We start from the raw sequence: 1,153,433 nt of genomic DNA on the forward strand, positions 1-1,153,433 counted from the left end.
CATCACGATACAGAAATGGGCCCATAAAGATACCACTGCTGTGGCCCCTGCCCAGATCCTTTGGCACGCTGCACTGTCGGCTCGCCCACAGGGGCAGGAGGCTCGGAAATCCGCACCTGGCTGCTCTCCCCACCTGCCCACATTAGTGTGGGCTGCCCATGGCCTTCCTCTTCCACGTCACCGCTCTCCACGTCCAAGTCTGGAGCAAGTGTGTCTGGTTGACAAAGTCTGGGTCACGTACAGAACCTGCATCTTTGCTATGAGAGGAGCGTCCCACACTGGGAGACCAGCTATGACATGTCAGATAGAACGACCAAAGCACAGGACCGGTGCTGGGCAGTGAAAAGAATGAAAAATACTCGTTATTTTGTTTTATAGGCACTTCATACTCATTATAAAGTTAACCTGACCTCCTGGTATTTCTGTCAAGACTTTCCTGCGCTCTCCTAGTCATCCAGGTGCTAAAGAGCTATCAGCTCTGTATTCTCCCACACTCCTCCTCATCAGCTTCCTCCCGAGGGTATCTTGAATCCATCCAGTTCTCTCCAGATCCAACACTATCCTTTGAACCCAACGCTTTCTACTTAGACTATTCCTAAATGGTCTCCTAAATGGTCTCACCCATTGTAACAGCTTTACTGAGATCATTAACATGCACCACTACTCACCCATTTAAAGGTGCAATTCAATGATTTGCAGCACTTTTGCATAGTTGAGCCACAGATAGATAATAATCTATTTTAGAATATTTCCACTACCCCAGAAGAAACTCTCCAATTCCCCTCAGTACCCCCTTTTGGATGGACATTAGTCTCCTTCTCGACTCAATAGAGCTGCCTCGTTTGGACACTGCTAATGACTGGAATCACATAGTACAGCTGAACCGTCAACAAGGGGTTAGTGACCTGCCACAGAGTTGAACATTCATGTATAACTTTTGACTCCCCCAAAACTTAACTACCAATAGCCTACTGTTGACCAAAAGATAACAGTCAATTAATATATATTTTGTAGGTTATCTGTATTATATACTATATTCTTACAGTAAAACTAGAGGAAGAAAATCATCAGAGAAAATACATATACAGTATTATACTGTGTTTACATTTTTAAAAAATCCGTGTTCACTGAAGTTTAAATCTGTATTATTCCACAGTCAACTGTACATTGTCTCTTGTGACTCATTTCTTTCACTTTGCATGTTTTCAAGGTTCCTTCATGTCGTAGCATCTAAGAGTACTTCCTTTTTATTGTAGAATAACGGTAACTTCACTGAGGGATACATCACATTTTATTTATTTAATTATCACTTAATGGATATTTGGACAGGTTCCCCTTTTTTTACTATTATGAATAATGCTTCAGTGAACAATCGCGTACAATCAAGTTTTTATGTGAACATGTATTTTCAATCCTCTCAGATATATACCCAGGAGTGGAAAACCTGGGTCATAGGTTAACTCCCTCTTTTACATTATATGAACTGCTAGACTGCTTTCCAAAGTGTCTCCTCCATTTTACATTCCCACAAGCAATGTGAGTGTTCACAATTTCTCCACATTTTCGCTGACACTTGCTGTCACCATCTTTGATTATGTCCATCCCAGTGGGTGTGAAGTCCTGTCTTATTGTAGTTTTGATTCAATCTCCCTTACCCCTAATGACACTCAACATCTTTTTATGTGCTTATTGGCCACCTGTATTCTTCTTTGGAGAACGTTTTCTAATCTTTTGTCCATTTTAAAATGAGATTGTCTTTATATTGTTGTTTGGGTTTTGTTGTTTTTTTTTTTATATTGTTGCATATGCTAGAGACAAATCCCTTATCAGATTTGTGATGTCTACATATTTTCTATCACAATGCATGTTGTTTCTTTCATTTTCTTGATAATGTTCCTTGAAGCACAGTTAAAAAAAAAAAAAACTTTTTTATCAAGCTCAATTTCTCTGCCTTTTTTTTTTTTTTTTTTTTTTTTTTTTTTGGCTACTTGTGTTTTGATGTCCTCCCTGAGAAACCATTGCCTAATCCAAGGTCACAAAGATTGTGGCTATGCTTTCTTCTAGATTTTTGTTCCATTTTGAGTTACTATACGGTGTGATGTAGGAATTCAAATTATTCATCTGCATGTGGATATCCAGTCTACACATCCATTTGTTAAAAAGATTGTCCTCTCAAGAATCTTGGTACTTGTGTCAAAAATCAGTTTTGGGGGGGGAATACACAATCCAACCCAAAACACTATCTTGTTTGGATTATTTATTAATAGTGCATTGATATAAAATTGATTTTTCTACTTGATCTTGAATCCTGGAACCTTGCTGAACTCATTTATTAGTTCGGATTTTTGTGGATTCCTTAGGATTTTCTACATAGAAATCATTTCATCAATAGTTTCACTTCTTCCTTTTTGATTTTTATTTTATTTTCTTGCCTAATTCATCTGCATAAAACCTCTGGTATAATGTTGAATAGAAGTGGCAAGAGTATATGTCCTTGTTTTGATCCTGATCTTAAGGAGGAAGGCTTTCAGTCTTTCACCTTTAAGTATGATGCTAACCACAAGTATTTTGTAAATGCTCACTACGGGCTTAGGTTTCCTTCTATTCCTAGTTTGTTGAGTGTTTTTCATCAAGATGGTGTGTTGAATATTGTCAAATGCTTTCTTCTGTTCATATAGCGTTATGGACTAAACTGTGTCCTCCAGAAATACCTACGTTGAATCCCTAACCCCCAGTGTGACTGTATTGGGAGACATGGCCTTTAAAAGGATAAAGCTAATGGAGAACCTCGGTGGCCCAGTGGGTTAAGTGGCTGACTCCTAATTTCAGCTCAGGTCACAATCTCAGGGTTGTGAGGTCAAGCCCTGTGCCAGGCTCTGTGCAGGGCATGGAGCCTGCTTAAGATTCTCTCTCTCCCTCTCCCTCTGGCCCTTCCCAACACTCTCCCTCTTATGAGGAAAAAAAAAATCCTTAAAGGAATAAAATAAAATATGGTCGTAATCATGGTACTCTATCTTGATAACTGGTGTCCTCATAAGAAAGAAGAGGAAGAGATCTCTTTCCATCTACTCACAGAAGAAATGCCACATGAAGACACATCAAGAAGGAGGCCGTCTACAAGCCAGTAAGAGAGTTCTTACCAGAAACTAAATTTGCTGGCTTCTTGATCATGAACCTCTAGCCTGTGAGAAAGTAAATCTCTGTTGTTTAAACCACAAGTCTGCATTCTGTTATGGCAGCCCAAGCAGATAGATAGATATAGATAGATATATATATATATATATATATATATATATATATAGAATTGCATTAATTCAGATTTTTTGTTTTTTTAAATATTTTATTCATTTATTTGGCAGAGAGACAGCACAAGCAGGCACAGTGGCAGGCAGAGAGAAAGGGAGAAGCAGGCTTCCCAGTGAGCAGGGAGCCTGACGCAGGGCTTGATCCCAGGACTCTGGGATCATGATCTGAGCCGAAGGCAGACACCTAACCAACTGAGCCACCCAGGTGCCCCTGCATTAATTCAGATTTTAAACTAACCTTGCATTCTTGTGACAAAGTTCACTTAGTTGTGATCCATAATTATCTCATATTTTGCTAGATTCAGCTTGCTAGTATTTTGTTGAGGGTTTTTGCACATATATTCATAAGATGTTTTGTCCATAAATGATACTGGGATACATGGGATCTGAGAATCAGGTAATCCACTTTGTGGATTTCTTGTTTTTAATGTTTGCATTATGAGTATGTGTGCAGGAGAACCTGTTCAGCAAAAGCACATGAAAATATTCAGAGATTGGGGGCATCAGCTTCGAGATGAACTTTCAAATGTTTCATTAAAAATTCTTTTACTGTACCTTCAACTTCTTCTGTAAATTTGTGATTGTTAACAACGACAACATAATGAAAGGGTGGGTGGAGAATAAAGAAAGGGGGAATGCAGACTTGAAAGAATAGTATCTACAGAGGAAGGAGAGAGAGGTTCAGTAGGAAAGGGGAATTCAACATGATGCCATAGGGCTCTTTAATTTTGAGGAAAGTAAATTAAGAAAAAAAAAAGGAGGGCTATTTTCTGTGCCACATTATAATATAAGTGTGTACTTTTCTCACATGTCAGGATCATTCCTTCTTTGCATTTTCCCAAAGCTCAGTAGGAGATAAGAACATATTTTGCTAAAGTGACCTTTTTATGAACTATTCCTCAGGCAGACTTGCCCTCGGCCTTTCTACTCCAGATCTACTCATAATAAATAAAAATTAAAGGGCAATGAGTTACTCATTAATATATTTTCTTACATTTTAGGCTCTAAGCAACAATTATTCTAATAAGGGAAACAAATTATATATTGGAATGCAAATGGTTTATATTTTAGATTAGCTCGCCCTTAGAAAATGGAAGACAAGTAATTAAGGTATGCAAAATAGTTACAGCAAATACGAGGTCAAACTGAGCAAAACTGGCCTTCACAGAACAGTTCTATTAGGACCTACAGGAAGACTGCCTAGAACCTACAATTCTTCAAGAGTGTAGGAGATGCTTAAATCACCCCTCAAGACAAGGCTGCATTTTCTTAATGGAAAAAAAGTATAAAACATCATTAGCCACCTATCCCAACTACCTGGTATTCTAGTTAACGAAGTATGTCACTTCGTTTCGACAGAAACACTTTCTGTGTTTCAGTCATGAAAACATCATTTGCACGTGGCTATGACCTTCGTACTCAACTTCACTACCTAGCTTAACTTCGGAGTGCACACTGCAGCCTTTACAAGCTTTTGAGAGGACACACGGATACAGAGACTCCTGAAAGTTCTGGGGGCTTCTGCTCTCGCAGATAGTGTCTCTGGAATCCAATGTACCGATATATATTTTCCATCGAAATCATCATATATTGGAGTATTTGCTATACCCAAGGGATATTTTTCGTTCATCTGGTATTTACTGAATTCCAGCTGTGTGCCCAAGGCAATGAGGAGAGATGAGAAGAACTGTGCCCATCTTCACCAAGTTTAGTCTGCTTGATGTTTGTGGGTCTGTAATTCACATTAACGAGGAAAATGCTGGAAGCCCAAATAACAGATAATGGTGAAATACAGTACAAGACTGGAAGGGATTTTAACAATACTACAACAGTTGTCATTCAACTTCAGGTCTGTTTTAAGTGAGAATGACAACTGTTTACCAGCTGCTCCAGAGATGCTGAACTTGCCCCTGGGCTCTCCCCTAACTCAGTCCATCCTGTGTTCAGAGCCCTGCCTGCAGGATCGCTACAGAGGAGCCTGGAACTCCTAAAAATCCAAGGAATACGTCCTGGGATTAAGGCCACAAAAATACCAATATGCCACATTAAATGCATACCTTATTGGTTTAAAAAAATGACTATAGGGATCATGATAGATTTTTTAAAAAGTGAATTACAGGTACATGATTAAAAATAAATGGAAGATAACAAAACTGGGACATAATCTCTATCACTCAGAAGAGAGATCCCATGACAAGGGGTCCTGTGGCCTTCCACTGGTGTGCCTGCTAACTCTGCAGTCCTCTATCAGCTCTATTTACTGCCAGGCTTAGTGATCACGTCTGATCTCTGTTCCATACCCTCCTTCTGTGCGGTCTCTTTTTAAGTGTGTTTTCATCTTTGTCTCTTTCCTCTGCTCAGCTGAAGTTAGATCCTGCAAGGGTCACATGTCCTGCATGACCGCTCCCCTGTCCACCTCTGATGGGTGATCTGATCACACAGACAGCTTTTGATGTTTCTACTTCGATTACCGGCTAGGGAGTGTGTGTGTGCATGTGCGTGTGTGTGTGCGTGTGTGTGTGTTTGCCTTCTCTTGCTGCTATTCTAAATCTAAACCTTTAAGAAATATACAATGTTACATTAATTGCCTTTGTGCATCTTCTTCGTTCTTAGAGAAGGAAAAGCATGGACCAAGTTCAGTGAGCACACGCCACACGGAAAACACACTTAGCACTACAAGGTGCTTAGCACTGTGCTAGGCACTATGTCAGACAGAAAGAAATCGCACGGCAGGCTGCCACACCTTGATTTACTGCAAAGCCAAGACATACAAATGGGAAATGAGACAGTGTGTTTAAAAAAGAATCGAATTGAATATAATCAAGTACCAAACTACAAAAGGCAGTGAGTGCCATAATCTTCAGAAAGCGGAGACACTATTCCTAAAGCTACCATGGATTTCGGTTATGGGTGTGGGAGCCCAGCAAGGTGAAAGGACATTCGATGTAGAGGTTGACGCACAGGGCGTAAGTAAGTGCATAGGAGAGAAACGAGTTTGATTCACGAAAGAGTAGCCACTTTTTAGAAGAAGGTTAAGATTACCTTGTGAAGGACCCTATAGACCAAGAAGTCTGACTCTTGATCTAATGAGAAATGCAGTCACAAAGTGCCCTTTGATAGGGAAAGGTGTGGAGTTGTTTTTGCAAGTTAAAACAGGACAAAGATCAAGGAGTGAGATCAGCCAAGTTAGAAACCAGTTCACTATTTAGTGATCAAGAATTAAATGTCAAAAAGGAGTCAGAACAATACTTAGTATGTCACAATCATTCAGTAAAAGTGCTAACTATTATAAAATAATGTCAGGGACCCGTATGGTGGGACTAGGGAAATAAACAGTGAGATCGGTTTCAAAAGCATCTGTTGCACAACATGGAGATGGATGTCCCTATTTCTTTTGAGTTTGCTTATCTATCAAGGGCTGAAAGAGAGAATGAGAAGTCTTAATAAGGTTAACCACTAGATCTTCCACAGAAACACAAATAAATGCTCTGGGAAAATGTGGCTTATTGTGTAACATTCCTAATTTTTGATCTGTGGCCCATTTTTTGGAAGTGTTCCTAATGAGTAAATCACTCTTGAGATTTACTCAAAGCTTTGTTGTGGGAATTCCATGATCATTAACACGCCCTACATGCAGGTCTTATACTTGTAGGTGTTTAGAAAACGTCTTTCCCTCCTTTTTCGCTAATAAGGTAACTGTTCTATTCTTTAACCGGATCCAACTGCCCATGATTTTCAGCGTGTCACAGGATGTAAAGCGAGAGTTGGGAAATAGGACTGTGAAAGTATCTTTTTTGAAAATAAGAACGAGTAGTTTAAAAAACTACTTTCTCTTCGGATTCAGGTTAGCAGTCTTTGAGCAAAGTACACGGGAGATCGCCTCTCCCACCACATCTGCAATGGAATGGTGGCCTCCAATAAGGGATCTCCTCACCCCCACTCGTAGGGGCCGTTTAAAATGGTCTGTCATACATTTCATATCATCCAACTGGTTCTGACACTACTGAAGCATGTGAGTTTCTTGTCAGAGAAACCAAGCTACAGACTCTTTTTTTTTTTTAAAGATTTTATTTATTTGACAGACAGAGATCACAAGCAGGCAGAGAGGCAGGCAGAGAGAGAGAGTGGGGGAAGCAGGCTCCCCGCCGAGCAGAGAGCCCGATGCGGGGCTCGATCCCAGGACTCCGAGATCATGACCTGAGCCGAAGGCAGCGGCTTAACCCACTGAGCCACCCAGGCGCCCCAAAGCTACAGACTCTTAAAGACTGAATGCGTAACAGGCCATTTTACATTGTCCTAAACCACCAACTCCATAGTAACGGAGGAAAAAAGACCAGAATTCCGAGAGAAAGCACTTCATGAGATCTGAAGCAATAGGATTATCAGTAGTTAAAATGTACTCATTCCTAGATTCATTTAACTCATCAAATGCTTTGGGGCCTATTCAACCACCAACGGTTCATATACAGAAAATATTCACAGGGCATCTGGGTGGCTCGGCCGGTGAAACGTCTGCCTTCGTCTCAGGTCACAATCCCAGGGTGCTGGGACCGAGCCCCACATGGGGTTCCTTGCTCCGCTCGAAGCCTGCTTCTCCCTCTGCCTCTGCCCCTTCCCCTGCTTGTGCTGTCTCTGACTCTGTCAAATAAATAAATAAAATCTTAAAAAAAAAAACTAAAAAAAAAAAAAAAACTTTGAAAAAAAAGAATATATTTACTATGAGCCTACATGAAATGTCTTCTGTGGGAAGATAATATGAAGAGAATATAAATTTCACTTCTACTTATCAACCATACCATTACAACAATAAAAATTCATTAATTTCCGTATGCATTCAGAAATTTTATTTAACCCTTAGGAAACCTTAATGTCCTACCATATAATTTAGGTTAATAGAAAACTGGGGGAAAAAAAAGACTGAATACAAACTATCTTAAGACATTAATCAAACTTTTAATGTTATCAATTTATTGCATATGTCAGTACAGAAAAATAGAAAGTATATTCTAAAAGAAATTTATTGTAAAAAAAAAAAAGTAAATGTTTGCTTGCCATGGCCAGCACATCATGTATGATAACATTCAAATCTGAGTTATAAAATTGTATTACTGCTTCAAATAAAATATGGCAAATAACAAAATATGATTTACATCATGAAACTGGGTTAACTTATTTTATCCTGGATATACTTGAATAAGTCGAAAACAACTTGACTTTTCAGTATTTACTGTACTGACGGAAACTGTTATAAATTATGTTGAACACCACACACTCATCCCTGTTACATTATGTGTATATGGCACTTTTTGTAAAAAGTGTCGCTTATACGTAGTCCTATTTTTAAACTACATTTTTAGATACAAAATATAAATGGAGGTATATTTGTGCCTTTTGGCAAAAATGTGTTGACTGTAGTTAGGATGAATGCATTCCATTTGCTATACAAATGAATATATTATTTCTGATTAGCTTAGATGATGTGCATATATGGTAATATAAATAAACAGAAGTGCTTTTCATTTTCTACCCTACTGATTTAAAAAATAGATGTCTGTGCTCTGTCATTTCCAACTTTACCTGAGTGATATGAAAATACATAAATTTAAGTGGATAATCTGAAAGCATTATAACGAATATTTCTCACAGTTTTTTTTTTTTTCCTCTTCATTATTTTGTCAAACATAATAGGAAAAACGGAGAGGGGGAGGTCAGTGCAAGAGTTCAGTATATCTCAATCATGATCTAATTTTAAAAGTGACTTCTGTGACATCCTAGGTAGAAGTTTACCTTATTTTTTCCCAACCTTAAGGAAGAAAGGGACTCAATGCTAAAAACTGCCCTTAAATGGAGATTGTGAGAATATTTATATAAAGCTGAACATGGCCTTCATTCTGTAATTTGACCAAACAAACCTATTTCCACCTCAAACTAAATCTTACAAAAATAAAAGATGAACATAAAAGCATCCAGCGGTATGAATTTTCAACAAAAGAATGTAACTGACATATTACCAAAGCTGGAATTTGGGTAATTACCAAGTACCCTCAGCTCATCATGAAAAAATAAGCTTAAGTTGCCCAGTAAAAAGAAAACTGAAAATACCATTTCAGTAAAAATATCAATTTTACAAAATTATTTGCAACATCAGGTGCTCCAGTCACTTTCTTGGTTAGAGACACCTTGCATACAAATGTATTGTTTTGCACTATCAGGTATCCTTTTTGATGATCTCTTCAGTTAATTGTTTCCTGGACCTACACTCAAGAACCAGATCACATTCCCTTTCCAGCTAGTTCTATTCATTTAGTTTCTTTTATCTCTCGCCAGTCACAAATTTTTTCTCCCCATCTTTTGCAAATCCTTTTTAGTATTCTTTTTGCTATTCACCCCTCTCCCAACAATCCCTTTTAAAATCATGAATTTTGATCTAAATACAACTTGTATTTTGCCATACTTAAAATCACCCTAGGACTTCCAAAATTATAGTAGCTTAATAACTTAAAATTCATTCCTCATCTCTTAGAGCTGCTCTTCCAAAATGAGCCAGAAATTAATACACAAGGCAGAAACACCTCTATTCCCACTAAGACATGGGTCCAAATGAAGGAGTGACCCATGAAGAATTCACATCTGATTAAGACAAACTGTTTTGGCCACAAAATTGGATACGTTTTGAAAAAATGATGCCAGGGGTTCATGGGCCCCCTCTCCCCACCTAAGGAAATCTCAAATACAGAAGCCAGGAAAGAAAGATGTACTACAACCCAAAACACACTCTTCCCTGAACGCCTCTTAATCCCAAGGGAATGAAGGTGGGGGTGGACACAAGTACTTTAGGACTTTTGAAATCCTGGCTTTAGGGAAAACAAAAACAAAAACAAATCTTTATAAACCCTAAAAAAGGAAATGAACAAACAAAAGCAGCATAAGAACAAACCACTGATGAAGAAAAAGCTTTTATACTTCATCAGCATAATATTTACAACTGCAGTCCAAAAGCCCCTCCCCAAGCGGGAGACTGAATCATCACAGGAACACACAGAGAGATGCTCTGTAAGCTTCAAAGAATGATACAAGTCTCGGGTGTGCCAAGTAAGCTCACGTCTAAGGACATTTGTCGTATTAACTCTTTTCTTTTTAATACATTACTATTTAGGATAGTCATTCTACATAGTAATGATTGACAAGATGAAAAGTATCCTTTAATCGTGGTGAATTTATACATAAAAATACACCTTCCACGATATGGATTACCAACTTTTTTAAAAAGCACGACTTTCTAACAATAATTTATAGAAAAACAGCATCCTTTAGCATACTTGCTAGAATGTATTTTTTTCTAAATACTGACATAAAGTGAGTAAGAATGCTATTTGGCAAAGTATTTCTAGCCCTATCTCCATGGAAAGATTTTATAATTAAGGTCAAGAACGTTGACCCACTATTTCTCTGCTCTAGCTACTTGCACAAAGCCAATAAATATAGCTGAAATATTCAAAATATGGTATGTTAAAGCTGACATAATGTAATGGACAGAGCTCAATTACACCTAATTTTTGAGGACGACTTGAAACAACTTAGCACAATAATACCTCATAGCTTATATTTTTTAAGGTAAATCCTGCAAGTTTAAAGGGGCTCTTTTTTTTTTTAAGTAAGATTCTTCTTACTCTTCTATATGTCTAAATACTACTACTCACTTATAGCCACTTAATTGTTAGATCTGGTGGTACGTTCTGTAAGAAAAAGCTCTATAGTTCCTTCACTCCCACACTCCTACATGTAGGAGAGAAATAAATAAGACTTCCTGACACTGTCGTTCAATGCTATCGTAACAACTGGAACATTAAACCAAAGAACAGCTTTTTTGCTTTTGTTTTTGTAACTTTTATTTTCAAAAAGTCCAATAAATGATACCTTGACTTTAGTGGGCTAGATATACCTAGATACTGGACTTAAAAAATCAAATGTGGGAATTTCTGTAAAATAGTATGTACAATCATGTAATGTAAGACTTGCTAATTTAACTCTTAAACAAGTTCTAGTTGTCATTATGACTGCTATTAGTGGTTTAGCTGTAGACGTACAAAACTGACAGAAGCTAAAATTCTTTGCCACCAAAATTACAAATGTTAAAAAGTTCAAATATGCACATCAAAGCTGCAGTAAAATTCTAAATTTCTATTTTTACATGCCATGATCCAGACTGTACCTAACAAAACACGGTACATTTATATTGAAAAAATGGGGTCCCATTTATCTGTAAGAAAAAGCTGGATCTCAGCATTCACCAGAGCGAAAGTCAATGGCAACCTGCACACAGGCCTCAGTTTCACTTCTTGCCAAGAACAAAATAGAGTTTACATAAAAATAGATATGACCCAGGTTACCATATACATCGGTATATGACTGGTAGTATTTACATTAAAAACATTGCATTGCATAATTCAAGGAATAAAATACCATCATGCATTTCATTTTAACTGTTAAGGGGAAGAATGCAGCTAACAGACTACGTTTGCTTACCATGATTGTCCCGGTATTTACTAAAGGCAGAATACTCAAAGGTTTCTCGTTTACGACTCTCCTTCCACACCCCGCCATTAACCCGAGTGTCACACAGGGCAAACCACTTAGGCAACAAGAAACTTTTGAATGCAATATGCTATTACACTGGCATATTAAACTAAAGGTATGGATACATAACCACATTGAAAGGTTGGATGAAAATGTATAAAAGAACCCCAAGAATTCTAGTTCTTCAAATGTAAAAAACTATTTGGATCATCTCAGAGGAGCACTGAAGTCCTTTCAAAGTTTAATGTCACTCTTCAGACAAATACAGACATAACACACTTCTAGGAAGGAACATTCTTTATCATTCTGCACAAATTAAAATACAGTGCATGAATCAAAAGGAACAACATTAGATGATTGTTACGTTAGAGGAAGTTTTTGCCATTTCTTCCGGAGAATGACTTTTGAGGACTTCTCTGATGAACTGTTCGAGGGCCGGAAAGTAGCCCTGGCACTGCCATGTGTCATTGTGAGTCCCGTCAGGAAAAATGGCCAATCTCTTAGTCCGAGACGGGGAGAGCTCGTAGAGTTGCTTCATCATCACTGGCGGAATTAACTGGTCAGAGAGTCCAGAGATGAAAAGAGAAGGCATTCTGCACTGAGAGATTTTTCTGTAGGACAAGAATTTATTTTTGTAGCACCATAAAGGAAGGTAACGCATCGGAAAGAAGGAAAATAAAGTGCTGGCCATATGCGGTATGCTTAGAAACGTGTTCTCTACCATAATGGCTGAAATCCTGTGTGAATTTTCAGAGGCCAAGTGAATAGCCACGGCTCCTCCCAAGGAACGGCCGAAAAGGAAGACTTTTGTCTTGTCAAGGTCAGGTCTAGTCATCACATAGTCTAGGACAGCCTCGGAGTCCAAGCAGAGTCCTTCTTCACTGGCTTCTCCTTCGCTTTTCCCATAGCCCCGGTAATCAACAAGCAAAAGATTGACTTTGAGGTTAACCAACATAAGCAACGCATTCGGTAACCTGTGACCTATGTTGCCTGCGTTCCCGTGAAAATAAATTATAGTTGGGGAATAGGGGGAATTGTCTCCAGTGTATCGTATCAAAATAAGATTCAGACGCACTCCATCTTTGGTTCTGATGAAAATGTTTTCATGGGGAATCCCAGTGGGCATGGGAACATAAAGGCGTGAAGAAGATGGCTGTTCTGGAAAATAAAGCAATACATCCTGGAATTTATACAGAATACCTGCTATTGATACGAATATTAACAAAAGTAAGATAATGCCCCCGTACAGATGAAAAGTCACGATCAAAGGTAAAAGAGAAATACGGCAGAGAGCCCAAGACCAGGAAGCCAAGGCTATTAGCCATCTTTCAACAAAGTTCCACAGCATCCAGGACTTTTCCATGGCCACTCTCCGTAAGTATCCTAAAGAGAGAGAGAGAGAGAGAGAGAATCAGTGATTCGACATACGTTATTTAAAAAGTTAGATCCACGATATACTAAATTATGCTACTAGGAGACTCCTCTGAAGGCCCCACCCACTGCTGCTCTGATTCCCCTGTTGCTTCTGTTCTCATCAGCCTCCTCTCTCCTGCCACTGCTGTATTTATGAAACACAAACAGTTATCAAATGATACTCCTTCTTAAAAAAGTACTTAATTACTGGCGGGTACTTTCATTAAGGCATTCTCCTTGATTTGACAGAAGAATCGGTTGAGGCCATGTTCCCAGATTTGTGTACGAGGGAAGGGAGGCTCTGGGGCGTAAGTCAACAGCTGTGCTCCCAGCTCCTCAGGCAGAAGAGGCCAGAGGCCAAAGAGCGTGATTCCCAAGCTCCTCGTGTGCCCACCAGTGAGCCAGGCAGGCTGAGGAAAAAAAAATTTTTTGTACTGAGTTCGGACATGTAACACTGTATTACTTTCAGGTGTACAAAATAAGGATATTTATATATAATGGGAAATGATCACCACAGTAAGTAGCTAACATCTGTCACCATACACAACTGGAAAGTTTTTTTCCCCTGTGATGAGATCTTCTAAGATCTACTCTCTTAAAACTTCCAAATATGCAATAGAGTATTAATGATAATTGCCAAACAGTATATTGTATCCCCATGGCTATTTATTTTACAACTGGAAGTTTGTACAGTCACCCATATCATCCATCCCTGACTCTGGCAACCAACAATCTGTTCTCTGTATCTGTTAAACTTGGGTTTGGGGGCTTTGTTTTGTTTTAGGTGTGGGAGGGGGGTTAGTTTGGGGGGTTTGTTTTTTCTTGTCTTTCTCTTAGCTCAGGAAGCACAATGCTCTCAGGTCCATCCATTTTGTCACAACCGGAAGACTTCATTCTTTTTTATTTTCATTGTCTGTATGTATCACATTTTCTTTACCCATCCATCCATCCACCAACAGGACACTTAGGTTGTTTCCGTATCTGTGCTGTTGTGAATAATGTTGCAATAAGCATGTGGGTCCACACATCTTTTTGAGTCAGTGGTCTTGGATAAACAGCCAGAAGCAGAATTGCCAGAGCATATGGTAGTTGTATTTTTAGTTTTTTGAAGAGCCTCCATACTGTTTTTCATAGTGGCTGCACCATTTACATTCCCACCAAAAGGGCACAAGAGTTTCCATTTCTCCATATCATTGCCAACCTTTATTTCTTGTCTTTTTGACAACAGCCATTCTGACAGATGAGGGGATGACTCACTGTGGTTTTTGATTTGTATTTCCCTGATAATTAGTGATGCTCAACATCTTTTCATATACCTACTAGCCATCTGTATGTCTTCTTTGGAAAAATGTCTATTCAGATCTTCTGTCCATTTCATACTCATACTGTTTGTTTTGCTGCTACTGAGTTGTGGAAGTTCTTTATATACTTTGGGGACTAACCCCTTATCAGATATATAATTTGCAAATATATTCTCCCACTCAGTAGGCTGTCTTTTCATTTTGTTGGGCAAAAGCTTTTTAGTTTGATGCAGTCTCACTTACTTATTTTGCGCTTTTGTTGCCCCTGCTTTTGATGTCACAGATCCAAAAATCATTGCCAAGACAGATGTCAGGGGCTTATGGCCAGGTTTTTCTCTAGGAATTTTATGGTTTCAGGTCCTAAAAGTCCTCAATCCTTTCTGAGTTAATTTTTGTTTATGGTGTAAGATAGGTCTAGTTTCATTCTGCGTGTGGACATCCAGTTTTCCCAGCGCCATTTGTTGAAGAAACTGACCTTTCCCCCACTGCATATTCTCTTCTTAAAAAAATACTAACTTCTCTTTTACTCACTAATAAAACTACCATAAAGAGGTTATTATTAAATTTTATGTTAGTGACTGATTTTTTTAAATTTTACTGTATTCCATAAGCTAATAAATGTGACATTTTCATTCACTGAATTAAACACTGAAAAAAAAATCATAAAACCAAGTTAAATTGGATTGGCTCTAAAGATGAGTTAGATGACTTAACAAATTTGATTTTCACCATTATCTAACCAAACATGTCTTACTATTTCGCTAAACACAGACTTTTAAATTTGAGTTCTTATCCAAATGACTGTGAATGTACACCGACAACAGGACATTTTTCTGAAGTTTCTCTGAAATCAACACTGCCACCCACTTGTAGCAAGTTTTATTACAATGAGCTCCGTGGTAAGCCAGAGAAAAGCAGGTATGTGAGGTAAAACAAAAATTCAAGCTTAACTATTGTAGAAGCAGCAATCCCTGAGTAGCAGATATCAAGAACTGGTTAAAAACCAGATTGAAAGTGGTTGCATTATAGCAGCCAAATAAGCCAATTACATTCAATACTGACAACTTTTGCAGATCAATCATCAATCAATGCCTCTACAACCTATGACAGCAATTTAGCTACAGTGCTCAGATCAGGCAGAGCTACTCTATATGCCTTCAACACGGTGGACACGTCTCAGCAACACATCTGGCCCACTCAAACTTTTCATCTACTGTTTACTTAATTTTATTTTTATTTTTTAATTAAAACTGATATCAATGATTGTCATTTGTACCCAACAGGTATACTGGAGAAATGTAAAAACACACCAGCATTAACTTTTTACATCAAAATAAAAATGTTTATGTGTGTAATGATTACGATTAATAGGGTTTGGGATAAAATACAAACATATTAGAGCATTGCACTATTTGGAAAATAAGATACCATTTAAGAAACTTCTTTAGTGAACAATTTTACTATCTTTTCCATTGTTAGAGCCAATCATTTATGACGGTTACCAGAGACAGGATAACTCAAAGTACCATTTATTTGGTGATTTAGGAGGAAAAAAACAGTAAAATTTCATCCACTTAAATTCTGCTCTACCATGTAGTTCCTGAATAATGTTTATCACTTATTTCCAGTCTAAATTTCTTTCTCAGTAGAATGAGAATTTTTTAAAATGCCTATATATAAGGCCTGTCAGCATCACCAAATGAAACTAATTTAAAAAGCATTTACAAATGCTATAGAGATATGTTAACTGTATTTGCTTTTGTGACTCGTATTTCTAGCTGTACTACTATGTTCCTAAGCATGTTCTGCTCAAATTAACATCAACATCAGAATGTACCAAGCAAATCTAGAAATTTTATAAGGGCCCCTATATCCTGGATAATCAAGAATTGACCAATTTTCAAATTAAACAAAAACTACTGCACTATCTCATATATACAAATATATCAAAAACATAGAAAAAAGAGTTACAATTTTCAATTATTCAAACTTAGAAAAATTATCCTTTTAAAGCAGGCTCTGTAATTTCTAATTTCAACATACAATATTGAACTTAAATCCATAAGCCTAAGAACTGTCTTTTTCTTTTTCACTACTCTATTCCCTACTGGGTAGTACACCACTTTACATATACTCAAGACTAAAATATTTTTTGAATGAACAATCCAGTAATATACCTAACTTATTAGACTTCTGAGCAAACATAACTGTATTCTGAGCACTGGACATACATACATTTAGGACGGGACATCAGAAAAATGGCATATTTGAGTTTACTTATGGTTAGAAATAAGAGGAATTAAATTTGCAGTTTTCCACAAAGCAGTCCTGAAAAGTCACCTTAACTAAGTGACTTTGTGATAAACAACATAAACTTATATTCTTAAACTGTGGAAGACAGAATCGAAGTCAGTCCATTTGGAGGAATAACAAATGGAAATCAACTTTAAGGACAGGTGAATAAAAACTGCTCTGAAGTATGTATGCTGTCTCTTTTTTTTTTTTTTTAAAGATTTTATTTATTTGACATAGAGAGAGCAAGCAAGTACACACTTCTATGATCTTATGGTCTTAAAGAATTGAGGCAAGCAAACCTAATATATGGAAGGACTTTTTTAATTTCCTAAATGTATTAAAACCATCAGCAAAATACAATTACTAGAGCCATCTGCTGGCATGTAAAAACAACTTCGTGTAGACCCAGATGTTATGAAAGGCAATGAAAATGAACAGTGCCTCTAATACAATCCACTTCACAGATCATACAGCTAGTGATACGCAAGTTTTCCATGTATTTTGTCAATAACTTAGTGTGAGTAAAGGGTTAACAAAACCTTTTCTCCAGCATGAAAAAATGACCTCTGGTTAACCTTCTAGTACTGTTTCCCTGGAAACCTCATAAAGGTGGGGTGCCAGCTTTTTCCAAGCAACATTTTGTGCGGTAAACTTGACCCCTAGTGGTGAGCTCCATCTGGATTGAGCAAACACTGAGTAGGGCTACATATGTCCGGTAGGAATTATAAAGAAAGCCTTCTCTCAGTGGGGACTGGACTTGGAACTGGTGTGCTCTTTGCACCTGGGTACAATGCCCTGGTGCTGTTACAAAAGATACTATCTCCCACGGAGCAGGAAGCAGCTAAGTCAGAGTGGCACGTGCTCCCACCCACGTCATCTTTCCTCTAACCTTAGCTATTATTGGGGAACAATACACCTGATGCTGATGTGCTGTGTCTTAGATCCCCTATCTTTCAAAAAGGGGAAAGAGAGAGCACCAGGTATGGCCTATCAGGTCTTGAGCGTGAATATCCGTTTGAACCCAAGACCACTGCTGCCGGTCATGGACAATAAACAAGGCAACTGTACATTTTACGGGGGCATCTATGGGGCAAAACATTTATGAAATGTGTTGCCAAAAGAGATGGGTTATCTGCCAGGCTCTTCTGTATGCTCAAATGCATTTGCTGATATCACCTTAGTATACTGAACAGCCAAGAGAGATGATGAGATTCTATATTCAAAGTTAAACCAAAGTTTATACTAACTAGAAGGGTTGCTGAGAAGGAAAGAGCATGAGACCTACAGACAACAGAAACTCAGTCAACCAGTACCTTCTCATCTTCCATGCTTCTACATTACTATGTTTTAACCTTATGCCTGCATTTAAATAGGACTTATTCCCATTTCTCAGTTCTGCTCTTGCTGTGCTATCACACAAGGTCTCACATGTCAAATGTCTCTCAAATCCGTCTACCTGTGGCTTTAACCACTCCAGGAACTCTCTTCTTAGTATCTAAGAATCTGGTGCATGAACCCTCATCACGATCTCTCATAAAAAGTAAACCTCACACCACCTCACACCACCTCACACCAGTCAGAATGGCTAAAATTGTCAGGAAACGACAGATGCTGGCGAGGATGTGGAGAAAGGGGAACCATCCTACACCGTTGGTGGGAATGCAAGCTGGTGCAACCACTCCGGAAAACAGCATGGACGTTCCTCAAAAAGTTGAAAATAGAGCTACCCTATGACCTGGCAATTGACCCTAAAGATACAAATATAGTGATCTGAAGGGGCATGTGCACCCGAATGGTCATAGCAGCAATGTCCACAATAGTCAATTAAACACTGAATCCTCCTCAGCTTCCAGTATACCCAAATCCCAGTGTTCCTCCCTCTGATACACCCCTAAAAGTCAGTATCTTCCCAGGTCCTGACCATTTATCTACCTCCCTTCCCTCAGCGATCTCATTCTCTCTCATGGCTCGAACTATCACACTTGTGTATAACTTACTTCAATTCTCTATGTCTACTGCATCTCCAATCTCAATTTATCTGTTCCCTGAGTATCTGATGTTCAGACACCTCAAACTTATCTACAAATAACCACATCCTTCTCCTCCCCTTACATTTTGTATGTTTTATGTTAATTACTAAAAAAAAAAAAAAACACATGGTGTGCAAACAAATACTTTTTTAAAAAACACAGGTAAAATGAGCACATCATTATAACTTGCACAGGTCTTGACTTTGAATGAAAAAAGTCAACATTAAAAATAATCTCGTGCTTTTTATTTAGATGAAGTGACCAGAGTCATCAAACGGATATTACTAAGCACTTCTCAAGAAATGATCTATTGAGGGGCGCCTGGGTGGCTCAGTCGATGAAGTGGCCAACTCTTGATTGTGATGCACATCATGATCACAGGGTCAGGAGACCGAGCCCCAAGTCAGGCTCCCAGCTCAGCAGGGAGTCTGCTTCTCTCCCTCTCCCTCTGCCTCCACCCCTGCTGAAGCTCTCTCTCCCTTGCTCGCTCTCTCTCAAATAAAAATCTTAAAAAAATAATCTGTTAGAAGCACTACTAATTTTTATTATAATGTTTAGACAAAGTAGATATGATCGTTTTCCTTTTAAAAGAACGGTTTTGAAGTACCAGCCACTTCTTGATGTACTACAGAAGCACTTTAATCATGAACAGAACCCCAGACCTGGGATGATCCCCTTGAGAATGTATGGTCCTCATTAACTTGTTTTATTCACCTTTAGTGCTCCCTGTGCTTCAGGTTTGTAAATGTTAGACCGTCCTGAGTACACAGTCACCAATTTAAGACTAAAAATAAAAACAATTTGAAGCCGGGAAGCTGTCAGAACCATCACGTTGGCTGCAGCGTGAGCTGGGTGTAAGTCACGGAGCTGGTGACAGGAACGCTCACCTGACCTCCATTAGTCACCTCAGGCACTCCCTCGTTTATATGTACTTGGGAGAATTGCAAATGGTTCCATTTTATTTAAATAAATATTGTCTAAGTTGATGCTTTAAAAAAAAAAAGAGAGAGAGAGACCAGTACCAAAGTCACGCCCCTCGTCAATGACATGAGTCCTCAGAACACAACCACAAATCCCCGTAGAGGTTCTCAAAGCCAGCCCAGGCCCCTGGAGCGGACCCAGAGTTGGTTTCCCAGGCCCGGCAGATTCCAGGGCATCCTACCTGCTACTTAAAGACGAAAGACAACGCCACAAATATGTGCAGATCCTACCTCATGTGACTCTCAAGTGACTCATGATCTACTCAGGAAACAGGGGCACATGTCACAGCGCATGTCTAACATAGGCCGATCTAATCACAGAGGACGCGAAGACAATCAAAGATCACAACTGCCCTTAAATACAGCAACTATGTGTCCTTTACAACAGAATTTGAGTAATCTCTACATTTCATCATGCTTGGTTACTTACAGAAACCAAGTGGAAATTTACGCAAACTTTTAAAAACAGGACAAAGCACAACTCCACGACTAAGGATTTCTCTTACTTGCCATCAAATGGCTATCTATGCCACTTATTTTTATTACTGAGCACAATTATTCGCAGGAACTAGAAGTATTCAAGCATAATCCAAGTAAATACTTGGCAATCACAGTGTCCAGGAAATCAGAGCTGTCGAAACAGATGATCTTTAAGGTCCTTATTAGGCCTCAGACCTTTCTATGCCAGTGGCTGCACTGCACAGTCCTAAGAGCCACAAGACCCTTCTGAGGTATCTTCAAGATCCATGTTATAATGACACTAAGACACAATTTGGCTTTTCACTGCTGCATTAATGGTACGAAGCCAGTGCTGGAGGACTGCAGCCGCCTGAGCAACAATCAAGGCAGCGGCACCCGGAGGCAGGAGTCCAGGAGTCCCATTCTTCATCCCCATGAACTCCAGGAAAGGAGCCAAAAGTCAGTTTTACTTACGAATGTCACTGAAAAAGCCGTAAAAATGATTAATTTACTTATATCTCAGCCAATAAGTATACATCTTCAACATTTTGTGTGATGAATGTGTGACAAAATGGAAGGACACAGAAAGCCCTAGGGCCCTGCAATGAAATTCAGAGTCGAGAGCTGAACTAGCTGCTTTTTTTAGGTGACAGCAATTTTACTTAAAAAGACCACTGACAAACTACGGTTATTCAGACTCAGGTGCCTGCAGACATGTTATGGAAAACGAATGTGAAGTTGCCAACAGCCTCCCATGACTTCAGAGGCTTTCCGGCTGGCATCACGGTAGTGATGGTACCAGCAAATGCAATTTCTGACAACCTTTTCGATTACCAACATTTGAAAGAATCTGCCCAACGCAGCAAACAAGTATGTTCCAAATGAGCAATGAATGCTGTCACACCATCAAGCAGACGTAACAATTCATTATAAGACAAACCAATGGATTTTAATGTAACAAAGACAAAAGTTCTTTGATTCAAGTTTCAGGTTCCACAATGTAACGAGCCCTTGAGAAACTACTACCTGTTGAGTATTGGACCAATATCAAAAAATATCTGTAATACTCCTCTCTTTACAAGTTTCCGTGAACCTGATTTGCCTCACACAGTTCACCTAAAACAACCTACCTTCTGAGGATGAATACAGAAACATAATAATCTACCTTCTATTAAGCAGGCATTAAAGATATTTACAGAAATGTAAAACAATGCCATACACCTCAAAACAGCTGCTCTCGACAAAAAATATATTAACATGTAATGAACTTCTTACTGCCATTTTAAAATGTTATATACGTTATAAACGCCCAGCTTTAATTTCTAACACAGTAAATATCTCTCTCTAGAGTACACATATACAAAAACACTTTGGCATCCTTGATAATTCTTTAAAACGTAAAGAGGTTCTGAGACCAGAAAGTTTGAAAACCACTGTTCCGGAGTGTCTAACTATACAACCTTACTGTCTTTTTCCTCCAGAAACTTGACTCCTTCAGATTAAGAATGAGGTACTATGGGGGAGAACTAGATAACTATCAAATCATCCTAAATACCCCAGAAATCCACTAGAAGACTGATGGAACAAACTCCACAACAAAGGGAGAGCAGGGGCCACATCGAAGAGGATTCCTACAGTTGGTACTTCAAGTACTAGGGAATAAAGTGGGGCAAGTGCACTTCCTTGGCCCGTTCCCGGTCTTAGGTGAAAAGCATTCAGTCTCTCATCACTGAGTAGGATATTACTTGTGAGTTTAATATACGTATGGCCTTCGTTATGTTGAAAAAGATCCCCTCATACCCACTCTGTGGACAGTTTTTATCATGAAATCAGATGTCCAATTTTTTCAAATGGTTTTTCTGAACGCTGAAATGATCTTATGATTTTTATCCTTCATTTTGTTAATGTGTTGCATCATGCTGACTGAGAATAATGAACCATTTTTGCATCCCCAGAAATAAAAATCCCTGACACTAATATAACACTGTATGTTAACTCTACTGGAATTAAATAAAAAAATAAAATAAAACCAGAAACAACCCCCCCAAAAAACAATGTACTACAGTAATTTAAATATTTTGTGCATTATAATATAGACAGGTTGCTAAAACTTGCTAGATTCTGGAAGAGAAATACCTTTAATAAAAACACCTAGCATTCTTCAGGTTCCCAAGGATCATAAACTAGAAGACAGATGGCAAACTCCGGAGGGAGAACTTTCTGCCTAGGCAAAAGTTCTGTGTCACTCCGGGCGAGGCTTGTTCTCACTGAGTCCTGCTTCACACATTCTCAGATCACTAGCCAAGTCCACATTTAACCCACTGATCCACCCAGGTGCCCCCCAAGTCCACATTTAAATATGGCGACCCATTTTGAATGGGTGTTCCCACATACCACTTTTTTACCTTGGGTCTCGGTTCCCACATTTGGAGAAGGAAGCTGTTACCTGAATAATCCCTAAGATCTCACAAACTCTATTTTATAGGTGACAGAGAAAAAGTAAAGGTAGAGTTGGAAAATAAGCACTAGATTATAAATAGTCTCTGTTAACTAGTACAGTAGAAGGTTGGAGGGCCGAGTTATTTGACTTTAATGAGTAACTGAAAAGTTAGTGAGCGAGCTAAGTATGCACCAAGATTAAAAATGAGTCTCTAGGGGCGCCTGGGTGGCTCAGTGGGTTAAAGCCTCTGCCTTCAGCTCAGATCATGATCTCAGGGTCCTGGGATCAAGCCCCACATCGGGTTCTCTGCTCAGTGGGGAGCCTGCTTCCTCTTCTCTCTCTCTGCCTGCCTCTCTGCCTACTTGTGATCTCTGTCTGTCAAATAAATAAATAAAAAATAAAATCTTTAAAAAAAAATGAGTCTCTAGAAATCTCCAATGTGCACAGACACAGTGATTTTATATTTCAATTGAGGTTTGTGAAGTATTTTATTCATCATACATTTTCAGTCTCCTTCCCAGACCACTACTGTCAAAGTAACATATTTTTAAAGCACACAGAGTTAAAGTTGTAGAAAATAACTTTGGTGGAGCAACCCTCACATATAACATAGCATGTTTTAGGAGTGTGTAATTACTGAGAGGGGAGAAAGAAGAGTCAGGAATACATAGGGAACTATCCTGAGTTTTCATGAACTCTGAAATGTCTTGTTTTTGCTTTACTTAATGGAACTTGGGTTAGTCTCTCCAATAAAAAGTAATGACACGATGGCAAATGCTACATTAAAGATTAATTTCAAGTCTAGAGTAACAAGCACCATCAACTTTTTCCTTGCCAAAAAATATTATTACTTCCCTCTGAAGTCTGTAATCTATTCAGATCAGTTCTCTATCCGGCTATATTTTATCCACAAATCATAAAGAAAAGAAAACTTAAATAAATCAAGAACTAAAACTTAAATTATGGGAATGAATACATTTTAATTATCACTGCCTCAATGATAATTAATTATAGAATTATAGAAATTATAATCATAGAAAGAATATGTTATTCTTTCAATCGTACTTAAAATTATATTTTAATGGAAGTTGGAATTATCATACAAAAAAGTAAATGCTAACTATCTTAATTGTTTTAATTGCAAGTGCTTACATTGTATTATACAGTGTGTAGTCATTTACTGATTCTGCCAACAGTCCAAGATCTTTGAAAAGTACAGATGTTTACCTGTACGTGAAAGACAAACTCCCCCAGACGCTCTGACTGAAGGTGCACCAGTTATACACATGCAATGAGAAAGTCCTCACTCATGAATGTACTATTATTTTTAAAGGCCCTTAAGTCTATCTCAAACTGGTAATTTTGGGAACAGCTTGTTTAAAAATAAAAACTCATCATTTGTTAACAAGCATACCTCCAAGCGACAGAACGGGTTCACATGAAGGCTGGAAACCACAGACATCAAATCCATGTGTCACTGCTAACGGCCAGATCACAAGGGACAGGAGGGTCCCAGGCTGCTCATCAGCTCCTCTGAGGGAATTCAGTTTCCAATCACATTTCAAGTACCAGAGCCCTCGGGTTCAACCCTCCTACATCAACGTTATCTCCTTCTCTGCTAAGCAGGGAGGAGTGAAGAAATCATGGCAGCCGCGCAGTGGATGTGGAAACACAAGCAGCTATCAGTGTGCGGGAGACACCACACAATGAATTATCTACTTCCCTAATGGGTACCCACATGTCATCAATAATGAAAAGGGGGGTATTAATAGTCCTCTGGGACAAATGAACAACAACGGCCTACAGAAATGTTGGATAGGAACCGAACCGTTGAGAGAGCGCTCTGAACTGGGATTTAAAACCGCTGAGCAGAAACCTCAGACGCATGTACCGACAGCCCCACGGAGAGCATGTGTGTGCTTCCCCTTTACTTGTAGCATGGGAGACTTGGCAAATACAGTCAACTCTGACAGAACAAAGATGACAGATCACTGTCACTATGCAAGCCAATCACAGTTTGTTCTGAGATTATAAACAGCTGCAAGGAAGAAAATTGTTTAAAACGATCCACAAAGGCTAAAAATGCAAATAGTAATGTTAGAATTAAGACTGATAATGAACTTCAGGAAACTTCCAACTTATGAAGGGGGTACTGTTCTAGCCACTTTACATAAACTAGATGGATGAAACTTAAAAATTATTTTCTTCTAATGATTCTCAGGCTACCTCATTAATGCATATAGTTCAAGTCCTAGAAATACTACTCCTCTGCAACTTTGGAACGTTCCACTGTAGGAGTTAAGACATATTAGAAACAGTAACAAAATATAACAATTCACTACGAAGTGTATCATTTGAGGGAAAATCATCTTAATTAGAAGAATTAGAAAAACTAGAACCTCTTTTGGTCTCAATTTAAGAAGGGCATCTATGGGCCTCAGGCCTTCCTGGAGTGATTAAACAAGAACTAGAAAGATTTTAGAATCTGAGTTATCACTGAGTCCTAAATGAGTGAAAGATAGAGACAAAGGAATAGATTCCCCTGAGATGAGAAACAAGAGACGGGAGCTCATAGGAAAACCTATCTCTAAGTGATACTGTTAACCCAGAACAACTTGGTTCCTAAATCCTGTCACTCGGAGGGCAAAGGGGCTGGAGGTGTGCCTGAGAAGGCATGTGGGCCCCAGGATCGGGAGGTACAGCCAGCCAGGAGCTGGCTTACAGGCATCATCTCAGATCAACGACCAATGGGCAGCAGTGCCGCGCAGTGGAAAGAGACGTTTTCCAGCTTGGTCTGTTATTACCTGGGTGACTTTCGTCAACTCACTTAGCTTCTCTAAATGCTTGTTTCCGCACAGGTAAAGGTGAGATGAAACGTGTAATTGAAACACTGCTGGGATCAATGTAATAGGTAGTGTGTTACTGCAGCTGCTTCTATAAAACAAAATTTAAACTGATTTATGATCCACCAGAGCAGGGTAAGTGAAAGTTAAGCACAGCTACAGGTCCTGCTAGACTTGCATTAAATACAGGGTAAGAATCACCGGAGAATACCTGAGTACTTGCGCACACGAAATAATTAGGGCAATGCCCTACTTGTTCTGCCAAAACCCAGCTCCGGTAGCAGCTCCTTCAGAAAGCCTTCCCCGGCCCTGTCCTGGGGCGCCTGCCCCACGCTCTGCGTCCGCACGCGCGGACGGGGGCACCTGTCTCGCACCGGCGGGCAGTCCGTGAGGCCGGGGCTGCACCTACTGGGTTCCACGCTCTCAGCGGACAGTGCGGGGCGCGCAGTGAGTCTGCACAGTTACTGAACGGCGCAGGCGGTGGTTCGGGTGGGCACGGAGGACAGGACAGCGCACGGTTACAGCCAATTGCTCCTCCCTGAAACGAAATCTAACTTTCTCGTAGAAAACGTGATGAATGTAGGCGTGCACACCAACAAGTATTACCCCGTGCGGAAGGAAGCCGGGAGGGGCTCCATGAAAATCCAACCCCCGAGCTCGCAGCCCGTCCGGTCTCGCGGGTCTCACTCCGTGACCACCACCCGGCAAACCTGCGTAAAGCGGCTGCAGAAGCAAGCCCCGGTTTCGGGGTCCGGAGACCCGGGGCAGGCGCACCACTGATGCATTTTGCAAAAAATAAATGCTGACGGAAACCCGCAGCACGATGGGCTTCCGCCGCGCGCGGTGCGCTCGCGCGGCTTCCTCGACGCCCCAAACTTCCCCGCGTGGACCCGCGGGTGCCCGCGCCCCGGCAGCTGGCGATTTTCCGGCGCGCTTCAGCTCCGGGCGGGGGGGCCGGGGGCGGGGGGGGCGGGGAGCGGCGGTCTCGCAGTACGGGTCCCGGCGCGCTGCCGCGAGCGCCGCGGCGCGGATTCGGACAGCGGCTCCAGGTCCGGTCGCCGCACGGCACCCGGGGCCGTCGGTAACGGCGCGCCCGCGGCCACGCTGCGCCTCCGTCCGGGCCCCTCGCCCGGCCCCCGTCCGCGTCGCGCAGCCCTGGGGAGGCCCCGCGGGCCGCCCCCCGCGTCCCTACCCCGGCGGGAGCGCTCCGGGGCCCGGCGGCCGCGCACCGCACTTACTTAGACCCGCTCGCAAGCCGCGCAGTCGGCCGCGGACTCGGAACCCGGCGCCGCGCAGCAGCGTCCCCCTGCGCGGCTTCCGTCGCTCCTCATCGTCCTCCGCCAGCCGAGGGGCCGCCGCCGTCGCCACGGTCTAGCCCGGAGCTTTTGCGGCGCCGCTCTCGGCTCCTCCACTTCCGGCCCACGCTCGGTGTCGCCGGCAAATGTCCCCGCCGGCTCCCACATCACCTGCTCTCCTCTCCGCCTTCCTTCCCTGAGTGGGAACCCGCCCCGCCCTCCCGGGCATGCGCACAAACCGCATTCGGGGGTGTCCCCGCGACGGTGGCCCGCGCGGACAAGATACCTTGGAGCCCGGCCCGCGGCGTGCGGGAGCTCGCTGGGCGCTCCCCGGTGGCTTCTGCGCCCGGGGGCCCCTGGAGGCCCTCCGCCCTCATCCGAGGACCTCAGGGTGAGTGTTGGTAACGCACCAGACTTCCCTTCAGGACACAGTTCTAAGCGTGCACACAAATAAGTATTAATTACATAAGAAAGAGTGTCTGCCTGGTACAGTTACCGGGTATTAGAGTGTGTTCCCCCAAGTACTTAAAAGGAGTGCATAGCTCATGTTGATTCTGTTTCTCGCAGCCCTGCCCTCTCCTGCCTCTATGAGAGGCATGAACCTGGGGAGACTAGAGGGGCTTTCAAAGAAAAAGAATACAAAATTTATCTTATTTTTGCAAATTTTACAAAAGCACAAGAGAAGAACATGCGAGAGTCCAAGTCCTGGGAAGTGGCCGCACAAATGGGCCCTTAAAGCTGGTGTTTCATTAGATTCGCTCTTTTTCTTTTTTTAAGATTTTGTTTATTTTGAGAGAGAGCATAAGTGGGGTGAGGGACAGAGAGAGAGAGAGAGAGAGAGAGAATCTCAAGCAGACTCCCCGCAGAGCATGGAGCCCATCTCAGGGCTCCATCTTACCACCCTGAGATCATGACGCCAGCTGCAACCAAGAGCCAGAGGCTTAACCCACTGAGCCACCCAGGCATCCCTCATTAGCTTCACTATCAGCCCTTCTAGGCACTCAATTGGTTTTCTACAGAATCTGTCCCTCCCCCTCAATCATTCCCCATTCTCCGTGCCCTATTTTATATATACAAAGAATATTTCATATTTAAAAACAACAGACAAACATGTATCCTCCATCAGATGGAGAGCTCCAGGTCAAAGGCTCTGATAATAGCTTCTTGTTATTTGTCACCAATAATGCCAGGCACTAAGGGAGACTACTGACATAAATAAAGTAATAATCACAGCACCTCTAGAAGATACTTAATGAAAAACCCCTGATTATCTTTGAACCAAGCATTAGGAAGGCTAAAATATATGGGTGCCCGGGTGGCTCAGTTGGTTAAGCGACTGCCTTCAGCTCAGGTCATGATCCCAGAGTCCGGTATCAGGCTCCCTGCTCCATGGGGAGTCTGCTCCCTCTGACCTTCTCCCCTCTCACTCTCTCTCTCACTGTCTCTCTCTCAAATAAATAAATAAAACCTTTTAGAAAGGCTAAAATATAATGGTGAATTGGAGACTAAGATTTGAATTAATTTGGAGTTTGGTTTCATAATCCTTGGTTCTTCTCTTGTGTGAAAAATATAAAGTGAAAACTCTGACATTGTAGGAGCTCAGTAGATGCTGAACAAGGTGCAAATGTGCACAGACAAATGCCCTTTCATAAGATGGGCAACCGTGGGGGGTCCTCTACCAACACCGTTGGGTGCTACTCCAAAACAAATTGATAATTAAGTTGAATAATTATAAAGGTTGTTTCCCCATCGTCATGGATAATTTCTCAATTCTCCATGAAAGAAGACAACCCATAACAAAACACTGGTAGAAATCAACAGCTCCTGGAACATAAGGACTGAGTTTGTTTTCTCTCAATCTTGCATGCCTAGCACAGTTACTGTATCCGTGCTGAATAAGGGTTTGCCCAGTACCTTTATTTGGAATCCTCGAAGAGATACTAGAAGAGTCTATAGTTGATTTCTGGGCATGCAAATCTTTATGTCTGTATTAAGAATTATATATTATGGGGGCACCTGGGTGGCTCAGTGGGTTAAAGCCTCTGCCTTCGGTTCGGGTCATGATTCCAGGGTCCTGGGATCGAGCCCCACGTCTGGCTATCTGCTTGGTGGGGAGCCTGCTTCCCCCTCTCTCTCTGCCTGCCTCTCTGCCCACTTGTGATCTCTCTCTCTGTCGAATAAATAAATTTAAAAAAAAGAATTATATATTATGTATTTGTATGAGTTACGTATTATTTCTGTACGAAGAGACAAGAACTCACTCCAAAGTTGTACCATCTTGAGAAACAAATAGGAAAGGACAGCCTTAGGCAATTTTGTAAAAGCTTATTTTTCCATTTAAAGGTAACAGCAGACATTTTGGGAGGGAAGATGCCCTTTTCAAATAAGGGCATTTTCACAACAACCAGTGAGATGAGTGTTGGTACCAATGCTTACAGACAGAGAACAGAACTCTATGAGGCCGAGCAGCGAGAGGACTAGGTTCATAGTCCAAGTAAGGGTCAGTACACAAGGTGCTTCCGGTTGTCGCTCGGAGACGGAACCCACTCTCTGGGTCAGACACTTGCGAAGAGCACCTGCTGCTCTGGGAGTCGACCGGGAGTGCTTGTAGTCACACTGATACCAGGGCTCCTTGGAGACCTCCGCAGCCTTGCAAGGCGCCCGTCCCGAGCGCCACTGCGCCTGCGCACATCATCCCTATGACGTCACGGCCTGGCGCAGTGACGGGGTCCGCTCTCTTCATCTTCATGACGTCAGGGACACCCTCCCACCACCCTGCCTTCAGGAACGATTGCGTTTGCGCCGGGAGCAGCTGGCGGAACAGCCCTCGGCCGGCGGCTTCCGGTTTGGTGACCGCACCTGGGGCTGCGCTTCCGGTCGGACGTGTGCGCGGCGGCGCGGCGGGGCGGGGGCGTCAGAGTCCACGGGGCGAGCCGGCGGCCAAGTGCCGGCGGGCGGACGCCGTCCCTCGTTTTCTCGACCCGCCACATGCCTTTGGTCTTGAAGGTTTGTTTTTCTTGTTTCCGGACAGAAAGTCTTTCAGGCCCGCTCCCCGGCGGGGTCACAGGTGCGGGCCCGGGCCCCTCGGGGACCGCGCGGCGCCGGAGGGCGGCCGTCCCTCCGTGCGGGGTTCCCGGGCCGCGGGCGAGGCTCGGGTTCGCCCGCGTCCGCCTCCCGGGCCGCGCTGGCCCCTGCGACGCCGCGGTCGCGCACGTTCCGACTCCGGGACCTCGTCTCCCCAGGCCCTCGGGGACGCTCGGCTCCGAGAGGTAACGGGACCGTCCCCGCGCCAGCGTCCGCCGGGATCGGGGCGGGTGTCCGCGGGGGCGGGGGCGTGGTGTGGCCTCGGGGGAGCCGGACGGACGTCCGGGGCCCGTTTCTCTTCTTAAGTCCGTCTTTCGTCAGCCTCCGGGCTCCCGCCTCCTGGCCTTTCCCCACCGCGGACCGCTTCCCCGAGCGGCTCGGGGGCGGGTGCTGTGGGAGGCTCCGCTCCCGGGGAGGCCCCGCTCCCGGGGAGGCCCTCTCGCCGTCCGGGGAGGCAGGCGGGTCGCGCGCTCTCCGGGAAGCGGCCGGGCCGTCGCGGGCCCCGAGCCCGGTCCTGCTCCTGGCTCTGCCGTGTGGCCTGAGGACAGCAGGGCCGCGGCTGGCAGACGACGGGTCGTTCCGGTGTGTGTTGTATCAGTGTCGCACGATACTGGTGGGGTCCGTCCTCGTGTCCCGCTGCTCTCCGGTCCGAGCAGAGCGCGCCCCTCGCTTGTGTCCTTAACCCTTTAGGAAGCGTTTTAAACGTTTGCATCCGCCGGCAGTGCGGTACCGGATTAGCCGAGGGTTCGCTGGCCGCCCCGTCCTGTGTTAGCACCTGTGTGGGCGTCTGACGCCGCCTCATCTTACCTTCGGTGGTGGTCCCCGCTTCACACTCAACGAGTCTTTGGGAGGGTGCGGGGTTGGCCCATGTCACACTGTTAACGCTGGAGCCCCCAGTGACACTCACGTTGGTTGGACTCCAGGGCCCGAGCCCTAACCACACGCTGTTCAGTTGTTTTCACAAATCTAAACCGTCGGCGGACGGCCTCAGAATCCGGACAGTGAAACTGGAGAATGTTTACAAGGAAATCCTTTTATGTTTAATGTCCAATGGAAATCCTAATATTTGACTGTAATGTACAAATTTTTATTTTCCTGTGCAGTTTGACACTTGATCTTAGCCAAGAGGCTGAGAAGCGATTTTCTTGTCCATTTTAAGGACTAAAAACATTTGTCTCTTCATTTCATCCTGACTCTGGGACCCTTGTTATAGTTTTAGCAGTTTTGGCACACATGTGTAGGGTCGACTTCAGTGTTGTTATAAAGTAGTTTGAGTCTTTTCCTGGAACTTGTTGAGGGAAACTGAGACCACGTAGAACATTCAGATAGATCAGAAACTGTAGACCCATCTCGAACATTCCAGGAAGTGTTTCTTAACATTCTGTGTTCCACGTGTGTGTCCCATATGAGCTGTGGGCATAGCACATCGCATAATGCACTGGCTTGAGGGGGTGCGTTTGGAGAGGTAGACAGTGAACACATCTAACCCGGTGTTTCAGTCAGTTATGCAAATGAGACCAGGGGAGCAGTCACTGTGTTCAAAGATCAAAGGCTGGGGAAAGTGGTCTCTCATGGGTTTTGTCTCATGGTCTAACCGACTCCGTAGAAGCTGGGTTTCCTTTGTCAGGCATTGGGCGGAGAAGTGTGGCCTTTTTCCCCAAAGGCCAGCAAATGCCTGTTGTGGAACTTTCCCAGTGCAATCATAGCTGCTAAATGTTTTTCACAAAACCGAATCCCATGAGGCATAGTGGGGCTGGGGGCGGGGAGGATTGTGCCATGTATGACCAGCCCCCGGCCTTTGCTAGTGTGCTTCTCCAGGAGCTCAACTCTAGTCGCTCCATAATTCACTCCACAAACCTACCATGTACCAGGCACTACTGACACAAAGTACTGCTCCCGACCTCCGAAGACCGGCAGTGTGGTGACAGTGGTACCACAACCAGCTGTTGGATTTCTTGTGCCAGGTATCAGACAGTGTGGCCTTGTGCTCGTAGTGTGTGTTGTCTTGTTTGCTGCCATGGGGAATCTCCTGGTCTCTGAGAGGACAGTGCATCTCCGTCCTCCCTCCCTCCTCCTTGGGATCTCCCTCCTCCCTGCTCTCTAGGGGACACAGGGATGTGCCAGGAGATGTCTAAAACCACAAGATGGGACACAGTTTATATTCCTGAAATGCACATTTTTACTTGAAGTCTTTTTTGGAAAAGTTACTTGATTTTAATGTTATATAGTAGCTCTGATATCTTATAGATTCTAATAGAATTTGCTGGGGCGCCTGGGTGACTCAGTTGGTTAAGCTTCCGACTCCTGATTTTGGCTCAGGTCATGATCTCACGGTGTGAGATGGAGCTCCGTGGGGGCCTCTGCACTGGGCAAGGGGCCTGCTTAAGATTCTCTCTCTCCTGCTCCCTCTGCTTACCCCCCCTAAAAAATTTGCATGAATATTTAAAACTTCAAAGAAATTTCACAGTTGTGGTGATCACTTTGGCAAACAATCTAGACCCTAACCCAGCAAAGTACCTGTTATTTATTTCCTCTCTGACTTAAGATGCTTCAGTGAAAAGCTGTCTCATGACATTTTACTTCTGTTAAAACACTTAGCATTTTATAATTAGTTCCCATTAGATCCCCTTTCTCTTTACGAAATGTATGCTCACTCTCTCTCTCTTTTTTTAAGATATTACTTATTTTTTTGAGAGAGGGAGAGAGTGTGAGAGAGCACAAGCCAGGATAGTGGCAGAGGGAGAGAGAGAAGCAGGCTCCCTGCTGCAGGGAGTCTGAGCAGAGAATCCAGCACCAGTCCCAGGATCCTGAGCTGAGGCAGATGCTGCACCCACTGAGCCCCCCCACAGGAGCCCCAGAACACATTCTCTCTTAAGGCAGAAACAGTATGGTGCCTGGCGCATATGTAGTCAGTGAATTGTAGTTGCATGCGAATAGAAACAGAAAAGTGTGCTGATGAATTTAAGTTGCTAAAGCCATTGAGTAGCTATGATAAAATAGAGTTAAAAGAGGTAGGTCAAGTAAAGATTTCATAGGAAGGGTGTTCTGAGTTGGGTTTTGGGCACTGGAGTGATTCGGCTTTGCTAACAGTGAAGTGAAAGTAAACACAGATATGGGCTTTGTTTGGCTGAAAGAGAAGATACGTTTTTTGGGTGAACTCCTGCAGTACCCGCAAAGCCAAGTTTCAATTCAGTGATTTGTTAAAAATGCCTGTTTCTGATGCTGTATGGTCGTCTGACAGAAGAGGAGGAGAAATGTCAGGAAAGGCCTTATCTCAGAAGCCCAGAAATGAAATGAATTGAGCCTTGTTTTTGTGGTTGTGTTATTCCTTTGCACGATGAACTAAATGAGGAATGGATTCATTAATTCAATAGAAGTTGGAACTTAGGAAGAAAGACAAAGTGGTCGATTTCAGTATTATAAATATACAGAAAGGGGCTGGTGATACTTTTGATAAATTCTAAATAGGATGGAAGTAAAATAGTTGATTTTCATTAAATGTAGAGATTGAAAAGAGACAAGTTTCTAGCATTAATTTGGTTTTGTTTAGCAAGCATTGATCACGAATGAGACACTGTCTGTAAGGTCTTTACATGAAATATTTAGTTGAATTTTGTCTTTTATTGAAAATTACTCTCTTTTTGCCTTCCTAGTTAAAACAGAGAATTCACCATCGTCTCCATGGCCGCCTCGCAGACTTCACCAACTGTTGCATCTCGTGTTCCTTTTGCAGACTTGTGCTCAACATTAGAACGAATACAGAGAAGTAAAGGACGAGCAGAAAAAATCAGACACTTCAGGGAATTTTTAGATTCTTGGAGAAGATTTCACGATGCCCTTCATAAGAACCAAAAAGATGTCAAAGACTCTTTTTATCCAGCAATGAGACTTATTCTTCCTCAGCTGGAAAGAGAGAGGATGGCATATGGAATCAAGGAAACCATGCTTGCTAAATTTTATATCGAATTGCTTAATTTGCCTAAAGGAGGAAAAGATGCCCTTAAACTTTTAAATTACAGAACGCCCACCGGAACTCGTGGAGATGCTGGTGACTTTGCAACAATTGCATATTTTGTGTTGAAACCAAGATGTTTGCAGAAAGGAAGTTTAAGCATACAGCAGGTAAATGACATTTTAGACTCAATTGCCAGCAATAATTCTGCCAGAAGAAAGGACCTAATTAAGAAGAGTCTTCTTCAGCTAATAAGTCAGAGTTCAGCACTGGAACAGAAGTGGCTTATACGGATGATTGTAAAGGACTTAAAACTCGGTTTCAGTGAACAGTCCGTATTTTCTGTTTTCCATAATGATGCTGCCGAGTTGCATAACGTCACCACAGATCTGGAAAAAGTCTGCAGGCAGCTGCATGATCCTTCCGTAGGACTCAGTGACATTTCCATCACTTTATTCTCAGCCTTTAAACCGATGTTGGCTGCTATAGCAGACATTGAGCGGGTCGAGAAGGACATGAAACACCAGAGCTTCTACATCGAAACGAAGCTTGATGGGGAGCGCATGCAAATGCACAAGCAGGGTGGGGAGTACCAGTACTTCTCCCGAAACGGATTTGACTACACAGATCAGTTCGGCAAATCTCCAGAGGAAGGTTCTCTTACACCGTTCATTCACAGCGCGTTCAAAACAGACATACAGATCTGTATCCTGGATGGCGAGATGATGGCCTTCAACCCTAACACACAGACTTTCATGCAAAAGGGGACTAAGTTTGATATCAAAAGAATGGTGGAGGATTCTGATCTGCAGACTTGTTACTGTGTGTTTGATGTACTGATGGTTAATAATAAAAAGCTGGGACGTGAGACCCTGAAAAAGAGGTATGAGATTCTTACCAGTGTTTTTACACCAATACCAGGTAGGATAGAAATAGTGCAGAAGACACAAGCTCATACTCAGAAAGAAGTGATCGATGCTTTGAATGAAGCAATAGATAAAAGGGAAGAGGGGATCATGATAAAACATCCTCTGTCGATTTACAAGCCGGACAAAAGAGGTGAAGGATGGCTGAAGATTAAACCGGAGTATGTGGACGGGCTGGTGGATGAGCTGGACATCTTAATCGTCGGGGGCTACTGGGGTAAGGGTTCACGAGGGGGAATGATGTCTCATTTCTTATGTGCCGTAGCAGAGACGCCTCCTCCTGGTGAAAAACCATCAGTGTTTCATACTCTGTGCCGTGTCGGTTCAGGTTACACCATGAAAGAACTGTACGATCTGGGTTTGAAGTTGGCCAAACACTGGAAGCCTTTCCATAGAAAAGCTCCACCGAGCAGCATTTTATGTGGAACAGAGAAGCCAGAGGTGTACATCGAGCCTTGTCATTCTGTCATTGTTCAGGTTAAGGCCACAGAGATCGTCCCCAGCGATATGTATAAGACTGGCTGCACACTGCGTTTTCCACGAATTGAGAGGATCAGAGAAGACAAAGAGTGGCACGAGTGCGCCACCCGGGACGGGCTGGAGCAGCTTCGCGGAAAAGCGTCGGGAAAGCTGGCTTCCAAACACCTCTACGTCGGCGACGAGCCACAAGAAAAGAAGCGGAAAGCTGCCCCGAAGATGAGGAAAGTTATCGGCATTATCGAGCACTTAAAAGCACCCAACCTTTCTAATCTAAACAAAGTGTCTAATATATTTGAAGACGTGGAATTCTGTGTCATGAGTGGCACGGACGGCCATCCGAAGCCCGATCTGGAGAACAGAATTGCAGAATTTGGTGGTTACATAGTGCAGAATCCAGGCCCAGACACGTACTGCGTCATTGCAGGGTCCGAGAACATCAGAGTGAAAAACATAATTTCTTCGGACAAACACGATGTTGTCAAGCCCGAGTGGCTGTTGGAGTGTTTTAAGACCAAAAGCTGTGTGCCATGGCAGCCTCACTTTATGATTCACATGTGCCCGTCGACAAAGGAGCATTTTGCCCGTGAATACGATTGTTACGGTGACAGTTATTTCGTTGATACGGATTTGAACCGACTGAAGGAAGTGTTCTCAGGAATTAAAAATTCCGGCGCACAAGCTCCTGGAGAAATGCCTTCTGTGATTGCTGATTTAGAGCATCGGTATTCCTGGGACCGCAGCCCTCTCAGTATGTTTCGGCACTGCGTTATTTACGTGGACTTGTGTGCGGTTATTAATGACTTGAGTACCAGCGTCGAGGGAACAAGATTAGCCATTACGGCTTTGGAGCTTCGGTTTCATGGAGCCAAAGTGGTTTCTCATTTAGCTCAGGGAGTGTCTCATGTCATCGTTGGGGAGGATCAGAGTCGTGTGGCAGATTTAAAAGCTTTTCGAAGAACTCTTAAGAGAAAGTTTAAAATCCTGCAACAAGATTGGGTCATTGATTCAATAGACAAGTGTGAGTTGCAGGAGGAAAATCGGTATTTGGTTTAAAGCTAGCTTTTCTACAGAGGAAAGCATGTGGTCCAGTGGCAAGGGGTGACAAGGGGTTGCGACAAGGGGTCCTGATAAAAAAAGAAACTATATTTCATTTTTAATCCCTTAAAATTTATGCTTAAACAGTATTATGAAATACAGAAAAACAATTTAAATATATGAGATAGGTAAGACACTGAATGGACCAAAGCCAAGAAATAAAAAATTCTTTTAGCCACGTGGTATTCAGTGACTTTTAAAACCAAGATGAAATAAACAGTTTAATGAAGAGACATTTATATAATATCCCTATAGAATTTGAGAATTTTGACTCAAATATTAATTGGTTACATTCATAAGCTTTTAGAGTCATTAAAAGTACTGATCTAAGTGGATTTTCTGAGGTCAAAATTTTAATAGTTTTTATCTAATTAAAGCATTACAAGAAAGAAGCAGAATTGCTATAATGCACTTATAAAAATATTTCTTTTGAATTGAAGGCTAACATTCTTTCAAGTGTGAAATGTAAACGAATTTATTTTTTAAGGTTAAGGGCAAGGTCATGAATAAAACCTTGTTGATGTCATTAGGTAAATTAGGAGAAATAACTTACTATTAGATGAATTTAATTAAAAGAAACTTAAAGTTTTAAAGTACTTAGCCCACATTTTTTTTTTTTCTGCAACAGAGTATGTTTTAAAGAGAATGTTTTCACGTGAACTGTACTCCAGGATAAAGCTTATTCACGGGGAGTGGTTTTCCTAGATGTAATACGCTGAGTACATGTCAAGATGGTATATGTGTTGTAACTTCCATTACAGAGAGGTAAATTGCTCTGTTTAAAATGATTTTATCCCTAGATTATTTAATTTTGTGTAATATGTATTATGTCTGGATTTATATACTATATTTTAGAATGCAGTCTGTTCATTTTGAAAAATATGTTTTCGTGACAGCTTTGCGATACTTGAAATACAGTACCCAAGGAATTATTATTATTATTATTTGTAAATAATTTGAAATTTTATCAAAACAGTGGAACAAATGATATATATCTTTATTTAAATAAAATATTTAATATACTATTAAAATTTGTGATGTATTTATTTTAAAACAATTCATAGTAGTTATTTCAGTCAGACAGATATTTTGGTATTGATACAATTTTTCACCAATTCAACCAGGTTCCTACTTGAGATCCTTTGTATTTCATATTACTGAATGAACTTTATTAGAAATTTAAACTTGTGGGACAGCTGGGTGGCTCATTCAGTTAAGTGTCTGCCTTTGGCTCAGGTTATCATCTCAGGGTCCTGGGATGGAGCCCCCAGCTCATCGGGGAGCCTGCTTCTCCCTCTCCCTCTGCTCTCATTGCTTGTGCTCTCTCACACACATTCTCTCTCTCAAATAAATAACACTTTAAAAAAAATCTTAAATATATATTTTTATAATACCCATTGAGAAAAACTATAAAACAGATACCAGTAAGGGAAATAGGGGAAAAAGAACATAATTTTACCACCAAAAATAGTAACATTCACTATTTTAGGTTACTGATAGTATGGGAAATGCAAAATACATTATTTGCAGTGTAACAGATAAAACTGTAATTAATGCTTTATTTGATCTGCTTTTCTCAATGGGAGAATTTACAGGTCACTAAAATATGTCTGCATCACTTTAAACTGTTGTATACAATTCCATTGAATGAGTGTAATGTATTCAGATGGGCCGTTATTGTAAGACTTACAGATTATTTGACCTTGCACCATCCCCTGGCTGCACCTTTTTACTTTCCTACTAAGCATTGTGATAAGTCTGTATCATGGTCTGCGTATTCTAGTCCTTTTTTCTCCTTAAACATTCTTAGTACAGAATTGCTGATTCAAAGTTATGTAATTTTTAGTAAATTGATATGCAGTTATGTAAATTTGATACGTAAAATGCCTTTCATTCTTCTCTGAATGTTGGAGAGTTCAGTTTCTTAGTACCGGACCTCTTCTCTGTCTTTGTGCACTCCGTAAGTATTCTCATCCCATCCCTTGGCTTTAAATATGCTGATAACCGCTCACATATTTTTAGCCCCGAGTTCCTTGCTGAACTCCAGTTCATGTAGACAGCCACATAACATCTCCACACGAAGTCTAATGAGCCTCTCATACTTAATGTGTCTAACTACAGTTATCATAGCAAAATCTTAAACTGCAAGAGAGCACAGTATAATGAGCGTGTAGATGCACACAGCTCAGTGTGAACAGTTGTCCGTGATCCATCTTTTCCATATTTACAGACCTCTGGATTATTCTGCAGTCATGGTACCTAATTTAATGTACAAGTATTCTGTGTAGAGCTCTGGATTTCTTGAATGCACTTGCGTTCTCCCCCCAGCAGTCCCCTCCTCACTACGTGGTGCGTCTGTTTACTGCCCTGGTCAAACGGAAAACTAGGGAGCCATCCTTGCCCCCTGCCCCATTCTCATGTTTCCAAGACACAGCAAGTCTTGTTGGCTAGACTTTCCAAATAATCCAGAATATGAGCTCTCAGCAGGCTCCCCAGTCACCATCGTCTTCCCCTTCCAGTCACCGGACTGTGGTCACCTTCCTATTTTGCACTGTTATTGTGTTTTGCACGACACCATTTTTCCTTTTAAAGATGCAGTCAATTTGTTTTTCCTCTACTGGTCACAACCACTGAATACCCATCACATAACTTCCAAAGCCTCATCAACGGCCTGTTGGACCTGGCCCCGGTGACCTATCTTCTGTGAGCTCTCGGACTTGACTTCCTATAAGGACACCCTTGCTCACCGTACCGCAGTCTCACTGGTCTGTGTGCCTTGCCTTTCAATTTCATTCAGGTCTCCTAGTTTGCCCCACTCACATCCCCAACACACACTATCCCTTCACTCGGCTGTATTTTTTCCAAGGCGCTGAATCTTTCTTACCGCTAGAATTCAAATTCCATGATTGAAGATGTGGTGTGTTTCATTCACTGTTGTGATCGGTCACTCAATAAATATTAACGGAATAACTCCTCTGAATCAGACGGAAAAGCCTACTTTGCTCTTCACCAAGGCCATGGGTTCTTCCCAGAAGGAAGGACGGGGATATTTACCTTTCAAGAACTCTACCTTCTTCTGCATCCTAATGACATAGCACTGTCGTGAGTGAGTTCATATCTTTAGGCAGATGGCATCTTCTTTGAAAATCAGGTGGCTACCCTAGCTGTGTCATAGTCGTGCCCTTTGGCTGACATTGCAGTGAGCATGGCTGACTGGGAAGCTTGGAATTCTCACTCTGGGGGAAACAGGCTGAGCATAGCTTTGAAACATCAATATGGAATTCTCTGAGCACTAGAGCTATTCTGTAAACCATCACCATTCAGTTTCAACAACATATATGAAGTTCTTACTCTCTTTGACAGTCATATGAGTAAAAGAAAGAAAGAAAAAGAGAGGAAGGAAGGAAGGAAAGAGAAAAAGACAGCCTCTGCTTTCAAGGAACACAGAGTACCAAAAGAGAACGATAATTGGAATACAAAAGATAAGTGCTTTCCTAGTTAAAGGAATGATGGATTCCCTGGAAAGCCATATGCTGTAGTGAAAAGAATACAAGCTTTTGGAATTTAGTTATCCTGGGCTCAGTTCCAGTTCTGCCACCAATTATCTGTGTTATTTGAGCAAATCACAACCTCTTGGAACCTTAGTTTCTAAACTTTCAAATGGAAACGGTATCCCTCTCACCCAGAATGTTTGAGGACAGAATAGAGCACCCAACACACAGAATGGCGCCTCCAGCTTTTATCTGCAGCTTACCTGGGCCTCTACAGAGGAGTTTAATTCCGCCAATGGGGGCTAATAAGTGAGTGAATTCTGGAACCATACGTTGAATTCCTTCAAACATAGTGGTATAGAGGGTTTTTCCTGGCAGGGGGAAGAGAATAAATAACAGGTATAGGGAGTACAAAAATTGGGGGCAGGGTGTTTGTAAAATACTCAGTGGGAGGGAGAGATCTAGGTAAATTAGGATTGATTTTGAAAGATTTTATTTTTTTAAGTTCTTTTAATTCACTTACTTGAGAGAGAGCAAGAGTGCATGAGCAGGGGCGGGGGTGAGGGGAGCGGTTGGTGCAGGGAGGGGCAGAGGGAGAGGGAGAAGCAGATTGCCCACTGAGCCGGGAGTCCTACTCCAGACTTGATCCCGGGCCTCTGGGATCATGATCTGAGCTGAAGGCAGACGCTTAATGACTGAGCCCCCCAGGCGCCCCAGTAGGATTTTTGTTTCATGTGTGGATTAACTAGTTCTGCCATCCTTGCATCTTTTCTTTCATAGGCATGACAGAAAATGTAACATTTTGAAGTAGATTAAAAATAGTTTAAATTCCTTCTTTTAGTGAGATCTTAGCCATTCTTTTTAGAAAGAGAGAGGGCAATGCGGGGGAGGCTGAGGGGGAGGGGGAGAAAGGATGTCAAGCAGGCTGCATGTCCAGCGCAGAGCCCAACGCCAAACTCAATTTCATGACCCTGAGGTCAGGACCTGAGCCAAAATGAGACTTAGGTGCTTAACTGACTGAGCCACCCAGGCATCCTGATCTAGCAATTTATTAGTATGGTTTTAGCTACATAGATTAAACAGCTTAGAAGTCACTAATTTGGCAAATGTATTTTGCACATGGGAAGGAGGTGGGATCATTGAGGGTCACAGGATCAACTTGGATAGGCGGATTGTAAGGTGACCCCCACGGTCCCTATGTAATGGTGTTCACATCCTTGTACAGTCTTCTCCCCTCGATTATGGGCAGGTCCTGTGACTTGCTTCTTATCAGGAGAAAGTGACAAAGATAATAGATGGCACTATGAATTACGTGATACTGTGTGGGTCTCAGTCTTCCTAGCAGACTCTCCCCAGCCTCTGTCTCCCTTCCTCTGTCCCTCCCTCTTCCTCTCTCATCTCTCCCTCCTTCCATCTCTTGCCCCTCTTTGCTGCCTTTCACAGAAGTAAGCCGCCATGGATCCTACAGCTGATGCCACCACAGCCGTGGGAGCAGGAAGAAAACGCTTTCCCCTTTGAGTCTCCAATTGGACATGCACCAACAGAAGTCTAGGACGCATCCCATCATGCTCTCCTCTTCTGAGAACCTTGGGGAACTAAGTGAGGAATGTATGTCAAAGTGCTAGCAGCGTTTAGGGCAGAGGAGACAGTGAAGAAATACTTCCTCCCTCTTCTCCACTTGCTCCGTTAAAAAAAAAAAAAAAAAAGTCCGAATCGTTTATAACACATTCATATCCTGACTTCAACCTTGTCTCTCTCTCCTTAGCCAATTCCAGCCACACTGACTGACGACACTGCGCCTGCCCTTTCTGCCTCCGCGAATATCCCATTTTCTCTTCTGACATGCCCTCTTCCAGCACCTGCTCCAACAATCCCCCCCCCTTTAGATCCTATTCATCTTCGAAGAGTGGATACACCACTTTGATCATGTCATCTGCCCCAGTTCCCCTGCCATGACCCATCTCCTCCATACCACCCAGGAACTTGTCACTTTTGTGCTCTTTATAATTTTCCGCCCTAAAATCTATTTATCTGATGTTATCTTTTGAGCTAGCGCTTTGAGGATCTGAAGGGCACTGGGCGACTCGTGCTTCAGAGTGCCTTGTGTTTATGGAGGGCCGGATGTGTATTTGAGGGACAAGGACCCAGGCTGCTGCATGACTTTCCATTTCTGAGTTCTTTTCTTATGTGTAGAGTCATTGTTGTTCTTAAGGGACTTTATACTGACACTTAGAACATCAGCAGCGTTCACTGCTTACCAACTCTCCACTGGGTGTTGGGGGAGACATACTTACAGGTGTAACTCAGCGGTTGAGAGCAGAGACTCTGGAAACAAGGGGCCCCACTCTGAATTTGGACTTCTGTACTTGGACAAGCAATGCAACTTTTTTGTGCCTTGGTTTCTTCTTGTATAAAATAGGGTAAGAGGGGTTCCTAATCTACCAGGCTGTGTTGACTAAGCGTGTGTGTGTGTGTGTGTGCGCGCACACGTGCACACATGTGCATGTGTGGATGTGTCTGAGAGCAATGCTTGGAGGGCTGCATCATTAAGGGTATTATCTTGTCTGTAAGGTAGAAGGGGGGTGACGGGTGCACGGGTACTGTGATACATGGAAGTAACAGAATGTAAACTGGAGAAAAGGACTGTTCTGGTAAGGAAAACCTTCCAACAGGCAAGCAGTCATTTCTTTGCCCTTTCTTCTACATGGTGGCTCACAACTGGGGATGATTTTTTTGCACACCCTCCTCCTCCCACCCCCGGGGGCCAGGCAGCATCTAGAGTCTGATTGTTAAGACTGAGGTAGCACAGCTTTCGTATGGTGGGACCAAGGATGCTTTTAAATAGCCCACAGTGAAGAGGAAAGTCCCCCACAGCAATGAACCAGATGAAAATCTCCATCTTGTTGAAGTGGAGAAATTTGTCCCAGAATCAAGTGAAATGTGAGGGGGGAAGACATTTTATTATCTGTGAGTAATGTGTTCAGACCAGCCATAATCACAACTTTATTGCGAGTCAGTTTTTCACTCATAAAACGAATGCTCATTCCTGCTCATTCCTTTTAAAGGGGTTAGTATGTGGGTTAATTAGTGTTTGCAAAGTCCTTTGAAGATGTAAAGTCCTACATAAGTGCTATTTATTATTAATCACTATTCCAGAAGACCTATGCTGTGACCCTGCTCACTCACTAGCCCAGCCAAACCTCAAAGACCTGAGCCATACTGATTGATTTTGGTAAGTTGGAGCATTGATAATGAGAAAGATAGGCATCAGGGACCTAGGCCGATTTGAGATGGCTGGGATATGACTGTATACAAATTGGCTCATTAAAATCAAGAAAACTATAGGTTTTGCTTTGGGGTCTCTTTGCTGAATTAGAGTAAATTTCTTCCAACTTTGCAACTATAGCAAAGGGGGGTATAGCCAGAATCCATAATACAACCTCCATGATTATGAAGAAACAAAATAATTCGTAGGAAAAATTATATTATTCATATTTATAAACTGATTTTCTCAGGCCCATGAGTCACTGTGTAATTTACACTGTCCGATAAAATGAGAGCAATAAAACAGATTGCAAAAACCTCAAGAAACCAGGACACTGGGTTAATAATATAATACAAAATGCTGTTCTTTATAAGTATGAAGCATGAATTATGTCATAAATACAGTTATACGCTTTCACTGAATGGCTTTAAATTTCAAAATAGCTCTTAGCCTCGCCTACTGGGACATTTTCCTTTTAGAGAAAAGAGTCCAACCTGTAAATTTACGTAACAATGTTATCTTCAACTCAGCATCAATCTTCATAAAAGTATTTGCTGGTGACATACTAGGCTGGGTCTGGGTGGCTAGCCTGACGAGGCATAAACCCGAGCTGTGGGGTTTAGCTTTGTTGAATTCTGCTGGAAGACCATGTGCGCACTTCAGTGTAAAATAGAGGGGACATTGCATGTCAATGGGGGAAAACATGCATTTTTTAAAAAAACAGTTAGTTAGTTAGTTAGTTAGTTTAGAGAGAGAGTGTGTGGGGGGAAGGGACAGAAGGGTCAAGGGAGAAAGAACATTTCCAGCAGACTCCCTGCCAAGTGTGGAGCCTGATGCTGAGCTCGATCCCAGGACCCCGAGATCATGACTTGAGCTGAAATCAAGAGTCAGAGGCTCAACCGACTAAGTCACGCAGGCGCCCCGAAACATGGATTATTTAATAAATAGTTTGGAGACGACTATGTAGTCATCTAGAGAAAAATACTCAATTTGGAACCCTCACTGCTTAAACCAAATATATTTCATACAAATCAGATATGCAAAAGCAAAAACCAGGAGTGCCTGGGTGGCTCTGTCAGTGAAGTAGCGGCTCTCGATTTCGGCTCAGGTCATGATCTCAGGGTCCTGGGATCCAGCCCCAGGTAGGGAGGAGAATCAGCAGGGGGTCTGCTTGAGATTCTTTCCCTTTGCCCCTCCTCTGCTCACACTCACTCTCTCACTCTCTCTCTCAAATAAGAAACATTTAAAAAATTAAAATTAAAAAAAAAAGGAAAACAAAACAAAGCCATACAAATAATACAAATTTAGGAGAAGGGTGTCTTTTAAGTATTGAAAACAAAAACAGAATAGAAGCCAGAGAAGAAAAGATTGCTAAATTTAATTTACAAAATTTATTAAAATACTCCACAGTATGGAGGACAAGGGGAGACGGAGAGGAGAAGGGAGTTGAGGGAAATTGGAAGGGGAGGTGAACCATGAGAGACTATGGACTCTGAGAGACAAACTGAGGGTTTTGAAGAGGTGGGGGGTAGGAGGTTGGGGGAACCAGGTGGTGGGTATTAGAGAGGGCACGGATTGCATGGAGCACTGGGTGTGGTACAAAAACAATGAATACTGTTACGCTGAAAATAAATTAAAAAAATAAAAAATAATACTCCACAGTAAATACCATAAATAAGTCACTGGAGGTGACCTAGTAGAGAAGATATTTGTGACTTTTTTCTTTGTGATATGTTGAGCGTCTGTAAGAAGGGCTATCATCTACATAAGAAGTAACAAATATGACTTTATATAAAAATTTTCAAAGCACAAAAATATAGGTTAAAGAAAACAGCTATTAAACTTATAAAAAGATAGATTGCTCATCCACAATAAAGACATACTAAAATGTGTTTTTCTTTTTGCTATGAAATGCATAAGCCAAAACTTTTATTTTTGTTTTGATGAGAATGTGAGAAAACAGATATTCTTATGCTTTTTTAATGCAAATATGTATTTTTATCATGTGTATATTAATCCTCTATGGGGGCAGGTAGCAGTACCTACCAAAATGTAAAATGCATTTATGTTCTGCCCAAGTTATTCAGTTTGCAAGGGTTTCCCTGACAGATGTTGTTACACATATACAAAAGACACGTTCACAAGTATAGTTACTGTAAAATTACTATGATGAAGGAAAAGAAATAAATGTTAACAGCAGTTTGACCACATAAGCGATGGTACATCAGCCCATGCGAACATGAAACTCTGAGATACATAGAAATGCCTTTTAGGGGCACCTGGGTGGCTTAGTCTGTTAAGTGTGCACTCGATCTCAGCTCAGGTCTTGATCTCATGGTTGTGAGTTCAAATGCCACACTGAGCTCCACACTCAGCATGGAGCCTACTAAAAAAATAAAATGGCTTTTCTTTTCTATAACTTTCTTTTTTCTTCCTTCCTGACTCTATCTCAGGAAACTGCAGGGCACTGAGGAAATTTTTTTAACTTTTGTATTTCTTTAAGGAGGATAGAGACATACTGGTTTCCCCCAATATCCCAAAGTAGAGTGTTCCAGTGAAAACTTCTCTAAGCTCCACGTGATGTGAAGAAACCATTATCATTAATTTATACAGAAACATTTTTGAGCATTCCAAGGCCCCCCAAACTCGACTCTCTCTGGCTTTTCTGGGACCTTAGGACACATCTTGCTAAAACAAGCACTGAATAAATCAAGGTAAAGCCCAGATGCTCACAGAGAGATGTCGGAGCTCTGGCGGCAAGATGGGGAGATGCTGAATATGTTTGCTGGGGAAGGAGTGGGCAGCATACCATTTACCCACGTGGAATTTAAGAAACAAACAAGCAAAGGAAAAAGATAAAGAGAGAGACAAACCAAGAAAAGACCCTCAACTGTAGAGAACAACCTGACGGTCATCAGAGGGGAGGTGGGCTTGGATGGGGACTAAGGAGTGCACGTGTTGTGATGAGCACCTGGTGATGTAAGAAAGTAAGGCACTGATATTGTGTACCGGAAACTGATATAACACTGTATGTTAATTAACTGAAACTTAAATAAAAACTTTAAAAAAAAGGGAAAACCTTGTCTAACCACCTCAGAGACCCACCACTTTCTTTCCTTGTTATTATCACCGTGACAGTGACCACACTTGCATGTTGGTCCACTTATTGTAAATATAGATTAAAGGATAAGGTCTGGCTCATCCAAAAATGGATACTCTAGATTAGGGATGAGACGGAAAATTAAAGCACTCAGTGATTGCCAGGTGGACTGGCCTCCACTCAGGAGTGCCAAAAAACTAAGGGACATGCTTGGAGACGATACCAGTTTCCTCCTCCTCAACATGTTTCAGAATGACTGTTTTCCAGCACATCCTGGACTGTAATGTAAATTTACTAACTGAAGGAGCTTCCCCTTTTGTATTGGCAATCCCAGTGCAAAATCAGTTTAAACTTTTCTCAGTAGAGAACTTGGTCATGTATTTCTTACAACATTGTCTTCTAAGAATAAGTTCATTAGAAGATAATCAGCAAAATACTTTTTCAGACAATCTGTTAACAGCCCGATATAATGCTTGCCTCGGTAGTAGCAGCTGACAGACTCAATGACTCACTGAACAGGACAATAAATTTCAAGCTTATTTGATTCTGTTAATTAGTGTAAATGAGATCACTGTAGGAGCAGTTCCTAATTATCAGTTACCGTCAAATACCTGATGGGAGAGGTGGAGATGATACACATAATTTTAATCATATTCCTTTATTTGAATGTAGTGAGAACGATCCGGTTCCTGGTTGGCGTCCCTCTTTAAAGTGAAATCCCGTATACGTGGCTGGCTGGATGTGCAAGGATGCTCACCATAACATTATCTGCAACAGAAAACAACTGGAAATGGTCTGAGGGGTGATGTAAATAGAGCGCTTGGTAGAAGGATGTGGTAGGCAGCCGTTAAATGATCGAGGGAGAAAATTTCATGGCATGCAGTGTATGAAAAATATATACCAGTCTGCAATTTTTAAAATTTTTAAAATTTTTAAATATTTAAAAAGTATATATATATATATGATCTTATTTATTTATTTGACAGAGAGAGAGAGAGTACACAAGCAGGGGGAGAGCCAGGCAGAGGGAGAAAGAGAAGCAGACTCTCCGCTTAGCAGGGAGCCTGATGTGGGACTCAATCCCAGGACCCTAGGATCATGACCTGAGCCGAAGGCAGACACTTAATTGATTGAGCTACCCAGGCACCCCGAGCTTATGCAATTTTCTAGCTCTTTTATAAGAAAAATTTTTAAACTTTATTTATCCAAGCAATCTCTGCACCCAACATGGGGCTTTTTCTGAGATCAAGAATCACACACCATTCTGAATGAGCCAGCCAGGCACCCCTTTAAAAAAAAGTAATACAAAATTAGAAATGACATCAAGTGATAGTATTGGGAAAGGCAGAGTAATGTGCTTCAGAAGTCCTCTTCTCCATAACAGCAACAAGAAAATGGCAAACCTTGTCAAAGTCAACTTTTTTTTTTTAAAGCACTTTGATAATTAATTTACACTCAGGTTCACAAAAATCCAGGGATGTTTATTTAAGAAAAACAGTTTGATTTTGTTAAGACTCGTGAGCTCTGTGGTGTCTTAACTTGCCTTGTTCCCATTGCCCTCTACATACTTCCATGGCAACCCTAGAAACCAGCATCCGCAGTGACAGTGGAAACCAGTGAGGTACACACCCTTTGTGAGAGACTTGTCATGATTTGGCCTGTCAGCTCCCTGGAAAACCCAACTATAAGGCTAATTTTAATTTTACTAGACTCAGAGAGGGCCCAGGTAAAAAGCTTTTCCCTGGGAACATTGATGAGAAACAATCAGGGGCAACTGTTTGATGTTCCGTCTGCCAGAGGGGGATGATACTGGGACAAACTGCAAGCTAACCAAAAACCTGAAAGGAAGAGAAAGCACTAAATAGCAAGGAAAGTGGATGTCCACAGGGGCCTTTGAAAGACTCCCACACATTCTAAGGAGACTACACTCCATGCCCAGGGGTGGGGGGCCTCCAGAAAGGCCCCAGGCTCTCACCTGTGGCTGATCTCAAGACTCCGAACCGGCAGGAAGTGAAGCCTAGGGCATCCTTATCAAGGCCCGGCTGAGTGTTGAAGACATATTCCAACACACACACACACACACACACACACACACACACACACACACACAGAGCCCTCACTCCTGAGAGACTTTTTGTAAAATAAAGCCCTCTCAGCTCCAACTTCATCATCCAGGCTCTTGGTGTCTCTGAAAGTGTCTCCTTCTCTAGGTACATCAATGGAAACTGGCTCATGCAGATGTGTCAGAAAAAGACAATATTGAGGAAAACAAAAGAACTGCCTGTATGAGGTATCACCCTATGTTCAAGGGATGCTACATTTTATACAGGAGAGATAAGAAAGCAGGTATGATAGGAAATTATTTGTTAGTTACTATTTTCTAATCTTTTAAATAGAAATGGCTATAAGAATCACTTATAGCCAACAAAGTAGTTTACTTTATACCCTTGAAGACTGTATTAAATGCTTGGCATTATGACTTTAAAATTTTAACTAAAAGTGAAGAAAGAGATTAAAGGGGATGGAACCTGAAATCGGATGCTGGAGGCTCTTGGACAATGGGCTTGAGGAGAGAATTTTAGAGGATACATGATGGTTTGGGAGCTGGGGAGTGACATATGTGAGAGTAGCAACGTTCCCTGTCCTGCTCAAAGGCAACTGAATGAGAGTAGATATAGCCCAGGTCTGTGAAATGAAAATATCATTTTGTAAATTCGAAGTAGTTTTATTTATATTTTACAACAGGAAGAAATGGAGTGTCATGGTGATTGAAATCTTGCCTTACTGTGTGAGCAGAGGAAAAGAGTAATGTTATGGTAGAGAAACCTGGCAGACAGTGCATCACCAGGTGAGGAAATCAATATCACCAGCAGAGGTGTGTTGATAGCAGGTACCCTGGATACGATGTGATGAGAATAGCACTTTACTTCTATGGTCTTGCTCCCCAAATCCCACACCGAGATCTAACCTAAGAAAAATAGAAGGCACATTCAACAAAATACCTGACTGGTAGTCCTCGAGCTGTCCAGCTCATCAAAACAAAGGAAAAAACCTGGGAATCTTTCACAGCCAAAGGAGCCTAAGGAGACGTGTGACTAAATGTAGTGTGTCCTGGATGGGACCGTGGGGGCAGAAGAAGCATATTTGGCAAAAACTAAGGAAGTTCAGGGGAACCTGGGTGGCTCAGTCAGTTAAGCATCTTCCTTCAGTTCAGGTCATGATCCTAGAGTCCTAGAATTGAGCCCCATGTCAGGCTTCCTGCTCAGCGGGAACCTGCTTCTCCCTCTCCTTCTGCTGCACCCCCTGGGTGTGTTTTCTTGCTCTATCTCTCTCAAATAAAATAAAAATCTTTAAAAATCTAAGGAAATTCAAATAAATTATGGACTTCACTTAATGAGAATGCATCAATACTGACTCATTAACTATGACAAGTGTGCTATACTAATATGAGATATTAACAGTACGGGAACCTGTGGGGTTTGTAGGAACCCTCTGTACTATCTTTGCACCTTTTCTGTAAATCTAAAACTATCCTAAATAAAAATGTTTATTTAAAAAAAATCCCTTAGAGAACATGGTTAGTATAGGGTGAAACGGAGATTCAGACCCGTGGTCTCTGTGTTATACAAAGGCACTATATTGGTTTTCCAGGCTGCCATCACAAAGTCCCACAGACTTGTGGCTTAAACACCAGAAATGCATTCCCTCTCAGGTCCGTAAGCTAGGAGTCCAATATCAAGGTGTGGGCAGGGTTGGTTTATCCTGGGATTTCTCTCCTTGGCTGGCAGGCTCTGTGTCCTCGTGTGTTCTTTCCTCACCACACTTATCCCTGGTGTCCTCTGTGTCTCAGGTTCCCCTTTCTAGAAGGACATCAGTTAGACGGAATTGGGGCCTGCCCAAACAGCCTCATTTTATCTAAATCACCTTTTTAAAGGTCCCGTGTCAAATGCAGTCACATTCTGAGGTACTGGTGGTTAAGGCTTCAAAATAGGAATTGAGGGGAGCACAATTCAGCCCATTACAGTACTGTTCATTTGGGGGGATAAAACCATGCATCTTTGAGAACTATCTTAAGTGCATTTCCCATTTTACATTTAGGGCAAATACTCTGGGCAGACATACTGTGTGAAAATCTGGGCTGGAACTCTAAGTCCCTGCTTTTCACAAGCATTTGTCTCATATCTACAGACCCTGATGTTTCCTCCCTTCCTTCTGCCTGCCTATCTTCTCTTGCTCTGTATTTTATTCTCGTCCAGCATCTCCCCTCCCTGCCCCTCACGTACCTGAAGATGTACTTTTCTCCTGACTGAGCCCTCTTCTTTTAGAGGCTTGTGCTACCCACTCCCCCCTCCCCAAAATTTAACCCCCTGGAAAAATCAACATGTACCAGCACTTTTAAAGAAATGTATAGAAAGTTCTGTGACATTTTTATGATAACGTAAACCTTTTTCCTCCCTCTTCTAGGTCTGAATGCCACCCCCAAGATTCACAGTCTCTCAATCTTTAGAACTGTCTAGAGGTAATAGATGGGTGGACTTTTTTTTAATCTGCTCTAACTCTTTGAAAATTATAGCTGCTTGAGAATGTTTTATAGGAAATATAAAAAGGTCAAAAGATTTAAAATGGCCAATAATAATTTGGACTGAGGAATGTTTTGATTAAGCTTTTAAATTATGTTATATAAATAAATTATATGGGTTCGAATGAGCTGTAAGATTTCCCTAAACATCTAAAGAATTTTCAAAGAGAGAGGATGTCTATAATTAAAGTAGTAAATCTTTAAATAAGCAATAAATTATGCAGAAGGTCTGGAAGCACTTACTGGAAATAAAGACAAGGCAGAGAGTTAGGGTGTGAATAGGTAAACATATATACGTATGATTACGTATAGATGTCTTTTGTGTTTTTTTGGTTTGGATTGGTGTGTTTCTGAAACATTGACTATATTAAATATTCTTAATACTACAAGTATATTACACATGAGGTGACAAAATAGATTAGTATGTTAGAATCACAGGGTCTGAAGAAGCAATCATTTAAGTTCTTACTCTGAATTTAATAAGAAGAAAGTTGAGACCTGGAGAGATCATAAACATCGCTCATTACTAACAAACATATTCAGAAACCTAACTGAGTTCCATCTCATGAATACAATAGACCAGTTATGATTGAAAACTGACCTCCGTGCTCCAGAGCCAAAATATAACACAGAGACAGAATTTGGAGATAAAGAGGAAGAGGAAGGAGTCTTATGATATTGCCAGGCAAAGGAGGCTGTGGCGGGCTAATGCCTTCAGAACTGCCCACTGGGAGTAAGAGGCTAAGTGGTATGTATGGGAAAATGCAGGACCTGGGCTGTTTCGAGGATGCTGCCACCTAGCTGCGTTCCTCATGTCTTCAAGGTGGTCTCATGACTGTCACTGGTGCCCTGGCCATCTGAGTCCTCCTACTAAGTAAGGAGGCTGAGTTCCTAAAACAAAGGATTCTACAGAAACACAAGTGACATGGAGGGAGAGGAGTCAAGATGGAGGAAGAGGAAAATGTGTTCCAAGTCAAGTCTTGCTGGAGCCTTAGTGTGCCCATCTTTATCTCCATCCATCTCTATGCTTCTACAGTGGTTTCAAAGTGAAAGGAAGGAAGAGGGATGCAAAGAAAGCCAAGTTGAAAATATGACCAACTTTACAGGGGAAAGAAGTCAATGGAAATATTCCAGTCCTTCCTACCCCTCCACACAAATACACAGTCACGCCCTGATCCCATGATGTTGATTTGCTTGCTGATATATTTTTTAAAGATTTTATTTATTTATTTATTTGAGAGAGAGAGAGAGAGAATGAGGGAGAGAGAGGGAGGGAGAGGGCACAAGCAGGGGAAGGAGCAGAGGGAGAGGGAGAAGCAGGCTCCCCGCCAAGCAAGGGGCCCAACATGAGCTCGATCCTGTGACCCTGAGATCATGACCTGAGCCAAAATCAAGAGTTGGATGCTTGACTGAGCCACCCAGGCACTCCTGCTCCCTGATATTAACTAACTGTGGGAGACTCATGATGGCTGCGTTGACACTCTTCCTATGGTGAGAGAGGGGCTATTTCCCCTTCCTTGGAGCCTGGGCTTTCCACCTGTAGTCTGGACTGAGAGAATACAGCAGACATGATGCCACCCTAGCTTCATGGCTCTCTCTTACGGGGGCTGGCAGCTTCTACCTTGATCCTGAATCCTGAACCACCCTGTAGGCCTGTATTCGTCCTACTAAAGAGACCATCCAGAGGGACCCTGAGACCTGGGAACAGGAGAGTCACTCGGCCGAGCTCAACCCTACAGACACGTGAGCACAGACGCCTGGGGACCCCACGGAGCACCTGTCTGAACTCCTGGCCACAAAACCCCAAGACAGAATGACATGACGCTGTCCAAAGGCACTAAGTTCTGGGAGGGTTTGTCATGTGATCAAAGATAACTAAAATATGACACTTTGATTTAACTTTAGGAACAGCTACAACATTAATTTCAGTAAATTACTGTATTTATCATAAATATTCAGTAAAATGACTTAGCTTAGTCTGTGAAGTCAAAATACAGTTAAGAAATACTCATGCCTTGAAAATTCAATTGGAGGCCATCACATACCTATTAATGAGCAAAGACACAGGTCATTCTTGTTTTTAAAGTCCTGGAAATCACTGTCCCCCAGATCCTGCTGAAATGGTGGTCCAGAGGGTAGCACCACCAGCCTCCCAAGGAGCTTGCTGGACATGCAGGGTCTCTGCACTTGCCCCAGACCCTGGCATTAGAAGAGGCGAGTTAACATGCTCCCAAGTCCCTGGGTGACTTGCATGTAACTCTGTAACCCTAAACACCAAGAACCACAAGTCCAACTAGTTTTAGTAAAAGGAATGGAAGTTTATGAAAATAAATGTGGGAGGAACATTCTTTATTTTTTTTTTTGACAGAGATAGAGAATGATCACAAGTAGGCAGAGAGGCAGGCAGAGAGAGAGGGGGAAGCAGGCTCCCTGCTTAGCAGAGATCCCGATGTAGGGCTCGATCCCAGAACCCTGAGATCATGACCTGAGCTGAAGGCAGAGGCTTAACCCACTGAGCCACCCGGTGCCCCGAGAGGAACATTCTTAATTGTATCGCAGAGCACCCCTTTCTCTGGAATGTTTCCACAGTGGTTACATCCAAAGGAAAGATTGTCCTCATTCACAGCAATGGTTGCTAGCTTCGGGCCAGTCTTTTCCTCTAACCTCTCATCGCTGGTAGGGGCACAATTTCTTCAAGCCACAAATATTCCAGAGTAGGAAAGTACACTTTCAAATTGGGCCAGGTGTCGTATGTGTATTTAAGCTATAGCTTAATCATAAGAATACAATCTAAAAACCCTTTTATCTGTTCTTTGAACATAAATATTTTACAGGATAGGCTAGTGAAGAAATGCAACAGAAGTAGCATTACAAGTGGAATAATTAAACCCATTCTAATTTTATGGTACTGGGAAAAGATGCATCAAATCTGGAAGGCATCTAGAGAAGAGTAACAGTAACTGTTAATGCAATACGGTGACTTCCTCAGGCAAAACTGGTAGCTCAGCTGCACACCCGGTAGGAAAAGACCTGGTCCCTCGCTGGTGTCATTCCCTTGATAGCGGTCCATTGTTGCCACCTACTGGTCAGGAGTGAATTTGCCTCTGTTGGCCTTGCTGCTGTGTGGTTTGGTTTTGCTTTTTTTTTTTTTTTTTTTTTTTTAATTTCTTTTCAGTGTACCCCTGGGAACACCCAGCGTTCCATGCAATATGTGCCCTCCATAATACCCACCACCAGGCTCACCCAACTTCTCACCTCCCTCCAAAACCCTCAGTTTGCTTCTCAGAGTCCACAGTCTCTCATGGTTCATCTCCCCCTCTGATTTCCCCCAACTCCCTTCTCCTCTCCAACTCCCCATGTCTCTGTGTTATTCCTTATGCTCCACAAGTACGTGAAACCATATGATAATTGACTCTCTCTGCTTGACTTACTTCACTCAGCATAATCTCCTCCAGTCCTGTCCATGTTGCTACAAAAGTTGGGTATTCATCCTTTCTGATGGAGGCATAATACTCCATAGTGTATATGGACCACATCTTCCTTATCCATTTGTCCGCTGAAGGACATCTTGGCTATTTCCACAGTTCAGCGACCATGGCCATTGCTGCTATGAACACTGGGATACAGATGGCCTTTCTTTTCACTACATCTGTATCTTTGGGGTAAATACCCAGTAGTGCAATTGCAGGGTCACAGGGTAGCTCTATTTTTAATTTCTTCAGGAATCTCCACACTGTTTTCCAAAGTGGCTGCACCAACTTGCATTCCCAACAGTGTAAGAGGGTTCCCCTTTCTCCACATCCTCTCCAACACACATTATTTACTGTCTTGTGAATTTTGGTCATTCTAACTACTGGAACTCATACAGCAATTCAGTAACGTGGCAGGATACAAAGTCAATGTACAGAAATCAGTTGCTTTCCTATACCCTAACAATGAAAATACAGAAAGGGAAATTAGAGAATCGATTCCATTTACTGTAGCACCAAGAACCATAAGATATCTGGGAATAAACCTATCCAAAGAGGTAAAGAATCTGTACTCGAGGAACTACAGAACACTCATGAAAGAAATTGAAGAAGACACAAAAAAATGGAAGACCACTCCACGCTCATGGATTGGAAAAATAAACATTGTTAAAATGTCTATACTGCCTAGAGCAATATATACTTTTGATGCCATTCCAATCAAAATTCCACCGGCATTTTTCAAAGAGCTGGAGTAAATAATCCTAAAATTTGTATGGAATCAGAAGAGAACCTGAATTGCTAAGGAAATGTTGAAAAAGAAAAACAAAACTGGCAGCATCACTTTGCCTGATTTCAAGCTTTACTACAAAGCTGTGATCACCAAGACAGCATGGTACTGGCATAAAAACAGACACATAGACCAGTGGAACAGAGTAGAGAGCCCAGATATGGACCCTCAACTCTATGATCAAATAATCTTTGACAAAGCAGGAAAAAACATACAGTGGAAAAAAGACAGTCTCTTCAATAAATGGTGCTGGGAAAATTGGATAGCTATATGTAGAAGAATGAAACTCAACCATTCTCTTACACCGTACACAAAGATAAACTCGAAACGGATAAAAGACCTCAATGTGAGGCAGGAATCCATCAGAATCCTAGAGGAGAACATAAGCAGTAACCTCTTCGATATCAGCCACAGCAACTTCTTTCAAGATATGTCTCCAAAGGCAAAGGAAACAAAAGTGAAAATGAATTTTTGAGGATTCATCAAGATCCAAAGCTTCTGCACAGCAAAGGAAACAGTCAACAAAACAAAGAGGCAACTCATGAAATGGGAGAAGATATTTGCAAATGACAGTACAGACAAAAGGCTGATATCCAGGATCTATAAAGAACTCCTCAAAGTCAACACACACAAAAAACAGATAATCATGTCAAAAAATGGGCAGAAGACATGAACAGACACTTCTCTAATGAAGACACATGAAAAAATGTTCATCATCACTAGCTATCAGGGAGATTCAAATTAAAACCACATTGAGATACCACCTTATACCAGTTAGAATGGCCAAAATTCACAAGACAGTAAATAATGTGTATTGGAGAGGATGTGTTTTTGTTTTTATTAAGTGGGCTCTGCACTGGGCCTGGAGCCCAATGGTGGGGTCTGAAGCCAACGTGAGGTCAAGACCTGAGCCAAGATCAAGAGTCAGACATTTAACCAACGGAGCCACCCAGGCACCCCTGGCCTCGCTGTTTCAATATTCATTGGTTTAAACGTCTGTCTTTCAGTAATTCAGGATTTATAAATGAAGGCCTGTTCTAGGATAGGCCCTGATAGCACAGCAATCAGACACCGTGGTTGCCTCGGAGTTCGCAGTTTGGTTCAGTAAAATGTCAGGGCCAGGCCAGGACATTGAGGAGGGCAGAGTGACTCAGGGTGATAAGGCCCCCACGGGGGAGACATGGAATCCAGTCTTGGAGATCAGGGAAGGAGTTTCAAAAAGAAGTACAAAGAAATGGTTCAAATTTGTGGTTCTGGCATCAGATCACCTGGGAGGGAAGTCCTACGTGTTACTTTGGAGAAAGTGCTTCGCCTCTCCCTGTCTCCACTTTCTCACCAGGAATAGGGACACCGGCCTCAAAGAGCTGCAGGGGGAGAAGAGAGAAAGGACGAGTAAAGGGCTGAGAAGTGTGCCCGGTCAGAAGGAAGTGACCCAAAATATTAAACGTTAGTCTTGTTCATTGTATTCTTCCTGGGCTCAGGGCACACCATGGCAGCGAATTGAAAGTATGCCTGCTAGTTTCGCCACACCGAGAAGCCTGTGTGGGCAGGTGCGGTTTGCCCAAGATAAACAGGGTAATGGGATTGGAGGTTTTACCTCGTCTGACCAACATGCCTGCCTTACCACGGTCAGACCAGCTGATTCCTCTTCTAGATCAAGAGAGTTTGTTGTTGTTGTTTTGTCTTTTGTTTGTTTGTTCGGAGAACAAGTTTTTGTTTCATTTTGTCTCTCGCCATATCTTTCTCACCATTGTGCCCTGACTAAATATTTCTGTTTCCTGTCTTCTGAACTTTGATTTCACATCATGCTGTCTGGATTCTGGGTTACTTATCCGCTGGATGCTGTCCCGAGTCACAGACATTGAAAAATATGTATCTACACATTGCCCATTATAGACCTTCCAGTCCAGGAACCTCTTCACCATTGTGCCAGTGCCTGACTTGTGCGCGCTCTAAATTGATCCCAATCTCTTGAGCATTTCAGAGTCCCTCATCACACAGCAGTTCGCCTGCTACTCTGTGCGGCCACGGCACACCGTTTAGCTGGGACTTGGTAGCCTGTCTGAAGTAACCCGTTGACTATTGCGTGGACCCCTCCCCGCCCTTGTGGTTTATTGGGTTTTTATACATTCCTGGGCGGACTACTGGACACAGGAGCAACCTTTCTTCATTGTATGGATGCTTTCCCCGAATACTAGCAGGAGTAGGAATGACTGTTCCTGATTGCCACATGTTTTGTGGGGTTTTTATTCCCCCTTTGGAAACAAGAGTATTGTGACTTTGAGTGTTTCTGCTTCCTGGATTTCAGACCTGCAGGTGAGGTGAGAATTGCCAGATGGAGAGTTCTTAGAAGGCCTGCCTTATGTTAGTTATCTCTATGGAAGTCACGTGTCCATCTTTCAAAACTGACACAGAAGAATGGCGGCATCTTCTTACCTAGGTAGCACTGTACATGGTAGTGGAGAGCTTCTGCATTTCCTTTTTTTGTGAGGGTTTTATGTGTTCAGTTAGAAGAGATGGGACCCCTGAGAATTAACAGCAAGGCCCCAGAGTTCAAGATCCTCTCGGATAGTTTCCTGGCAGGCAGTATGCTCAGCCCTGGGTGAGTCAGGGGAGAGTTGGATGAACCCGGGGTACAGGCTGGTCTTCAGCTCTGGGGAGATGCTTCCAGCAAGCCCACTGGGAGGGCACCCAGCCCTAGACCAATCACCGGTCTTTATGAGAAGGGATGGTAGAGAGGGAATAATTAGGGCCACCTCACTGGCCCATCTGAAGAGCTCTGCCCTCCGCAGTGAGAACAGCAGGCTCTCCCTGCTGCGCTCCAGCCTCTGTGGGAACAGGTTGCAGGCTCATTTCCTCACACGACTGTCCCAGCAGCCAGTCCGGTGATTGGCACAGAGCTCAACACGTATTTAGTGATTGACTAGCTAACGGGAGGAATGGCCTCACCAGACAGTAAGGACAGGGAAACATGGACCAAGGTCACAGGCTAGCTGGGGAGTCAAGCTGAAAGGTGGGGGCAGCAGCAGCAACAGTAGCACCGGGTGTCACTAGGAAGGCTTTCTGTGGCTGAGCAGAGACTGGCAGGGGCTCCTGAAATCAAGAATCCACTGGCCACGTCAGCTTGTTTGCTCTGGACAGGGAAGGTATCTGGGCACAAAGGAGTAGTACTTGCCTTGCCATTTTTTGTTGCTGTCTCATGACTGGTACTGCCCATGAAAGTCCAAGTTACAATTCACCTTATATTTCTACCATGTCATGTAATAAACTATTGTTTCATTTTATCTCTGTCTCCAAGCCCAACTGAAGTGCCCCTTACTCTATACTTAGTAACTACAAGGAGTAGATTTGCTACTTGTTACATTTCTCTGTGTTGATGGCCGATATAATTAGTTCTCATTTCTATGTGTAAAAGGAACTGGGCGGGGGGTGCCTGGGTGGCTCAGTGGGTTAAAGCCTCTGCCTTCGGCTCAGGTCATGATCGCAGAGTCCTGGGATCGAGCCCCACATCGGGCTCTCTGCTCAGCGGGGAGCCTGCTTCCCTTCCTCTCTCTCTGCCTGCCTCTCTGCCTACTTGTGATCTCTGTCTGTCAAATAAATAAATAAATAAAATCTTTAAAGAAAAAAAAGGAACTCAGAGAGGAAAGATAACTGAAATCTGCATGGATTAAATAATTGTATACATTGAGGTATAAATCTATTGATCAAACAATATTACCATTTGTAGAAACTACACAAAGGAAGTGGCTTTTGTACGAGTCACAGAAAGAATATGAAGAAAGGTTTTTTCCACAAGAGTTGATGAAAAGTAAACAATATATATCCTTCAACACATATCTATTTATTTATTTATTTATTGAGTTATAATTGACATAAACATGGTATTAGTTTCAGGCGTACAATATAACAATTGGCTATTTGTATATATCACAAAATGACCACTGCAGGAGGTCTTGTTAATGTCAGTCTCCACACAGAGCTACAGCATTTTTTTCTTGTGATGAGAACTTTTAGGGTTTAGTCTTTTAACAACTTTCCTTTTTTTTTAAGATTTTATGTATTTATTAGAGAGAAAATGCATGCACAAGAGAGAGCAGGAGCAGGGGCTGAGAGAATGGGAGAAGCAGACCCCCTGCTAGGAAGGGAGCCCAATGCAGGGCTTCTTTCCAGGACCTTGAGATCATAACCTGAGTGGAAGGCAGATGCTTAACCGACTTGGCCACCCAGGAGCCCCTTTTTTAACAACTTTCAAAGTAGGCAATACATTATTACTCAGTCTCCATGGTATACATCACATCTCCACAACTTACTCATTTCATAACTAGAACTTTGTACTGTTTGACCACCCCTGCCCTGTGGCCCCAGCCCTCAGCTCTTACACACCACAACCGCTGTTATGTTCTATCTGCTATTTTGATTTTTTGTGTTTTAGATTCCACGTGTAGTTGAGATCATACAGAATTTGTCTTTCTCTAACTTCCTTCATTTAGCATCATGTCCTCAAGGTCCAGCCATGTTGTCCCAAATGGCAAGTTTAAGTTCTTTTCATGGCTGAGTAATACTCCACTGGATACATCTACTGTATCCTCTCTATCAATCCTTCATTGGTGGAATGAATATTTATTACACATCGGCCGTATACCAGGGCAGTGGGGCTGCTGGGAATTAAATGCTGATCAAGACGTTGATCAATCATGAAAATGTTCGCTTTCGTTGTTCTTTCAGATTCGCAGACTTACAGAAAACTAATCGAGAAGTCGCACCAAAGAATGGAAATGTTTGGCTTGGAGAAACAGGGGATGGAGCAAGGCTTTCTACAGGATGTGGTGTCTGAGTCGGTGAGTGGTGATTCATGGCCTTGGGATGTGTGGGTGGAGACAGTCCCAGGCAGGCAGCAGCCGGGAGGATTTTACTCTCACCCCCAGGGTGAAGGGGGTGTTTACCTGGGGAGTGACACAGGCAGTCGACTCACTATAAACCTGACTCGATGGTGGAGAACACACTGCAAAGGAGTAAGGACGGGGAATCATGACCTGTTTGAAGGCTGTTTGTCATTTATCTTCACAGTTACGACGGGCACACCCAGAAGTGGGAAGCCTTTGGTGGACAGCACCGCCTGCCTCTTTCCCTGTGCGTGAGCGCTCGGTTTTCTTTCCATTTCATTCCGGTCATTGAACATTTTTCCTTCTTTCTAACTCCTCATTCGCCTTTGGTGAAGACACCCCGATCACTGCTAGCGAAGGCTTGCGACGTGCAGAGTCCTGTATGTTCTTACGTGGTGTTGGCAACAAGCCTGTGCAGCAGGCAATTTGCATGCACCAGAAAGCTTGAGAACGGCTGTTCTACATCTTCAAAACCCTTATCAGTGATCCACAAGCCTGCGACCCACCTACCTCTCCGCTGCCTGATGTGTTAGTTAAATACAAAGCAGATTCACAAGTCCACAAACACCACTGAGGGAGAAATGCTGGACATAGGACCTCGGCTCTGTGGTTTTAGACATTCTCTGTACTGGGGTGCTTGGGGGGCTCAGTGGCCTGGGTGCTGGGCTCTTGGATTCAGCTCAGGTTTTGATCACAGGGTCATGAGATCTAGCCCGTGCTAGATCAGGCTCCGTGCTCAGCGGGGCGTCTGCTTGAGTCTCTCTCTCTGCTCCTGCTCCCACCCACTCGCTCTCTCTAACATAAATAAACAAATATTTTTAAAAATTCACCTTGTAATTCCGATGCACAGACATACTTTAACCCCTGATAAAGGCAAGAGAAACCTCCAATATCTGCATGGGTTTCTATACTATTTACATACCTAAAAATTGTTCTTCTGCATGGGTTTCTATACTATTTACATACCTAAAAATTGTTCTTCTTCTTTTGGAGCAAAAATATTGCATAAATTTGGTCCCATTTTATTTATGAATTTATGAATTTATTTAGGTTCTGTTGTGTGATAAACACCTGTCTGTAGACTCTTGGCTGTGTCTTCAGACTTGTAGCTATTCCTAGAAAACTCGGGGGAAGCTCCGACGCCCATTCAAATTCCCAGTGGGCTTGACCTTTTAAGGCATTTCATCACAGAGTTTCATAACATGCAGATACTAAATTCAAATTGTGGAAACTCAGTGTTTTAAAATTTTCCATTTCTATCAAAGTATCACATTTGAGGTTTTTCACATCAACAAGTGAAAGTCAGTGAAAAATGCACAAAAGCAAATGAAATGGGATCCTGTTTGTTACTAGCTTCAAAGCTGAATATTACGCCGTTCCGTGTGACAAAGGCCAGAAAACTTCAATCGCCCACCCCGGGATACTAGCACGTGGGCCTGGGTGACAGCACCCACCCCCGGGGCCACGAGGCTTTCAATGCTCGAATCTCTGAGAGTCACCTGCTCATTAGAATTGGGACACAACTGTAATGAAAGACCATTTTCTTTGGTATCTGGAGTGTCTGTGTTAGTATTCTAAGCTTTAATACCCTATTGTGGTAGATCAGTCATTCATGTAGGAAATTTAGGCAACTCTATCGCAGGGAGTTATTTAGACGGGAATGATGTTGGGTTTTATTAGCATGTTCAATCTCTTAGGCTCACACCTGCAGTGGAGATATGTTCCAAATGCTTTGGACACAGTTTTGAGAATCTTCTATTTCAGCCGAGATGATCTGGTACACAACTGGGAATCAGCTGCTTGTCCTGCATAATTTCAGAAGGTTTTCTGCCATTCCCACCATGACCCCTTCTGTTCAGTAAGAGATCTAATTCTGTTTTGGGTTCTGTGATCGGATTTCTTTTCTTTTCTTTTTTTTTAAGATTTCATTTATTTATTTGACAGACAAAGATCACAAGTAGGCAGAGAAGCAGGCAGAGAGAGAGGGGGAAGCAGGCTCCCAGCTGAGCACAGAGCCTGATGTGGGGCTCGATCCCAGGACCCTGGGATCATGACCCGAGCTGAAAGCAGAGATTTTAACCTACTGAGCCACCAGGAGCCCCTGTGATTGGATTTCTGATAAAAACGACCACTCGGTAGGAAGAGCAGAGAGCTTCAGGAGCTGTTGTAGTTTATTGGGAATGAAAGCTCTCAGGCTAATTCTTCCTCAGTGGCAAGCATGCATAGTGGGGCAGCTCGTGTTGTCCATCCATGGGTGGGTGTGGGGAGCTGGGTGGGTCTGCACTTCCAGCCCCTTGGTAGGAAGTGTGGCCACTAGCTCTCCAGTAAAATGTGAGCTTGAGTGATGAATAGTATTGCAGAAGCAGGGGTTTCTAGAAGCAGACACTCCGCCTTCCACAGAAGGAACCAACCCAGATCCTGAATGGACATGGGCAGGGAAGCTGCCTGGTGACTCCATCCCCCACCTGACACTGTTCTTCTGATGGAGAAATAAGCTGCCCTTGTTCTGAGCCACTATCCTTCCCAGACTATCATCACAATCAGTCTCTGCCAGATGGAGAGGATGGCTTGGGGAGGAATGGAAGGACTGCTGGCCAACGGTGCCACCTGCAAGGAAGGCACCTCCAGGATAACAGAGATGGACTCCCGAAATCCACACATCTGTCCGGGGCTGGTCCTCACTTCCAGGAGTGTTATGGTGTTTAGTTTTGATGTTATACCATTTTTTGGGGGGGGTCCAACATGTAAATAGTAAATAAATTTTCTTGTTTACCCATTTGTTCAGGAATAAAATATTTCCCGAGTGCCAACTATATGCCTGATCAGTATATACTGAGGGCTGGGCAGATCGCCAACACAGAACCAGCTCCAGCCTACTGGCCTTGATGACCAAGGATTAGGCCAAAGGGGTCGAGGAAGGGAAGAGGACAGAGTAGAACATGATCACAACAGAGTATGACAAATGCTCTAATGAAAAGATGTCCAGAATATCCTGAGAGCCTCCGGATCCCCGTGAAGCCCATTGGGAGTGATTCACCATGTCCAGCTGTCAGTGCTTAGGACGAAAAAACCAGCTCACTTTAGACTGAGGACATTTTTAGTGAGCAAGAACAATTAAAAATAATCACAACAGGTGGATAAAATTAGAATACCTCGCTTAAAATACTTGGAAATATTTATAAGCTGGAAAGTAGAGAATGGGATGGAACAGGAGCAAATAGCATCCACTGCATGAGGATTGATGATCAGGCCACGGCGGGTGCTGAGGAAGGACCTCCCACACCCACGCCGTGGGGCTTCTCTCCTCTACTCACCAGCCGACGCGCCACCAGTGGATGGCAGCAATGCGCAAAAACGAAATTCTGTATCTTTGGTGTCGTGGTTTCATCCGCACACTTCTACTCTTGTGCTCAGGGCTTTCCTGTCTACACAGCTGTCTGTCATGGTCCATATTAGGTTTGGGGAATCAGACAAGGTGTCGTGCATGGATGGAAGTCAGCTGCCTAATTGGCCCCGTTTCCAAAAGTTCGCTGACATTCCAGTTCCTATTTGAGGAATTGTTACCTAGTGAAAATTCTATCTACATATGTATTCAATGACATGAATCAGTTTTGGTTTTTTTTTTTTAAGATTGAACTTTCCCAATTAAAATTCTTTGGTGCTACCTACGCCTAAAATTGGGTGTCTCCCCACCAAATGATATGTATCCAATATTAATCAAACGAAGGTACTGATAAAACAGTCAAGATTTTGTATAAATATTATTTATTAACTCAAATATTTTAAAATATTTTGTTGACTTATTTTAGAGAGATAAAGAGAGCAAGAGGAGGAGCAGAGGGACAGACTCCCTAGCGAGCACAGAGCTTGACACGGGGCTTGATCTCACGACCCTGAGATCATGACCTGAGCTGAAATCAAGAGGCAGAAGCTGAACCAGTTAAGCCACCCAGGTGCCCCTTAACTCAATTTTTTTCTATCCCTCATTGCTTATCTACATGTACATGACAATGTAAACCACTAATTAATGCTTATAAAAAATAAAGACGGGGAGGCCAAAAAAAGGGGGATATGAAGTAGCTACATATGTGCAAATGAAAGCTTTATCTTTTTATTTTTAAAGATTTTATTTATTTATTTATTTATTTGACAGACAGAGATCACAAGTAGGCAGAGAGAGAGAGGAGGAAGCAGGCTCCCCGCTGAGCAGAGACACCGATGTGGGGCTCGATCCCAGGACCCTGGGATCATGACCTGAACCGAAGGCAAAGGCTTTAACCTACTGAGCCACCCAGGCGCCCATGAAAGCTTTATCTTATGTTAATTCTGAATTTAGAAGAGGTTTTATTAAAAAGCCAATGCAAGACTGACACTTTACGAGTGAATCTACGTATGATGAATCACATAATAAAGATCTGAAATTTCCAATGAAGAGAAATTCCCAACAAAAGATACTTTCATTTTAGCTCCCAAATAAGGGTCACCTCTCTGCAAAGTGATTTTTTGACCCGGCTCCAATAAAGACAAATATTCAGGCTAAAAAGAGCAAGGAGAAAGCCCATGGTTGTGGAAATCTTGAGTGTGGAGCCCGGGAACATGCAAGGAAGGTGGGCACTGCAGGGATACCTGGGCGGCTCAGCAGGTTAAGCCTCTGCCTTCAGCTCAGGTCATGATCCTCGGGTCCTGGGATCGAGTCCTGTGTTGGGCACCCTGCTCTGCAGGCAGCCTACTTCTTCTTCTCCCTCTGTCCTCTCTCTCTCTCTCTCTCTCTCCTCTCTCTTGCTCTCTCTCATGTAAGTATATTTTAAATTCTTAAAAAAAAAAAGAAAAGAAAAGGAAGGCGGACATTCCTTAGCTGGGTAAGAGAGAGGAAAGAATGCCCCTGCAGAGGGCAAATGACTTAGGAAAGAAATATTTTTCCTGAGTCCCTATGCTGTAGTGTCCAGTATTCAAGAGATTTTTGCACACTGTCTTGTTTCATTTCCTGGCCCTGCAGGGTAGACGGCACCACCCACTCCAACTCAAACCCATGTTCTCTGACCCTAAGGGCACGCTGTTTCTGCTGGGGGTGTGCATTGCAAGGAGGTGATTCCCAGAAGTCATAGAATTAATGGTACATGCCACAATGTCTGCATTTTGCAGGACTACGAAGCTGAAGGACAATTTAGGGATTTTTAAATTCAGTAGTGTCACCTTACATTTATTCACCCATTAGAAACTCATGTCAGAAATACCTTGACATTCTGTCCTAACCGCTCCCCCCACACACCTCCATAGAGATGGCTATTTCAAGCCACCATCATTTCCTTGACTTACTGAAATAGCATCTAATTGGTTTCCCTCTCCCACTCTTGACCCCTTAATGTCTATTCCTCCACACCATCCCTGATGACATTTGTCAAAAGTAAAACTCGTCACTCTCCTCCTCTGAACAAAATTGTCCAAAGATTTCGCATCACTTGCAGAACAAAATAGAAAACAAAATACAAATTCTTACATGACCATTAAGGTCCTAGATATTTTAAAAAGATTTTATTTATTTATTTGACAGACTGAGACCACAAGTAGGCAGAGAGGCAGGCCAGAGGCGGGGGAACAGGCTCCCTGCTGAACAGAGAGCCCAATGCAGGGCTCGATCCCAGGACCCTGAGATCATGACCTGAGCGGAAGGCAGACACTTAACTCACTGAGCCACCCAGATGCCCCCATTAAGGTCCTATATTAAAAAGCATCAAAATGCCTCTCTGATTCCATTTCTTACATCCCTTATGTTCACTGCTACAACCTTTCTACAACTCAGAGACATACCAAGAACACTCCAAACCTAGGTCCTTTGCAAATGGAGAGACACGGGGTAAAAAAGACAAGGCAGAGATGATTCAAAGAATTTTGTTCACAGCAACTGAGTTAACAGTGATGCCTTTTATTTGGATGGTGAAGAGGTAGTCTCTTTTAAGATTTTTATTAGGGGGGGTGCCTGGGTGGCTCAGTGGGTTAAACCTCTGTCCTCGGCTCAGGTCATGACTCAGGGTCCTGGGATCGAGCCCCACATCGGGCTCTCTGCTCAGCAGGGAGCCTGCTTCCCCCTCTCTCTCTGCCTGCCTCTCTGCCTACCTGTGACCTTTGTCTGTCAAATAAATAAATAAAATCTTTAAAAAATAAATAAAATTTTTATTAGGGAAAAATGTAAACATAACCCCAAATTAGAAGGACAATAATATAAAAACCCACATACTCGTCTGTGATGAGATGAACAACCCTCCTAAGTGGGTGTCTAGGATTTCACATATGGTAGCCCTGCTCACATCCCAAGTCTGGACCCTTAGGGACCGGAGAGTAGGATTCCTGCCCCCAGTTCCCACCTCATTTTTCCTGGGACACCTTTTAAAATAACCACTCAGGGTTGAGTCTCTGAAAAGTTAGAGACCTCTGGCCACAACTACCTTGTAAGTAACAGGTGCTGCCATCCTGCTCTCTATCTATCTCCTGCTCACTCATGACCTGGGACCGCCCTTCCCCTGGTTTGCTGAGCACCCTCAGCCCCCCACCCTTATTTGGGGGATCTGCAAGTAGCACATCTTATGACTTTCCCTCCTTTGTGTGGCTGTGCTAAAACTGTGTCTTCAGTCAAGGTTACCTGGAGTTTCCTTTTCCCTAAAGTGGGAGCTTGGATGCGGAGGGAGCTACCTGCCCACCTCATTTGGCCTGTGCCCCCTCATGCAGCAGGCCATGATCTGCATGTTCTTAATCTAATACTCCAGCTCTGGCTTCTCAGGACATCATCACCCAGTTGAAGCGATCAGTGGCTCACTGAGCTCGTGTTCCATTGGTACTTTAATTAGATTCTTCTGCTGCTACCTCCCACCACCGTGAGCCACACAAGCAAATCCCAGACCTCACATCCTGTAGTCTTATCACTTATTTCAATCACTTCATTATTAAATTTGTTACGCATCTCACAAGGAATCTTTTTTTAAACAACCACAATTCTGTTATCATCTCTAAGAAATGAACAGTAATTTCCTAATAGTATCAAATATTTATTAATGTTCAGATTCAGAGAATTCATGATGAATCATGAGAATCAAAAGCTTTCCTTGAGCTATGCTAAGTTTTAGATGCTTATTGGAGACCTTTTTAAGATGCCAAGCAGGGAGATGATCATATGAATGTGGAGTCGGTGGGGGGGTGCCACGGTGGGAGATGTGAATTTTGGAATCGACAACATATGTGCATAAAATAGTATTTTAAATGACAATTCTGGAGGAGATTCCAAAGAGACTGAGTGTTCAGGATCTGGGTCTACAGGCATGCTAACCCTCAGGGGATGGGAAGAGAAAAGAAAAAGTAAACTTTCAGATAAAAAAGTGAAGCCCAGAAAAGGTAAGTGATTTGGCCAAGACCCACATTGCAATTTTCATCAAGGATAGGTGAAAGTTGAAGCTTTTTATTCTTTTTTGAGTCATTTTATGATAGAAGTTAAGGGACATATATTTCACTTTTCAAGTCAGTTATCCCATATATCGACTGTTTCCATATTGTTATTAATTTCATTATTGCTTACATTGTCACAGACCAGAAAGCTCATTGTGTCACAGAGAAAGCACTTCTTGTCTAGAGGCTTTGCTTGCAAAGGGATTTCTGAGTGGGGAGATATGGTGACACTGTCATTGCCTGAGCCAGAGCCTCCACTCAGGCAGGAGGGATTTCTAGATGATGATTCAGTGAAAGGAGAGCACGAAGCCCACTGAACGTCTCGAGAAATCATAGCAACATCTCCACGTATCCCAAACCATCAAGTGCTCTCCTTCTGGTCTTCTGTTGTGGAAAAGTGACACTATGAGTGCTTATGTAACTGATTCAAAGCAAGATTTTGTTCACAAGTGGAAACTCATTATTTATAATTTAAACTTTAAGGGCAAGAGGGTCTCAGAACAATACAATGTGGTTCTCTGCTCCTCCCCACCCAGCAGACAGCTGCATTTTCTGGTGCAGTCCCAGTCATGTCCCCAAGACACGAGGGTGAAGGTAGGAGTAAGTAGACTTGGCCGTATTGGGTGCCTGGTCACCAGGGCTGCTTTCAGCTCTGGCAAAGTGGATATTATCGCCATCAGTGACCCTTTCACTGACCTCAACTACATGGTCTACATGTTCCAGTATGATTCCACCCACAGCAAATTCCGTGGCACAGTCAATGCTGAGAATGGGAAACTTGTCACCAATGGAAACCACATTTCCATCTCCCAGGAGAAAGATCCTGCCAACATTGAATGGGGTGAGGCTGGTGCCGAGTCTTTTGTGGAGTCCACTGGGGTCTTTACCCCCATGGAGAAAGCTGGGGCTAACTTGAAGGGTGGGGCCAAGAGAGTCATCATTTCTGTCCCTCTTTTTGATGCCTCCATGTTTGTGATGGGCATGAACCGTGAGAAGTATGGCTGAAGGGGCTGCCCAAAGCATCGTCCCCACTTCTACTGGCACTAAGGCTGTAGGCAAGGTCATCCCTGAGCTGAATGGGAAGCTCACCAGCATAGCCTTCCATTTCCCCACCCCCAAAGTGTTAGTCATCAATCTGACTTGTCACCCAGAGGAAGCTGCCAGATATGACGACATCAAGAAGGGGGTGAAGCGGCATTGGAAAGCCCCCTCAAGGCCATCCTGGGCTACACTGAGAACCAGGTTATCTCCTACAACTTCAACAGTGACACCCACTCTTCCACTTTCAATGCTGGAGCTGACATTGCTCTCAATGAGCACTTTGTTGAGCTCATTTCCTGGTGTAACAATGAATTTGGCTACAACAACCAGGTGGTAGACCTTGTGGTCCACATGGCCTCCAAGGAGTAAGAGTTCCCTGGACCACCAGCCCCAGGGAGAGCACGAGGAAGGGAGAGGTCCTCAACTGCTGGGGTGTCCTTGCTCCAACTCCTCCTCCAACACACCGATAACCTCCCGACCTGCACCATTTCTAACCCAGGTCCCCCGAAGAAAAGGAGGGGCTTGGGGAGTCCTACTTTGTCATGTATCAATGAAATATTCTGTATCCAGTGAAAAAAAGAAAAAAGAAAAAAAGAACACCACGGTGTCAGGTGTGCTGGCATGAAGACACTCAGTATCTCACAGTTTCTTTATTAACTTTAATTTTCAAGTTGTGCTATCTCTTGGATTACACCTTTTAAAGCAAGAAACTTGTGGTTTGAACTTACGGTTCCATTTGGATTTGTAACCATAATGGCAAAAGACAGAGGACTGGCCGCTATGACCTCTATGTGGTCCCTTTTTTCTGAGGAATGGGAAGCTAATGGATATAGAGAAGAAGTCCATAAGGAAATGGTGGCCTTCTTTATTTTCCAATCTTATTCCAATAAAGTCATTGAAATCATTAACTACTCAGAAATTATGAATCCAAAAATTACTTATGATACCGTAGTTGTTAAGAACGTTGATTAATAGCACGAACAAGGTAGAAAAACAACTGAAGTTATTTGGTGTTTTAGCAGATGTTTTTGTGAAAATGTGCCCCAAAAAGTGAAAGTAAACTCAAGGATACGGTGTCTGACCGAACAAATCAATCAAATTTATCAGAAGAAATCGCCCCATTTGGCATTTACATAACACTGTCTTCTGACGATTTGAAATCAGTTGGCTAGCGATATTAGATCTCATCCTCAGTGAAGTTCAAATATTAATTTACAAAAAGAGGAGGCGACCTGATCCCACCTGCACGGGTTTCAGCCATGCAGCAGTGAGAATGGAATAGTCTAGGGGTGTTGGCACCACACGTATCTAGACTACTGGTCGGCCTCTGAATAAGATAGTGAACCCTGTGAGCCCCAGTTTCCTCATCTACAATACTGTTCCTGTACTGTTGCTGTCAGATTTAAAAGGGAGATGTATACAAATGCATTTACACCTCGCACAAGGGTCTGACCTACTGAAGGTGATCCAGGTATTTTTAAATCCTATGTGTGGTCCCATTTTGCACTCATTTGCTGGCTGTGCCTCCTGAATGCTCAGGATAACTACCCACCCAGAAGAGCAGCCCCAGCCCTTCTGGCCATTCCTCGACGCTCAGGTCATGCTTCTCCGTGATGAGTCAAGCCACCTGAGAACGGACATGGGTCTGTGCTTCCTTGAGTGGCCAAGACAAGGAAAGCAAAATGTGTTTGTGTGGCAGGACTGGGGAGTCAAGCTCTTACTTCATAGTCTAGAAATAGACTGCAAAGGGCCATAAACATATGGATCATTGTGGATTCGTGGCAGACCACTAACAGCATTAGGAGTATGAGGGGACCACTTCTTTTAGTAGAAGGCTGTGAAGGATAAGCAGCACACACCATTACTTGATGATTCAGACAAAATTGGAAAAGTGAGAGGGACAAGCCTGCTTCTGACCAATGTGTGTCTTCTCTATTGCAATCACCACCAGCGTGCATGGGCACAGGTGCCCTTCCCTCGCCTCAGGTAGAAGTTCTGGGGCTTCCTGATGGGCCAAGGAAAGGTCTTTCCCTGTGGGTGCCTGTCTGGAGAGCTGGAGAGCAAAGAAACAGGAAATACACACAACCATTTCAAGGTATGTCATCCTTCCAGCTTCCTGATTCTAGGACATTGCACATTCTCCTCTTACACACTGGGATTAGCCAGGGTTCTCCAGAATATATGTATTTCTTTCTTCTAAAGAATCTACATGTGATTAGGGAGGCTGTGAAGTTCTAAGTTCTGAAGTGAACAAAACGGAGACACAGGAGAGCCAGTGGTGTCAGTTCCAGTCCAAGCCGAGTCCAAAGGCAGCTGAAGACTAATGGCCTAAGCTGGAAGACAGAGCGAAATTTCCTCTTCCCCAACCTTCCTGTTCCACTAAGACCTCCAGTGGATTGGGTGAAGCCAACTCACATTAGGGAGGGCGATCTTCTCTGCTCAATCTCCTGATTCAAATGTTCATCTCATCCATACACCTGCAGAGACACACCCAGAATCATGTGTGACCAAATCTCTGGCCGTCCAGTCAAGTTGACACATAAAATCAACCATCACAATGCCCCCCTCCTGGCTGGGACACGTTAGACCAAATGTATTACTTGGGATTTAGTATTGGAAAGTTGCTTACATTTGATATGGTCATGGATTCTTTACTCTTAGGGGATCCAAGAAAGAGATTCATGAGGTTAACAACTGTGTATGTGTATGTGTGAGGGTGGTGGATATGAGAATTTCAGGGGGAAGGCTTCATATGACTTCCTATGACTTCAGTTGGGTTCACAGCCTTCATTTAACTCTTGGTTGGGTTCTTGACACCCAGCATGTTAACCACAATGTGGTCTGATACCCCAGGATATAGATCAGAGTCCCCAGGTGGGCAGAGGTGTGTCCAGATGCACAGACATCTTCAGAAGGAAAGCTTGGAAGACAGCTGTCACATTTCCTAAGCTGAGGTTCATGGCTCTAATCTGCTGTGCTCCTTCTAGACAGAGAATTCGATATTTAATGTTTTAGTGGTTGTTAAGTCATATGTGCTGATTCACTAATATAATTCACTCTTAGGAATGATCCCAACACTCCACTACTTGGGATTTGTGACCTTTGGGGGACAGGTACTTCATTGCCTTTGAGGACTCGTGTGATGAGAGAGGCCATTGTTCCCAGAGTCTGGTTGGGGTTAAGTAATTTTAAATCATGAGAGTTATATTTCCTAAGCTTTACTCATGAAAGTCTGCCATATTATTTCCTAAGCCTCCATATGGATTTGTCTCTCACTTCGGCTCAAAGCTTGGCCATGGTGTATAACAAAAATATGGCTCCCATCACAGAACCATAGACCCTGTGAAACAAAAATCTGATCAATAGTGGGAAATAAAGGAAAGATTCTGAAAGCATATTTTATATTTTCCTTAGCATTCTGAGATTATTGACTTTTTATCTCAGTGTCTCTTGTTTGTTTAACCATTTTCCTTACTTTATGCTAAAGTATTTCTAAATAACAAGAGGAAAACTGCTTTATGATATCAGTAACTCAAATTCCTCTTAATTTAAGAAATGCAATCTTTTAAATGTCACATTTGTCTCACATTCTACTTTTCATTACAACATTCCCTGAAGCGTGGCTCTCATAACTAAGAGAGCCTTTGACGGTCATTACCGTAAATACCAGGTTGCCCATGAGCACATCGGTGCGGCCTTTTTGCCGACCACACAACATTACAGAGCATTTTCAGATAGCATCTAGCTATTCGTGGAGCCACCCAGTGAGAGCAATAGCTCACACGAATATTAGCTGAATGTACGCTTTGAGTCATATATTGTACTTGCTTTATTTGTGGTTAAAGGGAAATTCTATCAAACATCACAACCCGGTTCGTCCATTCAGGAGACGGGCACAATGCCTGAGAGTACCAGCAGGTGGCAGCATAGAACACCGCAAAAGCGCAGAAGCGCCTTAAGAAACCTAGGCTCCCCCAGAAGGTTCTCTCCTTTCTGGGACTGAGTCCTCCTTCCGGGCCTCCCAGCCAGCCTCAAGTGTGAAAGCAGCAGGTGTCCTTACGCTGATGATGAATTAGCTTCGCAGTATGGAGATTACATATCCTGTTAGGACCAGTAATCATAACAATAGCTAAAACGTACTGAGGGCTAAGTCACTCTTGCTGATCTCTGCACACTAGGTACCATCTACCCGATGTGCATAACAACCTTCTGTTGGTGTTACTGCCGTGCCCACTTTACAGACAGCAAAAAGGAGGGAGAGGCTTTGTCCAAGCTACTGAGTCTACTGCGTGGGATTTTAAACCAGGCTGTCTGCCTCCAGTGTTTGACCACAATACATATCATGTTGCTTAATGGTGGGATATGTAATAACTGATTAAAATTTAACAGGTTAGGGAAAATACGATGAGTTTTCAGAAAAGAAACTTGAATATTAAAGATAACTGTTCATTGATGGCAAAATCACTACGTCGTTAAGGAGTTGCCCAGTAAGAAATAAAGAAATGAATGAGTAAAACCAGAAGTCATTCAAGCAGGAGATAAAGTGGGATTTCACAGAGTTCGGGAGTGGGGGGGTGTGCCACCTGATGGAGAGCAAGGGATGGTGCTGTGGAAGAGTAGGAGAAACAAGGGAATTGGTTTGGGCACAGAGAACCTCACACGCCCATGGGGGGCCGTGGGGACTGGATCTGGAGCGTTAAGGAGGAATCAAGTCTTTCCTGTGTCCTTGTGCTTCACCAATGCCATCTAATTCCAAGATGATTTCTGTATCCTAGCTCGATCTGTGCTGTAACAAGATTACATACCTCACAGGAGGGGAGTCGGACAGAGCTTAGGGAATATTTCTACCCTTTCTTCCTTGTGGGAGCACTGGGAAGAGTAAGCAGGTTTACTGATGACCTCTGGTTGAATCGTTTACTGACACATCCGCTCATGTCTTCTCTCCCTAAAACCTTACCCTCACCCTGGAAGCCTGGCTCATCTCTGAATACATCCCTCTCTTTCGTCCTGTGTATTTGTTAATCTTGTTTTCTAGGCCTGGAGGGGCCCCTCCCTCCTGGGGCCCCTCTCAATGCCGGTTCCTAGACGAATGGCAGTACTGACCAAGAAGAGGCAGAATGATGGGGACGAGAAATGGGGGGCTGGAGGAGGTCAGAGGGGCTGGCGTGAAGAGCGGCCTGTGTTTTAAAAGCAAGGCGACAGAGGCCTTCTCTTGGCATTGCCCGCTCCCCGCTGGAACAGTGACTTCCCCAGCCACACTGCAGGATCTTTGGGAGGTAAGGCCACTTTTTATTTCACTTTGAGTCCCTTGCAACCTTATCTGCCGCACTGCGTGCCCAGTAGGCACTCGGTGACTGGTCGTAGGAGGGGCATGCCCGCTCCAGCTCACGGGGCACCTGGTCTACCCCGGCGGAACACGGGCACCGCTTCTCCAAGTTTCTAGAGCCCATGAGCCAAGCTGAAATCAGGCAGAGAGGCTTTCTCAAATTTGGAGGAGAGAATAAACCGCCACAAAATGTGACCGTGAAGAGAATGGGCAGGTGGTATAAGTCACAGTTGACAGAGTAAGGAATATGTTCAGGCAGGCTCTGCAGGCCTCTGTCAAAATGAGGAGCTACACTCTTTCACTCACAGATTGCAAGAAAAATTAAAGCACCACAGGAGTGTGAGCTCTGTCCGTATGCAAGGACGCCTCTGTCTGGGGCTGGAGCAGGAGGTCGAGGTGGGGTCAGGCCTCTTGGAGGAAGACTGGGGGATGCCGAGCAGCTCAAGAAGTCTCCGCTGGTAACTAGTCCCACCTCCTCCCACCAGCACGTAGGAGCCAGGAGCTCCCCCATATGGGGGATACAAACCTCCGGTCCAGAACTCTCACCAATGGCGGCTCCATTCCTCTGGGAGCCACTGCGTTAAAAGCTTTGTGTTGGAAGGGGAGGTGAACAATGAGAGACTATGGACTCTGAAAAACAATCTGAAGGGTTTGAAGGGGGGGTGGGAGGTTGGGGGAACCAGGTGGTGGGTATTAGAGAGGGCACAGATTGCATGGAGCACTGGGTATGGTACAAAAACAATGAATACTGTTAAGTTGAAAATAAATTTTAAAAAATGATAAAAAAAAAAAAAGCTTTGTGTCAGGTTTAGACTTCTTGTGAACGTTTCTGTCACTCCATCCTCTGACATAATGTCTCTCTCTCTTTCCCCCTACTCACCACAGGTCTTTGAGGGCAGGAGCTTTTTTCTAATAGCACTTGAATATTCTGAGATGAATTTATATGTCCTTTAAAACTGAATAAAAATGTAATTATGAGTGAAAGTAAAGTACACTAGGTAAAATAAAGAGAACAGAGGCCGTCAGTGAAATCACCTAAGAGAACCCATGATAGTGTGTGAGTTACAGGACTGACCATATCGTGTAATGTTTGGACAGTCTTTTTGCACTTGAAACGTGTTTTGTGCTGATGACACCTGGATCTACTGGTATATATAAAACAACATTAAGAATAAGATCACAAAAGGGATACCTGGGTGGCTCAGTGGGTTAGGCGTCTGCCTTGGGCTCAGTTCAATCCCAGGGTCCTGGGATTGAGTTCCACATCGGGCTCTCTACTCAATGCTTTTCCCTCTCCCTCTGCTCCCCTCCCCTTGCGCCCCCTTCCCTTGCCCCCACCAACTCGAGCTCTCTCCTGCTCATGCACTCTCTTTCTCTCTTTCAAATAAATAAATAGAATCTTAAAAAAAATAAAAGAGTAAGATAATAAAAACTTACCTATGTGCTCTGAAGTATTTTTGTCACAAAACCCTAAATACAATCAAACCTCTCTGTATAACCCATTTCACAGCATACACAGGGATCAGAGGAACAAGTTAAATGATAAGCATGAAATTGGCAAAATTGAGGATATGGGAAATTCTTTTTTTTTTTTTTTTAAGATTGTATTTATTTATTTGACAGACAGAGATCACAAACAGGCAGACAGGGAAGCAGGCTCCCCACCGAGCAGAAAGCCTGATGTGGGGCTCAATCCCAGGACCCTGAGATCATGACCTGAGCCAAAGGCAGAAGCTTTAATCTACTAAGCCACCCAGGTGCCCTGAGGATATGGGAAATTCTACACGGAAAAACAAAACAAAACAAAACAAAAGCTACTTCTTAAATTATAAATGAAAATGACATAATAGAGAGGGGATTGTTATAGATTAAAAGAAACATCAATAAAATGCAACATTTGGGCCTCATTTGCAACCAAACTCAGGAACGTTTTGTTCTTTCTTTTTTTTTCTTTTTTCTTTTTTTTTTTTTTGACATTTGAGAAGACAGGATGTGACCATTGACTTGATATTGAATTATGTTAAGTAATTGTGATTTTTATGGTAATAGACTTGTGTTAAAGCAACATCATATGGGCTGGTAGTACATATTGAAGTATTTACAGACAAAATGATACAGTTAGTTGGTTTTGCTTTAAATATAATAACAGATACTTGTGTTTCCAGCTATAATGGACCCAATTCCAGTAAAGCACACCATCTGTATCCCCCCAAATTAGAAAAGTAGCATGTAAAATAACCCTTGTCCCCCACCTCCCTACCCTCCAAAAAAATCTGTTCAGAGACATCAGAAAGCAGCCGAAACTGCCAAAATTTGAGGGTCCAAGATCACTGGGAGAAGAGACAATCAGTGAGTCGAGCTTGACCTTCCATGCATTCCCCATGGACATTTCTTGCTATTTAACATAAGCTGGACAAGGGGTCAAGAAACCAAGGAGAAATCTGAGCAGACCCAGAGACCGTGCTGCGATCGTAGCTCTCACAGAATCAGGACCCTAACTGAAAGACAGCTTACCAAACCAGCAAGGATTCGGAGGACCAATTCCTCAGGCTGAGGTGTAAGCAGGGTTTTTGTTAAGTTTCACCAGTTTGGACAAATGAACTTGGGTTTGGGCCTGCCAGGGAGGAGGCACTCTCTTAGACATCCCAGACTCTTTGTTGGAATGCTGAAAGGACTGCTTTCTAAGAAAAGTGTAAACCTGAAATCGACCATGTCTTTTAGAGTCTGAAATCCCAAACTCACCTTAGAGTTGTGAACCTTCCTCTTATAGCCACAGACTGGAGAGGAAACAACCTCATCCCCAGGTGGCAGACAGAGGGCCCTTGCTGCAGAAATCAGCTCCCCATCAGATCAGGAAGTTCTGTCTTTATTTTTACTGCTGTCAAAAGCTAAGTGTTCACACACTCTACAATTCTTTGTTAATATCCAACATTAAATCATTAATTACCAGGAATGTCAAACAGCAGATAAAAGAAAAAACAAACAGTAGAAGCAGAACAATGGAAACGTGCTCCAGATGCTGGACTTGCTAGACACAATATTGACAAAAGTCAATACAATATCTGTGATTGTGAGGTTCAGGGAAATGGATGACAATCTGGAGGATTTCTCCTGAGAATCTGAGCATAGAAAAAAGAATTCAAGGGTCTTCAACTGAAAAATGCAGGCAGGGAACTACATGGTTTTAATTGCAGATTATAATTGAGGGGCAGGGAAGATTTGTCCATTGAAATATCCAGAGAGAAATGGGGTAACATGCAGAAAAGTACATGAGAGACATAAGAAATGAAAGAGGTTTCGTGCGAAATTGAAGTCAAGAAGGGGAAGAGACAGAATAGGGTAAAGGAAGTGTTTGAATGGTAAAGTAGAAACAATTTGAAAAGATAATGTAAGATAAACCTTAAAAACTTGTGAAAGAGAGTGTACCACAGATTGAGGCAGGAGGAATGTAAAGAGTGTCACACCCAGGCAGATCATAGCAAACCTGTTGAAGCAAAGTAAAAAGTCAAAGAGAAAACTCTTAAAGGTAGCAGGGGAAGAAGATGCATTCCCTTCATACAGACAATAAAAAGCTCAGTTGATTTCTCAACAGAAAAAATAGAATTTGGAAGATAATTGCGTTGAAACAATATCTTTGAAGTGCCGAAAGAAAATAATTGCTATTAAGAATTCCTTACTCAGTGACATTATCTTTCAAAAAAATAAAGGCAGAATAAAGGTATTTCCAGAAAAATTAACATTGGGGTAATTTTTTTGCCTATAGAACCATACAGAAAGAAATGGGGAGGAGAGTTCATTAGGTACAAGGACAATGATCACACATACAATGATTTCATACAGAAGACTATGCGTTAAGGAAAAAGTGAAAAACAGCAGATTCAGTAAATATGTGGGTAAATCTAAAGAAAATTGATTGTACAAAATAACAGTAGTAACCATCCATGGAATTTAAAATATACACAAGGTTAAAATGCAGGTGACAGTTACATAAATGGCAAGAAAAAGGGAATACATGGAATGAAAATGTTCTAAGGTCTAGGAATTGCTAAAAGTAGTCATTTTTACTCAACTGTTTTAAGTTAAGCACATCAGCTATAATTTCTAGAATGATCACTAAGAAAAGGCAATGGAAATTAGAACTGATGAAATGAAGGAAGGGAAACATGGCACAAACATCTAATTATTCATAATGTACCCCATAAAAGACAGAAGAACATAGGATAGGAGAGAGAAATATAAAACAAACAGTGACACAGTACATTTTAACCGCCGATCAATTACGAATTGAAGAATTAATATTGTGAAGATGACAGTATGCCCTAAATTGACATAAAGATTCAGTCTAATTCCTATGAAACCCCGCCCTCAACAAAATCCTTTTTTCTTTTTTGGAAAAATTGACAGGTTGATCCTAAAATTCTTATGAAGAAGAAAGAGATGTAGATGAGTAAAAACAAGTTACATTCTTTGTTTTTCAAAAATCATTTAAAATATTTATTATATGTCCTATACCTTCCTTGTTAAATATATTCCTAAGATTTTTCATAATTGTGTCAATATTGTCAATTATATTTTTTCTGCTGTGTCCATTTCTGGGTGCCGATTAATGAAATATATAGAGGTGATTGATTTTTTTGCTGTATTGTACATAGCCACCTTCTCAAGTTATTAATTCTAGTTGTTTCATACCAGAGTCTTGGATTTTGTAATTAGACAACAATGTTATCAGTGAGAAGATATAGCTGAGTTGATTAATATAAGCACCATATCAATGAGCTAATGAAGAAAAAGCCTCTGATCCTATCAATAGAGGCAGGAAAAAAAAGCATTTGAAAAATTTCCAAACTGATTCATGATAAAAACTCTCAGTAGATTAGGAATAAAAGGAACTTCCTCAACCTGACAAAGAACATCAACCAAAAATCCACAGGGAAAATCATACCACATGTAGAACAGTGAGATCTCACTGCACACCTATTAGAATGGCTCACACCCCAAATCATGACACCACCAGAGCTGAGGACCTTCGTCCTGGCTTAAATAGCTACTTTCTGCTCTCATACATTCCTCAGTGTGTGTGCAAGGAGACAGAGAATGCTCTGTCTTCTTATAATGGTGCTAACCCCATCATTATAAAGGCGCTAATCCTACCATGAGGACTTCACCCTGGGGGCCCCATCTAAAACCCAATTACCTTCCGAAGGCCCCAGCTCCAAATGCCATTCAGTTAGGGATGCAGGATTTGACATGAGATTTTAGGGGTGCACAAATATTCAGTCCATAACAGTGAATTTGCAAAATTATAAGTAGCTGAGCATTACTGCTGCATAAATCCCAGATGGAGAAGAAAGTAGATGGAGATGAAAAACTGGGCAATATTCCATCTTGAAAGGTCTTACTAAGAAACTCAGGTTTTATCATGTAGGTTATGGGAAGCTATGGAAGACTTTCCACTGAAGAGCAGCATGGCGAGAGCAATGTAGTAAGGTTCATTCAGGTAGCAGTAACAGAGTGGATGGATGATAAGGAGTAGTGTCAAGAAGGCCTTTGTGAACCCAACAACGAGAGCCTGAACCAAGGCAGGGTATAAACAATGAGGATAGAGGAGACAGAACAGCTGTGAGATGGACAAAGCAAAATCCACCAGACTTGGAGAAGACCAGACACTGGAGAAGAAGAAATGAGGGATGGACAGTTGGCAGCAAAACTACATACCTGACCTGCAAAGAGAAGTAAAATTCGCTCATATGGGTGGTGAAGCTGACTGAGGAACACACATTTGGATTTGTGAAGTAGACGTTGAAATATCTGTCCATTTGAACTTGGAAGACAGAACTTTTAAGGGCAGTAGATAGTGTCACACCCTAGAAAAAATCAGAAAACGTGAGGACAAAACACTAACCATTCAGTCTAGCAAATGTTGCGTAAGACAGCGGAATCCACGAGGCCCTTGTGAAAGTTGGCATTGCTTTGAAATGTGGTGTAACAGAGCCATGGAAAAAATTCTATATATTTATCCAGAAGTGTATTATCTAGGGGATAATTTACTGAAAAGTAAATTGACTGCTCTCCACTCAGGAAGTGTAATTACCAGGTAACACGGTGACAGGAGCTTGAACTCACTAGTACCGGGTACCTCGAGTCAACGGTTTCAGTGGTTGGATGTAGTTCAGTTTATTATTTTTTACTTTTTGGAAGTGATTCAATTTAACTTGAAGCTACCCTCATTCCAAAATAGATAAAACCAATGTGCCTCCTAAAGGTCACAAGTAATATCCACGTGAATCTCCAAAATAGTATAAAATTAATTTACTTTTCATCTAGGCTACTCTGCTATCTACCTCTGAGAAAAAATCATAAAATTGAAGTTAATTTAACTACTTTCTTGTTGAACTTTCCTAGCCCTTCTTATTAAAACTCCAAATGAATATCTTTGATCATTCTCAGAAAATACTTTTCAAATGCCAATTCCCTTGCTGGCCCAGTGTGCATTAACAAACAGTGGCCAGCCAGCGGGACGTCAGAGCAATTTAATATCAAGGTGCAAAGCAATTTAAGATTCCAGAGCACCCTACAGGAATGCAATTATTTCCTATGAGGATTTCATCATTCTCGAACTGGAATGAAGTCTCTTGAAGTAGGATTGCCCTTTTTACTCGGGAAAATACGAGTTTCTCTCCTCATAATGTTCTATGTACTCACATGCTATTGGAGGGAAAAATTGTTTTGGCCGATCTGAAAACACTTCCGCTAGAAAACTGCAGGTGGTCTGTATAGGAAAATAATGTTCATCCATATTTATTCATCTTGAGAGATTTTTAGGGCACATGAAACTAAAGTGCTGATAACTTTAGTTTAATTTACATGCACTCTGCTTTGTTTTGACTTTGAGCATCTATGTTCCTTCGGCGAAGTGTGGTGGGCCAACTGAGATGGGAAGGAGTTTTTACACAATCCTTTCCCCAAGACCTTGGGTTGTTTGTTGGCAATGTTAGTGACTATATTCATTCATTGTTTGTTTCTTTCTGTCTCTTCCTTCTTTCCTTTCTTTCCTTCCTCCTTCCTCTCTTTTCTTTCCTTCCTTCTTTCCTTCTTTCTTTTAACTTAAATTCAATCAGCTGGGGCAACTGGGTGACTTGGTAGGTTAAGCATCTGCCTTTGGCTCCGCTCTTGATCCCAGGGTCCTAGGATCCAGTCCCACAGTGGGCTCCCTGCTCAGCAGGTGGTCTGTTTCTCCCTCTCTCTCTCTGTCTCTTCCCCCCTGCTCATGCTCTGTGTGTCATTCTGTCTCTCTCTCAAACAAATAAAATCTTTAAAAAAATAAATTCAATTAGCCAATATATAGTACATCATTAGTTTCAGATAGAGTTCAGTAGTCCATCCGTAGTGATGATTTTCTATAAGGCTCATTACAATATGTAAGTGCATATCTGAGTGTGTCTAACACCAACACTACCATTTGGATTGTGATGACTGCATTTTTCCATAAGTGAACATGTTGCTTCATTATAATGCAGCAAGCCTTATCCAAAACTCGGGTGATTACACACCTGGGCTTGAATCTGGACCATGCTGCTTGCTAGCTGAGCGAACCTGGGGAGTCAGACAGCCTCTAGATGCCTATGACCTGTGTCCATGTGCCTGCCGCATGGCCGTGGTACACCTACTAGAACACATCCCGCCAAATTATAAGGGCCCCAAATGTTTAGTATTCTCCTTCGTTTTTTCTTCTCTTTCTTTTTCCCTCTACATATTGTTTTCACAATTATTATTTTTCAACAACTGTTTTAGTAATATTTAAAATACACTTAAGAAAAACACTGTAGTCTTAAGCTATATGGAAATATCCATGAGATGTTTCCATTTTATCTGGAGGAAACCTTACTTTGGAAGGTGTCAAAGTCACGGGCTTTGGTTTTGCCACCATTCCTCCTGCATAGTGTTTATCTCCTGGAAGGAAAGAGCCCACGGTCTCAGTATCCTCATTGTCTTTGCTGAGCAGGGATGCCAGTATTTTGGGATTTTCCTGGTGGCTTCCAAGTTCCTTTCTGGCTCAAATTTACTTATTAAGTTTCAATAAAATAAGAGGTTAAAAGTCTATTTGGTGAGCTGCAAAGTTGTGGATTCTGCTTGATAGACACCAAGCGTTTAGTGAGGCTGCTCTAAGCACCTCATACGGGGTTAACCGGTAAGAACAAATGAAACAGTTTCTGTCTTCAAGAAGTTTCTAGCTAAAGTGGCCAGTGGTTTGAAACAAGGGCAATTTATCACATGGTAAATCCTTTGACATGAGATGCGTAAAGAGCTGTGGGTAAAGAGAGACAGTTCTTCGAGGTTGAGAGGATGTGAGCTCAGGCGGGCGTGAACACACCGCACACACGGTGCCTTTGGGGGTTGTCAAAGCACAAACCGCACCAGACAAAGGTAGACAGGCAAGGAGACTTTGTTCAAGGTCATTGCAATGGGGCCGAGAGGCTGGAGCTCAGTCTGAGCTTCTCTCCACCACAACAAAGGGCAGGGGATCCTTCAGGATAGAGGAGGGGACAACATGGCTGCTGGTGGTTGCAAAAAGGCAGCAACCAAAGTAAAAGTAAACCCGGGTCCTCGCGACAAGAAGTAGTTTTGCAAAACGCCTGCCAAAGATAGGGTCTTACCCTCCAACAGAACCTGGGAGAGGAGGGTGTTACCTCCTGGGGTGTTGACACTTCAAAGGGAGGACTCTGGGTCCTTGAGAAAGACAGTCCTGGGTTCTGAAACTTTGAGAGGCCGTTAAAAAGATTAGCAGACATCACAATCAGGAAGAGGAAGAATTCGCAGTTTTCCAAAGTAAGCGCTCTAAGCACAAGAGTCGGAAGAAGCCTGACTCAAGTCTCCTCTCGCTGAGGGAACATTCGGGCTGGTCAGGGCTGCCTCTGTATCCTGAGCACGTGGCCAGAAGGCGTGCACGTGACCGGGGGTGAGGAGGTGGCCGGAGGCCAGACCGACGACAGTGACGCAAGTCCTGGCGGAAGTCCTGGCGGGGGTTCGGGCTTCCTTCTGTAATCACCGAACGGTTTTAAGCACGGGAATGAAATGATCAAACTTCCAACTTAAGAAAGTATGACAATTCGCAGATGAGTACAAAAGAAGAAGAAGAGGAGGGTGAGACAGGTCACGAGAGGAATAAGAATGTGGAAGGGGTTCTCTTGCTTGGGGCTCAAAACTGTGCTGTCGGTGTTTATTGTTTCCGCTTTCACAGGATAAATTCAAGGCTCCAAGTGTTTAAGTAACTTTCCCAAATGTCATGTATTTAGCGAATATGAGTAATTTCACACCCATCTGTCTCCCAGCGAGCTTCCCGCTTGGCAGTGGGGCTACTGAACCAGTGACCATCACACAGAGCATGCTGTGGGCTTGCGTTGGGAGATACGAGGTCACGCGTGAATGGTGGTAATTCGGGACCTACGGCACTGGTGTGGTTCTGGAGAACTGCAAAGGGAATCACTATCCCCATTGGGCAGATTGAGAGGGATGTCAACGCTTCCTAGAAAACACTGCCAGGATCTTGGCCACCGTCAGCTTCGTTCGGTTTCCTAGATGGAATGAGATAATGTGCATAACACAGCTTCACGAATTGTGAAATCCTAAGAGATGAAGGGCATTACTTCACGTTAGAAGAATATGAATTGTTTATGAACCAGTTTGGATCTTCATATTTTGAGGGGCTGTCTGTGGATGACTCAAAAACCACCCCTGAAATCCAGAACAGTATCGTGAGAAAACATCCTTTGAACTATGTATCACAGTGTTCTGTATTGCAAGTTATAGAAAACCCAATTCAAGCTATTCTAAACACACAGCGGGTGAATTAACTGGGCTTGCCACTAGAAATCTGGCCTTGGGAAAGCCTTCGTGTAGGAATGCATGCTCTATGCCCAGACCACGTTTCGTCCTGAGTGTGCCCTCGGCCTCTCTCTCTCTTGGGCTTTTGCTCCCCCTCAGGCTGCACAGCGGGCCACCGTGTTCCCTCCCAATCACTCCACCTGCTGCAGCAAAATGACTTCAACACCTCAGCTGTCCATTCTTACATCACACAATTCACAAGAAAGAGAGAGTCTCTCCCCGCATCTTCTGCGGAAAGAAGAGAAAACTTTCTTTTCCCAGAAGACCTTCATGAGTATCCCCTCACATCTTAGGGCTTTCCATTGGCTACTGGATTTTCCCTGAACCAGCTGTTGTGACCAACGAATAAGTAGGCTTCTTGACTCATTTGAGTCGGTTGGTCCCTCTCCCCCCATGCCTATGGCCGAGGTTGGTGCAGTCCTGCTCCAACCACAGTGGTCCCCAGAGGCTGGGTAACGATGGTAAGAAGCAAAATGGACTTTCCCCACAAATCTCCTAAACCATCTTCATGGTTGAACTTAAATTCAGCCCGTTTCACCAAATGGATCCGTTTTCTTTGAGATTTCCTTTTAATTACTTTGAAGTTCATTGGTTCCTCCCCCAGTGGGTTTATTAAAGACTGTTGCATTTCCCTCAAATTATCTATATTTAATTAATAGCTTCATGTTTTGTTTTGTTGACCCTGGAATTTGTCTGGAATTTGTTTTGGTACAATGTGAAGTGAGGATCCGAGACTTTTTTTTTTGGCCAAATTGTTCTAAGTCCTTATTACCCTTTATTGAAAGTTCTTCCCTGTGCATTGTGCTGCCTCACTTAATGTATATCTTCTTAGGTATCTGTTTCATTCTGTTTATTTATTGGCCATTCTTTTGCTGTAACTCTATTTTGTTTATTTTAACTGTTAGTCAATTCTTTTTAACTTGTTTTCTTTTAAATATAAATGCAAGATATTTACATGGTGATTTTTTTTTCCATCAAGGCCATATAAAACAAAAACCCCTTCCTGTACCCTCATTTCATTCCATAGAGATAATAATTTATTATAATTCCTTCTGGAGACATCCAATGCATCTACTCATACATATACGTAAAAATCTGCAAAGGAGACTTTGCACTGCATACCGTTCTAAACCATAGTCTTTACAATTAACAACATCTGGAAATGATTTCGATATTAACAAGTAAAAACTTTATTCTTTGTAGTAGCCACAGAGAATATACATTCATGGTTGTACTGTAGATTAAGTAACTAGAATTCTCTTAAAGGACCCTTAGCTTATTTATTGTTCATGCTTTGAATATATTTCCATTTGTGTACAAGTAAATTAATAAGATAAATCCTATAGGTGGGTAACTGGGTCAAAGGACAAAAAAGGGTACAAATCTTGAAGAGCTAAGTTGCCCTGTTTGCATCGTTCCAGCAAGAGGGCTGGGAGGGCTGTGTCTTACACGCTCTCCAACGTTGCAAGTCAAGCACTTCAAACTTTACCAACATGAGAGTAAAGATAGTATCTTACCCTTTCAAGTTTGTATCTGAGTAATTCTATTTTATAATAACATGTGATTTTCATGTTTCTTATGTGTAAAAGCAATTTGTCTGCCCTGCATTATCACTAGTATTTTTGTATTTTTATTTAAAAACACGGGATGTTAGTCTTTTCCTACAAATTTAGAGTAATTCTTTATACATTTTAGGTATTATCCTTTGGTCTGGCCTATGTTTTAAAATAAATGTTTCCTTAATGTACGCTTCCCTTTCCACTTAACATTATGGGGGGAAAGGGGTTGCCTTTCCATAGTTTATGAACGTTGACATGTTCAAGTTTTTCACTATTTTTCTTTATGACTTGTGGTATTTGTTTCGGTTTTCCTGAGCTTCTCGAACTAAACATCAAGCTCTAGGTTATTGCTGCATTATAAAGTTTTAATATCTTGCTGTTTGCTTTTCAGAACTCCGGTAGCTGGGTTGTAAGCTCTGTTTTCCACGCATACGTTGGAATCAGAACCCTTAGTTTCCCCAGAAATCCAGCTGGTATTGTTGTTGGGAATTTTCAAAAGCATAAATCTGCAAAAGAGAGAAAGAGAGTGAAAAGACAGAGAGGGTAAAATTTTGGCAAAATCTTACTGGGAGCGGGAAAGCAGATGTACAGTAGTAATTAGGGTTGCATGGACAGAAAACATTAACCCTAAACTAAAAATGGGTAAAGCCAAGAAGCTACCCAACTCGTACTGCTACTCCTCCGGGGGCTCGGGGTCGGGGAACAAACAACCTCAACAAGGAAGGTCAAAGGCCGCTCTGGGAGAAGCGCTTTTACCTACTGAGCTACCGTCTGTCCTCCTCCTTCCCCACAAAATGTACCCCCAGAAGAGGGTGAAATAGAGACTTGCCTGATGGGTCAAGGCAGGAACAGCGGAGGATGAACTCATGTATTTTAAAACACCTGGATAACGTTTTCACACACACATCCTTTCCCGACTCCTTCAACGAAGCCGGAGCCCTATCAGAGTGACCGCTGGGGAGGACGCAGGTGTCGGGACACGAAGCTCCCGGAATCTGGAGACCTTTCTGTGGACTGAACTTGGTGTCCGTCCGAATGGCCCGGCCGTAACCCCACTGTGACGCCCTCTGGAGACCCTCCCTTAATCAACAGAAAGAGGAAGAGACACCTGAGCTCTTCTCTGCTTCCTGGGGGAGCACAGGGAGACGCCGCTGATGCCAGGGCAAGGGAGTCCTCGCCAGCAGCCCGATCTGCGCCCCTGATCCGGGACTTCCCGGCCTCCAGGACTTCAAGAAATAACCACCTGTTTTTTAAGCCATGCATCAGTCGGCGGTGTTTTGTGATGGTAGCCTAAACTGATAAGACAACTGTCTGGGAAAGGGAAAAAAAAAAAATCAAGGGTATGATCTTTCTAAATCAGAGGACCTTGTGCTCACGCGGCTCAGGCCCCCGCCTCCCCTGGAAGGGCCCCGCACCCTGGAGCCCTGCGCCTCCTTGGTCCCATCCGCCCTCCCTCTGCCCCAGGCGAGGCTGCTGGGGTGGAGCCTTTTCCGTCCCTCCCCCCCCCCCCCCCCTTCCTCCTCCCCCTCCTCCTCACCCTGGCTTCTCCAGGTCTGCTCCAGGATCTGACTGCACTCACTGAATTTAACTTAGGTTTTGGCCACATAGGCCAGACGTTATTTGACTAACCGAATTTTGTTATTCGTCCTTTTTTGTTCCCCTATCGTCAGAAAAATTCAAATACAATTCCGACCGGCAACTTCCCTACGGCAACCAAGGTGGCCTCTGTGATAGCCACTCTCCACTTCTTAACTAACTCTGGTGCTGAGGGGAACTTTCTCACGTAAAATTACATGAATTCCTTCTGAATAAAAGGACATTTGGGAAAATACTGGAGGAAAGATGGTCTTAATATAAACCAAAATAACCACAATCCTTTCTTGGGTATCAATCAGTTCTTCTGAAAAATGTTAGTTCAGAGTTATCTTTCAATAACTAGTATGCTTTCTGCGTTATACAGTTTGCTCTGCAAAAATTGTCAGGATGACACTTCGAATACCATTTGGTTCTTTCTGACTTCATCTTAAAGAAGCTTGCAAACCTCCACCTAACTGCCTATCAATATCTTGGAATAGACCGATAAATTACAGAGGTAAAGGAAATTTATGCCTTATTCACATATTTAAAAAATGCACACACCTCTCGTTTTCATGGAAGATGTGTGCATACATGCGACATATGCATTATATGTTTCTCTCCGTAGGAACACACACATATCGTCCTGTAATGCATATGTATGGAACCCTCGACTTTGTGCTCTCCAGGCCATTCCTGATTCCTTGACTTAGATGCCTTGTTTCTTCTCCTTTCTTGTTGAACTTTCATTTCCACTCTTTCTCTCTGCTTGTCCAGTTTTTCCTGTTTCAAGATCATGTCTGGAAGTACTGAGTTAGTTGGGTTCAGGAGCTTTATTCTAGGTGCAGCAGAAGGGGAGCTCTGGCTGAGTGGGTAGGGGAAGGTGCGGTGTGGTTGGGCCAGCCTGGGTGCTGGAGACACATGGGCAGAGCCCACCCAGGGCACAGAGTTGACATCTCCATGTATAATGTGTCTTTACACTATGTATTATACTATACAATGTATAATGTCATCTTTTCTATAACCCTACACATCCTTATTGGCAGGTCCATTTAACAGATGAGGAAGGCAAGGCACAGAGTGTGTGAATATCTACTCCAAGATAGGCGTAGCGGTGGAGTGTGTACTCCGTGCGGGTCCTCTGATTCCCGGCTATGTCCTCTTCCATGCCCCGTGCCATCCCAGCCATTCTACCTGAACAAACATCACCAGTTACTAGCGAGCCAATGGGGGGCTCCACTGTGAAGAGTATCACACTTCAGCGATGGGCGTCTGAAAAAAGATGGAGTCGTGTCTTATGAAAACTGGTCAAGCCATCACTGGGGAGTTATTTGGCGGGGGGCGGTATTTGCTTTACTATAACATGACAATGATATTAAACCAGCAAGAAGGCATCTAAAATAATACATAAATACTACTCTATTTTAATTTTCTTCAGCTCACTGTTCATACATGAATTGGTTATTTATACATTAATGTTTCCATGAGTTTAACATTTTTCCACATATATGCTTAGTCCTATATATATTCCTGTATCTTCTACAAAGGGTTCTATCCCAGCCAGGATAACATGGCTATTTTAATGCTGATTCTCTTTGACCACATGGGGACCTGGCTACAGAGCTATTAATGAAGTCATATAAAGGAATTTGTCGGGAAGACGGATGGCAAGCACCTAGCTCTGGGCCACACACAGAGAAATCTCAAGAGATAATGATAGTGTCTTTCACTGAATTAACAATTTAGCTGGTATGCTGGGCACTACTCCTTTCCCTTGATGGCGGTACAATCAAAGTAACCCGCCATAATGTGTGCAAGGGTCAAACCTAGAGGCACCTTGCTGAGGAATCATTGATTTTTGAGAATATTTGCTCTCTCAAGCGAGAAATTACAAATACATTTTGCAATTATGCAATTTCTAATTACATAATGAACTTATACAGGCTACTGTCCAAGAATGCTCTGTATTATATAGAGTCTCCAGATGCTACTGAAAGCACGGAGTAAAATGCAACATTATTTCTGAGAACCAAGGTATGAACAAATCTTTACCCAAAACACCACATATTTTTAGGCCTTGCAATTCAACAAACACGTTTGTTGATAGACTATCTAAATGAGGAAGGATTTTAATAAAATAAATGCCTAATAATATATTTTTCCTTTGAGCAATAAGCATTTTCCTCGACAAACTTATGTGAGACCTAAATTCAAGTCTGCGTTAGATTGTGGGGTCTGTCAACTGGTAGCTGTTGGGGAAATAAAAGGAATATAACCAATAGTGAAGACAACCCTATGTCTGGTGAATAATTTAATTATCATTGTACTATTTTTTTAAGATTTTATTTATTTATGAGAGAGAGAGAGAGACTGCACAGGATGGGTGAGGAGGAGAGGCAGAGGGAGAGGGAGAAGCAGACCTTCCCTGAGCAGGGAGCCCAATGTGGGGCTCAATCTCGTAACCCTGAGATCATGACCTGACCTGAAACCAAGAGTTGGACCTCAAGTGACCAAGCTACCCAGGTACTCCTATCATTGTACACTTGATAAAAATATATTCTCATAGTTGATTCTCTGCAAGTGAATTTTGAGTTCTATAAAGTTACATTTCATTCACTTACAGGAAAGCAGATAGTATCCTGTTGTGCAAAATAACAGATAAAATGGGAATAAGGTACTCTCACCTAGGTCACCTGCCCTAGTCACTTAGTTAAAACCCACTTTGAATAGCTGTTATTTTTATGATCTCATTTACCACAATCAAGACCATCATTATTTTTGATATTTCTTCTTTAAGAGGCATTTTTTCCTTGACTTCTTGACTCTCTCTGTTAAATATGTTTTAAGTGTCTTTCCTATATGCAGATTTCTTCCCCCCAAGTACAGATGCATTTTATTTGACTTATAGATGCTCTGTAGTTTATCTTTGTTTGTTCTCCTTGGAACTGTATCATTTGAGCTTTTAGAACTTTGCATTTGTTGTAATTTATACCCAATAAGCACCCAAGAAGAAACGTCAAATAAATGTAAAATTGCATTTCATATAGTTAATATGTTAAGTCCTAAAGTGACATAGCATTAAAAATAGGAAAAGCGTAATAGACAGATGTAAATGATCACCCTTTTCCTGAAATATTAATAGGCCTTTAATCTTGTCATTATCAAGAGCTTTGTGCCATTTCTAGGGTGAATTAAGCCTTGTTCTTTATCCCAGGATTTGACTAAAACTTTAATTATTGATATAATTCATCCCTTTTATAACATAGCTCATTATTCAAGCCAGATCTGCTAATCTATCTAGAGCACCTATTTTCCACTGGAACTGTGCAAGGTGCTTTTGGGACACAAATTAGAACAAAAGACAAAATGTCACAATCTGAGGTTTTTGATGTATCTGGAGAGATAGTAGTCCAAAGATTACCCCTTGGAACATTACAATCACATACTGCAAAAAATAGGAAATGACATGTAGAGCTTATAACTTAATGGAGGAGACAGATTCACAGATATTCTAATATTGTATTGTTGTTGTTGTTGTTTTCAATTGCTGAGCTGCTCATGTGGTAAGGAATGACCCTCCGCTAGGGTTCAGGAAGACATGACCAACCAAGCAACACTGTATGTGCTGCTTACGAGGGTTTCTGGAAGCAATGTAAGTTTGGAAGACTTTGGGGGAACCAGGTCACATGAGCAAGATAGATGTGTGTGTTGGAGATGAAGTTGGAAAGTGGAGGGTGACCTTACCGGTACTCACTGAATTTTACTAGGCTTTGTTGTGGCGACAAGTTGCAAATATTGACCACGTAACCAGCTACAAGTTGAATTTTTGATCAGGTCATCTGCTGGCTATTGAGACAAAGCGCCAGCATTGTTACAGTATGAAAAACCTCACACTGACGTTCCAGTACAAAGGACAGACACCAGAATATAGGATCTGGAGAGAAAACCAGATTTTCCTAACAGAGTCTCATCTTGTGAAGGCTCACCTGTCCAGGACACAGACTGCACTGGACAAAAAAAGAGCAGCCCGTTCCTGAGCCTGTCACAAGGGGTCGCAGTGAGAAGGCTTGGAAAGCTGTAAGTCCCTTCTCTCCTACCTTACTCCTCTCCCCACCTTCCCGGGGAGGGCGGGTTGAATTCCTAGGGAATGCGGTTTTTAAGCCGCTTTAACTTGAATTTCAAAGGGCAGCTGGGTTACTATTCACACAATGCCAGACTTGAAGGATGGTCTCCATCAGAGTTAGTTTCCCCTCCTCTCCTGCCCCAACCAGAGCTGAAGAAAAGAAAACATGTTAGCTGGCAAACTAAAATGGCAGTAATTTCAAGGCACACGCAAGCTGTGCGTTTGATAATCTAGGTTTTAGGGAGGGAAGTAGCCATTTAGTGAATTACAAGTCAACGTGAAGTGATTTTCTTTTTACAGAGAACTGCAACACTTTTTCTTAAAGTTTATTAAGGAAGCCATTGTATCTCTACCACAAACATCCACTGTTGTCATACTTCATGACTAGGACTCATATTTTAGTGTCTTGTCTCCAGTCCTGGCTATAACTTTCTCGAATCTAAGAGTCTTGTGTTACATACGTATCTTTGCCGTCACGTAAAGATTCTCATGGTGCTTCCGTACGTCTTTAGGGATGGTGGTGAGGAGGGGTCAGGAAGAGTCTCATTTTGTCTTATTTATCATTCGACGTGCTATAGTGGTTTTCCTGTTCATCTTAGACCTAGTCTGGGAATATTTTAAACAAGAACTTGTCCTTAAAATTACAAATATCTGGAACACATGTGGACTTTGCTTCTGGTCTGAGCTATAAGGGAGTGGGCACAGTTGTATTTTAATAGCATTATGTGTTAGAAGGATAGGGGAAGAGTGAGAAGGGACATTTTCATCTAATCACGAATATCCTTAATCAGAGCCCTGCCTTCCGCAGGAAGTTAGGGGAGATGGAAGAGAATGGTGAATACAGACTCCACCTCATTAGAGAAGAAAAGCAAAGGAAATGATGTTACTGGCAAACCGTGGGATGCAGGATGAGAAAGCTCCAGAATGCAACAGCTGGGGGGAATCCTGAGGAAAAGGGCACGCAGGCGAGGCCCCCCAGCAGGACAAGAGCTCACAGAGTGAAGAACGTGCCTTGATTTCCGCTGCCTCCCAAATGTACTGATTAATTCAGTAGGCTTCCAGCGTCATGAAATGGAGCTTAGAGACACTTCGAGAACATTGAACTAGGGAGAATTAAGGGATTAATAATAATATTAAATAGGTTATGATTTTTTTTCCTTCATGCATGCACTGAATTCTTTTTAACCATTGCTTTTTTTTTTTTTTTTTTTTAGCTCGGGAATATAAGGAACATTGAATTTTTAAATATTTTAGGAATATCATGAGGGTGAAGAGACTTAGACTCATGAGTTTCCCTAAACACACAGTTAGCTTTCTTATTTCTGCTTTCATGAAGGTTTGCCTTGTGCCTGCCTCATCTCTAAGTCCCAGTTCAAAGCCACCTGTCATCCGGATCACTCTTTGATCCCCTTTGATCCCCGCAGAGAAGGTGAGTAGTATGTGTCTAGTATGGTTGTTACAGTGTAACCCTAGCGTTAATAACTTACATTTCCTTTTCCTGTGAGGCCCACTAGGGTAGGGATGATGTCTTGCAGTCGTTTGGTTACTGTGGCGCATAAACAGTGTAAGGACCTAAGAAACATAAGGAGAGAAAATCAAGGTCTTGAGCAGAAAGAGAAAGACTCTGAAATCAGAGTCACAGTGGAAGGGTTTTATTTCATTGAGTCTCAGTGGTCTGCTGTTTATATTTCTACGTTGAAACTCAGCCTCCTCTCCCCAAGTCTGAAGGGAAGGTACCTTAAGTTGGGACTCGGAAACTCAGGTCTCGTGGCGGGGGTTTGTGGACATAGAGACTTTGGTGTGATAGTAGCCGTAAAAGGAATGGGTTTCTTTGAAAAGAAACCCTTTCTTTGAATCTGTTCCCTCCCCATTTCTGTCCTCAGAGGACCCCCCTCTGGTTTCTCCATCCTCCGACAGGACTGTCTTAATGGTCATCATCACAGCCCAAGGCAGAATATTGTAAAAATAGATGTTGGTTCAATTATGAATAAAGAATAAGAACCAGAAATGAAACACAAACAGCAAATAAAACCAAATACCTGGTAAAACAAAGAAACAAATTTCAAATATTTCAGAACACGCCAGTACGAGAATTGGCACAGCCTTGCGGATATTGACATGATATGATTTTCCTACCATCTCTCCAATGAAAACAAAACATTTCTATTATTTGCCCAGGTACCCACCTTTGGCTTCCTTTGCCTGAACAGGATCGAATGTTTGTATGATCTCTTAAGGCTTAAGTGAGATTTTGCCAAAACCAACAATGAGCTCTGGTCACTTTTAGCTTCCCTTCATCTCACGAGTTTCTAGGGCTGTTGGAAAACGACTTTTGAATCCAGGTTATATCTCACATAGAACATTGGAAATGTATTCACAAAACATACGATCTCTGGGTGAACCGCCTCCTCGCGGTAGGAAAAGGCTGTCGGTTCTGTTAAGTCGGCCCTCAGGAATTCCCACCTCTCAGGGCCCCAACTTTAATAAACATTCGGTTGTCACAAATCGATCAGACACAAAAGACTACTCACTCTATAATTCTGTCTATACGTTATTCTAGAAAAGGAGGAATTGTATTGACAGAAAGAGGAACGGGCTTCCCTGGACGGGCTGCAAAGGGGGCATGGAGAACTCTGGAGGTGGTGGAAATGTGCTGTAGCTATCATGTGGCAGGACTAAATGGCGCCACGCATCTGGAAACTTCATCAGATCGTGCATTTAAAGTTAGCCATTTTTATCGTAGGTCAGTTCTACTTCAACAAGGCCACTGAAGTCTAAGGGCCAAGGTGGGTGCATGATAACTTATGATTCTTATAGCTTGTCATTGCCTTGTCCTTACATTTCAGGGCTATGTTCTGAAGAAATCTCAAAAACTCAAGTGTTTCTCACTCTTTCACAGGCAATGCTATGGGTGACAGCTGGGCTAAAATAAAACCAGTTTATAGAGGAAGCAGTTGAAGATGGGGAGCTGGGGAGGAAATGTAGGGGTAGGAATTGGTACAGTCCCTGTCTTGGTTTCTGGAATAAGAATTGACAGCTTTGTTAGTGGATTGCCCTGTGAGGTTACTGACTTCCAAAGCTTTGCTTTTTATATTGATTAATCCACTGTGTGTGTGTGTGTGTGTTCACACATATGTGCACACTCAAGCAATGTGTAGTGGAAAAAAAAATCAGAACTAGAGTCCCAGTTCCATCCCTTACTGGCTGTGTGGCCTTGAGGGGATCATTTATATTTCTGAGCCTTTTCTGAGAGGGGGACTTAATGAAATTAAAAACAAAATCCTGATGCCCGATATTGTGAGCGCTTCAAACGGTAGTGTTACTTTTACCAACAAAGTAATAACACAATGAGCGAAGTCCTTGGGAGTTTATGGCCTTGAGGTGAAGCGCCCATGTACTCATTCTCCAGCCCTCATTAGAGCGGGTGCGAGTTATGCCATGTGCTGACATTGACGCTGTTTGTCTGTCTGCTTGTTCTCACAGCTAGTGAGACATTTTAATAATCTGCTTAATGACTTCAGGTGTTGATCTCTATGAAGCTATACCTCTGTCACTCTCATACTCTTAAAATAGCGCTGGAAAAGCTTATTAAAGAACGTGCCAGTTTTGAATTCACTCAGTTAACAGAATCACCGACAAAAAATTCTCTATTTCTCAGAGGCGAATGCTTCAGTTTGTGGAATAAATTCAAAGAGAAAATAAGTAGAATCATATCTTTCTATTTGTCAATCTATTATCACAATACATTTTGCTGTTTCGCCGCATCCTCTCCATTTTAAGTGGGCCTTCAGGTAATTTGCTTAAATTAATGTTTCTCATCCTTGCCCCTCTTTTTCTTCTTTTTTAAGGTTTTATTTGTTTGTCAGATAGAGAGAGAGAGAGAGAGTGAGAGAGAGCGAGCACACAAGCAGGGGGAGCAGCAGAGGCAGAGGGAGAAGCAGATTTCCTGCTAAACAAGGAGCCCGATTCGGGGTTTGATCCCAAGACCCTGGGATCATGACCTGAGCCCAAGGCAGATGCTTCACTGACTGAACCACCCGGGTGTCCCTATCCATGCGCTTCTTGCTCAACAAATTTCCCTTCCTCACGTGACTTTCTGGCGGATAAAAGCCTCCTCAGCCCATAACTCCCGGATCATCTTTCATTAAATCAACTCTGTTGTGAGTAATCATAAGAAATCTGCTTGACTCTTGACTCTTACATTTACTTACACCTCATGTGTGGCCTTCATTTTTTGTTTGTGTCTTGTAAACCTTGTCTCCAGATCTGCGGGTACGATTTACTCCAACTCACTTGTTGCTGGGCACACTCCGTGGATTACGCAGTGAGCTCACCACATGATTCCATGAGCAAACGCCATTGCTACCTTGCTTCTGTAATTAAGGAAATTGAAGGAAAGAGATGCTAAGTGTGTGGCCATTGTCTCACAGCTAGTAAATGAAGACCAGAAGATTAGGAGGGTCAAATTGATAGCCCCTTTAACACGTGTATTTGTTGAAATATTTGTGCCTCCAAATAGATTGATCGTTCAGAGGGCAAAAGATGTTTCCTCCTTATGTCTCAGGTGCTTCGCACATGACTTCACCCATAATAAATCCTTGGTAAGTGTTTGTTGAATGACTGAATGGAAAGACTTATTTGCAAATCACGACAACCAAAATGTATTACTTTTAATAAGTGGAAAATAAATATTACTGCAGATCAAGAATAGATGATTAAGTTAACAGGAAAGGAAATCAGAGATTTTCGAAAGAAGTGCAATGAAAAATAAAGGTAAACCATGTTCAGTCGCATCAGAACTGAAAAGTGAGAACATCGATTTTCAATTTTTACTTACATTATCAGAAAACAGATGGTGCTAGAAACCATCTTCTGTCAAATGCTGGGCTTTGCAGAACAACCAAGTGGTTAAGAACACAAAATCTTAAGCCAGGCTAACCAGCTTTAAGTCCCCGCTCTGCGGCTTGGTGGTAATGTCCCTGGGCCTCAGTGTCCTCATCTATAAAATGGGGGGCTGATGTGCTAATTGTGCTTTCTTTAGCGGGTGAGTGTGAGGATTCAGAGAACTGACCTTCATAATTTTCATAAAGTTGACATCACAATGTGTTATGTAAATGCTTGTATAACACGTAATTCTTGTGTCTCCAGGAGAGGCCAGACAGAACCCCTTATCTGCTGACAGCCAAGCATGTTCTAGGGGCACCATGTGTCATGTTCTCAACTGAGCCTTTTCATACAGATGCTAAAACCACAGAGCAAGAAGCCAGGAACCCATCCAGGGCCCACGTTGAGTGGAGGAACTAACATGACTCCTAACCCCACCTATTAACATGACACCCTCCCTCGACTGGCTGGAAGCTTCTTGAGATTAACCTGGGTGTTCATTTTTGATCGGCACATTATGTATCTTATGGTATTTCACAAGCTGTAATTACTAATCATCATTGTAGGAACACATATAGATTGAGAACAGGGAATAAATTTCTGTCCTTAAGAGACTCACAATGCATTTGGATAAGATAAATGAGACACTTCAGGACAAAACTAATGATATAAATAAATTTGACATAAATGCCAACTGAATTAGAATTAAGAAGCATTTTCAGGAGTCAGAGATAAGCCCTTATGTGCTTATTTAATACTTAATAGTTTTCTTTAAAGCTAACTTCTTTAAATCTCTATTTTCTTCTTTCTATCTCTGAGATGGTGCAATCTGCGGAATGGACTTCCTTTTGTTATGGTTTTCCAGGATGGTATTCATTGGTTTACAATAACTTCAGTGTTTCTCACTCTGCATAGATAAACTTAGTATTGATCATATGGCCTTAAACATCCATTTTCTTTTTGTACTCTGTCACAAAATATTCAATGATATTAGACTCCAGTGGGCTACGTGACATGAGGTATGAGTCAGAACTCCCTTTTGTGTTCTGAGCATTAGAAACCATGCTTAATATGAAACAATCAGTTATCAATTAGTGGAGGACACAATATCTTTACTGATAGAGAATAAAGTCGATAGGTCTCGGTTCAAACACATATACAAAGGGCTGAACACACAGGGAAAACAGTGACCCTTTAACAAGTCATGTCTCCTTGAGTAGGATCATGGGGAGCACATCTGTGACATGCAAACATGGGCTGGGAGGGGACCCAAGATGGTGCAACTTGCCACAGGCATTCTGCCTGGTGACATGGAGGGTGAGGAGTTTATTCTTTGTACAAGGACGTCAAATGCAACACAAATTCAGGCTTTGAGAACCAAGGGACATTATAAATCCTCATTCCTCAGAAGACAACTACTGGGGACCCCAAGAGGCAAACAGATGTTCTCAAAATCATACTGTTAGGTAATGCCACATCTGGAACGGAGACGGAAAGCAGGGTCTCAATGATTAAAATCATGTCTTTATTCTAGATTCTGCACTGGCCCTTCGAAACATTATGCCAAGTAAAAGGGGTTTTGATTATTTTCTTTCTCCATGTATCACCTGTCTACCTGGGCTGCTGCCCCACCGTCCACCACAATAATTCTTCCCCTCACCTCCCCATTTCCTCTTCCTGTACTGCATTAGCTGAAAATGGCAGTACTTAATTATGGATGGACGTACTGGCTGAGAGTTAGTGCTGGAAATATACTGGGAGGTTTCGGAGACTGAATCCTCCCCCGTATGCCAGGAAGGGGGCTCCGACTGGAATTGGCGAGGTGCGGGCAGTGACTTTAGACACATGAGGCCAGTGGAAGGCAGGAGGTCCACCCGACATCCTGGCTGAGGGGACGTTTCCCACCAGGTGTGACCCCTGTTACCTGGTGGCTCCCCCTGCTTAGTATAAAATTCAAGAGGACAGGAATCGTCAAGGAAGGACTTTCAATGAAACAAAATCGTGACTTGCTGGCTTGGAAGGCTCCCAGCTCTCCAGATGCCAAACAAGGCTAAAATTTAAAAATGGCTTCTGAGCAAACATCCAATCCAGAGCACTGTCAGGAAAGCCTGGTGCGAAGATGAGGGTGAGAAAGTCGCTGTGAAATTTGCCACGAAAGCTCGGGAAGATCAGCCTCTGTTGCTCCCGGGGCCCCCCGAGGCGATGGGGGTGTGCCCCAGGGTCCTCGACACCACACTGTGGCCTTCCAGCCACAAGAAGCCTGAGAGCTTATTTTTTGCACAGTCTGGGTAAAGTGTCGCAAAATTCAGTGACTTGGTTCCTAGCGAGGGTGTTAGTCAAGTTGTTAAATTGTGCAGACTTCTCCACAGAGCTGGAATGCATTTCTCTCTCCCAGAGAGGCTCCAAGCAGAGACAAGACGGAGGGAGCCCGAAAGAAAGGAGCCCCAGCTCTTCTCACTCTGGAAGCGCTGTCGCCCTCTTTCCCTTTCTTTCTCCAGCGGCCTCGGGGGGATGCAGCTAGGTTGCCCCCTTCAAAAGCCAGCACCTCTCCTGTGGTGAGGTTTCCTCCCAGCCTGGCCTAGCGTGGACCCCAATCCTCAATTATCGTGATTATCGTGGAGGCTTTTTAGTGAGCAGGGGAGCCCTTTCTCTGGGGAAGTTTTACTTTCAGACTCCCTGGAGCACGTGGTAGAGAAAGGAAGAAACAAAAGTGACGTGGGCAGTTGTAAGGACTCCTGAGTTTCACAGACAAGCTCCTTCCGGGGCCTGATACCCAGGGGACGCGAAGCAGGATGTCTTAATGAGGGTCTGGGACTACAGCACTTCTGTGGACAGGTTCTGGGTTAAAGTGTAAAAAGTTTTTTTTTAGTCACATGTTGGAGTTTTTGTAGGCAAACGTTCGTAGCACTTTTAATTTGAAAAGTTAAAAACAGCCTGTGTCTATAAGCTGGTTTGAAAGGATATGTCTACACACGGACTCAAAACAGACTCTTCTCAAGTGTACTATCGAGCATTTATAAAAATTATGACTGACTCATAAAGCAGGTATTAACAAACAAATACCAAATAAAGTTAACTGGTACCATACATTCCATGAACCTAATGCAATTTTATTTGAAATAAATCAAAGCAAAAGAAGAAATGAAAGATAACCAAAGAAAGCCCTCATAGTTTTATAAATTTGAATACAGTTCTCAGTCATATGGACTTTTATCCCACGAAGCTGAACTGACAGTCAGCACTGCTAAGGGCCCCTCTACCAAGGCAGAGACAGACGCTGAGTCCCGGATAGGGCATCATTGCCTAGTGGCAGGCTGACCCCATGGGCCCAGTTCCCTCACCGTGGGGACCCATAGACTTACTTTCAATATGGATTCAACTTCCATGCCTGCTATATGTCTTCTGGAACTACCCTGTAAACTCATGAAATGTCTTATTCTCTTTCATAGTATTCCATACGATGCCATTTCTGAGCAAGTTTTCTCTCTTTCCCCCCCCCCTTTTTTTTTTGGCAATGTACACAAGGCAATACACTTGTACCATGGCATTCACTCACGTTATGCTCCCCATTAGGAGATGTACCTGGCTCATGACAGTGCAGGTACAGCATCAACTGGAAGAAAATACCTCCTGAGTGTGGGCTGTTGTCCTGTGGGTGGAGTGAATGCCCCAAAAGATTAATGAGGAAATAATGTTGTCTCTTCCATGGCTGGAACATTGAATCAGAGAATTAGTGGTAAAAGAAGAAATAGCACCTCTCACTCTTACACCTAAGGCCCATTTGCAAATTCCTTGTTATGCATCACCAAGAATTTAGCCTCTGCTCTGTCAGAAGTCTAGGGCCTAAGGGAGAGGTGATTCATCACAGGATATAACGTTTCCACTGAGACTGCCATTTTGGTTTCCTCATGTGTTGATCCAGAAGCACCACAACACTCCATGTCAGCCAATCTTGTTTATCCTGACAAGCCTGTGGAGCTCGTGCTGCTGCTGACAGCGTGAGTTAGGAGGAAGGTGTTAGCATCCAGGATAATCATTTGGGGTACCTCATTCCAATGTCAGGTCCAGTGGGAAACATTCACTCAAGACTTCAGCAAGTCCATACACACAAATCCCCGAGGGGCTCACACCCTGTGGAAATGAAGATGTGCGTCCTCTGCTTCAACCTTCCACGCAAATGAAGAACTCACCCAGCTAAGATGCCCCGTGAAAGGTGTGGTAAGAAAATACATTTTTAAACATTATCACGATCTCTTGATTAATTGCAGAAACTTGGACCCTGGTAAATACCCCTGTTTTCAGCTTTGTTTTCTTAAGGATATATTTGTAAAAATGAAACAATTTCCTTCTCCCTTTTTCACAGCATGAATGAAAGGAGTGCCAATAGGCATTAGCCATTATTAAGTCCTTAGGTTACAGGCCAGTAAGGTGGGATTATGACCGACCAGAGAGGAATGGATGTTACCCAGAGATGCGTACAGTGATTGGTGGACTATGGTCTCCCTTTTAAGGGAGTGGGCGAGTATAAACAAAGATGACTGAAACTAAGTAAGTGTCCATGGGAGAGGAGGTACGTTGGAGAGGAGCCACAGCACTGGCTTTCAGCAAATCTTCTAGTAAGTCTGCAGGAACTCAAAAGCGGAAATCTAAATTTCCCAGCTTCCTTCACAGATAAGGTTCTGAAAATGAATTAAGTCCTTCCAGTTAGATAAACATATGAGATCTGGAAGGTGCAAGTTGGGTGACAACTACATTCCTGGATATTTTAGAAAGCCACGTCAGCATATGTATATATTTTCTTGCATGAATAGTCAAGACTCCACTATCCCAACATTTTAAAATATTTTGTCAGTATTAACTAATTTTGTGCCTAAAGAAGAGTGGTTTCATGTCCTTAATGGAATCCTTACTGCCATAATTCTTAATAAAGAAATGTTAGAGGCATTCCCTTTAAAATAAGAAAGGATACAAAAATGGCCACGCACTTACAACTTCCATTTACTCTGAAGAGTGGAGTAGGGCCAGAAAAAATAAGTAGCATGTATAAGAATTGGAAAAGAAGAAAAAAAAACTCATAGACTGCTGTCAAGAAAGCCTATTGTCAACACCGACTCTTGACCTTGAGGATGTCTTCTAGGTATGACCCCTGAGTAGTCCCACTCATGGATCCTGTTCATAACATTGTTTGCAGTAATGTGGCAACACTTTGATCTTCAAAGTCATAGGTATCTTGAGAATTCCAATCTCTTTCTTACCTGTTAATATGTTGGACAAGATATTTCCCCAATGAGCATATTTTGTAACACTGTACCCTTTGCAGAGGAAGATCATTCTATTTTTGTTTGGACAACTCTACTACTGGAGAAAAGGGAAAAGTCTTCGTATTTACAGAGTATAAATTCTGAAACTTTAAATTATTGGTACTAGTTCCAACTCCACAATTTCTTCAGATTCACAGATTTAGCTCTTTGTCTACATTTTTTAAACAGTGCTATACTCATTCGTATTTTTCTATGTCAGGTTAAACATAGTCCTGCTTTTCTATAGCATAGTTTGAGATGATCTTGAATTCTGACTACTGATCTCCATTTAGCATGTCCTTGTGTCTTTTTCCATCTTAACCTTTATGCTAAGAACACAACATGACATTTTTGGTGTGAATTTGACAGTTCAAAAATAGAGTATCAGTTACATATTTTATTCTAGATAATATATTTTTATTAATTTATTCTTATTCCTGAAGATTAGGGCCAAGCATCCTATAGTAGCCATGTTGCACTGGTGACCCTATATTCCATTTTTATCTGTCCTGACCTCCCTCTGCTACAGGACCTGGCTGAAATAGCCAATAGGCATTAGAATCATCACTGCCATCTGGGAGAGGAGAATAAATCTCACTCTCACTTTTCAGCTTGGCATCTCTTGTTCTTAGTGGGGATTTTTCCTTCTGTCCTCCCCTCTCCTGTATCTGTAAACACCTAGCAGCCACCTAATCTTAATATCCCACACTGTAATTTCCCAGCCCAACAAGTGGCCTCCCCAGACCCTGATACACACTCTTTTATCTCACTGGAGATGGATTCCACTAACGCATTTGGTTGTGGCTCTATAACCTGTCTACACTTTGCCAGTCTTCTCCTGCGTGTAGGCTAAAGTATGAACCACGTTGAAAACCCTGTCGGGACCCTCATTAATGTGACTATGAGGACATGAGGTGAGGAAATGTTGCCCCTCTGCCTGGGACACCTCAACACCTCAATCAACCGAGTAGGGTAGAAAATCGTCTCCAGGCACATCTCCTGTGGTCTGGTGGGCTTTGCCATCTTTCTTTCCTATCTTACTTCCCCATGGAAGAATCCTGTTCTCCAATGGCAGAATGAAGGTCTGTGGATAGCTTGAATCACCTTCCTCCTGAGTTCCTCCTATCTTTTCTCTGCACCTAAGTACTTTTCCTTTTTATGTACATTCCCATTGATATCTCACCCATTGGAAAACAGCCTTTATGGCTACATCAGCCTGTTCAAACAGGTATGTTTCCCTTAGTTAGGTCATACGTTAGTATATCTTCCCTATTTCATTATGAGAGTCTTCTATCACTCTTGAACCCTCCTCCCTGGTGTTGGAACATACCTACCTTTGCTCTTTGAAGTTTAGAGACATCCTGAATCTTTTATTTGACTCAGCCAAAATTGCTGGTGATACAAAAATCAATGATACAGCCGCCTTTGACGACTCATGCCCGGTTAGGTTCGATGGACAAGGTAAGACAGTGCCTTACAGTATAAATTGGGAAGGGCTCCACTAGATGGTGTTAGCACGTATGTGAGGGCACCGACCGAGGGAAGACCGGGCCACCCTGCAGAGGTTTTGCAAAGTGAGTAGGAGTTTGCCCAATACAACTAAATGATTTTCTGACTAATGAGGCAGCCTACATCAAAGCCTGGTTACATGAGAGAGCGTATGTATCCAGAGAGCAGGGGAGACACTGTTATGCCTGAAAGATGGTGTAGAGTAGGGGAGTGATCAGCAAGGATGGCGGGAGCGAGATCATAAAGGATGTGCATGTTCCCGCTAGGGTAGACATCTCATCAGGAAATAAGAAGGCTCTGCATAAGAATCTTCAACCAAGAAATGAACAATTCTGTGTTCGTGGGAGGAAACAAAAGACCTCTCTGAGATCTTACAATTAGTCTGGGGGAATTCTAATCTTTCACTTTTATAGGATAGGTGGCTTGAAACAACTCTTCTGGAGAGTACCTCCCCTTCCAGCAGTGGTTATGGAGCAACGCTCACATGTGTTGGGAATCACAATTTCTAGGGTTAATGTATTCGGAGTGTTTATCTGCCCCACCTTGACACGGGGATCCCCACACCCAGGTCAGCATTCACATTCCAAGTTCAGCTACCCATAGCCCTGGTCTACAGCAACGGGAATTGCTTATTAAAGCTTATTTGGGGTTGTACAGAAGTGTTGGGTCGCCATATTGTAAGCCTGAAACTAGTATAACACTGTGTGTTAACTAACTGGAATTAAAATAAAAACTTAAAAAAAAAAAAAACTTACTTTGGCACCATGAGAGATACAAGATTGAACATTTTCTTATCGTTGCAAGGCATCTCTAGATTCCCCCAGCACGTTTTCCTGTGTTCCTTAGATGCTGTGAAAGACATGTTGTCTGTAAGTCCAACTTGAACTTGTCACTGTTGTATCCCTCTGGCCCTGTCACAGGGCCTAGGAGCTAGGGTCGGCATTCAGTAGCATTTAGTACATGAATGAAAGGAGAGCCAGAGTGTCACTGAGCCACAGTGAGAAGCAGCTGGTGAGAAGGCAAGGGAGGAATTGTGAACGTGATGGAAGGTTCAGACAGGTTCGTGTCAGGCAGGAATGCGGTGCCCCAAACTGGACCTTGAAATGTTGTCTTCTTCTTCCGGCATGTCCTGTCAGAGACAAGGGGGACCAGAGTTTCAGGTAGAGAAATTGTCTAAATTCGTGAACTAATCAAAGGTTCAAATGCAAGTTCAAAGATTCCAGAAGGTTCTAGGGAAAGGTGACTTTTTCTATTACTTGTGTTTCTCAATTCTTTCTTTCTGGGTTATGCCTGAGTTATGGAACGCATAAATCTGTACCATGACTGGGGCTATAAAACAAAAGAATGCCATAACTGGGAGTGGAGACAGTGCAGGACAGAAGGATGGGAAGTATTTCCTTGTCACCGTATGGCTCCTTGTTTTCTGAGTCTGACCCATCTTTAAAACAGGTAACCTTGAATCTTCCTTCATATACTCAGCCTGAATTTAGCACCTGATATTGCCATAGACTATGCTTAGGGTTGAAGGAGGTTAGTCTTCTTATGTCTGTTTATGTCTTCAGAATTCCACAGGACGTATCCCCTCGCCTCATCGTAACTGCCACCAGTAACTAGTGTATTGATTGGCGTGTCACGGAGCAATAGGAAATGTGTAGGAGCAGCAGGGACAAGAGTGAGTCCATTTTCCCGCTGGTGGCTGAAGCATTGTGTCCACTGAAGAGCCGTCTCCTCTGCGTGTCTCAACACCATGAGCCGCTTACATACTATTCACAGACCAGCAACTCCGACAATGTAGATGATGATATTTAATCTCTGGAAAGGCGCCTAAAGGCTACCTAGGCTTGCCTGATGTTTTACTTAGGAGACATCAGGATTGAGAGATGTGATAGCAAAGTACCCCGAGTCCCACACGTGACTGATAGCCGAGTGGAGGCGAGCACCATGTCTTGATGGTCCAATGTGGTTTCTGCAACAGGTCGTGACAGTTAGTGTCATGTGGGGTCATAACCTGCAGAACTTGTTTCCGTGGCATACACCCTCATGAAGCAGTCATTAATCATGTGATTTCAAGCACTGCAACTGAGAGCTGAAATTTATTAGGCACTTTTTGTATACAAGGTACTTTATGCTCATATCTGACCTAATGTTCGTGACAGCTTCATACAATGGGTATCCTCCTTCCTATTTTCTAGGTAAAAACAGTGGGGCTTAGGAAAGTCAACAGACTCACCCTACCCCACCTCGCCACCCCCAGCCATGCTGTCGTTAATCATGAAATGAACACCCTAACCCAAATTCCATCTAACAAACATCTCTATGCCCCTAACAAGTAAACCATCCTTCCTGAGTCAGACTTAGCCTGAAATGAAGAGATAAGATAAGTCCCTGTCTACTGTGCCTTTCTACTGCAATAATGAATGATTTGGTTCCCAGTACAATTATGAAAGTGTGTGCGCTCAAAGACAATCATTAACTCTAAGTTAGAACTACGGGAGTTCAGTGTTAAAACTTTCCCTTACCTTCCCTCCACAAACTACAGGGCACCGATGTCACAGCTCCCGCCCGTCCCACAGACGTTTGCTGTCGTCGCACTGAGAGCAGAAGGCTGCCCTAATGGGAATGGACTGCAAGGTGACCCCCACTCGCTTGTCCATTAACATTCCTGTTTTTAATTGAAAGGATGGCACACCTAAGATTTTCCTTTGAAACTGTACAAGCATCATGCAGACAAACATTGATCTTTTTCAAAATACCAGAAATGTTTGACTTTTAAAAATATTCTGCCGCCTTATTATTTTAGAGGGACAGCTAGCTGCCTTTGCAGGGGAGCCGGTGATCCGGTCAGTTCATTTTCCATGTCCTGGTGTCCCTCCGTCTCCTTGTTCTGCTGTCTTTGGAAATGTTGTGCTCATTAGTAACCCCATCGCACACCAAATGTTGTGCTCATTAGCAACCCCATCGCACACCGAGGAAAGGCAGGACTGAGAGAGTTTCTTCTGCCTGTTTCAAAGTGGCGGCACAGATAAACAAGTTAAGTAAAACAAGGGTCGGAGAGAGTCCCTGATGTTTCTCCATATTCACACCATCTCTCATCTACACGAATTTTGCAAGTAACTAGCTGAATATTTAGCTTTATTTCCTGTGGGTTCTGTTTCCTATAAGAAAACCAGAGAGTAGCAATGGGTAACGGATTTATTTAGAACCTTGATAATGTATTTAGCTTCTTTAACTAGTTTCTTGCTTTTACATTTCTCCATAAAAACAATGCATTCTAAGAATTCGCTTACAAAAAGAACCTTAATATTTCTATTAGCAATTAGGCTCAGAATCCACATTTCTCAAACAGTGGCCCCAAGTCCCCTCCTAGCCCAGGAAATATTCTTAGAGGCTTTCCGCTTTTCCGTGTTTTTACATTAAGTGTTTGACTTTATTTTTAATTAAACATTTATTATAAGCATATTCTGGATCATCTGAACGAGCCTCAACTGAATCCCAGCTGTTTGTTTCTGCTACAATAATCACCTTCGTGTTTAACTTCACTTGGGGTAAAGACCACATGTAAACATTTGTGGAGAAAGGAGTGTTTTGCAGCCGTCTGAGAAAATTGGTGAAGGACTTAGGCCATAATACATCTCTCCCTGGCAGAGGGTGGCTGAGTTCAAAAAGACCTCTGCGATCACAGACATTACCGCCTTCAGACTGTGAGCAGACACAGTTGTCAATTTGCAACAGTTTCTTTTCAGTGAAGACTTTTCTGCTCCGGATCCTGGCAGTGATTACCATATATACTCAGGAAATGTAGAATTCAGTAATGCAGCTATGCAAACTTTGTATTCAAATAACACATGAATGCTAATTAAAATCATCATTAGAGAAACTTTTGTGACAGAGTTTCGTTAAAGGGAGAAGCTTGATTAGCTCCACCAGTCAAGTCAAAGTTGTTAATATTTTATAAAACAGACCAATGCAAATAGGCACTTTATATATTGTATATTTAAGTCAACATGGGAAAAAAATGTTACAATAGAGAGAGGGCCAACTTTTCCTTATTAAATACAGATTCTTTATAGTTAAAGTCAGCATTTGTAGTTTAATTTCAACAAAATAATCTAGTTAAATACACATTATTGATTGGAAATAAATTTATTTTTCTAGTTTTATTTTCATTTATTTTATAATTTCCTTGGATTTTATAGGTATATTGGAATGGTAGGAATAAGGAATTTATACAGGTCTTAAAGATTTAAGTATGTGATGGAGACATGAGGAAATTTTTATTTAAAAGGAGACTGTATGTTATAAAAGTCTGAGAATATAACATGATATGCTTCACAAATGGTAGCCGCCCCGTAGAAATTCTTCAATATATTGGAATCACAGAACTGGAAGAGAGCTTAGTTTACATCTATCCTGCTCCCCCGGGTCAGGAAAATGTGGACTCAAGGAGTTAGAACTCATGTCCAGACCATATAGCAGGTTAGTCATTCAATCAAGTCATGTTTCTGAGCACTTAAGACCTCAAAGTTGCAAATAAAATGTACACGCGTGGCTGGTAGAGCCTTACCTGGAACCTACACCTTGTGTGACCAACCCCTAGCTCTCCGTCAGTCTTTCTAAGCCTGCGCACCAGCCAAGACGAAATCTGACATCTATGCAGAAATCCAGCAAACTCCAGGGACCTTCTCCATTCTGGATTCTCTTTCCATTAACACCACAGCTCATTCTGAAGTTAGTTGAGAGGCTGAAATTTTAATTCTAATTATAGAGAAGGAGAAGCAAGGGAATGAGTTAAAAAAAAAAAAAAGACAAATCTGACCTCAGACTGCCATACAAACTGAACTGTGGGTCTTTCTTAACCAAAGACAGCATTGTATTGTCTTGATATAGAAGGACAGGGCTTGGTTATCCTCCATGGGTCTCTCCAACTTTGAGGACAAATGACAAATTAATGTGGAAAATGTTCAAATTGTGGAAGGTGTCCATGTTATGCCTATGCTCAGACTCTGGGGAAAGTTACAAGTGACGTTTTATGTCATTGGACATTTGGTTTGAGTATCAAACTGCATTTCCCATCAGTCCTCTGAGCTCTGCTCTCACTGATGTTTGATCTGTATCAACATGAACTCCTGGGATTTAGGTCCAAGAGGGCTTGCAAATAGTGGGTATTTCCTTTCCCACATTTTGTAGTGAATGTGGTAAATGGAAAGTTCAAAGTCCCTGTGTGTAATAACATGGCGTGTTTTTTCTCAAAAAAAAAAAAAAAACTTGCTTTCATCCAAGGGGCACTGAGTCTTTGTGACAGTTGGGTGGGAAGTTATGACTTCTGGCTGGATACACCAAGAAAGACATTTTGTAGTTGACACTACTACTCATCACCAATATCTTCAACTCTCTTTCCCGCAAGTGTGGGGCAGAATGGCTCTTTGTGGTCCCTGGAGGGTCTGACCCTGCAGTCCACCACATCATGAAAAATTGCACAGTTGTTTTCTTTAACTGAAATCTAGAGAAACAAGGATAGTGAGTAGCTGAAAGGATTGAAAGAAGAGTGGAGACGCAGCCTCCTCAGAGAGGATGAGAATAAACCATCTCAGGTACCAGCAGCAAAACTCTTGAGCATCTATCTGGTGTGTTGGTTTTGAACTCAGAATGAATCCTGGCTACACAGTAGACTCACCTGCAGAACTTGTGAAAAACACTGATATTAAAAACATGGAAAAAACTTGGGGCATCAAATTAAGGGCCCCATGGCTGAAATTAGTTGACAGTAACACAAAGAAGTGTTTTCAAGTCTAAACCTGGCAGCTAATATCTAGAGTGTGCCAAGAATTCCTGGAAATGAACAATAAATCAAAAGCAAAACTATGACCAAAATTTAGTAAAAAATCAAAATTTAAACTCTGATCTCACAATGAATGAAGGTTATGAAGGGATAATCCCCATATGGGGAAAAAAGAAACCCTAAAGCTAACGAACTTATGAAGAGTTACTCAGAATCATTGACAAATATAGAAATGAAACATAAAACAAAAATATCCCCTTTGAAATTGGAAATGAAAACAATGAACACACTGGCTGTTGCCAAGAGTTAGCGAAGATGGGAACATATATAAAGCTTCATGCCTTGCTGTTGGGAGTGTGGACTGGGGCAGTCATTCGTAAGCGATTTGGCTATCTGCCATTTAGCCAAATTATGCACATAGCACAGTATTCCTCTTAGCTGTCTACCCCCCAGGAAATGCTCACACAGGTCCCTAAGGGGACGTGTTGAAGAATACTCATCACCGCATTATTTGTGTTGCAGTGAGCTGTTTTCAAGTTGACCGTCCATCCCTGGAAGAAAAGAAAGTCAAATTGATAGATATACACCAAGGGGTATTGTGCTGCCATGAGAAGCAACAGTTAGAGGCAATGAATTTTATATTAATAGAAATGTCTAATCGGAGGTGTTAGGTGGAGAATATGGATAGATAAAAGGATAGATAATAGATAGATGGCTTTTAAAAGCATTAGCTTAGTGAAGAAAGAAACAGTAGAACATATTTAGCTCACTATCATTAAAATAATTTAAAATGCATGCACACCAAAAAAAGATACACAATTTTTTTTTCAAGAATGCAGTAAACAAAAGTATCCTATAGGGTAAGAGAAGATAATTAGAGTGTAAGATAAAATACATCTCTCTCTCTCGCTACTCTTATTTTTGGAGAGCTCCCCAGGAGATTATAATGTGCAGTAAGAACTACTATTGAACAAGACATGAAAGTTAACAAAAGAATAAATAAAAAGTCTCCAGTGGTTTTTACCCCTTGTAAATGTTCTCACACAAGTTCTCAGCTCCCCCGTGGGAGAATGTGATCACTTGAGCACGGGTGATGTGTGCACCCTAGCTAGGTTCCTGGACTTCTCCTACCTTCATATAGAGCAAAAGGAGCTGTTTCCCAAGAAACGAATACTGGATGGCCCCAAGTCCCACATGGGCCCTGCAGCCCCCAGTACTAAGTAGAGCAGATGCTTGGATGTTTTGATTCTCAAAATATATTTAAGACAAGATCTTTGCTTCCATGGTGATAAAGATTTATTAGTGTATTGACAATGACTCTCCATACATTCAGGATTCAATTTATTTCACTTAAAGAAATGGCGGAGGAATCTTGCGTGCTTTCTTACTATGTAAATGCAGGGGACAGAACACAAATACATTTGGATCTTGCCAAAGGGAAGTCCAGGCTAGATGGATTTCCACCTCCCATTAGTGCTACATAATGTCTTAGAATGAGATATTTACCAGAGGTTTATGAGCAATTAGGAAAAACTATCTAAAGCGATGAGTGGTATGAGGTGTTTGGGTAAAATCCCCAGTATTTGCCCTGAAAGTGCTTGACAATGATCTTGAATTTCCAGCACTGGGTGGGACTCCATGCCCTGTGCTCTTCTCTGGTACCTACACAGGGAACAATTTAGATCATGACTTTGTGCAGATCTCCATTGTAATTACCGTGCATGCGTTCTAGCCACAGAAACAAATTTAGATCCAGAAGTGATCTTTGGGGTTCTTCTCATCCCTGTTTTCACTTTGATGAAAGAAAGAAGGAAAGAAACTCAAGTCCAGAGAAATGAAGTCACTATAGCTAGAATGCAGGAAACCTAGGGTCTCATTCCAAGCTTTCTCTTGGATATCAGGACAACTTTATGGTTCTTCCCACATTTGCTTTCCCAAGGGGATTATGTGTTCCTGGTGTACTCATGGTAGATGATACACAGTGGTGTAGAACCTTCACGTCTGCATAAATTATACAGAAATGCTCTGTCACTTTATTTTGACAGCTTAGTTGTTTAAAATTTGATGTACTCATGCTCCAGTGTTTTCAATCATAAGTAACATAGTACTCCTGAGCTGTTAAATGTTTGTCCAGTGTGTATGTATATGTGTGTAAATGTGCTATGTGAACACGTGCATATGTTTTATAAGTACGCATGTGCATATAGAACCTTCTATATGTTCTCCAAGACACTACTCTAGACTCAGGGAATATCATGATGAAGAAAACAGATATAATTCATGCCCCCAAGGAGTTCAGGGGAGGTGATTTCTATCAAAACAAACAAAGCAGCCCCCAACTCAGACTATGATGTGGCTTTGGTGCTCAAGTGTTTGTGCTTATACTTGTGTGTGTGTGTGTGTGTGTGTGTGTGTGTGTGTGTTGGTGAACGAGAGAGAGAGAGAGAGAGACTGAAAGAGGAAATGTGGAATGGGACATGAGATAAAAAGAAGCTATACATTTCTTTTATATAGGTCTTAGAAACTTGAAGAAAATTGTATTTGTTTGGGTAGCTTTAGGTGAATGTTTTCACAAGAACACTTTCCAGGTGCCAGAAATCACTGGGCTGGCGGGGCTCAGCACCCATGTGGGGGCCGCCTTCTCTCCTTTCCAATATCTTCCCTCCAACCCAGAACGTGATTTACCAATTGATTACTCACTGCATTTTATGAGCTTTCACCGTGGTGGTAGTTCACCTGAAAACATTTCTCTGGTCTTGTCTAAGTGTGTGTGTGTGCTTTATGTGAAAGCACAGGGACTCTGGGTAGACTACAGCTTCTGATGACCACATGTTCTTTCGTACACATGGATGTCCGCACGCAGGACCCTGATTGCTGAGTTGACTTCCTCTTGTGGCTTCTCTCCAAGGCGTCCTCAAATCTGTGCCTTCTTCATAACAGCACATCCTCAGCGTCCCTGTATGAATTACTCCCTTTCCAAAGCTTCACCTTTGAGCATGGGTTTCACTTGTCCAGACGCTGGTGAGCTTTTCCACTAGCAACAGAGGACATGCATACAGGATGTGGTAATTTCCTGAAAGGTGAACTACCCTAACTTCTTCATGTCTATGGAGACCCTGGCCTTCTCTTGGTCATTGTGATTTAAGAACTTAAAAGCATTTTAACTCATCTTATATTTTTACTTCTTTTATCCATTCAGTCCCAGACATTTCTGATTCTTTTTTTGCAATCCTTGTGCCTGAGATGGAAGTAAACTGATGGTGTTTTTTATAGAGACACCAATAGGCTGAGAGGCATATGGGCGCTGACCACTGGGAAAGACTTTGGCTGGGTTCCTTGTCCAGGAGAACATTGTGCGTGCTTTGCTTTGGTTCTGACTTCAACACTGCGGCTGGAAACTTGACTAGTTTTCATTTGATCATTGAGAAAATATTTTTGAAATTCCAAGCAGGTGAATGTGTTTAGGGGAATGCATTGCTGTGAATGAGCTCTTACCTGTAACCAATCTCTAGAAACCATTTGAATTTTGTGGGCAGAGGGCAATTCCTACCTTCTGTTGCTACTGTTCAGCATCCCCCCCAACGCCAGCAAGCATGAAAGCCCGGCAGACCTGCTCCCAGACATGAGCGCCGAGTGTTGTTGAGACCCACCAGGCAGCTGCTCTCAGGAGCCTTGTGAGGTTGGTGCAAATTTGAGGTCCACCTACTAAGTGTGCAGAGATGAGAGACGCAGAAGAACCTGCTTCATTATTCTCATCTCTCAGTTGGAAAGCATCGACTTTATCTGTTCAGCTGCCCCTGGCTCCTTGAGTCTGACCATGCCCTCCTGTCCCTCCATCAGCAACTTTGGCAATGTGAGGCATGCCATAAAAATATTATAAAAATCTCTGCTTTACAGGCCTCTTTTTGTGTGCATAAAGGTTTATTCTTCAAAGGCTAAAATTTTAAAATCACATATGCTACCTCTCTGTGCCCTCTATGCTCTCAGCCTTGAGTTCCATGTTATTTGATGTGACCGTAACACCTGGGGCCTTCTTCGCGTTTTCCTTTGCTTAGTATGCCCTTGCTGTCCACTTTTCTTTTCTTTCTCTATCACCTCATTTTGCATGCTTTTGTGAAGAATAATAAATAACAAAGAGCTTTTCTTTTCTTGTGTCTAATAGAGTCTGACACTATATGTGACCCATTGACGTTCTGAGAAAGTCTAAAAAGTTGTACTTACACATAATGATTAGTTGATGCTGTGTTCTCTTCTGCCCTTTCTTTATCTTCATGGCTTGAATTCTTGTCTTTTCTTCTTCTTCTTCCTTTTTTTTTTTCCCAGTGACATTGGAGGTTCCACTTCCAAAGCCTCCTTCCTATTTTATAAGAACATATCAATGCTCACTAATTCTTGTACGCCCTCCCTCACACATTGACTTGCCGTGTACCCCTGCTCCAAGATGAAATCTTGAGAATACTTGGGATTTTCCCATCTCTTTTCTCAGAGAGACTCTAAAATCATTTATTTCCAGAACACTAAACTCACCCCCGTGACACATCTCTTTTACTTTAGGAAGCTTCCTAGAACAATGATTTTTCAGATCCCCATGTTCATGTCACCGTCCACGAATGTTTAGCGATGGCTTGCGAGACCCATTGTTCCCATGTTTTCTTCCCTGTAATGTGGCTGCAGATACCTGCTCTGATCTGATGGTTGTTTTCTTAGAGCCCCCAGGGGATTGAGTGGTGGCAGATGGCAGACAATGTATCAGGGTTTCGTCGGAGAGATACGGTCCGTGGGAGCTAGTTCAGGGGCTGAGAGACCTTCACAGGCCATGGGTGTCAGAGGTGTGTGGAGCAGGGAGGCAGCTGTTGGTGAGCAGTGATGAGAAGCTAGTCATGTTTCAGGGCTGGTGGGATCAGGGGATGGGTGGTGTTGCCAGCACAGTGGTGGGAGCTAGGACCATGGGAGAGCCAGTGCCAGCCAAAGGATGCAACAGAAAACGGAAAGGAGGAGGAAGAAAGATCCCAGTGTCTCCTTTTTCTTCCCCTCCTGGTGGGTCTTGAAGAGCCATCTGGCGAGGGGGCCTGGGACACAGCCCCTGGGGAAGGGCAGGGTGTGGGGTGGGCTGACAGCCAGCAAGCCCACACCAGCGCAGGCAGACACTTCCTGAACTTTACAATCCCAGACTATCTTTATTTTGCACGAGCAGATGGATGCTGTCTTGGCTTGCCACCGTGTTCTTGGTTCCGGTCCTGGTCTTCTCCATAATTTATAATATTGCTCCACTGCCATCCAGCTACCAGGCTTTCCCATAAAGAATCTGATTTCATTTTAATCCTCTCATTTGATGTTTCCCATCACAAAACGCACATTATATTTCCTTTTCTCTTGGAATTCAGGAATTACACCAGACAGGTCGCCAACTAATCCTGGGATCTGGGGAAGCATTTCAACCTACAGTTTCAACTGTGTTTCATTTTCACCTGCAGCTAATTCTTTGTATTATTTTGTCTGCTTGTCCTCCTTTCAGGCTTCTCATTACCTGTGGGTTACCTCTCCAGCATCTTCCTTCCAGATCGCTTTCATCATTTTTTTCCAATAATTTTCATTACTATGTTCTTACCTTAGACACTTTCTCCACCAGCTTCTCAAAACAAGGGATAGGGTTTCTAAACTAGACTTTCTGGGAGGCTATCATTTCTTTACATATTCAAACATGGTGCAGCTCATAGCAGGTGCTTGGTAAGTACGTGTGGATGAAAGAATGTGTCGGTTAGTCAGCAACACACTTGCTTTCAGGTTGCAGATTACAGAATATGTGGACACAGGTATAGAGGTAGAGGGATGTGGGTGTACATGTAGATGACTGTTCAAATATAAAAATAGTGCTGAATTTGGAAACATTTAGATTTCTAAGAGCTCCATGGAACACACAGATAGGACTCCTACATAAAGACAATCACGGAATGATATACAAGAAAATATAGACTTTTCAGTGCACTCCGCTATTCATTTTTTTTCTTTTCTAGTTCAAAACAGGAGGCGAGGGTTTGCATAAATTTATTGAACATTGTACTTATAGAAATCTATGGGTTTCAGGCCTCAAGAGATAGCAGAACACAATCTTTTGAGTTATACTTTTTTTCTTAAACCATTTATAATGTTACTTTGTTTTCTCGACTGGGAATGAATATAATAATGCTATTCTAAGGAACAGGTTTTTTTAATGATATAGAGGAGACTAGAATTTTAAAAGAGAACCTGGGTGATATTTTAACCGTACTAACGTTAAAGCCCCTTTTACAGAGCACCTCGCAGCAACTCACCCACTCATCATGGACAAGGACAATGGAAGAGCTTACCTAAATACTGCAGACACATTTGATTTGTAAATGTGCATGTTTGTGGAATCCTCCAGCTTTTGTCCATTAACTTAAACTTAGAAATAAAAAATATCAAAGGAAGCCACCGTGTGTGTCTCTTCCTCCTGAATTTCTTCTCTAATTGAATGGTAGGTTGTGATACAGAACTCTATCAGAAGCCTGATTATAAATTACATACTATTCTGGCAGACAGTGTAATTGAGTCATTGAGGTATATCTAGTAAGTGGTTTATTTGTTTATTAGTGCATTTTACTTATTCAGAATTAATATGTAATAAACTGCATACACCCGGAGCATTCAGACGGATGGTTTCTGATGTGTGTGGCCATCACCCAAATCAAGATGTAGAACATTTCTATCATCCTATGAAGTCCCTGAGAGAATCCCAAATGCCATGTTCTAAGTAGCACTGGGGACCATAGTACCCTTCTGGGTTGTGGTGTGTCCAGCATCCTGGGACAACAGTCTCCCCACCACGCTCCCCTCCAACACACTCAGTGTGGAGCTCTGACCTCAGCATGGAGACATTGCCCAGTGGCATGAGAAATTTCACAGAGGAACTGAACCTCAGGTGAAGACCCAGGATTTGAGGCTGTGGGTGATCTTCACTCTGATGACAATGCCGGAGAGCAGCTCTCATTGGCCCTGGCTTCACAAGAGGATCACCCTGTGGGCTCTCAAAAGGACCCTGCCCCTTCCCCGCAGGCTCCAGACATTGGGTTCTTTGATCTTTCATTTCATGAGCAAGTCTCCCAAGAGAGAAAATAATGAGACCCTGGCTTGCTAGAATGGGAAAGGAAAGAGAAGCAACAATCCCACAATAAAGATCAGTTTTCAAAAACTTTACTAACACTCCTGGCACCATGCCATGCAGGTAAAATGCATTATTCCCTTCACACATACCTCATGAGGTAGGGATAATTATTGTCATCATCTCTGTTTGACATAAAAAAAAGTGGAGTCTGAAGGATGTGATGTGCTCAGACTCATCACTTACCAACAGGTGAAAAGAGACTTGAATTCGGTTCTGTCTGAAACAAAATCTCATGTTCTAAACCACCCTGCTGTATCACCCCTCCGCAGGGTGTAATGGATTTGTGTGATAATGCCGTAGTTATTCCAACAATTCTTACTTCGCCTTGATGGAGAGAAAATTGAACTCAAAGTATGTTTTTCTCTGATAGCAATACTAGATTGTACATATAATTCTATACAAAATAAAAATGTAATTAAAAAACACAAAAATTTTGTTGACACCTTTGAGAACTGGGATGCTATACACTCCTTCTCTTTAGATGCATTAGGTTTCTACAAGTAGCCTCCAGAAAACAGACTGGCCTCTGACGTAACACACTGTGTCGTGGCATAACACACTGGCTACAGTCATTGTGTTTAATTTCCAAGTATGGATTTCTCTCATTTGCCACATGATCCCTAAAGTCAGTAATAACATTCCCAAAAACAACCACCAGGGAAGCACTGTTGTGTTAAGGTTCTAGGCAAGTCACACCAAACCTCAGTCTTCTCTGTGTAACTCACAACCCCCAGAAGAGAGATAGCAGGGAGCCTGTGTTTGCGTAGGTGTGTTGTGTGGTGGTCACTGCCCCCATTCTTTGAGTTCACATTTATGAAAATTCAGAGATGAATTCCAGAAGCCTACCTGGGAAGTCACCTTTGGAGAAAAGTAAGTGACACTTCTGGAATGCCTCACCCTGCTGTCTTAGCTTTTCCTCCCCAGTAGGGATGAGCTGAAGAACATGAAATCTCCACGGGTTGATGCAGCCTTGATTCCATTCCTCGTGGAAGCATTCCAGAAGCCTCACCGTAGGCAGGTGCTGTGCCCAAGAGGGACTACTAGCTCCATGCACATCTCTTACTGTCCTGTAGACCTCGGTACCCGACCTAACCCAAAGGACTCCCCATCCTCACCACCAGCCTTCTGTCTCCCTTGGGGGGCATCAGAATTGAACAATCATCCCATCTTTATCACTTTTTGTCTTATTTTCACCTGTCCAAAAATTATATTGACCTGGACATATTTCCTTAAAAGAATCAGTCATTTTGTGTGGTTCTATTGATTCGCATAATTTCTCCTAATAAATCCAAACTCACAAAATATTTTCCAGTAGGTACTAACAGATACAAAAGCTTTTAAATTAAAATTTATAAGATTTCTCACTTGTAGACAGAAACTTATAATGTCTACCTTAAGACAATTGTCCTCTTAATTAGAATTTTCCATCAACATCTCCCCTTTATTCTAGGGAAATTATTTCTGTCAAGTCTGACAGGAGATACTTTACTTTTCCTTAATGATCTGTATGTTAGTATCAAAACGTGGATACAACTTTTACTTTTTGTACAGCCTGACAATCTCGATGCTCCCTTCTGGAAATTCAGCAAAGAACGCTCAGTGTGTTGTCTTCATTTGAATATTCCAGTACCCTGGCTGCAGTATGATGCTTAAAGTCCACCTGACTGATGACCCATGTGTGGCATAAAGAAACCATAAAACCAATCTTTGGGGAAGAGTTTAACTTGTAATGACTGACTCATTTCTTCTAACTGGCTCTAGAACGCCTATCTTGCCACAATTTTATGTGCCCTGAGTCAACACCCACTAAACCAACTGATAGGAGCTCTGAGTGGGTGGTCTGTTTGTTCCGTCTGTACAAACATAAAAAAAGCATCCTTTAGATTTTTTAAGAAACATTTTCCCTGATAAAACAAGTCTAACGTTGGCCACATGAGAATAATCAGGCAGATATTTGGAAGATGTGATAGTGATAAGAAGATAATAGGACAAAGGATGGCATGAAAGAACCCATTTTCCACTTAACCTTCCTCACTCTTCAAAAAAATGTCTACATTTTCTTTGGATTCTTTCTTCAGAATGTCACCAAAGACAACAGAATTCTGAAAATGAACATTGCCATGAGAGTTAATGAGGAAATGATGGTAGACGTCACTGTCACCATGTACTTCTTCCTTGCCAGGCAGGAAATCAGAATGAGCCTGTCACTTGCAGTGACCTGTGAGATTAAAATAAACAGTCTGACATAAGTCAGGAGAAACAAGGCCTATTCTTGGGGTTTGCTCCAATTAAAATAAAACAATATATTTGAACTTTGATTATAGGATGAATTTATTTTGTATAATTATAATTTGCTAAAAATAATTGACTCAGGGTCATTTTTCCCTGTGTCATAATGAAGTTCTGTGAATTTCAGGGAACAAAGAACAGATTGACTTGTTATCATCAGCGATCCCTGAGGTTTATCTGCAGAAAAATTGTGATCTATTTGATGGCCCACCTTAGTCAAAGGTCTCTGGTGCTTGGAAATTCAATCATGGCATAAATTGGAATATTGTCATTTAAAACTCACAGTTGACAATCGTGTTTACTTCTCTCAGTAACGTGACTGTGGTATGTGACAGTGATGGGGAGAGAGTGAGACACAGTTGGTCTGTATGGAAATGGTTAAGAAGCCACTCGAGGATCATGGGTATCAAGTAGGAGTTACCTCTATAATAGGTACAGTGTACTTTTACCTACTGAAAGGTAATGACCTACTGAATTACCTACTGAAGATACAAAATGGACACAGGTTTATGTAAAAAAGCAGAAAATGGAAAATAAGGATACAAAAAAAATCAATTTCTCCAATTTAATTTCTATACATCCAAATCCTGTGACCTGTGAAAACTCTGGATTAGAGCCTTTCAAATTATTCATGTTTAAAACACTGAAGACTTCATTGTGCATGGAGCCCCAGCAAGGAAGATCTCCATGTGCTTCTGGGGGTGCCCAGGGCACAGCTGCTAAGTGACCCATCTATGGGTAAGAGGTTAGGCCAAAAGGAGTGAGGCCTGCAGCTGAGAAACAGAGGTGGGGGGTGGGGATTGGAGGGTCGGAAAGTTGTCCGTTGGCAGAGTTGACCAGATGTACAAGTGGGGCCAGGAACGGGATTCTGCAAGACCCACAGCACCGAGCCACACTTGGGGTCAGGCTCCGCTAGGAACAAAGCACTGGAAGGGGAAGGACCTGGGGTTCCAGGGACAGACTGAATAGTGACAAGATCTTGATCTTGTTTTCTGTGCACCTCCCAACTTCCCTTCCCTTAGGCCCTGCATCTTAATTTGGGCATTTGATTGCCCAATAGACAGCTATCAGAGGCATTTATATCTTAGTCACTGAAGTAGATATCAGCTGTGAGAAGAAATTGCAGCAAAAATCCATTTATAACCACCCTTTCCCACCCCATAGAAATACTATCTCCAGTCTTTCCTCAACACATTATCCAAACATTTTGTTAGGCACGCTGATTTTGCTTTTAAATACAAAAGAACTTGGGGGAATATTTATGAACACCTTGCTCGTGAAAATCAACCTCCAACTTTCGTGTATATATTCCCAGTGGAAATCTAACAGAGCTGCCCGGAGTAAACATTATGCCTGGATGTGTCTGTGAGGACAGGTCCAGATGAGACCAGCATTTAAATTGGTGGACTGGGATTCAGAGATTGGGCTCCCCCAGGGCCCTGGGCCTCTTCTGATCCATGGATGGGGGAAGTCACCCTTCTGCTTCTTGCCTGTCTGCTGGGGCTGGTGCAGCTCCTCATCTTCTTGGACCCTCAGACTGGGATCGGCTTCCTCGTTTCCAAGGCTTCAGACTCAGACTGAATTACACACCAGCTTTCCCGGGTCTTCAGCTTGCAGATGGCAGATCGTGGGACTTCTCAGCCTCCAGAATCACTGAGCCAATTTCTCATAATAAATCTCCTATATATATCCTCCCAGTTCTTTTTCTTTATGAACCTTCACTAATAGACACTGAGAGCAGGGTTTTTTTTAATAATCAGAACATCTCTCTGAGAATGGCCAGAGATGATCAGAAGCTTACCTAGGAACATGGACCTTTAAACCGATGTAGGAAAAAAAAAAGTGACCTTTGCATGAAATGTGGCCACATCAGGTCAGATTTTGCCCTTTCTCTCAAAAGCGAGGCAAACACAAACATGAAAATGGAAAAACAAAACAAAACACCAGAGCACACTTCTATTTCTGTCAAGAATCAAACCTGAAATGGGAAGAAGTATAAGGCAAGTTTCTCCTCAGCTGAGCTGAGTTCAGGGATGCTGAGGAGATGGATTCCATGAAGACACACACAGAACAAACACAGTTGCTAGAAGCAACCGTTTTGGGAGAGCTATTCCAACACCGTGACTTCTGTTTCCCCGTTGGCATCCATTACCTCCCCCATGGTTTATAGGAGGACCCACAAGTAAGACGAGGCAACGGTGCACTGGGAGGGAGTCACCTTCATTTGAACAAGGAACTATGACTGTCTCCCACTGTCAGATAACTCTCTTAGCCTCCTTGGAGAGGATAAGGCGCTGGGTCAAGAGGTCTGGATGTCTTGGAGGAAACATTTCCAACTTGGAAACCCAGGCAGAGAGAAATTATCAGCTCCCATCATAGGAATTATCATTATTCTTGATTGTTTAAGAAGTGGATTGTTACTTAAACTATGGAAGAAAGGAAACTACCATGTTCTAAATACCTACTAAAGTCAAAATTCTTTCATTTGCCTCATTTAATTGCCATCCTAATCCATGTATACTCTGAGGAACAAAGGTTTCAACAAATTTTATCTACAAACATTATAGGACATGTTAGGGCAACTGATGGGAATTGAACAAGGATGTCTGTCCTTTGATAGTCTATTCACCTGTTTTCTGTTTCCTTCTAAACTGTCTGAATTATTGGAGTCCTTTCCTTATTTCAAGGAAACTGAGATGTCATCAATTAAACATTACACTATGATGTCATAGATGTCCAGTAGGGAAGCCAAGGCACCTCTAACTAAACTAGGATATGTATTGATGATGATAGGATACATCTGACTCTCAGATATTAAAATAGGAAAAGAAAATTAGAACTGATGAAAATCTGATCTACTTAAGCTGATGTGAAAGTCAAACTTGTAAAATAACTCTCACAACTTTATACATGAGAGAATTTACTAGACTTAGGTAAAAACCCTTAATCAGCCCAGGCTTTTGATAATAATTACCCCCAGAATAGTTGGGTGCTGATTGCTGACACACAGTGTACCTCCATTTCAGCAAACCCTGAAGAATAGTGGAGTCATTTTTACTTGTGTATAATAAGGATGAAATAAAAGTTAGACACATCAATAAACGCAGCTCCCATCGTGTGCACACTTCCAGATACCAGAATGATTCTTGCTGCTCAACCCTCACTTCTGATCAACATGTTTTGAAAATTTGTGTTGTTGATTCTTGCCTTAGCCAATGACTTTTAAGTTTTGTTCTGTTGATTATATTATCTCATAGGTCTTTCTTTAAAAGGATTAGATTTTTGTTGCATTTGCTGGGGATGTTATGTTAAATACAACTTCAAAGATTCAGGTTCCTGCAGAGAATGTTATGGGAGAAAATAAGGTGATGCGGGTTTAGAAAGATGCAGGGGTCAAATTCTTTCTAGCTGTCGTGAGACAGAGTAAAGTTAGCTTTCCTTCCTAAAGCACGTTTCCTAGAGCTGAAACAGTTATGCAGGTGTGTATCAACTCATAAGTATTGTAACCAGTAGGACGTTGTACATTTCCAATTAATACCACTTGGGAGTGAATCTAATGCTTGTGAAAGTTACTCGTAAAGACTGTGTTTGTTTTTATTTGCAGGTCATTATAGACAGCACTCACTTTATCCATAAAAGAGATAATTTCTTTAGCTGCAAGATAAGTATTCCATATCGGTGCCAATAAAATAATTTATATAATTATTTTTATACAGAATTCAAAATGCTCTAAACTAATTCACTCATATGACACATCCATAGAAAACGTGGCCCTTATTAGGAAGAGAACTTGTGAGTTCAAAGAGTTCCTATAAGAGCACAATGACTATATTTTCAGGGAGTAACTGAGGGGACATTTCCCCTAGGGCAAACTCTCTTCTCAAGACACTGTGGCACACATTTTTTCTATTTCAGGTGCCCCCTAAGGGGTTTTAAGGCATCCAGATTTTTAAAAAAATGTACGTGCCTTTATAAAAATGATCGAGGCCTTTCTTCCATCATGCTATATTATACATACCACTGAACTTAAAACTTGACTGCTAATTTGGAAAAAAATATATGTTGGTTCACTCTATGTTCTTCACAGAGTAGAATTTTATACCTAGAGAGTACCCTCAAGGCAATCTACAATGTCCAGAAGCAAAGGCACATTTTCAAGATGACATTTCACTGAGATCTCATTGGAGGGTTACTGATGTGGAGAACAAAGGCAAGAAGGAAATGTAGATAAAATTAAGTTTCCTTATAACCTGCAGCCCATTGACAAATACTTGAGGCAGGGAGGGTAGGACGCTCCTCCAGGAACTCCCAACTGTCTTAATGTTAGTGCCTTGCTAGAGGGAAAAACACCCTTAGTTTGACAACAGCAAGGCCTCCTGTATCCTGTGCGTCTTCCTTAGCCTTTGAAAGTCCTTTTGGAGACATCCTTTGTCTTTAGCCCAATTCCAAAGTCTATAATCAGTTGTTCCTCAGGATCCCAGTGCAGCTCTTCCTGCCTGGGCATCCTGTCCCTGTGCTTTAATGAAAACATCATTTTGCACTGAAGATGTCTCAAGGATCCTTTCTTCTCCATGGGCTCTGAACCCCAACATTTCTACGTCATGCCTCTGGGTGACATCAACAATGCTTTGTGATACCATTAGGGGTCAGAAAAGCCAAGAAACTTAAAAAAAGTTCAGTTGTAGATGAGCTTCTCTCATCCTTCCAAGAACAGCAGAAATGCCATCGGGAAGATTCTTCCTGTCCTCTGAGCCACCAGATATCCATAGCCAGCTTATGGAAGCCCATTCCTGAAACCAACCTTTCTGCCGGATGCCAGCCAGGGCCCAGAGTCAGCATCCAGGAGGATAAAACTCGCAGGATACTGTTTTTAAAACCCAGTGAGGCGGGAGAGCAAGCCTCTTTTCTCATGGAGTCGAAGAGTGAATCCCAAGGATAAAGGAGTGTAAGAAAATTGATAGAGTTTTATTGGGTGAGGATACAGAAAAAGCTCTCAGGAGTGAGGGGTTCCTGACAGGGTTGCCTCTGAGGGCCTTCGGGGTTGGTCTTTTATAGAAAGCTAACCAGGGCACATAAATCTTTTTGACTTCTCTACTGGCAGCACCATTGAGTAAGAACTAGTGATAATGGCTTACTTCTTTGTAGGGTCTGGTTGTTTTTTGTGGACCACAGAAGACTGTCCTAAATAAGACTTACCCCTCAGACACATAGGGCAGAGTGGTCTGGAGTGTTCTCTTATCTCTGGTTTCCTTACACCTCTGCATTTTGGGGGATTTCTGTGAGCCTGATCACAGAGCCCCCCATCTGTCTCTCCCTACCTAGCCCTGCCTGTCCCTTACTCACCACCAGGAAGCACCCCACCTGCTTCAGTGAAAAGCTGTCATGTCTGTTTTACAGACAAGAACACTGAACCGTATAGTGGTCCACCGGACTTGAAGGGATGGTCCAGGAGACTCGAGCTGATGGAACATAATACATCTGTCTCCAAGACCCTCCCATGGTAATATTAACAGATGAGAATGTTAAAAACAATGAACAAAGAAAGAAGTTGTCAAAACTCGTGCATCCAAGGATCTCTGGCCTTTTTTGCTATGACCCTAGGACAGAGATAATTGTGGTCAGATTGTGAGTCTGGCATCAGAATCACAGAGGTTGGTAGAAAGACATAGAGCTGATATAAATCAAGGGGAGGAACAGAGGAGGTAGGATCAAACAGGTGAAGTAAAGAATCCAAACATTTAACATATCTGCCCACTCTTGACAACCCGTTTTTCCAGAGCCTATATGGAAGGCTGTGGGCTTCACATGCTCCTTGAGGCAGGAGCTATGGTGGCCCGTGGTGGCTACAGAACACGTAGATCACAGGTTCTATCTTCCACCAACCCCATGTCCCCTTGGGGTTGAACTCACTTCACGTGGTTTGCATATCTCACTCTTCTCCGAGTCCTTAGCTGGAGTTGGGCAACACTGGGAACCGTTCACAAAAGCCCAGTATCCACCTGGTGTACAGTAATTAGCAAACAGATTAGCATTTGAACCAAGCAGGGCTCATGAGAACCCTCCAAGATCATCTGCTCAAACAATGATTTGATTTTAATTTCCCTGGGCTTGTTAGCTGGGAGGATGATAGAAGCAGGTGCTTCCTGTCTCTATCTTCACCACACCAAGGCAGCCTGCCAGCGAAGGAGATTATTTTAAACTCTGGGTACAGAGGAGCTCAGGGACTGACCCACTGCATGCCAATGAATTCCTTTTACTTCGTGTAAGTTAATGTATCTTGGGTTTGTGTCATCTGCAACTCAAGTCTGAACACAGAAATAAGAGCAGTTAAACACAGTGGTGCCACAACCTTCATACTCTCCTTCACCCTGAAAACGTTGTGCAACTTTCTCTTCTTCAACTAGTTTTTTATGGGTTTTGATGATGTATTCCTGCTTTGGTCCTATTGTCTGGCTATGATGTGAACATCGAGCCTACCTTATACTTTCTATCTAAATCAGTATACCAAGTGTCTTGAGTTTTTGTCTTTAAGTAGGCTCCATGCCTACTTACCCCATGTCTCCTTGTGTGGAACCCAATGGGCTTGAATTCACAGCCCTGAGATCAAGACCTGAACTGAGATAAAGAGTCAGATGCTTAACTGATGGAGCCACTCAGGCATCCTGTATCTTTAGTATTCTTAGTGAAAGGAAGTGGACTAATACTTTATGATGCTGATGAATTAACATACTAAATGTTAACATATTAATTAACATACTGAATAGAGAAACACATATGGTCACTCCCACTCTTAGAAGAGGCTATCCATACACCGCATGACTACATAATGCACACATGGCATTCATCCTTGCTAACGTCCTCCATGCAAGAATGAAGATGTGTATCATTAATAACATCGCTGAGAAGGAAAATCTATGGAATTCCCTAATATCATTTTTTAAAAGCACAGTGAATTGCAGAAATGCAGTGAAGAAAAAATATGAACTTCCCTCAGCTTCAAACTAGTGGAAACGTGTTTCAAAGTAAAGGACACAGTAAGTATAAGGACACAGGAAAAATGGACTTTTGAATTTTCAACACATTTAAAGGTAGTGGAAAAGGCAGGAGTATCTTCAAACACATAATTATAATAATTAAAATGTAAGATCATGAAAAAAAACCCCACAAAATGTAAGTCAAAGAGAATACAAGCTTATTTTTCACTTTAGGAGTGATTAAGGGATTTCCCATTTTAGAAATATTATGTAGATAATGACACAACCTTGTTCGAGATACGAGGTAGCGTGGAACAAACCCGCCCAATGTGAAAAATCACCTCATCAAAGAACTCGATGTCCAGAAGCTGAATTAACCCAAGTAGACTGACGAAGCCTGGCTGATGAGCTACCAGGCAACGATTTCCTCTGGCTTACTCTACCACAGATTTTCAGCAAATCATTCGTCAATCATGATGCCCTTTGCCATAATTATCCCTCGCCCCCACCCAGGGCCATCACTGGGCAGATGTTAGCGCTCATTAATTTGGGGTAATATTTACATTTATGGTGAACCTGTGTGAGACCTTCAGGTCTTTGTGAAGACTGCCATCACTAGAGATTTTAGAGCAAAGGAAAATTTGCATCGTGGGTTTTTTGTTGTTGTTGTTTTTTGTGGTTTTTTTTTTGGATATCTCTTTTTGTCTTTCGCCAACTCAAGTCCATGAACATGAATGGCACCTTGCACAAGCCCTGCTTGTTAGCCGCATCATAGGAATGAGAACAGTAGACAGTGTGTATTCCTGAGACCCCTGTGATTTGATGGAGAAGGTGGGCACACACTCTAGACTCTAGAGAAGATGGTCTTCATGCACATATACTCTACCCATTATTTATAGAAAATCCAGGACCAACATTTCAACATCGTGAGAGTTTTTCTACAAAATCAGGGCTTACAATTTCTCTTATCTTCCATATTAAGGGGTGTTCAGTATCAGCTCAGAAATTCTAAGTATTTGGGTTGCAAAGCTCCTCACTCATGGTCATGGTTGTAGGGTGAATGCCTCTGGGCTTCATTGAATATCTAGGACAAGAATGAAAAGCCCATGATATCATTTGAAAGATTTAAATGACTCTTCCCAGCTAGACACTATGGGACAAAAGCATACCAAACCTGTTCTTGGTGCTTTGATTTGTTCATTTATTTATTTCTTGGTGCTTTGATTTCTTCTAACGTGTTTTCATAGTGTAAAACATACAAAGAATGAATGTAAAAATATAGGAGTTCAAACTATGACCTTGGAATCGTTAAAAGGGTACATTTATGTTATGTGTTTCCCCCCAATTGAATATATATGTAATGTATAATATATGATTTAAAATGTTATATTACATATAATTAATGTAATGGAATAGATATGCATAATCTCATTGGACATTTGTAATCACACCTTGCAAATTATCGAAGTATTGGATTTAAACTTGAGAGGTCCTCACTGGTAACTGACACAGAAAGAAATGGCTAGGACTCCGACATGCTCAAATTCAGGAGCGGAACATGCATAGTCGCAGTCTCATTTCTAGTGTCAATAAAATGCCAGCTGGGGTACCAAACAGTCATATCCTCTCCAGCTCTCAAGAATCACCCTTATTATCCCAGATCACACAAGAAATTCCCAGTCACACAGTGGGCCGGTCACGATAACCTTTCACTGAATCTTCTCTTAATGTTCCAGAACCAGCATCATGAAAAATGCACTATTTGTGATGTTAGTTTGGCAACTCATTGTCCTGGGGATTTTTTAACTTCATATAGCAATTAATCAAAAGTAGTCCTGCCAAGTACAAATTGGTATTGTAAATTATGAGTACTTTAATCCACACTCAAACGACTCCTCAATGAAGTTCTTCTGGGGTGTGATTTATGTGCTGAGTCTTACATCCACTCGGTAAAGAACAATTGTGTTCTGTTCTTAAAATAAACACATTTCTCAGAGCTGAGAATATGGTCTTCCTCTTTTCTCTTTTTCTCCCAGTATCTGGGTTTTCCTTTAAAATGTTCTAGACAGCTTAAGAATTCCATCTGAGTGATGAATATAAGTGGGGATTCTGTGGAGACTGTAGCCCAAGGTTGAGAGCCTTCTGGCAATATTGTTGAGTGATTACTGCACATTGGCAATAAAACTTATTAAATGTTTTGGTGACAATGTATGGAAAACAGCAAAGAATTGTCTTGATTTGGGGTTTATTTTCATTTTTTTGTTTTCTTTTGGTAAATAAATCCCTAATGGAAGGGAAATTAAGTTCTACCTCCTGGAATAAGGAGTAAGTACATATGTTATTTGGAATTCTTCTGTAAGAAGATCTTGTCTCTCCTTACCTGTTTACTTATACCAGTGTGAACTCCTGCATGTTTTTCTATACTTTAGGATATAAACAATTTTACATTATGTATTTTGTTGCCAAGTTGTTTCAGATGTATCCACTGGGAGATCTTTTAGATTGGCTTCTGGGTCATTTCATATCTCCATCATTTTGTATGTTTGTTTAGTTTAGGGCCCTTTCTTACATGGTGAGACACAAGTCTAGGATCATCTTTTATTTTCCTTGCCCCATTCCCAGAATCAGCCATTTCTCCGAGGTGCTTTGGTTTCTTTTAGCGGACAATAGTATCTAGAAATAAGAACTGGGTACTGAGTACACTTGGCCACACTGGGGTGTCATTGCTTCTAGATTCTCTCAGCAGACAGAGCTAGGAAATTGTGCATGCATGATAACCTACACATACACACATATCTGTAATTATTTCTTCATTTTCTACACACACACACACACACACACACACACGTTCATTCTAATATCTGATTCTAATCCATTCTAAGCCTTCCATTCCTTAATTAGTTGTAGCTTCTTTCTCTAACAGTAAGAAAGATGGATCTCATTATCCACATCATTTTTTAACTGATAGAAACCTCATTCATCTTTGAACAATAGTTTGCAACAATAAAACCATTTATCCAAACCCTGACAATCTTTCCAGAGACTGGCCTATGACCGAGATCATGGCCATCACAGCTCTTTCTTATTATAGATACTATTATTAATGAGGACAAAGATGGCAATAACCCAAAATACTTATAATTCATAAATCTTTAATAAAAATACCTCTTCATTCTTGCATATTTCTAGCACTTCTGTAAATGGTGTTCAGTATTAATTTCTCACAGAAGCAAGGCCCTACAGGGTTAGATGTATTTTCTTAGTTATCAGGGTAAACTTATCATTGTTGGCCACAAAACTAATAAAAAAAACTCACCTGGTCCTGGTACTTACACAGACTTATAAACTGTGTTTAAAATTTTTTTTATACATCTAGTTAAAAACTTACAGAAAATTTACAAGAATGATGCAAAGAATTCCCAGAGACCTCTTATCCCAAACCTCCAAATATTTTTAAAGATTTATTTATTTATTTATTTGACAGAGAGAGAGATCACAAGTAGGCAGAGAAGCAGGCAGAGAGAGGGGGAAGCAGGCTCCCCGCTGAGCAGAGAGTCTGATGGCTCGATCCCAGTACCCCGAGACCAAGACCTGAGCCGAAGGCAGATGCTTAACCCCCTGAGCAACCCAGGTGCTCTCCAAACCCCCAATATTAACATTACTTCATCTGTTTTATGTTTTTTCAACTACGTCGGAGTGAGTTGCAAACTGAACATTCCTTTTACTCCTAAATACTTCATTGCACGGTCCTCCAAGTGGATCCCTCCAATACATTGTCCTGTTTGATTACTTTTAGTAGGAGAAAGAATAAGAATATTGAGTGCAGAGGCAGAAAAACTGCCTGTTTGAACAACTAAGACAAGACAATCAGGTTTATGAAGATGGCGTAGGTGGTAATTATCGTGAAAAAGTGTGGTTGCACGATTTTAACCCTAATGTCTTCATCAGCGGTCTCATGCATACTTGGTCACCAAGACCATGGAGAGGTGTATACAAACTATCACTGATTAAACAAGCACTAGTTGCTAGTTAACAGAGAATCCATAATGTTTTTGAATAGAGCAGTCTTGTTATTTTCAGTTATATTAAAATAATGACAATGTTTGCTCTAAATGCAAATGAAATGCCAAGTGCCTTTCTGGTTTGAGTCGTCCAACACTTACATTAGTCTTCTTCCTAAACGATTGTATTTTTAATCCTACATTGATTCCTCTTGCCATTTAAGTCAGAGTTTTAAAGTTTTTGCTTGACATGACAAAAATCTTATGTAACTATTGCTGACACGGGGGCACACATTTTCTTCTCCTGCATGAGACACTAAAATATGAATTTTTATTATGCTTGTCTTTGGACAGTAGCTCAAGACTCTATTTCTCTAGAAGGTATTAGCATTCTTTAACAAGGTTCCTATTCATCAGGGATGTAAACTTGTTTTATGACAAATAGAGAGTGGTATCTCATTATAAAAGAACTGGGTAAACATACATTCTTCTCCGCCTGCATTTGAGGAGGCTTATTCTGCTAATTCGTTAAGAGTAATTAATGCTGGAGGGTTTGGCTCTTTTCACTGCCACCAACTCACTTGTAATTGGAGGCAAAGGTTCTGCTGTTTATCTTTTAGGAAATTGGCCAGATTTTACAGGATGGAAAAGTTTGTTCTGTTCTTGAATGAATCTAGGTATAAAAAAAGTCACTTCCTAATCATAACTCACATTTATGGAGTTATTTTACTCCTTAACTCCGAAATAGCATCTTTTTTTGGATCAAAGTCCCTTTTGATTCAAGACTGAATTTCAGGTTTTTAGGTTATTATTGTAACTTTCTACATTTTGCTTAGGTAGCAAAATGTCTTAGTATTTTTTATATGTGGCCTCTTGAGCAAAATTGAAAAATCTCTAAGAAGTAATAGAACAAGGATTTAAATATATTTTGTAAGAGTACATAGATAGTATTTGTCCTTAATAGAATTGTGCATATTTCCAAGCTTCTGAAAGTCTTCATTGAAGTGATCATGCAATTAATCAAGCTCGAGACAGATTGTATGTATATAATTGATCAAATTAGATTTGATATCTATAGGACTTCACTTGGGGAATATAAAAACCAAATATATATAACATTTATTTGCCTAAAAATAGGATTTAGTCTTCAAGCATCAGTTGACTCATTTGAGAGATACATACTTGTCAATAGAGGTTGTGTTGTGCAGTAGAAAGAGGATGAAATTTGGGACCAAGCAGAACCAACTTCAAATCACCTAGAAGTAATTTTGTCACTGTAAAATGGTGATAGTGATCTTTACTTGTGAGGATCACCTTTAATAAGTGCCAAGATGCTGTGTCACTTCCAGGTGTCCAAGGAGCAGATGTCATGATGGGACCAGGTATGCAAAAAGTTTATTGAGGGAGGTATCTGTGAGGACCAAAGAAAGAGGGACGATGAACAGGCAATGAGCAGTGAAGTCTCCAGATCATGATGCATGTCAGACAACCAGGGGAAGAGAGGGAAGACAGGCTGGGTAAGGAGAGGGAGGTCATACTTCCACAGACTGATTATAAGGTCCCAAGCAAGGCTGCCCATTGCAGGGCTCTCATGTCAGGTAGGAACAGGCTGGCACTTGTACCTCAGCTGACGGGGGGCAACCCAGAGAAAGCATGGCCTCAGCATAAACCTGGTAGAGATTCCAAAGGTCAGCAAGTAGAGGTGACTGTCAGTATGCTCTCCACGGAGAGACTGAGAGCAATATCCCTGACAACCTCTGGTAAGGAGAGTCAATAAAGGATCACATATATTGTGAGGTCCCTTTGATCCGAAAGAAAATGCTGGATTTTCAGCAAAAAAGAGAAAAAGTTTAATTCAGAATCTGTTAAGTTATTTGAGGAAAGGTATACTGTCCAATAAAGTGATGTAGAGAATCAGATTAGGGGGTAGAAACTGTAGACTGTTTACATTTTACAAAAGAAAATGCTATAGACTGAATGTTTGTGTCCTCCCCCAAACTCATATGTTGAAACCTAAGCACGAATCTGATGGTATTTGGAAGTGGGGCCTTTGGGAGGTGATAAGGTCATAAGGGTGAAGCCCTCAGGAATGAGATTCTTGTAAGAGACCCCCCCCCAGAGTCTCTTGTTCCTCCTGCCAGTGGAGGACACACTGGAAAGATGGCCGTCTACAGACCAAAACCAGCCCCCACCAGACACCGGATCTGTCAACATCTTGATCTTGGACTTCCCAACTTCTAGAACAGTGAGACGTAAATTTATATTGTTTATAAGCCATCTAGCCTATAGTATTTTTCTCACATCAGCCAGAACAGACTAAGACAGAGCGAAATGGCTGTGAATATAGGTGCTTGTGACTGGCTCAGTTTCTGAATTCTCATTTCCGAGAATGCCCTCCTCGTGACAATAATGTTTATTGTGAGAAAAACCATGTGCAAATAAAATACGGTAGCCAAGACAGAGAAAAGCACACGGACTAGCTCACTCCAACTGAGAAGAAGATTGTGTCCTGAGTGTATAAAATTCACTTGTAAATCTCTAAAGTCCACCTAAAATATCATACCACATTGGGAGCAGCATAAAGATTTCAAAGCAGTATATTCTGAATTTCTTCCTTGCATCCCTCCTGCCAATTTTTTTTTAAGTTTTATTTATTTGAGAGAGAGAGAGAGTACATGAGTGGGAGGAGGGGCAGCGGGAGAGAAAGATGGAATTCCAAGCAGACTCTCGGCTGAGCTCGGATGAACCTGATGTGGGGCTTGAACTCTCCACCCTGAGATCATGACCCAAGCAGAAACCAAGAATCGGAAGTTCAACAGACTGAGCCAACCAGGCGCCCCTCTCCTGCCAACTTTGTCACATGTTTTACTGTCACAGGTTATAATCACACAATCCATTGCTAATATTATTTCTTTAAGAGTGATTTATCTTTTAGAGAAATTAAAATAGGATAAAGTTTTATTTCCTTTCCAAAACTCTTCATTCCTTTTAGACCCAGGTTTCCGACCTGCATCTTACTTCTCCTCCATGAATGACTTCCTTTAACATTGCTTATCCAGTAGATGGACTGGCCATGAGCTCCATCAGTTTTTGTCTGCCTGGGAAATTTGTTATTTCCTTTCATTTTTGAGAAATGTTTTTTCTGGATATAGATCTCGAGGATGACTCTTCCTTCCTTTCTGTGCTCCGGATCTGTCCTTCCTCCTGTCTCCTGGCTGCATGGTTTCTGAGGATAAGGGTGCGGTAATTCTTACCCTTGTTTCTCTGTAGGGTAGAGTCTGCCTCTGGTTGCCTCCAGGAAGTTCTCTTTGTCTTTTGTTCTAGAGTTCTAGAGTTCTAATGCAACATGCTCAAGTGTGTGTGTGTGTGTGTGTGTGTGTGTCTGCGTGTGCGCATGAAATGTACCATGTCCAGTATTCTCCAGCTTCTCGGGCTGGCTGTTTGGCCTCCATAAGAACCTTGGAAAGTCCTCAGGCTCCCTTCCTTTGACTATCTCTTCCCTCATGTTTTCTCAATCAGCTGCTTTGGCTTTCCAGCTGCCCACGTGGTCAAGTCTTTGATATCATCCCACAGGGGATGGCCCCTCCGTTCTGGGTTTCTTGGTATCTTTTCTCTTTTATGTTTGCATTCCGGTAACTCCTCCCGACCTGTTTCAAGGCCAGCACTTATTTCCTTAGCCGTGTCAAGTCTACTGATGAGTCCGTACAGCTTCGGTCATGGTGCCTTTTTCTCTAAAATTTCCATTTGGTTATTCCTCACAGTCTCCTTCTCGCAGCTGAAATTACCTTCTGATCTTGCACATTATCTGCTTTTTCTGTTTGTAGCCTTTAAAATATTAATCAGAATTACTTTATATTCTCTGTCTGATACTGTCAACATCTGTTTCCTAATGGATTTGGGTCATGGTGATGATTACATTGACTCTCCAGACTGTGGTGGTACTTTTTGTCTTTACTTTCCGTGTGTCTCACGGGTTTGTGGATGATGGTAGATACGGAGGCGGTGTTCACTCTGTTCCTTCTTCCACGCCTTTAGTCTAGCATTTGTTTTCTTCTGGGTGGGATTTGGGCTGGATTTGAAGGGTATTTTTCTCTAGTTACTGGAGTTGAAATTTGTTGTTGTGATGGACACCACAGACGTTCAGCTGCCAGGGATATCTTATTTTATCTCCCTGGTTGGTGCTAGGTCATGCCTTGGTGTTTCTCCCTTGAGACTGTTTCCCTTTTGTGGGTTTGTCCCCTTATTTTTTGCTGGAGCCTTGTTAGTGTGACTGTGGAGTGGGGTCAGAGAGGAGGTGGGTTTTCAATTGCATTCTGGTTTGATTCAGACTTAGGGAAGTCCTGGAGACCTGGACCTTGGGTGTGTGGCCTTCACAAGGCCTCCTGCCCTCCTGAGGTTGTCACTCTTCCCCACCCCGGCCTCCCCCAGCAACAGAGTCCCCAGGCTACTCTTCTGTCCCTCCTCTTCTGCAGAGTAGCCTTTTCCTACTAAGGAAAGAAGGGAGGAATGAGTCTGTGCTGTGTCTCAGTGGGGCCTCTATCCCCTCCTCCAGCAGTGGTGGGACACCTGTCCTACCTTTTCTGCTGACTCAGTTGGAGTTTTCTCTAGTGAGAAAAGACTGGTTAGGTCTGGGTAGATTTTTACAGTGGGGTGCGAGGAGAAGAAGCGGATTATTTCTGATGTTCCTTGAGATGCTGGTGGATGTGTCCTGGGGCAAAGGCCCATAGGAGTGTGACAAGCCCTCTATGTCAGTGTCCCCCATGACACTCACATGAGAGCCCCTGTCCAGCTTTTAGTAGCTTCTTAAATTTTTCCAGTTAAACTTCATAGCAGATCCATATTGCTCCCAGACAGGTCTGCCCCCAGGCAAATGCGTGAGTTCTATTTCTCTCTACAGACTTCTGGGTCTCCCCTGTAGCTTCTGCCCTGTAGCTTCAGGTCTCTGTTGGGTTCAAGAAAAGTCATCAATTTTCAGTTTGTCTTGCTTTTTTCTTCCTCTAGAATGCGAATGATACAATTTTCCAGCTCTGTATACCTCTGAGGCATCTTTTTGTTGATGAAATGGCAGGGTTTGTTTTAAAAGTTTTATTGTCATTTTGATTAGTTAACCAGGTGCTGCCTCTCCAGGGACCCATATTTCTGTCTTAATCAAAAGTCCAAATTTCCCATGACAACCGTTATTTCTTCATGCTTCCATTGGACCTTAAATATAGAAAAATGATAATTTTCAGGATATCTTTTAAACCCAAAAGTAGCTTGAGGTTTCCCAGAGGGGCCCTGGATAATCACAAAGATTTGTTCTCTCATCTATAAAAAGAGGCGAGCTGGAAATCATTAGGTTTATTTAATATGTTACTATTATGGTTGCATGGGAAGATGCATCAAATTGGAAGGGATGCTGACTGAGCCTTGCTGAGAGAGAAATGCTGGTACTGTAAATATTTCAGAACTGGCGTATTTTACAGAAAGTTCCTAGAGTATTTGTCAATGCCTGCACTGTCCCCAAACTATCCTCCCCATTCTCCATCCCCCATCCCCTCATCCTCCCCATTCCTCAAGCACTTCTAGTTGCCCTAAAACTAAGGAGAAAAACAATAACAACAACAACACAGATGGTTTACCAATAGAAATCACAGTCGAGCAGACCTGAGTGTCCCTCAGTTTACCAAGGTCTCAGTGATTTATAAGAAAATGCTTTCTTATTAATAACCTAACTCCCAGAGACCCATAAACTCAATTGCCTAGAGCCTTAATGTCACCCACCTATCCATAGTGATGGGAGAAACAAAGTTAGCAGGGAATTTAAATAAAAATAAAATTCCCTTATGACCTTCAGCCCATTGACAAAGACTTGTGATAGGAAGAGAATAACATTCCTCCTGGAATATCTTACTAAAGAGAAAAACAACCTTCACTTGACAATGGCAAGACTTCCAGTATCTTACAGGTCCTCTTTACCATACAAAAATTCATTTGAGGGGTGCCTGAGTGGCTCAGTTGGTTAAGCATCTGCCTTCGACCCAGGTCATGATCTCAGGGTCCTGGGATTGAGTCCCGTGTTGGGAATTCCTCCTCAGTGGGGAGTCTGCTAATCCCTTTGCCCCCCTCACCCACTCCCACCCCGTGCATGCTTGTGTGCTCTCTCTTGCTGAAATAAATAAAATCTTTTAAAAAATTCTTTTGAAAACCTCCCTTTTTCCTTACTCTCAACTCCCAAGTATACAATCAGTCACCCTTCACCTTTGTAATGCAGTTCTTTCTGCCCATGGGTCCTGTCCCCATGTTTTAATAAAATCACTTCTTTGCACCAAAGACATCTCAAGAATTCCTGCTTGACTGTCAGCTCACCTATATTCAAAATCAACATCAATATGTTTACTTATTTAAAACTCTTACTTGGCTACAAACTTACTTAATTTGAATCTGTTACTGGAAACTGGATTTGCCTCTTGGTGGGCATTGAGCCCCCAGAGACAACCAAGCCAAAGAATAGGACAAAGTAGGGTTTTGCTTGCAACAAGAAAGGAGAAAACCAAGGATCTTTCCCCAAACAGTGTCCCCTGAACAACAAAACTGGGGAAACATAAGCCCAAGGTGTGTGCATGTTCATGAAGGGGTTTGCCCAGTGGGAATTCAGCACAGATTGGGGCAGAAACCACCTTCAGGTGACAGAGTTTAGGTGGAAGTCTCATGGGCTGTGAAGGTCAGCACTCTCGATTCTCTGGCTCTGCTGGTCAGAACCTGAGTGCTCAGAGGTTCAAATCCCGCACAGGTAACTAACACATCAATGCGGTGTGTTAGGTCAGTCTTCACTCCTGAACCAGCCCTGGCTATTTTACCACTGATTTGTCGCCCTTGATGTGACAAGCTCACTCCTGGCCCCCAGTGGCTCTTTGCTCTTAAATTCTCTCACAAGAGGGCCCGGGACTTAGAAGGACTTTTATTGTGTCAGGAAAGCTGTGTCTCATCTTTCATTTTGGGGGGACTCCTAACTCTTTCTGCCCACATTCTAGCATCTTCTAGGCCAGGTAGTCTCAATTGCTGGTGCACCTCAGACCTACCCTTGGAGTTTTATAAAACTTGTGGGCCCTCCTGCAGAGCTCATCATGCTACATTTTGAGTTGTAGGAGAACTCTTCCTCTGCCCTCAAGGTCTTCCAGCTGGACTAAGAATTCAATTTACATGAGACAGGTTAACAGGAGGAGAACACCCAGTTTTATGTCATGTGCATTAAGGCCTAATAAGGAAACTGAGGTCCAAAGAAATGACCAAGACAGCCAGTTTTTACACATTTTAGGCAAAGAGATGATAAATTTGGGAAGAACGTAGAGGGTAAGGAAAACAGGAGTTGGGAGCTTTAATTAGTAAGAATTCTAGGGGCCTCTGGGTGGCTCAATCAGTTAAACACGTGCCTTTGGCTCAGGTCATGATCCCAGGGTCCTAGGATGGAGCCCTGCTCTCTCTATCTCTCTCAAATAAATAAAAAATTTAAAAATAATACAGAATTCTAAGCAGAATTTGTGCTGAGATAGTAGATTAGTAAAATAATAATAATAATAATAATAATAACAAGATTTGTTTCTACAGCTTTCTTGACTTGAAAGCCCAGTCTCCAATGATAAGGATGACTTTTCTGAGCAGAAGAAGAGTATTTTTCACATAGGAGACTTGTTTCCTGCTCACTGGGGACAGGGGAGGTTCTGAGTATCTTTGCAAGAGTTGTTCTTGAATAGCATCAATTCAAAATAATCAACATGTCCTTGTGGTTCATTTGGGGCAGCCTGCCCTAGCTCCCTACAATATGTTATGTCTATTAGCTAGTAGGCCTCAAAAATTCTTGCATCTTCTATATCAAGATTTTTCCACAATAAAATGTATATTTGTGTTCTTAAAAATCAGAAGTCTGACTCACAAGCCTTTTTGAAAATAGTTGTATTAGTTATAGATACTTTGTCTAATTTTGGGGTATGATTGGATGATTTTTGTTGGTCACATTGTTCAATAAATTTCTTTTTTCAAACCAAAATCTAATTCCCTGTAGCATGGAACAGGCCCTTTGCATTTTGCATATTTACTTATTTTTCTTATATTATTTTTCCAGCTGCTTTACCCTACAGTGAGGGGCCCCACCTGGTGCCCAGTCCCGCTCAGCAGAGTCCATAAAAGCCTGCGTTTCCCAGGGCTGTGGAGGGAAGTCTCCATGTGAGTATCCATTTTACTACCTTTTTTTTTTTTTTTAAACTTTCTCATCGCACTGCACTCCTCTTTTGTGTTTAGGAGCCATAGTCACCTGTTTTCTCCCCCAACCCCAGAGACAACCTCATCAGCATGGGTTTTAGATAATTCTTGCAAACATCTCTTTCATCCACACCCACCACACACACAGACACAGACACACACAAAGACCACGTTTTCCTACTAGACACAGATGCTGTTGTTGTTAGGAGTGAGTTGGACGGTTAGCTAGTCAGGCCCGGGTCCCCAAAAGAAACTATGGAGTCAGGACAGCTAGGATCAAACACCGACACCCTGTTTTGCAGCTTGGCCAGGACCACACAGACGTTCTGAACAACTTCTGCAAAACTTCCTAAATAAGACAACGAGCCACCAAAGCATGTGTCAGCATCATGGGCAAAGGCTGGTTAAGACCTAAGCCCCGAGATGTCAGCAAAGAGAGACCATCAGCACGTGGATATTAACCCAACAGGTACACAGACACGTGACCCAAGCCCAGATTGGCATCCCTCAGCACTCCCTGATTGCCTAAAAAAGTTCCACTAAAGAACTCATAAAACCCCCTGAACTTGGAAACTCTGGGGGCAACCCCCTCGGGTCCCCCTGCCTCTCTGGGAGCTTCGTCCTCCTGCTCAGTCAGCTGTGCTCGCCACCCACCACTCTTGCTCTCCTCCAGCTCTGCCATCTTTGAAGCAACGCGACCCAGAACTGGGGCACTGCGGGAACACAGAATCCTGCCACCTTACAACAGTAGTGATCAAAACTTACTGAATTTTCTCATTATACGTCTTCTCAACCAAGAAACATTGAAATACATTTGCATCATTGATGTCCCCAGACGTTTTTGTTAAATTTGGAATGTTTTCATAAAAAGGAGTTTTCATTTGAACCGAAGATTTTGGAAAGAGGAGAATTCACGATCCCCAGACAAAGGAGCCAGACCTCAGTCCCGCAGGAGGCTCCAGCATAAGTCATGAAAGGGGAGTTTGTGTCCTTAGAGCAGGAAGCCCGGTGGCCAGGACCCACTGTGCAGTGGTGAGAGGCTTCGGACAGCGAGGCTGCTTATCCTGTCCCAGTCCCTGCCCTCCGGTGGTGGCCGCCTCCCTCTGCATGCTGCTTTCCCACAGTACCTTGTACTTGTTTTTATTATTTATAGATTGTGAGTCCCCCGGGCTACGGAGCAGTTCGTGTTTGCCTGTGTCCAGAACAAAGAACTAACCCTGTGCTTCCCTTTTGAGCTAGTTCACAACTTACAGAGAATTGCTGTGAACATACAGAAACAGGGCCAGAAATTTGACAAGATACTTCGCTGGATGCCTGCGGTATAATGGGAGCTGTATTCCTTACAATAGCACACACACGTACATCCACAACACACACACACACAGACCCATGCGTGTCATACCCACGCACACATGCTGCCCATATACAGACAGACACAGACTCACACACACACAGGTCCTGAAGTCCTGGGGGGAATCCCTCAGGCACTGTCCAGAGCTTTCAGGGACTGAGAGGAAATGACCTTCCTGCCGAAGGGGCTGTGGGTTTGGCTTATCCTCTCTGGTGCCACAGGGCTTCTGGCATTTGGAAGACAGGGCTGGCCTCCCTGCCTCCCTAGCCCAAGTGCCACTCCCCCAATGTCAGTGTTCACGTTGGCCGCTCTGCACCCCGTGCCGCTCACCGTGACCTTCTCTGCCTCTGCAAACGCCATCTCCTCTGCCCCCTCCCGTCCCCTCCCTGCTGCCTCCATCCTTCCTTCCCCATGACGCCTGCCTCCCCCAGAGAGACAGCCCTGGCCTCCTGGCCTCTGCCCAGAGGATGTTCCTTCTTTGTCCTGCCATGCGCTTTGCGTGTCATCCTCTAAATCTTGATTTACTTGTCTTTCTTTCTCACCAGACACAATTATCTTTGAAAGCAGAGGCTGTGTTTTATTTGACTCTGTGTCACCCGCACTTACTTTAACTCCTAGCAGCAATATTTGTAGAATTAATGAATTATTTATGAGTGAATAAAGGCAAGTAAGAAATAAATTTGACTTCGAAATCTCTTGCTCCTGTGTCTGGGAGGATAATAAGATTAAGATAGGATAAGTGGGTGTAGAAACAGGCTTTGGGAAGAAAAATTGAATTCAGTTCAGACTGCAGAGCATGAGTAAACTGTGGGACACCTAGGCAGGTAGTTAGTAATATTTAACAAATATTTATTCAGAACCTACTGATTACCAGGCCCAACATTACTCATTAAAAGGGAAGTCACCCTGGGACGCTGGGTGGCTTAGTCAATGAAGGGTCTGCCTTTGGCTCAGGTCATGATCCGGGGGTTGTGGGATTGAGTCCTGAAATGGCCTCCTTGCTCAGCGTCGAGTCTGCTTCTCCTTCTGTCCTCCACACCCCCCGCTTGTGTTCTTTTTCTCTGACAAATAAATAAAGAAAATCTTAAAAAAAAAATTAAAAAGTGGGGGTGGGGGGAGTCACTCTGCCCAGGGCATATGGCCTTTGAGCCCTCTCTCAGGCAACCAGTAGGTCAACAGCTGAAAGACAGACCGAGGGCTCCGAGGGCTGGCCAGCCTGCGGGATGAGCCCAAGGGGCAGAGCCCATGGTAGAGCTGCCCCGAGTTCACACCGGGGCCCAGTGCACGTAAGGAGGTGTTCTTGCCCAGCTCCGTTTAACCATGGAGGGGAATGTCTTCCAGTTCTCTACAGTCCTGAGACCGACTGGAACAGCTTTTGGGTTTTGTTGTTGTTGTTGCTGTTTCTGAATCACGGATTCTTCCGCAGATGAATTTTACACACCACTATTTTAAGAAGCCACTGTCACAAGTCTGCAAAAAGAAAGCAAAATGCCTATCCTTCAGGAGCTTGTATTCTAAAGAAACGCACACACACACCACAAAATACATGCACAATAAAATCCCACCAACTTGCTCGTTAGGAATGAACGGAGCACAACGACTGTTTAATGTGGAAAGACGGAGTTTGGAGGTATTTTTGTGTATTTCAGAATTCCTCCTTGAAGAACTACATTAGGGTTAGGAGAGCACTTCCTCATATGTTCTGTGTTCTTATTTCCACGTTTCTTATTACCTGCTGATGAGTTACGATATCATTATTATGGAAAATTGTTACTGGCTCTCTATGACTTCACTTTGTTTACCAGAATATAGCCACGAATCGTGGATCTCATCACGTTCTCCTCTAATGGCCTTGACCCTCGGGTCACCACCCCTTATTTTGCCTTCACCAAAACACTGAGTTTCCTGTTCAGATCTGTGTGTCCGATTTTTTTCTTTCTTTTCATAACTCATGTATTACCCTTATCTCTTGGAAGAGATAATTCTTTAAGAATTATCCCAGGAGAAACTATTTGGGATATTGTCTTAAATACTCAGCCACATGAGAAAGAAAGAATATTTCCTTAGATCTCCTTATCACCTACATTTTTATTCGGCTTATGAAGCAATTAGGTGGAAAGGACATTATTTTAATATTATTTAACATCTAAGATTTTAGTGAAACATTAAAAATATTGTTGCATCTTGAAGTTTCTGTGTTATTTAATAATATTTAAAGAATATTTAAGTAATAAAACCTTTAATATAATTAGAAATAGTGAAAAATTGCTAGCTTTGAATGGTATAAATACTTATGAATGAATATAGAATATACCAACAGGTTTGATAGTTATATACAAATATATAAATACACATATGTAGAAATATATGTGTATATATATATACACATATATTTAGAGAACTTAGGAGACACTCCACTGAAGACATTTAAACATGTAATAAACTGATAAATCAATATTCCTTGTCTCTTCTGCCCCCCTCCCAACCCTCCCAGCTCCCTCTCTTCCTCTGTTGTACTGGGTTCATTGAGTAGACATTAGTAGCATGCATGCACTACGAGAAAGTTCAGTAATGTGAAATCCTATTTTTTTTTAAAGCAAAGACTTCGATGGTTTATTTTAACTCTGCATTTATTTAGCACATTTATAAAAATAAGTTCACATGGAAACATTAGGAACAAAATTCACAAGTTTACAGGAAGAGAAGGAAGATTCTTTTTTTTTTTCCTCTAAAGGTTCTGGTAATTAGATTTTTCTCCTTTTATCTAGTTCCATTACTGAATAGTTTTATTTAAAGTAATCTTAAATAGTGAGATTTTTGGCAACAATAAGGACTCACATATATTACCTCTGTTTCAACTCACACATGTATTAATAACAGCTAATTCTGTTTTGCTTTTATATATAATTTTATTACAATTTTAACACAATTTCGATATGAGACAAAATGGAAAAAAACACTCAACGTTTGATTACTTTTGCACAAAATTTTTTAATATGTTTTTAATTATAGGACAGGTACGTTCTTTTTTTATTGATTTGGTTTTATGTAAACATTTTGCCTACTGTTACATCATGAGTATTTCTTCTTAACCATCTTAACTTATTTTAAATCATTTTATATAATATTCTACTGAAAAACTTCCTTTACTATTTCATAGTACTGAAAAATCATTTCATTTCAGATTTTTAATTATGTTCAAAATGCCATAAAATCTTTCTGCATTTATGAATCTTTTATATTTAATAATGTTTCTTTAGAATTGATTACAGAAGAAGGGATTACTAAACACTTTGATTACAGAACATGGGATTACTAAACAGCATGAAAATTGAAATGTTTCTCACAGTGCACAGTCTTAGCATTTTAAAATAACAGTATGATTTTATAACGTGTTTTGGCAAAGTCTGAGACAAACAAGAGTGTCTACCATTCTGTAGACATGAGGCATTTAAACTTTCTTAAATGTTTTTTCAATAGGTCAAAAGTTTATATCAATTCAGTTATAATTTACATGAAGTTGCATATTTTTTCATACATAGGTTTACTTATTTTTACATTCATGTAAATCATATCTCATGAATTTCACAAATTAATGTTCTCAAGTTATGTATCTCCTTAGTAAAAAGGAAAACGCTGTGAAAAAAAACTAGAAGTTTAAATACATATAAAGATTTTCTAAATTGGTAAGAAACGTTGATATAACTTCTGAAGATTAATGTGTAAAATAAAATAAACTTTTGACAAAAATGAAATGATTTTTCAGTTTTATGAGGATAGATTTAATGTTGAATTTGCAAAAATGGAAATATTTTAATTTGAGAATAGTTATTTTGTCTAAGTCATCATTATATTATCTTTACTTAAAGGAATGTCAGTAGTCTTTCATTATAAATCTATGAACATTTCAATGCATGTATATTAATTCTGCTAGGAAGTGTTTTCAGTCCATGACATTAGTCAATGAAAATTAAAACAAGGGGTTTCAAGGAAAACAACACATTCCAAATGTATGTGGATAATTTAATGAAAAATCATATATTCAATATATCTAAGATTAATATGATTGATTGTGTCCTTGCCATTGTGATATAGATTTTATGAGGCACATGTTTCCCCAGCTAGTTCGTTTACTTGGAGGTTTGTGCTTGAAGGATGGAAGAATTCTGTTGTTGATTATGGAAGAGAACAGTGGAATTAAATAGAGAGAGAAGCTTAGAGAAATTTCCTATGATGAGATCAGCTGGCCAAGTGTCCGTGTGCCTATGAAAGAAGGAGGCAATATCATGATATATCCTACTAATAAGGGATACAGAGGGCTGAACATTATCAAAAATATCTTGACCTGAGAAAGATTAAATATGAGAAAACCTAAAAGGAGTAGAATCTCTACTTAAGTGTAGGGTATTCGAAAAAAAAATTACTAGGAAATTTCTTTAATCTTGTCCAGTATTTCCTCTATTTTTTAGGTGATTATTTCCACTGTTCTCTTAATGTGGTGAGTTACATTAATTAATATTTGAATGTCAAGCCTTTTTGCAGGATTTCTTGTTTCAGCTTTACATATAAAGATCTCAGAAGTCCTGTCCTTCCAACAAGAGAAAAGTTAAAGAAAAAAACAAAAAGCAATGGCTTTTCTTGAGCTCATCAGAGAACCGAGGTCACAATGAGAATGACTTCCTCCAAATCTGGAGAGACAGTGAATGCAGAGAATCAGAGCTGAGATCAGCTTTCCTGGAGCACAGCTGGTTGGAAGCACAAGCTGGTAAGAACCCTAACAGGGTGACTGACGCAATGCTGCAGGTGAGGGTGGGCTAGCATGAGTGAGAGAGACCTGGTGGGGGGAGCTCCACAATTGCGGAGGTCCTAGGTCTAGCAATCCCAGCAGACAGAAGTGGCATGTGATGTTCAGAGTAGGTATCAGTCCAACTACATCAAGTATATCAATATCAATTAAATGTCAATAGTCCAAAAACACCAATTAAAAGACAATGATTATCAGAGCAAATTAAAACCAAACAAATGTGACCTCACAATATGTTGTCAACAAGAAACCTATTTAAAATGTAAAGACAAGGGGTGCCTGGGTGGTTCAGTGGGTTAAGCCTCTGCCTTCAGCTCGGGTCATTATCTCAGGGTCTTGGGATCAAGCTCCACATCAGGCTTTCTGCTCAGCAGGGAGCCTGCTCCCCACCCACCCTGCCACCTGCCTCTCTACCTGCTTGTGGTCTCTCTCTGTCAAATAAATAAATAAAATCTTTAAAAAATAAAAATAAAATTTAAAGATAAAAATCAATTACAAGCAAAGAGTTGGAGAAAGATACCATGCTAATATGAATCAAAAGAAAGCTGGAGTAGCTGTATTAATTTCAGACAAACATACTATAAACAAAGGAAATTGTCAGAGACCAAGAGACAGACATTACAGATGATAAAGGAGTCTAGTCTCCAAGATGTAACAGGCTTCATGTGTGTGTACTTAATAAAAAAAAAATCAAAATAGTGAGACTTGCTATCTGAGCAAGTATTTGAAAACCTACAAATAAGACTTATCTATTTTCTTTTTTAAGACAAGTGATAATATTCTATGATTTTCCTTGGATTCTCTAATTCTGTTTTCCACAAATCAACTCAACCTCACTGCTGAAATATATAGCAACCACAACAAAATCCAACAGCTTTATTTTGGGGACGTGAGTGTAATTTTAGAAATATTTGCACTTCAGTCTCTGAAATCTTTATTTAAATAATTTAAAATTCTATTTTAATTAAGAACATATGCTAGTCATAAAAAACTAAGAAATTTGCAATAATAAGATTAAGATCATTGCACATGTGTAAGACACCAAGGGAAATTTGTAACCTCCTGACACCATTGAAGCTTTTGTTTCAACTGAGGGTCTTCTAAAGAATGACAACAGAGGCCAGAAACCCTTGATTTTGGAATAAATAGTAACAGTCCCCATAGCGTGTGTCAATTTTATTTCTATGAGAATGTAAACCCAGGCACAGCTTTGCCTTTGTAAACAATTAAAAAGTATACAGCATTGGAAGGAAAATCAACTAGAACTGGCTTCAAGTAATAAAAAAGAAAATTTTAAATGTGGAACAAAAGTCAAACTAGATGCTTTTGAAGACGTCTTAAAGATAGTTTTCAATCTTGCCATTTGCGACGACGTGGATGGAACTAGAGGGTATCATGCTTAGTGAAATAAGTCAATCGGAGAAAGACAACTATCATATGTTCTCCCTGATATGAGGGAGAGGAGATGCAACATGGGGGGTTAAGGGGGTAGGAGAAGAGTAAATGAAACAAGATGGGATTGGGAGGGAGACAAACCATACGTGACTCTTAATCTCACAAAACAAACTGAGGGTTGATGGGGGAAAGGGGTTTGGGAGAGGGGGTGGGGTTATGGACATTGGGGAGGGTATGTGCTATGGTGAGTGCTGTGAAGTGTGTAAACCTGGCGATTCACAGACCTGTACCCCTGGGGATAAAAATATACTATATGGTTATAAAAAATAAAATTTAAAAAAAAAGATAGTTTTCAAAATAACCTTGGAAAGTGGATGTTAAGTAACAAGGGAGCTTTTGGGAAGAAATGCCCTTGCTGTTGATGTACCCCAATCTATTTGAGGGGGCCCAGGATGAGCCAGTCGAGATGGGATCTGCAGGTCAGCTGCATCCAAGGACACATTCTAATTGTTCGAAAGAGAACAAATGATTAACCAACCTGGATTTTTAAATTACAGTTAAGTCCAAATCTTGGGTTCAGTGATTGCACCATTATATTGGTTTTTGTTACTGTATTTCTAGCTATGTCTCTGGAGAGGTTAGTTTTACATAATTGGTAATAACATAGTTAAATTTAATGGCCTTTCCTAGTGCTCAGTTTTAAACTATTCCAAGAAATGTCCTTTTCTATTGCACTATGATTGAGAGTATATTAAAAACTAGAAAGCATTGCAAACATGGGAGATGTGTGACACAATGTTCATTATCTTCTTTCCATCGCATTTGCATGCACGCGGAAGCTGGCATATTATCACTTATTGTATTATCAGAGATTTAAAACAGTTTTAGAGCAGCCTTGAGACTAGCAGTGAATACCGTTCAACTTTGGACCACCTCATTTCCCTTCTTGGTTCTGTGCAACATAAATTCTTTGTATCATTCTGGTCCTTGCGTACAATGTGAGGGAGCTGTGGGTCATGCCCAGTAGAGTTTTTGGCTATGATGCCTACAATTCTGGCAGGCATGATAATGGTTAAAAAGTATTGGGGGCTTAAATGTTTCAGTAAAATGTTCCAATGTAACTCTTACTTTGCTACATTGAAGCTAGAATTCATGGCTGTATGTTTCAAAAAAGTAAGTACAAAAGATGAAATCAAGCTCTGGGAATGGGCTTCATATTTAAAGGCCTTAATATACTATATAAAATCAATGTGCTTTTCACTTACAAGTTGTTCCAAATCCCCCTCATTCTTTATGAAATGGAAACAGGAAGCACAAAACTTCCACTGTAATTACTCCAGATAATAGAAAAGACTCCTTTGACCTGGTTTTTCTTTTCTTTTCTTTTCTCTCTCTCTCCTTTTTTTTTTTTTTTTTTTTTTTGGGGGGTGAGTGGTGTGCTAAAAAAAGCTTGTCTCTAAACCCAATGTGGGGAAAGACTTACAAAGAGCTACCCCTTTGATCACAGTAGGGACAGCCTCCTTATCCTTCCAATTAGCCTGTGACAGACAAGGCAGTTTCAGCCACGTGGTTGGTAGGATTTAGTTTTTCAGGAGGATTCTCTATTATCTTGATACGTGAAAAAAATAGGGGAAAGTGGCTCATTCCTGTTGATCTTTGTTTTATCAGCTCCTTTTGATACAACGGTCCCTGCACTCTACCTTCTCACACTCAGAAAGCCTGTCACTGATAATACCGTGTGAGGATAGGACAAAACAGAACTACAGGGAAACTTGGCTTTATTCACAATCAGTGAGTTGCTGGCCCTATTGTTTTTCTCCCTCCCAATAATGTTGCCATGCCGTGGCAGAAGCTGCACCCCGGCCCCAGTGTGCTAAGTAAGTAGGGAGAAATCTTAAGCAGCTCATTCCTAGTGGCCAAGTTCAACCCATCACCATCCCACTTTTTTGTTGGACACCTTTGCTTTCAGTTAGAGGCAAGACACAGAGTTTCAGTGAAAAACCATTCAAGAGAACGACTCACATAGATGAGGTTCACTCATGTTCTATTGATTCCAAGGTACATTATTAAAGAGCACTTAACCCTTGGGGAAGGGTGGGGAGGGGATGGCTTTGCTCTGTGTCTATAGGTCCCAACACAGGGATTTAAAAGACATGGGTGCTTCCTGAGTACCAAGCACTCTTTTCCAAATACTGTGCTCTCACGAAAGGTGAGAGGCACAGAAGATTAGTTGTCCTTGGACCCGAGCTCTCTCTGTCTACCTCAGAGTGCAAACTCTTTACCACCATGCTCTGGGCCTCCCCATGTCAAAAGTGATTAGAATTTAAGACGTTATGATAGAGCAGAGTAAACCTTTTTCAAGTCTGGTATCTTAGGACAGAAAGCACCAAATATTCTCACGTGAGGGACAGGGCTGGGGTGGAATAAAGGCCAATTCCTTTTTCTAAACCAGAAAGTGGATGGACAGTTATTTGTTAGTTAAAAATACTACCAAAATTTTTATTTAATTGAACTTGTCCTGAACATATAAAATTGCCTGCATAAATTCAAGCCAAAGAACCATCTGTTTTCTTCCTTTTTAATGACTTTGCCAGCATGTGTTTTTCCAACATTTGTGCAAAATTCCCGAGAGCCTTGTAGAGACATGCTAAGGAACCCCATGGGCTCCATTTGGAACACCGGGTAATATTTCATGTTCTGATTACTGTGAAGAAAGCAAGAAGCTTTTTAATTGTGTTAGAAGAAGGGAGATAAATATTTTTTAAAAACAGTATAAGTTTTTAGAGTCTCATGTAAAAATCAAATCTACTTGATCTGACATGCTCTAAAATTGGACACAAACGTCCAATCTTGCAATCTTTGGTTGCAACTGAAAAACATCATGTAAAAAGACTTGGTATTTTTACAAAGTTATCCTGGGAAAAAAGACATAATACTCGGTCAGGTTAGCTCATTTCTGTGATTTAGTTTACCTTTGACCTACTTCTTGTGGCATTCATCAAACAAATACTTCTTATTTTCAGAAACGTGCATTAGAGATATGACAAGACTGTCAATGTTAATTATAAGAGAAAGTTTATTACAAGGTACTTGGTTATTTAGATTAACCTCATTATAAATTTTCCTAGAACCTTATATACAGATACACAAAAATAAATTATATTTGCAATCATGCTTTACTTTATTGCCTTTGTACTTTTTGTGTGTTTGTGTGTCTACACAGCCCAATGAAGTAAACAAATGTGAGTCTAGCTTGAGGTAAGAAAATAGAATCACCTAATGAATTGGAAGATGGTCTGAGACTTACAACCTGTGCTGAAGACCATCAGGTGTGTGGTCAGGCTCCCATCGAGGACCACCTGCCCTCCTATTGGCTCTGAAGGAAATTACCTAAGCAAGCCAGTTTTTTTCACTGTGTTTACCTGGGTGTACACAGTTTGGTGCCTAGGAACACACTTGTAAAAGTAAAACCAGCCATTTAGATACACATGGGTAAGCAATTTCTTAGACTGCACCTCTGTGATACAATCACCCAAAACGGCTGTGAGTAGATGTGTTTTACAACGTGGAGCCGTCTGCTCACTAACACTGTTTGCATGCCATTTAGTATTTTAGAATGGAAAGATGATGCCATTTCAGCCAAAAAACGGATCGGAAGAAATTCAGTCTGCTGGGAATCAGATATAAAAACCATATGGTAGGGGCGTCTGGGTGACTCATTGGGTTAAGCCTCTGCCTTCAGCTCAGGTCATGATCTCAGGGTCCTGGAATCGAGCCCCACATCGGGCTCCCAGCTCAGTGGGGAGTTTGCTTCTCCCTCTCCCTCTGCCTCCTCCCTCTCCCCTGTGCTCTTGCTCCCTCTCAAATAAATAAATAAAATCTTTAAACACACACACACACACACACACTGCAGAGTTATCCATCATGATGGTGCATTTCCCAGGGTTGTAGCCGATGTTGCCCATTGTACTTGGAGAGGAAAGGGTTAGGAGCTCTGGTGCTAGAGCTTAGACAAGTGGTTTCCAGTTTAGGCTCTGCTTCTTTCAGGGCAAACTCTGAGTGTCTCTGTACTTCCTTCTTGTGGAAAATGGGCAAATGATGGTCACCCTGACTGCTGGTTTGCTCCTCTTCATGACGTAAATAAAGATTTCAGCATATCACTCATCCTCATTCCCTCCCGTTTTCATTTTGATGTTTTCAGTCTCCGTGCAAATTATCCCTGCAACATCCCAGGCTTTTATGTTCTTGCCCTCCTCCCTACTTCAATAACATAGTCGCATGTTTGAAATATAGACACATATTATGTTTTGTTTGTAAAAATAGAGCACACCATGCCATTGGAAGTATACGAAAGACTCATTCAGTAATATGCTTCTAGATACAAGAATTACACAGTAATGATAAAAAGGAATGAACTGTAAGTTCTTATGTTTCTACAACCACAACAGGAGGAAATTGAGATACAGTTTGGGGAAATTCATACAGAGGAGAATCCCTGAAATAATGGGGAAGTGGTTGGTGTGGCGGATAAACAGGACTAGATTGAACTTGAAGATTTCTCAAGATCATGTTGGACACTGCTCATGCTGCTCATTCCTCTTACTACATGGGCTGAGCAGAGAGAAGAATGCAAAAAACTAAATTTCTGTGCATCACGGTGGCTCTCTTTTTCTCTCTATTGCAAGCTACTGTTGCCTGGAAAGATGCTCTAGGGAGCAGGGTGGGAGAGTCAGCTGTCAAAATAGATTTCTTTTTGTATTGTTAACAGAGACAAATTCAGTTGGGATGTATAGAAAATTATTGCCACAAAAGGAGATGAGAGCATATGTGAAGAACACAGGAAAAATACATATTTCTGAAATAGGTTTTTTGCAAAACCAGAAGTACACTATAGTTTCTCTATGTTCTCAATAAAGAAAAATTATCTATGATAAAAGTGCGGGTCATTCTAGAGACAATAAAAGCAAAATTAAGAATAGTTGGAATGGAAAGTGTTAGCACAGATTTTTCAAAGACCAAGAAGATAAATAAGAGATTCTAAATAACAGGTTTTATATAACAGAAATTGAATTAGTGACTTAACACATTTGTAAACCAATCACAGAAAGGAAAGAAGGTAAGTGGGTTAGGATAAGGTATAAGGTAATGAAGATATGACAGAGCCTTTACAATGCATAAGGAAAAATAGAACAACTGTAGGAAAACATGTAATCAAATATAGAGAGAAAAAAAGGCTCATGGACGAATAAAACATTATATGATTTTGTAGAAGAAGACTTGCCAATAGGAGACAACAGAAGCAAAGATTCACACTTGGTCATAAACAGGTGGCCATGTAACTGGCGCTCAGATTTTTTAAACAAAATCAAAGTTATTTACAAAATAATGCAAATAACGTGACCGCATCCTTCTTCACAGTTACTTAACAAACCAGGAAAATAATGGTGTGGTAGCTACAAATGCTGAGTGGAAAAATGTTTGAACCAACATACCTCTTCATCCCCCACAGGCAGGTAACTCGTAACACCGAGCTCCTCTGCAGTTCCTGAAAATATCACTTGAAGTCTGAGCCACTGAGAAATAAGTCCTTAAGGGTAGGAAATAAAAATACATAGGTATTTATTGATTTAGTAGGCAAATATGACAGTAAGAAACAGACCAGCCATCACCTGGGAATCATAACACAATCAAAATTGCTATTACAATGGAGAAATTGAATGTTGAAGATGAATAATCTTTTAAAAATCATTTGTGTTGCTATCAAAGTGACATAGTTTATGTCTTTGATAAAACCAACAAATACCATTTCAGGTGTAGGTTTAGAAAACCAAAGTAGAATAAGATAAGCCGTTCCTTTTTTGTGAAGGAGAAAATTCAGTTTGACAGCATATAAAATGTGATTTAAGAGTTCACTGGGCCCTAGAAACTTTTTTTTATTTTATTTTTTTCAGAGTTCTGGAAAGCTCTTAGTATTTATCTCTTCAAATATTTCCACTGACCCATTTTTATTTTATCTCTTTTTGGAATTCTGGTTTGATATGTTTTTAGTTTTTTCCCTCCTTCCTATATGTCTCCTTTCTTTTTTCTTTTTTTTTTTTTTTTTAAGAACACAATATTTACTTAGCCTTCTATTTTAAGAGAGTGTTTTGGCCTAACTTCTCCTTTATATTTTTTATCTCTTTGTCCATCTGTTCTGTTTTCTGGATAATTTATTCAGATCCATTCTCCAGTGCATGAACTCTCTCTTTTTAATCTGTTTTGTTTTAATTCCTGTTTATTGCTGAACGGCATTATTTCATGCATGCAAATAAAACCCAGGGCCTTGTTAAAATAATCTTTTGTTTTTTCATCGACATAATCATGCTTAAGATGAACTGTGTGTTGTGGGGCCAAATTTACGTGGTTGCTGCCACGCCCTCGTCTGCTCAAACGCTGGAATCCTTGGACTCGAACTTTGCTCATTCTGCTTTTGTAACCATGGGGTTTTGTTGCATGAGGATGCCTTTCATCCTCGCACGCAGTAAAGTTAGAAAGGGCCAAAGAACATTTCAAAACTTTTGGCATCTGAGATCACTTAGAAATGGCTGATCTTCCAACAGTAGTTGAAATCATTTAAAATATAGTTTTAAAATACACAGGATTTTTTATTTAAATTATTGTTAAGAGGGAAAAAAAGGCAGAGATTTGGTGTTAGGGGTTATGTCCCCCCAGAAAGACGTGGTGGAGTTCCAGCTCCCAGGACGTCAGAACGTGCCCTTCTTTGGAAGCAGGGTCTCACATAGATCCGAAAGCGCAAGTGAGGGAAGCAGGGGCAGGGGGCCTTCCGCTCCCTGAGAAGCTGCATGGGTTGGACCAGCGTGGGAGTGAGGTATGAATGCTCTCTCTTCTCTTCTAGGAAACAGCGGGCCCGGCATGGCCTCAGTCGGTGTCCTCCTGTACCCTCTCAGATCCTCCTCCTGTTCCACATTCCTGGATTTCTGGAATCCCAATCCTCTCCACGTTTTCTCTTCTGGGCTCCCTGATTTTGTAAGATATCCTAATTCCTGTTCAAACGCAAAGCAAACAGCCAGCCAAGGGCCCTCCGAGTCCTTCCAGCCCTCTGGCGGAATGTTCCAAAGAAGGCGACGTTCCTTGCTCTAACTCAGTGTGTCTCGGTGGGCTTGACTGGCATTGAGGTTCCATGATTCTTCCAACCTGTGGAGCCACTCGATGCCAGCGGCACTCCTGGGCTGTTGATACCATTAAGCAGAACAGACACAAATATTTCCAAATGCCCTTCAGGATCAATACCATCCCCGCTGAGAATTCCTATGGCTAAGGCTATCAAAATCAGTTCAGTTGGGAGTGCTGTTCCCTAGTTATGGGGCGGGGGGTGACGTGTACACCTCCGCATCTGAGGAGTGGACGATTTATTGGGGGGAAAGGGAGTACTATGAAGAAGCAGTGTATGCTTGTGTGGCAGGTAGTCAAAATTATCAATGTATCCACATTATAGGAAACATACAAATACGGTGCATTCTCAGATCCCTGCCGCACCTGGCTTTCAAGGGGAGAGAGCTCTGTGTACATGTGGAGGCGTAAGGTGAGAGTCCACAGACAGAATCCGCCAAAGACAGTAGAATGGCCAACATGAAGTTGGAGACGCGATTGGAGAAAGTAGAAGGGTTGTGGAGACTTGAGAGTTGGGGGTGAACACAGAGCGTTAGGGGCAGCTGCCATTCTGGGAAGATGGTGGGCTGGGCTCACCCGAATAAGAGAAGATGTTAACAACTTCTCCGCAGCAAGCATATACTTTTATCTCCCACTGGCCTTTTACAGAGAAATTTCATAAAGATAGAAATGCTTCTTGGGGTGGCTCAGTGGGTTAAAGCCTCTGCCTTTGGCTCGGGTCATGATCCCAGGGTCCTGGAATCGAGCCCCACATCGGGTTCTCTGCTCAGCAGGGAACCTGCTTCCTCCTCTCTCTCTCTCTGCCTGCCTCTCTGCCTACTTGTGATCTCTGTCAAGTAAATAAATAAAATCTTTAAAAAAATGCTTCTAATTTCCTTTTGCTTGATGTGTGTGATTTTTTTTTGTTGTTTAATTTCTTTTTTAAAAAATTTTTATTTTTTTAAATTAACATATAATGTATTATTAGCCCCAGGGGTACAGGTCTGTGAATTGCCAGGTTTACACACTTCACAGCACTCACTATAGCACATACCTTCCCAATGTCCATAACCCAGCCACCCTCTCCCTACCCTCCTCCCCCTGGCAACCCTCAGTGTGTTTTGTGACATGAAGAGTGTTTTGATGTATGGAGGAGAGGGGGCAAAAAGCTGCACCAACCCTCGACCACGAGGATAGTCATTAACTATGTGATTGTCATTAAGAACACCAGTCCCATTTTCACCAGCATTATCTATGTTTTTTTTAAAGACATGTTTTTGAAATTTAGAAAACCTCAGATTAAGGCCTTGACATTTGCTTTACTGGATGTCCATTCAAATAAAGACATAATGAGAAAAATTTCATTTGAACATTTTCTATACAGACAATATAGCACATCCATTTGGCAGGATAATAATTATTATTATTATTGAAACCTATGAAAATGACTTTGAAGTTGGCTTGACCATTTCAGAAAAATGATTATTTTAGATTTCCTAAAATGAAAGCTGATGCTAATACTTTCATTGTATGCTTTATTTCTGTATAATATGCCATGAAGAAATATTGCATTTAGTCTGACATAAAATTAAATATTTAAAGTTATGAATTGGTATTTGGGAAGATATAAAAAGGCACAGTGTTAACAGAAAATATTCAGAAATACTGCTTGGCACATGTTCTACTATTTTTATGGAAATTAAAATACTCACTGTAGTCTATTGTGCAAATCGACGTTCTGGCTTTTGTCTCTCACTGTGCGTACTGTTGTGATTGATTTAGCAACACACAGGTAAAGCTCACAGATAATCACCTTAGATCATACAAAGTCGTTATAGAATAAGGATTGGAGTACGTTGCACGCAGCATTTTGGACGGGAATGTTTCAGCTGGATGATATTGAAAATTTGCCCATGAGTTTATGATCGGGTTGGCATTAAAAAGCCCCATCTGTATTTGGTCGCGTTACTAAAATAGTCGAAGTGTTTCCACCCTAAGACTGAGCATCACCCTTCTTCCCCACGACCCCGATGGCCACTGTTGGGGACGCAGGCACCGCTTCTGAAATCCTGGGGCTTGGATGTTACAAGCCGAAGTAAAGTGATTTTCATGTTTGATTAGAAATGGCCCATCGACTCATAAATGTGTTGGGTTCTAAGGAAGAAGATGTCTGTTTGTTCATTGTGCAACACGCTGAGCTCAGCCGAGGTGAAAATCAACAGCTTTTCGGAGGGCAGTAGCTGTCCCTGGTCGGTTCACACAGTGTCAGAAGAGGTCTGTTACATTGCTGGCAGGGGTGGGGGGAGACACTGGAGGATGACATGGTCACAGTGCACTAGGGTTTCATATCATTGAAATGCTACATTTCCCTAAATTTTCATGACAGGTTCTGGCAGGGCTGGTGCAGGATTGAGCGAGATACTTGCCTCCAGCTGGTAAGAAGGACGTAAGAGAAAAAAGAAAACTGGAAATAGTATCGATTTCAGAAAGCAGAGAGAGGACTTGGGGGCCGTCCGTCTGCCCACCATCTGCTCACATGTGGGCAACCTGAGACCCCCTGTGTGCAAAGAGACACGTGTGGCAGGTAGCACGCTGGCTGCCGGGATCTCTGCGGACGCAAGGAAGGTGGGAGAAAACACGCCGTTGACAGCAACATTTTCACTCACTTCATCAGGCAGGAAACCAGCTAAGCCAGCCCCGGGCTTTCCCAGGAAGGCACTTATTTCCACTTACTAGTGAAATGCTGAAAGATCACTTCTGGAAGAGAAAAAAAATAAATTGCATAGTCTGCAAATCGGAGAGCAGCTTCCCAACTAGTAAATATGTTTCCCTTTCGTTTGCTTAGCTATTCTCCTAACCTGAAGAGTGGCTCCTGAATTCCTACCTTGTTGGCCCGACCCATCCTGCAAGTTGTGTGTCAGACACCAAGACACAAATGAAAGATGGCACAGTTGTATTTGGAGCAGTAAAATCAATGGTCTATTTTGGGGGGCCAAAGTTGCACCCTGAATTTAGGCTAGAGGACGTGGTGACAAGGACTCAGGCTCTAGGACTTTCTGAGTGGTGAAACATATAAGAACATTTGCCCAGGGTTTATTTTCAGAAACCTGAAATCCCGTATGTTAGAAGTAACTTAAAAAAAGTCTTAAGGGCGCCTGGGTGGCTCAGTGGGTTAAAGCCTCTGCCTTCAGCTCAGGTCATGATCACAGGGTCCTGGGATGGAGTGCCGCATCGGGCTCTCTGCCCAGCAGGGCGTCTGCTTCCTCCTCTCTCTCTCTGCCTGCCTCTCTGCCTACTTGTGATCTCTGTCAAATAAATAAATAAAATCTTTAAAAAAAAAAAAGTCTTAACGAAAGTTTTCTGTAATTGCCCAAGGCATAAAACCCATAGTATTTAATGCAATCCCTTCTATTTGGCAGGTGAGGAAATGGAGATTGGGGCCATAGATGTGAAGTATGTGGAGGAGCTAGCACAGTGTTGGGAGAAAATAATGAAAATGTGAGTAGAAGGTAAGAGAGGAAATTGATCAATTGATCACCTTGGAACAGCTGATCTAAGAAACCCTCTGGTACAAGATTGAGCAGTAAAACGTTACAACGCGTCTTCAGAAACTAATCAAAGTTCATGTCAGCCTCCGTGTACTTCTGCTGAAGAAAATCAGATGACCGGTGTCTGGACATGGGATTAGAGGTATTATCAACAGGGAAGACAAAGAACTTAATCCAGTGTGAAAAGATAGGTCGTCTATTCCTTCAAGCGGAGGAGCATTTTGCCCAAAACAAGGTTTTGATTCTCCCAGGTCCCATGAGCCAGTCTTTGACACCTTTGGTACCAATTTGCTACTCCTGCGGGGTATGGGGGCGGGGTTTGCTGGTGGCCTTCCCAGGTAGGTGCTCTGCACTGGGCTGTTGGCAGGAGTGAATGGTCAGTGTGGGGTTCGCCGTGGCACTGTCTGCATACGTCCAGGAGACCCACGGCTGTTTGAGACTGCTCCCACAGAATCCGAGGCAGGAGGCGTTCCAAACGTGGAGAATGGCTTTCCGGAACTGTCGGGTTGACTTCTGCTCGCGCCCAGCCCCGCAGACATGTGTAAGTCCCAGAGAAGTTAGAGGTGGTCTTTCCTTAATGCCATTGGCTATGGGTTATTTAGATTCTTGCGGATCCCTTGTGGGTCTCCCAATCCTTGTTTTTGTAGCTACAACTTGTTACAGGAGTCAGGATCTATAAACCAAACCTCTGGCGGTGCGTGTGAGGGAAATTGCTGGCGGGTTTTCAAGAACACTAATGCAGTATGACCACAAGCGCTGTAACGCTGCGTTTCAGTTGACAAAGGATGGGGACTGTCTGGCTGAAAAGATGAGCACAGCTAAGTGGGTTGTCTGAAATTAACACGTGTCGTATTCAATTCTGGGTCAGGAGCAACCACCAGATTTTTCTCTCTTTCACACTTCCTTTATAAATTTTCTTTGTTATAACGGCCTCAAAATTAAATAACATTAAATAGCAAACACTTATTAAAATTAAAATGAACCAATGATGACAAAGACTATGATAAAAACAAATGTGAGCTCAGGCCCTGAAATCTCACGTGGTTCTCAGAAACACATTAGAAATCCAGATGAACAGGGGCGCCTGGGTGGCTCAGTGGGTTGAGCCGCTGCCTTCGGCTCGGGTCGTGATCTCGGGGTCCTGGGATCGAGCCCCGCATCGGGCTCTCTGCTCAGCAGGGAGCTTGCTTCCTCCTCTCTTCTGCCTGCCTCTCTGCCTACTTGTGATCTCTCTCTGTCAAATAAATAAATAAAATCTTAAAAAAAAAAAAAAGAAATCCAGATGAACATTTTTAAATGTTTACTCAAGTCATGGTGAAATCATTAAATTTTCATGAACGACTGATGTTGGAATCCAGTTGGAGAGACATTCACCTAAAAGATGCCCCAAGGAAGTCATTTTTTATTTTATTATTTTTTTATTTTATTATTATTTTTTAAAGATTTATTTATTTATTTCACAGACAGAGATCACAAGTAGGCAGAGAAGCAGGCAGAGAGAGAGAGGGAGAAGCAGGCTCCCTGCTGAGCAGAGACACCCCCCCCCCCCATGCGGGGCTCCATCCCAGGACCCTGGGATCATGACCTGAGCTGAAGGCAGAGGCTTTAACCCACTGAGCCACCCAGGCACCCCAAAGATTTCTTTTTTAATGTCTGTGTAAGTGTAGTAGACTCGATTGACGTGCATGTTGGCAAAAGAAGGTAAATGATTTTTATTGGTTCTTATAACTCTGATGATTGAAGACACAGAGAATGGACATAGATTTGAGGCCTTTCATACAAACAACGGCATGACCGCTTAACTCATCTGTGACCTGAGGACTGAGGTCACAAGCTCTGACTCATGTTGGCATGACGGAAGACCCTTGAACCCCTAATCCTGTGTGACAGTGACAAGAGACTATAGAAGCCAGAGTCAGAAATTAACTGGAACTGTAGAAACTGAAGTTACGTTTGCCATGGACATGATACTCATCCCTATAAGCCTGTCTAAATACTATCTTTAACAGAAAGGAATGTGGATGGATGGGCTGCCCACAGGGATCACAAAGACTCATTTCCATGACTTGCTAACTTAGAATATACTCATTTATTTCTGGGAAAATAAACATGCTTCACCTCATGGTGCCGTTCCTTTAGATCTCAAATTCAGAGACAGGCCTTCACTATTCTCAAGGTAAAGGTATTGTCCTGATGGCATTGGTTTTAAGTAACGGCTCACCACTTTTTCCTTTTCTAAAACCTAGTATCAGGATTGTGCTATTGTTAGGAATTTATTTGGTATAGGAAAAAAAGTTAATTATTCATCCGCTGTCCACAATCTAAGGAAAAGTCTGCCTGCTGATCCTTATAAATGTTTCTAACATAATTGTCCAGTGAATAGGGCATGTCACAGAACCCAGTTTTGTTTCTAAAAAGACGACTGGGAACAACAACAACAACAACACCAAAGCTTATGATGCCTTTGAGTGAAAATGAGAATTTAGTATAATCCTGATACGTTTATGTTCACGGATCTCTTTTCCTACTATGCTTTCAAATTAGGGGGCTTGATATCTGTATCACACAGGATCAAGGTGGGAAGACAGAAAGCTGAACAGTTTGGGTTGTTTTGTTTTGGTTTGAGAGTATGTAATACAGGATACTGGTTGCACAGGTATTGGAAGACTGGAAGACAGAGAGGAAGTGGTTTGGGGCCCAGCAAGAGCCACTGGTGAAAGGAGCAGTGGTGGGGGGTTATCCACACATGGTAGATCGTCTGAGGCCTGTGGTCACAGATCTGGACTAGGAGCAGGGCGGGGGCCCAGCCAGTGCGAGCGGTTCATAAGCTGGGAGAAGCCTCTGCTACGTTGGGACCTAGATCCTAAGGAAAGGGTGCGGGTGGACAGCTGCGGGAACTCCAGGATCTCAGACAAGGGCTTGCCAGACCGGGAACCACACATCTGAGGAGTGGGAGGTGCCCCCCTCCCCGCTGGTGCTACTATTTCCGAAAGATGTGATGAAGCGGTTCTGGCAGGGAGGAAAGTGTCTGGAAATAGAACCAGCTGCTCCTGGAACCCACAGCTGCTGCTGTGGAGGGACGTTGTCAGTGGAAAACTGGCAGGACAAACACAACAAGCCGAGCTACCTCCTCCTGCCTTCCCTTCTCCCACGGGCAGCCCCTGTCAGCAGTGTGAGCTCACAGAGACGAGCTGGCAAAGAGGTGTGGTTTGTAAGTTCCCCCAGCATGGCTCGGGGGGAGAGGTAAGAGCGCAGCAGCTAGCACACGCCCATCCCACCCCCTCCCTGCACTGGATGCTTGGCAGCCAAGCACAGCACGCCACACGCACAGGTATAACCCCGCATGGTGGAGATAGCGCTTGTGCTCTCTTGGCTGATGGGATGCACGTGTCCTTTATGCAAATGAAGACTTCTTGTCCTCTCTCCAAAATAAGGGGGGAACAAAGAGCAAAACAAAATTCTATGAAGTCTGTATCCCTTGAACAGTTATGTTGGAAGGGCTCATGAGGCATTGGACGCGCAATGTGGGCAAGGGACTCTGACCGGGACCTAGAGATCCTCTAGGAAATCGCTCACCTACTGACAGTGAAGGCAAGACTATGGCAACCAAAGCAAACCGGGGCTCCAAAGGGTTTAGGAACGAATGAAGATCCAGTCGTTCCCGTAGTTAGCTGAGACTCCAGGAGGTGGTGAGGCCAGATGGAATGGCTCATGGAAGAAGGATGCTGGAGGTACTCAGAGAAAGGAGAGCTTTGGCAGCTAAGGCGGATCATTTCTGTCTCATGTGTTTGGTGCATTCATGTTTGTGTATGGACCATATTCTTTCTTGTTATCTCCTCCTGTGTGTGTTGGGGGGGAGGTGCCTATCATCTCTCTCTCTCTCATCATCATCTATCCACCCATCTGTCATCTATACACGAATGTTTTCCTGTTTTCTTTCTCTTACTAATTTACATAGGAGTTGCACGTGAGAGGTAGTTACAATTTAACCTTTAAGCTATGGAGTATTCAGTTGGGACCATGACTGAATTTGAAGAATAATTAACTTTGCCCCAGTGATACATTCAGTGAATGTTATGATAATCAACAAAATTGATCTATGTGTTTAGGAGAGATGAAACCCTACACCCCCATGAACTGGGCTGTCAGTTAGGCATAAAACTGATAATACAATGAATATTTATCAGTGTTAGAAGCCATTCGTAATGTATTCTTGAATGATTTTTTTCTCTAAGTACCCAAAGTCACAGGTGAGATTTCCATTTCCATGATGGTAGCGGATCTGCTCTCTCACTGCAAACACCTGCAAATCTGGATAAGAAATGAAATGAACATTTTCGCAGACCTTAGAAAGGAGGCAGACGGGAGACTGATGCGGGGAGCCCCACAGCTGCCCCACCTGACATTGTGGTGGAAGGTACCGTCCCAATCCCCATCAGGAGTGGAAAGCAAGCAGTGCATGGTGGGCTTGCTGGGCTGAGGAGAGGGACAATTTGGGAAGACCAGCAGCTGGTGTCAGCGAGAGAGAGGGGTACGGGAGGGCTACATAGAGTGCGCGCCAGAAATTTGCTAGGGTGTCTTTTAGGTCCTTGTCGGAGTACTCAGCTGTGCCTGTGATGCTGAAAGCCCATGAGGCTGGGGGTTCGTGGGAACAGTTCCTGTCTTTGGCCAGCACTGGGCAAATCCCAGAGCCCTCGAGAGTTGGAGAGGAGAAAGCTCGCCCATCACCGGGTTGCTCAGCCTTCCTAAGTCAGGGCTGCTCTTGACGCAGACTGGTAAGCTCAGGAGGAAGGCTCACCGCCTTCTCCTGAAGATGCTGTGATGTTACAGCATTTACCATTGCTTGAGACCCATTCCGGGCCCTGCGGAGTTTTAAGCATGCCGTGTACATTACACACTTTACCCTCAAAGAGCTCCGCGACTTAGACACTGGTATTAACCCCACATCACTGAGAGGAAAGGAAGGCACAAATAAGCAGGTGTCAACAGTGGTTCCAGAGAAACTGGGATTTGCACATTCACAAGCTGCCTTGTGTTCTCCCTTTCAGCGACTCTCTCCCCTGCCTGGAAGCGGGTAGACCAGGAAATTAACAAGGACCATGTCATCGTAACCGGATGGTGGTTACTTTAAACTCTTCCATATTTCACTTAAATGCATTTTTATGCATTTTTTGTAATTTAAAAAACTTTTAAAATGTAATTGTTATTTGTATGCATTTTTAAATGTTTCCAAAATGAATATATTCTTAGATTGTAACACAAAGAGATTTTTACCTGAGAAGAAAACAATGGTTGTGAAAAATGTACAGAGATGCAATCTTTCTAAAAAGCTATTTGGCAGTAAGAATCTGGAACAAAAACAAGACAGTTCCTGTTGTAGGTAACGTCGAATCCTGCCTTTTAAAAAATGCACAGTATATATAAACTTAAAAACTGAGAAAAGCATAGGATTATGAATAATTTTGAGTATTTTAATCTTGCTTTCTGTGCATGTAACATATGTTGTGCAAGGAGATATATTAAATATTAATTTTAACTGAAGAAAATGGTATGTTTTTAAGTTCACATTATTTAGCTAGTAAGCTCATTTGTAGGAACTTTCCATAACAGATATTTAATATGGTAATGTTTATAATAATAAAACCTCATGAGCAACCTCATGAGCAATAATAAAACCTCATGAGCAATCTGTAAAAAACTGAGATTAATTAATTCAACAACGGCACAGTTATGCAATAGACTATTATGAAGACATTAAATAATCATCTTTTTTGAAGGATATTTAAGGACTTGGAAAATAATTCAGAATATGTTGCTAAAAATTCATATTTTCAGCCATATATAACCTCTATTTCCAGTTTGAAAAAAATAAGTTACGAAGATAAACATATCCCTCCACCCACAACCTAGCCCTCGCACATAACCTAGACAGACCTCAAAACTATAACAAGTTCTTTCTGGATTGTGAAATCAGAGGGATGTTAATTTCTTCTTTATTCTTTTTGTCACTTTCCCAAGTTTACCATAAGATTTTGTTTTTCTCTCCAAAGACAATTGCTATGTATTCCTACTGCAGAGGCAAAACATTTAATCCTATTTTTATACAGTTGTCGGGAACTTAGAATAGATACAGAAACATTTTTCTGCTTCTTTGGTGCCTCCCAGTGACTTCTGGATGTCAGCCTCCTTATTGACAAAAATTCCAGCTTTCTTTTTTGCCACCATTTTAAAGTTATGATTTGGATGTGAGTAAACTAACCATATTTGGGGAGACTATGTAGATTTCTGGCTCATCATAGAATTAGCTGAAGAGAATAAGATGTGTATATTTTGTTTATTTGGTGTAACATTTTAGGTCATTATTTTTAATTCCCCAAGAAAAATAAATCACTTCGGTCACCTGGCATTCAACCAGCATAATGAATGTTCACATTTTGCGTGGCAATCTTTATAAAGTAAAGGGCGGCTCACATTTTCACTGCTATTTGGTTTTCTCCTACATGGTACAGTTGCAAAATTGTTGGTAGTATCAGTCTCCAGAAAGGTCATTATCTGGTTGTTATGTTTTGAACTGTCACTGTTCCAGTTTTATTAGTTCTTTTGTCTCTTTTCTCATTTCATTTCAGAGAAAAAATCAATCACTGGTTGGTCCCTCAAAGGCTAAACCCCTTGATTGGCAGATATGCCTATTGCTTGAGCAGAAGATAAGAGCGAAATTCTTGAGAGGGAGAAGCAAGTTTTCTTTAGAATGGTAGAAACTGAAATCTGGAAAATCTGAAAATGTTTGGTGTTTGCATTACCTGAGAAATGAAACCATCACGACGTTTGTAAGTTTGATGGACTATCAGACTTTCAAAGATAAGCGCAGGGAACATGTTAGGAAGTATTTGTGATTATTTGAATTCTTGTCTGCAATGGAGCCCTGCAACTTCTCTAGGATGCTCTCACGCCGATGCAAACTGCCTCACGTTTCATCAACCACAGTTTGCAAACAGGCTGCGTAGGGGGTTTCTAACGTAGCATGATCATTTACCCAACTCAGGATATTTATGTTTTTAAATACTCAAAAAGTGAGTTCCGGGGCTGTGAGAATCAAAACTGTTGTGTCCTTTGCAGTATCCTGAGGGTGTGGGGGTCTCGGAGGCAGGTGGTCTCCACCAGTAGACGGTGCACGAAGAGAGGAACGTGGCACCACGTTAAGGAAACACCGCGTAGGCTGTGTCCGCGTGATGAAACAATTACTCAGCTGGGCAGGAAACGGACTCTTTCTGTTTTTATTAAAGCTCTTAAATTTATAAAAAGACTGCCCGTTTCCCTGGAATTCAAATTTGGTCATTTGAGCTTCCATATTACATTTTTTTTAGGTGAGCAACTAGAGTACAGTGAATTTTTAAATCGTACAACTTACTAATTAATAGAGTAAATCAACACACACACATTTAACACATGTCAGTCAGTAGGTTTATATTTTTCCAAGCCAAGAGTTAAGATTTAAAATATCTGATCTGGGGCGCTTGGATGGCTCAGTCTGCTAAGGTCTGACGTCGGCTCAGGTCATGATCTCAATGTCCTGGGACCAAACCCTGAATCAGGCTCCTTGTTTAGTTGGGAGTCTGCTTCTACCCCTGCTTTGCTCTCTCTCTCTCTCTCTCTAAGAACTACATAAAATCTTGTAAAAAAATAAGATATCTGATCTGACATTCACATGTTCTCTGTGGGAAATCAAAGTATTTGAAATAAAGCCTGCTTCTGAAAACCAGGACTTTTCCTGCTATACTTGTAAGCAGCTTCCCATTTGCCGACTCCATTTTGCTATCACCATGTGTGGCTGTGATGTTTTCAGGCACGCGGTCCAGGGAGTCCAGCTCAGGAACACTGTGTGTATCATGCTGTTTACACACGGAGGCAATTCAGCCGGGGGTGCCGCACCGTAGGAACGTCCAAACACAGAACTTCCAAAGAATTTATTTAAGTTGTTTGGGCACTAAACAGTTTTAAAAAGACAATCAGACAAAGAAGCTAACCCCCCCCCAAAAAAAACCCATCAACAATATAAAACAAAGAATATCATAAATATAGCCATGTTGTTTGACAGATTGAATTCGCTAAATGCCCAGGAGCCAGGAGCAGCCCCTCTCCAACTTTAGGGCTCAGCCTAAGGATTGTTTTTTAAAAATTGTATTCAGCAAGTGAAAGTGACCTTACTGAGCTTACACTTAAAATATAGCGAAGCAGGAATTTCAGGTACCCTAAGTGCTACGCCAGTTCTTCAAATCTGATCGGCAGGAATTAATGATTCACTGTGTAGCCCCATCTCCACAATCTCAGGACCTCCTGCTCTGACTGCTGTTGGACCCACACTGTCCTACATGCTACCCGCTAACCACAGGATGCTATTTACAATTAGATCACTTAAAATGAAATCACTTGAAGGGGGCGCCTGGGTGGCTCAGTGGGTTACGCCTCTGCCTTCGGCTCAGGTCATGATCCCAGAGTCCTGGGGTCGAGTCCCGAATAGGGGTCTCTGCTCAGCAGGGAGCCTGCTTCCTCCTCTCTCTCTCTGCCTACTTGTGATCTCTGTCTGTCAAATAAATAAATAAAATCTTTTAAAAAAAAATGAAATCACTTGAAAAAAATCAATTTCTCTGTTGGGTTACCCACATTTCATTGTTCAATGGTCACTTGAATGCAAGGCTATTGTACTGGACGACTCAGATATAATGCATTTGCCTCATCTCAGAAAATCCTATTGCATAACCCACAGCTAATCCCTCCAAAAATGATCTGAGCTGAAGACAGTGATGGGAGGTGGGCCATGCATTTTTCAGCTTTATTTATCCAATATGTGTGGGGATTGTTGTTTTCATATTGTAAAGAAGGATATTGGAATTCAGAGGGAAAATAATTTGCCAAGGATTAAGAGATTAGTTGGTAGTGAACCTAGGACTTGAACTTGGGTCTTCTCTTTCCCAATGCAGTGTGTATGTATCACTGTGGTAGGACTTGATGTCTATGAAGAGGAGAAACGGGTGGCTAAAACTGTGGGTGGGTGTGGAATGGGGGGAGGTCTGGGAAGAGCTGGGATAATTCGGATTTATGTGCCTGTTTTTTGTGCCATTTAAATATTTAGAAATTCTGTTGAGGTTCCAAAGAAAACTGAATTTGGGACAACAAAGTTAAAGAAGTGTGGCAATGTAGCAAAAATGTGTGTGGTACATTCCTTTAATGTCACATGGGGTTGAGGGCCAAGAGAAGACCCAGAGTTCTGTTCACTACTTACTGTTGATTACAAGTTCTAGACTAAATAAAGTTACATTTTAACTTGTAGATTTTTGTCTGGTAGAGATGCAAATGATTTTTCTCCCAAGATAAAACAGAAAAGGCTTTGTGTATATGGCTTTTTTTGACATTAATCAGGTTTGTATCTAACCCAACATCCTTACCCTCTTTTTATACTTGTCTTCTTAAGGGCCTTTCAAACTGGTCCTAATACCTTACTAGTTCTTCAACTGATGGACTAAACAAATCTTTGGCCTATATTCATCTCACTTTTATAAACTTCATTTTAAGAGTGTATTTGAGGGGCGCTGGGATGGCTCTGTCAGTTAAGTGTCCCACCTCTTGGTTTTGGCTCAGGTCATGACTGTGGGGTCCTGGCATTGAGCCCCCTGTCAGGCTTTGTGCTTAGTGGGGAGTCTGCCTGGGATTCTCTCCCTTTTCCTCTGCTCCCTACCCCCACAGCTTTCTCTCTCTCTCAAATAAAGAGGTCTTTTGTTTGTTTGTTTTTAAAATATATTTGGTAATGACGCATTGAAAGTTTTGGAAGTATAACCAAGAAACCCAGTGGGAACAAAGTCAACTATTTTGCTTAGGAAAAGCACCTCACGGGACTGTTTAAACTCAGGTGAACATTTTCTCTCCTCCCAGAGTGCGTTGCGATGGGGCGCCTGGGTGGCTCAGTGGGTTAAAGCCTCTGCCTTCAGCTCAGGTCATGATCCCAGAGTCCTGAGATTGAGCCCCACATCCAGCTCTCTGCACAGCGGGAAGCCTGCTTCCTCCTCTCTCTCTGCCTGCCTCTCTGCCTACTTGTGATCTCTGTCTGTCAAATAAATAAATAAATAAATAATCTAAAAAAAAAAAAAAAAAGACCTGTCATGCTTTAAAATGTCCTACTCATGCCAGAGTGCATTACGAGCAGCAATACAACTGAACTCCCGCTCTCCTCTTTCTGATGTTTGGTCTCTGCCTCCTGCCTGGACAGGAAGTCATTCCCTTTCTGTGGTAGCATTGGTAGGAAATTTGATCTAATGGTCTGAGCATCTGGTGATCTCTACTGCATAAATTTGGACAGCTATTATCTGCTGGGTGAGAGAAGGCAGGGAATTCACTTTGTCAGTCATTGGAATTTCGTCTGATTGTGAGCTTGCTTAGGTCCATTAAGATATTGCATTCACTGAGAAAGGGAATAGCTTTTTCGATCTGGTGGAATTATCTTTCTGTCTTTCTTTTCACTGCTAACTGAGGTTGGACTGAAGTTTTGCATCTCTATGTGTCTGTGGGCCTGTATGTCTGCATTTCAGAACTAGCTCCCAGAAGAGCGTGAACTATTTTCCTAACTGCAGGAGACACCTATAAATATGAGGGAACATCTCTTGAATTAAAGGTGCTCTCTTTGATTGAAGCTTTAAAAAAATCTAATAGTTTCAAAATTCACCCCAAATAAGAAACTCCTGATTCTGTACATGTGCTAGACTTCTAAGAAAGAAAACCCCTGCTGATTCAGATACATTTTAAGAATCTAAGGAAAATAACTGAGGCGACTCTTTCAGTAAACAAGAACAGCTTAATAATTTTTGCTTAAAAAGGAAAACCAGCTTTTCTTTGATTTATCCATGTGAAGAATAATGCAACTATACTTTTGATTTTTTTTTTTTTTGAGGAGACTTCATGCCCCACGAGGAGCCCAGTGCGAGGCTTGAACTCACAACCCCCTGATCAAGACCAGAACTGAGATCAAGAGTCATACACTTAGCCAACAGAACCATCCAAGTGCCCCATATACACCTTATTTTAAAAATAAATTCTGGGTTTCTTTCATCATGAAAAAAACCCCTAGTAATCTGAACTTCCTAAATTTTTCTTATGTGTTTACTAATCAAATAAGTTAACATCATCCCTATATAATAGATACAATTACAAAAACTCATTTACTTTATTCAATTACATTGAATCATTACTCTGGCAACTTTTTAATATCAACAGTAATTATGTTTTGTAGTACGTCAGCTTAAGCATAATTTTAAAGATCCTTGGATAATTTACTTATGAACTTGGTTTTATAAAACACGGAGTAGATTAATGACTAATCCCTGAATGCCTAAATAATTTCTAAGTACCTGTGAGTACTAAAACTTTGACTATGAAAGATTCTTTGGTATTCATGTACTGCTGCTGTTTAAATCTTGATATGCTACAGAGTGGCGCTCCCTTTGGGTCATGCTGCCAAACATGGTGGAAGTGTAGCATCGGAGGGTGTAGAAGGATGTGTAACAGGTATCAGACATTTTGCTAATCTGTAAATTGATAGTATATTCCACACGTTTTCACATTTCACATCCACGTTCTCACACTTGTGGAATATAAGTTTCTTTGGCTTAAAGTTAGAGTTACTATGGATCGTTGAGACTACAGCAGGAGTGCAGAGTGACAGACAGTCAGCCATGTGTGCAAGCCATTAAGGTGAGCTTTTGTCGTTTGAGAAAACGAGTACTTTGTCACGAAGTGTGGTCTCCCCAGAATAAAAGAGAATGTGACAGACACACGTGTATGGATAAAAAAATGTTGTAGAAGGTAGGCAGGAAGGAAATTTTAAAAATTTTTCTTGCGTTTATAAGAACTGTAAATAAGGATTCTGAAAAGAAGGGATAAAATGTGTTAAACTTTTTTTCCAAAATTGGCTCTTATCCATAAGGAATAAAATGTTTGTGGAACTATAAATATTTAGTAATGCAAAACCAGACTTTAGCTTTTTTCCTGTTAAAACTATAAGCTGGTCTTAGAGTTCTTGACAATGGATAATTGAAATTCTTAATTACCTTCTAGGTAATCTCCCCAAGTAGCAGAGACTCTGTGTGTCACTAGAATAAGTTATCTGCCAGGGCTAACTTTACTATATCATTGATTTTAAAAATTATCCTATAACTCCTTCACTTTTGAATGTGCTAAGGTATCTTCTGTTTGTTTTAAGATATATTATTGATGGGGTGCTCTATTGGTTTGTTAAGCTTCAGACTCAATTTCAGACTCGGGTTTCAGTTTGGGAGTGGGATAGAGTCTGAGCAGGGCTCCACGTTAGCTGGGAGTCTGCTGGGGATTCTCTCTCTCCCTCTGCCCCCACCCCCCTCACTCACTCTCTCTCTAAAAGTAAAAAAAATAAATCTTACAAAAATATGTTATTGTCACATTCATGAAATGGGTATTCAAGTATTGTTTCTCAGGCATGCATAATCCTGCCTTAACTAGGTGAGCTATCTTTCCAATATCACATCATATATTTAGGAAAAGGAAAAAAAAATCCATCTATCTTCCACATATGAAACTATCTCTGAGATTTTTCCAGAGTCCTAGAAAATTACAAAGATTTAAAAAAAAAATTCACCTTAAGAAAAGAGAGATGCTAGATGTAATTAAGTTTGCTTGGAGATTAGATATCTCCAGTATCGTTTACTGAAAAGACATCAAATAGATGCATAAGGAGAAGAGTTGGGTGATGTGGAGAAATTCTAGAACTTGCGCATTGCTAGCGGGAATGTAAAAAGGTGCCCTCCCTGTGGAAAACAATAGGATAGGTCTCAAACAACTAAACACAGAACTACCATATGATCCAGCACTTCCTCTTCTGTATGTGCCTAGAAGAATGGCAAGCTGGGACTAGAACAGATATTCGTACCCCAGGAAGGTAGAAACCATCGCAGTGCCCACCAACAGATGGCTGGATACATGGAATGTATATACGCACACTGGAACATTATTCAGCCTTAAAAATGGATGAGATTGTGGTGCAGGCTGTAGTGTGGACAAACCTGGAAGACGTTACAGCAAGTGAAGGAAGCCAGACACAAATAGGGCAAATGCTGTAGGATACCACACACACAATGGACTTACATGACAGGCAAATTCATAGAGAGCAGAAGTGGAATGGTGATGGCCAGGGGCTGGGAGGGTGGGACAAGCCCAGTCATTATTTCGTGGGTCCAGAGTTCAGTGTGGGATGATGAGTGACACAGAGGGATGGTAGTGATGGCTGGACCACATGAACAAAGTGCTCTTAATGCCACTGGACAGTACGCTAAAAATGACGAAAATGATGGAAAAAAAAAACAAACAAAAAACTCCCCAAAACCCCAAAACGTCTTTTCTCCTTGTATGTCATTTTGGATAGTATTTATTGCTAGCTATTAAATTCCCTAATCTTTCTGTTTGCAATGTTGAATCCACCTTTAATATGATGTCTTTTGTATCTTAGACACTGGAGTTTGTAGAAATTTAATTTGTTTCTTTTCATATCTTTTCTGTGTCTCCTTAACTTTTGTAACTAGGAATTACAGTTATAATAACTGCTTTAGTGTCTGTAAATTTTCAATCAATTGAATGATTGTCTCCCTATTTGGGGCCCTGTTTTCCTGTTTCTTTGCATCCCTGGTAATTTCTTATGGGATCCCAGCCATTGTGAATCTTACCGTACTCAGGAGTGAATAATATTATATCCCTAAGAGTATTACTGCTCTCCGTTCTAGGACGTAGTTGTTATTTGGAAAGAGTTTCATCCTTTCAGATGTTGCTTTGAAGACCTCTCAGGCAGGACTAGAGAGGTGACATGTCTAGGACCCATTGTGACCTGCTCTGAAGGTCAGATCCTCTGCACTCTCTGCCCAAAGTGCCATGAATTGTGAAATTTCCAGTGTGGCCAATGTGAACAGGCGCTGTCTTCTTCTTCCTGCTTTTCTTTCCTTAGTTAATATCAGTCAATGTTGAACATGCCAAATATTCCTAAATAACTAAAGATTCTGCATCCCAACATGCTCCTGATAATAATGCTCCTGGAAAACACACTTGCTGTGAAGCTGACGATAATAGAAAATGGCAATGTCAAGTTTTCTATTTGTCCTATCAATATACCTTTTTAATTCATATAGATTTTTAACATTTCTGGTTCATCTTTGAAAATTCTTTAGGACAACAATAAAGTTGAATTTATTATTTGTTTTATTAATAAGGAAAATTAATGGATAATCACACAACAGTTTCCAGAACTGAAAAGGAATCCAGCTACCTGGATTTATTTTTCTTGGTAAAAGCAGAAATGTGTGCAACTATTGTATTTTCAAGTCTCTCTAAAGCCACACAACTCTGAAAATACATTTTAAAATATCTGGTTGTTATTATTATTATTATTATTATTATTTTCTTAAATTTGGGACAAAAACCTACCATCAGTGAAGTCACTTAGAGACGCTGAATAAATGGCATTTTACCAAATTCCTAATTCATTTGCTGCCCCAGGATTTGATCCTGTTAAAGTCCAGTGTATAAAACAAGACAGAATACTTGTGCATACTTTTATGACTTATGTAAAGAAAGGTCAGTTATGTGTAATTTACAAGCCTAAAACTCTAGTAGGACACCAACAAAATAAAAGCATGTTTTCTGAGAAGATATCGCAATAAAACTAGAAACACTTGAAGGAAAGAAACCATGGGTCCAGGGTTATAGCAGGAATCTGATGTGAGACATATAATTTGGGAAGCTCAGTTTTTACACAAGGGATATATCTCTCAACTGGTGTTCACACTTCAAAATCCCTGTATTTTAATGTATGTGAAAAAAGGAAAAAAAAAAGATATGTGTAGGCTAATATAAATAGAATAACCAATGGGATTTTCTTTTTCCCTTTAATATGTGAGAAATAAAACACAGACAACTGTCTGTGTTTTAAATCTGAGGGTTTTGAAGGGGCGGGGGGTGGGAGATGGGTGAACACGGTGGTGGGTATTATGGAGGGCACGCATTGCGTGGAGCACTGGGTGTGGTGCAAAAACAATGAATTATGCTGAAAAGAAGTTAAAAAAAAAAGAAAGAAAACTATAAACACCTAAAAAAATAAAATAAAATAAAATAAAATAAAATGGAGCCCCACTGTCCATGTCAGCAATCTATAATTGGGATTTGAAATGGTCACATAATGTGCATGAAATCATAACTTCTAAAGGCTGGTGGACTTGTTCCCAATTACTATTCAATCATGGAAGAGTTTTAGCTTGGATACTGTGTAGGACACAATTAATAAGCTCTGAATGTGAAATAAATAATTCTCAGTTAAATGCAATGTCACCTTTCCCTTGTAAATACAAGTTTAAAATCTATTCAAAAATCCTTCCACTTTCAGAATTGTTTTGAATTTAAATAAAGATTGCAAAGAGAGTTGCAAGGAGTTCCCATGCATTATATACTGTTTCATTCTTTAACATCTTTCCTTAGTATTACATATTTCTCAAAATTAATGAATCAATGTTAATACATTATTATAATTATCAGTTACTAATTATTAATGCTATTAACCAGGAGTTGAGATAGTTATTTTTAAAACACATTTTACACAACATATTAAAATATTTAACTCTTCTTTAAAATCTGGGGTCATTTTCCTCTGGCTTAGCAAACTGAACCCTGGAAATGTTGGCCATCTTTCTGATGTCATGTTCTGAAAGCTGTATTGCATCCGGCAGCATGCTGGGGCTTACTAATCATGTCAAATTTCTCTGGTGTCATGATTCTCCCTAGAATATATTTCTAATCCTTGGTCCTTTCAGCGTTCAGTCAAAGAAAATATAATACTCTTTCCCTGGAGGAGAGTTTGAGATAGAAGACAGAAAAGGAAAAAAAAATGTTTATCTGGAGCTTTTAGAGAATATTGCAAATTTTCCTCAACATCCCTCCCCCAACCCATTCAGTGGTCCTCTGGTCTGATGGAAGAAAAAGAATCAGGGGCCAGCGGGAGGCATGCAGACCTGGTGGGGCCAGGAGGAAGCTTTGAGACAGGGACAGAATGAACAGAAAGGTTCGTGGGAGCGGAGAGTGGAGGGTATGTGAACCCAGTGCTTTGGGTGGAACCCTGGGGAGGCAGCAAGTATCCAGAGGAATGGCTGTGGGGGTTGACTGGAAGGACAGACCTAAAACAGTCCTACAACTTTCCTCCTCATTCCAACAGGGCACAAGAGAAACACAACAATTTCCATGGTTCCACAGGAGAACCCAGTAAGTGAAGGGTGACCAGGGGGCTGATGAGATTCGCTGGGTTACAGCCTGGCAGGAAGTTTCAAGTCATTCCCCCTCTTCTCAAAAGCAGAAAGTCACAGATCCTCCAGGGACCCTGTAGACAAATCCTGAATGATAACTGAAAAGACTAGACTAGGTCAACAAAGACCAACTGGGTCACAGGACATGGAGGGTAAGAAACCACTCCCACCTCCGCCTTCCTATGGTACTCACACTGGGTACCCTCTCACCACCCGTGTGGACTCAGTCCTCTGGGGGAGAAAATGTGAATAGTCATTAACGGAGCTCTCATTTAGAAGTTTAGTTGTAGAACTGCATACTGAGTTTTATTTTACTTTAGAGGCTTAAGTTAAAACTTTGCTGAATATTTTATTTACAAATGAAAGTGGAGGCTTGTGTGTGTGTGTGTGTGTGTGTGTGTATGTCCCTGTGATTATCTATATTTGGAACTCCTGTTCTTTTAATTCTTCTTTTGTTTATCTTTCATCACTTTCCAAGGCTTAGAGTATTTAAAGAAGTGTTTAAATTTATCTTGGAACCATTTTTAGATGTTAAAATGTCCTGATAGCTAATATGAATTCTTGCTTTGTTGAAACAACAGCTGTGCACAAACATGTCGTGTTCTTTGTATTTTAATGGCTCGAGCTCCATCCTAAGAAACCAGCAGTACTATTATTGTTGTGTTATGATATTGATAGAAACAACTGTAACATGAAAGTTGGAAATTAAGTTAATTTGGTATCAAGTTTCCCGCATGTGTAAATACCGAAATTGGCAATGAAATGAGGCACACGCCAGCTGCCCAGAGAAAGTGGTCAGACTTGTGAAAGCAGGCATAGACCAGTGAAATTAAGACTTTCTTCTGGGGGTTCTCATGAATCTTTTGTTCCAGAATTATATAAAATGTGCAGACAATTTTGAATAACCCTGTCATTTTCTATATTTCCCTATGGATATGTCATGATGCAGTGCTTAGAAAATTGCCTTTCAGTCATAGAAGCAGGTTATGGCTGCAGCAAACAATAACTGAGTACTTAGGATAGACCAGATACTATGATGACCATTTTCACGCATCAACATATTTAATCTTCACAATGAACTGTTACATTCTTAACATTCCTCTTAATTAATTTGTCCTAGGTGCACCTGCAGGGGGTCTGGATCAGAGACAGTCCCTTCTCCTAGTCCTTAACCCTGGACCATCATTAGGAAAGCCAGGGCAAATGCCCTCCTCGGAAGAATCTGCATTGTAGGGAGGAACAGAAGAAAATCCATGTTACTTGCATAGAATGGGAAGGAGACCATTGCTCCCGCTCCCTTTGTGGAGTCTGCTTTGAGCCATCTTACTCTAACCCTTTGGGATGGAAATAAATATCTCCAGGAAGTGACAAGTCTGGTTTCTCGAGTTTTGAAGGACGTGAGGTTGTCCTCGTGGTCTGGGGACTCTCCAAGGGAATGTTAATGGATCTCTTTAGGGAGGTCTCTCGAGTTCTCGCAGGGTAGACAGCACCAAATTCACTTCTGGGGCTTGCTTTCAGTTCATTCTGAGTTCCAGTAAAGTGTGCGCGGAAAGCCCTGACTGCGCGGAAACATCTGCATCTTTTCTCACAGTGTCACCCACATCCTGAGTTATTTTACAGATGAGGCGAATTAGACAAGTGAATTTTCCCTGGGTCAAATTTTAAGCTACGGAGAAAGCCAGGATTTTGACCTCCTCCAAACTCTTTACATCACAGTATCTTACTTGTCTATTGGTTGGATAGATGAATGAACCCATAAAATGGCCATTCTTCATCACCACAATGAACTGGTACTTCACATTCTCTTTTTTCCCCCACATTTTCAAAATGGCCTCCTTTCTCCACTCAGCCATGGAGCGCCTGTCCTACCAGTCTCCAGGTCATTTTATGGGTTATTTACAGTGATGTGGTGTTGTCTAGGTGCATTCAGAAGTTGAGGGACTGCTTAGGGTCCTCCTAGTCTGCCATCTTTCCCCGGAAGACTTCTCACATTCGTTTTCAAACTCGTCTCATAGTAATGTAGAAAAGTGGTTGCAACTTGCATAGTACTTTGATATCACTTTTTCATTCATGAGAATGAGCTCTGGACTAGGGAGAAAAATGCGTGCATACGGGCATCATTAAATAAAGATAAGGATTAAGTATAAATTTGGTAAATCTTAACATTCCTCTGAATTAATTTGTCATAAATGCACCTGTAGGGGGTCTAGATCAAAGACAGTCCCTTCTCCTAGTTCTTAACCCTGGACCATCATTAGGAAAGCCAGGGCAAATGCCCTACTCCAAAGAGTATATATTGATCTATAGATGCAGTATAGACTTAAAAAGCTGTATTTTCTGATCCTTCCAATGGGATATATAATGTAATAAATAAACTGACAAGCATTGTGCATCACACAGCATAGATGCCTGTAATTAATAAATGAATGAAAAATGAATAAAAAATAGGACTTGCTCATAACATCTAGGTATATATGATCATCACAAATGGTATGGGGAAATAAATAAATTTTTGTAGTAGATACTTTGCTAGGTAAAACCACAATTCGTTTAAATACAATATTTGGCTTTGCATCTACTTTGCTCCTCTTTGCTTATAATTTTTCTTGAGAAAGTGTATTTAAAATTACATATTAAATATATTTACATTTATTGTGCAATTTTTAGACATCAATACTTTCTCTATCTTGGAATAACTGACATTTAGACTGAATAGTTATCTTAACATCTGACCATTAGAGATAGTTTGGAATTGTTTTTGCCCTTTTCCCCCCAGGATAATTGGTTTCCATAATTGCTAAAACATAGTGTGAGAGGAAGGTGGAGGGAGGAGGGACTCATTCCCATGTTTTGCCACACCTATAATAATTTCTGGAAAGGAAAGAGAATTTGTGGTTTTGATTTCAATACATTCCTAAAACATTTGCTTTTCAAATTTGGACATAATATGTGGGTTTTAACCCAACTACTTTGAGGAAACATCTGCTGACAGACTGATAAATATTGGTAGCATAACAATATTATTATTGTTACTATTCTTGACAATTTAGTAAGTGCCAGGCACTCAGCAAGGGCACCAAGACTATGTCTTCCTGAATATTCTGGACAAATGCGGAAGAGAATCCATGTGAATTAGAGAGGATAGGAGTTCCATTGAGAAGAAAGAATGTCTGTAGAATGTAGAGATTTGGGGAATGGTCCACTGTAATTCAAAGGCATAAACCATGAAGATAGAGCAACAGATCCAAGGAAATGATGCTGAAAACAATCCAGTAACTTTGTACCTGGTTGTCAAGGAGTGGGCAAAGATGAAGTGGCCAAAGGAGGCTGAAATTATCATTTCAGGATTAAGGATTAAGTACAAATTTTATACATGAGAAACTGAAATCAGGAATCAATAACGTGCTGAGGGTGACATTAATAGCAGAGCAAAGATTTGATCTATTTACAGGGTAGATTTTCCTATCATATCAAACTACCTCCAAGAATTATTTCTATACATACCATTTTTTAAAAAGATTTTATTTATTTATTTGACAGAGATCACAAGTAGGCAGAGAGGCAGGCAGAGAGAGAGAGAGGGAGGAAGCAGGCTCCCTGCTGAGCAGAGAGCCTGATGCGGGGCTCGATCGCAGGACCCTGGGATCATGACCTGAGCCGAAGGCAGAGGCTTAACCCACTGAGTCACCCAGGTGCCCCTATACATACCATTTTGCTAGTAAGTTCCATTTCAAGTCACCAAGGCTATGGCAACCATAAACTGATGTCACTAATACACATCCTATTGCCTTGCTTCCCTGAAAGTAACTGTGCAAGAATTTATAATTTATATTACATCTGACAAGACGGAGGTAAATATAAAATTCCAACGAATCAGGATTGCTGAAACCATCAATACTGCACAGGAGAATTAGAGGTGGCCCTAATGATGAAATCAGTAATTAGAGAAATATGGTTAGGAAATCTCAATCTTCCACAAGGAAGCAAATGAAATACCAGTATTCCATCTGGTTTCCAAAAGAATTTGAGATCATATGCATGAATTTACTAAAACCCACTGCAAGATGCTTTAGATTGCATTTAGGGAAAAGCGGAGCTGAATATGGCATTTCAGTCTACTTATTCCTTAGGAAACTTCCCTCTTTTGTGTGGGAGAGCATTTGTTTACATCCGTGGGTGAGGAAACAGGCTCAGCACCCCAAACCCTTATTGCAGGAGGCAATGATTTCATCTCCTTGCCTTGCAGCAAAAAAGAGTCAGGAAACAATTCTATGGTGTTAGAGAATGATATCAACTTAGAGCTCATTTTAATCAAGGTAGGATTTTCTTTCAGTGTGGAGTTCCATTTCCTTTGCAAACATCTTTGCTTTGTACTTGTATCTGTCATGTATAAATCTAAAAACTATGGCTGGGTCGCTAAGCCTGTTAATTTAAAAAAATATGCAAAGAGACCATGGAGTCAGATGCCTGAGACAAATGTTTTGTTATGTATTGAGGGGGAAAAAAGGCAACAGTGGTGAAGAAAGAGCTGGAGAGAAGCAAATTAAATATAATAGCATATTATAAGTTATCAACCTGACGGCTTTACACAGCTTCTATCTGAGAAGATTGACATCTTCATCCTTTGCAATATACTTTTGATTGATAACATTATTCTCTAAGATAAAAAGTTGGATGAAAACATATTTAGTTGATACGAGGGATGCATCCAGGTTTTATGGAGCTTGAAGTTTATATAATTTGGAGAATCAACTTGAAGGGGAAAAAAAGCATACACAGAGTTAAAAATAAAAACACAGATATAGGGAATTGAAAGGACCATGTATAAATGCAGGACCTTGATGTTTTTTAAATACATTAACTAGTCTCTGATTCAGATACACAGAAAAGTTTTGGAGATTAACGTTTTATTCTAAAAGAAAACGTTTAAAAAATTTAATATGGGATTTAGTAGTACAAACCCCAACAGCAACCAGATTCTTTGGGTAAATGGTATTTTACCTTGTTGGTTTACAAGTCATTTTGCTCTAGGATACCTGACACTCAGGTTTAAGGAACTAGAGTGATCGCTGCCCTGTTTTCATGAGTAGAGCTTCCAATTTGCCATCTGCAGATGGATGAGGACATCAAATGACAATTTGAAGTTTTTGGTCTGTCATAGGATGAAATACCATGTAGCAAAACAAAACTGTGTTGCTAATGATATGTTACATAATTATTCATTAATCCTTTTCAAAATAGCTTACACAGTGTCATTTCAATAAATAAAAATAATTTATAATTTGAAATGAGTGTTGAGTTTTATTTCATTCTTCATGATTTTTCTACAATTTTTAGTTTTTAGTGCTTAATTATTTTTTCAGATTTTTAAAAATTTTTTATATCTTTTCAGCATAACAGTATTCATTATTTTTGCACCACACCCAAGGCTCCATGCAATCCGTGCCCTCTCTAATACCCACCACCTGGTTCCCCCAACCTCCCACCCCCCACCCCTTCAAAACCCTCAGATTGTTTTTCAGAGTCCATAGTCTCTCATGGTTCGCCTCCCCTTCCAATTTCCCTCAACTCCCTTCTCCTCTCCATCTCCCCATGTCCTCCTTATTATTTGTTATGCTCCACAAATAAATGAAACCATATGATAATTGACTCTCTCTGCTTGACTTATTTCACTCAGCATATTTTTCAGATTTTCTAAACTTCCTTCAATAAGCGGATATTATTAGTATTATTTTATTATTAATTAATATAATATTATCATGTTTTATAAATAAAAATTTTTAACATTGAGACAACAGTAAAATGTGAGCTAAATGTCAATCCTTTAACTCAAAATAAATGAGGAATAATTATTCTCATGAAATGGTATAAGTAGAATGTCTGTTGAACCAACAGTGCATTGTGCCCTCAAAGAAAATTTGCAATGTTGTCTCTCTGCACAAGTAAAATCTTAGTAACATATGTGCAAGCATTCACAATTTTCCTGGTGTGAAAAAAACTACAACTGTCCTATTTTTATTGCATTGAAGCAATAAAAATATAACTCTTCCTTAACTGACTGACACACATGAATTCACTGTATTTTTAAAAAGAGAGATTAAATCAAAATCCATTGTGCTTTTATCTTATATACTCCCAGGCAGTTGTCATGCTCCCACAGCAAAAGTTTCCAGTCAATGATGTAGATCTTCATTTTTTTATATACCATTTAACTTCAGTTTACCACTTAGCAATCTGGTTCACATGAGTTTCTAGCTTATACAGTGGTTTAATTCATAGCACAATAAAACCACAGGTTGTTTTGACATACAACATAGTCTAATGAATGAATATCTATTATCAAGAAGATTTTAGAGGGAGTTAATAAACATTGAATATCCATATCATAGTTACATTGCTTCATCTAACATCTTAACAGGTTACTAATAACTTTAATAAAAGGACACAACTGCAAATCATTAAGATGAGCATATAAGGGTTTTTAAATAATAAAAAGAGAAAGAGTCTTCTGAAAACTATGGCACTTATTAAACAGTAAATATTAAAATACAAAAACGCAGCATTTTAGACTATAGTTTATATGGATGAGGAGAAGCGGTAATGCACTGTTCAAGACATTCTCTCTTCTCTCACCCTATTTGTGAAACTTTTAAGAAAGCATAAATGCCTATCAAAGTTTACTGAGAAAATTTTAAAAAGAATACATATTTATACACAAAATCTGGCAATATCCCCCTAACTCCTTTTAAAGAATAAAATATAACAAATAATCCAAAGGTAAATGTAAAGAAATGTAATGTAGATGATAAAGTGTTAATTTCTATACTATGGAAAGTGTTCTTTGGTAATTGAAAATTAAAGAAAGAAATGCATAGAAAGTTGGATAAGGATCTAAGTATGCAAGGTCCACTACGATAACCAGTGGATGTATGTAGCCATTTAAATTAAAATTAATTAAAATTAGACAAAATTTAAAAATTCAGTTTCTCAGTCATGTTGTTACATTTCAAAATAATATTTTTAGTATCTGAAAATTCTCCTGAAGAGTGCTTTCTTACATGGTAGTTTATAGAAGAGCAAATACAAATCACCTGCTAGGAAAAAAAATGCCCACATTCGCAAGCAGTGGGCACAACAGTGATGCAAGTGGCTCAGAGTACTTCTGAACACGCACCCACTGGCAAAGCTAGAGAAGAGCAGTAATATTCTCTCTGCCGGGGATTCATTTATTCTCACCATTACCAGAAAACCATGGACTGGTGTATCAGTTTCAAAAGCAAAATAACTATTTAATAACATATTTATGACATATATGTCTATGTATGTGCCATGCACAAATTTCTGGACGGCACTCTCAACCCTGGCAATCTGTCCCAGAAATAAAAGTGCAAGCCCACATGACAGATGGATGTCATAGTTTACGAAGCCCTTGCTTGCCACGGCCCCTCTCCCAAAACAAGAAAGGAAAAGACACAAACAAAAGTAAAAGCTAAAAACAAAGATTGCCCATCAAAAGAGAAGCAGAGGAATATATTACATTGCACTCACATCTTGCAATATTCTACAGCCATTGAAAATAAGTTAAAACATCACAAGTTGGCTTGGAATGGTGCCAACCCAGAGCTGTGAGAGAAAAATGAAAGATTTAGAAAAATGTGCATGAAGTGAACCCATTTTTAGCAAAGCAAAAGTGAGAAATAATACATTTGTGCCCATACATACATAATATGTGCATATATATACATCAATACATGAATATCTTGTCTGATATATGTGAGCATGGAAATGTACAAAGACTATGTACTAGACCATTCACTTCTCTGACATGTTGTGAAGGTGAGCATGAAAGTCTGATGTAGGAACATGGCCAGTTAGGCATGAAGGTGCTTAGAAAGATATCGTGTTGATTTTTCATGCAGTCAGGTACAATTATATATGTCTCTATATGTGTAAAGACATTAAAATAATTTAAAAGTAGATTCATGCTTCCTAAAGCCAGGGAACATTTAAATTATCCAGACTGAATTTTAATGCACATTTCTCTTTCAAAACTCTCGTGTAAGATTTTTCTTGCAGCTTATTGCTTAATTGCTTTATTTATTTATTTAGGTGCCATCTAATGCTTTCTCTTGTTTACATAAAGACTTATTTCACACATCCAAGGAAAAGTAGAATTTTATTTAAGTAATCATGATTAGAAGGATTAACATGCAAGACCAGTATTTCCCAACAGAAGTTAATACAAGGCAGGTTGTAAATGAGAGTCGCGTGGGTCATTTAAAATTTTCTGATTGTTATATTTAAAAAGTGAATGGATACAGGAAAATTTGAGTAATCTGAGTAATTAATAATTTTAGTACTATGTTTTATTTAATGCCAAATATTAAAAACATCTTTATGTCAACAAGGAGTTAATATACAAATTATTAAAATATTCCACAGTGTTATTTTATACTGAGCCTTTGAAACCCAATACAGATTTCTTTGAACATTTGGCAATGTGTCCAGCCTACATTCTCATTGGTAGTCGGGGTATGGGACAGAGTTGGACTCAAGAGCTGGCAGAAAGGAAGACATTGATTGCAAAAAAGTTGCAGTCGTAAAACATTTGTTCACGATATAGAGTGATTTAGAGCGATCAGATTTTTCCTTTAACAGGCATACTCCACACAGGTGAGAAATATCTCCAGATTAAAAATTTTGCCCAGTGCTTAACAAATCGCTTCCTTTTCCCCTCAGTTCTGCTGTGATTTAATTGACGAAAGCGTAATGATGACGTTTAACATATATTGTGAAATGACCACAATGAGCTTAATTAACTACTGTCACTCCATATAGATACAAAGAAAAAAAGAAAAGAAAGAAAGAGAAAAGAAAAAAAAATGTTATTTTTCCCTTGCGATGAGAACTCGTTCAATGGTCCAACACACCAGAGAGCAGTGGTGACTGTAGTCATCATCTTGTAAAACTCTTCTTTTAGGAGGATCCATGAGGACCTTTTTCCCTAGTGCCTGCAAAGCTACACTTCCCTCACACAAATGGTAATTTTAGAAATAAGGGTACAAGGGAGAAACGCGTGTGCCCGTGTGCGCACATGCATGTGCTTCTGGTAGACTGCGAAATTCCTCCTTTAACAAAGCAACTTATTCCAGTTGTTGGGAGAACTGTCGTTTCTTACAATGCAGAATCTTGTGCCAATCCAAACTCATAGATTTAAGATATTCCCAATGGGTAAATGAGTGCCCGTGGTTTGATTTTTAAAAATCAAAAATCATTCAAAAAATGCTCACCTCAGGGCGCTCAGTCGGTGAAGCATCAGCCTGGGTTTCTGCTTAGGTCGTGATCTCAGGGTCCTGAGGTCCAGAGTCTGCTTCTCTTCCTCTGCACCTGCCCACCCCCCACCACCTTGCTTTCTCTCTCTTTCTTTCCCTCTCAAATAAATAAATAAATCTTTTAAAAATAAATAAATAAATAAATAATGCTCAACTCACGGTTCTGAGGTGATAATCTCGACTGGTCTTTGATGAGCCCTGTTTTAGGGAGGTCTCCCCGCCAACTTCAGCCTACACGCATCTCGGCATCTAGGTTGCACAGATGCTCCTACTGTGTCTGAATCTCCAGCTTTAAAATCCCACTGCTATTGTCTTTTCAGTTTGAATATGAACTTTCGCAACCTAACACTGACCCATGGCACATTTTCAGCACAACTTTTCCAATAGAGAAAAAGATGGAGAACTATTAATGTGTCTCTGTGAAACCCCTTGAACGCAGGACTGAAGGCCTGGTTGCCCCCAGCAGCTCCCTTTGCTTGCAGAGATTAGCCATCTTCTTCTGCTTGCAGAAGAAGCGCATATACAAAGTTTCTGCTGTGAAAAACAGAATTTTGCAGCAAAACAGTCCATTGTGCAAGCCCATTTTATGGTGTGGTTAAACACTATGGTTTTCTTCCCCTTTTCCTCTGTGTTACACATCCACAACAGTGCCCTCTGCTGCCCTTGAAATTCCCCCATGATGTAGAAAACCTATGTTCTTCTGCCTACGACGGCACACAGGTAGGAGATACAACAAAGAGGGAGTAAAAGAAAGTTGAGGGGCCTTGGAAAGGAACCGGGGTGGGAGGTGGAGGCAGGCCAATATCCTGCTGCCCAAAGTTGGGGGGTGCATATCCAACAACCGACTGATGCAGCACTGAGATCCCCTTTTAGGATTTGGTATAGCCCCTTCCTCTGAGGCCAGCATTTACCCACCCGGGGAGCAGAGTGTGCAAGGAAGCATGCCACATGAGCAAGCAGTCACCCGCTTCTGCTCTGACCTCACCCCTTCTCCCTCTGCCACACGTGTACAAGACAGCATGGGCTACAGTGTGCTCAGCAGCATGGTTTATGGTAAAAAAGAAAATGATAACAACACAAGTGGTCACAGATGGAAAATGACAAACTTGATCCCCAGACCATGGAGTATAACAGACAATGAAAACAGATACAGCACTTCCATCCCCTGAAAACAGATCAGAGTGAAGGGACACTGAACACCTTAGGGACTGAACACACAGCAAAATATAAAAGAAAACACAGAAGTGACTAAAATTGAGATTAAGGATTACCTGCAGGTGAAGGAAGAGGAAGCAAAAGCAAAGAATTAGGAGGCTATGGAAACCACTGCTCATTTTTGATTTCTTAAACTGCGTGGGAGGCAAAAATATATTATTTAAACTATTTTTAAGTTATTTATTTATTTATTTGTTTATTTATTTATTTATTTTAGAGAGAGAGAAAGAGCAGGGGGAGGTACAGAAGGAGAGGTCGAGAAAGAAACTCAAGCTGACGGTGCAGCGTGTGGAGACAGACACCTCAGTCTCCTGACCCTGAGATCACAACCTGAGCTTAAACCAAGAGTTGGACACTTAACACACTGTGCCACCCAGCTGCCCCAATACTATTTTAAATTGTGTGTGTGTATATATATGTTACATACAGGTCATATACGATGACATATATATGTATGGCATTTTATAAATATTTGCATAAATTTTATATCGATGACACTTTAAAAATTAAAATTACAGACCTGGCATTATTATAAATTTGAGTTTGCATTTCAACTGTCATATTTCAGAGGTGACCTCGATCACTTCTTTCTTTGTCTGTTAAGTTGCCTCCATGCCCAGTGTGGAGCCCAATGTGGGGCTCAAACTCATGACCCTGAGATCAGGACCCGAGCAGAGATGGAGAGTCCCATGCTTAACTGACAGAGCCACCCAGGAACCCCCACCCTGAGCACTTGTTGACCATTGTGAGACAGTTTTTTCCAACTTTCTAAAATGGGAAAGATACTTTATTTAAAGGGAAAGAGTCAACGGACACATTTTTCATTTCTAAGACTTTCGTTTCCTTAAAACTTTTTTTTTAACATGAAAAATGTCAGACTTGGCAGTGTATCGATAGAAAGTCATGCACAGGGCCCACCTTCCCCCTGATGGACTCTAGGAGCAGTCCCGGAGCCCTGGATGGTCTCACCTCCCTGCTGATGGACTCTAGGAGCAGTCCCGGACCCCTGGAATGGCTCACCTCCCCCTGGTGGACTCTAGGAGCAGTCCCGGACCCCTGGATGGTCTCACCTCCCCACTGGTGGACTCTAGGAGTAGTCCCAGACCAGTGGATCACAGGTAGGCTCTGCACTGCAGACACAGACTCCCCTTCTAGAATAACTCTTCCAAAGACTTCGCAATTGACTCTTGTCTCCTTGGCAGTAATTTGAGTTTTGTTGCGACTGTTTTGTGAAGGGATTTCACTTAGATGGCAATTTAGTCTTCAGAGCAATTAGCCTTAACCTGTCTGGGAACAAAGACCTTAGAAGAAGTCACACTGAGAGTCCACTCTTCAACATCGTCAGCATACATCTCCTGCAATCTGTTCTTTAAACTTCCAAAAGAAAATTCAATAGATGAACAGCCTTTGCCAGAGTAAAACTTTAAAAACTAGATTTAGTTCATTTACAGAATTAGAGGTAATATTTCTTCATGGATTAGTATGTAAGTGGGACAAACACTTAAAGTTGTGTGACTCACTGGATAGTAAACTGTTAATCTTTTATAATAAAACACTTCGTTCATAATTTCAGTGTCTTTTAATGGTTTCTCCTTCCTCTTTTTTTTTTTTAAAGAGCTTATTTATTTACTTCAGAGAAAGAGAGAGCGAGATTGTGTGAGAGGGGAGAGGGGCAGAGGGAGAGGGAGAAGCAGACTCCACGCTGAGTGCAGACAGACCCTGAAGTAGGGCTTGATCTCGCAACCCCAAGGGACATGACCTGAGCCAACACCAAGAGTCACACGCTTAACAGACTGAGCCACCCAGGCTGCCCCCCTGCTCAGTTTAACAGTAGCTCAGGTCAGATATGTCACGCAGCGTCTGTACTCTTGCCTCTCTCGACCCACCCGAAGCAAACAACTGTATGTGCAGCAGACCTTCTGTCCCCAGGGAAGGTTTCCTCATTACTACCTTTCAGCCACCTTCCTGAGAAGGCTGTCGCCGCACAGGAGTCCAGTTCCCACTGGGCATGGATTCTGCAGAGGCCCGATTTATTCCTCCACTGATGGTTCTTGTGGAATTCCTCATGAGGCCTGCAGGCCATCAGTTTATGCCAACTTACCTGGACCTTCCAGACCTGATCAGACCTGATCTCTTAGCTGCCATTTCCACCCGATTACAGGTTACTGTTGAGCACACCCAGCCTTAGCTGTTGGGGTCAGCTAGTTCATGAAATAAATATATTTATTTATTTATCATCGATATAAAATGAAATCCCTAGTTCATGATGGACGATGGTTATATAAAGTCTGAAGAGACATGCATTTGGCTTCTACTTGGTCTCAGGACAAGCCAGAAGCAGTTTCCGTGAAGGAGCATAGGTATGTGTGCAACGGGAGATACCTACCTCTAAACGTTTAGAGGTCTGTCCTGGTAGGATCCTACTGGAGCCTGATAAAACAGGTTCGCCTTCCAGAAACACTTGAATCAGTGCTGGTAGTCGGGGTTTTCAGGCCTAAATGTCAGAGAAGCTCCACCAGCCTGCACCTAATGCGAGGTCTTTCCTTGCTCATGAACTGGCTGCTCAACGGGGTACACAGCAGAGAGATCAGACCAGCTCCCTCAATATACCCTATGTTGACTACCAAGATAAAAAGACACACTTAGATAACATGCCCCATTTGAATAATATGAGGTTCATTGGCACCATTTTATTTCCCACTTTGGAAGGGTAGATACACACACTTTAGATCCCTGGGCATTCAGAGCGGATAGGCTCCTGCATTTTCATGGGGTGTATCCCATGTACTCTGGCACGCAGGTCTGCTAGGAAGGGACTTTAGTTTTTGCTACTACCTGCTCATCAGGTTCAATTAGCCTGATATCATCAGTGGAGTAGGGAGATGTTCTGCAATGAAAATATTGACAGATTAAATTACTGCAGCTTCAGTGGGTCCTTGCCAAGTAGGAAAAAGAAAAGAGCATTTTCCACATCAAAGGCAGAGTAATATGATCTATGCTGATTTGCTATGTTGATTAGAGAATGAGCAGTACAATAAAGCAGAGGAAATCAGAACACATGAATACATAAAGACAAAATTTAATGAGTTAGAAGATAGAGATTGTAGAGAGAAGTAAATAAATGCAAGATTTTTTTTTTTTTTAGATGAGGGGGAGAAGCAGAGGAGGAGAGAGAATCTTAAGCAGGTTCCACGCTCAGGGTAGAGCCCAGCAATGTGGGGTTGGATCTCACTATCCTGAAATCATGACCAGAGCCAAAGTCAAGAGTGGGACACTTAATTTGACTGAATCACGCAGGTGCCCCAAAAGCTACTTTTTGAAAAACTGATACACAAAACATAGCAATTTCTAATTTAAAAAAAAATTAAAAAGCTCAAATTCTAAAAAAGAATGAAGTTAAAAAAGATAGCAAGAAAAAGAGAATTTAACAGGATGATAAGAGTCACAGCTCTGGAAGTTATTTTCCATGATCTCCTTATTTGCTACAGATTAGGTTTACTTTGTGTGACCAGAAAAAAAAATCATAATAATTTTTTAAAAAGGTTTTATTCATTTGTTTGTGAGCGAGAGAGAGAGCACACATGAGTGGGGAGGTGGGTAGGAGGGAGAGAGACAAGCAAGCAAACTCCTGGCTGAGCGAGGAACCCTATGCAGGGCTTGATCCCAGGACCCTGGGATCATGACCTTAGCTGAAGGCAGACATTCAACCGTTTGAGTTACCCAGGTGCCACAGAATAATTTTTTTTAATATTTTATTTTTAAGTAATCTCTACACCCAACATGGGACTCAAACTCCCAACCCCAATAGGCTCTACCTGACTGAACCAGCCAGGGGCCCTTAGAATAACATTTTTAATCTGTTACTAATATATGTTTTAATCTGGGTGAAATACTTTATTTGAAAAAATATATTATTTTCGAAAATGATTCCAGGATGATGGGAAATATACACAGCCCAATTTTTATAAAATAAATAGGAGAAAATATCACTGTTGTACTTCAATAACAGATCACATGGGTAGTGCTCTGTGCAATGTTAAATCGTACAAGCCGGGCCTTTTCCTGAGGTGTAGAGTGCACCCCACTAAACCTGATACTCTTGCTTCTGTTTACCTTGTATTAAAAACATATCAGTCTACTTTTATTTTATCAATATGCATTTTTACCAAGAACAGATTTTAAATCTTAAAATGCTCTTCCAGTATTAATGGAGATCTTTTATTTTTCACCTTCAATCTATGAATAAGATGAATGATACTGATAGATTCTTTAGTTCTAAAAAAAACTTGCATATTTGCATTCACCCAAATTTAGTCAAGTTCTAGTATTTCTCTAAAATTTTGCTGGAGTCCATGTGCTAACAGGATTTTCATTTCCCGTTTATAAAGAGATTGGTCTGAAAATGTCTTTTTGGACTTCTCTCTTCATTTTTATTATTTATTGGTATTTTTCTTCAAAGAAGTTAGCAGCTATTTTTCTCTTATATAATCTGGAATGGTGCTGCCCATCTCTTTTAAGCAATGCTTCAGTGAAAGTCCCTGGTTACATCAGGTTCACACTCATCTGTTTTATTCATAAGAAAGGTTACTGTTATTTTTCTAGATCATGCAGTCATAGAATTTTATCTAAAACTTTCCATACAAGTAATATGCCAAAATTGGCTACAACATTTGTAAGACACAGTGCAAAGTAAAAATGTGGCCCTCCTTGCTCAAAAACTACTGGAAATGTTTAGATGACCACAAGAATATTACATGAAGCATGGGCTCCTCTGCCTGACTGCCCAAGTCACATATCCATAAGCCAGCAACAGTGACCCTACACATCTCTCATAAAACCACAGATATGGAGCCGGAAAGGACTTGGAAATTATACTTTGATTTCATAGAAACTTAAGTCAATTATCTTATGCCACAATTTCAAAAAGTCTTGCTTTGTTGTGTTAGGCAGAGGTAGAAAGTTGGTGTGGGGGATGGCTGACAGAAGTCCAAAGCCTTCTAGACCCAAATTCTGAGGGTCACCCTGCCATACCTAACTGGTTTGCTGGTTTCCTCATTTTGCAACAGGTTGTTGATTGAACCACTTGTATGTGGGGAAGATTCAACAGATGGTTCTTACTGCTGCATTCACTTAGATGTTTTTGTCATCTGCACGCACATTGTTCACACCACTGATCACTAGGTTGTTTTCATAACTTACAGAACTCAGTTTTCGTACTGGTGATCTCTTTAAAAATGACCACAGAGCTGCTCTTAAGGATTCAGTATTGAACCAACACTAATTCTGTCCTCTTTGAATTCTTGGCAGGCACATCAACAGTTAAAAGCCAGTAAATGTAAAAAGGCAGGTGTGAGGTTCCTCAAGAAGTTAAAAATAGAGCTACCCTATGATCCAGCAATTGCACTACTTGGTATTCACCTAGTCGTGACACCTGCAGCCCAACATTCATAGCAGCAATGTCCACAATAACCAAAGTGGAAAAAGCCAAGATGTCAATTGGCAGATGAATGGATAGAGATGTGAGATATTATTCAGTCATCAGAAAGGACGAATACTTACCATTTACATTGACGTGGATGGGACTGGAGGGGATTATGCTGAGCAAAATAAGTCAATTAGAGAAAGACAATTATCATGTGGTTTCACTCATATGTGGAATATAAGGAACAGTGCAGAGTATCATAGGGGAAGGGAAGGAAAACTGAATAGGAAGTCATCAGAGAGATAGAAAAACCCTGAGAGACTCTTAACTCTAGGAAACAAACTGAGGGCTGCTGGAGGAGAGGAGGATGGTGGGATGAGGTAATTGGGTGATGGGCATTAAGGAGGGCATGTGATGTGATGAGTACTGGCTGTTTTACGCAACTGATAAATTATGAAACAGTACACCAGAAACTAGTGATGTACTTTGTGTTGGCTAATTGAATTTAAATTAAAAAAGAAAAAAAAAAGGCAGGTTGTGAGGGTCTTAAGAGTAAGCTTAATAACAGCTCTTAATCCATGAGCTACAAAATGAAAACCACTCCAAAATGGCAAAACTAGGCTCCTTGTTTTATCAAAAATGGCTGACCCTGACAGGCAAAAGGATGCGGAGGTTTAGTCCCAGTGATTAAGGATTTTTTTTAAACTAAATTCTGTTTTCTATTTATTATGCAGATCTATGGCATAAATGTCCCCTGTTAGTCTCAAGGGACTGAAAGTCAAGACTTACAACACTGAAGACCATTTATCTTCAACCTCTTCATTGAACAATTTCTAGCCCTCTGAATGAACTAAGCCCTTCTTTTTACTTTAAGTGGTGTTGGGACATTTTGTCCTTGATAAGTTATTGTCATTTGAGTTCCAAAATCATTTAAATCACTAAACATATGAAGCTATGAGAAACAGCTCTCAATTACTCTTCCTTTGAAAAAGATGGAGAAACTCTGGTATAAACCCATTAAATCCTCTCTCCAAATGCAAGTCAAGGACCAGTGTCCCCCATTGGTCAAGCACCAATGGTACCACAAGTGCCACACAGGTCTTGTAATCTGCAGGAGAAATTATCTACGATATTTTCATTTTCTGCAGCAGTTTGGTTTTTAACTTTTAAAATTACATTGTATAAACTCTTTTGAATATAGAACAATCACAAAATACTGTGATAAAATTATCTTTATCCATGGTTACAGAATTCCACTTGGACTAAATAATAGAAATAAATTTTCTTTTTTCAAAACAGAGACATTTTCAGCTTAGGCTCTATGAAACTTGTACAGGCATGCAAGTTAATGACCCATAGGTTGCTGAAGTGGTGGAACCACAGAGATTAAGTAAAACCACCTCGTCTTTTTCTTAGGGCAACTGGAGCCCCCAAAGTAAAGTGCCTTCCTCTAGAACACACAGTTAGTACCTGACAAAGATTCGGATTTCTGACTTTAACTTAGTGCTGTCACATAGGGCTTCCTTGATAAGAAGCAAAGAAAAACAAGTCAACCTAACTTATATTTGTGTGTGCATGAGGGGTTATATCAATCTGGTTTAATCATCTGATTACCTTAACCATAATAGGGTCTCAATCATCATACATTTCTGGTTATATCTGAAAACTCAAAAGCCATATGAAAAGGAAAATGTTTACAATGATCCTAATAATGGTGCTGAATTCCAGATGACACAAATACAGGTGCTTTTCTTCTTGGTTCTTTCCTTTTTGAAGTACCTGTTATCATTTTTCAGAAGTCCACTGGGACTGAGGAAGTCAAATGTCCTTGGCTACTTTTTCTCCTCACAAGAGAGTTTCAGCATGGGGAGGATGCAAGGGTCCTTTTCTGCACTGGTGACATGTGGGAATAGGGACTGTCCTAGGTGAATGACAGTTAGTCGGGGGCAGCAAAACTTCAGACAACACTTGATCCATGATGCAAGCTTTCTCTGTATGCCTTGGTGTCTTCCTAAGAGTTTAATCATGAACACATGAATGTGGCTGGACTTCTAGCACCACAGAATAGTAAAGGAGCCCTACCTGCATATCCATCAGTATGGACCTGCAGTAAAACAATGCACACAGATGGAAAATCGGAGGCCAAGACCACAGAGGAAATACGGGGAGGTGGGATGCTGGAGTCACCAAGGTGGGGACCTGCACACTTACTTCACACTCCAAAGACAGGCTGTCTCAAACTGCACCCAGGTCATAACCTGGCCTCAAGAGAGGGGAAACTGGGATGCACCTTGGAGGGTTGGAGCCTGATATGAACATACAAGGGAGGGAGATGAAATCCAGTGGGAAGGAAAGAAGGAAGAAAGATGGGGGAGGTAGAGAATGGAAGGCTTCTGGTGTCTTCATTTATGAGTAGGGAAATGGGGGTACTTAGAGTATGAACAATTTCCTCAGGGTCATGACTCACTGCTATGTATGGTGCTTCCCAACCAAGCTCTTCAGCTTGTTAAGATAATACTTTGTAGAAAGCACAGCACAAAAGGAATCAGGAAATGGGTGAAAGTCACAGTCCTGGTTTTATAGGTAGCTAGAGTGATGGAACCAGAGAACTCGGGTGGGGGCAGATGTGACTCAGTTCCCTGTCACTATAACTTCTAGTGACTCTTGTCTTAGGAGCATATTCTCTACAATGAGTAGTTATTGCACAAAAAAGTAAGAATAAAGAAATAGAGGGCTTTTGTTTTAAAAACATACATGTATGGCACATGAATTCATTTGAGTATTAGCCGGGTATTTTTCTGAGTTTTTTCTTCCTTTCCTGCATTAATGTAGCCAGAACCTTTCGCTCCCCCGTGTCTCAGCTTTATTACAAAAGTAGTACGTGCTTATAAGTAATGACTCATCCAAAAACAAAATTAAGAATAAAGTTCCATTCAAAATAACACTAATAATTATTATGGATACATTCACTAAAAAGAAGCGAAGACCTACAAACTGAAAATTATAAAACTTTGGTAAGAGAAATCTAGGAAAATATAAATAAATGGAGATAGATTGCATGCTCATACATTGAAAGCCTCCATATTGTTAAGAGGGCAATTCTCCCCAAACTGATCTATAGTTTCAATTTACCCACTATAAAAATTGCAGCATCTTTGTGTGTGTGTCTAAATTAACAAACAAAAAAATTCATATGGAGATGCAAAACACATAGACTAGTCAAAACAATTTGGAAAAAGGTAATGTTGGAGGATTTTTTCACCTATCAATTTCAAAATGTGGTATAAAACTCCTTATATCAAGATAGTAAAGATAGACATATAGGCAGATGAAACAGAATTGGGAATGCAGAAAAGAAATAATCGTATTTATAGTCCATTTATTTTTGACAACAATGACAAGGAGGTTTGGGAAAAGGACAACTTGTTCAGCAAATGCCGCTGGGATGACTGGATACCCCCATGCAGCAAGATGAACTTAGACCTATCCTCACACCACCCACAGCATTAACTCAAAATGGATCACAGAGATAATGAAGTAGCTAAAACAATGAAACTTGCAGAAGAAAACATAGGAAAAAATCACTGAGACCTTGGGTTAGGCAAATATTTCTTAGATGTGACACTAAAAACACAGTCTATAAAAGAAAAAAAAACAAGATCAACTGCATCTCACCAGAAATCACCATTTATACACATCTATTAGAATGGCCAAGATTCGTAACACTGACATCACCAAATGCTGGACAGGACACGGAGCAACAGAAATTCTCATTCACTGATGGTGAGAGTGAAAAATGGTAGAGCAATTGCACTACTGGGTATTTACCCCAAAGATACAGATGTAATGAAAAGAAGGGCCATCTGTACCCCAAAGTTTATAGCAGCAATGGCCACGGTCGCCCAACTGTGGAAAGAACCAAGATGCCCTTCAATGGACGAATGGATAAGGAAGATGTGGTCCATATACACTATGGAGTACTATGCCTCCATCAGAAAGGATGAATACCCAACTTTTGTAGCAACATGGACGGGACTGGAAGAGATTATGCTGAGTGAAATAAGTCAAGCAGAGAGAGTCAATTATCATATGGTTTCACTTATTTGTGGAGCATAACAAATAGCATGGAGGACATAGGGAGTTAGGGGAAGGAGTTGGGGGAAACTGGAATCGGAGGTGAACCATGAGAGACTATGGACTCTGAAAAACAATCTGAAGGGTTTGAAGAGGTGGAGGGTGGGAGGTTGGGGGAACCAGGTGGTGGGTATTAGAGAAGGCATGGGTTGCATGGAGCACTGGGTGTGATACAAAAACAATGAATACTGTTATGCTGAAAATAAATTAAAAATGATTTTAAAAAAAGAAACTAAAAACTCAAAAAAAAAAAAGAAAAATGGTAGAGCTACTTTGGAAGATGGTTGGTGGTTTCTTATAAAACTAAACACACTCTTACCATATGATCTTGGAATCATACTCCTTGGGATTTACCCAAAGGATCTGAAAAGTTATGTGCACACAAAAACTTGCAGGTGAATGTTTATAGCAGTTTTATTAAGATTTGTCAAAATTTGGAAGCCACCAAGATGTCCTTTAGTAGGTGAACTGTTAAACAGAGGAATATCCAGACAAGGGAATATTACTTAGTCCTAAAAACAAATGGGCTGTCAAGCCATGAAGAAACATGGAGGAATCTTAAGCACATATTACTACGTGAAAGAAATGAGTAAGGCCATTCCTTAATAATTAATGACTTTAAAAATCTTTTTACGATCTCACTAACCATTTGTATACCTTATTCTATATGTCTGTTCCTATGTTTTACCCATTTCTTTTATTGGTTTATCTTATTGAGTTATAAGTGTCCTTTATAAACTGTGGCTATAAATCCCTTATCAGATAAATGTTCCATAAATATTCTTTCTCAATCTGTTGTTTGTTTTCTTATTTCCTTTATGGTGATTTTCTTCACTGTGACTTTATTTATCTTTTTAGAACAGTTTCAGGTTCAAATTCAAGAGGAAGGTAGAAAGATATCCTTTATACCTTCTGCCCCAACACATGCACAACGTCCCCATTACCAACATCTTTCACCAGAGGGGTACATTTGTTAAAGTGGATAAACCTACACTGAGGCATCATTACCACCCAAAGTCCATTCTATGGCTTTGGACAAATGGATGACAACATGCACCTACTACTATAGGATCATACAGAGTGTTTTCACTATCCTAAAAGTCTGCGGGGCTCTGCCTATTTATCCCTCCTTTCCCCCAACCATCCTAGCAACCACTGACCTTTTTATTGGCCCCATAGTTTTGCCTTTTCCAGAAGGCATGTGGTCGGCCTCACACAGGTTTATCCACTTTAACAAATGTACCCCTCTGGTGAAAGATGTTGGTAATGGGGACGTTGTGCATGTGTTGGGGCAGAAGGTATAAAGGATATCTTTCTACCTTCCTCTTGAATTTGAACCTGAAACTGTTCTAAAAAGATAAATAAAGTCACAGTGAAGAAAATCACCATAAAGGAAATAAGAAAACAAACAACAGATTGAGAAAGAATATTTATGGAACATTTATCTGATAAGGGATTTATAGCCACAGTTTATAAAGGACACTTATAACTCAATAAGATAAACCAATAAAAGAAATGGGTAAAACATAGGAACAGACATATAGAATAAGGTATACAAATGGTTAGTGAGATCGTAAAAAGATTTTTAAAGTCATTAATTATTAAGGAAATGATCAAAACCACAATGAGATAATACTATTTCACACCTACAAAAATGGCTATATTAAATGACAGGCAGAAACAAGTGTTGGCAGGGATGTGGAGAAAATGAACACTCTTACGCATTTCTTGTGGGAATGTAAAATGGTGCAGTCACTTTGGAAAATTTCTTCAGCAATTTCTTAAGAAGATAAACATTAAAGTATCGTATGACCCAGTATCTCCACTGCTAGGTATTTACCCAAGAAAAAAAAAAATGTATGTCCACGTTAAGATTTCCATGTGAATGTTCATAGCAACATTATCTTTAATAGCCCATACTGGAGATAACCTAAATGTTCATCAACTGGGAGTGGAAAGGCAAATGTGGTCCATTTATACGATGGATTATTATTCAACAGTAAAGAAACTACTGACGTATGCCACATCGTAGATGGACCTTAAAAACATGCTGAGAAGCAGCAGCCGTATTCAAGATAATACAGATTGTATGATTCAATTTACATAAATTGTGCGGAAAAGATAAATGCATGAAGACAGAAAGTGGATTAGTGGTTGCCTGAGGCTGAGGGTAGGAATGGGGGTTTACTGTAAATGAGTATGAGGAATGTTATTAGTGGGATGAAAGCATTCCAAAACTGATTTTTGATGGATTTATTATCAATGAACTTGGTAGAAGTAATATATGCATGCCAGATTAATTAATTTGGATATTAATTGTTTTGTCTTGATGAAGAACTTGAAGTCAATAGGTTCTTCATGCAACAAATTTTAAGTGCGACGGGACTTTTGGCAGCAAATAATAAAGCAGCCCGTATTTGCACATCAGCACAGAGGGGACATACTGGGACACTTGAGGTTTATAAAGTTTCACATCCCTTTTTAATATTTCTAATAAGTGGGGAGATCATTTCTCTATTCGGCAGTGTTGATATCAGAATGGTGAAGCAGTGCAAAATAACGTAAGAATTCCACGATGTGAGGTCGTCTGAATTACTGTTTACATATATGTCAAATATGCCTAAAAACAATACTTAATTTTCAAGTAGGTTATGTCCTCTTTTTCTTCTAAGCATGGAATTGTGCATTTATTTCAGATAGCCTGTGTCCCTAGAAAGAATCTGACCACTTGTCAATAGTGAATACATTAAAAACTGAATTTAACAATTACTTTCTCATTTTCAAGAAAGATGATGAGTAACGGAAGAGAAGGGCTCATTGTAAATGGAAATACTAGATCCCACAGTGATTAAATCCACACAGAATACAGATAGTAAGGGAAGGGTCCACACTTGGTTTCATGTTCTGCTGTTGTCGTCCTGATACTCGTAATGATTTTTTTAGCAACGGGCCCCACGTTTTTATTTTGCGCTGCGTCCATCAACTGAGGATGCCGGCGCTGCAGGAAGACCACAGTGTGGTATCTGGAGAGCAGCGGCCCTTTACCATAGTAGTTCTGCTTTAATTGCCCTCCTTTGTTGAACCCTTTCCTCTCCGCATGCATAGAGAGAAGGCAATGTGTGCCTTATGGTAGGTGTAGGCAAATGGCTCAAAGAATTCATGCAAACTTCTGAGAATCATCTTTTCATTCAATGTACTTAGTTCTTGGAGGATAATACAAGACAGGAACCTGTTCTTTTGAACAACGTGGGAAGGTCATCCATGGGGCTCACTTGCAGGCTGGCAGGAGCCGTGCACCACCCGTGTGTAAGCTGAGCCTGAGCGGGAATGGGAAGGACAGCTGTCCGGGGGGCTCGCTGCTGGAGGCCACCCCATTCACAGTTGACACTCTGTGATGGAGAAGACGAAGGAGGAAGAGGTGCCAGACAGGATAAATGGTACTTATTTTGAAACTAAAATCCATAAATTATGCTATATTAAACACACTTGTGAAAGCAAGCTGGCATCATCTGCTAATGATAGTGTAGCTGCTGGAGGCCTCCGTGAAGGCTATCAAAAGCTTTTTATAAATGAATAAAACATGGGCCAGAGAGCATATATTTTCTAGGAAGTAAAAAACTTATTTCTCTCAGCTTCATAGGATACAACGCTTGCTTGCTTTTTTCCCTATCTTTTTTCATCTTCTCCTTCCCATGTCTTTCACTCCTTCTGCAGGGACCTTTGGTTGGGGGAACTCCACATTCCCTTTTCCTTTACACCCACATGTGCACGCAAGTACACACATCCCCCCAGTAAGCGTGGCCACCACGGTGCTGGGATGAGGACTCTTCGCTGTTCCCTTGACAGCAGGGAAGTGGGTTGACTGATTAACCACATCTCACCAGAGTGGGGGACACGGCGGAGGCTGGAGACACCAGGAAGGGGGATTCAAGGACAGCGTGGTACCCATTTGCTGATCTTACAGAGCGATCAGATCTATGGCTACCAACCAGCCAACGGCCCTCACATTTGCAATTTCTTTCTGGCTTTTGCAGAAGCTTGCATTTGAGAAACACCGACTTAACCAATGAATCGTTATTTGTATTCATTTACAAAGGGAATGTTTGATGCTCCAGAGGGTAAAAGCCTGCAGTCAGCCTGGAACCTGATGGACACCTTGACTGGTGCGGGGACCAGACTAAAGCACAAAGTCACGGACCGGGTGAGCGTCAAGGCCTCTGGACCTTGGTTCACATTTTCTTCCTCTAGAATGCCTTGTTCAGGGAGAGCTGCACTCTGTCTTAAGTGCAGCCAGAAGTCCTCTTCTGCCTCTTCCTACTCCAGTTGCCACATTCTCACTTTCGCTTTTACTTCTGCTCTTTTCACTGTCATTAAGTACGTGCTCCTGTTCTAAATGCAGAGCCTCACCAAGGACCTAAATGAGGAAACGTACTTTTCAAAAGACCTACTGGAGAAAGTCCTGTAATTCGGCCTCTCAAAAAGCATTTATTTGGATCTACCTTGTGACTTTATTTTACATAACAGGACATGAACAAGAAGGTTTGTTGTTGTTGTTGTTGTTGTTTGTTTGTTTTTAAGATTTTATTTATTTATTTGACAGAGAGAGTGAGAGAGCACAATCAGGGCAAAAAGCAGAGGGAGAGAGAGAGTCAGGCTCCCCACCAAGTAAGGAGCCAGATGCAGGGCTCCATCCCAGGACCCTGGGTTCATGACCCGAGCTGAAGGCAGACACTTAACCATTTGAGCCCCCCAGGTGCCCAAGAACAAGAAGTGTTATGTCATCAGGGATCTGTTGCTGGGACTGAGAAAATTATTATTATTATTATTTTTAAAAGATTTTATTTATTTATTTGACAGAGAGAGAGACACAGCAAGAGAGGGAACACAAGGAGGGGAAGTGGGAGAGAGAGAAGCAGGCTCCCCGTAGAGCAGGGAGCCCGATGCGGGATTCGATCCCAGGACCCCAGGATCATGACCTGAGCCGAAGGCAGATGCTCAGCAACTGAGCCCCCCAGGAGTCCCTGAGCACACTATTTAGATACATTGATATTTCTTTCCATTTACCTCCCGCACCATATCACAGAGGGTCTTCAATTTGGTAAGGGTTTACTAATTATTAATGAAAGACTTGTATTCGTTTCCTAGGTCAGGTATGACAGAGCACCACAAGCTGAGTGCCTTAACACAACAGAAATGTATTGTCTAACAATTCCAGTAGCGGGAGGTCTAAAATCAAGGAGTAGGAGGGCCACGCTCCCTTTGAAACCTGTAGGGGACACTACTTTCTTGTCTCTTCTGCTCTGAAGTGTGCAGGCCATTTTTGACATTCCTTGACTTAGAGATATATTACTCCAACTCTCCTTTTCACATGTCTGGCTTTTTATAAGGAAACAGCCATACTGGATTAGGGACCCATTCTATTCCCGTACACCTCCCCTTAATGTAATTAATTATATTTGTAAGACCCTATTTCCAAACAAGGTCACTTTCTGAGGTAGTGGAGTTTAGGACTCCAACAGTTCTTTTTTGGGGGGACACATTTTAACCCATAACTGAATTTATATTAATCTATACATAATATTTATTTCTTTTTTAAAGATTTTATTTATTTATTTGAGAGGGAGAGTGAGCGAGAGAGAGAACACAAGCCAGGGGTGAGGGGAGGAAGAGGGAGAAGCAGACTCCCGCTGAGCAGGGAACCCAATGCAGGGCTCCATCCCAGGACCCTGGGATCATGACCTGAGCTGAAGCAGACGCTTAACCCACTGAGCCACCCAGGCGTCTCTGTACGTAACATTTCTAAAATGCTTCCTGCTTGCAGCATTAAGAATGCCTTAAATTCCAAAGTGAAGATTTAAAATATTAATTAAAGCCTCTAACTTGATCATGAGTTAATTATAGAAAATTATCTTTTTCTCTTTTCCTGATTTTAAAACAAACCTGGACTTTACTAAGGTTTAACCAATGTAACATGCATGTTTACAAATTAGAATAATTTAGTGTATATTTTCAATGATAACATAATGTTTTTGAGTCCTTCTGAGTAAAGTCCCTTATAAAATAAAGCCAGGGTTGCTGATGTCACTAGCAGATTTAGTTTGGGCAACATTCAAGCAATATGTAACGAGGAAAACTATGAAATATTTCATAGAATGTTAATCAAATAAAATTGAGTGTTTTGAGTAGTTTAAAATAGAGCTGTCTCTTGGACAACATGGATTTGATCTGTGCAGGTCCAACTGACATGTGGATTTTTTTCAACACAGTTTAGTACTGTTTCTGTATTGTTTTCTTCCATATGATTTTCTTAATAACATTTTCTTTTCTCCAGCTTACTTTTTTGGTAAAAACACCATATATAATACCCCTAAAATACAAAATACATGTTAATCGACTGTCTATGTATGTCATTGGTAAGGCTCCTGTTAGACCACAGGCTGTTGGTAGTTAAGTTTTTGGGGAGTGGAAGTTACAGTCTGATTTTTGACTCTGCAGGAGGTCGGCCCCCCTAACTCCCAAGTTGTTCAAAGGTCGACTGTAGTAGTATTTCAATTATTTGGATATAGCATAGTTTTGTCTTCACTATCTAAATAATTGGTTCAGTTCTCTACTTTATATTTTGCATATAGTTAGAGTACATTTTTGCCCAATAAAATGATAGTAGAAAATGGTGTCTTAGCATTACTTTCTGCATATTTGCAAGACATTTAAGCATAAGAAATGCTAAAATTCAAAGTGCGGTCATCAGCAAAGCAGCAGTGTCATATTAGCTTGAGATATTCTGTGATTAATAGCCGTGTTGGCTATCACTGAAGCCTGGATATTCAGATAAGAATCAGCAGAGGGGGCTGATGAAAATGTACCATTCACTCTCACCAAGGCAAAAATGAAAAATGTGACAACCTGTCCCATACGTTATAGCACCCATGAAATTCTGGTAGTTTCACATGGGAAAAATGTGTGAGTTAAAATGTAAGACTAGAGAACCGACTCTAATGATAGAGGCAGATGTGATGGCTGACAACTTCATTCTTAGACCTGGGTGCGTCCCTTGTGAGAGCACATTCATTAGTAAAGGAACAAAATGGAAAGTGTAAACTGAGCCCCAAATTTAAGCACGAATCAAAAATTACTACCATCCATTTCATAAACTTTAATCCAGATCCATTTCAATCCAGTGGATAAAGTTGGTTCAAAATGTACTTTTATTGGGCTTCCTGGGTGGCTGAGTTGTTAAGCGTCTGCCTTCCACTCAGGTTATGATCCCGGGGTCCTGGGATTGAGCCCCACATTGGGCTTCCGGCTTGGCAGGAAGCCTCCTTCTTCTCCCTCTCCCACTCCCCTGCTTGTGTTCCCTCTCTAGCTCTCACTCTCTCTGTCAAATAAACACACAAAAATTTTTTTAGAAAAGGTATTTTTGTTAACAGTACATTATTCTGCCTTTGAATTCGTTGTCATGATTTGAATGGAAAAGGCTTAGCAAGCATCATTGTCACATGTTAACCATGGTGACCGTGATGATTGCTAACACTTGGTGAGTTCCTATGGTAGTAATTTAAAACCATTACCTGAACGTTTTATTTCTTCCTACCCAAATGCTACAGAACATGCAAGCCTTTTTCCTAAATGAATGTTACTCTGCTTTGTTTCAGATGAACCTGGCTACAGATGGTTGGATGAGAGATAACTGTCCACACACAGAAGCTACAAGCTCACCCTTGCTCTGAAAGCTACTGAAGAAAAGGTGTGTCCAGGACCCAAAATACTTGATGGAGACCTGTCGATCCAGCCGAAGGCTCATCCCCAATGGACAGTTCTGGTTTGGAGGGAAGGGAATATTTGGTAGCAGCCAGAAGATGAGAGCTAATAAAAGCAGATACAGAGAGTAATTGGCTCAACAGGATGGCAGGGCACTCCACACGAAGCAGGAGACTGCTGCTGCTGAGGTGAGAGACGTCTGTCCCCATCATGGGCTTGCACACACCGCCTCCAGAGTGTGGGACTCAACTGAGGCTTGTCTGTGCCGCTATTAAAGTGGTTTCTGAACCTTGACTTAGTCTTTATTGGGCCTGAAAATAGACTCCATCCAGCAAAGTCACTTCAGTGTGTCTCTGATCTTTAAAATTCGTACCTGATAGTACAATGTAAAGAAGTTACACCATCTCACTACCGTCACTAACATTGGTAGGGTAAGTTTCTTTCGAATATGGAGCAAGTGAATTCTAAGAGCCCAGCTTGAAGATGTTTTCTTAATTTCTGCATTTGCATTTATCTTTGCCACCAGTGTTTGTCTTCAGAAGTTCTAACAAATGTGGTACTAAAAAATAAAAATTACTGGTAAAGGTACATTCTGAAAAGAACATGTCCATTTCTTTCTTTTTTTTAAGTATAATTTTTTAAAAGATTTTATTTATTTATTTGACAGAGATCATAAGTAGGCAGAGAAGCAGGCAGAGAGAGAGGGGGAAGCAGGCTCCCCGCTGAGCAGAGAGCCCGATTCGGGGCTCGATCCCAGGACCCTGAGATGATGATCTGAGCCGAAGGCAGAGGCTTTAACCCACTGAGCCACTCAGGCACCCCAACATGTCCATTTCTAAATAAATATAATTACAAAGGCAAGAGTAATTATAAGGGAAATAATCTATTCACAATCTATTTGACCAAGTTTTATTTCCACTTAGAAATGATACCTTATCAAAATATTATTTGCTCTTGAAAAATATACATTGGCTTTACATACTGATAGTCTTTGGCTATATATTTTCTGTGTGAGATTATCTCAAGAATTCTATCACTAACTTAGTTAATTATTAGGATCCAAACAATTATGGACCACCCAATATTTAGGGTATACTGTATAGGGGTTGAAATTGTATCGAACAAGTTGTAAGACCTAGATTCCAATTTTTGCTCTACCAAAATTAGTTATAGGTTTTTGTTAAGTTACTAAATTAAAGTGAAGAATCTGATGTCCCAGAGATATTAAACAACTTTGATAAATTGTTGCTAAAATTCCTAACAGTATTTAAAGCCTCTGATTCTGTGATATAAACTGGTCTACTATAATATATAAAATACTATTTTCAGTTTTATTAGTTTATTGTTTGACTAGGATTTACTGTCTCATTATCTAAGAAAAACATTATTGACCAATAAATAAAAATGTAAGGCAATGGATTTTAAAATGTAATCACAGATTGTACGATGAAGTCTCATCATCATTCTTTGATACAGGATGATTTTAATAAACCTCATAGGATTTGAGAGCTGTCTGCTCTGATATGAGGCCTGGGTGCCTACACATGTTATGGTGTCACTTTTCATGTCTATCCCTTTTAAATGAAGTAACATAATACTATTCAGTCTCTGCAGAATATAAGGCGTCTATAGCAGGTGGTACCTGTTCAGAACATCTTGACACTGTCTTAGCATTCATTCGATTTTAAGTGAAAATTGTGACTTGCTCAAATGCAATTTAAAATCCAGATCTAATCATTTATATTAACACTGCAAGTAATGATGTCTTTTCCTTTATATATCACAAAGTGGAACTGCTGTCTTCCCATTGCCTACACTCTTCCTCAACTAAAGCATTTCATAAGTGATTCATATCATTACGGCTTGTTTGGTGATTTGGTGAGATCACCAGAAAGGAGATGAATTAATACTACTTTATTTTTAAAGAAATTCAGCATGAATTTTTTTTTCATTTTTTTTTTCAGCATGAATTTTAAAGGAGCTCACCAAAACATATATCCATTAACATTCAAATTGATCAAAACTGTTTTGCTTTATATTAATGGTTACTTAAAACTTCGTCTTCTGGGCACCTGGGTGGCTCAGTGGGTTAAGCCTCTGCCTTCCGCTCAGGTCATGATCTCAGGGTCCTGGGATCGAGCCCCGCATTGGGCTATCTGCTTGGCAGGGAGCCTGCTTTCCCCTCTCTCTCCGCCTGCCTCTCTGCCTACTTGTGATCTCTCTCTGTCAAATAAATAAATAAAATCTAAAAAAGCCAAGCAAACAAAAAGCCTTTGTCTTCCCCCAAATACAATAGCAAGTAAAATTTGCTATTATTGTGGTGAAAATGCTAAGGGTCCTGATGAGGGAACAGAAGCCTGGCTGAGGACAAAGCAAAAGCTGACACCCCGCAGCCTTCCCCCACCCCCACTCCTGGGTGGGACATATGTGACATTCTTTAGGTATCTCCCAGCTATCTTAATACCTTGCTAAGAAGGGAAAACCAACCTTGACAATGGCAAGGCCTCCTGTATCCTGTATCTTAGAGGTCCTCTTTAGCATATTAAAGTTCTGTTGAAACCTCCCTTTTTCCTTATCTCCCCCAACCCCATCATACATAACCTGCCACCCAGAACAACCCCAGGGCAGCAGCTCTTTCTGCCCATGGGTCCTGTCCCCATGCTTTAATAAACCATCATTTTGCAGCAAAGATGTCTTAAGAATTCTTTCTTGGTCGTCGCCTCCAGACTCCAATTCACTGAACCTCACCCATATTCTGGAACTTCATCAGTCCCATTTATCAAATGTGATATAGTAATCTACTGCTGTATTCCCTGAATGCATGAACTGTTATTTGATCTCAAGCAAGGCCAGCATGAGGTTCTTACTCAATATGACAATGCACATTTGAGTTACCATATGGAGGGAGTGTTATCCATCCAATATCATCTGAGTCTTTCAACACTCCTTATCTCACACAATAACAATAAATCAATATACTTGTTGGATGTCTTTTTCATCTTAACAATATTGTGAAAACATTTTAAAAGCAACTATTGTGCATCACTTTTCCATGTTTAAGAATATGGAAATAATTAGTACTTCAAGAGAAGGGGTACATATCTTAGAAATCAGAGATCCTGCCGTTCGCTAAAGAGGTGAGGGGGCTAGGAGTTGGTCAGGAGAAAACATCTCCTTCTGTGGGGAAAACCTTCCTCACAGCATCAGGATCCCGGGTTGGAATCCCTTAACCAGCTGAGAGGTTTGTAGGACTTATTCTCACCTGTGAGATAAGTAAACCTGCTTTGGACATTACCCACTTCCAGCTAAATTCAAATGGAATATTAGATATCAAACCAATTTGAAAAATGTGAGAATGAAATGCATGTTCAGGGGCGCCTGGGTGGCTCAGTGGGTTAAGCCGCTGCCTTCGGCTCAGGTCATGGTCTCGGAGTCCTGGGATCGAGCCCCGCGTCCGGCTCTCTGCTAGGCGGGGAGCCTGCTTCCTCCCCCTCTCTCTCTGCCTGCCTCTCTGCCTACTTGTGATCTCTCTGTCGAATAAATAAATAAAATCTTTAAAAAAAAAAAGAAATGCATGTTCAAAGATCAAAGATAGTCATACAGAGACAAGATACCAATATGATTTTCAGAGGTACTTTCAGAATAAAAATTACATTATTGAGGATGAAATTAAGCAAACATTCCAAAATAAAGTGAATCATCCCAATATTGGCTTATATTAACATTAACATCATTAACATTAATACTAATATTTGTATCATTAATATTATTGGTTACTTTTATTTTTGGAGACCTTGAAATTAAGTCCAAAGCTTCTCAGAAATTCATGTGGTCAAGATTGAGGGAGTTCTTCCCACGGGGACCCATTGCTTATGACATAATCATAATTCAATGACTCACACAGGGGTAGATTTGATGTTGAAGATGGTGTTGCTATTTCTGTATGTATCAGTCTTCAACCATAATAACTCATGTGCTTAAAGAGTAAATGTTACGTTAAGACCATGAAAGGAAAAATCTATACTCTCTCATGGAAAAGACATTAATTACACTGTCTCTCTTTTCGATGAAGTAACATTGCTGTCAAATCCTCAGTGATCCACTGCCTATAGTACATTGTGCATATATCATGAGGACCATCTAATATTTGTGATGTTATCTGCATTAACGTTGATAAAAGGTTTACTTCCAAGATTCAGGGAAGAGAATATTATGGACCTTGTATCTGCAGTAACATTCTGAGTATCAGGACCGTATTATGATCATAGATGATGTAAACTTGTCTAGATGGGGAGAGTGAAAACAGGACCAATCCTTGGAACTGGCTTTTTTGGGGGATCCTATAAATATGTGATCCATCTGTACTGTGACTAGACCTCTTGACATACTGTCATCTTCTGCCTTCAATTTTAATATGAATTATGCTTTATAACTGGGTCTTGTCAGAACTATTTCCTAATATACTGTACTAAATTCCAAAAAGTACACACCTCAGAGCTGTTAATTAAAATGGCCTGCTGGTATAAATAAACACATATGCTGCTGATTAGCCACCCTTTAGGGGTCAACAGTGGGGAACTCCTGCTGGGCTTCTGTTAATTGTTGTCCAAAATCTTAACAGGAACTGTCTAATGATCTCGTATGGCTTTGGCCATCTGGCCCTCTGAGTTCACTTGCCAGTAAATAGCCAATCTTTAGAGGAGAGAAATATTCCTTACCAGAGGAGTACCTTAGAAGACAACCTAGCCATCCACATGTGTACAAAAGGATTGATTTGCTTTAATTCACTGATCAAACCCAATACACTCATTTAAATTACCCTTTAGATATATTTTGATGACAACTGCTTTAATATTAGCTACAAAATGAATGTTTTTGTTTTTCTTACAGAAGCAGCATTAGATGTGATTAGGACTTGTTTGTAATGCATATTATATTTATGGTCAGAAACAATGAAGAGTGCTTCTAATAATTGCTATTTCTGCATCATACTTGACAATGTTAAGTGGTGGTGTATCTTTTTCCTCCAGTGCTGTACTGTGGAACTGATGATCAGGTGCAAAGCCTAGTTTCACAAATTCTGAAATAGACTTAGGATTTGCATTGGTATTAGTCCTCTAAATGTTACAAGGATGCACTATTAGCTGGTTTTTCACTACATCATTTCCTTCCATTTTTAGATAAATGTTACAGAATAGAAATAACAAATTTAAAAGAGCTAAAAATAAAAGTGTTCATTCATAGTAAAACATTGTTTTAGAAAATCTCTCTTATTTGTCTCATTTTCAAACAGATGAAAGTCTGTATATAGGGGAAGAAGTCCTTCATCTAGAGGCACATACACACATATTATTTCACAGATAATTGTATGTTAAAGAGAAAAATACGCCTCACTACATTTGCTCTGATGTGTTTAATCTGCTCATATACTATGAAAAGAGATCTAACAGCACTCTTAGTTTACCTAAACAATGGAAATGGAAATTAATAGGGTACTGTATTTTGTTTGTATTTCATCTTATTGGTATTTTGCCTTATATCAAATAGATCCTTTTCTTTCTGAATTTTCAAACTACTCTCTTTCCCAGAAGATATATTTTCACCTAGGGTTTTGTTTAACTGGTGAATATTATTCTGAGGAAACGAGGTACTGGTAGAACAATATTCATGGCAGTGTTCATGTTGGCATATGACTGACTGATCAGTGAAGCCACATGGATGGTCACATTCAGCCAGCCTGTGACTGTCAACTGTAAGACATCAGGATTGTTCTTTAGCGATGTTGCCCTGACCCTGATTATGAAAAAAATAAATAAATAAAAACCATTATTTCTAAGGTTTTACAAAGAGGAACAGAATGTCAAAATTTTTCATGTTGCAGGTTTTATCCTACTTCTCCTTCTTCTATGGTAACTGTTGACCAGATCTGAGGTATGAATGGGAGATGAGGAACCAACTCAAACAACCACCACATTCTTCTAGAACTCACTTCACCGAAGAAATTTCCTTCAGACCACTTTCCCCTCTCAGAATCAAACATTTCTTTCTAGATATAATTAAAAATGAAACAAAGCAACAAAAGAAGTCTTGAATGACTGGTGTCCTCTAACCTCTACATTCTTCCAGAACCCAGAACCTTCTTACTCTTTTTCGCTTGTCCTGCCATATCCTGCTTAGATCATAGGAAATCTCCTTGGAAAATCTTCTCACATTGTGTTTCTTCCACACATTTCTTCCTTAGTGATTTTCCAGGGTCTCTCTACAGTGTCTCCTAAATAGATAACATCTATCCATTCACTTATGTATTTTGTCCTTGTCAACAGTACAGAAAAAAAAATACAGTTTTCAGGGTGTAGACTTCTTGCCTAATATTTATTCTTTCCAAAAATATTTCTGTTTAAGAGATTTCGGTAAAAAAACCGAAGCTACAAAAAAGTATTTATTATTGAAGTTATTTGTCAATATTTGATTGATTCTTTACTTCAAGTAGGCAGAAGACAAGGTAATTATGCATATTAATACTAATCTATATCACATTTACATTAATGTCCCCCAAATTAGTAATTATGCTAAGTGGAAGGAAATAAAGATTTAGATGTTATAGGAAATCACTTCAAATCAGTATCTAATTAATTGAAAAATCATTAACATGATTTTTCAGGACCTATATTGTTTACTTCCGTTGTACTTTGGATTTTTTTTCCAAATTGGAGATAAAAATCACATAACACAAAAATTGCCCCTCAAGCCATTTTGAAGCGTACAATTGAGCAACCTTCAGTAGATTGAAAATGTTGTGCAACTATCAACACCACCTAATTTTATAATATTTCCATCACTTTACAAAGAAATGTCTTATTCATTAAGCAGCCACTCCCTAGTTACTGCCCTGCCCTCAGCCCCTGGCAACAACAAATCTGTTTGCTGTTTCTGTGGATTTCTCTATTCTAGCAATTTCATAATCATGGAGACAGACAACATGTATGTGGTTTCTTCACTAAGCAGTGAAAGAATTGTTTTCAAGATTCATCTATGTTGGAGCATATATCAGTATTTCATTTTTTTAAAAAGTTTTTATTTATTTAATTGAGAGAGCAAGAATGAGCAAACACAAGCGTCAGGTAGAGGGAGAAGCAGGTTCCCAGCTGAGCAGGGAGTCCAATGTGGGACTGGATCCCAGGATCCTGGGATCATGACCTGAGCAGAAGGCAGACACTTAACCACCTGAGCCACCCAGGGGTCCCTCAATATTTCATTTTGATGTTCAAATATTTTGTCATATGGCCGTGCCACTTTTTGTGTATCTATTCATCACATTATGAATATATGAGTTATTCTCACTTTTTAGAGATGACAAATAATGTTATGAACATTTATGTACAAGTTTTTACACTTGTTTTCAATTTTCTTGTGTATATACCTAAGAGTAAATTTGCTGGGTTGTATGGTTATTCTGTCTAACATCCTCAGGAACCATCAAACTCTTTTCCATGGTAGGTTTAACTGTTTAACATTCCTATCATCAATGTATGGGGTTCCAATTTCTCCACACCTTTGCCAATACTGAATGAAAATTCTTCTGACTATGGACACCCTAGTGAGTATGAAATGGTATCTTATTCTATTTTTATTTGGTTTTCCATAATGACTAATGATGTCGAGACGTTTGTTGGATATATTCTTTGGAAAAATATCTATGGAAATTTCTTGCTCATTTTGTAATGAACTAGCTTATTTTCTGCTTTTGAGTTGCAAATTCTTTATATAGTCTGGATACATGACTCTTATCAGATATAAGATTTGCATATATTTTCTTCCATACTGTGGCTTGTCTTTTGACTTCTCTAATGATAACCTCTGAAACACAAATTTTTTTTTTAATTTTGATGATGTCTAATGTATGCATTTTTCTTTTTTGCTTGTGCTTTTGGTGCCATATTTAAACAAGTGTTACTTACTGAAAGGTCAAAAAGATTTACTGCTGTGTTTTCTTCTAAAGACTTGATAGTTTTAACTCTTATGTTTAGATCCCTAATCCATTTTGAATTTTTAAATATAACGTGAGTAGGGCCAAATTCATTATTTCCCATTCGGCTATGAGTTGTCCTAGCATCATTTGTTGAAAAGACTGTTCATTCCCCTTTGGAGAGTCCTGGAATTTTAACTGTTTTTATAAATTTTTAAATTTCTGCATAGTCTATAGTAATGTCTACTTTCAGTCCTGATTTTAGTAATTTGTCTTCTCTATTTTTTTATGGGTCAGTCTACCTAAAGATTTGTTATTTTGTTGGTATTTTGAGAAATGAAATTTTTAACAATTTGATTATATTGTTTTTCTATTCTTTATTTTGTTTATTTCCACTTAAACTTTTTTTCCTACTACCTGCTCTGGATTTAGTTTGCTCTTCCTTTCCTTGTTCCTTAAGGTGGGAGGGTAAGTAATTAATGATCTTTCTCATTTTTAATGTAGGTATTTACAGTTTTAAATTTCTCTTGGAGTACTGATTTTGCCATATCTCATAAGTTTTGTTTTGTTATGTTGTGTTTTTATTTTCATTCATTTCACAGTATTTTCTAATTTCCCTTGTGATTTCTTTTTTGGCTCATTGATTGCTTGAGACTAAGTTGTTTGATTTCCACATTTTTAAAAATGATTTTATTTATTTGAAGGAGAGGGAGAGAACACAGGGGGAGTGAGAGGGAGAAGCAGACTCCCCACTGAGCAGGGAACCTGATGCAGGGCTTAATCACAAGAACCTGAGATCATGACCTGAGCTGAAAGCAGACACTTAACTATTTAACAGATTGAGCCACCCAGGCGCCCCTCCACATATTTGTGAAATTTCCAGATTTCCCTATGTTATTAATTTCTAATATCATTGTGGTTGGAGAAGATACTTTGTGTGACTTCAGTATTTTTACAATTATTGAGACTTGTTTTGTGGCCCAAGATATATGACCAATCCTGGAGAATGTTCTATGTGCACTTGAGGAAAATGTGTACCGTGCTGTTGTCAGGTGGAGTATTCTATATACATTTGTTAGGTCTAATTGATTAATTGTGTGGTCAAGTCTTCTAGTTCCCTTTTAATCTAATTGTTCTATCCACTATTGAAAATGGGGAACTGAAGTATCCACCTATTATTGTTGAACTGTCTGTTTGAGCCTTGAACCCTGTCAATGTTTGCTTCACATATTTTGGGTCTCTGTGGTTTGGTGCACGTATGTTTACAGTTGTTATATTTTCCTGGTGCATTGACACTTTTATCAACATATTATGTCTTTTTTTTCTGACTTATAACAATTTTTCACTTGGAGTCTTTTTATATAATATTAGTGTAGCCACCTTAGTTCTCTTTTGGTTACTACTTGCATGGAATACCTTTTTCTATCCTTTTACATTCAACAGACCATGATATTATAACAAAGAAATTTGGTCTTATCCTGCAGAAAAGAAAGAGACATTGAAAAAAAAAATTGGAAAAGACAGTGACATAATTATACCTTCGTGTTAGAAAAAGAACCCTGAGAACTGTGTGGAAGAGACATTAAAGAGGCTGTGACGGAGGCATTCTGGACCCTGCCAACTAATGTGCCTCAAACATAGTTTCTTTCTTCTCTGGTGCATTTTCCCAATATTTTTCACATCCTTCAGAGGCAGTAGTACCTGCCACAAAAATACTGGGCCATGTTTGGGTCAGCTATTCCAATATGATTCAATTGTGAAATGATATATAGAGTATATATTATATGTTTATAATATTATATAACACTGGTTTTGTTCTTTCGAGATGATGCATTTTAGAAAAATGCTAATGCTTTCCTGCTGAATTGAATACATCTCTAGAACATTTTTATTTCCTGTACACACCCATGTGTTTATGCATACATAATGAAAACTGTACTATTCTGGTATACATACTTTTTATGTAAGCATTATATATTCTAAAGAAGAAATTTTGAACAGTAAAAGCAATAGCCTTCTGAAATAACATGGTTTAGGAAATAGTAAAATCAACCAGAATTGCAGTAAATATTCATTACAACTCAATATGTGTTAATATCATACATCACTTATTAAACTGAATTTCTTGATTATTTTTCCTTCCTTTAGTGTGTATTGAACATTAGCTGGCAGTGCTGGCTGCTGCTCTTTACGTAATGAAAGATTACCCTTATCATGCATTCTCTCACAAAAATATTTACATTTATTTTAGATCAATAATCTCATGTGAGTTTTGTGTAAAAACACATAAGAAAAAAAAAAAAGATTCCAACTCAGACATCTTGCAGCAGAGTATAAACACGAAGACTAGCATTTTGAAATTCCTTTGTAAACAGAAAGACTTGTATTATTGAACCACAAAACATGTCAAGAGAGAGTGCTTGCTTACTTTCCTGTTGCATATTATATTGGGCCTTTGTATTTGCATAGTGTTAGGCATGCAGAGAAAGGAATGTGTCTATTTGCATTTTTAACATTTGGTATCTCTGGCATAAATGAAGGTAGGCCTTCATATTCCCTCAACACATTTCTTGTCATGAAATTATCTCCCCAGTGATTCACTAATATGGTAGAAGAAGAAGAAGCCAGAATACTAGTGAGATGATCTTCAAACATCAGTAAAAAATGTAGGCTCTTGGTTAAATTTACATCTCAAATGTAATTTTAAAAATGTTTTGATGAGATTTGGTCCTGCCCTCCTTCCTCAGAAACCCATCTATCACCCCCAAACATTTCATGTGTTTGTTGATACAAACTTTTCCCTTACTTGAATATATGTATCTAACCTCAAGAAATGGTACCACTTGGAATCTCACAGTAGCTCAATAATGCGTTGATTCATTTAAGCTAATATTCTAAGCCATAGGGCAGTCCAAATGCAAAAAAGAGAAACACTTGGATAGCAATGGTATCTTCTGAAAATAGCAGCCCAAATTGGAGATTAAGGCACAATTCATATATGTTCTAAATGAAGACATCCCTGATATAAAGGCTTCAGATACAGAACAGTGGGCTCAAATCCCAGTTTTGATTCTGACTCATTGGATGAATTTTGGTCAACTTCTAATTTATTCACTCATTTTCAAAGATCATTATTCAATAAATACTTAAAATAGTGAATAAGCCAGGAATTTACCCACTGGAATCTTATGTTATCATACCTAACCGGTCCCTTTAATTTTAATATTGTATTAAAGGTAACATATGCGAAGTACTTAGCACAACGTGTGAGACATTGTGGAGGATTTGACACCTAATTGTTGAGTGAATGGATGGATGGACTAGCAATAACCAAATATGAAAATTATTGTAGAGGAAAAAAACAACTTTCTTAGCATATGAAACAATCTTTTTAGGTAAGAACACATTAGATTAGATAGGCCTATTTATAAGTTCAAAGAGAAAACAAACACGTAATTTTAATTTTTCCATCACTCGCAATATTTCATTATATATACTTTGGTTTCCAAAATAATCTTGTGCCTCAGCTTATAAGCTCTGTCATATTATCCCTGCATGGACAACTTTATACAATTTTTGTTGCTGTGTCTGAAACATTAAAAAGCATGGTGCAAACTTGTCAAGGCTCTCACAGATTAAAGAATTGCTTGTTGTCTCAGAATAAAATAAGAACTTGCCTTCACTCATGTAATTTTTTTGGCCATTGGGAATAATGAACATTTTTCTCCACCATGTAGTTTGTTATTTATGAAAACGTGTATGTTGACATCCTTTAAGCAGAGAAAATTCAGCAATTGTAATAAATATTTGATTTTAAAAATATGTTGGAAAACATATTGTGCATAAAAATGTGTATGAAAGTACGTGAAGTTAGTATGTGAATAATGATAAAAGGAATCAATGCTTCACTAAGGTAAATGTATCAGTTCTCTAAGGTATCTGCGGGATACCTTTCTCTCATTTTTCCCTCACACCAGTGTCAGCTCTTCTTACTTTGGTGATATTTATTTACTCCTTTTTCTTTGCAGATTTACCACAAGAGTGGATATCCCTAAAAACACATCCATGTTTGAATTTTGTCAGCTTTATAAAAAGGGACTGCTACCGCCTTTGTTCTTCTCTGATCACGCTTTTTATTTCTCAGCATTGTTTTTAGATTCACCCGAGATCATTTGTGGACCCTGTTTCAACATTTTCGTTGCTCAAAAATAGTGATTCTTGGAAACTTTGGGTCTCAGGAGTCCTTTTTCTTCTCTCCTCAATAGATGGTGAAATACTTTCCCCGCCAACCACAGTTTACCATTGTCCGTATCAACACCAGAACAAAACTGGCATGCTTGCTGATTCTCATATTCACGGTTTCCTTCTCTGTTTTTGCATATGCTCCACCCGTCCTCAGCCAATGCATGAAACATCCAGGGATTTATAACTTAATTGTTAAGGATATACATCTGTTGCTTGCTTTTTTGTTTTATTTTTCTCCTTGTTTTATGTGAAAACATTAAGTTTTACCAAGTTACGTGAAACCATTACTTCCATCTGCTCCTACCATCCCTCCATGATACCGCTTTCTTCTTACTCAAGCACTTTCCCAAGAGGGATTATAAGTAGATCTTAGTATGGTAAACCACCTGATGCCTTGAAAAGCTGAAAATTTCTTTATTTGAACTCTAACTGTCTCCAGATTTGATGGGGTCTTTTTGGCTGGGGGTCAGTCTAAAAAACTTTTTATTTATTTTTTTTATTTTGAGAGAGAGAGCACGAGCAAGGGGGAGGGGTCGATGGAGTGGGAGAAGAAGACTCCCCACTGAGCAAGGAGCCCAGAGGGGGTGGGGGTGGGGGGGCACTCCATTCCAGGACCCGGGATCATGACCCTAACAGAAGGCATACTCTCAACAGACTGAGCCACTCAGGCGTCCCAGTCTTTTAAGTCTTTTTTTTTTTAAATTTTATTTTTTATAAACATATATATATATTTTTTCCCCCAGAGGTACAGGTCTGTGAATCTCCAGGTTTACACACTTCACAGCACTCACCATAGCACATACCCTACCCAATGTCCATAACCCCACCCCCCCTCTCCCAACCCCCCTCCTCCCAGCAACCCTCAGTTTGTTTTGTGAGATTAAGAGTCACTTATGGTTTGTCTCCCTCCCAATCCCAACTTTTTTCATTTACTCTTCTCCTACCCCATTAACCCTCCATGTTGCATCTCCTCTCCCTCATATCAGGGAGATCATATGATAGTTGTCTTTCTCCGCTTGACTTATTTCGCTAAGCATTTAAGTCTTTTAAGAAATAAAATAATGTTAAAAAAAATAAAGTAGTGAAAATTGAGGTGAATATAAAACTACGGTTTTAAGGTTTTTGAGTTAAACACTTGAAAATACTGCCAATTTTCTCCTTCCATGGAAAACCCCTAGCTACACCTGAAGTCATGTCATTCGCAGACTGGCAAAGGTGGCGTGGCTCCTGGAGTCGCCTTCGAATCGGCACGGGTATCTTGGAAAAACTGTGGTCTGAAACAGAAAGGTGCAGGCTAAAGCTGTCGGCCAGCGGGGTCGCTGGGGCTTACTTACCCTAGTACCCGGCACCACCAACTGTCCTGTCTTCCCAGAGCAGGTCTGGTTTCCCACCGCAAGCCCGCTCCGCGTCTGCCCGCTGGGAAACAAATGCAACATCTGTGTCGTCGTGGAAATCTCTGGGGCAACTCCAGGTGACCGAGATGCAGCCGTGCCCGAGCCCAGAGCCCAGAACCCCTGTCACGAGGCCCGGGCCCCTGGGACCCAATAACTCACGGTCACAGCATCCACATCAGCTCTGCACCAACTGGCACAAATCACTGTCTCAAAACCACAAAACAATGTCAAAAAGAGATGCCCTGCCGGGTCCCAGCTATAGGCGTCCCTATGTCACCCTCCCCGAGTCCGGGGTACATCCCACCCTGAGGCTTCGCCAGCGCATGTGTCGCCCAGGCCCGCGTCCGTTCCCTCAGGGTTTGGAGCCCTCCCAGGGAGGCCGACGCCTACCCCTTCCCTTTACGGGAACCGGGCTCGCCTGCAGAGCTCCAGCCCGTGGCGGGTGGGAAACAGATCACGATCCCCGGCAGCCCCGGGACCCTGGAGTCACACGGCTCCCACAATGCAACGCGGCACCACTCCGAAGGAAGTGGCGGGAAAGGTCTGGAGGCTCCTTCTCTGAAGTGCGCAGGCGCAGGAGGTGGCGGCCCACTTTGCCGGAGGCTCCGCCCACTGCTCCTGAAGGGACGAGGCCGCAGTGTGCGCAGGTGCACGCTCCCAGCTGCAGCTTCCGGTGCTTTCCTGGATTTCCCGCGGGGATCCTCTGTGCGGGAGACCAGGTCTGAGAGGTGAGGCACCGTCCCCTCAGGGGTCATTAAGGGGCGCAGGGATGAAGACGCGAGGAGGAGGAAGACACAGAGCAAGGCGTGCGCCAGGTGAGACCAGACCAGGTGGGGAGGAGGCGTGGGGCGTGCCCGGGGGACCCCGCAGAGCACGTGGTGAGAGGCTCGGGCGCCTGCCGAGGTCCTCACTGGGCTCCCGCACCGCTGGGAGGGCCGCGCGGGGCTTGGTGAGCGCTGGGCCTGTCTGAGGCTCCGCGTGACGATTCTAGGGGCCCGGGCGGAAGTTCTCGGGCGTCCCCCTCCCCCCGGACGTCGCGCTGTTGGGCGGAGGCGAACTTCCTCCGCGGCCGTCCTCTTGCGCGTGAGGGGCGGACGGCGACCTAGGGTTCAGTGGGTGCCACCGTGTCACTGTACGTATGGTCCCCTTGTCTCCACGCCGAGTCCCGGACCGCGGGATCCGCGGGGCCTTCCCGCGGCGGCGGCGGCCTTCCCCGTGCCCGTCCCGCCTGCGCGGTCGCGCCCCCGCCTCACCCGGTCCCCGACGCCTCCGGGGCCACGCGGCCGGCAGCCTGCGCTTAGCGGCGGGTCGCCCGCGTCCCGGCTCCCGGCGAGGCGCGCGAGTCCCGCGGCCTCATCGCGCTCAGAAGCGTCACGCCCGCGGCTTGATGAACTCAGGCCGAGCGGCGTCGTGTCGCCGACGTCCGCTTCTCTGCGACCGAGGCGTGGGAGGGACGGCGGGCTGGTCGCGCGCAGAAGCTCCCGTCCTCGGTAACCGTTTCTGTTTTGCGAGAGAAGTGAGAGGAGCCCCGTGTGTCCCTTGTTCGGCCCGGCGGACCCCGGCAGCCGAGGCGGGGTGAGCGCGGTCCCAGTCGCGGGGAGCCGCTAGCTGAAACCCCGCACCGGGTCGCCCCGGAGCCCTGCGCAGCCTGCGCTGCCAGGGACACACCTGAGAGCCTCCGGCGCACGTCAAAGCACTCGACAGCCGCAGGCTTGCGTTTGGTTAAGAAAAAGATTTATTTCTAAGGGTAATCAATAAATCGCTCCAAGAGGAGGGGTACGTTCGAAGAGGGGAAGGTAGCGTTGTCCCGAAAGCTCCGATAAAAGGTCGGAACTTGTTCCCTCGCTCGTGTGTTCCCACGCTGGGGAACCAGGTACGCGTGTAAAACGTAATTAAGACTAAGTATAAGAACCATTAAGGAGGTCCGAGAGCTGAGGTGAAGCCCCCCGGGGACCCCGCTTGGCTCAAAGGACTTTGCATCAGTAGAGAAGCCGTGGGCAGCTGTCACACCTTAGGTCGAACGCCCAGTGATGAGACCAGCGCAGGGACCGGAGCCTTGTTCTGTAAATGCTGTAGAGAAATCCAGATCTCTCTCTCTCACACACACACCCCCATAAAGACCTTAAGGGAAAAGTACCCCAAATACCAAAATGTTGAAAAAATCTTCTCTCTCACTAGTGGGATAAAGGAAGTAATTATTTTCTTTATACTTTTAAGCGTTTTTACAATGAGCAATTACTACGTTTGTTATTGGAAAAATATTATTAACAGGAAGAATATAAACTAGCCTATAATCATTCTTTCTGCCTTCCTACAAGCAGTTGGAAGAAGCCTGCCGTGATTTCCAATAAATTTAATATTCTTTCTCTTATTAAGGCTAATTTTGGAAATGAACTACATTGATAATATAGGTGCTAATTTGTAATAAAGGAAAGAAGGACAGAGTGGAAGTATGCCCCAGTGGGGGCCGTTTGGTACGTAGAACATGGCACCAGGCCATTTCTGGTACATGGTCTGTGTCTTTGATCTTTCCTTTTACTAGTGCTCCAATGATAAAAGGCTGGATTTTGACAGTTTAGTAGCTTTTCCTGTAGACATGACCCTAAATTTTAAGTATTCACCATGCCATTCTGGCAATAATCATGTAACAAAAATGTTTCAGGGCAGTGTGCTGCCTAATTTGTTTAAACTGCGAGCAGACAGCCATGAAAAATGAACAACACACAATAAAGATTGGGTGTATATATAGCTCATATTAAAACAATTTGGTAATTCATTAAACAGTTGTTAATGATTAATTGCTAATAATTTTTTTGTGACATAAACTTTTAGCTTCTGGACCATCAGAAAATGTCCATGACTTCACAGAGCTCACATCTTGGGGGAAGAGGTACATGGAAAATGAGTGTACAAATAGACATCCTCAAGTATAATTAGCTAAACAACACCCTGCAATGTGACCTCTATTCTCCAAACACAACAATGATGACCCACGAGATAAGCCCAACATTCAACAACCCTAGAAAGTTATGTAGAAATGAAAATATTATTGCTTTTACATAATCAAGTCTTGTTTTTTACTCTTTTTTCCTCTGTCATAACTTTGGGTAGAAACTAATCACAAAGCACATGTGCACATATATATACAGGGAAAGACACTCAAAGTACTTAGAGTCTTTGATTCCTTCCTTCCACAAGTTTTGGCTGCAGGGTCATGTCTTAATAAGCATCCTTCATGCTAAACTCTCTCACAGATTGTGCTTCTCAGGAATGCAAACTACAACATGTAGGAGATTAGGCTCTGGAAACAGAATGGCCTTTCGTAGTGGTCTTGAGTAGGACCACGATAGCCAGACCTCTGTACTCTCATCGACTTTGTCTTGGGATAAGGACCTCTGCGGAAGAGGCGTGGCCTCAAGCAAAGTGTTTGACAGCTGTAGCCAATGGGCTTTTTCCTCCTGGGTCCTAACTCAGGCATCTTTGATGGGAGACTGATGTCCCTTTTCTCTTCTTCCTTCCAGGGAGATCAGTGGACATAGCGTTGAAGCTCTAGTCAGTGAGGTTGCTGCAGGAGGGAGAGTTGCATCCACAACAAGATGGGCACAGAGGTGTGGTGTGGGGAGAGAATGCCCCATGGGTGTCTCTGGAACCATGAAAGCCTCTGGGTTATGTACATGGAAGAAAGAAAAGAAGTAATGGAAGAGGGTAGCCAAGCCTCATAATGCTCATCCTGACCCCGTCAGAAAATGCTTTACAAACATGCTTACTCCTATGGCTTCAGGGATCAAGGGACTTCCTTTCCTCCCCAAATGATCATGTCCATCTCCATGCAGTGAACATTTTCTTCCTTTCATTACACATAAAGTAAAATCATTAAAGTGGAAATTTCACATACAAGTAAAAATGACTTCAAGTAAATAATGCCAATGGAAGTATCAAATTCTTCACTATTTTGAAATAGGACTTCTGAGGATGGCATTATCACTAGAAGAAAAGTGCATTAAAAGAGAAACATGGATATTAAAAACACAGTTTATTGTGTTCTTGGACTATTTTATTTTTAGGGGAATGCTTATATATGTAAAAAAGCTGAAATTAAGTTAACAGGCATTTCCTGAATTCATACTTCTAAAAATGTTTACAAATATGGGGAGGTGGGATGCCTGGGTGGCTCAGCTCGTCGAGCATCTGAATCTTGGTTTTGGCTCAGGTCATGATCTCAGGGTGGTAGGATCCTAAGATGGGCTCTGTGCTCAGTGGGGAGTCTGCTGGAGATGCTCTCTCCTTCTCCCTCTCTCACTCATACTTTCCCTCTCTCACTCATACTTTCCCTCTCTCTCAAATAAAGTAAATAAACCTTTGAAAAAAGATTTAAGAATATGAGAAGATGAAGATATAGGGAGAGAGAATCCCTACCCATGTGGTTCAGACCTGTCTGAATTAAGAGTCCATTTTTGTTTAATTTTGTTACTTATAGGTATCTTTGAGAGAAACTTTGACTTTTTTTAGTACAAGGTAGGGTATAAATTTGGAAATGCAAAGTATAAAAATATTCTTTATACAATTTGGAATTAAAAGTGCCCTAAGAGGGGCACCTGGGTGGCTCAATGGGTTAAAGCCTCTGCCTTCAGCTCAGGTCATGATCCCAGGATCCTGGAATCGAGCCCCACATTGGGCTCTCTGCCTGCCTGTTTGCCTACCTGTGATCTCTGTCAAATCAATCAATAAACATAAAAAATCTTCAAAAAAAATGCCCTAAGAGTTCATTGCAACATGAGAGATAATCAGATCAGCTCCACTGACAGAACATTTGTGATGAAGTTTAGGAGTAAAATTGTTTTGGGAGTTGTGGAGAGTAGGACAGTATTATCTTCTAGAACCAGTGCACTATAAAATATTAAATGGAATATGTCCATGGATAATAGGTTGATTTGATTGGTGGCAGGCAAGTGTACAAGGCTAGTCTGGAGACTGTATTTTAGTAAGCTTTGCAGGTAGTATGGAATCCATGATGACTTTGAGGCAGGGCCTAGTGTTCTCAGAACTACACTTCAGAAGCGTAACCTAGGATCAAGGTTTGGGGTGAATTTAAGTGGCTGGAGGTAAGAGGTTGAGCTGTGAAACAGAGTAGAATAAGCATGAACATGAAAAAACATAGTAGTTTCCCAACTTGTGAATTATGTGACCCAGCCAAGTTTCTTAGCTAGTCTCAGCCTTAATTTTTGAATAGCTATAAATGGAAGCAGAATAGCTATTTCACAGAGTTCATGTAAGCAAAAAGCAACAAGATTTGTAAACTATTTGAGTGTATATTTCCAGTAATTACTAGTTCTTTCTGTCTGTATCTATCTACCGTCCAAGCTTCTATTATCGTATTCTGGGAGTACAAAAGATGTGCCATCGAGCATTAGTAATGAGGATAAACAGGAGAAAAGAACACCTACGTAGCCTGCATCCATGGTTGTACCCCCAACAGAACATGGTTCATTAACATGAGTGGCAGTTATGAAATTGTGGCAAATCATCCCGGAACTTCTTTTCCACTGAAAATTGTTAGAATAAAGAACCCTGATTGTTTCATAAATGACCAGCTAAGAACAATACCCCATTCGTGTTACCTAGTCTTTTCTTCATCATGGAAAATTTGTGGCCAAAAAAATTCTGGATTTGGGATTTGATGGTCTGGACTGCTGCTGAACTTAAGGCTTAAAGTGAACTTTGAGAATCGCGGGGAAATTTGGTGATTCTGACAAGAAGAATCATTGTGCAGACATTTTGGCCATACATCGAATGGGTAATCAGATTTGAAGGAGTCCTTACCATGTGGATTCTGTCCTTTCTTTGCAAACAAGATTGGGCTTGGTTATGAAATGTACCAAATTTAAACTACTGGGAGAGAGAAAATTGTTTCTTCTATCTTGTTTCGTTTGTCAGTGTTTTCACACAATAAGAAACCAAATTATCTCTATCACTTCTTTCTTGAGATGGTCCCAAAGGCTTACAAAAGGAGATAGTAGAAAGATCAGAGTAACAGAGAAGCAACATGATAAAATTAGGTAAAAACAATGGAAAATAACATAAATGCATATGTGTATATTGAAGATACCATATTGTTATTTTAATATTTATCTGTGTGTGTGTATGTACATGGTTGGGTAAAAATATTGCAAAAATAGTATTTGAGTCCATATTTAGGACAGAGAATACATCAAGAGGACTAGAGGACGCAGAGGACCAGTAGTGCCAAAGACAGAGGAGGAGAATAAATAACAACGTCCTAGAATGACTGCTCCAAACAATTTTTTTTCCTCTGAATTTAAATGCAATATATGTTGTTTTAAAAAATATTTTAGAGAAAGAGGACACGTGTGCATGTCCGATTTTTAAAAATTAGAAAAAAATGAACCAAAATACCCTGAGGTAGTCACTGTGCTGTAACGTGATGTGTGTTGACTTTTTTTGAATACATGTATGGATTCATAAGATAATAGCACATAAGTCATATATATATAATCCTACCTTTATTATTTAGAATTATATTACCAGGACAATCATATATTATCTGGTATGCAGAAAATGTTTTATATTGGCTTCAGGCTATTCTGAGAGACCATCTGAACTATTTTACAGTAAGTAGACCATTTTATCTGTTATATACAATACTTAAAAAATTTTTTCCAGAGCTTTATTTTTTAAATTTTTTAAATTTTTATTTATGTTTAACATTTTAATTTTATTTTTTTCAGTGTTCCAAGATTCATTGTTTATGCACCACACCCAGTGCTCCATGCAATCTGTGCCCTCAGATTAATACCCATCACCAGGCTCACCCATCCCCCTACCCACTCCCTTCCAAAACCCTCAGTTTGTTTCTCAGAGTCTTAAAAAATTTTAAAGTGAATATGCTAAGTTACCAAATGTGGCTTTTTTTAGTAATAGAAAACAAGAAATATCTAGCTCCCTTATGCTGGCTCCAGTTCTCAGAGGGAAGGAGAGTGTGTGGTTGATGCTTATTTGCAGTGTGGTTAGTAGGTAAAGGGAATTATTCATGAATTAGTGAATTGGTCTAGGTTTGTGCAAAAAGACTGTGACATGATATTTCACATAATGCTATCATTTAACATTAAGTGAGTAGTTACTGTGTGCCAGGCAATATTCTGAGCCCTTTACACATAAAAACTCTTTTAATCTTCACCGTAACCCCCTAGTTGGTACTAGCACGCATCTTCGTTTTACAGGTGAGGGAAATAAGGCACAAAAATACTGTGTCATCACTCAGTCTTAAGCAGAAGTCTCCGGATCTGGACCACCGTGCTACATGCTACATACCTCTCTTGCTGTTGTGTTAAAGTATTTAATACTGACTGTGTTTCGATACATTTGTCATGACCTTCATCATCGGAATTCCTGTTTACAATTCTAGAAACTAGAAGGCAGAGGCAAAATATTTATAGATTATTCAGTGAAAGAACTGCCATCTGAGATTACTACATATGCAGCAGGATAACAGTCATCTGTGAGAACAGAAGAAGGACATAAACAGATGTACATGTGCTTAGTAGGTGTACCATCAGATATCATTCTGAAGAAATTGACTAGGTGATTTCTCTAAACAAAAGGAAATGGCATCAAAGCAAGACTGAAAGATAAAGACAGAAGAGTTGTGCAGGAAAAAAAAAAAAAAGGCATCCACTGAATTTTATGTTCTTAGCTAGATTTAAACGGATAGAAATTTGCCCCTAGCTGTTTTGGATGATAACGACTGCACTTACCCTACTGTCATAACTAATTAGAAAAGTGGGAAAAATACATGAAGCAACTGTTTGGAGGCACTGGGTAACAAGTAGCCTTTCACTGTGATCTTTGAGAGAATGCAAACAAATGAGGTGAGAACTATGATTGATATCCAACTTTTTGCCTGGAGGCAGCTTTTGGACCTGGAGCTTGCAGGCAGAGCCCAGAATTCCCAGGGGATTGAAGGAAGGAGATGGGATGTTCATGAGGCTGAGCAGTCCAGAAGTTGCGGGACAGAACTCTAGAAGGGAGGAAGTCTCAGCGTGAAGGAGCGTTAACAGTCAGTGCAGGAACAGAGGGTGAGGATTTGCTCCCTCAATACAAGGCCATGCATGTGAAGGATGGACCTTCAGAATGCGAGGTGAAAAATCACCAAGTGATGGTAAGATGAAAGCATCCCAGAGCTCACACATGATACGGGATTGTTCGAACTATGACTGGACCAATTGGAGAATTCTCAGTGTTTCACTGAGACCTTTCATAGGAACCCCTATGGTCATGCCTTGTAGAAGAGTTGCATTTTTTATGGAGTAAAGGCTACCTTACACTAGGACAGCATGAAAGTAGACTGGAAAAGGAACATAGATTTTTTTTTTTCCATATGAAGTTTATAGTAAAAAGTGTTTTAAAAATCCATCCAGTTTTTTTTTTTTTTTGGCACGGTTTTGGAAAAAATAATTTAAATTTTCTTCACAAATTAAAAACATATATGAAGTGGTACATAATTTATAAATATTTATATATTGGGTTTATGCTCAGAATTTCACTGGAAGAATTGCACAGTCTAAAGATTGTAGATCATTTGTTCATAATGGTCCAATGATAGTGGACCATTTAAAGAAATTAGGTGTACCTCTTGAGTAGCTTACTAAATATGAAATTCACCATTGAATTACATGGAAAATAAATTTCCTACATGAAAAAAAAGCTTAAGAAAGCACTTATAATACACGTTTAATATATATTTTTACGTGAGTTGAAAACTAGAAGGTTATGTACTGCAATGAGCACAGTGTTCATTTTATCTGTCTATATATTTTTACTTTATTTTGTGTCTTTTTTTGCATTTTCTGTAAATACATGAATTTTATAATTAAAATATATAAATATTGGAAAGGCTATGTCATATTTGCATTTCTGACTATCATATCCCCTAGGATACTGTTGGAATTCAGTTTATATTTAATAAATCTATGGACAGATACATGAATTAATGAATAAAATTTTATTATTTAAAATTTATCCTCAGAGATAAATATATTTTTTGTTTTCTGATTAAGTAGCTCTATACTAAGTATTCAAAAGTAATAATTTAAAATTCTGAGTTATCTTTTGTTCTTTGCTTAGATATTTTTAAAAATACCGATTGTGCTTTTGCTCAGCTTTCTCTCCTTGCATTTATGTAACAAAATTTTAAAGTAATCTGATGGTCCTCTAGTAGTTCGTTAGAATCAAAAGCCTCCGCCACATTAATTGGTTGTTTGAGAACCAATGTTTGGTCTTGATCACAGACTGAGTATTTATGATGCTCTAGTTCCTTTTCAGTGACTACAAGTTTCATTACATTATCTTTATAAGATGGAGTCAGTGAGGGTGATAAACATCATGACCCAACGAATTACCAGAGTGTGAGGGAGGGGAGACAGGAGGAAAGAGAAAACAGGGTACGTAGACCCTATGTTTATCTCATGTAAGAAATGTGAGGGAGAAGAACGTGAGGAACCAAGAATAGAAGGAGAAATGAGTGTAGGTAGAAGACCATCAGTCAGCAAAACAAGCAAAGCCAAGTAAGGCTAATCATATAAGCTATTTTCATGTGGATTTACCATGTTTCCTGGTATCAGAAGTCAGTGAAGCCTCAGTCAGGACTTCCAGTTCTCTCTGATTCCGCTTATCCATTTGAGAACTGATTACAGAAACATTCATAAAAACACACAGTTGTGCGAGGTTACCAGCAAAATTTGTAATATAGAGATGATATTTTGTAGGGAGAAATATTTCTAACTAAAATAATTCAATATTTCTACATCATTGCCATTAGTCATCATAATTTATTAAGTCTACATTTATTTAAAAGACATTTCTGATATTTCTTTTGGCCTTACATAATTAATTGGTATGAGTCAGAGAAAATAAATCAGAGTATGTACATATGATAATGTTTTAGTTGCAAACTTGACTAATAGAATAAAATTACAAAAATTCCGCTCAATCAGAAGAAAACACACGCTAACACACACAACACAGGCAATATGTTAAAAAAAGAAACAATAAAAACAAAGCATTTCATAAGATATTAATGCAAAACCAAGAACAGCCATATTTTTCATATCAAGAAACTTTGATTGTTTCAAGTAATTATTAAAATAAAAACACTCCCAAATAGTCTTACAGAATAAAATGTGACTGTATTGTATGTAAATCACTAAAACAAAGTGCCTCAGAAACACTGATAATAATCAGATGTTTAAAGCGTGCCGGGCACAAAATGAGAGCGGAAGTCTTGTTATCAGACAGTGTTAAATTTAGTTATTAAACACGATAGGACACAAGGAAGGACAATTAGCATCCCTTAAGTGTGAAATCCACAAGAAAAATCTAATAGTTGTTATGCATGTAATGAAATATCATAAACGTTCATGAAACAAAATAACAGGCAATTCAAGGAGACATAGAAGCAATGTGAGAGGTGATTTGATGCCTACTTGTCTTGTGACACAGTATGTGTACAAAATAATGATAAAGGTGACCCAGATAACTTGATGAATAAAAAGATGTACTTTATATAATGAATTCTGTACCTTGAAAACAGAGAATATGGCTTTTTTTTTTTTTTTCCAAGTGACCATATGCTCATCCACAAGCCCAAGGAAACTGTGGGTCAGCTAAGGCATTTTAAACGTGACTTTTGTAGCTGTTTGGAAAATAGTCCCCTGTCCTGTTTCTCAGACACTAAAATTATGAATTGACATGGGCCAGATTGTACAACCTCAGTCTGTGAGTGATGGATGAGGGCTTCTTCAGGTCTGAGGGCACCATTACCCCGCAGTGATGAATTGCACAGGATCTCTCAGAGATTGATGAAGCACACCTGGCCCAGGTGAGATGTTCCCTGGCATGGATTCAGATTTGACTCCTATTAGGATTGTAAGCCTCATATACTAAATTGGATCTAGGAGACACTCAAGGTCTGAGGAGTTCTGGAGTGACCTTCATTCACTCCCACATTGTCAGTGGTCTGCAGCCTTGTTTTTTCCAGTGAGGAATTTCAGGGCCAAATACTCATTTTGTCTGTAAAAATATTGCTGATCTCTTTGATACCTTCCAGTAGTTTGCTGATAGATCTGTGTCCTGTAGGTAATTAAACATTGGTTGATTTACCTGTTTCTTACCTACTATTGACTGTTGTCACCAACGTGGCCATTTATTCTCATGTAGTCATAAAAATAGACAAAGAAAATCTCAGTCCCTCCCAGAAAAAAGAAATAAAGATGTAATCAAAATGCAACAACAACACGTGAAGAAAAACAAGGAAATAAGCTATATTACCAGCATTTGAACACTTTATTTAAAGGCTTTTGGCTAAGACTGGAAGCCTAGGGGTGGTGGAGGGAGGAAAAAGTGTTACTGCAGAGTATCTCTAAAACAATTCCAATGGATTATTACAGCTTGATCTTTGAAGGAAAGAAAAAGGTACAATAAAGTATGCAAATTGTTAGGTAACTCTTTCCAAGGAAAAATAAAAGGGAGAAGAAGCAAAGCACAACTATGGAGAGCCAGATATGATAAGGAGGGAGAACCACAAACAGGATATTCAAGCTCATGAATTTTTTGTTCAATGCTAAGCAAATAATTTTGGAAACATGAGTGAGATACATTCTTTTATAGAAAACTAGAAATGACCAAAACTAATCATGCAAGATATAGAAATCCTAAACAAACCTGTTACCTTGGAAGAATTAGGGAAAATTGTCAAACAGCAAAAACCTGAAGGATGTTTTAATCTGGGTTCTTTCCTCAGGAGAGTGTTGAGGTTTGTGCAGGTAAAATGTTTGGATTATTTATTAACATTTTCTTGTTTGGAAATGAAAGAAACTTTGATGAAAAAGCCTTTTTTTCTTTTTCCTCACATCTGATTCTGTTCCTTCTAAATCTTGCATTCAAAGCCTTATAAAAAGTACCAATTAAATAAATGAGTTGCTGGTGAGAGACAGGAAGTCTCCTGTGAATTCTCTGAAAGAACAGGATTCTTGGGCCTGGAACAAGTGAGTAGCAGCCCAGTAAATACTTGTAGTAAATGCAGTGACACATGTAGATGCGTGTAGCATCATAGTAGGCATCAGGAGAGTTGGGCGCTACACTAGTTCATTACCAATACCTGACCTTGAGCAAGTCCTTGAACTGTTCTTGTGAATTTCATTTTCTTTGTGCAGATGGAAGATACTTGGCTTTTAAAAATACTGTATATTAATTGGTTTCTCACCAGTGTTTGAAGCGTGCTTAAATAATAATATATTGAAATATTAAAGTAAGAGAAACATTTAATGTCTTACTCACCTAAGTGGGTATAGTAAGATGGGTACCACTCCCTATGGGAGACTTGTCTTGGATTGCTAAGAACATTTCATGGAAGAGTCTGGTTTTATCAATATCATACCCAAATCTGCAAAGTAAACTTAACTTTCTTTCTTCTCTCTCTCTCTCTTTTTTTTGAAGCATTCCTTTCTTTTATAACTCTCTTCCCACTGATAAGTGGGAAAATATAATTTAACTCCAATGTATTAAACCAGGTTCCATGGAATCATCCAAATAGTCCTTTGAGGAATCACTCATTGCTTTTAGGAAAAAAAAAAAATATTCAGTCTCTAGTATTACCCCATCCTCATTCCTCGGCCCAGATGATGCCCATGTGTATGAGGGGGCTTGCTGTATCACATGCGGCCGAGTAGGGGTCTTCCATCCTCTAGTTTGTTCTTCACATCCTCTGTGGTTTCTTACTGATCTTCTCTATAGAGTAGTTGGTTAAGTTTACTCCCTGGTCATTCTGGTTGTAATTTCTGCTAAAAATGGTAGCTGGTAAAGCATGTTGCCCATTTCCTTTTGGCTTGATTAAAGCTCAGACATCTTGCAATGCAGACTTTACACACTTGGGTGCTTACTGCTTTTGCAGACCCTCTCTGTTACTTCCATTGCTGGCAACAGAATTGACTGTGAAGTCACCACTCCCTTCAATAGTTCAGACTCCGCAAGTAGATCTGAACCTGACTGCCTGCCTCATAAAGAGACCCAAGAACTTCTGGGATCAGTCTAAACCATTTGGGAAAATGGGAAAGCTAGTATCTAGCCTGAAAGAAGAAAACAATTATATCATATAGCCAAGGTTACTCTATTTTGGGAATCTTGTAAGTCGGTGTGGGATAAAGCAAAACACATCCAAAGTGCTCTAGAAGCTCACTTCCTTCTTCCTTCCAGGAGTCTGCCAGAATCTGATTCAGCACGTATAAACTGATTCAATGGCAGCTCTAGAAATTCTTACTTTCAAGCAAGTTACTTCCTTAGCAGGAAGATCCCACTGTTACATAATAGACTTCATGTTTTCTGCCCTCCTTTCTCTATAATAACACGGGCTGATGTGGAGGATTGGATCCTTTTATTGTGTACTTCCCTGGTGTCAGTCCTGCCCAACATGATGGCAAGCATGGCACGAGAATATGACAACATGGCACTCTACTAGTTCTCTGTCTCTGACTTTCTGAAAATCCCTGGTTTTACAGATAAAGGACACAGTTACGCCTGTTGGTCTGTGTCTGTGCTGTAATTGTACAATGGGAGGAGCACTGCACACCTCCTTACTCAGGCCAAGAGGAGCCATTTTAGGGAATCAGCCAATATTTAGTAGTATGCTGGAGAGGGTTCCTGCCCACTCATGACAGAAGATAGCTAAAACTTCAACATTGCCTTTATAACAAATGGTATAAAATTAAATGAATTACATCAAAACAGGAATAATACATACTCAAGACACATCACTGGTTAACTATTTTATTACTGTCTGTGTTCTTGAGATTTTTGACCTTTATTTCTATGGTGGAGCTACCACATCACCATGAACTACTGCACACTTCTTCCCATGTCTGTATGCAGTGACATTGTGTTGTCAGCTTGAAATTGGTCATGGTGGCAGTATTTACCCTATAGAAAAAGGCAAACACTACAAACACAGGCTCTTTTTTTTCCTTCTGGAGAGCTTATTGTTAAACATTCGACAGCACACTATAATCACCTCTCCCAAAATGGAGACCATTGTTTGTTGCTGACTATGAGCCAGAAGAACAATCAACATGGTGTTAGACACAGCTTAGTTTCAGGAAACTCTTTCTCCTCATCGGAAGCACAGAAAAGTGTTTAAATACTGAAATGCAACATAGCCATTCTTCAAGGTATATAATCAAAGCTCAGTTATATATACCAACAAGAACTATGAAAAGAAAAGTAATCATATCAGCGTAACTTTGTAATTCATTATCTACCTTATTTGGCAAGGTATTTACCTTTCCAGATGTGTTTAGTTTAGCTCAATCAGAAGTTAAGCATCTAAGCAAATACCTTTGACTGAAGGGCTCTGCAACCTGTCTGGGGAAAAAGAAAAATAGCTTGATTAACATGTTTTACCGCAAATAATACATTCAAGAAAGGTAATGTTCTTGTGATTCCTTTTATGCGAAGATTCCTAAAGTTGTTTGAAATTAACTATTCTATGGTTTCTATGTTTTTTTCATTCTTATATAAAAGTTTTACGTTATTCTTTTATCTAACACATCCTTAAATATAATGATGGAGGTTCAAAGATGAACAACCAGTGGTCTCTGCCCTTTAGGGTATCATAGTCTACTTGGTGGAGACAGCCAAGAAGTACCCAACAACAAAGTGAATGCAATGATGTAAATGAAGGAGGGTTTGTGGGAGCACATCTGTAGATAACCATGTCTTCAAGTATGTAAATATGATATTACCTCCTTCGTCCTTCCCCTCCTTTTCCATCTGCTTCCCTCCCCTTCCCTCCCCTTCCCTTCACTCTCTTCTCTCTCCTCTCCTCTCCTCTCCTCTCCTCTCCTGTATCCCTTTGATGCTCCTGCTGGGTAAATCCATCTGAAATGTATGGTGATATCCCTCATCCTCAGTTGCTTCATGTGGTACTGTGAAAACAAAACCAATTTTAGCATCAAAAGATATTTTCAAGTATTTTTCTTCACTAGGCAAGCTGTAAGAATCTTCAGCTGTTTTGTTGCCATGGTGAGTGGAGTGGAAGCGATATTTCTAGTCAGAAAGGAGAATCTAGAAAATGAATGCTAATATGAAGTAAACTAACAGCCGTCATGCTTTAATGTAGTCAAGTTAACTGTGAGAGTCAGCACCTCCTCTCAGACACTCCAGGAAGCATGTAACGGTGCATGAAGACAGGGGTAGGGGTTGCCCATTTTCTCCTCTTTGCAGATTCAGTTTTGAGTGTGTCTTAAGTTACACATTTTACTTTACTTCAAAGAATGGGCTTAAAATGTGGTTGTAGTGAGAAAATAATTTTTATGGGGACAGAGGAACTAGATTTCAGTAAGTGCTACAAAAATGATCACATTCTTTAAAAATTATCATCTTCTATTTGGCCCAGGAAAGTTCATAAATTAGCAGGAGCTCAGTTTGTTTACCTATAAAGAGAAAAAAAGAAAAAATAAGACAAAAAATAGGAAAACTTATAATCTTTGTCCTTATAGCAATATTTTGATAGTGAATGATATAATGTATTCTAAAAGACTTATAAAGTCTTAGGAAGCAGAGAAACATTCAGTTTCACTGTCACCACATGGAAATACCATACATAATACAAAAATTACCACAAAAATACAAAAAATACCACAGTAATACAAAATGATGTATTATTGATCACAACAGCTGATACAACAAATACAGAGTTCTATCTGGTCAGTGAAATTCCCTCACTATTTCAAGTAACCTATTCATTGCCTTTCTTTACAGAGATTGTGAGATAGCATGGCTCTTTATGGACTTCTCTAGCTATGACTATATTTAGGAGGCCAAAGAGGTCTTCTGCCTGTTGTTTTTGTGGAGGTTTTTATCTTCTAATTACTTAATTGTAAGGATTGACTATGTATTCCGGACATAAGTTCTGTCCTGTTTAGACACTATACAAAAAAAAGACATAGGATTGGCCAAAACACAGAACAGGTGCTCAAATGCATTGGTGATTAGGGGAATGCAAACTAAAACCATAATGACATACTATTTCACAACCACTAGAGTGAATACAATTAAAACGAGTATTGACCAGAATATAAAACAACTATAACCCTTATATTTTGTTAATAGTAGAATAAAATGATACTTTGGCAAGTTTTATTTCGTTTTCTTTAAACATATACTAGGTGTTTTTCCAAAGGAAATAAACATATGTTCAGGAAGACTACCACACACAACTATCACTTTATTCATAATGGCTTCAAATGGAAATAATCTAAATATTGATCCATAAGTGATGAATGAATACGTAACTTATATTTATAAATTGTAATACTACTAATCAATAAAAAGTAATGAAATGCTGATTTACACATCAATGAAACTCAAAAACATGCAATGGGATACAAACTAGAAACAAAATAATACATACTTTGTGGTTCTATTTATGTGAAGATCCACAACAGAGAATACAATATATGGTCATACAAACAAGAGAAATTGTTTGGGTGACAAGTGGATTGGGATTGCATACAAAGGAGGCAGAACACTTTCTGGAGTGACAGAAATGTTCTATACCTTGAATTACGTGGTAGTTATATAGGTGTATGACTTTGTCAGTATTCATCTAATTGTGTACTTAGAATTTGCCTATTTTATGTAAAGTGTGATTTATAAAGTTAATTTTATTTACTTTTTATAAGATTTTATTTATTTGAGAGAGAGTGCAGGAGTGTGAGCAGGGGTGGGGGATCAGAGGGACAGGGAGAAGCAGACTCCCTATTGAGCAGAGAGCCCTGACTTGAGGGGATCCCAGGACCCTTGAGATCATGACATGAACTGAAGGCAGATACTTAACTGAGCCACCCAGGTGTCCCTTTAAAGATAATTTTAAATGATAAAGGTGAAATAAAAGCTTTCGGAAAATAAATACTGAGAAAATTTGTTGACAGCTGAGCCACCTTAAGAAATGCTAAGCGACGTTTTTCAGGCTGAAAAGAAAAACTACCAGACAAAAACTCAGATGTCCCTAAAAACTTTTATATTTAGTTTTTGTCTTTTAAAGTTATTTTGCTGAAAATAGGATTTCATATTGCTAATTTATAGTTTCAACTCTTTAAAGATATTATTCATTAACTTTGTGTTTCCATTGTTTCTGATGAGATGTCAGCTATCATTCTTATCACACTTTTCATGAATGTGAAAAGTCCTCTTTCCCTGATGCTTTTGAGGTTTAGTCTTCATTTTTAATGTTCATTCTTGTACTGTGGTATACATGAATGTGATCTCCAGTGGTTTTTGTTCTTGGGGTTTGCAAAACTTCTTCGATTTATGGGTTGTTTATCAGTTTGGTTAAACTTAGCTCTGTTTCTCTTCTGATCCTTTCTTACTTTATCCTCTCTCTTTTTGGAAATCCAGTATCAAATATGGTAAATTTATTTGATATCCTAGAGTTCCCTGACATGATGTTTGATTTCTTTTTATTTTAATGTTTTATGGTTAGAATATTTCTTACTTACCTTTATTCAGGTTCACCGATTATTTCTTCTGCTATGTCAAGTATGTTGTTAAAGTCATTATGTACTTCACTTGATATTTTTAATCTTTTAGTTCTACAACATCTGCTTAGTATTAGTTTAAAGTCTTTGTTCCTCCTTTAAAATCCTGGTCCACATATCCTAACCATCTTTTCCTATGAATTAATAATCTTTGTCCCAGCAGTCTTTTTATTTAGTTATTTAATTGTTAATGGCTTTATCTTAGCCTTTAATTCTTGCTTCCTAATTCCAACATCTAGGACATCTTTTGTTCTGGCTCTATTGACTGTTGTTATTATTATTTTTGATTGTGAGTACCATTTCCCTGTATATTTGTATGTCTCTAATCATTGTGGTATGCTAGATAGACATTTTGTATAAGGATTCAACAGACACTAAAATAGGTTGTTTTATTTTGTTTTGTTTTTCTCCTCTGGAAAACATACTTTCCCTTGATAGGAGCCTAACCTTAGTAGCTAACACCCTGAATCAAAAGGAAATCAAGAAGGTTAAGCAATGGCAAATTTATAAGTTTTACTTTACTTCTGGTTTCAAATGAGATACAAAGAAGGATCTTTGCTTTTTTCCCAATCCTAAACTTCTTGAGTCGACAGAGGGAATGTCGTCTTTGATCCTCTTTGTTACCTGGACTAAGTCTGTTTGTAGCTTTAGTTATATTCACCTTAGCTCTGACTTCAGCTCCAGAGCTGCCCTGTTTCTCAGCTCCGCTCCACCTCAGTTAACATAGCACATTCTTGTGGAGGAGAACTGTCAAGTGAAGATAACCTTTTTTGTGTGTTTGACACTTCTTGTTACTTCAGGATTTGTTACTAACAAGATTTTCCAAGCAAAGATGTTAATAAAAGCTTGGCCACTTTGTTCTTTCCTAGAAAGATTTCTTTACTTTCATCAGTCATGTGCTTCTACTTAGTTTAGGCAACTGTCTCTCTTTGCTCCCTAAGAAGGGCTTATCCTCTCCAGAATTTATTTAATTTATATTTGTTCACACACATTGCTCTTGATGGCATTAAAGAGAAGCATGCTTTTGTTTTACTCAGTATTTTCTTGTTTCAATGGGAACAAGAGACTTTCACACGAACTCAGTTACTATTTTTATTTTGTACTTTGCTTTTTTATCTTTAACAGTTTCCCCTTATCTTCCTGAAGAGGACAGATCTCTAAAGTAGTTTATATAACTGCTTTATTACCTCCAGTGACTGAATGATGTATCATATTATGGCAATACCAAAATGTATCCAAATAATCTCCTATTGATGGCCATTCTTATTTCAAAAAATCATAGGATGGGGGCGCCTGGGTGGCTCAGTGGGTTAAAGCCTCTGCCTTCGGCTCAGGTTATGATCCCAGGGTCCTGGGATCGAGCCCCGCATCGGGCTCTCTGCTCAGCCTCTCTGCCTGCCTCTCTGCCTGGTTGTGATCTCTGTCAAATAAATAAATAAAATCTTAAAAAAAAAATCATAGTATGAACAACCAAAACATATATAAGAAATATATTTATCTCATATCTTTGTGTAATTATTTCATTTTGGTAAATTTCCAGGATTGGAATTTTTGACTCAAGAACATTAATTTTAACTGGTTATAAATATTTCCAGATTATATTTACAAGTAAGTATTTTTTAAAAATTTTTAAAGATTTTATTTATTTATTTGACAGAGAAAGAGAGATCACAAGTAGGCAGAGAGAGAGGCAGGCAGAGTGGGAGGGGAAAGCACGCTCCCCACTGAGCAGAGAGCCCAATGTGGGGCTCGATTCCAGGACCCTGAGATCATGACCTGAGCCAAAGGCAGAGGCTTAACCCACTGAGCCACCCAGGCACCCCTACAGATAAGTATTATTAATAAATGCTTCAGAATTTTATGCTACTTGCTCAAAACTCCTATCCTTGTCACCACTGCTGTATCTCATTCTTTTAAATTTTGCCAAATTGTTGGGGGCTAGTTTCTTTCCCCACTCCTTTCTTTTAATATTTCCTTTTTCTTTTTAATAGTGAATTTCATCTTTACTGGTAGCTAGTAGTTGAACTTCATCTGTGAAGGCCATTTATCTTTGCCCATTTGCTTTGTCATTTCATCCTTCTTCTATTCCCTGTTGATTTTAAAGAACTCCCTGAATATTAGGGATGTAAAAACATACTTGATTTTTAGTTCTTTCTCTGTCTGTATTCCTTACTAGATTGGGAACTTCCCAACATTGTGTAAAAATTTATATTAGCTTCTTTATATCCAAAAAAATTACAGTTGCTTGCCTAAAGTAAACATTCCAATATTGACTGAATGAAACTGACACAGAGTGATAGATTACATAATTATTCCTTTATTAAATAATGTATACACCACATGTGCTGTTATGCAAACAATCAACTCGTTAAAATAAGTTCCAGGCTATTCTGTTTTCTGTTTCAGTACTTCTGGTCATCAGTGCGCTTTTGAATTCACCACACCAGTATCGCTCCATGTTAAGTCCCAGATACCTCATCATCTGGTCTGCCCTCAGTGGCTGTAAAAGCATTGCCTAGTGTTTACTCATGATTCATCTTTTCCTTGTGTATCACTTGTTCTTTCTGACTCAGTAATTAATTGTATTCATAATACAGACATAAGGACCCTGATCAAAAATGAGTTTGATCAAGGTGCACCTACTTAGAATCTGATGATAAAATATGTTTCAGTCTTACTGAATGTAATTAAAAAAGAAAAACTCTACTAAACCAGTATATATATATAGAAACATGACCCTGGTTTGTTTATATTTCTGTCACTGAAAGCCAACCATTAGACACGTTGGTGGAAAAACCCCGCTAAGAATGGCAGAACATAGCAACTAAAACAGATGTTTTATGAACAGACCATCAGGTGTTCATGCCCTCGTTCCCTACGGAAGCAGCTTTTCCTAGCAGAGTCAAGACACACCTGTGTCTTGATCAGTTATGGAATGTGTGGAGAAGATGAAAATCTCAGTGTATACTTTCAGGTGTGCAAAAGACATAATTTTTTCCTATTGTTCAACTTAACACTGAGTTCAAAGCTTGTATTCTGTAAAACACAATACCCTTAAAATTTCCACCTCTCACATTGGGACATAACATTTCAGAATTGCCTTTTTTGAATTGGAGAGAAAGAAGTGGTTTACACAAGATACAGAAATATGTGGTTACCAAAAATAATTGAAATATGTAGTCAGTTACTTTGGATAAATACTGCTGTTCCTTCACGATTTGTTGCAAAAAAAAAAAAAGTAGATTGATTTTTTCCAACAAAATTAGCAAGGTTGGATATAGAAAATCTGGATGTATCACAGAAGTGTGTCACGCATGGGAATATCTTCATTTATGCCTGCAGCAGGAAAAAATGTGTGGAAACTACTATTTTATAGAGCAAAATGTAATGGGGCATGACTGATGACAGATCCCAGGTTGCCATAAACAAATGAGTTAGGAAGTATACATTTAACTAGACTCACCCAGGAAACATTTTCAGGAAATAAATAGAAGTAAAACAGACATATTGTTTCTCTTTCAATTAAGTATATACATTTTATTACCCACTGTGTGCATTTATTAAAAATATGTGTTTAATGGGAACTAGGTATCCAGGCATAGGAAGCAAGGATCCTGTTGAACATCATGGAGCAGTAGCTTTGGGCAAGTGTGGGACAGTGGCATGGTTTCCATTAAGCCATTACAGATGTGCTCACCTACCACCCTTTGTTATTGGCTTAAATTCCAAGATCTGTGAGACTGCACTCAACTGCCTAAGACTGTCTCCTGTGTGCCTCGTGCTTGTGCCATTGGGAAGATGAGGATCAAGTCTCTTTGGTTTCTGTAGATGAAGGCAGCCATTGTTTCTCAGAAGTACCCAGGTTGTTAACAGGAAGGAGACCAGTTACTGGTCATCCAAAATATGAGAAATATCTATTACACCCAGGATCACAAAAACTGCAAGACTTGAAATCGCATCAGTTAATTCATCAAAATTGATTCTTTTTAAAAAAAATGATTGTTACATGTGTACACATCATAATTCATGCACCAGTCTTTTTTTTTTAAATAAAGGATTAGATTATGCTTTGCCCCCTTTTTTACTTCTTAAAATCATTTTAAGTATTCCAATGAACATCCCTATACATAGAATTTTGTTTTCTAGGAATTTTTTTCCCAGACCATTTCATGGAAAAAAGCATTTTTGAGTCACATGTACTCATTTTACATTTTGACGTATATTGCCAAACTGGTTTCCTGAAAGGTTCTTTCAGTTTTTACAACCATTCATAGTGCTTGAGAGAAACCTTTTGTACTTCTTGTTAATAACACTCTGGCAAGAGAGGGTAATATTTGGAGAGTAGTGAAAATTCAAGAAGAGAGGGTGGCATGTGGCTTGGACAATTGCTGTTTATTTCAGGGTTCTCTATAGAGCGTGGTCTTTTGACTAAAATTTGGAGTTGGAAGAATAGGAGATTAAGCAGAAAAATTAAAGTATAGAATAACTGCTTTGAGTATTGTTACTCGAAGTGAATGGGGATGAATAAAATGATTAAAAAATGGTAGAAAGGCAAACTTAGATTTTAAAAAACATAAATCTGTAATAGACAAGTCAACATGATTCTATCTCTTATGAATTACAAACACCAGAGGAGAAATGAATTGTAGGTGGCAGAATGATGTGAGGTCTTGAATTGGTCATTGTATTAGGAGCTCATGGAGAGGGCTAGTGAGGGGAAGTTTAGGCATCTAGGATCCTGGAGAAGGTTCCATTAAAATAATTGGTAAGAGTGTCTTAAGATAGCCATCAGGGCAGTCAATGATGTAACCACTGGACTGGGGACATTGAGGAAAGTTGAAGAATTGAACACATGTTCCTTACTAGAACTTGTGAACCCTACATAATGCCTCCCAAGACAGTCTTGCATATTCAGTGCTCACTGTCAGTGAACAGTATTCCCTTCAAAGTTATCTAAAAGGATGACCAACAATGTGGGGCAGGCACCTGACTGAGATCCACTCACTTCTCAGGGCTTTTAAACCCCAAACACTATAGGAGAAAGATTTCAGTATGGAGATACAACAGAAGGAAAGAGCCAGGGAGATGGTGGGAAAGCCAGCCACTGCTTCATTAAGCCCCTCTCCATAAACTTTTACTTATTCAGAAGTGTGTCCAATATTCCCAGTAATGGTTGTGGAAAGGATGCATAGGTTCAGACCTGGGTAAGCTTAGCAGAAATGCAACCATGACACAGACTTGGAAGCAGAGCAGATAAAAAATAAGATTAAAATTTCTTACCATAAAAAATGAGCAAGATGAAGGTTTTCAGAGAACCTCCAGAGACAGCTTGGATTTTCAAAGCTATGGAGGACATTGCTCAGAACTAACTTTTCCATTCCTACAGTACCAAAGGAGGCTTCCGTGGCACGTACCTTTTCACATAGGGTTTTTGTACTAAAATGAAAGACCAACTATATTTTAGATGAAATCATCTTGCAGGATTAAACTGAGAATGGACTTTGACCATGCCTGCTACATGCTTGTGTCTGGGGTGACCAGACCCTGAGATACTTAGGCCTGACCCGTGAGGATCCCTAACGCCCCACCTCTAAGTGAGGTACTGTGGAAACTCCGCGATCTTCATTGGAACTGTTGTGAGTTGTATGTTGGTGTTTCAAAGTGAAGAGACAGGTCCTGGAGCTCCATGTGTGAGAGCTCCAGGTGAGAGCTTATGAGAGGAAGGCCAAGAAACCACGCGGGAAAATGTAGATGCTGACGTGTAAACAGGCTTTGAGAGTGAAGACTTGTATCAGGAGATTGGACTTGTCTCTCCATGGGAAAGGATGGACATGGTGCATGTATTTTGTGACAAAAACCCTTTTCCCTGACTCAGGAGGCCCTCGAGGCTGGTTAGCTGCTGTGGGATTGACTGTCAAGCGTAGTCCTGAACTCCTGGTGTCATCAGAACCTAGAAACATTTGCAGGAAATACAGTGCCAGAAACAGGAGTGGAGAGTTGTGAGTTGGCATTAACAATATGTCACTAAAATTTTAGAGAAATGACAGGCCTATACAAGAAGTGACAGATATAAATGGAAAGTTTGCAGGGCCTGGCATTGAGAATTATATCTGGCCTCATACCCTCAAATTCCTCCATTTTTAAACTGATGCGCAGAGCACATGAACTAGTATGAAGTGATGTGGAGGGTTCCCAGAATTTTGATGTTCATTTTCTAACACAGCAAAAACCACAGCAAATACTCAGCTGTAATGCAGTTTAGAAAATCAGCCCTATCGAGAAAACTGCTGTGGGAGCAGGCTCTCTCTATATTGAATAAAATGTTTAAAAACAAAAACCAAAAGAGACTTCTGTGAGAGATTGAAGAATAGTCTGGGTCCTTGCCATTATTGAAGCTAATTCTGGAGAAACGAGAGTGGAAGGTAGCGCTGACAGAGCAGGAGACAGATTCATCAGTGACGCCGCCATCGGCAGCACCAGCCTGGGATCGGAAGCTGGGCTTGGTACAGGTGTGACTTAGGCCCTGTGAAAGTCTTTGGGGTGAGGGAAGACTCCTGCTGCTGCTCGCCCTGCTCAGGACATATACGGTATTATTAGTTACAGGGGTAGAATTTAGTGGTTCATTGGTTGCATATAACACCCAGTGCTCATTACTTCAAGTGCCCTCCTTAGTGCACATCACCCAGTTACCCCATCCCCACACCCAGCAATCCTCAGCGTGTTTCCTAGAGTTAAGAGTCTCAAGTTTTGCCTCCCTCTCTGTTTTCATCTTATTTTGTTTTTCCTTCCCCTCCCAATGACTTCTTTCTGATGTAGGAGCTGGTTACAAAAGGGCAGTGAATTTATTGCCTCACTCTCCTAAAAGCCTTAGTAGCAGTGGGATACATCCTAGAAATAAAAAGAAAGAAATGACTCTCTAGGGGGTCTTATGATGATCCTTCTATACTGTGTCTAATTTTTATCTATTCAATCGTGTGCAAAGACCTAAAGCTCTACTCAACTTCTTAGCCTCTCAGCTGTCATTTTGGCTTAGGACTCTCGGTTTCACAATTTAAATTAGCAGTTTTCTGATGGGAAAATGACACCAAATACCAAACTGATTTTTCTGGATTTTCCTTTATTTAAAAAACATATTTTAGGATATATCCAACAGGAGGACTTTACTAAACCAATCTACCCCATTTATTTTAAAAAGGGGAAGAGCGAGAGAGAGAGCACAAGCAGGGGGAGCAGCAGAGAGAGAGGGAGAAGCAAGCTCCCCACTGAGTTCGATGCAGGGCTCAGTCCAAAGACCCTGGGATCATGACCTGAGCCGAAGGCAGACACTGAGCTGATTGAGCCACCCAGGTGCCCCGAATCTACCACATTATTGTGGGAAGCCCAGCTTCCGGGTCCAGTTATTCTATGGGTTCAGTTTCCTTCTGTTCCACTTGAGTATTTAAGTCTTGTTTTATTTTTTCTCATTTCGCTATTTTCATCTGGATTTTTTTGAAAAATGTAGAATTTGGTGAGTTTTGACATCTAATGTACCTTTGTATCTCCACTCACAGTATGAATCATATCTGTGGTGGCAGAAGTTCCTCTAGGAAGCCTTCACCCTCCATACATAAACTCTGTCTTACAGCTTCATTGTTTTGGTCTTTCTTCTTTTTTTTTTTTTTAAGATTTTATTTATTTATTTGAGAGAGAGACAGTGAGAGAGAGCATGAGCGAGGAGAAGGTCAGAGGGAGAAGCAGACTCCCCATGGAGCTGGGAGCCCGATGTGGGACTTGATCCTGGGTCCCCGGGATCATGACCTGAGCCGAAGGCAGTCGTCCAACCAACTGAGCCACCCAGGCGTCCCTTGGTCTTTCTTCTTGAGCTTCATGTAAATGGAATCATTTAGTGTGTAATCCTTTGTGTGGGGGTCAGTATAGGGTTTCCTTGAGATTCATCCAGGTCGATGCTCATGCCAGCAGTTTCTTCCTGTTGGCAAGAACCCATTCCTTGTGTGAACATGACACCTTTTGTCCATTCATTCTCCCACCGAGGCACTCTGCACTTTGCTTGTTCAGTTCCATTTGTTGAAAAGGGCCTCTTTTGCACTTTGAAATCTCTGTGCCATGCCATCCGTGTACTGCTTTATCTTTTTCCTGATACCACCCTCTCCTTGATTACTGTAGCATTACAGCAAGGCACACAGATCCCTCAAACAGATTTACAGTGTATTTTTGGCTGTACTAGATCCTTTCCATTTTCTCTTTTATTTTAGAATTAGATAGCTGATATCTTCTTAAAAGCTTGTGGGGAATTTTCACTGGAGTTGCATCAAATCTATAGATACATTTGAAGGCCTTTGCTATCTTAACAATCTTGAGTCTTCCGTAAACATGGTACATGTCTCTGTTTATTTAGTTATTCTTTGATCTCTCTCAACAATGTTAGATGTATTTTTTTCGGTGTACAAAAGCTTCATGATTTTGTTAAATTTCTTCCTGAATAATTTATATTTCTGTAAATGTTGGTTTTGAATTTTATTTTCTACATTTTATATTTTGAATTTTATATCTTTCATTTCCTGCATACCCTGAATCAGTCTGAGGAGGTTCCCTTATGTCTTAATTTGCTGAGAATTTTTTTTTAAATTTAATTGTTCTTTTATTTATTTATTTTTTAATTTTTTATAAACATATATTTATTTTTTCCCCAGGGGTACAGGTCTGTGAATCTCCAGGTTTACACACTTCACAGCACCCACCATAGCACATACCCTCCCCAATGTCCATAACCCCACCCCCCCTCTCCCAACCCCCCTCCCCCCAGCAACCCTCAGTTTGTTTTGTGAGATTAAGAGTCACTTATGGTTTGTCTCCCTCCCAATCCCAACTTGTTTCATTTACTCTTCTCCTACCCCATTAACCCCCCATGTTGCATCTCCTCTCCCTCATATCAGGGAGATCATATGATAGTTGTCTTTCTCTGATTGACTTATTTCGCTAAGCATGATACCCTCTAGTTCCATCCACGTTGTCGCAAATGGCAAGATTTCATTTCTTTTGATGGCTGCATAGTATTCCATTGTGTATATATACCACATCTTCTTTATCCATTCGTCTGTTGATGGACATCTAGGTTCTTTCCATAGTTTGGCTATTGTAGACATTGCTGCTATAAACATTCGGGTGCACGTGCCCCTTCGGATCACTACGTTTGTATTTTTAGGGTAAATACCCAGCAGTGCAATTGCTGGGTCATAGGGTAGTTCTATTTTCAACATTTTGAGGAACCTCCATGCTGTTTTCCAGAGTGGTTGCACCAGCTTGCATTCCCACCAACAGTGTAGGAGGGTTCCCCTTTCTCCGCATCCTCGCCAGCATCTGTCATTTCCGGACTTGTTAATTTTAGCCATTCTGACTGGTGTGAGGTGGTATCTCACTGTGGTTTTGATTTGTATTTCCCTGATGCCGAGTGATATGGAGCACTTTTTCATGTGTCTGTTGGCCATCTGGATGTCTTCTTTGCAGAAATGTCTGTTCATGTCTTCTGCCCATTTCTTGATTGGATTATTTGTTCTTTGGGTGTTGAGTTTGCTAAGTTCTTTATAGATTCTGGACACTAGCCCTTTATCTGATATGTCGTTTGCAAATATCTTCTCCCATTCTGTCAGTTGTCTTTTGGTTTTGTTAACTGTTTCCTTTGCTGTGCAAAAGCTTTTGATCTTGATAAAATCCCAATAGTTCATTTTTGCCCTTGCTTCCCTTGCCTTTGGCGATGTTCCTAGGAAGAAGTGGATGCGGCTGAGGTCGAAGAGGTTGCTGCCTGTGTTCTCCTCAAGGATTTTGATGGATTCCTTTCTCATATTGAGGTCTTCATCCATTTTGAGTCTATTTTCACGTGTGGTGTAAGGAAATGATCCAATTTCATTTTTCTGCATGTGGCTATCCAATTTTCCCAACACCATTTATTGAAGAGGCTGTCTTTTTTCCATTGGACATTCTTTCCTGCTTTGTCGAAGATTAGTTGACCATAGAGTTGAGGGTCTATTTCTGGGCTCTCTATTCTGTTCCATTGGTCTATGTGTCTGTTTTTGTGCCAGTACCATGCTGTCTTGATGATGACAGCTTTGTAATAGAGCTTGAAGTCCGGGATTGTGATGCCACCAACTTTGGCTTTCTTTTTCAATATTCCTTTGGCTATTCGCGGTCTTTTCTGGTTCCATATAAATTTTAGGATTATTTGTTCCATTTCTTTGAAAAAAATGGATGGTACTTTGATAGGAATTGCATTAAATGTGTAGATTGCTTTAGGTAGCATAGACATTTTCACAATATTTATTCTTCCAATCCAGGAGCTTGGAACATTTTTCCATTTCTTTGTGTCTTCCTCAATTTCTTTCATGAGTACTTTATAGTTTTCTGTGTATAGATTCTTAGTCTCTTTGGTTAGGTTTATTCCCAGGTATCTTATAGTTTTGGGTGCAATTGTAAATGGGATGGACTCCTTAATTTCTCTTTCTTCTGTCTTGTTGTTGGTGTAGAGAAATGAGACTGATTTCTGTGCATTGATTTTATATCCTGAAACTTTACTGAATTCCTGTACAAGTTCTAGCAGTTTTGGAGTGGAGTCTTTTGGGTTTTCCACATAGAGTATCATATCATCTGCGAAGAGTGATAGTTTGACTTCTTCTTTGCCGATTTGGAGGCCTTTAATTTCTTTTTGTTGTCTGATTGCTGAGGCTAGGACTTCTAGTACTATGTTGAATAGCAGTGGTGATAACGGACATCCCTGCCGTGTTCCTGACCTTAGCGGAAAAGCTTTCAGTTTTTCTCCATTGAGAATGATATTTGCGATGGGTTTTTCATAGATGGCTTTGATAATATTGAGGTATGTGCCCTCTATCCCTACACTTTGAAGAGTTTTGATCAGGAAGGGATGCTGTACTTTGTCAAATGCTTTTTCAGCATCTATTGAGAGTATCATATGGTTCCTGTTCTTTCTTTTATTAATGTGTTTTATCACATAGATTGATTTGCGGATGTTGAACCAACCTTGCAGCCCTGGAATAAATCCCACTTGGTCATGGTGAATAATCCTTTTAATGTACTGTTGGATCCTATTGGCTAGTATTTTGGTGAGAATTTTTGCATCTGTGTTCATCAAGGATATTGGTCTGTAGTTCTCTTTTTTGATGGGATCCTTGTCTGGTTTGGGGATCAAGGTGATGCTGGCCTCATAAAATGAGTTTGGAAGTTTTCCTTCCATTTCTATTTTTTGGAACAGTCTCAGGAGAATAGGAATTAGTTCTTCTTTAAATGTTTGGTAGAATTCCCCTGGGAAGCCGTCTGGCCCTGGGCTTTTGTTTGTTTGGAGATTTTTGATGACTGTTTCAATCTCCTTACTGGTTATGGGTCTGTTCAGGCTTTCTATTTCTTCCTGGTTCAGTTGTGGTAGTTTATATGTCTCTAGGAATGCATCCATTTCTTCCAGATTGTCAAATTTGTTGGCATAGAGTTGCTCATAATATGTTCTTATAACTGTCTGTATTTCTTTGGTGTTAGTTGTGATCTCTCCTCTTTCATTCATGATTTTATTTATTTGGGTCCTTTCTCTTTTCTTTTTGATAAGTCAGGCCAGGGGTTTATCAATCTTATTAATTCTTTCAAAGAACCAGCTCCTAGTTTCGTTGATTTGTTCTATTGTTTTTTTGGTTTCTATTTCATTGATTTCTGCTCTGATCTTTATGATTTCTCTTCTCCTGCTGGGTTTAGGGTTTCTTTCTTGTTCTTTCTCCAGCTCCTTTAGGTGTAGGGTTAGGTTGTGTACCTGAGACCTTTCTTGTTTCTTGAGAAAGGCTTGTACCGCTATATATTTTCCTCTCAGGACTGCCTTTGTTGTGTCCCACAGATTTTGAACTGTTGTATTTTCATTATCATTTGTTTCCATTAATTTTTTCAATTCTTCTTTAATTTCCTGGTTGACCCATTCATTCTTTAGAAGGATGCTGTTTAGTCGCCATGTATTTGTTTTCTTTCCAAATTTCCTCTTGTGATTGAGTTCTAGCTTCAGGGCATCGTGGTCTGAAAATATGCAGGGAATGATCCCAATCTTTTGATACCGGTTGAGACCTGATTTAGAACCAAGGATGTGATCTATTCTGGAGAATGTTCCATGTGCACTAGAGAAGAATGTGTATTCTGTTGCTTTGGGATGAAATGTTCTGAATATATCTGTGATGTCCATCTGGTCCAGTGTGTCATTTAAGGCCTTTATTTCCTTGTTGATCTTTTGCTTGGATGATCTGTCCATTTCAGTGAGGGGAGTGTTAAAGTCCCCTACTATTATTGTATGATTGTCGATGTGTTTCTTTGATTTTGTTATTAATTGGTTTATATAGTTGGCTGCTCCCACGTTAGGGGCATAGATATTTAAAATTGTTAGATCTTCTTGTTGGACATATCCTTTGAGTATAATATAGTGTCCTTCTTCATCTCTTATTATAGTCTTTGGTTTAAAATCTAATTGATCTGATATAAGGATCGCCACTCCTGCTTTCTTCTGATGTCCATTAGCATGGTAAATTCTTTTCCACCCCCTCACTTTAAATCTGGAGGTGTCTACGGGTTTAAAATGAGTTTCTTGTAGGCAACATATAGATGGGTTTTGTTTTTTTATCCATTCTGATACCCTGTGTCTTTTGATTGGGGCATTTAGCCCATTAACATTCAGGTAACTATTGAGAGATATGAATTTAGTGCCATTATATTGCCTGTAAGGTGACTGTTATTGTATATTGTTTCTGTTCCTTTCTGATCTACTACTTTTAGGGTCTTTGCTTAGAGGACCCCTTTCAATATTTCTTGTAGAGCTGGTTTGGTGTTTGCAAATTCTTTCAGTTTTTGTTTGTCCTGGAAGCTTTTAATCTCTCCTTCTATTTTCAATGATAGCCTAGCTGGATATAGTATTCTTGGCTGCATGTTTTTCTCGTTTAGTACTCTGAATATATCATGCCAGCTCTTTCTGGCCTGCCAGGTCTCTGTGGATAAGTCTGCTGCCAGTCTAATATTTTTACCATTGTATGTTACAGACTTCTTCTCCCGGGCTGCTTTCAGGATTTTCTCTTTGTCACTAAGACTTGTAAATTTTACTATTAGGTGACGGGGTGTGGACCTATTCTTATTGATTTTGAGGGGGGTTCTCTGAACCTCCTGGATTTTGATGCTTGTTCCCTTTGCCATATTGGGGAAATTCTCTCCAATAATTCTCTCCAATATACCTTCTGCTCCCCTCTCTCTTTCTTCTTCTTCTGGAATCCCAATTATTCTAATGTTGTTTCGTCTTATGTTGTCACTTATCTCTCGAATTCTGCCCTCATGGTCCAGTAGCTGTTTGTCCCTCTTTTGCTCAGCTTCTTTATTCTCTGTCATTTGGTCTTCTATATCGCTAATTCTGTCTTCTGCCTCATTTATCCTAGCAGTGAGAGCCTCCATTTTTTATTGCACCTCATTAATAGCTTTTTTGATTTCAACTTGATTAGATTTTAGTTCTTTTATTTCTCCAGAAAGGGCTTTTATATCTCCCGAGAGTGTTTCTCTAATATCTTCCATGCCTTTTTCGAGCCCAGCTAGAACCTTGAGAATCGTCATTCTGAACTCTAGATCTGACATATTACCAATGTCTGTATTGATTAGGTCCCTAGCCTTTGGTACTGCCTCTTGTTCTTTTTTTTGTGGTGAATTTTTCCGCCTTGTCATTTTGTCCAGATAAGAGTATATGAAGGAGTAAATAAAATACTGAAAGGGTGGCAACAACCCCAGGAAAATATGCTTTAGCCAAATCAAAAGAGATCCCAAATCTTGAGGGGGCAGGGGAAGGGGATAAAAAGAGGTTCAGAAAGAAAAAAAAAAAAAAGAAAAAGAAAAAAGAAAAAAGAAATAAAAAAAGAAAACCAATAATGAAAAAAATATAAAAAGGAAAAATATATATATATATTAGATAAACTAGTTAAAAAACTTTAAAAAAGAAAAGGGTAAAAGTTAAAAAAATTTAGCAGAAGAAGAGAAAAAAATTGAAAAAGAAAAAAAATTAAATTAACTGCAAGACTAAAGAATCATGGGGAGAAAGCCATGAGTTCCGTGCTTTGCTTTCTCCTCCTCTGGAATTCCGCTGCTCTCCTTGGTATTGAACCTGCACTCCTCGTAAGTGAACTTGGTCCCGGCTGGGTTTCTTGTTGATCTTCTGGGGGAGGGGCCTGTTGTAGTGATTCTCTAGTGTCTTTGCCCCAGGCGGAGTTGCACCGCCCTTACCAGGGGCCGGGCTGAGTAATCCGCTCGGGTTCGCTTTCGGGAGCTTTTGTTCCCTGAGCGCTTTCCGTAGAGTCCGGAGGACGGGAATGAAGATCGCGGCCGCCCAGTCTCCGGCCCGGAGGAGCCGAGAGCCCGGGGCCCCACTCCTCAGTTCGCCCTCAGAGAACAGCGCCCAATTACTCCGGTCTGCCTGGCCTCCGGCCGCGCTCCGAGCTCACTGAGCCTGCGACCGGTTCAAGGTAAGCCCGAGCTGAGAGTCACTCCTCAGCTCCGTCTCTGTAGCCGGCTTCCCCGGTCTAATACCTGCGAGCTCTGCGACACTCAGACACCCCGATCCTTCTGTGACCCTGCGGGACCTGAGGCCACGCTGACCCCGCGTGCGCTTCACCCCGGTTAAGCCTCTGGAGCGATGTCCCTCAGCGGAACAGACTTTTAAAAGTCCCGATTTTGTGCTCCGTTGCTCCGCCGCTTGCCGGGAGCCGGCCCCTCCCCCCGCGGTCTATCTTCCCGTCGCTTTGGATTCACTTCTCCGCCAGTCCTACCTTTCAGAAAGTGGTTGATTTTCTGTTTCTAGAATTGCTATTCTTCTTCTCTTCGATCTCCCGTTGGATTTGTAGGTGTTCGAAATCTTTAGATAAGCTATCTAGCTGATCTCCCGCTGCCTGAAGTCGTCTCAGCTGCTACTTCTCCGCCATCTTGACTCCTCCCCCCTGCTGAGAATTTTTTATCATGAATCAGTGTTGAATGTTGTCAGATGCTTTTTCTGAATTTGTTGCAATATTTCTATTCTTTATATCCTTCATTGTATTAATATGTTGAATTACATTTATTGATTTTCACTTGTTAAATGAACTGTGCATTTCAAGGTTAAAACTATATAGTCTTCGTGGATTGTACTTTGGATATATTGCTTGATTTGATTTTCTAATTATTTCGTTCAAGTTCATGAGAGGTCTTGGTCTGCAGTTCTGTTTTGTCTTACTTGTAGTATCATTGCTAGGGTTTGGTAACAGTTATGCCAGCCTTATTAAATGAAGGCAGAGTTTTCCTTCTCTATCATCTGAAAACCATTTTGTGTGTTAGTACTATTCTTTCCTTGAATGTTTGGTAGAATTCAACAGTGAAACCATCTGGAACCAGAATTTTCTTTGTGGAAAACTTTCTGATTGTGAATTAAATGCCTTTAATAGGTACGAGCTATTCAGACTTTCTATTTCTTACTGTGTTAGTTTGGTAAGTTTTGTGTTCCAAGAAATATGTCAGTTGTTAGGTTTATTGTCACACTGTTGTTTGTAATATGTCTTGCTATTCTTTGGTGATTGATGCGTTAGTAGTTACATCTAAGCTTTTAATATTGATGTTAGTAATGTTTGCTGTTAGTAGTTAACATTTATTATCTGCCACATACTTTCTCGTAGCATTATTCTTTAATAATAAAAGTAAATTTATTATTTACTTTTTAAAAAATAATTATTGGACAATTAGTAACTGTTAAGCACTGTTCTGGGCCTGTTATTATCTAAATCTTGCAGCAATTCTGTGACTTTGTTGCTGTTATTATCCTGACTTTCCAGACGAGAACCCTGAAGCACTAGTCTGCCCCGGGGGCTCCTGGCTGGCGGAGGCACACCAGGGTCTGAACACACACTGACCAGCACAACGGCACTTGGAAGCCCTTCACATTGAGATTCTATGTGTGCCTTATTTAGCCCTCACAACAACTTTGTGGGCAGGTACTATTAGGAGTACCAGTTTTACAGAGGAGGGTGTTGGTTTCAATGAACTTGAGTGAATTAACGTGGGTTAATTAACTTGCAACAAGTCACAAACGTAGTAGTGTGTGAAGATGGATTTAAACTTGAGTGTGACATCACAACCTTTACTAAGCACGCGAGTCTTGTGTGTTCCTTTTGCTTCAAGACAATGAAGTGAGGGAGGGGAGGGGTAGTGTACACCGGGACTCTCGTGGGTGGTAGCTGTCGTGGGAAACCAAAGGCATAGGCGATACTTAAAGAAAGAGCCACTTTGCTTCCTGCATTTCAAGTACAAAGTATTTGGATTTTATGTAATTACTTGTGTACCCCATATCAAGGCCAGAGGCAGTCAGATATGAACACTGGAAGGTGAAACTGTGAGTGGTCACATTTTGGGGACGAAGGGGACATCAGATGTCTTAGCTGCAAGGGACAGAAGAATCAAATTGTCCTAAGCAAAGAGTCAGCATGTTGGCCCAAAGAGCAGTCAGTTCCAGATACAGGCTTTGTTTTGTCCAGTTTAGATACAGAAAATGCGAGGATGTCCTGAACCTGCCACGTTTTGAATGTTTCGCTGTCTGCCACGGTCCTTGGGTCTCTTACTGTACAGTCCTACCTTCCCGCTGCGGCCGTTCGGTCACCGGCGCATCCACACTTGAGTACTGTTCTCTCTCTCCGGAAGTGCTCACGATTCCAAGACTGAACTCCCGCCGGCTCTTTGGAGTTCAGGCCTCTGTTAAACAATCTGTCCCTTTGATCAGATGTGATCCTGATGGAGCAGCTCTGGGGGCATCCAGGCTCACCTCCGGTGGATGTGAGAGAGTTTATACTGGACTGGGAGAGAAGGATGGGTGGCCCCTTTCCTCCTTTCCCACTGATAACTCTATCTAGTTATATTTCTTCGTAGTCTTACGGCCTGTGTGCATCCCTGAACAACACACCCCGGTCTTGTGGTTTTGTCTTTGCAAAGTGTTGATTGAGGTTATGACTCATTCATTGTCATTGAGGTTTTATATTTCAACTTATGAATAGACAACACTTTACTTACTCATACTATAGTATGGATGGGGCATTTTCTTGGGGTTGTTTCCAGTCTGAGGAAACTACAAAAATAATGTGGCAATCACATACACATATCCTATATGAAGAGCACATATTTTGTTAGGACATGTATCTAGAAGTGCGCTTCTGGGTCACGGGATATGCATGTCTTTACATTTAGAAGATAGGGTCAAGCTGTTACCCGAAGTGTTTGCGTCAGGGTACATCTGCTACCAGAAATGTGTGAGAATTCCTGTTGCTTTTCATCTTCGCTACTCCATATTCTTAGATTAAAAAAGAAAAATTCTTTGTCAGTCTGTTGCTATATAATTGTATCAACCTGTTATTGTCCTTGGTAGTTCCTGATTGGTGACGTTAAGCAGCCTCACCACGTGTTTATTAATCATGTGAATGCCCTTTTTTCTGAAGTTTCTCTTTATTCTTTTGCACATTTATGTTGGATTTTATGTCTTTCTTATGTATGTGCTCCCAGTTTCTTTCTACAGATTTAGGTAGCTTTTATGTATTATGATACTAATTCATCGATGCCTAAATAATATAATTATGGTAGCATTTCTTGTGTATTGCTTACACAATTAATTCCTGTCTTTAAACAAGGAAGTTATTTCCCTGTGTTCTTTGTTTTATCATTTTCCCTTTTACAGTTGATTTTAATCAACCTGGAGTTGGTATTTTTGTGAGGTTAATGTCAGTCTTTGCCTTTACCATTTGTTAGTACCGTTATCCTGTAACCATGTATTGATATCAGTTATCGAAATGTTCAATGAAAATTTTCCCTGCCTCATATGGTGATGTCTTTCACATACCAAGCTTCTGTGTAAGCAGGATTTCTGTCTGCTTCTGCACCTTCCATCCTGTCCCTTGGTCTCTATGAATCTCTATCATCTAATCCTGATGAAGATGGCCATATCATTTATTTTCCAAACTGGACAGTTATGAGGGCAAAGGAAGGCATGAAAAAATAAAATTATGTGAATTTTAGAAATATTTATTTATGTGTAACTCAATTTTATTGGTGAAATAGAAAGTTCTATTCAAAATGATTTTTCAAAAATAAAATTATTTCGGTGGGTTGGAGGATGGACCTAATAGGAATGGGGGTTAAAGAGTACACTTACCATGATGAAAAAAGAAAAATTATTGAAAAAAAGAACTTGAAAAAATAGAATTACTTCTGAAAAATAAAATAACATTTATATAATACGTTGGTTTGGCCTGTTCCAGCTGCTATTACAAGACGCCGTATCCTGCTTGGCTTATCAACACCAGAAATTTATTTCTTACAGTTCTCAAGTCTAGGATGTCCAAGATCATGGCACCAGCAGATTCAGAGTCTAGTGAGAAAGGGCTTCTTGGCTCAAGGGCCACTGCTTTCTCACGGTGTCCTCACACACTGGGAGGGGCAAGGGCGCTCTCGAGAGCCTCTTTGTAAGGGCACCCACTAATCCCATCCTGTGCACTTTGTGCTCCTGATCGAATCACTTTTCAGAGGCCCCACTTCCAAATGCCATCACACTGGGGATTAGATTTCAGCATATGAATTTGAGGGGTGGGGGGTACATACAAACTTTCAGTCTATAGCTATATTATACATATTAAAACAGATCTTTAAAATCTTTTTTGACTGTCAGCGTGAAATGATAATAAAGGCAGAATAATCTGTCTCAGTAATAATCACAAAATCATTTCTTACCTACATCTGTGTGTTATAGCCTGTCACTGGTACTTTTCAGAAATAGTTTTTTTTAATGCGACCTTGTGTATGATTTGTTGGAAAAATTACTGAAATTTTCAAAAACATTTTTTATGGTTAATTTGTTTGTTGAGATCTCTGATTGACTTTTCTCTGTAAACCCAAATATTTTTGAGAAAATGCCCTTTTCAAGTGTTGAGTTAACTGGTAGAATCACAGCAAATTCTGTTAACCAGATAATTTTCTTGTCTCTTTAAAAAACATTAAAAGTGTATTTTACCAAAATGTTTTACCAGGTACTGTTTTTTAGTTTTTATGCAAAACCTTTCTTGGAAAAAAAACTTTTATAAGAAAAAAATCACTTTAAATCTGTTGATTCTATTTATGATTCTTTTGAATGTTTTACCAAGTTTCTATGCTCAGAAATCATAGGTCTTCTCTGTTTCATTCTGTCCCAGTCAGAACATAAATTTACCTAATTAAAATAGGAACTTCATCAAAAATTCTTCTCACAATCCAAGAGATTCCAAATCACACTTAAAGAAGTTCAGAATTAAATTCTGTACACCATCTGAGCTCTCTTTGATACGCTCACTTTCTCCCTTGCCTTTGTGAGTGTGATTTTCAGGGTCTTCTTGCTAGCAAGGTGTCCTGTCAACAACCACAGTTGGCCAGTTTCTCAAATGCTGAAGCTTCTTCGCACTCTTATTTACTGAACATTTGGATTTAAGATTTCCAGTCAATTTTGAGCAAAAGGGAACCAATTTTTTGAGAACTCGTTTACAAAATAATTCAGTAATATATTATCGTTTTGACTTGACCACACCATTTCTGAACTTTGCCATTTCTGATTGTTGTTTCAAGGCTTTGATTGTTTTCTTAATTCTTCTAGATCACTATGAAATACTTGGCTCCAGTTCCATCCACTTTGTGGTTGTGTTTTCACTATCTGTTACAGCGTTAATAGGATTATTTTTACCTTTCTCCTTGTAATTCTCCTTTTAACTTTTATGTGGATTAGAATCTATTCCCAGCAAGCCAGGAGTGTTCCCAGTTGTGCCACTAGCTCTTAGCCCTCCCGGGCTTCCAGGACTCAAAGCGCGACCCCGTCTTTGGGGGCAAGTAGAGGTTGATGATACAGTGATTTCTGCAGCATTTATAGGTTGTGGGTTGGCCCTTTCATGTCCTGTAATTCCCACCCCACAGATACTGATTTGCGCTGGTTTGACCTCACCCATACATTTCCTGGGGTCTTTTGAGATTCCTCCTCATCTAGTTTTGTGGAATATGCCATCATCATTTTTTCCTTTCACAATCTTACTTGATTTTTTTTCAGAAAGTGTGTTTTGGATATTCAGATATTATGCTGCCAAAATGATCACATCTCTGGTTAATTACCCATTAATTTTCATTAAGTGATATGAACTGGAGGGTCCCACTCTGCCTTTCAAACCCGCCCCTCAGAAAGAACCACTATGAAGCGCTTTTCTTCTTTTTGGGATTTTTAAAATATTTTATATAAACTTAAAAACACTCTATTCTGCTTCCTATGGATTGAAATGTGTCATCTCAAAATTTGTACATTGAAGCCCCAACCACCAAATGTGATAGTATAGGGAGGTGGGACCTTTGGAAAGAAATTAAGATTTAATGAGGTCAGAGAGTGGGGTCCTCATGATGGGATTAGTGCCGTTACAACAAGACACTCATAGGAAGCCTGGTCCCTCTCTGTCTCCACCAGTGAGGACAGTGAGAAAGCCACTGTGTGCAAACCAGGAAGAGACCCCTCACCTGAAAACCGGATTGACACCTTGATCTTGAACCTTTGGGCCTCCAGAACCAGGAGAAATCAATTTCTGTTGTTCAAGCTCCCAGGCCACGGGATATTTGTCATGGAAGCCCAGGTTGACAAATGTACTAGTACATTCATGTTCTTACTTTATTCAATCTCACGTGTACCATTTTTTACAAAATAATCTATTTTTAAATAAAGATTTTTAGAGGTTACCAAAGAATATGAGGATTTTTACTTTTAATCAATACTGTTAAATGACTTTGTAAAACAGTCGTTATCAATTGACATTCTTGCTAACAATGAATTTACTAAGAATGACTTCATTTCATCCATTACCTCTAGTACTGAACTCAATTAATCAAAGATGTACAGTGCTGGTGAATTTGGTATTTAGATGCAGCCTGAAGGTATTATTTGAACTAGAATAGTAATGTTGTGACAAATTCAGTGCAGTTTGTTTTAAACCTTTCTTCAAATTTTGTCCATTGATCAGCTGTTAAGTTTAGGACCCATAGTAACTAATCCTAGTCCATGGAAAAATGTGCAGTGGGGGGAAAATCCTCAGAATTCCAACAGACCAGGAAAAATAGATGAAACAGGTAAAAGAGATAGTTAAGCATACCTTGTAAATATCAAGACTTGGATATATACCCGGGAGGGCAAGTATTGAAAATTTAGTTGGAAAAATTCAGGAGGCTGGCACTGGCCTGTCTGACAGTAATGACAAGTCTGCTCTCAGCCTGTGATTGAAATGACTTAGACGTCAAATAGTTGGGATCTTGCCTGGCTAGAAAAGGCCAAAGTCCTAAGCTAATTTAGAGAAAACAGAGGCAGAGAGAATAGACATTTAGAAGTATCTTGGAACCTGAGAGAATCCTGATTCCCAAAGTCCAGCCTCAAAACTTCCTGTTCTTTTCTGCCAGACAAGGGGCCCATTATCCTCCTGGTCAGAATTGCGCTGGAATACAGCTCAGGGGTCAGAGGAAGATCTGTGCCTTCTGACCCCAAGGCAATGATCCACATTGCCTTGAGGCATAGACTGAGTTAGAGACCTGTAATTCAAAGGTCTGAGCATGGACGCCTGTGAATAAAGACATGGACATTCAGGGGCCAGATTCTAAATTCAGAGATTATAACTGAACAAGGTTTGTGGCTTGGGTCTATATCCCATGGTCAGTATCCCATCATTTTCATGATGCCCAGAAAAACACCAACTTGTTTTTCATTTACTTTTATTTAGTAGTTATTCCAGATATTACACTGTGCATCTACTACTTCTTTTATAACCATGGTGATCAAATTTCTGTTTGATTCAACTTCACAGCTTTTAGTTCTCTGATAAAAATTTTCATCATGTTATCTAATCTCTTTAATGAGTCAAATATTATTTTAAATTCTATGTCCAATACTCCAGTTTCTGTATCTCAAATCTGTTTCGAATATTTGATTTTTCTCCTGAAATTCTGCCGTGATATTTCCTGATGTTCTTGGTCATTTTTATTACATTTCAGATATTAGTATGAGCCATTTTAGACATAAGTTGATATTCTGGTTGAGGTTAGATTCCTCACAGTAGGTTGCTTTTGCACCAGGTAGCTCCTTAGGATAGACCCAGAGCCTCTCAATCTAATCAGGAATCAAGCTCCTTCAGACTCAGGCTTCAGACCCAAAGGGCTTGTCTTTTCTGGTCTTCTTTCTTACATACAGCATGCAAGTGGTTGAGGCTCCCATTGGTCTGGATGTCAAGATATCTGGAGATAGCTACCAGGATCTCTCCTCTTTCCTGGACATTGTCTTCCCCTCCCTTTCAGCCCCAAAAGATCTGAGAGCTTGTTCAGTCTCTCAGCTGCTCCTTTCATTTTAGCTTTAAAACCTCCCACTCTTGCTTTGAACCTACAGATTCCTGAAGAGCAACGCAGACTGTTGGTCTTACTCTCTTTCATCATAGCCTCCACCCAGATATATCTTACCTATTCAGCCTTCCTACTTGTAACCAACTTGTTTTCCAAAAATGGAAATGGAAATATCTCTTCATTTATTAAAAGATAGCATAGTTCACTTCCCACAGTATGTCTCGACATGCTTGGGAGTGGGTAAACATATTGCTTGTATGTGAATGGTCAGGCGTATTTATTGATACATCCACAGTTGTCAGGCCTTGAGAAACCACATCTGTACCTGAGGTTATGGCCTATCAGTCAGAGATCCAGAGCCTGGAGTCAGATATTGGAAGTAGATGGGAGAGGAGGATGTATTATTTGAACAATTTCTTTTTTTCTGCTTAGTATCCATTATTTTTTTCCACCAGTGTACCCTGACTTTATTCGGAGGATCTCTCCTCAGCCCACTTGATTTCTGAAAATGAACTTTACCCCTAAATCACTGAATATGACACGTGGCTCAGGTTAATTCCTTCAGTACATTCCATCCTCTTGAGCACAGTGATTTGGTTCAAGGATGAGCCAAGGACCAAGATACATGAGCGGGAGCAAGACATCTCACACTTGAGATTTAAAGGAACTTTATTTAGCCTTGGAGCTCCCAGAGGTCTCAATGTGAACCCTAAGGAGGAAGCTAGCATAGCAGAACGACAGGCCCAGAAAACAGAGTCTGAGTCTTACTGATGTTGGTTGACTGAATACAGATGGATCTGAAGCCAGCTCTGTCCCTGGACCAATATATTCCTTTTTCATTTCTTAGATGTGTTGTAAGTAGACTCTTTAGGACATGCAAATGAAACAGACCTCACTGATGGAGGCTGTCTCTTTTTGGAGAAGGGGGAGAGCAGCTTGTTTAGGTCTGTGCATTTTGAAGGAATACAGATGGGAAGGAGAGTATGTGGATGTTTTGGAATAACACTATATAGACTTTGTGCCTTTGCTGGAGTGTTATGCATCCACTCACCCTAGTCCTGATAACAGCCTTGGATGTCCATTTGTAGGACAGTCCCTCTTCCCTTCAGTGTGTATGGCCAGGTTGGGGATCGCACAGGTCTAGATGAGGATCACATGAGGCCACAGTGATTGGATCAGGAGTGAGTACAGATTGAAGCCTCTGCAGTCACAGGGAACCTCAGGCCTTCCGTGGGAGCTATAGAAGATCAGTCATTCCTGACGGTCTTGAACTTTGAAGTATAGGAGATGGCGGCTGCAGACAGCCCTTCCCTGTGAGTGTAGCACCGGCATGTGAGAAGAGCCAACAAATTAGAAGTCAGAGCAGAGAGTTAGGCAGTGACATTGGCAGAGAAGTCAGTTTTCACCCCAAGAATACAGCTGTGCCTGGAAGAGGGTTTTCCTCTGGACTATTCAGTTACATGAGCTCTATCTGGGTCTGTTTAGGACTTTTTTTCCCCCTGTGTCTTTCTATAGAAGGAATCTTAACTCATGCTGCAGGTGGCTCACGGTGTCTGGTACTGTTGTACCCTATCGGCAGAAGCATCTGTCACCAAACATGTATTAGAGGGGAAGATATATAAGATCCTGTTGAATTATTCTTTACAGATATCTACGTTCACTCGATAAATACTGATAACGTGCCACTCCCCTGTGAGCAGTAGTCAATGCAAAGAGACATTCTGCCCATGAGGAGCTTACAACAAAGTGTTTGTTGTTTTGTTTTGTTTTTAGAATCAGCAGATGCATGAGCAACACTGGCATCGCTTCCAGGCACGTCTCAGGATGGGAAGGTCTACAGCGGATACTGTTCAGCTGATATGAATGACTCGGGATGCAGTTTTAGGGAGTTCAGGAACCCTGCACACTTGCAGGCAGAATGTTGAGGGTATGAGTAGACAGAGTCTGTTCTGGGGAGACTGCAGAGCTCTCGCTAGAGTATCAGAGAGATTGTTCTCTCCCCAAACGGTTCATCAGTTAAACAGTCCCTGCTGCGTGGATTATTGCGGAAACACCGAAAAGGAAAGTAGTCAGTAGTAAAACTGCATCTCTATTTAGGTCATATTCACATTTATAGTCCTAGAAAAGAAAACAGGGTGTAAGTCCGTATATACTGGTTGAATGGATTAAAGAACAAGGAGCTCTGATACGGTCAGGCAGCAAGCACTTGGATGGTTCAGTGAGAATGTCACTGCGAAGTATTGTACCAAACAAGAGAATCTGTTTGTGTAATGGTGAGACTGTTCTTTTTTTAAAGAAAAAAAAAAAAATCCCTGAAAACGTATTCTTAACTGCTGCCACATGAACATTTATCATAATATTGTTTTCTACTGTGATCTTAAAAATCCTTATTTAGAATGACACCTAATAGTTGTCATTGTGGAATCATTACCCTAGAAATAATTGCTTAATTTACCTTCTTTAAAAAAATTTCCTTTGTTACATTGACAGCTTCATTGGAGAACCTTTATAAGCATCTCAAACCAACATTAGTGGATAATATTTTAGGAGAAAACTGACCCCCATAATATGAGGGATTTTGTAAGGATTCAAATATAAGGCAGCTCCTTCTTTTACTTTTTTGAGGGATAATTTCTTTCAGGAAAAATAATCTCACTTTGTTTTCAGGTGGTTGTAAATTAACTTGGAGAGAATTTCTATCTTTATAATGATTATCTTTCTTATTTAGAGAGGCTGATTTTTCCTACTGTTCAAATCTCGTATTCCACAGTAACTTCTGTTCATTTCTCCATATGGACCTTGCTCTGTGAATCTTGAAAGAAATATTTTATCTTCGTCACTTTTTTACTTGCAAAACTGTGTGTGTGTTTACACACATACTCAGCAAGGAATTTGGGGGAAACTTAATTTCTATGATGATGATGATGTTACAGAGTTTTAGTGTTATGTGTGATGTGCTATATTTGCATTCTTTGTGCTAATTCTGAATCGCAAATATTACTTAACACGACATGCTTCCACAAATGAATCTTGATATTGGTTTAGAGTATGTATTCTAACCTGATCAACACTGGTCATTCAATCCAGCAGGGTCTTCACCTTGGATGGAAGGGTTCACTAGTTATGCCAGTTTACCAAAAGGGACCCTTTTAAAAATGCAGTTTCCCTGGACCTCATCTTAGTCCTACTCAGGCAGGTCTCTGGGGAGGGGCCCAGGTTTACTAAGCCCTCACTTGATGCTGTGCCCACCAGCATTTGGTGGTACGACACGTTGGAAGTATACAGAGAGCAAGTTCTAGTTTTGTCCAGTCAACCTAATCGAGTCAAGTTTATCTGAGGTTCTCAAGAGACTCTGGCCCGTTTACCATTTTGGTAATTAGCCAAAGTCCTCAGGCACCTGATGGGGCCAGAACCTGCCTTTTTCTTTAAGGAGAGGTTATATTAGTAAGCTATAGTAAGCCTAAAAGCTGAAGGTTTAATCTTATTTTCTTTATAAATAAATGGGCTACTCTTTATTAGTTTTTTGAGTTTAATTTGCTTTTAAAAATAGAGATATGCTGGTCAAGAATTTTCCCATTATCTATGAATTTCAAAAGCACAGCATTCCTTTCTAGACTAATAGATATTTAAGGATCTTATTTTCACTGATATATGGCACATAAATCGCGTGTAATAAAATAGAGGATGTGCCTATTTTTGCACATCTAGAAGACATTCATAATGAAAGAAAGAAAACATCTCAGGTTGATAATATGTTTGATTTTCAGAGTGGAAATAGTCAAGTAGTGGTTCTCACTAGAAAAGAAAATGTTATGGGGCGCCTGGGTGGCTCAGTGGGTTAAAGCCTTTGTCTTCAGCTCAGGTCGTGATCCCAGGGTCCTGGGATCAAGCCCCCCATCGGGCTCTCTGCTCAGCAGGAAGCCTGCTTCCCCCCTGCCTCTCTGCCTGCTTGTCATCTCTGTCAAATAAATAAATAAAATCTTAAAAAAAAAAAAAAGATGTTAGATTTCACTTTCCATGGCAAAATTATATGGCAGATGTCAACTCTAAGGAATTGGGGCAAATGTTTGAAGACAACATTAAAGACACCAATACATTATTTTATATATTTTATAATATAGGAACAGAGTTCGAAAACTGTCTCCCTTCCAATGCATAAAAACTTTAGCCGTTTAAATAGGAATAAAAGTACAGCTTCCCATTAAAGTAAGTGTAATAAAATATTGTAACAACTTTGATCTCTTTGAAAGACAGAAACGTAGATGATACCATGAGCAGAGCAAAAGTTGCTATGGTATATGTGTAGATCGTTTCTGCAATGTTTTCTTGTAAAAAGCACGTCCAGTTGCCAGATCCCTCAATATAATGTATTTGCAACTGTGTGCTGTTCAACAACCTTCTAAAATGTGCCTGTGCTATTAAACTACTCTGTACCATTAGTCACACTCCTAGGTGAAACCCACGTAGGAGTTTCTAGACTCCACAGCCTGCTCTTTCTGATAAATGAAACCTACATTCCAGCCAAGCTATTTGCTCTTCCTTTTTACTATGCTACATTTGAGCTGATAAGCTAACAAGAATCAACATTTACTAATCTGGTTAACACCTTCTCCGAACATATTTCTCATTTTGATTTTAGTGAACAGTGATGTTAATGAAAACGAACTTTCAAACCATTATATAAATCTCCTTAATGAATCCCTACCACATTCAGAAAAGCCAGTTTCCTTTGCTTATTACGCATTGTCTTTTGTGATGGAGTTCCGTGCCTTCTCTCTAATCTCTTCCTGCACTTCCCTACATGCTCCCACACTCTAGCACAGCCCACTCACCCATAAATTTTCCCCTCGGGCTCCTTCAAGCAGCAGAGTCCTTGAACATTGGGGGTCTTCTTCAAGAATACTTCCTAATGTCCTTCAATGCCCAGGATACCTTCCGATCCTGGTTCCTCTCAAAATCAGATGGGAGTTCACCCCTCCTCTCCAGTCTCTCAAATTGGTATTCCTTGAGCATTCCCCATTGTATTGTGGTTGCTGGGCTGGTCATTTCCTCTACTCTCTGACTAAGCCTCATGAGGTCAGACACGGTCTTTCATCTCAGTCTTCCTATAGAGAGCCAACGTACAGTAGCAGAGGTGGGATTGGTTGTGAAGGTTTGACTTTCAGAGGTCATGCACCCTTGAAGCTGTCTTACTTTAAAGCATCTTAATTCATGGGAACTATTAGAGGAAGGCAAGGTCCAGATTACTTACAAAAAAGAATTGCCTATAGTCTATTGTAGAAAGAAAGTATTACTGTCCCAATTATAAAAGAAAATTAGATAAAAGAGCAGGCTCCATAGCCTCTGTTGTTTGAGTGCAGTATATCAGACTTCTACTAAGCATCATTGAAATACTTTGTGAGGCATAATTTGACTAGCTATGAATAACAACAAGATACAAACAATAGTGCCTGGTTTCTCTGCTTCCCCTTGTTTGGGAGTAATGGACCTTTAATTTTATATATTGCTCATTTTTTTGATTTCCTCATTCCTAGTCCTCTTTCTGATTCAATCACACACTTAGAAAAAAGAGAGAGAGGGTAATATTCTGACACCATTAGAATTCATGTGTCTCTGATTAAAATTAACAATGCAATACTGAAAGGAAATTTGCATTATTATCTAATAAATGTGGATATGTATACTATGGTATTTTTTTACTCTGATCCTCAAAAATCTGGTTTAGTAAATATCCTAAAATGGGATTTATGGTATAAAATAAATTTCAGATACTACAAAATGGAAATAGTGACTGTATATGGATGATGAGATTACTTATGATTTCTAAAATTGCTTTATTTGTTATAATTGTCTATAAGTTGCATATAGTAGTTGCATAACAATATATATGAACACACATATATTAAGTTTAATTTTTGATATACTGTGGCAGAGAGTCCATATATAAAGAACAGTTGCCTGATTAATAAATAATACGGTTAATAAATAGTATTTTTATCTGAATTATGAAAAAAATTCTGACATTAATCAGACTTAACGGATAATCGTCAATTGCCTCCTTAACTTTGTATTGGGCAGAGAGGTTGAGAGATTTTCTAGATCTGTTCTCTAGTCGCTTGAAAGTAATTCTGTAATGAGGTGTTTGATGAGGTGAGGAATTTTGAGACTGTAAATTCCTTGAATATAAAGAAAACGTTATAGCTTTATCTCTGACACCAGAGCTTCTCCCATACAGACATGAGTTAAGTGACTGTGACTTTGGTACGTTCCTAGAGCAGCGGTTCTCAACAGGGGCGATTTTGCTCCCAGCCGTTTGGCAATGCTTGTAGACATTTTTAGGTGCCAGAACTGGGGAGAGGTGGGCGTGCTGTGCTGGTGGTGTTTCCTGAGTAGAGGCTATGGAGCTTGCTGCGCCTCATACAAAATACAGGACAGCCCACCCCTCCCCCAAGAATGGTCTGACCCTGAATGTCTGTAGAAGTGATGCTGAGACACACTGTGTGGCGTAATTGTAAATAATTTGATCTCAGTAGCTCTGTTGGTCCTCAGCTTTAAAATACCTCCCTTAGGAGTTTTTATGAGTCTGTCTCTTGATAGAGGAGCGCTCACCAGAGCCCAGCTCCAAGCTTGTATGTGAAATTTGAAGCTGAAAATAAACAAGGACTGGTTGGGTTGAGGAAGGGGGATAGTAAAAAAATTCTAGTATACGGGATTTGAGAGAAGAAAGACAATATGTATTTTTAAGAACAAATAGGATAGTTCTTTTCAGCACAACTTTTGACCCCCCCCTTTTTTTTTTCCTGGAAGAGGAATGTAAGGTCTTTTCATATTCAACCAAGGTGCTTTTAATTACTGTGAACAAGAGAATGTGTGACCTAAGTTGAAAATGCCAAGATTAGAGGCATATGGGGTGCATAGGATGCTGGGTTGCCTGTGTCGGGGTGCTGCATAGCTGGAGGTCAGGAATTTCAGCCTTGGATCCCTTAAGACAGCTACTTTGCCCACCTTTTTCCTTTCCGGGTACCAGAAGGACTGATGGGTTTTCCATTTTCATGTGAAAAAGCCAGTTGCCCTCATATCATATTTCTGTTTTGAAACTCAGTCTGGTCTGCCTCTGAGCTTTCTTTGTGAGCTTTTTAGCTAAGGGACTCTGTGCGCTTCCCTAGCCAAGCATTTTCTGAGCTTTCTATCTTGCACAGGAGAGATCAAGAGAAATATAAACCTGTCGAATTAGGAAGAAACAAAGTGAAGAAAAATGAAAGGGTAGATATGAGAAAGCAGTGAAATTAAATCCCATTACCCAGGCTTTAAACTACTAAATGTAGAGATAGAGATAGAGATAGGTAGATAACAGAGATAATCAAGAAAAATTCCTTTTAACATTATCTAAAGTTTTTAAAAAATCCTGGCTTTGAGTTTATAAAAAGAAAGGCCTTGGATTATTGCATTTCATCTATATTTTGTCACAAAGGGCCAACCGGTTCAAAACAAAAAAGAGAGGGGATCATCTCAGGATTTAGAATATGAAATGTTTACTTTCATGTTCTGCAAAATATTTTATGGAATAACAGAAATAAAGACTTCTGATATTATCTTCCACATTTATTTATACAATAGAAAATGCCAGACCCCAAACTCATGTCCAAAAGCAGACTTTATGTTGTATTTAAATCTGATTTGGTTTAAGAGGGTTGGAGTTTTACATTTAAGAAAAGAGCAATCATGATAAGAGGGTAGAATAATGCTTTCTAAAATTTTAAGGGATTTTTCCATGGATATCTTTATCTACATCACTGGTTGAGATAATAGTATCTTATTCAATGTCAAGATATTTAAGCTATCAAAAGCGAGAAGAATTAAAAGACTATCTCCAAAGCTTAAGTTGGGTTCAGACACAAAGCTCAGAAAAAAAGTTTTATTTCATGCTTAATCTTTAATAAAAACCTCATTTTTTGCTTATTTAAAGATGCTTTGAGGTAAGGATAAACTTGCCATGAAACATGTATCAATTGGTTTCAGATATTGTATGTAATTTAAAAAGATTAGCATGTTGAAATCCAAGGTGTCAGAATGATACACCCACACGAATGGTCTTTTAAAAACATTACAGGACACATAAAGATCAGCCAGCCCTCAAACTGCACCAAGCTTTGGTGGTCAGTGCCTACAGTTTTTAGGAACTTAGGATTTACGTGAGTAAAATCTGGTAAATACGTATTTTGATGCAGAAAGGGCTGACTGGTTGAATCCTGCCCATTATGTTTTCCTACTTGCCATTTTAAAAGATACCCGATTCTTCCGTGTCCCAGCACTCACAGCGTCTCTGAAAGGAAAGGGGATACGGCTGATGATCCATCCTCTTGGTTCCCCACTGTATTTAATTAGAACGGTGGCACCCTAGATTGCCCATGTGAATGTGCACCGGACAGAGTATTTGGGTCATTAGAAAGCAGAGGTGGGAGGCTGACACAGTGAGTGGCCGGGTGGAGCCAACCGCTACCCTACGAGACAGCTAGAGAGAGCTCCAGGGCTGCGCTCCGGGTGCGCGCACCGGGGAGCTGGCCCCGGCGCAGCCTCCAGCTCCTGCCGCTCGGCTAGAGGGAGCGGCGGACTGGGAAGGGTCCTCAGGGAAAATGAGACCTTTGCTCACAGCGTCGACCGGCACGAGTCGGAATGGAGGGGACCCCATGTTTTCCCGGCGCGTCTGTTGCTTTCCATTCTCGGGACTCCGAGAGCCAACGCTAAGGGGCACCAGAGGCTCGGACTGCAGCGGCTGCCCCCCCACCCCGGGCAGCCCGGTAGCCCGCTAGCCCGCTGCTGCGGAAGTCCTAGCGGTAGCAGAGCCCAACTCAGTGGGGGCTGGGGCGTAGGCCAACGGAGGGGTGGGGGTCATGGGAGTTTGGGATGCTCCAGATGGGAAGAAGAAGCGTTCGAAGTCAAGACGTGGAGCCCAGAGCAGAGGGCTAGACGGTGACCTCCCCATAGCCTAGGTCTTCTTAGGTGCCCCCCACCAAGACTCTGTGAGGTTGCGTCTCATCTTTTACTTTGTAATGTGAAATATGTCGCTTTAACATATACAGGTACAACTATAGATGCGCACAGACACACATGCCATCCTTTCCAAACACTAAAATCATTTGACAATAATTTAACACACTGGTCGCTGTCGATCCCTAGTTGTCTAGGGATCCCTAGGCACATGCCGAGACCAGATGTCACCTCTTCCCTTCTCTAGCCAATTCTTGTTTACTCCCGTCCCCCGTCCTTTCACCTGAAGTCGATCATTCCTTAGTTAAGCAGGCAATGCCCAGACCCTCGCCCCAGCAGAAACCTCTAACCGCCCGTCTGCAGCTCGGACTTTTTCCGGAGACAGAGAGGGAGCCCGACATGCTGTAGAAATTAGCCAGCATCTGCAGCCCTGCGGTCCGCATTCTGACTTTTATCAGTGGTAAAAGAAAAGAAAAACCGAAAGGTGGGGAGGGCGCTCGGAGCCCAGAAGCCCAGGCGGGGCCCGCGGGCACAGCTGGCCCCCACCCCGCCGGCCCCGTGCGTCCTCGCTCTCCTGCTGCGCCCGGGCCCAGCCCGGTGCCAATGCGCCAGGATGGAGAGATCTCGGCGCGGGAGGAGATGACGCAAAAGCCAGTGCTCCCCCCCAAAAAAGTGTTTCTCCAGGACGAAGATGGCGGCAACTTAGCCGGGGACTGAAGATGACTGTGGCTCTCGGGAGGCCCAGCCCAGGCGATTCGGCCCCGAGGTCCGGGGGAGGCGGCGTCAGCAGTCGGAGCCCGGCGGCGGCGGCGGCGGCGGCGCCCGCGGGCAGACCTGCAGCGGCGGCGGCGGCGGCGGCGGCAGTTAGAGCGCGGGGTGGGGGGTGGGGGGGAGGGAGAGCCCTGCCGGCGGCGGCTGCCCAGGCTCCGGACTCGGGGAGAGCGAGCGAGAAGTAGGAGCAGGCGGAGCAGGAGAGAAAGGAGAAGGAAAGGAAGGAGGAGGAAGAGGAGGAGGAGGAGGAGGAGAGGAGCTGGGGAGGCGCTCTGGTCGCCGTCAGTGGGCAGCGGAGACGCGGCATGCCCCTGGCAGGGGAGAGCGGGCTGTCCTCAGCAGGGCCATGGGGACCCGCGCTGTGACAATGCCTGGGTGAGAGGAGCAGCGCCAGCCACCCCGCCACCTCCACCACCATCACCTCCTGCACTCAGCTCACCACCGGCCACCAGCCCCAGCCTCCTCCGACTGCCTCTCTCTCTCTCTCTCTCCCTCTCTCTCTCTCTCTCCATTATTGTTTTCCACTCTACAGAGGATGGGGTCGGCTTGTGATTAGGTCGAGAGCAAGTCAGATCTTCCTCCAAAGCCTGGTAATATTTATGTAGTCAAAAGAGAGAGAACAGAGGGAGAGAGGGAGAGAGAGAGAGAGAGAGAGAACCGGGAGGAGGGGATAAGGAAATTAAACCCTTTAAGTCAATGCATATTGTGGTGACACCGGCACAGGAGCCCTCACGGTGGAGTCGGCCAGGGCTGTGCGTTCCCAAAATATGACCAGGGGTGCTTGGATGTGTCGGCAGTATGACGACGGCTTAAAAATCTGGTTGGCAGCACCCCGGGAGAACGAGAAACCGTTCATCGATTCAGAGAGGGCTCAGAAATGGCGACTGTCTCTGGCATCTCTCTTGTTTTTCACAGTCCTGCTCTCTGATCACTTGTGGTTCTGCGCCGAGGCCAAGCTGACCCGGACCCGGGACAAGGAGCAGCAGCAGCAGCAGCGGCAGCAGCAGCAGCGGCGGCAGCAGCAGCAGCGGCAGCGGCAGCAGGAGCCCTCCTGGCCCGCGCTCCTGGCGAGCATGGGGGAGCCCTCGCCCGCCGCCCAGGCACACAGACTCCTCTCCGCCTCCTCGTCCCCCACCCTGCCCCCCTCCCCGGGAGACGGCGGCGGCGGCAAGGGCAACCGAGGCAAAAACAACCGGAGCAAGGCTCTTTTTCTAGGAAACTCTGCCAAACCCGTGTGGCGCCTGGAGACGTGTTACCCCCAAGGCGCCTCCTCGGGCCAGTGCTTCACGGTGGAGAGTGCGGACGCTGTGTGCGCCAGGAACTGGAGTCGGGGGGTGGCGGCCTCGGGGGAGGAGCAGCAGGTGAGGGGGACGCATCCAACTCCGCTCTGGAACTTGTCGGATTTTTACCTTTCGTTTTGTAATTCCTACACACTTTGGGAGTTGTTCTCGGGGTTGTCCAGTCCCAACACTTTGAACTGTAGTCTGGATGTGGTGCTCGAGGAGGGCGGCGAGATGACCACTTGCAGGCAGTGCGTCGAGGCTTACCAAGACTACGACCACCACGCTCAGGAGAAATACGAAGAGTTTGAGAGTGTGCTCCATAAATACTTACAGTCGGAGGAGTACTCGGTGAAATCGTGTCCGGAGGACTGTAAGGTAGGAACAGGGGATTCCCACCCTCCCCCACTTCTTGAGCTTTTCTGTCTTGTGTGTGTTTGGCTGAGATGTCTTCTGGAGTTTTAAAATAGTCTTTTTATTTATTATTTTTTAAATGCTGGTTTTGTTACTTCAGTTGTTGCTTTTGTGGTGATGAGGGCCTGACTTGCTGCTTGAGTTGGGAACACCTCCAGGATTGCTTGTGGACTGGTGCCTTCTTCTGGGAATCCCTGGAAGCTCAGTGAAGACCCTGGTGCTCTGAGACCAGGAAGCTGATGCTTTAACTATCTCTTATGGCTATGCAGTTGGTACGAATTCTGACCCCCCCCCTTTTTTTAATGGAATTTGAATGAAGCTTGCTAGGAAGACGGACGTGAGACTGCATCCTGATGACCCCAGATAAAACCAGAGTCAGTGACAGGCATGCACGGTTTGGCTTATGGACCTGCACACATGATCTCTCTCACAGTGACATCTTTAAGTCGGTTGATCAGAGGGACAGTGGACGGTGTTTGTAGTTGTTTATGTAGGAAGAACGAAAAAGCATTTTGCCTGTTTTACAGGGGTAATTCTGGTTGTTTGCAAAGTATGGAGGCCTACCTAAGCATATTTATTCATCAAAAGTTTCCCATTTTCTCTTAGACAGTTGTATCATGATTGACTTGAGGCTTACTTTGAGTAGCAAGTTTTGAGTATCTGATGATCGATGACCAGTGTTAGCTTATTTACCAGACACCTTATGTAATTAGCTTTAATTTTCAGGATGCTCTTCAGAATGGCTAAATGGCAAGTACTCGATGCTGTGAATGAAAAATACTGAACTCCTCAATCATATATGTTGTATTCAGCCTCTTCCTGTTGAATATAATAATGTACAGAATCTTGGCTGATTGACAAAGGAGAAGAGAATGCAAGTTTCTCCAAAAATAGTCCATGTAATCGTGGGGGCTTATGCTAGTAGATGTATCCCTGTCCGTGGTGCTGAAATGAGGTTTGCTTGAGAGCTCTGTTGAAGCTACTGCAGTGACCTTTTAGTAAGAAAGAATGATGACAGAATCTCAATAAGCCTTTCTGTTTCATTTCAAGGGTAACTCTTAACACAACAAAATAGTATTGCTTTTCAAAATCATAATACACCACATTCTCTTCCTTTCTCCTCATGGCTTCCCCAGCCCCATGCAGGAACCGAACAACTGTCTTCCGCCTCACTTACTTTGTACTCGAGAAGTGTAATCAAGGGCAGTATGGATCAAAGGCTTTTGTGATTCTTTGTAAAGAGAACTGGGCTAAGAGATACCTGTTCAAAATGAGCATGGTTCAAGAACTGTATTTTACTTTGGGTTGATTGATTGTGCTTTTGACAACTAAGCTAAAGTCAAAGTAAACTTGCTTTGTCAACATTCTTTAAAAGAACAGAAACAATCTTCTTTGCCGATAGTGATGTTGAGTTTACAACATTAATTTGAAATGCTACTTTACTAGATAAAGGGATCTTAAACTTTCTACCTATTTTTCTTAACCATACCACAATAACTCATGCCTGGGAATCAAAGTTATTCTTAATGGCAGAAGTTGGTGAACGACTGGCATATTTATTGCATAGTTGTTTATTTTGACAAGATATGTTGCATCAGAATTGTAAAGGTAAGAACACTAATTCCACTACTAATAAAAAGGGTTCAAGGGCTTTAGCATAGTTAGGTTTAAAAGTGGTACCTTGTAGTAATATCAATTTGCTTGCTTCCTTGAATGCACAGTTATATAGAAATTTCTAGTAATTCCAGTTTGCATAGGTTCAGTATTTAAAAGGTAGTTTTCATTGTCAGTAGAATGCAGAATATTTTCAAATAAACATGTCAAAATATCTTTGTTCAAATCCCCAGATTTTAAATATATATGTGTATTTTCTTCTTGCCTGAAATAAATCTCCACTTGATATTTATATTATTGAAGTATAGCATAGGTTAAACTAATTTGTCATGTTGCAAACTACTTCTGAATTGTGTTTCTGTATAAAAGAGTCATCATTACCTGTATACGCAAAACATATCATAAAAATATTAATTCCTTTTTAGAAAGATTTATTCCTCACATGGAAAAGTAAAATCAGATATTTGAGTTTTTCATTGCCACGACACAGAATTTATTACCCATGATGTCTTGTAGCTATTTCTTGGTTGTGTGATTTCAGTTGATTTGTAAATTTGATGTATTTATTCCACAATAATTGTTTTCAAAAATTACACTTTCAAATTTAAGGTGTCAGTGTTTTTGGGCTAGTAACTCACAATTTGAGAGCTTTAGTTTCTTAGTTAAACATATAATTTCTTTATGATTATGCAAAAGTCACAGACACATCCACACCAAACTAAGTTACATGGCTTAACATGCTACTTGTACACATTTGAAGGATGTGTCTCAGTTCTTTCTAAACAAACTGATTTCGAACATACTTACAATTATGAAAAGAGGACTATAATCAGGGGCCTTGTTCAAAATATACATTCCATGCAAAATTTTCCAAATTTTAAGGTAGCCACAAAGTCTTAGGCTACATTAAAAGTAAATGCATTATATTTCTGGGATTGGTAATATATGCATGAAAAAGATCCAATTTTGATAGTTTATGAATTTATTTTTGTAGAATTTTAGACAGAATATATTTAATCATATTAGCTATACAAAATGTTAGAATTCATACTTTAGGAGAAATAGATTAACTTTATTATACCCATATATAATCAAATGATTAATGCTGTGATTTCTAAGTTTTAAAAGTTAGAGCATGTATTATTAACTTCCAGTTTTATATTCTTCACTCCATTAAGAAAAATGCCACATAGCATATATGTATAAAATTAAAATAGATCAAATTTAATTTTTATTTAATCTTTTAAAAAGGCTGTTTGGCCTATTATGCTGAAAAACAAAACAAAACAAAACCTTAATATTGAGCTAAAACAGTCATAATGTCTTGAGTCCAAAGCAGTTGGAGATCAAATATAGCTTAGATTTACTTTAGCAAACCTTTGTATTGTAACATATAATAGAAGTTATTTGTACCCAAGAATATTTCCTAATATTCTGAGAAATAACTGGTTTAGTTTTTTTAAAGAAAATATGCATATTTATCTAGGAAGTAATTTATGAAAAAATAAAGAACAAAAACCATTGCATGTATCATTTATATTACAGCATTCAAGCTGCTATAGTATATAAATCAGGTAGCAAAAATTATGACAGTAATTCTCTGTAGTTTGAATTGTTATTCAAAGTAATGTTTTTGATATAGATTTAATAAGAATCTGACAGATCTGTAAAAAACTTCAAGTTGGGTATTATTATTAAAAATGCACTATTTAAGATACAAAATTATGTATGGATATTATTAACATGCTGGATTTTTTACAAAAATATTTTCTGTTAAATATGCCAATCTTTAGCTCCTAAGCATTCTTGAAAATGTGTATTATTAAAGCTTGTGATACTTAGGAAATATAAATATATGTGTGAACAGGTGAACTTTTGTTACTGCTAACTTTATTTACTTAGTATACCTTAAGACAGATGGTCAGTGAAAGCAGGTTTGAGATTAGATTCTAACAGAAATCATTACATCATCTGTATTTTAGTTCTGCCAGCACAAACTCTAATCTTTACACTCTCACGAACATATGCATTCTTATTTCTTAATTTTGATAATCTCCTATTAAAGTAGATTCTCTTGCTTATTTTTATTTAACAATCACTGACCAAGAGATAACCCTGCCAGTGTGAGGCACATACGACAGCTGTGACACCTGAAGCTTTATGCATTGTTTGCAGGAACGACTCACACACAGTAACCAGTTTGATAACACAGAATTTAGATTACATAATGTGCAGACAAAAAAAAGGCATTTCTTAGGTTCTTATTTATTTTGGTGTCATGCACTATAGATTCTTACAAAATAGTTTTTTTAAAAGAAAATCAACTATCTAATAATTCTTTCCACTGAAATACCATTTTGCTGTTGATAAAGTGCTATTGTATGTGTATGACACTGTCCAGAACTGTGGAACACATCTGCAAATACAGCTCTTTTATATTTCTCCACTTTGTTACTGTGGAATCAGACAGTCTAACCATGCAGGTGATCACTTTAACCATTAGTAAGGCCATTTGTAAGGTCAAAGCCACTATCATAATCATTTTTATGACCCAGATCTTTTCTTTATTATATTTTTGCTCCATATGCAACTACTAATTTATGATCTATGTTATATTTTATAGGAAACACCCCAAATCTTATCTTAATTTTAGATGTCTGTTGTTTCATGGACTAAATAATGAGTATCTTTACTTTGAACTTATAACTGGGTCAAATTAGTAGCTATATAGGGCATAACCACACAATTTCAATAATTGCTGTTATACATTGGTTTAATCACTTTAATTAGATGAAGAGGGTGTCTGTGTATGCAAGGTGAATTAGAATATGAAGGAAAGGAGATCAAACAATGCTTTTAGCCTCATGCTCCCCCACATATAAGTCATCATATGTTGATATCTTTTCTTGCTAGATTGAATATGTAAGAACAAATCTACAGATAGCTATTTCAAACAAGAGAATATTTTACATTGAATTACCTGACCTGTTGCTTTAACTTCAAGTCCTGCTTTCCTGCCTAATCTTCATCTCATATATCAACATCATGTTAACTCAGCACCAAACATTTTTGTCATTTATTTTATATCGACTTATACTGCAAAGATGTTTCTTCAATATCTGTAACTATTTAGTCTAGATCAGTGGTCCTTGGAGTCACACTGGAATATCCTGGGGGATCTTTGAAGAAGCCCCTAGCCCTGAAATGGATTCTGATTTCATTGGTCTGGCTTGTGTCATGGGCTTGGGATGTCCAGTTTCTCTGGTGACTCCTGTGTGTGGCAAAGGTTGAGAACCTCTGTTCTGGTTGTCAGTGACAGCTCAAGTACAAAGACCTTCCAGTTCTTGTGCCTCTGTAATATATAATAGTCTCATTTGCTCAACTGATGAGAATAGAATTCAGATATTTTTGAAAAGTGGTAGAGGCAACAGGACATAGCCAGAGGGCAGGAGAGCAAATATATAGTAACTAGGCTGAGGAAGTAGATGAAAAGTGAACCAACTGGTTGTAAGGGTTAAGGGATATGACCAGAGAGAACAGGAAAAGGAGGTGGATGCAGGAAGGACCAGAGTTTTGATGACTAAGGATGGGTCCGCTGGCTGTGCGTGCTCTTTCTGCTGGGCAGAACTGAGTCACTATGCCAGTGTTCAATAATGGGTTGATGACATGAGGGCAGAAACTGAATGATTGTCTTTCTGAGACTGATCAATTACTTGATTAGAGGAGCTCCAGTCTCATTATTTTTGTCTCTAGTTTTAGCCCATGTAAATGTCCAAAATTTAGACTTTTTTTTAAGAGTACATATTTGGTTTTAAGAGAGGACCTTTTCGCTTTTCGTAATATTTTGCATGATTCTGGTCAATTCTTCATCTGTTCACTTTATTGATCCTAGGAAATCACTAATTCTTTTTCTTTTTTTTTTCATTGTAATGATAAGCCATTTAAAAAAAACTTAATTTCTATATTACTATAATATCTACTTGACATACATACAGTTTTTTGAAGGTACAAATGCTATGTATTCGCAAATTATAACAAAGCTTAATTTAGGAATTAGTTTCTAGATGATCTTATTCTGTTTGGAAGTACTTATAATATCAATGATATTTTATTTTTTAACATTTTAGATGATAAGTTGCTGTGAAATGTTAAATCTAAGTTTTATCTAAGAAAAAATTAAATACTATTATAATCCAAATTACGTTTATATATACTTATATTTATATATAATTATATAATAAATATATATAAATATTTTATATAAAGAAATAGAATTTCTTTAACAAAATGTAAATTTACTTGGATTCTTTAAAACTGGAAACGTTTGCTTTTTTTGGAACAAATGGTTACGGATTTATAGTGTGTATTGTATTGGAATACATGGCAATACTTAATTCTTGGCTGTTTCAAGTATTAAAAGGTAATAGTTGACCTTCCTCCCCCCACCGCCACCTCTTGGTAGTCCCTTCAACCATTTATAAAGCTACCACAGATAGTTAAAAAAAAAAAAAAAAGTCTTGCAAAAATGAAAGTTTGATATCTGTTCAAGAACCGTTACTGGTTTTAGCAGTGACAGGAGCGTATCCGCACACAGCATGTGATGGGTGAATGCAAGAAGTAGTTCTGTGGAAATGCATAGGGATTCTGTGTGTCAGCTGCTTCACCCCACACAGGAGGGAAAGTGGGCTCTAGTCAAAACCGTGTCTTCCTGCCTGGGCTTTCTTACCTTCCTCTCAGTGTGCCTGCTTATTATCACCTGGCTGAGTCTTTTGGCATCTGGAAGTGGCATCTCCAGGGCCTGTGTCCCACGGGAAACCCGAGGTTCAGGAGTATGTCTTTGCATCTCTACTGCCATCAAAAATGATCAGCCTCTTTCTTCCTGAACTAACACTGACTTAGTTTATTTGAAAAGAAAATTGAACTGAGATGTAAATGGATGATCATGACAACGTATTAGCTCTCACAGAAAATGATTTGAATCACTCTTGGATTTAAGCGCTAGAACAGGCTTCAACACTAGCTGTTTGATAAGCTTTAGAGCTTATTAGAAGTCAGAAACTTGTCTAATTCATTTAATCTTTACATCACCTCTTTATGAGGTAATTTTAATGACAGTTTTTATCAATGAGTAAAGCAAGGACAGAAAGTTAAATATTCCAAGGTCAAACAGCTGGGCAGTGGTAAAGATCAAGTTCACTTTGTCACTTTAATGTATTTTCTCTTTTTCTTTTATTATGAGCATTACCAACATACCAAAGAATGAAAACATTAGTATGATAAGCCCACACATACTTTCACATAGATTTAACAACTGTTAAAAAGTCTTGCTGTAGGAGATACCTCTGGGGAGGTGTTTGTGCCCAATCATGAAGGATCATATATCCTATGCTAAGGCTTTTGAATTTTATTTTCTGGATGAAAAAAATATCAGAGGAATTTTAATCAAGGGGGATTCATTTGGACAGAGATTAGATGACTTAACAAAAACAAATCATATGGAGAGAAGGCCAAAGATGAGTCCTAAGGAAGAACAACTTCTAAGGGTTCGGACAGATAAAGGACTAAGGAAGGAGAGAGAGAAGCACAAGGAATGAGAGTGAAAATATGAGGGAGAAGGAGAATGGGGGCAGGTCATGAATGCACAAGAGAGAGGAGGAAGAGGTGGAGGGAAGGGAAGGGAAAAGAAATCATGAAAATGTCATAACCTGACAGGAAGGATTTTAAGAAAGATGCAGAATTAGTCAGGAGTGTCTTATCTTGCAGAAAGGACATGTGGGGTGAAGCCTAGGAATAGGTCACTGGATTTGGCAATTAGCTTTTTGTCAACCTTACAAGAGTAGTTTCAATAGCTTGGTAGGGAGAGATGTCAAATTGTGATGGATTAAGGAATGAGTTGGAGCTGAGATAAAGGCTAGTCTGAATGACTCGTCCTTAGGAGAGAAAAGAGAAGGAGACTGGAATCAGTGGGAAGATGGGAATTTAAAGAAATAAGTGTTTTATGATGAACTAAACTTTAGCATATTTGTAACTTTTGATGTGGGATCTGGATAACAATATGAGATAGAAAGTACCAGATTCAGAAAAATTTAGTACAGGCACCAGATCCCGAAGAAGAGGTGATGGGTTCTCATCTATTCCTAGCCTTGAGGAAGAAGAGAGGTTGTATCTGTGCATTTTGCTATACATCTGAGATCCTTTGTTCTCTTTGTTTTAAATAGGAACAATGTTTTAATTTCAGGATTTTAGAAAACAAACACATTTGTCATCTTGAATATGCTTAAGTGAAGTAGAAAATTCATTTTCAACTAATACAAAATAAGTATTGCTTATAAATATCAACAATTACTTAATATGTGTTATTATAAATGCTTTCTTAGGGATGTGTTGCCCTGGGGTTTAATCGTATATTAAGGGAACCCACTGAATTAAATATGGCTATCTCTTTATAGGATTTCTTTAAAAAATATTGAAATAGAAATAGAAATTAATCTAAAACCCAATAGAGAATGTCATAAAATGGTTAAAAGAACAATTGGGGAGAGCCTGGGTTTGGGCCTCAGATTCACCATTTATTAGTTACATGACATTATCCTAGTTACTTAAAATAGAAATTTTAGTATCTCTTTCATAATATGGTAACAAGGAAGAAATCAGAAGGCTCCCATGCATATAAATGTACCCAACCTAGGGCTCAATGATGCTCAATAAATACAGATAATTCATTAAAAACTGTGGGGATAAAACCATAAGAAAATCAGTAAAATTAACATAGTCTTTACTTGAGGTCTCATAGAAATTATCTGGTAAACAACACCCATTTACAAGAGTTTTATAAGCAGACTTTGCATCTTGCATGATAAAATTCTGTTTATTACATCTACATGCATCTCTAGAAAGGGAATAAATTATTGAACAATGCTAAAATAAAGCAGAAAACATGAGTTCAGCTGGAGTGAAAACTTGAAGTTTTTCCCTATTTTAGATTAAAGGGTCAGTGTGCTGAGATCCCTTTAGGTTGCCCCAGAAGGATTTGAGCCTTTTTACACACAAACCTGTTTGAGAGGACAAGTGGAGAAACCATTGTAATGATCTTCCATCTCCTGGAACTCTCTTGGTTAAAAAAATAAATCTTGGGGAAAGTTCTTTGTTAAGTAGTTTGTAAGGCATTGCAAAGTCCTGCCTTCAAAGTCCACTTTAAAAGACGAGGCCCTTTGCCCTGCCTTCTAGATACTTGGCTTTATTTATTTTTTTTTTTTTTTGTGTCCCTGTTATTTTCTGCTCTGACCCACATTTACCCACTGGGCCAAACTTAGTATTTTTATTGATTGGGGAAGGAGAGGAAGTCGGGTAAAAGATTGCCTTGATACTGAACTAGAGCTAGCAGACAAGGCAAATATGGCAAGTGCCAAGACATAGAGGACTGAATTAAGGAATAAAAGATGAGGCAGTGCTCCGTGTGTGGCAACACGATTGCACTGAGAAGACACAAGGACACGCAGCAAGATTCTTTAACCAGATAAAAATCAGCATGTAGAAGAGGAGTCTTATTATCCAATACTCCCAGTAGCTCTCGAGGTGAGAATGAAGCTCTGCACATAAGTGTTTTATGCAAAAATATCTCTAGTCTCTCTAAAGAAGAGTGTTCTGTGAAAGGGTACAATGGGATGAGTTGCCTGAGGAAATCAGGACACATTGCTGCAGAAGTTGTTCAGATGGGGTGGGAGCTCTCTGCTGTGACCCTACAGGATGTCATACCTGAGTGTTGCAGGTTGACCAGGTGATTGTAAATATTCCATCCAACAGCCTTTGGCATAAGATGAGGCACCCAGAAGTGATAAGTTTGCACAGTGAGGTTGTACTTATTGCTAATCCCTGCCAAGGAAAATTTTCTTACACACAAAATGTAACTAATTTCCTAGTCTAGTACCCCACTCATAGTAATACTTTGCTTCAAAAAATGAAAGTCTTGACAATGTCAAGTTTAAATTATTTCTCTGGTTTCTGTTTATATTGTTATCTGTCTGAATAACTTTTTGAAAGAATCAATCAGTGACATATGCTTATCCTGAAGATGTATAGAAACGGAGTTAGACTAATCAATAAAGACAACTTGTTTTCCGTTATTGCTGATTTGCAGAAATTCTCTTTATAGTCTGATCACAAGCAACAATCACTGCTCTAGATTCTCACACAGGACTCAGGAACATGGTCAGACTGGGAAGGAGAAAGTGGATAATGACTGTTCCTTGTTGGTTTTGTGGCACTTCTTTTCATGCATTAACTCACCGCATATCCAGTTCTTTGGGGATATTATCACCGGGAACAAAAATCACTCTATTAAATTTCCTACTCTCATGGACTTGTATTCATTTATTGAGTTTTTTACCACAAATAAGCCCTATGCTGATGACTGAGGGTTAGAGAGTTAAGGAAATGTGCTCAAGTTCTCATAGGTAGCTATGGCGTAGCCAGAATTTAAACCTAGTAGTATCTGGGCTTAATCTCAGAGGCTTAATTTATCTATTAGATTACGCTGTCCACTTTGTTGTTCATGTCTAGTTGTTTTTGTTTTTGTTTTTGTCTTTGCCTTTGTCTTTTTTTTTTTTTAAGGGTGGAGAATGTGGCAGGAGTAGATGAAATATTAAGTTCTTTAGCACATAAAAAGAAACAACACACTTCATCCAGATTTCTTCTTGCTGCGGCAGCTTCTTGTGGGGAATAAATAGGGGCCTAAAAGTCAGAACAGCCGAGATGTAAACTGCCATTTCACCAGGTCCTGTGAGGTAGGGGTGCGTCCATCCAGTTTGAGGAGTCAGGGAGAGGAGGAGCAGATGGGGCAGGTGGATAGTAAAATATATCTGGCAAGCTGTCCTCTCAGCCCAGGCCATTCTGAAAGGAGGTGAGCACTTCCTACCACACAGCAACAACCCTTTTGAGACACAAGCTGGTAGAAAATATTGACAAATTTGTCCTTCTAACCTAGTAATTAGCTTCTTTCTTTTCTTTCTTTCTCTGTTTCTTTCTTTCTTTCTTTCTTTCTTTCTTTCTTTCTTTCTTTCTTTCTTTCTTTCTTTCTTTCTTTCTTCTTAGTAATTAGCTTCTAATCAAAGCTGTCCTTCTAGTTCAGATCAACTGCTTGACAGAGATCTTGAACTTAGTTTCCATAGGGGTGTGTTTAAAAGCTCTGCAATGTATTTAACCTTGGGAATCACAGAGACCCTACATAGATAAGCTGTGATCCTCTGCTTGAAGAGAAACAAATGTATTTCACAAGGTCGATCTGAACCTTAAACCATTTAAAAACAGGATTTTTCCTTCCTGGCAGTGAAAACTGGGCTGACTGCTAGGAGGCATCAGGCATGAAGGTGTGGGGCACCTGTGTTTTCTGACGCTGTGGCTTCAGCACAGGTTGGAGGGAAGTCGTGGTGAAAGAGACCGCACACAAGTGCAGGTGGTCTAGCTGCCCACGCAGCAGTGAGTCTGTGTCCGATCTGCTCCGTGGAGGGCTGGCCCGTTTGGATGGTTTCCAGATACGTTGTTTGTCCTGTGAAGTGGACATATATACGGAAATTTTGAAAGTCATTCGGGGAAAATGAATCATTCCATATCACTCATGTTTAGAATTTTTAAACTTTTCATTTTTATTCAATGTGTCTGAAACACTGCAGCAAAGAAGAGGGGATTCAAGTCTGAGTAAACAAAGTCCTTGCGGGCATAGTTTGATTTCAGTGATGAATGTAGATTATTTGTGTTTTTCACCTGCTCAGCCATGGACTTGATTTCCCCCTTCAGTTCATTGGCTCGTTAAGATTATTAAAATAACTAACCGATTTTCAGATAGCTTATTTTTTGTTCTTATGACTTAATGGATGAAACAAACCAGTCACGTGGAATGTAGTTTTTACCTCCCAGGAGTCAAAGGGGGCTATTTATCTATATTGGGGGGGGGGGGGCAAAAACAAGCATCCTGTAAGAGTACCTAAACTTTTTGTTTGTTGATTTAGTCTTTGACAAATAATTTTCTCAAATCTAAATACTTCCAAATCTGAGGAAGTTAACAAAATCCTTTGATATTTATAGTCCCAAATCTTTAATCTGGCATTCGTAGGTGATACTAAGAACTTGAACTTTTTCATAATAAAAGTCTAAAATGCTTCCTTAAAGCTTTGGAGATTAAAAATTTTTTGATGTTCCTCAGTTATTTAATAAAGGGTAGAGATTTTTGAAAGATTTTAATTGCCGACCCCTTCATCACATTGATGCGAGGAAGGGGTCTTTCTTTGTCCCAATCACCTGGTCCAGACGGGCAGCCCTGCAGATGTGTTCACTGGGGAGCTCACTGTCTTTTGGCCCCATTGGATGAACGTTGGTGCTGTCAGCTTTTCCTAGCTTCCTCCTGGCTATGTCCACACAGGAAAAGAAAAATAAGATCAATAAATAACTATAGCTAAGACAAATACAGATTCCCAAAGATTTGAAATGCTGTTTTGTTCCTCACCTTTTTGGCAAATGGTCTTTCTCAGAAATATGGTGCGTCCCTGCAGAGGAAATGATGCTCAGTTCTCCTGTATTACACGTGAATTGGATGGGTATTTCTTTTTCTCATGGTACCCACTTTAAACAGAAAAGTGTAAAAGTTAAGCAGTGCAAATTTGGATTTCTTTAATGACTTGATTGTATTAAAACAGTACAGCTAAAGGCACTATACAGCACTCACCAATTTTGTTTTCTATCTTTTTTTTCCTCCCAAGTCAAGACTAGGATAGATGAAGAATTGTAGAAAAGTTAACTTGTGATAGATAGCGTTCAGGGAAAAAAAAATCTTATCCTCATCCGGATATATTAATTTATCGTGATAGCCTGATATTTGAAATACATGGGTCCAGATAAAGTTAACTGAATTTATGGTGGCAGTAGAGCAAGGAAAACAGGCAGTGATATCTGAAAGTTCCCATTTTTACCTTTGACCAATGACTGCAGTTTACTCTTGCCTGTGTTGTGCTATCTCCATTCTGGGCTACTTGATCCTATTCCTACCTACATTAAAAAAAAAAAACAACAACAACATGATAATAATATGTGATGCATTTAGTGAGGTAAATTATTAAGGATAGTTTTCCAAGCCACTGTCTGGCCAAATTCCTCTGACTTCTCCAATTAATGGTTAAGGGTTGTTGTCTAGGGTTCCTGTTGCTTGTTGTGGAACGAGCTGGTGAATCAGAGGGGCCAAATACGTGTTGGCGCTGAAGAGAACGCGTGCGTTTTCTCAGAATGACCGCAGTGATTACATGTAGAGGATGTGATACTGGTCATCCAGACGTGTTACAGGATCGCGCATACAGAACATTTTAATAATTTAATTTGTAATCATAGCTTCTGGGAATGCATTTTGTTACACAGTTTTTGTGTACTATATAGGAAAAAATTGTATAGGGTGAATATTGCTTTCTAAAAATACATCTTTAGTAGAAACTGTTGTTGGATAGTCTGAGCACTGTTATTATATGACAGTAGTAACTTAGACACTGAGATAAAAGATATCCCACAGTGCACCTAGTTAAGAAAAGAATAATTAGACATTTCATCAGGTGTGACTCATAAGTAGACGTGCAAAAAAAAGTAAGAAATTTATATATAAACAGGTAGTTGTTAAAGCAAGGGAAGAAGGGAATATGAGAGAAAACCCAGGAGAATGCTTGCTTTTTTTTTTCTCCAAGATACATATAAATGAGAACAAGATTAAAGGCATGTAAATATCTTAATCCAAAAACTGTTGTGCTCATAATGTGTTACTGAAAACAAAAAAATAATCCTGGCAACAAATTTACTTTTTCATATGGTCCCACTTTTAACCTATAAGTGAAAATTAGATTTTACTCAGAGCCTTGAAATTAGGACCATGCTGCAACTTACTTATGAAAACGTCATGGTTTTTCTCTTAAAATACAGGAGGCTGTAAGTCAGATAATTATAAAATACCACTTTTGTAAAATATGGTGTTTGATATCTTTGTTATTGAACAACAGTGCTTTTTATATGGGGACTATAAACAGAGTATTTTATTTGAACATGCTTCTTTATGGGTAATTATGGGTTTGAAAAGTCATAAACAGCATTGTAGTTACTTCTTAGCTTGCAGTGGGGGATGTGTGTTTCCTTAATCTGGCCACTTAAAGAAAGAAATAACTATTCATCTCTGAACACTTCCAGAGAAGGAATTTTTAAAATCTGATGTTGTTTCCCAAATTTAGAAGACTTTAGCAAAATGTGTCATTGTTTGGCTCTACTGAGTTTATGACTTTTAAGAAACTTTAAGACTTTAGCAAAATGTGTCATTGTTTGGCTCTACTGAGTTTATGACTTTTAAGAAACTGGAAAGATACTGCACCTTGATACTTTGTGCACCAAAGTCAGAAAGAGATTGAAAGAGAAAACATTCCATTTAATAGAAAAAGGCAAAAGAGAGACTATTTGACAGCGTAATAGAAACTTTTTCATCACTCCAAGCATAAAATAAAAGCTGTAGGGTTTTTTTTTTATTACAAGATCCTATTCAGATACTTAACTAGGAAGTTCAGAGCAGCAAAATTATTATATTACCTGAGAAATTACCCATATAGTTCAAGTAGTTCCCAAAATTTAAATTGCTCAAGGGCAAATATTTTAAAATAATACTTTCTGAACATTGTTGTTATTCTTTACATTATGAAATGAGCTTGAGTGTTAGAAATGAAACAAGGAAGAAGCTCAATCCCGAATGCCTGTTCAAAGGCTTTGGTGGAAAATCTGTTCTGCAGGTTCATGGATGCTCCAACAAAGAGGATGCAAGCGTGCCTTCCCTTTGGGTCTGGGCATGCTTGTGACTGCTTCATTGAAAGGACTGGGGCATAAGTGATGCTCTGGGACTTCCATGGGAGCGGTAGATGGCCATGCATTTTTAGCCCAGTTTGTTGGGTCACATATTCTGGAAGGTTTAAGCTGTCATATAAGACACTCAAGGAACCCAAGACCACCCTGTTGTAAGGAAGCCCAAGACACATAGAGAGGCCAGGCTAGGCTTTCTTGTAGAGAGTCTCAGTTGAACCCAGACTTTGAGTTGTCCCAGGCCAGGTTCAGATGTGTGCGTGGAACCTTAAGATGAGTCAGACACCAGCCATTTAGGTCACCCTGAGCCCCTCAGATCTTCTCAAAGCTCCAGACTCTTTAGAAGAGAGAAAAGCTACCTCCTTTATATAGTTTAACTTCCTGACCACAGACTCTTAGGCTGTACTAAAAGGGTCGTTGTTTTAAACTACATTTTTGGGCGATTTGTTAGGTAGCAATAAACTAAGTGTTGTTCAGTAATTGTTGAATAATTCTCCATTGCGCGAGAGGTTCCACTGAATAAAACTAATGAAAACTGAAAACAACAACAACAACAACAACAACTAAAGAATTGATGTGGCTTCATATATTTTACTGAATTTTTTCCCTCTCCAGTTAGTAAGGCTGGTCAGTAGTTTCTTGAAGCTCTTATTGTGACATTTTCCCCTGCCAGTTCATTTAATTCATTTAGCAGCAAATATGAAAGCATTAACTCCTGTGCACAATTCATCATCTGAGGAATTAAGAGATGTATGAAAAAAAACAATGCTGCGAGCAGGTTGTGTACAATGTAACTGAAAAGACACAGTTTGACACTTCCATGTATGAACAGTGCTAAGGAGGGATATAGCACATTCCTCTGGGGATTCAGGGTAGACCTGCACTTACTTCTTTCACCGGATTTTTTTTTACTAATATGTTTCTCCATGTGTCCATATATGGCAAATGAAATAGAAATTAATGTAACTCTTCAATCAAAATATATCTTCTGAAATCTTTGAGAGAAGCGATTTTGAAGACTGCATTATCCAGGATATTCTGCTGAGATCTTCATCCTCATATTTTAATTTTTGAATATTTTAATTTTTTTAAAAGATTTTATTTATTTATTTGTCACGGAGAGAGAGAGAGAGAGAGAGTACAGCCAGGCAGAGTGGGAGGCAGAGGGGGAGGGGGAAGCAGGCTCCCTGCCGAGCAAGGAACCCCATGCAGGACTCGATCCCAGGACCCTGGGATCATGACCTGAGCCGAAGGCAACGGCTTAACCCACTGAGCCACCCAGGCATCCCAGAATATTTTAATTTTTTTTTTAAATTGAGAAACCATAATGAACACATTCTCTTGAGATTGAATTATTTACTATACATTTATAATAAGCATTTTCAAGTGGGTGATTATCCGGATACTGTCTTAGCCACTGAGTTTTTACTATTCTTTGGGAGAAAGTAGTTTCATTCACGTGTTACAATATCATCTCTTTGCTCCTGTACCTTAGCCATAGCTTTGGAATATTGCAAACAATACTTGCACGAATTTGCACATTCAGTTTATCTGAAATATTTGGGAAGCATTAAAGGCCAGTACTCATAGAAATCACAGAAGAAAACTGGGTGTGGTTTAATCAGTAGCAAGTGGCATCACCTAACCATTAGGTAGATTATAAAGAGGTGAGCAACTGTCATGAAAGCACCAAATAGTTTTCTAGTTAACTTACTGACTTTTTTTTTAAAGATTTTATTTGTTTATTTGACATACAGAGATCACAAGTAGGCAGAGAGGCAGGCAGAGAGAGAGAGGGGGAGGGAAGCAGGCTCCCCGCTGAGCAGAGAGCCTGATGCGGGTCTCGATCCCAGGATCCTGGGATCATGACCTGAGCTGAAGGCAGAGGCTTTAACCCACTGAGCCACCCAGGTGCCCCCTTACTAGACTTTTTATTCAGTGGCGTGGTTGCCATTTTTCATGGGTTATTGCAAAAATGAAATCATGTATTAGATTTCTTTTCAATGTGTAGATTGAAGTGAAGCATCTTGAGTTTATTTTTTTTTTCCACTGCAAAAAGAAAAAAAAAAAGAATTCTGTTGTATTAGTTATCTATTGCAGATTACCACAAACTTTAAAACAATGCATGTTTACTATCTCAAAACATCTGTGGGTCAGAAGTATAGACATGGCTTAGATATGTCCTCAGCAAACACACAGTCAGGTTGTGGTCCAGGCTGGGCCCTCCTCTGAAACTCGACTCGACTCTTTATATGAAAAGATCAGATAAAGCCCATGTGGTTATTGGCAGAATATGTACCTTGCAGACTGTGGAACCGAGAACTTCAGATACTTGCTGCCCATTGGATGGATGACTGCCCTGGGTTCTCTGACGTGTGACCCTCTGTGGGACAGTTTACTTTTTTAAAGCCACCAGGGAGAAGGATTCTCAGCAAGACAGATTTAGAGTTGTATGTAATGTCATCAAGACATCCTTTTTTGTCCTGTTCTGTTCATTGGAAGCAAGTCCAGTGAAGTCTACACAAAAACATAAAGACCATAAGAGGGGATGATGTGCCACCTTAGAGACTACACTACCATTCCCTTTAAAGGTCCCTCAAATACATTATTCTTTAGATAATCAAAGGTAATTTTACATATTATTTAATCATCTCAGACAAGATAAATGTTTTTGTTTTATGTTGCTACTAAATAAAGAAATATTTGATAAACATTTGATGGTAAATGTAGGAAACCATCAGCATTATTAAGTACAAATAAGTTTTACTGTAGGAACATAGGTAAGTAAAAATTTACTAGACGTGATCTATATAGGGAAAATGGAATTTTAACTAAAGAAATTGAAAATAGTCATTTTGAAGCCTTCTTACATCTTCTAAAATTGTTTCTGTATAAAATTAAATTCTAAATTTGCCTTGAAATAGTTCCTTAACATTTAATAAATTTGCTATGATTATGGAATAATAAATCTCACATAATTGCTTTAGAAGAATACAGTCTGTTTTCTAAAATGTATTTTAGGGTCAATTAATGAATCTTTAAATCCTGTAGTTTCTAAGTGGTTACTTACAATTCTCATAAAAAGATTAACTTATTTAGACCAATACAGCAATCACATATGCCTATTTATTTGTCCATATAAATCTCATTTGTCTGGAATGCTGTCCATAATGCTAAATTCAGATTAAAGGTTTTAGCATTGGGATTTAAAATAAATCTGAAGGCACATTAGGGCAACTGCCTTTATGAACAGAGACCAGGAAGCCCTCTCTTTTCAACCCTTCTGACCCTATTAGAAGAATTTTTTTCTTTTTGTGAATTCTAGAATGCCGGATATTCTTCTGGGGGCTGCATTTCTGCCTTTAGACCTTGGTTTTCATTAAAGTAGTTGCTTATTAGCTCATAGAAAATGAAACACACAGTTTGGAGATAAGATTCTAATTTCTGGGTTCATACTCATTGAGGAACTGGCATGTTTCTGTATGGAGGGGGAGTAAGTTAGATTGGTTTATTGGGCAGACAGGGTAAGAGTCAAATTTACTGCTGCCCTGTGCCCCTCAGCTTCCAACTCTTCCTTGACATCAGAGAGCTCTGCTCCGCAGCACAGACCGATCTTCTGGCCGTTTAGGAAGTTAAAGTGGATGACTGCAGTCCCTCATCACCATCTGAGAAAGGATTCTAAGCATATGCCACCCAACAGCATCATCTTAGTATTAAGGAGAGGTGGAATTAGCAGTCTTTCATCTGGTCTTGGGTCATGCCAAAGTGATGAAAGTGTGCAAAGTTAAGGATTAAAAAATATATATTTCTGTGTTTTCTCTGGCTGTAAACGGAACTGTCTTTTAGACATTCTGAACTGACAATTAAGCTATATGTATGTTGTTCTTTCTTTCCTATGTATAATTGCTGAGTTAGAAATTATGTGCTAGGTTGGGGTGCCTGGATTGCTCAGTCCTTAAGCATCTGCCTTAGGCTCAGGTCATGATCCTGGGGTTCTACGATCGAGCCCCGCATTGGGTTCCCTGCTGTTGGGAAGCTTGCTTCTCCCTTTCCCACTCCCCTTGCTTGTGTTCCTTCTCTTATTGTGTCTCTCTCTGTCAAATAAATAAGTAAAATCTTGAAAAAAAAAAAAGAAATTATTTTCTATGTCAAATTAGGTCCAGGACTCTATTATTTATCCTCGTGCTACACTTGGTACACTTGGTAATGTTCACTAAATATTCATTGATTAGATGTTATTCATTTGGAGAAAATCTAGTTTTAATTCCATAAACATATAAAAAAGTTGAGTAGCCAAATCTGTCGTGATCCCAGAAATCCCTACCCATACGTTACACTTTTTTTTTTTTAAGATTTTATTTATTTATTTGACAGAGAGAGAGAGAGAGATAACAAATAGGCAGAGAGGCAGACAGACAGAGGGTGAAGCAGGCTCCCCGCTGAGCAGAGAGCCCGACATGGGGCTCGATCCCAGGACCCTGAGATCATGACCTGAGCTGAAGGCAGAGGCCTAATCCCCTGAGCCACCCAGGTGCCCCCGTATGTTACACTCTCGAGGAAATTAGGCACAATTCATTTATGGTCTCTTTCTGTGCGGTTTTTAGATGAAGTCATGCTGGATCACGATGTCAAAATCTTGTTTGAATCAGGAAAAAGAAGTTAAACAAACCATCTCATCGTTTCAAAGTATATTCATTCCATTGTCAAACTATCAGTGGTTGTTGGGTTTCTTCAAATCAAAGCATGATTCATATAATTACTTTGTTATGATTCGCTTTATTAAAGGGGTGAAGGTATTTTAATGGTTTGTGACGAATGAAGAGGAGATGAGTTCTGAGGGACTTGTCTGAGTGAGAACTGCTGGGTATTGAGTTTAGTTAGAGTTGTTGTTGAATATTCTCTTAATGTGATTGAATCCAGACACACGACATTTTGTTCCTTAAAATCCCACTGAAGTATATTTTAAGAATGACCTACATAATAACGAATTTTCAAATTTTTATTAACATCCTGCAAAAAAGAAAAAAAAAACTGGCATAATCACCTGGATTTTCAGTTTAAATTCATGCTTGTTATTATGTTTTCTTTCAGTTATTTCATAAGAATTTGTTGAAAAATTATTGATTCCCTAGATCTTAAAAAAATCTATATTTTATTTATAGCCACTTAGAACTTGCTGCTCAACAGACTGCATTTTGTTTCAGTGATAAATATTAGAGGAGGGAATGTTAAGTTATTCTTTTTTTCTTTAATTTCTTTTTTTTTAAAGTTGTTTTTTTTTTAAATTTATTTGACACAGAGGTAGAGAGCACAAGTAGGCAGAGAGGCAGGCAGAGGGAGAGGGAGAAGCAGGTCCCCTGCTGAGCAGGGACCTCGATATGGGGGGGCTCAATCCCAGGACCCTGGGATCATGACCTAAGCCAAAGGCAGACACTTAACAACTGAGCCACCCAGGCGCCCCAAGGAATGTTAAGTTATTCTAATTGATAATTTTTAGAATCCTTCAAGAAGTAAATTCCTTTAGGAATTTGGTAAGAGGAGAGTGAGTATTAATATCCATTATTTGCGGGGCACCTGGGTGGCTCATTGCGTTAAAGCTCTGCTTTCGACTCAGGCCATGATCTTAGGGTCCTGGGATCGAGCCCCGCATCGGGGTCCCTGCTCAGTGGAGAGCCTGCTTCCTCATCTCTCTCTCTGCCTGCTTCTTTTCCTACTTGTGATCTCTGTCTGTCAAATAAAGAAAGAAAATCTTTAAAAAAAAAATCCATTATTTGCTAATTCACATCAGGTTTAACTCTGCAGAAAGTAAAGACCAGGCCTGTCTTTGGGGCGTCAGTGCCTGAGTCGAAAATGAGCAAATACTTTGGCAGTACTTCATTTGTTTGGAAACAATAGCATTTGATGTTAAGGAACCATGTTGTTTTATAAAATAAGATTTTGATCGTCAGTTAGTATGTAGTTTCTCTCCAAACATCTATAAAGTGCTACTCAGTTTTTTCTTTCTTTTTTTTCTTTTTCTTTTTCTTTTTCTTTTTTTTTTGCGTGATTCTGCTCACAGATTACTTCAGTTTCTATTAGCTGTCTCCCATGACTTTGGGGTCAGTCCCGTGTTTTCCCAGGAGGGCAGCACAGAGGTCTTCCATATGGGCACTGGAAGCTTCAACTGAAACAAGGAGTCGGACAGGTTAGGCTTATTCACTTGTGGACTTCACTTACCTTTACCGGGTGAGCCACGTGGGGGTCTTATTAAAACGTCAGGCTTGATTTGTAGCCTTGGGGTGAGGCCTGAGCTGCATTTCCAAGTTTCTAGGTCATTGCCATGATAGTATCTGGAACGGACCATCGTTTGTGCTGCAGTTGTGAGGGATTTGAGAGGATAATACCAATGAGAATGCTTCCATCCCACCCTTCTTCGTTTTGGCAAACCCTTGACAATTCTGATATGACATCCAGAGTTTGACAGCTCATTACCTGTAGGTTTAATTGATACTACCACTGAGGTTCAATTTTGAATTGTACACTACACGAGTAAATCATTCATCGATTAAACACATGCAGACTGATATCCTACCATGTGCTAGACATTCTCTTAGGTGCTGGGTCACAAAGGTGCCCAAGCCTCAGACAAGTAAAGAGATCGTTGTAATACAGTGTGATTATTGCTACTTAAGGAAAGTCCAGGTACTATGTGAGGCTTTGGAAAGCCTGCTCAGAGGAAGGGATGGGAAGGCTGAAACCTGAAGGCAACCAGGGCGCATGTGGGACGGGACAGAGAGATGCCTCCAGATGCCCCGCTGCCCACAGTGTGCTCCACAGATCAACAACGTAGACCTGACCGCAGAGCTTGGTAGAAACAGAGTCGTGGGCTCCTCCCCAGACCCCCTGCATCCCAGAATCCAAATCTGTATTCTCACGATCCTCCAATCATTTAGTCAGGGGAACAGTGACTGTAGGGGAGAGAGCAGGGACATTGAGCAGAGTCTAAGAAATTGACTTCCCTGGAGGAGACTGCCGGCAGTACCTTGAAGCTGATACTTTGAAGGCCAGTTAGTGAAAGAGATTATTCTTGAGTTTCTTTGTTAGTTTATCACAAAGTGTACATTCTTTGTATTATTTTTAATTAACTGATAAAAACGTCTGGAAAGGCTGGGTACAAAGTCCATTGTTAGCCCAGAGCGTTCCCACTGTCTGAAATGGGGCTTGTTATCAGAGTTGGACTTCTCAGGCTTCAAGTGCTTTACTAAAGTCTCTGTGCTATGTCCTTCAGGGAATAATCTCGGTTTGAGAACCTTCTTATGCCAACCATAAGGTTGATTGCTTCTGCCATTCCAAGAAAGTCCTTTTTCTTTCTTTCTTTTTTTTTAAATTCATTTTAACTTATTTTTTATTTTAATTTTTAAAATTTAATTAAAAAAATATTATGTTATGTTAGTCCCTGTACAGCATGTCATTTGTTTTTGATGCAGTGTTCCAAAATTCATTGTTTACATATAACATCCAGGGCTGCGTGCAATATGTGCCCTTTTCTCACAGACCCTCTCTTATGGTCCGCGCTGGACTTCATGGGGTATTCATTTCCAGCTGCATGGGTGATGTTTGGTTCTTGCTGACAGATGCACCCTATGTAAGCTCAGCATTCAAACAAAATAGGCTGGGATCTCAGAAATATGAGAGTCCTCATGTAAAAGTACAAAGCAGACGTAGTCTTTTTAAATTCAGCCATATTTACTGGTTGCCTACTGCAAAGATGGTTATTTGCTTTAAGTTGTATTTGTTGTAACTTTCATAAATCCACCCAGTTTCCTTTTGGTAAAAATTGGCCTCTCACAAATCCACTTTCTGTTCCATCCATCCGTCACTATCCTTGAACTGTAACTGATGTATTCAAGGATGCGTTTTTTCATTAGATTCATTAGACGGTTTGTATTTAATGCATGATCTATAGAAAGTGAGTAAGATGAAGAGGATAGAAACTTACACGTAATAGTGAAGAAAGAAAATTTTGTATGCTGTGAGGTCCATATTTAAGAATTTGTTTTAAAAGTAACTGAGTTTGGGGGAACCTGGGTGGCTCAGTCTGTTAAAGAGTCTGACTCTTGATTTCAGCTCAGGTCATGATCTCAGGGTGGTGAGACCGAGCCCATGTGGAGCCTGCCTGGGATTCTCTGTCTCCATCTGCCCCTCCCCCACCCCACCCACACCCCACTCCAAAAAAAACAAACAAAAAACTAAAACTCAGTTTTTACTTGTCAAGTTTAGCATCTGGGCATTTTATTTTCAGTTACTTTATTTAAAAAATGTTCTATACCTTTAGCCTATGTGATGGTAATGTTTCTTAGCTTCCTTCCTCTCTCCATTCCTCCCTCCCTCCTTCTCTCCTTCTCTCTCTCTCTTTCTCTCTTTCTTTCTTCTTTCTTTTATCTGAAGCTATTTCAGAAGTGTATCTTACTCCACTTAGATGTATGACTTTTCTTCTCTGTGACTAGAAATGTTAATATATTACCATAACTTTGAAATATCTCAATGTGAGAAGCCCAATTTGTTTAATGAGTCGTCCATAATTTATAAAACTTGTCAAGCTTTATTGGATCATTTGCATTAAAGTCTATTTTAGATGGGGAATCTCCTAAAAATAGCCGTATTTAAACTGAGAGATTGCTTGTTTGTCATGACAATAATGTGAAAGACCGTAGCATGCATGATATTTTTCCATTTTAACTTAGGTCTTTCTCTGATGGTTTGGAGCATTTTAGGCTCATTGAGTGTAATGTGTTTCATTTTCAATGTCAAAATCTGATGAGATGCTGAGTCATGGGTCCGATATGGTACTGGGCCAGACCATGATGTCTCCCGGGAACTTCTGACTCGGGCTTGGATCAAGGTAGATTTTACTCTTGGGTATTTGGAAAGAAGCATCTTGAAAATATAAATAAATTAGCGACATGGGTGGGATTGTTTCAAGACACCTCCATGGATATGAGAAAGATGTGTGGAGACACATCTACTCACTGTGAGTTGCTGCCTTTTCCGCCTGTAGCTGTATCAGCACAGAAACGTTCACACCGTCTGAACTCTCATATCTCCTAGGTGTATCTCATGTAGACACTGGAATTGCCCCCTTTGCCTCCTCGGGCTTAGTTCCATATTTCTCTCTCTATCCACTTGGGACTTCCCATGCGTGGTCTTGACCATAGCCTACTGCTACTATAGTATTAACTTCCGATATCCAGGAGAGTACTCATAGAATTCAGAGCCCTTATGGGAGGAAAGGAGCGTGAGACAGGTCCAACGAGGCCCAGGAAAACAGTTAGAAAATTAGAAAGTCACACGCATATGGGCAGTTACTCAGGCATCCTCAAAAAACACCAAGTAGAAGCTTCCATGTTTTAGATGAAGTTTCAGAATTTAAATCATTTCACAAAACTACCACTTTTATAATCTCAAAGTGATTTTATATTTATCTTACATTATCTTATATCTTATATTATCTTTTATCTTAAATATAGAACAGTCCTTCAAAAGTTATATAAAAAGGACTAAGATCTCATTAGTTACAGTGAGCTTCCATTGCCCTTCATTTTGCAAGGAAGTTGCAGATGCTTAACCGTATTTGAGCTCTGGGTATTCAAGAGCAGTGTTGCTCCACAGAACTTTCCCAAGCACAGAAATGTCCTGTATCTTCATCGTCCAGTACAGTAGCCACTAGCCACTTGTGGCGGCTGAGCACTTGAAAGGTGACCAGCAGCACAGAGACTCAATGAACTCCTTAGTTTTGCCTAAATGTAATTAGTTTAAAATGTAATTGCAGTATCCACATGTGGCTAGTGGCTCCACAATTCTAGAGAATAGCAGCGATCTCGTGAACATCTGTTGCAGCTCCGTGACCGTTTTGGGGTAACTTGCATACCTCCTGGGCTCAGTTGATGCATAAGGTGAGCTGTCACTAAAACTCACTGTGCCCCAGTCCTTACTACAAAGGCATTTTTATCCACATGAAAGAATGTAAGACCTTCAGTAAGAAGCTCTCAGCTGACTGTCAGCCCTTTGATAAAGTCAGATGAGTTTTTTCCAGTAGTTGTAAGATCAATATTATAATAGTGTAAGATGCTCAATTATGGTGATTATGTCATGTGCCACCAATCGTCAGACGTGGCCGGTCAGTAAGGTGAGCTTTGAGGGGCTCCTGTCCTATGACGATCTCTCTTTTGGTGGAGCATCATGTGGTAGGGATGATTCTGTAAGTGGTGCCTGAGTTTCATAGCCAGGACATCTTCCTGTTTAAAATCGGTGTGACCTCGAGGCTTTACTTAATTTCTCTGACTCCTGTTCTTCTTCTCTAATAAGGGGAGAAATATAGCACCTAACTCCCAGGGTTGTTATCAAGATGAAGTGAATCTACATTACGAAAGCACTTTGAAGAGTATCTGACACATTGTTAGTGCCACAGAATTAGTCGTTAAAGAAACACAATATACATGGCATGGAAAGCATAGCCATTGGCCGTTAGTCACTACTGATGGGCTGCTAAACGACATTCTTTAAACGTCACCAGTATTTCTGCTATTTAGGCAAGTGTCAGTGGCCTGGATAACATGCACTTGGCCCTTGAGACTGAGCCCTTCCTTGCCGCATCTAAGAATGTCTGGGTGATGTTCTTACTGAAGAGGACACGTGAAAGCTGATTGGGGTGCCAGGGAGGGGAGTGTCCTAGCGATACCTAAATAACAAGCTGGACATAAATATCACACTGGCAGATGTCCTCCTCCCAGACACTTGTCAAGGTTGGATTAAATCACTGTCAAGTCTTCCCGAAGAGTGTGCTGGGGAATGACTAATTAAACAGGAGGTTACAAGATGTTGAAAGACAAAAGATGTTGTGCTCAAAAATGTCTGAGAATTAGCAGCTTTAAAAGGAAAAATTAATTATATTTCTTTATGGCAGGTCTACTCAGAGTCTTTCATGGACCACTGTGTTTAGTGAATCTCCAAACTTGCTTAAGTAAGAAACTCTTTTTTAAAGGCATTATGAGGGACTTATGCCCACGACAACTCAAAACACTGTAAAATAAACCAAACGACAGTAAGGAGAATTTGAACAAATGCTAGTATTTGCTGGTGAATGCACAAATTTCTGCCTTCCATCTTTATATGTAATATAAGTTTAATCTACGTATTTGATTTCGAAAGCAATTCTAAGTTCACATCGTGGCGATTGCCACCACTTAGTGAACTTTAAAAAGACGATGTACCAAATATCTGTAGCAGATGCATTATTTCTTTGTCACCTTGTACAAGCAATTTGATCTCTCTCGGTTTTGATCTTATCTATAAACTAGACTTTGTTTTCATACGAGTAAATGATGAAAGAGATCTTTTTTTATCTTTCTTTTTTATCTTTCAATTCTGATTATCTTTGAATATATGAAATTTGGATTACATTACTTTCATGATATATTTGGTGTTTTAAAGAAAAATAACTTGCTTGTCTGACCTTACTATATTTAGAAATCAAATTGGCTAAAATATCCCAAAATAATTTTTTAAAATAATTGTTTTAAACAATTACCATGTGTATATGAAAAATATATGTTATTTCACTACATTATAAATAAGAAATTTCATAAATATAAGCAGAAGATGATGTATTTTGATTCTTCATATATAACTATTCAAATATATGTAACTATTCATCAGATATGATGTGGAATAGTTACATGTTTTATATATATATAAATATATGAATATATATTATAGTTACATATATATGGACATGTATATGTATACATATGTATATGTATGTATATGTAACTATAATAGTAACTATATATATAACTATATATACTATAATAGTATATATAATGTATACTATACTATAATGTAACTATAATAGTTACATATATATGTAACTTATATATATTCATATACATATATATGTGTGTGTGTATAAATATATATATATATTTTTGTTGTTGTTAGAATGAGAATGTGTGAGCAGGAGGGGCTGGGCAGAGAGAGAGAGGGAGAGAGAGAATCTTAAGCAGGCTCCATGTCCAGCACAGAGCCCGACGCAGAGCTCCTTCTCACAATCCTGAGATCATTACCTGAGCTGAAATCAGGACTCAAGAGCTCAATTGACTGAGCCACTCAGGCACTCCCTATTCAATAATATTTTCTGTCAAAGGATAGAAATTTTAATATAAATGCACATTTATACATATGACTTGTGAAAAGCATTCTTTTGCAAGAATATTTGAGATTTCAGTGACACTTCAAGCATTCAGGAACTATTACGAATAGTAAAACAGGCGTACAATCAACGTCTTTCCCAGAACTTACTCAAACAATATGTTTCCCCTGCGGCAGTGTAAAAGCAGTCTTTGTGAAATGTGGTGTGTAAAAACAAAGCAAAACAAAGTTAAACAAAAAATTGAGGACATTTTAATTTTTTCCAGTTTGGGCTTTTTTTTTTCCTTTTTTTTTTTTTTTTTCAGTTTGGGCTTTTTAAAAGATTTATTACTGTAGAGAGAGAGCGCATGTGTGTACACGTAAGTGGGGAGTGAGAGAGAGAATCTCAAACAACTCCACACCCAGCCCAGAGCCAGATGTGGGGCTCAGTCTCAGGACCCCAAGATCATGACCTGAACTGAAGTCAAGATCAGATGCTCAACTGACTGAACCATCCAGGCGCCCCTCCAGTTTGGGCTTTCAAAAATTTTTAATAAAGGTTTCAGCTTTTCTTTTGCATTTCTGTTTTGTATGGGCCACAAAAGCCCTGAGTCATTTCCATAGAGAAGAACCCAGATCTAGTAAAAGAACATTTGCAACCAGTAATACTTAACAGTCAGTTTCAGCATTGGCATTTTCCCATGTCTTACCCTCAAGCATTTCAATATTACTTATTAATATTGTTAATTATCTTATTACAACGAATATTATTACTATTTATCTGCTAAGTGATAATTCTCCTGAGTGGCCCCTCCTGGTGTCATCAACTTTGCTAAATGGTGATGTTCGTCTTTGACCAGCCCTTCCCCTTTGGGATGGCACTTGTGAGCACACACAGCTAGGGTGCTCACTCCGTGGCAAAATCCTTTGGCAGTAGTTTTGGCTGTGGCAGATGGAGGCACTGGCATTCCCAGATTGCCTTGACCGTCATTGGAGTGGGAGACCTAAAGTGCTGTTGAAATTTTATTATTTGAAATCTGCTCGGTATGATTGCATAAATTAACAAATGTGTTTTGAACATGTTCTATATGCGGATCATGGGGGAGGTGCCTATAATAGTCACTGCATTCGTGCTTTTGAATAAGAGTGCTGATGACCCCTGTCCTCCAATGACCTATAATTTAAGGGGAGATACAGAGTTGCTGACAACCATTTGTATTCCAGGCTGGAATGCTGTGAATCACTAGGAGAGGGTCAAGTTCGACGAGGAAGGATTAGGAAGGATTTTATTTAGGAAGTGGTTTTTAAATGGAACCATAGGATGAATGGGATCATACATTACAGAGAAACAGTCATTCTCTCTTTTCTGGTTTCTAACAGAACCCCAGTATCCTGATATGAGTTGCAGGTATATGGGGCCATGTGATCAAGTCAAGTACCAGCAAATAAAATGCACGCAGAAATTCAGGGTAGTCCTTCAGTGGGGTCATCTTCAAGGGGAAGGGCATTCTTTTCCCGGTGATGGCTCCACTTGGCTACCTGAAGGCTGGGGTGGTGCTCTCCAGCCTGCACAGACGTCTCGAACCCTGACTAGGAAGGTTGTTATCCTACAGATAGTGCATTTCAACCAGGGACATGATGAGTATTTGGAACCGCTAAACCAAGGAAGACTACTTTGAGCCACCAGGGAAATAAACCACCTGCTTGAAGGCCCCGCTATTTTGGGATTCGACTCTTACATGTAGCTTGCGTGAATAAGTGACTGAAAATATGCATGTAGCCATGGTGTTGCTGAAGAGATTTATTGGCTGAGCTCATTTCCTTTAGTTTCTTTATACTTAGATCTTGAGATAGACCTAAGACCACTCTGTGATCTCATTTGATCTACACAAGAATATAGGAAGTTCATAGTAGGTATATATCTGTAGAGTATTTGTGTTTGTGTCTTTGTATATTAAGGGGAGGGGAGTACAAGTTTAAATGCAAACTGGATATAATATATGGTACCATTTTATCATTTGAAATTATGCACAGAATAGTGTTGAAGTTATACCTAAGACATTACAAATAATGGCCTTTCATCATCTTTGTTTGATCTTCTCCATTTATCCCTAGGCTTCCAAATATTTTATGGGTCATGAAGATCCGTTATCTAATATGTAAATAATATTTAGGGGATATTTTTGTCTTAAACTTGCACACATTTTTTACACTATGGACCCAGAGTTGGGAGTCCAACGCTGCTGCTTTCCAGCTGGGTAACTTTAGGAAAGTTTCTTAAACTTTCTCTCCTTGAATTTGACCATGGGTAGAATGGGGAATAATAGAACTTACCCCAAAGATGGAATTAATATATGAAAGGGCTTGTGTGGTTCTTGGCACCAATAAACACTATCAAATGATGATAAATTTTTATAGTGGAAATTTTTCCTGAGAAGCTGTGAGTTTAGACTTGATTGATGCATATGTAAAATAGGAAACAATTTAAATTGGGAGCAGAAGCATACTGGATGAGGGAACTGGAATTTTAGGTCGATTAAAGAGATTGGACTTTGGAAGAGGGCCTGAAACAAGGATCAAGTACCAATGTTAGAACATCACTTAAATAAGAACTAGGGGCTTACCCAGGTGTCCAGAATCAGAGCAGTCAGTCTGCTTTTGTCTGTCCAGCCTAAGGACAGTTTTTAGCCCTAAACTGGTTAGGTCAACTAAGTATCAACCTTCCATGCACAGTCCTTTAACAGACCAGGCATATTTCTCCCACCAGGATGGAAAGATAAGTTTTTAAGTTATTTCAGGATGGCAGAGGTCATCAGAAAACCTTGTTCTCTGAAAGGGCAAGACCCAGAATGAGAATCAGAATCTGAATTTTGCAGCCAAAGATAAGGCACCTGAGATTTGTGTGGGAGAAGCATCTGGTATGCTGTGTCTCGGCGAGGCAGTGCTGTTAATTCTTGACTCACTAGAACATAATAATTATTCACCAATAAAATGTGATAGAAGAGGATTTGTTTTCGTATAATGACTTCTGTACTCAAAACATCCCCAACCTCCTTGCAGATGAATGATTGAAGAGCTCCCTTACCCTCCCACCTGCTCAGGAACAACTGGAACCTCCACCAGCAATTTTTAAAGCCAAGTGAGAGCACAATGGGGAAGACTGCAGAGTGGAGGTGGTGTGTTTGGCATTCATTTAAATGATAGCTTGAATAAAATAGATCTATCTCCAAAGTACTTTTTACACTCTTGCTGTCTTCATTGTTTGTGCTGAGACCTCGTTAATCAGTGGGATGGCCTGGATGCATATTCATGCAAGCCTGTTCCCTACCAATTAGCTGTTGCATGCTGCGCAGTTGGAAATGCCTTTAAGAACTGTGTCCCTGTGCCTCCTTTGAATAGGAAGAACAAAATAATTTCCAAATTTCCAATTGGGATGCTCTGTACAGTGTAATTACAGGGGAAAAAAAAGAAAAGATACTGGAGCTGAAGAAACATTCCATGTCATTTCTCTTCTTGCTGAAGGAAAAAGTCGTCCATGGTGGTGCTTCTGGGGTTGTGTATGTGTGTTAAAATGCTGATTCTGATTCCATAAATGGGGCAGGGTTGGAGAGTGTATTTCCAACAGGCTCCCTGGTGATGTTGGTGATGCTGGTGCTTGCCCTGCGTCCGTGGCACGAGGGGCTCTTGTTAGCGACGTGAGCGAGGGGCCCCGCTCTGCTGTGAGTGGTTCTGGAGCTGGGCCGACTGGGCTTCCAGCATCTATAAACTCAACCCAAAACTGAAGTCTCAGGTGCTGCTCCTCACATCCTGACTTCGGGATATAAACACCAAACCAGAGCCCATCCGTGCAGCACGTGGGTCCAACGTGAGTGTTTGGACCTATGTTTTTGAAACATCTGGATAATCTCACGATGGAGGACCTCTTATAAGTCATGTATGATCGTTTTCTCACAGAGACGCCTCCTTGAAATGATCTTGGAGGTTTGGAGGTTTTCAGGCTCTTTTTTTTTTCCCCCCTCCCGTAAAGAACTGGTAAAGTATCATTTCCCTTCATCATTCTCCAGTGTCTTTTCTGAAACCGGGGTGGGGCCGTGAAGTGCTTTGTCGAGTAAGTGGAGGCAGATGTCACTCGGACTCCTGAGAGAGTTGGTGTAGTGGGCGGGGCATCCGGGGTCCTGAGACCCTCCCCAGACTGCGCCAGTTCTTTGGGTGGCTCAAGCTGTGATGTTTTTCTGTGTTGCCTGTACCCCATTCCTATTTTCAGGACCCACTCTGTAGCATCTTCTGTACTTACAGACTTACCTCAAATCCCTCTAAAATGGGGGTGTCCCAGGAAGCATGTGGTGGTACACCGACAGTGGGAGAGAAGGGCCCAGGGCCCTTCATTGCTGGAAAGAGTTCTCACGAGCCCACAGAGTTCTTCATTTAGTAGCTCAGAACTTTAAGCGGGGAGAGTGTCTGCTGCTCTCTGTCCCATCTGCTCTGGGCACCGGCCCACGTGCTCCTTCTGTATGGCGGTGCTCTTCAAGACTGGTGAGCTTGTAAAAAGACTTGTGAATAACATCTCCCGTTAGCAGCATTCATAGAGCGCCTTACCATTTACAAAGATTTCACATAAATTGTCTCAATGATGGATGTTGGGCAACTTGCCTGAGGTCACTCGGTTAGTGTGGATCTCAAAGGTGTTCTCAAGCCGGGTCAGGATTCACTGCTGGTGAGTGCTGTCACATACGTAGTCTTCAGGCATAGACTAGTATTTATTTCCAAGTATTATGCAATCCTGAGTTTGTTCTTTTTTATATTATGGTACGTTTCGACTGTTTCCCTGATTAAAACCAAAATCTGATAAAAATTTTTAAAAGTTCCATTTCATGAGCAAATGGGCTCATCCATTTTTCAGACAGTAATTTCTCATTCTTGATGATGTCCTTGTTGGCATAGTTAATAGGAAAAGAACACTATAAAAATGTTACCGTGCCACCAACTACCTTTATTTCAAGGCATATTATATGCTTCCAAGGGCTTCTTGTATCAAATACATATAATTTAAGACAGTGTTGTAAGCAGACAGGACGAACATAGTATCGTTTCTGTGTTGTGCTCAAGGTCAGGCTGGCTCTCTGTGTCACTGCCTGGGTTCAGATCGTTGTTGTGATGATTGAAATAATAACGTGAAGCACATAGCTGTAGAGCGTAAGCATGACTGACTGCTAGCTCTTTCAATTAACATTGTCATTTCACATATTTTATGTCATCATTTATATCCTTCAAAAATGGTGATAACTAGCTAAGTCCCGAGTCACTGGGTTGTCTGTTGGTCCTGTGCCCGCCCTTCAGTTTGCTTGAGTGGATTATCTCACCAGGTTTGTGTTTTGCCTTTCCTCAAAATCCATGTCACAAAAGATTCAGCGACAAATGTCCCTGGTTTTCTCATTCTCAGGGCACAGTCAGCTGAGGGAAGGGACAGTCCCAGAGTCAGGGTTTATGTCTCCTGTTTTGGGGAGCATCGAGTGGCTGGATAAAATGGCTCTTTTTCCTCATTAAGGTAAATCACTCTCATTTGTCTGAGCTTTCACGGTACGCGAAGGAGGAGGGAAACTGAGTTTGATCTGTGTTCACCCTTCAAGGGGGGGAAGACATTGATGACGTGTAAGAAATTTTTAAGAGTTTTATTAATTTTTAAGCTGATTAATTAGTTAATTCCTCTATTTATAAGATTTATTTACATGTGCACCAGCTGGGGGAGGGGCAAAAGGAGAGACTCCTGAGAAAGCCCTGTGCTGAGCTCCAGGGCTGGATCCCAGGACCCGGAGATCACGAGGGATCTGAGCTGAATCAAGAACCAGACGATTCACTGACTGAGCCACCCAGGTGCTCCAGGGGTTTATTTTTGTGTGTATTTAGAATAGAAACAGCAGCTCTAGGAGCCAGTACTTGTGCACCTGCGTTCTTACTGCTCCCTGTCCCGTGGCACTCCGGCTAGTCAGTCATCTTGTAACTAAACACCATGCTACATCAAAGGAGAAAAACTGGTAATTAACCAGTAATTAACCCTATATAAGACACCATGGATGATATACTATCATATATTGCAATGAAAGGAGGAAGCAGAAGAAAAAGGAAGGTGCTAAGTTACCTGCGTCTGCCGTGTTGCTCTAAAGTCAGTCCTTAAAGTCTATCACTTCAAGTGGTTCTCCTATATATTATCTTCCCTCGCTCCTTGGTGCCATTTGCTGCCATATTAAGCCTGGAATTAGACTGCTGCTCTTGTCTGGTTTCCCTAGGAACTTTCCTGAGTGATTCGTTATACAGGAAATTATCATCCCACAGTTAGGAAAGTAACGTTACAGGTGAACGGTGTTTTGACAGAATTTTCAAAATTAAGTCGTGTACCATAACTTCGCAGAGTTGAGATATCTTAATGTATATGCCCCTGGGAGAGTTCTCTTTCTCATCCAAAGAGGGGAGATGAGAATGAAAAATGATTCTGGGTTTTTTTGTTGTTGTTGTTATTGTTGTTGTTTTTATCAAAAATTGGAGAGTAGAGCTTTTCTCCAGGCAAAAGATCCAGCTGTCTGGGGTAACATTTAGACATGAAATTCAGAATCTTTTTAATTACACTCATTAATTGTTTACCCAGTTATTACATCATTAATTGCCACTCTTGTTGGGCCAGTACCCAGATGACTACCATCTCACAGCTTGGCTGATAAGTAGGGATGATTCACTGTGTTTTCCTCACTCTCTTGACATCAATGTTTAGAGATTTATTGTTATTAAAAAATATATATATTTATATTATAAATTTACAAACTATATATTATATGAATTATAAATGTATATATTATAAATATATACATTCAGTCTTGTGTTCCCTGACTTGAATATAAGACAGAAATGGTCTCATTTAATATTAGTTTGAAATTTGTCCCTCACAGTTGCCAGAGTTAATACATACGTTAGTGAAAGACATTATTAAAAGGAAGAAGCACCTTATCTTAACTATGCAAAATGCTGAAAATTTAAATATTACTATGAGAAGAAATTAAAGTGGCATCATGCAACAGTACCTTTTCACGGAAACCATTTATGATGGCATTGATGATGAGGTGGTCAGAAACCTTGGTTTTCTTTCTTTTTATATTTTGTACTGTGGTAAGAACACTTAACTTGAGATCTACCCTCTTAATGAAGTTTCAAGTGCACAGCACGGTATTGTTAATTACAAGTGCTGGATTGTACAGATGGTCTCCCATACTTATTTATCTTGTACAACTAAAACTTTACACCCCTTAAATAACAACTCCCAGTTTTCTTCTCCACCGTAGCCCCCTCCACTCCTGTATCCGGTAGCCAGCCTTCTACTCTGTGGGAGTTTGTTGGTTTGTTTGTTTAGACTATTTTAGATGCCTCCTTAAGTGCAATCTTGCAGTATTTGTCCTTTTGTATGGCCGACTGCACTTAGCACGGGGTCCTCAGGCTCCTCCATATTGTCCCCTATAGTAGAATTTCATTCTCTTTCAAGACTGGGTATATTGCATTGTGTATGTATCCTGCATTTTCTGTATCCGTTCATCCAGCCGTGGAAACTAAGGTTGCAGAAATCTCGGCTTTTGTTTCAATACTTACAGTAACTGGTGGAGAAAATTTTGACTTATCATTTGGTCTTGTGATCTTCCATTGCTTTGCTATATGAAGCATCTTGTTTTTAGCGTCTTTCCTTCAGAGACAATTGTCATGGTGAGTGGGGACCATCGAACATGAGTGAAAAGCAAAGTTAAACATGGCATGCAAGAAAGCTAAATAAATTCGATACAGTTCAAATCATGATTGGGAGATTGGAATGTACAGGACGGATTTTAATAGATGGAAGTAACCCGTGTAGTAAGAGAACTAGCAAGCATAGTTTTTCCAGAAAAATTCTCTAAGTGGGAAAAAGGAGGTAATTATTAACCCAGCTAGCACACAGTGCAGAGTGAGCCTGATCTGAATCCGATATAAAATGATACCGAAACATTCATATTTGTACTCAAATATCATATCTGTCTTCCTAGGGTTAAAAATTTCAAATTCATAGAGACAGAAAGTAGAATGGCCATTGCTGGGGACTGGAGTGACAGAGAAATGGGGACATCTTGTTTATTGGGTATGGAGTTTCAGTTTGGGAAGACAGGTATTTTGGTTTGCACAATATATTGAATTTTATGAATTTGCAGAACGTACTCTGAGTAGGACTGCTGGGAATATACCGCAGCAGAAGGTAGAAAGGGTAAGGGGCCGTAGGCAGGTGGATCCAGGTGGTATCAAAATACATTTCTTGCTTATTTGATGAGAGCTCCCGGGAGGTAATGACAGCATTTTGGTAGTGTCACATAAAAAGGGACTTATGTGGATTAGGGTTGGCACAGTTTGTGAAATTATCATGTTACTCCTCCTTGCTAAGCCTCACTGTGACATCAGTGTCCTCTACAGTGACACTATGAATAAATTAAAAACTATACACCTCCTCTGTTACAGATGACAGTTGCATGAAGAGAGATGATTTATGTATTTAATCCAGTATAGCCTTCTGTTACAATGCAAACCTTACAGAATATAGTGAGAAAGTGATTTCAAAAAGTATATACACATAAACTTCACTGAAGAGAAACAGGCAAATATAATATGTTAGAAAACATTCAGACGTGAGTAAGCTCATGATCTTTTTTTCATAATTTGTTCTGATGCACTGATAATGCTTTGTTTCATAATTAATCCAGTTGTCTTAAGTTTTATTGTAATTATTATAATATCAAAACAGAAAAAGGAAGTTCCATTGATAATATGGCCCCTTCCATGTCAGTGCTTTTGTCTGGAAGTATTTGAAGACCTGGCCTTAGGCAACCACTGCTAAGAAAACAAATGGCTCAGGTTCTAGACATTTTTTTCCTTTCTGTTGTGGGCACACACAATGTCAACATCAAAATGTCAAGTTCACCTTTGTGTTCTGGTCTAGTACATTTCTGAAGTGTGCATGGGGTTTTCATGGCATGTGAGTCCCAGCCTTTGACCCTCCGACACTATTAGAAGCGCACCCATCACTGGCTAATGCTGTAGATCACGGAGCACAGACAGAAGTAGTGGGTAGAGGAAGGCTGTTTAGTTTATCTGCATGTCTTTCTGACACCTGCCAAAGACCTTTTTCTCTTTGCTTGGAATAACTAAGAATGGGAAATCTCAGTGGTGTAGATGCCTTATGTTCTCAGGTTTCCATCTCCACAGTTTTCCATGCAGAGAAAGGGTGGGGGTGGGGGTCTCTTCCTGTGGCAGCTAGCTTTGAAAGCTCAGTCCTAACTTGAGACAATGAATGCAAGTTGTATTGAATTCTGGGCCAGGAAAACAAAACAAAACAACAACAACAACAACAACAAAAACAACTGTGCACTTAATCTACTGCTTGGGAAATGTCTTTGTCTTGGTAATGATACACCTATAACCCAAACTGTGGAATGGGCAGTGTTCCTCTCTGCCGATCTGAAACCACAGCCCTATTCACGTAGACCCAGTTGCTAATTTTCAAGTGCAAATTTGAATTCACATCTGTTTTGTATGGTTCTCCAATAGGTGAGCAATTGTTAAGCTATTATTCTTTTATCTGCTTCTGTAAGCAGAAATAAATCTTCTCTGAAAAGAGGTATCGAATTGGATGCACTAGAAATGGAAATCATTGTTGTTACAGGAGAGAGAGAGAGAGAGTGAGTGAGTGTGTGTGTGTGTGTGTGTGTGTGTGTTCTGATTGAATTTGCTATGCATTATTACATACTCTGATTTTCTCATAGTATTCTCTTTGGGAAAAAAAAAGATCTCTGTGGTTCAACTTTCAAAAAACACTATTTTCTGAGTGATTTGCTTTAATCAAATTAAATAAGATGGGTTACAGAAAAATATGAGTGCACACTGATGTATGCAGGTGCTTTTCTACATGGAGCCTGACCTGGAGCCTTTCGCTCCCTGTGCCCACTGCGGCGACTGCAGATTAGAACCACACACAAGTACACTGATGATAACAAGGTTGGGGATATAGATGCTGCAAAGGGGAATCTTTAGGCTAATTACTCACAAAAACCTTTGCAGAAAGAAATAAGTTTGTGTAATTTAATAAAAGTGCTACCAGCCTTTTCAGACTAACCTGAAAAATTGCCCGAATGAGAAACGACGTGAAGTCTAATTCACAGATCCTTTTAGTTTGCTCGGACCCTGTAAGACAGACCTCTGTCACCTGCCATGTGCCCACCCATACGAACGCGCAGCAGCACAGCGAGCTCGATGGCAGCCGGAGACTGACAGATGGACAAACCCTGCTCGCTTGCTTGTGACCTTTCTGCAGTTTTGTTCAAAGAAATATGTGAGCACGGATATTCCCAGAATTGATCTTTTCTGTGCTGACATATTTTTAACTGCCTTTTCCAAAATGTACACAAGTTCAGTTTTCTTAAAACTATAGCCAGTAATTATAAGATTTTTTTTTTCAATTCCCTACTCTACGGACAAAGATGTGATTTATCCCATTTTTTTTTAATGTCTGTGGCAAATAGAGACGAGTGTGTACAAATAGAATGTTGTCTTAAACATGTTTGTTGAATAAAATTAGACTATCTATTTGCAGGTTGCCATGGGCTAAATATGTCTCCCCAAAATTCCTATGTTGAAACCTAACCCCCAAGGGGATGGTATTTGGAGGTGGGGCCATGGGAACGTGATTAGGTCAGAAGGGTGTAGCCCCCAGGAATGTGATTAGTGCCCTTGTGAAAAAGACCCCAGGGTCCCTCCCTCCTTCTGGAATGAATCGGCCCAGAGGGAGCCTTATGCTGCTGGCCTGGGGCGGTGGGTCTCAGCCTTGAATTCTAAAGCTTCCTTGTGACCATGGGAAGACCCTGGGCTTGTTAGTTCCTCAGAATAGATCCGTTCTCAGTGATTCTGTGGCACACTCAGACTCTGACAAACATTATTCTCGGGTGCCCGGGTGGAATTGTTCTGAAGGAAAGATGTAACTCACTGAGGAGTCGTCACTCTGTTCCCTCAGCTCAGGCAAACTCTCAGCTGCTGAAGAGTAGCAGAGAACAGAAGAAGGAAATGCAAAGCGAGTCTACAAATGGAGTTACGACCTCTCAGAGCAGCCTTTTATTTATTAGGAAGAAACCTTATTTCTTGAATGCGTGCTCTACAACTATTTTTATCAGTTATGAAATATAAAACAAATTTATAAGATGACTCAAATAATATTAGGTTCGATTGGTTAAAGCAGGCGTCCGGTTGGTGGTGTCTGCTCCTCTGAGTTGACCGTGGTCTGCACTGGTCTCTGTGTCTTATGCAGGCAGCGGCTTCAGCATGACCAGTTGTGGTGCCCCTGCAAGCTCATGGGCAATAGGAAGACTCAGACAGACAGACAGACGCTCCCTCGTTGGAAAGGTGTTTGTGAGCCGTCTTCTTTTATGAAAGGTTTTTTTTTTTTTTCTGCTTCACACGTTCATCCTGGAGCCCCCTTGGCATCTTTCTGTTACACTGGACCGTTACAGATGATACTTCCTTCCTGCTCTTTCTAGGGTGTGCTCTTTTGTTTCAAGAATGCGGATTTGGTTCCTGCTTTGTCTACTGCTCCTGGTCTTCACGCTGTGTTCGACAGCTTTTCAACTGCGGGCATTCCCCGAGGCATACGCTCTCAGCTTGTGCTTTTGCTTGAGTGACTTTGCACTGTGGCAGGGGTTGTGCGTGAGTGCATGTGCTCTCTCTCTCCCGCACATGCACAAGTGCACGCGCGTGCACACACACACGCGCGCGCACGTGCACCTGCAGGAGGAATCTGGAACCTGCGTAGAGTGGACTAGCGCAGAAAGAGCACTTTTCAAGGATCTCCGATGAGTGCACATTCTCTCTCCCTTCCTGCCCATTCTGTCTTTCTGTCTGTCTTCCTCATTTTCTCAGTCTGAAATAGTCTATTGCAGTCTCCAGCAAAATGGCTGCATTTAAAAGAGTACCAGCTGGGTGCTTTTAGTCTGTAATGAGTTACACTGGTTGTAGTCAAAACACAGATACATTATTGAACTTTGTTTGGAATGGTAACTGCTCATTTAAAAGGTTTATGAAGACTCTCCTTTTTTCCTGGTTTTTTTATGGGTGAAGCCTGGCATACACGAGTGATACAGGAAGTCAATTATTTTCTACAAGTATTTGAATTTATTTACTTTTCATTATCTCCCAGCTTTGATTAGTAAATAGTACTTCCAATAGTTACTCAATTAGTACTCTCTATGAACTGTGTTTTTAACAGGGTGCCTTGGACTGTGGCCTAGGTGTGGACTGGGGTTAGAGTTCAGAGGAAGGAAAGCAGGTTGTCATGAAAGATTATAAATACAGTTTTTTAAAAATAAGCACCATCATTTTCTTTATAGCATAAGACATTTGATATTGAAAAATGGCATTTCACCAATGAAATAGCATGCTTCTTTTTGGCTTGGTTAGACACAATAAATTATATATAAAGAGAGACAAGAAATTATAGTTATAAAGCCTTCCAGTCCTTGGAGATCACCTGGTGTAGACCTGTATCCTCATTTTGCCAGCGAGGGGTTGTCTAGAATGTAGATTTTAGGTTACTTATCGCAAAACAACAAAGCTAGTTAGCAACATAAGCCCGAAATTCTAACTCTTCCCCAGGCTAGGAATATACCTAGGGACTGACAATTGCATTTTACTTTTGTGAATGAGGAGTTTACTACTCACAGCATTGCTTTTCCTTTCTAAACATCCAAAATACTGTTGGAATCTAAGTGAAAAAGAAAATAAATACCAGCAGTGTAACTCCTTGATTCATGGTTTTGGATTATGTCCTTGAACTCAGGAGAGGTGGAAAGCAATTTCTTCCTTTATCTTCTACTTTCACATTTCCGGCATTGGCCACTGAAGTGAGAAACCAAAATTCATAAAAGCAGTGGTGCAAATCAGGCATGTCCATAACTATGGAACGGCCAAGACACATGCTCTGGAAAAAGGGCACACTCAGGGGACTGCTACTTCTAGGGTGTGCTCTTCTGTTTTAAGAATGAAGGTTTTATTCCTGCTTTCTCTACTGGGCATGGTCCTCATGCTTCTTTCCATAGCGCTCTGTGATCACCCATATTTATGTGTGAAGGATGGAGGGACCCGTACATGTGCAGTGGAGTTGTGAGATGAACGATTTTGGTTGGAATCACTTAGTAGAAACCCTTTAAGCTGGATTAGCTGAGGCGAGATTTTCCTGCCTGGAATATCACGTCTGTGACTTCTGTTCTTCTGTCTTGCTCATGTTCTCAATCCTGAGGAATGCTTCCCCAGAATCATTAATGGAGAATGAATTCCGTTACAGACTTTTCATTTCAATGAAGCATCAGCTGAAAGGCAAGTCGTTAAGGAAATTATAGATGAAAATGGCTTGAAGTCAATCTATTCACCCTTTATTCTCATTTATTTTCTGAATTGGTTACACATTCAATAAGGACTTACTCTGTGTCTGGCCCTGTTCGGTACTGAAGTCAAAGCCGAGGACTTTGATATGGTTCCTGCTGTTAACCATCAGACTGTCTCATGGAAAAACAGAATTATATACCTATAATAATTATTTTAAAATGTGCTAAAGATGATAGTAGAATTAATCACGTGTTTATTCAACAAATATATATTGAAAACCAGCCATGTACCATTAACATGTGACATGAGACTAAAAATTAGAAAACATCCTAGTCTTTGAGGTATGTGGAGTCTGACAGGGGATGATAATCAGAGAAGTAAGCACAGTAATAACACCGAGCATTTTCTAGATGCTAGTGGTACAAGAAACACTTGACATGTCCTAATTCATTGACTCCTCACAGCAGCTTTATGAAGGAGGCACTCTACCATTCCTGTTTTATAGACAAGACAGCTGAGAACAGGTAGGTTAAATATCTTGCCCAGGATCACACAGCTAATAAGTAGCATAAACAATATTCAAACACAAGTTCTCTGGCTCCAAAATCTTACGCTTATCTCACAAACTTATGTAAGGTTGCATCAAAGGAAGACCACAGAAGGTCTCTGGAAGGTCACGGGAGGCTTCTCTGAAGACATAATCTTTGAAAGACGGTGTAGACCTTAAGCTGGTGGACTCTCCTTGGTGTGGAGTAGACCATTAGCTGGTGGAGAAGGGAGAGATAATTGTAAGCAGGGGGAAGCACCGACGCCTCTGGAGAGGGTGTGTAGACTATAGGAAATGCCAGTGAAAGCCAATGGGACCGGAACGCAGTGGAAGGTGAGGCAGGAGACATGGGCTTCTTGGCTACAGAGGAAGCTGGTGCGTCGGCATGACTACATGTGAAGACCATTTGGATGCGGGGCAGAGGGGCTGGTGGAGGGTAGGCAGGGTGGCTTTGGATTTCCCTAGTGAGAGATGACGGTGATGTGTTTGCTAACCATCTAAGAAGGAGTCTCAATTGTTAAAGAAAGAGCCAACAGAGAAGTAACAGCCATACTGGGCACGAAAGGCATGGGTTGGGCAGATAGACAAGAAGGGTGACTGGCTCTTCTCCACGGAGGAAGGAGAGATATATTGACAGAGGAACTTTGGTAATTGGACTGTCACAGTAAAACCAAGCTAATGTTCTTCACAGCAGCATTTCACTTGGTCAGCTGTATCCGGTACATTTACAGGTCCTTGTTCTCATCCTGCTGTGGTGTTCACTCAGTTGTGATGGCCACTGGCAAACACTTTGTTAAGACCCAAGTGGAAGAGAGAGCAGACTTCCTCAGAAGGGTGAACTAATATTCACACACCATCAATTTCCGGTTTAAGTAGAGCAGTTTAACTGCCCATTTCAATCTTCAGGGTAATACATTTACACTAGAATTTTTCTTTTCCTTTTTCTTTATTTCTTTCTTTCTTTTTTTTTTTTTTAACGTTTAACAATTTCTTCAGGTCTTACTATCTGTCCAGAGGGTTATCTATCTATCTATCCCTTTAACTGCAATGCCAAAATTTGGAATATTTTCAGTCACCTTAGTGCTAAAATATAAAGAAAACAGTGAAAAAGGCTGTAAACAGAAGGAGCCCAGGTTTTAACAATATGCATGATTTGTCAACTCCAATAAGACTGTATTGCTGTCCGTGTTAATGGTATCAAAGCGTTTCCACATTAAATTACTTTACTGGTGAAGTGGTAGTTCTCACACTTGCATGTGTTGTGGGATCCACTCTAGGGCTACGAAGAACATAGACAGCTGGGCCTCTCCCAGAGAGTTTCTGGTTCACTAAGTCTTAAGCTGGAATCTGGAAGGAGTTCCGGTTGATGCTGATGCTGCTAGTGGAGCATCACCACATTCACAATGGCTGGTGGGAAGAGAAGGTGGTTTTAAACCACTTTTCTCTGACACTGGGCCACTGCCAGGGCTGGAGAGAAGGGATGTCACACAAGCTGGGCTTTGTTGTCACTGCAGAAGATGACAGCCACAGCCACTGTTCTAGATGCGCTGGCACTCTGACACTAAGAGGCTCTGCTGGTAGAAGAGGTTGTCCTGCGTTCTTGATGAACGCACTCCTCTCAAAATGGCACGTATGCACACTTTCTAAAAGAGCCACATTTGCAAATAATTTTTTATGTACACAGCACAGTCTGTTGGTGTAATACAAGAAAAAGTGTTCATGCTGCACCACTGTGCACGTGGACTGTGATGTCAGAGTTTGAAGGTTTGCCATGGCCAACTGATTGATGCAGTCCCTAGAAAACTTGCTGGAGTGCAATGATGAATTATGACATAATTAAGAGAAGTCATTTAAAGGCTTAAGGAAGGACAAGGAGAATGACACACTATTTTCACAAATGAATCCCCATTTAACGATTGGTTTATACTCTTAGTTCCTTTTTTGTTAACATGGTTCACAAGTTGACTTTATTTGGGTATCACTGGTTACTCCATCAATGTCTTCTTTGTGTTCCAGGATCAAAGCCAGTCCAAACCACCACACTGCGTTTAGTTGTCACGCCTCTCCAGTCTCCTCTGGTCTGTGACAGTTCACATTATTTCTTAACTTTTCATGACCATGACAGTGTGAAGAATACTGACCACGTATTCTCTAGAATGGGTCCAATCTAGATTTGTCTAGATTTTTCTCAAGACCTGACTGGGGTTATACGTTTTTGCAAAGACTACCACGGAGAAGAAATGACCTCATCACGTGTAAGAGGAGGCATGACATCAACAGGGCACCACAGCGTTGTCTACTTTTAGACTGATGCCTCTGTTTATGTAACTATAGACAGAATGACTGATGCTAAGTGGTAATGAACACACAATTGTAAACAAGTGAGCCAAGCCCCATTTCAGTAGTTGAAGAATATCAGGGTGTAAGCCATCAGGAAATCAGGTAGAAAATTTTCTTCCTTATAAATATTGTTATAATAAACCAATATTTGATAAACATGTTGATAAAATTACAAATAAGTAAAAATCATATTTAAGCACAGAAATATTTTTGTTAAAAATTTGTTATTAGCTCTAGAGACAGAGTAAAGATAGGTGAGATACACAGGTACATGCTAATCTTCCCATTTTTTGATAAAAGGTGAAGGGAGGAAATATGCAAAATAAGGTGATTTGCATTTTATCTACAAACTCGAGTGCACAGAACACAGTTGGTTTTTGCCAATACCTGGAGTAAATTTGTGGCAGGGGCATTTTGCCGCCGGGTTTCTAACATTGATTATGAACGACATTGTGAAATAGTATCATATTTTGCCAAATCAGTGTCTCCTGTGGTTATTAAGCTACAGAGTAGAATTAGAAAATCTCTGTAAGCAGCAGACACTGTGACAGAAATATCAATGTAGTGAGTACTGGGAAACATGTATTTTCTATTAAAATGTGAAGCCCTTCAGCATGAAGAGAAAGATTTATATAGTAGATAAGGGGAAACAGATGAACTCTTCCAATATTCATTTGGAAATTGTCATTTAGGATTTTGCACTCCCTAAATACCATAAGTTTCTGCCTGGCAGGTTTTGAAAATAAGTTGGCATGTCAGCACCTTTACAAGGTAGATGGGGAGCTGTAGGGAGCAAGGCTGAGGGCAATTTCAGCTGGCTTGTGAGATGCATTATGAAAAGCCGGGAATAACCCATTCAAGTCAATGTCAGATTGTGTGCACATTCAATTTAAGAAAAATATGAAAGTGAATCAGGACCTTGGACTCAGTTATACTCATGAAAATACATGGTTATCAACAAGTCTGGTGACTCTAACATTTCTTTGGAAGAATAGGAAAATCTTTCATTCACAAAATAGCACACACATCATCATGAAACACGCATTTACTGAGACTTTGCCTTGTTCAAAACACCACGTGTGGTAGTGCTGCTGACGATGCGAATGGTGTAAGGGAGAAAGAACACACGCGGAAGTGTGTAAGAGCGTCGATGTCTGAACGTCTTTTTGGGACCAAGAAGAGGACACAGTGAGCTGTCAAGCTGGGTTACATGAAGTGGGGCTAGGTAACAGAACAACCTTGACTTTGAGATCTGGGCGGGAAATCCGTAATGTGCATTTCAAGGATTTAGCTTCTAGATTCCCTGTGAATGGATCTATTGTTGGTAGTAAGGTTGAACCAATTTTGACTGCTGTGTAAGCAAATAAGTACAAATCCGAGGTCTTGCAAAAGAGCAAGTAGCAAGGGCCACAGGAAGGTATAATAACAAAATCTGTGTGAGAGACATGAGGGAAGGATGGAAGAAAGAGGGAAAGGAGGTCAAGGGAGAGACAGGGAGAGACGGAGGGGAAGGAGAGGCAGAGAAATTCCCGGTGGAGGATTTGGCTTCATTTCACAGACGGTAGTGTCTGAGAATTAGTAATATACTTTTGAAGGAATTCATGTCTTGATCTCACTAAGTGCCCAGTGGGAAATGATCAGTGTTTGTAAGTAGTAAAGGAGGACACACAGATGTGTACTTTAGGGGGATGGGTTTGGGTGGAGCACTAGCATGTTTGTATCAGTGCCATATTCATTTTTATTGCCGAACTATAGTCCATGGTGTGGCTCTGCCCCATATTTTTTATCCATTCCCCAGCTGTTGGACATGTGTGTCATTTACACAACAATAAAATGTATAACATGTATGTAATAATAATATGTAATAAACAGTGCCTGATATAGATAGCCAACCTTAGAGGGAAATGTAAAATCACAGAAAACAGCAAATAGTAAAACGAGTTTGAGTTTTCCAAAATTTATTTATGAGCTTTCCAAAATGGAAATGTTATGGGAGGGATTAAATACTTTGGTCTTCCCCATGTACGTTTCTATGGTGTATTCTTTATTTAGGTAGTAATCTGTGTTTCTAAATCAGTCACCTTCAAGACCTGTAATGCTGCTGCAGAATATAATAGTCATTTTTATCAACTTAATTATGGCTTTGGTTTCTTCATTCATTGTGATAATTTGCTGTGGGCAAATAACTCATACAAACGAACATATTTATTCAAAGCTTTGATTCACAATTTATGAAAATTTGGCCAGGCCTGTGCTACAATGATTATACATTAAGAAAGTGGCTCATCTTAGCCTTATGACGCCAAGGCAGAAGAAGCTTTCTAAAATCTTTTTTATTTTAATTTAATTTTATTTTTTCAGTGTTCCAAGATTCATTGTTTATGCACCACACCCAGTGCTCCATGTAATACATGCCCTCCTTAGTACCCACCACCAGCCTCACCCAAAACCCCATGCCCCTCCCCTTCAAAACCCTCAGTTTGTTTCTCAGAGTCCACAGTCTCTCATGCTTCATCTCCCCCTCTGATTTCCCCCAACTCACTTTTCCTTTCCTTCCTCTAATGACCTCCATGTTATTCTTTATGCTCCACAACTGAGTGAAACTATATGATAATTGACTTTCTCTGCTTGATTTATTTCACTCAGGATAATCTCCTCCAGTCCCATCCATGTTGATACAAAAGTTGGGTATTCATCCTTTCTTATTGAGGCATAATACTCCATTGTATATACAGACCATATCTTCTTTATCCATTCGTCTGTTCAAGGGCATCTCGGCTCTTTCCAGTTTGGTGATTGTGGCCATTGCTGCTATGAACATTGGGGTACAGATGGCCCTTCTTTTCACTACAATCAGTATCTTTGGGGTAAATACCCAGTAGTGGTATCACAGAGTCATAGGGTAGCTCTATTTTTAATTTCTTAAGGAATTTCCACGCTGCTTTCCAAAGTGGCTGCACCAACTTTCATTCCCACCAACAGTGTAAGAGGGTTCGCCTTTCTCTACATCTTCTCCAACATTTGTTGATTCCTGTCTTGTTAATCTTTGCCATTCTAACTGGTGTAAGGTGGTATCTCAACGTGGTTTTGATTTGAATCTCCCTGATGGCTAATGATGATGAACATTTTATCATCTGTCTGTTAGCCGTTTGTATGTCTTCTTTGGAGAAGTGTCTGTTCATGTCTTTTGCTCATTTTTTGACAAGATTATCTGTTTTTTGGATATTAAGTTTGAGGAGTTCTTTATAGATCTTGGATATCAGCTCTTTGTAGTGTCATTTGCGAATATCTTCTCACATTTCCTGGATTGTCTCTTTGTTTTATTGACTGTTTCCTTTGCTGTGCAGAAGGAAACAGTCAATAAAACAAAGTTCTCTAAAATCTCATAATATCGTGGATGGAAATAATGTAGCATTATTTAGAAATTTCCGCAATATTATACTCCTTGAAAACAGGCTATGGCTTGAGAAAAAATAAACTACTTAGAAGTGTGAGATGTTTTACATGCCAAATATTAAATAAATTTTAAAGTTCTTGATCGATCCATGGGTAGTATACATGTATCAATAAGGAGGAGTTTGAGTGTTAGTTAATATTTTAACACAAACTTTGTCATCATCATCAGAAATACTTTTTCATCAACGTGATGAAAACATTACATTGCTCAGTGGAGCTAGACTGGGATCTCTTAGGGCTGCCTGTTCTCTGCACCTTAATTAAATTAATGAACTCATTTCGAGTGGTCTTTTTCATTAATCTTGGTGAGAAAAGCGATCTTCAAGTATCCTAGAGCTGTTCACATGAACAGTCAAGACATACTATTGTGTTAGAAACATTTAATTCATTAAAGTAGCTCCACGGTCTTTATGCTGGTAAAATGTGGTTGGTAGTTATGTTTACTTAATGAAAATAAAACTGTGTTTATACTTGGTATGATAGCATTTATGCCAGATCCACACTTTTCATTAACGTAGCATAAATCTCAAGAAAATAAGTGAAGCTTTATTTTTTCGTGGGACTTAAGACTCTATCCATTATTAGTAGTCTTGCTTAAGTGTTTGAGTCTACATGGTATCCAACACTGAAATAGTTTCTATTACTTAGAGTTCATTTCTCACGCTTTATAAAAATACTGAATAGAGAAAATTTTTGACTGCTAGGATTAATTTTTCTAGATGAGGTGGAAACAACCAAAGGTATAAATACACAAAAATGCAAAGAGATTTAAGGTTTGCCTAAGGCAAATTTTAGACCACAGGGGGGCTATAAACATTAAGAAGATGCATTTTCTGTCTTCTGTGAACTCCTAATTAGAGTGGATGCTTATGTCTTATGTAAATGATGTCAATCAACATAAAATATAAAAAGTATAACATAGAGACTAAAAAGCATATAATCAGAATGAAAGCAACGATTATTTCTCATTGGGGAATCAGGGACAGTCACAGAACTGTGGCATTTAAGTTGGGGTTTGATGGGTTGGTAGAATTTCTTAAGTGGACAAAGGGGGACTAGCATTCCCCCTGAGGAAATAGCATGAGTAAAGCAAGTATGAGATTGTACCCCATGTTTCAGTGGCAATTAATTTTCCAGTGGATCTGGTGGCTCTTTTCCCCTGTTGTAGAAAGGGGAGCATGCCCGCAGTTCATATGGGCAGAGGCAGTGGAGAAGGGCCTTCCAGGGTTCGGGGTTTTGCTGAATAACCGTGAGAATGTTGTTGGCAGGTCCACAGTATTGGAGAAAGACTTTGAATGGCATCAGCTGCTTATCTCAGTAACTGCAGGAGGTGGTGGGGCCCTGAGAGGCTTGTCTTTGGGAAGGAAGTGGTGATGGTTCAAGAGGGCTCCTGTGGCTTGGGAAGAAAACTTGTGTACAAGGTCCATGCCTAGTTGACCACATACTTTTAGGTTTTGTTAGGAAATTCATGGTCTGATTCACAGTGGGTTTGCGGAAAGAAAAGAAAAAAAAAAAGAAAACGAAACAGAGGGGAAAATAAAATGAGACAAAACCAGAGAGGGAGACAAACCATAAGAATCTCTTAATCATAGGAAACAAACTGAGGGTTGCTGGAGGGGAGGGGGGTCCGGGAGGATGTGGTAACTGGGGAATGGACCTTAGGGTGGGCACGTGAGGGAACGAGCACTGGGTGTTGTGTAAGTCTGATGAATCACTGACCTCTACCTCTGAAACTAATAATATATTATATGTTAATTAATTGAATTTAAATAAAACATAAAAAAAAGAAGTGGGTTTGGTGTTTTATTTCTTTGCAAACCACAAGCTTAAGAGAAAAGTGGAATATTGAATCCAAAAGCTTCCAGTCTATACCGTATGTTGACATTGAGGCTGCTGGCTGCTGTCTGGGCTCTGATTCCCAGAGTAGATGGTTTCTTTCTCCCTGGTTTGATTTTCACTGCAGAGGTTGCATGGTCTTTGATGTCAGAAAAGAAGTTTTCTTAGCCCTGGTCTTGATGTTAGTAAATAGAAGCAGACCGATTAGTCACGGGTTTCCAACCCTGAGAGTGGGTCCTGAATGAGACCATCTGGTCACAAAGCACTTTGATTTGGACCTGTCTTCTGAGGTGGCTGGACCTTCTTCCCAGCTATGTCTAATTGTTGTGAGCAGAAGCAGGGGGATCAATTTTAAGAGATTTTAGGAAGTGATCTTCCAAATGCCTTTTCTCTTACTACATTGTTTTCCACATTGTTCTTCCACTCTTTCCAAGGAGTACTTTTTATCTGTATAATGAGGATTCTGTCACAACTAGAAATGAACATGGAAATAGGCGAGACCACTCCCTCTATCAGCTTTCTTTTCTCATGAGTCCTGTGTTCTCTAAAAGCCTCTGTTCCTGGTTGATGTTCATAGCAAGGGGATCTGTTGAAGCTAAAACAGTGCTGTTGTCATCAAGTCAGGAGAAGGAGAAAGACGGATTGAAACGAGCCATACGTAGGAACAATCTTGGAAGAAATTTTCCAAAACCTAAGTGAAATTTGCATTTTTGGGGGGGTGGGTGGGAAGAAAGAAGGCTAGGGGGAGATTCCTTCGGTACTGAAAAGTCTAAATAAATATAAGTATTTCATTGTAAACATTGTCTGCTACAGGCATTTACAGGGTAGTCTTATTAAAGTCTTCCTGTGGAATATGTGTCTTGACTGCAAAAGAACTGGAGTGCCACAATACCTTTGCAGATTGGGTTATCATTATGCTCCCCTTGGATTAATAAACTACGTGAGGGCTGAAAAGAGAAAAAAAAAAAGTTATCTTCCTAAATCAGCCTCGGTGAGGAAAACCTAGAACTCAGTAGGTAACGTTTGCTTCCTGCATATGTTGTTGTTTGTGGAAGGAATTGCACTGAAATCCCTAAGTTCGTGTATCAAGGATACATTCACTATGTTATCACAGTATGAAGGCAGGTAATGCCGCGTGGGAAGCATAATATCAGATCTACAAGTGCTGCTTTGGTGGCTACTATCTATTGGCTTCGATTTGTCTTTTTGGTGAAAATTAATGCCGATCCATTTTGAAAATGTTCATATCTTCGTTGGCATTTTAAGCTGCTTGTGGATCACTTAGTTGAAGCATTAAACCTTTTGTTTTTACTTATGTGATATTTGATTTTTGCAGAATCAGCCAGGTGCAGAAATGTTATTCAATAACTTATCGCAATGTGTATTTATGCCTGGTAATAATTTCTATTTTGGATGCACATAGTATATATTAGATTTTGAGAATAACATTACACCACAATACAAAGTGTTCTATGAAGCTGAATAAGCAAACTTCTCAGATCAATGAAATCATACTTGTATGTTGAATACTTTATAACTGAACCTACGAAGAAGTCATGACAAGATTGATACTAGAAGAAACTAAATACATTATTGTGTTTTTTTGCAAGTATGTGTCACTATCGGGTATTTTAATAAGTGTCACATTTAAAGTTTTAAATACATATTAGAAATCACCAAAATAAAAATAAGAAGAACTTGCCAAAAATTGTTTTAGCTTTGAAAAAGAATTACAGGGTGTGTACTAGCAAAGTAATATGATTTATAAGGATGGTTTTGAAAGAAAAAGAATAAAGCACAACACAGTACCTATGAGTCAGGAGTTTTTAGGCCTGTGTTACTGATTTCTTGCATTTAAATTCTTGGGGTTAAAAACGATCTATTAAAAATAGCCTTTTTTTTTCTCTCTTATTACTTTATTTTTTAAATTTAAGTTCAATTAACCAGCATATCGTATACTATTTGTTTTTGATATAATGTTCAATGATTTTATTTTCAATTACTTGTAGTTGGTTGGAGATACATGCAGAAAATAAAATCTAGACATTTCTGTTTCCTTAGAAATTATCATTTGGTAGGTCAAAGATTAAGCCATGACTTTTGTAGGAAATATTCTCCCAGTGAATTTCAGATTTTTCTCATCTACTTGGTAAATAAAATCAACCCATGTAAAAGCATTTTGGCTTTTCCTATAAGATGTCACATTTTGACACCATACTTTGTGATCAGTGAACAATCCCCTGCTTTATAAAACTCATGAAATTATATATTATTATTTAAAAGATTTATAAAGTCATATTGAGAGATGGGCACAATCCATAAATGGCTTTTTTTTTTTTTAATGGTGTGCCCCAAGAGTCATTACTTTTTGTGGTTCTCTTCTGAGATAATTTATTTTATTTCATCTGGAATGTTTTAGCATTTCAGTGTTTTAATACTTCTACAAGTACTAAAGCACAGTATATTCTATTTCATCTTCTCCCAAATTAAAAGGTCAGCGTGAAGCCGCATCATAAGTGCTTGCATTAAGGAAACACCTGCAGGCATAGAGGGTTTTAAAGCTGTGAACCTGGAGCACGGCAGAATATTGAGTCTTAGAAACTAGGTCATCCCTGCACAAATGCATGTACCTTCCTTTTCTCTCTAGGTCACTTTTGAGGTTTATAAACAGTTCAAAATACTTGCAATCTGAAACTGTTACAAAAAGGGTGAGCTTCCGGAATGTTTCTCTCTTTTCCTTTCTATATAATTCTACAGAATCTATTTAGAACATTGAATAACAGTGAAAATGTATTTTCAAGCAGTCAGCCTGTTTTCAGTTTAAACCATACTTCAAACCTACAGGTGCTGGGCCTGAGCCTTTTAATTCAGTGCATGGAACGTGTCCTATGATTTTATGATCGGCAGCCCTGTCCACATCAGGGATCTGGGCCAGAAGAAGCCACAGGCAGTTAAACTGAAAATCCAGCACTGACAGGAGTTAGAACTATTAGTAATTCATTAAGGAGATGCTCGCAAAATATTTATTCAAGACTTCTGAAACTATAAAACATGCTGTATTTGCATATAATGTGCTCCTGTGATCCTCATCTTGAGGTTTAATTGCAGCTAGGATTAAATAAAGTGTACCATTGCTTAAGTAAATGTGTATTTCCTCATGGAATGTAATTTGGAAATATTGAAACCATGCAATTTTTTTTTTCATGGAAATAAAGAAGGGGTCAGAAGAAGATGGACAGACTCTGCAGCCTATTATAGACTCTGCAGCCTATTATAGCTTCTCCTGTGTCCTTTTCCTCCCTAAGAATAAAAGAGTCCCTAGGAGGAAGAACAAAGAACGTGTTCATTTTGTAATTATCAAGGAGTAAGAGTATCTTGGGCACCCTGAAATCTTCTCTGTACTTGTGCTAAAGAGCCTGCAAGTCAGACACTGCAGAGAGAAACTTGTTTGGAATTTTCAGCACTAGTGACCCTGATAGGTTTTGGCGGAAACTGATGGCAACATATGCACATTTCAGAAGACTGCACATAACATACAAGAGTGATATACGGAATATAGGAGTGCAGAAACATTCTTCCTTGGAGGGAAAGGAATCTGCTCAGTCCGGCACGGATGTGTTCGTGTTTATCAGGGTCTGAAGTGCATCGTTCTTTCTTCAGAAAGGGGAAGCTCACCTGCTGCGGGCGGGGGGGGGGGGTTCATTCTACAGTAGATGCCCAAGGCTGTGTGCCTCGGGATAATGTGAGATGAGTTGATTCTGTGCAAAGATTGCAGAAAGCCTCTCAGGGAAAGAAAATAGCTTCTAAGCTCTGCTGAGGAAGGGGGAAGTACAGGGAAAGTGGAGAGAGCCTGCGGGTCCTTTTGCTCCTGCCTTCCCGCACGGGGCAGGGTCTTGGGCTGCACTGATGCAGTGGAGGATGTCAGTGGAGGACGGAGGAGCCTGCCAGGTGGAAGGTGGGAGGTGGGTGCGTGCGAGGTCGTGAAGACACAGAGAAGAGCCACGCGGCGGGGACAGGACGGCAACGCTGTGCTTTCTCTTGTGCTGTGTTCAGTGTTAGACTGGGGATTTCAGAGGGGGATTGCGTGATTGCATCTCTACTCAGGAGAGATAACCCTGGGGAAACTGCAGGAGAGACGTGACTGTGACAAGTTGAGTGGGGAATGGACAAGACTTGGCAGTTCATCACGACGAGGGAAAAGTCAGTGGAAACCACCAGTTTTATGACTGAGGCAATCCCGTGAGATGGGAGGCAGGGGAGAGGGACCAGCACGTTTTGAAAATAATGGACGAAGACCATATTAGATTTTACCCTCCCTCTGAATCAGTGATTTCAGGAGGAAGACGTTCACCATGCATGCCAAGTTTGTTTTGCAGAAAAGCAGGTGTGGAAAACTGAAGCAGATTCCTTGACTAGGATGAGTGTCTGGTCCTTCTGTCTTTCCTCAGATTGGTGGCTCCCGAAGTCAGTTGGAGGTTTTCCTTGGGGTCTGTAGTCCTAGCCATGATCTTAGAGGAACTTCTCGATAATTAAGAGTAAAGGAGATAAAAAGACCAAAGTCTGGGTAACAAAACCCAATTCATTTAGAAAGCTTAATGCCATTATGGGTCTAGAAAATGTAAACTGCCTCTAAGGTGAGCTCTGAAACCCAAGAGAGACCATTACTCATTAATCGCTAAGCTCTGAGCCAATAATGAGACGAATGGGCAGGTGAACTCCTCCTTCAAGGAAAGCAATTAATTTCCTGCCTAAACGCCTATCGTCCCTGGGTGTCCACTCCCACTCCGAAAGCAGAAACGGAACTACTGGGCGTATCTCCCCACAGGAGGGGAGAAGCAAAGCAAAGATCAGGATTCACAGGATGGATGCCAAAGGGGAAGAAACATTTAGGGCCAGTGGGGGGGAACTGAGCAAACACTTGTCTGAATTATTTGCACAGACCCCCACATTCCAGGTACCTGACTACGCCCCTGGCTCGCTCTCCTTCTCTGCCAGGGCCAAACGCATAACTTTCTGCGACTGAGGTGTGGCCATGGAGTCTTTGAAAGGTTTTCCTCGGGTGCATTTTTACCTTCAGGGGAAGCAGCGCTCATGCCATCCTTCACCCTTGTTCCCGCGTCAGCAAGGCTGGAAACTGCAAGCTCTCGCTCCTCCCTCGCCATTTCTGTGAAATCCTCCTCCTCTGTCTTCCAGACTGCCTCAGCCTTGGTTCAGAGCCTTATTACACAGCATCCTGCACAAACCTAAAATGGTCAATTCCATGCCTAAATTACTCCCAGCACTATTGGTTGCTTTGGAGAATATACAAAAATTACGAAGACACCCCTCACTCAGCCAGCCATTGGAAAACCGCGGCTGTCAGGATCAAAACTGTACCATTCTAGAAAGGCCTCTGTGAGGGCAAAGACCAAGGCAGCATGGTCAGAGTGCACTGGCTGTGGGGTGAACACCTCACATTCTATTTATTATATTTAAGTTTTCTTTGTTTGTTTGTTTTAAGTAATCTCTACACCCAGCACGGGGCTTGAACTCACAACCCTGAGATGTGGCATTGCTTACTCCTCTGAGTGAGCTAGCCAGGCGCCCGATTCTCACATTAGATTCCGGAAGTTACTTGTATGTTCCAGAAGCCATTAGCTGAGGTGAAGCAACTCCACTGTGTGTGGAAGGAGCTGAACAGGCATCAGAGGCCCTGCCGTGGATGAGGCGTTGCTATCTGTATCTGTCCTCGGGCAGCGTGCTGCCCCCTGGAGTCCATCCCGTGCTACTGTAAGGGTAAATGAAGGCCGGTGAGTCCAGAATATTTAATGGTGCTCCTGGAAGGCTTGCTCAGTTTGTTGTTTTGGGGTCATTTTGTTTCTGGTTAGTTTAGCAAATCAAAACCATAAACAAAAAAAATTCTCCATATTTTGATATATTTTTTCTAAGGGGATTTTTGGTTCAATGAGTTTAGTACTTGCCTCCGTAGAAGACAGCATTCCATTCTGGTAATCATTACACCAACATGTGCAGATAAAGCCCAGTTAAGTGTAAATGCAGTAGTTTTGAGAATAAATAGTCAGACAATGAGAAGTTTCCATTAGAGTCTTTCTGAATGGTTTTTGTGCTGAGTAATAAGACAAAGTCATTGTTTGAAGTTCTTATTTAGACTAGGCTATAAAATAATAATCTGACTTCATAAAGTTCTCTCTGTCTGAACAAGTTACCTGGGTCTGAGCAGTTTTCATTATTATTTCCTGGAAACTAACTAGGATTCTGAGAGAAATACTGACCAAATTATGTTAACTTTAGAAATGTTTAATTTAGAATTTTGATGGCATTAAGTTGTTGCCATTTCCCCTTGAATTTACGCAGCACAGTCCACACGTCCAGTCTCTGTGGTCTTCTGGGCTGTTCACTTGCTCATCTCAGATAGTAGGCACAACTCATGGACATCCTAATCTGAGAGGACGAGGCCCATTTCTTCCACATCTGGGAGCATTATTCCCTCCTGCAACACGGGGCTAGCACTTAGTAAGAAAGGGGTTCGTAAATATTTTTGAATAACTGCGTGTATGATTGAATGACACCAAACTGGAGATTTTCCAGGCAGTTTTTCCTTTGGCTCCATAGAAAAGATCTTTCTGTTTCTACCTGCAGGGTGCAGAGGGAGGCTTGAATATCTAATGCAATTGAGTTGATTAGTTCATTTGATCCAAACTTTCACTAAAAATTTTTTTCTTTGCTCTATCAGGGTAATGATCACCTTTAATCTTAGAGCCAAGCATTTGAACTGATAAAATTTCTAGCAATGGGGACAGTATAAAATTGGCTTTTCCCTTTTTATTTGGTCTAGCACATTTCGAAACCTTCCTATTGTTCATTCATTGAGACACATCCTAAAATTTATCAAGTCTTAAGCATTGTGTTAGGTACTACAACTGATGAAACAGAAAACACAGTCTGTTTCCTCAAGGAGCCCATGTTTTGGGCAACTCTTCTCCATTCTGGAAGATGTATGTATATGTTATGTGCTTGTACATTTTAGGTGACTACAGAAAAAAAAGAAGATGAGAAAAGGGTTAGAGGAAAAACAAATATAAAATGTTCTGTATTTTACTTATTCTAGGATTTACAGAATCATTCATAAGTTATGATTAGAGAATGTACATGCAAGATATTTGTAAGGATGTATTTTATAAATAGTATGATTTTGGTATTGTTTCTAGAAGTCTTTATTTTAAGTTTGTATTATATTCAGATAAAAAAGACGTAGCTAATAAAATTCAAAATGAAAATATCCCAAAGGCATGTGTTGGGAAGACTAATTTTGTCATTTCTACTTGTAGGTAATAAAATATCTTTCTGAGGCTATCTACACCGCATACTAATTTATAACATGCTAAACGAATAACAAATTTTCTCAAATGGAACACAAAGGGAATGTCTTGCGCATTGAAACAAAACAATTGTAAAAATACGACAGAAAAGACTGGTAGCCTATATTGGCCTTTGACAAAATATCTTTTACCTGTGAGAGGAGCCGTCTAGCAAATAATTCCTTAATCGCAGACCAAAAGACATTGAGGAGCTTTCCATATTGAGGCGTTTGCGAAGACGTTTTTTTTTTTTTTTTAATTTCTGAAACACATTCCCACCTAAACACATAAGCAAACGAGATGGCTGCTCAGATCGCTGATACATGGTTAGTTATAGAATTCAGGCAAGGAAATGTTCAAAAGACAGAGAGTAATTCACAGCGATTTCATTCAACCAGTGCAGGGAAGGGCGCGTGTGAGGAAGGAGGAAGAAGGCAGGCGTGGGGGAAGCTGAGTGTATGCATATATCCACGGCCAATTTGAGAGAGCCGAGAAGACTTGGTTCATCCTTGTGAAACATTTTTGAAATTGCTCTCTATCAGTGTTAATTAGGATGTGAAATTAAAATCTGTTCACATCCAACTGAATATGATGTTAGCAATATAGGGCACATATTTAGTTGGCCCTGATAGGATTTTAATTTCTGCAGTCAGTTTCTGGGAAAAAAACTTGTAAGGAAGGGGGAAGGTGCTGATCTATAATTTCTATCGACAGCTGCCAAGGTCCTGCCGAAACCATCTGTCTTATTATTCTTACTACCTCTCATTGGATTTTCTTGGAATTCCTTGTACTTGGGAGAATGGTACCTGAGCGTCGCCTCTGTCTGTGTTGCAACGGTACCTCCTTTAGTGATTGCTCATCTCTTCAGAACCATTTTTGCAAATATCTTAAAACAAATTGGAATCATCTTGGTACAGTTCAGCCACTCTTCTGAAATATCTGGGAGATGTCTCACTATGGTGCTTTGCATGCCTGGGTATCTAGGAAAGAAAATTAGCCGTGGAGGCAGTGTAGAATATTTCAGTGAAATAATTATATCCAATGATCCGGAATCTGCAGATTTCTATGTCAGCGAATGACAACATAGTTCTAAATGCTTCTCTAACAAATATCTTAATATTATGCTACGAGTGTACCTTTAATTTTCTTGTTAATGTGTATATGAGACTAGAGGACAAAGTAAGGGAGGGCCAGTGGTATTTAAGTGCGTTTAAGCAGTTTAACTGACCGATTGTGCAGAACCTGCAGCAAAATAAATTATGCAAGCCAGTTCCCTTGAAATGCGATTGAGGAGCTGGAGGTAGTATAGAGTCCTTTGTTCATTTTACTAATGTTCTTCTGTTGGATGACAGATAATTCTCGAGCACCCAACGAGGTTTTGCCCCAAAGATCTAGTTTATTATCGTAGAGAAGGAGCAAAGTATTCTAACTCAGTCCAAATGAGGCTGAGAGGTAGACTTGGGTGTTATTTCATTTGTAAATTAGAAATTACTTTGGTTTTAAATTCATCTTATTTAATTGCATGAATGCAAGCCCCACTTCATAGCATCTAGAAAAATAAAATAAATAACAATAATAAGAGCACAATAAGCCGATTGAAGAAGCTTTTGTATAAAATATGAAATCTGAGTGTTAAGTGTCTTGAATTTCCTTCTTCACCTGAGCATTCACTCTCTTGCCCACAGAAGTTAGGCAGCGTCTGACTCCGTCCTTGATGGAATGAAGGTTAAACACATCTCAGGCGTTTGTTCATATCAAACAGAAGGAGAAAATGTGGACAACAGTCATGTCAAAGGGAATCCTTTAAATTAAATACAGGCAAAACACTAAAACAAAGTATTATATTGAGCTAGAAAAAAATTCAATTTAAAACCTACAACTGAGCAGGGGAAAGATGAATGTTAGCAAGGCAGATGCTATTTGATGTGACTAAAAGGTGCACTCAATTTATTATAGGACTCAAAAAGTTTAAAGAAGCAAAGTACGTAAGATAAATAAAAGGAAATCAATAATCATGACTTTAATCTGAAAAGGGAAATTTATGTAAGGTAGATTATTAGTCTATATAATTATCACACGGGAGGAATACTTCACATTGGCATCAAAACATGTTTTGATGAAAAAATGATTTAACTATCAACATTTTACATTTGAAAAAATGTTCGCATAGAAATATAATAAGATACAAATATACTATCGTGATACACTTTGAGGCTGGCAGCCATGGATCTGTTAAGAAACAAGATGGGTTTTAAGGCTCCAGAAGAAGGGGAGGAGGAGAGAAAGAACAGAGAATATTCTAGAATGTAGGAGAATTTTCCTCACTTGCATTGACTCAGCACAGGACTACTGTGAAGAAAATTGAGGAAGAAAATGTTTTTTTTCCAGAATGTTGTGGTCAGCGGAGTCCTGAAAATGTATGTTAAGCCTTTATTCATTATTAGATGGTGACAGTTTGGGTTTACGAACTGCACAATGTAAAGTGCTCCATGCACTCTGGTGTTATTAGGGATAATGACGGTGGTAATTGCTGTGTGTTCAGCGTTATGCTAAGACACAGGGATAGGTGAAAATCATAAGAGAACAGAGCTTTCTACCTTCTGAATATGGAGTTTGTTTGAGGATAATGACTTTATACAGAAAAACATAAAGTTCCTTTCTTCCATCTTCGTACACCTCAACCTGGTGAAGGGCCGGGGATGTGTGGCCACACCGAGGCTGCGCTGACCCAGCGGTATGGACTGGTCATTTCCGTCTCTGTGCCGATGTGTGGCTTCTGCAGAAGGAGGCCTACTGGGGCAAACTACATCAGAAGGATGAGTCCTGGTAAACGCCTTTGCTTTTCCCTCCTTGCCTAGCTTCATGGTTTTTCTCTTGCTTCCACAAGATGTGTACTGATTTCTTATTTACGTATTTTTGGCCCGAGAATGAGCAAATCAGATTGACCTAAATATTGCTTGCCCGTAGTTTATTTTATCCAGAAACACGGGCACGGTTCCTAATTACCCTTGTGTTCTGAGTAAAAATTGCAGATGTGTGGTTCTAACATGACCTTGGCTCCTTTTTGCCTGTTTTACTTAGCATGTACTCTGTTTTTGCAATTATTCGGTTATGCAGATAAATATCTTGTGAAACGAGTGCCTGTATTCACGTTGTCTCTCTGAGTTTGATTTTTTTCTTTTTGCTCTCGTTGCTCACGCTTTCTGGAGATCAGGTGACTGGGAGTGGATGAATCCAGTGATATTCTCCTCTCTTCACTGTTAGAAGAACCTGTTTGGAGAGATTTTTTCCCCTGCTGTTTAAGAACTTACACCAGTTATTTGGTTCAATTGAATCATAGCTTTAGGCATGAATATATTGTATAAGCATTCAAAATATAACTCAAGGAGTGTAAGTACAGTAATGATTCGGTGCTTCCTTTGTGATAGAACTTTGCCTTCCAGGACATGAAATTCTTCCAGTGATCCTCTGATGGAGTTGCCATCGTTCCTAATGTCCCATAGGTAGAAAATAGGGACAGTAAGATTTTTTTAAATCCAATTATGTAAGTTCCAAGAATACTTGTTGAAACTGGCAATACATGTCAGGTTGTAGTAGGGATTTTTTTTTTTTTTTTTTTTTGTGATGAGGGGAGTTTTGAAAAAAATGATCTTAAAATATATTGGCATATTTCATGTTAAGCATTTAATATTGTCAGTTAAAAAACCTTCCTGGCATTCGGGGTAGAGAACAAAAGACTTTCTCTTTTATAATCAGGATGATCAGATCCTGTGTGTCTCTGTCCATTTCGGAGTCTAACAGTTAAAACAGTTTGGGGTAAAGAAGGACACAGCAGTTATTCAAGAGGAGAGAGGGCAGAAGCTCACAGGGAAACAACCACACTTTAGATTGGGTATAAAAAACAAAAACAAAAACAAAAACCAAGAAACCAAAGGAGTGGCATAACCAAGACCTTTCAGACCAAATGAAAGAGTAGCAGGTAGCTGATCCTCATTTCCATGGGCTCCCACCAAGAAATAAGGCATTTGCTGCTGTGCAATGCCTTTCCTTCAGACAAATCGGCTGTAAGTTAAGTATAAACAGTGGGAATAATTTACTTAAAGAAGATATTTGACTCTTTTTTTCTGGACATATTTGAAAACAGTGAAGATTCTCTTCCCTGCTGGGAACGGTGGAGGTATTAGTTCCCACAGTTGAAAATAAGAGGGACTAGAATGAGTTAATGAAATTCATATTCAGGCTCATATATAATTTCTTCAGAAAATTTCAGGCAACTTTTAAAGACTAAATTTAAAAAAATGTGTAATGATTCATTGTCAATTTATAGACTAAAGAAAATAGTTAAGCTGAGGTGGGTTTATTTATGTCTGGATACCAGAATTTATAATAGGCTCTGTAGGTGGGAGAGACTTTATAACCTAAATTTACAGTAGAAATTGATTCAGAATAACTAAGTCTGATTCAAACTTGTGACTTGTTAATGGGCAGAAACTTTTAAGATGAGATTTAAGAAGTGCTAATACTAAAATCTTGACATAAACATAGTTCTTAATAGAAGCAGAATCAGGAATTACTTGCTCTGCGCTTAGTGTCCACTCACGTAGTTTGGGGAAATTATAAAAATAGGTTGAGTAAAACATTCCAGATTCCATCTTGCATGATACTGGGTGACCGTTTCATTTGGTAAAATACACTGACATGACATTGACTCTACATTCATACCCTAAGTCATACGTTTGAACAGTTTTTACAGCAGAACCAATTCCAGGGTGGACAGTGAAGACATAATAGTATTGTAGAGAATGGTCATTCTCTCTCTCTCTCTCACGCACACACGCACACACAGTTTCTTCCTTTTGTTTCAGAACATTTCCTGACTTCTACCCATCATCCAGTTCACGTGAGGCTGTGATTCTCTCCCCTGGAACCCAAGGGAACAGTGCGGTGGGAGCAGAGCCCCCCGTCACCCCTGTTTCTTCACTCCAGTCCCAACACCTTTTGTGGCAAACGCTTGGGTGTCTCCTCAATTTAATTAAGGTTCCATGAACTTAACTAGGCTAAACATACTTGTTTTCTGTTATCATCAACCTCCAGGACAACATTTGTAGTCATTGCCATAAATTTCTGAATTTTTCTTCACCAGCACTCCAACTCTCCCTGTCCTTCAACAACTTGACAAATGTTTCCCGTAAAGGACAAAAACCAGAACAAAACCATGCAGTCACTGATTGTTGGACATGTCCCAGTCACCACATCTAATGAAGCTGAGACACCCCCCCCCACCCCGCAAAAAGCTCTCGGTCTCCAGATCTCTCCTTGGGTAATGTTGCAAGTGGGCCAGTGGTGAGTAGTGACCGGGATTCTGTGGAGCTGGGGAATTGCGGGGTGAGGAACAAGAGAGAGGATGAGAGTGGGGGTGCGAATTCAGATTGGGGCTGCCATAGGAGGAAACAAGAGGGGCTATTTCAGGCAGGAAGGTAGTGAGTTTAAGGCATACAAAAGGAGGGCCTTCTTTCCACAAGACTCCCCTTACGGTCACCAGTGAAGGGAGAACAGAGAGATGAGGCCAGGGCATGGAATGGCTCAAATAGAAGGATGGAAAATGGGAAACATCATGATCAGGCCGGCATTTAAGAACTAACATTGGAAATTTTACTAAAAAAAGAAAAAAAAAGAACTAACATTGGGGTCCCCATAGGGACAATCGATTGACAGGAACAAATTTAGCAGCTACTGGCTTCAGTTAGTGACCACAGCTGTGGCAGAGGCACCCCTAATCTGGAGACAGGAATATAAATACGAATCCAGGTTTCATGATTCACAGCGATGGATGAAACTACTGGGTCTAAAAGAATGAGTGCTATCTCCTAGGAGTATCTCATCAACCGAAGCACTTTGAGTGGAGTATTCTGAGAACAGTGGTTTTGTTCCTTAGTCTGTGAGCTGTGCATGTTAGTTTTCAAGAGTTTTCACCCTGGTAATAATATTTTTCTAAAGAGCCAACTTTGGAAATACTTTATTTTACTTACAAACTCACAGAGTAAGTGATACAGTAGTTGTAGGAAGGTAGGCAGAGTTCAGATTCAGAGCTCTGAATCCTGTTTCCAAAAACTCCTAAGATGTACAAACATTGACAACACTTTTAATCCCTTTACCACGAGCCACATGACATTAGGTCTGGTGTCTTTTTTTTTTTTTTTTTTTTGTAAAATTAAAGACATATAAACTGTGAATCAGACAGGAACAAAGAGCATAATCAGGACTCAACTCATGGGAATTTGCAAAGCTTTTGAGCATCTAATGAAGTTTGTGTCTTTGAATAAGCCCACTTACTTAGACATTCTCATTCATATAATTGTGATGATAATATTTTCTGCCATATGTAGCTATTACTGGAAAAATGTAAGGCTCGAGTTTCAGATTGGCCAAAATAATTGGTGTGTATGCATATGTATGCACTTCTCATCAGCATAAGAATATTTTCTGGTATGGCTATGTGATAGAATTGCTTCAAAGAAATTTTACTCCTTAGTAACAAATAGTGATGAGAGCTTAATATAATAATAAAGAAATAATAGTAGATATATGTAATAGTTTAAGGCATGGGAGATTTTCCTTGTAGGTCAGTTGTAACCATAGGATAGGAGGAGACAGGTTAACTGTGAGACATGATTGTATTAATGCTTTAGGGTATCTGTTTATTCAGTAGCTTTGTTAGTCTCCCTGGAGCCCAGTGTTCTTACCCCAAAAAGAAGATGACAGATACACTAGACCTTTGTTTGTCCTAGCAGACCTACACCCTGCCATTGTCTGCTCTGCCATGGGGGACGGACCCGTCACATCTGCTCTTAGCTGTATCTTAGTGAGTTCCTTCACCATTTGGGCCAGGAAAGTGGTTGCTTCAGGAGAAGATGAGAGAGAGGGAGGACGCTATGTTTAGGGTCGTCCCTTAATTCTCCTCCTTGATGTTGTCTTGCCTTGGCTGGGTTCTCAACAGGCCTTTGATCTCCAAAGGAGACCCCTCTGAAACGCTTTCCTTCTCACCCTCCCCTGCCTGCTGTCTCTTTGAGTATCGGTTGTGGGAAAAGCTAGGATCCGCTAGCCCCTGAATTACATACTGCCCCTTATGGTGTCCCTACATCCTGCCCACAACTGTCCCTTGGTACAGGGGTACCAAGGCACAGCCTCCCCACGTTATGCCAACCATCTCTATCCTGTCAGATCCTCACCTCTCTAGAGGTCCATCCAGGAAAACTATTCTTTGCCTCTGTAGGTTTTGAGAGCTGCCATCTTCAGAATAAATCCATTAGGAGTTTGTTCAGGAGAACAGTTACTATAGACACTTACTTGCATCTCAATGGAGCAACACTTCTTAACAATGTCATAGTAATGTCAGAGTTATGCCTTGCCGGTGTCAGAGTAAGCCTTCCACTGGTTCACCTGTGACACTTGTATACAACCTGAGTTTTCTATTCTTTATAAGAGAACCAGGAGTGAATGATTTCCTGAGGAAAATCTTCCCAAACCGACTCTAGGAATGGATCTTCTGGCTTGGTGCTGCTGTTGCGTAACAGTCTAAGATAGCTCCTGTCTCAGTGGTCACTAGCAACATGCAGTTTCCAGAGCTGCTTCTCCTGGTTTGGTTGCTCAAAGTCACAATTTGTTTTGGAGATACATCACTTGAGTAGAACAGGGTAATAGTTGTGTGGGCCATGTCTTCATGAAAATCTTTTCTAAAACAGATGAAAATGTGTAGAGCCTCAACTGTGCAGGTTTTCCTCGTGCCCCATGTAGCATGTCCTCTCATGTGCCATCTGCAGATGTCATCTGTTTAAGGCTCTCGGGAAGAGAGAACAGGGGAGGGGTGGTATGGCATTGCCTCTCTGTGACCTGCCAGTCTCCTGGGAGCTCAGCTCTGTTGTTGAGCCCCAGAGAGAAGGGAGTTAGAGCACTTCCAACAGTGAAGAGATTTTCATAAGATTTCCTTATAAAATTGGTGCACAGAAATCTAACTTGGCCTTCTTTATAATTTTCATCATCTGCCAGGGCGTGAACAAACAAATAAAAATCCCAGTGTGTGGTTCACAGGAGTCAAGATTGTGCAGAAAAATAGTCACAGATATGACCATAGATTAATCAGTTGTTTGGTTTATTCATTCAGCAAATTTTACTGAGCCCGTGAGGGTATTAAAACGATGAAAACACATATACTTAATTGTCCACATAATGGTTCCAGTTAATGCAGGCAATATTCAATTCAATAAATAATTACAGTCAGAGGACAGAGCTTTTAGAAGCATCAAACTAAAAATTAGACTTCCAGATGACATGCTGTAAGGAAGAGCTGAAGGGTAGGGTAGACTTCTGACACGATCTAGTCAGCTGGAAAATTTCTGCCTCTGTCAATTAACAAGAGTTGTTGATAAATTTTAAGTGATCAGACCAAACATCACACTCTTAAGACACAGTTCAAACATGTAATATTATTAGTGACAGGAACAGACGTGGACAGATTCAAGTAGCACCTGGAGTTAGGAAAGGGACAGAGTTGACTTGTGGAAGTTGGGGCGAGCTGAATTCAAGTTTTGTAAAGATTCAACCTTTAGATCAGATTAAAAATAATTACCCAGGCTGTTTCTTCACCCGGGTGTTGATTTTTAAATTTAAGGCTTGGGTCGCACAGTCTCTGCTTCAGGTAGATATTCTCTCATATACCACCTTGATTTAGATTGGAATGATTAATGTGGGAAAGATAAGTTGACTTAAAAATGAGGTTTCTTTTTCGGTAGAGACATCTCTTGTTCCAAAAATATACAAATTGATTTAGGTCTTTTGTATAACAATATTGGCATAGACAATACTGATTATTTTTCCCCATGGATAAGAAGAAATTTATAATATTAGCACAAGTTAAAAGTAAGTTGCAAATCCACCATAAATTTGAGAAAAAATTTTTTTGCTAGTTCTAGTTTATGCAACTGATAAAACACATAGCAAGTATTGATTAAGTAATTCAGTTAATGAACGTCTACATAGTGATGGGCAATAAACTAAATGCTAGAAATATAAAGATGAATAAAACCTGTTCTTTATCATCTAAGAACTCATATCCTATCATTGAAGGTATTGCAAAAGAGGGTTTCCCCCTGGATTTATGAAGATATAGTTGACATGTAGTACTGTGTAAGTTTAAGGTAGACACTGTGATGACTTGATACACTTACATACTGCAACATGATGACCACAGTGAGATTTAGTTAGCATCCTTCACTTCATAGAATTACCATTTTTGTTGTCGTTGTTGTTATGGTGAGAACATTGAAGATCTACTCTCTTAGGAATTTTCAGTTATGCAATAAAGTACAACTGTAGTTACCTGCTGTACATTAGACCTCCAGAGTGTACTCCTCTTACACCTGGAAGTTCGTATCCTTTGAGGAACATCTTCTCATTTCCTCAACCCCCAACCCCCAGCAACCACCAGTCTGCTTTCCCTGTCTATGAGTTTGGCTTTTTCAGATTCCACATGAAAGGGAGGTCATACAGTATTTGTCTTTTTTTTTGTCTTGATATATTTCACCTAACACAGTGCTCTCAAGGTTCATCATTGTTGCTGCCAGTGGTAGGATTTCCTTCTTTCTTACGGCTGAATAATACTCCACTGTGTGGAATATATCACTTTTTTTTTTTTTTTCCTGTATCCATATCTGCCAGTGGACACTTACGTTTCCATGTCTTGGTTATTGTGAATAATGGTGCTCTCTCAACGAGAGAGTAGTTTTATTTCCTTTGGCTAAACACACAGAGATGGAATTGCCAGATCATATGGTAGGTCTGTTTTAATATTTGGAGGAAACTCCATACCGTTTACTATAGTGACTATATGAGTTTATGTTTCTGCCAACAGTGCACAATGTTCTCGTTTCCTCATCTCTTCACCAGGATTTATCTCTTGTCTTTTTTGATACTAGCCATCCTGAAAGGTACCAAGCAGCAGCTCCTCATGGTTTTGATTTGCATTTATTTTATGATGAGTCATGTTGAGTATCTTTTCATGTATTTGTTCACTATTTCTGTGTCTTCTTTGGAAATATGTCTATTCATGTCCTTTGACTATTTTTTTCCATTGGATTATTTGTTTTTTTCTGTTATATTGTATGAGTTCTTTATATATTTTGGAGATTGGCCCTTATTAGACATCTGATTTGCAAGTTATTTCTCCCATTCCATGTGTTACCTTTTTATTCTGTTTTCTTCTCTTTTATTTGCTATGTGGAAGCTTTTTAGTTTGATATAATCCCACTTAGTGATTTTTGCTTTTATTACTTTTGCTTTTGGTGTCATGTTCAACCATTGCCAAACCCAGTATCGAGGAGATTTTTTCTTATATTTTCTTCCAGGAGTTTATGGTTTTAGGTCTTAAGGTTTGAATCCTTAACCAGTTTCAGCTAATTTTGTGATTAGTGTAAGATGGGGTTCTGGTTTCATTCTTTTACATGTGACCATCTGGTTTTCCCTACACCATTTCTCAAGAAGACTTTCCTTTCTTCAATAATTGTTCTTGGCTCCCTGGTCAAATATTAGTTGACCATATAGGCATGGGTTTATTTCTGAGCTCTCAATTCTGTTCTGTTAATCTATGTGTTTACTTTTATGCCAGTACCATCCTGTTTTGATTACTATAACTTTGTAAATATAATTGGGGATCAGGAAGTATACAGTTGTCAGCTTGTTCTTTTCCCAAACATGCTTGTGCTTTGGTTCTTTGAGGTCTTTTGAGGTTCCATACAACTTAGGACTGCTTGTTCTATTTCTGTGTAGAATGCCATTGGAGTTTTAATAGGGATTGCTTTGAATCTGTAGATAGCTTGTGATAGTGTGGCTAATTTAACAATATTAACCTTTCCAATCCATGGGCAAAAATATCTTTCCACATGAGGCTTTTAATGTCAGTTTGGGGCCCATGTAAAATGGTTACATAGTAAGAGTCATCCTTGCATAGCGTTTTTCAGAAATTTATACTGTTTTCAAATACATGAACTCATTTGATACTTTCCACACTTCTGAGAAATAACTATTATTTTTATCACTCTCATATTATAAATCAAGAACTCGAAAGTAGAGTCAGGACTATCCTCTATGGCAGGGAAATTTTGTGCTAGATGGTAGTGTTGGAGTAAGCCAAAACTTTGAACAACAGAAAAAAAACTCGAATAGGGACACCTGGGTGACTCAGTCAGCCAGGTGTCTGCCTTTGGCTCAGGTCATGATTCCAGGGTTCTGGGATCAAGCCCCACATTGGGCTCTCTCCCTCTTCCCCCTGCTCATGCTCTCTCTCTCTCTCTTTCAAATAAATAAATAAAATATTTAAAAAAAAAACAAAAGAAAAAAATAAAAGTTGAAGTATTTAGATAAGTGGAGAGTAAAAAATATGGAAATTAAGAGGAAAAAATGAAGAAAGAAAACAAAATATAGTTAAAAGGTTGTGAGTAGTAAGCAAAGCCTGTGATTGGCTAACTGCCAGTTTTTTAAAATTTAAGAACAACAATTTGTATAAAGGAGTACCAAGGGCCAAATGCTGCTCCAATAACCACAGCAGCAATAACAATTATAAATTTAGGGAAAAAATACATATTTTGAATATAGAGAACAAAGTAATACTAGCACATTTTGTATGAAAATAGAAAAAAATTGGTATTCATTTTAATAAATACAATTTTGTTTTCCAGACCATGTATCATCTTTAAATGTTATAGAAGAGGGTGTCCAACTTCAAGTCCTCAGCATGGCATGGAAAGGAAATATTAAATTGTTGGTATTTAATTCCTAAGTCAAAGGAATTTACTTGAGGTTTTAGGAGAAAGTTGAAAGAGAATAAGAGAAGAAATTCAAAAGACAGCTTGACAGGACTAATTAAATCACCGGAGATCTTAGCTTACTGTATGAAAATACTAATGTAAAGCCTAGTCTGGAAGACAGAGCAGTAGAGCGCTAGCTTTGGTCATGTGTAGAAACGATGTTCTTTCACCAGCTATGGATGGTTTGGCTGAGAAAATGTGAGAAGGGATGGGCATGTCCAGGGAGCAAATTAGGACACGACTCCTTCCCTCTGCTCACTCTGCTCGGAAGGGCACGTGGAAACATACCAATGTTTGAAAGCCACTGAATGTGATTTGGATACAATATTATTATATGTGTGAATCGGAGATTATGAAGTCTCTGGTCTGTAACTGTATGTTCCCTCAGTGAAATATGGAAATGAAAATTACTTGAAGAGGAGTGTCTGCGTGGCCCAGTAGGTTAATCACCCAACTCTTGGTTTCCGCCTGGGCCACGATCTCAGGGTTGTCAGATAGAGCCTATGTCAGATGCCCAGCTCAGCAAGGATTCTGCTCCAGAATCTCTCTCTCCCTCTCCCTCTGCCCCTCCTGTTCGTGCTTTCTCTCCCTAAGATAAGTAAATGAATCTTTAAAAAATATTAAAAAAAGAGAATTACTTGAAGATATGATGCCATCCCACATATAGTTACGAAGGTGTTATCAGAGATGGGCTTCTCTAGTTCAGAACAGCAATTGGCAGGGTTGAAATTGCCTAGGAAGAAATCACAAACTCAGATATTTGAATTAGTTCTATAACAATGCTGGTATGAAGATGTTTATCCTCATTTAGATCAACATGATGAGATGATGAAATATACAGCAGAGACTTGCAAGAAGGTCAGTGAGATTTATGCATGAAAAAACATAGAGATTTGAAAATATTGCATCTCTCTATCGTAATTCAGCCTAAATATTCTAAATATGAAATAGTGACGTTCATCCAAATCTTATTGACCTAAGGAAGAAAGAACTTGATAACACTTTGAGTATAAAGAATGTAAGATTAAGAATAGTTAAGGGGCACCTGGGTGGCTTGGTCGGTTAAGCTTCCAACTCTTGATTTTGGCTCAGGTCATGATGTCAGGGTCCTGGAATCGAGCCCTGCATCGGGCTTCCTGCACAGCAGGGAGTTGTCTTCCCCCTCTCCCTCTGCCTCCTTCCCCGTGCTCATGCTCTGTCTCTGTCTCTCAAACAAATAAATAAAATCTTTTAAAAAAAGGTTAAGAGCAGTTGAATAGTAATACTTTTTTTTAGTAAAAATGTTTGGTACTGGAAAAATCAGAGTTTGTGGATAAAAACATAGACTTAGGAGGTGATGGTTGTCTCCAAGAGCAGAAGCTGTTGAGAGCCATTGACTGTTGAGTAAGAGTCCCTGAGAGGAGGATGCTGACTGGGGATGCACGCACTGGACAATGAGGGGCAGGAGGAATAAGAGCATTGAGCAACAGCTGGGAAGGATTTTAGGGTTTATGGCCTCCACCTCCTGTCCATACATAAAACTTCTGCTTGGACCCTTCTAGAAGTAGGGCGTTCACTCTTTCACTGAGATGGCCCCGTTCCTATCTTAGCCCTGGCTTGAAGTCCGCCTTCATCAAACCTCCAGCCAAGGATTCTGGCCTGGACTCAAGAGGCATCCCTGTGGTGGTCCCTCTTCCTTCAGGTCTTTCCAGGTGTGAGCTGGGCCGTCACCCCCTCAGGTCCCATGTTCCTGTTTCCTCCACCCGCTCCTCACGTGGTATCACCTTCGCTTTCTACTTTGCTGATTCTCCTCCTCGGGGCACACTCTAATTAAGTTCCTTCCTGAAACGTGGTGCCCAGATTTAAACAGGATGCTCCAAATACACTCCGCACACCGAGGAACAGAGGGAGACAGATGTTTCCTTTGTTCCGAGTCCTGTGTTTCTGTTCCCGCAGCCAAGGTCCGCAGGGGAGTCTGGCAGCCAGGTGTCCTAGTTCACTCCTGTTCGTGTTAAATATGCAGCCACCCCACGAGCCCTGGGTGTTTGCAGCAAGTTCTTTTATTTATGTAGGTCTCCTTCATTTCTGGTTTCAGACGCAATTCTTTAAAACTTAAAAAAATGTGCAATTTATATCTGTTTTATCAAATTACATTCCTGATTCGCCAGCAAACGAATCAGAAGAGTAATCTAAGCTAGATTAAAAAGTGAGCACAATGTCATTCACAGGCATGAGGGCCATTTTTGGGGAATGTGTTGTAAAAATATGTTTACCAATTTTTAGCAGTCTGTTACATAAAAATCCATGGAAAATGTGACTAGTTTTTTGAAGTTTATTTTCTCCAGTTTCTTTGAGGTCTCTTTTGCGTCCTTTCCTCTAAGAACATCCGTAAAATTAAAGTTCTGTCCTTGAAAGGCACTGGTGGCTCCGTCTCCCCTCCTTCGCTGCTCTCCTCCAGGGACAGAGCTCAGGAGGCCGACTTCCGGCTGCACCTGTTACAAGCTATGTGGCTAGGGCGAATCTGACATTGTCTTTTAACCTTAGTCTCCTTATCTGTAAAATGGGCACACTAATACTAGCTTTCTTAGAAGGATGCTGGGACGATTGCCCAAGATACCTTATATGAAGTGTTAGACCAGTTGCCACAAACAGAAAGACCTCAGTAAATATTAGCTATTTTTATTGGACTACCACTGAATTTGAAATTTTTTTTTCTCATATATTTTGGCACTTACGTCAAAGGCATTTCAAGCATTTTCCAAATACGCATTCACATTTTTGCTTGTTCTAAAATCTGTTATGTCCTAAAGAAAGTGTTTCCTACTCAGCTTTGTTTCACTAAGATCTGTCAGGGTTCCTGGTATACAGTGAGTCCTCAAAAAATGCTCATGAAATTCATGTAATAGGTGGATTAATAAATGAAGACGTGAGGCACTCTAAGAGCTCGTGCGTCGACTTGACTACAACTTGGTGATGGCACTTACCAGGATGTGATTCTCCTTTGTACCTGTGACCTGTTCTTTGCCCGTTAAAGACCGTGTTACCGTCATTGCTAGAAGCTTACCATGTGCCAGCACCGTTTATTGGCACTTTCTCTTTAATGGTTCCTACCACCCTCTGACATAGGTTTGATCACAAACCTCCTCTTCCAGAAGAGGAGCGGAGGAACAGAGGCTCGCTCAGCTGGGGGTAGGGTGGCGACAGAACCAGCACCCACACCCCGTCTGGCTCCACAGCCCAGATAGCTCACCACTGCCCTCTGTTGCCTTGCATCCTGCTGATTTGCACAAGCTCCAGGTTTCTACTGATACTAAGGATTTAAGCAAAGAAAGACTTTGCCCCAGATTTAGGTCAGTTTGTACATTTGTTTGGTTCTCTCTCAACTGCCTTCGAAGCTACAGCTGATGGGCCATGGCACTTCTTCCCTCTGGCTGCTGAGCCCAGCGAGTTGTGCATGTGAGAGAAACAAGGTCAACTGTCACGTTAGGACAGTTTTACTGTGTCAGTGTTACTGAGACATCACCACTGAGCTGTTCCAGGCAAGGTGCATCACAGCCAACTTGCTCGGTCACTTTCTACTCCCCCAAGATAGACTCGGCCTCCCCAGACTGTGGTTCCCTTGCTTTTGAAATGGTGGACATGCTTTCTCATACTGTTTCAAAGAGAGAGCGAGATGACATGTTAGAGCATCTAAAATGTTGTCTAACTTAGAATAAAACTTGTTTTTCTCACCCAAATGACATGATAACCCAAAGGGAGGCACAGGAATTCGCATCAGTAATCCAGTATGATGTAGTCTCTGGGACATAGTGTATGAGGCTGTATGCAGGGAGGAAAGATCCCTCCTCAGTCCAGAAACAAGGTCCATAAAAATTGGGATTTCTTCCTGGTCCTTGAAGGAAATGTTTGGCTTCTTCAGAACCTGGCTAATTTAATAGCGATCTGTTCCCTTCAGCTGTGTGGGTGCAGAAACAGGACTGTTTTCCCAACACTCTCATCCCCACTGCCCAGCACCAAAGCCTCACACACAGTAGAAATTCAATAAATACCTGCTGGATGGATTAGTAAATAATAGGGAAGTCACAACCAAAGGGACACATTGTGTGTTAGGTCATAGGTATTTTTAACTCCATTCTACTGCTGGAAATTCTAGACTCAGAGAGGTTGTAATTGGCCTAAGTAGTTCATCTAGTCAGGAATAGCGAGCTGAACATAGAATTTCTGTAAAATCTGTGACTATTTTTTTTAAGGGTTTTGTCTTCCTAATTTGGAAAGAAATGCCAGAACAAAATAAATGTTCCAACTGTTTTGGAATCCAGTGATGATGTCTTATGGTCTTGATTTTCCTACGTGAATTAAAAGTCCATTGAATCTGTTGTGAGCTCCCTAGTAAGGAGCCACCGCGAGGATCTGCAAACCATTTGTAAAATGCTCTGCAACACATGCATGCACATAAAGAAAAATGCACACGTTTAGACTGACTCAGAATTTCTGCTTCTGCAGCCAGCCTTCTTCAGTACATTGGAAATGTCAAGAGAAGCGATAGAATTAAGTGGCTGCTCTTCTCGCATTCATTAGGAGGTAGATATTCTAGCTTGGTATCAGTAGCATAGTAGACACTCAATTAATGGTTGATGAGTAGAAGCGTAACAGGCTGACTTAATTAAGTAATTAATTTAATAACGAACTCCTAAAAATACTTGAAATTGATCATTTAAGGGGAAAAACTATTTTTAGCAGGATTGAACACATAAAGGGACCCTTACAACATCATTGATCCTAAACTCACACAAAATTGCGATATTAATTCTTATTTTTAAATGATGAAGAAGTCAAAACTCAAACACAAACATGCAAATGTATTTTTATTAAATAAGGGAGAAAAGTTTTGTAGGATAATTTTTTGTTTTGTTTCATTTTAGAAAATTTGTGCAGAAATAGAGATATATGATTAGAAAAAGAAGAAAATAACAACCCCTTGAGATTATTTTATAAGATTCTTATTTTGTTCACCCCATGGCAGAGTAATCACAAGATTATTCTATTAGTAACTTATAACTATAAACATAAAATAGCTTTAAACAAAAATGGCATTCTGTATTCAACCTTATTAGTATTCATTTATTCATTTTAAGAGAGGGGGTGGAGAGGGGCGAGGGAGAGGGAGAGAGAGACTCTGAAACAGACTCCCTGCTGAGTGTGGAGGGCTCGATCTTATGACCCTGGGATCACAACCGGAGCCAAAACCAAGAGTCGGACACTCAACCCACTGAGCCACCCAGTGGCTCCTCAACATTATTTTTTACGTAGCTTATTCAATGAGTGTGATCTATAATCCTGAACTGTGGGCTGTCACGTATTGTAAGCCAGGTTCCCATATTCTAACACTGTCTTTGTTTTCGCCTCCGATTTCTGTTAAGAAGATTGAAAATAATCCATCACAGTGGAATATGACCAAGCTTGAATATGTCAAAGATCTGAATAAAACATGTATTGCAAATCAGTACCTTCTGTAGACACATAGTCAGTATGCTGTTTACCTTGATTAAGAACCAGTGCTTTCACTTTATTAGTAAAGTAAAATGAGTAAAGTAAAGTAAGAGCGGAAAATTATTCATCCTAAATTACTTGTGCTTAGTAAAGTACATTCTCGGTATTCATTTAATGTTCATTAAATAAAGCAAATATAAGATGTAAGAAACCTCTTTTTAATGTAAGAAGTAATAAAGATCTATCCTGCAATGTTCTGTTCCATAAAATCTAAACATTAATTTTTAATTGGAAACAATCATAAATGGTAGAGAGTTTGCATATAATTTTCAAATACTGCATTTTTAGTTTTTTTTTAAGATTTTATTTTAAATCTTGACAGAGACAGAGAGACAGAGATCACAAGGAGGCAGAGAGGCAGGCAGAGGAGGAAGCAGGCTCCCCACTGAGCCGAGAGCCCGATGCAGGACTAGATTCCAAGACCCTGAGATCATGACCTGAGCCGAAGGCAGAGGCTTAACCCACTGAGCCACCCTGGCCCCCAAATACTGCATTTTTAAGCAGTGTGTTCCATAGAATGTGGCTTTCAGGGGTTGTTAACTGGAGGTTCTCTTACATAGGACCCAAGCTTTTCAGAGCTTTTATTTTAATGTGCTAGTATGCAACACTCTGACCCAAGAAGAGATCTAATTACTGTTTCCTACCGTCATTTCAGTGCAGAGTTTCTTTCTTTATTCAGTATATTTTAGGAAAGGTCACTGTGAATGATGCTGTGGATTTCAGATTAATTAACTTATTCTTTGCTGTTATATTTACTTCTTTGTTAATAAGAGTTTTTTTTTCATATAACATTTCATATAATTCCACAAATTCCTCACAGAACTTATATTTCAGGTTGATTATGTATATACATGTATATATTTTATGTCTCTATATTTAGGGAGATAGATAATAGGTAGATATGATGGCTTCAAATCTATTTGATAGTCATTAAGTGTTATATATTGATTGCAATCATAACTTACAGACCTAACATCTATTTATATGTTCAATTGCAAAACATTTTAGAAATCAAAATTCAAATGCTTATCATATACTAATAAAAACTTCATAATAAATATAATCTCAAAACAGTCTAGAAATTTGGGATTTGGAAACATCCAAAAAGTAAAGTTAACATTTGTATTGGTTTTATAATTTGCTTAGATTTTTTTAGCTTTAATCACTAACAGTACAAATCTAAACTGTAAGATAAAATATTATGTTTGTTATAAGTACATTTTCTTTCTTTTAAAGATTTATTTGTTTATTTGAGAGATAGAGAAAAAATGAGCAGGGAGGGGCAGAGGCAGAGGGGGACCCTCAGGCAGACTCCCCACTGAGCTCAGAGCCTGAGGCAGGGCTCCATCTCATGACCCTGAGATCAGGACCTGAGATGAAACCAAAAGTTAGACTTTCAACAGACTGTACCTATAAGGTGCCCCTATAAGTACATTTTCAACTGAAATTACATTATGCCCCTTTTGGGGGGAAGAACATAGGTGAAGTGATTTTATGTAAGGTGTTAAATGCAGGTGCCCTTCTTCCTCAGGAGTGAGAAGATAAATGACTGCAAGGACCTTGAAAAGTCAAGGAAAATTTAGGCCAAAACCAAGAACCCAACAAAAGAATTGCCAGAAGCAAAGAAGACACAATGAAAAGGAAATTCTTTAAAAAGGGAAGAAAAAAAAAAATGACAGTTTAGGTCATTGAAGATTTAATTGACTCCTCAAAGTCAGAGAAAACAGAGCAGTCTGAAGACCTTTTATAGTAGTCCTACTGAGACTTCCCCCCCCAGCCACTACCATCCTTCCTAATATGCTCAGACAGGCTACTGGTAAACCCTGGTATTTTTGAGAAAAATAATTGGATAATTGCTTGAAAACAATTAGGAGGATCACTGGGTAAGAGATTCTGTGAGACCATGGTAAGTCTTACCTGTGATACCATGGTAACTCTATTTCAGAAATTAAAGCCCAGTTATAAATAATTATGAAAAAATATCTTTAAGTGTAGAGCTTTTCTTGATTGGTGAACTAGAATTACGATTCTGTAGATCTGTGGATAATTTACTGTGCATGAATAATGTTAAACAACTCTTTGACCTTTAAAGCATTAGGTGTACAAGAGCTGTAGCACATATACGGTCGACCTTGGACCTCACGGATACTTACAATGCAAGTCTTGAATGGCTCATGAGATGTCAGACCATAACCCCTGAATTTCAGGTAGCTCCCAACAACAGAAATAATCAAGAGAATGTCTTGGATAACTCTGACATCTGTTGGAGACTATCATAATTATAGGACAAACTAAAGTAGACTTTGAAGTTTAGATATTTGGAGGATCTACACTGATGATTTTTTTTTTTTTTGGATGAAATTTTTGAAGTAGTGACCACAGCCCACTGAATTTTAGGCTCAGGATCAAGACATGGCTGTTTCCACATGGAGCCCTGATCTCAGGGGGACTGACCGGTTTAATTAAGGTTAATTGAACAGTTCTTTAAAGAAGCACTCTACTTCTGAACTCTGGAGAATTTCTGCATCTGTCAATAAGTTAGTCTTGTTTCTCAATTTTATTGGTGTGTGAATTTTAAGAATTGATCCTCTTAGTCCACAAAAGATTATATTTCATTTTCTTCTACTTGTTCACTAGGTGTTAAAGATAGAAGAGACCCTATTCCAAGGATAGTTCAAATTGTCCAACTCTGTTTTTAATAAATGTTTTCTGGAGATCTGTCTTAGTAGAAAGAAATAAGTCTCAGTGATTCTGTTTGTATCCTGAGTGTTTTTGAAATTACTATATAGTATTACTTATTGTGCTTCTTCATGTTAGGGTATTTTCGTAGGATAGCCCTACTCCTGCAAAAGAGTTCCAGTCATAGATAGGCATGTTTATTTTCACTTTGCAGAAGAAAAGCCGAGAATCAGCCTAGTCGAATGACTTGCCACCAAGTGTACAGTATTTAGCATGTCAGGGTCAAAATTTAGAAATTAACCATAATTCATGTATTGAGCACTCGTGGATAGGCCAGACACCGTTCAAGGCACTGCAGATATAATGTCCAATTTTACTCTGGAATGAATCCTAGAAGGCAGTTTCATGGACTTCATTTCCAGTTACGGCAGCGGAGGTCCAAGCCATGCACTGACTTGTTCAAGGACACGAGACTCAAGTGATTTGTTAAGATTCGCGTTCGGGTCAGTCCTCCTCCCGGTTTCTCCTGATCTCTGTAGGTCCCTAAGGGTATGTCCTGGAACGACCTCCTAGTGACAATTCCTCAGGGTCCTTGCTTTCTCCATGTCTCTTTCTTTATAAAGATTTCCCATTTTTTATTTTTTTTTTATTTTTTATTTTTTTTAAAGATTTTATTTATTTATTTGACAGACAGAGAACACAAGTAGGCAGAGAAGCAGGCAGAGAGAGAGAGAGAGAGAGAGAAGCAGGCTCTGCACTGAGCAGAGAGCCCGATGCGGGGCTCGATCCCAGGACTCTGGGATCATGACCTGAGCCAAAGGCAGAGGCTTTAACCACTGAGCCACCCAGGCGCCCCAGGATTTCCCATTTTTTAAATAGATCTCTTCTTACATAGAAAACATGGAAAGAGAAAATCACTCTGTAAAGATTTAGCAGTGTCTTAAGGTATGTTCTAGAGCAGGGTAAGGTAACAAGTGGAGAAAATGTCTATTATAAAAGGCATTATGAGGAGATGCGTATAAATACACCCCCCACACAGCTGGCCCTCAAACAGTTGGGGGGTTAGGGATGCCAGCCCCCAAAGTAGTTGAAAATCTGCATGTAAATATGCCTCCCTGTAAACTTCACTACTCACAGCCTGCTGTTGACGGGGAGCCTTACCGATAACATGAACGTTGATTAACACATATTTTGTATGTTATATGCACTATAAACTGTTTCTTACAATAAACTAAGGGAAAAGAGTGTTATTGAGAAAAATCATAAGGGAGGGAAAATACATTTACAGTGCTGTACTGTCAGAAAATCCACATGTAAATGTGGACCCCATGGTGTTCAGGGGTCCACTATATACACACACATATACAATGGCATCCATATAATTCTTACACTATTACATGAAATCATATGATCGTTCATATACTGTCCCTAAATTTAAGGTACAAATGTGATTCTAGGCTTCTTCTCAGAAGGAGTGTCCTTGTTCCCTAAATTGAAATATAGATATGTGACCATAGAATATTCCAGTGAGGACTACAAAACTTCTAAACCATTGTAGAGCATTTCAGGATGCTAGAATGGCATCTAATAACCAGTTCTTGCCACAGAACCTAACTAACGCAGGGCTCGAATCTGCCTCTGCAGCCCATCCACACTCGGACATGGAGCAGGGACAGGGAATCCTGGCTCTTGACTTCATTCGTCTCACCTCGGAGGCGCGTAACAGGAAGCCCCAAATCTTTTACGCACCCAGTCACAAAGCACAGTGTGACTTTAACTTATGAAAAACTGCCTTAGAAAGCTATGTGGTGTGCGTTTCCATGTGGTTGATTTTTTTCTGTTTTTATGCACATGTGCCATTTATTTTGTTTCTATGTGAGGGAAGCACACCAGGGGTATTTCCGCATCATTTTCTGTACCTGCGTCTCTCTTTATGGTTGCTCCTGTCCTATTGCATTTTCCCTCTGACTCTCTTATATGTTCTTGCCCCCACCACCCCAATTTCTAGTTCTTTCTGTTGTCCGTTGCCTGCTTCCTTTAGCCATAATATAAAACAAAACTGTAAAAGATAACTCTGAGTTGCTTTTGAGCCCTTTCTGTGATTATGACAGCAAAAATTAATTTGCTGTTATTTCTGTAGCTTTTTGTTCATGTTTTTTATGGATCAGATGCTCATTAAAACAAAGAACGGGACAGAAGTGCACATTGTGTGCCTTTCCATGACTGTTTTGAGCTGAATCCACGAAATCAATATATAGCCATCGGCAGTTTAGAAGCTGGATTCCGTCAGTTTATTTTAATGGAGTTTCCTTGTGTTTTAAATTGGATCAGTGTTCTTTGTTGCTCTAACACAAAGTGTCAGTATGTTTGTAATAGGAGATTTTTCTTATGTTTTACACGTACAGATGGAAATCTTCTCATAGGCTGATCACAACTCTAAAATAGTCTGTGTGACCCGTAATCCTTCTGCTTAAGTCTTACACATACCATTAACCCAGCCAGTATTTGAGACAATGAATTGATTGCAGATTTCAGTATGTACTTCTCCTGTCACTGTTAATGCTAACAGATCTGCATTTTGATCTGTTTTGTAGTGCAGTTTCAGTGGAAAGAAAATTAATTTTTAGTGACCTCATCCTACATTTTCTTTATGTCTGATTTTCACTTATTTTAAAGAAGATAATGTTTGGAGGAGTACATTGTGATCAACAACTTAGTCTTCTGCAAAGCAGCACTTCTGACCCATCTGCTAAGCTATTGTTTTGCGTTGGTTTGGTGTTGACCAGGAAAGGTGTCTGTTTTGTTTGCTTGATTGGTAGGGATGATACGGATTCATCTGAGAGACACTGACCAAGGCTCTCAGGTGGTCGTTGCCCATAGTCCCCTCCTGGTGGAAAGGGTGGGACTGCAAAAAAAAAAAAACAAAAAAACTCATGGTAGCTACACTTTTATGTACAATTACATCCACTGCACTTTGTAACCAAAGATGAAGCATCATCAGGACACGCAACCACCGGTGGCCTCTGATGGAGCTGTTATGGATAGTGGTTCTCTTCTTTATGTTTTTTATTTTTGCAGTGAAGAAAGAAAAAACCCAGCTAATATATAGCTATTTTTAAAAAGAGGCTAATGTGACCTAGATAAAGAGGAATTTAAAACAGCTAGTTGATTAGACCATAAAGGATGTGATTTGTCATAGACATAATATGTTCCTCAAATATTTATAAAGGCTTAATAATAGGTGCGCTCTAAATATTTCATTCCCTTCAACCCCCCCCAAATCTAGGTAATAGTCATTAGTTTAAATATTTATTAATTTAGTAGGCGTAAGTAAACTAAGACAGTATTTCAGCACTCTTCAGTGAGACCAGATTTTGTAAGTGAGGCAAGCAAAGCATCTGTTTTCATTTATTATGAATATTAATAGTCAGGAATTCTATTTACCGAATGGTCTCATGAAAGACCATTCAATTTCATTTTTAAATCTGTCCTCATTTTTAAGCCTATTTTCATTTTAAAATCTGTCCTTAAGTAGTGTAACCATTTGCATGTGTACATATAGGCAGAAGAATACACGTTTATATACATACACACACATAACTGGAACTAAATAGGTAAATACTATGTAAACAGGCTTGCAAGCTTCTGTGCTAAGTTCTAGGAACTAATCAAGGTAAGATGGCACTTCTTTACACCATGACTTCCATAACCAAGCTATCCTCTTCCATCCACATCAACCAGATACTCACCTTGGAATTTTGTTGTTAGATAAATAAATACTTTAGGGAGAAATTTAGAAACCCTGTTGAACTGTATTTATTCAGCACACATTCTGATGATACCCAGCATTTTGGAAATGGGTATTTATGGCTTGTGGAACATTTATGGTGCAGTGAAAATCCATAAATTGTGACTAACCCAACAAAGCTGGAAAATGCAGTAAGTGGTGATTTCACTATCCCACGGAGTGCCTTGCATGTGTGGTGGTGGGGTGCCTGTGGTAGTCTAGTCCTAACTGCATATTTTCTTTCCATGAGGTGGTAAGTCTCATTTGGTGAAGTGACAGATATATATGGTAGATGTCTCTTTCAGTGGGCGAGGGACAACTCTTGCTTTAGAGAGCACTTATTAAGGACAGTAATTTGCACTCACTCGAAAAGCAGGGGCTAGATGTCTTCCATGTACAAGCTGCTCCCAGGCTGTGAGATAAATCATTTATAATCTGTACTGGTTCTTTCAGTCCAATGGCTGGGAAATTACTAATCAAACATACCCCTTCAAAGGGCTTGACTTGATATCATATAGTGGACCTTAGCACAGAGAATGTTTTGCTGGAAAAATTGTAAACTCCACTAAAATATGTGCCAAGTCTGTTCCTGGGTGTTTTGCACTATTTCCACTGATTTTACTGATCTTGGTCATCTGATGAGTATTTTTGGAAGGGAAGAGACTTCTCAGTATGAGCTGTTAGGCTTTACATGTTTGACAACACAGAATGGCCATTTTGACATAATCACAGTAATTTCTGGGTGGTGGTTTTAAGTTATCCCTTTCTTGATTTTTCTTATATTACTGTCACTTAGATAAGACAGTCCCTTCATTAGAGTACTTTATCACATATTGATGTCAAAGTCTCTGTCTCTCTCTTTTGCTCTCTCTATATGCGTAGATACAATATGGTCATGGATATGTAGTTATAGATATAGAGACCCAGATACAGATGTTTACAGATATTGTGTGTGTGTGTGTGTGTGTGTGTGTGTGTGTATCTATACATATACAATAAAGCTTGAACTAATGGTGGTGTAATATCCAGCTGTTTCCTCTCCTAATATGCTCATAATATTCCCACTGTGGCTGAAAGAAGGGGAACAGGAAACAAAGAGGTCACCACAGTGGGGACACTTCCTTGATGTTAGGGTACCTCACTGTATGCTGCCTGGCAAGCTTTCCCGGAGGTCATGGAACAGAACGGGTCAAAGGCCAAACCAAGAAGATCGGATTGCCGAGACTATCACATCAATGGAAACATGCAGTGCAGAGTAGGAGGAAGAAAGTGGTCGGTAATACACTTAGGAAGGGGTGCCAGAGGAGGGGGACAACTAATCAAGTAAGGTAGACCTCTTGGCCTTTGGTGGAAAACTTGTCCAGGTGGCTAGACACCTGCTAGTCCAGTGTTTATATAATTCAGTGTAATACCAGTGTATTAATGCAGTGATGCAAAGTGGTAGGGATTGTACTAGTAGAATATGTGTGTTATATTTCTGTGTATAACTACAAGTACACAAGTTAATGACAGAAATCATTCTGTATCTCTCCGTTTTCTGGTAATACCTATTTGCTGCTTTTCTTATTCATGTTGTGTGTTTCAGACATGCAGAAATAGGCCCCTGAGCCTTCAGAAATAGTTTTGAAGGAAACTTAAAATGGAAACAATCTCATTTACTGTTTTCTCCCCAGTGAACCAGGAAGGCCTGCCATTTTTTTTTTTTTATTTCAGTATGGAAAACTTTAGTATAGGATCCCAGATGTTCTGAAAGTACATAATTTGAGAACCAGTGATTTAGTCTGAAGAAAATAATAATAGGACAACTAAATAACTGTTTTAAGGCTGTAAGTGGACATTATATGGAGGATGGCATCTAGTGATACTTAATTTACTGGAGTCGCTATTTTTACCCCTGGAGGTCTGACTGGTGACTAATTCTTGAGGGGCGGAGGAAGAGGCTTAAGGGCACTTTAACTGGACATTTCTTATTTGTGTAGATATTGATTTTCTCATTTTTATCATTTCTCTTGTATTATGTTTAGGAGAGTTATGAAATACATAAAAAAGCTTTCAAATGATTTGTTGGATGTCAGATAATTGATTCTTTTTTGTTTCTTTGTTTAGGTTAAAATTTGTCACCTATTAATTAAAAAAAATTATCAAACAGATGTGCTTCTTCTTATTCTTTTCAGCATCCTTTGAGGCTGATATCTGGAGGTTGGAAATTCTATAATTATTTTGCTTGTCTCAGTTCTCTCTCTCCAAACCTCATAATCAATCAGTTCTCTTCACCACACAGATAAAATCCAATTCCCTAAGGAACTATATGAATTTCTATTTTATTATTTTATTTTTAACTGTGGTTAAAAAAAACCCCACATAACCTAAAATTTACCTTCCTAACCATTTTAACTGTACAGTTCTGTGTTGACAAGGATATTCACATTGTTGTGTAACTGGTCTCTAAAACTTCTTCAAAAGTCGGTTGGGGTGGGACAAACCATAAGAGACTCTTAATCTCATTAAACAAACTGAGGGTTGCTGGGGGGTGGAGGAAGTAGTGGGGGGGTGGGTTATGAACACTGGGGAGGGTCTGTGCTATGGTGAGGGCTGTGAAGTGTGTCAGCCTGACGATTCACAGACCTGTACCCCTGGGGCTAATAATACATTATATGCTAATAAAAATAACTTAAAAAAAACAACAAAAAAACAAAACCTGCCACTCTAAAGCAGGTAGACAACTCCCATTCACTCTTTCCCCAGCCCCCGACAGCCACCGCTTTGTGAGACTTTCTTCATCGGTCTCCTGTTTCTGCTTTCTGGATTTTCTCTAACTCATCTCAAAACCTGCTGTTCAGGCACACAAAACTTTCATTCCCCATTCAGGCTCTAATTTTAAGACCTTCATCCACATTCTTTTTCCACCTATTGTACGGTTAACTTCTGACTCAACTTTCAGACATAGACTTACAAGACTGTCCTAGAGTGGGAGATGTACACCTACTATGTGCTCCTGTATGCGCCCTTCATTTCCAACTATCACAATAATTAGCTTAAAACATTTTTTTTTGATAGAACGTGAGTCCTTCGAAAGTAAAACCGATAGCTACATAAAGAAGAACATCTAGTCCAGCCCATCATTTTATTCTTAGCACCGTAACACGCACTAAATAAATAATTGTTGACTGGATAAGCGGGTCAGTGCTCAAAATACCTAATTTGAATATTTCCTGTCACCTGTTGGCTATGTGCCTTTGGGTACATAAAGATAATGATGATGATTCTGCTATTAATTACAACACTAATGACAGTAGTAGCAAGCAGCCATCGCTGTCACTTACGCAGCACTTAATATGTACGAGGCACTTTTAAAACTTTCACATGTGTTAACTCATTTACTCTTCATAATAACCCTGTTCATGAGGTACTGTGATTATGCCCATTGTCAGATGAGTAGGGAGGACAGGAATGCAGAGTGATTTGTTCAAGGTCACTTAGCTCAAAAGAACAGAACTGTTCCTGGAATCAGACCCTTTGAATCTGAACTCACGTTCAGAAATATCACTGCTTTATGTGTTGGACGTTCATTTCTTTATTTATAATAAGGGTTACTGTAACTATTTTAAATATGGGTGATGACCATTAAGTGTTCTAATCTATGTGAGCATCTTAGCACGGTGCCTGATTTGTAATGAAAGTTTAATAAATAATAGCACTTATTGCCATAATATATGTCAAGGGCCTTGTTGGAGGCTTACAAGGCTGTAGGCTTTCAGTAAATGCAAGCCGCCTTCTTCTCTCTTTCGCCTTAATTGCAGGAAGTGAGAGGCGAGCGCCAGAGCAGAGGACTTAGGTCAGGAGCATATTGCAGTGGCCACCAAGGGAAGGGTAATAACTTTTACAAGCTGTGGACAAAGAGCACAAATTTCAGAAAACAGCCTCCCGTAACTGCATGCTAGTGCCTTGCTGGGATTGTGATAAAAATGTCTGGCGTTTGGATAATATTTCTGAATTTGAAATCATGTTCATATATCTCATGTCATTTTTACCTCATGGTTGACCTTGGGAGAAAAGACATAATATCCCAATCCCCAGGTTACAAAGGATCCTCAATGACTTACTGCGTATGAGTCGGATGGGTACAAAGAAGCACTGGAGATTGTTGTTATGTCAAAATGTAATTCATCCTCAAACTGGGACATTTTTGAGAATGGAAGAGGACACTTAGTGATTAAGTTAGGAGAACAGACATAAACTGGGTCTGCCTGGGGCCTGGGAGGAGGTATGGGACCCCTTTTTCTGCTCACCAGATTCTCCCTTCCCTTGTTCACCTTTCCCTTGCCCAACAGGCATCACCCTAACTTAAAATATTCTTCTTCCTTAGTTCAGAGAATGAGTTCTTTTTAGGGTGTCCATTGTTCCACTTGCTGTACATACAACATTGCACCTTGTGAAAATCAAATGTTATCTATTTGAAAAGAATGAGAAATTTACCTTGATGCAATGACTGCACATACGTGTGTGTGTGTGTTTGAGATAAAGGCTGAGAGGCCAGCCTACGTGGCTTGGTTTGCTTCTGTGGTGGAGCTTCCTTTTTGCTCTATTTAACCTCCTTTCATCAACTATATTGAACCAGGTACTAGCTTCCTTTTCTGTGGTAACAAAGGGCCTTAAATCAGATGTCTCAAAAGAACAGGCATTTATTGTCTTACGGTTCTGAATGCCAGAAGTCCAAAATCAAGCTGTTTGCAGGGTTTGGTGTTTTCACAGGCTTTTGAGAGAGAATCCGCTCAGTCTCTGTCCCAACTTCTGGTCAGCCCCATGCTTACCTTGCCTTGCAGATAAGACATGTCACTTCCATCCTCTGTCTTCCCATGTCATCTCCTGTGTGTCTGTCCTTACAGTGGTCCTCTATAGCCATATTGAGTTAGGGACCCACCCTACTCCAGTATGACCTCATGTCCACATGATGTTTACAGTGACCTTACTCCCAAATCAGGTCACAATCTGAAGGTCTAGGGGTTAGAAATTCAACTTTATTTTTTGGCGGGGGAGTTCCGCTCATGACAATTAGTAAGAACAACCTAACCCAATTGTATATGGAAGAGTTTGCCAGTGTTGCAGTCTCTATCAGTCTCTCTTTTGTGATAATTTGTGTCTTTGGAAAGCAAGAAAATATAAGAACTAGCTGTGTCTGCTGAAGATATGACCTCATAGTGACCCTCCCTGTTCATTTCCTGGAAGATGGTCACAGGATGCAATTTCGTAGACAGGAATTATAAACAGAGTTACTACAAAATTAGTGTTTTGCTTAAACTATTTTCTTCACCTGCTGTGTTTAAAAGATATGAAAATTATTTTCCTTTTAAAATTAACAAATTATATTAGTGTTCTTATTAATAACTGTATTTATATGTCTTAGTCATGAATAGTTGCTGATTGGAATGGGAAATAGTTTGGTATTTTAACAGAATTACAGATTATTATAAGATAGATAGTTCACTCTCCAGAATGTTGAGAATGACAAAGAAGTTATTACTCTAACCTCCTCTGGCTTTACATAAGCTACAGAGTGGTATCTGGATAGCTTCCACATTCCCTGCAGGACACAGCTGGGGGAAAGAGGCAATAGGGCCAAGCAAAATACACTCTGGGAAGAGTGACAGATCCTCTGGGAAGAGATGGGCAATCCCAAGCAATGAAGTCTCAAAGAGAGGGACAAAATTTAATGCCATTGAAGGTGTAGCTCCTTGAGGCACCAAACGGAGAGGGTAGATGGAGGCGCTGAGCAAGAAGGACAGAGAAAGCACAGGTAGAGCGCTGGCTGATGGCTTTTGTGAATGTGGAAAGGCTGGGGTTAGTGCCTGGTGTGGCACGCAGTCCCCAGGACTAGTTCAAATATGCATCTGGACTCATGAGAACCAGGTTCATGTGAAGACATCAGAAGCTCAAATTGCCCTGTTTCCTCTCCCACTTCTACCAGAATAAAGGAACATCCTTAAAAGACTGTGGCAGCTAAGTGTCCTGACCTTACAGCTTGCTACTTCTTCTGAACCCACTGACTCTTCGGCATAAGACAGAGTCTGTTAAAAAAACTCACAAACATCCTTCATGGCTCTGCTCGGAGACCTCCATGGTTCCCCACCAGGCAACTGACATGGTTCCTCTCCATCATCCTCATCCTCTCTCAAACCAGAGAGTGTGTATGTACACTTCAATATATTTTGACCTACATTTTTCAAAATGATTGAAAGAGATACTTTGGGAGTAATGCTAGGTACAAGGTTTTATTCCTGCAAGAACTCCTTACTATCTCTCAGACAAAATTCAGAGTTTCTCAGAGTTCCAGCCTGCATCTTTACAGATCTCCTACTCTCCCGACTGTTAAATAGACTCTCAGTAGTATCTGTTGGGGGAGTGAAATGCAGAACGTGAGGCTGCCCATAGTGTTGCTCTTCGTCTCCTCCAGATTGCGGTTTCTCCCGAATGAAGGTTCATGCGATGGTGATGTCCATTCTCTCCACCAGCTGCTGACCCTTTTGCCACTGTGACAACCTCCATGGAACGTCTTCTTTCCCTGTTGATGACACAGACACATTCATACATTATCACGCAGACTTGCGGCATTTCTGTCTTCCTGCGTTTATCTGGAAGGGCTGCACCCCGGCTCATGGTGCCTCACCACGACCCTGCTCCATGTTCAAAGGCACGGACGGACTGCATCCGGCATCTCCTCCAAGCTTGTGTAGGGCAAGGCTTTTGTGTGAATGTGTCTTCAGTCCAGAGTCATGTTTGCACCTGATGTTTTCCTCTACAAAGTGACTTCGAATAAACATTTATCATGAGGGACAGCTGGAAGTGAAGACACATACATGTCCGTTTGTAGCGCATTTTGAATGTGCCCCTGGCTTCTGTCCTCGTTGACTGTGCACAAAGGGAAAGTGCAGATCTTCTCTCTGAGGCTAATTGTTGCTTTCACAGCTCACTCACCCCCTTCCCTGGCACTCTGTAGGATTGTCTCTGACCTATGACGTTCTTGTGAAAATTGATATCCATGGTTTATGGCCCACAAGGAGTAATTTAAAAGATGACAGATCCCTGGAGGTGTGCTTTTAGTTAAGCAGCCATGTTTTAAGATGACAGTTGTGAAGGTACAAAAACTCTGGCCTTCCCGGTCTCCCACTTCCCTTACATTAAAATGTGGTGTCTCCGTCATGATTTATCTACTTCCATTTTATATGCATTCTTGTATTTATGCTTTCTATGCATTGACATTAAACAAATTTAATATTTGGTTGTGATCGACTCGAGTGCAAGTCTACACTCTGCACCTTTGCTCCTCAAAGTGCAGTCCCTGGGCCAGCCATGTTGCATCACGGGAGAAGATTGGTAAACCTACAGAATTCAGGTCAAGAGACCAAGAGAAAGGACTTGAGAAGCTCATTTACCTAAATCATGGAGTTTTCCTGAAAGGAGCTGCTCACTCAAGTTATGCAGTCCCGGAACCTCCAAGATGATCTAGCTAAAAGCAGCCCCGCAAGTTCTAAAGAGTTCCTTCAACAGCCGCTGGAAGAGGCGAGACAGTGTTGCCCCAGAACCATAGCTCTGTCTATACACCAGGATCCTGAGTATTAAAGAAAACAAAAATTTTGTATCAGGTTTTGTCAGTGGAAAAGGACAGTTAACCATTCTCCCAGCTCTCCAGTCAGCCTCTCACCCAGTACCGCTAAGTGCTGGCTGACCAGAAGATGTGTCTGAGACATCAGATGTGTCCGTGGTAGTTGATGTCGCCTGCAATGCTGATGTTCTCTAGGTGGAGAAAAGCACCATGTGCCAAAAGATCAGTTAGTACGGGTGGCCACGAAATACATTGAGGACAACTCCAAATTACTCTCACACTCTTCCAATATTACTAAATTTAGAATAAAAGGAAACATCCAAAGGATGAAACAGAATCTGACCAGAATCCAAACCAACCGCACTGAGTCCAAGGGAGAAAACGAGAGAAGAACTGATCCTCAGGCAGATCAGAAGCAGTACTGTGAGCCATCCAGGTCCCTTTCCTTAAATTTTATTGCCAAGAGACCACGTTTCAAGCAAAACCAAGTATCTGATGGAAGACATTTCCAGTACAGAGGTCCATGTGGAGATGAAGGGACCAGCCTACGAATTAAAAATTGTGGCTCGTCGGAATGAAAAACCTTTGGAAAGTAAAATAGAAGTTAAATCACCTGGTAGTAATTCAGCTTGTCCCTGTGACCTTAGTGTTTCTGAGGATGATTTATTGATCGAGGTCTCTGAGGAGTACAGATTACATCTGAATCTTCCAGAATCTGTGCATACTGAAATGACTACAGCAAAATTTATCAAAGAGAATGCTACATTAATCATCCCAGTGCTCCTGGTGGAAGTCAAGAGCATCGTCTGCTTTGGGTTTTCTGTGCTAACGGCCTGTGAATTACAGGACCTTCGTGAAGGGTGAAGAGACAGCGCTTTATCTTAAACACGAGTTTTGTGATTTTTAAGAGTTCTTTTTCACCAAATGATGTTTTCTCATCAACTGTTCTTTTTTTTTTTTTTTTTTTTAAGTCACTCTTTCTCCTTCTCAAACTTGGAATGAAGCAGAAACTACTAAAAACTGTATTGCCGTGATATACTTGTTTGGAAGGTATTTCTAAAGGTCTTAAAGTAACGAATATGATTTGGGAAATTCTGCTTGTTTCCAGGAAACATGGGAGAATTCGAAGCTTACTGGGCAAAAATAAAATGTTTTTGTCTAGGAAATTTTTACATCAGGGAGATGAAAATAAAAATTTTTAAAAAGCAGAGTTCAGGTGCAGCCCTGAGCTACTACGTCAAAGTTGCAATTCATAAGAGGTTTTATCTTGATGTTTTCTGTGCACATTAAAGTTTGAGCACTGTTCTACATTTCTATGGAATGTACTCTTGTTAGCTCTGAGTTAGTGTTTGGTTTTTGAAACATTGCCATTGTTTTTGGGAATGTAGAGCCCCCAGAAAAATAATTTAATATTTTATACTCACATGCACCCACACACATATACACACAGAAAATTTCTAGCTTCCACCCAGCAGATGCAGTTTTACTTTGGGTTTACACAGATGAAATATTATAAGGAAACACTACACACAATGACTTTGGTTACCTGAAAAGCAAGATTTCATTAGACACTCTGTGTTTAATAGGACTAAATAGTATTGAAGTAAGTTTTCTTTTTCTCAGTAGTGACCCATTTTTCCTTATTTGTCACATCTATATTTTATGTAGAAATCTATAGTTTTGTTATACATTTATATATAAATAAAAATTGTGGCCAGGTGAATTTGCTGGGTCTGATTTTTATTGCTCCTTAAGTAAGGAGCGATTGTCCTACACATGCTTTTATTTTCTGATGAATGCTACCAGCTGCAATTTTGGTTTAGTCCTAAGTCTGCAGTAGACTGTAACTCTTCCCTACATGTTTATACATATGTGTGCAAACACACCTGCACTCAAGCATATTTGGAATTAATTTTGAGCAGCTCTAATAGTTTTGTCTATCAACCTAAGTTCATTATAGGAGCTGTAGAAATTACAGAGATTGTTAGAGAACAATTCCTACTGTCTGGGGCATTTATAATCTAGTATACAAAATAAATTGAACAGAATCAAAATAAATTGAACAGAAATCACTTAGGTATGAAATGCAACAAAAGAGTCCCCTGATTACTTTTGGAAAGGGTAATCAAAAAGACATTCTTTGATAAACTGGTATCTAATTGAACTTTGAAAGATACATGGCATTCGAACAGGTAGAAAAAAGCAAGAGCATTTTAACTGGAGGCAACAGTAGGAACAAAGACAAGAAAACCAAAAATGATGAGCCGTAGAAAATGACAAATTCCCAGAAAAATAAAGTGAAAGATGTTTAAAAAAATACCAAAAATTGAAGACTGAGAGCTCCACTCACTACTACTCCATGATATGCACATCTTCTAGACTTTCTAAGAGCTCAGGTAGATGAAGGAATTATTCTCGTTAATACTGGCACATGAAAATGCTGCAGTGAATTTAGAAGACAAATGTGCAAAGACATTTCTTAAAATAGTTAACTACAAAACCACGTGGTCTCAGAATGAAAATATCATTGAGGCGTGCCTGGGTGGCTCATTCTTTATGCGTCTGCCTTTAGCTCAGGTCATGATTCCAGAGTCCTGGGATCGAGCCCCACGTCAGGGTCCCTGTTTGGCGGGAAGCAAGAAAACATTATTGGCAGACATCACCCACTTTCACAGAAAGGATAGAAATCCTTGGGGGCTCCTGGGTGGCACAGTGGTTAAACCTCTGCCTTTGGCTCAGGTCATGATCTCAGGGTCCTGGTATCGAGCCCCGCATCAGGCTCTCTGTTCAGTGGGGATCCTGCTTCCCCTTCTTTCTCTGCCTGCCTCTCTGCCTACTTGTGATCTCTGTCTGTCAAATAAATAAATAAAATCTTAAAAAAAAAAAAAAGAAATCCTTTCTGGTCTCCTTTATGGTTTCCATTCAGGTTTTGCTAAAATTCATTTCATTACAGGTTTCTTTACTGAAATTTGCAAGATAGCTTTTGGAAAGCTCTTTTTTTCTTGAGTTGATTGGAAATCAGAGGAAAGCCGAAAATCAGGAAATCAGAAAAAAGGACAGACTTACTTGTTTGTCCATCCCTGGGTCCCAAATTAAGAAATTGGGATCACGTTCTTTCTTCTCCTTAAACCTGAGGTTTGTGTATTATATACTCTCTGTCTAAATCAGTATAAAAATTCTGATTACTCTGGTATACCTTTTTGGACTAGTTCCCAGACTTTTGAGTCTAATGGACCAGTAAATTTAAATCAGATCAAAGGTTTGTCAAGAGATTGCATTTAAAAAAAAAAAAATCACTATCGTGTATCTAATTTCACTTCTATTCATAAGTAAAAATATAAATTTCACTTAAAAAGTCGGAAGAAAATAATCTCAGAATGAAACCGCCCATATTTGACAACTTAATCTTGTCATAATTTGTTAAACTATATGCAATGTAGTTCTTATGTTTCTCACAGTTTTCCATAGATTAGAGAAAATTTCTTTATCGTCAAGAGACCGACATTTTGAAAGCGCTCTTCTGTACGATCTCCATTTTGTAAATATCTCTGGTTAAAATGTCCTATCAGAACCGAGCACCTGGAGCACCTGGGCGGCTCTGTCGGGGAAGCCGCTGACTCTTGATTTCAGCTCAGGTCACGCGATCTCAGGGTCCTGGGATCGAGCCCCCTGTAGGGCTCTGTACTCAGCAGCGAGTCTGCGGCTTCCCCTTCTCCCTCTGCCCCAGCTCCTGCATGCTCTCTCTCTCTCTCTCTCAAATAAATAAATCCTAAACAAACAAACAAACAAACAGACAAAAACCATCATGCTGTCCACATTGTCTTCCCCTTTTCAGACCTGTCCCTGAGCAGCCACAGACATCTCCTCTTGGCGTTGTCAATCTGTCTGCTCGCCGGGCGCTCAGACTCTAGGAGCCACCACTCCACGTCTTTACCTGTGCACTGAAGTTGTTGAACCTAAATGCAACACTTGGTATTTATTTTTGTTCAGCTGTCTCCTGTTCGTTTTTCCTAGTGTTGCGTCTTGTTGAACGCTTTAAAAATAATGGTGATGGGTCTCTATAAAATTTATTTACAATGTCTTCAGGCTGTCAAAAAAATTTGAGCAGGAAAATGATATAAAACTCCTCATTGAACATATTCTGTGTATCAGTAGTATGTCATTTTCTCTTTTGCTTGACATAAATAAAAATCGAATCAGTTTTATGTACTTTAAAAAAATCCTGCCAGTTTGAACTTTTGGCAAACACAGCTTTGTATGTTTTCATCATCTGTTCATTTTTTTTTTATGACGAGGTTTTTAAAAATAAAAATTCCATATATTTAAGGTATACCATGTGATGATTAGATAGAAATACATTTCACACATAGTGAAATGATTACTACCATTAAGTTAACCAACATCTCTTCACAGTCAGCACATTCTGGAGTGTGATGAGTGTACAGTATTATTAAATATAGTCATCGTACCTGTATTTTAGATATCTTATTTATCCTACATCACTGCAAATTTGCACCCTTTGCCCAACATCTTCCCATTTCCCTCCCAACCCCAGCCCCTTGTAACCACCATTTTACTCTCTGCTTCTATGAATTTAACACTTTTTAAAATTCCAGTACAAGTGAGATCATACAGTATTTTTCTTTCTCTCTCTGACTTATTTCACTTAGCGTCATGTCTTCTGGATTCTTCCAAGTTCATTTGTGTCATCACAAATGGCAAGATTTACTTCTTTCTGAGGAATGAATAATACTCGATTGTGTGTGTATATCTTCTTTATCCATTCATCTGTCAATGGACATTTAGGTTGTTTCCATATCCTGGTTATTGTGAATAATGCTGCAGTGAACATGGGAGTACGGATATTACTTTGAGATGCTAATTTTGTTTCCTTTGGGGATTTTGGATCACATGGTAATTCTACTTTTAAGTTTTTGAGGAATCTCCATAAGGTTTTCTATAATGGCTGCACCAGTTTGCATTTCCATCAAGAGTATACCAGGGTTCCCTTTTCTTCACGTCTTCTCCGACATTTCTATCTTCTGCTTTTTTTTCATAATAGCTGTCCTAAGAGATAGGAGATGATATCACATTGTGGTTTTGATTTGTATTTTTCTGATAGTGATTCATGTTGAGCACCTTCTCATGTATCTCAAGGCATTTGTATGTCTTCTCTTGAGAAATATCTATTCAAATTCTTTAACCACTTTTTAATCAGGTTATTTGTTTTCTTCCTATTGAGTTGTTTGAACTCCTTACATATTTTGGATTTTAATCCCTTATCAGATGTGTGGTTTACAAATACTTTCTCCCATTTTGCAGATATCTTCTTTACTATGTTGTATCCTTTACTGTGCAGAAGTTTTTAAATTTGATGTAATAACACTTCTCTGTTTTTGTTTTGTTGACTGTGCTTTTGCAGTCACATCCAAAAAGTCATTGTCCTGACCAGTGTCAAGAAGCTTTCCCCCTAAATTTTCTTCTACAAGTTTTATGGTTTTAGGTCTTACATTTAAGATTTTAATCCATTGTGAGTTGATATGCCTGAGTTAAGGGTCCAATTTCATTCTTCTGTATGTGGGAAAGTTGTTTTCCCAGCACCACTTAGTGAAGAGACTACGGTTTCCTCCTTGCGTGTTCTTGGCACGTTTGTTGAAGCTTAACTGACCATAAATGCATGAATTTTTCAAGTTTTGGCAAACATAGCTTTGTATTTTTTCATCATCTGTTCAACATTTTCAAGAAACGTCTCTGTTGTTTTTGTCATGATCAAACAAATTTAAATTAAAACAATAACAAGAAAGAAGAGTTATTATTTTGCTGCCAAGGAACTCAACAACTAATTTGGGGTCAGAAAGAATCAGGAGATAAAATTTATTGGTAACCTGTAAGCAGAAACCATTTTAAAATAGGAAAAATGCTATAAAGAGTTAGAAAAATAATGACTTCATGAAGTTAGAAATGTGTCAGGATCCTAGGAAAGACCTGAGATAAGAAGACAAACAACCAAAGGGCAGGTGGCCACAGAGAGACCCAGGGCTAGAAGGAGTATTTCAGAAGAAATTTGTCCTTGTGTGGACCATTTACCTAAAAGGTGATAAGCTGACTATGAACAAATTGTTAAGAGTCTGAAATCTCTTTGGAAAGATTTAGAGCATAAACGAATTGACTTTAAAAAGCAACTATGAATCTCATAAAATCTGCTTTCATCTTATTAAGCCATGGTGCTTAGGTTATAGCCAAAGTATAAATGTTGGCTAATACAACTGTGCAAGATAATGAAGAGTTTTATAGATTGATGCTCCTATGTAGAAGAAAAAAAAGTGTATGATTTGTGTAATGACTATAGCATTGGATATGTAGTTAAAACATCTGACATGCCATTAGTTACTAAATTCAAGTAATTTAGTATTTTTGTTTCATTGTGTATCATGTAACAGTTATTAAGTCTTTCTTACATATAATACTGTTTTTCAAAAATTGACACTGATAAAGTAATCAAAATGAATATATTTTGCAAAATTTAAAATTTTTATTTTTGTTATACATGCAAAAATTCTGTGTGCCTTGCTTACATGAATTTCATTTGCGGTTAATTTAAATTATAAATGTAAATGTATATAAATATGTATAATGTGTTTATAGTCAGTAATAAAGCATTGAGTAAGTCTGAGTTTCTTTTAAGTTATTTTAAGGTGGGCAACCACTTCACAGTCTATAATGTCTATGAATTTCTGCAGAATATTCCTTATCATGATTTAGCATTTGAGATGTAACTATTTTACAAAGTAGTGCCTTAATAGAACTTGCATTTGTTGCATATTCAATACCATTCAGCAGGCGATATATACAGTAGAAAGTTCTATTAAAATTAAGTAGATCTCTTTTAAAGAACAATTGTTATTTTTTATTTATTCAATAAACTGTGCATGCATGAGATAACCCGATCTAATCTTGTAATTGATAAATAAATAGATATTTTTAAAATAAAATAATCACGCCAGTTAGTTCTTTGTGGTTAATCCAAAGATCAGTTATATGGCACTAGATAGCAGTTACTTTTTTAATCTAAATAATGTTCTCCAACTCCTTACAAAACAGAGCTATTCTTCAAGGTCACTTTCTCATTATCTTTAACTTGGAAGAAGGCTTCCATAAGAATACAAATGTGACCTCTCTTTTACCTCTACCTTGGGCAAAGCAATGTGAAATATTATTGGAACATACTCTGCTGTTTTGCTATGAGTCTTAAAATAATTTACCCACTCCAGAAAGGTTAAGTCATGTCATCCCGCTAAAACCTGCTAAGCCTACAAAATAGATTATTTTATGGTAAAGCAGCTTTCCTTTCCAAGTGTGCTTTGCCCTAGAGGAAATGAAGTTGCCACTTTAGAATGCTCAATAACACGTTCCGCTCAGCACTGTAACTCACGGAGATTAATCAGTTTCTGATCTGTTTCATCACTCAGTCCAGAGGCTTCCAAATTATGGCTGCCAACACTCAGGCTTGCACCTATGCACTCCAGGACACAGTCTTTAAAGCAGGTTTTCTCCGTTTTGGTTTTGGTTTTGGTTTTTGTCTTCCATTATGTATATGGAATAGATTTTAAAATCAGTTATTTCAAATTTAGCAATTTTTATGCTTCTAAAGAAAATTAATTTTCCTTATAGAAGTTTATTTTCTAATTTTAAGTATTTTATTTTATGATATTTTGGTGTAAAGGACTTCCATGGTAACATTTAAGAAAATACCACTTAGGAGCTAAGATTCTCTACTAGAATTGTCCACTTAAGTAATACAGTATAATTACTATTTTAGTGGAAAGCTAATATCTACTTTATTGTTACTTATCACTGTGACATCACAATTTGGGAATTTTTGTTTGTTTATTGCTTTTCTATGTTTTGTTTTTGATGGTAAAGAAATCTGTAATAATATTGTGGCGACTAACTTTTAATTCATTTTTCTGCCTTTTTTAAACATGAAAGTAGGAATTCGTATTATCCATATCATTCTAAATGCATTCTAAAATGCATTCAGATATAAAAAGCTAAAATGGATTATAGTTTATGAAGAGACTTTAGAAAATGTGATCCAGTTCAATTTGGTATGAGTTAAACATGAGTTACATCATCTTGTCCCCTTTCCTTGAGAAATTTCATTCCCATGGTTGCTATGTGCAGGACCCAGACAGACCTTCCTCTGGGGCAGCTTTACGTTCTTGCTGCATATTCTGCTCTTGGTGGATGTGTCCTGGCGGGTGATTCACGGAGCCTCTAGACCCCTGCTCTCCACACATGGCACCATTGGCCACATGTGGCTCTTGAGCCCTTGAAATGGCGTTAAGTAAGATGGAGGGTGTGAGGTTTTACAATTTTATTTCATTTTGATCAATTAAGTTAAATAATGGATTAAAATTAGGTATGCAGTGTAAAGTAAATTTAGATCAAGCATACATTTCTTGTTTTGCTAGGACTGTACTTGACCTCTGACATTTCAGCCTATGAGTAAGATAGGCTGCACGTGTAAAACACAAGATTTCAAAGATAAGGTATAAAATGGGAAAGTAGACCATCTCAGGGAAAATTTTTATTTTGATTACATGCTGAATGATAAGATTTTGGATATATGATATGAAATATACAATTAAAATAAATAAAATAAACAATTAAAATATACAATTAAAGTTAATTTCATGTGTTCCCTTTTCACTTATTTTTTTTAAAGATTTTATTTATTTATTTGACAGAGAGAGATCACAAGTAGGCAGAGAGGCAGGTGGAGAGAGAGGGGGGAAGCAGCTTTTTTCAGTTTTTTAACGTGGCTACCAGAATAGTTAAAATTACCTATATGGTTTGCATTGTATTTCTGTTGTGTGTATTTCTATTATGTATTTGCATTGTATTTCTAGTGCTGTGGTGGTTCAGGTGTTGGAGACTCTGGTAGTTCTCTGCATGCAGGTGAACTTGGCAGCAAATTCCCACAAAACTTAAAATTTCCTCTGTCGTTATAGATCCTTTCAAGAGAAAATCACTTATGATGCAGATTTCCCAAAATATGTTTTTGGCAATGTCCATGAGATTTCTTAGGGTTTTAATATGCCACATGCCATATATATCTAAATAGTATACCCTCAGTCAGCTCCCCAGTCGATTTCCATGGAGAATCTGTGGATCAGATGATCAGGGGCGCCTGGGTGGCTCAGTCCATTGAGCATCTGACTCGTGATTTCCACTCAGGTCATGATCTCAGGGTCATGAGATCGAGCCACCTGTCAGGCTCCCTGCTCAGCAGGGAGTCTGCTTGAGAATCTCTCTCCCTCTGCCCCCCACCTCCCAAAATAAATTTTAAAAAAATCTTTAGAAAACAGACAAAAAGATGATCAGCTGTTGGTCAGATATAATGTGATGCTACTCATTTTGTTGCTCGTCTTCTATTCTGATGTCATTTGTGATATTATATAATGTCCCCATGGACATCACATGTATATATATATTTTTTTAATTTTTAAAGATTTTATTTATTTATTTGACAGACAGAGAGCACAAGTAGGCAGAGAGGCAGGCAGAGAGAGAGGGGAGCGGAGTGGGGGTGGGGGGAGCAGGCTCCCTGCTGAAGCAGAGAGGCAGATGTGGGACTTGATTCCAGGATCCTGGGATCATGATCTGAGCCAAAGGCAGCGACTTAACCCACTGAGCCACCCAGGCGTCCTGTCACATAGACATTTTATATTGACACTTTCCCTTGCAGCTAAATGCCCTTTATCAGCCGGCTAATGTTAGATTCCTCACTTTCCTTCTCTCATTCTTTCCCTCATCCTCAGACTCATCCTTGGCAGGTAAAAAGAACACATAACAAGAGTAAATCAAAGAATGTGTGTGAGATTCCCTACCCCAGTATTTAGCACACAGATTTTCATATGCTAAACATTTCTAATTTTTATCACTAACTTCAATTAAATATTCAAGGCATTAAGTTAAATACCAGAGGGCATTCAATTCTTCTGATTCAAAAATTATTCCTGACTAATGAGTACTAATTAATTCTCAGGTCAGTTAACAAACATTTATTGAGTTTACATTGTTCAAGGAACTGTGTTGTCAACACTTGAGATTCGGCAGAAAAAGAAACACTTGAGAAATTTAATAATCTGAACTCACAGAGAATAATTGTATCAGTGAATGAATGCAGTATATTTAGCAAAAAAAAAAAAAAAGCCAATGCTGGTATAGCATACAGACTTGTTCATTTATCATTTTGAGATTTCCATTCTGTTTCTTATGTTAAACAGGGTATCTTGTGTGCAACTGCAAAGCAACCATTTGTACAAAATACATGTAAAATAACGTTGAGTTTGTATCTTACGAACTGCAAACTCCAATCGAAATATTTTTACATACTTCAACTTAGTAAAGAATATAGAATTACCTACTGGGAAAGCAGATGGACTCATACTTCATGGAATTTACATGCTTCTCATTTTCTTGTACCTTTTACTCTTTTCAGAGTGATTTGACACATAACATCCCATTTGCTACTTGATAAAAAATGGGGAATTTGGGATATTTTTGGTAAAATTACTGTAGTTCAGGGGTGCCTGAATGGCTTGGTCAGTTGGGTGTCTGACTCTTGGCTCAGGTCATGATATCAGGGTCATGGTATTGAGACTTATATCAGACTCTGCGCTCAAGTCTGTTCGGGGATCTCTCTTCTCTCCCTCTCCCTCTCCCTCTCCGGAACTCTCTCTCGCTCTCAAATACAAAATAAGTCTTTAAAAAAATACTGTAGTTGAGATGCAACTTTGTCATTTTGTTAGAATTGAAATCCTCACTTACAAAAATAACCTGAGATCTTTCAACGGATAACCAGCTCACTTAAGATGCTCCTGATCAGTAATCAGAACAGGGACAGCATTTGGTGAGACAAAATCCTTCTAGGAAATGTGCTGCTGACTGCATGCATGAAACAGATCAGAAATAATTAAATTTAGAATTAAACATTTTACCTTTAAGTTTCTTTAACTTTTTACGATCTCAGTAGAGAGTCATATATAAGTTTTAACAGTGAGTTATTTGATTTAAAAATTGTCCAGGGGTTCCTGGGTGACTCAGTGGGTTAAGCCTCTGCCTTCAGCTCAGGTCATGATCCCAGGGTCCTGGGTTAGAGCCCCACATTGGGCTCTCTGCTCAGCAGGGAGCCTACTCCCCCCCCGCCCCTCCCGCCTGCCTTGCTGCCTTCTTGTGATCTCTGTCAAATAAAATCTTTAAAAAAAAAGTCCAGAACTCTCCTTGAAGAAACACTACTTTTTCCTTCAGGGTTATCTTCCAGAAGACTCTTTTATGACATAGTTTTAGTGATCAGTGTTGAACAAAAGTGATGAAAGACACGATGAGTGTGGATTAGAAAGTATGGGCATATGAGACTCTTCCCTGCCTCCCATATATTAAATTTACACCACAGTCTGGCCACCTAGTAAAAGTATGATCCTGTTGAAAAAAATATTTATTGAGCTAGGTATTTGGGGAAATGAAGAAATAAGTACAATAGTCTTTGCACTCAGAATTCATAGAGTAGAATAGGGCAGAGTGAGGTAAAACAAATGTACCATTAACAAAAACCAAAGAACGGATGTTCATTTCCTAACAGCTGGAAGAGAATCCCGGTTTCAGTAGATTAGGAGAGAGATCCCATCTGGTGCAAGTCTGGATCTTCACAAAATAAGCATTTGAAATTAGCTTCACAGGATGGCAGATATGTGCAGGTAGAGATGGAACAGAATGTCTTACAAACAGAAAAAAACTATGTGGACATAAGGAAGAAAGTGTGAATCATGATCAGGGTACAGCAAATAATGACTGATTATGGCATATGGTAAGTGTAAGTGATCAGGGCTCAAGAGAGAAACTGAAGTCAAGTTGTAAAGTTTTTGACTATCATGACACCTATTTTATTCAATGGACAATGAAAAGATACAGTTATTGATGGACCTGTAGGAATGTTTATCTGTCAGTAGAATGGATTAGAGTGGATAGAATGTGGAGGAGTATTGGTTGGGAAGGAGACAAGTTTTGTGAGCACTAAAGCCGGCTTTCCTTGGGATCCAAGTCCCGGTGAGACTCAGGTAGTTCGGGAAACTAGGCTGCATGGAAATATTTCCAACAGTAAATTTTAAAAGCATTCACAAGTAAAAGGTTTATTTAGATTTTATTTAGATTTTTAAAGTAAAAAGGTTATTTATTTAATTATTTGATTCAAAGTATAAATGGCCTTGGTCCATTTGAGTGGGATTCCTTCACACTCAAGTACAAATCAATTTAATCTATCTCTTCTTCCCATCGGATTTCACTGTAATTTCCCAGACAGATATAATAATTTAGAATTGGGTACAATTAACAAGAAAAGCCTGAAGTAATGACAGAGCAAAACTGGTAGAACTACAGAACTTTACTGTCATAATGGGAGCTTTCAATATATGTCTCTCAATTACTGATAGGTCAAGAAAATGGAAAAGGAGCAGAAATAAAGAAGGTTTAAATACCAAATGTGATTTATTAAAAACTGTATGTAAAAGTACAGGGTTTATATATAAACACTTTTCTTAAAAGATTTTATTTATTTATTTGACAGAGAGAGAGACAGCGAGAGAGAAAACACAAGCAGGGGGAATGGGAGAGGGAGAAGCAGACTTCCACTGAGCAGGGAGCCTGATGCCAGGGTTGATCCCAGGACCCTGGGGTCATGACCTGAGCCAAAAGCAGACGCTTAACTATTGAGCCACCCAGGAGTCCCATATATATAAACACTTTTTAAAACAAGATCTAATCATTTATTTGAGAGCGACAGAGCAAGCAGGAGGAACAGAGGGAGGAGAAAAAGGAGAGAGAGACTCCTTGCAGACTCCCTGCTGAGCCCCTGGCTTGGGGCTCCATCTGTGACCTGGAGATCATGACCTGAGCTGAAACCAAGAGTTGGACACTCAACCGACTGGTGCCCTTATATATAAATACTTCTGAAGGGGCGGGGGTGGGAGGTTGGGGGAACTAGGTGGTGGGTATTGGAGAGGGCACGGATTGCATGGAGCACTGGGTGTGGTGCAAAAACAATGAATACTGTTATGCTGAAAATAAATTTAAAAAATTAAAAAAAAACCCAAAAATAAATAAATAAATAAATAAATAAATACTTCTTAATTATATATTGTGCATTTATTCTTTAAAATCATCTATGAAGCCATGCATAAAGTAGATCTCAACAAATATAAATAAATTTTGAAGAATTCATATTACACAATGACACAGTGGTGTGGTAGGGTTTAGTGGAGGAGTATGGGCTCTTAAGTCCTACTGTCCATTCTCAAATCCCGAGTTCTTCACTTACTGAAGACTTTGGGAAAATGAATATCCTTTTTCTACCTATTTTCCCAGTTGTGAATAGAGATAATAATAGTACTGATTTTATAGAGTTATTGGGAATATTCCATAAATCAATACATGGGAAGTACTTGGTACAGTGCCTGGAACATAGTAAAATGATCTAAGAATTTGCTGTTGCCAAATCATAGTTTTGTGCAGTATGGGAGCAATAGGGAAGGAAGTAGTCTTTTTGAGCAAATCAAGACTTTGTCAGGACAGAGAGCTAGAATGGGGGTAGGGGTGGGAGGGGATGAATAAGATAAAGGGCAGAAGGGAGGCCAGTAAATGGGAGACAGAGAGAGGGGAATGGGGACGGGGAGCAAAATCCTCTCTATTTTGTGTCGAGTGGGTTGGGTCACAGTGATGGCGTTGGGTCAAGGCTGTATACCATGTTCTTGGCCCTGGTTCTGTCCCTGACAGCTCTGGAAATGTCCTTTCAAACCCCAGGTAGTGGCACCTTGGGGGTTAATGGCACAGGTGTGCCAGTAGTTCCCGTCCTTACCATCTTAGGCCCCTCCCAGGCTGTGAGCCGAGGCTTGACTCTGCCCTGGGACAGAGTGACAGTGATGGGGCTTTCGTGCTTCGTAGGTTACCGAACACGCCTGTTGTGTTACATGTTTTTAGGCAATTTTATAATTTCACTACAAGTTTTCTGTGAAGGTCAAATAGTGTGCCTTTAAGTTCGGGTCATGGTGTACAAGTTCACAAATGTTCAGATAGAAAGTAGAAGCTGCGGTCGTCTTTTGGCCACATTCATTACAGTAGGAACCTGTTCTGTCCCAGAGTGAGGGCGAGACTCCTGTGTGAAGGGCAGAACACCTAACTCTTCTCTCGCTCTGGTTTTGGGGAAATCTGCGAATGCTTGCTTGAAAGGCCCTGTTCAAAGAGTTCCTACGTCGTGTCCCTTCCCAATTAAATCTTGGGAAAAAGCTTCAAAATTTTAGTGCATCTCAGGCAAAGATGTAGGAAATGACAGGCTTTTCAACGGCAACATACGAGGTAAGTAGAGAAGAACCGCTAATGGCCATTGTGGATGACATAAAGAACAGTTGATCTCAAAAGTCCACACTAAAACAAAGTGCTAAACAGTGAAAAATCAAGTGCTGTAATGGAATGTTTTCGTGTAATGTCTTCAGAGGAGGCCTGATTCTTTCCCCCCTGACAGAATATCTATTTCCTTTAGACACGGATTGAGTCATCAATATTTATTAAACACCCTGAGGTGAGCCCGGGATCTGAGTTACTGCCTGCCTCACTGGCCATGATAAATAATAAATATTAGCGTGATGTTCGAGAACAGGAATACCCTGATTTGAGGTTGTTGTTTTTCTAATCAGAAAAAAAATAACATAGGTCATGATGAATATTTTACAATTTTAAAATTTTTTTTTCTCTCTGTGAATCGCATTATGAAATAAAAAGGAACAAGAAGCCAGGTCGGAGCTGTGCTGGCTAAGGAGCGGTCGGCGCTTCAGGGAGGATGTTAGCACTTGGAGAGGCTGCCGTACTTTCATGCAACAGTCCCATGGGTGCTCATGGAAACTGGGTGCCAGCAAGCACCTGAAGTGTGTCTCCCCAGCTGCGCTGGGACCGAGGTGTCAGCTGACTTCTCTCCTGGCTGTGGCTTCCCACTGTGTCGGGAGACTACCTGCCTTCAGGCTTGCTCTGCCTCACTTTCTATAGGTAGAAAGAAAACCTTGCCTCGGTGGTTTTAAGAAAATAATAAAACCACGGGTTATGTTGTTTCTCCGTGACTTGCGTTCTAGTGGCAGTGAAAAGCCAACTTTGAGTTTTCGGGCTGTGGAACTTCCCGTGGTAGATCGGAATACCCATCGTGTCATGTTTGGTAAGAGATTTCTACGGACGTTCATCACGGTTCCAGCCCACTCGCGGCCGACGAGATGGTTATGGATATTAATGGAAGAGAATGAAAAAGCCGGAGGTTGAATCATTCATTTGGGAGTGTCGAGGGCTCCGGGGTGCCAAGCACCGGGCGAGGGATGAAATGTACAAACACTTCCTTTCCGCTAAGTTCTTCTCATCCCAGAGTGCAGTCTGAGGGTTTGCACTCTTAGACACTTGAATTTGTCTTGGTGTTGAGAGTATCTTCATGCTAAACCGTGGCATAGGAGAATATGCATGAATTTCAAACGGGAATTTATCAAACTTCCATACAAATACCGCTTTCACAGAAAGCAGATCTCTCACGTTGGGATGGCCAGCATTTTGGGTTCTTGTGGGCAGACCAAGGAGTGAAACCTAAGGGCAATCTCAGGGTTGTTTCAAGATTGTGGCAGCGGAGGGAGATCCATGAATCGCACGATTCACATAGACCAGTGTGCTAAACTGGGCTACCGGCACGCGTGCCTGGCTTTCGCCCTGCTTTCTTTAATCATTAGTTCTGGGCTGATAAATGGCACCTTTCTTCTGATTGGTGAATTCTTTATTTTGAGGTGTTAACATCTTTGGCTAAGTTTTGGTCTTGGGGATATCATTTTTTTAAGATTTTTTTTTTTAAGACTTTGAATACTTCTTTATGCTTCAACAACAGTGACAGTAACTATCCTCAATCACGTGCTTAATATTCTCCAGGCCCCGTTCTGGACTTTAAATGCATTATCTGTTTGAAGCCTCCCCAGCCTGTGGGGTATGTCTTCTTTCCTTTCTTGCAAATGAAAATGTTCACATCTCAGAGGACTGAAAGAGCCTGCAAGATCTCATGTTGGATTAAACCCAAGTCTGTCTGAGTCAAAGCCTTCTCTGTCTGCTTACTCTCTGTGTTTCCTCCTCATAGTCATGTCCTTGACTTACAGCCTGTCAGGCTGCTTCTAATACACACACCTCTGTCTTTTCTTTTCCATTTTTTCTATTGTAACCTTAACCCTGGGCGTCATTATTTGCTACCTGGACTTTTGGGCTAGCCTTCTACAAGGATTTCACAGCTCTCTTTCCTAGTGCTAATCTACTTTACACAGTTGGAGGATCAGTTTTCCTAAGGCACATGCAGATCATGTCATTTGCTTTTTAAAAGAAATCATTAAGGCTTCCCATGGCCTCCACAAAATAATCACAATTCTTGGTCAGATACACGGTATGCTCTGTGTCTAGTGTCAAAGTCCCCTTTCCAACCGTCTTCCTCCTAACCCCTTTCACCTATCCCAGGGCCAGACAAACAGAAACACTCACTGTGTTCTCCGTGCAGATTTGTCCCACAGGCCTCATATCTTTCTCATTCCTTTTACTTGGTTAGGAGTATCCTCAGTTTCTTCACGTCTCTATCCTAACCATCACTCATGATTTAACCCGATGAAGTTTAACCTACAGCAATGGCCTTGGGATAGAATCCATGGTTCTTTTCTTCATGAAATGCCCTCTCATCTCAGCTGATGCTTCAGGCCCAGGCCTTCCCGTGCGCTTCCCTGGTACTCTATCTGCACTTCCGTCACAGCCTCTGTTACTGTGAGTATTATACCAGAGTGATTTTAGTGTGCCTTTTCCTACCAAAATATAAGCAACTTGTCCCGAAAGTTAAGACCAAAACAAGGATTTGAGTGCAAGTAATTTATTTTGGAGTTGATCCCCTTTATGGGGGAATGGGAGGTGTGTGTGTGGGGGGAAGGATGTGTGTTAAGGAGCAGGTTGATGCTCTGAGAAAGTGAGGTTCAGTCCTCTGGAAATCTGTGACTTTTTGTGTGTTCCTGGCAGGGAGGAAAAAGCTGGGTTCTTTGTATGCTGAGTTTCCTTTGGCACTGGGTGAGGGCAACACTCCGGTAAACTTAGCTCCCTCACCCTCCCCACCGGGTCTGTGCAGTCTGAGCCAGGCAAGCCAGAGGAAGCGCTCAGGGATGGAGCCACGGGGTGTGCCTGGGAAATGTGCGTGCCAGGAAACATATGTGCCGGGGAAATGTGTGTGGGTATGACTGACCATGTCTGCTGCGTGCCTCCAGGGCAAAATTTTGTGGATTTATCTCTATATTCTCAGTGGTGTCCATAATTCTTTGCGTAGTGCCATTCACTCGTTTGCTCCTTCATTTAAAATGATCTACCTGGTGTCAGTTAGATGCCAGGCCCTGTGGTCTGGGGACTATGGCTATAGCAATGAACAAGACGGATATCAGTGGGGCTCATGTGAAGTTCACACATGGTGAGAAAGGGTCAGGAAAGAGGGAAGGAAATAAACAAAGGGGTATTTCTGTACACACTAAATAAGGGATGCTTGTAAGCAAAATTTTGTGTGTCTGTGCTAAGTTAAAGAAGGGAAAATCTACATCAAGAGAATTTTTTGAAAATCTAGTTAGTACAGCTTCAGGATTGAGATGCATGCCAGTGGGCATGATTGTAAATGGCTGTCTTTTCACATAAAAAAAAAAAAATCCTACCTTATTTACTTAAAGCATTTTCTTCAATTATCATATAATGGTTTTAGGTATAGGAATTCAGTAAGATTGCCTTTCAGAAAGACCAAAAATGGTGTTTAAGCAGGTGCTCAATAGCTGTTTCTTCATGATGAAAGCATTTATCCTTTTTCTTAACTTTATCCACAAAACAGTAATTAAATTAAAAATAAATTGATTGTGTCCTTTATCAATTTATGCTTTTGCAAATATATCTCCTAGAAGAGGTTAAATTACTTTCTGAGGTACAACTGCTATGTTAGTAAGGTTTCCCTGTGTAATGGTAGGGAATATTCTAACCACGTTTGCCATGGGGGATACCAACACTCAGAGAAAGTCACGAGAGTTGATGGAATTCAACATCCAATTAGCACCAGAACCTAATGTAAAGAATAAATATGGGAATTGTATGTCAAATATGCCATTGATAAGTCCATACATATTGACGTGAATGAATTATGTTAGTATTGAGTTAATCTTGTTGTTTCATAACTAACGAAATGCATAACGAATTTCATAACTAACGAAAAGTGAATCAACATGACGCCTAGCATATACTAGGAACACATTAATGTATATTGAATGAATGAATGAATAAATATGATGGTCACTGCCATTCTAGGTCTTAAATTTAACAACATCTGAACATGTCGTCTGCTGCCTTCATGTGCACCCACCCCCACTTCAACCCACACAAATAGTTTACCTTCTTTTGTTTACATTTCTGAGCACACCTGATCCCTCGCTCTTTCACATATTCACTGTAATCTTATTTTTCTGATCCCCAAGAAAACTGGCAGGAACCAACAGAGCATTCACGCAGTTGGCAAACCATTCTTGGATTAGTGATGCATGCAGAATGACCATGTGGACAAAGGGAGTACATTCACTAAATCTGAGAGTTGTCTAGGTTACTAATCATTTGATTTATGGTAAAGTAGGTGAAACTAATATACAAAGACTTCTAGTTTTATAATTACAGGTATTAATGTTATTATACTTCATGAATCTGAAAGGTAACTAGTGATTAGTAATATGCTGACCGATGCTGTGTAATTTCAAGAAATTCACTGTAAATGACATTTCATTGATTTTTAAGTATTTCTTCACTAATTCTCCCCAAAACCGAAAGCAGTCATTTCAAAATCTCCGTTCTTTAATCTCCAGACATAAAGAGAGCAGACATAATGTTATCAGCAGATACCTCACCGATTGGGTCTATCCTGATTCTATTCTATGGCTTTGTTTCTATTACTAATGGGATATTCTCATTCTGCATCTATCTTCCAGTGGGAAAATGCATAGTTTTCCATATTCTTACATTTTTTTTATCTGAGATAATATAAAGACATTATTTTTGGAGTATAATTTCCACAAAGCGTATATAAAGTTGTGCTGGTTTGAATACACAGTGAAGTTCAGCTCCCCCAGGCCCTAGTAAATAACACAGTCTTCCTTGTACAATCCGTCTCTCGGCATTAGTCCAGTAATACATTAGATGTGTGTTTGTCACCGTAGGCTCCTGATGATTTAGTGGGGTCAGTACCAGCAGGTGAGTGTTTGTCCAGTGTATGGCCAGAAAAACTCTGCAGTCAGATTTTTGAGCCAACGAGATCTTTGATGATAACATTTAAACTACACTTTTCTTTTTTTGCAAATTATACACAGCCCTTTTGAATAAGTATTGACTCCATTTCCAACTGCCTTTTTATTTACATATTTCAAAGTTGTGGTGGGAAAAGCTTTTAATAATCTGTTGCTATTGAGCAGAGTGGATTGTCAGCATGTCCTAGTGTATTCCCAAGGTACTGATCACTTGACCAGAGTTGAAAGTCGGGAGGATGAAAAGGAGTTTGGGGACAGGGAATGAGGAGAAGCAGGGAGATTGGGGAAAGTGCAGACTCATGTAAGACTCATACAGTTGAGGCACCATTGGTCCAAGGGAGGCTGTCCATCAAGGTCATTTTATACAGAGCATATAAAAGCTCATCAGAACAGAAAATGGTGACTTTTATCCAAAGCAAACTTCTCATATGTAGAACTAGATATTAATTGATAACATTTTTTTTCCTCAAGATCTTATTTATTTATTAGAGAGAGAGTGTGCATGCGTCAGCAGGGGGACGGGCAGAGGGAGAGAGAAAGGGAGAATCAGGCTTTCTGTGGAGCACAGAGCCCGATGCGGGGCTCGATCCTAGGCCCCCGGGGTCACGACCTGAGCCGGAGGAAGAGGCTCAGCTGACTAAGCCAACCTAGGCGTCCTAATCGGAAACATTTTTTTTAAAAGAATTACAGTATCCTTTTCTCTTGTGGATAGACAAAAATTAAGTGTATATGCTATTAATTTTTTTAAGATTTTATTTGTTTAGCGAGAGAGAGAGTGAGCAGAGGGAGGGCAGAGGAAGAGGGAAAGAGAGAATCACAAGCAGACTCCACGTTGAGCGTGCAGCCCAATGTGAGGCTCAGTCTCAGGACCCTGAGATCATTACCAGAGTTGAAATCAAGCATCCGACGCTTAACCAACTGAGCACCCAGGCACCTCACTATGAACAGTTTTAATAAGAATTCTCAATTAAAAAAAAAAAAAAACAAGAATTCTTTTTATTTATTTATTTATTTATTTAACAGAGATCACAAGCAGGCAGAGAGAGAGGAGGAAGCAGGCCCCCCGCTGAGCAGAGAGCCCGATGCGGGGCTCGATCCCAGGACCCTGGGATCATGACCTGAGCCGAAGGCAGCGGCTTAACCCACTGAGCCACCCAGGCGCCCCTAAAAAACAAAACAAGAATTCTCAAAAATATCTCCAAGTTTCTCCTAGAAACAGCACTTGAATGAGACCAGTGATAAGTAGGTGATATTGACTTACCTTTCATTTTGTTGACTTTCCACAGCAAATAGTGCTGAGTGGAGACATTTATATTTTTAAATGTTTTAATGTTACACATTATCAAACTGACTGAACTAGTACCATTTTCACTGCTTCTTCTGTGCTCATATTTATGACTGCAGAAATTTTGTACTGTCCAAGTGACTTCATGTGTTTTAATCTCTCTCAGCTCCCAAATCATACTTGGATGCATTTGTATTCTTCAGAAAGGATATTCTGACCTCTACATTAAGAGAAGAAGGAAATTGTTTCTGCTAGACACACAAATGATACGACGTATCACTTGCAATACTTTTATAGATAACTGATACCTCATACAGAAATGTGAAAAGAAATCTACAAGTAATTAGGAAATGTTTCGCTACTCTGGTTCCTTTAGCTCCTCTGGGAATTATTTATTCAGGAGTACACAGTAAACTAAATAAAATTCAGTGTTTTATTTTACTCCTTTTTCCAGAAACCAGCAAATCTTTTAGGATTAAGAAAAAAAAATGAGTTTAATATAGGAAATGTAAGTGGCTAACAAACATGGAAATTGATCACATATCATTATCAGAGTTCTACAGATTATATTAATAATGATCTTCCAGTTTGTCCCGTAGTATAGAAATCAATTAGTTTTAAAATGAGCATATCAGATGCTATTTAAGATTCAGTGAATGGGAATTCTGCCTTGCACTGTAATGTGGATAAAACCCATTTCAAAAGTCATTTGGCTCAGTAGTCTTATAAATATTCATCACTTTTGACCCAGGAATTTCATTTATTGTTAGCTACATTATAGAAGCAACAGCAGACTGTTGAGAAATGGTCTCATGAAATCATTAATAATAATCACAAAACTCAGAAACTACATTATGGCTAATAAGGAGGTTTCTGGTGCTTTTGTGGGATCTACTGTCCTGCAGCTGTTAACAGTGCTGTTTACAAGGACTTAATAATGACATTTTAATGTTTAGAACAAAGGAACATCATGGAAAGGTTGATGTGGTCCTCAGCTGGCTTCCAAAACTGGTTGAACCAGGCAAACCATGAAATGGTAGTTCATGGAAATATATGTAATTAGAAACGCAGACCTGTTCCAGGGGTTGGGACAGGCCACTGGGACCTCTGGGTCTCCCTTGCCAAGTTAGTGTAGGAAACAGGAGGTTAATATGGTGGGGTCGCGTTCATTTTGGTTTTTCTCTACTAAATTTTGGAGAAAGGTCTTGTCTGCCTCTATTTGGACCTTCTTTGTTAGCCTTCATTTTCCTCCTCGATCAGTGCCTCTTCAAACTCACAATTAGCTTATGAGTCTTTGATTCCGTCTGGCTTTTTTCATAATTTGTTAACTAAAAGCACTAACTTAAATGACCAGAATTTGTAGGCAGCAGGATTGAGCTGAAAAAAAGGGACCATCTAAAAACCCTTACCATTTTTTAAAAGATTTTATTTATTTATTTGACAGAGAGAGAGATCACAAGTAGGCAGAGAGGCAGGTAGAGAGAGAGGTAAAAACCCTTACCATTTGAATGGTGACCTAACACCCGAACTAAACAGTGGGAATATAAAATGTCACTTGGGGCCACACTCCGTGCTTGCTCGTGTAGAGAACCAACAGTAGGTACATTTTATTATTTTTTTAATTTTTTTTAAAGATTTTATTTACTTATTTGACAGACAGAGACCACAAATAGGCAGAGAGGCAGGCAGAGAGAGAAGGAAGCAGGCTCCATGCCGAGCAGAGAGCCCGATGCGGGGCCCGATCCCAGGACCCTGAGATCATGACCTGAGCCTAAGGCAGAGGCTTAAACCACTGACCCACCCAGGCACCCCTAGTAGGTATATTTTAAAGAGATTCATAACTAAGCACCAAAGAATGAGCAGGTTTGCTGCTTATTTGTGCCAATTTAGTCCTGCCTGTGAATTGCAGCTTCTTATTTTCAGGGAAAACTATTGACGGTAGCAGTAGCAAGGGTGTAATCAACCTGTGGGAATAATCCAATGAGCGAACTCCAGCAGGGAAACATCTTAGAGCCTACAACCTACGGCTGCCACCGCTGCCACCATGCTCTCGTGAGGGTGTCCAAAGTTCCCACACGCAAGGGCGCAACTGTTGGGTACAGCTGTGTGTGTGTGTGTCTTGGTGCACTTACCAAAGAAGCCATAAAACACCACCTTCATTCTCCTACTTTCCATTGGGCTGTAAGTCCCATCCTATCACCAGTCAGCACTGGATTATGGTCCCTGCACCCGCAGTCTTTGCAGTCTACTAGGGGACATAAAATTAATACAAAGACAACTTCAGTACAAGGTAAAATGAGAAAATGCCGAGAGAGGCCTAGGAGTCATAATAGAGAAAAATTACCAGCAAAAGATTAGGAGTTCAAGAGCACATGGCAGTCATTCTCGGGTAATACTGTGATCAAAAACTCGGCTGTGATCAATAACTCATCGATTAGCTATGCTGACGCACCTTCCAGATTCCGGGGCTTGTTGTGCACCCCGTTGTCCTCACACCGTGAATAGTTTGTGGCCAAGGGGATATTGAAAGAGAAGCCTGTCTTCCTTGGACAGTGATCTGTCAATGAGGTGAATTCACAGTTTCCAGCTGACAGATATCTGTACAGAATCTACTGTTTTTACTAACAGGGTAAGATATTTTAGCAAAAATAGGATTTTGTGACCATGACTTCTAAAGGGATCTGTTGGTGGCAGTGCAGGGAATCCTTTTGCTCTTTCCTCTTTTGCCACTTACCCTTCTCCTAGCTCCATCCAAGAGCAGAGAAAAATGAAACATATGTGCATTCCGATGGGGAATTTGGAGAGGCGAGCTTCTATGGTTTCATAGTATCTTCCTGAGTAAAGTGGGCTAGTCAGCCGACTAAAGCCAGGAGAACAAGGCAAGCTGCCAGAACTCAAATATTGGCTGAAAACATTTGGCCACTCTCTGCAAATTAATTATTTCATTCATCCAGCCATGTTATATTCTCGAGATTCCCATTACTTAGGCCGTCACAAAGGCATGTTGGCGTCTGTGTGCCCTTGCTGCATAGGTGAGCTATGACGTGATGAAAACCAAACCGTGTCATGAACGTCCTCTGTCTCTAGGACTCTGATGAGAGTAGGTGGTCTTTGTTGGGGTTCCCACCAACTGGGTCAAGTCTTGATCAGTGCTTCTGAGCGATCCATGTTCCTCGACCGGGTTTGCAGGTAGAAAATCATTTTTGTGATGGGCAGGCAGGCTCTCCCTTTCACACCTGTTGTTTCTGCTCCCAGGCCCACTGGCCTTTGACCCTGTGGACACCCAGGTGGCACTTGGCTTCCCAGCCAGCTACTACAGTCTTGCTTCCTCTCCTAGAGGGGGATTTATAGCAGCATCTGCAGTTTGTCCTGTAACGGTGCCTAGAGTGTCCTGTGTGAGCAGGAGCAGAAATAGACCTTCGTTTGGAGGGTCTAATGTAAGATTACGTATACAGATTGCTAGCATACAGTGAGAGGACTGTCAGTGGTAGTCGTCATCATTATTAGTAACATGAGTACATTCCGTACCTTTTAAATTTCATCCTAGTAGTGTTTTTATGAGATAAGCATCGTTATTCATATTATATGAAAAAACTAGGCTCAAAGAAATCAGTTTCTTATCCATGACACCCATCTATTGGCAGGAGGGGCTAAACTGCACCTTTCTGGACCCAAAACTTAAAAGGATTTTTTTTTTTTTTTGAGACCATTAGTATTGCAGCAGAAAAGCAATATATTTTCATTATTCTGCAGCTAACTCTTGGCTCTTTAAGTTCACTGTGATACTATTTAAGGCATTAAAAAAAATCTTCAGGTTTTCTCTTGCCTCACAGTGCAACCCCATCGATGCTCCCTAGTGATGACCTTCCCCGATGTTCAGTTGAAGGAGTCACCATGACTGATGCTGTTCTACGTTTAAGCATAATTAAGTGACGTGGTAGCAAGGCCAAGTTCTTCTTTGTATGACTTCTGTCATTTTGCCTTCTTATTCTGGGAAGTAGATATGAATTATATGCTAGGAACAACTTTGATATCACATGATATCTCACAGTAGCTATACAAATTAAGCTTTACTGATGACCCTAGTGGCTTTTAATGTCATAATTTTTCTACCAGGTTTTTTTTTTTAAGTCATTGATTTATCTTCATTATGAAGCTTATTAACAAGTAAAACTTCTTTCCTTAGTTTTAAGGTAATACAAATATATCCCTATTAGACGAACACTAATATATGCCTTTGCTTTATAAAAAGGTAAGAGATTTAAGGTGTCTTAGTATTTATGTAATTTTGCTTTTTAAAGCACAGCAAGATAAAATAAAATGTATGTAATTGCAAGCTGTTGAAATCTCCATGTGCCCAAAATTCTATCACTGCCTGTAGAAATTCAACAAGAAGACAAAATAACTGAGATTTAAGCCACTCAGAATAAACCGAAGCCTTCAACCTGGTTATAGTATGAGTTTTTGTTCTTGAGCATAGAGATCCAGAGGCTCTGCGGTAACCATGGGGACATTCTGGGAGGTGTTGAGGGGAAAGTGGTTCTCAAGGTGCTCCTTGAGCTTCTGCAGCCTGTGGGTACCTGGGTGGCTTATCGGTTAAGTGTCCGCCTTCAGCTCAGATCACAACCCCGGGATCCGGGGATCAAGTCCCTCATCAGGCTCCCAGCTCAGCGGAGACTCTTTTTCTGCCTCTGCCTCTCCCTCTGCTCATTCTCTCTCTCTCAAATAAATAAATAAAATCTTAAAAAAAAAAAAAAAACACTTCTGCAGCCTAACACCCTGGGTCACTCAGGCTGGTAGAGACTAGACATTTGTCTAATTTAAGAAACTGCCATAAGGAATGAGTGACTAATGTATTAGTGCTCCAGGTTTTTTTTTTTTTTTATCCTAATAGAAGAAATTATTAACCCAAAGAAATGCCCAGTATTCTAAAGGATTTGAATGAAGGTACTTTTGATCCAGGAGTTGCTTCTCTTTCTCAGGGGTCTCCCTTTATTTAAATCACGAGTTTTCATATTAATCCATTGAATTAACACTGGTGCCCTCACTCCTGGCTCCTTACCTTTCTCTGAACTCTAAAAATAACTCAGAGAAAATGAAGTTTCTACTGAGCAGGTGAGCTAGATAAGAATTTGCATGCACATATCTCTACAGAAGAAGGAGGAGGCTTGGAGGAAAGATTCGTTAGTGAAGACCTGTCATGTATGTTATTCTTTGTGTTTACATGTTCTGTTTTAAAGATGTATATTGTTTTGCATAGTTGTTTGTCATGACACCAAAAGCAGGCAGGGAGACAAAGCTTCAGCTCTTGCTATTAAGAAAAGTAGGTTAGCTAGCAAGTGTCCCATTCCCTGGAGGGGCAGCTCAATGGTCAGCAAGTGACCTTCCCCCAAACCGCTTGAATAGGACATCTGGGAAGGAATGAGTGGGAAAGATCAAGTCTTTTCTCTCTAAGAGTGCTGTGATGGTACACCAAGCCTCTGATGTCCCGGGGACATTGGTCCATCCTGGGGAAGATGACTTTTCTTCAGTGGTGCTGCTGGGAGGTCTCTCCACACTGTCTGGCACCTGACAGGGGAGATGCTTTCTTGTATGGCTCTTTCCAAACCCAGGCCCCCTTGTTATTGGGGTCCCTTTACCTATGCGGGACTCGGTGAGGCTCCTGTGTCCACTCGGGGTAAACACATATCTTTGCCAAAAGGTGGAGGGCAGGCTGCCCCTTCTCTCTGTCTGTTGTTCCACCAGCTTTTATCACCTCCTGCTCAAGAACGAAGGACCCGTTCAGGAAAGTCAGCATCCAGACTGCGGCAAGTGCAGGGGAGAGAGCAGAAAAAAACAAACAGAAGGATGAAAATTTTCCAGTCATCATAATCCCAAACTGGGAACTCAGAATTCCCACCAGCTGATGAATGGGTAGATAAAATGTGATATATTCATATAATGACTAGAATCCTGTTGTGAAAAGCAGTGAAATATGAGTCCATGTACAACGTGGTGAACCTTGGAAACGTGCCCAGTGAAGAAGTCAGGCACAAAGACAGTGGACTGCATGGTCCCACTTACATGAAATGTCCAGAATAAGCAAATCCATCAAAGCAGAAAGCAGATGAGTGGTTGCCTAGGGCTGAGGGAAGTGGAGGGACTCGAGACGGGGATGGCTAAAAGGCGCAGGATTTCTTTTTCAGAGTAATAAAAGTATTCTAGCATTGTGGTGGTGGGGCCACAACTGTGTGAATATGCTAAAATACATTGAGTTGACACTTTATTTCTATTTTTTTAAAGATTTTATGTATTTATTAGAGAGAGAAAAAGAGATTACACGAGCGATGGTTGGGGCAGAGAGAGAAGAAGGCTCCCCTCTGAGCAGGGAACATGACACAGGGCTCAATCCCGGGACCCTGGGATCATGACCTGAGCTGAAGGCAGACCTCAGCCGATGGAGCCACCCAGGCACCCCAAGTTATGTGAAATTGATGGATTTTATAGTATGTGAATTATATCTCAATAAAGCTCGGGTTATTTATTTTTTAAAAGAAAGGGTGTTAGATTAAATGCATCCCAGGAGGCACAGATTGTTGTCTCTCCTCCAGTCCTCTATGATTCTTATGAGAAACCACCTGCACATTTAAGAGACTACGTCCTAGACATGGGGGTGGGTAATCATATGGCATCGTTCATGGTAAGGGGGTAGACCCCCTCTTCAGGAGCGCTGGAGCACCACCCTGCTGTCACACAGTGAGGAGGAGGGGGGAATGCCAACCCTAAAACCAGGCTGCCTGACTTGCCAGAGGGCCATCCCAGCTGCTGGATGATTTGGCTTTTAGGTAGCTAATGCACCTTTTCAAGAGCCCACAGTGTTCAAAGCACCCCAGCAAATGAACGATTCACTGAGTGTACGGCCCACAAATACAGACTTTCAATTGAATGGATCAATATCAGTGCACATCATTTTTGTGCATGTATGTACTATTAGAAATATACGCCATGTATATATGCTACCTGTGGGTATATATTCATACTTATAGGGTATGTAGTATAGTATATATTGTACAGTGTTCAAAGTCAAGTGAAAAGGATCTAGAAATTCTTTGTGAAGAAGGATGAATGATGTTGCATTTCGGGGAGGTCAGCAAGAGGCAAGAATTGTTAGAGATGAGGGGGATAATATGTGAGGAGTTAACCTGTGAGAAATAATCCAGTTTATAGGAGCAGTAATTCCTAATTCCCATTTTCACATGTCTGGTTTTCCTTGTACAGATTCCTACAGTTCCACTCTAGATAGCTTGATGGAGAATCCCGTAGGGCACAGGGAGCAGGAACGGAAGGTTTTTCAGAATTTTTAAATAAACAATGAGTTCTGGAACACTAAAAAGTAATTAAAAAATAAATAAAAATATAAAAAATTACTACAGCATAAATTAATATGTGAATCCTTAACTGTTACCCCCAGGGCATAACATTTTGTTGAGAATTTACATATAAAGGCTATTACAGATAGGGAACTGTGACATTGTTAAAGACCAAAATTTCCTTACAGTATACAGGGATAGAATTTAAATCGCCTTTCCTTGCGAAAACAATCCTTTGTGCAAGAATCCTTGCACAGTTTGTTTTCTGGAAAGCTACTCAGCATGTTAACTTCCCACAGCAAAAGCATCACATAATGAGGGGGCGCCTGGGTGGCTCAGCCAGTTAGCTGTCCAACTCTTGATATTGGCTCAGGTCATGATCTCAGGGTCCTGGGTTTGAGCCCTGCACCGGGCCCTGTGGTCAGGTCAGAGTCTGCTTAAGATTCTCTATTTCCGTCTCGCCCTGACCCTCCGCCAACTCGGGTGCTCTCTGTCTCTCAATCAATCAATCAATCAATTTTTTTAAACCACATAATTCTCTCATAACACAGATTCCTGTACTTTATGCTGTAGGAATAGCTCTTGTGCTCTTCCAGCATATGGGGCATGCCGTCCCACTCTCTGTTCATTAGCATACAGGTGGTGTGTGGTGCTAAACACTTCATCACTGGTCGGAGTCTGAACACCCAGAGGTAATTTGCAGGGTTTTTATGTTAGGTGCCCGTAACCACGCGCAGAGTTTGAAACCAAGCATTTCAGTGCATGTTGGCCCACAGGGAGGAATGTTGCTAAGTTCCTGCAGTGTCACTAGCTCCTATTTTAGGTTATATTACTCACTTACTGACTTGTAATAAAAGTTAAATGCATGCAGACAAGTCATTCCAAGATGCTTACTTGATTTTATACAGTAAGAGCAGACACTCCACAACATTAAAGAAATATGACATTTTTATTGAAAAACACATTGAGTATGATCTCTGTATGACGTTTTAAAAATTGTTTCTAAGATATCATAGATTAACACAAAGCAATACTGAATGTCTTTTAAGGAAAGCTAGTATTGGATTGGAACACTAGGAATTATTAGAGACTCATTTCCAACTTCAGACGATGAACTAAATCAATGAACACCACAAAACTGGGAAACATTAAATCAAACTGAAGTCCCAAGTTAGATTTATGTCATGGCTAAAGGTAAAAACAAACAAACAAACAAACAAAAAAACCCACCCAGATACCAAATGCGACTGACTGACCCACCAACCAACCAACCAAATAACAACAAAAAAACTCAGCAGCTAATGTTAGTCACAACAAAAATAAAATTTCAGGAACCATAGTCTGTTTAATTTTCGTGTGATAAAGAATGTGGCTGTCATTAGATAGGAGAGTGTTGAGCCAGAATCCTACTGTGATGAGCAAACTGTGCAAAACTTTCATGCATCAGCAATATTTTCAATAACTTATTCATACAGACTTCCGTGAAGAGAATTATCTTTACTTAAGACCAAATAATAATAGGAAGATTCTTGGCAATAAGTCTAGTATTTATAAGTTTTCTTTATGAACGTACTCTGTCTTTGTTTCTGGAACCAAGGATATCTTTGTTTCTTGATCTTTCCTGTACCAACTTTAGTAGCCGACTCAGAAAATATCTGCCATAGAGATTATGTTATAGATAATCCGCAGGAGTGACTTTTGTTAAACTAAGTAAGAATTTTACAGATTTAGGAAATTGAATGTATTTTGACTACATTATCTAGAGTAGACACTCAGCAAATGCTTGAGGTATCCCCCCAAAACCCATCTGGTATTTAATTACATGTGGCCAAGGGGAGTGGCACCGTTCTAGCTAGCTGGATTTATTTTAAACCAGTTTGAAAAATTAAAAATACATTAATACCTAACATCTTAAGAACATCATTGTACATTAGATTCCATATTTATTTTTTTCTCAGGAGCAATGCAGCATATCACAAATTAGCATCCCAAGAGGATAAGGCAGAAAAATTTATGATCAGCCACATAAGGGTTTAGGTCAATGATGGGCAAACTTTTCTGCTAAGGACAAGATAGTAAATGTTTTAGGCTTTAGGCTTTGCAGTCAATGTATAGTCTCTGTCACATATTTTTCTTTGTGTTATTTTTGAAACAACCATTTAAAAATGTAAAAGTATTCTTAGATCATTGCAATACAAAACAGATGCATTTGGATCTGAGTCTGAAGTTTGCCAGATCAACCAAATTCAGTGTGTAGTTGGTGGCCCAAAGAGTTAGTGCTTTCTTTTCAAGGGCTGCTTGGTACATCCCATAAGGAGAGGCATTTCAACTGGCATTCTCTGGGATGATGAAAAAATATATCATACATAGACCATTTATTAGCCTCAAGAAGTTAATTAGAATATCTTCCAACTACTGCATGCCCTAATTTTTCTCTTCTTGTAGCCTATTCGGTGGATGTCTTTTGGTCTGTTGGCTCCAAACCTTTCCCTTGTCCATGGACCTGACATCACTGCTATGCCTCATTCTGAAGGAGAATGGGTTTCCACTCTCTGCCCAGGTGCTGCATTTCAAAGACTAACAGCACAGTCAGATTCTTCTTCCTCTCCAGATTCAAAAACTGAAGAAATTACAGGAACTGGGGCCAGTAGCAGGGACTCTACTAGATGCCGCCTGCTGGACTCATGGAAGCTTTTTATCTTTCCCTATTGTCTTCAGGGATCTTCTGAGACCACCCAGTACTGGAGTGTGATGGTGTGCAGATTTTATTTTATTTTATTTTTCTTTAAGAGTTTATTTAACAGACAGAGATCACAAGTAGGCAGAGAGGCAGGCAGAGAGAGAGGAAGGGAAGCAGGCTCCCCACTGAGCAGAGAGCCCGATGTGGGGCTCGATCCCAGGACCCTGAGATCGTGACCTGAGCCGAAGGCAGAAGCTTTAACCCACTGAGCCACCCAGGTGCCCCGGTGTGCAGATTTTAAAGGGAATGATAGCACTTCCCAAGTTCTGAAAACCTCAGCCTGGGTAACTCTCATGAGAAGTGCCCCAAGACCCTGAATATTCTTCATGGAGAGTTTTTGGAACAACCCATAAGAAGCCAAATAGAGAGAAGGAAATAATGCACCTACCCATTTAAGTCTTTTCAGATGAAAGTTTTACAAGATTATTTTAGTTTGTCTCTATAAAGAGACAAAGAGTATGCCGTCACCTTCTCCCCCTTGGCAAGCTGTGCTTCTGTCCTCCTTTTGAGCAAAAGACACACTGGTCCCAAGTCTGTGCCTCCTTTGCCATCATTTAGTCTCCTTACATCACTTAAACATCTTTTTTTTTTCCTTCCTTTTTGGTCAATTTTCTGTTCTGCCATGTTGAAATCTTAGGGTTGTATAGTTTATACCAAAAAGGGAGCATGAATCCCAAACTTGGAAAAACAAAAATGAAGAACTGCCAAACCTTGCAATGAACCATTTTGGTTTTGGTTCAAAACCAAAGCATGAACTGCCAAACCTTGAAAATAACAGCTCTTAGGAAAGAAAACCGACCGAGGCAAACCCTTTGGAAACTGGGGATGCAGAATAGTCTTTTGAGTTTCTCCTTAAAAATATACATGAAAAAATCCCTCATATTCTCATTTTTAATTTTCTGTGTTTTCTTTGTAAGCAATAGTGTGTCTTTGCAAATTAATTTGCCGCCATCTGTTCTCCTATGAAAAAAGAATCCCTTATTTTTCAACTTCAGTTATTCAGCTTAAAATTTAACTGTGAAACGATCTTTATCAATATCAAATTCCAACAGGTAGGTAAGTAGTTTTGATAAATACGATGATATGTAAGAATATTTTGACTCTTTAGATAGTTAGTTAGATAAAAAGTAAAAGTGGAGACTAGGAAACATGTATCAAGGATGGAATATAAAAAAGGCTTCATAAAGAAGTCCAATAAAAATTGGAGTGTGCTGAGGGAAACAACAGAAAAATCACAACCCAGCTATGGGACCACTTTATTTTAATGAGCCTTCTGTGAAGCCCAGTTAGATATTTAGAATTGTTTTATGGATAATTCAGTAAGTCAAGCCACTAAACCAATCCTTGCCTGATTTCTTTAGGTGGAATTTTTAACTCTAAATTACATGATTGGCATTCTTGTCATTTTCATGCACATTTCTTTAATCAGCCTTGTACCTGTGTTGGACCAATTTTTTCTTTCTTTCTCTGCAAGTCCATTCTATTGCATGTGAGCTATGAGGAGTCATTTTACTAAAAAAAAAAAAAATAATAACTCGGGCTTCTGGGTGACTCAGTCAGTTAAGCGTCTGCCTTTGGCTCAGGTCATGTTCCTCGTGTCCTGGGATCGAGCCCTACATCGGGCTCACTGCTCAGTGGGGATCTGCCATTCCCCCTGCTTGTGATGTCTTGCTCACTCACTGGTCTCTCAAATAAATAAATAAAATCTTGAAAATAAAAAAAACAAAGACTACTGGACCCTATTGGTTTCAAATTTACCTTCTCTGCATTTGTGGGCAATGTATAATAAAAACATGTAGTTCTGGTAGGTAGTGGGACTGAGCTCTCAGACAATCCATAAGAAATTAGCAAGAAAATTTATTATATTACATTACATTATATTTTTATGATAAATATTAATGCTGTTTTTACATAGTATACACTTATATATAGTATAGTATGAGTTCATATCGTATATTATTTAATATATAAACTACAGCAATGTATCATATAGTATATATCATATATTTATATGTTATTTTATACATATAGTCTATATAGTAGATGTTTAACTATAGTAAATTAAAATAACTTGTTAGATACTGATTATTTAATTTAAATTTTAAAAATGCACACTTAACTCCAGTGGTCCAGTGTGTCTCTGCAGCCTTCAAAGTTGATGAATGCAAAACTCAATTTGCAAAGCTTCCCTAGATTTATCAAAGAGAATCCTATAAATAGGCATTGTACAACTTTGGTGCCATCCTTTTCTTGCTTGTCCACTGTGTCATTCAAATATATATAGTTTTTACTCTTAAATAGGCATTATTTTCCAAGAACTAGTGGGAAAGGGTTAATTCTAGAGTAGTTCTACACCATTGGAGAACTCTCAACATCCATCCTAATTAAACAGATGGTAGTAAGATTGTGGCAGTTCTGGACAGACGGACCCATCCAGTCTCCAACATGTTATGGATTGATATAGCTGCTGACTCCAGCTTAGGTACATGTCCTCACAGTCGGAGATAGAGGACATTGAGGCGATCAATGTGTTTTCCTCTTATCTGTAGAGAAAGTAAGACTCCAATTAATTGAACTCAGTTAACTTCATATATTCTGAATAACAAAGAAACTTATTAATATAAGTCAGTTTCATGGAGGAGAGTTTAATCTAATATAAATGGAAATTTACTTTTGTCCATGATTTTATTAAAAATATATATCTATATATAACGGCATGTATGCCATTCTGTTTTCTATAATTTAACCACGCAAAATCAGGGCTTGTTTAGTAAAAGTAAAATAAGACCAAATTTAAAAAAAATATATATATATATATATATATATTTTTTTTTTTTTTTCCACACAGGATGCTGCTAGCACAGAGCTATGGGAATTGAATCAATGTATTAAGTGTAAATTAACTACCTCTTGACTATGTACTTCCTGGTCTGGCCAGCACTGAGTTTGTTCCTTTCAAATGCCTAACATCACAATTTAATACATGTATGTTAAAAATCTTGAACTAACTGCTTCTTTCTCTAATAACCAAAAAACAGAAATATATCAGACATATATTGATATTACACTATTTAAAATGAGTTTTGGGGGTGTGGGGATAGGTATGGTTGAAAGAGAGATACAACGTAACTTTAACGTCGTTGCCGATCTCTCTCTCTGTATTTAACGGGCAATCTGTAATGCTCACTGTTATATATAATTCCTACTTATAAAATATAAATTCTTGACTTTTCCATTCGGGAAACATCAAAAGTGTGCTTTCTGTTTCCACTCTTCATTCAGTAACTCAAGGAAATGCATTTCCTGCCTTAGAGGCTTGCATGTGTGGTCTCTTCATCAGACACTGAGGACCCAGCGCATTTGAAGTTTGACCAACCCACTCTTAGTTGTACTCTTACAATTTTCTTGTGCAATGCCTTATTCTTATCAGAGAGTTAATGTGTGTGTTCACGTGTGTGGACACGTGTGTGTATGATGTACACATAGTTCAGTGAGGACAGAGACTGTGTCTCTTGTATCTGTTACATGTTGGGCATTCAGTCATTGGCTGAACAAATGCACGTGGCATTTAAAGAGTGTTTAAAACCAAGTGTTAGAAATAGCCAGACTGAACTTGGGGGCTAAAGAGGACGGAAAACAAAGTGAGAAGGAAACTCATTGAGAGAAAACACCACAGCAAGGCAGAGTATATGATGAACATGCAGTTGGAAGTGACTAAGGATAATAAAGGATATGATACTGGAATAGATTATCTTAAGTTAAATCTTAAAACCTTTACCATAACATTCACCTTGCTTCCAGTCGTATGGTACCTGTTCTGCTTTATCCATGCTTCACATTCAGAAAAGCTCAAAGCATGTCGTCTGGTATTAGTTATGTAAAAAGGGGGGATGTTTTGTTGCCTCTGTTTCCCCACAGGTGCCAGCAAAATGCCTTGCGATTAGGAGATACACAGATAAAACCTTTTTTTTAAGGTTTTATTTCTCTATTTGAGAGAGAGCAAGAGTGAGGTGAGGGGCAGAGGGAGAAGCAGGCTCCCCGCTGAGCAAGGAGCCTGATGTGGGGCTCCATCCCAAGACTCCAGGATCATGACCTCAGCTGAAGGCAGATGCTTAACAGTTGAGCCACGCAGGCACCCTGATGCAGGGTCTCTTTTAAGTTTCCTGTTTCAGTCTTTTAGAATTTCTCAGCTGAATTCTTTTTAGCTTTGTCTAAAGAATTTACTTTTTAGCATATATTAAGGGTTTGCCAAAAAGGATTTTTTGAGCTGGTGCACTAGACGATGAATTTCCAGATTCTGGAGGATATCCACATGTGTTGCGATGGGAATTGGAGGACAAAAGATACAGAGAATCATCGGGGACAACAAAAGCAGTCAGGCGCTCTGGTACAGAGGCATCCATAAAGGCGCACCCCAGGAATCACATGCCTGATTTCACATTTATCGTCTTCGTGGGTACCCAGTGTACTGACTCAATGTTATAAATGAATGCAATAATTAATCAGAATTTATGACACAAGGAGTTGCAGCTTTGGGTATAAACTTTACCTAGATGGCCTGTAAGATTTTCTTAAATATTGAGGATCTGTAACAAATACATGCATAGAACATTCTAAATAGTGTGATCATTATGATAAACACCCTTTGGGGTCCCCTCAGTGCCAACGTGCATTGTGCTGTCTGATCACAAGTCAGGTGTGGGTCCACTGACATCCACCCCTCATCATAATGATCTGTCCTGACTGGGGCCCAGTGCTTTAAATCCAGTATTTGAGACCATTACAGCCACCCTGGAAGTGGCATTTTACTGTGTCCACGTTACAGATGAAAAGAAATGTTAGGCTTCAGGACGTTTAGTGGCCTGCCTGGTGCCTGGGCTAAGATACAACAGGTTTGATCTCAAGTCTGTCTGGATGCAGAGCCTTTCTCCCACACTCAGCTGCTAGAGCTCCGGGCGGACATTTTACGAAGGGAAATAATGGTGTTGTAAGGGGACGGCAGGAAGGTTCCGCAGAAGACACTCCATTGAGGAACAGACGTGAGGCTTCACGCCTGAATCTGCTGGTGCTACTTCTGTCCTCTTGATTCTGGAATGAGAGCATGAGGGCAGCCAGAGCAAGAAAGGGTGTGGCTGAGCTCCTCTCAAGTTCCTGTTCCACGACCAGGAGGTCGTTCAGTCTCATAGACCATTTCTCCTTGTTTCCTTTTGGCTTGGGTTTTCTGAATAGAAACAGGATATGGACATCCCACTTTTCTCTATGATAGGATCATGTGATGAGTTCTTGAATGTTCTCTCCTTTCTCTGTCTGTCTCTGTTTAGATCATGGTCTACATATGATTCCCCTGGGGTGTGTCCATTTCTTAACCTGCTAAGTGCTTCATTTTGCATTTATAATGGCCATAAATCTCCCAGGTTGAATACAACCCTCAATGAGGACTTCTTCAATTTGTTGTTGGCCGGAAAGTATGGACAAATGGAGCATGCCAAAAGGCTCATGAATGCATAGGTTGTTCAAGAAAGTTTAAAAATCACCCTGAAGGGATAACAGGGATCCATCTGAGAGATTTGCAGTCGCCAGAAGGCCTCCCTGCACACTGGAGTTCCTCTCTCTCGCAGGAGAGAGCAGGGAGGATGTCGTATCTTCGGCTTGCCAGAGCTAAGCAGTCGAATCAGTGTATCGAGAAGCTGAAATGTGGATCGGGACTGTCCTGGGCGTCCATCACTCCCTGGGAGTCAGGTGTTTGTATCCCGCCCAAGAAGCTGTCTGGGGACACCGTGGACAGAGCCCAGAAGCTGGAATCCCTTCCATCCTTTCCCAGGGGGTGGATGAGACTGTCTGTGATTCCCTGCAGCACAGGGCCATGCACGGACCAGGCTGGGGCTTCTCCCATCCGCATGGAGAGAGAGAGTCGAGTTGGCACCACACTAGAGAGAGCTGTGTGCTGCATATTTCTTCAGAACACATAAAACCTGAAGTATTAAACCGGCTCTATTTGCAGTGCCGTCTGGCATTGAAAATGAGGATGTCTGTCCGGACTCAGGCTGCCTGCATTGCTTACTCCTGAAGATGAGAGCAGTTGGTTTTTGCCGTGCTCCCGCAGGCCTGCTGCGCTCCGGGCTGGACTGGGGAGGACTGTATTTTTCTCAGTCCTGGGTTCTGCGGAAGCGATGAGGGACCTGCTCACTGTGGGGAGGGCAAGCAGAAACAAGTAGCAGTGGAACCACCTTCTTCCTATACAGTATCCCTGAAGAAGCTACATCATTTTCACGTATTAGCTTTTTTTCATACGATTTGGTGGGTGTTATCTAGAGCATTCCCAATCTTATCCTTGGTATCTATTCCAGATATCAAAGTTAAGATTACTTTATTATATGTTCCTTTATGTGTGTTGAGATCCAGTGTCACACTCATCTTAAACTAACCTGCTTCAGAGTAAATAATGCAATTATCAGACCCCAAGGTGACATTCACATGATGCACTTGATGCAATGCCCACAGGCAGCACTAACGTTCACGGGGACCCACGTGGCTTTAGAAAACAACGTCCCCGGTTATCTCAGTGTTCAGCTCGGCTCTGATGACACAGATGAAATTGTGTTGGGTTACTCTCCCAGGAGGGAAAGCAAAAAGCATGTATGCAATTTTTGGTGTAGACAGATGTGTTTCAGCCTGTGTTTACCCAGAAGGTAGGAGGACTCACTATCCCCAGCCCGGCAGGATTCTGCTCCAGAGTGATCACTCATTAAAAGGACATGAATTAGAACCGCGGTGCAGACAGATGGGTGATGCTTAGGAAATGACAAACCCTGTCTACGTCCCCAGCCAAGTTCCTTCTATCATTTGATTTGGCTAATTTGCTGCTGCGATCTTTTAGGTGGTCAAATGCAGAGCTTAAAAATTCAGTTCAACAGGCATTACTGAACTCAGTACTCTGGTCTTGGAGCTGTGGCTGCTATGAGATTGAACAGAGCATATGGTTGTCTTCAAGGAGAAGTAACAATACACAGAAGCCGTGCACAGAGCTAATGAGAGGCATGCTGATACCGTGGAGGGCACCACAGTGTCGAGGGATAAAAATGATACTTAGTTTGAGGGGAGCAGGGGAGGCTTCGTGGAAGTGGTGACAAATGCGGGATGATTTGGGGGTGGGGGCATAGAAGCTGGGGATGGGGAGGGCACTCCAAACAAAGAGAGAGACATGGGCAAAGGGGGAAAGTAGAGAATGATCATTGGAGGGAAGGGAGAACAACACAATGCCACTGTACTTAGAGAAATCAGTCTGATCGCCACATCTGCCACAAATGCAAGTGTGGGAAGCCCAGGGACATGCCTACGAAGAGCCATTTTATTGGAGTCTGGGTTAGAGGTGATGAAGGACTGGGGGATGAGTATATGTGTGGAAAAAAGGAAAAAGTGTATAATATGACTATGGGCTTTCTTTTCTTTAAAAAAAAATATTGCTTACTTTAGAGAGAGGAGGGGTAAAGGGAGAAGGAGAGAGAGTCTCAAGCAGACTCCCCACTGAGCTCGGAAGTCGACATGAGGTTCAATCCCGTGACCCTGAAATCACGACCGGAGCCAAAACTAAGAGTCAGTCACTTAACCGACTGAGCCACCGAGGTGCCCCAATAGGAGGCTTTCGAAGCTGGATCCCTGCAGATAACTCCATTACCAGCAGCACACTGTCTGAAGGAGGCAATGCAGTTGGAGGTGAGAGGAGAAGATCTGGGGCTGGGCTAGACTTATGAGAGTTTGTGTTGCTGGAGCATCTAGAACAGAGCTGGTAGAATTGTGGTTCTGGAACTGAGGTAGGACAAATAGACTTTGGAAACTTCTTTTGACAGGCAGGGCCCCCGTGGAAAGCGTAATCCTATTACCGAAATAGAGGGTGATCGTAGAGGGAACAGAGATGCATGTTGCCCTCAGGAAGAACGATAGAAGAGATCCAGACGTGGTGTCCAGAGGCAGTCGTGGGAGCTGTGGGCAGACAGGCAGGCCCCATTGGAACATTTCACAGAGATGCAAGGACTCCACACAATTAAAGAATACAGACTTCGAGGAACTCTGTGAACTTGCAAACCAGAGGTTATTGGTAACATCTGCCCACAGTCGCCAGATTCCAGGTATTTGCAGAACTTAGGTATGAGGAAGTAGGAAGAGATAGCTCTTTCAAAATGTTTGTGTTTTGTAAAAACAACCACCACCACCTACTTGGTAACCTGAAAAGTGATTATGATGATACCCCTCACTAGTGTCTGCTGGGGGCCAGGTGCTACATGTAACTTACCTCATTTAATTTAAATGCACAGACTAGGGATTCAGGTAGATGGAAGGAGATGAAGGCTCGGAGGCCTCCTGTCACCCCTTTCTGCCTTCAGCAGTCTGAAAGATGGTAAAAGCAGTAGGTAAAACCTTGTTTCATTTCTGAGAATCGGCCTTTCTCCTTCTGGATGCAGCCAGACTTGATCCTTCCTGATCATGACTGTGGTTACCCTGTGGACCAGACCTCACTGCTTACTCGGCATCCCCTAGCTGCCCTGATAAACAGGGTCTGTGCTCTCTTCTGGATGTGTCGCTCGTGGTTTCCAGGTTTTCCTCTCCTTCCCTTCGAGAACGTTCCAGCCCACCTGTTCTCACATCCTGGTGTGCAACAGAGTCCCTCAGAGGGGTTGTCAAACTCCATAGATTTACGATGAGACCTGAGCTTCTGCACTTCTAGGAAGTTCCAGGACACCGCACGTGGGGAATTTTGCAGTGTAAGAATATACTGGATTGGCTTTGGAGAGGATGGTGGCAGCTTCAGTGTCTATGTGGTTGTCAGTCAGAAGACGGATTTTGCTGATGTTTGGTCCCAGTGAGTGGACAGGAACCCCAGTGCAGAGGGGACAGGAAAGAAAGAACTGAACTCACAGACAGGGTGTGTAGATGTGGACAGCAGTGGACAACACGGGCAGCCGGGAGGACACCACCAGGGGCTGCCAAAGATTCCAGTGTGGATGGGTCGGTGGAGTAGGGCATCTTCAAACGGCCTCAAGACTCTGACACGCAGTGATTTTGATTCTCGTCGTGTTCAACATTTTTATTGAGTGGCCCAGGTCCCTTACCTTCCCAGAAACGCCCCACCCCCCAATAAAACAATCAAAAAGGTGTGAAAATGAGTTCATCTTCACAAGGCCAGCCTTCCTGTCACCACTGTTGGTCATGGAGCTGCTATCTGAACTCCTTCTACCAAACGCTGCTCCAACCAGTCGTGGGGCCCAGACAACCAGCCATTCTAGAAAGTTCATCAGGAAGAAATAAACCCGATCTCCTGTCTCTAGCTAAGGTGCCACTGTGTAATCCACTCCGGGGAAGGAGGTGTTTTCAGCATGATGTCCAGTAAAGATTTCAAAATGTGCTGCCAGCCTATGCGGGAAGTCAAGAGAAAGTGGGTTGCCCAGACATCTTGACTGAGAGCGAAAGCAGGAGGGAAGACTGATCAGGCTGTCCTCTCCTGCCCTTCCCACTGAATGCTGATAAGGCCTCGGCACTGAGGATGGAGGAGGAAGTGTGCAGTGAGATACGGCACACTGACTCTTTCCCCCGTGGGTGTCACACGTGACTGAAATCACGGAGTGGTGTTCTGGAGTGACTGAAAGTTCTCTTCTCCAAATGCGCACACTGATGAATCTTGAACCGTGCAGCACTCTCTTATGGTAATAACTCCCGCTCAGAAGTGCAAATGAGTCTGATGCCTTTGAGAAGTCTTGAATGGCCTTGATGGAAGCATTGATAAGGGTGAGGCGGGTTATTAATGTTGCCTTGAAGGGTGACAGGAGTGGGTCTGAATAACCCTTTGAGGTGGACACCCTCATTTTTACAGGTAGCACCCATCTTTTAGCTTCCCGAAGTTAACTGTGTTCCATCGCATTGAACTTGGCAAACTTTGATCAAGCAATCCCAATCGTTTGAGCTTTTGTTTTCATTTAAAAATGTCAAATGACACTCAGTTGCTAGTCCAGCCACCTGTGACCAACCCTAGTGGTGAGCAAAGTGACAGCAGAGATCCCGATGGTAGACATGATGTGTTCGAGCCTTGCTTCACAAACTTCTCTGCTCACTTTTTCCCTTGCCTCGCAGCCCGTGATGGTCTCCTGCATGTGCCCATACAGAACTCCTCACGGAGTCTCCAGAGCCTCCAGATATGTGGTCCCCTGCGTGATAAGATGACTGACCATGCACAGGAAAGCCATGTGTTATCAAGCTGTCCTCAAACCATTCCCCGACACCCTCACTTTCTGCCTTTGTGCTGCTGTGGATGGTAACTTAATGCCAGTGGCTGCACTTGGAATAGAATGTTCTTTATTGAAGAAGCTGGTTAATGTTTGAGACATTTCATAATATGAAACTCTTTCAGGCACAAAAATTTTAGGTGCAGCATGTTGCCACAGACCTCCTCCTTGGATTCTGGGAATTTAATGTAGAAAATATATTGATATAGACACATCTATACCAACGTCGTAGGAGGTAAGCTCCGAATATCAAAGCAGAACACAAATACACAGAAGAGATCGATGTTCTGTTTAGATTAAGGAGCTGCTCAGCTCTGTGCAGAGGAGGTGACTTAGGGCAGTTTCTGGGTGTCTGCCCTCATGGTGGGAAGAAGCTGGGTCCAGGAACCAGCCAGAAAACCCTGAAGGACAGCTTTGGACCTTGCTGACTCTAAGCTTTTTGCAAGTAGACTCATGTCCTACCTCATGACTGGTGATAGATAGAATTTTATCCACAAAATGGGTTCTTTATGTAAAAATTTGTAATCGTAGAATTAAAACCTGGAAGGGGCTTTGCTGATGATCTATTTCATTATATTGTGAAGTCAACTTGGTCTGTAGAGTGAAGGGCACGCTGGTAATAAAAGCGAAAGTTGGTCCTTACCCCGAGCTTCTACTCCATATATGGGATCTCTTCTGTGTCCTCTTCTGTCTCTCTCTCCATCTTGATTTTTATTCTTTTCTCGTAATTGTTTAAAAACCCTTTCCTCCTTTAGTTTCGGCAGAGTACTGCCCATTATGCAATCTTTTTTTTCTTCAGTGTCAAGGATCTTTTTCTTTTCTGATGAGGCAGGAAGGGCTGCCTGTCTTGAAAAAACACAAACACAGAAAAATGGCTGATAAGTGTATAATAATGCACGTACTGTTCCTGCTGGTGAGCTCCAACTGTCCATTTTATCGAACTCCTGCCTCCTTGCTGTGGTGCTCGCTATAGGATCAGGGGTCCAGCAGACGGATGGAGGTAAGGTTGTGTTATAAAACCCGCTCTTAAGCCTGGGGTCATGGCCTCCGGTGCCACATTTAATCTCTGTAATCTTCGGTTGCCTCATCTGTAGAATGTAGATGACAAGCGCCCCTCCGCCCCAGTCCCATGTGAGGGTGATCTGGGCTCATTTACTGAGACACGTGGGCGCAGTACTTGCCTTGCAACACACACGCAATAAACAGCCCCCTTGTCCTTATAAGTTTATATCCGTGTACTCTACAGAGAAAACAAAATTGGAATCCTTTGAAGAGAATAGAGAAGGGAAGTATTATGTGATGAATTAAGAAAGGAACAATGACCAATTACATTGTTGTGCTCTGAAAGAGTAAAACCATTTGTCGGCTTTTATTTCCCTCAAAGGATAATCAATATTTGACGTGCTCTGCTTTCTGAAGGAAGAGGCAAATTAGAAGAATATAATTAAATTAAACAATATATTAAAGAGTGCCATTTCTTGGCAACATCAGGTGCCGCCTTGCAGGGGCTGTTCCTTACCTGGGCGGGTCTGACCTGCAGATTTGGGTCAGGAAAGCAGCAGCCCCCCAGGCCCCCCCACACCACCCCCATCCCCACTGAAGGGAAGCACAGTTCTTCCAGCCCTGCTTGGAGGGAAGCGGAAGGCAGGGGCTCCGATCTTGGCTCCACATTACCAGTCTGGCCGTGGTCCGTGGCCATGTGGGAATGAAGCCTGGGTGGACCTTGAGACTCAGGGCCTATTTGGTTTTTGGGTTAACGAGTCAGCTTCCGTCTTTGATAGCATACAAGAGAAAGTCTTTTCAATTTATGGAATCAAACCACTGCAGCTGTTAGGAGGCAACAGTTTGAAAAGCTTTTGTAGACTGTGTGCTGAAAGACAGCTCTGTACCTTTTCATACAAGCCTTTCACACTGCGTGACATTTTCAGTGCTTGCATTTTTTTTTAATCCTTCTAGCACATGCCACAGTAAAATTACAAGTATAGCAGTCCACCATCTGGCGAGACTCATTCTCCCCGAAACGAAGGTGGGGCCATGGAAGATGCTTTACATTTTACGTTTCTGCTCTCCCACATCTGCATCGCTCTGTGTTGTCTCTTCTCTTGCTTAATCAGATCTTGAAAAAGAACCTGCAAGATTAATTCTGGGAGCTCTAGAGGCCTCAGCTTCATTCAGGATCTCAGAACCGAGTTTGTGTTTATGGCTCGCATGTCACATGATTTAGGCGGGGTATTGCCCAGGTCCCTTTCTTGCTGCTGTTATTACCATCTTTTTGTTTAGGGTCCCTTCTGGTTTTTGCATCCTGCTTGGGAATGTCCCTAGTCATTAATATCTCTTCCAGGGGAGAGCAGGAAAAGATGGAACACAGGCAGAGAACATTCTCCAAATCTGAACATTAGTGTCTCAGTTTAATGGAGTCACTGGTCCACTTGGGCAATTTTTATTTAGGTCCTTATTATCAGATCAAGGTACAGTTTATAGCTTGTGTGCTTGTTATAGGATTAAAAGATAATGTAATTGAAGGGGGTATGCATTAAGGTAATTTAATTAAGGTAAAAATTCAAAGGGCTTATTTTTTGGTATGGAAGGGATTGATGTAATTAAAGCCTTATTTATGTATTGTGGCTGGAGATTTTGTGTGTGTGTGTGTAATTTTAGGTAATCTATATAAAAACCTGTTTCTCCTCAATACATTATTGCAAGCAGCAGACCTAAAGTGTTGTTTTCATTAACAATGTTTTACTGTTGTCAAGGACATGTTTCCTATTAACTGGAAATAAAAAAAACGAGATCAATAGTTACAGCAAAAACATGCTTTCTTAGCCCATCTCCCAGTCTGTTTCTTTAAGAGGTAGTATTTAGAAGTACTCCCGAGAATGTTGTTTGAAATTCCAGGTGAATGCCCTGAGGTGGTCATAGATTAATAAGATATTTCTTCTTCTTTTTACAAAGGCCGCCATACAAACCCTCAGGGCAGGTCGATGTCCCCAAGATGATAAGGCAAGCGTATGATACCATATTCATGGATACTTTCCCTGCTACTTATGTAACTGATTGCTTTTTCCTTTGTAAATGCATGTACTTTCCACCAGGTTGTATAGGGAGCCCTATAGAAGAAGGATTATGATTGTAATCTAGTATCACACTACAACACACTTCAATTCCATAGACTTTTCTGGAATATCTACAAAGAAATGGCACTCATTTAGTCCATGTGGGTAACACTACAATGTGCGAGATACAGCTTTGTCTTTCAGGTTGCTTACACTCGTCAGGAAATAAGGTCAATATACAGCGGCTCAAACATATGTCTGAGTGGTGAGTTACCGAGCATTTCAAAAGAAGAAGGAATCACATTATTTGGAGGTTAAAGAGAGTATAGAATAAACAATTATCATTTGAGATTGTTTTCATAAAATAATTACTAACACCTAGTTTCAGTCATTCCCAGGCAATTAAGACTCACAGAGATATAAAAACTAGGGAAAACGTGCTCTTCCACATAAAGTAGATGCCAGAGGGAAGTATCCATGTTGACTTTATAAAATCATATTAATGCCATGAAGTTTAATTTTCTATCAAAAACATCAAGTGTAGGCTTTTCTATAAAGCACCTTGGAGTTATGCACAGCCTCCCTATCTCCTTAACATTGGAATGCCTGTGCTCTCAAATTTGACCAGCTTCTCAAGTCCCAGTGAAACTATCATTACAGGAACAGACATCAAATTAATAATTAAGATTTCATATACATTTATAAATGTCTCTCTGTTTTTTATGTATCAAGCCAAATAGAATTAATTAACAGGAAGAACTCAGTCAGTCTCTGTTTCTTTTCTGATGGTAACATTTTAACTATTTCATCATAAAAAGGAAATTTATTAAATAACTATATTATTTATATCCTAAACAGCAAATATTGAAAGCATGGAAAATAACAAAATGAGGAATATTTTGTGACCCTCTCTAAAATTACTTTCTTAGCTATTGTCCACGAAGCCTGCATTGTCCCTTACAGCAACCGCTGGCCATGTCTGGCTAATCCAATCTTAATTTCAATTCATTAGAATTAAATTAAATTAAAAATTTATTTTCTCACTCTCACTGGCCATGTTTCAGGTGCTCAAATGCCACATGTGGGGAGTGGCTTCTGTATGGACAGTGCAGATAGGGAGCATTTCCATTTTTGTAAAAAGTTCTGTGGGACAGCAGGTGCAATGAGATTCCTCTGAGGGTGGGCCATCATTTTCCACTGCTTAGGAGATTAAACAAATATATATTTTTAATAATGCATCGAAAGGTAGCACTAATCTAGAGCTTTTGGTCCCCTGGGGTTTCTTTTTGGGCTTTGAAAATTCCTGTGTTTTGTTCAGTATAAAGAGTAAGCTAGGATGAGTCTGGGTTAGTGGTGGTGATGTTGAGGATGATGGACAGATAATGATGATGATGCTCTTGGTGATGAGAATGAAGAACAAGCCAGCCTGGGAGGGGTGAATTTTTGTTGTCTAATGAGTGACTCTTGCCAACTCTTCCAGCGGGGAAGTCTGTTACATTTGTGATGTGGGTACAGGCCCATTTATGTACTCGGAGTCCTCTCAAAAGATCAGAGGGCTGGTGAGAACTTCCATTAGAAATGTTCTATATTTGGGGTTGAGCGGCGTGGAATAGACCTAGAATGTGTGTGTGTGTTCCTGTGCCGTGGTCTACCACCGATGCTGGGTTGGGATTGTCATATGCTGCAATAATTTTTTAATGGTGTAGAAAAGGCATTGTTGAGTGTTTAGTCTGAGCTTCTTAAAATGTGAAATGGTTTAGAAGAGTCTCTATGATCTATTGCATGCTAAGACTTTTGACCCAGAATAATGAAAGCCCACTTCACAAGGGACTGATGGATAAACCGGAGTTTTCCCCGGGATTTTACTTTAAAGGAGGTGTCTTCTCCACGAGTGATACAGTTGCCATCTGGATGATCTCCTTTCCAGAATAAGTCACCCCGTGAAGCACGTGTCTGATCCGACAGCTGCCTGGTTAACACCGAGTCAGAGCTGAAGCCTTTCAGACTCATTTGATCGCGAGGCCAGCGAGTATGTGATGAGTTACCCCCGTTCTCACTGCAGAGCACTCCTCACCTGTGAACCAGAAATTCTCCCCAGCCCCTGGGACAGTGCCAGCTACACATGAAAGAACTCCCATCCCTCGCTTCTCACTCACACCCACCTGTTAGATATTGTAATGAAGATGACTTTATGTCTCGATGGGGTTTTGTTGACATCCTTATCCGAGTGTAAGTGAAGCTGAGTCCCTGAAAGGGGTGTGTGTACACTACGTCACTTTATTTTTTAATATTCCGTAGTACACATGAGAGACTCGTCTTCCAGTAAAGCTGAAACAGAGCATGCCAAGTGTTAGAGGACTTTCTGGGCTTTGGTTTAGCCATTTTTCCTTCTAAAATGTTATTGGTGAGATCATCATATTGTTCTCTGGTTTCTGTACACAGTTTATTTTTATGTTGCCCCGAAAGCTCTGCTTGTTATGTACTTCTGATAAATATGTTATTATTATAAGTTATTACAATATATAATACATATATAAGTTATTATTATAAGTGTTATTATTTATACATACATTTTATTTTTAAAATATACATATTTAAATATATATTTATATTTATTATTTAAAATATTTAAATATTTTATTTATATATTTATATTTATTATTTAAAATATTTAAACATTTTATTTATTTTATTTAATATAAATTTTAGTTAAATAAGAATAAAATATTTATTATTTAAAATAATATATACATTTTAGTTTTAAAATGAAAACTTCTAAAACAAGGAAGGAAAGAAATGGTTGTAAAATAATTGGTTGGTGGTGAAGTTGTTGGATTATGTTTATGGTTGAGGTTGTACCATCAACATCAAATTCTAAATGGATTATTTATCTAGATTCATATACTTCATGAGCCCTTCTGTGAGTCCCCAAAAGAGTGAGGACTTCTGTCATTATAGCACAATGGTACTTGGCATATATCTCTCTTAAGATAATGAAAGCTTGTTTTTTTATTCCTATTAGTTAATACTAATCTTAGCTTAAAGATTATATTGTAAGATACTCGAGGATAAAGAGTTTGACTTAGTTATCTTTCCCTCTCTCCCACAGTTTATATGGTGTCAGCTTAGCCAGTGTCCTTCTCTGACTGCGTGTATGTTAGGGGTGAGACTATTTTAGGAAAGCAGGTAAAAGTAACTGAGGGAGTATACTTGTAGTCTCAAATAAAAATGGCTGTTTTCGGGGCACCTGGGTGGCTCAGTGGGTTAAAGCCTCTGGCTTTGGCTCAGGTCATGATCTCAGGGTCCTGGGATCGAGCCCCGCATAGGGCCTTCTGCTCTGTGGAGAGCCTGCTTCCTCCTCTCTCTCTCTGCCTGCCTCTCTGCCTACTTGTAATCTCTGTCTGTCAAATACATAAATAAAATCTTTAAAAAAAAATGGCTGTTTTCCACAGGAAGATTACCCTGATTCCTGATGTAAGGGGAAAAAATGAAAGCAATATATTTTTCCCCAAGGGTAGACTGTTCCCTGGAAGCAAATTTTATCATGCTTTTATAAGGTCCCATCATTATCTTGATATAAATAATTTATATGAGCATTTTCTAGATGGCTGCAAATTGACTTCATTCATCCTTTCTTTGCCACCATCCAGAAAACACACCTATCCATGTAAATAATTTGAGGGAGATTGTAATTATTGTATTAGAATAACTTGCATTTCCAAATTAGAGATTGTTGTGTATCTTCTTGATCTAGATAGATGTCCCAAAGCTGAAAAATTAGAGCAGACAGGAAACGTATAGCGTATCAGTCAGAGTTCCTATTTGCAAGCAATAGACATTGGCCAGTTGTATGACTAATTTAAACATAAAAGTAGATTGCATTTAAGCCTATTAGGTAGCTAACAGAAACTCTAAGAAAGCCAGCTAGCCCAGCTTGAAAGCTACACAGCTCGGGACCATTCAGTCTGTCCTCTAAATACCTAGTCAGATGAGGACATCACCATAACCATCTGTGGGACAGTGGACACAGCTGCCACAGCAACCCCTCCCAGACCCTGTTCTCTGCAGTTCCTTCCTGCTTTGCATCATTAGCTTCTTGTTCAGAAGCAGGGGATGCAAGTGCAAGGCTGGCAGAGCTCAGATCCTTAGGACCTGCCATAGCCAGGCCTCTGGAGGGGAAAGGGAGCGACTGGAATTTTCAATTTGGTTGTGAAAATTGGATTCTGCCAAATGAGGAGGAGATTTCTTAAACATTCAAAGGGGATTCTGAAATGAAGCAACTACAAATAATTAAAAAGCCCATTCTGCATAAAATCTGGCTAATTCTCTTTATCACTGACATCAGATGCATCATTTTTATGACTCAAGAAAGCAAGGAAATTACATTTTGCGAGATTATTAGATTTACTTTGGCCTACCTGAATGACCAAGAGAAACAACATTTGTATGAATGTACTTGTTCTTGAAGCTGGAGGACAAAATTCTCCCTCCATGTACGTTAAATGACTAAGCAATTGCATTAAACTACTAATGAGATTAAAACTATTAAGAGAGAAACGTTTTCCTGTTGATATTTTGGGTTGGAGAAGAGGAATTTTAAGGTAAAAGAAGTGGAGACCTGTCAGTATATCCAGTCCTTGAAGCAGCCTGAGGACAAACACTCCTTCTGCTCCTTCCAGTACAGCCTGCCCTGTGTGAGAGGGGGCTGGGATTATAGTCTATTTTTTAAAAAATCTATTCTTTCGTTTTTTTGGATGACACTGCTTTGCTCAGGAGTGCTCCTGCTTTCAGGTTACCAAACGAAATAGATTGCATTAAATGCTAAATTTAAATTTGTATTGAGCAGAGACCTTGCGGAGAGGGGCACATAGCAGGCATAAATGAAATCTCCTCAGGATAAAACTCTTCTACTTAAAGGAGCCCGTGTAAGCAATCTCAGTGTAACAAGAATCCTTATCAGGCTTAATAAAGTAACTGCCAGTATGATCTGTCTTGCAGAGCTGCTTGTCCTTACCCTCCACACATCACGTATCCCTAGCAGAAAGAGCCACAGGATGGAAGAAGACATTCATAACGTCTGGAAGGGAGCAGAGGTTCTGGCAACATTTCTGATTAATAATTCGGCGTTCCCTCCTGCATAGAGAGCCCAGAGGAAGCATTTTTCAGGCATTTCATTGCCACTAGAGATTGAATCTTAATGTTTTGGAATATCGCAGGCATCCAGCTTTCTCTTTCTTGACAGATTAGCAGGATGCTGGGAATGTGTCCTTAAACTAAGTAACTTGTCATTATTCCAGATGCTTACGTTCCGTCGCCATCAGTGGTGTCGCTGGAGTTAAACCTCAAGCTTCCCTGTAAAGTTCAGCTTTCCATGGCTCCTTCCAAGGTACAGGCACTGCAGCACTGAGCAGGGTCCCCGTCCGTACCCGCAGTATGTATCAGCGGGAAGCGTCGCTAGCTAACCCCTTGCTTGCTGCTGCAAATCTGTTCCCAAATACAAGTTCTTAGTGGAAAAAATAGCAATAAAAGCAAACCTCCCAAGTTTTATGTGAGCTTTTTCATTAAAGCATCTGTTTATGTTTTCTTACTCTGAAAGGTTTCGTTTCCTTTTGTCCTCAGCAGAGGGTAGTAGCTGATTCAAGCTTTTCTTTTCTTTTCTTTTTTCTTTTCTTTTTTTTTAATCTTAGAGGTTTGGTTTTGGAACAAAGTTGAAGGACAATTATATTACTTTCTCACTTTCTTTCTAAGCCGGTGTTTTGCTTAAGTTTGATAACACTCTTATAGTGATCAATGCCAAATTCTTTGTTGCTTTATACTTATGTGTCACTGTTCAGACATGGTCCAATTTGGATTATGACTGTAAATATATATATATACACACACACACACACACACACACACACATATTACCCATATTCCATACACACACGATAGCATAAGCTTTTTAGCTGGATGAAACTTTGTTTGGGTCTTGTCACCATCATTTTATAGAGTCCTGACCTTGGAAATACCTTTTTCCTTGTCTATAAAAGAGATTAATATGTACATCTCTTTCGTACAGCTGATATAAAGTTGAAATGAGAGAATGTTTTTAAAGCCAGACACATCATGTACACAAGAAGGTCAGAACACGGGAAGAACTCAAAAGTTCTACATGCCAGGCATAAGACTGATCATAGGAAGACTGATTCAAAGTCCATTTGCACATTTGCTAGAAACATAGGTAGGGACATAGACATCTACAGAGAATTATATTCTATGTACTGAAAGGTGGGGTTCTCTGTCCTCACATCCTTTTACCTAAAAATGCCTGTGGCCATACATATATTCCCCATAACTGGACATTGTAAGTGGTTTCTTCTGATAAACCAGTAACCCCTAACCAAAACTCTGGTGACATGAAAGTTTGGGGTTTGGGAAGCCCCAATGAATATAGCTGGGTCAGGATAAACACTGCTGCATTATGGGGTAAGAATAGATAGCCCCCCCCCCCCGCCAAAAAAAAATCCTTCTCACCTCAAAATTGTTTGTGGAGAAGGAAAACTCTTTAAATATGCTTGCTGTATCTTTCGGATGAGGCAGTAAGTTTGCCTCCAATTATTTTTAAGAGTTTTACTGCTAATTATGAAAGGAAGTTGATAGTCCAAAAAAATACATGTGAAAAAGTAATAAAATTTATAGAATCTTAAAAAAAAGAATACTAAAGAATACTATAGTAAGTAAATAATTGTCAGAGAACTGAAAAGAACTCTTGTAAACTAGGAATATATATTCACTGAAACAAAATTCTTACCTAAAGGTAAGGGAATTTCCCAAAAAGTACAATGAAAAGGAAAAGAGATAGACAATAGCACAGAAGAGACTAGTAGATGAGATAAAGTCTTAGATGTAACTATTTGGAATTTCAGCAAGGGGAGACAAAGGAAAATGAATGGAATAATATCAAAGAAAGGTATAATTCAATAATCCAGAATTGTTAAATACAAGTCTTCAGATTAAAAAGACCCCCACACATCCAGGAAATGTGGGGGCAGGAGGACTCCTTGTAAGATACACAGCCACACAATTTAAAACCGCCTAACATAATATTTGGAGCCAGCAATGTCTAAAAAGGAAAGAAATTACATGCACATGCATCAGATTTAATTAAATGTCTAAAGAGCAACACTGGAAACTGGGAGACAGAGAACAATGTTTTTCAACTTATTTTGTACTGGAATTATACATCCAGACAATTATCACTAAAAGTGAGAGAAAAATTCAGTTTGGGACACTTCGAATTCTCAGAAAATAGTTTCAGTCCCTTTCCGTATTTATCATGAAGCTACAGAAGTTATGCTTCACCAAAACTATGGAGTAAATCGTGAAGGAAAGGCACGAGCTCCTAGAAACAGGGTATTTAATGGAGAGGAGAGTAAAGAGGGCTTTCTCATGAGGGAGGTCTGGAAAAGTTCCAGGGTGAGGGACTCCAGAAAAAATACAAAGGAAATAAAATGTATGGGTTATCAAGTACATTTGAAAGTAAGTGGATTGGATTGGTAGGGTTTTTACAGGGATCTTTGAAAAATTTTTACAATGGATATGTTGAAAACAAGCAAACGAAGAGATAACATCATTTTTTAACCTTAAGAAGGCATTCGTGCAAAGAATAAGTGCCTAACAGTTTGGGTCCAGCAGGGAACAATATTTAAATAGTCATAAAATATAGAAGCTAATTACTAATTTAACTAAGATATTGCTTCAGAGGACACAATATCCATCCACCATAATGGAAAATAAGTAGAACATTTCTAAAATGTAGAATTCAAGAATCAATTTTTAAATAGCCCTTTTTAAAAAATAAATACAACTTTAAATGCTAAAAGAAATAGCTAAAATGGGTAATAATGATTGCTTCTGAGAAGCAAGACTAGTGAGTCAGAAAGGTGAATAGGAGACACTTGTCACAATAAGCTTTGTCATAGAAATGGATATTTTAAACTTGCTGTTGCCTGTATAAATTATAGTAGTTGCTACTCACATCATGACTTTTGCAGAATGGAGCTGAAAGTCAAGAAAATTTAGTAAGTTTGCTATGTCATTCTGATAGTAAGAGAAAGAAGTATGATTAAAACCAAATCTATCCAAGTCCAAATTTCCATACTTCCAACAATAACACAGTGTCATCAACGGCGGGGTTCTCCCATATACGTACAGATGCCCTTCCTCTCTCTTTGCTTTAGTAAATAACACAGTGTGCTTTGCTCTCAAAGAGACATCTGCCCAGTTGAATTGGTCAGTGTGTGACTTTATTATAGTTCATGGCCAGTTGTGATTTCCTTATCTGTTTGTTCCAGATAGCTGCCTATGTTGTCTACAAAGCTGGAGTAATGGTACAAAAAGTGTTCTAACCTTACTTACACATCCCGATTCATGGTGACTCGTTCTTGCCAATGCTTATAGAACATACTTAATTTTTCTTTGACTTTTTGGCCCATGTGAGTTGCTTTTGTATTTTATTTATTTTATGTATACATATTTATTTTATGTATTTATTTCCCTTCTTCCCTTCGTCCTAAAGGTAGATATTGCTAGTCCTGGGTCAGATGTGACAACACAGGCATGGAGGGTAAGGGGCTTCCTTAAGTTCAAGTTAGTTGGGGGAGGTGTGATCTGTAACCAGAACCAACACTAGAATAATGTCACAGAAGCAGAGAATTTGCAGAGGAGGAAAAATAACTCTATTTTTAGAAGAAAAAAATATATAGTTTTTTTTAAAAAAAGATTTTATTTATTTATTTGACAGACAGAGATCGCAAGTAGGCAGAGAGGTAGGCAGAGAGAGAGGGGAAAGCAGGGTTCCCGCTGAGCAGAGAGCCCAATGTGGGGCTCCATCCCAGGACCCTGAGATCATGGCCTAAGCCGAAGGCAACCAGTTAACTGACTGAGCCACTCAGGCACCCTATATAGCTTTTGTTTTGTTTTTGATGAAGAAATCAGGAACATTTTTGATGTCATTAGAGTCTAAGTAAGAAAATTGCCGAAACTAATAAAATGCGTCACAAACAAATAAGTCATTAGTCATTTGGTGTGGTACCTGAGTGGCTTGTTGGTGGGTCTCAGTCTTTGTTACATGCAGACCTCCCCTCTCCTGGCCGCTAAAAGAAAGATTCGATGTATCAGAATCCCCAGGAATGCATTCCCATGCCAACTCATGGCTTCATGGTTGATTGGACTTTTCAATAAGATAGATGATATTTGGATACGAGAGATGGGGCAGGGGGAGACTGGAAGTAAATGCAATCTGCTTTTCCTTAATTTATCAAATTTAAAATGAATTGGAGAGCCAGAAAAAAGTGCATTCATAAAGTTGGTGGGAGAGTCAGGAGCGTTGGAGGAAGCAGAAATGAGCATAGTTGACAACCGATTTGAAAATCAGGGCTGAGGCTGAGAAGTTCAATTCCTGAGTACGTAGGATTTGGGACCCTATCTGCAGCCTGTTCCAGCCCTTCCTTGCTTCAGCATCTGTTTTAAAACCCCCTGTCCTTGTCTGTAACAAGCTCCCGGCTTCATGTTATTGCACAGAGTGATTCTATCTGTAGCAGAAGCCTTTTTCTGTCGAGTTCTTCTTTTCACCGTGAAGCGCAGAGAAGCCAGATGGTGTGATAAAGAGGTTTGCAATGTCACCTCTCCTTCCGTGACCTTGTATGTGGGATTGGATCCTTCTCCGCCTCAGTTTCCATATCCGTACATGAGGGTGACCGTGTTTACCCCAGGAGGTCTTGCAGGGACCCACGAATTAAGTGTGTGAAGCAGCTAGTCCAGTCCTTAAAGAAGTCCATGGCTCCTGAGTCTGAGAGTCCCATGTTAGCATGTCCAAAATCAAATCATTGTATAGTGGCTGTGTGCATGGATAGCATCTTTTCTCCTGGGAAACACGTTCTATTCCCTTCATGTGGTCAGAGTCAGTGGCACTAAGAATGGCAATATGGCAGGAAGTCTGCAGGAATCAGTCATTATTTAGCTGAGGCCCCGGGTGCACCCAGGTCTCCCTTTACCCCCGTTATAAAGAAAAAGAAGAAAAATGAGTTTCTAAAAGGGATTTGACTCCCATATAAAATAATGATAATTCCCAAGCAACTCTCACTGAAAAATGTTTCTCGTCTTTCTTCTAGATATGTACTGTTTTGTTATTGTTGTTGTTGTTGTTGTTATAAACCTAGAAATTTTATCAATGTTCATATAAGGACCACTGGTGTTTTTTAGTCATTAGTACGCATAACGAATTGGTAGATTTCTAGCCAGACGTCTATATGAAGTAGACCTTGTCAGTTTGGAATAGCCATAAATATATGCCAGATTAAGAAGATTATTTCCCAATATGTCATCTGCGTGGTTTTTCGTTGAGGTTTGTGAGAAAATTTTTACTCAAAATGAGTAGTTTGGCTTTACATTTATCACATTTTTATTTGATTTTGATTGAGATCCCAGAGAAACGACTTAAGAATCACAGAGTCTGGGTTTCTTTAGCAGCAAGTATAACACTTTAAATCCATAAATAGCCAGAATTAAAGTAATTTCTAGATTACTTCAAACTGGGCCTGATTTGCATAATATAAAAACAATTTAGATTTGATTTCTCAAGAAAATTGAGATTTTAAATGAAAAAAAGTTTGTTTGGCTACATTTCATATTTGTATCAAAATGTAGTACCCAGTACATTACCACATTTGTTTTTTACAAAATACCAATATTTGGAAAAAAAATATTATATTATTTACATAATAAGGAATCCCATATGGTTGTGGATCATAGGAAGGTAGCGAGAAATTGGCATTGATGACAACACTTTCTCACTCAAGTCTAATTCAGGGAGGGGTGGATTAAAGTTTTTATCTATTTGTACCCTTCTCATAGGTTGGAATCACCAGGTGAATGATTTTAGGTATCTATGAATCTCAAAACATTTCTACTCATCTCTTTTTTATACAAACAGTCATGGTTAAAGTTGTGATATGCTCATGTGTCTGGAAGGTTTTATTTTGCTTCCTTTATTCCCTGAAGACATGACAAATACTTAAGAAACATGTCCAGTGTGCTGAGAACTGTGCTACAGGTGAAGGTAGAAAAGATAGCTCTGCCATTGGCTTGTTCTCATTCTACCCACATGATAACGGAGGGTTTGATGTATTGTGATTTAGTGTTTCTTATCAAATCTTGTTCAGACTTTGCCTATGTGTGTTTTATTCATATGCCTTTTCTGTTATTTTCACATGTGTGGAACGGATCACAAGCCATCCAACAAAGCATGATGTTCATATGTTATAGTTGGGAATACGCCGTATGGTATAAATGGATTTCCGATGCTTGCCTTTTTTAATATTCAAGTAATATTCAATTATTAATTATTAATTTGGTTCTGAACATATTTTAGTTTGGAAATATTGGATTTTTTTAAAGATCTTTAAAAACTATTCATTTTAGAGAGAGAGTGTGTGAGCAGGGGGTGAGGCAGACAGAGAGAAAGAGAGAATCTCAAGCAGACTCCTTGCTGAGTGTGCTGCCTCTCGCGGGGCTCAATCTCACAACCCTGGGATTATGACCTAAGCTGAAATCAAGAGTTGGTGGCTTAACCGACTGAGTGAATAAGAGGAAGATTGTATAATTAAGAAAAACAAAACTCTCATGTGAGACAGACAATGAGGTTTTTGTTTTGCTTTGACTCTAACGTAAACTGCAAAGTGTGTGTGGGTGACACTTTCATGATCCTGTGCAGTCTGTATAGAAGACCGGACACGGAACATATCCTTGGCTACTTTATTGGCCTGCTAGGGAGGTCTTGCACAGTATTGTAGACCTCACATAACAGAAACAGTCTGTAGCTTAGGAGTCCAAATTAAGATGGCAAAAGCTGGCAATGTTTGGCATTCTTTGGCTTCCTCAGCATCACCCCGATTTCTGCCTTCATCTTCCTGTGGCATTCTCCCTCTCTCCTGTGCCTATGTCCAAATTTCCCCTTTTTATAGTAAGGATGTCAGTCACGTTGGATTAAGGGCCTACCCTAATGATCTCATCTTAACTTGATTAATTGCATTTACAATGATCCTGTTTCTCTCTAGGAGTACATTCTAAGGTTTTGGGGGTTAGGACTTTAGTAGATGAATTCTGGGGGGATATAATTCAACCCATAACAGACCATGAATTCTTGGCTCAGCTTTACATAAAATTAAATGGATTTTCCAAATCTCTGCAAGAATGCATGAGTGATCTGTATTCTTACCATCCTCTTGTTTTGTTATTTACCTTCTTCACGACTGTTGGAAAGTCTCCACATGTGTTTATAGTATGAATAATTACATTTCTACCTGTCATTATTTCCTCATCCTCTTTTCTTTATTATGTTAGTCACCATACAATACATCGTTCGTTTTTGATGTAGTGTTCCATGACTTACTGTTTGTGTGTAACACCCAGTGCTCCATGCAATCCATGCCCTCCTTAATACTGTCACCTCAATTGTAGCATTTGACCCTTTGGTTAGGGTGCCATCCATCACCCATCTCCCGCTGGCATGCCTTCCAAGTGTTGGTTCTGACCAGATTCGATGAACAAGACCAGGTGGTGTTTTTCCAACACTACTTTTGTCTGAGGCACTCCCATTGACCGCTATTTAGTTTTTATTTCCTAGATTTTAAGCTGAGCACTCTCAACATAAACATTTGATCTGTTCCACTTAATCAAAATATCTTTAATTTTGGATGCTTCCTTTAGTTCAAATCACTCAATAATTCCCCAGAAGACAATGCAAAAACCACTTTAGTTTCTCAGAACAAATACACTAAAAGCTGTCATTCTGAATGTCCTACATTGAATTCTCCCAGGAGAAGTCAAGCCCTGGAAACTTTTAGATGCTGTTGAACCTGTGAACTGCATATTAAGAATTTACTATTCCCAATTTACATCCTTTCCCTCTTAGCGAAGCCCTGGATCACTTCTTCTTGCACTGGGAACCGTCTCATTGGAAGCTTCCATAAGCATTAATCCTCAAAGCTTAATAAAATGCACCAAGTAAGGACTTGGGAGCACAGAGGGACAGAACGGGAGTCTCAGTTAGTTCTTCTTACCTCTGGAGCAATTCCCTCAAGTCCCCTGTGCTCCCATGCTTCATCTGTAAAATCAAGACAGGAAGATAACATCTGAGATTTCTGCGAGTACTAATTATCTAAGACTTAACAGCAAAATGTTTAGGTCCTTTCCTGAACTTGCCTTGGCGTACTTTTTTTCACTTACTTTTACATTCTCCGATGCTATATTAAATAATAATTGCTTGAGAAGATTGCAAGTTAAGGTTTAGTAATATCTACAGGGATCTATACTGTTTAATCACTTAAATGGTAACATATATACAACTCAAGATGTGGCCTTTGACAGTGTCTTCAATTTGAAAAAGGGAATGGAAGCAAATAAATCAAATGGAGTTAAGAGACAGGAATGGAATGTTTTCACACTTACTGTAACTTCCTCACTTATACATTTCAAGAACCTGAAGACTTTCTAGAACAAAAGATACGTCTCTTTCCATTGCTATTGCGTTCTCAGATTTGCATGGAGAATTTAAGAATCCCCTAAATAAAACCGTTTCAAAAAATATCTGTCTTGACTTTTTGGTGTCTGGTTTTTTTAAATTAAATCTTTCAATATTATTATTGTTAGAGTTCTAGTTTAGGCTTAAATGACCATCTCCTGAAATTCCTTTTTGCAGTCCGTAGGACTGACGTATGTAGATTCCTTTTGATTGCCAAACCCTCACCAGGATAGTTTTAATTTCACGTATCAGAAAGCTGCTACAAAAATTCATTTCCAGTGTGACTCTTTGTTTACTGGGATCCTAAAACAAAGACTAGTCATAGATTATGAATTATATCAGTTATAAAAAATTGTGATCATCAAAATTAAGCAGTAGGACTTAGTAAGAGGGAAAAAGAGAAAGAAGAAAGAGAAGGCCAGATGGCTGGGCAGCGGAGGGCGGGCCAAGGGTAAGAGGTGGAAGAAAAGGTGAGACAGCTCTGGCTGGAACGGAAGAGGGAGAATAGAAAAATCTGACCCCTGGAGAACGCTTGCAGATGTCCCACAGCGCGTGTATTGTTGGCAGGGCGACTTCTCTCAGGGTGTTTCAAGGGGACTAAAGAGACAGTATCCCCAGGGAAGCAAGCTGTCTGATCAACCTTTCTGCTCAGTCCAATGACAGAACACCATTCTGGGCTTTTCGGGTTGGGTCTTTTTGTTCTGCGTCATTTTGTCCTTCCACTCCATTTAAAAGCGCTCTCTACTTCTCCTCATTACCATCACCCTCACCAGCGACCTCCACTCGGAGATGCTTGTCTGCCCAGCTTTGGTGACATTTTCATTAGGTAATGCAGTCATGCCACTGGACGTCCTGCTAGCCTCTGCCTCTGACCTCTCAACTCCCTGAGAGGTTCCTGCAGTTCTCAGGCAGCGAGTCCTTGGCCTTGGGGCCAGAGTGGCCTAGGGAGGATCTATAGGGATGACACTGAGAAACCCTGCCTTTGACACCGCCCCTGGCTTCCCAACCTCCCCTCCCCCCTGAAAAATATTTCTTATGCAGAAAAAAGAGGTCTGGTTACATTTTATTTGAACAGGCACCTCAGAACTGTCATCCTGTATCATTTATTTTCCCCTTTAAAAGGTTCTAAAAACAATTACCTGGAGCTTTGCCGTGCATATCTAAGGCATTTTATATTGTTCAAGACATAGTTGCATATTTTCCCGTTGTTGGTCCATCTGTGATGATCTTCTACTCACCCAAGCGAATGTAAATGACACATAATTGAAATTTACTAATGTTGAGCTCTTCACTACTTGAGACAAAATCCTACCTTACCCTCGCACGAAAGGTTTGCAAATTCTCAGCAGTGTCAGGAGGGAGAATGATTGTAGAACAGGTGCGTGCCCTGTTCTGTTCGGTGCCCCTGCTACACATGGCAACGGCCCTGAGGGAGTGAATGAGTGGTTCCTGGCCTTGGTTGCCATGGCCCCAGACCACTGTTACTGTCAGAGAGCCTGTGGCGTCAGAGGGTAATGACAGTGATTTGAAAATGCCGTTACGATGTTTAGCATTGAACCGGCCACGTACAAAACAACCCCAGATTGTCAGCTATTATTATAATGTTGAGAATTATCACATGAGTATATTATACTTTATCTCGAGATATAAAATGTTACGTGAGAGGTCTTTAGAGGAAGACTGTTATTTGTAGAATCATATTTACTTCTGGCTTCAAGTTTGGTTTGGGATTTCAAGTGTTCTCCCCAGTGCTGTCCGGGAGCCCGTCCGCTGTGAGGGCACCGGGCCAGGTCTACAGAACCACAAACTCTGTGGGGCTGTTCAGTGCTTGACCTATGGCCAGTGCAACTGACTATCTGAATTTCTGATTTTATTTAATTTTAAGTAGTTTTATTTTAATAGCCTACAGTGGGCAGATTTAGCAAATAAAAATACGGGATGTCCAGTTCAATTTTAGCTTTAGGCAAACAGCAAATGCATTCCGAGTATATGTATCCCAGCAATTACATGGAACACACTTTTACTCAGTATTTTATCTGCAAATATAAAATAGCTACATGCCACTAGTGTTTACAGTATTGGACAGTGTGGCTCTAGGCAACTCCTTTTTTTTTCAGGAGATGAAATTGCTGTACTCATTTAATAAGAACGTATAAGATGTATCACTATAATTAATGCCCCCACCTCATTTTAGAGTTAGTCTCTAAAACCAAAATGCATGCTTTCTTACTGACATTCTAGGAAGAGTCAGAGATTTAAATAAAGTTAAACTGAACCTATTTGTAATTTCTTATATTTTAATTTAATTAATTAATTAAATGTAATCAATTGTATTTAATTCAAATAACCTATCATAATTTCTTGTAAAAGAGAAGCCACATAAGTAAAATGGTGGTTAACTTCAGGAAATGACTTGTGTTCTTTGAGTCAGATAGGACAATTTGCAGGTGTTAGGTGGCATGTAGGCAACTCTGAACACAAAGTGAGAGGAGGCCCTGGGCGATGGGGTAGAGACAGAGTGAGCAAGGGTTACAGATTTCAACAAAATAATGTTTGTTCCTGAGTTACCACACATGTAAGTCCCAACTCTAAGGAACCTGAAGTACCAACGGCCCTGTGCTCTCAAGAGAGGTAGCAGGAGTAAATGCGGGTGTTTTTGACCCCTTGTCTCTGTAGACTATCTTTTGTAATTTCTCGAACTTTAAAGAAAAATTATTGAAGGATCATCATTATCATCATCAAATTCATCATTATATGCAGTCTAAGGTATTTCATATTCTGAGACTTCAAAATTGGTTAGATGCTTTTTCTTATTAAATTATTAAAACTACTATTAAGATAAGGGAGTTTGCATAATCCTGGGACAAACTGCAGGGGACAACAGAGAAAGGGGAATAACAAGACTTCCCTAGTGGGATGATCATGGCGGGGACTAAAGGAGTAAATGCATTTTATGGACTTCCAGACCTCCCACAGTTGTAAGATGTATTTATGATGCGTAGTTGGCATACCCGCGATCTTGTACATACCTCTCGTTTCCTTGTCCCTCACACCAGTCAAACAGCCATCTTCTCAAACCAACAACCCCTAGATCAAGAGTCCCCTGCTCTACCGACTGAGCCAGCCAGGGTGTCCCGTGCCATTGATTGGCCTCTTACAACACATTTTACTTTTTCTTTTTCCTTTTATCTTCAAAATGGAGATATTAATATTGCCTGTACCACAGATTTGTTAGGGTTCAGAAGAATAAATGCCACGTAGAGGGACTTATGGAAGGCGAGGACAGGACAGAGCCGATGTTAGTTGAATCTGAGTGTATGTGGAGTCTATGAGAGTTCAGGATGGACATTTACAAACTGCATAACATATCCTGAAGCAGTCTCCTTTGATGACTAGCCACATCTGTCAGTGAAATAGCCAGGGGTCATTTGGATGCTCTCTGGTTTTGGGTTCTGGTGGGATTTCAGGGTGCACACAGTCCAGGACAGACGATGATAGCAGCGGCCTCGGGACACTCTCACTGATTCTGGAGAGAGGAGTGTGTCAATTAGGCCACTGCATTATTTCCACTCCTCTCCTTTGCTGCTTCCTGGCCTTCTGCATCTATAAATAGGCGATGCTTCTGGGACAAGCAGTGTCAAGGCTGATGACAGGAGACACGGAGGCAGGTGCTCCAGCGCACTTTGGGCTCCCTAGAGAGGATGGCCGCCTGTTGGCACCACAATGACCAGGATAGTCCAGGATCCAGGTGGCAACATTAAGTGCACAAGATGGAGCAGCCTGTGGGGTATGGACAATTTGTTCCTGCATTTCCTCTGGCTCAGCCTACCCTGCTCACCTTAGGGGCTGTCCTGGCTGTCCCTCATGCCTACAGGGTCCTATTCGATAATCAGGTTCAGAGAAGAACAGGACACTGAGATTGTGTAAAGTGGTGATGTTTTCCCCACATTTTTCCTCTTTGGAACCATGGGTTCCTGAGTGTACCCCAGGGATTTTTAGGGAGAGAGGGGTCAGGTCCAGGAGCCTGTCCCTCAAACCCAAGTTCAACAAAATTAGCACCTGTTTGATTTGAATCACATTAATTAGAGATTGCCGACATCTCTCATTCGAATTATACGTACACACATACGTGAATAAATAGAAGGAATAAATGAGTGAATGGATGAATGAATTAATGAATCAGTAAGTGAATAAATAAGAAGGTTTTGGTCTCTGACCTAATGAATGTCTTTATTTTATTGGTAGAGAATCACACTGTCTGCATCAGAGAGGCTGATCTCTTGAATACTGTGTGTGCCCTTCCAGGTACGCCACTAAGTAGCATAGGATCATGTGCCGATATTATGGGAAAGGTCATTCAAGGGTAATAATATTATTGATAATAACTGTTTAAGACTCATTCTTTAAACATTTACTCAGCTGTAACTAAATTGAAAATATGTACTTCCAAAAAACAAAAAACAACAAACAACACGCAAACTTGATATCATGCATGCACATGCTGCGGGCCTTGGTGTTAGAGGAGGAACTCTGCAGCAGCCCCGCCCCCCGCCCCCCGCCCCCGCGGTGCCTGCCACCCCCTGCCCCAGAAGCCCGGAAGTTGCTGTCCAGCTCACACCAGTGCTGAAACTTCCTTGGCTGGTTGCCACCACAGTCGTCACAGGCTTTTGTACGGAGAGAAGTTTTCTTCTCTGTGAAAGTACAAAGGCAAATTATAGCAAGAGGTTAGCTGGCCAGCAGGGACTCCTCTTGGCCATGCTGCTGAGCCCGGAGTGGGAGGAGCTGAGGCTACAAGGTTTCTGGGAGCCCCAGTCACCTTGGAAGTACCTCCCGCCATCACCCACCCCACATGGCCCTTGGGGAGCCGCTTTCAGAGGTAGTCTGTCCATCCAAGTGGGGGAGTTCAACCTCCTTCACAAAGAAAGGGAGCGAATGCAGAGTGGCGAAGAGTGCTTCCCTGCTTCTCAGGAAAGGATCTGTGAATAGTCACTAGACTCAAATATATGCAGTGCAGAGCCTGGAGGCTTTGTTTAAGAACTCCAGTTCCTAAACCCAGCTGCCCCGTGAAGTCCACTAACAGTGAGCTGGGGCAGCTTCACTGTGAACGTCTTTGAGAGGTAGGTTGTTCCATGCTATAAAAACCCCCAGAGGCCAGGTAACAGAAGCCAGTAAAAGCAGGACAGCTGAAGGCACAGAAGCACGTGGTGATGGGGCTCTGGCTAGGGCAGGGAGGGACCTGTCAGAGGCCCTGCAGAGGCCCTGAGGGTGCGGCACGCATCTGTCGGGCGTGGGGTCCTGCATGGCACTCTGCCCCTCCGCTTAGACGGGTCCGTGGCTGCCAGGGCTTGCATTCTGTGATGATTACCATGACTCTCCCCGGCCTCACCTGCACAACAGGCGAGGTAAGGGTGAAATCACCTGCACCGTGAGCTCTGGCACTGTCAGTAACCCCCACCCACCCAGTCCCAGGTTCTGCTGTCCTTGGGCAGAGCCTAGATATCTTTCCTTCAACAAATATTTTGTGAGCAATTATTGTATGCTAAGCACAAGGTATACCAAAGGGGTGATTGATAGAGAAGAGAATGCCTCAAGTCCTTTGCTTGCATCATTTGTAGCTAACGATAACTACAGTTACTAAATGAAACAATCTGAAACTGGTATTTTTTGCTATAAACTTATGTGAAAGATTGATAAGCTTGTGAAAAATGAAATAATAAATGCTTGAGCTAATAAAATATCACTTTGAATTAAAAAAATTCTAGGAAACTGAGGGACTTCAGACTATAAAAAATATGCAGGCCAGAAATGAAAGTCAGATAAATCATCATTTAAGCTGCCTTAATTTCCTCCCTGAATGGAGAACAAAATATGTATCAGACTCTCAATTCTTTGCTAAATGCTTTTGGCTTGCCTTGTGAGGTACGACAGATGAAGCAGACGTTCAGAGGGGTTGGGCACCTGCTTGAAGTCACCGAAGGAGATTTGGCATTGCCCCACAACCATGCAGGACAGGACACTGTTGTAGGAATTGCAGGAAATCTCCCTGCTCATGTTTCAGGAGTTGTAGGGATATTTGTTCACTTATTTATTAATAAAGATTTTATTTATTTGACAGAGAGAGAGAGATAACAAGAGAGCACAAGCAGGGAGAGCAGCAGCCAGAGAGAGAGGGAGAAGCAGGGTCCCCGCTGAGCAAGGAGCCTGACATAGGACTCCATCCCAGGACCCAGAGATCATGACCTGAGCTAAAGGCAGATGCTTAACCCGGCTGAGCCCTCCAGGCGCCCCGCTGTGGGAGCATTTAGACAAGGTGAATGGGTTTTTCTAGGATGTTTTTTGCAGCTGAGATCTGGAGATTGGCTGCCCCTGTGCCCGTTCTGTCCCCTGCACTCCCTGCCTTCCCACCTTCCCAGCAGCGACATGCTGGTGCACAGTTAATCTCCTGTGTTAGAGTGTTAGAAACGCCCTCCAGTGTATCACATTCCTTGGGGGAGGAGAAAGCTGTTTAAAACACAGGCTGAATGTGTGAGCCCTGTGGCTCTGTAAGTGCTTCAAAGAAGGTCACCGGCTTCAAAAATATCTAGCCAGGATTATTTTTCATTTTGACACACACACAAAAAATGGACTTGGTGGTTTCTGTAATTGTTCATGGCCTGGTTAGTAAGAAATTCAAAATTTCATGATTCCACTGAGAAAGTAGTCAGGCCACGGCTGTGAATGGGCCTTTTTCACAATTCGCTGAGGCAGAAACACACATAAAAGGTCATGAAACAAGAAAAGGTCACTCTAAACCTGCACACAGGGAGTGTTCTAGAAAGTTCAGTTCAAACTTTCTTAAGGCATCTGAAGAGAAGGTGTCTACTATTTTCTTTTGTTTGCTTGATTGTTTCTGCTAGTATTGTCTTAGATTTCATATTTTAATCCTTCCCTGTAATCACAGATTTGGGGTGACTGAACAGCATGATTGACAGGAATATGTGGGGGGCACCTGGGGGGCTCAGCCAGTTAATCATCTGCCTTCGGCTCAGGTCATGATCCCAGCGTCCTGGGATTGAGCCCCGCTTTGGGCTCCAAAGCAGGGCTCCAAGCAGGCTCAGCAGGGAGCCTGCTTCTCCCTCTGCCTGCTGCTCTTCCTGCTTGTGCGCTCTCTCGTTCTTTCAAGTAAATAAAATCTTAAAAAAAAAAAAAGCCGTAGGTAAGTCACATGATTAAAAAGGCTTATAAGCAATATTTTGATATTTTATGCTGGTTGGTATTTTTTCACTTGGCAGTGTATGGTTAGATCCTCACATATTCTTGTAAGAAATAGTTTTAATGTCTATACAATATTCTATGATATGATTTTGCTATGAAGAATTTTACTCTTACCCTGTTGTGGAACATTAAGTTTACTTTTGTTGTTGTTGTTGTTGTTATTTTTAATACTATAAATAATACTGTTGTTAACATAGTTGATGACACAACTTTGACCCAAGTCTGGTTACTGCCTATAATACAATTTTAGGAAGGGGATTATAAAATAGAATGCTTCGCCTTTTAAAGAATCTTGATAAATATTGCTGTATTTTCCTCTGTAAGGCAGAGTGAGTGAGTCTCAACCCATCTGGCCAGCCTTGCATCACTTTGTTTTCCCAAGTAACCCACATATTTTTCTATTGTCCACTATGCCCAACGTGAGTGTGCCATGGGTTTTTTTTAAAGATATTGTTTATTTATTTAAAAGAGTGAGAAAGAGCACAAGTGATGTGAAGGGCTGGGGGAGAAGCAGGCTTCCCACTGAACAGGAAGCCTGACGCAGGACTCGATCCCAGGACCCTGGGATCATGGCCTGAGCCGAAGGCAGAGGCTCACCGACTGAGTCACCTGGAGCTCCTGGATTTTTCTTCAGGTATTCTTTGAATATCGGAGGCTCTCCAAAGGCTGAATCTTTAAGCAAAATGCACAGAATGCTGACTGCCCACATCATCTTCAGACACTGGATCCTACTCAGTCTTTGTGACTCTGTTGGTTGAAAAAGTAGGGTTTGGTTTGTTTGTTTTAAGAGAGAGTAAGAGAGAGTGTGGGGAGAGGGGCAGAGAGAGAATCTCAAGCAGGCTCCACACTCAGCGAGGAGCCTGATTCGGGGCTTGATCTCAAGACCCTGGGACCATGACCTGAGCTAAAATCGAGAGTCAGATGCTTTACCAGCTGAGCCATCCAAGTGCCCTGAAAAAGTAGTATTTTTAATACAGGTTCACTAGCAAGGCCATGAGGTCTGGAATGATCATTTGATCTTCATGTGAATTTGTTTAATTTGATTACAGACTTTCAAGGAAGGGAAGGACAAAATCACATTGTCCTTCTGACCAGGCCTGGGTGTTCTTCCATGAAAGTAAGTGACAGTCCCTGAAGGTGCTTAGCGACTTTGGGGAAGGAAGGGTCACAGGACGGGCGCAGTGTACTTGTCCCTTCACAGGCGCTGAAGTTCTACCCGAGGCTGGCAGTTTCTAGTTAGCCCTTCTAGAGATTTGGGAGTGGGTGGCTTTTCATTCTTGGAAGGAAAGTCCTGACATTCCCCTGTGCCAGACCCCCGGCAGTTAGTGGCAAGAAGAGGGTGGGGGAAGAGAATCCACTGTGTGTGTGTGTGTGTGTGTGTGCGTGTGTGCGCACGCGTGCGTGCACACATGTGTGCCTGTGTGCGTGCGTGTGAATCTGTTTTTAAAGCCCTGTATGGGACTGACCTCCTTGGCCTCACCTGGATTTGCTCTACGAGAGTGACCCTTGGTCTTACTGGCTTCCTCGTCATCGTAACACAAAACCGTGCGAAGACGAGGGTTGGCACGAGCCAGGGCACACATCTGAGGGCAGCGTTGGAAACAGCTCTATGTCCCTTGTCTTGACCACATCTCTTGGTGTACTCACCAGATCCAAGTCTTTTGACAATAAATGTGTAGAAGAACTTCTAGGATATATTCAGCACAATTTAGCTAATTCTTGGCAATCAAAGACAAGGACTGCGTATTCTGTTTATATGTGATCAGATGTGTGAGAGGGTGGCAGATAGAAATTTACAACCCGATTGAAATGGAAGCCACAGAAAGGCCTCTGGAATTCCTGGTGGGACCAAGAAGGGCGTTCCAGGGGGGAGCACCGGGGTCAAATTCAGTGGCGTGGGTGTGAAGGCAGACCATGCAGAAGTTCAGCCCTGGGGTGGGTGCCATCCTGGCTCCTTGTTCCGTATTGTGTGACCTTGGGAACCCATTTGAATCTGCATACCTCATTTTCTTTGTAAGAAGAGAAGAACCTACTTCTTTGTACCAGTGAAGATGAAACGTGAGCATGATGGCATCTGCCGCGAGACCAAGGGCTCAGAGGCTGTGTCGCGCATCATTCTGTGAATCAGTAGGAGCCACTGGCGTGTGTCGGGGGTGAGATGTCCAGGCACGTCGTGGGGAGGAGACCGTCCCTGCCGGCATCTCCCCCTCCTGGGGCATGGGGCAGGCTCAGACTGAGGCGAGGCCAGGCCAGGGAATGGAGGGCAGGTGAGAGGGGACACCAGGCTGGACAGGCAGGGCCCACAGGGAAGTAATCCGGAGAGGACAGCAAACACAGGACATACAAGCCACACCCGTAGATGGGGTGATCTGCGGGAGGTGGCGGGGGAGGAAGAACGACACAGAGTGAAGCTGGAAGCTGGGAGACCCTGGGGAAATGCATGTATTTAAAAGGCTGGGGAGGGAAACGAAGGGGCAGCAGCCAGGACGACGGAAAAACCAGACAAAGGGCAGTAAAATATTTCTTTCCTGACACAGTACATGCAGCACATCTCATGCCCCTATTTAATGAGACGAAAATGTTAATTAAAGAATGTTTGTGCTATTCAGACGAGGGCAAACAAGGGTTCAGTTAAACAGTTAATGCCTGAAGAGTAACAGTCCATGTGCTTTATTTTTTTCAAATCAACTGTTTATTCCAGGGTCACAGGGGCACTTCCTTGCTACGTGTGTTTTCCTCATAAAACTTTCCTCATGTGAAATTGAGCTTATGCTACTGCACCTTTCAAACTATGGGGGTTTTGCTTAGGAAGATTTACACCAAAGACAGTAGGTTGACGGAGATGCCTCCTTCTGTGTGCTGGGCAGTGAGTGGTTCTGTTTTTACGAACAAGGATTCTGATATTGGGGACGCCTGGGTGACTGAGCTGGGGAAGTGTCTGCCTTCGTCTCAGGTCGTGATTCCGGGTTGTGGGATTAAGCCTCATGTTGGGCTCCCTGCTCAGCGGGAAGTCTGCTTCTCCCTCTCCCCCTGCCACTCCCTCTGCTCATGCTCTCTCTGTCTCCCTCACAAATAAATAAATAAAATCTTTTAAAAATTTTTTTTAAAAGAAAAGAGTTCTGGTATTGGACAGAGCCAACAGCAATCCTCCTGACAAGTAGATTTCTGGACTTATATACACACATACAGAGGAAGGGCCCCAGAGACCTGTGCTCTGACCCTGTGCTTACTTCCAGAAAGGGGGCCCTCGGGGTATCTGGCTTCCCTTCTGGAAGCTGTCAGGGTCATTTCCCAGGTCACAGGCCTTGCTTGCTGTCTGGGATTTGTTGCTCTGGTGGTCTCTGGCTTATGTAACTGGTAAGGACAGGAAACTTTCTTGCCTGCCACTGCTGCCGCTGTGCATGATCTCCCAGGGACCAGGTAGCTGTCTCCAGCCTGCACGTGATCCGTTCGCTGAGGACAGAGCACCTTAAACATAGTACACTCTAGACAGATTGTTTGGGTTAGACCACAGGTCATCGAAGGTTAGCTGTGAAGGGAGAAGGAGGGGAAGGATTCTGCATGTACACCTATAATGTGATTGCTAACACTGTTGGAGCCTTTCTTTAGTTTGAGACATTTCCCCTGAGTATTATTTTAACTTTGGGAATCCTCCTTGGCTTGGGCAGAATGCTGTGGTCGACACTTATTTTAGGACTTCAATGTGATTAATGATGAATTTTCACATTTCTAGAGACTCCCAAGGAGGAAACGAAGGATAAAGGAGTTACACTGCAATATGAAGACACTTTGAGCATTTTTAGCAAATACATAGAGACGTACCCCCGCCCCTCCCCCAACCAGCCATTAGAACAACTCTAATCACATTTACTCAGCAGGTGTCTGCTGGGTGGCGGTGCTGTCTGGGAGCAGGTGCTGGGGGGCGGGGGTGCTGCGGAGAACAGGGGGGCCTCTGCCCCAGTGTGGAGAGCTCACACCAGTCTGTCTGCTGATTCCGTGCCCGACCAACCGTAGGAACACGGCAGCAGACAGAAGCACATTGCCATGGAAATGGCGCACAGAATCCCATTTTTCTTCTGGAAGGGAAGGTTTAATATGAGAGGTGGTATTTGGATTGGACCTTTAAAAAAAATTGTAGAAATATCTCTTGGTCCCAGCTGCCCCAGCCCCTGGAGGCTGCCTTGCCCGCACGCAGCAGAGGAGTCTCTACACTTGGTAGCAAACCCTGTGGCCCCTCCGGGTTCCCTGATGCCCGCCTCCTTCTCTGCTGGTAGAAAGCAGCCCTCGCGGCTGAGATCTAGGCTTCCACCAGGACCTTACTTCCGAGCAGCCGGAGGCAGAAAGGCAGCAGCAAGATTAAACAGCCTTGACAGCCTTTTCTTCCTCTGCTTGGCCCTCCAGTGCTGCCACCTTGAACTTGCCCGCGGTCTCTGAAGCAGGCTCCTGATTATAGATCACCTCTGTATTTCTGAATGTCTTGCTTTATAGTCGTATGTTTATCCGAAGCAGATTCTGGTTGCCCGCTGTGTGATTTGTGCATGCATGCTTCATAGTAGAGGCTGTGGGGCTGCGGTCCTCTCTCCGGCGGTCTCTCCGTGTCTGGGGCTGAGCCTCCCGAGGGCAGGCACAGGGCCTTCACATCGTGTGATGAGCAGAATGGACCACAGAAAGGTTATTGGAAGCAAACACACAGTGCAGGAATAAATGCTGACAATTCCAGTAGAAAGAGAGTGGAAAGAGGGGCATCCAGTTCAGAGGGCACCGCGTGAATGAGAGTCAGGAAAGCACGCGTCAAGAAGCAGATGTGTCCAGGGAGGATGTGGAAAATGAAGGTGGGTTTTTTGCATCCATGAGGATGATCGATAGCATGCTGTGTTGCTGGCAATAGGATTTGTGGCAGTGCAGTTTTTGGAAAACAAAAGTGACACTCCTTTGTGGGTCCCATTTGGATGGCAGTACAGGGGAGTGGTGGGCAGAGAATGGAGGCGAGGACTCTCTTCAGGCTCTTGGCTTCTGTTCTTTGTGTTTGCATCTTCCCACAGGGCACGCCAGGTCTAAGGAGCCGGCAATGCCAGGAAATCAGATTAGATACTGAGCTCCGTGCCGAAACTGGAAGTGAAAATAAAGGGGCAGTTTGGTGCTGTTCCCTGTCTCTGGGCCACTCCTCATGAGGACAGTAGATACTCTTTGGATGACAGTTACTGGACTCAGCTCAGAGCATGAGGTGCTGGACCCACCGTGGGGAGAGCACATGCTGTCTCCTGGTCCCCGCTGCCCCCGTGGCCCAGCCCCGGTTGGTGCACCTGAGTGACCACAGCTGCAGCCTGCCTGCCTCATGCTTTCCTTTAGCACTGTTGTTTGTTTAGTTGATAAACACTGTGATCTTGGGCTCACAGGTCCCTTTCCCAAGCATGGCCAAAGGACTGTAAGTCTTGATCCCGGAGCAAGAAAGCATGGTTAGGAAGGACAGAATCACCACACTTCTCCTGTGGGGTCTGCCCTGCCACCTGACAGAGGATGGAACAGGTTCCGGTCCTAGGGACAAGCCACACTGCTGGCTAAAAGAAGGGGGGGTGATGTGGGCTATGTGTATACATTTTCACCTAAATTTGGTAAAACATTTGCCCCGAGAACTATAATCCACTGAGCTAACAACTGAGAAGCCAGGGAAGAAAGAGGAGGAGGAGCAGAGGGGGAGGGGAGCCTCAGAGTGAGCCGTGGACATCTCTGGCAGACAGGACAGCCCCAGCAGACCAAAGTGCTGACACAGAAAGGGGAAGATAGCATTCAGGACATTTTGGGGTTGGGGCTTTAGGTGTCTCTGAAATCAGACATGGACCTGTGTCTGCCATCAGCATTGCTGGGCTACAAGTGTGACAGTCCAGGCTTTTTGGGATGAATGCCTGTCCATGGGAACCAGGAAGAGCCAGTGAAGGAGAATTGAAGGGCAGGGACAGGAAGGGGGCTGATGAGAAACAAAAAGGGTCAGATACTGGTCAGAAGGTTTTGGGACGACAGTCTACGATGAGTACATGAGTAGCGACCTTGAGAAAGGTTTTCCATGGAGAAGGTTACAACATTCACCTCCCAAACTTCAGTGACTGAGCTTATGCAGAAGGAGGGAACCTACTGATGGAGCTAGTTTCACTGATTTCACTGGCAGTGGACATAGGTTCTTGAAGTAATGAGACGAAGAATGATGTCAGAAATGGTTTCCATTTCACTTAAGAGTTCCATGAAATTTAAGCGAGTGTCCAGCAGGTATCCTCTCTGGCCCTCTGGCCCCTTTTCTACAAAACTGTAATAAGAATCATGCTGACCTAACTGTAGTTGAATGGCAGCCACGTTTTCATGCTCTGTGTCTGTACTGAGCATCTACACTCCATGCCTGGTCCTATACTGGATGTTGTGGGTAAGACCTGAACCAGAAATTACCTTCTAGGATAATGTCATGTTATTTCCAGCATGTCATGTTATTTCTGGAAGGTAAAGGGCTGGACAGATAGGTGACAGGTATAGTAGATTGAAAGTACAATAGCTATGTTAATAAATCTTATATTTTAGCAAGTTATTGGGAAGGTCTTGTGACTCTGGGCATATTGGAGATAGGATTAGATGACGTATTTAATGATGATTCACAGCTGATTAGCAGACACAAGCATGTTCATTGATAAATGCGTGGCCGGGGAGACTCGAGTCTTAGGAATGAGAAGCTGGGGGGCACCTGGGTGGCTCTGTGGGTTAAAGCCTCTGCCTTCGGCTCAGGTCATGATCCCAGGGTCCTGGGATCGAGCCCCACATCGGGCTCTCTGCTCAGCAGGGAGCCTGCTTCCTCCTCTCTCTCTCTCTCTGCCTGCCTCTCTGCCTACTTGTGATCTCTGTCTGTCAAATAAATAAATAAAATCTTTAAAAAAAAAAAGAAGAATGAGAAGCTGGCGAACTTACATTGTCCAGATGTCCACTGTGCTGGGTGCTGTGTTTGGGGCTTCAAAGGCTTGAATTTCATTCTTTCACAAACATAGGAGGCCAACATTTTCAATGTAGTTTTACCCTAGAAGCAGAAGTAGAGTATTTTTTTCCCTTTTATTATAAAATTTATATCTTTTGTAAAATGGAAGTTCAGGAAGGGACAGGGAAAAACCCAAAATATTTCCCAGCACACAGTAATGAACACCATTAACATTTTGGTGCATGTCCTTCTAGGCCGACTGTCTCCTGGACAGGAAATATTACATCCTACTAACTTCTATTCTTTGATTATTGAAGAGTTTGTGTACACTTTTCACATAATTATCGGTCATTGGTTGTTTGACGTTTGTGGATTTTTCTTCGTAAATCTAAGACCACCTGAAGATAGTTAGCTGGTCTGCATAAAGGTGAGTTCATTATATAGAAGGATAGACTGAGACAGGCATCAAAGATGAATGTACGCAGGTTGCTGAAATGCACCCAGAGAGAGCATGGTCTTAGTGACTCTCCTCAAACAACCACAGAGTGCCAAGATTAGACTCACCATTTCCAGCTCCTGCTGTGGACCAAGAACAATGCTGAGCACTTTCTAGACAGTAGCTCATTTACCACATGTAACAGCCCCACAAGAAAGATACCATCACCACCATTTTACACGGGAAAACAGATTCAAAGAGATGTCTTTGTTAGGGACCTCCCTTAAGTCCCTTACCTCGTGTTCACTCCTAGTATCTGGAGAATGATGGAAGAAATGAGACTCTGATCCTTCCGGTGCTCTTGGGAGTGTGTGCGCTTGTGTGAGTCTATGTGTCATAGAATTTTTTTTCAGGGTATGACTATTTTTCCAGTAACTATGACCATTCCCTTTAGGGGCATTTCATATTTTTTTAAAATTCATTTTTTTAAAAAATTCCATTCACTTTATTAACATAGCGTGTATTGTTAGTTTAAGAGGTAAAATGAAATCTTGCCATTTACAACAATGTGAATGGAACTGGAGGGTGTCGGGCCAAGTGAAATAAGTCAATCAGAGAAAGACAATTATCATATGATTTACTCATATGTGGAATTTAAGAGACAAATCAAATTTTTTAAAATTGAAGTATCATTGACACACAATGTCATGTTAGTTTCAGGTGTATGACTCTCTGATTCAGGAAGTCTGTAGGTTCTGCTGTGCTCAGCGCTATGTAACCATCCCCAGTCACCACACAGTGCTATCACAATACCATTGACTGTACTCCCTACACTGTACCTTTCATCCCCACAACTTATTCTGTAAACAGAAGTCTGTATGTCTCACACTCCTTCACCCATTTTGCTCATTTCCCCACCCTGTCTGGCAAATACCAGTTTGTTCTCTGTACTTATGGGTGCGTTTCTGCTGTTTGTTTCTTGTTTTGTTTTTTTTAGATTCTACCTATAAGTGAAAATATTTAGTATTTGTCTTTCTCTGACTGACTTATTTCACAGAGCATAATACCCTTTAGGTCCATCCATGTTGTCATAAGTGACAAGATCTCCTTTTTATGGCTGCATAATATTCCATTTTTCTTTATCCATTCATCTGTTGATGGACACTTAAGTTGCTTCCAAATCTTGGCTATTGTAAATAATTCTGCAATAAATATAGGGGCACATGTATCTTTTTTGCATTATATTTTCATTACATTTGGTAAATACCCTTTTCTATTTTTAATTTTTTGAGGAATCTCCATATTGTTCCACAATGGCTATGCCTGTTTGCATTTCCACCAATAGGGTTACCCTTTCTCCATCTCTACCAACACTTGTCTTCTTGATTCTAACCATTCTGATTGGGGTGAGGAGATTTCTCATTGTAATTCTGATTTGCATTTCCCTGATGATCAGTGATGTTGACCATCTTTTCATGTACCTGCTGGCCATCTGTATATCTTCTTTTAAAAATGTCTATTCAGGCCCTCAACCTACTGTAATTGGATTATTTGCATTTTTTGGTGTTGAGTTGTAGAAATTCTTTATACATTTTGGATATTAACCCCTTATTAGATACATCACTTGCAAATATCTTCTCCCATTCTCTGGGTTGCCTTGTTATTTTGTTGATGGTTTCCTTCACCGTGCAAGAGTTTTTTATTTTGGTGTCATCCCATATTTTATTTTTGCTTTTGTTTCCCTTGCCTGAGGAGCTGTATCTAGAAAAATGTTTCTATGGCTGATGTCAAAGAGATTGTTGTCTGTGTTTTTTTCCTAGCATTTCAGAATTTTATTTCAATTCACCTTGCTAATGCCGGTCTCAGTCCATCCTTCTATGTAATGGATTCACTTGTATGCAGACGAGCTAATTATCTTCAGATGGTCTCAGATTTACCAAACTTTATGAGCAATTTTTGTGAGTGGATCTAAACTGGAGGACATTTATCTCTGTGCACCAACATCTGGTGAAGTTCAGAGGATTAATTTCCTCAGAGAGGATTTAACAGCAGCCATTTTGCCTTTTCCGTGAATCATTAAACATCATAGGGTGAGACCCAATAATTTCAAACATCATTTAAGTCGAGTCAGGCTTTCATCACTGAGAATTTGTAGCGTCATTATCTGCACAATTTCCCGACCTGGAGAGAATAATAAAACTGGTGCTGCCGGCAAATGGGAGGGGGGTGTGGAAATGGGACTTCTGAACGGTCCCGTGTTTGTTCCAACTTGAATTATACCCCAGAGCACTTTCACTTTTTCTCACTAGCTTCTCTACAAAAAAAAAAAAAAAAGAATCAACAATTGTTTCTTTAGTGCTTGGTTCCTACACCGAGCTCAGGAATAGGAACAGAAAACACTGTTGAAATGAGGGGGACGAATGTGTTGTGATGAGGTTCCTCTCTGAAAAACGCGGTCGTGTTGGTAAACCTCCGTGATGAGCTCGCATGAGCTCCACTTGTAAACCCGCTGTAAATAACAGATGTTCAATTGTTCATGCAACGGCTCTGTGTTCCTTCAGGGAACCCGATCCTTGCAGCAGGCCCCAGACACTCTTTTCTGTGGTGTTGCGTTGGTTTGCTCCATGAATGCCCTGGGTTTGCCTCATGTGTTCCTATTTATTTGGAATCAAGTTGGGACTTGGGTAAATAAGTACAAAGTGGTTGTACAGTAACACTCAAAGTTTAACATTTCATAATTTACAATTATTTTCTGTGGTATACCCTTTTCTGCACAATGTATAGAACAGTGACTGTGATTACTGGTTGTCACTCAAGGAAGTAATAAGTAAATGCACATAAAAATGCAAAAATCAGGCATAAGAGAAGGTATCACTGGCATGTCTCATTTACACTGAGTATCTCCCAAATACTAGAGTTAAATCACTCCCCTTTTCCCAGGAACTCAGGCAAAAGACAGTGTTAATGTACAGAAGGGTGTTTATGGATTATATAAATGAATTTGCAGTTACAAATGTAAGAAAAAATAAAAAGTTAACATCAATGACACGTAATTAAACTTTCCAAAATGTATCTGTAGAGTATAAACATGAAAAGGAAAGTATAAAAGTAAGGATTTTAGAGACTTCTGATATTGAAGCTCTTAGAGCCTTTTTTTTTTTTCAAATGTGTTATCTGAAAGTGAAAACTCGAAGATCATTCCAGTACTCAGTGCACTGTTTAAGGGCTGTGTGTCTTCCAAGAAGATCACAGACCCAGTGTCATTAACTTCCATACCATTCCTCTGAGGTCAGTGATGAGTCATCACTAAATTATAAATGAAAAGCTGTTAGATTTATGACAGAGTATTTCATGCATGGAGTCTCAGAGGGCAGAGAGGCCTGGACTCCCCATGAGCACAACTTAGAAATCACAGGGCCGACTTGCTCCAGATTCTAGTGCCCTCAGTGTGTAAGTGCTGGGGTGGGAAGGGACAGGAGGACCCATGGCCAGCGCTCACTACCTCATGAAGGTTGCAACTCCCCTGTGCAGGTGGAGACAAACCAACCTAGGCAGAAGGAGTTAGGAGGGTGTCTGCTACACAGACTGGACTAGCTTCCAGTGGGGGCTGCTCTAGGGAGGCTGGGGCCCCAGCCCAGCAGCCCCAGCTCTGGCAGCACCACCTGCCACCCCACCCAGTGCCCTGCAGCCCTGAAACTGCCTGGCTGAGCCTCACTGAGGTACAAGAGGGAGAAAATGCTCAAGGACTTTCCAGATCTGAGAAGGGACATGGCTGAGCAGGTGGAAATGGAAAGCCCAACCAGACAAGGGACTAGATGCTCTTCTCCTTTCTTTAAATCATGCGTGCTTCTTGTTTGGAGAGAGAAAATGAAATATCTGGTTTTACTTGGTGGGTGTTTCAGTGGTATATGCTGTACCACCCTCCAGTACCAGGAGAAAGGGTGATTTCAAAATAAACTGCAAATCACTTAAATGACCATTGTAAGTTTGCAGCTAAATATGGGCCTCACCATTTCTATGTGAAAAAAATCATTGATACAGATTTTCACATAGCTGTACATTTTTATAATTTTAAAGATGTTAATTAAATTGGAATTGTGTATATATGATATAAAAATGAATATGTAATAAAAAATGGCTCATCCTGCCATCAAAAAAAATAAGAAAATGTTTTCCATTATGTAGAGAGGAGATTTTTCAGAAATTCAAAGGCTCTTCTATGATTCTGTAATACTTTGATGAGGTGACTTTTATGACATGAAATAATTATAGTGCCCCAGCTTTTCTGTAAAGAACTTCTTTCTGACATCTATACAAGTTACACAAATTAATTTTATTTCTGATGGATTGACACTTGGCTTTTTTCTGAAAGGAAAATTGTAAGAACAGAATTTTCAAAAATTGACTTTGAAAACTAAAATTTGCTTGAAAACATGTTAAACCAAGGATATTAATATTTTGCTTTCTTTTGTACTGCTTCTCTACATTCAGATAGGCTTTAAGAATCTTAGTAATCGTCTAACTTAAAGCTTTGCATAATTAATAAGGAAACTGAGGCCCAAATTGTCAAGTAACATAAATAATGAAATGGAAAACAGACCTTTCTCTCATTTTAAAAACCAATAACCACAATTGATATTAGACCTTCTTTTCCCTTTGACTCACATTTAAAATTGGAGAGGAAAAGTCTTGCAATAATATAATAAAACTTCTTTTTTAAAAAAAATTATTTATTTGAGAGAGAGAGTGAGCACAGGCACAAGCAAGGGGGAGGGGCAGAGGATGAATTCAGAATATCACTCCAGATGAAAAGAATACTGTGCAAAAAATAAAGAATAGTAGGGTACTTCTACTGCATCAGATGCATCCAGGGAACGATTTTCTTGTGTTTGTATTTGTTGCCAAAGTAACAAAACTTGGTGATTGGTGACAATTGGGCTAGATAAGATGTCTCTTCAGGGAAAAGCAATAGAAAAGATGTTGATATCTTAGATTGAGGTGTTGTGGGAAATGCAGATTATATATGGTTTACAGACCATCATGCTTATGTTTGCTTTTTCTATGAATGAAGTAAGAAAAAATGGAAGGTTTGGTTTGGAAGGAGAATATGATCCAACTTACCTTGGCTATGGTGTTGAAAGTAGACCTAAAGGAGGATGGCAAGAGTGCAGGTGACCATCAGTTTGGAGGTAAAATGTGGTGACCTGAGTGAGAGGGTCTTGGACAAGATGGAGAAGGGGTTGAGAAGTGGCTGGGTTGTAAGTATAATTGAAGGATAGAACCACCAGAGTAAATGTGTGGACAGATGAGATATGTGAGTGAGAAGAAGAAGAATAGAAGTCTCTCCTGAAAACTGGAAGAATGGAATCCCCACTACTTGCAATGGAGAAGATTTTGTAGGTCAGGACTCAGTCTTAGCACATGCTTTTCTGAGATGACTGTTAGACATGAAGTAGGTGGTAGTGCACATAGGCTTAGTCTTCAGTAAAGATTTTTGAACTAGAGATGTACATTTAGGAGTTGTTAGCGTAAAGAGGACGTTTAAAGTCATTGCATTAGGGGGTTTCACAAAAGAATAAATGTAGAAAATGTAGGAAGAAAAGGGGTCCAAATAAAGAGTTCAACACTAAGACGTTTAAGAGTTGAGGAGATCTCTTCAATAAATGGTGTTGGGGGGCGCCTGGATGGCTCAGTGGGTTAAAGCCTCTGTCTTCCGCTCGGGTCATGATCTCAGGGTCCTGGGATCCAGCCCTGCATCGGGCTCTCTGCTCAGCAGGGGGCCTGCTTCCCTTCCTCTCTCTCTGCCTGTCTCTCTACCTACTTGTGATCTTTGTCTGTCAAATAAATAAATTAAAAAAATGATAAATGGTGTTGGGAAAACTGGATGGCCACATGAGAAAAAATGAAACTGGATTACTTTCTTATACCATACACAAAAATTAACTCAAAATGCATTAAATATTTAAATGTAGGACCTGAAACCATAAAAGGGTTAGAAGAAAACTTAGGTGGTAAGCTCCTTGTTATTGGTCTTGGCAATAGTTTGTTTACTTATTTACCTATTGGTTTGACACCAATAACATAGGCAACAATGGCAAAAGTAAACAAGTGGGACTACATCAAACCAAAAAACATCTGCACAGCAAAGGAAACTATCAACAAAATGAAAAAGTAACCTACTTTTTGGGATGAAATATTTGCAAATCGTATATGTAATAAAGATTTAATGGCCACAATTTATAAAGAACTCAGAACTCAATAACAAAAAATAAACAATTCAATTAAAGCAATTGGTAGCAGATATTTTTTCAAAGAACACATACAGATGGCCAACAGGTACACAAAAAGATGCTCAACATCATTAATCATCAAGGAAACTGAATAAAAAACCATAGTGAGATATTACTTCACACCTGTTAGAATGGCTACTATTTAAAAGACAAGTGTTGTCAAGGAAGTGGAGAAAAGGAAATCTTGTGCACTGTTGGTGGGAATATAAATTGGCTCAGCTACTATGAAAAGAAGTATGGGTGTTCCTCAAAATATTAAAAATAGAACTACCGTATGATCCAGCAATCCTACACCTGAGTATTTATCCAAGGAACACAGAAACAGGAACTTGAAAAGATATATGCACTCCCATGTTCACTGCAACATTATTTACAGTAGCCAAGAATGGAAATTAACTCATCCATTGAGAGATAAGTACATAAAGAAAATGTGGTATATATATATACACAATGGAATATTATTCAGCCATAAAGAAGAATTTGTGACAACATGGTTGAATCTTGAGGGTGTAATGCTAAGTGAAATAGACAAAGATAAATACTGGAGGATCTCACTTATATGTGGAAACTTAAAAACAACAACAACAACAACAACGATTAAAAAAAAACAAGCTTAAAGATACAGAGAACAGATTGGTGGTTGTCAGAGGCAGGGCGTAAGGGTGGGGAATATGGGGGAGGGGAGTCAAAAGGTACAAACTTCCAGTTATAAAGTAAGTAAGCCATGGGAATGTTAGGTACAGCATGAAAACTGTAGTTAATAATGATACCATATTTTATATTGAAAGGTTCTAAGAGAGTAAATCTTAGAAGTTCTCATCATAAGAAAAAATTCTGTAACTACATATGGTGGTGGGTATTAGGTAGACTTATGGTGATCATTTCACAGCATATACAAATATCGAATCACTATGTTGTACACCTGGAAGTAATATAATGAGGAAAACAAGAGTTGAGGAGAAACTGTAAATGGAGAGCGAGGAGGAGAGCTGGACAGTGTGGTGTCTGGGAGGCCGAGTGTGGGAGGTGGTTAAAGTAAGGGGGGATCCTCTGTGTCCGTGCTGCTGAGTGCACCAGGTGGTCACCTGCCATTACTGGGTGGCCAAGCAGGCTACTGGTGACTTTGTCAAGGGGAGGCTTTATAGAAGGAGGAGGGCCAAGAGCTAACTAGAATGTCTCATGGGAGGTGAAGTGATGATGGAGACGATGAAACCTTTTAGATCTTTCTGAAACACATTTTAATGTATTTCCTGAGCAAATCATACTGAGCATTTAACATGCATGGATGTAGTTAAGCTGTGACATGCAGTATCAAGCTCTATATTTTAAGAAAAGGACTAATATCTTGGCAGTTTTCGTTGGAGTTTTCTGCTTTGAAGATCATCAAAAATGAACTAAGTTCCAATGACTGAAGGTACCTTAATTGTGTGTCTTTTCTGTAGTAGAGGACCCCCTGCACACTTTCTGGAGGTTCCTATTGGCTGCAGAATAAAACAATTTTATTTCATCAATTTTCTGTAGGGCCTATTAACATTGGACACAGAGGAGAAAATGGATTCCTTAAGGAACTGATGAGTGACTTTTGCTTGCTAAGTTATGAGAAGAATCACGAGAATTTGTCTTCTGTAAACATAGGAACATTCTACTTCAAGTATGATATATCCCAGCACATTTTACTGTAAAGTCTTATTGCCCCACAGCTCTGAGATGGTACCTATGTGACACCAGCATAATCTCTCTTTTAGTTAAAAAGAATCACTCAGACAGAGTATTTAGTGCCATAGTAAGTGGGAGGGGGATATCTATTTTGTTAATTTAGATTAATTTAATTAAACTTGCATAATGGACATATCAAAGTGGATAATGTACAAATACCAAAAACTTTAAAAATTAAATTAGAATTTAAATTAATTTAAAATAACTAATTTGAGTTCATTTTAATTTCCAAAATCTGTAAAAGATACTTATCCTGGAAAACCATAGACTTATTTTAGTTGGGCTAAATCTGTTATCAATTTTATACCTGTTCACTGAGCCCCTGAAAACTGAGAGTGTATTTTTACAACTAATAATAGCATTCCTTAATTTAATTAGAATATGTTAATGAATGCAGATTCCCTTTTCTTTCATTTCTTAAAAATAGAAACTTACATAATGACATCTTACAGAAAAACTTCCTGTTGATTTGGTAATTTCAATTTTTAGAATCTTTGAAGTTATAAAACATCATGAAAAGGTGAATTATGTGACATTAATTCAGTTTTCAGATTACTTTTAATGGGCATGGTACTTGAGAACTACATGAAACAAAGCTGTAGGAAATGATGTTATGATGTCTGAAAACAATCCTAATTGCAAAAAAAGAAATTATTCATGTATTTTTTTCTTTTTTTATAGAAGATTTTATTTATTTTATTTGACAGAAAGAGAGAAAAAGAACACGAGCAGGGGGAGCAGCAAACAGATTAGAGGGAGAAGCAGACTCCTCACTGAGCAAGGACCCCAATTTGGGGTTCGATCCCAGGACCCTAGGATCATGACCTGAGTCAAGGCAAATGTTTCAATGACTGAGCCACCCAGGCCCCCTCTGTATTTTTCCAATGGTATTTTTTTTTCCTGATTGCTATCAGAGTTAGTTTTCCCTAAGGAAATAGTATGATGCTGTCAATAATTTTTAAAGTCTATTAAATAAAATGATGAGCGTTAGTAGATAATGTATCTTAATTGCTGCTCTGTCCTATCACACAGAGACATATCCTAGAAATAATAACTTTCACTGGTAACTGGTTGACTGTAGTGCCCAGAACACCACGTAGATGTTTTCTGGGATACCTATGGGTACTTCCAACATGTTCTTTGCCAGCCCTGGCCAGGCTATGATGACCGAGCCAGGGAACATAGAATGAGAGATTATAAGTAGCCAGTGTGGGAGGGGAGAGAAACATAAGTCAGAAGACTTCCATGCCAGGGGCACCTGGGTGGCTCAGTGGGTTAAAGCCTCTGCCTTTGGCTCAGGTCATGATCCCAGGGTCGTGGGACTGAGCCCCACATCGGGGCTCTCTCCTCAGCAGGGAGCCTGCTTCCCTCTCTCTCTGCCTGCCTCTCTGCATACTTGTGATCTCTGCCTGTCAAATAAATTAATAAAATCTTAAAAAAAAAAAGACTTCCATGCCCAAAAATATCAGAAGAAGAAATTCAATTTGAATGGAATGAGAGAAGCTTTTGTTTTGTGACTACACATAGTAGGGATTCTTGAATCTAATCCTTCCTAGAGAAGAAGTGAATGTTAATAGTTCCTTCCTGCAATTTTTTCCAAAGACTGTAGCCATAGGAGTAATCCATAGAATCATAGGATTATAGATTGGGTCAAAGAGTTGAGAGAATTTAAGAATCCACATAGATTTCTTGCTTGTCTTTTTTTCTTCATCTCTTTTTCTTTCCTTCTGGATAAGGCTGTAACAGGTTTAAGTATCAGGCTTAAAATATGTATAAAATTAGTGTTGTGGAATATATTTACTCCTTGACATTTCTTATTAGCTAGCATAATTACGTCAATGTGAATTGGGCTGGGGAACCCATGATTTTCCCAGCGATGATGGATGACAGGATGTTATCTCAAACTGTGAGATGGGAGATAATTCAGTTCTCACAGAACATTTATGTAATGCTAATTGAATTAATCCTTGGGCTATGTGGCATTTGTTGTTTAAGGTATTATACGCCTAGTGCTTTTATTTGGAAGGAAGATTTTCTATCATGCATTTCGTATTTGTCTGTAGTCCTAATCCAGATGGCCGCTTGCAGAAGACATGGCTGTCGTTTGGTTGTTGCACATCTTTGGGGCAGTGTTCTTTACTTCCTTGAATATGTCATGAACAGTAGATACAAAAGTAGAAGCAAGCTAATCAAACTGCTTTCTTAAGCTGAGGAAAAGCATGTACCTTACAGATTAAATTACTAGTACCTGATGGAGCTTGATTGAATATACTTGCTAGTACCCATTGCTATTAATAGAATAGATTCTGCTCTAGGTAGATAAGCTTTGGTGGGGGGGCGTGAGTGTGGAGTGGCACTGGAAGTGGATGAGGAATCCTGGGATCAAATTTACATACAGATGTTCAGTGAACATCTTCTAATGATGAATGCAAACTTTTTTGAAAAGTTCCTAAACTTAAGAAGCTCAGAGTACTGAATATGGTTTGTTTGAGATGCACCTGCATCATTTTCCCTTCTGACAAAGTAGAGTTCGTTCTGTGGGTCTTCAGTAAAGATGCCAACCACATGCCCTAGAGGGGAGGAGGGAGATGGGGGCCTCAGGAATAAGCACAATGTTGGCAGTTTGAGGGGCAAGGACAGCCCTTTTTAGATATTATCCATTTGATTTTTTTCTTTTAATGCCAACAACGTGGAAGACACTGCGCTGGGTAGCAGAGATACAAAGATAAAAGACACTCTGTACTGATAAGGCACCAGCAATCCAGTGGTGTGTGGGGGGGATAAATACAGTAGATTATGTACAAATTATAGGCTAGGAATATAAATGGGATGGTATGTAACACAAAGAAATGACTCTTGATTCATCGTGGGAGGTGTGGTTGGCTTCCCAGTGGGAAGAGACACTTCACTGGATTCTTAAAATACTAACTAGGAATTAAGGAGGGAAAGTATGTGTGTACACCTACATGCATGTGTATGGTGAGCTGTGCTTAGTTGAGGAGACTATTTCAGATAGAATATTTAACATGAAAAGACACAACAACACAGAGAAAGTAATGGTGCCTATGAGTAATGATGAATTGTTCAGCTTACATAGACCTGGAGCATTTGTGGAGCACATGGGCAAGATTAGCTGGAGATGTAGTCCAGTTTTAGGTTATTATGGGCCTCCTTGCATTTCATGAAGAAGTAATGGGGACCTATTGAATAAAACAAATGAGTAGGGAAAGACAATCACACTTTTATTATAGTACTCTAGCGATAGTGAGGGAGAAGGATCAGAACTGAGGAGTGAAGCATGACAGAGGGATTGTTTTAGTAATGCTGAAAGAAATGATAAATGTGAACAAGGGTAAGGCAGCTTCCATGGGGCTGAAGGACTAGGATAGCCAAAGTAAAGGATCTGAGTTTAGAACAATATAAGGCTGTGGGCAGAGTAGGGATTTGGAATTTGATTTTCAGAACAATTTGATTTTTCAGAACAATTCAAAATAGAACAATTTTGAATGATGACAAGAAGTGGGGTTTGAAGATGACTCTAGGATTTCCAAAGTCATAGTAATTGAGATAAAGGGTTCAGCCCATTTTTAATTAAGGTATAAATTCAATATTCAACATGAAGTACAGTTTAAGGAACAAAGTTTTGATACATGATACAAACTGACCTGAAAATCGTAGGTGCTACAAAGGAAGAGATTAAAGGCCATACAGATTAAAAAGCAGACCAAAGAGATGGAGAGCATGAGAAGAGACCAAGAATCATGGATGACGGGCAGACGAGGTCCTTGTGGAAGCTCATGAAAGTTGCTAGAGAGACAAGAAATAACTGGCAGGAGGCAAAGTTAAAAAATAGATGAGAAAGTTGCAGAATCAGAAAAACTCACCAACCCTCACATTCAGGAGGCTCACCAAATTTTAACAAAGATAAATAAAAAGAGTTAACACCTAGTGACCACAGAACAAAACTGCACAACAAACAGAAAGGTGGTATGAGTAAGCCATAAGGGAACCACTGTCAGACCAGCACTTGGCATCCTAAAGCGTCAGTGGAAACCAGGAGACAAAGTACTCAGGAAAAATCACTCACATCTTAGAAGTCTGTACAGACTCAAATTCTGTCTCAGGGGGGAAGGTGCGGCATGGGCTCTTGTTTAAAAACAGACACTCAGAATATTCAGTCATCGTCCCTGGCAGCAATGAAGGAAAAATACAGCTACACAGCCTTGACACATGTACCCACAGCATTAAAGTCATAGCTAACAAAATGCAGTTTTCTCTCCACAACTCTCTTGGCAAACTTTCTCTTTTCCCTGAGGTCATTGATCAGTCGCTTTTCCTCCCAAATACACACACACACACACACACACACACACACAAGTGTATGCACGCACACACACGCACAGACACATCCACATAACACGTATTCTCACACAAAATACCAGGCCCCCACCCACACACACCCCCCACAAAAAAAGTCAACCCAAGCACCTTCTTACGAGCTGCTATGTACACTGATGATGTTTATATCAGTAGAGGAAGGAGGGAAATAATTGTAATACCTATAGAATTTCACAATATATTCTCATGAAAGAATTGGATACATTTGTCTGGGGCTCAGGGCAAAGTCTGAACCAAAGATGTACATTTAAGAAGATATTTTTCTTAATTTATGATATATAAGGACAAGAAAAATTAATATGGTGCCTCAACAGAATCACATATTTAATTAACCCACTAATAATCAGCACTACTTGTTTTTCAAGAGGAAGTAGTGGACTGAGTTTGTGAGCAACTATTTGGTATTTTCTAAGTTCATTTGTTATATTAAATAATAAGAAGATAGGTTGAAATTTAACGATAAAAATAATCAAGTGTTTTGACTTTTACAAAGGCACAAAGTATTGGTGATAATTGAGTTCAGCCTTTCCTCTGTTTCCTTTCTTCTTTACTCCTCCTTATCCTTCTTTTCTTCTTCTCTTTAATCTCTGGAAATATGGCATAGAAATCAAAGTAAAATGCTAGTTGATTTTCAATTGCCTGCTATTCCACTAATAATTAGTTTTGCTCCCTCAACCTGTGAAATTTCATTGGTGCCCCTCTCCAGAGTTAAGTTTCCCACCTCTTTATTTTATACACTGTATTTTAGTTGCTAAGTAGTTGTGTGATTATGGCCACATGCCAGGCACGCTGTTGGAAGCTGTGACGGACAAAGTGCTGAGCAAGCAATAACGTAAATAGAAAAGAATATATATTGTATTCAATTTACACTGCTTTTATAAATAAACCATGCCATTTCTGTAAAACTCGGAATTGGGTGGGAAAAATACATCCTAGCAGAGGAGTGAAGTGGTCTGGTTGCTCTGTCTTTTGTCGACGTGGTGCACGGAGTGATCTATCAATGAAAAGAACCGGTGGAAGAGCTGCTCTTCTGGGGGAGAGAACGCCTCGGCTGTAAAAATTTCATGAAAGGATTTGATAAATATTTACTGTGTTTATAATATGTAGAGCGCAAACACAGTTCACTAAATCGGAAAGTTGTGTCATGTAAACACAAAACCTGAGAGGGTATTCAAACATCTTCGTCGTGTAGATAGGCAGCATGTAGACACAGCGGTTGAATGACACCAACAGGATGGCCTCTTCCACCTCAGAGGGGTTTGCCAAAGCAGAAATAAGTAACCCCTATGTGTGGAGTTTGGGCCCATTGTAAGAAAAGTGCTACACAGCCTGCACGTGCCACAGTTGTCTGGTGCAAGTTCTACAAAGCATCGAGGGAGAAAGAGAAGAGAGGGGTGCGATTCAGTTCTCAGACTAGTGTTTAATGTTTAGTTTAGTTCTTTACTTTGAGGTCAGAAGCAAGAAGAATGCTGTTTTCTGAGAGACTTTTGAGGATCTTGCTCATATATTCTTCCTTTCTCACCTTTGTTACATAGAAATTTTTTCCCCTTCATTTGAGATCCCGAAGTACATCCTCCTTGTCTGAAGGACATACTGACTGCTCACAACACAGAACCTGTGAGCCGATGGTTTTCATTCCCTTTGCACGCTTTGAGATGCAGTATGCACAGAGTCTGGGTCAAGGCATACAATGCCCATACGGTGTGACCTATGGAACCCCAGCAGGTGGTATTACCTTATTTTCCCTGCTGTCCTGCACTGAGACTTCCTTCCCTGCCTGCCACAGACAGGTGACTAACTAGGCAACCAGTCACAACACCCCGTGACCTGAGGCAGGAAGATGCTCTCCCTTTCAGGTCTCCCTCACTTTCAGAGGCATCAGCAGGAAGGAAGTGGGCTAACTGTACTTAATATGGGCATTTATATTTTCACTTGCTTGATTTTTAAATTTTTATTTATAATTTCCCACATTCAGTGTGTGTGCATGTGTGCATATGTTTGAAGGTCAAGTAGTCAAAGGCAAGTAAGCCTGACTTTGAAAATACTCCCAGGATTGTTTCCCGGGGAGCAGTAGTGGTGTTCTTTGGAAACCTTAGCTATGGAGGCCATCCCTCAGACTCTTGTTCTTTGTGCACTGAGGGGAAGAGTAGAAGGAACATATTCTATTTAAGGGTACTTTATCTATACAAAAAGCTCTAGATGCATTTTACTGAAAGTAAAAATGGCTTAATGACTTAGTTGACAGACTCCAACATTTCCATACTTTAATTTGTAATAATAAAAGAAGAAGAAGAAGAGGAAGAAGAAGAAGAAGAAGAAGAAGAAGAAGAGGAGGAGGAAGAAGAGACTTCTGGGGAAGCTGATGCAGTAGGAGGATCCTAAGCTCACCTTGTCCCACAGGTACAAGTAGGTAACAGCCACTTCGGTGTAAATCACCCAGAAAACGACCTGAAGACTGGCAGAACAGACCTTCCACAGCCAAAAGTAGAAAAGAGGCCACATTGAAGAAGGCAGGAAAGGTGGATATGCAGTCAGGAGCTCAGGAGACTACAGAATGCCAAACGGGAGGGAGAGATGTGGCAGAGAGAAGAGAGAAGTAGACTCACACACCAGGGATCCCACAGCAGTTTGTCTCTTAAAGAGCGGGGACTCTGTTTCCTTTTGCCCTCTCGAGTCTCCCAGGAACCTGTTGATTTTAAAGTTCCATGTTTTAAACACCACTAATTGTAAGAACTTATGAAATCTCGGCCCTCTGGTTTTCAAAGCCAAATGTTATTGGGATTCATCTTTCACATGCAAGATCCCAGTAATGAAATCGACAGTAAAAGCAACAAAACAAAATAGACTCTTCCACAACAGGAAGGAAGTCTTCCAAATTCATTCTGTGAGGCCAGCATTTCCATGATACCCAAACCAGATACAGACACTACTGAAAAAGAGAACTACAGGCCAACATCTCTGATGAACAGAAATGCAAAAATCCTTTAACAAAATATTAGGAAACCAGATGCAACAATACATTAAAAAAATCATTCACAGATCAATCAGCATGATAATTCAGATCAACAAGAGAAAGAATAAAAACCATATGATCATTTCAGTAAATGCAACAAAAGTATTTGACAAAGTATACAACATCCATTCATGATAAAACTCTCAGCAAAATAAGTTGAGAGGGAACATACCTCAACATAATAAAGGCCATATATAAAAACCCCACAGCTAACAACACATCATAGTGGTGAAAAAAGGAGAGTTTTTTGCCTAAGATCAGGAAAAGACAAGGAGTATATTGTCACTTTTGTTCCACAAAATACCAAAGTGCTAGCTACAGCAATCAGGTAAGAAAAAAGAAATAAAACTCATCTAAATTGGTAAGGATGAAATATAACTTTCACTATTTGCAGATGATCTGATACTGTATATTGAAAACCCTAAAGACCCTACCAAAAACTACTAGAAGTGATAAATGAATTTCTATACATTAATAATGAAGTAACAGAAAGAGAAATTAAGAAAACAATCCCATTTACAATTGCACCAAAAAGAATAAAATAGGGATAAACTTAACTAAGGAGGTGAAAGACCTGTGTTCTGAAAACTGTAAAACGTAGATGAAAGAAATTGAAGATGACAAAAACAAATGGAAAGGTATTCCATGCCCATGGATTGGAAGAACAGATATTGTTTAAATGTTCAGACTATCCAAAGCAATCTAGATTTAATGTAATCCCTATCAAAATACCAATAGCATTTTTCACAGAACTTGAACAGGCCATCCTAAAATTTTTATAGAACTGCAAAAGATCTCAAATAGCAAAAACAATCTTGAAAAAGAAGAACAGAACTGGAGGTATCACAACCCCAGATTTCAAAGTATACTGCAAAGATATACTAATCAAAACAGTATGGTAATGGCATGAAAATAGACATAGATCAATGAAACAGAATAGGGAGACCAGAAATAAATCCACAATTATATGGTCAATTAATCTTTTATAGTGGAGACAAAAATATGCAATGGGAAAAAGAAAAATCTCTTCAACAAATGGTGTTGGGAAAACATGCAAAAGAGTGAAACTGGACCACTTTCTTATACCAGACACAAAAATCAACTCAAGAGAACATGGGCAGTGATTTCTTTGACATTGACTGTATAGACAGTTTTCTAGTTGTGTCTCCTGAGGCAAGGGAAACAAAGGCAAAAATAAACTGCGGGGACTACATCAAAATAAAAATCTTCTGCATAGCAAGGGGAACAATCAATAAAACTAAGACAACATACTGAATGAGAGAAGACATTTGCAAATTACTTATTGATAAAAGGTTAGTATCTAAAACATATAAAGGCCTTGTACAACTCAGCAGAAGAAAGCAAATAATCCAATTAAAAATGGGCAGAAGACATGGACAGACATTTCTTCAAAGAAGACATACAGATGGCCAACAGACACATGAAAAGCTGCTCAACATCACTAATCATCAGGGAAATACAAATAAAATCCACAATGAGATATCACCTCACACCTGTCAGAATGGCTAAAATCAAAAACACAAGAAACAAGTCTTAGAGAGGATGTGGAAAGAAAGGAGTCCTTGTGCACTGTTGGTGGGAATCCATGCTGGTGCAGCCACTGTGGAAAACAGTATGGAGGGTCCTCAAAAAGTTAAAAATAGAACTACCCTGCAACCCAGCAATTGCACTGCTGGGTACTTACCACCCAAAATACAAGAACAGCAATTCAAAGTGCAATACACATGCACTCTTATGTGGATTGCCACATTATTTACAATAGCCAAACTATGGAAGTAGCCCCAGTGTCCACCGATAGAGGAATGGATAAAGAAGACATAGTATATATGTATATTAAATGCGGTATTACTCAACCATAGAAACGAATGAAATCTTGCCATTTGCGGCAACATAGATGGATCTAGAGAGTATAGTAGTAAGTGAAATAAGTCAGAGAAAGACAAGTACCATATGATTTCACTCATTTGAGAAACAAAACAAAACAAAAAAATGAGCGAAGGAGAAGGAAAGAAAAACCAAACGATGACTTTTTTTTTTTTTAATGTTAAGTTAGCCGCCACGCAGCACATCATTAGTTTTTGATGTGGTGTTCAGTGATTCATTATTTGCATGTAACACCTGGTGCTCATCACAACATGTGCCCTCCTGAATACCCATGACCTGCCTATCTCTTCCCCTCACCCCGCTCCCCTCTGAAACCCTCAAATTTTTTCCTGGGGTCTATAGTCTCTCATGGTTTGTCTCCCTCTCTGATTTACCGCCTTTCAGTTTTCCCTTCCTTGTCCTACAGTCCTCTGTGCTATTCTTTATGTCCCACGTATGAGTGAAACCATATTTCCCTGCTTGAGTTATTTCACTTAGTGTGATCCCCTCCAGTTCCAGCCATGTGAATGCAAATGGTGGGTATTTATCCTCCCTGATGGCTGAGTAGTATTCCACAGTATATATGGACCACATTTTCTTTATCCATTCATCTGTCGACTCTTTACTATAGAGAACAAACTGATGTTTAACAGAGGGGAGATGGGTGGGGGATGAGAGAAATAGGCGATGTGGATTAAGAACACACTGTCATGATGGGCACTGAGTAATGTAGAGAGCTGTTGAATCCCTATATCATACACCTGAAACTAATAGGACACTGTGTGTTATCCATGCTGGAATTACATTTTTTAAAAAGAGAGAAATTTTACTTTTTGCTAAGACCAACGATGACTTGATTATATTTATCAGAGTTTGATGACTAGCAACTAAAATAAATAATGCCCCAATATAAAAATAGCCAGATGATTAGTAGGTAATTCTTCCCATCACCAAATTCACTTTATTTTCTCTTTCAACGGTCAGAATCCTTTCAGAAAATTGGCTTTACAATCCAGTAATTCCCAATTACCTTCTCCCCCTACAAAAATATATGGAAAATAAGGATGTATTAATCAGTTACCAGGCTAACAGTAAAACCAACTCAAAATATAAAATTTATATATTTAATTCAAATGTGCTAAAATAAAACAAAATAGATTATTTTTCTTGAAATACAGTGTGCTTAACAAATGCATCACAATGTCTGTTTTTGTTTATAGTATTTATTTTAATCACACAAAGGACATTTACTTCTTAAAGAAAACCATGATGAATTTGTTTGCAAATCAAAAACTAATTTTCTGTAATGCAAAATCCTTAATTTATTTACCCCCATATATCTGATTTATTTTATCCATTTATGCATCATTTAAGTGGATGCTGATTGAGATTTGACTGTATGAAATTGATGTTCTTTGAGTTGGAGATACAATAGCAAATAGGTGGATATAGTGTTTCCCTCACCAAGGGTTAGTCTACAAGCAAAGTGATTAAGGAAGCAATGATATACAGAATAACATGTGTTATGGTAGAAGAACCCATAGTATTGTCGAGTCTCCACTTTTCCTCTATGCTGAGGGTATATGTGTATGCATCCCTGTCCTTAATGTGATAACATTTGGACATTTTTAAGTGGCATAATGCAGTTTCGGTAAAATAGAAAATCTAAAAAGGAAGAGTTTGGGGGTGCTTAATTTCTGTTAGCTAAAGTCTATTTGCTACTACCTATCTAAATTTTAATATTTTCTGTAAAGCAGAGTACATATATATTACATAGAACAATCATCATAAAATAATCATCAAAATTATTGCTTATATATAGTAATGTTTATTGCTTTTAACATGTATTAACTCCAACATCTATGTGTCTACAAATAGTACATTGCCACTAGCTCCTTCCCATGTTTGTGGTAAAGGTGGAAATGAAAATAGAAAGCTCTAGGTTTGCCATATATATGCAGCAATTTTGCAATTTAAATAAGTTTAACTGGTGTAATCTAAGAGATAACTGTGCAAATGAAATACTATTTTGGAATAACATGGGTCTTCTGAGTAGATATTCAAATTGCACAGTGTATCTAAGTAAACTTCATTTATTTAAGAGACTCATTAAAAGTTACCTGGATTTTTCAAATGATATTGTTTCAAAATAATTAGTTATTGGCCTTAAGACATTCTGGTGGAAGAATTTAACAATGTAAGTGAGATAAGAACATGAAGCACCTCATGTTTTAGGGATCCTTCACTTGGACATTATTGAGCATACTTACATATTTAATTCAGTAGTATATTTTCTGTAAATTATGTTTGAATCAGCATCAACTCAAGACAAAATTAGTCTTGACCAAACAGTGACATTTTAATCACACTGAAAGTTGCCCATTTGATTTTTCACCAATCTTCATTCCATTTCCACTTTGTTGCATCTGTGTTATTCCCTGTGTCAGCATATCTTCTGTTAGAGCCTGAGGTTAGATAGTGCCTCAGTAATTTGACCATGGCGTTTTTGTGTGGAAGTATTTATAGAGATGAATATTGCATTTATTTTCATAACCTACAGCTTTCTCTCGCCACTCTGATCCCTACCACATATCAGACTCCCACACATGTATACACAATAACAGCAGAATAAATGAACGCTCACCTCTGCCAGGAAGGCTTGGAAATATATGCAGAGTTTTCTGTAAATTCAAAAGAGTACCGATTTCATTCGGTTGTCATGTTTTCAGAGAGAAGGCAACTGAAACTTAGGGAGACAAAGGTAGTTACAAAATTATATGGTGTTAATATTGAACTCCAGAAAGTACTGAATTTTTTCCTTTCTTTTTCTTATCCTGCAAAGTCAGGAGCCTAGGCACATTTTATAATGTCTCATATTAGCATCAGGAAAAAAAAATAAAAATAAAAACTGATAAAGCATTTAAGAAGTCACAAATTATTCTTATTTCTTCTAATTTCACACAATCCATGTGATTGGTAGGGTGGTGAAGATGATCAGATTGATGGAGAGTATCAGATAATTAGGTGGTAATCATTAAATCAAGCCAGTGAAGCATATATTTACCATTCAAGTAGCTCTAAATTGTTTTATGTAAATTTATTTTCTCCCCCAATAATGGAGAACCTTTTATTATTATTAAAGATAAATGAAATTTACTAATGCTATTCTTTCACAAGGAAAGGGCTTTGTTTTCTGAAGAGGTTGGATTTCATCCAGCATATCTGTTTCTTGAAATTACACAAAATAATCTTTAACAATTCTGAAAAATCACAGTACCAGAGTCTTTAAGTGTGAAGAAAAAATATGGAAGTGTTTCCGCCAGCAAGAGAAACTGGGTTTTAGGAATTTCCTGGCAGAACTCAAGTTTTTTTTTGTTTTTTTGTTTTGTTTTGTTTTGTTTTTTTAATCAATGTGTAATTTTTCTTGGGTTTCCTAGAATAAACTGGAGGGTTACCAACCTTGATGGGTATATTTTAATATCCCTCTCTCCACTACAAGGTAGCCTCCCTCCCTTTCTCTCTGTCTCTTTCTCTCTTTTTAAAGATTTGCTTACTTGAGAGAGAGGAGTGAGTGAGCATGTGGGAGAGCATGAGAATGTACATGAACATGGGCATGGGTGGGGGGAGGGACTGAGGAAGAGGGAGAGAGACTCTCAAACAGACACCCCACTGAGCACAGAGCCTGATGTGAGGCTTGAGCTCATGACTCTGAGATCATGACCTGAACCAAAAATCAAGAGTCAGATGCTTAACCGACAGAGCCACCCAGATGCTCCAAGGTACTCTTAATTGAAACAAATTCTCTTCCTTTGAACTTAATTCTCAAAGCTAGAAGTTCTACTAGAAATAAACCAAGAACACTTAGCTAGTGTTTCAGTGAGGTTCATATAAAAAAAATAAAAAAAACAACAACAAAAAAAACGCTTTTGTGTGTGTTGTAATTTTATTTCCTGACAAGTACGGGGAATGTCATAGTTATTCCCAATTTGGAAACTTTGGAGAATAAGGTTTCCTCTGACCTTCAATTTACTTCTGTTGACATATAGTTAGCAGATGTCATGAAGGGGGAAAAAAGTGAACCCAAGGGACATGAGCAAGTTGTGGGTAAATTCCAGATGCTACAATCTGAGACATCCAGTGATACAGGGCTTCTAATTATTAGTGTTTCCATATTGTGAAAAGGAATTAATTGATAAAGTGTTTCTAAGGATCAAGTCCTGTATTGACAATGTGAGGATAAAAAAAAACTTATCAAAATAAAAGCAGGCAGAAAAATAAAAATTGAATAATGCTCCTGAAGCATTCAAAGGGCTGTAGCTCAACACTTCAACATTTAAAAAAGTGATAAAAGAGGAAAAACAATGTCTTTTTTAAATGCCGTGTTCCCTGCCCCCACATATACCTTCTGGGGGAGACTTTGAAAATTCCAAGTTCATTAAGCAATCTGATAATTTGAACACGTGTGACCATTATTTTCCTATTTGCTACCTTGTGTCTTACTTATTTTTATATTTTCCTGCTCACCTTACCTGCTGTATGGCATTAAGTTACAAAATACTTTGAACTGAAGTAACAGCTTGTTTTGACCAGTAGATTACTTAGTCTGAAGACAAAGTAAATAAAAAATAATACAATATTCTGCATTATAACTAAAAGTTTACTTTTTTCAGCAAAGCATGCAAGCTATTTATAGAGATAATCATGCCTACATTGAAAATTTTTTTTTAAGATTTTATTTATTTGTTTGACAGAGAGAGAGACAGTGAGAGAGGGAACACAAGCAGGGAGTGTGGGAGAGGAGGAAGCAGGCCCCCCGCTGAGCAGGGAGCCAGACTCAGGGCTGGATCCCAGGACCCTGGACCTGAGCCAAAGGCAGACACTTAACTACTGAGCCACCCAAGCGCCCCGATAAAGATTTTTTTTAAGTCACATATTACTGCTTCTCATTTATGATCTCACATTCATTAAAATGGAAGACTTCCAAGTTTAAAATTAACTTTGGTGTATTCACAGAGGACACTCTCCACAGCCCTTGTTAAACATGTGAACACCAGGGTGGAAAGATGCATCCTCTCTCTTTCACTCAACCCTGAATCTTGTTTGGATTAGACTCGATCTTTGTATTTGAGAGTTAATAATCTTCAAGCATATATTACTGAAAGCCCAGCACTGTGGAACAGTTCATTAGGAACCTCATGTAACAGACTAAGGCTTCAGCTGTGTTCAGAGACAATTGCAAGTGCTAGAAGATGGGGTATAGGTGGGGCTCTCGTTTCCTTCCCTGAAAAGAGAGAAGCTGAACCATCTGATCCATTTCCAAGGAAAATAATAGGCTATGCCATTGAGCGGGCTCGTTTTGAAATCGCTGTTTAATACTTGCACCCATCACATTTTTCATTCTTGTAATTGCAAGAACAATCTCAATACTTTCATGTGAAGATTTCGTCTGTTTCAGGATTTCTCTCAACTCCCCCCACCACCCCACCACCCCAGAAAGAAATCAGGTCTCTGAGACTCAAAACACTGGTGAGAGTCTCAGATATTCATTTAAATGAGAGAATACAAAACTTAGCTGGGTGACTCACCATTTTGGCATTGCCCAGTGGGAATAGTGAAATGTTTTAAAGAAGTCCTGGCATGATCTGTGTCCAGTGCTTCCTGATGATTGCTCCACACAAACGAAGAAAGAGGATGGAAGGACCCTGGACCAAATGCCTCGAGTCAGTGCTAGTGCATTATATATTCCTGGGCAAGTCCCTTACCTACTCTCTCTCCATATGTAAAATAGGAAAAATAACTTTTTTTTTCTTCTAAGTTTTTAAGATCGAGTTCTGTAATGGATTTGTAATGTTTCCATAAGCAAATACTACTATTTAAATGTTTGCCAAGAATGAGTTAGTTGGGGAGCACCTGGTGGCTCACTTGGTTAAGCATCTGCCTTCCACTCAAGTCATGATCCCAGGGTTCTGGGATCGAGCCCCTCATCAGGCTCCCCACTCAGCAGGAAGCCTGCTTCTTCCTCTCGCTCTGCTGCTGCCCCTGCTTATGCTCTCTAGTTTGGACTCTATCTCTCTCAAAAATAAATGAATAAAATCTTAAAAAAAAAAAAAGGATGAATTGGTTGGTTTTGTTGTAGCAGATCAAATCACTACCACTGGGTGCTTGTGCCCTCCATGGGGCTGGGTCTGGACTGCCAAGCACTTGGTCCCTTAGATGGGGAGACTCTTGGCTCCACCGAAGCAAATGTGACTTTCGTTTGCAAACACTGTTGTCAGCCTGGGAGGCATCTGTGTCTGCTTCATTTTATTTATCAGGCAGATCAACAGCAGATTATTAATAACCATGTAGGATATGCCCTAACAGGCACAAACTCCTCCAATTCTGGACTTAACCCCCAGCTTTAAAATATTTAAAAATTTAAAATATTTAAAATATTTAAGAATGGAGAGATGGGCAGAGTAAATTTCATCTCTTTAACATTTAGAGTGCATTATCAAGTGTTCTTTTTGGTCTGTAGTTCTCCTTTTTTAAGTTCCATAGTTTGTAAGCTGAAGTAACTCACAAGTATTAGCAACAGTGTACACTGAAGTGTATTTCTAAAAAGGCTGACTTTTAGGAACCAGAGCCTGCCCTGTGCCTATAACATTGTGCCTATCATCATCTTTGCAGCATGAACTACAGCGCACCCCCAAATATAGGGTCTCCTAAAAGAATGTCTGTTTTATAAAAGGTTAAATCTCTTTAAAAAAAAAAGTTAAATCTCCTGTACTATTCCAAATAATCTACTATAGCATCCCTTCTATCTACTCTATAACATAGAATGACTTTTTAAAAAAATAATTCTCCAGGATATGTTCATTGTTCTCATTTTTCTCCTGTGGCTGATCAATTTCTTACTTTTGTGAAAAATTTGCACAAAATAAAGATTGGGTATAGGTAAATAAATGGAGAATCTGGCTGATGTGCCTCATGGAAAAGGAATGAGATAATTACTCTATAACCCAGGACTCAAATGTAAGTGCTCGACAACGGAAACATCTGCTTTAAGAATTTTATACAAAAATATAACTTGGGAAAAATAATAACTACACAGTCATTACATTTAAGAAACTATTTATGTAATTGTATTGTGCATAATATAAAACCAGAATGTAATCTTTAAGAGTGTGTTTGGTGTAAACAGAACATAGCTCTGTATCCTCATATGTATCTTGCATTTTAATCTCCAGTTCAAGAAATCAAAGTCCCTATAGGAGACTCTGAATATCTATGTAAACAATGAAAATTGAAAGTTCCCACAGAATGAGATGAAAAACAAAGTAACAAAGTTTATGCACAGTATACTGGTAATATCATTTTTAACATTTTAAATTGGAGATATTAAAGAGAATGAGAAAAGGCATAGACTGAGAGAAATATTTACAAAACAGATACCTGATAAAGGACTTGTGTCTAAAATATACAAAAAACTCAACTCTAAGAGAACAAACAACCCTACTAAAAAATGGGTAAAACACCTGAACAGACTCATCAGCAAAGAAGGTAATCAGATGGAAAATAAGAGTATGACAAGGTGCTCAACAACATGGGTCATTTGGGCATTGCAAATTGAAGTCACAGTGTTATACCTCCACACACCTATTAGAATGATTAAAATCCAAAATACGGGCATCCCTAAAAGCTGGTAAGGATGTGGAAAAACAGGGACTCTCATTCATTGCTGGTGGGAATGGAATATGGCTTGGCAGTTTGTTAATAAATTAAACACACTCATACAATGTGATGCTGCAGTCATGTTCCTTGGAAGGTCCCCAGATAAGTTGAAAACTTCCATCCACACACAATCCTGCACATGAGTGTTTACAGCAGGTGTGCTCATATTGCCAAAACTTCAAAGTGACCAGAATGTCCTACAGTATGTCAGTGGATTTACAAACTTTGGTACACCTGTACAATGGGATATTATTTAGTATGCAAGGGAAATGACCCATCAAGCCACAGAAAGGCCTGGGGAAACACTAAGTGGACGTTGCTAAGTGAAGGAAACCAGTCTAAAAAGGCTACATACTCTATGACCCCAAGGAGAGGAATATTATAATAACTCCATAAGCAAATATGACTATTTAAATATCTAGCAAGAATGAGTTAGTTGCGGGGGGAAGGATATGTAGGTGGAGCACAAGGTATCGTTAGGGCAGTGAAGTGATTTTGTGTAATAGTATAATAATGGATGCATGACAGTATGCATTATTAAAACTGTAGAATGTACGACACCATAAGTAAACCCTAGTGTAAACTATAGGCTTTAGTTCATCATCATGCAATATTGGTTCATCAATCGTAACAAAAATCCTGATGTAATGTGTTAATATAGGACACTTTGGTGTGGGGGGAGATATACTGGATTCTGTATGATCTACTCATGTTTTCAGAAGTCAAACACATTATTGTACACATTACATAGAGTGTAATAATTCACATAGAATAATATTTCATTTATTGTTATTTCAGTATCGGTTAATAATCTAAGTCATCTGATCAAATCATTGAACTTTTTTTTTTTTAAGATTTTATTTATTTATTTGACAGAGAGAGATCACAAGCAGGCAGAGAAGCAGGCAGACAGAGAGGAAGAAGCAGGCTCCCCACTGAGCAGAGAGCCCGATGTGGGGCTCGATCCCAGGACCCTGAGATCATGACCTGAGCCGAAGGCAGCGGCTTAACCCGCTGAGCCACCCAGGCGCCCCAAATCATTGAACATTTTTAACTGTGGGAGAATATAGTACAAGATGATAAGCGATAAAAAAGAAAGAATAAAGATCTCTTCTAAGTTTTTGTTTGTTTGTTTTCTTTGTTTGTTTGTTTTTAAGGGAACAGCTTTGCAATAATTGGGAAAATCAGAATCCCATCTGATGGCATTTTATTTCACCACATCATTAGAAAATACCCCTGTTAGTATTTAGAATTTGGAATGGTTGTCACCTGTCTATACCTTTCTTGTTACCTTTTTGCCCTTTTACATAGCTGCCGGTCATCCAGGGACTCTGTGTGAAGAACAAGGTAGTGAATGTTCATGCTTTTCTTCTGGAACATGAAACTCCTTACTCTTCCGTTGTGATGGAATAGTTCGTAGTTGACAGTGCTCCTTCTGAGAGTAAGCAGAGTTCTATAAAATAAGTAGGGAATAAGTAGAGTTCTATAAATAGAGAATAAGTAGGGTTCTATAAAATGTGGAATAAAGAATTGACAATATCGCTGCTGAAGCCGTCAGAACTGGAAAGATCACGACCAAGAGGGAAGGGAAGACACTGGTGTCAGCCAGACTCACTGTGCTGCATCCGTTTCCCATGGTGGTGTCTGCCAGCTGCTCATGCAGCACAGTAGACCAGGAATCTGGCTGAGAGCAGCAGCTGGGAGGCAGAGAAAGTACTCAGGATCTCTGCAGCCCCTTGGAGCTTGAAAGAGAAAAAACTTGGGAGTTGAGCTGTGCCATGAGTCCCAGGAATGAGGAACACAGGGAGAAGAGAGACGCAAAGCAATGAGCCCAGCTCTCAGTACCAATTTCATTTTGAGATATTTGCTGATTTAGATGCTCAGGGCAAGAAGCCAAGCATAATACAGCTGAACAGTAGAGCTCTTTCTCCTCCTCCTCCTCCTCCTCCTCCTTTTTCTTCTTCTAGAGCTTTCAGGATGCTCAGGACAGAGAAGTTAGAGTTTGGAGCCCGCAAAAGAGGAGAAGCTGAAGAAAACCCAGGTTGTCTGCTCATTGTCAAAAGAAGGCAAGAAAGCAGAAAAACAATAAAACTTATTTTTACAAGTAGGTCAAATAGATTACTACCAAGTAATAAAATGGTAGACATAAACCCAACCATATCAGTAAAACCAATAAAATCAGCAAAACATATATAAAGAGTCAAAATATTCCATTTTAAAATACTGAATTGGATATAGTATGTGACAATATGACATCCAAGGATTTCATAATCCAAGGAGATTCAACCTAAAGGTAACAATGGAAAGTAAAGAAATGGGAAAAATATATTCTCAAACTTTAAACAGAAAATTGGCTTGGCTATACTAACATCTATCAGGATAGATTATATAAATAAATAATAGCATTTCATACACTCAAATTATTTCCCAGAAAGATGTAACAATATGTGCAAAACTAATACTTTAGCTTCAAAATGAATAATCATAAATATAAAATGGAAAACTCCCAACTGCAAAATCCCAGAAGAAAACTAACCTGCCTTCCCTGGAAACTATTTGAACAAGCAGGGGAAAAAAAAATAAAGTAGGATTTGAGGATTTGAATAGCATGATTAGCAAGCCTGACCTAATTTCCATTACCACCAATAAGTTGAGTTTACCTGTTCTTTTCAAGTTCATATGAAACATGTACAAAAACTAACCATAGGTTATCTCAGAACAAAAATGAAACAAGTCTCAACTAGATGCAAAGGGGGGGTTTCCATCTTTCAGGGTGCAGATATTTTAAACTGATCATGGAAAGATGATATATGAAAAGTTACAAAATGTAGCCAAGCCTGTAGGTAGAAGGACATTGATATCCACAGATACGTTACTAAAAAAGAGGTGAAGAGTCAGTGAACTAAGTAACTATCTCAGAAGTCGGAGAAACCTGAGCACTTCACATTCAAAGAAAGTCGGTAGACCATAAAAAATAGGAGCCGACATTAAATTGAATGTAAATATTGAGTGACTAAAAGTTGACAAAGTCTCTCTAAATCGGATCTTTGAAGAGATTAATAAAATTGACAGATGCCGGGGGCACCTGGGTAGCTCAGTGGGTTAAGCCTCTGCCTTAAGCTCAGGTCATGATCCCAGAGTCCTGGGATCGAGCCTGGCATCGGGCTCTCTGCTCAGCAGGGAGCCTGCTTCCTCCCCTCTCTCTGCCTGCCTCTCTGCCTACTTGTGATCTCTGTCCGATAAATAAATAAGATCTTTAAAAAATAAATAAGAATTCAGTTCCGGGGCACCTGGGGTGCTCAGTAGGTTAAGCCTCTGCCTTTGGCTCAGGTCATGGTCTCAGGGTCCTGGGATTGAGCTCCACATCAGGCTCCCTGCTCAGCAGGGAACTTGCTCCCCAACCCCCGCTCCCCGCCTACTTGTTATTTCTCTCTGTGTCAAATAAATAAATAAAATCTTTAAAAAATTAAAAAAAAAAAGAATTTGGTTGCAATCTCATCTCTCTGACACTTATTGGCCACTTCACCCTTGGACACATTTTTTTTTTTTAAATCTCCCTTTCTGTGTATGTAAACAGAGGGAAAGATCACCAAACCTGATGGGCTGGTGTGGAAATTGGACACAGCAGAAGCGGGGATCTGAGCACCGAGTACGGTTCCAGGATTAGCGGAAGCCGTCCCACAGCTGCGGGCACCTGTCCTTCAGTGTTGATCAGAGATTCAGCGGCGGAAGGAGTTTCAGACCATGAACTTCTCTCTTTCTCAGGGGCCACATCCAGCTGCTGGGTGAGGCAGTCAGTGTTCCTGCTGTTTTGACCCCTGGTCCCCCTCAGGCTCTGGGAGAGTCGAGTTATCAGAAGATCCAAGGTTGCTAAGTAAGCAGGAAAGGCAACAAAGGGATTTAGTCATAAGATTCACATGTTTTGTGGCATTAGGCATGGTGCCACTTTCTTTGTGGGTCACAAAACCCTCTCCTCTTTGGAAACTGAAAATGTATTTTTTCTCTCATCGTAAACAGTTAATGTATTAAAATTTGAAAATTGGAAATAAAATTGTGGGGGAGAAAACAGAATTACTCATTTTCCTAATTGATTACCCCCTCTTATTTATCCCCTTTCCCCAAATAACCATATTTTATTTCTTCCCAGGTTGATTGAGGGATAATTGACACATAAAATTATATATATTTCATGTGTGCAGTGTGATATTCCGATGGAAGTATATATGTGAAATGAGCACTGTGATCTGGTTAACCGATGAGACCGTCACCTGACGTCGGTGCCTTTTATGTGTGTGTGGTGAGAACACTGAAGACCACCCTCGTAGCGAGTCTCAGACGTACTCGACATTGTTACTAGCTGTGGTCGCTGTATTCCACACTGTCTTCACTTCCTTTCGTTCTTCCTCACCCACCTTCCCCCACTACTATATATGGGGTTTTCTGTATCTTGGGTTTTTCTTAATCTCATTCTATTGGAATCCTTTTTTAAGAAACATGACTTACATATTCTTTGAAAGCATATCATAACTATATCGTATTCCATTCCACCCATGCCAATAACCATGAATCATTTCTTCATTTACAACACAAATCGTTTATTTGGCTTTTGTAACATATATAAGGGACCATGTTTTTGAGGAAGAGCATCGCTAGCCCATAGAGCATCTTCATGGGAATACGAACAAAAGATCCCTTCCTTCTGTCAGACCATACCCCATGCCAGGGCTCAGTGGCTGGATTGGGGAATGCAGCCCCTTCCACCGCTCAGACTAGGTGCACCGAGCAGAGAATGAACTGCAGAACTTAACGACGCACGGGGCTCTTGAACCACTGGTGGCTGTGATATGTGCCGTCCGCTGACTAACGCTGAGATTTGCTCCGTGCCTCCACACACCGTGGCTCTCCCTCATGCATGTGTTATTACGAAGGGCAGAAACTCCAAGACAAGGTGTCATGTAAGCTTCTTCTCCTCAGATACCCTTGGTGCAAGGGAGACCACAGCCATAGGAGGACACTGTGTGTAGAGAACCCGCTCATAAACCTCGCCTAGATGGTTCTCCTCAACCCTGCGGCGTCACCCTGGCCCCCCTCTCCCCCGCCGCCCCAATTCCAGGATGTGAGGCTGACGTAGTTCAGGAGCTCCTAAGCTGGGCCTGTGTGAACCTGGCATCGCCTAGTGCAGACTGGAAGGTGAGGTAAATCTGGGTGGCTCTCTGACACTTGAGAAATGGAAGCATCGGTCTGTGTGCAGACTGAGGAACCAACCAAACGCATCAGAATTGAGATCTTGGGGCCCAGGGTTTTGGTTCCTCTCTTTTGAGATCCAGCTGCACGTACTGACTTTAGCCTCTGCAAAATATTTCTACATCTTTGGAAGAAACACCCCTGTGGAGGTTAGCTAGCTACTACCCAGTGATTCTTGACTAAGATCATAACTGATCAGTTTAAGCAACAAGGTTTGAAAGTCCCACTGATTATTAAATGATAAATGAACACATATGCTCACATATCCTTCATAGAAATATACTGTCAAAATGGCATCTTTGAGGAAAAAAATAGGAAGGTGAATGCATGAGAGGGAAAGGATGCCAAGAGAGGGGCAGCCACAGCTTTCCTGATGACACCAGGTCATTTTGATCCTACAAATTCATTGGATGGTTCTTAGCTGTTGTTGGCAATTTACCAAAGAGAAGTCCAAAATATGGGTGAAAGTTATGTAAGGAGCGTACGACTGTCCTCCATATAGGACCTGGTAAACCTGATCTTCGTGGTTTTGGTCCACTTCATTCTCCTGCGAGGGGGTGGAATTCATGAGCAGGTTCCCTAATGAAGTATGTTCCTGCCGAAGTAGCCGGAGATCCCCGGAAAGTTAAAACTGATGTATGGAATTTGGTGCCATGAACTTCTTTTCTTAGCACTAGGTACATAATTTGCAGAGGCAAAGTGCTTTATATTCATGGCCCTTAATTTTGAGGAGGCCCAGTACAGTTTCTTTTACTTGAACATCATTTTATAGGTGATGATAGGGTAGACAGACATTCAGGATTTAGATCCTCTTCGAGTGCATTCAGATTATAGCTCTGCCACTTTCTGTTGTGTGACCCTGCACTTCTGTTTCAGCATCTGTGAAATGGAGTGAAGAATGATGCCCCTCGGATACCGGGGTGGGGGAGGATGCTAGAGATGCTGGAGATATTGATGGATTGACAGGATTCAGTGATTTCAGATCGAGGGCTTAGGATAGGACCAGTAGTGCCTGTGGTGGTAAATGGTTGTTTCGAGCCATTATTACTATTCTTGCTCTCACCATTATTTTATCTTCACCCATTTGTATTTCTCTTCACCAACTAGGAATGCTGATGTCTTATGCCTTTTAATCCTTTCCAGCTCATTGTGGGGCCTAATGCTTATTGTACTCATTGAGTCGAGGTCCTGGTGTAGTGCAGTAAATATTAACTCCTTGCATTTAGGGATCTTTTATTATTTCTGCTCTCAGGTCTCAGAATGATGCATCAGAGACTTCAAGTGTATTGCTCTCACTAAAGCATTATTGTCAGAAAAATATTCACGCAAAGGTGGTCTTTGGGGAAAAAAAATTCTTGTAGGAGTATTTTCACAAATACTCTTCCTTGCTTGTACGTATTTCCGTGAAGTCATGGATCAGAGTCCGCTCTGAGTAACACCCGATCTACAGGCCAGTGTTTCAGCCTCATATTCACTAATCCCAAAGTTTAGGAATCCAAACTGATGTGGGGTTAATGAAAGGTTATCAGAATTCTGCTCAGAGAGTTCAAAGACATTCCCACTTTATCATAAAAGTGTATGCATCACACGAAATAAAGCCAAACAAAGCTGGTACATCCAGGGATGTTTCGTTCTAACTTATATTCCAGAATTCCTGGTATTGACTTTTTTTAAATCCTAAAAAGACTTGCACTGCTGTGTAACCAGCCACATTCTCATCAGCTTGGCTGTAGGCTGGCATCTAGGGCAGGTTATAATTTTTATTTTGTTCCTCCAACTAATGCCTTGGTACTTCATGGTTGAGACATGGAATTTGTTATAACCTTAAATACTGTGTGAACTTGTCGTCGTCTTCTTTGGCAGAAGACTCTTCTAATTACAATTTTAAATGATTTCCTTTGCACTCACCAAAGCAATGCCATAATAAGAAAGCAAGGTAAAATATAAATATTTAAAGAATTAAATGATTCTAATCTTTCTGAATATAATCTTATCTCTGATCCTCTCATGCATTTTCTTGGATGATGTTTGATTTTAAAGATTGATTTAAAAACAACCATAATATGAAATAAGTTGAATGATACTTCAAGTATTTATACATTCAACAAATACCTATTACATGCCAACTCTCTTTCTCAGGTACAAAGAATGCCAACATAAGTAGCACCCAGTCACAGTCATAATAAATCTTTCTAGGTTGCTACAGATAGAAAAATTAGATAACACATGGGTATTAAGAGGACAGGAAGCCAAGCATGCTTATTTCCACTTGGGGTACGAAGCATGGCACCGAAGTGTATATCTGTTTGACATGAGTCAAGAAAGTCCATTTACTTTTAGCTACTTACTGAATATCCATTTTATATCAAGATTTGCTCCTAAGTATTAGGGATACGAAGATTTATATGCGCAAAACCCATGTCCCAAGGAAGCCTGTGATCTGGTGAGGATAACTTATATTCCCCAACAAACAATGGCGGAAAATCATGCAGAGGCTAAAGTGAGGGCATAGTGGGGAGGGGGAAGGGAAGAGGACAGTCAGTGCAGGTGGGGCAGTGCAGGAGGTCTCTTAGATGAAATGCCACCTCATTGGAGGCATAGGGTAAAGACACTCCAGGTAGAGACCACAGTGTGAGCAAATGCGGAGACAACATGGTGTGTCTGCAGAGCTATAACGTTTGTTTGGCTGGACCACTGGGACAGAAGAGAAGGTGACTTTGATGGCAGATACTTTTGAAAAAGTAGGGAAGTGTCCGATCAGGCAAGATCTTGCATTCTGGGTGAAGGCTGCATTCTGCACTCTGCCTTGCAAGTCAGTCTGGCTGCCACAGAGGACGGTTTAGAAGTGACCCATCTGGCCTCCAGCAAAATAAATGGCTATATTAGGTAAATTATCTCTTCCATGGGACAGCTATCTTTTTCATTATCTCTCTCAGGAGAACAATTTGCTTTTACTGGGAATGTACTGTAATCAATCAGCTGTTCCAACAATAATCAATCAGCTACTGTTTATTGAGCCCCTGTTAATGAAAAGCATTTTACATGGTATGTGTGGACCTGGAAGCCTCATGAGCGGCCCTGGTTCCTCCATCCCTGTGGGAGGGGGCCTGGCCCCCCTGAGCCTATGAGCTCATCACCGTCCCCCTCCCTGCAGCTTCCTCTTTGGACTCTCCAGCCCTCCAAGGCCTTCCAGCTCACCCTCCCCATGTGGCCCAGGGCTATTCTTCCCTCCCTCTGCTCAGAGAGCTTTTCTCCAAAATCTTCAAATGGTTGCCTTCTGACTCATTCAGGTTCCAGCTCTCCAGAGGTCTTTCCTGATTACACCATAGAAAAGCCCTCAGCTGCCCCCTTATTTCATTACTCTCTTGTCTGTTTTCTCTTTTAAAGGATGCCCCCTTCTCTGAAATTGCCTTATTCAGCGATGACCTAAGTTTGTTGTTACCTGGCATCCGCTTCTCCCCATGCCTTGTCCCAGTTATAAGACTCATGAAAGCAGGGACCTCTCCTGCCTTATTCACCACAACACCCCCGCCCCCACCAGCACTTTGAGCAGAGTTCAGCACCCAGCAAGCATTCAGGAAGGATTTGTTGAATGAATGGCAATGAGAAAACTCTCTAGAGGGTACAACAAAATCAGGTCGATGGATCAGGCTTCCTTCATAGATTATGGGTTTCTAAGTATGCGAGAAAGTGAAACTTATGCAGAGTAGCAACTGTTAAAAAATAGAAAATGAATTTGGTATGCACAGGAAGACTAATAGTTAAGTGAATTATGAGATTAAGACTGATTAAAAGACTACTATAATTTCACGCTTGGAAAAATTTTTCCCCTTTCCATACAAAACTGCATAAGAAGACTTAAAAAAAAAAAAAAGGTCACCAATTACTTCCAGGAGCCATCAAAACACAAAATAAAATGAAGCCTGTTAAAAATAAATTAAAAAAAAATAAGATAAACATACCTCCCAGTTACAAAGGCATCTGTTCTGTTAGAGAAATCAGGAAAAGGGTTTATCTTTCAGCATTTTTTTCCTGAAAATCAGTAGATGATTGTATAGTCTTCTGGACCCATCTCTATCTTGAGCAACCACAAACGAATCTTTTAAATAAGATGCAAAGAAGAAATGTTTTAGTTCGTTTTGCAGGCCTATGGAATTGGCCGCAGACAGTTCCAAACAATTATGTGTTTGTTTAAGCTTTCAGTGGATGGATGCATGAGCACACCTATCCATATTTCATTCTAGTTTACTTCTTGGTTGGCAACTTTGATTTTTGGATCAAATTATACTGGTTAATGGATTCGATAATTCGACTGTTCAGTGCAGTGACAGTTTGTGCTTCTTAGCCGTGTTGGAGGAACTCAGCTGACCCTCTGTTTTATGCTTCCTTTGGTACAGATTCAAACTGCACTAATGAGAGGACTCATTCTTTGAATTGGTAGAGTTTCCTACTTATCTTTTCTTCCATACCTCCAAAAAATGTTTTTGTTTACATCTCCTGTAGATAGCTTTTCTTCCAACATCTCTCCGTCTGATTTGGGTCTGCAAGTTTAATAACCGAGTAAACTAGAGTGGAGAGACCAAATTATAATTATAAATTTGAAAAAAGCCTTTTGCTTCCTACTCAAGCCAATCATTTAGCTGGCAACTGATAGTTTTGCTTTTGGGGGGCTGCTACTAATTATCACCACAGGCATTGAATAGCAGTTACGTGCTGTTTGTGGGGTTAGGTGTTCCCCATGCACTGTTACATTCCTCAAACGAACCTACAAGTTCACTGCTATTATTCCCACTGCCATGTTATGAATAGGAGATTGGAACTTTGAAAGACTAAGTGAATGAGCGAAGAACAAGCAGCTGGTAAGTAATGCACTCCAGACAGAGACCGCATTAGAAATGTGCAGTAGCCTCCAAGGGCAGTCATCAAGTCATGAAGCAACTTGAGTTTGCAGGTTGTGAAAGTCAACAGCCCCACGGTAGGTTGACGATCTAGCTCTCCCGTTAGTGCTGGAACGGGAGTCTGTCGCTAATTTTACTCCCACACAATTCATTCACTCCCTCCCCTGATCTCTGGGATGCTCTGTGGCCTGGACCTCATCACAGTCACACTACCACCCGTCTAAATCTCCTTTCTCTTTTTTTTCCTCCTTATTAAGACCTTCAGTAATAAGAAGAAAACAAACCTAGACAATTTCTTTTAAGTTTTTCTCTTTTTTTCTTTTCCTTTTTTCTATCTACATTTTTCACACATGAGCTGAAATCCCACCTCCAGAAATCCATCTTTTCCTTTGCTCCAAGCTCTAGAGCTTTCTCCTTTGTCCAAACTTCTGCAGCAAAACCACGTGTTTTAGATACAAATTTTTTTCTCCTATTTGCTCAAATACATTAATTACATTTTCCCAGATGGAATAGAAATACATGTAGAAGAAGAGAAAATAAATTAGCATGTTAGTTACTCACTGCCTCCCCATCATCCTGACCTCCCGTCCAAAAGGCTATTCACTAAATACACCTTATTGTAGAGTAAGTGCTTGTTAATTAACCAGCTAATGTCTCCTGCTTGGAGTCAATCCTATAATTCTACACAGTTTCATAACAGACTAAAGAACAGATACTTAGCATATCTTGATTTAAAAATATACTACTAAAACCCAATAATTCTCTGAGTGATATAGTATCCAGAACAATATGAGACAAGCTGGCAGATTTTGTGATCTACATATGCATATATTGTATGTATATATACTATTGTGTATGCACACACACACACATACACTGTCATACATTTATACAGGTATACATGTATGTGAAAAATAAAATGTTGGACAAATGTATGGTAAACTTAAAATTGTCTGGATTTGTTTTCTTCTTATTACTGAATGTCTTTTTTTATCTTAAGATTTTATTTATTTATTTGAGAGAAAGAGAGCCAGGGAGCACAAGCAGGGAGGGGGACAGAAGGAGAGGGAGAACCGGACACCCCTCTGAGCAGGGAACCCGATTTGAGGCAAGGCTCCATCCCAGGACTGTGAGACCATGACCTGAGCCAAAGACAGACTCCCAAGTGACTGAGCCACCCAGGCGTCCCTAGTGAATGTCTTAATAAGAAGGGAAGAAAAGAGAAAAGAGGTTTAGACAGGTGGTAGTGTGACTGTGATGAGGTCCAGGCCATAGAGCATCCCACAGATCAGGGGAGGGAGTGAATGAATTGGGTGGGAGTAAATTAGCGATGGGCTCCTGTTCCAGCATTAATGGTGAAGCATGATCGTTTCATAGGGATAATCTATAACATGTGGCACTGGTAGAATGGGGGAGCTTGAAATGACCCTAGAAATGACTTATCAGAGCTACCTATACTCCAGGTGTGATGTCTGAAGAGCAGAAGGATGTAGGATTCACTCTGGGTCAGCATAACACTGAAGTGCCTATGTGTCCTGATCTGATTTTCTTTCCATTTTACATTATTGTTTTGGGAATTTCTTATATCTGTATTTTAGATGTGTGCTTTATATACAAGGAGAGCTTTAAACAATTATTTTTGAAATGTCGCTAACAAGCAACATAAATTGTCTGCCTTTATATGAAACTATACCCCCTTGTAGATCTGAATGTGTTGCTCAGCCATTCTTTTACTTGTAAGCAAAGCCTCCTCCCCAAATTTTCAAAATGAGGTATAAATTGTAAAATCACCAGATTGACTATACCCCTTTTCTAAAAATACATGCATGCCTTATTTAGCATGCCAATCCTCCCTGAAGACAGGTGCTACTTTAAAAAGAAAAAAAAAAAAGAGCTGCATTAACTGAAATTTGTCTATGAATCTACACACCTGCACTTCCATGTTTTTTTTTTTTTCTTTTTGTGAGAGCTATGATAAAAGTTTCTGCACCATTTTTGTTTTTCTGGTCTTTCTTTCTTTAGAGAACATGTTGCACAAATAATCATATTCAATTTATTCCATCATTCCTTTTGACTTTAACATTTAGGCTCATTTTGTCTTAAAGTCATTGACACATATATGTTTGCATCATAATCTACTTAAATGTAAACTGCCATCAAATTTAGCCTTTAAGACTTCTGGGTGGAAGCAGCTAAAAGTGGAATTTATTTTTTCACCCTCTATTATTAGGTTTAGTGAGGGAATTAGGGGCATGTGATGTCAGCCTGGAGAGGCAGGTGGAGACATGGTAAAGAAGGAGTCATTAAACGATGGAAGATATGGGTACCTGGCTAGCTCAGTCAGTGGTGCATGTGACTCTTGATCTTCAAGTCCCACGCTGGGTGTAGAACTTATTAAAAAAAAAAAAAGTTGGAAGAGAAAGTAGGAGAGGATCAGTGACCTTGGAACACACCCATGTTTGGAAACCACAAAGTTGGAAGTGTTACTAGGAAGGTGGGATCTTAGGGAAGGGGAGAGAAGAATGGTCAGTCTTAAGAGAGCCAAGAACACACAGAAAGAGGTCTTGTGCAGGAGTCAGCCACGGTCAGGCCTTCCCAGCTCACCCTTGTGTGCTTCCTCCCGTAGGGACCAGAATCCAGAACAGCCACACAGACGTATGAATAATCCAAGGATAGAAAGACAGATAAAGCAATCAAAAGTGTGTGTGTGTGTGTGTGTGTGTGTGTGTGTGTGTGTAGCTAGATGGAGATAGACAAATACATAGCTACATAGAGAAAGATACATAGGTACAAAGATGAAGAGCTAGACATAGCATCTGTCATCAAAGCATTGAAAATACATATATCCTATTACAGACACTTAACAGCACTGGGATGCGGTGCATGAGACCTAGTGTAAATTAAGTAGTATATGCAAAGATTTCTGTCAATTACACATGTCATGTAAATAAATGATAGCTCTCAGGTATTGTTATTAATGTATTAACATGTAAATTTTAAATTTTGTACTCAGAATATGAAATGTGGAGGACTAAGACATTGTTTTTTTGTCATTTTCTGTGGTCTGTAGGCCAAATCTTTGATGAGATTAAAGAGGAGAAAGAAGAAGAAGAGAGAAAGAGAAGTGGGGAGAGGTGGGGGGAGGAGAGGAAGAGAGAGAAAGGCAAGAATATTATAATGTAGCTGAGTTGCCTTTGAAAAATAAAAAGGAACTCATGGGAAATTTCCAGCTCTATATAATCTGTATCAGACAAGCTGAGTTGTCCCTCGATTTGATGTCAGCAAGGATTTGTGGGAGCTTATCATAAAGAAAACAAATCACTCGTACCCGAGGGCCTGGAAGGTCTGTGCGTGACTAAACTCCGTGGAACCCGCCAGCCAGGCAGCTTTCGGGAGCGAGACCTGCTGTGCACCCTGCTTGCATGTAGCCTGCCTTCTGGAATGCAGGCTCTGAAGACTGCCTGAGCCCGGGTTCGGGGGCCTCAGTCACCTTGCTGGCACTGCTTCTGCTATATTAGCCAAATTTTGAAAGCCATTTTCTCATATCTTAACTCAAAATTACGATGATTTTTCAGTTGCTATCTCACAAGACAGTATTTTCCCCTTAAATTTTTTTTTCACATTATTAAAATAGTACAGGCTCAGATCCCAATTCTCATTTGTCAGCGAACAAGCAGGATCCGCCCAGCAGCAGTAGGAGGCGCCCGTGAGCCCCCAGCCCGGGTTTTTATTTTTTTATTTTTTATTTATTTATTTTTATTTCTATTCAGCGTAACAGTATTCATCTTTTTTGCAGGTTTTATCATTACATACTCAGTAAGGAAGATGTGAAGGCACAGCGGTAGGAAAATATAAAGCATGTTGCTGACATAAGGTAGTATTTCCAGAATAGCACTTTATCGGAACCTGGAGGTCTATGGATTCAGAACGCTGAGCGACTTGAAATTAAATTGCCGAGGTGACTGCCTGGGCTGCCTTTTGCATGATCAGGAATTCTCATCGTTCCTGTTCACTATTTGATCTGTTGATCACCCCTGAGATGAGAATATTAAAAATATGTCAGAACATAACAAACCGTATGTGTTTTACAAACTACATGTCAGAACTCCTTTTTGTCTTGAAACAGTTATCTTTTTATGCTGAACTTTGTTCGTACCAGTGTGTGCAAAATAACATCTAAACCAGCTGTTAATAATTATAACTAAAAATACAATCTCGTCCCAATTATTCAGTCAACAAATACCTATTGAGAGCTTACTCTATGATAGAGATGGCAGGTAGAAAGAGGGTAAAAACAGTATCACTACTTTGGGGGGCTCTAATGGAGGAGAATGATACATAAACTTGGTACAAGGGTGGCTTTTGAGTACTCTGAGAAATCCCTGTATTTCAGTGGTGTACTTGGGACAGAGGATGACACTTGAACTGCTTTTGAGTCATATGTTGAAGTGTTTTAGGAACAAAAGGCCCTGAAGTTAGAGAAGTCATGATATATACAGGGCTGACGAGTGAGCCAGAATCCCTCAGGGCTGCAGCAATCTCAGGGGGACAAAGAGAGGGGGCTTAGCAAACTGTGAAGTGACAGCTTAGCAAACTGTAAAGTGCTGACTGGGTAAGACGATGGACTTAATTTAATTAGACAGAAGGAATTCATCAAAGGGATAGAGATAGATAGATAAACACATAGATGACAGATATTTTAGAAAAGACATCTTGACTGTTTTTGGTTGGAGTGAGAAGAGCTTGGAGGCAAAGATAGTAGTTAGGAAGCTGTCATGTTAATACAGAAAATAATGATGTGATTTACATTGAAAATAGAAAAAAAAATAAGATGGGAATCACACACACACACACACACAGAGAGAGAGAGAGAGAGAGAGAGAGATACACACACTCTGAAACAGATAGATCGGTCTATCTATCATCTATCTATATCTGAAGTAGAATTCATAGGTTTTGGTGATCAATTGAAAATCAATGAATGCAGTAAAGGAAAAAAAGTTTTTGAGAATTACTGCACAATTTGTAGTTGAGTCCCAAGATGAATGATGTCATCATTAATCAACTGATGGGGAGACAGAACAAATGGGAGAATTGGGTGGATGGGGGAATCCTGAGTTTGGAACCAATTTTGACAAAGCAAATCCAAGTGCATTAGCCAAGGGGTGATTTCTAGTAGACAATCAGAGAATACGGATGGTGACGTTCAAAAGAAGGATTGGAGTTGACGCCAGCGTAGATCCGTGGACCAAAAGAGTATTGTAGTTGGAATGACAAAATTGTCAAAAATCTCAAACTTAGGTTTCAATGATGGTTTTTACACCTCAGAGAAGAACATTATAAATTCCTTGCAGATAACTGTAAAATAGATTTTAAAGATTATGTTTGTTTATGTTGACCTGGATAAATGATGTAAAATGGTTGAGAGTAGAATGATATATTAATGGTTATAACTGTATTAGTATTGCTTTCAAAAATAGACCTTAGAGCCAGTGCTCAGATAAAGTCAATTATGACCATTGATATAAACATGAGCATTTCATAAAGTTGACTTGGCCTTTGGTGTTATGCCTAGAATTTTTTCTTTTTTTGTGCACTTTAGTCTTAAGGGATATAATTCCTCCCCATGCTTGGTGTATGAGAGAGGGATAAGACTTTGGAAAACACAACTTGTCTCAAGTACATCTTTATGAAATAGAGGGCAGTCTATACTCTTACTTGTACCAACAGGCAAAAGTAAAACGAATGTCTTAAGGATTAGGAAATTTAACTGGGAAGCAAGTAAAGAAGGAAAATAATTCACAGAGAAAGGGAACAGTAACATCCCTCTTTTTTTAAGAAAGGAGAGACAGAGGGAGAGGGAGAGAATCCCAAGCAGGATCCTCCACGCCCAGCACAGAGCCCGATGCAGGGCTCAGTCTCACAACACTGAGACCATGACCCGAGCAGAAATTAAGAGTGATGCCCAACTGACTGAGCCACCCAGGCGCCCCGGTAACATCATTTCTTAATCCTAGGTTAAATATGTTTGGCCAAGAAGCACTTTGATGTCCCAGGACCCCAATTATTAAAAGTTTTCCAAGTTTTTACTAAATTATTTTGAAGTAGAAACAGCAATAATTACTAAAAAAGACACATCACGTTTGGCATTCCATGGGCATGCTAATCAAGGTTTTGTTTAGATATTTTTAGGTGAACTTTGCAGATTGGAGGTATTGCTTTAGACAGTGGTTTCTTGGGGTTCCTGGCTGGCTCAAAGGAAGATGTGAGTCTTGATCTCAAGGTTCAAGTCCCAGCTCGGGTATGGAGATTACTTAAAAAAAAAATGTAAAAATCCTATGGAAAAAAACAAGACGATGGCTTCCTCCCTGAATAAGGAAAAAAAAAAATGTGTGACTAGGGGAATGCTCAAGCTACTCCTTAAAACTCTGATTTTCTCATTTTAAAAGAGCATTGAGAATTACCTCAAGCCCCTGAAAAGCTTTCAAAAATAAAGCTGTGTTACCTTTTGATATGCAAAAGACTTTAGCAAATTTATTTTAGGTAATTATTTTTCCCATTTGCTGTATAGTTGTGAGCACATTGAATCAATACACCTCTTAATAATGTGAAACTCATCTTAAGAAAAGTAGAAGAGGTAAAGTGCTTCTCAGACATTTCTGTCACACAAAAACAGGAAGTAAGGGGTAGACTGTCTTAAGTGAAAGCATGTCCACTCTAACAGTTCTGCTGGTGGCCTCAGTTTCTAATTGAGACTCACAAAACAGCAAGAGATCAATTAGTATCCTTACTTGACATTCTTCTTGAAAAAAAAAAAAAGTGACAGAAAGGGATAGCCTAATGAAAGGAAAGTGAGGGTTGGGGATGTATAATGTTCATTACATGGAAAGGGCTTTGAATTTTGCCTTGAAGCAGCTCAAATGCACCATAAAAAATGCAAAGTAAAGCAGTCAGAACTGCCTGTTGATTCATAACACCAAATGACCAGAGCATGAATCTTGGCTGTCTTTTTAGATGAAATGCCTTGCTTTGGGAAGATGTCAAGTGTCTGTTACAAGGGTAGCAGGACTTCATGATGGTTTATTAAAAAGCAAACCAACAAACAGACAGACAGACATAAGAGATCAATCACATGGACGAGGACGCCGTCCATGCCCCTGAAGCAAAAGAAGTCTGTTTTGTGGGATAGCTCGTATATTTTCAGATGTTGTATGGAATCCATAAATGTTGTGGAGTTGAAATTATAGATAGATAAAATCTCTTCTTCATAACATTCGTGGAGTCCATCTAGACATTACTGAGCTATGAAAGTGCTCGGTATATATAAATATATTTTATATGTATACTGAGCTATGAAAATGCTTATATATATATGTATGTATTTTGTATATGTATATGTGTATATTTTATATATATATATATACATATATATATATATATATGTTTTGGGTTTTTTTTTTTTTTTACTTTTCTAGATTTAAGGGAGAAAAAAAGCCTTTCAAATTGCATTTCCTATTGTCCAAACGAGCTGGGTTTTAGAACAACTCGAAGGTGGTAACTAGCCTCCCGTTTAAAGCAAATGAAGCAAACCTAGGGAAGGTATTCACACTGAATGCAGCAAATGTGTACTTTCTCTGTGGAAAGCGGGATGTTTTCAGAACTAAGCTGAGAATCAATAATAATAGAAGGGGGATGAAAACATAGAATCCACAGTTACAGTTCGTTCTGCACAATGGTGTATTTCATTTGATTCTTTGTTCCAAATTGCTTTCTGAGTGGCATTACGTGTAGGCTTTAAAATATAAGTTTTATAGGAAATTGCACTCCTGGGCTTATAGGGAAGAATGTGTCCCGGTTGCTGACATTCAGGCAGAGAAAATGTAGGAGCAAAAAATGTAGGGAAAGAGAAAACGTAGGAGCAAAAAGACCCCTGCATTAAGGTTTCACTGGTGCATGTGAAAGACAGCCTCCCAGCTCCCTCCCCACCCCCTGGTAAAGAATGCTGAAAGGAATATGATTTTCTGTTAAAACATGGACTCCATTATAGGCTTTTCTGATAATAAACATAAAGAGGAGAAAACCTCATGAAGTCTGTTCCTTTTAATAATACAGGGTCTGATACGTTTGTTTCATGAACTCAAGCTGGTGCAGCACTTAATCTCACAAGGTACTCATTTCCTTTCATAAGTTGTTTGAAAGTCACTCTCTAATTCCCGTATCGCAGGGGAAATAATAATATTTTCCCAGGTAATTAAATCTTGCCTGGGGTCACTGGTACAAAAAGCACTGGCTAAGTCAGTTAGACGAGAAATATTTCAACTGGGAACAGAAATCACCTCCTGTCGGTTTTGGCTCCAGGTCTAGTGTGCGATGCTACGTGAGATGGACTCCGCTTGTGGGATTCATGCTTGCGGTCAGCGGCAGAGAGGGACGGAAACCAGAAGGTGCCTTTGTCTTCTGAAACCACATTCTTTACTGTAGATCTTGCTTGTTTCCACTGCCTAGTTATAAATAATAATGCAGCGAGCGCCTTTGCATATAACTCCTTCGCAACCCCTGTGATTGCGGTAGATTTATACAAGAGGGAGCTCCATATATTTTTTGAAGATTCTGACACATCTGTCACCAGATCAGTTATTAACAGAATCTATTAAACCTCCATGCCATTATTTTCTGTAGGGCATAAGATCAACAAGTCAAAAAAAGCTCTTTGTCTTCTACGTAGTCAATACTTTTTAAAGATATTCTATGGAACCAAATCAACACTCCGAGTGTTGAGTGAACTACTGTACGATTTCACTGCTTTGAGTACGGAACCCCTCATGTATCATTCATGCACTAAATTGACTAAGCTGGTGTCGACATTGCCAAAACAACCTGTCAGTTCAGGGGAAATAATCAGTCAAAACAGTTATTTGGTGTCAGATAGGAATGAATTTTCTCTTTTCAACAGGTTTTGTCAGTGTTGTGTAGCTCAGACTTAGAAAGCACATTTATTCCAGAAACATTGTCCTTCTTAAGAAACTATCACATTCCCTTGGCCTGGAAGACAGATGGAAAGGCCGTGTTAGGGTAGGATGAAGAGGAACTGAGCATTGGGATTAAATGGAGCAAAAGAGACCAGGTTATTTTTTTTTTCCTCAGCATGTCATTTATAAACTTTCATTTTCCAGAAACCTTTTGTAAGCCAAGCAGTGTGTCACATAAAGTGCAGCACTAACATAGGGAGAAATGAAAGATGGGAAATTATGGTGGTTTTTTTTTTCTTTTTCTTTTTTTTTTTTTGCAATATCCCCAAGGTACTTTTAAACATGTTGTGATGTTGTGTAATTGCTTACACTGTAGCTGATTATTTGAAGCAGAAGGTTCATATATGTTCCGTTGTCTGCTAAATACAGGAAAGTCAATATCTTTTCTGAATCTTCAGAGCTCTCCATTTACTTCTTTTTATCAAAACCATTGAACTATATATATATATATGTATATTATATATATAATTTATTTATATATATTATATATTTATATAATATATTATATAACACATTATATAATATGTTATATAAATATATAATATATATATACATATAATTTATTTTCAAAGTTACGTATCTTCTGGTCTGTGCCATGATGTTTGCTCCTTCCTTAGAATAAATGACTCCATGGTAGGCAAAAAGAGTCGTGCACATATAAAAGTCGTGGGTTATGGAGAAGAAATCCATGTGTTAAAAATAGAGATTTGTCACTGTCCACGGTTTAGCACATTTGAATGTGTTACTTTTAACTTTGGCCTGAACTGCAACCTTGCATTTACCGTGAAAATTTGAAGCTTGAACATCTAACTCTCATCCCACCTTGGTCTCCCCTCCTCTGCTGAGAAGGCTGATGAGGGTGGTATTGCTGATGGGAGGCAGTCTAAGAGCCAGAGGATCAGAAGAGGGATGGAGGTCAAAGTCCATGGACATAGGAAATTCAACAATGTCTCTTCTGTGAGTCACCATTCAGAAGTTTCACACCAAATGTTAGAATGAGCCCAAGCACTCATCCATAAACATCCACACATTGAAATACTCTGTAGCTGTTAAAAGAAAATAAAAATAAAAAAGGAAACTGATTATATTGTATTGACTATAAATTATCTCAATATAATTCACTAAGTTATCTCTATAAATTGATGAAAATTATCTATAAATTTTAAAACTGTATAGGGTAGGTGTCTATTATTCTACAATTAATGTAATAAAGAAGGAAGTGTGAGTGTGTGCGCATGTGTCTGTGTGTGTATGTGTCTGTATGGGTGCATGTGTGCTTGTGTGTCTGTGTGTAAAAGCAAGCAGTCTGGGGGATACACACTGTGAGGTTAGAATGGACTGGTAGGTGTGAAGATTGAGGACAGCCGAAGTCAGAATAAGAGCAAGACTTTTAATCTACAATTTATTAAATCATTTTGATTTCTAAGCCATATGGATGAATTACTATTCAAAATAATGAATTTCACTTAGAAAAAGAGAGGCTGTATACCATTTTAAAAATTATGTTATCCACCTCAAAACAAATAACTTGCTTGAAAACAGTATTACACAAGATGACATCGTGTGGTTTTCCCCCAGAACTATAGGTGGAATCGTCTCTGATTTCTGAAGAAGTTTTAATGGGAAATTCCAATATATTATGGAGGGTAAGATGTAGAATACATAATTTGAATTTCAGGAGCTCCCGTAATTGCCTACTGTGTCTTTCCTTATCCTTCCTCACCACTGGCCACATACAATATGTACTTAAATTTGTATAAATGCACGAAAACTTAGTAGAAGAACACTAGACAGTAAATCAAAAGTAGTTTGCATATAACCTCTTCTACTTTCTTTTAGTACCTTTAGATAATTGACTAACATTTCTGAGACTTCTTTCCTTCGTTTGCAAAGTGAAGATGATTATTCCTCCATCTCTGAGTTACTCTCCATCAAGGACTTAATGCTGCAATATTCAAAACATTTTACAAATGGTAAAAGTACTATGCAAGTGGAATTTGATATTCTGGTTATTTTGTTGTACTACTGAATGGCATTTATGGTTCAATAAACCAGTGTACATGTTGACATACTATCCACATCTCCTGTAACATTCTTATCCACTGTCTTGCTTTAAAATGTTTCTGCATGTCGTTTTCTCTACTTCTGGAAATTATTTCATCATCCTTTGGGCCAAACCAATTTCTTTTCTTCTGTCCCCTGGTTAAATATTATCTAGTCCCCAAAGTCTTTCCTAATTAATATTGTCTTCCATATGTGGCCATTTCATTTGCTTAATTAATGAATAGATATTTACGACCATTTTCTATAGTTAGAATTCTCAAGAGTTGTTAAAGATTGAGAAGCACAAGGGATCAACCCCACCTCATGCCCCTGACTTTACAGCAAGCATGCTGTATCTCTGCATTTCTGCAGAGCTTTTGTGCAGCTGACTCAAATGGTGCATATGTTGGGGAGGGGAAAATTTCCCTCTACCATTCAAGATTGCTTGGGCTCTTCTAAAAATTAAATCGACATGGGAGAGATTAACAAAGGAAAATCAAATTTAATTATGTACAGAGGCTCCCAGGCAGTCAAGCATGTGAGGTTTATCTGCTACCTCGAGCTATGGAGAAGGGGGTAGTGGTCTGAGACTTCAAAAGGAAGGAAAGCAACTCACAGGAAGATGAAAAAGAATACATGTTCGGCAAACAGGTGTTTGGGCTGTCCAGCAACAATGGGACATAGTGGAGGATTTTAAAATACAGACTTTGCCATGTTCCTCCCTATCTATTGCACCTGGCTCATATCATACTGTAGTCATCTATCATGAAAGCTTCCTCCCTGGAGGAGGTCCTCTATCCATGTTCTTTTAGGCATTTGGGGGTAGGTCAGAGGTTTTTCCTGAGCCTTCTCCTTCTTAAAAATAATCAGCCTGAAATAATCCACATCCCAAAAGAGATACATTTTGGAGTGACAGATTTTGTTACGTATACAACCTACACATACAATCAGAAGAAACAATGGTGCAGATTGAACATTTGCCTATATTTCTCTTAAGACATTGGAATATTTTAGATTTTAAGATTCTTAAACCTTCGAAACATTTCCCAGAATAACTTTAGAAATATGGCTCAAGGGGAGTTAAATTATTTTCTGATTTATTAAACCTGTCCTGAAGCTCAGAAATATTTCCTCCCTGAATGATGTAGACCTTCAAGCTAAACAATGTGATCTTGCATGAGAAACAATACTTTCTTGAAAAATGTACACGTAAAGAAAAATTGCTATATGATTTGTTTTTTTTTGAATAGAATAAATAAATAAGAAATCATGATAGGAGGTATTAAAACAGTGGAAGACATAAACTTTCTAAATTATATTAATAGGAACTTGAAAGAAAAACTAATCATACATAGTACAGAGTTAATAATGTATGTTTTACAGTAGTGCTATCCATGCATTCTTGTGAGGAAGCCATGGGCCCAGGTGACTCCAACCCTTGTGATCAAGCTTGGAACGGGACCCACTGCATTCTTAACAGCATGTCTTTGGAAACAGTGGCAACCTATTAAACTTTCTTTTTTAATTTAAAAATAATTTATTTTTTATTTTCTTCCAGCATTATTGAGATATAATTGACATATTTTGAAAGTTTAAGGTATACAATGTGTTGATTTGATATACTTAAATATTGCGAAATGATTATTTCTGTAGTGCTAGCTAACACCTTCATCACATAACATAATTACCATTTCTTTTTTGTAGTGAGAACATTTAAGATCTCCTTTCCCAGCAACTTCCAAGTATATAATAGAGTATTAATAACTATAATCATCATGCTGTACATCAGATCTCCATAATGTACTCATCTTATTACTGGAAGTTTGCACCCTTTGACCAACATCTTCCCATTTCCTCCCCCACCCTGGTAACCACCCATCTACTCTTGTTTCTATGAGTTCAGCTTTTTTATATTCCACATTAAAGTGATATCATACACTATTTGTCTTTGATATACTGGCATATTGTAGATTTTGCTGGTCAGATCAGGTTTATTCAATGATCTCACCAAGTTTGCAAGGTTCAATGAATCTGTTTCCCAGATATACATGGTCTCATATCAATGTATTTTCCTCACTATGACAGAAAACCAATGAAGACGGTATCAGTCAGTCCCAATTCTACTGCTATGACAAGTTTCTGCAATAGTTTCTGAAGATCATTCCCTATGGGTTATAGTGTTTAAAGGAATAAATACATACATACATACATAATAAATAAAGTAATTAATAAATTAATTAATTTAAAAAAAATCAATACTTCACCTGAACTACATCTGAAATGGAATGAGTTTTGCTGGTGACTAGTGATTTGCTCACTGACTAATAACCATTGACATTCCACCTAGGCAGGTTGATTCGTAAATCTCTGGGGTGAAAGCAACTCCAGGATTCTGTACACTATATTTTTCTCTTTCCAGTAGCTTACCTTTGAGGTAAGCAGGTGAAACTCTTCAGAAACAGAGGACTGGAGGAATATTCATTCTTGGGCAGACTCTGTCTTGGGCATTTTTCAAATATCATTCCATGAATCACAGCAACATCTCCTGTGGAGAGGACAAATTCATTCTTAGTTACATGTGTCAGAATGGAGTCTTAGAACAAAGAAGGAGATAAAGGCTCAATCACTCAGTTGTCCAGGATGACACTTGGTCACAACCCAAGAAATTTAATCCAACATGATTTCTGCTCAGGAGGTCAGAGCCTTGTCTAGGCCTTCATTATAGCCTCAGTGGAGTGGATTGTGTCTCAATTTTTTGTCTTGGGTTTCGAGTGTTCAGTATTTGAGTAGTGGTGATGGGTCAGATAGCTAAGGCATGGCTTTGAGGTATTCCTGAGTTAAACATGTGTTGTCCCAGAGGAATGAGAATACCTAGATGCAAAAGGTAACATCCTAACAACCAGAATAGAGGAAAAAATCCAGTACAATAATACAACCATCTAAAAGTAAGAACCTGTTAACAGTAAGTAGCACAGTATTGGAATGGGGACCCCAGGTATGAAAAGCACAATTGCCTTTGTCTAGGACAGAGGGCTTTTGATGACTCAAAGACCACCTCTCTATATTTTTACATCTGTCCAATTTAGCTTAAAAGTTCACCAAACATGACTCTCACTGTCCTGTTTCTTAGAGTTCAAAGTTTCTTGATAGAGATTAGAAAATTTAGCATTGTCATTAATCAAAGATATGTACTCTTGTGTTTCTACAATTATTTTAGCCTCAAGGAACCTTAATAATATTAGAAAATATTTATCAAGAAATATATTAGGAATCTAGTCATATGAACCATGAAATATGCAAACTACTTCATAGCGGACTATGTGTTAGCATGGTAATTTAGGAAAGGAAGAATATGGTGAAATTGCAGGGAGAGTTAAGGCAGTCAGATGTAATTGATGACTTGGTCCATCAGAAAACCACATACCTTCTGTGATGGGATGGGCCAGCAGCAAAATTTTCAAGATCACGAATTGGTCTGATCTTAATCACATGATCTGCTGGGCAGATAGATGCTCCCTGGGACTGTTAGTCAAGTGTATCCTGCATTTGAGCCTCTAGTAAGTTAGGTGTCATGAAAGCTACCAAGAGGGGAATGGCATGAGCCCTTCCTAAGGAACACAGAACAGAGAGAGAAGAGGGAGAGAAAATGTGACCTGGAGTGAGTGTGAAAAAGGAGTGCTTCTAGCACTGGGGACCAAAGTTTCTTTTCAAAGAAATCAAAGACATTTTAGAAAACTTAGAAACACTCAGGAATGGTTATTAATCGAGATGAGGGGAAGCTTTAAGTTCATGAGATGAACGAATTTCCATCATTTCTTCCCTGCAAAGACAGTTCTAGAATTCTCTATTACATGGAAATGGTCCTACGGGAATAGAATATCAAAGGAAAAATAGTTGAGTTGGAAATACATGTAATATTTAGGAGTCTACATTTGGCATGATTAGTTGGTTGGGTGTCACTGTGTACTAAATACATACACTGATTGCCATCTTATACCCTAAATGTCCAAAGAGTGGAAAAGAGAAAAGAGGATGTATGGTGGAAAACAATACATGTGCACCAGGGGGTATTACTGCTGTGACCAAGTCATTTTGTTCAGCAGTACCAGAAACCACTGCCCATCCACCAGGGAATCCATGGATGAGAAGGACATCCTGTGGTTGATAAAGGCAAGAAATGTGGTAGATAAAGAATCTAACTGGTAAAGAAATGTGTTAGGAGATTTGTGAATATTCAGTTATAGAATTTCAAGACTGGAGATTTTTCAGTTCCTAGAATTTCCAGATGACACATACAATTAGAGATTATCCTGTGTCATTCAAACAATAGCACGTCATTCCCCACATAGATTATCTCTATTAGTGTATGATGGCTCCTTGTGGCTCAGGTACTAATAGCTTTAAACACCAATGGCATTTCCCATTTGACCAAATCACCACCATTGTTTTGAAAAATCCTTTCTTTGGCTCACTATCAAATTGTGGTTCCAATGCATACTTTGGACTTCAATGATAAGCTTCCTGGCTAAGGATTGGCATTTTTTTTTTTCTTCTTCTTCTCTGTCCTAGAGGAGGTTTTTTTGGAGCAGGTTTCAAACATCACAATTAGGGATTACTCAATTTTAAAGGCCCTATAAAAGCCAACTGGAAAATGCCAAGAAAAAAATGTTCAATTGATGTGTGCCAGATTACTTAATAATGAACACACAAGAAGGACACCTGTTTCTTTCCAGCCCCCTAATCTATTAATGATATGGGAAAGTTGACAAGAAAACAGAATGTCCAGGCACTAAGGCCACTGAAATTTCTATATTGGCCTCCTCTGGGTAGGGGTGGAGGGAGGGGGAGCTTTGACTGCTGTCGTTTTGCTTAAATCTTATTGTATGACACAGTTACTTTAGAAGTTTGAATGATACATGCTACGGATAAGGAGATCTGCTATCCTGTCCCAATCCTGCCATTAACTAGTTGTGGACCTTGAGGCACATCACCCAGCAAGCCATTTTTCATGTAAGCCAGGTAGCAGGACTCCATGATCTCTGAGTACCTTCCAGGTCAAACTCTGAGATTTTCTCTAAAATTGGAATAACTTCATAACTAATATTTTTCTTATCTTTATAAATTTGAGTATAGGAAAAGATTGCATGTTTGGCTATGATCTAAGAAAGAAAAGAAAAGGACAGTGCACAAAAGATTTCTTTTATGTTCTGAGGCAATCCCCTCTGAATTTTCAGTCATTGAGCTGCCTTCCTTCCAAAATCCCCACTGACACATGTGAAGTCCACAGCCAGTTTTCCAAAATACATCTTGTATCAGCTCTCCCCATCTCCAAAGCCAGCACCACTGTTCCTACCTGCACAGCTATAGAAGCATTCAGAGTGGTCTCCAGTTTTCAGCTCTTGTCCTCATGGCACCTCATTTTCCACACAATGGTCAAGGGCTCTTTTAAAAGGTAGAGGGGCATCTGGGTAGCTCAGTCAGTTGGCCATGGCCAACTCTTGGACTCTTGGATTCAACTAAGGTCATGACCTCAGTATCATGGGATTGAGCCCACATCCAGCTCCGTGAGGAGTCTGCTGGAGATTCTCTCTCTCTCCCTCTCCCTTTGCCCCTCCCCCTTCTTGCTCTCTCTCTCTCTCTCTCTCTCTCTCCTTCTCTCAAATAAGTAAAAATAAAACCTTTAAAAAAATTTTTTTTAATATTTTATTTATTTGACAGAGATCACAAGCAGGCAGAGAGTCAGGCAGAGAGAGAGGAGGAAGCAGGCTCCCTGCTGAGCAGAGAGCCTGATGCGGGGCTCAATCCCAGGACCCTGAGATCACGACCTGAGCCGAAGGCAGCAGCCCAACCCACTGAGCCACCCAGGTGCCCCAAAACCTTTAAAATTTTTAAAAAATAAAAGCATAAGTTAGAATATGTCACACTTTGATTTGTCTGACTCTTGATTTTGACTCAGGTGATGATCTCAGGATGGTGGGGTTGAGCCTCACCTCAGGCTTCACAGTCAGTGGGATGTCTGCTGCAGATTCTCCCTCTCCCTCTGTTCTTCCTGCTCTATCTCTCTCTCTCTCTCAAACAAGTAAATCTTTAAAAAAATAAATAAAACTCAAGGGTTTTTTCTTTGATGAAATGATGAAACATGATCCTGTGGCCCTATGACCTCATGGCCCACAGTGCTCCAACCCTACCTTCCTTTGCTTTTCTGTGAAAGTTTTCCTACACGGTGAATAGCTGGTTTCTTCCAACCTCTGCTGAAATCTTTATCCGAAGAAGATTTTCCTGACCATATTACATTAGTCCCTCCCATATTTTCTATCTCTGCACCATGTTTCTATGTTCCAGGGCATGTATTGCAACCTATGCATAGCTTTTAATGGGTTTGTGTTCTTTTTTTATTATTTGCTTGATGAGAGCAAGGATCACACGTGTCTTATTCATTGTGGAATGCTCTAATAAACATGTGTGGAATGAATGAATAAATAAATGAACAAAATGCATTTATCAGTGCAGTTACCTGCATCCGTCCCTTCTGAGAAGGAGAGACAGAAACATTTCAGGAAGAAAAAGGGATCACCAAAATTCTAGAGGCTGTAAGTTATTTAGAGTGGCCAATCATGGAGAGTCAGGAGCAGTGTGGGAACTCTGGGGAATGGAGTATTGTAGGAATGCTAATGAGAAAAACGGAGGGCAAGACGGACACAGTATCAGTCCCCTCCATAGGCGTGCTTTTCCAGTAGCTGCTTCTTCCCATTTGTCATTCCCGAGCTGCTTCATCTGCTTCAACTTATTTTGTCAATCTGTGACCTTTCCCTTAATTTTTGCCCTTCTCTAGCCCAGAGATATCCCCAGGTACCTTTTTTTGCAGCTCATTTTTATTGGAAGTGCTGGGGTCCAACCTCAGCAGGTCCAGGCGTCCCCAAAGGAGGGGTGGTGTCGGCGAGATGAATGGGAGAGCCACACAGTGAGTTCTGGTCTGTAGTCAGGCATCTCTATTTTATTCTGATTATCAAGCTTCTTATGTAGACAGTTTAATTGGGGTAGGGGGTTAAAGAACCTATCGGATAATTTCTATTTATTCACCACATGTTATTTTAGTTAAGTCGTAAAGGGTACAGATGGGTGCCAGGGGTGGGAAACAGGGTCTTGCTTCTTGAGTAATCATGTATCTCAGATAGCCATGGGAGGTAGCACAAATACATGCTTTTTGGTAACTTATTCTGAGGTCTGCAGGAAAGCAAGATATAGGTTAATGGAAAACGAGAAGCTATAGGGATGAACTAGATAGTAAAAAACTATAAGAAAACAAGGTATAGGTTAATGGAAAAAGTGAAGCAATTTGAAGAAATTAAGTATACAGGATAGACGTAAGAACGAGAAGGCATTACCTTTGCAGGAGGCCGGGTCTATATCAATGGCTTGGTTTGTGAAAGCCTTGGACAAACACCAACTTCGGGAGGAAACCATCTATTGTGGTACACATCTAAGTTCTCCATTGTCCTAGGTACAGAATAATTTACCTCCTTGGAGTTGCTCTGGCCCACAAGCCCGAGAGATGTTTGTGGCAGATGAGCAAGAGGCTGTTTATTTGAGAGAGATACGGGGATCAGAGGAAAAAGCAAGAGACTAGCAGACCATGCTTATCTGTAGGGTTAGGCCTGCATTAGTTCAAACCTTAACCTAGTGGGGCAATGCCCTTGACCAGGCCTCTTGGCTCCCAACATGGAGGTTTTTGTAACTGGCCAATGACAATCCCCCTGTGATGAAAGACTATTGTTAATTCTAGAGAATTGTTTTGTCTTACTTCACATACAATATTCATTCAGCTTCTGAGAAGTTGCTATTCAAGCAACGTCTTATGGGGCATTCTGTTTTCCTCATCAGTGTAAATGGAAACCTACAAAGTCCTTTCACAGAATGATAGTACCTGAAGATACTCTGGTACGACAGTTCAATGTGATCAGTGGATTGTAAATTAAAAAACAAAACAAAACAAAACAAAAAACAAGACTCTTTTCATGGGACATTTAAAAAGGGCTCCATGTCATGAGGTGTACCCAGATTGCTTCCTCAAATGAAATCAGGTTTTCAGAAAATTTTCATGGTTGAATTTTGAGGGACATAAATATGTTCAAATTTAAGGAAGCAAAATTTAAAATGTAAAATGCCTAATTTCTTTTACCTGGATGATTAAATCCCATGACAAACTGAATGTATCTGCCATGAATTTAGCTTGTTTCCTGTCACCTTGTTTACATATACTGGAGAAATCCCATCTTGTCTAAACCCTGGCATCTTTCTATTAGAAAGAATTCTTCAGAATGACTCCATTTCATGCTCTCCGTGGAAAAACCAGTCCTTGTTCTAGAATAGCTTTTCCTTTGCCATACCCCGATGTCTTGCTTGAGTGTTTCTATGCTTGGTGGCGTGTGGCTGTCCATCCTGCTCACCAGCAGTCCAGCAAACACCTTGGACCTAGGTCTGCTGGTGTTGTTCCCTCTCTGTAGGGGGCTAGTCCCCGGCAGCATGGCCACTGCCTTGTCCTTTTCTTCTCTCACTCTTCCTGGTGATCCGTCAGTGCTATATGTCTGTGCATGTCAGCACACCTGGCATTGGTTCTACAGAGGATGACAAATTGGTAGCTGCTGACATCTGTGTTGGACTAAAGGACGGGAGATAGACATCTTGTTATCTGAGTTAGTCTTGTCACAGGTGGGCTTTCAGGAAGCTTCCCTGAACTCTGTAGCAAAACCGACTTTTTATTTTGTTTTCAGTTTTGACATTTTTTTCATCAGAAAAGTGGAGATCGATGGCTTGGAAAGAGACACTTAAAAATCAGGTTGCAACATAGATGGCAACAAAATGCTCAGCATGTGTCAAACTGAAACTGGCAAATGCCCTTGGATTATTACTAAGTGTGACTGTATCAGCATGATGGGGACGCATCTCACCAAGGACTGGGGGATCGTCAGGCAGATCGACAGACTCAGTCACTGAGACAGCAGGTGCTCACTCTAACCCTGTGCATATGTGTGTGTCTGTGTTCTTGAATTTTAATCTCCTTTTCTATTCTTATAAACTTTTATCTTAAAAATAGATTTTTATTTTCCAGAGCATTCCTATCTTGTTGATGTAAGCATGCATTTCACATCTTCTCCTTTACCTTCATCAGCAGCATAGAAATCATGTGAGAAAGCAGCTGTCACTTAGCATCAGCTGTGTGACGGGCACGGCACTTCAATACACTTGCTCGTCTGGTCCTCACTGCAGCCCTGCGTGGGGTGTATCAGCACATCCACTTTACAAAGTGGGCATCTCCCACTCACAGACTGGGCATTATGAAATTCCAGGGCACCGTGGAGCTTTCAAATGGCAAGACTGAGATTATAAACCAGACGTGGGAGACTTACTTTGAGGAGTACATTCTTCTGAGTAACAACCATATGTTTGGCTTTCTGCTAGACAGAGACGGTGTAAGTGATAGTGTTCATCAGTCTTGGAAGGGCTGATAATTTAGCTGAGCAGAATGCACATCTGCATTAAAAGAAAAAGCCATTCAAGATAATTATTTCTAAGTTTAGATGGCTACTATGAACCTTTCTAAGTTTAGATGGCTACTCAACCTTTTTGTATTGGGTGCACACAGAATGGATGGGGCTGGTTCAGAAGGAAATGACGAGTCCGTGGGCTCTAGCACCCCCTGACTATGTCCCGTTGATCTGGAGGTGGTGGAGATTGATAAATTAGCACCCTTTTGACCTATTTCCTGATTCATGGTGGACGACTTCAAATTATAGACCATTGGTGCCTTAGAAATTGAGGGAAGGAAGTCTGCAAGGAGCAGGTCTTCTTATGATGCGGGTGGGGGTTATGAAATAATGCTGGGATTTGGACAAGAGGACAGTTGTGGGAGAAGGATGAGACTAGGGGGCATAGTAAGAGCAAGCATCAGTAGGTAAACTTGCAAATAGTGGACCCTATGTGCAAAGACCAGGAAATGGAAGATAGGCTTTACTGAAAACTTGCTGTAGACAGAGCATTGTGTTGTTAAAGAGAGAATACATACATTCATAGATATGATTTTTATCCCTTGATCAGAAGAAAATAAATGTACAGAGTGTTGGTTGAATTGAGGGAGGGAGAGAAGAGGTCAAAGTTATGCAGAGTGGATTTTGAAATCATGGCTTCCTATTTAGGTATTGGTGATTAGAACCAAAAAGATTCATGGGATTGAAATTAAGGAGCCTGTGCTCCATTGACATTGTAGGAAAAGAGTGTGTGTGGTTGGTGGGGACAAACTCACATCCTTCTCCAGAGAACAGAGAATAAATTTGCTTGTTTCATGAACATTTAAATAATAGCTTTGTATTTTCCTGATATGTTTTTAAGTGGTTTATCAATACTAACTCATCAAATTCTAATACCTTCATTCAGGAGAGACTGCACTTCTTTCTTTTTATTTATTGTGGTAAATGAGACATAAATGTACTCATTGTATTAGTTGGGTTCTCTAGAGAAGCAGAGCCAGTAGGTGATTAGATATATCTGTAGGTCTATAGCTGTATCAATATCCATTTATCCATGTATTTATAGATCTAACAAACTCATTATAAGGAATTGGCTCACAGAAATATGGAGGCTGACATGTCACAAGATTATAGTTGGCAAGGGGGAGACCCAGGAGAAGCATGGATGGTGTAGTTCCAGTCTTGAGTTGAAGACCTCAGAGCCAGGAGAGACAGTGGGATAAGGTCCAGTCCGAAAGCTGGCTAGAGACCAAGGAAGAGCTGATGTTTCAGAGTCCAAAGGACACAAAAGACCAGTTTCCCAGCTCACTCAAGCAGGAGCCCCTTCTTAATCAGGCTTTTTGTTCTATCCAGATCTCCAGTGGATTGGATGAAACCCACCAGCATTAAAGGAGGATGAAGTGTTTTACTTCCTCTACTGTTTCAAATGTTACTCTCGCCCTCACAGACACACCCAGAATCACACTTGACCAGATCTCTAGGCATCCTGTGGCCCAGTCCAACTGATACATAAAATTAACTATTACAGCCTCTTAATAATTATTAAGCATACATTATGGTATCGTTAACCACATGCTCTTTGCTGTACTGTGGTTGTCTGTAAATTTTTTGTCTTGCTAACTAAGTCTGTATGCATTGAACAGTAACTTCCTAACCCCCTACCCCTGTCCCAGGCCTGGCCTCTGCCACCCACCATTCTATTTTCTGTTTCTGTGAGTTTGACTCCTTTAGATATCTCATATAAGGGGAAACAGGCAAGATTTTCTTTCTGTGATTGGCTTATTTCACTGTGTGCAATGTCTTCAGGGTTCATCCATGTTGTCACATATGACAGGATTTTCTTCTTTTTTTAAGGCTGAGTCATACTCCATTATATCTGTGCATCACGTTTTAAAAAATGTATCCATTATGGAACACTTAGGGTGTTTCCACATCTTACTGTTGTACATAGTCTCTAATCACCACGGCTCTTCAGCATCTTAGTTTCAGTTCTTGTGGCTAGACCCCTGGCAGCAGGATTGCCGGATATTACAGCAGTAATGTTTTCAAATCTTTTTGAGGAAGCTGCATAAGGTCTTCCATAGTGATGGCACCATTTACAATCCCCAACGGAAACTCCACTCTTTCCAAAACTCTGGCTAAAACACCTTTTCTTGTTTTCTCTTAGCACAGCTGAGGCATACTGAACTTAAAACAAAAACTATAAAGTACCTAGGGAGAAAAAAAAAAAAAAAAACAACAGAAAAAAAATACACAAGGTGCAACATAAAAATAGTTAAATCTAAAAGGGCAGTTTCTGCTCTGAAGATCCATGTTCCAGGCACAAGGAGGGAGCTGACTGTTTCTTGCACTCTGCTCTGTTTCTCTCACTCCATCTTCCTGCAACGTCTACACATGGCAGACAGCCCTGTGCTACTGACATAAGGGAGAGCTTTCCCTGATAACTCACTCCTTCACAGACAGTGCCAACGTAATTCTCAAGGCTCCCTAGTGTCAGCTTGCTTGCTGTGTGCCTGTTCCTGGACTGATGAAAAGCCATTCTCCATGGTGACTTCTTCTTTCCTCAAATAGTTTGCAGAATTAGGGGACCCTGATGGCTGGACCTACGGGTTGACATCACCCACACATAAGCTCGTGTACCCCTTTCCTACTTTCCATTTCCACTTAAAAAAGTATTTGTTTCCACGCATCTTTTTTTTTCCCAAGCATCTGAATATAACTTAGCTTTTATAAGGAAAATAAACTTCAGATCCTCTAAAGTCACTGTTGACAACCCAGAGACAGCCACTGTCATGGATTTGACATATTACCAGCCAGTACAATTTTCAAAAATTTACATACATATTATACTCAGAAATAATATATACCTATTTAAAGTTTATAAATGACAATATACTGAATGCATCATACTGTGTTTTGCCTTTAAAATTACGTGTATGAGACCTTTTCATTGATAGATGAAAGTGTCATCTCATTCAACCACTTCGATAAGTGAATGGGCAGGCTGTTTTTAAATTCTTTCTTTTTCTACATAGTGGTACATGCTTCCATAAATCTTCACCTCAGTGTACACTATGAGTGTTTCTCTAGTATGTATTCTCGTAAGGAGAACTGATAGGCTGTAAATGAGACACACACACCCAGTTACACTAGACAATGCCAAGTTGGTGGTCAAAGTAGCTGTAGCTGTAGCTGTCCACTAACACTGCCTGTGAGCTCCTTCCCCACATCGCTTCGTCGGCATGTGACGTTTCCAGCCATTTACATTTGTGTGACTCTGAGAGCGGAAAGAGGATTTCACTGTAGCTTTAATTTGTATTTTCTTCGTTACTGACGAGGGAATTTCTCTGTCACCTCCCTCCATCACAACCGTTGTCTATCCATCTTCTTTTTGTTACTTATGTTTTGTCTGCTGTTGTAGGTTATTTGCCAAGACACTCAGAGCTTAATTTAGAGCAGTAATAATTATTTTATCTTAAATCTATAAATTGGGTATTCTCTCTCTTCTGTCATTCTCTAATTTTTAATTTTTCCCTTTCTCAAAAATTTATTTTTAAGAATACTTACACACGCACATACATTACAAAGATATATTTATCCAAGTTGGGACGCATACACACACACATGCATGTTAGATAAATATAGAGATATTTGGGATAATTGTTTGTTGTTTAAGTGCAAATATTTTCTCTAAGTGTGTTGCTTGTCTCTTAAATCTGTGACATTCTTTGGCAACAATTATTAAGAATTTTTTAAAGGAATGGGGATTTTATTGAATGCCTTTTTTCTGAATCACTGCACATGATCATGTGATTTTTTCTACTATAATCTTTAAATGTGGTTAATTGCACTTGATCTATGTCAAATGCACTATAATCCATGCTTGCATTTCTAGAATTACTTGTATATCAACAAGTACAGCTCCTACCTGCCACCCAGTCACAAGGCTACTAATACACCTGTCAGGTTTTCTGATAGGGCAACGCCCCACTTATAGCAACACAATTGTTGTGTTAATGTATTGCTCTGTACTAAGGACCCGAAGCTTAATTCACAGCAATAATTATTTTATCTTAAATCTGTAAACTGGGTAGACTCCACTTGGCATCAGCTGAAGTGGCTTGAAGGAGGACTGGAATCATCTGGATATTGTCTCATTGGAATATCTGGTGATTGATACTGGCTGTTGGTAGGACCCTTAGCTGGAGCTTCTGGGCAGAACACCATTATGTGTTCTCACAGTATGGTGTCTGGGTCCCAAGGGCAAGAACCCGAAGAAAGAACCCATGGAAGCTATGCCAACTTATGTGACCTAATATCAAAAACTATACAATGTCACTTCCAACACACTCTGTTCCTCAAACAGGACACTGATGTTGGTCCACACTTAAAGGGAGAGAAATTACACCACCTTTGGTTTGGTAGAAATGTCACAGAATTTGAAGACATGTTTTAACACAAATGAAATGGATGTTAAGGATAGGACACAGTTTCTCAAAGAGCAGCATCCAATGTTTCAGCGTACAATGTGGCCCGTGGAAAAATTCCCATCCTTCTGTGAAGAAAAACCAGGAGATTTTATTTATTGGGTAACGGTGTTTTCTGTGTTCAGGTGTGTTCTAAGTATTTTATGAATTTTGTTCACCAAGTCCTCATAAATCCCTATGAGTTAGGTTCTATGATTATTCCCATTTTTAAGATGCGGGGAGTGAGTCAAAGGTGGTTAAATAAGTTGTCTAGGGTTGCACAGGTAGTAGGAAAGGACTGGGACTCAGACCCTTATGGTCTGTTTCCAGAACGTAGGTTTTAGTTACATCCTGATTTTCTCTCTGTAGTAGAGACAGCCTGGGGCACAGGAGGGACAGGAAGAGGACACAGGGCTAAGTGGCTGTCCTTAAGTGAGCCAATGGAATGAATGAACTACCTCTGTTTTTTTTTTTTTTCTTTTAGACTTAGTTCTTTAAAAAATACAAATTATGCTGGCCTGAATTTTTTTTCCATTTTACTTCCAGTTTCATAGAACTAACCTCTGATTTGTTGAAAATCTCTTCTACTTCTGCTAAGTATTTAATTCTACCTTCTTTTTCATTCATTTCTTTCTTCTTTCTGTGGGTTTTCCATAAGCTTATGTTCCAGGCTTTAGAATGGAATACTTAGGTTATTTTTTTTATAACTTTTCTCATATTTATACCGCATCTTCATTCAAGTTTACACACGTCGGAGACCTGTGCAGTTGACTCTCTGTTTCGGGATGCAGCGCTCTGTCGCTGTTCACATCTAGATACTTTACAGGTCCATTGCAGTTTCCTCTTGGTTCTCTCTCTCTCTCTTTTTTTTTTTTTTTTTTGCTGATACACCTTGAAAATCTCCAGCCACATCAGGATGAGGACTTATACATTATAGCCCTTCAGAGAGTATTTTCTAGAAACTCCCCAGGAATTGTAGACTAATAAGAGTAACAATTAACCTTCATAGTATCACAGAGGGAATTACCTCCAGTTATAAAAGGACTGGGGCAAAGTTCAAATAGTGCCCTTTTTAATTGAGCAAAATTAGATTGCTTTGAAATGAAAACAAAGTAAGCCTAATAAATTGTTAAACTTTTCAGGATTGATAAAGTTTATTTTAAAGAAATCCAAATCACGAGTGCCTCAGAGAAACCTCATAGCGGAGAAAGTATGGAACCAGCCCACCCACCGACTAAACATTCAGCTTGGAAACAAGATTTGTGTTAAGAAATTAAGTTTTAAGTTGGATTTTATTTTTATTTATCACTAAGTATACTTCAAATATTTTTCCTCATAAGACGTTAAGAAATAGAAAACCAATAGGAAGAGAAAAGAATGTTTCCTCAGGGAGTAGTCAGTCCACATCCAGTGCTTAATTTGGTCATTGTAAGCAGTCAGAGTTGTAGCAAGGGGTGAAAAGTGCTCATTTGGGGGTTTTTACTGTACATGTGAGTTTAAGCAGTAGAAAGCACATTTGTCTCAAATTGTGCGTTTTGCCTGCAGTGTAGATAGGAGTGAAGAATTATGTTCTTTAGGGTATGTCAGGAAATCTGTTGGAGATTTAACCATTGAATACTAAAACTCAAACATCTCTAGGTTTGCATCCCATGATGGATTATGATTTGAATGATGTAGCCTGGCTGGGTCTACATGTCTTTTTGGAAGGAATTAACTGGTGCATAAGAGGTAAGGCATTAGCTTCTCAGCATGAGAACAGGTTGTCTGCTAGAAAATGTTTCAACAATTTTTTTTTTCAACTAATGTGTTTCACTATGTAGAGGGGATCTTTCTCCGCAGCAATGACTCCATTCTGCTCTCTCTGCTTAATGGGAGACACCCTTATTTAGCTCTCTAGAAACAGACCGTATGGGAAAATACGCCATATTTTCTGCCTGTAGAATATTGCAGTGTCATATGCACATGGATGGAAATTTCCAAGAAGGTTCAAGTTAGGATTCTTCCTTTCCTAGGAATAGCACTTTATTTTCTTTAACAAGTCTTATTTTTTTAATGAAACTTATAAGCAATACCCATAGGAAAAGCAAATAGGGAGAAATATTAAGAAATAAATTATGATAATATATGATAATATAAAATTAATATTACTAATAGTGAATTTATTGTTGAGTCAGTTACAATTCCGCACAGCCAAATCCTGAATCAGTTAACAAAGAGGTCGAAATATGTCTTTACTTCTTTTAGGAACAGTTGGCTATGATGCCTGTTAAGCTGGAAAGAGAGCAGGAGGCTCTGTTACATATTCGATGCCATGAACAGTAATAGCTTAAACTATTTCACGGAAGAGAAGCACATCAAGTTCTTAGAATTTTGATTTAAGAAAAACACAGGATGTTATTAGATGTGATTATGTGAAATGATGTCCTTGCCACAAATGGAAGTCATGCTTTGATCAACACTTTCTATAAATCGTCTTTTTGAAGTTCAGGACAAAGCAGTTTAGAGCCCATCTCTGGAGCTCACGTGTGGTCAGGCCCTGCAACCCAGTTGTCCTGTAACCTTGGGCAAATCATGGTTTTCTCTCATCTGTAAAAAAGAAGCTACAGTGGATCTATTTTAGAGCGTATTTTAAAAAAAATAAGAATGTACATATAAAATACTTAGCATGAGCTTTGGCACATAGTAAGCACTCAGTGAACGCTGTCGTTACTATGTATGGCATTATTATTTTATAGCTAACGGGGTGATTGCAGAGGAAAACACTCGTGTCTGCTTTATGACAGAATTCAGCCATGTGATAAGCACAAAGCAGAACTTCAAGACCATCCTACCATGGTTCATTGTCACCAGGTAACTTGAAAGTAGCACAGAAAATTTTCTTAGATAAATTTCATCCTGAGGACTTAAATTTTTTAATGAAGATTTATTTATGTATGTATGTATATATGTCTTTACTTTAGAAAGAGACAGGACAGAGCATGCATGTGAGAGGAGGAAGGGGCAGAGGAAGAAGAAGAGACTATCAAGTGGGCTCTGCCCTGAGCACAGAGCCCTGAGGTAGGGTTCCCTCTGATCACCCTGAGATCAAGACATGAGCCAAAATTAAGAGTCAGATGCTCTACCAACTGAGCCACTCAGGGGGCCCAAAGACTTGAATTCTTTAAATCAAAATATTATGGAATATTAATGAGGCAGACTGCCATATTCTGCCTCTTTTCTCAGCCAATTTTTTACCCCCCAGGCTTAGAATAACTTTTCTATTTGTGTTTTCACCGAAGTCTTCCAAAAGAATATCAAACATGTAAACTAGCATGCATTCTAGACTTTTATGAAATAAGAAATTTTTTTTTCAGATACATTTCCCAAGAAATGAAAAAATCTACTAATTCAGGTTGAAATTACATTGCTTTGAGTATTTTCATTTTGTTTCCGACTCTTCTGAAATGCCTAATTATACAAATAAGAAAAATTGTTTCTCAGTTTCTTAGAAACAGGGGAAAACTACTGAAATTTAAACGTAGATGGAACAAAAAAAAAAAAAGCAAATAATTGTTTAGACAAAGGACTAGCAATTTAGAAAGCAGCTTCTCGATTCCCCTAAATAGGAAAAAAACAATTTTAGCAGGCTTGCATTTTGGGGATGATGATGGTGGTGGCGACAGTGATGACGGCAAGAAGACGATTATCAGGAGTGTGATTGTTTCTGATCAAAGGTCACTGGTTTAGAAGACATTTGGAGGAGGAGTGACATTTGCATTTTACCTTCTGCTTGAGGCTTTTGCGATGACTTTGACGTTTAGCTACATGGTTCATTTTTTGTCCTCGAGTATGATTAGAGGACAAATTACTTCTGGAAGACTTAAGATTGAAAATGACTTCTTCCTCAATTAAAAATAAAATCTGTGAGTTAAAACACAGCCCCCTACCCTTTGGGACTGTGCTCCTGCTTCTGGGCAGCATTGGGGGGCAGTCTCCTGGTTCTCCGTGAATGAAATGCAAGTCATCAGAGAGTCAGAAAGGTACAAAAAGCGTGGCATTTTTGAAGTAGATAACTGTATTCCCTGAAACCCTGTTGGCATTAGGAGTAACAGATAGAAACACAGAAAATGGAAGAGCCACACACAGGTACAGGGTTCACTGGACAGCCCCATGGTAGTCAAAGGATTTTCATTTTAATCATTGCTTTCTTCTTCAATTTAGTTCTTCTGGTCAGATTTTAAATTGACTCTTTGTTCATGTGCTATTACTAATCTGTTATTAGATTTTCATTTTTTATACACATTGGCATGTGTAAAAAATAGCCCCTTATCATTGATTTCAGACTGTGATATTTACATGGTCGATGACTTTCATCTTTTAAAAACAGCAGTAGTGACTCATTGCTGCCTCATATTATCAAAAGAACCCCTCATATTTGGCCAATGTTTCTGATTCACCTGAGAGTAAGTTCCTACATTTGAGCAGTTTTGGGTAGAACGTGGCAATCTTTCTTTTTGAGATATGAGCTTGCACCTCTATAGGTTTTGACAAAAAGGAAATGAAGTCCTGAGTCCATAAGTCACCTGGAAAATGTGAATAGAAAGTGCATTTTCATTAGAAAAGCTTTGACAATACCATTTCAATAGCATTTAAATTTCACAGCTAATTATTAAGTTACAGACATGTCAAGAAAAAAGAAAAATGATCATTTGGATTAATCTTAACATTGCTTTATGGAACAATTAAGGTGTATTTTTTTTTTTTTTAAATCTCAGTAAGGAAGAATTTTGCATTTACCAGAATTTTCTCCTCACAGATAGTGCTGTAACCAGAGAATCTGTGTTAGGACAACTGCTCACATGATCCTCACCCTTATTCCTCTAAATAAAACTCTTTTGGGGGCAACTGGATGGCTCAGTTGGTTAACCATCTGTCTTAAGCTCAGGTCATGATCTCAGGGTTCTGGGATCAAGCCCCACATCAGGCTCGTTGTTCAGTGGGGAGTCTACTTCTCTCTCTTTCTTTCTGTCTCTGTTTCTCTGTCCCTCCTACTGCTCATTCTCTCTCTCTCTCAAATGAATAACATCTTGAAAAAATAAATAAATAAACCTCTGTTCTAAGTCACTTTTGTAGAATGAAAAGATTTGTTACATAATTCCTAGGCAAGTTATGAAATAAGCATATATTGTTAAACTACAAAAAATACAAATATATAAATATACAGAAATATAGAAATATAGAAATTTTATATAGATTTTATAGAAATTATAGAAATATAAATATATGTATGTAAGTATAAATATATGTGTTTTTGCATGTTTACCGTTTTTGGTCCTACCAACCTATGAATGGTATTGATGAGACGCCTGGATCGATGAGAGAACTTGCAGATATGAGCATATGAATTGTAAGGCTAGATACCAAGGATAAATTTAATGAATCCAGTCTTTTATAGAATCAAACTGAAGATTAAGTTAAGCCATCAAATATTTCTCAAACATTTAAACATAAACTAGAATACAATTGGAAATCTGTTGTATAATATTGAAGGAAAGTAACAAAGTATTAATAAGCCCTATCACAATGATGTATAACTATAGTATATATCATTATATGTAATGATTATATATCTCTCTCTATATATATATATATCACAGATTATATAATGTCTGCATTATAGATCAGTATAGTTTCTCATCTGATCTACCTAAAAAGTATTTGAGATAAGAAAACAGGTTTATCATTACTCTTTTAAGAGATGAGAAAATAATACTTTACTTCAGGGAGCCTGAGTAATGGGGCCACAGACCCCAAGCTAGTAGTGACAGAGGCACATCTAGATAGATCTCGGATGGGATGCCCCTTCCATCATAACAGGCTTCCATCATAACATAACATACCATCTCTCCAAAAACTTAATCCTTTCTCAACCCTTTTCCAATTTTAATACATACAAAGCCTTCCCTCTTATGGCTTGAGCATGCAGTAGATCAAAATCTCGTGGATTTATAGATTAGTAGAATCGAATGATCTATAGATCTTTTTGTTCAACATTGTTATTTTTATACATATGCCCACAAGGCCATAGGAGTTTGAATGACTTGCTCAAAAACGTAGAGCTTCTGAGTGACAGAGCTTGGAGACCACAACCTGGCATATCCCATGCAGTTTAGGAGGCTTTCTATATAATCACACCATGGGAACCTCACTGTCATGCAGTTGTCCAAATCATATTGCTGATCTATAAGAAGAAAAAAATGCTTACGGAAACAAAGGGATACTTGTCCTATCAAAGAAAGGAGGAAGACAGAGTGAAGGAAGGTTCAATATTTTCACTCTAACTGGGTGAAGTGGTCACTGGTTTGAAATCTCAGCACAACTGATTCATAGTAAGGGTTTGTCTATGTGAAGAAACAATTTTGGGCCTCCCTTTCTTAGCAAAGATGATCCTGTGTTGTGTGTCTGTGTACGGGAATGGAGTGTTCATGTGTTTTGTTTTCTTTCTTTCTTTCTTTCTTTCTTTCTTTCTTTCCTTCCTTCCTTCCTTCCTTCCTTCCTTCCTTCCTTCCTTCATTATTTTTCTTTCTTTCTACTATTATGTTATATTAGTCACCATACAGTACATCATTAGTTTTTGGTGTAGTGTTGTCTTTTCTTTTTTTTTTCTTGGAAGCTTCAAATCATGCCTAAGGAAAAGAAAATGCTGTAAACTAGTTGTAAATGAGGTACTGCATTAGTCTTTTTTAAAATGTAATAAAGACATTATCATTTCTTAGGGTATTCATACAACCTTGTGAGATTGTAATCAGAAGGTAATCTAATAATTTAGTAAATGACACTCAAACAAAGCTTCTTAGTAAAAAATAGGAATGCTAACTGGATTGGAGTTAATCAAGGAAGAGAGCCCAAGAGACTCTAAAATAACTCTTTCCAGTGTTGGAAAAGATGTTGAATGTGTAACTTCAGGAAGATGTACAATAGGTGCCATTGGCTGAAAATGACTGTTCTACAATAAATTGGCAGCTAGGTAGCATCTCAGTCTATGGGGCAAGCAGACCATTAACAAGTGTTTTTCTGAGTATTGTATTAAAATATTATATATTAAAATGATATATTTATTATGAAAATGCATGGCCACTATTTTAGAAAGTATTAAATCTATACTGTAATTTAGGGACATCTTTTTTTGTGAACTTTCTGTACGTTTGGCAGATTTCCCTGTGGGATGAATATCTTAAAAGTCATTCTACCTCTGGGCGTCTGGATGGTTCTGTTGGTTAACTGACTGACTTTTGATTTTGGCTTGGGTCACAATCTCAGAGTCCTGGGATCCAGCCCTGCATCAGGTTCTGCACTCAGCAGGGAGTCTGCTTGAGAATATTCTCTCTCCCTCTCCCTCTGCTCCTCCCCCTGCTTGAGCATATACATCTCACTCTCTCTCTAAAAATAAAATAAATAAACCTTTTTAAAAAAAGTCATTCTACCTCTAAAATATTGATAACATGACAGAGACATTGACAAGATAACATTGTTCTGTCTTTTCTTGCTACTGGTTGCATATATATGAGAATTATATCAAAGACTATCACATTAGCTAGAAAAACTTAATTAAATAGGTTGTTGAATGCCTGTCTTGTCATCATAACACATAGTCTTCAAACTTTAACTTCAAATGTCATGATTATTCTCTTACCTATAATATTTCCTAGAGAGGTGAGTTTCCTACAGCTTTTTAACTGGAAATGAGAATTTGATTGCTATACGTAACCACCAGGTGATAGGCTATTGAGACATTGGTCTGCAGTTTGGGGGATTATATTTTATAAGATATGACAGTTTTGCTTGAGTAGTAATGACATGATATTAGAGTTAGGCTCTATAATGAGAAAATGTTTAAAGTTTTAAAATTTGCTTATTTGCACAAAATTGTATCTATCTATCTATCTATCTATCTAAACACTTAGATCCATTTAATTAGCCAAGGACTTACCAAATGCCTGTAGGTATTCAGGTATAATTACTCTAACTTGTCCCATTCAACTTACTTAAATAAAGAAACCAAGTAATATTTCTTCATTGGATTTCTCTTCAATAATTAGCATTTGTTAGCTCCTGATGCTGAATTAAGTCAGGGAGTAGACCCAGTCATTTTGTGTTAGAAGAAGGTCTGACACAGAAAGGCTGGTGAACACCAAAGCATGGACGTCAGAGGAGTCATAGATTGCAAATTCTGGCTGGAGAAAGCGGACCAGTGGACCTTCCGTTCTGCTCATTTGCTCAAGCCTGAGGAGGGAGCATTCTGGGGAGGGGAAGAATAAAGCATTTGGTTTGGGAAACATTAGATTTGTTATGCACATCAGGCATCCGTTCAGTGATGTTGTCTTGGCAACTGAATAAATGAAGCTGGTGTTCAAGGAGAAAGTTCAGGACTGGAGGTGTATATCTGGGAACTTCTGTCTATAAATTGATTTAAACCTCTGAGATTGGCTGTGATCATCTAAAAGCTGGGTATAGACATTAAGGACTGAGCCTTGGGTTATTCAAATATTTAGAGATGAGAAGATAAGAGAATTCAGTGAAAAGAGAATATGAAATTGTTATAAAGATGAAGGCTAAGAACCAGGAGTACTTGGTGCTATGATATAAAAAATTAGATAAAATGGAAATCATGCATCTATGAAAAATTAGGTGTGTGTGTGTGTGTGTGTGTGTGTGTGTGTGTCTATATAGCATTATGTGGACAGACAGCAAAATGTTAATAGTAGCTAATACCGTCTAAGTGATAGGAATAGGGGTCAGGATATGTATTATGTTATCTTTTATTCATTAATGTACTGATTGATTTTTTAAGTAATTATGTTTTATTTTTATAATTAGCAGCAAAAACTTTTTGCATTAGAAAAAAATCGGCAGGCTTTTCATAGACTCAGTCTCAGGATAAGTTTCTCCTCTCATTTACCATACTATCGATCTGCCCAACATTGATTATTTTTCTTTGTAGCTTTTGTATTTTCTCCCTAGAAGCTGGCCATTTGCACAGTTCAATACCCTTTATCTCACCTCTATTATTTACAAGAACAAAAGCCCTGGAGAGAAAGAATTTTCATGAGTATGAGATTGATAGTCTCAACTAGACCTCAATGTACACACTAAAGTTCATGCATCTTTGCTGTCTTTATTACATGAAAGAAAGCTTTAGAATGAATAATGAGGAGGTGAGGAGAATCTGCTGTAGATTCTTGCTCCTAAATCTTGCTCCTAAAACATAACTTAAACCACTTTTACCTTAATTTACCTTGTACTGCAGAGTCAGGAGTGCCCTGGGTATGTGTGAGTCTGTGTGTGTGTGTGTGTGTGTGTGTGTGTGTAGGGTGCGCTACACAAATCATGAGGCATTAAGACAGTAACGTGCTGCTTTCTGCTAGTGTCTTCAATAATAAGTAGTCATTTTCAGACACTGACTTGAAGAACACTTTATTTGCAAGAGGACTTCTCATATTCTCAGAGGGCAAACATGGAGAGTAGCCTTCTCAGAATGTGCAAAGTATTGTGTAAGGTCTATCTCAATGCTAACATAGATCAAAATATCTCGAGCAAAGGAAGGGAAAACAGGACAGATAGAGTCACATGTCTAGAAGAGCAAATCATCACTCTTACTTTGTGTGATATGACATAATTTCAAGAAGTTCATTTTTTTCAAAGAAGAGGCATGATGTCTTTCCTAAGATAAGTATAACATTGAGTACATTGCCAATTTGGAAAAGAAAAAAGCCAAGAAAGAGGAAAGAAAATTGCTTTTTCTTCTGAGGAGGCACTTGAACTTCTTTAGAGCATTTGACAGACAGCACAGTTATCTTCCCGGTGGGATTCAGATCGACCTTAATATCATGGGACATCCACAACCATGTGTTTGCAGAGATGCTCCCTCCCTTAGATGAGAGCTTCTCTATGAAGATGCCTCCTCCTGTTGCCCTCAGAGCCTGATCCCTTCCACCCACACGCCCATAAACCCCTACACACATGCACACACAAACACACACGGGCTCTCACCGGTGGACTGAGTTTTGACAGTGCCCCAAACCCCCTACACACACACACACACACACACAGGCTCTCACCCATGGACTGAGTTTTGGCAGTCTCGGCCCAAAAGTCTCTAATGTTATTCATTTTGTTTATCATCTCAGTAACTAGTGGCTAACTATCTAAACAGAAGCCCCAGAAATAGCCAGAAGATGGACTGCCCCCTCCAGGGCAGACTTGTAGAAAATTGTGGCAGACCAATCCTACAAGCGTCTGTAGGGTGGGACTTCCCTACTCCTTATGTTGAAATGCGTCTAGTTCTTTGAGCCTTACTTTTCCACGCATTTGGAATCCGGCATTCTCTCTCACACACCACTTGTGGTCACAGGTGAGGCACATGATGGCCACCCCGACGAGACATTTTACTCATAGCTTTGCATTTATCCTTTTCAGAAGTGATTGTCTGAAAAATACGGCAATTAGAAAACATGCTTTGGAAACACATCCATTCTCTCTTATATAGAAGTATGATCAGCCATGGTGCTGCACTTAACTCAGTACCAAAAGCATATATATCCCCAGACAATAATAGAAAAACTTCCCTCTGTGAGCTACACCCATGGCTGTTTTTAGTGCGATCTGTAGAAAACATGAGAAACCCCCTTCCAATAATTTTGATCTACTAAAGTTTCTGGACAAGAGGAGATGCCGTGAATTTGTTCTCATTGTTTAGAATGTTCTGTACAAGAATAATCTTTCTTAGGGCCGTATTATGCTCTCACTGTGTCCTAGATTTGGTGTATTCCAATTTACAAGGAAAAATTCCCCCTGGTTATGAGCAATGTGATAATTTTATTTTATTTTTCTTTTATTCTTTTTATTTATTAACATATAATGTATTATTTGTTTCAAGGGCACAGGTCTGTGAACCGTCAGTCTTACATAGCACTTACCATAGCATATACTCTCCCCAGTGTCCAAAACCCAGCCACCCTATCTCTTTCCCCCAACCCCGCCGGCAACCCTCAGTTTGTTTCCTGAGATCAAGAGTCTCTTGTGGTTTGTCTCCCTCCTGATCCCATCTTGTTTCATTTTTTTTCCCTCCCTGCCCACCACGACACCCCGCCCTGCATTTCAAGTTCCTCATATCAGGGAGATCATATGATAACTGTCTTTCACTGATTGACTTATTTTGCTCAGCATGATACCCTCTAGTTCCATCCACGTTGTTGCAAATGGCAAGATTTCATTTTTTGATGGCTGCATAGTATTCCATTGTATATACATACGACATCTTCTTTATCCATCTGTTGATGGACATCTAGGCTCATTCCATAGTTTGGCTCTTGTGGACAGCAATGGGACTATTTCAAAACAATGACATTGCAGTTTTAATTTAAAGAGGCTAAAGGATTTCTATTTCTCTTTACTTTGACACTAGAACACTTCAAGTGCACAAGTGTGTGCACTTAGGAGCTCATGTTCTGAAATGTTCTTTAATAGAGTGTGTGAATGTATGTGTATGCATGTATATCTGTGTGCACACACACATGTGTGTGCACACGTGTGTACAGGAGCATGGGTGCTTATGCCTGTGTCTGTGTGTTTATGTGTGTGTGCATGTACTTATGTGCATGTGTGTATGCGTGTGCCTGTGGATGCCTGGGTGTATTTGTCTTTGTATGTGTGTGCGTGTGTGTGCACATGTGTGTGCATGCATGTGTGTTTGGGAAAAATGGTAACAGGCTCATAAACTTCTGGAACATCTAACACTGGAAATAAGAGATGATGAACTGAGAATATATGGAAGGTTCAGTGCATGCTAGCTTTGTGCCAAGATCTTCTAACTTTTAACAGAGTTGTCATTGGGAAGAACCATTTTAACATATATATTTTTTTAAGGAAAAACAGTAATTACTTCTATTTTCCAACTTTAAAGATAATTGTCCTAGTTGAATTTTGGGTAACTCAAGAACTATTATGCTCTTACAGAGAAAATTTTTCTTTAAACATAAACTTAAATGAATATATGAAATTATTTTTGCTGTTGTGGTTCTCCTCATTTCTGGCTCTCATAAATTAAACTCTAGTGGGTAAAAATTATTTTTAGGATCACCTTAAGGGCAGTACATATAGGGTATTTAAGTAGCATGCCAAACTGATCAATTTCTACATAGAGAAAGAAAAAAAGAGAAGAGGGGAAGGAAAAGGACAGAGATTGGTAGTCTGTCACAAAGTGATTAACTATATATTTCACTGCCCAAATTAATGCAATTAATTCATTTATTCATTATTTGTAAATTAGTCCATAAAATATTTACTAAGTGTCCAATTCCCAAGCAATAACGTAGGAGGTAGGGTGTTCAGAGTAGAACTGATGGAGGAAGACTTGACACTCTCGCTTTGTCATGGTGACTGCCATGTGGAAGGCAGCACAAACCAGATTTAGGAGTTGCAATAGTCAGGGAGGGTTGGCTTGTGGAAACATTGAGAAATAGTCAATTAGTTGGCTATTAGTGGAGACTTGAAAAGGGGTCAAATTTGACTCATATTTCTAGGATAGTTGACAACGTAATGATCTCAAGGAAATGCTAAAAAAGAATGGTTGCCAAGTCTCTAACCAACATATTGTCCATGAAGTGTGCATTTCACAGACTATAGGACATCAGAACCTCAGAACCTCAGAGGGCTGAAGGTGGTAATGTGCAGGTGAGAGTTGAAATAAAGGGAGTACATGGGACCACAGAAGAAAGTATAGAGAAAGCAGAGTAGTGGAAGAATGGAACCGTACAGAAAAACCCTACAAAAACGTTTAGAGGAAGACTCAGCACTGTAATTCCAGAGAGGAAGATCAGTTGTCAATAAAGGCCAGACTGGTCTTACCTCTGGCATGCTTCTACCAGGGAAGAATATAAAAAAGAAGACTTATATTTGTGAGGTCATAGAGTAAAAGAGTCAACTATGGAGGGAAAAAAAGCAGAATATAATGAGTTGAAGTATTGGTTGTCAAGAAAGAGAAGTACATAGCGAGTTTCCAGAAGGTTGACAATACGGAGTATAGAAGGGAGATAACGTAAAATCAGAACTAGAGGATCCATTCAATGTTTCTGTTTCAGTAGATTTGGGCCCAAGAGCCTACTTTCAGTCCAATTTCAATGAACGAGAGAGAGGAAAGAAAAGGACTCTGTTAGGTGGAGAGTTTTGAGAAATTTGGTTATGAAGATGGATGAATGGATCACCATCTAGAAGGTTGAGATAAAGCTGGTGTCTTGGTTTGTTCGGGCTGCTAGAACAATACACCACAGACTGGGTGGTTTCTAGGCAAATATATTTCTCACAGTTCTGGATTTTAAGTTATCTTCCTTCTACATTGCATATTGTCGACCTTCTTGAAACTCGCTACCTACTTCACTTTCTTGACAATCAATACTTCAACTCATTATATTCTGCTTTTTTCCCCCTCCATAGCTGATTCTTCTACTTGGACTGGAAGTCCAAGATCAAGGTGCCAGCATGGTTGGGCAAGGGGCATCTTCAAGGTCACGGACTTCTTGTTGCATCTAATCTGGCTGAGGGCACTAATCTCACTCATGGAAGCACCCCTCTCATGACTTAACTGCCCAAACTCCTATCTCCAAATACCATCACCTTTGTAGGGTAGGATTTCAACATATGGATTTGGGGGGTACCCAGACATTCAGACCACAGCAGTCCTTTCATAGAATAAGAAAGTTTTATTTAGGTGTAAATTTGTCTTCCTATCTGAGGGCCTACACCACTGTATTCTTGAGCTTATATTGTTAGTCACATGCTCTTCATATACATTGTTGTAAAGACTAAATACGTTTTAAAGACCTGGTATAGTACCTGAGCCTTGATAGTCTCTAAACAAATGCAATTTCCCACTTCTCTTCATCTATGCCTTTTCCTTGGTGGAAACACACGAGGGACAATCCAAATCAGTCTTTGGTCAAGTACTGATTTCTTCCTTGATCAATAGTGTTGACATTAAATAGTCATTTTACTATTTTTTTTGGTTATCGTGTCAGGTGTGATCTCAAGCAAATGATGTATGTTCCCCACACCCATCACTTAGCCTCATTAGATCTCAGTGTTGGCATTTGCTGAGTAGTGTAAGGGACAAAGTGTTCTTAGGTGTCTCACAGTCCTAAAATTGTTATGTGTCTGTAACCGTAACTTTTCATTTAGGGTTATCATGTACTAGTTTAATTTATTAAAAGCCATTTTACATCTTTGGGAAGTTGTAGTGACTATAGGATGAAGACCTGATTCTATGTAAAATCTACTTCAATAAGCAGTTTTCAATCCATACTATGTCTTAAGCATTATAACATATTTGGGGATTAAAATTAACATTAAAATAATAGACACCATGAAACATGAAATAAGATGTCTTAGAATCATATAACCTTAAATGTTCTTAGACTTTAAATTTCTAGATTAAATTAATGATCTTAAAGTGTTAGAGGTGCTTCTTTATTTGGAGCCTATTGTTTAGATAATTAATGAAAAAATAGCCAAATATGTATTCTATTAAGTTCTTGCATTCTATTTTTTAAATTTTTTTAAAGATTTTTTAAATTTATTTTATTTTTTTATTAATAATTTTAATATTTATTTTCAGCATAACAGTATTCATTGCTTTTGTACCACACCCAGTGCTCCATGCAATCTGTGCCCTCTCTAATACCCACCACCTGGTTCCCCCAACCTCCCACCCCCCTACCTCTTCAAACCCTTCAGATTGTTTTTCAGAGCCCATAGTCTCTCATGGTTCACCTCCCCTTCCAATTTCCCCCAACTCCCTTCTCCTAACTCCCCATGTACTCCATGCTATTTGTTATGCTCCACAAATAAGTGAAACCATATGATAATTGACTCTCTCTGCTTGACTTATTTCACTCAGCATAATCTCTTCCAGTCCCATCCATGTTGCTACAAAAGTTGGGTATTCATCCTTTCTGATGGAGGCATAATACTCCATAGTGTATATGAACCACATCTTCCTTATCCATTCGTCCATTGAAGAGCATCTTGGTTCTTTCCACAGTTTGGCGACCGTGGCCATTGCTGCTATAAACATTGGGGTACAGATGGCCCTTCTTTTCACTACGTCTGTATCTTTGGGGTAAATACCCAGTAGTGCAATGGCAGGGTCATAGGGAAGATCTATTTTTAATTTCTTGAGGAATCTCCACACTGTTCTCCAAAGTGGCTGCACCAACTTGCATTCCCACCAACAGTGTAAGAGGGTTCCCCTTTCTCCACATCCCCTCCAACACATGTTGTTTCCTTTCTTGCTAATTTTGGCCATTCTAACTGGTGTAAGGTGATATCTCAATGTGGTTTTAATTTGAATCTCCCTGATGGCTAGTGATGATGAACATTTTTTCATGTGTCTGATAGCCATTTGTATGTCTTCATTGGAGAAGTGTCTGTTCATATCTTCTGCCCATTTTTTGATATGATTATCTGTTTTGTGTGTGTGGAGTTTGAGGAGTTCTTTATAGATCCTAGATATCAACCTTTTGTCTGTACTGTCATTTGCAAATATCTTCTCCCATTCTGTGGGTTGCCTCTTTGTTTTCTTGACTGTTTCCCTTGCTGTGCAGAAGCTTTTGATTTTGATGAAGTCCCAAAAGTTTATTTTGGCTTTTGTTTCCTTTGCCTTTGGAGACATATCTTGAAAGAAATTGCTGTGGCTGATATCGAAGAGATTACTGCCTATGTTCTCCTCTAGTATTAGAAGTCCTAGCAACAGCAATCAGACAACAAAGAGAAATAAAAGGTATCCAAATTGGCAATGAAGAAGTCAAACTCTCTCTCTTCGCAGATGACATGATTCTTTATATGGAAAACCCAAAAGACTCCACCCCCAAACTACTAGAACTCATACAGCAATTCAGTAACGTGGCAGGATACAAAGTCAATGTACAGAAATCAGTGGCTTTCTTATACACTAACAATGAAAATACAGAAAGGGAAATTAGAGAATCGATTCCATTTACTCTAGCACCAAGAACCATAAGATACCTGGGAATAAACCTAACCAAAGAGGTAAAGGATCTGTACTCGAGGAACTACAGAACACTCATGAAAGAAATTGAAGAAGACACAAAAAGATGGAAGACCATTCCATGCTCTTGGATTGGAAGAATAAACATTGTTAAAATGTCTATACTGCCTAGAGCAATCTATACTTTTAATGCCATTCTGATCAAAATTCCACTGGTATTCTTCAAAGAGCTGGAGCAAATAATCCAAAAATTTGTATGGAACCAGAAGAGACCCCGAATCGCTAAGGAAATGTTGAGAAACAAAAATAAAACTGGGGGCATCACGTTACCTGACTTCAAGCTTTACTACAAAGCTGTGATCACCAAGACAGCATGGTACTGGCATAAAAAGACACATAGACCAGTGGAACAGAGTAGAGAGCCCAGATATGGACCCTCAACTCTATGGTCAGTTAATCTTTGACAAAACAGGAAAAACTATACAGTGGAAAAAAGACAGTCTCTTCAATAAATGGTGCTGGGAAAACTGGGCAGCTATATGTAGAAGAATGAAACTCGACCATTCTCTTACACCGTACACAAAGATAAACTCAAAATGGATAAAAGACCTCAACGTGTTTATTTATTTGATAGGCAGAGATCACAAGTAGGTAGAGAGGCAGGCAGAGAGAGAGGGGGAAGCAGGCTCCCTGCTGAGCAGAGAGCCCAATGTGGGGCTCGATCCTAGGACCCTGGGATCATGACCTGAGCCGAAGGCAGAGGCTTTAACCCACTCAGCCACCCAGGTGCCCCAAGTTCTTGCATTCTATTAATTGTATTCTATTAATTCTTAACATTAACATTTACAATTATATTATATATATATATATATATATATATAAATATAAATAAAAAGATCACATTTGCTGAAGACCTCAGTAATGTTAATTAAAGACTAATTTTTACATATCTATAAAAGACATATGCTTGCTTGTATTTCTTTAGACTATTACCCAAATGCCAACAATACTAAAAATTTTGATTTGGGCAAAAGGACATAAAAATATGTATGAATGTCATGTAAGGACAGATGGCTTGCATCCTAGAGGGTTTCATTTTTATGTGTATTTTTTAGAATTCACTAGTAACTACAAATACTGTTAACAGTCATGCAGAGGGGCACCTGGGTGGCTCAGTGGATTAAGCCTCTGCCTTTGGCTCAGGTCATGATCTCAGGGTCCTGGGTTTGAGCCCTGGGTTGGGCTTTCTGCTCAGTGGGGAGCCTGCTTCCTCCTCTCTCTCTGCTTTCCTCTCTCTCTATCTACTTGTGATCTCTCTCTCTCTGTCAAATAAGTAAATAAAATCTCTTAAAAAAAAGTCATGCAAAGAAGATTATTTGGGAATGCATGAAATATCTGTTTAGACCTGTATACATACTGATTTTCAGACCGTAATGATGCTAACCTAAAAATGTGTATATGTTTTTTAAATAGAATGTTAATTCCAAATACATCAATGAACCTGGTCAAACCAAAGCAGGGTATCCTATTATTTCTGCCATGGAATACAGTTACCCCCACCCCCTAGTTTTCACTCTGCTTATAGACCTTATGGGTTTTACATGTCATGGTAATTTTATCCCATTTCTTCCTTTCTTCTTAGAATTAAATAAGTTATGATTTTTAAATAGTAGTGATATAAAGAATGTCAAAGCACAAGTCATACTTTTTATGAAAGTGTGGCACTGCATATTAAAACTAGCTGGGATAATATACTAAACTATTTCTAATGGATTCTTTTTGCTAGAAAAAATATAAACTTCACAATGACAATTACTAACTTATTATAGGATTTTTGATATATCTGTAGATTAACTAGTTTTGCCATTCTTGCATCTTTTCATTCATAGGCATGATAGCAAATATAATATTTTGAAGTAGATTAAAAGTAATTTAAATTCCTTAAGTGAAATTCTAGCAATTTACTAGTATAGAAAGCTTAGAAATAGTTAAAATGCTTTCATTTGGCCTTTCCTAAAAAATAAACATTTTTTTGTTGTTTTTTAGATACTCACACACACAAATACATTTTTTTTTTTTTGGCCAAAAAGAAATGGGGTCACAATATAGCAGATTTGCAAGAATGATGAAGAAAAGGTCTAGAAAGTGAAATCTTTGCATTTGGTTACATAAATATTTGAAACTATAGGGAAAATGTTGTCAGTTTTCTACTTGGTGTCCCACAGGCTATAGAATATCATCCATCTTTAACACATCGGAAATAATAGTTCTTTCATATCAGTTCATTGTTGGGGGAAAACGTGCAGACTAAGTTTAATTTTTTGAAACTTCTTTATCAAATGTTTGAATTTGTTTAATTTACATAATTGAAAAAACAACATTGAATCAATCTTTCAGAAGCTTTTTTTTTTTTTTTAATTTTCTCTCGGAATGAAGTGTTTATCTACAATTCTAAAACCACAAATGGCTGAAGAAAAGAAAGTGGCTTTCTTCTTGCCCCAGTGGGAACAGATATAAAATCCCTCAATCCTAAATCTAGTTACACTTCAGTCATTTAGGAGTAAAGTCACCCTTATAATAAAAATTAAAATAAAATGAATATGAATTACTTCTTATGTTGCATCTGGCATTTAATTGACATATGTGATGAAGTAAGTAAAAATGCTCTAATCAAATTTTACATTTGCACACTGCCATTCATCTAAGAGGTAGTTTCTCAACATACTCAAATATTTCCATCAGTCTTTGAAGAATTCTGAAACAATGCTGACTGCCCTCAGCCTATTTTGGTGTTAAACTTGGTTGTTCAAATCAGAATCCTTACTCTTTTATCACTGCATTTACTTGAGCCCTGGGAAGGAGGAGGTATCTGGAAATTCTATCTTTACTCTGTCTCTCATGCCCACATTACACTCGCTCGACAGTCCTTTCTGTTTTCAGTGCTGAACATAACTTTATTAGGATGTCTGTGTAAAGATACTTTGTTATATAAAAAATACTTGGGAACCTATGAAATATGGAATTTTCCTGATGTGAATTCTGTTGTGTTTCTCATTCTTATTCATCCCATTAAGTATTTGGTCTCCTGGCTGGTCTCTTTCCTCTGCCTCTCCATTTCACATTCAGACATTCTTTCTTTCAACAAGTTCTGTAGCAGTCCTTATAAACTCTGTTACAAAGTTTTATAATTGTAGGCTTAGAAAAGAGTCACACAATCCCTATGACTTCAGAGTTTATTGGTCAACTCTAGGTAATGTACAAGGGTTTCCAGGTGTCTGTAAGATGAAGCCATGTTGCAGACGGAGGCAGTGGGAAGTGGGTAGCTGATGGCAGGGGAGTTACCAACAGTGCACATTTACCTGTAAGACAATTAAAATGATCCCCATGTCCTGCTACCAAAAGACAGCTAAGAGAAATTCACAAGTCATAGATAAGTAGATAAAGAAAGGGGTTGAGAATGGTTGAAACTGGGGCACCTGGGTGGCTCAGTGGGTTAAGCTCTGCCTTTGGCTCAGGTCATGATTTCAGTCAGGGTCCTGGGATCAAGCCCCACGTAAGGCTCTCTGCTTGGTCTGTTTCCCCCTCTCTGCCTGCATCTCGGCCTACTTGTGATCTCTCTCTCTATGTCAAATAAATTTTAAAAATCTTAAAAAAAATAAAGAATGATTGAAACCTTTTCCTAACCGCTGGGAAGGACTGCATCTATTTCAAATAACAATTTTTCTGTGTTCAGAATATTTCTTGATATTACCAAATATGCAAAGTGGTTCCATTTTACTGTATGCTGTTGTACTCCAGAAAGATTTTTTATACTTATGAATAATATTTATGAAGATTGTGTAATTAATAATCTATAATTCAAGCAACTTCACTTTCTTTGAACCAATGAGTGAATGTATTTAGCACATGATATTTAAGATGATAAAAGGCCATACAGTACAATAATAATGTTCAATATCATACGTTCCACTGTTTTTTCCCAAAGCAAATCTTAAGATATTTTGGAAATCAAGAGGTTAATGAATTCATTTCTGTTTCCTGTAAGAAAAAAATCATGCAGATACAATTCTCACTTTACACAGCAAATGTTGAATGTTGTAATTTCTGTGCAATTGTTTCTATTCATTAAATATATTAAATCCTTTTATTTATCTTTATGTGACAAAGATTAAACATTTTCTAACTCTATGATGGTGGTAATCTTCATGATAAGAATATTTGTCAAAACAGTATTTGTGACTATTACTATTATAATCTTGATGTATCTCTAATGTCTTTTTTGCCAGCAGAACACAGGAGTGGAAAGAAAATTGAATTCTATTCAAGTATAAGATAAAGACTATTAGCCTGTTGGCTGATAGAAATGGAAGTGCCTAAGAGCCTTCCTTCTTTTGGCCGAGTTGTTAGTAATCCAGCTTCTCTAAATACGTGATCTGTTTGGTCATCCTGGCAGATGTCATAAGTTTAAGCAAATAGCGCGTGCCCAATCACAGCAGATAATCACTCTCTCAGGGGAATTTCCCAAAATCAGGCAATCAATGAAAAAACTAGTTTACTAGATAATCTACCTCCTTAATCAGTATCTAATTATACATAGATTGTTGTGTTTTGGAAATATTTTACTTTAATGTTTCATTTCACAATTGCAGCTTAATTACACAGAATTTAGAGGTATTTTGTTAAATGTTGGGAAAACTAAGCAATAGCAGATGTACTCTAATAACCTTAATTTAATGTTTACGGACAAATAACAGTAATTCTCCATTATACAGGAAAAAAAAATCTTGGAGAGATCATCTACCCTCAAGCCATTGATGATTTTTGTATATGGCAGCAAAATTCAGAAAATAAAATACTGAAATTTCCAAAAACATAATTAAATATGCCATGATTCAGTGCACTTGTACTATTGCAAAATATTTCAGGAATTACTTTCTTAAATGAATTTATTATAGTAGGAAGTCTTGTAGTTCCTGTTTTCTAAAAGGCTGCCAGAATTTAGACAGCTGGAATTTGCTTTGGCCTCTCTCATAACCTGGACAAGTAACCAAAATTTAGTGGTGGTGAACATAGTACATGTAAATTTGTCTTCACCCTGGTTTCCAACCACTCCTAGGAAGCCAATATTCATGAAAATGTTAAAAGGCAGAAAAAGGTAAGACACAAGATAAACAACAGTTTGGATAATTCACCGATTAACATTTGATCCTTGACTTCTTAAGAATTCATCATATATACTACCACAGAGAGAGAGAAAGAAGTCATGACCGAAAATCTGTGGTCCAAAATATCTTGGCAGTAACCTGTTTGCTATTTTCTGTCCTGAATATTTTAAGCAAATTTTCAATTAAAATGGATTGTAATTAAATTATTTTGGGCAGAAATGTGCCCTAGCCTTTGATTAAGTTGATCATTTCAGCATTTTTAAATGCTTAATCTGTTAAAATGACATCAAGTTGTGATATTGCCATTTATGGAAGTTCACTTGCTCTTGGTGCATTTGAAAGTTTGGCTATCTTTCTCTTTCTTCATTACTCCTGGAAAATATGATTGATTCAGTTATGTACACATGCAGAATGCCATCGTCATGGTGCCAAGCATACCCCATTCAGAAAAAAAAGAACAAAAATTAAAAAGACATTACTTTTTCTGCAGCAGCCAAAATTATGCTGACGTAGAAATTTAAAATCCTCAGAGTACACAACAGAAATTGTCCAAGGGAAATTCAGTTATGTTATTCCTTTTCCATTCACAAATAACAAAATTTATCAATAACAGAACAGCATAATGGGCAGAGTGGTTCTTTGATGACTCCTAGCTCTTCTCCAATTGTACTCAAACCATTGTATCTCAGGTTCCTTTCTCACTCCCATTTTTTTTTTTTCTGGTGTGCTTCACCGGTCTAGTTACCTAGAACATTCCTCCCAGTCTCCAGACACCTCAGATGCCTTAGACTATTATGGCCATGTTTTTCAACTCATCCTTTATAGGTCTTTACAACATACCCATGTGCGTTGTCATCTTGGATCCAGCCAGAGACTAAAATTGTCTGATGCGATATAGATCATTACCTTAGTTGAGAACCTCATTTCTCTTAAGGCTCTTTGTACCTTACATCTCAGCTGGAAGGTGTGTAGGTCGATAGTGGCTTACTGTTGACAAGCTCTTGGATGGTATCACCATGAGAGAAGGAAGGAGGATGTTGATGACATGCTCACTTGATGTGGGCACTGTGGAAATAGCCCTCAGCAGGTGGGATAGGGTAGATTAATTAAATAAATCGCTGAGAATAAAGTCTTGTTAAAGCCAACAGGAAAATCTTTACACGTCATTTAATGATTCATTCATTTTCATTTAAAAATAATTATTTATTTTAGAGGCAGGGAGAGGCAGACAGAGAGGGAGGGAGAAGCAGACTTTGCCCTGAGTGTAGAGCCTGATGTGGGACTCGATCTCACAACCCTGAGATCACAATCTGAGCTGGAACCAAGAGCTGGAGGCTTAAGGGACTGCACCATCCAGGTGCCCTGCCCCCATCCATTCATTTCCTCACCACACTGCATTGTGCTCTGCTCTGAAGATGGAGGAGACCATCTGAATCCCTGTGTGATTTACTGTCCACCAGGGCTGCACTTGTGCCTGTGTGACTTGCATCTATGTGATTTTACCTCAGGCCAGGTAAAAGCAGAAACAGAGACAGCAATCATGCAAAAAGAAACAACAATGAAAGCTATTTCTTGAAGGTTGAATAGAAGCCAGACACATACTCATTCATGTCCTAGACAAGGTGCATTTCATTCGCTTCCCATCCTGTTGGCTGGCCTTTCCCCTCCTGTCAGGTGCGTGTGCATCAGGCTCTCAGGTCCCCTTCTAAATGTGCCTGCTTTTTGTCAACTCTTCCTCCCCTTTCTTCTCACCCCCTCTGCCCAGGAGCTACACACTGCATGGAGCTTTTGGCAGCAGGGACCTTCTCAAAAGCAACATTTAGGTTTGAAAACTTACCTTCTTTACAGAGAACCTGGGATTTAAAACAATGCATATTTGCAATAGGGAAGGATGCTCCTGAAAAAATAGAGCTCGGAAGGATGCATATTTTGTTAAGTTGGTAACTGACCTTTCTAAAAGACTGACTACTGACTTTTGTAAAACATAGTTTTTAAGTCTTGGCTGAGAGAAGCACCTCAATCCCTGTAATTCAGGTAGAACGGTTAGTCAGTCTTGTGGAATTTCTGGGTCTCATAGCACTCCCATTCTCTTGAACCTCTGAGCCATGGGGAAGGCATTTGAACTCTCAGCAGCCTTCGTTATTCACACCTCCCCAACACCAATCCTTTACAGCTTTACAGTGAGGATGACAGAAGGGGTCACAGCAACTGTAAGGAGCTTTCGGTTTGCCCTTCTGCTGTCATGCCTTAGTTCTTCCTCGTTATATCTCAGGGATTCCTCTTCTCTGTCCATAAATCTTACCCAAAGGCAAGCAAGGCAGAATGCTGACAGTAAGAGAGTATAGAAGTGGCAGTGTCGGATGACCTGGTAGTGGTCCCTTGGACAATATTCCTTATGTGTGTCTGTGGTCCTTGCTCTAGAGCATTTTGTAAACTCACTTGTAGCAAAAATCCACTTTCGGAGAGCTCTGAGTAACAGCATCATCTCTGAATGACCACTGTCTGAAACTATATTCCTAAAATGCCAGTTAAATAACCTACTCTCGTAAATAGCTAAATATAATTATTTATTTAAGTAACCAACAAAATAATTGGAAATGGACCCAATACATGGGGGTCCCAGCAGCATGTTGAGGCCATTGCGCTCAGCCCTGGAGCCCTCTGGACATAAGTCAAAAGTCATACATCCCTGTGACATTCGAACTTTTGGTGCGTATGTCTTTTTTCTTTTTTTTTTTAAGATTTATTTATTTATTTGAGGGAGAGCACAAGCAGGGGAAAGAGGGAGAGGGACAGGGAGAGAGAGAATCTCAAGCCAACTCCCCACTGAGTGCAGAGCCTGACTTAGGGCTGGATCTCAGGACCCTGAGATCATGACCCGAGCCGAAACCAAAAGTTGGATGCTGGACCGACTGAGCCACGAAGGCGTCCCTCGGTGCATATGTCTTTAAGCCACACCGACTGCTGGGATGCTAGTTAGTGAAGGAAGGTGGGGCTACAGCTTTTAGTGCTTTCCTCTCCTAATGACCCCTCTGTGAGGTTGGTGGGATGGTTAACCACCTCACTTTATAAATGGGGAAAGTGAGGTTATGATTCTCTACAGTTGTAAATCCAGAGCTGCTCTTGCCTATGGCGGCTTCCCAGAGCACCACGTTACCACCAGGGGCCACGTTCCTTCCTCCTTCCCTTCACACACAGCCTTCTGGACTCAGCAAGTGTAAGATGAATGTTATTGCTTGACTACATTTTGTCACCTGCTGAGGTGATGGGCAATCTTCCAGAGCTTAAGCTTCCCCGTTAGATGTTTTGGAGTATTACCTTTACATCCCATCGTAAGCAAATGTTCCAGTGCCAAACATATGGTCAGAAGTAATCAAATACGTACTTTGCTTGAGATTTCAGAGAATTGATATTTGTCCCCAACAGAAAGGATTTTGTGAAAGGAGGGATCGAACTAATGAAATCCCAGACAGTGTGTTTATGAGGTCGATATGTGGCAATGGCAGAAGATAAACAGAAAGAGCGTCGCTTTGTTGTTCCGAGGTATTTAGTGTCCCTGACTGGGATCCAAGAACAGATGGGGAGGCTGTCAGCTGGGTGGTGAGGCCCCGGGAGGCAGGAAGTAGGTGATGATAAATGATGGGTAATTTCCCACAGTGGAGCAACTCTGCAGAAGACTCTGCTGAGATAAACACATGCTGGGCTGAGACATCATCGACAGGATCTTGTCCAATACTTCATTTTTTCCTCCAAGGAGAGAAAACACAGAAGTCTCGTCCTTTGCCTTCGTGAAATCTTCTTCAGAAACCTGACAATTTGTTTTGCCCTGAAATAAGATTTTTGGCCTTATCTGAAAGGTGAAACTGCATAGTTCTTACATGATGCATTGGTTGTTTCTTTCCCTCTGTGAGCACTTGGCTTGACCCAAGACTTCTTGTTTGCTCACCTTTGCTGGCCGGCCGTGATAGGTTTTGACCTTTGGTTAAAGGTTCGATCTCGTACTTCAATTCCCAAATTTATTTGTACCCGTTTGCAGGCGATGGAACAGAAGAGATGCTTTATTTGATTTGTTTCACCAATTGATTGTACAGGATCCATTCTGAAAGGAGACTGGTGCCTAACAGGACAGAAAAGTTGAGTCTCTGAAACCAGAATGAGTCCAAATTGCAATTTTATCTCATTCTGTGAGTCCGTAGTCAACCACTTTATCTTTCTGAACCTCTCTTCATCACCTGGGAAATGAAAAAAAAAAAAAACAAAAAACAAAAAACAAAAAACAAAAATCTCCAAGACTAGTGTGAGGATACCATATTTTAATTATTTACAGAAGCCAGTTGCTATACGACATAGTAGCTCATAGACATTTAAGAAATGGTAGCTGGATATAAGGTGGTAGTGACAGCTCTGGTAGTAGTAACACTAATACTAATACTAATACTAATACTAATACTAATACTAATACTATTGAGAATACAACAGAGTGGAAGAAATAGGCATGGGATCAGGAGGAACGTGAGAACCACTTAGCCCATGGGCTTCAGATGGAAAAATGTGTGACCCAGAGACCTTCCACCTGAACAGTGACCAAAATAGTACTGAGACCTCCTAACAGAAATGAACCTCTCTCCATTTATACCAAGTTAAAAGTCTAAACAAGGTGAAAGCATGTGACAGTTCAGTTGATATGTGGTTTAATATTATTTACTGCAGTGATAAAGAATGAGAACCGCTTAGATATTTGACATTGCCACAAGAAGCAAGCCTTTAAAAGCCTCTTCCCACTGTCACTTGTGTTTGACGCATTGATCACTGATTCTTTGAGGTTTAATTTATGATGTTAAATACAGGTATAAACTGATAAATGAATGTAAAAAAAAAAAAAACCAAGATCTTCAAATGGAAGATTTGGAGGAAAATAGCTCATTTCCTGAAATAGCCATGTATTAAAATACTTGACATTGAGTCTGCTTAAGTGTGGTAGTTTTCTGACTACCACAGTAGTTTCTGACTACTAAACTCTGGTTTATGCCTAATTTTCTTAAGTATGTGACCATATTAATCTTGTGTTCACTTGACTGATGCCTTATCCTTATGTGTTATTCATTTAAGCATATAGAGTGTTTCTTTTAGAAACAAGAAAGGAAAAAAAATTATCAGAGAGTCCATAGGTTGTTGCCATCTTTAAATAACTTTCTGTGAGTTAGAACCATAGGTTCTATATGTCCAGGTAACAGGGACTTTTTAGAATATAACCTACATCCTGTATGGTCCTCAGGCCTCATTGCTGTGCCCTCCCTTAGGACGGATAATGGAAAATTACTCACAGAATTTTTTTTTTTTTTTTTTTTTTTTTTTTTTTTTTTAATGGGAATGTGCTGGAGAAAACCTCTCTCCCTCACTGAAGCTAAAGGAACAGGGAGTGAGGAGAGGGGAGCAACATAGAGAAAAGACCACATGAGTGAGTAGGTGAAGGGAACATTGCAGTGTATTTCAGTGGGTAAGAGCTCTTAGAAACACTCTGTTTTCAAAATAGGAGGAAAGCCAGGTATTTGCATCCCTGTAGAATGTATATACGCACAAAATTCTGTGTACAATTTCTAGAAAGTTGAAGTGCCTCCTAAAATGTTCACCACATTTTAGGTTAAGAAGCCTGTGTCTCCTTAGGTAAGAAACTGCCAATAGTCATATATGCTAACCTAGTCTACTTTCAATGTCATTAAAGCTGATGGCTCAAACCCCTTCTTTCTTCCCAGAGGTGCTTCTTAGAGGACGCTTGACTTAAAGTCCTAATGGCCACCTCGGACTGATCATTGTGATGGATTCTCTCGCTGTGTTTTACCATCACCAGCCACACACCATAAACAGCTATTTATTATTCAGAAACCGAGATCATGGATGTTTTACCAAAGCATGCTTCACAGTTTGCAACTGAGCTGAAATAAAATATTTTGTGATGAAAAACATATTCATAAAATTATCTGAAAACTTTTTCATCTGATAAAATATGTACTTAAATCCTAAAGCTTAAGAAGCACATCACTAAACTGATTCTGGTAAAAAGATATATATATTATAAATATTACATTTTATAAATTGTATGTTTTAGAACTATATGTTGTATTACATATATATAAATGTTCATCTGTCAAATTCAGAATCTTTCTATATCAAAATACTGGGTGACTCAAAAAAAGAGACAAAAGAAGAAGGAAATCATAATGGAGTAGTTCAAGAAATGATGACAATACTCCCACCTTGAAGTGTATTACTGGGAAATTTCAGATCATTACTGAAGAAACGAAAGCTCTGAAATCTTCCAGAGCAGGGGAAAAGGGACTTAGGAAGAACTGGGAATCAGAATACCTTTGGATTTCCCAAGAGCAAAAGCAAAGTGAGACAGCAGTGCCTGGAGACACAAGTGCATGTAGATTGAAAATTTGAAACTATCTGCATTCTACATGAACTTTTCTTTTCCATTAAAGGAGGAAAATCATAATTAAAGTACTGTTCTTAGGATTCTTTGTTCTTAAATGTGAACTTTTCCATGTTTGGTGTATGTACATTTGCTTACCTGAAAAAAAATATTTTATATACTCAACTTCAAATTTACCTTAAATCTTTCCCTAAAAAAAAAAAATTAAGAAACAATTTGTAAGTATAGCTTTTAGTTAAAGCAGTCTATACATTTTGACCCAATAACCAGTTATGCTTCCTGCTCCAAATTCAGTTTACACCTCACCATGCTGGACATTTGGCATTCCTTTATTTTTTTTCTCGGTTCAGAATGGCTTGGCAAGACCTCTCTTTAGGGTGTGGAATGTTTTCAGTCTATAAGAACAGATTCATTTGTTAGATGTCTGTGAAACCTTCCCTGCTTCTCTGAAAATACAGAGGAACGTCTTCACCAGTGCTTCTCTAACAACTGTATCTCCACTATTACTGTGTTTTTCATTCTGTACAGAATTTGTCTGTTTCTACATCACTCTTATTCCATCAGCAGAACAGAATCTGTGTTCTCCAGATCTGTCTTCTTTTTTTTTTTTTAATTTCTTTTCAGCGTAACAGTATTCATTGCTTAATTTTGTCCTTAGAGCTTACTCAGGGTATGTTCTTAATGACTATTTGAGAAACACATCTACGTCTTAGGTGTTCATGTCATTATATTAATTTTTGAACACCACCCAGTCAATAAAATTTCCTTTCTTAGTAGTTTTTAAAAATTGTGTATGTAATGCAGGTGATTGATACCATGACCAGGGTTTTGTGCTGGGCAATCTATGGCCTAGGAGACTTGGTTGACCAAAATACAAAGATTGCTAGAAGAAAGCCTCTAATTCTAGAGCAGGTGGGTCATCGGGGAAGTCAGTGACCCAAGAGAGCTGGTGAGAAAATGGTCACCATGATCTTTTTAGGAACAAGAGCAGTTGCCATTATCAGGGACTCTAATGATGGGTGAGAATGGAGTCCCAGGAAGTCAGGGTGTGTTTGATGTGAGCTAATGAGGGTCTGAATGGGTGCAGACTGGATGTAGAGAGACACATCCCTCAACAGGACTCAAACACTTGCTCTCACGGTTATGTCTATTATCTGGACGCCTCATGGGAGATACTTTCATTTTGCTTTATTAACTAGAACTACAATAATCTGCTTTGCTTCTTGCTCAGTTTCCTCTCCCATTACACAATTTTCTTATATGACACAAGCTTTTTATGTTGGTGTTTAGTTAAATCATCAACACCTCTGAGTTTAAAAGGTCATTGATATCTTGGGATTGCCTCACTCTGGACAATAAGTAGATACTACGTTTACCTTTTGAGGTGTATATAATAACTAAGGTAAGTGCTAAGTCGGGAACGCAAAAGGTTTGAATCAGAAACGAGTTACGGTCCAAGTTACAGAGCTGGGCTCTGTTGATTCAGTGCCCCTCTTTTTTGGCCTTTAATGGGGTTACTTTTTTTCCTATATGAAAAATACCACATGTTCACATTCAAGGAATATCAAAAAGAAAGTATAACACAACCATTACCCAGCCTTTGACAAATGTTGTTTTGAATCAGTGGTTAGCTTGCCGTGGCCTAATCGAAATGCCCCCAAGGAACAAACAGTGCCAAGGAAATGGGGGAAATAACTCTATTTTCCTTCAGAAAATCATTCCCAGGTCTTGGTTTTCAGTGCCAGAGCCTTTTACTTAGGTCTTATCTGGGTTTACCTTGTTTTGGCCATTTTTCTCTGGTCTTCAGCTCAGTTAATGCCTCTCTTGGCTCTTGTTCCGAGAGGCACCGCGAAGGGCAGTTTTTCTTCTACTGTTACAGTGGCTTCCTCTTTCCTTTTGTTTTTCAGCTGCTTTTCCTTTGACTCCAGAGTCACCACCAAGCTGCTAGACCTTGCAGGTCAAACTCTGGCATCCTTTTCCCCTGTCATTAAACTGTTTAGTTATGATTCAGAAAGAGGAGAAAATCTGTGCATTCAACGAGATCTCCTGAAGTTTTCAGCTTTGTCCTCCAAACTCAGAAAGAGTTGTTGCTGTTGTTGTTTTTAATAAATAGCTTTATTTATTAGGCAAATACAGATCGATTGTCTTCTGTGTGCTAGGCATCCTTCCAGGCCAAGGAAATAGAGCAACAAGCAAAAAACCACCCCTTCGAAGGAGAAGATAAAAGATACTACATCCTGGTGCACCTGGGTAGCTTAGTCAGTAAGGCATTTGCCTTCAGGTCAGGTCATGATCCCAGGGTCCTGAGATGGAGCCCCACATTGGGCTCCCTGTTCAGCAGAGAGTCTGCTTCTATCTCTCCCCCGGCCCCCAACCCTCACTTGTGCTCTTTCTCTCTCTCAAACAAATAAATAAATCTAAAAAAACAAAAACAAACAAAAAACACCCCTTCTTTCATGAAACCTATTTTTAAAAGAAGACACAGAAAAACTGAACAAGTATGCAATAGTATAATTTTAGAGAGTGAAAAAGACTATAGAAACAATGAAAGAGGGTCATGTCATGAAAAACACCAAGGGTGGGGAAGTGCTACTTTGGAGCCATTGGCCAGGGCAGACCGCTTAGAGGTGCCATTGAAGTTGGGACATGAGTGATTAAAAAAAGGACCCAGTGTATCCAGTATGGAGGCAGGGCATTCTAGGGGAGAATAAAAACAGGTGCAAAAGCTCTTGGGTAGCAATCAGGCAAATTTGTTAAGAAGCAAAGGGAAGACAGACTGGAACATAGTATTTGAAAAGAAAATACTGAATGGATATTGATTTTGAAATGAATATTGAAATAGAAAGGGGCCGTGATATAGATTCTAGGATTCTCACCATGGAAGCTTGATGACCAGTTAATAAGTTATTATCGTGATTCAGACAAGATATAAAGATGGTTTGTATCAAAAGGAAAATAGTTGAGAAAAGAGTACAGTAGAAAGAACAAGACTTGCTGATAGACTCATGTAGAAGATGGGGGAAAGGAAAAATCCTGGAGGAGACCAGTTTTTGGCTTGAGACTCTGTGTACAAACATCAGAGCCTACTTAATAAATGAAGTAAAATTCAGCTAAGAATCAGTGGCTATTAACAGTCTAGATCTGATTACTTATATATATGGTTTCATCCCCCAGAATTCAGATGGTACTTAGATAAATAACAAAAATTTATTATTATATACTAAGGAATATTCATTTTACTATTTTCTATGGAATATAGAAAATAAAAATAGGGTGCCTGGGTGGGACAGTCAGTTAAATGTCTGTCCTGGGCTCAGGTCATGATCCCAGGGTCCTGGGATAGAGGTCCGAGTCAGGCTCTCTGCTCAGTGGGGAGCCTGCATCCCCCCTCTCCTTCTGCCTGCATCTCCCCCTGCTTGTTCATTCTCTCTCTCTCTCTCTCTCTCTCTGCGTCAAATAAATATGTAAAAAGTCTAAAAGAATAAGAAAGATAAAAATAAGTATAATTCATTTCACAATGAGATAATCTAGTTGATAGGTAATAAATATGATTTTGTATGTTGAAAGTATCAAGGCAATACATAACGAGTATGAATTAACTGTCAGAATATTTGCCGAGGCAGCAATCATTGTTGAAGAGCCCACAGAAGACATTTTAAGACAGACTTCAATTTAATAAGCATAATTATTCAATTCAAATAAGCTGAAGAGTGGAAAGCATACTTGGTAACAAAAGCATCACACAGAAGGATGAAAAATGACTCAATCAGAATGTTGAATGGATTGATGAGTAAATAAAAAAGACTAGTCTGAAATTAGTAAGTTTAAACAAGGCATCACTGATGTTCAAGAACCAAATTGGAGGTAGGCACATGTTGAGGACCAGGGCACTGTGCTAGAATAGAAACAACCAGAAGAGATGTAAACTGACTAACTTAGGAGTTGTTTAAAGAGTCAACGATGATGGAACAAGTTGGATAATCAAAACAAACAGTGGAGGGGGCAAGGATTCATATTATAAGGTCTAGTGACTCAGAACACACTCCCAAATGAGCAATAGAGGAGACAAGAATTGGAGAAGGGAAATAGTCTCAACTCAATTTGGGACCCATGGAGTTTTAGGTGTCTCAAAGAAATCTGAGAGAGAGATTTTTAAATGAATGGAGATTCAGAGAGTTTTAGGTATCTAAACGTAGAGTATTAGAACTGATACTTGAGGATGAAAAGAGGGATGATACTGATGAAAAGGTGAAAGTCTTCTAACAAAATGGACAAAGACAAAAAGTTGAGCTCAAGGCAGGAAGGGAAGGAACCAGGAAAGGCAGAGAATAGAAGGGGAACTTGAAGAGATTTAGAATAATACAACATTCAAGAAGCTAATAGAGTTGGGTTGGGAGAGTCTTAAGAACATGATGGTTTATACAACACTGAAGGCTACAAAAATTTGAGGGAGAGAAAATATGCCAATAAAACAAATTCACCAAATCATCTAACAAGGAGATCTTCACAGCAGAAGCAAGAAAACGTAAGCAAATCCTTTAAGTCAGAGGGAGAAGCAATGTGGTACACCCCTTGACTTTGCAAAGTAATTATGAACATATATTTCCCAGTTTACAAATTACTTGGTTTGGAAGTTGTGACTTTACTAGCTTGGGGTAGGCAGACTGCTAGTTTTTTTCCCCTAAATGCATTTCCCCTTTCATCCTGGGTCTGTAGCTGGCCAACTAGCATGTACATATCACTGTCCTTGCAGCTAGGTTTGGCCATGTGAACAAGTCCTAACCAATGGAAGGTGAAAAAGAGATATATGGGATTAGTATTTGTTCTTTTTTAAAAAAATCTATTATTTGTTTCAGGGGTACATTATTTATCTGTCTTATATAATATCCAGTGCTCATTACAACGCATAGCATCCCCAGTGTCCATCACCCAGCTACCCCATCTTCATCCTCCTCCCCTCCAGCAACCCTCAGTCTGTTTCCTATGATTAAGAGTTTCTTATGTTTTGTCTCCCTCTCTGGTTCCATCTTATTTCATTTTTTCTTCTTTTCCCCTATGATCCTCTGTCTTGTTTCTTAATGCCACATATCAGTGAGATCATATGATAATTGTCTTTCTCTAGTTGACTTATTTCACTTAGCATAATACCTTCTAGTTCCATTCATGTAATTGCAAATGGCAATATTTCATTTTTGATGGTTGTGTAATATTCCACTGTGTGTATATGTTTATGTATGTATATGAACATGAATGTGTGTGTGTGTGTGTGTGTGTGTGTGTGTTTATTTATACACACATACACCACATCTTCTTTATCCACTTATCTGTTGATAGACATCTGGGCTCTTAAAATTGTTCCTTGCTCTTCACTCTTTCCCATTCCCAAATGGAACTTGAGCTTGCTGGTGGCCCAACTTCTATGATGCATTTGAGAACAACAAGAATGTCCAAGATGAGGATAGAGCTAGAAGATGGAAATAAGCTAGAATCTAGAATATCTTCATAAAACAAAGCCATCAGGCCAGCCTGATTTGCCCATTTCCCAGCCTCTTCTGTGAGGAAGAAGCAAACTTTTATTTTATTGAAGACCTAGAACACTAAGCATTTATTTTATTCTAAAATCTTTGCCTAACCTCTAATTTATAAAAGGAATACAGTCCTTGAATATTAACCAGCCGTGAAAAAGAATTAAATCTTGCCATTTGCAACAACATGGATGGAGCCAAGGAATATAATGCGGAAGGAGATAAGTCAGTCAGAGAAAGATAAATACCATGTGATCGCACTCATATGTGGAATTTAAGAAACAAAACAACTGAACAAAGGGGAGAAAAGGGAGGGAGAGACAAGCCAAGAAACAGACTCTGAACTATACAGAATGCACTGATGGTCACCAGAGGGGAGGTGGGAGGGAGGAATGGTTTAAACAGGGGATGGGGATGAAGGAGTGCACTTGTGAAGGGCACCAGGGGTTGTATGGAAGTCTTAAATCGCTATATTGTGCACTTGAAACTAACATAACACTGTATGCAAACTACAATGAATTTTAAATAAAAACTTACAAAAGAAGGAATACACTCCAGACTTCACACACTGCTAGTCTCTGTAGGGTTGGCTATGATTTACCTCCTCTTGTGAGAACTCTCATTCACAGAAGATTCTGAAGATTTTTGAGCCATCGTTAAATCAATCTCCAGTTGAAACTAGGAAATATTTAGTTTCCATACTTCTCTTTTTCTAGACTTCTGATTGCTTGCCATTTGTCACACACAGGATGCCATTTTACCCATCCTTGCTATTATGCAGTTGTCTTCTCTTTCTAGAACGGTCTTTCACACTCTTTGCCTGGCTTCTCCCACCCAGTTCTGGGAGACCTACATCGTGAAACCTTCCTTGAATTAATCAGACAATGAGTCATTCCATTCCTTGACCTATATAGAGGTGACCCACATGCAGGACTTTGCACGTAGTCTTACTCTACCATATCACACTGTGTGGTAATTATCTTTTTACTTTAGCCTCCTCTATCAGACTATTCCTTCCAGTTGAGTAGGTAGCATGATTGTTTTGTCTTTGTTTTCCTACCTTGTTTACCCTTTAGAGTTTTTAAAACTTTGTCCAAGCAAAGAATTCTCAGGAGAATAGAGAGAAAAAAAAGTTTTCTCCTCTTAGGTAATTATTGTTTCACTATTAGGAATTTTAGACCCAGGTGGGACATCTGGATGGATCATTGGCCTTCAGTTCAGGTCATGGTCCCAGGGTCCTGGGATAGAGTCCCACATCAGGCTTCTTGCTCAGCAGGGAATCTGCTTCTCCTTCTGCCTGCTCTCCCTGCTGCTCACCCCTGCTTGTGCTCTCTCTCTATTTCTCTCTCTGACAAACAAATAAATAAAATCTTTAAAAAAAAAAAAAAAGGAAAATTTAAACCCAAAAAAGAAGGTTGTCAGTGAATAGGTACAGATTGCTAATTCAATGGTTATAATCTGAAATGGAACTTCATTGTGCATTTAACTCTAGTGTAACAAGAGCTGAATCATTATCTACCATGATAAGACCTGTTGGAGAGATGCCCTTTCATCCTGACATAAAAAGTTGAAGAGGACGGTAGATTGTACTCTACCTTCCTGATTCAAGCCGGACAGAGAACTAATCACATCTGAGCTTGTCGCTGTTGTATGCCCTTGCTCTTGACCAGGAGTCAGGCATTACATGTATGAAAACCTGCACACATACACACACAATCACCCAGGCACAAACACGCACACACACATACCCCTTCCCAAATATACCTTCACATTCTCAAACTGGAATCCAGAGTCCAAGGCTTGTGTTGGACAAGGATTGAGGAAAACATATCACCTTAATATGCTATGATTTGGATCATACTACAGCTCCTGATATTTTCACAAACCCTCCCCAAATACAGGCAGGTGGCAGGAAGTGGCAGGCAGGTGTCTATCTTTAACCAAAGGAAAGAGAAGAGGACCATAAGGCTTGCAGAGGGGGTGAGGGAGATAGACCACACTCATGAGTGAAAATGGCATAATGTGGGTGACAGCAACAAGTCATTTCTGTAAAGAAATGAACACAGCCTGCCATTTCCCAGCACTACCGGCTACGCTCATGAACTCTCACTGTGCTGTTGGCCTTAGTGTTTTGAGGTGGTTTGGCTTTTCTGCATGCATAGAAGAATGAGCCAGAGCACCAGAGCATGTTTGCTGAGCTAATTTACATCGTAGAACAGAGCTCCTAGAATGGTGTCATGGACGGGTGGGCATCCTGGATGGCTCGCTGGTTCTGGCTCTGCCATGACCTGATTGACCTTGAGCTATTCCCTCCATCTCTTTGCTCCTCAGTCTTCTCAAATGCAAAACAAATGCATTCCACCAGATGACCTCAGAGTCCCTCTGAATCTAAGATTTTATTCTTTTTACCCCTGGACTGTTCTTACCAATTTTGTAATGTCAAATATTCATTAAAGTCCTAAGGCTCCGTTCTACTATGCATAATTTTATATTCTATATCCAAATAATTTCCTATTGCTAGTAGAAAATAGAATTTCACAGTAAGCCTTGTTCATGCAAGCCTCAACTTTTCCTTTACTTTTAGTACAGAAAAAAGCCCTCCTTACTTTTTTTTTTCTTTTAAGGTTTTTAATCATTTATTCGACTGAGAAAGAGATCACAAGTAAGCAGAGAAGCAGGCAAGGGGGTGGGGGGAAGCAGCTCAGCGCTGAGCAGAGAGCCCTATGCGGGGCTCGATCCCAGGACTCAGAGATCATGACCTGAGCTGAAGGCAGAGGCTTAACCCTCTGAGCCACCCAGGCACCCCAAGACCTCCTTTCTAAGTCTCAAGAACTTTATGGCATGCATCCAGGAATTTTATTAGCTGAGAATATTACAATATAAATTATAAGTGCAAAATACTTCAAATGTAAGAATATTTATTGGTCACTGTACTATTTCCAAGTTAGCAAGAGCTTCTGTGCCTACCCTAGATGGTTCTTTCTTTGCCAGCCCCTGTTCTACTTGGAGGGCAAGCTTCTGCTTATAATTCAAAGATAATGTCTCTGCTACAAAGGGTCTGTTCACTGATACAGAGACTGAAGCATTGGGCATGTCCTTTAGGAGTTTCAGGCTGTGGAATCAACCACAGGCCTGCATGACAATAGGGCCACAGAGCTTTTTACCTTGTGAGACTGATCTACTACCAAGGAGTCACCAAGTTTTATGTGTGCCTCGCTTACCATGAAAAAGCAAAGCATGATCTCCAGCAAGTGATTCTAAAGCAGAGATAGGGTTTTAGCATCAAATAAGTCTGCTCTTGATTTGTCAATAGTAGCAGATCAATTGTAAAAATTCAATGACTGATTCATTCATTCACACTTTAAGCAAAGGTTTGCTGAGTGCTTGTTTTTGTTGGTGCTAGGAATGGACCTATTGTCAAGAAAAGAGCCTCTAGGGGCACCTGGGTGGCTCAGTGGGTTAAAGCTTCTGCCTTCGGCTCAGGTCATGATCCCAGGGTCCTGGAATCGAGCCCTGCATCAGGCTTTCTGCTCTGCAGGGAGCCTGTCCCACCCCCCACCTGCCTCTCTGCCTACTTGTGATCTCTGTCAAATAAATAAATAAAATCTTTACAAAAAAAAAAAAAAAAGAGTCTCTGTCCTTATGGAGCTTCTTGTTCTAGTAGGAATGAAGGGGAAACAGCAGACAAGGCACAGAGGAAACAATAAATGACAAATTCATCATGTCAAGTGATAATAAATGACAGAAGAAGTATGGTGCAGTGTGAGGGGACAAAATGATGGGGCTGTGGAAGCAAATTGGTTTGCCATTTGCATTAACCTACTTGGTGAAATCTCTGAGCACTGTATCATTTAGGATCATGTCTTGCCACATAAAATGGAGACTCTAAAATAACACTGGTTTAACCGAGACTGAAATTTATTTCTCACGTGATAGAAGTTCAGAGGCAAATTGTCTAGAGCTGTTATGTCGGATACCTGAGCAACGTGTATTTATGGTCTTCTGTCTTTATGGTCTACCATCCTAAGAAGGAACTTCTGTCTTCAGTCATCTCATTGGTGTGGAAGCTCAAGCCATCATGTCCACATTCCAGGCAACAGGAGAACGAGTGACGAAATGCTCTCTAAGCAGCATTCTTGGACATCACCTACAAGTTCGGGTTACACTCCGTGGACCAGAACTTAGTCTCCACACCTGGAAGCATGAGTGACTGGGAACTGTAGTTCTTAGTCAAAAACACTGAAAAAAAAGAAGAAGAAGAAGAAGAGGTATATTTGGGACAGAAAGTTCCTTCCTCAGACACCAATTATGTGCTAAGTACTGTGGGTGTTCTGATTACCTAAGTCAATTATTTCTCCTACCCTGTACCCCGGCGAGCTAAGAGTTCTAAAGAAAGCCAAATTTGGGTCACAGCATAAGAGACATCTACACAAAAAGGCACAAAATAAGAAAAATTAGATAACTATGAGCAGAACCACTTTGGGAAAACAGTAAAACTATTTGGTCTAATTATCACATGACACAGTTCTGTTTCAGCAGGAGGTCCCTGGGCTATTTCTCGGTGTGGTTGTTGGGTCTAGAACAAGTCTAGAGACGTGAGCAGAAAAATAAAGGAGGGCCTTCCAGGCATGTGGTTTTATTGTGTGGCTCCAGAGTTAGCAAAGGGGAGCATGGCTTATGATGATTTCTGAGAAGTAATAGGACACCAGATTCCAAAGGGTCTTGTAGGCTGTGGGTAGCACTTTGGATTTTTCTCTAAGTGCGATGGAGAAATCACTGCTGTGCTTTGAAGGAGAGTGACATAATTTGACATGTTTTAGAAAAAATGTATTTCTGGAATAAATTTCTTTTTAAAAGAGATACATTAAAATCAAAGCGAATGATCACTTTCATTCCTGGACATAAACATGCCGTTTTGTAAGTTACCTTTTTCTAGGGGCTTTAAAAATGACTTTGGTCCCTCATGGATGAAACGTTTACCTACTAATGAGTTTACTCAATGTAAAGCTACTAAAATTTTCTGTCACTCAAGGACTGTGAAAGGCCTAAGACTTTGCCCTACTTACAAGCTTACAAGTTAGCCTGACAGTTTCATGAATATGGTGGAAATCACAGGAACATGAGGGAAATCACAGAAAAACACTGAGTCAGAACAAAGGGCAGTTTATTACCAAACAGCAATATCCAGACTATCATCACTTTGTGCCTGTTGCTGAGCCCTAGTCCCCAGAGGGCAACTCAGAGGGTCTGGTGCCACCCATCTACCTACTGGGTTGCATTACAGGAGGAGTAACCTGAGCTTAGAGAAGCCGCATCTTTTATAATGGGTTGTAGGCATGCCTGCCATTCGCTTTCTGGAGAGACCAAGAGGACGTGATGCATGATAGAGACAGATCTCTGTCTCCCAAGGCCATTCTCTATAAAAGGTTCTTGGAAAAGTAGACCAGACAAAGAGAATTAGTACCTTTTTACAGGACATGCAGAAACGCAGGAGACACTTGGAGAATTATTTCCCCAAAATACATTTTTAGTGGTATCATTTGGAAGTATTTGTGCAAGATATAACAATCCCATTATTTATGAATGATCATTTTAGTGAATTATAAATTTTCATACAGCATCTTTGGGTAAATTTGAAATGCTATTTATACCGGCAGCTGTAATGTGACATTCCTTAGAAGCATGGAGAATTTTTTGTAATACACCAAACAGCTTATACAATGATATTCGTGTTTTTTATACGTAAGAATATTTTTTTCTGATTTAATATTTTTAATATTGAAGTATAATTTACATACGATTCTATTAATTTCAGGTATACAACATAGTACTTCCCACAGTAAGCGTCGTTACCATCTGTCACCACACCACTCACATTACTATCGACTGTATTTCCTATGTCCTACTTTTCATCCTCATGACACTTATTTTGTTACTTGCTGATTTTTAAATGTATTTTTGGATTTATTTACTTCCTTTTGCCCATTTTATTTATTTTTTTAAGTTTTTATTTAAATTCCAGTCACTTAATATATAATATAATATTAGTTTCAGGTGTACAGTATAGGGGTTTAGCCCTCCCACACATCACCGGTGCTGATCACAAGTTCAATCCTTAATCACCATCACTATTTCCCCATCCCTCTACCCACTTCCCCTCTGGTAACCATCAGTGTGTTCTCTATAGTTAAGGGCCTGTTTCTTGGTTTTCCTCTGTCTGTCCGTCTGTCTCTCTCTCTTTTTCCCCCCACTCACAATAGTATTCTTTTAAGTCAATGATTTGAACACTGTGGATCTAAAAATAGACAGTGTTCATTTCTTGTCTTACACATTGATGTTTATAAAAGTATTTTCATGTCAAATGTTTTTCCATCCATTACAGCTGTAATATTAGGATTTTCTTGCCATAGCAATTTGTAGGGACTAAAGTATGCAAATATCACCTAAGAATTATAAAATTTTCTTTTTTTTCTTTTCAATATACATGAGATACTTCTGATTATTTTACTAAATTCCAACAAAAGCTTTGTCCAAAAGACATAGTCATTTATATTCACTTTAAATAAAGTACATGTTTATATATAAATTCTATAAAAGTTATAGATAAAAGAATATAAAGTAAATTCTGATTTTTTTCCTACAAGTCTCCATTATGTAATATTGAAGCTACCTGGTGTTTCCTCTGTGAGATACATCAGCAATATTTTCTTTACTTTATGTGGTATTTTCTTTTTCGTGCACCTGGTGTTATATTTTCTTTGCTGTTAGAAGTAAACACGGACCATGTGGGACTTATTTCAGGGAAGATAGACTAGTTCAGTAGTTGAAACCCAATCTATGTAATCCTCCATATTAACAAGTTAAAGAGAAAAATCTAATGGTCAATTAATTTACACATAAAAGGCATAGGACAAAATGACATATCCATTGATGATAAAAGGGCTTAATATGCTAGCCTTGTGTTAAGAATATAGAAAGAACTCTGAAAACTCAAAATTAGGAAACAATTAAAAATACAAAGTACTGGGGCACCTGGGTGGCTCAGTGGTTAAAGCCTCTGCCTTCGGCTCAAGTCATGATCTCAGGGTCCTGGGATCGAGTCCCGCATCGGGCTTTCTGCTCAGCAGGGAGCCTGCCTCCTCCGCCTGTCTCTCTCTGCCTGCCTCTCTGCCTACTTGTGATCTGTCAAATAAAAAAAAAAAAAATCTTAAAAAAAAATATAAAGTACATTCACATCATTTCCACGGAAGAGGGCATACAGATGGTAAACAAGCCCACGAGAAGAGGCTGACTGTCATTATCCAGTAGAGATGTGTGTGTGATCTGCAGTGAGAGGTCATGACACATCTCTCAGAATGATCCAAACAGTAAATGGTGCCAAGGACAGATGCCAGTGGGGGGTTGGACACACACATCAGTCATCCCTTGCTCATAGGTATATAACATGTCATGGCCACTCTAGAAATAGTCTGACACTTCCTTTCAAAACTAAAAATGGACTTAGAAAAGATCCAGTAATTGCACTTTTGGGCACTTATCCCAGATAATGAACATTTATTTTCATGGAAGAGCTTGTACATGAATGTTCATAGTGGCCAAAAACTGGAAATTACCCAAATGTCCTTCAATGGCTATACAGTTGAATGACCTGCTATATACCCCATGGTATGAGGTGCTGCTCAGCAGCTAAAAGGGGTAAAGTACTGAGAGCACATCCACAACTTGGATGAACCTCAAGGAGACTTTGTGAGCAATTAAAAGCCCGTCTTCATCATCATACTGCCTGGTTCCATGTACATAACACTCTTGAATGGACACAGCTGTAGGGATGGAGAATAGGTTAGCGGTCACCAGGAGTTAGGGCTGGGGAATGAGATGGATGTAGATATAAACTGGGAGCTTCAAGGAGGTGACTCTTCTGGAATATGTTGATTGCGATGATGGTTACACAAAGCTACACCTAGAATAACGTTGTGTAGACCACACACATACGCACACACACACACACACACACACACACAACCACACAGATAAGTGCATGTATAATGTATAAATCTAAATAAGTTCTATGGATTGTAGCAATGTCAATTTCTTGCTTTAGATATTTTTACCCTACTTGTGTGAGATGTTAACATTGGGGTTAGGTGGGAGAAGGAGATCATGAATTTCTCTGTACAGTTCTGTGTAGTCTTCTGCATATCTATAATTATTTCAAATGAAAAATTTTTAAAAGGATGTAAAAGTGGGTGACATTTCAAGTAGACTGTCAAATCAATCAAGTGTGTTAGACTTGGGGCAACTGGGTGGCTCATTTAATTAAGCATCAGACTCTTGATCTTAGCTAGGTCCTGATCTCAGGGTTGTGAGTTCAAGCCCTGCACTGGGCTCCATGTTTGGCATGGAGCCTACTTAAAGAAATAAAAAGGTGTGTGTTAGACTTAATTCTAATTATTTTCTGACTTTGGGTCCTAATAACTATTATCATTTTTTTAAGATTTTATTTATTCTTCTGAGATAGAGCAAGTGGAGAGCACCAGCAGGGGTGGAAGGGGGTGGGGGAGGGGCAGACAGAAAAGCTGACTCCCGCTGAGCAGGGAGCCGGGCAGGGCCTCAGTCCCAGGACCCTGAGATCATGACCTGAGCTGAAGGCAGATTCTTTACTGAGTGGGTCACCCAGGTGCCCCAAATAACTATTATCTTTTAACGGCTAAATTTAATAGTAATGTTAGTTGGGATTATCACGCTGAATTTTACAGAATTTAAAGTTTGTTATCAAATGACTAATGTATTTTATAAGTAATGAAAAAAGTGTACTTGTAGTGGGTATATACATATACAGTATATATAGACCATTCTGATTATTTTTTTAAATTTATTTTTTTTATTATTTTTAATAAACATATATTTTTATCCCCAGGGGTACAGGTCTGTGAATCGCCAGGTTTACACACTTCACAGCACTCACTATAGCACATACCCTCCCTAATGTCCATAACCCCATCCCCTTCTCCCAACCCCCCTCCCCCCAGCAACCCTCAGTTTGTTTTGTGAGATTAAGAGTCACTTATGGTTTGTCTCCCTCCCAATGACCATTCTGATTCTTAAAGCAAACGTTTATATATGTGTATATATATATGAGTAAACTGATTTTTTAAAAATAATTCTAACAAAAGGTATGGAAAAATTTGGGAGAATGTACATTATACTGTGGGAGATAAGTTAATTTGGGGGTATAGAACATAGGCTGTTCTTCTCTTTTTTACTTTCGACATTGCATATTTCATTAGCATTTGACATTTGCATACCTTAGTGCTTTTCTTTTAGTTGGAAGAAAAAGTAAAAATCAGGAGAAAAAAAAATGAAATCTGGCATTCTAGCTAGACACCAAAACATTGCTGCATCTCATTAAATAAAAAGATTCAAAATGTACTAACGTAACCAGGCCGAGGTCACCTGCCCAGCTAGCGGCTGCTCAGGGGCACAGCCTCTGAGGCTCCCAGCCTTGGAAAATGGATCTTGCTGACAAATGTCACATTCCCTCGGTTCACACAGCTCTCTTTTAGGTTCCCTAATGGTGACCCATAAAATTGGACATCATAAACAATATGACAAAATAATTTGTTACAGAAGGGACCCAGAGCAATCACGGGATGAGTAAGCAGGGAAGAAACATATACGGATGAAATTGTGTGAATGTGTATACAAGTGTACACAAATGGAAGAAACAACTTCTGCAGAAGGCAAATTCTGGAGCCCTCCAGAGATGTGCTCTCTCCCTGTGGGCTGGCCTCGGTGGCACCCCGCTATGGGAGAGGTGGGAGACCGTTGAGGGTGGGCTGGCCCAGCACCGGGAGCTGCGCCTGCCCCCACACAGGGTGCCTGTGGCTGTCCCAGCTGAAACCCAAAAGGCCCCCGCACCTCTGTAATTGTGCCTTGTAGAATCCTTAAAATGCAGAGAGGCGTGGCTGTACCTGGAGAGACTGTTCCATCTCTCTTTTTGGGAGGGATGAATTCAGGTTCATGTTTATTATGCAGACACATGCATTGTGGGAGATGCTGCCAGTGCACCTTGTTTCCAATAGAATGTGCTCTCCTCAAGCCTTCTGTCAGCTCCCTCCTGGCCCATCGAATTGCAAATATCTTCTGTGAAATGCCTCTCATGAAATCCTCCCTATCTCCATGAATAGGATGAATGTTTTTATAGAAATTCTTAACTTCAGGTGAGAAAAAGTATCTTCTCAGTTTAAGGTCGCTGAGAACAATTTCCCTATCACCAGAATGTTCTCTTTTAACAGCTGCTTCTCGGCAGGAAAGAATATTTTGTCCCACCTCGAAGTAAGTTGTCGTTCGTGTGTGTGTGTAAGCGTGAAGATATTCTTTTACTCGCTCTGGAAACGTAGAATAGCTTTTATCTGAAACGTTAGGCCTTACGAGTCATAGGATAAGCTACTTTTAAGATGGAGAAAAGTTTGTTTCTGTAATAAGGAGAAGTTTAAATGTTCCAGATCTTTTCCCGTAAGAGGCTGCTGGTCGCGAGTGAAAACGTTGCAAGGTTTCATAGAGAAATTCAACATTGTACCTGAACAAAGTATTACAGACTCACCAATTTTGAGAACAATCAGATTAAGTAGAAAAGTCTGACTCTTCCCATGTTGGAAAAAACAGCAGCCCCAAGAGGTTGTACGTTACAGGAAAAAACAAAACATAGAAAACTAAAAAAGAAAAGAGAGCAAAAGCAGGTCATACCCTGTTCCACTGATAGGCACGCACAGGTAGACGCACATTCTCACATGCATGCACGCATACCCACGAACACACAGCACACATGGACACACACACATGCGTGTATGCACATGCACACACAGCCATGGACACACACACATGCACACACAGCACACCCATGCATGCACACATACCCACGAACACACAGCACACATGGACACACAGGCATGCACACATATGCACACACAGGCATGCACACACACACACGGCAGACACATGCACACACGGGCATGCACACATATACATGCATGCACAAACATGCACGCACACATGCACGCACACACACAGGCACACCATGTGGCGCCATGACAACCATCTCCTGTTATGGATGAGGAAATCAAAGCCCACTGACAATGACAGCCTGCCCGAGAGTGTATTTGTGGCAGATTTAGGCCTGGAGAGATTTGCCAACTCTTAGGATTGCTTTCTTTCCAAAATTCCTCTGTGCCTCTTCTCTAGTCCATTGTAAATGGGGACTCTGTTTTGTTTTTTGGGTTTTGTTTGATTTGAACATGGCTTCCTTCTTGGCATATTTTGTTTATCACATTCCTAGAATTCCTGTTGTATTATTCCTCTTCATTTCAGTAATTCCTGCTTTCGGGCCATTTTTTTGGTTCCTCTGGCAACCTCTAGATTTCTGTTTCTCCTTGTGTGACACTGTTTGTTTTCATTTTGTACCGGTTGCTTGTCTTTGCTTTTGCTCTTTTCTCTTTCCCTCTGAGTAGGCTCGTTTCACCCTTGCTCATCCTGTATCTCAACCCGTCCCTCCTCTTTGCTCCTGCCTTGCCCTTCCTCCTGCCTGTACTTCAAGTTACCATTCGTCTGTATCTTTGTCTTTATTCTGTTTCTTTCTCTTTCTGCCTCTTCCTCTTCCATTTGTTCTCTCCCTTCATCAGATGGTACATTTCCTGGTAATAAGGGTTTTTTTTTCTTCTCTCACTAGAACGGGTTTCACCTTCCTGATCTTCTCAGATGTAAACATGATTATATGCAAGGTGGAAACCAAGGGCAGTGTCTTTTTTGGTAGGCGTTGCTGTTTAATTGCATTGGCCACTGTAAGAGTTAAGATCATATTTATGCTTGTATACAAAACCCTGCTCCCAAAGTACATTCATAATGTTCTCTTAGATTTGGGAACCTGCAGAAATTCTTGTGGTGAGATGTCATGCATGGTCCCAATGAAAGCAATGTCAACTCCTTGGAACAGCCTTACTTGTGGGGGGGATTTGGGCTCAGAATTCCAATGGCTTGTCTTAGATCCGAAGGATATAGGGACCCTGCTGCCACTAGCGACACTGTGGATGGGGAAAACTGACCAAAATGAAATCCCTGAACCCCTTGCCCCCATCCCTCCAATTCTAGAGCCAAATAAGCTATAGGCTGATTCAGAGCCAGTGATCCTCTCTGGGGGAGAGGGAGGGAAATGTGCCGAGGCTCTGTTAGGAGCAATTTGCTGTGCGCAAGTGGCTTCCCAGGTAGGGTGTTTGTCTGAGTTAGTCTGAAGAGAAGCAAGGTTCAGCCTGTCCAGGAATAAGGCTCCAAGATCTAGGTGGTCGAACCCAAGGATCAGACTGTAACATGTGGAGGGGAAGGAGCAGCCAGGGTGACCTAAGGAAGGTCTGGCCACATAGAACAACCTCCCTGGTGTAAGGACGTGACTTATGCTTCCAGGCCTCCCAAGAAGCGCTTGAAGGGTGATGGCAACTGCTTCTCAAAGATCCCCAATTTGAGGAAGCAAGACCGTTTTGAGGAATCAGTCAGTCTCTCTCTGCCTACACCCTCCCCGCCCCCATCTTCATAACCACTTTGTGTTATATGCATTTCTAAAACCTCAGAAACGAAACAGAAAGTAAATCAGAATCAGTGGGTTTAGAGCTGACAAGATCTTAACATTGGTGAGTTACAGATCTACATTTTGGATTGTAGAAATAAAGGAAGCCCCGTTATCCCCAGCTCCATCAGAATGGACAGCATCTCCCTTCCTTACACAGCTGCTTTCCTGATGGGCCGTTTCCCAGCGTGGCCCACATGTTCCAGAACGTGCTGAGGATGGCCAGAGTTTCAAATTCCTGCTCTGGAAAACAATGGCAGGTCAAATGTGTGCCATCCGACCGATGTTGAGAGATCTTTGGAAAGGTATTTTGGTAAGCTTAGAAAGGGCTTGTAAGTAACATTTAATTCTCTCTCCTATTCTAAAATGGTTATCTGCCTGACATATTCATAGTGGATTAATTTATGCTTTTTATCTGGCCGTGGATGGATAAACTAAATAGAATTAGAATTACACAAGTAAATGTTATTTCAAACCCTCCAGTAGCAGGAAATAGCTTTATAACGAAATTACATAACAGCTGGCGCTGCCACCAGTGACCAGAATGGTAATGTCTTCTTCTGATTCCCTTGCAACTGCACTGTCTTCAAAGACTTTGGGCAGAGGAGGGCAAAGCTAAGGGGCATGAGGACTTTGCAGGAATCAATAAAGTGTATGTTGTAGTAGATACCACAGTCTCCTTTCATATGACGTCGACTCGACAAACTTACATCACCACTTCAAATGTAAATAAAAGAATAACACGGTCACACGAGTGTTTCTCAGATTTCTGTGCTTGTCCAAGCACCTCAGTAGCATCTTGTCTGTAGGATTTATTTCCAAGTTCTGGCCTGGGCCAGAGATTCTGCTTGTCTAAGGACCTTTCGAATGACTCTGGTCCCTGAACTGCTATTCTCAGGGACAGGACTCTGTGCTACCGATTGCCTTTGTCGAAACTGATCGCTGTGCTCTGGCCCGACTCTGAGAGGACAGATCGGTGAGGACTACCTGTTCTGGGGGGCGAGTTTGTGAATTTAATCAGCAGCTGAAGTTCACATCAAGTTGCCGTCTCCTTACCACACCAGAGTGCCCTTGAGGCAAGGACTGTGTCACTTTCCGTGTTTTCACTCCTCCAAGTAACGTGCCTTAAACTAACTTTGTGCTCCGTAAATTAAAAAAAAAAAAAATCAAATTCGAATAAACTGGTTGAAACTCATTAGACATATATCCACTCACATTAACCTATAGCTTGCAGAAGCCTTCCTGGCTCTGAGCTCAGAAAGCTTGCCCATCAGAGTTCCCAGTAGGGCCTGCTCCAGAATTCCACAAGTCGGTGTTGGCAGTTCTGAGGCAGAAGCGAGCGGAACTTGGATGTTGAAGCTGTGAAGACTCTAGTTGGCTGGGAGGTGATGGTTTCTTTAAAAAGAAAAGAGCTCCTAGCACCCAGTCTTGCTCTGTCAGATTATCGGGTGGTTCTGTAAGGCAGGGATCCGGTAAACTTACCCTGGTAGCCTCCTTCAGCCTGGAGCTCGGAGGATGGTCAAAAACATCTGAAGAATGAGTTCCTACGGTCTTGGACACAAAGGGCCTTAGGGTTCTGACGTTTACGTCTGGGGGCTGATGCCTGGGGAGGGTACAAAGGAGATTACAGTTTCAGAGACCCAGAAGCTCCAGAGCACTTTCTCAACTGATCTTTTCAGAGCAAAAGAAAATGGAAACCTCGGTAGTGATAGCAGCCCTCTGCCCGCAGCCAGTGTTCCAGCTGTGGCGGGATGTGTCCAGAGCAGGAGAGGCCCAGCAGGGGAGGAGTCTGAGCAAGCAGAGTCTGCCGTCTCCGAGCTTCTAGAACAGCCTCGCGGCCAGAAGTGGAGTGGCAGATGAGGATAGAAAACACACATCATAAACGTGCCTCTGACGGTCGTTCCTGCGAGAAATAAAGCCGCGCAGATGCGAGCTGAAGGACTCATTCAAAGTGGAGTGTGTTGTGGAATGACAACGAAGGTTAAGTCTGTGCCCAAGTACATGAACTCCGTAGGTTTCCCCCCATTCTGAGATACCTTCCAGCCTTGCAGTGCAGGGGCCCAGGAGTAAAATACAGCATTTTTTTTTTTTTAATTTTCAAGACCTCAAAGCAGAGTCAAAAAGCAAAACTTCCTTTTAAAATGTTCTGATAGTCCATTAGGCAGCTACTGTTAGAGTCTATGAGTACGATTTTATAATAAGGTTAAATTCAAGGGATTACGAAATGGGCTTCCTTTTGCATCTTATGCGTCTAAAATGGCAAACGGAGGATTTCTTTCAATAAAATGTAAGTCCCTTAATAATAATGTCCCTCATTTGCAAGACTGAGAAGTAAGTGCTGGCAATATGTTGTCCCTGCCTTTGAAAAGTCAGAAGGGGGAGGAGAGCGTTATGTAAGCTCATACGTGTGCCGTGTCCCACAGCAGGGGCGCATGCAGTCTGTGCTGTAAGCAAAGAAGCCGATAGCATCAGCTGTGCGTTGGGACTCGTGGACGTCTCATACAGAAAGAAGATAGTCCTCAAAAATAACAGGTTGGAAGTCATGAGCTAAAAATCCGACGAGCAGAGAATCTGCACGTGCTCAGAGTTTCTCCCTACGTACTGCTTGTCGGTTAATAGAGAACGTGGCAACTGCATGCCCCTTGACCAGGAATTCAAAATTAGCATCTCCAGAGGGAGCCGAGAGACACTGGCTGTCTTCAGACACGGGGCCCTGAGAATCAGATATGTGTGCTTCCAGGGGTGCCTCCGACAAGCCCAAAGTGAGAAACTCCACAGAATTACTTGCTTTTGGTCTTCGAAACGTCAATGTCATAAGGGACTGAGTGGAGTTGAGGAGCGGCGGCAGGTTGAAAGGAGACTGAAGAGACACGGCCACCAAGCACAGTATCTGATCTGGAACTGCCTTCCTATCAGAGTGGGGGAAACATGATGGAGGACATCACTGGGTCATCCCTAGGTTTGTCGCCGTTGCAATGTGGGAAGTATGTTCGGTGAGACTATGAAATCCATGGTCACACTTGCTAATTTTGCTACCTGCACTGTTGCATAGGAGGATATCCTTGTTCTTAAAGAAATAAGAACTTAGGCATGCCTGGGTGGATCAATGGGTTAAGCACCTGCCTTGGGCTCAGGTCATGATCTCAGGGTCCTGGGATCGAGCCCCGCATTGGGCTCTCTGCTCAGTGGGGAGTCTGCCTCTCCCTCTTCCTTAGTCTGTCCCCACTGCTTGTTCTCATTTTCTCTCAAATTGATAAATAAAATCTTAAATGTGCATTAGAGGGTAAAAGGACCTGATCTTATACATAATCTTCTACCACATGGTTCAGGGAAAAAAACAAACAACTGGCAAGGTCATGCAACATTCAAAACACATGTGGGATGACACAGAATAATGAACTGACATGAAGTATTTTTAAAAATAAAAATGTTCTTCACAAAAACATGAGATTAGTGTTAGGTGGTAGAAAATAAGGCTAGGGAAAGGTATGTGGAGAATAAGTAATGAACTTTCTACTGAACCACGATGGGCAGTTTATCCTATGTTTTTAATGTTCCTGCAAGTATAAATATATGAACATTTAAAAATATACTCGTTTTGACAGAGTACCTATAGATCACTGGGGAGTGCAAAGTAGATGTACCTTTGTGTGTGAAGGGGTGTGTGTGTGTGTGTGTGTCTGAGTGGATTTACTACTGTGATGACAGGAGCAGAAAGAATGCACTAATAAAAACATAGTCTTGGGAAACTGCTCTCCATTTAAGAGAATGTAAAGTTTGGGGTGCCTGGGTGGCTCGGTCTTTAAGTGTCTGCCTTTGGCTCAGGTCATGATCCCAGAGTCCTAGGATCCAGTCCTGCATCAGGCTCCTTGCTTGGCGGGCAGTCTGCTTCTCCCTCTCCCACTCCCGCTGCTTGTGTTCCCTCTCTCACTGTGTGTCTCTGTCAAGTAAGTAAATAAAATCTTTAAAAAAGAAAGAATGTAAAGTTTAACCCTACTTCATACCACTTCATACCATATTACAAATATACTTCAGACCCTTTTCAAAAACTAAAACATAAAAAGTAAAAGTAGAAAAAAAAAGTATAAAATCTTGGACTGAAGAAGGACTTTTAAGTACAGACTGTAATGCCAAGAGCTATATTGCTTTGTTATTTGCAGGGTCCTTCAAAGAAAGTCATCAGGCAAATTCTCGAATATTTATTCACTTCAGGGAGTTCTCTGCTCTAGCTCTCTGGATCCCCACATCTCTCCTTCCCAGTCCACCCTGCCTCTCCTCAAAGACCCCTTCTCCTCTCCTTTCCTGTCTGGAGTTTACTGTTTCTTTCTTTTTACCTTGAAACCTCCTTCACATATTTCTCTCTACATCCTGCCTAATTTATTCTCTGCATCTATGAGCTTGTTTTTTGTGGGTTTTGTTGTTGTTGTTTTGCTTTAGATTCCACATGTGACAGAGATCATGTGGTATTTATCTTTCTCTGTCCGACTTCTTTCACTTAGTGTAACACCCTTGAGGTCCACCCATGTTGTCACCAACAGTACAATCTCACTGCTTTTGTCGGGCTGAGTAATGGAGCCCACTTGTGACCTTATCTCATCCAACCCACGCCCTTGGTGTTTCCAAATGCACGTTCCACAAAGACTGTGGATTCAATCAGCTCAGCTCAAAACTTTCACTGCTTTCAAACTCAACATGTGCAAACCTACTTGTTTTCTGCTTTCTCTACCTGCCCCCCCTCCAAGGAATGCGGTCATTTCCTTGGCTCTCCTTACCTTGCTTAATGGGCTCTCACTCTGCACTTTGAAGGGAGAGACCCCGGAACAGTCGGACTTCCTGCTCTCCTCAGCCGGCTCTGTCCTTCTCACCACTGATCCCATCTCTTCGCAATGTTGTTCCTCTTTCTCTGCTTTTCTTGCACCAGTTGTGTTCTATTATACATCATCACTATCCTTTCCCTTTTACAAAATATCTTAGTTTTTAGTTTAAAATTTTATCATGAGTAACATTGAAAGATGATACAAGTAGCAGTCCTGTAGATTTTGTTATTATTTTTCGCATAGATCTAATGCTGAGTGTATGGTGCATTGTGTGGGGTTTATATTCCCAAGAAGGAGGAGAATCTCCGTCCTGATGAGTAGCTTTCCTCCCGTGAACAACTTAACTAACAATGCGTGTGGACAGTGTGCATCGCCTCTACAGATGTGATGACGGCCAAAGCTGATCATATTTCGTCCCTTACTTTGGATCTAGGAAGCTCAGACAACAACCATTAATATAGTATTAGACATTTACTTTTCTTTTGATTTCATCTTATTTCTCTTGTGTGTATTTTTCTCGTTCTCAACATTTTTTCAATTATTCTTACATTTTACTATGCTCTGTATTTCTGTCAGCCACTTTAACTTGTTTTCTATTTATAAAGCAAAATCCTTAAGCAATTAGAGAATTATCCCTTACCAGGGCTGTTCTCTCTGTCCAGCCTCGTTCATACTATGCAAGGTTTTGGGGGCCACTGATCAAAGCCTTCTCTACCACCTGTTTTTGACCAGACAGGCTGTCCCCTGGACACAGTCCATCCGCTCTGCTTGCTTGCATTTACTTCTGTGGTTTCCTCCCCACGAGATATGTTCACACGTGCAGCTCTACCTATCACCCCCATCTCTCCAAACCAAATTTCAGTTCAGGCCACCCTTGAAACCAGCACCAAGCACAGGGAGTGATTTAGTTATGCTCTCATCGTGACAATAACCGTAAGTAACCACAGTTGTTCTTACTATTTTATTTAAGTGGTCACATTAGTATTTTCTTTTAAGAAATCTAGAATACTGTATTTGGACATATATTTAGCTTATTGCTACTCTGTGAAGGAAAGAAGAAACCCCAGTTTATCCACAGATTTGCCATTTGTTTTCTGCAATACTTGGGACAATTAATTTCTCCCTCCGAACCTATCATCAACATTTAATTTAATTTAATTTAATTTAATCATTAATATTAACTTTTTCCCTCTTAGGAGAATCTCAGGGGAGGCTCTCAGTGTTACTGGACCAGTGGCCTGAGTGTCTCCATATGTATGTAGTTTGGGTTAAAGCTGTGTTTCCTCTTTCTGGATGCCAGCACCTTTCCAATGTGAATGACCACTGTGACTGCAACCCATCCCACAAAAACACAAGCCCACAACTATAGTACATAGATGCATCATTGAGAACGGGCAGTTTGGATGAAATGTTAAATGTTTTTGTTTAGCAATAAAGAAGACTGAAGTCACTGTGGAGCCTCTTTTCTATTCATCAGACATGTGTTTCAGTTGTTTGTTTGTATTTTCTTACGCAGTGTGTATGGTAGAAAGCATATTGAAATGGGATTTGGGAACCACAGATTTTGTGCCTTAGGAAAAGCTTTAAATTTTCTGTGCCTGAATGTTCTGTTCTACAAAATGTGTTTTCTTTCATCTTGAGAAGGCCATCCTTCTGAGAAACCAAAATAATTAAAGGAAGAATGACCATCATCCATTTCCCGGGACAGCAGTGACCGTGGAGCGAGAGCAGCCCCATCATGTGGTGTCAGCAGCACAAGGGAAGCATCTAGAGTCCCTTATGGTGACAGCAGTATACTCGGCTGGTTCTGAAGGGTGATTTGCACAGTGCTGGGCAGGGATTTGGGCCATGTTGCTTCTCATTTTCCAAGTTTGATTCCACAAGTTTTTAGGCAATTTTATGTTTATTTTCTGCTATAATCAGCCGAAACCCATTTCTTTTGCTGGAAGTTAAAAGCAATACAGTCAACTTATATGGTCAACAATCATCTATAGAAAAAATTTGGAGTAAAATTAGACCAAGATTGGTGGAACATTTCATATTTGGAGCTGCAGCAAACCTTGGAGTTTATAGATAATGATATTAATATTACTATTGCTAATCAGAATAGCTTTATTGAGAAACTACCATAGGTTGGGAGTTGTAATAAGCCTTTACATGGATTTTTTCCTATCATTCATGGAAGATTATAGGAACTCAAAGATATATGAACTCATTTTCTGGTGAAAAGGAGCCAGATGAAAAGGCATGACCTACAGTCTAGTGGAGAATGATGACGACGATGATGACAATTAGAGCATGATGACAATGACGATGATGATGACAATTAGAGCATGATGACGATGACGACGACAATGACAATTAGAGCATGATGACAATGATGACGATGATGACAATTAGAGCATGATGACAATGACGACAATGATGACAATTATAATATGATGACAAGATCTAGAATGAGGAGACTCGCAGTTAGGGTCAAAACCCATATAAAACAGGGCTTGTTTGAAGTGTCTCGAGTCCTGTGCTCTGTTGGCAGTAACCCCAGCTCTGGTAAATCTCCTTCATGCTCAGAAGGAAAGATAAGACTTGCACAACTATTGCTTATAGGGATAACCTCTACATCTTCTGGAATTAGCCTCAACTTAGTGGTAAGCATTCAATTTTACAGTCCTGATGAGTTCAGCTGTGAAGCTATTAATCTCTGCCAGTGGGTTGATGTTTAGGCCAAAGGGACCATTTGAACAGGGGCAGTAGCTCAGCCATGATACACCAGCATGATTTTCGTGGGTTTACCCACTGGGAGGAAAGGCATCCATGGTCACTCTTTGGTACAAAGAGTAGCTGGTTAACTAGTCCAATTTCAGTAAGTTCTCTTTGATGTTAAAGAGCAAAAAGTAGCTTACTTTTAATAGGCTGGTGAAATGAGTAAAAATAATGTATAATTAAAGCTACTCAAAGACATATGTCAAATAAAAATTTTAGCAAAATAAATATCAACAGCCTATCAAGGTCCTTTTTCTGAGGTACCTGGGTGGTTAGGCATCTGCTTTGGCTCAGGTCATGATCTCAGAGTCCTGGGCTCAGAGTCATTCAGTGTTCAGTGGGGAACTTGCTTCTCCCTCTCCCTCTGCCATTCCCTCTGCTTGAGCTCTCTCTCTCTGTCTTTCAAATGAAGAATGAATGAATAAATAAATAAATAAATAAAACACATCTAAAAAAAAGATTATTTTTCTGAATTAAAGAATATTAAAAGGTCTCAGGGGCAAAGAAAAATAAAATATTCCAAGTTAAGCTTGAAGTGGGGAGGTGTGAATTGGGGGATTGCTTATGGCAGCTCAGAGGGGGCAGTTCGGACCACCTACAACTAGTAAAGACCAGGCTGTTCCTCTTCTGCCAGCTGTAGGGAAGCCTTTAGCACCCTTCCCTCATGTGCCTTATCCAAGTTTCCATGTTTTTCTGAATTTATGTGAAATTATCCCTACATCCTCCCATGTGCTCCTAGAGGAGCTAAATAAGAACTCTGTGCAGACTCTGCTTTTTCACGTGTTTGTCATGTTTGTGGCTGTAGCCCCAGAGCCTAGAAGAGGTCAAGCTGTGGCCAGCACTCAGTTTAGTTGAGTGAATAGATGGACGAGTGTATGATCTCCAAAAAATACTAACAAGGGGAGCCTGGATGTCTCAGTTCTCTGAACATTGGACTCCTGATTTTGGCTCAGGTCATGATTTCAGGGTCCTGGGATTGAGTCCTGCCTGTCTCTCTCCCTCTCTTCCTCCCACCACTCACGCTCTCTCGCTCTCTCTGTCTCTCAAATAAATAAATAAAATCTTAAATAAAAAATACTAACAAAACAATATTCTTACAAAGAAGTAAGGCTCTGGCCATAAGAATTGATCAAAAACATTTTTAGGTATTATTATTTGGGGAAATACTTAAAAATCGAATTAAACCATATCACCATTTTGGGGAGGTGAGCGGCTATGTGCTAAACCATAACCCAACACACACCTGCATGTCGGAAGCTGGACATTTGTGTTATGTAGATAATGTAGTATCGAGTGCTCTTGCTTCTTTTCTGTGTGTTAGTGCAGCATTCCTTCCCTCACACCCTCCCGCACACTCCTGTCCCTCTGCCTGCTCCTCCCTCTCCCCTCCCCTCCTCCTTTCCTTCCTTACCTCCTTCATCTCTCTTTCTTCCTTCTATCAAATGCTGGCAGATAAGCAGAGCTTAATATGAAGGATTGGTTGAACAATAAAACAGATATAAATTCATACAGGATTCATATCTATAAGGCCTCTGAGTTTTAATGTTCAAGAAAAAAATGAAAAAAAAAAAAAAAAAAGCTCTAACCCAAATATTTCCCAAGGCTTCTCCACTTACATACAAAAAAATACGGTTTTGGCCCATTTTTAAAGGTAAGCACCAAGAACTATTACTGGTTTACATTTGTGGCCAGTAAAAACCTCCCTTCCCCCATCTCTCCCTTCCCCTCTCTTACTAATTCCCTCTCCTTTCTTATTATAAGTGTGTCTCCAATGGCCTCATATGTGTAAGAATTTGGTTGAATTCTCTTCAGCTAAAACATGTTTAGTTTAACCATGAAACTAGAGTAACTTTCAAGAGAAAGTTTTTGGAAAATAGAATACAATCTTAGACTAAACTTAGAATTTTATTGATTTAGAGTTTGAGAATATTCAGTGATAATTTGAGTAAAGGAGTCATTTAAGAATATCCTTAAACCAAATTATTTTTAAATAACATTGGGACACTTGTTTTACTTTAAACAAAAGTCTAAACACGTATCGTTTGTACCCAATCATTAAAAGAGAACTTCATAACTGTTGGTGGGAATGTAAACTGCTAAAGCCATTATGGAAAACAACGTGAAAATTCCTCAAAAAATTAAAACAGAACTACCATATGATCCAGCAACCCCACTTGTGGGTATATTTTCAAAGGGAATAAAATCAGAATCTTGAAGGGAGATCTGTACCCCCATGCCATTGCAGCATTATTCACAGTAGCCAAGATCTGGAAACAACTCCAATTGGATACAGAAGATTGGTATGTCCCTACAATGGAATATTAGCCTTATAAAAGAAGGGAATCCTGCCCCATGCTATAACACGGATGAGTTTAAGGACATCATATAAAGGGAAATGAGCCAGTCACAGAAGGACAGACACTATATGATTCCACGAATACCATGAACTATCTAAAGTAGTCAAATTAATTGAAGCAGAAAGAAGAATGGTGGTTGGGGGAGGATGGGGAGTTGTTGACTAGATATACTATTTAATATTATATATAATATATGTTATATATAAAATGTGTATTTTAATATAATAAAAATATAATATAAATAATATGTTTCAGCCATGCATGATGAAAAAGTTCTAGACATGTGCTATATTGCATTGTGTCTGCAGTGGAAATACACTTAAAACTTTGTTAAGAGTTTGGATCTGGGGACGCCTGGGTGGCTCAGTTGGTTGGGCGGCTGCCTTCGGCTCAGGTCATGATCCCAGCGTCCTGGGATCGAGTCCCACATCGGGCTCCTTGCTCGGCGGGGAGCCTGCTTCTCCCTCTGCCTCTGTCTGCCTGTGCTCGCTCGCTCTCTCTCTCCCTCTGTCTCTGACAAATAAATAAATAAATAAAATCTTTAAAAAAAAAAAAAAAGAGTTTGGATCTGGTGCTGGGTGTTTTGGCCACAGTGGAACAATCAAAAAGATCTGCATAATTGTCCTGGTGTCATATTTTGCTAGCTACTAATTTTTATCTGACCGTATGAGCTTGCAGGTGGTAGAACTAAATTTCTTCTATAGTTATTCTATAAAACGTACTTTTAATTTAAATAGACTCCCCCTCAATGATTCACAGTTATCTTCCGTTATTTCTAAGGAGGATACCTGATGAATGGCGCGCAGATTAACAATCAGGCAACCTGAAGAAGCAGAGGAGAGTTCATGATTGTTATCCGAAGTGAACTTGGGTTTCCAGAGAGCTTCCCGAATTTGTCTTGCTACAGTCAAACATTTTGTCCACTCACAGAATAAACTTTGAGAGAGAATTTCGCGTGAAGAAATTTGTATTCTCCTGTGCCAGCCCTGTTGCGATGGTTGGGGGCCAGGCGCAATATAACTAAACAGCCTGCTGCGTGGTCGATGGCATCATTTTGTTTGCTGCCCACTGGAATCATTAGAGAGTTGCCATGATAACTCAAATTAAAGTGATTGTTTTATACACCACCTTGTCTTCTTTACCTGGAATATTTAGGAAACAGAGAAGGGCCTCCAACCGCAGCCTTCCTGGGCGGCCGGGGGCTCAAAGCCCTTTCTGCGCTGTTGTCAGGGCCCTAGGACTTGGGTCCTGGTGATGCTCCCTGCAGGGCAGAGGGCTACAATCCTCTGGCAGGCCCTCCTGCTTCCTGCCTGCCTGCCTGTCTGCCTGGGCCTCTCCCTGCTTAAGCATTTTCTCCACTGTTAGCCAACACGCCGCGCTCCATCCCTGTGAGCCAGCATGGCGCATTCTGCAGAGGGGAAGACCTTCCCTTCCCTGAAGGAATGGCCATATTTATCATTCTGCTCTGGTGGCAGCTGGAGAGGGAGAGCGATACAATATGACACTGTGGCAGCAAATGTGGGCAGTGAGCCCCGCTCAGGGCTTATTAGAAAGGAAGAGTGCCTTTCAAACTCTGAAGTCGAATGTGTGAAAAGAATGTATCCACGTTGGTGGGGACCATGGCCCACTGTGACAGCTCCTCTCCAGCTCCCATGTGTCAGCTTCTTTCAGCATCTTTGGGCCTCCTGCTACCGCCCAGGCTAGGCCTGGGGACAGGCTCCAGAGGAGCCGCTCCCATGTGCCCAAGCTGCAAAGTCTCAGGGTGACTAATTACACTGCCTTCCCTCGCCCTCCCATGGTGGACACACTCTGTGTTCCATGCGAGACCCATCGGCTCTGCTGTGACCTTCTTCACCCTCTCTCTGAAGCAGCTAAGCTTCTAACTCAGGCCTCACAATATCTGTACCTGAAGGGGTATTTTTAACCTGTTCTTGTAGCCTGGGGTTTCTGGCCTAGACCATGAAACTGGACAGAAGGACAGTTAATCTACAAAAGGACACTGTTAATCTACAAAAAGCTAAAAACAAAGCTTCCTGTGAAGAGAAGCTCAGGGCTCCTCCAGCTGCTTCTTGTAACAGCCTGACCCTGGGCTCAGAACTCAGCTCAGACTCCCTGCCCCGCATCAGGAGACCCTACAGGGTGCCTGGTGCTTTCCCCAACAGGACCCACCCATCAGCCCAACCGCATAAGGTCACAGGAGTATCTTCAACTGCAGAGGGGGACACTGAGGCCCCCAGGGACAGATCGGCCGCATGGCACTTAGCAGTCTGAAGCGAGTGGGGATGCTGGGACTGGAGCAGGTGGATTCCCGGCTCTCTCACTTCATGAGCATGCTCATTAAGTAGGTGCAGATTCTTCTGTGCACCTGCTTAACGGAGGCCGAATCAAGTCTACGATGAGGCCTAACGTGACCTCGAGTAACAGAGCAGGGATGCGGGAAGCGTGCTGACGCTTTAAGCCTGGGAGATTCAGGTCTGGCCTACTTATAATTAAATCAGAGTCGAAAGACCCTCTGTTTGGTGGCTTACTATTTTCTCTAAGTATATCAATAAGTTTGTATAAATTAATGAGGCTTAATTAACTCTTATTTATATTAATTAAATGTCAAGTAAATCAATGGATATTTTGAATGATGAGGTTTTATTGAGAAGACAGATCAGCTAGGACCTTAAGAATAGAAAATCATCATAATTAATATACAAATTTTTAAAAATAAAATTAAGATAAAAGTAATATGTACTAAACCATAATGTTAACTTTAGAAGCAATTGTTAGCTTTACTGAAAGATTAGAAGATGCATGTAAAAGATTCCTTATGATTTCTAGAACATAATAAAAACTCTAAATATTAGCTTAAAATGTAGTTACATTTTTAATACAGTACAACTCTGCACATGTCTGCTGTCAAGAGTGGTGGGTAACAGGTGGGGAGTCGAGCTGTGGGCTGGAATGGGATATGATTATTAATGATTGCCCAAAGCATGATAACAAAAATGTTATTTTTTTTTTTGAAAAATGAAGTGCATTAGTTACAGTGGGGTTTCTTACATGCCATAAAACAGTTTTATTAAGAAATTGAGTAATGAAAAAAAAAAAAAAGAAATTGAGTAATGAGTTCCTAGCTTTTACAGGCCAGCAAACACACCTTATCTTTAAACACTACGTAGAACTTTCTCTCAGAAAAATTCTCTCCTTTTACTTTGCCTATGTTCCTTTCATTTACTAAATATAGATGTTGCTGAAGATTCATCTACTTGTACTTATGAGGCAGAGCATCTAAACCTTACAAATTAAATGAGGGTCACTGAATATCTAGTTTTAATTCATGGTTTGCTAAAGAAAAGTTCAGAGTTAGTGGAAATTGATGTAATGGGTTATAAACCTGTCATACTTTGAGTATACACTATATTTGGATACATGAATAGAAGTAAATCACTGGTACCTCATATATTTTTTTAATTCCTAAAAATGTTCTGTAACTCTATAAATATATTCCAAAAACCCAAAGATTAAAGTACCATCTGAAAACTAGAAATGCTTAATGCAGAACTATGAGATAATTATCCATCATTTTCGTATGTTCTTTCCTTTTGTAGGACAACTACTCATTATGAATAAACATGTTATAGTTCCCAGAATGTTCTACAATGGGGCAGGGTTGAAACTTAGAAAGATTGAAGTCTAAAGTGTTTTTGTGGTACCGGCAAGAGGCGCTCCCCACATCCTGTGTTTATGAGAAGACAGTAAGCACTCATGAACCCAGTTCATATGCCTGCAACCTCATGGTTCCCTTATCTTTTGGGAAAGCATTTAAATTCTCCTCTGTAAAGGAGGAAATTCTATTAAATGATCTGTATCTTGATTAAATGATCTGTTTTCCTGATATAATTTAATTTGCTAATGCATAATTTCCCTGGAGCATTAATTTAATTAAGTAACTATAGGCATATTTTGAGTCTTGACAACAGGCATATGATATATTTCTTACATATCACATATCATAATTTACATGTATGACATATACATACGTGCAGAGTATAGACATTACTTGTTACATATATTGTGCGTTGTAGGAAGTATATGTTTTAAATATATATGCAAAATAGGAGATCACCTGGTTCACAGTTTGCAGGCAGATGGCAAAGAAGAGCATCAGCCGTTTCCAAACGGTACACTTAGTGCTACAGGTCGTGGGTCATGGAATTGGGAAAGGGACAAGGGACAAGGGAGGGATGCAGAACCTTCAGGAGGGGTGTTAGGAGACATCTTGAAGGGAATGCAGTACCTGATGGATGGTGGGGGAGGAGGAAGCACTAAGTTAGCGCCAAGATGGTGCAAGGATTTCTAGAGAGTGGGAGCAGTGGCAAGGACAGGTGCCTCCTATTTCTTCTTTCCTAATGGAGTTTTTCTATTCTGTAACCACTTGTCCTCTTGCACGTGATCTTACAGACACAGCTCGTCTATCTTGATTTTTTTTAAAATATTGTTGTTTCACCAGTGGTCTCATGGATTTTAGGCTAGATCAATATGTTTCAACTTAATACAAGTGTGTATTCACCACTTTGTTAAAACTGGTGTTAGCCCTCGATGAAATTACTCGAACGTGGCTGCCGGAGTTGAATGCTGAGACATCCCCAGGGAGGGGCCGTATGTGTAGGTGTCGGGATCACGGACTCTGGACCCACTGGCTTGCATTTTATCTTGGCCCTGTCACTTGCCACCTGTGCCAGGTTGACAAGACTTGCCTTGATGACCTCACCTGTAAACTGGGGATAATGATAGCTGCTACCCATCAGAGCTGTCCTGAGGATGGATTAAGCGAATGCATCTAAAGTACTTTGCATAGTATCTAGTCAATAGGAAACACAGAAGAGTCATTAGCTATATTGTTATTCAACAACCGTTAACAATTAATTTGATAATCCGTGGGTGGTATCTATTGTAGACGCTCTTAAATTTCAAAGTATATGAAATTTACGTTACTCTAGTAAATATCATAAAATGGAAGGGTCTGCGATTCGATACCAGAATTCAGCTTTTCTGGGTTTCAGTTTCAATGGAGCATTTCTCTTTGGGGAAAAGACTAGAATGTACACTTCACCACCTCTCCTCTCCCAGTCATATGAATATGGCAAACCCTATGAGTCTACATGTGAGTTACTTTCCAGTGATACTGGAAGGACAATGTATGATGCACATTCTGTTTCTAAAGTGTGACTATTCTGAAGTGTGATTATTATTAATGACCATTTATTGGATACTCTCCAAGTGTCAGGCACTGAGAAAAGACTTATGTATCATGGACTTATGTATTCTGTGTATTTATATATATACATACACACACACACACACACACACACATAATAGATACCTATATCTTGGGTATCATTTATCACAACATTTCCATTCTTTTCTTACATGTGTGATAGCAATAGATTACTAATACGTGTGATAGCATTTCTATTTTTTTTTAAATATTTTATTTATTTATTTTACAAACAGAGATCACAAGTAGGCAGAGAGGCAGGCAGGGAGAGAGAGGGGGAAGCAGGCTCCCTGCTGAGCAGAGAGGCCCATGCAGGACTCCATCCCGGGACCCTGAGATCATGACCTGAGCTGAAGGCAGAGGCTTTAACCCACTGAGCCACCCAGGTGCCCCAGCATTTCTATTCTTGACTAAAAGGTAACTTCATTTGTATGCTCTCTCAGTGGGATTTTGTTAACCTTTTTTTTTTTTTTTTTTTTTTTTTTTAATTCAGCAATGTTCTTCAGAGTTTTTTGTAGGCAGAGCAAGGCTGGAAGTCTAGGCTGAAGAAAGCTAGCCGAGAGAAAGAAAGAGAAACCAACAATGAACCTTGCCTCATAGTGAAGTATTATTGATTTGTATTTGCTGTGCTGGACGTTGCAGCTACAGCCCTTTGCCCCCTGGAAACGCAAATAAAAAGGTCAATATAGAAAATGAATCCTCAAATGAGTGCCGTAGTTAGGGGAGTTTATCCTAATTTAAAGTGAAATAACTCGGACCATTACACGGGGTACTTAACACCCATGAGGTCAATTAAGGAGAAGCACACAAGAGATTTTGCGGGCAGACCTGCTCTAGGGGAGGCTGAAAAACCTGGCACCACGTGTGTGTGCCTCCTACTGGTTCCTCTTGCCTGCAGGACAAACACAGTAGGTATCTGTTAAGAGCACGGAGTTCAAGTGGCAACTTTCCCTTTTACGTAAGGTGTGCACAGAGCAGCAGGACAGGGTGAATCGGAATGGCCTTCCCCACACGGTGGCCCCAGGATGCCTGAGGCCAGGTGGGAGCTTGCAAGCATTTCTGGGCTGCTGGCTGTCACCTCCCTGGCAGAAGGAAGCCCCACCTACTTCAGGCTATTTGTGGGCGGGCGCAGGGAAGCTGGACAGTGTCCTCAGGTGCCTGACCTAGAGACTGTGAACATTTCAATGTCAAGGAAGCTCTTGTTTTTATTTGCTGAACAGAACACAAAAATACATTCTTTCTGGAAAGGTGCTTACTGTTGGGGAGAAGTTACCCCGCAGAGGCAAATTAGTTTATTATTAGAGGTACAGGTATCTCCCACTTTCCGAAAGTTCGTGTTCCCACACTTCGCCTTTATGGAAGACCTGCAGGGGTATCTGTTTTCCCTAATGAGAAGAAACCCAAATAGGGTTCTCCTTTAACCCATAGAGTGCTTGGTGCTAGTTTTGTCCCCGAGTCCCTCTGGAGGCAGCAGGAAGCCCACGCGGTGACAGCAGCGCCACCCAACGCCTTCCCTGGGAATTGCGTGCCCCATCTCAGCCCCAAGCTCCAGAGGTCTGAACCGTGTCTCTGAGCATCTGGGCTTTATCTCGGGGCATTGTGCGTATCCATTAGCAAGGTATCAGAAAAGCTCAAGACCAGTGATTTTTTTGGGCCTTGGAATTCTCAAAAAAAATTCTTTTTCCGTATAAATTAATGGCGATCACTTCTTTGTTTTATGCCGTTTCCGCTTCGAAAGTCTTCATGGGAGTGCTCTACTTTTGGACAGCGGGGAAGCCCTGTATCCGTGTGTCCCTATGTTAGATCTATTCCTGGGTGTTAGAGCTTAAAGGAGCAGAGATTCCTTTCTCAGTTCAAAGGGCCTCCGTGACCTTGCCCTGACTGCTTGTCTCATGACCCACAGCCGATTAGTTTCCTGGGACAACTGGAACAAAATCCCACAAGCTGGGTCACTTAAAACAGCACACATTTCTCTTGGTTCCGGAGGCTTGAAGCTTGACATCATGGTGTTGGCATGGCCACGTTCTCTGAAGCCTCCAGAGGAGAATCTGTTCCCCGCCTTGCTCCTAGCTTCTGGTGCTGCTGGTGGTCCGTGGCATTCCTTGGTTTCTAACTGCACCACTCCAGTCGGCCTGTCATCACAGGACATCCCCCCTATGGTTCTTCAATCTTCTTTCTCCCCAAGAATCTCTTTCTGTGTCTTTCTCTTCTTACAAAGAGACCACCCGTGTCTCTACCCTAATGATTCATCTGAACTTGACTCTGTCTGCAAAGATCCTATTTCCAAATAACGCTACATTTATAGACACCGGATAAGACTTTACCTTACCTTCTGGGGAGAGACAATTCAAACCCTAACATAGAGCAACCTGTATTTGTCCTTCAGCACACCCAGGACGGTCTGTCATTGCGTGATGACTGTGCGGTGGTGAATTGTGTTGGACCTGTCTGGTGGGTGGACTGTGAGCTCCATTTGCCCATCCCCAGCTCCGGCAGCACCCCACACGGGGCTTGGCACAGAGTGGCTCAGAAATGTTTATGAATGAGTGTCTTTGCTATTCCTTACTGCATATGTGAAGTATCCCCCTTCTCTTAGTCCCCCAAAAGCAGATGTCAATAATGGTGTCCTCCTTGGATCTGAGTAGGGAAAAGCCTCCACAGAGAGACGATGCCAGACACAGAGGTCACATCAAGGTCGGTGCTGGTGAATGTCCATGTTGGCATTCTGGCCAGTTCGACAAAAAATACGTATTGTTAGGCTCCAGACTAGTCTAAGTTTAGCTGCAAAGTGGCTTAGAAGAAACTGGAATTCTGGCTTTGGAAATTGCTCATGCTTCTATTTTGCCTTTGAGACATTTTTTGTTTATTGTAGTGGAAAATTTTGAGGGAAATTGCTGTTTTTCTTCATTTTGGATAGTTAAGACATCTATTCTCATTTATAGCTAGACGCGTTTGAAGTAGAGAAGTCTCCGAACTGGGAATATAAATCACATTAAAATAACATCACACATGCCCAGACTTTCTAACTAAAAATTTGGAAAAGCCAAAATGTTACTCTCTTTGGATGCCCCAAAGGGTGTGTTTGAAGTTTAGGGCCCACTTACCTAAAAGCATGCATCAGCCCACCTCCTTTATGTTTACGAATTGCTATTAGTCGGTTTGTTTAGATTGATTTTTTATAATTTACCTTGCTGCGAATGTGGCCCCCTCTTACAAGGTGTGCACACTTGGGTTATCGAATTCCAGCAGAAACGGTGCATGTGGTAGATTTGAGTGTCAAGATACTTTGTTTTTAATTTGCCTTTTGGATTGGTTTTGATTGCTCTTCTCTGGCTAGAAACATCCCCCACTTTTTGATTCAAAAAATCTCAGCTATGTATTGATAATAAAAATATTGTAACAGCCATGGATATTTTAACACTGTAATCTGCTCTCTATTTTATATTTCACTTGTAGTTTCCTCGGCAACACTGAAATGCTGTTCGGGTCCAGAACTCTAAAACTTGTCATATATATAATACTTTTGTTTTTTCCTTGAGAAAGATATCTAGTAAGCAGAAATTCTCTGATGTTCGCATGGATTACACCTGCTTTTTCGTATATCAACTTCAGTGACTATTGGGTCATTTCCCCTTAAGCAAGTCTGCATAACATCTCAAAGTTCTTATACTTGAATTCATAATATGAGGCTGTTGTTTGGTGGTTGTTACTATTTTAAATAAAGTGAGCCACAGTTGAATTATAACATAGGATGTAGCATTAATTTCATGTGTCAATGCTTAACCTACCTTGAACCACACTTACTCAAGTTTGGAATCTGCCATAGGAACTGCTTATTCTGAATCTAAGAACAGAATTTACCCTGAGAAATAGTAATGTTTGTTATATGTCTCAGAGTATATAATCTTCATGGAAACCCTGTTCAGTGTAAATCCTATAGCTTTGCAATAATTAAATTTATTTCTAGTGCATGTTTTACTTTTTCAAAAGATAATTTGACTTCTAATATTCAGGAAGTCTGTTAGGTAGTTTTTATTCAGAACACATGTTGGTGATTTAACTGATCTCTGTAACTGAGTAAGTTATCAGGGCTTTACAGAAAACAGAGACAGGAAACTTAATCGCAATGATTTGCCAAGGTGCTGGGTACCCAGTGATTGCTGTACAGGCTGAGGGAAGCCCATTATGACAGATGAAGGCATTAAGAGAATTTATATAAATTGTCAGGGAAATACAGGCTATCTGAATGCCACAGCTTCTAATGTTTTTAAAACCTGAATTAAGGAGGGCACGGATTGCATGGAGCACTGGGTGTTATACGCAAACAATGAATCATGGAACACTACATCAAAAACTAATGATGTACTCTACGGTGAATAACATAACAAAAATAAATTCATTAAAAAAAACCCTGAATTAAAATGAGAAATTACAGCATCATTTTAAAAGTCCACATTTATAATATTTTAGCATATTTTCTAAGTAGAGCTTCAAGTTCCTAATTCAACTTTTGTTCTTAATTTTTGAAAAGCCATGTAGGATCATCATAACCTGCTCTAGAATAACTTATGTTTTGCCTTAATTTTATTTTTCAATTAACGCGTATACTGATGAAAATCTATGACCTTTGGCTTCATACTGAACCACATGTTAAACCAAAGAAATGGATTTTGCTTGGGTAGAAATATTGAAGTTCTTTTAAGGGAGGAGAACACCTTTGGACCAAATCTAATTCAACTACTTTAACAACAGCAGCAACAACTCGGATTTCTAGAGACACGGTTCAGTACAATTCAGTTCAGCCGTTCAGAGTGTACCAGTGAATGGGTCAGAACGTAGTAACACAGATTTACGCAAGCTTCACCACAGTGAACATCAGAACGTTTTCATCACTGCAAAGGGAAACCTGTACCCTGCAGTTTTTACGCATCTATCCCTCCGTTTCCACACCCACCCCAGCCCTCAGTAACTGGTTACTGAGTTTCTCTCTGGGTCTGTAGGATGATCTATTCTAGACGTTAGACGTTTTGTGTCAAACGTCCCCTGTGACGGGCTTCTTCACTCAGCAGAGTGTTTCAGAATTCACCCGTCCCAGACACCATGTCAGCGCTCCTTTTCACTCTCGAATAACACCCCGTCGTGTGGATAAAGGGTAACTTGTTTTCCCATTCATCCTTTGATGGACATTGGGTTGTTCCCACCTTTTGGCTGCTATGAACATTTTAAAACAGGTTTTTGTTAACACACCTGTTTTAAATTCCTTGGCATAGCCTCCCAGAGGAAGAATTTCTGGCTTTCTGGCTTCTTGGTAACTCAGTGTTTGGACAATTAAGAACCTGCAAACCTGTTTTCCAAAGCCGTGCCATTCTCCAGCCCCTCACCCCCCCCCGCCCCCGCCCAGCAGTACCTGAGTTCCTGGTTTCTCTATGTCCTCACCCACAGTTGCTTTTTGTCTGACTTTCCAGTCTAGCCATCTCACGGACTGTGGGGTGGTGTCTCACTGTGGGTTTGATTTGCATTTCCCTCATGACTAACAATGCCAAGCATCTTTTTTAGGGACTTATTGGACATTTATTTATATTCCTTGGAGAAATATCTCTTCAGCTCTCATACACCTTTATTAACTGTGTTAATCTGACTTATATTTTAATCTTAGTGATTTTAACTCTTTCCCATAACTTCTTATCTCCATAGTCAGACTGTTTCTAACAAAGACAGCAAAGCAAATTCTCCTTTGTGTAGGATCTCTTCTTGCCGGCCCCTGCCCTGCGTAGCCTGCAAAAGTACACCTCTTGTTCACATCCCTCACGTCTCAGTCCGTATGTCACCTGCACAGGGAATCTTTCCTGATGCTTCCAGACTGGGGTGGCAGCCCCGTGAAGGCTTCCATGGAAGGGTATGCTTGTCTCCGCAGCCCTGGAGTGGATGACATTTAATTCAACACAATATGGTGGACATGTCTCCAGTGTCTCTGCGTGCACTTTTGTAGCAAGCTTTACATCACTGAGGAGTTAAGTGACTTACCAAAGAACTCACATCTATCCTATCAATGACCTGGGATTCAAGCCCGATGTCTGAGTCCAGAGCTCAGCTACTTCTTCTCCTTCTCCTCCTCCTCCTTCTTCTTTTTTTAAAAGATTTTACTTATTTGACAGAGAGAGACACAGCAAGAGAGGGAACACAGGCAGGGGGAGTGGGAGAGGGAGAAGCAGGGTTCCCGCCGATCAGGGAGCCCGGATGCAGGGCTCAAACCCAGGATACTGGGATCATGACCTGAGCCGAAGGAAGACACTTAAAAAGCCTGAGCCACCCGGGCGCCCCAATAGCTCAACTTCTTAATCTACGTTGGATCATGTTGCTCATTTTTGCTCTATTTGGTTATGTTAAAGTAATCAGCTTACTGTAACCCCTGACGCTGGTGATTTACAAGGGCGACACAGGATGTTTGCTCCCCACAGGCTCCCTAACACTCGTTACAGGAAGCGCTGGCTATGTCTCCTCTCCCAACTGCAGAATTCCCTGCGGCCTCACTGTCTTTGCTGAGCTCACCCTTGTTCATCTTTCAAAGCACAGATCAGATCTAATCTCTTCTAGAAGCGGACCCTCCTAACCAGACCACATGCCTTGTGAGTATCCAAGAAAGCATTTGTGCTTTCCTAAATCAGAGCATTTATTGGGCTATATTTTGGCTCTGGCTTTGTCTCTCACAGTAAACTGTGAGTTCCTTGTGAGAAGAGAGCAATAACCCACCGTACCCATAGTACATTCCACAGAGTGTGTGTGTTGAGTGCATAAATAGAGTTATCTGGACTTGATGTGTCTTAGTATGGCTGTGTATCCACCAATATCTGTAATTGCGTTCAAGTAAATATTTGCCATTTAGCAGTACAGAATTAATAAACTAAGATAAAGTATTAACCAAAAAAATCAGCCTCTTTAGGTTTTGAATAATATACTAGTTGCAAATGCAGTAGGGTTCCTAATTCACCTCCATGGTGGCAAAAATTCTATATACTGCAGCCATAAATGGGACAAGTAAGATTTCTTTCTCATTCTTCTGGGAGGAGAGACTGAGTTCATGCCATTTTATGCTGCCTGGCTCTAAAAGCTTGGTGAATTACATAGGCTTGGTGATACAAGGCCATCCATGAACTCTGCCATCATATTTTGTTTTTGTTTTTTGTTTTTTGTTTTAAGTAGGCTCTATGCCCAATATGGAGCTTGAACGCACAACCCTGGGGTCAAGAGTCACATGCTCTACTGACTGAGCAAGCCAGAAAACCTTCTGCTTTCCTATTTTTTGGATTCTTTAACTTCTTCTTCATTCAAATATATATAGAGATAGATAGATCAATTGCTTTTTATACATCAGGTATAAAAAGCAATTGATCTATAGAAATTTATTTCATAGACATATTTCTGGAGTGTCCCTATTCTTAGTTATCAAGGGATCTTTCTGATTTCTTTCCAAGGTAAAAAGGACAGTGTGGTGATGACTGCACACTTAGTTCTTTGAGCTACACTGACTTAAAGTTTCATTGAGGCAAAGCAGTCATCCAGGGATAGAGGCTTAATGAAGAAATAGAGCAGAGTCTGCTGATTTTCTTCATCTTGGGAAATATTTAACAATATCCCCTTTATCTATCTGTGGTTTATCATGTTACTGCTATTATAGGCTGTTGGCTGGAATTTGAAGGCATCTTCCATCTAAAGAACTCTTGGCTCCAGGGTCACTCATTTTAATAAGATCATCTTTGTTCTACCCTGTTTTTGTCTGCAACCCTTACATCTGTTGCTTCATATTATATCTACATATCCCTGAAACAAAAATGGAATGCATAATGCAGGTTTAAATCTATATATAATAAAAGTTCAGGGTTTGATTATGGTCAATAGGGGGCATAAATCTCTCTCTCTCAATGTCAAGAGATTGGTCATTCAGATGTCTTGAATTTGGAATAAAAGCTCTGCATTTCTTCTGCTTAAAAGCTTCTTTTGATCTAGAAGATGAAGGCTGGGAAAGGATAATTTTGCAGATACAGACATACGAAATTAATACATTAAAACCATAACAAGACAACGGACCATTCAAACGTAGCAGCCTCTTTAAGAGCAGAGCTAGAACAGCCGCTTCAGTAACCAGCTTCCATTTTGAATGGAACGAGATGGCCTTCTTCAGACCTGCATAAGATGATACTAGCTTTGTGTTCTTTGACAGTTGAATAATCAATTCAATAAGTTTGTAAGATTATTAAAAGCTTTGGATTGGGTGGGGGAAAGTAGGGAGCATAAATCTTGCTTTCCATTTTTTGTTTTTGTTTATTACAAGTAGCTGTCAGGACTGTTTTTAATTCATTTAATATTCTTATTAATAACAAGTCTAATTAAGAAATCCATTAGAAGTCTGTAAAGTTAATTTAACAGGGGGAAATCCTAATGGAGTGTTATTGGAATTGTCTTTATAAAAGAATGCCACAGGCTTTCACGGATTCTTAATCAGAACCCCCTATCATCTAAATTAGTTCATGTGTTCAAGCTTGTGCAATTTTAGACTTTCAGTTTGAGCACATCGCAAAACATTTTTGGCACATGTTGTATATGCCACAGAGTCAGTATATCTCGTAGACATTAATGTTGGGTATATTGTCAGGAATTTGGAAACTGGATGACTAGATTGTATAACATGTTCTGAGTATGAAAGAAAACTAGATGATTTTTATTCTTAATGAATTCAATCTCTTAATATTCAGTGACCAGCAGTCACTGTGGAAATTAACACCAGTACATTTAATCAATTGTGCATTACAAAAGCAAATCCTTCATTTCTCTACAAGGTCTGTATTTTCTACCTCCCCATCAGCATATATTTACACGTATAAAATATCCATTTTAGGAAATCAAGATTGCAGCTTTAGGATATATGATACTATCTTTTGATCATGATAGAGAAATTACAATTTCAAATGTTACTTATGTAGCAGTGTGCCAGTAAGTGGTGAAATCAAAATCAGAGGCAGTCTTTTCCAATTTAACAATACTTTTTATATATTAGGTATTTCCAGCTTTAGCAGAGGATGGAGAATATAGAGTTTCATTTCTTTCTAGGGTCCTGGAGCCTTACTAGGAAGAACAGGAGTTGATGTAAAAACCAGTCTCTGTTGTACCCAAGGAGAATGCCATTCACACCTACCTAAAGTCTAAAGGGCAAGCCTCAGCCATGACAAAGAGTGACTCAGTGTTATTCTGCTGGGAATTTCCTACAGAACCATATATGTTTTAGAAATCTCCCTATAGTAATTATTATATGACTTAGGAACCCTTTAAATTCCGATTGGACTAACAGTAACTAGTGGCTATCTGCTTCTTTGTTTTTTCTTGGTTTTTAATGATATTCTAAGAAACTACTTATGAACTAGAACAATTCTTTAAGTTATGTTATCATTAGGAACTTTAAATAAAGACTTTGTAAGTGTATACATCTAAGTAGTGTACAGCAAGACCGATGCCTCATGCTAGTTAAGAACATCTGCTTGGGAATCAGAAAGAACTGGGTTTGAATCTCAGCTTCACTGATTATAATGTAGACACTAAGTCATAACAGCTGTAGTTATAAACACACATTCGTGTGATCTGGACCACTTCAAAGAGCCAAATAAAGAAATAGATTATAAAAGAAAAAGTAAAGGATGCTTTTACTAAATGACTTAATTGGAAGGTAAACCAATCAAATGTAGAAAACAGATAGACCGTGGGTCAGTTGTGGTCTGCACATGTGTTTGTATGACCCCAGCTTCCTTCTCTCATTCACGGTGTCTCTTGAGCTGGGCTTTTGAGCTGGCTATCCTGATTTTGAATTCCAGTAATATCATCTTTATCACGAGTCTGTAAAGTATTGTTGAGATGGCAAAGTGTAAAACCATCCCTTAAATTATAGAAATCAGATGTTAAGGGAAGGCTCGATCCATTGAAATTCTCAAGTGGAATAATGAAAATGTGCCCCAGTCACTAAGTAAACAAGCTATGAAAATGAAGCCAAAGAACGATCAAATGTTACTTCTCAGTTACAAAACAAATCACACGTGTAAAGGGAGTACATGTTCAAGTTAATTTCCAAATTAGGGTAACTAATTACATACAAAGTACTTCCATGAGAAAGGCTCATTTGGAGGTCTAGAGGCCCTGAGGTAAATAACCCGATGAGGCAAACATTATGAGGTAAACACATTAGTGGTTCTCCAACTTGAGCGTGCATGAGAATCCCCCCTGAGGGTTTTTTGAAACAGATGTCCAGGCCCTGCTGCAGAGTTTCTAAGTCAGTAAGACTGGGTGGGACATGAGCACTTGTGTTTCTCACAAATTTTCACATGTTGCTGATACTGCCAGTTCAAAGACAATACTCTAGCTTCCCTCTCATACACTGTCCTCTCCACCTTCATTCTCTCCATCAGTGATGCAAAGAACTTCCTTCTTGTAGCCCTTTGCAAGGCAGGATATTTACTTCCCTGGATCTCCCCAGGCAACAATCAATCTCTCTATGCCTTCTCTTCCCCACTGTCCAATAAATCAGCTCCTTATGTCATCAAACAGTCTGAAAAACTGCTTTCACCTTATGCCATCTGGTAACATAGGAAGACATCGTTTTAGAAGTACTGAATTATTAAAGAGCCATTAACCGAAGCCACAATCTTTGGGGGTGCCTTTCTAGGCACCATGGAGTTGCATGAAACACAGTGGGGAGTGGGGAGGTCGTTGTAGTTGGTGAGTTTGTTTTGTTTTGTTTTCCAAAGGAATTCCTAATACTCCCTTAAATTCCAATTCAAAATATTCCTGGACACACGTTAAAGAAACAGTGCTATAACCATAAATTTACTATTCTGCAGTTCAAATGTATAAAATGATTAAAAGTTTTAACTGAAAGGATAGACAGCAGTTGGATCTAGGCAAAGCAATCCAGTTTCTTAAATGTTATTGTAAGTTTCAGCTTAGTATTTATACTTAGCTTGTTTTCATATCATTTATTTATTTACTTAACTCTTCTATCGTTTAAAATATTGTGCAGCCATTGTTTTTATGTAGTTTTTTTAGTAATTCTGTTTCTAACCTTAATGTAATTTTTAAAAAACGATTTTATTTTACTTATTTGACAGACAGAGATCACAAGTAGGCAGAGAGGCAGGCGGGGGGTGGGGGAGCAGGCTCCCCGCTGAGCAGAGAGCCCGATGTGGGACTCCATCCCAGGACCCTGGGATCACGACCTGAGCCGAAGGCAGAGGCTTTAACCCACTGAGACCCAGACACCCCTTAATGTAATTTTTGAAGCCTATCTAGGGACTGACATTTTGTCTCTGGCCAACATAATTGCAATTTTATCTTAAAAAACAACATGAAAATATGATTATATTCCTAAATTAATTTCTAAATTGCTATCTTTTCAGGATTTATATTGTCTTTAAATTGAAGTTCTTGAAAATTTCATTAACATCCAAGGCTCATCACATAAGTGGACAGTTCATATGAGATGGGAAAATCGAAGTCAAATGATATCGATGAGAAATAATCAGACATTTTAGATAACGCATATCAAAAGATTTGGGTATATAATAAAGTGCATTTTTCTTCATTTTCCAGTAGTTTATGAAGTGTGAGTCTGGACTAGCTCACACCAAAAACCTTATGTTTCACAGAACCTGAACTCTCAATCTTTATTAAGAGAGATTCCATATTTGTTGATGAGGATGTACACATACAGGCCACTAGACAAAACACTTCCTTGAAAAACACTGTAGCAAAGAAACAATACAACCAATGTTTGTTACTCATTAAAAAAGTAAGTAGCATAATAACCCATGATTACAGATGCCATGATGACAGTTCATTCAAAGGAAATAAAAACCACTGAACATTTTTAGTGGTTCTTCAGGACTTATCCTTGAAGAGGAACACATTTGACATTGGGGAATTCACAATATTTCGAGTGTCTGACAGAGTTTTACTTTAAAAATCTGCCCTTGAGCATCTGTCATTTTTGAGATTCAATTTCTGTTCAGTTTCTCCTATTTCTCTTTTATTTTGTTCTTGGTTGACTCTAAGAAACTGTATTTGGACCCCAGCACATAAAAAGTATTTAGTGTATGATAAAGTGACTTGTAAATCAGTTAAGAAATGAAGCATTTTCCAGTTCATGCTTCTTGGGTTACTAGCTAGCTATGTGAGAGGAAAAAAAAATTTAAGTTAGATAAGTACACTAAATTGGCTATATCAAAGACTTAATTATAAAAGACGATGCCTTAATCACATAGAAAACAAGTACACGAATACCCAATTGCCAAATGATGGAGAACTTCATAAGCATAAAAGTAGCAAAAAATTCAAAGGAAATTATGCACAGATAAGTCTTTAGCAAATCCAAAACTTTGGCATGTCCTTTTAATTCAAAAGACAACAATTGGATCTAGGCAAAACAATTCGTTCCTCAAATGTTATTTTTAGCTAAGCACCATTAAATTAAGATATAAGTGAGAACCTGGAAAAATTATTTGCAAAATATCTGGCTGTCAAATTCAAACCAAGATGAGCATGCTGACATAAAAATACATATGGACAGAAAAACCAGAAAAACCCCAAATGTTCAATGTAAATTTAACCAAAAAGTACCATTTTAAATGTTCAGTTGGAATAAATGGAGAAAATTGGTGACAAAATTGATGCTCCTTTTTTTAGAGGAGCACATTAAAATTTATTTTAAAATATACTGGAATATATTTAAAAATATGTATATATAAATATATTTAAAATATATTTAAAAATACATACTTTTTGATTCCGGACTTCTCACAGGGTTTTACCTTAAGATAACATCTCAGGTGCAAGAAAAATATTTGTAAATGCTCGGCAGGGGGTTATTTATATAAGACAACAGAGGACAGAGGCCCATCTCTTTAAGAGTTCTCACACAGTTAGAATTTCATCACTAAAAATTGCAATAAACATAGGGAGTGATCTTTGCACAGGGCCAGACACATTTCTGACATTTATGCTGTTTCTGTATGATTCTGAAATTTTACTGACAGAAAGGGGAAAATGGTTCATAGTTCATCCATTACTTAGAAATGCTTGTTTTGTTTTGTATAGTGTCAGCTGCTTTTCATAGATGATTAGCCTCAGTGTTCTGGATGGATTCCAGTTCATGTAATTATAATGTAATTTGTATTATGTTTTCCCAATAGCTTTGGTGATTTGCAATATTGTTTTGCCTCCTGTATGTCATGTCATAGCTATTCGTTTGTCCCAACAGGGAGCATTTTCTGCCCTGGCATATTTGAGTGGACTCAGTGTTTAATGCATGCAGGTGCATACTATGGGCATACTAAAATAATTACATTGTCTACATTTAAACTTAAGCCATTTCTCTCAACTTTGGAAATATTAAATAAGAGAAATTTGCCAGGTACTGATTCTTCCAGTGTGCATAGGTCTCACTCACATAAAAATTCCTCACTTACCAAGCACCAGGTTCTTCATGCTTTGCGTGCTAGTGGGGATACAGGGCAGGAAATATGAAATCAGGCAGGGGCACTTATCGACTGGGATCTATGCTAAGAATTGAACAAAGAGAGAGTGTCTCATTGTGGTGGAGGGTTTGCTCGGGGTGGAGTCCGAGGCACTTTGAGCAGGTGAGTGGACGTAGATATGAGACTGAGCTAGTCCTCTGGAGAGAAAGAAGGCTGGAGGATTGAGCCTGGGAGTTGGAGAGGTCGAAGGGAGCCCACTGCAGCTGAAGGAGAGTGACCTGTGGAGAAAGTGTCCATAGGGTGGCAATCGAACCCTTGCTTGTTACCCATGACAGTTTTTTATTTTAAATTATTTTTTATCATATTATGTAGTCACCATAGAGTATGTCATTAGTTTTTGATGTGGTATTCCATGATTCATTGTTTGCATATAACATGTAGTGCTCCATGCAGTATGTGCCCTCCTTAATTACTACCCATGACTACCACACGTTTGGCTGGTACTCCCCAGGGCCATCCTGGAAGAGCTGGAAGCTGGCATTCTGTACCTTTTATCTGAGTGTCAGAATTAGAGCAACGGAATGATATATAGGGGTTTTATTGTGTATAGTAGGAAAATGTGGGGTTGTATGATGAGTCAAAAATATGAAGTTTGAGGGCCACCCACACTTGCTCTATCATTAACTATTCCATGGGAAAACCTCACTCCCTTATATCTATCTATTTCCAAATTCCCTTTTCCCTCTCTGGAATGTTCTCTTTTCCTGACTCCCTACTCAATTCTTACTCACCCTTTGTAAGGCTGAGGAGTTAAGTGACTTCTCAAAGTCACACAACTTGTTAATGTCTGAGCTATGGTCTCATCTTCTGTGGATCATTCCTCTCTTCAAATGTGGGAGTTGGGGTGGTGCTCTGCCTGCCATGTGGTAAGCCCTGAGAAGATGATCATGATGAAGACCATGTTCTTGACGTTAGGCTGCTCACTGTCCCTTGGGGCCCTGGTTGAGCAGATGGAATGGGATGTAAATAAATGGTTGGGGTGCTATAGGGAGACAGGTGGGGCTGGGCAGCCCTGGAGGAAGGGGTTGTAGAACTCACTCTTTACCTGAAAACTAATTAGTGGTTAGCCAGGAAGAGGAAAAGGTCTCTGAGCAAGGGCCATACACAGCCTGTCTACAGAAGTTCACGATACAAGGTATTACACCATTTTTATTTGTTAAAATATTAAGCTCCTTGCTGGTTTCTTCAGTGATTAAGTTGTGTCCCCAGATTTTGAACAACACAGAAGTAGAAGTTTGATTGCAAGGGATCGATGCATGGTCCTTATTGGCACACCCTGGAGAACCACATCTGTATTATAAGCGGGGCTATAAATGACTTTCCTAGATGCATCAGCAGCAGCTGACAGCAGCTTTTGTTAGGAAGGACTGTTCTCTGTTGCCCTTATCTGATGGGGTAACACCTCAGGGCCAAATGGGTACTCCGTTTTGACCCCAACTTCTCCTCAACGCGTGCTCATCCTACTGAGAGCAGGGCAGTGCCCATAGATGCCCCCAGGACGCTGACTTCTTTGAAACTGGACACCTACCCTGGAGGCTTGTTGAGAGCAAACTTTGGAGCCTCAGATAATTCCAGTAATTTCATAGGATAAAAAAGAAACAAATGTTCCAGGGACTCAGATAATGAATTCCTGATTAATTGGGCAGTTTTAATTAAAAGCGCATATGCTCCTGTACAGATTGTAAGTAACTGGTATCTCACACTGTTAGAATATATTTATATACTTTTTCTTAACTAGAATATGTGTTTTTAACTTATTTTTATTACAATATAAATGGAGTTTCTGTTTACCTTATTATGTATATGAGCAAATTAGACCCACTGTGAACATTATTCCTATCTAATCTGTAAAACATGTTGATGTTTTTTTAATTGCTATTACCAACATGCACATTATTATATTATTGTGTAGATTAATTGCAGAGAATAATTTTGAGCTATCTTCATCACATAATTTGCTGGTAATTTAAGAATATTTATGTTTATATACACTTACATTTTTCAATTAGTCAATGTTCTTTTCAATTATGTTAGTAATGACATCATTCATTTTAAAGTATGATGTGTTTGTATTCCTTTGTAATCAACTAAGTACTTTTGACATATCAGAACTCTTGTTTCTTAAAGAGAAAAAGTCCAGGCAGGCTTAAGTTCTGTAGAATTCTTTTAAATGGAGGCAAAAACTTTTTGAAAAGTTTGAAAGTAGTTAACTTTCAGCCATGAAAAACATACGTGTGTGGGTGCACACTCTTGCTCATACATTAATGTGATCATCAATAATACTTTGTGTTTTAAACATTGGGATACAGATGGCCCTTCTTTTCACTACATCTGTATCTTTGGGGTAAATACCCAGTAGAGCAATGGCAGGGTCATAGGGAAGTTCTATTTTTAATTTCTTGAGGAATCTCCACACTGTTCTCCAAAGTGGCTTCACCAACTTGCATTCCCACCAACAGTGTAAGAAGGTTGCCCTTTCTCCACATCCCCTCCAACACATGTTGTTTCCTTTCTTGCTAATTTTGGCCATTCTAACTGATGTAAGGTGATATCTCAATGTGGTTTTAACTTGAATCTCCCTGATGGCTAGTGATGATGAACATTTTTTCATGTGTCTGATAGCCATTTGTATGTCTTCATTGGAGAAGTGTCTGTTCATATCTTCTGCCCATTTTTTGATATGATTATCTGTTTTGTGTGTGTTGAGTTTGAGTTCTTTATAGATCCTGGATATCAGTCTTTTGTCTGTACTGTCATTTGCAAATATCTTCTCCCATTCCATGGGTTGCCTCTTTGTTTTCTTGACTGTTTCCTTTGCTGTGCAGCTTTTGATTTTGATGAAGTCCCAAAAGTTTATTTTGGCTTTTGTTTCCTTTGCCTTTGGAGACATATCTTGAAAGAAAGTGCTGTGGCTGATAGCGAAGAGATTACTGCCTATGTTCTCCTCCAGGATTCTGATGGATTCCTGTCTCATGTTGAGGTCTTTTATCCATTTTGAGTTTATCTTTGTGTACGGTATAAGAGAATGGTCGAGTTTCATTCTTCTATGTACAGCTACCCAGTTTTCCCAGCACCATTTATTGAAGAGACTGTCTTTTTTCCACTGTATATTTTCTCCTGTTTTGTCAAAGATTAACTGACCATAGAGTTGAGGGTCCATATCTGGGCTCTCTACTCTGTTCCACTGGTCTATGTGTCTGTTTTTATGCCAGTACCATGCTGTCTTGGTGATCACAGCTTTGTAGTAAAGCTTGAAATCAGGTAACGTGATGCCCCCAGTTTTATTTTTGTTTTACAACATTTCCTTAGCGATTCGGGGTCTCTTCTGATTCCATACAAATTTTTGGATTATTTGCTCCAGCTCTTTGAAGAATACCGGTGGAATTTTGATTGGAGTGGCATTAAAAGTATAGATTGCTCTAGGCAGTATAGACTTTTTAACAATGTTTATTCTTCCAATCCAAGAGCATGGAATGGTCTTCCATCTTTTTGTGTCTTCTTCAATTTCTTTCATGAGTGTTCTGTAGTTTCTCAAGTACAGATCCTTTATATCTTTGGTTAGGTTTATTCCCAGGTATCTTATGGTTCTTGGTGCTAGAGTAAATGGAATCGATTCTCTAATTTCCCTTTCTGTATTTTCATTGTTAGTGTATAAGAAAGCCACTGATTTCTGTACATTGACTTTGTATCCTGCCACGTTACTGAATTGCTGTATGAGTTCTAGTAGTTTGGGGGTGGAGTCTTTTGGGTTTTCCATATAAAGAATCATGTCATCTGCGAAGAGAGAGAGTTTGACTTCTTCATTGCCAATTTGGATACCTTTTATTTCTCTTTGTTGTCTGATTGCTGTTGCTAGGACTTCTAATACTATGTTGAACAAGAGTGGTGAGAGTGGGCATCCTTGTCGTGTTCCTGGTCTCAACGGGAAGGCTGCAAGCTTTTTCCCATTGAGGATGATATTTGCTGTGGGTCTTTCATAGATAGATTTGATGAAGTTCGGGAATGTTCCCTCTATCCCTATACTTTGAAGCGTTTTAATCAGGAATGGATGCTGGATTTTGTCTAATGCTTTTTCTGCATCAATTGAGAGGACCATGTGGTTCTTCTCTCTTTTCTTATTAATTTGTTCTATCACATTGATTGATTTGTGAATGTTGAACCATCCTTGTAGCCCAGGAATAAATCCCACCTGTTCATGGTGGATAATCTTTTTAATGTGCTGTTGGATCCTGTTTGCTAGGATCTTGTTGAGAATCTTAGCATCCATATTCATCAGTGATATTGGTCTGAAATTCTCCTTTTTGGTAGGGTCTTTGCCTGGTTTGGGGATCAGGGTAATGCTGGCTTCATAGAAAGAGTCTGGAAGTTTTCCTTCTGCTTCAATTTTTTGAAAGAGCTTCAGGAGAATAGGTGTTATTTCTTCTTTGAAAGTTTGGTAGAATTCCCCAGGGAATCTGTCAGGTCCTGGGCTCTTGTTTTTTGGGAGGTTTTTGATCACTGCTTCAGTCTCATTACTAGATATTGGTCTATTTAGGTTGTCGATTTCTTCCTGGTTCAATTTTGGGAGTTTACAGTTTTCCAGGAATGCATCCATTTCATATAGGTTGCTTAGCTTATTGGCATATAACTGTTGATAATAACTTCTGATGATTGTTTCTACTTCCTTGGTGTTAGTTGTGATCTCTCCCTTTTCATTCATAATTTTACGAATTTGGGCTTTCTCTCTTTTCTTTTGGATTAATGTGGCCAATGGTTTATCGATCTTATTTATTCTTTCAAAAAACCAGCTTCTAGTTTCATTGATGCGTTCTACTATATCTCTGGTTTCTACCTCATTGATCTCAGCTCTAATCTTGATGATTTCCCTTCTTATGTGTGGAGTTTGTTTGATTTGTTGTTGATTCTCCAGTTCTTGAAGGCCACGGTTGCCAAACTGTGGAAAGAACCAAGATGCCCTTCAACGGATGAATGGATAAGGAAGATGTGGTCCATATACACTATGGAGTATTATGCCTCCATCAGAAAGGATGAATACCCAACTTTTGTAGCAACATGGATGGGACTGGAAGAGATTATGCTGAGTGAAATAAGTCAAGCAGAGAGAGTCAATTATCATATGGTTTCACTTATTTGTGGAGCATAACAAATAGCATGGAGGACATGGGGAGTTAGGAGAAGGCATTTGGGGGAAATTGGAAGGGGAGGTGAACAATGAGAGACTACGGACTCTGAAAAACAATCTGAAGGGTTTGAAGAGGTGGGGGGGGTGGGAGGTTGGGGGAACCAGGTGGTGGGTATTAGAGAGGGCACGGACTGCATGGAGCACTGGGTGTGGTACAAAAACAATGAATACTGTTATGCTGAAAATAAATAAAAATGATTTAAAAAAATAATACTTCGTGTTTGAAAATTCAATATTAACGGTTCCAAAATAGAACATATCTGTGCAAGCTCTCATAACACTATCCGCCCCCCCAGACCATCAGGGTTCCTCTATTCATGTTCCCACAAATGCCCTCTGAACCTCTTGCAAATGTTAACCATTTATCACAGAAGAGCCAAGTTAAGCACGGAAGGGTATCAAGCGCGAATCTGTTCATCCTTCTGCACATCAGAATGATCCCCATGACGGTGGGTCAGGAGCTGTGATTTTCCAAGTAAACATCAGCACATCATAGCCCTTCCTGTCACTTTCTCTTTTCCTTGCTACTCACGGCAATAGAAAATCATGTTTGAAACTTCACTGGGGTTAATTAGAAAGCTCCAAAAGGCACACGGCGAGAACTGTGTCTTATAGGAATCAAGGCTGCTCTCATTTTCTAGGTTGTTGTCTAAGAGCCTCAGTGGATCGTCAGTGGATCGATTGGGTTGTAACTAGGTTAGATTCTACTTGTTCTCAGTTGAATTTCCTCTTGTCATTTGGTAGACAAACACTTTCCAAGCTCTCTCATGTTGGACTAATTTTTATTTGAGCCAGCAGATGATGTTTCTTATTCATTAAGGATCTCTAAAATTGAATAGATTTCCATTGATTTTAAATGTCTTCAGTTGAATGTTCTCTAAAAACACAGAGGCATGAGCTGCACCTCTTCAGAGGGCTAATCCCAGGCCTGTAATTTTAGATTATCTTCTTTTGTTTTGACCTTTAAATCGTATCAGTAACATCAGTAACACAGCAATTCCTATCTCTCTTTCAGGATCCCCTTGCTAAGCAATTTCTCACTGTTTATCCTGCTACAGTAATCTTATTTGTAGTTACAGTGTAGCTCAGTCCTCGGGAATTGTCAGGCTTACCATATTGCCTTGGGAAATCATGCATGAGATGAATAATAAGTACTAAATTATTGGCACAAATAACCACCCTGTACAAGGACTCCTGTTTTTGCTGCTGGGGGGTTGATAGATGACATCAGACAATCAATTGAAACAAAGTTAAGTGATAAAGCCATTGGAAAGTGGTACATCAGCTGCTGTGGGGGAAATCTTTCAGACAGGGATACAGAAGAGATGAGCTCTAAGTCACTGTTTCAGGTCTTGCTAAAAGGTCAAACTACCTTAATAACATACTTTAGTTTATCTGAACACCCAGATGCTTAAGGAAAAAAAAAAAGTGTAGCTAGAGAATAAGTATCTCTAGAAAGAAAACTAAAGGAAAGCAACAAGATAAAAAGAAAAGAAATTTGAAACTTTTGCTCTATGAATGACAGTTAAAGAATAAAAAGAAACTAAAACCTGGGCAGGGGAGTGATATTTGCAAAGCCAATCCTGCATGGAGAGTAGACAAGGAACACTCAAAAACCATTAGTAAGAAAAGCAACAGCCCAATCAAAGAATGGGAAGAAAATGAGTATGGATGGTCTAGCAAGGAGGATGGATGGGTAGCACATGATAATATGTTCAACTATTAGCTATACAGAAATGCAAATTAAAGCCTACTCTAAGATTCTGAGACATATTAGGATGACTAACATTAAATACACTTATCCTTGTGTGTGTGTGTGTGTGTGGGTGTGTGTGTGTGTAGACAATATCATGTGCTGGTGGACATACAGACAACTGCATCTCTCATACAGTGTTGAAGTAAAGTAGAGCAAAAAAGTACAAAACAGTAGAGGCTCCTTGGAAAAGTTTGTCATTTTTTTGTAAAATTGAATACATACTTACCGTATGCCCTAGAAACCCCACTCCTTTCTTTTGAAAGAATATTTTTAGGGGCACCTAGGTGTCTCAGTCGGTTCAGCATCTGACTCTTGATTTCAGCTCAGGTCATCGTCTCAGGGTCCTGGGATCAAGCCTTGTCCCCAGTTGCACACTCGGCAGGGAGTCGGCTCAACATCCTCTCCCTTGCCCTCTTCCCCTCCCCTACTCGCGCACACGCACACTCTCTCTCTCTTTCTCTCTCTCTCTAATAAATAAATGTTTAGGAAAAAGAATCATTTTTTTTACCCAGGTAAATATGTATTTTCCCAGGCAAAAATATAAGCATGTTTATACAAGTTTGTGTATAAATTTATGAAGATTATTCATAATGGCCAAAACCTGGAATCAACTCCACTATCTTCTAGTGGGTGAATAGATAAGGCCAATGTGGTATTTCCATACTGTGGAATACCACGCAGCAATTAAAGACAATGAAATATTGGTACGTACAACCACACAGATGCATCCCTGGTACATAGTTGGAAGAGAGAAGTTAGTCTTGAAAGGTCACATGCTGTATGATTCCAATTGTGTTTTATCACATTTTGGAAAACCCAAGGCTCTGTGGAGATGAGAAATATAGTAGTGCTTGCTAGGGACGTGTGACTTTAAAGGAGGTTTCAGGGGGTGGCAGGACTGTTTCGTATCACGATTGTAGTGGTTGTTACACGAACCTCCAGGAGCCAAAATTCGTGGCACTTCACACACAAAAAGACATGTTCAGCTGTATGCTAATGTAAGTGTAAACTCTTTGAAAAGAAGGTTCACGTAGTCTCTTCAAATATTCAAGATTCACTGACTCATCTGTAGGTTAATCTCTCCGAAACTCCGAAGCCCCATAAGGAAAACAAAGTCAGAGATGTGGGGTGAACTTGAAAAGCTTGGAAGTACGTTGTGTCTCCCGAGATCTTCGTTTTCTGTGAAAAACTTCTTCTGCTGTTATACTGAAATGTTTAAATTCACAGCTTTTAATCTGCAGCTGCTGAACTCTGGCTCTGAAATCATGTGAAAGTGGGAATGTGTAAATATTATGTAAGCAGTACTCTAGAAGGGAGTCCGCGTTTCCTTTCTTAACCCAGCGCTTGGAGTCCCTGACATCATCAGGGTGAGCCATCCATTGAACAAACCTCTTTTTATTCAGATTTTTCTATTGATTTACTCTCCCTGTACCAAGGGTATTCTAAAATTCTGGTCATTAGACTGCAGTGTGCTTTGAGGCTTTGGGATATAGTATGATTCAAGTGCTAATTATTATTATGTGGTATTCTAAAAAAAAAAAAAAAAAACTCACCTACCTTGCCTGCTGGTGTAATTCTTTTCTTCTTATTTTCCCACCAGTTTACTGATCATTCTAATCTAACATTTTTCTGGAGGTCTACTTTCTCTCACCCTCCAAATGTTAACATTTTATTGAGATTGAAACTTGGATCTATCCATTCTCTTCCCTTACACAATTTTTTTTTCTTTTTCTTTGAAAAATGGCATGAACGATTGTGACTTCTAAAACATCTTCTCTGGCCTCTTTTATGAACTGTGGATACCTGTTTCCAATCAGTTGGGTCTTCTGTACTTGACTTTTCTGACAACACATTACATTTTCTGTGTTTGAAAAAGTCCCATTGCTGCTTAGGGTTGGAAAAGAAATTATCTCACATTATTGGTAGAAATTAAAACTAGAAGCAGTTTTGGAATTCAGGTTGTCGAATGGTGCCCAGTGTTTCCGTGGCATGCCTGTGAGCCACATTACCACCTTGTGGAATAAAAATATGTACATGGATGGATAATCAAGGCTCATCCTTATTTTATAGCCAAAAAAATTGAAAAAAGCTTCAACATCTGTAGGTTGGCAATTGTCAAAATAAAGGTATTTCCCTGTGATGCACTTTCCTATAGTCATTGTAGGTTTACGTTTATTAACCTAAAATATACACACATTATATTATTTAATATAGCCTAACGTACAACAGCTTCTTTCTAATTTTGATTTTCATTGGCCTCATCAGATCATTATTTTTATAATCAAACAAAAAAGGATAACATTTTAAACAAACTTTCATCTACAATGTACTCGTCATTCCAATTTGTCTTTATTTCCACCAAGAGGAACCACAGTCCTCCAGACACACACACTTGAAACCTAAGGCGATCTCTCCTTCTCCAGCTTTCACACCATCGACAAATTTTGGCACTTTGAAATCTGCATCAGTGTTCAAGAGAGGCTGGGGATCTGGCTGTGTAGATTAAACCTTTCATGGTGGAATGGTATGCGGGAGCACTTTTGCACCTGAGACCGAAATAGCTGTGAAGGGCTCACCTGTGGCACCTGGAGAATCCTCCTGCAGGACAAAGTCTATCCCTCATCAGTGTTACCCCATCTGCGGGTGGCCCAGAGTAACAACAACATTGAGGACCACAGCTCCGAATTCCATTCTTTCCTCATCATTCCCTCTCAGTTCCTGGGTAATTTTATGAATCATCATCCTTAGCTGTGGGCCATAGTCACCTCATTCCATAACAAAAGACACTTTTATCCATCTCCTCACTTTGGAAATCCCAAGGGTTTTAGGAGCTCTGTCCCAGGAATAGGGGCAAAAGCCTAATACATCTTTCTTATTGGACATCACAATATCACACATGCATTTAATTTTTTTCTTCAATGAAAACCATGTAGCATGTTTGGACATGCTCTCCTGGGAGGGATTTCTCGAACGTCTGCTCCCTGGGGGTTATGAGTGGACTCTGCAGGCTGCTTTCCTCTTGGAACCTCCTGTAAGACTTCTGAGTTGTGGGATTCACAGCAGTTACTCAATCTCCTTGTGCCTCAGTGTCCTCACTTCTAAATGGGAGAACTGGTAGGAACTCTCTTACAAGTTTGGGATCAGATACTATGTCTAAGGTACTTATATCTGTGGCTCAGAAAACATAACAGCATTACCTAAGGGATTGATGATGGCTTATTGTCTGATGCAGTTTATACAGCACTCCATACAACTCCAAGTATGCAACCTACAGCAGTCACAAGCCCAGGTCTTTGAGGGCTGAGATCTGTCCATCTAGTTCCAGCAGATAGGGGCTTACAGTTGGGGTGGGTGGTACAGTTGGGTGTAGAGAGGCACATGGGGTAGTCAGGGAGGACTGGAGAACCCTAGATGGATCTGTGAGTAGGGATACGGATTGCTCTGCAGTGCATTGGCCCATCACCCCCCTTGAGGAGCTGTTGCAGCAAATGACAGAAGTAGCCCATTGAGAATCACTGCATACAGTGGCTTGTGTAGAGGAAAGGTTTGGTAAGTTAATTAACGGTTGAGTGAATACAGTTCTTTCATGATAATTGATTGTAAAGTGCTTAGTCAAGTCACTAGGTAACTCTAATAAGTGTTAGATACTGTAGTTACTTAGAACACTAGGTTAGGAAAGGTTTCCTTGCTTTCAGATTTAGGTCCAAAAACGTTTCACCGTCTCAGAGCTCATTTTCTCCAGGTACGTCTCTGATCTCTGCCTCTCTTTTATTGCAACAATCTTTCTTCCTCAACGTTTTATTTCCAGACATTCAACATGAAAGTACACTGAATGAAGAAATGTATGGGACTATGGGAGTCCTGAAGCTCCTTTACATTCTTTTAGTCATGATGTTAGAGTGCAGAGTCCTCATCTCGGTGAAAACTGATGAAGCAGACAGATTTGACAACAGATCGTGTTTATGTTCCTACACATTCCCTTTGTATGGGCATGAAAACGGTTCTCTTCATTTGATCTGCAGAAGCATCTTCAAAGGGATGACTTAGGCCAGTACAAATGAACTTCAATTTCCTACCATTTCTTCCTGTTCAACCTGCAAGTGGTGTTTCGGATGCTGTCCTAGTGACTACCGAAGAGCTTCCTGAGTCATCAAAGACTGAAGTTTGTAGATCATAGTATTCGCTTTACTTCTGGGATTTCATTTGTCTCATTGAAGCGTGTTTGGCAAACAATATTATATTTAGTGCCAGGTGCAAACTGTGGTGGTTTGACACATCTGTACATTACAAAATCATCAGAATAACTGAGCAGCCACTTGTCACCATGCAAAGCTATTACCATATTCTTGACCACATTCCCCATGCTGTACTCTACATCTTCATGACTTCTTTGTTTTATAACTGGAAGTCAGTGCCTTTTAATCCCCTTCATTTATTTTAACCCTCCCTCCACCTCTCTCCTCTCTGGCAACCAACAGATTATTCTCTGTACCTGAGCTGGTTTCTATTTTGTCTTATTTGTTTGTTTTGTAGATTCTACGTATGAGTGAAATTCTAAGGGATTTGTCCTCCTCTGTCTGACTCATTTCATTTAGCCTAATACCCTCCAGGCTCATCCATGTTGTCACAAATGGCAAGATTTCATTCTTTTTATGGCTGAATAATAGTCCGTTGTATATATATGCAACTTCTTTATCCATTCATCTACTGGTCAACACTTCATTTGCTTCCATATCTTGGCTACTGTAGAGAATGCTGTAATGGACCCAGGGGTGCATAGAGCTTTTTGAATTAGCGTTTTCATTTTGGGGGAATAAATACCCAGATACCCAGAAGTAGAATTGCTGGAGCATATGATAGTTCTATTTTTAATTGTTTGAGACACTCCCATACTGTTTTCCATGGTGGCTACACCAATTTACATTCCCACCAACAGTGCACAAGGGTTCCCTTCTCGTCATCCTCACCAATACTTGTGACTTCTGGAGTTGTTCCTTCTAGCCGTTCTGACAGGTGTGAGGTGATAGCTCAGTGTGGGCTTGATTTGCATTTCCCTGGTGATGAGTGATGCTGAGCATCTTTTCATGTGTCTGTCGGCCATTGCACTCTAATTTTTAAGCTGTCTCTCATATGAATTAATGCATGATATTACTGGCAGTTTTAATCTAACCGGAGCACTTCATTTATTACAATGTCCATTCTCTAACTCTAGTTAGAGATGATTGCTATCTCCAGAATTAACTGGTAGTTCATTTTAACTCAATAATGCCTGGACATTGTCCCCCAAGCCACTCCTTTTCTCTCTACGTCTCTGTCTTGGGAGTGCCAGGAGACACGTGCAGTGGAAGGAAAGCATTACTTTGCTGAAAGGATAGTGCATTTTATTAATTCATGCAGATTTTGTTTCATTTAATATTTTAATGTTAGATATTTGTATTTTGACACTTCAGTTTCTGTGGCTAAGAAAGAGTTAAAGTGGGGTCCTTCAGCAACTTTCTCTGCCCCAGCTAAAAGCAGCAACACTTTAACAACTTAGATCACCTTTCTAATAACGGGCAAATGACCACCCCCTGGGAAGCCACACACTGAATGTTGTGTCCTCGTAAACTGACCTCCGGAGCCACCACCCCACGTGGCTTCAACCGTTACACGCTTTTAATGAGTGTTCTTTGAAGAGTTCTCTTTCTTTCCCTACATCTTCTGCTAATATGGCATTACATCAAAGTCCTCTTTATCATCCACATACTACAACTTCATTGTTAAATAACCACCGCAATTGGAATCTGGTGCCCTAGGAAGTTTTCATCTCTTTTTGAGGATCTGAAATATTATTATTCTGTTTGGAGATCAATGTGAACAATAATTACATTTCGCCTGTACCTGTGACTGGTTATAAACACAGATATAAGCCATTGCCTAATGATTTTTACCAGATATTAAGCAAAGCTCCCTAGAAGATGCACTCTAAGTTCTGCACAATATCCTTTCCACCGGAAGCCATCCTTGCAGCGCACGCCATCCTTGCATTGGTCCATTTGTGTGTTTGCTTTGTCATCTGACTTTCAACCTCATCCCACTTGGTTTCCCCGCCAGGGCCACTGTGGTCTTATCTTCATCTTATCTTATCTAATCCCATCTTACTTACTTATCTAGTCTCATCTAGTCCCATCTTACTTTTCTTACTTTCCCATTTTACTTTTTCTCCTGCAAATCACTCTGGCCTTAGAATCTTCTCTGATTCCACTTCAAACTCACTTTCTCGAAGAAGTCATTTCATGTTGTGGAAATGGTCTCATTCGTTTAGGACGCTCCACCTGAAAATCACTGTGCTGGCAAAGAAGAACCAGAAGCAGATGCGCCTTGTCCCACTGACTCCAATACTCTCTTTCACTCACCTCTAGGATAAAGCGACAGCCGAAGCCTGTTGGGTCTGGGGTTCACTATCACCCTGCTTGGCTGCTTTCATTTTCCCCTAAAGCAGTTATCACTTCTAAGATGCCATACATTGACTCCTTTATCCCATTTACACTGATCTTCTGTCTGTCCCCGCTACCACAGAAGCTCCAGGAGAACAGGTAACCTTATTTTCTAACCTGAATTGTCCCGAGTAACAAGCAGAGGGTCACAGAGTGCAACCAGTAAATATCTGTTAAATGAATAAGTGAGTGAAAATATATACATATATCTGTGTAGAAGAAAGAAACTTAAAATTGAGGAAATAGCCTAGAATTTTCTCTAATTGGGAAACAGAATTACTATTCCATTTTTATAGATATGTCCCATCAACGTGTATCTGTGCATTACGGAAATATAGGATATTATTTTCAATTCACCATTCTTTCCCTTCAGGCCTTGCTGGGGCTGTTGTCCTTCTCCTGTGAACTGTCAGCTGCTACAGAGTCACAGACCTTAATGTCATTTCCTAGAAATGTGGAGAGCATCTTTCTTTCCAGATGTATAGAGGAGCACCTCAAATTGCATTTCACCAATTCCACAAAAACTCCCCAGCACCCCAAATCCCCACATTTGAATTTGCTCACAGAGCATGTGTAAGCAACTAAGTGAAACCCACTCCATGTGCAGACCCCAGAAAAAACGATCTACTTTAATCATTTTTGGGCAACATTTGACTTCATCTATTCTGTTCCTATTCTGTTCTTTCTGTGCTAATCTTTAAGTCCTCAAATTGAAATTTAACCATAAAAAATGGCATAGGTTTTCAAGAGAGGGAAAATAAAACAGATATTTTTCTCATAGATGAGAAAGTCATTTAATACCTCTGTTCCTCCTAACTATTCAGACTTGTGATCCAATGCAACACGTCTTCTCATCTTTTATTTGTTCTTCTCGAGCCACTTTGTGTGCAAGCTTCACGAGCTGTTTCTTTCTTTCTTTCTTTTATTTTTTATTTCTTTTCAGCATAACATAATTCATTTTTTTTTGCACCACACCCAGTGCTCCATGCAATACGTGCCCTCCTTAGGTGTGCTGCGATCCTGCCTTACTCCAGACGACTTCTCTGAGCTTACATTAACTTGTAATTTCCTTTTGTTTCCTACTTTAAAAAGGAATTTCCCATTGTTATGGAGGAAGACATTTCTTCAGGGTTGTTTTTGCCAACATCACCAATGTTTTGCTTCTATTTCTTTTCCTTTGGTTTTTCAATTATATTATCTCTATTTTATAAAAAAAAAAATCTGATCTTTTCAGTTCTACTTTCAATGCATTGAAACTATGTATTAAATAGCACAGAATCTTTTTAAAACATCGTTGAAGACCAGTGGGGATAGGATGCAAGACACACATACACACACGCACGCAAAGGACTACGTACACACGTAAGTGCACACGCGTTACTTAAAATGGACGTAATAAAGGGTAAAGAAGGAATAGAGAAGTAGTGAGCAGCATCTTCCTGTCTCACACAGTGGAAGGGGTGTGTCGGAGTACAACCAGCCACCACCCTTGATCTTCATCCTCCAATGTCAGCATGGTAATACCTCTATTTATCCCATCTTCGATTATCCAGAATCTTGAAACTCAGAAGCTTTAGAATCTGATGTTTGTTAAGGAACCCACGTCCACTCTTGCCAACTGGTCAAACACAAATTTAAATGTTTATTTTGGAAAATATCAGTGAACGTCCTAATATTTAGTAAAACTGTGATTAGCTGACTGGAAGTCACAGTGAACGGTGCTTCAGAAAATTTCCGTGTGGTGTGGGAATGTGGCCGGGTTCATTGTTCCCACAAGCTGAGTTAAATTTGTCTTTTAATAATGGAGACTCTCTAAGAGTAGCCCCATCACGGAAAGCTTTGCTGTCCTTGCTGTTGTTGTTTTCCTAAAAGTGATCGCTGACCGCTACAAGATTGCCTAAATGACTTGGTGCATTACTTCACACAGGATCTGGAGGCTGACAGTAAGTTGTGAGCGCAGCGTGCAGGAGTCAGACCGAGAACAGTCAAACATGGATGTCAGATGAGATAAAATTCTTTGCTCATCCTATGGCCAGTGCTTGTGTGCAAAGATGGCTTCCCAGTTCTTGATGTAACAGGAGTTACTTTTCACTACCACGTGTGGCTTGTGTTTGGGATGGCCAGTGCACAGGATACACCGTGCTCGGATACCCTGCTGTCTGCCACATTAGTGGGCTCGTTCACCGTGTCTTTGTTCTGGGGTCTGCCCTTTCTTTTTCCCCTTCGGAGTCCTCAGACCCAGACTCTGTGCATGGGAACTCTTTATTGCATGTGGATCAATCATCCGCCTTTTTCTCCTGAAAACCCTGCAGGTCAGGCCCGTCCCTTCGATGGCGGAATGAGTGTTCTCATTTTGTTTCCAGAGCCGCCAAGTGAGGCCATGCTGGAAAGATGGTTCTCCCACACTGGGCTGAGCCTGGAAGAGCAAATTCACCCTCTCTGTGAGGGTCCCGGTCCCTTGCACACCCAACTCAGTGCCTGAGATTCGGTTTCCTTCTACATCGGTGGGTCACCTTTTCTCCCATCTTCTGAGACCCGGAGTTACTTCTTTTTCCTGACACCTGTGTTCACACCGTGCATAAAGTAACACCATTTCCACTCCCATTGACTCCAGAAATGAGCCTGAGAGGGGAGCTGTCCCAGGGCACGGGACGCAAGACGTGTGCAGCTCATGGGCTGTGAAGACGGTACTCAGGGGAAAGGGGAATAAAGATCTTTACGTCACGGTTTCTGCGGTGAGTTACAGCACTCCACGCAACAGTACGCACTTATCGTTAGCAACCACAGTAACAGATAAGCATGACGGTTTTGTGGTTTCAAACCCAGCATTTGCTGTTACGAAACTATCTGATTTGGGCAAGTAAGGCTTTTCTATTTCCTTTCCTGTTCCTTGGGGATCATGTCAGCACCTACCACGGGAGGAGGTTATAAGGATGAAGCAGGTTTATTGATGTAATGGGTTTCGCGTGCTGCCTGACACCTAGAAAACACACAGTATACCGATGCTTGATACTCAGTATCCTCTAAGCATGAATTTCCAAGAAAAAACATGTCTGGCAATCTTTATTTTCTCCTTCTCTCAAACAGTGCCCCACCGCGAACTCGCTTCCCATCCTTGCTGTGAGCCCAAAGGTTTTGGTAACAGGCGTCACTCAACTGTTGGTACCAGTCATACTTTCTCATCTGGGCAGAGTTCGGTGATGCGGTGATGACAGTTTACTTTTACAGAAGGAGCATGTTTGGTCCACAAAGCTGCCATGTGGAGGGCACCACTACTTCTCATATTCTGTGAGTGAGTCAACTGTTGCTCAGAGGAATTAAGTGACCTGCCTATACCACACAGCTGGTGGGTCACATAACCCATTTTATCTTCTTGGAGTTATTTGAGGACAGGGTCTATTCTTATTTATTGCAGGAAGTACAGAGCTAATATCTTTTATGTCAACAAAGGTCAGATCTGACCACACTGTTCATTGCCTGTCAATGATCTATATAATTCCTTAGCCTGACCAATCGTTTTGTTTGTTTGTTTGTTTGTTTGTTTGTTTGTTTTTAACCTTTGTATCTTGTTGTGGGTCCAGTGATTCAACCACACAGGTGTGAACAACTAAGTAGGTACACTCTGGGCTTTAGATCAGACAGACCAGAGTTTGATGATGGGTTCAACCATTTACTCCCTCAACTTGAGCAAACTCCTTAAACTCTCTGAGCAAAGAAAGGCAGGATTCAGCAAACAAAAACAATGTGTATGACTTATTTCACACTGCCATTTGAAAGGTGTAAATCTTTCTCAAACAATCCATGTCTGCAAGAAAAAATCTACCTTACGTTCATCTAAATCCAGTCAGGGAGGTGAGTTTGATGTTCATCTTCGTTGCTGGCCTGATGGTCACTCACAGGTCTCAGGACTCTTACACTGAAGGAAAAATTAGAAGAGGCTTTAGCCATTTCCCCAGATGACCTGCCACCTACAGGAGACAGGGGTCCAATGTGAGGAAGAGAACCTAGGATCTCCTTTGGTTGGGGCATCATCACCATCTCCCTAGGCTCGAGGCAATAGTTTCGCTTCTTACTTCTACCACCATACTTCAAAGGCAATTCTCTTCTCTCTTACAATAGCAATACACCCTTAATTAGTTCAGATTTCAGTGAGGAAGAAAGCCAGGATGCTCTGGTTTTAAACAAGGGCTTCTTTCCCCATGATACAAACCTCCTCCGAGGCAGGGAAATACAGAAGTCTTAGTAAGGGCTTGGAGAGAGAGAAAAAAAAAAAAAATATTCATGGCATGATGACAGCACAAAAAATATCATTGGGGCAACTCTTCTGGAGGTTTGAATTTTCTCAAAAAAAGTTGAAAAAATGACAATTTTTTTCTCAACCAAATTAATAGCTTAATAAATTATTTTGCCACAGAGCACATAGAAGAATGATATATGTTAAGCATGCAGTAATGAATAACCTCCTCAAATGCCCAAATATCAAGGAGAACGTTGTTTTTTTCCCTAAAATCATCTTTCAGAAAAGATGGCATTGTCTTATATTTGAGTCCTCGTGAAGTTCTTCCAACTATGATGCATTTTTTTTAAAATGCATATTTTGTAAGGATTGTTCTGGAAAGACATACTGGCTTGAAGTATATTCAAGCAATGCTGTTTTGATGCCTATTCCAAGAACCCACCTAATGATACTTTAAAAATCAAAGAAATTTAATACAGGTCTAATATTTACTCCTCAGGGTTATGATCCTACGGTGATAATGAACATTAGATATTAAAGCAAAAAGCTTTTTCTAAAAAGCAATGCAGTATAGTATGTGGTTCAGATATATAACTCCACAAGGAAACAAAAACAGCCAAGAACACTGGCTTTGTCCAGGTGCTTTTTGTGGTTTGGCATTTGATTTTCAGGAAAGTCATCAAGGATAGTTGAAGTTACCACCTTTTAGACATTTCGGATATGAACGTGAGATGCTTTGGTTAACTACTCTGAGATATTCAGAAAATGGTTGAACGTGAAGGCATTGGGTACAAGTAAAGAGATGAACTATGTTCATGGACTAGGCATGCAGCTGTCATACTTGTAAAAGGACTGTATCATTGTATCCAGTGTCTAGTATATGGAACAAAATTAATAAACAAAACTACAAACTCTAGAGGCCCGAGGCAGCTCTTCTCTTTCTCAACTATTTTGTTACCTATAAATTGGGTCTAATAATATTGATGTTGCAGGATGATAGTTTAGAACTACATTAAATAGGGGTTTAGAATAGTTGACATGGTATCTGAATGATATGAAGCACTTGACAAAATTTAGTATTATTTCACTGTCAGCTTACAAAACACCGGGACCCCAAGCAACACCCATGTCTGTAGTGATTCTGACCTTGATTTTATGTTGAAAACAATGAAACAAAACCCTCTGTTGTTGGTTCAAATGGGACAACATTCCTCTTCTATCCTGCTCAAGACCTCTCCCGGGCGGGTGTCTGTGGGAATCATGGTAGGAACCAGGTAGAATTATGGACCCTCTCCAAGAGTTAATGAGAAAGAGTGGGGAATTTGGGGAATTTAGTGTGGAAATAACTTAAATAGCACCATTGTCACAAATGTATTTGAGTTCTGAGTATGTGCTATTCAAGAACACACACTTTATGAAGGAAAAACAATAGCAAGCTTGAAGTTTAGTCAAAGCAGTTGTTCTTTTAAGAATTTCAAAGGGAAGTCATTTCAAAGTTATTTTCTCATGATGGTTGTAAGGAAACCTTTAGAAACGGTTGGTGGTTACTTGTTGCCAGCTTACTTGTTAATGTATTACTCTCCTAGTTTTTTTTTTTTTCTTTTTATTTTGTGGCTAAATGATGAGATGAATCTGCATCTAAAAAGAGATGTCCAGCTTCTGCCTTCAGATCAGGTCATGATCCCAGGATCCTGGGATCGAGCCCCACATCAAGCTCCCTCCTTGGCAGGAAGCATGCTCCTCCCTCTCCCACTTTCCCTGCTTGTGTTCCTGCCCTCGCTCTCTCTCTGCCAAATAAGTAAATAAAAACTTTAAAAAAAAGAGAGAGATGTTGAAATTTTGGGGAAAAAAATGGAACTAATCTTGTAAGGGTCACCTTGTAGAAAATGCCCCAGGCTCAAGGACAACCCACAAATATTAGGTCTTGAAAGCATGAATATTTAAAAAAACAAAGGAATATCCCATGTTCTAATCCCCATATATCAGTTTTAAATTATTTCTCACCAAGTCCTTTCCTGATACAGTAAACTTAACCAACAGTTCCCTAATTGCTAATTTGCCTTTTGATTATTATTTAAATTTCTTCGAGTTAAACCACCAAAAAAGTCAAAAGCTGTCAATTCCGTCAAACAAACATGAAATAAGATCCCCAAGAGTGACTGGTATGTTTGTGTGTGGGTGTGTGTGTGTCTGTGTATGTGTACAATGCTACAAAGCAGTACTATGTAGAAATAATGCTACTAAACACAGACACTAACAGTAAATAGGGGAAGTCAGTTCTGCATAAACAGTAGGCTGATTTTCTCAATTAATTTCTGTTTGAATATTCTCAGTAATTTCTGTTTGAAACAGAGAAATTGATTGAAAATAAAACTGACGTATATATCAGAAATACTTAACTTCATTTGCTAACTACTGGAGCTTTGTGAAAATATGATTTGCAAATAATAACATATTTTGATGTTAGACTTACTTTCATGATAAATGGTTATAGTGTGCTCTAATAAGAGACATAGAAAAGTTTCCCAAATTCATCAGGCACCTGGGTGGCTTGGTCTGGTTGAGTATCTGACTCTTGATTTCAGCTCAGGTCATGATCTCAGGGTCATGGGATCAAGCCCTACATCTGGCTCTGGGCTGGGTGTGGGACCTGCTTAAGATTCTCTCCCTCTCCCTCTGCCCCTCCCTGCCCCACTTGTGTGGGCCCTCCCTCTACCTAAAAAAAAAAAAAATTCCCAATCCAAATATTCAATTTGTTAAGCACGGAAAGTGTCTTGTATTCTTGCTTGTCTGTTTGCTTTGTAATAAGGAAGACATTTGTTTAACTCTGCTCTTCGTCTATGAGGCTGATTTGATTGGCTTCTTCTCTCTGATTTGGCATTAGGCATGAGATGGGGTTTATCTCTGTGTAGTTGAAACCTGTGATAACACACACCTGAACTTTTCCTTCAGATATTTGTTTTTGGTTTTGCTTTTCAACAACCTGCTCAAGGAAACATCAGAGTGAGTTGTATATAGTTATATATATAACTATATATATGTTTTATATATATATATTATAGGTAACTATTATATACTATTAGTAATTATACTATGCATAATTATTTAAAAGTTATACATATATATTATATATATATATATATATGGAACTTACTAATATATGTTCCTTAGATTACTTATTTGACTGAAGTATTTTTGACCTGAGAAATCCAAATATCTGTATTATACTAGTTAAGACAAGAGGGGAATCACTGGTTTCAAATTTTATAAACCAAGCAGCTTTGCCACTAATGCTTACTTACCGTCTCAAGCATTATATTGTAAAAGGGCCACCATGAATAGTTCTTTTCATGCTTCTATTAAAAACAAAATATTCCCAAGACCATTTTCTGTTGTCAGAGGTCATGATAGTGAAATTTTTAAAGAGGATGGAGCAGGATCCTCTTGACTATAAAGAGCCACTTGAGGTCTGATTTCTTGTCCTCTATACTATTTTTTCTAATAAATGAACCTGATCTGTTGTGATGCAGAAGCTGGAGTTTCAGAGGAGGAAGGGTCCACAAGAACGCGCGGTGTTTGGGCAGGTTCAGACACGGCGGTCAGCCCTTCCCTCTGGGAGCATCCAGTTAACTGAAGGAAGTTTGGTCTCCTAGTTAACATGGCCTTTTTTTTTTTTTTTTCCTTTTCACTTAGGCTTTTCATGTGGCTTTGCAATCATCTATTCAATGAGTGCTAAATATTCCCTACTATTTTTGTAAGTGTGGCAGGTCCGGTTCGAAGGTATCCCAATAGGAGGAACCTAAGATAATTTAAGATACCTAGAACCCAAAGTCCTGATTCCAAAGCCAGTTCACCACCCCAGAAAAAGTGGGCACTTGCAGCTACTGTGAACGTTACTGCCTGGAGTGTTTCTGCCTTTGTCTGCATAGAGGATGGAAAATGAAAACACACTGAGGCGACTTTTTTTTTCCCCCCAAAGGACGTGACTTGGGCTTTTAAACATGCATAAGCAGATTTATTTACCTTTGGTTTCCTCAATTTCTTGTTTCTCATGCACCTTTCTTTCTTCAGCCATTAAAAAAACAAGGATTCGAGCACATGAACTGCACAAATCTTTTCTGTGACCAGGGACAAACACGTGCCCTCCATTCTAAGTTAATAAAGACAAGTAAGTTTGAAGAAAGCCTATCTTCTTCCTACACTTCGCTGCCATTTTTATACCTTAAAAAATCTGCAAATCTCCCAAACCCACTGACTAGGAAATCCCTAATAAAAAGCTTAAACTAGGTCAGCTTAACATAAAATTCTATTTATGAAGTTCTATTTACAATATAAATAATGACTCCCTCCCTGGGAAATGGCTTACAATTTTCATATGCATCCATTTAATGTTCCATGTATTTTGTACCTGGATGCTCTCTCTGTGGAAGAATTCCCAAGTCAATTAGAAATTAGCAATATCCCAGAAACATGGTATTCTTTTTCCTCCATATTTTGCAACAAAAGATGATTTTCCTGATAAATTAAAGATAGTTTCTTAAACGCGTATTGGTTTGAAAATAAATGTGAAAATACTATTAGCCAATATTTACACTCCTAATTACTTCAGAGAAATGAAAATACATGTCCACTCAAAAAATCGTACAGGAAGGGGCATATGGGTAGCTCAGTCGGTTAAGTGTCCAACTCTTGATTTGTGCTCCGATCTCCGGGTTGTGAGAATGAGTCCCTACATCAGGCTCCAAGCTGGGTGTGGAGTCTGCTTGAGATTCTCTTTTTCCCTCTCACTGTTCCCCTCTCCCTGCTTGCTCTCTATCTCTCAAAATATATGAGGTTTTTTTTTTAAAGACTGTAAGAGAAGAAAACAATTGTATGTGAATATTCATGGCAGCTTTATTCATCATAGCCAAAAGTGTAAACAACCGAATTGTTCATCATGTGATGAATGGATAAATAAAAAGTGGTAATCATAGAATGAAATTTTATTCAGCAAAACAAGAATGAAGTTCTGATACCAGTTATAACATGGAACCTTGGAAATATGCTCACCGAAAGAGACAAATCATCCCAAGAGACGACATATTCTGTTATTCTGTTTATATGGGATTTCCAAAATAGGAAACAGAGAGACAGAAGTTAGAATTGTGTTGCCTTGCGTTGGTGTGGCTGACTGGTAATACATAGAGATTTCCTTTTGGGGGGACAAGAATGTTCCAAAGTGAGATTGCAGTGATGGTTACACAGTTTAGTACATCTTAGTAACTATACTAAAAATCATGGAATTTTACACTTTAAATGGGTGAACTCTATTATATATGAGCTATATCTCAATAGAGCTATTCAGTTTTCAAAGTATACTTTTTTAAATTTTAGTATATTTATAAAATACCTTATTGAAGTATGATTGATTTATAAGAACCTATTCATAGTTAACATACACAACTTAATTAGTTAGGGGTAAACATATGCCTGTGAAACCGTCTCCCCCATCATGGTCAGAGGCATATTCATCACCTCCCAAAGTTCCCTCTTGCCCCATTATTGCTATCAGGCTGTAAGATGATGATGATATATGTGTGTGTTAAGAGCCCTTAACATAAGATCTACCCTCCTAGCAGATCTTAATTAAGTATACCATACAGTACGTTAACTGTAGGCACTGTGCCCAGAGGGCTGTGTTGCCCATGCACAACTAAGATGTTACAACTTGAAGAAAACTCACAATTATATGAACATGTCAGAGTGGGTGCCTCCCAGGTTTCTATGCCCAGCTCTGGAACTTCAAGACTCACTCATGCAATGGCATACTAAAAATCTCCCTTGGCAATCACCATCTGGACACAGAAGAGACACCCCAAGTTCCATATGGAGCCAGCGGACCTCTCAGCCTCCGCTGCCCACAAGCAGGCTCTTCCATCACCATTCCCTGCTTCTTCCCCGCCCCCGGTTGTCGGGTCTCACACATCGAAGTCATGCCTGGTGTTCTCTCTCACTCCCACGTGCAGTCCAGCATCAGCGATCCTGCCGTCCTACTTTCCTATAGATCAGACCTCAAGCAGCTCTTACCTTCTTCCTGGAGCTTGCATCACTCCTTTGGATGCCCGCCAGGTCAGCTCCCTGCTCCCGGCCTGCACTGTGAGCCTCCTGCCTCCCCAGCAACACATCGGATCCCGTCATTCAGCCCTGTGCACACTGGGAAGGAATCCACTCCTCCATGCCCTCTCCCGAGGGCCTTCTCCCGTACTCGTGCACATCAGCCTCTCCAGGGGCCCGGGCGTCCCAGCAAGGGCTCTCTTCTTCCCGAGCTGCCTTCCAGCTTGCTGCTCTGTGTCTCTGGAATTCTGCCCTCCCCTGCCTGCCTCTGCTCCCTCGAGGTCACCTGCTCCTTCTGAGCTCGCCACTCTGTCCCCTCTCCCTGTAACTCTCCTTGGCCTTTGTAACTTCTGGCACGGACTGACGGCAGACGTATACTGGTTTATCTGTATTTGTCTGTTATCCCTGCTGGGGCGTAACCTCCCTGCAGGCAGGGACTTCTGTCCGTTTTGTTCAACACTGAATCTCGGGGCTGAAAGCAGGGCCTGGGGTAGGCAGGCATTCCTGAGTATTTGTTGGGCAAACACATGTGGAGGAGGAGTATCGAGGCCTGGTGGTTCAGAGCAGTTTTGCCCAGGATGACCTCTCGCTCCAGACAACAGGCAAGACAGGAGAGGGGCGGTTAGAGTGACACCAAATGCTGTGATGGGGGCTGAAGGCAAAATAGAGAGGAAGGCCTGACTGAAAATTTATTTGTACTCAATAAAAATATAAGGTTTGGGGTGAGGTTAGGGCATAGGATAAAAGTGAAAAAAAATATATTAAAGGCAGGGTTTGGAGAAGCCTTCGATAGCAGTATCAAGAACTTTGACCTTCAGGTATATAATTTTATAGTAAAGACTGTGAAACTGAAAAATGATGGGATTGGGGGGTTTTGTATTTTTTTTTTTTTGTAATTAAGCCTTATTGATAAGAAATCAGTTGTCCTTAAAACTTACAAAGAGCGAATATGGCCACTGGAGGCCGTATTAAAAAGTCAGCCTATTTTGTCTCATCACATCTGTCTTCTGTGAGAGACCACTATTCGGGCCACAGTTTTGAATGTGTCTGAGGATAGGTGGGGCAGCAGGGAAACTGCACGGACGAGCCAGCCTGCGTGGCGGCCTCCCGAAGGCATTCGTGTTCATTCTGACTTGTTTGAACTTGCAGTCAGCCAGCAGCGGTGTGCTGGGAGCCTTCAGGCGGAGGGCTCTGACCCTTCCAGAGTTTTCTGCAGGCTCTAGTCAGCTATGGTGCCATCCTCTGCTGGGGCTGGACGCCCCTCAGAACGAGCTCTGTTCAGGACAACGTTACGTGTCCACTGCAGAGTGCTTAGTTTCACAAATACAAAAGTGACCAAGACACAGCCCCATTTTTTTAAAGATTTTATTTATTTATTTGACAGAATGAGAGCTATCACAAGTAGGCTGAGAGACAGGCGGAGAAAGAGGAGGAAGCGGGCTCCCTGCTGAGCAGAGAGCCCGATGCGGGGCTCGATCCCAGGACCCTGAGATCATGACCTGAGCCGAAGGCAGAGGCTTTAACCCACTGAGCCACCCAGGCACCCTGCATCCCCATTTTTATAGATTTTTTTTTTCAGATTTATTTATTTGACAGAGAGAGAGTGAGCGAGCAAAGTAGGCAGAGAGGCAGGCAGAGGGAGAAGGAAAAGCAGGCTTCCCACTGAGCACAGAGCCCGACATTGGGTTCCATCCCAGAACCCTGGGATCATGACCAGAGCCGATGGCAGACCCTTAGCTGACTGAGCCACCAGCTGTATTTTCCAGAAGCTTTTAGGAAGTCGAATTGCACAAAAAAGCCCAAATGTATGGGGGAAATCTAAATGTACTCCAGTGTCTGCTTTCACTTTCACCTCCCTGTCTAAAACAACTGCAAACGTTCTAGAATTCGTTATTTGGTCACGGGAAGCATAGTACCCCATGGGGATGCTGGTCTCAAGCAGAGGGGCAGCTACAGTGCTGTGGGCTGTGATGAAGGGGCTCACACCGGCACCCTGGGCGGTACCTGCAGTACTGGGAACCTGGTGCAAGCAGGTGGGGGCCCCCACAGGAGGGGTCTCAACACAGCCATCACATGTCTCCTCTGTTTTATGGTCTCGGATGACACCTTTCATGCATCTTACTCGTCTAGATTAATAACAACTGAGCTGTACCGTAATATATATCTTTAAATAAAAATATCCCCAGGGATCTAACTCAGAGAAGTGTAAGGTTGATTTAGACTGTGGACTAAGCGGTGCGGTGTTGGGGGACTGATGGGGAGCCCAGAATGCTCAGACATCTCTCAAAGATCTTTCCTGAAAAAACGAAAGTGGTATTAACTTTATGTTTCTAATTGTCGCACAGTCAATATAAAACCTTCTCAAAGTGTTTTTCTCACGTTTCTATTTTCATCAGACTCTCCGAACATGAAATAGGGAGGGGGCGTTGACATACACGTCACCTTGACCTTACAGGGCGGGTACTCAGTGGGAGAAAGAGATTGTTCTGCCCACAGTCTGGGTCCTGGAAATAATCAGTCTTGTTCTAGGTCAAACAGTCTGCAAATGATGAAACATTTATCCAGTCCTTTTAAATTTGAGGGAATTCTTCCTGCCTTCTCCAAAGAGAGCCCCAAATCATGATCCTTTCGCATTTGTTCATGCGGAAAGCTGTGAAATGCCCTTCTGAGGTTCCATTTTTCCAGTTGGAGACAAAATGTTGGTTGTTCCTATTATACATCAAAAAGACTTACTCACATTAAAGGGAATGCCTGAAAGCGTATCTTTCATAGGGTCGAAAAATGCAAAGAAAAAAAAATTCCCTTCTCTCTTATTTTCTGGTAAATCACTATTTCATGTATCCTCCTTAAGCCACCATATTCAACAAAAAGTGGAATTCGCTTCCCATCCTTATGCAGTGTAAATAATTCACACGCCTCTGCTTAACATTGTCTGAGAAAATTGACTTGGTAAATGCATGAAATCATGTCCACCTGATATGTCTGACATTCAGAAAATAGAGCTTCTCTTTAAATACTTTAGTTTATTGAGTCACTGCAAAATATTTGCAGCAGACATCTTCATGCCAAGAAAGAGGACACAATGGAAATGGCTGTAATAATAATAATAATAATAATAATATAAAGTGAAAATAAATAAATGAACATGATGAGGAAAATGAGAGTTGCAGCCAAGTGATATTAGACATACAATAACATTTTAAGACATAACTTTTTTTAAAGATTTTATTTATTTATTTGAGAGAGAGAGACAGAGACAGAGACAGAGACAGAGCACATACATGAGCAGGGACGAGAGAGAAGCAGTCTATCCACCAAGCCCTGGGGCTGGACCCCAGGACCCTGAGATCATGACCTGAGCCGAAGGAAGACACTCAACTGAATGAGCTACCCGGTGCCCCTAAGACGTAAGCTTTTACAAGCACAAGTAACAAAATGGTAGGGAACGTTTTTGTATCTCCGTCCACTTTCGGATTAATACATGTTGGAGTGTCGAGCCTTCTCATATTCTTGTTGACAAGCTTGATGTAAGCTTCTAGCCTCATACATAATAATTGATACAGTTGACCTATAAGCTGTGTGTGATCTGTTTTGATGGTATAGATAATCTTGATGCTACTTTTATATCTGACCTTTTAAACAGAATGTTAAGATGAGTTTTAGAGATAATGAGTTGCCTCGGAGAAACAATAGAGTTGTCTGTCAGCGTATTACTTGAAAAGAGTGGATAAAAATTGTACTAGTGGTAGAAAGAAGGTAAAGAAAAGTCTCAAAGTCACTTGTATCTCAAGGAAAAGAGAAAACACACACACGTAAAAGAAATTTAGAATAATTAGAGAAGAATATGTCGAATTAAAAATAACAGGAAGGACAAACCCAAGGCATTAAGAAATAACAGATTATGTTCTCCTTTGGTCTCTAAATATCAGTCTCTTTTACAGTGTCCTCAGTTTTCAGAATGATACTGTCAAAATCACACATTATTAAAATAGTGTGAAATAGTGATTTAATCAAGTTTATGCTTAAGACACAGACCCTAGAATTTCTAACTGAAAAGTAATATTTCCATTGTTTTTGAGACCCAGTGACTTAAAAAAAAAAAAAAAAAAGACTTCATTGTATATGAGCTCTGGATATAAGACAGCGATTTAATTCTAGTAGTTTGTGAATACTATGGGCCTCTAACTCTCAAAATGTTTGATAAAACCATAATTTCAGTGTTTGAAGAATTGTCTTTGAAGCAAACTATATTAATACATTTTATTAAGTGACGGTATATAAGTTTATTTTTTCCCCCCTCTGGCATTCATTTACTAAAATAATCGAGGTCAAAAGAAATCAAGCCTCCATCAGAAAGGATGAATACCCAACTTTTGTAGCAACATGGACGGGACTGGAAGAGATGATGCCGAGTGAAATAAGTCAAGCAGAGAGAGTCAATTATCATATGGTTTCACTTATTTGTGGAGCATAACAAATAGCATGGAGGACAAGGGGAGATGGAGAGGAGAAGGGAGTTGACACATTTTATCATCATGACATCTTCGCTATGAGATTAATATTGTCCTACCTTCTTTGGATGTAGGAATAAGTCCATCACCAAATACAACTTTTTCATTCTTCCCTGCTGTTTACACATAAACTCTGTGTACAGGATTTATTTATGTGATATCTCTTTATTTAGGTCATCCATTCCCCATCTATTGTGACCTTAAATTAATAAAACAAAATACCTAATCTGAGTAGCTTCATCTTAGTTCCCTTGAATATGGGTTAGGATGTGGGGGGCGGTCAAACCCCAAGGTTGTATTTTATAAAACTGTATCCAATCTTGCAAAGATTCTGATAAACAGGGAACAGGTAAAGTTTACAACTGCTGGCTTTACCTGCATACAGGTGGTACAGCTGTTTAGTTTTTTTGTTCTGTTCAATTGTCAGATGCAAAAAAGACAAATTCAGTCATCATCGGTTGATGGCCTCTACCTATGAGAGGAGCTGGAAGCTTACAAAGGTACTTGAGGCCTGGCTTCTGACTCTGGCCTTTCTCTATCTGATGAGGAAGATTTCCATGCCCAGTAGTGTCTCTAATACCAATCAAATTATAGGAAAGTTATATCCAGAGAGCTGTTGAGGCTGCAGAGGGTTATTAATTTTTATTGCTTTGATTATAAAAGCCTTAATTGATGGAGTAGCATTGGCTATGGATCTGAAATCATCTGGAAAAATGTAACTGAAGGAAAGTGTGCCTCAGGAGGAGAGAGTGACTTTCCTGGTACAACCTTGGTGATCAGAATGACTGCTCTCTAGGGAGACAACTCGAGATACAGCCATACCAGATAAAACAGAAACAGGACAGCATTCTATATCATTGGGGATGGTATGCCTATGTGTCATTGCATCAACAAAATTAGGAAACATTGGTGTTTGTTTGAGATGATATTCTGTATTACTTGTCTATTTTATAAATGCTATTTAAATCATAGGGCGGCTCCATTAGTTGAGCATCCAGTTCTTGGTTTGGGCTCAGGTCATGATCTCATGGTCACGGAATCGAGTGCCCTTGGGGCTCTGTGCTCAGTGTGGAGTCTGCTCTCGATTCTTGCTCCCTCTCCTTCTGCCCCTGCCCACTTGTACTTCTTCTCCTCTCTCTCTCCAATAAATCAATAGAATAAAAAAACAAACACAAATAATAGGATGAGTTAACAGTGTCAATAGTAATTAAATAGGACCGATGTGTCAAATATATATAATAGAAATATAACAATGTTTTTATAGCATTTATTTTTGTTTTGGGGTACAGCCACTGATTTTAAGTTTTGTTAAACCCTCTGTTGGCTGTATTGTGTATTCCCAACATTCATAAATGCGGAAATTTTAGAAAGGAAATACATAAAAACAGGACTAATTAACCAGATATTACCTACATTTGATTAAAAAGAAAAAACAATGCTGTTATTTTCTGCTCTGTGGTACAGTGGGTATTTTTACCCTCCGTTTCCTTGTGCAATGACACTTTTCCAGAGTGTCCCCAGCCCACTTTTCTTGTGCATGGTAGGAAAATGGCACGCTGTCAAACATGCATATTACTTGGGAGTGTAGATTTGGTCTTGTCAGACCCACAGGGGACTGATGGCCGGTGTCAGCCCCGTGTGATGACATCCAGTGAACGATCCTCTCAACAAAGGCTTCAGTGCAGGAGCAACTAATGTTTTTCCTTATTAGCCACAGCAGGCTTCAGACTTGCCGGAATTAATTTCCAGCTTGCCACAAATGCCCTCCACTTGGTACCTACGGGCTTGTTTGGAGTCCAGCTGCTTGTCAATTAGGTCCTCTGCATCAAAAACGCATCACACTGACTCTCCGTGACCAGAAGGGTTGACATTTTTAAACACTCCACAGCACCGTGGTTGTGTCCTTCTCAGGAAACATGCTCTCAGAGCACAAATGTGATTTGAACTTGTGAAATCAAAGTTAGTTTCCAGCTAAGTTATCATTTTAGTAAAGAAATTGAGGAAGGGCTATTTAACTCATTTTCCCTTTTCTGGCAACTTTTTTTATTTTTTATTTTTTTTCAATTCTTAAGCAGTCTTGTTGAGTTTTTCACATGGCCTACACAGAACTTGGTGCAACTCAGGTGTGGTCAGTTTATTCTTTCTGACTTCCCCTCTGGCCCCTTCAAAGGTTGTCGACCAGTTCAGGAGGAACAGTGTATACATCTCTAAGGACTGTCGCCCTGTTCTCTGTTCTCATTCTCACTGCACTTCCCAATTAATGAAGGGCATCCTTCCTTGTCACACTTTGAAAGTATAATCTCCCAGCAAGTCAACATTTTAACATCTTCTGTGACTGAGACAGTAATAACCATTGGTCTATGGGGTCTCTCTTCTAACATACCTGTGACTTAAAAACAAACAAACAAACAAACTCATTAAGTGATTCTACATATTTTGAGGCAACTGAACAGTGACCAAAACTTACACCAGTTAGAATGGCCAAAATTAGCAAAAAAGAAACAACATGTGTTGGAGGGGATATGGAGAAAGGGGAACCCTCTTATGCTGTTGGTGGGAATGCAAGTTAGTGCAGCCACTTTGGAGAACAATGTGGAGATTCCTCAAGAAATTAAAAATAGAGCTTCCCTATGACCCTGCAATTGCACTACTGGGTGTTTACCCCAAAGATACAGATGTAGTGAAAAGAAGGGCCATCTGTACCCCAATGTTTATAGCAGCAATGGCCATGGTCACCAAACTGTGGAAAGAACCAAGATGCCCTTCAACAGACGAATGGATAAGGAAGATGTGGTCCATATACACTATGGAGTATTATGCCTCCATCAGAAAGGATGAATACCCAACTTTTGTAGCAACATGGACGGGACTGGAAGAGATTATACTGAGTAAAATAAGTCAAGCAGAGAGAGTCAATTATCATATGGTTTCACTTATTTGTGGAGCATAACAAATAGCATGGAGGACAAGGGGAGTTAGAGAGGAGAAGGGAGTTGGGGGAAATTGGAAGGGGAGGTGAACCATGAGAGACGATGGACTCTGAAAAACAATCTGAGGGGTTTGAAGGGGCGGGGGGTGGGAGGTTGGGGGAACCAGGTGGTGGGTATTGGAGAGGGCATGGATTTCATGGAGCATGGTGCAAAAGCAATGAATACTGTTATGCTGAAAATAAATTAAAAAAAAAAATCTTTTAATGCAAAAGCCTCACCGTTCCGGGGTAGTAAATCACACCCATTTAGCAGTGTTGTATATGAGGTATACAGCACATCTGGAAGGAGATTTTGGGGTGGGAGCAAATATACAGTTCATAGTCTCAATCCAATGTGCCAAAATTTGTATTTGTACTTCCTGCCAAATATGCAGGTAGGTGAGCAGTGTCTAGTTTGCATTTGGACAAGACATCAATAGTCAGCAACTTTTTTGTTTTATGTTTGCTTTACTTTCATTAAACCTTCATAGAAGTCAAGATGACATCTTCAAACTCCATTTTTCAGATCAAAGTACCCAAGAACTAGGAAGAACATTTTTTCTTGCTGTCATTGGACACACCCTTTGATACATTACAGAAGGCATAATTGTTGTTAAGATGTGGCAAAATCAGCTCTCCACAAAAAAGGTGAATATATCTGTTGTCAAAATGCTTTCTGACACTTACGCCATAGCTTCTGATTTACGAAATGTAACTTTACTGTGTTTCATCGAGCCATTGAGAGAATGGTATGTTTGTGCAGTGGCTGCTATGTTTAACTGAGTATCATTATCTTTTGGGGAGACAAAATTTTTTGATTGATTTAGGAACTTGCCCATTTTATGCTGCTGGGGAGAGCTAGTCCCCATACGCACTTTCACATCCCCTTCTCCGTCATGACCAAGCCCAGATTCTTCTCCACATGCTGCAAAGTATCCTCTCTTCTGGTTAATTTACCTCCTTGATCCAGTAATATGTGTCCTTCCACCTGCCATTAAAATGACACCTTCATTTAGCCTTGTTTTCCCATGATGTCTGGGTCATGCTGGCTTGGTATAATCATTGCTTACCCCTTGTCAACTCTTGGGAAACAGGACCACAGTTTTCCTTAAACAACTGAACTAGTGCCATCTTGATACAGAGCATAATAGTTAATCCGCAGGCAAACAGACAGACTGTTAGGATTCATGATCAATGCCTGTAAGCTGGACCACTGTGAGTGATATGGTAATAGATGGTCCAACTCACGATCCACGTCATGGTTGTCCACTTCCATGATCAGGGAAAACCAGCATGGGTGACTGCAGAGGCAAATCATCTACTGAAAACTGTGCTGCTCTCAGCCCTGATTTTTTTGGATTGACATTGGAGGTGTAAACTTCTCAGGAGGCTTTTCCTGGAGTACGGGACTCTGCAGGCAGAGCAGAATGTTGCTCAGCCCAATAATTTATGCATCTTGGTTGCTTGGGGTGGGAAGGTGCATCAGTGGTTTATAATCCCACAAATAAACATTCTTTTAGCTTAGGTCTTTACTCTATGCTAAAATGCAAATGTTACAAAGAGATATGAAAGACAAAGATTACCATTTGTTTGTACTCTTATTATGAATGAGTCTGCCAGACAATGAAGCATGAGCTAGAAGGAGCTCTTTAAGTGGACTGGTTTGTAGGATAGATTGAGCAAATCACCTGTAACTCTTACAAGGAAATCTGGGAATATAATAGACAAACTTCCCACCTCAAAATGTTGCCTATGGTTCCTTCCCTTTTAAGGGACCTTAATGCATTTGTTTTTTGTTTTGTTTTGTTTTGTTTTGTTTTGTTTTCTTTACAAGGAAATTTTAGTAGAAAGAAGGGAATATGAAATCCCCAGCAAAAGAGCAGTTGGCCTTGGGAATGGGGATGAAGTTGTTTAAAGTCATCTCAACTAGAACATTAGATTCCAGCTACTGTGCCAGACAGGGATTAAGATTTAGCTTTTGTCCTCACAGACCATTTAAAATGTCAGCCACAGTAAGCGTTACAGAGGGGAAGCATGATTTTTAAGAATGTGATAAAAGGTAATGGACCTGGTCAAGAGAGATCGAGGAAGGTTTATCTGGGAAGAAGACCACTGAGCTGATATCTGAGGAAAGATTTAGAGGCCCTTGGGCCAAAAGCTGCAGTGTAGGTCAGAAGAATGGCATGTGCAAAGGGCACGGGGTAGAAAACAGTTATTGATTTTGAGGAGCTGAAAGCTGACCAGTGCAGTAGTCACGATGGAGGAAGTGGGCATGGTGTGAACAGAGGTTAGGCAGCAGTTCAGCTTCTGTGCTGAGTTGAAATTCTGGGTGTGTTTTCATTCTGTTTCTTGTTTCCCTTTTTCAAGGAAGTCTCTCTTTACATCCAGCCATTTCTGTTTGGAGCTGAGTGAGTAATAACTCCACTAACCCTTCTTTCCACCCAGCTGTGGATGCTAGCTGCCCTAGCTGCAGAATCGGTCTGTTCCCTCTGTCAAAAGCAGACACTTCTGTCTGCCCAGATTCTGTGGCCACTTTCTCCCCTCAGTTCAACCATGGCAAGGGGTAAACACTGGCCCCGTGTGAATATGCTTTTGACTCAGCAACACATCCACGTCTTCTTATCAGTATTTCTAAATATTAATCTCAAATCATATCCATTTGCAGAACTAATCATTTGACCTATTTATAATCAAGCAAAATAGTTAAATGCTGATGAAACGAACTGATATGTTTTCTGTCTAGTCCATAGATTCTTCTAAAACTTATGTCTTGTTTGTATCTGCTTTTTACCCCCAACTCCTCAGAATCCTTACATTTCTTTATTTATAAACCTTCCAAACCCTGCATTTCACTGCCGTTGGTATTTTGCAAGGGGACAAAATACACCAGCTCCTGTGTTTACCAGCTGAGACTCCAAATCCAGTGCTACAACGTGGTGGCCAACCTGAGAGCCTGACTTGCCCATTTCTTAGATTCTACACAATATGAGTAAAAGGCTTAATATAAATATTCCTTTGTACCATTTTTGGGCTCTTTTTCTGGGTTCAGGTTTTGCCAGGTAATGTCTGTCTGTCCATTCGTCACCATTTTTAGTTTGTTTGACAGTCCTGAGCCTCGGTTCGGGGAAATCTCTTTATCATTGTGGATGCTATTTTCCTCATACATAAAATGGAAATGATAATGTCTTTCCCTGCGTATCAGGGCTATCACAAGAGGATAAAACCATAAACAATATACTGGTCGTGAAAGCTCTTCGAACAATTCTAAAGGCTATAAAACGGTGGATGATCCTCTATTAAAATTCCAGCAATAAATTCTAATTCAGCCAGACTTGTTCTTAATAACAGATTGCTCCATTTTTCATAATTATTCTACATATTAATATCACTGCAAAGTCATTTTAACAGCTGTCTATTTTGGTTGCAGATGTTTTACCCTCAAAGAAAATGAAATTGTGTACTTTATTTTTCTGGAGTTTTGACTGAACCAGTTTGGAATCTAAATAACTACAAAAGGTCTATTGTTGCCTCTCCACGAAGGTCATCTATTAGCAGAACATAAAGGTTCATCTTTTCTGTCATACTTTCTTCTTTTGGTATCTAAGAAAACATTCTCCTGGTAGACAGCAGGAACTGATAGAGGGTAGGAGCAAGGACAAAGAAACAGCCAGTTTTAAAAATACTGTGGGATCGTAGGCCTAGAATTCTGGGTTGGGTGGGAGTCGGGGAATAGGGCAACCAGCCTTCAGGGAAGGCAGCAAAAGCTTCTGGGAGGAAAACTTAATAAAGTGAGGCTTTACAGAATGAGAAATTTAGGGAGGCCATGGTGCAGAGAAAAGCACAAAAAGACCTGTGAAAGCAAGAGTAGATATTTCAGTTTTCAGACCATCAATCTGGTACTATTTCTGATGCCATCCGTCCTCTGAGTCAGGGTACGTTTAAGACAGGCCTGTAGAAACGAGGCCAAAATACATTTGGAGCCAGGCAGAGTGACCTGATGGGTACATGGACGTAGACATCGTTTATCAGGGTGGTAATAATGGCAGTAATAGAATTATGATTATAAAATAATTACATATTACAATTATAATTCTTTTATCATTTAAAATGATTGACCCTATTATTTCTTCACTGTGGCTCATTTTATCTGTTATATTCAGGGATTTTTTTTCCTCTTCTTCCTCTTCTTTCTTGCCTTTTCTACACAATCTTTGTAAGAATGAATTAAATGTAACCTGAAAATATCCTACTAATTCATGTTTACTCCAAACTTGTAGGGTATTCTAAAGAGAGCCTGTGTGTCCAGGGCAGGAAGGAGGATGGTGGGAGTGAGGGGTGTGCATCAGTTAACCAGAAATCCCATGCCATGTAAATGAGAGCCAGGCAAGGTGTATTAGCAGCATTTCTGATGTTGTTATTTCCGTGGCTTTCATATTCCAGGTAACATTTCTGCCTTCTCCTGCTACAACTTTAATTTAGTCTTTGCAGAGTAGAAAGATAAGGCTGCCCTAACTCACATGGCACCTTTTGGATTTGGATTGAGGTAGCCCTTCCAGTGGGTGCAGACCAGGTGGCTGGCCTTTCAGTCCCCCTTGCTCTCGTGGCAGGGTACCCTGGACCCTCCAAAACTATCAATTCAACTACAAATGCAAATTCTAGGCTCCTCTGGAAACCTTGTCTTCTTGTAGGTATCATTCACTTTTTCCTTTCTGTTTCAGACCTGGAATCAATCACCTAGTGCCATGTTTGTCGTCCATTATGACTGCCAGAGTCATTCACACGGGACCCTAGAGGGGTTCTTCAAGGCTCTGTAAGCATTCTAAGTCCCAAGTCCTGGCGTGTCACATGCACTGTACAAAATGTCCTGTCGTTTGGCTCCATCTCTGTCAGACCTCCCACCTGGCTAAGAAGCAAGTCAGGACAGGCTATCTGCCACGATTTCTTCTTTCCTTTCTTTTTAAAACAAATATCTTCCTCTTTAATCTGCCATCTTGTTAGACTCAAAAGGCATTCACTATTCTGCCTCTGTGTTGCCTCTCTAAGTTGAGTATGTTAAGATGCATGGCTTAGTTTTGCTGAGATAAAACCATAAGTTGGGGTAGGCACATGGGTGTCTTTATTCCTGGAAACCAAAGGGTCCAGGCAACTTCGCAAGGTTTCTCCGCAGAACGTATAGGAGATGAGTGGAATTAATTAATGTTTTTATTAGTCTATCGAGTACATTATATTACCACTTACCATTTTGATAGGCTGCAATGACTTCCTGAAAAAGAAACCTGAAGAGCAAACCCCAAGACAGTGATGCTCACATAAATAATGGCACCTTTTTTTTTTTTTAATGTGACAGCTTACACAAAAAATCATAAAATGTTACACAGAGTTTACCCGCAAATGAATATACGTTTACAACACCGTGGATCCGCCACATGGCATAAATGTGTCCTGAGTCCGGGAGTACTGAAAGTTTCACACTGTCAGTCAGAAGCCCCTGATCTTCTCACAAAGGCCTCCTGTTTATTTTTAAACAACTCATCAACGACAAATTCACTGTGCGAAAGAATATGATGTATCTGGATCCCTGGAAACTCACTTCCTAAGTCTTATCTGTACAGCACTGTGTGTTGATGACCAGTGGTTTGTCCGCTCCTGGTTACCCCAGACCATTTTCCATTACTACTTGATGTCCGTCGGAAGAGAAAGTCTACGCATTTGAAAATAAACATTTTTGAGTTGCCATGAGGCCGTTGGGGTGTGTGTGTAGTAGAAGGTAGTAGATAATATTCTTTCCCTCAGATGAACTCAAACTAATCAAATGATGTGGAGAATAGTCCCCCCGTAGGTCTTGAGAACACCAGGAACCAGACAGACAGGCTGAACTACACCAGAGGAGCCTATGTTCTAAACCCACATCCCTTTCTACTATCTATCTATCTATCTATCTATCTATCTATCTATCTATATATAGAGAGAGAGAGAAAGTTATCTCTCCTTACATGTTGCTACAGGCCTTTATAAAATTAGGATTTATTATCTGTATGGATATACATATATATTTTAGGCCCTTAGCGTCAACTTTATTCTTCACACAGTTGTAATATTTCTCAAAAACAAAAACTACCTCTAAGAAAACGTGATAGAAAAATTGACCCCCTGGGGTGTCCAAAGACAGAGTCAAAATATTTTACGAGAAAGAGGGAATGATAGGGAGGAAGGAAATACTATGTTCATTTTCTTGATTTCTCCCTAGGATAATTCCAGTTGTAAGGAGGGCCTGAGAAAGCCAAAAAGAGCTCTCCCCTGTGCCCTCCCAGCAGTTCGGTCCCTGAAGCCTTTCCGGTGTCATGGTTGAGTAGGGGAGGGAAACGCGTTGTGGGGGGCAAGTAGGGTCCTGGTTTCCAAGCTAATGACACCCACTCAGAGGTCTGCCCTGTGCTGAGCGGCCTGGCGCTGGTGGATGGAGCTTCCAGAACAAAGGGACTACTGTCCCTGCAGATGCCTGGAGCTCTAGAGGGCTGGGTGGCGTGGAGGGGACTAATGGGGTCCAAGGACCCAAGCTGCTGCAGCTCTAGCACAAGTGCCTGTAAAGTGTCTAATTATTTTTTACTAGTGAGCCATCACCGAGCGGGGCGGCCGTGAAAGGCACTGCCTCATCTCCGGAGGGAGCACAGACCCCACAGCGAGCCCTCGTCGCACCTCTAGGGGACCTGCTGAAAAAGAAGATTTCAAGCCCTCAGGAGCCTCTCCGAGGCCGGGGCGTCCCGGGAGGGTGGGGACAGAAGCGCAACTGACATGCCATTGGGTTCCACAGGTCCCATCTTCTGATCCTTGGAAACACCCCAGAGACCCCCGCTCTGCAGCAGCGATCCCATGAGCAGCTTCACATTAAACACGGATGCTCGTGGCCGTGAACTCCAGAGTCTTTGCAGACTGTCTCGGCTCCCATGGCCGTGGCGCTGGGATTCCAACAGCGGTGACTGCTCCCTGGAGAGCCGCGCTCAGGGTTCTTTGGTTGAGAAGTCTGTGCAAACCCCAGACACCGTATGCGCGGCTGCGGCCCCCAGCTGGCCCCACGGCTCGGAAGTGGGCTGCACCGCGTGCATGCGGGATGGTGACCGGGGCTGCCCACGGACAGAACATTGATTCCTGAAGCATCCATTTCACAGGTGCTGACTGGCTGGCACGGGGAACCCAGACAGGGGTACTAAGAAGCCCGGCCGGAGCCTTGTTGTTCTTCATTTAACCTCGGGGAGGGAGAAGGGAGAAGAAGGAGAGAGGAGAAGGACCCTCCCAGCCCAGACTGCACACTCTGTCCCTGCTCACCTAGTTCTCCTTGCCAAGGTCTTACGGGGATTTCAAAATACAGAAGAATAATTTAAAGTTCAGACATCTAATGTGTTTTTATGATTGAAAATATGACCGTTCCCCAAAGTAATTTTCCGGAAAGTGTTTATAAAGCAAGAGAGTCACAAATGGACACAAAACTAGTTCAATTCAATACTGAATATAGAATATGCAGGAAAAATGAATAATTCTTTTTTCTAGGAGTACTGTAATATATAGGGATATTGGACACATATTTCTTTATTTCAATTACCTTCTTACTGTCAGTGAGCTGTAATGAATGATGAATTTCTCATTCTCTTTTGGCCTTCTACAATGTGCTATAATGATTTGAGGGAAAAAAAATGAGATTTTGGAGTTAGGAAATTTGCATTGAATATTGGCTTTTCCATTTACTCGCTCAGGGACTATGGGTAAAACATTTAACCTTCAAAATTGTGGACAGAGGGAATAATAATAATAAACCAGTAGCTATTCCTTTAGAAATTTTTGAGACTCTTACAACGTTTTTTATATGCATACTTTAAATATCATACTTTTAATATATATTGTATATACATATATATTAATTAAAAAATACTTGTCTAGACTACAAAGACATTTTAGCTGTCATATTTATGTGTCAAATTTATATTTATAAAATTGTAGTCCTTATTAGTGTTACAGTGTTGTAATGCGACTAGTGTTAAGAGTTTAAAAATCAGGCTCCAGGGATGTCTGGGTGGCTCAGTTGGTTAAGCATTGGGCACTTGATTTTGGTTCAGGTCATGATCTAAGGGTCATGTGGAACCCCGAGTTGGGTTCCACACTTAATGCACGGTCTGCTTCTCTCCTTCTGTCCCTCCCTCTGCTCATGCCCACACGCTCTCTCAAATAAATAAATAAATAAACTCGTTTTTAAAAAATAGTTTCCAGGTTGAAGCTCTGATCCCTTTCTGTGTAATTTCACTCTTGTCTAATATAATAATAATGATTGGTTCAAAGCTCTCTGAAAAAAAAAATTACATGGTCTAAAAATCATGCCAGTCCTGCAGTCATCTGAATCTACTTTGTCTTAACGGTTCTTTCCTTAGGAGGCCTATATTTGTGTCTGTAGATTTACAAAAAGGTAAGAAATACCCTTTACTTCTTGCTGCCATAGTTGCTTTTTAATAAATCGGATTTCTCTGTGTCATGGGTGGAAATCTGATTAGATGAAGACCACACGTATACCCTGCATGGCATCAAATCAAATATGCTCGCAATCAGCAGGCCGGGGGAAAATAGACAAGTAAAATGTGACAAGCTGTTGACTTCATTACACAACCAGACTTTAGAAATCTGAAGGTGTGGTGGGTAAAGTCTCAGAATCAAAGAAATTTGGGATGTGAGAAGGGATGTATATGTGTTTTATCGGTTACCAAAGCAGCCATTATGCTGATTATATACGTACTATCTGCGTGGACATAAACATGTTCCTTCGTGCTCTCACTTGCTGGTAGGTGCTGAGAATATTTGCTGTATGCAGCTGTGATGCTTGATGGTTGAGAAGACACTCAATGCGACTTATTTCTATGTGGAACACACGTGCTGCTTGGGAGGGGGCACTAATCCGGCCATCCCACTGATAAATGTAAGCCCCCCAACCTCCTAAGTCCTGCTGGGTCCCATGGTCCTGGGAGGGCACAGAGTTTCATGAAGCTGTGGCCAGGAGGATGGCAGGATATTAATTGGGGGAGCAGCAGGAGATGGTGACTTCTATTTTTAAATTACTCTCCATACTGAACTTCGGCCCTGTGGCCAGAGAATCGCTGTGGGGTTTGTCTCGCTTGTGTCCGTCTTCTCCTTGCTTGCCTGAGGCCCCCAGTTTCTCTCTGAGGTAGACCACTGTCCCTTTGCCATGTTGCCCAGGTTCAAATGCATCTCTGCTTTTCCACGACAAAGATTCCAGGCCACTTCCTATGCTCTTGCTGCAAATTCATCTAATGTATGGATTGCATTGATTATTCTGCTGATTTTTCTTATGTGCTGCAAACATGTGGCTCCTCACTCTACTTAAAATGAAACTCGCTGCCATCTTTCTCTCTTCATCCACCCCCTTCTCCTTTCTTGAACGCTGTCTGTCCTATCTTCACATTCTTTGCTCTGTTGTAGATGTAGAAAGATACTATAAGATTTCTTTTGTTGAAAAGCGATGTCCTATTGGGGTCCCTGGCTATCAGTCAGCATTCTCTAGAGGGAGAACATAGGATATGTGTGTCTGTCAGTCTGTATGTCTATATAGAATTGGCTCACAAAATTGTTTGGCCTGGCAAGTCCAAAGCCCGCAGGGCAGGCTAGCAAGCTGGAGACCAGGGAAGAGTTCATAATTGTTGTCTTGAGTCTGCGGGCAGAATTCCCTGTCCTCTGGGGTACCACGGTTTTGTTTTTTGCTTTTTGTTTTCTTAAAAGCTTCAGTGGACTGCATGCGGCCCACCCTTGTTAGGGAGCGTCATCTGCTTTATCTCTTATCTGTGGGTCCCAGTGTTAAAGCCATGTAAAAAATAACCTTCCCAGCAACCTCTAGACGGGTGTTTAAACCACTCTCTGGGGACGCTAGCCGAGCCAAGCTGACACATAAAATTAGCCACCACGCTCAGATCATCAGTCTCACACAGACGGTAGAAATACGGATAATAGAACACTTTCTATATGGCCTAAGTCAACAGCCTCTTTTTCTACTGAAGCTGCGAGTATTTCTATTATTGATCAGGTCGGACCACTTAAAACTTACAGTGTCATGGAGCAGAGGACTCCTGTCAACCCTCCTGATCTTTTTGACACTGTCGAATGTCACCCTTGACCAGTGTTGCTTATGCTGTTAATTAGACACACACGGACTTTCCACTGAGCCCCCGCGGCACCTCAAACATTCCCCTCCTTGAGTTTTCACTCACACTGCTTCACCCACAACCCTTTCCCTAAAGACAGGGCTCTTCTTCATGCTTTGTCCTCCTAAGTGGTACCTTTCATAAGAGGCCCTTAATAGTTGTTAAGTGAACTACAAAATCAATCAAAAAATCAAGTTCAGTGCATCTGTTTACATGCTTCTGGGAGAAGTAACATAAACAATTGTTAGTTCAGTATGATTACTTTCATATAATAACCTATTTTTAGTAGAAAAGGAAATATCACCAGGTCTTTTTCCACCAGTGTCTGAAAGGAAAGCAAGAAAGACTTTTATGCTATAAGTCCTTTTGGATATACCATTGTGACAAAGGTAGCATTTCATTTAATAGGAATTTTACATATGGGCAATTTCCACTCTTGGAGAGAAGTGTCACGGTAGGAAATCCATTCAGCTTTGTGTGAAACGAAAACTTTCCTTCAGTGGCTTTCTCTTAATCTCTAAGCATTATAATGCAATTGCTATCTGTTTTGCTAACCAAACTCCTAGCCATCAATCTAGCGGTTATGTATTTGTCAGATCAGTTTAAGTGTCATTAATAGAGGAGAAGATCTTCAGCCTCAAAGAAGCAAGGCAACCTCTGGGCCGGTCAGAAGAATCCAGATATTCAGGTTTTGGTCATCTTAAGGAACAAGAAAAGGGTTACGTCAGTATCAAATGATCAAAACTCTTTCCCACTTTGTTTGTTCGAAACATTTGGAAACTTTGGAATTGTTTTGAAAAATATAGTACAGTTAGTAGATATATTAACCAAAGGATATGAGAATGCCTTCATCGGTACATTTTGTTTAAAATTGGAGACTTAATAGTGATCCTATATTTAGTGAATACTTAGTGCTCTAGAATTTACCTTATCTCACACAACTGCTGCATCTAAACATTTTCCACACAACATTCAGCTTCTAAAATACTTCATTTCAGACCAGAAGTAAAAAGTGCAGTAGGTCTCCTATATAAACAGATTTAGCTCTTTTATAGACACTCCAAAGACTCATGACATAGAACAACTCAGAATGTTACCGAACAGATTGGAGTCCGAATATGTGCATGGCAGATAGACTAGCATGATTTAGCTAATGACCGACTCAGCGAATGAATGACCTAAGGAAGGAATGACTTAGCCGATGAGTAAACTGAACCCCTACAGAGGCAAACTTAGTGCCATGAGAGGTGAGTCTCTGATGTCAGCTGCCAGGGTTAAACTGCGACTGCCCCCTCACTAGCCAGGTGTCCCTGGACCCCCACCCCCGCTCCCTGAGCCTCCCCATCCTCCACTGTGAATGATATCAGCAACAGGTGTGCTAAAAGAAGTTGGCTTTCAATGACGTTTTGTCTCCACGTTTTGAGTAAAGTAATTCCCTTCCACTGATTATGAAAACTGGACCCTCTCTCTCTATTTTTTTTTCCCTGCCATCCTTCAAGTCAGAAATTCTGCAATGGGCTCATCTTCCAGAGCTTTGATGTCGTACTTGGTGTTATAGCACTTCTCAGGAAGGTAAAACTTAGGAGCTGGATTTGGGGGCTGGGGGGCAGAAACTGAGTGGAAATAATCATGCGTAACTTTCCAAAAAATGATTGAAGTTCTTCCACAATATTAATTTCCTTTAAAAATCCACTTTAATTTAAATAAAGTTACCAACAAATTTCAAATACATTATGGTCACATTTCATGTGTCTAAAATAATCATTTTACAACACGCTGAAACTGGTAGGAACATAATACCGTCCTTGATATTATTTAATTAGTAAGCATCAGCTACTCCTCTTTCCAGTTTTTTTTTTCCCCTAGAGCAGATCTCACTTCAAACCTCAGCTAGCACTTGAATTCAGTTTAGAAATTAGTTATTTAATAATTCGAACCACCAAAGAGCAAAAAGCCACAATTGTTAAAATGGATACATATAGAATAAATACCAGTGACAAATGGAACTATTTAAAAAGCTGGTGTGGAGGAGGGCAGAATGAGAATGAGTCTCCTTTGACAGATATGTTAAAGTAATGAGGTATTTTGTAGTACAGGAGATGAATATACTATTCCTATTTCTTAAATGTAACTATAAAAGTAAAACAAGACAGGAATATTATGAAGAAAAATTATTCATAAGAAGCTAATTGTTCTGATGTCAGGGGTTTTAAAATTCCCAAAAGGCAGAACTTGATTATACATTAGTTATCTTGGGGATTTTGCATTGCCACTTTTGAGAGACAAATGTTTAAGATGCCTGGGCAGGGAGGGCAGAAATAGACCAGAAGCGGGCGGCTGGTCCTCACTTGGTTTAAGGGACCGACATGAATGGCATCCTCTGTGGAAAGAAAGCTAGAACTGATAGTGTGAGCAATTCCTTTGGTACTCGGAACCATTTGAATAAAAAAGTAACTTTGATGTGAAGAATTTTTAATTCTCCTGGTTTGCCAAGTATTCTGCATGATGGAATTCTAGAGAAAATTTTGAACTGCAGCTTTTATGGAAGGTCTGAAATTATTTCATTTTAGGATCTGGAATAAGTACATTTACTTCTAAAGATCCTATATATTAACCAAGTGCATATTTTAGTACTTAATTCAACTGTGTAAGATATTAATATAATGGAGATTTTTGTGATGCCTGTTACTTATTGAATATTCAATAAATAATGGCATATATTATCACCTTTTAAGCTCCCATATGTGTGCTTTACCTTGATTCATTATATTACATTTATAAAATAATTTCATTGGAAGTATATATGCTTTGTATCATTTCCAAATATTTACTTATCAAATTGCATAATTAATTAGATTTTGTTAAATTCCCTGTAGAAAAAAAATAAGGTCCAACTAGAAATAAAAAGCATTTGCACTAAACTCAAGCATGTTTGAGCTGTGCATTAGAAATGTACATTTTCTTTTTTCTTTAAAGATTTTATTTATTTATTTGAGAGAGAGAGAGAGAAAGAGACAATGAGAGAGAGAGCACGAGAGCGGGGAGGGACAGAGGAAGAAGCAGACTGCCCGCTGAGCGGGGAGCCCAATGCGGGACTCATCCCATCCCGGGACTCCAAGACCATGACCTGAGCTGAACGCAGTCGCTCAGCCACCCGAGCCACACAGTCATCCTCCTGGATTGTAGACATGGCAAGAGGCTTTACAACAATGTACATCTCAAAAGCACAAAACTTGCAATATTTACAATTACAGGTTAAAAAAAAAAGTGCTCTAAGAAAAGGGAGGTCAGGGGTCTAGAATCAGGAGGAAGCTTATATCTTTGGTTTTATCAAATGGAGGAGAACATTGGGTCATCGTGGTCAACCACCAGACTAACGTGTTGACCAAGTCAGGTTCCATTCATTACCTCCACTGTGGGGGGACACATGACAAAGTATTTCAGTGGCTTTGGAAGAGAGACCCATGGACAAGTATTTTTGTGCTTCTGAGATCTGGACTCAGAGGATTTAAGATGAGTCCTTCAATGCAGGGATCTGATTGCAATTGCATCAAGGTCATGATACTATAATTTAGGACTGGTAGGCCCAGAAGTGCAAGTGTCCTGAAGCAAGTTTTTACAAATGAACAGTGGTTTAAGTAGAGAAGGATGCTATTTGGGCTGTTTGTTGGTTTGGGGAAAGTTCCTGGAGTTTACAGTGAAGTTACTTACTGGCTTATATAGCCTTATCTTCCTAAGAAAGAATTTTCTGGAACAAATAATAAAATCAGGTTGATGTAGAAGGCCTTGTTGATCTTGGTTCTGGTCATGAAACTCTGGGATGACTTGAGGTCTCAATTCTCGGTAGTTAATTAATGAGTCAGCTGTGTGTGTGTATGTGTGCATGCGTCTGTGTTAAAAATTGAAATAGAAGACAAAGATGGTTTTCATTTGCTTGGACTTGTTTATTGACTCAGTTTCCCAACTACAAATACCACTCCTATGAGCTTTGGGTATTACATGAAAATCCTTTTTAAGGTCACATCAGTATTATTTGTATTTTTAAAGGAATTAATGTCCATTTAAACACTCTAGTTACTCTCCTAAATTGTTTGTTGACTTACAAATTAATTGATCCCTGAGTTTCTAAATACCTCTTGGCCCACTAAAGGAGCACTTGCGTTAATTGACTCAGCAGAGGATCTCTGTGGTTGTCTCTGCTGCCAGATAATTTTTTACCAGGTGAATCCATTTAAGGATTCCAGTATAAACCTGTGATCACATCCGGATGAGATTGAACACAAAAATACCAGCTCCATGTGCCTAAAGTGAAATGTAGTTATAAACACAATCAAAGTCCTAAGGTTATGTACACTTTAGTCACTGCAGTGTGAGGGATTTAATGTTTTGGATGGTTTGATTCTGTCCAAATATAAAGAAATACTTTAAAGTTCTTACTCTTAGAATGACCGTCAATTTGCTTATAGTATACTAAAAATTAATTTAATATTATCAGCATTTTTAAAGAAAGAGAAATATACTTTCGCAACCTACATTTAATTTAGTTTATCTTATTTTTCTCTTACATTGTATGCATGAGAAAAATAGGCTCAATCGTTTAAGGATGTGGTCAGAGAGTGAGTAGGGAAAGTCAGACTTTTTAAACTTGCGTGTTACAGCTTTTCATTCTACATCACACAGCTGGCGAGGTCAGAAGAGCTGACCTTTTACAATCACTGTCTTGGGTGAGGGGTTCATATTTCAAAATTCAGAGCTCAGGGGAGATCATTGTGTAGAATGAGTACTAATTTGTCCCCCAAAAAAATGGGGTTGTCTGCAGACATAGAGACTCTGCTTCCCAATGAGTGTGTCCCCAGAGGCGTCCTGGGCCAACACTTAGAGGGTACTGGGTTGCTTTCTCTCTCAGCTCTGCACTTGTTTCTACTTCTCTTTTGTCTCTTAAAAAGAATACAGGCGGAAATTGTATTTCTGCACTGGGCGATGGCTGTGGGTGTGCATTTCTCTGTGAGCTCCTACACAGCTTTGGTTAAACAGCCCTCAGTAAAGAGCTCCTGTGAGGAAATAATTTCTCCCTCGAGGTCCGTTCCTTTCTGCTGTAACTGTGTCCATTTAATTGAACTGAAAGAGACAACAAGTTTCCTGAGAATTTCTATAGTGGTTTCTAAAATAAAATCAAGTTATAATTATACTTGTTTTCATATTACTTTATTACTTGCGTCTTCAAGGGTGTGTTTAAAACACCGATTTGAAGAGTCAATCCTTATTACCCAAAGAATGCCCCATAAACCCATTGTCGAGAAGATCCGGCCTTAGGTCACTTTATGGTAACTGACAGGTGTGCATGGGAGCAAGAGTGCTGTGTGCGAACTGGTGGCCGTGGTCTCTCGCCTGCGCATTTGAACGCAGCGCTCAGAGCGCCCGTCCCTGTGTCAGCCTGCCACACTTCAGCGTTTCTGCTCTCCTCTCAAACGCTCCACAACGGGGCCGCCTGGGTGGTTCAGTGGGTTAAGTGTCATCTTCGGCTCAGGTCATGATCTCAGGGTCCTGGGATCGAGCCCCGCGTTGGGCTTCCCCTCAGCGGGGAGCCTGCTCTTCCTCTGCCTTGTGCTGTCTCTTTCTGTCTGTGTCAAGTAAATAAATGAAATCTTATACACAGTCTGATGCCTCCTGACTCTCTGGCAAAAATCTTTGCTTCTATTTTTCTGGATGGAACCAGTTCCAGGTATTGTGCCTAGGGATCCAAGGGTTTGTCTCTCTGTATCTCCATGTAGGATGAATAGCTTTGTCAGCAGGGTTTGGATACGAGGGGCTTAATGTCAAAATGTCACCATCCACCACGCTTCATTTTCCGGCTGTCGGGATCGTTGCTCCTTCTCAGTCCTAAACTGTCTGTGTTCATCTTCATTTCAAATTGCAAAATCAATTTATACTCTGCAAATGCCAGACCAACATAAAAATCGAGAAAATAAATTCAAAGGACCCCAGGATCATGACCGGAGCTGAAGGCAGACGCTCAACTGACTGAGCGACCAGGTTCCCCCTAATAAAATATTTTTAATAAAAATATTTAAGGGGCAGTGTGGAGCATCTAGGTGGCTCAGTCGATTGAGTGCCTGACTCTTAGTTTTGGCTCAAGTCATGATCTCATGGGTTGTGGGATCGAGCCTCACCTGGGTGGGGCTCGATGTTCATCGGGAAATCTCCTTGAAGATTCTCTCCCTCTCCTTCCGCCCCTCTCCCCACTTGCTTACTGGCGTGCACTCTCTCTCTCTCTCAAATAAATAAACATTTTGAAAAATATTGCATGGGCGTCCTCTATCATTTCGTACAGACTCATACTACTTTTCATGGCCACATTATATTCTATGGTATGTATGTCAAATAATTCACTGAACTCCATACTGTGAATGGGCTTTAGGCTTTTCCAGCCTCCTTAGTTTTGGGACTAATCCTTCAATAAACATTTTTGTGCACTGTCGTAGTCAGCCTCAGTGGCTATAACAAAATACGATAGACCTGGTGGCTTAGACCGGAGACATTTATTTCTCACAGGGCTGGAGGCTGGGAGATAAAGGTGCTGACAGATTTGATTCTGAAGATCATCTTCCTTGCAGACTGCTGTTTTCTCACTGTGTCTTCACATGATGAGAGAGAGAGAGAGAGAGCCAGAGCCAGAAGGAGAGAGAGAAAGAGACAGAGCGCTCCTGTCTCTTCCTCTAAGAACACTAATCTCATATGAGGACCCCACCCTCCTGGCCTCATCTGAACCTGATTGCCTTCCAGAGGCTCCACCTCAGTCTACCCTACTTTAGGGTTAGGACTTTAACATATGTTTTTGAGGGGGACACAGGTGAATATATAGCATACGTATATACATGTGCATGGATATAAATATTTCTGAAGGATGGCTTCTACAAAGGAAATTTTTTGGTCAAATTAGCTTCTGTTTTTATTCGTAAGAGATTATGACTAAACAGTGTAAGAACATACCCTGACTTTCCTGAACTTATTACCATTACATATCACAGCACATCACCGTTAACAAGTATTTATGACCTCTCCATCCCAGAATAGCCTTTGTGCTCGACTTGGTGCCTGAGAGTTTCATTTTCCTTTTGAAAATGAATATGTTTAAATAATTGACCTAAAGCACTGAAAACTCAGAACTTTCCTCTATTACCTGACTGAACTGTCAAATCAGTAAAGAAGTAAGGTAAGAAATTCTTAATTAACTATAGTTAATAATACTGTATTGCATACATGGAAGTTGCTGGGAGAGTAGATCTTAAAAGTTCTCATCAGAAGAAAAAAAGTCTTGTAACTCTCATGATGGATGTTAGCTCTGCATACTGTAGTGATCATTTTGCAATATGTACTAATATTGAATCACTACGGTGTACGCCTGAAACTAATACAATGTTTTATGTCAATTATACCTCAATAAAAAATAGTTAAATAATAAGTATATGCAAAATATTTACTGTTTTAATAATAAGTACTTTAATAATAAGTATATGCAAAATAATAATAAGTATATGCAAAAAATTTAGGAAGAAGTCGAGGTACAGATCACTAGACCTTTCCAGCTAAGACTTAATCATTCTAGCATGTTTTAAAATGATTTGGCTTTTTAAAATAATTACTATGAGATAATTACTATGCAATCCCAAATAGCCATAGATGTTGGTTGATATGCTCTAAGAAATATGCCATAAATTTATCTTGACTAAAATGATATACTTTACATCCATAGTAGACATTTTAAATTTTTTCTATTACTATGATTCGACTTACAGAAATCATGTGCCCATATTGTAAGCTTAAAAATATGACTTGAAACATCATCTATGAACATGATTATCTATAAAGAAAATAGTCTTTTATCTCTCAAAAGATATGTTCAAAGACTTTATATATAGCTAGGTTGTAAAATAATAAATATTTTTCAAGTAGAATATCTTGTTGGAGAGGTGAACTTATTAACACCTTTTCATCACTGTTTTTCAAATATCGAGTAGATTTTTAAATCACATTAAAAAAATCAGTGTATCTGTGAAAGTCAGACTCAGCTTTGAGAGAAGTCAAGGTCATATTTTATGGTAAATATTGTATTGAAGAACTGTGCTCAAAATTCAGCAAAACATAACATCTTCTGTGTATTATTAACTATAATCATACTTCTGTGTGCTTATTAAGAAATCATCACATGATTTTAAGTGTTATTAGTGCAATTTATTTTTTCCACTTTAATCTTTGCCACTTTATTTTTTTTAATTTACTTATTTATTTGTATTTATTTTTAATTTTTATTTATTTTTTTAAATTTCTTTTCAGTGTTCCAGAATTCATTGTTTATGCACCACACCCAGTGTTCCATGCAATAGGTACCCTCCACAATACCCAGCACCAGGCTCACCCAACCTCCCACCCTCCTCCCCTTTAAAACCCTCAGTTAGTTCCTCAGAGTCCAGTCTCTCATGCTTGTCTCCCCCTCCAGTTTCCCCCAACTCACTTCTCCTCTCCATCTCCCTATGTCCTCAGTGTTATTCCTTATGCTCCACAAATGAGCAAAACTATATGATAATTGACTCTATCAGGTAAATTTCAATAGCTAATTGTGTATGTTACTATGTGCATTTTGATCTGATACCATGCAAATGTACCTGTAAGATAATTATCTTCTCTCACTGTGAATATTTTCCCCTCCTCTTTCTTTCCAAAGTGCTTTGCTCATTTCCCCTTCCTTCCTTCCTCCCTCCCTCCCTCCCTTCCTTCTTTCCTTCCTTTTTTAAAAAAAAATTAAATATAACTTACATACAGTGTTATATTAGTTTCAGGTGTACAGTATAACTATTCAACAATTCTATACATTATTCAGTACTTTCTTTGTCTTTTTATTGAAGGACAGTTGACATACAGTGGTATGTTAGTTTCAGGTATACAGTAGTAATTCCACAGTTCTGCACAGTAAGCTATGCTTACCATGGTAAGTGTAGTTACCATCCATCACCATACAACGTTATTGCAATATGGACTATATTCCCCAAGCTGTACTTTTCTTCCCTTTGCCTTATTTATTTTATAACTAGAAGTTGGTCCTTCTTAACCCTTTTCATCTATTTGACCCAGCCCACATCCCTCAACCCCCTCTCCTCTGGCAAACAAGAGTTTGTTCTCTGTATTTATGATTCTGTTCCTATTTCTTTGTGTGTTTGCTTGTTTGTTTTGCTCTTTAGACTATACATAGAAGTGAAATCACATGTCTTTCTGTGGCTTGTTTACTTAGCATAATACCCTCTAGGTCTGTCCATGTTGTCACAGATGGCAAAATACCATATTTTTTAATGGCTGACTAACACTTATATCTTTGCTGTTGTATCATTGTAATGCTACAATGACTATAGGGGTGCAGATATCTTTTCAGATTAGAGTTTTTGTTTTCTTTCGGTAAATACCCAGGAGTGGAATGGCTAGATTGTATAGCATTGCTATTTAAAAATTTTTGTGGACCCTCTATCCTGTTTTCCACAGTGCCTACACCAGTTTGCATTCCCACCAACAGTGTGCAGGGTTCCCTTTTCTTCACATCCTCAGTCAACACTAGTTCTTCTTTATCTCTTCGATATGAACCATTATTATAGTTATTTATTTCCCTGTTTGATTCCTCCCTTACTATTCCGTAAGCTCATTCGTTAAAAGATGTTCACTACATGTTTATTTTGTCCAGAAGTTCTAGGTGTTCTGTATCTACAATTTAAAACACATATCTGGTCAGCCTATTGCTGAGAATAGACACCTGTTTACATCTTGTTTCACTTCATTCTCATATTTTCCTTATAACAACTAGTGTTCAAGAGAGGAAACAGGCACAGTATGTTAAGTGGAGGAAGCACTGGTGACAGGCATGACAGTTGTGGTGCTGAAGACATAGAGCAGCACATGCTCAGAATTGATTTCATCTGACCGTGGACCAGAGTCAAGGGTCGCTGCCTCCTTCTTCTTCAGATATTAAGGTTTATGGAGGTAGAGACATGAGCAGCTATTCTTCTTGGTTCCTGAAAACATTTTTCAATGGAATCTGGCTTTCCAGATAGTGGTCTCTGTTTCCCTGTAGTTACAAATACATTTTAATAAGTTGGGATTGAGTTAAATTGCAACAAAAATCACTATACAGCTCATCAGAATGTTTAGCAGTTCCCTTCTTTGAACTGTACAACACATCAGCAATTTGTTTCTGATTTACATTAATTTAGTGCAATGCCATGGCATAAGACAGAGGCAAGGAACAGTCACGTGACCTTTTCTTAGCCTGACAGTTACTGGTTTTAACAGTTCCCAAATATTGATTGTTAATTTGTCTAAAACTTTTACTGATAGTTTAAAGTATTTGATTTTTTAGTAATTGTGTCTGTTTCTCATATAGTTATTCCCCTGCTAAGTACAATTATTAATAACAAACTTTTTAATTGATTCTTTATTTTCATTAATCATAAAACATTGTACCATAAGAATTAGAAGAAGGTCATGGAATTTTTATTGTTTATCTTAGTAGCTTGATTTCACAGCCACATTAAGGAGTAAGTGGGACTTGAATACACTGCTATCCTTTTGCAGGTGGATTGCAGAATTTTTATATGTATTTTACAGAGTAATGGGAGAATATGGAATAGAAATAATTCTTTTAGAGAACTGGAAGCACATTTAGCCTTTCAGTTAAGAAAGTATCTATCTATGTCAGGTTGCCAACATTATACGGATTTTACCTTGCTTGTTTGTCATTTCTATCCATGATAGAAATGTCACCAAGATTCACCTACTTCTGTGTCAGGGTGAAACGTGGTGGCTTGTCTATAAATTCAAGTGAGCAAGAACATATGTTACACTATATATACAAAATCTACACATGTGTTTAAAGAACATATTGAAGTAATAGATGAAAAGAATAATAAAAATTCCCAATAAAGAAAAAGTGGTCACAAGTATCGTGTGAAGTTTCTGTGAAACAGGGAATCAAGTCTATAAGTGGTTGCCAGGCACCACCAGGTGAGGGCAGGGCCACATGGACATGAGTGAATGGGAAACTTGGAGTAAATGAAATTGGTAGAGCAATTTGAAAGAGGCAAGAGCAGATTGCAACACCATCACCCCATCTGCACATTGCCTAAACAACCCCCAAATAGAGGAAAAACTGAGAAAACACCCTGAAACACACACACACACACACACACACACACACACACACACACACTTTACGAGAGGTTTTGAAAAACCATATGATACAAAGAGATTTCCCCCAGTTCAAAGCCCATTTCCAGCTCAACTCAGTGGGTTTCTTTTTCTCTCTCATACATTGAGGAAGAGGCCTTTGAACCATAAAATAAACTCTCCATCCCTGCTTCTGCCTGATGTTGAAGAGACCAGACAACTCGAAATCTGAAGATTTTACAAGACGCCCACTCTGCTCTAGGCCACAAGATGGGGGGCAATGGTTGGCCTCCAGGAAGCAAGAAATTCTTTGCCCCATTCGCTCTAGACCCAACACTGAGTTTCTTGGTGACCACACCCCCATTTGTCTCCTCCCTTCATCTCTCCCCCTTGCCCTTATTACCAGATCCATCACATTCCTGAACTCACCCCCACCGACCTAATCAATAGTTACAGCATGATTCTAGGTGTGGAGCAGGATTTCTTCCTTCATTCTTGTTGGTGAAAATGGGCAGAAGATCATTATATAGGAAAGCGTTAACACAGGCATGTCAACGCAAGCACTGGATCAACAGATCACCTCCGAGCTGCTCTGTTCATACCGTCTTCTGGGATAGAGCTTCCCACAGAACAGAGAGGACCAGGCAGGTGCAAAGATATGAATGAGTAACAGGACTTTGAACAGGTTGGGGGGAGGTGCAGAAAGATTCAAAGGGAAAAATGGGAAAACCGTAAGGCTTTGGCTGAACAAAGAAAGTAAACAGAGAGATATTTAAATAACTACACCATTTGATTAATGGTGTACATTAATAATATACAAATATTTAATAAACCAGAAACCAAAAAATATTTAATAAACCAGGATGCTCTATGTGATTTCTTTTTATATTAAAAAAATCTAAGTTAAAAACATCTATATTAACAAAGCCCCAGATAATTTTTTTTAAAATTTTCAGCATAACAGTATTCATTGTTTTTGCACCACACTCAGTGCTCCATGCAATCCGTGCCCTCTCCAATACCCACCACCTGGTTCCCCCAACCTCCCACCCCCCGCCCCTTCAAACCCCTCAGATTGTTTTTCAGAGTCCATCGTCTCTCGTGGTTCACCTCCCCTTCCAATTTCCCCCAACTCTCTTCTCCTCTCCATCTCCCCTTGTCCTCCATGCTATTTGTTATGCTCCACAAATAAGTGAAACCATATGATAATTGACTCTCTCTGCTTGACTTATTTCACTCAGCATAATCTCTTCCAGTCCCGTCCATGTTGCTACAAAAGTTGGGTATTCATCCTTTCTGATGGAGGCATAATACTCCATAGTGTATATGGACCACATCTTCCTTATCCATTCGTCCGTTGAAGGGCATCTTGGTTCTTTCCACAGTTTGGCGACTGTGGCCATTGCTGCTATAAACATTGGGGTACAGATGGCCCTTCTTTTCACTACGTCTGTATCTTTGGGGTAAATACCCAGTAGTGCAATTGCAGGGTCATAGGGAAGCTCTATTTTTAATTTCTTGAGGAATCTCCACACTGTTCTCCAAAGTGGCTTCACCAACTTGCATTCCCACCAACAGTGTAAGAGGGTTCCCCTTTCTCCACATCCCCTCCAACACATGTTGTTTCCTGTCTTGCTAATTTTGGCCATTCTAACTGGTGTAAGGTGGTATCTCAATGTGGTTTTAATTTGAATCTCCCTGATGGCTAGTGATGATGAACATTTTTTCATGTGTCTGATAGCCATTTGTATGTCTTCATTGGAGAAGTGTCTGTTCATATCTTCTGCCCATTTTTTGATATGATTATCTGTTTTGTGTGTGTTGAGTTTGAGGAGTTCTTTATAGATCCTGGATATCAACCTTTTGTCTGTAATGTCATTTGCAAATATCTTCTCCCATTCTGTGGGTTGCCTCTTTGTTTATTTGACTGTTTCCTGTGCTGTGCAGAAGGTTTTGATTTTGATGAGGTCCCAAAAGTTTATTTTCACTTTTGTTTCCTTTGCCTTTGGAGACATATCTTGAAAGAAGTTGCTGTGGCTGATATCGAAGAGGTTACTGCCTATGTTCTCCTCTAGGATTCTGATGGGTTCCTGTCTCACGTTGAGGTCTTTTATCCATTTTGAGTTTATCTTTGTGTACGGTGTAAGAGAATGGTCGAGTTTCATTCTTCTATGTATAGCTACCCAGGTTTCCCAGCACCATTTATTGAAGAGACTGTCTTTTTTCCACTGTATATTTTTTCCTGTTTTGTCGAAGATTAACTGACCATAGAGTTGAGGGTCCATATCTGGGCTCTCTACTCTGTTCCACTGGTCTATGTGTCTGTTTTTATGCCAGTACCATGCTGTCTTGGTGATCACAGCTTTGTGGTAAAGCTTGAAATCAGGTAACGTGATGCCCCAGTTTTATTTTTGTTTTCAACATTTGCAAATCAATCAATGTGATATAACAAATTAATATGAGAAGAGAGAAGAACCACATGGTCCTCTCAATTGATGCAGAAAAAGCATTTGACAAAATCCAGCATCCTTTCCTGATTAAAACACTTCAAAGTATAGGGATAGAGGGAACATTCCTGAACTTCATCAAATCTATCTATGAAAGACCCACAGCAAATATCATCCTCAATGGGAAAAAGCTTGCATTCTTCCCGTTGAGATCAGCAACATGACAAGGATGCCCACTCTCACCACTCTTGTTCAACATAGTATTAGAAGTCCTAGCAACAGCAATCAGACAACAAAGAGAAATAAAAGGTATCCAAATTGGATAGAAGTCAAACTCTCTCTCTTTGCAGATGACATGATTCTTTATATGGAAAACCCAAAGGACTCCACCCCCAAACTACTAGAACTCATACAGCAATTCAGTAACGTGGCAGGATACAAAGTCAATGTACAGAAATCAGTGGCTTTCTTATACACTAACAATGAAAATACGAAAGGGAAATTGGAGAATCGATTCCATTTACTCTAGCACCAAGAACCATAAGATACCTGGGAATAAACCTAACCAAAGAGGTAAAGGATCTGTACTCGAGGAACTACAGAACACTCATGAAGAAATTGAAGAAGACACAAAAAGATGGAAGACCATTCCATGCTCTTGGATCGGAAGAATAAACATTGTTAAAATGTCTATACTGCCAAATTGTGGAAAGAACCAAGATGCCCTTTAACGGACGAATGGATAAGGAAGATATGGTCCATATACACTATGGAGTATTATGCCTCCATCAGAAAGGATGAATACCCAACTTTTGTAGCTACATGGATGGGACTGGAAGAGATTATGCTGAGTGAAATAAGTCAAGCAGAGAGAGTCAATTATCATATGGTTTCACTAATTTTTGGAACATAACAAATAGCATGGAGGAAATGGGGAGTTAGGAGAAGGGAGTTGGGGGAAATTGGAAGGGGAGGTGAACCATGAGAGACTATGGACTCTGAAAAACAATCTGAAGGGTTTGAAGAGGTGGGGGGGTGGGAGGTTGGGGGAACCAGGTGGTTGGTTTTAGAGAGGGCTCGGATTGCATGGAGCACTGGGTGTGGTACAAAAACAATGAATACTGTTATGCTGAAAATAAAATTAAAAAATGATTAAAACAAAAAAACAACAAAAAAAAATGTCTATACTGCCTAGAGCAATCTATAATTTTAATGCCATTCCGATCAAAATTCCACTGGTAATTTTCAAAGAGCTGGAGCAAATAATCCAGAAATTTATATGGAATCAGAAGAGACCCTGAATCGCTAAGGAAATGTTGAAAAGCCCCAGATAATTTTAATGACAGAAGCAATAATAAGCAAATATAAATCAGACTTGCTGATTTCTGTGCTTTAAATAAAAAAGTTAAAAGTAAAGCTTATACACGAAAATGTAAATTTAATAAAAAGGGAAGCGTGACCTGTAGGGCCAATCCTTTGTGAAAAATAAAACATAAGGCCACCTCATAGAATAGTGAAGATCAGATCATTCTTGAATTATGTTACTCATTTAAAATTTCATGTTGCATACATTTAAATCATGACATGATTTCCCATAACAGGAAGATTCAAAGTAAGTCTCATAAGCATTTGGAGCTCACAGTGGGATACTCTCCTCCAGGCCCTTTGCTTGGTCACCACAGTGTCATTTTGGCTTTTCCCCTCTCAGCAGTATACAATGGCTACAACATTGTCAAATAGTTCACATTTAAATTTCCTTCCTTTTCCTATGTAATCACAGTTAACAGCCGACCATCACTCAGTGGTGGTCCTCTATCAGTCACTTTGATATGCCAGGTTTTGTGTGAGTTGGTGAACGAATTATGTTTATATTATAGATTGACAAAATAGCCAAGATGGACCTTGGTAACTTCTTCAAAGTAGCAGCATTGTGGTTTAGGACAATGAGGAGCAAGGAATCAGCCCCTGCCTGAATGGGAGCATGGGTTTGGTGTCTGACAGGTGAATTGGGATCTAGGACTGTCTTACTTTCAAAGCTTGATTGGTAGTCCTGCTTCTCAAGTTCATAGCCCTTTGCTCCTGGCTCTCGTATTATCCTGATCTATGAAGGAAACAATTCCTTTACACCAAAGTTCTCCACAACTGGCTTATAAGCATTCGAAGGGCGAGAAAACAAGCCTTCCTTCTCATTATGCCAGCAACAAGCACAATTTCTCCTTTGGTGCAAGGGCTTGCTATTTTTTGTTTTCTTTTTCCCTTGTCTGTAAATACATCCATGTGTCTTCCCTTCTCTACCGAGTGTTCCTTACCCTATGAGAACTCCACTCTCCACAACCACCATGCCTCCATTTTGAGCCTCCATAACACTACTTCTGTCATGTACAATAAATGAACCTTATTTTTGGGTGCATGATACTAGGGGACCTTTATGTCTGTTTTATTTTCTATTCTCCATTTATGTCTATACTTTTCCATTCATAAGTCTTTTGAAGACAAAAACCAAAATCTCTGTCTTCTACCTTATTCAGTGTATCTGTATTGCATACAGAGTAAAATTCAAATTCTGACATGCATGCTTTTTTTTGTCCAGCTCTGTCTTTTCCCCCTCATTCTGCTGTGTACCAGATATTTACAATTTCCTTAGCAGATAATATGGGATGATGCCTCAGTGCCCCCAAAGATGGTGGTGAGGCATGGGCTTAGTAGTCTAAACCACCTGCCTTGAAATCTTGTATTCCTTGTAAATATTACAAATTCTTGTAATCCTTTCTTTCTGTCTCTGTGTTTTCCTCATTACTAAAATGATGACACTAATTCCCACATCAAGGGACATTGTGAGGACAGCATGAAATAATTGGTATAAAATCATAAAGCACCAATTTTAGTGCGAGTAGCTACTCATAAGAAGAGTCCCTTCCCTTTCCTTCTTTGAGATCACACATCTCCCTCTATCTCAGGTCAGTCCTGAATCTCTGTGGAGACCCACCTCTCCCCTGTGCTTCCATCACGGTGTACATACCCATATCAGGGGTCTCCAGACCGCCCTTGAGTTTGACGATTCACTAGCAGGTCTCACAGGACTCAGAAAAGCTGTTGTGCCCCTCTGGTCATGGTTTCTTACAGTGAAAGGATGCAGGATTACAATCAGCAAAGGGAAAAGGTACATAGGGTGAAGACCAGGAGAAACCAGGTGCCAGCTTCCAGGGGTCCTTTCTTGGTAACATCCTACTGATAGCCTTTGTCCCCTCAGCAAGGATGAGATAGAACCTGTGAAGTGCACAAACCAGGAAGCTCATAGGGCTTTGGGGTTCAGGTTTTGTTGGGGTCAGTCACGTTGGCATGCAACAATGACCCTCGATCTTCATTCTCCAGTTCCATATAGGTCAAACCACTGAGACTGTGGGGCCGAAGGACTCCTATAAGCAACACTGTTGTCATAACGTGTGTGGTTAAACCTATACTGTGTGGCCCAAGGCTACACACGTGGCACCATGAGCAGGGAGAACCTTCCAAGGACTAAGAAATTATACCCCAGGAACCCATTCAAGATAGATCTTCTGATGCAGGTCTTTTTCTGGAATGTGCAGGACTGGAAACAATGAGGCTGCTGAAGTAACCCTTCGCTTCTCACTGCCTTTTTTTTTTTTTTTAAGATTTTATTTATTTATTTGACAGAGAGAGAGAGATCACAAGCAGGCGGAGAGGCAGGCAGAGAGAGAGGGGGAAGCAGGCTTCCCACTGAGCAGAGAGCCTGACCCAGGTCTCTATCCCAGGACTCTGAGATCATGACCTGAGCTGAAGGCAGAGGCTTAACCCGCTGAGCCACCCAGGACCCCTGCTTCCTACTGTTTCATTACGACAATATCACATGTCTGTTTCTTCTGTATTTCTACTGTGTAGCATTTTACACTTAACAAGTCTCTGTGGAGTGGGTGAATCAATATCTGAATGCATGTCTGAAACTCCTACTGCGACCTCCCATTTCTTTATCCATATGTGGTATTCATTCTGCATTTCCTGGTTCATCATTGAGTATAATGATTCAGAGACAAGTTTTTTTTGTTTCTCTTTTAGTTTCAGGGAATTGACCACAATATGAACTTCATATTTGTTCATACTTCAAACTTTGTATTTCTTCTTAGATTCTTAGAGAGCCTTTCAAAAATTCTTAGTGATTTGCAGGTACAGGAGAAAGCAAAGGAAATCAATGTCAATCTTTACTTTAATTTGGAGCGTACACAAGGGCAAAATGCACTATTTCGAGGTGAACAGAGACATCTTCCTTGGAAGCCTTTGACCTCAACAAAAAACCCTAAAAAGATAAAGGTCAAAGCTGAAGTTTGCGAAGCTAATGTTAGATAAGTGACTGCCTGAAGATACTCGAATGGGAGGAACCTGCTGCCTTTTTTAAACTCCCTCTTTGTGATGAGTGGCAGGACCTGGGATCTGAGGCCAGGGCAAAAGTAGGAAGAAGAACATGGCTGGGCTTCTCCACTTGGTTCAATTTAGTATTTCCTTGGATCTTAAGAGTATCATCAAAAAACATGTTTTGAAAACTTGTGGAGGGTCCTTACTGAAATGGGTGAAGTAAAGGAAAGAAAGAAGCATGTATAATTTCTTAAAAATGCCTCTGACCTAGTTGGAGACAAAAAAATGCACTGAGGAAAAGGACACATTTTTTATTCCTCCTACGTCATGGTCAGGCAGTATGTAGAGTGCTTTTGTGGAGAACACAGCGTTTTGGAAGTTCAGACACAGAGGCGAGGTAACGTTCCTGAAGCATCTCCTAAAAATCTCGTGTTCTTCATCTGGCCGGGTCTAATAGTCTTTGTAGCTATTTAGTTCATAAATGACATGACAGGTGAATATTCATGTAAGTCATAGCATGGTTTCACCCAGTTTTACTGACTTTATGTTAATGATAGTTTTCATTAATACAAGGACATTCATCATTAATATGTTTTTCTACTCAATGAAACTATACTTTCTCAAAGTTAACTTTACTAGATCTAATTTTTTAAAAAAGGGACATAGATTATTTCTACTTAACACAATGCTAATGGTAAATCTGAAACCTTGGGGCCTAAACCATACCTTTGGTCTTCATTCAGCCCTCTGGTTTTGTTTTTGTCCCCTTAAATAAAAATATCCTCTGAATTCTGGTATTTTAGGTAATCAGTTAAAATCAACCAGTATAGTCTGATTTTATACTCTATAATTAATAAGGTGTGTTTAAGTCCCACATTAAATATTAAAAGGCGTGTCCTTATGCGCCAACGGATTCCTTCATGGAGAACAAGGTTATGTTGAGAACGACCTTAAGGTTGTGCATTTCCTTCTAACGCCCATGATTGGATGACACTGCCTAGTCAAAGGCGCTCTTGCATGTGAAGGCTAACTTTGATGCCCCTATAAGGGATCGTCGGAACAAACGTAATGTTATTTTATTTTTAAAAATATTTTATTTATTTATTGGACAGAGAGAGACACAGCGAGCGAGGGAACACAAGCAGGGGGAGTGGGAGAGGGAGAAGCCGACGTCCCACCAAGCAGGGAGCCAGATGCAGGGCTCCATCCCAGGACCCTGGGATCGTCGTGACCCAAGTCGAAGGCAGAGGCTTAACTGACTGAGCCCCCCCAGGTGCCCTAAGAAGAAGAGTAATTTCAGAATGACTTAGCCTTGAGAAATACAAGTTGAGAGAAAAGGAAAATCATATTTTAAAAACCTATGGTAAAGAGGCACCTGGGTGGCTGAATCAGTTAAGCATGTTCAAAGCCCAACACAGGATGGAGCCCTGTGTTGGGCTTTGAACACAGCATGGAGTCCGTTTGTCCTTCTCCCTCTCCTTCTACTCCTCTGGGCCCCAATAAATAAATAAAAACTATAAAAGACAAAACCAAAAACAAACAGACAAACAAAAACATGGTAACTTTTTGTTTTCATTATATACGGTCTGGTACATAAAATACTGAAAACAACTATAAATAGCCATGAAGTTTTAGATCTGTAAAATGTGCCACCTTCCGAAAAACAGCACCATATTGAAATCTATCATGAGACTGACCAGGTGCAAAACAGATCAATGCTTTGCTTAACCACAGAATTCTGTGTACCTTTTGCAGAAATTGAGTTTGATGCCCGGAAACATCTTTTATAGAACAAAAGGCCTTGAAACAAGTAAGCATAATGGGACAGAGCACACCCACTCCTAGCACAGAATAATACCCTGGATGTCAGTTGTTGGTTCATAATATTAGAGGTAGGTGCTAAGTCTGAGCATTTTGGAGATATGTGTTAAATTAGAAAAATAATTGGATGTTATGTAAAGAGTCACTAGCCCCGGCTCCTGAGCTCCCAGCTAGAGTCCCTCTGGGTACAGAGCCTGGTCTGAGGGTTGCACAGCTCTGCCTCTGGGGGATAAATGTGGAGGTTGTGAATCCCTAGAGATGTCCAGGCTTCTGGCTTTTTGATTTATCATCTTGTCACCTCCCACTCTTGCCTCTTTGGGGTGAGATGAAAGAAATGAGGTATAAAGGAATATTCATTTCACTTTTTAATTAAACATTTGGTTTGGTTCCAAAATACAAGGCTTCAGTTCACATGTACAGAAAAGATGTCAGAAAAGTGGGGAAAAAAAAAAAGTTAAGCCTAGAAAGGATTTTCATAAACACAAGGGACTTATACTTCCTTTTGCTTTAGCAGAAAAAAAACTCTTCCTGGGGACCCAATTGGCTTTCACTTATTGCAGCATTGGAATGAGGATATTTCTTGAACTCTGTCAGTGCAACCGAGGGCCATGTGCCATAAAAGTACAATATTATCATGATCTATGATGAAAAAATATTTTCTATTTTATATGTATTATGTATGAAAATTTGTCAATCTTTGGCTTTATTGTCTTTCACGTCTCATCTGAGAAAGCCTTCTTTCACAGCCTGTTTGCAAAATGGATCTGTTTGTTTGTTTATATTGTATTTTAAAAGCTTTTTTATCAATGTGTAATTTATTAGCTCACTGGTGTAAAGTGAAAAGATCTATTTTAAAAGTAATTGATGCTTATTTTCCATCTGCATACCTTCTTTGGTGAAGTGTCTGTTCAGAGCTTTTGCCCATTTTTAAATTGGGTTCTATCTTTTCTCATTGTTGAGTTTTCTTTGTATACTTTTGATACCCACCCTTTTTCAGATACGTGCTCTAGGAATACTTCTCCTCAGTCTTTGGCTTGTCTTCTTGATCATGTCTTTACAGAGCACAAATTTTTAATTTAATGAAGTCTAATTTACAATTTTTTTCTTTCCTGGATTATGCTTTTGGTGTGATATCTAAACTGTTCTTAAAAATAGTCTAGTTGTTAAAAAAAAGTTATTAGGCCAGTGACAAATATTAAGTAACTCCTTTCTTTATATTGAAATAACACTTTTGTCATAAGTGGAAAATGAAAACTTAGTTCCAGACCTTCTGTTCTTTCTCTCTGTATGTCCATTTGTCCCATCAGTGTATTTTTTTTAGAAAATTTTAATTTAAACCTTTTACAAGTACATAAATCAAAGCAGTTTTCCTTAAGTCCCAAAACACGTTGAAGGTCAAGGAAATTTCTTTTTAAACTTTAAATGCCTTCCTATTGAACTTCACTTTTTGCCTGATCTGTCACCTGCTCCTTTTCCTATCACAACTCTAAGAACTAGCAGTACTTGACTTTACCTGGGAAGGAGTTTCCTGCCCAGAGCAGCACACTCCTTTGGATAGTTTCATCCCTCATTCTGTCAGTCCATGTTCTGGTGAGACCTCCCAGTGTCCCAGGCCACTCCTGAGAATGAGGCAGCCCAAGGCTCTTGGGTTTTGCACACCCTGATCTTTCTCCCTGTAGTGCCTTTCTCACTGCTTCCTTTTTCTTCTTCTTTTCTTCTGTTGCTGTCATATACCTAACTCCACACATATATCTGTAAATACACATATATGTGAAATACAAGAACTATACATAATTAATATATACACTTTGATGAGCTTGAAGGTACATGTACATCAGCGAAACAATCAGAATAATCTGTGCCATACACCTATCATCCAAAGCTTCCTCCCACCCTTTTCTCCACCCATCTATCCATCTAGTAAGAACACCTAATGTAAGATCTACCCTCTTGGCAAAATTTTAAGATTGCAATACGGTATTAACAGTATTGTTAACAATAGGCACTATGTTGTGCAATAGATTTCTAGGATTCATTCATCCTGTTTAGCCAAAATTTGTACCCTTGACCATCACCTCCCTGTTTTTTCATCCCCCAACCCCTGACACCAGCCATTCCACTCTCTACTTCCAAGAAGTTGGTAATTTTTGATTCATTATGTAAATGGAATTGTGCAGTATACATTCTTCCATGATTGGCTTATTTCTCTTAGCATAATGACCTCCCGTTTCATCCATGTTGTCACAAATGGCAGGATTTCCTTCTTTTTTAAGGTTGAATAATGTTCCTTTGCATATAGATAACATATTTTCTTTATCCATTCATCTGTCAGTGGACATTTATGTTGCTTCTATGTCTTGGCTAATGTGAATTATGCTACATTGATTATGGGAGTGCAGGTATCTTTTTGAGATCCTGATTTCAATCCCTTTGTGTTTCTACTCAAAGTAGAATTTCTGGATCATATGGTAGTTTTATTTTAGTTTTTTGAGGAACCTGCATGCTATTTTCCACAGTGGCTACACCTATTTATAATTCCACCTACAGTGCACAATGGTTCCCTTTTTGCCACATCCTCTCCGACATTTGTTGTCTTGTGTTTTTTTGTTGTTGTTGTTATTGTTGTTGTTGTTTGTTTGTTTTTCGTTGTTGCTGTTGTTTCTGATAAGGCCATCTTAATAGTTACAAATGGCCAACAGTCATATAAAAAGGTGCTCAACATCATAAATCATCAGGTAAATGCAATTCAAAACCACAATGAGATATTGCTTCATTTTGCTCACTCTTGCTAGGTAAAGACCAGCTGTTTCTACCAGAGACCTTCTCTGGTCCTCTCTATCTAATAAAGTGTGCCTTATATCTCTTGCCACAGTGGCTCTATATTGCTCATTATGACATATGTGAGGGCTGGTCACTTATATATCTCCCCCCTTCCTCACCAAACTGAACTGTTCTGCCAAAGGATAGGCCTGCCCTCTGTTTTCCCATATTGTGTATAGAATGAAATTAACATTACGTAGATGGTCTATTTTGAACCAAACAAACAAAAAAATGAAGACATGCATAAATGCAAAATATTTCCCTCTGTATTATTTTCTTCCTCTTGCTTTGTTTTTTGAGAGCAGTAAAATGATAAGTACAGAGCAATAGTGTTACAGAGTGTTTGTCTGTTAAACCATGTGGCCTGAACAACATAAAGAAGAAGTCACCACACAGAAAAAGCAGGCATGGTGGAGGTGAAGTCTGTGTTTGCATTTGGAAATATCTCTGAAGACTACCAGAGTCTGCACTTGGAACAAGTGGGGGAAAAAATTTGAACAAGGTTGCCAAAGATAAATAAATAAATCAATGGAAGCATGCTTGGAAAGTGTTTATATGTTGGGCTTTCTTAGCCAAAGCAAATGTTAGAACATTTGTTTAAAAGACCATCTTAGATTTCTGTTTACATCTGTTCATATTATCTTCAATTGGCCATTTTGCCTTGAGCAATAAATTAATCATAGCATGTTCAAAACCACATATATGCTTTTGTTTTATCTTAGCCTAGAGAGATAGTTACCAGTTCACCAAATGGATTACCAATCATCCTCCTAATGAGGTTTTATGCTAGTAAGGATTCAAATTATGGAATAGAATCCATTCCTGCTTCTCTCCTGCCCCCACAAGTGCGAGGACCTCAGCACATTGTTTGTAGAGGCAATTTTGCTTAATGAATTATTTCATCAATTATATCAATACTGATGTTAGTTCTGCATGTCTGAAGATCTGTGTCCATCTACAGTCTCTTGATTTCACATCCTGTGTCATTTACCTCGTGGAGAGGTTTTACTTTCAGCCAGACCATCACTGTTCGGCTGTACACTTCCTCACTATTAAAGCAGGTTCTGGTCAACTTTAATGGGAAATGTAAGTAAGGAAATACTCTTTCCAGCAATTCGATCATTGAATCTTTGTGTGTCACCTTCCTCCTGGCATTCTTCTGCCTTCTGCTCTCAAGTCAGCATATACCACATAAATGTTACCAACTCCTGAACTAAATGAGGACAGTCACTTACAGACCTGCTCAGTGGTGACAGAGAACATATTATGGCAACTGTCGTGAAACGTTCATATCAATCATATCTCATCTCTCTAATGAGATGATACCTTTTTATTTTAAATACCATTTTTTTTTAAAAATCTGAGCATGACAGTATACTTCTCATGTGCCATCCGTATAAACCACTCCCGAGCATAGACGAGTTCTGTTTCATTTGTCTGAAATAAAGCCCATAAGAAATCTGGGGGTGCACAAGGAGGTCAGAGGGTTCATAAGACCTATCTCGTTGCTGAAAATAAGACTCCTGCTGGAAACTCTCATGGTGGGAAGCGTTTCCCCATTTGTGCTCCAGGGAGTAAAAGCCTAATGCAGAGACAGGAAATACTGTTTAGAATCTCTAAATATCTTAGTAAACTGAATAAGGCCAAGTAGAGAGTTTCATATAGATGTGGTATGATTTATTTGGCTGATTCCTACTGGTCCCAAGCAAAGATTGCATTGTTAGATTACTCAGATAACAAGCAAATTCTGAAAAATTAATGATAAATGTCATGGACGGCATAAATCTCAGCGATAGTGTGGTCTAGCTGTTGACCATTACTTTCAGTTTCATGCATTGCAGTTTAGCAAAAAATAGTATCTCGTGCTCATGCTCTGCATTACACATGGGCAGTGGTGTCAGGAGAGAAAGTCCGAACTCTTGGCAAATTCTGATTCAGGTTGCTCTTCCAGTCTCTGACAGGGATTGTTACAGTCTGTATCAATGAAGAAGGTCCTCACAGCTCCCTTCCCCCACTACCTAGCTTTTTTTTTTTATGCTTTGCTCTATCTTTTATATTTTTTAGATTAATATATAATGTATTATTGGTTTTAGAGGTACATGTCTGTGATGGACCAGTCTTATGGAATAACCAGTGCTCATTATATCACATGCCCTCCTTAATGCCCATCGCAGAATTCCCGCATCCCTCCACCCCCTTCCCCTCCAACAACCCTCAGTTTGTTTCCTATGATTAAGAAACCCTCTCCAGTTTCATCTTGTTTTATTTTTTCCTCTCTTCTTCTATGAGCCTCTGTTCTGTTTCTTAAATTCCACCTATCAGTGAAATCATATGATCATTGTCTTTCTCTGATTGACTTATTTCACTAAGGTTTTTGACATAAGTATTTGGACAGTCCTGCAGTCAAAAAGGGAACACTGCAAAATAAGGTAAGACAATCCAGGATATTTATCCAGTGAGCTGAAAACTCATGTCCGCACAAAAACTTGCACATGGACGTTTCTAGGAGCTTTACTCATATTGAAGCAACCGAGATGTCCTGTAGGTGAGGGCATAAATGAATATCTGACAAGGGATTCTTATTCAGAGCTAAAAAGAAATATGCAATGAGCCCATGAAAAGACACGGAGGAACCTTAAATACATATTACTAAATGAAAGAAGTCAGTCTGAAAAGGCTGTATACTGTAAGATTCTAACTGTGTGACATTCGGGAGAAGGTAAAACTATGGAGATGGCAAAAGAATCTGTAATCTCTAGAGGTTGGGGAGGAAGAAGAGATGAGTGGGTGAACCATAGGGGGTTGTTAAGGCAGGAAACTGTTGTGTATGGTCCTATAATGGTGGATACATGTCATTATATATTTGTCAAAACCTAAAAGAATATGCAACATAAGAGCTAACCCCAGTGTAAACTATGGACTATGGGTGGTGATGATGTCCCATGGGAGGTCCATCAGCTATAGTAAATACACAGTTCGATCAGGGAATATAGATAGTCGTGGGGGGGGGCGGGAACTGTGCTTGTGTGGGGATGGGGACTTCATGAGAAATCTCTTTATCTTCCAGTCAATTTTGCTGTGAGCCTCAAAGTGCTCTAAGTTTTTCTTTAAAAAAAAAAAAGCAATAAATTTATGTTCAGTTATAAAATTTTTGAGGTGTCCAATTTAACTTGTGATTTCATTAAACATTAACATTTAATAACTTAATTTAGCTGGGAGACAGCATGTTATATTTCCAAGTAAAGCAAAAACTGGATTATTAAAAACACTCCTATTCCACTTTAATTTAACTTAATAAAAACGTCCACTAGCCAGCTCTACGTACTGGTAATAATACATAAGTCTCTTTCATCTGCCCAATGGCAAAAAGATTTAACTCTTAGCAAACAACCACCGTAAAAACACAATCACAAGAAAGGGTCCATAGGCCAAGAAAGTCATCTGAATGGTGGACAGTTTCCGGAGGGACCTGTGAGTGAATGCAGGGATTGTGTTTTGTCTAGAACGATGCTGTTCAACTGGTCGCGACATGGACGTAGTTCCAGATTTTTCATGTTTTCAGTAGAAGCCAGAGCATAAAAACCTCCCAATTTACAAACAATGCCTCCATGTTAAGTGAGTCTGGACAGATGAAAACAAGCATATCCATAAGATCAGTGTGGCCTGTGGGTCACTCGTGGGTCACCTGCTAGAGTGAGAGAGATGGTTTGAGAAAGACTCCTGAGGGGAGCCGACCTAGGGCGGAGATGAGCCGCGAGGAGGAGGTGGAATAGCAGAAGGAGGGGGCAGCAGGGAAGTCAGTGGAATGACATGCGTCAGTGCATGAGAGAAGGATAGAGATAGGATGGACAGAGAGAGAGGGAGCAAGGAAGGAAGAAAACATGGAAACTCAGGGAGTGATAAAGCAGAGGGCAAGTGAGCAGCAGGAGGTGAGATCTATACCCTGTTCCTGGAAGTCACATCCCAACAGATGAGGCTGAAGACAGTCCACCCTGATGACCTTGACTTTCGCCACTCTGATAGCAGTCTGGCATCGGGGGGATAAATGTCCCGTTGGGATGGGGAAAAGAAAAAGATGGTGAGAAATCGGAAAGCATTAGGAAAGCTTTACTTATTTGAGAAGTCTTACAGTTAAAGGAAAAGAAACTGATCAGAGACTATGGAGATAAGGTGAAGTCAAGAGAGAAATAATTTTCCTGGTTAAGGGAAGAGATCTGTTCAAGTGTAAAGCAGAGGTGAGAAAACCAGCAATGAGGACAGTGAATAAAAAGTGTTGGAGGAAAAGAGGAAATGGGCTGAAATCTCACGAGCGTTTATTTAAATATGCTTCTTCTTGCTCCTATTTTTAAAACGACACTATGCCCTATCATTCCGGAAGCTCCTCTTATGTCACATACTCATAGCTTGTGAAGTGCTGTTTGTTCTGGGGATTATAACCCTTAAGTGATTTGGACACAGTATGTTATTATAAAGCTTTAAATTCATCTAATCTAGCCACTGTGCTTCAAGAGCAGATATCTTTAGACACCCACAATATAATAACTAGGAGGGGAGATCAGGAAAACCTAATTAACTCAATCCAGACCTTCCTGCCCCAACTGACGCTTCTACACGGTTCTATAAATCTCGCGGATGGGTCCTTATATCTGCATCTGTATCCCGGCACAAGAGAAGCAGGCATTTCCGCTCCATGATGCGTTGGCAGGCTCCTGCCATCCCTGGTGTGCAGCCACAGAGCTCGGAGCCCGCCTGTGGTACACAGAGCCCGGCTGTCCTAATTGCCTCCCTTTGGGTTTTCAGTTCATCTACAGGGGAGCTGATTTCCAAAGGTCCGCATCCTTTGTGTAAGCAAAATAATATGAAATCCAGCGTTATTTCCTGTCCTGTGACTCACGCCCCATCTGGCACAGCCAGGGATTGAAACATTGTGTCCAGGGCACCAAATATTTAAAATGTAGCTCATCGTTTGAGGTTTCCATTGCCCATTCAAAGCCTATATTTTCCATTGGTTAAATATTTAGTATTGGCAACATGAATTTGGATTCTTTCATCTTCTGGCAAATTAGCTCTTTGTGACTATCAGGGATGCCTAATGAGATTGGCATGGCCTTCCATCGTCCCTCAGTTTTAAGCTGGCTCAGGCCATGGGGGCTGGGCGGTACAGGCATGGCATCTGTAAGACACCTTACACGTGGCAGCCTTGCTGTCCTCTGCTACTCTGTCCCTGCATGAAGCCCACTCTGGCTCCTCATCGTTCCCAGACCTCAAGTCACTTGGGGCAGCAATCAGATGCCATGCTTCTGTTTGGTCACCTCACTCCTGTACTTCATCCCCTCATATCCGTTCCTGGAATCACTGTGGACATATAGCTCTGTAAAGACCTCAGTCTTCGGGAACATCAACTCTTCCAATTGCCTTTATTCCATTCTCTTCCCAGGCCTCACCCCCCATCTCGCTCCCCTCTCCAAAGCTGGCCAGAAGCCACCTTTTAGTAGAGGACCTCTTGGTCCCTCTGCTTCTGGGACAGGTATTTTCTTGTTTGTGCGCATCTCTTCTGATGACTCCTCCTCTGTCTTTTGCATTCATCCATTTCCCTCCCCCAGGCCTTCAGAGCTTCTAGCTGCACTCTCATCCTCCCAGTGCCATCTGACATGCTGGAGCTTAGCCCTCAGTCTTAGAGCCAGCTCTCTGATTTGTCTTCTGTTCAGGGCACTGAGTGGAATCCGGCTCTGGGCTTGGCTTGCAAGGGATGAGTGGTGGAAGGTGTGTCACTGTTTCTGTCATATTCTCAGTTCTTGTGCTTCGTTCCTGTCACCCTTCCTCACTGTCTCTCAGCCCCCAACTCCCACTGGACAAACACCAGGAAGAAGACTGCAGGTGTCTAAACTGGCCAATGCAAGGTAGAGAACGAGAGAGGTCGGGGGAACCAGTCTACTCTGCCCTTACTAGCTGTGGAATCCTAGCAAGGCATCCAACCGCTGTGTGCCTCTGTTTCCCTATCTGTAACATGTAGAATGGAATGTTAATGAGCCCTACTGCATAGGTTGTTATGATATTAAAATGTGTTACTATATTTAAAAGACTGAGAATAGCCTCTGGCATGTATTAAGAGCTGTGTGGATGTTCGCTATTATTATTAAACACAGTTTTATTTGCTAACCTACATTTCTAACACTAGTTTTTCTTCTGAGCTCCAGGGGTAGATTAGTGTTTTGACCTCCATGCTCCCCAAGCTCCTGACAACAGGATCAAAATCTGGTTTCTCTTTACCTACGTCGACCAGCCTGCTTGAGCATTATCTTCCTGGGCTTCTAAAGGAAAATCATCATTATACGCTCCCAGCATTCTTGCTTGAATCTCCTCAGTCACTTTAATTTCTTTATCTCTTTTACCCTCCAAATATACCCTCTGCAATGTTACCTCTTCCCTTTTTATCCATTTCATTCTTCTAGTTCCATTGTCAGTGATCTAGGTCAGGCTTTCTTCTCTAGTCTGGACAATGAGAAGGTCTCCCAACTGGTTCTTCTTCCATTTTTCCACACCACCCAACCCACCCTCTGGTTCCACTTGTTTCAGCCCATGTGACCTTCAGACAGCTCAGCTGGGCTCTGCAGGCACTCAGAGGGAGAGCCAGAAAGGACCCTTCTCTGATCACATCAGCTTGAAAAAAGCAATGGCTATGTGAGCCCTATTTGGGGCATAACACCGTTATGCCCTCGAATCTCTAACATGTAGGTCTCTTGTGCCACTTTCAGACATTTGACTGTCAAAAGCAATCCAGGGCTGCTGGTATACCAAAGTGTGGGCCCATTATGGACCTTTGTCCCTAAGGCAGCTTCTGGCAGGTTGTAGGTGCTCATTCTATGTGTCTCAAATGATCGAATAAATCAGTAACGCATACGAAAGTGCAGGAAGGAAATGCAAACGTGAGTCTGTGCCATGACCCATCCTGGACACTGCCATGTCAATATTGTATAAATATTCTATTTCTCCACTTCCGTGGACGGGGCCAACTCTAAGCCCAGGTAGGACGAAGTGATCCAAGTATCAGTCTACCAAAAATCATCTCCTCGACTTCCATGACATGGGACTGAAATTCCTAATACAAGAATTTCTCCTTAGGTTCAAGTATTGGAAAGAGAAGAGCACTGTTAAAAATTCAAATTATCTCTTTAATACATCTGCATGATCCCCCCCTCCCTTTTTGGTCCAGTTAGCTCCACACAGTGAGTGGGCACTGGTTGAAACACATTGCTTCGTGTCCGGTTGGAGCCAGGTATGTGTCATGTGGGGCCAAGACACAGGGTGACTAGAATTCAGGAAAGAGCAGAAAGGCTGACTGAGGGCCAGAGGTTGTGCTAATGAACACTATAGGAGAAAGAACGGGAACAAATTCAAGTCTAGGGGGCCAGGCAGGAGGTAAACAGAAGACAGAGGGTCAAGGTCACTCTGTTTTTGAAAGAGCAGCCATCAGTTTCCCCAGAACCTAGAGCTGGATTAGAAGCCCTATAAATGCTCCTGAGTGCAGCAAGCTCGTACCAACGCCTCCCAAGTGCAGCCCAGAAAAGTCAAGTGTGTGAGGACAGCCCCTGCACTTCGACAGTGGCTGCAATTATCAGTTAGGGTCTCATGCTCAGGGCTCCAAGGCTGCTGTAGACCTTAAGTGCTGTGAGCCCTGACACCAGGCGGCTGGCTTCAAATGCAGCTGAGCTGATCATGGAGGCTGACCTGTGGTTGAGCTCACTGTACACACAGTGCACATCTGCACCTCGCTGGGTGAGTAACCTTGGCCATTTACTTCTACTTGCTATGCCTCATTTCTTCCTCTGTGAAATGGGACTAATAGAAACAGAAAAAGCAATGGTTAAAATAATACCTGTAAAGCACTCAGTAGGGTACATATTATGAAAGATCCATAAAGCTAGCTCTCATGATTGCACGAGTAATGCAGAAAGGGGAACATGTCTAATAGATTGAGTCACTCCGTAGAAATAAGCTTCCCAGAGTGATTGGGCCCAGAATGGTAAGTTTTGTGGAGAGAGGAGAGATGGAGTTCTAAGTGTGACATCCCCGGTCGGGTCTAGTTTGGGTGAATTCTGCAGAAGGACCAAGGCAGCAAGAGGGAAGCCAGAGTTCGCAGAGATCTTGTTGGGGAAATGATAGTAATAGCAATAATAAAACTTGGAAGGCAAAATGTTGCTACTTTATAACTTAGCAACCAGCCACCCTTGACTTAACCAGCATGGCAAAGCAAGAAAAGAAACTATAGGAAACATTCTTGTTCTTGAAAGGGTTCACCAAAGGGCTGAGCACACATATTTGAAATGCAAACACCTATGCAGTATCACCTCTGTTCATCAGACAAATATTTATTTTGTATCTAGTATTTGTCAAGCACTGCCAGATGCTAGATTTACAATGGTGAGGAAGAAGGTCACTGCTTCTGCCCTCACAAGGCAAACATATGTCCTTTGGGCTCAACATGAACCATGTGGTTACTGCAGACATTGCCAGACTTCTTGATGTATAAATGTCTCTGCACAACTGAAGGACCCTGCAATGATTGAGTGGCGTTCTATACATATATCCAGAGGACATGAATAATAAGCTTGCAGCACAATGTAGATGAGGATTTAGTCCTAGACCCAACTTATTCTCTTGACCACTTCTTTATTTCAATATAGGAATAAGCAAACCAAGACACAAAAAATGTGGGAGGGGAGCAACCATCATAAATTATACATCATCCTTGAGGACACAATATCTTTTTCTTCTGGGAATTAACCTCCAAAAATAAGTTTACAACACTAAAAAGACATGTGAATAAAAGTGTCATCAGTATAGTAGTTATAATACCAAGAAAATGGGAATTCTTTCAATAAATCATATTCTGTCTGTGAACATGAAATACTATACTGCCAAGAAGAATAATGTTGTTGAATAGTGTTGGAGGAAAAGTCACATGATATACTAGATTTTTAAAAGTCAGGAAGCAAAATATAGAGAGTATGATTCCGATCTTGTAGCAATGTGTGTGTGTATGTGTGTGGAGGGTTATATGGAATTTTCCCTGAGAGATGAGATTTCAGGCATGTGTTTTTCTTATTCCTTTGTCTCCTCCTTCAGTTTTTTAATTCATATTTCCCCATTAAACATTAATTATTTTATAATCAGAAATGTATAAGCACACGGAAATTTTTGGGAAATAACCTAAAATGCTTCTAAATGGGTTTAGATAAAAGAACCTACTGGAGTTCTTCTTTGCTATGAAAAGCAATCTGTCCTAAATGTAAACATGACATATATATTTTTAAAACATTACAATAAAGAGCCCAATTAAAAAATAAATCACAGCTGAACTGTATGGGGTCATTCTAATTAAAAATGAATTTTTCTGCTCAGCCGCATTAGCTGCAGGGGAAATGCAAATGAAAGCCACCATGATATACCTCAACACATCTATCAGAATGGCTAAAATGAAAAACTCCAAATGCTGGTGAGGGTGCAGAGAAATGGGATCGCTCACACACCTCGAGTGGGGACTATAGATTGTTGCAGCCATTGTGGAAAAGAGTCTGTTGGTCTCTCAAAACGAAACACACACTTGCCACCTGAGCCAGCAGTTATCCCAGAGAGATAAAAGTTCAGGTTCACGCAAACAGTACATGTGAATGGTTATAAAAGCTCTATTCGTAAGCAGCTGAGACTGGAAACAACCCAAATGTCCTTCAGTGGGTCAATGGCTCGGCAGACAGTGGTCTACCCATGCAGCGGAGTCTCTCAACGACTAACCACTGATCCAAGCAACTACTTGGAGGGATCTCAAAGGAATTCTACTGAGTGGGAAAGCCAGTCTCAGCAGGCTGCATAGTGTGTGAGTGCCTTTGTAGAGCATTGGTGAAATCACGAAATTATAGAGACAAAGAACAGATTTGTGGTTTTAAGGAGGTAGGGGTGGTGGAGAGAGGGTGTGGCTGTGTCTATAACGAGCTGGTATGAGGGCGTATGAGATAGCTCTTCATCTTGAACGGAGCGGAGGTCACATGAAGCTACACAAGGGATAAAATTGCACAGGACATGCATGTGTATGCATGCACACGCACACACAGATGCACACACGTGTGCTTGTACGAAGGATCACACCCGTGTCGGCCGGTCAGTTTTCTGGTTTGGTAAGATACCGTAATGATGTAAGGCGTACTGGTGCAGGAGGCTTGGTGAACAGTGCAGGGAACCTCCTTGTTTACCGCAGTGGTTTGGTCTTGTTTGCCACCTTCCTGCGAATCTATAATTATTTCAAGATAAGAACTTTAAAAAGTGTGTGAGTAGGAAGAGACGAAATAAGATTGGCAAAATGTTGACGATCGTTGAAGCTAATGGGTAGCTGCAGGTTAATTATCTTATGATTTTGTTTTTTATGTATTTGAAAATTTCCTTAATAAAACAGGAAAGAGAAACATTTTTAAAAATGAAATTTTTTGGGTGGGGGGGTGGCTCCTGGGTGGTTCAGTTGGTTAAGCATTTCACTCTTGATTTCAAGTCAGGTCGTGATCACGAGCTCCTGAGATAGAGCCCCGCATCAGGCTCCAGGCTCTGCATGGAGTATCCCTGTCTCTCTCCCTTTGCTCCTTCTCTCTCTCTCTCTCTCTCTCTCAAATAAGTAAAAAAAAAAAAAAAATGCTTAAAAATTATTTTATTTTGAAAAAGACCCATACAAACACTGTTACCCTTGTCTTAGTAAATAATTATGAAAAAGAACAATGTCTTGTGAAAAACAGAACAATCCACATAAATGTGATTTACAGTCAGGGCATAGCTCTGGGACAGCCCATCAAAACAAATAAGGTGGGGCGCCTGGGTGGCTCAGTGGGTTAAAGCCTCTGCCTTCGGCTCAGGTTATGGTCTCAGGGTCTTGGGATCGAGCCCTGCATCAGGCTCTCCACTGAATGGGGAGCCTGCTTCTCCCTCTCCGTCTGCCTGCCTCTCTGCCTACTTGTGATCTCTGTCTGTCAAAGAAATAAATAAAATCTTAAAAAAAAAAAAAAACAACAAATAAGAGGTTGTATGACCATGAGAGTTTAGTCGAGGTTTATTCTAAGCCCTACTTTTCCCTTTTGTTTTTCAGTAATGTAATTTTTTCTGCATTATTCCAGCATTCTTCTTTCATTTGGAGAATGTCCGTATCCTAAGGTGTAAAGATGTTAAGGTGCTTTCTGGTTTGCTGGGTTCATAAGTGCTCCTTCCCCTCCCCTCAGAAAAGCTAAGTCTCCAGAAACTTGTGGGCAATAGAATTGGCCACATTGAGTTATAAGCTTAAATCCATCAAGCAATTCAAATCTACTAAAGGGTAAGGCACCAAGTCACAGACTTCTCTACCTAGATTTTTTTCTCTTTAAATAACCTAAATCTTGATGAAAATCCATGTTAGAATTGCATACTGTAAGATGACTAGGTTAAAATGCTCAGTTAAAGGAAAGTACCTAGTAAACATCTTTTTCTTTATCTTAGTATGATAAGCAGAACATTTTGAGTAATATTCTTAGCAAACGATTTTGGTAGGTGTTCTGTGACTAAAGTGAATCCTGATTTTATAATCCATTTTTATCTTAGACATATCGAAGGAGTCAGTATGTGCAAGGAAAAATGAGAAAAGATAGTTACTGGGAAACCAAAACTAAAAAGAAAATTATTTAGCACGGTTAATCCGAATACTAAAAATGAAATGCCTCCTGTTGCTCATAAAAATTGGAAGACGCAAATTAAATATATTACCAGAAGGATGGCTCCGATTATGCGAAGGACATTTAAACACACACATTTGAAAACAAGTTAAATGTCACTAACGATTTTTCTAGGTCCTTTTTTAGTGAATTGCTTCACACAAACCTCCTACCAAGGAGTCACTTAAAACACGGTCTCTGAGCACCTACTAAGCACAGCCATTGTATGAACCCAAGGTGGGGAAATGGCATTTTATAGACACGTCCATCTGCAAGTCAGAGACTCCAAAACCTTTCCCGGTTGCTAAGCATAATTGTAAATAAATAAAATTAGTTTAAAGAGATGGTGTTCTCAATATCTGGACCTATTTATAAATGAGAATTTTTCTACAAATACGCATTAACATTTAAGTTCATATATATGGTGTTTCTAGTGTGGTAATGAATCTTGCTTTCCCGAAACAAATTGACTGCATGTTCTTTCACAATTTCACCCATTAGAAAGGCTGATTTTTTATGTAAATTATTCAACACGTCCGTAAATTTATTTTTAAGCTTCTTCACTTTACTATCTTGCCTGTGTTGTTTAGCGACTACTCTAATAAATTATGTTTTCATGATTTAGTACCAAACACAGGATTTTTAAAATATCGTCTTCAGCATCATGGGAATCTTCCCTGTGAGACTGTTGTTTCAGTTCAAATTTTAGCCATTATTTCAGGATAAATTTGCCATGTTCTTTTGTTTTTTTTTGTTTGATTTATATCTTAATATGCATTTAAAAAAATTGTGACCCTAATGCATTTCATATGATTCAAACATTTAAATAGTTAAAATATTAGTTTGCTTAACTTCTCTCCTAAAAAGTAAAATTGAAATGTTTGATATTATTTAAAGGAGTTGGGTGAGAACAGGGCAATTGCGAGTGAACACCAGGAGATGTGACCTTGACCCTGGTTCCATCAATGCCAGGTGTCTCTATCCCTGAATTCCCTTCCACAACTCTAGTCCTCTGCTCCATCACATGCGGTGGCTTATACAGTCAGAAAAAGCCTATTTGAACATGTGAAAATTTATAGATACTCACAGACAGACTAGTCAAACTAGGGGTACACAGAGTGTGAGAAGACCTTGTGCATCGCCAAAGCTGGTCTTTCTCTTGCTTTTTTTTTTTTTTCTTCTTGCTTATTTATTCAAAAAATAAAGCTTCCACACGTTTAGGTGCTATCTATCTAGCAATGAAACAAATGGACAGAATTCCTGTCTTCATTCTAAATTATTCCTGCCTGGGGGCCCCTGGGTGGCTCAGTCTGCTAAGTATCTGCCTTTGTCTCAGGTTGTGATCTCGAGGTCCTGGGATTGAGGCCCACATCAGGCTCCCCACTCAGCAGGGAGTCTGCTTCTCCCTCTCCCTTTGTGCTCTCTCTCTCTCAAATGAAAAAATAAAATATTTAAAAAAAAAAAAGTTTCTGCCCAGACCCAAACCTTGCTAGGTGCTCAGGACCCCAAGAGAACAGGGCTCACTGGCGGTTACTCTCTCTCTCTCCCTCTCTGTGTCTCTCTCAGCTGGGTCTCCAGTGGTTTTCAGGCACCTGCCTTAGTTTCTCCCTGCCGTGATCACTGCCCGCTTAAAGGCTCCATTTTAAATTTCACCTTCCACAAATACAGTGCTTCTATTCTGGCTTTCCTACTTGATCGCTTGGTCTTTCATAATTTCGCATTGAGCTCTTGCTGACTTTAATTGCTATCTTTCTCATTTTCCTTTTATCTTTTCCATTTCCTCAGCCCTATTTTACATGTTTTCTTTTCCCCTTCTCCGTGTTTCCTCACACATTAATCTATATTATCAACCCTACTGATCTGATGTTCGACCAGAGGGGCTGTCTCAGACGGGCACTGCTGAAGTGGTGAAGGGCTTACCACATCCCACGTGTTCCCCGTGAAAGCGCATCTCCCTCCCAGGGCAGTGGAGCTGATAACCTCTTCCCTGCTCCCTCTGCATTTCCACAGTTCCAGTGTCTAACTGCCTGTGGACCATCCTTTCCTGAATGCCCTGCCGGGACCTCACATTTACTAAATGCTGAAGTGAATTCACTAGTGTCCTTTGAAGGTCTTCTAGGTCCCCTGTCCCGCAAAATGCCTAGTTTTGCTAGTTTCTGTTTTTTGTGTTGTTTTTAGATTTAGCAATGCTACATTCCTGGGAGACCACACCAGGACTGACTCTTGCTCTATTTTCCTCTCTTGGACCATTGTTCCCGCTTCTTCTTGTCACCCATGGCTGACCCTTCCTCTCTATCCCCTGTGGCAAAAGCCTGCGATAAGCCATTGTCTGCATCACCAAAGCAGTCTGTCCATGAATTTGTTTGCTTCTTTTTAACTGCCCTACACAACAACTGGAAAGCTTAGACCTTTATATTCATTCTGTTATAACACAGAACTGAATTTCCACCTTAAGCCCTTGGGTCCCTGCCCACTCTGAACAGGATGTCAGGTATCTGAGAGCCCTCGCACACGTACAGTCAGTAAATATGAACGGAGAGAATTCATTAATGCGCACACAGCAATGTCCACGCACCAACATCTAGCATCTGAGAATCTTTTAGTCCAAATGAAGATTTTTAAATTATTTTGTATATCCTTTTGAATTTTAGTTTTATTCCTGCATAGTGCACAAACCATGGGGCTTAAGTTCTCAATCCTTTTCACTAGCACTTTAAGTACCAAGGGGAAACTAAAAATCATCTCAACTAGAAAATAAACTTGCAAAGAAGTTGTCACATTCTTCTATAATTTGACTTTTCCATAATTACAAAATAAGCCTTTTGGTAGTACCTTTGCTGTTGACATCTTGGATCACCATCTTGCCTATGTTTGTCCAGTACCAGGGCTACCCAGATGAACAATGAACAAAGAGAATGAGAACACTACAGAACTTTTAGAAAGATAAAGAAGACATTTACAGAGCATCCGTTTGACATACGGAGCAACTTGGGATTTTAAAAGCTTATTTCTAATTGGAAATGATGCTCTTAAAATTTGAAAGATCTCAAACACTGGAGCAGCATCTTGCCAGGTGAAAGGAATAAAAGCTTAAGAATATTACTCACTTGAATGTAATGTCCATATCTGAAAACTAATTTCATCAGTTCCATCTTTGTGCATGCACAACAAAATACAACCAAATGAAAATTGTAGTCGCTTCAAAAAATTATAGATGCTTCAATTCAGGATTTTTTAAACATGTGTTTCGATTGAAGTGTAGTTGACACAATGTTGCATAGAGATTCAGCATCTCTCCATGTTGCACTGTGCTGGCTGGGAGGATAACTCCATCCGTCACCACGCAGTGCTGTCACAGTATCATGGACGATAGTCCCTATGCAGTGACCCTCCTTCCCGTGACTTATTCATTCTGTTAACAGGAAGCCTGGATTATTCACTTTCATGGCCGAGGACACTTCCCTTAGTTGGCATCATTTGGGTTGGTCATGCAGTCATGGACTAACCCTTTTCCGTTCACTAATACCGGAGACCAGCACCTCTCCCTGGATTGTGACTCATGCATGCCCATTTCATAGTTTCTGAGCTTTTTTGTTTGAATATGGGATATTGGTCCCATACTGGCTTTACCAGTTTCAAACTTTTGGAAAGCTCACTTACGTTACTGTGCATTTTAGCAACTCTGTTAGCTGATGTTCTTGGTTCTTTATTTAATCGTTAGTTGGAATGATGACAGAACCTGAAATTGCCTTTTGCCATAAAACAACCTCTCAGTTGACAGCCATTAAGACATTTTCACATGGTGTCAAACAAAATATTCTGTTTGGCATCCTCCTGACTACTTCAAACAGTGCTTTTTTTCCTTGCCATCCACCTAAATGTGTATAATAATAAAAAGTGAAATGCCTTTGGTATTTATTAAAATACTGCACGATAAACATATTTATTATATCAACTCATCCTCATAACAACCTGAGAATCGGGTATGATCCCTCCTGGCAAGGGTAAGAAACAGGTTTAGATGTCCCCACGGCTGGTAAGCTCCGAGGATACAGACCTATGTCTCAACGAGTCTGAGATGATTTCATACTGATCCACAGCTGAGTACCATGAGCTCCTGAGGATTTGGGAAAGATTGCTACTTAGGTGAACGCAGTCTTGATGCCTTCATTTTGAAATAAGAAAGTGGAGAGAAACTTATTAAGAGACCTGAGGCATCTTTGGGTGAAGAGATGATGAGGATCAGTTAAATGTTTGAAGGGCAGGAGGAGGAGGGGGAAGAGGTGTAGACGGGAGGGTTTCTACGGCAGCCGTACCAATAGGATTTGCAGGCTGATTCCTTACAGTCCTCCAAAAAATAGGAAATAGAATTGGATATCACGGATGAGGACTCTTTAGTGCTGAGAGAAGTGGGAAAATGATTTCATATCTAGTTTCTGCTCTCTTCAATTTCTGCTTCCCAGCTTTTCAAACCAAATGTGCTGTGTGCTGTACCAGTCCCCGGGTGGTTCCTGTACCAGTCCCCGGGTGGTTCCTGTACCAGTCCCCGGGTGGTTCCTGTACCCTGCTGTAGCTGGCGCCACCAGTGGCCGAGAGGGGCTCAGAAGGAGACTCCCATCCATCCCAAGCACTGAGACCCCCCAACTCTATTTTGCTCATTTGCTCAGTCCCCGTCACAGGCCCCTTCACAGGCCCCCTTCACATCGTTGTGTGACCTGGTGAGGGCCAAGCAGTGTGCATGGGAAATCAGGGTACAGTAAAACATATTCGGTGACTAGGTTTTCCTGTCTTGTATCTTCTAGGATTGCCCCGTGCGTGTGTAGCTTTGTCTAACCGGAGAAAGGACTGATTCAGCTTTAGCTAGGCAGGACCACACATAACAAGAGCATTTCAATACCCCTGCATATATCAGAGGGATGTGTTTTTGGTCAGTGTTTTTCAAATGTCTTTTAGGAGTGGAGTCTTACCTTCAAAATGAAGCACAGGAACTGAAAAAACATATGAAGATCTGAGCTGATTATTGCGATGTAAATGAAAATGTACAAAGAATAGTAATGTCCACTAGAAAAAAAATATATTGGGCAGATGGGAAATGGGTCTCCTTAAACGAGCCCTGGACCCAGAACCACCCCGAAATGACTCAGGCCAGCCCATCACCACTTCTGTCTGGAAACCTGGAGATATAATTCTCCATTCACAGTTAAATTACAGATAGCATCGGCATATAATTAGAGTGCACATTTTCAAAATTGCCTCTAAAAAATGCCATCCAGGCCAATAAGACTTTATTTTTACCAAATTGAAATATCAGCATATTTTAAAAATGAAGTGTTAGTTAGAAGAAAGTTTGGTCAGCCAGGAAACTTCGTAAAATGAGACTCGCAGAGAGAACATTGGCAATATCCATGAGAACATGGCGGGAACAGAAACTGATCGGAACTACAAATCTATAATCGTGGCACAGGTAATTAGAACCAACTTGCTTTTACTGCTATGAGCCAGATTTTGTACGAGGTACCCTACCTATATTAACTCCATTAATCCCCCTAACCACCCTATGAAGTAGATTATTATGCCCACTTCACATGAGAAAACCGAGACAAAGAGAATTTAAGTTATTCGAGGTCACAGAGGAGTAGAACCAGAGTTTCAAGATAGGTAATCTGGTCCACAGTCTGTGCTCTACCTGGGTAAGAGGAACTGACCAGGCAATTAGGCAAGATTGCCTTACACCATAAATAGTCCCTTCCTGGAAGGCCAACTTGACTTCTTTGATGATCGAAATGCAACCTTCTAATGATGAGTTTTACCATGAAGTTCTGCTTGTAGAAATCATGCTGTCCAATCTGATCGATAGTTTTACTTCAAACGGTTAAATATTAAATAAGCATTTTGGTTTTAATCATGTGTCTTATTTAATGAAATCCATGTAAACCATTTCCTCTTGATTTGCTGGAAGGTGACATTTGTGGGCCTACAGAGCTGATGGCCAAGCTGGAGCCACTGCCCAACCCACCGTCATTGTGTGGGCAGGCCCCTTCCATCACCTTGCTACTTGCCTTCTGCTTCTGTTTGTTCCTGTTATGAAACCAGTTCCAGAATGTAAGGTGTTTCTGGCTGTTACGGACTTCAGGTGAGTAATCAACACCAGGGGTACTCCTACAAACCCTGGGAAGGTAAAACCCTGTCTAAGGCTCAAAGACATAAGCCCACGGACTGAAAAGGAAAGCAAGGAGCTCTGTAAGGCACCAGACACCCTGTCTCTAGTCTTCCCACTCCCCACTTCTGACTCCGAAGGAGCCACTGATCTAAAATTGATCCCACTTCTGTTAGACCCTCCTTTGAGTTCTTCTTCCCCTTCACCAGAAGATAAGATGCTTCCTGTTTCACTCTCATGGAGTGGCATTCCACAGTTCTGGAGTGTCCTCCCTCCGGCATCTAGTCAAATAAATCTGATTTTGTCAAACCACTGGCCTTTGAGCCCTTGGTACCTCATCTAGATCCAACACCTGGGTTCCAAGGCTCCTAGCCTGGGTTCAGTCCCTGTGGCCTCAATATGCTGTTCTTTTAATGAGTCTAATTTCTAGTCTCTAAGACATAACCTGTGATTCATGGCCAGTTCACCAGGCCCTTCTATTTACTTAAATTCACACTTCTCAAGAAAGGCACTTATGCACACTGGTAGAGCACGGAATTGGTATTCATACAAGCCTGACCATAAGAACTACTATGTGATCTTACAAAAATTACTTAAAACTTTGGAGCTTTAGGTTCCTCATTGGTAACATGAAAATACTATCTACCTCGTCTAGTAATGTCATGAGGAATAAATAATGAAATTATAGAATGTGTCTAAAAAATAATAGTTTTTAAAAAGTTATCTTCCTTCCCATGATACTGTTCACTCTTCTCATCCTTCAATGACCAAGTAGAGCCATGGCCCAACTCCAACCATGGTCTTTGATCTCATAAGTAATAATAATAATAAAACAAGAGTATTGATTCAATAGTTAACAGCACCTGTTGCTAGATGTTACATGATACCCTAAGCAGTTAAAATTAATTTAACATTTCCAACACCTCTGTAAAGCAAGACTCATTAAAATTTTTCCTTTATAGCTTAGAAAATAAGAGCACAGTGAGGTTAAGTTACCCACCATCACACAGGCTGACATAGTGCTTTAAAACGTTGAATTCGTGGACAATAGTTTTAGAAATTCAAAAATTTTATCTAAGACTCCAGATTTCCTAGCTGCTTTGGAAAAAGGTGAAACTGTAGCAGTGCCTGGCCTGAATTGTGATGGGACGAAAGTTAGCAGGGTCCGAGGGATTGACTTAGATGGGTGTATGTCTTTCCGTGGGTGCCTCACCGTCTAGTGTGTGCGTCTGCTGCTTTGCTGCATTTTGTAGAAACCTGCCCCCAGACTCCCAGGAAGGCTTGAACCCTACTTGAGTAGTGTAGGACTGTCTTTGTATGTGAGAAAATGCAGTGTGGTAGTGAGAAGAGGAAGAGAGTTTTCAGCCTTTGGAAGCTAAACACTGGGGATGAAGGAACTCTTCTGTTGTTATGTTTATTTAGCTTTCAGAATTAAATTATGGACTCTGACAAATTGATAGTGGTTTTGTTCATTCCAGTGTTGGATTTCCTTCCTGTAACATTTAAAAAAAAAATTAACTCATGCATTGAGAGGAAAAAAAAACTTACTAATACAATTATGCTATACACTTTTCTAAAAGTGAGGATTTGTCTCAGTCATATATTCTAAAGGAAACAACTCAAACATTTATTTTTGAAAATTGCAAGTCATTTATTATTTGTTATACTAAATATTATATATTTTATTGCTCTAAGCAAAATAAATCAGTTTTTCCAAACTATCCCCAAAGAATCCTCCTCAGAAGAAAAGATAAGCACATATTGAAGAAAAATGAGTAACTTGTAGGTAGAATCAAAGGTATGGCCAGGGAAAGCTTTGACTATCTTGCTTATTCTATAAATAATTTAGAATGAAACTTAGAACCTAGAGTCACTCAGTTTACTTCAAGCTAAATCTGAGGTAACTAGGGCACTCCACCGGTGTCGACTAAGGGTAGTAGAATTTTAAGGCAAAAATATATAAAGACAGAAATTAGTCAACATTTCTTAGAGTTTCAAATATATTTCTGAGGTTTCTCTGTACTAGAGGGTGTTCATGTAGAGAACGGCTTGGAAAACCTCCTTTCATGATTCTCTGATTATGCAGAATTTCCCAGGTGTTGGTCAAGATGGCAAGTTATACAGAACCAGATACATGAAGGGAATCCTACCAGACTCCCAACACAATTTTTAAAAGCATTGATGGTGGCGGGGGGGGGGGGGTTGGGAAGGGACATTTTAGGTAACATCCACCGAAGGTCAGATGAAATGTCCCAATGCATAACCTGGTCACATTGGTTGAAGACAGGGACTTTTTGTTGTTGTTGTTGTTGTTGTTGTTGTTGTTAATTTTACAATAGCAGCTAAATGAAAATTACAACTGCAAAGATTGTCTGAGATTTTGATACGGCTCTGTCCATAGGAGTTCCTTGAACAAAAACACAGCAAAAGAATTATGAAACAAGTTCAGTCTGGTGACAGAAATTGGCTTAAACACTTAGAGTTTAAATTTATAGAATTTTATTAGTTCACTAAAATCCAATTTCAGGCAAGAGGCCGTGTTAACTTCCTCACAAATAAGAATAAATTGCAACAAAGATGTGCAGTCAACAAATGCTTGATTTCTGAGTGTTCCTTCTCCTTCACACTTCACGCTTCAGCACCAGACCCTTGAGTCTCTCACCACACAGGCCATCCTCTGCCCTTCCTCCTGATGCTCCGTTCAAACACTGTCATGGACTTCTGCAAAAATGCTTCCCCCTGCTTCTGCAGCACTTGGCATGGTGCACGTAGTAGGTGCTAAGTAAACACTTGCTGACTTAGTGCAGGGACACATGCTGCAACTTCTCCTGACTGACTTGGTCGAGCCATCTATCTGTAACACGCTCCAGTTAAAGCAACTCTATTCAGCTGACGTTTTGCTATGATAACTTTTTATGTCCCGCTCGCCCTCCACCATCCTCACCTCTGTACACGTTCTATAAAACCCTTTCCTCAACTTAGGTCACTAGTGTACTCCGCTGTTGTTGACAAAAGTAGTGCGTTCATGCAAAGATACAAAGAGGTGGAAAGATACAAAGATACAAAGAGGTGGAAATTAGTCAGCATCTCTCAGGGCTTCAAAAGATATTTCTAAAGCTTCCTCCATCACCAAAGGATGTTGGTCTAGAAAACCTCTTGTATCTCTTCTTTCCACAATTCTCTGATCTTGCATAAACTATGGTGATAACAGATAAAGTGCATATCCTGAAATAGTAAATGGAAGCATTTATTTCTAAAAGTCCAGATACTAAAACATACATATAATGAAAGCACGTATTTTCCTTTTCAATCGTCAGTGATCTGTAATTTGCTTTTGCAGTTTCAATCATAATGGAAAGATCATGCAGTCAAGGGTAAATCGTTTTTCTTCCTCCCTCCCCTCCCTGCTTCCTCACCCTTGCTCAGAATCACCTGAGACTATATCCAGGGAAACTCATTTACTTTGGTGGCAAAATCTGGTCTCACGATGAAGGTGGCTTATTGAGTAGAGATTCAAGAGACAAATACCAAAACCCTGGGAGTGGGGCAACTGGTTTACCACACCCAGCTCAAGGCAGCAATCCCTAACAAGCTGGAGCGATGTGGAGATTACTGAACAGAGAACGGGATGATCAGGGGAAGAGAGTACACAAGGCAAAGAAACTGGAAAGGATGTGAGGCGGCATGGCAACGGGGAGAGAAGACAGGCTAGGTGTCTTTTCTTCTCAAATCACAATCCAAGGGCGAGTGAAGTTTCCTTTAGATATCTCAGAAACATTGTCATCTCTGCTGTGAAGACTCAGACCAACATATTAATACCAGCAGTGGGATGACAAGGTAGCCAAGACCTGCGTCCTGGTGAAAACTAGCCATAAAGGGGACGACTAAAGAGGGCTTTTTAGTGTGAGAGTGAGCATTAAATAGAACTAATATAAGGGTTTAGGTATTTGGGGGCGTCTGGGTGGCTCTGTCGGTTAAGTGTCTGACTTCGACTCAGGACATGATCTCAGGGTCCTGGGATGACTCCACATGGACTCTCCACTCAGCAGGGAGTCTGCTTCTCTGTCTCCCTCTGCTCCTTCTCCATTTTGTGCTCTCTCTCTCTCCCCTCTCTAAAATAAATAAATAAAATCTTCAAAAACTAAACAAATAATTTAAAAAAGAGTTTAGGTATTTGTAAAATTTAAAAAAAAAAGACATCTGCGTTTTAGCTTTTGGCCTATGTGAATTCTTTTTTCCTCAACCCATTAATAATAGACATCTCTGAATTTAAACACAAATGCCAAAAACGTAACAATATGCTTTAAAATGAATGGCCACAGCATGTACAAGATCATGTTGCTTGTACACAATACTGAGTCTTAAAAAGCAAACATAGGTGCAGTGGTGAGAGTATACACGCTTGCCTTGTTTCCAGGCTTAGGGGAAATACCCACCATTTCACCATTAACTCCAGTGGTAGTTTTTCCTAGATGCTGCTTAGGATACAAAGCAAATTCCCTTTTATTCTTTGTTTGCTGACAGTTTTTATCATGCATGGGTACTGAATTTTGTCAGATGCCTTTTCTGCATTGATTAAAATAATCCCAAGTTTGTTTTTATCATCGTTTTGTTGCTGATACGGTAAATGTCATGAATTTATTCTCAAATGTTAAACCAGTCACGTGGTTCAAGATCATCCACACTCAGTTATGACCTATTATCCTTCTTATCTACTGGTGAATTCTTCCTCTTTTAAAAATTTTCTAGATTTGTGATGTGTTTTTGCTCACAGTTTTTTATTTTCTGTTTTTGTTTTTGTTTTTGTTTTTTTTGCTCACAGTTTTTCCAACAAAGCGAATTTTCTATTTGGAAAATGCTCTGAGCTACTCCTTGTAACTGCAGAGTTTTATTTCTGAGACCATGTGTAAGCAGTATTCAAAAATGTATTAGGAAGACACCATAAAAGCAGAGCAAATATATTAATATATGCACAATGTCCCTTGGCCAGAATTGCTTGTTTACTGTTCTCGTTGGTCTGTCTGGCCCTCTAAGGTGAAGTTTTCATCTCGTAGTTTTAGAAAGGTGGGCCTCTTAATGAAGTGAGCCGCTCACCCAGCTTTGTGCATATGTGACAGAAAAAGCCCAGCTCCACAGCCCAGGCGGAGTTCTGCAACACCAGCACACTGCTGTGAGCGGGGTGAGGAGATGGGGGCCTTCCCGGGGCTGGGGAACCTGTAGGAAGCTCCGCTGGGACCCATTGAGCCGTACCCCATAGGCCAAGCTCTCAGAAAGGAAGCAGCCCTTCTGGTCAGAGAGTTGTTCTGAGGAAGTAATGTCTGCCCCCCCACACCCCCTCTCTTTCTCGCGGTCTGTGTTCAGTTACGCAGTGAAGATGTGAACATTTAGCAAAAGCTTGCACATCTCAGGCCTCAGACCGTTACCGCTTCCACGGCCTTGCTTTCCACCTTCCAGAACACTCTACCGTCAGCCCGTTTGATCAGAGGAAAAGCACCAGTGCTATTGCTGTGGCCTTCAGGTGCCAAATGGCCGGGTGAATGGCTATGGTGAAACTGCTCAATTTGTCGTCAAGTTAACAGCAAATGTAATCATTCCATGAGTGGAAAATAGGCCTTTATGTCCCTGTAGAATCATGGAGAACATAGTTAAGAAACAAACAGATGCATCCCACAGGAAAGCAGATAAACTGCTGCATGCATGTATTAATGTAATGAAGGAAAACACCTCAAATGGATCTGCTAACATCTTTTTGAGCTAACTTGACTTATTATTTTTCCCTAATCAACCTCTAATATGCTATTATTTTCAATATCATGTCAGCTCCACATTTGGGAAAGATTTTCAGGAGCCCATGAAGCAGCTCTATGGTCTGTTTCGGGACCAGAACTAGGTTATTTTTATTTTCATTTTTAATTTATTTTTATTTTTAATTATATATTATATATTATTATAATTAAAACTATTGTTTTAAATTATTATTTATTATTTTATTTCTTTTGTTTTTGAAAGAGAGAGAGTGCACAAGGAGGGGAGAGGCAGACGGAGAGGGAGAGAGGGAATCTTAAGCAGGCTCCACACCCAGCAAGGGGCCCGCTGCCGGGCTTGGTCTCACAGCCCCGAGATCATAACCGAAACCAAAACCAAGAGCCAGATGCTTAACCAACTGAGCCACCCAGGTGGCCCAGGCCACATGTTTCTTACAGAGACAAAATCACAAATGGACATATGTTGCCAAAGCTACCCCCACAAATCTCACTGAACCCATCATGCAGCTGAGGCAAGGGCCCTAGGAAGGAAAACATTTGTCCACACACCCAATCTTTCCACATATTTCCTATTACTCGGTGACTGTCGCCATTTGGAAGCCAACTTGGAGATGAGAAGTTTGATGTTGAAGAAGAAAGGATTCTCCAGGCAGTGTGGTTGTGCTTCTGTGTGTCTTCAGTAAAGGTGGATGAGGGTAAAGACATTGAATGACCACTCTCCACATTTTGGGCCCTCTGCTAAGCTCTTTATATCCACCACTGTGATCAAACTCGACAAGAATTCTGCAAGACCAAATACTCTTTGCATTTGAAAAATGGGGAAAACAGATCTTGGAAAGGACATTTCAGTCCCTCGAAGTTGAGGCTAATGAGTGCAGAGCTCGAATACAGTGCAAGACGTGGCTGGCCCCCAGCTCTGTGTTCTCAAGTGCTGAAGGTGGCTCTCCTTCTATGATGCACGTCCTGTGATCTAAGCGGTCTTGTGTCTGTGAGCTTTTACTAGTGTTCATTTTTGGGAAAACATAAATTGTTTTGGGATTCCAGGGGCAAAATGAACAGAGAAAAATCTAACCAAATAGCATCCTATGTTTTGTATGGACTTCTACGACTGTAGAGCTGGTGTGAATTTCATCATCTTTACCATGATCTCTTCACCTACTAAGACAGGAGTAACAATAAATGATAGGTTTAAGCATCAATGAAAAATCAACCTCAGTAAACTGATATAAAACTCTTAATTTCATAAATATAGAAATTGAAACAGGAGTTCATGGCTCCAAGAATTCTTTGCACATTAGTGAAGCAATTTTCACCTGCATACAGAGTGGGATTACATGGCACTGAAATCAGACCTCTTCTTCAAAAAATGACATAGTTTTAGCATTCTAAAGTGGATATACAATTGGTCAATTCACTTCATATTTTAGTATTTTCATAGGGCAAGGATGTCAGGCCCTGGTTCTTGACATTTTCTTGATGTCCTAGCACATCTTCCTGTTCAATGGACAGCTAATTTACTCACACTTCCTGGTGGCATAGAGTCTTAAGTGGACAAGGCTCATTGGCCATGAGAACATATGTCCCTCTTACATGCAAAGAAGTCTGCTAGCTCCTGAGTGCTCATCTTCACATCAGCTGGCAAATGCATGTTTCTTGAGATGCATTTCTCTATTTCAGCACAACATCAGGGAGTCCATCTAACCTTATACACTTAATGGAAAATGATCTCTAAGGAAATATTTTCTTTTCACTTCTCTGAGAACTTTTGATAGGATATGATCAGTGATCACTGTCCTTTCACATCATAAAAATGAACTATCTTTTAACTTAAGAAAGGGAGTGTTCGATCAGGAAAAAAGAGAACTAATTACCTCTTGATCTCCTCTCCAGAATCTGTAACTCTAGCAGCAGATTAATTGGGATAAATTTGAGTAAATTACCATAAAAACCAAATCTATGACCAGTAAGAAAATGTAGATTCAGACAATTTAAGATAACCTTATTGGTAGAAGAACTACTTAGTCTAACCTTAGAAAGTTATCAGTCATTATTATGTAGAATCTGGTCTCTCTTCTAGCTCAAAGTTATTATAATATATAAAATGCGTCAAAAAATAATAGCGTACACTAATTTACAATGATAAGATTAATTTATTACAGTTTTTTTCATATATATAGCAGGTGTAGCAAAATTTTATCATGGTAACTAATGATATGAGAATTTTTAGGTTCAAAATGTTTTTGAGAATATGCTTGCATGATTTACTGAAAAGTGAAGTTAGAATGGTGGGGAATGGATGTCTCTTCATGGCCCAAACAATAAGAGGTGGGTCATACTTCTCTGTAAGATCAAACATAAAAGCTAACCGTGGGATGGAGATGAAAGAAAAGATCACAACGTGAGTGAGGGGTGGGGAGAAGGGTCCATGATCAGGAGTGGGCTTGGGGCTCAGTGGGAGGAAGTGCAGCAACTTTGTGATAGGTAATTAAATCACAACTTTGTGATAAGGTAACTAAATCACAACTTTGTGATAAGGTAACTAAAGAATACTGTAAGAGAGGAACATCTCATTTGTGGTCGTAACATTGTTGCCTTCATGAATGTAAATTCCTTTTCAATTGTCCAAAGTAGTAAACGAAACCAATCATAATCTGAACTTATTTGACTAGGCAAATTATGGAAATCCCAAAGAAAAAGTGAAAACAGATAAGGCAGGTAGTGGCAACCTAGGGTTGAGGAATAAAGGCCTGAAGGAAGTTGAGGTATCTTCTTGAGGGTTGTGAATTTACACAGACAAGCAATTTTGGATCCATGTCAACCCTATCTGGAGGGCAAAGCTTGAGGTGTGGCTGACAGCTGGTTTCCTCATGCTTCCATTTATTCACAGCAGTAATTCTTAACCTTGGCCACATTTTGAAATATGCTTGGGTAGCTTTTAATACTTCCTAATACCTGAGCCCCACCCCAGAGAGTCAGACTTTTGTTGGGGGGGATATGAGGGGACTGGAACTTGACCATCACTATTATTTTAAAGCTTCCCAGATAATTCTAGCCTGCAACCAAGATTAAGGAGTACTGAACTTTGTGATAACAGGGAATATAATGCTGAAAATGTTGTACAAACAAGGAGTTTGGAATGGTCCATTTTCTCAAATGAGGTTCTTCATTGAATTACAGAACATCCAAAATTATTTTAGGTAATTACTTTTTTTAGTTCCTCCAAGGATTCATATAAACACTGCCATCTAGATGCATATGAATAAAGTGAATTCATTACATACCATGACTGTCTTGGGGCAATTAGGGCTTAATTTTCTCAAAGATCCCCAGTTATCTGGTAGATAAGAGTGGGGGCATTACAAAGAGTGAAAACTGCACACAGGGTGGCATAAATATTTGGGGGTGCATTTCAAAGTCTTGAGACAGTCACTCCTGTGCCCACTAAGGACATAGATAAACTAAGTAATCATGGCACTTTTCAAAGTTGGGAAAGCCTCTGTCACACAAACCTCCTTCACATTTGCTCCTATTTGTAGCCAACACCCAATCAATTAGGTTATGCATGCATTGAAACTAGTAGCATCATGGTGCTAAGCAAGGTCACCAAATTATTCATCATCCAAACTGGGGCAGTGTGTGCATTCGTGTGTTCAGGAAGGACCATGATGGTTAAACTGAGACATCAGGGGTCAACCGGGACATCTTCAAGCACACCAAGAGGCAGGCTTGCCCCAGTTCTGGATGGTAAGGGTGCTGTTGGGAGGGAGACTCATTGGCCAGAATCAAGAGGGCCACATTATGAAGAGAAAAGTAGTATGTTCCCTGGACTCAGACAGAACTGGGTTTAGTCACAAACCTCTGCATCAGTTAGCTTTGCTGGCCTTGGTATGTCCTGTGCTAGGTACTTGGATTAGCCATCTTGGTCTACATTATATTCCGACTGTCTAATTGCTATGGAGTAGCTTCTCAATGTGTATGTTTTAACATATGGACAAATAAATGAGTAAATATATTGCAGAGTCTCTCTCCATTTGATTTACCCCTCTGTGAATGTACTCTGTAGAAACTGATGTCTTTCTTATAATATTAGGACTCATAACTGAACACTTGAATCCAAATCCCATCTCTCAGCTCTTACCTAGGGAAGTTAAGCACTATAATAATTTACATGTTTATTTAACAGCTTTATCAAATGCTGTCCTTATTAAACTGGGATATATTAAAAACTCCAAGTCTTTGTACATCAAATTGCCTTAATTGTCTCCAAAGTGTACCTGCATGTTTGATAGGTTGAATTTAGGATTTTTATGTTTATCTCTGTTAAATTAAACTCAGGTATTTTGGTTCTGTGTTTCCCCTACATTTGTTTGCGTTAAGTTTTAGTGTATCTTTATCATCATGTTTCTTACCAACAGTACTGTGAATTAGTAAGTAGTCTTAGGTCATTGATATCAATATCAATGGGAAATAAGAAGGGGAGAAGGGAAGAATACAGTGCCTTCCCCTAAAGGCTCTTCTCTCCATTGACATTACTTAGTTCATGATCATCACTGGGTATGGTTTTCCTGTCAATAGCAAGTCGACCCAACGATGCTATCAGTCCACACTGATTTTATCATATTATCTAAAGAGAATCTTAGGGAGGCATTACAGGTGGCCCTCTGCATCCCCCCTCAGTTGCTTTAAGGATGTACTCTACCAATCACCTTAATTTATATTTGGCAGGCAAGCATAACAAATACATGGAAAACAGTTTGACTGCATTATAATCTTTTCTTTAAGAGATCTGAACAATCCATACTGAAAGCTTCCAAAGACACAGTTACGTGATTAGGACCCAATATAACACCTGGTCCATAGTACGCACTCAAGAATCATGCTGAAGAATGAATCATTAAGTGTCTGAAGATTTACTTAAGGGCTTGGACAGAGGATTTCACTCTAAATAGTGAAAAGGATGCAGGTTTCTTATTAGCCAGATCAATGTTTTGTTACACCAGGATATTCTTAGCTTGTTAAAATAAGAGACAAAGAGGACACCATAAATAGTTAATTAACAACGAAATATTGAGCTTAAAACTTCCTCAAAAGCACTGGATTTTTTTCAGAATATTTGCTTAGACATTTGAGAATCCAGAGTTTGACGGCATACCACCATGTTTTTCTCTGTTGTAATGTTCCCTATTATTTTGTGGCTCAGTGCATTTTCTTGGGCTGTTTCCTGATTCTGAGAGGTTCTGTCCTCAGAATGTCAGAGCCGGAAAAGACCAAGCAATAATACAGTCTTAAATACCTCTCCAGTAATCAGTAGTAAGAAGGAGATCCAGATAATGACTTTTGACCTGCAGCTGTCAGTAGCTCTCCTCTGCAGACTTCCAGTATGGAGGGCAGCATAGATCATGGGGAAGAGCCCAGGTTCTTAGTCCAGACTGACAGAGATCGGAATCCGGTTAGGTCATTTGCAGAAGTGTGATCTCGGCTGAATGACTCATAACTTCTGGACCTCAGTTTCCTCATCTCTAAAATGGGATAATCACTTCCCTGGCCTCCTGGGGCTATTACCAGGATCAGCTTGAGCTAATAGATGTGAAAGCCTTAGAAGAAGGGGTGCCATCTATGAGTCAGATTCCACTCTCGTCAATATTACCCTCCCACTGCCTTCAGGGAGGAGCTCATGCACTCCTCTTCCAAGAAATCTGTCCAGCTGTTTCACCTGTTTCTTCCCCAGTAATTCTGTTTTGCCAATTAGTTCATTCTGTCTTAGATAACTCAATGTCTTTCTCCCTGGGTCAGGTTGCCCGCCCGATAGACCCAATGGAATATTTCAAATCAAATACATGCTTGTTGAATGGAAGCACATTTTCCTTTAAGGTACTGAATTTTAGAGATAGCTTTATCTTTTTTTTTTTTCACATTCTTAATAGTTTTTAATAGAGAAATTTTATTCCTGGAACAGAGCTCTCAGAGAGCTTATGAACAATTCCTGTTAGGCCTCTTGAAAGAGGACATTCATAATTGGATCTGAGAAGGAAGCCCCGTTCCCTGCGCCTGACCTCCCCAGCACTGAGCAAGCCCGAGAGAAATCAGAACGTGGGGGTTTTGCTTGCTTGCTTTCTTTCTTTTTTTCTTTCTTTCTTTCTTCCTTTCTTTCTTTTATCAAAGAGGACAAAGATGTCAAAGAACTTTCTTTAAATCTCTTTGTCTTCTGTTTTTGCTAACTTCATCTCTCTCTCTCTCTTTCTTTCTTGCTGTTCAAAGTTGATTGATTTGAAGTACTATTTAAGACCTTATTACCTGGAACTGATGACTCTGCCCTGGCTCCCTGGACATTCCTTCTGTTTCTTAAGAAGTTCAACTTTTAAGAAGTGAAATTCAAAGAAATGTGCATGTTTATACTTCAGGTAGTATGTCTCTTGGAAAAAAAAATTTAAAAAATTCAGCCCAAATGACTATGATAACCTCTTACCAAATTATAAGAGTACTTCTTAAAATGTAAAATAAAATATTCTGCTAAACATTCTGGAGCTAAAAAATATTTTGGAAGAAATGTAGTAAGAGTGTAAAAGAATGAACAGAAAACACAAACGTCTATGCTGTTCTCGAAAACAATGGACAAATAGTATAATCATATATGTTAAATGGAATAAAATAATTATTTCTAGTGAAAAAAGAAATTTCACCTTCCTCATGTGTGTATATTTACCTATTTGACATGCCAACATATTTAAAAAATAATGAAATTATCCATTAACACACACCATCACATGATTTTATTTTTTTAATTTTCTCTACATATAAATTTAGGATATATAAAATAATAATTTAAGTAATTGGCTAAATTGTTTAAGTTATATAATAGGCTAGGTAATTATTTCACATCATATAAGATGAGATATATTATCTTAGTTTTATGGTCTTTACAATGGTCAGTTTTAGTAACTGTATTATACTTCATTCTGTTATATCAAGAGCCTGAAATCTGAATTATTTTATGACTCAAGGTAGCATGATGTCATGAGCCAGAGTTTCCAAGAAGCAAGCTGCTGTGGGGTAAAGAAGAGAAATACATCATGAAAGCAATCTCATGAAAATCTTTGGTCTGTGTCTTTGAAGATAGTGCTTCTTTGGTGGAAAAATCTAGAAATTCGAAAGCTGCAGTTCCATTTTGAGGATAGAACCTGGTCACACAGAAGCAGTTATGGAGACAATGCTCTGACCTGTCTCAAAAGCACATTAGATTGGACATTTTACAAGTTCCTCCTTTCTTCTCCCTGTACATTCAATGATTCTTTGTGAAAATACGAGGGAAAAAGTCCTCCCAAACACTATTTTGCATTTCAAAACTGGTATAGTAGCATGAACATTCAGATGTGGTGAGATCTCATGGAAGTCTTGTGTGACTCTCAGGTCAAGTTTCAGGTATCTGTTTTGTCTGTAGGTTTTTTAAACTCTCTAAAATGTCATGCCACATTTATCCATTTATTCAATAATTTCTGTTCTCTTGGAACTTACCACTGAATGCAGCTAACAGATAATAACCAAGCACTGACACCTTGGAGGGTATGAGAAAAGGAATCCCAATCTTTAACAGCTTATTACAGAAATCCTTACCTGGTATATCATGTCAAGAAAGCCTTCTCTGAGGAAGTGATCTTGAAATGTGAGGGAGTGTAGGAGTAAAGTTAGAATGCAGCACGGAAAGAACCCACTGGAGAGCATCTCATACAGAAGAAACAGGAAGTACTCACTTCCTGGAGTGGGGGCCAGCATGCCTCTTCCAGGAAGAAGAGAAGGCTGTGTGGTTGACAGGATTTTAAGCAAGAGATTGAATGGAAAATGTCTGACAGTCTCTGGAACAGAGATATTTGAGATGTTCTTAAAAAAAACAAACAAACAAACAAATAGGGGCACCTGGGTTGCTCAGTGGGTTAAGCCTCTGCCTTTGGCTCAGGTCATGATCTCAGGGTCTTGGGATCGAGTCCCTCATCGGGCTCTCTGCTCGGCAGGGAGCCTGCTTCCTCCTCTCTCTCTCTGCTTGCCTCTCTGCCTACTTGTGATCTCTCTCTGTCAAATAAATAAAATCTTTAAAAAAAAACCAAATAAATAAAAACCAAGTGAGTAGGAGTCAAACTTTTCCTAATAATTTAGTCCTAATTTAGTCATTCTCTTTTTGTCTTTTTCTATACTTCATATAGAAATATATGCTCTCTATGTTATTCTGCAACTGGTTTTATAATATTCTAGGCCAGATTCACTGATGACATGTTTCTCTTTAGAAATGCACCTCGTCTGTGAGGAGTCACCATCCACCAGGAAGAACATGCCCACGTGTTCACCCATGTTTGGTTTGTGGTCATGCATATTGCTTCCAGGAATATAGCTCCATACTTCTCTGCCTTCGGTAAAGAACTTCCTTGTCTCAAAGTTTACTTTTGACTGCTAGTTTAGACTCTGTTCCAATCAACTCTCTTAATGTTTCCAGTAAGGAAAAATTAGGAGCTAAACACAACTTTCATTTGCTAGAAAAGTTTTGATCTGCTGAACAGAGCAAGGCTCTGGAATAGGTACTTCTTTCTTACCCAACAGGAGGATTGAAGAAATTTGCAAATGACAAGTGCAAGGATGTATGTTTTGTGTGTCCTGTTTATAGGGGAAATACTAAGGAACAGGAAAATTGTAGATATGGCAAAGTGTCATTTCTTCATGTGAAATACCAAGGTACTTATTGATGAAAGTTTTAGTGACACGCTAATAACTCAGGAAATTTTAAAAATCCCTGGAGAAGTTCTGAAAATTGAGTGACTTTCACAGAAATCGTAAAAGTTGAGATCATTAGGGGCTTGAACAGAAAGATGGCCTCCTATCGATGGCACATGTCTAAGGAAAATCTGAAATGCTAAATGTTTCTCCCTGACAATGACATCAATTACTTTACATAATCTCATTTTTTAAAAGTGGGATGAGGTGATAAATCAGTCTTTATGAGGTCATCAATAATCACTTAAATTAAGACACTGTACTGCTAATCGTGTGCAGAACCAATCTGCAAACACGTGTGCTCTAGAAGGCAGCTTGTCCAGACAGACTAACAGTCCCCAACCACTTCAGAAAATTATGCAGGAGTCAGCTACAACCAGTTGACTTGGTGTGCCTCCTGTTTTATGAGATCTGATCACAAATGCCTGCATTAAAAAAGAACTGAAATCTGGGGGCGCCTGGATGGCTCATTGGATTGATCCTCTGCCTTCAGTTCAGGTCATGATCTTGGGTCCTGGGATAGAGCCCTGCATCGGGCTCTCTGCTCAGAGGGGATCCTGTTTCCCTCCCACTCTCCGCCTTCCTCTCTGCCAACTTGTGATGTCTGTCTCTCAGATAAATAAAATCTTTGATAAAAGAAAAAAAAAGAACTGAAATCTGAAGTAGTGAAATGATTCTATTAGAAACACTGTTTCTTAAATTCTAGATGAATGCTGATAGATATAAGTGTTTCTGTTCAGTTAATAATTTGGTGCTCTTTAAAAATAATTTGATAAATTAAATAGCATCTACTCACTTGACTAAGGTTGGTTGCCCCAGGAAACTGCAACAGAGTTTTGCAGTGAGTTTCCGGAGGTAAGAAGTGTGTCAGTGTGTTTGTGTTTGCATTACGTGACTGAGGTAGCCCAGCTCTGGTTCTAGAGACCATGAATACTTCTCTCTCTAGCTTATTGACCCTTCCTGCCTGATAAATCTTCAAAGAAGATGCTTATTAGTCAGTAGAGCAAAATGATTATAAGCAGATTTTGGAAGAAGATAGTCTGGCCTCAAGTCCTGGCTTGGCCCCTAAATGAATCAGTTACTTGAGGGAAATCATCTTAGTGCCTTCAGCCATCCCCACCCCTTGGTTAAGAGGAGATGATGTCAGTACTCTCAACGTGGGGTTACCAGTGTTCAGAACAGGCACAGGACCTGCTACGGATAACGGCTCTGCGAACTGTTGGATACCACTCTTATGAGGGGAGGAGATGGGAGAAGTATCTTTTTAGCCTGTTTAGAATATTCTGGATTGTTGGTAGGTGGATAGGTGGTAAAGAGTTCTTACAGAATTCCTGACGACAATGCTTGAAAGGCAGCACGGACTGCATTCTTCTGGTGGACATTCTCCTTGGGAGGTGCTGGGTTCTGGAGGCAGGTTGCTTTGACCCTTAGTGCCAGGAAACCCAACAGTGTGGTTTACTGAAATAGTTCTGCCTCATTGTCTTTGTCTAAATGTGTGAGACTCATATTGTGGTTGGGAGATATCCTACAGAGTGTCTGTGGTATGTAGTGGGCACCCAGTGAAGGTAAGCTTCTATTACCTGCAGGGAAAAGCATCTGTCAGACAAGAGAGAAAGGACAGCGGGGTCTGTTGTTTGTTGAGTGGGAGGACATGGGTGATTTCCATCAACCCAGCATCATATGCCCGTGGGGGTATCTCAGTCCAGTGGAAAGATATAGGTGATTTCAAATTTGTTTTTCCCTTTAAGGGAAGATTTTTCTTTTGTTTACCTATAGCGCAAGATGGAGAGAATTTAATCTGCGCTACTATTAAGCATTAAGAAGGAATCCCAAGAGGTTGAAAGAAGGGAGATGGATAGGTTGTTTTGGAGAAGCAGGTCTGTACCAGGGACGCTAGCTGTGTCTGAGAGGTAGATGACAGCTCCCTGTGTGTCTCTAGGGCTTGCTGGAAGCTGGCCAGGGTTCTCAGCCAGGAAATTGGGAAGTGCCCGTCTTCCAAGCAGATCTTCTTTTCCTTCTTTTTCTTCTTCTTCCATTCCGTGCCCTCTTCCACGAATCATCCTCCTCTTCTGTTCTCATGTGTACCTCTCTCATGATTTATAGCAGCCAAAGACGTTTGACATTTGACTACTGTGTTTGGAAGTAGAAATCCCAGTATCCCCAGCTCTGCCCCCATGACATCACTCAGGAATCACAAGGGGGTATGAATAGCTGTGTTTTCTTAATTACAATAGAAGTACAGTTAATACATACCAAAGGGATGATGGAAATACCACCACTGAGCAAATGCCCCAGTAATAATTATGTCAGACAATTGACATCGATAATAAATATAAATATTGATGCTAAATCTTTAGACTATAGTATGATGAAAAAGAAGACATTTGCATATTCTGGAAGTTATCTTTCCATAAGATATTTATTAATTGCAAAGCAGGAAAATAGTAACTTCACAGTGAAGAAACCTGTCAGACATCACATTAACCGTGTCATCAAAGTGAACATCGCAAGTAATGAGATGTGTCAACACCACACTTTCCCCAATATGATGTAAAGAGCAGGGCACAGCACCACTATTGTGCCATTGCCCAAAAGGCAGACTCTGAATTTAATCTTTTTTTTTTTAGGATTTTATTTATTTATTTGACAGAGATCACAAGTAGGCAGAGAGGCAGGCAGAGAGAGAGAGGAGGAAGCAGGCCCCCCGCTGAGCAGAGAGCCTGATGTGGGGCTTGATCCCAGGACCCTGAGATCATGACTTGAGCCAAAGGCAGAGGCTTTAACCCACTGAGCCACCCAGGCGCCCCTGAATTTAATCATGATGAAGCATTAGACAAACCAAATGGAGGGACAGTCTCAAAGTAAAAATAATTATTTTCTGGGGATTACTTAAACAAATCATCCTGAGCATATAATCCAATCTTGCTTTGCAGTAAAAACATCTTGCAAATAAATAATTACAAGATTTATATTCAGCATATGGAATTATTCTAAAGCTTTTGGCAGATAGAATTATCCATATGTCTTAACTAAATTCATAACAATAACGTATTGCCTTTCCAGAGCAATTTCAAAACCAGACATGTTACCAGGGCTCTAAAATTTATTTTATTTTTTTATATAAGCCGAAGCTGTTTAATATGAAAATATTATAGGATTTTCCATCAAAAGCAACCGAGATGAGTATACCAGGAAAGCTTACTGCAGGATTTATTTGCACATTTTCTCTCTCTTGTGTTTTTCCCTTCAGTCATTTGGGAAGAAAATAAGGAAAAATGCATTTTCTTCATGTTGTTCTTCTCTTTTCGAAATAGTATTTGCTGTTTGAGAAAGAAGCTTCTCGTTTGGAGCCCTGGTTTCCCCCATCAGAGGAGGTAGAATATTCCACAACTAACCACTGGTGACAGCTAGGGTTGCAGAAGACAACAGACAAATAGCTCCCTTTCCTGATTCTGGCTTGTTACACCACTGACTACATCTTGGACTTCCTAGATTTAGGGCCTTTTGCTCCAAATTATCTATCCCTTCTTATCTTTCTTCACTTTTCTGAACTCTGTTGGTTGGAGCCCACTCTAAGTAATGACGTTACTAGTTCTAGATTAGCTTTTCCTTGTGGCATCAATAGGGAAAAGAAATTCATTGATGTATGTCTGCCTCTCAATGGAGGAGTCCATGTTGTCATGTACTGGATGTGAACAAAACTCATGTATTTTGGAATCAGTATATCATCACCGTATTAGTTTCCCATCATTTCTGTGACAAATTGTCACTACTTTGGTGACTTAAAACAACGTGACTTTGTTATCTGATAGTTCTGGAGTTCAGAAGACCAAAACGGGCTTCACTAGGCCAATGTCAAGATGTTGACAGGATTGCCCACCTTCTGGGCGCTCTCAGGAAGATTGCATTCCTTCCCCTTTCCCATTCTAGAGCCTTCCTGCCTTCCCTGGCTCCTGGTCTCCAGGCAGCTGTCACATTTATCTGACTTTAACACCCCTGGCCACTTATTTCTCTTGTGAGGACCCTCTTGGTGACCCTGGGTTTGTCCGGATAGTCCAGAATATTTTCTCTGTCTCAAGAGCCTGAACATACACGTATCTGCCAAGTTCCTTTTGCCATGGGAGATAATCTATTTGCAGGTCCTGAGGATTAGGAGTGGACATTTTGGAGTCCCATTACTCTGCTTATAAGACTCAACCTGCCATCAATATGCAGTAAGGATGTGTTGAAAAAGCAGGATTTTGAAGATGTGGGGAACAATTGACCCAACTAGGGTTCACTGATGTGCTGAATATGGTTATTAATATTCATGTGGTGGTTTTTAAACGTTATCTCATTAGACACTAAGGTGCATGGACTATCTCTCTGGCTAGTTTCAGATAAAGTCTGGTCCATGAGTAATTTGTTGACTGGCACTCTTCTTCATCACTGGCATGGACCAAGGTAAAACACATGGCAACAGCTGAGATCCTAAGGCTTAGAGACAATGAAATATATTTTCACATCAATCGTTTCGGTATCGACTAGTAAGTTGCTAATGGAGAGGAAAATGAGTTTAATTTTTTGGTATGATGCCTGGAATAGTCACATGTACTGAGGAATTTGATAAATGTTTTCATAAAATGTGGTGCATAAATGATGAATTCGGGAACTCTGAAAAGAAATTTAAAAATGAATAAAAAATTAAAAAGAAAAAAGAATGATTGTCACCACGATGATGAATGGGAATAGTGCCCCTTCCCTTCAAAAGGGATCTATAAAGTATGTGGGATGATTCATGAGTGAGCATCAAACAGTGACATGGAGAGAACCATTACTCCCTAGGGAAAATGATAGCAAATCAGAATTGCATGCCTCATTGTCGTCACCTTCAAACATCACAGCTCGAGTTGCTCTGCTTCTTAATCTCCAATATTGTGGATTAGCCTTTTCCAAAGATATGTGAGAGTCAGGGCTTTGGTGAAGCTTGGGCTGCAAACTAGCGACACTCTGACATCTTACACTACCCAGGACCATTCTTTCCAGTGTCTGCAGGAGAGGGGAAAATCCACTCAATCCACAGGAGGGCGAGCTTGCGGTCAAGGATGCTGATGCTCTCCCCAACCCTCCCTGCCAGTCTTCTGAGGTAGCATTAGGGAGCACCCCGCTGCTGCACCTGTGAGATCGATCAGAGTAATTTAGCTCAAGGAAGCACTGCTACAGAAATGGGCATAACAACCCTCATGTCTATTCTTCTGGCTCTTTATATTTATGGAATGAAATAAAATTTGCTCAGAACAATTTGTTTTAACTCTCATTTATAATTTACTGGTTTCTGAATCAGAGTTATCATGCCATTTGACTAAGGAGTAATTCTACATGCCTCAATGGCACAACACACCTCCAGTAAACAAATAGAGCCATCACTGGCTGACAAGGAACTCACCCTGGAGCAGTTGAAACTCTTCCTTTCAATGAGAATCGGGATATAAATGTTGAGCAAACCCCAAAGAAAATGCAAAACAAATCTGTGCTTAGGAATATTATAAATCATCAGAGCTCAGAGGAGACGACTCTTTAAGATCGCAATACCAGTCACAAGGTTGTGTGAAATTGTTTCCCTGTTCCACTCTTGGAGTAGAGAGCGTGTGTTGTGAGAGGGGAGGGGTGCACCTCGGAGAAAGCGTGCTATTTCCTTCCGTGTTTCAAGCCACTTTAGTGCTGTGTGTTGGTGAGAAAAAAACTGATCACGGCTCCCCTTTGTGACCTTCTGTCTGCATTGTTTCATGAAAGTAGTTAAGGCCGCCCCTTAAATGAAAATAATGGCACAACTCCAGGGGTATACTGGACAGCATGCCTAGAGAAATACACAAAACACACAAAAAATGGGAAGTTATACAATGTTCTCCAGCCAGTGATAAATAAGGTACACAGAGATGAAAATGTCTCTGTGTGTGCCCGTGCGTGCGGCTGACCCCTAGAAGAGTGTATGGAATGGGTTCCACTAGAAACCCAAAAGAGACACAGTCATTGAGGACATGGAAGCCGTCCATGCACTTCTCCTCTCTTCTAGGCGCTCAGCACTGCGTCCTCACTTGGGGTCCTCGGTCAAGGTCTAACTCCTCCAAGAGCTATGTCAGGCTCATGAGCTTCAGCAGAACTTTTTTTTTTTTTTTTTTTTTTTTTTTTTTACTTATTTGAGAAAGAGAATGAGGGAGGGAGCGGGAGAGGATGAGACGGGGGACGGTCAGAGGGAGCAGCAGACTCCTCGCAGAGCAGGGAGCCCGATGCAGGACTATATCCTGGGAATCCAGGATCTTGATCTCAGCTGAACACAGTCACTTACCCCACTGAGCCACCCCGGCGCCCCCTGGCAGAATTCATTTTTATCAGCTAGGCAAGGACAATAGGTGGCATCATAATAAGAATAACCATAAATATGTATTTTTTTTGTTTTCCCTTGCACATGTTTATTATTTTATTAACTTTTCTCTAGAATACAAGGACTGCATAATTAACAGTGTCAAGTCAAAAATTTTTGAAAGACTCATATTAGGAAATCTACCTAATAAAACAAGCATGGCTTTAAAACAGTCTATTGATTCTATTCGTTTGTTATTTTTTTTTCTAAAAATGAAAAAAAAAGTTATTGCCTCTGCCGATTATAAAAACATGCAAGCAATTCAAAACAATATCCATTTGAACAAGTATTCATCTTTTAATTCTCTTTGTGATATACCTGAATTGAATTTCATAGCTATCGTGCCCTAGTAGCAATCGGGTATAGAAAGTAAGAGGCCACATGTCTTTCTAGGGCATCAGTTCAGACTGATTCCATTTCTTTCCTTTTCTTTGTAATTTTTGCAACGTTGCAAGTGTAACTGAGGCTGGTCCTCATGAATTCCAGACATGTAACTTGTAAATTGCCATCCACCAGTCCAGAGCAAATTGACTTATGATTTTTTCAAATATTTTTATGATTCACTGAAGAACGACTGAATGTCCAGATAATAACAAAAGCCATATATAAATACAAAACATATTAGAGATGGATCGATAGATAGATTATTTATTTATTTATTGGAGAGAAAGAGAGCAGAGCAAGAACGGGAGTCAGTCGGGGGCGGGCAGAGGGAGAAGCAGAATCCCTGCTGAGCAAACAATAATGCAAATAAATAAATGAATCTTGCTCACTAAATGCCAGGCTCTTACTAAGAGCCCGATGCTGGGCTCCAGCCCAGGACCTTGAGATCACGATCTGAGCCAAAGGCAGATGCTTGACTGACTGAGCCACCCAGGCTCCCCTAAAAGCTATATATTTTTACACATGTTAAAATCAGGGAATTACTTGAGTAATTAATGTGCTTATTTCAGTTGTCAGTGTAATTGTAATCTTCACAGTATTTTATACTTCTTGCTTCTTTTTTCTTAAGGAAATCGTTTCTATACCATGTTGATTGAATATTTTTGAAAGACATGGCTTTAGAAGGGCTAAGCAAAGAAATTAAAATTTTTGCACCATTTAATTATTTCATTGAATTGTAGGTTCCAAACTGGAGAGGGCCTCCAGGTCAAACACTCAGTTGGGGCAGCCACCTGTGCCTCAGTATCTTTGCCCAGTGCTTATCCCATCTATTCTCAAAACTACTCTAGGACGTGAAGTCTGCTGCCTCCTACAAGAGGCACTTCCGTTTGTATTTAATGCTATTCTTTCTTTTCCAAAACTTATATCTCTTTTTTGGTACATTCCAGGATTAGCTCTATAGCAATATTACATGAGTCATGTCCTATCTGCAGAAAAACTGCCTGATTTTGGGTATAGGCACAGATGATATGCCCAATCGCTGATATTATGTTAGAGGATTTTCATTCTCAAAGGAAGCTTTAAAATTCTAGAAATTTTTAGAAATAATATAACTGTTTCTATTTGATTATGTGTTTAATTGGAGAATTACTTTTGAACTAATCATATATAAATCTATCAACCAAAGTTAGAAAGTACCGTAAACTCCTATGAAGAAGAAAAAAATCTACTCAGAACATAGGCAGTTCAATGAATCCTTAGTCTGTGGTACCAATAACCTTATTTCCAGAAGGCAAGAAATTCCACTGATGGTATCAGGGTATTTATTTATTGAATATGAATACATTACAGTTTTATACACTCGGCTTCGTTCAAAGTACCACTCTTGCCACCGACTTTTCTTCCCCAATTTTATATCCGATGGAAGATAAAATTTAGTGTCTGTCGGACAGTTCTTTGAGGAAAAGTTAAGAATTCTGATTCTGGATCACTTATGCTTCATTTTTAAAGAATAAGCAATCTTTATTTTTGTGGCATTTCATGGACGTGTACGAAAACTAGATTGTGTGTTATCTCTTGCTGCATACAAATTATCCCCAAGACTTTTCAACTGAGAAAAACAAACATGTTTCATCTCACAGTATCTGCGAGTCAAGAATTCAAGAGCAGCGTAGCTGAGTGATTCCTGCTTGGGGTCTCCCTGGGGGCAACAGCTGTAGGTTTGTGGTCATCACAAGGTGCCTCCAGGCATTGGTATCAAAAGGTCAGGAGACTGTGGAACGGAGTGGGGAGCAATCCGGGGAAGCAGGATGAGGAGGAGACCCCTAGGTCGGCATCCACAGAGCCCTCCCGGGACCCTCTCCAGCAAGCAGACTTTGGGAGACCCGGTCAACTCAATGAATAAGTCCCTCATCACGTTTACCGTTCGGTGACTTGGCTTTTGGCCACGATGTCTTCAGCAAGTCGTCCAGAGTCACAGTGAAATTGGCACAGGAATGGGCAGCTCAGGGGCAGAATGGAGACCCAGAAAAACAACCATATACATAAATGGAATGCAAATAAATAAAGAAATATCACTCACTAAATGCCAGTTGGATGGTGGGGCAGCCATTTGAAATAAAAACTCAGAGTCAGAAAGAGGGGAAAAAAAAAGGAATGAAGGAAGTGTGGAAGAAAGCTTCGTACTTTTTACCAAATTATTATCTGGTATTTGATATTTATTCATTCAATTATTTAATAATTATTTAATATGTATTAAATGTTAAGGTGCCTTAATGTACAGCTCCCTCCTAGCTTTCCCTAGCAGTGAGTGTTCTAGAACGAGAACCAGAGCCAAAGTCACAAGCGTCAGCCTTTTTTAACCTATAAAGTAAACAACTCGTGGACATGAAATGTACGGCATGGGGAATATAGTCAATAATATTGTAATAAAGTTGTATGGTGACAGATGGTGACCATACTTACCATAGTGAGAGCATTGAGTAATGTGTAGAACTGTCAAATCAATATGCCGTACACCTAAAGCTAATAGAACACTTTCTGTTAATTATACTTCCGTTAAAAAAAAAAAAAGGCACACAGAGACTGAAACAGAAGGGCTGGGGAAAGATAATCCATGTAAACAGGATGAAAACCTGATTGACAGGAAAAGAACTCACTCTGGGAAATTAGAATCAATTTTTCAGAGCACAACGCAAGGTTAGGGGTCCAACATGAGATGACTCTGAGATCATGGGACAGGTTATTCAGAATGTCTTCCAGCCAGTCCCAGCAAGTAAATTCTACATTATATTAAGGAGGATAATTGAGAGAAAGAATGGTGTTTTGAAGAAGAGTTAAACAGTGCATTGGGCCGCAGATCCATTGTATGAAATTGAGTGAATGAGGTAGCGTCACGGATGGGAGGAAAGGTCCCAGGTTGGCCAGGTGAATGTTGGAAGCAAACTCTAGCCATGAACACTGGTATGATGGGCCCCCGAGTCCTGGTGAGGCAAGAGAGCTCAGCAACAGGTCTTCAAAGCCAGAGAGTGAAGACTGATTTCTTCATTCAAGGGTATGTTGATTAACTGAGATTGACACGGAAATGGAAGTATGAGAAATATATTGTACAAGTAACTATGTAAAGACTGGCAGGAAGAAGGCAAGAGTCTGGGAAGAGGTCAGTGTGAAGTATTTGCAAAGGCTGGGAAGGCACCTTTAACTTGGGTGGGTCTTAGATGTCAGATTACAGATGTCACTCCCCCTGGAATTCATGTGTCCAGGTCGGATTTCTCAATGTTGTAGTTAGGCACTGGAAAACCTACGAGCTGCTGGGTCATAGTGGAAACCATCATTTCGGTGGGTCTTTCAAAATATATTATAGATGATCCTCAATGGAAAGTGCAGTGCATAATTGGATGACCTAATTTGGTTGCATTTTCAGCGGGAGAAAAGGTAAGCTATGTGATTCACATATGCGATTATACAATTTAATTTTTCTCATATTCAGAGTGAGGTCCTTTTATGACATCAGTAATTAATTTGGGTGAAATGTCACAAACATATTATTTTTCTATTGATTTTTGGAAGTTTGGAGGTTTCTTTTTTTTCAGGATGATGAAATCTGCTATGTTGTCAGTAAGATTCATGTGAAGGAAAGTTTGCCAGTTTTCGCCCACCGCTAATCCTAAATCTGTTTCAATCTAGGTAGTACAGTATGTACTGTTGTTTCCAAGCAGAGGAGAATTTGTTGTGCACAGAAAAAGAATTTCTCATTTTGGACCTCACTTTTTTTTTTTTTTTCCTTAGGATGTTGGGCATTTGGAAGTGGCCAGAAAATCCAATAAAATTTTACTATCTTGGAGTTAATATATTCTTTGATTAATCTTTTCATTTTTTTAACTCACTGGTCCCTCATCCTCATAATAAAAAGAAGAAAGTTAGCACTTGTTTATGAAGACAGGATATGTACAATGTACAAGGCAGAGAGAAATTCGCAAATGCATTTCTTATATAAAATTATAATAAAATCAGTTAACTTTGTGTATCTCAGTTCACCAATCTATGACATGTTTTAAAAATAAGTTAGCAAAAGTAAATTTAAAGAACTATGTTAAGTCATACTTACTAAAATGTCCCACAGAGTTTGCTCTGAAAATGCAAATATCTAGACTATGGTTTTTCTCCTGTGGGTTTTATTTGAAGTTAAACATTATAATTCATCACTTAAATTTTTATCTGGCAATGGCAATTGTGATTTTATCTTTATACTGAAGTTATGAAACATTTACTTCTAGAATGTTGATCAAGGGTAAAATTATCTGTAGCTATTCATAAAAAGTACATTTTAGAATAAGCCTATTTTTAAAATATTATTTTAGTAGCCTGGTTATTGATGAGTTCCACTTTTAAGAATTGTCCCTTTCCAAAAAAAAAAAAAAAAAAGGCCACTTACAGATATATAAACATGTTTTTACAGAAACATTTTTAGTCAAGATTGAGAAGTAAGATTTAAGTTAATCTGTATGGTAAAAGATAAATACAAATTTAGTGTACAGGGAGCCATGCATTCGATAAGATTCGGCACCACTCTTTGTAACTGGAAAAAAGAAAAAATATTATTATTTAGGGATGATATGATCTTTATCTTTGGAAAATGAAAGGTAATTTAATGAAAATCTGGTTGAAAAAATAGAGGTCAGTTATATACATATATATATATATATGTATATACATATATATATATATAAAAAACTGAATATAATGGAAGAAAATGGCCTACAAATTTAATATTGAAACAATAACAATAACAATTACTCATAAAATACATAGGTAGAAATTTAACAAGGAATATCTGGAATCAATAAAAAGAACACCATATAATTATTGGAGCAAACAAAAGAAAAAGAGTAAATGCAGAAACATTATTTCTTGCTGTGAAGCTCCGTGTTACAAAACACTGATTAAAACAAAATCTCGTACACAGATTCAATTTAAGCTCAGTCTCAACTTAAACACTCTTGGTTTTCAACTCCAGAAAATAATTCTGAATTGTAGACGGAGGAATAAGCAGGAGCCAATGGGCAGAAGAGAAAGATTTGAGTAAGGAATTGGTTCACTGGCATTGGTTGGGGAAATAGAATTAAATATAAAACCACCTCCCAGCCTAGAAAACCTCTCCACAAAGGTAGGAGAACAAGGAAGCGCTGGTATTCCTGACTGAGCCTTAAACCAGAAGGTCAGGAGACTGTGGAATGGAGCGGGGAGCAATCCGGGTAAGCAGGATGAGGAGGAGACCCCTTCTGCAAACAGAGAACCTAGGTCGGCATCCACAGAGCCCTCCCGGGACCCTCTCCAACAAGCAGACTTTGGGAGACCCGGTCAACTCAATGAATAAGTCCCTCATCACATTTACCCTTTGGTGAGTTGGCTTTTGGCCATGATGTCTTCAGCAAGTCGTCCAGAGTCACAGCGAAACTGGCACAGGAATGGGCAGCTCAGGGACAGAATGGAGACCCAGAAAAACAACCTTATACGTAATTGGAATGCAAATAAATAAAGAAATATCACTCACTAAATGCCAGTGGGATGGTGGGGCAACCATTTGAAATAAAACCTCAGAGACAGAAAGAGGGAGAAAAAAAGGAATGAAAGAAGGGAGGAAGAAAGCGTCATGCTTTTTACTGAATTATCTGGCGTTTGATATTTATTCATTCAATTATTTAATAATTATTTAATATGTATTTAAGTATGAAAATGTGACATCATGAAAGTACAATATATATATAGGATTCTTTAAAAATGATGTTCAGCATGGGAAGACGTTTTTAAAGCACATGATCATTACGAGAAATTATTTTAGCATGTAACTTTGACAACATAAAATTTTTAAAACAAAATATGAAAGATACATCCGTCAAACAAAATTCCCATTTAAATGAATGGAAGTTGAATGAAAACTTGAGAAAAAGTTTTTTCAATATATAGGACAGTCCTTCTCTCCTTAATTTGTATTCATAATATATGATCAATGTGAAGAGAAAATCCTCACAGTAGACGAAAATAGTAAAATACACAGAATTGATTTACAAAGGGAGAAAAATAAATGGTCACTAAACATGAGATATTCACCTTTTTTACTTATCCTGTAATTTTACTTCAATGAACTTGTTTCCACAGTTCAATTATATCATTCTGATTTTTTAATTTTAAATTGTATTTTAATTTTAATTGTAATTTAATTTTAATTTAAAAATTGTATAGAGATGATTTGAGAAGATTGATGAGTTTGCTTTTGCCATCCTCTTATTTGCCTATATTATGCAAGTAGGACTTATTAATGGACAACACTAACACGTAGAAATTGTGTTTCTTTTTTTTTTTAAGATTTTATTTATTTATTTGACAGACAGAGATCACAAGTAGGCAGAGAGGCAGGCAGAGAGAGAGAGAGAGAGGAGGAAGCAGGCTCCCCGTTGAGCAGAAACCACGATGCAGGGCTCGATCCCAGGACCCTGGGATCATGACCTGAGCCGAAGGCAGAGGCTTTAACCCCTGAGCCACCCAGGTGCCCCGAAATTGTGTTTCTTATAACCAAAATATGACTTAAGACTATTATCATTTAACCTTTTCATCATTGCAGATAACATGTACTTGGAATTAGTTGGTAATTAATTATTCTTTTCAAGTTTATTTATTCGGAACCACTTGCTAAAATATGCTATTAATACATAAACATAGATTGTACAATAGTACATATTAAATATTTCCCGGAAAAGCCAAAGGCTTCTTTTCATTTTGGCTGATAGAAATGGAATTATTCTCTTCTTCTTTGTGTTCCCTTCTGACTGGGTCTAGAAAAGATGTTCCTCCTTTTGGCAAGAAAACTGCTATTAATGTATTCAACAAATCCAGCTTACATTTTTTCTTTTCTTTTAAATCTCACATGGCTTTCATAGACAACACAATGGGAAATTCTTCTCATAATATTTCCCTAATGAGAAAAATGGGTGTTTTTGCTGTAAAGCGAAGTGACACTCTACCTTTTGTTAGGTAGACACTGTACACCGCTACAAAAGCGTATTTCTTTTACTATCACAAATGAAGATTCTACAAGTTCAAATACAACATGAGCTCTGACTCCCTTTCTGAGATGCCTTCCTGAGGCCAGATGCTCTCGTGCAGTACAGCTGGAACAGGAACCCTCACAGTGTGCTGCATTAGGCTGTTAATGGGTAATGATATTACAGTTCGCAAATATTCTCCAGGCAAGATCAAAGAACTACTGTCCGATGCTGTGCGGCAGCCATAACATTATGTGACAGTGACATGCAAAACACGCTAAATGCAATATGAGCTCAGCGATTGTGACTTGCTGCAGGGGACATAAACAGAGCAAGGGGTAGCCCTACTACTATCCTTTAGGACAACCTACGGGGCTGGTGAAGACAGCATACCTAGCAATCTGGGAGTCCAATAAGAACACTGCAATGGCAGAAACAAGTCCCTATTCTGATAACCTGGAGAACAGTGGCCTTGCAGACAGCAGATGTCATGCATACCCAATCACCATGATCATTTACTAATATTTTTTAACTTGGTGTGAGATTTTTAATATCACTAAAATTCAAGTACTTTTTCACAAAATGAAAGTAATAACAGTACCCGATCCTTAGCATAATGCTCAGGATTAAATGAGGCAACTTCTGTGACATGGTTAGCCTGGTGCTTGTTATAAATAAGTCTTCAGTAAGTGTGAGCCACTCTTGTTGCTGTTGTCTCAGAGAAAGCTGAGGTTCCTCTGGGAAACTCATTTCAGTGCGTGGAAATCTGGACCTTATGGTGTTTCTGTCTCTGTCACTTGGAGTCACAGCTCATTTAGCTGTGAAATTGTGAGTTGGACAGATTTTAATAATTTGTGGATTGTCAGGTTTTTAGAAGTGCAAATCAGATTGTGTGCACAGCTTCCCATTGTTCTTAGAATAAAATAATGAAGGGAGCTAGACCTTTGCCAACCTCGCTGGCCTCAGTTCCAGCTTCTCCCTTCACCACACCACTACTCCTGCACCCCCAGATCTGCAGGGGTGTTCCAGAGGAACCTCTCACCGGCATTCTGTTGTTGTCTTTCTGGACTTCTCCAAGGCTGTCCTTTGACCGGCAATCGCCCCTTCTTCCCAGTCCTATTTGCCTGACTAGTTGTTCTCATTCTTTAAAAGCGACGTCTCCCGGGAAGCTAACACCAAGCCCAGCCCATGTCAATGCAGCAGTGTGTGCAGGGATGAGAGAGGGAAGGTGCTCATAGTGCACTCTAAGTGCTCAGTAAATACAGCTCGTCTTGCTTTCTTTTGAGCCCTGAATACTCTGCTCTCCTTGTTGACTGCCTTCACTCTCTGGTCACTTATCCTCAGTGAAACACAGTGAGGGGGGTACCGCCGTGGTCTGTGTGCATGCCCTGTCTGCAGAAGCGAGTGCAGCGCGAGGCCCACAGAAAAATTGGACACCTGACTGTCTGCATGTGGAGTAAATACATGATTTCAAGTCAACTTCAGACTTTATATTTTATCTTCAGCCTGTGGGCAAGATTGCAACAGACCATCCCCAGAAGAAATGTATCATGGGCCCTGCCACATAGGAAAACCCACAATCTCCTTACATTTCCTTGAATTTCACTTTCCTCCCTTTTGTTCCTAAGGCTTCTCCAACCATCCTTAGGGTCTTAAGAGCTAAGATGTAATTTTGTTGTCTATATATATATTTTTTTTTCACCTTCTAAAGATGCAGCTTAAAGAAACAGATGTCTACTTTCAAACATTTCTGTTGGTAGTACTTTTTCTTTCTTTTTAATTTTTTTTACTTTTTTTAAAAATTTAAATTCAGTTACTTAACATATAATGTATTATTGGTTTCAGAGGTACAGGCCTGTGATTCATCAGTCTTATATAACATCCAGTGCTCAATACATCCCCTGCCCTCCTTAATGTCCATAACCAGGTATCCCATCCCTCCATTCCCCTCATCTCCTGCAACCTTCAGTTTGTTTCCATAATTAAGAGTCTCTTACAGTTTGTCTCCCTCTCTGGCTCCATCTTGTTTTATTTTTCCTCTCTTCCCCTATGATCCTCTTTTTTGTTTCTTGAATCCCACATATCAGTGAGATCATATGATAATTGTCTTTTGCTTAGCATAATACCCTCTAGTTCCATCCATGTCATTGTAAATGGCAATATTTCATTTTCATGGCTGCATAATATTCATATTCATATATATATATATATTATATATATATATATATATATATATATATACCACATCTTCTTTAGCCATTCATCTGTCATTGAACATCTGAGCTCTTTCCATAGTTTGGCTATTGTGGACATTGCTGCTATAAACATCGGGGTGCATGTGCCCCTTTGGAGCACTACCTTTGTATCTATGCTATAAATACCCAGTAATGCAATTGCTGGGTTCTAGGGTAGCTCTATTTTCAGCTTTTTGAGGAGCTTCCATACTGTTTTCCTGAGTGGCTGCACCAGCTTGCATTCCCAATTGTTGGTAGTGTTTTGACTCTAAATTTGCTCCCACCTCCAAACATAACTGTTCTTAAAAATTTGGTGACTGTGGAGCATCTTTGGGCTGAGTTTTAAGGTCTCTCTCTCCCAGAACAAATGTTTCTAATACAGGTGGAAGTTGTAGGTATGCATAGATCTTTTACACAATAGATGCAGAATTGCCATGATTTTCCCTGTGTTTTTTGCACCACCACCTGTACCCCTTTACGATTTTGAAAAAGAAGTATGAAGCAGATCCGAGTAAATATTCTGAAACTGAATCATTAAATTTGTATCATTGCCGTCTCCCTGAACGATTTAATCCCTGCCTATCTTCACCTTCCCATCACTGAGGGCTGACTTCAATTCCTTTCTCTCTATGAAAATACTGCATATGTCATTTTCCTGTATCTCTTTCTTCCTTCAACTTCTAATTCAACTTTCCACCTTTAATCATAAATTGCTTCTCATCAATTTTTAACCAATTTCAATGTGTGCCCAATCTTCCTAATGCATGAGAAAGCTAACGTAAGTTAAGAGTTCAGGTTTTGCAGTCACATGGGGTGAATTGAAACACATCCATCCAGTCCATAAATATTGGTTGACCTCTCCTTCTGTGCCGAGAACATTTTCTGTTCTAGACACTGAGATGCCGGTGAATAAAACATCCAAAATTCCCATTTTCTAATGGTTGACATTCTAGGAGGTGGTGACATCGTTAAAACAACTAAATAATACATATCATGATATCAGGTATTGATATGTATATGAAAGGTGGAAAGAAGTCCAAAGAGATAAAAAGCGAGAAGGTTGGGAGCATGCTGTTATTACTTAGGTAGTGTGGACGAGAGACGGCTGTCTGATGATATAGGACAAAATGCGAGGATATATAGAGAGAAGAATATTCCAGGAAGAGAAGGATCAAGTGTGGAAAGGCATGGGGGTCCTTGACACGTTCCAGGAACAGCAAGCAGTCAGTGTGCCTGGAGCAGAACAGCAGTGATGTAAGCAGTGAATTTGGAGAGAAGGCAAGGTACTGGCCTTGGGCACCAGGACACAGATTCTGAATTGTACTGGGAGAAGCCATGGAGAGTTGAACAGGACAGTGGCATGCTCACACTTGCATCATGAAAGAATTTCCCTGGCCGTTCTGTGGATAACAGATTCTAGGGAACATCTTTCAAATGTTTGGACCATTAAACTGGTATAAATCCATTTACAGTGTGGCTCAGTGTAAATACATGTGTGTATTATGCATGTTTATATCATGAATAATAGTGTCATGAAATAATCCTTCACAAAGTGCAACACACATTATATTTCCAATTCCACTCTAGTTTCCCCTTTACTTTTATTTTGCCAAGTGACTACAATATACTAGGTACATTTTCCCACCCAGTTCTGAAATGCACTACTGTGGGACATAAAGAATAAAGAACATGTGTACTTACCAGGAAGCAGAAGTAGAATTTTAAGTGAGAGACAATGACAGCCTTAACTAAAGTGGGTTCAGGGAGGTATGGGGGCAGTTTGCTGGTGGACTAGATGTTTGGTGTGAAAGAAACAAGGTTGTGGGGATTTTTATTTCTATTTCTTCCCCTGAGCAATCTAGGCTTATTCAAGAAGGCAAAGAGGACTGAAGGAGGAAAGTTTTGGAGAAGAGAATTAGTAGTTCAGTTTGGAAATGTTCAGTTTAAAGTTCCCTTAGACTTCAAGTAGCATTATCAAATAGCCATCTAGAGGCACAGGTTAGGGCAGAGGCTGAAACTGGAGATAACATTTTGAGGGCTCTAGCCAAAAGCCGTTGGCTGAGTGAGATAATAATGTAAGCAAGTGAAGATAGGAAATAACAAAAGCCCAAGATGTTCAGAAATATTGGGTATATCACCAGGAAGACAAGGAGACCCGTGAAAAGTCCAAGGAAATAAGGGAAAACCAGCAACACATGACATCTTGGAAGCCAAGTGAAAAGGGTGTTTAATTGATAGGAATCACCTACCACAGATAATTTAATGAGCTGAAAACCAAAGACAGTTGATCTTCATGGTTTCATCACCCCAACATAAAACAAAATCTCTTTCAAAACCACTAATATTTTAAATATTTACCACTTCTTGGGAAGCTCCAAAAATTGCGTTATGTGTGTGTGTGTGTGTGTGTGTGTGTGTGTGTGTGTGTGTAGAGAGAGAGGGACTATTTCATAAATTTGTCACAAAACTGCACCTTTGAAAGCTGGTAGTACACCTCCCAATTCTGGTATTTTGGAATAGGTATGTGTACCTTTCATTATCACATACACTTCTATTAAATTCCTTCTCCTCATCTGTAGTTATGGTGTGTCCCATTCCCAGCATCTGATGATCCAAATTTAAAAGCTATCATGCTCTGGAGTAATCAATAGACAGGGAAAGGTGGCCCATTGACAATGCTTGGGTTTGCTCTGAAGAAACCATGTGTAGGGGTGGGGCATTAAAAGAAACTGAGAGTTTCAGAGGGGAGGGGGGGTGGGGGTTGGGTGAGCCTGGTGGTGGGTATTAAGGAGGGCACGGATTGCATGGAGCACTGGGTGTAGTGCATAAATAATGAATTTTGGAACCCTGAAAAAAATAAAGTTAAATTTAAAAAAAAAAGAAAGAAGTGCAAAGTGGTAGAAGATTCTCTTTGGTGTGTATCACATGAATGAATATAAAGTAATTAATAAATATCTAAATGGGGGGGGAGAGGCAATGTATTGGACAAATGATGGTGTAGGTAGAAATCTCCAGTCTGACTGTAAGGTATATTTATGTAATTCACACTAATTGATGTTATCAGATCAAGATCTGCAATTTACTTTCTGGATATCTATAGATAAGATAGATATCTTTCTGTAAGCCTTGGTTTCCACATGTACATAATGAAAACTGTATTTGAACCAATTTCGTCGGTGGTTGTGGTGGACATGTGCAACAGCATGCAGAGCTTGTTGAGTATGTCCACTCCTCTCCTCTAGATCACTACCACTGATATTCTTTGAGTTCCCTGAATGTACCTGAGTCACCCTTCACCCTGAGACTGGGCATGGACTATTCTTCTAGGCCTCATGTTCCTCACTGATCAATTTCTGCTCATCCGTGGTGGTGGAGCCTGGGCAGCAGTTCTCCAGCAAAATCTTCCCTGATTGTGCAGACTCTTTTCCAGATTTCCCTCTACCTGGCCTTTCCTTCTCACACTTTGTCTTTTTACAATATTCACATGGTGATTTGATTAATTTCTTCCAAGACCATAAGTTCAATGAGGGATCATTTCTGTTCTGTGCATCATTTTATCTCCAACATCTATCCCAGAGGCTGACATTCCATCAATATTTGTTGACTGAATGGTTGATGAATATTATCATTATTTCTTTGCAGTGGTGATTGGGTGGTAGGTCCTTTTTAAAGAACCTATTCAACTGACATCTGACATCCACCATTTGGGGCCCAGCCAGCAGCCAACCCTTCTGCTCTGAGAACTTCTTTCAGCATAAAACTGATGATCTATACACTTGAGTTTTCTTTGTTGATTCATCTTTTTAAACTCCTCACTATTATCTGGCTCAATATTATTTTGCTATGCTGTATAGAATCCATAGGATTCATTCTGTAGCAAATTTCTACTCCTCCTGAAGTATACATGGTAGACAGCGTTGGAATATTTGTTGGCTTTCCAGCTTCATCTCTGACATTTATTTATTTATTATTTTTTATTATTTATTATTTTGTACTGAAATTCATTCTCAGCTTTCATGAGCACATACTGCTAGTTCTTTTGATAACTGCCTTCTTAGGAATCAACCGTTTCTTCTTCAGAATTTGCTTTCTATAGGTCAATTTAACCTTACAATTTTTCAAAATTCTACATGGCCATTACAATAGTTGCAAAAATATTTATTTTTATTTTCTGAACGTGTGTCTCAGTGCAAAAATCCACTGAAGCCATTGTTAATTCAGGGAAGCTATTATGGGGCTGCTGAGAGCCTGAACAGCTATTTGCTCTTTAACTGCCTCCATCCTGGAATGGTTCGTGCAAGTTTTAGGAGTTGTTTTAACCTCCAAGTCGCAAGTTTCACATCAAAAGAAGTTCAGTGAGAAAATTTCTCAGAATTAAATTTTAGGGAGGAGAAAAATATTCCACCCCGTGGTAGGAGTCGGTGGATGATTGGGTTCATATCTCTTTCAAAAAGTTGTATTTCAGGGTGGGTTTTAAGGTTAGCTTTATCATGATGACATATTTTCATCTGCACGTCTTACAGAAATATCTGTAAGTAAACTTTTGTCTTTTCAAAACTTCTATGGGTTGCATTCTGAGGCATGATAAAATATCAATTAACCCTGATAAATCTTCAGCCTTACTTTTATGTAAGCCAGTTGCGAGGGTTAAAGGATAATGGCACTCTATGCTTTTATTCCTTTCCAAAAACTAGAACAATCTTAGGACTACTTTTCTAAAAAAAATAATATAAGATTATGGTTATATGAAGTAAAAATAAGATTCTTTTAGTTCGGATATAAAAAAGAAAGAGAAAACTGAAAAGGCATATAATTTCAATCATAAATATAATGTTCCTGAATGAGATGAGCCATTGCTTTTCTTGGATCTTTGAGGGGAGAGAAAGTATCAGATTTCTTGTGGAAGCACCTGCCTTCCGTGCTTAGCATTTATTAAAACAACTGACCACTTTCTCTGCAGCTTTGTAGGACTGATTTAGCAACTTGCTTAAGTATTACATCCAGCATGTCATATAAGCTGTGAAAAATGCATTTGTTTTCATCTTCAGAGAACATTTCAAACATTGAATTATGCACTTTAAAGACCAAATAAACAGAGTTATTGAGTAGCCAGGACGTCTAATCACTCCAGACATGCCATTTTTTTCCCCCAGACCAGATCTGCCTGCAGAGAGGCTCTTTACTCAGTGGGATTCCTACCAGCTGCCTATGTGCTCTGTTAGAGCAAATGCATTCATTACACAGGAAAGCAAGGTACTGAGGATTGAAAAATAGCTGAAAATAGTTTTTAAGTACAAGAATTAGAAACTTTGGATTGTGTCTGTGATCACCCTTCTATGCATCCAAACCAGAAGAGATTATGGAAACAGAGTGAAAAGGCAGGAAGCAGAATTTGGGGTCAGATAAGGAACACCAGCCCTATGTGTGGCAAGAAGCTGCAATTAGTCAACTCAGAGGCTAAATCATCAGGCCTGTGGGCACCCAAACCTAGTCACCTTGACAGTGACAAACTCTGGCCTCTCGCAGGACACTTCTTATGCAGTTTTTGCTGAGGCCTGATGTTTGGGGCAATAGATTGGGCTGAAAAGTTGAAGAGTTGGGGTTGCAGAATGTCCAGAAACAAGGGGAAAATCCTAAAAGTCATGGATTATAAAGTTATCTTCATAACTAGTAATGGTGATAATTCTAGATAATCTATTAAGAAGATACATCATCACTTCCTATACTCAAGAAGCCAGCCCTCTTAGGTAAGAATGATTGCCCCTTCTACAGGCAAAGAAACAGAGGCCTAAAGAATTTAAATACTTTGCATAAACATACAGATTTCATATTCAGCTCCTGCTTCAAAGCCCATACTTTCCGTGTCTCTTAGTGAACATGTGGTTGCAGCACGATACCTCTAGTTGATGTATTTATGATCAAAAGCCACGAATGACTTATTTAACTCAAATAAAATCTAGATATAGTGTCAAGTACTGTATTAGTTATCCTTTCCTATTGCTCATAATGTACTGCCACAAATGTAGCAGCTTAAAATGACACTGGCTTACCTCACAGTATCTGAGGGTCAGGAGTCTGGACACAGGAGTCCAGGCCCTGCCTCACTGGCTCCTCTGCTCTGGGTTCAAGGTCTTGGGCATGGACGAAGTCTCATCTGAAGCCTCGACTGTGGAAGGATCCATTTCTGAGTTCGTGTAGTTGTTGGCAGAACTCAGGTTCTGAGGGTTGTTGGACTAACGACTGTTGGCTGAAGGCCTTGCTCAGTTCCTGACTACCTGGGCCTCTCCAGTGTCACTGTTTGCCTCATCAAAACCAGCAAATGAGAGTCAGTCAGTAAGGGTGAAATCTCTGCCTTATGAGGCCTTAGTATGGAAGGGATATCCCATCAGTTTTGCTGGGCCAGCCCACATTGGGGAGGAGGGGAGTACACATGAGCATGAAGTTGGGGATCCCTGGGGGATATCTGAACATCTGCCCTCAATAAGTATGGAAATTAAAATGCCTTTTTATAATAAATGATAGGGCGTGATCTCACAATTCAGTTTAATGCTAACACAAAGAAGTAACTTAATGAATTAATTCAAGAACAATTATAAAAGTCAGGTTGCTTGTATAAAAAGTCCTTGTTGCCTTCACCCTAGTTTACATGTGTCACACAATCATGTACCCCAAGTCACATGCCATTAGAACTGATTGGTAATTATTACAGAAAAAAAAAAAAAAAAAGAAGCTCAACATTGTCTTTTAAAGTGACAATTCTTTCAGTTGGGTGAGGATAATTTAAATGTGGTCTGTTTATTTTAGAGATGCATAATATTTTTCCTTTGACATGGAAATGAGCAGCTCTAGAGAAAAGCCTGTCATACAAAACCCAGTTGACAAAATAATAATTTGCTTTAATTTATCTCCAGTATTTGTTGTGATAAATATATTTCAGATTTTATTTTAAAGAGACAGCATAGTCATCAGTGGACCACTGGACAAGAAAATGAAATCCTTTTAGCATCCCAGAGTGGATGCTAGGTTCCCTGGGTTCAACATGTTGACCAAATCAGAATATACACATAATCAAGTCATCATTTATTCTGCAACATTCTTGAACCCATCTCGTGGGGTTGCACTAATCTGGTATCTAAATAATTTCATAGGGGAAGGAGGGTCTATGTGGGGTCTTACCTAAACTGGCCTAGTCAATTACTTTTGGACACAGTGATATATCAAGTTTTATTTTATAAACTGTGCTGTTACAAAAGATTGTAAGAGACTTTTAAAGATAAAAAGTAAGATTGATTTTGTTAAGACAAGTTAATAAAAGCAAATTTAAGCGTGTGTTATTTATTTTTTACTAAAGTTCAAAGGACAATTCAGGAAAGATAAAACACGTTTTAGAAAAATACAAGAGGACTATAGTGAAATTTGATCAACCACATCATTTGCCGCCCCCCTGGAGACAATTCTGAATATGAAAAAGGATGTTTGAAATATGTACTTAGAAAATGTATGTATTGATCAACAGATTGTTTTATTATATTGGTTGACTTAGAAAAGAGTTATATACAAAAATCATTTTTAATGAAACTTCTTTCAAAAATAAAAAAGAACAGAATCCATGCATATTAAAGTAAAACTCCTTAATAAAACCTCATAGTAATTATTTGAACATTAAATAGTAACACAAACAGAATAATCATTCTTGATGCATTCTCACATACTTTTAATTGGTGTCTTAGCTACATCTCTCCCAAACACTGTGCCTTTGGTATTTTCCTGTAGGATGCTTTTTAAAATATGGTCTTAATTTTTTAAAAATATAATTGTCTGAAATCGTCATTAAAAATGCATATTACATTGTCTTGTTTTATGTTCACAAAGTCTGAAAATATCAACATGTCCAATTAACTGATCATACTATACTATTTTTAATTTAGGAAAAAAAGTCTTTATCTGAGAAATTCAGAGACAATTTTGCTAAGTGGAGTGTATTCTCAATTTAACTTTGTTTATATTTAAATGGATAAATATTTGAATGTAAACAAACATCAAGTTGTTTTGTTTCAAGTCATACCACCTTTGTTTGAAAATATTTTTTGTGACAAAACTGAGCAATGTGTGTTTATTATTAATATTATGATTTGGGGTGCTTCAAAACCGTAGGCTTTCCAAACACCAGGCAATTCTGGTACAGAGTATAAATTTCTCTAGTTAAAAGTAGGAGTTCCTTCGAAGATTCTTCCTATGAGCTGACATATTTCAAGGCTCTATGGTAGAACATCAAAAATTAAATCCTGAATGCCACTTGAACTCTTATCACATCATTTTGTTCTAATTAATCTGTTCTGTTTCTTCCTTGCTTTTATAAATCTATAGTTTTATTTTCCTTTTTATACTTTGTTTTTGATTGCTAAAAATACTGAAAAGCACTACAAAAAATCAGAAGCTGAAGTGTTTTTGGTGCTTTATTTATCAAATGTTTTGATTAAAAATTTCCACTTTTATCTAAATAGAATGGAAATTTACAGGCTTTGTTTTCAAAACCGTTCAATGACAGTTACTGGTATGCTTGGAATGATTTGCCAAGTTGTTCTCCCATTGTGCAAACATTTCTAAAATCTGATCAAAGCTAACTTTCCATTGTACCTAAACACTGTAAGTGAAAATGGGTGAACTTATCTAAAAGAACAAGAATGACACATTTTACTATTAATACAACTAATTTCCAAAAGTTTTACTTTGATTTCATGAGTTGGTTGAAAAAAATCAACCTGACTGGAATGAACTGATGTTTAATTTGGGGCATCTGGTGAGCGTGCCATTGTTAATCCCCACTCACAAAGGTTAACTGCGGATGATCTGTGTCTTGAAATCTCAGTGCTGGCAGTTCCTTGAGGTTGACTTTGTCCTGAAGCCGTTTTCAAAGTGTGGATCCCAAACCAGCAGCATCATTGTCAACCAGAAATTTTTAGAAAAACAGTTTCCCAGGCTCAACCCAGACCTCCTAAGAGGCTAGCAATCAGTGTTACTACAAGTCTCCAGATGCTTTTGATGCTTGAAATTTGAGAACCACTGCCAAAGAGCATATTTGAAGGCCATCTTCTCCCTGTTGGTATTTATTCTGTGAATGCAAATTTTTCTTAAGGTTTACCTAAAATAAGCCTACTTACATAAAAAAAAAAATCAGCAAGTAAAGTATTTACTTATGAAAAAAACTCAGCTGCTCTATGGAATAATCCATGCCTCAATTTGCATAACTAATTGAAAATAGGCTAAATTCATATATGTTAATATGCCTAATTATGTTTGAAAAGCTAGAAAATTAGATAATTTGTGAATCATTTATTAAACAATTACATGCATGAGACAGAGTGCACAATTCTGAGGTAGAGGTATAAATATGATATTAAGTAAATGTCATGCAAACAGTTAGTAAAATTTTAAGTCTAGTATCATTTTTATTATACATTGTGGTCCTTTAAAATTGTTTAAATGAAACATTATGGTCTTTTAAAAGAAGCATCATTATGCATTGACTTTCATTAACATCATTTTATATAAATAACTTAATTTTGCAGCAGTAAGGTACACAGAATGATATAATTATTGCATACCTTCTTGTTTTCTCCTGCTTTCAATGGGTTGTTTTTGTTTGGTCTTTTTCATGGCATGTTTATAAAGGAAGAATCTGAGCCATTTTAGTAGAAGTCAAAGCTGAGATTTGGGACGTCCTTTCCTCTTGATAATATGTCTCTGATTTCCCCATTGCTTTAAACCCTGAGAGTGTTGGTGGGATCTGAAGAAGGTCTAAACTCTTCCAGGGAGTGGAAAGTCAGGGAATTTGAATTCATCAGGGTTCTGCAGGCAAGAAACTCAGGGAGGATGTATCATGGTGGGGATGTGGCCAGAGCACGGAGTTTTGAGGGGCCCCAGGACAGAGCAGACAGGCAAGGAGGACCTTTTTTTTGTCAATTAAACTCATTTCTTCTCTCTGGCAGATGTGTGTGTGTGTGTGTGTGTGTGTGTGTGTCTTTTGTTTTGTTTTCTTTTAATTTTGAGGTTTTTGTTTCCTTTTAATTTTGGAAGTACAGTACAGGTTAGATGAGCTGTGAATGTTGAACATCTCACTATATTGTGAGTGTTTTATTGTGTACCTCATGGAGACACACACACACACAGCTGTAGGCACACACAAAACACACAAACACACGTGTACACACTCAGGCACATTCAAACACACGTACATTGTTCTCTTTTATATGTGTGTATCTCCATACAAAAAAGCATTGAGATATATAGATCTATGTATACGTATATATAGATCTATATATACGTATACATAGATCTATATATACGTATACATAGATCTATATATACATATATATATATATCTCCACATGTATATATGTGTCCATGTAATATATAATTATATATACCTATACGTTTCTGTGAAAGGTTGAATAACATTTCTTTCCTCAGAATATGACATAATACATAACCGTGGTAGATACATATATTTTTTGAGTAGCTTCCCACCTCCATTGTTTTCCCTACTAAACAAATAGTGAGAGAGCTGATTCTGATTTTTTTCTTGTGGGTCCTTATGTCTAGGCACTGAGCTGAGGCTTCTACAGTAATCCCAGGCATGCAATCGTAGTTGGATTGGTTTTATGGGGGTTTTGTTTGCCAGAGCTCTACTTCCTGTAACCTACAACCATGCTTCTCATTAGGGTAGATGTTTCCCAGTGCCACCAAGACATTCTGCTCTAAAATGGAAACTTTTTTAACCACTCCCTGAATTCAGCCTTCTTCACTTATAGAAGTGCTTAGGGCCAAAAGTAAGGAAATCAATTTTCTAATTGGTCAAAATTCAAAGAGAATGATTTTGTTTCTCTTATCTTTTCAAGTTGGAAGAATGTATTGCTTATGTTTTCCTAACCATCAATTCATTCTCTTATTCATATAACAAGAACATGCTAAGTATTAATTACATACTGAACATTGTATTTTGTGTTGAAAAAAAATGTCAGTAATCAAGAAACTTATGGGTATCAAATTACTTACTCAATATTAATAGGTCAAGTCTGCTTACCATAAATTACATGTGGATATAATTTGAACTGGGGATACCAGTAAGTAAAGAAAAATAAATGAATTTCCAATCTAGCAAAACCTGCTAAATATGTGGAATATTTATCCCACAAAGGAGGAATTACCCCAAGAGCCACCATTTTAAAATGCTTCCACTCAGTTTTGAGAAGTATCCATGAGCAAGTATATACATTCTTAAATATTAATATTTAGACTGTCCATTTATTCTGTATTGTTTCAGATTTTTTGGATATGTGTTTATGAAAGAATTCATTACAAATGCCAACATTTAAGATTACATGACTCTTTTTCTGGTTTGGGGGTAGAATTTCCCTCTTCTGAATCTGTTGGATAAAACTGGGAAAAATCTGAATCTTAACAATGTTATGCTTTTATGTTTATTGCTTTGGACAGCCAAAATAATAGGGAAATATGCAGAAAAGGTAATTATTTTTCAAGGAGAAGCATTCCACACTTCTTTCAAAATGATTTTCAAAGGTGGGAATTATAACCTTTTCCATGAAGTTTAGAGAAAAAATACCAAATTCCTTTTTGAAAAGGACAAGCAGGGTGAAAAATGAATCGCCCATTATTTTTCTGCTTCTGGAACATTGTCAGGCTGGTGGAGGGAAAATGAATAAATACCAGCCAAGTTCATCTATATCGGGATCAATTATGTAACAGCGTATTAGCCACCCCAATTTAACCACTTTTCAGGATGGCCATCATTTATATCATAAGCCTTATAGGCCAAACCCTGGATTATTTTTAGGATGTTGGAATTTTCTATATATAGGAAGACAGATTAATATTAAACATCAAAGTAAGTTTTTGATTCCCCTCCTCTCTATGACCACTAATTAAATAGATAAGAGCCAGGGATTTGGTCCTTATGGCCCCAAATTGGAAACTGTAATAGGTTATCCTACTTGACAAATATAGAGCAAAGGGATGAACCCAAGGTCATGTCTTTGGGGAGCTCTAAAAATCAAAGTGTTGGAAGCCAAATGTTAATATCAAGTAATGTTTGAATACAAACAGAGACTCTGGCAGATTGGGGAACAGCGCACACACAAAATGAGAACAGGATCCTGGGAGGATTGCCTCCCATGACATGGGAGTGCCTGGGCATCGTTTCTGTTGACTGACACATACATGCAAACCTGTTAGTCTACAGAGGAAGTACCAGGTGGGTGCCGTGAGTTTAAAGCGCACTCCCAAGGTTTCATCCAGATTCCTTGACATTCCATGGCAGGAACACACAGGAACACATGACACACATGTCAGGAACACACAGGAACACATGACACACATGTCAGGAACACACAGAAGGGTTGAGTCCTGGAGCATCTCCAAGTGATTCTTCCTTCTCTTGGCATCTCTAGGGCTAGCAAGAAGAAGGGAAACTAAGGGACAAGAAGAAGGCCATCAGCTACAGGCACTGCTTGGGGATAGAGAAGTAGGCACTTGTGGATGGACTTTGGAATGGCAGACGTCAGGACTGGCCTTTGTGGTGGCGAAGTAGCTTCCCTACTGGGATGGCTAGCTTGGTGCTTAGAGACCCTCAACCCCAGTTTGTGGTGCTGTGGGCAACGTAAAACAGATCCTTAACTTGTGGTCACGGGTGTTCCCTTCCACAAGGGGTAGAGCTCTCTCCTCCAAATATTTTCCCAAAACCACCTTGCTTCCTTTAGCCTCTGGCATTATCTTAGCTGATCTATATATTTGTATGAACACACACACATGCAGCCTGACTAATATCGATCAAACAATATTTATAATTCTTTAAGATCTTTCTCATAAAACACACACACGCGGAAGTCTAAAGTGAGGGTGTGAGCAGGGAAGAAGCCTGAGAAACCCAGCCCCAGGACTGTGAGGGGACTTGCACTAACTATGCTACTTTTTTTGATGTGATGTCGCTTAAATGAGCAAAGATGGCACTGGAGAATTTTATTTCAGTTCCTTCATTTGGTGCTAGTGATGGAGCTTTTCATGAGACTTTCTGTGAGTGCCCTATGTCATTATTCCTGGCCTTACGCGAGAGGCTTGCCTCCCTGATACCTTGTAGTGCCTTCCTCGCTGTAATGATCACTTTCTGTCATTGCACTCCTGACAATCAGTCACAGCAGCTCAGCTTCCTTGAGTGCTTTCAGCTTTGGAATAGGATATTGAGATGGCTTCCTGATTGAAGAGAGCCATGTACGTGTTCTTCTTGCTATCAAGCTATGTCTCCTGGAGCACTGGTATTGGGAAGCTTCCTGAATGTTCTGTCTTGCATGCCTCCAAAACTAAACACGGAAGGGGCCACAAGAGAGTTCTTTTGATAACAGGGTATTTCCATTATGGGTCGAATTGTGCCACCCTCCCCATTTGTATGTTGAAGTGTTCTGCAGACAGAATTGTTTCCCCCTAAATTCATATTTTGAAAGGCTAATCCTCAGTGTGACTGTATTTGTAAGAGAGACTCTGAGGAGGAGACAAAGTTTAAGTGAAGTCATAAAGACGGACCACTAATCTAAAAGGGCTGGTGTCCTTATATGAAGAGGAAGAGACACTAGTTCTTTCTCTATATATACCTCATGAGGCCAAACAGGAAGACAGCCTTCTGCAACCTAAGGAGAGATGTCTCACCAGACACCAGACCTGCTGGCACCTTGATCGTGGACTTCCAGTCTTGAGAACTGTGAGAAAATAAATTTCTGTTGTTTAAGCCACTCAGCGTAAGGTATTCTGTTATAGCGTCTGAGTTCACAAAGACATTCTCAATCCCAGACTTTGGAATGTGACTGTATTTGGAAATAGGGTCTGTAAAGATGTAAGTAAGTTAAAATGAGGTCATTAGAGTGCACCCCAACCCAGTATGATTGGCATCCTTATAATAAGAAAAAAATTGGAAACAGACACAGAGGAGAGACCACGTGAAGACACAGGGAGAAGGTGACCCTCTATACACCTTAAAGAGAGGCTTCAGAAGGAACAAAACCTGCTGACACCTTGATCTCTGATTTCTAGGTCTCAGAATTGTGAGACAATAACTTTCCGTTTTTTAAGCTCCCTGTCTATAGTATTTTGTTATGACAGCCCTAGCAAATTATTAGAGATTCAGAGAAAATTACATTTTTTTTTTTGTCTAGCAGAAGCAGCAATAACATAAAGAGGTAAAATGCAGAAAGACATGCCTGTGAGTTCATGGTGATGATCTCAAAGGCTTAGCCCTGTAGTCCTTGTAGTTCAAAAGGAACTAAGAGGTGGTTCTGTTTGTCTGTCTCTCCAGGAAACTCTGAATAGTTACTGGGAGGTTTACCATGACCCTCAGTCAAAGACCTTCATCGAGGCTGTTAGAAACCTCGGTGTTGGGAAGATCTTGGCTTTTCCTACGGTCACCCCTTGGCTGACCAAGTGAGTATGGTCATCAGTCAACTCAACAACCACCACCATAGGTAAAGTGCCACCAGTGGAATCAACTCATTTAACGCAGTCAATAAGATTATCTCAGTTTTTGAAAATGACATTTCAGCTACTTGCTGCCATGAACACTAGACTAATCCATTTTCCTTGTCTTATAAAAGCTGGTCTTCTCTAAAACATTAATAATCTCATTGCTGATATCGCTCCTCGGTGGCCTATTCATTTCTTTGGGGCAGAGAGAAGCTATGCCTTCTATTTTTGTGTCTCTCTTAGCACCTAGCACAAAATGGGAACTCAAAAATACAGTTTTCAGTTTATTGAAGCAGGACATTATTGGTTCTCCCCATTAGTGTGCCCCACTTGTCTCATCCCTGCCACTTTGTGGCCCATAAGCAAATGGATGGAGATGTTGGTAGGGTGTGTTTGGCTCTCCCTCCTCCTTCCCTGACTCTGGCTTTGTTTCTGCTGTCCTTGTCCCTTCCTTACCTTCTTTCAGCTGCTGATGTCCACTGAGCATGGCCCTCACATTTCTGGAAGATGCTCTTGGCTTACAGTTAACACGTTGTTGCTGTCGTCATTGTCGTCATCGTTGTTGTTGTTTTCCTGTGAAAGTCTCATTGATTTTTGCATAGAAAAAACTCTCTAATGACAGAATTTGTCCTGAAGTTTCAATAATGTTAGGAATATATACTATCTCTGCAGGTTCATTTTTACTTCAAAAATAGATGCTTGGGATGCCTGGGTGGCTCAGTCCGTTAAGCCACTGTCTTCAGCTCAGGTCATGATCTCAGGGAGATCTTGTCAGGGAGCCTGCTTCTCTCTCCACCTCTGCCTGCCTCTCTGCCTGCTTGTGCGCTCGCTCTCTCTCTCTCTCTCTCCCTGATAAATAAATAAATAAAATATTTAAAAATATAGATGCTTAAGGAAGCATTTTCATAATGATATTAGTGTCTGCAGTGTCACCAAACTTACCACCTGGTCATCAGAAAGTTTTGTGTGTACATGGGCCTCAAATGATACCAGTTTATTCCTTTATCTTAGCTTAAATATTCATAGCTCCTCCTTGGGGTTCTTGGGTGGCTCATTTGATGAAGTGCCCAACTCTTGATTCAGCTCAAGTCATGATCTCAGGGTTGTGATATTGAGCCCTATGTCAAGTTCCTCACTCTGTGGGGAGTCTGCTTGAGATTCTCTCTCTCCCTCTTTCTCTGCCCCTCCCTCTGCTCACTCACTTTCAAAATAAATAAATAAAATAAATCTTATTTACTTGGGGCACCTGGGTGGCTCCATCAGTTAAGTGGATGCCTTCTGCTCAGGTCATGATCCCAGGGTCCTGGGATCAAGCCCTGCATCAGGCTCTCTGCTCAGCAGGGAGCCTGCTTCCTCCTCTCTCTCTGCCTGCCTCTCTGCCTACTTGTAATCTCTGTCAAATAAATAAATAAAATCTTAAAAAAAAAAAAGAATCTTGTTCAAATTTGACCATTGAGTTAATTTCTCTGTGCTTTCTCTCTCTCATCAATAAAATGACAGCATGGTCTTGCTTTGGTCTCAGATAGTTAATCATGTCTACAAATCAGCCTTTTCTCAAGTTAATTCTTAGTAGCACCAGTTTTTCAATAGTATTGCTTATTTGTTTCTGTTCTAGTGTTTTTCTTTTTTGTTTTTTGGTTTTTTTTTGTTTTTTTCTTTTGTTTTGTTTTGTTTTGTTTTGTTGCATCTTGGTTATGTTTCAAGATGCTTAATTGATCCAGGATTTAAAGATTGTAAGACTCTAATGTCAAATTAAGTTTCTGATTAAAAGCACATAGTGAACCAACCACTAATTTCACCTAGAAATTGTAAGATAAGTAGAGATATAATTAGAAAGAAATGCAAACCTACAAATCTCATTTTCATGTTTCAATATCTGACAAGTCACATTGAGACACAATATTAACGAATAATTGGACCATTAAATCCAACTTCTTTTCTTTAGTTTTTAGCTCCAACTGCCACATCAAATTACATATGAATTATATAAATTCTGACTCTTGAAATAATTTACTCATTCAATAAGTGTTAATGGAACAGAGCTGAATGCCAGGCACCGTTCTCAGCAGCTCCAAATGTCAGATGATCAATGAACAAAATAGACAAACTCTTGCCATCAGGAACTTCCATCTTAGGGTGTAGATGGGAACAGGCACACCATACATCATGAAATCTTAAATAGCTATATCAATTAGATAGTGAGTGTGTTCATTTTCTAGTGCTATCACAAGAAATTACTACAGTCTGGGTGTCTCAAACAGCAGAAATTTATTCTCAGTCCTGACAGCAAAAGTCTGAAATCAAGGTGTCAGCAGGATTGGTTCTGTCCTTGGCCATGAGGGAGAATCTGTCCCAGGCATCTCTCCCAGGCTTGTACATGGCGATCTGCTCCCTACTTCTTTATATCATCTTCCTTCTATTCATGTATCCAAACTTCCCCTTTTTGACAAATAAGGACACCAACCACATTGTGTTAGGACCTACACTAATGCCTCATTTGAACTTGATTACCTCTATAAATACTATCTCTAAATTAGGTCACATTCTTAATTCCAGGGGTTAGGACTCCACCATTTTCTTTCTTCCTTCCTTTCTTTTTTTTTTTTTTTAAGATTTTATTTATTTATTTGACAGACAGAGATCACAGAGAAGCAGGCAGAGAGAGAGGCAGAAGCAGGTTCCCTGCTGAGCAGAGAGCCCGATGTGGGGCTCGATCCCAGGACCCTGAGATCATGACCTGAGCTGAAGGCAGAGGCTTTAACCCACTGAGCCACCCACGTGCCCCTCCATCTTTTTCTTTCTTCATATGGGGGCACAATTCAACCTGTAATAGTGTGTGAAAAGGTGATTAGTATTTTGGACAGCTAGCCAGAGTGGGGAGGGGACCACGCATGTAGCTGTCCACAGAGGGAACAACCTTGTGACAGACAAGTTGCAAAGCATTGTCACACCTCCCAGCAGCTTCCCTGTGTCTGAATGTCAGGGTCAGGGAAAGCCTGAGTTGTCACGGGTGGGTGGGGGTGGCCCTTTAGGTATGGCAAAGACTCTGCTATAGGACCATCTCCATCTCTGAAGCTGAAGAGACACATTCCTGTGTCATGAGCGCTGCAATGTTTTAAAGATATTTATGGTTGTAATGAGTTTAAGAAAAATGAACAATAAATGTTTAATGTGATGTAGGGATAGGGTCTATTCTTGCATTTCTTGCTGCATGACAGTTCTGGAGATGTCTTTTCTGATGGACTGGAATGACCTTGCTCTCGCTGTCCAGTGGTCTCCTGGATTATAGCAGTTTACAGGCTCCGACGCTGTCCCTCTTTCTTTTCCCCATGTTCCGTGTGTACTCTGATGACAGTGCGGAGAAGCAAGCACCACTTCCTCTTAATAGAGTTTACTCGATGGAGTGCATTTTATTTAAAAGGAGTTGAGTGTGCAACCTGCAGTGTCTCTATCCAGGTCAAAGAATTTCTCCTGTAGGTTGTAAAATCTTGTGTCAAATTACATCTGATTTGTTTTGTGTGGCACTGAGGTCTTATTAGGAGATGATTAGTTTCTCAGATTATAGGGTCTTTTTTCCCCCAATTTCTCAAGTATTCAAAAAGAGATAGTCTTAGGACAGGCATGTGGATGAGAATAGAACAGAGTTATGTGTGAGCATCGTTTCTTGGTCCTCTGTAGCTTTACAGTTTTCAAAGTGTTTGGGAATAGAAGCTTTAGCATAGAACTTTTAAGAAATTGAGGCATCTAAGCTTTTTTTTCTTTGTACAATTCCCTGTCCAGTGGACACATTCAGGATAATAAAATATACATGACAGTTTTTCTCTTGCTTCAGATCATTGTTGAAAAAATTCTGTTTTGAGTAGATGTCAGATGATCTATGTTATGAATGATTAAGCACTGTAAACGAAGTTCTGGGAGCATTACATTTTATCTCTGATACTTTCATAAGTAGACCGAAGATTAGCAAAGTGTTTATTTCTCAGAGTAGGTGGATGGGAACAGAGCTTGGTGGGCTTACCCTACTGTAGGCCTCAGCGGAAGGGAGAGGACGGAGAGAGGAAGTTTGTGACAGGAGGTGTTCAATCCTTATGCACCAAATGCTTTCCAACTGGGGTTGAAGAGAGCCGAGAGGGAAGGAGAGATGGGCGGAATCTGCTACCTCCGCCCGCAGGCGAGGGGCACCAAGACTTCTGTTTTAATCACGCTGAGGAATGACTTAGCTTAAAAATGCAAATACTTATGAGTCCCAGCCAACTTTAGGCAAAATTTGGGCTGCTGCCTAACCAGTTGTTACCACCACAGACTTGAAAATTTGGCACCTTTCCTCCCGCACACGTTTGGAGTCTACCTCTGTCAGTGTCGGGGCCTCCCAGGACACCACAGTTATATAATCTCATCTCAGATCAGAATCGATCTTTGAAATTGTATCACCCTGGTAGGGAGAAGGGGGGCTCAGTTTCCTGACGCTGAGCAGATTCTCTGTACAGCCCAGAAAACTTCCTTTGACTCCAGCGGCGTGCTTTCGATTGAACAAGACGGCGGTACACAGGCAAGCGGCGAACCCCAATCAGCCGGGGTTGACAGTAGCCCATTAAAGGTGTGAAGGTAAGTCGTGTCTTGTTCGGGAGACTGGAGCGTTGGGAGGTAGGGAGGCACCTGCTGTTCGCTCGTGCTTGGTGGGGGCTGAGCCTGCGAGGGAAACTCTCTGTCAAATATCATCCTGCCTGCCTGCGGCCACAGAACAAGACAAATCAATTCATACCAGGAGTAATACAGATTTCTGAAATGTCTGCATTTTAGAAGTGCACATTTGAATCCCTTCCAGAAAGTAACTTAATTTCCATCAGGTTTGTCCAAATCTTGACGACATTTTAAATGGCTGAAGTGCCATTTAGAAGAAGCATTTTCTTCCCCCTCCCCAGGGATGTGTCCCTCTGTTGGCGTCATCCTTAGGGATGCTGTGGTGAAGTGTTTTCCTGCGGAGGTGGGGGACCCATCCCATACATGGACTGCAGCCTCTCCAGACTGAGAAAATGTGTCATCCTCTGGTCAGCGGAGCCAGCTACCACATGAAGACTATTTGCAGCTCTCTGTTTAACGTGTCACTTCTACTTAAAAGATAACTTTGTTCTTATCCCCTCCCTGGGATATCTGTCACCTTCTATTACTTCCCTTTGACCTCTACGCTCGCTGTGTGGAAACTAAGTGCTTTCTGAGACACAGGTGACAGCACTTGAGTGGAGCGTCCCAGAAAACTCGAGGGAGAGGTCTGTGGTGAAAAGTCTGTGGACCTGTTGGTGAGGGTCATCAGAACATCCTTAGAATATTCAAACTTTGGGGTCATCGAGCCATTTCTCTCACTTTACAAAACTCAGATGATTGTCAAGGATCCTATAGTTAATGACGATGAAACCAGCTCCAAGACTAAGTGCTAATCTCGAAATCAGGAGGAAATTAGGGATTCAGGAAAGTCTTCCCAGAGCAGGTGACACTTCAGTGGCATTAAAGGGAAGGAATGGTTGGAGAGTGCTGTGGATAGAATGTGTGTGTCCCCCACATCCAGATGTGGAAACCTTAGCCACCCACAATAGCATTTGGAAGGGAGGAGATTCCATCCTAAGGGTGGGGCCCCATAAAAGAGATTAGTGCCCCCCACGAAGGGGACCTCAGAAAGCTCCCTCACCCCTCTGCTGTAGGAGGACCACACGTGAGTTTGTCATCCTCAGTGAGGAAGAGGGCTCTCACGGGTCTCCTCCATGCCAGAAGCCTGGCCCCAGCCGTGCAGCCTCCAGTACTGTGAGAAATCATTTCTGTTGCTTATAAGCCACCCAGGCTGTAACACTTTGTTACAGAAGCCTGGATGGACTAAGGGAGAGGAAATATGGAAGGGGCTTTCCAGATAGCACAAAGAATTGTGTGAAAAGCCCAGTTGGCAGAAAGCAAATCGCTAACAACCGAAGAAAATATGTCGCTCACATCTGAAGAAAAGATGTCGCTCACACAATCGTATCTCAGAAAGGGAGAAATAGCTCCACATTAATCGGGGTATCAGTTTGACCTACAGAAAACCAGTCTAGGAGAATTTGTTGGTAAATGTCACCTTTAGACATTTTATTTTGTAAAAGTTGTGGACATTGCATTAACTCAGTTCTGAAGAAAATTTATCTATCTTTGAGTCTATATTGACTGGTCAATCTCAATGCCAAGCTCACTAAGCGTGTTTTCACTGAGAAGACAGAACGTGCAAAGAAATAACAATCTCTTATTCAATGATGTTTATGAGAAGTGTGATTTGATGTCCTTTAGAGGCAAAAGTTTTTCGCATTTCAAAATTAAGCAATGGAAGTATCTGGCTTTAACTGAATCCAAGGCGTCTTCAACCACGGACAGGACCCATGTTTTAATCTTCAGTTTTGAGGTATTATTTTGTCATACTATATCTGGATTGAACTAAGAAAGGTCATTTTGGTTCAACTTAAATATATCATTAACAAGTGAGAACAAAATTTTAAAATGCACAATGAAATAGCACTTTCTATCAATGGAACTAGTATGTGGAAATATGGAATTTGCTCCTTTAACACTGTTTTCCAAGAACTGGCATACACAGATTACAAACTATTGAACAAAACATATCTTGTCCTCCAAGTAGCATGGAAATCTGTTATTTTAAGATCCTGTCAGTGCAATTAATTTCCAAGAACTTTAAAACATTGGCTTTACCTCTCCTCATCATCGGCGTGTTTTCAGGTAAATAAAGGATCTCTTCATTTAGAAAAAAAAAAAGAAAGAAAGAAAAGGGAGAGGAGAGACTTATCTTTTGTTTTTTGTTTTGTTTTGTTTTTTTTCAACTGAACATAAAAAAAAAAGAGCTCTTCTTCGTGTTAACTTCAGAGATTTTTGAAATAACGAGGATGGGAATAATAGCTAGCATTTTATTATTTCTCAATATGTGCCAGAACTATGTCAACCACTTTATTCTGATTCTATAATTTAATTTTTATAACCATATAAGGTGGGTATGGAGATTATCATCTGCTTTCTACAGAGGGAGAAGCAAATTGACAAGGAATACTTTGCTTGCCCAGAGTCCCCCAGTGGAAGGTGGGACTGAGATCCAGACCCAGGCAGCCGGACTCCCAGTCCTAGAGGTGGAATCATTGGGAAATGAACAAGGCATCGCATCATGCTTTAGAAAGAAACAGTAACAGATCTTCCATATGAAATTCTTTATTTATGCCTTATTTTCATTTTTTAATCATGTAGATGGAGACTTGTTCCTTAACCTTTTCTCTCCTGGTTCTGATTCAGCTGATTTTGTCATTCATAAGATCACACTCGGAAGGAGAGAAGTAGATTGGAGAAAAATCCATGTAGGATACTTGTAAATAAAGGTTCATACATTATCTTACATCAGATTGTAAAATATGCCTTGTTTGATTTCATGTATTTAAATTATGATGGGTTTACTTCTAATTTAGGAAGAATTATTATTTCATTTCAGTCACTATATAACAGGGATATAAATTATAGAGGGGAAAAATAAATAACAAATTGTTCCCCACTCCAAATAAAATTTCAGGAGAGTAACTTGCTTCTTCAAAAATGTAATAGTTATTTAGTGGCTCTGGCACTAAATTCCCAGATTTCATAAAAAGTAAAACGAGAGGCCAAATCTAGTGTTCTCTAAAGGCACACTGACATTTGAGATATAGATGTATTTGGTTTAAAACAGTGCTTTTAAAAACAAACAGAAAAACCCAGGGCTCTTAATTTTTAAATTGCATTTAACTTGAATTTATAAGGCAAATAACACCTACCCACACTAAGAGAATGCATTAAAAATGAACCAAGAGGGGTGCCGGGGTGGCTCAGTGGTTAAAGCCTCTGCCTTAGGCTCAGGTCATGATCTCAGGGTCCTGGGATCGAACCCCCGATCAGGATCCCTGCTTGGCAGAAAGCCTGCTTCTCTCTCTCCCTCTGTCTGCCACTCTGCTTACTTGTACTCTCTATCTCTCTGTCAATTAAATAAATAAAATCTTTAAAAAAAAAAAAGAACCAAGAAATTTATCTTTCACATAGATAAATAATTTATTTGTAATTTTTATTTTTATTTTAATCATTTTTTTGAAGTTTTTATTTATTTATTTTTATTTTTAGCATAACAGTATTCATTGATTTGCACCACACCCAGTGCTCCATGCAATCCGTGCCCTCTCTAATACCCACCACCTGGTTCCCCCAACCTCCCACCCCCACTCCTTCAAAACCCTCGGATTGTTTTTCAGAGTCCATAGTCTCTCATGGTTCACCTCCCCTTCCAATTTCCCCCAACTTCCTTCTCCTCTCTAACTCCCCTTGTCCTCTGTACTATTTGTTATGCTCCACAAATAAGTGAAACCATATGATAATTGACTCTCTCTGCTTGACTTATTTCACTCAGCATAATCTCTTCCAGTCCCGTCCATGTTGCTACAAAAGTTGGGTATTCATCCTTCTGATGGAGGCATAATACTCCATAGTGTATATGGACCACATCTTCCTTATCCATTCGTCCATTGAAGAGCATCTTGGTTCTTTCCACAGTTTGGCGACCGTGGCCATTGCTGCTATAAACATTGGGGTACAGATGGCCCTTCTTTTCACTACATCTGTATCTTTGGGGTAAATACCCAGTAGTGCAATTGCAGGGTCATAGGGAAGCTCTATTTTTAATTTCTTGAGGAATCTCCACACTGTTCTCCAAAGAGGCTGCACCAACTTGCATTCCCAACAACAGTGTAAGAAGGTTCCCCTTTCTCCACATCCCCTCCAACACATGTTGTTTCCTGTCTTGCTAATTTTGGCCATTCTAACTGGTGTAAGGTGATATCTCAATGTGGTTTTAATTTGAATCTCCCTGATGGCTCGTGATGATGAACATTTTTTCATGTGTCTGATAGCCATTTGTATGTCTTCATTGGAGAAGTGTCTGTTCATATCTTCTGCCCATTTTTTGATATGATTGTCTGTTTTGTGTGTGTTGAGTTTGAGGAGTTCTTTATAGATCCTGGATATCTATCTTTTGTCTGTACTGTCATTTGCAAATATCTTCTCCCATTCCATGGGTTGCCTCTTTGTTTTCTTGACTGTTTCCCTTGCTGTGCAGAAGCTTTTGATTTTGATGAAGTCCCAAAAGCTTATTTTGGCTTTTGTTTCCTTTGTCTTTGGAGACATATCTTGAAAGAAATTGCTGTGGCTGATATCGAAGAGGTTACTGCCTATGTTCTCCTCTAGGATTCTGATGGATTCCTGTCTCACGTTGAGGTCTTTTATCTATTTTGAGTTTATCTTTGTGTACGGTGTAAGAGAATGGTCGAGTTTCATTCTTCTACATATAGCTGTCCAGTTTTCCCAGCACCATTTATTGAAGAGGCTGTCTTTTTTCCATTGTATATTTTTTCCTGTTTTGTCCAAGATTATTTGACCATAGAGTTGAGGGTCCATATCTGGGCTCTCTACTCTCCACTGGTCTATGTGTCTGTTTTTATGCCAGTACCATGCTGTCTTGGTGATCACAGCTTTGTAGTAAAGCTTGAAATCAGGTAACATGATGCCCCCAATTTTATTTTTGTTTTTCAGCATTTCCTTAGCGATTCGGGGTCTCTTCTGGTTCCATACAAATTTTTGGATTATTTGCTCCAGCTCTTTGAAAACTACTGGTGGAATTTTGATCGGAATGGCATTAAAAGTATAGATTGCTCTAGGCAGTATAGACATTTTAACAATGTTTATTTTTCCCATCCAAGAGCATGGAATGGTCTTCCATCTTTTTTGTGTCTTCTTCAATTTATTTCATGAGTGTTCTGTAGTTCCTCAAGTACAGATCCTTTGCCTCTTTGGTTAGGTTTATTCCCAGGTATCTTATGGTTCTTGGTACTATAGTAAATGAAATTCATTCTCTAATTTCCTTTTCTGTATTTTCATTGTTAGTGTATAAGAAAGCCACTGATTTCTGTACATTGACTTTGTATCCTGCCACGTTACTGAATTGCTGTATGAGTTCTAGTATATTGGGGGTGGAGTCTTTTGGGTTTTCCTTATAAAGAATCATGTCATCTGCGAAGAGAGAGAGTTTGACTTCTTCCTTGTCAATTTGGCTTAAAAGACTATGCAACCACCAAGCCAACACTGCAGGAAATATTAAGGGGGGTTCTATAAAAGAGGAAAAATCCTAAGAATAGCATTGAACAGAAATATAGAGACAATCTACAGAAAGAAAGACTTCAAAGGTAACACAATGTCAATAAAAACGTATCTATCAATAATCACTCTCAATGTGAATGGCCTAAATGCACCCATAAAACAGCACAGGGTTGCAGATTGGATAAAATGACAGGACCCATCCATATGTTGACTACAAGAGACCCATTTTGAACCTAAAGATACACCCAGACTGAAAGTGAAGGGATGGAGAAGCATCTTTCATGCCAATGGGCCTCAAAAGAAGGCCGGGGTAGCGATTCTCATATCAGATAAATTAGATTTTAAACTAAAGACTGTAGTCAGAGATACAGAAGGACACTACATAATTCTTAAAGGGACTATCCACCAAGATGATCTAACAATTGTAAATATCTATGCCCCCTATATGGGAGCAGCCAATTACATAAGAAAACTGTTAATCAAGATAAAGAGTCATATTGATATGAATACATTAATAGTAGGAGATCTTAACATACCTCTCTCAGAAATAGACAGATCATCAAAGCAGAAAATCAATAAAGAAACAAGAGCATTGAATGACACATTGGATCAGATGGACCTCCTAGATATATACAGAACATTCCACCCTAAAACAACAGAATACTCATTCTTCTCAAGTGCACATGGAACCTTCTCAAGAATAGACCACATACTGGGTCACAAATCAGGACTCAACCGATACCAAAAGACTGAGATTATTCCCTGCATATTCTCAGATCACAATGCTTTGAAACTGGAGCTCAATCACAAGGAAAAGTTCAGAAGGAACTCAAACACCTGGAAGCTAAAGACCACCTTGCTTAAGAATGCTTGGATCAACCAGGAGATCAAAGAAGAACTGAAACAATTCATGGAAACCAATGAGAATGAAGACATTTCGGTCCAAAACCTATAGGATACAGCAAAGGTGGTCCTAAGGGGGAAATACATAGCCATCCAAGCCTCCCTCAAAAAAAAATTGAAAAATCCAGAACACACCAGCTGTCTCTATACCTTAAAGAACTGGAGAATCAACAACAAATCGAACCAACTCCACACATAAGAAGGGAAATAATCAAGATTAGAGCTGAGATCAATGAGCTAGAAACCAGAGATACAGTAGAACGTATCAATGAAACTATAAGCTGGTTTTTTTGAAAGAATCAATAAGATCAATAAACCATTGGCCACACTAATCCAAAAGAAAAGAGAGAAAGCCCAAATTCGTAAAATTATGAATGAAAAGGGAGAGATCACACTAACACCAAGGAAGTAGAAACAATCATCAGAAGTTATTATCAACAGTTATATGCCAATAAGCTAAGCAACCTAGATAAAATGGATGCATTCCTGGAAAACTATAAACTCCCAAAATTGAACCAGGAAGAAATTGACAACCTGAATAGATCAATATCTAGTACGAGATTGAAGCAGTGATCAAAAACCTCCCAAAAAACAAGAGCCCAGGACCTGATGGATTCCCTGGGGAATTCTACAAAACTTTCAAAGAAGAAATAACACCTATTCTCCTGAAGCTGTTTCAAAAAATTGAAGCAGAAGGAAAACTTCCAGACTCTTTCTATGAAGCCAGCATTACCCTGATCCCCAAACCAGGCAAAGACCCTACCAAAAAGGAGAATTACAGACTAATATCACTGATGAATATGGATGCTACGATTCTCAACAAGATCCTAGCAAACAGGATCCAACAGCACATTAAAAAGATTATCCACCATGAACAGGTAGGATTCATTCCTGGGCTACAAGGATGGTTCAACATTCGCAAATCAATCAATGTGATAGAACAAATTAATATGAGAAGAGAGAAGAACCACATGGTCCTCTCAATTGATGCAGAAAAAGCATTTGACAAAATCCAGCATCCGTTCCTGATTAAAACGCTTCAAAGTATAGGGATAGAGGGAACATTCCTGAACTTCATCAAATCTATCTATTAAAGACCCACAGCAAATATCATCCTCAATGGGAAAAAGCTTGCAGCCTTCCCGTTGAGATCAGGAACACAACAAGGATGCCCACTCTCACCACTCTTGTTCAACATAGTATTAGAAGTCCTAGCAACAGCAATCAGACAACAAAGAGAAATGAAGTTTTTATTTTTTTTTTAAAGTTATCTCTACACCAGTATGGGGCTCAAACTCTCAACTCCGAGATCAAGAGTCACACTCCACCTACTGAACCAGCCAGGCCCTGTATTTGTAACTTTTAGAATTAGTTCTTAATTTTAGAAGTTAACTCATTTTTCAGAAGCTTTCTTCCCCATTTTTTAAACTTGAGTCATTTCAATACCATGGATTTGTTGTTGCTTCAGGGAGAAAAAAAAAAAGGCAAAAAGGCAAATGTTGTCTGGCAAATTATTTCTTTAGTGCATGAAAATGGAAATTATATTCCCCAAATATGATTGTTATACCCACAAAAAAATTTTTTAAGATTTTTTATTTATTTGACAAAAAGAGATCACAAGTAGGCAGAGAGGCAGGCAGAGAGAGGAGGAAGCAGGCTCCCTGCTGAGCAGAGAGCCCGATGCAGGGCTTAATCCCAGGACCCTGAGATCATGACCTGAGCAGAAGGCAGAGACTTAACCCACTGAGCCACCCTGGTGCCCCTCCCACAAATATTTTTAAACACAAAAAAGAGATAAACATTGATTATTATCTACAAAGAAATTGAGAACTTATTTCCTGAAAAATATAGATCTTTGGAGCATGTAGAACTTCAAAATTTGATAGTTTTAGAATTAAAAGAAAGGGAGATCAAAAGTAAGTGAATCTTAAAAAAAAAGTAAGTGAATCTTTAATGTTAAATACACAGAATGAATACATGCACAGAGATGGAACTTTATGTAGATTGGACAAGCGTGTCAAATCTTAACCAGGTTAGTAGAACACCACAGATGGAGAAGAGGGTCACCAACTGATTTTACCATTTTATTCCTAAACTGTGTGTTCAGCAGCAGGGATCACATAATACCCTCAACAATTGTTGTTATTATTTTGAAGCTATAGATGTCTTGCGGACGGGCTGAAAAGCATCTTTACAGTTTAACGAGGTCACAAAATGTTCACAATGAACCCAACTATGAAGTTTCAGGATATAAAGACTGAGGACGTCCGCAAAGAGATGAGATTGGCAGGTTATCGGTACTGGTGTTGACTTTCCCCCATCCCTGTTGGCTGCAGCAGGGAGCTCTGGGGCCGCTGTCTCAGAGAACCTAGCAATCACTTCTTCACCTACTAGCTCTCTGCTGTCTGTTTGACATCCGTGTTTATTCCCTATAACAGCGCTAACGTGAGCCACAGAGCCACAAGCTGATGAATCATGGAAGGGCAGAACAGGTCAGGGAAAAGAGATTGAAGTCAACATCAGATGACACTGTGCTTTGTGTTCACTGACAAATGGAGGGACCCCTCTACAAAACAACCAGCATTCTCCCAAAGTGTCAGAGTCACCAGATGAGGAAGGACAGAAGAATGGTCTCAGAGCAGAGGATACCTGGGGCATGGGACAATGAAAGCAATGTGAGGTTTTGAGTGCTTTCCTGACACAGCAAAGATACTGGAGGTAGAAGAAGAGCTGTTGTTTAGTTAATAGCATTGCACTGATGTTAATTTCTCATAATTAAACCATGATTACACAAGACGTTACTATTAGGAGAAGCTGGGTAAAGGCTATATGGAAATTCTTAGAAATATCTTTGTAATTCTTCTGTAAAGCTAAAATTATTTCAAAATTAGAACTATAAAAAGTTAAGAAGTAAGACACACTAAGGAAGATAGGGTTGTATGATTCCAAATCATGCATTATGTCTCGTAAAAATTTATTTGCTCACATCTAAACCCCAAGGTGATGGTATCAGGGGGTGGGGCCTTTGGTCATGCAGGTGAGGCCTTCACCAATGGGATTCCTGCTCTTATGAAGGACCCCACAGAGCTCCCTCACTCCTTCTCCCACGTGAGACTAACAAGGAAGGGCTATGAACCAGGAAGAGGAGCAGACCCCGAATCTGTCTGTGCCTTGGTTGTGGGCTCCCCAGCCCTCAGAACATTGAGCAATAAATTTCTGTTGCTTGTAGCCACCCAGGCTATTGTATCCTGCTATAGCAGCCTGAACGGACTAAGACAATAAGAACATTTGGCCAAACTCCTCTTTTTGTACTGGGTTATTAATACAACTATTCAAAATTGATTTTTACTTTTGAGTCATTTATCTATCACTGTCTGCCAACATACACGTCCCTGCATAAGCTGTGTACTTACCATGTGTACACCACTGTGCGTATACCCACCAGGTCATCACTTTATAATGGTTTCATGCTTCCAGACATTATAAATTTGAACAGTTATAAATTTAAAGATGTTATAAATTTGAACACTCTTAGTAAATATCATATTTCAAATCCACTGTCCCCTTCCTTTTCCTGGGAACATGTAGCCTAAAGAACTTTTAGAGAAACAGTGAAACCAAGTAGACCAACAGCTCTGAGTTTATGTAACATACCTAACAGATATCTCACTTCCCATGTCATTAGCTAATATTCTCAAGAACCCAAGATTATAACACATTCAATGAAAATCATAGAAAGTGACAATATTAATTTTATTAAATGTATTTATTTTAGTGGTGTGAAGTAGTATTGGGCATTATTATTCCATAACTCTCATGAATTTACTAATATTTTAGCAAAAAATATTAGAAATATAATTAATAAATTATAGTTTTATTCTTCACATTATTTTCTCAAATTGTTATGAAATTCCACTTGTGTAATTCATTTGACAGAGTTCCATTTTTAAAATTTCTAATAAGTCAGATAGAATCTGAATTAGATTAAATCTTATTGTAGATTTCCAATTTATTGGAAATGATTAGATAGAAAATGTTTCTTTTGTTGGGGGGAGGATTGGGGACACTGCACAAGCCTAAGACAGCATATCATTATTTTGTTTTTACTCGTTTGCTCAGGGGAGGTTTTGGAGGGGTCACTGGGGCTGCTTTGGGCAGAAGATCCTGGAGATGGGAAGGGTGGACAGAGGGACGTGAGTGAGGAGGCAACTGGAGAAGCTTAGCCAGAGGGAATGGCGGCTTGAGCTCAGCTGGTAGCACTGTAAGAAGCCAGAATAATCCATACAGAAGATCAGGTCAGAAGAAAGAGAGAAAACATGGATGAACCCTGTGGTTTCATGAACGTTGGTGCCATTTTCTGAGAAGGGTAGGGCTGGGAGAGGAAGAGCGGCCAGTGGTGGGGAGTGGAGGTGATGTTGGGGGTACAGTTCAAATAGCAGCAGTGGATTTGGCAGAGGATCCAAGGATGGGGATCTACATGGCATTCATGCACCAGAAATGGCTGAGGGATATTCCTGCCGTTTGGGGCACAGGCACCCAGAGGAACTGAGCACCAGGAGGAGAATAACTGCTCCCATTCTTCTGCGCCTGCTGGATGGATCCCATGTCATTGGCGAGGACTTGGCTGAGGAACAGCCTATGAAAGTCTCCTATGCTCAGACCCGCATAAATGATTCCAGGGTCCCCATTATCTCTCAGTCCAGACTTTCCACTCAAACTTGGTCATGAGAGGCAGAAAGGGCTAAGATTCCCTTTCTCCTTTCTTCCTTTTCTTCTTCAAGCCTCCTTTCCTTCTACAATAAAACTCTTCTAAAATACGCATGTAATGAAATGGAACTTAACCAGTACTCATAATATGTATCACTTTTTAATCTCCATTTTTTGACAAAATCCTTTCTTTTTACTCAGGGACAGAATATTCTCTGCTTTCTCTGTTTCTGGAAAATTCTCCCTCAACAAAATAACAACCTATGTCTCTTGTACTAGAAGGGTAGTGGGGAGAATTTCAGGGAAAGAGATCATCATATTTGGTGTCTCAGAACTGTCTTAAAATAATACTTGTATGTCTCCCTGCCACATAAACACGCACTCAAGTTTTATGCTTCCTTGCTTAAGACCGTCAAGTCAAACTTCCTTACTTCCTCCTCACGTAAGATTTTTTTTCTTTCTTTTTTTTTTAAGATTTTATTTGACAGACAGGGATCACAAGTAGGCAGAGAGGCAGAGAGAGAGAGAGGAAGGGAAGCAGGCTCCCCATTGAGTAGAGACCACGATGCGGGGCTCGATCCCAGGACCCTGGAATCATGACCTGAACCAAAGGCAGAGGTTTTAACCCACTGAGCCACCAAAGCACCCCAAGATGTTTTTTCTTAAGATGGTTTGTTTATGTAGGCTTATGTTTTTTTCATTTTTGCAATCAATTTTTTTGCAATCAAAAAAAAAAAAAAAACCTCTAAAGGAAACATAGGTTTCTCATATGCAAGAATCTACTAAAGGTAGACAAATTAGAATTTTTCAGGCTCTGTTGGTTTAAATTGCAGTACCGGTGCATTAAAAATACTAATGCCTTTTAAAAATGTTTACTTTTCATAGGTATGTTCAGTTAACAACTCAGAAAGATCACACATGAAGATACAACAAATTAATACTGGATGTATTGATTTTAATAACTATAGAAGAATCTATTCCTTTCTCAGTATCATATAGGGGAAAAGGCCATATCTGCCATTAAAAAAAAAAAAATCAGAATGCGTGTAACTTTGTTTTCTTGAAACTTAAAAGGAGTTGATAATAAATGCAGACCTAAGCGTGGGTCTTTAGAATAGAGCGTTCACCTCTGTCTTGGGACTTTGGGCGTCTGTGTGCCCTACTGATTAAACAGAGAGACTTTTCACTTCAGCCTTGAGTACAAAGAGCGTATGGTCTCCTTGGTCGATCGTTTCTGTCTAAATAGAAATGTGTTCTGTGATAGGTTGTCTCAAGGCATGTTATTTGTCTGAAGGTTTAATTAGTTTAGAGCAGGTGTGGAATAAAGTGCTCAGGCTGGGGCACAGCTCATCAGAGGAGGAGGTCTGTTGGATGAGATGTGGGGATGAGGAGAGAGAATTCTCTCTCAGAAGGGAGGGGGCTCCCAGTGATCCCGGTGTGGACACAGAGCTCCTCGGTGGCATCTCCCCTCCACCTGATGTTCTTAGAGGGCTCCGCACACTCTGAAACAATTTCAGAGTGGGGAAAGCATCCTATCAGCAAATTATCCTTCCGGCTTTGTGGAAACAGAGAAATCCTAGATTGTTTCAGGCAACTAATGGAGAGTTACTATAGCAATAACCAAATCAGGTCTGGGTTGGGACTAGGACATTTAAAGTCACTGTGATTTGTTTTTGTCCGTTTCCTTGGTGATAAGAGAAGCTATAATTAATTAACTGCCTACTACTATGGTTATTTCTGGGTTATCACTGAACAGAACATAAAGTGATTTTTTTTTGAGCTGTGTACCTTCCAACTCTATTTAAAATAATTTTTAACAGACAAGGTGGTCTATAAAGATAAAATAATTTCTCTTTAGAGGAGGCCCTGCAAGTTACCTAGCAAAGCAATTATTCTTTCATGATACAATACCCAGTTGTATTAACTATGACTTATCAACCCACAGTGGTGATCATTACTTTAGCCAAAAGCTACAAAGAATAAAAGCATCCTAAATTAATGTGATCTTCATTTTATGTTTCATTTACAATATCAAGCCCTGATTTTCCCATGTTTCAAGGTAATCAATACACCATTTGTTTTTCTTCAAAGAACCTGATTTTTTTTTTTAAGAAGAGTCAATTCCTCTCCATCTTATTTTTCAACAATATTAAAAATCGGGGGGGAAATCTACTTGTTACCTAAGATTTCTTATAAGGTGAATTATGTATTTTTTATTCTGTTCTTACCTATGTTTTTCAACAATAGCACTGACAATAATTCAAATTAATTTCCAGGCTTCTAAACATGAAGTTAAATCTTTTATCCCTTTGAAAGATCTGTGCTAATTTCTCATAGTGTGCATGGTTGGAAGAAATGTCACGATCCTCAGAGAAGTTTTATTCTCAGAATAAATTTAGAAATGGATTTTATTTCAGAGTGTTCAAAAGCACTTGGTGAGGTACGGTCCACACATGTTTAATCTGAACATATAGTAACATCAAAACTGGCCCTATTACAAAAATACGTATGTATCTCCCATTTTTAACCTGCTAAGGAACAGATACTTAATAATAACTACCGCTCACTGCTCTCTATAGAAAGAGAGCTCTCAATTACACAAACCCAATACTTCCAGCATTATTCAAATTTGTACCTTTGAAGCCAACTCCTGTGCGTGGCAGTCCAGAACTTACTGTCTATTGCATTTTGAATTCCAGCTGCTTAAACTCTGAGGCAGCTACAAAAGAAGAGTAGGAGAGTGAGGAGACAGCTCTTAAGCAGAGAAATCTTATCTGACAGAAGCTAGAATGGCGAGAAAGAAGAAAGGGCTGTTTGGGGACAGGAATGTGAACATGCATTCACCGTGTCCATTCGCTACCCTCAGTTCTCACTTAAATTTAGAGTTATAAGTGATTTATGTATTGCTTTTGAAAAATTAGTCCAATATGCTGAACTATTTTGAAAATAAACAGATGCCTATCTCTCAGGGTGTTTTACGCCAGGGCCCTGAATCAGGGAAAAGACCCTGCCATCCCCCCACTCCCTGCCTCGTCCTTCCTTGTCTGTGTGAACCTCCAGAATTCCTTTTATCTCTGTGACCCACTAAGAAGACCCCTGTCCAGTGAAGGAGCGAAGGGCACGTGTGCCGTCTTCCACAACCTCTTTGGGGATGCAGGGGCAGGGCTGGGTGACATGGTGATTCAGGAGAAGACCTGGTCCGTGAGCCACTTCCAAGTGTCAGACGTGGAGGTGTCTCCTTCTCAGCCTTGCACCTGTCACTTGCCCATCCACCAAGGCTCTTGGGCTCATCTAAGCCTTCCTCGGGAAGAGGAGCACACCTGCGGACCAGTAACACTCCAAGCCCTGGTTTCTGATAAGCCCTCCATCCTAGGGAGGTCCTAAGGCAAGGCTCCTTTCCTGTCAGAACAGGGAAGCACAAGGTGTGGGCTCTCTGCAGAAGTATGAATTGCTTTCTATGGTGTTTGTCTTCTTTTGCTGACTAGGAGGCCAAGTGACTTAATTGTCTGGGGGGAAGAACAGAGACACTGGCTGATACTAAGTGGCTGGGAGAGTAAAGGAGGCTTTATAGCCCTCCTTGTACTGAACAGGAGGGAGGTGACAAGACAAACACAGGACGATTGCTGGGCGTTTAGAGTTGGCTGAGGTCGGTGACCATGGGCTTACAAGGCAATCAGTCTTCTTGGTTCTGCGAGTCTCTCTGTTTTTGTGTAGAACATATGGGATGAAGTAGGTGAATTTGTGTCCTCCTTTCCAATGTGACAGGTGTGGGTTACAACCCTGTCATTGGTAAATGGACTCTTTTTTAGGGTTTTGAAACATTTGATGTATTTATAGCCTACCTTATTATAGGTGGAAGCTAAGGTATTTTGAAATATTGGACATAATTTGTAGACTCTGTTACATTACAATCCTCACCAACTCCCTGAAGACAGAAGGTGACTGATTACATTTGCAAGGTCTTCTGGTTTTCATATGGGCCCAGTGGCATTTCTGTAATTGAAACAATTACTCATTTAGTTGATTCAACAAACATTTATTGAGAATCTGTTATGTGCCAGGTACTTTTCTAGGCATGGGAATACAGAGATAAACAAGGTAGGCAAAGTTGCTGCTTTTGTGATACTTACATAAATACATGCTAATTTCCTTAAAAAAAAAGAGAGAGAGAGAGAGACAAGAAAATATTAAGAAGAGAAAGTGAAAGTTCTTCTATGCGTGGAGTGGGAGGGTGTCCATGAGGGTGTGAGTATCAGGGAAGGATCATTGGTGTCATCTTGGACCCTGTCTATCAACCCATTTTCCACTTTCCCAATTCCACTCCTTACTCCAGTCTGATATATCCTTTCTGAGCTGTCTCTAGAACATTCTCCTCTTTGTGCTGTGAATGTTTATCAGGATAAGGGAGTAATGTTCTGTGCTGACCCTTTCCTCAAACTCGGAGCTACTTTTCTGTTCTTTCTTTTCCTTATAGAGTTCTTATATTGATTAAAAAATTAGAATATTGAACTATTAAAAATTTAAAATTGAAGCTTAAATCAATATGTTATATTCCTAGTTTTCTATTTTTTTCCTCAGTTGATGATGGGAAATATGCAACATGAGGCAGTTAATCACTGAAATTGGACAAAGCACAAAGATGACATATTTCCTAATTACCTACATGACAGATATATTCTGGAGTGTTTCTTCTTCTTTTTTTAATATATTGTTTTGAATATTTTATTTATTTATTTGAGAGAAATTGAGCCTGAGCTCTGGGGACAGGGGTTGGGCAGAAAGGGAAGTAGACTCGTTACTGAGCTGGGAGCACGAAGCAGGGCTCGATGGATCCCAGGACCCTGAGATCATGACCTAAGCTGAGGGCAGATGCCCAATTGACTGAGCCAGTCAGGGGCCCCTGTTTTGTTTTTTTTTTTCTTTAATATATATCTTAATACATAGTGATATTTTTGTGGAATGTGACCAAGCGTTTCCCAGATTTACTCTTTGAGAACATGAAAAATATGACAGGAATCTCCCAATTTATCTTCATTGGCTTGGTGGAAAAGAAAATGTCCAGTGTGGCCTGCACAAATTTAATGGATATGATTAGGTAAGAAGATTGTATTTTTGAAACCACACACTTGAAAAGCAAAATACACATACGAGCTATCACAGCCTAGCCCAGTTAGATACCGTACTAGCTTTTATTCCTTGAATTGTGATTGCTAAAATGTTAAAGGCATTATATTTATTCTACCAAAGTTAATGCAATTGGATTTATGCACTTTTTTCCTGTAAAACTTAAGAAACATAATTGAGCCATATATATAGTTAGAGGCTATAGGAAGTGATTTTTTTAAAAAAATGTACCCTTCAGTAAAGGGTACCACTTCAGTTACAAAAGTGTACCTCCTTGCCAAGCCTATCTAAAAATAATCAGTTGACCTTTTTCATTTCATCAAAATAAATTGTCAGTCAAATTATTGCAGAGAATAAATTAGCAAAAACTGTAGACAGCAAATTCTCTTTTGTTGACCTTCTGAGATTAGGGCAAATCTCCGCTTCTGGGTGCAAAAGATCAGGGTAACTTTTAGCGTCTCATTCAGTATTTCTGTGAACAATTACTTGGTGATTACAGAATGTGCTTCTTAAGTGTAAACTGCTTAATTAATGTTGTTTTATACTTATCAAGAACGTGTATTACAAAATTCATCAATGTCCTCCATCCCCCCTGTTTTCCTATGCAAATCCGTCTGCTTCAGTGAACCTGGACCTTTTACCTCCCCAGGAGCTCACCAGGCCTCCCAACATCCTTTCGTTTGAGTTGTCCATGGAACCTGTGCGTTCTGTGGGGAACAATTCACTATCAAGAACATGCAATTGTTGTAAAATAACATGAAAAACATGCTAATTAAGGAAATATTGGAAAGTCAGAAAAGTGAATATTTTAACACAATTTAATTCTTTTCTTTGAGAAGAAAACATCCCAAATGTATTTTTTAGGTGGCAAGAGGAAAAACGATGTTGACTATCAGGTGCCATCTATCTTTCATAAATATTTTTAAAAAGCAATCACCTTAAATAGGTTGTGTTGACTGAATTTTAACCTTCTACCATGCTCAGTCAGACTTCCTTGGCTTATATGAATTGAAGTTATGTGCTTCTGTGTGGTGAATCAGACTAAATCTTCATGTTCAAAAAATTAAAAAGGAAAGAAAGGGAAGAAAAGATGATCATGTTGCCCTCTTGTGGCTGTTTCAAAGACCAATATGATGCTTAGAAAGGTCTGACAGGAGGATTCTCTCTTACAATCAGACGCCTTGGCCCTGGAAATGTGGACAGCTTGTTTTATTAGGTCTGGTTTAGGAATGTCACTGGACCAGTGAGTTCTGACCCAGTTGAGGCCCCACCTTCCAGCCGCTGTAGGAGCTACAGTGAAGTGTAAAGTGAGTCAGGTTTGGTTAGGATGCCAGTTCTCACTGGAATCATGATAAATCACTAAACAGAATCTCGAGTGGAGACTCTTAGAAATTGAGATTTGAATTCTTGCTCTCATACCCATTCCATCTGGACTTCAGCATGGTCTGGGGTCTGCTTCCCTGCTGGAAATCTGCATCATCGATTATCCTGACCTCTCTCCCAAGGATGTAGGCTGGCTGTCTCAGATTTGCTTCTCACTTGTAGTCCTTACAAACTTACGTTCTGCTCCGCCTTATTCCTCTTTAATAAAGAATAAAAGGAATAGATAAGGGGAGCCCACACTTGTTGAGCTCCTAGCAAGAATCTTCTTTTCTTCTAGGTATTCTGTCCACCTTACATGAAGGTATCATTGTTCATATGATGATTATGTCACTCAGATAATTATAGGAACTGATCCTAAAGGAATCAAACAGAGTATGTATTATTATCCCCAGGTTACAGATAAGAAAATCAAGGCTCATAAAGGTTAAGTGACTTCACTGAGTTAATAGAGACTAGCAGTGGAGGAATTAGTGTCCTATCCAAATTCTTTGATACATTGTAACAAGTGTCACTGAGAGTGGGCAAGTTACATTAGTAGATCCCTATGTTTGAGAAATGCTGAGCTGAACAATGTCAGGTAGATTTTCTCCAGTATTTCTCTTCACCTTTGATATCTAAATGTCATGTATGGGTGTCCCTTTCCAAACCTCTTTGACCCAGATTAGTGCTCTTCTGGGCATATTGGAAAACGCCGTTGGATGTCCACACATTGCTTTCCAACTGTCTCACCGAATCAAAGATCTTCCCTGATTATTTCCTCCACCTCTGCAAGCTTTTGTCCTAACTCATGTGTCTTTCTATGACTGTCTTTAACAATATTTATCATATGATTTATTTTAATGTGGTAATTTCAAGTATGTCTTCTGTGCTTAAACCTTAAATTCCTAGAGGTCCAGTGTCAGTCTAGAGATAAGTACAGTACCTTTCAAGGGACAGGCTCTTGGTAAACAGTTGTGGAATGTGAGAATAAAAGGTTCTGCTTAGGCAAATTACAGTTTATATTTAAGTTTGGCTGGGACGTTCACGGCCAGCATGTCAGATGTTCCTGACAAATTATAATTGTTTTGACAGTGGCTTTACATGTCTGATCCAGAAGGGTATCTTAAATAGGAATTGCAGGCATCATGACACTAGCAGATGGATGTGATCGGAAGGAGGTTTCAGGGCCCTTGAAATCACAAGCCCGTTGTTAGAACCTTAGCACAGAGGGGATTATAGGAATCTGAAACCTGAAAGAAAGAGAGACTTAGTTCATCTGTAATGATCTATTCTCTCTGCACTTGTCTGCTGTGGCTACACAGAGCTCCGAAGCCAGAGTCCACCCCAGCTCAGTGAGCCCTATGTGGGTCCCAGAGCAAAGACACAGTCACAGAATTGAGGGGCTGGAAAAGCTCTTAGAGGTCATCTTACCAGGTTATTTTGAAACTGTGTAGGATCCTGGAAAATTTGATTCAATTTTTATTTCTTGAGATGTCTGAATATGTCTAAAACATACTAACATTTTAACACATCAGGCATCACTTTTCCTTTGACTAGTGCTGCAAGTTTCTAACCTCTACTGTCTCTCTCCGATTAGGAATATCCTAGACTGGAGGGTTAATTACTATTTGTTTATTTTGATTCCCCAGGGTCAGTACAATCACAAGGATGTAAATTGGATATCAAGACCTTGATAAAGTCACAGCCCTATGTCATGACTACTAAATTCAAAATGATGTCTTTGCCAAAACCACCACTTCTGGCCAATGTCTTTGCCAAAAGGACCACTTCTGGCCAATGGGCTTTCTCATAATGAAAGGTTTAAGGACAATCTCATGAAATATGCTTACTCTATTGCAGTCCCACCTTCGCTGGTGTATATTTTGGGTTTTTCCTGTGACCATGTCTCAAAACTCTTGTTTCCAAACTCATTTCCTAGGTTTGTAGTGGAAGAAATACAGGCTCAAGGAAAAGGGGCTAAAATCTAGATCTCTGAACTCCAAGTTCATTGTTTTACTTTCCAATATTCTCTGCCACATTTTTGGTTAAAGTCAGATCCTGACATGGAGTGGTGGGTGAAGAGAAACTAAGTCATTTAATGGATGAGACATTAAAAATTATAGAGCTTTCATTTTTTTTCTTCATAAAAAGTCACTTTTAGATGGACATGCAGAACAGCCCCCGTGTGACTGATTGAAGCCAATGTCATCTGAGTTCATGATGATGACCAAAGATGGACCTTGGCTGTCCACCACCTACTGAGTCAGCCTTCGTAAGCCTTTGAGATTCCTCGTTTTGAGAGCACAGGAAAATACACAGACCTTTGTAAGAATGTACTTGAATTCTCTCTAGAAGTCAGGAGACTCACGTTTCTTTCAGAGTGGAGTCATACAGACCATTGGGGGTTGAGGAAGCCTGCCTCCCAGCCAATGCCGATTCATCTCACAGCCCGTGGTCAGTATACACTGGCGAGGGTTTCATCAGTGATTGCTGCCAGGCAAGGATTATGCAGCAAAGCTAACCTTCCCCAGACTATAATTTGGAAGGCAGAAAGTGAAACCATTTTTTTTAATTCTTTGTCAAGTTCATAGACTGCAATCTCTGTGCCTCTGGCTAATAGACACTTAACTTTTTGAAAATAAAATTCATAGCTTTCAGAAGGTTGACATTCTATCCACAAGTTTTCCTTGATCACTCTTCCCCCTGCAGGGTCATTCGTGTTAATGTGAATTCATAAAAAATAAAAAATTCATGATAGCTTATTTATTTTCTGTTCTTCCTTTGATTTAGTAAATGAATGGACCAGACATTTATAATAAGGCCTTAATTACTATCCTCTTACATTTGCCCTAAGACCATCTTTGAAAAGGCACTAAAGCTCAGAGCTTGGAGAAAACATCTCAACTGTCTTTTATTATATCTTAGAACATCATAAAGAAGGGGTAATTTTAAGAATAAACTACTTTTATAGTATCCATTATCCAGAAGAATTTCATCTCTTTCTGTTCTTAAAAACTATAAACAACTTGGATAGTAATTAAACCCGCTTTGATAGGATCTTAAAAACAAATATTTAGGAACCCAAGCAGAGGCTTATATTTGGGCCAAAGTAATGACTTCTCCAAACCTTTTGTTCCATGACCATGTTAGCTTTCTGTAGGGGGTAGTTCTTAATTTTTAATATATCAATGTATTAATTTACTCAACATGTATCTATTAAATACACTGTTTCAGGAGGACAAAACATGTACAGTGACATTTTATATGCACACAAATGTGTACACACACAATGGAAAAGATACAGGGCACCTAGGTGGCTCAGTAGGTTAAAGCATCTGACTCTTAATTTCAGCTCAGGTCATGACCTCAGGGAACTGAGATCGAGCCCTGCTGTGGGTTCTGTGCTCAGAGAGGAGTCTGAGTGGGGTTTTCTCTTTCTGCACCTCCCCCTCACTCATGCCCTCATATGCACGCTTGCTCTCTCTAAAATGAATAAATACACCTTTAAAAATACATAAATATTGGAAACATATACATCCATTAAATGTTTGCTGTTTTTATCTCTTAGTGGTAGGGTTAGAGGCAGTTACAATTTGTTTCTTTTATTCTTACTTAACTAATCTAAATTTACTTATAATAAGGAAAAGGTTTTGAAAAACATTGTAGAGCACCTAGGAAAAGATGTCAGAATACATCACGAGTGTCTAGTGTGGCTGTGCATTGGGATCTGTGGAAGGCCAGAGGAAGAAGACCCAACTGGCCTTGGAACAATGGGGCATGGAGGCCCAAACTAGGAATTTGGGGTCAGATAATGAGTAGATCACAAGTAGAGCAAGAAGGGAGCAACATTTCATGTAGAAATGGAGTGTACAAATGCACAAAACTCTGTGAAGAGTTGGCATATTTGATAATGATGAGTCAAAATATAATGCATTGGGGGGTGTGGTAGGAAATAAGATGAAAATGTGCATAGGAAGCCACACCATAAAGGGAGTAGTGGCCTGAACTGTGGCCCCCCAAAAGGTATCTTCTTATCCTAATCATTAGAACCTGTTACTGTGACCTTTGAGAAAAAGAGCATTATAAATATAATTCAGGTGAAGTTTTGAGATGAAGAGATCATGCTAGATTACCAGTGACCTAAATCCATTCACAAGCGACCTTATAGGAGACACTTAGAAGAGAAGCCACAGAAGAGATACCCATATAAAGACAGAGGCAGCTATCAGAGGACCGTGTCTACAAGGAATGTCAAGGGTTGTCTGTAGCCACCAGAAGTTAGAAAAGGTAAAGAACAGAATCTCTCCAAGACCCTCTGGAGGGACCCCAGCGGTTTTGGACTTCTGGCCTCCGGAACCAGGAGACCATACATTTCTGTGGTTTTAAGCCACCAAGTTTGTGGTGACTTGCTTTGGCAGCCATAGGAAACTAACACGAAGGGCATCATCTGCCATATAATGAAGAACTGTATCTGGACTTCAGTTGGGAGTGAAGCCATCATGCATATGTTCCAACTCTGCAAAGAGGAAAATAACCCTTTGTAGCTTAGATGCAATAGCTCATGGGTTTTTCTAAGAATTGTAGTGAGTCATAAAGAGCCAATTTGAGTCTGTTTGTCTCAAAATAATTACACAGAACCACATATTTTATATAGATACAGTTTAAATACACAATCGTTAGAACTTTCCATAGGGAACCTGGGTGCTCAGTATAATGGCTGTGCTAAAATCAGAGATAACGTCTTCAAAAAGACATCCTATTTAAAATAAATATGATTGATATAAATGCATGTTTTGTTTTGTTTTGTTTTGCAAATTCAGGTAGTCTCCCTGAGTTCCTTAAGTCTTATCCTGATTTGAGCCATTTTCTTAGCCCATCAGAACATTTGCTTAGTACTTTGTCAGAGGATAAGGTTATTATGTCTCTGCCTCTCAGGGTAATTATGAATATCAAAGTGAAACCTTGTATTATTTTACACAAGGGGATGTGGAACTGGATGTAAGAACATGGGTCGCTATGGGTATACTTCTGCACATGACAATGATGTAATATGATGGAAATCTGCTAGACAGTTTGTCCTTGGGGCCCACGAAACTCCTAGCGAAGCCACAGGCTTTGTGTGAGTCTGCCAAGTGAACCGCAATTCAGGCCAACTTCACAATGAATTCTCCCCAAGTCTGGTTTTCTTCTGTCAGCCAGGAAAGATGCTGAACAAAAGGAAAACACGGTCAGGACATCCAAACAGGAAATGAAGGCGAGGCTTTGTCCTCTAGCTTCCTGGCCTAAGATAGGAAATCAGGACAATATGAATTCTGGAACAATACTCAGGCCAGGCTCATTCAGGACTGAGCATCCCGTGTGCACTGAAGAGGCTCCGGCTGATGAGGTACAGGCCTGTGGTATGGCACAGAGTGGGCCGTGGCTCTCTCTGCGAGCTCGGCTCTACAACTCAGTCTTTCATCACGGCCATTCACTCCTCAACTGCATATTTACAATGAACACGGACACATAGTTTACCCTCAGTTCTTATCGCTCTGTGATTTCTTTAAATTAAATCCCAAATTTAAGCACATACATCTGAATTGTGGTGTTTCTTTCTTTGCCCTAACTTATGCTCCTTGCTCTTGTCTTTCCATGGTCATCCTTGCATACAAGACTAGCTGCCCCCAGTATCTCTTCTTCTCTTCCCCAGAGGTTAGTCATGCCCAGGGACACTCAGAATAAAGAATCCATTTTGCACATAACAAAGTTCGGGCCAGTGGGATAGAAATGGGAGTGACATGGATATTCAGGAAGCATCTTAAAGGATGCCTCTCTTTCATCCATTTCCTCTTTTTCTTCATGGCCCAACCTTTAGGTGATTCCTTGATATGGGAACTATATTGAGGGCAATGGATCAACCAAGGAGAAAGACGGGTGGGGGCTGCTGACGTGGGAAGCTCAGGCCAGCCATGATGACTTAAAATTAACTGACAGAGCTATAAAATTCCACATTGTTTAAGCCACTGTTTTTCCTGCTTTTTCCATACCACAGTTCAGTCTCTCAAATCAAAAGCCAGGTGACAGAGATGAAAGTGTGTAGTTGAAATTGGCCATACTGACAACATGTCAGTGAAGGAATGAAACAAAGGGGAAATAACAGCCACCAAGAGAATGTCTTGACCCCAAAATGAGTTGGCCTGAGACCTTTTGTTGATATACTTGTGAAGAGCTTACCCATCCCACATATACCCCCTTCTTTTTCCTTGTGGGCTTAGAGCAGGTTCTGCATTAGGGAGTTTAGTAGCAGACACAGAATAAAAGGGAAAGAATGGGGAAAGTTTAAAAAGCTAAAATGATTACAGTTCTTCCTTTAAGTTAGATATTTGAAATCATGTCTCATCATAAGAAGGGATGCATCTCTGCGTATAACCTGATTTTTTTTTTTGTATTAAAACCATAGCACAGTGAACGCTTTCTGTTCCCCACATCTGTTAGCTATGAATCCAGATTTCATAGGAACATTAGTACAAGAGAAGTTCTCCATGAATGAAGCTCTACATCAACTCTCTTCCTGGCTTTGAGCCATAGTACCTGCTAAGAATGACTTTGTTTTTTGTCAAAATAAATTGGGATTATCATTTTCTCTGTCTCCGTGTGTATCAGGATGGTGTCTGTATTAGTCATGTAACTTATTTTGTTGTATTCAGCACATAGAGAAATACAAAACAGACCCACAATCGGCTTCGTAATCTCACTGTTGCTCATTGAACTTCCATTCTTGCCACACTGTAGTCAAACAGCCAGGTGTATGGTGTGTGGGGACAGCGTGCTGAACAATGAAGGGAGTAGGGACAAGTATATGCAACTGCCTGGTTGGGGGGGTGGTTATTTGATAAGCCAGTGAGGTTGTAGCTGGAGGGATCTATTAAAATTAGAGTTATTTCTAGAGGAGAATCTCTCTGCTTGGATGTAAATGGCTGGCTGAATGTCAGACTCAGTCGCCCAGTGAAGCCACAAGATTTTATTCTCTTGGTTAGTCAGAATGTCTCCACAGGAGAAGGTCTACCTTCCCAGCAGCCTGAGCGCAGCACAGCACAGCAGTAAGCACCGGTAGAACAACAGAAAGCCATAACCATGGTTTTCACGCACCCCTTGTTCTTTGCTGCTTTTCAACTTAGGCCATGTTTCCTCAGGTCAAAAATTTTAGAGAAAGCCCTCAAAAGCAGAGGGAGATTGAACTGAGAGATGCACGCGGGTGGTGTGAAGTTCCTTTGTACAGGGGCCAGAGGAAAAGCTTAGAGCAAAGAGAGATTTGAGTGAATAATTTTGAACTTTGGGGAATCCTTAAGGGTCTTTGGCAAGAGGAAAACAGAACACCAACAACTCACATTTGTCTTCACACTGGAAGAGTACTCCTTGCTTGCAATAGAGTATTTTCTTTCTTTCCTTCTTTCTTTTTTCCTTCCTTCCTCCCTCCCTCTCTTCTTCCCCCCAAACTTTCTCTCCCTTCCTTCCTTTCTTTCTTTCTTTCTTTCTTTCTTTCTTTCTTTCTTTCTTTCTTTCTTTCTTTCTTTCTCTTTCTCTTTCTCTCTCTTTCTTTCTTCCTTTCTTTCTTCTCATGGCTATGACTTTTCTCCTCCTTTTCATACTTGGTCTGATCATTTTCACAATAAAACCACATCCATCCTTATACATGATGCATATCTGCCCACTGCAGGAGTGCCCCCCCTCCCAGTCCCTGGGAGAGGCCAGGAGGACTCCTCCCATACAGATTGCAGAGGGGGAATGACCCAGACGACATCCATATTTTAGGCTTCCAGCCTCCAGAACAGTAAGGCAATAGATATCTGTTGTTTTAAACACCCCAGTTGGTGAAGCTTTGTTATAGCTGCCCTATAAAACCAATAGGACTGCTCTTTCCTCCCTACGCAAATCATAGCCCAAACCATGACCTGACCTGGTTCTTGAACCATCAGGGTAGCCTTGTCATTTTTTCAATCAGCCAATATAGGACAGAATATGCTCTACCAACAAGCAGCTCCAAAATTCAGCAGCTTAAGAAAATGCAAGTTTAATTCTCCCTTCTTTACCCATGGAATGTAGCTCAGTGCTGGGAATTCTGTTTATCACTGTTTTCCAGGTCCCAGCGATAACTGTGCCATCTCGAAACAGGGATTTAGTATTTTCTTAGGCGGATAAATCATGCACCAACTTCTAAATGGTTCAAGCCAGGGGGACATCTTATCTTTCACTCACATTTCATTGCCCCAAAGCAAGTTATTTGGCTTTGCCTTATTTCCAGGAGATGAGAGAATGTGCGTGGAGGCAGAGAGGAGAAAAACACAGTGACGGCCACCAGCCATGTGACCACATTTGCTAATTGCTTAACTTCATTTTCTCACTTATAAATGGGGAGCTTAAAACATATTTTATTTGGTTGTTCCGAGATCCCAGTAAAAGTGTATAGACCACAGCAATTATCAATTCCTTCCCTTTCCACCTTGTTTCTGCATCTTTTGTGCAGAACTGTCCTCTGTGTTGTACCATCCTCTGACTTGAGAATTTTCCTCTGGTGCATTCAGCAATTCCCATTGCCCCCTGTCCTCAGCCCTTATGTTTTCTCTTGACTCCTCTTCCTCTTCCAAACTCTGAAATCCGGGCTCTCTACAATGTCTTCTTTTCCCATTGTGCTTCTTCTTTCAGTGCGGTCTCTCATGTCCATTACTGCATCTCCTGTCTTTGTGTAGCTATCTCTGATCTCTAACTCTCCTTGAACAGCAGAACCAGAATTCCAACTACCGGGTATTTGCAATTCCCTGAACCAGCCCTGTCCCCTTGCTCCTCCAGGGACTTGCTGCAGCAGCCTCTGTGAGGCTGCCAAGTTTCCACCAAAGGTCACTTCCTTTCACAGACATTGCCTAAATTCCTCTAGCCTACTTAGATATGATGTTTAAGTAATAAGTACTTTTTGTGTACCTACCCAAGTATGTACTCATGAAAAGAGGGCTGGAGCGTAAATTGGCAAGTAAGGGCAGCAAGTGCTTGCTCACTGATAAACAAAGTAGAATATTGCCATGTATGTAAGAATGACTTGGCTGGAAAGACTAGAGCCTGAAACTGATCAAGCGTATAGATTTAACTGTCAATTTACAGGAAGCAGGGGAGAAAATATTACCAACACCACTGATAGGCAGTCCTTGAACTGAGACCATAGAAAACTACAGGAAGAGAAACTTTTATTAGCCAAGCATATTATGTGGAAGAGAGAGAGAGAGAAGAAGAGAAGAGAGAGGGAGAGGAGAACAGTGGGGACAGGGGTGGGTGGGGAGGAGAGGTGGCTGTAGATTAGAAAGGACTTTTAAAAATGAACTTGCTACAAATGTTGCAACCTCATTTGAACAACCCATTAAAAATTATGAAGGAAAAGAAATTTGACTGTATTCAGATATTATTTAATTTTCAATTATGATAATTTTATTGAGGTTATGTTCTAAAAAGTATATTTAAATATGTTTTTAAAATAAAATATAATGTCTGGTATTCAAAATAGCCCAGAGTGTAAAAAAATGGGTGGGGATATAGATCAAGTATAATTTGGTACAAGTTGAAGCTGAATGATACTATGTGAGTGTTCTTGTATTATTCTCTTTTCTTCCTATAAGTCCAAAATTTTTCATAATTAAAGAAAAAAATAAGATTGGCTGACCTTGGTAAACAACTAAGCCTCCACCAATTTTCCTGATATGAAAGGGTGAGATATCTCATTAGCAGTTCAGTTCCAAGTGGATTTGATGATCCCGATGGGTTTTTGATATGGAAGTGAAGAGGAAAGATAATTTGCTGTCTGAATTCTTTTGGGATCCGAGAACCATAGTTTGGTGGATGGCATTACAATTTAAATCAAGTTTAGGCTCTAATATACTGTTGAGTCAGAAATAACTAGCAACTTTACACAAACTTCTTTTGCTCTAATTCATTTCATCTCCAATGCAAGTTGTTGACTTGTAAATGCATACAAGAACCTACTTTTATTTTGTCTTTATTAATGCTGTAGCAACCATCATCAAGCAATTATTTGTATCGCCATGCATTTAATTTTAACTTGTCTCTTGCATGTTGCTACAAGTCATTTGCAAATTCTCACGTCTATGCAATAGCATAACCACATTTGTGGTCATCAACTTTAAAAATCAATTTCTCCCTTGTGCCCATAGTGAAAATGATTACAAGTTATATAAATGCAAGTTTTATCATGACAGAGGAGCAGAACTGATGTGGCATACTAATTTAGTCATTAAAGCGCACACAAACAAATTACAGCGGAAGGTGGTCGCCTAGTTTTTTTTTTTTTGTTTTTTGTTTGTTTGTTTGTTTTTGTTTTTTTCTGCCCCAGTTGCACTGTTGCATGAGAGCACCCTCCCTTCTGATGGGATACTGACAAAGACAGAATCACTGAAGCCCTTAAGGGCACTTTGATTTCAACCCCACTTAGAAAGTGATTAAATGTTACACTCTAGAGACGGCAACATTTTTTACTTGGTTCCTAAATTAGAGACAGTTTGCCACTCAGCAAACAAGAAGGAAGGATGGGGGGGAAAACATTTAGGAAGTAGAACTTTGTAATTTTTATCAATAGGACACCCAGTACTTCCTTAATATTGATTGTAAAGACATTTTTTGTTTGTGTCTTCTATGAAGTGACATCACAGCAGCTTTTCAACAAGTGTTTAGCTGTAAATCTAACTAGACCACTCATTTATTCCATTTTACACACTGAGTCATGGGAAAGCAAAACCCACTCTAACTCAGACTTTGAAGCTGAGTAGAAGAGTCAGGACAATCACAAAACACATCAGTGAAGCAATACAGAGCAAATCAGCAGGACAGCAGAATAAAGGTAAGGTGGGAGATGTTCACTCTGGGTTTCAGTGTCCAGGGAGAAATTTCCAGGAGAGGAAGGAGACTGCAAGAGACAAATAGGAATCCTTTGACCTGGGAGAAGAGGAAAGAGGAAAGAATGAATTACAAGAATGAGAGAGCAATGCACACAATGCTAGGAAAGGGAATGTTCAGAGCATGTTTGGGGACTTACTGGACCAGCCTAGCAACAGTGTGGAAGGTCTGATTAAAGGGAAATTCAGCGAAGTAGTTCTGGATCTCCAATAATATCCAGGACTTTAAGCAGCTTTAAAACCAGGAATTAACACAAAGTGACACTTTCAGAACTTGCTCTTGTGGTTGAAATGCTGGTAAAAAGCAGCTGCAAAGGTGAGCATTCTCTCTGCACCACTGTGTCTTTCACCTGGTCCCAAAGGAACCTGTACATGAATAGAAAACATAAATGTCGCCCATCAAAATCAACATTTCAATTATACATATTGTCATGGTTTTCCAGCTTGTACATTAGCGCAGATCTCCCTTTGGGGACATGGACTAAATTCGCTTGCATAATGTAGTGTGTTCAGTGATGCAGGGGGCACACATATGGTTGCTTCTCCGGGCGATCGCAGAAGACATTGTATTTTTAATTTGCCACACTGCAATTTCTTTGGGTATTTTGGAAAGATATGCTTCTGGGAGTCTCTTCTCCAGACCTCTTCTTAAGGAGATATAGTGTTTAATGAGCTTTCTTTATCTCTTAGAGTGTGGTTGGCATAACCATGCATACAATGATGGGGGTTCAACATATGAGGGGGGTCTGATTTCCAGCATTTGTCAGGTGCCATGCACTGCAGGGCAATTCTCAGCTTTACCTCGCTGAAGCTTACACACTTTGTGCGGTAATTACCATCAGTCACTTTCTATGGAAGGTGGGGAAACTGAGGCCCAAAAGAGCTAGGTCATTTTCAGAAGGTAACACATCAAGCAAATGATGAAGCAAGGAAAGAAATTATAGGAATAACATTAAACTAATAATAATTTCATTAAGTCAGTAATAAATTTGAATTGTATAATACAATATGCATTAGGTAGATAAAGTAGGTAGAAAAACACACACATATCTGTATGTATACATGTGGGCACAGAAACACATACGTACATGCATAGATATACAAATATATATTCATGTGTGTACATATATTCATGATATATGTAGTTCATTTGTTTTTTTTTATAATCATTTTTTTAATTTATTTTCAGCATAACAGTATTCATTGTTTTTGTACCACACCCAGTGTTCCATGCAGTTTGTGCCCTCTCTAATACCCACCACCTGGTTCCCCCAACCTCCCACCCCCCCACCTCTTCAAACCCTTCAGATTGTTTTTCAGAGTCCATAGTCTCTCATTGTTCACCTCCCCTTCCAATTTCCCTCAAATGCCTTCTCCTAACTCCCCATGTCCTCCATGCTATTTGTTATGCTCCACAAATAAGTGAAACCATATGGTAATTGACTCTCTCTGCTTGACTTATTTCACTCAGCATCATCTCTTCCAGTCCCGTCCATGTTGCTACAAAAGTTGGGTATTCATCCTTTCTGATGGAGGCATAATATTCCATAGTGTATATGGACCACATCTTCCTTATCCATTCGTCCGTTGAAGGGCATCTTGGTTCTTTCCACAGTTTGGCAACTGTGGCCATTGCTGCTATAAACATTGGGGTACAGATGGCCCTTATTTTCACTACATCTGTATCTTTGGGGTAAATACCCAGTAGTGCAATTGCAGGGTCATAGGGAAGTTCTATTTTTAATTTCTTGAGGAATCTCCACACTGTTTTCCAAAGAGGCTGCACCAATTTGCATTCCCAAAAACAGTGTAAGAGGGTTCCCCTTTCTCCACATCCCCTCCAACACATGTTGTTTCCTGTCTTGCTAATTTTGGCCATTCTAACTAGTGTAAGGTCATTTGTTTTTATATTTATTTATTACAGACACAATAAGGGCATAGCCCAAATGGCCTGCTGAAATGATTATCTGACTTACTTTAATATTGTCCATGCAAATTACAGTCCACAAAGGGCCACAGAGTTACCCCTGAATAGCAGTGAGCTGTGCTGAGCTGTTTATTTGAAAACTCCTCAAGAAATGGTCCATTAAACTAAAGTCTCTAATCTATGCCCATATGTGATAGCATTGCTCCCTACAAGAAAATATGGAACTATTTCCCATTATTATCTCCTGATTATATCTCAGCACTTGGGTGGCAACATTTATTTTTTGGAGGAGGGAATGAGTATCATGGAGAGAATAAAAAGATCGTCCACTGGCGATGTCCCACCCCCTCAACCCCAAGTCAAAACTACTTCCTCCGTGATGTATCCCAGAAGCCGTCTCTCTCTCTGAACCCCTGCCATAATGTTGTTGCACAACATTTGTCCGCTTTCTGTATTGCATTATATGTATTCATTTGTGTATATCTCCTTTCTCCTTTATGCGATTTCTGGCCACATTAATTTGATTCATCTCACCACGTGTGCATGAGTAGGACACTGTGGTAGTCACCAAAAATGTGTCTGGTCAGCGGGATTGTCACACAGAAAAGGCCTGAGTAGAAGCACAATCAGTGAATTTTGCGTGGTTGGCCTCTGTTTTTCAAATTGTTGTTCAAAAGGTGAACTAACATTTCTCCTAATGAGTTGGATGATCTGATTGAAATTTGTTTTGGCCCTTGCTGAATTTGACCACAGAACCTGTCCCTGTCCAGCGTGGCTAACAAGATGACTTTAACAAGAGTGAATTAATTGTAACAAGACTTAGATTCTCTCTAACGAGATAAATTTTATGTTAGCGAGAGTTTTAGGAACTTCCCTTTCTTGATGGATCATGAACATTTAGAAACACAGGTGCCAGCTATCACTAGAAGTCATTTCATCCTATAGTTTGGTCTGGTGCTATAAGTTGCCTGATCTGTACATCCGTGTCCCCTCCCCTGACCCTGAGAGCTGGCCACCGGTGAAAGCAGGGGATGAGTGGAGAAGTCAGTGACAGAACAGACACATTCTAGAAGGACAGGACAAAAAGATTGGGTTAATTTGGGATTGATAAAGACTACCCAAAAATGTAATTTTTCTCTCCAAGCCATTTAAGGTTCCTTCATAGACAGACAGCAATCTGGAAGCACCTGAATTTTAGGAAACCACCGTGGCCCCGAGCTCACTGGAGACCTAAGCTCCTATTTTGTGGTAGACCCTTGACATTTTGAAAAGTTAATTAACTGAGCAACCCTGGGGTGTAGTAGAGTGTCTGTTTTTTGTTAAACCCCTGCCTGAAATATCTAATGCAGATTGCCTTTGAGAACTAAACTATAGGCATGAAGGACTCCAGGGTGGCTCAGTCGGTGAAGTGTCAGCCTTCGGCTCAGGTCATGATCCCAGGGTCCTGGGATTATGTCCCACATCGGGCTCCCCACTCAGTGGGGACTCTGCCTCTCCTTCTACCCCACCCTCTTTCCCTCTCATGCACTCTCTCTCTCAACACTTTCTCTCTCTCAAATAAATAAAGTATTTAAGTTGTAGATACGAACCAGTCATACAGTATGACTCCTTTCTGGGCAGCGATCACATCTGTACAGAGTCACAGAAAATCTGTGATGTCTCCGAGATTTGGTCTGTGCTGACTGTGCCCACATGGGAGCACTGCATCAGCCTGTGTGTTTGTTGAAGCAGCAGGTACCCAGGACCCCATGGAACTGGCTCTCAGAGGGACAGTAATTTGTCACAGTAGAGAGAGCCTTTATGTAGATGGAAGGTGCGTAGCCAACAGCCCTACATTTTCACTGAAATTGTTAGGTGCCAGGAACCTTAATGATCAAAGGCGCCAATGCACCTTGTTGAGAAACAGATACCCTACTCTAATTAAATTCTTTTATCTTTTATTTTCTCAATTTCTACTCAACATATTTTTTTTTCCCTGCACAGGAGTCTTCTTTAGAAAAATGTAAAGTAGGTATATTCTAGAACCTGTCATCGTTTTGCCAAAATGAAGGGTTGCCAAGGCCAGTACTTCCCACACTGAAATTAGAGACGGATTCCCATGCATAGCCTTGCTTGGAATGCCTTTAACTTAGTTTATTCCCCTCTCCCTGTTCTTTTCTTTTTCCCTTCTGCTTCAGAAACTGACTTTCTGTGCCCAATTACTTGTTGTTTCCTGAGATGACATACCCATGCATTTGAGTTTACAAACCTAGTTATGCAAGCACTATTTTCTGTGAGACCTGTCAGCTCACTGTAAAGCTCTGTCCCCAGAAAGGCAGTGGCACCATGCCTAACCACAGGCACAGAAAACTAAGGACAGTGGCTGGCATTGCCTAGATGCCTGCTGGGGCTCCCTGCCAGGAAGATGGGTTTGCAGTTCTCAATCCCATGGCCTTCTGAAATCTTTCCTCCTTGCAGCTGTCTGTGAAATCCTGAGATTGGAGCTCTTGGCTGGGGAGGGGGATTGTGTTCTCCTATCTTCTCTTTCAGAAAGCTTCTTGTCCAGCAGAATTGCTGTTGTGCCCCGTGTCATTGCAGATGTGGAGCCAAAACTCTTTGATGACTCTCACCGACACTTCCAAATACAGGAGACTTTACTGAGGAGCCAAAGGCATGAGGAAGAGGCCTGGGCTGGGGGTGGAGGATGAGGGGAGGTCAAATTCTCGGTCTCCAAAATCTTTCTCAGCTATCTGACCTCCAAGAACAGACTCTCACCCTCAAGAGGCTCCCAGATGTCTTAGTTGTGTCTTTCCTCCTCTTCCATAGCATCTTTTCTGTTCTTCACTCCTTCCTCCCTCAGAGTTCACGGACCCCCCCATGACACCTCCCTTACAGCAGGCAGGTCAGTCTATGGCTCTCCCTGTGAGAAACAGGGCCATTCGTTCCTGCCTCCAAAGAAGGGGGGGAGGTAGAATACGAGAATCTAGCTCGGCAAGTGAATAAAATAAAAATGCTGGTCACGTTTTTCACAGTTCTAAACATTCTTTTAAGTGAAGTTAAAGAATGATGGCTTTGATATCAAGGTGATCTTGGCCTTCATTTCTGTTTGATTTTAAACAAGTTATTCATATTTTCAGAACTTTGGTTTCCTTGGCTGGAAACGGGACCATACTCTGAGGCTGTTGTGAGAAGTAAAAGCGTCAACACACGTTTTACATTTAGGAAGATGACTGACACATTCTTGATGTTCAATGGATACTGTCGCTTGTCTTTCTTGTTCAAAGTAAAGTGGAACTATAAATGCCCATCAAGTTTATGGAGAAATGAACAGGGGATCCCTGATTATAAACCAGCCCCTACCAGTATGTCTTGCACAGTTACTGGTGTATGTGAACATGCCAACACTGGAATAGTTTATCGCAGCCATAACAAATCACCATAAAGTGTACAACTTAAGAGAATTAAAATGTTAAAAAAAAAGAAAAGAAAAGAACACCAATATCTTATCACATGGTTCTATGGGTCAGAATTCCTCATTGGCTCAGCTGTGGGGAATCACAGGCTGAGAAGGGAGTTTGTACTGGCTCTTATCAGCTCTGGGACAGATTCCCCACCAGGTACACTCAGGGCATAGCAGAATCCAGTTCCTCAGGGTTGTAAGACTAAGGTCCCCATTTCCTGGCTATCAGCTGGGGGGCTGCCCCTAGTTCCTAGAAGATTATCTCCAATCCCTACATGTGGCCCTCCATCTCAGAGCCAGAAACAGCTCACAACTGGGGTCCCTCTGACTTTCCCTTCTGCTGCATTCTTCTGTTTCCGGTGGAAAAAAAAATCTCTGCTTCTTCCCTGCCGTACATTTAAGTTAAGGACACATGTGATTAGATTGGGACCAATCTGATCATCTAAAACAGTCTCCCTGTTTTCAGCATCATCATACATACAAATCACCATACTTATATATGCAAAGGTGAGGTTTCCATCTGGACATCTTTGCTCTCTACTCCTTACAAAAGAAGTTAGCATCTAAAACAGAATGGAGATTTAAGAAGACCAAAAGGAAAATGAGCAACATATGAAGGATACATTGTATCAGATTATATTAATTTTTATCCTTATGTTTTTAATGGCTTGAAAATACCACCCTATGCAGATTAATATTTAATGATATTAAAATATTAAATATTGGCTTTTTCTGAAAATAAATGACTTGTCTCCAAAAGAACTAAGTGAACATTCTTCATTAATATTTAAAAAAATGTTTATTATATGCATTTTAAGTTGACCCAATTGATTTGTGACATTTATCAATATCTGTCGAAGTGTTAAAGTTAGTTCTGAGTAAATTTACCTTTTTAATGCCAATGATTTTTTTCTAAATCTGATAACTCTTAGTTTACATGAATTATATTAAATTATTTGATCCAATAAAGTGCACAAGTGATATTACTATTAATTTTCCTTTGAAAATGCCCAGGGCAAATCAATCAACCAACCAAATATTGAAAAGCTTTTTTGTTTTCTACAGAAGTGAAATAAAATAAAAAAACATTCAAAGTTAGTTCCACACAGCATTAAAACAATTGAGAAATATTTCAGATATTTAAATGCAGCCAATAGAATAACCAGAATATTCTGAAATGGGGGTTTGAGGAAGAATGTCAGTGGTGTTTGACATGTCTTAATTAGAATCAAAAGGGATGATCAGTCTTTTTCCTCTGCTGAGCCGCAGGATAGACCAGACCATCCTGGTGCACGATAACTGCTGGTATGGGGAGTGCTCTTGCTACGACATTTGCGTCATAAGTACTGCACATCTTAAAAGCTTGGAACATTTCATGGACAACCAACAATTAGCTCCCATCCCTGTAACATGCTCAGCAGACATTGCTGAAGTTTAAGTTTATAGGTTGTTATTAGCATAAGTACAATACTTGTAGCCACTTCGAGAGGTATGGTTAGTAATTAGAAAGTCTTTTTCTTTTCATTTGACGCAACCATAGACTTTTCTATTTGCATTCTGTACTATTAAACAAGAACCCAGAAATGAGGACAGGCCCATGGACTTGAGGTCTGGCCTTTCATGCTCGTCATTAGTTGACTTGGCTGGACAGTCTGCCCACGAAAGAGAAGAGGATGGAATTTTAAAGTAGAGCATGTTATAGAGCCTGTCATAAGCTAGTAATAATTATGCAGACTATTTTGTGCACCTTGTTTCATAACTCAAGACATTGTTTGCTTTTCTAAAAGGCACAGAATTTAGAGATGTCCACTTGAAATTTCAGGTGCCAAAGAATGCTCGATTTAACAGGTAAAACAAAGTGTACTGGGGAAAGGGTATCAGATGGTTGGTGGTCCCCTGGGTGAGCAGGAATCCCTTGATGTCAAGAACAGAGTGGTGGGGTGATGCCACAGGTAAATGAAACAGGCTGAACCCAGAAGTTAAGGCAGTGAGCAGCCCCCCATCTGGGAGGAGCACGACAGCCCAGCTATCAGTAGGGGGTCCTTGGAGAGGAATCTGGCAAGATCAAAGAAAAAATGTACCCACATTCAAGACCTCACTATGGCTTCTGTGGCCCTTCCTCCATAAATAAATAAACAAATATACATACATACACACACACACACACACACACACACACATATGTGAAAAAAATTATGTTTGATGACTTCATTAGTATAAAGATGAGTGGTATCCAGGCTGAATTGTGTTCACCTTTTGTTTTCTTTTCTGATTAAAAAACACTTGTGGGCCTCTAATTGGAAAGGATTTAAGACAATTAACCTAATCCTGAACTCCTGAACATAAGTGTAGTTTGAAAGACCTCATTAGTTGAAATTGTGAGCCTCCTCCCCAAATTCCTAGAAGGGAGAAAAATAGGCAGTTGTTCCAAATTACATAACCTACAATACAGAGTTGGCTGCATTGTTTCTCAAATTTTGTCAGAATTCTAAATCTGTGGCAGTGCAAAAATCAGAGATTATCCCTTAAGACTAACAATTTTGGAGAAAACCCATCAACATCAGACACTTTAATTAGCCCCAATATACCAATCTTTTGTCAGCTTCCTTTCTGTATGGCTTGTTCCCAAGCGTTTAAAGATGCCTATAAAAACAGGAATAGCCCTGTTTACTTCCATTTCAGTTGTGTCTGCTTACATATCTTTACTGCATACCATTTATATCTTACTTTATTTAGCAAACACATACTATGTTTACTTGGTGACATCACTAAGACTTTTACAAATATCAATCCCCAGTTAATCTCCACAACCATTCATTGTGGGTTGAATTGCATCATCCAAAAAGCTATGTTAAAGTCCCAACCACCAGAATCTGTGGATGTGACCTTATTTGGAAAGAAGCTCTTTGAAAACATAATCAAGTTAAGATAAAGTCATATTAGAGGAGTATGAGCCCTAAGTCCAGTGTGGCTGGCATCCTTGTAAGAGGGTATGTTATGTGTTTTTATACCACAATGAAATATAACCTTTATCTATTTTGTAACTAAAAATTAAAGACAAGACTCTATTACACAATTATGAGAACAATTTAAATTATCCCTTTATAGTTAAACAACAGACAAAAGAATTTGAAAAATACAGAATGTCACATCCCAATGAAAGACTTCATAAAAATTAGGCTATAACACCTGCCATAAAATTGAAACATCAAGAGCAGGGCTAGGGGACGGGCTTTCTTTCCCAAGTGAGCAATTAACCTCTCTGAACAGACTCTTCTTGTGCAGATTCATGCCTTGTCAACCCAGCCTGCTGTAAGAGGAATATTTTTCTGGATGGCATCTTCTGAGCAAAAAAGAAAAAAAATTGAACTGTGAAGATAGGGTCTTTCAAGTATCGATCTATTGCAATGTCTGAAGATGGCCTTCAGCCATAGCCTAACAAGAAAACAAAACTTTACTTGAAACACAACTAACTTCCCAATCTTAGTGAGAAATACCTTGCCATATATCATTCATGTAGGCAACAAAGCAGAGTGGTCAAAAGCTTGGACTCTGAAGCAGTTGAATTCCAACTTGCTGCTCACAGATGCACAGCTTTGGGCAGGCTGTCTCTCTCAGTGCCCCACATTCTTCCCTGTAGAGGGAGGTAATAATAATCCCACCCTCACGGATGGTGTATAAGTTTTTAGGACTGCCATGACAAAGTACCACAACTGGGGCTTAAAATAACAGAAATTTACTCTCTCACAGTGTGGGAGGCCAAAAGTATGAAATCAGGGTTGTTTCTTCTCGGGTGCTAAGAGGGAGAACCTATTCCATGGCTCTGTTCTGAATTCTGGGGGCTGTCCGTTATCCTAGGCAATTAATGGCTTGTAATCACACCACTCCAGTCTCTTCCTCCATTGCCATATGGGTGTCTTTCCTTTGTGTCTCTTTTTCTCTGTGTAAATACATACATATTTACAATATGAAGGAAATAATAGTGATAATAGTAACCTTGGGTTGTGGTGAGGATTATAAAGCTAATGTAGAGTAGATGCATTTAAGTGGTTGGCTTCTTCCCCTCTGTCTCTCTCTGTCTCATTCCGTCTCTGTGTGTGTACACACACACACACTCAGTGGGTTTGGGTCAGTTTACATAAGCTAACTGTGTTTATCATGCCACTTTATTGTATTATATGTTTTCAAGTACACTGAAAGTGAAAAGCAGTCCTCTGTATGAGATCCCTGTTCTAAACATTTCAGAGTTTATAAAAAGATGGGCTCCTGAAAATGTCTCTGTCACATTTCTTGTTTTTGCCATCAATATAGTCTAGGCCTCCTAGTCCTTAGTATCAAGTGTCTGTTGGAAATCACTGCCATTCTCCAGCATGTTGGCAGAAAGAAGGATATGTGTGGGTGTTCCAGGAAAAAAGATAATAGGAGAAAGAAAAATTGGGCAGTAACAGAATTTTTTCTAAATCTTTCCAACTAACTTTCATTCTATAAATCAACTAGAGTTCTGCAGAGCCAAAACCTGTCACCAAAGTTCTTTCCCTGGGCTGCAGGGCTATGATTGAGTGACTTGTCCAAGTCCCACAGACGTGATGGTTCAGGAGCTGCCCTTTGCAGTCTGTGATGAGCCAAAGACTGTTTGCTTAAAATAAAATTGTTATTAAATTTGAATTTATGAATAAACTAGGGATATAAAGAGAATATTTAAACACCAAAACTGAAAATGAACAAAGCATAGACTTCCAAAGGCTGCAGTGAAAATGCAAAGGAGACACCTGAGTTGTGTGCAGTCTTATGACCCCGGCACCCTTCAAACACAATGAATTTGTATTCTGCTGTCAGTGAAACATACAATAATTCCTCTCTTCCCTCAAATGCTTTTTCCCTTTCTCACTTTAGTTTCAATCTTTTAAAAAGAAAGAAAGAAAGAAAGAAAGAAAGAAAGAAAGAAAGAAAGAAAGAAAAGAAATACACAGGAAACATTTAAAAGAATGCATATGACAAGACACAATTGTAAGGAAGAATACCAGGTTGGGCGTGGAAATGGCCAGACCTGAAGACAGAGATCTGTGAGGGAGTCCTGGTGTCTTTGAAATACAGAAGGCAGGAGTGACTTTCCTCTCAGCGATTTTACATTTTTCAATAGAGAACTGTGTTTTATTGTTGTCTAGGCTCAAAAGGCAGGTTGAATTACCCAAGAGTAGGAAATATAATAAAGGAAGTGAAGAGGGAAGTGTTTTTCTTAAGGGAAAAATTATAGTGGAACACAACTGGGGAACGTGTGCATATTTGTATAAATTCACACATGTGCTTGTGTATATACATGCAATGAACTAGATCTATACGACAACATTTCTATTAATTCTGTTATTTGTAAAGGACAAAAGCATAATACTTTCTGACTAGTGTACAAATCTGGTTAGAGTTGAAGGAGAAAGTAATGACCTCTTCTTTAAAATTGATGTTTGTCTTAACTGGGAAATGTTCTGCCATTAGTGGCGAATAGAGTATGGAATTTCTCATCTTAATAAAATAAGTGGCATAGCTTGTCCAAAGCCACTAAATCCTCTAGTTCCCCCAAATTTGCATGTGTAATTCTATGATGTCACTAAAGAAATCACATATTCCTTTGTTGGGGGGATGTGATTTTTATACATCGTTTTTGGGGAGTCCTGGGCCAGTGCTTCTCAAAGAGTTCTCCATGGATCAACACCATCAGTGTCACCAGGAACTTGATAAAAATGCAGATTTCCAGGACCCCACCTCAGACCTACTCAATCAGAAAGGGGCAAGGGCAAGAATCTGTATTTTAACAACCCCTCCAGAGGACTTGTAGGTGCATTGAAATTTGAGAAGCACTATCATAGCACATAGACATGATTATTTGACAACCTAACACCTTTGCCTTCTTTCTGGGCTCCCAGTAGAAATTTACTACATTTTAAGTCAACCCAGTACACAAATCTCTAAGCCAACAACAACAACAAACCCCCCCAATAATAAGATTTTTAAAATGTGAAATAAACTATAAAATTTTGAGTTATGGATATTTGTGGATACCTTGTAGATTTAAGGTACGACTCCATCGTGTGTTTTCTACACGGAGCTTCCAGAAAGACGTGGGCAAATGAGCACAACACTGTATCGCAGTAGCTATTTCTAAACGAACCCTCCTTTAATCTCACAACTGTATCAGATAATAGATAATAATAGTAGCCACTCTTAACTAGTGCTTCCTGAGCAACAGGCCTTTTCCAAGAAACTTCACAAACACGAACCAACTAAATCCTTACAACATACCCGTGATGTGTTGTTCGATTATTGGCTCCATTTTACGAATGGGAAAATCAAGACCCTGAGGGGTTGGTCAGTGTGTCAACATGTCACGCATGTAGGAAGGAACAAATCCAGTAATCAGAGCCGTGCAGCCTGGCTCCAGATGCCATGTTTTAATCACCACGTATGTGACTTTATTTGTATTATTTTAGTAACAAGAAAGGTGGAAGTTCCAACGCCTTCTTAAGGTCACATAGTTGCTACTTGGCAACCCGGTTCTACCTCCCTGTCCAAACTTGCCCATCTCCTATTCCATCTCCCTTCCTAAATACTAACCGCATAAAATGGCCTTAAACTCTTATATAAAGGGATTCCACCCCAGTGAGATGGTTGTAAGAATTAGTCCAAATAACCCATGCAAAGGGTTTAGTGCTTTGCACAGAGTAAAAACTCAACTTTGGCAAAGATTATTCAGTATTATATTAAGTAGACAAATATTACACTGATTTCATAGTATTTAGAAACCTCTTTTAGCTAAGAAACATCTCCATCTCAGAGATGTTAAAAAGAGAAGATACCTGCATGTTATAATGGATAAAATATGGCATCCTCTACAATTAGGTTTTCAATCAGTGTTGAATATTGGATTGCTCCAGCATAACCATACCTGAGCCAATTTTCTAAGTTATTATGTACATGACAGGGTGGCAGGTATATATATATATTTTTTTAAATTTTTTTCTCAGCAATCTGCTAAGGCATTTTTATGCTTTCACTGCACAGAGAAGACATTTGAGACTTAGAGAAATTAAACAACTGTTTCAACATCAAACCATCAAGCTCCAGAGTTAGGGTGGATATTTGGTCCCTCTGATCCCACCCGGCCTTTGTACTATGCTACGGTGCATCAACAGTCCCAATCCCTGGATGCTTTTCTTCACTCTTTTCTCTGTGTGAGTCTTTCAGCTCTGAGATCCTGATTTTTTCACAGAGGAAACAGCCATAACAATGACCTGAAAGGGCTTCACGAGATCAAAGGGGAGAACAGACAAGACCATTGAGAGATGGCATATCCAGCCTGATATATACTCTTTATCAGTGTTAATAGCACTTGGGAAATACATTATGCATCAATAAATTTCAGCAATTAAGTGAGAAGTCCCAAAATACACCTCAGCTCCCTCCAGAATTAGAAAAGGACAATAAATTAAAAAGAAAGAGGTGACATTTGAAAGCAATGCAGATAGGGCCACTGGGTTTTAGTCTTTGAAATATTCACACAGTACATTTGGTTCTGCTGCAAAGTAATTGCCCTATCATTAAGTTTAAATAAATAATAGAATTATTAATTTTTATATTGTGTTGTGGTCTGAGATAGGCGCCTCAACACCTGACATTCTAAAGGACCCATCCTAGGCTTTCTGATCTAACAAAACAAATGCATTTTCCAAAGTATGGGCCCACATCATGACAGATATCATGCCCAGAACAAGCCCTGTTCTTCTAATGTGTTTTCACAGCTGCAACAGAATGCAGAAAACATTTTATTTTCAGGAAAAACTAAATATTAAGGAAAAAAGAACAACAGTGCTTTTTTTTCCCTTTGATTGATCATTATGCATTATTAATTAATATTGATTAGAAGTGGTCACTCCAAAAGTGTACTACCTTTTCTATCTTGATCTTCTTGTCACTGTAAAATAAAGTAAGGAGAAACAAAATGACTTCCAGAGTCTTCAAACGAAGCTCAATCATAAATTTCAGTTTATTTTTTCCCATTCAGAAGTTTTGCTTGAGTCAGACAATTGGAAAACAAAACGTAAATCCGTTCTGTAACAAATTACTTTCACGGTAGTTTCATAAAACAACAGCAATAACAAACCCCAACTACTTCTACTACTGATAATTGGCTATACTCCCAGTTTTGTGCTGCATGAAATTAAGGTTCAAGTGCATTAATACAGAAAAGGAAGGTGTAAGGTCTGGTAAGCTGATAGCGTGTGACCCCCCCACCCCAAACATCTAGCCCTTAATCCTGACAAGGTAGAAAACAGCAACTGTGTTGTAGTCTGTGTAGTTTCAACAACTGAATTCACAGCCTTGGTAGCTGTTACACTGGTGGCAACCACGAGGTTAAATAGATACAGAATTCACTTATTTTAATATTTGCAATGTGAATGTTCTGGAATACAATTTTGTCACTCATGAATTTACTAGTAGATTTTAGATACTAAAAAGACACTAAATATGCAAGAGAAAGGAAGACTACCAAAAGTGCATCACCATTCCCTATCCTTTTCCTCACTATCCTGTGGTTCCTCGTCAAACTTGCTTCATGGTTTAATTTTGAAAGAAACATTTTCTACAACTGAAAAAATTAGTTAAAATTTGGAAAGACCCAGTTTATAAAACTTAAAAAGAATGAACTAGTGAAAATTTGGAAGTTATGTATATTAATGAAGTTAAACACAAGTGTAATAGAGTTGATTGGGAGGATAAAAAAAAATACTAGAAGTTGCTTAAAAGAAATGCAATCAATTATATTGTAAATGGCTGTAGATTTTGAGATAGCCCTGAAGAAGTCACAAACACGCCCCATGGTTGAGATTTTAAATTTTTAAAGTGATGGAAAATTAAAAAGAGACGGTCAATTGTAGATGAAAGTAAGAAAAAGGTCATTGCTCTGTGGGATTTGATAGGAGGTCTCATATGTGCTTCCTCTAGACTTTCTGAAGACTGGCAAAGATTAGTGATAGCTTCAAAACACTTCATGAGTTTTATGTGTAGTACATACAAAATGGGAGATCCAGGAGCCACTGTTCTAGTGACAGTGCCCAACAGAAGTGTCAGGTGTCATTTAACAGTCTTCAGGAATTTAACGTTCTCGTCTAGCCAAGCCACTAATTTCAACTTCCAGGGGATTTAAAATAAGATTATGGATATTAATTACCGAGTCTTATCTTATTCTCTGTTTAGCAGAAGACATTCTCTAGCTCTTTGTGTGTGAGAGCACACTGATGCTGGCCTTGCCGCCAACGTGGGCAGAGTACGGTTCTCTCCAAATCAGTGTCCCCAGACATGGTGCTGACTCTGCCACTGAGGAGAATTACCAGGACTTGGGGAAGCGAGCCATTTCGATTCCCCCAGCTCCTAATCTCCGACAGCAACTCTCAACATCTCAAAACCAAAACCATAAAAACACCACCACCAATAATAAGCAGTGATATAAGCCTCCATCATGAATTCTGCCCGAGGCTAAAAGATTGCTCTTCAGTCCACCCAGCAAAACAAAACACCACAAAATTGACAGGCTCAACAATTAAGTAAACATACCCAGCATGTTTTTCATCAGTCATGTATTCAGGTGACTTCATGATTTACGCCTCCCCTCCAAAAAAGAAGGAGGTGATTGCTTTCAATTTGTGTAAACAGCCATTCAAGAGGTTAAAAAACAATAACAACAAACAAAAGCCAAACAAACAAAAAGCCCCCACATATCCCTAAAGGTAAAAAGAGCTCCATTTCTAGTAGGAGTTGCAAATTTCAAATACATTTTATCCCTGCTTTCATTTTTCAAGGTTAAAAGCATGCTCTTACCTCTGCTGAACTCTCCAAGTCTTTCACTAGGGGTGACAGAGACTTCTGGAGGAATGGGTAAATCAAGGGAGATGTAAAGGAACATTCTAGAGAAACAGAGCTCATGCGACAGCATGTTTGTGAAGGAAGCGTTGGAAAAGATTCTGAATAGGAAAGTGAGGGTCCCATTGAGTTGATCCTTCGTTGTTGGTGTGATGGGTCACATGTTCTTAACTGTGTGATCAAATCAGATGATCGGATTCACCAATGAAACATTTTTCAAAATACACACATTTTGGGTTTTTGTTTTGAGAAGGTCTCCCAGGTTTCTGTTTTGAGAAGATCCCTGTATGCAAATCTTAGAATATTAATACTATGCTACCTAAACGTTTGTTGAAAAGTGATTTCCTTGATTTCGATCAGGCATCACATTAATTAAAATGTAACAAGACTATTTAATTAGTGCTCAGTTTCCTTTACAATGAGGATTTTAAAATGTGCTGAGGCATTTCTTATATTCTAAACATAACTTCATGAATGAAACAGTGACATGAATGAACAGAATACATTCCCTTTATTTAAGGGAAACTCAAAAGAAAATAAATATACAAAAATAAAGATACATCCTTTTCCCTGAATTATTCATCAGTGAGGAATTCTGAAACTTGCAAATCAAAATAGGTTCTCGAATAGCAGGGAAAATACAGCCCAAAACCAACCAGCAGAAGTAATCCCTCCTACAGATTGGAAGCATTTACTGTCCTCTCAGGAAAAGAAAGGAGGACGACTGATCATCCTCATTGTGACTTTTCCTTGCTGTACATTTTAACACACATGATATTAATAAGCATTTTACAGAGCAGACTTTTAGGATATCTCAAGTATTGGAATATTTGATGTGTTTTTTCAGGTTCCATCAATCTCAACCATTTGTTGATTGGATATTTGGGAATTTACCTACTCACTAAAATTTATTTATAACCCCCAAATCAATACACAGGAGTTTTCATGATTATTCAGGGACATGCTTAGAGCAGCAAAAATTTTGTGTTGCCCTATGGGCATGTCACCAGAGGAGGTCACACAACACAACACTCTGCCTTTTGCTTTAGCTCTAATATTGTAAACAAGTACTGTTTTCATGGTCTGGGTAGTGCCATGTTTTTTGTTTTTTAAAATGCTTTTTGTTTTTTTGCTCACCATTTAAAATGGCCCCGAAGAGTCATGCTGAAGTGATGTCTAGCGTTCTTCAGTGCAAGGAAGCTGTGAGATACTTTATAGAGAAAATACATCTGTTAGAGGAGCTTTATTCTGACACAAATTATAGTCTGTTGGTTGAGTTCAATGTTAACGAGTCACTGTTATATATTAAATAAGGTCTCTTTAAACAGAAATACACATAAGCAAGGGGAGGTACTCATTGGTTGATGAAAATGTTGTGACCAGAAGTTCTCGGGAACCCAACCCTATGTGTCCCCTAGGAGCAATGGTTCAGTATTTGCTAATTTGGTGTTTGTGGCATCTTGCTGTTATCACAATGAGTAAAGAAACTACTGTAATTTTTTCACAATTTATTTAGAATTGTTATTAGGTATAGAATTACCTTATTCTTTTATTGTTTTAAAATCAGTTTTGAACGCTGATAGGAAGTCAGTGTCAGCAGTGAGTTTCTGTAGAAATATGCTCATATTGTCACTGTTCTTCAGTGTGACCATGAGTGGAAGGGCTACAATCTATATCCTGACAATCTGGAGCCACGTCTCTAGTCATGAAAGAGCTGTGCTCCTCCGTGTAGCCCTGAGGAAGACCATCTGTCATAGGAGGTGATAAGGATACCCCCTGGGTATGTTTCTCCAGTCCTACTGCTTCTCTGCAGAAGTTTTTTTCAATGTTTACACAGTTTTGATTTAACCCTCTTCCATGTTTAAATTCTCTATTTGTATGCCAGGTGGCACTGTGGTTAAATATAAGTGTTTTTGTCTCTTCTGCAAAGTGGGCAATCAGTATGGGGTGGAAAGGCTCATTCCAGAGTTGTTATGGAACAAATAAATGAATGTTTTCAAAAGTAGGCTGTTTATTGCTATTTTAACAAAATCTATTATTCAAAAGCAGATTGAGTTGTATACACAATATGATTATTTGCAAAGGGACAATTCTAGGAACTAAGCAATAATATCCATATCTAAAAATGGCTCTTTTATTGATAATTAATTTAAATTTACTGGCAATTTTCTTTAGAAAGGAAATATTTTACATGTAGTTTTCTTTTGAAATAGACAATAGAAACTGGATACTTAGTGAGTTTGCCTTTATTTTTTAATAGGCTGTTTTGATGTCCTTTGAAATGTGCTCTTTCTCCCAAGGGTTAATATTCAAAGAAAAATGAAATGCTATTAAGAAGATATTCGTGAGCATTTGGATTTTCTTTTCTAAATGTCTGACCTTTTATGAATCTTTAGTATATGCATAGTAATGTCCTCTAATGATTAGTTGAAAATCTATTACAAAAAATTGCTTCATATTCTAATGAATAATTATCTAAGTTTAGAGAAAGACCCCTGATAACTATGTTTTCCTGATAACTATCAGGAAAAGAGCAGTTTAGTACTGACTCTGCCGCTTGTTCACTATGTAAACCTCTACAAGGTTTTTCTGGGACTCAATAATTCTAATTATGAACTGGGGTGTTGACATAGAGTTTCCTCTCTGATTCATGTCATCTGGGGAAAAAATATGATAATGTGCACACACCATAGGAACGTTGCCTTTATAGTTAAATCATTTTTATGATTTATGAAGAAATTGTTTCTCAGTTTCACAAACAATTGAACACTTGTTCTACAGTCTTCAAAATATCCTATTACTGAGAAAGGTATCAGAAAAAGAAGTTAGGTTTGAAATGTCTCTAAATGATAACAAAAATTGAAATCAATATGCACACACTGAATGTTATACACAACTAATGAATCATTGAACATTACATCGAAAACTAATGATGTACTATATGTTGACTAATTGAATTTAATTAAAAAAAAAGAAATCAATACGCAGTTACTGTTGTTCAGTCTTGTAAAACTGAAGTTTCCAGATCGCCATCACCACTGTTTATAAACTTGATTTGAAACATTTTAGGAAAAGTAAATATTTGAAATTACTAATATTTTATTTTCTTCTCTAGTTCCCTTACCATCTTATTCTCTATCACTGCCATTATTGCATATTTTCTGTAAGTTTGGGACCATGTTACATTTCTGTATTTCATGAGACCAGTCATCATCAACCATTAAAATGATTCACTCTGTAATTTAGAGAAAGGACAGTGTAGAAGGAGAAAAAGATGTGGTGCCAAAGGATAAGTTGATAAGAATGTGTTCATGTATTTGAAAGAATTTTGTTAACATAAATGTTTATTTTTATTCTTGTTTGGGCCATTCTATGATGTTCTTCATGACAAAATTTGAATTTAGATTTACCACATTTGAAATAGAAAGATCCAGTTCAGCTGTTTGTACACAAATATGAAACAATTATTGCTGGAAGCACATTTCTTCCAGTATCCCCGTGTAACCATGGTGACACAGCCCCACAGCTTGAAAAATTGCACAGGACTTGCGTCTATGAAGAAGCCTGATGCTGTAATTCTGGATCAGCCGAGAGAAGAGGGTAGAATCATGATATACTTAACCCCAGAAGAGGCAGTGCCTTTTACTTGATTCGTTCTTACTTGGGGTCACATATGTAAACATTTCCTCTCATAGTTATCTTGATGAATTTTTCACCCAAATTGAGAATCAAATGAGTATTAGCATGACTCAGGGTTTTATTCCCTACGATTTCATCTACTTTATCATCACACCAAGGATGTAAATAAAAATTGAAAGATTACTGATATTACAGATACTAAATATCAGGTATATATATATTTGTCAAAGTCCTTTCCCTTTTGACATCTAGTAAAGTCTCGAGTGACTCATCATCAGAGCCGGAATAACCGATCAGCTCCTTTTACTTCTGGGGGTTGAAAATCTCCCGGGTTGGGACCATAATGCATATTCTAGTCAGAGATCCTAGAATTCTGGCAAAGGGTGCTGCCTTGAAGTGACTGCCCGTGATTGTGGCCAGTGTAGCTAATCAGTACAGCCAACTTAAAGCTCCTTTCACCTTCCCTTGAGAAGCCTGAGTCTGGAGGCGGTGCTGGGAGTGATGCTTCCTGCTGAGCTGCTTCTCCTGAGTTCTCTAGAACCAAAGATGCTTCATAAGCAAAATTCAAATGTCTCATCCCCCAAGTTCACTTCTCCAAGTCGTAGAACCTCGCCTTAGTCAGCTCAGACTACTTTAATAAAATAGTACTGACCCTGGGGGATTAAACAACAGACACTTATTTCCCACAGCTCGGGAGGTGGTAAGTCCAAGACCAGGGTGCCACATGGTTAGGTTCTGGGGAGTTTACAGATGGCTGCCTTTTTGCTGTGTCCTCACATGGCATGGCGGGGGATGGGGGACACCACACACTCTGGTCTCTTCTTATAAGAGCACTAGTTCCATTCATGAGGCCCCCACTCTCATGACCCCATCCAACCCTAATCACCTCTCCAAAGCCCCACCCAATAACACCATCACACTGGGGATCAGGGTTTCGGCATATGGATTTGGAAGAGATACATCCCGTCCGTGAGAGGCCTGAAACGGAAGGTGGAAGGAACGAAGTGATCTAAATTTTCAAAAGTCGAAGTTAGGCAATAAACCAGATGGGGACAATTTCTTTCTCTCAAAAAGGAAATTAGAGTCAAGTCAGATTTTCTTTGGAGAGTAGCTGCTAAGTAGATGAAAATTAGGTTTGTTGAGAAACAGTTACCTAGGTTGGGACATGATGTTTCCTGGATACTCAACGTCAGATTTCATGTACTAGGGAGCAATGCTAGTTTGATTATTTCCACAATATTTGATTATTAAATCGCTACATGGATTTCCAGAAAAATGTTGCAGACTTACTTGCATTGAAAATTCAGTCTCTTATATCAAAGCAAAATTTCATGTCCACTGAGATTTTATTCTTATGTTGTACTTTTCTAAATTCCATAAGGCTTATTTAATTTTTTATGAAACAGTATTTTATGGAAATGTAATCACTTTATATTTATGGTCTTGAATATCAAATATCTCATGATCCTGATAATGTAGCTTGACTAAGAAGCTCTGCCTCATTTATAAATGTTATAATACCAAACTCCAAATTACATCTCTAATTCAAAACCTAGTTAAAGATATTTTTGTAGACATATTAGCTTAGAGTATTTGTTCTGAAACTCCCTTTGTTCTTCAGTGGAATTGTATTTGCTTGAGATTCTGCAAAAGAGGTAAATTTCTGATGGCTTAGACAACTAGTGTGGATGAGCCCAAAAACGTGTGTGTTGTCTCATTTATTTCTTCCTGTGAATATAAGGGCTTAGACTTTGGATTGAAAGTTTATCCTTCTATTTCTTCCTTTAAAAAAGTCAGATGAGGGATGCCTGGGTGGCTCAGTTGGTTAAGCAGCTGCCTTCGGCTCAGATCATGATCCCAGCGTCCTGGGATCGAGTCCCACATCGGGCTCCTTGCTCAGCAGGGAGCCTGCTTCTCCCTCTGCCTCTGCCTGCCATTCTGTCTGCCTGTGCTCACTCTCTCTCCCTTTCTCTGACAAATAAATAAAATCTTAAAAAAAAAAAAAATAAAATAAAATAAATTAAAAAGTCAGATGAAAGGGGCACCTGGGTGGGTCAGGCGATTAAGAGTTTGCCTTCAGTTCAGGTCATGATTCCATGGTCCTGGGATCAAGCCCAGCCTGGAGCTCTCTGCTCAGCAGGGGTCTGCTTCTCCCTCTCCCTCTGTCTGCTGCTCTCCCTGCTTGTGCTCTCTATCTCTCACTGTGCTCTCTCTCCCTCAAATAAATAAATAAAATCTTTGAAAAAATGAGATGAGAAAATTGTGTTCCTAGAACATGGGCAAAAATATTATGAGGCATTATGCTGATTATTTAGAAATGTATTTTATTCCTCCAAACACTGGTGTATCCTTGAAGCAAGAGAAGAGAGCAGAGAAACCAGAGTTGTGCCAAAGCCATCCTGTCAAAGTGCCTGAAATAACTAAGTGACAGAGGAAATTGCATCATGTGAGGGCTTCTGATATCAGGTGGGATCTTGAGTTTGAGTTGAACAAAATTAGATAATTATTAAAAAAACATAAAACAAAAAAGATTCGAGCAAAGTTTGTTTTAAGCACCAAAAGCATTTCAAGCAGTGGGGATAGAGTGTGACAAGTCTAGGGAGGAAAATTACAAGAAAACAGAGCAGTGAGATCTGAGCCAAAATGTGCATGTGTGTGCGTGCACACCCATGTCAGTGGGGAGGAGGGTTAGAGAGACAAGGGATTTAGGACAGAGAAAGTCACAGTAGAATCAGCTCTGAACAGCGACCTGGAGCTGGATGGAGAGAGCCAAACTCTCATGAGGGAAGATGAGGGACATCAGTGTTTTTCCAGACAACCTGCACAGTCATCAGTCACATATAATCCATAACCACACCCTTGATATCTGACAGCTGTGAGGCCAATTGCCAAGTACTTAAGAAGGCATTATTAGTCATTTGAATGTTGATATTGCAACCTCCAGTACGCAACACGAAGAGAAAGTGAAATGATTGCCTACAGTGAGATGCGTTTGAGGTCTGGCCGCTCAGGTCAAGGAAAGTTTTAAAAGTATTGCCATCATCATATCTCATCAACCTGGAATTATTCACAAGTCTGATCTGATACCATAGCTAGGACACCCAGTGACATTTGATTAAGTGGTAGTCACAGCAAAAGCCTGATAATAGGAAAGAATGTGTTCAAATATGTGAACGGCAACCTATTAGAATGTTACCCATTACAGATTTGTTTGGACATGGCCATCTCATTCATATCGCATTTGTCTAATAAAATGGTCTCTCGCGATGAGTGTAGCCTGACAGAGGTCCGTGCACACAGAAGGCAGCATCTCATACCTCCCCTCTGACGGTTCCCTCCTAAGATACGGGAAGCAAGTGGCCCGCAGAGCTGTAGCCTGTGAACCCACCCAGCTGTTAGACCCCCGTCTGACAGTTCTGTAGCTTCCGGTATCTAGCGACAGGCGCGAGCTGGAGATCTCCTTTCCTGCAGCTTGGTTACCACGCAGACTACGACAGTGGAATCAGTCTTCTCTCTAAAAGCAAGTATTTATTAGCAGCTTCGCATTAAGACTGTCGTTAAGGCTGTGCCTCCCATTCAGTCCAGCCCCAGCTCTCTGGCCTGGCCCTCACTGGTGGTGAAAACTGTCAGTGCAGGCTTCCCACAGAGCAGGTGTTCCGGGGCTCTTAAGATCTTCCTAACGTGGTTGGATCTTGCAAGTGAATCGTCTAAGGCCACATTCAGGACCATTGGGGGCTGTAGCAAGGATGGGGCTCCATGCGGAAGAGCACAGACTGCATGCATGTTACGTTCCCACACCCTGGTCCTGCAGCGTCTGCAGCTCCTGGGGCATGTTTAGAGCCAATACACCAATCTTCAACGTTCCTTGTACTAGGATGGTCATTACAATACCCATTCCATTACTCAGTCCTTGGCTGTGGTCTGAGATAAAGAACGTGAGTCCAAATCCGGCGGCTTCACTTGCTGGGAATAGGTGAGTTACTTAGCCAAGTCTCAGTTGTTGTTCTTATAAAACCGCCAAAGAGAGAGTTGCTCTGAGAATTAATTGAAATAATGCATGTGAATCACTTAACACAGTGCCTTGCACATGGGAAACGTTAATAATTAAGAAAAGCTCTAATGCATGAGGTTGGCAATATTTTCAGAGTCCAGGAATGCCTTTTGGGCTCAGCCATGCTTGGACAATCTTGTTTATCTGAAGGAGACTGGATGGAAGTGTTTTTGTTGGGTACGCACAGCTATATTAAACTTCACTTTAGGCATGCCTTTAAGCAATGCCTTCTGCTAATTTTGCCAGATGATGCATTACTTAGATAACGTTCAAATCTCCACCTCCCGCTTCCTGCTTCCTAGCTTGTCAGCCTTCCACATTTTTTCCTATTACCACAAATTTTTAAAAAATTGTTTAAAATTGGTGTATTCTTCTTTTCTGATGACTCGCTGCTAGTTAAATGATTTGACGACAAATAGGAATATTTTCTTAAAAACTCTCAGATACTATAGGATAAAATAGTAGAAGTTGAAGGAGAGAAATTGGCTTATTTTCTCCTCTCAGCTCTGAAACTAACCAGCTGATTTTGAACAAATCAGGACTATAAAATGTGTCTCACAGGACTGTCCAGAAGATTAGTTAAGAAATAGATGTGAAAGAACCTGGAAAATAGAAACACTTTGAAAAGATAACTCATGATGCATTCTATAGTGAGGTCACCATATTACATTATGTTATTGGTATATTAGCCCATTTTATAGTACAATATGCCCACTGTGCTTTTCAAACTATATGGTACTTGTTAAGTGTCATGAATAATTTTAGAACATGAAAAACCAGTCCTATGTTAACAGACTCCTTCCACATTTTTAAAGAAACCACTGACCATTTCAACATTTGATTGAACAGACTATCTCTTGCAGGATGGAGTGGATTGCAACAGTCCTCTTCACAACTGATTGAGTTGTTTCAGCAAATCCATTGTGTGTCAATAAAAAGGTCATTTAAGGGGATTAAAGGAAGCAAGTTGATTTATCCAGGTTAACAGCATAGTGTAGAAATGGTCTATGTGGTACTGAAGAATGTCCCCTGAGCTACTGACAGGACATATTTTGGCGTAACTCTCCTAGATCAATATATTTTGTTTTAACTCATCTGCAATGAATAATGATTTCTTTACAAGTCACATAAACTACTGAAAAGTGGAAATGATTTCAGGGAAATCTGGCCTCTGCTTAATGAGATTACTATAAACATTTTGTGCACACACGTGCACAAACACATGCACACAGGCACATGTATGCACACACACGTGTGCACACTGAATTCATACACTATATACCATGAGTTAATGCATATATGTAGTGAGGAAATGCAATGTTTTGATCAATTGACTGTTAAGTCTTTATGCCATGTTTTTATCCGGTATAAGGAAACCTTCTTGGAATTTAGGAATTTTCCCCAAATTTGTCTTTGAATATGTAGAGATGTCCTGATACTCTTTAAAATAGAGTTTTTGTTTGTTTGTTTTTTGTAGACATGTACTACTTTAATCTGCTAACCAGAAAGTTAACTCAAGGCCAACTATGTAAATTTGACCTCAGATATGCAAATTCAAAATTTCCTCTTGTCAGTTTATGGAACCAAGAGAGAGGAAAATTTAGAATGGGTTTAAAGATTTTCATGATAAAAAGCAAAATGTTTTAAAATGATAGACATTTTTAAATGAATGTTTGATTAAAAATAAAAGATAACTATGAATTATAAAAAATAATAGGAAGTAGTGGAAAACTTTTGTCAAAGTGTTGTGACAATCATAAAAATGTATTCTTTCTGAAGTCACATCTTTCCCACTGGTGGGAAAAATGAGAAAACCCATACAGGAAATAAATGACAGACACATCCTAACCGTCTTTCTGATATATTCAAATTTAAAATGAAAATTTAGGGAAAAAAGTAAGGATAAGCAAAGGACCAAGGAAAAATATAATGAATATGTGTTCATAATTCAGTTACTGTGCATTTATTTTATTCTATAAATATTTGCTGCAGGCCTACATGCATACCAGTACTGTAGTACACTCATGGGCTGGAGAAACAGACAGATAGTTCTTGTCATCTGATTGGAGGAGAAATGAACAATTAGGAGCCATTGGTAGATTTTCAAGCAGAGGAAGCTATAGTCCGACTTGCATTTAAAAGATTTTTCCGAGGACAAAGTAGACAAATAATTGGAAAGGCGAAATCAGGAACTAACTCAGAGGCTGATACTATAACCTTTTGTCCAATTCCCCAAAAAAGCAACAAATCTGTGGAAGACTGGAAATGTGGGAGCCGAAGGGATTTTCTCAAGAATTCTAAAATGACGACTTGAAGATGAAATCCATGCCCAATTGAAGAAAGATCATTTAAGTGTCCTGAAATCAGAATGGAGCTTTTAAAGCTTTTCAGTAGACACTGGGGTTCACAGACATTGTATTCTTTCACTAAGTTCTCTTCAAGAGAATCAGAAGCTGTGTAGATGGGGACATCTGGAGTTTTGTGGGGAATCAGACCTGAGTCCCGCCGAAGTGTGGATAGCGAAGTCCACAGGCCAGTAACTGCTTGGCAGGTCTTTGCTGGCTGGTTCTCATCTGTTGTACTGAGGAAGAGATAACAAATGCTTCATGAAGGGATAGATGACTTCCCTGAAAACGGAGAACCAACTCTAATTGTAATGTTATTTGAAAAGAATAAGTGAAGTCAGTGCTGGTAAAATCCGCCTTGGTATTTACCCCAAAAGCAGGGATTAGCATCCAGTGGCCAAGAAATTATAGGTGAAATATTTTTCTGAAATTTAAGAGGAAGAGAAATGGATTTAGGGAACAAGTAGCGTAATAACGGTCCAAAATTGGTTTCTTACACTGAGTCATTGGTTTGCGGTTACAAGGAGTCGTCACAAGAATCCACACTTACTTTATCCAATCTGGTGCTAAATATTGTTTATCTGCTAAGGCGTCTTTACTGTTGTCAAAGAGGCACTTCACAAATTAAGCCTTTCCACAGCCTTTCAGGTGAAGACACAGACATGTAGGCTTTTCATATTACATGTAGATGCATTTATAGTTGCTTCAAGTTCTTTTCTAGAGAATGTTTTTGAAGGAAAAGTACTAGTCTGAAGGGAACTATGTTCTACAGGGCTTACAAGGAACGTTTGGATCAGCATGACCAACTGACTGAAATAACAAGTCAAATTTGGAGATTGAGCCAATGTCTCAGGACAATCTCTACAAATACAAGACAAGGAGACCTGGTCTAACAAAAACACTGTGTTCAGTAGAAACCAGGAGGGTAGATGGTATGACTACTAAAAATAACAAATAATAATAATATTGTATTAGTTCTATTCATAGAGAAAAGAAGGCAAACTCCCCCTCCACCTGAATTAATTGAATATGTCAGAAATACAGTTTTCTTTAAGTTTTGGAAGTCACATTGAAAACCGGGAAATCAACGGGAAGTATCATTTAAAAAGCATTAACAGGTGGAAAGTCTGTGGAAACACCCAAAATGGTGTGTTTTAAAGAAATTGTGGATCGAGTCTGTGTTGTTCCAGATGTCGGACCAGGAACAACTCACAGAAATTACTGGAAATCAGAGTTCGGTTCCAGATGAGGACAACCTTTGTACCATGTGGAGTTGTCTGAAGATGGAACAGGCTCCTTTTCCAGAAGGAAAAATGTTGGCCAACGTCCTGGTCCTCAGAAAGTCATCACGCTAATTATTCCTGAAATCAGCATTTAAACACTTGGAGCCAACTTGCTAAGTGTAGCTTTTTCTTCAACTCACAAAGCAAATTTAATGTTTCCAGTGGAGTTCGAGATGTTCTTCTAACAGTGAAAATTGTTCAAACTACAGGGAAAATGATTAATACTCATTATCAATCATTTGCAATGTTCTCATATTTTTGTCTCAATATTCAGAAAAATAAAATTGCTTGTTCTGTTCTTTTAGGCAGCCTGTTTCCCTCAACTCATTAATTTATCTTGGAAACCCCACTTTTCAATTTTATAGGCTCATAATTAGAAGGTTTAATATTGATTGGGAAAAGTAAAATGAATACATTCCCAGCAAAAATAAAAACACTTGCCAACCCTTTGAATAAATGTTCGGTAGACTTGCTCCATCCCCCATGTATCTTAAGATCCACTGTGTGATAATATGTAAATTTCTCCAAGTTTTAAACATCTGTAGCCTCTAAAGTCACATAAAATCTTTTTTACAAATGCTTGCAGGAAATAATATTCTGAAAGATACAGTATTTCCTGTTGAGACAAATTCATCGATAAAAGCTCACAGGTTCAGAGCCAGAAGGAGCGTTAGCGGTCATTCGATACAACTTTTTTGTTGTAAGATGGAAACTTGCTCGTGATCAAGGTGAAGCGGGTAGACTTGTCTTGTCACAGATCACGTACCCAGGACGTAGAACTTAGTAAAAGTTCATTAAGCCATGGTTCCTTCCTCAAAGGAACTGTGGTTCTTACAACATTAAACATGTATTTATTAGTAATGAAAGTCTTGTCGAAATAATTCTTGACTGTTGCCAGGTTTGTTTTGTAGTAGTATTTATTATCTATCCCAGACCCTGCAGGATTAACAATTGAATTCTGTTTCAGTGCCTTGGTCCTTTGACTTCATTCTCAGTAACAATGAAATCAATGTGGGGAAGTAAGAAAATGCCTCAAAGATTTGGAAGAGGCCCATTTGAAGTTGTGGTTTCCCTGGCAACAGCCCCGTGGGTCAGAAAAAGGTAATTTTGTTTGGCTAGTTGGTTTTCTTCGTGATTTTGCATTTGGCGGGTGGGAAGAACTAGGGGGGAAACTTCCAAAGGCAAGGTGGCTGATGGGGAGTTATTCTCCCTAACTGTATATTCTCAGGTTTACTTTAAAGGAGTGAAAAAACGGCCATGTCTTCCTACTCCCAGTCAATGTCTGTTTACTTTCTATGCACATATTTAAAAGACTTATACTAGGGAAGTGTATTACACACAGCAAGCCAGAAGTCCTGGGATTTGTTTTCCTGGCAAACCACTTCTATGCCCATGTCTTCATATACCATATGTTTGCCAACGAGGTTTGAAATTTATATCTGGAGCCCTGTTCTCTTCTCTAAGCTCCTGCTAAATGTCTCAACTTGGATGTGTCACAGACACTTTAAATTTAAACTCTTTAAATTGGCCTCCTGGTTTGTCCATTCAATCCAGCTTCTCCATTTCCAGCGTCAGATTGGAGATGGGTTTTCTCACCGTTCAGCCGCACGGGAATCCTGACATCTTCTGACCAGCTCAGAGTCCTCAGGGGAGCATGAGGGCGGAGTGCGCTGTGAAAGGCACCCACAGTGGCACGGGTCTGCCTCCGCCGAGAATTCTGGGGCCACCATTCACTGACTGCATGCCTGTGGACAAGTTATTTAAACCTGAAATTCTACTGTTTAATCATCTCTACAAGGAGGACAATTCTATTAGAACCTACCTTACATAGATGTTTTGAGGATTTAACAAATTAATACTTATTGTTACTATTCTCACAATGCGTGACGTACCACTTTCTCTCCTCCCATGGAACCAGTCACCAGGTTTCATCAAGTTTTCCCTTTAATTTTTTCTTCATCCATTCCATCCTTTCTGTCCCCACAGCCAGCGCTTGAGTTCAGGCCCTTGTCGCCTCTCCATGAGATACTGAAGTTGCCAGTTTATTAATCGTTCTAGGTTGGTCTTGCCTGAAATCCATTCTTTATGCTCCTGGGAGCAATCTTCCAACATGTAAAGCTAATCATCATAGCATTCTCTTCAATGTTCCTCAGTTCAATATTCCTTTGTGACTCATCATTCTAACACCTAAACCTTTTCGTATTTTTGATGAGACCATTCATGAATAGCCTGCCTACCAGTCTGTCCAGCCTTGTTATCTTGACACTTCCTCTTTCACATCTTTCAGTCAATATTAATCAGTACTATGTCTCTGTTGTCTAGCATCTTGTAAGGCTGTTAGGTTTGGGGTGGGTTAGCACACTGAACTCCTGAGCTATGTTGCTTAATCTCCTTCCCCCAGACTGTATAGGAAAATGCATGGAAAAATATGCCTTTGAAATATACATTCATTTACTTTAGAAACGTACCTGTAAACAGGAGCACTTCTACATTCACCTGGCTTTTGTAATTTCACGGTACCTAGCGGACATACTTCCATAGGTAGTCCATATAGATCAAAGCCTTTGAATCGTTGTTTTATGAATTTTATGCGAGCCAGTCCCCACCAATGAACTTTTACTTTGTCCCCGTATTTTTATTGTGTAAACAGTGTGGCCACGATCATCCTTGTACATAGTCTTTGCTTCCACATGTGAGAATATCAACTGGGAAGATTACCAGAAGTAGAATTGTTAACTCAAGGGGTGTGAACATTTAAAATGTTTATAACTATCTCCAAGTTGCGCATCCAAAGGGAGCCCTTTTTTGACTCTCACCACAGTACACATGAGATCCCGTTACTGCCCTCTGTCCCAAAGCATACAGTTTTGTCTGCATAAATCGGAATTCTCATTGACAACTGTATTTATAAATGCTGCCCTTCTCCTCAGAGATTCTTTTTAAGTTTAAAAAAGTGATAGTCACATTATGGTTTAATATAGAATAAATTCAGGTTTTTCAATTTGCATGCATTCCATGACTCAGTAACTCGGAGAAACTTATTAAAGCAGTGACAGATTCTGTGCAAAAATAATACAAATATGAATTCTAATTTTTATTTCTTCAAAGCATTAGTTTTGCAGTTGATAATAAGAGGGAGAAAAACTCTAAAAAGTCTTCTTTATTATGTGCTAATCAACACTGGTGTAGTTTATATATATTCTCAAAAAACCATCCTTCCTCGGGCGCCTGGTGGCTCAGTCACTTAAGTGTCTGCCTTCAGCTCAGGCCATGATCCTGGGTTCTGGAATCAAGTGAGGCATCAGTCTCCCTGCTCAACAGGGAGTCTGCTTCTCCTATTTTTTTGTTTGTTTCTTTTTAAAGATTTTATTTATTTATTTGACAGAGAGTGAGACACAGCAAGAGTGAGAACACAAGAAGGGGGAGGGGGAGAAGGAGAAGCAGGCTTCCTGCTGAGCGGGGAGCCCAAAGACGGGCTCAATCCCAGGACCCAGGGATCACAACCTGAGCTGAAGGCAGAGGCTTAAGGACTGAGCCACCCAGGCGCCCCTGCTTCTCCTTCTCTCTCTGCCTGCCACTCACTCCCCTGTGCTTTCTCTCTCTGTCAAATGAATAAATAAAATCTTTAAAAAAAGAGAGAAAGAAACTGTCATTCATAAATAAATCCTTAGTATTTTCCTAATGAAATGAAAGTTAAGGAAAAAAAAAAGTCATTTGCTTCCTTTACATTTTTTTCTGACACAGTTCTTGTGCACAGTCTTATCTCATCACATCTGCCTGCCTCTTGCCAAAGAGCAGTAACAGGAAAGTACTGGAATCCCAGTGACTGTTCCTCATGTCAGTTCTATTATCTTGTGGTACAGGGTTTTGCATGCTTTTGAAACACTCTTCATTCCAGAAATTCAGCTTTTTTTTAAGGCCTTATTCAACTCTTTTGTTAGTTTTTGCTTCTCTGTTACCACCTTGAAGAATTTCTGTGACTTTTATTTTAAAAAATTATGAAGTTAACATTTTTATGCTTTGGTTTATCTAAAAGTTAATGTCTTTGTTTTATCTTAGTTATCCCAGATCATTTTTATGGTGTGGGGATTGTGGTTTGTAATTGCTGTCTCGGGGTCCAAAAACACATTCATCATTTCCTGTTGTTAAGCTATTTTATGCAAACCATCAATATGCATGCTATATACTATTTAATATAGTAAGTACTCTAGGAAGTACTCTTAATATTAATAAGATTTAAACCAGACTAGAAATCCAGTCTATTCTGGACATGTTACTTATCGTGTCCAAACTAAGATTAAACATTCTGTTTTTGAGTAGAAGGTTTAGGAGCTGTCTTGATTTTGAAGCTAAAGATGATTCCAAGGAATTCCATGTTGTTTTCAAACCTCACGTTTGCTTAAACCTAACATATGTAAGATTGTTACCAGTGTCATAAAAAAAATGGATAGAAACTCAGTCTTTTTTTACTGGGATCTTAAAACGGTTTTGTTAAAAAACAATGCTTGGGATTCAAGTGCCTATGTTCTTGAATATTTGTCAGAAATACGTTCAGATATATACTTAACTAGACAAGCATTCCTGTCTCAATGAAGGATTTTATGCATGAGCTAGCTAGCTCCAGAAAACAGTGGCATTGTCATCTTGACTATTTGTTTATCCCCAATCACACTGTCCTTCCAAATAATGGTTTATTTTGTTGAACAGGTTTTCTCATAGAGGATAAAAAATTAAATGTAAGACGAAATATCATTCGATTACAAAATCAAAATTAGAGTCTTGGTCTCCAAGGTTTCAGCTATAGTGTTAGATAAGTTCCATATCTATCACACTGTCTTTTCTCTCTTTCTAGAAAATAGCTTTCATTTACGTTTCTAAAAATAAAATAAAAACTGAGATGTTTACTTGAGTAAATGTTTCAGAACTTCCTACTTCTCGCTTGCTGTTGTAGTCGCAGTGATGACTTAATTAAAAATTTAGGTGCTATTCTCTGGCAACAGAGGATGTAAAATGAGGTCACGAGTGGCAAATAAATAAGCAAAACGCAAAGCAACTACATTTTTTAAAAAAGAGAACTACAACTTAAGTTGTAAGATTTTTAAGACATTTTGACTCTCATTTCATTTGTCGTATTTACTGGGAAAAGAATATGCTCCCTTCTACGACTTTGGGAAGAAGAAGCCAAAAGCAAAAATAATTTTCAGTCAAGAGAGATACTATAGACTTAAAAACAAACAAACCAAAAAACCCCACTGAACAGAAACAGAGACAAGCTGAACATAGGAAACAATGGCCCCATTTGTCATCCGTGACTTCTGATAAGTTTAGACCTGGAGGAAACTGCATTTCAGTGTCTAAAATAGAAAACATTTATTCTAAAGTAAATCTGACAAACAAAGCACATTGGAAATTGCCTTGCTCAATACAGGCATGAAGTCGCTTGTGACGTTTTATTTTACATTATATGACCAAGTAGGTAGCCAAGAGAAGGCAGTTGAGGTGAGATTCTGGAAGGCTTTTCAAGTCACACAGAGGAAGAGACTCATGAGCGACAAAACATCATGAACTCATTAGTATAAAAACTGCTCAGTGCAATCCAGCGTCTTAACAAAACCTGTTTGCCAATAGGGTTCCCCAGAGGCATGGGAAGGAGTTGGGAGAGGCAGCAAATGGGGCAGGGAGTCTGTCTTAGAGGGGAGCCATGAAGCAGGGTTAACCTGAGAGACATTTTCCAGACAGCACAAAGGACTTATTACTGAGGCGCTGTGTCCTGAATTCTTCCACATGTTCTATCTCAACACCCCAAAAGTGTATTGAGAAAAGAGCCAATCTGAAGGGAAAGGTCATATTTTTAGTGTTGGTCAAGTTGCATTTAAGGTGAGGACAGGAAATGCCCATGGAAGTGCCCAGTTAATTGTTGGAGAGCATGTGGCCATCCGGGAGATAAGCACATCCACAGAATCCATGATGACATTGTGTGGGGACAAGGAAGGAACACTCGTTCTTTTCAGACTCTGCAGTTACTGCCTCCTCCACCTGGCAGTTGTATGGCTTTGATGCCATGACATGAGCAGCATGACCTTTTTCTCATTTGTGTGTTTCTGAAATCCACAAATATTTGTGAGTGACTACTAAGTATTTTGCATGGTGCTATGTTCTAGAGATGCTAAGAGAAAATAAAGAGGTTCTTTCTGGGGTAGGCAGTTTATTGGAACAAACAAACAAGGCCAGTAAGAACCCGAGGGGTAAGTTCAACGTTCAACAAAGTACATACCCCCACCTACACCGGGCAGGGAGGAGGCCCTCAGAAGGAAATGTTACTGAAGAGGATAATTAGGGTGAGACCTGGTGTGGGGAAGGGAGAAAGAGCCTGCATGAAGGGATAAGGGTGGGAAGGGAGATGACTTCATGTAGGACCTAATAAAAATCCAGTCTTGCTACGGAATTAAGGGAGGATATAACTAGGCAGAGAGAAAGGAGGTTCAGAGTGGGTGCAAAGTAAAGCTAAAACCACTAAGTCAGGGCATATCATCAGAGTCTCATTAAGGAACTAGTTCATTATCCTGGGCAATGAGGAGAGGAAAGGATTTGCATTTCTAGATGATTCAGACCATCCTGAGGAAAGTGGATTCCAGGAGGCCAGCTGGAGGCCCCAAGCCTAATTAGAAAGCAATCAGAGTGTTCTAGGACAGCAAGGATGAGGGCCCTTGTTGGGATGATGGCTTGAGAGAAGGGGAGCAGATCGGAGAGTTATTTAGAAGACGGTCAGACTCGGTAAATTACGGAGACTCACAGGTGACTCACAGGTGTTTTCCTTTCTTCTTTCGTCGCTCTAATTTTGTTTTAGAGTTAATTTAGGTTGTGGTTATGATTAGTCTTTTCCTTCTGGAAACTCACGTCTTAAGGGCTGGAAAATACATTTACACTACTTTTTAAGAAAATCTGGTCCCTTCTTGTCTGTGTTCTTTTTTATTGCTCCTTTAATGCCTGCTCTTGAACCTGATCTTGGCCTTTTCCCGATTTCCCTTCTTTTGTCTTTTTCTTTGTTACTTTCCAGAGATTTCCTAATTTTATCCTTTAAACATTGTATTGAGCTTTTGTTATTTCAGCTCTTATGTTTTAAATTTCTAAGAGGTCTTACCTCTCTGTTTCTATTTATAGTACTTAGTCCATTCGTCATGAATGGAGTTTTTTTTTTTCTTTTTTCTCAAGAATATAATTTTTGTAGTAGTGGCATTTTCTTCTGCCCTCGGTATTATGACAGCTCCCAAGTTCTCCCTCCTGATTTGTTTTGGTTCCAGTCTTTTTAAGTAAAGATCAATTCTTAAATATTTTGTGATACTCCCCTTCCCCCCACCATGATTAGGAGTCAGACCCTTAGAAAGCTGACTGGGTCATCTCTTGCTGGTGGGTGGGGACTTCAGAGTCATTCCAGAGTTTTCGGTGCTCATGCCCGAGCGCTGGCGGGCACCTGAGAGTTCTTCCTCTGCTACATCACTTATCATTTCTGCATTCTGTCTTATGGATTACGATTGTGGGTTTTCAGTGTCTATCTCTGAGTTTCATAGAAGCTGAAATTTATTTATCTGCTCTGATTCTCCTTAATTTTATTTTAATGATGTCTAAGTACAGAGAGAACTTTTAGAACTGTCTGAATTTTGCCACCTTAAAATCAGATCACTTTTTCGGAAACCGAATTGTGGTGAATTTTCTCAAAGAGTATTACATTATTTAATGAGTGATAACACTCAGAGTTCAGTCTTAAGAAAACACTGTTTGGATGAATGTGCTGCAGTGCTCGCTTCTAGGCCAGTAAACCCCAGAAATGCCAAATAAATAGATGTTTTATTAATTAGAAAGCTTATACGTTCTGAGAGATGTGTTTTAAGATCTGAAGGTTTTCAGATTAAAGGAGCTACATCAACCATTTCACTTTCTGGAGGCTTCTTTGGAAATTGACATCCAGTTTCAATCACAGCTTAAACTTGGATGGTAAACATGTTTATCTTTTACAGAAACAGGCTGGGAGGTAACAGGAATTCTCCGTCTGTGCTAAGCCTCTTATACAGCTCCTTTTTTCATTTAGATCATAGATGAAGTACCTTCAAGCAAAAATAATACAAACACTACGGATAGTAGAGATGAGAACAGCTGAAGAATGATCTCGTTTGGTAGGGAAAAAAAAAAAATGTGTTATACCATCATTCAGGATATTTGGCTGGCTCCGAGTCGTTCTCTTATCAGATTGAAACCTTTTTCAATCTTTTCTTTTTAACCCTTTGTGTTATTTTATCCATTTGTTTTGTTTTATCCCTTGTGTCTTATCATGGGGGGAGGGGGTGTGGCTATATTTGCATATTTCACATAGAAAGAAAATCAGGGCTTTTTTTTGTTATCATCACTTCTGTGTGATTTTTCCTGTCAGGAGAGCTATATTTTCCCTTTATATGTGATTAAATGAAATTCATGGTGATACTTTGGTATAAAGAAACATCACTGGTGAGAAGAAAAGAAATCTATTTGGGTTTTTTGTCAGTATTATAGAAGAAATCGCATCCTACTACCTGAAGCGTGAAGACATTAAAAGCAGGAGTACCTGGGTGGCTCAGTCGTTTAATTATCTGCCTTCAGCTCGGGTCATTGATCCCAGGGTCCTGGGATCGAGCTCCACACCGGGCCCCCTGTTTATCAAAGAGTCTGCTTCTACCTCTCCTACTGCTATCCCCCTGCTTATGTGCTCTGTGTTTCTCTCTGTCAAATAAATTAATAAAATCTTTCAAAAAGAAGACATTAAAAACAAAAGAAAAACAAAACACACCAAACCACAAAACCACACAGCCCTGCAAACGCAGCCCCACTTGCTGGTTGCTGGCGGCTGACTCAAAGCGCCCTGGGATTGACATCTGGGATGTCGGAGGTAATCTCTTGGGGTACTCTGCTTTCAAAGGAAATAAAATGGCCCTTCATGCTTCCTTAAGAGGAATCCTCTCTACTGTAGAACTCCGAGAATGAATAAAATCGTGTAAGAAAACCACTTCACCGCAACAAACATGAGGCTGAAATGCAAGCCACATGATAATCTCATCCCTTACGTAAGCGGTGTGTTTTTGAAGAGGAAGGCGCTGTGCGTTCAAGCCAGTGTCTTGGCGAAGGAAATGTTAACGGAGACCCAGAACTGGGAGCGGTCAAACGGACTGATTCTTTACACCGAGCGTGGGTGTGCATACTCAGCGCAAGCGGCATTGCCCCCTAACCCACAGGTTCTCCAGCTTGACCTTCCCTCTGCTGTTCTTACTGCACATGTAGGTGCTGGGATCTTCCTGGGGTGACGCCGGTTCATTACATATCAGCTCAGGCTTTCCTGACTCGGAGTAACTCTGCCTTCTTTTGGCAACGTCCAAGTCTTCTTTGCCTCAGGATTTCTCTCAGAGCCTTGAGAAATGTGCCGTGAAAGCAATCTTGGTCTTCAGTATTTGGAAGGAGGAGTGTTTCTGGGCATAAATGACGCGGTCCAGAACTCTGGAAGCCGTCATCCTGGGGACCACTTTGCTCCAGTCTGTGGTTCTTAACCTTCTGTGTGTAGAGGAAAAGCGTTTCTCTGGAACAAAGAGCTCCATTTGCTCCTGCTTGTATTGTTCACTCATTCATTAACATTTTGCTGAAACTGTAAGATTTAGGCAGAGACAAAAATGAATGAGATGATGACTCACCACAGTGAACTCCTTGGTTAGCCAAGAGGAGAGTTAAGTGATAGACACATTCCTATGGGAACAATGCTCTTATAAAAGATAGATACACAAGCAGACAAGATATATTTGGTCGTAGCCTAAATGGCTTAAGTTGGATTAGAAGTCAATCTAGCTTCCCACCTCAAAAATTGTATGGGAATTAAAAAATGGACAGATAAGGCAGGATTCGAGTCTGAAGAGGCTGGTGGCTCAGAAAGGGAGAGGAAGGAACATGTGGAGATCTTTGGGGATTAACTAGAGGAAAACAGTTTATGGGGCCATCCCTATTCTAGAACCCTACGTTCTTGCTAATGTAAAACATTTTGCAATAAATCTGTGAGTTAAAATATTTTTCAGATTTGGATTTTTTTTTTAAATAGAGACTTCCAAAAGTAGAGCTAGTGGATCAAAGGTAGGAGCCTTAAAAATTCTCTAATACATATTGCAAATCCCTTTCCCAAAGAATACGCAGTTGACATTCATCCATGATATCTGAGAGTGCTGGTTTCCCCAATATCGTGGTAGGATTGGTTTGTTTATTTTTGTAACTTTCTTTTGGAATAAAGGAGAACTCTTGGTTTCAATTTGAAAGCAATCGATGTTGAATTATTTTTCTCAGTCATCAAATGAGTGGGTGCTTGTATTTCCTTTGTTCCAAATCATCATTTCATGCCCTGCACCCAATAATTTTTGGAAACTTAGAGTGTCTCTTTATTTATGATTCGTGAGAAATTGGTGGTAACATACCAAATGGTTACAAATATCCTTTTACCGTTGTGGCTATGGCTGTTATGGCCCTTAAAGAAATAGAGCAAAGGAGAGCAGAGACACAAGTTGGAGGGAAAAAACAAAAGAAACAGGACACAGAAATCTAGTGCTTCCCCGGGCACTATCCTGCTTATCCTGTCGAAAAACAATGACATTAAGCAACACGGTTACCATATTTACTACTTTCCCCCATGAATGGTATACCAAGGATGTAAGATGACATATTTCCTAATACCAACTGTGCCTCAGAAGACAATCACAGTATCATTAATGATAGCTATAAATTTCATCATAGGTTATAGTATAATATATCACTTCAAAGTAATTAATTGCCCAAAATCATTAATCATAGCAAGTTTATATGTCCACTGAAAGTATCATAAAACGAAGGAAGACTTCTTTTTGGCCATAGATATAAAGCTGTTCTGTTTGTATTAAATAATACCTCATTCCCCCCATGGGTCCAGGATGAAGGGACTCTCCATGGTGGGGCAGAGAATGAGGACGGACAGTGGGGGTCTGAGATGGAAGCCATCACCGGCTTATCTTCTGTCCTCACGTTGAATGTCTACCATCATAGCTCCAACAGCTTTTTCTTAAAAAAAAAAAAAAATCATGTAAATATAATCCAGATGAATCAAACTAATTAGGAAAAATGATCCTCCCTTGAAGTGAATACATTCTTCCCCATTCAGGGCTGCTGAACTGAGGCTCATGCCCAAACCGAATCCACTGAACCTCAGCTTTCCACCCCCTCGCTCTGTCTTCCCATCTTGGTCCCCAGAAACAATGCATTTTCTTGATATAAGTAATCTTTTCTGTTGCCATGGCAAACAAGAGGAAACAAAATATTCTTTCTGATTAGGGAGGGGGAAAGTGGGCACAAAGTAGGACAGATGCTCGAAGCTACTTGTTCTCCAACTTGGCTGCATATTGATATAATCTGGGGTTCTTGGACAACTACTGGCGGCTCACCCCCGGGCGGTCTTATTTGAGGGTGTGCAACCTGGACTTTGGCATTTCTAGGCTTCCCAGGAGGATTCTAGAGGTGGTAGAAGCTGAGAACACTGGTCTGTGGGGCGCCACCCCTCATGCCCGGCTGACAATGAAAATGACCAAGAGCCCAAATGTAGCCTGACTTTGCTGAGGGGAGTGGGCGTACATGCTTTAAAGGGAAATAGACATACAAATGAACAAAATCTTATATTATTAAGAAAAAAGTGTCAAGTCAAGGTTTCAGGTGAAGTTGGATATTGCAAAGACACGGTATTCTTTAAATAGAAGTTGCTCTTGGTCCTCATGGTAAAACCATCAGGTGAGGTTGTGTTTCCAATCAGTTTTTGATTGAAAATAAGAAGTCACTCATTTTTGTTGTAGTGGTAGTGGTGGTTACTTTTGTTGGTAGATCATGATCAGAGCTTTTTTCCCTGAGCCCCAACACTGATAAATGATAATCCACTCAAAACTATTTACAAATCACTGAAATGCCAGATTTTATCGTCGATACTAAATCATCTTTGATCCTAATTGATAGCAAAACCATTGCTATGGTGTGACAGTTTACCTATGGATGGCAAAACCATATGCTATGTGTGAGTAGTTTACCAATTACTCACATATAAACACACTGTGGACCATGGTAGTGAGCTTTGACTTGATTCCACTGTTTCTATAGAGGTTCCACTGTTGCTATATGGTTCATTGTTGCTATATGATTCCTCTGTTATTATGATTCCACTGTTGCTATATGGTTCATTGTTGCTATACTATTCCTCTGTTACTATGATTCCACTGTTACTATATGGCATATCTGCAACAGATGGGAAGTGGGGGACACCTTTGTGATTCATTTCTATAACCACATTCCAATATCCATCCTCCGTCAGTGTGAGAGGTCTCACTATAGGTTTTTTGGCTTTTTTTTTTTTTGAAATTTTTGGCCTGTCTAGTGGTTTCTCTTTATTTTCAAGGAGGTTAATCAGAAAAAAAAAAAAGAAAGAAAAAAAATTTTCTGAATATACTGAATAATTACTTTGAGTAATATTTTACTCATAGTTTTTAATTTTTAAATTTTATATAATTTTTAATCATTTAATATTTAATCATTTTAATTTTTTTTAATTTTATATTTTGGAAAACCTTAAACATATACGAAGGAATAAGAATAATGTGTCACCATACACACATCACCCAACTTCAACAGTTATTAACATTCTGCCATTCTTATTTCACACCCCTCTTTGCTTAATTTGTTACCATTTTTACTATTTTTAAAGTAAAAATTACAAACATGCATACATGTTTGCATACATGATGTATACATGAGATGCATACATCTCAGCCATGCAATTTTGACAAATGGATATACCAATGTCATCTATACTTTTTCACAGCATTGAATGTTTTCTCTTCTAAAATGGTTTCCCTCTTATTATTCCCCAGTCAGTCCTCAGGCTCCAGAGGCAACCACTGTTTTTATATTTTTCACATTTTATTATTTTTGACTTTTTCTAGAATTTCAAATGTAAGGAAATATGCAGCATACATTTCTTTTGTGTATGGCTTCTTGTACTCAATGTAAAGGATGTTGTTTCTTGTATGAGTATTTTATTCTTTTTCATTGCTGTTCAGTATCCAGGGAGAAAATATGGGTTGGTTGGCAACTCAGTGATTCCCTCAAGGATTCAGGCTCCTTTCTACCAACTTCTCTGTGTCTGAGTTGCAATTTTTCATAGACACAATTTCTGTCTTTTCATGACAACATCTAAAGCATGAGAAGGGAATAAGCTTAAGAAACTTTAAAATTTGGGGGGTGCCTTGGTGGCTCAGTGGGTTAAGCCTCTGCCTTTTGTTCAGGTCATGATCTCAGGGTCCTGGGATAGAGCTCCACATTGAGCACCGCACTGAGCCCCACACAGAGTCCCGCATTGAACTCTCTGCTCAGCAGGGAGCCTGCTTCCCCCACCCCTTCCACCTGCCTCTCTGCCTACTTGTGATGTCTTTCTTCCTATCAAATAAATAAATTAATTTTTTAATTTTTTTAATTTTTAAATTTAATCTGGGATACATAAAATTAACATTTGGATAAATAAATGGAAAATATGGATATAATGTTGCTATTTGTTTTAAAAATCTCACTAACCTATAGGCAACCCACTTTTTAATTTCATTTTTATACCCAAACAATTAATACTCTAAAATTCTGCCTAGATAAGGAACAGGAAATTTGAAATTTTATGACTTATGATTTGCTTTTCCTAATATAATTAACCTAAAGACAGTAAAGAAAAAACATGCTTTTTTAAAGCATGTTTGGTCCCTCAGCAACATTCTGGAAACATTGTAGAGATACAACAAGTGTTTCTAACTAAGCTATAGGAGATGGTATGGTTTGCTGACTTATGACCACCCAATTGGAGAACATAAGGCTAAAACTAGGAGGAGTGGGCATCAGGTTGAATTGAAGGATTGATTTTTTTTTTTTTTTAACCAACTGTGAGTTAGAAAACCACTAGTCACATTCATTTAATAGCTTATTATCAGAGGGCATGCTGAAGGACTTCATCTGAGTTCTTATCATTTTGTATTCAGAAAAGGACCTCCAATAAGACCTTGGAAGACTCCTGCATTTATTTTCCAGGAGTTAGCCTGTGCTCATAATTACCTAATGGTGTTTAGTATATTCATGGAATAATAACAACAGTGATAAATATGAGATGACATTTGTGTAGGGCTACGAAGTTGGCAAAGTCCCAACCTCACTCTGGCAGTTGACATTCTGGTCACTGCCGTCTCGTTGACACCGGGTTCCCATAGCTTACTAGCATGTTACGGATCTCCTTTCCTGCTTCACTCTGTCTTCTTTAATTGGATTTTCCCCCTGCTTCTAAGTGTAATTATTATTCAAGGTTCTTAAGGAGCAGTAGACCAAGAATGAGAAAATAAGAATTCTAGTCTTAGATCCACATTTTAAGCCTTTATAGTGGACGCCATTAAATCTTTCAAGCTGCAGTTTCTTCCACCAGAAAATGGCAGTTTCATATCTTTTTTATTAGTTTTGTGGTTTGTTGTCATTATCAGGTGACGTGTGTCCAACACTCTGAACACTCAAAGTGTTCAAATTTATGGCACTGCAATTACTCTGATCTCTGTACCATCTCAGCAAATGCATGTATTTTCACCGCTCCATCTGTATTTATGACTCTCAAATGTAAAAATATTTTTTTCTATTTTTTTCCTAAATTTTGATTTTTTTTTTAATTTCCAAACTTCCTATCTTAACATCCATTAGTACCTCTAATTTGGTGTTGAGGAACCAGTTGTCATAGTCAAAGCATATAAAGGAAGCCAGATATGAACGTAACAACACTTCCACCTAGAGAAGGGTGATGCCCGCTTCTGTGTAATATCTGCATTATTAAAGATGTCACTGTAAACAAATTTGATTTTTTTAAGATCTTATTCATTTATTTGACAGAGAGAGAGAGTGAGCAAGCACACAAGTGGAGGGTGGGGGGTTGCGGAAGAGAAAGAGAGAGAAGTAGGCTTTTCCACTGATCAGGGAGCCCGATGCAGAACTTGATCCCAGGACCCAGGGATCATAACCTGAGCAGAAGCCAGACACTTCAGCAACTGAGCCACCCAGGCACCCAGCAAATTTGATTTTTAAAGTTACAATTATTATTGCTATCTTGCCTAAAGCATGATAAAAAAAAAAAAAGGATAAGATGACATGGTAAAAAAAAAATGATATGGCCATAAGAAACAGTGGATATATCTAAATTATTTATAAATCTTGAATGAGAAGCTGAACCTAAAGGAACAGGCTGTGTTTTGACTTATTTTTCAAAAGGACCCTGACAATGAAAAATAAAATAAGGAAGTAAATTAAGATATAGTTACTTAAAATACAATAGTATTTAGACAACTTAACTATCTGAAGATCTCCTGGGCGGGGATCTCAGTCTTTTAAAAGACAGTATCTAGCATACTTTTTTTTTTTAATTTTCCTGCCATACTTTTGAGTTGCCTTTTTTGAAATTCAGTTGTTCACAAGGGAAAGTATTTATTAAAGAGAACAGCTAATCCTTCATGAAACTGGAACATCAAGAAAGGATTAGTGTGGTAATGTGTTGTGTAACTGTGTAGCAGAAAGGCCACGTTGGAAAAGGAGATTTCATTACTTCGGAGCATGTAATAACTGAGCTAGGAAATGATGTTGAGTCGAGCAATATCTTCTCTTTCAGGAACTTGAGAATCCAGACTGAAACAGGTCAGACTATGTTGATTCTAGATCTCTGATAACAAGTGTCTCAAATAGGGAGAAAAGAGAAAATCAAGGTAATCTACTTGTGGCACAAACATCCTAATGTTTTTGTCACATATATTTTTAGTTGAAATATCATATACCTACAGAAAAGTGCATAAAACATTCATGTGCAGCTTGGTAAGTTTTCTCTCTTGCACTGGGTCACTTGAACTTGTCAATCTATTTCTGTTTGAATTTTATGATAACCACTCAATATCCAGAGTACAAAGAACTCCCACAACTCAACAATAAAACGACAAACAAAAATAGTCAAAGGACTTGGATAGACAGTTCTCCGAAAAAGATTTACAGTTGGTCTGCCAGAGTACGAAAAAATCCTCACCATGTAGGGAGATGAGAATCAAAACCTTCATGAAGGGGTGCCTGGGTGGCTTAGTGGGTTAGAGTCTCTGTCTTCAGCTCAGGTCATGATCCCAGGGTCCTGGGATTGAGCCCCTCATCGGGCTCTCTGCTCAGTGGGGAGTCTGCTTCCCCCTCTCTCTCTGTGCCTGCCTCTCTGCTTACTTGTGATCTCTGTCTGTCAAGTAAATATATAAAATCTTAAAAAAAAATGGATGTGGTGCAAAAAACAAGGAATACTGTTATGCTGAAAATAAAAAAAAAATAAAAAAATAAAATAAAAATAATGAAATCCCACTTCATACTCACCAGGGTACCTGTAACAAAACAAGGAACAACAATAAGAAAAAAATGGAAAATCCTGAGTATTGTCAAGGATATGGAGTATGTTATGTAATTTCAGTTCATTAAGAAAGAGAAGGTCAAAAATAAATAAATAAAAGAAAGAAAAAGAAGGTCACTTGAGGCTCTAGATGAGAAGTAGGCAGTCTACAGCCTGCAGCCCTGACCTGGCCCATGGCGCCATTTTGGTCAGTTGTTTGTTCTGCTGTCTTCATCACAGTTTATAATTCAGCAAATGCTTCAAGGCAAAAATGGACAAGGAAGAAGCTGTTTTAAATACAGGGTCCACCTCTCTGCCGCTCATGTTTCTATGATCTGGGGTTCCTCACATCTTCACATATGTGGTAGCTCTCTGATCATGTTAACGGAATAGATGTTCCTCCTGACTTTTCTGGTTGTTCTCAGCCATAGTGCTGACTGCTTAGAAGCTAGTCTGTGACTGCTGCGAGGACGGAAGTCTCAGGGTTTTTCTTATCACTGTTATATATGAGTTTTGCTTCTTTGAATGGAGCAAAATATGTGAGAATTACTAATGTGAAGTATAAACTATAAGAACAGTGGTCACGGGGCGCCTGGGTGGCTCAGTGGGTTAAGCCTCTGCCTTTAGCTCAGGTCATGATCTCAGGGTCCTGGGATTGGCTCTACATTGGGCTCTCTGCTCAGCGGGGAGCCTGTTTCCCCTGCCTCTCTCTGCCTGCTTGTGATCTGTCTGTCAAATAAATAAATAAAATCTTAAAAAAAAAAAAAAAGAACAGTGGTCAGAAGAAGTTCAGAAAGGAGCAAAAGAACAATAATGGCATAACATAACTTGAAGGAAATAATTCCATTAGGAGGTAACTATATAAGCTGAGTATACATATAATGGTAAATTTATAGAAATGTAATCCCATATAATGTTCTCACCTTTGGTGGGGACAAATGCAGGCCAGTGGATAAAGGACCTTTCCACATCCACACAGTAAGTAATATCAAAGGTCAATCTAGAGCAGAAGTGTGGTTGTCTGCCTTAATAGCACCTCTGGGGGGCCAGTATTTGGAGGGTACTACCTCACATTACCACTTTTGTCAAATTCCTATAATTTTTACATTTGTTTCACATTTCTTACTCTATTGGAAGGATCGCCTTGTCTGGTTTTTACCTTTTCACTTTTTCATTCTTCACATCACAGTGCTTCGTGGTCCTTGGTTTTAAATTAGTGAGTAAACAAATGGCCGAACACGTGCATGACTGTCACACAGGCCAGGACTGCAAGCGTCCAAGAGCCGCCAAAGTGAGTTTAGGAATCAGGATGGGAGACTCAACCCAGCAGCCTCTGTTAAATTTTATGGGTGGTCTGTACACAAGGAAGAAATAGTTTACATCACAACCTGTGTTTGAAAGGAGGAGAGGGGTGCCTGGATGGCTCAGCTGGTGAAGCATCTGCCTTGGGCTTAGGTCGTGATCTCAGGGTCCTGGGATCTAGGGGTTCTGAGATTGAGCCCCGCATTGGGCTCCCTGCTTAGCAGGTGTCTGCTTCTCCCTCCCCCACCGTGCTCTCTCTCTCAAGTAAACAAATACAATCTTGAAAAAATAACTAACTAAATAAATAAAAATAAAAAGATGAAGAATTCAGGGAAACCCCAAACCTTGAATGTTGGCATCCTGTTTTGTAATAGTTTAACCTTAAAGATTTAAGAATATATAAGAAAGATTTGTTACATCATGTGAATTAAGGCTTTTAACCTGCCCCTGAATTTTGGCTGTGCTGAATATTTATCTGTCTAGCTTTGGGGGACTTCCTGAAATAAACAAACACTTGAACAGTTAATCTGTTCCTTTTGCTAAGGCCATATTTTAGCTGATACATTTTAAAACTGCCTGTGGAGGGTAAACCAACATGAATATTAGACACTTTAATAAGCTATTTATTTAGTCAATTACATTGTTTCCCATTGACATTTAGAGGCAATATTTTCATGTTTTATTCCATGACGTGTTAATGAGGAAGTGGCAACTGTTAAAATATTCAAATAGCATGAAATTTCGCTTACAGTTAAAATTTAAAATGAAAATAATACTGTTCTATTTTTCATCATAACCGAATATGGATACTTTGAATATGGTAAAAAAAAAATTAAGAAAGTACACTTGTATCTTCATTTCCTGTCATTTATAAATAATACAGATATTAATATGAATCATTCTAATTGTCCAAATGAACTCCATTAAAGCAGCAGGGTAAATAACTCACCTTGTTTAATGAAACTACAAGCACATCTGATTAAAATGTGGGCTCAAGGCTGTAAATGCAAGGAATACATTCCTATCATGTCTTTATCCTGGAGTGGAATTTTCTAGATCAATTTTAGTGCTGGCCTTCTAACTAAGCAGAGATCCAAGGCAGGGCTACAGCATGAATAATGATCAGAGCAGGAACTTTGGGTAATTGGTATTTCTAATCTCTTAGAGTGATAGCCTTTAATAGTGTAACTCTCAGATCCACAAACCTTGCCAGGCAGTGGGTAACGGTGGACTCAGTTGGTGTTTATGTCCAGATTTTGGAACCTCTCCACCCCATTCTGTCCAAGCAGGACCTCCAGTTCCTGCAGACATTCTGGGGGGAGTCCTGCGGGGAGAGGTGTCTTACATTAACGATGAAACAACACCTTTTTCCTGCTCTCAGCATCCTCCTCCAACAGTCCTTGAGCCCTTGGGCCCAACTGGGTCTTCCTGGCACTTTCAGAGTGAAAAAATGCATGAATTGAGAGAACAATTTATTTTTAAAAACTTGTAGCTCTCCTTTCCCTCACAAGGAACTTGACAGGAATGCATTCATGTTACGGTTTCTATTCTGGAATGAAAATTATCATTTCCCTCCAATAACTGCAACGTTTTTAAATTAGGCTGAAATCATTTTGCCTCCTGTCTGTCATAGGAGATTCACAGTCTCTGCCCCACCGCCCCCACCACCCCCTGCCCTGCCCTTCCAACACAGAGGCAGGCTGGAGCACACACACTCACCCATGCGTGCCTTGTTCCATCTGCACCCCTGTGGTGTGTAAGTAAATAATATTCCCCTCACATCTTTTCAGTCCCAATAAAATTAGGTTTCCTGTGAGGCTGAGGCTCAGGTTACTTTGCCCGACATGACCGGTATGCCTAAATCTCTCTGGCTCAGGCTGAGACTTCCATTATAGAATTATCCAGACGCAAATCTTGCAAAGACAAGCTAATAGTATACTCACTGCTATTTAATTGATCTAATATTAACTGAAAACACGGTTAGTATCCAATTTGAGAAAAAATTATTTTACAGTATTTGGGTAAATATGTTGCTTTTCAGCATAAATTCTTACATTTCCAATTCTCAGCAGTAGTCTTTTTCTAGATGCCAGTCTCTAAGAACAAGAACCAAGGTTTTGTTGAGAAATGCCTGATTCTCAGGCAGGACACAGAACATACAGGAGGAGCCTGAAAGTCGGGGCAAAAGATCCCTTCCGTGGTAATCTTTCCAAACATCGCTTTCAGCATGAGAAAATATCAGACTGAGCCAAAATGAGAGACAGTCTACAAAACACTGACCAGTACTCCTCCGGAGTGTCAAGATCATGAAAGATGAGGGAATAATGAACTCTCCTGGATAGAAAGAGAGTACAAGCAGACAGTAACAAAACGCAGTGTGAGATTTTGGCTTGGATCCTAGGGCAGAAAGAAGGACGATGGGGGAGAAAAGGAAAAGGAAACCTGGTAGATGTAAATAAACTATTATATTTATTTAAGAACTGGCTGTGGTACAAAAACAATGAATATTGTTATGCTTAAAATAAATTAAAAAATGATTAAAAAAAAGAATATTATTCCAAAGTGAATTACCTCGTTTTGAGAATTGTGCTAGAGTTATGTACGTCATTATCATTAGGAAAACCTGGGTGAATAGTATATGAGAAATCTCTATACTCTTTTTGTAATTTTTCTGTAAGCTTCAGGTTCTTTCAGTGGAAAAAATAAATATCTGTGTCTGTGTGTGTGTTTATAAATATATGTTTCTTGACTCACAACCTGATCTGTTAAATTCGCCCAAGCTTCAGTGCACAAATATAGAAGAGGTTTTGACTACAGTTGGGGACGTGTTTGGGTGGATAACAGATGGCTTTTACTGTAATAAGGGCTCCCTTTAATTGTTCAATAATTCCTCAGTGAATTGGATAACATTGTCTGACCTGTGTGCATCCATGGAGATATTTATAAATGTGTCCTGTTTCTCATTTTTCTGCTAATGTATGCACAATTCGCATCCATGTGGCTATAATCTGTTCAGCAGTAATTCATTAAGTCTGTCCCATGTTGCCATCTGTTAGATAACTTCAAAAGTCATTACTAAAATATAAAAATAAGTCTGATTATTAAAGTAGGAAATTATGCACTAAATGAGTTTAACTCAAGTTTGGATTCTATCTCCCAGGCTGTACTGCTTTCAGATTTTTTCATCAGTGGTGCTAATGGTCATTGCCTTTTTACAGAAGTTCTGAGATCCCCTGATTTTTCCCTTTCTGCTTATAAATTACATTTCCCCAAATCTAGTCTTTTGGGAATTTCTGGCTATATTCTTGGATAAAATGTAAAAATAAAGTTGTCCCCTCTTTTTAATACCCTGCGGTCAGATATCCTATTCTGTAAGTTTTAGACACAGAAGAAATTTCAGTGATATAACCCATTTTATAGATAGGGCAGTGAGCCTCAGGTAGATGAATTGTACAAGACCTCATTGATTTTACTAGTGAATTGAGAAAAACACTGTTTCTTTTCATTATCAAGGTAGTCATTAAGTCATTCAGCAACCATTAATTTTGTGTTTCTAAATCCTTAACACCGGAGGTAAGACCAATGAAAAGACATGACCTTTTTTCCCACAAAGGGTCCTCCCATTTAGTGAGAAAGGAAGGAAAACCAACAGTTATAATAAAGCAGAGAGGAGAATCAAAATAAAATCATGGACAAGAGCTGAGAAGGTCAGGGATGCTCAACATGAATTTCATTTTTATTTTCTATTATAGCTCTATTAATCAATAAAAAAAAATACTCTGGCCTAATGTGGGTCCAAAGGTGAGTAATAATGCTGTATTAGTTTCCTAACTTTTCCCCAGACACCTGTTGCCTGAGTGTGACCTGAAGTTAGCATCTATCCCCAGTCCTTTGTGGGGGTGGTTCCTCCTTGACATTGGAACAGAGCCATTGACCTAAAAACCCCCACCCTCCCCTGAAAACCTAATCAGTAGACACTTCCAATCACATTACCTTGTTTTGGTCAGCTCCTGCCACGCTTTAAGATTCTATCTTTATTCACTTTTACCAGGTAATTGTCTGTCTTCCCCTGTAAAGACCTTGACATTTGTACTCTGCTGTGACCCAGAAGATTGTCTGACTAGTCAGTGCTTAACAAAATGTTCGTTAAGAGAGTGAAATACAGGCATAGGCTGGACACTCTTGCTTGTCTGTTTAAAGTGAAATGCTTTCTCTTAGGAAGTTCCCTCAGTGTGGTTGAAACCAGTAACTGGAAGAGCTTTACTGAAATGATGTTTTCTGGGGCGTGCTGTTTCCCAAGTGAGCAAATAAAGCAGCTTCCTCTTAGACCTGGTCCCCTCCTAGCCACTCTCAAGGAACATATTATTATTATTATCCTTTCATAGCATTTTGGTCTCACTGATTAATATTCACCCGATAGCCTTCTAAAAGGTAGCCAGCCTCACCAAAATAAGCTATGAGCAAATTTAACTGTAACTTTTTTTTTCCTTTTTTTTCTTAGAGAGAAAGAGAGAGAGATTGATTGGGTGGGAGGGGCCAAGAGAGAATGTCAAGCACGCTCCACACCCAGCGTGGACCTGAGATCAGGACCTGAACCGAAATCAAGTCAGATGCTCAACTGACTGAGCCATCAAGATACCCTAAACCGTAACTACTTTTTAATAGCAATAGGTCTGGGTATCTCCTAGTTGTTCTTCTGACACATTCAAAGAAAATGAAAAAAAAAAAAAATGCTATAATGGATTACAACTGAAAATGCAGTTGGATGCATTACAAGGACTCTATTGGCAGTGTTTCTTGGCAGAGAAAATACAGTTTGGGGGACTGTTATTAATTTGATGATATTGTGCAATTATTTTTTTGTTTTTTTCATTAATTCACGTCTTATTAAATTAGATAAGAAAATGTACATAAAAATCGAAATAGAGCCAAATTGGCAATGCTTAAAAAAAAATGTTTTGAATGTTACCGGTATTTTGCTTAACAATTATCAGAATATATTTTGGCAAGCTTTCTTCTCCAGTTCTTTAAGTTCTTGCATTTTAAAGGAACTCAAAGTTTGTCTCAGAATTTACACCGAGAGTTCAAAATACCAATTTGCACAGAGGAAATGAAATAACCAGTCTTTTCAGTAAGAAAATTTGAGAACCTTTTAAAACAGTGTTTCTTTAAATAACCAGATTTTGACACATAAGGGTGAATTTCATACCCATAGGGTCTGGTTCTAAAGTAAAACAATAAAATTTGATCTAAAAAACCCGATAGTTTAGTTCAAAATCAAAGTAATTCAATATGTACTTCTGTTCTGGAGCCAAGCATCCATCCCTCTTGCCCTCCCCCTTCCTCCTCCTCTGCTCCCTCCTACCCCTCCTGTTTCAGTGATCTGGAGGAGGCTTTAAGCAGCAGAGCATGAGAGCTATGTCCGCATGGAGAAGGGTCTCCTTCTATAAAACAATAAAAGCCAAAAGGAAGAAACAGAGCCTGGATCCGACTAGTTTTCCTATCAGTGGAGTCTGAGGTGTAACCCTCCTTCTTTACTTCTTCCTTCCCCATGCTCCATGATTGGCTGGTCCCCAACCAGTGGAAGTTTCCCAGGTTAGCTGGACAGCACAAACAGCCAGCCACCACCAGCAGACCCCGCAGGCAGATACATTAAGCTTACCCTGCAGTAAAAGAATGCAGAGCAAGTTTCTATCAGTCTTGTGTAGCTAAGGTGGTCTAACATGAGCTTAAACCCTGCCGTTTTCTCTTTCAAATGTATGCTAAATTTGCACCCTGTGCCATAAAATATCTGTGCTTGTTTTTGCATAAAATAATAAGGTCTCTAAACAAAATTTCCTTTTCAACAAGATGCTTTATATTTTCTGGTTTGTTTGGGTTCGTGCACCCCGAAGCCTGGTTTCTCTAAACAGCCCTGGGGGCTTCTTACAAATGCATGTTCCCAGGCTCCATTTCAAAAACTCTGTTGGCCAGACCTAGGAATTCACATTTTTTTTTTTTTTTGACAAGGGCCTAAGGAAATATTAAATCAACCCTAAACAGGGGTGACTCTATTAATTACCACTGGATGCTTGAAGTTGAGTTTTTTCTTCTGGAAGCCTTTTGCTGAGTTGTTGCGATGACGCTCAGTCAAGTCCCACTGAGTGGGAAGCCGGGAAGTGAGGACCAGAGGCTGCCAGAAAAGTCTTCAATCGCCTTCAGTTTATGGTGGAATAGCATAAAATGACAAAATCAAAGCATGCTTTTCAAAGAATCATATTCGAATAGGGACAGAAGGGCTATATAGTGAGATACTACTTTTCATTTATAAATTTCAGTATCCTTCCATAGTGAATTGCGTAAGACATTAAAATGTCTTGTGTCTGTGTTCTATTTGGAAATTAAATCAATTTAGAATATGTACTAATTGTGGAAGTAAAATATCTGAAACATTTAGTTGAGATAAACAGAACATTTCTTTGAAAAATATTTTCCTTGCTTTTCTAGATTACTAATTTCTAGATATTTCAAGAGATGAGTTATTGTCCATCTTTGGCTTTAAAGGTAACTTCAGGTTATCCTTTATTCATATAAATCAAATAAAGGAGGGGTTTTATTTCTTATTATCAGTGCTTTTAGAAAATGTTAAATCAGATATAGTTTGTCATTTCGTTGTTCACATCAGTATAGCGAATGGGTAAAGAATTGGCTTCCAGAATTAAGGTATACATTTGGGGAGAGGATTTTACATATTTGATTGCCAGTAATTGAACTAGTCAGTAAGCATAATCAAGCTACAAAATATGACACAGTAGACAGTGTGCCTAAGGAGAGACGACGATAGAAACACAGTGTAGTTGATTCAGGCTAAGCCTCAGACAACAGGGAGCAACCAAAAGTCTTTGTTTCTGAAATTTCCCTCCCAGTCTCAAGTGAGGACTCCACGACACTCACGCCTTTGATTAGTAACTGTTTCCAGTTGTGTCAGTGAAGAGTGATTCTTTTTCCTTTTGTTAAATAACATGCAAATTTGAAGATGAACTTAGAAATCTATGCCAGTCTAAAATACTATAGATGCTACATACATAAATATGTAAGGAGCAAATACTAGTTTTTTTAATGTATCCCTACTTTTTAAGAGAAGAGGAAACTGCGTTGCTTTCTTAAATCACTAAAACAAGTTTCATGATATGAAATTATCCACCATAATTTGTAGCAAGATGTATTTCAATTTCCTACTGCTATGAGGGAGTGGGGTGGTGAGGAACTTTCTGAGAGAGGGGATACTTAGTAGATTTAGTAGATCCAAAAACTTAACAAAGGAATTCTATCAATGAAGTCTACTGAAGACTAAGCATCCGGACTGTATGCTAAGTCTGCCATTATCTTGTCAGAACACACAAGTGCCAGTATCCTGTCACCTGCCACCCTGGTTCTCCTGAACATTCCTGGGTAAGATCATGGTCAAAACTCTTCCGCCTCCGAACGGGCTCATTACTGTGACTGCTGGTTCTAGGAAATGGCTTGAGTTTCAAATGCACTTATTCTTCGTACCTATTTGTTCACACTTTGTGAGTCACGGAATGGCCATATTTCTTTAATGTTCTTTTAGTCATTGAAGCATCTATATTCCAAGCTATTCTGGTAGAGTGCTGGTGACGAATTCATCCAGGAAATAGCCTGTTTTATCCCCAAATGGCTCTCAGCTGGATGACTGCAGATGGAGACTGATGGATTTGCGTGTGTATACTCAGATGTCTACACTCCCTGAAAGGATCAGTAAATTTGGATCTGATTATCTTCTAGTTCACTGGTCTTTAAACCACCAGTAAAGAGTTTTCAACACATCCCTCCAATAGGTGTGTGTGTGTGTGTGTGTGTGTGTGTGTGTGTATACATGTATAGCATGTCGTATCACAGTATTCGTATGTTATAAAGGTATACCGTGATATGCCTCTATAATGCATACTTACATTATAAAACAAAAAGAACAGAAAATACAATGGTTCCGAGAATTTATCAACTCTCTCAGTGAGTACTTACTGAGCACCTGTTTTGTGGCAAGCACTATTCTAAGTGAAGAGGATTCATCAGTGAACAGGACAAACTTTGATACTTCTATAACACAGTGCCAGTGATACGCATCTGGAGGAAAAAACATGGTGCTTTTCAGAGCATGATGAAAGGGTATTATTTTAGGTAGGGTAGTCAGGAACACTAGAGCAAAGACCTTAATAAGCAGAGGGAGGGAAGAACAGTGTTTGAAGCAGTGGGAATTTAAAGTACAAAGACTTCAGACAATGGGGGATGGGATGAAGATAAACATAATTTACATATTAATACGTAATGAGACACTGTTAAGGAGAACAAGGGCTCATGTATATTTCACATGGTCTTTTTAATACTTTGAATTTTTTTGAACTAACTGCTTATCTTGTCTAATGGATTTTTCATTGTTTTAACTTCAAAATATAGCTAACAGAGAACTTGTACCAGGAATAAGGGAGAGTATCACTGTTCCACTGTTTTCTTTTATCCATACCTAAAATACTTTCAGATATATATTTCAGATATATTCAGATATCTGACATATATATATATATATATATCAGATATATACTTTCATATATTTTCCTACCAAGACACAACACTAGTCTGCTATTAAATATAAATTTATATTGGTCAATTGAGGCATGACTTCAAATCTTTTAAATAACAGCGATGAATTTTGGTTAGACAGGATTATTTTATGATAAAAGCATAGAGTGAGTTATTAAAAGTTTACATTTGGCATTTTATTATCCCATATTAATAAAGACCTAGAAGGCAAGGATCAAGTCTTTGGGAGTATCTGTATATCACAGTGACATTATGGAACCAGAAACACACAGGAGCTTACATTTATTAATAATGACCTTGTGTGATTTAAACAAATATCAAAAGGTCATTTAGGTTAGGATATAAATCTTTATTTGATAATCAGAACTCCACGTAATGTAACAAACCTGTCTTTGAAAAAAGCTCTGTGAATTCTGGAAGAAATCTAAATTGCTTGCATTTTGACCTGTTCAGAGTACCAAAGAGGTCCTGGCCAAATAAAAACCCAAACTTCTAAGAGAGCAACTGAGAAGCATGACATAGTAGCTTGCATTATGTATGATTTGTGTACATTATTGTAGAAGGGGAAAAGTCTGAACTAGAAGGTGTTTATAATGCACACTCATAAATAGAGGGGGCCAGATTGATTACTCGATGGTGTTGTATTTGCTGTAATATTCCACTGACAAAGTCTGGATCTGTTTGTACCAGAATGGTTTTCCAAACAGCATATGTTGATGGATTATAGCAGAGATGGAATGAAGACTATAGTTACCATATGTTTTTAGTCACTAACAGCTCTTATCAATTTCTACAGCAAGGTAATCATTTCACACCTTCCTAAGAATAGGATTCATGTGTCTATGTCTATTTTTAAAATAATTCATTGAAGTGGAATTTACATAACATAAAATTAACCATTTTCAAATGAGCAATTCAATAGCGTTTCAGTGTATTCACAAGGTTGTACAACCACTACCTCTATCTGCTTCTAAAACATTCTCATCACTCCAAAGTAACACCCTGCAAGCATTAATCAATATCTCTCCATTCCTTGTCCCTGGCAACCACCAATCTATGTTCTATCTCTGTGGATTTGTCTATTCTGGATATTTTATATAAAATGAATCATACAATATGTGATCTTTCATGTCTGACTTGTTTTCCTTACCATAATGTTTTCAAGGCTCATCCATGTCTTAACATGTGTTCGTAATTTCGTTCATTTTTTGGTGACCAAACAGTATTCCATCATGTGTATATGTGTGTGGGGGTGTGTGGGGGTGTGGGTGTAAGTGTATCACAATTTGTTTATCTGTTCATCAACTCATGGGCATTTGAATTCTCTCAATCTTTTGGCTAATGCCAGTAGTACTGCTATGAATGTGTGTCTATGAGTTCGGGTACTTGCTCCCAGTTCTTTTATTGGGAGGTCATATGATAATTCTATGATTAACTTTTAGAGGAACTGCCAAACTGCTTTCCACAGCAGCTGAACTAATGTACAGTCCCACCAGCAATGAATGAGATTCTCTATTTGTCTTTAATTTTCAACAGTTTGATTATAAAGTATCTCAGTGTGGACATCTTTGAATTTATTCTACCCAGAATTCTTAGAACTTCTTAAAAGTGTAGATTGATTTATGTTGACAACTCTGGGGGATTTGGGCCATTATTTCTTCAAATATTCTCTGTCTCTCTCTCTCTCTCTCTCTCTCTCTTTTTTTTTTTCTTTTCCCATTCTTGCCTTCTGGGACTCCCATAATGCATATATTGATTAACTTTACAATTTCCCATAAACCCTTCAGGTTTGATCATATTTCTTCACTCTTTTTATTTTTGATTCCTTGGGCTGGATACTTTCAATTGTCTCATCTTCAAACCTGCTGATTATTTTTCCATCTGCTTAAATACGTTGTTGAATCTCTCTAATGAATTTTGCATTTCGGTTATTGTACTTTTAGTCCCTAAACTACTCGGTTACTGTATGGGTTAACAGGCTGCCATAACAAAATACAAAAGACTGAGTGACTTAAACAGCAGAAATCTCTCTCTCAGTTCCAGAGACTAGTAAGTCCAAGATCACGGTGCCAACAAAGTATGTTTCACCTGCAATCTCTCCTCTTGGCTTGTAGGTGGCATTCTCCCTCTCTGAAGGTACATACAAGAGCTCTTCTTGGTGATATCATGAAGAGAAACAAAGAAAGCGTACCCTCTGGTGTCTCTTCTTATAAGGGCAATAATCCCATCGAGAGGCCAGAATCACTAGGAGCCAGCTTGAAAACTGGCTACCACACCAAGTATCCAGTTAGCCAACAAATTGGTGAACAAAAAAGTTCACCAATTTTACCTCCAGTCCATTCCTCTGCTGTAACCCTCATCGAGGCTTTAAATGAAGAGATTATATATTTTACTTAAAACACCCAGCACTGAACCCAGCACATTGGTAGCAAGCACTCAGTAATGGCTATGATTATTTACTCCATCGTTTGCCGTATAATTTAAGCCTGACCTCAAAAGGCTTGTCTGGGATAGAATATTTGTGTTAGGGCACCTCGCTGGCTCAGTTGATTAAGTGTTCAACTCTTGGTTTCAGGTCATGATCTCAGGGCCCCGCATTGGGGTCCCTGATGGAGATTCTCTCTCTTCCTCTCCCTCTCCCTAGGATCAAGTCTTTGGGACTATCTGTATATCACAGTGACATTATAGAACCAGAAACACACAGGAGCTTACATTTATCAGTAATGACCTTGTATGATTTAAACTAATATCAAAAGGCCAGTTAGGTTAGGATATAAATCTCATATTCAATAATCAGAACTCTATGTAATGTAACAAACCTGTCTTTGAAAAAAGCTCTGTGAATTCTGGAAGAAATCTAAATTGCTTCCACACCTCCCCCCCCCAAAAAAAGGAAAAGAAATGTTGGTGTTAATGATGACAGCTTGGAGTTTGGATAGGGCTGGTCAAATCAGCAGTGCCAGATATGTGTTATACCAGATAAGGTTACAACCAAGGAAGAGTCTGAATTTCCCTGGACCCTTCCTCTTCTTCAGCTGAGGTGCACCAGCTCAGCTGACAATTGAGTTGGTACAGAGTGAAAGCCCTCATGTCAAGTTCAAGAAGTCAGGGCTCTAGACTCCTTGCCTTCAAAATACTTGGTCCAGGTGAGAGAGCCCATCACCACCACTCAAGGGTCTAACCACTGTCATTTTCATCATTCCCTGCTGCACCTCTCTGTTCTATTTCTTTCTGCATCATCACGCTTATGGACCATAGATACTCAGAAATATTCTCTTTGCCTCTTTTAATTTGATCTCTTCTAATTAAAATGTTTTCCCCTCATGTTCAAAGTATACCAGTTGGTAAAGGATCAGTTCAATTCCACATTTCCTGAGATGCCTTTCCTGCTCCATCTTGCTACAGAAAACCTCATTATCTCAAGAACTCCCATGGCATTTCATCTGTAAAGCTCTTATGGGATATATCACTGTCAACCTTGTACCAGAGTTCTTTCTGTATATTTCTTGTGTTCCCTATTATTAGGGGAGTCCCTTAAGAGCAGGATTTTTGTTTAAATCATCTTTATATCCCCAAAGCACCTAGCAGGACTTGCATGCAACAGACACTCAATAAATATTTTTGGAATAAATTAAAATATTTGTCAATGAATATATGTCAGGGTACAACAGTAACATAGATATAGATCTTTATGTTTGCATGTGTATAGAGATATAAAAAGAAGGACATGCATCCTAGAATTTCTCATAAAGAATATTAAATTAATCAAACATAAAGCTGTTATGGCAAACTGTCAATGATAAGTGCTACAATATTCTATTTCTGATCACATGCATTTTAAAGCCAATTACAAAAACGAGGGACATGGTATCTAGTTGTGAGACTTTTTGGTTTGAAAGATAAGTTCATATTCTCACAGTTTCCAGAGACAGGTGATAGAAAAGACAGGTACAAAGTGGAGGTTGTAGGGCTTGATGATAAAACAGAAGAAAGATAAGCCTGCTGGTTGCAAAGAAGCAAACTGGGACTTTTTAGAACAAGGAAGCATTTTATAAGCCGAGTTGAGTGGGTAGAGATGGACAGATTAAAGATGGAGAGATAACAGGATAATTGATGGTGAAAGTTCTGGGAAGAGGAGATTTCAAGAGCAATGGTGGAAAAATTTACATCAGAAACAGTGGAGGATGGGGGTAGCCATTTCTTCCTTGTGTCTGGAGGAAGTAGCAAGCAGATGAATGTTTTGAGTAAAAGGAAAAGGAAATTACAGCTTCAATCAAGACGGCCTTGATCTCAGTCCAGCTAGAGGCTGATGTATAAATTGGGAGGTTAAGAAAGTGCAGATGATTTGTGGAAAAAAAAAATACTAAAAATACCAACAGGCAGAGGAACAGTTAAGAACAGAAGACATTCATTTACCTTGAATCCTATCACTGTTTTTTCCAAACTTTTTTCCAGTAACCTTGCTGCATTGTGGAAAGGGGAATTTTATATAACATGGGAAGTTTAGCTGAATATGTAAAGCAGATAAAAAAAAAATCCAGTGTGCTCTGGAAAACATGCAAAATATTCAAAAGCTAATGGCTTTCTCTTAACTCTTCTGCTTCTTAGACCGTTGTTTGTAGCGGTATAGGATCAGGTAAAAGTATTATCATTGTGAGATTTAAAAGAACAAGACAACTCAGTAGGGATTAGCTGGTAAGTGGTTTCATTTCCTATAAACAAGCTATTTTATTGGGCATCCCAAATTAGCTAATATATTCAAAATATCTGGTATTCCTTTTTGCTCTGGGGTTTTTAGATTATGAGAAACATAATAGACTCACCCACTCGTTCACTTTTTCATTCACTTACTCATCATGTTGTTGGAGCTACTGAGCGTCAGGGAATATGAAAGGAGTGTCAGAGAGAAGGAGGAGGAATAAAAGCTCCATGCAATCCCTAATTCCAGGAAGTTTACCGTTCAATGTCTTATATCATCTTCATGTATATACTGCATGAACAAGTATCAGATAACATGAACTTATTAGGAGTTTTTCTAATTAAAAAAACAAACCAGCCAACCATTGTGCTTTGGAAGATAGATGATAATTCTAACATTAGACCAGGAGTTTAAGAAAGGCAAAGTTCAACATTGAGTACAGGTCTACTTCGAGTATGAAAGGGGCTTAAAAAAAAAAAAAATATATATATATATATATATGTGTGTGTGTGTGTGTTCTTTTATTTATATATATTTATATAAATATATATTTTATGTATTTATATTTTACATATATATGTGTGTGTACATATATATATATATATAAGCAACCTACCTAGTGACTGACTCTTACCTCTACTAAATACACTCAAACCCTCAAATTTACCTGAATAACAAGTTGACCATTAGTGTGACCTCTGATTAAATGGGTAACTGATATTTTGCAACACGTTTTAAGCATCTTATAAAAACTTACCCTTACTCATGATATAAAAGGGAACACTTTGGCTGCTTTTGGTCAGCTTTTCTCTTCAATTTTTAAATCAGCAAAGTTAAAGGCATAAATATAGTAATAATATATAGTAAAAATTTTACACACTGTAAATGGGAAAGAACATTTACTTTAAAAGGTTCATGGGAGGATTACCTGATGATAGTGTAGGGCAAAAATATAAACACCTACCATCATATTCATTTCATTTATGAAAAACTCTTACTAGCTTGCTTGTTCTCTTAGAGTCATTTTGATTAATGCTTATAGTTTAGAATATAGTTAGTATATCACTTCCAGAAACTCTCTTACTAACGTTTTTGAAATAACAGTTGAGTAGAAGAAATGGCAGAACTTAATTGATAGAATATGGGTCGGGACAAAAGTCGAAATTAGGGACACAGAGGAGAGAGCTGGGAATAGGAAACACGTTTATATCCTTTAGGCATTAGCTTTTAAAAGCCAGTTTCAGTAGCAGAATGAGTGACTTCAAGTAGCCATTTTCTAATGCAAAGTTAATGAGAACCTGACAGCCAGAATCCAGATTTAGATACTGATAATGGCTCTTCTTGGCCTGTGGACAACTTAAAACAGCTAAATCTTGACCAAGGGAAGAAATAGAAAACTTCCCTTCTGGGTTTTTGAGTTTTAAAAGGAAATTGCCTAAAGTAGACATGAATATGTCATTCTTCCTTTTCTGAGAGAACACAATTGAGGCAAAACTAAGAATACAATACCTATTATCAACTCTAAAGATTGTATGGTTGATGCTAACAGAAAATACAGTTTTATTAATAACGAGGATAATTGTAAAAGGAAAAAGAGCCTTGTAGAAATAATTAAGACATTTTTTAACTCCAGCAATCAAAATGCTTCTCAGTCATTCCAAATGGCTTTGTAATCTTAAATTAATAAGTTGGTAGCTTTCTAATTGATACCCACTATATGTTATTTCTAAATCACAGTTAAAGAAAACAGTTATTTTAAATTACCAGAAAGCTCAAATAATTCTGTAGAACTGAATACAAAACTGGAATATGAACACAACATTCTGTATCTTGTATAACTTATTCAGGAGAAAGATCATTTAATTTCGAAAAATTTCTTGAAGAATTTTCTTTTGTATTTTTGTATTTTCTCTTCCTTTATGTATTCATTTTTTTAAATATACTTGTTAAGGTTAACCTAATTCTTATATATATATGTCTAGCTAAATTAAAAGATGGCTTTCAGATTGTAGAATGTTTTAAATTGTATTTAATTTTTTTTAAGATTTTATTTATTTTGGAGAGAGAGAAAGCACAAGTTATGGGAAGGACAGAGAGAGAAGGAGAAGCAGACTCTCCACTGAGCAGGGAGCCCGATGAGGGACTCGATCCCAGGACCCTGGGATCATGAACTGAGTTGAAGGCAGACGGTTAACTGACTGAACCACCCAGGCACTCCAGAATGTTCTAAATTTTAAACATCAGTGCATAAAATTAGATTTTTTAAATTTATAAGTGATGTGTTTATCTCTTGGTGAAGCAATGGACTCGGAGTATAACAGACTTTACTCTGATCTACCTGTGTCACAGCTTTGCCAGGGGAGCCACATCTCCAAGTCTCCTCTCCTCCTTCCCTCCATATCTAAGCAGTTACCCAGTACTGGCATGCCTTCACTGTGACATTTTTCAAACCCTTCCTTCTTTTCTCTTCTCACTTCTTTCCTGCCAACCAGATAAAGCATGCCCCTGTCAATTCCACCTGATACGGTGGCCTTCTAACAGATCTCCCTGCCAGGATGCTTTCATATGCCCAGGGTCCCTCTCCAAGGCCAGAGTCCATCTTCCTAAATACACAGTCATCCTACTGCCTCTGTGGTCCAGAAGCTTCACTTGTCTTCCACAACCCAGAGATTGGGCAGAAAAGTATTTGGAGCAGAAGTAATGTCTCCTAAAAATGTGGCTCCAATCTTTCTTTGCATTGTTCTGCCATATTGTCCTGCCTCCTACCATATTGTCCTGCCTCCTGCACTACCAAATCACTCACCATGCCCTCATTGCTGTCGGTGTTCCACAAAAGAAAACGGTTCCGTTGTTCCCTCAGTGTGTGAAATGCAGCCTATCATCCCCCGTGTGGATATATTCATGACATGCAGTAGTGAGCTTTGGGGATACTGATTATAAAAAGATACAAATTCACCAGTACAAAATTCTGTATGAAAGTGAAATACTGGTTAAAATAAAAAAAAAAAATTAAAATAGGTTATTAGAGCCTGGAGTTTCAGGTCCTTTTCTTTTGAGAGCTCACTAGAGAGGTGGTTATTAACTTTGCTGGTATTGCAGACTCCACTGAGCAGGTAGTAGACATGCTGACTCCTCTCCCCAGCAAAGTGCAGGGGAATGCCCCCACAGAAATCTGTAAACAGTGGACGGCATTCACAGGACCCCTCACTCCACCTCTGTGATCCAGGGATGCCTTGATCAAGCATGTCACAGCAGGATGTCTGCGGAGCACCTCTGTCTGGAGAGTGCTTTGTTCTCTCTCAGAGGCTGACCAGGTTTTCACTATGGAGTTCAGCTAAAAGGAGATTATTTCCCTAAGAAATCTGCCTACCATTGTTCTTTTTCATAATTCTTCTTTCCTGGGGCATTTTTCCTTCTTCTCGGCACTATCCCTTTGCACCCCAAAGAGAGTAAACATGTTAGGTGTCCCAACTTGATATTTGCGATTCTCCTCTGTAACCAAGTTGAAGATCTATCTTAATGACATCATATGTTAATTCTTCAGGTGAAAAACAAAACTTTATATTTGTATAATGTGGAAATAATCCCTTTCTATATGGGCAGTTAAATGTGACAATGGCTTCCTTTTTCTTGTCGACTGAATAAAAATATGGAGACAAAGATGACACTGTTCAATTTACTTTTTATTTTCAAGTAGTATGGTAGGACTGATTTATTGGTCCGATGGTGGAAATTTTACAGTGAATTTAAGAACCAGAGCTGCAAAAATAAAAAGACACTTTACACCTATTGAAATTAAGAATACATTTATTTACAAAGTTATTTCCACTCATTAAATACTGGTTTCTTTCCTGTCATTGGTGTTAGCAAGTCCTGATGTTCTATTAATTACAATTATGCTTGGCAAGTTTCAAAGACCTAAATCTTATTGCCTTAAGCAAAATAGGGACATCTTACTCTCTCAGATAAAGGGGGCCTGGGAGGTGAGGACGGGAGGGCAGCTTTACGGTGGCAAGGACCTCAGCTGTCCCTGTGGGTGTGCCACACATGGCTGTTGGGATATTCATGTTCAAGGATACTGAAGGGGCTCTGGCTAGCCCCACAAAACACCTGGAAGAAGGGGAAAGACAAAGAAGGCATACTTGCTCCTGTAAGCACATTTTAATTTTCCTGCCTGGTTTCTCATGGGGAAAAAACTTAGATCCCATGATATGTTTAGCAGCAAGGAAAGACAGGGGATGAGAACTTTTAGATGGAAGAGAATGCACCCGGTTAAAATGTGATGATATCATGCACATACGTACATGAGAATAATGATGGTTTGTTTTAACGTCTATATCTTAAGGTCAATCTCAGTATAAATTTTTTAAAAGTATTTTATGACTGAGGGAAAGGAATGCAGCTGAAGCAATGATAAATGAGATATCCCTGATATGTATGTGTGTGTGTGTGTATGATTTTCTCTGTGTGTGCTTTTGTGTGTGTGTGTGTGTGTGTGTGTGTTTTTGTATGTCTCTGTGTGGGTGTCTGTGCATGTCTGTGTTTGACAATTTTATAAATATTTTGCAGAAGGAAAAGTTTAGAAACACAACTTAGCTAATAAATGACTTGGTAAAAAATTAGTGACACAAGGCACCCAGGAGCTTATCCCAAAATAAACTTGCTCTGTCTGCAAGTGACTGAGCGAATGATGTTGGAACTGAGTGCTGAACTGGTCATAATTAAATTTAATTCAAATTAATGTAAAAGCAGGTGATAGTTCCTGTTTTTGAGGAAAGCCCTAGCCAAATAAGCCAGCCCTTTCTAATCTTTGGTCTGATACTTGATACAATACATTGAAAATTTGGTCAAAACTTTGCATGTAATCTGTTCAGAAGAATTAAAGGATGACTGTCATTTTTAAAGCCTCATAAGGTAAAAGGTTCTATTCTGTTATCTACCAATAGATTAGGGAGCAGAAGAAATGAAGAACCTCCATGAAAAGCCACATCCTTACTGATTCACGACTCTCCCAGTGGCTCCCTCGTTCTCAGGTGGTGCAGTGTGTGTGTGGGTTGAGGTAAATGCACTGTTGTGTGTTTGCAGAGCTAATGCTCGAAGACACACTGCCACCCGAAGGTACTGTTACCACTCGGAATAACTCCGTGTTGTGTGCTGTGGTGTAGAAATCTATGACCACTTCTTGGTTTCTGGATAGAAGTCCTGCTGGCAGACCTTGCTGCCACTCTCCATAGCTCCTGGGATGCTCAATGCTCTTCTCAGTGACAGTGTGCCATTTCTAAATATTTCATGATGATTTGTTCCCATGTGAAAATAAATGTAATTATTTAGGGGTAAAAATAATACAAAGAAAGTCCATGTGACCCTTACTCATTTTCCCCTATTGGTCTTGTCTTGCAAAGTTAAAAGATCACAGCAGGAACGTTGATGATGATGCTTTCCATCAACCCTATGATGTTTCTGCAGGTTTACCTGCAAATAACCATTTGCGTGTGCACACGTGTTTATTTTTATACAATTTAATCACATGTGTGGGGGTGTGTATACACCATCCCGGACAAAACACAGTTCCATCATCCTAAGAACCCTCATGAGACTTTTTTATAGCCATCCTGATTCCCCTAACCCATAGCAAACCTTCATGCAGGTCCCTTTTATCCCCTCTTTTATTCATCTGTGCTTCTGTCATCTCTTCGCATGGCTGTATCGTCATTAATTTTTGTTTATCTGTGGTCCTGGCTAGACTGTAAACTCCATGTTGACCCCGTATTTCCAGCTTCTTCCATGTTGCATGGCGTGAGGTAGGTGATCAGTAGCATTTGTGGACTGACTGCTGGATTCTGAGGGAGAATAAAATAAACAAGGTGTGCTGAAAGGAGCCTTGGCCAGGAGATGACTGATCTGGGAGAGGCCTGGAGTCTGCCACCGGCCTTGCAGGAAAATGCTTGATTTGTGGAGCTCAGTTAACCCTCGTAGAGAATGAGGCAGAACAGGCCCCGAAGCCATGCTTGTTCAGTAAATGTCCTGTGCAGGAGAAGAACCCATTGGGCTCTCGGGTCACTGCCGGCTGGGTTCTACTGCGCCTCTGAAACTGAGGGGCCTGAGGCCGCCGCCGTGCCTCTCTCTGAGAGACCGTGTTCAGACTCTAACGGTGGTGCCAGAACCTGGCCTGAAGGACAAACTGGCCCATCACTGAGCAATAGAAGAGAATTTTGTTAGCAATTCACATAGCTAATGTTGTGCATAATCATGGTACGTGTTATCTCTCTCCCCTCCTTGGACAGTTAGAAATTGCAGAGTGGTGCACTGTGAGTTTGATCAACTTCTGTGGGGTGCTTTCCCCACGACACTACACTTCTGTGTTCATAGTTTAAAAACAGATGATCTGTAAAGTCATAGGTGTGAAGCTCTTTCACAGACGAAAGCCAAACACAGTGGGTGGGACACTTAGAGCAATGGGAACAAAGTAAGTAAGAAGGAGGGAATGCCAACAGGGAAAGCGGGTGTTTGTGGAGCCGTGCAAACCCTTGTTAATCAGCCACAAAAGTCAGCATCTATTTGCCAGGATCGGTGTGGGCAAAGCACCCTGGTAACTTACAGTGAACAACGATGTCTCCTGTTGTACAATAAAAATGTGATTTCTTCAATTTCAGGAGAATAAAGTAATAGGGAAAGTTTCTATATTTTAAATAAAATATAAACACAAAACACTCATGGGTAGTTTGTACCCATGCCAAAGTCACACGGGAATGACAAGGTTGCTGAAAATCTGTCCGGGGGATAGAGAAGCGTACTTTGCAAGAGAAGAGTATAGATTTACACCATATCTTAGGCTTGCTTGTAGAATGCATATGCTATCTTGCCCAGGTCACTGAATCTTTCCTTTTTGCTGGACCACTTTGAAAGAACATTTAACCTTCCTTTGTCTCATTTGCTAATATTAGGAATAGAGATGATAACATTTGATGCAAATTTCAGAAAACACCAGAGGTTAAATCAGAGAAAATCTGAAAAACTGATCTCTCCACACTTTAAAGAAAATCCAAATATTATCAATCTCATATTTTTGTAATTCCCTACAGTGAGGCTAAATTGCTCATTTCTTCCTTAAGCAATAGTTCAGAACTACTTAAATTATTTACTTTATGTTTATACCACTCTCCTGTGGGAAAAAAATGACAAGAGTTCCAAGATATTAATTACCTGGGAAAAATAACTTCATATTCATAGACCAAAGGAATTGTTATGATTTTTCTAAATATGTTTCATTTTACAAAATGTCAGGTCTATGGCATGCCTTAAAACTAATGTTTAAAGTGAATTTTAACATTTAACAGTTGAATTAAAATAAAATACAGTATTGAGGGATATGTTAATATTAGTAATAACCAAATTCAGTAATGTGGCTAGATGGAGAATAACATAGAAATTCAATAATCAAGGAGGAGAAGTCAAGCAACCCAAAAACATTTCATGAAAGGAAAATAATTGGTCAAAAGTAGAAAAGATATTTAATCTCATCATAATTAAAGAAATAGGTAATATAAGCAAAATTCAATCACTTTTTAAATCAAGCAGCTGGCAAAATTTAAAAAAAAAAAAGGTGGATGATACTAGCTTTCATAAAGGTGTGCTGGCAACATTTCTCAAAAGATAAAATTCCTTCCGACCTGCTAGGTCATCTTTAAGGAATTTCTCCTGTAGAAATAATTCCAGAACCTAACACAAACCTAAGGGCAAGACTGTGTAATGCAACAGTGTTTGAAGGAGAGAGAGATCAGAAATTAACCAAATGCCCAGTGATCAGGAAATGATAGATTAGGTCACAAAACATATGGCCATCAAGATGAGCATTGTATAATCACATTAATCTCTAAGTCAGCATTAATCATGAAATCAAACTGAACAACAGAATCATAACAATGTGATTCTAGTTATATATATTATATATATAAAACCAAAAAATAATTTTACACAAACATCTGAGTATGTAAATGCATAGAAAGACAGCTGGAGTAATAAACTAGTCCCTGCTCTTCCTTTTGCGGAAACCAGTGGGACATGACATTGGGTCAGGGTAGAGGTGGTTGCAAAAGGCATGCTTGTCTTTTTTAAAGTTACACTACAGCCATATTTATAAAAAAATATTCTTGGATGTGGGTGGCATCATGGACTGATTGTGTCATTAACAAACAAAAGACAGCTGTGTGAGCCCAGTCGATGATAAGAGCGTGCAAACTTGTAATGGCAGTCGTGAGAATCTATAGAAAAACAAACCAACCAAATATTCCCCATCACTCAACCTGGGAAGTTGCTTCCCTACTGTGAGATCAGCCCTTAGTTGTATCTAAATTTGCTAACTGGTTTATGAACAAAGTTGGGGTAATTATTTCAATTTAGTCAAAGAACCATATGCTTCCCCAATGTGTTTCTAATAGAAACCAGTTAAATGAACATAATCTTTGAAATGTGATGAGAAGCAAATTGTTTGTGTGTATATAAACCAGTGATTATAAACCAACTTTTTAAATTACTTATTTATCTAAAATGACCTCAAGAATTACTAAGAATTTGGCAACAGAGTTAATGAGAACATCATTAATTCACCCCAACTGAAAAATTCTATTAAATCATTATAGAAAATAAGGATTATATCTTTGAAAGTAATGGCACGATTCTCACATTTGGGGGTTTCAATATCACGAATGGAGGAAAAGTTTAAACACATTTTCCTATAAACTTATTTTGTATCTGAATCTGCCAGATGCACTCTTCATCATCAAATTAAATCTGGCCAGAATTTCACAAGGAATGGTCGGTCAGCTCCATTGCTAATTCAGCCGAAGGTTTTCTATCAATTCCTGCTGTGAGGTGTCTGTGAACACCAGCTGGGCATGAAGGGGGGCTGGAAGCCCTGCCCACAGGGTTCCGCCCTATGGAAAGACCTGAAATAATTTTTATAGTAGAGCGATATAATAGGATGGCACCTATGTACCATTAACAAATAAATGGAGTATAGCAGCCATAAAAGTATGTGGTAATCTACGTGTTCGGGAACTTCAGTGACCCAGTATGGTTTTTGTAATAACCAAGCAACGATCCACAGAACGCTTGCTGTGAATCCGTGGGTGTAGGGACGTGCTGTATGAGTGTACGTATGTACATACGTTTACTCTTGTGCATATGCGTGTACGTGTTAGCACACGCATATTCACATACATGTATGTATTTGGATATACGTATGTGTGTGTGTGTGTGTGTGTGTGTGTGTGTGTTTGCTGTCATTGTGGGGTACTGGGAGCCTATATATTTATGCATAGCATATAGTTTAACTGCTAGATTAAAAAGAACCCTCCAAGAGTGACCAGCCGTTTTATCTGCCAAGAATGATTTCTAGGATGTGGGACTTTCCTAAAGTCCCTGGGAAACCAGGATAGTTGGATACCTTAGCTTCCCTGGCATTTTTTTATTTTTTAACCTTTGCCACCCACTTAAGGTCATCGCTCCTGATCTTAAACATTTGACAGAATAGCCTGGCACCATCCCATTATGAGCAACAACTCTGTAATGCTCTTCACTCTGCCCAAATACTCCCACGCTGGACACCACAAGCAGACAGGACAATTATGGCAGATTATTTAAAGTGATTTGTCACTTTGGTTTTCATGATATATTGAAGTCACTTATGTACAATGACATGATCTTGCCCAAGAATGAGAGAATGAGCCCAGGGCTAGGCCACTCAGTACAGCCCAGTCATACAGTTTTTGCCCTGAAAGTATTGGTCATATATGTGAGTCAGGAGCATCAAGCCGGTCAGGTAGTCTAAGTTATGTAGTTTTATAAGCAGTACTTATTTCTACCATAATGTAAAATTTTAGCAAAATGTAAAATTTCTATATCAAATAACTTTTAGAAGTGAATGTATTCAGATGCCTAGGTGGCCCAGTCTGTTAAGCAGCTGCCTTCGGTTCAGGTCATGATCCCAGGGTCCTGGGATCAAGTTCCCCATCGGGCTTTCTGCTCAGCAGGGAGCCTGCTTCTCCCTCTCCCTCTCCCCCTGCCTTCTGCTCCCCCTGCTTGTGTTACCTCTCTCTCTCTCTCTGTCAAATAAATAAATAAAATATTTTTTAAAAAATGAGTGCATTCATCTGGGGAAATAGATCCTGTGGGAAGGAACTGCTGTTTCTGTTTGATGTATAGTATAAGCATTATCTGAAAAAAATACTGGTTTCCATGAGTTCTTTATGGTAACTTCCTTTATTTGTTACAATCTTATGTAGAAGCTTGTTCAGTGTTATTTATTCCTTAATGTGACTGGTAAGCATGTAAGTAAATAAGGAAATAAATTAATAAATGTGATTTGTTGTTAGGTCACGTTACTATGCATTGAAATAAATACTACTTTTTGTCTTATTTTAAAGTTCATTTATAAAATGCAAAGTTAACTCTGACACAGTGAGTACAAAATGAGTTAAGTGCAATGTGATGTTGAACAATGGAGAACATTAATCTGGGTTTCAGAAAGTTAATGATCTAGCTGTCGACAAATGATCCCAGAAATGCTTTGCAAAGATACATGTAACCTAGATAGATTTCCATGCCCAGATACTTTGTTGAAATGGATAGAAAGAAAAGGAAAGTCCTATGCCTATAAAATGTGCTTTGAAATTTCCACTTTGAAGCTGCAAAAGTCAAGCTATTTGTTGTCTGATATATTTATTACTTTTTGTTGAACAATAGGGGATTTATTACTCAAATTACTGTAAATCTAGAAGTAGTTCAGTCTCCAAGCTCAACTTAATCCAGTGGTTCCTGCCCTATTCTCTTTATGTTATCATCTTCTCAGCTGTGACCTTTGTATATGTTGACTCAGGGACATCTTGTTGTTTTCCCTTATTCTGGATTCCTTCTTTTGATTCCCTGGGACCTTGTAGCCCTGGTTCTCAACACTGGCTTTTACTAACTGATCACAAATGGTTCACTGTCACTTGGTCCTCTTTCTCCCAGTCTCCGTGTGCGTTTGTTTTGCAAACTTCATTTTGTGGCTTCCTGGTGGAAACTTTTTGCACAGTGTGGGTTAGAATCCAATTATCTTGCTAAGATGATCTCTGAGAGTACGGTTTTACAGAATTAACAGGCTTGGTATTTGGAAAAGGACTAAATGATATCTATCCCAAGTCTTGGGGCTCTAAATTCCTCCATAAAATGATTGTCTATAGATTTTGAATACAAGCCCTTTATCTGATAAAACATTTGCAAATATTGTCTCCCATTCCGTAGGTTGCCTTGTAGTTTTGTTGACTGTTCAGGAGGGCATTGGATGTGATGAGCATTGGGTGTCATCAGCAACTGACAAATTACTGAATTCTACCTATGAAACTAGTGATAATAATCATTAAAAAAGACCATCTACTTTCTGCCTAAATCCTTTAAAAGATAGAGAGCTCAGGGCCCTTTCTGCCTCAGAAAGCTTTCCTGTGAGCTCTTCTTTCTTCTTCTTGAAACTGGAAGTGAACTCCATGAAAGTAGCCCTTGGCAGTTTTAATTTAGTATTACATATCCACACATCCTGTTACACCATGAATATCCTTCAGTATTGAAAAGCAACTTGGAGTTCTTTTGCTCTCTGTGCCTTGATTCCATAATCTATTCATAACCACAATTCCTTTTATAGATCACTTATCATTCTGGTCCCCTTGTTTTTGGGTGTTTTTTCACTTTGTCAGTATAGGGTAAGAATTTAACCCAATACTCTGTGTGTGGTGTCATCAGTACAGAATAAATCTATAGTATTAGCTCAACCTGGTAACATCCTCTTCTCCAAGAACTCCAAGATCAGCTGGCATCGTGGTGTCTGTATCATCCTAACGGATCACGTCAAGCTTACATAATTAGCTGCAGATAAATCACACCTCAGGTAGTTACACAGCTGGGTTTTAGACTTACGAAGGGACTTTGTGTGTATCCTAATTAAATTTCACCATGGTATATTTGAGCAATCTTTCAAGCTAATTATGATCTTTGATTCAGAGGCTATTAGTGTTCTCTTTAGCTGGAGGAATGACACGTGACAACATGAAATGTTTTGTTTTACCTTGAACTTCAAATGCTTTGGGAGACAATGGGAGTGGGATTTTTCATTGAAAAACCAAAACAAAAAGAAACCATGTCTGTTTTACCTGAAACACTGATTTAGTACCCTGAAGTTAAAAAATAAAAACCTAAAATAAAAAGTAACACTCAGTTTTAATTCACTAGAAAAGATTAAATTATCATTTAATTTCTGTAGATTTTGCCTAAGATCTGAACCAGAGCATCTTTGCAATCATTTGCTGTTGCCCAAAATGATATACCAGGTTGTTTCACAAAGGTATATACTAACAGGAAGCACATCATCTTACTCAAAAATTATTCCAGTTCAATATGCACTGGATTAGACTCATTTAAATATTACCATGTATGCATGTGTGTATATTATATACATACATATATATATATATATGCTGTGATCTTTACTATTGACTGCTACTAAAATGTATTTCCCTTTGAAAAGGAGGTCTGTAACTTGCTAACTGCATCCAGCAAAGCCTAAGTTACTTAGAACTGAAATTTCCCTTACTCCAGTCCTGATAGAAGATTTTCAGAGCCGATACAGAAGGGTCTTTATGATGTTTCGTTACCCCTAACCCATCCTTGCCATCCCTGTAACACCCCAAAGCAGTCTTTCTGCACAGTCATATCACTCACCTGCTAAGGGTCTTCTGCAGAGATGGCTGCCCACGCCTCTGGCTACCTCAGGCATCAAGTGGTGGGAAATAGGTCACTGGCCTCTTCACAGATGGGAGAGTTCCCTGATGCAATTTCTCAAGATCAAAGAAAGAAACCTATCTCAGTAATGCTCTGAGTCTCTTTGTAACTATCCCAGTGGTTTTTACCAGAGCATATGAGATTAAATCTAAATTAAAAAGTAAAATGTGGGAAGGATGATTTTGAAGTCTCATGAGTGCTCATGATAGCTCTTGTACACACTGGCATTTTCTCCAAACATTAAGCATATGTTAGATGCATCAAGCATTCTGAATTTCCTATCATTAGTGAAACAATCCTTGCTCCATGAGAGGTGAGATCTTGACTGTCTGATTTACTGCTGTACCGCAGGGGCTGGGGTAGGGGAGCAATCAATGGTCAACAGTTGAGTCAAAGGTTATGCATGACTGTGTGCATCTAAGTTTATTATGCATTTTACTGATGTAAATAATGCATAGCCCACAATTTACAAAGATAGGAATATACAATACTCTTGGTTGTAAATTCTTTTTAACCAATTGATTCTCACAGAATGTTTTTGCTTATTTTTGCAAACTCTTCTATAAGTAATCAAACTATGGTTGCACTTGACAAAAGCGTATAATCCCAAGGTGAATGTTGGTTGATATTTTTATTTATATTAACCATGAAAAAAAATGTATTAAAACTCCACTCATTTGTCAATGTCATGATGAGACCCACTTCCTTTCTGGATTGGACACTGGCAGCATATTTCCTCCACTTTTGTGCTGCTTACAATGTGACCTTTACGTACATGAAGTATTTTTAACTTTTGTTTGATTGAAACATTTTCTTCAACACTTTCTTAGGACTAGACCATCAACACAACAATGAATCAAGCTGGATTTATATCATTTACTTATTTCTGTGCTATAAACTTCCATCCCTGCTGATCTCAAGGTACAATGTGACATCCCTGAATGCAGAGTTCAAAAGAGATACACAATAGCACATCGGTATCTACTTTTCAGTGTCTCTGCCCCACCCCCCAAACAGATGGGACTTAATCTCAAACCCAGGTAATAGTAACATGCAGTACAATAAGAAGTGAAACATTTTGAGTATATATTATCTTTGTTTCCAGTATCATTTATTTAACCATAAATTTCTATAATTTCATTTTTAGTAATGTCTGCTCCTGACAACTACTTTGCAAAATCCCTAGAAATTTAACAGTGGAATTTCCCATCAGTATGAACTGGCCCCACAAGTCATGGACTATCCTTTTTGTCTGAGAAGCATATTTTCACTTTGAAAACATACAGTGTCAGATAATGTTAATATCGCTTGTGCCAATATCTGAGTTCTCAAATTTCTTAACATATTGATAATATCTGCCTATATGAAGAGGCCAGTAAATGTGTTGATCAGTTGACACAATTCTACTTATTATTTGAAGGCACAAAAGAAAAGTGATAAGAGGCAGACAAACTGAGTCCAAATCTTGGGTCTGCCCCTCACTAGGGGGACATAACTAAGGAAATGACCCTGGATGCTTCACATTATAACATGGTGATAATAGTAAAAACAATTTTAGAGGGTGTTATAAGCATTAAATCAGAGGTTGTATATCATATATGAGCTTAGCACATAGTAAGAACTTGGAAAATATTAATGATTGCCAATTTTGGATTTGTCCTTCCAAATGTTTTTCGATTTTGATTTCGATTTCGATTTCGAAATGTTTTGGATTTGTCCTTCCAAATGAATTTCGAGGTCTATAAAGTAGAGCTGGTCAATTTTGCCTTACTTAAACCTTGTAAGGATGTCAGCCAATGACTCAGGAAGGCTATGACTGTTTCTCTGTCACTCAGAGAGTGAAGGGTCCATCCATGGGTGACTTGTACCTTGCTCAGCAACCATTGTAGACAAGGAAGTAGGATGCTGACCCATCCTCTAATGTAATAGGAATTATTTCACATTAGGAGATACTAAAACATAAAGGGATGAGCAGGAAAAAAAAGCAAAGATCTTCCCTGATGATAATGAATATAGATAAAAACTTTCTGCCAATAAAAAAGGAAAGGCAAAAACAGTTCACTGTGTTTTTTTGCCAATACACCACCATTCGGGGAGAGGATACACAAACTTTAAAAGTGTGTCTATTTTTCTTGCTTTGAAACAGTAATTGTATGTCTATGAATGAAATATATGTTTTCTGTGTACCTATAATCCTCTTCCTTGAGATGTAGAAGATTGTAGAGTATTTGCAAAATGCCTATAAGGAGAAAATTAAGAGAAATTCAACATGTCCTCAGTACAGCAATCTTACACTTTTAAAGAAATACTGTAATACAGATAAACTAGTAAACTAATTTGGAAGAGAAAAGATAAAGTAAATATAGATTGCTATAGATCCAATAATATGTATTGACTATTACTGTGTGTTTTCTTGAGTTAGTATAATTAAACTAGATGTTTTAGGGTAATCAGCCAATAGGCTAATAACAACCAGAAAGTATTTGTTTTGTTGAATTACACAAGAGTGAAATGTAATTTTTAAAAAATTGGAGACACATTCGGGGGGTGAAATTAGGCAATGAGAATTTGCAAACGATTTGTCAGTGACAACCAGAAGATTAAAGGACAAGACTCATGATATGGGCTGTGTCATACCACTTATTGTAGGTGGCATACTTACTTGAGAACAAGTGTTTTACAAATGGGAATAGTGGCTACAGAGATCATCATTCCTCACTCTAATAATGATTTTTTTTTTTTTGGTTATAATGCTAAAAACTCTTACTAAGCCGTTTCTATGACTTTGCTGCCCTCCATTTGTCCCCATCTCCACCTTGTAATGTAGACCCTTCTCCAGCTCCTCAGTCTGTCCAACTTCTACTTACTGTTCAATGCCCAGTGGAAGTCTTATTTCTCACAGGATGCTTTTCGATGTCGTGTAAGGCTAATGGTGTGAGCTTCTGATGGAACAACCTGAGTTCAAATTCCTGACTCTGTTACTCTGTACCTGTGTCCCCTTAACAGGCTAATCCCTTTGATCTCTGTTCTATAAAGTAAGATTGCGAACATCTCCCTCACAGGACCGCTGTGGTGTTTAAATTGCCGGAGCACGTCAAGTGCTTCACATTTTGCCTTTGTGACTTGGCATTTAATGATTATGGACTCATCTTATTCTTGCCAAGATCCTGTGTGGTTATAGTTTAGACAAACCCATTTAATGCTTATTGACTCAACATCTGTCACGTTACAGATATCGTCGGCCGCACTGGGAATAGAGACAGTGGTTTGTGCAAGACAGAGTCCTTGCCATCATCAAGCTTATATTCTAGTGGGAGAGGCACATGGTAAACAAGGGAAGACATGAATGCACAATAAGGTGGCACACGATGGAGTCTACGAAGAGTGGGGTATTGAGAGGGAAGCCTCCCCTGGAGAGCTGTCATTTGAGCAGGATGCTGGGGGACATATGAAGGTCCTGGAGAGGCAACGATGAGGTGGGCGGAACCGAATGGGGAACGCACTGATATGCTCAGAAAGACGCAGAAAGCCCTGGTGGAGGGAGAGAATAATCCCGATCGTGACCAATTAGGTTATAGAAATTAACAAGAGTCACGCTAAGGAGCTAGTAGTGTTCCATAAGTCAGTTTGTAGACCGTGCTGTGGGATTCACATTTTGAATGACGTGACCTGGTGACAGCATGTGAACAGCATCAGAGACACTGGGGACACCAGCTCTGAGCTGAAAAGGACTAGGATGAGGGGGCCTACCCGGCCTCCGTGTGGAATTTAGGAACTAAGGTAGCTTTCTGCTGCTATGGGTGGTCTCCTGAGCAGGGCATGGGAACATCCTCAAGATGGGCCAAGCGTGTCTGCCCTCTGGAGAAGCACAAGCTATCAGTCACTTGATGTCTCTTTTGATTTACGGGCAAATGAATTTAGGAACAACCTGCCAGGTGTCTAAGTTGTTGCTAAGTAGATGTGCTTCATTGTTCCAAAACCAAAGTGGTCACTTGGTAAATGGAGGTAATAATACGAGAAAGAAAAATAAAAGAAGGGGGAGAAGGAATTGATACAAAAAGAGAGCAGAAAACATCATTTCAAAGTCTTAGCAAACCTAAATTCGTTTAAACCTGTCTTTAAAAATTCTAGGTACTGGTTTTGAAAAGCCATACAGTAATAGAATGAAGCTATTTCCAGGAAATGAAAACCTACATGGACATTCTAAGCACCATTCTTTCATAGACACACACAATCTCACTTTTCTGTCAAAATCCAACCATGTAACTCCCATTTAAACATGACAAGAAGAAGTCCCTCTCGGTGGCAGACCACAGATGAATTAACCGTACGTTAGCTTATAACTGTGTCAACACCCTGCCTTTTTTGGCTTTTCCAAATTAAATTAAATTTCTTGGAAGCCACCTCAAAGTTTGTAAACTCTTCCTGTGCAGCGGGTCTTGGGGTGGCAGGCCATTGTCTGTCGCTGCTGACAGGTGTTCCTCTCCTCCCTGAGGGCACTTAGTCTGAGTCCGGGAAGGCAGAAAGTTCTACCTCCCCCCACCCCCGCGCTGTCTGCATAGCACAACTTGCTGTTCCACTTTTACCAGATTTGTGTCTTTTTAATTGAGACAAATGAGCACTGTGCCTTACATTACTCTCTAATTCCATGACTCCGTTCCTGATCGGCCCGAAGTGTGACTTGCTAGGACTTCCTGGGTTTACTGCTTTCTGAAGGGGCTCCGTCTGACGAGGTTGAAATGGAGGCATTGATTGGAGAACAAATTCAGCTGCGTGATGTGCGCAGACTCATGAACACTGGCATTTTGCTTGTTTCTATCCTCCGAAAACTATAGCACAAGGTGTTAGTGAAACTAAGCATGGGTGGTATTCCAATCGCATGTCTCCACATCTAATGTTACTACTGCCCACAGTTCCCTTACGGTCACATGGGAGAGATGTGACCATCCTCCTCCTTGTAGCATTCTCTTCTCCAGCTCCTTTGTTTGTTTGTTTGTTTGTTTGTTTGAAGTATGTGAAAATTCTTGTTACTGGGGTGCCTGGGTGGCTCAGTGGGTTAAGCCTCTGCCTTCGGCTCAGGTCTTGATCCCAGGGTCCTGGGATTGAGCCCCGCATCGGGCTCTCTGCTCAGTGGGGAGCTGCTTCCTCCTCTCTCTGCCTGCCTCTCTGCCTACTTGTGATCCCTGTCTGTCACATAAAATCTTTAAAAAAAAAAAAAAAAGAAAAGAAAGAAAATTCTTGTTACTACTGCTGAGGACCATATTTGGAAATCTTTTTTTCTGATATGAATACACTAAGTACCTTTTTATTTGATTAACAACAGAAAATAGTTTTTAACTAATCTCAAATATGTAAATATACTTTTCCTGTGGTATTTTCTCTTGGTAATATGTCTCTTAAATAAATAGATAATTTTTTTCTGGTGTATAACCAGCACTACATGTGAGTCAAACGTTGGGTCCCGGTGATAGTGAAGAATTTCTCTCATCCACACTTCTGAACTCTCGCTGCGTTAGTATTAACTAGGAAGCTTGGAAGAAAATGCCAGCACCCCAGAGACTCTGTTATAATTGTTCTGATGAGGAGACAAAGCATTTTCTTATTTTAAAACTTCCCCAAGTGATATTAATGAGCATCTAGGGTTGAGAACCAGTTACTTATAACTGACAGAATGCCCCTCATGGCTAATGAGTGTTTAATAAAGTGATCGACTGAGAGACATTTAGTTGGTCCTTATGAAAATCAAATGTTATGATTAAGTTAACAAATATAATTCCCAAACTAAAACTTATATGAAACAAAAGCTTTTAGATAAAAACCCAAGGACAACATGATTTATGAACGTGTTTTTTAAAAAGATAGATTCTAAAAGGGAGGGAAGGAGAAGACAAAATGACCGAAAAGCAGGGAGACGCTTAGGATACAGTGAAAGTATCATGTATCTGTAGTTTAATACAAATTAGCATTTTGGCCATGTCCTTACACCTGTATTCAAAACTGATACTGTTCTCTTCTGCATCTAGAGATGAAAGCAAAACATATGTACATGGAAAGTAGACAGGAAGGAGTCTCTACAAAGCTATCCAACTTACAGTGTTTGGCTCCCCAAAGTTGATAGTTTCATTAGAATAAGAGCATTAATTAGAGGGGGGGATGGGATGGGAATAGGGGGTGTGCCTAGGTGGCTCAGTCGGTTAAGGGGCTGCCTTCAGCTCAGGTCATGATCTCCAGGGTCTGGGAAGTAGCCCCACTTGGGGAATCCCTGCTCAGTAGGGAATCGGCTTCTCGGCTTCTCTCTGTCCCCTCCCCCTCCGCTGCTGCATGCTCTCTCTCTCTCAAATAAATAAATAAAATCTAAAAAAAAAAAAAAAGACCATTAATCAAATAGACTCAATTCTTAGCATCCTCCTGTGCAATTTTACTTCTCTGAGTTGTAAAGACCATTTGGGATTTTTTCCCCCAAATAATCTTTTTTTTTTTCTGCATTCCTCTATACTTATTCCCCAGTAAGAAGATAAGATTGTCAATGAACTCTAGTTAATCTAGATTTCCTTGCCATAAATCATCACAATACACAAGTGTAAACCTGTGACTGAAAATACAATTATCTCCCTATCACGTCTTTATCAATAAAATCCCAAAAGATAAATTTTGCTTTGATAGTAATCTGAGTCATTTTCTATCATTTTGTACAGGTGATATTAAGTAATAGTAGCAATCTTACTCTGAATAGAATGAAGACTAAGGAGAAGGATTCAAATTCTAGAATCAGGAGACTTTCTGAGCTGTTTTCTAACACATTCCAACTTATGACATATTATAGCTGTTCTAGAAATACATGTTTTGCTTTAAAAATATATGTTTACATGTTCATGTAAACAAAGCACATTTCTGTGTTTTATATTTCTCATCTTAAATCAGCCTCCCAGAAATATGTTTGTTTGTTTGTTTTTTAATTTTTGTATCTGTTGTAATGTCTCCATCCACATTCATTAATGAAAACCATTCGCTTAGAAACAATCTGTTTCTGGAACTCTAGAACAATCCTTGTCCATTAGAACTTTCTGGGAAGATGAGAATATTTATGTCTTTGCTGTCCAATATGAACACACATGACCATCAGGGACTTGACATGTGGTAAGTGCAACTAAAAACAAAACAAAACAAAACAAAACTGCACTTTAAATTTTATTGGACTTTAATTAATTTAAATTTGGAATGTCATATGTGGCCAGTGGCTACCAAAGTGGATGATGAGCTTCCAGAAAACAACTAGATAAGTTAGACTTTATTAAGTTTTACTGTTAACTTTTCCTTAGGCTGCAGGGATTTTGACCATTTTGACTTGTTAAATTGTATGAGAATTTAAGCTTCTGAATAGATTACTTTCAATGGGTGTCTATGATACCTGAAAGTAAGCCATAATCAGCTGGATAATGAAACTAGCAAGACCTCAGTGGGAAATGATAGGTTGTAGCCTGAATGCTAAGTGTGGTATTCTTCTAACAGAGAGCACCTGCGTTTTGTACAGTAAAAGTTTTGCATAGAATTTCTTTCCAGATTCTGCAGAATACTTGGGTCTTTTTTCCTCTTAATGCATGTTCTTTTGTTTTCTGACAGGCCCCTTTCCCTTCCCTTGTGAAGAACCATATTCTTCTGCCCTCATGCCCTTTTTTTACTTTTATCTTTCCAAATAATTTTCCATACCCATTCATTGTTGCTTCAGCAAAGTAGTGGGAATATTAATAATAATGTTAAGATGCCTGGCAGGGCACCTTTTCATCTGAGATGCTTGATGCTCTCGCATCAATGTGAGTATCCCCCATGATGCTTGATAATTGTTAACGATTTCTCCATTCCTTCCCATTTCATCACTAAGCCATTCTTATGCTAGACTTGAGCAAAATGTCCAGGTGTGACCTCTTCAGACACTGCATAATGATACACAGATTTCTATTCAGCACATTTCTGATACAGAAGTCAGCCATATTGAGCCCATGGTGGGACTTTGTAGTTTGTTCCTACCTCTGTGAGTTCAAAATCCCTCAGTCCTTTGAGATCCCTGTTTCCCCTTCCTATATTCTGATCTCATTCCATCATCATTACCTTTTGTCTGCTACATCGAATTTAGTAAATTCCTTTCAGTCCAAATAACAAATACCCCCATGTCTCCCTGGAGAAGTAGAGAGTTCTCTCAAGTATATGCAATTCAACAGCTCATGTAACTTCTGGTCTTTATGTATAATACTCTTTTCTTTCCTACTTTTTAAGGCAACTCTTTTATTTTTGCCTTAATATTAAACATCTTTTCACCAAGGATTTTTAGCTTTTCTATTATAATATATTTAAAAATAATAAAATTGTATTGTCTTTTCCTCAATTGCATTGATTGCTTATGCAGATCAAACTCATTCTGGTGGGGGGGGATGTCTCATGAAGAACACTAACTATTCATGGTTGTCGAGATAATGCAAGTCAACAGAGCTAGTCTGTCACCATCTTCCTAAGAGTTTTATTTTAGTGGATAACACTAGATAAAATTGAAAGATAAATGGACTACTCATTCTTAATTCTTAAAAAAATTCCCCTGTCAATATCAAAGAATAAAAAGGAGTCACAGACTTAGGAGTGACTTACGTAATATTTTGTTATTATGTGTCTCAACCAGGAGATTATGGGTGGCATTAGTCTGGATTCACTGTAACATTTCCAACTGTTTCCTTTTCCTCCTTCATGTTAATCCAAGGAGATAAAAAGGCCAAACTAATTAAAAATTAAATTGGATGAGAAGAACTTATTTCCTGGCTAAGAAATGTTCAGTTGCAATGTCTGAGTAAATTTTTACAGATGAGGAGGAAGTCCTTATGAATAGGTCTCATAATGGAAACACTAGAATTCTCAAATAAAAGTACTCTGGTGGAAACTGCCATAAATGTGTGCAGTGACTGTATTGGAAATGTACTTTTCAATCCAGGACGTTAGCATTCAATTAGTTGTTTATCATGATTTGGGGAAATGCTGTTGCAAGATGGAACTCTCTTCTTTCTTCTTTCCTATATCCAAACATTAGCATGATGTTTGGTAATCTATCATAAAGAATAATTTACAGAGTAGCGTTTTCTCCCGGAGCAAATGTAAACCATAATTTTCTTATGTTTAAATAGTCTTTGGTTTTCATATTTTTAGTGTCAAAAGACTCCAGCAAAACCATCTGAATAGGGAAATTTTTTTATCAGACTTTACAATCTTCAGCAGATACTTATGAAGCATCAAAATATATAAATATGGTTGAACAGTCTTTTTGAAAGGTGCATCTTTTATCTCAGGAGAATTCTGTGTGACTTCTCACCCTGCTCTGAAAAACAAAACAAAGACTTTTAAAGAACAACTTGATTTTTGAAAGAGAGCAAAGAAGATAAAAGGATAAAAAATGTTTATTCTCTAACAGGATTTCAAGTGTTAGTATTTGATATTGAAGTAGGATTCTAACTCTCCCTGTTTTTGTTTCTTAAAAAAAAAGTTGTTAAATATAATAAATTAGAATTTAATGTATAATGTAAAAAAAGAAAAAAAAGAAAGCCTTTTGATATGGACTGAAGTAAGCCAGGGAAGCTGGGTCTTAAAGAGTAAAGACAATGATTTTTGTCTTGTGGCTGTCTAAGGAATTTTTACACGTGAAAATCTGCAAGAAAAATATCCCATGCCGTTCGAAGCATGTCTTCACATGAATTTTCAAAAATGCACAGATGCAGAGTGTGCAAAGGCTGAGGGTTTCCGAGCTGTGGGGTGCTGTTGTTTGTGCAGAATGGGAGAGACGCCCGTGGTGGGGGGAGGCGCACCCTCAGAGGCAGCAAAAGTGGAAATGCCGAGGGAGGAGATGCCAGTTGGGGGGCAGGTGGTGGTGGCTATCTCACTGGAGCAGAGTTCAAGGGCGAGGTGGTACTTGCTCCTCCAGAAGGAAATGCCTGAGCTCCTTTCACGACGGGGAGGCGAGCCTCGGGAGAAGACAGCTTCGGTACAGACGTTTGGCTTCGGGAATCACCCACACTTCACCAACGAATGTCCAGGCTGGGGGAGGGACTTAATTTACACTGAATGTCCAAGCAAGAAAATTCCTTTATTTTAAAATTTTTGAGAAAGGATTATTTTGGGAAAAAAGTATTGACGATGTGACTTCTTCCTGCATGGTTAATAGGCAAACAGAATGTTGTTGTTCCTGTTCTTGTTGTTTTTCTATTTGATACGATTTCAGTCCCTTTTGGAAAACATGTCTAGGATAAAAGATGTGAAGGAGAAAATTAGCAAAATGAGTATAGCAGTGTGTAAAATGACTAAAATGATTATCTTTGGACTTACCCTACAGTAAAGATAAATTCTTAGACAAAATTATTATTAAACTGTACTGACTTGAAAGTCAGTTATTTCTTATGAACAAAGACCAACTATGTCTTTCCTTTGACTTTATGATAATAACTTACACTTGGAAGTAGTTTCATAATTCAGTGATTGGTTTCCCATCTACTGCCCACGTACTGTCTGTAGTATTTTCATTACAAGAACAGTGTGCAGAGCAGGAGATGTTACTTTCCTCCATGAGGACTTTGGGTCAACTGTGCAAACAGCACCATTCAGATCCAAGGAAGGGAGAAATGATAGATAAGCCTCCAAAGATATATAAGAACCAGATGACTCAAGTTCCCCCCAAACACTGGCAATGTTTAACTATTGCCAAGAAGAATGTCATAGGAAAGAACACATCTACTCATGAAGACAAGCGAGTTAGTCATAGTAAGGCTAAAATTCATGTTCACCTTTTTTTTTTTTTTTGGTCTATCGGAGGGTAAATGAGTCTATTCTGGTAAGATGCTAGGTCACTATAATAAAACTCATGCAGCATTTAAACAAACAGTGAATTTGGCGTGAATACACAGCTCTTGGGAGTGGACAGTACATGCTCTGTTCATGGTGTGGTTCTTTGAATATGAGACCATCAGAAAATTATAAGAAGCATATTTTCCCCAGCAAAATCACTATAACAATTAATATTTATTTTATTAACAACATAACCCTGTGCTGGCTCAGGTTTCTGCCACGTCATTTTCCAGAGTCAGTGCGAACAGTGGGGTAATTTATCGCAGGATTTGAAATATCATCCCTTTGAGGGAAAATTCTATAGCAAACCTTGACACAGAACGATGACACAGACTGTTGCAAAGCCCTTGACGTGCCTCGTATGGATGAGTCCAATACCCAGGGCAGCTTTCCTGTGGGTCCACAAGGCTAGCCTGATTTCTGTGGCTTCTGAAGCTTTTGGCACTGCTTTGTCTGTATTTTTCCTCAGTGACTGGAATAGTGAGGGAGAGGAGGAGAGAGGATAAATGAGAAGTACCTTCAACCACACAGTTTTTCTTCTGCAAACCTGAATGACTCACAGAAGCCACAGCGTGGGAATCAAATGGAGATACCACATCTTTCTCTCCCTTCCAGCTGCCTCCCGGAGCCCCAACAGAGACCATCCTTCAGTTTGCTGATCCCTGACCGTCAGCCCTGCTTACACATACAGCGCTGGCTGTTCATCTAATGCTGTAGGGAAAAGAAATAAAAATCCAGCTTTAAAAGAAATAAGGAGACTGGAAGGGGAGGTAGCATGAAATACCTGAAGGCCTTTCTCAAGCTCTTTCTGTCCATATGGATGTGCGCATCCATTCATTTATCCATGATTTCCTTAAAAAATATTTAGTGAGTGTCTAGCATGTTCTAAGCAGTATGTTTGATGCCGGCCAAAAAATGTGGACAGTTATGGTCCTAGACTTACACCTCAGTCAAACAGGCTCAGGATTCGGATGAGGGTACATGGTCAAGTCCATGAAGACATAGCAGCACGCATTCTGACAAAAGTCATGAAGGAAACCAGCCAGGCGGTGACCGGGAACGAGGGGGCTGAGGCGTGGGGCTGGGCTGAAGTCAGCCAAGTGGTCTGGGGGCTCTCTCTGAGGAAATGGAGTTTAAGCAGAGATCTGAAGAGGGTGAAGGAAGAGGTACAAGGTGGGGCAGGAAAACACAAAAGATGCAGAAAGAGCTCAGCCTGCAGACTCAGGGGTAGGACCTGAGAACATGGCGCAGAGCCACACCGTGGTCAGATCAGGGCACAGTGTTGGAGGCGAGAACTCAGCAGGGATGGCCAGGTCAGTGAGAAGGGAGAGGGCAGTGTAGGCGTGAAAGCAGGGACTGAGGAGATGTGGTCAGGAGCCCTCCCCGCTGCGTGCCGATGGATGTCACTGGGACCAGAACATAAGTGGTGGCCAAGGGAAGGGTGGCTGGCCTGAGGCTGGCAGTGGGGATGAGAGGAAGGGGCAGCTTGGAGATGCTCCAGGAGTTCCTTGCAGGTAGGATGGATGACGAGTAAGAACAGTGGTCTATTTGCTAACGGAGCCGAAGTCGGGATATGGCTGAGAGATCATCTGTCCAGCAAATTCAATTTATTTAGGAGACAACCCGGGGAGTTTATATGAGGTGTGTACTCTCATATCTGAAGAGTGACAGAGTCTGTAGCCAAGTCTTCTTACAGGGGTCTTTTTCCAACAACACCACCCCGCAAAATGGATCTTCAGATACGTAGAGAGAAGCCAATACCGGGCACATGGCTATCCCTTTGAATTATTTATGAGTTCTGTGTTAATTAATGGTGATCAATTAATTAAAATAAAAGTAAATTAACTCAAAACATATCATTCATGGCTTGTTCAAATATTATGAAAGGAAAATAATCTACCACTGGCAAAAAAAAAAAAAAAAAAAAAAAAAAAAAAAACAACCACGATGCCACTTGATTCTGTGTAGTAAGTGGGAGAAAGCTCCCGGTATCTAAGACAGCCCGATGTTGCTCCACGTTTCCCTTCTGGTCCATCTTGCTGTCAGAGGCTGACAGCTCCTGCCGGGCGCACACCTGGAGCAGGGCAGAGAGGAGGAAGACGGAAGGACCTTCCCAGCAAGGATCCTCCTCGCCCTCCGCTGCCAGCCTGGTGAGGACAGCAGGCTGCGGGCACTCGTGTGCAGAGAAGGCAGGGAAGGAGGGAGGCCAGCTTCTTACTTAAGGCCAGAAAGCTCTGGATCACTCACTGGTCACACACGACCCTCTTTGAAGAAATGTTTATATTCTCTTCTGAGCTGGGAGTGTCTGCCAGGAAATGGACTCTCAAGGCCAATTTGAACTAATTTAAAAAGCAGGGATGAGTGACTAAATGTTCTATTTGTCCAAAGGCTTCAGAATTCAAAGGCTTTTCAAGAGTGATGCTAATGGGTAGATGAGATTTCCCAAGACCCTCGAGAGTCAGCAGGCACTCCCACGTGTGCCCATCAGGGAGCTTCTGCCAGGGTCTTGGGGAGAGTTGCAGGTGGCGCGGCCTGCGTGACAAGGAAGGGACCCATTCTCAGCCAACACGGCTAACCGAGGCACCGCAGCATTTCACTTTCAGGGATTCCGCACTGCCAATTTCAGTAACGCCTGTGACGCGGATGGCGCCGTTTGGCAGGCAAAGAAACAGAGTGTCAGAATAATTACATGACTTTTACAGGACCTGACATTCAGTAACAGTAAGGACATACATGTCAGCTTTCCACACAACAATAAAATAGATCCCTATTGTATACCGTGCAGTAGCGTGTGATGGACTCTTCTTATGTGAATCACGGAATCCTCACAACAGCCAGCAGGCTGCATCTCAGTAACAGCACACTGCACGGGGAGAAACTGAGGCACGCACGGGCTCAGTACAGTGCTCGTGGTTGCTGAGCTAGCAAGTGGCTCCGCTAGGAGCTGAAGGGAATTCACGTTCTTCTCCAGTAGGCTTTGCTACACTTGTTCAGATGACAGGTAATTCTTTCGAACCAGTATCAAGTGTTCCAGGTTTCTCTATGATCTCATCCCAGCATGTAGAAGACACCATCACTGGGAGGTGACCAGCCGGGACACCAGTGGCCCTTTTCACTTAGATGGTCTTCTCATCTGATGTGAGGTTATGATGACTATGTTTTTGGCTGGGCTGACAGCCCATTTAACTGTAGGATATCAGAGCTGGAAGAACGTCGAGGCAGCCGGGGACATGTTAACTTTGATTTTGGTGCAAGCAATTTAAGTGTAAATGGATTAAGCAATGTGTTTAACATGGGGAGTAAGTGCCAGGGATGGGAGTCTGAGGGGCAAAACCCGGTGCTCTGACCTCTGACCCTGCTTTGACTAATACCACACCCAGTAGCTTTGTGCTATACATGGGGGAAAAAAAGTGAAATCAGGAGTGTTTGGCAAAATGCCATGATCCTACAGAGGACGGATGGTATTGGAGTAACATTATAGTCTAATTAAACTCTGAGGAAATTGCATTGGCCCCAGAAAGTTATTCTGAAATTTATTTTGCTACCATTTCTGTTGAGTCTTAAGCTTCAAGGTAAAGGGTATAACAACCCGCTCTCCTTCTTTACTATAACCAATATACATTTTTGTAGTGTGTGTCTTCCCTGCGAGGATTCATAACAAAGCTGCCATTGTTTAGGAATAAACATTCCGTTTCTGTGTATAAACAGATTTTCTCTCTTACTGAGAAGATTCAAACCTATCGTTCCATTCTTAGTCATAGATTATGTATTCATCACTAGCTAAATGACTTTAGATTGATGGTTTTAAAGCTGGTGGAATAAAGGGCCATCTATGAAGAATTTCTGTGTTGAGTACAAGTCATGGTAGGTAAGGAGGTGACTCCAAGTGAGTTGGGGTGTGGGTAGGAGTGAGGTGGTCCATGTGCTCTGGCCATGGCATCCAGAGGAACAGGAATGACCCACATGGAGTGGGGGGGATGGTCTCCTAGCGGTTCACCAGCAGAGGAAGATTTTGGAAAGAGAGAGTTTCTATTAACCACTCTGAGATATAGACAAAGAATTTCTTCTTTGAATAAAGTCTAGACACTTTAAATCCTGAAATTGTGTCCTAACCAAAAAAATCTGATGTACAGTCTCACAGAATTCTTAAAAATGTGCTCTGACACAGACATGGGGCATGGATTCCCACCTCAGCGGAGGCCGTTATCTTCCTGTATCTTCTAGAGAACGTGGGGCTGTTAAGAGCCGGCGTGGTCTCAGGAAAGAGCCCTTATCTTTGTAGATGTCAGTGTCCTCTGGTGTAAGACAGACGGTAATAGACGAGCACTTAACGCAAGACATTCCCTGAAGGGGTGACGTCCTTTAATCTACTCATTGCTATTGTTGTCTCTGTCTTACACATTAGGGAACCTGAGAGAGAAATAAAGTAGTGTGTCCCAGGTCTTGTACACAGTAAATGTTCCCAGTGACCCGGGACCGGGTGACCCAGGAGGTCAGGTGCTCAGAAGCACAATCCACCAGCTCCTGGGGTGGTTGGAGGGAGGAACTGAAACAATGGGTGGGGACACCCAGCCTCGTGCCTGGCTTCCATGTTGTTCATCCCAGTATTTGAAAATAAGTATGACACTTGTCAGTAACCTGTTTGATGCCTATTTTCCTGTGATAGTGATCACTTCATAAAGGTAGAGTGCGATCCCCCTACCAGGGACGGTGGTTGGAGCCCAGAAGTAATTACTGTGTGAATGAATGGAAGTCTCATTATCTTGACATTGTTGTAATGTATTAATTAATTTCCACCCACTGCAGGTACTATGTCTATTAAATATTTTTGTAGAGCCCATTTGTATTTGTTTGGTAGGGCTGCCATCCCAAAGGACCACATACTCGGTGGCTAAAACAATGGAAATTTATTTTCTCACTGTTCTGGGAACTGGAAGTCCAAGATCAAGGTGTCGGCAGGGTTAGTGAGGCCTTGAGGGGAGGCCTGTCCTCTCGACTTACAGTTGGCCATCTTCAGCCTCTGTCTTTGCAAGTTCTTCCCTCTGTGTGCCTGTGTCCTAAGTTCCTTGTCTCATAAGGACACCAGTCATAATGGAGTCCTGCCCTATCATTTTAACTTAGTTACCACTTTAAAGGCCTCTCTCCAAATATGGATACATTCTGAGGTAGTGGGGGTCATGGCTTTAGCATGTGGATTTGGGGGAGACACAGTTCAGCCCATAAAACCATTAACGCTTCCTATCAATTTAGAGTGACTCCCAAGTTACATTTCTAGTAACAAAAATTTACTTCCTCACCAGATTTGCCTTAACAGGGCTCTCAAATTCAGAAACTTAGAATCTTCTGACTCCTTTGGCTGCCATGTTGCCTCCCTTCTGGCTGTCTGCTCACCACCATTCTCCCCAGGATGCTTTCCTCTGGCTTCATAAGGAATTTGTTCCTGAAGACCTGTGCTGCTGTTCTTCTTTCCCCTGATTCTTCCTGGGAAAACACGCATGTTTGTATGTGTCAGTAGCTCCCAAATTTCTATCTTAAACCCCATTCTCTCTCCTGAGCTCTGGAATAGTGTGTCCAGCTGTTCATTAGCTCTGTTCACCCAACATGTCTTTCTAAACTCATAGGCTTCCTCCCTAAATCAGCTTTTAATGTTCTCTTACAATAAATGGCACTAACTTATCCAAACTAGAAATATGTTAGAGGTTGAATTGTGTCGCCCCCCCTCCCCAAATATGTCAAAGTCCTAAGTACTTGTGTGGAAAAAGGGTCTTGTAGATATAATCAAGCTAAGACAAGGTCATTTTGGTGGGCCCTAATCCAATATGGCCAGTGGCCTTGGAAGACGAGGACGCTGCCATGTGAGGACACAGATGTACCCGGGAAGCCATGTGATGACAGGCAGAGCGTGGAGGGTGCAGCTGCCAGTGACATCGGAATCTGGGAGGGAGACATGGAGTGTCTCCAGAGCCTTGCGGAGAGCATGACTCTGCCAACACCCCCATCTTGGGCTTCAGTCTCCAGAGGTGTGAGAGAATGCGTATTGTTTGAAGCCCTCCCAGTTTGTGGTCCTTTGTCACACTAACCCCAGGGAACTGACACAATGCTCAATCTAAATTCATTTTTTGCCTTTTTCTTTTGCTTTCTACATTCAATCAATGCTTGTCTCCTGTATTATTTACTCTGTAAATTGTCAAACGCATTTCCTCCTTTCTATCCAACATCCCTGCCCTAGCTCAGGTTTTCATGACTTCTCCCTCTGACTATTGCATGTCCCTTGTTTCTCTTTGTATCATCCTGCCCCATTTCAGTGTGTCCTCCATACAGCCGTTGCCATAATCTAACTAAAACATCTCTGCATAAAGCTCCCCCTTTCTTAAAATCCTGTATAATTCTATGGCTTCTCTTGCAGGACATGACAAAATCCAAGTTTCTTACAATGACTTACAAGGCCCTGTCTCTCTGTCTGATTGTCGGGCTTCATTGCCACAGTCTGCCCTGCAATTTACAAGAACAGCAAATTGCTGATATTCTGCCCACACAAAAGCACATCCTTCCATGACTCTCCATTGTTGCCCTTGTACCATCTGTCTGGAAAGCCCTTTCCTTCTTGATTCCCTGAGCTAAAATCCACTCATCCTCCCAGATTCGGTTCAGGACCAGTCCCCTGCAGAAAGGCACCTTGAACTTGCCCCATCGGGCCATATGTGTTCCTACAGCTCTCTCTCGAGACGTTGTCCCAGTCTCATCCACCAGTGCACTGAGAGCTCCCTGGTGGCCTGAACCATTCTGAGCCGACAGAGTGCCTGGAGAGACGACAGTGCTCGGTGCCACTGTGCGTCATACCTGAACTGTCTCCTCCACACGTACACAGCTGCCCAGTGTAGAAGTAAGCCGCGACACCCACGCCCCACTCATCCCTCAAACCGTATTGACTGAGTAGACACTACAAAAAGGGCCCGTCACCTGATTCTGGTAGGAAGATGAGGTTTTTAGGAGCTAAATGATGTGTCTAAGGCCTTGTGGTTGGTAAGTGGTGATTTCAAACCCTAGACATGTCACATTGCATCACACAGGCTCTATGTCTTATAATTTCAAACTTGCAACAAACTACATTTTCTTAACAGACAGTATCTCTCTTGTACGAAGTTCAACTCCATCCTGGAAAAGAATTCTTATTTTACACCGTTAGTCTAGACTTTTTATAATCTTCCCAATTAGAGATAACAATTTTGTTCATCCTGTGCCTATCTTCTATGGGAGATTTTACTCCCCATGATGTGTGTGTGTGTGGGTGTGTGTGTGTTGGTGGCTCCTGGATTCATATCTTAAACTCCAATTTCCTTCCTGAGCTTTACACCACTGTGTCCAACTGTCCATTAACTATTTTTCTTCCAGTATGGTACTATAAGTGTGTGTGTGTGTGTATTTATTTATTGTATATTGGTCATGTATATCATTATTTATTAATCATAAGTATATATTCTGGGGATATACTTGAGACAACCACAGCAAAGTTAGGACACTGAATATTGCTACATACTTTTATACTTTTGCTCGCACTTAGAACTTTAACATTCTACATCCTGGTTGTCTACATGTGGGTTCTAGAACTTGCTATCAACAGAGTTTAACTTCGTACCTATCTCCGCATTTTATTATTAAGTATTTCTCATTCTGTAATTTCAAATTAACTAAGTTGCTAGTTGAAAATACTTACAATGTACAACTTCTATATTTTGTGTGTGTTTATAATAATTTATCATAAATAATCAAGGATAGAAAAATAATAGAGGAAGAAGTATTATGTAATATGCCCCAGGAATGTAATTGGTCAATTACATTGTTCAAATATAATTAAACCACTGCAGAGGAGACTTGTGTATATGCTCTACTAATTTGATGTGTAACATGGAGAAACATGTCTGTCTTCCAGTTTTCAAAGTGAAAATATTCCTATTCTGGCCTGGAGACTTTACCGTTCTGCTCTCTCTGGGCTGTGCCAGGGAGAGGAGCCATCCTTTTCTTCTCCCATATCCTTACAAGAGCCTTGCACCTTACTGGACGAGACTGACCTCTAGTCAAATGCAGGTCCCCCAGGATATTTGAAACGCACTTCTCTACAGAAAAAGTGGAGGCTTTCTGCTTTGCAAGCTCGAGAGATTGTGGTACTTCCCCAGACCTTTATCCCCATTCTGTCCCCCTTCTCTCTGTCCTTCTGCAGATAGCATGTCTGACACCAGACAAAATGCTGCGACCTGGTGGTACAAAGTACAGCACAACACAGAGAGCCCCCAACAGTAGCAGGCCCGGGGGACTCCAGTCCTTGTCACCACCAGCCTTCCCATTATCTCCGGCAGATGGCTGCGGCAGAGCTCCGAAGAGGAGAAGGAGGTAGCAGACATGGGTACCGCAGCCGTGCTCCCGAGCAGTTAGGAGATACTGAGTGATGCGTTTCATGCATGAGTCACGTGCTTTTCTTTTAGAATATTTTCTCTTTGTAAAATGACATCATTCTGCATGATAATATTTACACGTGTGGAGAACTCCTTCACAAGTCTTCGAAATGTGGATGACAGTAATAATGACCGATGCCTTTCAGGGAGTAGACCCACACTAAGTACTAAGTGAAATGAATAGAATAATATCAATCTCTCTAATTCACATAATTCTGTCGTGATTCTTTGGCAAACATTTGATTGAAAGTGATGTTTCTGTGCATCATAAAAACAAATTACTTTGCTCTGGATGCAGTGATTTTTTTTAAAGTATGCGTTCAAAACCACAGATTATTTTTATGTTACTATTCGAGCAGCAAAATTTTTTAATAGGTGGAATTAATTAGTAAATGTATAACAACCAACTACTTTCAAGGATCTTTTGAATAATAGGAAGGTGGTATCCTTCATTAGTAAATATTGGTTGTTTTGTTGATTTGTAATAAGATTTCTACTAAGTTATAAAATGATTAATGGTATTGTGGTACCTTAGTCCATTAAAGTAGTTCAAGTCAGAACTCTGCAGAAAAAGAAGGTGAAAAAGGAAAGGTGGTTGTCTGTGGAGAGTTTTGAGCTTCCGTCTCGGAGGAAGGCTATGTGGGGGTTAATTTGACGTGAGGATCATCGGGACGGAGGAAGTTGAGAGGAAGAGTATGCGGGAGCTGCACTGTGGCTTATTAGCGTTCGAGAAAGCAGAGCATTAAGGTTGTCCTGTCATCAAGTCTGTCTGATGTATAGGAGGGGATTCTGCGTGTCAGTCAGTCAAATGAATTACCCAAAATAGAGATGTCATAAACCAGTTCTTAGGAATAACCACGTTGGAAAGCATTTCAAAAGTGTCAAGAGTGGCAGACCTTTAATATCTTTTTTTTTTTTTTTAATTGAGCTCATACCTGGATACAGTAGTAGGGATTCAGGGGAAGTCACCTGAGATGGCTCTTGGCCAGGCCAGATAGCCCTCGGTGAAGGAGAACAGATGATCTTGGAGGAGCCTGTTCTGCTTGTCTTCCACGTGACCCAGTACACCGCTGAGCGCTGGGTCGGTTGACACAACCTCTCAGGCCTGCCGGGCAGGCTGTCCAGCCTGTCTTTGATGTTTATAAAAATGGCATCCTCATTAAAGCAGAGAACACAGAATCCTGCCACCTCAAGGACACGTTCCCCCCCTTGTGAGAGGGTAATCAGGTCAAGGCTGGCACAGACTCCCCGCGCAGGTGGCGTTGTCTGGTGTCTGAAGACGCAGGCACAGCCAGTCCCCCGGTTTCCCTAACCAGAGGGGACTCATCGAAGCTCTGGGGAAAGTCCTCTTTGCCATTGGATTTCAACCAGACGCAAATTTTCTTTGTTTAAAGATACAAGGAGGAAGGAGGAGAGTGTTTGGAAGAGGATGTTGATTTATCGCTCTTTAAAAATGGAACATAACAAAAATCTCCACTGAATGGTGCTGGTTCCATTTAAAATATAACATTGGCCCTAATATCTAACTTCTCAAAAGGGACTCGGAGTCCTGGAAACCATACTTTGTACCATTGGAAAACTAAATATTTTTCAGCAGTATTCCTCTTTATTTCTACTGCTGTTCTATTTCTCATATAGTTTTTTACAGTAATGCAGTAATTTGAACAGCAGTGTCACAAAAGGAATGCAGTGATGGGATACGGTAATAGTATTTACCATCTAGGACTCTTATTCCTTACCAGTTTACAAATATACTATACATATTCTTTTTTTTTTTTTTAAAGATTTTATTTATTTATTTGACAGAGAGATCACAAGCAGGCAGAGAAGCAGGCAGAGAGAGAGGAGGAAGCAGGCTCCCTGCTGAGCAGAGAGCCCGATGCGGGGCTCCATCCCAGGACTCCGAGATCATGACCTGAGCCGAAGGCAGCGGCTTAACCCACTGAGCCACCCAGGCGCCCCTACTATACATATTCTTGATGCAGGTATCTTTCTTCATTTAGCTCGAGAATGAATAACAACTTTCAGAAGTGACTTGTTAGCCGTTTTATGCATATTTTATGAATTATACTCCTTCCAATTATGATTATTTGACTCATTTTTACATTCGAAATACCTTTACAGTCACTTTCCTATTGACTTTTAAAAAAAAGCACGCATTTTTAAATGGCAAATAAATTTTAGACAAGGACTTTCAAGAAAAAAGACACAGAAGAAAGTATTCTTTCCTGGGGTACCTGGTGGGACGCAGAAGTCATTTCTAGAATGAAGGCTAGGTTTCTCTAATTACATTTCAATAATAAAATATTTTTAAAGGTAAAGGGATAAAATTCCTGTTCAGTTCAGTATTTGATGGTTTATATTGGGAACAAACAGCACTTTGGTGTTATTTAAGTCTCTCCCTCCCTCCCCCTCTCTGGCCTTGTGCGGTAAACGTAGCTGTTCAGGCAGTGAATTCGACTGAGCTGTATTGATCGTTTCTGTGCTCTTCTTGCCTAAGACCTGCTTATGTAACATGTAGCAGAGCCAGACAGAAATACGCCTTCGTAACTCTGTAAGCAAACCACTGACGGGTATTTTGGTCCTTTTTTATGCTCCCAAATTTTGGCTGTGATTGTGTGTTGGGGGATGTTTTCCACTCAGATATCTATTTCAATACCCACAAAGGTCCTTTAACTCAAGTTCTCCTGAAGGTTGAAATGGGTAGAGGACGAGCGGGCCCGCACTCTGGGCGGGGAAGGCTGTACCTGTGTGTCTTCTACGTGGTGGGTTGTTTTCAGATACAGATACAGAAACAAGAGATGCTTCCTGTTTTAACTGGTGATCCTTTCCACTTAGGAAAAACTGATTCCACTCGTTGGAAAAGACTTTGAATCCATGCTGCCGTGGTCTTTGGCTTGTGGCCTGCCTTGGTCATTGTGCCTCATCTTCCCCCAGGGCCCAGCCGTACATGTCTCTTCCTGCTCCGTGCAATCTTCCTGAGATGGGGTTTCAATCTATGACTGTCTTTCGATTTACGTTGCTCAAATTTGATAATTAAAATACATCCCTTTTCAGCTTAACTATTTTAGTTAACTTATTATTTTAGTTGTTTTATGTCAATTCTCAATAGCAAAGAACAAAAAGGCTTCCCTTTGAACTTAAAACAGTCTCCAAAAGAGAAGGCATGTATTGGGCAAGAAGAACGTGGACTCTGAAGCTAGTCTCTTTGAGCTCCAAGTCTTGCTCCGACAACCACCACCTACGTATGTGATCTTAGGCAGGTTCCCTAACTTCTCTGTGTTTCAATTCTTTCATCAATAAAGATGGAGCTGTGACAGTTCCTATCACATGGGATTATTTGGAGGGTGACACGAGTCTCCTCATGTGAAGGATCTAGAATGATAATTTGAAAGGAGCAAGTGCTCAAAATTTGTAGGCTCTTTCTATTGTCTGTTTTATTAGTTTTTCCAGGATCTATGCACAAAATTTTCTTGCTTGAGGTTTTAGCTCTGTGTCTCTCTGAGTGCTCTGCATCTAGCCCAACCAAGTGCCCTCATCACTTCAGCTTAGATCACTAGGGAAGTGAGGAACATTATTAAAATCATGAAATTTCCTAAATTTTAAGTACACATCTAGCACTTGTGAGCCTGTCAACTTGGTAGGCATTGTGAAGAAGAGCCCTTTTGTGTCTCTTTTCAAAAGATTGTGATTAGGACGATGCATTCGGCTGATTTCAGAGTCTGTCTTTTGCGCTAGGTGAAAGAACATGGAAGCTTAGAGATAGAATGCATCTGTGAGATCCCATCTTTGTTTTCCTGTTCTACCCAAGTTGAGATCTCTTGTATTCTCTGTAATGTCAAAGATGATGTAGTATCGAGATGACTGTGCTCTGGGTCAGTCTTTCCATTACTGGGTAGCCTCCCTGATTAGCTCCATTGTTCCCCTTATTTGGAACTCCCCGTTTGTTCATCCTCTGATGTGGATGCCAGGCACCCTGGTAGAAATAATAGGGCATGACCTTCCCCACCTAATTACCTTGGCTTTGTTTCCAAGGGCTTATGTAAATGGTGACTATGAAGGAGGAAATGGCCATGATTTGTAGGACTGACGTCCTTGTCTCTCCATTCTTCCCAGACCTTATTTGTAAATGTTTAAATTTATACCAAAGTGCTTGATCAAGCTTGCTCATTATAAGTGCCCTAACTTTCATACTTGCCCCGACACACTTCTTTACACCCAGCCATTTTGAACTCTATTATTGGAAAATAAAAGGAAATAGATTAAAATCGCTGAAAAATGTTGGACTCCTTTCACATGAAATGAAACATCAGAACTTCTCTGCTGCAAAGGATGCTGTCTGCAGTCACCAGTTAAGCAGGAGATTTAAAAGATTTTTGAAGGGCAACTAATATTTTCAGTTCTTTTCCTTTTGACCTTGATGACATAACCTGTGATTTGGGGTTGCTCTTCAAATGCACGAGTCAGTTTGGTACTCAAAATTCCAAAAATTAACAGTTCTCTTGAGCGCAAAGAAATTTTTGCACAGCTCCAAAACTGCTTTTTTGTGCATGGTAGTCAGAAGGTCTTAACGAGGAGCTACCATCAAGACTGAATTGTAGTTGATAAATAGCAATGCTGAGACGCAAAGAGATGAAAAATATGGGCATGGATTTTTTTTATGTGGAGCTCTTCCATGTTAAGGGAATTCTAGTCTGAAACTAAGGCAACTTGCAATATGCACAATTCTTCACAACAGAGAGGGAGATACACAGATCATACGAACCATGAAGAGAGCCGCCATCTGGAAGACTTTACCCTCTCATGAATTTTACCAATGTAACATTTAAAATCATTAATATTGTAGAAGACATTTGAGATAACACAGACAAAAATATGCAAGTAAGTGAGGAGATGTGATGCTTTTTGTGTAAAAGTTTGTAGGTCCTTTGCATGTGGATGGTCTTATCCCTTCTTTACCCTTCCCTGGGCAAACATTTGTATCAAAACTGCATTTACCAATTTTCCATTCCAAATACATGCTACTGTGCTTCCATTTGATAATTTGCAAACCCGTGAATCCAAGAGAGCCCACAACCATCACTGGTTTGTCGGGATTTTAGGGCACCCCCAGGATCCTTGTTCTCTACCACCCAGCCTAGCTGACTGGCTGGATTTCCCTTTTACCATCTCTTATTTGGTTCTTTCTTGGGTTTTCTTTCATTTTGCCATATCTTGTCTTCTTTGCATTCCTCACAATACCTACTAGACAGGCAATAAATATTTATTGTCTTGAAGTTTGTAATTTTCCTACTTAATTCTACCATTCCTTACATACTGAAGAGGGGGGAAAAAAACCCAAAGAGAAGACACGTGCTATGGAAGTAAATACAGTAATGCCAATATAGGCACACAGAAGAATCTTCAAGACTTTTCCACCCCAACAGGGAACCAAAGATAAAGTTGCTGATTTATTCTGTGCTTCAAGTCCACATGCATAGATTTAAAAATGCTTTTGAAATTCAAGGGCATAGAGAGATGAAGGAGAGACAATTTTGTGAGTATAGTTTTTCTTCATGTACAAAATCTAGAGTCTCTGGTTTATTTGATTGAACCATATACGAACGTGCCATTTTTGCAGAGCAAAATACTTGAATATCAGGAATTTCTTATGGCTTGACCTACTAAAATTAGCATACACATGAAATAGTAATTTTAATTCAGAAGTGTTTCTGTCCAGGAAGACAGACGTTGGCATCTCCATGTCAAGTTAACTGCACGCAACCAGCAGCAACTCACACACATTATGTCACAATAACTCGTATTGTCTTTCTTCTCAAGGGCAAAAGCACAGGAGAGAAGTCTTCTCTATCATGTGGTAAATCTCCCATCACAGAATGGAACAGGGCTTCTCTGCATTTCCTTTTTCCTTGCATACACTTGAGGCTTAGTTTGAAATCCAAGGCAAGAATACTAGTTTTGCTGAGACAGCAATGAGAACGTAAGTGAACCTGGAAAAGCGCTACCTGGCAAATGAGCTTTCTTGAGCCCTGGGAGACTTTAATTAATGTTAATGGAGAAACCTCCTTCAAAACCCAATTAAGCACTTAAATGTGTTCTTAATGATCTCTGCTCCCTGAGTCAGGGTGTGGAGAGGGGAATTGATTTAACACCAGAAACAAAAATATAAATGTTCATGGGTCTGCCGTACTGCTTTTTCTGTGGAAGCTTTGCTTTCTCTTGTAAACAGGCTTTCCTCCAGACTTCTCACGCACCCTGTATCTCCTGTCGACCCCTTGTCCCACTCTCTTGAACTATGCCGTGCAAAGGTTAGCAGCTGAGTCAAAGGCATTCTTCAATGCATAATAACAGTTATATAAAGCACTTTTAAAATACAAACAGATTTTGAGTACCTAATTATGCTGCAGGTGTTGCCTGTCCCCCAGCATGAGAAATGATCCTCACACTCTCTTTATCACAGGGCTGACTTAATGAAAACTCCCTGTCCTCAGAGAGAGAATGTCTTTCTCCAGCAGTCTGTCGTCCCCATCATCATAATTGGTATTGATGTTAGATGAGCGTGTATTTCCCATGATGTATCTCCACATTAAATTTTTTTGAAGTGACATCCAAAATGAATTTGCTTATCTAGGCTTACTATTACTTCCAAATAGTTGAGTACCTGTGTCTGAAAGATGGCTTTTATTTTATCTAACATATTCTGACTCTCAAATTGTTTGATGCTGGAAGCCAAAGGCAAGACAATGTTAGGAAATACTATGAAACATTCACATGACATAGCTGCTATGAAGCTGGTGGCCTGGAACCATAGAAGGTAATCAATTTTCAGAAGAGAATCTTAATAATTAATATGGAGAGTTTTTCAGGGAGGCAAGCAGAAACATCATTAACCAAGAGTATCCAAAATCCTTCAACTTGTATATTACCCCTTTATTACTCTCCATACGTATGTTGTTCCAAGTAACAAAATAAATGACTTGAAAGGACCAGATTCTTTTTGGCATATGTTTGAGATGAACTTGACGGCAGACTGTGTTGGGTGGTTCCCGATATTATTTTGTCTCTCCAGCAGAGGTATACGTGCACCTTCTTGGCTTCTTTTCCATGTGGTGGTGCCGTGGTCTTTTCTTGCCTGCTTTCCCTTATTTTCCTGCTTTCCTGAAACTGAATTCTTCCTTCCATTCTATCCCTTTGAGATGCAGGATCCTCTGATGGTACAAGAGATGTTTGATGATTTGATTTCCCTGAATTAGACTGTCAATCTGGCAACAAGGAGATCATTTCGATAGAATTATAGGAGCTACGTTCATAATTTCATGCTGCCTCGTTACCTTTATAATGTGTTTTCAAACAGGCTGTGAATGATTGGAGCCGCCATTAGCCTTCTTGGAGGGTCACCTTTGTGGACATCACTGTTTATCTAAATTAACCCAAAATCCAAATTGATCAATAATGGTCCCATTCCTCTTACCAATGTATCTGGCATATGCTTCTCACGTGATAGATATTTAGTAAATGTTGGCAGAAGGAGAAAGCCAATTTTTTAAAAAGGCAGCTCGTTATTCTACCAGTGTGTGTTACACATAGACAGCTCGCATTTTGAAATATGGGTCTTTCTTTGCCAACACATACCATTGGCAAAGTCTTATTAGATTTGACTTTCCTTCTGTATATATGATTGTTTTATCCTTCCTGAAGTCCTGTGAGGTTGGGATTGCTCAAGGAAGCTCAAGGGAATAAGCTCAGTCCAAATAGATATCCTCCTTTAACATACACCAAAGAATAAATGCCAGGGCTCACCGCTTCCCGTGGCTCCTCGTCCTGTGAAGGAGTCTATTCCTCTATCACATACTCTTCTGCATTAGATGGTCAACCTCGTCTTGTAAAACTGGCATATATGGGGAGTGTGGGATTGTTTCAACCACACCTACTCTCTCGTTTATCGAGACATGAAAATCCCCAGAACTGTGCCATCTTGCATTATGTAATGGAGATGTTTCAGAAAAGCAGCTCGCTAGGATTTTAACTTAGGATAATTACCAAGAATAGTTGATCAGAAGGTCTGAATTCATTCAGAATCACTGTTTTGATGTTTTAAAGCCCTCTACAGATACGGTGTTTACCAAACACTTTCCTTAAGACTTTTACAAATCTTGTGTCTTGAACATCTTTAGGAACTTGCAATAATCAAGCCCATTCAATAAATCTTCATAGATGAGCAAGGCTTAGTGCCAGACATTGGGGCCTCTCTACATATGTCAGAGAAAGTTTTGTCCTAATGACAAGTCCAGGAGATGGAAAACTGCCTTAACATTATCATTGCTGAAGGAGAAATTAAGGTAACCACACATCAGGTCTTAGAGGATTCACATCCAGTGAGAACCACAGGATTTAAAGGCATCTGTAGTGGTCGTCTGAAGGGCAATTAAGGGTGGCCATGCTTATTGTCTACAAAAAATCCTGAGGAGATCTGCACACACAAATGAAGGTCTATGTGGAATTACACAATATCTGTTTTGCAAGATGGAATGTATGTGGAAAGGGGTTAGGACTTTGACTGAAATAGGAAGCGAGCTGTTGCAGATGGATGGTGTCCTGTCTCAAGGAAATTTCCATGCAGCTCTGACGATGTGTTGAGGTACTCAGTCTATACTTCTATTTTGCCAAAAAGAAATCTCCTAAAATGATAGAACACACAACTGTCTACCTACGGTATACATAGTGACAAATGAACCACATGGTGGTGAACAGAAAATATCTCGTCATCACGGACACCATGTAGCCCAGTGGCTGGGTGCACGGGGTCTGAAAATAGTCTGGGGTTTAAATTCTGGCTTAGCTTGATCACCTCAGTCTGGACCTCATTTTTTATACCCACAAGGAAAGGAGGTAGATGTTGTTATTTACCTCTGAGGTTTGCTGTGAGGATCAAACAAGATACACATGGATTATTTCTCCCAACAGTCTCTGGCACAAAGGGAGCGCTGTACGGTGGTGTCCGCCATCTTCGCTTGGCTCGACCTGTCAACTTCATTCTGCTCTCTCAGACTGATCATGATTATGAAAAGTCATGAACCATATGTTAACATTTTAAATTTTTAAAGATTTATTTGTTTGCTTGATAGAGAGAGAGAGAGCAAACAGAGGGAGAAGAAGAATCAGACTCACACCAAACAGAGAGCCCAATGAGGGGCTCGGTCTTAGGACCCTGAGATCATGACCTGAGCTGAAGGCAGATGCTTAACCCACTGAACCACCCAGGTGCCCTGGATGTTGATGTTTTTTAGACTGTAGGTCTAAGAAATGCAAGCATCAGGATCCCGTATTTTGTTACTCCCTCATTTTATTCCCCAGCGAATGAGAATCCTTTCCGAGTGGCTTCTTACTCGGGGACAACGTGAAAGAAACAAGCTACCAGATAATTCTCACTAGAAAAGAAGCACTTTCCATCTAAATGTTGACACTTTCCAATAAATATGTAATTAACATTATTTTGCTCTTAGAATAGAAAACGGAAAAGATATTTTCTAGCTGAATCTGGTTTTAAATCATGGAGAGAACTGTCCATTTTAAAGGTTTGATTGATTGATTGATTGATTGATTGATTGATTTGACAGATAGAGAGATACAGCAAGAGAGAGAACACAAGCTGGGGGAGTGGGAGAGGGAGAAGCAGGCTTCCCACTGAGCAGGGAGCCCAATGCGGGGCTCAATTCCAGGACCCTGGGACCACAACCTGAGCGGAAGGCAGACACCTAATGACTAAGCCACCCAGGTGCCCCAAGAACTGTGAATTTTAACAAATAAAATCAAACTCTTTCTCTGTATATATATATTTTTTTCTTAATGAGAACATGTATGTTTTCACTACTCAATACCTCCCACATACTGAACTCTTCATTATTTATTTTTATTTTTTTAGTTGAACTACAGTGGATACACAATGTTACGTGAGTTTCAGTTGTACAATATAGTGATTCATATACCTTATGCTGCTTTCCTAGGTCCATCTACCATCTGTCACCTCCCAGGGCTGTTACAATGCCATCGACCACATTCTATAGGCCACACCTTTCAGTCATCGCAGGACTGAAATGACACTTTTGCCAGTACTTTCTGATTTCTTCACTTGATAACATACATCTTCCCCAGAGTCTTCCCTCCAGTCTGTTCTCTGGATGCTCGGTGACGTCAGTGGTGGCGTGGGTCTACACCCCAGGCACTCACTGCAGTAAATCGTTTTCCTTCCAGCTCACTGACCCTCAACAGAACAACCTTGATGAAGGGTACTCAATTCTGTAAAGACTCTTGGGAGTCACAGCTCTACCCCGGGAGGGGGGATGTGGAGAATGTAAGGAGAGCTCATGGATGTGGGTTTTCTTGTTTGGTCGGGTTTTGTTTTGACTCTAAAGAACTGCTCAGCTCTTGTTCTAGGCATGTGGTGTTTCCCCCCTTACGTGGTAATGCAATTTGGCCAAATGTAAAGAAAGTGTGTGTGTGTCTGTGTGTAGTGAAAGCATGAGGAGATAATGGTATTTTGATTTCATTTTTTTAGTATCTCGATGTAATGAAGCTGAATGACAAGTTAACTTTGTTACTGGGGTTTCCGAATAGGTATTTTAAAATGTATTCCTGGGTCTCCTGGGAGGGAAAGATGGGTGGCTCCGTCCGTGCAGTATCCAACTCTTGATGTCAGCTCAGGTCTCGATCTCAGGGTTGTGAGTTCAAGCTCCGTGTTGGGGGGTGGGGGGAAGTGTTCCATATACACACGTGACTGTCTTCTCCCCACTCCTGTCCCTGCTGTTGGAGGCATTAACATTTTAAGTGTTCCCTCCAGTCTTCCCATTTTCCTATTTCGAGGTCTGTTTTATTTTATCTCCATTTGGTCTTGCCGTTGTTGTTTTCCACTGAGAATCACGAAGAAAATCAATTTATTAGTCACGGATTCTCTCCCATCGTGATAAACTTGTAATGACTAAGGCCTTATTTGGTTTTATCTATGTGTTGTATTCTTTTACTTTTCTCAGTTGTCTTTTCTTCGTTTTAATGATGGCCCAGCTTTCTATTTAGCAGCTCTTCTTTGGTTTTTAAAGCAAACAATTGGGATTTGTGTATTAAAAATCACATTTTAAAAAATAGTTTTTGGTTTTAAGCCACAAAGTTATCACTGCTATTGATTTAAAATGATCTTTAAGGGGTACCTGGAGGGCTCAGTCGAATAAGCGTCTGATTTCGGGTCAGGTCATGATTTTGGGGTCCAGGGATGGAGTCCCGTGTCAGTCTCCCTGCTCGGTGGGGAGCCTGCTTCTCCCTCTCCTGCTCCCCCTGCTTGTGCTCTCTCTCTGTCAAATAAATAAATTAAATCTTAAAAAAATAAATAATAAAATCAACTTTGAGCCTTATTATTTGAAATTGAGTAAAACCAATTTATTAAAAGATTAATAGTTATTTTAGGGATTATAGCAGTTGGCTCAGCAAAGCTTAGGAAGAAGCCAACCATGAGTTCAAAGCTCAAAGGCCTTGTTAGGGACACAAGCCCCATGAGCGGTTTACCGATCAGCCTTGCCTTGACCCACAGTGTGTACCTGATACTCAAAATATACGGGCTGTGATTTATGCTTTATTGTTGCCTTTGAACATGCGTTCTCAACACAGAAGAGTCTTCAAATTTAATATCCGGATGTTCTGATGTGAGTCTACGTAATGATATGAAAAAGTACTTTCTTAATTTAATTGAGGCATTTTCTGGTACAGTTACGGACTTGCTGTCAGGCTTTCCTCTGAGTGAGAAACTAGGTGCTGCTGTCCTAATTCCAAACAATAGAAATAACCAAGCCTGCTCTGAGGCTGCCCTTTCCACTGTTACAAGCAATTTGATTATTACAGTAAATCCCATTAATTATAGTTTTCAGTAATAGTGAATATTGTATTGCCTGAAACGAGGCACTGTTCTGTTACAAGCATATTTCTGAGGTGGTGCTAAGCGCCGGGTGAAAGGAGACAGACCAAGGAAGAGTGGCCAGCCTGCCTACTAAGTACTGTGCCATGTCTAGTTCTGCAGAATGGGGACAAGACATCTTCTCGTCCTAGGGTCTTATGCTCCTAAGCACAGTATTTTCAGGGTGAGTGGAAAGGGTCCATCAGCCTATATTCCTATTCTTAACTCAATGGATAGCACAGTTTATTCTTCTCCAAGACATATACAACATACTTGGAGAACAGAAAATGCACTATATTTTACTAACCTACAGGATAAGACCATGAAAATATGGGACACAAGAACACCCAGTTGATAATTCTTTTAGGAAATGTTTTAGGGAGGAATGAGAAAGTCTTACCTTTCAACCTGACCGTTTGCCTTAATTTGAATTATGAAGCCGTTGTGCCTGAGTGAACTTATCTCGATGTTACCTTAAGCACCTTAACTTTACCACCCGAAGACATGTGATTTTTTTAGACAACTACAAGATCTAAAATGTTAACAGACTACATCTTGCTTAATCTCCGTGTTTATTAAAGACCTGGATGAACAGAAAATTTCAGGAAGAAAAATGTTTCCCTCTTCCGCTGTGCTCCCCAAATTGTTGAAACAGTTGAGAGTGCAAAAAAATGAGTTATTAACAATGTACTTTGATTAGACTCAACAAATTATTCAATTTTCACAGGATGCCTGCCAATAAATGTAGTATTAGCAGTTGCAGATTCAAGTCTTAGCCTCCCAGTCTGCTAAGTAGTAACAATCAGAAATAGTAGCTTTTTACCACTCCCAGTGCTAATTAAACTCAGCACCATGATGGCTTATCCAAAATTGTATAAGTTTAGCCAGCTTCTACGGCTTAGTCTCAAAAGAATGCATCAGGGGACGTGGATATCATTCAGTAACTAGACTAGTCATAGAAATAATTAAGGGTTGGTCCAGAAAACAAATTCTACTAGACAGAGCAAGAAGGACCCACTTCACTGGCCTACACCATGTGGTCTCACCTTCAACTGATTCATGCACCAACTCATTCATCATTCAGGAAGTAATAACCAAGTCCCGCCTAGGCCAGACCCCCGCCACTGGTGGATTTTTCATTGATGATTAAGGACAGACCAGATCCTTGCCCTCATTACGATTCTATCTTTTATCTAGTCAGTTAGATAAAATCCATTAAAATATGCTTGCACAATCCAAGCAAATGCTCAGTTTAAATGTCTGGCCAACATAATTTCACAATCGGCATGACTTTTCCCAGCACTTAAAAAGTTTATAACTGCTGTTTTAATTAATTCAGCCTTCTCATAAGTGGTCTGTACACACCCAAGCCATTCATTGGATGACCCATTGGCATGTGACCGGAAAAACAGTAAAATTCTATTCTATGAAGATCTAGTCTATTCTTTGCAATCACTTGTGTTTAGTGTCTGTTTCATAATGCACATATTATACAATGGTTCATGTGTATACTTTATAAATCAATATTTGTGGAAGGGAAATATGCTAAAATTTTTAAGCATGTGAATAATACACATTTTCAGCAAGTACTGTTTAAAATATATACAATTTAATATTACTTCTGTATAATGTAATAGTTGAATTAATGTTTATGGGAAAAATAACTATGGTGAGGTGAGGGGGTAGATTTAGGACCAGGACTAGAAAAATAAGCTTCCTGATTGGTGATAGCCATTAGTTCTAGTGAGAGGCTTTTTTTTTTTTTTTTCAGAGATAATTCTGGTTCCTTCTTCATTAACAACAATATTACTTGTGTCATCAATGCTAGAGTTTGAAGCTGTTAGTAAAACCACAACGTGATCCTTTGCAATATTAAAATCTTTCACTATTGAGTAAACTGCAGAGAAGTTGCTAAAATATCTTATTGAAATATGCAGTAGATTACAAAGCATAGAAAACATTTGACTCTCCAAAGCTCACCCCCAGAGGAGGGGTTCCCTCCAGCGCAGGAACAGCTCACAGGAGCTCCTAGAGGTTGACACTTATCAACATCTGATGTGGGTGATATACAGCATTTGGTGGTGGGAGGTAGCAGGGGAAGATGACCCTAGTTCTCAGCCTGGCTCTGTTTTCTTCTGCTGTGAGACTGTGGCCAAGTTGCTGGTCTTCACAATTGTAGAGCTGGAATAATCACAGTCCTCTCACGTAGCTAATGCTTTGAAGACACAGAGCAGGATAACTGATCCTAGTAAATATTTAATTATCTGCTTCCACCCGCCATCATCCTCCTGCCCCTTGTCCTGCTTCTTTCCTTCCTGTATCACAAGCACGCTGGCATCTATGCCCTCTCTTAGACGGGCCATGTCCCTCCTTCTCATGGACTGTCTCCTTCTCCGGTCCAGAAACCTCCTCCCCTTCCATCATCAGGGACTTCTGCTTTCTCCAAACGCAAGAGCCCTGATCAGAACACGCCCCCTAGCTTGTCTTGCTTGTCTCCTTTTGTCTGATGATATTATTTTTGATGCCGGGAAAAATGTCTTATAATGAAATTTTAACCTGCCCTCCACCTCTGCTCTCAGGAGTATTTACATAATGTCCAGCTCACAGCCTGCTCTCAATAAATAATTTTGGATTAACAGATAGATGGAAGCCTCAGTTAGCTTCTTCTGTTTCATGATAACAAGCTCTAAGTTTGTATCCTAATTGGAGTTTTGGAGTGTTCACTCTGTGACTACTTTTTTAAGATGTTTATTTCCTTATTTGAGAGAGACACAGAGCATGAACAGGGGAGAGGGGCAGAGGGAGAGAGAGAAGCAGACTCCCCGCTGAGCAGGCAGCCTAAGGCCAGTCATGACGGCAGCTGAAGGCAGACGCTTCACCGACTGAGCCACCCGGTCACACGTCCCTCTGCGCCTTCTTAAAGCTATAAATTCCAAGAGGATCACGGGCACTTTTCTGACAGTCGATACAGACCAGTTTTAAATAAATAGCATCTGCGAAGGGCCATGCGACATGTCGCTGTCCTCCCAAGGCACCGGTCTGCTCCTTGTCTGCAAGGACAGCTGTCGTCTCTCCCCGCCCCCGCCCCTCGCCGCCCGCAGACACGCGGAGACACAGCAGGAAACCGCAGGAGGCTCCGTGTTGGCTCTAGGGGTACATCGACTCCGATGGCAAAGTTGGAAATGCTCACCTCTGTGGGAGACATGAGGTCTGCGAAGATGAAGAAACGAATACATCTGAACTTAGTGACTCTGCCGATTACTTTTTATAGCTCTACTGAATGCATCGGTATGTTCTAAATATATTTTAGATTCTGGAGTTCAACACTGACTCGTGCATTAACCCGCAAGCGTTCCACGTACTCTCACCTGAGTCCGGCAGAGTATGGGCACTTTGACACAATAACACATTCATTCTCCTTCTTTCCTTGGTAAATAATCCCTTCACATGCCTCGGACTGGTTGTAGATTTCTTATCTACAGACTGAGGTCACTTCTCCTTCTTCCAAAGGCTGATTCTCGGCCTTCTCAGCCCGTTTCAACTTTCTGAACTTGATCAAGGCGTGGAACCCAAAACTGAATTTATACTGCTTTCTTGGAGCTGTGAATTCTGATAGGGTCACTGGTACTTTGACGGCAGTTCCTATAAGCCAGGTTTAAGCACACGCTCTGTTTAGAGGACCCCGTGACCAGCAATACCACCGCCCTCCCACGTCTGACTGGCTGATGGTCTACAAGAGGAACCTCCCCCACTCCTATACCCACAGCTACGTCCACACGTGGCTGAGACTTGGAAGTATTCTCCATGAACGAAATTCTTTCCTTTCCAAAGTCCACAGCAGAGCTCCCAATTTCTTTGTCACTAATACGAAAATCTAGTGACTCTGGCTCCTTGAAAAAGATCTTTCCTGACCTGTAAGAAACGGCTGTTCACTGTAAGCTTAATTCACCTACTACTATCATCTCCGTATTTCTTTCTGAGCGTGTGGTGGGACAGTTTGGGAAGGGTATGGATTCGTGTCATCTGTCTGCCAAAACTGTTTAGCCAAAATCTCAGCCAAAGCAGCATGTCCATTTCTATTTTAAAGATTTTATTTATTTATCTGAGAGGAGAGAGAGAGCGCGTGAGAAACAGAGCACAAGGCGGGTGGGGGGAGGGAAGGAGAAGCAGGCTCCCCCCTGAGCAGGGAGCCCAACTCCGGACTCAACCCCTGGACCCTGGAATCATGACCTGAGCCAAAGGCAGATGTTTCATGGACTGAGCCACCCAGGCGCCCCAAGCATGTCCATTTTTAAAAACAATACAGAATAAACTTACCCTCCAAAGCTCTGCAGACCTTCCCCGCCACACCCCTTCTCCCCACCCTGCCTCCTCTCTGCGTGGGCACCCTGTCTGCTTGCCTCCCAACCCCCACTGTGCCACAGGACCTAAACCACGCCAGCTGTTTGGAAAGAGAGGTTCGGCCCATGAAGTAGGCTTTAAAAGTCATATTTCTCAAGGACTTATTTGGCCTCCTGTAGAAGAGTTAGCTGATCCCATCAAAGACATCCATAGGATTCACTCTCTTGGAAGCTCATCAAAGTCCTGGTTTGGGCCCCTATTTGCACAGGACCTCAGACCCAGGAGGATTGGCTCATAAATCACAAGACAGAGCAGTGCAGACGTGAGGCCTGTGAGCTGATTCTCCAACAAGTGTTCTGAGGAAGGCACACCCAGGGCCCTGGGGCACAAAATCACACAAGCGCTCCTGGCAGGGAAGGCAAAGCAGGGAGGAGCTCTGAGTTCAGGGCAAGCCCGTAGGGGCAGTCAGTTTCCGATCTTGAGAGGCCCGCACCGACCTATAGACGGGGCCACACAAGATGGGAGGAACCAGCCTGTTTAATGTGGAGAACACCGCAGAGGGGGAGTCCATGCCTGAAGTCATAAAGTGAGGTCCATGGCTATGTCCGTGCAGCAATCTAGGGGGGAGACCGATGGGGACACCATGGTGGTGGTGACAGGAATCGGGAGGCATGAGCAGGTGCTAGAGATACTTAGGAGGTGGATTTGGAGCTTATAAAGTTGTGGGAGGGAGCAGAAGGGGGTGTCCGGTGTGACTCCCGGATTTCACACTCTTGCCTCTTCCTGGAGGGAAGTTGCCAAATTCCACTGTGGACGCACAGCGATTCAGAAGATAAATAACTAAAACCAAGACATGTCGGAGACCCTTGCAAGAGAGACCAAACACGTGAGAGAGAAGGTCAGTGAGAAAGAAAGGTGCTGTGGAAACCAAGATTTTAGCTTCTGTTTCATAAATGGCCACTGATTCATCGTGGGAATGGATGATGCCCCTGAAGAATGTGTGGAGCAGAGTCTAGAACAGAGCCTGAGGGATCCCAACATTCTGGGGAGCGGCCGAGGAAACAAAGGTGACAACAGAGCCACAGGTGCAGATGGGGAGGGCTGGCGGGGAGGGGCTAGCTGGAGCCCCACAGGCATGGCCGGATGGAGCTCGGTCAACAGCATTCAAGGCTTCCAGGAGGTCAAATAAGAGAATAACCGATGCCAGCAGCTGGTCTGTCATCACAGCGGCCAGCTTGTTCAGAAAGAACAGCGTCTGTGCAGTGGCTCCAGGCTGACGCCAAATAAGGGGAAAAACATGAGATAAGGGAGCGTGGGCAAAGCCAGTCAGGTAGGCATGAGGAGGAGAGGGGAAGGAGAAGCCGAGTTGGCTTTGTATCCCTGGGATAGCTCCGGCGATACAGGGACACATTCTCTGCTCAAATTCCCTGTCTGTTTCCTCTTTGCATGGGGTTTCCTCTTCGGGTCTCTAGTTACAGAGGTTCCGTGAAAATGCTCTGCTTTTTGTCATCTGTGGCATCTCACGTGTGTCCACAGACCTCGGTAACAGCATCCCGGCCGGCAGACTGGCCCGGCACGTCCCCGCCTCTAAGGGCCCCCTCTCCTGTACCGAAGGAGCCCGGGGCTCTGGTGCGGCGGAGAGCATGGTCTGGGCGGCCTTGGAAATGTAGGACAGCCCCCAGAAGCCGGAGGAGTTCTGAAGTTCAGGGGAAAGGACCAAGTGCTGTAACAGCATCCCGAAGTGGGTCATCGACAGACACTGGAAGACATTTGCATCTTATTTAGGAAATGGAGCCAAGACATCGCCCTGGAGGACAAGGTGTGCTGACACTGGAGGGTCAAGGAGCTCAGAGCTCGATGCACTCTCCTTCTTAATACATGCCGCGGAAGCCTGAGCTCATCGGTAGGCGGAGGTTTGTTTACCTGTTTCCCTTGTAGGATACATGAGCATCGCTGGACTTTGGGAGCACTGTGCTTTAACGAGACATGGACACGAATAAAGAATAAAGCAGACACTCGGACACAGGAGTATGGACGCCTGTCTTGACTTCCGCCGCCGTCCACAAGCACAACAGTACACCGCGTGCATCGAGGTGCACAGCCGATGATCACGCCCATAACCAACTCTTCCACACTCACACACTCAAAGCTCGGGCCACTCACTATTGCCTCAGAGCTGACAGGAAAGCACCTGACAAAACAGATCGATGCACCTTAGAAACATAGGAAGTCTGTCCTTGCTAATGATTGCGGAAATAGGAGAGCAACCTTTTAATAGGAAGATGACAGCCACTTTCGATTCCGGACGTTTTCCTTAATGATAAAAAATAACCCTGGTTATTTTTTTCAGCAAGCCAACATATATTTGCAATGTAAACCTGCTGACTGAAACAGACACGGATCTCGGGGAGGAAGGCAGGCGTGTTGAACAGGAATGAGAATCTCCGCTTCTATTGGAGACATTAATCTTACGTGTTTTTGAAAGGCTCTCCACAGGATTAGCCACATCCAAATGGAATGTCTGGAGCCAAGAGAAGTAATGTGAACCGGACATGGTTTATGCTACGGCCATTTATAATGGCAGTCCTGTTAGCCGTGATTATTCAGGGCCCCACGCATGTCTAATGAACAAAATGGTGACTATTTTAGGCTCATCCTTCTACCCACATAAACCAGTCCTTTCCAGAGGCCAATAGCTTACCATCGCTTCCCATAATTGGGAACCAGGCAAAGAAGCCCCCACCACCCAGTCTACTTCTTGAGATTTTCAGATGTTCTCCTTTAGGCCATGTTGCTCCTGTAAGTCACTAGTCGTTTGCAAGGGGTGCAGAGCGGAGTGCGTGTGGATGAAGAGATCGTTTGAGCGTCCTTCGGGAGTGTGATTACCTGGCAAACATCACTCTCCAGACATAAAAGGGTCCCCTTGCCCTTGAGCGGGCATGTGGGTGGATGTAGTTCAGCCAGGAATTTGTCTCCTTACCCCATCGCCTCGTCTGAGGCCAGCATGAAACTCCAAACATACTTAAACTGTTGCTGTATGTTGACCCTTTGACAGATGTTTTCCACTTCGAGGGGACGGTGGTGGGCTTGTGAAATCCCTAAAATAACATTTAGTGGATAGAAGCCTTCCAGTATAGGAAGCCCCTGTTGTTTCATTCCCAAATTATTGCTCAGCACCAGAGGCTCATTTATACCATTGAGGACACCTAGGAGAGCAATTACCTAATCTTCTCTCTAGAGGAGAAAGCGAGGCCATCATAAGAAAAGACTCCTGACCTCCCTCACCCTACAGAGCTTTTATGAGAAGAAAACTCTATTTACTTTCCATCATCTGCTTTGGTTTGAAAATCCTTTCGTACTTTAACAGAAATTAATCATCTGGTTTCTTTAGCTTTGTGCCACTAAAAACCATCCAACTTTCTCAAATTCCCTTCCTCAAAACATTCTAAAGGGCATGGAATAGTTTCTGAGAGCCATTCACTTCTCTCACCATCCTACCAAGAAGCCTCTTCACAGCGCATTGGCGAGAGCTCACTGAACTCAGTACCTCCCAAGATGGCCCGTTTTATTCCTGTGCATCTCCTCAGGCAAGAACGCTTTTCAGGCAAGAACACCACAGACCTATCTGCCTTCCCTTTCACACTCAAAAACTGTAGCCTCTGATTTCACACTCAAAAATTCTTGGCCTCAGCACATGGCAGCAATCCCCTCAAAGTAAAAAATAAAGACCTCCCCTTTCTTTTTCTGCCTGGAGCTTTCCCTGATGGCTTTCTGACAGATCACATCCCAGCACTCAAATTTTAGAAGATGTTTAAGGCTCCGATGAGGAAACTTCCATTGCATTTCGAAAGTCTCGGAGTTCATCGAAACCTGGCCAGACAGGTGGTTATAGTCCCATGGGAGGTCCAGAGTCCTGAGCACTTCTGTCCATAGCTACTAGCTGATATTAATAAAAAACACTTTCACTACTTACTAGACCTTAATGCGAAAAAATCTGCAAAGGAAATACAGTGGCAGTAGCATTTAAGGAATTGCTTTAAGGGGGGAAAATGGATCCATCCCGGTTGGGTGATGCAAAGAGAATGTGTGTATTTCCCTGCAGACTCCAGTATGCAATACCCCATCCCCCTTGTCTATGAGAGGGGACAAAGTTGTGCCCAAGATGGGGTCTACTGGGGCCAGGATGGGACTTGCTCTTCAGAAACCACTTGATTTTGAAAAATGGTGCAAAACCAAAGTAGGAGGCAGAACGGAGAGCAGATTCTGGCTCATAAAAATACCTGCAACTTTCTGGAATTACACTGGGGCATTCTCTAAGAGCAAAGAGGGAACTCTACATCTTACAACCCAGAAGTATGCAGAATGTCAGAGCTCCTTATAATGGAGGCTTACTGTTAGCGGTGTGTACACAGTCCACTTCCCTAGTGCCGAGAAAAGGAAATTAGAACCAGGAATCACAAGATAGAGACTGCCATGCCTAGATCAGGGCTTGGTTTATATCACAGATGTCCTCTATCAGATGATACATTGTGTCCAAAATGTCCGATGGCATTTTGAGATAATGCAACTGCTGCAGGCATGGCTGGAAAACCACTAACTCTTCTTTCTTCCAAAACTCATCCTTCCAGCCTCTTTCTGACAGCAGGTGGCACTTCCCCACTTGCCACCTCTGTCCCCGTGGCCCACATCCACACACCTGAACGCGTTGTTTCCACACTGAATTTAAGAAATCGGGGGTTCCCTCAGTGATTGCAGTATCATTTTTCTAATGTATGCTTTTATGTGAAGACCTGTTCAAAAGACCTATGGGATTATAAATTATTTGTATGTTTTCCTCTCACATTTTAAGGAATTATAAACCCTTATAAATAAAGTACTGATGGGAGTGTCTGGTGGCTCAGTTGCTTGGGCATCCGACTCTCTATCGTGGCTCAGGTCTTGATCTCAGGGTTGTGAGTTCAGCTACCCTCCCCCCCATTGAGAGCATGCAGCCCACTTAAATTAAATAAATATATAATAGATAAATAAGTGATGACAGCAAATAAATTACTCAGCTGTCTAGACTTACATCTGAATTTCACATGTACCCCATTTTACTGCCATGGAGTCACCTTTGATCAAAGAATAGTTTCACTTTGATCAAACTGATGCGAAGTTATGAATAAAATTTCAACACCAAACAGACATCGGCCAGGCACTCACTGTTTGGTGCTGATGTTGGATCGAGTCCGCCAACTCCTTGTGATTTTACAAGTTCTTCTTAAAAAAAACATTTTCAGATTAAACATAGCATAATTTTGAAGACATAGGATCTGGAGTCCGATAGAAAGTGGGTTTGAATTCTGGATTTTTAATTTACTTCCATTACTAATTATCATTTGTATGCAAAGCATGACTTACAGTTACCGCCTAGGTGTGTCCTGAGAATTTACCTGGGGGGAAGGGTCCAAACAGTGCTTAGGACAAAGTTGACAAACACTAGGTACTGTTCTTCCTCTTGTTGGCAAGGGTTCCTGAGCTCTTAGCGGACATTTAACTGTAAACCATCGCGTTTCTAGGTAGAACAGAGTTGACGAAATCTTCCCCGAATATCATTAAGCCCAGAAACAGATGAACAGCAGCCCTTGGTGCCTAGGATCTGGGGACTACCCGAATCACAGTGATCTGAACTGTAGATGGGTGCTGTCCTCTTTACTTTCTTTGGATTCAGGTGCAGTTTATTTCCTTATAATAGAAAACTAACTTTTCTGTGATTATTTTTTTTCCAAAATAGCTCTCAAAAACAGAGATAAATGGAGTCATAATCGTTCCACACTTTGTCAGAGTAACTAAATATTAACACGCATTCACGTGCATCAGGCAGTATCTAAGGTCTGGGTTGGGGTTTTGATGAGGTTTCCTTCCCGCCCTCCGAAACACACCAACGCATGTTAGGTCTGACCGAGTTTGGGTGCTTCCGGGCTTTGGGGCGATGAGGTTTTCAGTGCACTCGTGAGTCATCAATGTAATGCCCACTGCTCCTGGCTCTGTGTGCGGGAGCCCAAGCCCTTGCTGGCGGGGCTGGTCTGCACCACCCGCTGGCTCTGGTGGCAGGGGACTCAGCGCCATCTAGTGTCCACTGGCAGCATAGCTAGACCGACTTCCTGCTCAGAACCGACTCCCCTTGCACACTGCAGTCTATGACCGCAAGGGACCACACATTTGATTATGGTGTTTTGTTTTGTTTTGCTTTGTTTTTTACTTTCTGTATCACTGGGTGTTGAAACTCCAGGTGAGGATGAACTACGTTGTTTTTCAAAGGAGCTACATCAACTCCAATGCCGTGTCCCCTTTCCCATTCCCTCAAGGCTCTTTCCAACCATGTTCTGCTCTGTTGCAGACTTCTGTTGCTCTGTTGTCACCACCTGCAGCTGGCGTTGTGTAAAAGAGCTTTCTGGAAAGGAGAGGTTCCTTAGGATCCACTTGGCACCATAGCACGCTTCTCCTGGTACAGCATGTCCTGTGTTAGAGACAGAACTCTTGTCATCCCTCCCGATTTTTGATTCTTCTCTTTTTTCAGATTGTCTACAAAGCCTGGCTGTGTTCCCAGTACTTTGAAGTCGCTCAGTTTAACTGCAGAAAGACAATTCCTTGCAAGCAATACTGTTTGGAGGTTCAGACGAGGTGTCCGTTTATTTTACCCGACAACGATGAAGTCATCTACGGGGGACTCTCCAGCTTCATCTGTACAGGTACAGTGGGTGGGTGGTGGGGTCTGGCCCACAGCCTCTCCCACTGCTCTGCTTTCCTGGGGGACTCTGGTTGGCTTTGTTGTTTCCTTCTACGGATCGATGTAACCTTGAAGATAACGCCTGGTAGTTTTCCACACTTTCCTCAGAACTTGATGGGGAGAGATCACATTATCTACAGAGTTCCCGTGACCCACAACATTAGCTTTGCAAAAGGATGATTCTGGGGAAAAATGTTAGCAATCATGAGGGATGTTTGAATCTGACTTACAGTAGTCGGATGCTGTGTACATCGTGGCATTACATAAGAACAGAGGACGTGACAAGGCCAGTTAAATTATGCTGCTTCTTCACATGGGGCTGTTTTTCTGAGAAGTTTTGTGTCACTTCACCTTAAATAAGTGTCAAGAGCATAAAGAACCATCTACGTAAGTTATGTATTTATGTGTGTATGCGTGTGTTAGAGATGCACAACAAGGGCTAGATACAATTTTATCTTATAGTCCCCATAACGATGTTTGCTTCTTTCAGCAAATGATTCAGACTGGGCCGAACACCAATATCAGTGTTCGATTTCTGGATATTCACAAGCATTACATAATTTAGACACAGAATAAAATGTAAAGAATGAGAGTAATTTTTTAAAAGATTTTATTTATTTATTTGACAGAGAGAGAGAACAAGTAGGCAGAGAGGCAGGCAGGGGAGGAGGAAACAGGCTCCCCGCTGAGCAGAGAGCCCGAAGTGGGACTTGATCCCAGGACCCTGAGATCATGACCCGAGCCGAAGGCAGAGGCTTAACCCACTGAGCCACCCAGGCACCCCAAGAGTAATTTTCTTTTTTTTTTACTAAATGGTGAGTAGACAAGTGAGAACAAGACCCTTTGCCATGGTGACGTGATAATCAGAGTCGTTGCTCTAACTATCCCAGTACAGAAAGTGCCGGGTGGTCCTTCCCACTAGATGGCTTCAGTTGCGGCAGGGCTAATTTTCAGGTTTTAAGGATAAAATATTACCGTATGTATTGAGAAACATGAAAGACTCCTTCATGCAGTAAACTTTGTGAAACCCCCTAAAAGGGTACCATATTGAGATGGTCAACATGAGAGTGTATCAAATTAGTTCTAGATCCCGTATTCATACACCTCTCCACCAGCCATACTGTTCTAAGTCTATGTGATAAGACTTAGAGTCAAGACACAGTGAACCACATTTCTCCCTTAAGAATCTGCCTTAAGAACTGACTCTTTCCTGTGCTACACGGTCTTGTGGGAAGAAGATCTAAGTTAAGTCTAAAGATATGGGCTTTTGTCCTATTTCCATTAAATACTTTCTCTCTGAGCCATCAGACAGCTCGTCATTAGTAAATTAGTAATAGCAAATACCCCCCAGGTGTGTTTGCTATGCAGATTAAGATAAGAGAAAAGCATGAGATACATCATCAAATGGCAAGAGCCATTGTACATAAGAAAGTGATTTGTAGAATGTAAATGAATTTACCAACCATTTTTTGTTATTCATTGAGACCACCTTCCAGCTCCTCTCTGATGGGAAGACATGGCAAGAGTGAGAGAGAGAAGAGGGAAAGAGACAGAAAATGAAAGGGGAAAGAGGAACAAAAGGAAGAAGGAGAGAAGGAAGGAAATAAATTAGTATCACCTCCTTTAAATTTGAGCTGAAATTCATCAGACACAGCCTGTTAATTTCCTTGACATTCACAAAAATCTTTTCATAAATGGTCATTAAGATAAGGTCCTCTTCTCGACATCGCGGTCCAGCAGGTGTCCATGATTTTGAGAAACTTGTGGCATTTCATGTAAAGGTTGTATGTTTGTTCATTCACAGGTAACTAGATTTTTTTCCTAGAGAAAGTCAGGAGCTTTCACCAGGTTCTCAAAGTAGACAACAACCTCAAAACCTCAAATGAAGGACTAGATTGTTGAGGTTTTGAGGTTGTTGTCTACTTTGTTTGAATATTCATTCTTCTTCCTTGTACACTTTCAAAGTCATCAGAAAGCTAAAGATGGTTTATAATCTCTTTCTGCAAAACATGGGCAGAAGGTCCACCATATATATATGTGTATATATATATATATATATATATATATATATATATATATATTTTAATTGACGTATCATGACACACAATGTTACATTGGTTTCAGGTGTACAACATAGTGATTCAACAAGTTTATACACTAGGCTCTGCTCACCACAAGAGTAGCTGCCACCCATCACCACATAACACTATTACAATGTCATCGACTCTATTCTTGTGCCTTGTTCCTGTGACTTACTCATTTCGTAACTGGAGGTCTGTACTTCCCACTCTCCTTCACCCATTTCGTTCATCCCCCCACACCCTTCCCCTCTGGCAGTTTATTCTCTGTATTTATGGGTCAGTTTTTGCTTTTGTTTGTTCATCTGTTTGGTTGGTTGGTTGGTTGGTTTTTTAGATCCCAAATGTAAGTGAAATCATATGTTATTTGTCTTCCCCTTCATGATCTTAATTGTCTTTGAGTTTTGAAAATTCAGCTTTTTCATAGCCATGGCTTCATCATTACAGGAAAGAGACAGGAAAAGGGAGTTGTTTCACTGGGCCCAGAGAAAGTGCCGAGGAGCCTAGAAGATTTTGGGGAGAATCCCATCACTCAGTCCCCAGAACCTACCTCTTCATTCACCACTCTCCGTTGGGCTCTCCTTCCTTTCACTGCTCAGCTTCTCAAAAAATGTGCAGAATAAATTCTGAAGGCATTTTACTGATGCTGTACAATTTTTTTTTTTTTTGACAGAAAAGGTACTAATCTTCAGATTGAGCTTCTTTTCTAAGGTATGACCAGGCCTTCTTAAAGAATTCTTCTCTGTCTTGGTAACTAGCAACCACAATGTGTCCCTCAGATGTCCTTTGAATTTTGCTGCTGGACCTGGACGAGAGAGATGTTTCTATTGATGCCAGTCACTTGCTGGCTTGTCACTTCTGACAATGGTTCCAAACATGACTCCCCAAGAACAGCATCCTTCTGGGAAGAAGTTAGCCCAGAGCACAACTCCCGGGGACCACGGGTCAAACCTAAGGACCCAAGGGGCTTGTCACACTTCTAGAAGAACTAGGTAGACTTTTATAGGTATATCATTTATTCTCGAACGTTGTCACAAAGTTTTTGGTGGTTCATCTCTTACAGATAGACATGCAGATCCAAACAAGTCACCTTTTTGTGACTTGTGACTTTTGTGATGGAGCGCATATGAATCATGCCAGGTCCTTTATGTATTTTGAATGAAATATCCTCGGTACTCAGGCAGAATTAAACTAAATATAGTAGAGAAATAGATTTTTTTTTTCTAGTTTCCCACCTGGCTGCCAATAACCTAAGTCCCCCTGGGATGGCAACTCTGCTATCCTGTAGCAACTCTGCATGTTCTCAAATCGTCATAGACCTGTAGGACATCTTCCTTATTGAAATAGAGCTAAACACAGTTCTAGGAAAAGAAATTAACCAATAGGATGGCCTTAATCTTGCCTTCAGTAATTCCACCTTTTTGTTTTAATTTTTTCTCCTTCTATATAGTGAAAAATATATAATCACTTATCATCAAGAGTTGAAAGAATAGACGGACTGCCCTTAAAATTCCATGTATTCAAATATGGAGGTTTCCCACTATTGGAAGTACATCCGATGCACAGATTCCAGAAGAATAGATCTCCCCTCTAGAGTCAACCTCAAAAAAGAATTCAATAAGCACTTTCCTACAGATGGCTCGTTGCCAGATGCTGTCTGAGGGAGTCTCAATTTTGTTCAAGGTTCCTCTCCATGGTAACAAACCAGTACTGTGCGATGCCTTTTCCATAGAATCCTCTGCATCCAGTCTTTTAAGGATGTAAGATTATAGGACATTCAGTTCTTCCTCTCATAGATTTTTTTTTTTTTTTTTTTACCTATAGACTGACAATCAGGATTCCTGTCATCTACAAAAAGGGCATCTCAGCCCTTGGGTTCAGCTTTGGTGACAGTTATTAGATTCAGTGTTTAGTGCATCATTGTTTGTGATGTTTACACTACTTACCCATCTCCTATATTTGAATTCAAAATATTTTTTGTCTTGATCACCTGCTACTTCATATGTCTATGATCCTTAGTAAGCCCATCACTTATGAAAAAAACTTAAGTATCTGAGAATGCTTATCTACCACTGCTCATTGTCTTTGAAGATTTTGCAGAAGGTCATGGCCAAATGTTCTAAGCACAAACGTAGATGACAAGAAGAGTACCTCCGCATATGTTAAATTTTGATTCTGTTTTAGGAGATAAAGGAAAGACACTTTGTCGAGCTTGCTCTTGTTTTTTTTTTTTGTTTTTTGTTTGTTTTTTTTTCTTTTTCTTTTAAAGAATAGAACAGACACATTACTGAAGGAGTATTTGAAAAGTTAATTGGGGAGAAATTCTACGCGCTATCAGGGTGAAAGCTGTCTTTGAATGTTAGGCATTACTGAGCTCAAACTTTCCAAGGTGGGTTCTGTTCTCCAGCTCCTTTCACATAATGCACAGCTATTTTAGACTCGGTTTCTTCATCTTCAAAGTGCAGGGGTGGAGTCGTTCTGGATTCCGGATGTCAGCCCCTCCCCGTGGTGATTACGCGGGCTTCCCCTGCACCCCCCCCCCGACCCCCGGGGGAAGTCCTCAGTGCTTACCCGGAACAGCGAACCAGCACGGGGAAACACAGGTAGCCGAGGATCTCGGGCTGTGGGCGCCACGGTAACAACCATTACGAAAATCACCGTTTGATGGAGAGACGGAATCGGGTCGGCAGGATCTGCAGCTGTATTTTTCATAAGTTATTGGAAGAAAGAAAGTAAAGTTGGTCGGCTGGGGGTTCCTGACCATGGAGATGAAACATATTTTGAGAAATCTCTGTAAATTCTGCATTTCGTCTTTTGGGGCTGTGACAAGAATAAGGTTATGTCTCTGTCCCCGGGGGGTGGGGGTGGGGGGGACGCACTGGGCGGCTGTTGCCGGTGGCGGTGGCGGTGACGGCGACAGAGCGAGTTAGAAGCGGTGGGGGGCGCGCGCCCCCTGGTGGCGCGACTGCGCTGCTGCAGCCGGCGGGCGTCGCCTGTGGCGAGAGGAGGAGGGAGTCCTCCTGAGGAAAAGGGGGGGGGGGATCCTTTGATGTACATATTGTTCAGATTAGAGAGGAATTTCTTTAACGTCTTATGTCTCATAATTCACGTGAGAGCATTCACAGCTGGGAGAGATTATTTCCAAAATCCAGTTCTGACACGACTGGGAGCTGATAAGTGTGTTTGTTTGTTTGTTTTTTTAAAACATAAAAGATTTTCTCATTAAAAAAGAGTATGTTAGTGGAAAAACCAGCTGCCCGTAGGTTTTAATTTGTACACCGACGCTATCTTCAATTTCTGTATTTTCCTCAGTGCGTGAATATGTTTCACTGTTTCCTAGAATGCGGTGGAGGCTGAGAACACAGTGACCAAATGACGCTTTTGTTCCAGGGCCATTTATAGTCACAGACCTTCTAATCAATATATAAAAAATAAGGTCAAAAGAGAAATTTGAGGGGAGATGGCATGACTAGAGTAAAATAAGGAAATATGAAACTTGATTATTAAAAAAAAAGAGTAGAATGTAGTAACTTTGTGTGCTGGGGATGTCTTCTTCCATTAAAACCTGGTACTTTTTGAGGTTTATTCAAATTCGCATATTCCGATCTGAGTTTGGGTCTTCATCCTCAAGGCTGTCTTCCCTGATGCCACTCTGACATGTTCCCAGCAGCTCAGACTTGCTTCAAACAAAGGGATAATGCAGGAAACAGGCACTGAACAGCAGCTAGGATGTCTAGGTTCTGCCCATAACTTGAATTTTGGGAAGTCAGGCCCTCTAGAAGGTTTCCATGTCTTCATCTCTCCGAGAGGCTAACAGAATCCAAAGTTTAATGGAGACCATCTCTGGTCTATATGTTCCTCCCGGAAAGTGCCGTCATTCCAGAGCAAAAGGAAGACCACACGTTCCTTCAGGTCGGGGCAGAAAGATACCAGCCTCCTGAGTGATTCTAGGGGGAGATGTGGGTAAACTCAGCTAGCTCCAGCCTTGCTGAAAGCAGGGTGCATACCTGTCACAAGCCTGCTCCCCGAGACCAACTCGGGGAATTGTAACAGAGCTCAAAGAGTGCTCCTGTGCTCCATCTCTACGCCTCGCCTGATGGAAGAGAACTGGAAGGGGTCAGACCGGGAAACGTTGAGGAAACCAGGCGTGGAACCAGCCCAGAGAAGTGTGCAGCCTGGATCGCAGCGAGCTCAGAGCTAACTGCTTCAAAGAGCCAACAAGGGCCACACCTGTGGCCATTTCCTGACCTGGCATTGGGCAGGTGAGCCCTGCAGGTGGACTGAGCAGAAAGCTGGCCTCCTTGAGGCCACTTCCTAGGGAGGCTGCGAGGGACATCAGCCCACAGTCGCCCGTTAACCTACAGCACAAGTGACCCCTCCCTCCTATGTCTGACAGCTACATCTGGTCCTCTGTGAACCCCCCAGGATGGAGAGTCACCGCTTGCTCAAGACAGAACTGCTGAATGCGACCCTAACGGAGGGGCAGTGCCAGCCACCGGGACGGCGAGTTGGGCATGTGGACTTAGGTTGAATCAAACTGTCTGGGGTTCTCTCTAGAGCACGCAGGGGGTGAAATACACATCCTCCGCAGGTTTCCAGGACCTGCGAGTGGCTGGTAAGACGCAGAAGTGCTTACAGCCGGCACGGGGGCGGGCAAGGAGGTAAGGCGAGGAAGAACGCGAATTCGGAAATTTCGGTTAGGAAGGGTCGGGCAAGGAAGGATCTCCCAAAACAAGTGAAATCTTACTTAACAACGGTATGTACCTGCTTCATCCGGATTCGACATCGCTGTGAGGCCCCTGTGTCCTCCTCGGAGCTGGTCGAGACACCGAGCTGCTCTAGACATTGTAGTTTCCTCACAGGATCATGGAATTTGTCCATTTCTGAGCTCAGCTGAATCACAGAGCTCACCCCGCCTGATGTTCGCTTTACAGACGATTATAGAGCCCCCCAACACACACACACACACACACACACACACACCCAAAAAGAACGTTGTTATTCCAGAAAGAAGACTGGACCCACATTCCCTGGCTGTTAATTCAGTGTTTGTATTACTAGCACCACAGGAAATGAGCCATCAGTCCATCCTGAGATTAGCCTGTTAGCCGTTGCTTCCTTCCCGCACAACCTCTGGAGAGCGCGGGTCCCTGGGTGAGAGGGAGGACCGACCCCAGCTCACAGCCTGCATAACACGTCTTCAGCCGTTCAACACACACGCCAAAAGTGAGCATTGCTCGTGTTCTCTACCCAGCCCATTGTTTTCCGATGGAAGGAAAGAGAACTGACAAGCTCTGTTTTCTGGAAAATGCGCTGAGATGGCAAACTTTTTCAGATCACTTAGCAAGGATTTTAGGTGGCGTACGCACAGACCTGCACAGGTGTTAGTGCAAAAGGTTGTGAGAAAAGCCCAAGGTCCCTAAAATGTTTGGGTAAATATTGTCCATCTAAATGACCTTCTTCTACTTTGTGTTTGGTCATAAATGTATGTTTGTGTCATGTAAGGAAATAATACATTAGATAAACTTTAAAAACGAAAATGAACCAATTTTTCTCAATTTTGAACTCCTGTGTGCTTTTTGTTTCTTTGTTTTTTGGGTGGATTTTGTTTGTTTGTTTGTTTTGATGGCTTGGCTTGAAATTACCAGAGGAGATGGTGATTGTTAATCACAATTTCTAGTTTATCAGGTAATCACAATGTCTACGCTTTAGGAAAAGAATATTAGAACATACCTTCAATGTGCAGTTTCTTCAAATTAGTATAATTTAGAAACTCAGTCTTTATACTCATGATGCAGTCATTGTCTGAAACAAGCTATAAATTTTCTTTGAAAATAATTTTCACAGGGTCACCTGGGTGGCTCCAGCTCCAGACCCTCCAGAAGGGTCTGCCTTCGTCTCAGGTCATGATACCAGGGTCCTAGGATTGAGCCCCTAGTCAGACTCCCTGCTCAGTGGGGAGTCTGTTTTTTCCTCTCTCTCTACTCCACCCCCACAACTCATGCTCTCTCTCTCTCCCAAATAAATAAAATCTTTAAAAAGAAAACAAATAAAACAATTTTCCCTCTAAAGTATTCTCTTTAGGCCTCAGGAGATTTATCTGAAAGTGTGTATACACATGCAAACACACACAGACATGTAGCCATATATATATAATTAACTCATATATACAAGTCACATATACAATCTAAATATGCATATAACTAGAAGAGCTAAATTTCACAAGTAATGCAGGTAATTGTAGAAGGAAATATGTTAAAAAATTGACAATCGGTTTTTAAGTGTGACTTTAAAATTAACTTTAAAGCCAATTCCAAGAACAGGAGTGAGTCTAGTGTAGGAAAGACCACACGGACGGAGTTAATGTTTAACCTCCCCAAAGGCACGCTTGGAAATACAGAGCCCAGTTGAGGATAAAACTTGTAGGCTTCTATTTAAGACAACAGTTTTATTGCCTTTATTACCCTATTGGTTGCACTACCTTCAGTCCCAAACGTGCCATATTGTCTCTTTATTTACCGGCTGATGCTACCCAAAGTCAAGCAGAGAGTCTGAAAACACTCACTTCGCCACGACACTCCTTCCCTCTAGTGAGCGTCAGGTTCAGGGTCGCCTTCGTGACATTCCCTCCTTACTGGACATTCCATTATCAGAGGGGAAAACAGCTTTGTTGGGTTGTCTTGGGACACTGGCCATGATTCAATCTTTCTTTGTGTATGTGGGCTTGGAAAGCCCCAGAAAGTCCAGCATCTTCCTCCACCTTTGGGGGAAACATGGCAAGGGAAATTAAAATAATTCCAACCACAAGAGAAATAATTGTCCTGAGATAGGATCTCTTGCTTCCTGCCTCACGAGTTCTTACAGAGATCATTTAAAAATGTGAAGCCCCAGGCGCCCGCGTGGCTCAGTCCTTAAGCATCTGCCTTCGGCTCGGGTCATGATCCCAGGGTCCTGGGATTGAGCCTGGTTTCGGGCTCCCTGCTCAACGGAAAGCCTGCTTCTCCCTCTCCTGCTCTCCCTGCTTGTGTTCCCTCTCTCGCTCTCTCTCTCTGCATCAAATACATAAATAAAATCTTTAAAAAAGGTAGAGCCCATCTTGAATGTGCACAGCCAATGTGGGGTGTGATCCTCCAAGGTCGAATGTTACCTGCATATCCCATGAGTAGATAAAGTCAGTATCTTTGCCAAACACGCCGTGTGGTGGAGGCCAGTTTTCAGGGACTGGATACAAAGCCTCACTAGTTCTCACTAGCTGTTGTGACTCCTGCAATGTCCTCTGTCCGCCGGGTGGTGGGTAGACATGGGCACTGTGTCCTGCCCCGCTCACCACTGCTCTGCATCTCATAGTTAGACAGTAGAATTTCCGCCCACTGCATCTATGGAGAGAAACAAAATCTTATGACCCCACTGATGTCACCGAGACTAAAGCAGCTAGGACATGCACCCGAAATAAAGACATTGTATTTGCTTAGTTTTGAATTGGTAATACGTGCACATGCACAGTATTTGAAGGATACCAAGGAGTGGAAATGAAGCCAAGTCCTTCCCCACTCCACCCAGCCACACAGTCGTTGGCTAGAAATGTATCATTATCCAACCAGTTCCAAATCGATGGCATTTAGGTAATTTCTAATCTGTTATTAAATCTGGTTTGGCAAGGGCTGTTTTTGGTGCTGTATCATTTCCTACACTTGTGATATTATCTGTAGGATAAATGCTGCACCAAGAGGTGGAGGTGGGCTCTCTGTGTCAGAGGTTCTATGCAGTTAGCATTTGGAAGAAACTCACCCTGTGGCCCATTCAGGGGAAGGATCATCCTTCCTCAAAGTCCTCATGCCCTTAGGTGGTCCCTAAACTCCTGTCCCGGATTAGATTTGTACCCTGTGACCCACCTGCCCTGCCAGCCTCACTTGTCATCCCTTCTCCTTTGGATCCCTGCCAGGCACACCCTTCTCCACACCTTCACCTGGCTAACCCCTTGCCATCTGTCATTCTCTTAGGCCCCTGACACCCTGAATTTGGGCTGTGGCCCGGTCTTGTAACCCCGCTGTGCTTCCTTACATGGGACTGGCCCATCCCCCCTGCCTCATAGTGAACTACCAGAACTTAACGGTGCTTCTGACCATGTCCCCAGGGCCCACAAAAGTGCTTCACACAGAGTGCTCGGTAGACAAAAACCTAATGAGTGAATTAATGGGTAACAGCCCAAAGGGTGGTGGGCCCCGTTTTAAGAAAGGAGAGGCCTTCTGAGGTGGAGGAAGCACCTCAGGAAGGCAGGGTGGTGTGAGGCATGTTCCAGGAGCCTGCAGGTGCCCTCTGCCTGTATCCCTCTGCCCACAACATCACGGGGATGCACACAAAAGGGAACTGGAAGTTAGATGCACTTTAACAACATGTTCCCCTGTGGAGACAAGAGAAAGTCATCATCTCACTTTAAAGCGATCTGTTCCCTCACATTTCAACCCCGCCATATGCATTAGGAAGACTTGTACATGGAATGGAATTCAGACCATCACCCCACACCTCTATTACTCAGCATAGCCTTCAGCACTAGGACTTTACAAAGGCCTACTAAAATTATGTGACATCTCACCTTATGGGATTTACATTTTTTCTTTTCTTTTTTTTTTAATTTAATTTTATCTTTTCACTGTTTCAAGATTCATTGTTTATGCACCACACCCAGTGCTCCATGCAATACATGCCCTCCTTAATACCCACCACCAGGCTCTCCCAACCCCCCACCACCCTCCCCTCCAAAACCCTCAGATTGTTTTTCAGAGTCCATAGTCTCTCATGGTTCATCTCCCCCTCCAATTTCCCCCAAATCCTTTCTCCTCTCCATCTCCCCATGTCCTCCATGTTATTCCTTATGCTCCACAGATAAGTGAAACCATATGATAATTGACTCTCTCTGCTTGATTTATTTCACTTAGCATAATCTCCTCCAGTCCCATCCATGTTGCTACAAAAGTTGGGTATTCATCCTTTCTGACGGAGGCATAATACTCCTTGCATATATGGACCATATATTTTTTTATCCATTTATCTGTTGAAAGGCATCTTGGTTCTTTCCACAGTTTGGTGACTGTGGTCATTGCTGCTATGAACATTGGGGTACAGATAGCCTTTCTGTTCACTACATCTGTATCTTTGGGGTAAATACCCAGCAGTGCAATTGAAGGGTCATAGGGAAGCTCTATTTTTAATTTCTTAAGGAATATCCACACTGTTTTCCAAAGTGGTTGCACCAACTTGCGCTCCCACCAACACTGTAAGAGGATTCCCCTTTCTCCACATCCTCTCCAACACTTGTTTCTTGTCTTGTTAGTTTTGGCCATTCTAACTGGTGTAAGGTGGTATCTCAATGTGGTTTTGATTTGAATCTCCCTGATGGCTAATGATGAACATTTTTTCATGTGTCTGTTAGCCATTTGTATGTCTTCTTTGGAGAAGTGTCTGTTCATATCTTCTGTCCATTTTTTTGTTGTCATTATCTGTTTTGTGTGTGTTTAGTTTGAGGATTTACATTTTAAATGCTTCCTCCCACCCCGCCAAACTGAGTGTCCCAATTCTGTCCCCAACCTCCTTAATTCATAGCTTGACGTCCTAACCCCCCAGTGCCTTAGAATGTGACCTTATTTGAAAGTAGGGTTTTATGGAGGTAATCATGTTAAAATAAAGTCATTAGCCTGGGCCTTCATCCAGTATTGATTAATGTATGCATTAGTTTGCTAGGGCTGCCATAACAAAACGCCACTGGCTGGGTGATTTAAATAGCAGAAATTAATTTCCTCACAGTCCTGGAGGCTGGATGTCCAAAACCAAAGGGCTGTTGGGTTTGGTTTCTCCCAAGGCCTCTGTTTGTCCACTTCCTTGAAATGTCTTCACATTGTCTTCCCTTTGTATGTCCTCCTGGTGTCTCCTTCTGTGTTCAAATGTCCTCTTTCCCTAGGACATCAGTCAGAGCAGATTAGGACTCCCCACCACCAAAGATCTCATTTTAAATTCATCACCTTTTTAAAGGGACTATTTCCAAACATAGTTTTGGGGGACACAGTTTGTCCCACAAGAACAGGCTCATAAAATAGGGAAAGTTGGACACACAGAGAGAAGACACTGTGAAGAGGCACAGGGAGAAGCTAGTCATCCGCAAACCAACCAGCCAACACCCTTACCTTGGACTCCCAGCGCCCAGAACTGTGAGACCAGGCATTCCTGTTGTTCAAGGCCCCTTCTGTGGCACTGAGTCATGTCCGTTCCCAGCAATGACTAGCAATTTTGGAGTAAAACAGACACATTCAATATTGTTTGTTCAAGAATAGAATAATGTCTAAGTCTTATATGAAGACAAATTTTGTATACTTCAAAAGTTCTGTAGGATTAGAGGAGAGGAAGCAATAAAAAGGAATTATAAAGGCAATGAGAGAGCTCAGCAGAGAGGATTTAGAGGATAATACTTATGTAGGGAGAGCAATAATGAAGAAGAGAGAGTATTAACCATTACAGATCATTTTTAATTTTAAGATAAAATTATTTTTATAAATTTCATGAATCTCCTTTTGAAGTTTAGAACCACAGTTGGTTTGCAACTGTTGTTCTGTGTTCTGTGTCCACATTTTCATGGTCCAACAATTGGATTTTTAACTCTGAATCTGAAATCTGCGGTTTGCAGGAAACTGCTGTTAGAGCACTTTTGTTTTGGAAAAATTTAACCACTTTCTGTACTTTCTGCTCAATACTGCTGTATAAAGTCTATAGCAAATGAGGGCGGAGGGGAAAACTCTAGCCAAATAAACTTTCCATCTCTAGATAAATAGTCTCCCATTTGGAAATGTCCTAATCACTTCTAACCTACTCTTGTATTGGAAGAAAATGTAACATATAACAGCTGTACTAAAATTGTGGACAGCTTTTGAATTCTAAATTTTAATCCTTTCAAAAAGAATCGTTTATATTTATGTTCATTGCTATTATTCTTTCCAAAAAGACATGACTTTTGAAAGCTTGGAGAAACTTCCATTAGGGAAAAGCATCAAATGTATTGAAAAATCACAAGCTCCATCAATGTATTGAAAAATCATGAGCTCCACCAATTAACACAAACAGAAGCAAATGTGGGGATTAGGGGACTAGTCCCCTAGGCGGACTTCTTGTATGAGGGAGACTAGGAGACTCCTTGTGTGAAATCATGAAAGTTCTTGCCTGAAAGCACCATGGCTGTCACCAAGTGTTGTGGTAGGTCTCATGCTGGCTCTAAGGACCATTCCCTGGACTGAAGAAGAATTGAAGTGTCACTGGGAACAGGTCCAATGATCACTAAGAAATACCTGCAGGGTGAAATATCAGTCAGGGCTTTGCTTAACTCATATTTGTCCAACACAATAGCTCAGAGATTAAATCTGGCAGATAAGAACACTGAAGAGTAGGGAAATTAGGAAGCCTTCCCAAGTTTCCATGGAAGCTGGCATGAGAAACCACAAGAAAAGCCACAGAAGAAGCCATAGCATCTGGCTTCCGGCCCAGCACAGCACCTGCTTGTGCTCACTGGTCCTTTTCACCAGGACTTTACTTTATAACTGCCATATCTGACCTTCTCTTCACTGTGACTTTCTTACCACCTGCTTGACTTGAGAAGGTCATTAGCTCTTCTGGCTTTTACTATAAGATGCCTGCTATACTAGATAGAAATGTCCAGGGATAAATGTGGTGAATGTATGTAAAATTATATTCTTGGGGCACTGGGTGGCTCAGTGGATTAGGTGTCAGACTCTTGGTTTTGGCCCAGGTCATGATCTCAGTGTCCTGAGATCACACTGGGCATGCAGCCTGCTTAAGATTCTCTCTCCCTGGGGTGCCTGGGTGGCTCAGAGGGTTAAAGCCTCTGCCTTCGGCTCAAGTCATGATCCCCGGGTCCTGGGATCGAGCCCTGCATCGGGCTCTCTCCTTGGTGGGGAGCCTGCTTCCTCCTCTCTCTCTCTGCCTGCCTCTCTACCGACTTGTGATCTCTCTCTGTCGAATAAATAAATAAAATCTTTAAAAAAAAAAAAAGATTCTCTCTCCCTTTCCCTCTGAGCCTTCCCCCTACATCTCTCAAATAAATTAATAAATCTTTTTTTTTAATTATATTCTTTCTCCTCCATATTTTACATCCTGAAAAGTATGTTCTATGTCCTTTCCCCCTAAGTATTTTCTTTTGCATTTTCATACATTCAACAAAAATTTCCTAAGGACCCATTGCATGAATTTTCTTTGGCTGCCCGAAAAAACTGTCACAAGCATAGTGTTTAAAGGCTTAAAACAACACAAATATGTTATCTTACAGTTGTGCACACAAATATCGCCAGGCTAAAATCAGCATGTCCAAAGGCTGTGTTCCTTCTATAGACTCGAGAAGGTCTGATTCCTGATCATTCTGATTGCGGGCAGAATTCATTTCCTTGCTGTCATCGGACCAAGGTCCCCTTTCCGTGCTGGCTATTTGCTAGGAGAGGTCCCAGCTTCTCGAAACCACCCACATTCCTTTGTTTGTGATTCCCCATCTCCATGTTCAAAGTCAACAATGGTGGTAAAGGTTCACTCAACACATCTCTCTTACCCACAATTTGAACTTCTTCTTTCCATTTTAAGAGATCATGTGATTAGGTTAGTTTCACTTGGATAATCTTCCTATTTGAAGTTTGGCTAATAAGCAACCTTCATTCCATCTGCATCCCTAATTCTTTTTAATGTCATGTAACTAGATGTTCACAGGTTCTGGAATTTGGATGTGGGCATCTCTGGGGAGCCATCATTTTGCATACATCTATTATCAGGTGTTATGCCAGATGCTGGTGATGGAAAGATTAATAGATGTGATTCATAACCTAAGAAACACATGTTCATTTGTAGAAGTGAACAAACTACAGAAAAGCCGGACTGGCATCATTACACCTAAAGTATGAACAAAGTACAGAGGAGGAAGGAGACAATTCACTCTATCTCCATAACTTTTCTTGGAAGTAAGTATGGAAAGTGTTATCACAAATGCACAGACATGAAAAGGGGTTACAGAGAAACTATATTTCCCTGTGTTTAAACAGGTTATTTCCCATGCAAAGATAAAATCCAGGAAGAAGATTTAGTCCATGGCTTCTGGGCTACCTTCCTGAGTCACTACCACTGCTGTTACAACCACTGGAGGATTGTTACCAGCCACCAGTTGTGAGTGCGCAGTATGGGCAAGACATTCTGCAGAGCACTGATGGTACATCATCTCTTTAGGGCCTCACCATGTCTCCATGAGGACACTGTGTGTTGGTGACTCCTGCAAGTTGCAGAAACCTAACTAAAACAGACTGAAGCAAAATGAGAATTCATTGGTTTATTTAATTGAGAAGCCCAGAGATAAACTTCAGAGTGTCTTATATATTACTCATTATGTAGATGACAGATGGGTAGATATGTTGATGGACAGATTATAGGAACACGTGTATCAGTGAGATATATCGGTGTATTGATCTATAGGTCCACATGGAGAGATTAGGTATCGATGTGGATCAAACACTATTTCTAGCTCCAAAGCTCAATCGACTCTTTCTCTCTGACTCTGAGCTCTGCTTTTCTCTCTGTTAGTTGATTTCACCAACGACTACAAAATTACAACTTCTCAGTTTAGAAATTGTAGCAGGAAGAGACTACCCCATTCCTAGCATTTCTGCAGAAGACCTGCGTTGAACCAGTAGTCTTAACCTAGGTCCTGTGCCCACACTTGAGCAATCAGGGTGGCGTAGCCCATTCAGGTGACCCATGGACCCTCCTGTGGAGGGGAAGGGCTGCCCAGGCTCACCTGCACTGCATCCATCCAGTGGAGGGCTGCTCCCAAAATAAACTGCACCTGCTCTGCTCGGGGGTAAGCCATGTTCTCAGTACTGAACTGTGGCTGCTCACCACACCACACGGTCCTGCCACCAAGGAGATCAAGGAGGCATGCATGGCTTCCCCAGAAGGGCTGTCCTGGTAAGCCCTGAGGCAGAGCCCAAAGCAGCCTCGTCCTAGGCACTGTGCTCAGTGTCCCTATGCTACCAAGGACATGACAGAAATGAGACATGTCTTTGAAAAATCTAACCATTTTGGTCAAATAGCTTAAAAATCCATAGCATCTTTTCTGTGAAGTAATATTTAGTGCTATATGTCTACTCAAAAATCATTTTAAAATGTTTAGTGAGTCTGCATGAACAAAAAGGAGGTAAGAAAAACCCTAATCTACCACCAAGAGGAAAATGACATTCTACACAGTGAATAGGGCTTTGAATTATTAAATATGCCTCTATAGCATAATTTAATGTTTGGATAACAACACAGTCCATGAGCATAGTGTAAATTACTTCAGTGTTTTTACTAAGTCCAGGACTACAAGAGACATCTACTCGGGACATATATGCGCACTTATTTCTATACACTTTGGGATTAGTTCCCTAAACTCATTGAAGTGGGCTTGGTGGGTGAAAGACCACAGACAAGTTTAGCCGTGGATGTTTACTGCCAAAAACTCACAAAGTCGGGGCACCTGGGTGGCTCAGTCCTTAAGCGTCTGCCTTCAGCTCAGGTCATGATCCCAGGGTCCTGGGATGGAGCCCTGCCCTGCTCAGCAGGAAGCTGCTTCTCCCTTTCCCACTCCCCTGCTTGTAGTCCCTCTCTCTCTGTGTCAAATAAATAAAATCTTTAAAAAAAAAACTCAGAAAGTTTATGACAACATAGATTCTCACTAGCAGTGTGTTATACTTCTCATTTCTTACTCCTTTGAGGACATAGGGGGGTAGCGTAATGAATGTTTCTCCAAGTTCTAAGTGAAGTATTATGCATCATTACTTTTCAGTTCTTCAGATAATAATATTTGGATTTTTTTTTACATTGGTTCTTTTTATTTCTCTTTTCTATTGCTTCCTTACATCTACTTTCAATTTAATACATAATCTTTTCTTTTTTTCCTTTCTCTATGTCATCAGCCATGCACATTCTCTTTTTCCTGCATCTGTCTCTTGTGGACAACACGGAATTTTTAAGAATGCAGTTTCACCCACATGGAGTGGGATGGCTGACACATCAAACAGCATAGATGTCAAGCAGAGGGGATGCAGGGGGCTTACCTTCTCCACACATTAGTTTATATTCTGTTGCCTCTGAGAGACATTTGCTTCAAAACACAGCCCTACTAGTCTTCCTATCTTCCCAGTGTAATAGGTCTTCTACAAAACCTGTATTCCCGGTCTCTCAAAGAAGAATGGTAACTGAGTGTTAAATCCTGTTATTATTTCAAGAAGGTGGAGGAGGAGGAGGAGGAAGAGGAGAAGGTGAAGAAGAAGGAGAAAAAGAAGGAGGGGGAGAATGGGAAGGAGAAGAAGGAGAAGAAGAAGAAGAATTATTCCCTGGTGTTTTATCTCAATCACTTTAAACTTATTTTTTGGCTAATTAGCAACCACTATCAGGCTCCTTTGCATTTTGTTAAAACTTGAGTCTTCTTTTCAATGGCAGACGTAAGCCAATGACCCCAGGGGGTGATAATCAGAAAGCAAAACAGAAATAATTCAAGATGTCACTGGGTGAAATGAATCAGGATTATGCCGCTCTACCTGGCGTTCTAACTAAGGAAATAAACAATTAACGTGCTACTGCCTAAGATATTCCCTTTGGCAACTGGCGTGCCAGACTCTCACTTGGTAGAAAATATGTGTGAAGAGAAGATATAACTTTGTTTTCCATGGAAATGTGCCTTCTGACCATGAGTAATATCATCTTCAAATGGACCTATATTCTGTCTGCCAAATCCCATCTACCTGCCAACAGTGTGATTGCTTCCAAGTTTTTGTAATTCCTCTTTGAAAAATTGTTATGTTATATGACCGTATTTTCCTCTGAATGGCTTACTTCAAATGTGGAAACTACAAGAAATCAGTTCAGCTCAAAATCAGATAAATAAAGGTGGCCAATATTTCCAGTCAATATTCTGCTTGTTGAACGTAATGTCGACTCTAAAATACTGAGACCGATTTTCTCATCTGGTCCACAAGCTGGTCTCATAGATCCATTTTCCTTCAGAGTCAGAGCATTACCAATTTATGTTTCAGCATTTGTTTTGAGTAAAGACATTTTGACTGAAGTCACAACTGTTTTTCTTCACATTTAATGTTTCAAAAACGTGTACATCAAATTAGGAAAATAATTTTCCCCTCTCTCCTTGAAAAGAAAGACTATTTTTGAAGTCAGGGTCTACTTATGGGGTGTTTCCCTGCCTTGAAGCCATTAATGTGTGTCTGCGCACGCATGAGTGTACGCGGACGTCGGGAGAGTTCTCTATGTGCTCTGTGATTACAGAGAAAGTCTGGTTTCCTTTTCAGAAAGAAAAGCAGGAAATGTTGTTCGTACTCTAAAAACATTGATGGATCAAAGCATTAGCAAAACTGTCTCTTCGATTACAACTCAGGGTTTGAGATACCACAGCCACAGAATTATTTATATAGAGTTTCCTTTCATAAGGGTATTTCCTTTGCAGACTCATAGTTACCAAGGATTTCCAAATTAAAAAAGGACTCTGGGATATGCACTAAACAATGACACTGATTTATAATCAGCGAGCCCACAGTGCCATGTCACAGAGGGAAAAATAACAAATAGAAGCAGAGTGTAACAGGTAATGTTCTTTTCAAGGACTTTTCAAGGTCTTCTGCATGGGACTTCCCGGGCAATGCTGCTGAACTAACTAGTGCTAAGCACGAAGTTACAGAAACATTTAGGAGAGAGTGCCAACATTTCACATCCCCCTGGGATGGGAAGTAGAATGACACACTTACACAAATTTCTCTGGATTTCTGAAATGTGCTTCGTGTAGTTCCTCCAACACTCTTCCCATCTGTGAGAGCCATTGGACCACAGAAGCATCTCCTAGCAGTGTTGGTTCATGGTGAAGAAAGAGAAGGAGTTGGGACTTTTATTCCTTTCTCTGCTGACTCTTGTAAGATCCACTTGAGTCCCTGGTATTTTGTAACTTATTAAAATAAAGAGGAACATTAGTCTTTCTGTCCCAAAAGTCCCCACATCCCTGAACCCTGCCTTCTTTTGATGCTTTGTGGAGACGCCACCAGCCACATCATCGTGGGCTGACTTCTCCATGAATCCTTATGGCTCTCCTCCACCCCATCCTCTCACGTCTCCTTCAAGGTGACCAGCAAAGGATTCATTGGGGGAGGGGTGGAAAATTGAAATGATACATTTGGTGAGAATATATCTTCTTTGTCCATCACTTTTTTTTCTTGTCTATTTTCTTAGAAAAAAATTTTTTTAATGAAAAAGTCTCCAAAAGCATTTTCAGGAAAATAACAGTGTGAAATGTGATATTTAACAGTGTGTGTTAGATTTCTGTTTGGATTATATTCCCTCTGGCTGCAGACAGTCTTTGTTTTTCACTAGAAAAACAAAGTCCTGGAAAACTTTAGGACCCATTATCAAGACATTTCAAAGGCTCAATTTCTTTCTCGACTCAGCTTATGACCTTAATAAATGAGTGAATTCTCTGTAGAACATCTCACCCATTTTTTAAAAAGATTTTATTTATTTATTTGACAGAGAGAGAGAGAGAGAGAGAGATCACAAGTAGGCAGAGAGGCAGGCAGAGAGAGAGGGGGAAGCAGGCTCACTGCTGAGCAGAGAGCCCGATGCAGGGCTCGATCCCAGGACCCTGAGATCATGACCCGAGCCAAAGGCAGAGGCTCAACCCACTGAGCCACCCAGGCGCCCCAACATCTCACCCATTTTAATGTGGGCTTTTGATTTTCATTTCATTTAGACCATTTTCAGTTTTTTAGAGCAATTTATATTCTGGCTAATGCACAGTCAACTTTCAACTCTGAATGGCTTTCATATAACCAGGTGTTTCTGCTTTGTCATCTGATATATTCATGTTACTGAAACATTGTCTTACAACTCAAGGTGCAGTATTCCTTGCTTCCTTCCCCTAATCAAAACAAATATTTATTGTTCTTTGGGGGATAAACAACCTGCTAGGTGTTTAGAGCACTAGGATTGTGAAGGAGTGATCCTTATTCTCAACAATGTCAACTGGAAGAAAAGTAATAGATTGCTATTAATATTAGATACAAGACCATGCTAGCATTTTGCTCATCATACTGATCTGATACACCTGCCACTGCTCCCCTCGAAAAAACTCTTCAAGTGTCTACCTTAATTACTTAAAATGTGTCCCTGCTTAAAAAAGATACTATAAAAATTATAAGTATACAGATACTCGTAAATCTCATTCTAATTCTTTTCTGTAGATGGTTATTATGATTTGGTCATTATCAGTCCTAAATTTCTTAGCTTGACCTGTCATTTTATATTGTTTTATAGAAGAACCCTAGAAAAGCAGCAAATTCTCAAGAGAGGGCTTATTTTTACTATGTTTATCTTAAAAAATTGTGGACATAATTTGGATACTGGTGCTGATTTTGTAGTTTTTGTAGGTTATTTCTGAATAAATCCTACATTGCATTCATGTGAAATCACTCTTCTAGCCAATATAAAGTGAAGAAGTACTAAAAATGAAACACTATGTTCTGCAACACTAAGGATTTACAAGATGGCGAAAAATTATCTTGGTAATGAGTAAACCATTGCAAACCAGGGTGTGACTTCTGGTTTAAGCTGGCAGGCTGAAGCCAAAATTTTACTTCCCATCTGTCTCTAAATCTTATTGAAATTAAAATTAAAACTATAAAATGAAATATATCTGTAGGAGCAATAAAACCATTTGTTTTGTTTAGAAATTGAGACACTATTAAAATGGAGACTTACAAATTTTTTTTCTGTAGAAGGGAAAAGGCAGGTTGAGACCTTTGATGACAGCCAGAATAGGGGAAGCATTGAGAGCAGGCTCTAAGAGAGCCCACAACAGGGAAGGACACGGTTCTTCCAGTAGGACCCTCTGCTGATCTTGGCTGGTTTTGAGGATGTGCCAAGATTGGGAGAACACAGAGACCACAAGTGATCTGATGGACTGAAAGCTCTCAGCAGACACTTGAGCCAACTGGTTTTCCCATTCCTCCACATACTATGGTGGTGTTTGACCATAAAACCTAAGGATCTACTTTCTGGTGACATGAATGAGCTCCTGAGAGGGGTGTGAGGAAGCCTCTTAGCAATGCCTTTGGGAATGGTGGAAAGGGAATCTCAGCTTGTCTTTTTGTCCCCATTCACTCAACCAAGGAAAATGCTGCCCCGTAGAGAAACCCACAAACCAAAGGTAATGAGAGATAGAAACATTATATGGAAGGGCTGGGAGATACACAATATAAGCTTTTTGGAGAAAACAAAACCAAACAAAAAAGAATACAAAGTGAGAGTTGGGCAGGGACTGGTTATCAAAGCAGTGCGCAAAGGACTTTCTCCAGAATGGAAGAAAACCGTGGTTTCCGACGGAAGGGGCTGGCAGAAGCAGCCATAAGGAAACAACAGGCAAATATATCCTCTTGAGATTTTAGAATACAGCAGATACATGCAATATCCAAAAAGGTGTCACTGAGGATAGCAAGCCCTCCGGGAAACCAGAGGGATGTTGACATCAGTGTGGAGGCAGGATTTGAGCCACCTTGGTCTTCTCCCCCAGTGGTATGCCTGTGGGCACATGACATTACAAAGCAGAGAGCACTCTGCCCGTGGGATTATGATCGCTAACCAGCTCATCTTAAAATAGGAAGACTGTCCTTGATCATCCAAGTGGGCCCAGTGTCATCACAGAAGAGAGAACTGCAGGCCAGAAAGATGAGTCAGTAGGATCAGAGAAATGGAGGGTGGGAAGGGCTTATGCCACTGTTGCTAGATTTTGTGATGAGGAAAGTACCCACCAGCCAGGGATGCAGGTCACCTCTAGAAGCAGAATCTCCAGTCAACATCCAGCAGGAAAACAGGGATCTCACTACTAAGACCACATGAAAGTGAGTTTTGCTAATGTCCTGAATCAGCCTGGATAGTCAAGGCCAACACCTTGATTTTAGCCTCACGAAACCCGGAGTGGGGAACCCAGTCAAAATAGCCAAGGCTTCGGACCTACAGAAACGGGAGGTGATAAATGGATGCCATTTTAAGCAACTGTGTCTATGGCCATCTCTTTCAGCAGCAATAGAAAGCAAATCCACATCTTGGTACTGGAAATCTGGGGCTGCATAACCAGGAAATGTGGGCATGAGTTTGGAACCAGACAGTGGGGGAACTTGGAATAGTGATAACGAAAATCCAAGATTGCCTTGAACAGGGTGTTGGTAGAAATACGGCATTAAACACCACCGGCCAGGGCTCAGAGGGAAATGAGGAGGGTGTTAATGGAAACTAGAAACATGTTATGTGTTATCAGGAAGCCTGGAAGAATTGGGTCCTACAGAAGCATGGAAGGCAGAGCTCGTAAACGATGGATTTGGCTCTAGAACTGAAGAGATTTCCCAGCAAAGTGTTTCAGCTCCAGCCTGGTCTTTTCTTGCTACGTATAATAAAATGCAAAAGGAGAGAGATAATTGAAAGAACTGTTAAACAACACAAATCCAGGATTTGATTATTTGGGAGAATCTCCACGTTCCAAGATGGCAAAAGATTTAAAATAAATAAATAAATAAATAAATAAATAGTCCTGTCAAGAAAGCATGCTCTGGAGAAAGCAGAACAGAACAGAGGGTGTAGCGGCACAACCAAGGCCAACACCTCAGAAAGTCTGAATGGTGAGTGTATGAAGAGGTAAGAGGCGTGACTTATAGAGCCTCTCAGCCACCTGAGCGGTGGCCAAAAACAACAAAGGGATTATCTAGGAAAGCTCTGTGGAGGCGCTTCTTGTTTGATGGAGTGAGTCCTTGGGACACAGGTAAGAGTCTCACACAATTACTGAGAATTCATGTCAGTGAAAACACTTCCAGCCTGGGCTGGCAGGGAGAGGCAGGACGGAAGGCAGAAAGGGTGTTGTACACCCCCAGACATGCTCCTGAGAGTGCTCAGCTGCAAACACATGTTGTTCATCATAAAAGAGGAAGGATGAGCCTGAGGGCAGAGCTCTGAGCCCAAAAGGGAAGCTGAGAACCCAGGATAATTCCCAAGGCCAGAAAATATGTGGAGTTTGTGCCACTGGACCACAAACCTCATTTGGACATAACGACATTTTTCCCTTCCATCGTCTTCCTTTTTGAAGCAGAGTGTCTGTGAGTCCTAGCCGGTGCCTATCTCACCATTGGATGCTGGGGACAGATAATTTGCTTTCTGCATTTTCCATAGATGGAGAGGGATTTTGTCCCAGGATTTTGTCCCTCTGATTATGCCCAGAGTCCCATCCATACCTGATTTAGGTGAGTTGGATCAGGAGATTCAGGGATTTGGAACTACAATTTAGAGATTCCCGCACTTTGATTTGGTGCTGTACTGGGAGCAGACATTTGGAATCTTAGGCTGTGGTTTGCATGTGACATGGATGTGAATCTTCAGAAGTCAGAGGGCAGATTGGTAGGCGAAATAATCCCCCCCCCAAAAAATAATAAATAATAAATAAAAAGACACCCATGACCTAATCCTCAGAATGTGTGAACGCATTGCATGGCCAAAGAGATTTTACAGGAAAGATTGAGGTTAGGGACCTTGGGGGGAAGTTCATCCTGGGCCATCTTGGTGGGCCCATTTCTGACCACTGAGCCCTGAAAACCACAGAAGAAGGCAGACAGTTGGCCAGAGACACGGTGTTAGAGGCAAGAGAGATGAAGCAAAAGGAGAGGTCAGAGAGAATGAGAGGACTCCTCAGGTCATCATTGGTTTTGAAGGCAGAGAAAGGGGCCATCAACCAAGAAGTGGAGACAGCTTCTGGATGCTGAGAGTTGCTCTGCCAATAGTGTGTGAGGACAGCAGGACCCCAGTCCTATAAGCAGAGAGAACCAAATTCTGCCAACACACCAAATGGCCTTAGAAGTGAATTCTCCCCAAGAATCTCTAGAAAGGAACTCAGCCCTGCCAACAACTTGATTTTGGTTTGTGAACACAGGCCAGAGAAACCCGTCAGCCCTGCTAGACTTCTGACCCACAGAAGCATAAGTAGATAAAGGGCTCTAGTTTCCCAGCTGAATGTGTGGTGAGCTCTTACTCCATCAACAGGAAACTCGCACAACTAGAGCTTTCCCCTCAGCACCGGACTCTGAGATAGAGCCAATGGATGTCTCCAAAGTTATTAGAACCAAAGAGATTGTGAACTAGGAAATATACCTGACAAACTGTTTTTCGAATGTAAGAATGAAGTTTATTTGTTTAAATTAAACACAGATGCTGTTGAAAGTCTACCTTCTACACATCCCATGTGGAACATAACTTGAAGTTTTACTTTAGTGAAACAAAAGAGTAATCTAGAAAGAGGATACCGTAGGATCTCGCGGTGGTGGTATAATGAAAAATCAAGCATAAAATAATATCTGTACAACAAAAATAGCCTTTTCCTATTAGGACATTGAAACTGGAATGATTATGAGCCTGGGTGCGTCAGTGATACAGGAAAGAAGGGAAATGTTTTTTTTCTGATTCTATGAAAAATTCAAGACAATTAGAACCTTGGGAAAAGTGTACAAGAGAATCATGGGCCACATAGAATGCTATCTAAAACTTCCATGATTTTTATGAATCGATGAAATATAAAAAGTGAGAATCTGCTTTGCCTAATGTTTAAATGATCTTGGATAATATTGTAATGAAATGGGATTAATGAATTCCCAGGATGTACTTTTTTCTTTCAATATTCAGAATTAATATATATAATATAAACCCAGAGGAAAATGTAGTTTTAGAAAGAAAACAATGATTGGCCGGATTTAGGGATCAATGAGGGAGGAGAGAACGGTAGTGGGCTCCTTAGTGGGTCTAAAATCACTGGATTAAGAAATAGATGAAGAGAGGCGCCTGGGTGACTCAGTGGGTTAAAGCCTCTGCCTTTGGCTCAGGTCATGATCTCAGGGTCGTGGGATCGAGTCCCACATCGGGCTCTCTGCTCAGCAGGGAGCCTGCTTCTTCCCCCCTCTCTCTGCCTGCCTCTCTGCCTAATTGTGATCTCTGTCTGTCAAATAAATAAATAAATAATATTTCAAAAAAAAAGAGAGAGAAATAGATGAAGAAATTTGTTGTATAAAGTCATGAAGATAATCATTCCTAACAACAACAACAACAACAAAAAATAAGCAAAAACCAGAAACAATCCATCAAAAGTGTTTACCCTTGGAGAAGAGGATTAGGATTGAAGAGAAAGGTAACAGTTTGCTTTCCATTTTATAGTTTTGATGTTGTTCGAGTAGTTTTATTTTCATACTCATGTAATGATTTTCTCATTGCCATTATCGCCCATTTATTTTCAAAATAATTATTTTTATTATGAAAATTCATTCCATTTAAACTCTCCTAGGTTGGTATAAGTAAAGGTTATAATCCTGTCTTATCCTTTAGTACTTTTAACAATTGCTATTAAGGAGGGGAAAGGAGCAGACAGTAAGTGGCAAAGTAAACAGAAACATCTGACTGTCCCACTTCCGACTCCAGTGAAATAACCAAAGGGACCTTAAATCTAGGTCATCAGAGAGGGGACATCCATGTGCAAGAACCTGAGCCATTTCCTCAAAAGGAATAGAAATCGGATTCGAGCACACGGGGGACTTCCTTGCAATTCTTCCCTCTCAGGAGAAAGAGTGAGCACTGTTGGAGGTAAAACGTGGAGCTCTGTGATCCCAGCACTCCTTACGTGGAGGAAAATGGCTCACAGACAAGAGTGAGTTCAGAGAGAGCTGGCATTCTCTGGATTTCCTGAAGTCAGTGTGGACCAGAAATATTCTCCACAGCTGTGCGGGGCCCTCAGGACAAGGCTTGGGCTTCTTCTGAAATGCAGCCCAGGAGGAGGGGTGGGTTGTCATCTAGTGTCAAGGCAGACTGAGAGAAGGCTTGGGCAAACAGAACTAACTTGGGAAGGTTACCCAGAGCACTGGATCCCTTACTGCACTTGTAACAGCATCCTTGGGGGAGTGCGATGTCAAACCAAATACATAACAAAGTCACTATGGCTGTTTTGGAGACAAATGGAAACACATCTCTGTTCAAAAATAAGTATACAGAATATTATTTCCTATGGATGTTGTAAGAAAAATGTCTCACAATTCTGGGTGTTGGTAGGGTTGGTTCCTCCTGAGGGATGTGAGGGAGGGTCTGTTCCACACTTGTCTCCTAGCTTCTGGGGATTTGCCAGCCATCTTGTATCTTCTTCGGCTTGTGGGTGCATCACACCTTCACATGACCTTCTCCCTGCATCTGTTTGCAGTCTTCCCTCTTTCCATGCCTGTCACTGTGTCCAATTTCTTCTTTTTTTATTATTTTCAATATGTGGACATAGATCGTATTGAATTAGGTATCCCATGATGACCTCATCTTGACTAAGTCTCTTAAGACCCTCTTTCCAAATCAGGTCAAATTCTGTGGTACTAGGTTCGAGGTTTTTAACATTATCTCTTTGGGGGACTTGATTCACCTTTAAACACATAGAAAATGAAATATGGAACCTAACTAATATATACTTTACATGAAAAAAGGAAGACAGAGTTTGAGAAGCAGAATTATATACCACATATATAAGAAAACTTACTGTTAGGGTAATTTCAGACAGCATCTACTCAATAAAATTCAAGAACACACAGAATCTTTAGAACAAGGAGAGAAGAGTGAAAAGGGAATTTGGCTGGGAAGCAGGCAACCATGACACTGGGTTTAGGTTAAAAAGAAAATATCACAGAGCAACAGAGAAAATTTGCAAATACATTATAGATGTGCAGTGTCAACCATCCAGAAGTAAGAATAAGCAAAGGTGAGGGACATGAAGAATGTAGGGACGAGGTCCAAGGAGGAGATGAACAGTGTAGAAATGATGACAGGGAATGTGATCCATTGAAAAATTGTGAAACATAAAAGTGAGGAAAGAAACAATCAAAGAAATAATAGGAAATATCTTTCCTGAGCCATAGGACACTCTCATTTGGCTAGTTAAAGAGATTCTCCCCATCTGGCAAAATTAAAGAATTTAGATTCAATTTCCAACATTTCTGAATTTTGAGAATGAAAGAAGTATCCTACAAGCTCTAGGGGGAAACCACCGCATTTGACCACTGATGTTACATGTGTCTTTCAGAAGAGTGGACAATGTCCACGGCTGTGTCCGTTCTACAGGAATCTCTCTCTAGCCTGTACCTGGTTGGACCAGTAGGGATGAGCAGATGAGTCACACAGATTTGCCTCTCCAGGACTGTGTCACAACCTGATGGTACTGAAAAGAAAGAACAAAACAATGAAGTCCCGTGTGCCCCCGTGCATGAAAGGGCAGCCCAGCCTGCCTGTCCAGGGAGCTGGGCAGCAGGAAATTGAGATCACAGTGCTCATCTGTACCAGGTGGAGGGTATGTCACTTTCTGATGGCCAGTCTTGTGATTTATTCTTCATGGTGCCTGTTGTGCCTTATATTTCAAGTAAAAGGCTTGAATTTTTCCAATATTACTCCCAACACCTATTCTCATTCTTTTCATTTTTTCACCTAAATTAGCTCCTATGCGTTTCTCTTCATTGCAACCCCATTATCCCGAATGAGATCCATGTAAAGCAATATGCAAGTATTATAAATAATTAATAGGAGACAGGATATAAATTATGAGCAGTTTAACAATAACTGGGTTTAAAACATCTGATGGTAGCCAAAAAATGATAAAGAATGAGGAGTTGAAGGAAACAAAATTTTGTTAATTTCCTTACCAGTGATCCTGGTAATTAGACAAATATAGGTTCACCTGTGTGTGGTGTTTTAAAAGCCAAGGTCTAATAGAATTAAGAAGAGCAAGCATTCAACAAATCATGAAAAAATAACATTTAAATATGTTCACACAAAAAAAGATAGAAAACAAAGGGAGTGGTAAAGAAACATTTTTAAATGTTTGGAAATGCTACTATAGAATGTTAAAGGTAAGATCAAGCACTACAGGTCTGACAATAAATGTAAATGGATTATACTCTCCTTTTTGATCATTGTGAAATTCTTATATGTAGAACACAGTACAGAGAAAATATAAAGAGACCAAAAATATTAAAATAATGGACAAAAATATATCAAATGACTGTGCTAATATGCATGGAGTTTACATTAATACCAGACAAAACATGCTGAAAACCATGACAGGAACAAAAACAATAGAACTTCACCAAAAAAATATATATATATGTACTTTGTAAGAACAAAGAGTATCATGTTTCCTTGATTAAGAGTAAAGGTCTGGTGAAAAATGTGAAGATTTATTCATTTTCTGTACCTACTGATTTAATAGTCAAATGTATAAATCAGAATCATCAGAAATGGTTGTAGAAGACACATATCTCAGTTGATGACATTTTGAATAGGAGAAAATATATAAACATAAAGGCTAAGCATTGTTACCAATGTTAATACTTGCAAAAAATAATTAGATAATAATTTTACAATACACAAAGAAAAACCATAAGAAAACAATTAGAGAAAATCAACTTTTTAAAGGCCACATTTATGAAATTAAGGTAAATAAAACTTGAAATCGGTGACAAAAATCATTTTGAAAATGTATCAGTGACATTTTTTAAAAGCCATAAAACACTCTTTTAAGTCATTTAGATATAAAAGGAAAATGTATATTGCAATTACAGAATATGCAAAATCACTGCATGTTAAAACACAAGAGAACTGACTGAAGCATTCTCAGATGGAAATTCAGAGCAATAACTAACTTATTAAGGAAAAACATGAATTTAAATGAGTAAAGTGACATTCAATCAATACAGTTAGAAGGAGAATAATAAAAGAAAATTCAACAAAAGATGAAGATAATTAAGAAATTGATGCATTAACAAACAGAACATATCAATGTCAGAACATATCAGTCTTCAAGAGCTGTATCCTTGATCATGCAAAGGAAAGTGGCAAAAAAGAAAAAAAAAACTTGCAAATCTTACCAGGGACAAAAAAAAAAAGATGAAATAAAGTATTAAAATGAAGGAGAGGATTAGAAAACTAGTCTTCAAGTATGTATAACTCTACATGAATAAATGTAAAACTCTCAATAAAAAGGCTATTTTTAGAGAAATAAGAATGATCAAACCTGACACAAAACAACCTTAACAGATTAATAGCCATGAAAGAAACTGTAAAATTATACAAATTACCTTAAAGAAAGCACTTGTATCTGGAAAGTTTTATAGATTCCATGACATATAAATTATAGTTAGTAAAACTTGAATATAATAGTATATATAGAATATATATGTATATTATATGTATGTTACATATGTAATCTCAGTAATATATACACATTTAAAATTATTACTAACAAATCAAATAAAGTTGTAAAGTAGAGTCACACATGTAGAGTAGAATTTTCCATGTGAAATCTAGAAATTACATGCATATTCTGTGTATATATATAGGTGTCTGTATTAATAAAAAAGTTGGGGAAACAAATTCCAGCAGTTTCTTCTTGCTTCTTTTTTCATCCTAAAGAAGTCAGATTGGGGGTGATTTCCCCCCTTCTTTTTAGTTTACTGTTTTTTAAACTTTTGCATTCAGAAAAAGAGTAAGTATATCACTCATTCAGATATCTGAAAAAATTAGTCTCACCTATGATGGTAAAAGGTAAATTACTGAGGTAATGAAGGACTGTATTTAAATATTATCATGTGATTGTTTTAAGGATTTTCTTAGACTATTTGGTTTTCCTGTACTTAGATAATATTTATAATGACTATGCTAGAAGTAATTGTTCTGAACTATGAAAAATAAGGTTTTTCCATATGACTTGGAAACAGAAAAAGAATTTGGATTGGATGTTCTTCAAAGTTTTTCCTCATAATAAATTCTGATTCCACTATTTGTCCCAAGTTACAGTAGGAATAATAATTAATGTGTGAGATTTTACTATCTACCAGGCACTGTTCTAAGCAATTTATGCGTATGATTTAATTTTCCAAAAAAATCTCCATGAGGTTGCACTATAAGATAGAATAATAATTGCCATTATTATTATTATTATTATTATTATTAAATGTCCAAAGGCAACTAGTGATTTATTAGAGATTGCAAATAGAACATTTTTTAAGCAAAATGTATCAGAACATTTCATTCACTGAAAATTTCCTTTTTCCTTATGAAATCCCAATCGCTTATACATCTGTGCAATGAGATGATTGCTTGAAAAGTGATTTATTTTCATTTGGAAACCAGTTTTTACAGTCCTTTGAATGGTGTGGAAGAGTTAGCTGCTCTGGGTAGGCTTCCCAGGAAGTACTTCGGTGGGCAGGCTATAGACCCGTGTGCACCTGTGCCAGGGTCAGGGAAGGAGGATTCAGCAGAGGGACTGTACCTGGAGCTGGGATAGCCCTTCACTGATGCTCTGATGATTGAAGCCAGCTGCCCAGGTGCCCAGAGATGGTTTCCATCTGTCAGCAGCATTCCCAGCTGGGAGTGAATCAGAGATGGAACAGAGCAAAACAGGATGGAGAAAAGTGTAGTAATGTTTTCTAGGCAAACCCAAAAGGAAAGAAATCATTTTTAGGCATAAATCCAAAAGAAAGGAAGACTGGATAAGGAGACAACAACCCAAACCTCTTAGAAACTAGAACAAAAATTGGTGCACAGTAAAGGGTTTGTTGAAACCTTTGCTGACACAACAGGGGGAACCCAGCAAACCAGATTCACATCCCAGATGTTCCAGACACAGGGACTCAGGGCAGTCAATACTGTGGAAGAAGCAGCAGCAAGAGCATAAGGTGGAAAGTGGAAATCTGTTTAGAAGCCATCAGATCTCCACAGCCAATACCTGCCCCTCCCAACCCAGCCGTTGCCCTCCTTCATCCCAGAGAAGGACTACTGCCTATGTCTTGATGCAGGGAGGACTAATTTTTGGAGATGGTTGGAGAAAGTTGTTGGGTTGGGTGCCACCAGGAGAGGTAGAGTGAGGGAACCAAAATGTGGGTTAAAAGAATGTGTGCATGCTGGTTGGAGATTCCCTCATCCCTGTGGTCTTCTCCCATTTGGTTCTCAGAAAACTGACAGCACAGCCTTTGCTCTTCTGGACAGAAAACTCCAGATGTATTTTGGCAAATCTGACCGACGTAAAGGGAAGAAATGCACAAATGTCTCCATATTAACAGTTCAGACGGGTCCCCTTCCCCAGCCCCTCACAACCCTGCCTAGGTGTCCAGATTGCAATGCAATTCAATCAAGAATGCACAGCCTTCCCACTTAAAAAAAAAAAAAATAAGAGAGAAACAAACAAACAAAAATGGCTTGGAGTAAAGGGAGGAAATAAAATATGAAAATAAAAGTGCTCCAAATATCTCTGCGATAAGAGGATATAATGCAACTGTGCAATGAGACCAGTCAATTCAAAGAAAAAAAAAAAGAAAAGAAAAGAAAAGAAAAGAAAAGAAAAACCCAACATTCAGAGTACATAAAAGAGCTCTTGGAAATTAAAATGTGATAGAAAAAAAAAACTCAATAAAATCATTACACGATAAAGCTCACCGAATCTTCCTGAAAGTAGAGCAAAGAGATGAAACGGCATAAAGTAAGAGAGATGAGATAAGAGAATTAAAGGACAGGTCCCAGGGCCCCAACCACTGAAGGTGGGATTCATGCTTGGAAATCTGAAGGAGAAGAATTTCTGAACAAGAATTCCATGCTCAGCCAAACAATTAGATACAAGGTAGAATAAGCACACTTTTAAGCAGGCAGCATCTCACAAATTCGTTCCCCTGAGCTTTTCCTTAGGAAGATCCTAGATGCCGTGGTCCACCAAGTCGAGAAAGGATGTAGATAGCAAACCCACGGACAGAAGCTATAAGAATCCCCCATGAGGGCGTTCCCTGAGGCTGTTGGGCCTGTAGCTGGCTTCTAGGCATCAGAGCAACAGGTCCAGATGGGAAAAAGACTCTAGGGGATAAATCTGATCAAGCGCCCTATTCTGCTGAAACAACTGGGAAGTATTTGGGGTTTGAAGTAGTAAGTATATAGGAAACTGTAAGAAAGTAGTTACCTCTAGGAAAACCAGAGCCGTAAGGCACAGAGAACTCACGTTTCCTGCATGTCTGAGTTAAGGATTGTTTCTGTAACATCCTAATAAAGGGAGTCTTGTTGAACGTACTACCATGCTGGCCAGGGGGTATATATGAGCTGAAGAATGAATATTATTCCCGATTATGTTGCCATCACTTGTCCTGGGGGAGGGGGGCAGTCTATAAAGACGAAAGGTGAGAAAAAAATCAAGACAAGCATCAAACAGGTTATTTACAGAAATGTAGCTAAATACAGAAACAGCAAAAAGAGGTTTGAGTATTTGCCTCTGAAAGGGAACAACTGGGGATGGGGGAGGTGGAGGCATTTTTAAAGAAAGAGCTTGTGGAATTATTTGATTATTAATATATATGCATGTATAACTCTGAAAAAAATCTTATTAAAAGGATGAACAAGGGGAAAAGAAATAGGATGAATTTTATCGGTTGGGAAGAAGAGTACATTTATTGGCCTGAATGAACTGCCTTATTCTTTCTGAAATGACTTTAGTTACAAATCAGCAAAGTAGCTTCTGAGCGGGTTTGGAAGAGCTTCTTATTTGGATGAAATTGTTAAATATATTCTCATTATTAGCATTCTAAAATGTTATCTAAGTGACCTTTAGATTTCTATTCTTATAATCTTACCTATAAATTCTCTTCATAGAATATAATTTTGGAAAACATAAACTTCGATAAATGATTAGTCTACTAGTGAGATATCGTATATGAAAAAAGAAAATATCGTACGTTAAAAATGTCGGAGCTGCAGACCTCATTAATTCAGTTTTTTTTCCATATTCTATCTAGGAGAAGGTGAAGTTTACCTTTGAATGCCTAAGAAGAAATGAATATTGTAAGCATCATTATAAGGATATCTTGGTCATTTCTTTAAAAGAAACTGAAGATTGCAGTGTATAATATCTTGTTTAATAGAGTCTCTTTTTTTAAACAAATATATATTGAGTGTATTTGTGTAATAAATGCTTTTTAAGGATCTATTTTGTTCAAGCATTCTACTATGTTGGGAACAGAAAGCCAAAATACATAGTTCTTGCTTTTAAGGTGACAGGTGAATAAGGAAACTGACCTAAAATTAACAACTGTGCTGAAAAGGACAGATAACAATTACTGCTTTGAGGAGGTACACAGAAGGCACTAGCAGCCCCCGAGTATAGACTTCACAAGGGATTTTCAGGGGAGCTGAACTAGAAGCATAGGTGAGAGTGAAGTCCATGAGTGGATGGGGAAAATTCCAGGAAGAGAAACAGCTGGGGCAGTGGGGACCGTATCCTGTGTTCTGGGAGGATGTCTGGAGCACTGGTCAAGGAGTCTGAAGAGACAGGAAAAGTATTTTTTTTAAATATTTATTTATTTATTTGACAGACAGAGATCACAAGGAAGCAGAGAGGCAGGCAGAGAGAGAGGAGGAAGCAGGCCCCCCGGCTGAGCAGAGAGCCCGATGCGGGGCCTGATCCCAGGACTCTGGGATCATGACCTGAGCGGAAGGCAGAGGCTTTAACCCACTGAGCCACCCAGGTGCCCCCAGGAAAAGTATTTTAGATTGCATTATGTAGGTGGATGCAAGGAGACACTATTAATAGCTATTATTATTAACAGTTGCCAAAACTTTTCAAATTGATTCTCTACACTAGGCTCTAAGCCAAGCTCTTTCCCTACAAAATCTTATTTAATCCTTATAACTACTCTATCCTCGCTTTTAAAGTTTCAAGTTTAAGGGTAGCATAGTAAAATTTGTGTAGAAACTTTATTGTAACACTCTTGAGAAAATGTTGCTGTCAAGTTTAAAAAAGATACAGAGTGGTTTATGTAGCTACTTAACATTTATATATAATAGAGCAAGTAGCAAGATTGGAAAGATAGAGAGAAGGTGTGTTATTCTTTTCATCACTTTGAACATTTCTAAAATATCCATTAAGCCATTTAAAATAAGAGCAATGTCTTATGGTAGAGGAACAGGGGAAAGGAGAAGGGGGAGAGAGAAGAGATTCCTTGAGGAGGGGAGAGAAGAGAGCGAGCGAGACACATTCACAGGAAGGCAGCCTGGAGGGAAGGTTGGAAACAAAACGCCGAGGACACTCGTCCCACAACGGCCCAGGCACAAGATAGGTATTCGTCGGTAGGATCCAAATGGAAGAATAAGGGCAATATTTGCAAAATGAGTCCAAAGGACATGGTCCCCCTTTGGATGCTTGGGTGGCTCTGCTCGCTCCCCCAGGAGAGCCAAGGCAGGGCGAGGAAGTGGTGAGGACAGGCGGTTCCCAGAACTACCATCCGTGGGGTTGGACTTAGCTCGAGTAGTTCCTGCTCCTCTGTGCGCGGCCTCACGCAATCTCATTCCCGGTGAAGAAAAGGGGACGTGGCACGACCTCGCTCACCGAGCTGACTCAGAACCTCGGGTTCTGCATTGCGCCCTCATGAAGCCTTCCGTCCTAAATTCATGAGGACCCAGAATGTCCCCCGGCGCGACCTCCAGAATCCCAGGGGGCACGGGGAGGAGCCTGAGCGCGCGGGTCTGAGGGCACAGAGGAGCCGGCCTCCGGGTGGTCGCGGACTCGCTCCCCCTTGCCAAACGCCCATCGGCGCGCGAGAAGCTGGGGCCGGGCCGTCCCCGCGGCGGCCCGTCTGGACGCGGAGCGCCTCCCCGCAGCCCCGCCTCGCTTCTAACCGGGCCCCTGTCTTCGTCCCCCCAGGGCTCTACGAAACCTTTCTCACCGCCGAGGACCCCGCGTGCTGCGACGTCCGGAGAGAGGAGCGCCCGAGCCAGCCCCCGCGAGGGACGCGGGGCCCCGGCAGCCCGGGCCACAGGACGTCGCTCGCGGCGTCGTCGGCGGGCAGGCCGGGCCCCAGCAGACTGAGGCTGTGCGTGCTCGTGCTCATGCTGCTGCACACCGTGCTGGCGGCCTCCGCGGCGCACAACGGCACGGCGCCGGGCTGGGGCGGCCCGCACGCGCTGCCGGAGCCCTCGCCGCGCGACGAGTAGCCGCCGCCCGCCCCGCCGCCCGCCCCCGCCGCCGCCCGCGGGCCCCCCGCGGCAGCGCGGACCGAGGAAGCCGGCCCGGGTCCGGACGGGGTCGCCCCACACGGCTTTTTATCGACGAAAGGCTGTCCAGTGACTTAAATTTCTCACACCATTTTATACACTGTGTTTTAATGTTTGGAGGTTTTATTTGCTTTCCCTTGGTTCGGGTTTATTTGTTCGTTGATTTTTTTGCACTTGTTAATACAGGATTTATTTTGGGGGATGGTTTCTCAGAGGTCAACTCAGTCTCCACCGTCTCTTTCTCTCTCTCTCTATATATATTTCTAGTCATCGTGTGTGTTCATCAGGTAGCTCTGTCTCTCTGTCCTGTCCGTTTCTATTAGAGGAATGATCGCTATGACCTCACGGTGTAGCAAAATACAACAACAACAACAAAAAAATCATAAAAGATAAAAAAGACAAAAAAAAGAAAACAACAAAAAAAAAACCCCCCTCGAACTCTTCGCTCCTGCCTCCCAGGCCTCCCGGCTGGCCTCCCTGGCCTCCCCCCTGCCCCCCTGCCTCTCCCCTCCGCCCTGCCCCCCCTGGCCCCCGCCCTCCTTACCCCCCGCCCCCCTCCCCCCTGCCCCGCCCGTCCCCCGCAGACAGCACGGCTTGCTTCTGTCTGTCTGCGCAGCCGCAGTTTGGGCGCACGCCCCGGGCCGGGCCGCAGTGGCCCCCTGACCCCCGCCGGGAGCAGAACTAGGGGTTCCTTTTTAGCTGAACAAACAAGCGCTCTCCACGGTAGGCGGAATCAGACAGTTAACACATTTTTTTACGTTGACGACAAAATAAAAGCAAAGAAAACCACCACGAACTACGTTGCTCCAGCTCCCCTCCCGAGGCCCTGTCCCTCCTTGCTGGTGGTCCGGTGGCTGCGGCCGCCCTGAGCCCCGAGTCAGGACGGGGGCGCGTGTTGGCGCTGGTGGGCCCTCAAACGGCGACGAAGGGACCGAGGACACGCAGCTGGGTTCTTTCTCCTCCTCGGTGGCTGTGGGGGAGACCGTAGAGACGCTCCGACACCTGCAGTGTAGACACTATAGAATTTTAGCCCAGTATCTCCCAACCTATGATTTTCAATTATTCCAGGTATAAAGTGTATGCAATTCTGCATTATCACAAAAGAACTTGTTTAAAAAAAAATAGGTTAGCCATTTTCATTCAAGCGCAAAAATTTTGTCACTTCGAACACGCTCTAGGTAGTCGATGAGAAGAGGAGAAATCAGATCGCTCTGTTTGTATTTTTTCTTTTTGTGGGAACATTTCACCTGCTGAGTGTGTATGAATTTGCTTTCTAAAAAAGGCTTTTATGAGTTTACAGTAGAATCAGTGGAAGGAAGAGTTCATAAGGGCTGTTTTTAAAAAAACAAACAAACAAAACAAATAATTAAAAAAAAAAACAACACTTTACATTCCTTCCTATACTCTAACTACATTTGGGAAGTGCTCTTCAGATGTGTTTGCTGTGTAGCTGGGAGATGAAGGAAAACCATAGAAAAGGTCCTCGTAGCGAACAAAATTTAGTTATTAACTTTATAGCTATGAAATTCCCCCGGTATTTGTTTTTGTTCAAACAAACTTTAATCTCTGCATCATACTTAACCCTGCGACATGCGTACAGTATGCATATTTTGTTTTGAATAAAAAAAATGTTTTGTTCCAGTCTGTTAAGAATATTCAAAAATAATAAAGGTATTGCTTAATAAAATTGCTAGAATTGTTTAGCAGTACATGCACAAATATTTTACTAGATTCTTCGTTTTAATAGTGTTTTGTTGAGACTGAAAATCCTAAAATGGTCTGCGCAAATACAAAAAAAAAAAAACACCAAAAATGCAAAATTCTCCAGTTTTTGTTCCTTTTTTAAAAATCGTTTTTTTTTTTTTCATGAAAATGTCAACAACACGTTCACAACTGCACACATACGCACATAACACGCACAGTATTTTTAATTTATAGAAATCCAGTGCTATTTCTGGGGCCCCAAGTGGATGGGAAGAGGCTTGGGGGCATTGAGTTGTGGCAAGTGTTAAACACTGGGAGAAATGATCATGTTCAAAGACCCTTCCTGGTGGGCCACAGATTTTGGTGGAGTTGAGGGATGACAGAAGTTGGGGAGCAGTGGTGAGTGGAGGGTGAAGGGGTTCTGACTCCTAACAAAAGACTTAAGGTGAGCTCCTTTTCAACTCACCTCTTAAAGGCTTTAAGATACATAGCCAGGAAAAAGTCTGTTTTGACCTTCCCCTACCTCTGCCAGACAAAGGCCAAGCCCCGGGCCATTTCTTCAGTGTCCCCCATGCTTCTTTTTGCTCCAATGGGAATTTCCATCCTTTGGAAAAATGACAAATCAACACAGATGCAAATTCCACCTACTCTCATGACAAGAAGTTACTATTTCTAGACCCTGGGCAAAATGATTAAAAACAAAAACCAAAAAACAGTATCCCATAACAAACAGGGTTTCATTTTCTCTTAATATCTTTTGCAACTGGTTACAATTCTTTTCAAATATAGAGGTTGGAAGATTCCACTGGGCCATGTTTTAGCTTTAGTTTGGGGAGAATGGCAGCTGAACGAGGGAGACCAAAAACCATCACCACTTTATCTGACTGGTAAGTCCTCCAGAAGACAGTTTCAAGAATTGGGAAAAAAAAGCACAGTATTTAATTGTACAATGAAACTATAATTTAGGTGATGAAGGGCTGGCAAGGAGAGAAAGGGAACAGGTTATTTCCCCAATATCAACTAGCCTTGGAATTGTGTCTCCTGGTAGGATTCTTTTGCCATATACATTTATTGTTATTATGTGAGAATGACCTCAGCGCCTAGTAATTATTACTGTAAATGTGTAAGCACTTCCGTATGACATTCCCACTGACACAGGGAACTAAAGCAGCTTTTCTTGGGTTTGGCCCAAGGATCCAAACAGGCAATGAATGACTCCTAGACAGAGTCAAGAAACAAGCATTGAGGGTACAGATCTCACGACACCCATGGGTCATTTACTTATTTATTTTTAAAGATTTTATTTATTTATTTATTTGACAGAGAAAGAGACACACACACATACACACAGTGAGAGAGGGAACACAGTGGGGGAGTGGGAGAGGAAGAAGCAGGCTTCCTGCTGAAGCCAGATGCAGGGCTAGATCCCAGGACCCTAGGATCATGACCCGAGCTGAAGGCAGATGCTTAAGAACTGAGCCACCCAGGCGCCCCTCCATGGACCATTTAAAGTAGCTTTTCTACTTGATCAACAATACGCATGTTAATTCTGATACAAAAAAATCACACTTTGCACCTTTGTAATCATCATCCCGTTCTATTTTTCTCGTGGTGGATATCCATTGTGTAGTAGATAATGAATTACAATATTGAAACAATTATTTCTGAAAGCAAGTTGATAATCAAGAAAATGATATTTCATCTACAAATGAATAGAATATGTTTCCCCGTGTTTTTTTTTTTTTAAGATTTTATTTATTTATTTGACAGAGAGACACAGTGAGAGAGGGAACACAAGCAGGGGGAGTGGGAGGAGAAGCAGGCTTCCCGCAGAGCAGGGAACCCGATGTGGGACTCGATCCCAAGACTCTGGGATCATGACCTGAGCCGAAGGCAGACTCTTAATGACTGAGCCACACAGGCACCCCTGTTTCCCCGTGTTTATGACTGTCTTTTCTTCCTCAATAGAGAAATTCCAGCTTGTGAGAGATTTTGAGTCTGCCAAACCAAATGTCACAGGTTGGGTGTCATTCCTTATAGCATTTACATTCAGTGAAACTTTATACTGACTGTTCTTTCATTGAAAAGATAGTGTTGTTTTGGGGCGCCTGGAGGGCTTAGTCCTTAAGCATCTGCCTTCTGCTCAGATCCTGAGATAGAGACCCCCGCACCAGGCTCCCTGCTCCTCAGGAAGACTGCTTTTCCCTTTCCCACTCTCTCTATTTGTGTTCCCTCTCTCGCTGTCTCTTTCTCTGTCAAACAAATAAATACAATATTTTAAAAAAAGAAAAGAAAAAAAGAACGATAGTGTTGTTCCCCTCTCCCACAATATAGTAAGTGAAAATTGCTCATTTAAATGGCATAATTACCAACTAGGGAATGTAGTTCCTCACCAATGAATTGGTACCATTAAGTTCTAGAACCTGTAGTTATTAAAATAAAGCAGACAGCCAGGAAAGAAAGTAAAGGAGAAACAGAGGAAGAGGAAAGAAGGAAGGAAGGAAGGAAGGAAGGAAGGAAGGAAGGAAGGAGAACGAAAATGGATTTTATATGAATGACTAAGAAATCATTTTTTCCAGGGCAAATACATAAATAAAAGATGTAGTTGGGTGTCAGATTCATGTGCCCAAGAAACAGCGTTTGACACCTGGACACATTAAAGCATTGATCGATCTGAGGCACCATTAGTGTTTTTTCTAGGTAACAACTAAATTTGCTGCTGGACGCATTCAGCCAGAGACAGAAAAGGTACATCCTGTTTTTACTAGAATTGCAGACAGGTCACATACACATGCAAATGTACATATAACGGGGAAGGCTATGAGGCCCGACGTGCCTCCATAGTGATATTTGGGTGTCTAATGTATATATCGCTTATAAGTAAAACCTGAACCACAGAATTATTCAGTCCATGACACATACACATAACATAATAATGAATGATTCCTATTCTTTTTGCTGAAGTTTGAGCAGCATGCTCATTTAAAGACTATACCTACCTTAATGTGGAAAACAGACTCTCAGATTGTCTCCACTAACAAGGGAAGAAGAATTTTTCAGAATCTTCTGTCTTTCAAGTATTAATGATGTTTAGAAAAAATGGAGTATGGCATGCAGATACTACACGACAGTGAGTAACAAGGCTTTTTAAATGGGAGGAAGAAAAAAAAAAACTGAGTGAAACATACAGCAGCATCCCCACAACATTTATAAGAACTTTCAGGGGCGCCTGAGTGGCTCAGTGGCTCCGGTCATGGTCTCAGGGTCCTGGGATTGAGCCCCACATCGGGGCTCTCTGCTCAGTGGGGAGCCTGCTTCCTTCTCTCTCTCTGCCTGCCTCTCTGCCTGCTTGTGATCTCTATCTGTCAAATAAATAAATAAAATCTTTAAAAAAAAAAAAAGAACTTTCAAGCTGCTTCAGAGCCTGGAAATAAATTTTCCGTACAATGATAAAATGGCAAGAGAATCCTCTTGGCCTTGGAAGAAAACTTAAGCATGAAACCAAATATGTAAGATGTCCTGACATACTTCAGGACAGAAAACATTCAGATTAAAGTTACAAATCATAAATTGCCCACTGGGTCATCCAAGGTCACACAGGTCGGTAGCAGAAAGTTGGAGCTCCCATCGCCTCCAATGGTGAATTCCAAACATGGGCTTCAGAGCCCAATGAGAATCTTGGGTCTCATGCACACTTTGGGAGTGTAATTTACTTTCTCTAAATTCTAACATAATTATGAAACTCCCAAGTTTTCAACTTAAAAAGTAAAAAAAAAAAGATTAAAAAAAAGAGAGAGAGAGAGAAAGAGAGATTTCCAAAGTCTTAAGCCACATGTGCTCACATTTTCATTTTGCTGCTTCTCTGGTCATTGTGGTGAAGCGAACGAGAAGGAGGTTGGTGGAAACATCTCGATGAAATCCCTAGCCAAGAGTGGTAGTGTTATGTGCCTTTAAGATTATTTTTTCTACAAAGAGAAAAGGCACAGGATCTCAGCGGCAAAGCCATGGTTTGGGTACCCGCAAACATAGGGCACAAAGGGGCGAGGGACATATTTGAATATGATATCACAGTAGGTGGAAACACCTTATTGGACCACTTGAGGCTTAAGTGAAATAAATGATATAAATGTGCCTGACAATATGGTTTCTTCAGTAACAGTTGTGATGATTCCTTGTTCACAAAAGGAAACTCACTGCTTGCTTATGGCGACCACTCCCGCAAGGGTTTCTGAGTCCCTGGATTATGCTGTTTTTTCTCTTAATAGCATATTTTGGGGAACACTTCACATCTTTATTTTTTTAAAGATTTTATTTACTTATTTGCCAGAGAGAGAGAGAGCACAAGCAGGAGGAGTGGCAGGCAGAGGTAGAAGCAGGCTCCCCACTGAGCAAGGAGCTGGAGCTGTGGGGCGGGGTTTGATCCCAGGACAACAGGATCATGACCTGAGCCAAAGGCAGATACTTAACCAACTAAGCCACCCAGACCCTCCAACACTTTACATCTTTAATCTAGCAAACTGACCACGGATGACCTTCCAACAGTTTTTTTTTTTTTAATATATAAGTTATAGAATTAAGGTGAACACTAATGACTTTAATGTACATAATTTTTTTCTTTATATCTTTATGTCTTTCCCCTCCAACACAACAGCAACAACAAACCCACCATGATGAATTGTAAAAGAAATCCATAAGAATGGAGAGGTGACCCCCTGTGCACATGTGAGTTGATTTAAGATGGTCCCAAAAGGGGTGCCTGGGTGGCTCAGTGGGTTAAAGCCTCTGCCTTCAGCTCAGGTCATGATCCCAGGGTCCTGGGGTCGAGCCCCACATTGGGCTCTCTGCTAGGCGGGGAGCCTGCTTCCCTTCCTCTCTCTGCCTCTCTCTGTCAAATAAATAAAATCTTAAAAAAAAAAAAAAAGATGGTCCCAAAAATAATGACACAGCCTCAAAGTGATTTTTAAACTCTTCGTGGATATTTTTTTAAGTTCAAATCTTTGACACCTCTGGATTCCATAAACAAAAACATAACAGTAAATTTAAACTTATTTTGCATGAATATATATCTAAACTGAATTGATATGTTTATCTTTTTTTAAAAGATTTTATTTATTTATTTGAGAGAGACAGTGAGAGAGAGAGCACAAGAGGGGAGAGGGTCACAGGGAGAAGCAGACCCCCTGCTAAGCAGGGAGCCTGATGCAGGACTCCATGCAGGGACTCTGAGCAGAAGGCAGTTGCTTAACTGACTGAGCCCCCCAGGTGCCCCAATATGTTTGTCTTAAAATAGTGCCATAATCCCTACAGAAAGAAATCACAGTGAAAAAAATTTAGGAAGCCTGAGAAGTTTTTGAAAAAGTGTAAGAAAAGGGAGCTGGTTCTTTTTTTTTTTCTTTTTTTTTTTTTTTAGATTTTATTTATTTATTTGACAGACAGAGATCACAAGCAGGCAGAGAAGCAGGCAGAGAGAGAGGAGGAAGCAGGCTCTCTGCTGAGCAGAGAGCCCCATGCAGGGCTTGATCCCAGGACCCTGGAATCATAACCCAAGCCAAAGGCAGAGGCTTTAACCCCCTGAGCCACCCAGGCATCCCAATGGAGCTGGTTCTTGAGTGACTTTTCTCATTTCACTCGTTCTAGTCTCTCTGCCCCTCCTACCACCTCTCCCCCATCCACTAGATATTTTAATGTATTTGCATATGCCCCACCCACTCCCTCTTTCTGACAACAGCTGACATCTGGAAGTGCTTCCCCATTTACAGCTGTAGTGGAAAGCCAGACTATGGATACCCGTCCAGGGAGATAGGCTGTTGATCAGCACGTATTGCAATGGTGACCATTTCTCTGGAGACTTGAGCTCCGACCACGCCCGCTGCCTCCAGCTGCCAGCTGGCTGTCTGAGCGCCAGCTGACTAGAAGGGCATCTGTTTTGAAAAGCAAATTTTCAGCGTATGTCCTTTTCTTGTTGACGGTGCCGCCTAACACCAAGTGAACATCCAAGTGGAAGTTCAAGTTCTATGTAGACGTTAGGGAAAGTCTGAAATGGAGACTACATCCCTGTTACTTTCTCTCTTTGCTTTTCTTCCTTTTACTCTGTGTAATTTTTATTTCCATATCATGATACGCATCTGAATGTTTGCCCTGGAACTTAATGGGCCAGATTTCCATTTTTTCATAGATTTATTGATGAACTGTGATTTAATAAAAATAGGGATGGCTCTACAAACACATACATGATATTAATTTTTTTCTGAGTTCATTCAAATATAATTTTAAGTGAATAGAGACCTAGAAAGAACAACAAATACCAGCCAGTATTGAGGGCTGAGAATGATGTAAAAACAAGTAAATTTCACTAAGCTTTTATGTAATATGCTAGCAGGTGGGGGAAGGCTCTATTTCTTAAATTGCAAATTCTAAAATCATTAAAATATTGAGCATATTTGAAAGACATTTTTAAAAATGTTATAAAAGTCACCGGTAAATTTTGTTTACGTCCTGTTTCTTTGGTCGGCTGGATCGCTCATTTGTTTCTCCTCTCACTACCATTATGCTGCTGAGCCAAGCGACTCCTCTCTAAACGGAATTGGCCAATGTAAATATGTCATTAAGCTTGGTTGTTGATTGAGACTTATCTAGTTATATATGAAGGTTTCAGCGCTTTATTTAGCTTCTTTCTTTTGTGTCTTATCTTTGTTTTTTTATTCTCGGCCTTCTTCTATATGTGGCTTGAAAAAAATGGAGGAGCACAGCTCAGGTAATCATTTCTGCGGACTTTGTTGATCCGTGGAGAAGACGAGGGAACCATGCCTGGGTATTGAAGGTGACCTAAATGGTCAGTCAGTCCAACTACGATCTCGTTCCCAAGGTCAACAGCCACTCACGTGATGTCTCGAGATACACCAAGTGCTGACGCCGCCCTATGACCAGGGCTCCCACTGAGGCACTTGGCAAGAATGTCATTATCTTGTAACACCAGAAATAACACGTCATTTGCTTTTTTCCTTTCCCTTCGTTTGGAGGGTACACAAACGTTATCAATAAATGAAATCCAACAGCAAAAAAAATTGTTTCTAAGCCTTTAAACAATGACTCAATTTTGATGAAAACCTTGGTAAAACATTTGCTGCATCCCCATGCAAAGTCAAATTGAGCCAAAGCATTTTGATTTAATGTGATTTTTTTTTTCTGAAATGTGATACTGTGAAATAAGGTTTGGGATACGCAAAACATACACTGTGGTGAATAAGTAATCAAATATATTTAAAATACACTCAGGTATTTTTGCCGTAATTAGAGTCTGAAATTTGGTAGTTTTCTCTTTATTACAGTTTTCTTTTCCCCTCAAAGCAATGTAACTTTTTATTTAATTTATGTGGTTTTTCAGAAACTGTCTTTCAATAACTTTCTGGATCTCTTCAAATTTCATATGGAATCTTGCAGAGTCATACTTATGTTCAGTAAGAGGTTTGAAATTAAAATCTCTACTCATCGGTTAGGCACAATACGTATCAAGCAAAGGACTCATGTTGTTACAAGTTATTCGAAGTAGATTCAGTAACTTGCTTTGATTCTGATCTCTATCCCCTGTTCCTCCCTCTTCCTAATCTCTATTCCTCTTTCCTCTCTGTCTCTTTCACTGCCTCTCTGCCTCTCTCTTTTAATTTCAGGATTTTGAAATGAGGGGACCCTGGATGGCTAAGTTGGTTAAGTGTCTGCCTTCATCTCAGTTCCAGAGATCGAGCTCCGCATTGGGATCCCTGTTTAGCCTGCTTTTCCCTCTCCTCCCTGCTTGTGCTCTCTCTCTCTTGCTATCTCTGTTGCTATCTCTTTCTATTTCTCTCTCTCAAATAAATGAATAACATCTTTTAAAATGAACTGTCTTAGTGTCAATGTCATTGTTGAAACTTGTGGACTGTCCTATGATTCTTAGACTTGAAAAGACAACTAAATGATCCTACCAGGAAAAAAAAAATGATAGTAAAAGATGTGAAATGTATTAAATGCTGCAACATTAGAATAAGTTTGGCTGTGCAACCAGGACCTTTTAATTTTCTGGTGAAAACTTTGATGCTCTAATTTATTACCATGACTCACAAAGAAACATCCTTTCCAAAATGAGTTAGGGAAGCTGTCAGAGCATGTGAGAAGCACTAATATAATACCTTTACAAGAATGCATTTAAAGAGGAAAACAGTGACTTTGACTTGTTCATGGTTGGATATTTGGATTTACATATATTATTATAATATATAGAAAATTTACTTTCAAAATTTGATTTTGGGAAAAAATATGTTTCAACTGAAATGGAAATTTAACCTCCATAGAAATCCAATTGTATTGTATATATTTTTTAAAGACTTAAGAAATTTTCATTTTTATATTTTTATGGAGAAGTAGCATCTTAACAAGAGCCTGGCCCTCTTCATAAACACCCACAACACCCCACAACACCACTGATTTTGTATTTACCTGAATAATTTGCAAACTATACAGTGGTATAGTATAGTATAGTATAGTATAGTATAGTATAGTATAGTATATAGTATAGTATAACACTATGCCTTCAAATGGGCAGATATATTTTCAAAGATCTAAGGCTAAAAAAAAAAATACATTAAGGGAGTCTTTCTTTTAAGGATAATTCATCTCAGAACACTTGGATGGCTCTGTCTTCTGCTCAGGTCATGATCTCAGGTTCCTGGGATCTAGTACCACAATGGGTTCCCTGCTCAGCAGGGAGCCTGCTTCTCCCTCTGCCTGCTACTCCCCCTACTTGTGCTCTCTTCTCTCCCTCTCTGACAAATAAATAAATAAAATCTTTAAAAAAAAATAGGAGTAATCCATCTCGAATTTAATAACTTTGTGCAATGACAAATAACAGCCAAATCTTGCAGAATATTTATTTAATGTATTAAATCAGCATACGATTTCATTCATAGAAACAGATAAACACCAGATTTCTTCCTTCTTTTCCCTGTGAACTTAGGCAATCAATTAATTTATTTCTCCCTCAAGCATTTCTAAAAGGTAAATGTAAAGTGAAAATTTATTTCTTGTGTCATTAGAGGAGAAACGATGAAGCTTGGGCACAATATTATTTCTACCCCTGTCAAAAAGTCCGTGGTACACTCAGCACTCATCATCTGAGGAAATAGCCCCGCATCTCCCAGACAGCACGCACCCCTGATGACTAAGACCTTCCACCAGAAGGGTTGGGAACCTGTCTTGAAGCATCAATCAAGCTCACATTAGAACAAGATGTACGGGAAGAGAATACATTTCTTGGGGCACCTGGGTGGCTCAGTCATTAAGTAGTTGCTTTCAGTCCAGGTCATCATCTCAGGGTCCTGGGATCGAGCCCCACATGGGGCTCCCTGCTCAACAGGAAACCTGCTTCTCCCTCTCCCACTCCCCCTGCTTGTGTTCCCTCTCTCGCTGTGTCTCTGTCAAATAAATAAAAAACCTTAAAAAAAAGGAAAGAATACATTTCTTCTTTCAATCATATGATGAACACCAAAAAAATTTCTGGGCAATAAAAATATGTCTTTAGGTATTCAAAGGGAGCATTATATAAATTTCTTCTTTTCTGTTTTATTAAAGTTTCCAGAAAGGAAGGGGGAAAAAAAACCTGGGGATTAAAACCAGTACCTAATTCCTTTCATTTTGAGAATAATAAGTATATCTTACTTGCCATTTATTAGTTTATTTAAAACAGACATATAAACTGCCCATGTTCATGACTTCCAATCTTTGATTGGTAAAAACTTTGTATGAAGCCTCTAGTCACTGAGATGAAGCTAGGCTTTGGAGAAACTGATATAAAAGAAGTAATTTTGGTTACTTCCAGGAGTTCTGGGACAGTGAGGAAGAAGGACATATGATGATGATATAGAGAGTAAGTCTGAGAGGGTGGCAAACTTAGAGTACTCTGGGAGATTTCAACTCTGAGTGGCTGAACTTAAAGTTTCAAAGCTGAAGTGACATCCTCATAATCAAACACGAGGTTGGCAAGTGAAGGACATTGTACGTGGTCCCATGCAGAAGACCAAAGTTGAAGGGACTGCTTTGGCAGTGCGCAGAGACTAGCAGGAACAGACTCATGGTTGGAAAGACAAAAGGACGCTCTTGTAGCCCAGCTTAGAAGTTTGGATTTGGCTCTCATAGTAAGAAAAAAAAATTAGAGAATATACTGTGTAAGGAACTTTATGCATTTAATTTTGTTTTCCCCCTTGGCAAGAGTATAGAGCCTAGATTGAGGGAAGTAAGGCAGTAAGGGTCTGTAACATCGGTGGGAAGTAATGAGACTCTGAGCAAATACAGAAGTGAATGAGACCAAGAAGAGGGATGGATCTGAGAAATAATTTGATGTAGAGTTGGTGGGGCTTGAAGATTTTCTGAATGAGTGATAAAGATAAGCAAAATGCCATTTAAAAAAAAAAAAGACATGCACGAAAAGGAATCTCAGTTTTCCACTGTGGTCATTCATCCAATAAAGCCTCCAGGAAGAAGAATAGATTTGGGACTGTGGACAATCTGTGCACATTTGGAAATGTCTGGGAGACTGCCCCCTCCCAGCAGCATAACACTCACTGTTACTTAGGATAACACTACCTGCTCTACAAAGTAGACAACACATTTGAACAGCTTAGTGCAACAGAGTTGTGCTAAGGAATTTTGCTTCCTTGGACATCCAGTGGATGCCTCTCTTGTGGCTACTTCCAACTCCCAGGCTTCTTGTCTTGACCTCCCACCAAACCCAAGGCCTCATCTGAGCCTTTATCAATTCCAGTGAAGGGGACAGAGTAGGCAAGGTGCATCCACTTCTCAACATGACAGTGAAGAAAGCGTTGGAGATAAGAGCTCTGGGAAAAATGAGCGATGTCGGGCATACATACGGTTAAAAAGACAGTGCTGAAAGGAGACATAACTTTTTTTTTATGCATCTGTCAAGGTCAGGCTCTTTTCATAGTTCATTTCTGGTTCTCACAATAAAGCTCATAAAAGGTGTTTTTCATCCTAGATTTTTGGAGGAAGTACAAGTGTCAGAGAGAGCATGGAAACAGGTCAAGGTTACACAAGTAGTGAACACCTGTGTTTGGACTTAAGCATGATTTTTCTAATGCCAGGCTCTTCTGCCTCCCTCACAAAACACTTACTATAACCCGGCTTTCCTTCATCTAGGAAGAGGCCAGAATAAATCAAACTAGTTAAAATTCAAGTTTAACTTTAAATAATAAAAATAAGTTGCATTTTTTAATTGTCAAAAATATGGGAAAAATGCAGTAGAATTATCTGGTGAAAGCGTCCCCATTTTTCCATTCTTACCTTTTGGTCTTCAAGGTTAGTGAATTTACAGAATTTTCTCTCCACAGACTTATACTTGTCAAATCTCTGGTCTTAGAATGAAGGTCTGGCTTCATTGTTGATTAAATATGATCATATCACTTGGCTGTGGAATTCCAAAGAAAATTAGTTGACATTAATTGAAATAGCATACTATTGACCTGAGCATTCAGGTCAATGGTCAAGATGAATATAGATGTTATCCTTAATTTTAACAACTTTACAACTTGGTGAAGGCTACAGGCATATGCCCTAAAGAGAACTGGTAGCCTTGCTTTTCTCTTTATATTCTTGGTCTCTTGTTGGCAAACGATCAAATTATCTTTGTACTCAATGATTTAGTGGTTGGGATTCATTCTTCCCAAAGTGATAGTGAAAATGACTGTTCTCCAGAAGGAAATATATTAAAAGAGAGAACATAAATGATATTACTAAAAACATAAAAAATTGAAGAGGGGCCCATTATAAATCCAACATTATATCGAGCTCGGTAATGACAATGGTCATTTGAGGACAAGATTGGAAGTTCTTCATGAAGACTACACATGTTGGGGTGCCCAGAAAATTCCTATAATTTTATAAAAACTTATTTTTCAAGAAAATATTTAATTTTTCTAAGTGACTCTTTAATCTGTTTTTTACTTGATTTTCAGAATCAAAGAAGTACAATATATAAATTATTTTAAAAAGATATAGTCTGGATTTCATTGTTTTGGTCTTAGTCCTTCTAACTTGTGAAATCTCTAAAGCCTGCCTCTATATTCCAAAATAACATAAAATAAGCAGGTTTGGAAAGCACTGGGTAGTTGATTTTACTAATTGGTAAGAGAAGAAGTTTGTGTTGTACTTACTTTCAGTTAGATGATATTAATGAGTACAATTGTCTATGTGAGCAAAATGGAGATTCTGGGTATAATAGACTATGCTAGTTTTAGTCTACTTTCTGATAACAAGGCAAAATTAAGTATCTTCATGACATCTGCTAGGTTTTATGTGCAGAAAGTACAAGTTACTTGCATTATTCAATATGGTAATGTGACTATTATGAAAATCCCAAGCTTCTTTGTGAGTTAACACACTGAATAAGAATTTGCTAGAAATTAAAGAATCTATATACTGTTGTTCTTATGGGGAAGTTGTTCAACATAAATCTGGTTAAGGAACAACACATTTGGAAAGGTTAAATTAATAAACCTGTATTTAGATTATCTGGGATTATCTGTCAAAACTCAATTCCCGGATAAATATTAATATATTTTTGCTTAATGGAATATCTCTATTTCAGTGTACACTTAAACCAGTGTCTTTGCTAATGGTAATTTAATTATATATAGTGAGATTTAGAAAAAAAAATTAATGTCAATGTATTTCTATATTATTTAGCATTGGAGAATTAATCATTTAAAGTAACCTATCTACCCAGCACATCAGTAACTAACAGATAGCTAATGCATCAGTTACTTAATATCATTAACACAATATATAGATATTTATCAATTACATACCCAAAGAAGATTCCAAACTCTCACTGGGTCACTGTCAAATATAACTATATAGTAAAATTATTATAAAATAACAGAGACATATCATAATTTTAATAACATATTAGAATTTTAATGAAAATGAAACATTGCTTGATATTTTAGATAATAAAATCAAAATTGTAAATTTTTGTTACCTACTGAACATATGAACTAAAATTCTTATTTCATCACAAATAAAAAAGAGAAAGCCAGTTCACTTGTTAACTAATCCAAATCCTCCAGTTTTACCTAAATTTGTGGTGTGATACTTCTAAACATTATAATTTGGTGCTGTTCTTAGCCAATTTTGCCCCTTTGGAGTTTCTGTTATTTTAATAAAATTTATTTCTCATTATGGAAAACTTTATAATATTTTTTGTTACACTGAAACAATCATAACCTTGCAGAATAGTTGCAAGAACAGTCCAGTCAAACTTTTCCCTCTTTTCCAAACCACTTGGGAATAAATTGCCAACCTTTTGAAGTATCTTTTCTGATTATTTTAAGTGTGTATTTCCTTATAATTAATTATATTTCCTTATATTAAGAAAAAAAAATTCTTCTTCATAACTACAATACAATCTTCAAGATCAGAAGGCTAACATTGAAACTTTCTACCATCTAGGCCTTGGATCCTATTCAAAATTTCATCTATAGGTCCCAAAGTGACCTATAGGATAAAATAATCCAATTTAGAATCACATGTTACATTGAGCTGTCAAGTCTTTTTGTCTCCTTCAATATGAAACAGTTCTTTAGTATGTCTCTTACTTTTATGACCCTGCTTTTTGAAAGTTATAGGCCAATTATTTTTTAGAAGGTTACTTGATTTTTTTTTCCTGAACATTTCACAATATTATATTAAAGGAATGTAAGAAAAGCTTATCCTGTCTCATCAGGATAAACTGATAAATCAGGATAAACAGGATAAAAAGTTATCCTGTCTCATCAATGATGATCTTCACTTTGGCTGTATGATAAAAGTGGTTGCCAACCCCACGCCTGGGGACATTATAGTAAAAAACAAACATAAACAGAAAAACCAAAATAAATTCAATTAAAAACAAATATCATGAAAGCAGCCAGAACAAAGCAACACTTTATAAATAGAGAACAATCAAGCAAAGAGCTATCAACACTTCATCAGAAATTATGGGACCAGAACAACATTTTTAAAATTCTGAAAGAAAAAAAAAAAAATAAATAAAAGAACTGTCCATCAAGACTTCTGTAATAGTGAAAACAACCTTCAAGAATTAAGATGATACATGGGTGCCTGGGTGGCTCAGTCGGTTAAGTGTCTGTGTTCAGCTCAGGTCATAATCTCAGGATCCTGAAATCAAGTCCCACATCAGGATCCCTGCTCAGCAGGGACCATCCTTCTCCCTCTGTCCCTCCCCTTCTCATGCTCACTCTGTCTCTCCCTCTTAAATAAATAAATAAAATCTTAGAAAAAATTAAGATGAAACAAAAACATTTCAGCTAAAGTTAAACTAAGAGAATTTATAAAAACCAGGCCTGTATTATAAAAAATGTTAAGAGAAATTTTTGAGACTGAAGAAAATGGACTCAGTGAGAAATTGGGATTGTCAGGAATAAATGAGGAGTATTGGAAAAGATAAATATATGGGTAAATATAAAAAAATAATTTTTTCTTTATTTTCTTTAAAAAGTTACTATTGAAAACAAAAAGTATAGCATTGCATCAGGGAATTTATAATGTTATTTGGTATATTACATGAAACAACACCAGTGGGGCAACCACCATGATGGTGGAAGGGAAATGGATCTGCACAGTTTCAAGATTTCTACATTTTATATAACTTGGTATAATACTAATTCTAAGTATTGTGAAAACATAAGGATGCATATTGTAATCCCAAGAACAATTACTGAAAAAATAAATAAATAAACAAGTACAGAGAGACATAGCTAAGAAGTCATCATAAATTAAAGTGAAATTCTGAAAGTATTCAAAGAATCTAAAAGAAGATAGAAAGGGGAGAGCAAAGGAACAAAACACAGAAGGACAAACAGAAAATAAATAATAAAATATTATAATAAATCCAACTATATCAATAATTATATTAAATGCTAATGGAATAAATTTTCCCATAAAAAGGCAGAGATTATCTGACAAAGTAAGTACTAATAAGACGCAACTTTATGCTGTCTACAAAAGAGACACTTTAATTATAAAAACACAACCGGATTGAAAAGAAATAGATGCAAAAAATATATATATGCTATGCAAACAGTAAGCTTAGGAAAGCTGAAATGACTATATCAGTTAAAACAGACTTTGAAAATCCAGTATTATCAAAGTTAAAAGTGGGGGGGAGGTTATAAGGAAATGGATAAAATATGACAGACATAATGATAATTCATAGCAATCATAAATGTGAATGTATCTAATGAGACATTCAAAACCGATGCAGCAAAAATAGAATTACAGTGAGAAATTCTACAGTGATAGTAGGAAATTCTATTACTTCTCCTTCAGGAATTGACACACCTGAACAAAAAACAGCAAAGATACAAGGATCAGAGCACTAACAGGGAGGAGAGAAGATGGCAAAAGAGTAGGGGACCTTGTTTCATCTAGTCCCTTGAATTCAGCTAGATATGTATAAATCAGAGCACTTGTGAATTTAACCTGAGATCTAAGAGAAAAATTGCTGGAATTCTACAAATAGAAAAGTGATCACTTTTACAAGATGGGAGGTAAGGAGAAGTGAATCTGAGGGGATATATCAGAAAATAACTGGCAGGGGGAGGGAGCTTCCATAAGCCAGCTACAGAAGTGCAAAATTGGAACTTTTAGAAGCTGCTCCCATGAAGGACGGAAGGACATCCCTGCCTGAAAGGTGCTCAAGTGGCAAAGCAGGGCAGAATCCTAGGAGGGACAGTGTGGTCTCAGGATCCCCAGGGTCACAGAAAGAATGGGGGTGCCTGAGTGGGCAGAATTCCCAAGCACTGGAGCAGGGAAGCCAACTACAATCAGCAAGCCTGGTAGTGGGCTTTTAGCTTAACTTGCCATAAACCAGGAACCAGGGCAAGACTTGGCAACCACTCCCCAGCAGGGGCCCTGCAAGTGGCAAAACTGTGGTGGCCCTCCCCCTCCTCCAGGATGATCAGTTTGGTTGTGAACTGCAGAAGTCTGCAGAGTTTGACCACACAAAAGTGATTGACTGCTTTCCCCTGAGGGTTCACTGAAGAGTGGGAGTGGTGATCTTTCAGCTCCAGAGCTGGAGATCAGGGAGCCACCATTTTTTTTTTTTAAATTTTCATCCTCTAAAGAGGCACCTGGCCTCAGGAAAATACAAATCAAAACCACAATGAGATACCATCTCACACCAGTCAGGATGATTAAAACAACAAATGTTGACGATGATGTGGAGAGATGGGAACTCTCCTACACTGTGGGTAGGAAAGCAAGCTGGTGCAGCCACTCTGGAAAATGGTATGGAGGTTCCTCAAGAAGTTAAAAATAGAGTCACCATAAGACCCAGCATTTGCACTACTATGTATTTACCCCAAAGATACAAATGTAAGGATCCAAAAAGGCACATGCACACCCATGTTTATAGCGACAATGTCCACAATAGCCAGACTATCGGAAGAGCCTAGATGTCCATTCATAGATGGATGGATAAAGATCTAGATCTAGATCTAGATCTAGATCTAGATATAAATATAATGGAATATTGCTCATCCATCAGAAAGGATGAATACTTACCATTCACATCAATATGGATAGAACTGGAGGATATTATGCTGAGTGAAATAACTCAATCAGAGAAAGACAATTATCATGTGGTTTCATTCATATGTGGAATATAAAAAGTAGTGCAGAGGATCATAGGGGAAGGGAGGGAAAACAGAATGGAAAGAAATCAGTGAGGGAGACATGAGAGACTCTTAACTACAGGAAACAAACTGAGGGTTGCTAGAGGAGAAGTGGTTGGGGGGTTGGGGTAATTGGATGATGGGCATTAAGGAGGGCATGTGATGTGATGAGTACTGGGTGTTATATGCAACTGATGAATTACTGAACTCTACATCTAAAACTAATGATGTATTATATATTGGCTAATTGAATTTAAATTAATAAAAGAAAAAAAGATCAGAGCACTAACAATCAGTTGTTCTTCATACTTATAGAACAATGGTAAAGTACATGTTTTTTTCAAGTGCTGATAGTATCATATAAACAATAGAATAAAAAACTGTATAAATCATAAGATGTATACAGGGCCATAAGACATGTCTTTAACGTTTTTCAAAGAGGAATGTAATTCAGAATATGTTACATTATCACAAGTGAATTAAATAAAAAGCCAATACAGAAAGATATCTAGGAAAACTCTTAATTAGAAATTATTTTTTAAATATTTAAAAATTAAACACATTCAAAGAAATTACTTAGGAAATTAAAAAAATATTTGAATTCACGATAATAAAAATATGATATATCAAAATTTGTAAAGTACAGTTAAAGTAGTATTCGGGTAAATGTATATAAATTCAAATGTTTATATTAGATGATAAGAAAGGTTTAACATCAATATTCTGAGGTTCTACTGCAAGATAGGAGAAAAAGAAGGGCAAAGTACATTCAAAGCACGTAGAAAGAAAAAAATAATAAAAATGGGAAGACTCATTGTTATGGGCTTAATGTTTGCATTCCTCAGAATTCATTTATGGTATTTGAAGCCCCATTTATGGTATTTGAAGATGGAAACTTTGAAATATAATTAGGTTATAAAAGTAGAGCTTTCCTGGTGAAGTATTAGCCTTTTAAAAGACACATGAGAGAAACAATGCCTTCCTGCCATCTGAGGCCATAGCAAGAAGGTTGCCATGACAAACAAGAAAGAAGAATCTGGCTGGACATTGGATCTGTTGGCACTTTCATTCTGGACTTTCCAACCTCCAGAACTGTGAGCAATAAATTTCTGTTGTTCAAGCCACTCATTCTATAATAGTTTTTTACGGCGATCCAAACTGATCAAGACAGGAATCAGCAAGATTATAAAATAAAATGGAGAAAAGTAGTCAATCCAAAAGCTTGCTTTTTGAAGTGATCAACATTGACAATACACTAGTTAGACTCATCTATAAAGGTAAGAACATAAATCATCAATATAACAAATAAATGATTGATTATTACTAAAGATTCTACAGACATTAAAAGGATACTACAATATCACAAACAACTTTGTGCCAATGATTTTGACAAGTCAGTTGAAATATAAAAAGTCCCCCCCAAAAAGAAATTAAAATTCCCTGAAAGTTCTCACAAACTACAAAAACTCACTCAAAAAGAAACCAATAACTCAAATAGTCCTGTATCTAGTAAGAAAATTTTAAATCACACAGTCCAAAACTTTCAAAAAGAAAGTCCAATACAGGGACACCTCTGTGACTCGGTGAGTTAAGCATCTTTCTTTGGCTCAGGTCATGATCCTGTGGTCCTGGGATCAAGTCCTACATAGGGCTCCCTGCTCAGCGGGAAGCCTGCTTCTCCCTCTTCCCCTGCTTGTGCTTTCTCTCTTGCTGTTTCTCTCTGCATCAAATAAATGCATAAAATCCTTAAAAAGGAAAGAAAGAAAGAAAGAAAGAAAGAAAGAAAGAAAGAAAGAAAGAAAGAAAGAAGAAAGAAAGAAAGAAATTCCAGTACAAGGTGGTTTCATTAGGGAATCTTTCAAACAATTAAGAAAATAGTTATACCAATTCCATAAAATGTCTTTCAGAAAGTTTAATAAGAGGGAACATTAATGTACTTATTTTGGGGGCCCAGTAGTACTGTATCAAAACCATTTGATTTTATAAGAAAAAAATAAAGCAACAAAAATAATATCCTTTATGAATGCGGCTAAAAATCTATGGGTCTTTTCAGTCAGAATGGATGAATAATTTCTGGTAGCCTTATTGGCAATCTAGCTCCTCTCCTTTGTAAAGTCTGACATGTAGATGCCAACAAATTAAAGGGAGTTTAATCTTTTTATATTTGTTTGAATGCATTTTCAAAAAAACTTGAAGTTTTATTGGCATGGGCAATACAAGTGCACAATTTCTAAATTTAGTTATGTGCCTAGAGGATTTTGTGTATGTTGAGATAGCAGAAAATGAAATGAAAAAATTTCACTGTTTTTCACAATATTAATAAATACCATAATTACTCAGAAAGTTACAAGTATCAAACGTATCAAGTTACAAGTATCAAAAATAAAGGTCAGTCACCTCCAAATATACATATTTTTAAACTTGATTGAATATTGGCTGAATATGTCAATACTGATCAATATTATTTCCTTATGTGGGCATCCCCCTAAGTGTTTCTTGGTTTGTGACAGCTTCATCTCAGTCTCTGTGTCTGTCTTCATATGACCATCTTCCTTGCTTCTGTCTTTGGCTTCTCGCCTCTGTGTTGTTCCTCTACTTGGAAGACACCAGTGATATTGGATTAGAATTCCTCCTAATGACCTCATCTTAACTTGATTATATCTGCCAAGATCCAATTGCCAAATAAGGTCATATTCACAGGTATGGGGTTAGGATTTCAACATATCTTTTGGGGGGATGTGGTTCAAACCTTAAGGAATAATATTATTTCCCTGCAGGATCAAAGCTAATCATTCTTAATAAGTGAATCAAGCACTTTGTGTTAATTTTCTAATAAAGGAATTTGAATTGCTAGTATTTTCCCTCTCATTTTCCTGTGCATATTTGTGCATTGTCTGATTGGTCTGTAAGCCCAAGTTAAGTCAATAGATTTAACTATAACTTTGTTGAATTCAGCAAGGAGCACTTATTCATATACAGGAACAACATCTACACATGAGCTCTCATTAGCGATGTCACTTAATACTGATTTGATCAGTTAATTATTCAAATGTTCGATATCAATGAGATTTTTGTCCAAGGACTAACCATAATTCCCTCAGACATATTTGTTTCATCACACTGGAAGGTCTGTAGTGACTGCCTGACTGGGTTACACATGAAGAGTGATCATTCTGGAATCTCGATTCCTTGTTCTGACCATCATCTAAACATGAATTGAGGGACGCCTGGGTGGATCAGTCAGTTAAGCATCTGCCTTTGCCTCAGGTCATGATCTAGGGTCCTGGGATTGAGTCCCACATGGGGCTCCTTCCTCAGCAAGGAGACTGCTTCTCCCTCTACCTGCTTCTCCCTATGCTTGTGTTCTCTCTCTCTCTCTGACAGATGAATAAATAAAATATTTTAAAAAAAGATGAATTGACATTCTGAGATTCATTATTTGGATCCTAATTCTTTCCTCCATGCTCAAGTTGACTCTTCAAGTAAGTTTTTCTTCTTGGATATCCAGATTCCTGATTTTTTTTTCTTTATAAATATATATTGCAGACCCTTCTGAGACATTTACTATCACCAGGCTTAACGACACTTTATGTGACAAAGGAAAGCATCCCTATGGCCCCTCTTCACAAAAAATGTCTTTAGGTATTTCCAACTTTGCACTATTGACATTTTGGGGTCAGTAACTTTTTTTGTCATGGGGGCTGTCCTGTGCTTTTAGGATGTTTCTCTCACAGAGGTCTCTACCACTAGAGGCCAGAAGCACTCCGACTCCTGTTGTATTGTGACAATCAAAGCACCTTCAGACATTGCCAAATAACCTGACGAGAAAAATCAACCCTTTTTGAGAACCCCTGCACTAGATTGAATTATGACCCCAATGAAGGGAACTGGATGGGCTCTCACTTATACAGAAATGCCAAAAATGTTGGAAATAATCTTACAGCTCTTAATGTCTTTACTTTTCCAAGAAAGATTCTTTAAAATTATAGGTAATAAGTGTTGGAATTATTTATTGATACTGGCAGGGTAATATTGATATTATTGCTATTGATAACATGGCAATATTTATTTTAAATACTTTATTTATTTATTTAGAGAGTGCATGAGCTGGGGAGGAGGAGAGGGAAGGGAGAGGGAGAGAGAAAATCTAAAGCTAACTCCCCACTGAGCATGGGGCTCAATGCAGGGCTCCATCCCACAACACGGAGATCATGACCTGAGCGAAACTGAGTCAGACACTTAACTAGCTGAGCTACCCCGGTGCTCCAATATGGCATTATCTACTGATAACCATTTTATTGGGAGTCATTTTGAAGGGGCTCTGTTTGGTGGTGTTTTGTGATTAAAATCTGAATTCTTGGGGCACCTGGGTGGCTCAGTCGTTGACCATCTGGCTTTGGCTCAGGTCATGATCCCAAGGTTCTGGGATCAAGCCCCGCATACAGCTCTCTGCTCATCAGGGAGTCTACATCTCCCTCTGACCCTCCTCCCTTTCATGGTTCTTTCTCTCACTCACTCTCTCTCAAATAAATAAATAAAATCTTAAAAAGAAGAAGAAGAAGAAGAACATTTAAAATCTGAATTCTTCATTCTCTCATACCACTTTGGACTTCAATTTAAGAAGCCAGAATTGTGCCCTAATTAAAATCATTTGCTCAACAGCTACAAGTGAAATAAACAAGCACAGGTAAGGGGAGAAAGAACTTAAGGATGGTAGATGCTTCCAAATGTTTCTAAAAATTGTTTTGCTTTCTTCAATTTTCTTTCAAGTAAGGAAACTAATTTGGAAGGAATAAAATTATTGACCTAGCTGTGACAGCTCATTATTTATTGTTTTGTTTTATTACAACAGGCATACAATTTTACTTCTTCATATATTGATGAAAAAATCTGACATAAAGTTCTGAAATACTCAGTATCAATATGTCATTCAATGGGTGTCCATATCCACCAACCAAATAAGTCAATACCATTCTCAATCTTGGGGTGACTGTTTTCTACATAAATAATCAATCTTAGCAAACCAAACCTAAGAGAATCTTATCTAATATTATGGGCCTTTTACCAGGACTATATCCTGAAATTCATTTTTGTGTTCATAAATATTTGTGATCATAAATATTTGACTACCCTTGAAGCTCATGTCTTCTGAGTTCCATAAATAATTAAGCTAGGTAATAAAGCATTACTTTAAAAAAGGAAGTTGTAGTCCTAATAAACACAAGTTGGTATTGCTGTTAGCGGTCTCAAACAACAGACAGAAAACAACACCCAACCTGAAGCACTGCCAGAGCAATTTACAATTAAAAAAATAATAATATTTTTTATTCTAGTTATAAAATAAATAAGACACAGGATGTAATGTATAGCATAGGGAATATAGTAACTAATATTATAACTAGATTTGTCATAGTGATCATTTCATTATGTATATAAATATTAAATCAGCATGTTATTCCCCTGAAACTGATATAATGCTATGTGTCAATTACTCTTCAGTAAGAAAATAATTTCAGGGAAGTAGAATATAAAAAGAAAAAACTACAAGACTATTAAAAAATCATAAAGACTTATTTGTGAATCTAAAACTATAATCTAAATTATAAGTTGAAAAGCAAACAACATGCTCAAGTTATTATGTGCATTGTCTCCGTGATATAAAAAATATTATTTCACCTAACCTAGGGTTTGGGTTCTTAATGAAAATTAAGGAGCAGAAGTAGCATGTTTCTAGAGTCTCAACAGGAAACTTCTCATTTCCATTCTACCACACTTCAGGTTCCAAGAGCAGAAAATGCTGTCCTTTCTGTCACACTGAAATGCCAGCCATAAGACGCTGAGGCAGGTCACCTCTGCCACTTAACATACCGGAGAACTGTGGTCTAAGAGGCCTTGACAGCTTGGGCATAAGAAGAAACAGAAAAGCTCCCTGGTGAATTAGAGTGGATGGAAGAGTTCAATGACAACTTCTTAAAAATTAAATGAGAGCACTCAGGGATATTAAAACGCATCAGAAAACACATGTTTGGGGGATTTTTTTTTTTTTTAATCTGATTACTGAAATAAAGAGTCAGGTACTAAATTGAATGTTGTGGAGATCTATCAGGTCAAGCAGGAAAATTTTTCAAGTCATAAAAAAATATATGAAAACAATAGAAATCACACACTCAAAGCTTGGGGACTTCAAGGAGAGATTCATAAGACTTACGATAAGATATAATGAGTAGAAGATAGGCAATTAAACAAATAATGGAAGAAAATTTCCCTCAGAGGAGGAATTATGTCTGGAAATTGAGAGGGATAATTGAGTTCCAGGTAGGATTGGTGAGAAAAGACAAATATCCAAGTGTAGACTTGGTCCAAAATCTCGAAGCTTCAAGGATAAATAAGAATCCTTATTAATGTATACAGATATAGAAAAATAAGTTCTTGAACTCTTATTTTTATGTTTTGCATAATACTTTCTACTCTTTTAAGTCAGTGGATTTCATCATTTAATGAAAATCATAATGTTTTAATACAAATTAACATATTTTAATACCGTAATAGCATGGTGGAAATAGCAAGAAATTTGGAATTAGACAGATAGAACGTTTTTAATCTTACAGCCTCCAGAAAAGAATCTATCTTACCAAAGCCCCAGTTTATTGGTCTGTAAAGTGGGGATATTTATGTTGCAGACTTGCATCAGGCATTAAGTGATTGGCTAATTTCACGAACATGTATCAAGCCCTACTCCGTAGGCATCAACAAGCTAAGGCCAGGGCATACCACTGTGAACAACACAAATATAATCTCCTTCTCAAGAAGCTTACAGATATAGACTATCGCGATTAGACAGATACCACAAGGGAAGCTTATTGTTTGTCGTTTGTTATCGGTGTGGTAACTCTTCCAGGGAGAAGCACAGGACGCGTTGTGATGGCAGGCCATGGTGCGGATGAAGTTGGAACAGGTGTTATGTCCATGCAGACTTCCTTCACAGCAGTCACGGTGGGCTTCAAAGGTTGTAGGGCTGAAGATGCAGTACTTTGATATAATGAGGAGAAAACACAGGGAATAGTGGAAAACTATGGAGCTTACCAGGTAGAGGGGAAGGCATGGACACGGGGAGTTGATGTGTAGGCATTTGGTAGTTTTCAGGAATTGGCAGAAAACTCATGTAGATGAGCAAGTGATGGCCCATGAGCCAAATCCTGCTGCCCCCTGTTTCTGGACAGCTGGTGAGCTAAGAATAGTTTTTTTATTTGCTAAATGGTTAAAAATGTTTAGATCCCATGTTGTTTTCTTACCACAATAACATAAAATAAAAGTTTAAGAAGTTAGTATTTTGTGACACATGAAAAAGTTGTGAAGTTCAAATTTTAGTTTCCATAAAGTTTTGTTAGAACACGGCTGACCACTTACTGTCTGTGACTGCTTCTGCATTCGGATCACAGCTCTGAGGGGTTGCACTGGAGAGATCGATGGCCCACAGAGCTGAAGTACGTACTGTCTGCCTCTTTGCAGAAAGTGTTTGCTAACCTCTGAAATAGAAAAATCAGAAAAATTCAGTGAAGAGTGGGACACTGAAAACCTGATGAGGTAGGTGGGACACAGATCGTAGGTGGTAATTAACAAGTAGTAGGCTGTTGATAAATGGTGGTTGTTATTATGATGCTAGAAACCTAACCACAATTTGTATCACTGCATCTACAGGAAAATGCATTTAACCATTCTAGCCAAACAACTTTAATATTAACTTTTGGATCATAACCAATTCCCTTTCTGAAAGTTCAAGAATTCTTTTATTTAAAAAATAGCTCTGATTTATATACAAACTCTGGTTTATAAACAAGTTAAAAAAAAAATCTCTTTATGTTCCTGGTTGTACCTGGAGGATAATTAGCTACCCAGTGGTAAGGAGAGATAGTGTTATTAGCCACTGTTGGCAGAGCAATTTTTCTGCTCTGAAAGTAAAGTCAATTGTGGTGCTATGTTATGAGATTATGAGCCAAAAAAAATATTTGATTGAGCCAAATGGGCCACTCTATTGCAGGTTACTCAAATCAGAAGGGACACATCTTGGAGAGATTATAAAACAAATTAGAGAAGAGGATGTTTTCAAAGTAGGGAACGCAGTGATCCCTACTGAGTTCTAGGAGTTGGGCAGGTTTTTATACAAATGCTGCTTTGGAATTTCAATCAACTCTTAGTTATCCATGCTAATGGGGGAGAGAGGAAGTAGAGACATTGCAAAAGCATGATAACCCCAAATCATTTTTGTCTGGTTCTGGTATGCACTGTACATGTTTTCAGGACCTGGCTCACCTTAACAATTACATTACATTAATATTAAAAATTATATTCCCTAGGCACTAACCGATGACAGCAGGGAGAAGTCATTCAGAAACAGCTTGAGAGAAGCTGCCCTTGAATTTAAAAATGTGCTATTATAGCAAAGTGGATAATTCCTGGATGTGTTTATTTTAAACAGTAGAATATTGACAGCTGTCAATATTTCCCACATGGAGAGAGCACCAGCTTGGCTAGTCTTCCCAGTCTTTTGGAGATTCCTTTTGCTGAGAGCTACAAAATTTCATGTGACCTAAATCTCCTCATGACAACTCCATGTCCTAATTCTTGACTCATCCTGACTCTCATGCCTTTTGCGAACATTCATCCATCAGGAGCTGATGCAGGAACTTTCTCGACGGCAGAGAGTAAGTAATGAGACATAGCGAAACAAACAAACAAACATCCTAGTCTGTAGTGTTGGCTGTGATGAAGTAACATCTAGCTGTATTCCTCCCTGGAGGGACCAGATACCAGAAAATGGAAACCCAGCAATCTGGCCTATGTAAGAATCCTAACCATTTCTCCATAAGTGAGATAATTAATAGACTGCAACCAGAGAGAAACAAAAGACTATTCAAAAAGGGAAGCCTGGGAGAAATGCTCTTAAAGTAGCCACATATGATCCATGCCTCCTTTTTGGGCATGGATCTTTTTTGGGCAATCACTCTTTTTTGGGCAATCCCCCCACCCTTAACTCAGATATTCTCTATTAATCTTGCTGGTCAAAAATCCCATCCTTGGGACACCTGGGTGGCTCAGTGGGTTAAAGCCTCTGCCTTCGGCTCAGGTCATGATCTCAGGGTCCTGGGATTGAGCCCCACATCAGGTTCTCTGCTCAGCTGGGAGCCTGCTTCCTCCTCTCTCTCTACCTGCCTCTCTGCCTACTTGTGATCTGTCTGTCAAATAAATAAATAAAATCTTAAAAAACAAAATCCCATTCTTGATCAATGTTTCTCCACATTTTTACCTAAGATGCTAGGAGTGCCAAAAGAAAAAAAAAAAAAAAAAGACAACGATGCTGTTTGAGGCCGCCATTACAAATACAGAATGTCTGCCAATGATAACAGATACTTGTGCTATGCTAACTTTCCTTTCTCTCTCCTGTGCTCTTCAGTGGTTATTTCAAACCATCTTTTCCCTTCTCAGATCACTGACTTCTTATTACCCACTTAATTTAAGCAAATGACCTCACCTTCCCCTTCTCAAAGAAAAGTCAAGCCATCACAGGAGACATTTTCACTTTCTATCCCTAGTGATGACTATCCACTTGTACCTAAACACACACACACACACACACTCATACTCACACTCACACACATGTGCCACGCACATTCATTCTTCCTCTGCTTGCAATGGGCAACATGTCTGTCCCTGTCTAGAGTGATCCCTTCTTCTGCCTCAGGACACTGTCCCAACCTGATGTCTTCAGGGACTTTTTTCTCTTGATTTTTCCCTCATATCTTTAGCTTATTTTTCTCTATTGGGTCCTTCGAAGTACTACTTAAACATTCCTCATCCTCCACCCTAAAATAAACACTTGACCCCGCTAGCTATAACTGTATTTCTTTCCTCCACTTCAGCTAACTTTTTCAAAGACTTGTTTATACTTGCTATATCCCCTTCCTGCCCTGCTCTGGCCCCTGAAATCCCCATCTACCCTTTCACTTCAATATAATGCCTCTCATTGAGATCCCCATGACTTCCTTGTCAATAAATCCCGGGGACACTTCTGGCTTTATATTTCTTGACCTTTCTGGGGCTCTTGGCCACTCCCTGCTTCTTGAAATATTTCCTCTCATCACTTCCATGACTGTAAACTCTTCTGATTGTTCTCCTTCCTCTTTTAGCCAGTCCTCTTTTGTCTTTATTCCTGCTTCTCCCATCCTTCCAACAGACCATGTCCAGTTTCTGTCCTAATCCCTCCCTCTCATCACATTGCCCCTGGATGAGTGCGTCCTCTCCATGACAGTTACAAGCTGTCAACTTTTCAGCTTTCAATCCAGGCAGGATTACTATTGGGCTCCATAGTCCCAACAAAATCCTAGCAAACCCCAACAAAAGCTCTCCATTGAGATATCCTTTTGGCATCTCAAACTCAAAATATCCAAAACCGAATGGTTCTCAGACTTCTGCCTCCACCTTGATGGATGGTTCCAATACCCAGTGAAATTACAGAGAAAGCGGAGATGCCTCACTGAACCCTCCTCCTTCAAACAAACCTAAAGTCCTGTTGATTGTATCTCTTGAACGTCTCTCTTAGGTGTTCATTTTCCTCCTTCAAACAACCCATCCCCTAGGATGATATTAATGTTTGTAGTGAGTTCCTGGAAGAGCTTTCTAAGGGATCTTTGTGCTTCAGTCTTGATTGCCCTCAGTCCCTTATCTACAGTGGCCGTGTGACTTTCTTAAAAGACACAAATCCGATTATCCTTTCATTTGTATAACATTATTGTTATGTTTTTTGGTCACACATTCACAAAAAATCATCCTTAATGTGGCTGATAAGGATCTTACCAAATCTTTTTTATTTATCAACCCTGCAATTTTCTTTCCATCCACCAATGTCCTCTTTTTCCTGTTTATGACTACATTTCATTGACATGACAGGATTAAGCAAGCATTCCAATTAGAAAACCATCACATGGGGTTCTCCAAGCACAGCCGTGTTTTGGTTCTAGGCTGGGCAAGTTATTTAACCTATTTGTGTCTTAGTTTCCTCACCTATAAGATAGGGATGCTAGTAATAATCGTTCCTAGCTCACGGTACTATTTTAAGGGCTGAATGGGTAATTCAGCACATCCTGAGTGCTCTGAAGGTGTGGCCCACTTTTTTTTTTTCTTAGTATAAATAACTTTCTTTTTCAGTGTTCAATGATTCATGTTAGTATAAATACTCAGTATTTTATTACAATTATTTCCTTACAATTGTTCAGACTCCCTTGATGTTTCTCCTAAGGTTTTTCCTGGGAAAACTCCAACACAAGAAAAATAGAAATGTACACAATCTGTGGCTTGTCCCATATAGAAAATATTCCTGGGTCTTTCCAGCACACAAGTATACTGATCATATGAGCCCTAGGCTCCAGTGGGCTTGCAACATTGTCCAACAAAATGCCAGGTTTCTTCATTATAATGCAAAAAAAAAATTTTTTTTTTCATTTATTTGGCAGACAGAGATCACAAGTAGGCAGAGAGGCAGGCAGAGAGAGAGAGGGAGAAGCAGGCTCCCTGCTGAGCAGAGAGCCCGATGCAGGGCTCGATCCCAGGACCCTGGGATCATGACCTGAGCTGAAGGCAGAGGTTTTAACCCACTGAGTCACCCAGGTGCCCCTATAATGCAAAATTTTTTGATAACTTTTCTCAGTTCTCAAACCTCCTGTAACCTCCTTCCCACAAATTCCCATTTTCAGCTGATGACTTTGTCTCTGTTTTTTGAGACACCAGAGAACTTCATGCTGAAACCCTGCGACCATCTCATCTCAAATCTAAATCTCCACTTGGGTCACCTCCTACTTCTCTCTGTCCTTCCAAAGAAAAGGGTGAGACTTCTCTCATCAAAGAACCATACACACCGTCCAGGGTCCCACCCCCTTACACCTGCCCAGAGATAAGCTTTCTTAGCTACCTCCCCCTCTTGCCTCTGCATTCTGGACATCCACGTCCTCACACACGTGTTCTTGTCTAATTGTCCCTCTACGACTGTGGCCCAATGTCTCTGCTCTGCCGACAACCAGGTTTCTATACACTTTCTATACCAGGTTTTCCTGCTGTTTTCTCCACCCACTCCTGTCTGAACTCCGAACAGGTGCGAGTTTCAGAATTACTTCAATTTGTTTTGCGCATGTTTCTTTTTTATGTTCACTCAAAGGTGAAATGTGATTAGAAAAATCTATGTCTAAATATGTCTAGAACAATATCTGCTGATAAGTATAAAGAGAGATTCTAATTAAAGGACAGCTTTGGGTTATAGTTTAATTAGCCACATTTTCCCCAGTGGAACATATAATATCAATGTGTCCTATAATCAGTGCCTCAAAGTTGTGACAGGAAACTTACCACAGATGCACAGACACCTTCACTGATCACCAGGAATACCGGGCTCCTCTCCCACCAGCACACGCTTCTTTTCTCCTCCAGGTGCTTATCCCAATGCTAAATTTGTCTGTCTTTTTTTAAAGTTTCTTTTTTTTTAAATTTTGTTGATATATAATGTATTACCTTTATTATTATTATATTTTATTTTTATTTTATATATATTTTATTATTATTGTTTTAATTTTATTAACATACAATGTATTATTAGCCCCAGGGGTACAGGTCTGTGAATCGTCAGGCTTTCACACTTCACAGCACTCACCACAGCACACACCCTCCTTGTTTGTCTTTTTATCTGCCTTGTAACTGTCTTTGCAACAAGGGTCTTTGAAGGCAAAGCCACTGTTTGGCTCACGCAGTATCCGTTCTGCCAATGGAGGGCCTGGTTCATGACGGGCTTTCACTACGTATTTGTGGGTTTACCGACTCAGTGGATGAAAACCTCCTTTGGGAAGCTCACTGCATGTCAGTAACAGAATGTTAGTTGCTATAGGCTACCATGAAGTGAAAGACCACCGGCTTTGATTTTCACCCTGGACTCGGTCCTTAAGTACTAAAACAAACTTGCTGTAAAACCCTTTAACATGAGAACACTCTGGGGCTTTATCAAATGAGACATATACGAGGCCATTGGTTTTTATCTAGCAGTACAGTTAGGACAAAGCTTTAAGATTTGATCGCTGGATTACCCGGGTGAACCTTATTAATGAAACGACCCAAATGTACAGTCAGGAATGTCCTGCAAGCTTGGCTGCAGACCCTAAAAATGGGACTTTTCCAGGAGACAGAAGAGAAAACAAACATAAACATAACCCTGGAAATTTCTTGCACAAATCCAAAGTAAATGTTCCCCATCTGGGTTTCCTTTGGGGAACCATAGATATAAACCAGAGTACAACAATCATTCCATAATCTCTCAAGTCCTTAAGCAAAGGATAAATGCAATTTTCTCTCCTGGATACAAAAATTTAAAAAAAAGTAAGTGTTGATTTGGAACAGGTGTCAGTGCTTAAGTGGGTTATAAATCATAATTAAATATAAACGATGCCTTATCTCATCTTTTGATCTAAGTGTTTCTTTTTAAAGACAAAGAGAAATGGTAGAAATTCCTAGACGAGTTATGTTTCTTTGGAAATGTGGATTTGTCCCTTTGGTTCTGGGTGGAGATTAGTGTTATTCCAAGAGACGTCATCGTTTGTGCATCATTTATGTTTGGGCACTGTCTTTTGCTGCTATTGTAGGATGAAAACCATAACTGAATCACAAAAGCAATTAGAGGTCTACAGCTTGCATTTGAAAAATCAGTCACGAGCTGCCACAACAGACCTAAGAAGTTGAACAAATGACATGTAATAATTTGCTTCCTCCTGGGGATAATGTGAGACTAAATGAGAAAACACGTATCAAGTGCTCTTTGAAAACGTCTCAGTGCATGGTATTAACAATCATTATTTTTCCTACATTTTCTGGCTCATTAATTGATATCCAGATTTCAAAATATTTATGCCCCATTTTTAATTTTAGACAGCCATATGAAATAATAATTTTAAAATAGATTATGTGTAAATAAAGGAGAATGTTTCTAGCGTGCAAATGGTTTTTAAAAAATTTGGTTACTTTTTGAAATCCTTTTTGGAGCTGTTAGGCCAGATAAAACCAGGAGAGGGCAGTCATGCTCCATACTTTCACAAACTGCCTGCTCTTAGCTGGAGCAGGAATCGTCATTTCAATTTTTCATTGCAAATCAAAGCATAATTATAAGCTAATGTCCTATTCTGCCACCAGCCTCAAAGGTCATCAGAGTATGTTCTATAAATGAAAAGAAATTGTTAGTTCTAATTACATGTAAAATTAGTATTGTATGCTCTGAAACTGCTTGTTTCTTCTTGGTTTTACTCTTCATCTTTAAATGGAATATCATTGGAGAGACAAAGAGTAGCTACCAATATCCCTCATGGATCCAATTCTATGCATTGTAGTTCAATCCAAATATTTGATTTGTTATCTCTAAAGCTGAGATCACATCAAATGAAATTACTATGTTTTTGTATCCTCTGAATTTCTCAGCAAGGACTTAAATTTACTAGAGTGAAATGAAACCAAACAAAAGAGTAAATGTAGGTTTGTTCTTGTTTTTGTGTGTGTGTGTGTGTGTGTGTGTGTGTGTGTAAACCGGATACTTTTCTTACAGTTTCTTGCATTCAGGAAAACTAAAAATAGTAGACTTGCATGGTTCTGACCTGGCTCGTGGGTGAATGTGGCCATGTGTGCATTGGGATCACGGCTCTCCTGAGTCTTGGAAATGGCATGTGGCTAATTCGAACATAACACGTGTCAGCAAAGAGGAGCCCGTTGATGCAGAAAGGATACATTCTCGGTGACCCTGAAGAGCAGGGGAGCCCAAGGCAAAATTCTCAAGTAAGCAACTATCTGGGGCACCATCATCCATTTGGGCACCAAGACACCCAGATTCAAGTCAAATTTAGCAGAACCAGGAACAATGGATGGAAATGACAAGGAAGCAGATTTCAGCGCAGATTTCAGACAGAGCTTTGTACCCATCAGGTCCAGCGAATGAAAGAAGGTTTCTGTAAGAAATGAATCCGTGATTGAAGACTAGCGCGGCTACTGACGCTCCAGCAGGACATCTTGAAGTCCGCTGACAAATCTATAATACTCTAAGGGTGAGTTCCCCCCTCCATGAACCCTAGTGCCTTTATCACACCCCAGATTCTGCTTTGGTGTCATTCTAGAGCCGATGCTTGAGGAAATACTCAATGAGTTTCCCTTCCCTTTCCACTTGAATTGGCCCATAGATCTGAATCTCACAAGCAGGTACCATCTCTAACAAAGGAAAGTGTATGGGGTGCCTGGGTGGCTCAGTGAGTTAAAGCCTCTGCCTTCAGCTCAGGTCATGATCCCAGAGTCCTGGGATCGAGCCCCACATCGGGCTCTCTGCTCAGCGGGGAGCCTGCTTCCTCCTCTCTCTCTGCCTGCCTCTCTGCCTACTTGTGATCTCTGTCTGTCAAATAAATAAATAAAATCTTTAAAGAAAAAAAAAAGGAAACTGTACAATAAGTGCGTCTTTGTTCCACTTTCTCAGGTGACTATGGTGAGTGGTCACACTATCAAAATGTGCCGTCAAAATCCCCCCGCCCCTTCCCAAATGTGCTTCCCCAGAAATGTGCCCAACGACGTCCTGAGGATATCCAAGCCTTCATGGTGAGCAGGAAAAGCCAGACTTTGTCCATTGCACCTGCTTTTTGCTGGGGCACAGCCTGAGCTACACTCTCACCTGTCTTCTGCCCCCACTTAACCCCCTGTACAGGCTTTGTCCTCCAAGTGCCTTCTTTTTGTCCATCAGTGCCCAGAGACACATTTGTCAACATGACATTTTAGAAGACCACGTACCCTATCTATTCACATGAATTTTCTTCCCCCAGCGTTGCAGACCATCCCTGGTGCGGGATGGGGGATGGTGGAAGGGCAAGGTGTTACCTGAGCTTAACCATCTCAGATGGCTGGGGTCACACGTGCGTGGGATAGAGAAAACAGCCTCTGTTGGGACGAAGGAGCATTTATGGCTCAGCCAGCATGTTGTTATGAGAAACGCCTGGTTAATGCTTAATTTGTAAAGAGCGAGAAGAAAGACAGTTTTCTTATTAACCATGCTTAAGCAAATTCAAATATACTTTGAAGTATTAACAAATGACGGATACTAAGGGACATTACTCTGTTGGGCAACTATGCTACTTATTTTTTCTGATCTTCTCAAGGCAATATTAACCAGTGTTTACACTTTAGCTCCAGATGATGAATCAGGACTATAGTTTCCTAGAGAACTGATTGGGTGTTTTCTTGTCTACAGCTGACTCATGCATATTCTGGAAGCTTCCCCGCCATCCATTCCCACCCCCCACTTCAAAATGTAAGGGTCCAAATCCGTTCATTCTTAACTGGGAGTTACATTTTGCAATATAAGAAAATGAAGGGAACATCCCTCTATTTAAAATAAATAAATAAAAAATAAATCAGTAGCATAGATGGTCTTACTGGGAGCATTTCCAGTCTTGACAATAAAATTAAAATGTCATTTGCTTGCATCCCTCTGCACACCCCTAGGTTTTCCGGGAAGCTGTTTCACGTACTGCTGCTACCTACAGGTTACTCCGCGGGGCTTCCTCGGGATAGAATGGCTGTGCTGAATCACGCTGCTTTCACCAGCCTCTACTGTCTCACACACTCCCTCATACACTCTCAGCCACATGCCATGGAGTCAGGATTTATGTTAACTAAAATTTATTGTCCATTATTTGCCAGACACTCCGGTGGCTCCTCATTCCACAAAGCGGGCAGTACTGTTATCTCCAGTGTACAGATTTGAGGATTTGAGACTAAGAGATAGTGAACAGCTGCTACGTGGCAGGGGTTAGATTTTAGCCCAGAGCCTTCACGTCTGAACTTTGGCTGAGCATTTTGCTCGGGCACTAGAAATGTAAAAAATCCAAGAAATCTCCTGTTATATAGAAAAGTTAGAAGATGACATATAAGCAAGAAAAGGATTATAATATGATTGGTTTCAAAGCGCTGTTATTTACAAAGTGATACGGGGTGGGGGTCGCTGACATGGAGCTCCTACTGCAGGCCATCTAGCTTTCTGGGCACCTCACAGGTGTTACGTCACTGAGTGATCAAATTAAGTTTCTGAGGAAGCTGTTATTGGGCCATGTAGAAAGGGAGAGGAACAATGAGCCTTGGGAGCAGTGTCTGGGGACAGGCAGGGAACAGACTGGAGAGGCTCTCACTTCATGGAATGGACACTGAATGTGTCCTCCACACGGCAAAGTTGGCTACGGGTTCATCAAGCACCAGGACTTTCTCCAGGTGGGTACACAGCCAGAGCCATTTTCCAGTCTTCCTTGAGTGAAGTGGGCTCCTGTGACTGATTTCTGGCCAGTGGAATGTGAGTTTAAGTGATATTCACTGTGTCTGGGCTTGGCCCCTACAAGCTCCACCTGCCTCTTCTCCCTCATCTGCCAGCCGGAAGCAGAGCGTCCCGTGCAGACGCAGACTCTAAGCCACAAGGCACAGTAGCTACCACATGGAAGGAGCCTCCCTCTCTGGACAATGGCGGGAGGGACAAATCATCCTGCACGGGACTGAGCCGCTGGGGGCTGGTGGTTGTCTCAGCCACGAGCTTCCCCTCCGCATCTTGGTCGCTGGTTTGGTTTTAGAGAGGGAGACGGTATGTGTTTTGATGACAGATCTGAAGTGTCTGCTATTTGGCAAGAACTGATGCTTGTGACAAAATCATGAAAGTTCTGATGTTCTTCCAATTTAAGTCACAAACATTAGTTTATGCTACTTTGGGAACACTTGCCAGTTCTCATTGAAACAATTTCTAACCGGCCCAATAAAAACCTATGAATTGACCAGAAAGGACCTTTAATATTCCTGTAGAACACCAGCTCTCGAAACAAGCACCTGGGGACAAATTCAGATTTCGACTGACATGGTTGGAGACCCGACCGTTTTTACTTCTAACAATCATCCGAGCGATTCTGACACAGACGGTTAAGAGCCAACCCCATTTCGGAAGAAGCTGCCTAAGGTCTAATCTGCGGGTAGTGTCCAGACTCTCTGAGACTAAGTATGAGAATAAAAATAGCACCACCCAGCCTGCTTTAAGAACTGCACAGGCAGAATCCCTGGGCATGACCTGATTGCAGCCCTGGGGGCGAGGGTAGGGGGTGGTCCCAGGCCAGGGTTGCCAGCAAAAACTCCAACTCACCTTCGTTCACCTGCAGCAGTTTTCTTCTCAATCCGCAGGACATTACTCTAGTCCCGGTAACTGGAGAGGGAAGCAAAGAGGCCCCAACGGCTTCTCTAGGCCATATTTCCCGTTATCTATTATAGAGACCAGGATGGCGTAAATAATTTAAATAGTGCTGTATATAAAATACATATGAGAATCTATTTCTGAAACCAAGACGCTGTTATGAGAGTTAGTATTTTGAATAAATGTGAATTACCTCTGGGTGTTTGTCACAGCAAACTGACCACCGGAAAACGTAAAATGCAAACTGAAGGGTTTGCTCCTGCTTGTTCACGAACTTACTCGGATAAGGATGATAGCATTTCTTCCTGACAAGCTCCCCATTGTGCATTCCTCTCCTCCTTCTGCTCTAAGGTGGCGGTTCGGAGCAGGTTCCATTACGTTCCATCTCGGCTTTAATCCCTTGCTGCCATGAGAAGTGGAAAACGCAATTAAATGCACTTCTGAAAGCTGCCCCCAGAGGGCTGTTTACAATATTGTCTCCATTAAACAGGCAGGCACGGCCATGCGGCCACTCTCTTTGCATCTGGTGGCTTTGCCCAGCTTTGGGAAACCCGTTTGTAAATTAAAGCATTCAATCAGCTGGTGTAGGAATAAATCCCAGTTTGTTATAAAAGAATATAGTTCAAATAAACACTCCTGTGAGCTTTATGTGGACTCAGGTTTCAGGGTGGGAGGGCTGGCAGGAGACTCCATGGAGGCTGAATTTGGGCTCCATTTTGCTCAGAAAATGTCAGTGGACTTTAAATATTAAAAGACCTTAAAAGAGCCTTAAAAATAGGATTTTAAACCAAGCAGGACTTTTCCTCCCTCACCTTCCATGTCAATCCATTATTTGGCTAAGCAGAGACATCACGAAGCTACCCATTTCTTTAGGTGGAGGATATTGCTTTCCTGTCAGACCGTATGTTCCACTGGCTTCTCTCACAGCGAAGAGAGCTAAGTCACAGGTGGGTAGGAGCCAGCAGCAGATGAGACATGTTCTTGGCTCCACCTGGTGCTGGTGGGTGGCCATGGTCAGGACATGGAGGCTCTTGGTGATGCCATTTTCCTGTTTAAATAGAAGACGTCGGATGGCTGAGGTGGTCACACTTTCTACCGACGGCATCCTTGCTCTGTCTTTAAGGGCCTGGGAATGAGACGGGGTGGGCATGCGGAGCAAACACTTCTCCCGTGTATTTCCTCAAACGGTGGTCAGTTCCCACCCACGACCTCCTCCTGCAGATCCCTTTTCCCTCTCCGAAACGCTGCTTTCTCTTTCCACTGGTTAATGATCATGTTCCCAGGCATCCCCCACGCATGCCTGGGTCTATGCTAGAGGCAACCAAGTGGGAGCTCTGGCCTCAGGCGTCCTTCACTGCCTTCTGCATCTTTTCTTCTCTGTCTTCATTTCATTTTCACTGGTAAAATGTTGGCACTTTACTTCAGAATAATGAAAGGCTGGTCTCTGCTGTCCACAGCTTACCCCAATGCAGACAGTTTCAGAGCACGGACATTTCGTCTCCTGTCTGTATTTGTCCTTTTTCGCTCCATCTCTGTCCTCCAGTGTCCCCTCTCTGTCTCTGTCTGCCCATCGCCCTCTCTTGCTCTGCCTCTGTCCCCTCCCCTCCATGCACTGCTCTCCTCCTGTAAGGCAGTAAGTAAACCCAAGACGACTTGCAATTCTCTTCAGTAGCAGCAGCAAATGTGTTGAGAGGCTGATATGAGTCAAGCACAAGGCTAAGTGCCTGGGATCAAAAGAGCCATCATAGAAGGACACTGTCCCCGAGTCTCCCAGAGTCTTTCATCAGGGAACACTCTCAGCTTCAGCAAAAGCATTCAGTCCCACTGATCCACAAGCCCAAAGTGACCATGAAGCTTGTGTGTCAGTCTTCTCCGACCACATGCCCATGGGTGTCACTGTCCCATGAGCATGAGGAACCCCCATGCTCATACAGTCACAGCACTCTCCTCCCCCAGCACACTGGACCAGCCTTTGTAACTATTTTCAGTTAAACTCTCTTTTCCCCTGTTGGGATTAAGGTCTTAACATTACTCTAAGCCCCCGGAGCTAACATCCTGTCGTCATACCTGTGTCTTATCAGCTCTAGCTTCTATGCTTGACTTCAAACTGCATCCTGAGGCCAGGTGCCGGGGGTCCTCCTGCATCCCACCTGACCCCAACATTCTGCAACATGCGTGTCTGTCAATGTGCCTCTCAACCAAGATGGTAACTGTGTGCACAGAAACACTGGCCAGAAGGAAACTGGGAAGGTCTTCTGGTCACCCTTTTCAAGGGTGGTCAGCTTTGCTCTTCCCCACACATAGCCCTTCCAGGCTGGGCTTCCAGGGTTCAGTGTGTTTCAGGTTTCAGTGTGTCCCATGACTCCTTCCACCCCACTGGGGACTCCATGAAGAAATAAGTTCATAATCTGGTTACAAAGACTTACATTTGGCAGAACATAAATAACAAGTCAGTTATGTTTATAGTATTGCTACAAACAAGAAATTTCACAACAGAGGAAGTAGGAACTATGAGAAAGTAGGAAACTTGCAGTAGACTCACAGAGGCGAGTGTTCTGAGGGGGCCTAAAAATGAATACGAAGTCGAGAGAGGGACGTAGTATGTAGGGACAAGGACTAAGATTAACATGCAAAGGTGGGAAGTGGAAACCTATAGGTTTCACTTGGGATGTAATAACAAATCTTCAGAGACTTACTTGAAGTCAGACAGGGGTGTATACCAGGTTAAGCAGTAAAAGGAAATTTCCATTGACAGCCAAGAGAATTGGATTATAATCTCAGCTCTCTCTTGGCCAGGATGTATCATTTTGGACAAGTTATTTATCCTCCACTGACCTTATTTAATTAATGTTTTAGAAATTAAGGCGTGTGTAGACGGGATCAATAATGATTTTTGTGATGATGCACTACGTAATAAGGTGACTCTGAGGGACTCTAGAAGAATTCTGAAGGAAAGACAATTTTATGGAGTTAGAAAAATAATAAGGAGTACCTCATGTGTTGAGCAAGTGGGCAAAAATATAACAGTAGGGAAATTAACTAAAGGACCTTTATAATTATGGTGTGGATGAGTGCAGTGAGGATAAGAAAACAGAATAGAACGTGAGAGACTTTAAAATGAAGGAAATTTACAGAATGATTTTGTAACTAAAAATGGAAGAGGTGAAAGGGAAAAGTCATAATGACATAGAGTTTTTAACTGAGTTATAGCAAGAATGATAGGGCTATCACTCAAAATTAAGCAATTTGGAATAGGGATGACAAAGTTTTCTGTGAAAGGTCAGATAGTGAAAAGTTTCTGTGGCCAAAGTGTCTCTGTCAACATTGCTTAATTCTGCTGTTACAGCACAATGGTAGCTGTAGATAACATGTAAACAAATGGTCATGGCTGTTCCAATAAAACTTTATTTATAAAAACAGACAGTAGGCCAGATTTGGCCCATGGATGGTAATTTGCTGACCTCTATGCTAGATGAGTTGACATTTGAAAAGTTGATTTTTGAGAAATCACAGATTTAAATACTTACAGTGTCTACCAGGTATCACACATGTGTGAATCCACTCAATGTAAGTCATAAGGAATGGTGGAGTCTGCAGCAGAATGAAAAGTTTACATTACATGTGATGAAATTGAAATTCTAAACATTAAAAATAAATGTATGAGCTCATCGAAACAGGCGGCAGACAAGGGAACAGGGCATCCAGCAGAGATAAACTGAAGTGGCTAAATCACAGGGTGAGATTCTGGAGTTATCTACAGAAACTTGATGACCAGTTCTATGAGTTTGACTTGTCTTGGGAGAAATTAGAAAGAAATAACAAATTTTAGTGTGAAGTCCAAGAACACACCCACTTTAGAGAACAGAAGAATGTGGAAGTCACAAAAGGTGAGACCCAAGAAACAAGAGGATAATGGAGGAGAAAATATTTCCCGAGGAACTGAAGATGGAAGAATGTGAAGAAGCAGCAGTCAGGCCATTAGGATGCTTTGCTCCTCAGCAGTCCCAGAGAACACGAACTGATAGGAGACTCATCCACTTGGAGCATGAAGGGCGCTGATGTCCTTGGAGAGGTTGCCTCAGTGGAGAAGTGTGAGTGGGAACTTCAGGGGTTTAGGCTACATTGTGAGGGTAAGACATGGTTAGGAGCACAACACTATAGACAGAGCATTTGATGGAGGAACAGACAGTTCTGGGTTCAACCCTCTGCTCAGATTCTCCTTAGCTACTGACTTGTAACTTTATCTTGTTGTAGTTAATTAAATCTCTCTGAGATTCAGTTCTGTTGTCTTTAAAATAAGGAAATTATTATCCCCCTTCAGGATTGTGATGCAAGTGGAAATGAGGCAGATACACACACACCATCCTATCCCACTCTCCACATTTGTCTCCCTCTCCTCTCATCTCCCAATTCTCTTGGAATGAGGATCTCAGTTTTAAAAGGTATGGTGGTCAACACTCAGTTATATCCTGGCCTAAATCAACCACAAGTTCTTGTCCGTGTGACAACCTAAAGGGTCAAGTTGAAGCCATGAGATAGTCACATGTTCTTCACGTGAGAGAACATACCAGCAAGAACCAGAGCTTGCTTGCAAGTCTGCTCAACTAGTTGGGATCCAGTGCAATGTTGGGTGGTTGTTTTTTTTTTTTTTCACTCTATGTGCTTTTATGCTAAAGAAGAAGACAAAAAGAATTTTTTTTTAATGTTAAATAATTTTCTTTACTATCTTTTGAAGAAGAAAGACTTTTATTTCAAGATGAATAACAGATAAGAAGAAAGGATTCTACCCTATGATTAAGTCAATATGAATGTAAAGCCATTGTGAATTCATTTTTCCTAATTGTCAAGTACATGAATTAAAGTTTTAAAGTCTCAAAATTAATGTCTAACATTATTTCAATTGCTTTAAGATCGTATCATCCTACAGACCAAAGTTTCAGATATTTTTTTTAATAAGAATATTTTGGATTCCATATTTAACATATAGTTGATTCATACAATACAGGTTTGAACTGTGTGGGTCTACTTACATATGGACTTTTTAGAGTTCATACTATAAATGTATTTTCTCTTTTTAATGATTTTCTTAATAACATCTTCTTTTCTCTAGCTTACTTTATTGTATGATAGTATAAAACAGACATAACATAAACCATCACAAGTGTTAATCCACTGTTGATATTATCGGTAAGGCTTCCAGTTAATAGCAGACTACTAGTAGTTAAGTGTTTGGGGAGTCAAAAATTATATACGGGTTTTAGATTGCATGAGAGTTGGGCAACAGCAACCCCCACATTGTTCAAGGGTCAACTATAATTTGTAATGAAATTAATGTATTTTATAAACATAATATAAAGGCCTGGCACACTTCTGATGTTATTAGCCTAATTTAAATAACACTTTACAGTGATTTTGTTTAGTACTTTACTAAATATCAATCCCCAAACTTTTAAGATGAACTTTATAATACCTATATTTAAGATGAGGAAATTGATCCTGCAAAGGTTAATTAATTATCATGAAAGGTCTCAGCTTTTTTTTCTACCTGGTCTCATCTCTAATGTTTCTCCTTGCATAAGAGAAATATTTACTTCTCAAGAGACCCCTGTAAAGCCTGAAAACCATTAGCAAGACTCTGGTTTGCATCTTCACCCTCACTTGAGGCAGATCCAGTTCCTAGAATAATTATCTGTCATCCCAAGAGTGAGAATCTGGGATGGTGAATAAGCCAAGCAGAGTTGGGGACACGGCTGGAGAACCGAGACACAATGTGGGTGGCCAGTCGTCCAAACCACAATTTCCTAAGTTATGGCACAAAATAAATTTCAATCTGCATTTCTCCCTATGTATGAGAAGCCTGACCTTGCAGATGGACACCTAAGAGGAATCTTAAGCATAAGACTTCTAGGAAACTTGGTACCTTTGCAACAGAGAGGCGGAGGGGGCTAGTGAGGATGAACCTTCAAGAAAGCTGACTGTAAAGGCAAAGAGTTTACAATGGAGGAAAAAGGACCGAATGCATCCTTTCATTCGCTGACCAGGTGACTGTCATCTCTTTGGTAGTAGATGAATGCGAGGTATGGAGAAGACAGTGACGAACAAGACACGGTCAGTCCTCTGCAGGATCTTTCCTGCAGACACAACCTTGAGATTTGAAGCAGTGAGTGGCTGGGGAGATGGGCAACAATCCAGTCCCCGAGGAGAGGGCTAGCCAGCCAAACCAAGTCAGCTGGAATCCAGGGCAGAATTCCATTCTCAGAAGGGAATAATGGTACAAGACAGGAAACCAAGACAGACACTCGGCCCCAGACTAAACAAACACAGAGGAGTAGTAGGGCAAGATTATAACTTGATGCACAGGGAGTGAAGAGAGGCTCTGCATGGACTCCAGGAAGGATAAGCATGAACTGAGACTAACTTTAGACCCCACCCAGTGAAGAATGGATCCACCAGCTGAAGAGCATCTGTAGCTGGGTGGGACTTAACCAAGATGAACTGAGACTTAGTCTTTGGATAACAATGATCACATGGTGTCTCCTAAGTAGTTAATTTTGGTGTGTACTTTTATTTTCTTTTAAAGATTTTATTTATTTATTTGACACAGAGAGAGAGAGATCACAAGTAGGCAGAGAGGCAGGCAGGGGTGGGGGGAACAGGCTCCCTGCTGAGCAGAGAGCCCGTTGCAGGGCTCAATCCCAGGACCCTGAGATCATGACCTGAGCCGAAGGCAGAGGCTTTAACCCACTGAGCCACCCAGGTTCTCCTGGTGTGTACTTTTAAAGTTAACTTTTATCTCTGAAACTTTCACATTTTCCCTCTGTCCAAAATTTAGATTACTGTGAATATTATAAAGGAAATCCAAGTTGATTATACCTTCTAACAAAGTAAGACATTGAATTTGTTATTTTTAGTGTACTCATGTCACTCAATAACCATCCATGGTACTATCCCTCAGATGTGAAAGAGGAATTAAAATATTTCTGAAGTTGGTGAACCTAAAATTAGAATTTAGCCTTATCTATATGATACTCAAATATATGGTCAAGTAGATAAAATATCCTGGATATTTTAAATGAACTCTTTAGAACTATTTTCTGACATGTGGCAAAACAGGTCATCAATTGAAATTTTTAGGTTTAGGTAGAACATCAGAATAATACCATTTTCCAAGTATTTCCAGATTTTTCTAATTTTATGTTTTTTTAATAGTATAAGCTCCTAAAGCAATCCACATTTTTAAGAGGGTACATAAACAGCATTTCCTGCAAGGGTTGCTGGCAAAGAATATGGCTTTAGTTTTCTTGTACCCCAAATGCCCGAAAGTCTACTGGGAGTGTTAGCAATTGCTAAAAATTATTTGATTTGTATTTCAAGTAAATTTGAGCTGACTCAACATTTTTACCTATTGGGTATACAGATGATCTCTGACTTAGGATGGTTTGACGAGACTTTACAATAATGCGAAAAGACTTTACGATGATTCAGGAGAAACTGAACTTCAAATTTGGAATTTGGATCTTATCCCAGGCCAGCAATACGCAGTTTGGTCCTCTGTCCTGATCCTGGGAAGTGGATGCATGTCTCTCAGTCAGCATGTAGTCATGAAGGTCAACAGCTGGTATGCGGACAACAATTGTGCACCCATGCATCACTTTCAGTACTGTATTCAGTACACTGCATAAGATATTCTGCATCTTCTTATCAAATAGGCTCTGTGCTCAATGATGTTGCCCAACTGTAGGCTAATATGTGTGCTCTGAGCAACTTCAAGGCAGGCTAGGCTAAGCTTTGGTGTCTGGTAGGTTAGGTGTATTAAATGCATTTTTGATGTATGATATTTTCAATTTACAACAATTTTTTTAGGGGGAAAGGACAGAAGGAGAGGAAGAGAGAATCTTAAGGAGGCTCCATGCCCAGTGTGGAACCCAGCACAGGACTGGATCTCACAACCCTGAGATCATGACCTGAGCTGAAATCAAGAGTCAGACACTTAACAGACTGAGCCACCCAGGGACCCCTACAATAGGTTTTTCAGGAAGTAATCCCACTATAGGTTGAGGAAGATCTGTATGGTGAGACTTGTGTTACGCCCTACTGGAGAAAGACCACCAGGATGGTTTTAGGCAATATCCTGAAAAACTGATCTGGAGGGTCTCCGAGAGCAGGAAAATATCCATTTTCCTACCATAACTGAAATGTTTGGAATACTTACATAGATAAGGGAATTTTAGAAGTACACAATGAATCACCAGTGAACCAGGGATGAGTGTTCATTCATTCAGCAAATTTTTATAGACCTCCTGCTCCATGCCACATACAATGTAGGCCAGGGATACAGGGAAGCCCAAGTCAAAGATTCTAACCTCAAGGAACTTCCACTCTTATGGGGAGCTCAGAGAACAAGCAAGAAATCACAGAAGAGCACTCTCCCTGGCTCATAGCAACAGCAGTCCTAGTTGGCCAGAAGTAATCAAACAGCATATTTAAGGGTACAAAAACCCAGCACCAATCTTAGAAATAAATGCGAATACTACTAGCTCCTTCTTTAAAATATTTTTCCAATTCTTCCATTCCATTCCATTCATTCAGTCATCCAAATACCTGCCCAATGCCTTATGCCAGACACTTTGTGAGGTGATACAACTACAAACTTGACTACAAACTTGACCCTTTCCACCGTTTGAGACCATATACATGCATTGAGGAATAATGCACGTAAACGACATTACTAAATGTGCTGATAGATACATAGATAGATAGATAGATAGATAGATAGATAGATAGATGATAGATAGATAGAGATATCAATGCAGAAATTCACAAGAAGAAGTGCTCAATTTTGTGTGCTGGGCATAAGGTGAAGGAGAGCTTCCAAGAAGAAGAATGTTTCACTGGAGTTAAGCAGAATTTCATTACGCATGAGGAAATCAGGAAAAGTCTCCCAGGCACAGGGGCAGCTAGGATAACAGCAAAAATATTTTGGAAAGAGCAAGAAATGTGGCCGGGCAAAGAAATTTTGGAAACAGCATGGAGATGGCCCCACGGAGACGGGGAAGAAAGATTTTTTTTTCTTTGACACTCAAAGGTAGTCTGGAGCAGGCAGTGAAAGGCTTTGCAGACTTTGTGGTGTTTCATTTGATCAGAATCATCCAATTGCCTACACGTAAGCACTGGACATCCTGTCTGTGTGTACTCATGACTATCCTCATGTGACTTCCAGTGGGGAGGAAATCACTATGTACATAACCTTAGAAGATAATTATTTATCACTATATTGTGATCTGCATAGAGTGGTCGTTAGCAGTCACTCTTCTCAGCCATAAAAGGCCATTAATAAGGTGAACGACTTAGACATACAGCGAAGGCAATTTGCTCAGGGTTTTATTTCAGTGATGGAGAATACAATATAAATCACGTTTTAGTGATGATGAAATGTGTGACAGCAAATCTAAGTGTCATATATCATAAGGAGGATTTTGTCAAACATCATATTTCATTCTGCTGACACAAAACTATCAAACATCTCAGACACCTTCTTTGCCTGACTACATAAATTTTGTGTCAATTTTATTGCCATTTTGTTAATGAAATATAAAAATTAAATGTATTGCAATGAAACTATGAAATAAGTCGTATTCCACTTGCCTTTGGGTTTAAGAAAAATAGATTGGAACTAATGATAATCAGGTACTGAGCCCAATGGGAAGAAAAGAATGAAAGTGTATAAAATAATCTGATTGATATTCTCTACCTTTCTTCCCTTCAGATTTAGTTTGCTTGGGAATCTGTATTGAGATAAGTCGAAAATTATTCTCTACGAGCCAGGATTGATTGACTGATTGATTAACCTTTTTTACATTATTGGGTATAGTAAACTAAAGCTTATCTTTTGTTTAATTAATTTCATGATAGCACTCTGATGAAGAAACAAAGGGGTCAAATCATGGATCTTTACCCTATAGATACATGAAGTTATAAGCAAAATGCAGCTGCGAAATGGCAGTGTAGCTAGCTGGTTCCATTCAGGGAGCATTCATTTGTCTCCAGCTCTGTGCCAGGCCCTGTGCCTGTAAATAGCCTCATCATGACCTCATTATATTTGCACTCAAGTTTTCAACATCATTTCTACGTTTTCCCATCATTCTGCGCAGAATGGATGATACTAGGAAGGTGAGCCACATGGACGATGCTGGAAGAATCAGACATAGCATGGAAGCGCCCAAGCTCAGCTCGATTTCTGAGCTCCCAGGGGGCTAGGTACACTCACAGCAGAATGCCAGGAGGTCAGGACGGCCAGTGGCTGCATGGCTAACCTACTGAATGAGATGACCCCAGAGGCTGTGTCGCCACTTTCACGAGCATCACACAGATCCTCTGAGTCAATAAAGGTTACATAAAGGTACAGGAAATGTGAGCAAGAAATTCAAGACAGACATTTGGGCTGATGGCAGGACTTTAATCAAGTATCACAGACAGAACTTCCTAATGATGATTCCAACATAGGACACTGAAAACAATTGTTCTCTATAAATTGGCTTTTGACTTGAAGAAAACAGAAATATATATAAACAGGGGTGAAGGGCATTTGATACAGGCTAAGGCTTGATTTTCTCAGGCTCTGCCCCTTGCAGCAATGAGTGAATCAGTTCTAAGCTTATCTAACTGTTACAGGAGCAAAAGATCAGCTCATCAGATTCTGGCCTAGAAGTCCTCTTTATGAAGGTGGAGAAAATTATGCCTACTAAGAATTCCATTTCAGTTCAATTTACTCCCAGCTCTATAGAGCGTCTGAAGTGGGAACAATATAAAAGGATCAGGAGGGCTTTAAGAAAAAGGAGGAGAATTGAGTGTGTGGGGTGGGTGGACTGAAGTTTGAGCACCAAGCAGAATGCTTTTACAGGGTGATTGTGTGTGTGTGTGTGTGTGTGTGTGTTTATTGTATTGCAATTTATGTATCACCTATTTTGTAATACTTTTTCTCACCACAAAAAAATAAAGAAGTTTTATTTTTTGAAGATTTATACAAATCTCTTTTTCACCCTCAAATGCGATATTCTGTACCCAGAAAGCAAGTATAATTGAGAAAGAACTAAGTCCCTAGCAACGAATTAACTCTTTCCTGTCCAAACTTCCAAGACTCATAGTAATCAGAAGAATCCATCAGTGAAACTCCAACAATCTTACTCTGATTATCATATAAATAAAAGCAAAAATTCTTAAAAATTATTAAAAGGCTTGTAATTACTAATTGACTTGACAATAAATATTAAGAATAGGGTAACTTCCCCAGGAGTAAGAAACTCATTATTTACATATTTAAACAACTTGTCCAGAATCAGTTTTCTTTGTTGTAGACACTGGACAATGCTGACATGGGTATCAAGCCTTCTATTCAAAAAATTCCTAGTATTTTGCTACTTACTAAGTAGGTCTCTATTTTATAGCCATTCTGCCTGGAACCTTAGACACTATGTAAATATTTGTAATTTCTTTCCTTTCTATCTTCCCTAGGGAAGATCAAAAGGTTTTATGATGTATGTCAACTGGGCAAAGAACTAGTGAAATGCCCACCGGCGCAGGTGAGCCCTGTAAGTCACTTACCTCTTTAACTGCATGCTTAGATCAGTAGAATTCTAAAAGCTTATAATACTTCTCGAAATGTATTTTCTGAGCAGGATTTATTACTAATGCATATAATTCTGTCCTTTGGTCACCTTACCATTTATTTTATCAGTAACAGGAATGCAGGCGAGCACCCAACTCAGGCTGCTCTCCAAAGGCCCACACTGTTACCCGTACCCGTACCTGGAATCAGGATGGGGCGGGTCACCTTCACAACCACGCCACAGGTGCCTACCAATTACCTTGACGCACCTCCTCTCAAAACCGGAGTCCCCGGGTTGGAAGTGATTTTTTTTTTTCTAAATTTGGAATAACACTGGAGTCAATCATTTCCTTGATTCTGTTGTGCTTTAAGCACATTCTAAACTCCGCTTTCCCAGTGAAGCCTGGCTGGGTGAATGCTTCCTCTGTGAATGGGCTGCGGCTTTGTTCTTTTTTATCATCTACACACAGGCACCAAGGGGTCTCTTGGCTGAAGTAGGCTCCTCGGGGCTGAGGTTTTCGTTGTGATAACCTAACCATTCAAGGCTTTGCCCTTTAGATGGGCCCTTCAGACTGTTTAATGAAGCAAAGAGCTGGAAACGGACTTTGTTCTCCCGAGACCCTTTCCACCGTTTGAGACCATATTGTTTTACAACACACCGATAGAGTGTTTTTATAAGATTTGTCTCAAGTAAGTGCATTCTCAGAAATTCACATAATGCTTGGAAGAACAAGATAATCAAAGATGGGACAGGAAATGGGACGATGATTGCATTTTAAAAGCAGAGCGTATGATTGGATGTTAAAAAACAACCTCCCCAATATTCAAAAGTACTAGATGTTAATATTCACATGCAAAAATGCCATGATAGATTTAATAGAAGTGCTTCACTTGGAGATTAAGAAAGTGAAGAAACAGAATGTGGTCAGGTTCTGGGTAAAGGCTTCCCTTTCAGACACATAAGCTACGTTTCCAGGACAGCGGGAGGCTGCGAAGGTCCTGCGGGGCGCGTTGGAAAGCACCATGGTCCCTGGTGAGGAAAAGCTCTTGATGGGGACAGAGTGTTATTATTATCCTGACAGTCTGAGATGCCCTTAACTGCAATCACTTAAAAGAATGCTTCCCAACCAAAATATTACAAAATTAACCTTTTGGGGACTAGGGAGGCCGTTATCAAGTATCCCGAATCGAGAACAATTTAAGGGAGCCATCAGACACTCCACAGTCTAACAAGAATGCCGTGGATGAAGATTGAGTCCAGGGCAGGAACAGAATACTGAATCCCACCGTCCTGCAAATGCTCCCAGGAAGAGACATTTCAGAGAACGGAGGCTGTGATTTTTCTCTGCTGGGGACGATGGGCTTCTCCTCTCCTTACCTGCATGCACAGACCGCAGCGGACTGGCCAGGAGCCTTCCCAGGGAGGGGAACAAGGATGCCTGCTTGTAAAGCAGATCCGACCCTAGTTTAGAAACCGCAGAATGGTTTTAGAAGTTAGATGCGAGGGGTAATTAATATATCTTATCAAGTTAATCATAGGTGATTGTCTCACCTGACATGACCCAGTTGAAAAACAGAAAGAAGAACATTGATTGTGCTCCAGAAGCCCCGGCTTTGTACCCCAGGGGCTCCCTTTCCTAGCCACAGGCTCGGAGTTGAATCACTGAACCAGGTGAGCGTGCTTGTCCACTGTCACATGGAGGACTCTGGACAAGACAATCACTGAAGTCACTTCTGATGCTTTGTGTTTCAAAGTCAGTATACCTAACATCTCCCTCAATACAGCGAAGCTCTTCACTTTATAACTTAGTCTGCAGACAAGATTCCCACAAAAATGGGAAAGTGGTAATGAGAAGAAGTGTGTGTTGAAGGATTTTTGGGAAATCATGATTGCGTTAGTGTTTTCAAGTTGCAGCCTGAATGTAAACCCTCCCCCATGCCAGGCATAGGGCGAGGGGCTGGGATATAATGAACCAAACCCACCTACTGTGCTCAGTCCAGCTGGAAAACCATGCAAATAAATACACAAACTAAACTGTGATCAATATTATAAGAAAGGTTCCTTCCTAATATTCTGTGTGTGGTTTCATATGCACTAAACACAGCCTTATTTGCTGAGCTGAAAGTCCATCTATGAATAACACTGGCATAATGTCCACAAGTTTTGGTAACAGCTTTCTGTTAAAAAATATGAAAAATGTACCTGTTTTATGTGCCACGTTGGCTCTGGGTTCTAGGCCTATGTCTGGAACCCTCCTCCCCACCAGGGTCCCTCCCCCTTTCATGTAGCTAAATCCCACCAGCGCTTTAGGCCAACTTCCATTGCAACTGGTCGTGACCTCGTGCCAGCACGCTGCATGGCCACGGATCTCAGAGTGTACCTCCTTGGGCAGTGGCATCACCAGGGACTGGTTAGAATGCATACTCTCTGGCCCCCTCCACACACCTGTGGAATCAGTAGCCCTTAGAGGGGCACCCAGCGATCTGTGGTTGAACAAACCTGGGTGATTCGGATTTCGCTGATCCAAAGAACCACTGCGTTGTGGCCACTGCTCCCTTGCATGGCCTGTGGACGGTGAGCTCCAGCAACCACACTTCCCAGTGCCCTGCCTTTATTCCCAGTGTCTGATGCATCCTGGATAGTCAAGTATTTTGGAATGAACAACAAAAATAATGAATGAAATGTCTTTCTGAAAGACATTTCTCCTTCTACTAAATTCTTTTAAAAGCATCCATTGAGATGCTCCTGGGTGGCATAGTTGGTTAAGCACCTGACTCTTGACTTTTGGCTCCAGTGGCGATCTCAGGGTGGTGAGATGGAGCCCCATGTAGGGCTTCATGTTAAATGTGTCATCTGCTTTGGATTCTCCCTCCTTCTCCCTCTGCTCCCACCCCCACCCCCTGCTCATGCTCTTTCTAAAATAAATAAATCTTTAAAAAATAAAATAAAATAAAATAAAAAATAAAGGCATCCATTTAAAACACTCTAAAAGCCACAGGAATAGAGAGGTTACAAAGTTTAAATAAAGAACCATCCTGCTGGAGATGACAGATAAATCCCACTTAAAGCCTTCATTGTGTACTTCCTTCCTTAATAATTCCCAGAAACTTCTAGCTACTGATGTAGTTAGATCAGCGGCTCTCTGCCAGGATGCTTTTGCCCTCCCCACCCACCCCCGCAAGGGGGTATGGCAACGTCTGGAGACATTTTTGGTTCTGAAAACTTGGATAGAGGGGTCTTTCTTGCCTCTGTGAGTTGAGCTCACAGATGAATATCTAACAATGTCCAGGAGAATCCCCCATCTCACTACAAAGAATTATCCAGTTAAAAATGTCAACAGTGCTGAGGTTGAGAAACCCCACGTGAATCCACCATCATCAGAAGCTTGCCCACACATGACTCAAGTGCTTCAAAATGTCCCTGATTTCCTCCTCACCTGTTATGTCTTGCCAATGTAATTTTTAATTATCTGTAGGACCTGAATTAAATATGATAACAATTCCTTAGATGTAAAATTTTCTTCTCCTAAGTATTCACTAAGACTCAGGTACAGACTGTAGTTCAAGGTCTTATAACAGGGGCATATCTGCACCAGAGATCTTGAATTTCCAGATCCAACAGAATTCCCCTTAAGGAGTATTTTTTTTTTTTTAATTCTTCATAGCAAAGAGGACAGTGAAAGAGCCGCTATCCCCAAGGTTAGGAAGTCAATGATTCTTTCCCTCTGATTCCTTGCAGGGAGGTAAAGGAGACTATAGGTACTTCTCTCTTTTTTTTAAATTTTTTTATTAACATATAATATATTATTAGCCCCAGGGGTACAGGTCTGTGAATCGCCAGGTTTACACACTTCACAGCACTCACCATAGCACATACACTCCCCAATGTCCATAACCCAAACATCCTCTTTTTAAATCTGTTTCCCCATCTGTAAAGTGAGGGGTTTGAATAAGCCAAGGAATTGCTTACAGTTGGAAGATATTTCAAGAAGTGCCTTTTATACCATGGCCGACAAGGTGAATCAAGGGCACTTTTACCACTAAGTCTAGAGAGAGCCTCAGCCTAGCATACAGCATCTGCCATGGGTTGGCTACGATGACCCGGGAGCGGAGACCCGTTTATCTTACCCTGAGATACTCTCCGAGTGTGTGCTCCTTAAATGCCCCACCTCCGTGCTCTCTGGGCAGGGACTGCACGTGGCATACCACCTCCCCCATGCAGTGTTAACTCCAACCGGAGCGTGGGAGCCCACGGTCGGTGGGGTTGTAAACGGCCACTTCCAGCAATGGAGCAGAGCAGTCATTCCCAGCTCAACAGTGGAAACAACATATTCAGCCATGACTTCTGCAGATCTGTAGGACTCAGACCATCAGGGGTTACCTCTTGTCACAACCTGCACAGGAAGATGACAGCAGAGGACCACACGATGGCCGTGGGGCCCAAGAGATCCTGCACAAGACTTGTTCAGAGGCTGCGTGCCCGAGCTCCAGCCGAGTTCCATAAGGCGTTGCCTTCAGGGCAGGTTTTCCTCCGCTCTCCATCAAGTGAGACCACAGACTAAGACCTGCAATGACACAGGTGTCAAACTGTACCCAAACCCTACCCCAAGAAGTGTGAACACACAAAGGATGTTCAACTCTCAGGTAGCCATGCAGGCTCAGCTTTATGCTCAGTCGTAGTTTCCAGGGACTATAGGGTACAGGTGCATAATTAGATGCTGGGAATAGCGATTTTAGAGCAAATTTTAGCTTACAGCTGTTGTTAGGACAAAGAGGATAATGATCGGCTGTCTGTTAAACTTGGACGTCACTGGTTGTAAAGGATGCAATGGCATCCCCGTGTGAAAGGTTTGGGCTCTCAGAGTCCATGTCTAGAAGCTTGATTTGTGTCAGTACACTTAGAAAGGGTTAGATTTGGAGGACCAACTTACACTGATAGAACTTACAAGAGGTCGATGGATAAGCCAGTATTCCATTACATTAAAATTAAAGGAGAGAAGCGTGTTTTACAGAGACCAAAATCCTTAAACTTATGATGTAGAATTTACAGGGTCACTCTGCAATTTTCAGGAACCCGAGGATGGGGAGGCATCAGAGCCAAGTTTTCACCGTGTTAATAATCATCGTCCCAGAGAATTTAGAAACCCAGTGCACTTGCTGGTCTTGATATTGAACACACTGCTCTAGTGGCTGACTATTCAGATACGGGAGATGCAGGATTTCTTTCTGTTAAACGTTGAATGAATACTATAATTTTGGGTTTTCTAACTTCCACTTTTCTTTGTACAGATTTTCCCTCTTTGGTTGATACTGACCTTTTCTCGTAGAGTCAATATGCTAATTCTATCACAGAAAATCCCAATTAATCATTCCGGCCTTAGATTTCTATCCTCTGCTTCTCCAATTTGGATGGAGACACAGCTCTGCAGTTAGCTCTCACTCGTGTAAGTTAACTTTCACTAGGTTATTTCCTAAGGATTTAACTTATTTGTAGTTTCTAGGGTCATATTTCTATAGATCGATATCCATTGAACTCACATTGGATGAGACCATTGTTTCAGCCGGTTCATGCTCTCCATAACCCCCAGCTCAGTGCTGAGCTCCAGACAACGTGACAGATGATTGTTAACACAGTAAAATACAGAGCGAAAACCATAGACAATAATCTATTTTTGGTCTACCCAGTGCTAAGGGTCAACTCTGCCTACTTTTTTTTTTTTCTCACAGAATTAACTACTTTGACTACATTTTCTGAATCCCATAGAAACACAATATTTCCACAAAATCCTTTCCTGTTGCTTATACATGAAAGGAGTCTTTAAAAGTTTTTAGGAAATTGTTTTTTGTTTTTTGGTTTTTTTTAATTATTGAGCAATCTTCCCCCTGAAATTCAGTGATGAGCATGGAGTGTAAGTTTCTGGGAAGGCGGGGATCAGCCACGGACAGTCCTGGACCTTCTCTTCACACAGCACTCTTTGCACCCCACAGTTCTCAAATATTCTCCTCATGAGAATATTTGTCTTTGTCCTCCCCACCTCCATGCACTGCCATATACTTTAAAAGCAATCCTCCAATGATACAAAAGTACAAAACTTATACAAGAAACCCACACTGACAAGCAGTTACCTGGTGCCCTCTGCATGCAGCATCCTGCCAAAAGCACTCAAGCCTCAGACAGAACAGCAGCCGGTGGAGAAGGGGGGTGATTGATATTGGGGTGAACTAGGTCCACTCATTCTGGTTCACGGCTACTGCCATCAAGCAGTTGTTTAGGGATATTTCAATATGTTTTTCTCACATAATTAGAAGTCTCACACGTATCCCTAAATGAGCCTCCTTTTAGATGATAGAGACTGTGTGGGCGTCCCAGACGCACCCGGCTGAGTTCATGGTGATGCTGCATCAAAATGGCACAAAGGGGTCCAACACATTCTGATTACATCTCCATGTAAAAGGCCCACTTCAGGGACAACCAGGATTGTGTCAGCTTGCACAACCTCAGTGATGCTCCTGAGGAAAACTGAGGGAGTGTTAATGGTTCGGCACACAACTTCACGTGAAAGGCAATACACGCCCCCATCTACGGAGGTGAATGAATTTGGTCAGCCACCAACTCGTGAGCTCTACATGGGATGTGGCGGTGTTACAGTCATGATTATTTAAAGTATGTTAGTCCTTTGGTTTGGAAATAGGCTAGAGTAGCCAGAATGACCTATTCCAGTTCTGTGGCTTTCTGAAAGTCAATGTTGGTGGTGATCATTTTAGATAAATAAAACCTTCATTGGTCCTAAGAACTTGGACATTATTCCTTCCTGAGAATTATTCACCCAGTAGCCAAAACATGTGATTTAGCACCTTCTCTTTCCAGCATCTTCCCTCCTTCTTTGATGGCACACTGTTAAGTTTTATACACTATATATAAGTTTTTATATATACAGAATTATACTGTAATTCAGAAGCATGTAATGACTGCCTTAAAGCCTAACCACAATAACATAAAAATGTATTTATACTATTCTACTATAAAATTGTATCTATGAGAAAAGAAAATGTGTTAAAGATTGAGGAATATTGTTTATAAGTGAAATGAAAAGTGACACACTGGATACCAGACACTTAAAAATTGCTTCTTTCAATATTCATTCATGCACTTTGATTATTAGTATTTCTCACCTTCGTGTTGTTTTTCCTTGGCAGAAAACAAATATTTAATAAGTTTGATTGACGTTGGGGCTGACTGGGATATCATGCCAATAAATTTTGAAAAACCAGCTAGCAGCAGAGTACCGAGAAATGTAATGTCACTTCATCATTGCAGAAATAAAAACACATTTTCAATTTTTCATGACGTTTAACCATCCTTTCCTGAACTCAATGAATCTAAAATATGTGGTTTGACAAAAGTAATTAAAGTGTGGATGTTTTGAGTTATTTTGATACTTGAAACGAGAACTTGTCTACCTTACTGGTCCTCATCCATCAACCTTCTTTTTTTTTTTTTTTTTAAAGCTTCAAGTGACCTTCAAGTTATTTAGACATGGTAACCTTGAAGACCGGTTCTGAAATTTTGATAAGCAGCCCTTCTTTATTCTAGTAAGATTTCCTTGACAGGTACAGTAAGATCAAGGGCTCATTCATTTTCACTGGAAACTGAGGCCATAAGTGAAATCCACGTTCTGCTCTGAAAGAGCCTGTCTGCAAAAGCAATGCTTTTATGGATCCGATACACATAATCACGTGGGCACCTCTTTCTGGTTCCAGAAACATTGCAACAAACAAGGAGCAAAAGCTGTGCTGTTCTTGAGGAGCACTTGGGTGGCTCTGTCAGTTAAGCTTCCGCCTTGAGCTCAGGTCATGATCCCAGGGTGCTGGGATTGAGCTCCTTATTGGGCTCCCTGCTCAGTAGAGAACCTGTTTCTCCCTCTCCCACTCCCTCTGCTTGGGCGCTCTCTTTCTCTCTCTCTCTGTCAAATAAATAAAATGTTAAAAAAAAAAAAGCTATATTGTTCTTGAACATGATCTTAGCTTATGATAATTTATTGATTTTAAAAGTGGTGCAACAGATACCCTTATAACATGCCCATGGTAGATTGATAATATCCTATCTTCTTCCAAGTTGCCAGTCTGAAAAGACATTTCACAAGCAATGATGCCACTCAAGTGATTTTTATTCCTAAATTATGGACATAATGTTAATTTTGTACAAAATGCAATGCTAGATGGTATAAGGGTGTAAGACATGCTTATAATTGCACAGATGTGGATGGTAACTGCCAAGTAAGAGATGTATATTGTAGGAATTGTATGTTAAAGGACTGGGTTTCCCTTCTACAGCACTGGTTCTCAAACTGTGGTCTCCAGATCAGCAGCACCACCCTGGGAAGTTGTTAGAAACACAAATTCTTGAGCTCATCCAGAACCACAAGTCAGGAACTCTCGAGGTGGAGCCCAGAAATCTGCATTTTAACCGCATTTTAACAACAAGATTCTGATACACACTGATCTGAGAACCACAGTTTTGTAGCAATCGTTCTCAAAGCATGGCTGCAGGCCTTCACAGATCCCCAAGACCTTTTTAAGCTGCAAAGAGAACTACTTTTATAGTAATACTAAAATGTTATTTGCCTTTTATACAGTGCTTGCATTTGCTCTCTTGCTATAAAATCAAGGATGAATGGCACCGCTGATTCCTTAACACCAATCAAGGCAGCGGCATCAAGCTATATAAATAGTCAATATGTTTTTTTACCACCACGGGCATACAATTTTACAAAGAAATGCTAATTTCATCTAAATAAATCCTTTCTTGCACCGTAAAAAAAAAAAATTACTTTTATTATAACTTGACCCTTGGTTGCCTACTTTTTATTATTCTGTGTGATGAAAAGGGAAGTATATGCGAAATACTGGTGTACACCAAAAGGATATGATTGTCTGAAGGAAAAGTAACGATATTGCTTGAGTTGCGAGCTGAACTAGCAGCTTTCATTCATGGAATATTATTTTTTACTTGAAAGAAAAACTGACAGGCAGACTGATTATCCAGATGTGAGAATCTGGCAGACATTTTCTCCAAAATGAATAAAGTGAGTTCATCATCATAAGAAAAACAATTGCCCGTATTTGTTGCCAAATGTTGAGTTTAGAGCAAAAAATTAGAATTTTGGACACCTGGTGTTTGTCATTGTGAGCTTAATGGTTTTCCAGTGCTTGAAGAGTTTTCTAATTAGATCAGTTAGGACAGTCACAAATGTGATTTTTAAAATATCATATATGCATATGTTAGCTGCATAATTTATCAAATTGTGCATCAGTAAAATAGCCAACCAAAGTGCAAGCCAGACGGAAGGCTTCTAAAGGAGCAGCACATGAAAAGTTCAATGACAGGAATTTGGCTTCCACGTTTCACCTGACCTTTCCAAAACAAGCACTTGTTGAGTTTTGCCAAAGTATCAAAGAACACCCAGAATTATCTGAAAAGGCTTCCATAGCACTCCTTTCTTCTTACATCTCGGATTGGTGTAAGGCCAGATTTTTTTCTCCTAGACCTAAGCCAAAGCAATGGCTTACAACAGATTGAATACAAAGGCAGATCTGAGAACACAGCTGTCTTCTGTTAAGCCAGACATTAAGAGATTTGCAAAATGCAAAACAATATCATGCTTCTCACTTTTTTATATGTTGGAAAATATGGTTATTTTCATACAGAGGTGTTGTTTATCTTAACATATGATGGTTTCATTATTGCTATTTTTAAAGATTAATTAATAAATACATTAAAATTTTAAAGCCTAATATCACAAATGTCCATAGTTATAACTCACACAAACAAAAGTTCTTGGGGTCTCAGTAAATTTCACCTTCCTCTGAGAAGAAGTGTTTCCCTGTCAGAGCAATACACTGATGGCGTTGGTCACAGGAGGGAGACATGGCCTGCCATCCTCCTCCATTCTGTACCTAGAAGAGTCTTTGCTATTTCCAGGGTCCAGACTTCAGGCCATTCTCTCTGAGAGAAAGAACTTTTCCTCATCTTTTTGCTCAGATCCTTGCTCAGGCTTTCACTAAAGTAGAAGAGACCCTGATTTGTTAAGGCCATCATTGTTAATGAAAGACCTTGAAATTAACACTATTATTATTGTTATTATTATTATTATGCTAATAAAGTGTTGTTTTTCTTCTCACAAAAGACCTATAGAACCTGTACTCCAGGGTGGGTAGCTGCACTCTTGTTATGGGGACATGGCATCTCTCCTCTTCCTTCTCCCAGGGCCTCTGTTTCTCATTTTCAGGATCACAAGTTCCCTGTGGAATTTCCAGGCATCACACTAACATTCCTGAGGGCAGGAGGGGAAAGAGGTTGGATGTTCCCTACTAGATGTGTCCTTCTTCTTTGGAAAGGGAAGACTTCCTCACGGACTTCTGCTTGGCTGGCCAGAACCAGGCCATGTGACCACCCCAGTTGTAAGAGGCTGGAATGGTATGGATTTTACCCTCACGGCCATTACAGCAGTGGAAGGTGGAAGGGAAAGGGGTTGAAATGGACTTCAGGGAGCAAATCTGTGGTGTCTGCCACATGCATCCATTAGTGCTCTAGCCATTGTCCCTTTTATCTCTCCCACCCTTGATCATGGCCCCCTCCACAGTGAAGACTCGCCAGACATTCTGTCTTCATCCTTGTGCTTATCCCCATGCCTGACTCCATGGTCTGAGCAGGTTCCCCTGTGAACACTCTATTTTAAAGTTATAACATTATTAATTTTTCCCACATTTGGCCCTCCTTATACCTTTTCTTGCTTATTCTTTCTCCAAGGGCAATTGTTAACATCTAATACTCTCCTTCTCTCTCTCTCTATATATATATATATACATATATATACATATATGTATAAATATATATATCAACTCTAATACCAGCTCAGAGATAAATGAATCCACCCCCCCGTTTTTAGCAGATTCTGCCTCAGGTTTCAGGTTTATTTATGCAAATACCATAGGAGGATGCAGACAGAAGTCGGATGCAGACAGAAGCTCAGGTGTGACCCTGTCCTTCCATCCTCACATTGGCTGACAGAAGTCTCTACACTGCAGCCTTCCTGGGGCCGTAGACATCTTTGGGAGCCTGAGCTGGAGCCACAACTAAACCTTGGCTTTGTTTTGAGCCTTGGCCTTTGGCCAACAGAGCCTGAGACCCTTGGCGAGATGAGCATGAACACCTTTCCTGAGCTTGGGGTGAATGACATCGGCAAGTCAATCGAGCTTGTGGCACCACATTTTGGGACCTTGCGTTGATCTCGTTGGGCTTGATGAGGGCCCCGATGGCCTTGGCACATGTACTCATGGCCTTGGCAGTGTCAGCTTGCATCTCTTTCAGGCCCTTCTTGTTGAGCTTCTTGGCAAAACACATGTTCATCAGGAACTTGGGGTCCACCCTCTTCAGAGATTCATGTCTTTGTAATGGGGGTTTCTTGATGCCACTTGTGTACCATTTCCATGACTAGTTGTGCATGGGTGGTTCTTGGACTTGACTCTGTCCGCACCAAAACCAGTGGATCCCGAGGTGCTTGACACCAGAAGACAAAGAATTTTTCCTCTTTGATTTACTGCTCCATCTCAGGACGTGGAACCATGTGGAGCATGCAGTAGGCATCCACAAATACTTTATTGAATGAATCAACTGCAGTGAGTGTTCCTGGAAGGCAGATAAAGAAAGAAGGAAGGAAAGAAAGAGGAAGAAGAACAAGACCAGAAAAACTCGTCACTTTTTTCCAAACCAGTATTTTATAAACAATTATTGGTGAAAAATAATTTTGTGGGAGATAGGAAGTACGAATACACCTTCAACTTGGTGCCAACTTTAGCATGACATAACATTTCTTTGTATTATTGTCTTTAAGAATACAGCATCCCCCTTTCAGAAGCTTTACAAGTAAATGTGATTATAGACTCTCTCTCTCTGGTCTTCAGAATGAATGCTGTATGAGTTCAAGATGTTATCATTATAATAATTTTATTTTGCTGACATTACTTTGAATCATGCTATGCAGGCAATTGACACCTTGCAATGACTCATCGGAAGCAGTAAGCCATCTTTTTGAAATCTGAAAGACATATTTTCTCAGAAATATACATTTTTCAAAAAAAAACACACCATTCTTAATATGAACATTATATTTCTTTCTTTGGAAGATGCTATTTGAAATTCTGAAGACTGACAGAAAGCCTCACACGGGCTTGATTTGTTATTTTCTGTAGAAAAACCTTCTGAGAATGGGAGAGATGCTCTCAGAATGAAGGGTAACAGTGCACACTTGAGTTTACAACAGGGAACTGCTGTTTTGTCATTTAGACGTGCAACGCTGCTGGGCCACACAATGCAGTGCATCAGAAAATATTCAACAATCATTCCTTCGCTAATGTTAATTGTGACTGACAATCGACGGCAGTGTGCAACTCTTGAAAAGAATCCCAGAAGGGAGGTTTCCATTCCACGTTCTTTTAAACAAATGAAATACGTAAAACCACTCAACACTTGGAAAGACCCTTACACAAAATTTCCAAGGGCCAAGCCAGCGCTCTTCCATTCATCCCTACAAGCAGGTGGCAGGCAGACCATATTATATTCCTGTTCAAGGTGGGAGACAAACAAAGGAACCTTCCAATATGAAGCCAATGAGACACAAACTTGGCAGTCACCTGGTACCTGTATGTCAGCCTCCATTCTGAAAACCCTTTACACAAGTTCATTAGAACGGTGCTGCCTTTTCAAATAATCTTTATCAATATTTATTTTCACAAGCTTCTAAAGCAGCTATCATCCCATGCCTCTCAAAGACTGGGCCACAGAGGCCCAGAGGCCACTTTGTTCAAACCAGGAAATGGATGATAGCTCACTGTTAGTTTTGTAGGATCCTGTGAAGTGTTAAAAACAAGCTTGTGTGTTGATATTTTATTCTATTTTTAAGAAAATGGAATGTTTAATTCATCATCTTCCTCATCATCTTCCCCATCACCAATATATCTTCTGGAACTTCAGGACTCCGTTGTGTATGTGGCATCAATCTGTAAAGAAACACCTGAGCCAGAGATGGCAATAGGTAGGTGGGAAGCTAGGTTTTTTAAAACAATTTCCAGGACTGTCCATGGCAGAGATATTTGTGCATAATCCTCTACAGGACTCAATGATATTTTTGAAGATAATATTAGGAAGGTCATTTTCATAGGGATAGAAGCAGGGAAGTGATGGTGCAAAGAACCCATTTGGAAGGCTGCCCAAGCCTCTACATCAAATCAACAGGAGGATATTGGTATAATGCTCAGACAGGCGGCGACCTCACGTGAGAAAGCTGCCCTAACCCTGTGAGAGGGAAAATGGAGCAAGAAACTGCCTGTTTCCATGAACCATTTATGTAACTTAGGGGCTGACTCAAGCCCTAGAGGAAGCCCTAATGATATGCCATTCAAAGCACAAAGAAGGGAGAAGGGTGTGATAGCCATCAAGGCTCTCAGGGCTGGGAGGAGGCAGGAATCTCCTGTGGAAACCCTCTGAGGTCTGATACCCTGGAATGGGTGTGGGGCCTGATTTTCAACCTTGCCTGACTTTCACTGAATGGTGAAATTGGGCTAGCGTGGCTGTTTGGGTGTCCAAGTAGTGGGAGTGGATCGTGGAACCCTTGTATCCATCTATGACACAGACACACTGCTGGGGTCCTGGGCTTACTCTGCTCCAATCCTGGTTAAAAGGAGGCATGAAGATGCTTCAGGGAGGGACAACCAGAACCTCCATCATTCCTTGTTCACAGGTGACATGAGCCTTTGAATGTGCCACCGTAACAGCCGTGCTCCACCAGAGAGGGCCCGCTGCTGTGTTCTAATGTGTCATCCCGGCTGGCACCTCATTTGTGGTACTGGGAAGTGTTGAATGCATATGGATAAGAATGGGTACATGAGCCGTTAAAAGTAGGCTTCTGTTAATTAGAATTTTTTATATTCTAGTCTCTGAGTTTGTGAACCCTTGTGATGGATGTAGCTTCTCTTAGATAATTGGTTGGGATGAGTGAATACCCCAATATTTATTTAGCAAGGATGTCGATGAATTATGAATGGAAGCAAATAGTTCCATTGGCCTAGCACTCTAATTAATAAAGCCAGTTTCCCGTGGTCTCGTGTATGCAAGAGCGGTACCAGGGCTCTGCGGTGATGTAGCTGATGCATGTAACAGATGTTAGAGGTATTCCTGGAGACAGAACAAGGCCCAGGGGAGGAGAGCTGGCTGGACTCCGAACAGCCCCCTTTTATTCTCTGAAACTCTTTTCTCTCTTCTCCACCACAAGGACCTGGACCATATCAAGGTATTTGCATAAGACAGACTTTCCCCTACAGTCTGATCACTTAATCGCTAGGCCTGAGGAGGATTTGACAGGTTATTCCTCCTGGGAAATCTCCTGGGAGGTAAATATTCTTAAACTACAAATAGGGCCAGTCTATAGCCAGTATACACATGTTGCATACCGACTGATAAAATATCCAAACATCTCTATACCTTTTGGTAAATAAATTGCTCAAAACCCCTAGGCCCCACCTTAGATCATGGAAACTCATCATCATCCTTTAAATGAAGAGTTCCCCCACAAGGAGTCTTTAGTTCCAGCCTCAGATATCAATCTGGCCCTTATTGGAAATTTCTTGTGTCTTACTGGTTGTGATATATTTGGAATATGATGTCTGGGTGACCTCTTCAACCCCCAAATCTTACGTTTTTTCTTTTTTTTTAAAGATTTTATTTATTTATTTGAAAGACAGAGCATGAGCCAGATCCAGGGGGAGGACAGGGGGAGAGGGAAAAGCAGGCTCCCTGCTAAGCTTCCCTGCTAAGCGGGGAACTCGATGTGGGACTCAATTCCAGGACTCTGGGATCATGACCTGAGCCTAAGGCAGATCCTTAACCAACTGAGCCACCCAGGTGCCCCACCAAATCTTACATTCTTAAATTTTACCCCCAACAATACAGAGTGGAATGCTATTTGAGTCTGCAGGAATGCCTGGCACCTTTTCAACCCCCGTGCAGGCATCCATCTACTTGGGTAGCCCTTGGAAGAAGAGCAGAAGGGAGGGAAACATTGTGGCCTTAAAATATATTACGTTCTAGTGCAGCAGGAATATGAAGCAATACTAAGTCTCTGGTAGGTTCAGTGTTGCTCTTTTTAATAAGTCGCTCTGAGCCTGACCATGTTGCTAGGTACTTTGATGAATGCATGTTTTATGTCACTTAATCCTCATGATATAATGCATGGGTGAAGGTATTACTGTGCACATTTTACAGCTGAGTACAAGAGTTTTGCCTCTCTTCAATGGAATGTGGGATGTCACACTTACTGTAAGTTGGCCCCTGAGATTCCTGCCCCTCGTGTACACACCCTCTATAACTCAACCCTTTGGGGATGGGTAAGACCTCTGAACACATGGCAAAGGGGAAGAGATTTACAGTTGTCATTTAGGTCTCCGATCCGTTAACTTTAAGTTAAATAAAAGAGAAATCAATCCTGGGGCACCTGGGTGGCTCAGTGGGTTAAGGCCTCTGCCTTCAGCTCAGGTCATGGTCCCAGGGTCCTGGATCAAGTCCCGCATTGGGCTCTCTCTTCTCAGTGGGGAGCCTGCTTCCTCCTCCCTCTCTCTCTCTCTCTCTGCCTGCCTCTCTGCCTACTTGTGATCTCTGTCAAATAAATGAATAAAGTCTTTAAAAAAAAAGAGAGAGAGAGATCAATTTGAATACATATGGCCAATCAGGTAAGCACTTTATAAGAGAACCCAGAGGCCAGAGAACATCAGAGCAGCAGCAAAGGCCCCCCTTGAAGAAGGAAATTGCCGTGATATAGAGAGAACCACATGACAGAAAGTGGCAGGTAGCCTCTGGGAGCTGAGGTCACAGTCTAACAACCATAGAGAACAGCCTTCTGCCAACCACCAGTGAACTGTGGCAAGGATATGAGCCTTGGATGGGACCATAGGCTCAGCTAGACCAGGATTCACACCTTGATGAAAACCCAGAAAAACCCAGCTTATCTTGTTTGTACTTTAGACCCATGAAAACTAGGAGAATACAGACATGTTTTGAGTGCTGAGTTTGTGGTAGCTATTATCCTAGGCCTCTGGCCAGCTCAGAGGTGATGTATATGAAGGTTACACATGACAGACCATTCACAAGAAACACACAAAGTAATCTATAGCCTGCTTGCAAAGGCATAACCAAATCAGCCCCAGGTTCAATTCATACCTGTTATTGGTTGCTAATGGATACCAGTATTTAACCTCAACATGAATGAACAGAAGCTCAGGTCTGAAGTCAGTCTGGCAAATATTTGATGTCTACATGTCAGTCAATAAACCAAATGATATTGAGGTTTCAATATTAAAAAAAAAAGAAACAAGGTAGGTGTTTACCCTATGAAGTATCAAAGACCATGTAACTATGAATCAGAACTAAATTAGTACAAACATGGTTAAAATATACCTTGAGGGGCAGGGTGAATAAGGGGGCATCTCCTCAGCCAGTGAATCTCCATTGGGTTAAATTGATGTCTGTGTTGGTCAGCTGGAAAGTAGGCCAAAGATAACAGTCTTTCCATTTTGATTCAGCATCGTTGTACACCACTGACTTAGGATAATGTGAATTACTTTCTCTTAAGACTATTGTAATGGACATAAATAACACTGACAAATATAGCAATCAGAACCATCAAAACTTTACTATATGGCATTGCATTTGGCTTGAAGCCTTGAGATATGAAATCTGTCTGATATCTGTCATTACAAACAGCCCATGCATAGAGATAGGAGCAGCTGTTAAGCTCTGTAACTTAGAGAAAGGTCCTCTAGGCTTCAAGGCATCATTGTTTATTCAGCTACACATCCAAACACCAATTTCCCTTCAAGGCTGACAACTCCTTCTCTTTCCGTAGCTAATGAGGATGCAGGACTATTCTGCTGCAGTGCCAGTATGTCTACTTGGGTTCCATCCATCAGAGTCCTTGGGATTCCCTGTTATACCTTCATTTAAGACAACTGGATAATGCACAAACATCGTGTTCTGCCAGTATTGTAGAGGTGGATGGAGATTAGAGATACGTCTCCAGCCTCATTACCAAATCAGGCTCCCCTGGGGACTGAACGTGGAGGGCTATTAGTAATTATACCTGGACAAGAGGTATAAATGAAGACTGTACAGGCAAATCAGGTCTGATGATCACCTTCATTATGAGGGTTATTGATCTCAGCAAACTTCAGCCAAGTTTGCCGACATTTGATGGCACACAAAATGGACAACAACCCATTACATGAGCTGTGAAGTTCCAGCTCTTTCCTTTTGTTGATCTGAAAAGTGTTCCATTGAAGTTTCATCTTGGACAAACAGAGCAGTGTTATAGTGGTGGGTTTCACATGACCAACTGGAGTCAGGTTTGAGTAGGCTTCACACAATCACCTAGAGTCAGATGACCATGAACCTTCTAATCAGTGATAGCACAAGAACCATGCAAGATTTATTGCCTGGGATGTCATTCACAAGGTTAGAAGGTGAAGGTTCTCCTAGATTCATAGAGCCTTTCATACAAGACTGGGAGTAACTCAAAAATATCTGAGCCAACCCATGGGTCTTGAATACAGGTGCTATGGATTGAATTGTACACTCTAGAAAAGGTATGTTGGAGTCCTCACTCCTGATGACCTAGGAATATGTTTTTATTTGGAGATAAGGTTTTTATGGAAGTGATCCAGTTAAAAAGAGGTCATTAGAGTGGGCATTAACCCAACATGATGGGGGCCCTTACAAAAAGGGAAGATTAGAAACAGAGACTGATAAACAGACAAGAAGAATGCCATGTGAAGATGAAGACAGAGATCAGGGTGAGGCCTCTACAAGCTAACGAACACCAAAGATTGCTAGCAAACCCCCAGAAGCTAGGAAAAGGCAGGAAGAATATTGCCCAGAGTCTTAAGGGATCATGACCCTGCTAACACCTTGATTTCCTATTTTTAACCTCCACAACTGTGAGACAATAAATTTCTGTTGTTTTAAGCCACCCAGTTTGTGGCATTTTATTATAGCAGCCTCAGGAAAATGAATACAGCCACATTCATAAGCAAACCAGCTATCACAATTAATGTGATCCTATTTTGAAAAAGGAAAATGTACACATCCAGGGGCTCCAAATTCTAAGTAATTGAGCACACACATAAAGGTGAATGCCAATGTCAGGAGAATAAAGACTGTAATCATGCAAAAGGAGATGCCTGCCAAATGAGTAAAAAGATGTGAATATGAGTGACAGGAGATAACTATTTTGCTAAACTATATCCCTCTCTCTTTTTTTTTAATATTTTATTTATTTATTTGACAGACAGAGATCACAAGTAGGCAGAGAGGCAGGCAGAGAGAGAGGAAGGGAAGCAGGCTCCCTGCTGAGCAGAGAGCCCAATGTGGAGCTTGATCCCAGGACCCTGTACCATGACCCGAGCTGAAGGCAGAGGCTTTAACCCGCTGAGCCACCCAGGTGCCCCTAAACTATATCCCTCTTAGACACTCCCTCAGGAGCACCATTTGTTCAAGGATTTTTCCATCTCAGGACACATTGGGTGGTCATAGCACAGACTTTCCTAGAATGCACAAGCTTGGCAGATGTATTCTCATCAGAGCAAAGAAAAAGTCACCCCCTCCTCTTTTACACAGACTCATTTTCCCGACTAATCACATAGGTCAGGAGGCCATCTTCCAGTTCCTTAAGGTCATCCTGGACTCCAACCCACAGTGATTGTCCTTCACTTCTGTCTCCATCCCCTAGCACCCTACTCCCAGCACATCACCTTCTATCCACTCACAGGAATGTAAGGTCCTCCCTGGAAAAACACCCTCAGTTTCTACTACTTCTACTTGAATAAATTGATTTCAGAATATCTCATCTCTTTCCCTCTGGCCAGAAAGAAGTACCACTTCTCCTCTCCTAGGGTAACCTCTCTTTATTCATTTTTCCATCGAGTATCTGGTGATTTTCTGGTTTATGCTAAACATTGTCCCAGGAATTCTCAAAGCAAAATACCTCTGCATCCAGGGAACTTAAATATCTTTGGAAAAGACAAAAGGGAAAGAAAGCTACAGTGCAGAGTGATGAGCTTAAAGGCAGGACACAATGAAAACATTCTATCCCTACACTGAAGCTAAAATTTTTTTTTAAATTTGTTTTCAGTGTAACAGATTTCATTGTTTATGCACCACGCCCAGTGCTCCATGCAATACATGCCCTCCATAATACCCAACACCAGGCTCCCCCAACCTCCCACCCCCCTCCCCTTCAAACCCCTCAGATGGTTTTTCAAAGTCCATAGTCTCTCATGGTTCATCTCCCCTTCCAATTTCCCTCAACTCCCTTCTCCTCTCCATCTCCCCATGACCTCTGTGTTATTTCTTATGCTCCACAAATAAGTGAAACTATATGATAATTGACTCTCTCTGCTTGACTTATTTCACTCAGCATAATCTCCTCCAGACCCGTCCATGTCGCTACAAAAGTTGGGTATTCATCCTTTCTGATGGAGGCATAATACTCCATAGTGTATATGGACCACATCTTCCTTATCCATTCGTCTGTTGAAGGGCATCTTGGTTCTTTCCACAGTTTGGCGACCATGGCCATTGCTACTATGAACATTGGGGTACATTTCACTACATCTGTATCTTTGGGGTAAACTGTAGTAGTGCAATTGCAGGGTCATAGGGAAGATCTATTTTTAATTTCTTAAGGAATCTCCACACTGTTCTCCAAAGTGGCTGCACCAACTTGCATTCCCACCAACAGTGTAAGAGGGTTCCCCTTTCTCCACATCCTCTCCAACACACATTGTTTCCTGTCTTGTTAATTTTGGCCATTCTAACTGGTATAAGGTGGTATCTCAATGTGGTGTTTTTTTGTTTTTTGGTTTTTTTTGTTTTTCTTTATTTGACAGACAGAGATCACAAGTAGGCAGAAAAGCAGGCAGAGAGAGATAGGAGGAAGCAGACTCTCTGCTGAGCAGAGAGCCCGATGAGGGGCTCGATCCCAGGACCTGGGATCATGACCTGAGCCGAAGGCAGAGGCTTTAACCCACTGAGCCACCCAGGCACCCCTCTCAATGTGGTTTTAATTTGTATCTCCCTGATGGCTAGTGATGATGAACATTTTTTCATGTGTCTGATAGCCATTTGTATGGCTTCATTGGAGAAATGTCTGTTCATGTCTTCTGCCCATTTTTTGACATGATTATCTGTTTTGTGTGTGTTGAGTTAGGATCCAACGGCACATTAAAAAGATTATCCACCATGACCAGTTGGGATTCATCCCTGGGTTGCAAGGATGGTTCAACATTTGCAAATCAATCAATGTGATAGAACAAATCAATAAGAGAAGAGAGAAAAACCACATGGTCCTCTCAATTGATGCAGAAAAAACATTTGACAAAATCCAGCATCCGTTCCTGATTAAAACTTTTCAAAGTATAGGGATAGAGGGAACATTCCTGAATTTCATAAAATCTATCTATGAAAAACCCACAGCAAATATCATCCTCAATGGGAAGAAGCTCACAGCCTTCCCTTTGAGATCAGGAACACGACAAGGAAGCCCACTCTCACCACTCTTGTTCAACATAGTATTAGAAGTCCTAGCAACAGCAATCAGACAGCAAAGAGTAATAAAAGGTATCCAAATTGGCAATGAAGAAGTCAAACTCTCTCTCTTCGCAGATGACATGATACTTTATATGGAAAACTCAAAAGACTCCACCCCCAAACTACTAGAACTCATACAGCAATTCAGTAATGTGGCAAGATACAAAGTCAATGTACATAAATTAGTTGCTTTCTTATACACTAACAATGAAAACACAGAAAGGGAAATTAGAGAATCGATTCCATTTACTATAGCACCACGAGCCATAAGATACCTGGGAATAAACCTAACCAAAGAGGTAAAGGATCTACTTGAAGAACTGCAGAACTCTCATGAAAGAAATTGAAGAAGACACAAAAAGATGGAAGACCATTTCATGCTCTTGGATCAGAAGAATGAACATTGTTAAAATGTCTATACTGCCTAGAGTAATCTATACTTTTAATGCCATTCTGATCAAAATTCCATCGGTATTTTTCAAAGAGCTGGAGCAAATAATCCTAAAATTTGCATGGAATCAGAAGAGACCCTGAATTGCTAAGGAAATGTTGAAAAGAAAAACAAAACTGGCGGCATCACATTGCCTGATTTCAAGCTTTACTGCAAAGCTATGATCACCAAGACAGCATGGTACTGGCATAAAAACAGACACATAGACCAGTGGAACAGAGTAGAGAGCCCAGATATGGACCCTCAACTCTATGGTCAAATAATCTTTGACAAAGCAGGAAAAAATGTACAGTAGAAAAAAGACAGTCTCTTCAATAAATGGTGCTGGGAAAATTGGACAGTTATATGTAGAAGAATGAAACTTGACCATTCTCTTACACTGTACACAAAGATAAACTCGAAATGGATAAAAGACCTCAACATGAGTCAGGAATCCATCAGAATAATAAAGGAGAACATAGACAGTAACCTCTTCGCTATCAGCCACAGCAACTTCTTTCAAGATATGTCTCCAAAGACAAAGGAAACAAAAGCGAAAATGAAATTTTGGGATTTCATCAAGATCAAAAGCTTCTGCACAGCAAAGGAAACAGTCAACAAAGCAAAGAAGCAACCCACGGAATGGGAGAAGATATTTGCAAATGACAGTATAGACAAAAGGCTGATAGCCAGTGTCTATAAGCTACGATTTCTAATCAGACAACCTAGATCCCCTCCCTTCCTGTGCTCTCTCAGCAATGACATCCTTTCTCTCCACCTTCACCTTTCTGTATTTCATCTTATGATTTTGCTTCATGACTCTCTCACTAAAACCTTGATGCACAATCATTATTTTAGAGTATATAAATAAGAAAAAGTCCCAATCTCATAGCATAACTCACATGTTTTACATTTGGTGTGTATCAGCCTGCCTCTGGAAATAGATCAGTATTTTTAATTAAATCATACAATACATACAGTTTTGAAATCTTTTTAATTTTGCCTAATACCATATTATATCACAATACAGCCTTCTTTCACACATGGTACATGCATGTTATATTATTAAACTTTATTGTGTATAGTTAGATATTTTCAAGATTTCTGTTAATGGAAACAACATTCTTGTGAATATCTTTCCTTATGTGCAAATGTTTTGCACATCTCTGATCATTTCCTTTGGAATTCCTGGATCAATATGTACCTACAGTATTAACAACTTATATAGATAAATATTCACTTAAAACCTTTTTTTTATCAATTTATTCTCCCACATGCAGTTTAAAGGCTAGCCTCTTTTAATCGAAAGGAACAATGACTTATTCAAGTTTCTTAAGTACTGTGGAGGGTGTAGGAGTAATATAAAGAAAGACACAGAGGAAAGGGAACCTAGAGAAAGTCAAATTATCAGAGAACAAAAAGGACAAGGACCATAAAGAGACCATTCAATTCTAAGAACCAAAATCACACATTTGTACTTGCTTCTGGATTTTCATTATATCTTTCCACCATGACTATGATCCTATTATTTTCTGCATTCTCTTTTGTAGATATTCCCACTTTATATTTTCCCTGCTGCTGGTTGCTTAGTGCTTTTATTTTATCTGTTAATTTCTCTATACACCAAGGGAAGGAGAATGGCAGAAGAGTAGGCAACAGGGGTTTCAGCTGGTCCCTTGAATTCAGCAAGATATCTATCAAATCACTCTGAGCACCGGTGAATTCAACCTGAGATCTAAGAAAAGAATTGCTGGAATTCTACAAATAGAAAAGCGACCACTTTTTGCAAGGTAGGAGGTGCAGAGATGTGAATCTGAGGGGATATGTGGGAAGATAAATCCCAGGGGGAGGGAGCCTCCATAAGCTAGCTACAGAAAGTGATATGGCAGCAGAGAGAAAAATCAGAACTTTTAGAAATCTGCTCCTGTGAGAAATATCCCTGCCTGAAAGGTGCTCGGGTGGCAAAATGGGGCAGAATCCTAGATGAGACAGTGTGGTCTCAAGTTCTCAAGGGTCACAGGAAGAACTCTTGAGTTGTCAGAGTTCCTAAGCATTAGAGTGGAGAAGATAGCTATAATTAGGGAGCCCTGGAGTGGCCTCTCAGTTAGGTGTTGCCCTAAACCGTAAACTGCTGACTGATAGGGCAACTGCTCTCATACCCAAGCAGGGCCCAGAAAGCGACAATCTCTGGGAGATCCAGCTCCGTCCCCTGGGAGGAGTGGGTCCAGTGTGCACAGGATTGGACAAATGCGTCCTGAGAAGGGGTCCCACCAGTGGTAAGACTAAGACTCCCCTCCCTCCCCGGGGAGTTGGTGCAGGTGTGCACCACAGGAGTCTGCAGAGTTTGGCCCACATGAAAGGGATTGACTGCCTTTCCCTGAGGGTGCACTGAAGAGTTCGGGCTGTGATCATTCAGCTCTGGGCCTAGAGATGGGGCACTGCCAATTGTTTTTTTTGTTTGTTTTATTCTCTAAAGCAGTGTAAAAAGGCTTCAAGGAACAAAAGCCACATAGGGCAACCCAGAGCAACATACACTGAGCTTGGCCCCCTAATAGGGGTGGTGCAACTCCTCCCAGGCTAAGACACCTAAGAATCAGGGCAAGAGGTCCCTCCTCCAGAAGACCAGTAGGCTCCTCAGGTGAATACCAAGTTTATAGATCACTCAGAACCAAAAACACTCCTATACAAGGGAAAAATAGTATATAGAATTAGTGGTTTTTACATGAGTTTTTAGTCTTTCAGTTTAACTTTTTTTTCCTTTTCAATGGGTTTCTTATTTTGTCAACCCTGTTTTTAAGTCTATTTTTAAATATTTACTTTTACATTTACATTTTATAGATATATTCTTCATTTTTGGTTTCCTTTCCCTATATTCAAATATATATATATATATAGATATAGATATAGATATATCGATATATTGATATCTATATCTATCTATGTCTCTATCTAGATATATCTATATCTATACTATATATCTATATCTCTATATCTCTATATATCTATATATCGATATCTATCTATATAGATATATAGATATATCTATATAGAGATATATAGAGAGGGACCTCTTGCCCTGATTCTTAGGTATATATATAGATATATCTATATATCTATATAGATATCTATCTATATATCTATATATCGATATCTATCTATATATCTATATAGGTATCTATATATCTATATCTATCTATCTTTCTTTACAATTTTGGGATTTAGTGTCTTCTAACAAACAGATCAAAACACATCCAGAACCAGAACCAAACGGATCACCCTGTTTTATCCATCTGGGAGATTATATTTTTCCTTTTTTTTTTTTTCCCTTTTCTTTTCTTTTTTGGTTTCTGAACTCTTCAGATTTGTCTAGTGTGTCTTTTGCTTGGGTCTTGGTTGATATTTTTTATTTTATTCTCTCATCCATTTTTCTCTAGGCAAAATAACTAGAAGGATGAACTCACAACAAAAGAAAGAATCAGAGGTAATATTGTCTGCCACAGATTGAATCAATAGGGATATAAGTAAAATGTCACAGCTGGAATGCAGGAAAACAATTATAACGTTACTAGCTGTGCTTGAAAAAAGCATAAAAGACACTAGAGAATCTCTTAGTGCAGAAATATAATCTGAAATAAAAATATGCTTTAACTGAGATGCAATCTAAAATGGATGCTCAAACATCTGAAATAAAAAATGCTTTAACTGAGATGCAATCTAAAATGGATGCTCAAACATGTAAGGTAAATAAGGCAGAAAGAGAGTCGGTGACATAGAATAGAAGATGATGGAAAGAAAGGAAGCCGAGGAAAAGAGAGAAAATCAACTAATGGATCATGAAGGGAGGCTTTGAGAAATCAGTGATACCATAAAGTGAAACAATATTTGAATTGGGGTCCCAGAGGAAGAATAAAGAAAGAGAGAGACAGAAGGTATATTTGAACAAATTGTATCTGAGAACTTCCCTAACCTGGGGAAGGAAAAAGGCATTCAAGTCCAGGAGGTATAGAGAACCCCCTCCTCCAAATCAGTAAAAATACATCAACACTCCAACATACAATACTGAAGTTTGCAAATTTCAGAGATAAAGAGAAAATCCTGAAAGCAGCTCAATACAAGACCCCTTAAACTACAGGCATAGGAACATTAGACTGGCAGCAGACCTATCCATAGAGACCTGGGAGGCCAGAAAGAGCTAAATGAGAAATGAGAAAACATGCAGGCAAGAGCACTTTGTACAGCAAGGATCTCATTCAGAATGGCAGGAGAGATAAAGAGCTTCCAGGACAAAGAGAAACTAAAAGAATTTGTGATCACTAAGCCAGCCCTGCAAGAAATATTAAAGGGGATCTTTAAGTGAAGAAGAGCCCAAAAGTAACATAGTCCAAAAGAAACAGTCTATAGAAACAGGGACTTTACAGGTAATACAATGACACTAAATTCATATCTTTCAATAGTTACTCTGAATGTAAATGGGCTAAATGCTCCAATCAAAATATACAGGGTATCAGATTGGTTAAAAAAGCAAGACCCATCCATATGCTGTCTACAAGAGACTCATTTTAGACCCAAATTGATTGAAAGTGAGGTGGTGGAGAATCATCCATCGTATTAATGGACATCAAAAGAAAATTGAGGTAGCAATCCTAATTTCAGACAAATTAGATTTTAAACCAAAGGCTGTAGTAAGGGATGAAGAGGATCACTATATCATACTTAAAGGATCTATCCAATAAGTTATAAATATTTATGCTCCTAACTTGGGAGTAGCCCATTATATAAAAATTAAAAGAAACATGTTGATAATAATACAATAATAGTATGGGACTTCAACACCCCACTCACAACAATGGACAGATCACCTAATCAGAAGATTAAGAGGGAAACAAGAGCTTTGAATGACATATTGGCCCAGATGGACTTCACAGTTATACACAGAGCATTCCATCCTAAAGGAACAAAATACACATTCTTCTCAACTGCCTATGGAACATTCTCCAGAATAGATCACATACTGTGTCATAAATCAAATCTCAACCCATACCAAAAGACTGAAATTATTCCCTGCATATTTTCAGACCATAGCACTTTAAAAGTTGAACTCATTCACAAGAGGAAATTTGGAAGGAGCTCAAACACTTGTAGGTTAAAGAACATCCTACTAAAGAATGAAAGGGTGGACCTGGAAATTAAATAATAATAATAATAAAAAGAACCATGAAACAAATGAAAATGAAAACACAAGTATTCAGAGAGGCCTGGGTGACTCAGTCAGTTAAGCGGCTGCCGTCAGCTCAGGTCATGATCCCAGGATCCTGGGATTGAGTCTCACATCAGACTCCCTGCTCAGCGGGGAGCCTGTTTCTCCTTCTGCCACTCTCCTTGCTTGTGTTCTCTCTCTCTCTCTCTCTCTCTCTCTCTCTGATAAATAAATAAATGAATAAGTAAATAAGTTAATAAAATCTTTTAAAAGAACAACAACACAGAAAACACAACTTTTCAAAACCTTTGGGATACAGCAAAGGTGGTCCTAAGAGGGAAGTACATAGCAATAGAAGGTTTTCTAAAAAAAATTAGAAAAGTCCCAAATACACAAACTAATCTTATATCTAAAGGAGCTGGAGAAAGAAACATAAGTAAAGCATAAACCAAGCAGAAGAATATAGGTAATAAAAATTGAGCAGAAATCAATAAAATGGAAACCAAAGACAGTAGAACAAAACAATGAAACTAGAGACTGGTTCTTTAAAAGAATTAATAAGATTGATAAACCCCTAGGCAAACTTATCAAAAAGAAAAGAGAAAGGACCCAAATTAATAAAATCATGAATGAAAGAGGAGAGATCATGACCAACACCAAGGAATACAAACAATTTTAAGAACATATTATGAGCAACTATATGCCAACAAATTAGACAATCTGGAAGAAATAGATACATTCCTGGAAATGTATAAACTGCCAAACCTGAAACAGGAAGAAATAGAAAACCTGAACAGACCCATAAAATTCTCCCAACAAACAAGAGTCTAGGGCCAGATGTCTTCCCAGGGGAATTCTACTAAATATTTAAAGAAGAACTAATACCTATTCTTCTGAAGCTGTTTCAAAAAATATAAATGGAAGGAAAACTTCCAAACTCATTCTATGAGGTTAGCATTACCTTGATCCCAAAGCCAGATAAATACCCTACCAAAAAAGAGAATTACAGACCAATATCCATGATGAACATGGATGCCAAAATTCTCACCAAGATACTAGCCAGTAGGATATAACACAACATTAAAAGGGTTATTCATCATGACCAAGTGGGACTTATTCCTGGGCTGCAAGGGTAGTTCAACATTTGCAAATCAATCAATGTGATACATCACATTAATAAAAGAAAGGATAAGAACCATATGATCCTTTTAGTTGATGCAGAAAAAACATTTGACAAAATACACCATCCTTTCTTAATTAAAATACTCCACAGTGTGGGGATAAAGGAACATACCTCAATATCATAAAAGCCATTTATGAAAAGCCCACAGTGAATATCATCCTCAAAGGGGAAAAATTGAGCGCTTTACCATAAGTTCAGGGACACGACAGGGATGCCCATTCTTACCACTGTTGTTCAACATATTACTAGAAGTCCTAGCCTCAGAAATCAGACAACAAAAAGAAATAAAATACATTCAAATTGGCAAAGAAGAAGTAAAACTCTCACCCTTCACAGATGACATGGTATTAGGTGAAAAGCCCAAAAGACTCCACCCTAAAATTGCTAGAACTCATACAGGAATTCAGCAATGTGGCAATATAAAATCAATGCACAGAAATCAGTTGCGTTTCTATACACTAACAATGAGACAGAAGAAGAAGAATTTAAGGAAACGATACCATTTACAATTGCACAAAACCATAAGATACCTAGAAATAAACCTAGCCAAAGAAGTAAAGGATCTGTACTCTAAAAACCACAGAACACATATGAAATAAATTGAGGAAAACATAAAGAAATGGAAAAACATTCCATGCTCATGGATTGAAAGAATAAATATTGTGATAATGTCTATGCTACCTAGAGCAATCTACGCATTCAACGCAATCCCTATCAAAATACCATTGACATTTTTCACTGAGCTGGAACAAATGATCCTAGAGTTTGTATGGAAACAGAGAAGACCCTAAAAAGCCAGAGGAATGTTGAAAAAGAAAACAAAAACTGGTTGCATCACAATTCTGGTCTTCAAGCTCTATTAAAAATATGCAATCATCAAGACAGTATGGTACTGGCACAAAAACAGACATATAGATCAATGGAACAAAATAAAGAACCCAGAAACGCACCCTCAACTCTATGTTCAACAAAGCAAGAAAGAATATTCAATGGGAAAAGGACAGTCTCTTCAAAAAATGGTGCTGGGAAAATTGGACAACTACATGTAGAAGAATGAAACTGGACCATTTTCTTGCACTATACACAAAGATAAAATCAAAATGGATAAAAGACCTAAATGTGAGACAGGAATTCATCAAAATCCTAGAGAATAACACAGACAGCAACCTCTTTGACCTTGGCTGCAACAACTTCTTGCTAGACATTTCTGCAAAGGCAAGGAAAACAAAAGCAAAATGAACTACTGGGACTTCAACAAAATAAAAAGCTTCTGCACAACAAACAGTCAACAAAACTAAAAGACAATCTAAGGAGTGGAAGAAGATATTTGCAAATAACATCAGATGTAGGGGTAGTATCGAAGATCTATAAAGAACTTACCAAATTCAAGACCCAAAAAACAAATAATCCAGTCAAGAAATGGGCAGAAGGCATGAACAGACATTTCTCTAAAAAAGACAGGCAAATGGCCAACAGACACATGAAAAAATGCTCTACATCACCTGGCATCAGGGAAATACAAATCAAAACCACAATGAGATACCACCTCATACCAGTCAGGATACTAAAATTAACAAGACAGGAAACAACAAATTGGTGAGGATACAGAGAAAGGGGAACCCTCCTCCACTGTTGGTGGGAGAGAGCACCGAATCCTAACCACTAGACCACCAGGGAGGTTACACTGTTGGTGGGAATGTAAGCTGGTGCAGTCACTCTGAAAAACAGTGTGGAGGTTCCTCAAGAAGTTAAAAATAGAGCTACTCTACGACCCAGCAGTTGCACTACTGGGTATTTACCCCAAATATACAAAAGTAATGATCCAAATGTGCACCTGGCCCCAGTGTTTATGGCAGCAATGTCCACAATAGCTAAATGATAGAAAGAGCCCAGATGTCCATCAACGGATTAATGGATAAGGATATGGTTCATTATATAAATGGAATATTACTCAGCCATCAGAAAGGATGAATACAAATTGAGGGTTGCTGGATGGGGCAGTGGGGTAATTGGATGATGGTCATTAAGGAGGATACGTGATGTGATGAGCACTGGGTGTTATATGCAACTGATGAATTACTGAATGCTACATCTGAAGCTAATGATGTAGTATATGTTGGACAATTAAATTTTAATTAAAAAATTTATCTATGCCCCACCCTCTTGTCATTTTCCCTTTTTCAAAACGTGGGCATATCATGACACATTCTGGACCTGACTCCTTTTCCTCCAGCATTGCTTCACTCTGCTTTTATTGGTAAATAAAATCTGTATGAATAACTAATTACTTGCCCTACTCCCTTCTGCTTTTTAGATCTCAATATCTAACTGCCATAACTAGAGCTACTTGTAGGTCTCATAGGTACAGACTGGAATGTATTCCCTTCCTCTGAAATCGTGGTCTTCCTTCTTTATTCTGGATCTCAATTAATAACCTCATTGTCATCTAGACTTCTACATTAGAAAACTTGAAACTTCTCACTTCTAAACAACAACCAAATAGTATCCATTCTCCTGTGGGTTCTAAATTTTTGGCACCGTATTCCACTTACCCTAACACTGTATGACTCTCGTATTTTTCCCCCTGAAGTAATAAAGTATTTCCATCAGGACTCACTGACAATAGTTTAGCCCCAACTTCCAAACATGCATAGTTCAATCCCTTTATCATACGACTGTCAAAATAATCCTTCAAAAAAAAAAAAAAAGAGTGATCAAGCAATTCCAATGCTTATAGTATTCTGTCCACTTTCCAGAATAAAAATGTAAACTCAGTGCAGTAAGGGCCTTCAACTCAGCAACAATCTACCCTTCTTCTGGCATCTGTTTCTGCTTGTTCACCACATACTCCCTCTCCACCACGTTCCCAAGACTTGTCGATTTCTTCTGCCACCATACAAGCCATGCATGCCACACAATCTCTATCCATACCCTCTCACACCCTTCTTTGCTGGAAAAACTCCTACTATAGGCTCAGTTCAAACGACCCTCTTCACAGAGCCTTCCCTGACACTGCAGGCAGAAACTTGCTTTTTTTTTTTCTGTATTTCTATATAATTGTGTGTATTTATCTGCTTCTGTTGCCCATACTATATGATAACCTGTTTCTCATACATGTTTCCTCAGTTGAATTTCACACTCTTCAAGATCATTTTGCATCTTCCTTCCATTTCTGACAATTAACGTGATACTTATCACAGAGCAAAAACCTCAGTCGTATTTGATAAAATGACTAGATAGCCAAAATAATAAAAAAGACATTATATATAATATATACAAATAATTTACATGTAATATATACATAAGTAATGATTTAAAAAATTTAAGTGTGTGCGTTGAGCACAGCCTCACAACTTGTACCTGATGCATGACATCTGATTATGTTGTTCTGTAGACATATGGTTCAGGAATGACCACTAACAAGGGGTATGCCTCTGTCTCCTCAAAAACAGAAAGCAGAGCTAGGGTTTGCAGCACTTAGAGAAGAGAGTTCAAAAGTTCTTGAGGTATGCCCGATATTGATGGGCAGACTCCTCAGACATTCGGCAAAGCAAAGCCACTTACATCTTACAATGAGGAAATGCTCAAACATGATTATACAATTTGTAATATTTCAAAGCTTCCTTTTATCTCATTAATGATATTTTAACACACAGAATTAATGTATGTATTATCTCATTTAGAGTCTGAATTTGAGGCCCTCATTTTTGGCTTGTTTGTAAAAAGCTGGCTTTATTTGTCACTTACCTTAACTCAGTTATGCCATTTTGGTGTCCACAATGACAGTCCCCTGGAACCTGGGGTCAGCCCCCACCCACAGTGATCACTGACCCCTGAGCCACACAAAGCCACGACCACGAGGCTGGAGCCCATAGCCTTCCCATGGGGGGGGCAGAGCAGTCTGGGAGTTGCAGGGAGGTGTCAAATGTCTGCTCAGGACTGGGTCTCAGGACTGGGTCTGACCACGTGTGGTTCAGTGGTCTCTCTGGACTGCGGGTGAACAGATCTGCCGGCCCATCTTGGTTCTGCTGCTGACTTGACAGGTAAATCACTTCTTGTCCCTCAGTCATTTTGTTTCCTGGTTAGTGCCACTAGTAAGATCTCCCAGGAGCCCCGACTCAGACATGTGCCAGCTTTGCCACCTCTACTGAGTCATGACGATGTGAGGTCTTCTTTCAGGATGGAATCTGGAGCAAGTAGGCATGTCGATTAGTCCTCACGAGGGGGCGGAGGGTGGTGGCATGTGAGGAATCATTTCTTTCTACATGTAAACACTGCTGAGCTTTCCCAAGACCAGGCACCATGCAGGCAGGTGACAGAGCAATACATCAGATGGAGATCCTTGTCTTCGTGGAACTTTCATTCTGGTGGAAAGAAGGCAAGAAAGAAGCAAATGGGGCTCCTGGGAGGTTCAGGTGGCTGAGCTCCTGACACTTGATTTTGGCTCAGGTCATGATCTCAAGATCCTAGGATTGAGCCCCGTATCAGGTTCCAGACTCAGCATGGAGTCTGCTTGTCTTCCTCTCGCTTTGTCTCTCTCCCAACACTCTCTCTATCTGTTAAATAAATAAATCTTTTAAAATAAATAAATAAACAAAGAAGAAAACATTAATGATGTCAGAGTGGGCAAGTGCAAGAAAGAATAGAATAAACATGATGAAGAACCCAGCACGTCGCTGAGGTTGGGCACTGAGCAACATCCAGCCAATGAAGACTCCTGGAGGAGGTGTATTAGGAATGGGCTCTGGATGCCAAGGTGGAGCCAACCATTGGAAAATGCAGGGAAAGGATGCTCCTGGCAGAGAGAACAATGTACTCAGGGCTGGAACAAGCCCAGGACACTCGAGAAAGAGAGACAAATAGTGTGGCCGCAGCAATTAGGGGAAGAGGCTAGGAGTGACATGAGGCAGGAAATAGAGCCATGTGACAGAGCCTGCCTGGGTGGTCCTGGCAAAAATGAGGACGCTGAGGTTGCTTGTATCTTCGCCTAATAACTGCACTCCTCTGCCACGGAATGTCAGCTCTGTGCGCAAAGAAAACCTGTCTACTTAACCCCCATGTCCCCAGTAGTGGTGAGCAAGGGCTCTGTAACTGTTTGTTGAATTACTGAATGAGTGAAGGATGTTGCACATGGCAGGAGCCCAGACACCTATTAGAAATTCAGTGGAGGGAATATGGTCTGGAAGACACTGAATATTTACCATGGACCAAGTGTGCTTTAAGCCTTTTCTCTATATTAACTCATTTAACCTTCATAACACACAAAAATAGGTATTATTATTATCCAATGAGGCGACTGAGGCACAAGGTAACTTTTGCAGTAGCACATAACATTGGATGGCAGAAACTAAGCAATCTCAACCCTTCATTTAAGCTGCCATCTCTCCACTGGCCATCTAGACAGCTGCGTAAATAAGCCTAGAACCCGGGGTTGAGGTTGGGCCAGGAGGTGTAAGCAAGAGAACCATCAGTACAGAGGCTCTGGTTGAGCTGAGGGGTCCACTTTAACAGCCAGGGCCACCCGCCACATTGTGGGAACACTTCACATGCATAAAATTGGATCTGCAATTTGATAAAGTAGTTACTTTATCCATGCTCTACGATAAAAATCAAACAAACAAACCTCAGAAAACTGAGGTTCAGAAAGCTTAAACAACTTGACCGAAGCCAGAGGGCTAGAGAATTAGAACCTGGGGAGTATACTCCTGGCAGAACTCAATGAAACTGAAATGGTTTATTATCCAGTGGTAATCAGAGACATGAGAAACATTTCTGCCATTCAGAATCCTGACCTGGACTGAGAATATGAGTGTCCCATGTTTTCCTGCGGCAACAAGAACAGCATCTCTGGCTCAGCCCCCAGTTAGAGAATTGGGAGACTGTCTCTGACCCCTAGAGGACTTTCTAAATTGGAAGAGATTTGGGGTCAACTGTGGCGTCACAAGAAGTGCCCCTGGCCACTGTGGTGGGGTTTCTTCTCCCTGTGAAAATCACCTGGCTGTTTGAGGTCTGCCTCCAAGCATGTGCCTTCACTCCAAAAACAGGCTGGGGGTTCCACCTTGCGCTCAGCTCCCCACGCCCTGCTCCACATTCCCCTGTGTGGCTGGCCCCCTCCCCCGGGGAAGACAGCACCCGCAGACAGAGATTAGCCTCCCATGCAAAAACCCCCGTAACCAATTCCTGAGGGGGGAAGAAAGTGAACGTGGAAATGATTGCCCTTGATTATTTTCCTGTTTGCATATGTGTTATTTGTGTTATTTTCTTATGATTTGCTTCTCCCTGTTTCAAAGTGGCAAGTGGTATTTTTGAACTTAGGAAGACCTATCTGAGAGTGTGTAGTCAAAAGAAGGGGCAGAAAAATAAGAATAAGAATAAATTCTCAAGACAATAGCCACTGAAATCTCTTGGGCTCTCTTCAGGGCATAACAAATATGGCTGTGGCGGGTCCAGCTGTCCAGCGGGGCATTTCTGAATCTCCAGGAATGGAGTAGTTGGAAAGGCGCCCGCCGCACCATAACTGGTTTCTTTGGCTGCTTTTATATATGTGCCGATTTCAAGTAATGATAAGGAAAGTTTTTTCTTTGTTTACCAGAAGGTCGAAGAGGTTTTTTAAAAATTTGTAAATAAAACATAAGACTCTGTCCTGGCATCCATGGTGTCAGGGACCTTATGCCACACCAATGTTACACAGTCTCTCAAGTCCAAATTAAGTTTTAAAAAAAATGACTCTTGAATGAATTCAATTCAGATCAATCATCTCAGTAACCGATGGAATTTATTTGTTTGATGTCATTTGGGCAAGTCCAGAGTGTACTCTGGGACATATCCTATAAACCACTCCCTTGGGGCGCCTGGGTGGCTCAGTGGGTTAAGCCTCTGCCTTCGGCTCAGGTCATGGTCTCAGGGTCCTGGGATCGAGCCCCATGTCGGGCTCTCTGCTCAGCGGGGAGCCTGTTTCCCGCTCTCTCTCTGCCTGCCTCTCTGCCGACTTGAGATCTCTCTCTCCCTTGAGGTCCCACCTGCAGAAGTAAATAATAAATAATGAAGATTTCCTTTCCTCAGTTCTTCCTTGGGCGGGGCCATGTAAGAATTTCCACTGGAAAAGACCATCCTTTTCCCTTGAGGAAAAATATAAACTACCCCCCACCCCCAGAACACCTTACTCCCATACTCTCATTAAGATAAACATCCCCAAAGCCTACAGTAAGAAGTGAGATCTGTAATTGCATGTCTTCAAAATAATAACGGACATTGGGTAGGGTATGTGCTATGGTGAGTGCTGTGAAGTTTGTAAACGTGGAGATTCACAGACCTGTACCCCTGGGGGAAAAAAAAAAAATATATATATATATATGTTTATAAAAAATAAAATTATAAAAAAATAATAATAATAGCTTGATAAAAATGACAGATTTGGTCACTGCAATGTCTTTTTGTCTACCTGACAGCAAACAATCCCGGTGGCCAATATTTCTGTGGAATTAATTGGAAGAAGAGTCAGGCACGCCCGAATTTTGCAATACACCGTCCCATGCAGCCCGGGGGGGGGGGGCAGGCTGGTCTCCTCTGTTCCAAGTTATCACTTGGGGAGTTCAGCAGTGAAGTCCTCAGCATCTTAGTGCTGCTCGGTGACTCATCCCAGACTCCAGTATCCCCTCAGCCCATCACTGAGAGAGCAGCCTGTCATTAACGATCATAAAACTAAATCCAGCATCCCGACTCTCGTCCAGATCCTCTCCAGACCTCAAATCCATCTTAACTCCCAGCTCCTACACAACAATTTCCCTCACATATGTCTTCCCTGATCCCTTTCTTCCCGCACATTTCTTGTTCTATTTTTAAAATTGCTCTATGTGCCAATACTCAAATGCTGCTTTGTGTTATTATTTAATAGTTTTATGTACATCTTGTTGGTGGTAGAAATTGTGATTTATATTTAGCTGGGTTTACTGCCCTTCCTACTTCTCTTGTCTGTCCCCATACACGAAAATTGCTTATTATTATGAATAGATATATATACACATATATATACACACATACATATAATTTAATAAATAAATGCATTAAATTATGGCTTTTTAAATTCATAATTTGCAGTGTGTTCTTGTGTTGTATAATTACCAAAGTGTCTGTGTTTTTCAAAGAAAGGTGTCTCCTCTCTGTTTTGTATAATTCTTGAAAGGTATTTCTACAATTCCCAAAATCCGTCCAACTGGTGGATTCTCCTCTTCCAGATCTCACCTCTGAACTGTTTCTGGAATTTCATCAAAGAATAAACTTAGGAATTTTCAAGGTCCAGTGCACTACATTTGTTTTCTTTAACTTTGTGTGCATTGCAACTTCATCACACAATCTGCTTTTCTTGGAATATATACGTTCTACATGGATTATATTGTTTTGACCTCTGGCTCACCTTCAGTGGGAGGGTGGTTTAAAAAACCTTTTATTTTAACCACATCTGCACCCCATACTTTTGGTTCTATGGAAATAATAAAATTTACAAAAACATTTCATTAACAACTTTTCATCTTACTTGCTTTTTTATGTATATTAGCTATTAAAGTAATTATCATTAAGTTTTCCCAAATTCTTCATTGAGGAGTCTCCATTATGCCAATTTGCAAGAAGTCGTGGTTATTTGAAATATCTTTGGTCTGGCTAGTGGCTTTTTCACTAGACTCAGTCATCAGTCCTAGCTAAAGATGTCAATTCTTACCCTCGGTTGACCTGCGATTAGTTCAGCCCGACTCTAGACACAAGTTCAGCTATTAAATCACTCTGAAAGATGGACTAAGTTTCTTACAGATAATCCATACTAGGGGTTCTTGACCCAACATCTTTATATTTCCTAAGAGTTATAAACAGAATTCGGTGCATGTGGATATGTTACTTTTCTGGTTAAGGAAACGTATCTTTGTTAGATTCACCCAAAAGTTCTATGACTCCAACGGAATAGTGAATATTCTAGAAATAAGTGCTGAATCCGGAGCAGAAGCAAGGGGAGCTCTGAGATTTCTGAAATTTTTATTGATTTTCTCACGTCCTCTGTTCACAGATGTGGCCTCCTTTGGTGATAACATACAAATACTAATTTTACATGAGCAGAAATACACAGTTATTTCAAAGGATTTAGGGGCACAATCGACTCTCATCCCTCATGGCTTAATTTGACATCATCTAAATTAGGGGAATGCAGGGGAAGAGGAAGAAAGGAGATTGGATTTAAATATGGGCAGCAGTCCAATAAGAAATTTGGTAAGTTCACATGCTGACATGAGGATGGTATGAGGAATGAGGCCTCATTCTTAAATGAATTTCTCGGACATCATGCACCTACACGTGAAGTCCAGAAAGAAAGATATAAGTGACCTTCCTTTTATCTGCCTTTCCCACCCCATGTCCAGTGTAATTAATAGTTGATTCTCAGAGAAGACATCATATAGACAAAAACAAACAAAGAGTATTGAAAGCCCTTGAGGAAGAAAGCAAAGAGAAACATGAAATTATCCTTTCTAAAATCTTTTAACCTCACTGGGACTCAGACCCGCGTTTTATCCTAGAAGAGGGAATTAAATTAGATGTTCTCCACAGCCCCTTTCAAGTCTACAATCCTTGGATTTCTGTGATCTTGTGGTTTCATTATTTTTATTTCCAGTTTCAATAAGCAATTTCATCCTCAGCCTGCTGAGAAATTCTTTGCCCACGTCCCCTGCCACAACCCCACGGGCCCCATACTGTGAAGACCCCTGAGGGACCCCTCGCTCCCTGCTGGCTGAAGGCCACCAGTGGGCGGGTGGCATGAACAGGGTCTGCAAACAAACACGCGCGCACACAAAGAAGCCTTCTTGTGACACGGCCAAGAGGCTGCAGGTGTGTTCCCTCCCCCTCCTCACAATCTAGGTAGTTGAAACCAGCGGGAGGCAGAGGGTGGGATTTAGCACAGTGACTGGAAAATGAAAGGGATGCACAGTGCCTGTCTTGGGAATAATGTGATTCTGGAGCAGCCAAGACTCGTGGAGCAACCTGGCATGACAGGACACGTAAGTGCTACTTGGAGATCCGTGCTTGCCAATTAAGTCGGCAATTACTGAAGTCGTTTTCTCCTGTCTGGGTATGAAGTGATCACAGGAGACACATGCAGGGCGAAAGTGGGAAACGCTTGTACAGAAACACAGGCTTTCATCTGGGGAAATCAAACAAGCATTTTAGAAAGCATCCCTTTGCCTGTAGCGATGCAAAGGGAAGGAACATGAAGCCGCACCCCAACCCCCATCTTGTTGTCCCTTCCCTTAGAATACACAGAAAACTTGCATCAGTATTGGAAAGAGAGTCCAAACCCTACTGCGGTGATTTGTGCTGCTGGAGAAGCAGCAGTCGGTGAATGGGTTGTCTCGAGAAACAACATGAATGCCTGGGTTCCATTTCTCCAAGTCCTAGTTATAGTGTTGTAGGAGGGAAGACACATTTTTGTGGAAGGAGCAGTGGCTTCCGCGTACCAAGGAACTAGCAAGTGGTGGACAGGAGGGTGTGAGGGAACGAGACTCCCCAGGAGAAAGAAACTCATTTGCAACCTTAAGAGGCAAAGTTCCTCTCTCTCTGCGTGTCCCCATGCACCCAATCACTTAACCTCCTTGTGGCTCTGCTCCCTCACACGTGAAATGGAAGCAATAAAGTTGACCACTCCTTCCTCTTTTACAGTAGTGTTATGAAAAAATATAAATTATTCAACAACTACAAAGGTATTTAAGATTCACAAGTGAATTTCCCCTTTGGGTTATTAATGACTGTGACTCCACCGTGCCCTGGAGAATACTAATGAGGGATCACAGTCTCCTGTCTTGTCTCCTGGGACAGACACACCTTGAACAGAACATCAGGCTCAAGAATCCTGTTTTCCCTCAGTAAAGGAGAATATTCTGGCATAATCCATCCTCCTTCCTCGAACACGAGCTTTCTGGATGTGGATGGAGTACCACCTTTCCGTATATGTGGGCTAAGAAAGGAGTGTCACCGAAAGAAGGAAGAGGCACTTGGGTACGATGATATCTTCTACCTGTGATTCTAGAGTTGGTCTTCAGAGTTATCTTTTTACACTTACTGTGCCATTTGCATCGAGGATAATAAATTTGTTTCAATTGCCTTGTCACCGTATAATTGTCAGGACTCCCTGGAATGCTGTGTCCAGGAGGATTCTGAGTATGCTTGACCTTCCCCTGCGTCAGCTCAGTGCATTGACTATAAGAGAGGAAGATCAATGAGAAAAGCAGCCGTAAGTAGACCCATTTCAGTGATCCTAAAGGTAAGGGGTCATATCAACTCTAAATGCTGAAAAAAGGCTAGAAAACTCTGTAAAACAAAGTTCCTTTAAAAAAGTTCAACTAAGTTATTATTTTAAAGCCCCTCTTTACTGTCAAGAATAACTCATCATTCTTTCGGAAGTTCTTGAACCTACCAGACCTAAATAATATTAACCTACCACTTGGACTTTAATTTAACGCATCTCTCACATTCTCATTAGCATTGACGACCATGAAATGAATTTAATTCTTTTTTTTTCTTTCACAAGAAAGAGTGAATAATTTGAAGGTTTGTTTTTCTACTAAAATAATTATCTGCCAATTGCTGGTGGGCGGGGGGGGGGCTGGGGTAGGTGGGGATGGGAGCAGGATGGGGAGAGAGGAAGAGACAAGTGGTGTATTCCATTGAGGAGTGCATTAACTTTCCAGAAGTCATCCTCCATTGGCACGCGGTGCCCCGTCAACATGGATTTGAACGCCAGGGTATGACACACCCTAATCCATTTCACAGCACCAGATAACCACATACCAAAGAATGGGCACTTTTTTAACACCACCGTATTGAAAGAAAGTAGTGAACACCACAAGTGTGGAGTCTGCCATGATGTTCAGTGGAGTGTCAAAAGTGCAGTATCCCATACCTGTTTAATTTTTTTAGCATGTGATTTTTTAATCGTAGAACCTATGGACCATTACTACTGTGCACAAATTCTTTTCATACGGCAACATTTCATCTCTCTGCTGATGAGCATTTTTTTAAAGAAGTTATTTAAGGGGCACATTGATGAGGCCTTGGAGATCGCTCTCTCCCAGTGACAACCAGCTTGCTCAGTGACTATCTTTTGAGTAAGTTTAATTCTTTTTTTTTTTCAGAACTTTATTGAAATATGTTTGACCTATAATAAAGTGTACATATGTAAAGTGTAGAGATTTATAAACTCCGCCTTATGTATACTAAAACCCACCCCCACAATTAAGATAATCAGCATTTGCATAGTCCCCGAAATTCCCTCATGGTCTTCACAGGGCTCACTCTTGTCCCTCCCTATGGTGGTTTGACTTTACGTGTTAACTTGTCTGAGCCAATGGTCTGACATTATTCTGGATATTTCTATGAAAGTGTTTCTTGGATGAGTAACATTTACATTAGTAGATGCTGAGTAAAACAGATTGCCCCTATTACGTGGGTGAACTTCATGCAATTAGTTGATGGCCTTAAGAGAAAAGACTGATCTCCCCAAGTGAGAGGGAATCCTGCCTTCAGAAGGCCTTTGGACTTCAGCTGCAGCAACTACGCCTCTCTCTAGATTTTGGATTTACACCTGCACAATCATGTGTCTGTCCTAAAAATAAACCTCCCTCTCTACGTATCCTGTTGGTCCTGTTTCTCTGGAGAATCATGACTAATACATTTCCCATTTGCCCACTGGCCCCAGCCCACTTCCCATCCCAAACCCCAGGCAACATTGTTACTGTATATTAGTTTGGATTTTTAAGAACTTGATGCAATTGCAACAATACAGTGTGTGCTCTTTTATTCTCTGACTTCCATTCATCGCCATCAGTTGGAGATCCATCAGTGTCGTGTGTATTAAAAATTTGACTTTTTATTACTGAGTCATATAGTGTAGTATGTATATGCTGTAATTTTTTTTATCCATTTGTTCATTACTGGACACGGGAGTAGTTTCCAGTTTTCAGCTATTACAAATAATTTTCTGTGAACATTTGTGAGTGGAAATATGTTTTCAGCTCTCTTGGGTAAATGCCTTGGAGGATGGCTTGGGGTCATGTGGTAGGTGTATGGGGCTAATAGGCTTTGAACTCTGCTGTTCTCTATTATATAATAGAGTGGTCAGAAGTCCAATGTATCATTCTCCTATAAATTCTGGCTTGGAATTATGATTTATTTCCTCATTAGAGTTCAGTTCCACTTTTCCTGAATGACTATTTACAGGTATGCCTTTGAAAGTCAAAGGGAAATAAATCTAAACTCACAAGTTCTAAAAAATACACTCATTTCAGTTAAAAGGAAGATTGTTCTACATTTCTTCCATTTAACTTCCATCAGTGAAGAATAGAATCGAATTCAATGGAGAATGGAATTACAGGCTTTTTTTAGGTGTCAAACATTTTAAACATATGCCTCAGTCTAAAGAATAAATGTAGTCGTCTTTTCCCATTACAGAGTAGTTTGCAGGGCAGTGTGGGACCTGGTTGAGCAGGCCAGACCGGTACTTATTGAAAAAAACGCCAAGCTTTTACCATTGAAATAGAGTTGCGGGAACATGCCTCAAATTACCTAGAAGCTGAGAATTCAGTAGACGCTTTGACCAACTCAGCTCTGCCAAACTGCTGGTCTTCCTGCTTTTCTCAGACCCAGACTTATTGGCTCTCACCTGTATAGGGGAAATTTGTCACGAGAGCAATGTTTCCACCATTAGCAAGCTTATCTTCCAGAATCTTCCTTGTTGGCAAATGTAGGGCTCAGAAGCAAAAACAAATTAAGTCCTGGGATACTAAGGGAAACGTTATTTGAAGTGGTATTACCATTGCTCTGTAAGTGAATTCTTGGCTTATCCCTAGCATCAGAAAGATAATTTTAAAATAAATAAAATAAAGCCAATCAGTTCTTGAGCCCTGAGGCACCATCAGATAGGAAGAGTAATAAATCAGGCTGATAGCCTTAAAACAGCCCCTGATTTTTCCTACTAATCAAATGAGATCAGAACTCCTCCATCACTACAGGAGAAAAGCCAAAATTAATTAGCTTATCCAACAGTGTCATTTACTAAATCAAAAGCCTTAGAAAGGTCAATGAATCTTGCCCTTATCATCTCATTATCTTCTACCAGTAATGAGGTATCATTAACCAGCCCCAAAGCAACAGTGTTTTAGTGCTGTGCTCTAGCTAGGGACACTTGGCGGCTTCAAAAACAGTAGCATGTGGAAAAGTCTGTTCTCCTACTTCTAGCTCTGTTTTTTGATAACTTAACTTCTCCATGTCTATGATGGAAATAAAGTTTTTCCCTCACTCACTTAATACATTTTAAATGTAAAGGTACCATAAATTTATCAATGCTGATACCCATGCCAAACAGTCATTTTTTTCAAGATTTATTTATTTTTTTAGAGAGAGAGCAGGCATATGGGGGGTGGGTAGGCCGAGGGAGGGGGAGAGGAGAAAAATCTCAAGCAGACTCCCTGCTGAGGGCAGAGCCCATGCAGGGCTCAATCTCATGACCCTGAGATCATGTGCTGAACCAAAGTTGATTCAGATGCTTAACCAACTGAGCCACCCAGGCACCCCTCACAGTAATTTAAGTAATAACCTTTATACTGCTTAGTGGATCCACTCGGTAATATTGACTGAGCACCTACTGTGTGCCGGGCATTCAGCTGAGGCGCCCATAAGCTCAAGATCCCTGGTCACTGTTGGTGAGGAAGTAACTCACTCTTTCCTTGAGATTTCCTTGGGCTATAATAGGGATGAGCTAATGAAAATGATGCATTGGACCCAGAGTAGGTGAGGGTCCACTCTGCATGCTTGGGATTTACTAGTTCTGCAAGATCCTGATGAGCGGAGCATTGGGTCATAGAAGGAAGGCCTCTCCTCCTTCAGGGTTTTTAGTCTTTTAAGAGGGAAGAGACTTACAGAGTTGGGAACTTTGGTGGGAGCCTGGGAAGGGCTGGAGCACTGCAGACTGAGTGGGTGAACTGGGAGATTGGGACTCACAGCAGGGGAGGGAGAGCCAGAGCTGGGGTGGGGAGGAATTGGTTCTCGAATGAGTACAAGTCTGTTACTTGGAGAGCAAAGTGCAATGAAGGGAGCACATGAACAGAGGCATGGATGCAGGAATACGGATCCAGGCTCTAAGAGAGCAGCACATATTGATGTGATGAGGACAATAGTAGTGATAAGAAGAGCAACGGCCACAAACAGTAAGACACACACACGCGCGCACATGATCTAAGCAGGCTGCACACTGTATTTCATACAAGTTCTTTCTCCTAATTCCATCTTTCCAACCCCATCATTACCTTCATGACAGGCGAACAGATGGTAGTCATGGCATAAAGGTCCCTCATCACAAAGTGGGAAACCTGGAATTTGAGCTCGGTACCACGCTGCCTCTCCAGGACAGCCCTTTTCCAGAAAAAAAAAAAAAAAAAGCTGCAATCCGTATTTCTCACACAATTTCAGTGGGTTCATGGACCGTGAGGGTCTCCCCAACTTCAGGATTCAGCTGTTTGGACCTGTAGGGCATTTGGTAAAAATGCCAAATGAGCTGCCTCTGGTGGGAAAGAAGAAACAGAATATTCCTCAACTGGGAAAGATGCAAAAAAGAAGTCTAGTTTGGGAAGTATGGAGAGACAGTTACCATGGTCAGCTAATGAGTGCACTTGAGGTGCTGTGTCAGCCACTTCCACACAGTGTTTTACGTCCCTTTATCCTTCACTAGCGCCATCTTTGCAGGCAACTCCTCCCTTCCCTCCGTCACACACGCATTCAGGTAAGGAACCCGGTCTTCTGACAGTGTGAGTAGTTTTCCCAAGGTCAGCGTAAGCAGGCAGGGTTTGTGCTCAGTTCCCCTTCCCTAGGTAACATAGAATCTGTGTCTTTCACCAGCTCTGTGCATCCATGTCCCAGCTTCTGTGAACTGACCTCTATGGCTCACATCAGTCACTCTTGGACTGGTCTCACCACCCAAATCACTGCCCAACTGGTAAAGGGAGCCAGAAATCCTCTTGACCACCACCAGCAGCAAGAGCTCAAGGTCAGTGACTGGTATGAAATATAAACACCCAATACTTGGCCTTGAATCTGGATACCCTCTCAGAGCCCCTGCAGAATCCTAGGGGTTCTGGGTCTTCATCTGAAACCCCGCCCTTGCCTGGCTATCTTTTTCTGTCCTGCTCTCTCTGGCACCCTGGAGCACTTCCTGATTAAGTGCTTGCACTCAGATCCTTATTTCAGGCACTGTTCCTAGAAGAACCCAAACTTAGACAGTCAAATCAGCAGTAAGATGAAAAGGATAGCAAACTTGCATTTGATCTGCTTTTATTGGCTTCATTACATCATACAAGCCAAGAGCTACAGAATCATAAAAAACCAGCGTCTGGAAATAAGTTATTTATTTGTAGCATCATTTGGACAAACTAATTCCATGGACCCTTACAAGTGGGGGTTTTGTTAAATAAAAACACTTGAAGTTAAAGTGGAACATTGATTATTTTAAATTACTTTTAATATAACTTTTAATGGCTTAATTTTCAAGTGTGGATTATAAATATGTAGATTGCACATGATGCATGAACTCCCAAAGGCTTCTAATACCACCTAAAGGTGAGAACTCTTGAGTCAACTTTGATATTATGAATGAGGGCAGCTCTAAAAGAACTATGATAAGAAATTGTACCAGGAATGCACAATTAATAGGCCGTATTCTCTGGCTCAGTCTGATGTAGGTTTTTGAAGGTGTATCTCTCCTTGCTTTGTCCCTGATCTGTGGTTGGAGAGCTCTATACTACATACTTTAGCTGCCTGTGGTGATGACTGAGGAAGACATGAAGTACCATTGCAGGCAGGACCAATGGACTGAGGGGCCCACCACAGACATGAGAGCTATGGCTACTGGTGCTAAGAATGTGAAGATGCAGCACGTCCACAGCAGAATTCCTGAGGCTCATTTCCATGGATCATGGTCCTTTGTGTGCTTAATTTTTCTTTAAGTAAGAAAAAAACCCCAATTGAATTGGAGTCCTATAAGACATAGGGTTTGACGGAAGCAAGCATGTTGGTCACCATAATTTAATACGTAACAGGGTTTTCCTTCAATAAATCATGGATATGAATTTATTTAATTTTTTTTTCTCCAGCCTATTCACTGAGACAAAGATACTCTGATTTTTGAAGAGATTATTTTTCTTTCCCTTAGGAAAACCTCTACTCAACATGATGTTTTAAAAAAATATTACCATTTGTCTCAGGGAAAGTTAGTTCACTTCCTACTAGAGGAAAACCAAATAAGCAGAACTTTACCTTTTAGAATGTTTTTTGTATTTTGATGTCAAAAGATGTTATAGCCTTTTTAAGTTATATACTGTAGTCCTCCATTAGGTCCATATGTGGTATTTTTAAAATGCTTTTTATATGTGTGAACCAGAGGGATCAGTCACAAGAAGAATCCTATAAAATGGAAAAAAGGAACTATAAAGCAGAGAGTCCCCAGAGGTGGGTCTGGAAGAAGAGTTCAAATGAGGAGTACCCCAGATAAACCTGCTTCCTTTCATTTTGAATAAAGTTGTTCCTTCCACTCACCGGTGGGGGTCCTGCAATGAGCTTGTAGGACCCGTTCTGAAATAGCATGCCTTTGGCCAAAATTCATGGGACTTTTTTACACAAATAATCAGATGGAGAAACCCAGTTGGGAAAAGAACAATCTTCTTAAAACATAAACATTAGCGAGAACATGAAGAAAGCTGTAAGAAAAATAAATGTCTTTTAGAACATCACTTTTTAAAAGAAAGCAATGAGTCTTCTGCTAAAACCACCTCTGATATTCATAAAGCTGCTATTTATAATTCAATTGTTTTCTTGTAATGTTTTAAATATTAGTGGTTTTCTCTTTCAATTTTCTAGAGTTTGTTTGATCAGAATCTCTGAAAATGTACTCGTGTGAACTTCTGTCAAATGCCTGAATGACAGTGTGAAAGAATGTTTGGGGATGGGAAACATCAGTGCATATGGATTGAGTGACAACTTCTTAAGGAAAACCTAAAAAAGGAGGTTCTAGCCAAAATGTTTAATTACTGCCTAATCAAGACAGGCCAAGCCATCTGTTGGCTGGGATCTCGTCCCCACCTTGCCTGGTGATTGGTCCACCATGTGTGAGAGAGCCATCTCCAACTGACATCTGTCATCTGTCAACCCCCCAACTGTAATGATGAGCAAAGTTGCTATCAGCTGTCAAAGGGCCATATGGAAGGATGAGTAACGAACAGATTGCAACCACATCACACAGACTCGGAGTGTTTAACAGGCGAACCAATATGCCATTCCCTAGCCACTTCCACCTAGACTGGAACCCTGCAAGGGACAGGGAGGGAAGTGGGGTCATGGGTATTCATTAGACGCCATCTTGTCTTAACTTTTTACTGGACAGTGGAATAGAATACATTAGTAAATAATTCCATAAATCAGCCAACTGATCAATTAATGAATCGATATATATTTGTTAGGGTAGAATGAGAATAAATCTCTACACAGCAATCTGCTAATGTCACAGACACTAGCCTCATGAGTCCTGTCAGTAGGAAAAAGTCTCTTTATTGATTATTTTGAAAACTAAGGCAAAAGCATCCACAAACAAAGCTCTAATACCATCTCACTCTGTTTTGGGGAGACCTGTGTAGATAAGCAGATCACCAAGGGAGAATGTTTTGGCCTAAATATATAAAAAGTGCACTAGACTACTTGGCAAATAAGGCAGTGTTCTTAATGTCATGTTCACACATTAGACTTTCCCAGCAGCCTTGTGCAGTCCAGTATTCTGTTATTCCAAGATTTGCTCATAAGGATTTATTATGGTGAGTTATTTAACTTAAAGAATCATCTCACAGCTTTTAACTGTGGAATGCATTCATACTACCTAAATTAAATTAAAAATTGATATTGATCAAAAGCTTCTGCACAGCAGAGGAAACAGTCAAAAAAAACAAAGAGGCAACCCACAGAATGGGAGAAGATATTTGCAAATGACAGTACAGACAAAAGGTTGATATCCAAGATCTATAAAGAACTCTTGAAACTCAACACACACAAAACAGATTTTCATATCAAAAAAAATGGGCAGAACATATGAACAGACACTTCTTCAATGAAGACATACAAATGGCTATCAGACACATGAAAAAATGTTCATCATCACTAGCCATCAGGGAGATTCAAATTAAAACCACATTGAGATACCACCTTACACCAGTTAGAATGGCCAAAATTAGCAAGACAGGAAACAACATGTGTTGGAGAGGATGTGGAGAAAGGAGAACCCTCTTACACTGTTGTTGGGAATGCAAGTTGGTACAGCCACTTTGGAGAACAGTGTGGAGATTCCTCAAGAAATTAAAAATAGAGCTTCCCTATGACCCTGCCATTGCACTACTGGGTATTTACCCCAAAGATACAGATGTAGTAAAAAGAAGGGCCATCTGTACCCCAATGTTTATAGCAGCAATGGCCACGGTCGCCAAACTGTGGAAAGAACCAAGATGCCCTTCAACAGACAAATGGATAACGAAGATGTGATCCATATACACTATGGAGTATTATGCCTCCATCAGAAAGGATGAATACCCAACTTTTGTAGCAACATGGACAGGACTGGAAGAGATTATGCTGAGTGAAAGAAGTCAAGCAGAGAAAGTCAATTATCATATGGTTTCACTTATTTGTGGAGCCTAACAAATAGCATGGAGGACAAGAGGAGATGGAGAGGAGAAGGGAGTTGAGGGAAATTGGAAGGGGAGGTGAACCATGAGAAACTATGGACTCTGAAAAACAATCTGAGGGTTTTGAAGGGGCGGGGGGTGGGGGGTTGGGGGATCCAGGTGGTGGGTATTATAGAGGGCATGGATTGCATGGAGCACTGGGTGTGGTTCAAAAATAATGAATACTGTTACACTGAAAAAATAAAAAATTAAAAAAAAAAATAAAAAATAAAAATTGATATTGAACCCAAGACAATAGTCATTTCTAGAACTGGAGTCAAAAGCAAGTGGGAGACAGCATCTTTTTATGACTGAGGAATCAATTTGCAACCCCAAATTTTTCAACTCCATTTAGTTGTGGACACTAATGAATTTTGCTTAGTGGTTCTCATTCCCAGCTACACATTAGACCAATTAAATAAAAATTGTAGGGACTGGGTCTCAGATATGAATGTATTTTTAAGATGCTATCTATCATTCAAATGTACAGTTGAGGGCCGCCTGGGTGGCTCAGTGGGTAGCCTCTGCCTTCAGCTCAGGTCATGATCTTAGGGTCCTGGGATTGAGCCCCGCATCGGGCTCTCTGCTCAGCAGGAAGCCTGCTTCCCCCCTCTCTCTGCCTGCTTCTCTGCCTACCTGAGATCTCTCTCTCTGTGTCAAATAAATAAAATCTTTTAAAAAATGTACAGCTGAGAGGAATTATTCATAAATTCACCTCAACTGAATTTTGTGCTAAACCTGATGAAGCCTAGAGGGCATAAGAAACCCCAACTCCCTTCAAGAAAAGGATGAAACAAATTGGTTTTGTCCAGTAACTAGTGTGCCTGCAATGCAATAGGGACCTTGGGTTCAACAAGGTCCAGTCTTTTTGCAGCAATTTCTGTGTGTACCCATTTCATGCAAATTGTTTTCTGCATGAATCTCCTGCCAGTACTCTGGTTCTGTGTAGACCAAAGCTTGTCTTTGAACCCCGACCTATCTTTGAATTCCTTTGCTGTACAAAATGGATTCTCTAAGATTACAAAAATGTCACCTGTTCAGACTTGACCCACCTCATAGCAAATATGGGGTAAGAATTATGATCACCATTTTCAAGACAGGGAGAAAGAAAGCTTGAAGAGGTCAAATCATTTGGTTGTATAATTGTGGTGCTAGATTTCATCCCATGTGACTCCAAAGTTGACATTTGCCAGTTTTAGCCAGGAACATGGATTTACAGCTCCCCTCCCACAAATCTGGATCTAACTTCTCTAGAGAGAAGCCAGTCCTGCTGTTCTGGCCCCATCCAGCTCCAGCCAGTTCCCATCAGCCTCGTCCTTCCCACTGGAGGATTTCTGGGTCTGGTCCCATCACCAGCTGAATTACAAGAGGGTCAAATCTACATCAGTCTTTTCTTTTTCATTTACTACTGACCAATCCAGTCTCCTCTTACCTTTTTACATCTTGGATTTTCCTTTTCATCATTATAATGTTGGTCTATGTTTAAATGCTCTATGTTTGGTCAATAAAATAAAAGATGGATTATCTTTTCCCTTACTTTTGGAGCAATTTTTTGTATTTAATTTTGATGAATTTCATTAAAACTTCTGAGATTTATTTTTCTTAAAATGAAAAGAAAAATAATGTTTAAACATGAATAATACTATTAATTAAATTCACTCAGAAGTAATGAAACTCTACATTCAGAGTAAATAAGACAATTTGATTTACTGAATTTTTTAAAAGTAAAAGGAATAAACAGCATGATAGATTGAAAATCTACTTCATCTCTTATTAGTTCTGAGCTCTTTCTAAAATTGTGTTACCATACTGTAATTAAAAACATTAAAGATATTTGCTGATTACTTTTAACACATTTATTTGCTTAAAATGATATACTTTGTTTTTGAGTTCAAAATAATATGGATTTGTGCTATAAAACTTGGAAAAGTAGAGAAAATAATAATCAGAAAAACAACTGTTAATATTTTAATCCAAGTGTTTGATTTTACTCAGATTTATTGGGGAAAAAAAGAAATAAAACTAAAGAACTTGCTAAATGTAAAATAAAAATTCCTCTTAACACTATGTACAAATTCTTTTTTTTTAAGATTTTATTTATTTATTTGACAGAGAGAGACACAGCAAGAAAGGGAACACAAGCAAGGGGAGTGGGGAGGGAGGAGCCCACTTCCCGCTGAGCAGGAAGCCTAATGTGGGGCTCAATCCCAGGACCCTGGGATTATGACCTGAACTGAAGGCAGATGCTTAACGACTGAGTCACCCAGGTACCCCACTATGTATAAATTCTTGAAAGTACTCAAAGATACAGAGGTAGTGAAAAGAAGGGCCATCTGTACCCCAATGTTCATAGCAGCAATGGTCACAGTTGCCAAACTGTGGAAAGAACCAAGATGCCCTTCAACAGACGAATGGATAAGGAAGATGTGGTCCATATATACTATGGAGTACAATGTCTCCATCAGAAATGATGAATACCCAACTTTTATATCAACATGGACGGGACTGGAAGAGATTATGATGAGTGAAATAAGTCAAACAGAGAGAGTCAGTTATCATCTGGTTTCACTTACTTGTGGAACATAAGGAATAACACGGAGGACCTGGGGAGATGGAGAGGAGAAGGGAGTTGGGGAAAATTGGAGGGGGAGACAAACCCTGAGAAACTGTGGACTCTGAGAAACAAACTGAGGGTTTTGGAGGGGTGGGAGGTGTGGGTTGGGTTAGCGTGGTGGTGGGTATTATGGAGGGCACGTATTGCACGGAGCACTGGGTGTGGTGCATAAACAATGTATTCTGGAACACTGAAAGGAAATTAAAAAATAAAATTTTTTTTAAAAGTTAAATATAAAGTATAAAATTTTTCAAAAACTTTACTAAGTTGGTCATTATCAAAAAGGTGATAAATCATTCTCTAGAAAAGAAAATGATGTAAAGTAATTATGGCTTGTGCTTATCATAAATCCTTGAACTGAGACTATCAGTCAGCATTCTGTCTTCACAGGAATTACCTGAATATTGTTTGTTTGACTTTATGATTTCAAAAGGCATTGCTCTTTAAACTCCATCAATTGTTAAAAAATTATGTCAAACTTTCATTTTGGAGACCATGATTTATTTTCATTTTTTTTAACCTCACTTTGTAATTGCCTATTTTTTTCTTGGCAGAAAAGATAATCACTCATTTTGGATGACACTATCAATTTTCTTCTTGAAGACATTTTCATGCAGTCCTCAGACCTCATGTTCTAATTTAGAATGATTATTTCCTTACTAGCAGTAAAAAAGTCCCTCTGAAATGTATCTGTTATTCCCACTCATAAGTTAGTCCCACTTTTCTTAAAATTTATATCCTCTTCTTCTTCATATTTCTTTTTGAATTTTTTAAATTTATTTTTAATTATTTATAGTCAAAGACGATGTGCATGACCAAATAAACTTTCTCAGTCTCTCTACTTTGGAAAGCACATAATTTTGCCCTCAAGTTTGAATGCTAATGTGGTTTCCTTCATTATAGTTGTTGTTGACAAACATTAGATTTTACTAATGAGAAGTCCGGTGTTTCTTTAATACTTGCTACTATTTTTTTATGAATAAAGTTTAGAATTTTTCTCTATCTGCGGATGTCTGAAATGCCCACCATGCTATGTCTCTATGTGAGTTGTTCTACAATTTCTCAGAAATTCCTCACAGTTTTGGTTTGCAAATAATTCTTTACTTTTTCACTGTCAGTTCCATTTTTGTTATGAAGTAACATGGTCAATGTTCCATCTTGAACTAGCATTCCATAATTGCTCTTTCATTTGGCACTAACTGCTCTAGGAAACACAAATATTGATAGGAAAACTCTTGTCATCCACAAGGAAATAAAACATGCAAAAAAAGTTGCAATACAGAGCATTTAGGACACTTGTAGTTAAGTGTTCTGTAGTGCAATCCTTAAGTGACAGGATGTCTGAGGCAGGAAAAATCTCTTTCAGTTGTAATAATCAAGAAAGACTGTGTAAAGGAAAATAGCACTTGAGTACAATGGATAGGAATTGAAATGGTAGAGAAGAACCTAGTCTGGATAGCTATGAAGGGAGGAAGAGAAAGAGATGGGTGCAGAAGAGTGAGTAGAACTGTACATTACATGTTCAAAACAAAAACACTTGTATGAGAAATTGGTGGGACATGTAAGTTGGAAGGGAAATTTCATTTATTCATGAAATGCTGGAGCATCTACGATATAGCTGTCAATAAGCCCAGCACGGAGGCAACAGGTTAGATGTGCTCTTTGAGAGCAAAGCCTTTGGGGAATTCAGTGAGGTAGATGAAATGTCATAAATATATCCAAGTTTACAAGGCAACACATGTTTGTATGTATATGTATGTGTGTGTGTTTGTGTGTGTGTGTGTGTACAATGTGTTGACTATATAAAAATTAAAATTAAATATATATAAAATATGGCTTGAGACAAAAAAAGGAGTGATTTCTTTTCTGGAAGTGGGTCATGAGTTGGAGCTAGGTGGTGGAGTATAACTCCACAGTGTGAGGATAAAGCCATTGGACCTGGATCAGTAGGAAATTGGGTGCTTTTGAAAGCTTATGATCCTGGGAAAGACAATACAAAATGTGCTTTATAAACCTAATTCTGATGATGGTTTATGGCACTCAACAAAGAAGAAAAATTATGAGAACCCCGGAGCCAATGAGGATGTTCTTACAGAAGAACATTTGAGAGAGAAACTCAAGAAAACTGAAACTCGAGAAAAATGAAAAAGAAAACCAGAGGCAAATGCAAAAGTTAGGTCAACAGAAAGTAGGCAGATACCCACACCTGAGAGATGGTGGCAGGGGTTGAGGGAAGGAACACAGAATGAGCCTGGTCAACAGAAACAGAGATTTTCAGTCTTAGCAACTGGGCTAATGAAGGTGTTCTAGAAAATAGAAACCTCAAAATACAACACAATGAGGGGAAAAACACAAAGGCTCTGCACAATTTATTTACATTTACTTGATCTAAAGCAAGTCATGTTTCTGCCTCTGTTATGGAGCCTTTGATGGGTCTCTGTAGTTCTCTGGGCCTCACTTCCTTCATCTATAAAATGTATATTGCAGAAGATATATATTTTTTTCATCTTCAGATTAAAATTCTGTAATTTTTACCAAGTTTGCACAGTATCTTTGGTGTTATCTCTTTAGTACTTTTGTCCCATATATTCATAAGAAACACACAAATTCTATCTTCTATGGGTAATGATGCTAATCTCCTACCTGCACATCTTACCTTAGGAAGGTTAGTTTTTAAGCATCCCTTGTACTTTCCTTCACATTCCAGAGCAGGAGATCAAGTAGGGGGATTTTAATGTGGATTTCAGTTTTATATATAAATCATCCTGTCATTTTGGCACTGCAGCTGAGTTTCCTCATATTAGCTGGAGAAGATCATGAATAAATTTGCAGCATGCTGCACAAGGGATTATGCGTCCATGAAATAATTCTTATTGGCAATTGCTTTTACAATTCACTGCACAGAAAATTTAACATGAGGGCATGGGATCCCATTTCTCACACTAGAGTGAAAACCGAGAGCCACACATACAGATGTTGAAGAACTACTGCTATGCCAACCAACATGTCTTCTCTGAAAACCTTTATTTCCTTGACCCAGTTCTACATCAGGAGTGCACATCCCTACTGGCCAGGGGCTTCCAGGGGTGGCCTTTAGCGCTCACAGAAAACTGTGATCCTTTCAACTGGTAATCAAGATCTGCCACACTGATTCTGATTCAGCCCTGAGTCTATTTTGGAATGTTCTTGTGCAGGAGCGAAGAGCATGGGATGCAAGTGCTGACCTCTCTCCCATCCCCACAGAAGGCGCCATCACTGGACCATGGTGTTTCTTCACACTGAGTAGTAACACAGGCTCTCGAGCATTGTGTTCCAGGCAGCAGCTAACAGCTGACTGGTGCAGGCATGCCAGCTCATACAGATCTGTTGCTCTCTCCCCTTATTTCCCAGTCCTTGTGGCTAGGACCCCTGAACTTCCATCTTCAGCTCAGCTCTAATACAGGCTCTGAGGTCAGCCTTTCCAGTAAGGGAAAAAGTTTAAGGAACCATAAGTCAGAATTGTAGAGGCTCAGAAAGAAGTAAGCCTCTTTACTGGTGCCACAAGATATTGATCTTACACATTAGTTCTATTCACTGGGCTTTGACTGATTCCTTGAGGTCCTTGGTAGATAGTGTCAGATCTGAGTTTATATCTTGGTTACTTGCTAAGGATACATGATTTCTTTGGGATTTTGGTGTTTCTTTATTCTTCATAGGCTCTCTAGAAGGCCAGAATCCTTTCCCTGATGCCAACTGTTTGTGTTACCTATTTCCCGGAAACCTATATATGTTTCACAGTTCTCCACTTCTGTGGGGACACACACTTTGGCCATCCTTAGAGTTAACACACACCTGCTGCCAGGCTTCCTAACATTCCACCTGCCAGTTCAAGTCTCTCGGTTAAAATAGAATAAACTTAACACTTGCAAAGCATTTCTGAGTTGACAAAATCTGTCCTCTTCTCATCGGCTGTATCAAACTATACCTCACTGAGTCCAGTTTTCATGCAATACTACAGAAACTTCACCTTAGTCAGATTGATCTGAGTGTGTTTGCTAACTTTTTCCTCCTTTGCAGATTTCTTCAGAGCATGCTCTCAACTCTGAATCCTCCCATGTCCTCCACAATTATTTCCCTCCCTTATTCAGCCCAGAGCCACCTTAGACCCTCTCACTTTCCTCGAAACTTACTTCTTAGAACCAGTACCATGATTAGTTCTATGGTCTAATAATTCTTGATACTCTGTCTTATAGAATCAAAAGCCCCTGGTTTTGGAGGAATACTGAAAACCAAGTTGTTCAAATATCACCCTGGTGTGATGAATGGGGCTTCTCCACAAACCCCAGTCCAGTGTCTACCCAGGCCACATTTGAGTTTGTCAGTGACAAGGAGCTTACTACCCATTCCATCGTTGTAAATTTTTAACTAGCAATAATCTCCTCAATCACTTTAGTTTACTCACATGGTTCTAACTGTACTCAGGGTGGAAACAAAAACCCCACTACAAAAAGATGGTCCCCTTGTGTGTTTAAGACAAGTTCTTACGAGTTTCCCAGTCTCTTGGCCTAATACCTTGAGACTTCAGTTATTTCTGATATTATATGGTTTCTAGTTATGTCGTAGTTCTGGGCCTGATTTATATTACTTTTTCTTTCTATTGGTCTTCAGATAGACTCATTGGAGATAAGTTCCATTCTACATTGTGCTGTCCATAATGATCGTTGTCTTTGCTTGAATACATATTGTAGAGCTGTTGATTAAAACTGACTTTTTAGTGAGGATTTATAAATCACAGACTAGTATTACTATATGGGGTGTGTGTGTGTGTGTGTTGCAGGATAGACCAAATGGGAGACCACCAAACAAATCTCAATGAATTAAAAAGATTGAAGCCCTACAAATTGTGCTCTCCAAACATAACAGAATGAGATTAGAAATTAATTATAGAAGGAAATCTGAAAAAAAATTCAAATGTGTAATAATAAATGACATCCTCTTAAATAACTAGTGTGGCCAAAGAAATTGGAAATTGTTTTGGGGTGAATTAAAACAAAAATATGAAATACCAAAACTTATGGAATGTAGCTAAAGAAGAACTTACAGGGAAATGTATAGATGTATATTAAGATGTATATAAAAAGGAAGAAAAATGACAAATCAATAACTTGACCATTAATGTAAGAAACTAGGAAAAGAGGAGCAAACTACACACAAAGTGACCAGAGAGAAGGAAATTTAAAATTTAAACTCTGCCTTCAGCTCGGGTCATGATCCCAGGGTCCTGGGATCGAGCCCCGCATCAGACTCTCTGCTCAGCAGGGAGCCTGCTTCCCCCCTCTCTCTGCCTGCTTCTCTGCCTACTTGTGATCTCTCTCTCTCTCTCTCTCTCTGTCAAATAAATAAATAAATACTTAAAAAAAAGAAAATAGAAAATCAATAACAAAAATCAACAAAACCCAAAGTTGTTTTTCTTAAGGTCAACAAAATGTATAATCATTAGCTCGACTCTCCAAGAAAAGAGAGAACAGGTTCAAATTACTAAAACCAGGATGGAAAGAGAGGGAATTGTACTGACCTTATGGAAATAATGAGAATTATTAGGGGATACTATAAACATTTACACGTCAAAAATTTAATAACATAGATCAATTGGATAAATTCCTAAAGAGAAATGAATTAACATAGTTGACTCAAAAGAAATGAAAAATCTAAATAGAACAATAACAAGTGAAGAGATAAAATAAGTAATCAAAAAATCCCACAAAGATAACCTTGGTTTCAGATAGCTTCACTATTGAATTATACCAGATATTTAAAGAAAATTTAACACCGGGTCTCAGCAAATTTTCTAAAAAATAGAAGAGTAGTGAACAGGGGTCCCTGGGTGGCCCAGAGGGTTAAGTGGCCAGCTCTTGATTTCAGCTAGGTCATGATCCCAGGGTCCTGGGATTGAGAACCCCATCTAGTTCCATACTCAGTGTGAAGTCTACTTGGGATTCTCTCTCTCCCTCTCCCTCTACCCAGCTCCACTCACACTTGCACACACACCACACCACACACTCTTCTCTCTCTCTCTCATTCTCTCTTTCTCTCCCACTAAGAGAAAAAAAAAAAGGAACAACCACATGATCATCTTGTTAGATGAAGAAAAAAATATTTGACAAAATCCAACATTCTTTAATGATAAAAACGCTCAACAAACTAGAAATATAAGAGAACTTTCTCTTCTGATAAATTGTATCTATGAAACCCCAACAGCTAATATCAATCATACTTACTGGTAAAGCCTGAAAGCTTTCCATATGAAATTAGGAATAAGACAAAGATAACCACTGTATTACTTTTATTCAACATCAACTGGAGGTTCTAGCAAGGGGAATTAGGAAGAAAAAAATAAATAAAAAGCATCTAGATTGCAAAGGAGAAAGTAAAATGATCACAGTTTTCAGATGGCATAATACTGTATGTAGAAAATTCTAAGAAATCCACATAAGAAATTATTAGAGAAAATTAAGTATTTCATCAACATTGCAGAACACAGGACCAGTATACAAAAATTGATTGTGTTTCCATACCTGGAAAAGAACAATCCAAAAATGAAATTAAGAAATTGATTCCATTCATTGTCGACTCAATCAAAGAATAAAACTTTGGAATTAATGTAGCAAAGGAATTGCAAGACTTATACACTGAAAACTATAAAATATCAGTGAAAGAAATTGAAGGCTGGAAGATAATATGTTAAGGTAACAATACTCTCCATATTGACTTGTAGGTTCAACAAAATGCTATCAAAATCCCAGCTACCATGTTTGCAGAAATTGACAAGCTGATTCTAAAATTCATATGGAAATGCAAAGGACCCAGAATATCAAAGAATCTTGAGAGAGAGAGAGAGAGAGAAAGTTGGAAGACTCACCCTTCCCAATTCAAATTTTTCAACAAAGCTACAGTAAATAAGACAGCGTGGTGCTGGCTTACCAATATGATTGCAGACCAATGGACTATAATTGAGAGGCCAAAAATAAGCTTAAATATTATGATTAATTGAGTTTTGACAAAAGTGTTAAAAAAATTTAATGGGGACAGAAAAGTCTTTTCCACAAATGGTACTGGAACAACTACATATCCACATGTAAAAGATTAAAATTGGACCCCACATTTCATCATATCAGAACGTAACTCAAAATGGGGTAAAAATAAGACAGGTGTAAGTCTCTGTGTCCTTGGGTTAGGCAATGGTTTTTTAAATGTGGCACGAAAGCACAAGCAACCAAAGATGAAAGAGACAAATGGAACTAATCAAAATTAGAACATCTGTGTTCCAAAAGACACTATCAAGGAAGTCAAAAGATACTGGCAGAAGAAGGGAAAGTATTTGCACATATCTGATAAGGATCCTATAGCCCAAACAAACAGAATTCTTACAACTCAGCAACGTAGAGACAATACAATTACAAAATGATCAAAATATCTACATAAACATTTCTTCAAAGAAGGTATACAAATGGCCAATAAGCACATGAAAAGACTCAAAATTATTAGTTTTTAGGGAAAGGCAAACTAAAACTGCAGTGAGATACCACATCAACCCACTAGGATGGTTATAACCTAAAAGATGGACAATGCCAGATATCAGTGAGGATGTGGAGAAACTGAATCCCTCATACTTTGCCTGTAAACGTTTAACATGGTACCACCAGTGACTTGGAAAACATTTTGGCAATTCCTCAACCTGTGAAACTGAAGATTATTATACAACCCAAGAATTCTACTTCCATGTATATGTTGAGGGAATTAAAAACATTTATTTACACAAGACTGTAGACATGAATGTCCATAGCAGCATTATGCAAAATATTCAGAAAGTAGAAACAGCCAATGTTTTCATGAAATGGTAAATGAATCTACAAAATGTGGACCAGACCATACAATGGATTATTACTCAGTCATCAAAAGGAGTGAAGTGCTGATCTTCTACAACATCGATGAACCTTGAAAATACTATGTTAAGCGAAAGAAAACAAGACACAAAATCCTACATGATTCAATTTGTACAAATTGTCCAGAAAAGGCACATTTATAGAAACAATATTTGTCAGTGGTTGGTAGAGTTAGGATCTGTGGAGAAATGGGAAAGGACCACTAATATGTACAGAGTTTCTTCTGGGGGTGGTGAAAATGTTCTCAAATTGGTTACCGTAATGGTTGCCTAACTCTGGATATACCACAAATCACTGGATCGTACACTTTAAAAGGATGAATTGTGTAGTGTGGGGATGTATGTATCATCAAAACTGTCACATTAAAAAATATAAATGGATGAGGCTTGGAAGGCTGAGCAAAAAAATATGCATTTAGAAAATTGATTCCTGTCATTTGTTTATTTAACAACTATTTATAGGTGCTTAATCTGTGTCTGGAACTACTCTAGACACTGTGGCTACAAGGGTGAACAAGACAAGCTCCCTGCAACCACATGCCCAAGAACAGGACAAAGCATGTGGTTTACAGGTGACTGATGTATGTCCTCCAGAGTCCCAGAGACACGCAGACGCACAGGAATGCGGATGAATGGGCCAGAGTACGACGCAGTGTGGGTAGGAGAGCATAGGTTGGTCAGGGCAGGATTTCCAGTAACTGTACTCCTGGGATGTGAAGACGGGCTAAGAAACATGTTATTGATAGACAATGTTTTTGACTTTGAGCAAAACAGAACACGTGATCTGGATAAACTGGTTTTTCAATCAACTGATTCAAATACCAGAGGCTTTTCATATCTACTTTATTGGATGAATAGAAAAATCTCTATCTCCAGCTTTTATAATGTCCAGGCATTAAACAGCATTCCCTGTCTTATCTCGTTTAATCCAGTGCCTCACCTGCATTTTACAGAAAAGACGAGCGAGCTTGTACATTCAATTGTGAAGTCAGGATTGGGGTGAAGTTCCTTTAACTCAAAGATCCTTTCTTTCTGTCACACAACCTCCTCCTTTCTGCACGGCATAGTGTCTCCGTGCAGATGGATGTCTGCTTGGTAAACTTCCCTGCAGGAGGACACAGTGAAGTGACATCTTTTATGCACTCCGAGAGAAGTATCTAGGAACACAAAACACCACCGTTCTACATCCCACCGTCCCACCCCCAGAGAAAGTCCTCCACTTAGTGATGACTTTGTTGCCTGACTCCACGAGCCTCCAGGGACCCTCTCCTACCTCTCCCAAGACTCAAGTGGCCACAGCTGGGCCAGGCCAGGGGACACTGTGAAAAGTCACCCAGAAGCTGAGAAACTCACCCTCCTTAATTTAGGAGGAAATCAATTAGTTAAAGTCTCTCAAAAATAGGAATGGCTTATTATTTGAGGAAGAGAATTAGAATCGAATCGTTCTAATGTGTGGTTCAGTGAGCTCCAAACCCCTCATTAGAATCACAGAAATTGTCCCATTTAAAAATTCTGTTTAGTCTTCATTTTTTTTCCCAGGATGGTGAATGGATTTAAAAAGAAAAGTTTTAGTGTATTTTGATGGTATTCATAATGTGAAGTAGAGAAATTCATGCAGAGATCTTCGGTTCTTCCAAATGCCAACATGAAGTGTCATGAAGAAATGAGAAACCATGCCTTTGCCAACACGAGCAGGGGATTCATTCAGCCACGAGTTCCCGCTCTGCTGTGTAAATGAAACGTGTGCTAAAGTTGACGCCGAATTTGTCTTGTTTGGCACTCCTGAACATTTTCTCTCCCATTTTTGGCCACCGGTTTAAAAAAAAAAAAGGAGAGAGTATTTTTGACCATCAATCATTTAAAATCTATACTTGTATGTGATTCATAACCTCATTCCGGCTTTGCAATGTGCTGGATATTCAAATGGCTGACTAGGTTGCAAAACTATTTATATCGGCATTATATCATTTATACAAATTAGATTTTAATTCAGCACTGGTTAATGGGCCATAAAAATAAAGGGTGAGCCAACAACAAAAGGAATATGGTTTATTGCCTGAGAGAATGTCTTGGGACTGCGGTTGCTTGATAAGTTAATAATAGCAAAACATTAACTTCCCCCAAGGCCTTTGTCATCTGTGAAAGTGAGATGGCGTGATAACCGTTTATAAAATAATAACTTTAAATATATACTCCAGAAGAAAGAAAATATAAAATGCAGGGAAATTGGGCGATTTCCTGCCCGAACAATGAAGCTGAAAGTTCAGGTGTGCTTGTAACACACTGAAGGAGAACACTGTGCTTTCCACCAGCGTCCTGCTATGATTCCTTCTCCATCAGCATCCCATAGAAATATAAGGGCTGGAGACAGGTTTTTGGTCAGGTGTATCGGCCATAAAGTATAAGCAAGGGCAATAAAATCTGTTTCATATTTTAAGAACACTATAACCACACTTGCAATCAATCTAGTTTAAATTTCTGTTTAAAAAAAAAAAAAAAACACACGCTTCCCCCAAGGATTGTGTTCAGAATGGAGCACGCCGTGAAACACAATCTACTCAGTCCTCTAGCTGAACTGACCTCAGAGTTATGGCTGGAGACCAACACAGTGGGTGGGGGGGAGAGCCCCTCCCCTTCCCCCAAAATAGATAAAACTGATGTGTTATCTGATTAGGGCGAAAGGGTTTTCCCCAAAGATTTTATCCTTAGAAGCAGGATATTTTAGAATAATGAGTAGAAGAATGAACATTAAAGATACTATTTTCTTTTCAACTGCCGGCAGTACTATTTAAGTGGCATTTGACTGCACCCAGAAGCAGAGAAAATGAGGTGGCAGGGGGAGACTTTTGGGTGGAGCATTTCTAAAGTCCAGGGGTTTGAGGATGAATTCTTAGGAGGAGCATTCACCATCACACTACAAAAGTGCAGGAAAAGTGAATGCACACCATTTAAGTATGGGCCGAAATTCTTTAGAAAGAGAAAAATAATTTTGTTGAAACAAAATTGTACTTTAACACATCTCCTTTGAATATAAATTATACTTTTTAATATTTGCATTTCATAAAAAGTTGGTTTTTGTAGATAAGGTAATAGGAATAGCCCCGTGGCCATAGGATATTTCCACTACCTTGAAATAATGTTCCTGTGGCGAAAATGTAAAAAAGTGGAAGAGAAAAATGCACTTTTCAACAAGATGCTTAAAGATGTAGAGGACACAGTTTCCACCACCATTACTGAAGCAGAGATTCTTGTGATCAATCTTCTGGTTCACAGTGACATGAATTACTTTTCATCTGACGGTCACCTGGCATAAAACAAAAGTTCTAGGAGCGCCCGGCTCAGTCGGTAGGCATGTGACTCTTGATTTCCAGGTGGTGAGTTCAAGCCCCACACTGGGCGTAGAGATTATTTAACGAAATTAAATGAAAAAAAATCTAGAACAATTCGTATGCCATGGTCCTCTACCTTCTTGATATTTGATTGCAACATTTACCTGTAACCTTTGTTTCTTATAAGTTCTCCTGCCCAGCCCAGCACAGGGAGCTGGGACCCAAAAGAGGTGAGGAGCGTAATGGGTGGGAGGACAGCCCAGTGCAGAGTCTGGATGGTGTGCACATGAGGAAATGCTCCAGCCCAGGGTGTTAGAATTCCAGCAATGTGAGGGGGCTGGCCCTGGGGTGGCTGGCCAGGCAGGGGATACCACAGGCTGCATGAGGCTATTCTCAAATAGCTCAAGGTTGTAGGAAGGGAAGATTGGCTACAAAAAGAGGAATGGATCACATAAGCAAATAGTTTAAAGGTTGTAGGAAGCAGGTTTCTCACTGTCAGAAGAGAACAATCACAAACGTGAAAAGAAGGAAAACTAAAAAGAATCCTCTGTGTTTGCATTAGATATAAGATCTCAGAGTGAACTCATTGCTTTCAATAAAAATAAATAGATACAGAAATAATTTAGATGTAAATGTATGTATGTATGTTTATAATTCTCTTCTCCCAACAGTGAGAAAAATCATCTCAAGTATTCCTGACTTTATGTCGTTACCTGCGATAGTTCTTCCCTCTGTCCACTAAGAGGACCTAGAATTATTAGCTACAGCACAACAAGCAGCAGGGCTTGTACTCAGACTGTAGCTTCGAAAACAATTTTCCTCTTCAAGGAACCAGAGCTTCTGGAAGAAACGGTTGATTCCACGAGAGGTGCAAGGAGAGAATACAATGGCTCTTGGACATCGTGTGCCAGATAATAAAGAAATGTGCTGCAAAAATTGTGAGAACATGTTACAAACACCTAGAGGTCCCACTGGTCAATCTGGGACAGTTTCAGCCTTAAAATAAATGATTTCAGTAACAGATTGTAATCCAAACTACCTATGAGTGCCTACTGATATTACATGTACACAAATAAATTGACCATTTGATGAAGAATGAGATTTTCATACAATTTTAAAAAGTCCATCCCCCCCCAAGCAAACCAAGGAATTATCAATTACCATGATTGATACCTCACATTTTAGAGTGAGGAAAGTCAGCAGATACTATCTAATCCAATGATCAAGATTAATTTAATCAACAGCGCAACAAATTCAAAGTATTTTCCACAAGGAAGGATGTGGTGTGAAGAGCACAGCACTGCTTCTGAGATACTCCTGAAAAATGTATATAACCTGAATTCAATCATGAAAACCTCAGACAGAGCTCAGTCTAGGGACGGACTACAAAACAAATGGTCTGGAATCCTCAAAACGTTCAAGATCATAAAAGCCAAGGAATGACTGGAAACTCTTCCAGGTTCAATGAGCTAAGGGTCCCAATAATGAAATGCATGTGTGATTCAGAGACAAAAGATTTTGCTGTGTAAGAATATTTTGGGGACAGCTGGAAAGATCTGGAAAGAGGTCTGCAGATTGGATAGTGATACAGCATGAATGGGGTTTTCCTCATCCAAGGTCTGGAGAGTGTCTTTGTTTACAGAAAATACAAGCCAAAGTGTGAAGGAGGAATAGGGCAGCTCATCGGCAACATATCCTCAGATAGCAAAAAAATGTTTCCATACACTGTCCTTGCAACTTTTTTATAGGAAAAGCTTGTATCAGAGTTAAAAAATAAAAATTAAAGAAAAAGTCATCAAGAGCACCTGGGTGGCTCAGTCGGTTAAGTATCTGCCTTCGGCTCAGTTTATTTGATCCCAGGGTCCTTGGATTGAGCCCCACATCGGGCTCCCTGTTCCTCGGGGAGCCTGCTTCTCTGTCTGCCTCTCTCTCGTGAATTAAAAAAAAAAAAAACAAAAAAAAACAAAACAAAAAAACCCTTGATAAAAAGAAAAGGAAAAAGTCATTGAAGTGAAACTGCATTGCAGTCAGCCTGACCCGAGACGATGAAAGAAATTTGGTCTGAGCAAAGGGAGACCCGAACATTTCTGAGCTTGACCTTGCATGGGTCTTTAAGTGGGATGGCATTGCTCTTAAAAAGAACATTTGTGAGCTCCCTTACCTGTGGTCAGAGACAGGTTGCTGTTTTCCACATTTCATGATGGTCACATCTCAGTATCAGCTATGAATTACTTTATCTTCCCAGGATTTCCAGTGGAAATTCATATTACTGTAAGAATTGAACAGTTCAAGAAATGGGCCAGTACATTTCAATTTAAATACATGCTACAGTGCATTATGCAAACTTTGGGATCAGCTCCTACGAGTGTTTTCATAAAGTGAGCTGTCCCTTTCAAAAATGCCTAAAACTCCTTTCTCAGGGGAAAAATGTTTCTTAGGGTTGAAGTACTCAGTCTCCAGTATTCCTTCTTTGGTTATGAGCTGTTATTCTCCATTACCCCCCAACAATGCCAAGATTAACCTTCAACCCCTTCTGCTCTGCTCCATGGCTCAGGAGACTGACCTCTACATTGCCGGGCTCCTGGTCCTCTGGCTTCTTGCGGGTCCCCCCTAACTTTATTTCTCACAGAGGCTCATTTGTTAGTGTTTCCACTGAAAGACCCTTTTTCTAGGCCTCCAATCTTTCTCCAGGCTTCAGAAAGTTGGTTCTGTACCCTACATCTTCAGGTCCAGGGTGGTAACAGCTTCCCACGATAGCTCATGGACCCTTCACTCTCCCTCATTCTTCCAACCCTCTTACAACCTTGCCTCCCATCTGCAAAGAGTCCCCTTATCAACCTCAGGTCAGTGAACCCCTGTGAGTGTACCAGCTGCTTCTTTCAGAGCCCCAGCGAAATTTTCATATGTGGCTTGCCTTGGGGTATCAGCTAACCAAATGTGAATTTTGGAAATCAGAAACTGAAGGAACGGGTTGTAGAGGGGAAACTTTTCTAACATTACTTGAGATTTGGAGCATGCCCCAATGTGCTCCAAGTGGTGGAGGGGGGCCGAGGAAGCAGCTCAAGGTCCCTGTGAACTGTCTCCTTGGGGTAGAAGGGGAGAGAGTAAGGGGGAAAGGAAATATAAAAGTTGAAAAGGAAAGTCATTCTGGCCATGCCAGCAACAGAGGAAAAATGCACATGGAAGGCTAGCCAGTAGCTTTATATCAGTGTCGGCTTTGGTAGTAAACATGCTTCATTAACATATGTGTCCCCTCACGCACCATACATGGAAACCAGAGAGTTGAAATGATCTGTAAGGATGTGTTTGCTGAAAACGGCTCACATGGTGTTGAGAATGCCCTCCAGTTGGGCCAAGTCAAGCTGGAGGGCGGAAAGTAACTTTTGACCTCTTTCAAAAGTTCTCATAGTCCTTCTCTTTGCTAAAATAAAAGTATTATAGACCAAGAATGAAAGCCTAAATAGTTCCACTTCTAAGTTTATTTTAAAGTTGTATCTATAGATGCTAGCCCTTATTTGAACTTCCTAGGGATGGATTTGCTGCTTCCAATCATCCTGAAAAGCCTGCACTGTTTTTTTTTTTTTTTTCCTAGAATTGTACTAGATTTTTGAAAAGAAAAAAAAAATATGAGGGACCCATCATCTATTGAAGCAACCACCTTTCTTTGAGTTGCACATTAAGATGCAGGTCAGAACTTCGAAAAGCAAGGTCATGTTAAAATGGGCAAGATCATCAACCAGCAACCAGGGATTCTTTTTAAAACATTCTTAGAAAACTGCTCTTAAATTGAGCTCAGGCAGAAAAAAATGAAGACACATGAGTCAATACTGATATTCTGTATCTTCTATGATATTTCAGAATTACCACCATTTTGTACCAAGATGAATAAGCAAAAACGGTTTAAGAAAACATGGGTTTTGAGGGGCACCTGGGTGGCTCAGTCAGTTAAGCGTCTGCCTTTGGCTCAGGTCATGATCCCAGTGTCCTGGGATCAAGCCCCACGTCAGGCTCCCTGCCTAGTGGGAAGACTGCTTCTCCCTCTGTCCCTGCTCCTGGTCTCTCTTTCACTCTCTCTCTCAAATAAATAAATGAAATCTGAAGGAAGGAAAGAGAAAGAAAGAAAGAAAGAAAGAAAGAAAGAAAGAAAGAAAGAAAGAAAGAAAGAAAGAAAGAAAGAAAGAGAAAGAAAACATGGGTTTTGAGACAAAATTATCCCATGACTTTATGGTGGGAAATGTTGGCACCTTGAGCCTCTCTTTTCAGACAGAAGGAGGTTGGTGGCTTGTAAGTCACATGCCTTGTCAAGAACCAGCTTTGCTAGTGGTCGAGCAGGGATTGGAGCTTGTAGCTTGGGCTGCCAGGTGGTCCTGGTTCTTTGTCCTGGTGTCACCACATGAGAGCAGCTTGGTCACTGTTCATAAAAAAGCCACCAACCACACAGAATTTCCTGTGGCCTCACCTGTAAAAGAGGGATTTATGACAATCCTGCATGTAGTCATTGTGAGTAACAAATCAGTAACGCATGTGGAGACACTTTCAGAACCTACATAAAGACCACAGCAATTATGTATTTGTATCGTGACATCACACAACACTCTCAGTGTACCTGATGAGAAGCCTGGAGCTGAGGTTGCGGGTTGACTTGCGAACACTCACCCAGGAGGCGATTCCAGAACTGGGCCTCAATTCCAACATTCATTCTCCCATTTGAATGTGGTTTCTACCATCATCATCTTCCTTCCTATGACATTCCTACCAAACCTTGGCAGTGTTCTAAGATTAACATCGAATCTAGCAGAGCGCCACCTAGAGAGAGGTATGCGCCAAGGTTAGGCGATGCTGGTCCTGGTCTTAATGGTCATAAAGATGGTCTTTCCTCTGTAGATCTCAGTCCAATTTGTGAGATGTCAAAGGGAAGGAAAAATCTTATTAATTCCTACATCGCTGTATAATAATGGAAGTACTTCACATTTCCATAAATCTTCAGCATCCTATGTCACGCAGCATGGTTGATTGGATGTAATCCCCAAAACATGGTTTTGTTGGGTGTCCCAGGTATTCCAAAAAAATTATAAGCATCACAGTACCTGCTGTACAGTATCGTAAATATTCCTCAAATGTATTTGCCAACATAAAATAGATTTGCCTGTCTTTTATGCCTCAGTTTTAGATATTAATAAATATCTTGAGATAGGCAGATCTAAGGCAGAAGCATTTTGAACTTACGAATTCCACAGTGGCCTCGAATAATTAAACAGCAGATGGAATCCTGACATTATCAGCCTCTGCTAGTCCCAATATCTTCTGTTCCTTCGACATTTTAATATATAGGAGAGTAACTGTCAACCGCATCAGGCATGTAGGAAACAGGTGCCTAGTAATACTAGCAACAGTTTTTAAATTGCTCTGGTCAGACATGACACATTTTTAGTAAACCTACAAGATTCTTTTCTAAAGATTCTTTTTCTAGGGGCATCTGGGTGGCTCAGTTGGTTAAATATCTGTCTTGGGATTGAGCCCCATGTCAGGTTCCCTGCTCAGCAAGGAGCCTGCTTCTCCCTCTCCCTCTGCAGCTCCACCTGCTTGTGCTCTCTCTCTCTCTCAAATAAATAATTAAAATCCTTTTAATTTTTTTTAAAATAAAGATTCTGTTCTAAATACTCAGAGACAATCCACTAAAAAGTATTAATTGCATATGTTGGACAAAATTCACAGTAGTCTATCATTTCTGGAAATTCCAGAAGATTTGCAATATTTGCCATATACAAAATATTGTGAAAAAACATAAACAAGAAACCTCTTCATATAATCCATACATCTCTAAAAATTATAAAGTTTTTCTAAGAATATGCAAATTTGACACGTTCTGATGTAATTCTCATGTACATAGGAATTTAAATTTGTTTAAATTGATAGGTTTTGTCGTATATGTTTTTTGTAGCTAACTTGAGTTTTGGGTTTTGCCCATCAGATTTGCCCTGTCCTTTACAGTTTGGGACTGATCTCGGAGTTGAAGGCACGAAAACTAAGTGGAAATTGCATAGTTTTACCTTTGGTCAACATAGCATCCGACTTCCCAAAGTCCTATACCTTCTTTGTTCTTGTTTCTTCAAACAAAAAAAGCTCCATTTTTTTCCTAGCATTTCTCATGAATTTCATTTGTCATGAGTTTGAGCCTTTCCTGACATTATTCTTACAGGTCTGTTTTATGTTTTCCTCATGTTTCCATTTAGTTTTGTATGTATATGTCAGATTAGCAATGGTTTGTGTGATTCACCAGAAGTTGGGTCAGTGATGAAGAAAATCAAGCGAACACAAGAAGAAGCAAAAAAGCTTATGGGATTGGCACATCTGAAGAGGAGCACACACAACTTTCCAGAACCCTGTTTCCTAATGCTTACCGCTTCCTTCTCCTTCAGAGGTCACTCCTCAGGAGAGGCTTCCTGGGAAATTTTCTGGCAGTGGTTCCACTCGCTCTGGGATGGGAAGCCCCTAGTGTCCCCTGAAATGCCTCCCCAGCTTTACCCCTTCCAGCTGCAGAGTGCTGGTTTTAAGAAACTCCCCATGCTTCCCAGAAGAAGCATTAGGAACTGGGCCTTCATTCATTTGTTCATTCATTCATTCATTCACCTGATACTTTTTGAGTGCCCACCACATGTCCTGGCACTGTCCTGGGTGTCCCAAATACCTCAGGGAACAAAAAACAAAAACCCTACCTTCCTCAGCTTGACCTTGTAGGCATTCTACTGGATCTCAAAGGATACACACGCACACACACACACACAAACACACAGAGAAAAGAAACTTAAGAGAAAAAACAAAAAGCAGCACACACTAAAGCTAGGAGCCACAGAACACACCGGTGTTTTATCAGAAATCTCTGCAGATTCTTCAAAATTCTGGAACTGGAATAGGTGAAGAACAGCCAGGAAGTCTGGAGAAATGGGACAGTCCCGTCAAGGAGGCTCTGGGTGTTGCTGGGTCCACTAAGGTTCCTACTTATGACAAACAAATACTCATCGAAATGAAGTAAAAAAGCTATGGCATGAAGTTTAAATTTTATTTTGAGAAGCACAGCAGTCCCTTTTTTTTTTTTAAAAGATTTTATTTATTTATTTGAGATAGAGAGAAAACAAGAGCTCAAGCTGGGGTGGGGGGCAGAGAGAGGGGGAAGCAGGCTCCATTCTGAGCAGGGAGCTGGATGCGGGGCTCCATCCCAGGACCCTGGGATCATGACCAAACCAACTGAGCCACCCAGGTGCCTGAGAAGCACAGTAGTTCTTATAAAACTAGGAGTTTATGGGTAGTTTTTGATGAATGAATAAAGGGAGGAAGGAATGAGTGGCATGAAGAACTAGAACAGAGTCAGATTTGCATTTTCAAAAGATAATTATTGCATCACTTTAGAAAGTAGATTTGAAGGGGGGAAAAAAGCAACCAGAATGGAGGGACCAGATAAAAATTAGCAAGATCCCCAGGATGGAAATCAGAGCTTTGCCTGGCCTCAGCCCAAGGAGCTGGAGGGACACCAATGGAACCGCTCACTGCGCAGGTGTGCGCACTGCCCCTGGAGTTGTGCGGTGGGCCAGGCTCTGGGTGCATAATGATAAGGACAATGGGAATGGAATGTGGGAGCAAGATAAAAAAATACTTAGGGAATAAAAACAGATGGACTAGAGGACTGGTTGGGTTTTTAAATTTAAATTTCATTTATGGCTAATGACAGAAGTACTTACAATTACATATAGCTTTCCTTAAATTTTATTTGAGTGACGGTACTGTCCATTCTTAGGTTAACACTATCAAACTATAGAATACAGATAACGATTTTGAAAAATTGAAAAAGCATTTTTTCACCTGTTATTCCCTGAAAGCCTAATAAACACAAACTCTGATGCTCTATCTGTACACGTTAAATTCAATGCACACTTAGTTTCCTTCATGAAGACTTTGAGTTTACCATGATATCCCCATGGTTGCTCCCACTGTCCCCTCTTTGTCTAGACGTCTGCTGCGTTCAAACTCTTTAACACATTTCTTAATGCTTGATCATATATAGCTTTCTAATTATTTCTACTATTAAGGTGCTGATCCTCCTTTTATAATCACCATGAGGGCAAGGTCCTCTTTGTAGGTTAGAGGTAGCTTAACATAAGGTGGGGTAAAATAATTAAATTAATGTAATTAATGTAATTAATTTCATCATTTTGCAAAAGCAAAGCTTCCCTCTTACAAAAAATCTTTTTTTTAATTTATATTTTCAGTTAAGTGGTTTTTGAAATGTCTTCATATAAAATTAATGTGTTAGGAAAGATAGTAAATGTCTTCCCATCTTAGCATTAGAATGATTAAAAGTCACCGATCTGTTCTTTTGGGGGCCATTTAATTTCTTCATCTCAAAAGTTTATTGCAAGTTTGTAAGATTTCATGTTTCTCAGTTTCTATTTCCAATGTGTGGATGTTATTTCTATATTTGTTAAAAATGTGTCTGCATTTTGCACATTTCTAAGATGATCTGCAGGTGTGAAGTTTCTGTTCAGATTTTTAAGTAACTTGGTTTTTAAAATCTTATCTTTACATTAGAAACTCTAAGGTGCTGGAGGCCGATTTGGTTTTCAGAAGACAGGCTTGGTTTTTAATGGCTTATTCACTTTAAAAGTAAATTCAGAATGTTTACAAAAACCTTACTAATACAATTTAGTTTCTGTTCCTCACATCATGATTTGGGACCCTTTGTGAGGTGAAGAGACTGTACACCAGGTGGCACAAGAAATTTGGGTAGGAATGAAAGAGGATCACTCATTTTCCAGCCATTCCTGAAATTTCCTGGAAGAATAATTTTGGAGTGGCCAGGGGGTAAGGAAGCATATTTCATCATATTTGCTGCGAGTGACCTTATACTGGAAACCTGGTGAGTGTTTTACTCCAGGCGTAGGCTTCATTGGGGGGCCTCAGACAAGAAGGAAACCCCCCCCAGAAGGAGACTTCCAGGTCAAGATTAGATCACGGACATCAAGTCATCTGTCTGCAATATCCATGGTTCCAGATCCTGAGAGACTGACCTCGGCTTAGCCAGGCCTACCCTCCTCACACACTGCTGCTCGTGCTGTCCTCCTGAAATGGAGCACACAGTGAAGGTGTGTGGCCTAAAACAAGAAGGTTACCATTTGGTCACGAGTCTTTAAGTAGTTCTGCAACCCCACCAGAAGTGCAGGCAGACTTATATGCAAACTCTAATTTCCTGCCCAGAATTACTCTGTTACCCCAAGTGCACTGGACGGATAAAGCAGAGGCAGAAACAAAGACAGCAGGAAAAGGGCTGGCAGCTAGATGATACATCTCTGTTCAGCCTCAGTCATGTTGACTTATGATCTTGACCTTGTTGATCTCCGCTTCCTTACTCTGAAATCTGGCTAGTCACTACGGTTCAGGAAAGAGGTCAAGACCAGAAAGCACTGGCAAACATCCACAATCTATTTATAAGAAATCAAGAAAGTCACTTCATGAACTTCTTCCTTACTGGGACTTCTTTGTGTTCACATGGGTTCTTTTACTTGATGGTGACTCCATGAGGACCTGTCTCCTGGCTCAGTTGTAATCATCCATACAGTCTGCATTTTTGCTTCATGTGGAAAATGATGAAATCATAGTGCCTCAGAGAGGTTCTCCCAAAGTGTTCATCACCAGCCAGGTTCTTGACATTTTACTATATTTCTGCCCAATGCGCGTTGTGGTGGTTAATTTTCCGTGTCAGCTTGGCTAGGCTGTGGCACCCGTTTTTTGGTCAAACATGAAATGAAATGTTACTGTGAAGGTGTTTTCTACATGAGATTACCATTTAAATCAGCAGACTTAGAGTAAAGTCGATTACTCTCCGTAATGTGGGTAGGCTTCACACCCTCCGTTAAAGGCCTTAAGAGAAAAGACTGTGCACCCCCAGGAAGAAAGAAATCTGCATCCAGATGGCCTTAGGATCCAAGACTGTAACATCATGTCAACTCTTCCCTGGGTCTTCGTCTGCTAGCCTACTCTGTAGATTTGGAACTTGCCAGCCCCCATAAACTCATATTAACCTGTACAATATGTATTGTATATATAGTTTCTGTTTCTCTGGAAAACCCTGCCACACATAACCATCTAGCCAGTTCTCAAATGCTGTCAAATGATCAGGACTTTTTTTCTAACATTGGCCTCTGTAACAATACAATCTTAGGATTGAACCCCACCTCAACAAGGCACTATGCTTTTGAGCAAATTACCTAGACCTTTCCGAGGCTCTCTCTCCAACTGCAAAACAAGTATAAAGCCAACTGCCCTGCCAGAATGTCTTGGAAATTCCAGATGATATGTATGAAGCATCCAAAACAGAAATGCCTCTGGATAAATGGTAGTCATCATTTTTTTTTTGATGAATTAAACGTGAGTAAGTCCTGCCGTTAAGAGTATAAGCAGCTAATAGCATAGCTAGTTTGAACTTCTCAAATGAATGCAACTTTCTCAGCTAGAAATGATCTGAGCAGTGCATACCGTAAGATTGCCTTTTGCTACAGTTGCTGCACAGGGAGCCTCTAGAACAGAGTCCTCTATTCTAGAAAAGATACCTCTAGAATAGAGTCAACTTGGTTGTCTCTGACACAACAAAGAGAAACTGCTCAGAAGATGGCTCTCCTTGGCTGGTAAGAGCAGGAATCACAACCGGTAACCAAGGAATTGAGAGACAATGGTTTGATGAACTGATTGGCCCACGGAACTTGCTTTAAAACAAAATAGTGTCGGGATTAAAAGGAGGATCCTTTTAAGGATAGGCCCATCACTCTTAGTCATACTCTCAAGTGAATCGGATTTTTTACAAAAGTGATCATCACTAGTCTAACGTGCATAGGTGGTACGGGGTATTTTTCTTATATGCGAGAACTCATTTTTTCTGAAGAAAAATTTTCTTAATGTAAGTTTATTTTCTAAATGTAAGTATTAAAAATTTCAAGGGCATATCAGCATCATGACTGACATTTCAGATATGAAGTCATAATAAATTATTTAAGATAATTTTTAAAAAGGAAAATGTAAGCTTATGTGAAAATAAATGCTTATATTTCATATTTAATTTGATTCTGTGATGGTTTTAGAAAGATAGGTTTCAATTCAACGTTAACTCACTACATTCATGCTATAATGACTTTCACACCTTTCTTTCTGTTTTGGGTCCCAAACTACTTCAGACAGGACACTGGGACTGTCTTTTTAATTAATCAGTATCTAACATTCATTATATCCAAGAAAATATCAGAACTGCTTTCAAGAAAAAATTTTGTTGCCTCTTCTTTTTTAAAAGTATTTTATTTATTTATTTGACAGAGAGAGTGCGCACATGTAGGGGAAGCAGCAGGCAGAGGAAGAGGGAGAAGCAAACTCCCCACTGAGCAGGGAGCCCGATGTGGGACTCGATCCCAGAACCCTGGGATCATGACCTGAGCTGAAGGCAGACGCCCAGCAACCGAGCCACCCAGGCACCCCTTGTCACTGCTTCTCAAAATATACTTCAAATTGAGAACATGGTGTTGCATACAGCACAAGTAAGAGTGTGCATTTGAGAATCAAGATAGGTTGATATGGCTTTAAAATGAGAAAGAGAGTCAGGAAGCACAAAACCTCTCACCAAAGGGTAATGTGGTTGCATCGGGTAGACACAGCCAGATTTCTACTAAGCTGTAATGAACGTTGTTACTGAGAACCCATCGGATGACTAGCTCCATGCTGAAGGCCATCCATTCCTTAAGCAGCAGAAGCTGGTTGTCACGAGTGGTTGGCCCATAACCTGTGGCTGTGTGAATAATCACACAGAGTAGGAGCCCCTCAGAGACACTTGGCTTAAGTCTAGAATGTTGACTGCAACCACCAGAGACAGGATGTTTGCTGGAATCCAACCAGTAAGCTAAGTAAGGAAGATCAACCAGGACTTGTCTGGAGTATTTGGAAAACGGTGGTTGGAAGCAGGTGTAAATTAAGTGTGTTTTCTTCAGTAATGAAAATACTACGAATACTGACAAAAGCTTATGCTTAGGTGCTACCTATGTTCAAGACCATCACTTTTGGGGGAAAATTGTGAGAAACGATGCCATTTTGCATTGGTCTTTGAAAATAACCATAAATGACTTTAACATCCATCACCCGAAGAGTTTATTCAACTTTAATATTTATCATTTTATCTTCTTCTTGTTTATTTTGTCCTTTAGTATTACTTCTTCTTTTTTTTTTAAGATTTTATTTATTTATTTGACAGAGAGAGAGATCACAAGTAGGCAGAGAGTCAGGCAGAGAGAGAGAGAGAGAGAGACCAGGAAGCAGCCTCCGTGATGAGCAGAGAGCCCAATGCAGGCCTCGATCCCAGGACCCTGAGACCATGACCTGAGCTGAAGGCAGAGGCTTAACCTACTGAGCCACCCAGGCACCCATAGCATTACTTCTTTAGGGATTTTTTTTTTTTTGATTTGTCAACAATATGGGATAAAACTCTTTAAGACCCTGTGAGAGAGCACAAAGAACCAGGACATAGATATACATCCACAGGCATAAAAACCTAGTCCTCTAGATTGTTTGTTAGCCAGCAATTTGATATTGTTTCTTTCCATGACCTTATGATTATTCAGGAACAAAATTCTCTCTTTGCTTGACTTTGTAAGGCATCTGATAGGTTGGTTTTGCTCTTTCTGTCACTTGAAGCCAGTCTTATCTGCCTATTCGTGGGAGCTGTCTCAGCAGTTAGTTCCTATTTTAGGAAAAAAAAAAAGAATCTGTACAGTAATATTTCATTTTGTCATCATAGATAACAAATCACAAAAGAGCTGTAGCTCATAATGTACTGAAAGAGAATAGTTTCTAAAGATGCTTGTTTTAAAATAATACTAAAAAAAGAAAGGCAAGCTCTCTTGATTAGTGATTTTAAGAATTGCTAGCTCTTGCTTCCATTTGAGTTTAGGAAAGCTATACTCTATCAAATAAATATTCTTTTATCAGTATGGTACACAATCTTCAAAATTTATTGAAATTCAAACTGTATACAAAGTAAAGAGTCCAATTTTTAAAGTTCCCTTTCGTAGTCTGTGCTTTTTCTTTATGCTCTATAAGATGCATTGTTAAATTTGGACTTAATTCCCACATATGCTATTCACTGCGTGAACACACTTAATTTGAAAGGCCCTCCTTGTGTTCCTTGTAGTTTAGTCTCTAGTTGGCAAAGAGGGAGGATAAACAACATATTTACCCGCAGGAATTATAGTGAGATGAACACGGATCACTGCAGAATGCTTAAACAAAACAAAACAAAGTCTTATATTTGAGAGTTGTATAGTGAGGTGTTTAAAGACAAGGATTTGGGACTATGAGCAGGCCTGTGTTTGTGACTGGATTCTGCTAAATTGGAAGTATGTGGCCTGGAGGACATTATAATTCAGCTTCTCTAAAATTACTTACCTATAAAATTAGGACAACAATCATATCCACCACACTGTGTTGTCGTGAGGACTGTATGAGATAGGAAAGGGCATTTAGCATGTATCCTGGATCTCAGGACTCAGCGGGCACTGATGACCATTTATTCCTGCACAAATAATAGTTGATGAATCTATTTCCATCTTATTAAAACTGTTTCCTTCAAGCTGAAAAAAAGGACTGGTTCCAGTCTCAATCATGTTTCTTAGAGTAAGTGGGATGCTGGAAACGCAGGTGGGGATCTGGGGTGAAAAGTCTTAGCTAGATACTGCTTTCAGAGTCATAGGTCATTGTGCCATAATTGGAGCCCCACACTGGGATGAAACAAGCAATAAAATACAGAGGGAGAAAGAGAGCAGGAGAGAGAGAGGAGGAGGAAAGAGAAGTGAGGACAAATTCATAGGGAGCATACAGAGTGGAGGTAAGGAAGAGGAAGGAGAAAGTGTCAATTTTCCCCTGAAACATGAGGGATAGAACTTGGGTTGAGTATGGATACAACCCAAAATTTCAGCTAGGAAGAAGGTAAAGCATTGACACATTTAATGACCTCTACTTGCTCTGATATGGGTTTTGAGATGATTTATTAGAAATAAGGGAAGACTAGAAGTAGGAGCGGTCCAAGGACCAGCTTCAGGAAGGCATGTAACCCACATAGAAGAATGGAAGGCAGGGTTTGAAGGAGCCATGGGGCCAGGCAGGAAGGATCTTCGCTGTAACTTCCTACCGAAGGAGATGATGAACTGAACACAAAAGTTTTGGAATCTGAAATTGCTCATAGAGTGCACGATAAATTGTAAATAAACTCAAGTATCACCTTTCCAGGATTGCTCTCCTTGACACGTGGTCTGATCTTAATATCCCTCCTCAATATCTCCAGAGCAGCCTATCAAGAAACTCATCGTGCTGGCTTATCTACTCGTATTTCTCCCCAACTAATCTGCAAACTTCCTGAAGGCAAATCCATGTCTCCTCATTCCTTGGCATCTACCACATAACCTGGGATATTATTAAAATTCAGTGAAGGTGAATGAAAGTGAATGAATCAACCAATAAATACAGAAGCTAGCTACAAACTATGGATGTAAATAACAAAATCATGGGGCTCCTGGGCGGCTCAGTCTGTTAAATGCCTGATTGGTGATTTCAGCTCAGGTCATGATCTCGTGGGTCATGAGATTGAGCCCCACAGGGATCCCCGCTCAGTGGGAAGTCTGCTCGAGATTTTCTTTCTCTGCCCCTCCTCCCACTCATGGGCACCTACTCTCCCTCACCCTCTCTCAAACAAATAAATCTTTAAAAAAGTAAAAAATCATAAATGAAACATGGACATAGCATATTTATAGCAAGCTATGTAAAAATGGGTCTTCTAAGAAAATGAAAGATAATTATTGAACACTTTTTGCAGCAAAGGTCAATAAATTCTTGTTAAGCCATTCTGGCCAAAATTTGCATTCAAACAGTAAGTGTCTGCCTCAGGATTGCTTCCAAGTTATTCTGCGAAGCTCTTAACAGAAGTCTTCGCCTGTCGCCTATCGCTGAGAGCCAATAGAGTAAGAAAATAATGAAAGGGCTTTTCTTTTCATGTATTCTTGAACAGACTTTTCTTTTATAGAACCAAAACAGCCTGACCTTCCATGCAACTAGTGATATCTTTCCAGTGTTTGAAAAATGCCACACGGATGGCAGCGCCTTTTCTATGGTGAGACTATGCCTATGGCCACACCAAGTGGGTGATTTTCCGGAACTGGTCGGCTAATGACTTGTCACAGCGTGGATGTGGTCTGCCAGAGTGTTTCGTGAGAAAGCTCCTGTGTCTTTTATCTGGGCCTAGTAAAACTTAAATCTCCTAACTTTAAGGGCATAATTTATTTTAGCATCCCTCTATGCACTGTTTTCAAATCTTTTTAACAAGTACTCATGCGATGACAACCTGGTCATTTCTACATGCATAAGTGTATCAAAGTGTCATGAATTTTCTTCTTTTACTGATCGCTTCACTTCACTGTTCTTCTTCTTCTTTTTTTTTAAAGAAAACCAGGTACAGAAAGATCAGGAGACAGAGCATTTTGGGCAAAGGGAACAGCTAGAATAAGAATCTTTCTTTTTTTTTTTTTTAAGATTTTATTTATTTGACAGACAGATCACAAGCAGGCAGAGAGAGGCGGGGAAGCAGGCAGGCTCCCTGCTGAGCAGAGAGCCCAATGTGGGGCTCGATCCCAGGTCCCTGAGATCATGATCTGAGCCGAAGGCAGAGGCTTGACTCACAGAGCCACCTAGGCGTCCCTCACTTCACTGTTCTGTGGATCTTTGTGAAGTCCACTCCAGCCCATGCACTGATTTCTCAGCCACAAAGGGGTCTCAGTACATGTGAGAAGCTTTGCTTTGCTAACTACCCTGCTCTACAAAATGGCAGAAGTACCGAAGCCAGGGTCTCCAGTGTACACTCTGCGGTCCCTCCATTGTATCTGTGTTTACTCTTTTCCCTGATTTCCTTAACCCAGCTGAATGATTCAGTCAAATGTCAGGCTCTTCTCTTCCATGATTAATTTTATCTGTCAACTTCTTTGTGTTGCCTTTTGACATTTTGTTTTGCTTGTGGTAGGAGCGTGTGCTGAGAGAGAGAGAGAGAACACACAGACCATGGGAGCTTCATCTTGGGGTAAAAGGTAAACTCTGGGAGTACTGGAAGGCAAAAGGGACTTTGGTGTCGCCCATCTCGACATGCTTGGACCTTTACCTTGATTTTTGACTCTTTCAGGTGTCTGTTCAATAGACATTTTGTGGCACTCGGTAGCTATCGAGGTCTGTGACAGGCCTTGGGGATGCAAAGATGAAATACAGCTTTCTCACACAAAATGCTCGTAATCTGGGAAGGAAAGCAATGTGGGGGAAATTAGGAAGTTATTATCTTGAAAAATCAAACTGTGCTTTAGGTCTCAGTGTCCCCATCTGAGTGAAGCACGTATCAGTTCAATAAACTGCTGTAAGTCATGTTGCAGTGATATTTAAATGCCAGTCAGTGGAAAGATACCTTTCCTGCACTACCTTTGTGGAGGAGAGGGGATTTGAGCTTCAGATATCCCCTTGAGCTAGTCACGACCTCCTTCAAACCACTCATTCCTTCTTGATTTCAAGCCCTCACTCGTCTCTGGAGGGACCATTTGAGATGCTTCTCAGTGATGCTGAGTGCATGGTGGGGGGAGGGGATATTATCTTAATAAATCCATTCTGCCAATCTTAGTGCCTATCTTACTCTGCTCTGGGGCCTGTATCCACCTCATTGTTAAGTAAGTATAATGCAGAAAAGGCTTCAGAAAGCCAAGGTGTAGATAACTTTCAGTGTGGTTTGGTACATATTTGCTTTCCTCCTATGGATAGCTGGAGGAGATTATCTTGTGTCTGATACCATTTGCTAATAGTGATATAAAAATGCATGTCAGGAGAAAGAAATCCAAAAACATGAATAAGCTCTTAATTATTTTCAAGAAAAAAAATGTATAAATAGACCTCTTGCTGGGAAAAGATTTATATTTTACCTTATAAGTCATTTTAATGGCTTATGTTTGAACTGAAATGTGATATCTAAACTAGTGACTAAAAATACACAGAGAGTTCCAACCAGAACAGGAAAATTTTGTAGGGAAAGGAGGAAGCAGTGAGAATAGGTATAAGGCAGGGTCTGGTTTGTATTTGCTTTGGAAGTCAAAGCCAGCCAAGCCAAACCACATGTGACATTATCAATGACAACTGTCTACTCTGTGCTCAGTTTCCAGTATTCACCCCTCGGGCCCTGCTTGAGCCTGCTGGGCAAGGTGCACAGAGCTGCCCTGGGTCATATTGTCCCCAAACCCCAACAGGCCACACTACTTCTCTTATTCCCAGAAGTCTCCTCCACCACTGTGAGGTTTTCATGCCTGTCTCACAGATTATGCTGGTCACTTCATGAGGCCATGCAAGTGCATAGTATGAACCAAAATGGCAGTTGCGTTAAATCTGAATCAGATTTTGTTCTTTCCATTCTCTATTCGTTGAACGTGCCATCCAGTCCCAAGACGTCCCCTGTTGTCTTTAGACAGAAGATTACCAAATCCTTTCTCTTGCAGCCAACTTGCATTGCTTGCCGAACATGTTCTCTTGGGTAGATCACCTTCACATCCAACTCGGCGTGTTAAATTACTGCGTTTACCTTCGCACCAGCTTCAAGTTCCAGTTTCTTTTCCTCTAACTGATAGAATTATCCTGTTCAGTTGCCTAAGGCAAAAACACTGGGTATCTTCCTTTCTGTCCTTCCACTCATTAATGCCACACCTACTCCTTGTATGCACCGTAGCATCCCCATTAATGAGCAACCCCAACTTTCAAGACTGTCCAAACCCAATCTTCTTTGTTCTTTTCCTCCACTTTGGTCAAGTCAGCTCAACCTGCCCATTACCCACCTCTGCCTTCACCTTGGCTCAAGCGCTCAGGTGCAGCCCCAGTGAAACCTGCCTTTGCACCCTTCGGTGCACTCCCCACCCTCCTGCCAGGCTCCTACGTGGGTTCCGCATCCTCACACAGGATTTCAACCATTGCTCCCACCTCTAGCCAGTGGCACATGCTCCTTACCACTCTGTAACGGAACACAATCACCTTTCCCTCGTATCCAGCACAGACCTTTGTAACTCTCCTGTCCTAGGACACACTGGGAGCTCTTTTATTCCTTTGCTTGGACTTAAATCTCTTCCCTCCACTCCTAAAACACAGAGGAAGGTTTTTATCTCCACTTCTGAAAACTTTGTTCATCTTCAAGGTAAACTCGACAAACTTTTCTTCCCTAAAGAGTTTACAGAACATTCTCAACCAGGCGCTGATACACTCAATCATTCTGATCTATGCTTTATTTTATGGGAAGAATATTTCAGAATTTTCCTGCTTATCAAATTGCATGGTTTTTTTTAAAGATTTTATTTATTCATTTGTGAGAGAGAGTGAGCAGCAGGCAGAGGGAGAAGCAGGCTCCCTACTGAGCAGAGAGCCTGATATGAGACTCTACTCTAGGACTCTGGGATCATAACCTGAGCCAAAGGCAGATGCTTAACAGATTGAACCACCCAGGTGTCCCTCAAAAGCATGTTGTAAAGTTGAAAGTACTTTTATTGCCAGGAGTTAAAGTTGCTCTGCTTGGTGGCTTGAAACTTCTGGTCCAGCTGACACTTCTTACAGAACAGGACTTACGAACTCTTAATGGACTTCCAAATGGAAATAACTCTCCAGATCATCTCTCCTCATTGGCTAAGTTCTGACATGAGCTGTGACTCGTCTTTGCTTGCATATATACTTTTCTTTCCAATTTTAATCCTCTTTCAAAGAATATAAAGTAGTTCTTGAGAGTTTGCATGTTTATTTTTGTGGTGTGGAGTTTCTGAAGAGGTTACGTTAAATGCTTGGAACAGATGTCAGAAGACACAAGTTACAACAATTTTCTTCATAATAATGAAAAAATATTTTTCTGACAAGTGAAAAAAAGTACACTTATTTTCCTTTATTTCTCCAGATTTTTGAATAGATTGTACAATGTTCCTACTGTTCCTCTTTCTCTCTCTCCATATACATGCTTGTATATATGTAAATTTATATACACTTATATTTACTTATATAGAAAACATATATCTATATTGAGAAAAAGGTAGAATTCAGAGCACCATCCTGCTTATATGAAAAACACAATATAGTTTGGAAATTTTGTATCATGTATGAAGTTTGCGTGTAAATAATTACTTGTAAAATCAAAGTAAAAATGATTGACCTCCATAGCCTTCAACAATTTACCACCAAAATGGCTGAGATATGCATCCAACAGGTAGGACTCGAAAGAAATCTTGAATAAAAATGGCCTTAGGTCTTTTCAATGGTGACCTCAGCTCTTAAATTCACTGAAGTTTCTTTTTCTGTAGCTAGGTCGTGATTGATTGTTCTGATCACAAACAACAATAGATCAGAGAATTAATTAAGGGGAATCTAAATGTTTCTCCTTTACTCCACTCTGCTTCTGGTGCCTGCTGGGCAGATGCACGCAGGCTGGTAAGCAGGTTATTTCTCTTTCGGGTGTGCAGGATACACCAAATGTTTCGATTGCTAGGCTGAAGAGGTTTATTCTGAGAAAAGACTTTATGACCTAGCTAAAGACTATCCAAAGAAATCAATTGCAGTTAATCTTTCTAATTGATAAACAAATGTGTACTAAATTGAAGAAAAAACCTAAAATCAAAAAAAAGGGAACTACACTAATATATAGTCTGAGAAAATGATTTCATAAAACTAACACATTTGGAGTTACAAATTTGTAATTTCAGATGAGATAAATTACCTTCTGGTCTTTTCACACATTTCTTTGAAGTAGATTTATTACCAAGGAAGTTTGCACTGCAAATATTTATACATTGAACTATATTTTTAAAGGCACAAAGGCACTACTACAAGGTTGTTTTGGGGAGAGACATTCTAAAGTAAAGTGCTTTTTTGCCATTTATATAGTGCACCTTAATATATGTGGTATAAAAATTTGTGGTCCCTTGTTTCCTGCTGCTTAGAAACAAATGAAAAAACATTTACTTTTTAAAATGTTTCAAATTGCTTTTTAAACTTTTTGAAATGTGATTTCTAAAAATCCTTCTCCGAATGCACTCTCTTCTTCCTTTTAATTGCTTGATGTGCAGATCTTTGCACTGTCCAACCCAAAAACCTCCCTCTCAACCTGTTATTACCTCACTTGCTGGCTTGCTTACAGAAGAGTTTGTGATTTGGTTAACATCTATCCTTTTTTTTCTTTCCTTCTTTCTTTCTCCCTCCCTCCTTCCCTTTCTTTCTTTCTTTCAACTAGGTACCATACCCAGTGTGGTGCCCAATGCAGGGCTTGAACTCACGAACATGAGATCGGGACCTGAGCTGAGATCAAGAGTCAGACGCCTAACCGACTAAGCCATCCTAGTGCTCTGTCTTCTATTTCTGTCAGTGTGTAGTCATTTTAGGAGTGCAGATCCATTGCCCAGCCTTAAGGTTGAATCAGTACCCATGTTTCCAATCAAAGTTCAGAGTTCATGAACAAAAACCTCTAAAGGTCGAAGAAGGTTTCTGTTTTGGATAAAAATACTCCAAAGTTCTTCCCTATAGCCTGACCATGTGATAATACTTGAAGTCTAATCATAGCACTATTTAGAAAATACTAAAACAAAGCTTTTTAATATGGTTTTCAAGACCTTTCATGAGCTGGCCTCTGCCTACTGTTCTTAAGCTCCTTTCTCACAACTATGACTCTGGAATGCTGTGCCTCACCCACATCCAAATTTTTCTAGTGTCGTGAGGTGAGGAGCCATGTTCTCTCCATTTGTGCTCTCTATGCTCTCTCCAATAAGTTTCCATCTTTTGTCACTCAACCATAGAAGGAACCAAGTTGTTACCTCCTCAATAATGTGCGTAAGGATCATCCCACCTAGCCCCCATTATATTCCCTGAAGCTCTATTGTATTTTAACTGTATATTAATTGCTTAATCTCCACCCATGTCTGCCTTGAAACCCAGAGCCTAGACTGGCACTTGACATTAAGAAAGCACTCACAAGCACTTCTTGAATGAAATAATAAATTAATCCATGTGTGGAGAAAATTATCCATGAATGTCTCTCTGAGCCCACTGTGGATTATATTGCATTTTTCTCTTCCCTCTGATTGCTCTTTCTGCCCCTGATACAGTTCTTCTATGTGTAGACATGCTTTGGACATGGAAAAAGGGTTGCTTGTTGATCCCCATCCTGAAGCTTCCTTCTTGAGCACAGTCGCTTGCAGCTGTGAATTTGATATAACAACAGAGGAACATAGAGACCAAGAGGTCAGAGGATCTCAGGAGTTACATTCTACAGAGCTGCCCCAACCATATGGGGAAGACCTTGTTTTCATTGATTGCTGAATAAAAGCCAGTTTCCTTTGTGTTCTTCCAAAATAACAATTACAGTTTAGGACACATCCTTGTCCTTATTTGATAGTCTCCATGGTGGGGGTGGGGAGCTGAAGAAGCAGCTTGTCCTCTCATGTCTGTCAGATAGCTCTCTACACTAGAGGTTCTTAATATTTTGGACTGTCAATATATAATTTCCAGAAAATTAAAAATATGTTCTGTGTACCCACATAGAATGAAGGTGCTCAAGGGTTTTTTTTCACCTCCTTAATTAGTAGGGGAACCAGGAATATGTTAAATCTGGATCCAAGAACACCTGAGGAAGAGGATTTTGGATACATCTTCTGGAGATGCATTTAAAAAGCTGAATATTAGAATCAGATATAGATAAGTTAAATATAAAAGTGTACAATATTCTATAGAACAACAACAGGGGTGCCTGGGTGGCTCAGTGGGTTAAAGCCTCTGCCTTCGACTCAGGTTATGATCCCAGGGTCCTGGGATAAAGCCCCGCATTGGACTCTCTGCTCAGTATGGAGCCTGTTTCCTCCTCTCTCTGCCTACTTGTGATCTCTGTCTGTCAAATAAATAAATAAATAAATCTTAAAAAAAAAATAACAACAACAAAAACCCGAAATCTTTGGGGATTATTTTTTTCCTACAGAACAGAAATCTGCAATTAACATGTAACTTCATGGTGCTTACCCTGTAGTCAAGAGCAAACAGCCAAGTCAAACATGGTGAATAAGGATTGGGTGAATCTGATGAACAATGACCCAATATGATATGGGAGAGGAATACAATTCACTTTTTTGCCTAATTTCCAAGTTTCAAATGATTTTACTTGATAATGGTTAGCCTCTGGGAATTGATAAAAGCTATGGATCACTCACTCCACAGCATTATGCATATTAATTTAGGAGGTTTGGGAGCTCCCTGAAGCCCATCCACAGGTCCCCTGTGGCCCAGGAACCCAAGAGTGGGCACTCCTGGTCCTCATTCTCCATGGCTGAAACATATGCACAAGACAGGAGACATTTGGTCACAACCAGGCTGACCATGTATCTTGGTTTTCCTTTCAAGGAGAATGTGCAGGAGACCCAGGACAAACGAAGTGGATTCAGACTCAAGCGATTGGGCCAGCTATCTCTTCTGTCTCTAGGGTAGCAGAGAAGTGCCTTGTCCTACTGTTTCAGTCAACTCCAAACAAGAGCCAGCTGGAAGTAGCCACTGCCTTGAGCTATGAGAGCCATGAAGCCACTGAGTTGCAAGTCAGCTGGCTCCACGGAAATGTGAGAAACTCTGGGCTGTATATGTGAAAATATGAGTAGGAGATAGGGGCTGAGCCATCATGACATAGGACAGATAGAGAGAAGTCTGTCCCCTCTTCAGTTGAAAAAAATGCAACTGTTCATGATTGTTTTATAATGCTTTTCCTTATTTTCCAATAAATACTTTGGACAACTAAAAACAAGAATTATTTTTAGTGAAAATGAGGCACTGAGTTTCCATTTTCTAAGAAAGTTGATGATGCAATTGTGTGGATTGGATTGTTTTTCAAAGTTCACTGTCCACAGAGGGAGAAGAGCAGGGCCCTAATGACGTTACCAACGGCTTTTGAAAGCACCCCAGTGTCTACTTCCAAAGTTAGTTTGTATATTTGAGATTTGACCCAAATATTGTTTGACAGCTTTAGAGAAGGTCATTTACATATCACTCAGTAAAGCATGATGTTTCATGTAGATCAATGACTCTTTCAATTAGTTTTACTTATTTCCTTTCTTCTTTCTTTTCTTTCTTTGGTAATCTCTATACCCCACATGGGGCTGGACTCACAGCCCTGAAAACAAGAGTCACATGTTCTGCTGACTGGGCCAACCAGGTATTCCACACTTGTTCTCTTTGACTCCAGATTTTCACATGTACCATAAAAAGTGAAATCTTTCCATGTGTTGGCTCCAGTGGGGGAAGAATATGTTGAAGAGTTAAATAAACAGAATTTTTTTTTCTTTTTTTTACCATTGACATCAGGTGCTGCAAAGGAGAAAGAAGTTAATCTTAACAAGAGTTCTAAGTTTTTATCCAGTTCACAGAATCAAAGGAAGGCTCTTGGAGTTTCGGTCAAAAGTGAAACATGATTGTACATGATATTATAAAGTCAAATGACTAGTTCAACATTGAAGATAGGACAATGTGTCATTCTGTTGTATTATCTGGTTGTTTTTAATGATAACACGTAATATAAATTTTGGTCTAGCATAGCTTTCTGGTAAAGCAATTCTTTTACTAAATTAAGAAACCGAGGAGCTTGGTTGTGGTTTACACATAATTCATAGTTACATCCAAATAAGTTTCAATATTCTGTCAAATATAGAATGGTTACAAATATTTTGATATTTTTACATTTAGAAAGACTCGACTCCAAATTTTTGAAGGAAGCTAGTATGAATACAAAAAATCCTTTGGTATGACAGTTCACTCTGCCACCCAGCATCAGTCAGGTTTTGAAATGTTTCAGCCTTTGAAGAATTAGTTTCATAATTAAAGTAATAGTGAACTTTAGTTTCAATTTTGTTCAAAGTCACATGAAAATCTTTACTCATATTATTTAAAATATGAGTATCCAAAGAAAATCAACTTAGAAAAATCTTAGCAAATTGCAATAATTCAAAACAAAGCTTCTGAATTAGAAGATATTATAAATGTTCCTAAAAAGCAAGGGATGGACCAAACAAATATAATGGTGAGAATTCAAAAGGTATTTAAGATTTAAATGTGATCTTTTACAACTACCTTTTGAAATATATTGATTCAGCATAAATTTCATTTGATGGAGCTCCTATTTTTAATTGGGTAAATCAGTAATTAGTAACAAATTAAAGTGAACTAAGAAGGCCTATATATGTGCAGCATTTAATTTAATTCTCCTAAAAAGCACTGGAAAAAGTCTTGCGAAAATATCCTTTGAATAAAACTATCCAAAACGAAAAAAAAAAAAAATATCCAAAACAGAAATACGGGAGAAAATAGTTAACGTGAAATATTTACATAATTTAATATGAAAACAAATCAGAAATGAGACTATTATTCATGTACAGTAATCTGCTTTCAGAATGCCAGCGATCTCAGCTCCCATAAAAAGTGTATTTCCGCATTTACAAATATTATGGTCATACATGTATTTCCTTGAACTGTCAGCTAAGTGCCTGGACGCAGTGATACTCCTGTAACAATAAGCACACCTGAGGGCCAGATCTTTGTTTCTAATTCCATCCTCTAAGAAGAGAACTCAGGGCTCCGGGGGAAATTGGCTGAATGGAGGATTGCGCAGCAAATACGAGCCTGTAGAATCTGGCAGTGCCAGAAAACAAGATAGTGCTAACAAAAATAAATATCCATTGATGGGGTTATGTCAAGGGGACACAGGAGCCAAATAAAGGAGCTCTCAATGGCCAAAGCTAGAACAGGTTGGGCAAAATATAAAGTAATACCGGAATATAATCCAAATTATAAAATACATGTCTGAATATCCATGAGATCCTACTAATACAAGTAACTAAATAAAAACAAACAAACAAACAAACAAACAGGGGAGACTACATGAATGCCCCAGGCAAAACAATTCCAAATAATTTATCTAGATATTCTTCCTCAAGGAGGTAGAGCATAACCCCCTTCTTCTTAAGTATGGACTGTAAAGTGACTTTCTCTCAAAAAGGAGAGTAAGGAAAGCTGAAGGGAGTAACTTTCCTGTGAGGAAACCTGACTGCTACCTCAGTCATTTGATCTGTGTTGGTATCAACAGCAATAGTTCATGCTGACAGCATGTAACCTTGATATCCTACAAGCACTGGGGTACTTCTGTGGTCTTCCTTCTCAAAGAAGTTATCCTAGTTATCCTAGTGCGACCTTGAAGACAAACAACAAGAAAAACAACAAGAACAACAAAAACTAGACAAATTCCAGCAGAGGGGCATCCTGCGAAATATCTGACCAGTACTCCTCAAAACAGTTAAGAGCTTCAAAAAAAGTTTAAGAATCTATCATAGCCAAGAGGGACCTACGGAGACATGACGGTCATGTGCTCTGCAGCATCCTGAAAAGAATCCTGGAATAGAAAAAGAACCTTATGTTAAAACAAAGGCAATCTCGATAGGCTGTGGACTTTAGTTAATTATAATGTGCCAATACCGGTTTGTTAATTGTAACAAATGTATCATACTAATGTAGTATATTAATAACAGGAAACTGGGTGAGGAGGTACATAGGAACTCTCTGAATTATCTTTTTAATTCTTCTGTAATTCTAAAACTGTGTTAAAAGTAAAATCAATTTTAAAAGAATAATAGAAGTATGTATACAAGGCCTCATATCTTCCCTTTCACCTTGAGCTCCCACGTGGCTCGGCTGACAATGACTATATCCCCAACTCATTCAACTGGAAGGTCCCAATATTTTGTATATTCATTTTAAGATTGTCAATGTATTTCCACTGAATTTGAGCCAGGATTTTTTTCAAGAAACCCCGAATCTAAAAATACTGCAGTATGATATGATTTGGGACAGTCAAAACCTTTAGTAAGTAGATATTTTGTAAAAAGAAATCATCTACAAAAAAGCTCCAATTTCAAATTCAGTAGCCATAGAACGATGCTTTGAAAAAAACTGCTGGTAATTCTATTTTAAAAGTTAAAAATAATAATACACTATTGAAAAATGTCCTCAGAAAAACATCAGTGCCACAAATCAATGTTAAATATCTTTGCTGTTTTTCCCCCTCCTACAAATTACTTCTACTGAACTTGCTCTTAATTTTAAAGACTCATAACCAGTGTGAGGGCACTCACTTTCTATGTATTCCTCATAGAGAAATTGTTATATTTTGTGAATAATTTACGGGAAAAAATCCCTTTGTACATTTTCCTAGTATCTAATCTGATGAATACCCAAGAAATAGTTTGCATTCATTTTGTTTCTATTAATCAATCTCGTCTGATGCATCTTAACTCTTCAAATGAAGAGTTTCCCATTTCTAATCTTTTTCACATTGAAGGATGCAAATATTTCATCCTAAGTATTTCTCATAGACATTGCCTTCATGCCTCCATTCAGAGTAGCTTTCTTTAACATTTCGCCACTAAATATTATCTGTCTACGGGCCCATTCTTGCTGTTGTACTTGTTCTCACATCTCACTCTCTATAAGATTCTTTAAATCATGCAAAAGATTATCTTTCCACCGCAACAAAACTTGGTCTTTGTTCATCTGTGCAAGCAAGGAAATGTACCACCCAATATGGCAGACTACCATAAAACTTTTTGTAGGAGGAACAATTTGGACCCAAACCTGTCAGAAGGATTGTTGCAACCATAGACTGAGGTTAATGAAATTATATTTCCAGAACATGGGTAAACCCTAGAAACACTATTGTAAGCAGAAGAAGTCAGACACAAAAGACCATGTATTGTATGACTCCATTTACACAAAATATCCATAAAGGCAAATATACGAAGAAAAATAGCTATAAAGACCAGCGATGCCCAGGGTCAGGGGGTGGAAATGGAGTGACTGAAAATGAATACCTCGATTCTTTGGGTGGTGGAAATGTTCTCAATCTGGATTATGGAAATGTTTGCTAATTATGCAAATTTGCTAACATTCATTGAATTATACACTTAAAAGGGTACAGTTTGTAGGACGTAAATTATACCTCAATAAGTTACACCTCAGTAATTTAAAAATGATGCTTGACAAGATGGCAGTACAGGGGGATAACTGAGACAGTTTGACCTCATTAGGATAAACTTCTAAACTTGAGCTTTATTATAGTTACTTTGTCTCTGAATCTGCTCTGAATTTCAAAGGGAGCAAACTGCAGTCCTCGTGTATAGGAACAAATGTGTTCAGGCTGCCTTAATACATGGTAGAAACTGCAAAGTACTTCACAATGAATCAGCTCTACAGAGAGCTTCAGAAATTAATTATTCTGGGTCTTATAATTACTTTCAGTTTTATTCAGCCATTATTCCTTCACTTCTATCATTTCTGTTTGACAACTTTAAAAAAATATCCCCTTATCTTTCTTCTTTTCATAGTTTAATGTCAGCCAGAGTTTTAGATGCCCCTTTTCTTTTCATTAATGCAAAGTTCCTCTCTTTGTGTACATGAGACTACTGAGTTCAAGCAATTAGTTGTAGAAAAAGCTATGAAAATTTTATATTTCCAAGTGAACTGAAGCTCCTAACCTGTGAATAAATAAATGTCATTGATGGGTTAGAAATCAATAATGAAAAACTACAAGGGAGGCTTTGTTGCAAGAATGGGTGCTCTTAAGCAACCCTTCATTTCTGGATACTTATGGTAAGTATTCATGAATGTGAAACAAGGGCATTATTCGCCTCTTTGTATGATTGGGGAAAAGGACCAGAAAGGAGCCAGTTAATAAAAAAATTAAAAAGTCCAGCGGTGAGAAATTGAACATATCACCCATGAAATTGTGTTAATTTGATAATTAAAGTGTCTTAGTTCAAATGTAGATCCTGGACACTTAACAAAATGGTGACAAAATAATTAGGAATGAAGGCATATTATACACACATTAATAGCTGAAATGGATAAAGCGTAAAGCTCCCTTCAAGAAAATGCTTTTTGAACAGCACAGAGCAATTATGCATAGACCTTATATGATTTCACATTCAAAGAGGATCTGGGAAGAAAGACACGGAGCCTTTCTAGTTCGGGTGAGTTCTGAAGGGCACAATCAGAAACAGAGGAAGACCAGAGATGAAAGCAAGGAGTGAGGGATGCAGAAAAGTAACAAATGAAGAAAGATGAGCACGAAGCATGGGGGCTCACCCCCCCACCGGCTCCCAGCTCCCCACTCTCTGCTAGGAATCTCCCCTCTCCTGTAGTCATCCTTTGACACTTTGTCCCTTCCAGATTTTCTCTAGTCTCTTCCTATAGCCCATCTTTATTCCTTTCTTCCCTCTCTTCTCATAAAAACATTCATTAAGGCTGGAAAACTCTTGAGAAAAATGAAAATGAATGGTTTAATTTTTGCACCAACTTCTGGACGTGGCAATGAGAAAAAGGGAGCAATGCATCACCTCTTTATAGTTCAGCTGGGACGGCCACCTTCGGAGAAACTCGCAAACTGGGGGCTGGAAACAGAAGGCTTTCAGGGAAGACAATCATTCATTACAATACCCATTGTTCTGAGTTTGGGCGTGTGAGCTGATATTTGTACAGTTTCGGCTGGGTAATTGGGTTCTCCGGCTTTGTCTCTTTCCCTTGAGGAGTTTAAATTTTTCCTTTTAGAACCATAATAGAAAGATGAGTCAGTGGCCCAGTTTTTTAAAAAGTAGATTTTTTAAAAACATAGTTTACAGTATAGTTAGAAAAGAAATGGCCCCAATTCATGCGAGGGTCTTCTCTTGCACATAACGCATCCATGAAGCTAACTTTGAATGAGGAGAAAAAGGAAAGTAGATGCTGTAGTATTATATTACATCAAAACAATATTCCTCAAGTGGTTTTATATTATCAAAGCCACCTTCGTACTTACTGTCCTGCATCAGCCACTGGTGTTCATGACTATAATAACAATAACAATAATAATAATAATTATTATTGTATTATTATAATTATTATAATTGTATGCTTGTTATTATTTGCATTTTTATTTCTATTATGTATATAAGGCAGTTGAGGCTAAAGACTGAAAAGCCCAATCCCATCATCTTGCAAAGAGGAATAGAGGTTGCAGGGGAATCCGGGGCCTCGCCCAGATTACCCTGTTAATTAGGAGTGGACTTGGAGCTGGAAGTCCAGGCTCCTAGGGCGCGCTGGCCACTAGATGAAGCTGCCTTTTATTTGGCTTCACAGGGATCCATCAGCATGGAAACGGGGATATTTTACACGTGTTTGCATTCTTTTTAACTAGATCACAAAGCAAATCACAAAGCAAATCACAAAGCATACAAACTAGTTTGGGTGGGTTGGCCAGTGCCGGAGACCTCAGAAGATTCTAAGATCGAGATAGTAATTCACGGGCAGCTTTGGGCCACACTCAAGCACCCCCAGTATTCCAGGAACTAGAAGTTTTGCCAGGGCAGCAATGAGGAACAGATACCAGGGAGGGGGGTGGGGGGCAAGAAATCTCGAAGTAGAACCCCTCCCCTCCTGTCTTTCTCCCAGCACTTGCTGAATGCAGCTGGAACTCTCTTTGTCTCTTCTTTCACTATTTCAAGTCAGCTTTCCTTCAAAGCCTCAGTTGTTCTCCTTGATATTTTCTGTGGGAAAAAATGAGCACGATCTCATCCACCGTCCCATAAGTACACATGACATGGAGGCAGGCAGTGGGCATCTGTGGGCTCCTTTATCACTGACATTCCCGAATGTGGGTACACATCACAGCATGACCCCAAAAAGAGAAAAGAGCAGAGCCTCATGAATATTTTCATAATCAATCTTCGTTTTCAGAGATGTTTTATTTTTATGACATTTCTCAGACAAAACTCAAGATACATTGCATTAAAGTTGATTTTCTAAGAGAGCGGCTCTCTATTACTTCCCTCTGGTGGCTTCAGGCCAGTGATCCTACCTCTCCGTGCCTTCCTTTCCTCCTCTGTGAAGTGAAGTTAACAGCAGTCTGTACCTCAAAGGCCACTATGAGGATTAAATGAGCGAAAATTCAAAGCCTTTACAGGAATGATGGGTGCAGGATCAGACCCAAATAACAGCTGTTTACAATTTTTCCCCGGAAAAATGCTAAAGCTGTAGATGAATGATCCTACACATTCTAGATGAGATTATCTTCTAGAACAGTCATACCTGGTTAACCGTGGACTCTTCACTATAGTTGGTCCCTTGTCCATGGATTATCAGACGGCAGACCGCCCTCCGTACTTCCAGGTCTTCTGGGCTCCACACTCACGTCCAGTCTTAGGGGCATAGAATGTTATCGCCAGTGCGGTGGGGGAGGGGAGGGGAGGGCGGGAAAGACGTGAATTCAGGTCTTGATCTTCCCACCTTAGCACTCAACCTGAAACTCCAGCAGATCCACGGCTCTGATGTTTGTAGTGTTCCTTGGAAAGAGTTAACATGTGCGGGGTTATCTTTATTATGGAAATTAATACTCTCACTGTTTTATTCATTAATATTTTAATATGTTTACGATAAGACACAACCCAAACCAATTTCCACATCAAATCTGTCCCTTAGTAATTTGATTTGTCGGAACAGAGAACAAAGGCATTACCAACAGAGTACTTTGAATGAAATTATAATTAATTAGGCATCCGAATGCACTAACTAATTTTGGATGAATAATTAGATGGCTAATTATGTTGAAAACAGAACCGTGTGCTTAATGAGATGACCACGGCCAATTCCACCCACAGAGAATTTTTTTCTCTTAGTTAAACTTTTGACTGTGTTTGATGATCCAAGGTCACCTGTTGCACGAAAAGATATGGAGAGGTGTGAGCAGAGCCTGCTTGGACTTGCACTTTCCATTACACACCAATTTAAAGCCTCTTTCCAGAACGTGTGTTCCATGATAATCCTCTGTGGATTTACTGGTTTGCCGTCTCTCTCCCTTGACACCCTCCGCACATACCTACCTCCCCACCCCCACTTACATCCTACCATAATTGCTTGAGTTCCTAAAAATAGCGACAGTGTATTGTTTCTGCTTCCGTGTAGGATCTACACAATGATACATTAACCAAGAAGAGAAATAACATATTGATGGGGCTATAGATAAATCTTCATCCGTCCAGGAGAAGTATCTCAACTAGCAGATACTCCTTTGAAAAGGGAGACCCGCTCAGATCACAGGCAACCTTGAAGCACTCAGCGGTGCCGCTTCACGCAGCTGGTTCTAACTAGCACCTACTTGGCAGAAAGCTACATTCAGGATTTCTGGTTTTAAGTTCAAACCAATATTTCATGGCAATTGTGTTGTCAGAATTCAGGTCAGGAAGATGGCAGATGTTAATTTAAACCAAAGAAGCAAAAACAAACTCTTTTCACTTTTTCTTTTTTTATCCCGGAATTGGCAGCTCTGCACAAATTCTGAACACAAAATCAACTGCAAGTGGGCTAGAGACACATCGTGTAGAGAAGACTTTCTGAAGGTATTTTGGTGTCTAGGAAATACAGAATAGAGTCTAAAACCAGGCAAATCATAGCACGGTGGGAAAAGGGCTGCCTTTGTACGTCGCAAAGCAATACTGTTGATTTGCTTCATCTTAAAGAGCAAGCTGAAAATCATAATGATCTCAGCTTTTGTGAAAATGCTTTTCCTGGCCCATACTAACCAGTGAGATAGATGGTTAAGATCAGTCCCCAGAGAAAGGCCCCTAGCCTCTGTCTCTTTTTGTTTCCTAGACTTTGAAAGGATCCCCTTTCAGAAGGGGACTCTGCACAAAAATGAGTATTAATACCTGGAATCCAGGTAGAGTCAAATCTACTCTCTGATTAAAATCAAAATTCCCCATCCTTTTAAGGTAAATGCAAAACTGAGGAAGGATCCTATGAAATCACGTCACTATATCTGTATGCAGGCGTCTGTGTACGGGCAAATAGCTGAGCACTGGCCCTTCTCTTCCATCTGTCTGTTAGCTCCAGAGAGCAAAGAAAGACGTACTACTGAGCAGCTCCCTGTTCTATCTTAAGAGAACATTATACCTCATAATTCCTCGCATTCTTCGCGGTACCATCTACTGAAGGAAATCAGAGCTCTTTTCACACCAAAGCAATTATTAAAAATCATCTGTTGTATTCCTCAAATCAGTCACCAATTATTTGACTAGTGTTTGAAGATTATCAAGTGGAATTACCTGGCTGATCAGTATTTTGTTTCCATGACTCCGGTAAACTAGGTGCGCCCCCGATTCCTTTTATGGCTTGCTTGTCGACCAAACATTCCCACAGAGATTGATCGTCACCCCCAAGCGGTTCTTAGGTCTAGGAAGTGATAATCTTATCTGCTTTGCCATTTTATTTTGGTTATTTCTGCTGACCTTTTCCGTGCCCAAGAAAGCTTTCAAAATGTGGGTCCTCTACCTGAGGATCTCAAAACATTATTTACCTTAGATTAGGCACTTCGGAAGGTCTTGCTGAAGGACATACCTCATGCTTCCACATCCTGCCCAGAAAGATCGCGTTAGATACCCTGGGGGGCATGTGACGTGTTTCCACGCAGACGGCGTTGCACTTAAGGAAAAATGGGTGACCTTTTGCTTCTGCCAGTTTAACCCCAAAAGCAAAAATAGAAGCCCACTTTATAGTTCACTCCTCTATGAGAAAAAAAAATTAAAAAAGAGAAAACATTGAGAGAGAAGGGGGATTCTACGAACGTCCTGATGTGGAAATGCAGGCCAAATTCGGGAATCAGCACAATAGAATCCTAAGAATTGTCTTAGCTTGTCTTCTTTTCCTGTTAATTTGTCCCAAGTTGGGCAACATGATGCACTCTCCTTTAAAGTAACAATTCCTCTGGCCTCAGAAGGCTAGACATTCTTTCCTTCCTGCACCAGAGACTTATTAGAAAAATCTATACTGTGACCAAAAAAACCGCAAATATGAGCAGATAAAGGGATTCAAAATAGTCATAAGCTTTTTTTGTCTTTCAAAGGTATAACCTTAGGAGCCACTGCCTGGCACCTGTTCACAACTTGAGAATGTTCTGTCCGCTATTCCTGCGTCTATGTCAGTGTTAAACATGCTAGGGAGATGTTGCAAGAATATGAAGATTAAAAAAAAAAAAACAAAACTGTTTACTCAGTCCAGACCACTACTGCCAATTTAAGTGGCTTTCCATAAATCAGGAATCTATACATAATTCTGAACTCATTCCATTAAGTCCAAGTTAACAAATATTTATTGAGTGTCCCTAATATGTGCTGAACATATGCTTGGCCTTGTGGAACAGAAAACACCGGAATTCAGGAGAAAGAAAAAATAGTTTGCAATTTATTATTGACTAAGGGTTAACTTAGCACTAACATGTGTTGATGTGTCAGTGTATGCTGTATGTGTATATGTGTTTGTGTGTGTGCGTGCCTGCCTGTATGTGCGTGCGTGTGTGTATATGCACGTTTGTTGTGTATGTATGTGTTCCACATTTGCTGAAAGCATATATTTTCTAAATTATGTGTAATTTAGATTGGTGTCTTTTCTTAACTCTAAAGCAAACATTCTTCTTTTTAATTTTTATGTCTTGTTAAACTGTATCTGCTCTCATGCATTGCTTATTACAGAATTCTACTTGGTATCTATATTGAGAGATCTGTTTCCCTAGCTTTTTGACACAGAACAGTATGCATTTTTCCAAAGCAAATGCATCAAACACATAAACAGGCTTTAAATTTTGTGTTTAAATGAATGAACTTCCCTGGTGATGTTTGTCTGATCTGTGAACATTTACTTTTTAGTCCTTTGTAGAAAGGACATAAGTTTATATTGGCCACAAGAATTAGTGATCCAAATAGAGTTACTTCTTTATGTAACATTCCATGATTGAGAATGTAAAGTATGTCTTCACTGCAGTTTATTTATGGGGACATTCACTGAGGTCCATGTTCTAACTACAGTGGAATTCCTTAGGCAAGTTACATTTCAATATACATTTAGAAAAGATGCAAGCCTTTAGAAAGTGATTTGAAAGAAGTCAAGAGAAGGTTTCATACTTTGTCTCTTAACAAAAATTTTCAGAGTTGGTCAGTGAATTCTATCGTTTCTAAACTTATGTTTAAAAGATTAGGATGACTTTATTGTGTTTTACTGCTTTATAGTTTGTGGGGATGTGATAAAAGACTATTAATGCTACACATGGGTAAATCCTTTCTGATCATTTATTAACTACTCCCCAATTAAGCTATCACAGAGCTCAGAGACTATGAAGGGGGAAACAGGTGTTAGATCACCTTTATCAGGCACCAGGTCCAGAATTGTGACTTCAGCGTCAGGCACGTGGTGGGTGGGCACTGAATGGTCCTCAGGAGGACGCTACCCAAACACAGACGCCATGGGTCTGCAATAAAATAGAACAGAACAAAAGCAACAAACAACAGAAAATGGCTACACACTATTAACAACTCATGAGTTGAAGCGTTTAAGCATCAACAATTAATTCTAAGTTGAAAATGGAGGAACAAACCAATAAATTCAGACATAGTTTCTGCTTTTCATTCCTGGTTTCAGAGACTTTAATAAGTCACATCCTTTCCCCTGGTGCGCTGGGGAGAAGGATTAGCATCATCACTGCAATTCTGTTGTGGAATACCCCATCTCTGTCCATGCATGAGAGCCATTAAGAAGGACTTGGTCCAAGGTCAAGTATAAATTCAACTGCAGAGGTTCCTCCAGGAAGGCAAAATTATGATTACTTCAAGATGGCTCATGCTCCCCCATTAGCCGAGGCCGAGAGCCCTTGCAGCTGTGCCACAGCTGGGAAGGCACCTGGCTTCCCACCATCTCGGACTGAGCCCGAACGCCACTCTGGAGCCTCCTACCCTTCCTTGCCCGTGAGGTGGAGACGAGGGCTGGGAACAGAGTTCAGAAGTTGAAGTCTTCTCTCCACTCCAGGTGGCTACATAACAAATACCATCCTATGCAGATCTAAAGGATCCATTTGTCAACAGGAATTCTTCAAAGCAGTGGTATGTAATGCTACTTCAAAAAAAAAAAATCCACATATTGTGAATGTACTTAAAATAGTTAAAAAGTATTGATTTATAAAAGCGAGATCTTACTCATAATCCTTGTCAGCTGAGATGCAAATAGTTAAATCCTGTATTTTAAATCACCATTTTAATCACATTTTGTAAAAGCAGGGACAGTAAGAAGACATGATCAAAACACTCATTCATTAACTCAATGTTCGTGAGTCATAGGATGGAAAGAGAGGAATTAGCAGTCAGGAAAAGGTTGTTTGAGAATAATAGTGTCTGCTGTCCTAATAATAAATAATCATATAAAATAATGATTAATAATTCAAATGGGAATACCGGCATTCCTATACTTAGGTCATTAAATGCAACCACAGTGGGTGCCTGCATGGCTCAGTCAGTTAAGCATCTGACTCTCGATTTCATCTCAGGTCATGGTCTCTGGATCATGGGATCAAACCCTCTGTTGGTGTTGGACTCCTTACTCAGTGGGGAATCTGCTCGAGATTCCCTCCCTCTCTCTCCCTCTACCATTCCTCCTCTCTCCCTCTCTCTCTAAAATAAATAAATAAATCTTAAAAATAAAATAAAATGCAACAATATTACTGCCATTCAAACTGGTGTCTTTTCTTGAATTGTGTATAAGTTCTACACCACAAATCAGCCCTGAGATAACAGCAAAGCTATTATGGTTCCTGATTTACAAGTAAAGATACCAAGGACCCACAGAAGCATGGCAGCTGCATTGCAAATTTCCAGTGGGCACTATCCACATTATAACTCTCAAGTGACGTTCATCAAATACCAAAGATAATTAATGACAGAGCTGGACGTCATTGGCAAAGCTTCAGAATGTGAGCATGAGAGTCACCTGGGCATTTCCCAGCTGGGTGCCTCGGTCCTGACGTTTATCATCACCATTGTCATGTGTTCTTTGTGCCCGTCTCCTAAACTGCAAAATAGGATAATAGTACTTGTTTCGAACGTATGCTGGGAGGACTAAGGAAGAATGCATGCAAAGCACTTAGTATAAAGTAGACATTTACTAAATAAGTATTAAATAAGTAAATAAAAAAGTATTATTTAAGAACGAATGTCTTCTGATTTTGGGGTGAGAACTCATTTTGATGTATTGGGCTTCTTAATTTTTTAAATGGGTGGATTCCATATAGCTATTTTTTATAGGTATTTTATGTGTGAAATGCACACAGATACACATACTCATACATATAATAAATGCATTATAAACTTCCACAAACTCAGATGCTTTGTAAAATCTGTGAGAATTTGGCTGGCTGGAATTTGCATAATAATTTTTACTGAACATCAAAAACTTTGGGGGCGCCTGGGTGGCTCAGTAGGTTGGGCCTCTGCCTTCGGCTCTGGTCATGATCTCGGGGTCCTGGGATCGAGCCCCGCATTGGGCTCTATGCTCGGTGGGGAGCCTGCTTCCCCCTCTCCCTGCCTGCCTCTCTGCCTACTTGTGATCTCTCTCTCTCTGTCAAATAAACAAAATCTTTAAAGAAAAAAAACTTTGCTGTTGCAATAGCTTAAAAATTATTCCATTTTTTAGAGTAGTCTAATTATGGGTTATAAAAGTTTGTGTTATTAAATTGGTATTAAAAATTAAATTTGTAGTAAGCAGCTGAATTAGTATGTAAAAAAAACGCTTCCTTTCAGGACAAGGTGATGATGGTGTTAACTTTCTTTAGAAAATTTCTTGAAGTTTAATTTAGTTAATCTGAAGATAATTAAAAATAATAAAACAAAAAGTCATACAAAATTTAACTTCCAATAGAGAAAAAAGAATCATTATTGGGGCAGGAAGAAGGGAGTTTCGTCTTTAAAATGTGGCTCTTAGCTTTGATAATATAAATTTTCAATAAAATCTCTTCCAAAAGAAGTTCAATCAAATGAAAAAGCACCAAGGATGTGTATGATTAAAAAGTACCAGCAGCCTAATCCATCAATGTGTGTTCAGGATATTGCTAATACACCATAAATAAATCCTTTCCAGATTTTGTACACTCTTCCCATTCGCTAAAGAGCAAAGTATTTTTCATTCATTCATTTTTTACTTTATTTGCGTCATCGTTTAGTCCATCAACAAGGATTAATTTAGCAAATGGTAATAACAATGTGCACCAGGGGCTGGGTAAGATATGTCCTTGCTTTGGAGGAATATAATGTACATGTAAGTCAAGACACTTAAATATCCAAAACCAGGAAGAGAGTAACCTGGCAGAAGGTGTCATCTAGAAAGCTTGATGGAGAAGTTGCAGCTGGAGTGAGTGGGACAGGCAGAGATGCATGACAGGACATTCTAGATGTGGGAGGATGTAAGTAATGTTAAGGGGGTTTTGTGGGGAATTGAGAACAGGATTACAGGGGCTTTTAAGAGCAGATTTTAGAACTATTTGTTGTCAGTCATGAATTCTACCAGCATTTGGGGGTTCTGTACATGGACCAGGCATTTTCTTCTGTACTGTTAGTGCAACAGTGAATAAAACACGTGCCAATTTACATTCTACGGTGATGCAGGGTGGGGGCAGGGGAGACAGACAACAAAATCAATACATAACATCAATGTATATATCCTGTATTATATTGGGGCTGAACATTTTAACTAGGCTGTCAGGGATGACCCCACTGAAGCGACATTTGAGTACCACCTAGCCAGGAAGAGGCGAAGTAGAAAGCCCTGAAGACATACGAGGAAGAAGCTTCCAGGTGCAGAACCCAGCCAGCTGGTATGTGCCTGGTGTGTCAGAAGAACGGGGAGGGGCTGGTGTCGTTGGAGGTGAGTAAGCCAGAGCTGGGGACAAGGGGGTGAGGGAGGAGGTGAGTAAGCCAGAGCTGGGGACAAGAGGCACGGGAAGCAGAACGTGAAGAGGGAGGCCACTCTAAAGGCTCTGGCTCTTACTCAGGTTGGTATAGGAAGTCTCAGAGAGTGACTCCATCTCCCTCAATAATTAAAGGACCATCTCTTGAGCGTGATTTCTAGAGGGCAAGTGTGGAAGCCAGGGGAGGAGCTGCAAGGCAGTGGTCATGGTGGCTGGGACCGGTGTGGTACGAGTGGAGTGACCCATGGTGATCAGGCCCTGGATGCTTTGAAGATAAAACTGACGGGATTTGCTGTGGAGGTGTGCAAGGAATGGCGGGTCTAAGAGAACTCCAGCGTTGTAGACCTAAGTCCTCAAAAACAAGGAGTCGTCCTCAACTGGAAAGGAAAGACAGTGGGAGGAGCAATCTGGGGTTGAGAGTGGTCAGGATATGGCTACTTTGGTGTCTGGTTTGCTCATTGTGCTCATTAATTATTCATCCGTGATGTGTTAACTATGTTTATTAATTATGCTCCTATACTGAGATGAAGTAGCACAAACCTACAAAATAAGGCTATTTCATCATCCACGGCTATTTCATTAACCAAGAGTTAAGAGCTACCTCTCTGAAGAATCCAGTATTGCCAGTGTTAATTGTTGTATTTTATTTTAGTTGTTTTCTTTTTACTGAATAGAACAGTTGAGCAGAAGAGATGGGTGATTGCATAAAGACGAACTATTTCTGTGAAGCAGGCTATGGAAATTTCTTAATGCCAAGGTAACAGGATGAGTTTCCCGAGTGTTTACTCAGATACTGAAACAGACAAAAATGGCCCATCGAGCTCCTGTATATCTAAACTACCCCAAACTGGAGAAAGAGAAATGGGGAGACTTTCAATGAGAACAAGGGACCATCCATTCCTCTCCTCCCCACATCCAAGAATATCGTAAGCACCAATTTTGATTCCAGTATTTCAAACTATGGCAACATAAATGATGACGGGTGGCCCTGAGATTTAATAACCTGCCACGTTAACGACAAAGAGCTATAACACCAGTATCAGTAACTGAGAACATGTGAAGAAATCCACCAAATATATAGGAATCAAAAGAGCGAGACATCTTATCATACTTCCTGTGCTAATGTCCACTAAGTGATTTTAAATGCCTTTTTTTTTTCAGTTTTATAAATATTCAAGCATCTATTTTTTGGCATATTACTTGACCGATGTCAGCCTTACATAAAGAAACATGCATGTATGTTTTCTGGAAGAAATTTTTACATATTTGTTGGTCACATTTTTTTAAGGATACAACTAAAACTTTCACTTTGGAGAGTTTAATTATGAGTGCTACAGTGACTACTCTCTCCTGTGTCTCACGCATCCTCAGGTTTGATCTATTAGACTTCCGAAAGGACACTTTTTAAAAACATTATAGACCCTCATTTCAAATTTGACATGCTGATATTCTTTTATTCCTTAAACTTTCATCTTTTTAATATGAAGTAATTGTCTGATTCATCTTTAATTTTCTGGACAGAGGACTTTTTTACTAAATTAAAAATAGGAAATTGCAAATTAAGGTATGGTTGGATGAAATATGTAAAGCCCATTTGCTATTAATGGGTTTAACCTCAGGAAAAACAAAAGCAAAGCAACTTTCTATCCATTCATTGCACATTGTTGATGCCAGCAGCAGCTGAACTGGATGGTACAATGCTGTTTCATAAGCAAAAAAGGAAGGAAGGGAGGGAGGAAGGAGGGAAGAAAGGAAGGCAGGAGGCAGGCAAAGAAGGAGGGAGAGAGAAAGAAAGAAGGAAGGAAGGGAGGAAAGAAAGAAAGAAAGAAAGAAAAGAAGAAGGAAGGAAGGAAAGAAAGAAAGAAAAGAAAGAGAGAGAGAAAGAATGAAGAAATAGAGAGGGGGGAGGGAAGGAGGGAGGAAGGGAGGGAGAGAGAGAGGAGAGAGGAAGGAAGGAAGGATAGAAATGGGAAGGAGGGAGGGAGAAAAAAAGTGATGAAAAAATGGAAATCAAAACAGTAGAATTGTTCTTAAATTAAAACGGAGTGATGCTGTGGATGAGGAGGTCGTGCCAGTTCAATGGCGCTCTGTTTCTTGGTTTGGGTCTCACTTCTAACATGGAGTGCATGTTCTCGTCTCTCCCAGATCTGCATGTTGACACCTTACCCGACTTGGAAGCATTAGGAGGCGGGTCCTTGGGGAGGTGACAGCAGTGGTCCCCTTATAAGAAAAGGAAGAGTGACCAGAGCTTTCCCTCCACCACTGACCAGAAGGTGAGAGTGCCACCATATATGAGCCTGGAAGCCCCACCATGAGCCCCACCAGAGCCCCACCATGCTGCTGTCCTCATCTACCCAGACTCCCCAGCTTCCAGAAGTGTGAGAAATAAATGTCTGATCTATGACATTCTGTGACAGCAGCCTGAGCTGACTACGCTACTCTTCCGTCCCCGTTTCCATCTAGGCTGCCATGTCTGGTGGGTCCCCCGCAGTGCACCTGAAGCCCCACTGTCCCATCTTCGTGCTCACTGTGTTGTGTGTGGGGGAGAAAAGGCCACACCCTGACCTCAGAGGACCCAGATGCAGACATGGGGAACGAGTTTTATTTACTTGTCATATGCAGACAAGTATTCTCAAGTAAATCCTGATACACAAGGTCAAAAAAGGCCAGAAAAAAGCTCCTTCATCCAACGCCTTCCCTGCAAATGTCAAACAATAGGCTATCGGTTCGCCAGTCTTTAGAGTGGCCTCCGAAATAAACCAGAAAACAAACATTCTTTACATTCTGCGCTGCTGCTTGGAATACGTATTAATTTGTTTCTGACAAACGAGTCTATCCTGTGTTCAGCGTGTGGTCCAATCTGGGAGCACCTAACTCTACGCATTAACTTCCAAGTGCATTCTTAAGAGAAGTAGTTCACATCTTTATCCTCCAAGATTTTGCTGCCAACCTGGGCAGCTTTACTTTGGGAAGTTTACATTTTCGACTAGTCACAAGCCAAACATACCGCTTGCATTACACTGACTGAGAGACCCAGTCCTCTAGGGACAAACTGAGTGACTGTCCTTGTCTCACCTGTGCGGACTTGACACTGTAAGAGTGAAACCATGTGGCAGGGGATGTACCTGGTACTTCTTATGTCTAAGACCCATGCTGGTTTCTTCAACGGAATGTTTTTCAAAAGATGAGCAAAGATTCATTGAATAGAACTAAATTCACCCTCTATTATACAAAGCCAAGTTACGCTGAATTTTCTTAAATACAAACATTATGTCCATCAATCTCTTTTCATGAGTAATGATAAAGACCAGGGGAGGATCTAGGTTCTGTAGATCCTGAAGCTTAACAATTTTTTGGATCTTCTTTAACAAAAGGAAAACAAATGTTTAATACATCGCAAGGGACCCTCCAAGGCCTTGATTGGGTGTCCTGAAAGAGACAGGACCCGGAGCATGGCCATCAGCTGCCTGATCCTGCCATTCTGCTTAAAATCTAACCAGGGGAGAAACAGAAAGAAAAACGCCACCTTAAATGGCTCTACATTGCTCTTGCAGTCAAATGCAAAGTAGGTTTATGTCTCAGGAGGTCTGTGAAGCCTGGCCCCTGCCACCTCCCCAGCTCTGTCCTCCTCTATCCTTCTCCCCTCACACGATCAGGGCAGAGCCACACTGGCTCATTCTCTCCCGGTCTCGGCCCCTCCTCGGGAGCTTATCCCTATCCTCGGGGCCCCGACTGGCCAGGCTGATGCAGGGCACTGTCACCCCTGTGCCCCCTTAGCAGGCTAGCACTTTCTTTCGTTCATGATTACAATGCGCTGGGTTTGCTCCGGGCTGATCTGCAGGCTGTAATACCTTGAGGACAGGACCAAAGATTGCATCATGTAATTTGCCGTCCTGGCCTCCATCCTCCAGCAGATGGGTGAGCAGTTTCGTCTCCCTGCGCCTCAACTTTAACATAGGGAGAATGATAGCAATGGCCTCCTAGTTGTCAGGAGCTCTGAGTAAACTCATGGCTCTAAGGCCCTTGCAAAAGCTGGCACAGAGAAGATGGCTCCGTAAATGTTAGCGGTTGGGATTTCATGAAAAGGCAAGTATGTGCTCTGAATCAGAGAACACCTGCCCGGGGTCTGTTTGGCTCGAATCTCCCCGTTTGAGCAAAGGCCTGTACACAGTGGGTGTCAGTATGTTTAACTCAAGTAATATGTATCAGGGAGACTACTCCAGGAGAGGTGAGGGGTGCAGGCTGAGAGGACATGTCCCAGACCCCAGTATCTCACCCACAGGCTCCAATGCGATGGAGGGCGGGCTGAGTCTCCAAAGAGTGGTGGGGCTGGAGTGGACACCTGCAGGAGGAAGCGCTTTCAAAAGAGGTAGACCAGATGCTGATGAATGCTTGCCTCAGATTTTTAAATCTGAGGGGAAAATGCTGCCATAAAAATAGGTATCACCGGCAAAGGTAGAGAACATTCAGTTATCTCACAAACCCGTCGGGATAACCTATTACACTGAATAATCACTTAGTTAATGTTTCTACAGAAAACATTCATTTTTACGAGAGCTACCTAAGTGTAAATCACACTGGGGCTGGGAGAAAAGTCAGGCACTCTGAAATCTGAGATTGCATTGGTAAATTTATATTAAAGGAGGAAAAGAAGGGTGGTGGAGCCTTACAGAATGCGTTGTCTCTCTGGAGATCGTAGTTAATGCTAAGATGAAGTGTCAGTGCTGTACCCACTTGAGTAATAAACACCATAGTACTCAGAGTCCACACTGTGGAAACCAGCATTTAAGACCCACATTGGCATTCACGATTTTGACTCCTGTGGGTTGACTGTCGAACTTGAACTTCAGATGCCGAATCTTTCAGAGGGCGTGACCCCAGCCCTTCTTCGGGAAGCGGTCCCTGTGAAATACGGGGATAAACACGGTTGTATTTATCCCCGCACTCCTTCTCAGTGCATTCTACACATCGCCGGTCAGAATTAGCTGTTTTAAGAGCACACACAACCTGAGGACAAGAACTAAATCCAATTTCTGTGCACAGCCATGCACACAGAAGGGCACTTCATTGATGTGGTTGATCATAAAAATGAGTAGCATCAAGGGACTTTAACTCAGAGCTGTTGACGCTCTGGGCTGGGTAATGCCCCCAGGTGGGGCTGCCTTTGCACTGAGGGATGTTGGCAACATCTCTGCCCCTACCGTCTTTGTGCCAGTTACACCCCACTCCTGTGGTGCCAACCCAAAACGTCTTCGGACATTGCCGCTGTCCTCAGGGGGGCAGAATCACCCCCATTTGAGAAACACCGCTCTGAAGATGTGCAGCACAATGACTGAGCGTAAAGGCAGTCACAGCAGAGGAAGGACGCAAGCCCGGGCCATACCACAGTCATATGATCTTGGTGTGCTGGGCCGGTGAGGGCAGAAAGAGGTACACGCAGGCCCTAGATTCTACTAGAATCTGATAAAATCACTCACTGGATTCAACATTATTAGATGACATTTCTATTTTTAAAATTTTTTAGTAAGAGGACATTGAGAACCCATGCCTTAGGGGTAACAGACATAAAAGAGCCATGTGGGGTCACAGGTACAGGAAGCTTTTATAAATCAACCGTGCGATGTGACTGGCTGTCAGATCAACTCCAGTCTGATCGATTTGATCTCCAGCTGCATGAAGAGTTGCATAATTCATCAAATGGAGGATTTAATACTCTGCACCTTAATTTCTGGAACGTCCTGAGACTACATTTTAGAAATATCTAGGCATATGGTGGGAAATATTCAAGGAATTGTACACTATCAGAGAAACCATTCATCTTGAAAGAGAATAAACTGTCTTAGGAAGTATGAGATGCTTTAAGACTATTGAAACACAAGCACATATACCTAAAGGCCATTGATAAGGATGTTACAGAAAAAGGACTTAAATTCCACATGAGCAGTTAAACTTGAATATTCGTGCCCCTCCTAATTCCTATTAAATGTGATTCCTTGAAATGATCATTCATTTTTTTCTCTCTGGCCCAGTTAAGGCCAGAACCAGGGGGCACCTGGGTGGCGCAGTCAGTTAAACTTCTGCCTCGGGCTCAGGTCATGATCTCAGGGTCCTGGGATCAACCCCTGAGTCGGGCTGCCTGCTCAGCGGGGAGTCTGCTTCTCCCTTTCCCTCTGCCCCTCCTCCTGCTTGTGCTCTCTCTCACTCTTAAATAAATAAATAAAATCTTTAAAAATAATAATAATAAGAAGAAGACCAGGACCAGAAGGGTTCTGGGATGGGTCATTTCAGCCTTCAGTGGGGAATGAACCCTCACTGCACTTTGTGTTTTGATTTCATATGCATATGAATAACTCAGCACCCCTTCACAAGCATCTTCTTCTCATGCTCTTGCTCTCTTAAGAACAGGATAAATAGCAAGCCCCTGCTGAACACGACTTGGCTTCTGCAGAAAATGTGCTTCAGACCAAATAAATTATTGACTATTCCATTCTAATACAACAGAATTTATCTTTTCTAAATAGCTTTCATCTTTGTTACCTAGTGCATCATTATTTGCACAGCTTGGGTTTATCCATGAGAAGGTCACCACGAAGGGTCTGATCAGACCTTGTTGAAGGACCCCACCAATAAAGCTGTACTCACCCAGCTGGCTTGCGAAGATGTCCTCAAACATGAACGTCCACAATTACCTGCGAGCCTTAGCACTCCTTATGTCTTGGGTCATCCTATTCAAAAATAGGGTCTTCTTATTGACTTATGCTTCAAATATTAGGTTTGAGTCACTTGTGAGCCCAAAATGACTTAATGTCATGCATCCTTGGGTCCCTGTTGTACAGTATACTTCCAGAATATGATGTGCACTTACTTAAAAATGTAACTTTTTGTTTGTTTCCAGTTCAACCTGAAGATAGCCAACATGCACTGGTCTTAGTATTTCTTGCAGAACACACATAGCTTTTTTATTTTTAAAACACAGCATTATGTCTCCAGTTAGAAAATATTTTGAAATCTTCTCTTGTTTAAATATCACTCACACTCTTTTGTGTAATCCCAATCTAAATTCTAAATCAGGTTCATTCCTTACCAAGTAAAATATCAAGTTTCCTCTCACTCCAAAGTCAAACATTTTTTTTAAAGATTTTATTTATTTATTTCACAGACAGAGATCACAAGTAGGCAGAGACAGAGAGAGGGGGAAGCAGGCTCCCTGCTGAGCAGACAGCCTGATGTGGGGCTCAATCCCAGGACCCTGGGATCATGACCTGAGCCGAAGGCAGAGGCTTTAACCCACTGAGCCACCCAGGCGCCCCAAAGTCAAACATTTTTTGAGGGCAAAAGTATTCTACGAATGAATTCATCTGATAAAATTCTACCACAAAAGGCCCATCAGTTTGTCAGATGGTTCCATTATTGTCAAAATTCCCATCGGCCCTCTTCAGCAAGTTTCTTCACTTTGTCTCATATGTGCGAATTTGTTTGCCTGACTCAATATTGTTGTTGAATTTAGTAGATGGTGTCGAAGTTAAAAGTCAGGAAATTTGTTTTTCTCATCATCACTAATCATGAATCTTTTCATTTCTGTATTAGTCATCTCCTACCTGTAAGGTGAGCTCTGGTCAGAGGAGAGGATGTGATTAGGATCAGTAAATAAATATCCAAATGTTTTCAAAGATACTAGACAGATGATGGCACAGATTTTTCTATTAGTTCTACAACTTAACACGAGGTCTTAGGGGTCTGATGTTTATGAATGAGGGAACTAATAAAGCCTGATAATACAAAACATGGAACATGCCCTAGTAAGTTCTTTGAGGGAAGATGCCCCATTGTTTCTTTCTGTAAAGCTTGCATATACAATTGTGTATTTCTTTATGGCTCTGTGTTGTCTTAAGCTATGGCCTTCTATGGAGGTTACTGTCAGTCTGAGGGGAGAAAGACCTCTAGACGCATCCAGTGTCTTTCTCTCCACATTTATCACAACATGGTAGCTGGACACAAACTGTCCATCCACCCACTATATCCTCCAAGCTTCTCTCTCACTCATTCCTCCATCTATCCATTCGCCAAGCTCTTACCTGGGGGAACAGACACTGGCATACTCCACGCCATGCCTCTTTTTCCCACCTCTGGCTTCAGCTGTGAGTGGATGGACAGATCCCTGTTTTCTGACAGATCCTTTCAAAATTAGCCCCATGTGACTCTCAGCTTTTTTGTCTCTGTGCTTTCTCAAAGCCTGGAAACATCCAAGAAGTTGGGAACGTGGCTCCCCAGGACAACCTTTGCTGGTGGGTGGAGGGATGGGCAGATAAATGCCCCAACCTGTCGTCCTTCAGAGAAGAGTTTTGGGCTCCATGCAATGCCATTTCTCAGAGGGTCTCCAGAGGATCAGAGCCCCATTGCTCACAGTGATAACTAACTCTTTATTGACTTTTTTCAATGGCACACCCTTTATTGACATTTTCCTTCCCCATGCCTCACTCCTGGAATCATCTCCCTAATACACCTCCTGCACCCAAGACCTTATCTCGGGCTCTCTTTGTCAGTGAAGTGAAACTAAAACATTTCCCAAATCACTTCAGTTCAATAAACTTTATTTGGCTATTAGCTCCTGTGCTGGAAATGTGCTCAGGTTTGAAGTTAAGTAATGTTAGAGCACGTTCTGATCTCAAAGTAGGAGCTTCCTTTGACAGATCGACACAAAGAGACACATCATCAAGATGCAATACTGTAGTTGCTACAAGAATGGCACGTCCAAAGGTTTATGGTTGCTCCAGAGAGAGAACAGCAATTTCGTTATGGAGTGGAGGGCAGTGGAAGCAGAGAGTCTCTTTTAGAATGCTTCCAGGAAAGATGTTTAAACTGATGCTAGGTGTATCAGATAATGGTGTGCTGCACAGAAAACAAAGAAAAACAGAAGCATTCTGAACAAAAACTAAACTCTTGGAATATTTATTCCTTCAGCATGAGTTACAGAGCACTTACCATGTTCCAAGCTTCCCACGCAGCACTGGGACCAAGTCGGAAAAGGAGACAGCATTTTACATGAAGTTCTGTCAGGACCCATTCTTCTATGTCCCAAGCACATCACTGACTTTCCACTATACAGAGGACATTTTCATATCCAGAACTACATTTTCCTATTTTTTTTCTTTTTCCTTTTTAATTTCATGCAGATTTTGTCAAAAATCTCCCATTTCTAATTTCTTACTCTCCTTGTACATAATTAGGCAGTGTAATGTCTTGAGCCGTTTTGAGGAGTGACTTGCTGTAGAGATGAAGGACCCACAATGATGTGTCCGAAGAGCTTAAAAATGGTTGATATTCTTGGACGCAAATTTCTAAAATATTCAGATGTTCTTGGTTCCACACTTCTCCTTAGCTTCTCAATGCACTACTCTCACCCTTGAAACGACAGCGTGTGAAACACCCAGCTAACGGAGGACCTCACCCAGGGATAATCACATAGGATGTTCGGATCTACAAACCCGACCCGGAGTCATTCAGAAACCAGCTCTGAGAACTTTATCTGGAAAACTCTGTCAGGGTGCTGGAATCAGAAGTGGAAACGCAGGTGGAAAGGGGAACAACTGGCTCCTGACCTAATGAAATGCACCCCCATCTGCGTCTGCAGGACAGATTTGTTGCCTGCTAACACATGTCTTTCCTGTCTCCTAACGATGACTTGAGCCCATATTTTCACACCCCCAAGGAGAGACAGAGCATGAAAGGCAGCATGGCCTGAGCGCTGGGGCTCATGCACACCGGGCTCATCTTCAGCCACGGAAGGTCACATTTCTTCCAAAGCCAGCGTCTGCCTACCTCACCCGCAGCCCTGCACTCACTCCCGGTTTTTACATGATGATCCCAGTTTCTCAGTTCAGTAAACTGCCTCGTTTAAATATTCCTCTCATCTATTTCTTTCCTCCTCGGGGGAGCAAAGTATTTCCTGACATCTGTTTTGAATTTGTTTTTCTTTTAATTTCTATGTATGCCTCTTTTTCCTATCATCTGCCCCGAATTGAAAACAACATATGGGGTTGAAGGGTTTCCTTCCACTTCCAGAAAAATACTACCTTTCACCTCAGGGGACTCCAGAAGGACATTTGTGCTCCCTGTCCGTGGATCACATGGCCAGGGCAATGTAGCCACCTCCACGCAGGGGACGGAAACAAAGCTGTGTGTCCCTAAAAACCAAGTATGCCATAAGCCTAGAATACTTACTAAAAGAAAACGATGGGTGGCCCCTGTTAGGAAGTCCATATTCAGTTCATATCATCCCCAAAATCTTATGCTGAAGCCTCGACCCCCAACGCGATGTTATTTGGAGATGGGGTCTTAGGGAGGCAATGAAGGTCAGATGAAGGTCTAATGAAGGTTATATGGGGTCGGAGCGTGGAATCCTCATGACAGGTTTCGTGCCTTTACAAGAAGATACACCAGAGAGCTCTCTTGAGATCTCTGTCTCTGCCCTTGTGAGGACACAGCAAGGTGTGGCTCTCTGAAAGCCAGGAGGAGAGCTCACACCAGAGCTTGACCCCACTCACACCTTGACCTTCTACTTCTAGTCTCCAGAATGGGGAGACACTCTCACTTCACCTTGCGTGAAGCGTTACCTCACTCAAATCACAGTCGCTTAATCACGGTAGTTCAAGCCACCCAGTGTGTAGTGTATTGTTACGGCAGCCCTAGCGGACAAAATTCCCTTTGTTGAAGAGATTGTCACTGTTGTCTTTCTGTAGATCCCATGATGCCCCTAGAGATGTGTAGGGAGCCCTTCCTGTATCTGGGGCTCTACCGACTCTATTAGCAGTATCAATATATTCCTCTGGGTTCCCTAAGCTCTGCTGACTCATGTCTAAGGCAAAGCCTTTGCCTCTGCCACATGCATTGGTGCTATTTGGAGCATGTTTCTCATGTATTCATTGCAGACTTTTTGGAGAATAAATGGAAATGGACAAGACATTATCTAAAATTCTAGCATCCTAAGATAAATAACGAGCATGTGTGCTAAGATTACTTCCAGTCTTTTTAACATGCTTATCTATGCTTAAACTGAAGCCCATATATGCATATGTTTGCTGTGCATATGTTTAAGCATATATTATTATTATATATTCATGTATATTATATATGTGTGAGTCTAGCGGATATGTGTGTGTATACATCCTGACTGATACATCTGCCTATTTTATACACACACACACACACACACGGACATACACACATGCTTCACCTATGATGTCAGCAAAGGACTCTGCCAACTAGATTCTTTGTGATTCAGAATCTAGAGAAAGCAAACAATTGGAAAGGGGAGAAAATGAGTTTATGAGAAGTGTTGAAAATCAGAAAATGAATTCCCTTAAATGTTCTTTGAAAAATTAAAGTAAAAATTAGAATTCTTTTTATTTACTGTCCGACGGCTGGACTCTTTGAGTGCCGCTCATGCAGAGGCTATGTCGTGTGGCCCCTTGCTTACAGTTAGGATCCTATAAAAGCTAAGCCACCGAATCGTGCTGACAAGGTCACTTCTATCCCAGCCTATGTCCCTTCACATTTTTTGCAACAAATGTCGGTCTCCTTAAAGGAAATATTTTCCTTTACTTTTTCAGTAGTAGAGGAGGATGTAAATGTGAAACAGTATTTGTAACAGTCGTGGAGGGAAAACTCAGACGTCAGAGTAAAACGTGGATAAGGCGGAAGAGCACGACGAAGACCGAGCGCGACGAAGATCCAGCTCTCGCCGGCAGCTCCGCCAGCGCCGCGATGACGTCGGCGCCGAGGGAAGTCGCGGCCGCTCCGCCAGCGCCGCGATGACGTCGGCGCCGAGGGAAGTCGCGGCAGGGCAGACGCATCCCCGAGAGCCACTGGCTGCCCAGGGCAGCTGGGCTCTGGGTCCCAGGGCGGCCCTGCCACCTCTGACTTACCCTGGCAGCCCATCCACATTCCCGTGTCCGCTGGCCCCTGGCCATTTGTATTTTGAGATGTTCACAAGAGTGGGAAAATATTTTCCTCTCATTTCCAGTAGGAAATCATTTCTGCGAGTGATTGGCTGCTCTGAACAGTCTTCATTCGAGAATCCACATTTCCTAAGGGCACCTCCTTTTAGAAAATGGAGTGTCTGTTCACACTGTCCCACAGTTCAATTCTCACGGTCTCCGGTGACCTTGGAAAGGAAAGAACAGGCCTGGAGGGGCTTGCTGGGATATGGTGTTCCTTAACTGTCCATTATGAACTTCTAAAATTACGAAGATGAAGAAAATCTTGGAATATGTCCTGAAGGTACTTAGTCTGTGCTTTTCAAAGTCTGTTCAAAATGTGGCATTATGATGAAACGTTAAGACATAAATAATGATTTTTAAACATCATAAGTTTTTCCAAATTAAATGATTACACAATTCTTTAAAAAAAAATGGATACAGGTGTTCAGTTTCTTTGCAGTTACCTGAAAAATGATTTCCTGAAGCTGATCAAGTCAACTGCCCCATTACAATTTTGTATCAATTCTAAAGGATATGGGGTGTCCAAATTGGGTGAGGAAGGAGGGGGAAAAAAGCATGAGAATATGAGATCAAAGCACGTACACGATAGGAGAAAACGCTTTTTCTTTGTGGCTTTGAAAAATCTCTTCCAAGGGATCCCCTCCCCACCTACTTTGGGGTTTGGCATATGGTGTGCACTACAGATGGATAGGCAGTAATACAGCTGTAAAGTATCTGGCACTGTCTTGCTCCGTGGTGCTCTATGCCAGCTGGCCAGCAGCAGCCTGAGCTTGGAGCAGGAGCTGATTCCTCCCAGCTGTTATGCAAAAGAGAGGAGAGAACAGTTGTTGCTCACCAATTTTCCTTCTAAGCCATTTTAGCTTGAGCTCCATCCCAACAAAATAACACTGCCCCCCACGGCTACTTCTTGCCACGTGGCATACTTGGTCCACTTTTTGCAAACTCTTGAACACAGTTAAATTTGGATATGGTTTAAGAAATGGGGAGAGTGCACAGTAGCGCAGCAAGTTGAGAATAGTGCACGGAAGGAGGAATCTCTGTTCCATGCCGGGGGCGTGGGGGTGTGGGAGTGTCCCTCAGGCCCTCCGCATGCCACCAGCTCTGATGCAGCCCATGCAGAGAGGCGGCCAGTAAACGTCTTTCCCTGCACACCTATAGAACCCAATATGAGGATATCACCTTGCTCAGTAGCTTGTTTCTGGCAGAAGATACATCAGATAATATTTACAGTAATAGAATTAAAAAAAAAAAAGCTCTGACTTAGAAATTTGGAAAGGAGTCTACACATTTCAGAGACTGAAGCACAAATCCTGTCTGGAAGACTGGAGATGCGGGGGAAAGGTTACGTGATGGAGTGCCCAGTGAAGTCATCAGACCATTTCTCTTAAAAAGCACGAGGGTCACATCTCCTTTTAGAAATGTGCATGTTATATTTTCCCGAGGAAGAAGAATGCATTTCATTGGTCATTTTTTTGTGTTTTGAATTTATACCTTTTTTTAAAAAAAGATTTTAGTTATTTATTTGACAGAGGTCACAAGTAGGCAGAGAGGCACACAAAGAGAGAGGAGGAAGCAGGCTCCCCGCTGAGCAGAGAGCCCACTGTGGGGCTCGATCCCAGGACCCTGAGATCATAACCTGAGTCGAACACAGAGGCTTAACCTACTGAGCCACCCAGGCACCCCTTGAATTTATACTTTTAAGGGTGATTTTTTCTCTAACCCTGAAAGTACACTGGAAAACTCTAGTTCCTCCCTGGACTCTCCAGAGACTCCTCCAATAACATTTCCCACCCCATCCCTAAATATTCCTCCAGAGCATTTGTTCTTTGTGCCCCCTTGGGCAGCTCTGAGGTGGGGAGGAAAAGGGTGAAGCACGATTTACTAGAAAATGGGATGTTTGCAAGATTCTCTGAGGTGATTCACATCACCTGAGATGCTGCCAAGGCCTAAAGCCGATCTCTTGACCTCTGGGCGGAAGTAAAGGAGAAAACAGGGAGAACACACAGGGGTTCTGCCTTTGCCAGAAAGGCACAGACCACCAAGCACCTATATGTTCGCTTCCTATGATTGCTTGCTGGAGTGTGCCATGTGAACACCCAAACCCAACGTGCACGGTAAAACCTAAAAATCACTGGTCATGAGCAAGTCCAGTTAACACAACGGAAGGCCATGTGTCAAAGCCAGCCATCCTGGAGAGTCCTGCGGGTTCCTACAAGACGCCATCCTTCCGACCTGCCTCATAACTATGTTATCTCTTGAGATTTGAAGGACCCTTTTATCTTTCCCCAAGTTCAACAAAAAGTTGTCATAAACTTAGACGTGTTGGGATGCCTGGGTGGCTCAGTCAGTTAAGGGTCCTGGGACCGAGTCCTGCATCAGGCTTGCTTGGTGGGGAGCCTGCTTATCCCTCTGCCTGACATGCCTCCTCTTTGTGCTCTCTCTATCTTTCAATCAGACACACACACACACACACACACACACACACACCCCTGAGATGTGCTGCCCATGACTGGGGAATCGGAAGGGTACCAGTGGTATAATGATTGTAGAACATGGAATAAAAAACCAAAAAAAGACAAATTTATAATTCACAGACATCAGAGAGCCATTGTGGAAAGGCTGGAGAGGATATATGAATGAATGCTGATTTCCCTCAATACATAATCATGAAATATTTTCATTAAACACATTTGGAGGAAAGATAACTAATATTTTTAAATAGTATTTTTTAAGACATCAAGGTGAAATTAAAGAACCGAATTACTCATGGAATATACACTATATTTCTGCAATTCATCTAGGACCTATGAATAAGACACTTTCAAATACCCTTTTTATCTCCCCTGACTGCCAGTTTTATCACAAGTAGAAGCAGTGCTTTAGGAAGTAACAGAACATTGACCAATAAACACTGTCTGATTCAGTGATTTATTTTCTTCAAAAGTTATAGCTGTATTCAAAATGATACCCAGTGAAGGGTCACACATTAATTTAAAAATGTTTCAGCAGGACAATTTATCTGTGAACTTTGTGATGTCGCCACATCACTGTAAAACACCTTCTCATTTTTCCCCCCTCTCTGGCCAGCGATAATAACAACATACCTCACAAATGCTACTAATACTCAACAAAATGCATATGTTAAGCACTTTCTGTGTGCAGTGCTGTACGAGGCAATATGACAGGTAGGGATGGTAGGGGAAGGAAGAAGACAGGGAAGGAAAAGTCTTTTCCAAGGAATGGACTTTGTACTGATGATCCCAGTGAGCTAAATTATCTCAGTGCTAGAGAAGCTATTGATGGAAGTTTTGGGGGGCAGGAGGGAGGGAAGGAACCCCCAGTAAATTCTTCAGAGTAGATAGGCTTAGATGAAGAGGAGTAAAGAAGGTAGAAAGATGGATAGAAACAAGTTATGTCTGCAACACCTCATAGCTAATAAATTTATGAAAAGATTGAGAGAAATAGGACTTATTGTTTTAGTGTTAAGAAAAAAGTCATGGATCTTCCAGAGAACTCGTCCAAAAATTGAGTTACTTGGTCCTAAGACATTGTTTCTCATACGTATGTACAGGTCATTGGATCAGATTATAATATTTTCATTACATGGGTGGATTTGAGGTTTGTGACAAAGAATCATAGATCAACTGCCTTCGCCAGTATTATGCTCCCTCCCTTGAGATTTTTTGGGTAGCTTCGCTTTCTTTACTCTGGAACCCAGGGACAATTTGCCATGCTCTTACCCAAGAACAGTAGCCCTAGAAATAAACCTTATAACGTGGGAAACCCTGGGAATACAAGCAGAAGAAAAACCCAAATAATCTCCAGGGCAACGGGGAAATACAAGTTGCAGAGAGGTCTAATGTGGTAAAGGCACCGTGGTAAATCCACCTTCCTTTTCAAACCTGATCTTCCTTACATTGACAAACAAAGTCTTCGTGCTAACTAAAACTAATCACTATTTGCCAGACTCATAGTGAACCTCTATATTCTCTTTCATGCCAATTTCTTAGGATGCTGTAGGGTAGCTGTGAACAATAAATGAGGTTGTATAAATATCGCTCTTGCCACAAGTTCTGGTACTCAGCTAGATGGTGGTGAAGATCAGAATTTAGCAATAAGTCTTTTCTGGTCCAGTTCACAACCTGGGTTTTCTATGTATCTTCTGTGAACATTCGAAGCCATTGTGATCCATGCAGAAGAAAAGAGGCAGCTCAGCAGCTCTTCCAAACAGTAGGTCTTATTTAGTTGCCTTTCTTCGTGAATGTGTGTTCACAGTAATTACATGCCTAGTTCTAGAGCCTCTTTTATACCTTAAGTGTTATTTTGAGCTGAGTATCATATATGACAAGAAAGTTAAAATGCTAGAATACTATAATGAGACATGGTTAGCGGGAACTAAAGAATAAACACGTGTGAAATGACATATAGGAAGTGATCAGTCACTAATAGAAGCCTCAGTCTTCAGAGTGCTTTTCTTCTTATTTGGGTTCAACTATTAGCTCTCAGTAGTCTTATGACTTGGCTAAATTCTTTAATAAGCATGGATGTGTTAATTGTAGAGGGAACTCAATCTGTCTTCTGTCTCAAAGTCTTCAAATTATATTAATTTCGCCTACTGCATTTCTGTCATCTCAGCACTCTCTCCTTCTAATTGCTGTTCCACATATCCTTGAAGTGCCAGAAAAACTGATCTCTCCTAATACTAATGTCCTCTGGAAAAAAGAAAAGAAAAAAAAAAAAAACACCTGTTGTAAAAAGATGGCAATCAAGTAGGTGGGAAATGTTATAGAATTCTCTGGTTTGGGTAGAGACAGAATAACTTCTAAGTGGAGTACAAAGTAAAAGGACACTTAAAGTGAAGTCTTTCATTCTCTGATTGTTACGATTATTTTCTGCCTCTGTCAACTTTGCCAATCCCTTTTTCCCACTGCAGGATTTGGGGCTAAAAGAGATAACTCTACTATTATACTGGGATCTGTCTATTTAACTGTGTTAATCTCACTTAAATTTAGTAGGGGCTACCTTCACTGTAATTATTGTCTGTTCATTCAGTTTTTACATAAACTTACTTGGTGATTCTTCTGTATCAGGTGCTGCCTTTGTTCCAGGGATACAGCAGGAAACAAAACAAACAAGCATCTTTGCTCTTACTAAACATTATTTGCATGGAGGGGGAGGCAGGCAATACGATGAGAAGTAAATATATAATATGTTAGGTACTCTTAAATCCAAAGAAGGAGAAAAGAATAGGAAATACGAGGACCGGGGGTTGAGATGACATCTTAGATGGGATGGCCCAGGGATGAGAAAAGAGAAAAAGAGGGCAATGTCAAGAATGCCACCATGGCATTTGGTTTGAGTGAGGGAAGAATAGAATCCATTACCTGGAAGAAGTCGGGTTCAGAATAGGTTCAAATACCAGGAAATATCAGACTTTAGACTCATGGCCTATTTTCAATAGGAGACCAAATGGGAATGTCAAGAAGGTCGTTGGGCACTTGGATGCAGAGGGAGAAGTCTGGATTTAAGATATCAATCTGGGAAGCACTCTCTAGATGCTGGTCAAAATCATGTGTCTGGAGAAGATCCTAAGGGTGCAAACAGGTAGAAGAAGAGCAGAAGGTCTGAACTCTGCAGAGGAGCTGGGAAGCCAGGAAGAAAACTCAGACCATGTGACGTCCTGAAACCCCAGGAAAGAGAACATCTGAAGGCAGAGCATCATGTCTATCAAATGCTACTGAGGGAAAGGGAACCCAGAAACTCGGAAATGGATGCTAGATTTGCAACATGAAGGCTAATGATGACTGAGATGGATGGTGTCTTCAGGAAACTAAATTTCAGTGGATCCAGGCAAAAGGGAAAAGAAAAATTGGCTTCTTAAGCATCAGGCTTTTTTCCTCCAAACCTTTCCTTATTAAGTGGATTGGCAATAAGAACTTTTTTTTTTTTAAACCAAAGAAATAAATGCCTTGTTTTCTTAAAAAAAAAAAAAAATTGAAAGACACAGGGGTACTTGTTTAGCTAAGGTATTACTTGAGCAGTCTCCTTTCCAGCAATACCAGTGGCAAAATTCCTTCAATAAGGATGTTCCAAAACAACATTCAAGTTAGCTTTCAGTCCAAAGATCCTGAGGCATTTTTTTTTCCCCTTGAAAATGGTAGGCTGGAGTATAATTACTAAAAAATCCTGGAAAGCTGGCATTTTCTTTTTTTAGGAATAATCTCCTAAAAGCTTTTTCTCATGTACAAGTACCAAAATACCAAAGTCAACATCATTTTTCTTTTCGTTTCCATAGCCCTTCATGGAAAATATTTCTCAACCTGGGAGTGAGTCAAATTTGCACTCTGGAAAAATAAAAGCTACATCAACTTCACATACTATAGAGAAAAAAGTCAGGAGACGTATCTTCAAGTAGTAGATTCTGGGCTCGATTAAGAAGTTTCTGTGCCAAAAGAAATCTAACAGTGTGTTTTCTTTACCTGGGGAGGTGGAAGAACAGAGGGCTCTCATCTTTGCCGCGTGAGACTATTAAAGGGATTATATTGCGGTAAAAAGTATTAACGAAATCTCACTAATGATAGCCAACCCTTGACTTTCTAACAATGCCTCACTCCCTTTTTGGTGAATGAGAAGCACATGGGTGTCTGCCAAGGAGCCCTATAATCAATTTCTGACTACTAGAAAGGTTCTTTTGCATGAGAGGAGAGACAAAAAAAACCATGAGCTTTGCAGTAGAATTTTGATACATTTAAGAAATCATAGATCTGATGCTGGTTAACTCCTGAAATGCCAACCAATGTCATTAGAAGTTCTGCATCAATAGGAAACCGGGTCCTCTCTTCAATCATCATTTGATATCCACATGGGCAACACCTTTGTAACTTGGATTGTCATCCATCAGCTCGCCTGTGATCAAGGAGCCCCAGTTCAACATTGAGTTCCTGAAATCTAATATTTACCAAATGTGCAGCCTTGATCCCTCACAATCCTCTTTGCAAGTCAGAAAGTGGAGACCACTGGCTTCCTTGAAGCCCTGCAGTGACTTTGATTACAACTGATACACAGCTCGAGGTCTACACTGTTGCCATTGTGTTTCTCATTCCACAAAACTGCATCCTATTCCAGACCTCTCTCAGCAAAGTTAAGTCAGTTTCCCGATCTAACGCAGTGGCACTTGCCTTTTGACGCTAACCATTTTTGAAAGGCATTTAAGGCATGTACTTAGGTCTCTTAACTAACTAAAAATTAGCACCCCCAAATTGCAACATTATTATTTAAAATACAAAATTACCTCAAATTTTACATTTTCAGAAATTATGGAAATTTGAATATAGTCCTAGACTATACCCGTTTTTCCATTAAAGTGGTAATTTGTTTAATTGAAAAAGGATGAACTAAATAGGCTATGAACTTACTTTTTTTCGTGGCTCAATGTAAAGTTTGCAAATTTAACAAATTTATCCATGGGATATACTTACACTAAAAAGCCATTAGCTGTTTATCTTACAGTCGAATTTAACTAGATCTTCCGTATTTTATCTGGCAACCCAGAACAACATCACAAAACAAAATTCATCACAAACATGAACAGCATTTATGTGATTCCTTTCTGGAATGGCGAAGGGAAAATAATGTTGTTTTAAGATAGCACTCCTGTATTTAAAACATGATAAAAAAATTCTTCTCAAACTGAGTCCAGCAGCAACAGTTAAGAAAAGCAGTGATTCCCAAATGTGTCCTAAGGTCCACACCTTCGTGTCACCTGTGCGTGCTAGACTTGCAAACATACTCAGTTCCCACCCAGACCTCCCAAATCACGGATCTGGGGGCTGGGATCTCACATTCTGATACACGTTCAAGTGTGACATCCACGGAGGAGCGAACTGTTCCGTTTGCATTAACATCTCAAACCAACCAGAAAACACTCATCAACTAAGAACATAAGTTTTGATTGCTACGGGTTGTCACTGTTCTTGTTTTCTGGCTTTTGTTTTTTTATAATAGATGCTGAGGATGTGAATCCTTTTTTAATTAAACAAGGAGGATATGGGTCTGGGGAGAGGGGAGGGGCAAATAGAGACTAAGGTTTTGACATCTTGCTTTACACAACCTTTCATCTGAGGGCTGGTCTGAGATAGTTTCCCAAGCAGCAACATTATTTATTGACTCCAACTGAAAGCCATTTAATCAAATGAGCTCTAGTGTAAGGTCAATTTTGCAGATAGCAGGGCCTCCTTATCTAAACAACGCTTTATAAAGGTTCTTAAGTAAGAGCAGGTAATGAACTTTCTAAAGCTGCTGGGGAAAATGCTAGATACGATGCTTTTGCTTTTCACACAGGAGTCTGTGTCCAAGATGTAAATGAAGAAATGTTGTAACAAAGATCTTCTAAAGCATCGGATGATCTGTGAACTACAATCGCATGCTTACGAACATTTTCACTTTGGGAGAGTTTGGTTGGGTAATAGATTATCCTAATTATGGTAACAGGGTACTTAATACCATGGCTCAACATATGTATGTCATATATCCTAATGATACTAAATTAGAATTGTATCACGTGATGACAAAAAGGTATCACCTAGCTGGGATCAACAATCTCATATCGTTTTGTTTACTATATGTTTTGGTACGGTCTAAAGTTTTTGGTCAAATAAGTATATGTTCTGTTTGTTTTTTCTACAAAGGAATAAACATAAATTAGCTTTGATGTTATTAACCTCTTTGTCACCAATTCCTTTTTGAGTTTTGTCTCTTAGGTCCTCAGTGTAGGAAATGACTACTGTTTATACATGATGTTATGTCACCCTTGGCAATATGACATTATATCTTCATTCAAAGAGGTCTGATTAAATGTTTCATTAAATATTTATAATGTTATAGGCATAATACATATAAAGACAAATAAATACAGATGTGTATAACTGTATTTACAATACAGATGTATAAATATATATATTATGTAGATATCACATCTGTCAACATTTACACAAGATTGTAATCATCTAGATGACGGTGTGGTTTCCTACGCTTAGCCTGTATACCATGCACACGGAGAACTGCTCGGTAAATATACTGGTGCTAACAGAGAGTGTCCTAAGAAAATGAGATAAGGACTATGATGTCAGAAGAGGTGCCTTCCCAGATCCTGACGGCAAACACAGGGATTATAACTGAAGGATGAGCAACTCCCACACATGAAAACTTTCCCAAAAACATAGCATGGCAGAACATTACCCATCACAATTTGAGTTAATAGCTAATTTCCAATAAAAACCCTTGAACTAAAACTCAAAGGGTAGGACATTCATCCTTGATAAGTGGGTCCATGCATGAATTAGAAAAGGACCCTCTAGTTTTTGCTAATTTCTCCCGGATGAATCCAGTCCTTACCAAAATTCTGCAAATCTTCTCCTGCCTGGTGTCCTCAAGAGTGTGGCACACAGTGAAACTGCGTGAGTGGCATAGATAACCAAGAAGATGCCAATCGGTCACAGAAGCTTACAGTGAGCCAGCCAGGTGCTCGTGCATTGGCAGTAAGAGATGTTTGGATTAATCTTATTGTGAAACTAAACACATTTTTTAAAAATGGAATAGTTGCTACTGTGATTAAAACTGTAAAGTTCATTTCAAAAAAAAAAGGGGGGGGAAGAAAACAAAATATTCCCCTTTAGTTATACGCTGACTTTAGCTGAAAGTCATGTGAACAGTAATAAACTGCATCTGTTTGAAAATACAGTTGCCTAATTCTATCTTTCCCCAAGGCAGAAACAGCTATGACAAATAATTATCTTTGTGCCACTCAAGCATGAAGAACCCAACATTGTTTTGAAATCTTATTCCAGCTAACTTCAAGGAGAGTCCTCCAAATTCCCTTGATTATGAATACGTTACTCTCTCTTTTAAAGCAGAGGAGAAAGTATTCTAGAGGGTTCGAGCCACATGTGTTCCCTACAACTCATTTCTTTGTGAAAAGGATTCCATCTGTATGACAAATCACAAATTCATTAATATTTTTATGGCCCAACAAGTCAAGCCATGCTTTTGTAGATAGCATCGAAGCAAAGGAACTTGCTTTATTGTATCAAATGCTCTAATATTTGCAAAAAATTATTAGACCTAAAAATGCTTCTGCTGAACAAATAAAACCACAGCAAAACTAGAGGGGAAAAATCATTAAAAAAAGGAACTATTACAGTATTAGTCTTAATGTTTGATTTGGGTTTAAAAAGTATTTCAGCTGAAATGTTCCGGTGATGTAAATTTCCTTCTTGCTAAACTGAATTGCAGAGCCCACAGTGCATTTCTTCAGTGATAAAGGGTTTCTATACATTTGCTCACAGCCTAGTTTTTATAACTAGTGTTCACATGCTACTGAGGTAGTTTGATTAAAAATGCTCACATAGCTAAATTCTTCTATTTTACATGGCTAAGTACATTCTGGATAGTGAGTCTTTTTATTTTGTTCAAGAGAGTACAGTTTGACTATGAAGGCTGAGCAGAAAATTTAATCTTGAGTTGTAAAATGTGGTATGAAATGCTATGAAATTAAGATATAAAATGCTGCCAAAAGGGTTTTCAAAGAAATAAGGAAAAATGTTCCACTGGACTAAACTCCCCTCTTCTTAATGTTGACGTGCCCTTGTGTCATGAGAGGTGTGTGCCCAGGAGAGACAGCAATACTTGGGATGAGTTGGAAATCTGTACGTGGAGTACAGTGGACCTGAGCATTCCCAGATGCCCAGCTCTCTGGACCAAACCAAATTCACATTCCTGAGAACTCCAGTTCCACTCAGGGCACTGAGCATGCTTTCAAACAGTCACTCCAAACAGGCCAAGGTCCCAGGAGGGCAAGGATTGCAAAGAAGAGGAAAATGCTCTTACATTTTGCAGACTCTGAAGGGTCGTATGTAAGTAGGAAAAGAGGAGATGCTGAGACCCGAGAAAGCCACATTGGGTCTTATTATGGATGATGATAAAAGCCGTTGCAAGAAATTTGTATTTACTTCATTTGGTGGTCACTGAGGAGGGCCAGAATGTGTCCCAGTGGAGTGGAGACATGACAAGAGCTAGTTCGTCAATCAGGGGGAGAAGCTGGAGGAAGAACAAGGATGTGGGAGACAGTGAAGTGAATTAGAGAAAGGATCAGTGATGTCTGGTTCCTTTATTAGTAACAAGCTCCAAATGTCTCCAAGTTTTACTCCTTGCTATAAGGAGCTTACAGAATGATAATTTGGGCATCCCGTTAATACCCAACTGCCATTTATCTATGCAGGGAGTTGTCTTTACAAGTTATACATAGAATTTTTACTAGAATTCAATTTTTATATGTGAAAGCTGAAGATCAAGTGATTAAGTACATCTTATTCCAGTCTTAATACATCTCTCACCCACCCCACCCCACCCCCCCCCCGCATCCCACCTAATGCCCACCCCACCCCCCCGCCCCGTGCTGCCGCCTGAGGTATAGTTAGCAGCATATACGGTCAAAGCCATGTTTCTCAAGAGTAAGAATCACATGGAGATCCTGTTAAAATGTGTTCAGCTTGGGGCCTGCACTTAGATTCTGCATCTAACGAGTTCCCAGGTATTGACGATGCTGATGGTCCACCAACCACACCTTAAGTATGGAATGAAGTATTTAAATACTTTCTTCTTGCATCATGTATCATAGGGAAAGTGGTTAGAAGGTGGGCAGAAATAGATCCACTATGCATAGAAGTAGTATCTTCATTAAAAATAGTAATGATATGGGGCACTTGGGTGGCTCAGTGGGTTAAAGCTTCTGCCTTCAGCTCAGGTCATGATCCCAGAGTCCTGGGATGGAGCCCCGCATCGGGCTCTCTGCTCAGCAGGGAGCCTGCTTCCCCACCCCCCAACCCTGCCTACTTGTGATCTCTGTCAAATAAATTTTTAAAAAGTCTTTAAAAAATAGTAATGATAATAATACCTTACATTTACTTAGTGTGTAATAGTACACAAATTCTTTTAGAACATTAGCCCATTTACTACTATCCAAATTATCTATATATTCAACCACTATCATCTCACATCTGTGTACAAAATTGAGATCAATTTGAGACCATTTATTTATTTATTTTCCTTAAAAATTTTATTCAGAATCACATCTAGTGATGACTAAAATTTTCAAAGAGGTGACTATCTATAATGAAAATTTTAGGTCTTTCTGGATTATACGGAAAATAAGTAGAATCGCAACCTTGGGATACCTGGGTAACTCGGTTGATTAAGCAGCTGCCTCGGGCTCAGGTCATGATCTCAGGGTCCTAGGATCAAGCACTGCATAGGGCTCCCCGATCAGCAGGCAGTCTGCTTCTCCCTCGCCTTTCCCCTTAATGGGAGCTTAATATCTCTCTCTCCCTCTCTTTTTCTCTCTCTCTGAATAATTAAATAAAATCTTAAAAAAAAAAACTGCATCCCCAGTTGCCGTGTTGCCCTAAAATCAGAACTCCAGCAAAAATATGTGAATTCAAAGCCTTTTGCTTATGTATATCTGCCAAAGTATCTGGATTTTTCCATAGGCACATTTCTCAGTGAGGAAAAGTAGGTTGCAAGAATAGAAATTGCCATTTAAGAATTTTCCCCCTCAGAAGATTTACATCAGTTATTTCCATACAGATTTTTCTAAGTCAGGTCCAGATAACAAAGTATTGAAGAAGAGATGTGGGGGTTTTCTTTATAATTTTGTACAAGCTTTACCTTCTGTGAAATGGATGAAGAAATACATAGTAACACTCCAACTTACCAACAGGAAAATTCAATGTACATTGTATTTTTTTTTAAGAGAAAAATTCAAGTCTACCTAAGGAATGTAGAAGCATGATGAAGGGGCAATGTTTCAATCTCTTTTCCAAAAGAAAGCATCATAAATCTCTATCTTTAGCCACTGCCACCTGGTCCGTGAAATCTGGGCAGCACGGGGTAGGAGGAATGGAAGGCCGGCTATGCAGACCCAGATCAGAATGCTTCTCTGGTGCCTGGAGCACATGTCTAGCTGGGCTGGGATCCTGGTGATGAGGGTTTCTCAGCTATTCCAAATTTCATCTGCTTCTTCTCTGACCACACTAAATGGGATCCCCAGAGCATAGATACATTTGATTATTTAGAACACCATAAATGTACACTTGATCTCATCCTTCCTTGATGGGACCAATTCTAACTCTGCTATAGATTCAATGGAAAATAGAAAAATGGGGTAGAAACAGGCTCAATGCAAAGTGGAAGGTGCAGGTATCACTCCGGTGGCTCTGTTTCTCTGTGGTGAATGGGTCCGCCTAGAGGTCCCACAGCAAGTTCATAAATTGCCTGAAGAAGGCTTTCAGTTTCTCTTGATTTTCTAGGCCCTTCAGTTCTTGGATATCTACCCCAACTACGGTTGATTGGCCAGCTTCCTGTCAATGTGGGCATGGTCCAATGTTGAAATGCATTTTTCTTTTAAACTCTTGGGGCAAAATGTAGAAGATGCTGTGATACAATTTTGAACTTGTGTAAATATCTGAAAGAGAAAACTTTGGTCTGGGATGTCTCAGTTTTGCTCAAAATGTGTCCAAGTCTAGAAAGATAAGCTAGTAGCTGTTTGGCTTGTGATTGAAGAGGCTAATGATGCCATGCACTTGTCTGGGGTTGTAGTTCCAAGCCTTCCTGGTGTCCCAGAGAAGAGCAAAAAATCCAGTTTAAATACTATGTGACTTTTAAAAAAGATATTATTTATTCATTTGAGGGGGAGAGAGAGAGAGAGAGCATGAGCAGGGGCGAGAAGCAGAGGCAGAGGGGAAAGCAGACTCCCTGCTGAGCAGGGATCCAGATGTGGGGCTCGATCCCAGGACCCCAGGATCACGACCTGAGCTGAAGGCAGATGCCTAACCATCTGAGCCACCCAGGTGCCCTTTTTTTTTTTTTTCGATGCAGACAGAGGAGCTTGAAAATCACTAAGCCATTGAAAATGTGGACATGTCAGTATGCCAGGGAACATGGGAGGAGCTCATAATTGAGTTCCATGAGTCTCGTTTCACCTCTTCCCCAAATCTACAGGTGACTGCTGGGAGAGTGCCATTTTCTCGTTTCTCCTAGAGAACATCCCCCTCTGGCCCCATGATGTGCAGTCTGCTCTTCTTGTAAAGGGAAACCAGACCAGACATAAAGCTCCCCCATCTCACTCCTGATGCTTGTAAACTGTGGGGAAAAGAAAGGGAACGAAACACATGAATGAATGAATGAATGAATGGTCCCCCTCCACTATCCAGTGAATGTCTATACAGGCTAATGTGGACAATAACAAAACAGTCAAAACAACCAGTACAGATCAATATTGTAATGATCGTGAATGTTTTGTAAATATATTGGCCCATGTGTTGTGTGCTTTAATCTTACTAGCTCCTGGCCTTTCTTTTCTTTTTTTTTTTTTTTAAGATTTTTCCATTTATTTATTTGACAGACAGGGATCACAAGTAGACAGAGAAGCCGGGAGAGAGAGAGGGAGAAGCAGGCTCCCTGCTGAGCAGAGAGCCCAATGAGGGCCTCGATCCCAGGGCCCTGAGATCATGATCTGAGCCGAAGGCAGAGGCTTAGCCCACTGAGCCACCCAGGTGCCCAGCTCCTGGCTTTTCATGTCCCCACTTCTTTTATGTGTATGCAAACTGCAGTTAAACATTCAAGTCATGATGCTCCCCCACATAACCCCCCAAAAGTTTAAGAATTAACTGAAGTAGCAACATCTTTCAAGATATGTCTCCAAAGGCAAAGGAAACAAAATTCAAAATGAACTTTTGGGACTTCATCAAGATCAAAAGCTTCTTGCACAGCAAAGGAAACATTCAACAAAACAGAGAGGCAACCCACGGAATGGGAGAAGATATTTGCAAATGACAGTACAGACAAAAGGTTGATATCCAGGAACTCCTCAAACTCAACACACATAAAACAGATAATCATATCAAAAAATGGGCAGAACATATGAACAGACACTTCTCCAATGAAGACATACAAATGGCTATCAGACACATGAAAAAATGTTCATCATCACTAGCCATCAGGGAGATTCAAATGAAAATCACATTGAGATACTACCTTATACCAGTTAAAATGGCCAAAATTAGCAAGACAGGAAACAACATGTGTTGGAGAGGATGTGGAGAAAGGGGAACCCTCTTACACTGTTGGTGGGAATGCAAGATGGTACAGCCACTTGGAGAACAGTGTGGAGATTCCTCAAGAAATTAAAAATAGAGCTTCCCTATGACCCTGCAATTGCACTACTGGGTATTTATCCCAAATATACAGATGAAGTGAAAAGAAGGGTCATCTGTACCCCAATGTTTATAGCAGCAATGGCCACGGTCACCAAACTGTGGAAAGAACCAAGATGCCCTTCAACAGAAGAATGGATAAGGAAGATGTGGTCCATATACACTATGGAGTATTATGCCTCCATCAGAAAGGATGAATACCCAACTTTTGTAGCAACATGGATGGGACTGGAAGAGATTATGCTGAGTGAAATAAATCAAGCAGAGAGAGTCAATTATCATATGGTTTCACTTATTTGTGGAGCATAACAAATAGCATGGAGGACATGGGGAGATGGGGAGGAGAAGGTAGTTGAGGGAAATTGGAAGGGGAGATGAACCATGAGAGATTATGGATTCTGAAAAACAACCTGAGGGTTTTGAAGGGACGTGGGGTGGGAGGTTGGGGGAACTAGGTGGTGGGTATTAGAGAGGGCACAGATTGCATGGAGCACTGGGTGTGGTGCAAAAACAATGAATACTGTTACACTGAAAAGAAATTAAAAAAAAAGAATTAACTGAAATAGTAGTTTATTAAGAACCAATGAATGAAAATCTTCAATAAGGATTACATAGGGGAGAGGTGACTATGCAGAGAAATAAACAATTCTGTTCCAAAGGAGTTGTTTGGAAATCCAAACACATTTTTCCATAGGATATTTTTGCTCATAATGGGACCCTGAGAAGTCCACTCAGTTAAAAATCTAACTGGGTTAGAGCCCTGTGAGTACTACCCCATCCAACCAGCGTTCAGAGAAAGGTGTTCAGATTCCCGACCTGGTACTGCAGGGGAGGGACCTTGGAGAGCGTCCCAGGCTGAGCACCGCCCTCAGGAGCCAAGGAGGCTGGGGGCAGTGGGACGCTCAGAACCAGGCTGGGGACAGCCTTGGGGAGCGGGTGCATCTCAGCCGCCACCACAGCTCAGTTTTACTCTCACGGAGTTTCTCTCCCTCACTCGCCCACCTCTGTCATCTCTTCTACACGGAGAATCCCTGGGGACACTGTCCTGTGCCATCTGTACCCTTAGCTTCTCTGCTTTCTGGAAACCTGACCCACTCCCCTAAGCTCAAAACTCCACTGAAGTCACTCAGGACCTCTCCCTTGTTGGATTGCACTGTCTCTGTTCAAGCCCCACTGCTTCAGTCCTCCTCCTGAGAATTCGGCATGGGCCATCTGCACAGGTGTCCCCCAAAGCTGCTGGTCATCTCAGCCTGTTCCTTCTAGTTTCTTTCATTGTCTTCCTCCTCACGTTTGCCCATTCGATGTTGGCTTTCCTAAAGTCTCTGTCCTCTCTCTGCCTCTCAGCCTGCACCCTCTTCCCTCACCATGGTGCCCATCCTGGGGTCCCGCCCTCCTGCTGCACATGGCACCAGCCTTTGTACCCCATCCAGTTCCTGCGCCATGGCACCCAACCTGGGGCCCTGCCCTCTCCTAGTAATAGTGACTATAAAATGGAAAGCAACAGCAAAATACTATTGAATAAATAGTTGTTATGGACATTAATTTTTAAATGAGTAAGTTGTTATTTCCTATATCATGTAATTTTAAACATCTCTACCATGTTTTCTTAAAAACAAATAAACCTGTTCCCAAATCAAATCAGCTTAACCTAATGATCCTAACTTGGAGAAAAAACAGATATACCAAATCTATTTTTAAATTTTACCCTTTCCTTGCTTCCAAGAGCGTGTTAAGTAACAAAGATGCGTACAACATAACAAAACATAATCAATTAATATAGGTCATGAAAATCTAAGAGTAACATGAAAGGTTGAAAAGTGAAATGGAATCTGGAGTGAAGTCAGATTGCAAAACGCTTGCCATAAACTTCCTGTACCTCCCTGGGGCCGGACCCCAAACCCGGACTAGAGTGTTCTAGAACAAACAGAGGCAGGAGTTACCGTGGCCTGAAGTTACAAACAAAGCAGTTGCTCAAAAGGACTGCAGGTCTTTCTAATTTTAAAAACAGAAGAATTTTCTCCTGTGGGTTTCATGGGATGAACATAATTCTATGAATAACAATGATTTTAAGGACAACATCTTTTCACCAAAACTGATCTTCATTAACTCATTTGAGAGATACACTCGCATGTGACAAGAAAGGTGATGGTCTACAGCAAAACCAGCATCCGTATTTCTAATCTTCTGTTTTCCTAGAATACAGTGGTCAGTCATGCATCTCTTCGATAATGTACATCACACTTGGTGATGTACGAGTGAAAGACATTTTACGTGCAGAAATAAATGCAATTGAAGTATATTTTCCACACGCCACATCCTTGCATTCTCATTTTTTAAGATATAATGAGAAAAGAAATGCAAAGATGTAGAATGTGAAACACATACTTCAACTACATTTATTTCAGCCACTAAGATGTCACTCATTCGCATATCAAAAAAACAATTTTTAAAGCGCTTCATTTGAATTTCGGTGTTCCTTAAAAACATCTTAGCCACCAACAGATTCAATTTTGAAAACAACTTCCTTTGAAAAATATGGCATTGATTTCTTTTTCCCTTAACATACAAAAATATTTATAACAGATACTATTGAGTTGACCTCCTGCTTGCCTCCCTGGATTCATGGCAGGGTAATAATAAAGGAATTCAAGGAGCAGATTTTAAATTAATCGTCAATTTGAACTTTGAATGGTCATTGCTTTGTGCCTGTTTGGGAAACATGATTGCTGGATATAGAGATGGATAGGGACAAACCGCTCTGTTCTGACAAACCATTCTTCTGAGGAAATTGAACTGCTCTTTTTCCAGTGGGGTAATGATACCTAATCCATCGAAATGTAAAAACTCTATAAAAAAGGGCCTTTTTACGGAGCACTCGGTCAGCTGGTTAAAGAAAGTGAGCAGTGTACTTAATGGAAGATAAACAGTTGCCCTATAGGGTTTTATCTGTCATACTGATCTCAGAAAGCGTCTCACATAAAACTGGAGTTAAAAAGATTGTCAAGGCGGGCGGCACCACTCCATAAATGAGTATTGGGAGCTTAGCTCCCGAGCCCTGCACATGCGAAATGTTTAAAATAGTTGGAAGAAAGCTTTTCCCTCCACATTAGTCCAGGCATACTCAGTGAACCCAATGTGAGATAATCCAAAACAATTCAGGTTCAACAAAGGTTGGGAAAATATTGTAGTAGACATAAAGCTTTGATGGAGAGCTTCTTTGATCTAAAGATTATAAAATACACTGTTTCTAATCTGACAAATTTTGAGCTGGAAAGCACAGTATCTAAACATTCCTCTTTTGTCATAACAGTTTAATCCCTTAAGAATGTGATTTAAACCACTGGGAGCAAAGGTTACCATGAGATTTGTATGAAAGAGGAAAACTGCCTTAGACACCTTGATAGAAGTATGTGAGGGTCATTAAATTATAGAACAATTGACTTTGCCAGGTCACCTTCGGTTCAAGACATGCCGAATGCCCCTTTTTCCCTTGCAATTAGGTAAAAGATGAAACAGTTCTCTTCTCTCTCTCTTTCTCTGTGGTTTTACCTTAATGTCTACCTTTCCATTTCCATTTTTTTTTTTTAGTTGAAGTTGGAATTTCCTTGGTGACACGAAACAAGTTTCTGTACATTCCCCCAATAGCTAAATGAAATTCTCTGTAAAAATGCTGCCAGGTTGCAATTATGTGTTTTCCGTGCACCGAGGTTTTCCCAAAAATGCATACATAGTCTTTTAACCAGCAGTACCAAATGTGAACCACAGGAATGGCCATCGATTGTAACAAAATGAATACAGTCGTTTTTCATGCGGGGCCAAATGAGGTTTAAAATAGTCACTGGGGCCAAATGCACTTCCTCGTTCCCTCTGATGGAAGAGAATTGATGCTTCTGAACACAAGAAGACAAAAGCTGATTAACCACACTTGTCTTAACTTTCTCCAGCCACTAAGGCAGATAGAGCTGGGGTGGCAATATGTTAAATGTATGATGGTCTGTCCATTGATCATTAGGAACTTGGACATCATTGATGCATCCCCATGAGTTAAGCGTCCTTGTTTAGGATTCCAATAGAAATAGATCATTGGGGCGCCTGGGTGGCTCAGTGGGTTAAAGCCTCTGCCTTCGGCTCAGGTCATGATCTCAGGGTCCTGGGATCGAGCCCCACATTGGGCTCTCTGCTCAGCGGGGAGCCTGCTTCCTCCTCTCTCTCTGCCTGCTTCTCTGTGATCTCTGTCTGTCAAAAAAATAAATGAAATCTTTAAAAAAGAAAAAAGAAATAGATTATCGATGATGTGCTTGCACGGGCAGCAGAGGCATTCTACACCATTGTAGAAATGGTGTTTGGTATTTAAATTAAAGATGCACATGGCACCTGTACTCCACCTACCACTTTTTGCCGCAAAAGGGGGAAAGAAGACTGGCTAGAGCAGAGGGATGTAGAGCTTCATTCAGTAAATGTCGCTTCCCAGCCCCCATGACTCCAGATGGTTTGGAAAGCCTAGAAAACGTGCATTCTATTCCTCCCAGAAGTGCAGACTTAGGGGGAATCTTGCAAAATTATCTGCTCCAAGTAGCCAGATTTATGTATGTAAATGTCTAGATGCTTCGGGAAACAGATATTCTTTTCTTAAATATTTTATAAGCAAATTAACCCATATACTGAGCTTGCCAGATGACTAATTTGACATCTATTTCTCAGGAATAGGTACCAGAAGACACAGACGCATAAAACATGAGTCTGAGGTCCCCGTGCTTTTAGGTTCTTGTCACTGCAGAGATGGCAAACCACCTTGGAATGACACGTCAATACAACAGGCCTCCTTGAGGGTCCAAGCCCATCATCAGGGTGATGCGAAGAGGTTCATGGATATCTAAGGAGAGTTCTGGACTAAATCCCATCCTCACGGTGAATGAGGACACAGAGTTGATTTGGGGGAGGCGTGTCTGAGAGCATCCTAATACAAGTGAGAAAGAACCTGCTCCTTCCAGGGGGTAAGATGAGACCACAGGTCACCTGGCCCAACCCCAGAAGAGCTCTGGGCCAGTGCTGCGCAGCCATTCACTCACTGAGCATTCACTTAACGCCCTGAGCCTCTTGCAGAAACACAGTATCTGCCCACGCGGAGCTCGCAGTGCCTCCCCTGGTGCCTAGATACGGTCGAAGATCTGATGGACTGAGCCAATTCTTGCCAAGGGCCTGGACTTCTCCATCAGCCATATGGATTTGCAATCCCGATGAAAACCTTGGCAAGAGGAACACGTGCTATTCACTTTTTGCATCCGTTGTGGGAGGGGCATAAAATTAGCGGGTCACTATGCAAGGACAACGTTGTGCTTATATGAGAAAAAGTAGAAATTGCACTGAATGGCCCTTTCCTATTGACACTTGATGGTATTCCCTCACCAGCACAAATAGACTCCCATCAACAAACGGTTTTCTGCCTTTGTCTTGTTAGATGTGCCATCTTTGGCTTCCTTCTACTTAAAAAAACATTTTAAAAGAAAAGAGTTTTCAAATACACGAGACTAACAGCTTAGCATGTGAGAGGACTCGGCTGAAATATCTATCAGCTGACTAGCTATTATTTGTAAGAACTCGTGGAGGACACTCGTGAAGTTCTAGAGGACTGAAAAGGGCAAACATAGTGTCTATATTTAAAAATGGGATTGAACAATGACCCTGAAACTACAGGCGTCAGCTTATTTTCCTTACCTGGAAAAAGCAGAACAAATCATCCAAAAATCAATTTGCAAGCACGAGGAGAGCACATCGTGCTAGCTAATAACTCACCGGCCATCATGAAGCAAAAGGTTGTCAAAGTTTATCATTTCTTCCTACAATAGTGATAGCCTGGTAAATTAGAAGGCAGAAATGGCATCATATTCATTCCCTAATAAAGTTTATTGTCTCTTATTCCCATATAATCGGAGTAAATATGAACTAGGGCTGGAGGTCATAATAAAGTTACATGGTCACAGACATAATTGTGACGTTTCACTGAAACATTCATCAGTGAATAATCCCATTTCAATTTTATTGCTTAATAAAGTGGGATTTTTGTAAGAGGTCCAGTTGGGATCTAGTTCTATTTGATATTTTCGACTTGACTGCATACAAATTAGACTCTAAGCTTATTACGTGAACTGATGATAGTCTAAGAGGTTTAATTATCACTTTTAGCTGCAGAGTTAGAATTCAAAATAACACTGAAATAATAAACAGAGTGGAATTTAGCAGTGAAAGGAAAGATACAAGAAATCTATGAAGAAATGATCATCAAGAAATTTTCAAGTATAAATTAAAAGAAAAAAAATAAAGGATACGGAGGGTTTCAACTGGATAATTGTTGAGCAACAACAACAAAACCAGTATAGAAATAGAAATTTGGAAATAAAAAAGCATTTTTAAAATGATCAAATTCAAAAAAATAAAAATAAAAAGTAAAAGGATCAAATTTATGATTTTATGTTTAAATAGAAATGTTTTTAAAAAGAGGCTTCCAGCAAAACTACATAGGGTTGAAGCATCTGATTTGTCTGAAATGTTACATCAAACCATGAACCCATTCCGGGTGGGACATGGGTCTCCCTAGTGGGTTGACTCCCCAGTAGGCACCCCGTGAGCATTCCAGGGTTAGACCGCAGGTCCCCTTGCTCAGAGTAAATGTATATAAATATAAATATTCTCCATGCTTGGATGCTAGTCCAAAACTGCTACTTCTCATTGAGGTAGGCACCATTGAGACAGGCACCAGAATTGAGACCAACCATTCAGAAACATCTAGAACATTTTGACAGAGTGATTTTACATGTGTTGAATCTAGTAATAAAAAAAAATTGAACTTATATTTTGCATACATTTTCTGCTCATTTTCCTAGCATTTCACTTCTTTTGTAGTTTGCAAATATATGCTTTTGTGATGAGTTGGAAATTTAAAAACGAGGCTTCTCACCACAATTTGAGAAAAAATGATATGGAGCACATAGAAAAGTGAAAAAAAAATTAAATCCATTCATTATATTAACACCAGCTTGGTTTATTTAAACCATTTCTAGAAAACAAACTGCAATATGTGAAAAAATATCAAAAAGATTCAGAGTTAAGAATCTGGTCCACAGGTAAGATATAAGACCAATCAATGTATTCTCCACCTATGAACATGAAATGAGCTCTTTGAGTATCTTTCTGTTTCGTGATATCATCTCTCTAGTTCTTCAGGGTTACTTTTAAGTGTCTTTCCCTCTTCCGGAACACTTAAAGCAAGCATGTTTATTTTAGTATCAATGGTCATGCTAGTAATGGTCCTCAGATTCTTCATTTTAATAGATTATTTATTAAACTATAAGCAATTCTGGTCCTCTCCTTGTTTATGTCTAGAGTCACTGTGGAATCAGTTGCTAGGTGCTATCCGTGATCAAAAGCCCGAAGTCCACACCAATTGTCTATCTGTCTCCCTTTATCTATGTTCCTATCACTCCCCACAGAGCACAGTGAGAGCAGACTGGGGGAGGAACTGGGGTGATGCCTCACACCTTATTTCTCTAGGTTCCAGCCTGATTAGTATCCTCTTTTATCTACTGAGGGGGGCACTTTCCATCCAAACTCACACCTTCTACATGTCACTTTGCAGTAATACATAATGGAAGGTCTCCCAAATGTAAAGATAATGAGAAGAAGTATATGAAAACACCCACAAGTTAATAGCCTGATGGGGAAAAGTTCATCTCATCTTTTCCATCTACCATTTTCATAACACTCTAGCCTTTGACATTCCCAGGGAAGGACAACAGTGAGTTCCCATACAAATCACACTGGTGTTGCTAACTGAAATATGCACGTTCCAACCCAAATGAACCACGTGGATGGCCAGCATTTGCCAGTAAGACCTTATTTGTACCACTGTTTTATAGGTTCTGTCCACATGGGTCCCTTTTCCTCTTAGGACCCGTCATGAGCTTCTCAGTGACTACCTAAGGAGCAACCACGGAGACCATCTGAAGAACAGAACACTGTCCTCATCAAGAAGTCAGGGCCTTGTTAGTATTTGACTCCTGCTCAACTACTACAGAGGAGCCCATTCAGTACCTCCTCAAAGGCTCAAGCCCAGAAGACTTATCCAAACACTGGAGTCCAGCACTCTGGGATGCCACCATAATACGGCCATGGCATCCGGGCCTCCCACTCAGGTCTGCCCAGATGCCTCAAGTTTGCTGTGCCCTGCAACTTTCTGGAATGCCCCCTGTTCTTACACCATCACCAGCCTTCCTTTAACTGTACTGCAGTCATCTGTCCGGGCGCAGGACCCTCATGTCTTCCTGGTCAGGGCCAGACCCCCTGTAATGCGCCCCTATAACATTGTGTTTCCATGGGTTCTTCCCCTCCATGACCCCACAACTGACAGCTTCTTCACAGTCTAGAGCTCCGTCCCTTGTCTTGTTCTTCATGGCCCCTGGCACATGCTAATGAGCCTGCTTTCTGAGCACACCTTCTCGCTTTTCAGGCCTGGACACATCAGAAGGAGCAGTCAACTTGTTATATGGGACTCCATTAAGAACCAACTAACCACTCCATGTCCTGTGTCCTTATCCTCCCTCCCTACTATCCAGAATGTAGGTGTCTCTGCTCATTAGTTCTCTCCTGAGGATAGTCATATAAACTGTCACTCTGCAATTCTCTGTTCTTTCACTTTGGTGGCATCTGTCACAGATGCTGCTCTGAAATGTACTTCCTTTCGCTGGTCCTGCCTAGAAACTACACTCCTCCTACACTCCTCCCTCTTCAGTATGTCTTTCTCCTAATATCTCCTGCATCCTCTTCCTCCATTCCATCTCCTTTCTGGTTCATTCGCCATCACCCACAGCCTGAGTCTGTAGTCTCATCACCCGGAACTCCCTTTCTCCATCGTACCTTCCATCTGACCAACCACCTCCTGGTCTGTCAGTCTTTCTGTCCCTTGTACCCACTTTCCCTGCTAAGTCCCCCCACTCCCCATTCCTCCGTTTCTCCTCTTTGATTAGACCCTCTCAGCTTCCCCTCTTTTTCCTCATGTTTTGATCACACTCTCTCTGTGTGATCACCTGAACAGTGTTCTCACTCCCTTAGTTTCCCACATCCCCATGTCTACCCATGCACCCCTCTCACAAAATCCCAACCCTAGCTCATCTCCAGAATCCTGCAACAGAGAGCCGAGAGCCACATGACCCAGGCCTTGAGGGAAAAAAAAAAAAAAAAAAAAAAAAAAAAAAAAACCATGAGGAAAGAGGGTTCTGTCACTATCTAATGTCCACTGAGGTGTGGGAACTGCCTGCTGTGCAGAGTTGTGGGCACAGCAGAGGATATGACTGCTTCCCACACACCCTCCAGTGCCTTTTCTGGACCTCTAGTTGAATCTGGGCCTCTAGATTAATCCCGTTTAATGGATTCTTTCTGTTTTTCTCTACTTTCCCTTTTTGCAATAAAACTCTTATTTTGTTTTTAAGATTTTGATTATTTTGAGAGAGAGTGTGTGTGTGAGCCTGCTCGCTTGAGCAGGGAGGAGAGGCAGAGGAAGAGGAGTGAATCCACAAGCAGACTCTCCACTGAGCACAGAGTTTGATCCCACAACCCTGAGATCTCAACCTGAACCAAAACCAAGAGTCAGACACTCAACCAACTGAGCCATTGAGGTACCCATAAGACTCTTATTTTTGAGTGAAATCATATTAAGGAATCCCCAACATTAAAAATAGATGAAAGTGATAACAGAGGCCCTCAGGCAGTATCCACTTCAATTGTTTGGCCAAAATAAATGTTTAATTTTCATAGCCCCAGAAACACCTTCTTTCACTCAGGGTGGCACAGGGCTCATTTCAAGAACTGCTCTGCTATTCCTTCAGGCTACAAGATTTATTATAAAATAAAAAAGGCAAATTGCACGGGAGTATACTTAGTATCCACTCCATTTATACATGGAATATTTTGTGGAAATCGAATATGGAAATTAACATTGATTTTCTCCCAAGACCAGGAAAAGTATATGAGGAAGAAATGGCATTCTTTAATACATTGAACATATATACATACATTTACATATATATTTATTTATATATATATTTACTATAAATGTGTTATTTTTATCATTATTATGATATGTGTTATTTTTTTCATTACCATGTATCAAATAAAAGAGAAGGAAGGATATAAGTCTTCTGAGATACCTCTCATCTCTAATGTTCTGTGATTTTGTCTCCTGTGAGTCAACCCAGTACTTGCAAATGCTAAAAGTCACCTGTGAAAAAGGCTGCTTTACAACTTAACGGAGTTTTTTTCTAGAAAGGAATTCTGCCTCAGAAGCTTATGGGCTGAATTGTGTCCCCACAAAATGACATGGCACAGTCCTACGCTCCAGTACCTCAGAATATGACGGGATTTGGACATAGGCAGATGTGATAACTTAAGTTAGCATGAGGTCCTACTGCTGAAGTAGGGTGGGCAACTGAGCTAATATGACCAGTGTCCTTATAAGAAGAAGAGAGATGCAAGAGAGAAGCATCCATGCGAAGACCTAGAGATACAGGGGAAGGCCATGTGAGGAGGGACCAGGGACCAGGGACCAGAGTAATGTGGCAGCTAATTGTGGAACAGAAAGGAGATGGCTGCCACCAGAGGCTGGGAAGAGGCAAGTGAGAATTCTACACAGAGATCCCAGAAGGAGCCAACCCCGCCAATACCCCATCTAGACTTCCAGCCTCCAGAACTTCAGGAAAATAGATCCCTGTTGTTTTAATTCACCAGGTTATGTGATATTTTGTCCCAGCAACATTAGAGAAAGAACACACAAGCCTACCCTCAAAGGCATATCTTTATAACCACCATTTCCCATGTGGCTGCCTATCCTGCCCACATTCTGAACAGTTGTCAGACCCTATAATGAAGACACAATAAATGGAATTTTTTATTCACTGGCCCCTGGATTCAAATTCAGGAAGGAGAGTTAAAATCAAGGATATAATCATTTTATGTCTGGTTTTGAACTACATGATGTATGATAATATAACAACTAGAATATAATAATAATCCAACAAAGGGAATTAGAGTCATCACACTGCTTTATTTGAGATCCAACTGAATCTATAGTGCATTATTGATATTTCCCCTCAACCATCAGTAAAGAAATGGAATTGAACCATGAATATTTTACATCTAGAAGCCATCAATTTGGAAATAGCCTTCAAAATTACACACATAACAGGGATCTGGAGTTAATCCTCACAAAATGCATTAGATCAATTTTGATTTTAAAATGTCCATATAATTCTTAGGCAGCATTATTTTTCCACTGTAATAAATTTCTAGGATTAGACTATATACTATTCCAATTTGTCACTGAGAATAAAATCATACACTTCAGATACAAGAGGAAACTGTGAGGTTTACTTCATGCAGTAGGGACTCCCACACAACTGACCTAGAAACATCCGAAAGTTGTTACAATAGCTGTCTTTGAACTTAGCCAAAAAAACTTCATAATTTCCTGTCAACAAAAATCTCAACTGGGCCTCTGGAACCTATAATTAGCCAGTTTTCAGGTTTAATTTTTTTTTCTATTTCTTTTGAAGCTTCTCTTTCTAGAAATATTTCAATCTCCTGATGAAAAGTGTTTGATGTGAAATGGCCTTTGACCCAAGCAAAGGTATGCATGGTGTTTTTAAGGTGCTCTTTCTGTATACCCAATATTTTGGTCTTCATGGTTTTAGATACAAAAGCAAAAAATGAATATGATGCTGAATTATATCAAAGTTCACTAATTAATAATTCAGCAATTATACAAATAGAAGAGATAAACATATCAATAAACCCAAAAATAAATCAAATTTAGGTCCTGTCCCAGCTGGGGACTCATACTTGAGCTTTCTTTGAGGTGTTCATACCAGAATTCTACTCTTCCTCTGGAAACATTAAAACATCAGCCACTCTTCACAACTGGTGGGCTTCCAAACCAGTCTTCCATGGATGAGTGTGCCAGGCATGCCTTTATTGATGAGCAGCCTGCCCTCATTCTTAACCTCCATGGTTTTGGGCTTTGGGACACCTCCTTTGCCCCAGCCCTCCCCTGGGTGCCTTCATAGGAGTGGTGATCCTTGGTTAAAATGGAGTTCTTCATGTTGCCTGATTTCAAGCTTTTCTACAAAGCTGTGGTCACCAAGACAGCATGGTACTGGCACAAAAATAGATACATAGAACAGAATGGAGAGTCCAGATATGGACCCACAACTGTATGGTCAAATAATCTTCAACAAAGCAGGAAAAAATATCCACTGGAAAAAAGACAGTCTCTTCAATAAATGGCACTGGGAAAATTGGACAGCTATGCATACAAGAATGAAACTTGTCCATTCTCTTACACCATACATAAAACTAAACTCAAAATATACAAAAGACCTCAACGTGAGGTAGGAATCTATCAAAATCTTAGAGGAGAACATAGGCAGTAACCTCTTCAACATCAGCCACAACAACTTGTTTCAAAACATGCCTCTAAAGGCAAAGGAAACAAAAGTGAAAACTAACTTTGGGGACTTTATCAAGATAAAAAGATTCTGCACAGCAAAGGAAACAGTCAACAAAACAAAGAAGCAACCCACAGAATGGGAGAAGATATTCGCAAATGACACTATAGACAAAGGACTGATATCCAAGACCTATAAAGAACCCCTCAAACTCAACACACAAAAAACAGATAATCACATCAAAAAATGGACAGAATACATGAACAGACACTTCTCCGAAGAAGACATACCAATGGCTAGCAGACACATGAAAAAAATGTTCATCATCATTAGCCATCAGGGAGATTCAAATCAAACCACATTGAGATAACCACCTTATACCAGTTAGAATGGCCAAAATTAATAAGACAGTAAAAAAACAAGTGTTGGAGAGGATGTGGAGAAAGGGGAACCTCTTACACTGTTGGTGGGAATGCAAATTGGTGCAGCCACTTTGGAAAACAGTATGGAGATTCCTTAAGAAATTAAAAATAGAGCTTCCCTATGACCCTGCAATTGCATTACTGGGTATTTACCCCAAAGATACAAATGTATTGAAAAGTAGGGCAATCTGTACCCCAATGTTCATAGTAGCAATGGCCACGGTCACTAAACTGTGGAAAGAGCCAAGATGACCTTCAACAGAAGAATGGATAAAGAAGATATGGCCCATATATACAAAGGAGTATTATGCCTCCATCAGAAAGCATGAATACCCAACTTTTATATCAACGTGGACAGGACTGGAAGAGATTATGCTGAGTGAAATAAGTCAAGCAGAGAAAGTCAATTATCATAAGGTTTCACTTACTTGTGGAGCATAAGGAATAACGTGGAGGACTTTAGAAGGAAAGGAACAGTGAATTGGGGGAAATCGGAGGGGGAGACGAAGCATGAGAGATTGTGGACTCTGAGAAACAAACTGAAGGTTTTGGAAGGGAGCTGAATGGGGGGATGGGTGAGCCTGGTGATGGGTATTATGGAGGACACATATTGCATGGAGCACTGGGTGTGATGCATAAATAATGAATCTTAGAACACTGAAAAAATAAAATAAAGTTTAAAAAAATGAAGTTCAGATAATTATCCTATTTTTACCTGCAAGTTGTCCCCTACCATCTGCATGGGTGAAGAGATGAAGGGGAAGATACAGAAATGTAGTGGAAAATGAAAGGAAAGTGGTTGAGAGAGGAGCTGGGAAAGACCTCGGATGCCAGCAGAGAAGGGATGATAGGATCAGATCTTTCTCTGAAAGCGATTGTTTGTATCCCACTTCCTCCTAGCACTCATGTGGGCTGCCATTTTTACGTCGAAATGTCACAAGTGCCAAATTTTATAAATGACTTATTTGCCATATAAAGTAAAGTGCAATCAATATTATTTCCATAATAATGGAGTTTCTCAAAGTTAAGTAGTATATATACTAAAAAAGAGAGAGAGAGCGAGCAAACAAACTTTTAATGGTGACCAATCATTTTTATCATAAAGTTATTATGGCAGTCTGACAGGCATCCCCCTCTCTCAAAGATATTCAAGTCCTATTTTCTGGAACCTGTAAATACTACCTTGTATAATCAAAAAAGGGGAGGTAGTCTGAAGACATGATTAAATTGAGACTTTGAAATGGAGAGGTTATCCAGGAGTATCTTGGTGGGTCCTAAATGCAGTCATGTGTGTCTTGCAGGGGACACATGACTGCATTTGTAGAGGCATAGGTCAGTGTTGCAGAGACAGAGGAGAAGGCAGAGGAGAAAAAAGTTTGAAGATGTAGTCACAAGCCAAGGAAGACTCATCACCATCAAAATCTGGAGGAAGAAAGGAAGAGATTCTCCTCGGGTTTCTGGAAGGAGGGAGGCCCTGCTCATACCTTGATACTGGCCCAGCATTAGTGATTTGGGACTTCCAGTCCCCAGGACTGTGATAAAATACATTTCTCTTGTTTGAAGTCACCAAGTCTGGGAATTTGTTGCAGGAGACTTGTGAAACAAATACAGCTACCAATTATTTCTATTATAAAGTTGAGGTAGAGACATCAAAGAATGGATAAATTCCTTATTCTTATGTCTATAATACACCTGCAAAAGATCCCAACTAATTTATAAATTAAACAAAAAGGAAACTAGCCAATAAAAGAAATGTAAGTTGCAGGATGATTGCAAAATTTGTCACCATTTGCACCAGGGATACAACTCTCAGAGCCATGGTACCTGCCTAAAACAGCTGGTGCCATCTGCAGACTTAAATCTCCCAGAACTCTTCCCTGGTTGAGCCACTGTGAGACCTCAGGGAAACCCACCACGCTAAATATTTACCATTGACATACACAGGCTGTCTCTGTCCTTTTCTCATCACCCTTTGGAATTCAAAGAGAAGTAATTGGTGGCAATGAAAGAGTGAACCCAGACACCAGCAGGAGTCGGTAATATTTAGAGGTGAGCCCCTAAAACAGTGCTCCTTACACTTCGGTGTGCAGCAACAGATCTGGGCATCTTCTGGGCACCATCAGAGAGTCCAGCAAGCAAGTCCCCACCCAGGTGATGTCAATGTTGCTGGACCACAGCTTGAGAACAAAGGAGCTAAAGGACCCATCAGAAATGTGCTTACTTTACATTTCTTCATATCTTGATAGAAATCTTTTTCAAACCTTCAGTGAGTGTGTAGAGCCTTGGCACACACCCCAAGAGCTACATCAGTCTTAGTCACACACCCGTTGACTGAGACAGGCAAAGAAGACTGTGTTGGCAACCCCCCCGGGAAATATCAGTGCTTAACGCACACCAATGTATTACTTTTACGTGCCAAGACCACTGCCCGGTGAAGTAATGTGCATTCAGCAGTATCTTTCCAATAGCAGCTCCCCACGCTCGGGGATCCTGGCTTATAAATTCTCATAAGGGTACCATCTGCAACATGTGGCCTGACATGTGGGGCCACAGGGAGACCAGGCTGGAGTGCCATGCACCAGCTCCAGGACGCTTTGGTTCACAAGTGAACACATTGCACTTCTGCTCATCTCCCAGCTTCTCTAACTTATGACCCTGCCCCCTATCATATCTTCAACAGTAAATATCCTTGCTGAAATAGTGACCTACAATGTCTCTCTCAATCATTCTCTTCAAAGTCCTTGATGTGAGAGGAGGAGCAGAAAATACCGGAAGCCTTCTCAGGTTGGGTCTCATTCAACCAGCTTGTCTGTGACACGGATGTAGGAAACCATGCACGATTGTGTTCCTAGTCCTCATACTCATGTTAATTTATCATACTTAGCTTAGTTCACAATTTTAAAAACTACACATAATTTAGGAAGACAAAAAGGGGTTTTTACATGTCCGTTCAAAGGACATTCCCTTCTCCGTTTTACCAGGGTTCAATTAATTCTATAAACATATCATTTACTCTAACAAAATCAGATGTAGACAAAGTCATTATTTGTGTGAAATTGGCAATATTGTTTATATTATGAATAATATGTCAAATTATGCAAATTCTATTAGGTATGTTTTTAAATAAAATAAGAATTTGTATAGTTATTGTTTAATACTATGTGCTTGCTTTTTAAAAATTTTTATAATGCGGGGCACCTGGGTGGCTCAGTGGTTAAGCCTCTGCCTTCAGCTCAGGTCATGATCTCAGGGTCCTGGGATCGAGTCCCACATCGGGCTCTCTGCTCTGCAGGGAGCCTGCTTCCTCCTCTCTCTCTCTCTCTGCTTGCCTCTCTGCCCACTTGTGATCTCTCTCTGTCAAATAAATAAAAAAAAATCTTAAAAAAAAAAATTTTTATAATGCATGTGATTGAGATCTGGAAAAAGGTCAACATTATGTTTTAAGTCTTTTCTATTATAAAATAGGATATAAACACAGAAAAGCACATATTAATTAATATTTAAAAATTATTTTACATAGAATTATTTTAACACATATTTGATCAAAAGACAGGCCCCAGACCTGGAAACGGGATATGTGATAGACGTAGCAGTTAGAAATCAGTAGAAACATAAATATTAAGATCATTGACCATACAGGAACTATTGAAATTACATGTCTAAATACATGGGTGCACACACAGACACTCACACTTTCATTTGGATTAAGAGTTTTTTTGGATAAAATAAACTAAAATAAATTTAGAAGAAACCATAAAGTTATGTCACTCTTGCAGAACAGCTCTTAAATAAAGCTCATACACACACAAAAAATGAGATGCTGAAGATTGACGAAATAGGCTTAATTACATTAGAATATAGAATATGTTACAAGTTAATTAAAAAAAAAAAAAAAGGACAAACAACCCAATAAAGAAGTGGGCAAAACTTGTGAATATTCTGTCATTCACAGAAAAGAAAATGAGATTAGCCAATAAACATATGAATATATTCCTGCAACATCATTAGGAATCAGGGAAATGGAAATTAAAGGATGAAATTCTATTTCAACTGCTCAGACTGGAAAAACTATTAATGGCTCAGTGTGTGACAATGAGGAGGACGGAACTGGCAGAGAGGACTCCTGGGTGAGCAATCCAGCATTACCCAGAGAAGATAAAGATGTATATCCCCTCCATTTAAGGGATCTGCTTCTAGGTAACAAACTTTCTACTCTGGCCTGTGGAGTGTCTGCCATACGCACACAAGGACATTCAGGACTTTTGCAGCCGTATTTGTAACAGCGAGATAATGACAGAGCTGGAGCAGAATTACTACCCCTCAGTCGGGGAACATATAAATAAATAGGTTTATTCCAATATTGGAATTCCATAAGACAATTGATTGAATGAACTGTACCAGCGCATATCAAAACATGTTGATGACAAAAAGCAGGGTGCAAAAGGGCAAATACAGTGTGATATAATATAAGTAAAAATATAAGAAGAGCAATAATATAAGTTGCTTATGAATATAAACATATCCAGGGATACAAACATCTGCACAGCAATGATGTACAAAACTTCAGCTTCTAAGGAGAAAGAGAAGGAAAATGGACAGGAGTCCAGTTCTACGGTATCTCTAACTTCTTTTTTCCTTTAAAACAAAGAAAAGAACTCTGAGGCCAATGTAGCAAACTGCTAACATCTGTTAACTCTGGGTGGTCGACACATGGTTAACTGTTATATTATTTTCATTGCTTTTTGGTATGTTTGAATTATTTCGTATAAAAATAAAAATGCTTAAAATCAAAATTGTCGATTTATTTATTTTTCCAGTTAAATGACATTTTTTATATCTTCAAATGGTTGATTTAATTACTTGCATGCTTTTAAAATATTTTAATGATGATCACACCCAAAAGATGTGGCAATCATTGCTTTATTTCGGCATACAGCAGTGGGGAGGGAAGGTGAGCAGCCATCCATGTACATGTGAGTGTGTGCTTACTTGAAAGTCAGAGCTCATAAAAGACTGAGAGCTTTTGGCATGGGAAGGTAAGTCGATAGCAGGATCCAGGATGGAAAAAAAAGAGCCTGGAGGCAGAGGTCAGTTGCAGTAGTGGGTGACCCAGCAAAGTTATGAAGTCTTAGCCCAGGGAGTGCAAAATTAGAGACTAAACAAATCTATTTTAATGGCAAATTCAACAGGATTTGGCAATTAAACCAACCTAAAGTGATGTACAGGACAGCACCCTGAGATTTTACGTCTCAAAGGAAGCAATAGTAAGATAAAGGAAATAGCACTTTTAAATGGAGAGACAGCGAGTCCTGTTTTGGATATGCTCAATATTGGTGGCTACTTGAATGTACAAAATGCTCTTCCTTTTTTTCTTAAGATTTTATTTATTTGAGAGAGAGAGAGAAACAGCACAAGAGCAGGGGAAGGGGCAGGGGAGAAGCAGACTCCCTGCTGAGCAGAGAACACAACAACGTGGTGGGACTCCATCCCAGGACCCTGAGATCATGACCTGAGCTGAAGTCAGATGCTTAACCAACTGAACCACCTACGCACCCTGAAATGGTTTTCCGAGTGACCACATGTCACCCGAATGACCTGGAGTTTGGGTTGCTAGTGGATCATGACTTTGCTGTCTCCCGTAGGAAGCTGGAGATGCAGGTCCACAGACACAGTGGCGGTCAGCCATAACAAGGTGGGAGAGGGGGAGCTCCCCTCAAAGCTCTTTGCCTTGATCTCCACCCCTTTCCATACATTTTCTTTCCTCTTCCTCTTCCTCCAGCCAATTTTTAATATTGGCTATTTCCTTAAGAGTGCAAGAGTCCTTATCGCATCTTTATAAAAAGCGAATCCCTTGCTTTAAGACGCACTATACTCAGTATGAAATGACATATTGCGGTTTGGTTTGCTTGTTTGAGGGTCTTAGTAGATCTTTTTCTGGGGTTTATTGTCCTTTAGGAGTGAAAGAAACATCCCTAAGTGTTTCCGTATCATCACCACTACCACCAAGTAGGCCTCCCCAGGATCTAAGGATCCTGGGTATCTAACCCTTGGTCTACACAGCCCAACCTGCTTTAGCCTCCCCAAACATCCATATTTACCAATTCTCTAGAACTGATCTAGGATAGAGCATTGCAATCTGCAGAATTTCAGTTGCCTCATGACATGCTTATTCTTGTCCAGGAATGTCCAGAACATCTCCATAAATCTCTTCCATGTCACATATGCTAAAATGAAAGCATATTTATCATTTCTCCCACCATTCTAGCTTAAATTTCTGCCTACCCTAAGGTATGACTCGTAAAGAAAGGAATATGGAAACATTATTATTTATTCAATATGTACTAGTTCCAGGCAAAAATCTAGACACTGGGATATAGTAATAAATGTTAAAAAAATAAAAATTTGTATTCTTATAGAGTTTATATCCTTTGGAGTATAGCATATTAAAAATATGTAAGTAAAATATCAAACAAATCATTAAACTAAAGCAAGAAAGGAGAAAAGTTATTCAGGAGGATTTAAATGGCGTTTGCCAGGGAAAGATTCACGTAACATATAATGAGAACATAAAATTAAGCAAAGACCTCTGAGATATAAGGGATTTCACATGCAGCTAATGAGGGGGTGAGTGTCCATGCAGAAGGCACAGCACATGCTAAGGCCCTGAGGTAGGGCTTCTTGCTGTGCCAAAGAAACAGCGATGAGGCTGATTTAACTAGAAAGTGAGTGAATGAGAGGGAGAATCTTAACCAAGACATTGTCAGAGGATGGGTGCCAAGCTACAGGGTCATTAAGGCTAGAGTAAATATTTTTCCTTGTACTCAGGCTGAAATGTGGAAGACACACACACCACACTTAAATACCTGTGCACCTCACACCTGCATGAGTGCACACACGCATACACACACACACACACACACACACACCTCCCTGGGACAAAGAATACTTTTTCAAAGACAATGAGGTCCAACTCCATGTGTAAGAAAAATAACATTCCCCCAAATAATGAAAACAAGAGTTGCTATACCAGCCCATTTATATTTTTAAAAAGAGAACTCCTAGACTTTTGGTCTGAAACAAGCTTCCCCAGCAGCTCTGGGGAGCCCCAGGTCTCATGTCCACAACATTCTGCAGCTCACAATGGGCCCCCACCTAGAATAAATGGCAAGGACCCCAAAACAAACTTTTGCTCACACCTCAGAATGAAGAGAGTGCTTACTGTTACACTAAGAAGAATGCCCCACCTTCATTAACTTTGAGTCCCATGCTGTATCGAGCACTCTTTATATTAACAACAAAATATTTTTCAATACATCCGGCTATTGTATTCACTATAATAACTTAAAGTTACTAGTAATTGAGAAAATATATTTGGATATTAAAAGAGAACTCCTCCCAAAATAAAAAATAAAAGTAAAAAATATATAAATAAAAGGGAACTACCCTGGAATTCTAGTGACTGAAATGGCCTTGAAACTTGTCAGGTCAAACCTTGTCTGTAAGGGTTTACAAGAGCTTCAGACTTGAGATTTCCTGCTTCCTTGCATCTCCTTCTTGCTGTTCTTCATGACAAGATGGTTCTTTCATGGGCCTCACTTTCTCTGGTTCCTTCCAGCTCTGGGGCCTTCTTTCCTTCTTTTTAAGATAAGATATAAGATCAAGTCTCCAGGTTTATCCATTCTTAGTGATACTTTCAGTTCTGTTTTCTTGATCTCTCTTCTGGTGCTACTTCCAATTCCTTCTAAAAAGATAATAAGCAGAAAGGCTTTCAAATTTTCTACACAATAAAGAGCTCTGTTATTTGTGTGTAACTTTTTTTTCTGCGGAAAAGGTTTCCATTATCCTTGTACAGTCGATGACATCCGAAGGTACGGAAGGCACTCCTTCCTCACACTGCAATCAAGCTAACACTGCAATGCACGCTACCCTTCCAGGCAACGTGTACCGATTGTCAGCTATTGCTGTCTACAAGGGTACACAAGAAACGGTCACTTTCTCAAAGGGGTTCAGAATCTTGTGTTGCCAAGATAGGCATGTATGTAAATAAATGCATCCTAGTCAAAAACATTCTGATAGAAATATGTCATGTGGAATTAGAGGAAAATCAAAGCAGCTTTCAGGGCAAGTCTAGGGTCAGATGAAACGTCTGGGCTGATATCACTCAGGCAGATAAGAGTCTTGGGTGGGGGAGGGGTGCAAAGGCCACCAGGCAGATGGAAGAGCAAATGTAAAGGCAGAGGTATGGATTGACATGACCCTTTGGTGAAGTTCAGTTGGCCTAGTGGTAACTGGAACAGGGTGTGGTCAGGAAGGAAGAGATCGATGGGAATTGGCTCTGATGCGGAGGGTGGAAAGCTTTGTGGGCTCAGCCAAGCAGCCCAGAGTTTATCTGCTTGAAAAGGAGAGCTGATGAGGAATGCGTGCAGAGGGAAGTATGATGAGAGTCTCTGGGGATGGGAGGCCGTCAGTAAGTGGACACACTGTCCTAATGTACCAGAGGACCCGCGAGGCTCTGCTACCCTTCTCCTAGCCCATACAACCCAGACGGTTGACCTTGATTTTTCTTTTATTCCATTATGCTTCCAGTGATATACTTTTCAGAGAACTACCTTTAATTAAAACAACATAAAATAAAATGGAGCATGCATTTATTCTATTTAAATACCCTTTTGAAATTAATTGACAATTATTAATATATAAGTATCTTATAGATGTGTATGCGTACACACACACACACACACACACACACACACATATATATATATATATAGAGAGAGAGAGAGAGAGAGAGAGATTTATTTTAAGGACCTAACTCACACAATTATGAAAGCTGGTAGATCCAAAGTCTGAAGGGTGGGCCATCAGACTGGAGTCCCAAGGAAAGCTATTGCAGTTCAAGTTGAAAGGTCATCAAAATGGAGAATTTCCTCCTGCTGGAGATAGGGCAACCTTTTTCTACATCAAGCCTTCGACTGATTGGATGAGGCCCACCAGTATTACAAAAGCCTATCCACGTTATGAAAGGCCATCCAGTTTCCTCCAAGTTCATTGGTTTAAATGGTAATCTCATCTAAAAACACCCTCACAGAAACATTAAAAATAATGCTTGACTGAATAGCTGGGCACTGTGGCCAGCCAAGATGACATAAATTTAGCCATCCCAAGAAGGGAAAGGAAGAATAGAGAGGAATGTGGAATTCATCTGTGTGTGTGTAAGAAGCTGTATCTTGTTGCTGAGCATGGCTGGACCTGATGTGCTCCATACATGAAACATGATAGATATCCAAAAATCAGCAATGCATCAAAAAAACCCCACAAAAACCTACTATTATTTTATGTTTCCAGTTAGATTGAAGATTGACATGAAAGCCAACTTTCTCCCTCGATTCTCTGTGGATTCTGTGGAAATGTACTATCCCTAGACTCACTTTCCATGGCATCCAGAAAAATATTTTGGTGTGGCTGTTCAGAACATGCATACTTTATACGTTATGTCCATGTGAAATAAATGATTTTTTGCAACCTTAACAGATCATAAAAACTGCCATGGGAAAGATCCGGCTATGACATCCCGCCAGGCCCCACTCCAGTACCCTGTCATATACTGGCATGGCCCATGTGGCTTTAAACCACTTTTTAAGCTATATTTAGAGCTTCTCAGGATATAAAAATTTGATCATACATTCCTTTATTTTTATGCTCAATTTCCCACTTCATCCCCTCTCACTTACTTTCCACTTCAAGTAATACCTCCTGTCAGAGTCGGTTGTGTCTAAAGCTTTCCTCCCTGGTTCTCTGAGGCACAAGCGTGCTCCCATCTAAAGCCATCTTCCTTTCTTCACATCAGGTTGTCTGACCCATAAGAACTCAAGCTCTTGCAAGGAGGGGAAGAGTTCAGACCTTAGTTTTGTGGTTTCCATACTCCAGGGCCTCCCTGGAAACAAGGAGATGACAGAAAACCCACCGCCCACACCCTCACAGTGCCAACAAGGCCATTTGGACATTTTTCAAGAGAAAACTGGAAAAGTATTTGTTTATGGGAGAAACTTTCCTGTACCCAGACTGACACGCTGGAGGATGGGAGGTCTCGGAGCAGCATGTGTAGAGGGGGTAAAAGAGTCTTCTGGAATAAGAAATTATTTAAGATAAGAAGTGAAGTGAGGGCATGATCTGTGGCCCAGCCATGGCACACTTATCATCTGGATTAGGACAAGAAACAGCCTTCGGGAGGGTCAGTGGTGCAATGTCCTTACCTGGCTGTACCTTTGTGAACTCAGGAGCAGATTTCATCTTTCTTTGATTTGAGACTATGTGATAGTCAATTAGTGGGAAAGAAGAAAGTAAAATTACAATGGTACAAAGAGATTTTCACAATGGTTTGAGAAGAAAAGACCTGTGAGAATGCAGATAACTCTCAGACGATGAAGGACAAGACGATTTCTGTTACTTAAATAACATCCTTCCTGACTGAAGACAAAGGCATTCTGCCAGCTTCTATTTGAGACTTTAGGGGAAAATGATTTTTCTTATTCAATATAATCATTTTCAAGATTCCTTGACTATGAGAACATGTTTCAAAATGATTTTTTAAAAATAAAGCCCTTTTAAAAGTAGATAAAAGGTGAGTTGATGCCTGAATTGTTCTTTGCCCCTCCTCCTTAATTTTTGTGGAAAGTTGTGTTAATACAGAAAGTGAATAAATAAATAAACTGGGGGAAAAAAATGCCAAGAAATTGCCATCAAATTCCTAGTGCTTTAATTTAAAAAATAATTAAGGGACTATAACCTGTTTTGGTGTTTCTACCTTTGATATCTTCTCATCTTTTAACTTGACCCCTTTAAGTGGAATTATATATAAATTACTGAGATTCAGGACATTTTTTTTTTCCAAATTCACAAAAATCCAATAAAGTCATCAAAACTCATGACAGCTGACACCATGATAATCGTGGAACCAAAATCAAATGATCTTCAGGTAAGGGAATTTTAGAAATGTATGACCATGAATGATAACTTCCCTTTGGCTAGATTTGCTCCCAGTGCTGCACAGGGGAACAGTGTATTGACACGGGACCATGTTTGGAAGAGCCCCATGGTGTTTCTCCACAGCTCCCTGTGCGTTGATTCTGTGAGTTTTTTCATGAGAGAGCTAGGATTAGTCACTACATCATCTTTATCCTCATTTATTTCTATTTAACTAAAGGAAAAAGAGCTCCTTTCCATTGCATCAAAAGTAGCACCCAATCCTACAGGGAAAAAGTGATGTAAAGTGATAAAGAAATCATTTTTGAAAATTTCAATAGATCTTTCCTGTTAATGATCAGATGAAAGCAATATATCCTTTCCCCATCTCTCGCTCTCACCTCCATCTCACTTGTGTTTCTGAATGAGTACTTGGCTCAGTCCCTGACCTTAAAAAGAAAGAAATCATTACTAGCAATGGGGAGCAATGTCCCTGCCCGAGAGGGAACATACTCTTAAACCAACAGCAGAGGAGAAATTGTAACTCAGCGTTACAATTACCTGACTTCCTATGATGGTCTCTTCGTGACGCATATCCACATATTACAAGTTCTTTTCTAAATTCATAGCTCAGCTCCTGCTTTCTAATTTTATGTAGCTAATATCCTCACACTATTCAAGGACTCTTCATTCCCTCCATCACTTTTAGAAAGAAAAGGAAATTATTGTAATAAGGAGAGTATTCTTTAAGGAACCTAATCAGTTAGATGGTGAAGAGATTTAAAAGCAAATTCAAAGACTTGGAAAGTAATAAAAAGAAGAAGAAGAAATCTTCAGAAATAGGTATTGCATCCCTGATGTTGTCTTAGAGTGTCTCAGTTAAGGAAATGGATTAATCAGTAGAGTGCATTAAGTGGAATCAACTGACATGATTTCTAGTCTGAGGATAAATGTGAAGAAAAAGAAAAAAACAAAAACTGCCGCAAAGCCAACCTTTATTTGTTTGGAGAGTTTTGTTAAGAAGGAACAACTGTAAAAACATCTGCACGCAGCTGGCACTACATTTCCATCGCCACAGGGTAGCTGAGATTCATCCAAGCATCTCTTCAAGGACATCAGAAAAGGATGAGGCTAATTGCTTTAGCCTTGGCTGGTTAAATAGTTAAGTGCAGGGCTGGCTCTCACTGGGTGCGAGGGAAATCAGTGATCGTGTGATGAGATTGAACAAGAGCATCCTGATAGCGCTTCCCTTCCCAAAAGCTCTCCCGGGGGTGCAGCGTGAGATGGGGTCAGCTCGGGATGCTCTAACTCGGCAAAGAGGAGACGCTTTATGGTCCCATGCTTTTAAAGTCTGCAGAAGGCATTTATTTTTCTGAAACCTAACCCTTTTGGGGAAAGTGAAGCTTCTAGATTGAAGGTAGGCAGTATTCTTTTGGATTTAAGCTGAACAAAGCACTGTCTTTTAAGACAAATTTGGCCCATCATACCTGTAAAATTGACTGCACTTACTTATTTTGCTAGAAAGTAGTTGCTACTGTTCACTGATTTTTTCTATTCCATTTTTCTTCCTCAGTGTTCTTGTAAATGTAAGTATAGTTGTGGCCATGCAGAGCATGCCTCCTTAGGGCTTATCCCCCCTACTTTTCTAATGTGGTGTCCCTCCTCTGTTCCTTTCCCAATACAGTGGTCAGTTTGAACAGAGAACTCTACAAACGCACCTGAGAAATCCGGAGAAACCACCACTATCAAAGTGCTGTGACCAAAAACACTTCACCTTGGACCATTCATTTTCTCCAACTTGTCGCCTCCCTCAAAGGTGAAATTCAATTTTGGATAATGCTGGTGAACGATGTCTCTATAAGATGTGGCATCTACCTACCATGTGTAATTTGGACTCATCAACCTTATTATAATTATGTCCTACTAACACTTCCTTTTCATGCTGTAGTGTGTGTGTGCAGAAACAGTCATGTAATCCTATTATTTTACTGTACCACTGTTCCTTAGAAGAGAAAAAAGAAAGAAACCATCATTTGTTCATTTCAGATAAACATACTTCTCCTTACCACAGATGGAATTAAATATCAGCACTTAATTTCCTTGGACACAAAGATAAAGTTCATTGTGAAGACTTCTGAGTGAATCCAGAAGAGAGACAGAAGAAAGAATTTCCATTTTTTGTTAATGGAAGACAAAGGGTTTACCCAAAGACCATCTCTAAAGGAGAAGATATCTAGACCCATGGACGATGTCAAGATTTCTGAAATTCCTAAAGTGGAAGATAAAATCTGCTAACCATGTACATTTTCTACAAAAATATTTCATCAGATTTTCAAATAACTCAAAAAGTTTCAAAGTAACTCTGAGGGAAAACTGTTAGAGTCTATTATTTTTAAGAACTACAATTTAACCCTGAAGGGAATCTGGGAAGCAGTAATTACATGAGTATATCCTACAATGCTCCATAACATACAGACATGCAGTGGCTTACAGGCAACGGAGTAGGGTGTAAAAGCATGAACTACCCATGAAGAAGTTGCCAGAGTCCTGTTTGCAGGTTGGTCCACTTGGCTTCCTGTGAGAAAAGCAAAGGCACTGGTTAGCTATCGTCATCATGTTGAATGTTACCTCCCTCATACTTATTTATCTTATAACCAGAAGTTTGTACCTTTTGACCACCTTTCTCCAATTCCCCTCCCACATCCCTCTGCCTCCTTTGGTAACCAAATGTCTGATCTCTTTTCCTTTCTTTTTTTTTTTTTCTTCTTTTTTTTTTTTAATGAGTTTGGCTTTTTTTTTTTTTTTAAATTAAGATTCCACATAGAAGTGAGATCATACAGTATTTGTCTTTCTCTGACTTATTTCACTCAGCATAACGACCTCAAGTTTCATCCATGTTGCTGCAAATGGTAGGATTTCCTTATTTTTCATGGTTAAATAATATCCCATTATATATACCAAGGCTTCTTTACTCACTCATCCACTGATGGGCACATAAGTAGTTTCCATGTCCTGGCTATTATAAATAATGATGTTATATATCTTTTTGAGTCAGTGTTCTCTTTTCCTTTGGCTATATGCCCAGCAGTGGAATTGCTGGGCCATGTGGTAGCTCTATTTTAAGTTTTTAAGGAAACCCCATACTGTTTTCCACCAATTTACATTCTACAAATTTACATTCCCACCGACAATACACAGGGTTGTCTTTACTCCACATCCATGCCAAAATTTCTCTCATGTCTTTTTTGGTAATAACCATCCTGAAGGAGAGACATGATATCTCATTAAGGCTTTACTTTGCATTTCCCTAATGACGAGTGATGTTGAGCCCCTTTTTATGTACTTGTTGGTCTTTGAGTAGTTCCTTCAGAGAATAGTCCATTCAGGCTTTTTGCCCATTTTTAATTAGATTATTATCATTAATTTTATTTTCTTGACAATTTATTTATTTATTTATTTATTTAAGAGAAAGCATGAGTGGGGGTGGGCGGAAAGACAGAGGAAGAGGATGCAGGACTCCTCTCCCAGGACCCTGAGATCATGACCTGAGCCAAAGGCAGGCACTTAACTGACAGAGACACACAGGTGTCCATTTTAATTATTTTTGTTGTTATTATTGTTATTGTTATTGAGCTCTTCATATATAAGTTTTTTATGTTTTCAGTGTTAACCTTTTATCAGATATATGGCTTGCAAAATTTTTTTTCCCATTCCACAGTGTGTCTTTTCACTTTGTTGATGGTTTATTTTTCTGGGTAGCTTTTGAGTTTAATTTGGTCCTGCTTGTTTATGTTTTATCTTGTTGCTCTTCTTTAAGTGTCATACTGAAAAGCTCATCAGTGAGACCCATGACAAGGAGCCTTATTCCTATGTTTTCTTCTTGGAGTTTCATGGTCTCTGATCTTACATTTAAGTCTCTAATTTATTTTGAATTAATTTCCATGAGTGGTATAAAATATGAATCCAATTTTCCCTCTTTTATATGTGAATATCCAGTCATTCCGGCACCATTTATTGAAGAAACAGTCTTTTCTCCAGTGAACATTCTTGACTCCCATGTCAAGGATCGGTTGACCATATATGTTTGGGTGGATTTCTGGGCTCTTGATTCTGCTCCATTGGTCTATTTGTTTTCATGCCAGTACCATACTGTTTTGATGACTGTAGCTTTGCAGTATAGCTTGAAATTAGGAAATGTCTTACTTCCTACACTGTTCTTCTTTTTCAGGATTTCTTTGGGTATTTGGGGCCTTTCGTGGTCCCATAGAGAATTTAAGACTGTTTTTCTAATTTGTAAAATATGCCATTGGAATCTCGATAGGGACTGCATTGAATCTATAGATGGCTTTTAGTAGTATTGGCATTTTAGTGATATTAATTCTTTCATTCCATATAGAATATAGAATGCCTTTCCATTTATTTGCATTTTCTTCAATTTCTTTCAGTCATATCTTGTGGCTTTCAGCAGAGAGATCTTTCACTCCTTCAGTTATATTTAGTTTGTTGAAGTATTTTGTTGTTTTTGATGCTATGGTAAACAGGATCAATTTCTTTATTTCTTTTTCAGGAATCGTATTGCTAGTACATAGAAGCATTACTGATTTTTGTATATTAATTTTGTATCCTACAACTTGACTGAATTTGTGGATTAGATTTGACAGTTTTTTGGTTTGGTCTAATAGTCTTTAGGCTTCTCTTTTTTTTAAAGATTTCATTTATTTGTAGAGAGAGAGAAAGTGATAAGGACAGAGATAGTGAGAGAAGCATGAGCTGGGAGGAGAGGGAGCTGAGCAGGAAGCCTGACATGGGCTGAATTCCAGGACCCTGGGATTGTTACCTGAGGTGAAAGCAGATGCTTAATCAACTGAGCCACCCACGTGCCCTTCTTTAGGATTTTGTGTGTGTAAGTTATGTCCTCTGCAAATAAAGACAATTTTATTTCATCCTTCCTAATTCTGATACCTTTTATTTCTTTTTCTTGCCTGATTACTCTGGCTGGGACTTCCCATCCTACACTGAAAATGAGTGGTAAGAACAAGCACCCTTATCTTGTTCCTGATCTTAGAGGAAAAGCTCTCAATCTTTCACCAGTGGTTATTATGTTAACTGTAGGCTTGTCATATGTGACCTTTATCATATTGAGAAATGTTCCTTCTATGCCTAATCTGTTAAGACTCTTTATCATAAATCATTGATGAAGTTTGTCGAATGATTTTTCTGTGTCTATTGAGATGATTGTAAGACTCTTTTACTCCATCCTGTTAATGGATGCATCACATTGATTGATTTGCATATTGATTTGTGTTGAGCCATCCTTTTACCCCAAGGATAAATCCTACTTGATCATACTGAATGGTTCTTTAAGTGTGCTGCACATTTGGTATGCTAGTGTTTTATTGATGATTTTTCATCTCTATTCATCAAGGATATTGGCCTATAGTTTTCTAGTAGTATTCTTTTCTGGTTTCAGTATCAAGATAATGCTGGCCTTGTAAAGTGATTTTGGGTGTGTTTCCCACTCTTCAAGTGGGTTGTTCAGGACAGTGGTGTTTAATGGGTGCTATTTCCTTGTCAAATTTCTTGTTTTGTTCATGCATCATTCTCCTATTTCATATAGTTGTCTGTGTTTTCTTGTACTTCACTAAACTTCCTCTAAAGGATTATACTGAATTCTTTGTCTGACAGTTCATAGATTTTTTTCTTTTTTAGGGTCAGTTATTAGAGCTTTATTATTTTCCTTTGCTGGTATCATATTTACCTGAGTTTTTGTGATCCTTGATTCCTACATCGGTATCTGTGCATTTGAGTAATGAGCCTCCTCTCTCAGACTTTACGGGTTTACTCTGGCAGAGACAATTCTTCACTCATCAGCTCATTTTGGGTTTCTGGGTGTTCCTGATGGTCGTGTTCTTGGGCTGGTGGAGCCTGATGTTATGGTCTATTTGAAGTAGGGCAACAGTTTGAACTCTCAGGATGGGGATGGAAGTGTGTGCTGCTGGTTGAGGACAGTTGGATAGGACTATTGACTTGGTTCTCCTCCCAAGTGAGGCTATAGGATAGGCTCCACGGTTGTGTGACTTTTCTGGTCAGGCTTTCAAGATGGCTGGGATTGGGCATTATATTCAGAAGTGCATGAGCCAGTGAATTAGCTCACCCAGTTCAGGGTGATCTGACAGGGTAGCAGGCCAGTACTCAGGGCCTATACAGCTCATTTTGGGGGGACCTGAATCAGGCCCGAGTGTGTAATGAATTCCCTGGTTGGGAGGGCACTGGTTTTGGTTTGCAGGCAGGGGAAGTCACAGGCTTTCTGTTCAAGTGCTATGTGCATAAGGCTGTTGCATGGGTTTTGCTGTGTGCCATGGGCTCTGGTTAGGTTCCTTGGTTGGACAGACTGAAGGCTGGAATCAGTGATGAGTGGGGCTATGACTCGGATTCTCTGCCTGGGTGCTGAGGGAGAAACAGTTCCCAAACAGGAAAGACTCTTGGATTATTGTCTTCACTCAAGCTGACCCTATCCCTGCCCCACCCCATCCCAAGTTTTCTGACCAAACAGAGCCACTGGCTTTGCTCTCCCAACTGTCAGCTCTGTCTGCTCTTTGGGTGGCCCAGCTCAATCCAGGTGTTTCCACCAGCCCTTCTGGTCAGATGGGACCGGCTGAAGCTCTGTCCAGCAGGTGGGGCTGTGTCTCAGCAGCCAGGCAGGAGCAGAGAAAGGAGGGGCCACCCCAGCTGCTCTCGAACTCCCAAGTGGGCTGGGTAGGAGAGGACAGGAGCCACCCTCAGGCTGGGCTATGAATGAATCCCCCTGCTGTGTGTTGCACAGCAAGCCTCCACACCCAGCACTGCCTTTGTTCTTGGGACAATCAGCTCTGCCTACCCGTCTCACAGCTGGAGCACCCCTGGGCCACACAGCTTCCAGGAGTTGTCACCAGACTTCTGCTCAGATGGGACTGGAAGACCCTCTCCACAGCACTGGTGCTGTGACTCAGCACCTTGCCAGGACATGGAAAAACAAGGCTCTGGGGCTGGCAAAAGTCTTTGTCCGATGATCCAAATAAGGCAGATCTGCACCCTGCTAAGTTCTCTGGTGCATCCTTGTCGTGATTCTGCGGATGAGCAAAACCACTGGTTGGGATTACTACTTGGGCCCTGCAGGTGTGAACTCAGTATTCCAAGAACCATGTGCAGGTTGTTGCAAGCACCTCTCTCCTTTCCCATCACAGTCAGATTCCCAGCGGCTGGGCCCTGAGAGTCCCCTGTAGTCTCCATGGTAGGAGATCAGAGTACAGGCTCCCACAAAGTGACCCACAATGCTGAGGAGGGGCTGATTTCCCCACTGGTTCTCTTTTCCCACCAGAGGAACCGGAGGTGCAAGACGGGCCTCTCCACATGGTGCAGGGCTGTCCTGGAGGAGGGGCAATCTGGTCTACAGCAGCCTCTGCTCTTCCCCTTCCAATACGATCTGCCTTGGTCCCTAAAGTTCAGAGGGTGCTTCAGCCCCACCCCTGTTCTAGGACTCTCTCGGTGGTGTCGCAAAGTGGGGCAAAGTCAGGAACCACCACTGTGGCCACCTTGGTGACGTCACTCTCATTGGATATGTAATCCACTATGTAAAATATATACTTGTAGAAACACATGTATTTTCACTTATTTGCATGTACATCATCAGTGATAAATCAACAATTACATTTATGATTATTTCTATTTCTGATTCAAATGCATGGGACATGTGTTGTGAATGAAGACGCTAACTGAGAGTAACTAGAGACTAATAATAGATTGACAGAGCATCTCCAAAAGGAAATCTGTTTGCTTTCAGGTACAACCATCCAAAGACACAATGGAGGAAGAGTCTGGAACATAGACAAACTGGATTTGATGAAGGTAAAGGAAGAGAAAGAGAGGAAGGGAGTAAAACTTGTCTTCACAGGGTCATCGACACCGATGAACAATATTACCAGGAGCAGGGGGTTCCGGGGATGGCACAGATGCGGCGACCTGCCCATGTGGGGCAAGCCCTTCTCAGATGACGTCGATGCTCAAGGCAGCTTTCTCATCTTCAGGCTGGAAGTACTACTGATATCATCATGACTGTTTCCCTAAGCCATTAGGTAGAACACGATCCCAGAGTCACACCCTGCTGACATGCTTCTAAAGCTAGTGTATCGTTTGTGACAGAACCCAAGTTTTTACCCGCTACTTATATGTAGGAGAATTCTATTTGAGAGAGGAGATATTATAAGTAAGTAAGGAAATAGGACCCATGCATGGATGGTAACAGTGTAACAGTTAGTTCAGCAGGTTCAAGGTTTGGGTTTCTCATTAGAGCTATCTTTTTTCAAACATATTCCTTAGATAAAGTAACAATGGGAAAAATACGAATGACAGTTACTAATAGCACCACCAGTGGTCATCACCAAGGAAAACTGGCAAGGATGTCTAAGGATGGATGTAAAAAGCTGTGCAGTTTTCATGGAACCCGAGCTGGACGCAGGATTGTGTCTAGAAATGTATGTGCGGCAGATCCCATGAGGTGTCCCGCCAGCTACGTCTCCTGGTGGGAAGAGACACAGGAAGACTCGGATCCAGATAAAACTGAAGGGAAATTAGCAACAAACTAGAAGGAGTTCACAGCAAGGGGGTCTCACCACAGCCTGAGATAACTCTGCCATCATATCTTAACGTCAAACAAATTGTAAGTGTTGAAAAGTTTAGTTAAATTTATCGAGAGTTCTAACTTAAGGATATTTTAATTTTGTCTGCTTTTAGCGTCTAAGTATTCTCAGGTGGGAGCAGATTTCCATGTGTCAGTTAAAAGCACAGAGCTGATGATTCTCCCCCTTACAAAGTCTGGTACGGAAAACACCCCTGCGGCTGCAAATACCGTGTCTAACACACTCCCCAAAGGCTCACCTTGTCGGCTGTGCGTTATCACTCAAGCTCATTTATATCTCCTTTGAACACCAAAACCTTAACATTTGGGGGTGAGGGAGGTAGTTAGGGTGAGCAGTGTCTGAATATTTGTCAGCTTGTTAAAAGGGTGACAGGTGGATAAAATCACCATAGTATAAGATTATCGTAAGTCAGAACAGGAGGCTGCCTGTCTCAACTTCTCTATGTTGAACATCTAGTTTGAAACTCCTAGTTCTAAGCTCCGTTCTTAAATTCCCTACGAACACCAGACACTGTACCATTTTCCACTTTATCCAAGTTCAATTAAGGCTCAAACGTGGACCTCTCTAATTACAACATTTTTTTTCTCTTAGCAACCATTCTACTGGTATTTAGGATTCACTGCATTTTTTGTTTTGTTTTGGCTGCAACAACTCTTCCAATGTTGTGATAGAGGCCCCACAAGATGAATTCTCTCTTGAGTCTGATCTCCAGTTTGTCTGGATAATACTGTCTGAAACACAGACACATTAACCTTCGAAGGATAATATTTGCATTTCATTAAGATTGATGAGAAGATAACATTTTTATAACGTGCCAGAAGTACAGCAGTGACTACGACCTGACCTTTGCTCTTGCAAAGGCTTTATAATTCCCTGCTGGAGACAGGCATGGGATTCATTCCATGGGGCAGAGGGTGGCATGGGGTTCCACAGACGCTCACAGAAAACCGGGCAGAGAAGTAGATCATGGAAACAAGTGTGGGCCAGGCTCATGCGTGATGATATTTGGGAGATCCTGGCAGAAGAGTTAGCCTTTAGACTGAATCTTGAAAAGATGGGCATTTTGTGCGGGAAGGACTGTGGGAGGACACTGTGGGCAGACAGAAAGGAGGGAAGAAATGTACTGATAAAGACAGCTAACCCCGGAACATGTCTTCTGAACCCAAACCCATTCTAAGGGCTTTAACTATTGCCTTATTTAATCTTGCCAACAACCCAGTAAGATAAGTGCTACTTGCCCCCACTTGGTAGATAAGAAAGCCTGGAGACATGGACAGTAATCTTCCCAAGTTTACAAAACCCCGAAGTGATGAATGAGAGGCTGGACCCAGGTGGACACTTTCCAGGGTCCGTGCATGTGGTTAATGAGCAACGGGATGGTGTGAGCAGACATTAGATGCATATGAAGAAGGGGACAACCAGATGCGCGAGGACATTCGTGTGGTGTGCCTTGTCTCATCCTCAAGCTAAGGAGCTTGGAGTTTATCCAAATGGAGTTGATGGAAATCATTACAGAATTTTAGAGCAAGAGAATTCAATGTGTTCTAGAAAAATGGTTCTAGGGACACCTGGATGGCTCAGTTGTTGAGCGACTGTCTTTGGCTCAGGTCATGATCCCAGGATCCTAGGATCAAGCCCCACATCGGGCTCCCTGCTCAGCAGGAAGGCTGCTTCTCCCTCTCCCACTCCCCCTGCTTGTGTTCCCTCTTGTGCTGTGTCTCCTTCTGTCAAATAAATAAATAAATAATCTTAAAGAAAGAAAAAAAAAGAGGGGCATCTGGGTGGCTCAGTGGGTTAAGCCTCTGCCTTTAGCTCAGGTCATGATCCCAGGCTTCTGGGATTGAGCCCCACATTGGGCTTTCTGCTCAGTGGGGAGCCTGCTTCCCCCTCTCTCTGCCTGCCTCTCTGTCTACTTGTGATCCCTCTCTCTGTCAGATAAATAAATAAAATCTTAAAAAAGAAAGAAAGAAAGAAAGAAAGAAAGAAAGAAAGAAAGAAAGAAAGAAAGAAAGAAAGAAAGAAAGAGAAAAAGAAAAATGGTTCTGGCAGCCTCTGTGGATGGGACCCAAAGAAGGGGGAGAAGTTACAGGACAATTGTAAAGGAAAAGCCAGGAGACATAGGTCTAAGAAAGTCTCCTGTCACTCATCAAGCCCAGCTATATCCTCTGTAGAGTTAGTAAGGACCAAGGAGCCATAGTTTCAGGAGAAGACATCCTGGTGGTGGTGTCCTTTGGAACTTAGACGAGTAAGTAAGAGAGTTACAGTGGGTGGGGATTGTGCTTATTAAGATCCTGTACTCCGGAGTGAGAAGAGAAGAGGCTCATCTTGTCCCCACCCCCTCCTCACGTGTCCTCACACTCTCCTGGTATCTCTACCCCCTGCCTCTGTCCCTCACTCCTCTCCCTAACTTCTAAGCAGCCCCTTTATTCACGAAATAAAATGAACAGACTCACTCTGACTCCTAGTCACTTCCTAGCTCCCACCTTTAGCTTTCATTCCCTTCTCAGCCAAGTTGCTTGCAAGTGATAAAAGTGACATCTTCCCCCTCTCCCTTCCCTTCCTCACCTCCCGTGCGTGTTTCTACCAACCACCATCTGCGCTCTGCCTCCTTGGTGCCACAGAAATGACTCTGGCAAAGGGTAGCGAATTCATCGTTCTCATCTGAGCTCCTAGGCACCCTCCAGCTCTTATCTTCCTGGGTCTCCACAATCACTCAGTATTCTAGAACTTTCCTTGGCCATACTTCAATCTCCTTTCCGAAGTACACATGTATTCAGTAGGATTTTTTTTTTTTAATTTTGGCACTGATAGGTGAATCTTTAAAACTTCAGATTCAGACTCAACTGGAAGTTGTTGTTTGTTGTTGTTTTTTTTATCCGTTTGACTTTTAACAAATTCTATTTCCTAGAAATACAGCTTTCTCTCCCCTTTACTGGGAATGTCCTTATGCCATTTCACAATTTTGGTAGAGAAAAAGCTACCTAAGAAAAGAAATTCGTCCACCATCTTGTGGACATAGCCTAATGGATGTTCTCCCCTTGTGGGGTGACATGTCTCCCTCTCTCATTCTGGAGATGATTCACAATGATGCGATGGTGTTATACCCTCTTCTGTGTCCTCTGGGACCCTGAGAAGGGCATTATCGCTCTACCTTAACAAACAAAAAAAAGTATGGACTACAAAGCATTAAACCATTCTCAAGGGGAGTTTCCCTCTACTTGCTCCAAGAGGTGCTGCCCTATTCATGAATCATTGAACCAAACCAATTAGAGTTTCAAAAAAAATTCCCAAAGCCTGACCAATAGATACAGAGTGAAAACTTCTTTACAACGATAGTTCCTCCTCATTAAACAATGTATGGAAACTCTCTGTAGAAAATATATGGATCGAGCATCATAACCCTATACCCCCTTTCCAGAGTATATCAATTCCTGATGAAGTTTCCAGATAAACAGACACTGTTTCATGACAAATGCTCCCTGTATAAAGATTGTAGAAGGATTCGCCTGCACCGTTGTGACGATGACATTATTCCCTTATGATCCTTCTTCTACATAACGTTTTTCTACCTCATGTTGGAATCCTCCTTTCCACACCCTCAAAACTGGCATTCCCTGGGTTTTTTCCTTGGCCTGTTGGTCTCTTTTCTCTCATCGTCCTGGGTGATCTTGGTATTTCTGAGGTGCAGACTGGCATTCACAACCCTATCCTGTCTCTCTACCTTTCTCTCTGCCTGTGCTCAGCCATCACCTTCTGGATGCAGATATCCAGACAGGCTATGGGCTGGCCACCTGGCTTATCCCACACTGGACATGTGATCTCCACAACTTCCCATCAGAACTGGTACCCTCCATATTCCCCCAATCTTAAATCTTAGTACTCTCAACAAGCCAATTGCTCAAGCCAGAAATTTTAGAGTATTCCTAGGTAATAGGAATAACACTTTGTTAACTATGCATATATCCCTTATCCTGGCTCTCCAGAAGACGTCCTTCCTCACAAATTTGTTTCCCACTCTTCCTGGGTCAACCTCTAACTCTAACTAAGGTCAGAGCATGGGGAGACCCACTAGCCTATGCATAGGAGAATATGGGGAAAGGGAGCATTTTTCTTAAAGGTAGTGGACATATTTTTGTAGCCTTATGTCTGGAATTTTTTTCAATCACCATGTAGGGAAATTTGTGAGCAAAAATACTTGGATCCTATATGCATATTCTATTGATATTAGCCAAGGCCCAAAGAGATTGAAACTACAGTTTAAGAAGAAAACACACGAGATGGGCGCCTGGGTGGCTCAGTGGGTTAAGCCTCTGCCTTCGGCTCAGGGTCCTGGGATCAAGCCCCGCATCAGGCTCTCTGCTCTGCGGGGAGCCTGCTTCTCCTCTGTCTCTGCCTGCCTCTCTGCCTACTTGTGATCTCTCTCTGTCAAATAAATAAATAAAATCTTTTTTAAAAATATTTTTTAAAAAAGAAGAAGAAAACACACGAGAAATATGACACCAAGTTCATCCATCAGAGAAGGAAAACAAATCCAAAATTAAACCGGTAGTTCACCTTCTGCATGACTTGCCTGACTCTACTGTTAATTGGGTCAAATATATAAATTATAACATCAGTCATTTACTAGAGGGAGGAAAATTCTCCCAGGATCTATTCTACTTAACCAATATGTCACCCTGAAGCAGAACAATTCTCCTGTATCTACTCATGTCAAGTTAACTTACTCGGTCATCTTGTTTTGATTCCTCATATGGATTCCCTATAAAAGAGCCCCTCCCCACCCCCAAAGGGAGAACGGTACAACTGAACAAAAGCAGGGTGGTAAAAAGAAGAGCTTGCCTCCCACCCAGAGATACAAATGGGATTCAGTTGCACGCAAGATACCCGTGACTTTGCTTCCAAATCGGTAAAATTGAAATGTGTATGTCTATAACTTACTTCGTCCTGAGACCCTAACTGTCACTTGGCCCATTCAACTAAGTGTAAACTTTGGAAATGATTTAACGGGTCCCCCTTACAAGTCCCGCCCATTGCTGATGCAAATGAACAAGATTTCATTTTCAATTGATCAAAACCATTAACAATACATCTATAAATTGGCCATGGATTTTCACAGACAGAAATGATTCATCCAAAACAATTACAATTCTGAATTTGAAATTGAGCCCCAAGCTACTCCCCTTCCCCCACCCACGGCCAGCCCCAATCAAGATCAAAGATCAAAACAGATCAAGCTGTTTTGGAGTTCCCGTGGTAAATGCAAGGAAATTTTACCTCTTTCCCGTGATGACCTCTGTCACTTTCTACACTTGGGAGGAGGGGGTAAGAAGGAAAGAAACTCAAAGTGTGTTCTACAGATACGTGCCTCCATGGGATTGCATCTATGGTTGTGGGACTGGCTTCATGGGTGAACTTTCTCTACTGTGGGAGTTGGGGGGCGGTTCTAACTGAGAATGAGCTCAGGAGAGAACAGGGTTTCAGAGTGTGATTCACCACCATGTTCAAAGGATGGCACCTGCTTTTTAGAAAGTTATCTAATACGTTGTGTGTTATCTTTCATAATAAATTTGTCCCAAAAAGGCAAACGAGGGGCTAAAAAGGCAAATTTACAGAAAGATGTTTAAATGTTTGACTTCGATGGTACACCATCTGCAAATCAGCCATTGTGGCAATCTAGTCCTTGAAGATACCAAACAGCCATATGTGTTGGCTGAGACAACTTGAGTTTAGAAATATTCCAAACTGAGAGTGAGTATACGCTTGCAGGTGTCCTTAAGTCCCAGCTCACTGGGATACAAGCTGACATTTGCCCAGAAAAGCTTTAGAGTGTTTAGTGAAACTCAAAATAGTAATATAAATATTGACTTTAAAAAAAAAAAAGGAAGAGAGAGCGAGCCCTTTAGGTCTTCTGGTTCATCCCCAATGGGTTCTTGGTGTTTTTTAGGACTACATTTAGGATGGCAGATAATGCACTGGTGATAAAGCTTTTTATTAATAAATAATTCAGTAGCCAGCGAGTGTACAAACGTCGTTTGTATTGTGGCTGAGCGTCTTGTTTTCTAATTATCAAGCGCCTGGAAGGCCTGCCGCTCCGGGCCGAGTGATTTCACCAGGTTTGTTCTGTGGTTCCCCATTGTCGCCCTTGAAAAGAACATTCCCACAGAGCGGGCTCTAAAGACAATAAACATCATATGTAAAAAGAAATGACATAATCTTCGGCGCTGATAAGAGGCTTTTCCCAGGAGCTGCGTGGGACTGCAGGGGAGGGCCTGCCCAGGCCGGTCGTCTGCTCTGGGTGCCTGGAAGGAAGTGTCCACACAGGCCCACAGGCCGTTTACTGGGGCCAGAAGTGGGCAGGTCCCTCTCTGCCTCTGTGAAAATCAATCCCAGGAAGTCTGATGCCATGGAACGGTTTCCTGTCCACTGTGTGGGAAATTTAACTGAGCGCAAACGGCCAGCAACAATGGGACAATATATTATAATAAACAGGAAAGATAGCATTGGCCACGGAAATCAATGGCTGGGGTTCATGAGGCATTCATAAGATTGACAAGTGAATAAATTAAAACCAAAAGGTTAGGACATTGAAAGAGAAGTTAATTTTATGTCTGCCCTGGAGCTCCCCTTTTCAGACTCAAATTAAGACTGTGTATAATAAAATGAACATAAAGTCTTAGATGTACAAAAAGGACTTCGTTAAGACCTACATCATCAGAGAACCAGGGAGCCTTTCACAAACCTCCCCTCGCTTCTATAGTCGGTGCTCATGGTGCATTAAAAACCCCTCGACAGCGTGACCAAAGACTTATTTAAACGAGTTTCTTACTTTAAATAAACCTGCTCTCAGCAACCAACTGTTCATCCAGGAAGTGATGGGACACCCGAGTACACTGAAGAAGTTTACTCAACCAGAACCAAATGGAAATGTGTGCAACTCAGCTCTTTTTAAAGGACCCGAGGAAAAGCCACAAGAGATCCTCCAAAACCCCCAATCATTATAATGAACAGAACACGACCAACCCTAAGACAGACCTCGGCTCCATCAACAATGATCAATCCATTTCCATGCATAGTAGCATCCCTTCCTGAAGATGCTTTAAAGTTTGTGTGTGTGTGTTTTTTTTTTAACAACAAAATGACTTTAATTAGATTTCTCCACTGAACCCTGGTTTTGCAATAAAGTGTGTGACACACCAAATTCTTTCTCCTAATTTCTATTAAAGGCAGAACGTTGCTCAGTAGACAAAGCAATAGGCTGGGGATTTTGAGACAATTAATTCCAATCCAGACGTTGCCACTAACTCCCATTCGATCATGGCTGCTTGGACAAGTAAGCATGAACCCACTGCGTCGTTTATGAACATTTGTTTTAAGTTATTACAAAGCATGAAACGGTTTGGCTGTTGTTGCTAGTGGGCAATTGCACCTAATCTAGTATTTAGAAGCTGTCTCTCAAGTGTGCCCTGCAACGTTTTGTGTCAGCTTCAAAGACGTTTCTGTGCATTATTCATCGTACTCTTTTATTTTGGACCAAGATGTTCTCCTTCCACATCATGGATTATTGATAAGGCCTAGTATTTTGGAAAGTGATATGACCTCGTCCTTATAAATAAAAATTAGCCCGAGAACTTCTAGTCTCATAAGGATAGTCTTCGGTACATCAGAGCAGAGAGATAATACCCGGGAGCCGAAGTCTGGTTTTAGCCTAAAATAAAGTCCACTCTACTTTTAGGAGGCTATAGCAAGGTTAAGAAGTAACATTCTCCAGTCTGTTAATTACTCGAAATGTGGTAACAGCTTAGATATTTTTTTTAGGTTTGCCCATAAAGAGTTAAAAAAAAATAAGTAAAATAAAATAAAATAAAGTCGAATTTACTTATTTAAATGAATCCAGCCTCCTCCGGAAAGCCGCGCGGCCGCGGGACGAACGGAGCGGAAGCGGCCAGCAGAGGGCGGTGGAGCCCAGCGGAAGCTGCTGGGCTGAAGGCGAAGTCCTAGTAGTTCTACCAGACCCCAAAATATGTAGAGATAGTTTCACGGGAAGCGGTATCTGACGAAGAAACGAAAACGCCGGCCTCGGAACATGAATTAAAGCTCAGTAGGAGCATCTCGAGGCTCTCGCTTGCCAGAAAGTCCGCCCGCTCCGGGGACCTCGCCCCAGGAGGTCCCCTCCACACCCCTGACTCCACATTTTGTCTCTCTGCCAAAACCAGTAACTGCCTTCTTCATCGCAGCTCTGTGCTGCGTTTCCGTTCGAGGCCGCAGCGCCGCGGACAGGCCCAGGGCTGCGCCGGGCAGCGAGCGCGGGGCGCCCGGGGCGGAGGGCGGCGGGCCTGGCGGGAAGGCCTGGGGCGGGGCCGGGCCTCCGCGGCGCGCACAGAGCTGCGCCCTCCCCCTGCAGCGGCATCCCTCCCTCCCATCCCGACACAGGGCTGGCCCTCCCTCCGCCCTTCCCCTGCTCCCAGCCTCAGGTCTCCCATGCCCTCTCCGGAGCCGGAGTCTTCCAGAACATTCTGAGGGACCGCAGAAGATGGCTCAGAAAGCCCCAGTCCTCCCAAGAGGCTGTACCTCCAGTTTGGTCCTCTGGGTCTTCCATATCTTTTAATAGAGTCATTGAAATTAAAAATAGCTTGCTTTCATTCAGAGCTCAGGCGTTGGCCCTTCTGTCTCCTCCCTCTATGAGTCCAAGGCCAGCTCTCCCTGGGCTCCCCTCCCTTCCTTCTGTGTCTCTCCACCCCCAGCACAGACACCCCCAGCAGCTCTCACTCCCTGGTCCCCTTTCCCGGCTTCCATCGTGGGCCTGGATGCATCCTGGTCTGGCCTGTTGGGCCCTGACCTCTCATCCCCTCTTCTGGGGCCCATCCCCCATGCTCACTACCCCCTGCCGCCTACTTTGGGGCTCCCAGGCCTCCTTTCTTATTGCCCACCTTTTTTGTTTCAATCTCTTCCTCAGGAAAACAAAGTAAAGGCCAAAGCCCAAAGCAGACTATTAAAATAATCACAATAAGGAGAAGGAACAGGCTCTCCCCCACCCCCATCTCAGGACATGGCAGAACTCCCAGGACTCCAGCGAATCCTTGTCCCCTGGTGAGTAAGATCTCCCCAACAGGAGGAACCACAGCTCACTTTTTAAAATTCATTGCATTATGAAAAGGAAAAACAAACAAACAACTTAGTTCCTAAGCAGCTGCATCTCCAATGAACTCAGCTTGGTGGAGAGGTGCCTTCCTTTGCCTCTCCAGACAGGTTAACAGGATTCACTTCACATAGGGCCCCGAGGGTGCCGGAAGGCAGCGGGATTGATAGAAAGGTGATACATGACCAGCACTGTCAACTGCTTCAGATTCGAAAGGAAAAATGTAAGTCTTCACACTTTTAAAAGAAATTTTTGTCACCATCTAGATTAGGCATGTTTGATTTTAAAGGAAAGGGTATTTTTAAATGCTCCCTTAGGGTCATGTGATTTTCAAGGGTGCTACAAAGTCTTCAGGTTCCCCTGTATCTCACTACCCACCTCACACCTCGGCTGGACTTAATCTTTTCAGAAAGATTTCACTCTGGAAAAAAAAAAAAAAAAGTTTCCGTGGTTTACCCCAACAAGCCTACTTTTGAGAGAAAACCTTCTGGCCACAGCCGCATTTCTTCTCCTTATTTCCAAAAGGAATGTCCCTAGACTGCCCTGGCCAGCGTGATTTTGAAAATCATTATATCACTACCCACATTTTCGCCTCCGGTTGAAATTTGGAAGGCTGGTTATTTAATTTGTACCAAATTTCAACAGTTTAATCGTGTTCCTCTGCCTCAGTGCGGACATGCGGGTTCTCCAGTCTGGGCCTGAGATTTCGAGGAGGCCTGTGTCTGGCACTCACTGGCTCACTCAGAGAGTTAACGCCCCGGGCCGGGCTCTGTTGGAAGCCCACCCACAGAACCTCTCACAAGCCTTCCTCCTTCATTTTCAGAAGGCCCCGTGTTGGAGAAGTCCCTATCTCAAAAGGTGGTCCCCTCTGTGCCTAGGTAATATTATGGCAATATAATCCATCCTTATAGTCAACCCAGGTTTGCTCATAATTTCTATTAATCGATCCAAATTCTAACTCTTGGGCACACATGGGACAAGAATCCGACAGTCCTCTACAATCAGATTGAATAAAGCTCTCACGTCTTCTTCTGAAGTCTCTGGGTTAAACGGGGCTGGCTCTTCTGTCGTCATATGTGGAGCAGCTCACCCAGCCTCATGGCTCGGGATGTGTGCTCCTGACATGAAGCACCAGGCACTGAGCACAGTCCACGGGGCGGGGGGGTGGGGGGCGCCGGGCAGGGGCTGGGGGGGTGACCAGCTCCTGATGACACGTCTCGTTTTTCTTTATCGAGTAGTTTTCAAGCTTTCTTGTGTCCAAGAATTCCCTGGGGAACTAGTTAAAACTGGACATTTTAAGCTCCCTTCCTAGACATTCAGGTTTCTAGGGGCCCAGAAAGCTACATTTTAAACAAAAATCACCCAGATTTCATGGACAGGATTCCCTCAGCTCGTATTTCAGAAACTTTCCCTTAGGGGGTCTATTTTTTAAAATCTGGCCTCAGATCTTACTGTTTGTTTAGCTGCACTATAGACTCACAGTGATATCACAATCCACCTAAACAATAAGTCTTCTTACAGGAACCCCTATCAGTGTTCCCCATCCTACAATTGTATAACCGAGTTTTAAGGCTGAAATTCATGAAAATGCATTTATTTCTGTGTAGTGTTGCCAGATAAAACACAGGAAACCCAGTAAAATTTGAATTTCAGATAAACAAGAAATCAGTTTTCTTAGTGGGACCCATCTATACTAAAACATTATTCATCGTCTACCTGAAATTCAAATTTAACTCCCATACTTTTATTTGCTAACTCTGATCAACCTAGCCCTTTGTCACATATTCTAATTAAGCATGATTTTTCTAGTCGTGCCCGTTTGGATCCTCGTTCTGTCCTCAAATATTTTGGGTACCCTAAAATACTTCTCCTGCTTCTGACTGTCAAGTTACTGTCCCCGTTTCCGTAAACTTCGAGGGACGGGCTCAGCATTGATGTTTGCACGCCAGCTGTAGATCTGTACATCCAGACCCTCTATCTCACAGAAGTGATTGTATACAAAATTCTCCTCTCTCTGTCTTGTCGCCGATCTTCCCCGAAGTCTATGACGGTCGGTTTCTCTTCAGCTGTAGTGTAAATAGGAGCACACAGGGTGTAGAATCAGCAGGCTTGAGTCGAAATACTGGCGCAACCATCCAAAAGCTGTACAACCCTGGGCAATCACTAGACTTCTCTGATTTCCTCACTTGTGAAATGGAAAGTCTTCGGGTCATGACAAGAAGTTAGTGAGCTGACACAGAGGAAAATCTCAAGTGTTGTGCTTAATAATTGATAATTCCTCAAAAATAATTCTTCATTCATGAATTTTTTAACTAGGGATGAGAGCTTCAAGTTCAGACTGGCAGGACTTAAGTGTGTGGTTCATTTCCCATTTCTCTTAAAGTCCATCCGAAGTATAAAGAGGAATAAATCCATAGCTATAAAGAAAAAGAAGAGAAAAGGAAAAGAAGTCATTTTCAGATGGACGTTATCAAAGGGTTACAGGAAGAGAAAAAGCCAGGCCAAGGCGCTGGCATGTGGAACACAAGGCAGGTAGCACAGCCCAGAGCCCACCCATCTGTGCAGGGTCCCCGGGGAAGGGGAAGCCAGTCGGGGTATTTGCACCCAGAGGCGGTGGTTTAATAGAAAACTGGCAGGTATGGAAGAAGATGGGAAAAGCAGTATGACTAAAAACGGGAACCACGTGAATATTTCTTTTCTCTGAAGATCTTTCGTGCATAGGTAACCAGGGAGTTGTTATCACTAAAACAACAATAGGAGGAACAATGTGGGTGTGACAGTCCTGAGTTGTGACATTTTCTTCTGGGAGGGGGTGAGGCTTGCAGCCAACAGCAGGCTGGAGGGAAACCAGCAAGGAGAAAGGCTGCGCCCCCATCACAGGGACTCCTGTCCATCTGCCCACAGGAGGGAGAAGCCTGAAAGGTGGGCTGTCTTGAATTGCATGGAGAGAACCCCAGCCAGCTCCCTGGTCCGTCTTTCAGTCTTAAAACAGGGCCGACTGGCCAGGAGGAAGCTCATCAGGATGAAAAAGCAAGACAGAGAAAAGAGAACACCCAGGAGGAAGCGCCAGCCAACTCAGAGAAGAAAGAGAACTTTAAAAAGGAGGAGGAGGAGGAGGGGAAGAAGCAGAAAGGGAAATAAATCTCTTGTTGATAAAATTAGAGAGATTTGAGGGGGGGGGAATCTGTTTCAAACAGAATTCTATGAAAAAGTTATGCTGAGTGAAATAAATCAATCAGAGGGACAGTTTTCATATGGTTTCACTCATAGGTGGAATATAAGAAACAGCACAGAGGCACGCAGGGGAAGGGACAGAAAACAGAATGGGAAGAAATCAGAGGAGGAGAAAAACCATGAGAGACCCTTAACTCTAGCAAACTGAGGGTGGCTGGAGGGGAGGAGGCAGGGGGACAGGGTAACTGGGCGGTGGGCATTAAAGAGGGCATGTGATGTGATGAGCACTGGGTGTTTCATGCAACTGATAAATTACTGAACATGACATCTGAAACTAATGATGTACTCTATGTTGGCTAATTAAATTTAAATTTTAAAAAAGTTACAATGTAGATAGGTGAAACTATACAGGATGAATGAAATCGAAAACAAATACATCAGTGAAAGAGAAAATGCAACCCAGACAATCTAGAATATGGAGCCACATAACGGAGGTAGAAAGCCTACAAGAACATACGCAGCACAGAGGACAAATCCAGGAGGCCTGATATGCCAATAGTGCATGTCACAAATGGAAAAATGGGGAAAAAAGAGATTATCAAGACATAACAGAAAAAGAATCCCCCAAACTGAAAAAAGTCACCTGTCTTCAGATCAAAAGAATCCAGTATGTATAATGGAAAATGGATGGAAGAAGACCCATGCCAAGGTACGGAGTCAAATGTTCCCCCAAGAGCAGAGATGAAAGTCTCACGTGCTTCTGTAGGGGTGGGAGAGGTGTCCTACCAGAGAACAAACATGCCGTGCAATCAGATCCCTTGTCGGCAGCTCTGGTAGAAGGAGAAAATGAACAAACACCTTTAAAACCTAATGGAAAATGATTTGGCACTCAAATTAGAAATCAAATGTGAGATGCCAGCCACCTTGCTAACTATTCAGAGATCTCTAAATTTTACTTCTTCTCTGAAAATCTGCAAACATAAGCCACCAAAAGTGGGGGGCGGGATATAAAAGGATAAACCGTGGGATTCAGGCAATGATGGGTCCAGACCAAGTTGGATCCATCCCAGGATGAGAGCAACTCAAGTGGAATCGATCCAGAAGCCAGCAGTCCAGCTGGGACCACTGAAGAGAGGGCTCATCACTATAAACTTCAGGACTTGCAAAAAGCTAGAAACAAATTGTGGTCCAGTTAGGACACAGAGTAATGATGAGGTGAGAAAGCCAGGGGTGGCCAGGGGCCTGCAGGTAGGGGAGTCACCCACACTGCTGATAGGCCCTGTGGGAAGAAACGGACTCTGAGTCATACGCAGAAGCCATGCCATTTTTGAGGTTAGAACGCGGGTGATGGCAATGGGGAGAAAGAAATGGAGATTCGTGTGAAATGTCTTGAGCCTCAAAAACCAGGGTGTGCTGCTGCCATAGTTTCATTTTCTGTTTACAGGAGAAGGAGGGGCTGCGATCTCAAGGCAGCAATGGGGAGCCAGGAGAGAGCCCAGGCCTCACCCCATCCCTGGGGGACATGAAGTACACGACAACACACAGCTGTTCGGGTTTGGGGCCGCAGGGCGGGATGTGGCCCCGGACGAGAGCCAGGTAAGAAGAGTTGGGGGACACAAGGAATCTGCGTCACAGAGGGCTGTGGGAGGTGCGTGATGGTGGAGGCTGGGCACAGGGAGCGGGGACCACGAAGCAGGATGGGGAGATCGCGGGGTCTCCCCTGAAGCACTGACAAATGAAGACAAGAAAGAGAGATGCCATGGGCTTGAGTCTCCCCAGACTGATTTGGGTGGATTCTGGGTTCGGTTTGTCTTTAAGTCACAGAAAATAAAAAGGTGTCCTTCCACCTATGGTGCCCCAAATGAGCATAACTTCTGAAGGCGTATAGTGTTCATTTATGAGATTCTGTAATCATCCAAGATGAAGTAAAATAATCACGAAGAGAAGGGCCATAAGAAAAGGCTCAGATGAAAAACAAACAAACAAACAACAACAACAAAAACCAGACAGTCCATGGGGGAAATCAGTGATTCAGTGATGCAGATTTTCCGAGGACAAGGAGAGGAATGACAGGAAAATGCTAGTATTCAAGAGAATTTTGGAACTGCCTATTAACCTGGGAGCGGAAAGTGTGTCATCACGCTAAATGGTGACAGAACCCTAATGGGAGGGCTGGGGGTGATGATCAGTGCATCAGCTCACATTTAGATCTGGGTGTGAGAGATGATGACGTCGGCCCAGGCTGCTCAGGCGCCATTTCAACTCTCGTCCAACGTGTCAGGGGTTTAGATTTAAGACCGTGACACAAAGACACTCACACAAACAACGATTTGTTTCAGATATGTCCTCCAAGGAAACTCAAAGTCAAAGGGGACTCAAAGATTAGAAAGTCTGAAAAAAGACTCAAGAAATCATGCCGAATGAAGGAGCTAATAGATATCTCTGTGGAGAGGGCTTTGCTGTAAGAGCCCTATTTTATCAGAATTATGCTTAAGAAAATTAGCCAACATCCAAACATTAGCATCAGAAGAGCAATCAGCAGATGCAGCAGAGCCATTGTGGTCTTTGCAAAGACCCATAAATATCCCCAAGTGCCATTAGTGTGACAGCGTCGGTGATGAGCGCAGGTTATCTGACACACAGAAGCATATTCCAGACACGCTGAACTGCTTCCAGAGTATATCATCAAGGGACACCAATGACTTTGAAGATGGGGACCTCAGAGCAATATAGAGCGAATCATAAGAAAGATGGCGTGTAATTAAAGCCAGTGGTCAAAGGTGTTAGAGGGCACAGAGTTTTTCGGCAGGACCACAAAAGGGGTGAGGGCAACACGGCTTTGGATACGCACACAAGTCCCTGCAGGCAGTAGGACACGCCAGAACGTGAGAATGCGAGATACACCGGGAGGTGGGGAGAGGATGGATTCTGAGTTATACAATAATGGAGTTAACGTCCTCAGACAAGACTTGTAGTTACCAACAATGTTAACAACGCATGGTAGCAGTCATCAGGACTTTCTCTTAAGGGAAACAAAAACTTGTGATATGCATTATGCTCTATTAGCCCCCCAAAAAGTTATGTGTGTGTGTGTGTGTGTGTGTGTGTGTGTGTGTACGTGCGTGTGCGTGTGTGTGTGTGTGCATTAGGGGTGGAGGAGGTACCTACGTTGGGTCCCCTGCAGTAGACATGACTGAAAATCAACTACAGGGGAGGCGCTGGGCTGGGAAATGGAGGCACAATGGAAATATGAGATGGTGGGGAGTTTGTAGTGTAGACAGGGAGAGGGACCATGGAAACAGCTCAGTATTCCATGTGTTCGAGACAGAGCATAGACGTGGTGTCATGGAAGGGCCATGGCCAGGGAGATTCTCCATAATTTGTGGCATTTAAAAAACAAAACCAAAATCTCTATCTTTGGCAAGAGGAGGGGAAGGGGCATCCTAACAGAAGAAAAGGCAGGTATCAAGGTAGAGCGTGGTGCAGTGGCATCCTGGGATCAGGGTCTGCACTCGCTCTGGTCCTGGCGGAGGAGAAGGTTCAAAGGGGGCCAAAGAGAAGTGAGAGAGGAGATGCAAAAACCACACAGCTCACAGGATCACAGGCGACCTTGTGTATCAAGCAGCGATGAGGGCTTTTGTCCTCCAGCGGTGGAGTCAGGACAAGGCTTCAATCTGGAAGCATCATCGGGAGCTCTGGGCTTTCCGTGGATCATTCTGGTGACAAGGTCTGAAGATAGACACATCGCCAGATGGACAGCGATGGGGACGTCCTGGGGAGCAGGTGTGTTGGGAGCCCCTTCCCCAGCATTATAATTATAGCCATGAACTCTTAACTGCCTCCTGTGTGCTGTTTACCTGCATTACCTCCCGTACTCCATCAAGGAGCCAGCTGTCTCTCTGTTGCAGATGTGGACTTCTCTCTGCAGCTCAGAAGAGGTAAACCACCTCTCAAACGCATGTCTGAGTCCCAGAGCGGCTATAGAACTCACCCTCTTCATATCACATGTGCTCGAGAAAAATCTTTTCCTAAAAGTCTGTAAAACCAAATAGATCTGAAAATCCGTCCATAAATTCACTTTGGTAAGGAAGGCAGCCCACGCCTCTTCCCATAACTCCCATCTTGTGTATCTGGCTGGACCCCCAAACCAGTTCTTTCTGGAAGAGTATCCTGAGTTGAGCCTTTCGCTTGGGCTGCTTCTGCAGACCCAAGCTTCCGAAGGGCAGAGTGTCCCGTGTCTCTCAGCCCTCTGTCTTTGAAAGTGCTTGGCACCCAGTAGACTCGATTACTGGCTGAATGAATAAAAGATTCTTCTCTGAATTGTTTCTCAGCACTGTAAAACAACATTGGTAATGGCCACATTACCTCTTAGATAGTGGTTTTAGCCTCAAAGCGTTAATGTCCCTCATCGAAGGTCAGGCTTTCCCAGATGATTGCTGAGGATGCTTCTTCCTTCCTCAGAACTGCCCGACGACCAAGCTTTTAACCAGGGAATGATAAAGAAACCAACGGGTACAGATCTTTCCTCATTGATCTTTACTATGTGGTCTAATCATTAAATAGGCTAGAAATCAAAGAAGACTACATTATGTGCGTTTATAAACTACGATTGTTTTAAATGCTCAAGTCAGATGTCCATTGTCAGCATTTGCTTATCTAGCGTGCAGATTCACGTGGCCACCCTCGCTGTCTTTGGAAGGCGTCTTTCTAACCAGGTGCGAAGTTGGATTTTAGGGTCCTGGTGCTTCCGGAGTTGACATGTATCTGAGGGACCTCAGCCGTGGGACACTAGACCATCTTGTCTTCTCGGGGCACTCTGGTTTCCCACACCTGCCAAGGGTTTCCTTTCCGTTGCTCACCCTATATCCACTCACCAATTAAGGCCACTCATGCTAATTAAATGGCAGGTCTCTCCGTGTGCCTGTGCTTATCATTCCAGAATGTGCTTTCTCCTGCTTCCCATCCCCCGGCTCTGCTCTCTACCAGGGACCCAGGCGGGCAGGAAGCAATTAAGGTAATAAGAAACCAGTCTGCTTTTTATCTCTGAGTCTAGAAGACCCCTTCACACCTGACTGCCTCAAGGGATTTTCTTTACTTGCTGCCTTTTCTTTTCTTTTTCTTTTTGAGAACATTCCCTCCCCTGTTTACCTCTTCCCTGATCAAATCTCTATTTTATAAACAAAGACTTTTGTTATTAACTCCCATACAGCCTTCAAGCTTCTACATACTCAGTGAAAGGGGCTCTACCATTTTACACAGATCTAGGTTTGAAAAACCGAACCCCAGGAGGATTGAAAGCTCACATTTTTGCATAGTTTTTCCTTTAATAATCTGACCTTTCTCTTGGGTAAATAAGATTCTCATCTTTCACTCGATAAAGCAGGTACCCTTCAGAAGAGTTCAACTGCATTGCTAAATATATTTTCCCAGCTGACTGAGGAGGGCAGTCAGCGTCACCCAAATGGAAAGCCTGGAGCCCTGAAGCCGGAAGGCTGTCCTTGCCGACGATAGAATGCTGCTTGCTCGTCACGGCAACGGCGGATCTCAGTCCTCCCTAAGAACCTGCATCATAAATAATGCAGCAACAGCAAAGCAAGAAATCATCGCTTCTCTTTTCTTCCCTTCTTGATCCCTCCCCATGTCCTAAATAGATGCTGGGGGAATGAAGGTGATGTAAGTAATGATGGCGATGACAGAGAAGCCTAATCGCAGAGAGAAACCCGAAATCCTCGCCGTCATGAAAAGAACACTATTCATCACCCTGCTGAACCCTCTTGCCAATTCCCTCCACAGAAGTGGATACTAATATCACATTAAATACAACGAAATATATTATTATTTTATGTATTACTTTTCTCCAATCAGAATTTGTTTTTCTCAACTGGAATACTAATATTATATTAAATGTAACAAAATATATCATTATTTTATTTATTAGTGTCTCCCAACCAGAATTTGTTTCTCTCAACTAGAATTTTCTCCCCAGACGGATTTTAGTCTGTGCACTGCTGAAACCCAGTCCAGAATCTAGCGTCTGGCATGCGGAAAGCACTTGGTCAATACTTGTTTAATCACTCAGTCAATTCACAACTCGTTGTTGTCCAGCTTACACGTAAACCCTCTGTGAGGGGACGTTCACCACCTCCCTAGAGACCCCGTTCCGCCTTTGGAGAAGTCTGATGTCATCTTCTTAGGTCTTCTCCAGCTTCCCCAGGATACAGGGTAAAGCTGTGGGGCTCAGGGAGCGGGGGTTTTACCTGTAGACTCAAAATTCCCTAAGCTTCATGACACCATAGCACTTAGGGACCGTGGGTCCTCCCCGGGACAGCTGAGTGCTCCAAGTAAAGTCTGATGAAACCATTTTTCCTCCACCTCATGGAGCCAGAGAGAATTAAACTCCTCAGTAGCCAGATGCGAATGATTACTGGGCTACGACATTAAAATCACGGCATTTGCAATGAGAAAAGCCCACATTTTAAGTTCAGTTCTTGTACTCATCCCTGCTTGTGTATCAGAATCATCTAGAAACCTAAACGGAGGTAAAAACGCCAGGTGAATTCCAGAGACTTGGATGTAACTCACCGAAGGCGGGTCCTGGGCACAGACGTCATCTCTTGGCTGCCCTGTTGTTCTAACGTGCCGTCGCCGTTGAGAACCCGCACACATGCACACGCACGTGTGCACACACACCCTTCAAATGGTGAGACTCAGACAAGCACTTACCCGCCTTGCATCTCAGGTTTCTCATTGGCAGAATGGGGGTTGTAACTTCTTACTTGCCTTGACAAGGTATTATAAGGACTAAATACGGTGTGTATATGAAGGCGCATCAAACATTTAATATAATATTTTATATGTATATAATATAGTTTAACTTACATTTAAACAGTACATTTCGTTATTTAAATTTAAATTATTTTATTATAGTAATAATTCGAAATACATGTTGCAAGAAAATGTGTTGACTTATTAACTTCTTTTTTTTTTTTTGACTTATTAACTTCTATTTATTCTTTAGCCTATTGTTATTCTTCTCCCCAGCCCAAAGCATTAGTTAGGGGCAAGATTCGAATGACACAGTACATTTGAAAGTAAAAATCTGTGCCGTCATCAGAATGAATGAAGGGTCTGCGTCCAGGCCATCACCAGATACAAACACACGAGCCGAGTAGAATCAAATGCAGTGACTTCTCAGTAGTGATGAGTAGGAGGGAAATTCGGAGTATCACTACCCAGTAACTGCTGTTTACGAACATCATTAGTTGCTTTCCCCAGGCGGGTGGGGTGGAGGAGCCTAGAGGCTTCGCAGACTCAGGTCTGCTGGGACTTGGAGATGTTGCAGTTTCAACTCAAAGTGCAGTCCCTGCCCCCTGGCAGCACAGTTCCACCCCGAAACCGTTCCAGGAAAGCTCCGTCTGTCTGTCTCTCATAGTTGGGAGAAAAATCGCCCTGGATGTCTACCACTGCAGATGTCCTACTCCAGCCAGACTCTCCGAACGCACAAACTCAGCCTGTTGAGGACATAACCCAATTTACTTGGGATAGGAAATCGTTTCCTTAAAAGATAATAGGCACTATAAATTATCCAGGAAGGTTTGGAATTAAGTATACTGATGACATAAATCAAATTCATAGTTTGAAGATTTTGTGTTAAGTTTGGGAATAACAAGTATTTGATATGTAGAGTACTTGCAATGTTTAAGAGACTTAGTGTCCAAGAGAATCCACAAGATTAGCCCTGAGATTGCAGTTTTTTAAGTGTAATTGAGTAGTTGATTTAAATTTATAATTTTAGGTTAGAAGCTAAAAGATGATTTGACCAAGTTTTTAAATTATACTAGAGTATAGCAAACCAGCTAAAATCACCAAGTTGTCTAGAATTAAATATTAAATTGGTTCATTTGTATGACATTGCATAGTATGTCTTTGCTCCGAGATAGAAATTATTCAGCATTTAAGGACAAAAAAGCTGAAGCATTTTTAATATCAAATAAAACTGCCCGTACCCTTCCTCTAGGTAATTTTTGCAGCCCTCAAGGTGTCTGACCTCCTCTTTTCTGGAGTTTTAGAAACAAACAGGTTGAGCAAACGTCATTAGATCCATTCCCAATGACATAAATGAAGAAACAGAGACAGCTTAACAGCCTTTGAGTGATTTGCTCAAACTACAGAGCCATTTAGGGAAAAATCCAGCAAGAAATTTCATGACCCCTAGTTGAGTATTTTCTGTACGGTATCAGCAGATTGGCTTATTGTGTAATAGAATGATATTGTCCTCTGGGACATTTCACTGATAGTATCTTAGTCTGAACACAATAGATGGTCCTTATTTTTCCAGCCAAAAAGAAAGTATTTAGGTTATCCAGATCTTTACCACCAAGAACCTTCCTCCCCTGGTTATAAAAATTCTCTTTTGTGTGCATAATAAGAAGGCTGCTACCCTAACCAAACCACACCCACTTCTTTCCTAAAACCACTGGAAAATCCCACTGAGCTGGACAGTGGATTGTTCTAGCCACGGCTTATCCATCATTCAAAAATACTGACTTTCACAATGTCCAGTATTCTGTGTTCAGTTTCAAGAGTGTAATGAAGAAGTATCCCATATGAAATTTTGGGAAATGCTTAAAACACCACATAATCCTCCCAGGACCTATTGGAGAAGCCTTAGGCTGTAAGAACACTGATTACTTTATTTCTGCGATAAGCACAAATCAAGGTCCTGTTCTAAAGTGTTAATATCTCTCTAGGGGTAGATGGAGAATAGCTTACTCAGGGGAAGAAATCTGGCTCACTGTCGACAAAGCACTCACCGTTCTTTGGAAGAGTGGTATTGTGTAAATGCGAAGCTATTATTATATAAAAGCATTCCGAGGATAATATTAGCCATAATTGTATTAAATATTAATATTAATGCAAATGGTGGCTAAAAGCTTAAAGAAGATCTGTAGCAGTCAATAACAAATGGAACAAAAGTGTACAAATTTCGTGTATTTTCAACTATATGTATCGTGCAAACTCAACACGCGGAAGACAAATAATGATTTGCTGGAAATCATGTGTCCATCTTTGTTAACTCTTTCAGCTCAAAACAAATGACAAAAAAACAAGATTGTCAAACTTTTTCCAATAAGCACTGAAAATTGGACTTTAAACTCAATTTATTTTTTCCTCATATGTGATGGGTTTTTGATGTGACAAATTCGCTAGGCTAAAAAATACAGTCTTCAGTTTTTCAAGCAAACATGAGTCTAGGGATTTGGGGGATGTGATTAGAATCCCTAATTATTTGACTTCAAGTTAATCAAAGAGGAGATTATCCTAGATGGGTCTGACCTTATCAGGTAAGCCCCTAAAAAAAGAGGGTTTAGGGCTTCACTGAGCCTGATGACTCCAGGCTTAACTCATACTCATGGGTAATGGTCTTCTCATCTTCCTTCTTGATTCCTACCCTAATGGACTTCAGACTTACTTACACAATTCCCACAATGGTGTAAGCCAATTCTCTGCCGTAAATGAAAATATCCATTTTCTCTCTGTCTATATCTGTATCTATCCACTTTCTCTCCTCCCACCCCTCTCTTATTGGTTCTGGTTCTCTGGTTGAACACCGACTGATCCTCTGTTTTTGCCAGGAAACATGTATGTGGATTATCATATTTTCATGGGCAAAAGAATGTGTTCTAAAAAATGGCGACTCATCAGGTGTCATACACCTGACACACCACGGAAAACCACTGTTTAGTGTTGCTACCGTTGTAGGTGACATAATCCTGCCATTGACTTTGAAGGACATCACTATTCAAGATGGATGAGCTTTTCAAATATTTTTTAATTGTATTTCAAGTGAAATTATAAGCATGATAAATCATTGGGTCCTCAAAATGAAAGCTTCAATACTTCAGCCTAAAGCTAAGTTTTGAAACCTGGAGATCGCGGGATCATACATGAGCACATGAACAGAAACACACACTCTAGCAGTACAAAACAAACTGCGAGAGTGGGGTCCTTTCCTGGCAAGACTTAGAAATACCAAAAATGTTTAAAATAAATAAAACTCTAATTTAGTTAAAAGTTGAATAAAGTAATTGAAATAATTTTAACTGGTTATAGTAGTTATCTTCAACCACTTCTCCTGAGTGGGTTTTGCTGTCTTAGTAGATACCATACATATGTCATTGATCCCCTTTTAAGAAGTGAAAAGTCAAAATAATTTAAATGTTATGGCAAAAAGAGTTAAATTATTCCTTCTTGGTTAAAACTCCCCCAAGAATAGGGATTTGGGGGATGTGATTAGAATAATTAGTGATTAGAATAATGTCTCAAAATTAAAAGGTATCATGGAAAGCGAATGATGGCATATTCATAAAATGGAATATTTACTTATTGTCTAATAAATAATGGCAGGATTTTGCCGTCAACGTGGTGAAGCATTCCTGGTGAGGCATCCGGTGCGTGGAAGGTGGGAACGGCACACATTCTGTAATGAGTTCTTCCGTGCGTGTTCCCGCGGTTCCTGTTGAGGATCAGTCCTGGCAGATGTTGGAGTCTACACTGCGTGCCGGCTGTGCAGGATGCTGCATCAGCTTCCTGCCTTCGGTCTGCCTGTGGTCCACACAGCCTGGTGTAAGAAGAGAAGTCGCCAGTGCGTTAAAGCCTTCCTTGCTAGCGGACGCAGACACACACACACACACACACACACACACACACGAATAAAAAAAGTTGTGCAGGTTTAGTGCATCAAAGAATTTGGTTTAATTTTTGCAGAGACCCCGTTGAAGCTCATTGTTGTAGCCTGGCTGTTCCCCTGTAGCCCTGTTCCTGTGGCGGTTTTATCTGTCTGTTCTCAAACAGATGTTCCGACTCCAGTACTCTCCCTCCGTTTACTACTTTTCCCCTTGGGTGTCACGGTTCCCTCTGTCAGGAAGCCTCTCCCTCTCATCTTAAGTTCTCTTTTGTCAAAATTATCTTTCAAATTGGAGACGGCCAGATGGATAGAAAACATAAAAAAGGGAGTTCAAAATGCAGGATATTTCAATCAAACTCTCAAAAACTAGCAATTCCTTACGAGAATGTATGGGTAAAAATCTCCCCACTCTTCTCTCACATCTGTGTTCCCTACATATGGAAGGGAGTGTAGAAGATCAGTGACTACAAACATGTTCTTCTCCATGCTGGATGTCACAGCAGATGCTTTTGGCTTTCCATGTGCCACACATCTAACTCTGTCATCACTTTGAAAAAATCTCGGGGCATAAAGCTCCACCCCATTGGCTTGCCTGGGGAAAATATTTGGGAGTGTATGCACAGCTCTATGGAGAATCAGTCTGATCTGGGTGAAGAGGAAATAAATTCTCCTTTCACCAAAACCGCTGAGAGGGTTTCTCCTCTGCTCATTGGTAACAAATTAAGAATACACGGCAAGATCAGATACTTTTGAAATCAGATTCAACGTATTGAGTGGAGCCAGTGGGCCCCTGGGTGGCTCAGTGTGTTAAGCGCTAGGTTATGGCTCAGGTCATGATCTCAGGGTGGTGGGATTGAGCTCTGCTTGGCTGGAAGTCGTTTGAGATTCTTTCCCCTCCCTCCCCCTTTGCTCCTCCCACACCTAAACTTAAAAAACAAAAAAACAAAAAACAAAAAAAAACCCAAATCAATAAACAGGTTAGTGAAATCTTAAATAAATTTTAAGTTGTTATCTGGCATAATGATAAAAACAACCAAACTGATGAAGATATTTTTAATAATAGCAAAAACTTGATTGTCTTTGTTACAAATATGTCATTATCAAGGAAACAGATGTATGTTTTTTGGAACATTGGAAGGATCAAGTAATACGTTAAAAACAACAACAAAAGTGACCTTGCAAGTTATAGAAAGTTATATAACGGGTTTAGAACCGACTGCACACCCTGGACTACTTGCCTAAGGTTTCAAATGAGAAATCTCACTTAGAAATCCGGGCTGCTCCTATCCCAGTCATCATGTCCACAAACAAGGGCGGGAGTGGGGGGCGGGAGGGGGCGGCTGCCCCCTCCCCCGTGCTCAGCGCTGGAGATCCACAGACTTGAGGCGAAGTTGAGGGGAGTAAGACACTGGCATGAAAGCCACTTGGTGGTGCTGGGAAGAGAGCAGGTGGTTGTTTCCTGGGGAACTCAGGAAATGATGGCCCATAGCAAAGGCAGGACAGGAGGGTATGTGGGGTTAGGTTGAGGGAGAGCATTTTCTTGGGGACATTTTCTTCCTCAGTCAGAACCCAGGGCAGGTCATTGTTGCCTGTCACGCTAAAAGCTTCCAGAAGGAGAAGGCAGATCCACAACCACGAAGGGACAAGCAGACCTCAGACTTCTCATCATCAGCAGAAGACGCTAAAAAACAAGGGGAGTAAGTATTTTCAGTTTTGTTAACACTGAAACGAAAATTTTCCCACTTAATTATATTATCAATCATATGCATTCACAGAAGTTTCAGTGGACAGAACTCTCATGAAAGAAACAGGTCTGAAATAAGGAAAATAAAGGGGCATATAGGCAGCTCAGTTGTGTAAGCCTCTGCCTTCAGCTCAGGTCATGATCTGGGGGGGGGGGGTCCTTGCTCAGCAGGGAGCCTGCTTCTCCTCTCTCTGCCTGCTGCTCTTCCTGCTTGTGATCTCTCTATCTGTCAAATAAATAAATGAAATCTTTTTTTTTTTTAAAGGAAGGAAATTAAATTTAGGATCTATGAAACATATATTTCATGTAATCACCAATGAATAAATAGTTTATTACTGTGTGCTGTTTGGTTAAAGGCAGAAAAGTAGATCCTGGGAAAGGATGAGTTTGTTTGGGGTAAAAGCCCAGGCTAGAGTTTGGTTTTAATTGTGTTTGGTTTTATTTTGTTTAGGGATACAGATACAGATATTGATAAGCCTAAAAACTCCTTAAAAAAATGTAAATAACTATAGGCCCTTAAAAAACAAGGAGTACTTGCCATAAGCATAAAAATAAAATGTAATTTTTATTCTTTCTTAAAGAGTTAGTTATTTGAGAGAGAGAGAGCACAGAGGGAGAGGGAGAAGCAGGCTTCCTACTGAGCAGGGAGCCGCATGCAGGGCTCCATCGCAGGACACCGGGGTCATGACCTGAGCTGAAGGCAGACGCTTAAACGACTGAGCCATGTAGGCACCGAAAACATAATTTTTAAACCAAAAGAAGAAAATACGGATCTATTAAAAAAAATAATAAAACAGAAAAGGAGAAAAATTTAAATATATGGCTCAAAACCACATAAAATAATGCCGTAGCAAATCTGACCGTAAGACTTATGGGAATATATCAATGGTTACACTCGGTGATCAAGACGTTCTCAGACTTCAAATGCTCTGATACAACAGATTAAGCAATACATTTTCTACAAGAGACACAGTTAAAACCAAAGGGTCTTGGAGGTTTGTAAATCAAGGGATCGAGATAGATACAACCAGACAGAGGTAAGCCATAAGAAAGCCAAGAAAGTGATTTTAATATCACAAAAAGTAAAAACTCAAGGTAAAAATTTCCTCGCTGACATTGAGTAATAAAATAACAACAGATCTTAGGATATTATTTTTATAAACATTTATTGACCTGACAATATTGCCTCACAACATATAAAGAAACAACTAACAAAACTATAAGAAGAAAGAGATAACTCAAAAAAGTTAATTAGTCTTGCTCATAGGGAAAAGAAAGTATATTAAACTTCACTGAGACACTGTTCATTATTTATAAACCCAGTAAAAATCCAAATATTTGACAACATATTTTATTAGCGAGACCCTGGGGAAATGTGTGTGTTCTTACACTGCTGGTGGGAATGCAAAATGATTCAACACTTTGGAAAAGGATTTGTCTCTATATAGAAAAGCTCTAGATGAATTAACTCTGACCCAGCAGTCCTAGTCCTTGAAATCTATCTTAAAGACACACTGACAAAAATATAAGATGAAATTTACACAGGGCACATTTTCAGCATTTATTTCTCACAGCAAAGTGCTGGAGACCACCCAGATGACCACCAGCAGAACAGCTGAAAAACTTGAATACATCCACAGGACAGAGAACATGCAGCCAACCAAGTAAAACAAGCACCACAGAGGAGCTCTAGAAAGGGATATGGTCTCCAAGCCATATCGTTAATAAAAGAGGCCAAGTGGAGACCATGGTTCCTTATTTTATTTTATTTTATTTTATTTTATTTTATTTTATTTTATTTTATTTTATCTTCTCTTATTTATTTGAGAGAGAAAGAAAGAAAGAGAGTGAACATGAGCAGGGGAGGGGACGAGAGAAAAGCAGACTCCTCGCTGAGCAGGGAGCATGATGTGGGGCTTGATCCCAGGATCATGTGCTAAAGGCACACCCCCTAACTGACTGAGCCACCCAGGCACCCTGAAAATGGTTACTTTTTATAAATAAGTATGGGGGAAAGCAATATATTTTTTTTTCAAAAGAAACAATGTAAGGATAAATCATAAATTGGTTATCTCTTGACTAGAAGGAGAGAAGTAAATTTCAGAGCAAATAACATAAAATAGATACGTTGAAAATCATCTTATAGTACTGAATTTGAATTGGAAATATCAGCACAGTTTTATGATGTGTTTGGCTTTGAAAATCATATGTATCTTCCAGTATAGGAACAAGGAGCTTAGGAGCACTGCTAGCTCCTCACTATGCTCTCCCAAAACAGTTCCCATGAAAAAATCCTGGGCACAAGGATGTACAGTTGATGCCAGGTCTGGGGTGGAAAGTTCATACATTTATATCTTTCTGGCATAAATTTTTGTTATGCCAGAAAGTAAGGAAGTTTTCAAAGCCTAACAGAAATCTATTAAAAGGACACAGGAACTCACCTAAAGGTGCTTCCGTTGGCCTAAGGGGGAGCAATTGGAGCATGCAAAAGAATCAGGACAATAAATGGAGATGCTTCGAGCATATTTATGTGCACGAGTTCTTGGTATTCAAATTGGTCACCATTTGGAGGTTGCTAGGACATGAGCCCATGATTCTGAAAATTGATAAAGACAGGAAAATCAAACATTCATCCTGAATTACTTTTGCCAACTCTATTTCAGGGTGAGAAAACAGTTGCTGAGGGATATGTCTTCCATACAAAAGAATTCCAGCTAATAAAGGCAGAAGGAATGAGAATCACAAAATTATCAGTTTGCTATTTCTAATGACATAATAAATTTAGACAACAATGACCCAAGATCTCTGACTTTAAGTTTAGCAAAATTAGAAATCAATAACAAAAAACAACAACAACAAAAAAAGACTAAACAAAATTTCACATACCTGGAAACTCAAGAGATTATTACTGGATGAGTTTGGGTTAAAGAGTAAATTATGTGGGAAATTATGGACTATTTCAGGTGAACAGTAGAATTCTACATGTCAAAATGTGCAACACATCCAAAACAGCATGTAGCTTGTGATGAATTATTTTGTAAATAAGAAAGTTGGAAAATAAGTGAGCTAAGCAACTTAAGAAGTTGATAAAAAAGAACAAGAGGATAAACTCAAAGGAATGAGGTAGAAACAAAGAATATACATCTGAGAGTAACTCAACGAAATAGAGAATTACAACAAACCCAAGAATAATAATGTTCCTTGAAGTAAGGAGCACAGATCACTCAACTTTATGCACTTGAGACCCAAATACGGAGCAAGTATGTAAGCCAAAGAGATAAAAAGTAAAAGAAATAAAGTCTAGACCTGCAAAGAACCTTCAATATACTATAGTCCAGGACAGTGCCCTCCAAATTCTTTTTAACAGTTTCTAGCTCCTTTCAAATGTACTAAATGCAATGAGCGGCACAAACTCAACGTCTGAGGAAATAATCCACACAAAACCATCATCACCAAAGACATCAGCGGCAAGTTCAGGAATTGCCTTCATTGCCATCAGCTGACTGCCTATTTAAGGGTCTCCACAGCCAAGGGATGTGAATTAGAACCAGCCAGAGGAAGAGACTGATAGGATGGGATCAGGACGCATTACCATCCCTTCATTATAAGTCAACTGGGGAAGCTCTTCCAGGCTTCTGGTGTCCGGGGTTTTTGTGAGGGCTTTCTATCACATACTGCCTGCACAGCTGAACTTGATTCTCCAGCCCCTCCTGAAGGTTTGGGCTAATACTTTTTTCTCCAGCTCCTCCAAAATTTCAAGTGAACATTACTTACCCTCTAAGGTCCCCATCATAAGCACATTGTTAGACTGTCCAGTTGCCCAAGTCCAAGGCAGACAAAGACATGCCTATCAGGCAGGACACTCCAGGTGCCTAGAGATGCCTAGAGATTCCTAGAGATCACTTCTCAGTACCATAGAGTAAAGGCCTGACCACTTTTTTTTTTTTTTTTTTTTTTTTTAGAGAGAGTACAAACTGGGGAGAGGGCCAGAGGGAGACAGAGAAAATCTTAGTGGAGCCCAACTTGGGGCTCACCTCACGACCCTGAGATCCTAACCTGAGCTGAAATCAAGAATTGATTGGATGCTTAACACACTGAGCCACCCAGATGCCCCCTGACCACTCTCTAGGTAAGGTTCATTCTTCACTGCATACTGAATAAGAATTTTGGGAAGTCAGACAGAGAAACCATGTTTCCTAAGACATGGGTGATCTTGATAAGCTAGATCGGAAACCAGTGATGCAGTTAATCTTGCATTTACAAATGAAAAATTTGAAGACCCAAGAAATTAAATGGTTTGTTTATGTGGCAATGAGGGAAGATAAGTCCAGAACTCGGGAGCTCAACTGAGCTACAGAGGGCATGTGTCACCATGAAGCACCCTCAGAGTGGCAAAGGAGGTTTCAAAGGTATGCTCTGTAGAGAAGACTAGGGAATAATCGCATCAGCACCGTTGACATAGTACACCAACAAACTCAATCTTGCCTTACCAGTCTCTGTGAGTAAATTTAATTTCCTCAGAGTCAAACAATAGCAACTGATAATTTGATAAATCAAAATGGAAGAAAAGTGCTGTGGTTCAACTATCTTTTAAATAATTTATGATTCATTCAACTTGACCTGTTCTTTACCTGTGCGGGAATCTTATTTACTATCATCACTGCCAAGAGATCATCATCCCCTACTAAGCTGTCAACTACCTGCTCCTCCTTTTTTCAGTTGTACCTCATAATAGCACTCAGTATCGTAGAAATATCAGAATCAGATCAGAATCTATTTTCTTATTCTGGGTTGTTCATATTACTGAGCCTTGTTGCATAAATGTTGTGTTTTTCCACAGTCATTGAAACAAAGCAAGCTACTCAAATAGGTTATTATTTCTTGAGGTGCCTGGGTGGTTCAGTTGTTAAGCATCTGCCTTCAGCTCAGGTGATGACACCGGTGTCCTGGATCGAGCCCCACATCCGGCTTCTTGTTCAGTGGGACGACTGCTTCTTCCTCTCCCACTCCCCCTGTTTGTGTTCCATCTCTCACTGTGTCTCTCTCTGTCAAATAATAAATAAAATCTTTAAAAAAAAAAAAGATTATTAGTACTAACATTTCTGAGATTGCCGATATGGAATTAATGATGTGGATATAATTTATGTCGAAAAATTGTCACGAGAAAATAGAGAAGCAAAATCTAAATTATATTCAACTGAAAAATAAATCCTTGTTGAGTAGGGATGAATTTTATTCCAATGTTATTAAATCTAACTCCTAATCCCATTCACCAAGGTGGCGACACTCTATCACCATATATCTGCTTCCAGATTTGTGTGAAGATGAAGGTTTGCACAGTCCAAGCATTCCTCTGGTCACCTATTGAGTCTGATCAGGATGGATAAGCTCATTGTCCAACGCAGTGGGATTTCTTGGTGACTTCTTTGGGGTCAAGTTTGGGTTCTGAGATTTGAGTCAAGACTTGGTGGTAGGATCATCCTCTTAAGATGCTCAATATATTCATTCTCTCTTGCTTTAGTTTCTTCTCGATGCAAGAGCAGGGACTCCTTTGTCCTTCTCTCTAGAACAAACCAATATCATCCTCTCAGTAAACAAAGATTTTAGAATATAAGACCGGGATGGAGTGTCTACAGGTAACTTCTGCTACTAGCTTCATAGTAGAAACATCAGTGAGGTTTTCTCATTGAAGTTGGGAAAAACACAGGGAAACAGGGCAAATTAATATCTCGTTAAGTCAACCTGGTACTCATGAATCCACAAGACAACAGTTTATTATATAGCCTTTTGAAGTGATAGTAGCAGAAAAGATTTGGAAACAAATGAGAAAAAACTGTTGTTAGTGTGGAATGGTGCCCCTCATGACTGCTCTGGTGATGACACGAGAATGAATTGGTGCAGACCATCCGCCCACAATCATGGTATCATCACAGGCTCCAACCATCACTTTCCTTTACCCTCTGCTAGACAAGGCATAAGATGTGAGACTGTAGCCACTTACTTTTGTTTGTCTGATGTATGGGTTGAGAAAATATTGCTATTCATCCATAAAAGCTGTAAGAATTACACATGTACAAATGATTATTTGAAGTTATTAACCTTTTGCTAAAAATGTAGCATGCCTAAATAAAAAGAACCAGGGTGCTCTTCTCTTTGAAGTAAGACGAAACCATAACTATCTTGTGCTCTGGACAAATATTTATGAATGCCTACCATTTCCATCATTCACCATCATTCTGGCTAAACTGTCCTCAAATTTTAAGGGTCCACAAACTGCAGCTTGGAGCACTAGAGCTAAGAATGGTAGCTACATTTTTTAAATTATTTTTTAAAAGTCAAAAGAAGGGAGCACCTAGGAAGCCCGGTCAGTTAAACGTCTGCCTTCAGTTCAGGACATGATCTCAGGATCCTGGGATCAAACCCCTCGACGAGCCCCCGGGGTTGGATCCTGTGATGAGGCTGCAGGGGATCCACCACGTTGGACCCTGCTTGGAGACTTCTCCCTCTCTCTGCCTCTCTCTCCTGCTCTCTGTCTCTTTCAAATAAATATGTAAAATCTTTTTTTAAAAAGTCAGAAGAAAAGTAATATTTCATGACATTGGACATTTATGAAATCAGATAGAGATGTACATGAGTCAAGTACTGTAGGAATGCAGCCCTGCCCAATGGCTTATAGAGTGTCTCTGCTTATGTGCTACCACAATGGAGTTGGGAGTTACAGCAGAGAAAGTGCAGTCCTCAAACCCCAAACTATTTACTTTCTAGTCCTTTCCAGAAAATGATTGCTAACTCCTGCATTAGAATGTATTGACACATGGAGGCAGGGAGGAGGGGGAGGTTTGAGGTTTTTTTAATGCATGTTTCCTGGTTCTATTTCCAAGGTTCTGATTATGCATCTCTGTAGAGAAGATCTGGAATCTGCATATTTAATAAGCATCTCAGGTGATATTGTAGTGAAATATCCTAAGATCACTCTGAAAGGAACATTTTTAAACCCAGCTATGAGTGTACATACTGCCTGTGGATATCTCCTCCTGGGCAAATAAACATTCCTTTTCTCTCTAGGATATTAAGGGGAATAAGTACGTTTAAATAATAAACTATAAATAGATCTTTGAAATATTTAAATATTCTTATTTGCTGAGCCTAGGGGTGCCTTTGTGCCTTTTTAAAAAATAAATTTACTTCCTACATATGCTTGGGAAAAAAGAAATCATTCTTTCTAAATAATATTTGTCAGAAATAATAATTCTCTTCTTCTCCCAATCTAGTTCAAATTTAAACATTTGAACAAAAAGAACATAACTAAGAATAAGATGTGAGGGAAAGGAAATATTTCCATAACAATGTGTGCAGGGACTAACCCTACCTAGGAGGCACGCATGGCAGAAAATGCTGTATTTAAAGATACAAAACGCTTTCTGTTTCAAGTCGCAATTTTAAGACACTTGTAGGTTTTCACAATTTTCTTCAAGGATGACATTTCCAAGATTATGCCTAAAAATGTTGGGGAAATAGATCACGAGGAAGTGGTTCTTTATCTGTTTCTTAACAGATACTGGGTGGTGTGTATAGAGCACGTATTCACAAACAAAAAGGAAAAAGGAGTTGAAATGTCAGATTTAAAACTTTTAAATTCAGACTATAATTACATCGCAGTACCTTTGTGAGATCTTAAAAATTCTAATGAAGTAAATATGATAAATTTAAGGAATATTAATGAATTGTGACACAGCCAGTTGGACAGTTTTCCAAATGATGGCTGATCAAAATTATTAGAGCTTCGATCCTAACTCCCTTGGGACATTTTCATTTCTTGGTTCTTGGTGCAGAGAATGTGGATCATTATGGAGCGTGATCCAGTCCAGCTGCTCCTAGGAACTGACCTTCCCTAAGCAGAGGGTCTACAGAGTAGGAGCACCTAGACCCATAACAGCACGTTTGCTGTCCCCTCTCTCAACCTCACTGACTACCACACTGCTGCTTGATTAGCATTTCGGCTCAGCGTTACTTCTTCAGCTCCACTCAGACCAACTTTCTCTGACCCCCATTCCTTTCTTTCTCTCTTGGCTGTATTCTACTCCTGCACTCTTAAGTCCTCATATTCAGAAGAAATTCCTGGGAGAACACCAACATTGGCTGTGCCAGGGGCCTGGATGCCTTCTCATCAGTCCTGGTTCTAAGATAGTGTTCCCTGAGGAGACACTGTAACTGTGCTTTATAGCCTTTCAACTCGTGCACCTATAAAGGCAGAGAAGAGTGAATGGATACCCCCAGGAGGTACAAGACATGCCCCAACCCACCTGCAAGAGCCCTTCACCATCTCACATAGATTAATATAGGTTGACCAGATGACTGGTACCTAAGTAGACATGGTACTATTTTGCAGTTGTAAACCTGAAGGCTATGAAGTGGCCTTGAATCCAATTCAATCCAATAATTGAAACAGTTCCTCATACTAAGCCCTATTAAGCCCTTTGGTTTTTTCAGGAGCATTTGGGTAGGCTGGAACACTTATGACCTCTTTGTGCAGGGTAAGAGTCAGGGTCCTCAGGATCAGTGTTTTCCTCCTCTGGTCTCCTGAAGGATGTTCCTATCTCTCTGGCATTGAAACCTACAGTAGTTTAACATAAATTCTGGTCTCCCTCACCACCACAACCTATATCTTCTCTGAGGAACTGAATCTCATCGTGGTTCTCCCCGGTGTTGCAGATGTCTCGCCTAGATTGTATCTTGTCAAGAGGCCCTCCCATAGTCTTTTCTGAAGAATGACCTTATGGCTTAACATAGAAGGCCTTAGATAGGGTTCAGCTCTCTTCTGAGTCTTCTAAGAAAGAATTTTGGAACTTCCTTTACTTTACCCCATCTCTGCCACATAGGAATTAAAACTGACACAGCAAATCTCAATTTTGCTGAATTGTATCATTTCCAAAAACAACGTGTTAAAATCCTAACCCCCAGGACCTCCGAATGGGACTGTATTTGTAAATAAGGTTGTTGCAGATAGAATTAGTTATGCTAAGATAAAGTCATACTAGAGTCGGGGGGCCTTAATCATATATGGCTGGTGTCCTTGTGACAAGAGAGAGACCCAGAAAGAAGGCTTTGGTGACGATGAGGCAGAAATTGGAAAGACACATCTATGAGCCAAGGAACTCTAGGGATTGTCAGCAAATATTAGAAGCTAGAAGATGCGAGGAAAAAGGAGCTCCTACAGGTTCCCAAGACAGCATGTTCTTGCAAATACTTTTATGTCAGACTTTTAGACTATGAGACAGTAAGTGTGCATTATTTTAAGCTACACAGTCTGTAGTATTTTGTCATGGCAGCCTTGAACAACTCGTGCAATCTGCTTCTGTGGTGTCAGTCTACTTTGACCTGGATGCTCTTCACATGGGAGCCAAGAAGACGCTGAAGCAGTTTCTGAGCCCCACATCATGAAGACAACAGAAGCCTCTTTTCTTCAAAGCTCTTCCTTACCCAGCTATGCTACATCCCTCTCTCTGAGTTGACATCTTGAATGAGGAAACCAGAGCACAGTGTTGACCGAGTCATCCTCCTCTTTGATTTCTCTTTCCCCACAAATCCCTGGTCCCAGAGAGACAGCCTTCCCGACTCCCTCTGGGTCATGACTTCCCTCCCACAGCAAAGCCTAATGCCTTACAAGATTGTCCGTCCTGGGTTGAAGAGGAATCTTCTTTATGCCACAGGGCACCATATGACTCAGGCATTCCAGTCGAACACTTGATAAGTTAAACAGGATCTAAAGGCATTTGGAAATAGGGGACTCTCCTCAGAAGAAAAGCATCTCCAGAAAGAGACTAAAAATCCATGGCCATGAAATCATTGGCCTGTTTGAGAGTCCCTTGCACATGGACATGGCCGACCGATGTCCAGTGCAATGATCCCGGGCTTATGAGAGTTTAGCGGCTTTATATCTTAATTCTTTGCTGCTCTCCCACAATGTACACTTATGTCTGCTGCACATCGTAGCTTCTGTTGGCTTTGGAGGGAAGAGCAGTGGGGCCCACACTCCTGGTGGGAGCTCAGGAGAGCCTGAGAACTTGGGAGGAGAACAGGGAAAGGACAATGACAGCAGAGAGCAGGACAGAGGGTGACAAGTGTCAACACTCGTCTTGAGCACATCCCAACTAGAAATCAGCCCAGTGAACTAACAGGAATACTGTCCATTTTCAGATGTGAGTGCTAGTATCTCTGTTATAGATTAGGTACTCAGATTCTTAAAGCACCATAGAGAAGTAATCAGGTAAAGATGCAATCGATTTTCCACCATAGACTTACTGGGACCCAATGTTTCTGTACTTAAAGAAGCCCCAAGAAATGTGTGAGCGACCTACAATTCCTTGAACAATAACCCACCATCCTGTCCTACAACTTTTGACATTCTGTTTACATTTGCATAATAAATAAATATACAAGATTTTTAGAGGGCCCTGGGTGGCTCAGTCATTTAAGCGTCTGCCTTCAGCTCAGGTCATGATCCCGGGGTCCTGGGATAGAGCCCCGCATTGGGCTCCCTGCTCAGCAGAAAGCCTGCTTCTCCCTCTCCCTGTGCCTACTGCTCCCCCTGCTTGTGCTCTCTCTCCCTCTTTCTCTGTCAAATAAATAAATCTTAAAAAAAAAAAAAAAAAAAAAAAAAAAAAACCCCCCCCAAAAACCAAAAAAAAAAAAAAAACAAACACCAGGACTTCTATTCCTAGAAAACCTACAGGCGAAGTCCGAAAAGGCCAAAATTAGGCTTTACGTTTCTAGGTGGCGTACCAACATGCATTTGCTTTATCGTTAGAAGCACATGTGTTTATGTGCGGGCATGTGCCTGCGTGTGCGTGTGCGTGTGTGTGTGTGTGTGTGTGTGAGACATAGAGACAGTCACTGCCGTTCTTGACCTCACCCTGAGCCCCAGTCCTCTGAAGCCAGTCAGAGAACACATGGGACCGTGTTCTGTGGTTTTGCCCGAGGTGGAGAAGCAGACAGCCAGGTCATGAACCAGTTCATGCAGAAGGCACAGCGGATCCCAGGGAAGTGGTTTTCCTTCCCTGCTGTCTTCTGGCCACGGGGAACATGTGCTGTTCTTTGAAACCAGAAAGAGAAAAGAAATTAGAGAGAAAGCGATCTTCCCTTGGGTCATAATTTCTGGAAGGTCTCGTCTTTAGGGACATAATTTTTAAATGATTTAGGGGGTGTAGATTTGGGCAAGTACTACATAGGCCCAATTTTATAAGAAAATAAAATCATGGCTGCAAGACTAGGAAACAGGCTACAATTGTTTGATGTGCTTACTTGGATCTGCACTGAACTTGGGCCTTGGTCAGCGTCCACCACGGATGGCCATGGTCTCTCCGATAGACCGGCACAGAGTGGTGTTCCCTGTGACACCGGGCAGTCTAGCAAAATGTATCTGACCCACTTCACAGTAACTCCACATGGGTTTTGTATACTTGTACGCCTGCCCAGCATTATTGAATTACTTGCTTTTCTTATCAATAATAAAAAATGCTGTGCATGCTTATTCCTTGCAAAGCTCTTTAAATAAGTCATGCATTTAATTCTTATCACCTCCCTGTTAAGGCAGGTGCACGTGTGAGGTGCCCTTTATGCAGGCTGTGGGGGCGTGAACTCCCAGAGCCAAGTGGAAGGTCAGTTTGAATCCGAGCACGTGAAATAGCATTAACCAGGTTTATGCTATGTCACAGGTACGGCCAAGGAATGATACCGTGCTTTAAAGAGACAATAAAAGTAGGAGAAAAATGCATTCCAATAATTATATTAAGCTGCATTCTGAATTCTTTCTATAGTAGTAAAAAAAAAAAATGTAAAAAGCTCAGCATTTTCCATTGTTTCTTATCACAGACTCCCTTTGCCCCTTCATTCAGCTGCTGTGTTGCTACAAAACAAATTCTAAAAAAGCTCTTTTGACCTTTTTTATCCCTGGGAGCCCAAATAACAAATATTTATTAATGGGGAAAATACCTTAACCTGGGTAGATAAATCACAGGTAAAAACTACATTACATTTAAAAAATAGAATGAGACAGGCAGAAAACAATTTTTTCAAAGAAACAAATCCCAGTTTTTGAACCTCAAACAGATTCATTTTTAATGGAAGCCACACGGGTAATGTCTTTAATAATAAAACAAAAAGCAGTTACTTTCAGGGCTTCCAAAGAGAAGCAGTACTTCCCCCAACCACCTTCTCCAAGGGACTGCTTCCCAGGGATGATCACTTTTACACCTTTGTCTCTAATTGTTCTGCTGGTTATTTTTGTCTCACTAAGGCACTTGGCTGCATGGCTGCCTCGCATCCTCCAATGTGGGCATGAGCCACTGATTTCCACCTGCGGGGAGCAAGGAAAGGCCCAGAGAAAGACACTGAACGCCTCAAGTCTGATCTTGGCCAAGCCCTGTCCCGTCCGGAGACACATCCTGTCCCCCTGCAGACGAGTGGAAAATGCAAGTCAGTTCTGAAACCTGAGAGAAGGCCCTGCCTTCAGGACCCAACTGTGACTTGTAGTGCTTTTAAAAAAAAAGAAGAAGAAGAAGAAGAATGTGACCTTTGGCCTCTTGGAAGAATGCCGGCCATCTAGGAGTCCTTCAGTGACATTCTAGGCACAGACAACTCAAAAGGATTCTTGCTGAAATCCTTTTTCTTTCGACTTTGTTTTCACTCACACCCTTTGCTGGGCTGAGTGGGTAATCCAAGACTTTTGAAATCCCAGGGCCTTGTGTGTGCTGGCTGGAAACCCGACCCCAGTGTGAAGGCTCCAGGAAGTCGTTTTAAGGAACCGAGTGTATTTTGTAAACAGACAAGGGGCACTGGATTGAATACAAATACGAGTAAGCCTCCGCTTGTTTGTGTCTGTTAATGGTCTTCAGGGCTGGAGCCAAGGTTTTAGCTTACACTTCAGGGCAGCCCAAATTCGCAGGGCTAGCAACCAGAGCAGGATTTTCTTCATTTACAGAACGATAAGTTTTTAAAAAATAAAAGGCACGGCATTTCATGTACGGGAGCGTACTAAACAGGAACCCTCGCTATCTTTAATAAAAGAGCAACAAGGAGTGTGCTTTTTTCAAGTTGAAATAGACGGTGTGTAATGGACAGGAAGCAAAATGGCCCAGTGTGCTAAGTGTTTCCCGCTGCTCACTCCTAGAGACCTTGGGGTTGTTTGCATGATGTCAAAATATTTCTTACAGCCTTGAGATACAGCAAAGATGAGACGGCTTTGATTTGGGAACCAACATAAAAATCGTATTATTTCTGGCAGATTTTATAATATAGTTTAAGTGGGGAAAACAACAAGGAATGTATGAAATGACCTGTCGGTTTATTCAGGTACACATGTGTGCACCTGCGTGTACGTAAAATATCTACCCAGACTTTTCAGAAAAGTGACAATGAACCTTGGGGCTGTCAGCATTCACATCTCTCTTTACTTCATGCAAGTCAGTGCATGCGAGTCGTGGGGGAGACGGGAAGCTCCTGTCGGGCACATTTCCCTGACCCTTTCTGCAACGAAATCTGCATTGTGTAGTCCCAGTCTGCTCTGCAGAAACATCTTGCTGAATCAGGAAAATCAGACTTTCCAAAAAAATGTCCTGAGTGCGGATTCGATTTACCCTTCCCACCAAAGAAGAGACATTTAGGAATGTCCGTCCCAATCGTGACTACATGTGCACGAATCTGTGGCGGGAGAGGAAGAGTCCACCGAGAAAGGAATTTAAACGTAAGAACAGACGAGGGTCACGGTTCACGCAATGAGGACTTTGCTAAGCAGAAAATGTAAGAGTTTTTCAATTAGCTAAATGAATTCGGAAGGCCACCTGTTTTTCTCAATCAGAGCAAAGTCCTCGACTCTCACATGGACATCGACAGACACATCTGCTGGTTTTCCGCTGTGATTTTTCGGCACATGGCTTCATGTGGCAGGAAGGATGCAGTGACCATCGTGACACGTCTTGAGTCCATACGTGCAGACTTAGCGGTGAATTCACTGATGGAGGATTTTCTGTGTGAGCCGTCAGGAGTCCGACTCTCACTGGCGTGTCTGCTGACAGACACCCGTTCTACACTCCAGTGGATGCTGGTTGAAGGCTGAGTTGGCTTAGTGCAGATGCATTTTTGTTTGGGTGTCTATGGGGGGTTTTTTGTTTCTTTTGTTTTGTTTTGTTTTTAAGACTGTCTCACAGGGAAGGAGAAAAGAAAAATCAAGAGTGGACACCCATTATGGATGACTTATCTAAACAGACTTAAAGGACCCAACCCTCCTGGTAGAAGAGCTCATCTGCCAAGGAGCTTGTTGGAAGTCCCGGAGGCTGATCCTTGCCCAGTCACAGGCTTTGTGTGTCACTTGAGGTGTGTTGCCATCCCGGAAAACTATTTATCCTTAATACCAGTAGCCTCCTCCAGAAAGAATTAGTGGGTTCTCTGATTGAAATGACAGACCAAAATAAAAATGGTCTTTCCTCTTCTGGTCCTATTACTGTTGACCAGCTCCCCTCCCTCCCCCAGCCTGAGCCGACAGTAAATTCTCAGTTAAGGTGGTGTTTATTTTTAGAGGTTCTGTAAGCTTCGTGAGTATGAATATAAGGCATTTATCTTAGCAGTTAACAAATTGCCATCATGTTAACAATTTCCCTCTTGTGCTACGAAATCACCAACAACTAAAAGTAGAAAACGTATTATCAAGTGTGAGTTGTGATTAAGAAAGTGTTTATCTAGACGCATCTGAGACAGTTAAGGAAGTTGGATTTCTCATTGAAGACTTAAATACTGCTTAAAATCTTGTCTGGGTCCTTGAAGGCTGAATGACCTTGAGAAAATCCCCTCAACATTCAGAAACGTGGTGTCTCTTCTTCATCGTGAGCGCTGTAACATCTACCCTAAACCTAAAGTGAGCGAAAACAAGTAAAAGAAAGTGGGGATTCTGGGGCTGCTTTCAGACCCTACATCCAATTTTGAGAGATCCGCACTTTGATTTAGAATGCTTCTACACTCTGGAAACAATTTAAATGATTCCACAAGAGAAAGAAACAGAAAGGGATTCAGTTGATTTACCAGATGCAATTTCTCGTAAACTAAACAGCGATTTCGCTGGACGCGTCACTTCCTAACTAATGATTCTGGAATTGTTTAGACAGGTTCATGGAGGACCTGAAGAGTAGCAAATGCTGACCTTTCAACTTCAGAAGCATCCCCTGACAGTATTTTTGTTATTTTCAACTTATTCTGGAATCCTCCCTTCTGAGAAAAAAGCCAGTTTGGAAAGAATTCCTGTGGTTCCCATTGCTACCGCAGCATACCCATCTTGCAAAAGGTCACGTTTTTTTCGCAGTGATCACAGCGCTGCTGTGGGTACTGAGACTGGAGAATGGAGACAACCTGAGAGATAATTTAATATTAAAAATAATTACTCTTCCTACCACTATTGCACTATCTCAAATGATATTTTTCCCTTAATTATGTAATTGTCTCAGTTCTTCATTTCACTCTGATGGAAAACCTGTGAAGCACCACAGCCTCAGAGAGCAAGATACTGATTTTTCGTCTACCAAAAAACCCTGGGAGGTAGGTAGACAAAATAAAAATCTTTGACAGAATAAATGTATTCCCAAGACTCAAGTACACTGTTTTTGCATGTGAACAAATATTCCTATTTATAAGATTAACACATCAGTGGTGACAGTGACAACTTCTCTGAGAGAGGGCAGGGGCTGGCGGTGCCTCAGGCTGTGGACGGGAGTTCAGGTGGTGCTCTGCTAGCCAGAGGAGCTCTCTGGAGCCCCAACGTCATGGGTATGATTGTTTGGTCACTGAAGTATGTGCAGCTGGGATAAGTGGGTGGTCCCGCATTCTTCCCAGATTCTGAGTTCAGCTGGAAGGCAATGACTCCCGATCACTGTTCTGAGTTCCAGCTAATGAACTCAACCGGTTGCATCACCCTGCTCTTGGGATGTGGGCAGGTCCTGTCCAGCACGTTTCTGAACTTCTGGGATCATGAAGTCTTTAGAAACAGGGGCTCTAGGGACACCTGGGTGGCGTGGTCAGTCTAGCATCCAAATCTTGGTTTTGTCTCAGGTCATGATCTCATGGTTTGTGGGATCAAGCCCCACCCACATCAAGCTCTGTACTCAGCAAGAGTCTGCTTGAGGATTATCTCTCACCCTCTCCCTCTGCCCCTTCACACTGCATGCTCTTTCTCTCATGCTCTCTCTCTCCAAAATAAATCTAAAAAAAAAAAAAAAAAAAAAAAAAAAAGCATGGGCTCTAGGGCCAGACTGCCCAGTTCAAATCTTGACTCTTCCACTTCACAAGCTGTGTGGCCTTGGCCAAATTACCTAGCTCCTCTGTGCCGTAGTTTCTTCATCTATAAAATGGGAGAAATAATAATACACTGCCAGAGTACTTTGAGAATTAAGTCAGTTTCTGAAAAGGGCCTAGAACACTGCCTGACACATAGTAAGCATCCAATAACCGGCAAGTTCTCTTGTCATTCTTCTTCTCTGTTCTGGTGAATGGCTCCAGTAGTCTCCTGGCAATTTCAACCTGGATCCACCTCAGGGACCAACCACTGACAGCCCTGCCAAGCTCCCTGTATGGACACCCCACACATTCACAGCTCCCCACCGGCCTGCGGCCCCAGGATGCCACCACCCACACCCGTCCCAAGCATAGGAAACAGCAGGACAAGAGACAGAGGGTTAATCATGCAAAGCCTTCTATCCGGATGTCTGCACTCTATAAAATTACATGCTTTGTGTGTGTCTAACATGCCGAGCCAACAATTTTCTATGAGCCCATCTAATATATGAAAGAGAATACGAATTCTCCCTTTACTTTCAAGTTGAAATATGAGAATTCACATATTCTCTCTCTCTCTCTTTGTTTTAGATTTTATTTATTTGAGAGAGAGGGTGGGACAGAGGGAGAAGAAAGAGAATTTCAAGCCGACTCCCTGCTGAGCACAGAGCCTGACCCTGAGAACGTGACCGGAGCCAAAATCAAGAGTAGGATGCTCAACGGACTGAATCATCCAGATGCCCTAAAAACTCACATATTCTTTGGGGTGTGCCAACGGTTGCCATCACAGCATGGGAAAGCTTTGGGATTTTGCATTCACTCCTCACTGTCATTAAGGTCATTTCAGGGAAAACACTGGTTGGTTGGTCCGTTCACTTCTTCTCTAGGAGCTTGGCCGATAGGACCAGCTCTGCTCCCTGCACTCACCCAGCTGTGCTCACACACAACGTTGACTCTGTTGTCCCTGCCTTTCCATGTGGGCCTGACCCTCCCCCTTTTACCTGTCTCTCCTCTGAATGCAGGGCGGTGTCCCGTGGGTTCCTATTGTCAGAACCTGGCACAGTTCCCGACACATGCAGAAATACTACGTTATCAGTAGGCAAAGGTCATGAGTCCCCAAAATAAATCACGTGTGGCCGGAAAAGCAAGCTGAATATCTGACTAAGCTTTTTCTGGAATCTATTTCCAGCTCTCTAAGATACACCCCTGAGCCCTAACAGCTACAAGACAAGGTCATCGAGGTGGCAAATGAGGTCAGCCCACATAGGCTGACATCACCATGTGGCATATTGGTTAATGGCCAAGGAGTAGTTTAAAAGTGCTTGAAGTCAAAGTTTTCAATAGTTGTGAGTAAGTAACTCAGTCTTCCTGGCTATAAGGACCTACAGGTAGAGCAGTTCCTTTGAAAACATTTTGGGCTATCTGCACGTTATTTATTTTCCACAAAGATCGCAGTGGGCTCTGTCCATTCCAGTCTCCGCTGATACTCCTGGGACCCATTGAACTCTTTGTCACCAGAACTGCACCCTTTCCAAGGCAAGATGCCAAATGGAAATTTTTTTTATTTGTTTTTGTGGTTTTGTTTTGGAGAAGTTTTGGTGTTGTGTTCTGGGTTTTTTTTTTTTTTTTTTCTTCTTCTTCACCTTTTGTCAACATTTGGGTTACAACAGCTGTGGCAGCGACTAAGCTGATAAGAAGGGAAAGACTTTTAAAAGTACAAACCTTGAGCAGGAAAGGAAATTACCAAATAGAGAATTTTCATTCTCTTAGAATTAAAAACAGCCTGAAATTAAAGCAACATGACTGAAAGCCTGCTCTGGTTCTTTTTTTTTTTTTTTTTTTTTTAATTGGCTTTTGAAGTCAGTTAAAAGCCAATTCTGTAAATAGAGCAAAGTAATAGCCCTTCCGCCCCCATGCCTCCCCCAACAGGAGCTCCTTGGTCCTGAGAGTGCCATGAACCCGGAAGCTCAATAATTGATCTTCAAGTCCAACTGTTCTTCTACAGTTTTCTGTAATACACTGTTTAAAAAGAGTCACCAATGAAGTCACCCTTAAAAAGAGTCACCAATGAAGTCGGCCTTAAAATTGCAGTGCTTTAAAAAAAAAAAAAAAAGTGCAGACTAAGCTTGATCAGGAATTTTGGCATCTCTTGAATGAAAGGTCTACAAATGCACTCGTTCTTACTTGGAGCTGGGGAGGTGAGGACAAGGAGCACAGAGGGAGGTGGAAGCGATTGCCAGGAGGGTGCAGAAACGTTGGCCTATTCACTCTGTCTTTCTGGGACTCAGGGCTTGAGGCTGGGCAGGGAGAGATTCCAGAGGTCTCAGTCCAACAATTCTTTCTTTGGCCAAGGAGAGGATCTGGGTGGTCTGTCAAGGCTCCTCTAGCTCACAGACTCTTAACTTTGCTTCTTTAGACCTTCCATTCCCTTCTTAGAATAATTAGATGACAAGAAAATCAAAATGCATAGAAACACAGAGTATTCTTGCCAGAATCAATTGCCCTGAGTATTTCAGAAGATGTGCATAATAGATTTTACCTTCTGCCCCAGAGACTCTCACTTCCTTCAAACCCGGACGATGCTGAAGTCGCCACCAACCACATCTGTTGAGCTGCTGTAGCAATACTACCTCACCCTTCAAACTGTCTGGACGTTTCATAAGAAGATGCATGCTTGATTTTCAATTATTGTAGTCCTTCATGGTGATCCAGGAGAGAACAAACTGTATCACAACAGAAGTAAATGGAGGCCATGTCCCAGGCACCTTCATCCAGCAGGTCTAGCTTAAAAACTATGAAATTTTGGATTTCCTCAGTCTCTTTTCAAGTAGACAAAATTTTTCAAGTAGATTGTTTTAGACAGCTCAGCTGCTGTAACAAAATACCATAGATTGGGGGCTTAAACAACGGATAATTATCTCTCATAGTTCTGGAGGCTGGAAGTCCAGGATCAAACCTGCTGGCAGGTTTGGTTCTCTGTGAGCACCCACTTCTTGGTTTGCGTGTGGCGGTATTCTTGCTGTGAAGGCTATTTTAGTAAAGTGAGCCTCCCACCCCTGTCTCCTGCTAACCCCCAAAGATAACATGTTTAAACTTATGGCTGTTTCAGTAGGAAGTATGTTTCGTTTCTTTCTTTCTTTCTTTTTTATTCCTGGTACAATTCTTTAACAGTAGATTCAAAGTTTTGATTATACCTTTGTAGTTCATTCCCTCGTACAAGAGATCGGATTGTCTAGAAGCTGGAACTCCTTGTGTTCCACATCATTTGTCATTACAAAATGCAACGTCACAAGAGGAAAATAGCTTTATTTTTTCAGGCAAATAAACTGGCCAGGAATATGCCTTCAATGACGAGGCTGTGGTATTTGAATCATGGTGATAAGGAAATTACTGTCTTCTATACTTTCTTATATACTACCTTGTTTGCCAGGAAAAAAAAAAAAAAATCTGGATTGTATGTGAATAACTTAAGGCTTTAAAGCCTTTTCTCTTCTTTACTGATGGCCATATTCTAAAGTAATTGGGCAAAAGTCCTACTTCTCAACTACCTGCAGAAAAGACTGGAGGGTGGCTATTAGCAGAGCGACCACAAAAAATCTCACTGATTAGGAGAAAAGTCTGTCTCGGGGGATCATGGGATTCTGTGATCCATGTTGTCTCCCCACACCATGTTACTGAGTGACAAGATAAGGTAGGACAGGAAGCAAGAGCTTTTGGAGGGATTTTGCCAGGCCCTAGGAAGGGCTTAAAGCCCCTAAAACTAGCAAGAATATGTTAAGTTCTATTTGGGGTAATTGGGGTAAACATCCAATTAAAGGATTTCTTGCCAAAAGTTAGAGAGTCAACACATTTCAGAGCTTTTTTCTAAGTCCCCATGTACCACCAAAGCAGTACCGGTATCAAAATGGCAATCCCAGGAGAAGGGGACCGTGAGCCCACAAACACTAAACAAACACCAGGTCCCAAAGTCGTGGCAATAATGGCTGAATTTAAAGCAAGAAGTTCCTTCCATTTATCTGGGTTTTGTTTGTTTGTTTAAACATTCACCTTTGTATAGTAAAAAAAAAAAAAAAAAAATCACTGTTAAGAAATTGATTCTGGACAAATGGTGCTGACTAGCAAGGATTCTAAATATATATATATATATATATATATATATATATATATTTTTTTTTTTTTAAGTAACATAGAATGAGTCAGCTAATACGTGTCTTAAATACTCATGACTGGAATGTCATCGTAACTCTAAGTACTGGATTATTTAATAGATGCAACTACTGTGGCAGCATTGAAATGACCAACTACTTGCTGAGAAAGAAAGAAACTCTTTGTAAAGGCTATAGATGGCTTGCAGAAGAAATCTTACTTTATTAACTGGCAGAACCACAAATGATGAGTAGAGCAACGCAGGAATGACTGTTGAATAGTTATCTCCATGTATGAATCAAAGGCCCTCAGAATCCAGTATTTATAGGAGAGAATATGGTAATAAAGAAAATCATGTTTCCATAATTAAATTATTATCCTTTGAACATGTTATTTAGAAGAGTTAAACATAAAGTCATATTTTAAATATACTTTTTAAGTGATCTATAATTACATGGGAGGACAAAGCATTACAGCAAACATCCTGTCCCAGAAACAAAATGTCTGCTGCATCCCTGCTTAGAACCTGAAATAATTAATACCTATGACCTCAATTTTGCAAAATATTATTATTTCTATTTTGCCTATAGGGGAGTGTTTTGTGAAAACTCGTTTATAACACTGCAAGTATTATTGGAGCTGAGTAAGAAGTAGCTTGCCTAAGGCCACTCATAATAACAGTTCCAAAAAGGAGAAAAATTCAGGAGTGTCAGACTATTAATTTTTAAGTTTATTTGTAAAATAAATTTAAATATATATTATCTTGTGATTTACTTAAGATTATCTGTAGTCAAACCTTTGCCATCCAATTTGATCTACTCTTCAAGCAAAAAATATGGAATACAGGTTGGGAAGGGGGGAAAAATGGGACAAAAAAGTTTATGATGCCTAAAATATTCTTCGAAGTCTATGATTTTAGATAGTAATGGCAAAGATTAAGACCAGATCATGAAAGGTCTTGAAGTAGAATCATCAGTCTTAATGTTAAGATCAAAATGACTTTAAATTTATATGACTCTTATAATCATACTTTACAAATTTAAGTTTACTAAATTGATCATATTCATCACTAAACTTCCCCCCAAGCCTGTATTCTCTGTCTCATTTGTTGGTACAGCTATCAACTCTTACTTTTGAGCAATAGACCTAGACCTATCCTTAACTTCTCCCCCTCAACATCCATATCCCAGCTCCAAATTATGGGTGAGGCTCCTTCTTTCCTTCGCATCCCCATCAACACTACTCCTGTTCAGGCTCTCATCACTGCACTAGCATTAGCTTCCTAAGTACACATGGCCTCCAGCTTTGTGCATCTTAATTCCATCATCTTCAAAGTCACAGTCCACCGAATCAGAGCAAGGGAAGCTGGCTGGGTAGCCAGAAACCGTGCTAGCTGGATGTGCCCATTGGGGTACGCTGCCGATGAGCCATCTCTCCCAAACCTTTTAGTGTCTTTGAATCACCTATAGAATAAGAACCCAACTCTTCAACATCCTAGTGAATCATTCCACGAACTGTCCATGGATATGTTCCCTTTGTCCCATCTGGCTGATCTGTGTGCATTATTTCAGCAGACTCCTTGCTTCCAGTTGGACTCTGCCAATAGGGAGCACAGGTGGACTGGAGAAAGGGAAGGGAGTGGTGTCAGACTAGCTCTGCTCCAGCTCCCTCCCTGCATTCTCACCCCACCTTCCTCAAGAGAAGACTGGTCCTTTTGCCAGGGTGGCTCCTCCACAAGGCATTCTCTGTCTCCAGAGTCTGGAGGCTTTTCATGCCTAAGAGCAGTAATGCTGCCCTCCTCAGGGGTCGGCACTGCTTTTGTGTTTCCTTAGACCTGGGCAGAGAAAGTAGCACCTCGATCAAATTGTGGAACCTGGTATCCTACTGCATTGCTGGAGACTCACTGCCAAGTTGGCATCTTGGTCACTGCCTTTTGTTTCCAATGTTGACTCATCCTCTTTCCCTGCCTCTTGCCAACCCCCTTCTTTGTACTGAAGAGTCCTCTTCTTATGTGCTCTAACCTAGTATCAGTGGGCTCCATAGGTGCATTCTTCTAGAACAATATCATTTCACCATTTTCAAGTTTAGGGTTATGTATGCTTAATGTAGACATGTAATATCTCTTCCTTGTGCAATTCCAGAATCTATTTTTTGTTCAGTCTTGGCAACTACACTCAGACAGTTGAAGTCATAATTCCAGAATCCTTCATTAACTTTGGACACTTCGTCTCATTAATTCATTTCCTGGCAAAATGAGATGACGGTAGCACTTTTTCTCCCAATATTGGTATGGGGATTAAGTGAGATAACTCATGTTAATTTCTCAGCCCAATTCCTTAAGTGTGGGCTCCCAATTTCCTTGCTGAATATATTTTCTTTATTCCTATATAGGCAAAAAATGAATTCTTACTTCTTCTGAGAGTGTCTAGGTGTACTCTCTTTCACTCTATCCATTAATACCAGGTTCTAGATCCGTGTGTCTGACACATGACCATTCAAACTGGACTACAAAATGTTAAGCAAGCATTCTACGTAAACACCCCACTGTCTAAACTCCCTCACAAGATAAATCCTGTGATGGTCCTGCTGTGTGTTGGACACTCTACCTGCTGTGTCATCTCCCTGGATCCACACTAAATCTCCCATGTACTGGTGAGCATTAGAGAGAGAAAGGAACTCACCCAAGGTCATAAACGGATGGGGGGCAGAGCTTAGGCTGAACTTTTTCTGACCACAAAGCCATCTTTCCTCCACATGGGTCCCCAGTTGAACATCTACAAATTGCAAAACACTGTCACGCAAACTGCAAGGACTACATTAGATGAGAGTTTTGACTACTGCCCTGAGGAAGCATAAAAAAAAAAAAATTACTGGCTCTGCCAAGCTGGAATCCTAATCGGTAGTAAGAGAGTTGTATTGAAGCACCGTAAGTATTGCTTTATAAACTGTCCTATAAATAATCTACAGTTCCTTCCGAGTGTTCTGGAGGGAGCTGCACGTGTGTATCTATCTGCTTGGAACCACCAGCACCTGCCAGCACCACAATCTTCGGTGTGTATTCTCCTCTGGCTGTTGTCTCCTTCATCAAAAATGGGGTGTCTCCCTATTGGCTTATGTTTGTCTAATGCCTTTTTCTGATTGTGTCTGGGAAGGTTACAAGGGAAATCTTTGCTATCCGACTGCCAATGGAGTTAAGTTTATGGAAACTTCTTCAATGGGAAGGAGTCTCAGCTCTTGTCCTCAGCCTCTCCCTGTTCTCCAGCGCCTTTGGCGACTTGGCCTGTGAGCAGAGACCATCTCTTCAGGCATCTGCTCGGGCAACCAAATTCCTAAGACAGAGGTTACCTAAGGAGCACAAACTCTCTTTCCCTGCATGATGCTAAAAGAATTTTGTGTCACGGCTGGTAGGAGGAGGAAACAAACTCCAGAACGTCTGTCCGACCCGTCGTGGTCAGGCAGGCAGACATTTTAAGTGAGTGGGGAAGGGAACGGGATGGGCCACCCCTGGTCCCAGACCCTGTGCCCTGGGCCCTCCCTGCTCTGCTCTTCGAAGGAGAGGCAGCTCTGCTGAATCTGACTTTCATTTCTAGTGGAAGCTTTCTGCCTGTCCCTTTGTCTCCCCTGATTCTTTTAGTGTCTCCTTTTCATCCTTTCTCTCCTGCTTTTTGTCTTCTTCCACTTTGTTTTCAAAGATAAATAATGTGTTGTTAAATGAAGTTTAAAGGATGATAAGAGAAAAAAAAGTTTAAGTTAAAAGAAAGAAGACTTTTATGTTTCCTTTTGACTTTTAATCCATAGAATTATATTAGTTTTATATCTTTAGTGGTCACTGTATCCATAAAAATTGTGTTCTATTTTTTCACTCAACCTTCTCTGATGAACACTTCTTCCTTCCCCATAGTATTAGAATCATCACTGTTTTCATAATTAGGTCATGATCTATTTTGTCAAGATGCCTCTTCTTTTCCTCTCCTCCTTCCTTTTAACATACTCAGGAATCTCTGCTTCCGTGATCTCTGCTGGAGCCAGGCATTACGTCCGTCATAGCAACAGGTGATGGAAAATTCCATTGTAAGTTTCATGTAGCTGATTTTAACTAACCTGGAATTCACCTGTCACTAGTCACAGACTTTGGGGCCATGTTAAGGAGTATCAGTGGTACGTGGTAAACATAAAGCCAGATCGATATCCGCCTTAAGCACTGTTGGAAAGCTCACATCAGGTTATTGTTTCCAGTCCCCAAAACCATTCAGGCAATAAGGGTTATGGTTCACGACACCTTGTCAGCTACACAGAACATTGTTTGGACACGTGTTGTATCAGTTATTTTAAAGCCTTTGCCGTTTCTCACACTTGCACTCCACTTTTGTTTTGTTTTGTTTTGTTTTTTTTAAAGATTTTATTTATTTGGCAGACAGAGATCACAAGTAGTCAGAGAGGCAGGCAGAGAGAGAGAGGGAAGCAGGCTCCCTGCTGAGCAGAGAACCCGATGTGGGGCTTGATCCCAGGACCCTGAGATCATGACCTGAGCCGAAAGCAGAGGCTTAGCCCACTGAGCCACCTAGACGCCCCTGTTTTGTTTTGTTTTACTTTATTAGGATTTTATTTATTTATTTGAGAGACAGCATAAGAGTGAAAGAGATTGAGCATAAGCAGGGGGAGCAACAGGCAGAGGGAGAGGGAGAAGCAGGACCCCCACTGAACAAGGAACCAGGAGTGGGGCTCAACGTCAGGACCCCGAGATCATGACCTGAGCTGAAGGCAAGATGCTTAACCGACTGATCTACCCGAGTGCCCCACTTTTGGAACTCTTAAGGCCTAATTCGATTTTTTCTAGAATTTCAGGGTTTTTTTTCTAGATCAGTACAATATTTCTGTTTCTAATTCTCAAGGAATTTTCTTAAGAAGCAACGGTATTTATATTTGTGTGTCCAACTTGCTGAGAAACAGGAAGCCAAAGGAGAATCAACTGAGCTCTGCCATCAGCATTTTCTCCTCTCACCAGGGTCCCCCATTCCCTGTCTTTCTGTGGGTTACACCGTACCATCCAGTAATGCTCCCAGGTTCTCGCTGGATATCACGAACAAACTCAAGATTCACGTTGTTCCATTCATATAAAGAAATATAAACCAACAAAATGAGCAGCGACATTGTAGTTAAAGCCTCACAATCTCTAATCTGTGAAGGCAGGTTTCTAGAGTGAGAGGAGAAATGGCCAACGCATGCTCCAAGCTTAGAATTTGTCCGTTGTTCTGTACGGTTTCCCGGTACTATTCCTCAACCCTGCAATAACGCCATCAAGTAGCTTCCTACCACACCTGCCCCCAAGTGAGAAATAGGTTTGGTAAGAAAAGCAGCCATGGACATGGGTTACATTGAAAAAATGTCCCATTTCCTCAGTCAGCTGAGCTGGAATAAAAGCACTGTTAGGATATAAGTGGGAGAGGACACTTGATTGTTCAAGGTAAAATCATCATTTTCATGTAAACTTAAAATGAATACAGGTAAAGATTTTATTTAACTCATTTCTATCAGTAGGCACCGGCCAGATGCTAAAATCAGCTCACAAATGAATTTAAAGAGTAGACATTGGCGGTCAGTCAGTAGAGCTGAAATGAATTTATAAACAGACGTTAAGCCGACTAATATCCAATGGGATGACACAATGCAGTGTTTGGGGTTGTCTTTTCAGTTGGGTAGGTATCAGTTACATGTACTGGATAAAATTCATATGCTTTACTATGGAAAGAGTAATTTCCGTTGTCAGTTTTCTGCAACTTAACTTCTACCCTAAAGAGTAAAACAGCCTAGTCAACAGAAAGGTAATTAAAATCCTATACTCCTATAAAATCAGTCCCCAGAAATCTGGCTAGACCCACACTGCTCAATCCCATGGCCACTAACCACATGTGGAAAGGGCAGGTGCAGAACATTCCCACAGAAGGTTCTACTGAACAGCAATGTACTGCCCAATGTCCAGTGCTCGACAGAAAGTCTGCCCAATGCTCTGTTTTGTTCATTTCCAAATTTTTGACAATTTATTTTTCTGACAAAACAAGTAACAGCAGTAGTGATATGGAAAAGGGTATGTAAGGGAGTAATATCTAGTATTTATTGAGTACCACCTGTATGCCAGGAATTGTATAAGACCATTTGTATCTATTACCTAATTGGGTTTTCACAATTTATATATATTACCTAATCCAGGTAATCCCTATAATTAATAGTTTAACCTCGTGTATAATTTGAGGAAACAGAAATTCAAAGAGTTTAAATAATTTGGGTCCTCAAAATTTGCAAACATGATCTGATGAGGCCTCGTAATAACTTAAGCTCACTTAGTAGATGATGACCCAGAGACTCAAGCAGATTAGAAAGGTCTGCTTGAGACCATACATACAAGTATGAGGGGCTGAACCAGGGCTCGATCTCACGTACGTATAACTCTTTAGTCTTGCTTGTTTCGTGAGACCAGATTGCCCAGTCTCTGTGTCTTGAGAGAGAAGTAAGGGTAGTAGATACAGGTAAACAGAGTACGGATAAAAAAATGCAGTCATAGAAGAGACACCTAAGAAATCTGACCTGCCCACACTGAGTTAGACCACTTTGCTTCAAGAGAGGAAAACATGGCGGAAAACATGGCAGTCTGCCTGCTGAAGGAAGAAATCCAAGTGTTGGTTCCAGCCTGTGCTGTGCCCAAGGCTGTCCCTGAGCTCGTGCCAGGGCACGCTGTGTTCACACACAGCACTAACATCATGGCATGTTCGTCACGGAGTTGGGGGAAAAGGAGAGGGAGGCAAACCAGAGACAGACTCTTAACTATAGAGAACACGCTGATGGTCACCAAAGGGAGGTAGGTGGGAGGAAGGGGGAGAGGGGATGGGGACAAGGAGGGCACCTGTTGTGATGAGCACTGGGTGACAGATGGAAGTGTCAAATCAGTATATTATACAACTGAAACTAATGTAACACTCTATGTTAACTAACTGGAATTAAATTAAAAAACAATGAAAAATAAAATAACACAGAATGTGGAGAAATGGACATCTTTCTACATGACTTGAAGGGTGTGAAGCTGTGACCTATTAAAGGGAAAACCGTATGCACTTTATGATCTAGCAACCTGTTTTCAGGAATAAAAGCACCAACCAGTAAGAATTAAAAAGATAAAACACCTTAGGCTTCATATTTTTTGATAAAATATGGACAATAATCAAATCTATCTCACAGAGTTGATGGAAGAATAAAAGAGATAATATTTCTAAGAGCTTAGTAGAATGTCTTATATTCAGACCCAAGAAATGTTCTCCATCTGTGCCAGGATTCTGAGTCAAATAAACAATGACTATTGTTAAAATGCCATAATTTTCGATATCTTTATGAAATATCACTTCTTATTTTCAAGAGAGTTAGAGAACAGAAAGTTACCCAAGAGGTTGTGACCATTTTCTTAATAAATTTTTTCTTATGAATGTACCAGATGTCCCATATAGAACCATAAAACTGTTCCATGCTGGTCACTGCGTACAGTAAAAAAAAAAAAAAAAAACCAAAAAAAAAAAACCATTTATGAGCTACCAGAAGCAAATATGATTAAATGAGAATTTTGCCAAAGACCAGAGCTAATTTTCTGGCTGAAAAACACCTGACTTTTTGAGCATTTCAGTTAATTTTTTAACTTCCTTTCCAGTGGGGGACAAGATGGATGTACACTTTTCCTTTAGCCAGGATGGAAATGCCTTCTTTTATTTTTTTCTTAGACATCACAGTGCTGTTGCTTAGGTTGGAGGGAGGCAGAAGGGGAAGTCGATGGGATGAGAACGCAGTCCATCCAGCAACCAAGCTTTTGGAAACCCTTGTGGGCTTGGAACAAAGCCCTGGGAGCCGGTTTAAGGGGTGGGGGCGGGTGGGAAGGGGAATTCTTGGAAATCTGCTCGGAAAGCAAAGCTTGGCACTGGAGGTAAGTGCAATAGTGTAAGCGACGTCCCCACATCCTCGTGCATGCGAGCGCGCGCGTGTGCGCACACACACACACACACACACACAGGCAAATGCAGCTGGGCTGAGAAGTTCCAGGGTCCTCTCTAAAAGCAAATAATCTCCCGAAGCAGGTCTGCTGAAGCCCAGACCCCTTGAAATCGGAGCAGACCTCGCGGCAGAGCCCAAGGGTGAAATCCTAGCACACTAATCAGCCGCGGGATCCGACCCTTCCTAAATTCCGTGTTTGCCAAACACCTCGCGCCCGTGTACGCGGGGCGGAAAGGGAATGCCTCCTCGTTTTCCGCCTTCTGGGGCTCATGTTCCGCATCAGTCAGCGCGGCATCGTGGGTCTGACATTCTCCCCTCCAACTGCGCACGAGTTTCCTTTTTCCTGATGCGAGCAAATTGAAATCCGTGTGCTGGTGATTTGCAAAACGCACCAGGTTGCCTAGAGAGCTTTCTGATTAGTCGGGTCCTGTTATAATCGTTGGTTTCCCAGGAGTAACTCGGGAAATGCTCTCGGAGCAGCCTCGCGCCCGCGCAGGGGTGAGACACAAGAGGACTCGGCAGATAGATATTCAATGCACAACTAGTCAAGACGAGCCCTTCGTCGGCGCCGGGAGCATCCAGCTAGTTAGTGTGTGAGGACGGTTGCCAAGAAGCCCGGTGGGGTTCTTTCTCTCCCCAGAAAGGCCCAAGATAATTGTCTTGTAAAGGTAAGAGGGTGCTTGAAACCAGATCCGCCCGCATTCCAAGCCCTTCAGGTAGCGGAGAGGTTTATGATAATGAAATCCGCCTTTGTCATTTACATTTCTTTAGTGGTTACTTATGCAAATGTTCAGATGTTTCACTACCTTGAAACAGATTTACGGATGAATAAGTCCCTTCCTCCTAATGAAAACATTTCAGCCCTCCTAGCCGGGAAGTCTCCAAAAGGATATTTGTTTGGGTGATTATAAACTACTTTGATATCCTACTACACTGAGTTTCGGAAAATAAATAACTATATTATTTGTGACTGCCGCACAACTGAGCCTTTGAGTAATCACGTTTCCAGTTAAACAAAGAAGCAAAGTGAAATCGCTGTTTTAAAAATCATTATAATGAACCTGACACGGTGGATAACGTCCCCCAGTGTTTCTTCTGATTATCTCTCCAGAGTAAACAGGGACATTTCAATGCAAAGAAAAGAAAAAGAGGGGGAAAAAAGTCTCATGCAGCTGTCATTCATTTACTTGGAGTGCTCCCAGAGAAAGCCCTGGAATGATTTCTAGGCAGAAAAAAGGTTGCACTACCTTGAAACCTCTCTCCCTGTCAAAGGTTCCTGACACCTATTTGGTGAGGACGATGATGGAACAACCCAACACAGAAGGCTGATCTGGAGAACCATCCTCAGATGTGCAAGAAAACCAGCAAAGAAGCAGTAAACATTGTAGTGACTTCCGGCTAAACTCTCAAGCGTGCAAGGACTATGCTTTCTGATTAGTGTGTCAGAAGCTGATGTACGATTTGTGAGGTCAGGTTTTTCACGACGGTTCAAATAATCATTCAAACATGTCTAAATGATGGGGAAATCACTGTATTTCTGCTTTTTTTCATTTTAATACGTTGCTTCAAGAAAGCCTAGGGAAAGGTGTACTTGACTCTCAGAGGAAGATTCCTTTCATTTCACCATTTGAACGTGCCCCCTGGACTTGTCACCTAAATTTATGATGGCTTTGTAAAAACCTTTAAGTTCATCACTGACCTTTGAAAAAAGAGTGCATTTTATTACATCTAGTTTTATTACAAATGTGTGATATGTTGGTTTGAAAGTTCTGATTCCCGTGTCTATCACAAGGAGCACATGGAAACGAGGTGCGACCTGGAGGTTTGAATTTGGTTTGGCCTTGGCTGCAGACAGAAACCAAAGAGTCGGCCGCTCCACGTGAAGTCCCGTGATGTACGCCCTTTCCTAGGTGGGTGACCTCCCGCAGGTGTTCAGCTCCTGAGTTTCAGTCGTGTCCTGTAAAAGGTGGGGTTATGAAACCTAGCCAGTCAGAAGTGAATGAGGTGATCAATTAATAAAACAACCATCTATCAAAAGTTACTGAGAAATTGCTAATTACCAGATACTGTGTCTGAAACATGGCCCTCGAAAAAAAAGAAAGACATTAATAGAGGAATATATTAATTTTTATCCATCTACGTCTGGATCAATACAGGGGCAACCACAACTCATAAACAACCACCTAGCTCAGAAGATTATCAGATTTCACTGATTTGGGCAAATTAATTTGGGCAAATTAATTTACCTTCAACTTTCAGAGGAGAAGAATAACAAGATTTTTTTTTTTTAATTTTACAGTTGAAATAGTGCAGCTGAAAAGTTCGAGCACATTTTATAAGACATTGAAAATCTCTAAGAGCAGGCACATAACTCACAGATACAACTTACAGTCACCATTTCAAAAAAAAAAAAAGCTTAATTTACTTTTTCTTTGCCACCTGTAAAGTAGCATATGGGGATAATGTAATGTTTAAGCAAACAAACACAAGGTTAATACAAAAATAAAATTTAATTCATATAAGATTCCAGTAATTAATAAAGTAATATTCTTGTATCTATATGATTTATAGATGAAAAGTCTGTTTTAATTTACAGTCCCACTGATAGTGCCTAACAGTGACTCTATCCCTGTTGCACTTTCTAAGTATCTGTTTATCTTCTTCAGTGCAAATCTTAGCATTTGTGTCTTTCTTAGAAAGGCCTTCTCCATGTCAAGCTCTCTCTGTCTCTCTCCACGCTTGGATCAGGCTGTCAGAGCTCCAGAGACCATGTAGAGAAGAGCCCACGGTCCTCAGCGCCGGCCATTTTGAACCGGCTTACACAGCAGCCAGACTTCCACAAGGTTGGCCCACAGATTCATGGGCAATAAGAAACGCTTATTATTATAAGTGTCTGAGATTTTATTAAACATAGAGGCTAACTCTTACCTACACTCAATTCTCATACGTACATGCAAGTTTTCTGGACTTTACCGTGTTCTCTCGGTTCTGGGTATGTTTCTGCTGATGATATTTCCACATCATTTCCAATCTATTGCTGATTTTCTGCCGCACTCTTAGGCATGGACAGTGTGAGTCATGACGAATAACTATCCTCTGTTTGGTAAATCACATATTCTCCCGCATCCCTGAAATGCTTCTGGGGAGGGCTTTTTGCTTCCTTGAGTAAAATACCAGTCAGCAGCTACCGCATGGATGGGACCCCACTAGATTCTCCCACAGATGGAAGGGTGCGCGTGAGACAACGCACTGGGGCCGCACCAGCTCTCAGCTCCTCACACACTGAGTGACTCTGCTGGAGAAGAAAAAGATGTGGGTGTCCTCCCCTACACCAAAGCAAATACTGCTCTGATAATCAGAGGCAGAGAATCACTCTCTGGCTCAAGAAGGTGTGGTTGGAAATAAAAAAATAAAAGAATACAATGACAGAGAGGAGTAAAATCTCCTAGTGTGTGATCTACAAAATGACTCAATAAGATAAGGCGGTTACCTTTCATTTTAATAGATGTGAAAAATGAGCATCTGTACACAAACAGACTTTCACGTTTCATCCAAATTTCCTAATAAGTGGAGATGTGTGATCCCTGACATGGGAGGCAGCTGGGAGGTCCAGGGGCTGAACTGTGTTCTCTTCGCCAACTCAAATTTATATTCTCATCCCTTTCCCGTCTTAAACCATAAAGGCAGACACTCAACTGTACTGGGTTTCACTTTATGTATTAATAAAATTGCAGCATGTTGTGAGGCTTAATTAGATAATAAAGCACTTCGAGGCTCCTCCCTGATAAGACTGTGTAAGAGAAGAATATTGCTAATGTAGTCATTATCAGATGCACTGAAAAATTCCCCCCTAAAATGTGCAGGCACACTTTTAAAACCCCGGACAGTCACATCAGCTTTGAGTATGGGAAAAAACAAGATCCGATGAGGACCTTCATCTTGGGATGGGTGAGCTGCGTCGTGCTCACTCGCTGTTTAAAATTTCTATTTATACTCCCTCTTCATTTAAATGTTTAATTAGGAAGGAACACTTCCATGCATTATAATTAAATGCAAGCACAGATTCTTCACCACAAAAGAGTCATTTTCCATTCAGTTTATACAAAGTTTTGTTTTGTCCCCGAATGAATCAATATGAAAATTAAGCTGGTTGTCTGAAAGCCTTAAGAAGAAGTAGAGCTTTCATAATACAAGGAAGATGAAAATGAATTAAAAATCTCAAAGCATGTTCTTTTAGAATAATTGCATGCTATATTCTTGCAACCTTAAAGGTAGCTTTCCCAGAGAAAAGAGAAATGAACAAAAGCCCCTTTCGTTGCAGTTTATCTTCTATTAGAAGCTGGAAACTTCCACAGCCGAAGTCTGATTTTTCACTTTTAATTGGGGAGCTTGTGAGAGGAAGGTGGCCCGCGGGACAGAAAGGGATCCTTGTTGTAGTTAGTGAGAGCAGGGGTCCTGGAAGCGATGAGACGCTTGGAGGTAGAGAAGGAATCAAAGTTCTCGAGCTCGTGGGAGAGTCTTGGAATCTTCTGCAGGCATTCTAGCCCTTCCAGAGCTGTAGAATTGGGCCAGAAATCTCATACCCAAGAGTGTACTGAGGCTAGGAAATTCTTGTTTTATCTCTTCCATCCTCACATTGGTTTTTCGTGAGCTCAAATGTGTGTGCCACGTGTACACATGTGTGCGTGTATAAGCGTCTTTGTGTGCATGTAGCCAAAAGAATGAAAATCATCCCCTGGTTGATTTTGTGCTGAAAACTTTGCCTGCTGTAAAATATAGTGGCCCTTCCCATCCAGCATTGGCAAGAGACCTCAGGCCTGCACGATGACGGTGGAAGCCTTTCTCTTGGTATTCTTATTCTTCCGTTGAAGAACCTCGAGGTTAAAGATATCCAAACTGGAAATAGACCCTTTCCTCCACCTTGAACGCCTGGGGTGGGTGTGAGTTCAGAGGGAACTGGACACAGGACAGCTCATATTTTACCAAAATATTTTGTTCATTTTCGACATTGATGTTTGGTTTTGACATCAGTGCATCTAACCCACTCTTTTTGTTAGTTAGAAGAGCAGATAATTCCAGGCTTTTCTGTGTGCAAATCGCACAAACACACAGATGGTGTTTTAATTATCATGATGTCCAGAAGCTAATATGTATGAATCTGTCCACCAGCATTTAAATGGGAGGGTTTTTTACTTACCTAATTGCAGGGGGAAAAGACAATGGAAACCAGCAAGCCATTGAAACAGTGAATCACGGGGCCATTGTCCGAGACGGTGCCATCTTGGTTGATTTTCAAGGAACCAGAAATTTCAAGTAGAGCCAAATGGGTTTAGGTTACGCTGAAAACAAATTATGAACAAAAATTGATGCAAAGATAATTATGTTTTATTCCTCAATAATGTATGTTACATACTCTATTGCTCAAAACACGCACATCATTGTCCCATGTCGTCATATGTGGATTTTATAAAACATTTGTTACAGATTTCCCTGGGGACTTCACTTCTCTCGGTTGTGCCTGAGGAATCAAAGGGCTCACTTAGCAAGTAGGTTTGCATAGCCACGGACACGGGGAGGGCCAACACACCCACTTGTGTGGAGACAACTCCCCAAACTCCCCTTCCCGGGGAAGGTGTCTCCTTCGCTCCCAGATGCTGACACCAGCACGACAAGGATGCTGGCAAGTATGGCCACAAAGCACTCTTCCGTGGCCATGTCTGAAGGATGGAGCAGCTCCCCAAGGTTTCCAGGCACCAGCATCTTCCAACCCCATCTCTGATCAGAGCTCAGTACACTAACGCCTAAGTCTCCGTGGATATCTGTTTGCAGGCCCCTGTTCCGTGCCCAGGAGACGTCCTCCACCCTTCCTCACTGTGCTTTTATCCCAAGCCTCACGCTCTGTCTTGGTGAAGGCAGCCAGTGACCCTCCTCCCTCGGTGCGGGTGTATAACACACTGGAGCAGACGTGCCAGCAGGTGCCACTCTGCAGCACAGAAGAACCCGAGCAGGGAAACTACCAGAAGGTCTGCTGATCTGTTAATAGCAGAATTCACTTCCCAGTTCCAGAAAGGTTGCTATGGTTATGTGAGGTATTCGCAGGAGAAAGCTGACAGACACACAGGCGTTCTCTGTACTGTCCCGGTGACTTCTCTGTAAGTCTCAAAGTATTTCAAAAGACAAAGAATAATGTTAATTAATGTTTACTGATCACTCTGTGCTGGACACCGTTCTAACGCGCCTACGGGTAGTCGTATCTGCAGATGTACAAGGTACATGTATATAAGTACATGTGTACAATATAATTTCATTTAATCCTCGCAAAGTCCAAAAAGACAAGTAATGTTCTGCTGCTTTTACCGATGAGGAAACTGAGGCACATAGAGTTAAGTCACTCGCTCCACACACTGGGAAACGCCAGAAGCAGACCTAGGACCCAGGCCACCTTGCTCTAAGATCTTCTGAAACTTCCCCCAGGTTTGTTTGCTCATTTTTTTTTAATATTTTTATTTATTTATTTGACAGAGAGAGATCACAAGTAGACGGAGAGGCAGGCAGAGAGAGAGAGGGAAGCAAGCTCCCTGCTGAGCAGAGAGCCCGATGCGGGACTCGATCCCAGGACCCTGAGATCATGACCTGAGCCGAAGGCAGCGGCTTAACCCACTGAGCCACCCAGGTGCCCCATGTTTGCTCATTTTTAATAAGAATCAGGTCAATTATGATTCTCGGGTATTACAGACACAGGCTCCAGGAAGCATTTGGGTTCCCAGGTCGCCAGAAGTTGAAAGACACCCTGAGATGCAGACTTACTGGAATAGCGTACCTGTGGGCTGGGAAAGCCGGCGCCCTCGCGTGGCTTGCTGGGAAGACGCGATGGAAGGGCGGCGGCCTGGAGAGGGCAGGTCAGGCCTTTCACGGCTCCTTCAGGGTGCCATGGTAAAGGCCTCGTCACTGGCTCTCCAGAGGGGGTGAGCCGAGCAGTGATTAATAGCATGTGTTTATTTTCCATGGTGAGACTCCTGCCATGGGTGACGTAGAGCCACCAACACAGCGTCTACTGGCCCGCAAGTACCTAAAACAGAACGGTGTGTGCGCAGGTCTGCGTGGACCCGAGCCCACCACTGAACCACCATTGCAATGGCTGCACCGTCCTATTTCTGAAAGAGACGGAGAAGGAGAATGAGATAGGAAATTTCACGAGATGCCTCACACTGATGGGTAGACAGCTTGGGCAAACATGGTGAAGAAAATGCATGAAGACCGCTCCTTTGGGGCACCTGGGTGTCCCGGGTGGTGAAGCATCTGCCTACGGCTCAGGTCGTGACCCCAGGGTCCTGGGATGGAGCCCTGGGGTGGACTCCTTGCTCAGTGGGGAGTCTGCTTCTCCCTCTCCTCCCTGTTCATGCTCTCTCGCTCTCTCTCACACTCTCCCTCCCTCTCTCTCTCAAATAAATAAATAAAATCTTAAAAAAAAAAACTCTTCTTGGCAGAATTAACTCACATTATGAGCCAATTGCCTATAGAAGACGAAGTCACTCATGACAGTTTGGAGATCTCTTTTTCTCCGGCTTACCTTGTGAACTGTTCACATTTACACGGGAAGAGAGAGGAGAGGCCGTGTCGCAATGTCATGGGGCAGACAGGAGGGTCACCCAGACGGGCCATCTGTAAGTTTGAAGGTTTTCTAAAGAAGAAGTTACACAGTGAAAAAGCAAGTGTTTTGAGTGTTTTAAACACATTAATCATACTGAAGTGAAGATGTTAAGATGGAGAAAACAAGGGCACAGATTTGGGGGGGAAACACCAATCTCACCTTGTTTGCTTTTATTTTCATGTGTTGGGACATATGGAACATCCCAGGGCTGGTCTTCTGGGGAGCAAGAGGAGTGCTTTGTGTATGGGGACAAGAGGATTTCCTGACCACTGCACCAGACAGGAGGCCTGGCTGGCCAGGGTGTGTTTGGTGGCTCCGCTCCCACTCTCTTAAATGCCAGGCACACACGGGAACTTACGACAGCTCCCCGAACCCTAAGTTACTCTCCCTCATTCGAACAATATTTAATGCGTGCCCGACCTGCCGGGCATGGTTTTGGGGAGGCTGGAAACAGAGAACTGAATGTTTTCTGTTGCCGGGGAGCATGTTCTTGGTCATTGCTGTGGAGACAAAAGGGAAAATGACGGCGGCGAGGGAGGAGCGGTCCAGCCTGGCCCTGGGAGCACCTGGTCAGGCCACCCCGAGGAGACTTCCCTGGGAAAGACCCACGAGACATGAAGGACCGTGTCCAGACAGTGTTATCGAGATGAAGCTCAATACTGAGGGGAAAACATGGCAGGGTCGAGGACCCCATGCTTGAAGGTTTGGAGGCAGAAGGAGGCAGAAGCACACAACCAAGGCCTGCATGTGGGGCGCTTTGAAAGTGGAAGACAGAGGCAGGAAGCGCCTCTCAGGGGCTCCCGCAGGCCAAGTCCAGGGATTCTACTTAGGGTAAGAGCAGAAGGAGGCCACCGAAAGGTGAAGCGGCGTGTGACACCCTTGGATCCACAAGGAGAGCAGCAGCAGCAATCGCTCAGCCTGGTCTATAAACCCTCCGGCTACGAGCTGCAGAGTGGTTAAGCCAGTTAATATTGAAAGCACATGACAGAAGCATTTTGGTAGGCGGTTAACTACTTTCAGTAGGGACTGGAGTAGACACAGAACTAGCAGCCTTCGTAGAAGACCAACTATTATTTTAAGTACTAAATTAAAGTTTATATTTCCCAACAGAAAACCTGTAATATTGCCTTCATCTTCTAAGTATTTATTAAGTTTGTTTTATTTTTAAAGAAGAGTCCAGATTTGTAAGGCTTCATTAAGCCGTTCCAAAGCTACAAACGGAAATAAATGAATTTATTTAATTCCTTTGGAGCGCACATAAAATCCACAACTCCCACATGTGTCCATTTTCCTCCTCAACCAGGATCTTTAAATATCTGTTATTTAAGGATCATTGCCCTCTGTTTATCAGATGGCAGACTAAGCCCAGGGTAAGGCCCAAGTCTTTCTTCAAATCCCATGGCAGTGATAGAAGGCACAGAAAAATAAGAAAGAAAGAAAATCTGCAGCACTCTCAATGCAGAGCATAGACCCATCGAAGGGCCAGAAATTTTGAAGAATTTCTAAGAGATACACAACATCTGGGATTAAAAAGAAGATGGGTTGGTCAGCGTGGAACATTCTGGAAGTCAAACAGGGCAGGGAAAGCAGAGCCTGAAAGTAACCAGAGGTTTTGACAACAAAACACCAGAAAATCTCATAAAATCTTGCCGTGAGGGAGGTCTTATAATTTTAGGGAAAAGGAGCCATGAAGAAAAGTCCAACATATTTGACTTTATAAAAAATAAAAACTTCTGTGAGGGAAAAACAAAGTTACTATACGCTATGAATACAAATAATAACAAATGGGAAGTATCTTTGCAATGTAGAAGAGAAAGGTTTAATGCTTTTAAGGTATACAAAGTGTTATTGAAAAGTCATCTTTAAGAAAGAGATGAATATCGTAATAGAATAATGAGGAAAACCAAAATGGTAAGTTGTAAAAACATTCAAATGACCATAAATCAGTTCTATTTTGTTGCAATGCTCAACCTACTAATAATCAAGAGAATTCAAAATCCAACTGTTAAATACATGTACCTTTTCAACCTCATCCCTCGACAAACATAACACTATCCAGGGTTGACAGGCATGTGGAAACACCAGGTACATGACTCTTGGGAAATGTAACCTCTCTGGAGAAAAATCGAGTAATAAGCTTTACCAGCCTTAAAAATGTTATCTACCTCTATTATCAGCAGCATTTGTAGGAATGCCTGGGTGTCTCCTGCCAGGTGTTTGCACGTGTGAATCAGGTAAGCACGTATACGGCTATGACCTACGGCATGCATTTTATCTCTAACATCCAGTTTAATTCCCACAGAGAATCTTGAGGGGGAGACTATGTCTGTAGATGAAGGCACTGAAAACCAGCTTGCTTAGTGCCCCACCTCAGACCACACAGCCAGGACATGGACAAGCCAACCTGGAATCCTATTTGTTTCACCTCAAGCTCACGTACATTCTCTCGTATCCAACTGTTTGTGACCTACATTCACACATGTGTCCCACATCTCTGCATGTGGCCATGGAACCTCATGGCTTTGTTCTGCCACTTTCTCTGCTTTATTAACTTGAGACTGAGACAGGCAAGGGTGGGGATGAATGTACACCCCAAAGCTGGAGGTCATCTGTAAAATGAAATTGAAGACATCTAATAGAAAAGACGATGGTAGAAACCTAGTGGGAATAAAACCTAGTTTAAATCGATTTAAAGAGCGAAACTTCGTAAATGAAGTAACACGTGCGGTATATGATACATGATACGTAGCTTTATGTGTGGAGGCTCATGCTGTCTACAATGTTACATAAATTGTAAAAGAGACACATAAAATATTCTTTTTAAATCAGATTGTTTTTATCCCATTCATGTTATAAGAATATGTGTATATATGTTTGTATAGTCTCTTAAATCTCTTACTGGTATTTTTATCACTATATTCCACATCTGAGCATGGTTTCAAGTACAGTAATGCCTGGGTGTCTCCTGCCAGGTGTTTGCACGTGTGAGCTGTTCTTTCCATCTTCTGGAAGATGTCCACACCTTGGACCCTTACATGGAGGCCCCCGCATTTGGAAGCAGAAATAAATGTCCTCATTGTGTTAGGTCTGATGTTTTGTTTTGTTTTTTAAAGATCTTATTTATTTATTTGTCAGAGAGAGAGAGAGCGCAAGCAGGGGGAACGGCAGGCAGAGGGAGAAGCAGGCTCCTGGCCGAGCAGGGAGACCAATGTTGGGCTCGATCCCAGGACTCTGGAATCACGACCTGAGCTGAAGGCTGATGCCCAACCGACTGAGCCACCCAGGTGTCCTGAGGTGTGTTAGGTCTATTGTATCAAGGTTTCCCCAACACCTGAGCCCTGAGCATCCAGTCTGCCGCTCTGGAAGGCGCTGTGAGAGGGCACACAGGGCCGGGCCCTTGAGTGTTCCCTCAAGCCTCCTGGGGCCTCGTGAGCAGATGCAGGGCTTCCTACCCAGCAAGTCGGCAGTCAGGGTGGCATCTACTTGTCCGCTCTCAGACTCAGAGCTCCTAGAAGGAGGAGCCGTATCTTATTCACCCCTCCCTTGTCTTCTTTATCCTGCCAAGGTGCCTGTCATGGATTGAATGAATAAATGAAACTGTCTGAAGTCAAACAAGTGTAAATGACTGGAAAGTGCAGGTTAGGCTAGAGCTGTCAGGAAGAAAGAATGAAAGAAACATATATATATATATATATATATACACACACACAAATAATTATTGTCAGGTCATTATTATGTGACCAAAGAACATGCAACATACGACCGTGGACGAGCGCATCCGGAGCCCAAAGTGTAACAAGATGCCAGGAGGCAGGAAAGCAGATTTAGGGAACAACTTTGGTTGGCGGCCGCCCACAAATGCACGTGGCCTTGCTCGGCTGCCTTCGAGTCTGGCTTTCGTGTCATTAACACCACGCATGATGGAGAGGTAATCCAATCTTTTTTGATTAAATATATTTATGTGCCGTAGCAGGACAATGGGACAGTGATTGATCCATGAAGTAAAATACAACTGGGGGAGGTTGTCAATGTTGTAATTAAACAGCAAAGAAAATCATCCATCTGGAAGGTGGAAGGAAATAAATCTGTCTTAGGGAAAGGCACGTAATGAGACCTACTGAATGGCCCTGGGTCTGGGCGAGTGTGAGAAACACTATGGTATTCCCATGTAACCGTCCATTCAGGTATGCTCAAAGAAATACAGGGCTTTAACTGTAACACTCAAAAAAAAAAAAAAAAATCCCACAGATAAACTTAATATCCTAAAATTGATGGTTTATTTGGATGCTTAATTTTTATAACAGAGACCAGGTATCTCTACACGGTGTGGATTTCCATACAGAGGGGGAGAGGGTTCTCACCCAAGACGCTCACTTCAGCGACTGAAGAGCCGTTCCAGCCATGACTGCTCAAGTCCCAGGGCTCAGCGGAAACAGGGGATCCTGTAGCCAAACCACGGACCCCCGCGTGGCCAGTGGCCAGGAAAAGCTGGTCTGTGCACAAGGAGAAATGGGCACAAATGTTTCTGGGTTGCTGCCCACGGCACATCAGCGTATCAGCACCCCCAGTCAGGCCACTCACAGTTTTTAGTCTTCTCGGCTGGGCATGGGTGAAACATGGCAGCAATTATAAAACTCAGGATGCTGGGTAGGAGAACTCTAGGAACGGCTCCAGCAAATTGCTTCCATTTTTCAGCTCACAGTGAGAAGAAAGGCAGAAAGAGAGAGAGGTAAAAAAGAAAGCAAATGAGCATACCCAATGCAGGCTGTATATTCTACGTGTGTACACATATAAATATATTAAGCTTCCGTTTTGTGCCTTGGAGAGAAAAGAGCAGCAATCAGCAATTCAGGGACAATCAAATAGATTAAAGTGAACATCTTATATGTCTCAGAGGAGCTAGCACTAACATCTTTATCCCTGCTCAGCTACCTCTACTCCACACTGGGTGAGGGAATATATTTTATTAAAAACATTTCTTCTACCTGGAGGTCCTGTCAATGAACAGAATGAAAAGAAAAGAAACTGAGTATTCTTTGTGTGCCAAAAATAAGCTAGTTAAGAAAATGCTATTTTTTATTATTTTTTTTTAATAAGGGGAAGGAGAAGAGAAATGTTCTCAGATTTCCCCCTTGTGAATTTCAGGGGCACGTCTGCTTCCTTGACGGACTTTCCTTTCATATTCAAGACGTGTGTACTCATCAAAAATAAAGTTTGCACTAAAAATAACAATTGGGTTTAAAACATTTTTTTTCAAAGATACCCAGAGCCTCTTATTTGCAAACTTTTTTTACCAGTACAACATCAAAATTGCTTGATCTTATATTGCACTGGGTAGCACACATTTTGCAATGTATTTTTATTGACAGGAGAGTCAGATAATACAATTTAATCTAATCTGACCCAAGGTATGTCGATGTTTGTACCATAGCTGTCATGTTTTAAAATGTTGGCTGGGTTTTCTATAGATCCATTGAAGTCTAAGCTTTAAGAACAAATAGACTTCCCTCAAAAAAATTAAGGTGATTTTGCTTTGAAGCTGTGTTCTTTTCAACAGAAATAGGGAACGAGGCAATAAAAGACCTTTCATTTATTTTGCTTTTTATTTATCCTTTTAGAACTTTCTTTCAATTCCTGGACGTTATAATATGGCAGTGAGTTATAATTTCAGATTTCATTACTTTAACTAGTGTTTAAATATCCAGTTGCCAAAAAGATAAACATAGAAACATTAAATTCCATTTTCTGGAGATCACAAATACTTTCAAAGGGAGAGTACTGCTTTATAAATTGAAAACTTGTGACATTCTCTCCAAATTCTCTTAACCCAAAGTGAGTCCCCCAAAAGGCAGACAGCCAGCTGGGATCTTCATAAATGTTCTTTCTGATGAAAAGTCAGCTTGGGATTCCTGGAGGACAGTGCATCATACTTTGCACATCGGGGCCTTGTAAGCAATCAGTTTAAAGTGGAGGCTGAGCAGACAGTCTCGGAATTCCCTGACAATTGTTTTTCCGGATTTATTTTCCTCATTTGTGAAATGGATGTGTGTGTTGGGGGGTGGGGCTCATTCAGCAGAAACTACCCCAAACACCCTTGGCTCTTCTAAGGTGAGTACCCCTTACGGGCCAAGTCTAGCCAGGAGCCCACAGAGCATGCTTTTCTGTAGATGGGAAACCCGCAATTTAATGATTTCACATCAGTAGCCTTGAGCGAAGATGAAGCAGAAAGAGGACCCCAGGGACCCTGAGTTTGTGCTGGATGTTATTGTCTCTTCATCAAGTCTGGGCCCAGCTGCCCTGAGCTGTTTTTGTAATCCCTCCTTCTTGATTTTTGGGTCTTCTGCATTAGACACAAGGTACATTTGTTGGTCACTCTTCCATCTATCCCACAATTACAAGACTTCAAATGCACATCCATCTTCCCTTGGGACAAAGATTTTTTTTTTTTTTTTTTTTTTTTTTTTAGTTTTGTATTCATTTATTTGACAGAGAGAGAGAGAGCACAAGATGGGGAATCAGCAGGGGAGAGGGAGAAGCAGGCTCCCCTGTCGAGCAGGGAGCTCGACGCAGGACTTGATTCCAGGACCCCAAGACCATGACCCAGGCCAAAGGCAGATGCTTAATAGACTGAGTCACCCAGGCCCCCCAGGACAAAGCTTCTGGAGGTCTTGTAACTCAGCAAACGGGATTTCCCTCAACACGTAGTGCATTTCTGGAGCAGAATGCATCATACAAGACTGGAAGATTACTTGCTGGTTATCTGTGTTAATGGAATCTACTGAACCCATCAACCTAAGTGAGAGACAATGACCTTCCCAACATCGTTTTCCTATAGCACCTTCAAAAATAACCAGACATCCTATGGGGTGGGAAGACATCTCCATGTTTCCTAACGCTTTGAAAAGTACTCTATCCTTTTCTTGCGCAGAATATTCCATGACACTCTGGTCAGCAATGGGTCAGCCAAAATAAAAATCCACACAGGCCTGAGCAAGGATCATAGGAAATCAATGGATTTCTCAAGAATTAGTGGGGATACAATTGCAATAGACTGTATACTTATGTTTCTTCATGATTTGTCTGTTGAACCTGAAATCCTCAATGTGATGGTGTTAGGAGAGGCTTTGGGGAAGGGATTAGATCATGACAGCGGGACCCTCAGGAATGGGAGTAGTGCCTTTGTAAGAAGAGACACAGAGGGGGGATCTCTCTCTGCCATGTGAGGATAAAATGGGAAGACAGCCATTGGCAAACAAGGGAGTCTCACCAGATGCCCAGTGGGCTTACAGCTGCATCTATGACCACGAGCCTCCAGAACTGTGGGAAATAAGCATGTGTTGTTTGTAAGGCCCCCAGTTTGTGGTATTGTGCCAACAACCCTGACTAAGACAATGGCCCATGTGAACATACACACTGTCTTAGTGTCCTAGAGCTGCTGTAACAAATTGCCTCACACTGGATACCTTGTGAGAACAGAAAGTTATTCCCTCACAGTTCAGGAAGCCTAAGCCAAGTCTGAAATTAGGGGGCCAAAGGGATGGTTCCCTCTGGAGGCTCTGAGGGAGGATTTACCCCACGTCTCTCTCCAGATTCTGGAGGTTGCCGGCAGTCCTCTGCCTTCCTTGGCCTATGGATAAATCCCTCCAATCTTTGTTTCTCCCCGTGTCCACGTTCGCTCCTCTTTTTATAAGGAGACATTGGATTTAGGATTCTCCTAAATTCAGGACGATCTCACATTCAGATCCTTAACTTCATTAAACTGCAAAGACCCTCTTTTCAAGTAACGTCACATTCTGAAGTTAAAAGCAGACATGAATTTTGAGGGGGCACTATTCAACCCACTAAACACAGACACACCACACTAGTGAGGGCCCTCCTAGAAACAATGAGCTATAGAGACGTCGACACAGATTTCTAGAGAGAGAGATGGCTCATATTCATATATTATATGAATATATATATAATATATATCATATATATATAAATATATTCACATATTTATGTTTGTGTATCTATCATTTGACATTGGCTATGGGATTATGGAGGCTGGCATCTGCTGGCTGGTGACACGGGAAAGCCAGTGCTTGATCCCAGGGCCAGAGAGCTTTGAGCTGGTGTATATTCCAGTGTGAGAACCAGGGGTGCTGAGGGCAGGGGCAGACTGAGTCCAGCCTCCCTCCATCTTTGTGTTCCGTTGGGTCCTGTTGGATTAGCCGACACCCACCCACGTGATCAGGACAGTCGGCTTTACTCAGCCCACCGGTTCAAATGCTAACCTCTTCCGGAAACACCCTCACAGACACACCCAGAAATAATATTCAGTGAGCAATCTGGGCCTCCCTTGGCCTCCTCGTGTTGAAACATAAAATTAACCATCACACATGCTTACACACGGTAGACATTTTCCTGTCATAGGTGTACAGAAACTGGAAATCTATTGTTGTTGTTGTTTTTAAGTTTGTTTCTTTAATAACGGCCTCTGGCTAGCATGGTGATAACAAAGTCTCTCAGATATATAAAGTTTAAAGGAAAAACTGCAGCTGTTACACTCTAATGTGTTTGATTTTATATTGTATTACTTTATTTCTTGATATTCTATTTTCAGGATCTTATTTGGAATAAAGCAAGTGGAATTAAAAAGAGAGTAATACAGTAAGTGGAAGGTCCTGCTTATTGATTAAAATATAAAAGAGTCTATTAATAAGAAGGCAACAGTCTTTTCAATTTTAAAAACACATTAGTATTTGAAACATATACACATTCAAAATTGCTTTAAAAATAGTCTAATATGCTATTGACCTTTTACTAATATAGAATCTGCATTCGAGGCTGGGGCTTTTCCAACTGCTATGCAGATACACCCTGAGTGACTAGCCGTCCTGTCCATGGGTTCGTTCGTTTTGTGAGACGTCTTTAGAACAGTGGTTCTCAAACAGGGTCGTCTTGTACCCCAGGGGACAGTCGACTACATCTGCCCTGCCAATGCTTCCTTGTTGTCATGACTCGGGGGAGAAGGCTGTGTGTTATCGACATCTGGTGGGTAGAGGCTGGGGGTCTTGCTAATCACCGTCCAGTGCTCAGAACCACCCGCTACGAGCTCCATCTGGCCCAATTGTCAATTGATCTGAGGTGAAGAAACCCTGTTTTAGAGCCACACTGAATTCTGTTCAGCGTTCTCTTTCTCCCCGGCATGACCAGCCACACGTATGACTGAGACCTCTGTCAGTTAAACAAGATATGGATTGCCCCCAGATGACCGACTGTACCTCAAACTTAAGCTTCATTTCCACCTTGACCTTCGCTGGTTTTCACTACAGGCAAGAACTCACGCACTCCGGCTGCGCACTGCTCAGGATTCTAGCGATCGGAGCACTTCCTCCTCCTCCCAGGTTTTAGGGCGGTGGCTACCGGCCTATGGTTTGGAGTCCTAAAGCCCAGCTCAGACTCGGGAGCCACCTTTTCTACCAGCTTGCCTAAGGCAAGGGACATCGTTGGACCTCATGGTGTCGTGGTGTCATTTGAGTCCTGAAGGCGATAATAGTATTTACCTTTTGAATGTATGATCCTCGTTTTCATTTGTATCGACCGCAAAGTGCGATCCTCTCCTCCCACCACTCCTCCTGCGGACTGGCTTTCTGCTTGAGCCCCATCGCTGTCGGGCCTCCAGAAAGTTCCCCTTCATTGACTAGAGGAGTAAAAAAAGAAAAAAAAGAAAAGGTAATTCTACAGTGCTTTCCTGTGTGTGTATATGCACGTATTTGTATACGAGTGTGAGAGTGTGTGCAGGCGTGTGTGCAATGACCTTTGATTCCTTCTTAACAACCTTGTGAGGTAGAGAGGTAAAACGCTGAGTCTTGCATTTCGTCTACAGGAAATTGGGATCCACGGCATTAAATCCACTCAACCCCGGTTGGTCAGGCAGCCCAGAACCTCTGCTTCCTGACTCCTAGCCCCGGTCTTGCTCTTGACCCACAACCTCCTAAGCCCTCCTGGGCTGAGAGCCTGCATGTTGCCTGATGGAAGGCAGTGATGGATTCAAGCCCAACCCGAGGGCCTGTGTCTGGCCAGTAAAACTCAGACACACCCAGTTCAACTCAATTCATAACCACTTGGAAACTGTTTAGCCAACAGAGCCACAAGCTTAAAACTGTCCAAAGATAGAGCATCTCTGTCCCCAATCACCGTCTGTTTTACACTTCATGACGCTTGTGTGTAATGAGTGTGAGGACTTCAGCATCTCCTTGCATCACTCTTTCTCGCCTGTCTCCCACCTTGTGACAAACCTGCCTCTGAGACGCTATTATTAATTGCATATTGTTTTGTATGTCTCATGTTTCATTTCACTGACCCTCCCTTTTTTCCCCTTTTCGGTTTGCAGATCCCTGCTGATTGCTATAGATAACAGTTGCTTCATAGGGAGTTTTTAAATCCCATTTAATCTTGTGATACAATTTCGGGTTGGCCAAATTGTTTGCTGCAGTCTTGTCAGCGTTTCTGCATTCAGAAGCTGGTTTTTGAGTCTGTGGCAGTAATACGGATTTTCCCACGTGGTCGCTTGGACTCCTGCAAGCCCGAGCTCTCCTAGCTTCTATCCTGTTAGGCAAATAGCCCCACCACACTGGCATCTTGCTTGTTGTTAATGCTGGAGCAACAGGGTTTTCTCCAGTTCCCCAAAGCCAAACCTGTTGTTATCAGAAAACCCTCTCCAGAGGAAAACTAAAAAGAATCCTACAACCCAGAAAAAAGATTAGTTTTCAGGAAGTCTTTGGGTTTTGCCATTTTTGTCAAGACATCCCAGAGGGAGTGGGAAATATTAAAGTCAAGTCTATTTCTGGAATGAAGCCTATTTCAAAATAGTCTATGAACTTTCGAATTTGCAAGACAGGGCTTCTCAAAATAAGAGGCACAAAACTGGGCTATGGCAAACCCAAGGGGAACAGAAGCAATTCAAAACAAGGAACTTAGGAACTTTTAATTGCCTCATTTTCAATTCAAACGGGAGTCTAAGTATTGATATTAAGATATATAGTTCAATTGCACATACCGATCAGCTCGTTTGCTGTGACACATGAATCCTCAGAGATCCGTCATTACACAGGATTTCTGTCATTTCAGATGAATTTTCCACCTTGTTGGAAACAACATGCTGTGCCTCTCTGATCTTCTCTTTTTCTGGGCTTCTATCTGGGGAGGCTGATTTACATTACAGAGTTCTGAAAAAAGCCAGGATAGGAAAGCAAACTCAGGACCTTTAGTATTTAAAAAGCCATGGTGTAAAAAGCTCATTCTAAAGGCATATGATATTTGTTTACCAAAAGGAATAAAAAAGGGCTAGAAGTCAAGATTGGAACTTAAGTAAAACAGGAAAATCTGAAGTTTACAAAGTTAGAACATAGATTAAAAAAACTAGCTAACAAGTTGCTGAGATATGTGCCCCCAGCCCCTGCTGCTAGGCTGTCAAGCCAATTCCAGAGATGCTGGGGTGCCCAGGACCCATCTCCAGCTAGACAGCTTTGCTGCAATGGGCACCGCTGAGCCCCCTTCTGGTCCGTGCCAGCTCCTGGTGCTCAGGGCACAGAGGAGGCAGGAGGCAACAACACCTCTTTTTCAGAATCAAGAGGAATAAGCAAAACATCCCATACTTGTCTGCTTGTGTATCAGAAACAAAGTATTCTGTAATAACCCATTTGCATGTCAGTTGTCTACGGCTGCATAATAAATTATGTCCAAATGTAGCAGAATAGAATGGTCACACAAAGGACACATGGGAGGCACCGGTTGATCCATGGGGATTTTGACATCTAGCAGGCCGTGTTCCTTGATAAAGAGTCAAGATCTGGGAATAATCTCAAACTACAGTTTGTGACTCTGTCCTCCAATCACTAAGTTTTCCTCTAAATTATTCTTTCTTTTCCATGAAAGACAGTCCATGTTTTCAGGGGAATAGTTTTCTCAGCCTGTCTTTGCTTGTAGAAATTTCAGGGTTCTAGGACACCTGGGTGGCTCAGTTGGTGAAGTGTCTGCCTTTGGCTCAGGTCATGTTCTCAGGGTCCTGGGATCAGATCAGGTCCTCCTCCGGCTTCCTGCTCAGCATGTTCTCAGGGTCCTGGGATCAGATCAGGTCCTCCTCCGGCTTCCTGCTCAGCCGGAACCTGCTTTCCTTCTCTGTCTGCCCCTCCCCCTACTTACATTCTCTCTGTCTCTTATGAATAAATGATAAAAATCTTCTTAAAAAAGGAGTTTCAGGGTTCTAAAGATCTCTTCTCAATGCTCCTGTTTCTGTCCCTTGTAGTTCAAGCAAGCGAGGTTTTTGCCAATAAAACTCTTTAAAAAATGTTGTGGGTCTCTTATGATGCCCACAGGCACTCAGTATTTCTGCAGTCTGAACAAAGGAATTTACAACCACACCCTTGTCTCCGTCTTCACATCCTGCTTCCCTGACTGCCCTCGGACTTCATCTTGGCCCCAAAGCCATTTTTAACTTTGGCATCATTAGATAGAGACTCTGGGGCTTTCCAGGCAAACTCCTGTCTCCTTGAGGATTCCAGATCTTCCTCTACTGTACCTTCTTCTGCAAGCAGCAAGTAGAAGCCAGGACATCCCTCTGAACCCCCACCACCAGATCCAAGCCCACATGTAAGGTTTTGTTATGGCAGTGCCCCACTTCCAGATACCACCTTCCGTATTAGTTACCGACAGCTGGATGGCCAACTACCCAAAAACTAAGGGGACTTAAAATAAAGATGGTCATCTATTGTCTTCTATCTTCTGTGGCTCAGGTGGGTGGGTAGATCCTAGCTCAGCTCAGCCAGAGTCTCTCTTGTGGTCATACTTAAGATGTCAGCCAGGGTCTGACTGGGACTAGTGGGTGCACCATTTTGTGGGGCCGGTACTGGTTGTTGGAGAGAAATCTCAGTTGCATGTTGTAATAGCTTTTCCAAGAGCTGGGACATTATGCTTGAGACCTGGCTATTGATCCGAGAGGAGCTCAAGGTGGAAGCAATGCTGTCTTTTATGACCTAGTCTCCGAAGCTACTCACCAGCCCCTCTGCCACATTCTGTTTGTTACAATCCAACTTTTAAGTCAGGCCCATATTCAAAGGGAGAAGACTTGGTCTCTTCCTTTTATAGGAAGAGTACCAAATATTTTGTGAACATATTTTAAAAGTACCACAGTACACCTTTGAGACTGCAAGTAAATCAGGATCCTGAGATACCTCCAGAACTATCCAGAAATCCTCCACATCTTCAGGATGAACAAGACCAGCATCCCTAGGGAAAAGGAAAGCATTAGGCCTACCTCAACCCCAAGTTAATCTCAAGGGCACGTCAGGAGAGCCAGGTGCTTGCAGAACCAGCCTGCAGATATGGACACAGGAGCTGGCTTTGCCTGGCAGACTTGCATCAGACTGACCAGAGGAGGGTTCTCGTCAGGGAGAGTCGACAGGGCTAGTCTGCCTCACCAATGTGCTGGTCAGTCAGGTCCTCAGAAAGAATGCTAGCCCACAGAGGAAAGGAAAATGGTTTGTGACAGTTCATAAAATAGAATTTCTGTAGTCGGAGAAGAGAGAGAACAAGGTGTGAATTTGGTGGGAGGGAAGGGGGTCACTACTTAAAGCTCTCTGTGTCATACCAGTTAATTAAATATTGTGCTTATTAATTTCCAAAGCAGTTTCACACGTATTTTTAAGTTAATATGCATATTTCTTTTGATGCCATTATGGTGTATTGTTGGGTAACTTGATATTTGGGCAGGTGCTTATTTGTATGGGTTGGAAGGAAGGAAATTAGAGCTCATTAATATTGTATGACATCATCACAATATATATGAACATTGGAAAACATCTATAAATAAGGCAACTGCATACACTTTTGTTACATACAAGCTATTCAATACCATACACACGGGTGCAGTCTTCAAGGGACCTGGAGTCTCTTGGAGCAGGTGGTGGTAGGTGCGGTGTCTGCAATGCAAAGCTAATTGTTGTTATATTCATAGCAGAGGAATCAATAAATGGCTGGGAAAGCCTGACATAGGGAAATACTCATTTTGACAATACAAGGATAGTTCTCAGAAACCTCAATCCTGGGTGATGGATAAGATTTTCTTTCAAGAGATGCAGAGAAAGAAAGGCCATCTCCATGAAGGAATCAAGCTGCAGAAAGATCTAGAAGCAGCAAGGAGTTCAGGGTGCATTTTAGAAAGTGCAAGGACCCACGGGACGGGATGTGACCGACAAGGCAAGATGAGGTCTGAGACAGGATGGACCAGATTTAGGGCAGGGGTCGTAGGTGGAGTTCTGAATCCCTGACTCACCAAAGGACCTGTGCTCTGTTGAAGGCAAAGGGGAATGAGGGCAGAGTCCTTTGCAGGGAAATGAGATAATCAGGTGTTCATTTGATGAACCTGTGTCCATCATCATTCCTCCACGTTAATACTAGGTGTGCACCTTTACTCATCTTAGAAGCAAATTAGCATCTCCTTGACTTGCTGTGAGAATTTAGTATATTAAGATGGGAGAATTAATGTGAGAATTAATGTGAGAATTAATGAATAAGCAAGGGACTGGAACAGCTTTGACCCAAACATAATGAAGAACAGTATTCGGAAACACTTACATGTGTGAGGATTCTCTAAATCCTTCCACTTAATTATAATAACAATAAAAACAACAGCAAAGGCTCATTCTGTAATCCACACGTAGTATGGAAAAGAAGAAACTAATCTCATCTTTGTATTCCAAGACAATTACAGAACAGATTTTTTGAGAGGATCTACTCAGGACTCTCTCCGTAGTGTTTGCTGTCCTTCTTCAAGAGGTGTTAGCATACCTTATTAAACAAAATATGCCAGAAAATACAAAAATAAATTTCCCTTCTTTTCCCCTGTGATGTTTGTTTTTCTCCTGGACCAGGACACATGTGGAGAGTTTTCCTTAAGCTTCCCACATGGGACAGCAGGTTCATGGCCAGTGTGGGGCAGAGTGAATCCAGGGGACGCCTTGACCGTGGGCTGGCACTTTCTGAGACCCTGAGATGCTGGCGTTCAGAAAAAGTAGGCAAGTAACTTCTTCCTTTGAGTGTTGTTCTTTTTAAATTTATTTTTGTGTTGGGGCTTACATTTTTTTAAAGCAGAATTATTAAAAAATGGTCTCTAAATAGTTTTTCCTGAAGCTAAAATAAAACATGAAGCAGAAAGCTGCAGAATCTAACTCATTTTTTCAACCGGTGTTCCCAAGATATTTGTTGTTGAGTGATGAGTGGCTGGGGTATGAGGAGGATGTACAGAAGGATGCTGAGGTGAAGGGCAGTGTTCCTAATAAAGCAGATGAAGGAAGAGGGCATGATCAGAACAGACTGGAAAGCAGGGTATCGTTCTAGAAAAAGAATATATTTTTTTAAGATTTTATTTATTTATTTGACAGAGAGAGATCACAAGTAGGCAGAGAGGCAGGCGGAGAGAGGAGGAAGCAGGCTCCCTGATGAGCAGAGAGCCTGACTTGGGGCTCCATCCCAGGATCCTGGGATCATGACCTGAGCTGAAGGCAGAGGCTTTAACCCACTGAGCCACCCAGGCGCCCCCAAAAAAGAATATATTTTTAAGGAGAAAAAAAAAATACTAGTGTAAGGGATGTCATCAAACACAGGATATGACATAGTTTATATGGACTACAGATAAGAGGTGAAATGGGAAAATTACCCATTTATTTTTTAAAATTAACACATGATCAAAATGTGCATTGGGAAATAAAATGTAGAATACAGAAATAAAAGAAGGATAAGGCATAATATTAAATTACCCTTATTTCTAAACATTGCCATCTGTTCTTTTAATTGAAATTATATACAAATCATTCATGTGGTGTTTAATATGGAATGAAAAAAGTCCTCTCTGCATTCATGACATCAAGGTTTAGTCAATTGTGTTCGTATCAAATAGTAAGATTTTTTCTAGAATACATACTCAACTGGAATAAATTATAGTGGATTCAACTCAATCCTTAAAATCTCTATAAAGATGGAAGCATAGGTTTTGGAATCAGCTCCTCTGCCACCTTGCAAACCTGCCTTTTTGTGCTCCCATAGGCAAGTGTAAGGTAAATTCTCCAGGAGAAGAAACAGCACGCAGAGGGCCACATGGAGCTCACCTTGTCCTCCTGGAGCCAGGTGAGGGATGTCTGTTGAGAGATAAACTGAGAAATGAGGAGAAAACAAGCCAAGAGAAGGAAGAGGTATAAAAGTTTCCCTGGGCCTCTGCTCCATGTTGATGACTAGAGCAAGAGGAACCTTTAAAACTATAGGATCCTTTCTTCCTCCCCTGGAGGATTTCATGAGGAGACACAGGCTGTAAGCTGGGGGAGCCCCAGGCTGTGTCCTTGTCCCTCCTGGGCCTGTCTCCTTGTCCCTGACAGAGCTGTGGGGATCTTGTCACCCTTCAGACAGTCCTCAGGCTCTGCAGGAGTACAGGGATGCTGCTCACAGAGTCAGGTCCTTAATAGCCTGACCTTCTGTGTCAAGACAAGGGGCCCCAGGAGGCCAGTGGGACATTTCATTAATTTCTCTGGGGTTCATCCACAACTTTCCAGAACAAAAGCCCTGAACAGCCACTGAGCTTTCTGTGCCTGGCCTGCTTGAAGCTGGCTGGAGTACCCGCTCAACTGGGTCGCACCCAGCTCGGAACCGTGTCCAGGCTGTGGGCCCGGAGAGCTGGCACACATCTGAGTGTGGGCCACTTGCCTCCACAGGCCTGGGATGTGAGTTCTCTGGCAGAAACAGATGGTGGGGTTTCAAGCCATCACTCCCAGTGGAAAGGTAGATGTACAAACAAATAAGGAAGAGACCCCAAGGGGAAATGGTAGGGCGGGAGAGAAACCTGTGTGTTCCAAATGAAATATGAAGGAAAACAGACTTGTACTGGAAATTTTCTGTGCATCAACTCAGAGAAAGAGATAATAATTAGAAAAGGAGCTTTGAAATGTTTTCAGCCCAAAATGAGAACAACAGCACTCTTCTCTCTCTGAATTGTGCACGTTTTCAACATGGCTAGATATCAGGGACATCTTCATGGAAGGCTGGAGAGATTCAACTCCTAAATCTGGTTACTGTAATTTCTCCCAGAAAGTTCTTTCCACCACCTGGCAGCATAGTACAAAGCACACAACCTTATTAAAAACATATTTGATAATTATATTAGTAAACCACACGGTAGGGGGTATCCTCAGGCCTTAGCTATGAAGACTGGCTATGGATTTTTCTTTTTTTAATTTAAAAATTAGTTGAAATAACAGAAATTGTGCCTAACGTGTACCTCAATAGAAAAGGCAGAATGTGGAGAAGAGGGAGGGACATGAAGTGATTTGAATATATTACCCACAAAAACTGCAAAACCACGTGATATCGCCAACTTTTCATTTTGAAATACACAAGGACACGTTTCATGTTATTCTGGTGCTTGGGGACACCTACCCAAGCCCTCAAGCTCCCCCTCCACGTCCTTCCAGGGGCACGGCAGCTCTGCTCCATTAGATGTGACAGTTCCATGTGCTGCAATATCTTCCTCCTAAATGTGTTCCAGAAGTTAGATCACAGGATGGCCTGCAGGTCCTAAGTGAGTTTTGAGGTCAATTGCTGAAATTCAAATCTCCATAGATATCAACCAGATGATTTCTTCCAGAAAGTTCTTTCCAGGATCATCAGTTGAAGACAAAGCCCATGCAAAGTCTGAAGAGCTATTTGATAAGACACCAGAGTACTGGGAAAGACCGGTTCCTGTGAGGATCTTCCGTCCCTTTAAGAAGCTCGTGGAGCTGTGTTTGTAACCAGAAATGAAGAAGCAACCAGGAGACAACAAATGCATGTTTGCAATGATAAGTACGACACTGGAAAAAAAGATACCAGAGTAGGGACACGCAAGGTGGCTTTAATTCAATAGAGAGGTTCTAGAGGTGCAACATGTTCTCAAAAAGAGCAAAGAACTCAGGGCATAATATATTGCTAAAAAAGGATAGGAAGGCCATCAATGCATAGACAGATACTATATGAAAGTGATAAACTTTCTCCTACTCCTACCACTCATTATTTATTTATCTATGTATTGTTTAG

General features: G+C 40.5%; 4 protein-coding genes across 7 annotated transcripts; 2 read left to right on the plus strand and 2 right to left on the minus strand.

The window, feature by feature from the left end:
• Positions 1-12,106: 12,106 nt before the first annotated feature.
• ABHD13 (abhydrolase domain containing 13) lies at positions 12,107-27,138 on the minus strand. Of its 3 annotated transcripts, XM_032881056.1 has the most exons (3): positions 25,605-25,816; positions 24,215-24,333; positions 12,107-13,265 (listed from the first exon to the last, which is right to left on the minus strand). In XM_032881056.1, the coding sequence occupies exon 3, from the start codon at positions 13,243-13,245 to the stop codon at positions 12,232-12,234; it is 1,014 nt and encodes a 337-aa protein (XP_032736947.1). In that variant the 5' UTR covers positions 13,246-13,265; positions 24,215-24,333; positions 25,605-25,816; the 3' UTR covers positions 12,107-12,231. The 3 variants fall into 3 exon arrangements, with proteins under 3 accessions (XP_032736947.1, XP_032736946.1, XP_032736948.1); XM_032881055.1 differs by lacking the exons at positions 24,215-24,333; positions 25,605-25,816 and adding an exon at positions 26,882-27,138; XM_032881057.1 differs by lacking the exons at positions 24,215-24,333; positions 25,605-25,816 and having other exon boundaries at positions 12,107-13,040; positions 13,130-13,245.
• A 2,724-nt stretch (positions 27,139-29,862) lies between these two features.
• On the plus strand, positions 29,863-37,447 carry LIG4 (DNA ligase 4). 2 transcript variants are annotated; one of them, XM_032881058.1, is made up of 2 exons: positions 29,863-29,878; positions 33,676-37,447. In XM_032881058.1, the coding sequence occupies exon 2, from the start codon at positions 33,704-33,706 to the stop codon at positions 36,431-36,433; it is 2,730 nt and encodes a 909-aa protein (XP_032736949.1). In that variant the 5' UTR covers positions 29,863-29,878; positions 33,676-33,703; the 3' UTR covers positions 36,434-37,447. The 2 variants fall into 2 exon arrangements, with proteins under 2 accessions (XP_032736949.1, XP_032736950.1); XM_032881059.1 differs by lacking the exon at positions 29,863-29,878 and adding an exon at positions 30,043-30,207.
• A 225,684-nt stretch (positions 37,448-263,131) lies between these two features.
• On the plus strand, positions 263,132-867,192 carry FAM155A (family with sequence similarity 155 member A). The gene is made up of 3 exons (XM_032881061.1): positions 263,132-264,675; positions 831,770-831,941; positions 866,903-867,192. Exons 1-3 carry the CDS (start codon positions 263,785-263,787, stop codon positions 867,190-867,192), a joined length of 1,353 nt encoding a protein of 450 aa, XP_032736952.1. The 5' UTR covers positions 263,132-263,784.
• Positions 867,193-926,624: 59,432 nt separating this feature from the next.
• LOC116881352 (60S ribosomal protein L29-like) lies at positions 926,625-926,951 on the minus strand. The gene has a single exon (XM_032881107.1). The coding sequence runs from the start codon at positions 926,949-926,951 to the stop codon at positions 926,625-926,627; it is 327 nt and encodes a 108-aa protein (XP_032736998.1).
• Between the last annotated feature and the right edge of the window lie 226,482 nt (positions 926,952-1,153,433).

Source organism: Lontra canadensis, unplaced genomic scaffold, assembly GCF_010015895.1.
Source record: "Lontra canadensis isolate GAN:19392208 unplaced genomic scaffold, GSC_riverotter_1.0 scaffold73, whole genome shotgun sequence".
Lineage (NCBI taxonomy): Eukaryota > Metazoa > Chordata > Mammalia > Carnivora > Mustelidae > Lontra > Lontra canadensis.

Excerpts from the sequence above, each read along its gene's own strand:
- ABHD13 (XM_032881055.1), bottom strand. The coding sequence starts at position 13,245 with ATGGAAAAGTCCTGGATGCTGTGGAACTTTGTTGAAAGATGGCTAATA.
- LIG4 (XM_032881058.1), top strand. The coding sequence starts at position 33,704 with ATGGCCGCCTCGCAGACTTCACCAACTGTTGCATCTCGTGTTCCTTTT.
- FAM155A (XM_032881061.1), top strand. The coding sequence starts at position 263,785 with ATGACCAGGGGTGCTTGGATGTGTCGGCAGTATGACGACGGCTTAAAA. Across the intron at positions 264,676-831,769 it reads CGTGTCCGGAGGACTGTAAG|ATTGTCTACAAAGCCTGGCT; the intron begins GTAGGAACAGGG and ends CTCTTTTTTCAG. Across the intron at positions 831,942-866,902 it reads CTCCAGCTTCATCTGTACAG|GGCTCTACGAAACCTTTCTC; the intron begins GTACAGTGGGTG and ends TCGTCCCCCCAG.
- LOC116881352 (XM_032881107.1), bottom strand. The coding sequence starts at position 926,951 with ATGTGTTTTGCCAAGAAGCTCAACAAGAAGGGCCTGAAAGAGATGCAA.